Source organism: Hesperophylax consimilis, chromosome 4, assembly GCF_061612785.1.
Source record: "Hesperophylax consimilis isolate HC1 chromosome 4, BYU_Hcon_1.0, whole genome shotgun sequence".
NCBI lineage: Eukaryota > Metazoa > Arthropoda > Insecta > Trichoptera > Limnephilidae > Hesperophylax > Hesperophylax consimilis.
The window spans coordinates 8,994,500-10,000,000 of record NC_142839.1 but is presented as its reverse complement, the minus strand read 5'-3'; the positions used below and the strand labels follow the sequence as shown (position 1 = coordinate 10,000,000).

Here is a 1,005,501-nt window from a genome sequence, read left to right as displayed (position 1 = left end):
CAATACTAGAACAAGACATGCACACTAAGGTGGAGCGGTCTAGTATGGAGAATTATTTTTTTCGTAATATAGAATTCGGCATACGCGGAATTGGTGCTCCGTTATGTACTTTTCTTAAATAAAAAATATAAAAAATATTTATTTATAATTACGACATCGCCACCACTTTGAATTTTTGATAAAAACACTAAAAACACCAATAATGTTCTCCCGATTCTTAGAAATGCTTATAATTATGTAAAAAAAAATGAGTGTTTATTTATAACCTATGATATAATTACATTATTATTTTATAGTATAATTATAAAGAAGGATTGTAGGAACAGTTAAACTATTCCCACACAGCAACGAATCCTTCTACCCCAAACGCGTATCAAACAGAGTGAAGTCTATCGCGTATCATCTTGGCGAAGTTTCCGATCCGCTAGAAATCATCTAGTAGATCGGGGTACTGACGCTATTCCTTCTTGTAGTTTAAACTTTAGACTCTCAAAAAATGTGCTTCGTCTTCAATTCCTTAAGAAATAATGCAATGTGAAACACAACCAAATAATTCTCACCATGAGGCGAAAGACTTCCCTGTTGTGGCCAGAACATTAGACAGATATTGTATTTCAGATCGAGCAGGAGCTGCAATTGTTTCCGCTGTATTACAAGATGTTGGCATAATTTCACAGAACGATACATCTCGCGTTGTGGATAGGAGTAAAATTCGTCGAGCTCGAATAAAGAAAAGAACTGCCCTTACTAGTAAGCCGTTAATAATCGATACCAATCAATTTGGTTTATACTTCGACGGACGGAAGGACAAAACTTTAAGCATGGAGGACAACCGGCCAAAAATAATAACTAAAGAACATGTTAGTTTATAAAATAACCAGGTAGCGAGTACATGGGACACATTTCATTAAAAACCGGAAAATCTGAAGCAATAAGTAATGGAATTATTTCATTACTGTCTTCGAAAGATATTGCTTTGGAAAAAAATGTTGCAATTGGATGCGACGGAACTGCAGTTAATACGGGGTACAAATGAGGTGTTATTCGGCGCCTTGAATCACATCTCAAATGGCCTTTTCAGTGGATTGTCTGTCAATTACATGCAAACGAACTCATTTTGCGACATCTCTTTGAGAACATCGACGGAACCATGACTGGACCGCAAAGTTTCACTGGAATTATTGGTAAATCTTTAAATAAGTGTGAACAACTTCATGTCGTGAAATTTAAAATCTTTCAATGTTCATTACCAAGTATGACAAATACACAGGATTTAAGTACAGATCAGCTGTATCTACTGAAAATGTGTAAAACTATTGACTCCGGATTCTGCAATGAAAATTTATCAAAAACAAATCCCGTTAAAATTGTACAATCCAGGTGGCTCACTACAGCGAATCGGATTCGTCGGCTTTACATTTCTACCCTAAAACCATTAAAAAAATATGGTAACTTTAACGACATTTGTATTAACAGTTTACGCACCTATATGGTTCAATATTAAGACCAAACCATTATGTATTTCCGGTGCAAGGCATTTACACGAAACAATAGTGCTTTCACGGTATTTTCCCAGTGATTTAAAAAATATTATTGATCCAGTAATCCAGCGTAATGGCTTTTTTGGGCATCACAAAAATATATTGTTAGCCATGTTAAACGACAACCGAAAATACGTAAGAGAGCTGGCGTTGAGAAGAATATTGAAAGCTCTGCAAATGAAAATTCAATCAGACTTTATTCGTACCTTCAAAGTGCCTGTTTTTGATTTTTCAGCAGATGATTGATTATATTGATGTTATAAAGTGGGAAAATATAACCAAGCCACCACTAACCAAATTTGTAAGTGACGAGACAATTTTACAAGCCATTACCGATCACACGATAATTGAGGATGTCATACTACCAATGATAAAGAATTTTCCTTGCCACACTCAAGCTACAGAGAGATGTGTGGAAATTGTAACAGAAGCCTCAGCCGTTGTTTGTGGACCCTTGAGGCGAGATGGATTAATAAAAACAAGGTTAGAGTCACGACACCTTATGCCTATGTTTAACACCAAAATGCAGTACCGTTCATAGTAACTTTTGTAATTTTCAAGTTTTTCAATGCGGTAAATAATATATGCACATTTTTTATTTCCACTATTTGTTCCATTCTAACAATCTAAGAATGTATTATCTGTAAAATAAATGGTAAAATACAAATTTTATGTGTGTTTTATTTCGCGTATATGAGCTATAAATACTTGGGTAAAATCGTGAAAATGATAAAATATAAAGCTTTGGCGATGTCCAGGTATTGTGAATATATTTTTCTTATTATTTTTTTTGTAATTGTTATTATATGGAGCATCTTTCCCAACTATGCCGATTTCGAAATTCTCAAAAAAAAAAATTCACTCCACCTTAATGCACACCAACTACTAATACCAAAAACCAACACATCCTTTGGACAAAAACACTACAGATTCCAGGCTATAAAACTATACAATTCACTTCCAACATAATATAAAACATCTAATCTTACAGAATACAAAAAACACATATGGAACTGGCTACAATCCTTTTGTTATAACTATGGGAAAATCGATTTTAATTTTGTATTGTTTCTCTGTGTAACTAACTCCACTGTATTGTTTTAGTATTATATAACTTTACAATTGAAAAAGTCCTCCACAACACAGGTGAACTCCTAGCGTGGAGGACAATATACTATACCTTTGTAATACAAATATATATAAGAATAAAAAATTAAAAAATTAAAAAAACTAAAATACGCACCGTACAACTGTCAATCGAAAAAATCTTGCAAAAAATATTATTCATGGTGCAAAGAATGAATTTGATTGAAAAATGCTCATTTAAATAAAATAATATTTTTAACTCTTGGTGTGCCATCTCAGAATTATCGATATCCGTCAGCTGATTCTATTTTCTTAATTACTTATTTGTTGTTTGCAAAATTATATTTTTATAAATTGCACCACCTCGCCAGATAATGTGTTTATAAATTGATAATATACAATCTACTATAAGTTTCCCCAAAATACCTCGGAGAATGTTTGATAGTGCCGAATGAAATTTGGATTTTTTATGTGTAACGCAAAAGCTGAAGCGGCTCTCGGAGTCCAGATGTGGAAATTCATAAGAAAATGTATGTGTGACTAATCTTTGTCTGATTTGGTATAATATTTTATGGTACCCATGAAAAGTTAGGGCATATTATAACTCCAATTTTGAGATAGATGTTCAAAATAATTTTCTGCCATTATAGATAATTAGTTAGGTAGGTACCTAAATATCAATGATATTTAGGTACCTACCTACTTATCTGTTGTCTGAATTTTTCTTTATACAAGCAATTTCAATTTTCAAGATGACACTAAAATTTACAGCAAGTTTGAATTTACTGAACGTTCATAATTTCACGAAGGAATAACGTATATCACAAACAACAAAACCAGTGTGTTTTATGAACTACAGAGTTTTCCAATAAGAGGTGTTATTTTGAATAGCCCGCTATTTCGGTAGATATTACATTTGAAGCAGTCATTTTTTGACATTTGACTAGTAGAAACTACGCCATTGATAAAAACTCCGTTTAATACACGCTTCAACAACGCATTAAAATTCACTTGGTGAATCAAATGCAAATCATCTTGAGTGATGAGGCCCATTTCCACCTCGGTGGCTTCGTCAACAAGCAAAATTGTCGCATCTGGGGCTCGGAAAACCCAAGACTTATTGTTTAAAAGCCTCTTTATTCTCAACGTGTGACTGTTTGGTGCGGTTTATGGTCCGGTGGAGTCATTGGACCTTACTTTTTATAAAATGAGGCTTGAGCAACAGTTACGGTGAATGGATTGCGCTATCGAGAGATGGTTAATGATTTTTTTATGGCCGGAATTGGATGTTATTGATTTAAACAACGTTTACTTTCAACAAGATGGTGCTACGTGCCACACAAGCAACGAAACCATTGATCTTTTACGATTTAATATCAAAATAACACCTCTTATTGGAAAACCCTGTATTTTGTCGTATTATAATTTTGGAGGTTACTGACCCATTGACCTAATGATACAGCCGCCCACTGTCAGAAGAAAACGATTTTAAAAGTATTGTTGAATTTTTTCCTCAAGGAGTAAACGTAAAAAAAATTTCATATTCTTTCCTGTTTGGACATCAACCAGATATTTTATTTAAGCGTTTCTCCTTGCAATTACATATTTTTACCGACAGGAAACAACTTTATTAAATATAATACATTTTCGTAAAAAAATAGGAAGTATCCTCATAATAAAGTCATGAAAATAATTATGTGTAATTTTATATAAAATCTAAAAAAAATTGTTTTGTGAACACCCGGCACTGCATAACCTAATGTAGCAGGACCTTGAGACAATAGGCAGCGGTCACAAACACACCCATAGTAGACATGATACATGCACCCATACACACAAATGGCTCTATACTGTAGTGTTGCAGTATATATATCACAGCCAGATTGTATCGAATTCAGGTGCGAGGGATGAGTTTAGATGCGTTGGATAGGTCGTGTTGTATACTGCGTGGTACAGTTAACTGCTGCAACCGGACGTGCCGATCCTCCGACTGCAATGGACCATTTCGTAAACAAGCAATTAGAGGAAATCTTCCATCTGTCGGATTGCCCGTAAAGATCCATAAAACGGATTGTCCTAATTATTTTAATCACAGAATATCGTAACGAAAATGTAATTGTTAAAAATTGAATACTATATTACCCAATTATGTGATCAAGTTCTGGTAAAGGTACCGAAAAGATTTGCCCCGTGTGGAGCAATGGAATGATACTATTAGCACGGAAATAAGTTGTTTTTTTAAATTGCACTTTTTGAACTCCACATAGGAGAAGAAAATGTCATCTCTCAGGGCTATGTTACCTTTGGGGATGCTGTGTGAAGGGTCTTTTTTAGTAAAAGAAGAAGAGGAAGTTCACTGAAGGAAAAAAGGTTTCATGGTTGGGTATGCATCTGGGGGTCAATCGGTCCAGGATTTTTGTCCTGGACACAGCGGTGCAAAACGAATGGGTCGAGAGAGTTCTGTTAAAGGGGTGGAATGATCTCCCTCACCAGTCTCTCCCGATCCGGCCCGCCACGCAGTAAGTTGGCAAACACATCCGCAACCAAGACCTAAAAAAACACCTCACCCAATGGATTCGGACACCTCTGCTAAGTCACCAAATGTAGCGAACCACTTGGGACGACCTACGACAGATGTTGTTTATCAAATAAATGGTTCCCATACTACGTATCCACGTCCCAAATATATGACAATAAGGTACCTATACAGACATTTCAGACCTATTCAAAACCTTTCCGTTCTGCATCAAAAAATAAACAACATTACTTATTTATCAATATATGTGATATTTTTCAACAATGTTCATATATTTAAAAGTCCCACTGGCTTTCAATGAATAAAAAATAAAAATATTTCCAAATACCCAACAACGCACTACAATAATTATACTACATAACGCTATATATTTGGGCTCCCTCGTTATTGCACGGCATCGCCACCCTTAAATATTGCGCCAGGTTTAGTTGGTTGCTAAAAAATCGTTTAAGACATAACAATTAAGTTAATTTATATAGCGCAGTTTTAAGAAGATGCACCTTTCATATGTTTATAGCTGGGAAAAAAATAGTCACCGGAGACTAAAAATATAATATTCATTTTTAACTACAAATAATCTCAGGAATCACTGGTTAAAGTAATTCAGGTACACGGAAAAAAATAGTATCGTTAAAATATCAAGAATCCCTTAATGTTAAAAACGGGATTGCAGGCCGTTTCCAGATAAACGTTTGGTAAAATCCTAATATATCGGAACACGTGTTCTTGCAACTGCAATTGCTGTGATAATATATAATAATGAAATGCGAAAATAATAGGATTTTTATAAAAACTATATTAACAAATATTTTTTATAATATATTCGTATTTTATAAGAAGTTTATTAGGAAACCTATCAATTTATTCGTTCCTGCCTGAAATCTTGTTTTTAACCGGATTTCTAATTATTTTAAGAGATTCTTAATAAATTAGCAATATTCATCTATCTCCGTGTACTATGGAGATAAATTAAGTTCAAAGGATTCTTGTTTCTTCTCTTTTACTTTCGTTGAGAAAATATTTTCGTAAATGTTGAAATTTTGAATTTCTGCTAGAGCTATAAGGCATCGTCAAACTTCTGACCTGTGGCAGAATAGGTATTCAATAAAAACTGCTTATTCCTTGGTTCACATACATTATTGTCAGTACTTACAATTTCCACAGTTAGGTACCTAATGATTTATGATACAAATATTCGCACCTTTATGCATTGCTTTACTTTAAAACGCCGACCTTGCAAATCCCACGTTCATGTAGTGTTTCCATCATTGTTCTTGTCACGTTTTGGCAGAGAGAAAGAAAATTGTGCTAAATTCACAATAAATAAAAATACTTGTGTTCAGTATTATCCTATTTTGTCCGTAAATAGAAATCTTTTCAAATTGTAATTTAATTTAACATCAGCGGGCGTTATTCACGTTTGTCATTTTATTTATTACACCTACAACATTATTTCAGGTACCAAAATTGTTTGTGTCCTTTGTCTGAAGTATCGTGACTATAAATTTACAGTATAGTTTACAAAGTCGTTGTCAAAATAATAAACAGGTTTTCTGCCATAGAAATTGACAAAAACAATTACATATAGTATTTTATGTAGGTATTCTTATATAACAAAATAAGAAATAATTAAAAACTTCAAAGTCAAGGAGGTCTGGACACTGAAAAAAACAGCTCACACTGCTTGAAAAACAATTTGAAGTCATATAATATTTTTAAACAATTTTTATATGATTTCATAGTGATGCATTTTGGAGTTATGCCGTGTTGCATTATACCCCAAAATACACATATGCCCTGATGATGGACACTGTAATGCTGTCCAAAACATTGGCTAAACAAGGAGGTAGCGTAATACTACATAATACCTCAAAAATAAATTATGAACGTGAAAATTGCAAATCATTTTCAAATTATTTGGTTCTTAAATAATTGCTATATTAAATAATCATTTGTTGGTATATTTATTTTTAAATAGTGGCGTAAAGAAAGTTAGTGTTCATTTAATTTAATACAAATTAATTAATTAAATACAAAATAAAGTTTTTATTCAAGCTGTCCAAAAAATGACAATATGTACCTGCGCTAGGACGGGTTGTTTCAAAGAATTTGAACAATTCATCAAATTTCACAGTTGATTTTCAAGTTGTGTGAAGGTTCTATTCAAGTTCTGTTATTATATCATTAATAGCCAGTTGTTTAAGAAAACTGAAATAATAACAGAACTTAGAACCTTCGCAAAACTTGAAATACAACATAAAAATTTGATGAATTGTTCAAATTCTTTGAAACAACCCATCGTGTTTGTTCCAAAATATTCAATTTGATTACTAAGCAAAATAATTATTACTCGTGTGAAGCCGAATAGTAATTACTAATAATTAGTAGTGTCTATCAAGTAATGAATTGTATATTTTTTAATTACAATAATTATGTAATTAATTTCAATGATGAAAAAAATAATTTTAATAGTAAAATTAAGTATGAAAAATAAGTCTAATGTTTGTAAAATTCAAAATGTACATAAAATGCTTTGAAATTGATTTAGACGAGAATGGATCAATAGGTATTTTGTATGTGGATAGCTTCAATTTATTACAATAATGCCGTGCATTAGGAATAACGGTTCTTGTCGCCATAGAGAACAATAATAAATCGGGAGAAACTCGTTTGTTATTCCCATTGGTGGCTATTCACAATTATAATATATAGTTCTGTAATTTTAATGGTCATCTGAAATCTACCGAGTGAGTGATTTAAAAATAATGTGAAACCGATGGCCAGTCCGATTGCAGAATACTGTAGCGCGAGCAACCTAGTAAAAGTGTTATATGCATTCTTATTGGGAGGGTGTTCGAATAGAAACCTTTTTGATAGGTGCCAGGTCAATATACTAAATAATCAACTATGCTTTTGCACAGACACTAGATGACTGGAAGGCTGGTTTTTTAACTTAAGCCCAATATGAATCAAATATTTCAATTCACGATACCAATCCATTAATCTAAGAATAAATATTTAAAACAAAAACTTTCAACGTTTCAATGTTTTTTTTTAATTATATTTTTACTTTAAAAAAACATATCTGAATACTCCACTGCCAAACATAAATATTTAACAGGACAATAAGCCAAAATATACTGGTTATTTTCACTTTGAATACATCTTTTGGACAGAGAATAATAACATGGCATTTATATAGCACAGTTTAGTGTCATTTCACTAAACTGTTCAAGTGCAGAAATTATTAAACATCATAGGGTATCAGGGGGTTATTACTTCAGTTTTGTGAAGCAACTAGACTTTACTGATATATTAACAGAACTTGAATACTACTTTCACAAAACTGGAAAAATAACGATGATTTTTGATGGATTATTATAATTTCAAAGTTACTTTTCAAGTTCGGCGAAGCTTCTATTCAAGTTCTGTTATTATTTTCATTTTGTGAAACGACTGGCTAATAATGATATAAAAACAGAACTTTAATAGAACCTTCATAAATTGTTTCACAGAATTGTTCAAATTCTGTAAAACAACCCACCCTTAGTCGTTTTTTGGACCGCTTGAATATGAAACCAAGTTAATTTTTTTACACATGCATTCAATAATATTAATATTCAATTTATGAAATCATTTTTATTTATGAAGAAGTCCTGCTATGAATGCACAATATTTTAAATAAATAAGGAAAAACTCTCAAAGAAAAATGTTTTTTTTGGTTTAGGCGAGAGCTAGGTTTTATTAAACTAATGTTGGGTAACTATTTAAAACTGCAATTAATATTTTAATAGTATTTATAATATTTTTAATACCAAAATTTATATGTTTGTTAATGTTCTCAGCCATGAATTCTACCATGAGCCTCATCCAATGAACGGTGATAAAAAAAATAGGTTTTGTCTTAAAAATGTAAATAATATTTCCAAATGATGGAAAAACCAGCCCGCGTCGTGTCTATGACCTATGCAAACCAGATCTACACAGTGTGGGCGCTTTCAGTTTATCGAACCGTTCTTTATGAGTGAATCTATTAAAAAAATGCACACGACAAAAGTCTTGTCAGAGACTGCACCGAAACCAGCAAATCACAAATAAACTTGCCAAAAAACGTTTTATACGTATACCATAATCCCAATAGTTTCTCATTCTGTTCGTATCTATATACATATACATACTACGCATTTACATATAAAATAATGATTTGGCGGTATATTTAAAAAAAAAAAAGTTTTTTTTTTCATTAATGACCTTCCTTTCCATTGGAAAAATTAGGTAGGTTAATTGATTTACAGTGTGAGACGCGTCAAAATTAGTACCTATTTTTAATTATTTAACTTTCAACAAGAAATTTAACAGAAATATTTCCTTTTTCCTATTTATTTTCAAACAATTATTTGGTTGTTCAGTTTTTTTTTCAGGGCCTTTGTCATCTTTGGGAATGCTGTGGGGAGGGTCTTTTTGAGGAGAGAAAGGAGTGAGGAAACATAGACGCCTTTAAATCGTTCCACAACTGAGCCGTTGAACAAATATTAACCAATAATTACCGAATAATTGGGCGTGCGTTTGGCGTGTGTCCTCTACTATGCCGAATGGATTAATGACGCTAGTTCCTCAGAGCATCTTTCATTAAAATACTGGTAGAATACAGACAGCTCTTGCCGCTTTTGCTTTAAATATTGCAATCCTTTTGTTAAGATGAAAAACGCATTACGCTCCCCAAAAATGAACAAATTGAGGGTACCTTGTAACATGGTACCATTGACGATAGGCAATGGAACTTTAGTTTGTTTTTCACTTAAAAAATGGTATCAAAGTTTGTGTCAGCGATCACTAATAATTTATAATGTACATGAAATCAAAAACCTACAGTTAATAATTGCATTTCTTAATCTGCAACATTATCTGATAAACTAAAATAATAAAGCGAGACATTTAAAACAAGTGTATAAAACATTATCCAATAACATGGTACTGTAACACGAAGACGGTTATAGTACCTGCTTTGATTAATACATCTGATCTAACGTGAGAACAGGTACGAATTTACCGAGAAAAACATTAATTGCTGCATGCGACGCATTTCCTTGCTTATCAACTTACCCAATTCAGATAATTTCTTGGAATAAAGTGTAACACCTACAACATTTCTAATTTCTCAAGGATGTGGGATTATTTGTCGTTTATTGAGGTCATAGCTGCAATTTTATCTAGATTTATCAATATTATCATAATTAATAACAAGTAAAGATTTAAGTATGTAATTAAAACTCATTTTTAAATACTTCACTTTTGAAGGTGCATGCATAGAAAGTGTGTACGGTACAGAGTACCAGTCACACTCTGAATAATGTAAACATGTTTATTTTGTATTAGTCACGCAAAAATCTATCATTGAATTTAATTATATGACATATAGTCACTACAGTATTTTCTTTGAAGCTAGTCGAACGACGAAATCATCAACTAAGATCTCCTCAAGTAGTTTTTGAGAAAACTTAAACTTGTGCCTTCAGTTTATTACTGGTGGCTTGAAAATAATATTGTAAGCTAGTTACTTAGAAAAAATACTTATAACTAGTGACTTAAAACTATACATGTTTATATTGGCACACAGGGCACGGATAAAACTTACAAATATAAAATATTTCCAATTTATTAAATCTCTTCAAATTATTCGCATTCCGGTTGTAAACGGGACTGCAGGCCTTCAACGAATGAATTGTCAGTTTTCCTAATAAACCATCAGAAAACACTCGTAAAAATTCCGATATTTTCGAATTTTGTCATTGTTATCATTATTATTATCAGGACAAACGCAGTTGTATGAACACGTGTTCCGATATATTATAAATGTACAAAAAGTTTATTAGGTATCGGCATGCTATTCTGTTTTTAACACGATTTAATAAATCACAAATACTCGTTTTTCTCCGTGTGGGAAACCACAATATTATACTAATCAGAATCGAATAATGCTTTACGAATTTAATTTTATTTTATTATTTTTATTTCTTGCTAGAGCAGTCCCGATGAGTTACAAAACTCATTGTAGGACGCGAAGAACTTACAATATATAGGTGAGAGTTAATAGGTTCAATTTTACATTGGTATTTTGATATCAAAAGTATATGCTTCACATACGAAACAGTACAAAGATAGAAAAATATGATAATTATAAGTGTCACATACAAAACAGTACACAAATATAAAAAGGGAGGTTTAGTAGCAAAAACAAAAAAGGAAACAGACAGGGATATACACATAAGCATAGAGCCAAGGTAGGAATTTAGAAGAAGGTACTTACCCACTAATACATTGGTAAAAATAGATTATGCTCGATTACAAATACAGGGGATAGAAAAGGAGAAAAAAAGAAACAGAACAAATTACAACACGACCAGAATTACATATTTTCGTTTATATATGTTTTTAATAAATATTCTTTATAAGATTTACTTTGAATTTTTGGATTATGCTGTCTGTTATTTTTTTTATATATTTCTGGAAGAGAGTTATAGAGTGTGTAGGCAATTGACTATAGCACTAAAGCTATGCAACAACTAAATAGTTAGGAATTTCACAACCTTCGTCTTCCTCGGCTCCACCCCCTCCAGACTTCATTTATTCTATAATATAGGATATAAATAGGGGATCCCATAGTCAATCTGGGTCCTCGCAATCAGGAGCATTTATAATCATTAAAAAAATACAATAATTACACTACAAAAAAGTGAACTGATTAGCCTCAAAGGGTAAATTAATGGTCTATAAGGAAAAGGGGATGTACGTACATACTACGCAAGACATTTTTGTGTTCGACTAAACATTTTCAGCTTATTATGTTATGTGTGCCAAGGTTATATCATAATGAGCGTTTTATAATCACCTTGGAGTCCGTTCAAAGGGTATGTGTTGGATTCAAGAGAGGCGCTTCTCGGCCGTCGAGCGCGTTGGGGGCGCGGAGCATCCTCCCCGGCGTCTCCCGCCCCCCGGGCCCACTAGCCGGCCGCATGAGCCCTCATTCTCCGGAGTATCCGGGGACCACGGGAGCGCCGAACATCAACACAACAAGTGGCAGGAACCGCTTACACCGGCCGATCGAAAAAACTATTCGAATCAAAAACTTTTTTTGAAAATGTAATCAATACACTATATTTCTTTTTCACTCACATATTTTTTTAAACATTTTAATTTATTACATTGATTTATTGACACTCGTTGAAGAACTTTTTTTACCTTTCAACATTTAAAAAAAACATACATAGGTAAATACTGAAAGTAATTGAAATTTTTGGTGTAATTTAATTCTAAGAAAACGTGACTCAATGAATCGAAAGAAAGTTTTATTATTTTTAACGAATTAAAAATAAATAAGATTGTTAAATTCCTAAAATAAAACACTTTTGTCTCAGGTTTCTAAAGTACTCAAATTACGAAAATGAAAAATTGTAAATTTATGAATAAATTATAGAAATTCAAATGAATTGTATGTTAAAGCCTCTGTGTTTAATTTCTTTATAACAAAATAGCTTGACGGACTCGTTTAGAAAGCGATTCTCCGATAAAGCGAGGTGTTTCGAAGCTCCCGCCATTAGTCAGCGATATGCGATAGATACTAGTGTATGCAATATTAGTACATCAGGATATACGATATTGTGATAAAGTAATTCGCCTCCCCGCCCACTTATTTCCTACACACCTGGGGCAGCTTATCGAGAAACCGTTTGATAGGAAACTACTGACAAGCAACTCTGAACCAAGCGCCTTATCTAAGTTCATCTGAATATCTAAATACTGAAATCGTTTTATCACAGATTCCAGCGGATTGTTATGATCTAGCCCGGGTTAATTCCTGAGACAAAATATGGCCGCATTGCGTATAATTGCGTGATTATAATATTAATTAAAAATCTTTGAAAAAAACACTCGTTCTTTGGTTTTTTATCACTGCAAAATCTTTATCTTTAACATGAAACACATATATTTTTGAGATATTTGAACAACTTTACGAAAAATTCTGAATTGTAAATATGTATGTCAAATGGTTTTCAGCAAGCGACATAAAAGTTCTTTGTGTTATTTTAGGGAAAATAACAATATTTTCTGAAATATAGGTAAAATATTAATTCACAGACCTTGTTCGATTAGTATTATTAATAGAAAATGCCATATAAATACACCAAACCACCATGAACGCAGTATTATATGCGGCTCACTTAGCCGCAAAGGAATCTATCGATTTGCCGAAACATTCTAGTAATTGATGACAATAATTAAGATAATATGTTGAAAAGCTCCGAGCAGAGCCGTAGACCGCACACATTAATATCATAAGTGAGTATTTCAGTATACGTTAAGTCCACATACGAGGTCTACAATTTTGACATTTGCGATAACCTCACAAAAAACTCCTTCCGCGAAAGCTCTAGAAGAGAGCTTTTCCCACGATCCTTCACGCAATGCACACTGTTTTGTTTGTTTTACGGTAGTATACTTAAGTACCGATATTATTGTAGCAATGGCGAATATATCCGGAAAAACTATATTTTCACCGCTATTTCTCGAATGTCAGTTTTGACATCTGACAAATTCGGGCCCGTTCGGGTTTTTCCGACCCACTTCGCTGCACGCAAACGTCACGAGAAGGCTATCGATCGGCGGATATGGCGTCGAACCGACGGCGTCGGTAAAGAAGGCAGCCTGCGTATTGTCATGTCCGTTAACTTCATATTTATATATAAGAGCTTACCTATTACGAAAATCATAACTTTATGGAAAAACATAATCTTTATTAATTAAATAGTTTTTAGTCTGTCTATTCGCGTTCTTCTAAACTACGGAACGGATTTTAAGATTTCGGATCATTAAGAGAATTTCTTTCGAATATATATATATATATATATATATATATATATATGTTGATATTATATGTTTATAGATAGTAGAGAAGTCGATGTTTTGTAATCAAGTCGTAAAATAATATTTAAAATAATGTTATAACGCTGGCTAAACCTAATGAGATACACCAATATAATGTACTACGGAATTATAATAGGCATAGAAAAAAATCCGTAATGGTATATTTCACAAGGATAACCCCCATCAACGCCGGATACGCGTCAGCTAGTTGGCTATAATTTAGGGAGCCTCTTGCAGTATACAACCTTACCCGTTTTCTTTACGATCTATTTTATCAACAGTCTTCAATTAACAAATTCAGTAGACAGAGCAAGAATTTGAAAAATACTACAATTTCCTATGTACCCTAATCTAAATTTTTCATGATTTTGGTATAAAACGAATATAATTTCGATAAAAAATTATTACAATGGAAAAGAATAATTAAAATTTTTAAGAAAGAATATGTGAGAAGATTTAATAAGTGTCAATAATTACACAAAAATGTTTATAATTGTTAATAATTATTAATAATTGTTATTAATTGTTAGTTATTGTAAATAATTGGGAGCTTTATAGTTATAACTGGAAATAGTGATGTTGTTTTGTAAAATTTTTGTGTTACCGAAAATACGGTAAAGTAGTGCATGAAACGACACGCTTAAATAAAAAAAACCTCACCTGTATGGAAAAAAACCCATTTTCTTTCTTTTTAGAATATCTTGAAATGCTTTTTATTCTTCTTTCGACGTGAAATAAACAGCGAACTCTAATATACATAAATGGCGAGATTGAATCTCAATCGAATATCGATAACTTATTAAAATGAAAACTAATTGGTTTTTTATTGAAAAATAATATTGTTTTCATAAGAAAGTCTTTATTTTGTCTATATATTTTTGGTGAAAATGCGTCCCTAAATTTAGCGTCAGTTCAAATACCAAGAATATATACAAATGCTTATGTATATTATGTACAGTTAAAAATTCTAATGAGAAAATATTCTTGGACTTCATTTCGACAGGTTAAAAGAAAAACTTTAATGATTAATTTTTATTATATTTTTTTTTAGTTTTTCTTTTGTTTACCAATGATATTACTATTCAATTTATCAAAAAAATATTTGTATGAAACACGTTTTGCCGTGTAATTATTATTACACGTTTAAGAATAAACTTTTTAATATAAAAATTGAACAGTAATGTTATTGAACGCATTAAAGAAAAAATATATTTCTTCTGTAAATTAAACTTGATAACGTAAATAAATAAATATTTTGGTAAAAAGAAGTCACTGTTTTTTTTAATAATTTTTTCCCAACCATCTGGAGCCAGTGAGACTATGGCACCCCCAATCGGGGTATGTTGTGAGGCTGAAGGTAATTGAGGGGAGAACGAGGTGGGGAAGAGGTAGGTGGGGAAGTACCTGAATATTCAAATCTGGTCACCTAAAACGGCCAAAGCCATTTAAAGCAACTTTTCAATTCTGAATGGTTGTCTTACACCAGGGCGATACTGAGAATATCTTCCACTCTGGAACGTGACGCAAGTATATACACTATGTTAAATGAGTTATTTGTGAAATAACACCAATTAATCAAATAAAAATTACTTGCGGACGCCGGGAATTGAACCCGCGACCTCCACCTTGCTAGTCGAGAGCCTTACCTCTCGACCACCGAGGGTTTCAAACTGAGTATAATTTTTTACCCTGAAGATGCTTGTGCTAAGCGAAACCGGTCGATCATGACAAATTAAATAAATAAAATTTGGGGGTTATAAACAAGTAATTGTTTTATTTTCATAAATAAAAATACTCCTTCCTTTAAAAAGACCCACCACATACCATCCCCAAACATGACAAAAGCCCTGTGTGGAGATAATTAAAAAAAAGTCATCATTGCCAACAACCAAAATTGAGCAAATGATTTTTCAATTTTTCTATCTGCGCAAGACCTGATTATTATTCAATTCTATTAATTTCATCATTAATTTTACACATCCAACTCTATTAATTTAATCACCACATTTATATATAATTACTCAATTCTATAAATTGCATCATCACATTCCGAAAAACCAACAACTTTAGCCTAAACGAAACTTGTAATTACTTAACATTTTTATACGATTTATTAAAGAACGTGAATATTCACAAAATTCGTCAACTTTTTTGTTATAGGTATAAACATAGGCTAGGTACTACTTACTCTCAAAATTGTGAGTTTGATTTATATATTCGCACAGTTTGATTGGGGAACCCAATGGTGAATAAAGTAGTGTACAAAATAATACTGCCAGATGAATAATATTGTGAATTGATTCATTCATGCTATTATAGTACTATCTGCCAAAAACCGCATCACGCCATTATTCGTCTACATTTATCTATTCATACCTAGGTAATCTGCGTAGTCCGGAAATTTATAAATTCGCGTACTGAGCCATCGGTGGACCGTCACAATTATTACCAGAATGCAATTTCGCTTTCGTTATGCTTAATGAATTTAAATTTATAACTTGGCATTTTAAATGCAATTTTGTTAATCAAATCGACACTTTTTGATGATTTTATAAATTAAATTATGTGAAGAGACTATAAATAATGTATTGATATTTATTTTGTTGGAATGTTTACTTTACGAGTTAATATTTTCCCACAGTTTTTTTATAACAAGGAATTTCGTCACGAATACCTAGACGATCAAAAATCTCAAATTATCAGAGCTATCAACACGAGTAAGTTTTGATCAAAAAACTCATATTACCAGAGCTATCAACATGAGTAAGTTCTCAACAAAAATCTAATAATGCCAGAGCTATCAACGTGAGTAAGTTCTGAACAAAAATCTAATAATACCAGAGCTATCAACATGAGTAAGTTCTGAACAAAAATCTAATAATACCAGAGCTATCAACACGAGTAAGTTCTGAACAAAAAAACTCATATTACCAGAGCTATCATCGCGAGTAAGTTCTCCACAAAAATCTAATAATACCAGAGCTATCAACATAAGTAAGTTCTGAACAAAAATCTAATAATACCAGAGCTATCAACACGAGTAAGTTCTGAACAAAAAAACTCATATTACCAGAGCTATCATCGCGAGTAAGTTCTCCACAAAAATCTAATAATACCAGAGCTATCAACATGAGTAAGTTGTGAACAAAAATCTGCTGAGAAAATAGAGAGGTAGTATCGTCCTGATGTCATCGTTTTAGTATCTTCTGTATTTTTCGTTTTCATTCAACACGTATAAGAAGGAAGAGAATGATCGTTGATGACTTACGTACGACATCTCTCTTTGATTACTATTTACAAGCTTTTAAATCATTATTGTCGTACACTTGTGTAGAATTCTACTTATCTTAACAAATTTGGGAGGCAGGTTTAGGTACCGCCGCCCCGGGAATCATTTATTGGATAACCAATACCTCTGCAATAGGTCACCCCAAGTGGTGCGCTACGTTTGGTGATTTAGCAGGGGTGCCAGGGTTCATCGGGCGAGGTGTATTCATGATGCGCATGCCCACTAGTTGCGAGGCACGCCAGATCGAGAGAGGCTGGTTTGAGGCGACCCTTTGACCTCTCCAACTGGTTTCTCGACCCATCGCCTTGCCCCGCCGGGGAATGAATGGAGCAGACATTCGTTGACCACATGTTCGGTGGTCTGCACCGCACCACATTCACACATCGCCAACTCTTTAAGGCCCCATCTGTACATCATGTGGGCACAGCGGCTATGGAAGCACCTTAACCTATTGATGGCGGACCAAGTTTCCACCTATCTTCTGGGGTGAGAGGTAATCGGAGGAGCCTCTCTCCTTCCGTCCGGAAGGCTTTCGGGGCTTTTTTTCAGCGCAATAACTTAAAATCGGCGTAAGCGTCCTTTGATTGTACAAAATACTGAAATATATTCATTAACAGTTAAACATAAAACAATCAAATTTAAAAATACTCTCGTGGTCGTTTAACTGTGTGAGCATTGCGTGTTATGTAAACAAAGTACTGTAAGGATTGTTGGTATATATTTCTTATTTATTCTATTAGAACAATAGGTTTGAATCTTAAATTTATTATTTAATTTTAAATGACATCATTTGTATGGAATATTAAAAAAAAATCTCCGTTGAGTAATTTATATCTACAAGAATGAACTTAAACTTTCTTGCTCTCAGAATGTCTGTAGCAGTGTCCGATTATATTTTGAATATCTTCGTACCACATAAACAAAATACTAACCAAAGCCCTGTCGATTGTTGCAAAGACTGTGAATTACAAAGTGTTTCTCTTTCTTTTGTTATTTTGTACTGTTAATATAGGATTTAAAATAAATCAAATTTAATAATGTTATAATAATTATTAAGTTCTGCAAGTATTTCTGTTATTTTTACAGTTTTTTAAATGTGACAGCTGTTTCGGCTTTTGAGGCCATTATCAAACTGTGGATATGTCCACACGGCGACGACTTATTTATATGATTTTATTTATCCCCACCCATTGATGCAAATTTATCTAAATTATTATTACGTACCGGATATATTAGATTGATTTTATTTTTATATTTTTTCTTTCTTATAATTTTGTCGATGTTATTTGCCTCGTAGCCGTTATTAACCGCGATTGTTTTGATTGTTTCTTTTTCTTTTTGATATGCTTTATTTTCTAGCATTTCTAGCATTATTAACATTCCCTTAAAAAAAAAGCATTGCAAACACTGATGGTACAAATATTTTGGTTATTCCAATTCTTAGTGAATCATTTTTGAACATTATAGAAATTTAAATGGGTGGGGATAAATAAAATCATATAAATAAGTCGTCGCCGTGTGGACATATCCACAGTTTGATAATGGCCTCAAAAGCCGAAACAGCTGTCACATTTAAAAAACTGTAAAAATAACAGAAATACTTGCAGAACTTAATAATTATTATAACATTATTAAATTTGATTTATTTTAAATTTATTTAAAAAAAATTAAATGGAGTTCTACGAATTAAACACCAAAACAATAAATAGTTAATATAAGACTTCATCTGTTAAATCTGATAAACCAATTGAAATTCTGAGACAGGATTAATCGATAGATTAAATTAAGTTTGGTGACGTGTTTCAATAATTACGTTTATGGTTTATTTCTACATTCGAGTATACAAAATTAACATTATCAATTATTATTGTTGACCGCGTATCTCAGATTATACAACACGCGAATAATTTATCTCGAGCATGATGTGCAGAAAACGTATATCCGAAGAAAGATCATAGGATCAAACCAGTCCTTTCAAAACTTGCATCGCTTGCTTTTTCACATTCAGTTTAATCTATGTACACGAAGAAGTATTACTATTGCAAATTTATTAAAAATTTCTTTAAATTATCGGTTATCCGGTTAAAAATAGGATTGCAAGCAGTTTCCTAATGTATTTTTTAGTAAATTCCCTATATATCGGAACACGTATTAATTCACCAGCATTTGCCTTGATACGATGTCAAAATGCGAAAATATTTTTTTGTATAATAAGTGTTCCAATATTGTGGTAATACGAGTACATTAGTTTTAACTAAAAGTTTATTAGGAAATCTTACAATTCATTCGTTAAGGGCTTGCAACCCCGTTTTAACTGGATTATGAATAATTTGAAAAGATTCTTGATAAATGAGCAATATTCAATATTAGTCATTTTTCTCCGTGTATGTTTCTAGATGGCATGGGAAACTGAACAGAATCCAAGAATTGACCCAAATGAAAAGCTTTTGAAATGTAGATCTATGGGCGAATCTTTAAAATACCCTGGTCAAATATGGTAACAATGTAAAGGGTTCATCTCTTCAAAACCTGCGTGACTGAAGTACAGTTATTTTGAGTTGTTCTGGCTGCTGTATAAAGGGTAAAGAGTGCCCTAATGATAGACAACTTCTTGTAGGAGAACGGTCAGAAGAAAATAATAATTGTATGCCTAATGTAGGTGACAGATTATGCTATGTAACTCCATATTGCTCTCCATACAATCCCATACACATCTTTATGGGATGTATGTGGCGACGATACAGGCTATATTTGAAAATTATGCGACTCGTACTATGCCAGGAGAAGAGGGTCAGAACAATTTAGGGAGCGCTGTAATTACGTAGCTTTAATCTATCAAAGTGACATCCCATACAAACAAATGATTTTCGGCGGCAGTTCCCCAATTGATCTGACCCCCTCCTCTGAGGAAGATTATAGAATAGTGTGTCATCCCAACATATAAATTATGCGCTCATTATATAGCGTAATAGAAAGACTTGAAAAAGAACCCACAAAAACATTGAGCAGTTGAGCAGCCATAGAAGATGGTAAACGTCTGATTTTTTATTTCGAAAACATGAAGTTTGCGGTAGATTCTAACACATTATTTGTAAGGACTCAAACAAATTCATAAAATAACCATTTCATATTTCTAGCGATAAAACATTTTAGTACTGTGTTTACGTTAATACGCATACAACCATTTAGCGGTCTTAACATTTATTACATTGAGATGCTATTAAAACGTTTGATTGTTTTATTATTACTAAAAATTAATATACACATAATTAAAAATATTTTAAAAACTTGTAATATATTAATTAGTAGTTGGTCGCTTGTTAAAGAAAATATTTAAACACACCTAAATACAGTATAATAATATATTATTACATAGAAGGAATAATTCCTTCCTTTTAATCACGGATCAGTGGAGTCGTATTGGGATGTTTGAAAAAGCCTGATCTGATCTATTCCGGTACATTGGCGTAGCTCGTAGAGCCTTATGCGTATAGTTGTATGTGTATAGTACTGTAGCCCACAGCACAGAGCCTTATAGCGTAGGGCGTAGAGAGTGAGGGGGGATGGCCCCTCTCATAGAAATGAAAATAACACATTTTATTTCCGGTTCTTCATAGAATCGTGCGTAGACGCGGTAAATGTGAATCCGAACAAATAGAAGAAAAAGAACGAGTAAGAATAATGGAATGAATGCCCCGGGTTCTAAAGCTTTTGTTTTCTTTGTTTTCACTTTTCTTTCTACTGTGGATTTTCGTGAATTTGTACTGTTAACGATAATGAAATCTTTTGGGGGCGCAAATGCGAGTTTAACGAAGCGTGAGGTGTTTTTTTCTCATTTTTATACTTTGAAATTGCTTTGTTTTAGTTTTTCAGGCAGTAAGTGAAACCAGTGAAAAGAAAAGCAATGCCGCGTGATAAACTCCAGATGAAATATTTCCGTTTCGTACGTTTCCCAAATAGTATCTAAAGAATATAAACAGTTTTAAAGATTATAAAAGATTACTCAACTGAAAAATAAAGACATCGTTTGAATCCATTTTAAAAGAACTCATGTAAATATATGTTTTTAAAACCTTTAATTTCGAAAAATTACCAATAAAATCGATTATTTAAAAATAATATTATGTTTTCTTCTTCGAAATGAGTTGCTTTAGTATTATTTTTAATATCTTTATTATTTAAACGTGTCCTGGTCTATTGTGTCCTAAATCTACAGTTTTTTTCCTAGATTGATTGATTTTAGACACTTGATCTTCAACATTTCTGAGAACCACCCACCCCCTTTTCCCACGCCTTAAATCAAAATTTGTTTATGTCTCGATCAGATCGTTCCTCGATTTTGCACACTTGATGTTCAAAATAGGAAAATTACTGTCTACTAATTCTAAAATTTCTGCGTAAAACCCGAGCAACACCGGGAACTTCAGCTAGAAAAAAGAAATATATATATATATATGCAAAGAAGAGTGTCCAGGGCTTTGTTTTATGGAAATCTACCTTCGGGGTAGGCAGAGAGGATGAACCGCTAAACAACTCTGTCTTGGCACACACTTCTTGCCTCATTCACATTTCAACATCATCTCATACTCTTCTACTGCCCGACTCAAGTATCTGCTTCACTTGATCGTGCAACGTCTTCCGGGTCCCGACTTCTTTCAAATATGATCAAGTTAATTACTAGACACACAAACACAAGACTGACCGTCAACTGCAAACCCGCTGTACTAAATTAATTCATATAGCCCCATTCCGTAGGTTCTGTCGCGTACTATTACAAATAATCACAAAACCAAACCAAACTTTGTCATTCAGCCAATCGTAAATGATCGGTTCTACATGTGAAGTGTTCGTTTTTTGAGGCGCTCCTCAATCTAAACGATGCGCGACCATGTCGTCTACCTATCACTTCGATTCCATGTTACTTCCCCACCACCTCTGCCTACTGGAAATCAGCGGCTCTCGGAGGCAGGCCCTATTTCTGCCTCACTAGCGTATTATTGTACTGTGTTGTATAGCCGCTCGGCGCGGTGAGCGGAAATCCTCGTGTGGTCGCGTTTAACCGATTGCATAGGACAGTTGTTTAAATATATCTGATATAAGAAAAATTAAACAAGGCACAAATCGAGTTTTGAATAACTTATATAATTTCAACGTACTTAAAACCAAAATTACAGTGCGCAAAACTTTTTTAAATAAATTAAGCATAACCTCCCAGTTTTTTAAGAACTGTCACGACAAAAATTCAAGATGGATTTTTAGAAACTGAAAAACGAGATACCCTTTGAATTCACAAAAAAATCTCAAACTCAAATAAATCAGATATCCGTCCTCTTTCTATAACTAAAATATCACTTAATTTCATTTTGCGTGGCACAACTCATTTTATGTCTTCTTTTGGTTTCCACTTTTCCTGATACAGCTATAGCTGGTGGTGTTGATTATGATGGATTTTTTTTTGTAACCACTTTGCAGGTATCCTACTTTGTAAAATTTATTTTTATGTGACACCTCACAAGAGGGCCCCTGACTGTACATTGTAAAGGGCAGCGTTGTGAAGCAGGTAAGATAGGGGCTGTAGAGAAGGATTTATTAATACTGGTCGTGAAGAGGCCCGGATTATATGAAGGAGGAAAAACAGATTGCGGTATCACGTTCCACATAAGAGCCGTCTTACACAAAATCGAGTCTAAGAAGCGGCCCGTTCTCACGAAGCCAACATCAACTGTGAACGGGTGTATCAATGCTGCTAGCTTCGTAGAGCAGTCTCCATTAAAATACCTGTAGAACAGACTCAGCATGCCCACATTGCTTCTACATATATATATATACCTATATATATATATACATTGTTTTGTGTTTTATTTGTTGTTGTTGCCAAAAACCCAGATATGTAACGAAATTTCATAAAAACAGTTACCCAAATATCGTAAAAAATGTTGTTTATTTGTTAATAAACTGATTTATTACACTAAAAGGAAACTTGTTGTTTATTTTAAAAATTGTTTATTTCATACTGAAATTTTGAGTTGCGCCACTGTTATTCCCCGGGTCCGAATTTAAGTAGGTACCAAAGTAATTTACAAAAGTAATTTTTATATACAATTGGACCTTTAAAAAATCATATAATGTGATCATTGTCATACTCTGTGTGTTCTATTTCCAAGATAAATTCTGATCAAATCTGAAGCTTTATTATAAGAAATCATATAATGTGATCATTGTAATACTCTGTGTGTTCTATTTCCAAGATAAATTCTGAACAAATTTGAAGCTTTATTACGATAAATCCTAACATTACTTAACATTATCAATTTTTGAGACGATCAGAAATTTACCTTACGAATGAATAACGTTAGTAAACATGAAAAAATACGAAAATCTGACAAAAAAATTAACAAAAGAAATGCAATTTCAAATTTATGATGTATTAATGAATTAATTTGATTTATTAAAAACCAATAATTTTTGTACCTTCTTTAGCGCTTGTCTGCATCAGTTCCAATTTTGAAAATGACGAAAATAAATTCAAAGCAATTTCAAGATCAAGAGTTCATAGAACCGGAGTTTCAGGCAGAATCACCTAAATTAATATTTCAAATAATTATTATTTAACAAATTATTGTAAGCAATAATTATTAACCTAAAATACAAATACAAATTGAAAAAATCTTCCGAAAAAAATTGAAACCGCACCTTCTGATTAAATTATTATTATTCACTTATTACTAGCAGTCGTGTACCTATAATGTATTTCTATAAAAACATCACATTGACAGTGCCGAGGTCATCGCGGTTGAAGTGGATTGTGGAAAAACTTAGGCAAGGTAGATAGCATCGGCCAAAAGTATTATTAATAGGTGCCTACCAATTCGCTCAACCTTTAGGGAATGAACAGTTCTCGTGCAACTGCGGGTACGTAGTTCCATTTGAATTAATCGTTACATTAAAGTTACTGATGATCACGGTCAAGTACTCCTGTAGTACATAATACAGTAGTTGATCCCTCGGATGGAAGACGTTTACAAATGTAACGGTATTAATGCCATTTCTCTCACATCTCGTTCCCCGATAAACAGGCTATACAAACCACCCCATACGAGTACCTAACTGGGGTGTTTATAGAGTTGGCAGTATATCCAGTGGAGTGTTTCTTAGACAGGCGCGCCCAAGAGCAATATGCCTAATATATAATGCTACTACTACTAATACGGGTTTTACGTGGGTGTGGGCTAAACCACCTCACCCCAGGCCAGGACACTGAATCAAATCGGCCTCTTATTTTTATTATAGGTACCTTTTAATTAAGCAGTTACATAAGATATAATGGCTTTTATCTTACTTATAGAGGAGCATTTCAAATAAGAGGCCGATTTGATTCAGTGTCCTAGCCTGAATTGAGGTGGTTTTCGTACGGAGTGACTATATTGAATTAAACACATCGCTTATATTTAGTTGAATGTTTTAATGGAGTAGCTAAGTAACATAGAATGACTTATATCCTAATATATAAAAGGTAGATCTCATATATATAACAGGCCGATTTGATTCAGTGTCCTGGCCTGATTGAGATGGTTTTCGTACAGAGTGACTGTATAGAATTAAACAGATCGCTTATTTTTATTATATTTTAAATTTTTTAAAGGATTAGCTATGTAACAGAGAATGGCTCATATTCTTATATATAAAAAGTGGATCTCATATATATATAACGGGCCGATTTGATTCAGTGTCCTGGCCTGGATTGGGGTGAATTTTGTGCAGAGTGACCTATTGAATAAAATTGGCCCTTTATTTTTATTACATTTTAAAATGTATTTATGAAGTAATAAGAATGACTTGTAACATAATGCACGAGTGGATCTTATATAAATAAGAGGCCGATTTGTTAGGGTCTGGGTTGAGATGGTTATGGTGTGGAGTGGCATATTGTACCACGCACTTAGTTTATAGAGCCATAAATAAGTGTTCAAATGAACACTGTATTGTCCAATAAATATTAACGGCAGATAATTCAATTCGTAAAAATCTTATTCTTGTAAGAATTGTTTCAATCCATTCATTCAAGTGCGATTGTACCCAAACTTTCACAAAATTAAAAATAATATTCAGTAAATAAATCTTCTAGGCAACAAACTATGAATAGAATGTTTGTATTATTTTTTATAATTATTTTCATTTTAGGGGTATGTTGTGAGGCTAAGGGTAGTGGTGAGGTGATAGAGATAGGGAAGATGGAGAAAGGTGGAGAAGTACCTGGCTATTCAGATATGGTCACCAAACACAGCTAAAGTGATTTCAAGCAACGTTTCAAAACTGAATGGTGGTCTTACACCAGGGCAATACTGAGAGTTTATTCTATTCTGAAACGTGCCACAAGTATAAGTCATCGTATTTTAAATGGCTTAATCGAGAAATAACTCAAATTAAATTTATTTGACAAATGTGTGTTAGGGATTTGAATCCGCGATAACCCTCGTCCACGGAGGCCATTTTAGTGATTATTTTGGGAAAATATTGATATTGTTAAGGAAAGTATATAATATTCAAATACGTAGTTTCTGGTTAACTCCAAAGAAAATCCAGTATTTCTGTATGATAAATAAAAGAAAAAGACTGTTTTATTTTATTTTACAAAACAAATAGTTTAACAGTTTTATATAAATAATTATACTTTACATGTTACATTAACCAGTGAAGTTTCCACATAAAAAATAATGTTACATAGAGAAAAAAAATATAAATAAACAGAAAAAAATAAAAATACCTTAGTAAAAATAACTGAGATATCATAGATATGTTACACAGAGCAGGGGAGAGGGTACGTAATTAACAATTTGTTATAATTTTCTCCAATATGCGTTTAGTAAACTGAGTCAAGGACAAGTGGAAAATATATTGAATATCTGAAAATATACTATTATATTTTGTGCATGTCTTTCTGAAAAATCAATGTTGTGTGTAGTTAGTTTTTGAGTTTGGGATGTGGAATAGTTTGTTTGACTGTATTTTTCGAACTGGACAGTGGAAATGAACTTTTTCCAATATCTAATAATATCTATTATTATCTATAACCACAGATGATTCCACGATTTTACATTCGAAATGATATATTCAAACAATGAGGAATTACAAAAATAAATATAAAATTTATAGTAGTCTTGCACTGGCTTTCCAGTTATTTTAGGTTCGTGGTTTTATTTCACAGCTTCTGTGCATGTCAGATCACAGAATAACTATTTTTTGCTTATATTCGTTCACCGAAATATTTAATATAATCTTAAATAATAGTTCGTCATCGCGTGTTTGTTATCATTTTCCACAGTATAACATTACTAGACAAAGGTAGATTTATTAGATTGTTAGGAAGGATCTATCTAATCAGTTTAATTTAAAATTCCTAGAATACCTAATACTTACGTTAAATTGCTGCAAAAGTTTATTTTCTCCTCTTATTTAATGAAAATATTAAAAATGGCGCCCCTGTACTTGTTTGCCTTAGTTTGGTTTGCGGTGGAAAGTCAAAGGGGAGCTCGATGAGTGATTTCTGAATAAATAACCTGTATAAAGGATCATAAACGTAGATAAAAAAGTGCACAAATAGCGTACGTGGGAAAAGAATGAATGACCGTAATTATGGCTTAAAAAATAGGTCCATAAATACCTTGAATCTATTTAAGTTCCTCCCAATTCAGTTTTTTTTTTCAATAGCAATAAATAACTATTTATGTAGATATTTTTTTCATATTCTTTACAATAACATTTCGTACAATTTAACAAGTTAACATAGCTAAGACATAATATATGTGTAAGACCACCATTCAGAATTGAAAGTTGCTTGAAATGGCTTTAGCCGTCTTTAGTGACCAGATCTGAATAGCCAGGTACTTCCCCACCTTCCTCTTCCCTTCCCCACTACCTTCAGCAATCTTGGGCAGTATTTACATAAAAAGCAAAAGAGGTCCAGCGTTGCATTATTCAACATTTATTTTTTAAATATTTACTCTTTAGATTTTTACATACATGTTAATACGCACCATTATCAAAAACAATACTTCATTTCATCTAAATTACTGAGTGAAAAAATATTTAAATAATGTATTTAAATTGAAATTTCGTTAAAAGTTATACAGAAACTTTTCCGTCAAGCTTGTGTTCATAGAACTATTATCTACTAACAATGGTGCATTTGACGGTAGGTACTGTCAATTAGAACAAACATGCAATTAAATGTTCCAGTTAATTGATAATCATGAATTTTCAGCTTTTTCAATGCATTATTTTTCATTTCCGGTAAATTTAACCTTCTGCCGCTGATGTTACGTCTATCAGACACCGCAAAATCTATGTGCAGTTTCTACGTTACCATTTTGTCTAATTTTTCTGTTTTTTTATTTTTTCTGTTTTTTTTGTTTTCATTTTCTTCTCTGCCATTTCTGTCTCGCTCAGTACCAGGTAGTAGGTACCCGCAGTACCTAGTTGCAGGCGCTAGGTGTCTACGGGTCCTAAATTAATTAGTATTGAATTGTAGACGTATTATCTACCTCTATGTTAAAAAAATTAAGTATGTTAATTTAAGTCAGGAGAAGACAAAGTTATATATATTTTATTGGAATTTTAAATTTTACTTTTTTATAAATTTTTACCGTGAAAATTAATAAATATTTATTAATTTATACATATTGTACGCCCATATTGGCTTTTACAAACATGTACATAATAATTCAGTGGAACAGTGATCCAAATTAAAATGAGAAGAAAAATGCAGAAGAAAAATATTATGCTCACCTTAATTGTAATTTTTACTGACATATGTTATTATAGCCTTCTTGTAACTATCTTTCCTTACAGTTGAACACATCTATTTATATGATTTCTGTGAAAGTGTTGCCAACTTCATACAATCTAAGTACAAGCGAGTATCTAAATTACTCAGTCCTGATATTATTGTTTCATTTAAAAAAATATAAAAATCGAGCAGATCTAAGTTCAACATGCCAATGTTGAAGGTGATTAGAATTCTATTAATAATTTTAAAAATACAAGTTTGTTCGAAAACAAGTCTTCTATCTGAGAGTTTTAATAATTTTATTTCTTTCGTCAAGTGATTGTAATTTATTTAGTTTATATTGGTAGACCGAATTTATCGTTAAAATATCTTATAAATTTATTCTGATTTTTTTAATGGAATCTGAGCGGATTTTAAAGTGAGGGGACCAGATGATGATGAGGGGAAGAATTATGTGTTGATGTGAGAAAAAAATAAAATTTATTATAAATGAGTTTTATTTGACCATTTCCTGCAAAAAACTATTTTAAAACATGTACAATATTTATTTTTAAAAAAAAATATTCAACCGTAAAACTCATAACTTATAAAATAATAGTACTTAAAATGCACATCTGTCAGATTATTCCTCAGCAGGATTTAAAAAAAAGTCACCTCAGTGGCAACGGGTTAATATATATTTTCTACAATAATTAAGTATTGTTTTTGTTTATCATGCGTATTAAGAGTTTGTCATTAATTTTTAATAATACAAATAATGTACTACTTAATAATTTTTTTTCATCGTGCATTACGAAATACCATACATTTTGTAATATTTTTTTCAATCAGTAGGTAATTCTTTATATTATGTTTAATGATTGACTAATTTTAAAGAAACAAGGTTTTTTATGCATAGCACAAAGGTAACGTATTATTTTTAAGCAGTAATTATTAGCCTGAAACACCTTTATAAATAAAATAAAATACTTTGCCGCCGACGGGAATTGAACCCGCAGCCTTCTGATTACCGGTCAGATGCTTTACAAATTGCGCTACGCTACTCAAAACCCGACAAATTTGTCAATATGTACTTTTTTTATTCAAAAATTATTATTGCTAAATAAATTTTTTACAAGAAAACAACCAACATTACTTTTGCAGGAAAGGCATTGAAAATGCTAAATTTCCTACTAGACGGGGCGTCGAGACAATATATCTTCATTTATTGGTGAAATATTTTTACTTATCAAAAATTTTATTGTATTTTTTCTCGAAAGATTTTTTAATTTAAAACGGTGTTCGTTTGTTTAAAATGGCTTAAAAATAACTATTTATATATAAGAAACGTAAAATATATATTATTAGAGTTAGTCATTTATCTTATTGTAAGCTGAGTCAGTGGAATTTTTTTCTACACGATTTTTGATAGCTTGAGCGGAATCGCGCCAATCCAAAATCCACTGGGCAAAATAATTGTGTAACCAGTGCATTTTATCGATTATCTATTACTACTGATTATTCATGAAAAAATTATTTCGTCAAATTTTCCGGTTGGCATACCTTAGGTAAACATCTAGGTTCAATATTAAAAATATTATCTAGACATCCTAAAATACTCATTACTGCTTACAATGCAGCAGCACGGCTCATAAACGGGGTTTCAAAATATTCGCACATTTCAGAACACCTCCGTAACCTTCACTGGCTCAAGTGCCCTGAAATAATCCAGTAAAAACTGTGCTGGATGGTGTTTAAAACCATCAATGAAATGAATGGCCTTACCCTACATCTCTGAACTATGCGTCCCGGAAAACACTGGTCTGAGGCAGTCAACTCTTAGATCAGCAACATCATCAGCTGTAGGCAGACTGATAGAACCTAAGCGCAAGCCAAATACTAAGTTTGGTGATCGCGCTTTCGGAGTATCTGGGCCGAAGGCTTGGAATAAACTCCCTCCGGAACTAAGATCCATAACAAGTCAAACAGAATTCAGGTCTAAACTAAAAACTTACCTTTTTAAGCTGTTGTACCCTTAAATTAAATATACCATTCCTAAGAGAAGGTCCAGTTATATTCAATTTTTCAATTAAGTCCTAAATCCTGTTTCTAAATTTCGCCAATAAACAATTAGATAATGTTAATTAAGTGTTAATCTCAAGTGACCTACCAGGTAAGCATTGTACTGTATATTTTCTCCATAAATAGTTAAGTAATAACATAGATCACTGTAGAAATGTATTATAAGTTTGTACAGCGCCCTTGAGGTGTTTTTGCACAAAAACGGCGCTATACAAGTCATCCAAGTATTATTATTATTATTACATCATTATCGTAACGCCATCTTGTGCATGATCTAATCCATCTTGATATCGTCAGAAATATTATAACTCATCAACAGAAGAACGAATTTGTTCATTTGTAATGGAGGGCCAAAATAGTTCACCCGCCTCAGCCGGAGAGGTCGAATGGGGTGGGGGGGGGTGAAAAGTAGTTGCATGTACTGGCGCAAGTAGCGGCGGGAGCGGGGTGGGGTGGGGGGGGGGGGTGGGGTTACCACTTTGCCCCCTACCCCCTCCCCTCGGCTTGCTTGCACTGCCACAGAGGGAGTGAGGAGCCCGGACGAAGTATTGATTCGGTAAAATGTGATTTTTGCCCACTAGCCAAGCGCACACGGAGTACCTATACATAAAAAGGCTGTACATCAAAATGGTTTTTTGGCCGCTGGGTTCGCGATAGTGCAAGCAGAGGGTGGTAAGTAAAAGGGGCCGACATTCTGCACGAGCAAGAAAACGGCAGGAGAATTTAAAAAAAAAAGATATTAGAAAATTGACGATTTATTAAAATCTTATCAAAAACGTCATAGAAGCAGCTGCGCTTATCCTGATAAATATGTCACAAATAGCCATATTTTTATACCAATTCTAAAATAATTAAAGAAAACAACAGCACTATGTCCACACCCGCAATACTTACCACCTTCGAGTTATAAAATAAATATCTACCTTGAAACTTTACGAACGAGTGGAGGATGCTCTCAGTATCTCTCTGGTGAAAGACCACTATTCAGAATCGAAACGTTGCTTTACACGGCTTTAGCTGTTCTTGGTGACCAGCTCTGAATAGCCAGGTATTTTTCAAGCTTCCTTTAATTCATCTTCCTTCGTTCTCTACTTAATTCAGACTTTTTTTACAGTAGCTCCACGCAGGAGGTTCTGAGAAAAATAATTTCCCTCGAGGCCTATGTCATCTTTGGGGATGCTGTGTGGAGGGTCTTTTGAAGGAAGGAATCAGGAGGTCAGTGTGTCCAGGAGTGACAGACGTATGAATCCATCCTTTCCACTGCGGTTCAAGACGATGGGTCGAGAGAGTCCGGCCGGAGAGGTCATCAGCCTCTCCATCTAGAATTCTACTCAGGCCTAGAAAAACTTTGCGAAATACCCCTATTGGGGATGCCATAAGCTGGCTTCAGAAAGTTCGTAGCAGTTGGGACCCTTGTGCGGTATTCAAATAAGGATCAAAATTAAAATAAACGTAGTTACCTCTGTGCTTCAAACTGCTTGCGATTTTTTAAATATAAGTTTAAAAGCTGATCGTCTGTCATCATCGTTTGGCTATATTATCACACAATGTTTCGGATCCGTTTTGTAAAATCTCTTTGAAGTCTCATTACCGAAAGTAAATTGTGTTCATCGTTCATCTGACCGACCAAAAGAAATTAATCAGTTGAGAATGGATGTCCCCTGTAACCCAATGGTTATTGTTTATGAAATTGTTCAAATGAAAGTATAATGCGTAATGTAAAAAAAATATCAGAAGCATCAAATATAATCTCATTGAAGAAAAAAGCAAATTTAGAGCTGACAAAATCCTTTCATTCGAAAAACCAAAAGAATTTTACAGTCCGTGTGAAATTGAATTAGAAAGAGACTCCAATAAGTTTATCTCTTTTCGCATAACTTAAGCAAGAATATATTTTTTAAAGGCTACTTCACTTTTTACTCCAAAGTTGGGATTTGGGATAAACTTGTTTTATCTCCCCCTCCGTCTCTACGTAGGCAAGGTTTAACGATGTTAGCAAACACACGCCTAGAGATATCCACTACAACTGCGCGCTACTTTTAAAAACTTTTGCGCTCCTTTATTACGTTTGATTCTTCTTCTTCTTCTTGCCTTTGTTTCACTTCCCCCCTTTCGCGAGAGATCCGCCATATACCTGCGTTCTGCGCGGTGGGTAGGTACCTACCCCACTGATACCTACGTAAGAGGTACGAGTACCTACCGTCTTGCCACGATTTTTCCTTTCAACATCTCTAGCAACTTATGGCCGGCGAGTAGGTACTTGTCAGCTGGAAGAGCATGTAGGTACCGAGCCCGGGTAGGTACTACTGCGATATTTGGAGCATGAAAGGGACTATAGAAGGGACGCGACTAACGTAATACTATTTAAGAACCTATATTTATTAATCAATTAAAATAATTGGTTTGAACACCAAATAAATAATATGGGAAATTTATCAGGTTTAATGGAATTAACACGAATAGGTTATAGAATTCATTATTGTTTTTTTATTCTCAAAATATATTTTATTATGATTGATTTAATGAGCTCTTGTGATAAATTTCAATTTAAAGAGTATGCTTTCACCTTTCGAAAGATTTTTTTGGAAAGGAGCATTGTAATGATGTAGGCTTTTCGGGCTAAGTAATGCTTACTATACCTACTTATTATAACATTTCTTATTTAGTTAAGAAGGAAGATATTAAATATGTACTAAACTTTTGTACTTTGGACTTTTAAGAGCTTTCGGAAGCACTCAGTTTACAACAATCACTATTCAAACTTCCTAAAGATATGCATTATGCTGCCGTAGGTCGGGTAATGTGATCAGATCGTGTCAAAGCGGTGTCAAAAAATCTGCAGCTGCCCGATTTAGTTGGCCATTAATTATGCAAGCAGCGTCCTTACCGAGAAGTAAGCCCGTCCGGCCGGCCTGAAACATGCGCATTTGGTAGATCTTCAGTAGGAACATTTGGCACAAAAAATGGCCACTAACACATGTTCCGAAATAGGGACTTCACTAATGACACATTACATTTGCGAGCTAGCCCTACTTTGGCCAGGTCAAATAACGCCCACCATTACGCGGGGCTGGCTCGCCTTGCAGTAAAACTATTGCTTTCATCGTCGCCTACATAAAAAGGAAACCACCCTAATAAAACGCTACCCCGAATACCCGCGAACAGCACAACAATGATAAATGTATTGGATCTTTCTTGTTCATCTGTCTCTAAAGCTAGAAAAGGTTGGCTCCATGTCTCGTAGTTTTTTTAAATGGTATTTTGTATTTGGTTTGTGTAGCGCGGTGCAGGTTTAATATATCACTCTTTACCCTATATACGTATCGCGTCAATCTATCCGCATAAGACAAATAGTATCTGGAGGAGGCAAGCCAAACAAACGAATGATTTCTCGGTTGGAAACGGGAAGGAAAGACTTCGTCTTTTTCTAACTAAAGATAATGGGGTCTTTTGTTGGGGGTACGTAGGTCTGGAAGCGGTTTCCTGGGGGATAGAACTACACAGATGTATGTAGCTGTACGCTCACAAAACTAGGGAATACCTACGTCGGTTGTAAGTATCGCTCTCTTTGTAAACATTTCCGGGTAGTTTTGATAAAGCGTTACGTAATGTTTTTCTTTTTCGCTCGCGCAAAGGGAAGGGTAGGAGTTTTAAAACAGTTTTTTTATAAATTTCTTAAGAATATTAAAAAAGTTTAATAAAATCGATAGGCAAACGTAGGTATTAATATAAAAATCATTTCCATTTCTTGCTCAAAAGCAATAACTTAATTCAATATGTTGATGTTTTTACACTATTTCTGGAAGTTGAAGCTTAAAAACTATCTGATCAAATTCAATTTGTTTTATTATTTAGTGCATTTAACTTAATAATAATAATTATCATCATTATTATTCGATAATCTGTTCTGCGTCGTTTTTGTGAAAAATCACCTCAAGTTCGCTGTATAAATATGACTTCCTAGGCTATATTTAATTATTTTCAAACAAAATAAAACATGCTTTCACGCCAGGTAAATAAATGTTATTAATAGCTATTTACAATTGTTACACATTACTTACTAAAGTGTTGCGGACTATGGAGGTAAAAGATTTCTGACTTTCTGGATACGATTGTCTGGAAAGATTAGTTTTAAGTTTAGTTATAAATTCTGTAGTCTGTGATCATTCTTAAATTACGTGGCAATTTATTTCAGGTTTTAGGTCCGAAAGGACGTTAACCGAACTTAGCATCTAGTGTGCGCTTTGGTTCCTTCTACCTTCTAGATGTAAAATTTATAAGATTTGCATAACTTGTAACCTGTTTTTTTTAACATCTTTCGTAAGAAGCTTTGAAGAGGTAAGTTATAAGTAATTGGTTAATAGTAGGTAGTAATTATATTTAGATGAATTATTTTTGTGAAAAATTACCTTAAGGGCGCTCTACAAACACATAATATTTTCTAAAATGATCTATCTTATTACTAACTCATTGAAAAAAAAAATTAATTTATGCTGTTGGGGGACAATAAACACACCGATATAATACTTGTACCTGCAAAAAGTAAGTTTTTGTATATTAAGATATTTTTCCTTTTTTTCCCAGCTGTAGTGCAAAAAAGCAAACCCATTGCTCATTTACAAATGAGTCGTCGAGATGCAAAATCCGCCCTGAAAATTTATGTTTTTTGATACATTCACAAGTACTTGAACTTTTAAAATAAATATATTTCACTAACTATCAAAAGAATAATGTATAATCGATATATCTTGATATTTAGCATAAAAATTTAAGCATTTTCCGCAAAAAAATTCAGAACAGGATTTGCTGTTTGCAAATCCACGACTCAAATACGCAGTTGTTTTAAAAAAATATATGTAATGCTTTTTCGCTAAAAATCACCTTCAGAATCTTTCCAGTGATCCTAAAATCGATCTTAAACATCTGAAATGAAACAATTAACGAAATGATGACTATAATTTTTTTGCATCCAAACTAAAAGTCTTTTAAAGAAGGCTTATATAAAAATGCATGAGACGTCGGACATGCATACAAATTTAGAATAACAATTATATTAAGAAACCAATCACATGAACCAAAAATAATACAGGTACCTTCAGCCAAAATTCTCAAATCAAGACGAGAAGAAACTGTTTTAGTTTGTCCGCATTTTGAGAAGCGCAGGAGCATAACGAGTGCCCCCTGCAAGTTTCTCTGGAAAGGGTGGCTGTGGGGAAGGGAGGTGCAAGTGAAGGCACAACTACCACATTAGGGCCGCACTACGGTACTCTCAAAATCGATATGGTTTGTTTTTAGGACTCTGGGTGGGGCTAAAGGGGGAGAGGAAAAGTTAAAGAGGAAAGAGTAGTCTACAAAACCGCCACGAAAACATTCTGCAATATCACTCTATATAAAAAGGTCCAAACCAATCGTCAGCTATAAAAAAACATTTCGTGAAATTGCTATTCCCCTTTGCCGTAGTGTGTAAAATTTCATAGTTCATTTTGTGAGAGGATGTTTTCAGCGTACCGGGCTAGAGCATCGCTTGCAAGTAAAGTGTACGCAGTGCTACGTTGTAGGCCTGCGCGTGCGTTGCCGCTACGCATCTGTATTACTTGTACTCGCAGGTACCTTGTGCGAGTACTATGCTCTACGCCGAACTGGTGACGTAGCGCTGATCTTAGCCAGTGATGGATTGATAGCTATCGTAGTTTGGCTGTTTGGATTCTACGCCGCCATTTTATGTTTTTTTCGCAGCTCTCAAATACTAATAACATTTCTATTACTACTTTCAAAATATATTGTCGATTTAAATTTTATTCATAATGATAAATGTATACTACATAACAGTTATATTAAAAAGATATTTTTGACGTCAATCTTTTACTACACATATAATTATGAAAAATAGTAATGATAACTTTACGCCATTGAATTCTAGCGTTTGAGGTAATAAACTACTTGTTAATGAGAGTATATTATGTTATAAGTAGTAGCTTCTGTATATAATAATACGTACCTATACGTAATATTAAGTACCTATAAGTAAGCATAAAGAGGTGTATTATAAAAATAATCAACCATCCGAATGATTTAGGAATTAAACCATCCCTCAATAAAATAATTCAAAGTAGTCGATGCGCGGAGCGCTCCGATCAATCCTGAAAATGGCCTGAAAGTAATTAATCACCCGCGAGTATATTTACATCAAGGCTTCGGTGCTTTTAAAGCCAGTTCTCGGTTCACAATTCACAAACGATCGAAGCATAATACTGTCAACCTTGCAACATTTCGGTCATGCATTTCCTGTTTACGCCGCGACACAATGAAAAATGGAGCGTATTTTATTAGCATTTTGTATGGAAAGCAAGAGTGGTGGTTCAGGGGGAGTGGTGAGGTTTGGGGGGAAGTGGAGTGCGGTGACAGTCTGTACCAGCTCGGGGGTAAACATCCCCCCACCGCTTCCAGCACCCTCTACCCCTTTAGGGGGGGTATGAGGTCAAAAATCAAACGCCCGTTAGTCAGGGCTGTCAAATACATATTCACCCATATTATTATTCAAAAATTATGAGATATTTAGTCACTGAAGATAATATTGACAGCTCTCATACGAAAAATTTGAAACAGAAAAAGATTTGGTCGAATCTCAGAATTGAACCCAGGACCTCAGCCTTGCCGGGGCGCCGCTCTGGATTCAATTTTTAGATCGAATATTTTTCTTTCATGAGATACAATACTGGATGCTTTACCCGTGCTGAGGCCACTTGATTAATCATTACAATTCGAGGTTTTACGTTAATACGTTATTCCACTATAAAAATATTGAATATTCGCCCTAGACTTTCGAGAAAGTCAAAAGACTTCTCATATTTAAAAAAGTGAATAGGTATATCTATTTAAGACACTATTTGGATTGCATTTATTAGCTCAGTGCTAGAGCAAAGCTCCGGCAAGGCTGAGGACATGGGTTTCGAAGCGATCGTATCTTTTTCTGATTTTCTGTTTCACGTTTTTCGTTTGATAGTTGTTTATGTTAGATATATTGAGACATGTAATGAATTTTTCCCACACAAATTTAATGGTTTATTCATATTACACCAAAATATTCGTAGTATGTTTCAAAATGTTGATGAATTTATTATTAAAATCAATAATCTAATATTACAACCAGACTGTATAATATTAACAGAGACATTTACAAATGATGAGTGACCAGCCTTTCAACTTCCTAACTATACATACATCCCAACTAAAATAAATATCAATAAAAATAGTGGAATCGCAATATTCGTTCACACCAAATTCAGTATTGTCACGACTTTAGAACACCCAATATTACTGACTAACTGTATTCAAATCGAAATTAAACTCGATAAATATATTTATCACATAATTGCCATTTACAGAACACACGAATCAAATATTTCACATTTTATAACTCAACTGAAAAATATATTACTACCGCTGAAAAATAAAACCTGTTTTATCGCGGGTGATTTTAATATTAACATTAACGAAAAATCAGAAAATATTTTCAAAAATGAGTTCCTAAATTGTATGACTGAATTAGATTTTAAATCATGCATAAACAAAAATACTAGAGAAATGCACGGACAAAAATCGTCTTGCTTAGATCATATTTGGATAAACATAAAATTACAAAACCTATATAAAATCAAAACAATGATTTGGCAAACGAATATTACTGACCACCACACTTGCTTTTTATTGTATGATAATGAAATAAAATCACAAATTAAGGCTCCAATTACTATTAAAAAAACCACAAATATTGCCACTTTAGAGAAAAAATTGAAAGCAGAAACTTGGTGTACGATACTACAATCTAACGATGTCGAACAATGCTCAAATATGTTTGAAAAACAAATTATGGATCATATTGAAACCTCCACAACAGAGGTCTCATTATACACGAATTCAAAATTCAGACGTATAAAACCTCGGATCACTTGTGGCCTAATAAAATCTATCAGAGAAAAAGAAAGGCTATATAAAAATACAATTAAAAATCCACACGATGAAAATGCTAAGATAGTTCTCAAAAAATATAGAAATAAATTAACAGCTTTAATTAAAAAAAGTAAAGACGACTACTTTAAAAAAATAATCTCTACTTCAGAAAACAATCTAAAAGTTATTTGGAAAACGGTAAATTATGCAATTGAAAATAAGAAAAAAAATAATTCTATAAAATATTTAAAACATGAAAATAATATCATAGATGTATCCAAAGACCCAAAACTAACAGCAAACATTTTTAATTCTTACTTCTCTAAAGTAGGAAACAATCTCGCTGATAAAATCACTAAATTTGTACACACACCAAAAACTATAACAACTAATACCCAAAAACAAAATACACTATCCACTTTTAAAAAAACTACCGAAACTGAAATACAACTTGTAATAGAAAGCATGAAAGACGGATCCTCTCCAGGTTTTGACCACATTTCTGTGAAAATTCTTAAAGAAATGAAAATGTATCTACTGAAACCACTAAACCACCTTATCAATCTCAGTCTGACTAAAGGCATATTCCCAACAAATTATAAAAAATCTATAATATCCCCTATCTTTAAAACCGGCGACCCGCAAAATGTTTCAAATTATCGACCGATATCACTAATATCGAATATAGCAAAAATATTTGAAAAGATTGTGAAAAAAAGGGTTGTTGATTTTCTAGAAAACAATAAAATATTACATTCCAATCAATTCGGATTCTTAAAAACAAAAAGCACACAAGATGCAATAGCAAATGTAACATCATTTATATACTCTGCACTTGATGAAGGAAATAAATGCGCAGGAATATTCATAGACCTAAGAAAAGCATTCGATAGTATCTCACACGCAAAGCTTATCAAAAAACTGAAATTAAATAACATCAATGATAAAGCCGTTCAATGGATAGAAAGTTATTTGAACAATCGTGCACAATTTGTTAAAATAAATGACCAAACTAGCGACCAAGAAACATCAAATTTTGGTATCCCACAGGGCACCGTGCTTGGACCAATATTGTTCATTTTGTATGTAAACGACATATTTATTCAACCATTGCATGGCCAAATTATCTCTTACGCTGATGATACAGTCCTTATAATAAAAGAAAAAACTTGGGAAAAAATTAATCTAAAAGCTACAGAAGACATAAATAATCTAAAAATATGGTTTGACAATAACCTCTTGTCGTTAAATAGTGATAAAACATATGTCATTCCTTTCGAAATTAACACTAACATTGTACCTCCAAATCTTCAAATATTCTTACATAATCATTCTCTCGCACAACACGATACTAATCACTGCCAACAAAAATGTTCACTTCTGAAAATAGCGGATAAAATTACATATCTTGGAATAATCATAGATAAAAACCTAAAATGGAAAGATCACATCGACCATACAATAAAAAGAGTTAGGAAGTTAATTCATATATTCTTACGGATACGAAACTTTTTATCAACGAAAAATCTATACTCAATATACTACGCATTAGTACAGTCTATTCTTCAGTATGCCATTATCAGTTGGGGAGCAGCTTACAAAACTAATCTGACCCCCATAGAAATTGTTCAAAAACTAATAATAAAAATTATACTAAAAAAACCTCCAGACTTCCCAACTGACAGCATATTCGAAGAATTCAAAGTTCCAACATTTAAAAACTTATTTATAAAAAATTCAATTATACAAATTATAAAAGAAAAAGATAAATACGCATTCATAACTGAAAATCGTACTAGACTTAAACATGTATTTGTGTGCCCCAAATTAAACACTTCTTTTGCACAACACCATTATACTCACCAAGGAAAATTCTTTTTCAATAACCTACCAATAGAAATCAGAAGCATTAGGAACAAAATTCAATTGTTGAACTCCATCAAAAAGTATTTTAGAGAATGTCACACTAAAAATCTTACTTGTTTTTCTTCTTACTGAATACATATATGTTTACATATTTTAGTTAACGGGTCTGATTGCCATGTGTCTATATTACCTACACATACATATATATTGAAATACATGATTATAGTAAATAGTAATTATAATTATATGAAATGTATTAACTGTATTAACTGCATTGTATTAACTGTACACGTCTTTTTATTTGTACATAATATGTGAAATGTTAACTCTTCTTCCATCCACAAGCTAAGGCTTTTAATGGAAGACCAGTAAAATTATAATATAATGTCATATTCAATCATAAAATAGTACTTGTAAGCTATTGGATGCATGGATCTTATGGATTTTCTACCATCCCTAATTAGGATAAATTTTGAAAGGTGTTGGTCGGGAAAGGTTTTTAAAGACAGGAAAAGTTATCATAGTCTTGAAGAGATACATATTGTAGTGGAGAGGAAATAAATAAATCCGCTAATCTTTTCATGGCCGAACTATTGAGCACAAAAAACATAAAACAAATATCAATCAATGAACTGCGACTGCTCAATCGCGATAATATCAACTCTGTATAAATATTAAAAAGAGTACATCCTCTTGAAAGCCTGTGCATTATTTTTTGAATGATCAAATATTTGCAATTTGGGAGGCGGGTTTGTGTATTGCCGCCCCGGAAACCAACAACTCTTGGATAACCAACACCTCTGCCATATGTCACACCAAGTGGTTCTCTAAGTTTGGTGATTTAGCAGGGGTGTCCGGGTTCATGGGTTGAGGTGTGTTTAAGATGCGCCTACTCACCAGCTGCGTGGCGTGCTAGATCGAGAGAGGCTTGTTTGGGGAGACCATTTGACCTCTCCAACTCGTCTGTCGACCCCATCGCCTCGCGCCGCAGCGGGCGAATAGCTTCATACGTTTGACACTCCTAGATACACTGATCCCTAGATTCCTTATCACCCCCTTGTACCTTTTTTCCTTCCCAGAACATTTAGCCTTTCCTTTCCTTAAAAGGACCCTTCACACAGCATTCCCAAAGAAGACATAGGCCCTGGGGGAAATTATTTTCCTCAGAGCCTCGTGTGTGAGGTTAATGTACAAAAAAATAATAAATAAAAATAAATAAACGGATGATTACATCTTCACCGTCCGTAATCTGCCTGCAACAGGACTAGGTAGGTAAATTAACTTACCAAAGGCTTACAAAATACCTAAACATAGTTAAATCAACCGTACAGCAAGTTCTAATTGCCTTTTGACAAAATTTAAAAGCCGTGAAACAAAGCGAATGAATTAAAAAAATGATGTACTACGAATATAATTTACTACTGTTCAAGTAATCCGTACAAGTCATTCATACACACTACGCAGGAGTACGAGATGTAAAACCATGTACCTACGACTGGAATGCATAAAGAACAAGAAAAAGGAAGGGACGGTTTACACATGCAAAACCATAGACCAAGTATTATTAGATATGGTGTGTGAATTTTAAAATTAACACCGAAAGAAAAAAATTGGTTTAGGAAAACATTAATCAAAAAGAAAGTGCATTATTTCAAAGTCAAAAAATCGGAAGAAGCGTTCCTTTTTACCTTTTGTTGGGCTGCACGGATTAAATTTGTCTCCCAGCAAGTTCGTTCAATGAGCTTTTTGAATATCATTTTTCAAACACGAAATTGAAACAGCTACAAATATTTTAGTTAGGGGCTCTAGCGAACTTTATCATAAACAATTTAATCATCTATGTGAAAAATAAAATATATTTATACCTTATAGATAGTTTGAAGGCGGCGTATCGACAAAATAACAATTGACAAAAAAAATACATTTCTTTCTACCTAACATTGGTGTACATTATGAATACCAAAAAATATGCTTTAGATAAATTAAAGGTTAAATGTAAATCTTTTCGCTTGAGTAGAATACAAATAAAAATATAAATTACTCAATAAAAAATATTAATGTAAACTACTAAAAAAAAATTTTTCAATTGAAATGTATGAACGCGTTAAGGAAACAACTTTTAAAAAATACCGTATAATAGCTAAGATTATCTGTGACAGTTTCATTTGTTAATTTTTTTAGCTTTCATATAAAATTATTTACAAAATAAATAAAAACGTTTCTATACTCCATTTGTCAAGCGAATTTAATGCCTATTACCTACAATATAAGGTATACCAACAACATACACATTTTTGGCTTGTAGCTTCTTCAACAGCAGCCTTGAGATTATTTTTTCACAGAAATAACCCATTCAAAATAAAAATAAAGAAAATTACAAATCATCCAAATATTATTGATCACAGTAATCAACTACCTACTAACTACTACCTACTACCTAGGGCCTAGGCGTCTACTGGTTTTGACAAGGGAGTCAAAAATGTAATCGCGCCAGATGTTGTTTGGCTCAGAACCGGCTCTGGAGAGGGATAATATATTGTTTTTGTATTTATTGATGTACAGAGCGGATCGAAATGAAAGAAGTTGAAATGAGAATATAATATTACGTGCAAGTGAATGGAAGAAGAATTCGGGGATGCTCCAGGAGGACATGACACTATCAACTGAATCAAGTACTTTGGTCATGGAGTCGGCATAACAGATGGATACGACATAATATGATATAATGCGAATGATGCAAAGATTGCTCGCCATTTTCCATTTTCCACATTGCCATCTTATATGCCTACCCCTAACATGAAACGGAGTGATATTTATTTTATCTATCTACTTTTGCATAGTATAGCCTTACCTTCATCGAGGCTGGTTTACGTTTAACAAGAAAAACAAACAACTCAACCGATTGGTGACATATGTATATATATTTACAATATTATTTAATTAAAACCATTCTTCAAAATATTAATATGGAAACATAATATGAAACCGCTTACTGCGGTTTAAAGCTAATAAATCCACCTAGATTTAACCGTTTATGCCATATTTTAGGTTCTATAAATTTGGCACATTATGGCAAGCGATCCCTCAAAACGTTTTTGTAAACTAAACTACCAAAAATCACTCGAGGATGTTATTACCTAAATCATGTTTTCCGCCAAAACCATGTTCAGAAATCATATTACTTATTTGTTTATATATTTTAGGAAAAGTTGACAGCAAATCTTTAATTATACAACGATACAATAATAATATAATTAATTATGCCAATTATGAACTTTCCACTGATGAATAGTTAATGGTAAGGTGTACAATGTCATAGAGAAATTCTCCTTAATTAATTTCTTGTTTAGTTAGAAAATATAAAAATAAAGGAGGGTGGGGGAGGAGGAGGAGGAAATATAGGATAAGGATTAAGAGGCAAAGGACAGGAATATATAGGAATTGAACTTCTAGTTTGAGTTTTGTTGATTATTGAGTTTTTGTTTTATGTCGCGTAAAGTCGAGTTAAAAATGTCAATATGGTAATAATTTATGTTAAATGAATGTGTGGATCTGTAGTTAAATGAGTTTTGTTTGGAATTGGTCTTACAATGAGGGAGTATGCTTATGTATTTTTTGTGCGATTTGTTATTGCTACAATATTCAGGGGTACCCTGTTAATTTGTAGGTACCTACTACAGTTCTCTTCTTTCATTTCTACTGTTTCTCAGTTTATTACATGCAGTATTATTGGATAATAGTCTGTATACAAATGTGATATAATTAAATTAGTCATTTAGTTCTCTTCAAATATCTTTTTTTATATCTAGATATTTTTTTGGCAGCCCTGCCCAAGTCGCCCTCTCTTTATACATCATGTTCAGTAATAGTAATACTACTAGTGGGTAGGAAGAGAGAGGGGAGATAGTATGGACTTGTATCGCCTACCTATACCTACTCTACCTTCTAATTCTCCTTCTCCTCCCTACTATGTAATTGTGGAAACATTTCAGCAGCCGGTAATGATCCAAACCGTTTAACATGGCGAACGGAAAGATTTTCCTGAAATAGAACTGAAAATACGTTTATCGAAGTTATTGTATTCATTATACATGGATATTTTATAGTCGCTCGTTGATTCATTGTTGATACTGAAAACTAAACACGATTTCATTACGTTACGCGTATCTAACTACTGGATGAACCTATAAATAAAGTTGGGACTAGTACAAATAATCTTTAAAGTTTGTGCCTTGTCATAGTAACTAACACCCACTATTGATCGAAAGCTCTTTCCGTTTAGTTTGAAATTGTACCGGAAATCGCAACTGCGCTCTTTTTTTAGATCAGTGGGTCGTGTCATCAGGGGATTACCCAATTGCCCAACAAACGTATCTACTCCGGACAAATATTTTCATGAAATCTGAATGAACTGCATGTCGTATTAATTATTCATGTGGCTCTCTTTATCCATTGATAACAACATGATTATGAGGCGTATTTCAGTAGCGGGGGCGGGGAACGGGGGGCGCCCAAAGCGTAGGTGGTACACAGACACAGTACACACTGGCGGCAGCCGTGCGGGGGATGTTGGCGGGTGCGTAAATTATGAATGAACACGGGTGCAGCCTTTAATCATATGCAAATGATCCCACGTGTCTCGCGCCCCCCGCGCCCCGCGCCTGTCCCCACCGGAGCGCGAGAGCCCAGCACCCAGCGGCCAGCATCCACGCGCGGACATCTGCAACAATGGCTGCGAACGCATGGAGCGGAGCCCCCGCCCGCAGGTATCCTAGCATAGTTTGGGCGTGTACTATCATTTCTCGCGTTTATTTCGGAAACAAAACGCGTAGCAAAAATAATAGGCGAGCGAGAGAGCGCATCCCCCCTCCCCCGGCGGTGCCCCCCGCTCCCCCTGCCCCCACCCGGCAGGAGTATTTTGGTCCGTGTGAGCGAGCGGGAGGCATGAAGTACACGAAGCTTTTTTCTCCTCTCGCTGCAGCCGTGACGTGAACCGACTAGCGACTAGCGAGCGCCGGGCATAACGTAGTGGGAGGTTTGCGCGGTCGGACCGTCGGACGAACCAACTTGCGACTGGTATCATGCACGCGCAATGGTAATAATAATATTCCCGATCGCACGCGAGTACTTAGGAAAATAGTGACACCGGGTAGAAACTGCGTTTCGCGAGCGTCTGCGCTATTGTTAAGTGAATAATTAGAGAATCGGACCTTTTTGTTTAGTGGCGGGTAATTTTACAAACAAATTCGCGAGAGGGGGGTGCGGGTCGTGGTGCAACACCGCCTGTCGCGCGTTTCCGGAAGCGCGATTCGCGAGAGCGCGGATTTTCCGCTGCACTTTTCCGATGCAGCTTTCTGTCCACCGATAGCCAGAAAGACTCACAGGTCACGCATTGCTCTAACGGAGTAAATGGGCATCCAGTTATAGTTAGTAGTTAGTGCGGGTGGCAGTGATAAGGCTGCGGTTGGTGTAAATAGAGTGAGTGTTGCAGCGAGCAGACTTGCTGCACCGCCCCCCGCCCCCTCCCCCGCCGATGGCCACCGTATTGATTTGTATCTGGTCCTCATTGTTTCGCTTCGATTCGCTGCACTCGATTGCGTCTCGCGTTTCAATCGGTCGCTCTCTTCATTTTACGCGAAAATCATTAATGTTTACAAATGAGTTTATTATTTTACTGTGAATATAGTCAATGATTTAAGTACTCATAACTTAACATCATAAAGTGCATCAGTCGTGTTCAATAACAAACAGCGCAAATATTTGTTTAAAAAATGTATTTAATCTATTTCGGAATCAGTTCCATAAGAACGGTAATATTTTTGTGATTGTGAGTGCTATAGAATTGATTTTTTTAAATAATAGTGTGATATTATATTTCGCATCGATAGTCGCAAATCAGCGATTACTCATTTCAAAAAGCACTTAAATTTTAATGTATCTTGTAATTAATTTTTAGTTAAGTTCCGAGTAAACAACGATGTTTTTGTTGTAGGATATAGGACATTGGTATGCAATGTAAATAATACTAGTCCTAAGTTCGACGCCGATAAACAAGTGATTCATGTATTTGCCAAAAAACCAAAATAAACTTGCGTACAATCGAAACCTGTACGAAAGACAGTTTTATAACTGCTTTCAAATAAATTGTTATGTCTCGTGATGTGAAAATAATTTTAATAGACTACTTATTTCAATGAAAACATGTGCAAAAAATCATTGCGTCTGTAACTTCCACAGTATTTCTAGAAACATTTTTTATGCGTGTCTATTTTTGAGAACGCGCACCCGTTATGTGTTATGTGTCATTTTCCAATAAATCCTTGATTTATTAATTCTGTATTAAAGTTTTATGTTTTTATAATATAGATGATACCTTTCTTGAACCTATTTATAAAAACAAAATTATTTACGTAATTTTTTTTCTCTGCAAGTTTCTCATAATAATATTATGTTGCCAAAAAAGTGTAGATTATTACATAAAATTTTACTGTGACACTGTAATTTCATGTATTAATATTCTTCGATCAGTTGAATTACAAATAAATTTGTGCGCCGTAACAGCAAACAGTAAATATTGTAAAATCTATTTTAATTTGTATATAGTTGTTTTTCTGTGTACAATTTATGTACCACATTATTTACGAGATGTAAACACTCCAATTATTATTATTAGACGAGAGCTTCCATGCGTGTGTAGAATTTGATCCGTGAACTTATTTTTAAAACCCTTTAGGATTTTGCAAAACATTTTAGTTACTTCCTTCAGACCGTTTCCATTTCAAGACCAGTATCAATGTATATTTCAGTTTCAACTTTCATTTAAAAATGTCTACCAAAAAACTTGTATTATGTTTTTTCTTTATATTTATTAAACAATGTTTTATTATATTTACAGGTGACGACATCTGAGAACGCAATCAACCATGAAAAGTTTGATAAATTTACTACGAAATATACAATTTAAACACACGACAAGAATACTCGAAACGTTTTGTTATTGTTATTAAAGTTTAAGAGAGCCATAGTGTTAAAAATAATTGTGGCTATACCTAATTGAGTTACTATGCAGTCTGCATCTGCATAATCAAGAGTTGATCAACAATCCAGTAATAAATTGTGAAAGATGTAAGACATTTTATTATATTTGTGAAAAGAATACATATATGATTGCGCGATAAGTAGTTAGCTACTGATGAATTGTTCAGTAGCTGTCGGTGAAAAGTTGACCTGAGATATTTGAAGCAAGCGGTGACCTGAGCATCAACCCTGGAAGGTCTACTCATCCCCGTAAAGCTGTCGCCCTGGGCGGGGCCAAAAGACGCGGTGTCTCCCTCCGTGCAATCGGCCATGGCTGCCGAACCTGGTAAGTGCATCTTCATCACTTTTATTATTCCATATAGGCAAATAAGTACAGCCTACCCTACCTAACTCACATGTAATTATAAATTTATAAAAAATATGACTAGAAATCAATGAACACATTCGAAAATACGCGCGAAGTTCCAGCTACGAATCGCAGCGACGCGCGCGCCCCATTGATTGCACTACTATATCGTGTCAAAAGCAGAAACTAGGTATGCAAAATGACGCACGTGTCATATTCAAATGTGGACTATTCTACACAAAAATATGCATAATGCGCATTCAAGGGAAGACTCGTTTGTTTTAGTGTCGAAAAAGGCGGTGACTTTCGGTACCTCTTTTGATTAGTACAACTTAACTAACGAATTGATTATCATAATTGCGTTGGCTTTCGTGGAAATATAGATTTAAATTTTACATTAATTGGCGTGTAATGTGCAAAATAAAGCGGTTATTAGGATATTTGACGTGGTTGTAATCCCAATCAAACATCGACTAAAGCCGAGTCAATTTTTGCTAAAACTTACCAAGTATGTGGTTAGTTTTTTTTTTAATATCTATGAATTCGCTGTTTTTTCTCACTGCCAACCCTGATTAAAAACTCTGTGCACGCCACTGCTTTTACTCCTACCATCAACACCATCGTCAACATTATCATCATCGTCGTCATCGGCGCAAGAATAGATGCATCCAGCATAGGTGCATCCTGGTGCACTTCAATGCCTATTGTTTATGAAATAAGTTCGTATTACCTACGTACCTAGTCCTATGTAGAAAAGAGAATACCGCACATTCCCGACAATGTTAGATATTTTCTTTTTTGCATCACATATTTGTATAATGTATCACTATATCTACAACTTGATACACTATACGGATTTTTTGTATCTACAAAATCTACGACTGCAAAATTACTCATATTTAGGTAGGCAAGTACCTACCGAAATGTTTTACTTAAAAATATAATATGTTCTCATCGCAACTATTTTCACACTAAAAACATTACAATATTTTGAAAATATAGCTTCCCAATCACCGATACATTTTTACGCATCACTACTAAAAACTTTATGGAAAAATAGGTAAGTATAACTAAAAAAAATACTAGGGATAGGTACCTATTAAAAAAAATGTTTTTGGTCGTACTTAAAAACCTCTAAGTACCTAATTACCTGTACTTGTTTTACCAAAATTATCGAATGATACTATTTTACTCTCAATCTGTTGCGTTTGTAACGGCCATAAACAAAAAATGTGTTTGGTAAAATGCTTCTAAATTACAGATGCGTACAAAATATGTTTCAAATACGACTAGGGCTCAAATTACTACCTTAAGTAGGTACTTGATTTGGTTATTTGGGCACATCTCTGTTTATGGGACTACGAAGTACGGGTTAATTCGGAATTTGAAAAACGAACGTGATGGAAAGATGAACAATGCAACTTGATTTTTGTTTCTGAAAAGGATCATCTATTTTAGGAGTTTACATGCTTTATAATAATATATCCGGGTAACTAAGTAGGCACATACATGAAAAGTGTCAATTAGTACCTAACCAAAAATAGGTAGGTAGATACTAGGGAGTTACCTATAAAATAAACATTTTTATATTATTTTTTGCACGTGAGAATCAGGTGGACATTATCTATTATTATTATATATTATTTTTAATCTGATTTAAAAACGTAAATTATAGGCGTCTTATATTTATATTGGTAAATAATTAAACGGTCCAACGTAATATAGTTAACCACATGCCTAAGTACGTAGGTAGTTATTTTTTATTTTTTTTTTACTTCTCTCATGTTTTTCTTTCACATTTTTGACTTTTTATTTCTTTCATTTCTATTTATCTGTTAAATTTCTTAATACCTACATTTTTTCTTCTCATTTCCTTGAGAAGAAAAAATTGGAACATATTACTGTCACCTCGGAGCAGGCAAAGCGTGGTGAGGTGAATTATATAATAAAAATAATTGATTCTTCTTTAAATAATATTACTGAAACTAACTTTATTCTAAAATAACTTGAGATGATTAACGATTTGAATTTTTTTATGACAAAGTAAATAATATTATTTATTTGATTACTGATTAAAAAGTGTTGTTATCCGAATTTGCCGTGAATTCGTGATTGATTAATCACACTCGGCGCTTAAATTTTTTACGTAGTTATTATATACAGTAATCAGAAGCTTACTACCGCAAGCAATTAATTTAATTTTTTGCCGGACTAAAAGTGTATTTAGGTAGATTTTGCATGTGCAAAAAAATCTCGCTGTGGGTCTTTCTTCTCAACGGATTCCTTTACCCTCTTCATCTTTTCAGTGTTTATGTTTTTTTATCATTCCAGATTATTATTAACTAGCTGTATGTTTAAAACAATAAAACTTTGTAAGACGCTCATTAATATGCCCATGTTTATCTACTTCAATATTATTTATTAACTATGAGAGATATTACCCGCCTATTCTGCCCCCCAGTCCGTATAAAGCTTGTAAAAAAGATATTCAATTGATATCGAAGCATGTACTAATTCTAAGTATATATTTATATTATATGCGAGTACCTAATTAGATATCGTATGCAAGTAGGTACCTAATTAACTTCATAACCTCAAAAAGAATTACAAAATATTTCATAGATAATAGGTAGGTTCTCGAATATTGCGAAGATGAACAAGCGAGATAACATAAAATCCTATATTTCTCAATAGTAAAAATTATTTTCCAAAACGTCTTCATAATATATGTAAAAAAAACTACGTCGTGTGTAGGCTGGTAGGTACTTACTACCTAATTAATATTTACGAAAAAATGAGAGACAACATCAATGATATTATTTAATTTTTTACCCACTTGCATGCTATTATTTTAAATAGTCTGCTGTTTTAATACATATCTGACTAGTAGACCTGCCTAAAGTAAAAATAAGTGCAAGCAATGGGTCTTATAATATATTTTATTTGATTCAAAATAAATTTTACAAAAAGTTTAACTCAAAAAAATATCTATTATTGTAATAAAATTATTACCTAGCCATAGAATGTACAAATATAATATGCAACATTGGATTATATTTGAAAATGTTTGCACTCTTGTATACTTACATGTAGATAGGTATTAAGGAGCGTCGCAAATGTATAATATACATATTTGAAAACCATGCAAAAAAAAATCGTTCATAAGTTGTTCTTTTGGCATTCACCACAGATCCGAAAATTCGTAAAAAATAATTCAATATTTCTTGTTTTATAACTCAGCGGGAATTTCAAAGTACCTAATCATTATTCATTTTCGTAATAGCAACATTATTAATCACTCCTGACATCTATTGAATATTGTCAGAAACACAAAGAAACTGAATATTCCCGCTATTATCGAAATCAATAAACAAACAACAAACCAATATTGCATTATTTTACGTAGGGTTTTGTGGAGATCGTTTTTTTTAAGCCAAAGTGTTCATTTGATCGTGTTAAAATATGAGAAATTAAGAAACATCCATACAACATTAGGTATTTTATGCCGCCTTCATGTTTCAAGAAAGTGAGTTTCAAGAGTTGAGTGACGAGCTGACGAGTGACCATTCTACAATCTGGATCTATATTTTTGACGGTTGACGAAAACATTAATATCATTCCATAATTTCTTTGATTAAAGTTGAACGCACTTTCTGATTAGTTTCTCGTCAGTTTCCTGCATTATTCTCATGTATTTCAGGGCCCGCAGAGCAGCAGTATTCCCTGAGGTGGAATGACTTCCATTCTGCCATCCTATCATCGTTCCGGCATCTTCGTGATGAAGAGGACTTTGTCGACGTGACGCTGGCCTGTGATGGATGCTCCTTCAACGCGCACAAAGTGGTTCTCTCAGCCTGCAGCCCTTACTTCAGGAAACTACTGAAGGCAAACCCGTGCCAGCACCCCATTGTGATATTACGCGACATTCAGCAGAAGGATATGGAGAGCTTGCTGAGGTAGTTTCGAACGATCTTTAACATTAAAAAATACATTTTAAAATTTGAACGTGAAATACTCTTAATAATTAGGAGGTACTGATAACGGTAATTATTACCCTAACTGCCGCACTTTTAGGCACAGATTATGGAATTTACACTGTTTCAACAATTAATATAAGAAATAACTATTTACATGCATAAAATAAATTCTGGGTTAATAGTAATTTTTGCGTATTTACATTGAAACGAAACTTTCACAAATGTCACTCCATGTAAAAAAAGGCCAAAATGGGAGCAAAGGGATCGTTTTATAAGGCAAATTTTGAAATTTTGTTAAAAATGCATCTTTTACCATTTATCCCGACATAAATAGTTGTTTCCCGTAGTAATTAAGTTGAAATGAAGAGTATTTTCAATAATCTGTAACTATTAGAAGTGCGACGGTTAGGGAAATATTTACCCTGATAATATACCTACATTATGTTTCCGAATTTCAAGAGTCAAAATGAGGTATAATTTGTACAAAATATTTGGTTTAGATAAATAAAAAGATCTGTTCATTTTTTTACAAAAGTGCCATATTTATTTTCCACTACTAAAAATTAAATGGTGTTACTTTGGTACTTTGTTTCTAGTTTTCTAATGGTACCTTAAATCCAATTAAAGTCATATTAAAAAGCCACATATACCCATGTACCCTTTTTCAGCTTATGAAGAAATTCACTGATTATGTATATAGTTGATTCACAATTTAAAGTTTAAATACACAATTCTATACATTTATTATCTGTTCATGCTAAATTGTGGCTTCACATTTGAGTCAGCACACATCTCAATCTGAATATATCAAAATAGTGGAACATGCTCATAATACAAGACTAACCGCAAACGATGGACTTGTTATTCTCAGATATCTAAATAAATACGGTTCAAGAACCTTAGAATACAATGTCCTTAAAATTTAAAACATGTTACCAAACTCAATAAAAAATTGTGAACTAATTTTGAGCGTGCTGAAAAAATGGTTATGTGGAAAAGACTTTTTGCACTGATCTATTTTTCTCTCTGATATTCTTTGTACTTTTTCTGATTCTATATTCATTTTTTGTTGTTTTGTTTTTTTTTTATTTTATTCACTATGTATTATTTTCTTTAATTTTTTAATCATATGTCTATGATTCAAAATAATAATGTTATATAATACTAATGGGATTCATCCTAAATTTTAAAATATAATGTAGATTGATGGTTAATAAGAACCCATTGATAAACTACTGTCTAGCAGTTTAAAGGTATTTCATTGCAATTGTATAACATTATTTTTTTTAAATTAAAACTTAAACCATTATATTATATTTTGACAATATTGTTTTACTCTAGGTTCATGTATAATGGTGAGGTTCACATTGGACAAGAGCAGTTGGGAGACTTCCTGAAGGCTGCCCAGATGCTTCAAGTACGGGGCCTGGCCGATGTTCCTACTCCCGGAATGCCCATCAACAATGTAGAACACAAACTATCCCCTGTAAGTACCTACCTTCCCATAAAGATTATAATATAACTGGTACAAACATAGAAGAGGGTGGTCTTGAAAATTCTTTATATAGCCATCAAGATTATTATCCATTTAATGAGTACTAAAAATCCTAAATAGTTCCTACCCATAAATGATCTTATCTTTTACCCTCTCTTGATGCACAGCATCCTTGATGTGATTTTTCACAAAAACAACGTTACACAAATTATCCAATTATTGTTATTATTATCATTATAACAAATTTTTATTAGAAATTGCATGTTAAGAAGTTTGGTGCCTGAAATTTAAAAAATATATATATATAATCGTTTTTGATCATTTTTTTTCCAGTCTTCCACAAGTCTTCCTTGGCCCGAGACCACCCACAATAGATCACGAGAACGAAGTCGTTCTCGCAAAGATGCTTCCGGACATTCCCCCCCTCCTCCAAAACGCACCCGATCTTCCGACCTTTACCAAGCACAGCTGAGAAATAGGTAATTAATATCTTAAATATCTTATTCTCCTTCATAAAAATTATCCCTGATAAAATTAATTGTTCTTATCCTGAAAAAAAGTATTACCTGCTGTGAAAATTTTCAGTTACGAAAAAATTAAAGCCAAGTAGGAATTTTTTCCCCTCAAATGATTTTTATGTTTGCTGATGGCAACATTACTTCAGTTTCAATAAAACATGAACAACTTTATCTATTATCCATTTTAAAATTGGAATTACTTCTTAGGAGATTCAACTAAAGGACTACCCATTTAATTGAATGCTTAAACTAACACTTTATAAGAAAGTTAACCTTTTGATTGATTTTCAGGGTTGAATCACTCACCACTCAAAACCATCGGAGTCCTGATAGATCGCTCAACAATGGATTGGACTTGAGAGACTCTCTCCTAGGACAGGCTTTAGAAGGCGGCCCTCCCTCTCACCCGAACAATATGGTATGTTATTTCATTTTATATACAATATTGTCCAAAGCCACCGTCAATGATTTTCAAAATGTCCACTTTTTAATAATAATAATATTTGGATGATTTTTATGGCATTATTTTTGTGAAAAAAACACCTCAAAGGCGCTGTGCAAATATATAATACATTTCTACGATGATCATCGATTACTAACCATAGACTAGAACTATTATCAACTTATGGCTGAGAGATTGCATCCACCTGTTCGATCACTAATACTAAACTATATGTAATATTTGGCTAATTTATATAGCGCCGTTTTCGTGAAAAATCACATCAAGGGTGCAAAATGTACAATGCATTTGACCAATGAATGTGATGCTGCGTTAGAATGTACTTATATTATTATAAGTTTATATTCTGTAAAGGCAGAACATATACTGGACCATACTTACCTGGGAGGTCACTTGAGATTAGGGTTGCCAGATGGTATCCAAAAGGAGGACATGTCCTCCTTTTCCATGTTTTGTCCTCCCTTACCTACTGTAAGTCCTCCTTTTTGCTAAACATCCGAAATATTAATAAAACAGCCAAATACCCGTGTTTTACCAGCGGGCGAGACGACTTTGATGCCAAAAATGTTCTGTTTACGACTGCCATGTGAATGTGGGCAACAATTGCTTTAGAAAGACACGTAGCTATGAACTACGTAACTTGATTTCATTTCTTAAATCAAAATCAGATGAAGATGAAGCATATTATGATTTGAAGTTGCACGAGCAGTGGTAAATCTACTTCAAAAGTGTTAAAAACATTGAATTTTTCTTAGAACTGCTCAAGATCTGCGAGTTATATTTTTGTATAAGCGCACATAACGCAAATGTGGAAAGATTTTTTTCACTGATTAATACTCAGTGGAGCAAAGAGAGGAATATACTAAGTGTGCAGTCAGTTAAATCTTTTGTTTTTACTCCATACAACTTCAAAAACATGAAATGTGAAGATTTTTATAATTATTTGTTAAAAAACCAAGAACTTCTTTCCAAAATTAAAGCAGCTCAGCTAAATATGATTAAAATAATGTAAAAAAATTCGTTTAATTTCTGAATGTCCTCCTTTTTTTACAGAAAATCCTCCTTTTTGGACCCATCTGCCCTCCTTTATCAAATTATCATCTGGCAACCCTACTTGAGATTAACACTGTTTATGGTTTATTAGAGAAATTTAGATACAGTTTGCAAATTTGCAGATGACATAATTGGAACTATTATTGGTATTTATTTTAATAATATATATGTGAGTGTGTTTAGGAGAGTACAGTAATTTTTATATGGAGAGATTCAACAGTAAAAGGATTTGATGAGAATTTATCTTCCCAAATGTGATTTGTCCCTTGGTATGAGACAGATTGAAGAATAAGATTTTGAATAATGTAAATCCAATAAGAAACATGTGATTTGGATATATTGTAAAGTTGTATAATGTTTTAATTACTCCTCTTTGCCTAACATAATGAATATGTGAGAATCTAAGCTTGCACTTTTTGAATTGCGATAATCATGTGTATTTACATCTAATTATGTATTATTATAAACTAGGTCATCACAATTCAATGTTATGAAAATAAACTCAGTTTACAATGGTTAGTCGAAATTCGAAACCACTGAAACAGTATTAGTAATTTTTACTTATTATATAAAATGGTTATTATAATATATAAATTATTTAGTATTTCTATTTCAAATTAGACACATGTATTAATTTGTTTTACGATAGCAAGTGCAGGTAGTTTAACGAATTTTTATACCTGGGGTGGGTAACGACTAACTTACCCAGTTTTTGAAACTATGTTAATGAAAAGATCTGTTTTAACCTGTAAACTAAATGAACAGAATGTCAAAATTTCACCTCAGGCCTATTTCTTGAACGTTTATAGTTTTTAACATCATAAAATATGCCGATGGATTTAACAGTATGAAATAACCTTCAATGTTGAAATTAATTGTGTATTTTAATAATGCAAATTTTGTCTTACCTAATAAGCATTCCCCATTCTTCCAGAAAATAAACTCAGACAACTCCCTGCAGGCACAGTCGACAGGCGAGGACTCTTCTTCCGACGCGGCCATGAGTGATACAGAGATGGACCTGCCCCCGCGTCACGCCCCCCAGCCCAAGCTGGAGCCCCAGGACTACTGCGGGGATGATGGCATGATGGGACACAACGGGGGAATGATGGACCAGCAGAGGAACCCCAACTTCCCCGGAGCCTTACTGGGTTTACAAGGTATAGTGATGATTATTGGCGATGTTTCAAAATTTTCCTTATTTATATCATCGAATCTTTTACATTGTGCTTTAACCTCTTGAACGCCAGCGTATCCTTAACCGGTTCTGTGCCATAAACGTTCACGAGCTTTTCGTTGCCGTGTACGGCAGGCGGGCCATACAAGATTAGCACGTTTACTCGCCCTTCTTTATTCCTTTGTTATATCATGTATTTAGAATAATTTAAAATATGGAACACATAGAGATATCTATTTGGATGATCGAGAAACACTTTAATATTACAGTTTATTGATATTACCGACTTTACAGTGATCTAATTTGTTGCCAAAATATTCACAGCCATACTAATATTAATACCTTCTGGAATTAAAAAAGTTAAGGATACGTTTAAAAAATCATTTCTCTGAATATAACTAGCTATTCTGGGGAAACTACATACGGTAGATTATATACTATTTTTATAAATATATAAACACATTATCTGGTAGGACTGTACAATTTACAAAAACATAATTTTGCCAAAATCAGATGGCGCACGGCGAAAATTTTGTATCGGCACTCCAAGAGTTAATCAATACTGTAGCATTGATGGTTTCTATTGTAGTTATTATACAAGTTAATATTACAAATTATAATACTTGCATAATAACTGCCATTGTTACTATAATTTATATCCATATCGGTACATATTTAAAAATAGTCAATTATATTGAGATTATACTATCTCTACTTCCCTATACATATATGATCTGGTTCATTATTATCTGATAAACTCTATAATTAATAGTAAGGTTGTGTTCAAGGTCTGCTCCCTGGTCCCTCCGGCATGCACGGAACTCCTGATAACTTTGGTAAGCTAACACTATTACTTTATTTATGCTGGCATGGAAGTTTGACAAAATTTGTCTCTTATTTTTTAGCATATTCGCTTACACGAAATAGTACACTCATCTTTTCACTTATCATCAACTGCGACGGAAACTTGAATCTTCAATCTAGTTTTAATTTCCTCCTAACAACATTAAATTATATTCTCGGAGACAAATTTTGGAAACAACATGTTTAATACAAATATGCTTTTACATTTGAATTATTTAACAATGATAACCTTTTGAAATTACAAAATTAGTATTTTTATAACACTATATAATATTTTATTGAAATAATCGAGCAAAACGAATCATACAATATGTGGAGGAATGTACCCAGAGGGAAATGCAAAATTTATACTTGGCTTATTAATTTACTTACATGGCAAAAATAGTTTCAAACGTTCTATTATACAATGATATTTTCATTTGATGAATATATGTTGTCAGTTATGCACAAATGTAAAATTGATATAGAATACTTGATGCCCAAACGGGTGAAAAGGGAAAAGAATATAATATGTGCGTGCAGGTTGGTTGAAACGGTGTGGAGTTGTGATAATCATGCGGTGTCCGTCTGCCGCAGGACACGACTGGACAGGGACAGGGGGAGCCACTAACTCTAGCGGGCAGGGGGACCCCCGGCTCGTGCCGCAGACCTCCGGTCTTATGAACTCCTGGGCACAGGCGCCGCCGCACGCAGCCCCCGATATCGGCAAGATGCTGGGAGACCAAAGCTACGGGAAATACCCCATGTACGGGGCTAGCACGGGCCTGGCCCCCGGAGAGCACAGCCCGCAGAACAAGCCCAAGTGCCCCGAGTGCGGGAAGGTCTACAGCAATAACAGCAACCTCAAGCAGCACATTGTCAACCTGCACTCCACGCCCAGCGAGATCTTCCACTGCCACATGTGCTCCAAGGGATTCAAGACACGCCAGTATATGCAAATACACATGCTCTCTATGCACGGCATTCGACAACGCAAGAACTACGATTCCAACTCCTCCTCTCCTTCTATGTCTTAATAAGTTATATTATAACAAACTAATGTAATATCAGTGATATCGCTAGGTATAAAGTATGTGTATTAGATGTGTATCAAAATCAATTCACCCAACGCATTAGAGACAACAGATCAGATTAGAGACAAACACAACTCTGCCTCATTCATAGATACTATATGCATGAGTATTGCGTACGGCGTACCTCCCCGGTGCGGTGTATTTGCATGAAGATTACTAGAGTGGTAGAGTGGCGAGTAATGTGACTGACTAACCGCCGCCTCTGTGTTGCAGGGGCGGCACTAATGGGTGGCGCGCCGTCCTACCGGCCGCAGTGCCTCATGTGTGGGCGCGTGTACTCTTCCACCTCCAACCTGCGCCAGCACATGCTCAACGTGCACTCGCAGACGGACCGCGAGCAGTGGCACGGCTGCGCACACTGCGGCAAGAAGTGCAAGACCAAGCATTACCTCATCAACCACCAGCTGCAGGCGCACGGTATTAGGCAAAGACAGGGCACATAATATTGGAGGTAGCTGCCGCCGCCCCCCCTTCCGTGGAAACAAAAGGCTGATTAGATTAACTGGATCTACGACAGATTGGAAATGAAACATTGTACTAAATTGTGAAAGTGCCAGTATTAAGATGTGATAACTATTTGTTCTCGGTGAAAAACTATCATACTTTCTAATGGTTTTCTGAATCTAAATAGTTTTTACGGTATTTTAGAATCATAAACTTGAAAACATACATATTATCTAGTAATATATCTGCAATAGTATATCAGTACAGATAAATAATAGAAAACTATAGTTTATTTTGCTTCCTTCCTCCGAGCTGTGCATAAAAGAGTATTAGTTTTCCCAAATGTACGATGGGTATGAATGCAGCTTGTATAAAGTAAAAAATAAATAGCTTTTAAATTTCTGATAAAATGAAGGGCCATACGTATTTTTATAAAACTTGCATCAATGGTGTTGTCTTTAATTGAATTGCAGTAGATATTCATTTAGCCAAAGCCAAAGGCTGCTTTACTATAAAATAGTCAGTAATAAGTTTAATATGGGCATTGCAGATGCCGCAGTTTTGAGGGAGGACTCTACTCCTACTGCCCCCCAGATAGTAAAAGCAGAACCTCCCCAGTACCCCGCTGCGCCCCTCTTTACTCAGAAACAATTATCCCCCTTTCTCGACCAAAGCTATAATTACTTGGAAAGTGAAATTGTGAAAATATTATCAAGCGGTTCTGTGAGAAACAACAGGGAGCTAGACTGCCCCTTGTGCGGTGTGCCTCTAGCCTCGCTGGCTGAAGCTCGCCATCACATCGATCTCCATTATCCAAGAGACAGTCCCTTATGTCCTGTAGCCACGTGTGCCAGACTTTTTGCCCATCCCAACTCCGTACGAAACCACATGCGTATCAAACATCCGGAACAATGGGATAAAATGAAAACCCTGAAATGGAGTTGTGGCTGGAATGTTTAAAACACAATTCGACATTTATATTGAGTATGCATTATTAAGAACACAGTTACATTATAGCAGTAGAAATTTAAAGATAACCTAAGGAAGATGGAGCTGAAATCTAATTATTTTTTTATATAAATTCATCCTAATGTAAAATATTGTACCTATGCGCTTTTATTTTGATAATATCTATTTAGATTTGATTCTGAAATTTTAAAGTTTTCTTAAAATCAAGTTGCAAATCAAACCCACCACGGAAAGATCTCAACATTAATTTAGTCGCTGTATTTTTAAGATGAATTCTGTATTTTACTAATAGAGCAAACATGTAGTAGTACAAACATGTACACGCAATGCACTATATTTATCTTTGTAAAAAAACTAGCATTTCAAGTAAAGTTTTTATTTAGCCTTAGAACAGACTAAAATTGTATTGTTTTTTACCAAATAATATTTTTTGACTGAGTTTTTCATTAAATTGTAGATTGTACATTAATATATAAATTTTATAAAACTAGATCTGCCATAAAGGCTTCAATATATATTATTATATCAACTGAATAATAATCAGGCACTTACTAAACTATTTTAGATAAACCTTATAGGGGGTTGTTATGATGAAATTTAAATAAAAACAAATGTTCCTCATCTGTAAAACAGAGTACTTTTAAGATTGTATGTTACATATATAAAAACGCTTTTACTGCATGTAACTTAATATGTGAATATTGATTATAATAATCAAAAGAAAATAATGTCAGTGTTTATATTGTAACGATAACTGAATAAATCTGCCAAAATAATACTACTGAGTTTGTATGATTCGTTTTGCTTCCCCATTTACTTATAAACAAAAGATCATTTGCTTCTATGGACAAAACTAGTCAAAAACAATCAAAATAAAATATGATTGTATTTCAAGAAATACAAAGATTGGAAATATTGAGTATAACCTGGTATTTTGTGACAGTATCGCGCCGGTCATTGGACATGTTACGAGTTCGGGCGACAGACCCTCGACCGTGCCCCAAATGTGGCAAAATCTACCGCTCTGCACACACCCTCCGCACACATTTAGAAGACAAACACACCATATGCCCTGGCTATCGGTAAGTCCCAATTGAACCCGCTTTTTAATTCAACTTGACAACAAACAAAACGTCTACTTTTTATCTACAATCATTCCATACCTTTGGTTGCATTTTCTAAGCACACAGTGCACTTTCTATGGTTCATACATTCATAAAAAGACAAATTAAAGATCAGCAATAAACTAACTCAGTTGAAAGAAATACATAATATATTATTAAACACTGATTACATATCAACAAATTGTAGAGGAAATATGAAGTAACTGTTGTCAAATGAACGCAACATATTTATATGACTTATTTCCATAGGTGTGTATTGTGTGGCACTGTTGCTAAGTCCCGCAATTCCCTCCACTCGCACATGTCCCGCCAACACAGAGGAATTTCTACCAAGGATTTGCCGGTTCTGCCCATGCCAAGCCCTTTTGACCCCGAACTAGCAAGCAGGTACTTCAGGCAATACTTCAAATTAAATTACTTACTAACACTCTGGAATGTGCCAAACCCTAATGAATCAGGTATAGAAGCACGTATAAGGTCTATCGTATACAGATACTTATAAGCTATTCGACTTTGATGCAACCACTAGTCGCCTAATGCTGGTTTCCGTACACAAAACGCTACCTGAATTATACTGAACTTGATCATTTTTCCAAGTCCAGCTGTGAAGTTAATAGGTAGACTAAATCTAGCGATGAAGACAATGTTCTTCTCTTCTTTATTATAAAAAATATTTAGCGTGGCGAATTCGTCTCCGCCAAGGAACTACATTAGAATGATGTCAAATGGACTTTTCCAACTTCAATTCCGCCTTAACTCCTAAATCCCTTCTTATGTATTCCGGTAAATTATAGTTATATAAACATGGATGTTTTCCCACCTCCAGAAAAAAATTTACATTGATGTAATGTAATATAATATAGTAAAAAGTTTGCATTTAACACCGGTGCTTATAATCAAGAATTAAAAAAATAAGTCATGTTCAGACACCATTCTGTCAAATGAGCACAGTAGACGCATATGCGACATGTGTAGCTTGCGACTAACACTGTCAGTAGCATGCAACTGACTTGGGTTACGTGTACAAAACTCGTGTTGCTTGTAAGTATCTCTGCGTATAATAGGCCTAAGAGGACGATGAAAATTAAAGAAGGAAGAGGGGTTTTTTTGTTATTTGTTTTTGGGGTGTTATGCCGTGTTGCGCTAACTCCTTCTTTAGCCAACGTTTCGGACAGCATTGCAGTGTCCATCATCAGGGCAGATGTGTTATTTTATAATAAAATAAAATTAAACATAAAATATGATGATGGATACTGCAATGCTGTCCGAAACGTTGCCTAAAGAAGGAGTTAGCGCAACACGGCATAACACCCCAAAAACAAATAACAAAAATACTTTTGGCCGTGAAAATCTTAAATCATATTTAAGGAAGAGGGGGTCTAACCAATGATTTGAGGCACCGCAACTTCCAAGTCCAGCATTGAAATGTACACAAATGAAAGTAGTAGACTTGAAAATACCGCTTCCCGCACTCAAAACTGGCATTTGAGAACGAATGCATGCGCGCTATGCTTGCACTAACATCCGCCATTGTCCGCTATGTGATTTACCTTAAAAATCAGGTTTTTACATTCTAGATTGCTTGCAAAGGCCGGAGTGAAGATATCGCCGGCTGAACTGAGGGCACGAGCTTCTCCCACCGGACCGCGGCGGTCTGACGTCAAGCTGGATGCAAAGAGTGCTCACTCTGCTGCCTCCGAAACCAGCTCCTTGTGCGGAGACAATGATCCGGAAGACCTGACTATCACGCAGCACCGATTCGACATGCTGCCCATGTCTCCTCCTCCAAGTAAGCAGCTAAACAGATCATAACCATAATAATAAAATTATAAGCTATTATATTATAATAAATTAGTAAGTGTGTTTTTCTTTTCAGTTAACTTATGTTTAATAGTTTTCGTTTCAGCCATGAACCATCACAATTCAAACACAACAATTACTAAGGTTCCAGCAATCAAGGCAATAGCGGCCAAAAGTATAGACTCCATAGCGCAGAATTTAAGTGGGAAACAAGAAGACTATCCCGCAGCCCTCGGAGGGTCAGCCATCCTAGACACCTACCTGCAGTTCATGGCAGAAAACACGTTTGGTAAGTTATTAAATATATGTAAAAACAAGAGAGTTTTCAATCATTGTATCAAGTCTTACAAAAACCTCTTTTAAAAAGGTTTTTATGTTTAAAAAGATTTGATAAATTCTAAATGTACATTATTCTACAGGAATGGGTATGTCACAAGAGCAAATAGCCGCCATGCACGCGGCTAAACTAGCACAGCTGAATGCCCTGGGAACGCAACTAGAGCGCAAGCATCTCAGCTTTAACAAGTTGTCCCCACCTCCACAGGGCCCCCTCCACCACCACTTCTTAGAACAGATGCACCAACATTATGCCAAGAAAGACCTCCGAGATGATGAAGCTCTAGACCTTGGAAAGGAAAAAGACAGAGAAAAGGAAAAGGCAAGACACCGTGAGATCGTCGAGATCGACATAGACAAAGAAATCGAAGATCAGAACAGAAACACTCGCAAATTAGATGTCAGCGAATATGATAAAAGAGAGATTTCCAGGGATATGTCAAGGGATATGTCCAGAGATATATCTAGAGATTTGTCCAGAGATTTGTCCAGAGATGACATCAGAAACGATAAGAGAGATAAACACTTTGGAGATAGCAGCGAGCCAGAAGATGAAGAGTACTCAGATGAAGATATCCAGAAAGATTGTGAATGAGACAGAGAAGAAACTAATGAAATCAGTATCTCAAATCCTTAGATATTTTCCATATTATTTATCCCGATAAGGGTTTTATATTTTTTACTTTGTACTTATATTTTATTTTGAAGATTGTGTTTACAAGAAATGTCAATATTGTCATATTTCTTATGAACGCATTTGAAAATTGCTAAGGGTTTGACTTATGTGATTTAAATGGGAATATAAAGCTTTGTACAATATTATTCTGTCCGGTAATATTGGACGGAGTTTTTGAACTGTTAGTATTAATATAAATGCATTTTAGATTGCAAGGGTAAACCGTTAATAAACATTATTGTATGTACAGTAAAAATCCAAATAATATTAAGTTTAATTTTTACCATAATGATTGGCAAGTGGTCTATGTTAGAAGATTTTTGGAAATATACAGATTTTACATTTATTGTTAATTTGAAGACTGCCATAAGAAGGGCGTCTCTCTCAACTAGGGTTTTAGATAAATCTTTCATTTGTTTGTGCCATTTCATTTTGAAAATTAACATTTATATTTTAGGATAGATAAGAGTTTTGCATATAAATTGAACAATTTAGAAAAGACGATTGTTGTATGCACATCCAAGTGCATGATGCTTGTATGCTTTATTTGACATACACAGATTCCATCCATCTACCTCAAGTTATTGTAGTGTTAAACAAATATTCCTCCAAAATACAAACATATAATTCCATCCATCTACCTCATATTGTATGTGAATTTAATTATTTTTAAATACTAAATCAATAATATTTAATTAGTCCAAAGTATGTAATAAGACCAAACTCACAATTCAAAAAGGTTTAAAAAGATATCCCCTTAGGTTAATATAATATATATTACAATTCCAAGCTCCAACCTCAAATACTGCCTCATAAATGTGTGTTTATTTTAATGACAACTTTTACAATTTATTATTATTGTTACATACATATAAATTACTAAGTATACGATCCGTAAGTACTGAGCTTCAAACTTGAAATGTATTTAAATTCAAAGTAATAGATATCACTACAATTTAACGCACAGTGAATTATTATATGGAAACAAACAGGCTTTAAATATTCATATGAGATGTAATCGTTTGCATTCAAGTATTTAAGATAAACCATTTTGACACATTTACAAAAGAAAGCCATTACTAATCACCCCCTCAAGACTAAAGTAACTAGTAAACATGTTGTGCGTGAAAGCAATACGTCAGTCAATGTAGCTGTAACATTTGTAAGAAGTGATACTTCTCCCTTTTAAATGTACCTATATCTTAAAAGATGTTTTAGTCAAATTGTTAAAATATATTTCGTACATATGTATTTTGAATACAAACTGGAAAGCAGTCTGATCAAATGATTGTGTACATTATGTATTGAAGCGTTTATAAAAACACTTCAATACATAATGTACACAAATGATTGTGTACATTATGTATTGAAGTTTATAAAAAATTAAGATGAAAAGTTTGAAAAAAAATTCATTCAGGCTAAAGAATCATGATAGTATACTATAAATCTTAAATAAATATTTTAATAATCAATGTTTTTAAATGGTCGACAGTGTTTAAATGTACTTGAAATATTTTTGATATTATCACAAAAACTTCAAAATCCTTATAGTACAATATAATAAACATTCGTATACTCAAGTAAGTTTGTGTCTTATAATACAATTATTAGATATTTCAGAATAAAGTAAATCATACATTTGTATCATTATTCCCATGATAAGTTTGGTTTTCTGTAAACATGTTAGCTTGTTTTGTATTATTCCAACTATTGTTGAATAATTATTATTTGTCGTATTATAAGTAAATTTGCCCAAAGTGTGGGTGATACTATTTACGCTTATGAGAAAACATTCAAATCAGTTATTTAATAATTAGTATTTTGTATTCTGTTGTGTTGTGAATAAGTAAGGTTTCCTCGAATTGAACACAAGCAAGTGAACAAATAATTATTTTACTCTTCGTATGCAGTTATCTGTTATTGAAATACTGGTTTAAGATATTTCATTAGAAATAGAAGAAATATTTATTAAAAATATGTAAGTTACCAATATTTCAACTCGGTCAGCCATTCTCAAATAGTCATTCTGGTTTCACCAGAACTTAACCCATATAATATATATTTACTTATAAAATACAAACAATTTTATATATTAAAAACTTACCTCTTACCCGCTGCTAGTGAAAATGTAGACATACTTAGAATGAGAAATTTGTTAAGGACTTGAGTGACTAATATTGTCTGGCATTTACTTGAAATACCTCGTGAGCGTTTAGAGTAGGACCTATGACCTGAGTCAATAAGAAAGTGGGAATGATATATATTATGTAATGGAGTTGTTGTGTTTGTTTGTGGGCAGAAGGTAATGCAGTGCAGTGCCGCAGTGATAGCGGCTAGCGGCCGATGTTGCATTTATAGTAATGTATGTATTGAAAGCTTGCTACGTAAGGTTTGCTTGCCCATGAAAATGTATGTTTTCACTATAGTACGAGTATATCACAATAACTCAAATTTACTCACATGTTTCTATGTTCATTATTGTTCTTGGATGGATTGTAATTACATTATTATATACATTGTAATTTGCCGTGTTACATTTTGTTTATGTTTAAGTTGTTTTGATCAATGTTAAACATATTTGTTGTAATGAATACTATTAATATGTACATAAAACAAATTTTTATGAGAAAACGGGGGATTCGGTATAGATTGGAATAGACAAATTGTAATGAAGATTGTTTTTTTAAGGTGCTCTGATCCACATGGTGAACAGATTTATAACACATTTTCATGTTTTCCAATTCGTAGATATTGACAATTTTATAATCATTTTTGAAGAAGCACAATTAAATTTATGATGATTATTGTACATACTTTAAATTTTGGTAGTTGAATCCAAAACTATTTTATTGAGTTGATAGAAAAGGGGTGATTTGTTTTAATAGCAAAATACATATATACTTCCTGGGTATGTTAATATTGGGACTTAAATTAATATTGGTTACACGTTCAAGGCTCTGTGATCAGCCATTACTTTGTATGATATTTTACTAAATTTCATAAGGTTTAATTATTTTACACCTTTCTGTAAAGCCTGTTTTAAGTTGATCCAGCCTCTTTGATTGTTTCATTTTATTATAGTCTGGACTTGATGATGTGTTTTCATGTATTTTATACATTTTTGGGGCAAAACCCCTTTTATTATTTGGTTATTGCAACACAATTCTTAAAATATGCTAGTTGAAGTTTTATTCTGAATTTATATCCTTGGTATATTTGTTAAATCTGAATTTGACATTGGTAACAAGTAAATTAGTGTCGTAAACAAAACTTTATGAAGCCATATCAAAACATGTACTATCAAACATTTAATTTGAAATGAACAACATTTTTTCCATGCGCCGTATACTGAATGCCGCGTTAGTAAATCTTATACAATTTAGAATATGTAGGAAAGGTAATTTTCCACGTTTTAGAAGTTAACTGTTGAGGGGCGAGGTGCCTTCTAAGTTAATAATGAAAGAGCCTGAAAACACCGCAACCGCGTCATCAACCGCAACCGCACAGTACATAACAATAACAGTGTGGTGTGAAGTGCAGGAGACTGTGGAGTACATTGGCGTGCCTTAACACCAGTTCAAGCAACATCTCCCCACGTTAGTCAGGCGATCTAAGTTCCTATATACTTGCTCCCTATAATGGTAACTGTTAAGTCTGTACATACATATTACCCTTAATTCTTTTATTTATAAGCATAATAAATACTAGTTTTTATAGTATAAACGATCATTTTATAAACTGTACCACTAAATGATCAATTAATATTAACTTGTCGTCATTCATGTGTGAAAGTTTCCTTATTTTAATCAAAATGACGGAATCACGATTGTATGAAGCCAACGTCTTATTTATATTACGTTACTTGTGGTAATGTTCAAAATTTCTTTATGGGCGCTTGACGTCACTACTGTTTGAATCTCATATATTTAATTTGTGTAAACCTCGGAGCATGATGTGTACGTTGTGCGTGATGATTACTGAAAACTGTCTGAATGAATGTGAGAAAAAAATAAATTGTAAAAATTACAAAAAAATATTTACAGGTAATGAATGTATACATTTGGATTAAGTCATTGGGCTTAGGAAGGAATCGGTTGTTGGGAAACACCAGGTTAGGCATTGTTCGGCCAGTACATACAGCTTTTCTTTTTAAACTTATACGATAAACAGAGCTTAGAGTAAATACACTCATTCACCGATGCACTATTATAGAGTAAAAGATATCGTACTGGTAAATCAATTTAGCAAAATTTAGACAAAATAGTAAAAAATATATTATGTACCCTGTTCTTTTATGAGCTTAAATAAACATTAGAAAAATTATACTTTCGTACTATGTGGTTATTATTGCCATTAGCAGTTTCATTTCGTCTCCTTATTTTGGTGTATTTATTATTTTCGTTCCTATATTTTAGACATTTTAACAACTAACCTAATTATGTTTTGTCTTTATTTCATCATGCTTCTTATTCATAATAATTATCCCTTTACTTGCCATAATATTGTTTTGTTTAAGCTAAGAATATTACATTGTGTATTGCTTGAGTTGATTTATATTAAATAAGTGTTTAAAATGTTCATTTTTATTTTATTTTGGGTGAATAATCCCCAAGTTTTCCTCTCATCAAACCAACGATTTATTTATTTAAGATTTGCGTTAAATTACGAAAGCCCCCTCAATTGAAAACTAACTACTGGGAGTAGTCAAGCAGTCGAATGCTCTCCATAGCCGAGGGGTAAGGATCTCGACTAGAAATCCGGAGGTCGAGGTTTTAAGTAAATTTTATTTGATTGATTTGTTTTATTTCACAATTAATTCATTATTTAAGGCACATTCCAAAGTGGAAGATACTCTCATTATCGCCCTGGTGTAAGATTACCATTCAGAATTGAAACAATGCTAGATTTAGCCATGTTCAGTGACCAGATCCATCTCCTTCCTGTTCCCACTGCCTTCAGCCTCACAACATACCCCAATTGGGTATGCGCTAGTTTCACTGGCTCCAGATGGTTCGGACTCTTGTGCGGTATTCACATAAAAAAAGTCATGAAATTATAAAACTTTTACAGTCGCAACAATCTTAGTTTAGTGTTGGTGGGCGGACAAACCTTAAACCAAAAAGCCCATGGGTTAAGTTCAATCACGGTAGGTTAGTTTATCTTGTCAACTAGAAAAAGATGTCTTTCTGCATTTACACACAAGGTAAGTGGTAAGGCTTGTTAGTAGGGACTTTTAGGACCTTCTTCTGTTAGTAATTGAACAAATTAAGAAATTTGGTATAAACATTTATTGACTTTCGATATATCTTGTGTAAGTGCACATTATTATTGTTGCATTTCATTTTGGTCAAAATATAAATCAAATTTGGAACATAAAATATGGTAGTTTTTAATGAGCCGACCTGCATGTTTCAAAAAACAGTTATTTCACAAATACATAGTTAAATTTAAATAATTTCACACAACGATTCAATTGAGCCTCTAAAAAATTAAATGTAAACACAATTTTTTTTAACTATTTAAAAAAAAACACTAAATTGAGCAAAAACTAATAATTTTTTTACAGTTTTAATTAATTTAATTTAAAATGCTTGTTTTTTCCCTTCTCGTCGAATTTCCGATTGACTTAGAATAAAATGGGTTCAGCACGCTTTTTGTCAGAAAAACATTTTCTTTTAAAACTAATGCACACAGTGTTGGAAGCATTGTTTATTTACCCATCATAGTGTGCGCTTAGAGGTGTATGGATTAACCAAGATAGGAATAGCAAGTATTGATATTATATTAAAGAACTTTCAAAATATTAAAACTACCATTGCCCAATGCATACACAATACACACTATACTCTGATACAGTACAATAACATCAATGTGTTTTGGTAGGTGTCTCAGCTTATTTATTAAATGATTGATAAAAACATAAAATCAATAAACCAATTATTGTGTAAAATTTCAGTACTCCGCTAATTTATAAATTATTGAAATAAAAATCGTTTTAACCTTGTTAGTACAAGAAATAACTACTTACGTCGGAGGAGATGGGAAGGAAAAACATTCACAAAATAGGTCCTTAGTTTGGGTTATTAAAGAAAATTGTCTATGTTTAGATTGAGCAGCAAACATTGTACTAAAAAGATCAAACATGGGAAATTTTGGACTTTCATTTTTTTTAAATTGGAACTGCATCTTATATTTCCGCTCGCGTAAATGATGGTTTTTGTAGTAATTTAGTTGAAATGGGTTTTTTTTGTAGTAATTAAGTTGAAATGGAAGGTTTTCTGTAGTAATTAAGTTGAAATAAAGGGTTTTTATAAATAATTTTAGCGTATTAACCTCTAAGAGAGTGAGTTTTTGAGAGAAGAAAGTGTTCAATAGAATGAGATTTTTTTGTCTCACAAATTCCCATTTTATAAATTTTGTTCATAATATGTATTATCAAAAAATACATATATGACATCAAAATAAGCAAATTAATCAGATATTAACACACTTCGGCCGGGAAAGGTAGTTCTACCCGTTCGGTCGATTGATGCTTAAAGCCGGGAAAGGTAGTTCTCATTTCAATGGCAGAAAAGACGGAATTATTCAATGTTTTTACATAAATATTAGATACCAATCTCTTTGTAAAGATCCCAACTATATGTAAATAATTATCAAATCGTAATGCAAGTCTTTTTTAAGTTATTTTCGTGCCTTTTGTTTACATCGGTATTTCAACAAAAGGATAATATATAATTTGTTAGTGAAATAATACAATTCCTGGAATGAGGGTTTTTATGACCGTGAAACCTGATTCGAATCTATTTCTCCGTTCTGCACCCACTCAACTCCTATGTGCAAGCGAGCGAGAGATGTCGGGCGTATTTAAAGAAAGCAGGTATGAGCAAATACCGATAGGCGGACCGTAATAAACATGTTACGAGGTTAATTGAGTTGCATTTCAAATAATATTCGATTTTCGTATGTAGAAATTTTTATTAAAATATTTTAATTATTTTTGAAGATATAGCGATTTAAAACAAATTAAAGAAATTCGCATGGGACCTTTATTTTCGCTGGACCAGCGCAAAAAATACCCAGCCGAAATGTCTTAATAAAAAAATAATATTATTTACAGACGGATTTCTACAAACACCGACGTACACTGTATGTCCATACTCCTTTCATATTTATTTACGGACGTACACTGTACGGCCATACTCGCCTAAAGATTGTGAAGTAAACGGAGTGTGGAAATTTTACCAATTTTAATTATTAAAGCAAAATAGAAAGTGTTTCTAATCTACAAAAGCCACATAATATAAAATAGATCAAATAGTTGAATAGTTGATTGCCGAAAATAATCCACTGTGCACTAATTCTCAGGAATGCTTACAAGATACAAGTAAACCAAACCATATTACTGACAAATTAATATTTTATGGTTTTGGTTCATTTTTTAAATTCTCAGCAAAATTGTATTAGAATTTATTTTCAATAGTGAAATTGCTTACAATCCTAATTCAGTTCGTTATGATTGAATAAAATGTTGATATGGTTAACTTCGTTCAAATCTGTGATAATGCAAAAAGAAATTTTTGAAAGGTAAATTTAACCAATTGGTATCCCTATGTACTTGCTAAAAAGGTTTTATTTTCAGAACTAAGGAGCAAAACATACAATTGAGTAGTACAAATTCAAGTACATATTGTTTATCAGACACTCGCTTTAAGATAACATTACTTATTGTATCAACACAATATCATACAGAAAAGGTTTATTCAATGCAATCTTAGCGATGACTCTTAAATGAATATGTCTGGGATGTTTGATAATAGTGCGGTTACAGTCTTATTCAAACTCGTAGGTCCAAGTACTGTTTTTTTTTCACATTAAAAATAATACACAAGTACTAATCAAAATGATAAATAGAAAACAAAAGAGTCAATTGTATAAGAATTTTTAAAAATATTTAAATGTGTACATATTTATTTTAATTACTCTTATAGATAATAAAATAATAGTAACCATACAAAATGAAGAGCAAAGCCATTACATAATTGTATACACATACATTATGAAAAAAACACATCAAGACATTATAAATTATGAAGTGATAATAATCAAAGATTCCGATAGTGTGAAATTCAAATCAATAACTTTTCCCTACGGACTATGAACATAACTTACTGCAGAAATCTTAGTCTTGATGCCAACATCTTTGGAAGAACAGAAAGTCTATTTCTTAGCTAAAGCTATTCCGAGACCGACAATGCCACCAATAACTAGGAGCGCTCCACCGGCTTTGGCCGCCCCCACTACTGCTTCGTGCTCCATCTTCCCTCTGATTTGTTTCTACAAAAAAGTAATTCAATACATTAGGCTGTATCACACATTCGCTTCAGAGCCCGCATCTTGAGCGGTGTTACAAACTCCAAGCAGAAATCTAAAATCTGACAAAGTAACGTAACAGTTTGTAGTGCCGTCTAATGTGGTTCAGACTCCCACACTGCTGGCCATTGTTAATTCAGCCAAAAAAATCATACTTTATTGACTTGCATTTTAATAAAAAGAAATGTTTATAAACTTTACCTGCAGTTGAAGAACTTGATGATTGGTCGGTTCTGTTCTCAGGATAACATTTAGGATATCATTAGCTTTGGAATATTTCTTTAAGCGAGCATTTCCAATAGCTAAGTAATACATGTAGTCTCGTCTATCATCAGTGTTATTTCTGCAAAGCTCGTTTAGTAAATGTATTCCCTGCAAAGAAATGGTAATTCATAAAGATTTAGTTTTATTTGTTAATTAAGTTGTAATTAAGCAACAGATGGCACAGATCCAGTGTCGTTTTAAACTGTGGTGGGCTCCTGGGCACGCTGAGTTTGAAGACTCCCTCATTTTCGTATCAAGGGGGTTAACTAGAGAATTTCAAATAGAAAATTGTTTGGTTCCTTGGTGCTGCGGCAAGTCGGCCTTTTTGAAAGCCAAAAACATACAGGAAAACAACAAAAACACAAAATAGTGTTTCTTTGCTATGAGTTCTGGGCCCTCTGAGGCCAGGGACCACTGGGCTCGTGCTCTCGTAAGCAGTTCGACCCATTGCACCATTTTCCATATTATTCCCTCATCGTTAGCTCGGTTCCGTGTTGTCATTGGGTATGTAGCGATGCCTCCTGATAATGATAACCAAATGGCCACACAGTTATATTAGTCTTCTTCCTATTAAGGCGGGAAATTGTCACCATAAATCAATAAGTATTTATTCTTTTTTTTTATGTGACACCTCACAAGAGCGCCCCTAACAGTACAATGTAAAAGCAGGGGAGCTATGTCGCCACCCGGTTGGCCAGCGGTTTGAGGCGGCTTAAGATAGGGGCTGTAGGGAGGGATTTATTAATGCGGGTCTTGAAGAGGCCCGGATTATATGAAGGAGAAAAAAAAGATGCCTGTAACTCGTTCCACATATAAGCAGTCTTACATAGAGCAAGTCGAAGAAGCGGCACATTATCATGAAGCCAACATCAACTGTGAACAGGTGCTCCGCTCGTCTACGTCGAGTTTCACGCATGTGCACCGGTGCACCGGGGATCAATACTGCTAGCTCCTCAGAACAGGCTCCATTAAAATACCTGTAGACTCTGTAGAACAGACTCAGCATGCCCACATTGGGTCTGTGCATTAGAGATGGCAATTGGTCTGTTAACATTGGATTTTCAATTGGGTGGGATGTTACAAAAGGAAAAATGTCGTACCTTTCCTATGTCCACTGGGTATTTACTTTTAACCAAACACCAAGCGTACTCAAATTTGGTTTTGTCTGTTACGGCATTATTCTGCATCTCATCAGAATAGGCCTTTTCAAATTTCTGAAAAATAATTCAACAAAGAATGTCATATATTGCAAGTTATTATGACAAGGCCAGAAGAAAGTTAATTTGGTAAACAATAAATCATCCAAATTGCATGACATGTGTAAAATTAATCGATAATGTACACAAATTTGTCAAAAAAACAACGCACAAAGGATTTAAAGAACACGTAAAGATCATGAATCATTGTTTAATTTTCACTTGTGATGCAATTTTACCAAATAAATGGCAATAACAAGTCTTCATACCTCCAAGTCCTCCCGTGAAACAATTTCATCCAGTACGTCGCACATTTTGATTAAAGTATTGATAAGGCAACAGAGTAGACTGGGATCACTGGTACAAATATTTTGTGGTTAATTAAATACGATTCACAGACTTGAAACAAAACGTTGACAAAATGACAAAAACAACATACGCAAAACGTCAATTCGGTCAAGTTTTTGACGTTTCACTTTAACCGAATCTGCAGTATTGCCAACTGGATTTAAAAAAAAAAACTAAATGTCACCGTGAGTGGTTATTTATGATGTCACCATAAATAGAGCTTAAAAAGAGCGAAAGCTGAAACAAAATAATTTACATCCCGAGGGGTGTAGCACTACAAATTAATAACTTAACAATATCGGATCGATGGGTTCAACTTCCCACGATTTTAAATAGGTATCTCTAGAACGGTTGCGCTTTTGATAGCCGAATAGCGGTTCAGACGTTTGAATTTTAGTTGATCACCTCAACTCAACACTTGAAAGTATATTATGAGCATGAACTTCTTTCAACAAAGTTGATCAAGTTTTTAATTATAAATCTTGTCGTTCAATAAAAGTTCATCATTGGAGGGGATCCCTCCACTTTCCGAAGCGTCAAGCGTTATAACGAAACATGGTTTCCTCCTTCACCACACACGTCAAGACTATTTTTTTTATTAAACGAAGCTACATTTTAAACGAATCTAGACCCTCCAATGTTCCCTATGACCCTACATTGTTACGATACAATACGATACGATTGTACAACCCCAGCCAGGAGCACTCCTACCCCGGTGAGGCCGGTACACCAGTGGTCACTCTTTTGTTAGGACTTGGAACATGTGCTTTGAGGATTGGAAGGAGGTTGTAGTTTAATCGACCGGTATACATAGCAACCTAATAAGCCAATATTGGAAATTAGGATGAGACTAAGACTGAGCGTTATTTTATCCTCTTCATGGCTTCTTTCTTCTTGCCTATTCTTACATTTCCTTGCCTTTTTGGCTCTTCCTGGTTCATCTTGTCTCTTCTTGTTTCTATTAGTTTCTCTTGGCCTCTATTTCTTGACTCGTCTTGCATATTCTTACATCTTACCGCTCTTCTTATCTATTTTAATCTCTTTTTACTCTTCTTGCCTCATATGAAAGGGCTTTAAAATGTTAGGTTTTGTACTGAGAGTGGCAAAAAATTATACCAAAACTTCTGTACATATCACTAGTGAGGAGTCAGCTTAAACATAACTCAACTGTATGGTCTCCCCACTACAACTTAAATTCTCAAACAATAGAAATAGTACAAAAAAAAACCGAAACTTTTTATTTTTTAAAGAAAGACAAACATTCCCGGGTTACGAATAATCTGTCAATATTTGAAAATCTCCTACTTCCACCAAGGTAAGCGGAAAATGTTGTGTTGTGATGGAGGCCTTAGCCAACCGAGGAATTGAACACACTAATTGGAACCCAACCCCAAAAAAACAACTAAATTTCATTTTTAATTTCTACGTTTTATAAATTTTAAATTAAATATCTCACTAGAAGACTTACAATATATTTTTTTATTAAATACTCTAAAAATACACACATTGGAACACAGGCGTAAAATAAACGACAAAATTTTTATTCAAAATTCTTATCTCTAAATTTGACTGTTGCGAACTTCTGCAACTCATAAACTTACAAATACCTACAATAACAACACGACAAAATACACTATTCCACTGCAACACACATAAGCGCAATTACATTGCGAACTCCTCAATAAAACGGTTTCACACTATGGGAAATCAATACTTAGGTGATGTCGATATATTTAATATTAACTTTGCGAATTTTGTGGATCACGTAAAAGATTTATTTCAACACATTCCTAAATTGAAGTTGTATTTTTGTAAACCAGTCAAATCGCTGTATTTTTTAAATTTATGTTCTTGTTCTTTTTATATTTGTTTCTTGCATATATTATTTTTTAATGTAATTTTACTTTTTTTATTTCTTTCTCATGTTTCAAAATTGTCTGTTAACGAATTTGATAAATTATTGCACACACACGACAGAGCCGGCGAGCCATTGCTGTATACGGCTGAGCCGAGTCACGGCTTTTTTGCTCAGTTCGGTGGATTTTGGATTCGCCGAATATCAAGCCACCTGAGTTTCCCCACACACGGTGAGTTTTGGCTCGGTGCGGGGCTGTTTGGCTCGTTGGCTCTGCCGTGTGTGTTCAGCTTTACGATGGCAAAACTGGCGGATTTGTTTATGGATTGACATTCTTGAACGTAAAATAATAATACACCTGCACGCAGCTACTGCTCCCGCTGAACTCCGAACGATTAAATCGATTAATCATTCGATTCTTTTGATAAACCATTCTAGATCCATATCTTCAGGCTTTTTGTATGAAAAAAAAATTGTTCTCAACTTAACCATAGATGTAGCCGCCCAGGAGCGGTGATGATTAGAAGTGAGTCGTTCGCGAACGAGTCGGCTCAGTGAACCGGATCTATTTGCCAAATTAGCCGCTCACTCGTTCGCGGATCAGTAGTGACTCACTCGTTCGTGTGAGTCGGTTCACTCGTTCGCCAACGATGAGTCGGTTCACTCGGTCGCGAATGGTGAGCCGGTTCACTTGTTCGCGAACGATGAGCCGGTTCACTCGTTCGAGGACGGTGAGCCGGTTCACTCGATTTTTGTGAGGAAATTTTCGAAATGGAATTCCGTAGCCACTTCCCCCTCCCACGGATTTTAAATATTTTGCGGGGAGTATGTATTGTAAATTTTTTTGTGGGGAATTATGTTTCACAGAAATTCTGTAACAACCCCCCCACCCACGGATTTCAAATATCTTGTGGGGAGTACGTAGTTTGAAAATTTTTGTGGGGAATTATGTCTCTCAGAAAATCTCTAACAACCCCCACCCCCCATGGATTTCAAATATCTCGTGAGGAGTATGTATTTTGAAATTTTTTGTGGGGAATTGTGTTTTATAGAAATTCTGTAACAACCCCCCCCCCCATGGATTTCGAATAATGAAAGGGGGAATCACGCTCACGCAGAATATTTGTGTGGAATATGTGGGCAGAATTACTGCAACTGAAAAACGGCGACATTAGGCCAAGATCCGCTGGCAACACTGCCGGTGACCCGCTCAATTGAGCCGGTTCACTGAAGCGGATCTTTCAAGTGAACGGAACTAGTGAACCGGCTCCCTCAACTGAGCCGCTTCGCCCATCTCTAGTGATGATAGACAAGGCAGATAAATTCAAGGCTATTTAAAAAAGGTGCGACCATAAACAATATATTTGCGCTCAGCCAATATTCATTCAGTAGCCCAAAAAACTATTTTAAAAATAAAAATGTCCTAAATGTGCAGAAAATTTCGAAACGTTACCTCAGTACAAGTTTCTATCTGACAAAGCATTTTCCTGAGAAAATGATCTTTATAATGTCGTCCTTTACAGCTAATTTTCTCAAGAGGAAACTTTGTCAATGGAAACTTGTTAATAGACATATATGCCAAGAAGGCATTGGGAAGAAGCAATTTTTAACTTGCCATTGAATGTCTTTTGCTTTTAATTGCAAACTGACGCGTAATTTACGTCGGAATAAACAATAATATGGTCAAATCTGTTAACTCATTCCAAACTTGAACTTACATATGTCTAAACAGCAGAATACAAACAGAATAAATGTATGTACAGCCGCTAACACTACATAGCTTTAACCCTTTAAATATTATGAGACAAAATTTGGTCTCAAACATCATATGAATTAACGGGTTAAAATTCCATCACAAAAAAACTTTAGCAAGCAACAATTTAAATACGAGTTGATAATATTTACGTATTGGTTCACGACATTTGACAGCTGTCACTCTGCGCGTGGCCTCGTAAGTTATTAATTAATACCAACATAAGTATTTTTTTTTATTCTTTATATTGGCTTTCACCCATTGAAGACCCCAAGGCAAGAAGTTGTTAACTTACATTTTCGTAAAAAATGAGTTAGAATGCTCTCTAAACTAATTCGCATACGCTCTTTCCAATGAACACCATGCCAGAGCTTAAAAACGGCAAGAACATGCTTAAATCAATGTGATGAACATGTTAACTACGTGTTTCTGTGACATTAAGTTGATAAAATAAGGGCAAGAACTTGTTAACTACTAAGTTAGCAAGTTCTTGCCGTAATTCTGTAATTAACAACATCTTCCCATCTACATTGGCTTAGATTTTTATGGTTAACATGTTATTCACTCACTTTGAAGTTTACCTTGGTGGTTTTAAAAAGTTTTGCAGTGCACGTTTTTTATTTAAAAATCATCGAAAATGAGTTCCAGAGGTGAAAAAATGGTGAAGATGTGTCAAAAATTGATCAGGGAATCAGGTAAGCTGTATAAAACATTATCGTTCATCTTAATTTATCCTTAAAGTAGTTTGAAAATGGGTGGATCATATTTGTTTTGGTGTTTTTCTGTCTAAAAGTCAACAATTTTTTATTGTAATGCTTATTAATTTGTTTCAGGAAGTGTTCAAGAGTCCACTAATTTAGTACAACCTGAGAAGCATTTAGAAATACCTCAAAATAATGTAATTTTAATGGATGGTAAATGCAAAAAAAAAGTTTTACTCTGTGACTCTGAATATTCTTTTATGTTTTCTTATGTTTTGAATTCCTTCATTAATGCTTTACAATATTTCGTTTCAAAAAGTGTTCAAGACTCTTTGACTGGTGTTGAGTTTGGGATATTATTAGGAATACCTCAACATGATGTCATGTTAATGGAAGGTAAACTTAAAAATACTTTATTGTGACACTAAATTCTTTTGAACATTGAACTAAAAATGATTATTTTATTGCACTTTGTATTTTCAGAAGATAATCAGAGGAGTCTAGAGTATATCGCTACTACCACTGGTACAGGAGATATAATTTTGGAATACGTACAACAAGATGAGATACTCAATACTTTAAATCAAACTAGTGAGGATAAGGCTTTATAACTTGAATTGAATTTTATTTTACTGATTTGCATGTAATGAAGATTAAATTATTATTTTCAGATGCAGCTCTTGCTGTGGAAAGCAGTGTAGGACAATATACTGAGGACGCTGAAAGCGAAATTGAAAACAATTTAAACGTTTCTGATATAGAAAACAGTCATTTAGAAGGTAATTTGTATTGCTGTACCTAGGTATATAATTTCAGATTAACTTAAAAAAAAATCATTTTTGACTGTTTGCTAACTGATATGAATGTGTGTATTATTTTCAGGCACTAAAAAGAGTAGGAAGAGGCCCAAGCTAGGGCGAGCAAGAGAAATAGCGCCTGACGCTAGGATGAGAGGTGATTCTTATGTTAATTATAAAAAAAGCCTTAAACCTGCTAAAACACCAAAATAGGAAGAAAATCTTTGTGTTAGCAACTGCAGATTGAAATGTAATTCAAGATTTAATGCCGAAGTTAGGCAAAAACTCTTTCTAGAGTTTTATTCACTACATTCAGAAGCCCAATCAACTTTGTTATTGAGATCGATGAATATTAAAAATATAACCAGGATCACTTCGGCCAAACGATCCTGCAATATTACGTACTCTGTTTCAATACAAGGAATTAATGAACATGTTTGCAAACCAGCCTTACAATCCATTTACCAAATAGGTAGAGGCAGATTAGATATTTCGAGGAGAAAAGTAGCTGCAGGAGTTTTATCACCAGCAGTAAGTCACAGAGGTCGCCACTGCACGAGGCCTAACAAAACACCAGATAACCAGCTTAAAGAAGTAAGAGAACACATCAATATGTTCCCTGCAGAAGCTTCACATTATTCCAGGAACAAAAATCCCCATAAATTGTACCTCGCATCCGATTTGTCAATCCCAAAACGGTATGAGCTCTATAATATGTTTTGTGGAGAAAAAGAGTATGCCCCTGTTTCGTTGAATCGTTACACTAGGATCTTTACAGAGGATTTCAACTTGTCGTTTGGTGTGCCTAAGACAGACACTTGTGGGACTTGCGATAGCAAAAAATCTGACCAAGTTCATGTAAATATGTATAAAGCTGCATTTCAAATGCAAAAACATGATAAGAAAAAGGCATCTGAACTTTATACACAATACAAAAAACACTATCGGAAAAAAGGTTAACTTTCAAATAGGAATTCGCTGGATCAGAGTGGAGGAATTCGGGATTTATAAATATCGAAAATCACTCTCCGAAGAAGAGCCTTGGAAAAAAGTGGATCTTAAAAAAAAAAGTTTGAAAAATTATCTTCCCCGCCAATGCTGTCATCAAAAGTGAGAGATAACAAAGAAATCGATGCGGCCAAATGGAATGTTATCCAAAAATTGTAACCATACCTGGATGAGTTTTATCGTGGATTTTTTAAAAGTCTCACATGCAAAAATTTTAACAAATTGACACATGCTCTGCTACCTTTTCTTTTCAATAATAATTATTATTTAGTTACTTTATATAAAAAAAAGTTTAATTTGTTTGATTAAATAAAACAACAAGAATTTAACATGTTCTTGCCTTTCAATTCTGTATCTTCCTCACCTATCCCTGAAGATGGCATGAACATGTTAACTACATATTTTTGTAGAAAACATGTTTATTTTAACTTTTAGACTGCAAAACTACTTAATATTACTAAATGTAATGTAAATTTGGTTTGTTTACTACACCATGAAGGATCAGCACATTGTATATGACATTCAAATAAAAAATTATAAGTCAAAACGCAAAAGTCTAAATATCTCAGAATGCCTTCAATGTAAGTTAACAACTTCTTGCCTTGGGGTCTTCCATTAATAGTGATCTTGGCCATACATTACAACATTTTTCTTATTAATAAATACAACAAATTACAGGATTAAATTGATTACACAACATTACATAACGTAACATAAATAAACCAAACATAACATAAACATAACATAAACATAACATAAACATAACATAAACATAACATAAACGTAACATAAACGTAACATAACATAAACATAACATAAACATAACATAAACATAACATAAACATAACATAAACATAACATAAACATAACATAAACATAACATAAACATAACATAAACATAACATAAACATAACATAAACATAACATAAACATAACATAAACATAACATAAACATAACATAAACATAACATAAACCTAACATAAACATAACTTAAACATAACATAAACATAACATAAACATAACATAAACATAACATAAACATAACATAAACATAACATAAACATAACATAAACATAACATAAACATAACATAACATAAACATAACATAAACATAACATAAACATAAACATAAACATAACATACCATAAACATAACATAAACATAACATAAACATAACATAAACATAACATAAACATAACATAAACATAACATAAACATAACATAAACATAACATAACATAAACATAACATAAACATAACATAAACATAACATAAACATAACATAAACATAACATAAACATAACATAAACATAACATAAACATAACATAAACATAACATAAACATAACATAATCATAACATAAACATAACATAACATAACATAAACATAACATAACATAAACATAACATAAAATAACATAAACATAACATAAAATAACATAACATTAACATAACATAAACATAACATAAACATAACATAAACATAACATAAACATAACATAAACATAACATAAACATAACATAAACATAACATAAACATAACATAAACATAACATAAACATAACATAAATATAACATAAACATAACACACTTAACATAAACGGTACAGAGCTGGTAACAGTAGATTATCACAAAATTATAAAAATAGCAACCTGTGTACAATATAAGTGGGCGCTTTTCGTTATTTAACCAAAGATTTTTCTAAAATTAGTAGCATTTTTTTAAAACAGAATTATGAAATTGGCAATCTTATAAACAAACACAGCATATGGGAGTAAACAAATGTGATTATAAAACATAAAGATAAACATAACACAAACATACCATGAACATAACATAAACATATCATAACATAACATGCACATAACATATCATAAACATTAACATAAACATAACATAAACATATCATAACATAACATACACTTAACATGAAAATAACATATCATAAACATAACATAAAATAACATAGGGTATAACATGAACATAACTTAACAAAAACAATACAGAGCTGGTAATTATAGGTAATTACAAAATTATAAAAATAGGAACCTGTGCACAATAGTAGTTTTTTTGTTATTTAAAAGAACTGATTTTTCCAAAATTAGAAGCATTATTTTTTTTAAAACTACTATGAAATAAATATAAACAAATACAATAAAAGAATCAAGAAAAACATACAAATTCATAAAGAATAGTGTTTTAACTCAGTCATAATATGCAGAGTTGGGATTAGTGAAAATAAAGATGAAAATAGGAAACTGAACAAATGTATACAAATGAAAGTGAAAGAAAATTTTGTTTATATTTATTATTATGGTCAGATATTAAGGCCATTTTTATAAATAAATTTTGCCAACAAATGGTAAATTTCAGGAGTGTTTAGACTAAGAAGGCAGGGTATACTGGTAGGCAATTTAATATCAAGTTTTACCAATTCATGCATGAAGTTTGGAAATTGGTCATTGATAGGACACTCAAAAAAATTATGGTCCAGAGTATCCTCTGACCCACAATCACAGTACGGCGAACTGACTATGTGGAACCTGGCAAGATGGCTAAGACAACAAGTGTGACCCAGCCGCATTCGGGTTATGGAAAAAATATATTTTTTAGGCATGGTAGTGTATTTGTGAAACCAGGGCTTAACAGGAATAGAAGGTTGAATTAATGAGTACTGGTGACCTTTTATCAGAGAGGATTTTTTCCATTCAGAAGACCATTGGAGTTGGTACTTAGTTTTTAGAATAGGGAAATGGTCTCTGACCGGAATAGGGATATTACTTAACGGACCATGGGCAGTGGCTTCCTTAGCAATATAATCAGCCATGTCATTTCCAGTAATACCGAGGTGTCCCGGTATCCAGGCTAGGACCACTGATGCATGAACCAGTGACATGGAATGGAGTAGGTCCCTGATTGAGCAGATTAGAGAGTCACTACTGGAATTGAGTGGGGATGCGCTTATTTTTTGTAGTGAGCTAAGCGAGTCTGAAAGGATGAGTGCGTTTTTAATATTTAATGATTTGACGAGTTGAAGAGCTTCTATGATAGCTATGCATTCAGCAGAGAAAATGGAGCATTCTTTGGGAAGTTTGTGTGGGAAACACAATTTTCTGGAGTCCTGACTGAGTTTGGAAACATCTTCTGTGAAAATTTTTATGTAATTTGGCCAGTTGTTTTCAATAATTTTGTTAAATTCTGCATTATTTAATTGAGTTGAGTTTTTAATGTTTTTTTTTACTTATTCCTACAAATTGATGGACCTTCGGATAGAAAGTAAGGCTTTCATAGGGGCATGAGTATAAGGGAAGAGATTCATTGAGATAGGTGTTTGTAGATAAATCCAGGAAAGAGTTGTAGCAATCATAGAAAAGTGGAGGGGAATGATTTTTCCAAAAGGGATTTGAATTAACCTCATACTTTAAGGATTGAAGAATAGGAATCAAGGGATGGGATGTTATTGAACATATTTTGAAAACATATTTTTCTGCTAGGCATCGCCTTCTTATATGTAAGGGAGGTTCGCAACATTCCACTTTGCATTGCGTTGATTGGAGAAGATTTCATGGCTCCTAAGACAAGGCGAAGAGATTTTGACTGGATTTTATCTAATTTATGAGAATTTGAAGTGGACATTGGCTCAAACAGAAAAGATCCGTAATCGAGATGGCTTCGGATGAGGGCATTGTATAGAAGTTTTAAAGAAGCTGGGGGGATCCCCACCACACTCCTGCTAGAAATCTAAGGGGATTGATGTTGCTTTCACATTTTGTAACAACGTGATTTATGTGAGAGTTCCAAGTAAGCTTGGAGTCCAAAAACATTCCGAGGAACTTAACTTCCTTAGAGATAGTGATGACTTCATCGCCAAATCTCACCTGAATATCCGGAAGCTTTCGTCGACGAGTGAAGATGACAACTTTGCTTTTGGCAGGGGAAAGTTCAAGACCATTACTATTTAACCAAGCCAAGAGTTTTCTAAGAGCGTTGTTAATTGCTGATGCTGTGATGAAAAGATTGGTGGATATTTTGTAAAACGTTAAGTCGTCAGCATATTGGAGTATGTTGCACATGAAATGAATAGATTTTTCCAGATCGTATATGTAAATATTATACAGTATCGGGCTTAAGACAGACCCTTGCGGGAGTCCTTTGAATATTTGTCTTATGTGGGGAGAGGATTCGGATCCATCTACAAAAACAGTTCTCTCGGAGAGCAAATTGATAATGAATTGAACCAATTTAGGAGGAATACCAATCGCCAGTAACTTTTCTTTAAGAATGGGTATATTTACATTGTCGTATGCTCCACAAATGTCTAAAAATACTGCAATTCAATATTCGTTTTTAGATAACGCTAATTTGACTTCTGTCACAAGAGAGGAAAGGTTGTCAAGGGTACTTTTACCCTTTCTAAATCCAAAATGGGAAGGGGGAAGAATATGATTTTTCTCTACAAACCAGTCTAATCTATTCTTAATCATTCTTTCAGCTACTTTGCAAAGTGTTGAAGAGAGAGCAATCGGTCTGTAACTTGAGCCTAGACTTGGATCTTTGGTACTTTTGCAAATGGGTATGATTTTTTGAATTTTCCAGTCCGGGGGAATAATACCAGAGTCCAGGAAGATATTTATGAGAGAGAGAACGTAGGAAAGGGAATCGTCATCAGTGTGGCGGATGAATATGTTCAAGATTTCGTCATTGCCTGGAGCTGAGTCTTTTAGGTCTTCCGTGGCTCTTTTAACTCGTCTATGGAAAATGGAGCATCTAACCAAGAAGAAAAATTTGGGGAGTAACATAAAACAGGCACTTCGTCAAGATTAGGTACATAAGGGGGAGCAATTTTGTTAAGAAAGTCAGAAATCCAAATACCAGAATTGTGAGATGACTTCGGCAGGGAAAAGGAAGACCTAAAACTGCGAATCATGGACCAAACCTCCCCCGCCGGAGTAGCAGGGGATATATTAGTGCAGAAATTACGCCAGCTGTTTCCAATATAAGTAATTCACCGTGTTATTATTGTAGATAACATGATAATGAGTTTATTGTGTTTTTTTTTAATATTGAATTCATCATTGGGCTATTTATTAATGCAAATAATTACACCAGCACGAGCGTGCGGACTAATCTTATAATAATTTTGTGTGATAATTATTTGCGATGCGTCACAGGTTTTCTCATCTTTTTAAATTTTCAATGAGATAATGTCACTGTAATAACACCAAATATCAATTTTAGATATGTTTGAGAACGAAATGTCACTTTGTTTGAGTTTATTTTTATATAAAATTTTAAGGATGAAATATCAATGACGAACGCGACAATAATTAATAACAATAATGATGACGAACGCGGAGACGGAAACATTTTGGAAATAGGATATTCGTGTTGAAGATGAGAACCATGTTGTTGTTAGGTGTAGATATTTTCGACAAACCTAAATTAAATCCAAAAAATGGACTTTAAAAACCATAGTACACTTTTGGACTTGGGTTTGGTAAATTATTTGGTGAAATAGCCAAAAAACTGCAAATAACCATTTAAAAATAAAAATAATAAACAGCCTTTGGACTTCAAATTTTGTTCGAAGGTTGGTGAAGCGCTTACCAGAACTCCAAAATGAAAAAAAATCACCTTAAAATCTGGACGAATGTGAGAATACTCAAAGTTAACAATACAAGCACAAGGCTGTGAATCTGCTAGATACTAGATATGACCATTTAGCAATATTTTATGATAATATTGGTATATAATTAATTTGACCAGTGGAAAATTGAAAATCAGAATGAAAATTTTGTGTGAAAATTGTAAAACCTACGTGTTGCTTCCGCGAAATAAAAACTGTTTTAAATGATTGCACACTCAATCCAAGTACTTTTTTTCGTATTCTTCGATAATAAATTTAAATTTTGCACACATAAATATTTTTGTAAGTAATTTTAACGAACAAATTAATTTTGGTTTGTATAGTGTCAGCTACACTACTCGCTTCGACGCTTCGACGAAGTCCTCGACGAAGTTAGCCGAAGTTCGAAGTGCGTGCCCACACACTCGTGCACGCTCGTGCAACTTCGCGAGTAACTCAGTCCAACCAGTCAGTGCAGGGGCATTTAACTAAGCTTTGGCCTTGAAACTCATTTGAAACCGCCACGCCCACCTCAAAATTCTTATAGAAAACGAATAATATGGCTAAAAGCTCAGATCTCATTGGTGAGAACAGAAGGATTGGTTTGATCTCTCGCTCTCTACCATAATGACTCGTGTAACAGAAAGAGATGACGGAATTTTGCCGTTTGACAGTTTCAAATCATTCAAACAAAATGAGAGTGGTTTATTTATACACGCGGGTTGTCATTTGCTGCCGAAATACTATCATTTCCGTCGAAAATATTGCGTGTTAAAGTTGTTCGTGATAAAAATACAATATAAGCCAGTATAGTGTCAGCGAGTTACAAACATATTATATTCAACCTACCTACGTAAGTTCAAGTTTAAAGTGAATTAACAGTTTTAGGTTATTCGTTCGGTTTTTTGAACAATGCTTCATACTTGACGGCCGGCATAGTCCAGTGGTAACGTATTGGACTGCCATTCCGAAGGTCGCGGGTTCGAACCCGGCGTGCGCAAATAAATTTTATTTGATTAATTTGTGTTATTTCACAATTAATTAATTAAAATAATATATAGTATATTTGCGGCACGTTCCAGAGTGGAAGATACTACCAGTATCGCCCTGGTGTAAGACCACCATTCAGAATTGAAACGTTGCTCCAAATGGCTTTAGCCGTGTTTAGTGACTACTTGGTTACTACGGTTATAAGATTGACATCACAGCGCCTCTGGGATCATCTGACCACTGCCTAGTGACGACATCAATCCCCGTTAGCCTCAGACCAACCAATGAGAGGCTGAGGAGAAAGTGTGGCACTATAGGTCAGCAGATTGGTTCGGTATGCGGGCCCATTTCAACGCTTTTCCGTGGTCAGCTGTTTGTTTTCGGACTTCGGACCCTTCAAGATGTGCCCAGGAGATTGGTGAAATCATCAATTCGGCGATGGATGGCTTCATACAATCGACTACTAAAGAAACTGGTGTGGGCTCAAAGCCGTGGTTCAGTCGACAATGCTCCGAAGCAGTTCGACGAAAAAACGCGGCTTACCGAGCCTACAACACATCTCGAACGCCCGAAAGCAGATCAGCATACAACAAATCGGCAAAGGAATGCAAGAGAATCATCAATAGGTCAAAATTCGAACACGACCTGCAGATCAGCAAAAAGCTGGCTGCCTGCCCGCATGGCAGCAGAGCATTCTGGTCGCTTGCGGGCTCAATAGGTCGAAATTTTTGCAAACCCAGTTTGCCACCTCTTACCAGACCTGACGGCTCACTAGCAAACACCGCCACCGAAAAGGCAAACCTTTTAGGGAAAATGTTTGCGGAAAACTCGACCCTCGACGACGGGGGTGCTGTTCCGCCGTCGGTTCCTCACTGCGGCTTCTATATGAAAAAGCTGAGGATCCGGCATCGGGATGTACTCCACGTCATACGGGGGCTCGATGTTAACAAAGCTAGTGGACCTGATGGAATACCTGCCCTGGTATTGCAGAGGTGTGCTGCGGAAATAGTTCCAGTTTTGACAAAGCTCTTCAAAATGTCCCTGAAGTGTGGCACTGTGCCCTCTGGTTGGAAAAAAGCGGTAATTCACCCTATTCCCAAGAAAGGTGACCGCTCCAACCCGGCCAACTACCGCCCCATAGCGATCACATCAGTTCTGTCCAAAGTGATGGAACGTGTGATCAACGACAAACTGCTCACATACCTCGAGAAGAACAAAATTATCAACGACCGTCAATACGGATTCCGGCGGAACCGCTCGTGCGGTGATCTTCTCGCGTATGTGACGCATGTTTGGGGGCGGTGCCTGGAACGTCACGGTGAGACCCAAACGGTCGCACTAGACATATCCAAGGCCTTTGACCGGGTCTGGCACCGAGGACTTGTCAACAAATTGCATTCTTACGGACTTCCCGCATCCCTGTGTACGTGGATTGCTGACTTTTTAAGGGATAGGTCGATTCAGGCGGTTGCTGACGGTTTCACCTCTTCCTCGCACTCCATAAATGCTGGCGTCCCACAGGGATCGGTTCTGTCTCCAACTTTGTTTTTGTTGCACATCAATGACCTTTTGACATGTGCACCGATTCATTGTTACGCGGATGACAGTACAGTTCATGATAGCTTTTTGTTTGACAAGCCCCCAAAGGGCACACAAACTCCAACGGCTCGGAGGGCTTTGAAGCAGAGAATGGACGGTTATCTCGAGAGTATTTCCTCCTGGGGTAAAAATAATCTCGTCGAATTTAATGTTTCAAAGACCCAATCCTGTCTGATTACGTCTAAAAGGGATCCAAATGATAATCTAGTCTCCTTCAACGGAAGCAATCTTCCGAACAGGCCTTCCATTGATATGCTTGGTGTAACTATAAGTGACCAGCTCAGGTACGGGGGCTCCATCGAAGCTAGAGTAAAGTTGGCCTCTCAGAAGCTGGGCGTACTGTACAGGGCTCGCAGATACTTTAATAGTACACAACTGCTCACCCTGTACAAATCGCAAGTGCGCCCTACTGTCGAATTTGGCAGCCATCTCTGGTCTGGAGCCCCAAAATACCTGAAAAAAACCCTTGACTCTGTGCAGAAACGGGCGGTCCGTTTGATAGATTCCCCAATCTTAACAAACGGACTGCAATCTTTAGAGCACAGGCGTCAGGTAGGTATGCTGTCCTTGTTCTATCGGTATTACAATGGAAGATGCTCTGAGGAACTAGCGTCATTGATCCCTTCGGCACCGGTGCGTAGTCGGGATACACGCCAAACGCGCGCCCAACATTTGTACACAGTTGACACTTGTCACATGAGAACGGGTCGCTTCTACGATTCGTTCTTAAGTTCAACAGCTCGGCTGTGGAACGAACTGCCGGCCTCTGTGTTTCCTCCCTCCTACAACATGGGACTCTTCAAGACCCATGTTCACTCCTTCCTCTCCACAAAAAGACCCTCCACACAGCATCCCCAAAGATGACATAGGCCCTGAGGGAAATTATTTTCTTCAGGGCCTCCTGTGTGGAGTAAATATAAAAAAAAAAAAAAAGATCTGAATAGCCAGGTACTTCCCCACCTTCCTCTTTCCCTTCCCCACTTACCTTCAGCCTCACAACATCCCCCAATTGGGGGTGCCATAGTCTCACTGGCTCCAGACGGGAGCAGTTGGGACTCTTGTGAGGTATTAACTATAAAAAAAAAAAAAAAAAAAAAATGTCTTCCTCCACAACGTATAAATGTTATTTATTATATCGATAAACTTATTCATGTTATTGATTATGTCATGTGTTATCCTGTATTATCTTATTGTTTTGGTGAAATTAAAGATTTTTAAACATATGTAACCATGAGTTCATGAGGCTGAAAAATGTCGGAATTTTTCGTCGTACTGTCGGACAATCATGTTTTGGAAATTTTCTTCAGTGTTTTTGCAAATTTCTTGTCATTTTGGGTTTCTTCTTCTCAGATTAACAAGTTTCATCTTAAGGAAATGCACTGTAAAAGTTTATTTTCTTAGTCAGATGAACCTTGCCCTTGGAAAACATTTCGACATTTTTCTGCTTCAAGGACATTTTTATTTTTATAATAGTTTTTTTGGGCTAGTGAATGAATAGAGTAGGCTGAGAGCAATTATGTTGTCTATGTTCGCATCTTTTTTTAAATGGCCTTGAGTTTCCTCTACCTTGTCTACTGCTCTGCTCCGCACGGTAGGTACTGCTTGTATATCTGTGGTTAAGTACTGTATAATTCTGTTGGATACAAAAAGCCGGAAGATATCGATCTAGAGAGTGGTATATTTATGAGTCAGTGATTGGTTTATTTATGCCGTGACGCTTCGAGTCCTTTGACTCGGGCGCATTTACCGACAACAATCGGAAGTCGGGCGAAGCGAAGCGAAGTTGCCCGAAGCGAAGCGAAGTTCGTGCCCACACTATCGTATTCGGTCAACTTCGATCAACTTCGCGAGTAGTGTAGCTGGGCTTTAGGCTAGCATTACACTTGTAAGTTTTTTCGTAAATTTACGACTTCTAGCCAATGGGCGCATTGGATTTTCAAAATGCAAGATGCCCATTGGCTAGAAGTCGTAAATTTACGAAAAAACTTACAAGTGTAATGCTAGCCAGTCCCGACGATAGTCGTGACTATCAAGAAGATAGTCCCGACAAAAAGCAAAGAGCAAAATGTCAAACTCTTAGCCAATGAGATCTGAGCTTTCAGCCACAATTTTTTTTTCTATGATAAAATGGATCGGGACGTTAACGGTTTCAAGGCTAGAGCGAAGTTATATGCCCCTGAAGCCAGGTTTGATTTGCGTCCAGTATCATCAACAAATAAATATAGGGGCTAATTGTTATATTCTAGTGAATATGGAACTTCAGAGAGAAAACATTTCGAAAATATTAGGAATGGCATCACTATCCACGCCACCATCGAGTGAATAACTTAAACTTGTCAACTAAACTCGGGTATATGTTCTTATTTTTTTTTAAATAAGAAGGTGCTGGCTAGAGAATTCAAGAAAAATATCGCGTCCTCTATAAAATTTCGCCAGAATTTGACTTCGTTTCGTTAACATTTCAGAATTTCTCTAAATTTGTGTGGTTTTCCATTTCCCTAATTTTTCGCTTACATCTAGGGAAATTTCCCTAGACATCACATCACTGAGACCTCGCCTCCAAAAACGTACACTTCTGATTTTGTCTTAATTTCAATCATTATTTTGTTTTTGAAATAATAAGATTTGCTTGTAGGTAGTTAAGTACCTACCAACTTTATTGATAAACACGACACCATAGTTTGCGTGCGATTAAAGTGTGCATGCATGATATGAATCCCCATATTATCAATTAGTAGTGACCCGCGAGCCGTAAGAACAATCTCCGGGTCACCAGCTCATCGGCTCACCAGCTTACTCGCTCACTCGTTCGCAGACCAACTGTCTTTGCGAAACGGATCTTGCGAATGATCAGATATCAGATTCACTTCTACTGTCTGTGTTTCTGATCGAGCTGTGTATCGAAGTGTCGAAACAATGTATTCGGGAATATTATCGGTATGTTTCGATTGATTTTTTTTTTCGATTATTTCGAAATGGATGTCTCGATTTAACATCTCTAAATTCAATATTTTGAATGGCTGACAACACTTTCACAATCTGTCAATTAATTATTAATTCGCAAGAATTATTATTCACATCACAAATACATAACACCGTACATACCTACATTAAAAATATTTACCTACATATTTAAAATAACACCCACGTCCATTATTTAAAATACATTTCAATACGGCACTGGTCCTCATTATAATAATAATTAAGGTACTTTATTTTACGTCGAAATGTGCAGTAATAATAATTTAAAACTATTGTTTCTTAGGGTTTTTATGTTATAACTCAATAAATAAAAAATTCTTCCTGCGTATGTTTTTGTTCGAAAAGTAGCCGACCGATATCCCTGAAAATTTTAAAGTTTTTTCTTATTAGTGCCAGTAGTGTTAAGAGAGTGGTTTGAATGGTAGAAGTAGTTGGGGACACCCCAGGAATACTTAGCGCAATATCTCTTCACCGAAATGAGATACGGAGTCGAGTTAAAGTCGATGTACTGTAATTTTTAGTAATTAATAGTAACATTGTGGTACAGTAGTGAATGGTGGAAGACGCCCGAGAAAGACATTTGCAATAGCGAAGCATTGCGGTTTCCATCAGTTATTAATATTTTATTTCTATGTGTAGTAAAGATTTTATGAAGATCATTGACATAAATACAGTGAAGATAACATTTCGTTTCAATATGTTTTATTGAATATTGGTTTAAATATGCCTTGTATGCAAGTGTTATCACAAATTAGGCAATTTTGTCAATTGATTATTATTTCCTGCGCCTATATTATTAATTTTAGTAGATAGATATTAAAGTGTCTGCCAATAGTAAAGTGGTATTTTACCAGTCACTAAGCGTAAATTGTATTTCTAGAATAATGTAATTTTCTAAAAGTAATAACCTTTAACCAGCTATTTTTTAAAGTTTGTTTTCTTTTAGGGTAGTATGGATTAGTTTTGATCACCATGTCCAATACCCAAAAGCGCGCAAGGTCTAGGCGCAGATTAGCAGCCATTTCTTTCTTATCAAACATTTCTCTGGACGGAACATTCCGCGACACAAAGTTTGGACAGGTTCACAAAGATCCTGCAAGACTCGAGAAAACAGAAGAAAAAATCTCAAATCCCGCACAATGTGAAACTGTAGACGCCAACTCGGATGTATTTTCCTTTTATGACAATATTCAGAACCGAGACTCGCTGAAAAAAACATCAAACTCGGTCGCACAAGCTAGCGGCTTCGGAGTCAAGATTAACAGCTTGGGTAGAAGTCCCGACCATCATTCCGTCAGCTCGGATTCTGAGAGCACTGTCACTCCGGCCAAGGGGCCTCTGATAGCCGCCCACTCGTTCCGTGACAGGTGAGTACTCACTCATAGAGTGGAGTCTAATGCAGCAGGGCGGTGGTATTGTTCTGGTTGATTTGATCCGAGTGTTGGTTGTGCAGGAGCAGGAGTCAGAGCGAGGCGGGTCGCGGAGGGGCAGGCAGCAGCAGTGGCAGGAGGGCTCCTTTCACGCACGCCCCCAGTGTGGAAGACAAATACAACAGTAGCAATGAAAGCCTCAATATCGGTGATTATAACATATACACCGTCTTACATATTATTGTGTACCTAAACTTGTAATACTATGACTTGATGTTTTCAGGTCGCTTGAGACCAAATGCTATTCCTGAGTCTCAGAGCGTGGGGACCAGAGAAGTTCGCCTCGTAAAGCCAGCCAGAGGAGTCAAGTTTAAGGATGAGCGCCTTATTTTTGCCACTGAGAAAGGCGTTCCGTTTTTGATATTTTCTTCCATATCGTATACTAAAGGCCAACGTCTTGGAAGGTAAACAATCGATTTTATTTTATTTATAGAAAAATTTCTACAGAACATTACAGAATTTTTGGATCTAAAGCGCTATACTGACTGCTTTGGACGAATTAGAGTCGACTCCGTCCACTTCCCCACAAGCATCCAATTATTGCAAATCAGTAGTTAAAGCGTAGTTGTTGCGGAAAGTTGTGAGAGTCTTCTTTAACGGTGAATTTAACCGACAGCGAATGGATTCCCCGTCCACACAGGTATCAGTGTCACTGGACTGGAGTAAGCGGCATGGAAGGAGTAGCTACTGGATCAAAAATTCGAATTCTAAAAAATGCTGTTTAGATGTATCCAGTAGCGACTCAGCACTGGACTCTACATCAGTAGATGGGATGACAAATTTACCTACATTTCTTAAACAGTTTTTCTTTGCTTGACTGTTAGTCGGTGGGTGGTGGAATATAGTTTCAGGGCAGGTTTCGGTTTGGCCCATCCCCTTGTATCTACATCATGTGCATATGTATGTACTCTATTTTAGACCAGAACTGCGAAAAGACGGAGTTCGTCGGAGGAATACTTCTGGTCCTCGACCCCTGTCCTCCATTAACGATGTGGCCATTGACACATTTGACTTGCTGGGCGTGGAGAGAGGGGAGAACGGGCAGGAGATGTCGTACGGCAACCTTCTGGTCCCGACTAAAGTGTTTGCCCGGGATCACTCCAAGAAGGACAACGAAGGCATTGCAGAACTAATCCACTCGGCCGTCAACAAACATCCGCACGTGGTAGCCAGGTACTTTCCTATCTACTTCACTTTATCATTTGAAGGATCTTGTTATTAATCGCTTTCCTCAAGGATTGTAATTTTACTCCCATTAATTACACTATTACATTATTACAGGACGAAACTTTTGACTCGGCAGAAGGATAAAAAATGGTAATTTTTCGAAACGTAATTATCGTAGGCTTTCAATAATATTTTGTTTTTTTTTTTTTATAAAATAAGATTTAAAGTTTAATCTTATAAATGCTTACTAAAATAATGTTAGAACCATTAAACCTATTAACACGCAAAATAATATTAGTTATGTACATATTATAAATAATATTTTTTATTTATATATGGGTGTGGTTATAAAATACCTTGTTAATTCTCCATAGCGCTTGTGCGATCTTCACATAAAAAAATAAATTAGGGATAATGTTTTCCCTTCTCCAATCCCTAAACCACTATACAAATGTTGGCTATTGAAGGAATTCTGTGGTCCTTTCCTAACAGCGGGTCCGTGAGTTCCGCTTTTTTGGCTTTTACCACGTCTACAAACTTCGCATTGCTTTGTTCACTCCCCAAATAAGTGGTTTATAAATCTTCCAAATCTGGATAGCTCTAGCTTACTCCTTTCGGACTGATTAATGTAAATATTCCCTGGGATATGGAAAACGAACATATATGTGCTTGTCTGTCCTTTTTTCTGCATCATACTCGAAAATCCAGGTTTCATCACAAGTTATCTGTAGGTAATGAATTTATCAGGAATTTCACACTGAAATTATTAAAATGATGGTAATTGAGAGAGCGTTCAACTCATGCAGGTGAAGTTTTGATGGTTAATTTAGTGCACTGCCATGCATATTGTTGTGGTTAAAGAGAATTTGATGAGGAATTAATTGGGTTACGTTATTGCCACACCTCGTATCAACCTTTTGCTTTTCCAAATGATGTTGTGCCCCTAGCCTAAGCACTCTGGTCCGAATGCCTCTGTAATGAGTGATGATATGTAGTGTCAACTGAACCTGAATTGGAACATTTCTCTTGTAGTACTTGTAACTGCAGCTGATCTTATCAACACAAACTAGTGTAATCAATTAATAACATTTACTTTAATGTGCATAGGTACCTATAACTTTTGGAGTACCGAAACAAAGTTTTCGCCGCCTGCCAGCTGATTCCATTTACGTAATAACGTATTTGTTTTTGCAAAATAATGTTTTTTGCAAAATATTGTTTTTGTAAATTGTGTTGTCTTACCAGATAACGTGTTTATAAAAATAGCATATACCATGAGTAGTTTCCCCAGAATAGGTGAGAAATGATTCTTTTGATTGTGCCATATGGATACGGCGGTACTCAAGCAATTAATGCATATTGTTCAAAGATTACTTAGCTGAGTCGAATCTTACAATCCAAGTGTAGGATTTATTAATGATTTCCTAATGGTACTGTCATATTTATTTATTGGACAATTTGTATAGCGCCACTTTTATGAGATATCACCTCCTATGCTATACGCGTCAAGCATTTTTTGGGCATGGCCTATATCACCGTATCGCTCGCGTACAATCCCATACAGACCTGTCACCAGACAGATGATGTGTTATAAGTGTGGGCATGGCGATGATGATATGCCGTGATGGGCTAGCCAGGGGATATTTGAAAATGATCCCATCCAAATAAATGATATTCCGCGGCAGCTCCCCATTAATCCGAACCCTCTCCTGCTGGAGGGATAGCTTTGTGTGACAATACAACATATAATCTGTATAGGCCATGCCCAAAAAACGCTTAATGCAAATGATGTTATCTGACACAGGCATAATACGTAATCATTTATGTAATTGATGAAGAAAATCGTGGAAGTTAAGCAATATTTTTTTAATTTTTATTAAAGAAATAATTAGGTTTCTACATATTATGAGATTTTAATACTACACTTCCATTATCAGTTAAATCTATCCAATAAAAGTAGTGTTGCTCAGTTCTCTTCCGTAACCATGCTCCTAATACAGGCTATAATAATTAACCTATTTTTAAATTGCAAATGAATAGGATGCAAGTGAAAGACAAAAACAATATATTTGTAATTTATAATTTGATTTTTACCTACCTGTATAGTGGTGCATTGGCCTATGGAAAATTGTTTGTGCACCAGTGATAATAATTTTTTCCCGCCGACAAAAGGTTCATGTACTGCTAGCATTGGAATTTCGCCCTAGCTGAAATATTTTAAAATGCGATTTAAACCTGTAATCCATGAGAAAGTGCATAAATTTTTTTAACAGAATCGCTTGCACTTGAAACACTTTAGAGTTCATTTTTGATTTCTCTCAAAAAGGGTTTGGAGTTCCAAAGGTTAATTAAAATCCAACAGTTGACATCATCAAATACATCCTCTAATTGAATAGGCTAGAATTCCCCACTTTTCTTATTATGTTTGTATGTATCGAGGAGTGCTATTTTAATAAAAGGTTTGCAGGTAATGGCATGTCATTTAATCGAGCATTGTTTGTATGTAACATATTTGACAATAGTAGGTAGTCTAAGGTTGAGGATAATCTGATTAGTGTTACAGTAGATTCAGATTTATATTTTCCCACATTAATATGTATTACATTCAGATAACAATAACAATAAATACAACTTCTGAACACTTATGGTGGTATTGCATGATGTATTAGAATTAGACGGTTGGCACTACTTGTACTTCTTGGTTTATTGTGGGTTAAAAGAATTTCCCCCTTAATAATGAAACGTTTTTTAAAGTTTTAAACATCCATTAAACAATCATTTACCCTACGTTAATAGTTGTTTATCAGTTGTGTAAATTTAAAAAATATTTATTAGTTAAGCCTCTTAGTATCCTTTGATTCTAATTCACCTGATTTCTCACCACCAGTTCAATGTGAACCAATTCACAATGTGGCTGAATGCCTTTTGTTGTGGGTTGAGAGGTGTCTGAGTAGGTACATTATAATATTAAAATTTGCTGGTTGGATGAATTCAAGAATCGTAGAATATTTACTCAAAAAAAAGAAGAACGAGCTATTCGCACACATAATTTGAATTCCATCAAGAAAATTTATATAAAAGGAAAGCAGGTGTACCTAACCTACCTTTAACACTAGATATTGTGATTTCCTCCGCCCCCCTCGTTTGCTAGTATGTATAATATATCCCTTTCGTGTTACTTTATTTCGTATGTAATCATGTAGGACTGCCATAATACGAGCCTATTAAAGAAAATCACAAAAAAATGTTATTTATAAAAAAAATTAAATCAAATCTTTATGAATAAAAATACAAATGTTTGTTTGTTCAAAGTCTTAAATCTCCGAAAGTTATTCATCGATAACTTTAATATTTTGACACAACTATGCATTCGAATATGCATGTGTTTTTATATACCTATATTAAATAGATATAACCTGTGACAGGTAAAAACATGTTTTTAAAAACATCGACATCTGTTGGACTGACATGCTTTTTTTTAACATACTTCGGCTGAGAAAGTACCCATTCGGTCGATTGATGCTTAAGGCCGGGAAGGGTAGTTCTACCTTTTGCGCCGGCCTCATTTCAATGGCAGAAAAGACGAAATTATTCAGTGTTTTTACACAAATATTATATACCAATCTCTTTGTAAAGGTCCCAACTATATGTACATAATTATCGAATCGTAATGAAAGTCTTTTTTTAAATTTATTTTCGTGCCTTTCATTTATATCGGTATTTCAACAAAAGGATTGTATATTATTTGTTAGTGAAATAATTCAATTCCTGGAATGAGGGTTTTTATGACCGTGAAACCCGATTCGAATCTCTTTCCCCGTTCCGCACCCACTCAACTCCTAGGTGCAAGCGAGCGAGAAATGTCGGGCCTATTTAAAGAAAGCAGGTATGAGTAAATACCGATAGGCGGACCGTAATAAACATATTACAAGGTTAATTGAGTTGCATTTCAAATAATATTCGATTTTAGTTTAGTACTTTTATAGCTTCCGTATGCTGAGTTACTATGTAGAAATTTTTATTAAAATATTTTAATTATTTTCGATGATAAAGCGATTTAAAACAAATTGAATAAATTCGCATGGGACCTTTATTTTCGCCCGGACTCAGCATAGCGCCAGCGCAAAAAATACCCGCCCGAAATGTGTTAATATAACAGCGCCATCTGTTGGATGTAAAAACAACATGCGCTATTGTTTTTCTCTCTGCATAGACAGACTACAGCAACACACGGGGTACAGCTAGTATATTAATAATAATAAATATAAACTCGGAGTAAACACAACCCCTTGCCCAGAATGTGTTATTTTTTAAAAAATAAAATCAATCTGAGGAAAACAATGCCTATTACGCTTTGACTTTTCTGTTGAACATCTCTCCTTAGATTACATTCGTTAGATGAATGTAGATCTTCTGCTCTGCTAGTACTAGTGCAGAAATGGTTCTTCATCACTCAGGGAAATGACTTGATTCCAGGTGCTTCTCGTATGAGTCTTCCCAGAGACCGAACATCCCTTCATCTCCGCCACACACGCACCCCGTCGATGGCAAAACCTTTGACTGGGAAGATACCAGTTTGGTAACACAAAAGTCTGCAAGTATCCAATTCTTGTTTATGATTTGATTGCTAAAATAATCATCGCATTCTAATGGCAGTTTCTATTTGCAGCTGCAGTATACCCCCAATCTGCTGGATGATCCCGAGCTGATTGCCGGCAAGCATAGAACATTGCTCACATTCACGTCCTACATGACTTCTGTCATAGATTATGTGAGGCCACAGGACCTAAAAAAGGAGTTGAATGACAAATTTAGAGAAAAATTTCCTCACATAAAACTCACTCTTAGCAAACTCCGGAGGTAAACATTTCATATTACCTTGTTTACTATTGCAACATTATAGGATTTTTGGCAAAGGACGATCAGGTGTGTGGATGGATATTTGCTTGGTGACGTGTCTTACTTCTCTGCTACAAACGGATGATAGTCTCTCGTTGAAGTATGAAAATTAGTTTTCGTTCAACATAAGACCTGTTTGTAGTCGACTTGAAAGAAGCATCGGGTTCCCGCCCGGGCGTCTTTCCACAGTATCACAGAGTTTTTAATATATTGTAAGGTTATTCGTAATCCCCAAATGTTTCGTTATATAATTTATTTTTATTAAGCACGCATTTTTTCAATAGCTGTTTAGGGTCGTGTATTTGTGATAATAATTTTTCACAATTGCATTTACAGTATTAAACGTGAAATGCGGAAGATCGCTAAGCAAGACGGCAGTGGATTAGACCTGCTGACCGTAGCGCAAGGCTATGTATACTTTGAAAAGTTAATTTTAGCAAATCTAATAAACAAAGACAACAGGAAACTTTGTGCAGGAGCTTGTTTACTGCTCTCGGCCAAACTGAATGATGTAAAGGGAGACCCTCTGAAGTCACTTATCGAGGTAATTCTGTTCATCTATTTGTTCAGTTAGTTACGATTTGTTCAGTAGACTAACATGTGGTGTGATTTCAGCGCACCGAGAGTGTGTTCCGGCTGAACCGCAAGGACCTGCTGAACTGCGAGTTCGCAGTCCTAGTGGCCCTGGAGTTCGGACTGCACGTGCCCCCGCACCAGGTCTTCCCCCATTACCAGCGCCTCATGCACGAGTCCTGACCCCTGGCCCCCACCCCCCGCCTCCTCGCAGCTAGTCACTAGTCATGTCATACCAAATAATATATATTATGTCTGTTACTCTTTGTTTTGTTACTCCCCCCTCCCTCACGCAGCAAAGCCAAGATGCTTCTATGTGAATTCCAGCTGAAGGACTGGTATGGGTATAAACTTATGACAGGAGAGATGAAAAACAAGTTTTAAATTAAAAGTTTATTATCAAAAAATGCTGATATTTTTCTCAGGCAAAAGATTAGACAACATTCACTGTTAAATTCCTATCGTTCAAAGTAACGTGCATGTTAGTTTTATTCCCTATATTAGGAAAGGAATACTTCCCCAAAATGTTAGTTTCATCCTGCTCGTAAAGAGACACATTGAGGGTATTTTTACTCTCCGGCGACAGTTGAATAGGCACGGTAACTTCTGAGTACAGAGGACTGCCGGCCGGGAACAGGCAAACACTAGTATCTCTGTACTTGGCATAGATGGGAGAAGAGATGCAATCTATCTCCACATGAATAGACTTCAGGTTGAGCTCCGGGAGGCCCAGCAGCAGGGCAGCTTGCTTGGAACAACCCTGGGCCACCACTTCGTCCGGGCTGTATCCTGTCAACACCTCGGCTTGCGGCAGCAGGGCGGCTACGGCAGACTGCAACTTCGGGATCTTCATACTGCCACCACACAATATTATTTTATTGATTTTGCTTTTCAAAGTTTCATCTTTTAACAGGCTCTGAATGGGACTCATGTATGCGGATAATTTAGGAGTAATTAAATTGTCAAATCGTGCCCGAGTTACATTCTGACTCCAATCCACACCCTCATATAGAGACTCGATGAACACGTGAGACGAACTCAGAGTAGACAAAACATGTTTACAATTGTCAGCGTGATGAAAGAGTTTACTCATGGCTCTGCGGTTTTCTTGAGGATTCAATTTCCATTTTTGATAAAACTCGCTGGCTATATAGTCACTCAGCTCGCGAGTTAAGCACTTTCCTCCGATGTCGGCATTGTGCACGCTACCCTCTATGCTGTACATGCCTCCTGCCACACGCACGACGGCAGCGTCGCACGAGGTGCCTCCCAGGCGGTAAACCAGCACATAGTCTTCCCCAGGCTTCGGCTCTTCCCCACTGGCGCCCTGTCCCACGCCGTACGCAAGCAGGGCGGCCGCCGGCTCACTCACCACCTGCAGCACCGTGAAGCCCGCTAGCTCCGCCGCTGTCATCATGCGCTGCCGACTGCTCTGCGGCCAGTGGAGGGGCGCTGCCAACACTGCCTGGAGTTCTCCGTCTGTGAGGACAGAATGGCTGGCTATGCTGAACATTTTACCGAACAGCTTTGACGCTATGTCATCGGGAGTGAATGTGACGATTTTGTTAGGCAGTTGAAATTCGTATTTTATTACGCTGTCGTAACTTATTATTTTACAATCGCTTGCGGCGACGAACGTTTCGGTTTCGGCATCCGTTAAATCGTTGTTGAGGAGCCGTTTATTGTTGGTGATGGTAGGTTTGTTTCTGGATTGCCCACTTTTGGCCGAAGCTCCGATTTCCCATTCGTTTTCATTCAGCGCTAGAACTGCCGGGGTCACCCTGTCGCCTAAGTCGTTGGCGACCACTTCAGATTTACCATCATTATTCAAAACGAGGCAGACAGAGCTGTTGCCTAAATGAATACCGAAACACGCTGACATTTTTTTATCGAATTATCTTGGAAAGCCTTATTAACTGCACTAATTACACTATGATTACCATATAATCCCAATTTGGTTTAAATCAACTAAAACACAAGGTTCTCTTATAACCTAAAAACAAACATGTCAAACGCAACGCGACAGAGACTTTTGGAGACTTTCCTGAGATTGAAATTGTAGAGGCAACAGGCAAACTTTACTATAGACAATATGTGAGTATTATAATGTAGAGGCCTTGTTCACCCGTGTTCAAACTAATGTCAGTCAGTATGTTATAACTCTACTTAAGGGATGTTAATAATTAATATTATTCATGTAAAAGAAAAGGAGGAACGAGTAAAAAAAGAAATTACTTAGTTACAAAACACTCTTAAAATTTATTTAATAAAATGTATAAAGAAGGGTTAGTCTTAATCTAGGCTTAATGATAGTTCTTAAAATTAATTCTTAAAACTAATTGTCCTTTTTCTTAATCCTAAATTATCTTCATTCACTGTCTTAAAAGTTGGGTCACGTTACGAGATAATTATGCAAAATTGTGCAGACACTTCCCTTTACGATGATTCTGGAATCACGGATCTCCACGTTCGCACTTATCACCGACAACACAAGCGGCAACTTGGGTTGGATCCGAAGGGCGGAAGTTGTTCAACCTGGGCCAAGGCTCCGAAGGGCGGAGTCGGCAGGCAGCGAATTCTGAGTGGGCAGCTTCTGGGTAGGAAAATCCTCGGCACCGCTCCAAGGGGGAGAGCAGGAAGTTTCTCGGCGGAGGCGAGACGGTAACTTCTGCTAGGGCAGCTCCCTGGTCGGAAGAGCCTCGGTGCCGCTCCAAAGGGGGAGAGCAGGAAGTTTCTCGGCGGAGGCGAGACGGTAACTTCTGCTAGGGCAGTTCCCTGGTCGGCAGCTGCCTCGGCGCCGCTCCAAGAGGGAGAGCAGGTTGATGGCTCCCAAGATGATGACTGTCGAGTGCGGAAATGTGAAGTGTCGAGAACTAGGCGAGATCGTGACTGCCAAGAGGGCAGCCTCCTGGGCGGAGGCGCCTCGGCGACCGCCCCAAGGGGGGGCGAGATGATGACTCTCGAAAGGCGAGATTGTGACTGTCGAGAGGGCAGCCTCCTGGGCGGAGGCCCCTCGGCGACCGCCCCAAGGGGAGGCGAGATGATCACTCTCTGACTGGGTACTGGATACTCGGGACTGTTGGTTGCGGAATCTGTCTTCAGCTGTTGAGGCGAGATCGTGACCGCCGAGAGGGCAGCCTCCTGGGCGGAGGCGCCTCGGCGGCCGCCCCAAGGGGAGGCGAGATGATCACTCTCTGACTGGGTACTGGATACCGTTTTTGGTCGGGACTGTCTTCAGCTGCGCAATCCAGCGACCGTAGCGCGCCTGTCGTGGGGTGCTGTAACTAAAGTGGTTCCGCTTTACACCACTTCGGTACGTTGTTTGAGTCCGTGGCGCTGGCATCGACATTCTCACCGTAGTCGTTATTATTATTTTAAAAGATGCTAAAATGACATTTGTACAAAAGACCTTCAAACAATTACAATTTAGCCTAGCCTTGGGCGAAGGTTTGTTTTTATTGCCGGGTCGCTGGCTTAACGTTCCCATTTCAGAATTACTACTTAATGACGGTCTAGAGATAAATCTGCCGACTAATGGGTGTATTGCTTGAGTTGGCTTTCTAAATTTTTATTGCGGGACCGGTGAAACTATTCACTAAATACTTAATGTCTAATAATTCGAACTGCCGCCTCCATCTGCGTGTAAAATCAGAGAGATAAATGCTGGAGCACGTGTTCGCTTTGGTCTTTCTGTGAATTCAAGTCATGTATATACCTAGGGACATATCAATCGCCCCCGGTTTGTTTGACTTGAATTCACAGGGAGATTATAATTAACTTATAAGCTATTATTAAATTTACTATTGCTACGACATTTAACCTAACAACCTAGATTTAACATTATTACGATATTGATATTGGCATAGTGTGGGTGTGGGAATGGAACTAGGTGTAGCCTGAATGACTTCTGCTGTGGCCGCTCGCGTAGTCCGGGTGCTAGCTGACGCCATTGTTCAAAATATTCTAAATTGTCTAAAAGTAAAATCTATTCCTAAATTTAAAAAAATGTATATACCTAATTTAATTTGAAAAAATCTATACCTAAATTAATTTAAAAAATCAATACCTAAATTAATTAAAACTACCTACAGCTAAGTTAATAAAAAAAAGCAATACCTAAATTAAAAACAAATCTGTACATAAACTATTACTAAGATTTTTGGGCGCCAAATACTCTTTTGATATGGGAAGTATTAAACCCGGATGTACATACATATTATAGAGACGAAAAATACTGTAAAACATAAATCAAAATTGCCACTTAAAATTAAACAAAATTATAAATAACCTGAAAATCTTATCCTAGATTCTAACGAGGCTGTGAGCGAATAAATAATTTTACAAATTATGAAAATCGTTCCTCCTTTTGAATTAATTGCTCTAATCTCAGGGTCGGGAATCGGAAGTATGCACTTATACTTCTACCAGCCTAAAAGCCGGTAAGCCCCACGTTCAGGGCCGCCAATTGTTATAACTCTACTTAAGGGATGTTAATAATTAATATTATTCATGTAAAAGAAAAGGAGGAACGAGTAAAAAAAGAAATTACTTAGTTACAAAACACTCTTAAAATTTATTTAATAAAATGTATAAAGAAGGGTTAGTCTTAATCTAGGCTTAATGATAGTTCTTAAAATTAATTCTTAAAACTAATTGTCCTTTTTCTTAATCCTAAATTATCTTCATTCACTGTCTTAAAAGTTGGGTCACGTTACGAGATAATTATGCAAAATTGTGCAGACACTTCCCTTTACGATGATTCTGGAATCACGGATCTCCACGTTCGCACTTATCACCGACAACACAAGCGGCAACTTGGGTTGGATCCGAAGGGCGGAAGTTGTTCAACCTGGGCCAAGGCTCCGAAGGGCGGAGTCGGCAGGCAGCGAATTCTGAGTGGGCAGCTTCTGGGTAGGAAAATCCTCGGCACCGCTCCAAGGGGGAGAGCAGGAAGTTTCTCGGCGGAGGCGAGACGGTAACTTCTGCTAGGGCAGCTCCCTGGTCGGAAGAGCCTCGGTGCCGCTCCAAAGGGGGAGAGCAGGAAGTTTCTCGGCGGAGGCGAGACGGTAACTTCTGCTAGGGCAGTTCCCTGGTCGGCAGCTGCCTCGGCGCCGCTCCAAGAGGGAGAGCAGGTTGATGGCTCCCAAGATGATGACTGTCGAGTGCGGAAATGTGAAGTGTCGAGAACTAGGCGAGATCGTGACTGCCAAGAGGGCAGCCTCCTGGGCGGAGGCGCCTCGGCGACCGCCCCAAGGGGGGGCGAGATGATGACTCTCGAAAGGCGAGATTGTGACTGTCGAGAGGGCAGCCTCCTGGGCGGAGGCCCCTCGGCGACCGCCCCAAGGGGAGGCGAGATGATCACTCTCTGACTGGGTACTGGATACTCGGGACTGTTGGTTGCGGAATCTGTCTTCAGCTGTTGAGGCGAGATCGTGACCGCCGAGAGGGCAGCCTCCTGGGCGGAGGCGCCTCGGCGGCCGCCCCAAGGGGAGGCGAGATGATCACTCTCTGACTGGGTACTGGATACCGTTTTTGGTCGGGACTGTCTTCAGCTGCGCAATCCAGCGACCGTAGCGCGCCTGTCGTGGGGTGCTGTAACTAAAGTGGTTCCGCTTTACACCACTTCGGTACGTTGTTTGAGTCCGTGGCGCTGGCATCGACATTCTCACCGTAGTCGTTATTATTATTTTAAAAGATGCTAAAATGACATTTGTACAAAAGACCTTCAAACAATTACAATTTAGCCTAGCCTTGGGCGAAGGTTTGTTTTTATTGCCGGGTCGCTGGCTTAACGTTCCCATTTCAGAATTACTACTTAATGACGGTCTAGAGATAAATCTGCCGACTAATGGGTGTATTGCTTGAGTTGGCTTTCTAAATTTTTATTGCGGGACCGGTGAAACTATTCACTAAATACTTAATGTCTAATAATTCGAACTGCCGCCTCCATCTGCGTGTAAAATCAGAGAGATAAATGCTGGAGCACGTGTTCGCTTTGGTCTTTCTGTGAATTCAAGTCATGTATATACCTAGGGACATATCAAGTATTCAATTGGAGTATGACGCCAATAAAAACAGAAAATATGTTTTTTACTCAGCTAACTGCATAGTAAAGTTTGCCAAATTCAAATAATTATATTTTTATTATCATAATAAACCTGCCAATTTTTCTAGTCTGTTATCTAATTTTATATCAATATTATTTTTAGTTTCAATTTAAAAAAAAACGCAAATGCTAGATTTTATAAGTAACAGATTAATTATAATAAATATTGTACTTCAAATTAAAGGTTAAAGTTCTATCAACATGACAGTTGACCGCCATACTAAATATGTAAAATATTAATTTTGAATTGAAGGATATAGCCATTAAAAAGCACTATTTTCCATAATCTTTAATGAAAAAGTTGTTGTTTATTGTCATTCACGGTATTATTTGTAATGTTTATTAAAAACGGTAGTCGTAAGTAAAAATTGACCCTTAATTTTATTAATAAAACATTTCAATAAACGAAACATCTGAAACTATCGGAGAAAAAAATGCTAAAAGACTCTATGGAAAGTTGCAAGTTACAAGCAAGAACTATGGTTTCTCGCAATTTATTTTATCTTATGGTAACATAGGTATACATTAAAGTGTTTTGCTGTCAGATGTGTCAGATTGGCTGTCAAATTAGGGTCGTTTGAAATAGTCACAGCTTAATATTAACGTTTGAGCCTGATGGAGGCAACTAACACTTCTACGCCACCCTCGGCCAGCAGGGCCACCCGCTTCATGATGGAGGGCGTCGGGGCTCGAGTGATCCGTGGCCCCGACTGGAAGTGGGGAAAACAGGTTAGGTTAAAAAAAGTTTAAAATAAACAAAAACTTTTCAATAACATCATGTAAATTTGTTTATCGTCGTGAAATTTCTCAATGTGTAGTTTTAAAGGTAACTATGCAAGAAAGTAAGCATGGTAGGTTCCTGTAAGCGCTAAAATACTCTTAAGTATGTTAATTTTAATCACCTTGTTTGGAATTACTGAATGTGTGTACTTTTTGAGTATGGATTCTTGAAAGGAAAATTGAACATGTAATAATTACCAAAAGCAATGTTTCTTTAAGAAACCCAAACTAAGAACCTAGAAATTAAAAATTTTTTTCGTAGAAATAGACAAAAAACCTTTTTTAATCATTTATTGCGGGTTATGGTTCTACCAACATGATAGATGGCCACCATACTAATGGCGCGAAATATTCATTTTGATTTGAACTAAATAGCTATCAAATTGTACTATTTTCCATCTGCGACAAGGGAAATAGTCGTTTCAAATTTCAAAATTCAAATAAAATAAAAACACTTGATTTCAACTTCATTATTAAGTGAAACAACAGTCAGGGGTGATGTAAACATCCACAAAATAAATGTTTAAGTTATTTTGGGTTATTTCAATAATTTATGCATATTTCCTAACCTTTAAACACAACTTTGATTGAGAAAAAATGATACTTTAATGCATCTTTTACCATCTCCCCTGACATAATTAGTTGTTTCTTTTAGTAATTAAATTGAAACCAAGTGCCACTTTTTAATTTTTTGCATACTAAGCATGAGGGGGAATTCAACAACTTTATCATAGTTCCTTATTGTAATTAAGTTGAATCAAAGGATTATTTCAACAAAAATGCATATCCACGGTACTCGTAGGTACCAGTTTTTATTGAACTAAACCTCGCTTATCCAGTTGAAGTTTATGGTATATCTCTAGTGAAATTCTACCGGCTGCACCAAAAAACGCTTCGCTTTAGTACATAATCGTACATAAAAATTTTGCAATGACAGTTTAATCCCATGCAATTGAATTGGACTACTACCAACCACAGCATATCCGACTGATTCCCTTTGCTAGAGTGTGGTGTATTCTATCTCACACTCGTCAGTTGATACATTCGTCTACAGTAAAGCACACTCTGTGGTTGCTGGGTCTTGTCAGTGTATTTCTGTAATTTTGTGTATGTGTATAAAGTGTATGTCTAACTAACTAATGTACCTAATGCTTTTACCTTATTATTGTTTGGGCTTCATTATGTTTTTAAAAGCCATATGGGTTGATTGATTGATTGCAGGATGGAGGGGAGGGCCACGTGGGCACGGTGCGCAATTTCGAATCCCCCGAGGAGGTAGTGGTGGTGTGGGACAATGGCACGGCAGCCAATTACCGCTGCTGCGGCGCATACGACCTGCGCGTGCTGGACAGTGCACCCACTGGTGTCAAGCACGACGGCACCATGTGCGACACTTGCAGACAACAGCCCATCTTCGGTGAGTACTCTGCTATAATACATTAAATTATTACCCGTGCGAATGCCTATAATAATTATTATCCAGACTGAAGGTAATATTTTGATATGTGTGGGCACTATTCCACATCCCACACTCAAAAAATTAACTAAACACAACATTCATTTTTCAGAAGGACATGCACAAAACTTAATAATATATTTTCAGATGCTGATATTTTCCATTTGTCCTTAGTTCAGTTTACTAAATGAATATTGGTGAAAATTAAATCAAATTGTTAATTATGTACCCTCTCCCCCTGCTGTGTGTAAGATATCTCAGTTATTTTCATTAACATGTGTAAGATATCTAAGATATCTTAGTTATTTTCAATAAGGTGTTATATTTTTTTCTGTTTATTTATGTCTTTTTCTGTGCGTAACATAAATTTAATATGGAAACTTCACTGGTTAATGCAACATGTAAAATTTATCACCAATACACTAAAATAAAATAAAATAAATGTTTGTTTGTTGCAGGTATTCGCTGGAAGTGTGGGGAGTGCACCAACTATGACTTGTGTTCCGTGTGTTACCACGGGGACAAGCACCAGCTGCGCCATCGCTTCTACCGCATCAGTGCTCCCGGCGGCCAACGCTGTCTCGTGGAGCCCCGCCGCAAGAGCAAGAAGCAGGCCGTGCGCGGCATCTTCCCGGGGGCCCGCGTCGTCCGGGGGGTCAGTACATACTACTCACTATACACTTATAGAGTAGTCACAGACAACACACTTCAGAAGGCTTAGGCTTTTCCCCATTTATGCATCATATACACACAGCGGCTATGATTGCACCGGATGCGGTTTAGTGACGCCCACTTCTTCTGACGGAGAGATCCTTTGATTCCGATGATTTTGTTTCTGATGATGGTTCAGTTCTTACTGCTGTACATGTGCAGTATATTTTTAGATCATTGTTACCACATTAAACGTTACAATTTTAACTTTGCAGTTGATTAGAGATAGTTAACCAATTTTTGTTTTGCCATCCCAACATCAAGAGTATAATAAATCCACAGACAGATCATGTTAAGGCGTCTTAACCAGCGGCCGAGAATTCAAATTTCGATTCGCAATCGGACATTTTTTTAGAACGAGATAGAAATACCGAATTCATTCCACTGCCTGCTGTATACCCGCGCGGCTGACGAAAACTACAGCATGGTTCCGATGAAATAACGATTATTGTTGTTGAATTCTCAGTTGTAGCTTTCTTCCTAATAAGTAGTTACATACATATTTGTAAATTATACGTCGGAGTGCGTAAACATAATTAAATACAAATGCAGCGTTGACCTAGTAGATACAAAATAGGTAGACATATGAATATACTATTACCAGTAAGTTTTATTTCTAATACTTATCTTCAAAGTATTACTTGATTTGATACGTATGATATTGAAAATAGGGTTAATTCCTTACAACTGAAGTAGTATATGTATTATAATTAGGTTTTATTTTTAACTATTTTCTACGGTACCTACCTACATATGTAGTTATGCGATTGCATAATATTGTATCGCTTTCATGTATTTGTTTTCATGGTTAGGGGCCGTTCAAGTATTATGTAAGCACTATAGGGGGGTAGGGGGGTCTTTTCTTTGCTTATTTTTGATGACATGGGAGGGTGGGGGGGTCGAAATAGTGATTACGTCAGCACTGCTCAGCAGTAGTTATTTTTTTTTACACATTGGCAACTCACACATTGTCTATGTTTGAAAACCGAATACATATTCGAGGATTCCCACAAATAATTAATATGTTTAGGTACTCGCTTAAAAAAAAGATTACATTAACAGAAAAATGCATATAGGTACCAATTTTTACGTAAGCATGGTAGGGGGGGGGTAAGAGCTTCGCTTACTTTTGGTTACAAGGGGGAAGAGGGGGTAAATAATTGTAATAAATCTGCTTACGTAATACTTGAACGGCCCATAATGGAGGTAGAAAGACCTGACTATTGTTTGATTTTCGAAATGTTATTAAATTCACGAGGTAAATTTCAATTGAAAAATCATAGGTAAGGATATCAAAAATAAAGGATATCAATAATAAATAAAATAATAATTTTTTCCTAGTACAAGAGGCTCAATTCACAACATGAAATTATGAAATCGACAAACAGTAACACAAAAAATATTAAATATGTTAAATAATACCCATGTAATAGTGAATTGGACAATAGAATAGAAATTATGAACAAAAACATGATTTGAATCGCACATCACAAATCAAAATTTATTTGGTTCATGGCACTTTTTGACCACCAATCACAAACAGTTTCATGTACTTTGGCATAAGTTTTAACATTTATACATGAAACATCGATGATAAACATAAACTCCTGATAGTCCATAGTTGATTATTTTCCCTGGAAATTAAACAACAGAAAATTATCGCCAAATGTTATAAAAAATAAATGCGTATTCTGACTGATTCGTTCGAACGACCCTGTAGCATATAAGTACGTACAATGTACATGGATAATTAAATATCACTAACCCTTGTTTTTTCTGAAAATATGTGTCCCACATACGTTTTTGATGTTGTAATTTGTGTTTTCTAATAAAACTTTTTTCCAAGGGTATTTTCCTCCCCATTTTCAAGCGAGGAATTTCTTTAAAATGTTATTAACTAGACCGGCGTGGACTAGACGTCCGCTCGCCGCCCTGTCGCAGCGGAGAATGACAAAATTTCGGCTTGCGCTGTGGTAATCACAAACAACGAACAAACAACAAATGCGAATCGAAATGAATTACTATTATATACTTTAAGAATATATTTTTTGGTCATAAATTATTTCTAATGTTTCTATAATGTCTTGGTAAATCATTTTTGTAAAAAAATCGGAACTATACCAATTTGTAAGACCATAAATAAATAATCAAATTGAGGGATTTTCATCACAAAACCCGTGCTCGGATTTATTTATTAGTAATTTTATTTGAAATAAAAACAAAATTCTTATACATACTTTTGGTAGATAATTTATCGATTTTTTTCACTGTATAATTAATTATATGATTTGAAATATTTGTTTAATGTATAATACAAATTCACCTTTGAAAATGCAACAAATCTGCACATTGACCAACGGTAACACTTTATTATTATATGAAAATAACATTATTTTTCAAAATTTAACGTCTTTCTTTGGTAGATAAAATAACGATCTTTCGAAATCAATTTGTGTTTTTTTGAAGAAAAGTGTCCATACGTCTAAAATTGGCCTAAAAAATGACAAATTTCAGGTCAAATCTACCTATTTCGCCTTAAGTTGTACCTTCTCAATGCGGCCAGTGATAAATTTGAAAATTCCCCCTTTATAGCATGTTGAAACTGACAAATTATCATACTGTCTCACAAGAAAAAAAAATCGAGTTATTTATGTTTTGTCATACCGAGAAGATTTAATTCTTCGCTCCCGCTGATTGTGGTGATGTACACTATGGATATATTATATACTAATACATACAGAGTGTGGTTTCAGGTTGACTGGCAGTGGGAAGACCAAGACGGGGGCAACGGGCGTCGCGGGAAGGTGAATGAGGTGCAAGACTGGTCAGCCGCTAGTCCGCGCTCCGCCGCCTACGTCGTGTGGGACAACGGCGCCAAGAACCTCTACCGGGTGGGCTTCGAGGGTATGGCCGATCTGAAGGTAAGTTATTACTGGCACCATCATACTCAACTGTAGAATAATTTAAACATAGGATAATCACGCTCGGGTCGGTTAAGTCTGATTGGTTGAACCCTTTCGTATTAATGTTCCGAAGTGTGAGGACAGTTCTGAAACAACCTGCCATTTGGTCTTAGGTCAGAAACTGGCTTTGAAAAATTGAATTAACCGCCCTATGCATACGAACGTACATAATACGTCCGTCAAAGTATCACCCAAACGCAACAAGCCGTATCAGGTACGCTCAGGTACAAAAAAAACTTTACCGAAACCCACAAAACGTTCGTGATACGTTCGTGCGCGTCAAGTTTGTTCCTGTGTCATCGCGTTTAGGATTTTGAAGTCAGGCGAAGCAAACGGGTGAGTTTTCGTCACTCCCATACAAGTTACGTCGCTAGCAGAGATGTTCAAAATGGGTACCCAAAACCATTTGAAATGCAAAATGGAAATGGGTCAAAATTTTTCCATTTGAAAATGCAAAATGCAAAATGGTTTTTAGAAAAGCATTTCAAATGCAAAATGCAAAATACCAATTTTCAAAATGCATTGAAAATGCAAAATGGTTTCTCAGGTTAAACAATTAAAATAATTATAGAATTTTTAAACAATTTTGTCATTTAATAATGGACATCAATGTAAAACAAACATATTACATGATGGTAAATCCAAAAACACCACGACTACAGATAATGAAATCACAAAAAATTTGCGCGGGACTAATGTTGCCAACGTAAAAACATAGAAACTGCTATAACTGCTAAATCTAACATTATTACAGCCTCATGGCCCCATTTTCAGTATTTGAATCAGTATTTTTTGTAATGGTATCACTCAATTGCCAGGGCTCCTACCAGGGAGCAACTTGACAAATATAAATTATCTCTCATAGCGAGGTTAAGGACCGACTGATATTTGGGGCTTATGAAAAAAAGATGAGTTGAGATAGTAGGAAGAATGTTGCAAAAAAGCATTTAAAATGGAAAATGCATTGAGAAAAGCATTTAAAATGCAAAATGCAAAATGGTTTTTAGAAAAGCATTTAAAATGCAAAATGGAAAATACCCATTTTGCATTTTGCATTTCCATTTGAAATGGATTTATTTGAAATAAAGCACATCTCTGGTCGCTAGTCAGTGGTTCTCAACGCAAGTGGCGCAGTTTTTATAACAATATTATTACGTTACGTGTTTTTTAGTGAACTTCATGGGAATGTATTGTTATGTTTGCACAAAGCTTGCAAGAGCTTACTGTATAGTTATGTATGTCAAGCACGCGAAGCCGGGAATCAAACATGCACCCAGAGCGTGTAAACACACTAATATATACGCATCTCGGCGTGTCTACAATCGGGTGAACACCAATACATACACGTACATCCGCGATGTCTCCGCCTGATATTGGTCACGTAGGCCTATAAGTACCTACAACCAATCATATGGCTAAGATGCAAAACGTCTCCTTATAAGGGCATCGGAACAGGCACCAAAAATAGAGGTGGAAGGGACAAGCTTCCCCCCGCAAGCCGGCCCACGCTTCAGTTCCCCGAGAGACGCGTAGCAGCCAACATGTTCGAGACTAGTTCGTGATTAGCATTTTACCGCCAAAAGGCGCCCATAATAATGGATCGGCCTGCATTCGTTTTATAATGTGCCGCGTCTCTAGACTCAGTTATCACGTCCAGGCAATCTTCAGCCGACTACACTATCATGGATATGATTGCGTCATATCCCTGGGCCGCGGCCGTGCACCCGCCGCAGCCCACGAGGTTCCATCTGTGCCGCCCTTCGTCGTATTCCCGCCCTTCGCGCTGCCACCGCTCTGCCACCCACGAGGTTAGCCGCCCTGGCCGCCTCAGGCCGCTTCTGTGCCGCCCTTCGTCGTATTCCCGCCCTACCGCATCAGCCTAGGCCGTGCTATGGCAGCCGCCCATCATAGCCGCCCTTCGTCCTGCACCCTGCCTAGGCACCTGCCTATGGCCCCTGCCCATCATTCACCGCTTCAGCCTAGTTTACACGTGAGCGAATAATATACCTTTGTCCATCAGAGCCCTTAGAGTCAATAGATAGCTAGAAACAAGTCAGGCCTTAAAGAGCTATGTACCTTTTGTAGATCTGTTTGATAACCTGTATTACCTGTATTACCTGTACAATAAAAACTCATATCAAGAGACTTGTTTCATTTGGGAAATTGACTATATATAATCCACACCCTGAAGATTGGAGTACAAGCTCAGCTTGTGTACTCACCTATAGAATATTACTTGGCTTGAAGGCTAATGTAACAACTTATAACTATAAGTTACGTTAATAAGCTCTAATGTAACACTGGCGCCACAACTGGATAGTCAATTACCCGATGGAATGTGTCTTTTCTTGTAATGTGTTACTGTAATATTCTTGTCTATTAATGTTTTTATCCACAGCTGTGTGTTATAATTCATTTCTGATTCGGGAGTGTTTGTTCCGTCGACCGGTACACATACGTAGTAATACGCGCTTTGTCCGCCGGGTTACGCATGTACGTAATGCGCAGTTCCAATTTCTAAATACGCAATAAACAAATACGAGAAATTACGGCGTAATAAACATTAAATGTGGTTGTTTCCAAGAGATAGAGGTGTTATTTCAATTTTGAAATGCAATTTAATTGTTTCATATAGAAATGATTCCTTTTGTCAGGTTAAGCTTTGCTTATCTGTTTCATTATAATAAGTTGAAATAATTCAAATACTATAAAGAACTTCCAAGTGTCAATTTGCGATAGGATTAAATACAGTTATTGTTTATTTCACATTCTTTAATAAATATCGTATTGGTTGTTTTTAAATTAAGATCCATAGACTTTACCGGTCGTTCCCATTATTAAATCATGGATCCTCCCAATATTGGTAGAATTTTAAATTTTGAAAAGGCAACGGCGGTCATTACAATTACAATCACTTTGCTCATCCGGTCTGAGAATAAATATCGTTAACAATTTCACTGTTAATAATATACCGACAAGGAATTATTATTATTAACTTGCCGCAAAAGTAATATAACAAAAAATAAATCATGGATCAGAATAAAAACTCGCAACAGAAAAATATTACACAGAAAATAAATGTTTGGTCAAAAATAAAACACGCTACGAGCAGTAACTTGATATATCTTAATAATTCACGACTATTAAAATACTGACAAAAGAATTATTATTCCCGCGTCGCAACAGACAATATTTACGCATAATAATAATAACAAACATTTGTCAAAGCTCGCCGCGAAGCAGTTGTATGATATGTTTTTTTGTATTTAAAATACGTAATAATTATTGAATACTATTTCGTTCGCGTTTTTTTTAGTAGAATCAGCTGAATAATAGAGGTTGGTGTCATTCGTTTTGTATAAACTCAAGGGCGTCATGAACCTTTGAGTGAATCTTGTGCCGATTGACACTTTAACCACGCTGTTTTTCTTTGATGTTTGTTATCTATTAAGTTGGCTGTCAAGGACGCTTGCAGACCTTCTAGTAGGAATACATAGTAATTTTTTTTTTAACTGGATTTGCAATAGCGTATAGCAAAAAATCAAATTCATTCATAACAATAGTAATTATATTGAAATAAAAGTTAATACATTGTAGTTATGAAATAACTACATAAGTAATATAAAATTATATTTAAAAATATACATTTTTGTATATATTTCGTTACGAAACACGACACGTTACATTGATTGAGGGTTAAATTCAAGAACCTTAAGTTTTAGTGGAATTTTTTTATTATAGTAAGGAAAAAACCGCCTTAAGCATTCAATATCCTGCCCGGGACCGAAAAATAAACTTAATTTATATTTCGTGGAATTATTGTACTAAGAATATATACCAATTTTTAGTACAAATTAAGGTTATATTTGTATATATAATCTTCTTTTCGTTGACAGGAAACGGCGTAAGAAATGTCCTGTACTTTTGAAGTGATGATTTCGTTCTTCATCACTTAAAGTTATCAGTGGTAGATTAGGAACCCATTTTGTAAATATAACTCAAATATCTTGTGTTATAAATTGTATAGTTCAAATGAGAAACCCCGTATGTGGTTTTTGTTCAGACATTCTCTTATATAGAAAATTATGTCAAATGTTTTTGTATTTAATTGGTTACATACCAATTATTTGTTTTTTTTTTCTGGAATTTTTTTTCTTTTCTCCTTCTTGCGCAGTGAATACGTGTCGTTATTTTTAAGGAAGTCAATCTCTAGAAATCGGATTATGTAGTTCTCGATTTTTAAATTAAAAAGACTCGAATAAGTCTTATATAACAGAGATTGAATTATCACACACAGTAGTTGTTGAGTGGTATGTAATATGTTTGTAAATTATAATTGTGTAATTGTATTATATGTTATGCCATGTCAATTATGGTGTAAATTTTTTTAGTTGTAAACACGTATTTGATTGCCTCGGTATCAATAAAAAAAAACCAGCGTGTAAAGTCCTTCATAAAGTTGAGACGAAATAAAATTGTGTAATTGTAATATGTGTTACGCCATGTCAAGTGTGGTGTGTATGTTCTCATAGGAAGATGAATTATAATATATACCCGGTAAGAAGAAATAGTTTTTGTAAAGATAACGTAATTATGTCTTAGATTTGGAAATCTAAAATTGTTGGTCATTAAGGACAAATGGTGGTTGCATATTTATGTCATTTTGGGACATTATTGAATCTTAACCAATGAATTGGGTTAATAATTGCACTTAAGGTCATTTTGGGTTTTGTCTGGTCATTTGGTGAGAACACTTTATGAGTGTTCTGAAAATTTTGTCGAACGTTTTCGTTACGACGTGCTGGTGTTTCTTGTTGACACCTGGTACAGCGCTGTACGGTTTATAGGAAATAAATCGTTAAATGTCATAGGATAATATTAGCCTTATAATTAATTACATGGTAGGTCTTGGTAGCGTTGACCTGTATAATCAATATGCGATACGAGAGGATTGGTCTATATGCCTAAGAATTATTAGCAACCAGACAAACCATGACTAAATGAGAATATATTGTTAAAATCTTGAGTGGAATTTTTGTTATTTTCCGTTTTTCAAAATTATCAATGGATAATAAGAAATAACATAACATGTGTATTGATACTTGTGTTGTATAGTGTCAAGAATTTCATTGTTAAAGACGCAAATATGGGTTGATTTCGATCAATCGCATGATATACCTAATCAGCGTACACATTCCATAACAGGAATTTTGTGTATAAAAAAAACATGTCTAGTTTAAGAATTTCATTGTAATAAACGCGAAATATGGGTTGATTTTGGTCAATCGCATAAGCGTATAATATTCTCTAACCAAAATATCATTTTGTATAACATTGTACAATTGTGAACATTGTTAATTGTTCTTCTTTTGTGGTTTGATGGAAAGTGTAGGCCTGGTGGTAAATTGTGTACATCCATTCGGTAATACCACATTGTATGCTACATTGGTTGTTTTGGTATTGTCTTTTTTTTAAGAAAAAAAAAGGAAGCCAGGTGTATTCTTTTTGTTTGGAAAGAAGGTGATGTGTAGTCTTTTCTGTTTGGAAAAATCGTATGTATTCTTTTCTGTTTGGGAAGAAGGCCATGTGTATTCTTTTGTTTGGAAAAAAGTTGTGTATGTAAATCATAGCGTGTTTTGTATCGCGCCTTGGAGATCATTTCTGCAATTATTTTTGAAAGAGGTTTGGCAACCCTTGTTCAGTGTATTTGTTAGGGATTGTTCAACTTGGCTCTCAGGTAGTTAAATTTTTGTTTTGGCTCGTTAGGGAGTGTTTAAATCTTTGTGAAATGAGGTAGTTTTGTACCTCTCGTACGGCAAACAAGAGGACGTTGCCCTGCTTCAGCCACGTTGCCTGGGATCTTGTTTCATCGACAAGGAGGGTAGTGTTATGTTTGCACAAAGCTTGCAAGAGCTTACTGTATAGTTATGTATGTCAAGCACGCGAGGCCGGGAATCAAACATGCACCCAGAGCGTGTAAACACACTAATATATACGCATCTCGGCGTGTCTACAATCGGGTGAACACCAATACATACACGTACATCCGCGATGTCTCCGCCTGATATTGGTCACGTAGGCCTATAAGTACCTACAACCAATCATATGGCTAAGATGCAAAACGTGTCCTTATAAGGGCATCGGAACAGGCACCAAAAATAGAGGTGGAAGGGACAAGCTTCCCCCCGCAAGCCGGCCCACGCTTCAGTTCCCCGAGAGACGCGTAGCAGCCAACATGTTCGAGACTAGTTCGTGATTAGCATTTTACCGCCAAAAGGCGCCCGTAATAATGGATCGGCCTGCATTCGTTTTATAATGTGCCGCGTCTCTAGACTCAGTTATCACGTCCAGGCAATCTTCAGCCGACTACACTATCATGGATATGATTGCGTCATATCCCTGGGCCGCGGCCGTGCACCCGCCGCAGCCCACGAGGTTCCATCTGTGCCGCCCTTCGTCGTATTCCCGCCCTTCGCGCTGCCACCGCTCTGCCACCCACGAGGTTAGCCGCCCTGGCCGCCTCAGGCCGCTTCTGTGCCGCCCTTCGTCGTATTCCCGCCCTACCGCATCAGCCTAGGCCGTGCTATGGCAGCCGCCCATCATAGCCGCCCTTCGTCCTGCACCCTGCCTAGGCACCTGCCTATGGCCCCTGCCCATCATTCACCGCTTCAGCCTAGTTTACACGTGAGCGAATAATATACCTTTGTCCATCAGAGCCCTTAGAGTCAATAGATAGCTAGAAACAAGTCAGGCCTTAAAGAGCTATGTACCTTTTGTAGATCTGTTTGATAACCTGTATTACCTGTATTACCTGTACAATAAAAACTCATATCAAGAGACTTGTTTCATTTGGGAAATTGACTATATATAATCCACACCCTGAAGATTGGAGTACAAGCTCAGCTTGTGTACTCACCTATAGAATATTACTTGGCTTGAAGGCTAATGTAACAACTTATAACTATAAGTTACGTTAATAAGCTCTAATGTAACAGTATGTCTATTTATTAGTGACTTTTATACCGTTTATGTACTTTGTGTTATCATAAACTGATTTTTTTGTGTTCCAATATGTCAAGTGAGAGTGAATATAAAAATATTAGCTCCTTCGGAAGTTAGACCACTATAAGTGAGGATTTTTCTACATCACAAGATGAACATGAAAGCGAAGTAGAAGACGTTCCTACAAGACTCTGAAAGAGATGTTTTGCAACCACCATTTGAATTTAGATCGACATCTGGCTTTCCTGAAGCACTCAATAATTGTAAAGATGAATATGAATTCTTCACCTACTTTTTTGATGAAGAACTGATGCAACTGATAGTGGATCAAACAAATTTGCTGAGCAATTTAGCAATTCTACTTCACCTTTCACGGACGGATGGATGCCACGAACTTACAAGGCTTGTCGAAGCCTTGTAAGTTCGTGGCATCCAACAACAATCAACGAAATGAGAATATTTTTTGCAATCATTTTAGTGCAAAGTTTGGTAAAGAAACCAGAAGAAAAGATGTACAGGTCCAAAAGTCCGATATTTGAAGCTCCATTTTTTGCACGTACCCTTTCATACAGGCGGTTTTTATTGCTAAAGAACTTTTTGCATTTTAGCAATAATGCTGAATACAACGAATCGACCCACTCCAATCCCAAACTGAACCAAATATGGCCTGTGTACAGCGGCGTAGCTACCTAGGGGCTACGCGGGGCAGTGCCCCGGGGCCCTCAAGCTCAGGGGGCCCTCGAATCCTTACCAGAAATCTCGATCGAACTGAACTTTTGGAAATTTCTCCCATTTTCAAAATAAATATGAGAGGTTGCAATTTCCAACCCCACTTTAATCATGACAACTCAGTTGAGAGAAATTCAAAAGTTATGCCTAGGGATTTCCCCTAAATTCTTTCTGTAGGTTGGCAGTGTTGTCAAATTGACGGATAGTGATATGTGCGTCATTCCCCAACGACACTTGTAGCGTATTAAAATATGGATAAAAAGAAGAAACCCAGTGGTGCATTTAAACGCAAACAACGCCAAGAAAGAGAAGATAGTAAACAAAAATTGCCCAAAATTGACAAGTTTTTTACTCAGCCTTCTGCAAATACATCTGGCCAAAATATTTCTATTGATAGTGACTCAAATAATGTGGTAACTGCAGTGTTGGTTGAGAAGCCTACTGAAGAAGATTCAACAATTATTGCAGTTGGAGATACCTCCGCCGCCGATCATGTGAACGTGGATGATGTTTGCATGACACACATAAGAGCGGAGGGTTTGGAGGAACCACAGACCTCTACATTTTTCGAAAATGTGTACGACAAATCTTCTTATGACTTGGGAAACTTCACGAACAAAATATTAAGTGGTAACGAAAAACGTCAAATTCTTGATATGGGGCCTTTACAGCCTTCAGGACCTTTTCCAACAGACATCAACCAGAACAATAGGTGTTTTTCAAAATCGTACTACTTTTCGTGTTCTAAATATGGGCCAGTTAATCGTTTTTGGTGGTGTTATTCCAAAATACTAGACGCTGCCTATTGTCAACCCTGCTGGTTATTTGCTTCACAAAGGAATAATGTTTGATGTACGGGAATTCGAGATTGGAAGCATTTATAAGAAAGAATTAAACAACACAGTTGTTCGAGTGGCCATTCGGAAGCATGTGCTGTGTATGAATTTTGGAAAAAAAAACGATACTAATACTATCGATAAGGAACTTGAAAACGAAATTCGCAAAGAAGCATCATTTTGGAAAATGGTTATATCATACTTACCCTAGCAAAGAGTTCTTTGGCTTTGAGAGGACATCAAGAAGACTTAAGTCAGGAAGGATACCACGGAAATTTTCTGTCCTTTGTAGAGCTTGTCGCCCGATATGATCACATTTTGCGGCAAGTTTGGATATGCCCAAAGGTAATAATAATTATTATTTTTCGGAATATTTTTTATTGAGTAAAACCTCGTAATAATAATTATTTCCAAGTTTTTTTATCGTTTTATTTTGTTTATAATTATTAACTGTTTAACTTGACTTGACTTTTTTGAAATTGTGTTTTTTATGTTTTTAGGATCTACAAGATATCTGAGTGCAACAATTCAAAATGAAATGATTGAGAGCTTGGGGACCAAACTCGAAATCCATCTACTAGAACAAATTAGAGCGTCACCGTTTTTTGCCATCATAATGGATACGACACAGGACATATCGAAGGCAGATCAGCTATGCATTGTTGTGAGGTATGCAGTAATAAACAGATCGGAAAATGGACAGCCAATTGATATAGAAGTAAAATAAGTGTTTCTAGGCTTTTACGCAGCCATCAAACATGGCGCAGTAGATTTAGTCAACCAAGTGACAACATTATTTATCGACAAAAATATTGATTTAAAAAAATGTGTGGGGCAAGGCTATGATGGAGCCAGTGTGATGAGTGGTGTGTATAATGTGTGGGACAAGGCTATGATGGAGCCAGTGTGATGAGTGGTGTGTATAATGTGTGGGGCAAGGCTATGATGGAGCCAGTGTGATGAGTGGTGTGTATAATGGTGTACAAAAACATATTAAGGATATCCACTCCAGCCTAACGCAGAGTACGTACATTGTGCCACTCATAATTTAAATTTGGTGATAAATGATGCCGTTAGCAGTTGTGTGGAAATACAGATTTTTTTCGCAACGTTGCAAGATTTGTATAACTTTTTCGGAAACAGCATCAAACGTTGGGATCTACTGTCAAAATTCACTGGCGAATCGGACACCACTAAAAAAACTAAATCCGACTAGATGGTCCAGTAGGGTCAATACGATATCTGCAATAAAACTTCGTTATTTTGATATTATCAAAGCATTTTCAGAAATAGTCCTAATAAAGATGAGCGTAGTGAAGCAGAGAGTATTAAAACAAAAATGCTAAATTTCGAGTTCGTGTTGCTTTGCGAATTCATGCACAGTGTATTGAACGACATCAATTATGCATCCAAAACTTTACAAAAATGCAACATCAATTTGGGCGAGGCGAGTAAAGTTTTAGCAGAGACCCAAGCAAAGTTGCAACTTTATAGAAATGATTTCGAATTATTCAAGTGCAAAGCCAGTGAAACTGCAAGAAAATATGGTATTGATACCCATTTTCAAGAAAAAAGGTAAAGAAAAGTTAAAAAACATTTTGATGAATTAGCTGCTGATCACCGATTTCCAAACCAAGAAAAATATTTAAAATTGAGATTTTCAATAATGTACTAGACACAGTAATATCTCAATTAGATACACGTTTTATTGGTATGAGTGCAATCTGTCATATATTCGATTTTCTAACACCAACATTTTTATTACATGTTGATGAAGCAACTTTATTACAAAAGTGTGACGAATTCCAAAGACAATATTCAGATATAATAGGTCCTAGTTTTTCACTTCAATTTATTAATATTTACCATCTAGTTTTACCACAACTAACTCATGCATGGACTGTTCACCAATTATGTAAGGAAATAATGAGCAAATATTGAGATCTAGAATGCGACCTAACGGAAGTATTTACAGCAATGTTATTATTCTTTACAATTCCTGTCACTTCTGCAGCAGCTGAAAGGTCATTTAGCAAATAAAAAATAATAAAAAATTATTTAAGAAATAAGATGGGCCAAACTCGACTCCGACATTTATCGCTAATAGCAATTGAAAACAAAACCGCATCAAGCCTGGATTTAAACGAAGTCATTGATACTTTTGCGAAAACTAAAGCTAGGAAAAAATTGTAAATATAATTGTTATTTAGTCAGTTGGTAGGCCCGACCTTTATATAATAAACGCTTGAATCTTCTCTATTTCGTTTTATTAGCCAAACCTACACCAAGTATCAATTGTAATTTATGTTGTTACTGTTTAATATTTTTATTACCTGACCTGCAGTCTGCAGTGCACAAAAAAGAGCTTAAGTAGCTTAGCAGTGGGGCCCCATTTTTTAATTTTCCCCAGGGCCCTTGGTTACCTAGCTACGCCACTGCCTGTGTATCAATATTTGCAAAAACATTTCAACAAAGATATATCCCCGAGAAAAATGTGACCATAGACGAAAGTTAGATGTTATACAAAGGACGTTTAGGATGGATACAGTACATGCCACTCAAAAGATGGAGATTCGGCGTGAAGACATATATGTTGTGTGAGTCTACCTCAGGATAAATATAGTCCACAATTATTTATACAGGAAAAATACCCTTTTTGACCAGAGCTACAAACATCTTCCAGTCTCCTCCCAAGTCGTTATGTCACTAATGAGACCATTGCTCAATAAGGGGTACTGCCTGACGACAGACAATTTTTACTCTTCACCAAAATTAGCGGAGTTATTAGTTGCAAAAAAAAAAACAGACACATATAGAACACTAAGATTCAGACGAAAAGGAATACCCAAAATATTTTTTTTCCTAAGAAGGTTGCTCGTGGATACACCAAAGCCTACAGAAAGGGGAAAATCATGATGATGACGTGGAGAGATAAAAAAGATGTGTTTTTTCTCTCCACTGATGCAAACTGAATCGGGTAAACAACGCCCAACTATGGCAAACAAATACAATTTTACGATGGGTGGAGTAGATTGGGTTGACCAGCATTTGGTGATTCGCCCTGTCACCAGAAAACAGGGGAAAAAATATTACAAAAAATATTTTTCCATTTTCTGGAGCAAGCACTCTGGAATGCATTTGTGTTGTACAAAGAAAAAGGGGGGTGTTTCAAATAACACTACATTTAGAGAAAAGGTAATCTTTCAATATTTAGAAAATTACCATGCAGCAGATTTTTCATCCAAAGGGGGAAGACCATCAAGCAACCCAAACAACTTACGTCTAACTGAAAGACATTTTATTGATGTAATTCCCCCTACCGCAGGCAAACTGAATGCTGCAAGACGTTGCGCTGTTTGCTGCTCCAAACTAAATGAAAGTGGAAAAAAAGTGAGGAAGGAGACAAGGTACTACTGTCCTGACTGTGATGTGGGGCTTTGATCCCTTGTTTCAAAATTAATCACACAAAAAAATCTTTTAGAGTAATAAAATAAATAAAGAGTACTAAAATATATGGTTTTATTATGAATAAATATCCTCGTAGCAGTGAGGTCCATGGCTATCAGTAAACTCCTACTCTTTTTTGTGATTGGCTCGTATGAAGAAAGAATTGGTAAAACGTCATAAGTCATAAACCTCTCCATAATCAGCAGTTCACTTTGAAAGTGTAGTGAAAAAATGGCCTAAGAAAAGGTGTTATGTTCACTTTGACCGCCCACCAACAATCGCTGGCTACCTCATTTGCAGAATGTATCGAGATTATGTTGATTGACATATTATATTCAATACAAAATATTCAATAGAATATTATTACAAAAAATATTCGGTGACATCTTATGTTGAGAACCTCAGACTTACAAAAGGATATAAAAAGGGTCATAAATGAGTCTGTTGTCTAAATTTAATGTCTGGTATGTTGAAAACAAGTATTGTTATTGCGAAATCTAATGAAAAAAAACCCGATGTTTTTTTACCTACATTTTGAATAATAACCCAAAGGTAGGGCGGTTAAACATACGATTTTAGAAAAGGTTACTTGCAATAACCAATGTGAAGAGCTCTTTAGTTGATTGAATCACTAAACTATCGCCAGAGTGTAAGGTACTCTCAGTATCACCGTGGTGTAAGACCACCATTCAGAATGGAAACGTTGATTGAAATGGCTTTAGCCGTGTTTGGTGACCATATCTGAATAGTCAGGTACTCCCCCACCTTCCTCTCCCCCATCTCCTTCCCCTCCCCACAACTTTCTGCCTCACAACATACCCCAATGCCATAGTCTCACTGGCTCCAGATGGTTGGGAGCGCTTGGGAATCTTGTGCGGTATTCATATAAAAAAATGCTCTTTGTGTAATCATAACTTTGTTCTTTTGAATTGAATACAAGTTGACAAATTATGAATATGTGCATATTATTAATAGAGTTATATTTGGTTTCAGGTGGTGAATGATGTGAAGGGGCAGACGGTGTACAAGGAGCACCTGCCACTGCTGGGGGAGCAGGGCCCCGGCCGCTCGGGGCCACATGGCCTGCAGATTGGTGACCAGGTACTAAATTCATACTGGGGGTTTAGGATCACAGGGGCCTATCTACAAAAACACAGTTTTGAGATAAACGCAAATGAAGATTGGCATACTCATATGCCCAACTGTATCTCTTAACCTTTTGAATGCCAGTAGGTAGAAGTGTAGATGTGCACAGCAGGCCGTGAATTTTTAATCGAAATAAATCATTTTTAAATCTTATTTTTATAAATTAACAACATTACACCTTGAAAGGATATTTAAATGACTTACCAAATTTATTCAATATTCAAGAAAAAAAAAAAAAAAAAAAAAAAAAAAAAAAACGGGACATTATGTATGATACAGAGGCTCAAAGAAGAGCGAGTAAACTCGCTATTTTTCTATGGCTGGCCTGCTGGGCACGGCCAAGAATGCGAGTAAACTCGCTCTTGGCACAGAAGCGGTTAAACGTCTGTATGTATGAGCTAGAGCTTTGTGTCACTGATAAATATGATTATGGCATTACCCAAACCAAGCTTAACTCAAAACATCAGTTTGTAGTTAGGCCCCTGTGATCCCAAGCCCGAAGATAGAATAAAGAAGAAAACTAGAAGTGCCTTCTATACGAACTTGATGGAAACAAATGTTCCATTTAACCCAATAGCGCAACTCTCTGTCTTACTTACACTCGCCTGACATTGTAGACAGTGGCAGCTTGTACTAACAAAAAAGGGTGGTGCGCTAAAAATATAGGTCATGTCAGGTAAAGGGTAAAGGCATGGTAAACTTTACAATGCCTTTACCGGTAAAGGATACTTGCAACCAGCAATTTTGAAGCTTATACCTACCCGCTGGAATTATCGGTTTGCGAACTGTGAACTAAAGTGGCGCCATCTCGCTGAAGATTTTAAGAGGCATTGGTTAGCGCCATTCATGTTTGGAGACATTTCAAGTCAACATCCATGCTCTACGTGTTTTTTTTATTATTTATTTTACGCCTGTAGGGCTTTTACATAAGTATGTGTAGTTAATTTTGACATGATGAATAATTTAGAACATGAAAATAAATAATAAAAATAAATTTACAACTGACATCAAAAATAAGACATCCCTTTCTTGGCATCCCGTTTGGGACCCACCCAGGCGTTGTGTGTTCAATTTATCGGATAGCTAAGTCCTCCATCACAACACAAGCAACATTTTCCGCTTACTGTGGTGGTAGTAGGAGATTTTCAAATATTGTCAGGTTATTCGTAATCTGGTAATGTTTGTCTTTCTTTTAAAAAAAATAAATTTCCCAGGTGACGTTTCTCGATAAGAGATATGGAATTCCCTCGTACCATGTGACTTACGACACGTGATACAAAGAACAAAAATTCGAGCCGTTTAAATTTAGCTTAATACTTTTAGAGTATTAAATTTATTACTGTTGATAATAATTATTTTTAGACTGACCGAAATTTTGGGAATGCGTTGCTCCAATGCTCTTTAGCGCTAGACGCCACTGATCGTAGATCTCCATTCTTTTTGAATTTCCTAAACACAGTTTTGTATTGGAAATTTAAGCCTCGATTAGACAAATATTTGAATGAGCACAAAAGTAGTATGTGTGTGGTGGTGTTGACTGTCTGGTGTTTTCAGGTGAATGTGGACTTAGAACTGGAGATAGTGCAGTCACTGCAGCACGGGCATGGCGGCTGGACAGATGGCATGTTTGAGTGCCTTGGCACCACGGGCACGGTGGTGGGCATTGACGAGGACCACGACATAGTTGTCTCCTATCCCAGCGCCAATCGCTGGACCTTTAATCCCGCCGTCCTCACTAAGGTAAAAGACCTAATCATACATAAATATATAATACATATGTACTTCCATACCTACTACTAGAATTATGTAACATCAGAAATCAATGGCAGTTAACTCTTGATGAAAATGAAAAGTTTCGTTCTGCGCCATCTGATTCTATTTTCATCATAACTTACATGTTGTTTGCAAATATGTTTTAGTAAATTGTACCGTCTTACTGGATAATTGTGTTAATATATTTATAAAAATAATGTATAATCTACTATATATGTATGTAGTTTCCGAGGAATGCTAGATAAAGTCAGAGAAATGATTTTTTAAATGTATCCTTAAGGATACGCTGGCATTCAAGAGGTTATTTTCCCTTTCCGCCAGTAGTCAGGGCTTGTCTGTTATTTTGTTCTCGACATATCAAATCAGATTAGTGTCTTTTTCTATAAAACGTTTTATTTTGGGCCGCTTTATAGTATATATATTTTGAAATAAAATGTATTGAGTGAGTTACCAAAATACTAAGTCATTATTGGACTATTGTATGGAGCTAATGGCATTTATTCTTGACATAGAAGCTGTAAATATCATAGATTTACAGGTCTAACGAAGTAAAATTTTTTTATTATTGTAGCAAGCAATCACTTTGTGGTTTGACATATTTAATAAAATAAAATAATTTTTATTTTAAAACCACAAGTTTTTAATAATGTTTCGCTTTACTCAAGAATCTTCAGGGTATAAAGGGTTTTCAGGGGTTTTGTACCCTGAAAATGCTTGAGTAAAGCGAAACCGGTCGGTTTTAAAAATTATTAAAAACTGGTGGTTTTAATAAAAAGTATTTTATCAAAAAAATTTTTTTACATGTCTTGATCCAATACAAGTAAATTTTAAGAAATCAATATACTTAAACTTATGGTTTAAAAGCTGAATTAGATTTAGTACACCAATGCAGATTTTAAATTTTTGGTACAAAATTATCTCTGGGGGACCTATTTAAATAATAATATAATATAACCAATTTAATAAGTCTGGGGCCAGTGGGTTAATACATTGTTGTGTCAAGAATTTATGTTATTGGCGAATGCATAGATTACTTTTGAGGTATGTGCCAGTGATTTTCCAATAGCACAAAGTTTTTGCATTTGTGTTTTATTATTGGTGATTAAAAGTTATTAAAAGTTAAGTTATTAATTCCTGTAGAATGAATTGACTTATTGTCATTTATCTTAGACAAGTGTATGATATCGTCGCTGTAAGGTCCAATACCGTGGAAGAACCATTTGTAAAAATGTTCAAGATGTACAAAAGTTATATGTGCGCTCTTGTTTGCTCGTTTACTGGGGATGGTTAATTTGCAGTATTTACTTTAACTTTTGTTTGTTTGTTTGGTTATAGGTGAACATAGCCAGCGGGGGCTTGGCGGGGGGAGGTGTGGGGGGCGCGGGGGGCACTGCCTTCGTGGTGGGTGACCTGGTGCAGGTCTGCGGAGACCCCGAGACTGTCAAGGCCCTGCAGCGGGGGCACGGGGAGTGGGCCGAGGCCATGTTGCCGGTAGGTTAACTTCTGTCAATACATACATTTAACTACTCATTCAAGTGTCAATTCTGTAGTATGTATTGGGATTATTTTTATGAATTCACAGCTCAATTTGTTGTCTTTTCTCATGTTTACTTAAAATAGTTCAGAAATAATCAAGTTCATTTTTTCCACATATGTAGGCTAAAATAATCCATGTCAAATCATGACTTTAAATATGAATGAAAATAATTCGTAATCATCGAAGACAATATTAAAGAATCTCAAACGAAAGATGTGAAAAAAAAACAAACAAAAAAAATAAAGGAAGTGAATATATTTAAAACATATCTGAATGAACAAAGTTATGGTCAACTTGCAAACATTATGAAGATGATGTAAAGACAATTAGAAACTAAATACAAAAAAAAAAAAATTATAGGCAGCCTCAGAACAGGAAACCCTCTTGGGGAGGACTGTGAAACTTTGAATTTATACTTATATATATTATCCTTTGTACTTGCATCATATACAAACTTTGCCATAGAAACTAATAATTTTTTTTAACAAAAACCTAAGAATTAAAGTTAATTGGATAGTTAGTAACTACTCAAACGCGATGTCTATTCATTCACTGACCGGTTATATTACATTTTGAGGTTTTACTCATTAAGTTATTCCGCTGTAAAAATAAAATAATTCTGTTCACATTATTGCTTTGACAGAACCCCAGTCTCTGTTATAGTTGACCAATACCATTCATATGGATGTTTTGCAATATCTACTGGTTACAATTATAGTGTTGTGTTGCAGACCTTGGGCAAGATTGGGCGGGTGCAGCAGATCTACCATGACAACGACCTCAAGGTGGAGGTGTGTAACACTTCCTGGACCTACAATCCCAACGCCGTGACCAAGGTGGCCTCCTCAGACGGGAGTGTGCCGGGCAACTCCTCGGGAGAACGGCTCTCCGCCCTGCTGAAGAAGCTGTTTGAGACGCACGTATCGGGTGATGTCAACGAGGAGCTGGTCAAGTCAGCGGCCAATGGGGACGCTGCCAAGGTGGAGGAGATCCTTGCAGTGGGAGGCGGGAGCGGCGGCGTGGGGGCTTCTGGTGGGGCTGCCGGAGGAGGAGGAACCCCACCCGCTGCCAGCCAAGCCAATGTGAATGGAGTGTTCGGGGGACACACTGCCCTGCAGGTAGGAAAATGTTTTACAAATATCTTTATTTTCAGATTTATACGCGTTTACTGTGTTGACTTTTCCATGGTTTTTAAATTGCATTACTACCAGTCTCTTTTAACACGCATTATCCTGACCATAAACCTTACGGGTGTTAAAGGTGGGATACTATATAAAATAAGTACACTTATAAAGTTACTTACAAGTATGCATATTTACAATCAGTATATTAACACTCTTAATTAAATTTTTCTATTTTAATGAGAAAGTGGAGAGCGAACACGGGAGCACTTCGTGAGTTGTGGTAATCTTGGCAATTGAGAACGGAATGAATCGGTTCTGCTTGGCCCGTCGCGGTGCAGGATACGTAATGCCAATCACGTCCGCTATTGGTGGACGAGCTGCCAATTGAAGGTACTCTATGGTGAGGTCCCCGATTGCCGAGAATAGAGCTCTGGCTCAGTCTGGCTCTGTAATTTTCTATATCCCTATCCTTTTACGACTTGGTCTAAAATGTCGCATAAATATTATTATCATGATTTATTTTTGGGGTTTTATGACATGTTGCACTTTCTCTTTCTTTAGCCAACGTTTGAAACAGCGTTACATTGTCCACCATCAGGGCATGCCCTGATGAGGACCCTGTAACCCCGTCGGAAACGTTGGCTAAGGAAGGAGAAAGCCCAACAAGGCATAGTACCCCAAAAAAAATCACGATAATTCTTTTGACCTTGAAAATCATTCTAAAATTATTATGTTTATTGTTGTTTATTGTTGTTGTTATACGCCCATAGGGGCTTTTACATAGATTATAAATAAGTTTTACATAAGTTATCGAGTTAGAATTTATACTAAGAGTTATAAAAGTGAAGAATTTTAAAAAAATATACAAGTAGTTTTTGAAGAATATGGCGTAAAGAAACATTTTAAACAACATAATATTTAACAATAACAAAGAACAAAATATAATATAAAACATTACAATAACATATCTAATCGTTAAATCTATTACAATAATTTGTATGATTCCACAAAGTGTTGGTTTAATTTGAATTTAAGATTATAAAGGGAATCATGGAATATATCTATAATACCACCAAACTTGTTGCCCAAATCATGCATCCTATTGGTAAGTGAGTTTGACTGATAGTTGGTTTTATATGTGTCGCAAAAGAATGTTGTATTTTGTCTAGTATTTCTTGTCGGTACATAGAGTTTAATAGCAGCAACGATGGCAGGGCTGTCAATAAGGTTGTTCATGACTCTGTATAATAAAATTAGGTCTGAAATGGTTCTTCTGTCAGACAGCGTAATTAAATTAAGTCCATTCATCAAATTTACATAATTAATGTTTTCTATTGGAATTTTAAGCTTGAAATTTAAGTACCTAAGAAATTTGTGTTGAACCCGTTCTAATTTGTTAGAGTGTACTTTATAGAAAGGAGACCAAATAGGTGAATTATATTCCACTTGGCTTCTAACTAGTGAAATGTAGAGTGTTTTCATGCAATCCAATGACTTAAAATCAGTTAGGGTTCTACAAAGGAAGCCAAGAATCTTTAAAGCCTTATTAGTTATATCATCTATATGCGCTGTGAATGTTAAGTTTGATTCGAATATAACTCCCAAGTCACGAATTTGTGATACTGGTGTTAATTTAACATTATTTAAATTATATTCATGTAGGATATGAGAATGAGTTCTGGAAAATCGTATTACTTGACATTTCTCAATGTTCAAAAATAACATATTTTGTTCGCACCATTTAAAAAATTTATCTAAATTAGCTTGTAAAATTAGGCAATCATATATATTTCGTATTCTTTTAAACAATTTTAGATCATCTGCAAAAAGTAGGACTTGTACATCTTTAAATATGTTTACAATGTCATTAATGAATATTAAGAATAATATTGGGCCAAGGTGGGACCCTTGCGGGACACCACTTGTGGCCTCGAATACATAGGATTCTATAAAATTAATCCTGACACAAAGAACTCTATTACTGAGGTAACTAATAATCCATGTCAATAAACTACCTTTGATGCCTAACAGTCGGAGTTTGGATATAAGAATATGATGTCGAACCTTATCAAATGCTTTACTGAAATCGGTGTATATAGAATCCACTTGTTGTTTCAGACTGAGCGATTCAGATATGTAATTATTGTAGATAGTTAAATTACTTAAGGTAGATCGACCTCTGATAAAGCCATGTTGGTTAGGAACAATAATATTGTTGATAGGTTTTACAATGGTATCTAATACTAATGACTCGAAAAGTTTGGGTAAAGCAGACATAATACAAATAGGTCTGTAGTTAGATATATCGCTTTTGTCGCCTTTTTTATGAATGGGCGTTAAATAACTCTTTTTCCACAGAGCCGGAAAACAGCCAGACGCTAAGGATTTGTTAAAAAGTTTATGTAAGGGATATATCAAACTATCAATGCAAGTTATTAAAAATATGGGAGGAATACCATCCGGTCCAGCAGATTTATTACTATCTAGTGCTTTTATGCTTCTTTCTATGGAATCTAATTTTATGAAACATTGACTTAGGTTTAATGACTCTTCCACTGACGTACTGGAGACTGCTTTGATGGGAATATCTTTGTCGTAGACACTTTTAAATGAGTCAGCAAAAAGATTAACTATACCCTCAATACTGTCGGCACATTTTTCTTTAAAGAACATGCTATTAGGATATCCACAGTTGTCTTTTCGTTGAGATTTAGTAAAATTCCAGAATTTTTTCACATTGTGATGATGTACCTCATTTTCAATTACGTTAACATAGTCACTATAGCACTTTATTGATAATTCTTTACATTGTTTTCGTAGTTTAGTAAATGCTATATAATCGTTAGAATTTCTGGTATGTTTATATTTTCTGTGGATACATTTTTTTTTATTAATTAAATTAGTTAGTTCCCTTGTAAACCATTTCGGATAATTAGATGATGTAAAGCTAACCTTGGGAACAAATTGTTCTATAGAGGTATTTAAAATCGAGTAAAAGTATTCTAATTGATCATTTATATTATTTTCCTCATCTAAAAAGGACCAATCTGTTTGGGCAAGGTACTCCGTAATATGATGGTATTCAGCTTTGGAAAAGTTATACGATGGGACACTTGTTTTTTTTGAAGATGTTAAAGGCCTATTTGTTATGATAATGTCCAACGGTGGGTGGTGTTGATCTAATGGTAATAATAATTCGTCGGATAGCTCAACCACTATTTTCGAATCACTTGAAAACACTAAATCCAACATTCGATTGTTAAAGTTGAAAATCTTGTTTGATTGAGTTAGTCCCAAAAATAAAGACATATCACGAATTTCACTACATTTAGCACACTGTAAATCGGCTTGGTTTGTAGCAGGTCCGTTGTCATCTTGGCTGGTCCAGTTAGGAAGGTTATAATCACCAGCAATAATGAATTTTGCTTTAGGATATTTGAATTTGAGTACTTCTATGTCCTCATTGTGATTTTTATACGTTTGCAAATCCGATGCAGGTGGGATATAGACACAGCCAATAATAATTTTTCCATTAGGTATATTGAGCAATACAAAAATTTGTTCAACACTTTTGTGTTTTACCGGTAATTTAGTAGATGATATATTCTTGGATACGCACAGCATCACACCTCCTCCGTTAGACTTTTTGCTCGTAATAGAATTTCGATCAGAACGATATGTGGTATATTGATGTAGGCCTAATTCTGACGAGCTGATATCAGCATTTAACCATGTTTCAGTTAAAAACAGAATATCGTGTGAGAAGATTGGGGAGTTAGTTTTAAGTTGGTGCAATTTTGTACGCATTCCCCGTACATTTTGATAATATCCTGTAAGTCTAGAAAATCTGTTCTGTTTGTTTTTTAGTTTTTTGCTTGGGTTTTGATGATTTTGGGAATTCCGTTGAAATGTTTGATTCGTAAATCGACTTCGCCCTTTTCTTTCCTCTCTTCTAATTCCTTCCAGAGGTCAGTTAAGTGATTTCTTTGTTGTAGTGTCCTGTCAGGTTTGATTATAATTCCATTGGACAGAGTAGTTTTGTTAAAGAGTATTAGTTTCGCCTGTTTGACTTCATCAAATTCTAACAATGATTATTAAATTATATTGTTGCACTATTGATTAAGGTCGTATCAATACAAAAAAATCTGCATTTTTGAATACATCTACTTGAATTTCACTTTTGTTTGCGGGATTGAATGAATGAACATTCATATTTCTTCAATTAAGACTTTCAATTGAGTTTATACTTGGCAGATAGACTCGTTGTCGAAGACAATACATTCTATCAACTTTTGGTGGCAATAACGTACACACATGCAGATTATATAGGCATTTCTCTAAAATTGGATGACTTTACAGCAGTTAATATAATTAAAATAAATGTCAGTTCTACCAGATCGGCATTTGGCGAGGTTGGTGAAGTTGTCGACTCCAGTTCCTGGGTAGGATCGTTCAATACTCAGTCGAACCAAGTTATAAAATAGATGTATTGTAGTATTTTTCAGATCATATAGTGGGAGTGGTATCATCTTGTTATAAACTTCTTGGATTTGTGATAAGAATAAGCAAACAATTCTCCAAGCCCGAAGCAATGACATTGATGTTCAACTGCGTAATACTATCTAAATTAGAATACGCTTCTGCTGTCTGGGCCCCATACCAACAAAAATACATAGAATTATGCATATCACATAGATTTGCTCTCCTAAACGCACTACGAAAGTCTCGAATCTAGGAGAAATGGGACCCTTAAAGTAAAAGCTTTTAAAATCATGAACTATTACATTGACAGCCCATACCTCTTGGAATGCTATAAATTGTTTATACCGAACAACTACCGTCAGGGTCGACGCCACGACTTGCTCTGTATTCCACCCAGCAGAACGGACGTTCTGGCCCAGCATAGCATGACAAGAGGTATGGTGCTGCTAAATGATACCTCTAGGTCTCTTGACATTTTCAACATTGGCCTTGAAGATTTCAAAAGTCATTTTAGGCAAGCACTCTAAAATATCAGTTGTTGTAAAATGTTTCATTTAAAGCTTTGTATATATATATATATATGTTGATTGGACTGACCACCGACCCCTCGAACTAACTTTAAATACGAATGGAATAGTAACATCGGAAGTATTTTCATCTATTTTAAGGGATCCAGCATTATGGAATCCGAAAAATATATGTGATATTGGAATTTATAACTCATGTTCGCAAACTTATCTAGCTAAAATCAAGCCAAAAAATACATTTCGTGAGGACGGTGGCAACCCTGAACGTGCCAAAATAAAACACCTCTACGGATGTATAGTACAAGCATTACGATACAGTGCCACTCGTATATTTAGAAATACTACTACACCAAAATATAAGCAAATTTGCGGATGGAATGAATTTGTTGCAGACAAATACGAAAAATCAAGACAAGCGATGCTCACCTGGATTGATAATGGGAGACCGCACAATGGTCCCATCGCGGAGGATAGAAGGACAAAGCGTGCCGCCTTCAAAACAGCTCTAAAACAATGCCAAAAGAATTCGACACAACTCCAGATGGATAAAATAGCAGCGGACTTAGATAATCGGGACTTCAAATCATTTTGGAATAAGTCTAATAAAATGTTGAACATGCGTTCCAAAGTCTCGTGTAACATAAACGGAGAAACAAATCCTGAAGTAATTGCCAATATTTTCAAAAAACATTTCGCTACTACCACGCCGACCATCTCCTCAAACGTAACGCATTTGAACGCCTATGATGACATTGACCCTATAGTTACTGCAAACATGGTGAAAACCGCCATCAAAAACATGAAATCCGGAACATCAGCAGGACATGACGGCTTAAGTACCGAACACGTCAAACATGCAGGGGTAGCGATTCTAAAACTACTGGCAACATTGTTCACCGATATTATAAAGAGTGGTTATCTACCCAAAGACATGACAAAGACAATCATAATACCGATAGTAAAATCTAAACTGACAGACATAACTTTACAGGAAAATTACAGACCGATATCCATCGCCACCGTCACCGCCAGAATATTTGAACGAGTTCTCTTAGATCAAGTCGGACCCCAATTGAAAACGAAAGATAATCAGATGGGTTTCAAAACTGAATGCTCCACAGACTCAGCCATATTCTGCGTAAAACGGACGCTGGAATACTACAGGAAGAGAAAAACAACAACTTACGCATGCTTTCTGGACCTTAGTAAGGCCTTCGACAGAGTCTACCATCCATTATTATGGACCAAACTAAAAGAAAGAGGCCTACCATGGAAAGTAGTACGAATTCTCGACACATGGCACTGTCAACAAGAAAACATAGTTAAATGGAAAGATGGTTTCTCAGAACCCTTTTTCTTAAAGAGTGGGGTCAGACAAGGAGGTTGTTTGTCCCCAGTACTGTTCAACATATATATGGATGAATTAACTCACAGGTTAAATAACGCTGGGGTAGGCTGCCATATTGGAGGAGAATGCATCAACAACGTGAGCTACGCAGACGATATGGTGCTGATGGCACCGTCAATAAGGGGAATGAGAATTCTCTTGAAGATCTGCGAAGAATATGCACTCGAAACTAACATGTTATATAACACGAAAAAAACAGCACTGCTGGTCGTCAAATACAGAGAAGGACCAAAAAATATTCCCCCAGCATTTTTAAATGGAGAACCTCTCATAATAGTCGAAACAACGAAATATTTAGGGCATATCATCACCAACAACTTAACGGATGACGACGACATCGACAGGCAGAGGCGAGCACTGAGCATAAAAAGTAACATGCTTAGTAGAAGATTTAGACTCTGCAGCCCGAAGGTGAAAAGGACGCTATTCTTAGCTTTCTGCACTACCTTGTATACTTGCGAGCTGTGGGCCAATTTCAAAAAGCGTACCATGGAAAGGCTTCGGATTCAATATAATAATGCTTACCGCATAATGCTCGGACTTCCAAGGTACTGCAGTGCCTCCTCGATGTTCATGGAGGGGAGAGTTCCCGGCTTTGCAGCCCTAATGAGAACCAGGGTAGCAGGAACGAGAGGAAGGATCAACAACTCCAGAAACGTCCTCATCATCGAAACCCGCCAGACCTCAGGATCGAGCATCGAAAAACGTTGGAGAAAAATATTGGCCCCCATAATTATCGCTCCGATATACCAATAAGCTTCCTATGATATCACTCTTCACTCTATATATTTCCTTTCACTTTTTCTAATGTTTTATTTTTTTTTATCATACTTACATTCATATTTTATTTTATTTGTACCTACATACTTATCTCTGTATATAACATTGTAGTTATATTTTATGGAATGTGTGGGATTGCACTCACCTCCCCACATTCTGGAATAAACAATTATTATTATTATTATTATTATTATATTTCGTGTGTATTGTAATAGAATTACATCAATCTGTAATGCACAAAAAAAAACAAAAACTTTGGGTTGATTTTTTAAATCATTCTTTTATCTGTCTGTATATTTTACAAAATTCATTCCCTTTAGAATGCAAATAATAATGTGTTTGTTGTTTGTAGGCTGCCTCACAGAATGGCCACCTGGAGGTAATCCGAGCACTGGTGCGGCATGGCGCGGACGCAGATGCAGAGGACCGCGACGGGGACCGTGCCGTGCACCACGCCGCCTTCGGGGATGAGGCGGCGGCGCTCCGGCTGCTACGGCAAGCGGGTGCCGATCTTAACGCGCGCAACCGCCGCCGTCAAACCGCGCTTCACATCGCAGTTAACAAGGGCCATCTGGCCGTGGTTCGTACGCTGCTGGAGCTGGGCTGCCACCCCTCTCTGCAGGTCAGTCACTCCTTCCTTCAACCATTTTATATGACAAACTTAACAGCGGGACAGATGGAATCTGGCTTTTATTTATTTGTTTAGACTTATGCAGTAAATTTTATTACAAGTTATATGATGGTATACTATATTTTACATACTTAAAGTACTTATTATGTTAATCTTATATTAATATTATGTTAATCTCAAGTGACCTACCAGGTAAGTATGCTACTGTATATTATCTGCCTGTACAAAATATAAATGATTAGGAATAATAACATACATATATTCTAGCATCACGTTCATCAATCAAATGCATTTATTTATCTATTCACTTATACATACAGTTTATAGGTATACATATTGACATTGTGTGCAAGTAATACAGATAGATGTTCCATATATATAAAACATGGTAGTAGAACGAAATGTGATATGCAACTGTATTTGTATACATGATTGAAGCTTAGGTAGTAATGTTCTGTGAACACCTCACTAGGGAACCTGTGCCGAGGTGTTCGCATGGGTGTTATTCTGCCGTCATAGGTAGAAACACAATATCCTCCTTGGGAGTCTCCACCGTAGTTCCACCCATGGTGGCAGTATTTTTCATTATTAAGTTAGAAGTTAGAAGCTGTGTTGACATGTTCATCGTAATATTATATAGACACAATATAGTAATTTGAGGTAAGTTACGTATCAAAATGTTCTGTAGACACCATAAGACATCAACTAAAATAACAGATCACAGACTGGATTGAATCTAAAGGAACACTATTTTTACAAATCCTATTTACTCCAAACCAAACATAATAATTAATTTAGTATTTAAAGTATACAATTAATGGTAATATAACTTCTGTTTTGCTTTTTTCCTTTTCAGCTTAACTGCTCATTAAGTTCACTTCATGTATATTTCTTACTTTTCTTTTCATTACTCATATATAATATTATGAAGTTTAAATCATGTTCTACATTTGTACAATGTATCTGAACTCTTGTTGGGAGTGAGCCGAGGCCGTGTGCTCGAGATCATTATGGTTTTAGGAAAGATGTATTTTAGGGAATGATGTATTCCTATTACGTAGTTGTGTATTACTTAATATTCTTATATATGATCAAAGGTGTGGGCAGCCACCTGCATTCATCAAAAATTGAATAACCTTTTTTATTTTATTTTTGGAATAACGAGTAAGATTTCAAATTGTAACATTTAATTATTGAAGACAATATTAGCGATTCATAAACGATAATTTGAAACAGAAGAAGATACAGAAATAATATTGTCTTCAATAATTAAATATTACAATTTGAAGTTTTACTCATTAAGTTATTCCAAAAATAAAATATTCATCATAGACTTGCAGAAAAAGTCAATAGATGTCACACATTGAAATAAAAATAAGAAATATTTGTCTAAGACACTGTCTAAATTGCATTTAGTTCGAGTTGAATCTTGCGATCATACATAAAGATAGCAGCCAATAAAAATGTGCGGTGAGCAGAGATGTGCAAAATGGGTACCCAAAACCATTTGAAATGCAAAATGGAAATGGGTCAAAACTTTTCCATTTGAAAATGCAAAATGGGTTTTAGAAAAGCATTTCAAATGCAAAATGCAAAATACCTATTTTCAAAATGCATGAAAATGAAAAATGGTTTCTAAGGTCAAACAATTAAAATAATTATAAAATTTTTAAACAATTTTGTCATTTAATAATGGACATCAATGTAGAATAAACATATTACATGATGGTAAATCCAAAAACACCACGACTACAGATTATGAAACCACAAAAAATTTGCACGGGACTAATGTTGCCAACGTAAAAACATAGAAACTGCTATCTAACATTTAAAATTACAGCGTCATGGCCCCATATTCAGTACCTATTGGAATCAGTATTTTTTGTAATGGTATCACTCAATTGCCAGGGCTCCTACCAGGGAGCAACTTGACAAATGTAAATTATCTCTCATAGCGAGGTTGAGGACCGACTGATATTTGGGGCTTATGAAAAAAAGATGAATGGAGATAGTAGGAAGAATGTTGCAAAAAAGCATTTAAAATGGAAAATGCATTGAGAAAAGCATTTAAAATACAAAATGGTTTTTAGAAAAGCATTTAAAATGCAAAATGGAAAATACCCATTTTGCATTTTGCATTTCCATTTGAAATGGATTTATTTGAAATAAAGCACATCTCTGGCGGTGAGGTATAGAAAAAATGGTAGTAGTTCTTATTCGAAGTATGATTGAGTCAAATATGACCGAAAGGGTCCCATTAGCTCAGTTGGTAGAGCGGTGTCCCGGCAAGGCAAAGGTCCTGGGTTCAAGTCCTAGATGTGACCGTATCCTTTCCTGATTTTTCTGTTTGAAATTTTAGTTTAGGAATAGCCAATATTGTCTTCAATAATTAAATTTAATAACCACCCGATTTACCTTTTTCACACTAAAATATCTAATAGTATTAAACTTAGTTATTATTTTAAGTTAAAATGGTAAATTAGGCGGTGCTTAATGCCTATATGAAATGCATGTGTGTGTGGGAATGATTGATGTAGAGTATTTAGTGAATTAATTCTCCAAAGATTAACGACAGTGGTATGATAAATAATATTAGTACAGTAAATTATTAACATAATGATACACTGATTGTAATATAACTAATTAAATTAGTTTAATACTTAAATGCTGAAGGGAGGAGAAAGGAGTTTAGAAGTTATTGATCAGGACACGAGAAAATTAATGAATTTCATATGAGTGATTGGCCTATATATGGAGATACATATTGCCTTTCTTATCGTTTCCAATTTTCTTTGTTTTGCTGACATGCAGAGAATCTTGATTGAATTATTATTATATTCCTACAAGGCCTTAAAAATCTCAGCAACAAGAGTATAAAGTTCACTCAAAAGTTCAGGTATTAAAATACACTCCGCGCAATAGGTGCTGCAATTGAAAGTGTTCCTTTGAAATGTCCGTTCGATAGCGGAAGGACATTTCAAAGTATTTTTTGCTTTTAGCTATGTTTAATCACAATCCAAACAATATTTTTCATCGATTATTAACACATATCCGGCAGGAAAGGTAGTTTAACCCGTTCGGATGACAGGTGGTTAAAGCGGGGAAGATTAGTTCTACTTTTTACGTCGGTCTTATTTTAACGGAAGTAAAGGTAGTTTTTATATGAATATTGTATAACAATATCTTTGTAAAGGTCCCATCTATATAAAGGGCAGTATATTAAACACGTAGAAAGGTAAATTACTTAATAATACGCTTAAATAACACCTTAAGGGTAAATAAAACAATGCACGCGCAGGAAGATGGTTATCTTTGGAGACTGAAACCTAGTCTTTTAATAGCGATTTTCAGAAGAAAGTTTGATCTTTGTTCTCCCAATCTATCACAGCGAATTATAAAAAAATATATGTTTTCATACTTAAAATTAGTATGAAAACGTGCTTGACTCCTCAAAAGAGGTATATTCGGAGCTTATTATCCACCAGAGCTATGAACATTTCCGGGTGATCATACCACCAAGTATTAATACGGAAATGCTTATGGCAGTTTAACCCCTCCAGGGTTTTAGGGTCGTATATGACCGGGCGTCCATATTTTATAAAAGTATTTTTATCTTCTTTTCTATCATTCTGAAATACGTCATTTTTGTGACGTTAGAAAGAGAAATAATAATTCTTTCCTATTTCGCCTCAAATATTTATACTGGATGCCATTAATAAAATCCTAAAAATAACCAAAATGAATAATTCACATTTTGTGCCGCTATTGTAACAATCGGTTTAACTTTTAAAATTATTTTTTATTATATGAACGAGATAAAAGTGAAGTTACAGTTTTCTTACAAATTCCCCAAACAAAACGAATGTGTTTTCGATATATCGAGTTCTCTCAATTTTTCTACGATTGGAGCAAAAAGTTAATTAAAAATGTGTTTAGCGTTTTGGATGACATTTTTCACGTTTGATATAAAAATTTTGAAATAGAAATTTTTATTTTAAATGCGTAGTTTTACGTAGTCTCTAAAGCAGTAAAGATTATTTAATTTTTACATTTTTACGGAAAATTAAAAAATAAAATGTATATAGCGCATTTGAAATACACAGAATCTATTGCAAACTGAACAAAAGTGTTGAAAGTACTTGGGTTAAAGCCAATGATATCCCATATTTAAGCTTTTATAAAAAAAAATTACAATATTTATTAATTAATTAATTCATTTTAATTTTTCTAAATCACCTACCTAAATTTGGGTAGCTATCGCTCCTAGTTACTATCTTATTTCTAAACTTGTAACGAATGCAGTTTTACAATTTTAGAAATAAGTCAAAAGTTCTCCGGCAAAAACTAATATATAGTAACGTTTATAACGATAATACCGTATTATATTTACGGTAAAATTATTAACAAATAAGTATGTGTGTGTTTAACGTAAAATTTCTGCCTTTTTCCTGTGCTAATTTTATTACCATTGTATGCATTTTATGAATTAAAGCATTCCATTTATTTTGTTTGTTTTTGGAACAGGTAATAACACTATTCAAAAGAAACATACAATCACCAATGTCCATAAGAAAGTGACTAAAGACGTTCAACATTCTAGTATCTTCGGTCTTTTTCGTTTTCATACAAGTCGTCTGCGAAGGAAGATTTTTATGAATGGCTTTTAGGACGATCGTTGATGACTTGCATACGATCAGTATCTGGGACTAATTTAGGTAATATAGTCTATGTTTACAATGGCTCTATGTCTCAATTTTGTCCATTTTCTCCCAAACAAATTACTACGCAGATTTCACTTTTCGGTCAGGGCTCCAAGAAAACGCCATTCACGTCGCAGCTAAGGTGAATGTTTGAAATGGAATCTGTGCTTGTTTGTACCACTCTGAGTTTCGAGACGAATTAGATTTTTTCATATCTAAGTACAGACAATGCAAGTTGTGCTGATACGTAAATATATATATTTATAATAACATAAACACAGATCACAACACAGATATCAATGAACGAAGAAAGTGGTCTGATATAAACTTTCTAACACTGAATTAAAAAAATATATATATATTGTATACCATTTTCCATAAAAGATAAACGTAAAGAAATACATATTATTATCCATTCTAGGACAAATAGGTGTAGAAAGCAAAGCCAAAATAAATTACTTAGGCATTACAGTAGACTAACGCCTAAAATGGTTTTCACACATTAACATACTCAAAGACAGAGTATGAAACTAACATATATCTTTAGATGTCTAAAAAGTATTCTAATTAAAGATTTACTTAAAATGACGTACTTTGCCTTCCTGATAATCAACAATACAATATGCCATTATACGATGGGGTGGAACTTAAAAACACACTCAAACCACTTTACATAGCCCAAAAATTAATAATGAACACAATGGCGCAATTCTTTGAGTAAAATTTTTTAATTCGAGAATTTTTTCAGAAATATAAATAACGATTTAAAAGATTTCAAATTTCATCGTAAAAACACACACTGAATACTAAAACACATAATAAAACAAATATCGATAATATTATAATCATTGAAAACAATATTAACGACTCTCAAACGAAAGATGTGAAACAGAAAAGAGAGAAAAAGATTCAATCTCATCTAGGAATTGAAACCAGGACCTATTCCTTGCCGTGGAAGTGCTCTGACAATTGAGCTAATTCGACCATTTCAACTTATGTCATGTATAACTGTATCATGCTTTGACCGAGAGCTACCAACATTATCTTAATTTTCTTAACTCTTGTTTTGTGGCTGCTATCTTTAAGTATGATTGTTAGATTCTACCTGAACTAAATGCAATCTAGAAAGTTTCTTGGATAAATATATCCATTTTTATTTTAATGTGTGTTGTTAATGTTTAGTTTGGGTTAAATATTACAATTTGAGGTTTTACTCAAGTTATTACACCACAAAAAAAGATAATATTATGATAACCCACACCATACACACGAACTCAGCCTAATTACGGGGGTACATCTTATGGTTCCATGATAACTCAACACAGTGACAATTCAACACACTTTTAAAAAGTGATATAAAGTCATTAGAAACGATGAAAAAAAAAAATTTAATCTAACCTAACCTAACCTAACCTAACCTACTTAACCCAGTTTATTTATTTATTTATTTTATTTATTTATTTATTTGTTAAGACATACACAGTACAAAAAGATACAGTTAGAATTTTTTTAGTTATTACATAGTTCTAGTACCTATTACGTATGTCCATAAAATGTCATTACGTAATTTCGCCTGAGATTGTTATAAAAGGAAGGAAGTGTGTGGATAGATAATAATAAATGAATTGAAAATAAGAATTATAATAAGCTCACGAATTGTAATTGACTGTTAATACATAGGAGTTTTGAAAAATGATGTGAAAATATTTTTGAAATTTGTCATGCTAAGAAATTTAATAAGTTAGTTTTGTATGTTAGAAAGGAATCATGAAAGATGTCTAAATGTAGTAATTTTTCGTAATGGGTGTATGTTGTGATTGCGCGAGTAATTACTGAGTTGTTTGCTGCATTGGTATTGTTGGCTTCAATATGAAATAGTGTAGTGTGCCTGGTACGCCTCGTTGGAACATTTAAACCAATGACGGATAGCAATTCGGGACTATCTATTTTATTATTTAGCAGATTATGTAGAAACAACAGGTCTGACAATGTGGGTCTTTTTTGTAAAGTTAACATATTATTTGTAGTATTGTTGTATTTCTTGAGTAAATGTTTCGAAAATTTATTCTGTATACTTTCTACTAAATCTATGTATACCTTATATTGAGGATTCCATATTGTGGAAGCATACTCCAGTGGACTTCTGACCAATGAACAAAACAAAATTTTCAGAGTCTTAGCACTTTTGAAAACTTTGCATATTCTTAATAAGAAACCTAGCATTCTGTAGGATTTAGAAATAATGTGTTCAATGTGCTTGTCAAAAATTAATTTGCTATCTAAGTAAACACCTAGATCTTTACACGTAGACATAGGTTGTAAAGGTTTGTTATTCAAGTTGTATGGATAGATGATTTTGTTTTTATTTCTAGTAAATGTAATCGAGTGACACTTAGATATGTTTAAGGACAATAAATTTGATTCACAATATACGCACAAATTATCAAGATCGCTTTGCAATTCCATACAATCGGATAAACACTGTATAGCTTTATAAATTTTCATGTCATCCGCGTATAAAACAAAGTAACTATTTTTAAAGCATACGGAAATGTCATTTATATAAATATTAAATAAGAGTGGTCCAAGATGCGATCCCTGGGGCACACCTGAGATGATTTCCGTTAAGCAAGATGCAAAACCATTGACAACCGTGATTTGGTGCCGATTATTGACGTATGATGCGATCCATCTATAGAGGTCACCGTGAATTCCTAGACCTAATAACTTTTGTAAAAGAATATAATTATTAACACGGTCAAATGCTTTAGAATAATCCGTATAAATGGCATCTACCTGGCATCACATATCCATTTGAGCATGAAGAAAATTTGTAAAAAATGCAAGATTTGAAGTTGTTGAGCGATTTTTCATGAAGCCGTGTTGATTATTTAAGAGTGAGGGTGAGATAGTAGAATATAATTGATCGTAAACATTTTTTTCCAATACTTTACTTAGTATCGGTAGTTTGGATATAGGTCGATAGTTCGAGACATCATTTTTACTGCCATTTTTATATATTGGGGTAATCAGGGCTGTTTTCCATTTGTCGGGAAATGTTCCTTAGGATAGCGATAGTTTGAAAATAACAAAAATGGGGGGTGTCAATTGTTTACTACAATAATTTATGAAGATCCCTGGAAGTTGATCATCCCCTGGTCCCTTTTTGATATCAATGGAATTAAGGTATTTGAATGTGATGTCTTCATTGATCTCGATTGAGTTGATTATGCTATTTGAATTAGAGCAAAGACTGGCATTGCTTGTATGTGCAGGTTGAGCATTCGAAAATACAGATCCAAAATACTCAGAAAATAAGTTGGCTACTCCTCTACTGTCATTAGCAGTTTTTTCACCGTAAATCATATGATCAGGGATGGCAGGAGATTTTCTTTGAGAATTGACGTAGGACCAAATTTTTTTAACATTGTGCTGTATACCGGATTCTATTGTAGAAATGTAGGTTTTGTAAGCTGCTGAAGCGACTGTTTTTTGCCTTTTGCGAAGCAATGAAAATGAGAGATAATCAAGGGGGTTCCGATGGCGCTTCCATTTTCTAAAGAATTTAAATTTTTCGTTTGTTATTTTTATTAAGGCTGCCGTGTACCATAGTGGGTATTTTCCAGATTTCACAACTTTCTTAGGAATAAACGCTTCGATAATCTGTTCAATTATAACATAAAACGAATTTAACGCTGTATTTACATCTGGTGCATTTATAACGGTTGACCAGTCGGTTTCTTTCAGTCTCTCATTGTTAGTAAATTTTTTGTTTCATCACTTTCTATGACTTTATATAACTTTTTAAAGATGTGATTATTTATCCGGTCACCACATCTTATATATAGGGTGTCCGGGGGTAAAGTGCGCTAACTTCGGGAGGTGATCCTACATGATAGTACAAGTATAAAAGATAAATTACTTATGTCTTTAATTTCAACTTTTAGGGGTACTTTTCAGGTACTTTTCAGGTACAAAATTGTGAAATGAAGAGTTTCGAATATAAAAAAGTTTTGAGTTTCTAAACTAAAATGTTTCGAAATTAGTAAGTTCCGAGACCTCAAATTTCAATACTGAAAAGTTCCGAAACTAAGAAGATTCGAGTTTAAAGGATTTGAAACCAGAATGTTTAGAAACTAAAAAGATTCAAAACTAGAATGTTTTCCAACAAAAGAGTTTCGGAACTAATATTTTCGAAATCACAAAGTTTCTAAACCAAGAAATTTCGAAACTAAAAAGTAACGAATTTTAAAAAGTTTCCAATTTGTATACGAAAAAATTCTAGTCTAAAAAGTTTGGACACCAAAAAGTTTCGAAAACAAAAAAAATTCTAAACTGAAAAGTTTTTTTAAATTGAAGAAATTTAAAATGAAAAAGAATTATTTAAAATGAAAAAGAATTATTTAAAATAAACCGTTTTGAGGCCTCTTCCTTCGCCTCACCCCTGAGACTTCTTGCTGCATACTAATGTGCCGCCGCACACAGTTTGGAGGACACTGGTCTAGTGGTTCGTTTAGGTAAGAGTAGATTGATTGAGGAGTTCACAGCAACCGAATTTAGAGTTAATTTTTTTGTTTTGTTTTTTAGCTTACGTATTTCCTATTCTTAGGACGAGAATTATCGCAAAATATGCGTATTTTAGCTCTTACCTAATTTTTATATTCCTTTGACGGGAATTAATGCAATTCGCACTTTTTAGCCCAGTCAATCTATACAAAAAATCGACCCTAACTGGAACAAATTAGAGGAAAGCTTCATTTTTGCAGGTTAATAATGCTTACTGCAAGCAGTATTTTCACAAAAGTCCCCACTTCTCCCCTGATTGCTTCCTCCCCTGTGCCCCAAACATTTAAATTGAAGGTTCTACTACAGCCATTATATCTCCTAAACTGAAACCTATATCAGAAAATTATTTCCAGAAATGAACTTCTTATAAAATTACCTAAAAGTAATGTGATATAAAACTTTCTGTTATCTGTAATTGTTTAGCAAATAATAATGAGTTTATTGTTAAAAAATATATTTTATTTGAAAATATTTTTTTAAATTTGAAGGTAAACGAAAAAATGCCTCAAGTAAAATAATTGACAAATTTAATTAGCTTTCAAATGATGTATAACATTGATTATTTTTGATCTCCCTACTCATCCAAAATAGTAGGTAGGCGCGGCACGGCGCCACGGCTCTGATCGCCACGCGACCCGGCACACGGTGGGCTGAAAATCGCCTCTCATAGACATAGAAACTTGAATTTTCAAGGGTATTTTTTTTGGCTAGAAATGGATTCTGCTGATCATTACTATGCTATAAAATGTCGTACGAAGCAATTGCGTGTACAAATGAAGGAGTTATAATTTTTTTAAGAAAAATTTGTATGGCGCTGACATTAAAAATGAGGCTATCTCTGGAATCATAAGGTTGGCCGTTCTATCCTTACATACAGATAATACTAATATTTATTTGTATTTTTTTGACATACTTCATATTGTGGCGCAAGGTGCGATTTTTTTTTTAAAAATCCTAAAGTTGAAAAAAAATCTTTTTTTTGTTGATGATTCATTTTAATGCTTAAATGCTTTACATATGAGTATGCTTTGTCTAGTTTACAATATTTTATTTACACTCCAAGCCAAAACACTGTGCACAGTGAGCTGAAAATCGCCTTTCATAGACATAGTGACTTGAATTTTCAAGTGTATTTTTTTTGGCTAGAAATGGATTCTGCTGATCATTACTATGCTATAAAAATTTGTATGAAGCAATTGCGTGTACAAATGAAGGAGTCATCATTTTTTTAAGAAAAATTTGTATGGAACTGACATTAAAAATGAGGCTATCTCTGGAATCATAAGGTTGACCATTATATCCTTACACACAAATATACTATTATTTATTTGTATTTTTTTGACATACTTCGTATTGTGGCGAAACTTGTGATTTTTTTTTAAAAAATCCTCAAAGTTGAAAAAAAAACTTTTTTATGTTGAAGATTCATTTTAATGCTTAAATGCTTTACATATGAGTATACTTTGTCTAGTTTACAATATTTTATTTACACTGCAAGCCTAAAAGCATTTTAGCATTAAAATGAATCATCAACATTAAAAAGGGTTTTTTTCAACTTTGAGGATTTTAAAAAAAAAAATCGCACCTTGCGCCACAATATGAAGTATGTCAAAAAAATACAAATAAATAGTAGTATTATCTGTATGTAAGGATAGAACGGCCAACCTTATGATTCCTGAGATAGCCTCATTTTTAATGTCAGCGCCATACAATTTTTTCTTAAAAAAATTATAACTCCTTCATTTGTACACGCAATTGCTTCGTACGACATTTTATAGCATAGTAATGATCAGCAGAATCCATTTCTAGCCAAAAAAAATACCCTTGAAAATTCAAGTCTCTATGTCTATGAAAGCCGATTTTCAGCCCACTGTGCGGCAGGGCTGAGCGACACGTTGCAATTTGTTGCTTTACCAAGTTATAACAGATCGAAATAAATAAAATAAATAGTCAGTATGTTCTCCTGTGACTAACGATTTTGTGCCTATATATGAGTGTTTTGCACACTTAACCACCTTCAACAGATAACAATATTGGGAAACTATAAGAAGTATATGTATAAGACGAAGACCCTTTTGATGTATTTTATATAAAAAAAACTCAAATGAAATGTTGTTACAGATGATAATTAATGCTAGTATTGAAATACACGAAAATATTAAATTTAAATAGCCAGTTTGGATAGCGTACTTGGCCAATATTATTATAGTTTATATATATTATTTCTACACCGTCAACCAGACATTTAGTTCAGCAGTTAGAAAATAAATTAAACTTTTTGGAAGACTGTTATTTGCGACAACATCAAAAGAGGTTGCTTAAAATCAAAAGTTTTTGATGTTAAGCTACCTCATGAATACCGTGCAAAAACAAATATGGTGGTGACACCAGAAATTAAAGAAACGTTGATTAATGTTTGCAATAAAAGAGATTATGAATGGAGCGCAAAAGTTAAATCCAAATTGTTTTTTTTTTTAATGTTTGCTTGGGTCACTGCAATAGTTCGCTAGTTCTATAAAAGTAAACCAACTCAGCAATATTTATGGCACTGATCATCCGTATTCAGATAAATTTCCGAAAAAAACAACTAATGCACTAGGTATTTTCAAGATCGGATTTAGTGCGTATTTCTGGCAGAAAAACTATCATGGGCATGTCGCACTCAAGTTATAAGGTACTAGATGTCTGGTGGAGAAGAGGATAAAATCTGTAGTGTAGTGTAGTTGAGTTATTGTACGTGCTGCTGCAGAAATAATAAGCAAATATATTTCAAAATGGGCATATGATTGTGAAAACTATCCTGATGGGTGATGATTTAGTTCCTTAAACCTTGAATCTATTTACACGAACTGTTAATGATAATGGACCTGATATTACAAGAAGACATTCAGAAATTAATCCCCCCGTAATAGCATCTGTAGGGCCTAGGTCCTTTTGCTATTAATAGGTACAGACAATTTTGTTTTTATATCTACAAATAATGTACGGATCTAAACATTTAATTGAAGGGTTGTCGTCATTAGGCAACAGGTCACAACTCGAGTTTGCCTCAGTCATTTGGAATCCTCAATATCAAACATACATTAATCGTATTGAAAATATCCAATCCAAATTTATTAAACACCTATCGTATCGCTTTAGCGATCATCGGTTTGACCCTACCGCTTTATATAAACGCAGAAAAATTTCTGATGCCCTATTCTTATACAAAATCGTGAACAGTCTTGTTGATTCATCATATCTGCTAGAAAAGATTGCATTTCGTTGCCCTGAAAACAACACCAGATCAAACGACTTATTTAGAACACCACACTGTAAAGCCAAATATGCGCAAAACTCTTTAATAGGACGTATCTGTAAAACTTATAATGCCTTACGAGATGTAGACATTTTCAAGTGAAAACATATAAAATGCAACTTACTAAACTGATAACTTAATTTTTTATTTTGTGAAATAATCCTATCATCTTAGTTTATTTTATTGTTTTTATTATAATCATGCGAAAACTGTATTACTTCTAACTGTCTTTAATTGTTTTTATAAAATTTTGTAATTCCTTATAAATGTTTCTTTATATTTCTTTGTCATTTATAAATATATTGTATAGGTGCAAATATTGGATCAACGACTAGAATTAATGGAACATTATTTGTCGAATATTGTAAATAATTGCTGTTTATGCTAAATATATAAATGACTGTTTGTTTCGATACGATTTGATGAGTTGGAGAGCAGGACCAGTTACACCTATTTTTTTGGTAGTATCTCATGATTCACGGCATCAAACGCTTTCTGTAGGTCTACCAGGATTGCTATAGCATAATTTCCATTGTCTATACCGGTTCTTGTTTTATTTTTTATTTTTATTTTTAAAAGAAAGACAAACATTCCCGGGTTACGAATAACCTGACAATATTTGAAAATCTCCTACTACCACCACAGTAAGCTGAAAATGTTGTTTGTGTTGTGATGGAGGACATAGCCAGCCGAGGAATTGAACACACTACGCCTGAGTAGGACCCAAGCGCGATGTCAACTCGGCCACCGACCGGTCCTTAGTTTATCAGGTCATTAGTTGCCGAAAGAGTATTCGATTTTTTTCTGAAACCGTATTGTTTTTCAGATATCAGTTTTTTTAAAAGAAACTTGTTTAGCCTTTCATATATAGGACATGTTCAAATTTTTTTGGTAAAATTGGTAAAATGGAAATGGGCCGGTAATTTGAGGTATCCGTTTTAGGTCCAGATTTGTAAATTGGCATTACCTTCGCAATTTTAAAGCAATCTGGAAAAGTTCCCTCTCTAATACAATGGTTAATTAGTTTTGATATTGGAGAAGCTAGTAGTTCGGACAAACTAAGGATTGTTTTACAATTTATTGTGTCGTAGCCAGCCCTTGCATTTGGTTTAAGAGATTTAATAATTCTCTTTATTTCGTGCTCCGTGGTGGGCAGAAGATAAAGTGATTCATTGCTATTGTGCTCTAACGTTGTTTCGTTAGCTGGATAGTGTGTGGACTTATTTTTTTTTAAATTTTTTTTTATTTTTTTATATTTTTTATTTATTTTATCAGCTAAGGAGGACCCAATGTTGTAAAAGTAGTCGTTGAAATGTCTGCATATATCATCTTTATTTGAGATTATTTCATTATTGATCATTAACTTATTACATGTTCCACGTTTTCTTGCAATCATTTTCGAAATTTTTGAAAAGAGTGTGGTATAGTGTTTTTTTTTAGTAATATTATTTCGTACATTTAAGAATTCAGTTTTCAATGATAAGTTTGTTGTTTGTTTTTTTAATTTAAGGTGTAATTTGTTTATTTTTTTAGTTAGTTTTATGAGGTCTTTGGTTATCCAGTCCGGATGACGTTTATTTTTCGTTTTTTTTAAAGTACTATTAGATTTTATTTTATTTATGATGTAGCTTACAAAGTTTTTAGAATTTGACATCGAATTCTCATTTACGTTGATATCAAAGGGATCCTGGAGGATATCACTATTTAGTTTGTCTAAATTAATATGTTTGTATTCGTAGAAAGACGTTATGGATGAAGTATTAATATATGTGTGAAGGACATCAAGGAGTAGTATATTATGATATTGCATTATCACAGTTTGTTAGTGAGTACATTAGTGTGATATTGGAGAGTACATGATCCATGATTGTGTTAGTATTTTCTGTGATGTGTGTCGCGTGTTTGTTGTTTATTTTGTTCAAAATGCTATAATTATTTAATCTAATTGTGTCGGTGTTCTTACGTGTCTGTGTATTTGTTGTGTCATGTAAATTTATGTTGAAATCTCCAAAGATTATAGACCTTTTGTGTGCTTCTAGTTAAGGGCTAAGTTTATCTAAGAAGTCTTGAAAGTTAGCACTAGGTTTTTTATACACTCCACTAATGTTTAAGTTATGTTTGTTTATATGTTTCCACAGGAAGTTGTTGTCAGAGTCGTGGATGTTGTTGATTACATAATAATCCATGGTGTCTGATAAATATGGAGACTACACCATCAGCTCCTTGTGGGCGGCAGGATGCTTCATGTCGGTAGCCTTTCAGATTTACATATTTTACTTCTCCTTCTTTAAGCCAGGTCAACTTTAACTTATCAGTATAATGTTGAAGTTGGAATCTGTGGATTTGAGTAGACACTCGATGTTTTCATGTTTACCTTTTAGACTTCTTACGTTCAGGTACATAAAAGAGAGTGAAGTTTGTCCTCTTGATATACTCGGATGTTTATTAAAATTAAATATGTTTCTTAAGTTTTTTCCCATCTTCCTGATTAAGGTTCCAATCATTGCTTCGAGATTCCAGTTTTTTGGAGTCTGTGTACATTTGACATTTAAGTTATTTTCAGTGCGATTTCTTTTTACTTGGTAGGCAATTTGGGGTTAGTGAATCTAGCATGTTTGAACATTTGATCTATTTTATTGTAATTTCGTAGTTCAGCTTTGACACGTTTAGTTACCTGTTTTCTGTGGAGATTTGTCGGTGATTTATCTTGTTTACCTGGAAACAGAATAACAATATCCATTTATTTTAGATTTTTGCTTTCTCGTAGTATATTTAACATATAATTTTCAATCGTAGCATCCGGGTAAATGTGACTACAGCATTTTGCACGAATCGGCCTTTTTTTCAATTTTTCTCCTCAGTCCTGTTTGTCACCAAATATGATAATATTTATTTATACGTCTTCCAAAGGCGGACCTTTCATTATTATTTTAATTCCCCTGGGGGACACGCCTTGATCTGTTGTTTGTTGTAGTGAAATTATATTTTCCGGTGAAGTTATGGTTTTCAGAGTAGGCTGCTGTGGTTTGAATATATCAGCCGACAACGGTTGAGTATTGCTGGTCGATTTTCCATGGTTTCGAGTATAATTTTTTGTAGAGTTCTCCAATGATTTAATTTCATTAATGTTTTGTTCTATGTTTGTAATTTTAGTTACGATTTTTTGTTGAAAATTTCAAGTAGAGTGTATATACAGAGCGACATCTCTTGGAAAGTTCGAAGTTTTCGGTTGATTCGTTAGTGATTTCAATATATCATCGCTTCATCGATTTATCGATTATATACTATCATATATTGATGTATGGATTAAAACGGATTTCGACGAGTATGAAGGATATATGTAAGTAATGTTACACCTCGTTTTAAAGGTTATTACATTTGACAAATATTTTGTTTGAAGCATTTTTTCATATTTGGAATTATCCCATCGTTTATTATTGCTAACAGTATGGAAGATCTACAGTCTTTCGTGTCTAGGATGAACGAAGTATTTATGAAGAATGAGTTGATGATGAATGTAAGTAAGTCTGAAGTGATGGTGTTTGAAAGAGAGAGTACGAAAACAGTGTGCAATATAGTTGTGAATGAGGAATACTTGGAGCAGGTGGATGAGTTTGTGTATTTAGGAAGTATGTTTACGTTAGATGGGAAGGCTGACAGAGATAATGAAAGAATAGTAAATGCAGGTAACTCCATTAATGGAGGACTGAACGCAGTTGACGCTAAACTACAAAAAAATGTCCAAAGAAGCGAAACTAGCAGTCCACAATGGAGTGATGGTACCTACCCTGATATATGGAAGTGAGGCATGGAACTGGCAGAGGAAGGATGAAAGTAGACTGAATGCTGTAGAAATGAGATCCCTGAGGCGTATGTGTGGTAAACCATGTATGATCGTGTGAGAAATGTGGAGATCCACAAAGAGTGCAAGGCTGATGTAAGCGTAATGAGTAAGATTAAGAAAGGGACGCTTAGATGGTTTGCTGTCCGTCCTCTTTGCCTACCCCTGCGGGGAAACGGCGTGATGGTTAGTTAGTTAGTTCATTATTTATCTATTGCGTATTTCCTGTTCTTATCGCGTGAATTATCGTAAGATTTACGCAGGTAAGATTTTTATTTTTTCCCGGAATTTGTCGATACTTGTATGTAGTATTTACTATTCTCTTTATTGGCTATATTCTATTTATACCGAAACGACTGCCACGCAACAAGGACATTTATAAGTATATCAGCAGAACTTAAAAAAATAATTTCATGTAATCGTACATAAATCGTAATGCAGAACCGGAAAATTGTTTTAATGAGGTCATTTTCAAAAGGATTAGTGAACATATCGGAGGTTTCAAAAAGTTATTTTCTTTTTTCACAAGGTAAACATTATGATTTTACTTCTAAAATATGTACCTAAAGTACTATGTGTAAAAACCCTAGTACCCCTAGTAATAACTATAAATAAATTAGTGAAAAAATGTAGTTACAAATATCTGTAGCTTTTAAGTTATTTTCGCCCCTGTTCTATTCTGGTTTCCGTGGCTAGTATTTGAGTTACTTGTGTATTCTTGCGTTATTTCGCTCCTCGCAATCACGTGATACGTTCGACCTGTCGTAAAAGTCAATGCTTAGCAGACGTTTTTAAATAGGAGTCTGTCTGAGAGGTGACACCCGCCCGCGCGAGCCTTCCTCCATTAGTCATACCCATCCATCCCCTTTCCCCTGTTGCCCGGCAAGCAAGAAGCTAGCGGGGCTCTGTAACCGGTGCAACTGCCAACCGCCACAGGACAGGATGGTCAGTTAGCCATTTGCCAAGCGGGTGTAGTGACTAGTGACCTCACGTCTCACTTGACACTCAAACACGTAAAAGTAAAACGGAGCGGGTTGAGAGGGAAAACTAGTCAACTCGTTCATTTAACCGCTCCTCCCGGCACCCCCCTCCCCACTTTGCCTTGACACGAAGTGAATAGCTTGCTTTATTTCACAATCATTTTATAATCATTGAAGAAGATGATAATACTTATAAATCTAAACGAAACGTGAAACAGAACAACACACATAAAATTAATGGCAACGACGGAACAACGTCTCAATCCACCCAGCCATTGTGACTTAATTTTGTCATTTTTGTCGGCACCATATTATGTATTCCAAATTCAGAATAAAAAAAAACATTAACACTTTTTCCCATAAATTAGCTGCAGTTTTTTATGATTTCAAAGTTTCTAAGTTTGCGTTGTCCCGGTAAGACCGAGATCCTACGAATATGTTATGTTTAGTTTTTATCTCTACTTCCGATTTTATGTCCGGGTTAAATCTTCCCCATAGGAAAAACTAAACCCTTCCACTCACTTTTCCACAAATGATCATCTAGTCAATCAACATTATGCAAGTGCATTATATAAGCAAAATAAATACAAAACAATACAAGAACAACACGTCAAATCACTAGAGATCAAATGGGAAAATAATTCACCGACTCCAGATATTTTCATATCAGAGGGTTCGGCTCGGTAGAACTCCTAACAGGGCCTATAAATCCTACTGATCCCTCAACATAAATATTTATTATCCGATAATCTTTCGTTATCCTACATGTATTCAAAATGACCGACTTTTGCATCTTTATATATAAATTTTTTGATAGATCTAATACGCCTAAATTTTTAATGAGAGAGCTACGTATAATGCCAGTAGCCGAAATAACGAATGGTAATATTTTTATAGTCTGAGAATGCCAAATTCTTTTTATTTCATTTCCTAAATCTGTGTATTTTCTTATTTTTTCATTAACAGATTTTTGAATATTACAGGAATTTGGAATAGCTACATCAATGATAATATATAAGTTATTTTTTTAATTTTGTCATGTAAAACTATATCGGGTCTATTATGACAAATCGTTCGGTCTGTTAGTATAGTTTTATCATAATATTTTATAAAATTCGTTTTCTAAAAATGAATTTGGTTCGTATTCATAATATGGTACTATATTACGGCAGTCAATCAATTTATGTTTAATTACCAAACTTTGGTGAATTATTTTTAAAACTTGATTGTGCCTAAATGTATACTCGGACGGTGCTAATATAGAACATCCCGATATAATATGTTCTATAGTTTCCGGAAAAGCCAAACATTTTCTACACAAATCATCAATTTGATTTGTATCTTTGATTATATGCTTCCTATATTTTTTAGTATTAATGACTCTATCCTGAATGGCAAGCATAAATCCTTCTATAAAGGATTATTATTAGTATTATTTACTTCTTCAATGATAATATTACATTGATGGGTATAATCTTTAAAAGTAAATAAAAAGTTATTTCAATAAATTTTAATATTATTTTTATAATTTTTTTTTTAATAATGTGTATTACAGATTTATATAATCCTATAGCATGACATAATTTACATAACTTTAAATATTTAACAATAATATATTTTAGAGTGCTTGCTTGAAATCTTCAGAACAAAAATAATAATAAGCGTTTAATTATCTTATTTTTTTGTAACAAATAGATTTATTTTAAATTTTATTTACTATAGCGACTATTTAAAAATTGTACATACAGAATATGATGTTAAATATATGTATAGTAAATTGTATTTCTTAGTTATTAATTGTATTTCTTAGTTATTTCCTCACTAGGGTGACCTGTGCTGAGGCGGACTAAAGTTATTCATTTCTGTTTTATTAGTTTTCTATCAAATTCAAAAAAAAATTTACTGCACAAAAATACAGAGTACAAAGGGTATAGCTTATAGGTTATACCCTATTTCTCCCAGCTAACCCAACAAATGCACATTATATTACATAACCCAACAATTACATGTTAACAAATGTATGTAAATAAAATACAGAGTTTATTATTTACATACATATTTATTTATTTTTTTATCTCGTTTTTAATTTTTTATTTTTTTTATTTTATTTTTATATTAACTCCACACAGGAGGCCCTGATGAAAATATTTTCCCTCAGGGCCTATGTCATCTTTGGGGATGCTGTGTGGAGGGTCTTTTTGTGGAGAGGAAGGAGTGAACATGGGTCTTGAAGAGTCCCATGTTGTAGGAGGGAGGAAACACAGAGGCCGCAGTTCGTTCCACAGCCGAGCTGTTGAACTTAAGAACGAATCGTAGAAGCGACCCGTTCTCATGTGACAAATGTCAACCGTGTACAAATGTTGGGCGCGCGTTTGGCGTGTATCCCGACTACGCACCGGTGCCGAAGGGATCAATGACGCTAGTTCCTCAGAGCATCTTTCATTGTAATACCGATAGAACAAGGACAGCATACCTACCTGACGCCTGTGCTCTAAAGATTGCAGTCCGTTTGTTAAGATTGGGGAATCTATCAAACGGACCGCCCGTTTTTGCACAGAGTCAAGGGTTTTTTTCAGGTATTTAGGGGCTCCGGACCAGAGATGGCTGCCAAATTCGACAGTAGGGCGCACTTGCGATTTGTACAGGGTCAGCAGTTGTGTACTATTAAAGTATCTGCGGGCCCTGTATAGTACGCCCAGCTTCTGAGAGGCCAGCTTTACTCTGGCTTCGATGGAGCCCCCATACCTGAGCTGGTCACTTATAGTTACACCAAGCATATCAATGGAAGGCCTGTTCGGAAGATTGCTTCCGTTGAAGGAGACTAGATTATCATTTAGATCCCTTTTAGATGTAATCAGACAGGATTGGGTCTTTGAAACATTAAATTCGACGAGATTATTTTTACCCCAGGAGGAAATACTCTTGAGATAACCGTCCATTTAATGTTTTTTTCAGTGTTTTTTTATTAATCTATTTCAGCCAGATTTTTATTCTTGATTTGTAATCATTCAAATTGTCTATTCGCTTTATATCACGGGGAAGGATGTTGTAGGATGTGTGGAGTTTCGTCGCAAAATAATTATAATTTCTTTGTCCGTATGTGGTTTTATGAACTGGAATATTTTTTATGTCATGGTGATTTGACCTTGTTTGATGAATACGCGGTACTGTAGAGGATTCAGTATTTTTGAATAGTTTCAATAGTTCATTTTTATAATATAGTTATTGTACATTTGGTACATCAAAACTTTTGAAAAATTCCATCGAATGCGTTCTTATGGGTACTTTCAGTATGGTCTTTATTTATTTATTTAACGCCCAGAGGGCTTTTACATGGTTGGTAGTATAATTTTAATTTGACAAATACTTTGAAACATAAAAAATAAGAATAAAATTACATTTGATAAAAGCTATGCAACAACTCATACAAACACAAGAAACAAAAACAGAAAATTACAGCTATTTGTTGGTTTACATGATGTGTTTAGAAGTATTGTTGAAATAAATGTTTTAAATGATCAAGTATTATGATTCCTTTTTGAATTGTGTTCAGTTTATGTGTATACTATAGATATAATGATATCCTCACTGGGATCTCCCGTGCTGAGGATTTCATTTACATATTATTAAAATTTAGTAGTGCGGATAATATAAAGTAATAATAAATATATTATAGTGTTTTTTTCTGAAATAATTTTAAATATATGCTAAAGATATCAAGAGACCTAGAGATTTAATTTAGGAACACCACATCTATTCTGGGCCATAACGTCCGTTCTGCAATGTGAAATATAGAGCAAGTCGCAATGTCGACCCTGGCAGTAGTTGTTCGGTAATAAATAAATACACGTATGTGATTGTAGTAATTTGATTACAAAATACCGCCACAGGACGGGATGTAAATACCATTAGAAAGTTTGGAGCCTTCTAGAATGTTACGTAACGCGTTCTGTAAAATCTATAAAAAAATAGTTTTTAAATAATACTTAATCTGACTGATAGTTAACACGTTTTTCTAAATTTATTAAAGTATTTGTCTAATTATTGGTGCAATGCCAGTATATTATGTAATTTTTTGTAGTATGGTGGGAAAGGTGTATGTGTCAGTTTTTGCCTTAATATTTGTGGACCGCTTGTAATCTATGTAGTACATGGTGTACACGGAGAAAACTTCCTGATATGAAATACTATTAATTTATTATAAAGCTGGTCAAATTATTCGTTTTCCTGTTACAAATGGGTCTGCAGGCCTATAACGAATGAATTGAAAGTTCCTAACAAAGTATCATTCAAAAGCGAATGTTTTATGAGGACGGCGAAACATGTGTTTATACAAATACTGACATTTACATACTTATATGGTCGCATTCCGTCATGATAAGCTTTAGGAAAATAACACGTGTTCTCGATATATTTTGAATTACTAATATTTTATTAGGACATTTTTTTGTACGTTTTTATTTAGTTGTAAAAAATTACATTTTTATAACTAGTATAAACCTTTTAACAAGTTATTTCTATGACAATAAGAACATTTTGCAATACATCAAAACTTATTCTTTATAGTATTTAGGCATAACCTACGAAAAGCAGTTGGCACGCTGTCACTTTTTAACAGGATTATTTTTCTCCGAGTAGTATTTATTATGATCTGGGCGCCGTTAATATGTACCATAGTAATAAGTGATCGCATATTCAAATTGATCATCAAACGTAAACTATCAGTCTCAAATAGTGATGTTATAGATTGGTGGAATAACCGTAAATCACCTCCATTTATGGCATGTTAGTGGCGCATTGCGCTCACAAACCCTTGATAATCTGTTTAATGAATGCGCCACCTTGAGCGAGATAAGATCCAGCAAGCCGGCAGCTTCTAGAACTGGAGTCTGATCGGAGAGGGAATGAATATAATTATCAGGTCTTCACCTGAGGACCGCTGGAGGGCTGTGAAAACTTTTGATTTAGGGCTGAACTCACTACGGTAGAAGTAATTCCTGTTTGCGTGAGTTTAGCGAATTGAATTAAACTTTCCGGCCAGTGAATGCCAGGGCCGTTGAAACCTTTCTGGACAGAATATTCGTAATATCCATTACAGCTTACAAGGAAAAATGTAGATGTATTCAAACTCTTTCTGCGGCGATGTTTGTTCAGGGGTTCGGGGCTGAGATATTGCCGAATGTCCAGAGTTTTCCGGTCTGAAATGTAAGAGTCTAGAATCTATTAAATAAGTCTGTTTACTGCTCAGGGTGTTCTGGACTAGGTTCACTCATCTGGACAAATCCGCGATGGCAGAGCATATCCCAAATGGTACAGCCCAAAACATATCGAACTACGCTAAATACAGTCAGTTGAAATTTACAAAATCTCAATTAATATTAGATAAAAAGGACATCGCGTGACGAGTTAACACTTGACTTCTTGGTACCCGTCACTGAAGGGTAATCTAATTAGAAATTAGAATAATCAGAATTAGGTACATTATTACTTTTTTAAATACATACATCTATTTGAATTTCGATTTTGTTTTCGTGAATAAATTAATGCAACTCTTGGAAGTGGAAATTAAACCACCGCCATCCGATCGAGCTCTAACTCGGCAGATAGAGTCTTTGTCAGTGACAATGCATTCTATCATTCTATTGGTGGCATTCACGCGTTGAAATATACTCAAATTATATGACTTTACAGGAGTTAATGTATGAAATAAATGTCGGTCCTACCCAATTGGGATTTGGCTCGTTGTCAGCGCGGTGGTCCCCAGTCCCTAGGTTATATCCTCTGTAAAACCAACAACAACAAATAAATACATGGTAAAAAAAAATTCCTCTTGTTATTATATCATTATTGGCCAGTTTTAAAAATATTTATTATTAAATTATTTGATGCGTACAGGTAGGTACATATATAATTATACAAAATATAAGATGGTAACAAAAAAATCCCTCAAAGGCGAAGCCTGTGCGTGGGCATTATAAATTATGTATGCAAAACAGTGGTGGTTAAATAAAGAAAATAAATATAGTACCTATAGATAGATGAATGTGATTTTACTGGAGTTTCTACGAATTAAATAAAAACAGTTAAAGTTAAAGTTAAAGTAATTAAAAAAGTTTTTTTTAATGTAGACGATAATGGCATCATTTAGGCATCATAGGCGTAGTAAAAATTATCGAAAATGCTTCAGTTGTTTCACATAACTGAAATAATAACAGAACCTGAATAGAACCTTTACTGAACTTGAAAATTAACATTAAAATTTGATGAATTGTTCAAATTCTGAGAAGCAACTGGCTCTAAGTTTCAGGTCAAATTTTACCATGGCAGTGTTACTAGTGACCTCTTTTTGAGGTAGCCCGAACTGTAACCGAACTGTAATGTACTTATTCCCGTTGAACAAAACAATGATTGTGATAAATCTCCAATTTATATGCACGAACACGCGTATAAGAAAATAACGTTAATTAGTCGGACACCACCGGAGGTGTGAGGAGTGAATTATTCCCTGTCCCAAACCCGTGAAAGCCTACTGCGAATGAATTAAAAACTTCTTTCGTAATACTTGAAATTACGTTCGCCACATTGCATGATAGGTGACTAGCGGATTTGTATATCAAGCAGCAATCATTTCGAACCTTGAGCTCTGGTGTCATAAAAGCAATCAAACAAGGTGATTAGATATACATTAAAACCATTAAGCCTGTGACAGACCACACAATAAGCGCGCTATATTTTCGTGGCTTGGCGTATCGTTAGCCTTACGCTCTCATCGGAAGTGTATGGCGAGCGATGTGCTAAAATAGACCAAGCCATGATGCGTATAGCGTAATGTGTCACCTTCCTTAACAATGTGAAAATGAATATTTTAACACCAAAAGGTGAAGTGGGTATTTTTTTAAAATTTTTATTTATTTGAGTTATTAACTGTCTTTATCTCTAAATAGTATAAAACAGAGTCGCTATACGTGTTGTCTGTTTGTGCGCTTAGTTCTTCTAAACGACGCAACGGATTTTGATAGGGTTTTCACTATCGTTTAGAGAATTTTTTTCGGAAGGTTTATATTTATAATACATGCATATTATATTTATAGAAAGTAGTGAAAAGTCGATGTTTTATAATCAAGTGGTAAAATTTTTTTTGGGCGCTTACATTGCTAACGCTGGCTAAACGTTATGAGATATATTAAAGTAATGTATTACGGAATTGTATATTTTAAAAATGCCAACAGAAAAGTCAGTGATGGTATATGTCTATCTTCTAAGGACATCCCACAGCAAAGCCGGGCACGCGTCAGCTAGTACATTCACATTTCACAGTGTTAGGAACTGTTTGTGTCATTGACCAGTAAAATAACGACATCAAAATTTAAGACCAAATAAAAAAAATACATAACAATATAATAAAAGCAGTTCAGATAAAGTGAAATTACATAAATGTACAAAAAATTATTAAAAAAAAAATATTTTCTAGGTTTACATGTAAACATGGAGTGGGTATCAATAATAAATAACAATAAGAGAAACTGGTGTTATTCAATTCAAATTGCTGTTATTCACACTTATTTTTTCAATTCAAACAGAAAGCAGAGTAGTGTCGCCGTAGCCATGGGTACGGTACACCCACAGTGGCGCGCACATAGTTTTCTATCAAGGTAGGCAGTAAGAAAAACAGTAGAATTAATTGATATAAAAACTTACTTGCTTTTAAGTTTTTGCTATGAATGGCTTTGTTGCTTGCTTTAGCCGATGTTAGTTGGGATTACCCAATAGGGTGTATCGATTTTTAACTTTTTTTTTGTTTTCAAATTCCAAGTTGAAATAAAGTTGCTACTAGGTACCACAACTTACCACAATTTTTTTTGGATTTTTAAAAAAATGTGTAGGTCTCCCGCACAAGGCCTAAAGTTTTAATTTTTTTCAAAAAATATCAATTTTTTTTTAAATTTAAAAAAATAAATTCATAACTTTTGTGTTTATTCCAAGTTAAAAAACAGTAATATTAGGGCATAAAAATAAGTAAGAAACGGTTTTTTTTTATAAAATATGGTATTTTGGTCTCCCGCACAAGCCCTAAAGTTTGTTAATTTTGATGAAATTTTGTAATTTTGTGTACATATATGAACCATGTTTTTTTAAAGTTTAAGCCACCGGACTTAATTGTACTTTTCTTACAGAAGGCATAAAATGAGACAATATATATATACATAATTCTTATATAGGTACATACACTAAAAATATATAGCACATATATACTATATATATATATATATAATATGTTTTATACCTGAAAAAAGATAGTTGGACGGTGTAAATTGTATGAGAAAGGTGTTGAAAGAAACTGATGTTATTTGCTATTACTGTTGTTTATTACAAAAGTATAAAAGGTTATAACATGTCATAAAATGTAGTATAAAAACTAAGTACAAAATGTTGCTGATTACTTTCCATACGACATAAGTGGCAGTTTTCTTGTTCTACTGCAAATTTACTGACTTGTTTAAGTATTCGTCCTTTCATCTTGGCTTCAAAACCTTAAATCAAAATTATGTATAGTATTTACATAGGCCTAGTGAAAATTTTATAAATGTTATTACAGTTCCCAAATAAAATTTCAATTTAATATGGAAGACAGTATGATAAAGACGTTATTTAGAAACATTATAACTACAAAATAGTCGAAAAAAACTTACTTAAATTCTAATCCTTTGCAGAGGTTTTGTACTGGCTCTTGGTCTCGAACGTAGGTAACTCTTTACGGTCTTCCAGTCTGGCACGGATAAAACTATCTCTTTCGATTAGCCCACATACTCGCTTCAAAGCTTCTGTGACTTCCTTGACAATTCGTTCCACCGCTTGAGTGTGAGAAGGAATTCTAAATTCAACCCTTCCACTTCTGCCAGTTTCCGCAATTGACTCCAACTTTTCAAGGCTCATATCAGTAACAAGAGGGGGTTCGGTTACTGAAGTGGATTTCCAATCAATCATATCTATATAGTCTTCGGCATCAAAATTGATCTGAGGGGGTTTAAATACCCTTACCCCTTTCCTTACGGTTGAGCGAGCTTTCTGGATTCTCTTATAAGCCAAGGCTCTGATATGTTTTCGTTCATCGAACAGCATAGCTATCAAAACATGCTCTGGGTGAGCCATGAAAGCATTTATCTGTAACGTTGCATGGACGACTTTTCTTAGCTCATCTACCAAGTAATTGCTGAAAAGAATCATTTTAAAAAAATGAATGGAAGGTTGCGGGATTTGGGGATTGCACTTAATTGAGAACCATGATGGTATGTAGACCTTCATCATGAACTCTGCAAGCTTTCTTAGCTGAGGGGTCGGATCATCGGTGGCTACATACAAACGAAGGACTCGATTTGCCAGAGTAAGCCACCTGGCGTGCGAGATGTTGCCGGGGTTTCGTTTGGCCAACTCTTCTGCAATAGAATTGTCTTCCATATTAAATTGAAATTTCATTTGGGAACTGTAATAACATTTATAAAATTTTCACTAGGCCTATGTAAATACTATACATAACTTTGATTTAGGGTTTTGAAGCCAAGATGAAAGGACGAATACTTAAACAAGTCAGTAAATTTGCAGTAGAACAAGAAAACTGCCACTTATGTCGTATGGAAAGTAATCAGCAACATTTTGTACTTAGTTTTTATACTACATTTTATGACATGTTATAACCTTTTATACTTTTGTAATAAACAACAGTAATAGCAAATAACATCAGTTTCTTTCAACACCTTTCTCATACAATTTACACCGTCCAACTATCTTTTTTCAGGTATAAAACATATTATATATATATATATAGTATATATGTGCTATATATTTTTAGTGTATGTATATAAGAATTATGTATATATATATTGTCTCATTTTATGCCTTCTGTAAGAAAAGTACAATTAATTCCGGTGGCTTAAACTTTAAAAAAACATGGTTCATATATGTACACAAAATTACAAAATTTCATCAAAATTAACAAACTTTAGGGCTTGTGCGGGAGACCAAAATACCATATTTTATAAAAAAAAACCGTTTCTTACTTATTTTTATGCCCTAATATTACTGTTTTTTAACTTGGAATAAACACAAAAGTTATGAATTTATTTTTTTAAATTTAAAAAAAAATTGATATTTTTTGAAAAAAATTAAAACTTTAGGCCTTGTGCGGGAGACCTACACATTTTTTTTAAAATCCAAAAAAAATTGTGGTAAGTTGTGGTACCTAGTAGCAACTTTATTTCAACTTGGAATTTGAAAACAAAAAAAAAGTTAAAAATCGATACACCCTATTACCCAAGCCAGATCAAATATCCAAATAACCACTTCATTTATGCATACTGCAAGCCAATTACTGGATAAATACAGGGTTTTCCAATAAGAGGTTTTATTTTGAATAGCCCGCTATTTCGGTAGATGTTACTTTTGAAGCTGTCATCTTTTGACATTTGACAAGTAGAAACTACCGCCATTAATAAAAATGGAACGATAAACGCTTCAACAACGCATTGAAATTATTAAAATTCACTTGAGTGAATCAAATGCAAATCATCTGCTGAGATGAGGCCCATTTCCACCTCGGTGGCTTCGTCAACAAGCAAAATTGTCGCATCTGGGGCTCGGAAAACCCAAGAGTTCTTGTTGAAAAGCCTCTCTATCCTCAACATGTGACTGTTTGGTGCGGTTTATGGTCCGGCGGAGTCATTGGACATTACTTTTTTGAAAATGAGGCTGGAGCAACAGTTACGGTGAATGGATTGCGCTATCGAAAGATGATTAATGATTTTTTATGGCCGGAATTGGATGGTATTGATCTGGACAACGTTTACTTTCAACAAGACGGTGCTACGTGCCACACAAGCAACCAAACCATTGATCTTTTACGATTGAATATCAAAATAACACCTCTTATTGGAAAACCCTGTATTTCATTGCAAAGTACTTTAAGACACCAACAGATGGTACTGATTTCTACATTTGTAGATTGTACCGAAAGGGACGACACTAACACAAACTGATCGTCCCTTGAATTTTTATGTTTGAAAATTTTATGTTGAATGAAGACTACATTTTACATTTAATTTTATGTTGAATTAAGACCACACATGAGGTCGTAAGGAAAAAAAACTTCCTCAGAGCCTATGTAATCTTTGAGGATGCTATGTGGAGGGTCTTTTTAAGGCGATGCCATACGTAGTAATGCAAAATTATGTGTTTTTGGTTTAAAAATTTGGTCGCCTAGAAATGTTTCAGATGCTTTAATTAAATACTGCGAGTAGAATACATCTTGGCCTTTGAAATAATCGAGTATTTTTTAGAAAAGTCTTTTTATAAGCCTAGAAAAAAATAATGTAAAGGCCTATGAAAACTGCTTTAAAGTTCAAAATCTCCTATTTACGAACCCATTTTCGGTTATGATTTTATTGTATAATGTGGTAAATTAAGTTATTTATAAAAAGATCGAAAAAAAAATATGCCTGAACATCCAGAAAATAAAATAAAAGGCACTTTTTGGCCATGTTTTTTTCTTGCATAAATCAAAACAGGCGGATGGTGTAAAGCGGGAATTTAAACCTTATCGCCATCTACGTAAGGGTTGTTATTGATAGCGGCTCATATCAAATATAAGGAAAGGAAGTTCTGGGAAGAAAAGGGTATGAGGGGTAGGTAGGAATCTGGGGGTCAGAATGTTCAGGAGTGACGGATTGGATCCCTCCCACTGTGGTACAAGGCCATGACCTACCTTCGATGCCCTATATTATCTAGTGCTACTGTGAGGCGCTCACACCGCTGCAATAGGGAATTCTCGTGCATTTTGTAAATAATTTATTTCAATAATTATTATTTTATTATTTGCCTCTTTTTTTTAAATGCATTTTCAATTTTTTGTAGTTGTTTTAAAAATTGCGTGCTATTTCGGCTCTGAAAACGGTCATGCGCCATTTTGACCGCTACGTCACAAGTGCTACGTCACACCTTTGCCGCTGCCGCCGCCATCGGTTTGCAGGATCTACTCAGGCCGGTCAACAGTGACGTCATCGTTCGCCCTTGAACGCTTGATCAATCACCGGGCGTTTTTAGCTGCATTGAAATATTTCGTTCGCGCCTGTTTTTAAAGTCATTATAACTTTAATAAATGATTAAAAAATTATAAAAACTATGTATTCTTGTGTCTGAAGTGTTTCTACATGTGAATAATTTATAATAAGTGATTTTTTTGGTGTGAAGAGAATTCCCTATTAGTTAAATATTTCACGCATACTTTTGAAGGTGTATATCGATTTCTTGCAATAATATTATAAGTTTTTTGCATTATTTATATTTTTGTGCGAGTTAGGGAGTTAGGAAGGGAAGGCAGTTCTTATGTGGCATGTATGATCGGCACGCCCCTGTACACCCGGTACACCTCGGCGGTGCGTGTCTTTCTGGATGAAGTCTACTTCCTACTTGCTTCCTCCGCCATTCCACACATAGCTTCGTTCCGTTTCCGGCCGCGTTCAGCGACGGAGATGCTGGATTTTTTAAACCTTATTTGCTCTACCGCCCTGGGAGAATCTGGAGCCCGGAACCAAACAACCAACCAACCAACTACAGGCTAATTCTAAATTGGTATCTAGTAGCCAATTCATTATAGAATTTGAAGTGCCATTAAGTGCCATTAATTCTTTCAGGCCAGGGAATAAATAATTATGTATTTACAGTGCATCACGCATTTGATGTGGGTTGTGGATGCTATGGTTCTTACATATTTTTAAAATTATTTTTTTACTGTCATATAACTTGATGGCCGGCATAGTCCAGTGGTAACGCATTGGACTGCCATTCCGAAGGTCGCGGGTTCGAACCCGGCGTGCGCAAATAAATTTTATTTGATTAATTTGTGTTATTTCACAATTAATTAATTAAAATAATATATAGTAATATATAGTATATTTGCGGCACGTTCCAGAGTGGAAGATACTACCAGTATCGCCCTGGTGTAAGACCACCATTCAGAATTGAAACGTTGCTCCAAATGGCTTTAGCCGTGTTTAGTGACTAGATCTGAATAGCCAGGTACTTCCCCACCTTCCTCTTTACCTTCCCCACTTACCTTCAGCCTCACAACATCCCCCAATTGGGGATGCCATAGTCTCACTGGCTCCAGACGGGAGCAGTTGGGACTCTTGTGAGGTATTCACTGTAAAAAAAAAAAAAAAAAATAACTAAAAATACATAATTATTTATTTATTTATTTATTTATTTACGGACAAATAGTCCATTAACAACATATTAATTACACGAATAAGTTTTATAAACAGAGATGACAGTGAAAGGAGAGCATATATAAATGAGGAGCGAAGACAATAACAATGACAATAATAATATAAAAGTAAGAATGGGAGATAATAATAAGTCAAAGCATGAAGATGGTTCAAAGGGCATTAGAAATTAGACATTGCGTATTGACTGTCGAAAGTCATTTAGGCATATACCACAAAATTCAATGCTTTGACTTGACAGTGAGTTGACAAGTCTCGACATTCTGGACAAAGGAGAATGGTATCCATAATTGGTAGAATGTTGATTGACGAACAGCAATTCATTATTTCGGAGTCTACGGGAAGGGATGTTGAATTGGATAAGTTGCAACAAAGCAGGTGAATAATTACATACTATGTTAGTAAATTTTACAGGAAAATGAATACACATAGAAAAGGTTAGTAAATTTAATTTTACACGGCATAATAACCCAAATCAAACCATATGCGTTTATCTAAATGTATATAATAAAAATAATGATTGTTGTATCGCCCCTTTCTATTAAAAACATTTTGTAAATTTAATTGTTAGCGATTCATCAGAAGCATAAAGATGTATCTCTTGGATAAGTAGAAACATTATTCCATTCGATTAACAATATTAATGATCTTTTTGCCTTATCATCCAGTTGGTTATATTATACTGTTCCTAAATATAATATTATTATACACGATTTGATCGTTTTCAAATCCCACATCTCTCTTTTCATACGTAATAAAAACAGACAAATTCCGAATGAAGAATAGCTCATTCCTCATCTTGCTTCGAGCGATTTATGATGTTTTCATATGGAATATGATATTTCTTTCACGTTCGGCGCGCCATGACATTTGATCGGAAACCTAATTTATCGTCTGTCGGAGCGCGATAAGTCACCTATTCGTCAGCGGAGAGCGGGGGCCCAACTACACGGAGCTAAAGGGGGCCCCGGGCTGAGGGGGCCACCTCGCAGCGGACGTCCGCCGGAACTGTTCGCTTGTCACGTCCATTGATGCGCAAGCCTTCCGCTGATCGCACTACCTCCACACGACGCGACACGGGATTCCCTCACATTCCGACATTTAACACAATAAACCCCATTGTTTATTTTCCCCTTCAAATATTCAGCCCGCCAACGAGGTGCTCGCATAAATGGATTTATGTCAGTTTTTTCTACAAAATTCTTTGTAAAAAGAATTCTCCTACTTCCACATCAATACTCGTAGTTCTTTCTAAATGTTGACATTTTGATGAATCGTAGGAAAAGTAAAATTTAAAAAGGGTAAATTTTTGCAGAAAATCCAGTACAAGGGAAATACCCAATTACCCGATGTAAGAAAATATTCTCGGAAAACTCTTTCTTGGGAAAAGGTGGTGCCTTGGGATTTCACGGCAGGTATTCAATAAGAGTTTCTAGGCCTTTTATGTAAGTAAAGTTTAACTGACAAAATGTTAGCTTTTATTTGAGAAGATCCTATACTGAAATGTAGCTCTATATTTTGGTTCGGCAAATCCGATATTGTGTTCCTACTTTATGTAAATGATGGTCGGGCCATAGTCAAATTTTGCGGCTTTCGACGGTTCATAAAGTTTTTATAGCGGACTCCTCCAAAACCCACCCGCTCGAGTTTAGTCCCGGTGACTGAAGATAAATCGCGATAAGCCGCGCTGATGGCGTCAATATACGCCGCCTTCCCTTTAATGTCGCGTTAGAGATGATGCAACACTTTTCTTATTGGACCCTAAAAGATGGTTTACCCTAAATGTATAATCGGATCATCAAATCAAAAAATTCAGCAAAATTTTCAATAAATGTGTCGATAAAAGTTTTGGGTACTTTATTAAGTTTTATTAGTAGCTCGGAAGTTAGTCGTATATCGCGTTCCCCGCCTGCGCCTGTCTAAACGTAAGTCGAGAGTCGTGTAAAGTGCTATCGATTGAATGGAAGTTTCCTATAAATCTCAGAAAGCAAAACAGATTAAGATGAATAATCCCCCCTGAAGGAGCGGGACTTGCCGGGCTCGGGAAGGGGAGGGGGTTGGAGCCGTTTATCTGCGGAAGCACAATCGGGTTATGTATGGCTGTTTAAATCGGTACTTCGTTTCTGAGCTGAATTGAATAAATCACAGGTGATACATCTTACTTAACAATTTCCAAACGTGGCCCATTTATCAAAACACTTCCCCCACATCCCTCAGCTCTCAGCTCTCAGCTCTCAGCTCTCAGCCCTACCTACTCGGCTTAGCACTCCCGCCTCGGGCACATCACCTGCTCCATATATTTCCAACTGCTAACTATACGTCATGTGGGCCAAGTGTGAAAATATTGCCAATATCCGCCTTTGCCGAATTGTATTCCGCGGGATGTTTAAACACATGATAAACAACCCCCACCTACCTTTGTTTGGTGTAATATTTTTCCCTAGGTTGTGTTGTTTGAACCCCCGCCTCATTTGATCGATGAATAGCGCCATTTTCAATTTTTGCAATTCAATGGTGTCCGTTAGCTGATTTTCAACCCGTTCAGCGTTTGTTCAGTCGTCAAGCATAACCGTTTTTGTCGTCGGCCGATCAACATTGGATCAGGATCCGTTCAAATATCGAAATGGTGCTAATCTCGACTTTAAACCACCCAACCTTAATCGAAAAGTATCTACAACTTTATATTATGTATTAAAATCGGCTCAGTTTGAATAAACAGAACGTACACCGTTTAGGTTTAATCTGGCCTTTCCAAATGCACAACATGACTTTTAAACATTTAAATTAAATGCTGTTAACCGATGGACGTTTCAATTGTCGACTCAAAACTTATAAACTAATCTTTTAAGGGTTCAAGTTATTAATTTATTTACCAACTTTTGTAATTGCTGATAATGGTATATGATATTCACAATGAAAGCAATACCTATCTACGAAATCCAAATTAAAATTCAAGTAGAGGTATCGTAAAAACATCTTTTGTTTTTTCTCGACGAAATTACATAGACGGTTTCCTTAGGTCCCCATACCTGAAATCCTCTTTCGAAAATGCTACGCATTAAGTTACATAAAGTGCCTAAAAACTGAAAAGTCGGTCAACTCCTTTTAATTGTGTATGACAAAGTCCAACATTTTTGTGGTTGATTTACAGATCTTTTCAATACGGACATGAAATTACCAAAGAAATTTCTGAAGTTCGCAAAATGGTTCAATGGAGAGTTAATTAACATAATAATAGTACCATGAAAAAAAAATGCCCACAATAACTATAACGAACTCCCTAAACGACTACAAGATATTTCACAACCATAGAACTCAATGTAAAAAAATGTCTGAAAATCGTATTTTAATTACATAGATGGAATCGAAGAATCCTATAAATCTTTCAACATTCAAAACTTTTTCAATCATGTTAACTCTAAGAAAAATAAACAAGGCTTACCCATCTCAATGCATTTTAAAGAAAAGAGCATTACTGATATGAAAATTTTTGCTGACTACTTCAAAAGTGTCTATGACGAAGATATCCGAGACAATTACATGCATTAATGAGAGCATACATATCCCTGCCATACACATCAATATAATATACGATAAATACGTTAATACAGTATCCTTATAATTTGTATTGCTTCACTGGCTGTGCCGATTTAGTTATAGTGTAATCAATCCCTTGATACAGGTTGCTTCCCTAACATTTGGAAACGTTGTTATCTGACACCTATATTAAAACAGGGTCATAAATGTGATGTAAATAACTATATACCAATATGTAAGCTATCCGCGATACCGAAACTTTTTGAAAAGCTATTACTAGATAAAATTTCCCCATGTATTGACCACCTCATTGTTCCGAATCAACGTGAATTTTTATCAGGCTGATCAACTTTGGCACATCTCTCATATGTAAATCTCATATATGAAAACTATATATCGAACGCATTAGCTAATAGAACTCAAGTCGATTCCATATTTACGGACTTTATTTAAGGCATTTGAAAAAGTTTTTCATAACATTCTCCTAGTTAAACTATGCAAGCTCGGTATTGATGGAAAACTATTAGACTGGTTCGTTAGCTATCTAACTAATAGAGTTCTACTAGTAAAAATTAATTCGTTCCTTTCCAACCAATTTACAGCTACTAGTGGTGTACCACAAGGGTCTCATTTATGTCCATTTTGTTTTTACTGTTTACAAAACGATATTGTAAATATATTTGATAATGATATAAATGTATTACTTTTTGCAGACGATTTAAAAAAAAAATAAAACGTTGAAGATTGTACCTGTCTACCAAATAACTAAAACAGGATAATTAATTAGTGTACTCTTAATCAACTTTATCTTAGCTTACATAAGTGTCATTCAATGAGATTTTACAAAATAAGTCAGCCAATTATTTATTCATATGAACTTAATAACTCAACCCTTTCCTCTGTCGAAGAAACTAATGACCTGGGCATATTTTATTTATATTTTCGATTTTAAATTAAACTTTATATCTCACATAAAAGCAAATAATAATAAGGGAATGAAAATGCTTAGCTTCATTCTTCGAAACTTCAGAAATATTTAAACCATGAAAAATTTGTATACATGTTTAGTTCGAAGTCAAATCGAATATAACTCCATGATCTGGTCCCCCCACTTTAAAATACATTCCGATTCATTCGAAAAAAATCAACACAAATTCCTAAGACACATTAATTTTAAACTCGGTATTCCCATTGAAAGCATAAACTGTAATTACTTAATGAAAAGATTTAATTTATTAAAACTCTCAGATCAACGAATTATATCCGACTTAATATTTATGTTCAAAATTGTAAATGGTAGTGTAGATAGCCTTGATTTAATTAACCTCATTGCGTTTCATATAAGAGCTACTTATACTAAAATTCTGTAATTCCAGGACTGACCATTTCAAACACTCGCTTGTACGTACATTACATGAAGTTATTAATAGGTACGCAGATGTAGCAGATCTGTTTTAACTGCACAGAAGCTAGGTACAAAAAGACTTTACTATCATACCTTTTAAATCGTTATTATTTAAACTTAATTCTACTCATACTTGTTTATAATATTTTGAATGTACTTGTATCTCCTTCTAGAGCTTGTAATAATTTTGTACTTTCTGTCGTCATTTTATGATCAAATGCCACAGTCATTTGTTATTTTATTTTACATTATTACTATTGTTTTATTGTGCTTTTATTCTGTGACATTTAATTATTGTGTATGGTATATTTGTACCGTGGATATTAAATAAATTGTTATCATTTTAAAAATAATAATAAATAAAATTTCCGGTTGAAGCCGCTATCCACAGTTAGTCTCTTTTGATTTCTTATGAATCGCAATATATTTTATAGTGTTGTATTATTAAAATGTATTCAAATAGGGCGACGCCGTGGAATTGTGGATTTCCCCACATTGACGAAATGGGAAGTATCGGTTTATGATGTCAAATGACGATCTTTCCATCCCGAGTATCCATTATCGGAAAACACTTAGTCGCGGTCATCGGCGGGAAGAAGTTGGAATTTATTCAAGAAAACATCGAAAGGCTCCGGACCAGGATAGTAAGCCCATAGTCGTTCTCTTTGTTTTCTCCGATTGCTTTTTGCGTTTTTCAATAATAACTCAAGGCTCTGCGCTCGGTGGATATAAAAATAAATGTTTTGATATATCCATTCAATGGGCTTTAAATGCTAACCTAATATATCGGTAAGTAGTTGTCTCTACGCGTTTTACTTTAGTAGCTAGATGGCGAATTACTCGTTTTTCTGTGCCAATGTGGGCGCTTTCAGTCTGTGTTTTGTGATGTTTTTATTATGTTTGATGGACGTTACAAAATCGGATATAAAAGCTGTGAATAAATAGTAACCATATGTGTAGGTTTACTTACTTAAAGTGTTTTCTTTATGAAAAGTGTACCTGCACAATCTTTAACGATGAAACAATTAAAATTCGCCTCCTATATGGAATACTCGGTATAACGAGCGTATAGAAGGCGTCCTTAGAAAATTAGTTCATCGTTAAAATTTTAGAGAAATGTCCCTTTTACGACACAAGTACCTTGGCAGCTCAATTACATGCTCTGGATTACAAATACTAAAACAGAAGAGGACGTTAAAGGTTGGTTGCTTGAAATTGCTTCCAGGGAATAAGCCTTCCCAAATCTAGAATCAGACCATTTAGCCCTTTTTATCAGAAATCAACATTAGAATCCCTGGTGTGACTAGGGAACCAGGGACAGGTCATTGAATCTCATCTGAACACCTTTTTTTAAATAAACACCACACGGGAGGTCTTAGGGGAAATAATTTACCCCAGGGCCTACGTCATCTTTGGGAATGCTGTGTGGAGGGTCTTTATCAGGAAAGAAAGAAGTGAACCGTCTTGAAGAGACTCATGTTGTATGAGGGAGGAAACACGGATGCTTGTAAATCATTCCACAGCCGAGCTTTTGAATGCAAGAATGAGTGGTGGAAGCGACCCGACTGCTCCTGATTGCGCACCGGTTTCGAAGGGATCAACGACGCTAGTTCCTCAGAGCATCAATCATTGAAATATCTGTAGAAAAATTACAGAATTCCCGACTGAGGTCTGTTTCCAAAGACTGCAATCCGTTTGTTAAGATAAGGAAATCTATCAAACGGAACACCCGTTTCTATGCACAGTCGAGGATTTTTTTTTCAGGTGTGTCACGATTTTTTCGTGGTCATCAGTTGTGCACTATTGTAGTACAAGTATCTGTGGGCCCTGTACAGTATGTCAAGCTGAGAGTTAATTGTGACTTTGATTTAGGGTCCCTTTGTCTCAGCTGGTTACTTAAGTTTACACCAAACATATCAATGGAAGGCTTGTTGGGAAAATTGCTTCAGTTAAAGGAGACTAGATTGTCATTTAGATCCCTTTTAGACGTAATCAGACAAGATTGGTTCTTTGAAACATTAAAATTCACAAGGATGAGCAATGCACGTTGACTCACACTCATTAGTCAGCCACCCACAATTAAAGAGCGTTGTGAAGTAGGCCACCCTTAGCAGAATTTGTCGGCCACCCACAATCAAAGAGCGTTGCGAAATAGGCCACCTTAGCAGGATTAGTCGGCCACCCACAATAAAAGAGTGTTTAGAAGTAGGCCACCCTTAGCAAGAATTGTCGGCCACACACAATAAAAGAGTGTTGAGAAGTAGGCCATCCTTAGCAAGATACAGTTCAGTACAGTAGCAGGGTAGCGGTGACGGCCACTCCGAGGAGCGCCGTGCCTGTGCCCCCTTCGGCAGTAAATCATACAGGCCACTAAGTCCCGCTGAGCTCCGCTGAAGGCGCATGAATCTATCGCCTACAATTTATTATTTCACCCCGAAGCCCAGAAGCCGTGAGAGGGTGAAGGAAGCCAGCAAGCTCATTTACTTAAAATAGACTTAAATGGACATTTCTAGGCCTTCGTTATCCTGCTCTATAAACCTGTGTAGTTTTAGAATTTTTGTTATGAGAGCGAGAACTAGCTCTGTTAGATAGAATGGTCGCGCACAATTTTAGAAATTTAATAAAATTGTTAAGTTTTCCATTACTTTGTAAACATCGAGTAACCGATTTTAGAACAAATTAGTACATTAAATTGACTGCTGATTTTGACGGATTGAAAAAATGGCATAAATCATGACAATTTGTTTTTTTATATTGCTAATATAATACTTCGATATAATATCAACTTAGTTGGTGGTGGTGATATGATATACAAAAATACAATAAAATACTTTTCCGTACAATTATCTGACTAAGTGTTAAAAAATAAAAAGTTCGAGTAATAAATTTCCTTAGAATATGATGCAGAATCTCCACCTGCATACTGCAGGAACATAGTATTTTTTTTTCAATAAAACTTTTTCCTTTATACAATCTTAGCCAGACAAAATGCCATCTACATTTTTTACCCCAAATAAACTTAGAAATCGCTGATTAGAGACTACCGGCACGTCCTGATACAATATGCAAACAATTGTCCGTGTGTGTAAGTAAATACCAATAATTGTCGATCATTTCATTTTTAAACCTTTGTAGAGTGTTTAGCTTTTTTAAAGAAATATTTGATCTGTTTTTTAGTCATTTTCTTTCCTTATTAAGTGCCCTTGAAGTGGTTACTATTATTGCAGATTGATACAGATACAGAACAAGTTGTGTTATTATTATTGCAGATTGTTTGATACTACGGTAGTGTTTACTAAATTCTAATGTCAAAACCAATTGCCACCTAAATATATAACCGAAGCGCGTTCAATATTGACATTGTATCTACTTTTATTTTTAAGCAGGATTTGACGTAATGCGTAAAGGTATATTATTTCCTAGATCTGCTGATGAATGTATAAAAAGGGACAGTAAGTGTTGGTCAAGCGCCCGCGCTCGCGCCAGTGCATTGGAGCGGCTGCTGCCCGGTACCGGTAAAGCGGATGTCGTCCGGGGGCGGGGGCTATCCCCCCACTTTATATCTCGTTAGTTTTCCCGAAAGGTTTCAGGCATAACTTCCCTCGGCTTTGTTTTCTCCATATAATCCTTTTAGGGTGGATTATTTCTTTTTTAATGCTTATTTTATCCGGTTGCCCTTTAAACCGACAATAAAATGTAAATTTACGCCAACTCTGTGTTCTTTTTTAAATTGACCTTATCGAGTTAGGCGAAAAGTAACCCTCGCCCGCTTTTTTCTTTTATTATTTTCTATTCCTAAACATAGGTCTGCCTTTCAAATACAATTATGTACGGAATGTGAATTGAACTCCTTATTCGGTTTTACCGATTTCAGAAATATTCATATTTATTTATCTGTTTACTGTCCATTTATTTATTTTATTTTAAGGAAATCAACAGTTTACCATATGGTTGATTTTTTTACATCAAATATATATCTAAATTTATACTGTGAATCTATTTTTCTTATATTTTTTTTAGAAAGTCAAATATTCCCGGGTGCCGTTACGAATAACCTGACAATATTTGAAAATCTCCTACTACCACCACAGCAAGCGGAAAATGTTGCTTGTATTGTGATGGATGACTTAGCCAGCGGAGGAATTGAATACACCACCCCTGGGTGGTACCCAAACGCGATTCCAACTCATAATATTTTTTAACATTTTAGACAATGCTAGATATTAGGTTCCCCTATTAATGTGTTGGCGGAATATAATACCGTTCTGTTTTGCTGTAGTAAGAGAAGTGTTAAAATGTGTTACCTATAATATTCCCTGCTAATGTTTGTGTGTTTGTGTTGGCAGGACTCTGAGGGAGACACGCCGCTGCACGATGCGATCTCCAAGAAGCGGGACGACATGCTGACACTGCTCCTGGACCACCAGGCTGACGTCACGCTGTCTAACAACAACGGCTTCAATGCTCTGCATCATGCCGCTCTGAGAGGAAACCCAAGGTTAGTTGCATATCCATCCCATATCTACCCCACTACCATAGCATTCAGCGTGAGGCTGACGGTAGACTTTATGCGGTTCAAGGGTTGATTAAAATCCGTTTACTTATTAGTGGAATATTAGCTACGTATGGATAGATCATGAGGCTTGTTTATGATGCATTGGTACTTTCATCCATTTCCTACGGAATAATTGCCTCGGGAGGAACATACAATAATCATGTGAAACCTCTAGAAATTGTTCAGAAGTCTATCATTAAGATAATGCACCAGAAAACCAAGACATATCCCACCGATAAATTGTTAAAGGAAACTGACATTATGGAACTAAGGCGGATTTACTGTGTCCAATGTTTTAAATTTATATACACTCGTCCTTATAATTTCTGTAAAAATCCAAATCGTTCTAGCCAGAGACACAACATATGCGTGTACACAGTGCCTCACTGCAAAACTAGGCTAGCCCAAAGACACATGAACTATATTGGCCCAAAATTGTGTAATTCCTTGCTGAGTACCATCAAGATGTGCCAAAACCTAAACTCGTATAAAATAAATGTCAAAAGCTGGGTAAAAAAGTATCTGGAAGTAAGAGAATTTTTTCTATAAATTATACTACGAATATGATACCTATATATGATAATATGTTACCATCTAAATTAAAACAAAAAAGTCTAACTTCTTTTTTAACTGTTTTTGTATTAAATACGCAAAAATAACTATATGTACTATATATATATTTTTTTTTTCATTTAAACCATAGATAATGTAACCACCACTGTTTTGAATACATACCTTATAATGCCCATGCACAGGCTTCGCCTTTGCGGGATTTTTTTGTTACTGCCTTATATTTTGTATAATTTATATATGTACCAGTATGTATCAAAAAAATTGCCAATAAAAAAATCAAGTTAGAGAAATTCTCACCATTGAATTAAAGTAGTTTGGCTGAATATCTACAGATTCTGTTCTTCCAGTACGTTGCGGTGGTGTGGTGTATTATTGCTGGTTAAGACGAAGCAAAATATCCTGTAAAAAATAAATAAATCACTCCTGTAAAAACTGCTTTAAAGTTCATGAACACCTTTTTGGTTATGGTTTCATTGTGTAATGTGAAAAATTATGTTCTTTAGAAAATCATTGTAAAACATTTAAATATTTGTGTTTGAACTTCGCAAACTAAAATAAATAAAAAAAACACTTTCTTTCTTGTATAAATCACCAAAGGCGACTGGTGTTTAAAGTGGGAATTTAAACCTTATCACTATCTACATGAGGAGTGTTATTGTTAGCGGCCCGATTCCAAATATTACACGACGTGGTGCATCGCCTTAAGGGGCATAAATCATGCGAACTCTGCGGTAATGCGAACGCGAATGCAAGAAGCACAATGATAGTTTATTCCGTATTAGTGGGCACGTATTCCGATTAGCCATTGTTGGAAGTTGCCTCAGATGCCATGGTGGTGGTGGTGGTGGTGGTGGCGGCAATCCCCGAAGACTAAACTAACTCCCTCTAACTACGCTGCCTCGCCAACTTTACCAAAGAGGTCTCCTAATAAACAAACTACGCGAATTAACTGCGCGCTGTTAGTTATGAGCTTGTTTCTTGTGCACAACGCGACTGTCGATTATATCACAATCTATATACGAGTGTCTTCCCTGAAGATAGATACTGTAACGCTGTTCAAAACATTGGCCAAATAATATACATGTACAAGCTGTTGAAAGAATACAAAACAAATTTTTACGTTTTATAAATTTTAAAATGGGTATTCCAGATACTATGTTGAACTACAACACTCTGTTAAATTATATGAATTTACTCAAATTGTCAGACAGAAGAATTTTTACTAACTTGATTTCTATATAAAATTCTAAATGATTTAGTTGATAGTCCGGTATTGATAAGCTTCCGGATTCCACAACGTAATACTAGAAGTCAGGATTTATTTCAGTGCAGACATTCTGGGACTAACTACCATATGTATTCCTCTTTGTCCAGAATACTAATGGAGGGAAAAAATTATACCAAGTCAGTGGACATCTTCAATTTATCTTTAAACAAATATAAAACGTTTGTTAATGAAGCAATTCAGTTATATACAATAAATAATGTATATTCTTAATATTCATATGTAAAAGCCCCGAAAAGGGCGTTAATAAATAAATAAGGAGGAATACCTAATAACCCAAAAAATCATCAAGATAAGCCTTTTGTCTCGTTTACGCCTGCTTATTGTTATTTCGTGAGAAAGGGATAACAGAAGTATCTCGTCGAAAAAATATTATTTGAAAAGTTTTCAAGTGTATTCGTTAAGATGAACTTTTTTAATTTCACTGGAATTTTCTTTTCTGAAATCGCATGACAAGTTTAAAAAATGCAGTATGCAAACAATGCATCTGTGTGAGTGCTTAGTTTGGATAAACTCTAGTTGCGATAATTCCAGTGTCCGTTTTCCTTTTCCATTCTTTGTTTCCATTGAGTTGAATGATTTGAACGTCCTCGTATATTAATTCCGTCAAACAATTATCATCATTAATTTCTAGTTTTACAGTTCGCTAATTTGATTTGAAACTGTGCAACACGTTTTGCCTACAGTTTATATGTAATTATAAAAAGGTTTATAATTACAAATTAAGGATTTAAGACCCCGCATTCCGAATTCCTACCGATTTATAACATACTTCCCTTGAACTTTATGTTTTAATCTTTTAAAAAATATATTTTATTTTTGAAGATAATCTCTGTAGATTTTCCCAGCCCATAAATAATTACATGAAATTCCGTCGATGGAAAAAAGTCGCAACGTATGCTATGAAAATTGTTAAAATGATGTCTAGTTCTGTTATTTAACATGCTATAGGTATGAAAAAATTCACAGATTTATCAAGAGATTTTAAGGTTTATTTCAAATTTAATTTTATTTAATATTTTTAATCAAGCTTATTAATTATAATATATTTTTTTAAATTTAGCGCCCTCCCTCTAACCCCCCTCGAATCTCCCCTTCAAACCATCTTTGAACAATTACTACTGGTAATGCCTTAACCAGTTTTCTAAAATAGGAGTTTGCGACCTGGAAGCAAATACACGTATGAGCTGCTAGTTCCATTATTAAGTCTGTTTGTAGAGATAATAATTCACAATCAACCAAAATACAGCGTCTCTAAACCACAACTAATCTCCGGGGATCTCGACACAGACACACACACAGACTCACGAGTTTCCGGGCTTTGTGCACGCCGTGTCCTCGCTACTAGTCCGTAACACTCGGTGTGGTGCGGTGGTGGTGTTTATTTATCTTACACGTTATCTGTTCTTTTGTTTTACATATATTATGTAAAACATATCTGTACATTCGCTTCTAGAGCTGGTAGCCAGCTTATCATTCCGTGAAAAACGAAGAAATGCTAAAATAATTCAGTGGACCAGAGTTTTCAGGGTGGAGAGACGGAATCAGAAGATCGAGTGTATTTTAGAAGGTGGTTCGAGAGGAAAAGCAAGAAGGGTGTGAAATTAAAATTTTCTCTTGTCGCTTTTATTTTCCGGGAACAAGACTCGCCTTCGAAGGAGACATAGAATGCTCCTCGCTACGTCTAATACTATAAGCTCCAACAAAGATTTTTCAAACGCGAAAATTTCGTTTTGTGTAGAAAAAAGAGGGTAAGGAAGCTTCCCAATAAATTGGGCCGCCGATAAGTAGAGATTTCCCACCCCTCCCCCTTCGTCCCGCACGGCAGATTTGTGTCTCCGCACCCGTGGAGTTAGTATTTGTTAACCGCGGGATTGGATACCACATTCCGCTCACGGCAGCTCATATCGGCCTGTATAAATAATATAGGAAATGTCGGGACGTGACTATGTACCTCCGCGCTGATCGGCCACTCGTGGACCCCCTTTGAGGGGGGGATACATCGTGCGCTGATGGGCATCTCGGGAGGTTTCTTGTAGTTGTCAAATTATTGAATGAAATGTGAATCAATGCGAATCAGCAGTAAGCATTGCCTCCCGATTTGTCGTATGATTATTTTCTCTGAAGTCTACTCCCTCGGTGTAATTCGTGTTGCGGAATGTTGCTCTTGGCTTAGTTGACGATCTTTAGGCGTTATTATTTAATTTTTCCCCGCGATGTACGGGTGTGATGTTTTCTCCCTTAATATTAAAAAAGTAACATCATCCAGAGCTTGATAGTACTGATGTTCACAGCGAACTACTTCCTTAACAAGTACTGCGCATCACTTAACCCGCCCGTCTCTCGGCGCTTGCAGTTTCGTCTTAGCTGACGAAGCACAAAGATCCCCAAATACTGAATAGCCGAGTTGTTCGCCTTTCGCTCCCTCTGAGACAGGATTCCCCCCTTTCCTCTGTTTCCTACACATACTCTAGCGACGGAGCAACGTAGTATTAAATTTAATTAGACCCATTGGTGTACGCTTCTCTGAATTTCTTATGCAAACTTGTAGATTTAACGAATTTGAAAAGTTTCGCAAGTGTTCGCCCCCAGTACCTAGTTGTTCTTTATGTGATCTTTAACGGAGTATTTTACTTAAGCTGGGGTATAACTCTGTCTGGAGATATGTAGATGTCAATTTAAACATGAAACAACAAACAAGTTGGGAATCAGCGGGGACTAAAGGCAGAAATAGAATACGTAAGTGTGTTTTGTGATTGCATTACATTGCGACTTATGTCGGAGTTATTCAGAATACCCGGTACATGCAGTACAGACTATAGGTTGATCAGTTGGCAGTTTTGAGTCAACTTCTTCCTGTATGATTTCCTGAACACGCACAGCCAAGATGGCCGTCAATCTTATTCAAAATGATTACTTACGTCCATAATAAAAATATGATAATTTGGGAAGAAAATAAATGGGTGAAAAATACCAAACGAAATAAATGATTTATGATTGTTATGATTTAAAACAGGATGCCTATGCATTTTCTGGGCATTCGTATGGGAAGGTGTTAGTGTTCCCGCAGGCCCCTAGTAGTAAATCCCCGCCCGCAGCCCGCAGTCCGCAACCACCCCCAGTAGGTGTAGGGTGGGTGGTGTATTCCGACAAATTGTATTAGATTTGTATCTGGTGGAATTGATGTCCTCTAATAAATTGCGCCATTCGACTCGGTGCGGTAAGTCAGCTGCGAATCCGGATTAATCCCGAGGAATTGATGCCGTTCCTTAGATTAAACTTACTCTCCTCGAGAAGGAGAAGCGGCCGAGGCGCGAGTTAGTAAACTCGTTGATATTCGCTCAAATAAAATCTAAAGAACAACTCTTTTCTCTTTACCCAAATAACTTTTCACTAGAATTCTTTTCAATCACGCTCCCTCTTGGCGAACCTGAAGAGCAAAATCAGTTTTGTGTAATATAGGTAGGTATAACAAATTAATTAATTGATTAAATAAAACTTCTCCATCAGCGTAAGCAGAAAGTAAAGAACACGCAATTTATCGCTGAAAATAACGCGAATCCGTTTAAATTCATCGCGCATGAGTTCAAATGTGTGAATGTAGTAGTGCTAACAGTGTAAATTAGTATTCCTAAACGAATCCATTCCAGACTTATTGGATTACACATGATCAAAGTCGTGCAAAATTCACTTGTCTTTAAGACGTTTCGCGCATGCGTCGAATGTGCACGGGATGAGTTATATAGCTGCACTAATCCATTACATGATTTTTTGTTATGAGCGTAATCTGTCTCCTCGTGTCACCATTTCAGCGGGCCGAGTTATCTCGATGCTGCCCGATGCTGTAAAGATTTGGCACCGCAAAAAATTCACTCTTTTCGCTTGTGGTAGTTAGGTAGTTTAATGCACAAATGCACTTACCAAGTAACCGCCTCCGCTATGAACTACTATTTTTATTTGAATTGATTTGCTAGTTACCACAATAAATGCTTGTTAATATAATCCCCCGATTACCCTTTCAAATTTAATATAATTTTCCTTGCACGAATCTGAATGAATAGTATTCCAGCTAGCATCGTTCTGCACCATGTCTATTGTTCGCTCCGTAAAATCACCACAAACTAGTTTAAATTGATATTCTAATTGGCGCCGGTGACGAAGTGTCTGACATAATAATTTGAATGCAGCTTTTGTAAATGAAACGTGAAAGCGTCACTGAACAGGGGCAGTAGACTGTGGACAGTGGACGGTGAACATTCAAGGCAGCGGCTGTAAATCATCGGCCCGCTCGCCCACACCGCGCTTAGAGCTACAGCAGCATCATTGCCAACTGCATAAAAAGCCAGCCTACTAGTGGCGCCTATGCCTTGTAGGATACTATTATCTTGTTCTAATTTCGTTTCATTCATTGAAATTTGCAAACAATACCATACAGATACATTCATTAATTTTACATTAGCTCCACACAGGAGGCCTTGAGGAAAATAATTTCCCTCTGGACCTATGTCATCTTTGGGAATGCCGTGTGGATGGGAAGGAAAAAGGTATGAGGGGTGGGTAGGAATCTAAGGGTCAGTGTGTGCAAGAGTGACGGAGGCTTGAATTCATTCTTCCCACTGCGGCACAATGCAGTGGGTCGAGAGAGTCCTGCTGTAGAGGTAAAAAGATCTCCCTCAACCAGTCTCTACAAGTCCGGCCCGCCACACAGTAGATGAGCAAACGCAACCCTCACCCCCATGAACGCTTCATGAAACTTCTGCTAAGTCACCTCCTCTCATTTATTTCCTTAAAAAGCCCCGCCACACATGATGTGCATGATTGCCAAAGATGACATGGGCCTTGAAGGGAGATGTCTTCAGGGCCTTCTGTGTGGAACTTAGGTGGAAAAAAACATGATCAACGAACAATACTGCATGTGACAATACTCGTTTTATTATTAATACAAATTATGCGAACTTCTTAAACTCACTAGGAAATGTATTTATGTACATTTTTATTAGATTGAGAAATACTCTTGAGTTAGATAATTTTATTAGATTGAGAAATACTCTTGAGGTATATAATTTTAAAGAAATGTTTTTCGCGTTAGTTCACTTATTAATTAAGTATGGAATTATTGGATGAGGAAATGCATACAAAAATAGAGGGGGGGGGGGTAATTCTTCAATCAGGTAGAGTCATCGCCATAGGCTTCCAAGCGGAGAATTGTTCTGAAATATTGAATATCATTCAGGTTCATTTCTGAGTGCAGTGTCCCGGCAGGCTCAAGGTGAAAAAATTTAAAAAAAAATCAAAATTCAAAAAAATATTTATTGCACAAAAAGAGTACAAAGGTTATAGCTTATAGGTTACATCCTATTTCTTCCAGCTAACCCAACAAATACACATTATATTACATAAACCAACAATTACATGTTAACAAATGCATGTAAAATAAAAAATAAAAAACAGAGGTATTTAATTTATTTATTTATTTAATTTATTTATTTATTTATACGCCCATTGGGCTTTTACATACATAGTTAATAAAAAAATAATATTCTGAAGATTGCAAGTTCACAAAAGTAATAGTAAAAATACGTATAACCATATCCATTTGAGATATTATAACAGCAAGTAAATAGTACAAAAATAAGAATATTCCTACTCCTAAGTTATACAGACTTAAATTAGTTAATAAGAAATGTAAAGTTTATATGTAAATGCTAGGTAGTGGCAGCAGTAACATGATACAATACGACACATAGTGTATGAGGCCTTTGAGTAAGAAAGCTAACGAAATAATTATTATTGGCAGTATTGTTAACAAATATACTGCGTTTGACTGGTTGTAGTGGCCTGCTAAATCGAGGGCGATCGGTCAGCCATTTTACATAGTTTATATAAAAAATATTGTGCAGATTATAAATATAGAATAGTAAAGGTATTATTAATATCTTAATTTATGTAAGGTATTCATTTAAGGTGTAGTGACATTTGTTTAAAAGAAATGTTTTTAGTGTTGATTTAAATTTAAGTATGTCGGTTATTTGTTTGATGCTACGTGGAAGGTTGTTATATACTTTAATGACCATGTAGTGTGATCATTTTTGAAAAATAGTTTTGTTTGCCTTTGGGATTAATAAGTTTTCTGTGAACCTTGTAGCGTGTTTATGTGTTGAGTTTTTTTGTGGGAACTTTTCTGGAGATGATCGTACTAACAGGCATAACTCCATTATATATATGTCCGTCACTGTCAGAAGTTTAAGATTTTTAAAAAATTGGTCTACATGAATCAGTTGTAGATAATAATTAATTGTTATTAATCTACATCAATCATAAAGGTTCAGTTGTTTCAGTTCCGATGTATACAGATATATGTAAAACGCGTTGATCAGTATTCACAATCTATTTGAAGTTTCGCAAAATCCCTAAAAGCTGAAATATTTGTTTATCGTTTTCATTGGCAGAGCATTGCCATAAATCAAGGATCGCATTGTGTGTGCTGCCGCTCGCTGCACAGCGGAATGGATTGTTAGCCCCGCGAGGGTAGGAGAGGACTGCAATCACTACCATACATCGGGAGATATTTCACGCCAGCAAGAACCAGGTGGCATTTCCACTGCACTCCGGGCATTGTCTTTTACTCAATATACTCAATATCTCTCTTTATTGCTGGTTCACAGTCAAACGTGATATTGTTTTTTTTTTACGAATTGTTAAATAAATTCACACTCTTCTCACTTACATTTGATGGTTAGCATACATGACCATTCTCACCAGATCGCCAGATATCAACTCACCCGTAATACAAATATCTGGCCCTCAACATGCTTCACGTAATATACCTTCATACCCTTTAAACATTATTTTCTTTTCGTATATATTTACTCCTCCCATAAACACGAGCCCCTGTAGCTCACCTTATGGAGTAGTAGAATAATTAGGAAAAAATGTATTTATTTTCCATACTGTATATATAATTCCATAATTTGGAAACTTTTGTATTATTTTGTAATAAATATATAAATGTTAATAAATTAAAATTAAAATATATCGATGATTTCCAAATGATGTTTCCTCGCTTTTGTGACATAAAAATACTAATTTCCATAACATTATCTAATGAGATATTACGGCCAACTTCCAAATCACTCAAATTCAACAAAAACTCTACTTGAATTTACGTTGGGTTAGATAAATTTTCAAAAAATTCTTTGCCTTGTATTTTCTCTAATACTAACATAATCATATATACCCGTTTGAGTTTTTAAATAATTTTCGCGATCGCTGCGACCAGGTTTCGTGATCACCTAAAAAAGTATTACAGTATATTAAAGACTATAGACATATCTTATATAGAGGAAAGGCGGTGTATTTAGCATCAACCAGTCAACAGTCCAGTGTCAGCTACTGCTAGCTGTTACGATGGCGCTCAATTCTCTGCTCCGGCTCTCGGTCCTGCCAGTCTACCAGTCTGCCAGCGGGGCCCTCTCCATTCATTTCATTGTCGGCTGTTAGATTTATGCTCCCCTTCTCTTTCCCCTTTCCCCCACACCCTGTCCCGCCACCAAACCCACCCTGACGGTGTGTGCATGATTTACGCCTATCGTCTCCGCTTTGTTTGCAGTGGAAATGAAGCTGGATCCAGGCGGTAAAATCATAACTGAAAAGAAGCGGATATATTGTTTTTTTATTCTGTTTGAGCTGCGAACTGTCCTAATAATTCCTACAGATGACATTTTAGTTATACTGGTTAATCCTTTGATATATAATAACAATAGATTAGCCCTCTTATAACCAATTACAATCTAAAAATAATACCACCTAAGAGTAATTACATAACACAACTACCCATAGAATTCCGATGCCTAGCTGGATATAAATAAGTTCTCTACAGTATAAAACAGAGCAAAAAAAGTTTTTGCTCAAATCCTATGATTTCATTTCTTTGTTTATCGGCCAATAGCCTGTCCGAAAAGCAACGCGACACAAGTTACAGAGACGAACTTGACAACTCCACTTGATGTTAACTAGTTGTACAATCTTCTAAAAAGTACGCGAAACCAGCGACGATCATTCATTTTGTGGCAAAAGGGTCGTCGTAATTTTTTTGCGTGTCGTAGCTGTTTTGCTTGAAATAAATGAAAGTTTTTTATATCAATTATTACTTTTGTCTCCTTGAAGCTAACTACAATTCATATTGTTTTTGATATTGACGTAGATGATTAAATTGTTAATGTTAAGTCCGCGAGAGCCCCTACCTAAAATATTTCTATCTGCCTCAATTTCGTGTTTGAAAAAAATCATCTTCACAATGCTCACTAGCGTTGAGATGAACTTGCTGGAAAACAAATTTGTTCCGTGCAGAGCAACAAAAGGTTAAAAGCAATGGGCATGCATCAGCAAATTTCTAGCAATCCCTTCTTAGTCTAATTCTCATTCCTTATTTACAAACATGTGTTATTTACATTTATAGTGATTTACTCTTTCTTATTAAAAATGCTCATGTTTTACGCATGCCTAGTTTATCAATACCTAATACTGTTGTTTAAACTATTTTTTTGATATGAGAAATATTATGAGATTTAGACGCTACCATTTTGTAAATTTAAAGTTCCTACGAAATTCCTGTTTTTATATAACTTTATATGTATGTAACTATATATGGAATGCTCCATGTATATATTGATATACATATTTGTATAAATGTATGTGTATGTGTAAGGTAAGCAAATATATGTACCCGCCTCAGAAAAGAAATCTTCTAGTGAGGCGGGTTACTTTCATATTTGTAATATTGATCATGTTATTGCAATAAACGCCCGGGTTTCCGGCAATTAATAAAATAAAAAAGCTTCTTCCGATCTTTCCACTGTGAGACAATGCACTTTACTTCTGATAAATGTTTTCTTAACGAATATTTTTGGTTTGTGTGTTCATTTTCCAAACATCCACCCGCCCTGTCTAGATAATACCAGTCTGTAATATAATACATGTCATTATAATCTCGTATTTTCCCTAACAGTTTTGAAAGTTTTTTTAATGTCATGTCTCTGGATAGCGGTACATTTATGTCAATAACTAGCGACCTGCCCGGCTTCGCACATGTGCAATGTACTAATGTGGCGTCATAAGTTTCCGATTGTATCATATCTGTATTATGGAGTTCAATTGGTGTTGATTTTTTCCTTGATTTCTGTCCAGTTCGGGTTACATGTTGCACTTGTAAAGAAATCGGGTTTACCGTGATGTCTGAAGTCATTGCGCTCTGCAATTTTTCATGCAAATATCGAGTTTTACTCTTATATATATATATATTGCATTTGTGCGTGCGGCCGACTGTTTGTTGCGCGTGATTTTTCAAATTGCGATATCTAAGATATTAAAACATTTTTCATCTACATTTTCAGCCAGATGTATCTAAAATGACTAATTGGATAAGGGTTAAAACTATATCGGTCAAAGACGCTTCTTTTTTTGTTGCGCCTAATTTTAAATTTATGGTATCTTCTAAAATATTCATTTAAATGGGTAACCGGATAACTCATCACATTGATAATTCATCACATGTTTAAAAAATTGTATAAAGTCATGGAAAGTGATGAAAGAAAAACTTTATTAACTGGGTTATGTAGGTTAGGTTGGGTAAAAAAAAATTTTTTTTCATCGTTTCTAATGACTTAATATCACTTTTTTAAAATGTGTTGAATTGTTATCATGGAACCATTTAAATGATATGCTGTAAAAGGAACTTTTTTAATTTATTTATTTATTCGCCCATTGGGCTTTTACATACATAGTTCATAAAAAAATAATATTCTGAAGATTGTAAGTTCCCAATAGTAACAGTAATAATACATATAACCATATCCATTTGACATATTATAACAGCAAGTAAATAGTAAATGCATACAATAATTATTTGTAGGTATAAACCTGTTGTATAAAAATAAGAATAAGAATATGCCTACTCCTAAGTTATACAAACTGAAGTTAAAAAGAAATGTGATCTACATTAAATGCCCAAAGAAACCAACATATTTAATTGGATAAGGATGAATATTATATTGGTCAATATAGTATCGAAAACATATATAAAAGATAAAAATGATGACTGTTGGTTATCCTTAGGAGAGAGATATATACCGTTGCGGACTTTTCTGTAGGCCTTTTTAACATATACAATTTCGTAGTACATTATTTTGATGTATCTCCCAATGTTTAGTCAGCGTAAGCTATGTACGCGCCCGAAAATATATATTTTACGACTTTTTTACAAAACATCGACTTTTATCTACTTTCTAAAAATATAATATGCATGTATTATATACATAAACCTTCCGTAAGAAATTCTTCAAATGATAGTGAAAACCCTACCAAAATCCGTGGCCTGGTTTTTTTTTAATTTTCTTTTTTTTAATTTTTTTTTATTTTTTTTATTAACTTTCAAAAATACATTTTTTACAATTAAGTCCCGTTAAACTGATTGATATCAGTTTGTCAACGGGTTCTTTTAACAATTACTTTTTAAATACATATACAATTTTTACAAGTACATAAAATATACATATAATTACATTAGTACAAAAAAATTCTTTCACATAACCATTTTTTTAACATAAATTTCCTTCTCTGAGTCAATTCACAGCTTTTTATTGGGTTTGGTAACATGTTGTAAATTATTGGAACGAGGTATTCTAGTGTTCTTTGACCATATTTATTCAGGTATCTGGGAAATACAAGTCCATCGTTTGCAATTAGTCTTGTATTATGAACATGTGTCACTATTTTATTATGTTCAGATTGAGATGTATGCTGACTCGCAATTTTAAGCCACACTAAAGCACGAACAGATAATACATTTACAGAGTTGTATAGTAATGAATTTGGTACGTCGTTTCTTTGTTCGTATTTAGTTTTGTTTAATAATAATTTTACCAAAGAATATTATACATTTATTATTCAGTGAAATGGTTTTTAAAATTATTAGGAATGTTTAGACCACAAAGCTAGGCACATGCCTGTGTTGTTAGTTGATTATATATACAGTCCATTAAATAATATATCAAGTATGAAATATAGAAGATATTAGAAGAAATTAAAATCAATATAAAATATTTAAAAAAAACAAGTTTAGAAGAACTAAACGCACAAACAGACTGACGCGAATAGCGTCTTTATTTTATACTATTTAGAGATAAGCTGAAATATTTTTACCCTTATTTGACGATTGCCCATTATTTTCTATTAGAAAATAATTCCAACCAAATTTAATACCCTTGTTCAGAGCACATTGCGTCATTACAATGTTGTTGAAGTCGTTATTCGCGGATTAACTGACGCTGCCTGCAGTGACGATGGCAAGTGGTGCAGGCTGTACTAGTTGATTAGTGGTGTGGTGTAGGCACACGAAGTGACGCGCGGGCGCTACCGATCAACTTTTAATGAGATCGCTAATGAAGCCGCTAATTCTCACAGAATATCGATATGTGAAAAACGCAACCAACGCGCTATTTTAGCTGAAAACTACTGCATCTCCCGTCCAACTTAAGCTTAATTAATTGTTTGACTTCCAAAAGCTTGTTTGGTTTCAATTTAGGAAACTTAATAATATGTAAATAATTACCTAGTGTGTCCAATTTAAGCTTTTTCTAATATTATTTGCACTTAATTAATTGTTTGGCTACCATAATTTAACCATCAAGATTTGTTTCGGATTTAGGACACATAATAATACTTAAATAATTACCTGCTGTGTCAAATTAAAGCTTTTAAAAAATATTATTTGCGCTTAGTTTATTATTTGACCACCACAATTTAATTTAACCATCTAAACACCCAGTTTGGTTCGAATTTAGGATACATAATAATTTGCAAACAATTACCTACTGTGTCCAATTTAAGCTTTTTCTAATATTATTTGCACTTAATTAATTATTTGACTACCACAATTTAATTTAACCATCTAGACACCTAGTTTGGTTCGAATTTAGGATACATAATAATTTGAAAACAATTATCTACTGTGTCCAATTTAAGCGTTTTCTAATATTATTTGCACTTAATTAATTGTTTGACTACCACAATTTAACCATCAAGATACCATTTTTTTTGGAAATTAGGATACATAAGAATATTTAAATAATTATCAACTATCTGCAAAGGTACAATAACGAGAGCCTCAGTGTGCGAAAAACAAGTATTGCTAATTTATTAAAAACCTCTTAAAATTATATAAAAACTAGATTGCAGGCCGTTTCCTGATAAACTATTAGTAAATTCCTAACATATCAAAACACGTGTTCATGCAAGTTTTTAGTTTTTATTAGGAAACCTATCAATTAATTCGTTAAGGGCCTGCAATCGCGTTTTTAATCGGATCACGAATAATTTGAAGAGATTCTTAATAAAGTGGCAATATTTTGTATCATTAAGTTTTCGCCGTGTATTGGTATACTCACTTGCATTGATATATTTAAGGAACTGATTTTTTAAACTTCAGTCGTCCTTTAGTCAGTTTAGAAATATTCTCACTTGATTCGACAGGTTGCTGGTTCGATTTCCGCCGCAGTGCATAATAATTGACAAAAACACATTTCTCTGAGTTTATTGTTGTTTCGAAAAGAACGCCTGCGTTGTACGAGTACTTGTCGTTATGATAATCCAGAGATGGAATGCAGCATCCATTGTTAAGGCGATGCACTACGTCGTGTAATACTTTGAATCGAGCCGCTATCAATAACACACTTTACGTAAATGGCTCAAATTCCCGCTTCACACCATCCACCTGTTTTGATTTATGCAAGAAAAAAACATGGCCAAAAAGTGCATTGCACATCATTTTATAAATAACTTAATTTGCCACATTATACAATAAAATCATAACCGAAAATGGGTTCGTAAGTAGGAGATTTCGAACTTTAAAGCAGTTTTCATAGGCCTTATGCATATTGTTTTCTGGGCTTATAAAAAGACTTATCTAAAAAATACTCGATTATTTCAAAGGCCAGGATGTATTCTACTCGCAGTATTTAATTAAAATATCTGAAACATTTCTAGGCGATTAAATTTTCAAACCAAAAATACATGATTTTGAATTACTACGTAGTGCATCGCCTTAATTAGGGCGTGCGCACCTCCAATGTTGACAACGGAACCCGCGCCGTGCTGTCCTCATGTTGTGTGTATGAAGATCGTAAAGCGTTATGACTGTTGTGAAGTCATTATACTTTACTTGTGGATTGTACCCTGTCAGCGTGCTGTACGAGTATTGTTGATGTGTACTGTAGGCGATTTCCCGTATTCTTAAAACACCCATTTGTTTACCTGCAGTTAATTGGATTATTTATTAAACGGCGTTTTGCGAGTTGTATTTTGATTTTCTATCTGTGGACAAATTGACGCTGGAGACTACTGGGTAATGTTTTTAGGGATTGCCATTCGTTTGCTTCGTTTATTAAATTATTGTTCTTAATATATTATTATATATAACGTGCTTAAATGCAGCGTACCATTCCTTCCACACGCATGTGGTGCCTCGCTTATTTCTGATTATTATAACATATATTAATCTACCTACTTAACTAGTTAGTCCCGTAGGTTAGAGGCTGTAGGTAAATAAAAACTGAAGGCTGTAGGTAGTAAAAAAAATAAAGGCTGTAAGTAGTAAACAAGTTCCATGTACCTACTGTGCTACCTTTATGTTAATGTATAGAAAATCGACCACCATAACACGGGCATGTGCCTAGCATGGTGGTCGAAAAATCCTAAATTCATGTAATAAATAATTTCAATGAATAAAGAAACATTAAAAAAAAAAAAAAATTCTTTGCACACGGAGAAAAATGGGAATTGCTGATTTATTAAAAAAATCTCTTCATATTATTGGTATTCCGGTTAAAAACGGGAATGCATGCCGTTTCCTGATAAATTTTTAGTAAATTCATAAAATATCGGAACATGTGTTCATGCACCTACATTTGCCTTCACAATAATTAATATGTAATGACGAAATGCGAAAATATTATGATTTTTATGAACACGTGTTCCGAATCGCGATAATATATTCCTCTTTCCCCGTTTTACAATCCCGTTTTTAACCGGATCATAAATAATTTGAAGAGATTCTTAATAAATTAACAATGATCATTTTTCTCCGCGCAGTGTGAGTAAGAATATAATTGTTTGGTTTGTGACAGCAAATATCACTTTAAAAAAAAAAAAACATACACTTTGTATTTAACTTAGTTATTATTATATGCTGACGAAGCTTGGTTTAAGCGAAACCGGTCGATGTGTAAAATAATAAATATTCGTGTTTAAATACAAAGTGTTTGTTTTATTTAAAACAAAAATATAATGTCTAACCACAAAGGAATTGCTTCATATGAAAAAAAAAAAAAAATATATATATATATATATATATCCCGCTACATTTGTTGCGTCCGACCCCTAAAAACTCCATAGCATTGCAGCGTCCACCGACTTACAGCGTCCGATATACGGACGCTACAATGTTTTGACCTCAAAATTGGCCAGAACGATGCTTACCCCATGTAGAATCGTATGGCAAAAATTTTTGTGGAAGCAAAAAATGTCTCGGAATGTCTGGAAACGAATATTGAACGTTTGACATTTTGCCGACAGGTTCGCTACACGATGTATATATCGAGCAGTGTATGTTTTTATTCATTTCTACGATCTTGCCGCGTCCACGAAGTAATATAATTTTCGATACATAACGACGATCATGCTGCGTCTACGCATTACATCGTTAGTATTGCGTCCTCAAGACCGATTACGAGTTGATATTATTTTATATACATAACGACGGTCGTGCTGCGTCCACGCATTACGTCGATAGTACTGCGTCCCCGTAGCCGCTCATGAGAATATACTATTTTTAACTCATAATGACAATCATGATGCTTCCATGCATCACGTCGATAGTATTGCGTCCCAGTGAACGATCACGAGTAGATATTATTTTGAATATACAACGACGGTTATGCTGCATCCACGCATTACTTTGATAGTATTGCGTCCCCCTGGCCGATCACGTTGAAATATTATTATGAATACATAACGACGGTCTTGCTGCGTCTACGCATTACGTCGATAGTACTGCGTCCTCGGGCCATTCGGAGTACATTGTTAAATATTATTTGAGCGTTTGGTTGAGTAAATCATCAGATTTGGCAACATTTGGTTAATTTACAACGATGCCGCTTGATAATCAGAACTAAGAATCGTCTTGCGTGGTTTTTAATGCATAACGACGATTTTGCTGCGTCCACGCATTACTTCGATAGTACTGCGTCCCCATGGCCATTCACGAGTACATTTTTAGAAATTATTTGAGCGTTTGGTTGAGTAAATCATCAGATTTGGCAACGTTGGGTTAATTTACAACGATGCCGCTTGACACTAAGAACTAAGAAGCATCCTGCGTAGTTTTTAATGCATAACGACGATCGTGATGCGTTTACGCATTACGTTGGTAGTATTGCGTCCGTTGTTTTTTTTTAAAGAAAACGCGTTTTTTTTTGGAGCGAAACCCGATCGGCACAAAGTATAAAAAATAAAAGTGGTGTTTACAAAGTTATTGTTTTATTTTAAATTAAATATTGTTGTCAATTAAACAAACAATTTATAAGTTCCCGAATATTATCTGAATATAAAATAAAAACCTCAAGATATGAATTGAAATCTAGCAAGAATATCGTAACACAAATTGTGAGGATTATTATTAATATATTTATAGAATTATAACTATATATTTTATCACACCTTCATAAATGCAATGAAAACTTTAACTTAAATGAAATCAACAAAATACAAAATATAGAAGAATACGTATGTGAAACATACAGCGAATGCACTAAAATCTAGAACAATATAATAAATCTACTAACAATCTTGCACTTAAACATAAGGAGTATAATTTGAAACATGGACGAACTTCTGGTATACCTATGTATTTAACATTATGTCCACAACCAGATTTTTTAATACTATCCGAGGCACACTCGCATGCAATACATAAAAATATACCAAGTATTCCAAACTACAAACAATATGTCACAAATTATCACAAAAATAAAAGTAGTGGAATTGTAGTCTATGCTAAAGAAAAATTTACTGATATCAATGTTAACGAAATACCAATATGTAACGCAAACTGTTTGTCAATTAATGAATCTAAATAATTAGCCAATTAATATAATCGCATGTATCGAATACATTGCTCTATTATACCCTTATAGTCCAGTAGGTACCCAAGCAATTCTTTCAGAAACTTGATCAGGGTGCTTAGGCTGTGAACATCTTGGAATAATTATCGATAATAACATCAAATGGAAAAGTCAAATAAACTCCACAGTAGACAGAATGAGAAAACTCATCTTGGTGTTTTTTAGACTTAGAAATACTGTATCATTAAAAATACTTAAAGGTATTTATTTTGCACTTGCACATTCTACACTACTACAATATGAGATCGTGGTTTGCGGGGGGGGGGGGGGGTGCGTATAAATCATACCTACGTCCACTTGTGACAATTCAAAAAATATTAATAAAAATCATATTTAAAAAAGCCATATAACTATCCAACAATAAATGTTTTCCAAGGTTTCCCGGTTCCCCTTCTCACAAAAATTTATGAAAAAAATACTCGTACATTAAGAACTTCAATTACATAAAGATTTATTTGACAAAAATAATATTCCATAATTAATTTTAAGCTAAATAATTATTTATATTGGAGGACTAACCGTACCACTTGTTCGAACTACAACAGCAAAACATCATTATTTATTTAACGGTATAAAATTATTCAATAAATTACTCCTGGATATATCTGAGGAAAATTATGACAGTTACAAAAAAAAAATTTAAAATTCTCTAATACCACCTAATAAATTTTCTTATTGTTTTAAATTATTTATTTATTTATTTTATTTCAGGGAAATCAACAGTTTACAATGTGGTTCATTTATACACGTGTAATTTACCTAACTGAGAAACCAATTGCAGATTTCCGCAATATTCTATTCTATTATGTATGTAAAAATTTAAAAACTATACTTACAAGAACTAAAAAATATTAAATTTATCGAAGAAAGCAAACACTTAGTGGCTTGACATTATACAAAATGAAACAAATACTTTGTTTTAAACCACTTTATTTTAATTTATATTTCGTCGACCGGTTTGAATTGAACCCAAATATTGTATAAAATAAATATAAAGTGGTTTAAAACATAGTATTGTTTCATTTTGTAAAAAATATAACGTTATTCAAGATGGAGATTATTATAACATGAGATTATTTTAACTGGAGATTATTATAACAGGAGATTATTAAAACAGAAGATTATTATAACGTAATACTACATAATATATGTCATTACATAATATTATAACATTTTATGCAGTTTGGTACACGTTTAATACATTTTTAATATAGTTTTTTATATTTATTTTGGTTACATTGAAGATAGAATCAGAGAGAATGTTACTATACATAATATGTTGAACATATTCTTCTAAGACAAGCATTTTTATTTTACTAGATTACATGAGCGTGTGTGCCGTGTAGGTACTTTCAAATCAATTCTGCTTAATAAACTCCACATATTATGTTTCTGCTTATCATTCCTTGGTATTATTTATAACTAACCTGTTTTTATTACTTTTATTGTATTTTCTTGTAAGGCTTTTAATAGTTTTTGTAATAATATTTGCAATATAAATATGTAAAAATATATTGTTGTCCTCTCCTAAGCACAAGCATCTTACTTATCAGAAAAGTGATTTAAATATTATTTAATATTATGTTGTAAATATTGTAACACTAAAGATGTTAAGAAATAAAAAAAAATATATATATTTTTATTTTGAACTTAATGGTATTAATATGTTTAACTCATTAATTAAAATATTGCAATTTGAGGTTGAACTAATTAAGTTAAATATAAAAACAGATATTATTATATTGAATACGTAACGACAGAAGTTCTGCGTCGATGGTATTGTATCCTCGTGACCAATCACGAGTAGATATTATTTTGTATACATAACGACGGCCGTGCTGCGTCCACGCATTTCGTCGATAGTATTGCGTCCCCATGGCCGTTGGCGAATTTGTACATTTTTATGTATTGTTTGAGTCCTTGGTGAAGCAAAACGCCAGATTTGGCAACATTCAGTTCATTTACAACGTTGCCACTTAGCACTCAGAACTAAAAAGCGCCTTGCGCGGCTGGACATTTTTGTAAGATGGTTTACTGTGGACGGTTAATTGATATCCCGACCTAAAAATGTCCAACCGCCCTCTGCAATGGAGCGAACTGGCGTGTTATGAAATGATACATTTTTACTAAGGATATCGTTGTAAAAAAATTGTCGCACGCCTGCGCCCAGTAGGTACGTTTGTATACAAGGTGCAACAAGATATTCATTCAAACTTCTCACTATCAATAGACAGTTTGTTGTCAGGTCTGGTGTGTTTCTGGATGTCAAAAAAATAAAACATAAATATATATACATATATTTTTTATATACCGCACAAGAGTCTCAACCGCTCCCGTCTGGAACAGCGAGACTGTGGCATCCCCAATCTGAATACTAGGGTGAAGGTATTGGGGAGGGGAAGAAGATGAGGAAGAGAAATGTAGAAAAGTACCTGGCTATTTATATCTGGTCACCAAACACGGCAAAAGCTTGGAAATAACGTTTCCATTAGGAATGATGGTCACACACCAGGGCGATACTGAGAGTATATTTCACTCTGGAACGTGCTGCAAACACACTTTATATTATGTTTAATGTATTAATTGTGAAATAACACAAACAAATAAAAATTTATTTGCGCACGCCGGGTTTGACCGTTAGATTACGGGCTTCGGATTGCGAGTCGAGAGTCTTATCTCTCAACCACAGATGCTGTAATTAATTAATTAATTCACTATGAACGTGAAAACTTCACTAGAAAAGTAAGAAATATTTTGTGTTGTTTATTTATTTGTTAATTTATTTATTACACCTAATAGACGTTTACATTCTAGTTTAATAGTTGAGTATCGCAGTTATTATAAATTCTTCAAAATTAAAACAATAGAGAAAACAAAATAGAATGAAAAAAAATAAAATGTTACAACAAAAGCGTATAATAAAATAAGATACATTGGTAAAAATGATAAGAAGTCTCACATAAGTAGATATTCAAAATAAAGAAAAGATTGCAAAAATTATAGATGTCTAATTGTATCGATATATAAAAGAATTAAAATAAACAATATTTATATTGATTATTTTTAAGGTGAAATATATCTCCCATATCAGAATAAGTCATGTAATCCTAAGGGGTTTAATAATATAAGGGGCATAACAACGGCCTAAATTTACCTTTTGAAACTCTCAAAACAAATCCAAGAGTCTTAAGGGCCTTATATACGGAAGACGTAAAAATTAAATCGACCTTCAAAACGCCATGTAACAAAAAAATAATATACACTCGGACGCAAGAATATATTATTCAGTATGGACGTGAAACCTTTATTAGAATAGTCAGCAATATACGGCAGACGTAACAAATAAATTAGAGTGAACGGACGTGAAACCTATATTAAAAGGAACCTTCAATATACAAAAAATATACACCCGGACGTGAGTATGTACGTGACGCTAGAAATGTATGAAAGTGTAATAAACATCAAAACCTGCATTATTATGAATATTAAAAAAATATGATATTAGCGATTATCGTGAGTAAAACATAGTGCAATATTCACAAAAACAATCTAAAAAAAAGAACTAGAAGTGCTGGACGCCCAAAGACGGATTTACGCACGGACGCAATAAATGTTGTGGGACCTATATATATATATATATATATATATATATATATATATATATATATATATATATATATATATATATATATATCACATTGTTAATTTCCATCCTTGTTCTCATAATCTTATGTACATGCACCATTTCATTTTAAAAAGTGAGTAAAATTTACAAATTAATAAGCCACTATCCTTTATACATACTTTCATAAAAATTCAACAAGTCGCAAAACACTTTTACCAACTAAAATGAACATGATCACAAAACGATAATCACAATCATTGGCTACATGAAAAATGACGTTTCGACTCTGACCCTAACCCCAGCGGTCCACTTCTAGTCACTTCACACTACTCTATATCATTATTGCTCACTTAAATTGACTTTAAACCGCTGTAAAATTATGCTTTGTATTTTTGTGAATCCACTTAATCATGTCCTTAAATTGCACACATTTCCGCGATTGTGTGATGAAATTACATGTGCTAAAATTACACCGTGAAATTTACACAAAAAACTTGCTTTTTGTAGATTTAAGTTTTTAATTTTTTTTTTGTATTTTACTCTTTTTTTTTAAATCAAAGGATTAAAATCTTTTGGAACCTGGACTACGCTATGACGCACTTTAAAAGGCATTAAACAAGTGATACCCTTAGCGACCGATTTTTTAAAAATATTAGCCATAAAAAATGCAATTTCGGACTTGAAAACGAAAGCTAAAATCAAAAAAGTAGTACCACAAAATTGACTCCAAATGTAATTAATGAGATTGTGATTCACCAGTTTCCCGATTGTACTACGGGTTTCCGGACACCATGTATGCCCACCTAAATGAAAAAAAATCATAACGAACTATGCTTACATATCTGTTCGTGGTGTGAATATTTTAAAAGTTCTTGGTTTGTCGCGCAGTTCTCCCCGTTTCCTCATACTAACTACCCTCTGTTGTTTCCCTCGGACTTTCTCGCTGGAATGCTAGGACCAGATCGTCTAGAACCAAAGATATTAGAAGAACGAGATGTGCTATGAGCAGTTCGTACTGTGTGGAATTGTTTTGCCGAGTGTCGCCGGTTTTGTTCACCAATACTACTGCACACCTTCGCTTACGCTAAGGTAGCCGCACTAATACATAGAACAGATTTCTGTGCGTACACGTCCCGATACCGTTCAAAGTACCCTAATTAGGTAGTACTTCGCCTACGGTCCGACGGACAACATAGCATATCTCGTTCTTCTAATATCTTTGTCTAGAACTCTAGAATCCAGACGTTAGGAGAAAAATGGCAACTGTGTTATTAGCACATAAGTTGCTCAATAGGCACATTTGCAATCCTGATGTTCTAGAATGTGTTATGGTGTATTCCCATGACTTTACCAGAGATGACGACATCCGTGATCGAGGGGTAAAGCTTTCGACTATTTCGAAGGCCGCGGGTTCAAATCCCGGCGTGCGCAAGTAAATTTTATTTTACGAATTTGTGTCATTTAAAAATAATATATAGTAGTATACTTGCGGCACGTTTCAGATATTCTTAGGACGAGTTGTTTCACCGAATTTGAACAATTCATCACATTTCAAAGTTTATTATCAAGTTCTGTGAAGGTCCTGTTTAAATTCTGTTATTATATCATTACTGGCCAGTTGTTTCTCAAATCTGAAATGGTAACAGAACTTCTTCAACAACGACTTTAAAATTATTGAATTGTTCAAATTATGTGAAGCAACTGGCTCTTAGTGTCGACCACCATTAAGAATTGAAACGTTGCGTGAAATGGCTTTAGCCGTGTTTGGTAACCAGATCTTAATAGCCAAGTACTCCACACATTTTCTTCTCCATATCCTTCCACTCCCCACTACTTTCTGCCTCACAACATATCCTGTTCAATGGCATGACTAGTTCTAGACGATTTGGAGCAGTTGGGACTATTGTGCGGTATTCACATTTTAAAAAAGGGCTAGGCAACACAGGTTATTTTTATTTTTCGAAGAGGCAGGAGTAAACAACCAATGATCATATCTTTGGGGAGAATAACTACTCTTAAACCACCTTTAATAATATTTGGATGATTTGTATAGCGCCGGTTTTCTGCAAAATCACTTCAATGGCGCTGAGGTAGATACAATAATTTTTTAACGCAAAGCTGTGCAGTGTGCATCTCAACTGATGTTTTTTTTTAAATTTTTTTATTTTTAATTTTTTATTATTTAATAAATGTTTACATGTTACATTTTTTGACATTTTTTTAAATACCATACTAGGCTAATGCCCGTGTTGTGGTAGTTATACATGAAATAATAATAAAGATAACATAAAATAACTAAAAAATACTATTTTATAGAAACATAAGTATGCAAGTATGAATCATACATGAAATAATAATAAAAATAACTTAAAGGAACTAAAAAATACTATTTTATAGAAACATAAGAAAGAAGTAAAGAAAAAAACAAATTTAATGATAAATAAAACTAAAAACAAATATATTAAAATTAATAGTAAACTGAAAAATAAAGAAAAAGTATATGTATATTTAGAAAGATACAAATAAATATTAAAAATATTAAACATTAAGATTAAAATATAAACATTTTATGTAATTATGATGTAATTGTAAAATGTAATTGGATTCACTGTTTTTCACAATAAATAAATTCTAATTCTATATTCGGTAAGGGTCCCGTGCACTTTACACTGCGCACCGCTTGCTGCCCGAGTGGCGTATGGTATGGCGTATGCAATGTATGCACGTTTTCTGAAAATACGAGAGTTCAGTTTTAATACTCATCTCGTAAACTGCATCTGGTTTTAGGCTCATTACTTTCCTCTTGAACTCCGTTAACGAGCATTCCGCGTTTGGTACACTTCTTCAATTCGAGACTTTTACATTTCTCGCTGAAGGAATCGGATTTAACAACCCGTGCCGAAAACTTTGTTCAAATTCCTCATATAACTTGACGTTATTTTGAGAGTGAAAAGTTATCTCGTAGATTTATCGTTCAATATTCTTACCCTCCCCTCATACCCTTTCCTTTCCAGGACTTCCCCCCCTTCCTTTAAACGAAAAGACCCTCCACATAACATCCCCAAAGATGACATGGATTCTGAGGGAAATTATTTTCCTCGGGGCCTCCTGTATGGAGTTAATGTAAAATCATGTATAATAAAAAATATATATTTATTCCGAAATGTGGGGATTATAGAGCAATCCAAGATATCCCATAATCATTTTTTAAAATTTTTATTATTGATACGTTAGAAGTATTTTTTTTATAAAATATTATTTGTTCGGATCCTCAGTGGGTTGAACCCTAGCTGAGGCTCCCAAATAATACTGCCCTTAGACAAATAAAAAGGGTCAAAAGCGTTGATGTATGACGCAATGTATTGGCGAATTGCCGTAGAAAATTAAATTACAAGAAAATATAAACCAATTATAATTGAAATTACGATGATATGTGATTAATTACCGATAATTTAATATTGGCGAATTGCCATAGAAAATTAAATTACAAGAAAATATAAACAAATTATAATTGAAATTACGATAATATTTGATTAATTACTGATAATTTAAAAAAAAATGTGTATGTAAGGAATATATTAGGAAATAGATAACTAAATAAATAATATTATATACCTATCTGATAGTCCTATTCCTTGAAAGTCTCAAGGAAGACTCCGTGATTTTAGCTACCACGGCAGTATAGTATGAATGGATATTCATTTAGCTCAATAATTGTTAATACGTTATTCAGGGTAACCTGTCTAGGCGCTTTCGTTCGGGATATAGTTTTTTTCCAGTACATGCAAATGGGCTCAATACTACATTGACTAGGAAAGATAACCTCGATATTATTATAAGGGTGCAAATATATTCCTGGGAGGCACCTATTTCTCGTACCCAGGTACATACCCTTCGCGTCTGCCGCAGGCATCTCAATTTCGCCCTTTCCAGATCTTCTCTGTATTCTTTTCTTCGTGTAAAGCCTTTTTCACGCAACAACGGAATATCGTATGTCAATAATTGAATGGGTTGTACTTTGTACACCGAACAGATACTCCTGTAGAAGTGAGTTGTGGGCGTGTTTAGTTTGCCCGGAATAAGGTCAGATTTCCCTTCTTTTAAATTGATCAAACTTTTTCAAATATCGATATTCTTTCTTGATATGATTTGAGATTTTCATGACCAACAGTATTAAAGTGGTTTATTTTTTAAGAAAAATAATATTATGTTTAAATTATATCTAAGGTTATGTTATTATAGCCTTCTTGTAACTATTTTCCATGCACTTCAATACGTCATTTACTATTTTTGCGAAAGTGTTGCCAACTGCATGCAATCTAGTTAAAAAGAGTTTCCAAATGACTCGGCCCTGATGTTAGAATATTTGAAATTAATACCATCCATTGAAACGCTGCAACTTGTAGACCACAACTAACTTCAACGACAACCATGCGGGAGAGGTATTTTCTAGAGACGGTTCTCAGCGGGCGCCGATCATGTATCATATTAATGTCCATATTATGTACCAAAGTTACTTAAAATGACTTTCATTGTGTTAGGTGACTATAGATCTGAAAGCCAGATATTTCACAACCTTCCCATTTCCTTACCCTACATTTAACTAAGTAAACTAGTCCCAGCGAGAGCACATACAGACTCATTCGTCGCTTAAAAACGAAAAATCGTCTTTATTGAAAACGAACAAGCAAGATACTAGAATGATGGCGTTACTAACGATCTCGCGCTGGGACTAGTATACCCTGAGATCGATTGAAAGGTTTGGCTACATCGAGTAATCCGCCTCGCGAAATTCCCCAAATGGGGATGGTAGAGTTCCTCTAGCTTCAGGCAGTTGATATTTTAGTACTTAAGGCCCCGTAGTAAGCGTTCAAAGATGGTTTGAAAGGAAGATATGTAATTACGAATGTTAGAGGGAGCGCTCTAATATAAAAATTGATAATAATTTAGCGAAAATGGTGTAAATATTTAATAAAACACAAAATTTTAAATTTTTTAAATAGTTCAAAAATCTCTCATCAAATGCTTTAGTTGCATTTAAAGATACACTGTGAAGTTTTTCATGCCTATAACACATTAAATAACAGAACAAAACGTGTTTTTAATAATTTTCGGAGCTTACTTTGCGATTTTTTTATATCGAGGGAATTTCATATTGACGTTTTGGCATAACAAATGTATATATATCATCTTTAAAAATAACTTTTTTTTTCGAAATCAAAAAATTAAAGAGTTGACGTGAAACTTGTTATAAATCGGTATACGGGGGCTTAAAAGTTAATAAAATTACTTTGTGACATTGAGTCCTACTTGCTTTAAGCCATTTACACCATATACCAAATTATACCAATAACACCATTTATACCAATAACTAAGTACTAGTCCCAGCGAAAGCGCGTACGGACTTCATCGGCGTTTAAAAACGAAAAAGATAAGATACTAGAACGATGATGTCACGTACGGTCTCTCGCCTAGGCTAGAATACGCTGAAATCTATTGAAAGGATTTGCTTACATCTAATATTGTGGTAGTATCTGCTATCGACGAGCTGCTGTCACCACGCCGAATAGACATTACACTTTTTGATGACTGTTCCACTGTGCGTTCCCAGGCTCCGCTGATTGCCAGCCGAGTAAGAGTTTGTGTGTTTTGCTGATTATGCCCGCTGCGTGGTTGCATTTCATTTTACACGTGATTATTATGTATGAGCCTCTAGGGCTCCGAGTCAGAGCCCCGTGACGGGAGAGATAATGTCTGGGCGGGGGCGCTAATCACAGCGTATTTGTTCGGCTGTGAGCCCGTCATATTGCAGCACGGCTCGTGAACATAATGCCCGATTTATTACTGCATCCCTCCTCAACCCGCCACCAACTACCAACCGCCCGCCACCCACCACCCTGGCGCACCGTGCATACTGATCACTACCATCAACCGATCCATCGTCGGTATGCAATTCGGAAGACTGGCCATTCAAATAACTCGACAAGTGTGAAATTACTACTGCTCTTTCCAGGGAGACAAGTCCATAAGCCATCAGACATATCGACAACTATGCAGAATCGGTACGGCAAACTAATATCGACTTATATAAATATCGTTAGCACGCCCCAAGCTGCTTAGTCGTCAATTTTATCAATATGGCAACTAACACATTTTGTCAATGGCGTAGTCAGCTTTTTTATTGTTTGCGGAATGTCAAATTCAGACAAGTCCGTTTTGCAAAATGTATTATTAATTTATCGAGGCGAGTGAACGGACTCGATAAACTAACAATGTTTTATCAAAGTCAACTGTCAAATGTCATGGGCGATTTGCGGTCATGCTAACAAGAGTTGATGAATTGCCGATAGTTTTAACTTTCTTAATTTTATTTCTTTCAAATCAATAACTAGCAGATTGACAACGGTAGACAAGAACACTCGTGTTCTTACATACAGGTATCAGATGGTCCTTACTACTATCATCATACAGTTGTGTAATTGGCATGTTTACATCAGAAAGCTTCTCCGCGAACACCGTAAAGCAAATGATGCTTTCTTTCTGTGCAACCAGTAGACGCCAAAGTGCACGGAGAGGTTCAACCCCCTGGGTCCTGAGGTAAGCCTAGCCAAACCCCTTTCATGTAAAAGGCACTTACATGTTTACATTACCGTAAATAAATATGTATCTCTCGTTTCAACCCTTAACTTCAAGTTAACATTTAGAAAACTTAAACACTTTTTACTTTATTATTATAAGCAATAATTATTAGCTTGAAACACATATAAAAATTGTAAAATCTTCCAAGAAAAATAAACCCTTCTGATTGCCGGTCGGGTGCACTAAGCCACTGTGCTACGTTGGCTGATTTTTAACCTCCAAATAATTCAATAAATACTAGTATTTTATCCAACAATTATTGTTTATTGATTGTTTTTTTTACTAGGCTGTTACAGTTCCCTGCTAAATTCATGAATTGGGGTTTCATTGGTAATTTTACCTCTCAGCGACACGTAAATTTTTATACCTAACCTAGTGATTCACTCGTTTTTTCTGTTTATTGATATTTTTTTATTTATTTATTTTTTTATTTATTGCACAACAGATAGATTATCCAATTACTGTACAATTCTCAATTTGACAATCTTAACACCTATGAAGATAATTATTATACAAAAAAAACTTTAGGCTATTTAAAGAAGAATTATATATATCTAGTGCTTCTGAGATTTCATTCAATAGCACCATTCCTCTTGTCATGCTATGTTGTGCTAGAATATCTGTTCTGCCGTATGGTATTTTGAGTAAGTCGTGTCGACGACTACGGCTGAAGTTTTCGGGCACGTATAAACCATAGCATTCCAAGAGGAACGGGCTATCAATATAGTTATGGATTATGTTAAAACTAAGTATTGCAAGATTTGCATGACGTCTAGTTTCCAAGCTAAATCTATTTGTTGCCTCAAGTAAGTCCACATGGTGCATGAACCTTGGATAAGTTCCACGCATCCGCATATAGACATACCTGAGGAATTTTTTCTGGATTTGTTCCAGCATATTAATATACTTAGTTTGGTGCGGAGTCCACACACCACTAGCATACTCCAGCTTACTTCGTATGACGCCATCAAACATGGCTATCATTGCATCTGGGTCGTGAAATTATGTTAATTATGTGCTCACCCGGAGGGTTGCTACACGAGGGTCGTTTTTAAGACTCGTTGTGATTAGCAGATCGACTGCTTCCTACCTCCTGAAACACAGGTCTCTTCAAGACTGAGATGAATAAATAAAAAAGTGTAGTAACTGTGCTAAAAGTGCTTGACACATCGACCAACTAAGCCGGTTTCATTTTTTTAGTTCATCTAAAACATTTTCCAAAAGATTTTTCTCACGACTATAGGCAAACAGTGGGCACCTACTTAATATGTATGTAAATGAAAAAAAAACTTTGTTTTAAACCACTTTATTTAAATAGAGTGGTTTGGTTTGGTATAAAACAAAGTATTTTTTTAAATTTATTTTAAATCAAGCCCCAAAATGTTTATTTTTCCGATAATATATATACACACAACTAGTTCACTTCACAATTCTAGTTAAATAATAAAAAAGTACCCAACGGAGAATTAACATTAATAATTTTTATTTTATTTAAATGAAATTTTGCTGAATAGTGTTGGTACTGTCAATATCTTGTTTTTATGAGCAATTTAGGATGACGATTTATAAAACTTAGTGAGTGCAAAATAACTTAGTGGCGTAATCTCTAAAGAGTATTTATTTATTTATTTATTACACGCCCTGCTGGGTCTTCATCAAAACGGCGCTACACAAAAATACAAATCATCCGAATATTATTGTCTTTAGTACCATCTACCCAGGCGTCTAAGGTATTGTCAAGGGGCGCCAAAATTTTACTCTCGCCGAGCGCCTTTTGGCTCAGGGCTGTGTATAACTTAAAAAGGTCTCACAACTTTATCCCAAACCTTTTCCAAAAGTCCCCGAGCAACGCCGGGTACACGTCAGGTAGTTATTTATATTTAGTTCAAAAATCGTTTTCTTCAGGTACATACAGTAGGTATTTATATCCAAAAGTCTATGCAAGTGGTTTCTTACTCTAGCTAGCGCATTCGAAACTTCTTAAGCGCTCACATGATTCATGGTGTTTGTTTAGAAACCCTCCTCGATCTCTTGGTGGTATGAATGTGTAGTATGTATGGGTGTGGGGTGTGGGGTGTGAGGTGTGGGGTGAGGGGCGTACGGTGCTGCTCGCGACTACTAAATACGGAAATGCAAAACTACCGCATAAATTACACCCGCTCACTAATTACTCAAACGTTTTCATACACTGGCAAAGTACGGGCGTAAAAACAGCCCGTAAATCTTGGGTAGTGCTCGCTAAGTAGGAAGCCGCTGCGACGGTAACAAAAACGGCTGAGCTGTGTGAACACTGAACGTCCCGCAGGCCGAGTTGCACCAGGCCCCAGGCAATAGGCACCAGGCATCAGGCACCAGACATCAGGCATCAGGCACCACGCAATAGGCACCAGGCATCCGGATCGACCAGGCACCTTCTTAGCTTTAATAATTTATTTATAATATTGTAATAGAACGACGCGATGTTTGAATTATAATTTCTCGTCACTTTTTTTTAATTGGGCCGATATTTATATGCAACTACCTTGAAGAGGTCCGAACTTAAAGCCCCAGTATGTATAACTCTTATTTTACAGTTAGTTACGTGTTTGCGGTGTGTTGCAGTCCATAAAGGCTGAAAAGCTGTGGCTAATTAAAAAAAAAAAAAATTAGTAAGGAACCTGTTCACTCATTTATTCAGCTGGCCACAACAATCAGCGGTATATAAAAGTAAGATTTTTTAATGTGAAAACCACACAAGAGTCTTAACTGCTCCCAACCGTCTGGAGCCAGTGAGATATGGCATCCCCAATTGGGGTACGTAGTGAGGCTGAAGGTAGAGGGAGGGAAAGGTGACGGGGGAGAGGAAAGTGGGGTAGTACCTGGCTATTCAAAACTGGTCACCAAACACAGCTGAAGCCATTTCAAGCAATGTTTTAATTCTGAATGGTGGTCTTATACCAGGGCCATACTGAGAGTATCTTGCACTCTGGAACATGCCGCAAATATACTATATTTTATTTTAAATCATTTTATTTTAAATTAATAAATTGTGAAACAACACAAATTAATCAAACAAAATTTGCTTGTGCACTCCGGGATTTGAACCCGCGACCTTCGGCTTGCTAGTCGAAAGCCTTACTCCCCGATCGTGGAAGCCGTCAAGATGGCTATACTAAAACATTTAATACACATACATTCATGCCCGAACTTAAAAACTGAATAAGCATATGCCATAGAACAATTTGTAATTTTTTTTTACCTTTAACTCTTAAATCGAAGCACTACAAAGTAATGCAAAATCATGTGTTTATGATTTGAAACTTTAATCGCTTTAATTAAATACTGCGAGTAGAACACTTCTTGGCCTTTTAAATAATCGAGCATTTTTCTTCAGCATCAAGTCTTTTTATAAGGCCGGAAAAAATAATGTAACAGGCCCGTAAAAGCTGCTTTAAAATTAAAAATCTCCTGCTTAGAAACCACTTTTGGTTATGGTTTTATTGTATAATGTGGCAAGTTAAGTTGTTGACAAAATGGTCGTAAAACATTTAAATATTTCTGCGTAAATTTCGCGAAATACATAAGTCACTTTTTGGCAATGTTTTTTTTTCTTGTCTAAATCATAATTGGCGGCTGTTGTTAAGCTGATTTGAAACTTAGTTATATGTGCAATTGCGAAACACATATTATTTTTATTAAGTTTCTCACTTTAAAAATATAAAAAATCTTTGGAGTCTTTGGATTTTCAAATAACAAAAATCTACACCAAAATGGTTTTGACCTAGAAAAAAAATGAGAACGCCAACTTATAAAATTTATATTTTTAATGTATTTACATATATAAATATCTATAGTAGACGAATATTTGCAAGCTACCTTTAAGTTACCAAAATCCCTCGAAAACCCGCAGCATTCGACCGAGTATGTTTGAAATTAAAAATAGTTAAATATAATGTATTAATTTAGGTGTTTAACTAAATCACTGGTATCTTAAAATAATAAAATGTAGAAAGGATGAAATTTAGGGGTGAATTTTTTCTCGTACGCCGCCGTATTAGTTTTAAAAGCGGTACACATTTTATTCAAAACCTTAAATTTACACACTCTTTTATCACAATATATCAATGCTTCCTTAGCTTGACATCCACACTGCTTTCATCAGATTTGTATAGTTCAATTATAGAGAGGAACGGAAATAAATTTTTTTATTCTAGTGCTTTTTGAAATAGGGTAGCACCAAACACTATTTGTTACGAGTAAAATATTAAATTAATATATGAAATATCTTTTTTCCTAAACAAGACATTATTATTTGTGAAGTAATTGTCAATATAACAATTATATCATAAATGTTAAATAATATATATGTAAAAATAGTTATAAATACAATTCTGCTCTTCCCAAAAAACCAACAAAAAAAACTGTTGGTAGTAAGTACCTAGTCGTAAAATCTTAAGCCTACCATTGAAGAAGAAGATAATACTAATGAATCTAAACAAAACATGAAACAGAACAAGACACAGAAAAACATTATATTATTTATAATCATATTTTCATGGTTAAATCCACGTTTTACGCTTTTTACCTAGATTACAAGAAATACGCACACGTGGATTATATCTATATATAAGTGCTCGGAATGAAGGCACAATAAGGTTGTAATATTTTCAATCAGAATTAATATAACCTAAGTCTACTTATAAGTTTTGCATGCATCTCTTATTTTTACGTCCTTCTGACTGTATGTTCATTTTAAACTTTCTGATGTCATTGTATATGATTTATTGTTTGTGATATATTTATGCTGTTGATATGAAGTTAAATATATACCTACAATTAGAGGCGCTATTGCGTATTAAAATCTCGTAGAAACTTGTTCCACTATTAGAACGCGATAACCGTTGCTCTTAGATCGGATTCTGTAGTTTTAGTTAGAGCATGGTTAGCGGGTTAGGAGAGTTGGAGGTAAAAAAGCGGAACCTGATTTTTTCACTTCATGTCTCATCTATATATATATATACATCAATGTATGAAATAAACGTTTGTTAGATAAAACATAGTACAGGAAGAAAAATGAGTATGGCTGATTTTAATGTAATCCTGTTAAAAACGTGATGGCAATCCTTTTCCTCATAAAATATGTGTCCATTCAGAATATACCTATCGGAACATGTGTTCATGCAAGTGTTCATTTCCTGAAAAATATAACAAAGAAATGCGACAATATTAGTATTTATGAGCACGTGTTCCGCCGTCCTCATGACACATTCGTGTTTTACTGATACTTTTTTAGGAAATATGTCAATTCTTGACAGGCCCGCACTCCCGTTTTTAACATTAATGCGAATAATTTGACCAGATTTTTAATAAATTTGCAAAATTTTATGTATGTAAGTTTTCTTCGTGTACCTACAACGTTTTGAAGCAATCGCTTGCATGTTAAGCTTAATATAATGCAATCAGTTTGAGCTTGTAGCCTGCTTACAAGTTATACAATAAACGGTTGAAAGTAGCACAGGGAGCGGAGAGAGCTCGTGCAGGTTGTAAGTTTATTCGTAGACGACACTGCTTTCATTCCGATTGAAATCTTTTAGTTTCCTGCCGCAGTGAAAGCCGCCTATAACGAGGCCTAATGAGGCCGTTTCAAACGTTTTCCTTTCTGCTGGGATTACGGGAGCAATGGAAATGTAGGAGAAGTGGAAAAGAGACTAAATTGGAACGAACCGATCCAGTACAAGAACCGAGTGTGGTTCACTCGTACGTCGCGGGATACGGGCCAACTGGCGAGGCAACCAGCCAGCCAGCTAAATCGGGGAATCGGTTGAATCGATTTCATTTGCCGGGAACCGAGGATACATGTGCTGGTAATGGAATGCATGAAAGCAATTTCCTGTAATTCTTATTGACAATGGAAGCGTTATGCAAGCTGAATATTGATATACTTATTGATTCGATACATAGTAGGATAATAATAATATATTTCCATATGGTATTGGCACTCGGATATGACGGATTCAATTTATTAATTCTTTGCAATCTAATCGCTCGGTTGGTTGTTGCCAATTTTCTAACACCCCTCTTATGTATATTACTGAAGTAATTGTCAAAAAAACAATTATATCATAAATTTTATATAATATTTGTGTAAAAATATTTATAAATACAATTCTGCTCTTGCCAAAAAACAAAAAACAACTGCTGGTTACTACCAGTAGTCATGGAATCTTAAACCTACCGTTGAAGAAGAAGATAATACTAATGAATCTAAACAAAACATGAAACAGAACGAGACACAGAAATTATTTTTTTATTTGTAATAATATTTTCATGGTTAAAACGTAGAATGGAGAAATACCTAGATTACATCAAATACGCACATGTGGATTATCTATTTAAGTGCACGGAATTAAGGCACAATAAGTTGTAATATTTTCAATCAGAATTAATGTAACCTAATTATTATTAGAGCTAGCGCAGTACTAATATCTCGTCGAAACTTGTTCCACTACTAGTAGTTTTAGTTAGAGCATTGGGAGAGTTTGAGGTAAAAAAGCGGAACCTATTTTTTCGTTTCGTATATCATCTAAATATAATACATCAATGGTACTTGTAAACATTTTATGAATTTTTTATTCAAATTCGAACGATAAATTATTTTAAAAATTTTAACCGGTTACCCAATAAATTTTGTTTGCGGATTTTTAAAAATGTTTGGGGTCTTCCCTCCGTGTGGTGAAACTATATTATATTTTTATTTTTGATATACTATAAACTCTTTTTAATTAATCCAGATTTTATGGTTTTAAACGTCGTGTTGTTATTGTGATGTATTTTTAATTTAGTAAACATGCCATCCTCGACATTGGAACCGCATTTAAAATGATAAAGCTCACATTTCTGCCAATAACACTGCACTGTATGAAGTACGTACTTCAATTGAATTTTTTCTACGAAATAATACAATAGTGTGTATATATAACAGAAATGTGGTGATTTAGAACCAACTTTCAAAATTATAACAGCAAACGTAATGTTGTGTGAAAAAATATTTTCAATTTGCTCATAACTATTATCAATATTCCCTTTAATTAAAAATCACTTATATTTAAATGTTTCAAGAGGTTTTTAATAAAAAATTGAAATGAATTACATATAACACGGTTTCCCAACGACGTGTTGAGAAACCCTTTAAGGCCCCTTGGTAACCGTTCAAAGATGGTTTGAAAGGCAGATATGTAAATACGAACGTTAGAGAGAGCGCGCTAATATTAAACAAACGATAATAATTAAGCGTAAATAGTGAAAATATTTAATAAGACACGACTCGTTTGAAATAGATCAAAAATCTCTCGACAAATGCTTTAGTTGTATTTAAAGAAACACTGTTAAGTTTTTCATGCCTATAACATATTTAATAACAGAACAAAACGTGTTTTTAATATTTTTTGAAGCTTTTTTGCGATTTTTTGCGATTTTTTCTGTTGAGGGAATTTCATATAATTAACGTTTCGGCATAACAAATATATAAATATTATCTTAAAAAATAACACATATTTTTTTGAACTTAAAAACTTAAAGGAGTTAAGGGTAAAATTATAAATCGGTAGAAATTGGGTATGCGGGGGCTTAATACATATTTTTATGTATTTTATCTAACAAAATTGCAACTTATATCATAACATCTAACGTAATGCAGTACTTTTTCTATCTGTATAAGAAATAATTTACAATATTAGTATTGGTGTGAACAAAGCTGTCATATGTTTAAATTTTTGTTCAGAATTACAACCCAGGTATGACATTATTGTGAATTAATAACAAGAAAATATTTAATTCAGCATAAATTCTCGAGGCACGTAAATTATAATTTACATATTCCAATTCATAATGTAAATTACTACAATAATTACTACTATTAGTGCTTTAATGCAACTACTTAAAGTACCTGCATTGTCGCAGCGAAGAAAAAAATATGATTTTGTATTATTATTCAAAATCATTAGCGGACATTCGGACAGCTCTGACGTGATTTATTTCTTAATATATACATAATTTGTATAGCGCCGCTTTTGTGAGACATCACCTCAGGGGATGATAAATTATTGTATACCGAATAAATACAACACCAGACTCCATGCCCCAATTGATGTAGTTGCTTCTGGCACTAATTTTATGTATAATTCTTTTTATCTGAGATTGCATCGTGTGGGGAATGAAACTTGAAAATATTTAACTTTAAGGTGAAGCTTAATGCAAAATCACTATTTTGATTAATCTTTGTAGCGAATTGATGTACATTATGTGCTTTAGATAAATTGAAGGTTTTACTATCGTTTCGCTTGAGTAGAATACGAATTAAAATATAAATTACTCAATAAAAATATAAATGTAAACTACAAAAAAAAACATTTTTTCAGTAGAAATGTATGAAGGCATAAAGGAAACAACTTTAAAAAAATACAGTATTATAGCTAAGATTATCTGCGACAGTTTAACTTGATTAACTTTTTTGCCTTCTTATAAAATTATTTACAAAATAAATAAAAAAAACAGTTTTTTGCTTGAAATAGAACGTTTCTAGACTCCGTTTGTCAAGCGATTTTAATGCCTATTACCTACAATATAAGGTATACCAAGAATATACACATTTTTGGCTTGTAGCTTCCTCTTCAGAACATTTCTTGCTTCAAAAAGCTAATATAAAAGCCTTAACTGTATCAGTTTGTTATTATGATTATAAGATTAATATAACTATTATGTACCTACTCATATTCTTTATACAAATAAATTGGAAATATGTTATGTATGTAAAAGTCCAATGGACGTTTATAAATAAATAAAATAAAATAAATGTGATAAATTATATACAGAAAGTTTTGTCTATATAAATCGAATCAAACCATTTTGTCGAATTCAGATCTGTTAAAGTCTTGCAATCATCTTCTTCCCTTTCTCCTACTCGTTCCCGCGACATGCCGCGGGTGCCACTGGCGCCAGCATGCAGTAATGGTTCCGAGCAATTTATTGAACTCGCGTGATCAAAAGTTCACTAAAGCGACAAAAGTGACCATAACATGGTAAATTTAAAGATGCCAAAGCGCAAAACTAATCGATATTAAAGTAAAACAGAAAATGTTTTTTGACGTCAATCGTCTTTTGGCGCGCCTAGAAGGGTAAAACCGACTCAGAGCGTGGCAAGGCTGGACTTCATTCGAACAGCTCTTCGGCTCTTTGCGCCCGGCCACCGAAACTCTGTGCGGTATATTTATTTCTATATTCACAAACAAATGGCAATGGATTATTCTAAATGATGTAGAATTTTTAATTTGTAATATTTGCGAATATTTTAATAATAATAATAAAAGAATTATTATGTTATTACAAATATAAAGACTTGTTTACTTACATTTTCACTTCCTTCAATAAAAATCATTTTGATGATTCACTTCTGCCAGGCGTCCCGTGACGTAAAATTTATTTTATTTTATAAATATTAAAAAAAAAATTGTGCAATTTTCTCGACTACCATGCCCGCTATGGCGATCGCACATGATTCATGTAAGAATAACAACAATAAAACTTAACGTTAAAGGAAATTGCTATGGTAAAACAAAAACTAAATATTTTTTGTTTAAACAGAAACCACTGGCCTCAGAACATCCACGAATATAAGGATTCCAGTATCTCAATTCTCTAGATTTTCTAATGAGTAACAATCTCAGCCAGTAATCCGAATTGCATCCCTTTGAATAAAAATGATTTACAGGAACGTAATAATAATTGCACTTGGAATGCGCTGTATGTTCAGGCATTAGCGCGGGTGTCATGGCGGGGTGGTGTGTGTGTGGGAGGTGGGAGAAGGAGTAACACGGGGGCTGTGGCTCGGCATGCTCCTCACGGATGGGGAATGTAGCCCGGTTATTATATTCAATTCTGCTTATCCTCGAGTGCCTTCCGATATTCTGCTGTATATTTTGTGTTTCGTTTGAAGACGTTTGGGAAATGCGCTGCATTTGATTCCATTCATCCGCTGAATTTAATATCTCTATTAACGCAACTTGAGGATGTGTTCTAATTGCTGACTAATATTTTAAATTTTGTTGTTAGGTAGATACTTTTAAATAATCAAAGAATTATGTTATTTTATGAAAAATATTGAATTTTTGCCATTGAATAAAAGGCTTGATTGAGCGAGTGATTCAGCTTCCCGATCATCCATGGACCAGAAGTTCCAATACAAATTCCACCCCTCCCCTTGCCCACCGCCCCCGCACCACGCCACCCCGTCAAGCTGATTACAGATCGCTCGCTTTGCGGGGCGGTCTCGTTAGTGGAACGCGTTTCGAATCCTATTCGTTACTGCTTTCTGTTCTGAATCTGTGGGTTGCCGCTGCTAGAACCTGCTATACTAACTAGATTCTAGAATAATTGCTACACCCCGCTCCGCTACTGCGTTGTAGTGATCATCCTGTAGTTTGTTCATCACTTATTCATTGTTCACACTTGGAAACCTCAGTGGGTATAAGTCTGAACCAGTTGTCACTTACAACTTACGACTACAATAGACTTACAACCTGTACCTCATCTCAACGTATAACGCGGAAAAATCGATTCGGTTGTCCGACTTAAACCTCTCGATCTGCAATGATTATGCAATGTGTGCAACCTTTTCTTCTAAGAATCTCAATGCACTTTTTTTCGACTCTACCATAGTGATTTACGGAGCTTAAAAGTTCTCCTAACCCCCCCATAAATAAGATAAGACGTTAGTAGGTAAGCAGGTTTCATTTTTTTAAACCAATAAAGAGTTTTCAAGTACTGCAACTTTGATGACTTAATTTACTTCTGCTTTTTTGTGATTTTTTCACAAAAAGTGTTTTGCCATAAAATACCGTCATGGGAATATATTATTGTAATTATTGGTTGTTTTTAGTTAGAAGTTAGGTTGTAACAAATTGTTAGGTTGTCACAATGTGTAAGATAGTCAGGATGGCCGGGGCCACAGTTGAACTGTCCCTGGCATCCCTATTACTATCACTATTACAGGGAGTAATAGTGATACATTTTAATCCTAATACTGATACATTTTTCGGCCGGTATTATGATATTTTAACCGTTCCCGGATATTAGGATATATGCCGCGGACGGAAGTGGCGACATCTTCTGTCGACGCGACAATTTGAACTAAACACGTTAATCAAAATGATTAGATAATTAACTACTTGCTGTGGTGAATAAATATATTTTTTCGGACATGATCATTTTGAAGTGAAACTTCTTTACGCGCGTCATGCAATTTCGAGGACCGGAGTAAAACCGACTCATGACCGAAACGAAAATGCGGGTACCCCCACCACCGATTAAAGTTCATTTGATCTAGTCAAAGTTTTGAAGTAACATATAAATGCTTCTTAGCTCATCCCGACAACTGGCGTTGGTGGTGTAATGGTCAGCATAGTTGCCTTCCAAGCAGTTGATCCGAGTTCGATTCTCGGCCATCGCACATTATTTTTTTGTTTTTAACGCCTTTTTCATTCAATATCTTATTTTTTAGTAGGTCAGAACATTTTTTAAAAGAAAATAATATTGCAAAATAATAAAAACACTTATCTCACTGTGATAAAACATTACTCCGCTAGAGCGCGCTTTGCGTTATTGTGTTGGATTAAAATTATTATCTAATCCGTATATTATGATAATTGTATTACATTTATTTAATTAATTTATTTATTTTGATAATATGTAATAATTTACAGAAAAAAAAATTAAAACTATCTCCCTCTGATAAAATATCCGTTCGCTAGAGCGCACTACGCGATCTTGTGTGGGATTCTATTTCTGTACATTGTACATTATTTTTAAAAATATATTATATTTTGGGTGTGATGTAGGTAACATTATAAAACATAACAAGCTCTCATATTTTCAGAACCTACATAATATAATCAATTTATGCGGCTTTGCTTACAGTTGGTGCTCAGCGTGGTTGGCTTTCAATCAGTTAAGCGAGGTTCGATTCTCGGCTGTGGCATTTTTGAAGTGAAACCTTGTTGAGGTGGGGGAGCCGCTCACGAACGTTCTCTCTCTTCTCTTCTTTCCTCTCTCTCAGACACCAGCGAACTGCGCCACGCCAAGCATCAGCTGAAACTAGAAGTTTCACTTCTGTCTTGCGTAGGCTTGACACACCCACTTTTTTTTTTTATTTATCGATTTCTTGACGCTAATAAAAAATAATTGAATAATTTGTAGCGGTGATTTTTTACATAAACGTCGCTGAATAAATACTCAATTTATTGTAAAAAATGTTTACCAAAATTACAAAAGTTTCCCACAATTACTTTTAGATTCTCTAAATTTGAAGTCTGTCAAAATGTAAGAATGCACTATGTCAGATCTCCGAGAGTGGCTTGCAACAAGTGTTGGAACTTGGAACGATACAGCGATATCGACAGATATTATTGGAATTGCACGTACGGTTCAGAACGAGTGTTCCGGGCTCCCCGAGTATCGAATATATCGGAACACTAATATCTGCGGATCCGGTATCGATACATCTGATATCTGGCGGTATTATAATATTTTAACTGTTACGCCCAGGCCTGGCCGCACGGTTCACCGTGGCGCCTTGCAGTGGGGAGGCTCTCTCCGCCTGAATCTCGCACAGGATTACAGTTCTATCAATTGTGCACTTCCCCATTTCCCATTTCCGTCACGCCGATTATTTTATTCCATAAGAGCACTCTAGAATTTAAAAACGTTTGATACACAGAAAAAAAATGCTGTTCGGATTAATTTCATAGCCTATTTTTTCCATTTTGTTAATCCGCAAAATATAATCGTTTTTTTTCATTGCGATCTAAAATATGTTCTTCTCACGAGTGATTTTTTCGGCTCTCAAAATATCACTAGCTATTTTTGTTATTTGTTTTTGGGGTGTTATGCCGTGTCACTAGGTATTTTTGTTATTTGTTTTTGGGGTTTTATGCCGTGTCACTAGGTATTTTTGTTATTTGTTTTTGGGTTGCATAACACCCCAAAAACACATAACAAAAATACTTCTGGCCGTGAAAATCTTAAATCATATGTCACTAGGTACTCTAATAATGTACGGAGCCTAGAAAATCCCAATTCCCCTTCCATAAATAAGACAAGACGTCAATAGGTACACGGAGAAAAATGAGTATTTCAAATTTATTAAGAATCTCTTCAAATTTTGGTAATTCGGTTAAAAACGGGATTGCAGACCCTTAACCAAAGAATTAATAGGTTTTCTGGTAAACTTTTAGTAAAATCTGAATATATTATCATGATTTCGGAACACGTGTTCTTAAAAATCCTAATATTTTAGCATTTCGTCATTATAAATTACTAAGGCAAATGCAGGAGCATGAATACGTGTTCCGATGTATTAGGAGTTTACTAAAAGTTTATCAGGAAACGTCCTGCAAATCCATTTTTAACCGGATTACCTATATTTTGAAGAGATTTTTAATAAATTAGCTATACTCATTTTTCTCCGTGTACGTACGTTCCATTTTTTCTAACACCGATTCGATAGTTATTCTCGATTTCAAAATCAAAGATAAGAATCCACATAACTAATCCATAATACTCGCTGGTATGGATACCATTCTGCGTCTCGTGATTATCCCTACGACTGAATTCAATCTCATCTGTTTAAAGCCACGTACTCTCGTGGTAATTAAGTCTTATAACTTTGTGAATTTACAAATCCGTATCAAATGTTTCCTTATTTAAATGTAAGTATCGTTGAATGTTGTATAAACGAGATTAATTTTGAACATAGAATAAAGAAGAAAACTAGTAGAGCCTTACGTACAAATTTCATTTGAAACAATTATCCCATTTAGCCAAATAGCCCAATAGCACCCTATCTCACTCATACTAGCCGGAAATCGTAATTTTCCATCCAATTGAATTTTGTAAACACATTTTTACGTTACAAATTTAAACTACAAAATATTTGGATCGCGAAACACGTCCACAAGACATTTCTTGTGTTCTTCTTTATTCTATGGATTCAGTATGTCGACTAGATGATATATACATAATATATAACATAACCTAATATAATGACAGTCAGCCCGCGCCGCTATCAGCCTCCGCGACGACCGAACAAGGCTTTATTGCACTTTGAGGAAATCTCCACAGGCGATGAGGGAAGTAGCGTAATAAAGGAAATTTCCATTTATATGAATAAAGTAATAGGCGATAACACCCTTAGAACTTCCCACTGCTGCTAAGGAGACGTCCTTTCTCTATTATATCAGATGAAGCCTCCGAAGAAGCTGGCGTTAGTTCCATCGTCTCTAAAATGAAGTGACATTTCTGTGAAACAAGCTTAACATTCCTTAATAAATAGTGGCGGTTTTCTCTAACGAGGGTTTGTGCAGGGAACCCCCATTAAAAATATGAGAAAATAAGACATACTTGCATTATAATCATATGAGCACACTATAAACAGGGCGCCGTTAATTATGCCACCGAAAAATACGATCGACGAGCAACTCGATATTCAAATGTTGTGCATTTCGGAATCAGCACAAATGTGCTCCGCTATAGTAGAATGTTTGATTTCACTTGACTCCGGAGTTTCACCGGATTGGCCGAGCCCTACTCCCTCGGCGGCAGCTGGACCTTGCACTAAATGTAGTTAAATGTTATTTCACCTTATACTCAAGTATAGGGTTTTCCAATAAGAGGTGTTATTTTGATATTCAAAGAAAAATGCCATTTTTAAATATAAATTATCGAATGTTTATTTCATTATAAAGAGGAAGGTATGCCGTTAATAGTGAAAAATAACATCATTCAAATGACCACCACGACCACGCCTACAGGACCATATCCTTTTCATGAAATTTTCCATAACCAAATCGCAAAGTGGCTGCCTTATGTCCTCGATAGCCTCACCAATTCCATCTTTGAGGTCGTGAATCGACGCTAGGCTGTTGGCGTAGACCTTCTCTTTCACGTGGCCCTAAAGGAAGAAGTCGCAAGGTGTTAAATCACAAGATCTCGGTGGCCAATTGTGATCACCTCTTCGAGAGATAACACGGTCCGGAAACTTTTCCCGTAAAAGATCAATGGTTTCGTTGCTTGTGTGGCACGTAGCCCCGTCTTGTTGAAAGTAAACGCTGTCAAGATCAATACCATCCAATTCCGGCCATAAAAAACATTAATTCCTTAATTAATATGCAAAATAACACCTCTTATTAGAAAACCCTATAGTTAAATAGTAAATTTTTGCGCATTTTTATTTTCTTGTTCCTGCCTTTCTCGCTTTCTTTCAATGGCATTTGTAAAACTGATAGTAAATCCGATTTAAATGTAGTTTGGGTTTCTTTTCGTATTAAAAAATCAAACCTGTTTTTATATAATAACATTATATTCTTTACTTTAGAAAGTTTCGGCAAACACCTCTTCAAATCCCTAGTAATATAATGAAGTGTGGCAAATGGTAATAAAGTGTGTTGCGCTTATTCTTGTTTGGTTTCGGCTTTCAACTATTAGCAGTTGCACTATTGATTTTTTTGCACTTATTCTAGTTAAACTTACCTAATACTACACATAGGCGACATGTAGTGTTGTTTTTATTAAAAAAAATGCGAGCTTGTGTTAAAAAGGGCTTGAAATTAAAAATAAGGGAACTTTGTAAAATTTCAATGTAAATATAATATCATCCCTTGAATTACTGAACCCCCAGTGAAAATCTACTAACTGCCACTTCAGTCACCCACAATTAGTAAATATTCATTAATTTGTACTATTCTTTTTTCTCATTAGAAAAGTATTTTTTTATAGATTCATTTTTATCCTGAAACAAGATATTAACCTAAATGAAATTTTAAATTAGTTATTTTTCTTCCTTAATGCTCCGTATTCCGCTGAACTCGAAGAACCAAAAACGTTTAATTTAATGACGTCTAATGTAATTTCGCCAGAATTCCATCGCAAATGGGTCGTTTTAGCCAAGATTTCCGGATTTCGTTTTGTCTGAAGTGGTTTGAAGTTGTTATTCACATTTTTCAGGTACTACCTAAATAGTACGTCAGCGGTAATTAATTAATTATCTATTAATATTTTTTGGAAAAAGAAACGGTAACCGGATAAATCATCCCAATGATAATTCATCACATCTTTAAAAAGTAATATAAAGTCATGGAAATTGATGAAACAAAAACTTTATTAACTGGGTTATGTAGGTTAGGTTAGGTTAGGTTAGATAATTTTTTTTTTGCTTTGAAATTTTGACACGACGTTGCATTCGAATATGCGTGTGTTTTTTATTATGTAGATTTCACATGTGAGAGGTAAAAACATGCTTTTTTTAAAAACAAAGTGACAACATTTATCAAAAACTGTTTTAAAGAAAACAGCGCCATTTGTTGGACGTAAAAGCAAACACGTGGTATTGTTTTTCTATCTGCACTGACAGACTGAGCCACAGCAAGTCATATACATATATTATTTAATTTAAAAAAAAAACTTTTTTTTATGACAAAAAAGTTCTGTTAGGTAATTATTACTACACGTAACAGGTGTTTCGCCCTCAGAAAGCACTGTCGAAACTGTCTGAAAAACAAAATCACTATGTCCTATTCCATTTTAGTGTAATATGCCTACCAGTTCCTGAACTTTTAAAATTTTATCAGAGTGTATTTGGTCTGTGTTTGATGATTGAGAAATGTTGCTATTTAAAATGTTTAGTTGTTCTTTGATTCACAATAGCATTCAGGATATGTAAAATAGGAAAATTTATTATCGTTTTTAGGTTTGTAGATAGATTCCCGAGATTGTGTAAATATTACCTATGATTTTTCTGTTATTACTCGTATTATCGTTGATAAATAAAACGATGTTTTCCGAGCGATTATTATAAAATGTTGATACTAGCTTCGTAAGCGCTGTTCACATTGTACCTCAATGTTATATTACCACAGCGAATGCGAAACAAAACTAACGTACATTAAATACACACAAGACCAGACTGGAGTACAGGGTGGTCCACTGAACACTGCGCAAATTTTAAGTTTTTTCGCAAAGTTTTACCTTACTCTCGGTTTAAGAGTGGGTTATAGGGCATAATGGTGATTTGCTGGAAAACAGCTCCCTCAAACGGCTTAATACTACCTTTCGTATGTCATTCTCAGACTTCATATTTTTTTATACCAATTAATGGACTATTATTTTTCAGTCTGCCTATTTTTTTTTGTAGTTGTTGTAGGCATTCGACTATAAAAAATAAAAACATTGATACACCATACAACCCACTTTTAAAACTTCGATCCATGATTATCGCATTAAAAACGCTTTTACACAATATTTTTAATTTAAAATATGTATATAATACACACATCTGTAGAAGTACGGCCTCTTATTATCGTTATGATATCTGTGGATATTAACAATTAAATAAATACTTCATCTTGCACCAAATTTTCAAGACATTTCACAATATTTTACTTATTACGGGTGAGAAGCCCCCGTGAACGGTACTGAAGCTATCGCTCCCTGTTTCACGGCGTATATATTTCGAAAATGCCATCAAAATGTTTCATTAATGGGTCTAAAAGTAGAATACCGACTCACTTGAAGCATTGCAATAATCTAATGATGCTACAAAAACAGTAATTACTCACAAATTCTCTTTTTTCATGTAAATTTGACGTATTGTATTTTTTCAAGTGTCATATTTTAAAACTCAACATTTAATATGCGTTCCTTTTCCTAACGGTTAGCACTAACGTCATGTTGTTTACTGGCGGCATCTTTATGCAAGTGTGTGTGAGAGAATTCATTGTCTTTACGCGCTCTGACCAAGTGGGAGAGTGAACGTTTTATCATAGGGCACGTTTGGTAATTGAACCAAAAATTACCAATATTATTTTTCTCTTTGTAGATCAATATTATGATTTATCCATGGCAGCCGGAAAAAATACTCCAAACAAGGTATGCTTCAAGTAACGAATAAATGAAAAAAGATTATTGTTTAGTTGTACTAAATAACACAGAATAATTTAACAAATATATAAATAAAAAAATAAAATTTCTTTTATTTCTCGAGGTCAATTTATTAATGATGTTATTAATATGTATAGATATTCTATCAAATATAAAATTAAGAAATTCACCAAATAAATCCACCTTCGATTTTCTCGAAAACGAAAGCTCAAATAAAAAAAGTCATAACCCAAAATTGTCAATAAATGAAAGGTTATTCACAAGTTATCCCTTTATAGGACAACTTTTTTTAAACGATACGCCCTTAATGGTTTTATTTATGTATTCTATATTCATTTTGATGAACAGAAAAAAACTTTTTTTTTCTTAGCTTTTTTGAAATTTTCGATTTTCCAGCGGGTTTTTTTCTGACCGGTGTCCATTTAAAAAAAATGATATAAAATTATTGTTTTCATTACAAAACGACAGGTTGGTAAGGAAAATGTACTTTTATTTATTTGCGTTACAGGGGAATAACTGCTTTGATAATGTTATAGAGAAACTGACCAGGACGCGATTTTCGTAAATTTACTCAACATGTGCGAACTTCGGGCGGTTGGTTCGATTACACCTCTGTGCGTTACCTCAGAATGATTACAACCCAAGGGCTTATAACTTGGAAACATAAAGAAATATAAACCTTAATGTTGCAGGTCTCAAAACTATCCGTTTTTAGCTTATGACCTATAAAGGGTTTTACCGTTTATACCACGAGTTTCCGAACACCGTGTAAAACAAACTATATGTATCGGAAATGTTCCTCAACACTAATGACAACAGCAAGTGAATGATGAAACATTTATAAAAAATGTCAAATTAAATGCTTTACCAAAATAGTAGGTTATGCAAATAAGTCATACCTTTTTACTAAGTTGTTTGTTTTACTTAATATTTCACATTCATATTATACGATCATTGCTTTGCGACAAACGCACATGTGATGTTATATTTTAACATGTTAATTAATGTACAACTACCGCCCTCTAGTGACAAAAAAATGAAGACATTTTGACAGTTTGCGAAATTTCGCTATCATATAACAAGCGCTTAAGGATCGAGGATAAGTGGCAGATTGTACATGAAGTTGAGATGTGTGTACGATGTATACATCTATTCGTTCCTCCGCCATTTGTGTTTCTCGAAAATATCGTTACGTCGGATGTTGCGTTAAACTTGCTTTGCACTCTCAGCGACTTGTGCGAGGGAGCACGAGTGCTACCTCTTCACTCTCGCATCGCGCACTTGTGTTTTGATTAGATGGTGTCTTGGGGAAGTCATAGAAGAGACAATGATGGAACATTAGACGGGAATAGTTTCCTTTGCGTGGAGCCGCCCGTGCGAGTGGGAGGGTCTGGGAGGGAGGGAGGCGGCAGCAGCCTCGGCCGAGGGTTCCATTAGGATATTGCTCCGGAGCATAAAACATCAGCGGCCGCGTTCACGGCGCCATGATCTCCCGCCACTCTGTTCAATGCAGAAGGCAAATGAATGTTTTTTTTCCATTTTCGAGATAGCCCGCAAACCCGGCTGTCGGTATTGGCGCCGCTACTGAAACCTTTCCATCTTTAATCACATTATGTTTGTAAGTTGACGTGACCAGCCACCCTTATCTGCAGTTACCCCTCACCCTCTGTCATCGTGTCGTGTGTGCATTTAACAGTGCTCATTATGGATGGGGCATAATGGTTTTGCAACTAGCTTGTGTAAAAAGGTTTCAAAATTCAACCACTAATTCATTGTTTATCTAATGAAGACAATATTAGGGATTTTTAAACGAAAATTTTAAACAGAAAATCAGATTCGGTGGCATCTAGGACTTCGGAACAGACAAGAGCTTCGCGTAGCCTTGGCGCTGCACTACCAACTGAGCTAATGGGAACCTATTTCCTTTAGTCATATTTAACTGTAAAAATATTACAATTTGAGGTTTTACTCATTAAGTAATTCAAAAAATAAACATTAATTAATTAATTAGATTTTTTGTTCTTGTTTTTGGTATTTTTGTTTTATGCCTTCAGCGGTAACCAATAATAATACTCTTGACTAACAGCCTACCTTCCCATTAATATATGGGTAGTTTATGTTTATGAATACTGAAAAGCGGTGCTTACGTAGGTACCTACTTAAGTTAGTATTAGTGCAAAGCGGTCTGTAGATACTATCAGAATCGATCCGGTGAATTGAATCGTTGTTTGAAATGGATTAAGCCGTATTTTGAGACCAGATCCTTTCAGCCTAATGACCCTCCCTTAAACCCAATTGGGGGCGCCATAGACTTGCTCCGGTCACTTGGGGTTACTGTACGGTATTCACGTAAAAAGTCGTTCTTCCATCGAAAATTGAATAGGCTCATTTCTGCAAAAGTTCCGCCTTTGCCCACCTTCATTCTGCTGAATTAAATTGATTTGTAAATTTCACCTATTATACATGGAATCGAAGTGGACATTTTAAACCTTTTTGAATTAAACACTGAAGCCTGGACTATTTCGCTTACAGAACCATTGTGGCTTGGTTAAAATTGTATTTGCGGCTTTTCGTGCAATTTTTATTAGTTCGGTCGACGAATTTACAATTTGTTTATTTCAGGTTTATGAGAAACCCCTTTCATAAAAAAAACTTTGTAGATTGTATTCAATTAATACATTATATGGGGAAAGAATAAACATCGAAGTTAAAGTGTAGCGTCAAAACATTTATTTATTTAGTGCTAAATACTACAAAATAATAACAATACTTTTAATAACAGTTTATTTCTATTGAATTAAAAAAAAAACCTCATTTTGGGTAAACTAATTATAAAAATATATATATAAAAAATTGGCTAAAATACACCGATATATACATCTGTATTTTAATTACAATTGCACAATATTAAAATATTTTTATAAAATTTCTTTTAAAAAAAAAAAATAAATTAGTAGGTACCTTATTTTTATGTCTGGTTTAAAACTTCAACTAGTCAAGTTGTTTAAAAAAAATATTTTTATTTATTTATTTCTAACTTAATTTTATATTATTTTTTTTCTGATAAAATGTACGTTTTAATTTTTTTATTGTATTTTTTCCATAGAATTGTGATTTTGATTATTATTATTGCAGGGTTTTTTGCAACGGTACACTGTAATTTTATTTTCATTACATGTATCAAAACTTTCAATACATATTTTTTAAATCTACATCGGTTTCTATTGATTCTCTTCTACTCTAATTTTGGAAAATCATCAAAAAGTCGATTTTATAATATAATAAAAAATACCTGTAGTAAAAGTTTGCAAGTGAAAATAATGATTGATATCTGCTAATTTACTGAAGACCGGTAGATACAGTTTCATTTAATTGAATGAGCAAATGAATAACACGATCAATGGTATTCTGCACGAAGGCAAGAAATTAATTAAGTTGCGAGGATATCTCACAACTCATTTATCTCTAAGGCTTCTGTCATACTGGATCTTCCTGTAGCCTACTGATTAATGGTGTTGATATCGGGAGGGGGATATTCCGCATAAAAAGTGGGATTATATTTTGTTTCTGTGAGGTCTCACGTAATTCCCGATAAATCCTTAATATCGTGTAAACGCCGGCTAATGAAAGACAGAGATCTTTAATCAAGCTGTCAGGTGGGAGCGCTTTTATCTCGGAAACCTTTTCTCGCGTATTTCTGGGCCGATGTTGTATTGAAATGGATTTCATTCATCTACGCTTTTTGGGTCATCATTTTTAAAGTTGAACCAAAAGTGATTATATTTTCCTTTGATGAGGTTGTAAATTTATCTTTGTAATTAAATAGATACCGTTGTAAAAAAAATATCAACAATCTGTAAAGAAGTAACGTCTTTTTCACATAGATGTTGTTATATGATTTGAAAACAGTCAATCGACCAGCATCATACCCAGGATATAATAAGAACTGAAGTTATGATTTTTTTATGGATGAAGAACCTCAATTGGAAGGATTTGTATACCTTTAACAGTTTGTATGACATAAATATATAATAAGGATAGTAACCGTGAAATAGTAAACGTAGCCTATACAATTATGAAGAAGAACTTGTAGGGTATATGATAAATAAATAATCGCCGTGCGTGTGCTGTGGTATATGGACCAGGCGTCGCGTTTCTGTTAATTGAAAAATAATTGTGTGTGGCGCTTGGCCGCAAAAACACAATACTCGTAACTCCACTAGGATTGTGGCATTGTTTTCCGCTGAGCGGGAAATGATTCGCTACCACACCCTACACCCGCACCCGTGCAACACTCAAACTCCCACCAAATTCCTATGTACGTGCACCCAATCAATTAGCTTTTTATGGAAACAATCCATTATTATAGTTAACGGTATTTATCCAAAATGAATGAGATAATCCGTGGCTGCTGGGGGCTGTGCGCAGCTTCCAGGCTGGAGCCGTCCTCCGACAGTCGACACGTCCGACGTTAACCGTAATGGAGCGGCGCGCTGCAATTTTTAATAAAGCTAATGGCCGGTGGTTACTTTTACTATGGTTAGTTGGTAGTTGGTAGTTGGTAGCGATGGCGCTGTGCTATCCTTATGAGAGATATTAATGTTACACGCTCCGCCAAGGGTTATGTTTGGTCTGCAAGTGGCCAGCTCGGCTGTATCGCCATCCGGATTGCAATTTTTTTTTAATTTTTTTTTTATTTGGTACATTATTTTGTTACAATTTATGTTTTCCAGTAATGTAGGCCTCACTGGGTGGCTTGCCCGTGCTGAGGCCTTCATATTTATTATTTCCATAGTTTGTTTTAATGTCTCACGTGATTCGGGTATGTGAAATCTCCAATATTGGATGAACTCCACGATGACCCTCTCTCGTTTTTATAGATAATTAAATAATATCAGAAACGAAAGCTGTCGTTATCATTTGATTATTATTAAATGAATTTTCAGCATTCTGGTGCTGCGCTCATATCTGATTTCACAGTAATTGAGTTGTTTTAAATTCAATATAAGTTAATCCTTTCTTCTCTCCAAATAAGAATCCAATTGAGCTTTAAATTCATTTATATTAGTTGAATCGTTGACATGTTGTGGAAATTTGTTCCATGCATCCACTACTCTATTTGCAAGAAAGTGTTTCTTAGGATTGGATGCAAAAGATGTTTTTTTTTTTTTTTTTTTTGAGTGTCCATGGAGATTAATAATTTTGTTGGTGGAGAAGATTTCTTGGATGCCAGGGCAACTATAATGTCCAGATGAAGTCTCAATCAAGTCACCCGTTTCTCTTCTTTCTTTTAACGGTGGTAATTTTAGTTCCCTGAGTCCATCTTCACATTCCCGATCCTTCAAAGCTGTATTGTATATTTTTGTAAATCGTCTCTGTATTCTTTCTAATAGATATTTGGAAAGCACATTCAATCGTCATTGCATTTATGAAGTAGGAAAAATGCAATGATTTTGCATAGTTTCATTAATGTTAAAGATATTGTAGATTTTTCTAGAAGATTTTCGTTTTAAAAAAAATCACATGTACTCATATATTATGATTGCATTCAATATGTAGGTATTTGAAATATTTTTTTAAGATTATTACAGAAGTTTTAGATTTTATTAATATTGTATGGGGAAGGCTCATTCCCATTCACACTAGTTTAATATTACTTCTCACTGTGAAACTGGAAATGAAATCGGCCGATGTATTAATATTATACGGGGACGGCTCATTTTCATTCACACTAGTTTGATATTACTTCTTACTGTGAAACTGGTAAAAAGCGAATGAATTGCGGTATTTTTTTCATAAAAAGACCAATTTGATATATTGTATTCGTAAGCTCAAAACGAATGATTGATTTGTTAAGTTTTTCAATATTCGTTCAGCATCGGGCAATGAGTTTAAACCATTTTCTATTCTGCCACTTATTCCGAAAGGACTCGACTCTGCAAAATCAAATAAATGCAAATGAAGCGTTTCCTTTTGTGGGAGTGGAGTTTAAATTAGCCGGGGATGAGTTGGCAAGTTTTTCTCCAGTGACGGCACGAACAGTTTCCCATTTCACTGTCTGCGTACTAATTATAGCCCGAATGGCGAATTGCGAATTCGGACGACCCGCGACCTCCCCCCTCCACGCACCACCCGCCCTGCCTCCCTCCACCCATTCCTCACCCCCAGGCCATCTTCGTGAAATACATGAGTAAAGAAAGTCAAACTAAATCTATATTAGCAGCTCGCGGTATCAGCGTGCTCTTTAAAAGAAACTTCCAATAAAATGCTAACTCTAACTCAAAGAACAGACTGGAAAGTGTTCCTTTCGAATTAGAGCTAGGGTGGAGCGAAATAGTATAAATGATAGTACGTATTTTCAAATTGCGGTGTCTGAATCGAAATGTATTGAAAAATTGGTTATTCGACGGGCTGACAACACGGGAAAGTTTTTCTTTCTGAAAGTTTCGTGGAGCACCTCTCCCGAGCGGTAGACGCAGTTGCTCCCTCCCCCTACCCTCCCCAACCCCTTGGATAAGGCGAGAGATTTTTCCATAAGATTTGTTGTCACGCCAGACCTCCTTAATGTGCACTCTTCTCGGGTAGCGCGGAGAAAGTTTGGCCATTACTTACAACTCCGCGCCACCGATTGTTCTGACGCCACCCTGTATCTGATTTACTTCCTGCGCCAATGGAAACGTTTCCGTTTGATAGTTATCTGCGATCTTAACTAGAAAACGCCACTTAAATAATTTATTCACACTCTAATTACGTCTCTTTTCTGTCGCAACTTACCACCCACAGTGCCGCGTATCGTCCGTAAATAATCACAATTATTCCAAACTTCATTGTTGTGTCGTAACTCTTTAGAACTCTTGTAGAGATTCAACGACTGGAAGAAATCAACGTAATTTAAGTAATTTTATTGATAAGTGGGAGGTTATTTAGGGCCTCCTGTATGAAGAAAAATACCAATTTTGTGCTGAATGGGTTTTTGAATTTTGTTATTGTTAGTTAATATTATAAATTCAAAAATATTACGAGACCGAGAAGTGAAAATACATTTTTTTCACATTTGGTGAGAGAATTTCGCCACAATAGTAGCGACATATTGTTACTACCAAGTTTATGTCGTCGCTACTCCAAAATTATGATTTATGAATAGGGGTGACCGGATAACTCATCAAAATAATAATTCATCACATCTTTAAAAATTCTTTATCATTTATTTCATCTTTAATAATTTATTTGATTCATACAGGTACATATATAATTATACAAAACATAAGACAGTAACAAAAAAATCCCACAAAGGCGAAGCCTGTGCATGGGCATTATAAGTTATGTATTCAAAACAGTGGTGGTTAAATAAAGAAAACAAATATAGTTAGATTAATATGATTTTACTGGAGTTTTTGCGTATTTAATAAAAAAAACAGTTAAAGTTGAAGTTAAATAGAAGTTATTTTTTTAAATGTAGACGACATAACCATTGACTCTGTGCAGAAACGGGCGGTCCGTTTGATAGATTCCCCAATCTTAACAAACGGACTGCAATCTTTAGAGCACAGGCGTCAGGTAGGTATGCTGTCCTTGTTTTATCGGTATTACAATGGAAGATGCTCTGAGGAACTAGCGTCAATGATCCCTTCGGCACCGGTGCGTAGTCGGGATACACGCCAAACGCGCGCCCAACATTTGTACACGGTTGACATTTGTCACATGAAAACGGGTCGCTTCTACGAAGTTCAACAGCTCGGCTGTGGAACGAACTGCCGGCCTCTGTGTTTCCTCCCTCCTACAACATGGGACTCTTCAAGACCCATGTTCACTCCTTCCTCTCCACAAAAAGACCCTCCACACAGCATCCCCAAAGATGACATAGGCCCTGAGGGAAATTATTTTCTTCAGGGCCTCCTGTGTGGAGTTGATATAAAAAAAGTGCAAATTATAGAAAAAATTCTCTCAATTCTAGAATTTTTCTTACCCAGCTTTTAACATTTATTTTATACGAGAATTATAAGATGTAAGAAGGCAACAAAATTTAAGAGAATATTCGCTTTTCTTTTCATTCTAGTTGAAATAAGTTACGTAAATTTACCTTGAAAAAATATTTACAAAGCAATTTATCTTGATAAATGCTTTACAAAACACGTAATTGTTTTTTCTTAAAACTGTACTTAACATATGTGTGCGCTAGGCCATCGATATGTCCATATCCGAAGAGATTTATTCCGGAGGAATATATCTACTCCTCCCACTGGGAGAACCTAATGTAGATATAATAAAAAACTATTGGTATTTATTTTCCCCTTCAAAGAAGATGGCAAATAAAGTATTCCGTACTTATTGTTATTTATTGGTGAGTTTGTGATAAATATTCGTTGAAGGTGTTAGTATCTACGTATAATTTAGCCGTGAAATGCATTCTGTTTTGATATCTTCCCTTGAAATCTTGTTTTTTTCTTTGTTGTCATTATAATAAAATGTCATTTAGTCTAAGAAGATATTATTAACAACTTTCAAGCAAAAAATGATAAACAGAAAATCAGAAAAAGATTCGGTCGCATCTAGAAATTGAAACAAGGACTTCAGATTTGCCGTGGCTTGATTGCTCTTATCACTGAGCTAATTCGACCCATCTCCTTCGGTCAAATTTAACTGTAGCATATTTCGACTAAGAACTAACAACATTGTCTTTATTTTTTTAGCTATCATTTTTATCCACAATTGCAGGAATCTATACGAATTTAGTTGCTATCTAGATAGTGTGTTGCATAACCCTTCAATTTCTTTTGAAATTTTTTATCATGAGACATTGAGACATCTTTTGACATGCTAACAAGTCTAGGATGAATATTCAATATTTTTGTAGTGAAATAACTTATTTTTACTTTGCTTATAGCAAGTTTCCTGGCAGTGGCGGCTCATCTAAGGAAGTCATTTCGTCAATGATCTCCCAAAAATATGCTGCTATAATAGTATTAATATAAAAAAGGATTTAACAAACTATCCGATTGTTAATTTAGTTTTTATTCGTGCAGATTAGTACGTTTTTTCGATTCGTTCCAGTGCCATCTACCGTCTAAATGAGAAGCTATTGTAGGTACCTACCGTGGATCACTTTAAATTTTGTCCCCAACTAATCTCCTTTATCTCTGTTCGCCATAGAACTAGGAGGTAAACACTATCATGTCACGATATTTTAAAATGAAAAGTTATAATTTTTGTCAGTGGTTTTGCGGGTGCTATAAAATGAACGTATATGTACTTTTTCTATCATTGTTTACTTTTTAAATTTACTTATAAACAATGAAATGAGGATGGAGTGATTTAAAAACTTTTAGGAGGAAAAGATCTTTCAAAAGAAAAAAAATAGTTATATGTGTAAATAATCAGATAAATAATCTTAAATTAAACAATATTGTACTACTGGCTTCAGAATATGTGAGTACCGGCAAATTAATTACATTCATTTTATAATATTCACTACGCATTAGCAATATGTATTAACATTAAAAAAAATCAACTCCTAGAGCCGGTTCAATTCCTAGAAGCAACCGAATTGTTTTTCTGATTTTTGTGTTTCAAATTTTACTTTTGAGGGTTGTTAATTTTATCTTTGATGATTAAATATTACAATTTTGAAGTTTTACTCAATAACTTATTCAGCTATAAAGCTATTAAAAGATAATTTCCTAAAAATATTATTTTCCTTTCAGCGTGATGCTTACCGCTTATTATTAGTTAACAAGCAACTCTCCGCGTGTTTGTTGTATTTAGAGGCTCCATTTAATGTTATTGGAATAACTTGGGAAGTGCAGTGAGAAGTCGCGGTTCGTCGGGCAATAAATAACACGGATGAAATTATAATGTGTTCCCGCGCGCGCCTTTGCGGGTAAGTTGCGCTCACGCGTGAATGTCCCGAATCCAATTTATAATAAATCGACACCGCTGATAATATTGGATTCAGCACTCCACCTCTGCACCTAAATCAATTTTTCAATTTCGTGGAAAATATTCCCCATTGTTACCTGAACTCGCTCCGAGCCATTTAATTAACTGAGACATTTCCATAAAGAAGAATTCCTCGCTGGTTTACTTGCCGTTCCCCGATTCCAAACATTTTAATATTCTATCGATTCGTTTCACCACAAAGATGTATGTTAATAATACTGATGATGGTCTCCGTGGTTGAGGGGTAAGACTCTCTACTAGCAAGCGGTAGTACGCGTGTTCAAACCCGACATGCGCAAATAAATTTTATTTGAGTAATTTGTGCTTTTTCATTAAAAATAATATATGATATATTTGCTGCATGTTCCAGAGTGGAAGATACTCTTTGTATAGCCAGGTGATTTACAACCTTCCTTTCACACATCTCCTTCCCCTACCCGCTACATTCATCCTCACAATATACCCTAATTGGGAATGCCATAGTCTCACTGGCTGTGCAGAAGGTTGGGAGCAGTTGGGAGTCTTGTTCGGTCTCACATGAAGAAAAATATTATCATGTAATGAGCTCGGCACATTGTTGCAGTCTTGATGTATCGTCTATTAAGTATTATCATGTAATGAGCTCGGCACATTGTTACAGTCTTGATGTATCGTCTATTAAGTATTATCATGTAATGAGCTCGGCACATTGTTACAGTCTTGATGTATCGTCTATTAAGTATTATCATGTAATGAGCTCGGCACATTGTTGCAGTCTTGATGTATCGTCTATTAAGTATTATCATGTAATGAGCTCGGCACATAGTTGCAGTCTTGATGTATCGTCTATTAAGTACTATCATGTAATGAGCTCGGCACATAGTTGCAGTCTTGCTGTATCGTCTATTAAGCGTTCAACCTAATTCACAAAACTCAAACATAAGTCAAAGTCGTCAAAATGTTAATTTTTCAATGACACATTGGAACTGTTTTTTTTTCTGTTTTGTCTCGATTAGTTTGTTTGCTTGTTTTTTCTTTCTTTTTTATTCTGTTAATCCACGATAATGAACCAAATAATGATAATTTATATGTCTTGTAATTAAAAATGAAGAGTTTAAACAGTTATAATAAGAAATGATTTTTATCTAATAATAATTCTATGATCTATTTGTACTTTGGAAATTTCTTTATTATTTTAATTCGTTTATTCTAGACCACCTGTATTATTATAGTACCGCCAGTTTTGCGTACGTATTTTCCAATATTCGCCTACCAATTTGAATATAAGGAAAGGGCGTAAAGTTTAGTAAGGGTGACGGCACACCTCAACTTTTTGCTGAGTGGAAATCGTAAAATAACCGGTGTTATCGCCCGCTGACGTCACAAATTTCCAGAGATGATCCGAGGAAATTGCCTTCTAGCTCCGCTCCAAGCCTGCCTAGGGACATACACTATCTAAAAATACTCTACTGGGTAAACATATACTACTGAGCTGCTTCTTTTACCCAAAATCATTTCCGTCATTCGCTATGAAGCTTACAAATAAAAATTTAACTTTCACAAAATTACAACCAAATCGTTGGTTTCATTTTCTTCAATTTTTTTTTATTTTTTTTTTTTATTAATATCAATAGCAAAATTTGTACATTATGTAGGTTTAAAGTATAATATAAGTATATTTTTTGTATTTTTTTCACAGTCCTCCTCACTAGGGTTTCCTGTTCTGAGGCGGCCTGTAGTTTTTCTTAAATTTTTGTATTTAGTTTTGAATTGTCTTTACATTGTCTTCATAATGTTTGTAAGTTGATTATTACTTTGATCTCTAAGCCATGTTTTGACTTTTGTTTTAAATATACTCATTTCGTTTATTTTTTTGGTTTCATTTGGTAGAGCATTGAACAATTTTATAGCATGGAATTTATTATTTCTCTGTCCAAAGGATGTGTTCAAACTGGGAGTAATCAGGATATTTTCGCTTTTTGCCCTGGTTGTGTATTTATGTTGGGCAGTGGAGTATTCGGATATGTTTTTTTTTCAGTTTAAATAAAATATTTTTTGAATATAGTTTCTGTACATTGTAAACATTGAAGTTTTTGAATATTTCTTCTGTCGGAGTTCTAAGCGGAACTTTCAGTATAGTCTTTAATACTCCTTTTTGTGCTATATTGAGCCGCTCTGTGTGAGTGCTCAAGGCAGACCCCCATCCAGTTATTCCGTACTCTATTTGTGATTGACACAAAGCATAGTATACTTTTTTAATATCGTTTATATTGAGGATATTGCGAATGTTTCTAAAGAAGTATATGTACCTGGTTAGTTTTTTTGTAATTACATCTATATGTGAGTTCCAACGGAGATTATCATCAATTTCAATTCCAAGATATTTGATGCTTTTGGAGTGTGCTATAGTGGGACAGAGGCATGATAAGCCTTGATTTTTTTGATAAATTCCTTGGCATGAATGTAATTTGAGATTAAGGTACTCTGACGGCTGCCCTCTGGCTGTTTTAGAAAATGTCAGATATTTTGTTTTATTGACATTAAGCGTCAGGGAGTTTCTTTTAAGCCAGTTTTGCAGGAGACCAAGTCCGTGTTCAGCTTCTTTGTAGGTATTTATCCAATCTTTTTCTTTAAATAAAATTACTGTGTCATCAGCAAAACTAATGATTTTTCCTCTTGTTTCTAGGTTACAGATATCATTAATGTATATTAAAAATAATATCGGACCTAGTACGCTTCCTTGTGGTACTCCATGGTTGATTAGGAGAGGTTTGCTTTTTCTCTTATTAATTTGGACGCTCTGTGTACGCTCCGTCATATAGCTTTTTAGTAAGTTTAGTGTTGTACATGACATACCAATTTTTGAAAGTTTTGAAGTATTTTGTGATCTATTGTGTCAAAAGCCTTTTGTAAGTCTATGAAGATTGCCAAAGTTTTTTCTCCACTGTCTAAACTTTTAGTGATCATATCGGTAATTTTTTCTATGGCGTCACTAGTACTTAAGTTCTCCCTAAATCGATACTGAGTTTTTGATAATTTTTTATTGTCTTCTAAGTAGGATAAGAGTTGTTTTTTTAGTATTCATTCCAATATTTTTGAAAATGTATTTAGTAGGCTTATTGGTCGGTAATTGTTTATGTCATTTTTACATCCTTGTTTAAATATTGGTATAACAATCGCTTTTTTGAGGGCTGTAGGGAATATGCTATTCTATTAACTATTCTACTAATATGCTATTAGTCAACATGAATGTCAAAAATCAAACGAAGCCGAGAAATAACTATAGTCAGTACCGAGATTCCATAACAATATTACTCAGAAAAATAAATGTTTGAATGCTATTCTATGGTTATGTTAACTTGTACCTCGCCGCAAGCGCATCACGTAAAACCTGATGGAATAGATTAAGTTACATTATTTGTCAAATAATTGGAAAAATAAAGCTGCCCAACAATCGTCTGTAAAATCATATCAAGAGTAAAGGCCACCCAATTCATCACTGAAGATCTTGCGAAACCGTTTGAATTCACCGTGCACGAGTGCCAATGTGTGAACGTTGTAGCGCCAATATTGTAAATTAGTATTCCTAAACGAACACATTCCAGACGCATTAGATTACGCATCATCAAGCCGGTGTAGCGCAATAAGTAGACCATTTGACCGCCAGAAGGCTGCGGGTTCAATTCCTGTCCACGGCATGTATTTTTTTCTCGAAAGTTTGTTCAATTTATATAGTTATAATTATTATTTAAACCATTTTTTATGTCAAAAGATATTTGAAAAAATAGATTTCATATGTATTAGTTAGATTATTCATATTAAGTACTTTGGTAACGTAACTACGCAGGTCATAGTTTAAACGCGTAGAAAGTAGAAATAGATAATGTTCAGATGTTCCGATTCGATTACCTAGAAAATTTTATTTTGACTTGTGGCTACTATGTTGTTACATTACGCGGCTGCCATGTTCGCTTTTTATGGTGAGTCATTGGGAGTATGGGAGTCTTGTACTGGAAGATAATATCTCCAATAATGACCTGACGGGAATTGATTGGAGCGTACTTTCGCATATAGATGACTGGGGCACTGATGCCTTAATTTACCTGAAGACTGAAGACAAGCAGTGCAATCCACAAATGCACATACCGAGGAATCGCCCCTGGTATTTATAGGTCGCAACCGGCCGCTAGCTAGGGGTATCTGCGCCCTTTATGTTGTCTGGTCTTTCGTCTGTGGTCCACGGGGAAGTTGGACACTTAGTAGCTAAGAATTATTCATACGGACACGGGATGGATATCAGCCATTTGCCACTATAAACAATAGTTGTTGTTGTTGCTTCATCCGCTAAGTTTCCTTGTGTTGAAATGTATGCTCTGCATGGTTTAATTTCCCAAAAACTTTTCGACTAATTTTTACTGTTTGTTTTAATGAAAATGTCATAATTTTTTGTTTTCATTGGAATACTTGTCACCTGTTTTGTAATTCATAGTTTAGACTATTTTAGTCTTATTAATAAAAAAACACTCCCAACCGTTAAACGGTATTTTTGTTACACATTAAATAAAGACTGTACAAGTTCTGATTGAATTTTTACCAATAAAAATACCTTAAGGGAAACGGCTTCGCGGTCTTTTTCATGCAATACTTAAATTTGGATTTGAGGCCAAAATACTAACCCAAAGTGAATAGTTCTTTTTTAAGTCAAAGGGTGTTGCAAATATCTCGTACGGTATATATGTGCTACTTTATTTAATTGTGTGTTGAATTATAAAAGATAGGTCATTACTGAATACAATTTTCATAATTTCATGGGGAACTTTGACAATTTTTTTAAGAGATAATAGTAATTATTAAAAAAAATCGTGCCCAACCTACAGTGTAAATATAATATAAAAAAGATTTTTGGGTACAAAATTTAAATTTATATGCTACATATTTGTGTTCCAACGTAAATCGATCGTCTGTGATTTAAATTTGTTTTTTGTAAATTTCGTATTCTATTTTTTATTTCAACTTTTCTCATGTTTGAAATGAAAAGATTCAACGAACCACGAAGTTACTGCTTTCTACTAAAATATTTTGATTTATAAATATTAATGTGCATATCAAATAAAAAAAATTAATGGTAAACTTTCGTAGTTTCTAAAATGGTGTTTTTTTTACATCTTAAAACAGAATATATTGCATATTGCGTATTGAGGTGATTTCTCACGAAAACGGCGCTATATAAATTAGCCAAATATTATTTAAAATACCTAGGAAATATTCATTCTTTGCATGACTTTTTATGGTTGTTAATCAGTTAAGTAAATTTTAGGTTATTAATAAGGTTTTTACATACACGGTGGTTTATCGATTGCATTAAATTTACACCACGTTTGTTAGTAAGGCTGCTGCTCTATATCAGGTTTATCAAAAGAAAAACATAATTTATGTTTAAATAAAGAATGATTCATTAGATAACTACTTTCTGTCGGACCAACACCTACACCAATCAGTGATCTATCTTTTACCGATGTACGGTTGGATGCACGAGCATTATTACGTATGTACGTCTCGCCTAGACATTTTACGAGAGTTCCGTGACTAGTCGTACCTTTACATTTGTCTACCTACCCCCGTTATCAGTTACCAGATGGATAATATTGCACTTACACTCGTGCTCCCTCGAGTAGTCACGCCGAGAGTGCAGGATAGACATTCACAAGTACCTACCATGTAACACAAGTATGTTACCTTACCTTACTTCTGTCTTGTGAAGCGTATTTGCAACATACTATTAGAGTATTGAAGTGTATTAAATTAGGATAGAGCCCAGAGACACCGAGTATGTAGCTTATATCGACAATAAAGCGTAGGTATCTTAGATTAATATGTCCCGCACGTCCCGTATTGGGACACGGTATGTAATAATGGTGTCCGCCATCCCTGGGAGGGGTGGGAGGGCCTCCCGCTTCTCCTCCCTCTCCCCGCTCAGTCGCTCCTTCGGATATTGCGATATTTTTATTAGCTACGCACGAGTTACACTGAATTATTCCTTTTTTTCACTTTCCTTTTGTGTTCTGTGGCACGAAAAATCACATTATTTTCTGTTCCGTGATGCGACATTTATACGAAATACATAAAACATACATACCTACACATGTAGTCGCAAGTAAGAAGAGAGATTTGAATATATTCCCCTAAACTTTTATCCTACAGCCCTTCTCTTCGCTAACTATAACGTAAAGGTGTTTACCCTTGCAATTCCCGGCTATCGCTTCTCGCTTCTTTAATAATTCATGCCTTTTTACGGTATTCTTCATCGCGTGAACGTATTGTTTGGCAATTATCCCATTCGGTCGTACAGTTGAAACAATGAATGTGTGGAGGATTTTGTAGAAAACTTTCGATGTTCCTTTTGAAAGGGATTTCATTTAAAGCTTCTCCTGATACGATGTTTGCCTGGTACGTCGTGATGGGGAGTTATGTTTTTTGGGTGTTTTTGCCGCGCTTAATAAAAGTAGCGATTTTCCTTCAATAAATTTCAATAGAATTTTACTGCGCAACCGACGTTGCTTTTATTATCTGAAACAGTTTTAAATTTCTCTTTCAAAAGATAAGAAAAAGTTTTTTCTTTTCTCTTCGCGTCGAGAAACAAGTTTCTCCTATTTCCGCGATGTACGAATGTACGTGCTTTGCCACCGCCCCCCATCCCCTCTTTATTTTCCTCGTTTGAAGAAATTGTTTTCTTCTTTATTATTCAACCGCGCTACCAACATAGCGAAGAGAGAACCATAGTTATTATGGTTACGGAAATGAAGCGAAATTCAACATGCGATTATCGTTAAGCCATTGATTTTGAAAGATAATGTAAAATTTACCTAGTTAATTCCACGACCGACGCTACCGCCGCGCAGATCCTGATTGATCCGAATGATCCTGAATTCCCGGAGTCACGATATTCTAATTTTATGTGACCATTTAATTTTCAGCTCCCTCCCTTATTAAAGTTATTTTTAATAATGCAAATTAGTTGCCAACTCTCCAACGGGGAGCTCTAGGAAAAATGTTTGCCACTAAAGCCAGCTGAAGATGTTTTAATATCGGCGCCCCCACCCACCCCACCCACCTGGCGGGAGAAGGAGACTCTCATAAAGGAGCTTAAGAAGAAAAGTAAACTAATAACCGACCGGTCGCGCGGGGCCTGTTAGCTGTTGGTGGAGGTGGTGGGCGGCCCCGGCTGTAGCTGGGAGGTACGACCACCCCCACCCCCCACCCTCCTCGTATTAATATCGATAAACCACGTTTCTTATTTTGTCATCTGCTACAATGTTGACGTACACTCTGCTGACTTCATCTTCTTTATATATTCTTCCCCTTAAGTCAATTCCGGTTCTTAACAAGATCAAGGGTAACTGTGAAGATATTGCGGGTGACGCATTTACTTTTCTTTCTTTCAGAAACGATCATTAAAGTTTCACTATCGTTAGAAAACCTTTTCTTTCCAGTCGTCAATAGAACAAACATAATTTTTTAAAGAATTAAGGTGGTACGACGGAACCTACATTCAAAATATAGGAGAGCAGAGCTTGTTTTAGGAACCAATTCCCCCTGTGTGTTAATAGTGTCTAAAACAGACAGGTTCGAGACTCGTCGCGTTCAACCTTCTCTGTTTCCTTTTAAGCATATTTAAATACTACAGTGATTGATTTTTGGAATGGTACGTCGTGTTGCACTTGAGATTGTGGTGAAGAATATTGGTGTCGTAAATTGCGATTCCACTGCATAAGTTGGCTTTTGATGGTGCTGCTGGTCCTTTGCTACACACTCAATGAACCAGTCCTAAAACTATGTCAAATGCTACTTTAAAATATAGGACAATTAATTACTACGAACCTGCTGAACTCGACGGACAGTATCCCTCAAAAAATTAAATCTGGGCTTCCAGAACATAAGATAAGGTTGGAATTTATGTATTGATGCATTTCACGCCCGTAGGGCTTTTACATAAATATAGATAGTATAATTTTGAATTCGAAACCAAAATTACGATAGATAAGAAATATATGCATGAAATAAAAATACTACAAATAATTTTTTTTTAATACAGTGATCAGGTAGGTTTACAGAGACAACCCAATTTTCAAGAATAGGGTTGGAATAGGAGTTTTAATACAACCTACACAATTAATTAAGTTAACATTTCGTAGAGATATGATTGAAACAATATTGTTCGTTCGATACATAATCTTTGTGTTATTTTTATTATTTGTAAAATTATTAACCTCAATACAAGCTTGCCCTAGTGGGGTTAAAAATTCTGACGAAAATATTTTCAATTTAAAGAAACAATAAACAATTAAACAAACTGAGAAAAAAGTCAATATCACCGTATGGGAAATGTAGTTGCGCTTATGTATACTGCGGTAGAATAGCTTATTGTATACTGTTATTCTTGTGGGTATGTATTATAAGTCGCCAGAGTTCGGAACAGTCTATTTATTGTTTAGTATTTTAATTAAGAAAGTTAAATCATTTATTTTACGTCTGTCTATGTATGTAAGGTTTTGCCGGAATGGTTCAACTAGCCAAGTTTTTAATTTGTTTAGAAAAATTAATTAAACATTCTTGGGTTACGAATAACCTGACAATATTTGAGATTTCCCTATTACATCTATAGTGAGTGGAAAATGTTGCTTGTGTTGTGATGGAGAACTTAGCCAGACCAGGAATTGAACACACTACGCCCAAACAGTGGCCCCTGCTATCGGATTTTTCCCTGATAGTAGAGTTGTGCCCCTTTGTATGTACAACAGCAATTATTAGAATGTGTACAAAAATTAACTTGGCAAATAGGTACCTATTATTTTTATCTATCCAAATAAACTTCGTTCAATTGACATTCACAGGACGAATAAAAACTAATTTCTACCAACCTTTTTATCCCATGGGTCGGTAAGCAATCGACATAAACCGAGTGCTGCAAAACCCTTCGCAGAAGACTAAATTCATTGTACTAAGGCAACGGTCAGTTCAGTGTGGAACTTTTCTGAGCAGTATCTTACAGCATTAGGTTTAAGTCTATTGCTTACCAAAATTTTGCATTTTGACAGCAATTTTTAGCAAATCGGTTTGAGAGCTCTAAAATTTCAAGATTGCATTTACATAAAAAAACATCATTTTAGACACATTTTTTTGTTCATAAGCAAATTTTAGAATGTTACCGAAAGGTACCGATTAAAAAAATTCCGATACCCTGGACTAATAATATCGGGTGATCCAGTGGCAGCAAACTCACCGGGACAAAAAAATGTGACAAAAATATCGTAGTAAATGAAGTTGGGTTCTTAAGTTTTTTTCATTTCGATATTAATTTTTGACATTTGGCCTTTTCAACATTTGTTTGGTAAGATTTTTATATACTATTTCTAAGTATCTTTTTGTTATTATATTTATGTAAATTTTTCATGTTTTTTTAGATAACTTAAAAAAAATATTTTGCGATAATTTGTCGGAAAATAGGTACGCCGGGAATTTTTTTAAAGATACTTTTTTGATATTATGTGAAGTTTGGAAATTATCACTTGGGATATTTGAATAATTTTTTTCTTCCAGTAAAATTTTAAAAAACTAAAATTAAACTGAGAGAATGGGTCTGCAAACCATTTTTTTTAAATTAAGGAATTTTTCACGGTTAAAATTTTTCAGAACATTTAATTTTTTTATATTATGTGAAGTGTGTTGGAATTGATCAATGTCGTGAAATTTAAATTTCTCTGGAAAAAATGCTTGAAAATTTGCAAATTGGAAAATTTGTCCGAAAAAGGGTCGGGATATTTTTATAAAAACATCAACCTTTTTGATTTTATAAAGTTTATATTTTTTTATGAAAAATAATCTTCTTGAAAATCGGAAAAATATCAGGAAATATCTAAATGGTTGGAAAATTGGTCGGAAAATGGGTCCTGAATTTGTATGTGTTGTTTGGTAATTGTTAATGTTGGGAAATTTTTATTATACTGAAATAAATTTCTCCTGCAAAATTTAAGAACAATAATCGAAAATGGTCGGGAAATTTTTATAAAAACATATCTCTTTAATAGTTATCCATGTTGAAATTTTTTATTTTTCTAAAAAAAACGGTTCAACGGTTCTTTTTTAACATAACAGAGGACGCCACTTCCGTCTACAACAATCAAAAATGTTCATGCTTTGAGATACTGATAGTATCATATAATATAATCTTTATAGATTATTCTACTACTTTCAAAAATTTCACGAATTAAACCAATACGAGTAATGAGTGTATGGCATAAGTATTCGAGTGAATTAAGATATATTTTCTAAGCTTATGTGCTTACATATTCTCTTCATGTACATACTAGTATGTATTTAGTTGACAACCACCTGATGGCATTAAAATAGTATTTTTAAGTGTTTTACTTTTTTGAATCAACATATTAATTTTTTGCACAGGTAGGTTAGTAAAATGATGTTAAATACCGCAGTTGATAGAATTTTTCAGAGAAATTAAGTTCTTATTTTTATTTATTTTTCGGAATAACTTTATTGAGTAAAACCTCAAATTGTAATATTTAAATATTGAAGACAATATTAGTGATTTCTAAACGAAAATCTGAAACAGAAAAATCAGAAAAGGAAACGGTCACATCTGGGACTCGGTTCGAGTCCCTGATTTTTCTGTTTCAGATTTTCGTTTAGAAATCACTAATATTGTCTTCAATATTTAAATATTACAATTTGAGGTTTTACTCAATAAAGTTATTCCGAAAAATAAATATTCATTCTAGACTTGCAGAAAAGTCAACAGATGTCGCACATTAAAAATAAAAAATAAGATAGGTTTATCTAAAAAGACACTGTCTGGATTGCATTTAGTTCGGGTTGAATCTTGCGATCATACATAAAGATAGTTGCCAATAAAAATGTGCGGTGAAAAAATGAAGACAATGTTAGTAGTTCTTATTCGAAGTATGATACAGTTAAAAGTGACCGAGGGGAATAGGGTCCCATTAGCTCAGTCGGTAGAGCACTGTCCCGGAAAGACAAGGGTCCTGGGTTCGAGTCCCAGATGTGACCGTTTCCTTTTCTGATTTTTCTGTTTCAGATTTTCGTTTAGAAATCACTAATATTGTCTTCAATATTTAATTATTTCTTATTTTTAATTTTTAATTAAACTAATTAGTTTAAAAACAGCATATTTATAATATATATTGCTAAATTTTTGCATTTATCACGGCGTAGAAACACATGGCAATTGAATAAGATTAATTTTGACGTAGCAAGAATTTAATTTTGAATCGGGTTGCTGTAAAATGTCATTAAAACCATTTTAAGTATAGAAATTAATGTATTTGACCTTTAACTCTTAAAGCGAAGCAACACGAAGTAATGCATAATAATGTGTTTATATTACTTAGAAATATTTCAAATGCTTTAGTTAAATATTGAGAATATCACATCTTGGCCTTTTCTAAGTCTTTTTACAAGCCAAGAAAAAAATATAGTATCAGGCCTATGAAAATTGCTTTAAAGTTCTAAATCTTCTACTTACGAACCCCGTATGGTTTTATTGTATAATATGGTACATCAAGTTTTTTAGAAAATTATCGTAATATGTTTAAATATTTGTGCTTGAACTAAAATAAAACTCACTTTTTGGCAATGTTTTTATCTGGCATAAATCAAAAAAGGCGGTTAGTGTTAAGCGGGAGTTTAAACCTTATCGCCATCTATATAAAGAGTGTCATTGTTAGCGACCCAATTCCAAATGTTACATGACGTGGTGCATCGATTTAAAGGATCATACGCTTTATTATAAACTTTTCATTTGCTTTTTTGTTTATTCACTGTGTTTTATAGGGTTTGGTTTCTTCGTAATGTAGGCTGTATTTGATTAGCGTGTGACAGCGGACATTAGGATAATCCAATAAGTTAACCCCTAATGCGTATACGTACTGCTCAATATATGTATACACTTTATTCGCGGATTGTGGTGAGGAGAGAAGGTCACGGGGTGAGGACACAGTGAGTCCCGGAGGAGTGAAAATGACAGCCGCGACCGTGGGCGGCTGCCCTGTAAAGGAAAGTTCTTATCTTGCCTACTTGGTAGTATATTGAATGAGTGAACCCCTAATGCGTATATGTACTGCTCAATATATGTATACACTTTATTCGCGGATTGTGGTGAGTAGAAAAGTGTACGGATGAGGAAACAGTGAGTCCCAGAGGAGTGCGGATGACAGCCGCAACCGTGGGCGGCTGCCCTGTAAAGTAAATTACTTATATTGCATAGTTGGTAGTATATTGAATGAGTGAACCCCCAGTGCGTATACGTACTGTATAATATATGTATACACTTTATTTGCGGATTCTGGTTAGGATAAAAGGGCATGGGGTGAGGACACAGTGAGTACCAGAGTGCGGATGACAGCCGCGACCGTGGGCGGCTGCCCTGTAACTTATATTGCGTAGTTGGTTGTATATTGAATGAGTTCGAACAAGCAAAGCACTGCGTTAGCGCCCGAGGAATTCCCTCCCAACCTTTTGGTTCGACGGCATTCCGTCAATCTTCATCCTACAAAACCTACCTCCATATAATAAACCGCCGCCGCAGCAGAAATTCCTTCGAAAAGCAGATTTCTCTGAATCTTATTTGCCGTCCAAATTGACGAGGGTTTCCTCTCAACCTCCCTCAGTCTCGCCCTGACTGATTGGCAGTCGGTTCTACTAAATCTCCTCTAATCTGGCAATGTGTTAGGATCATAATTATCTAAAGATCAAGTCACTGTCGTTGGAGAAGTTCGTCTTTTTCTTGCTTGTCATTTATAGCAAATTGAGATGATTTACAAGTCACAAGATCTTGAATTGATGAATAAATTAGAACCCCATGCTAACTTCCTTGTAATGGCAGAGTAGGTACTAAAAGTTTCCAGGCACACATGTGTGAAACTCTAGAGTGGTTTTACGCAGACGACATGCTGATTTGAGCGGCAATTACAAGCCTTTGTTGAAGTGATCGCGAAGTGGGAGCGGTCCCTCGAGCCCGGAGCAAGAAGTGTAGTGCAGTTTTTAGGTCGGAAGGATCCACTCCCGGCTCGGGCGACTTCGGGTCGGACCATAAACTAAATAGTTTCCCGACACTTCGCGAGAGGGACTCCGGACTCCCTTTCTCTGTTCATGCGACGGAGACTTTAGTCATTATTTAAAAGTTTAGTCGTTTCCGGCAGTAGCAATATCTGCTCTCTAATGGATTTTGTTTATAACACTCCTTCAAAGTGATAATACGGAATAAGACAGAAATTAATTTTCCCGTTTTGCGCAATTAAGGGTGAACTTTTATTGCGTTTTATGCAATTGTAGAAGTGATAAAATGGCCGCCGTTGTAGTTCACTAATTGTTTGCTCCTCGTACTACCTAAACTAACTACCCACTTACTATCAATTCCACCCTCGAAAGTTTGCGTATGTTTTGGGGTGTTATGTTGTATACGGCGTATATTCTGCTATTTCTTCTCTACGAGGGCTTTCCTCTCGCCACACAATCGTATTTTGGTATGATATCATAGCCTTCTTTTAACTAAATTCCGTGCAGTTGAACATATCTCACCAAAATACGACGGTTTCCTCTCGCCACACTACTCGCATCATCATCGCACGTTTGGTGAGATGGAAGAAGGAAGACTTGTTTCCGACTAAACTTTTATTTCAAAAATTGTTAATGCTATTATTGACAGCCCTGATTTACTTAGCCAAATTACCTTCCTATATGCCAAATAGACATACTCGATCAAAAGTATTTTTTTATTGCAACAACAATATTGGGACTCATTAGATATTCGATTGTACCTAGAGTGCATGCAGTTGGCAATACTTTCTCATAAATGGCAGATGTGTTCAACTGCATGGAATTTAGTTTCAAGAAGGCTATAATATCATACCCACAGACATAGGAATTAATAGACGAGAAGATAATGGCGAGGGGTAAAATAAACTGTTGAAGAACGAAGGGAGTAAGGCTGACTGTGATTCGTCAATAAATCAATCTGACAGTAAATAGGCATCTCGCATTATAATATCACCATTTACTTCTTAAAATAAAATCTGCTTTTGAATGAATAGACATTTTTACATGGGAGCGCAAATTACTCGCCACGTTATGAACAAATTTGCGAAGTCCAAATTCGGCAAAAAATTCGGTTCTATTTTCAGAATCGAATATTTCGTTTAAGTATTTAGTTAAGACACTTTTATAAATGTTCATAATTTACTTCCCAGCAACCAACCAGCTTTGTGTTTCGCGTCCAGACGTTTCTCGATGTGATAGTATATGTTTCTAAAACTGATCTATATTATACGATGTGAATATGCTTAAAATAAAGTAAAATAATGCTTATATATGGAATGTAATACGACAATTGGGTTTATTCTCTTTTTCAAATCTATTTTTACAAGTTTTCATAGTACAAGTCAACATTTTGCCATGTTATTTCGTAAAATGAACCGATGATGCCTCCACCATAGTTCGCACAAGAATGATGACGTCACGTTTTCAAATTTCACTTGAGGCCATACGCGAGCACAGCCGGCTCCAATGGAACCGGTATGGGGAGTGGGGATAATACGCTTTTAATCACTTAGGGCAGGTCTACTAATATTCATATGTCTATGATCATACCTCATAAATAAATATTATTATTCTTTTGTATGCGTTCTATTTTATAATTTCTGTAACAAATTGTACTTCTTTAATAATATTTCACTATATTATTATATATCATTTATAATATCATCTTCATCTGGTGGTGAAGATTATATTCCTTTGAGTAACATTCAGGATGTTGGACTTGACTATGACTATGTGTTTATAAATCTGTGCATCGGATATCCAACAATAGGGACAATGACGGTCAAATGTATGAAGAGATCTGGTAAAAGTTGATTTTCCCAGAGGCAGATGACATCGCTGGCATCAAAATATGTGAGCTAGTAGGGGTGCTATAGACCCCTTCCATCGATAATAGACAAAACTACACATTCTAAAATGTTAACTTTTACAATATATGGTAACGTTCACCCTCTGAACACCTTGTTCACTTATGTTAGCGTTCACTTTTGTGGATTGATTTTTTCTTTCGTATTACCCTCGTAGTTAGAATGCTCGTTTGGTGTTTTAGTTATAACGTGTAATATTGATTTTCAGTTAATTTTTACCACTTTTTGGTTTATAAAAACGATTTGTTTATTATTATGCATCCATTCCTTGTACTTTTTTGAACATTATAAGACCAAAATTTTGCAAATGGATATGTTTTTTAATTCTTTTATTGACACATAAGATTTTTTTTTATAAAATTTTATTTGGTAATGTGAGCCTCACTGGGTGTTTTACCTGTGCCAAATTTTATGTAAATAAAATGGATTTTGTTTAAAATTAAGTTCAATTAAAAGAATTAAATGAAATATTAAGAAATAAAATAAAGTAAAGTAACAAAAATAAAATATTTAAGCCAGTTATAAATAATATTAATAATAATAATGATTTATTGTCTTCTTTTCTTATTAACACATAGATATAATGATATCCTCACTGGGATCTCCCGTGCTGAGGATGTCATTTACATATTATAATTTAATTATAAGAAATTAATATTACAACAAAGTATAATGTAGTATATATATATTTTTTAAGTAATTTTAAAATAAGTAAGGTACTGTTTTTTGGTATAGTTCAGTTGATTCTGTTTTAGTCTGTGTTTGATTTCAGTAAATTTTCTATTTCCGATCTTCCTATGTTAAGTATCCAGCTTTTTATTTCAGATTTAAATGTTAAAGTGTTGAGGTTTTTGAGTGTGAGTGGTATTTTGTTGTAGAGTTTAATACTGTGATATAAGAAGCTTTTTTGCCCAAAAGTTGTATTTGTAATTATTTGTTGGATAAGTTTTTGATCATGAGATCTAGTGTTTCTATTGTACGTGTTTGTTGTTATTTCTTGTGTTTTGTGTTTATGAATGTAAATGAGTATAGTTTTAGAATATAGTTGTTTAATAGACATGATGTTAAGATTGGTGAAGATTTCGTTAGTGCTAGTTCTTACAGGAACTTTCAGTATAATTTTCATTATGGCTTTTTGAGATTTGATAAGTGGATTTAGTATGTTTTTATTTGCACTGCCCCATCCGATAATACCGTATTCTAACAGTGATTGGCAGAGAGCCATGTAGATTTTGATTAAGTCTTTTTTAATGAGCACATTCCTGATAGTTTTGAAAAAATAACTAAGTTTTTTAATTTTATTATCTAAATAGCTAATGTGATTGGTCCATTTTAAATTCCCATTAAAAACCCATTAATAAAACTATGTGTTTGTAACTATTGGTCCGGATGTGTATAATATGTACTATGTAGGTATACTTTTTTACATTCTTTTACGATAATATCATTTTTGTTCTGTAATCCGTATCTTAATTTTGATTGTGAAATGTTTTTTGCCGTCTCATTTCTTGTCAAGTGTAAGATTGTTGAATGCTTTTATTGCCTGATATCTGTAGTGTCTTTGTCCAAAGCTTGTGCTTATCGAGGGAGTTTTTTATGCATTGTATGTACGCTCGTCTAACTGGTCTATTGATGTTAGTTTGTGTTTGTTAAAATTTTGTATTTGTTTAAGCTGTGGACCTTTTATAACATAATCAATTATTCTTTGGCAATGAGTTTTATAAAGGTAAAAGGGTACTTACGGAGGTGGAGGAACATTCATTTGTTGGGATGCACTTGGATTGCACTGTAGTTGTGGTATTAGCAAAACATTATTTTTGTTTTATTGCTATGCGATGCGTTTTGGGTAATAATGTTCACCTCGCGTCACGGCTGTTGGTTTTTGACTGACTCCCGGACAAAGAGGAGAGGTATGAAGGAGAGGAAAACGGGGTTCAGGAACAAAATTCATTGCCATAAACAATTCTCTATGAAACGACAATTAGCCATTATTTGGCGTAAACAGTATTTTTGCTCAGAAATGTACTTTAGTAGTGTTTTTATGTATATTTGTCGTATATCTAGTACGCCAAACAATAACAATGACTATTTGGTCAATGTCAAACCAGTTTAAAAATTTAGATATTTTCTCAGTGGTAAACCTTGCCTACCGTTAAAAGAATTTTGTATTCCTCGTTGAAATGTCCCAAATATCAAATGTTTGTATATGTCCGTATGGGCGTATACTATTAATAAATATATAATTCAAGAGAAATAGACGATAGTTATTTTCCCCGATTGTTTTCCATTGATTTTATTTTATTATAGATGAGCGCGCAAACAACTATAGGTATATTAGAACTATATATTATCATTTTACTTGTGGGTAATTAATACCAACTGAGAGGCACAACTTCTGATGCTAACTGAGCACGGAGAAACGCTACAAATTAGATAGCACGAACTAATTTAGATGGGCGATGCATTATACTGCCCCATACGTCAGAACTTATCGCTATAGGTACTGGAGAGTCTCAGTTATCTTCTCCAGATTGCTTGTATTTCCCCAGACAGGTGAGATGCCCAACTGATGGCAATGTGTTTTCTTTACGTTTGTTGTTCTTTGAATCATTTAATTATATTTTAACTGTCAAAAATTTGATTGAAATATTTGTAATATAATATATAAATAAGTTATTGTTTAAAAGAATTTAATTTATAATTGCTCGAAGATGTTAACATGATTTTACGAAGCTAGTAGACTATGTGATTTCGGTTGTGTGTACGTAATATTCTAAAAGGTGTACGTAATTAAAAAAAAAAAAAACAAAAAACGGAATTACTTATTGAAGACAATATTAGCGATTTTTAAACGAAAATTTGGTACCATAGACATATGATAATATTCATATGTCTATGTTTGATACAGAAAAAATCAGGAAAAGATACGGTCGCATTTAGGACAAGATGAAATAGAATCACTAATATTGTCTTCATTAATTTAATATTGCAATTCGAGTTTTACCCATGGAATTATTCCAAGAAAAACATAATCCTTATATTTTCGATAAATTGTTAACTTGTTTTACTCCTTTATGCAAATTCTACGATATTGTAACTACAATTTAACATGAAAGGTATTTATTTTTTATTTTTTTTGTTTAACTAATGTTTATACGACAAGTTTTTATGCATACCATAAAGGAAATCAAATAATTATAAGCAATAATTAGTCGCCTGAAATAGCCGACATAGCTCAGTGGTTCAAAGCTCCTGACCGGACATCAGAAGGTACGGGTTCAATTCCCGTTGGCGGCATTTATTTTTACTCGGGAGATATTTTCGATCTATATTGATATTTCAAGCGACTAATTATTTCTTATAATTATTTGAAAGGTGTTTATTGTATCTAATGATATTTTCATATGTACTTAGGTATTACGTTTCTGCATTGTCTTATCTGTATTCTGTATTATGTTTGTAGAAGCCCGTTCAGTAAATAAATAAATAACTATTAATTTATTACGCCATCCTTGCAATAATTGGCGTTATACTGGTCAGCGTTGTTGCCATACAAGAAGTTAATCGGGGTTCGATTCTCTTGGAGAGATTCGAAGAGACTGGGGACCGCTATTCTGAATACAAAGGTCGCGCGCTGCTTCAAATGACTTCGGCTATGTTTGGTTACTAGATATGCTTCGGACAGCTAGAACTCTACTGTGACATCACATGCAATAAAAATAAGCAGCAAGAAAGAAACTCCAATTTTGTCAGATTAGAACGTACTTTATCACAATTCATAGACTAGTTGGATATACTCGTACGTGTGTAAAGTAATGTATTATGCAGTTCAGAATGAGCAAACTGTTTCTTCCTGAAGTTTGTTAAGTTGGTGGGTATTGTAGCTGATGATTAATAGAATATGCATCGGGGATAGATGGGTTACTAGAAGACTCGCCGAGGAACTGTTCGCTACTTCCAGTCTAGTCGCGTGCCTAGAGTAGGGTGGATAAGAGGGTGGGGTCCCCTGCCTCCCCGCGACCCGCCCTGGTTGCGGCCTTGGCTCGCGTGTTTGATAGTTGTGATAACCCCCTTTAAATCTCGCTTTATATTTAACTTGGCCGTTAATTGCGATATCAAAGGCCTCGCGCAACGGACGAGAAATCGCATGCATATCAGCCATGAGATTTTAAATGCACTTTGTAAATCATTTCTCCTTTGCAATCTAATTTAGGTTTCCGCATTTTAGTTCTCAGCACAACTATAGGAGGATGTGACGACGCGTGTAGATCGAACACATGCCACCCACAAGAGATAGTGCTACTGTACTTCAGTAGCACTATCTAACGTACTTCAGTAGCACTATCTAAGATGATGTAAAACTTTTGTTTAAAACGATAATACATAATAACCAAGTAAATAGAAAACATAGAGTACCTGATCACAGTGACCTGCTGACCTGATGTAAGTCGACGGTGAAAACCGCGAACTTGACACAGTCCATGCGAGTTTTCAGAGTAAGGCAACAAATAATTTGAGAAGGAATTCATTAAAATATATGCATTCTCACTTGCTTCTAACCCACGCTTTAATAGTAATCAGGACATAATATTTATTGCTGTGTATTTCTTTCAGGACTGTCATAAAGTATTTATATGGTTCAAATTTCCGTGTTCAAAATTTAACCACTTTAAAATTGGATCCGATTCAATTATACATATTGTTTAATACTTTGTATCAGTGGCGAGTGGTTTCACTAAGAATAAACAGGTGGCGCTGATTGCTACTGTTGTAAACTGTAGGGTCCTTTTAAATTGAACACTGTTATTTGAGGACAATCTGAATCACTTTATTCACATGTACACAATGAATAGGCACTTTTTACAGGTAAAATACTCTAGATACAGGCCGGTTCCTGTGGTTCTTTAAGAAAGGTGAAACCTTTGATTGCTTTGGAGCACGAGAGCGTTTTTAGAGGAACCTAGTCTTTTATATGAATAAATGTTACATACATTGACACTGTCAACTTCAACCGGCAGCAATACAGGACACTGTTCTTACCGACGCGATTTTAACAGCAATTAACTAGCAGAGGCGAAAACCTTTCATAATTAATATGACCTAAACTTCACAGGTGGCACTGATGGTATATAATCTCTATTCAATACGCTGCGATCACAATAATACAGCTACGTTCGTGATTTTTATCAAAAGGCACTGCCTTTTCAATACTAGAGTTTTAGTAAAACATGTAAATATTAGTAAAACATTTAAAGGTATCATTAAATAATATAGAAACTAGTACAATACCACAAATAAGACAAATCACTAAAACTACATTACTAACGCTATTATATTTTGCTACAACAGATTATGCTTAGTTCTATAAATGGAGTCAGTAAATACATAATACCACCCCCAAACTTGTTGCCCAGATCATCCTGGCATCCTATTGGTAGTGAGTGTGTCTGATAGTTGGTTGTGCATGTATTGCAGAAGAATGTTACATCTTCTCTTTTGTTCCTAGTTGGCAAATGGAATATAATGGTGGCGACGATGGCAGGACTGTCAATTAAGTTGTCAATGACTGTGTAACATAACCATGTCTGACATAATTATCCTGTCAGACAGCATTATTAAATGAAATTGATTCATCAAATTAATGTATTCAATTGGAATTTTGAATTTAAAATTTATTTACCACTACCTAAGAAATTTGTGCAGAACTCGTTTTATATTGTTAGACTGAACTTTATACAAAGGGGACCAAATAGGAGAATTTTATTCCACTTGACTTCTAACTATTGAAATATAAAGGGTTCTAATATAATCGAAGGACTTAAAATCAATTAAAGTTCTGCAAAGGACGCCAAGCATCTTTAATACCTTATTAATTATATCGTTAATGTGCTCAATGAATGTCAAGTTTTCATCGAATATTACACCCAAGTCACGAATTTGTGACACTCGTATTATTATTATTCTCTTGTTATTATTTACAATTATTGATCTCCTTTACCTGCTTATATATCGTTCATACTCAGTTTATTATATTGTGTACCATATACACTTATTATTGTATTCCTGAACTTACCTATAACAATGTATACATGTAAAATTCTTCACGGCGTGAATAAATAAATAAATATTATTTATATTTTTCTGTGGGTAATGTAGGGTAGGCGGTGCTTATATGCCTATACGTAATACAAGCCTCTGCTTTAATAAGCACGACAAGTCTCTTATTCAGAATTTTAATATGGAAGTTTTTGTTGGTTTTCGTTGTACATATTTTAGATTTATAGAACATTGCCTTACGGCTCTTTGAACAAATTAAAATTTGGTAAATGGCGTAATGAGAGCATCAATTCTAGGTACCATAGTATGTTACGTTTTAGTGTGCTACGAATAGGGGTTACATAATGCTCCCAGGATGTTAATGTTACTAAACAGTTCGTGAAATGAGTTTTATTAAACTCTTTAGAAATAAAGTTTTATAAATATTAACCTTTTTTCTGAAATATATAGTCACCTAAAAAAAAAATCTAGTTATGAAACTGTTCTGTTCCCACAAACAGTTCTTCAACTCGTCCTGGAAGGAGGTTATGAAGAATAAGATCTTAGTGTTAATTCAGGAATTTATTATATACTTCGCGTATTAAAATGGTGACTCGATAGTCGACCTAACTAGGAGCTGGCTAAATGAGATCTGCAAACACCAAGTTTGTCTGGGAGCATTCTAACTGGCCCTAGCGACTACTGGCTACTAGCTGCCATCTTGCGGACTTCCAAGCAAGCTCTTTGCACTGCCCTCTATGAGTGCATCTGTGAAGCTCTTAGCTAACTCACGAGGAACGTTATTGATCTATGTTTTGCACAACACTACTACACTTAAACTGGAGTGGTGTGGTTTAATCAACCAACGACAGAGATGAGGTTAGAACCGGAATATAATAAATTTAAAAATAAAATAAACTTTACTACCTTAAATAATTTAGCTAATTAGAATCACGATGACATCTCATTATATTATTTTAAATATTAGTATATAAGAAACAAAAATCTCTTCACTTATATATGTTTTTATGAATTTTTTCTTCTATATACATATGTATGTTATGTTTTAATTTTAATATTTTTCCCTTTACACGCGAGTGTTAGGCTCTCGTAAAAGTAAAAATGATGAATTATTATTTGAAATATGTTCTTATTATGTAAATTTAAATAATTATATTGTATTTTATAATTTTTTTTTTAAATGTATCCATATTCTGCACTAGAGCTCCCCAACATGTTGTCGTTTAAAAGAGTTTGGCAATCGCCAAAAAAACGTGTAACATCGAATTTCGAATGTTTTCCAAACTGATTTTGATCCAAAAAGGGAATTTTTTCGAAAAATTATATTTTTTAAACTTTTATTATTTGCTCCCACATTTCATGACCCATAAAATTTAAATGCATTTTTTAAATTATTTTATAGTCAACAACTTTAAATAAATGGTTTCATTTGTAACTCGTGAGTTATTACAAAATTTCATTAAAATAGATTATACGTACCTGTATTACATTAAATATACATGTCGATCTTTAAAACGATTAAACATACCCACGAACTGGAAAATTCTGCTCTACTTGATCAGCTCGTGAAAGCGATCAATTTATTGTGCTTGTTTACTATTTAATAGTTTGCTGTGTTCAAGCTTGTTTCCGAATAGCATACGGATGCTTGGTAGGAACTAGGAAATAACAACTAAGGCGTACTTAAAATTCTGTTTTTTCAGCCCTTTTGCAAACCTCTTCGCTCGTCGCCCCCAATGCCAACGGAACAACAGCAGAAAGTCCCTCTCGGTCGAGGCGTTGGAGGAGTGCACGAATAAACACGCTGTCCGTGTGTTCAGTAGGAAACCATATCGATACCGTCGGAGTTGTCTGTTTTACTCCCCTTGTTTGTTTTCATTCCATCTTGTTTACCGATGTGAGATTCAGTCGCTCGCAGTTGATAGTGTAAATGGAAGCGTTTCTGCCGGTCTGCAGCGAGGCCGTCGCTGTCTGCGGCGCTAATACGGGTGAGCCTTCGAGTAGAAATCGGCGGTTTAATTCTTCCCTCCAATCTGACTTCCACTAGGCAGATCACACATGACTACTAGGTTTTCACAATCTGATCGGGGCATTCGGAACACGAGTACAGCGTCCACAAACACGTACTTAGTTGTTAGTTCTTGCACAAGCAAGCGAACCCTCGAGGGTAAGTGTGATGGACTGGCCTGCATACACTAACAGCCACCAATGGAGAACGGTGATCTAACTTTGCTGACTAACCATATATCCACGTCCCTGTTTCGGGTATATCGTGATTGAAAATACTGTTTAGATAAGAGTTATCAGACTTCTGTCTATCCTTGCTGTATTAACTCACGCTAAGTTGTTCTGCAGTATCGGCGAGGTCGCGCGTACATTCTGACAAAATTCGTAAAAAAAGGTATAAATCACTTACAAATCAACCCGCATACTCACTTGACGAATGCGGTATTAATATTTAAGTACCTACTTATAAATATTCCGATTTCAGATGAAATTTTGGTTTTGATTGAACAACATTAAAGTTTTGATTTGGACAAAATAAAATAAGAGAAAAGTAGGATAATTATTTTTTAGATCTATGAGATGTTTCGCATGATTTTAAGCAACCAGCAGATTCGTGATTAACTCTCAAAATAGCCAGCGATGGCGTATTAATTATCGCCACAGATTTCAGAACCTACATTTTTTTAAAAATATTCTACGTATGATAAAATGAAGAAATTAAATAAAAAATTAAGTTAAGTTCAAAGTTACGCAGGGATTTGGTTTATAAATCCTTCTAAAGCTCACCTGCTAAAAGACTGGCGTTAACGGTGAGTGGAATGTATTTTATCCCGTGCAATTGTATTATTCCAGAATAAATACAAGCTTTGTGTTCGAAGAGGAAAGAAAGCCGCCGACGTTTCATTCCGTGGCATTGTTGGCAGGTCGGATTCACGCACGGGAGATCGCATCTCCGCTCTGCCAGGACTGTTGGCTTGTACCATCATACCGTCTACTAACGATGGGTCATGACTCATTTTATTAAGAGCGGGAGCCACGGTACCAGCTCAATATTTTCGTACGGCTCAAAGAGTCTACTCAATTGAACGACGGCTCAATTAAACCAAGGCTATTGAACGACGGCTCTATTGAACGACGGCTCAATTGAACGACGAATCAATTGAACGATGGCGCAACTGAACAGGAGCCGCGAGCTCAGAGCGTAGAGTATACTGAGCTCGTCCGATACGACTCGCTCGATACAGGTCCCCGGTAGGCCCCCCCTCCGATATGGCTCCCAGCTCCCAGCGTACAAAGGATCGTACGACTTTTGGTACAGGTACGCCGCCTCGTACCACGAGAAAAATAAGATGTTAAGTAGTTAGTAGGTGTAGATACGCATGTTTAAGTTCAGATGTCAGATGTTTCAAACTATCAGATGCCATTCACGATTGTGAGCATGTAATAATTAATACTTGAATCATTTTAATAGCGCTAATTTTTTAAATATCTCCTGATAAAAAAGTTTAACCGTTCAACTTAGCCGTGGTATTGTTTACCGGGAGTCGTAAGATACGGCTCCTCAAAAAGAGCTAGCTCAATAGTACGGCTCGCTCATTGAACGATTCATCGTCTTCTGTGTCAGTGCCTAATGCTGGCGGGCTTCCTCTGCGGCCTTCCTCACGCCCGCCCCATCCTTCTCCCATCTCGTTCTTCCCTCTGGTCCCCTGTTCCGGTTCCGTTTGCTGTGAAGAGTAATAAAAGTCCCCGGCTGACAGCTGACATCCGGATGTGGCATTTTCCAATTTGGGATTCTTTATTTAGGTCTCTTACATTCTGTTTAGCCTTTATTCTAATTAGAGCTTCTCGGATAAAAGCGTTTGTACCTAGAGATGCGCTGCAGTAATATATATTTCCTTACTGAATAAATTTATAATAAATTACCCGCAGCGGGAAGGGATTGGCACATATACACGGTATCCGGAAACTCGTAGTATAAGCGGGAAACTGACGAATCTACATTATATTTGTACTCGATTTTGTGGTACCTGTACCTTTTTTATTTTAGCTTTCGTTTTAGAGTTAATGGAGTCTGAAATTGGAATTTTTGTTTAAATTTAAAAATAAATGGTCACAAGGGAGTCACATTCTGTTTAATGTCTTTTAAAATGCGTCAAAGCGTGGACCTGGCTCTAAAACTTTTTTTAACCCTTCAGATGTAACCCCTATTATATTAACAATAATAATTACGAGAATTGTGTTATTGGAAAGAAAAAAACTTTTCGCAGTCTGAAATATGGGTTTTGAAGGATAAACGATGTATGGTTTTGATATTGGCGGATCAATAATGTTGAGATAATTGATCTTTTGAGACAATGTATGACAGAATTAATCTATAAATAAATCTGTTTGTTTGTGTTTGTGTTTGTGTTTTTTTTTTTTTAATTTTCAGCTTTTTTATACATTTTTTTTTTTAACTGAGTATTTTTCAATTAAGTTCTAAGAAATCTCCAATTTTAACATTTTTTTAATACATTAAATTTTATCAGTAAGTTTTGTTCCTAATACTTAAGTTTCTATCTACTATTTTCTACGGTACATAGTTATGCGTATTTCATTATATCATTCATAAATACATAGATATTTGTTTTCACTTTCTACAGAGGAAGAAAGACCTGACTTATGTTTTTACTTTCGAAATAAACGTCTTCACACATCTCAGAACCTTTATATGCCTCTTTGTTCTACCTTCGTTAATAATCCAAAATATTTAAAAAAATATATATATATATGTGCAGTTTGCGATACATTTAGTAATTTGAATATACGAGCATGTACCAAAATAAATGATAATAAATCGTTTAATTTCCTTTATGAGTCGCGTAAATTCCAATTGACAGGCCGCCACGCGCACTCGTGTGTTTTGATTTGCAGCGGCCGACACTGCAGACAGTTGTAAATTATAGATTTGCGGGGTTGTCAGGTTTCAGGGCATAAAAGCTATTTAGATAATCAGCAAACGAGCGACGAAATTTCCTCAGAGGAACCTGCGTCGCCTTTTTCAAACAAAACTCTATTTTGGATTTGAGGCTAAATTACCCAATCAATTTTTTAAACTTAAAAAGTTATCTATTTTGGATACCAATTTTTTATTATATTTTACAATACAATATACAGGGTGTATCGGCACTAACCCGACAAACTTTAACCAGCTATTCCTTAGCACATTTGGAGTAAAAAATGTTATGTGCACTTTGCTGTCCGGTAACGTTTTTTTTTAATAAAAAATTAATTAAACATATTTTCACCACATGTCACCACTGTTTTATCCTTTGTCAAAATTTGAAAGCAACATCGCAACTCTCGCGTGTTGCTGCGAACGAAGCCCGTATTACATAATCCAGTACCAGAAAAGAAATATTTTATTTAACAATAATGATTATTCACATTTTTCGTATGCGAATCACTGATTGTCTTCTTGTATTGTACACATCAGTTTTATTTTTGTATCTAAATTGTTTCACCTCTGGAATGCTTTGGTTTCACCTCTTACGCGTTTCACGTATTAAATAGTCTAATTTTGAAACTAAGAAACTAATTAGTAGATTTCCTGAATTTATAATCGAAGTCCAATAATTCTGAGCACTTTTAAAAACAATTTTCCTCACTTAGGTACTTATCAATAATAATAATTGGATTATTTGAACAGCGCCGTTGTTTTTTAAATCACCGTAAGTGCTCTGTCAAAATGTTACTTGCTAGGCTATCCTACAACGTATATTTTTTAATAAATTTAGTTATTTACAACTTCGCGGAATGTGATTTATGAATATTATTGCTTATGTTAAAAGCCTTCCAGAATTACCGGAATATAACGAGCAGCTTGACACACTTAAGTTTATTTCCACTAATTTGAAGGTACAAAAAATGTATAGTTTTAAAAACAATCCCGATGAATCAAAAAACGGTTCATATAAAACTGCTGCGCAACACACTGAGACAAAGGAAAGCACTCACACAAACGTCATGACTGCATTGGATTGACCACCTGCAAATGAATGCTGCCAGATTGCTAATTTATTTAAACAATAATTATTAAATTTTATTTAAAATATCGCAATTTTTTTAAAAAATCGACAATAAATTACAACTATAATTTAAAAAAAATATTCTTAACCCCACGCTTTTTCGTAATTGATTAATTAATTCAGAATTTAAACGTTGCTTGAAATGACTAGCCGTATTTGGTGACCAGATCTGAATATCCAGGTTCAGAATTTAAACGTTGCTTGAAATGACTAGCCGTATTTGGTGACCAGATCTGAATATCCAGGTTTAGAATTTAAACGTTGCTTGAAATGACTAGCCGTATTTGGTGACCAGATCTGAATATCCAGGTTCAGAATTTAAACGTTGCTTGAAATGACTAGCCGTATTTGGTGACCAGATCTGAATATCCAGGTTTAGAATTTAAACGTTGCTTGAAATGACTAGCCGTATTTGGTGACCAGATCTGAATATCCAGGTTCAGAATTTAAACGTTGCTTGAAATGACTAGCCGTATTTGGTGACCAGATCTGAATATCCAGGTTTAGAATTTAAACGTTACTTGAAATGACTAGCCGTATTTGGTGACCAGATCTGAATATCCAGGTTCAGAATTTAAACGTTGCTTGAAATGACTAGCCGTATTTGGTGACCAGATCTGAATATCCAGGTTTAGAATTTAAACGTTGCTTGAAATGACTAGCCGTATTTGGTGACCAGATCTGAATATCCAGGTACTTCCTCACCTTCCACTCCTTCCCTTAGCCATAAAACTTACCCCAATTCAACATAAAAATTGTTTAAATTATCGGATGTAATGAAATGCATAATAATTAGACCCCAAAATACTTAATTATTCAGGGAAATAAACCCCTGAGTCATCAGTTGGAAATACCAACGACATTAAGTGAAATTAACAATGCAATAATCCTATTATTGCATTGTTTAAAATTTCACTTAATTATTAGCATTAGCAAATAATATTGGGATTAGCAAATAATAATTTACGACAATTTACTCGGAAATCAATAAAGCCAGAATAATAAAAAAAGAAAGTTATCACTTACGTCGTCTGTAAGTGGCTTTACCAAAGTTTGATAATGCCGTCAGAAGGTGAAACAGCTGTCACGCGTAATAATAATTACAACTAGCAGAACTTGTTTATAAACACACTGTTTTTATAAATTTTTTAATAAGACTGTTAAAATAAAAAAAATCTCTAAATTGAAATGGAGTTCTACAAACTAAACTTAAAATCAAATAAATTTATTGCGAAGGTTCAAAGTACTGTACTGTAATATTATATTAAATAATTTTTACGTGTTTAATTATTGTTTAAAGTCAGATTAAAGCGATTAAAAAACCCACCTGGCAATTCTTATTCGAGTTTCGTTGTTTTTACGTATTGGCGCGCTTACAAGCATCAGTCGTCTCATTTTTAACCATTAATATTTAGTGTGTAGGAAAGAGAGAAGACGCTTTTCGACACACTTGTCGAAAAACTTGTTGAATGCCGACGGGCATACTCTTCTACAGATTTTATTAAATATTGATATGTAGGTAATATTGATGTGTAAATGAATGACATTGTGAGAATTTTACCAATAAATAATAAATGAAAATGCGGACATGTAGTTTATGTTAATTTTTTTATTGGAGCATTTGTTCGAAGTGACTACCATTATTTTCGATGCAAGCGTGTAGTCTTGTTATATTTTGATTATTTAAGTTTGCAGGATTTGCTTTAATTTCTGCAGCGGCTTCCATCACTCGTTCGAGCAGTTGCTCTCTTGAGGCTATTGGCTTAGCATACACTTTTTCCTTGAGAGCCCCCCACAGGTAGTAATCCAGGGGGGTCAGGTCGGGTGATCTTGGTGGCCAAGCAATGGCCGGACTTCCACGGCCTATCCAACGACCAGGAAACTCGACATCCAAGTAGTTCCGCACGGCAATCGAATAGTGTGGTGGGGCTCCATCGTGCTGGAACCACATTCTCCGTAGTAATTCGAGGTTCACATCTTCCAGAATCTCGCCCAGTTGCACTTGTAAGAACTCCAAATACATCGGTCCATTTAGTCTGGGAGGCAACTCGATTGGACCGAGTATTTGATTTCCCAGGATTCCTGCCCACATGTTGATGGAAAATCTGTCCTGGCTCGACGACTCCCGAACAAGCTTGGGGTTTTGTTCAGCCCAATGGTGCAAGTTGTGCACATTTAGCACTCCTGTTTTAGTGAACTGTGCTTCGTCGGTAAACAATATGTTTTTCATGAAGTCTGCATCTCTTATGACATTATGCAGCATTCTTCTGCAGTACACGACTCTGGAAAAGTGGTCATTCTCCATGAGGCCTTGGCAGCGCCTATAGTGAAAAGGTTTGAGCCCGTGCTTCTTCAGAACTCTCCATACCGCCATGTGTTCCCTGTGTCCTATCATCAGAGCGACCCGACGCACGGACAGCGTGGGGTCTTCGGTAATTAAGTTCAGGATTCTCTCCTCAACTGCCACAGGAACGATGTTGTGTCCTCCGCCGGCGCCTTCAATCCGTCCGATGCCACAGTCACGCAATTGTTGATACATCTGAAACAAAACAACAAATAACAACTGCTTTTATTATTCAGCTCAGTAATAATGTCAAATAAACAATCGCGGGCTTTTTCACTCATTTTATTTTTAAAGAACACTTATTTTAGGCACATATCAGAAAACTTACGTTTTCTCTTCATTTATTTCATTTTTTTATAGTAAAATGTATAACAAAGTGTTTTAAATTATAATTTTCTTAACTAGGTACGGTTGATATCTTGGATTCACAGGGGTGAAATTGAATTCAAGTAATTTAAATAATCCCATGGTGAGAAAGGGAGTGAATTCAATTGCAGTGAATGATGCATTTATTAGAGATTAAAATTAATTAACTTTTTAAAACGCCGTTTAGTGACCACTGAACACAAATCACCTAAAGTACAATTTACATTTTTAAAGTTGGTGGCCCCTTGTTATGTTTTTAATGTTCCCAGTTTAAATTTCAAAAGCGCTTTTTGGCATTATCAATGAATGTAAATAGTTTCAATAAACAATTGATAGGGTACAAACCTGGACAAAGGTAGCATGGTGTGGGACGCGTCTTCCAGGAAACCTCATGCGATACTCCCTTACGGCTGCTCGTGAATTTCCATTGCAAAATCCATAAACAAAAACAATATCTGCTTGCTCGGCAGGTGGATAATTGAGGGGCATATTTCAACAGTAAAAACTTAGATAACAAAACAAAAACGAAACTAGAAACTTGATGACATGCGAACTCCCAAAACAGCACTGACCACTGATACGAGACGGGGTGGCGGGAACCACACGGGACTTGAGACAGAATATGTGTGAAAGAGATGACAGTAGCGCGGCGTTGCCAATTATTTTACCCCTATACTGTGGGCAGTAGCGGAGTGTGGAAATTTTATTTATTTTTTGTTTTTAAAAGAAAAAAAATGTTACCGGACAGCAAAGTGTACATAACATTTTTTACTCCAAATGTGCTAAGGAATAGCTGGTTAAAGTTTGTCGGGTTAGTGCCGATACACCCTGTATGTATGAGCAACTAAGGAATTCGATTTTTCATGATTTCGGAGGCATCTTTAGTAATTCCAAATAATTTTTTTACCATGTTTTTTTTAATATTTCATTATTTTAACTTATAAGGCTGGACAGGATTTTTTTAATAAATTTAAACTATTTACTACTATTTACTTTACTTTACAAAAACTTTCCAAAACTTCCTAAAGATGGTTCCACCGAAACAGTCGTATGAAGGATACTGGCTAATAATGACGAACGTCACATCTTTTTCTATATTTTGAGAAAATATCAAATGGTGACTTTGAGTACCGATAACTATTCAACCCCTCCAGCGTTTTAAGGTCATATGTGACCGGGCGTCCATATTTTATTAAAGTATTTTTATCTTTTTTTCTATCATGCTGAAATGCTTATTTTTTTGATGTTAGAAAGAAAAAAAAGAATGTTAACAAGATATAAGTGAAGGTACAGTTTTCTTATAAATTCCCCAAACAAAAGGAATGTGTTTTCGAAATATCGAGTTCTCTCAATTTTTCTATGATTGTAGTAAAAATTAATAATTTTTTTTTAGCGTTTTTGAAAAAAAAAATTACGTTTGATATTAAAATTTTATTATTTAGAAACATTTATGTTTATTTTAAATGCATACACCGCAAAGAGAATTTTATCTAATTTCTAAAAAAGTATTTGTTTTTACGGAAAATTAAACATGATACAAGATGTAAATAGCGCATTTCAAATACACAGAAAACATTACAAACTGTACAAAATTGATGAAAGTACTCAAGGGTTAACTATTAAAAAAACCCATGGACAATCTATGGACAATCATCATTGTATTCCGTGTATGTCAATATTTATTCTTGATGTAACTTAGAACTGTGATCGTTTTGTAAGTTGATAATGTGCTAGGGAAGCTTTTTAAAATAATGGCGGCAAAAAAACGTTTTTTGTTTTTGTTTTGGACATTCACCACTTTCACCATTATCATGTGACCTTCATTAGACTTTATCATATTATACTTCATAGTCAATGAAGCGGAGCATAGCCGAACGATCAAGTTGAACTCCAGACATTTCTCGATAAGTTGTCGGATATTGAGTACTTACTCATGAGTTCCTCTAACCTTTACAAACCCTACCTGTTCGCGTGGTATTTGTCATTGTAAGTAATTACCGAGACGCTAATTAATAATGTATAACGTATGACCCCTTTTGTGTTCGAGGAATTTCCGATATTGCTTTTATTTGAAAAGCGAGTGTTTTCGTTGTAACACAGTAAATATATATTTAAAAAAAATTATAATGAAGCATTATTTTAGCTCCTAAACGACCGCCCTTCAGAGCCATCTTCCTAAAGTACACCTTTGTTATATGCCGGAGCGGAATTTGGATGAGGATGGAAAGTCCTCACCACCCTCGAGCAGAAAGGGCGGCCGTAGTGCCTTGCCGCCCAGCCGCCGGCCTTGCTGGCAAGTCACCCTTGTAGCGTAAGTGGAAAGACGCTATCCTGACAGCTTTACGACTTCGGCTAAGACGAGTCTTTATCTGAGACAACGCTTCCTCGGGGGACGGATTTACGCGCTTAATTCGCTATGTGTTCGGGGCTCTGCTAAAAAAAGATAAAATAAGAAAACGTTTTTTTCGGTCCTGCGAAACTTTTACGTGACTAGTTTAGGGTGTTGGACTTTTAAAGAAACTTTGCACAAATTTACAAGCCCCTTAAATAATCTGTCAAATTTTATTGCCTGTGTACGAGTATGTAACATCTTTACATGTTGTTTTACAAGGAATGAGAATGTGGGGGAAACACTTAGTTATTAGTTGCGAGATTATTGGATAATGTGACAGCTGTGCGCCCATCTCCTCTTTATTTTCTTATTACACTGGGAAAGCTTTTGTCTCTAATTAAGTCTGGTGTCTACTTTTAACATGTGGCTTTTATCAGCTCTGTAATTTATAATTTCACCCTCTAATAATTCTAAAATATTTACCTTCAAAACGAAGTTTTTGCTGTAATATTAATTATTTATCGCATCTATTAATTTCATTATAAGATTAGTTTTGTGTTTTAATGTCTTCAAAAATGAATTAACCTACAAAATTTAGGTGTAAAAATAATGAATTATTCAAGTTGGTTTATTCCGTCTGTGCGTTAGTTCGTATAGTCAACTAGGTTTGAATGACGCAGAGTTACTGGGAGGTATTAGCAGGACCCTGGACTGGCCGCTGCCGCCAGGGTATGGAGCTAGTTGCTGCGACGCCCCTTCCCTAACCCCTCCCACGGCGCAGCGCGCACTCTGCCGGGCGTTATTAACATTTATAACTTTTTGTTTCAAGCAGTTTTTACGACTTTACTTTTTTATGTTTTCTCTTGTCTCCATTCCTCGCTGGCGCGACTCGTTTCCTGCTGTTGGAATTGAGATAGTAATCTTTGAAAGTGTCTTACATATTCTTTGCTTTTAAAACGTCAAAATGTATGTGTGTATTATTGTCTGACGGTGTGGATATCAGTATTATTTCTCTGCACATATGATTACCTCGCACGCATCACGGGCGAATTTTATTGCCTTCAACATTGGTTTGTGGGATCTACTGAATTTGTGAGGATACTAGGTTAGCCACATTATGTTTTATTTTTTTAAGTATTGCTTTGTTGCAACGGTGACCGGATAAAACATCAAAATAATAATTCATCACATCTTTAAAAAGTTATATTAAGTCATGGAAAGTGATGAAATAAAAACTTTATTAACTGGGTTAAGTAGGTTAGGTTAGGTTAAGTTAGTTTAGGTTTAAATATTTTTTTTGCATCGTTTCTAATGACTTTAAATCACTTTTGAAAAGTGTGTTGAATTGTCACTGTGTTGAGTTATCATGGAACCGTTAGAACGTCCCGACATTTGTTCATAAAACTACAAGATAATGCTTATTTTTAAAGATATTTTCATTCTTTATTGTTTTCGCAACAACCTCGTTGTATAAGTAATTAACTAATCCTGCGAGAGGTCTTACGTGACGTCATCGTTCCAGTATCTTCTGTCTTCTTCGTTTTCACACAAGACCTGTGAGAAGAAAGAGGACGTATGAGATATCGCTGGGGCTAGTATACATTAATTTATTATTATTATTTAAATCGGTACCCCCTTGCCTGAAGCGAAATAGCTACTAAAGCTCAAATCGGTCCTTCATATCTCACAGCTGCTTGAACATAATTCCACCTTGCCTTTGAATACTAATTAACAAGAGCTCACGGCGGAAAAACTTTTTTCGCTTCTAAAATGAGCTTACAATACTTTTAATGCTCTCTTTTATGAAGGTATCCAATTTTTCCCGGAAAATTTAAGGAATTTCATCTTGTTTCTCAGCCCGCTTTTCGATGAAAATCAACGAAGTTTATATTTATTTTTTTAGTTAATTAACATTAAGCCTTCAGTTATTTTTCTAAACTTTTAATTTGAATTTTTCATTCCCTGGAGTTTGTTGAATACCGCGCTGGCCCATTGTGCCATTTCCTTATAAAATTTCCTGAAGTTAATACACGCTAAAAGAGAAACGTTTCGTATAAATACCTACATATTATTGTATTGTAGGTACCTACCCCAGCAATGTTTCAAAAGTGTGCAAGCATACGTTACATCCGATTTTAATATTGAGTAATTAATAATATATGTTTCCCTGCATTAAAGCGTCAGATTCTAAGTGTTGGTTAGAATTGCAGACATCTGAAGTACTAAAAATGCATACGATCGAAAACATGATTAAACGTTCATTATTTTTTCCATTTTATAATAATAACATGAATTCCGATATTTGTATAAAGTTTTTCAATATCACATTCTTCAACTCATCTCTCCACATAAAATTAAGGGATGAAGATACATACATTCATGATTTTTTCCTTGTATATTATGTTCGAAAATATTAGTATCCCCGCTTAATACATAGAGAATTTTGGCTTGATATATTAAAAGGATCGGCTGCGCGGCCTTTTTCATACAAAACTTAAATATGGATTAGAGGCCAAAACACTTCACCGAACTGACAAATTATTATTTTAATCAAAGGGTATAGCAAATATCTAGTATGAGTATGTGCCACTTTATTTATTTGTGCTTTAAATTATAAAATACTAGCTGACGTGTAGCCGGCGTTGCTTAGCGTTATAATAATAATTGGAAAACTTGTACAGCTCCGTTTTAGTGAAAAATAACCCAACGGGGCTCTCTTTAGGAGATATATACCATCGCGTACTTTTTTGTAAGCTTTTTTAAAATATAAAATTCCGTAGTACATTATTTTGATGTATCTCATAAGGTTTAGCCAGCGTTAGCAATGTAAGCGCCCGAAAAAATATTTTTTACGACTTGATTACAAAATTACTTTTCTCTACTTTCTATAAATATAATTTACATTTATCTTACACATAAACTTTCCGAAAGAAATTCTCTAAATTATTGTGAAAACCCCATCAAAATCCGTTTTGTCGTTAAGAAGAACCAAGCGCACAAACAGACTGACGCGTTAAATAATTAAATTTTCATGATTTTAGAGGCTACTTTGGAAATTATTTGTGAGTTAATGATCATTTTAAAAATGCTCTATTTACTATACAAATATAATGAAATGCAAAATAAAATAAAAATCATTAAAAAAAGCATTTTTATGGGCGTAAATTTTAATTACAAGCGATCAATTCACAATGAAACACAAATTTGTCATATGTAAATTAAAATTTCTAACCAAAAATGTCCTTTTATTTTTCATTATATTATCACAGTAGGTAAGACAAGATTATTTTTTCATTAATTACAATTTACTCACAAAAATGTATTAATTGCCAAAAAATCATACAAAATTGAATTCTTTAATGACCTATACATCATTATTTATAACACAAATATATAGAGTAGCAAATATCCGCACTAGATATTTGCTATATATTTTGAATAAAAAAATTATTATTTGGATATTTCGCCCTCAAATCCAAATAAAAGTTTTTTATAAAAAAGGCCGCGCAGCCGTTCCTCTTAAGTTGACATTTTGTTCTTGACTGGAAAAGGTAAACTCGTTGGGGATGGACACCTTTGCTAAAAATATGTGTATTTTTTATGGTTTACAAGTTTAATTTGTAGAACTCCATTTTAATATACGTGTATTATTATTTAATTTACGAAAAAAACTAATTCAGTAGTAACCAAAAGTTTTCCGGATCTCCACAGTCAACATCTTTTTCATCCTTCACCACTCTCGTAAAAGTGTTTCCAAAATACACAAACTCATCGACGTGTTCCAAGTATTCGAGTAGTTTTCGTTTTAGAATTGTGTTTTTTCTGAAATAATTATAAATGTATTCCATGGTGTTTTTTGTTCACTTGAGTTGTTTCGGTTTCAGTTTGTATTTGGTGTCAGTATTTAATCTATTTCTGATCTCCCTATGTTTTGTATCTAGCCTTTTATTGGAGATTCTAATGTTAAAATATATATATATTGTAAATAGCCTACCAGATCAGATCACTGAGCAGAACTCCCAAGAATCACTCGAAAAAGATTGGAATGATATAAAAGAAGCAATTGTAAGAGCAGTGGAATCAAGTGTCGGAAACATGCCCAGACAGCCCAGGAACCCGTGGTTTGATGAAGAGTGTGAAAGAAAGATAGCTGAAAAGAATATACTCAGAAAGAAGTACTTGGAAACGTCAACAAGAAACAAAAGACAGGCGTACGAACAAGCGAGAAAAGAAACGAATAAGCTGATACGGGGAAAGAAAAGAAAATTCTTGAATGATATACTGCTAAAAATGGAACAGGACTTTGTCAATAATAATCCTAGAGAAGCATATAGGGGAGTAAACTTCTTCAAGAAGGGTTTCAACCCGAATACAACACTATGCAAAGACGCTGATGGATCAATTATATCAGATAAGGAACGAATAAAAACAGTGTGGAAAAACTACTTCTATAAACTTCTCAACCCTAATAGCGACCTGAGAAGTCACCCTATCAACATCCCCACTGAATTAAGTAATGAAGAATCAGCGAATCCACCAACAATGCAAGAAATAAATGCTGCACTAAAGAAACTTAAAAACAACAAATCACCTGGGAAAGACAACCTCCCGGCAGAGTTGTTCAAATATGGAAATGAGCATCTGAGAAATCTGCTACTCAATTTAATAACTAAAATATGGACACTGGAAAAAATCCCAGAGGAATGGCAAATAAGCATAATATGCCCAATTCACAAGAAAGGTGACAAATTAAAATGCGAAAATCATAGAGGAATATCACTTCTATGCACAGCATATAAAATCTACACCATGATACTGAAACAAAGAATTGATAAATATGCAGAAAACCTACTGGGAGAGTATCAGGCAGGCTTCCGCACCGGTAGATCCACAACAGACCAACTGTTCACCGTCAGACAGATCTTGGCAAAGTGCTGGGAATTTGACATAGACATACACCAACTATTCATTGATTTCAAGCAAGCATATGATAGCATAGATCGGGAGTGTCTATATGACATACTACTACAATTCCAGATTCCACCTAAATTGGTTAGGCTCATAAAAGCCACAATGTCAGACTCAAGATGTCAGGTCAAAATAGACGGAGAATTGTCGGAAGAATTTACAGTATCACAGGGACTTAAACAGGGGGACAGTCTGGCTCCCACTCTCTTCAACATTGTGCTCGAACATGTAATACGAAAAACACTAATAGACACTGGCTCCAATATTTGTTTCAAGAGCAGTCAAGTTGTCGGATATGCGGATGACATCAACATTGTCGGAAGATCAATTTCAGCCATTAAGGAGGTCTTCGACCCTTTAGAAACAGCGGCGCGGGAAGTAGGACTGCGAGTTAATGGTGACAAAACAAAAATGATGGTACAGAGCAGGAACCCCTCACACAGAAGAAGAAGTAGTGCACTATTTAAAGACAACTACTCATATGAAGTGGTCGATCAATTCACCTACCTGGGCTCCAGCCTGACAGAGAACAATGAGGATCCAGCAGAAATCAGAAGGAGAATCACAGCAGCCAACAAAACATACTTCTCTTTGCTGCCAGTGTTTAAGTCACGTAGTGTCCACAGAAAAACCAAAATAACCATATATAAGACCATTGTAAGAACTGTATTGGCATATGGATGTGAGGCGCTGACACTGACGGTAAAGATGGCTGAAATGCTGGATACTTTTGAAAGAAAGGTGCTGAGAAGAATATGTGGACCCGTGAAAGAGGGCGAACAGTGGCGTATCCGGCACAATATAGAATTGTACGATATATATAAGGCCCCTAGCATCTCTGCACACATGAGACTCCTCAGGCTGAGATGGGCCGGGCATGTACAGAGAATGCCGGATACACGCGTCCCAAAAAGAATTCTGACTGGTCACCCAGGTGGAAAGAGAAAAGTGGGAAGACCCAGACTGAGGTGGGAAGATGAGGTAAGAGGGGATGCAGCACAGTTTCTCCAGGTGACAAACTGGAAGTCAGCCGCTGAGGACAGGAGGAGTTGGAGGCGACTGTTGCAGGAGGCCAAAGCTCGATATGGGCTGTAGCGCCATCGAAGAAGAATGTTAAAATATTGTTGTGAGTTTTAAATGACAGTGAGATTTTGTTGTAGAGTTTAGTACCATAGTATAGTAGGTTTTTTTTCCCAAATGTTATATTTGTAGTTGCTTCTTGGATATGTTTTCGGCTCTGAGGTCTTGTGTTTCTAATATATGTGTTAGTTGTTAATTCTTATGTTTTGCATTTATGAATGCAAAGGAGTATTGTGTTATAATAGAGTAGTTAAAGTGAAGTGATGTTAACACTGTTAGAAATTTCGTCAGTGCTAGTTCTTACAGGGACTATGTAACAATATATAATCTTTGTGTTATTTTTATTTTTTTGTTACATTATTAACCTCAACACAGGCTTGTCCTAGTGTGGTTAAAAATTCTAACGTAAACAATGATACAATGCTAAGAAACAATAATCAATGTTTGAACTTATCGCAACTGTAGAACAAAGGTCGAAATTTTAACATGTTGCAACTGGGCCGAATAAAATGATATTTTTTTCCCTGTGTCATGTTTCCCTTTTTAAACATAAATTTAACCTCTTGCGGCCTCCGATGGCCTCGGAGGTCAAATTAAAGTATACCATATTATTACTGTTAAAAAACTACATAATATTGACTCCATACCCCATTCCATCGCTGATACAATGCGTAATAATGAAACATTTTCACCAAAGTTTGTACACGGCGTTTACGACGGTTTTGTAGTCGCCCGTTTTCTCAGATACGTATTGCAGTATATGAGAAAATTATATATTTTCAATATTATTACATAATTTAATTTATTAAAATACTTTATTTAGAAACAAATCAAGTTTGGCATTAACGTGATCACGTTTATTTAATTTTAACACTATTTTTCGTGCATTTTTATTTAGGAATAGTTTATAAAATTATCTTCAATTACATTAGTGTCAAACCATTTTTTAAATACGTGACCGAAGTTCCCCAGCAACAATAATTTGTATTTATTGTTATAAATTGAAGACACTGAAGAATCCACATTATTACCCTCTATTAGTTTTCTATGCAATGAGGAGTACATATTATCGTAGTTGTACCCGACTAAATGTCGTGTGCATACAGACTGAAAAAATAGGGGTTAGTTACACGACTCAAACGACTTTGTAAATGCCAATCAATTGACTTTCGTCCTGAAAAGGACGTTTCTGGAATATACACGACTTTGTGCAAAATGCAAATCAATTGAACCTCGTCCTGAAAAGGACGTTTCTGGTATATAGACGACTTTGTGCAAATGCAAATAAATGAAAGATTGCCTTTAAAAAGGCAGTTAAGTATGTCAGCTTCTTAAGCCTCGTGGTTCCCGCCGGAATCTAGTGGATGCAGGATTCTTCAGTTGAAGGAGAAAGGCCAATAAAATTCTCAGAACTCGGCAGAAAGGGGCAGCGGCAGGTAGCTCGTAGATGCGAAGGTCCGAGGCGAGGGTGATCCAATGGAGAAAGAGGATTTAGAATTTAAAAATGCTGCTTTTTGTCAAAGTTGCGACTCGGCAACGGCACATAAAAAAAGGTCAGCCAAGGTCCAGCGGACCGTTTATGGCTTCTCATTGGTCGGATTTCTATAGCCGTTGGAGCGTACCAGCCAGCCTTGGACCCCACACTTTCTAATTTGCTACCCGCCGGCCAATTGTTTATTGTTTATTTTTTTACAAGTTACATTTTTTACATTTCAAGGAATTTGACAATCTTAAAGCTAGGTACACAATGCAGAGTTCCGTGAATGTGGACAATTTCAAAATAGTTTATTAATGTCACATCCACGGATTAACATTATACGCAAACAATATTTATTTATTTCTTATAGTAGTAAATAGTAGCGAAAGATGTAAACAAAAACAATATAAAGTCATTCTTAAATTATAATGAACAAGCGTCCGATATACTCCCCCCGGTGCAGCCCTCTGCGCCAAGCTATTTGGGAGGACGTGAAGTGTTTCGACGATCTGGACAACCGGTACCCCTGGTTCGCAGTTGGACGGGCCGTGTTGTAGATGGTTCTGGAGTGGTGGATTTTGGGGCTGGCAGCAGTACGGCAATCTTAACGGCTGGCCGCACATATATCCCGGAAGCTGTTTGAATGCGGGCGGTCCTCACTTGACCATCAGCGGCGGGTTTTGCATCGATGACTCGGCCGCGCGGCCAACTGTTCCGGGGTAGCGCAGGATCCATGATCACCACAAGGTCATCCTTTTTGATGGGCTCGGCCGGGTGGTGCCACTTCTGTCGGGCGCCCATAGTGGGGATGTACTCTCGGAGCCAGCGCCTCCAGAACATATCTGCAAGTTGTTGCCCGATACGCCATTGGCGGCGGAGACATACCTCTTCTTCTTTTTTGTCATACAGGGACAAATGGGGGCGCTTTCCGGCTGACCCCAGAAGGAAGTGGTTTGGTGTCAAGGGGTCTTCATCTCGTGGGTCAACAGAGACGTGAGTCAGTGGTCGGTTGTTGACAACAAACTCAGCTTCTGCCAGTGCTGTGCGCAGGGTCTCTTCCCTCGGCGCCCTTTCCTTTAAGGTAGCTTTCAAGGCCCGTTTCACCGACCTTACTAGTCTTTCCCAGGCTCCCCCCACGTGGGGACTGAGTGGCGGTATGAAACGCCACTCAATGCCTTTGGTAGCCATGGCGTCCATAATTCTAGAATCTTGTTTTAGTGAATCCAAGGCTTCCCTGATCTCAGCGTCTGCTCTATGGAAATTCGTTCCGTTGTCCGAGTACAGAACTTCGGGCTGACCTCTTCGGGCGGTCATTCTTTGCAAGGCCATAATGGCAGAGTCGGCAGTCAACGTAACAGCAAGTTCCAGGTGAATAGCGCGGGTGGAAAGGCAGGTAAAAATTGCCCCATAGCGCTTCTCCCGGTGTCTGCCAACTGTGACCTCCATTGGCCCGAAGTAGTCCAGCCCACAGTGAGTAAAGGGACGCACATGATGTAACAGGCGGTAAGATGGTAGCGCCCCCATTAATGGTGGAGAGGGCTTGCTTCTTCGTATGCGGCAAGTGGGGCAGTCGTGTGTTATTTTCCGGCTGATAGTGCGGAGCCGTAGAATGAAAAAACTGCAGCGCATCTCCGCCACTGTCTTCTCGGTGCTAGGGTGGTCTCCCTTCTCATGGTAGTGGCGTACCAGCAGCCGAGCGTACGGGTCGTTGCCATCCAATATGATGGGGGTCTTGGCCACGCTCGTGGTCTTTGTCAGGGCTCGTAATCGGGAACTCATCCGCAAGACATCATCTGGGCCGAAGAAGGGGGTCAAGGAATTAAGACGACTGCCAGCAGGTAGCGCCTTTCCATGTCGTATGGTATGCAGATCAGCTGCGAAGGCGTCTTCCTGGGATTTCCTGACCCATCTGATCTCTGCTTCTTTCAGTTCCTCTGCTCGTAATGTGCCCTCGGCGGGTTTATGAGACCCCAATCGGCACCGCCTGACAAAACGGAGTATCCATGCTGTAGATCGAATTAGCCGGTTCCAAGATGAGAACCGTTCGATTAAGGGGAACGCCTCTCCTTTAGTGGTTATTAGGCCTACATAATGGGGCCTGACCTCCAATACGTCGTTGTCGGGTTTCTTGGTGGGAGATCGCTCCTTTGGCCACTCGCTTTCAGGTGCAGTAAGAAATGCAGGGCCGCAAAACCATCTTCCTTTTGGTGATAGATCAGGCACTTCAGAGTCACGTGTTCCGATGTCGGCGGGGTTCAACTTCGTCGGCACCCACCTCCAGTTAGGTATGCTGGTCATCTCATCTATTTCACCCAATCTGTTTGCCACGAATGCAGAGTAGGCGCGTGGATCAGTACGTAACCAGCACAGAACGGTTGAAGAGTCTGTCCAGAAGATAGTCCGGTTTATTAAAGCCTGGCTTTCTTTTAAGATGGTCTTGGCTAATCTAGCCGCCATGAGTGCGGCTTGCAACTCAAGACGGGGAATGGAGAGGGGCTTGAGTGGAGCCACTTTACACTTGCTGGCTAGGAATGTCGCGTGTAAAACTCCCTGCACGACTTCTGTGTAGTATGCGACGGTGCAGCAAGCTTGTTCGGACGCATCGCAGAATAGGTGTAACGTGACGCTGCTCTGCTTGTGCCGGAGGGAGCGCCTCGGTACTGAAACGCTGCTCTCGTGAAGCAAGCTTATCCAATCTCTCCATCTCTCGGCGTGCTCAAGGGTGATCAAGTCGTCCCATCCAACACTCGACCGCCACACAGCTTGTAGCAAGATCTTTGACCGTATTGTGAGGCACGCGACGAATCCTACCGGGTCGAAGATCTTCATTACGATGGAGAGAAGCTGCCTCTTGGTGGGCCGTACAGCTTCTTCGGGGCTGACTGCATTTTGAAAAGAGTAAAGGAAGCAGTCAGTGGATGGGTCCCACACTAGCCCTAGTACTCGCTCCATCTCTTTGTCCCCGCTGCTGATGTGAACTGTGGAGCTCGCCTGGTCTCCGGAAGGAATGTCAACTATGGCTTCCGGACTGTTAGAGGCCCAGTTCGTCAAGTGGAACCCTCCCTTTGCAAGAAGGGCACTCACGCTTTGTACTAGTGCGGCAGCCTCGCTAGCAGTATCTACCGCATCCAAATAGTCGTCCATATAAAATTTGGAACGAACGGCTGCCGCGGCGGCCGGGTACTCGTGTTCGTATTCCCCGGCAACCCTGTCTCGTACGTACTGGGCGCTACTCGGCGAGCATGTGGCCCCGAACATCATTGATGTCAACTGGTATGTGTCAGGTTCGCGACATGTTGGTGACTTCCACAGGTACAGTTGTGACTGCAGATCATCCCTCCTTATCTTGATGCGCAGGAACATCTCCTGAATATCGGCTGCTATGGCAATAGTCCCTTCTCTAAAGCGAAGGATGTTCCCAAGAAGAGAAGACAGCAGGTCAGGACCGGTGAGCAGCTGGTCATTTAGCGAAGTCCCTCGGCATCGACTGGCAGCATCAAAGACTATTCTAATCTTTCCGGGTTTGTTTGGATTGAGCACCGCAAAATGTGGGAGATACCACTTCCGAGGGGCAGGTGTTGATATCTCGCGATCAGACAGTTTCCTGGCGTAACCTTTAGCTACCAGCTGACCCATTTTGTCAGTATAGGCCGCTGCTAGGCTTGCATCTGCTGCCAGCTTTCTCTCGAGGGACTGTAAACGTTTCAGGGCACAGTGGTAATTGTCGGGCAACGTGACTTCCGGGTTTCGCCATAATAGCCCGGTTTCCCACCTGCCGTTTAGTAGAGGACGGGTGGTCTTTTCCATCAGGGCTGTGGCTTTGAGTTCACTCGCATTGACTCTGGCCGCAGATGTTACGCCGAGAGAGTCGACGGCAAAGTTGGATTTCACCAACTCTCTCAGGCGGATGTCTGCGGCTGTCTCCATCTGCAGGGCCAGGGTGGTAGCTGGGCCGTCGCTGCCAGGATCGGTACCACCGTGGGCAATCCACCCTAGTGCGGTCCGCGATACTATTCGCGTGGTGCCGAAATCTTCCCGCACGTCTCTTGATACTATCAAATGAGCATTGTCTTGCCCGATCAGTATCCGAGGGGTGACGCGTCTTCCTGGGACACGCTGCTCCGGTAGACTGAGGTCAGTCACTGTGTGAGCCGTAATATGATACTCATCACTGCTACCTGCACCTCTTATGGTTATTTTCACCCGGCGGGAGTGCAAGTCAGATGTGCACATTCCCTTTGCTCCATGAATTTTTAGCCCCTGGACTGGGCCGCTCGCGCCAATTTGTGCCGCAGTGTCAGCATCAATGAGGGTTACCGTGGAGCCTTCGTCAAGAAGCGCGAACACTGAAGCTTCATTTTCATACGAAGTGCTCAGTACTACTGGCACGATCTTCAGTAGTATACGGCAATCCGTACTCTGGCGTCATAGATTGACGGCACCACTCACGACGGTATTCACTGGCGCGGAAGCGGGCGCGGGGTTATGTAGCAGCCTGTGGTGGGGGGCGCGGCAGCCTCCTACTCCACACCACACTTTAGAGGTGCACTCGCGGGTATAGTGTTTTTCTAGGCACTTGCGACACAAAGAACTCGCGCGCACTGTTTCCCAGCGGAGATCAACTGATTTCGCAAAGAATGCCGGGCACTCACGAGTTTTATGGTTCCCGCCACACTGCGCACAATTAATGTTTTCACTATTGTTTTTGTTTTTATTGTTCACTCTTGAGTTAGCGGGCACATTTGCATGAACTTGTTCGCGGCGCGGGGCACGTGCAGACCGTGCGGGGTCAACCATTCCGCTTAAGGGGATCGCGTTTGCAAAACTTTTCAAAAATGCCGCGAACTGAGTTATGGTGGCGGGAACTGTTTGTCCGCGCACTTCCGCCAACCAGGCTAGTCGCAACGTGCACGGCATTTTAGATGTGACGTCAGACAGCAAGGCAGGATTAGTGAGGTACCCGTCGGTCCGCAAGATTCGCAACGACGCCACGAGGTTCTGGATTGTTCCAGAAAAATCTGCCAGGTCCTCAAGTGATGCTTCGGCGGTGAGATGCGGCAGTTTTTTCACCTTCTCCAGCATCAAGGCAGCAATTGAACCCGAACCGCCGTATCGCTGCTCAAGGACGGCAATTATCTCGGGGACTTGCGTTGGATCCATCAGCAGGGGGCCGACGGCCTCTCGGGCTTTGCCCTTCAGTGCACGCTGCAACCGAATGAGATTCTCGCTCGAAGTCATCTTGCAGGTGGCCGTGGATTGTGAATATTGGGCCATCCACGTAGGCCACTCGAGCGGGTCCCCCGAGAAGGAAGGTAGGTCCTTGGCGGTAGATTGCCTGGCTATTAGGGCAGCCATTCTTATGTCATCCTCTACGGAGGGACGGGGGCTATCCTTGGATCGCGAGGCGCGAATTGCATTTGTAATTGCAGAAGCAAGTTGCGCCACGGAGTCCGCGCCTTGGTGTGCCCACTCACTTGTGTGTCTAGAAGTCTCATCGGCAGTAGGTGGTGGTGGAAATATTGGTGAGAACTCCTGGCTGGAGGAGGTTTGATGCTGGTAACCAGGATGGAGCTGCCGATTGAGGTGCACATTATACCCTGGCTGAGTAGGTATATCCGCATGGGACAGACTGGCGGGCTGCCCATTCTGCAGGTTGACAGACCGCGGCTCATTGTACGATGCGGCAAGGTGTGTTTGTAGATCAGGGCCCGGCGCATATAGTGGAGGCGCTTGCTGTGGGTGACCGATGTTAGATACAGGTCGTTCAACTATGGCAGGCTGCAATACCGTGTGGCCAACTTCAGGTGCCGGCTGCATGCCGTCGGTATAGCCGTAAACGGGCGTAATGATTGGGGCCGAGTTGTAGGCTGGCATTGTACCCCCGTGAGACACGAGTCGCTCGACTACGGTAGGCTTCGATACCGTGTGGCCGACACAAGCTACCGGCTGCATTCCGACGAATGCCGGGGTAGGGGCCGGGATGTTCACCGGCGTAGTTATTTCATGAGACGCCGCAGCCGGGACGATCACCGGCGTGGTTACTCCGTAGGACACCGTGGCCGGGACGATCACCGGCGCGGTGGTTGGTTGCACAGGCCTCAGGGCCGCCAGCAGGTCTGCGATCTGCTGGGCGTGCTGTTGTTGCATGGCACGCATTTCTCGACGTAACTTCTGGACGGTGTCATCGGTTGACGTAAGCCCAGGCGAAGCGACATCATCGGAGCAGATATATGCGTGGCTCGGGGCCAGGGGGGCCGGGATAGCGGGGCCCGTGGCAAGGGGGGCCGGGACAAAAGGGCCCGTGGCAAGAAGGGCCGGGACCGCGGGCACGGCAACATCGAGACCTCGGTTGGCGACAGCGTGCTCAGAAGAGCCCGAGGTAAGTGGGCCCAAGTCTAAAGGTGGCGAAGGCCCATCTGGAGCAGCGGTGACAGCGGGGACGGGCTGGGATGTCTCTGAGGAGCTCGAAACGCCGCGGCCGCTGCGTAGAGTAGGTGACATCCTTCAAGAAGGCGTGAAGGCGTGATGACCTGAAGGCGTGTAGGCGTGTGGACCTGATGATCTGAAGGCGTGTAGGCGTGTGGACCTGACGACCTGAAGGCGTGTAGGCGTGTTGACCTGATGACCTGAAGGCGTGTAGGCGTGTGGACCTGATGACCTGAAGGCGTGTGGACCTGAAGGCGTGTAGGCGTGTGGACCTGATGACCTGAAGGCGTGTAGGCGTGTTGACCTGATGACCTGAAGGCGTGTAGGCGTGTAGGCGTGTGGACCTGATGACCTGAAGGCGTGTAGGCGTGTTGACCTGATGACCTGAAGGCGTGTAGGCGTGTGGACCTGAAGGCCTGAAGGCGTGAAAGCGTGTTGAATCCGGTAACCAGAAGGCGTGAAGGCGTGTTGAATCCGGTTACCAGAAGGCGTGAAGGCGTGTGAACCCGGTTACGAAGGACCAATTATGTACCCGACTAAATGTCGTGTGCATACAGACTGAAAAAATAGGGGTTAGTTACACGACTCAAACGACTTTGTAAATGCCAATCAATTGACTTTCGTCCTGAAAAGGACGTTTCTGGAATATACACGACTTTGTGCAAAATGCAAATCAATTGAACCTCGTCCTGAAAAGGACGTTTCTGGTATATAGACGACTTTGTGCAAATGCAAATAAATGAAAGATTGCCTTTAAAAAGGCAGTTAAGTATGTCAGCTTCTTAAGCCTCGTGGTTCCCGCCGGAATCTAGTGGATGCAGGATTCTTCAGTTGAAGGAGAAAGGCCAATAAAATTCTCAGAACTCGGCAGAAAGGGGCAGCGGCAGGTAGCTCGTAGATGCGAAGGTCCGAGGCGAGGGTGATCCAATGGAGAAAGAGGATTTAGAATTTAAAAATGCTGCTTTTTGTCAAAGTTGCGACTCGGCAACGGCACATAAAAAAAGGTCAGCCAAGGTCCAGCGGACCGTTTATGGCTTCTCATTGGTCGGATTTCTATAGCCGTTGGAGCGTACCAGCCAGCCTTGGACCCCACACTTTCTAATTTGCTACCCGCCGGCCAATTGTTTATTGTTTATTTTTTTACAAGTTACATTTTTTACATTTCAAGGAATTTGACAATCTTAAAGCTAGGTACACAATGCAGAGTTCCGTGAATGTGGACAATTTCAAAATAGTTTATTAATGTCACATCCACGGATTAACATTATACGCAAACAATATTTATTTATTTCTTATAGTAGTAAATAGTAGCGAAAGATGTAAACAAAAACAATATAAAGTCATTCTTAAATTATAATGAACAAGCGTCCGATATAGTAGTTATTTCCAAAATTTCTGCACTGAATAAAATCCCGGCTTCTAGTAATCTGGTTTTGGTGGAAACTTATAATTAAAACGTGAAAGTAATTTAATGAAAGGTTTAAAAATGATGAAAACATGCACAAGTTTTGGAGAAAATGCTTATGATACAAGCATCCATATTTATATATGTATTAGATTATCTTCCAACCCCGACTGTGCCCGCGCCCTGTGCTATGCACCGGCAAGGGCACCGGCACCGTACACTGCACAAGTGTTCAGCGTACATACATCTGCATGCGCTCGTATCGCCCTGTTATTTGTTCATGCCTTAACCCGGGGCGAGAGCGGTTGTCTTTGAAATTAACGGATTATATCCGTACGACCGCGACCGTTGGAGGCGGGATTTCTGCATACAAATGTGGGAAGCGGCAACGGATTTAGCGCGGAATGTGCGGTTGATTCGCTAGCAAAATGTCTACTTAATCCGATTGTCTCACTTGTATTGCGATTCGCTCCGAGGCACGTGTGAATGTATGCATTAGGTTGGAACATGCCGTGGATTATAGTTATGATGAAATATTATAAGTAACGAGCACGGGGCGTGGGGTTCGATATCCTTATGATTTACCTATGAAGATCCTCCCCCTACGTGAACATTATAATGGCATTATCGAACGCACTACATCACGACTTCCACTCCGGTCACGTGCTAAACTTATATCTAATTCCAAGTTTTCATATATTTCATAAGAAGTTTCTTGAAGCAACGAATCCTGCATTCACATTACCAACATGATCACGTTTATTGTTTTGTTCTTACCAACCAGTTCTGATGGGATTATGTGATGAGGATTCCTGTAGATGCTTACTACAATAATAAATTTCTAAGGCTACCTTTTTATCGAAAGACACTCATGTCATAGCTTCATACATTACCCATTTACCGTTATAAATCTAAATAAATAAAAATGTTCTCCGAAAGTTTTTCACTGATTGATTTGAATTATTGATACAACTTTGCATTAGAATACGCATGTGTTTTTATAAATAATATGGATGTCACATGTGATAAAACAGCACCATCTGTTATACATAAAAGCAACACGCGCCACTGTTTCTCTATCTGCACAGACTAAATGAGCCACAGCAACGCGTGTCGGTGTACAGCTAGTTGTATATATAAAATGTAGAATATATTTAATTTACCAGTATTGTATAACTAGAGTAGCATTAGTAGTAACTAGAGAAAAATCACTTTTTCATCTCCATAAATGTTCTACTAATATAAGACAAAATGCGTTTATATTCAGAGCCTGTAGTATATTTAATAAGAATTTTAATGATATGGACATATTCTCAAGTAATTTAGGAACCTTTAAAAGATATGTAATAACTAACATTAAATAATTTTAAATATTCTACTTGAAGTTATCATGTTATTGCTTTGAATCCTTTCCAGTTACTTACCTTCCAATTTATACTCATGTGTTCAATTTAGTTGTAGGTATACATTTATTATATTGTTATTATTGCTATTGTGTAGTGCTTTTATTGATTGCTGCTGTGTTGAAATTTTACAATACATTTTGTTTTGAATTTTAGTTGGTTATTAGTATATCAGTTAAATTTAAATTTTTGAAATTTAGCTGGTTATTAGTATATTAGTATATCAGTTAACTTTAAATTTTAATTTATTTGTGTTCCTAGATCTGTTATTATTTTTTATTTATTATTTACAATTTTGTATTTTTTGTAAATTTCTCAGGCCACGGGTACAGAACCCTTAGTTTCTTGTTTTAGTATTTTTTATTATTATTATAATTTTAAGTGAACATCTGTTATTGGATTTTATCTTTATTATTTAGTTTATTCTTATATATGTAAATAATCTGTTGATTTTCCCAAATAAATAAAATAAATAAAATAAAATAAAAATGTTCTGGGTTTCTCACTAACTTTCTTATTAAATAAAACTCCGGCTTCAATAAACTCTTAACATGATATATTAATAAAAGGCTCTAATATCTTAGTTAGCAGATGGTTGGAATAATATGGACCCAGACCTGGAGGTTCCCTTTTATTTACTATACACTCGGTCTCTACAATACTCGACAGCTAACGCCATCTATGGGTCACCATAGACTAATATCAAGGATATTACAGCCAGCATTATATGATAAATATATTAGTCTATTTCATTATGTATACTTTTGTTATCGTGCTATATAAATTTTGTTTATTTCTTACTTTATAAATAAAAACTTTCTTTCTTTTCTTTACCTTATGTATACTGTAATGGTACTACTCCCCAATTCAAACATGAGAAACGTTTTTCTCTATTGAATTGGGTAGTTACGTTAAAAAGAAAACATTTTGTTGTAACTAGTTTTTAGAACCATATGTTTTCTTCTTCTTTAAATCTGTCATATATATATCTATTTCAAATAAAATAAAATATACATATAAATATATATTATAGGTTCAAAGATATAAGTTATGACGGGTAAGGTGGTATACAACTCAATGTGTTCATTGTAAGAATGAGTTGGTAGTTAAAAATTATGTCATTTCTTCTCTACTATATATGCAAAATTAACTCTTCAACAAATTGTTACCTACTTGTTGGGCTGCTTCTTACATAGGGTATAGGGTACCTTCCATTTTATTCTGTTTCTAGGAGAGTATTATGGAAAAGTTAAATTAAATTTCAATTTAAATTGTATAACTTTTTTCGTAACATGAAACGTCGACCGAAAAAGAAATAAAACCTTTCAACTTTGACCCACCCCCGGCTGACCACTTGTTGGTACCCCCTGCTATTTACACCAAAATATTATTTTGATATTTACTTTCCGTGCAAACATCGTCAGTGACTCAAAATATTTAGATATTTATTATTTTCAAGTTTAATTTATACAACTCCATTTTAAGTTCTACTATGTAATTATGATCACGCGTGACAACTGTTTCGCCTTCCGAAGTTACTATCATTATTTATTTATCATATTATAGTTTCATAATGATTTAATAAGAAAAGTTTGATAATGCCTTCAGAAGACGAAACAGTTTTTCCACATAATGACTTTATTTTTTTTTATTTTTTTTTATTTTTTATTTTTTTTATTTTATTTTTTTTTTTTAAACATACTGCAAACGATGTAGCACTCCCATGAGTTATCAAGCTCATTAAGGGATCGCCAATTGGTAGTTTTGAAATAGAAGAGTAAAAAAAAAAAAAGAGTTTTGTACAGAAAAATTAGACCCAACCCAACCCAATGTGCAGACACGATGTATGAAGAAAACATTTACAAAACATTTCACAGAAGGAACATACAGACACAACATATGAAGAAACACTTTACAGATATGTCACAAAAAATTGTCTTATAAGACTTTATGAATTATTATAATCACTCATTTGATTTATGTACTGTTGGTGTCAAAAAGTTAAAAAAGCATCCTCAATGATGGACTATGGAAATGCATAAAAACAAAATCAGGAAAATACATTAAAAATTTAATTGAATATATAAAAGAAATACTTAATTTTTTTAATATTATTTTTATTTATATGTATTAACTTTCAAAAATACAGTTTTTTACTATTAAGTCCCGTTAAACAGATTGATTGTGTTTGAGTTTGTCAACGGGTTCTTTTAACAATTACTTTTTAAATACATATATTTTTTATTTTTTTTTATTGTTTAACTTATAACATTGTTACATTGTACATAAAATTAGGTAACATATGTTATTGAATTTCTACTCCAATGGAGAGTGCTAGCTCTTGAGCTTGGCGTAGGAGTTATTTCACAATTATTTCATGTTTATATCAGTAATTAACATAAATACAGTACAATAAATACAAACTTAAGAGAGGATTGTGACGTTAATTTTGGTTGTAACATGAATTGAAGTTATAACATTTAAAAGGTGATATAATTATTTTTTTTAAAGATAAATTTGACATTTTTTTTTTAATAAAATAAAATAATATACAATTTTAAAAAACATAAAATATACTCATAATTACATCAGTACAAAAAAAACTTTCACATAACCATTTTTTTAACACGCATTCCCTTCTGTGAGTCAATTCACAGCTTTTTATTGAGTTTGGTAACATGTTGTAAATTATTGGAACGAGGTATTCTAGAGTTCTTTGACCGTATTTATTCAGGTATCTGAGAACTACATGTCCATCCTTTGCAATTAGTCTTGTGTTATGAACATTTGTCACTATTTTATTATGTTCAGATTAAGATGTACGCTGACTTATAATTTTAAGCCACAATATAGCACGAAGAGATAATAAATTTACAGAATTGTATAGTAATTACTTTGGTACGTCATGTCTTTGTTCGTATTTAGTTTTATTTAATAATAATTATACCAAAGAATATTGTACATTTTGGACTGAAAGAAGATTCGTTTTTGTTGAATGTCCCCATGAAGTTATTCCATATCTTATTAGGGATTCCACCAATGACAGGTATACTATTCTAAGGGTATTTGGTGGAACAAAAAACTTCAATCTATAAAGTTTGCTCACTATAGCTCTAAGCCGTTTGCAGACTTGTTGTATATGTATATCCCATTTAAAATTACAATCAATTGTTAAGCCTAGATATACGTAGGTATATTGAAACGAGTTTAATATTTTTACATGAGCATGGTTGTATTACAAAGTTATGGGTGCAATTAAAATCATGAGAAATAATTTTAGAAGTTATGGTGATGTTATTATGAGGAGATCTGATGTGCATAAGCTTCGTTTTTTAGCATTGATTATTAAACCTGCATCATGTGACCATTTTTGAAGAGTGCGAAAGTCAATTTGCAGTAAAGTACTCACCATTAATAAATCCTCATGTGAATTCACTGATGCATTGTCGTCAGCATAAAAGTATTGTTTTACATGAGAAAAATAAATTTCATTGCAGTAACATATATTATATACAAGTCAGGGCCTAGTATGGACTCTTTGGTACGCCAGCGAAAATTTTTTTTGCTAAAATGATTGAAAATTTTTACACAAATCTTTCTATTTTGAAAGTAGTTAACAAATAATTTCTGTAGGTTTCCTGCAATTCCAATTGTTTCAAGAGTTTCAAGTAATTTACTATGATCAATCGTATGAAAAACTTTTGAATTATCAATAAATAATACTAGTAGGTACATGTTTTCTTTTGTTAAGATCTTTATTAATTTTATTTGAAAATTCTTGAAATAGTAGATCTGTGTTTTTTTTGTTTGGAAACCATATTGATGGGTATCAATAATAGAAACATTTTCAAGGTAATTTATTAGTTTTATATATATTTTTTTTTCTAGGATCTTTTCAATTCCAGGTAAAATACTGATCGGTCTATAGTTTTCAATTTCACTGTGTTTACCACCTTTGTAGATGTGTCGGATTATGCTACATTTGAGATCTTCAGGTATAATTGCCTCCGTTAAAATCATATTAATTAATAGAGTTCAAATAGGTCCTAAGATATTAAAATGTTTTTTAATGTCAGACATTCTAATTTTATCTATCCCCGGCGATTGACTATTTTTTAAATTTCTGACTACTTTTTCGATATCAAAAAGTTTTGCTTGTGTTTTAAGATCATGCTGTGTGGAAGTCTCTATGTGTTTGAATATGAAAAGATTTTTTGTCACATCTATGTAATAGTTGCTTAACATTGTCAGGAAAAAAGTTTGCAAAATCGTTAGATGTTTGTTCAGTCGTTTGTTCTTTTAAAAAATAGTTTGATATTACTTGGTCGCAATTACTTTTGCTCTTCCTTCCTAACAATCTGTTTATTTCGTCCGAAGTTTCTAGTCGGCAAAGTAATTTTTAAATTTTGAGTTGTAGAATTTTAATTTGCATACACTGATTAATTTTGTAACTTTGTTTCTCGGCATGAAGAATATCCCAATATTTGTTTAGTAATCTTATATTTATTTTTCGGAATGACTTTATTGAGTAAAACCTCAAATTGTAATATTTAAATATTGATGACAATATTAGTGATTTCTAAACGAAAATCTGAAACAGAAAAATCAGAAAAAGAAACGGTCACATCTGGGACAGATGTGACCGTGTGTCTGTGACTGTGTCCCAGATGTGACCGTTTCCTTTTCTGATTTTTCTGTTTCAGATTTTCGTTTAGAAATCACTAATATTGTCTTCAATATTTAATCTTATATTTATTTGGACACAGGTAAGGTTAGTATTGCATTTATTAATATTTTGTGCGTGAATCCAACATTCTAAATTGCTTGCACGGGTAAATTCTACATCAGTATCATTGTCAATATAGTTGAAAACCATATAAAAATATAATATAATAAAATATTATACTCGTAACATTCAGTATAATGGTTAATGGTTATTAACTAAATATATTACGAATATAAAATTGAACCCACCGTAGTGGTTTTGCCAATTGCAATCACTATACCAGAACTCGTATGATGGTCTTCTCGTAAATTAGTTAGAAGGTTTATATTTATTGTGTTGTAAAAATGTCTTCGGGAAGATAACATCTTCATCAACTGATTTCGGTAAACTATTTAATTGACAGTCTTACATATAAATTCTTCGTACCGAAAAACTACCTCCGATGTCGACACCTTCGACGTGCTATGTATTCAGCATCGTAGAACGGACGTACTGCAACATCAGTGTAGTATGCCGAGGGGTATGGGGCTGCTAAATGATATCTATCGGTCTCTCTTGACACATTCAACATTGGCCTTGATGATTTCAAGAGTAATATTTAACAAGAACTGTAAAATATATTATTGATACGAAACATCTTTAAAACTGATTCTTCAGTAGCAAGCGTGACAAGACGGGACGACCCTCATGACTCGTCTGCTTATTCTGCCAGAAACTCTGTGCGAATAAGCAGACTTCTTCAAAACTCTGTGCGGTATATTTGCTTATATTCTCACCAAAATTGGCAATGGATCCCTTGCAAATTCTAAAAATTTGTTTCTAATTGTTTTATTATTAAAAATATAAAAACTTGTTACTTTCTTACTTTCATTTTCACTTCCTTCGCTAAAAATCAATGTAGATGTTTCACATCTACCAGGCGTCCTGTGACGGCTATTATTTATTTTATTTTATTTATTATAATATATTTTAATTTTAAGTTATGTAATTTTTTACATGTTTATTGTAATAAGTTTAATACATCTGTAATAAAGATTTAAAAAAAAATTAACCCTGTAAAATAATTTGATTTGTTCTTTTCTGTTTGAATTTATTTGGATAAAGTGTCTGCTCGTAGTTTCCCCGTGAAGTGAAAGAAATAATTTTCTGTAATCTCAACATAATAATTTAATGGCAGACATTATTCTCATAAAAGGAATAAAGCAACAAAATGCCGGAAACCGACTCCGTTACCCATTTGTTTTCCAACTTGTTCGGAATGAATGCTGCGTTCAGGTAGGCGGCGGTGAGGCGAGGGGATGGGGTGGCGAGGGTGGGGATGGGGGCACCACCGCCGTAATGCATTTATTCATGTCGTTACCACTAACGATAATTTTATCGGCCGCTCATTTGTCCAGCCTTGCGCTAGTTTTATTGCGTCTCCCCCCCCCCGACCACCCTCAATTCCGAGTTCCCACGGAGTGGTAGCGGATTTCCATAATAAACTGCTTCCCCCAATAATGACTGTGATTTTTCATTTTTTTAAACTTTAAAGATTTCCTCGTATTTCACGCTCAGTTTTGTCTAATCCAGTGGTTCCCAATTATTCTTTCCTGACTAATACCCTCGAGAAAGAACCTAAACGCAAGTACCAAAATTATTTATTGTTGTAAGTTTAATTTGTAGAACTCCATGTTAATTTTTATTATTGCTGTTTCGCCCTCTGAAGGCATTATCAAACTGTCACAGTTTGAAACTGTTTGTTTTATCAAACTGTCACAGTTTATCAACTGGACAGTTTTCCTTCAGAGGGCGAAACAGCTGTCACGCGTAACAATAATTACACAGCAGAACTTGTTTAAAAATAAACTGTTTTTATAAACCCAATAACAATATTATTGAATATAAAAAAAATAATAAAAAAACCAAAATTACAGTTAAAAAAGGTATTTATTAACTTAATCAATATTTATCCTTATTTTTTGCGTTTTGTTACGTTTAATGTGACATATGTGCACGTCCTCTTTACACATCTCTAAAAAATCTCGCTTGCGATATATGTAGGTGAATGAATGAAGAGCTGTACCTAGTACCACACGAATCACGACGCGCTGCATACGATGACCATTTTCAGTTCAGCTCGTCAGCGCTACATCGTCGGTCGACCGACGGTACGCAAGTGGTATTATTTCCGGCCTTAAGTCATCCACGAGCTGAAGGATGTTTAGTTTTATGTTTGTCATGGCTGAAAAGCCGCTTTTGCTTAGGTAATTGCGTCGTTGTACGCATATTGGTTGACGCAAAATATATTTCGATGACTTTAATGTTTGCATGCGCGTACCCTTTCAAGCAACCCCACTACCCCTGGGGGTACGCGTGTCACTAATTGGGAACCACTGATCTAATCGAAAGAAATTGAGTATTAATTAACCTAGCAGAAAATTAGAGATTTATTTTATTTATTTATTATTTTAAACGCCTTGATAGGCTTTTATATGATTTACTGCATAATACAGTGCTAACAAAAGGTTTTTATTTTTAAAACAACAAAAACAAAATAAATTACCAAAAATATTAAAAAATTAACATAATACATGGTTCACATATTTTTCCATTTATTTGTACAGAATATAAGAAAAGAGATAAAATAAATACACCAGTTTTAAAAGTGCAGATGGCATAAAAATAATATAAATTGATATAACAGGTTTATAACACGTAATTTACAAGTGAATACAAGTAATTTACAATTAGAAGTCAATGGAAAAATAAATTAATTGCTCCTACGCGATACTCATATTAATAATAATATTTTTGAAGTTTTGTTACTAAAAATATTATGATCGTTTCGGGAGATTATTTGTTACTTTATATAGGCATTGGTGCTATTGTTGAATTGAAGAGTTTTACTGGTTTGCGATGTTTTTGTTAATTTAATTACTTTATATAGGCATTGGTGCTACTGTTGAATTGAAGAGTTTTACTGGTCTGCGATGTTTTTGTTAATTTATAGCAAGAGCTAGCTGCTTATTATTAAACAAAGATAATAAGCATGGAAATTACATTTGAGTGTTTGAGTTCTTACCATTACAGAGGTAGTAGGTATTTGGATACCTCTAAGCTACGTTTTTTCCCAAATTCTTTCCCTTGAGAATCGTAAATTTGGTAAAACTGACTGGAATAGTTTCTCGCGCTGGTATCTGCTTCTGCTATCTGGAATGCTCCAAAAGCTGGAACGATTAGAAATCTCTGCCATGAGACATAATGTACTCCGTACCCTAGCTCTGTTCACCGGAGCTAGGTATTGGGATTACTGCATTTGACTATTGAGTATTAGATTAACGACATTACATTTTACACTATTACGTTCCTTGAGAATTTATCTTTTCAAATTACAAGAAAATTTATAATGATTTTATTTTGGGGTTGCGTAATCTTCCGTGATGGTGGGCATTGTAATATTTTCAGAAACGTTGGCTAAAGAAAGAGGTACCGCATCACGGCATAATACCCCAAGAATAAATCACTATAATTATTTTTGCAGTGAAAATCTGAAATCATATAGTACAACACTATTGGCCATTTTAACTTTAATTCCATTCACACAAAATCCCCAAAATGATATGGGCCTTGAGGGAAATTATTTATATTAGTTTCGTTAAATCTTCCTAAACCTTTTAGACAGTGTGACAAATGTATACACATTTAAAAATATGAGGATTTCTTAATTTTTCCCTCATTATCTAAAGCGAGTAAAAATTGGCTATTTTTGGTATAAACTGGCTTTGCACGATATTTTTTAAAATTTGATGTTAGGTCGTTTATACTGTAGTCATTTTGATGTTTTGAAACGTGATTTTTGCGAAAAATCTCGACTGAATTTTTTCTTCCCTTTTCTTTTTAAATGACCGTTTTTACTGTTTTTTAAATATAGGAAAATCTAACATGTTTGGTATACGGTGTAAGATTTGTCAATTTATGCGAAAGCAGTTTTAATTCGGGTCTTAAAGGCAATTACGAAATAAAAAATAAAATCAAATGCTTAAATATAACTTCTTAATAAATATATTATTGACAATTTTTTGTTTAAAAAACCAACCAAAATTTTATTTAAGGCTAAATCGCCGTAAGATATTCGTTAGCCGTTGCACCGGGCGACAGCATTCTCAATTCATCTCTTAATTAATTTACGCCTAAATCACCGTAAGATATTCGCTAGCCGTTGTACCGGGCGACAGTAATCTCAATTCATCTCTTAATTAATTTACGCCTAAATCACCGTAAGATATACGCTACCGTTGCACCGGGCGACAGCAATCTCAATTCATCTCTTAATTAATTTACGCCTAAATCTCTTAACTACAAACACTAATTATTCTTTATCTTGATGCTCACCACTCTTCTAGACACAAGCGCCAGCTCTTATAGAAGAGAAACATTAAAAAATCAAGAGCAATGAAAACTAATTAATTATTTACTAAAACGAATGAATTATTTTTGTTAACATGAATGATTATACTCTGTAAATTAATTAATTATTTAATGAAGAGAAAAAAAAATTAACCCCTAAATCACCGTAAGATGTTCGCTAGTCGTTGCACCGGGCGACAGCAATCTCAATTCATCTCTTAATTAATTTACGCCTAAATCACCACAAGATATTCGCTAGCCGTTGCACCGGGCGACAGTAATCTCAATTCATCTCTTAATTAATTTACTCCTAAATCACCGGAAGATATTCGCTAGCCGTTGCACCGGGCGACAGTAATCTCAATTCATCTCTTAATTAATTTACTCCTAAATCACCGGAAGATATTCGCTAGCCGTTGCACCGGGCGACAGCAATCTCAATTCATCTCTTAATTAATTTACGCCTAAATCACCGTAAGATATTCGCTAGCCGTTGTACCGGGCGACAGTAATCTCAATTCATCTCTTAATTAATTTACGCCTAAATCACCGTAAGATATACGCTACCGTTGCACCGGGCGACAGCAATCTCAATTCATCTCTTAATTAATTTACGCCTAAATCACCGTAAGATATTCGCTAGCCGTTGCACCGGGCGACAGCAATCTCAATTCATCTCTTAATTAATTTACGCCTAAATCACCGTAAGATATTCGCTAGCCGTTGCACCGGGCGACAGCAATCTCAATTCATCTCTTAATTAATTTACGCCTAAATCACCGTAAGATATACGCTACCGTTGCACCGGGCGACAGCAATCTCAATTCATCTCTTAATTAATTTACGCCTAAATCACCGTTAGATATTCGCTAGCCGTTGCACCGGGCGATGGCATTCTCGATTCATCTCTTAATTAATTTACGCCTAAACCACCGTTAGACATTCAATAGCCGTTGCACCGGGCGATGGCATTCTCAATTCATCTTTTAATTAATTTCACCAATTTTTTCTTTTCCATAAGTTGTGCATAACTTTTTTTAAGTCTCTGTGGCAGGTTAGGTTAGTCATTAAAAAAAATCGCTGGTTCATCCCCTGAAACGCAAACTTCCCGTAGTATTTGAAGTTTTTTTTAATTTGGCTGTTTCGTTCCACCCTACTGGACACGCACCTGATTTAGTGCGGGACTTGTCCTGATTTATGAATTGCTCGTGAACGTTTTTTCCCGTCTGACTTGACGGAACTTTAATAATACCGCCCATTGCGCGGTGCGCTAGACGCCTGGCATCTCATGTTTATTTATTTATTTAACAGGTTCTCCTTATCGTCAAATCAAAATAAATCCTTATCTTAATAGCAGAAATAAATTAAGCAAACAAAAATCACCACGATAACATCAATTCAAATAAGTTCAATAGGAAACAGCTCTTAACTTTTCCTCTTAATTTTTTTTGTTTGTTTATTACTATTAAAGTTCCACTTGTATACAATACTACGTTGGACATCTTGGACAGAATTGAACCCCCAACGTCCGAACAAGGGATGCGTACCGACACGGAAAACCGAAAAAAACAGTTTAAAAAAAAAACACCACACCAAAGGTGCCGCTATACATTCGCGTCGTATATTGAATTACTATGAAATAAATCAACGGGTAATATTATTTGGACCGCTTGGAGCAGGAACGGATGCAAAAGATTTAAAGGTGATATTATTATAGCCAGTGGAAAGGCAAGAGGAGCGAGGAAGGGAGAGAGCGCCGGTAAATCCCGGTGATTATTCAGTCACACCGTTGGTTGTATCTCCCTCCCCCCATCCCCCACCCACCCAGAGTCGATTCTCTTTTTGAGCGACCCTCGTGAACAAAGGGGGATTGTTGCCTTTTGTGTAGAGGCGAGTAAAATAACGTGAAACCGTTGGAGTTCTTAAACGGTTGTACAGTTTCGCGGATTTTGGGATAACCGTCAAAAAAGAGTAACTACACGTAATAAACTCGCCCGAAATAACTTAAATATAGCCCAATTCGTTTGAAAAGTTTGAAACAGCTCCCGCAACCCTTAACTAGACTATTATACCCGTCGTAAACCAATGCTGCACAATGCTTTCGCGCGAAACGTTTTCTCCAGAAACTCTGTTGCTGACCGTCGCTACAAAACGTTTTCGCGCGAAACGCTTTCTCCTGAAACTCCGTCGCTGACCGTTACCACAAAACATTTTCGTCGCGATAGTTTTTTTTTCTATATTATTACGTTATTTTTAAACTGCTTCCAGTAAGCGGATTTTTTAAGAAACCGAAACGATTTTAGTAATTTTGAAAAATAAACTGGAACGCCCATCTCTATTGGGTACTACAACATTTATTTTGGCTGTAATTTTTGCTCGAATTTCAAACAGCGATTTTTGTTAAGCTGCTCCCTTTGGTTGAAAAATGTTTTCGAACTCAATTTGTGGAGGTTAGCAAAAAGTTCCCTGAAAAATGTCGCTACTAAATTCATATCGTTATTAAAGTTTGAATTTTGCTCGGCTTCTCATTTGCAGACTATCGGACAGGAATCGCCCGTCGAAATTAAATACAAAATAAGTAGGTTTAATCAAATACCCTATAATATTAATAATCCCTCCAACTTCTGACGTTTCCCAAACATTCTGATAGCAACCTACTAAATTAGAGCCTCGAAGCTGCATGAGTTGTACGCCTTGGTTTTCTGTCATACATTTTAATGGATTTTATGTGAAATTATATTCTTTATTTTACGTTAATAAATTATAGATATCGAAATTAAAAAATATATATTCCACGTACCGCTTTACCTTAAGCTTACCGCTTTTTTATCATACTTTAAAAATATTAATGCGTCTATTAACTCTGTCTTTGATGGTTTAGAAAGATAATAAATTACTTATGTAATTGTGAAAAATTCTACAAAAAGATATATTTATTAATATGAATGTATAAAAAATTGTAATATATTAATATTATATATAGGTATATTTAATTTATTCAATAATTCAAAACACATACGAAATTCTGTTTTTCTTCAAGACCCGCATTAATAAATCCTTTCCTACAGCCCGTACCTTAACCCGCCTCACTAGGCTGCTACACCGGGAATGACGTAGCTCCCCTATCTTTAAACTGTACAGATAGGGGCGATCTTTTGAGGTGTCACATAAAAATCTGTTCAATATTGACGATGATTTATAACATAAAAACAGAATGCTACATGGAACGAACACAGCTTTGCTGAATTAATCTTATTTTTTTAAATAATTATACTTTTATGGTTGATCTACGTTTAACGTAATCAAGAACATTTTGTTTGCTATAATTCAACGAAATCATTTAACCAACTATTATTATAGCCTGTCCGTTTTTTCCGGCATCTTAAAAACGGCTTGGGAATGTTTTTGCCGTTTGTTCGTAAACTGAACCACGAAGACAACTTTTTAAAACAGTTTAAATTTTTGTTTCAAAATAGAATTTAGAAAGCACAAAATACCGCCATAAAATTTCCAAATACTAAATAAATTCAAGCCGCCATTGAAAGAAAGTCAACATACTACACTATCTTCTTCTAGTGGATAGATTTGTTGATATTGCCACTATTTCACTGGAGTTGGACGTACTTTGGTAGAATACATCGACTTAAGAAGCTTGTACAACAAGATTACATCAAGTTGGTTAGTTCATCTCCATATCTTGTGATGCGATGTTGTTCAGGATTCCCATTGACCAATAAATGAACTACATCATGGGATTTTAGCGCTAACTTTGCACTTTGTTTTATATTGAAGGTATTATCTAAGCGTTCGACAGAAAGGCAGCGGCATTCGATAGGAACTTGTACATATTGTGAAATTACTCTTGGTGCTTTTATTTTTAGATTGAATTTCGGTATCAGAGGGCTATTCTATTATTTTGGTGCATCGATTGGTATAGATATCAATAAATTAGTGGTTATTTATTTCAGTAGTAGCTCAATAGATATTCATATTTAATTCGTGGGTAGAGGGATCAGTAAGTCGGTATTTAGGACTGTTGTTGTGTTGGTACAGTGGGAGAGGGTGGTCTGACCGCGACCTCAGAACAATGGCCAGGTCCTCCCATCTCCCATTGTGTCCTCGCGTTGTGTATCTTTTTATTAAATCTCCGGCTCGTTACTGCCCTCCTCCTATACGCCACCACTCTTGTCCCTGGGGAGAGTGGGGACGGACCGCCCGAATAATCTAGGGCAAGGGGAACTGAAAACAAAATAGAGTATCATTAAAAATTGACGGGCTATTTTCCTAGATTCTGTTTAATGTATCTATCTGTCAATTACTTTAAGTTGACAAAATTAATCTTGCATTTGGGCTCTGACTTTTGTGGAAGATAGTGCGCGAAAGTCCGACTAGTTAACTGATGGATGTTGAGCTCATTTTTTTTGAAGCCCGATCCGCGAATACGCCCACAGTGTTTATTACGAATTCATTTAATGATATTCGAGCGATGGAGATTTCCGTGTGTTCGGTTTTTGATTCAGCCATTCGATTTAATTAAATATTAACCGTTCAGGCTAATTTGTTCGCTTTTGAGAGTAATTTATATGGTTTCACAGATATCGTTGCATCTCCCTTACTGTCATTGCGAGAAATATGATGTAAATGGTGTTAGAAAGAGAAAATACCACGCTTTATATTCAAATCTAAAATTTAACCTCAGAAAAAATAATGTTCACCTATATGAAACCAATGTTCAATGTTAAACTTTTATGAAATTTTTTATTCACTATTATTATTTTAAACGACAAAAAGGTGAGGTGACAATAAGTTATGTAATACATTTGTCTAATAAAATGTTTGTGTTTCTTTTTTCGCTATCAGTAATTTTAGTTAAAAAAATCTTAAAGGTTATTTAAATTATTTCATTTATTTATAATAATAAAATTTCAAAGCTTATAAATTACATTTGAAAAACAGTTTTTTTTTGTTTTCAGATACGTTCAGAAATGTTTAATTAATTTAGATTTATTGTAAAGCGGAAATAAATTCACTAAGTTAATATCTTGAATATTTATATATTTTTACTGACATATATTTTTATTGACAACTAAGTACGGTTTGTTTTTCGCACAGACTTCTGTACCCTCGCGGCACTGGCCGTCCTGTCACCGCGCTTTAGCAGGCGCAGTTTATGGCGTATGCTGTACGCGCGGTTTCCGGGTACTCTACAGTATTCAGGTACAGTGCCTGTGTACCCGTAGGACGACAGTGTGCAATGTAGACTGTAGGGTCCTCGTTATAGTCTGTCCTAGTTTCCAAATTGCATTTTGGATGCTGCTACGCAAATTCGTGTGCACGTTCGCAATTAAACCCGCGCCACACGCCATTATTCCAGCGCCGGCTCGTCCCCGTGGACTTGTGTTAGCCTGTCATAAATAAAGTACAAGCTTTTCACCATCGGACTTGCATACTAAATAAACTCGTACACCACCATCAAACATTTATCCCCAATTATTTTTTTGTCTATCTTGAACGGCTATCCACGGTTCGAGGAAACTCGTAGTACAAACTTCAATTTTGTGGTATTACTTTTTTATTTGTGATTTCGTTTTCATTAATCATTAATTATTAATATTTTTTAATTTTTTTCGCAATTATTTGTCATAAAAAATCATCAATAACATTCAAAGAAAAAAATATGGCAAAACCAGCGCAAATGTCAATGCGAGACGAATTGATTAAAGATTATAATAGTTTTCGTCTGCGAGAAAAATGTAAAACTTTTTAAAATATATATGTCTTAGGCATGAAAGTTTTTAAAGTGGGGCATGGCACAAATAAGGTTGAGAAAGTATACAATTGTTAGTTTGAATATATTTGATGGTTGATTCTGAGAGTGTCATGTTTATTGTACATTTTGCTAACTTTCCGGGCCGAAGTCTATTCAAAGTAAACTCCCTAATCCCTAACCGCATCACGAAGTAAATGAAAGCTTCCTCATTCAAATTCAGCTTTGTTTCGTAATTTTGATTCAAAAGTCACGATTTGACATTTTTCATCGAAATAACGGAAATTGAAAGTACTCGGGTGAAACGTACGGCAACGGATTAACAAACAGCTCGACTTTACTGAAACCCTCGTCTTTTTGCTACTGACTACCGTAGGTACTTTTGGCTGTTGACTGTTGATTGTTGATTTCTGACTGTTTAGTGTTGACTGTTGACGGCTGTTTTTCTTGTACCGTTTACTGTTGACTGTTGAATGTTGCTGATGACCCTTGACTGCTGACCGTTAGCTGTTTACCTTTTGCTGTGTAATGTGTAGTTGAGTCCGCCCCTGGAAGGACCCGCGGTGTGCCCGGAAGGAAACGTATAATCTAATTTACGCGCAATAAATGCCTAACGCGTTCAACCTGGAGACGCCGAATTAGGTTTTTTTGGGGAGACCCATCAACCCGAAAATAATTAGTTCTTTATGTTAATGTTCTTGTTTTTATGACATATACCGCTTTACATTTAGCTGTAAGTATTTCCCGAAGGGAAAATGAAAATCCCCTGGAAAATATCTTTTGTTCTATTTTAATTTATGAAGACATCGAATTTTCTACCCTCGGTGGTTATTTTTGCAAATAAAAGACATGTCCCTTTGGAAATCCTTAATGTATTTCCCGGTTCCGGCATTGTGAACCTGTAGGCAGGAAGGCAGGAAGACTGGAGTCTGGCAGAGGGACTGAGCGCGACGCGGCCGAGGTGCGGAATTGCCGGAATTCCTTGTACCTACAGCCAATGTACGTAATGTCTTCCCCACGTGTTCCAATTAACGCAGTATGCGTGTTTTATTCCTCATTATAACTTTCCTTATACTTCAAAATTTCAAAGCTCAATCCATTGACAGAATATAAAAGGGTTAATATTGCTGTTATTGTTAACCAAACAATTAAAATAAAATCCGCACTACCCTAACACACTAAATATTAGATAAATACCCTATCAATACAAAATATTAGATAAAGTCTCTGAAAAATATTTCCTAAAATATAATAAAATATTACTCTAAACATCTCTTCCAGATATGTATAAAAACAGACAACGTGATAAAATTTTCAAAGTAATGCTTTAAAAGAATATTTTTTTAAGTAAGTACATATAAAAATGAATATACATAATTTTTTTTCTTCTTTTCTCTGTTTTTATTTTCTCTGTTTTTGTAATCATCCATCATTTACTTTTACCTATGTCTTACTGGATAAGTAACTTTCTGTAAATTCCTACCTTGGCTTCGTGCTTATATATATACAAATATATCCTTTTTTGTTTCTTTGTGTTGTTGTTTTCTCTTGTCTGTTTATTCTACTAAACCTCTCTCTTTTATTTTTGTATTGTATTGTGTGTGAAACTGAAATAATTTTGATGTCAAAATACCTAAATAAAATTGTTTATTAACTCGTACTTATGTATTGTAAGTTGCTCCCGTTCTAACATGAGTTTTGAAACTCTTAAAAATTGCAAATACAATTTAGTTCCTGTCTTCTAGGTCGCTTTGTGTTTTGCGAGTTAAAACTGTAATATACTGAATATTCTCCAACATAACATAATATTTCACTCGGCTCGTATTTCAGTTTATATATCTCTGATGAAAGTTTGCTGTTATTTTCGATAAGAAAAATTATTTCCCTATTTTGGAATGGTTTTTTTTTTCGTGTAAAGTGTTTTATATCGTATTTTCCTCGTAGTATCAGGCGACCATAGTTGAATCCTTCCGAGCTTATTTTCTCGTCAAACAAATTTGCCGGCATCGGTGCGTGACTCCCCAATGCGCCTGCGAGGGCGGCGTGGCAGGGCGGGAGGGTAACGGCCGTTGCATGTCGTTAAGCAAATAGCTTCGTCTCAAAAACTGCAAGATACTTTGATCTAAGATTGCTTCCTTTGTGAGCGAGCGGGCTCACCCGGCTCACACGGTACACCCAGCTCACACTAGTGCCCTTTGATACAAAGTGTTAGGCGGCATTATAGGAAGCTGCGAGAATTGCCTATGCAAATGTTGAGAAAAATGAAACCACTGATCGCAGCGTCGGGATTGTAATTTCTGAATTTCGATGGTCGAAAACATTAAATATATTGAACTCATATTTCGTTGATATTTATAATTTATTAGCAGACGTGTACCCGGTGTTGCTCGTAATTATTAATGGTTTGAAATTATGTTTTGACCAAAAATACCGTACATAAGAATTTATTATTATTGATTATTAGTATTAAGGCATGCTTTCCTGGGAGTCCCTGACTACCATTCTCTTCCACATCAAACATTCCCCTAAACCTCTTTCTTCGTTCATCCCATAGGTAGGTATGCCTCATTTTACCTCAAATAATTATTTGCTTCATGTGTTCCTAGGGCGTCCCCCAATTTTTCTCCCATTCACTACTGTATACCACAATGTTACTTTACTATCTACAGTACATCGATTAATTCGACTCATTCCCGTGCAGAGATAATGCGTAATCCCTTCCTCGGGCATTCCCCACTTCTCCTAATTTTAAACTTATTTCTAAACACTCCTGGCACTAATAAGAACAAACTTTTAATTTTTTAGTGAAATCGGTCCTTTAATTTTGAAGTCTATAAGGCACAAACAAATCTATATATATAAAAATCTCGTATCACCATGTTCATACACGCTAATCTCCGAAACCGCCCAACCGATTTCAATGATTTTTTTGTGAATGTGTATGTTTGGTTCCAGCTTGATATATAATATAGTTTTCGACCCGATAGATGAAATTACAACTATTTTTTTTTCAGATTACTCATCCCAAAAAATACATACAACCACAAATTTTAACATAGCGGTCTGTGGCAGGATATCATATACCCGGTCTCTACAATATATAACTTTAAGATGTTCATTGTTTGTATAAAACAATTTCTGTATTGTAATCATCACGTTATTAAGGCATGCTTTTTCTTATTTTGTTGCAGGTGAGTTAATATTCTCTTAAAACTCCAATCTGATGTCTTCGATCGGCCAGGATTCATTGGCGCTGCACGATGATGGTTAGTTCCAACTTATTATCACAGTTCTCTTCCATTGCCTCCCCACTAATCTAATTTGATCCCACGCATTGAGTACAGAATAATATTATCCGTATTTCGGCAACGTGTTTAGAATTTTCCTTTAGCTTCTAAAACTGTATAAAAGTTTTTACAGAATCAAGAGTTTTCCGCCCTCCGTAGACGAGGAAGTTTCTCTTCCAACTTAAGACAGGCTTTTATAAAACTCGCGTTTCTCAAATACAGACCCCACCTCTCTTTGCGGTTAAGTCTGATTGTTCAAACAATAGGAGGTGTTGTACTTACAACGTGAACTTCAATTAAATATTACTTTACTTAATAATTCTCGAAACAGTCTCGCCTCATTGACCCAATTCCCGTCACTGACTTTTAAATGGGGCAAAATTTGTAATATTTAATCGTTGCATCTTACATACTTATTCTTATATATATTTTACTTATTTGTTTGTAATATACAAGTAATTTAAAATAGAAATTATAATTTTTTTTAATTGCGGAAAAAAAAAGAAAAATTAAAGTCACTAATTGAAATGAAATCTGTAATTTATTTACAACGTTTAGCGTGAGCTCCTAAACAGATGACGGAACGATAGAAATGTTTCTCGGTGGTGTTTTCGCTCCTTGTAGACTATATTATATATAGTATCTTATGTATGTATCTGAACATATTTAAGTTTCATATGTATGTTGAGAAACTGCCTGTACTCAAAGTCCCTCTCCTATTTCACCGTTTTGGTATAGGTATCCACTTAACGAAAACCGAGAGAGCATCCTTTTAATCCAAGGCGGAATCCGCCCCATCGTATCTTCCAAAGCTCGCTCTCGAGCTGGTATATATGTAGCGGTGTATGTGTTCGAATGCGGGCTAGGATTAAAAAGGGTCGTTCTATTAGTCCGTGAGTTGAAATCGGCCGAAGGATCGACCCGCCCCGCCGCGTCACGTGATCGCTTGCCGGTGTACTGGTAGCCGTGTGTACCCGGCTTAACCCCCGACCCACATGAGGGTATTCTCCGCTCGCAATTTAAAACAAAGTACACATAAAGCTTAGTCTGCTTACTTCTGAACTGAAATATACGTTTACTTTGCCGCTTCGCCTACAAATCTACAATGCATCGCGATCCTTAGAAGATGTTTGTTATATTAAACGTTCTTATCGTTCACAGACATTGGCGGACTATAATTCTGTGCAAATATCATTAATACCAGTCTAAATTTACAATTAAAAAATGTTTATTTATTTATACGCCTAAAAAGGCTTTTACATAAAAGCGATTCAACAAAGTGTTGGTATAGATTATGCTTAATTCTATAAATGGAGTCAATAAATATATCAGTAGTACCCATACTTGTTGCCAGATCATGCATCCTATTGGTCAGTGAGTTTGTCTGATAGTTGGTTTAGTTGTAGAATAATGTTATATTTTGTCTTGTATTCCTAGTCAGCACATGGAATTTAATAGTTGCAACGATGGCAGGACTGTCAATTAAGTTTTTAAAGACTCTATGTAACACAACAAGGTCTGAAATAATTCTCCTAAAATATTTCAGTTAAGTTGTGAAATATGATTAAATTACTCATTTGCAGGTTGGAGTGAAGAAATGCAAGTACTTTTTTTATGAGATAACATAACGGTTATTCAGTGGCGTGCACATACATTTTAATTAAGGTAGACAGTAGGAAAAAAGCGAATTAATTGAAAAACAAAAAAAGTACCTCAGACTTTCGCCAAGAATAGCTAAGCTGCTGGCTTTAATGTTTGATTGGGATTACAGCCACATCAAACATCCAAATAACTGCTTCATTATGCGTACCACACGCGTTCTTACGTCAATCACTGGATATATTAAATTTCTATTTTTTAATGAAAACATATACAATATTATTTATTTATTTATTTCACGCCTATTAAGGCTTTTACATACATATATATAAAAAAATATTTACGAAATTATTCACGAAAATAGTGCAGGAAACGACTATTTAAAACAATTGCCGAAAAATAAATATAAAGTCAAAATATCACTGAACTTGATCTACACAGCATGCAGGCACAAAACATAAAAAATCCAATATATTTTTTTCTGTTAATTTTTTTTTTATGAAATCATTTCGTTATTAAAGTTGTACTAATGTACAGCGGTACCAACAGATGTCACTGAATGCTAAATTTTTGATTTGTACTGACATCTTCTGATTTTGACACGTTATAGTAGGATGGTGCATGGAACGCGCGCGGCGCTGCTCAGCTTTTGTAATTTTTTTCAATAATTTTATACATTTTTTCAAATCTTTATTTGTAGGTTGGGCAGTTTTTTTTACATTGACCCCACATAGGATGTGTATCTTAAGATATATCATCTTTGGGGATGCTATGTGGAGTGCTTTTTTAAAGAAAGGAGGAGAGGAAGTTCTAGGAAGGAAAAGCGTATGAGGGGTGGGTAGGAATATAGGGATTAGTTTGTCCAGGAGTGACGGACGTATGAATCCATCCCTCCCTTGCTGCGATGTAACACAATGGGTTGAGGGAGACCAGCTGGAGGGGTCAAAGAGTCTTCCAAACTGGCATCTTCCGATAGGGCCCGCCATGCATCTGGTGGGCAGACGAATCTGCCGCTAAGACCTGAACAAACCTCACCCGGGCACTCCTGCTAAATTACCAAACGTATCGTACCACTTGGGATGACCTATGTTGGTTGAAGGTGTTAGTTATCCAATTAACAGTTCCAAGGGCGGCGGTAATTATACCCGCCTCCCAAATTGACTCTTTGACAGCTGGAGGGGTCAAAGAGTCTCCCAAACTGGCATCTTCCGATAGGGCCCGCCATGCATCTGGTGGGCAGACGAATCTGCCGCTAAGACCTGAACAAACCTCACCCGGGCACTCCTGCTAAATTACCAAACGTATCGTACCACTTGGGATGACCTATGTTGGTTGAAGGTGTTAGTTATCCAATTAACAGTTCCAAGGGCGGCGGTAATTATACCCGCCTCCCAAATTGATGTGCTTTGCAGTGCGTCTGAGCGTATATGGAATGCACGCCTCTGCGGCCAATGAACTCGACTTCCGTTTAATTCACTGCCTCGTTCCGTACAATAATAGATATTGTTGTCAATGCGTAGTGATCTGTTACTATGGTGGTATCAGGTGTCGAGAATCAGGAAGTGGGCGGGCTTAAACCTCAATCCCTAGGTGGTTTCACCGTAATACACATGTTATTCCGGCTTTGGGAAGCGAATCACTTACACAACAATACGCCGAGCCAATGTGATTATCCAGGACAGAACGTGGACTACTGTATAAATACAAATCTATCTTATTCCGGTTCTTGTTTCATATCATGTTCTTCGTATCTCCTTAATATAATTATAATACTGCTACATTAATGTGAACGTCAGGTACTTACAAAATGAGTCCTTTTCGGAGACTAACTTGACATTAGAAATCTAGCTTTCTTAATTTTTTTATTTATTAATAATTATAAACTCCCCGATGGTCATTTACATGAAATATACGAGTATTTTAGTTGACAAAAACATGAAAATGAACATAATACATGGTCCATATATAGTTGCATTTAAATGTACTTAATATAAGAAACGAGAAAAAAAGTAAAAAAAAATCGAAACCAGTTTCAAAAGTGTAGATGGCATAAAAATAATAGTACCGGTTCATGATACATATTTCACAAGTAAATTCAAGTAATTTACAATAAGAAGAAAATATAAAATAAATGTAATCGCTTCTGAGCAATGCTCCTAAATAATAATATTATCTACATAAAACATCAATCAGGTATGTCTTAAATACTTGTAAACTTATATTTTATTATGTATTTGGTTTGAATTTATTTCCATGTGTATGATGGCGAGAAATATGTGCGTTTGTGTGCGATAGTTCGACCCGGAATTATTGTTGTAGAATAATACATTTTGCCTGGTTGCTCGATTTGGTAGTAAATAGTTTTCAGGAGTTCACAACAGTCTAGTTTGGAATGAAATTTTTAAACAACAGAAGTAATTTATTTTTCTTCTATTTTCTAGGAAATGTATTTTCAGCGTATTTAGTAAGAATGTATGATTTATATGTTAAACAGGTATGTGTAGTTTAGAAGTCAGTAAATCGTAAAAATTTCTGCTGTACACGTTCAATATTTCTTACATGAATTTTATAGTTTAGAGACCACACTATTGAATTATTTTCTAACAAGCTAGAGACAAATATACAATGTTTTATAACTTCCAATGAATCGAAGTCTTTGATAGTTCTGATTATAAATCGCAGTGTTTTCATTCCTTTACGAATTATTTATTGTATGTGATTTACAAAATTTCATTGGGTGTTTCCAAGATCCCTAATTTCGTTGACTTTTTCCAAGATTTTGTTGTCTATAGTGTAGGTAAATGATAACAGGGTAATCATTCGACAAAATGTTAGTGTCTTACATTTTCCGTTAATTAGCGATAGAAAAATTTTGTAATTTGTCAATTTACGACTGTTAGATAAGAAAGTCGCTAATATTGAACATTTCTTTGTATAATTTGATGTCATCGGCAAAAAGTAGAAATTCTACTTTCGAAACAACTTATGATGTCTTTTATGCATATAAGGAATAGAATGGGGAGAAGATGGCTTCCTTGCGGTAGATCACTAGATGCATAAAACAACACCTTTTTGGATAACGGTTTTATTATAAAATAAAACAATTATTATTTATTACCATTATTATAAAACGTTTATGAATTTCATTATTAAACAAGACGTAGACTCATAAATTGGTTTGCCGCTGATTCCTTCGTTCTTACCTCTTCCCCTTTTCATAAACATTAAAAATATTTATTTTTTCGTAGGAAGCTATTAGGTTTGGCATTATATTTTTGAAAAAAAAAAAAAAAAATTGTATCTAAACTTCTTTATTATTTTACATATCGAAAGGTTTCGCTTAAACCACAGGATATAATAATAACTAAATACTAAGACAGAGTTGTCGAGTATTTATATGTAATAGACAGAGGGAATTAAATACAAAGTGTCGATTTTATTTAAAAAATATATATTTCTATAATAATAAATAAAGGTGACAAAGGCGCTCTTAGCGGTAGGACAACACTTCAAATTAATAAGGTTTCATAACTAAACAGAACAGTGATAAATCGGAACACTTTTGAAAAGTAGAAGAGTGATGGAAAGAAAACTAGCATTTAAAGTTTACTTAATCTAACCTAGTTAACACAGTTTTTTTCCTTCACTTTTCATAACTTTTAAAAGTGTTCTGATTTGTGTCTGTTCTGCTTTGTCGGGTTACTTTCAAATGTATACCTGCCATAATTCGAAAAAATGGTTGGATTTAATTAATGAAATGCGAGGACTTTATAATGTATATTTATTATTGGTTATGATATCTGTTAATGTAAATTTAAAATAAAATAATTTAAAGAGTCGTGATAGAACTACAAGTAGTTTTTCCCGGCGTGTATAGTGGCGTTATTAGTATTAATTAAGCGATTAACATATATTATAAAAAAATAAGATATTGTTGGCTTGCCCGTCTACCAACCACCACCCACCGCCCGCCGCCCACCGTAGGGGTACGCATTCGATAAATCGCGGAATACCTAACGCGCACAACTTTCAATTCATTTTAGTCGGATGACATCCCTGGTATTTATACTGCGGCAATTAATTTAATCGTGACAATAACCGGGATTTACGACGTCATGAAATTAACTGGAGCTCGTTGCACAAAACAGCCATTTGGTTAGTTTCCTCCCTTCCCGCCTGCTGCCTGTGCTACTCACGGCTGCGGGCTTATTGGGCTAGGCGAGAATTGAAACGACTGGCGGGATGATCAACATGGTCATCATCTGATATCAAATTCTGATCCTTCATTGACTACGATCATCATTGAATCCAAGAACTGGAAGTTCTGAACTCCACAACACCTGCCAAAGTTCTATCAGTTTCCCTGTTTGTGTCAGGCCGAGAACAGGGCAGGCGGGTAACTAAAGGCCCCGCATTCCTGATTCCTAATCCCTTGAATACTAAAGTTATTAAACTCCTAAAAACTAGCTGAAAACATAATTATATGAAATTCCCTTGACAGCAAAATACCGCTGAGTTTATTCTGAAAAATATAAAAACACATCAGGTTCTATTATTTTACATCTTTTTTATTTTTATTTAAATTTGACCTGTTTTTGTTTTTAGTTTTAAGACCAAGAACATAAAAACAAAATACTTCACAATTCAATATAATAAAATAGATAGCTTCTGAAATACCATACCATTACTGGAAATACCATCAAAGAAATAAGTCGATTTAAAATCCTTTGGGTTCTAAAATATATCAGTGTGTGTAAATGTACATGTCATACAGGTGTCAGTCGTAAAATAAATAAGTCAAAGCAGTGCTTGGCAGTTTGCTAAACTAGATTTTTGTTCGGCTTGCCGAAATAAATTCCATTAAGACCTGTTTATATTTACTGATGGATGCGAAAATGTCAATAGAATCCTTATAATCATTATTACTCTAACACTGTATACGACGATTGGGAGTATACAATTGTGATTCCGTGGTGGTGTTGTCGCAATAATACGCTATTGTCTTGGTGTTGGTTTGCCAGGTATGTGGAAATAAATCAAGTATAAAAGTGCAAAGCTCTCAATTATTGAATGTATGATTTTATATAAATAAGTTAAGTAATTAATTATTCTACTTTCTGATAATTTTAGTAAATTGATTTGACCTAGTAGATAATCATAACTGACACATTCCCCTATAATATCTTAAGTTAATAAATCTATTTTGAAATTTCTCTATCATGAGTGAATGAATGTTATAGATATGAAAATGATCACAGTGTTTCTTTTAATGATACCTAATACATCTTTCAAGAAGTTTTGATTCATAACATAATTTCGCTTACGCCTATTATTTAAAATATAAGCGCGCTTCCCCTAAAATTTGTAGTTACATACATCTCTTTCAAACCATCTTCTTCTTCTTTTTGGACGCTTACTACGGAGCCTTAAGTGCTCTGAAAGGTCCCTCCGCAGAGATCTCCGTTGTAACCTCTGTTTCTATTTAGTGGTATACCTTTTAACTTCACATCCTGTGCGTTGTGTGTATGACTATCGCCTATGCTCCACTACTGTATCAACACATTGCTGACCGTTGAACAGTGAACAGCCATAAAGTAAAGCTTTCCGTTAAGCTCAGCAAACAATCACCGAATTCAATTGAACTGTGTTGTTTATGGGTTTATGTGTCCTGCAATTGTGTCGTAATTAGTTTACTTTAATTTAATGCGCCCATTTTCATCTGGGTTTCGTGCACCAAGCTTTATTTTTCATATATATAATTTATTGTAGTTGAAACGGGTATATGTTAATATGCTTATAAGCTTTTTTACGAAAAAAATGCTTTAATAGTAGGCGTAAAACAATAATGTACCCACGCCTTGTTATAGCTGCCATAAATTCAATGCGCTTTAGGAAAATTGGCCGAATTTTTCACCCGCTCTTACCGAAAAAAGGTTTCGCAATTTGAAAATATTTAAAACCATCTCATTCTATACACAGTGTGTAATGAAAATTCCGTCGGCCGACCTGTCCCCTGCCCCGCCCCGGGTGCTCCCCGGCCGGTCCGGCGGGGAGGGTGGCCCATGGATTAATTCACTCCTAAGTACGCATCTGTATCTTTCCTCTTTAGAAATTGCGTTTTTTGCCCCCTGACTTCTTAATTTATTTTATTTTATGGATGTCTGAACTGCTGAACAATTTGTTTTTGGGCTGTTAATAAATTTCCGGTCTGACATTTCTAACAAACATTATTGTTGTTGTTGATGTTGAAGGTAGGCGGATTAAAGCGGATTATTTTCCGGTAAATAAGTTTTGATAATAATTAAATTTTCTTTCTATTGGATAAAGTCGACGCGAGGAAGGCACGACGGGGGCAAGGGTGGTTTGCGGCTAGTGCGGGCGGTTAGCTGGGAGGATGGGAGGATCGGTATAACTTATGTATATTATGAATTCCTTCTTGGAGAGCTCATTGTTGTATGTATATCGTATGGTATCATTTCTACGCAGAATTGTTTCTTTTACTACGTTACACAACTTGTTTATACACGCTAGACCGGCTGGACGCTAGTCCATATCGAGCTGCTTTCATTTGTTTTTGAAAAACATTAAAAACATTTATATTAAATAAATTAGTGAAACTAAGGCCCAGCTGTTTTGCAGAAATTCTCAAGTGGCAAATTCATCAAATGGCCATTGAGCGCTATATTTTTTTTACAATTAAAATGTCCCCGTTAAAGTTGATTCTAGGTGCGTTTCAACATTCTATCAAATTGTAATATGCTGACAAGCTTAAGAACTAGATAGTTATCCTCTTCTGCTGATCACAATTTGTTCCAAATCTGAAATTACCACCATTCCAAATGTAATTAATTTTCCAATACAATTATATTTGATGAAACAATAACATAGTACCAACTCCCTCTTTTTCCCAAAATAGTAATTATTATTGTGAAAGTTTTGCACTCAAATAATCACTAAATGTAATAAAATTCCGTTAATGTAATGAATGAAAATGTCGACTCTGTCGAGTGGAAGTGCATTGTGAACCGACTAATTCTGTTTCATAATTAAATTTATTGCATTTTTTATGTTCTGTGACTTTAATTTGCATATGGGATCGTGTTTTATTTCGCACAAAGCGTGCAGCAATTACAAATCGGAAATGCACACAAAGTTTCATGTTTATATTCAAGCCAACGCCAACGAGTGCATTTGTTGGTGAGTTATGTTATCGCCGCTCTCCGCTCGCTTGGCTGGACGACCTACGTTCTCGTGTGCCACGGAACTTTATTGTATTATTGTTTCTCTAATAACAAAGGTGATATTGCTTCAATTGTAATTATAAGGAATCACTGTTGGAGCGCTGAACAGGTGCACTATGTTGTTTGAACACTGCTGTTCCTGTGGCATCTTTTAATGTTGGTGACAATCCATTATATTATAGTGATATTTTTACACTGGTAATTACAATAAATCACTGTTGGAGCGTTGAACAGGTGCTTTTTGTTGTTTGAACACTGCTGTTCCTGTCTTTTAGTTTTAGTGACAATACATTACAGTATAGTGATATTGTTTCACTGGTAATTACAAGGAATCACTGTTGAAGAACAGATCTGTGTTGTTTGAATACTGCTGTTCCTGTCTTTTAGTGTTAGTGACAATCCATTACATTATAGTGATATTGCTTCACTGTTAATTATAAGGAATCACTGTTGGAGCGCTAAACAGGTGTTCTGTTTTGTTTGAATACTGCTGTTCTTGTGGCGTCTTTTAGTTTTAGTGACAATCCATTACATTATATCCTGTCCCCTGTAATATTAATACCTATACACATTCCAATTGCAATTTCACTAATGTAATATTTTTTAACACTCTGTAAATGACGTCCTCCGTGGTCGAGAGGTAAGGCTCTCAACTAGCAAGCTTTGTCGATTTCCGACAAAGGTTTGTACAATGACAATTATTTTCAGCGATATACTATTCCTTCTGTGTTCCAACTTTACATCGCATACCGGTTTATCATTATTGTTAGCATTCCAACAGGAATTTTTGCGAATAACGATAATCGAATTAATAGTTATTAAGTATTTAAAATGAATTTGCGCTGGGAATAGTACTTTTTCATTTGTCTTTGTCTCGTCCGTAAAATTAACAAAAAGTAGTGTAATTATATTTTCATGTTTGTACTTCCATATTTACACGAGGAATATTTATTTATTTATTTTATATTCACGGTATAAATATACCATATACAATAATTACATGTCACAGTGTACAAGCATAATTAAACACTAGTAATAATTTAAACAATATTAAAAATTAACTGTATTATTTGATCGTAAAATGACAACAGAAAATATAAAATTTATACATCCTAATTAATATGCAAAACTTTAAAGACTAACTTCTATATTTAAAATATTTTGACTTACTTCTTGCCATTAATGATGTGTTTTATCAGTTTTGGTCCGAACTTAGGCCACATAAAACCGATGTAAGTGCGCCACACACCCTGTCTTCCCTTATCTCCCTCACTAGACAATTTACTTGGGTTTAATACGATAGGCCAAAAAACAACCGTCTCTCTCGGTTCTGCGAATGGTCAATGTTAAAGGTTTCCTTGAGAATGTGACTTGAAATGAATTTCATTATTAAAATGCGCAACGGTATTCGCGGTTACCTTTGACCACCACAGTCACATTAAGAGATAAGTCGTATCTCGTAAATATGTATATTACACGATAACGTGTGTGAATGGGTGTAATTTAGCGGCTTTTGAATCGATATCTATTCAGAAATATATTTGAAATTCGCAATAGGTTTTTAATTGAGGTATTTTGTTTGAGATCGCAAACCTAAAGCGACTTCCATTCCCTGTGCCACCTGCCCCGTGCCCTGTGACCCGTGCCCCAGCGGACTCCAGGTTGGGCGATGATTTAGTGCAGGGGGGGGAGGGGAAGGGTGGGGCGGGTCCATTACCGGGCGGACGCTGCTCCCCTGATTTATATCCCACACACGGGGAACTGCTTCCGCTCTCAGAATGGAAAAATACCGAACCTAAGAGATGCAGCTAGATCAGGAATAAGAATTTCCTCTCCTGTTATTTGAATCGGCCAAAGGATTTTGTTATTTAAACTGAAAATTCTTAAGCGAGAAGATTTGTTGGTGCATGAATAATGTGATATATTCTTGCGTAATGCGTAACGTTATAGTTCGTTGAAGTTTTAATTTTCAAAATTGGGACTGCTTATCAGTACTACTTATCATATCAGACAAGCGATAAAGTAGGTACCAAAATAATTTTTATTAATTAATAATTCTTTGTTCAAAATGTTTATTTGTTTTGTTTAAACGTTTCATTGAATAAATATCGTAATTTTTTCAAGTTTGCTAACATTCGAAGGGTAAATTTCTTCTTTTCAAAGACATTCTGAAGCAAATATTTTTTATATGTATTCGACTCACATATCCTATAATTATAAGTAAGTTTTCACTGGTTTGCACTAGTTTACGAGTGAACGTATATATCTAATTGGGTAAAATAAATTTTTGTTGCTATTTATCAGCGAGCGTTAGTGTTCACAATCTTCTTCAGATCTTAAACTCCGCCTTTACCAAGATAGTGGGCGCTGTAATGGCCCCGTGTACCTGAACTGTTCGCCCGGGCGGCCCATTGCTTGGAGCTGGGTACAGATGGAAGGCGAGATAGCGTGTATTTATTCCTTTCGTACATCCTCTGTGGCCCTATACCCCTCCCCGTCTCCGAGTTCCTATTAATTCGGAACGTGCCTAATTCTGGGTCATCCTGCCTGACGTGGAATTGTTGAGATGCTCCACGGCGCATCAGTCTAGTGGGGCGAGGGAGCGTGTAGCCATGTATCTACATAGATTACCGGATAGTTGTGATAAACGACAGAAAAATTGCCAAACTTTAATACCGAACAAATTTCAGGTATCGTTTACGTCACTAGTTGGCTGGCTGTATACGAAATAAAACCCAATTTATTTATGTTCCTCGAGTATCTCTTTCGTAATTAAAATGTGAACCTTTCATTTGAATTATCTTTTGTAATTAAATTAGCTATCTTTCTTTCCAACTCCGCTTTTCTCATAAAATAAATTCTTATTCTGGCGGAGCATTAGCCATAGACCGGGCGCGACCCTAATGAAGATTCTACGTTTGAAAGCGGTTAGGGATGAGAGCGATGGTAGAGAACGCGGCACGACGACAGAAGGGATAAGGAAACGATGCTTGATTCTGCCTGAACTCGGGGTGAGAGGTTCGTACTTTCCCGATAGTGCCTCTTTGCTTGGCCGACAGTCGTTTGGAGGATATTTCGCCAGTGAAGAAGGAGAAGTATTTTCTTTGTAATTAGGCCTTTTCTAACGATCACTCGTTACGACCCCACACGGTCTGTTCCAATGATTATTTGAATAGTTTGTAAAGCAATTAGGTAAACGCCTCGCACATTTTATTCTTTTATATTGAATTCGCTAAAAAAAACGTACTGTTTCATCCGTTAAAAATGGTGTAACTATTATTATATTTTTGTAAAATTGCGTCCTGTTTTTCAACAAATAAAGAATATCGGTTTATCTACCTAATGTTTGCATATTTAAGCTTAATATAACGTTTGATTTTGATATGTTACATTATATAAATAATACGAGCTGACGTGTACCCGGCACTGCTAGGGACTTCTCCTTATTCTTCTTTCTTCGTTCATCACTTACGTCTCATTTTACCTTATTAATTATTTGATTCTTGTCTTCCTCCGATATCCCCGACTTTTTTTACCATTCATTTGTGTATCATGAAATCAAAATTGTTTCTATTACAACACTACATTATTTCGCCTTTAATCCGACTCCGTATCTCATTCCAATTCATGTCAATGCGTTAAGTTTTTTTCGAGCGTCCCCGACTTCTTTCATTCTACCATTCAAAACATTATCTAAACACACCTGGCACTAATAAAAACAAACTTCGGAATTTTCAGTGAAATCGGATGAATGGTATAGAGACAATCAAAGAAGAGATTGAATTGCGAATATTTGAGTAAGTTTAAGTGTATGTAATTTCAAAATACAGATACATTTTATACCTGTTTGAATGATGTGGAACGAATGTCATTTAATTTTTTCTTTCATTAATATTAATTTGTCGGCAAGTGTCCTATTTATCTTTTCATCCAACAATTGAACAATATTTAGGGTTTATATCATGATTAGTTCAATTTCGTCAATTTTAGCCTTTAATACACAGTTATAGTTTGGCATAGTTATGTTGTTTATGTTGATTATTTGTTAAATGAATCTCTCTACCGAGGTTTTGCATTCCTGTTGTTAGAGGATTTGTGTCTCTTTCGCCAGTAACAGTGCAGGACTAACAGCATACACTGCAGGCTTATCACGAAGAGCTTCTCCATGGGAGTCCGCCACCAGCTACGTCTCAGTTCTACAAGTGCACTGGTTCACGGCCATACCCCATGGGGTACGTCACATTCCTGGAACTATTTTCTCCAACCCAAATGTTAAACCAGATAAGTCCCCCATCCCCATTACAAGTTAACAGTTCCTCTTAAAAGTGCATCCGTAAAAGTCGCACGTAACTATGTACACCCCAGTGGGCCACTAGACTTAGGACTATATTACGCTTTCGTGCTGAATTGCCAGGTCTGCTAGTGTCTGCTAGGCTTCGATAAAGGGCGACAACTTAATACATGGCCACGTCGTAGGTCTATATCATAGGGGTACGCCATTGGATTCCGCCATTTAACTACCTCATTGGGCTACGGAATAGGGCTACGTTACAGGGCACGTCGTTTGGCTACGTCATAGGCTACGCTATAGGGCTACGCCATAGGGCTACGCCATAGGGCTACGCCATAGAGCTACGCCATAGGGCTACGTCATAGGGTTACGTCATAGGGCTACGCCTTAGGACTACGTCACCGGGCTGCTCCCGGGGTCTCGCCTTACGCTGTATGATCACTTCATATGGCTACTGGCTACAGTGTATAGCTATACCAAATTAAGCTACATAACTACGCTATATGACTACGCCACAGAGCTGCGCCATGGAGCTACTCTATGGGACTCCACTAGATAGCAATATAATGTGAAGCTTTTTCAAAATTAAAGGTCATTAGTAGGTTCTGTCTATGTCTATGTTTTACGGCTACGTCATGGGAAAACGCCGTCGGGCTACACCATAGTTCTAGGTTGTATGGCTACGTCATACAATTACGTGTTCTTTTCAAAAATGTTGATTTACAAAATAAAATAATATTTATTTATTAACGCCCTTTTTAGGATTTATTACACATGAATAGTATAAATTGTATAATATTTATTATACACAACTGAACTTCCTCAGTAACAATCTTTTGTTTTTGTTTAGTGATAAATTGTAGAAGAGTCCTCTGACTCAGTATAATTAGTTCCCTCCATTAGTATTATGGGCAATGAGTGATACGTGTGGTAGTTAGTCCCAGAATATATGTACTAAAATAAATCCTGACTTCTAATATTTCACTTGCATACATCCTATTATAAGAAATATTACATTTTATCACTTTTAATATTTTCTGACTGGGCTTAAGATGACCATAGCAAAAGGGACACCAGCCCCATCTCAAAAATGTATACAAATATCTATCAAAGCCGAAAAGTTTTTTTGATCATATTGTTTTAATGGAATTCCCCTTCGAATTGATAATTAATAAAAAAAATTCTTATATCAATTTGTTCCGTTTAGTTATTCGAAGTAATTATCAATCTGTGTATTGATTCTAACAATCGTCGTAGAAAGTACATACATTGGTCGACGTTCTTATTTGAGTCTCGTCGAAGGTACATACAAACATACGCCAAACGTCAAAAGTCATTCCACTCGAACAACGAGTGGGTCGAACCACTCGTTGTTCGAGTGGAATGACTTCGTTGAGAATCGAGGCCCAGGACATGGTAGTCGAAACGGCAACCATATAACATATAACTTCTTGTTTAAACCAAGCATAACTTAATAATTGTGTTCCGCATTCAAAATGCATTGAAAATCTAAATGTCTTAATAAATATCCTGTTACCTTATACCTACTGTGAACTTTAACAGGTAATTTACAAATATTTTTCTGCATTAGATTTTCAATTTTAAGGTAATAACTTTGTGATTTAACTTAATATTGTGTGAAATGAAATAATAACTGTCATCTATCCTTTCATTTTATGTATTAATTTAATTTTTAATCTTATCTCTTAACTGTTTCGTTTTAGTCAAACTTCATCAGGGTTGAATTATAATTTTTATTAACATGCTGTTTAGTATTGAAACACTTTTATGATTATCCCAACAATCCGGTTTCTACCTAAATTACCCTCTCCCTTGTTTTGTTCCATTTTCTAAAGGTCTTACCTTAGTCCCAATCATCATACATTGAATAAATATTAAACTATTGCCGTGTATACCAAAACCGGTCGTTTTGTGAAACAATACTGATGTTCATCTATAAACTATAGTGCCCACATTACATTCAAGACCAACATCAGAACATCCAAATAAAGCAAGATCACTCACAAGGTAAAGGCCTCCTTTCCCACTCCTATTTTCCTTGTAGTAAACGACGATGTTTGACCTTATTTTCCCACTAAAAATACAGTCCGTTCGGCGAGTACCAATCGCTTCACAACACATGTTATATATTTTAAAGAGCTATGGAGCTTTCAGCTCAAATTACGACCATATTGAAAATTAGACAGGATCTTTTGTTTCGCATTTTTTAAAAGAAAATTTCTTTTAAATCTCTGGCGAAGTCGGATAATAATAATTGGTATAATTAGTGTTATAAAAAACAACGTGTATTACTCGTTCGTTCGAGCTGCAGATTTATAAATGTATTATGTTATATAACACACGTTAGCTAATATTTATTTATATTTTCAGCCTCCCATATTTTATCCTCTCCAGCTGGTGCCTGACCACATAACTGGCAAACTGGCCAATTTTTTAGTCAGCTTTTATAATTTTTTTCGGAATCCATTTTGGTAATTTTTTGTTTAGTTTAAGATTTAGCTAGGTATGTCATGAATGCGGTATGTAAGTTTTTTCTCCTCTAAGCGTTTTCAATGGAAGTGATGAAATAAGTATCTATCTTTGTTTCTTATTTGGTAGAACCGAATGATTTTAAATTCTTTATATTATCCTATCAAAAATATTATCTTTAGCTAATAAAAAATTCTGCTCCGGTAGGACCGAACTACTGTAATTTCATCCGATTTCAGATAAACGCGAACAAGTCCGCGTGTGTGCCCGTGATTGGCACCAATGCATTGTCATCGACAACCAGTCTGTTTGACGACTTTCAGCTTGATCGGATGTCGGGAAGTGGGTTAGTATCCGTTTCCAAAATATTCATTCATTCATTCCCGAAAACAAAAGTGAAATTCAAATAGATCTTAAGGCGATGCACTACGTCGTGTAATATTTTAAATTGAGCCACTATCAATAACAACCCTTACGTAGATGGCGATAAGGTTTAAATTCCCGCTTAACACCATCCGCCTGTTTTGATTTATGCAGGAAAAAAACATGGCCAAAAAGTGCCTTTTATTTTATTTTGTGAATGTTCAGGCATAAATTTTTTTTTCGATCATTTTATAAATATATTAATTTGCCACCTATACAATAAAATCATAACCGAAAATGGGTTCGTTAGTGGGAGATTTTGAACTTTAAAGCAGTTTTCATAGGCCTTATACATTATTTTTTTTCCGGGCTTATAAAAACACTTATCTAAAAAATACTCAATTATTTCAAAGTCCAAGATGTATTATACTCGCAGTATTTAATTAAAGCATCTGAAACATTTCTAGGCGGCTAAATTTTCAAATCAAAAACACATGATTTTGCATTGCTACGTATGACATCGTCTTAATTTAAAATATCTTTCTCTCCGATCGTAACAATAAATAAAACGTAATTTATTATAACGGCCAAGTGATGTTTCTATTCTCCTTCTTGCAATCCCAGCCAGTTTGAAGTCAGGTGAATACAGACGAAGTTAAGCTGTAGTTAGCTAGTATCATAAAGGCGTCTCGGACGCAGGGGCGCCGTGAACACTGCTGGGTGTAGAGCCCCGCGGAGGTGTATAGTGTACACCTCTCCGCTCATTCTGTACGCTCTGAACCTACTCGTATATACATTATACTCTCCCTGCTGCCAGTGTACCGACTTCCCTAACTGAGCAGTATACAGATGATTATGTTAATTTATGCATTTCAATAAACGTACCACGTTACCGCTCCGTTACAATTATTGTGGAAACATTGGAATATCATATTCACCGCGAGTGAAGTTATCATTGCCTTCCCTGCGACCCACTCCCTTCATCTCCATCGAGCTTTGAGAATAATCTCAACCTTATTCTTTATTTAGTTAACGCTACCTTTCAACGTTTCAGCCAAAGCATACATAAATTTTTTTCTCGCTTGGGTAAAATTCTTTTTGTGTATTTGATATTTGGAAAGATTTTCGCTGCCCCGTAAGGCACCTGGACTGTAATATCACGAAATTGCGTTCTAAAAATAATTTGCTATTTTACGTCTAGGGTAAAATGGTCCATAACGTATTAAATTTACAAAGATATATCGTAAACAAGCGTCCAGGTCGTAAAGGAGAGTGAGTTTATTATGTAAATAAATTTCCCCAGGGGACCCCGAATACATTTGGGGTGAAATGAAAGATCTAAATGTGTAGTTCATCTTCTCTTATTATTTATAACCTAAGCGACTGTTCGAACACGGAAGATAAAGATTTATTAAAATATGATGGTGTTCGTTTTGGTTTGAATTTTAATCGTATCTTTTCTTCAACGTTTTCATTGAACTGGAAGGCTGCGAATTGGACCAATATTTCTCCTTGGTTTATACAAGTCGCGGCGGAGATTTATTTTATTAAAATCATTTTTCATATCTCTCTCCCTGCCAGCTGTCAGCGCCCGCCACCCACCCCCATCTTCCCGAGAGACCGGCCTTCTGGGGGGAAGCCCCCGTGATGAAGCGACGGATCTTGATATATTATATTCTTTCTTGACAGTGTGTATCATTAACATTAATTCTACGTTCTCGTACATGTGGTTTACACAGTGCATATTACATTCCGTGTTAAAAGCTAAAACTGTGGTAGATGCTGGCGAAACGCGTCAAACCGGTCAAATTAAGCGAAATTCGATATATGTAATATCTAGTTACTCGTGCCCTTTGGTTTTTCGATTAATGAAAGGAAGAAAGAAAAATTAAATTGTTATTAAACTCCCTTTGTTGACATAAACACTGTTTTTATTTATTGAATTATTTACGCCTATTAAGGCTTTTACATACATATATAACAATATTTAAGAAATATATTCGTAAATAGTGCAGGAAATGACTGTTTAAAACACATATATAAATAAAAATATTCTTGAATTTGATCCACACAGTATGTAGGTACAAAATATAAATATAATTTTTTTTTTCTTTCAGCCGACAAAATACTGTTAACGTGCAAAATACTGTAATACTGTCAATTTGAATAGCTTTATCAAAATATTCCCCTACTTGATGAAAAAAACTTTCATTAGGTATGCTTATATAATGAAATTGATGTACCAAATATATCAACAACATCGGAGTATTTGTTTCCTAGCTGTTGAATCCGTCGCATAGGAGTGTGATATTGGGACGTTGATATAGAATTGCTACAATAATATGGTAGGTACTGTCTTGTAACCGACCTGCTTTGAGTATGAAAAGAGATTACATACAATAAATCATGGGTATCAAACGTTGAATTAATGATTTTATACAAACAGTTTGAATCGGAAATGATTCTACGATCAGATAATTTTATTAAATTTAATGAACAAAGTACGTTACCGTAATTTAGGCATTCTCCAAGAATGCCCATTTTAAAATTTACATATCTTAAAAATTATTTTGCTGGGTATTACATTACAAATATTACTAAAATCATGTTGTAACATGATGTATATATATCGTTTAGATATTATTTCGACGAAATAAATAAGTTCCGCTCTGACTGTTGGAACCAGGTTGGAACTCTAGGAAAAATTCCTGAAACATGGATATGTTTCTATCTGAAAGATTCTGTTAATAATGAACATTAAGACTGCAAAAATACACACTTCTACACATTTTTCCCGTGAGAGTATCATACATTCAAGCATAATTAATATGGATTGTCGGAATGTCTCATTGACAGTATGAATTATACTGGCTTCCCACTTCCGAGTAAAATCTCTTATTGTTATTTAAGGAACTGGTGAGTAGTTGATTATTGTAAAATTGTATATGTGTAATATAATTATTAGTCTGTCTTTTCATGATATTTGATAATTATTAATACCTAATGATAGTACACCTTGCCTAGAACATCTATTTTTGGGGACCACAGATCCCCGAGAGATCTATGAATCACGCTAACGCCAGTTATAAACCCATGATATGCTTTGATAATGTTTGGTTTTGACTTCTGTTGGACTAATACGTACGAGAGTACAGTTATATACAAATCTTGTAGGTACAGTGTTGTGTATGCAAGTAAAGTTTAGTGTTAGCAGTCTCCAGTCGCAATCCTTGTCTGAATGCCGCCCTGGAAACTTCCCCCACCGTCTTTCTTCTCCTACTCAACCCTAATTCCTCCAAGAGGCGGTATAACATAACACCTAGTCTTTACCAGGCGTCATAAATTAAACTGCATGGAGTCTCTGTTGGCGAACCTCTCGGCAAAGTGGAACCCGTCTTCAGCGCTCTCGTTCGGCGGAGGATGAGTAAATCGGGTCCTTTCTGCCCGGGGTGAGAGTTGGGAGACTAGCTGGTGCGGTGTGGTGTGAGGAGGAACTAGCCTGCTGAGATACGATGGCGCGCTCCTTGGCGGGAACATTTCTACATCGCCCAGTCGATCATGTCTGCTGACAGCAGCCCTTGTTTTCTTTGACACATCGCACTGATCGCCTTTTCTCCCACCCCGTCTCTTATTACAATTATCATTGTTACTAAGGGAATCAATGTTCAGTTCGCTGGGCTTATTTTAAAGATGGCCTCGATTAATGTACGTATGACATCGGTTCAATTTTCATTAAGTGATTAATTTTGTGAAATTTTGTGGTAATGTACCCCAATTGCATTTTGCTCAAATTCTAAACCTGTAAACTATCTACATACCTTTATTTAACTGTTACTATAAAAGAACTTATAATCAAGGTTTTTCATTATTAATAAACCTCAAAAATATAATGAAATCCCAAAAATAAATTTAAAATTAATAATAATTTCATAAATTGGAACAGTTATATGAAGTCTGGACAGCTAGTCCTGGCAGCTGCCCTGGCTTTACTCATAGTTTTTCGAAATCAGATGTAGGCAGGGACCTTCCCATTGTTTTGAAGGTCAAGTGTGCGAAATTTCATCAATCTTGGAATAAAACTGTAGATTTGTATAAAAATCAACTCCACGCCGTCCTCCCGCCCGCCACAGATGTTTTTCTATAAATACAAGACCGATTGACATTGTTGAATCAAATATTAGCATGATGTTGACTTTTATGTGTTTTCTTTTAATTTTCATTTTTTATATTTAACTAGTCTACGTGTACCCCGCATTGCTCGGGACTTGTATATGGTTTGGGGTAAAGTTTTTAGGTTTAGAATTCTAGTGTGCCTGACGACTGTATGTATTTTTAAGGTGAAAATAATATTATTGTAATAAGTATTTGTTTTACTTGATCGTGCCATATATTTCACGTGCTTCTTCAACCATTCTCTTCTAAGTCATACATTGTCCTTATACCTCATTCTTCGTTCAATACTGATGTCTCATTTTAGCTCAAATATTTGTCTTCCTCGGACGTCCGAAACTTTTTATACCTTTCACTTCATGAAGATTCATGAAATCCATATTGTTACTTTTTATACCTTTCACTCCACGTAGTAACATGAAATCCACATTGTTACTTTTTACACCTTTCACTTCATGTAGTATCATGAAATCCACATTGTTACTTTTTATACCTTTCACTTCATGAAGATTCATGAAATCCATATTGTTACTTTTTATACCTTTCACTCCACGTAGTAACATGAAATCCACATTGTTACTTTTTACACCTTTCACTTCATGTAGTATCATGAAATCCACATTGTTACTTTTTATACCTTTCACTTCATGAAGATTCATGAAATCCACATTGTTACTTTTTATACTTTCACTTCATGTAGTATCATGAATTCCACATTGTTACTTTTTACACCTTTCACTTCATGTAGTATCATGAAATCCACATTGTTACTGATAAAAAACTACATTACGTCGACTTTAACTCGACTCCATATATCATTCCAGTGCAGAGATCATGCGCTAAGTCTTGCTCGGGCGTCTCCAATTTTTAAAAATTTAACTATTGTGTACCGCATTGTTACTGTTATAAAATTACATTATATCGACTTTAATTCGGTTACGTACTCATTCCAGTGCAGTGATGACGCGATAAGTCTTTCTCGAACGTCCCCAACTTTTTCTATCATTCAAACCACCCTCTAAATACTCCTGACACTAATAAGTTTTAAATTTTCATCGCGATCGGATCATTTGTATAGGAAAGCGTACGGGATAAACAAATTAACTTTTTTTTATATATGCAGATAATATTCTATATATGGTCTGGCCTAGTAGTTATAACTACGAATTGAGCAACGATTAGGAACATTCATTTGTTTAAATTCATATTTTTTTATGAAATAGTACAATGTCCGCTGTTTCCACGATGCTTGAAAAGTTTGCCCCCCCTCGTGATGTGTTTTGTTGACTCTCGGTGTCATTTTATGGCAGGCGGAAAAAGTGTCACCGCCACAACTCCCTCCACTCAGAGCTGGCTGCCGGCTGTTGGCTGCTGGCTGTCTGCTAGGCTGGTGCCCTGTTACTGTAGTACCTTATACTGGGTACTGCTGTAGCCGTAGATGCCTGCTATTCGGCTTGTTAATACGGCCCCAGCCCAGCGACCGCTACGCCATATCCAGCGCCGCTGTCGTAGCCACAGAACGCTTCTCTGAATCCGATATTTACGGTTATCGCTTTCGCTCCGACCGATGCTTATTTATTTTTACTGCCAATATTACATTTATATCGGCCAAAGAAAACAGCGCTATATTTTCCTGTTGTGATTCCCTTCACTAAAAAAATATTAATATAAGATTGAAAAAATAATTCCTTTGGGTTTTATTCCAGCATTGAATCGGGTAAATGACAGCCCCACACACTTTGCAGTATAGAACACAGACCCACGGACGGGATTCAACTTAGGACTTGTCTTCTGTGGGACTTATTACATAAAATTTATATAAAAAGTTTTGAAACTTTATTTTTATATGTACCTACTTAATCTAATTAAAGGTTTATTTTTTTATTGGAATAACTTTTGAAGGTTACCCCTCAATGTATTATTTAATAAAATAATAAAGTTATACTAATAAATCTAAACAAAACATAAAAAAAATTGCGAGAGGTTACGAATAAATTCATATTAAACTTTGTAATCATACTAAATTATTGCAGCAAAAAATATTCAAAAATTAGTTGAAGATAATATTTGTTAATTCTGAAACTCAGAATTAGCAATATTATTAATACGAGATCGACAAAAATTACGTAAAAATCGTGTTACGATGGCTTAGTCGTTAGAGGCGTCATCCCGTTAAGACATAGACCCTGAGTTCGATTCGCAGTGGTGACCGTTAAATTTTTATTTTCTGAGTCTTGTTGTATATCGTGTTCGTCTACAATTATTGGTATTTTCTTCTTCAATGATTCAGTTTAAAATAAAAGTTTATTTCATTAAAATGGTGTTTGGTAATTTTATTCATGTATATAAAAACATATTAGAAACAAATTACTTTTCCCACAGAAACCCTTAACACTGATTTATGCGAACAGATAAATATCATATTGGGTTGAAGGTCGATTTAAATTATAAAAAGATGAATATTTTAGCTGATTTTTACGATTTCTATTTTTCTCCGTACGAAAATGTTTATTTCATCCCGTTTTCTAATTTTATTTATTTAAATATTGTTGTTTTTCTAATATTGTGTATTTGAGGATTCTGAGATTGAGTGTGATTAAAATCTTGTATCTATACGATTTAAAATACGACACTACTGAAATCAAGGCAAAGTTTACCGTCGTCGTTCGAGAATTAATTTCTTTTATTTTAATCTCATTTCTTTGCGAACGATCCGGAACTTGCTTAGATGGAAGAGTGGCTGAACGCCTGCGATTTGAATATTATGTATTTGATTATTCAAATATATTTTAAAACTTGCACATATAAGAGGCTTATAGGGCCAAGTATTTTATTTATTTATTTTATTATTTTTAAGCCCGTAGTATATGTGGCATAATTTTGCTTGATGAATAATTTAGAACTCAAGAAAGAAATAGTTAAAATAAAATCACAATAAACAAAAAATACATACATACATGAAAAAAAGTACTAGAATTTTTTTTAAATATACAGTGATCAAATAGGTTTACCAAGAGACAACCAAAGGTTCAACAATAGGATTGGAATAGGTTTTTAATATGACCCTCAAAATTCACCAAGTTATCATTAAACATATAAATATCACCTAAGTATTAATTTCCCTTAAAACCGCTGTATCGGAGAATTCGCAATGTAGTTGTGCCTCTGCTCTCTGCGGTGAAATAGAGTGTTCCGTTGTGTTTTTTTTGTGGGTATGTGTAGGTTTACAAGTTGCAGGAGTTCGGAACGGTCTAATTTAGAGTTTAGTATTTTAAATAAGAAAATTAAATCATTTATTTTGCATCTGTCTTCTAGGGCGACTTGCACCAACTATCGCAAATTTTATCTTAAATTGTATTTAACTAAACGTATTTAAGACCCTAAATACATTTAACTTAAATGCGTTTAGTTGCGTCTTGCACCACGCAGTTCGGTGGCAATTTTAGTTAAACGCGTTTAACGCGTCGGTAAAACAGTTACCGCGTGTTTACCGCCATTTACGCGTAAATAAAACAGCTACGATGTTTCATTTTACTTGAAGTGTCAAAATATTTTGTGATTGTGTGTGTGGTTTAATAGTGTGTTCATTTATTTTATGAAGAAAAAGTTAAAGCAAATAGACATAATGATGAAATAATACAAAAAGAGCTTCTGTTGTTGGAATTAAAAATACAATTATCCGAGTAATTTTGTTTTATTTTTTATTTCTTTTACATATGATATTGTTTTAAAGTATTATAAGAATGCTGTAGGTATGATTAGAAGTTTACAACCTTGCAAAGTACTCCTCGATAAGGAGTGTTAGCTCTGGTTAGCTCCAAGTGACGAGCACCTCATTTTGATGTCATTTCTTTACTGAGACGAAATATTCTTTGAAACTTCTTGGCACTGAGTGTTTCAAATAAATTTGTTCTCTTGTTTACTTTTCTGACTATATTATAATTTATTTAAGTTATTTATAATTTCAATAACATAATTTCTTCATGATCGTCAGAATACATATCCCAAATGTTCATTGTGAATACAAATTAAAATGAGATAGATTTTAAACACAATCAGAAATCGAAGAGATAACCTAAATATTTTTGACAGTACTGCTTTACGAGTAGGGCTAAACACGTTTAACTCAGTTAAACAGCCGCTTTTGGGTATTTAACTTTGACAGTTCTTTAAACGCATTTAACGAATTAAATTTTGTGGTGCAAGACGCCAAGTCGACTTAAATCAAATAATGTGTTTAAAATTATATTTAAATCAAATTTAACTTATGGTGCAAGCCGCCCCTAATGTACGAAATTTTAGACTATTTAATAGGTAATTATAATTGATGTATTCTGGCGAAATATTTAATTTAAAATTTATGAAACATAGAAATTTTTTTTTGGTCTCGCTCAATTTTAAATATGCATTTTGTAAGCGGGAGACCAAACTACTGAGTTGTATTTGATTAAGCTTCTGACTAGAGACACGTATACAGAGGCGGCTCTAGGGATCTAGGCGTAGTATGTCATTTGAAAAAAAATGTTTGACTAATCGTTATTTGATATTATGAAAAATGCCCACATATTATTATCTATATCAATCTGTAGGTAGGTACATCATGAGTCCGCGACTCAAAATACTCATTATGTTAATATAGTTAATTGGAAATAACTGCACAGTCTATGTATTAAGGCAAATTATTTTAAAGAGATTTAATAACATTAAAGTAAATAAAATAAAAGTTTGAAACGCCCGTCCGCAGTACCCAAAGATACTGGGCGCGAAGCTAAGAGTATGGTGGTTCCGTGGTGCGAAGCGACGCGACGTTTATCAATTCCATTTAAATTGAAACTTGCGACTCTATTTAATAATTATCTTTTTAGTTCTTTGTTTTGTTTCATTCATCAGCTTCATTCTACATCGATAACAACATAAAGAATTATTCCAAACTTTCCCCCAACTGTCCAATTGAAAAAAAATCGAATGAAAATGACATGAAAAACCCACGTATGTTTATGACACCATCTCTTTAATACATTTAATATTCATCATAATCATCATGCTGTCTCCCTCACGGTCATGATCTAAGCTTTCATTGGTACCTAATTTTTACTTAGACGAAAGACATAGTGCCATCTCGTTTACTCTATAACGCGCAGAGGGACAGAAGATGCCAAATCCGGGGACATTCTTTAAATTGACCCACCGAATCGTTTGGACTTTTGAATGAAAGCTTCTATTAGAGACAATAAATGTCACTCACCGCCGCCGCTCGCAGCCCTACATACATTTATATATACCCGCAATACATTCTAAATAAATTAAAAATACTACCAGTTGTTTTGATGTACATAATTTATTATTATTGTTGTCTTATAATTTTGGGGGGTCAAACACCAATTTACCTAAGGGAAGAAACCGCCCCTGCATTATAACAGTTTTATGGATTCATGTACATATCGATTCAGATGGTTATTTATGCACCAACAAGTGCACCTTTAAATTAAAAAAAAATAAAATAGATTGAACCTTAGTAACTATTTTAACTACATTGGACATAAAAAAATGGTGTTTAAAAACATCACACAATAAGAGAAATAGAAGAGAAATGACACGTAAAATAGTCAGTCACTTAGTAAGTTAGTGATAGAGTATACTGTACATTGTTAGCTAATGTTTTTTTATATATCTATTTAAAAAAATATATTTTATTGTAGGTAAGGAAATATACATGTATTGCTTACTAACTGTGTAATACTATTCTTAACTTTCAGATTGTGGTTTCCTGCATTAGATATTTATTTTGATTAAGGAAATACGTATACATATATTGCTCACTAACTGTATGATACTATTCTAAACTTACAGATTGTTGTTTCCTGCATTACATATTTATTATTCTTATCTAAAGTACCTGCATTGTGATTTTGCTATTATCATGATAAATCATTTCTATCTTTAAATAACTTTTTTTACTTAGCATATATTATATTGTAATTCTTTATTTTTTTTCTGCTTCCGATTTTATGTCCGAGTAAAATCTTCCCCATTTGAAAAACTAAACCCTTCCACACACTTTTCCACAAATGACCATTTAGTCAATCGACATTATGCAAGTGATGCATAATGTTGATTAATAATCAGTTTTCAGGCTATCGGGAAGGAAATTGTCAATGTGTACACCCTCATTTCCTATGCTTATTTGACCACTTTCAGTAATTACTGTAGTCTCGTGTGTTTGTGGTATTGGGAATTTTGGTGGAATGTGTCTGAAGATGACCGTACCGTAGGAATAGATAACTCTATTATCAAACGGGAACCAGCGACAAGTAATAGAGAACGAGCTGCCCTCCTAAAGTAGTCAAGTTATTGCGGTCTGGATTCCGGTACCTCCACACCCCGCATCGCGTATGAATGACCAGCGACCAAGCGAGGGATTTATGCTGTATGCTGTGTGCTATACGCTACATTCTACGTGCTGCATGCTTACTTTATGGGTTACTTTACAGTAAGCGGAGTTTACAGCTTTCCATTCATGTTAATGTGAATACCAAAAGCTTTCTGTCTTATACCTTCCTGGACATTGAAACCTGCTGAAGCTAAGCTGCTGAATATATGATGCTAACTAAAACCTCACCCGCTGATGGCTGCAGCCAGCAACCTTATTTTCATCTTTACTTCTCTTACACTACCGAACAAGTATTTATTTAAATAACGATGACGTGTAAAATAATGAATATAAGTAATAGTTATAATGTCACTGAGAAACATTGTAATCATAATAATAATATATTTATTTATTTATTCACGTCTCGGAGGCTTTTATATGTATACATTCTTTTAGATAAGTTTTTCAGGAGTTCAATAATAAGCGTGTAGTACGTAACATAATAAGCTGAGTATGAACAATATAAACAGCTACAATACAATAAGGTACTACAAAAGTAGTTACGAGGCAATATGCAGTACCTTTTTTGATATTAATAAAAATAAACATGAACAGTATGTTGTAAAGCATGTTTGTATTTAGCAAACCTTTATTACGCCAGATCGGGTGTTTTACATAACATAGCTAAATTAATAAATGTTTAGGTTCTTGGTTTCTTCACAAGAACATTATTTATTATTTTAGAATTTTTATTTATCTTTTCTGGTAATTTTTGTTCTTTGAATATATTTAGGACAATGTTAGAATTTGAATAAAGCTGAACAAAATATTATTTTCTGTGAGATCGAATTACTAACTTAGTTTTTGGTAAGTTGAATACTAATATAGTTAATGTGCTGAGAAGAGGGTGCTGTCTGAAATTAAAATGCGCATCTCTGAAATGAGAGGACTAAACAAGAATTCATCGTTCGTTACTTTTAACAGATCCTTTGAATAAATTATTCATTTCCGCGAAGACCGTTAGGAGTCCCGGGAGAAATTTAGACTTTAATAAAATGTACATTTTGTGATCTCGTCTGTCACTCCGCCATCGTCAGCCGCCGCCGCCGCCGCCTATACTCCGGAACCTTTTTATTAAAATATCCAAACTTTTGTTTGTGACGGTTAATTTCTATCTGGATTTAAAATGTGGATTGCTGTTTACATTGCAAAAACAAAGTTTTTCTGAAAGTTTTTGTAAAATTGTACTTTTCTAAGAATAAATAGCTAGACGATGTTATTAAAAAACAAATTTTATGTTAGCAAAAAGTTTTGTTCAAAGTGTTGATTAGCAATTTTTTAATGTATTTATTTAACTCACCAACTAACCTTTACGCCGTTTTTCCGAAGGGGTAAGCTAAGAAGAAGAATTTCACATTCACATTCAAACATCGTTTCATACATAATCTTCTGTTATTTTGACTCTGGGCCAGTGGAATTATTGATTTCGTTGTAGCTGAAAACGATATTTTTTCCAAAAATTCGATTTTTTGTATGAAGATTTTCAGGAAAATTGTGCCACCAAACTGAAATTTCCTGAAAATCTTAATACAAAAAATAAAAAAATATTTTCAGCTACAAAAACATCAATCATGCAATTTTTTGTAATATTAGCACTCTAGTACACCCAAAAATCACGAGCCGCTACTGCTCTGGAAATGGCCCGACTGAAGTATTTGGTTCTCTTGATCATGCGTTCGTCGGGCGTCCCCGACTCTTCTAGCATTCACATTGCGTCATATATTTTCCTTACATTCCATTTTTCCTTCATTAGCTCTACCTGCCCCATTATTTAGTATTAATATAAATTTTACGCATTAGTGTTCGCACGTGATTTACAATGTTTATTGATGTGGAGAGAAACATAACTACTGCCCCGGAATAAAATGTGGTAATAATTTGTAGTTCGAGCTTTCTCAGCAGGTTGTACACTGTACAGGACAGAGTGGAAAGAAAAGTTCACTAAATCAATAATCAATCTGCTGGAAACTGCCGGGTTTTACGAGAGTTTCGCTTCTTTCTTGTTCACGGCATCCTGGCGCTAGTTGCAAAACAACGGAAAGTACAAATAATTGTGTATTTAGTTTTTCACACACAGAATCTAAAATTGCTTACCTGCACTTCTTTTTCTACCCAAAATAGATATGCTGGCGCTACTTGAAATTGATTTAGCTAGATTTAATTACTCGATCTGATCATCTGCTGACTTCAAAATTTTCCTCTTCTTCTTCCTCTGTTTATTTCATACACAATCACAAGTTATTAATACACAATCAACCACGATGAGCCATATGTTTATGATACGAATAAACATTAAAAAAATATTTTAAACGACGTTTGACCCATTGCGTCTCTCTTTATTTCCTGCCTACGCAGTACTATCGTGGGGGACCTAGGTCCCCTGGTGTGTATAGGTGTAACCTGTATTTAAGTACCTAACTGAAAATAAAAATGACTAAAAATAGTAAAAAATGATATTTCTAGCGTTAAATAAAAAAATACTATTGAACTTGTTACATTTTTAGTGCCTCGTTCAAAGGCCAAATATTAAATGATAAAATATGAACCAAAAACAAACCAAGTCCTTTTTTCACGTTAGTATGTCCTGAAATATAAAACAGGCTTAAAATTCTACTTAACTTCAACGACATTCAAAAACACAGGGGTGACGTTCATCTTTGTTCACTTATTAAATAATTGTCCCTTTTTAGGACCATTATTTCAATTTTTATCATTATACTTCTAACTAAATTTTATTTTCATTCTATATTCTAACTTATTTCTGATATTTTTTTTTCACATATTTTTTTTCTAAAAAGCAAAAAACTGAAAAAGCAGTAAAAACCATAGTAACTACACTCATGGGGGGCATAGGTACAATATTTACGAAAATATGCGTGGTGGGGGATCCTACTCACCCGCGAGTTTCGCTAAGGGTTAATATAATATAATCTTCGATTTTCTAAGAGCACTCGTAAATTGTACTTAAGTACAGATAAATGTAATTAAGTAACTATTGGTTCTTAATCTAGCCACATTAAAGTTCTGCACGGGCTTTGCAAGGCTTGCTTTGCTTCTAGGTGAGACACGTGTCTGTGAGTAGGTACCAATGTAAATCTATATCACGGTATGAAATCAAATTAATCATACAATCAAAACAAACAGCCAGCCGGCCTGATTTTAAATGAATATTGACAATAATAATAAATGTCGTGGATTTCATCGCTGGACTAATCAAGTAGGCACATACAGTGTAATAAATTAAACAGGATGACTAGTGACTAGCCAGTGGCGAGTAGTCAGTGCGTAAAGTGGAGTGTGTAGCAGTGGCGTCTAGCAGCGATGACAAATATGTGCTACACTTGTCGGGAGCCTCAATAACTTCCTTTCATTTCCATAATTATTTTATTAATTCAATTCCGTAACGAATTTTTATACGGCATATTTCAATCAACCTTCGCAGTGATTAGGGTTGAAATTAGGATTGATCCGAGAAAAAAATCTAACAAAAGTGTTTTTTTTGTCAATCTTTTTACTTGCTAAACTTACAATATTAGTACTCATATTACTCTTTGTCTTCCCAAAAAATCTGGATTATGAGGGAATGCTTATTTATTTTATTTCGCATGTAAACTTACAGAATTGAATTAATTTTAAATTACATTATTTGTCGATACTCATTACTTAATTATAAGCATTTTGATTTAACAATATTCGCGTGGAAAAAGCTGACATCAGCTGTCATAAGTTCACGATCATGTTTCCGAGGGACTTTACTAATAGTGGAATAGTTCTGTTATCGGAACAAGGAAAGATCTATGCACCCGCGCTCTTGTAAAATTGTCAGGGACATAAAAGCCTTTTTATATAAAATCTCTAGATTTATTTTAAAAAGTTCATTATCAGCAAAGCAACTTTCCATCTGTTGGCAAGGCTATCAATACCCAGCAGGATATAAAAACTCTTTGTCAACTAAACAGAAATAATAGATTTTCCTGTTCTTTTTTATTACGACTTTGATTTTCACGAATGACACGTTGAGCAAATCATGATTTCCATCCCTGCTGGTGGTACGGTGGGTAGGTGGGTGGCGTGCGGTGTAGTATAGCGAGGACATCGGACAGCGAGAAACCGCGAACTAATTATCAGCGCCAAATTATCCCTGATAGCCGGACAATATTTTTCGCGCAGTCGTTTCATGGCGGAAATAACGAACCTAGGGGTAGCTACTGGCAGAGCTACTCTCTGTTGTGGACTATTTACGGCTCGCTGCGGTTACACCCATATACTGTTCTCGCTACCCTACTACCCACCCACTACAAATACACATCTACAGTGCTATAGGTAAATTTATTCGCTCCTGCACTGTGCGAGGTAACATGCCTGTTTTACACAATCATAATTGATAAAATACGTGCTCGGTAATCTTGTTTACTGAGTTTGCTTTTGCTGTTATTATCAATGTGATAACCATTATACCTGCAGGTATGGACTGTTCTAGGCGGTACCCACGTGTGTTGTCGAATTATTATTGGGTGCACAATGTCAAAGAACAACGAATCTAGTTTTATTTCTTTCTTTCAATCTATTTCATTTTATTGCGTGTTAAAGAGAAATACACGAGCTGAACATGTTTAAATTCTTAGAGTGCCTTATGTCACCACGAACGTAGGTAATCTTCATACAAATCGCTTGGCAAATGGAGTATAGAAGCAATCGGTTTTTATACTTTTTGAATATTTTATTAGAAAGAAAATTGTTTCAATTAAGCTAAGCTATTAAATTCAGTTAAAAAATATTGTTTAGTATTTCTAGTGAATTTCTTTTTTTATTTATTAAACTAATATTTTTTATAAAGTAAGTAACAATTTTATTTAAATTCTAATCTAGCATAATGATAGGAAAAACTTCAATATATTAAAAGCATGTCTTTGTGTAAGCATCAAATGATAGATTACAGGTAGGTTAGTCTTAGTATATAACCAGATGCATTTAAGTTGAGTCGTTCACGGTGCAACAAAATTCAAAATTTACAACTTCATTATAAATACATTTTGGGTAGACATTACCCTTCTAGCTCATTATGTGTAATGTTTACCTGAAATTTAATTTTAAAATTTGTTCTACATTGAATCGTTATTATTCTTTATCGCCTCGTTACTAATTACCAAATTACACAAACAGTGTAGGGTAGGTACCGAATTTATGCAATTACCTTAATTATTATAAGTGTATTCATTTTATAGGATATGTGATGCACGTATGTGTAAAACTAACAGGAAAATCAGGACACGTGTAAGGCCGTTGTAACGTAATAAACAAAATATAGAAACTGATGTTTATATTTATGGTTAAATATATAGAGCGCATGGTTGGGGTAAAGACTGTCAGAAGAATATATGAATACGAAACACAAGTACGTGTAAAATTTGACGAATAAGTCGGAACGTTCAGGAAAAGATTGTAAAGATCTCGATGCAATTATCCAATAGGTACCTTAATCAGATCATTTCAACATTTCAAAGCAAGAAATGTGTATTTCAAAACAGTTGTGACGCGATTAATCCTCTTTGCCTACCCTTGCTGTGGCGGTATGTTTAGTTACTAAAAGTATACATTACAATAGTTTCAGCTGTAACTCATCAAATAACAACTCAATTAATAGTCATATAATTATTTCAAAATCATCTCAATCTTGTGTTTAGTTATTTTCATGATTTGTTGAGTATTTTTATGATAAAATGATAATAATTTGAATCTTATTTAGATAGAGCGAAACAGCAGAAAAAACTAGCTGACAACGAAGAAAAATATGTTATTTATTTTTCGGAATAACTTTATTGAGTTAAACCTCAAATTGTAATATTTAAATATTGAAGACAATATTAGTGATTTCTAAACAACAATCTGAAACAGAAAAATCAGAAAAGGAACGGTCACATCTGGGACTCGATCCTGGGTTCGAGTCCCAGATGTGACCGTTTCCTTTTCTGATTTTTCTGTTTCAGATTTTCGTTTAGAAATCACTAATATTGTCTTCAATATTTAAAAATATGTTAATTTACTATTCAATAGATAATTATCCAAAAATAACACAGCACTCAAGAAGCAAACAACCAAGAGACCAACAACCGTTGCTTTTGAAGAATTTAAAGCTTTAAGATTTATTGATAATGTCCATAAAAACATAATAATTAAAAAAAAAACCTTTAAATTTTATACGCATCTATTGAAAAAAAATACCTTTTCAGTTTATACGCACCCGTTTAAAAAAATACATTAACAGTTTATACGCTTCTGTTTAAAAAAATACCTTTACAGTTTATACGTATCTGTTTAAAAAATACATTTACAGTTTAGACGCTTCTGTTTAAACAAATACAGTTTATACACATTTGTTTCAATTTTGCTACTGATTTTGTAAATTATTCGGTTTTTCTTTTATTATTTCTAGCACATCCAACTTCGAGCCTAGCTAAATGATCAATCTTGTGGCCCATATGCGACTCCAGAGTAATCTTATGATAATGTGTAGTGTTGTTCTGTAGGGTGTCCTTCTAAGGATGTCCCTACTTCATTTTAAGGTCTACATCTTTAGTTCGAAGTTTTGGAGGAACTCTGTGTTTAGAACGACTCGTAGTAACGTTGAAAAATACACACATGTAGTCTACGCAACTCCTTATACAAACAATATCTTTTATTTACTCCGGTATCGATTTCGATGCTGTCCTTTAGCATTACATCATTGTGAACATTAATTCCTGGTAATGTGATTCCTATAAAGCTGACATACCTAGTGTTCATACTATCTAGCGTAGTCATTCCCAAAGTGGTCTTTATCGACCCCCAGGGATCAATTTAGACCTGCGGAGAATCCATGAGAGTGAAAAAAAAATTTCGGCTGTACATGAAATACAAATGGGGGTCCACGTGAGTGGATCAGGCCAATTTTAAGCGACATTTTTTGGGAATGACACATTTTTGTGGTTTCGTATGGAATACTTTTCAAAGTACAGCAGTCTAGGGAAATTCTGAAATGTTGACGAAGGGGTCAAATTCTGGGGAAATCTCAAATATTCTAGTAATTATCTGAAAACATTTAAATTGTCACGTGAAAATATTGTGGGGAATTAATTATTTCTAAAATCCCTAGCCAACTATTCTTAAATCTAGGAAAATTTGGTTCAGAAAAATTAATAATAGGAAAGAAGGGGGTCTACCCAAAACAGAAAAAATCTGAACGTAGTCTACGAAACAAAATAGTTTGGGGACCTCTGATCTAGCGTCAATATTGTCTTAGCACAGCAAACCCCAGTCAAGCGGTCTAAAGTTGTACTAAAATATGCCATACTTTAGAATTTATTTCTCTGAAGAATTTGTTTGTGGAACATTGAAAAAGATACATTTTTGTGGTTTATTTTGAATAACATAGTCTTTATGAACCTTCAAAAGTTGAAGTAGTCTTAATGCTTTTATAGTGGGTACCTGATTACCCAGTCCGCCTGGCTGCTCCCGCCGCCTTGGGGGAAAAAGCCATATTTTTGTGATTGATACTAAAAGTGACATTTGTGCCGACGTTAAAAATAATAGGCAGTTTTATAGACGCACCAATCGACTGCTACGGTTATATATTTCTTGGGACCGAGCTATAAAAAATCGATTAGAATCTCAATAAAAAAGTAGGTATTATTGTAGTTCACATTTTGTGTTTTTTTATTACGACGTTGAACAAAGTTAGAGGTGTTTTTGTTCTACTGCTCAAATGAAATGTTTGTTACGTGTCGTAGGCCGTGATTGAGCAAATTCCGATTTTGCCAGTGGGTTGCGCGGGCGCTCGGGCCGCTATGACAAACGATGAGGTGAGTTAGAAATCACCAGTCGAGCGTCCCGAATCGGCGTTGACCATTCACTGTATGGACACATCTTCACGTGGCTAATTGTCGGTTCAATTATAACTGGCCCTGATACGCCATTACATCATTACGGATAGTGGATTGTGTCGCTAGTCGCTAGTCAGCGCGGTCAATTAATCAGCGCATGTTCACTCTTGACAGCCGATATTTCCCGACAGCGAGGTAAGCATGTAGGTACTGTTTATTTGCATCACCACCCAGAGACATTCCTTTCTACAAGGTATCCCGGTCATTCCATTGTTCCTCCGCTACCAGCCGAGGCACGAGAAATCTTTCAACCGCGTTTCTTTCTTGTGAGCAGGAAGGATTGTTGTCTTGAAGCGATATACCTCGACGGACTAGCTTTACGCCTTGCAAAGACTCCGGCGAAAGAAACAATGGCTCCGTCCTTTCGACCTCGTGTACTGACGTTAGAGTATACACAGAGTACACAGGTACCAAAGCGTAGTAAAGTCCTCAGCGCGGGTAGGTCCCTAGTCCCAAGTACGGCTGGCTCTCCATGGCCCGTTGTACTCCAGTCTTGTTTTATTCCCGCCGTGTTTATGCTCTGGCGCAAAGTATTCCAAATGGATTTGAAACGTAATTATCCGAGCATTTATATGCAGTTTCCACTCCCTCTCGCTCCCTCGGGAACTGCAATTATTCCCACTCTGCAACTCCCATTCCTCGCTCGCTCGCACTAGTTAGTCTATAGTAAAACTATTCGATTCTACAGTCAACATACATACATTCATACATCAGTGTATTATGTGTAATGTGCTGATTGAATGCAAACTGAAACAATTGAACGTTTGTAGGTACTCGTACACGTACGCATGTAACTATGACGTGATTGTATATTACTAACTGACGTGTACCCGGCCCGACTCGGGGTTTTGAATGGTTTGGAGTAAAGTTTTGAGGTTGTGAATTCTATTAAAATGTGTGTAATTTTAAGGTGAAAATAATACTACTGTTTATTTTTTACTTTAAAAACTTATTGCCTGCATAAGTGGATAGTGGGAAAGGGCATTTTGGGGATCTTTGGGGGAAAACGCGGTTAATTTTTGTCATTATGTAGTGTCACCTAAGTGTAATTCCATCTTCTCCCTATCTCTGAAATGTTACGTTTGGTAGGTACCATTTTTAATTTTTTCACATTTAAGGTATTACTTTTGAATTTTCACATGTAGCAATAACTTTGAATTATATGTAGGTATATAGAATTATAATAATTAGAATAAGGTACCTTACTTTTAATACCACTTTATTGTATATACCTTTAATGTGTAAAACAAACCGGTTTCGGTTCAACATGATAAAGATTTTACATCTTCATAAGGATTATATTACTCTGTAATTAATTATGTAACTATGCAATTAATTTTATTTTTTTGAATAACTTAATCAGTAAAACCTCAAATTGTAATATTTAATTACCAAGACAATATTATCAATTCATAAACAAATATTTGAAACAGAAAAATCAGAAAAAGATACGGTCACATCTAGGACTCGAACTCTGGACCCTTGCCTTGCCGGGGCACCGCTCTACCAACTGAGTTAATGGGACTCTATCTCCTATATGTATATGTTTTATACAACCCTAATGAATTTTCGAGCTTAACCGAAACCGGTTGGTTTTATATATTGAAGATATACGCAATAAAGTGGTTATTAATACTAAGTTATTTTCTCACAGAAATTGTTGTATCTACCATTATGTTGTAGTGAGAAATATGATCTAAACCATTTTAGAAAGGGAAAATACCACGCCTTGTGTTAAAATCTAGAAGTTACCCACAGGAGAATTAAAATGTGCACCTTTCTGAAACCAAAGGTTCCGACCGCAATTTAAAAAAATCTGTTATTTTTATATGATTTTAATTATTTCTGTATGATTCTAATTATTTTTATATGATACGACAAAAAATGAAGTGAATATAACGTTTGTAATACATTTGTCTAGTGAAATAAGTGTGTGTTTTATATATTCTTTCGTTATCAGTTATTTTAGTTACATTTTTTTTTGTTTGCATTTTGAATTTCAATATTTAAAAAAAGTTTGTTTCTAATTAAAAAAAATTTGGAAGCGTATTTCATTACCTTTCGAAAACAGTTTACAGTTTTCGGATACATTAAAAAATATTCCATTTATTTGGATTTTATTGCTAAGTGGAAATACTCTGACAGAATATGTCTGAGGCCAAAGTAGGAAAATCTAACTAACTAACAATCAAAGCATCCACAAACAGCGTTACTTATTTAAAAACAATTGTAATTATGCATGCATATTCTGCAAAGGATATATATATAGGCAGCTGACTGGTGACGGGCTACGACACCTTGGCTACGGCAGTGAGGGCGGGCTGGTGGCAGAGGCGATAAGGGCGCAGGGCATGGGCTGCGCAGGTCCACGCTAAAGTGATTAATGAATGTTGCTCCGCCGCAATTGAAAGAAAATAAAGCTCTACTAATAGCGGCGTCCCGGTACCGGGGTGGGGGACCCCACTCCTTCCCCGGGCTCTTAGACCACGTACTGTAGTACCTATTAAATTAGTTTAGTGCAACCGGCGACTTGCCATGGCTGTGCTACGAATTACTGTGTAGAGACCTCGTTCTTGCTCGTATTATGCGGCATAAAATTTGCACTCGCATTTATTTCATATAAACTTATTACAGTAAGGGTTATTACGAAAACCTATACGATGCATGATCTGGCCAACAAGTTTGGGGTTACTATTGATATTTTTACTCACTCCATTTATAGAATTAAGCGTAATCTATACCGACACTTAGTTGAATCCTACAAAATATAGTAGCGTTCGTAATGTAGTTCTAGTGATTTGTCTTGTTCTAGTTTCTGTATATTATTATGTTATGTTACATATTTTACTAATATTGTTACATATTCAGTTTAACGTTATTTCGTGCTTTGAAAACTTTGTGTATAATTTACGATAGCTCATTATGTTTATTCTATTGTAAAAATCCATGAAAAGCCCGGCTTGGCGTAAAATCAAATTTTCAAAGTATGAATAATTTTTCTGGTGTAATTTTGTGAAGTGGGTATCACCCTAGTAGTAGTTCTATGGTATCACCTCTCGGTCTCTTTACAATTGTAAAAAATAGCTCAACTCTCCAACTTCTGAAAACTGAGGAACTTGATAATAAGTAGCCTTTTTATTTTTTTTAAATCGTGAAATTAACCGAAAGTTGTGTAACATATAAAATTCGGCCACCTACCTTACAGTTGGTATTTTATAGATTTGCATTTGAAAAGCGTTTGCTTTATTATTGAACATACTAATTTCGGATATCGGTACATGGGTGAGTTATGTGTAATTGTATTCCTGCAAGTATAAATCATATCAGACAGGCGATTAAGTAGGTACCAATATTATTTTATTAATCAATAGTTCCTTATTTGAAATGTGCATTTCTTTTTTATATTTCAAAGGTAGGAAAATTTCTTCTTTTGAAAGGCAATGATTCTGAAGTAATATATATTTTTTTAATAAATACTTTCAGCGTCACAAATCCTACAATTTTCCATGATTTTTCACGGGTCTTCGCTGGTATTATTATCTATTTATGATTTTGACTTTCTAAATATATATATATATACATATAATTTATTTAACGGCAATATAAATTAAAGTAAAAAAGATATAATATTAAGTAAAACAAAAATTTAAAGTGATGTAGTTTGTTCTCAGTCATCCTCACTAGGTATTCCTGTCCCGAGGCGGACTGTAGGTTGTTGTATGTGTGTTGATCATGATTTCCTTATCTTCTAATTTATTGGTTCCCACAAAATATAAAATAAATTAAGCAAAAAGTATTTATGTTTTTTGTCTGTAGGTTGCGCTGGGGTTACTTCATAATTTTAATGATTTCCTCATCTTCATGTTTAATTAGCCATAATTTGATGTCTTTTTAAAACTTTTCTATATCCATGGTGTTTTTAATTTCAATAGGAAGGGCATTATATAATTTTATGGGTTTATGGGATATAGGTTTTGAGTTTGCCTCTGAATTATTTTTAGTACTGCTAGTCTTAGTCCAAGCAAGAATTTTCCTTTACGGTACTTGCCAAAGTGTGTATGTTTTTAATTATAAGTAGTTATGGCTCAAGATTAGCAGTAAAGACTAATGGTAGTAAATACAACGCTTATCCCCGCTGTAATAACTTAGAGATTAAGTCATATTACATAAGTTCCCCCGTATCGTGGGATAGTTGTAGGATCAGCAGTATTTCATAATTACACGAGTAATTTAGCTTTGGCCAGTTCTATTATAGTGGATTTAGTGTGTGTCTTGTCGGACCTTTGCAATTAGTTCTAGGAGCGCTTTGAGCAGTCCATATTAGTATGTACCGTGGAACCCCTTCAGCTATGTTCAATTATTGTTGTACCTCTTTGGAAACTTTCATTATAATTGTTTTTTCGTTAGTGAACCGTGAAAAGACTTTTTTTATTATTTATAGTCTCATCAATTTTATATGATTAATTAATTAGAATTGTACATGCCAACCCTGATAATAAATTTTAATAAAAGATTTCAGCTACTTTTAATATAAACATTTCGGAAAATTTTAATTTGTCCTAAAATGGGTAGAAATTTCAAAATATTTTTACTTACAAATTTTTAAATTTCTATGCTAAAAAAATAATAATTTCTTATGTCTTTATAATTAATTGTATAAAACTGTTATATTTTGCTTTTGTTAGAAGTCAACTTGAGTGATACTCTTCTGGAACCTATATGACTACATTCATGTACATGTACAAGCTTGCAAGAATTCAACATATTTTTCAAACTTTCTATGTTTTAAGATCGGAAGTTCACCAAATTTCATAAATATTACACTCTTCTAAATGATCTGAATATATGCTTAAATTGTAATACCGAAGGATTTTCACTGACTTGGTATTTCTATATAAAATTCTAAATGATTGTCCACAATTGCTTCCACTGAAAAGCTTTCGGATTTCATCACGTCGAAATTTATTATCGTGATTTATTTCCGTAAAAAAATTATTATTATAAGCGTATTAATCATTCCCTAGAAAACTAATGGAGGGTGAGGAAAAGTTAATAAAGATGTAAATGTTCGTTTGTTCAAAATCTTAAATCTCCGAAAGTTTTTCACCAATTGTTTTGAAATATTGACACAACTTTGCATTCGAATACGCGTGTGTTTTTAAATACATATCGTCGCTGTTAAATCAAACCGGCATATATGCAAAAATGGAGCTTTTGAGTTATTGGTGTCAAAAAATGTCTTTTTTTCCCTTCTATTTTTATGTCTAACCGGCATGTCGTATAGTTGAATAAAAATCTGTCAGATGGCGTTGGGCCGGTATGCATTTACGCGTGAATCGCCATTTTTTTTAGCAGAAGACAGACCTATTCCGCAATACGCCAGTTGCTTCAAAACTTTCAAGGGGGAAATACGTCCATCATGTAAGTAAAACTGGATTATCTCACAATAGTACATTTTTATTACTACCCAGATATGACTTATTGTATGACTTATTGGCAGATAATCCGGTTTGCACTTAATAAAAGCGTTTATAGCAGCCTCAACTAAAACAAACCGGCATATATGCCAAAATGTCTGACCCGGGTAAGATTTCTCCCGGTTAAAAAAATAAATTAAAATACGCAAATTTAACAAAAAAAACTTTAACAAACTGTAAGATGCGAAACTGCGGTGAGGAATACGAGTCTAAAACCCGTGGAAGAGTGAACCAACGAAGCATGAAGCCTCCTTGCCACAACTGTAAACTCAAGTGTTCCTAGTCATTACTACAGATCTCAAAGTTCTCGGGAGTATATCGATGGTGGAAAATCTATCGCCAATTACAGAGATTATCTAAAAGAAAGAAAGGAGTCAAACCTTGCAGGAATCAGCTTCTACCAGTACAGAGGTTTTTTCAAGTCATACAAACTTTCACACCGAAGAAAGATCAGTGTGATGTTTGTCTCATTTACGACGGCAACTTTTACTTCAAAACCTCCTACGGATCACATGCCTGGGAGGAGGCAAAGAAAAGGAATAAACGGGGCAATGGGAGCGTGAATCCTGTTCTGATGCAAGCTTATTCCAAGAGACCATTGATGAGAAGAAGAAAAATGGTATCCTAAAGTTAGTTACCGCCGGGATAATACCGTCAATTTATTCAGATTTCCATAAACGATTGGGAAACTGTGAAGTTACCAGCAAAGGAAAAAGCAGTATTATGTTTATTGTTTATAAAAAAAATTGTGAAGCAATAAATTATTTTTTCATTGACAACATTGAGTTTTTTTATACTTTAAACAAGTTCCAAAAGAAGAAGCCACTGTGACACAAATGCAAATTTTACACTGATTTTAAAGCCATACTGACATATCTGCATTTTAATCTTAATTTAAGAAATTTTCGATTTATTTGCAACTACTACTTCAATAAGCAGTATTCGTCTAAATTTTATTCATTCATAAGGTGGCTTTGAGGTGAACCAAACGGACGTTAAAAGGAAAATATCATATGCGAAATCTTTAAAGCGCTCTGGTGAAAAACAAGCATTTTGCAGATATGCCGGTTTGATTTCACAGCGACGATATATTGTATAGATGTCACCTGTGAAGGTAATTTTTTTTTTAAACAGTGCTGTTCTGTTGTTTCTCAATCTGCACAGTCAAACTGAGCCTCAGCAACGCGTGGCGGGGTAAAGCTAGTAAAGAAATAAATTAAACCATTTAACGTTTGAGCCACCATATATTTATTTTTTAATGAACGCTGACCAGTTTCGTAACAACCGTTACTTCATTTTGGTAAAATATATCATATGTACCTTAGGGCAAAACCGGTCAGCGTGTATTAAAATTTGAATACATAGTGGCTCAAACAAAGTTAAATTGTTTAATTTATTTGCAATGGATAACCACAAAGTTATAGCTGGTTTCAAAAGTTTTTTTTTCAATTCGTTGAACTGCGAAGATGAAATTCACCAGTTATTCAACAATCAATATTTTTGTTGGAATCCCTTATTTCATCAAATAATATCGACCGGTCAGTGGCTGAGTTGGCATCGCGTCTGGGCTGGCTGACCAAGTCGCCCATTACGATACAAACAACATTTTATTTGCTTAATGTGGTGGTAGTAGGAGATTTTAAAATTATTGTCAGGTTATTCGTATCCCGGAAATGTTTGTCTTTCTTTTTAAAAATATATTACGTCAATTATTGAAAATTGTGCAATTTGTCAAAACTCATTTTCCCATGAAGTAATATGATAATCTTTAACTGTTTGTAAATAGGGGTGACGAGAAGTCACTCCGCTTTTACCTTAATAACGCAACTGACCGATATCGTATCCTATTTGACATATTACTACTGGCGCTAAAGATATTGTCCCGGCTACTGTAGCGACTCCGTCTGTCCACAGAGGCGGATAATTACACGCCCCAGCGAACGCATCAGTTGTCATTAAATCATAATTATGATTGCTCTAAACGCCTCTGGTCAACTGATGTTCGGCTACAATGGGCAAGATGAGTACTTACATCCCACGTGAATGCATTTCGACACACCAAAGTCTCTACGTATATACACCGCTACGCCTCTACACCTCTACACCACTACACCGCTACGCCACATAGTCTGGCATTGGAAGATGATTGTATAATTCCATCCTCCGCGGGAACTGGAAGCCAACCTCGTCGGACGGTGAAATGTGGCGGGCTTTTAATTAAAACTGGAATGATGAATCTGTTGTTTTAACGTTTGATTCTTTAATTAATTGTTCTCGGCTTCATTGCCGCTGCCCTGATGTGCGATACCCGCCTGTTTAGAGGTTCTCATTTCAGTCGAATCCATTTTAAATATTTACATTATATATCACACTAAACAGATGAGCTATCTACCGTCTTGCGAGGATTCTGACCCGCAGGTACAATTTGTCAAAGAACAAGTTAGAACGTTTTGTTTATTTGTTGAATACTTGACGTTTTGTGACTGATAATGGAGTAGTCTGGTTTTCTTACTTGCACATGTTTCAATATATTATATTAAACTAGGTAAACGCGTTATAAGGGTGGAAACACTATTCTTATATTTGTTTTATAAAATATTTGACGGAAAACTGTGGCTCGTATCGCATGGCGCATGGCCGTTGAATTCCACATTTTCATTCTAGTAGTTGGGCGGCTTCCTCCAAATGTCGAACAGACCCAGACGTAGACGGAGCTGTCGCGGAAGATAAAGAGAAGAATAGACACAATGGAGTAGCTGGAAGCTGTGGCACGGGCGGGCGGGGGAGGGTGGGTCGCGGGGGCGACTCGGTGATGGCCTTTATTGATATTGACAGAACAACATCCTGCGGAATGTACACAGCATACGACACTAGTATTGGCTTTGAGCAACAAGAGACTACCGCCCTTTATATAAGGCTGTATATTTCTTGTGTATGGCACGAGCAGTGCGCACGGTGTAGCCGGTGTAATCACGCCCATGCTTGAGATATCGCGTCAAAAGAAAACTATTTTTAAAATACCTAGGTATATCATAAAGTGTGTAAGAGTCCGAGAGTTCCCACTCGTACTTATGTTTATGTTGGCTGTGCTCGAGAGACTTGTGTACACTTGTGTTAGCGCTGGAGTTTCAATATTAGATCAATCACTGACCTGTTAGCTTTTCATTCTCACCGCGAGTTTGGATTTCTCCTTTTAAGTCTGCTTCGCCGCTGATAAATCTTCCACAGCCGTTGGTGCTGAAGGGCCTCGAGTGGCTCGAATCAATATTAGCTCTACGACTGCCACACTTATCATTTATTTTCTTTATGTCGTTCTAACTTCCCGAGTTGGAAAATAGTGGGTTATCGCAAATCATCCACATTTATTGTTTGTTAGGTATTCATTTTTTTTAATATCCATTGTTTCGATAGTTTATGATGTGACATATTACAAGAAATAAATGCATTGGACGCTTCACCTATCCCAACACGTTTGTGTATGTGGACCCGAGTTTACCGTCAAACTAATTAATTCTGAAAAATGATCAATCTTTCAGAACTGCTACAGCATCCATTAGAATGTAGACAGGTGAAGGTGGCATAAAGGTGCGCACACTCTACCACCATCACCAATGCGATCAAGCGACCTATCAAGGAACAGAACAGATATTGTCTAGTGAGTCGGGTAGCGCACCTAATTTGTAAACAAATATTGATGTCAATAAACGCCCGGGTTACCGGCATTAAATAAAAAAAGGAGGGGCCAGCAAAGCCCTTAACGAACTTATCCACCTCATGATCGGCGTAATTGATGGTTTTTGTTAGTGCGTTAGCAATAATTCGGCATGTATCCCTGACCTGATTACGTCATTAATAATAGTGAAGGAAGGCGGGCAACGGTTATCTGTCTGAGCTGGTGAGTTGGTCTCTGTGCGCTGGCTGTGGCGGCCATGTCAGCGCGATGTATTTCTGCGAATAGGCCCGCAGACGGGAATAGATGACCCCCGCCCCGCCCCCGCCTTGCCGGGACTGTAGATCGGCACTTATCCTTATGAAGTGCCGCCCTTGCGAATATTTCCTCCGAAGGGTACGTTTTATTCGACTTTTGGTCGTAAATAATGGATGTGAATGAAGAATACTGCCGTAGTTTTCATAAAATCTCTTCCGCTCCCTGAAAACATGTTTACTGATGTTGTATAAAGCAAACTTTCTCAAACAGAGTAGGCATTAGTTTGTATATACTGACGGATACTTTGTTTTTCTGTTTGGCATTTTCATGTTTGGCTTGCATGACCCATTTTAAAATATTGTTTTTGTGACATCTATAATTATTAGATATGTAGGTGGTACATAATCTAGTTCTAATGGCTAGACCACAGTTCAACATTTCGCCAAAACTGCGAAGCAGTTAATACATAATTAACAAATATATTATACGGTCGCACCTGGGAATCCAGATTCTCTTATATCTTATATCTTACCATTCATAAATCTTAACTTCCTTTCAATATTTTATAATAAGCCATATTTTAAAACTTCGGTAATTGTTTGGTTTCGGTTGCCTCCTTTTTGTACCTTTTAAAATGTCTGCTCAGAAGATTCTCATTTATGAGCACAAACTGCCTCCTGTTTTATATTGTGTTTTATTTTTAATATTCTTGTTTTGTCCTGTCCTGCTGTTATTGTTATTCTAATTTTTTTCATCACTTTGTGTAAACAGTATATTTTGTGTTGTAATATTAGATCTTCATTGGGTAAGGCACACTGTAGGAATAATTTTAAGAACATTAGGTACCACTAATACTAAATTACCGTTTTTAAGTTTGTTATAGTTAAGCGCACTTGAAGTGAAATTACACTAAACTTCGCTATGTATATTCCATGTTATTATTATTATTATTATCGGGCCAACACTCTACCAGTTGAGCTACCGAAACCTATTTGTCTTATTTTATTTTCATTGAGAGTTGTTAATATAATTTTAAATGTTTTAATTTTTATTATTTTGTTCGTGAACATATCCATACCTCAGTAGGTACCTACTATAATCCCGGCGACAGCTAATGAACAGTAAATATGTGTATTTAAATAAACGCCTCTACCACGTCGAGGATATTACTTACAAAACGAAGTAAACATTATTGAATAGGAAACATTCGTAAATTTGGCGGCTCCGTATATTTAGTAGATGTCTTCGCCTCTCCACACGTAAGATTTATGTATAAACTCTGTGTGTATTGTATTGGATGTAATAGGAACCGGGGACTGGGAATGGACCGTGGGAGATGCTATCTCCGGAGAAGTGGCACGGCAGGGAAATTGAACTCGGCTGGAGATAAGCGGCTCGCGACGTTAGTAAAACTCTTCTAGTTACTTGGCCGTCTTTGTATTGTACATGTTCCACGGTCCTTGAGTGGGTTTATTGTTTTGACCGAGTGATTTTCGACCGACGCAATCGAATAATGACACATTAGCGAGGTTTTTCTCATTTACTATTTGCCATCGCTCACAGTAATCGAGCGATGAATCTCTGAAGCGTACACTGTACACTGGTACTTAATCTCTTCGAAGGCTAAACCTCCGCCCGCACTGGCCGGCATAGATAAACTAGTCTAATCCCATCAAACAAACCCAACTGATTTTATCTCATTTCATCCCAAATTCTGCTTTAGTTTTGATCAATTCCTTACGGTTCTTTGATTGATTTTTGATTAATGTTATTTTTTTTTGTTTTGCCCGCTATTGGGTAAAATGCAGCTAATGAAGAAATGTAAGAAATGCTGAAGTGTTATTATGTATAAATAATGTGCGTTATTCCTCACGCCATGGTGTTCTGGAGTGGAATCAGAATGTTTGTCGAGTTTGACGGAATAATATTTGCATATCCCGTAACATGATGGTTGTGCAAACATGATTAAAGGATACAACGGTACAGTGTGATACACCTCTCAGCCGCTGTACGGACGATACAACCGATCTCCGACTGCGTCTGATTTATTGTAAATTGGTCCACCAACTTCCCCGCCCCACACCGCCCCACGCCCCCCGGGAAGCCTCGAGCTATCAGCGTCTCCCATCACAGGATTAGGAGCTAGCCTCGCATTATATTCATGTTACGGTCGGACCACCCTAACAGGAGACCTTTCCTGATACCCTGTACTTCATTTTTCTCATAAACCGACCATATATTCTAAAGCATTTCCTTCAAAGCCTCTTATGCTTGCTTTAGTACTTTGTATGTGCTTAGTACTATGTATGCGAGGAAACAAAAAGTTTAGACAAAATTACTTAGTACCTACTGTAAAGTAAACACAACGTAATGTTAATTGATTAAGCGTCTCGAAGTCCTGTTTCGACTCTACCACTTTGCATTTTGTCAGTAAATTTGTTTGTGTTTTCCGTGTGCAGTCAATCCTGTTAAGATGGTAGCCGTGTTTGTTATACCATTTTCATTCGACTGTTTCGAGCTGTCATGTCGGAGTAATAAACATTACGCGAAGTCTACACGGAGAAAAATGACTATTGCTAATTTATTAAGAATGTCTTAAAACTATTGGTAATTCCGGTTAAAAACGGAATTGCAGGCCTTACCTATGAATTTATAGGTTTCCAGATTGAAACTTTTAGTAAATTACAAATAATTTATCATGATGTCTAAACACGTGTTCAAGAAAATTTTTGCGTTAAAACGAAAAGGCATGTCAAATCGATAAAACAAAATTTTATTTATGTTTTATTAATAAGGCTTGTTTATTTATCGTGAGGGCAAAAATTGATTTCTCTCCATGTACTGTTATCTGAACTACTAGTTATAATGTAGATTGTAGACCCATGTTAAAATCTACAGGAACTACCACCGTTAAAACTTGTTGAAAGTAGATTTCATATTGAAGTATTGACAGTTTTCATTTGGCAATCGGGGGACCTTGCCTTTTGTCTCTCGCAGATCGGACTGGCCGAGACCGGTCGAGCCCAGCCAGGCGTTTAGCGCGTCCGCGTCCTGCGAGTCCTACCCAACTAAGCTCACTTCCTAACTCTTAGATTAGCCATAACTTTATTCGGGAACATTCACACTTGAAGAGGGCTCCGTCCTGAGCAAATGTTATGTTACCCCCTCTCACCTGGTAAAGGCTAATAAAGGCCGGTAATGGCCGCCCTCCTGGGGCATTAGGGCGACCCCGGACCCCCGATCCCTTCCCTTCGACAGCCGTACAGCCTTACAGCTGGGAAACCTTCCTTCCCATTAACTAGCTGTTTACGTAACCACTATTATTTTATCGTGCTGGTGTTTTATTTGTTTTCTCCCATTGCCTGGATGCTGGATGCCTTTGTAAAACACATTGTTTTTTCCCTCCCCAGCCGAGGCTGAGCGGCGATGGTTAAAGCGACGGCTTTTCAATCTTTCTGGCGCGATTCCAGCTCCGAGAGGAATATGACATTCTACGGAAAACTTGTATAATTTGGCGACGTTTGTGTTATCTCACATTTGGCAGAACACAAGCAGTATCCATTACGGATATAATTCATAAGTCGCACATTATTTTCGAGGTTTCTATTGTGTAAGCATTTTCCTGCGCTATATTAAAAAATTTGAACCAAAAAACCGTTTTACTTTAATATAATATTAAACATATATTTTTAAATTACTCAATGCGTTAATAACTTAATGGTGACAGATTCTAATCACTAAATCTGAGCGTTGTTCTCTTTATTTTATCAAGCTTCCTTAATAATAAGTATGAAATTTCTTGCGTGCGTATATTACGTTCTTAATGTGATTACATGGGGTACTTTTGCAACATGTAAACCCCGAGATGTTTCATATTATACTGTAATATAAACCACGTAAAATTTTAAGGGGTCCACCGAAATTGTTTCAGAACCTCAGTAACGAATGTGTAGGTAGAACTTTGGCTTGTAATCGTCCCCTCTATTGGCCCATAAATACAGCCCAGAATAATCTGACGACAGAAGGTGTACCTTAATCACCACATGACCTGAACCTTACCACCTCGCCGCCTCCTGCTACCTGCACCTGCTTCTCGTACCTGCTTCCCAACATAACATTATATACACTGGAACTGGAACACTTTAATTATTACTCTGCTGAGAAGTTATATTGTGTTATGGTGCTTTTTGTTTGATTTTCACATTATTTATTAGATTAATATAAATATATTTCATTGAAATTTTCTATCATCAGAAGAAAAGTATTATACTAACATTTATTGTAGTTATTACTGAAATATATTATTATAGACTTATAAACATCTACAATTTCTGCAAAAGTGTTGCCAACTGCTTGCAATCAAGGTACAAGCGAGTATATAAATGACTCAGTCCTGATATTATTGTTGCAATTAAAAATAATGTTCGATCGAGTGAATTTACAAATGACGTCGACGTTTTTAGCATGATAAACTTTTTGTTTTAATAAACGTTTTCGGTAGGTAATCCTACCTGAAAACTTTATCATATCAAAATATTATTTCTGAAAATTTTTGATTATTAGGCATAATTATAGGAATTGTTAACCATATGCAACTATAGTTTATTTCTAACCATTGGGTAAATGTAAGAAAGGTTTTAGGTGGTACGCCTGCTTTTTGAATGTGTAAGAGCGAGATGACAGATCGAGGTATAAAAGATGACGGATGCATCCGCTCGCTCTCTTTTCCCAACCGACAGCTCAGAAGATAGAAGTAGTCAATCCGTACTAAATTGTTAATAAACATTAAATCCAAACACGCGTTCTATTATTGAGATCCTACAGTACCACCAAGTCTGTATATAACAGTAAATAAATAACTGTATCCATTTTATGTACCCATTTTTTCATTTGTTCTTTTATTTATTTCAGTAACAAATTTCTTATGTATATATATTAGGTATATTCAAACGTTTTGTATGTTATGAATTAGCGACATACGTCCTGGTAACCTAGACAAGGATTTAGCTATAACAATGAGCGAGTACATGAAACCGAAATGTATCGCTTAATTTAAACAAAAATGAAACCTTTACAAGATGGTGCAATAATTTGCACCGAAACAATGCGACTCAATGTTAGTGGTACTGTATTCTGTGAATGTAATCTATGAGGAAAATGCGATTCTCTACTAGGCGGTCATAACGACTAGCGACTAGCAACTCACCCTCGCTAGGAAAGGAACGTGTCCCTTAATGAAATTTGTGCCCCCGAGGACCAGTCCTGGACCGCTGCTGGTGTCGCAATCATTTCCATTAGACAGGAATTCTTGCCTGACGGGATTTGTGTTTCTCTTCGTTATTACAACCAATGGTGTCGCTGGACCTTTCACCCTTACATTATCACCAGTCTTATTCCATTTCTCATCTGCATAATATTGTACACAAAATTAAGTTACCTTTTTAGTATATACACTATCTGCACCTTTATTAGTGGCACTATTGTGTATTACTAATAATGGTTGTTAACAATTATCTATCGTTGGTTATATATTTTTTAAATACATTTATTTAACTTTTACCCACTTCTCGATATCCGATCAAGCTGAAACTCGGCAGATATACTCGTTGTCGATGATGATCCACTTTTGGTTGCAACCACGTACACAAACGCGAACATATACGCAATTTATCTGAAACTGGATGACATGACAGCTGTAATGGACTAAATAAATGCCACTTGGCGAGGTTGACCGATTTGTTGACTCCAGTGCCTGGGTAGGTTAAACTTTTGTTTTTTTCGGGTTGATTTTTAATATTTTACAAAACGACGTTTTGTATATTTATTTGGTTGCAAGTCAACCGGTGAAGTTTCTGCTCAGTCTCTCGGACTCGAGTCCTTTGACTCGGGCGCATTTACCGACAACAATCGGAAGTCGGGCGAAGCGAAGCGAAGTTGCCCGAAGCGAAGTGAAGTTCGTGCCCACACTATCGTATTCGGTCAACTTCGATCAACTTCGCGAGTAGTGTAGCTGGGCTTTTAAATTTTAACATGGACACTGTCAATGATAAAATGAAAAAAACAACAAATTGATAGTGAAATTTAAAAAAAAAGAAGATAATGAAATAAATACTGATCTGTTTTTTCTATTTTCCACAACACTCTTATTATTAAAACAAATTTTAAATATATATACACGTAGATAACGTTAAATCAAACTACATACGGGTTGTCCCCTAAGTTATCGATCAAGCGAAGTGGAGGTCATTTGTAATCAATATAATCCAAAATGTGGTCATATAGTAATGTAAATAAATTGATACATATAATTACAAAATAAAAGGCAGAAAAAATTACTTATTAAAATGAGCAAATAAATAAAATATCTTAAAAAATCTAAAATACTCAGGCAGATCATGATAATTATTAACTTAGTGATTTAATGTGGGCATTAATCGTCTGAGAAAGGTGAAGGTCCGCAAAGAATGCAAGGCGGATATAAACGTATTGAGTAAGATTAAGAAAGGGACACTTTGGGCATGTGAAGCGAATGAGCGAAGAAAGGAGTGTAAGGAGAACATATGACGCAAATGTGAATGGTAGCAGAAGTTGGGTACCCCGAGGAGTCAGAATAATAGATGAGTATATATGTGACGATGTATGAATGTGAATGAGGCAAGGAGTGTGTGCCTACTTTGCTTGGAAACGGCGTGGAGGTTAGATAATTAGTGATTTTGTTTTTTCTTGTATTTTATTTTTATTTAATTTATTTATTTATTTATTTAGAATTTACGGCACATTTATTTGTTTTTTGTTTTGTAGTTTAATTATTTTAATTATAATAGAAACATTTTCCTGTATGTGAACGATATAATTGAAGATTATGTATAATGTTTTATGTTAAGCAAGAATGATGTGTATTTTAAATGTTTTTTGTTACCGTGAACAGCGAGAAACGTTCCTTTCCCATAATTCGTGGTTCGGCTCGCGCAAATTTTGTCTTTTTTATACGCACCCTTACATTATTTCGTGAACACCTCACTAAAAGAACCTGTGCTAATTAATTCACTTATTTTTAATTGCATTTAATATATTGGACCTGAGGTTATATGGAAGATATCTGCGTCAGAGGAGATAATAATGTATTTTTTTGCTAATTGAAAGGATTGTTGGGATGTTATTATATTTTGTGCATATCGAATATGTGCAAGGAAGCTTAATTGCAATGCCATCGGAATGTCACGAATGACAAACACTAGCGTTGCCTGTGGAAGGCTGGCTGCGGACAGTGGGTGGGTGGAGGGACTCACAGAAATGCCGGTGGTCATTTCTCCCTGCCTCCCCTCATTATTTAGCATTGGGAAATATCCGTTCTGGCCGCTATTACTTTGGGCACCATTTGTCACGGAGACCGCAGCTGCCATCTCTGATCCCGGGCGGCCGAGCGGCCAGGGGCGGAGCCTGCCACCAACCAACCTCCCCCATGCTCATTACACATTACTTCACATTTACACCATTCAATTCTGACAGTCATGTCGTTTGGACGTTTTATTACATTTATAATCGTAGTTATTGTTAATACTAATTAAGGCTTTGATTTTGTCCGCAAATCCGGTTCAGTGAAGAGCTTTTGCTTTAAATTTACTCATCATTGTTAAAATTTTAAACCTTGTATTCCCATTGAAAATATAAACTATAATTACTTGATGAAAAATCTAAATTTATTAAAACTCTCAGATCGAAGAATTATATCCGACTTAATATTTATGTTCAAAATTGTAAATGGTAGTATAGACAGTCCTGATTTAATTAACCTTATTGAATTTCATATACCCACGAGAGCTACTCGTTCTAAAATTTTGTTTAAATGCAAAAATATCAGGACTGAGTATTCCAAACACTCGCTTGTACATAGGTTGCATGAAGTTAGTAATAAATACGCAGATGTGGCAGATCTATTTAACTGCACGCAAGGTAGGTACAAGAGGGCTATGCTATCAAATCTTTTCAATCAATATTAATTTAATCTAATTCTACCTTATTTGCACTATAGAAACTTATGTACTTGTATCTCTTGTTTACTTACTTACTTACTCTCTAATGTCATTTCACAATCAAATGCCACATATATTTGTAATTCTTTTTTAAAAATATTTCTACGATTTTAACTGTGACATGTTATCATTGTTTATGGTATATTTATTCCGTTGATATTAAATAAATAAAAATTGCAAGTGTGTTTATGGAGAATTTAGCCATAAAGTCCCTACCTATAATATAATATTATTTAAATTTCCCTTTACAAAATTTGTCGAGAATTCATGCTATTCACTTTGATGTATTATATTTAGACGAGACACGAAGCGAAAAAAATCGTCCCACTTTTTTACCTCCAATTAGTCAAGTTTGACCTCCAACGCTCTAACGCTGAACATCCGAAAAATACTGAATCCGGTCCCCGCGCACTGCTACTCACGAGATATAAGTAGGCAATAGCGCTTTAATCAGAAGTAAAATACAATCAAAAAGCTATAGTTTAATGTTGTGACATATAATTTAATGTTTAATATATTTACAAATTTAGCTTGTGTAGTAGATAATATTATTTATATTTATGTGTACAGGCAATACATAGCCTGTGCAAACTAATCAACAAACCAACAATCCGAGTTTAACAATCCGATTTAAGCAAACGTCGACCAAGTACCGAAGAATTTTTTTTTGCTACACTTTTTTATGGCATTGGACATCTTATTTCGCAATCTGGAATATTTTCCTAAATTGCGCTTATTTAAAATTCGCCTACTTTTCATCATCGCTTTGTTCCGATTAATACACAGAAATTGAAACATTCATGAAATTTCAAAGATAATTTTCAAGTTCTGTTATTATTTTAGTTTTGCTAAAAAACTGGCGAATAGTGATATAACAGAACTTGAAAAGAACCTTTAAAGTAGTTAAAACTACGTGATTATTATGTGTGATTAAAGTGGTATCGTTTTTGGTTGGCGCAGTGTACCGGGCGGCCAAGGAAAGTTTCCTTGCTTCCCTTCCCCACAGCCCCTCAGTGGTGCCGACTTCATGTAAGCTTGTTGACACGAGAATCCCCCCTCCAGTCTGGCGGCCCTACAATGCTAAGGAAGAAATACGACTATAGATTTTCAGCACTTTATAAAATTGAATACAATAACTTTATGGGATCTTCACGAGTGGAGGAAATGCGAGTTCCTGTCAAAACGTTGTTTGTTCCTGCCTTCTTGGGGTTATTATTTTTCTTTGAGTTTTGTTCTTCAATGCTCGCGGTACATATCTGGTAGGTACTATCTAGTGGGTAATAATTGTTTCGAGTTTCCAGACGTTGAAGCTTCAGTGGCGCCTTGGGAGAATTGTGTACGGTTAAGGAGTAATAAAGGTCCCGATATTAAGTCTGCCGAGCCCCGAAGCCAACACTGCCTTTGTACTGTACAATACTCGTACCTGTGCCGACCAACCAACCTACAAACCAACAACCAATATGTCTTATTCCCGCCCTGCAGATGGAATAGGACTTTTCACCGTAGAATGTCTGATTGCTTTGTGCGGCCAGTATACGTCGGAACAGTATTGTATACTTTACAACAGCACCGTGCTCTTATATTATTACAATTCATCTCTTAGAATATACGGAAGTACCTACTTACAGACTGCCGAAGATGCCAACAGAACATTTGAATTCATATTTTCATTCGACAGCCGCTCCGAGTAAATTGGTAGATATTTCACAAAAATGCACATGTATTGTGCCCAACGAAGTTATTAATTTGTGTTGGGTATATTGTCTATTATCCAGTGTCCGGAAACGCGTCGTACCATCCGGAAACTGATGAACCTACATCACATTTGGAGTCGATTTGTAGTAACACTTGTTTTGATTTAAGCTTTCGGTTTCGATTAAATTGAGTATGAAGTTGGAAATTTTAATCTAATTTAAAAAATAAATCGATTAAGGCGATTAATATAACTTTTTTTATGTAATTAAAATGGGACTCCTGGAATCGGCCCTGAAAGTTTTTTTTAACCCTTTAGTTGCCAAAAATAAAGAAAAAAGTTTAAAAACACTCAGACATGCTCAGATCGAAAAAAAGATTTTTTCGGATTCTCTGTGATGTAGATTCACCAGTTTCCCGCTTGTAGTACTAGTTTCCGGACACAGCTTACAGAATATACAATGTATACATTTTTAGTATTTTTAATTAACTCCTCAGGTTCTGAGGGACATAATTTCCTTTAGGGATGTTATTTGGCGGTCCTTTTGAGGAAAGGAAGAAGTGATCCTGGGTCTTGCAGAAACCCATTTTGTAGGAGGAAGGAAACATTCCACAGACGAGATGTAAAAAGCTAGCTAGTTGTAGCTGTTGTAGCCGAGTCGTGAAAACGACCATTCCCATGTGGTAAAAAATGTCAACTGTGTACAAATGTTGGACGCGCGTTTGGCGTATTTCCCGATTGTGCATCGGTGCCGAATGATAAATTACGGTAATCCCTCTTACTTTTTTTTCCATTAAAATAACGGTAGCACAAGGATTTATTTATTTATATTTATATTTGAAATGCATCTTTACAGAATAAAAAATTCCAATAACAAAGATACATTATACAAATACACAATCATAATTGCCTAATTAGCGATTTAAATTTATTAATGCTCAGGTGGAGAATATCGATGTCAGAGGCTAGTGAGTTTAGAAGGACCATCATTCTTCCGAGAGGCATTGTTAATGGTAAGTTAGTCCTACATCTCGGAAGAATGAATGGTTTGTGCCTACGCGCTCTTGCGAAGTTATCAGGTACGTAAAATAAAATTTTATTCAAAATTTCTAGATTGTTGATGTGATCATTCAGGGTATCATCTCACCTAGCATCTATGCTCCAAAGACTGCAATCCTTTCGTTAAGATAGGGGAACACTTCAAAGAATTTGAATCCGAAATGTCTGATTTTTTGACCCGACTTTTATTTACATATTCTGTGATGGCAGTCCAATGCACCGGGTTTTTAAACCTAAGATTTTACTAACAAGCAATACTCTCATGCTACTTTTACTTAGTCAAACATTAAAGAGAAATGTTTTTTTTTTAATAAAATATATATTTTATAGCTAAATCTGCCTTTGTCAGTCTTATGACACTAGGTACTCCAAAAAACGAACAAAACAGGTTATTCTTCTAATAAAAAATAAACAAAAATAATACTCCTCTAAAATTACTCCTTTTCCCCATGTGCCAAGCAACTAATGCATGTTGGTACTACATGTTCTGGACACAAATATTTCTTGCAATAGTAGCAAGTATCTTATCCTTCATTTTATAATAGTATCTTATCCTTCGGCTTAGTAATAATCATACTGTCAAAATAAAAACATAAACTTATAAAAAGTCGAAAATTCAAAAATTAAACTATGACTATTTAACTTACGTATTCTGTGACCCCGGTCTCACGCATTGGGTTGAAACTCCAAGACGTGGGTCCGCGTCGCCGGCGTGGGGTGGACTTACGGTGGGAGACGCGCAATGAGGAAAGTACACGAAATCACAACTCATTTCGATGGAGGATAAAAAAGTTATTCGACTTTTTCAAATCACCAGGTCGTACAGACATTTACGTCACCAATAGCGGGTTAGCCGGAAAAGTTTAAAATTGTATTCATTTCATACTTTGCACACGTAGGCGCTGTGTATTTGCCTACGAATGGGGAACTTTTTGAAAACTTTTCCTTTTATACGTGAACTCAACCTAACATAATTTTGACATAAAAATCAAATTGGGTGTTAGTGACAATGACAGCCAATTGGCAATGTACCTGTAGAATACCTTAGTATCCATAGCCCGTATGCATGCTTGCGAGTTTTTTTGAGCTTTTGAATATACATATTATATAAATTTATAACTCAAAAGCTATTAATTCGCAGCACGCGTTACGTTTACTATCTCACCATCTATCAATTGTATCAGATTCAGCCTTGTCTATTTTGTATACTGAAATGCAAATAACAAAAAGCTAATATTTAACGTACCTCGTATGTATATATCTGTGAATGTTGCGTCACAATCTTAAAGGAAGTAGATTAATTCCAAAGTACCTAAGTCAATATTTAAGAGCCATTTGTTAGAAAAGGGGATAATCCCCCAACCATATCGTTAGGAGGAGTCACGCGAAATCCTCATCACGGTGGGCGTAATCTACCTTTTTTACTGTATTAAATTTGTGAATATCACTTATTATGTAAATTCTCGTAAAATTCCAGACGCAGAAAATCCGTTCGTTAGATGTCTACCAGGTTGTTCACATTTCGATGCAAGATTATTCCATCAGTCAGCGACAACTTTAATAATAACTCACTTGATATTAGGACACATTCTCGGGCAAGTAAACGAACATATTGTATCAAACTGTAAAATTCACCCGCCATAACACAGGGTCATCTCTAGCATGGAGGGGAAATATCACAAAAACCACATGTACACTCCAAATCATGTATTAATAAAAAAATATATATAACTCGATATGTATTTTCTTTTGTCCGGCCATGCCTTACTTGCACGGTATAAAATACCCACATTCTCGAGGAATGCAAATTAAAATATTTTTATTCATCAGCAATTTTTCTAATTATAACTAACACGACAATAGATTCATTCGCAGGGAGGACAAGTCACGATATTTTCTTCAGTCGGTCGTTCCTGAATATCACTCAGAATGTAAGACGCGCTCCCTGAGAGAACAACTCTAGATGTTTCCTTCGCTCGGTTGTGCCTTATTAACTTTCATAATGTTGGACGCACTCCGCGGGAGGTTACCTTGAGATATGTCCTTCAGCCGGCCGTGCCCTAGTAACTTTCTTGATCTTAGACCCACTCCCAGAGAGGACAACTTGAAATATCACAAAGTAGTTAATGGGCTTCAATAAGTTAACCCTAATCAATTGAAATTAAGATATTTCCTTCAGTCGGTCATGCCGTAATCACTTTCATGATGTTAGACGCACTTCCAGGGACGACAACGCCGGTCATGCTCTAATAAACCTCACATTGTACATATTCTTGGGAGGACAACTAAAGATATTTCCATCAGTCGGTCATTTATTTAATAATAACTTTCGCCTCTCACATTCTCGGGAACGTGACGAAGATATTTTTAACTCTCGTGTGGTCTTCTCTTTGATCGTCGTCGGTCTCTCGGTGCAAATAGAACTAGGTTACTTGCCAATTATTGAAAACTGTTGCTATTAAATAATAAATAATATATTATCAAAACCGTAATACGTGGGAGAGTTTTTACTTTCATCGTTTTACCACGATGCCGATGCCTGCATATTCACTATTATATTGGTACTTCTACAAACTAATCTCTTCACCTTGGCATTCCATAGCGCTTCAACAACATAGATGTACCTAACAATAAAAAGACAATAAATCCCTAAAAATAAATACAATCAATTAATTAAGTAAACTTCTTCAATAATTGCAAATTCACTTTATGGTGTTATTTTAATTTAAATAAAATAAATTATTTTGTATAAACCACCTTTTAATCAAAATAATCAACGTGTTTCCATACCAATAGTTTCTTCGTCAGGTTTACATGTAATGTAACATTTTTATAATAAAATATTATATAAAATAATACAAATTGTTATGAAATAAGTAATTATTGTATTTAAATATCATGTTTTTGTAAATTATCACAACCAAATTAAAGATGTATGATGTACTGAGGTGTCTAAATAACAAAAAATACACAAAATATAATATTATGAATAAAAGTATTGGTGGTAAACTAAATTTAAGTGATGAATGTAAAATTACATTTTTAAATATAAATTAAAAATTTATTTATTTTGGTTAAAATATAAATTAAATTGTTATTTATTTTGGTTTAAATATAAATTAAATTGTCATTTATTTTGGTTTAAATATAAATTAAATTGTCATTTGTTCATTGTCATGGAATTCCACAAGGAAGCGTATTGGGGCCAACTCTGTTCTTACTGTATATAAACAACTTTTGCAACTTTGAAATTGAGGGAAGCATTGTTAGCTTTGCCGACGATACTGTCTTACTGTTTGAAGGCAACAATTGGTCAGCTGTATTTAAAAAAGCTGAAAAAAATATTAACTTAGTTAAAATGATAGATATAAACACGCTTAGCCTTAACACGAAAAAAACAAAATATATCACTTCAAGCATCAATACTGCAGGCCAACCTAATGATGATTACTCCATAAAAATACATAACTGTACGAATTCCAATGTATGCAATGAGTGCCCCTGTATAGAGCAAACTCCACAGATGAAGTACCTCGGCCTCACCATTGACCCATACCTCAAATGGAATATACATACTCAGATCATTGCGAATAAAATTAGGAAAACAATACATTTCTTCAGATCCGTAATGAACTTCCTTAACTTACAAATTCTAAAAACGATTTATTTTGCATTAACCCAATCTATCATTGAGTATGGTATCATTGCATGGGGAGGGGGTACTTCATCAGCTCTAGATCCTGTTGAAAAGGCGCAGAAAACAATTATGAAAATTATTCTCAAACTTCCTCAAACTGCAAACAGTAACTTAATTTTCAACATAATGAGAGTATTTGATGTTCGACAGATCTATGTAAAAAACTATCCTCATGCATCTCTTTAAAAACAAACACGTGCTTTACGAAAAAAAAACTAACTTTAGATTTACGCGTAATTCAAACAAAGACATGTTGCAAGTTCCAGCACTTTCTTCCACCTTTGGTCAACGTAGCTTTGGCTACTTTGCCACAAAGATCTTCAACATGCTCCCGGAAAATATTAAAGAGAGTCAAACACGGAAAGAGTTTTAAAAAAATGTTAAAATTTGGATTTATTCAAATGATCGAGCCTACACTGGTGCCCTCACCCACACGCCTTGTCATTGACAGTTATTGCAGTATGTACGGTGCTAAAACTTACTATATACGTATTGTGTAAATGCAAACAATAATGGAAAGTAACCAAATGCCTTGTCACAGTGAGTTATTATAGTATGTATTGTGTTTAAACTTATTCTATCTGTATCTTCAATATGTAAACAATAATGTAACCTAAAATAATTGATTGCTGTATGGGAACCCATATTAAACATTTACATATTAGCAAACCATAGACAAAATGGAGAAATAATTAACTAAAAATTCTGCCTCAATACAGGTTCGCCTAGTGAGGCAGGTTATGCACAACCTAAAATATAGTATATTATGCCATTTCTATATAACACTCTTTCATTCATATATATTTTTTCTTATATTAGAAACTGCCGTATTATTGTAACATTATTCTTTCAACAATTTCATTGTTTCTAACTGACATATAATTATACAACTTACTAATGATATATTATATATATTCTGTAATTTTTTGATGAAATAAATAAATTTAAAAAAAATATATATATATTTTGGTTTAAATATAATAATTAAATATTTTAAAATAATTTTATAATGATTTTATATATATACATATATATAATCGCCGTTCATTGTATTTTTTTTGTCCATAGGTAGGTACCTACTTATTTGTCCATTCTGATAAATTATCATTATGTATTTATCCTGACGAAGAAACCATGGGTTTCGAAACTTATAGATTATTTTGATTAAATTGGTTGTGTATACCAAATGATTTGTTTTAGTTATATTAAATAAACAGTTTGATTTATCGTATCGTTCAATTTTAAACATGTTCCACTTCTCTGTACCAACTCTCATCCCTCTCTCTTACCTACCTTCCCCACGCACCCCCACCATAATTGAGGTTCCCTTTCCTCTACGTTTCCTATGCACTTCAATTCTGACATTATTTTAGGTTTTTATGAAACCCTGAGCAAGTTTCAGGGGAAACTTGTTGGTTTATATATCAAGTTATGTATCTTCTCAATAAAGTGGTGTTCGAACAATGTTATTTTATTCAGATTATAATTACGTACACCCACAAAGTGATTGACAATTGTGAAAGTTTAATAAAACAATGCCTTACAAACTATTAATATTATGTTAATATTCTTTTAGTCTTTACTATAAAGCGTGCGTGTTGAAGCATATCCAAATAACTGTGATCTTTAAACAACTGCTGTCAAGTTCATTTACACTATAGAAATCTAAATTGATAAGTGGCCTCACCATTTGGAGGCAAACCACGTGACCATATTTTGGCACCAAGAGGGTTCAAGAATGCTTTGAATAATCTATGACATCAGTCGTACTTTCAACGCCAAAGAGCTCACATTGAAATAACAAGACCCTGCGCAGAAAAGTTAAGTTCACATAAGTCAGGCAACTGTTGGCAGTGCAGTCCATTGTGGGACTTTTCTGCGCAGGATCGGAAAACGGTTAAATAAAACCGAACCGCCTTCAAATCAGGTTGCGTAGCGACGTTAAAAATGAGTGAGGTGGGTAAATTAAAATACATTAAAAAAGTGTCTAACTAAATACTGTAACACAATATCCAGTTTCGGAAATGAGCCTGAACTTTCACCCGGACTAGTAATTCATAAGCAGATTTTATTTTAACGAACTAAATGGTGATATTAAAATTCGAGCTGCCTGTATACTGCCAGATTCATTTTTGACAAATTACAGAAAGGGGGACTCGCGTTATGGTTTTTTCCCTTTTCCCTGGTGGGCTAGTCCATCAATTTGGATGTCTATGTTTACACAGATTTTTCTAGGCTAACGCAACTATTCTAGCGTCAACATCTTCTCCGTTGTGAGCTATTTATCTTTGATACTATAAGTGTAGGTAAAAATCCTTTAATAACTGAATAGGTATGTAAATTTAAATAATTATATTATGGTGAGAATATTTCTGTATCGGTTCGTACGTGATGAAATAAAGCCTAGCAAGTAAGATTTGTACAGCGCGCTATAGGTGTTTTTTTCACAAAAACAGCACTATATAAATTATTATTAATAAACATTTACCTTGAGATGTATTTTAATAAGAAAAAGATTTAGAACTTAGAAATTTATGGAGAGAACTTCGATGTCTGTTAAATAGTCATAATTATTTATTTATTTTTAAATTTCTCACAAGTAACACGATATACAAGTATTTAATCTGTTTTTTAATTTCCGTTTGTTATAGTTAATAATTATTGATTTTCATATATTTTACGATTTACAGAGTTTAGCAAAGGGTTGCGACAAAATCAAACCAGAGGATATCGTCATGGAAAAAGATTACTTCTGGAATCTGTAATGTTTGAAGCGAACGGGCTACATTAATTTATAGTGAGTTGAATAAGGGTAGATAAATGTGGCCATAAATGATTGTTTCTCTCTCAATTTATGTAATGGCTTTCCAACAGTGGCGTGCACAGAGCTTTGGATCAGGGTATGCAGAAGGAAAACAGCAAATTCATTGAAAAAAAAACTTACAACAGACAACTAGTTTTCGCTAAGAATGGTTTTTATTTGATTTTATTTTTTTTTAAACATTATAATTGATATGTACAAATTACAAGCCCATTACCGGATGCATACAATTTCCACATTTTTCCTCTAAATAAACACAGACAATATTTTTAAAGAAAGTCAACATATTATAATATTATCATTATTTCCTTAGTAAATTTGTACTTATTAATAGAGCTACCGACAGATGGCACTGATTGCTATATCTATTGACCGTTGCAATTCGTTCTAAAAGGCTCTTTGTATTTAGACACTTGAATAATAATATCTTATAATAAAAACACATAAATTTGTTTTATCTATTTTTACTATCGTGGTCAAAAACAAATTTATGTGTTTTTATTATAAATTATGATGAGCCACAAAGTGAATGCTTTTTACAATTACGTAATAATATCTTAAATAAATTTTAATAATATCTTGAATGCGCATACAGAACACGTGTACATATTTTGTATATATTAAGTAAACGTTGATTTCTCCGGCGTGAGCTACATTTGGAATTCTTAGTTTCTGCTTTTAACACGTTATTATACTGTACGGCCGATACGGTGCGCGAGGCGCTGCGAGTTATACATAAAACTTCGCGCGCGTTTTTGAAAGTATAGATTGATTTCTTGCAATAAGTTTATGTATACATTGAATAATATTTATATTTTTAGGGAGTGCTTGTGCCTATTTGGAGTACACGCCTCTGTTTTCCAGCTTCAGCCTGCCCGTGCAGAGGAGGTTGCCTACTCTGCGAGCGCCCGGTGCCTACAATTACCAGTGCCGCCAGCGCCCGGGCAGAGCCACTCGACTTGATAAAAACCAGCGCCGGTTGATTTTTTCGCTCGACTTGTCTTGTTATTACAAGTTACAAGGGATATCGCTTTAATCCCTTTAGCCAGTCAGTGAGCCCGACACGGCGGGCGGGGGCTAGCTGGGGAGGCTAGGGCGGTAGGGCGGGCCAGTAGGGCTGCTGGGCGGGCGGAGAACCGCCGGATTAGTGTATCGGCGGCCGGCCGATCCTGTTATCCGTCACGCCAGACGGCGCTTGGGTGACTAATCCGAACACACTTCTCATTGCTACTCCATCCACTCTGCTTATAATATACATACACACCACACGGTATCATAAATATATTATTGTAATATCATAATACCATCAATCAACAAACTCCGTTGTTCACTTTGGCTATCAAATCTATATTAAAGTACTTCCTGTTTTATTATTGGGAAAGGGATTTTCCATAAAAGTGTAAAATAGTCACTAAAAACGTTTGCAAACTTCAATAAAGCAATGATATTTTTTGATTCCAGTTTTACTCAATTAATATGCACTCTGAGCTTATTTATTTCACTTAAAATAGTACCTTCTATGTACCATAGTTACAAAACAATATAAATTGTACATACTATGCACCATGGTTACAGAACAATGTTCTAGTTCTGATATAAAATAGTACATACTGTGTACCATGGTTACAGAACAATGTTCTAGTTCTGATATAAAATAGTGCATACTATGTACCATGGTTACATAAAAATGTTCTAGTTCTGAAATAAAAAAGTACATACTATGTACCATGGTTACATAACAAAGTACTAGTTCTGAAATAAAATAGTACTTAATAAATTCCATGGTTAGCGTAGGGAGCATGGAGAATCCATCGCTCAGGGAGTGGAAACACCACCTGCAATAGCCATCCCAAGCTAAGGTGTGAGCTACCGTGGTCAGGCTGAATGACCTGAGGAACAGTGTCACGAACGGTGCCTCTGAGAAACAGGGTTGCATTTCGGAGTATTTAGACCTTAACCCAGAACTCGGGGCTCTGCTGGCCTCTGAGTGGACCTTCTATTTACCTAGATACTGGTGGAACGAAAGTTGGACCATTCGGAAACTCCCTCTTCTCTTGTGGGGCCTTCAGGGAACCAAGGAAGAGTAGAGACGAGATCCTCTTCCCTCGCGAGCCCTTCAGGGAACCAGGGGGGAGTGGACTCGTCTATCGCGGGGCCTACAGGGAACCAAGGAGGAGTATAGAGGAAAGACGAAGTCATTTTCCATCGTGAAGACTTTAGGGAACCAAAGAGTGGAGGCCCTCTTCCCTCGTGGGGCCTTTTAAGAAACCAAGGGGGAATGAACTCTTTTGGAGGAGTAGAGAGGAGAGATGAGGCCACCTCTTTGAACTTGCGGGGCCTTCAAGGAATCAAAGGGGAGTGGAGAGGAGAGATGAGGCTCTCTTCCCCCGTAGGGCCATCAGGGAACCCACATTGTAGAACCAGAAGACATAGCCACATATCCAATGACAACCCTGGTGAACTTTATAAAAGGGACCAGGTGACTGATAAAGGAATGAGGTGAAATGGGAGATAGCACAATTGGTCTATGGCCTAGGTGTCCACGGGAACTATATGTAGTTCTGTAATAAAAACAGTACATACTATGTATTATGGTTACATAACAATGTTCTAGTTCTGTAATAAAAACAGTACATACTATGTATTATGGTTACATAACAATGTTCTAGTTCTGATATAAAATAGTACATACTATGTATCATCGTTACATAATAATGTTTTAATTCCGATATAAAATAGTACATTTATATATGTATTATGGTTACATAATAATGTTCTCTTTCTGATATAAAATATTACATACCATGTACCAGGGTTGCGTGATAATTTTCTAGTTCTGTTTTATTCTGTTCTTTTTTATATAAAATAGACATATAAAAAAAAATAATTTGAAACATCAATTGAAATGTATTAATTTTTAGGCGCATTTTTTCACACCCTTTCGAAATTTTGTACTGACTGAAGCTCTCATTGTAGACATTTTGTCTTAATTATGGAAATATAGCCAACCTATTGCGATAAACCTATTAATATTTCAATATTTCGTACTTATATGGCTTTCGTCCGCAAATTAAGTTTAAAGAATTGTGCACGGTTCGTCAATAATTTGATATCCTTCAGTTTTAGCAGTCTTAACTTATTTGAAAATTTTCCTCATTAATTACCCGATTTCTATTCAAAACAAAGCTAACCGGAAATTTCTCTTTGAAAGAAACAAGATTAATTATTCAGTAAAGATGAACGAACTTGATAATTCATTTCGCTATGGATTTGCTAAATGTTTGTTTCTGTTGTGAGTCTTCTCCTAACTAATTAAAGGACAGCAACTTAGTTGCCTTGAAAGTGAAGTAGTAGGAATTAATGATGTTGCTTTTGATTACTTCTCTGGACGAATGAAGGCAAGGCATATAAACATAAAATAACAGTTGCATTTTATGGCAGGTGTGACTTCTAAAATTCAAACCCTAATTATGTTTTTCATTTTCGTTTAGAAGAAATACATAAACAAGTTTCTCCCTAAGGCGCTATAATGCAGTAACTTCCGATTGTTAACGGGGGCAAAAGCTCCTCGTCAGTGTTACCTACCACTTCCGAGATTCAGGGTTGAAGGGACTACTCCAGGGGGTTCCTTTCATCAGAAATAAGGGTTCAATGTTCAACGTTTTACTTTTGCATTAGTTTAGTTTTTTTCATTTTACTTTTAGTCCCATAATTCATAGACTTCAATAAAAATATCCAAGGTTTTTTTCGTAAAGTGTTCCAATGTGTTGAATGTTCCAACACACTACAAAAATCACTCTGAGATTTCGGGTATTATTTAAGCCCTCTAATAAAGTCATTTCCATTATATAATATATATATGATATTATCGTTATGATCAATGCGAATTGAATAGTAGGTACATAACCAACCTCACAATCTATACCTCTACCCTGTACCGTCTGCCTGGTTCTGTTGATACTGCCGCAGCTGGGGGAATAATCAAACACCGAGTCCCTAATGAAACACGTGTATTATTGTGTATTTTAATTTTTTAAGAACACCTGTATTTATCCGCAGTGATTTAATTCTGTGACTTAATTATTCTCGATAGTGCGTCTTCATTCTCATAACTGCAAAGAATTTTCATTTTTCTCTGTCGATGGCAGCTACACTTTTGTAGGGATATAATATAAAATTTATTCCTTAAAATATTAACTAGTGCGTTACATTAAAAATAAAATATGTATTCCCACGTTGGTAGTAAGATAATGTTTCTTAAAACCTGCTGACTGCTTTGCGAGACTACCTAATGTTGTAATGCAAACACTTCTGTAGTTATTGGTTCAAATTAACTGAAAAATAAATATTAATAAAGAAAAAAAAAGCGTGACAAACAAATATTTTTGTCCGCTGAAACGCAAACGTAAAAATACTCACTAATACTGTAATGCTGCTTATGCATTTATGAGCCGAGCCCCTAATTACGGGAAAGGAACGAAGCAACCATTACGTTAGCGCCATTTGATGTTGTTTAGTTTCTTTCCCATAATTCGAGGCTCGATTCGCAAATGTATTTGGTAAGAATATTAACTTATTCTGATTTGAACACTGACAAGCTATTGAACTACGTTTCAGAACATTTTCTTTTCGTCGTTTCTTAATACTTCCATAAAACTTCATCCGAGTTACATTATGAGGGACTGTCAACCCCCTTAGCACTTGGTGGTCTGCTGCGTAGAACTGGATATTTCAAGGAACCATATATTAAGCACAAAATAATTCTAGTTTACTTTTCCTTTTTTCTCTCGGGAAGTGTCGACGAAAGGTTTCGTTTCTGGGTCAGGGTGTAACAGACACGTTTTCCATCGACAGCTTCACCACAATGGGCTCCCAATGCTTCTCGCCTTGCTATGCAAAGTTTCTAATTCGATGTTATCATAATTTTGTCCTTTCTCGTTATGCAGTCCTAGAAAGTAACGCTAAACTTGGCAGCAGGAGAAATTTTGAAAAGAAGTAAACATTACTAAGTGGAATGACTGAACGTTTTGCAGACGGCGAAATATTCGAGTCATAAATAATAATTGAACGTTTTCTAGCGAAACTTTCGATAACGAAACCCCTGGAAAGTTCGGCATCCCTTCTGCCGACGTTTACAGCTTGTATACCTGATACTTGAGCTATGTTGTGGAAGTAGTGGCAAGCGGTAGGTAATATTGCCTCTCCAAGCTTGGCATTTATAAAAGGCTAGCTGAACAAACTTCACATTTAAAATTCACGTGGTATGTACTAACAGCTTGCCTCTTAGCTGATGCGATACTACTAACTAATATGTTATTTTCAATGCTTTTTTACTCTAGAAAAAATATGATAATGAAGGTATTTTTATGTTGACAAATACATTTTACAAAACGACTTAAATTTTCAATTTGCAGCTAAAACGACATGTACGTTTTTATTCTCGAATTCGGCGGTGTTGACAGCTCAGAGTACCTGTATTCAATCATAGTTCCATGGTGACAGCCGTCTTACCAGACCTTGAGTTTCTAGGTCATAATTACATTGTAGCCAGTTGGAACCTTTTCCGAATGTGCGGTTTTACATCGTTTTTTAAATCAATTTAAAATTTTAGTACATTAATCATAATCAGAAAAATAAACTTAAAATCTTCCACACATTTTTAATGTATAAAATACCCCATCGTATAAAATGCTTTCCTACACCTTTAATGCATAAGTATTATTAAAAATTATAATTTCGGTTGTGCCTCTGTCTATGCCTCCGGTTCAATGAATTTTAGAAGTGAAAAGAGAATTCAATAAATTACCTACATTTTTTTATCAAAAATATATTTTAATTCCCTATTAAAGTTTGGAACTGATTCATCTAGAATTCTGATTATCCCATTTAGAAAAAATTGATTCTACTTTTACCTCCAATTAATCCAATTTGCCTTCCAACGCTCTAACCGGTCCACGCGCACTGCTTCTCATGTGATAATAGTGAAATACCTTTCGACAAAATATTATTACGCAATAGCATATATGTGAGTGTCCCGTGATTTTTCACCGGTCTGCGCTAGTATTATAATATTTTAAATCAATATTCTCTGTAAACAGTTTACGTTATTTTTCTGTCTAGCATAATTGTACTTCTTGTTCACATCTCTCACGTCGCACACCAGGAGACTGGAGACGACTCTCTTTCACCAGCACTGTGGAGTACGAATGTGGCATGTAGTTTGCTCCATGATCAGCGCCTACTGCTGCACCGTGAAGCATGGAGCACGATGAACTACGTGTATATATATTATAAAACTAGTTGGTTAGTGGGTTGTTCGGGTTACCGGCAGTATAAACGATTTACGACTATAGCCTCGGCTGTTTTCCGTAATCCTATCGCAGTTTGGCATTCTCCGTGTATCATATTGTATCATTTACGAGCACTCCGACTAAATTCATATTAATTCTATCGTTTTCTGGAACCGCGTGTAGATTTTACAACTAGTACGTTCCGTTAATATTCTTAGTACTTCCCGACGAAGTGGAAAGCGCCAAGTTCAGCCTTTGCGTATTAAATGGTATGCGATTGTTTTATGTAGAAATTACCATAGTAGGTATTTGGCATTGTAAAATAATTTCAGCCTATTTAATTCGGTTTGAACTGAGTAAGAATAAATTATGGTATTACCCGACACTCGCGCTTACTCGGAGCGTGTTTCTCTCCCGAGGGTTAAACCGTGTTAAGTCATAGCTCTATCGGCTTTACCATTTCAGCTCGTTCCCCGGAGGATCTTTCAACTTACTTAGGTTTCTTGTTGCGGGATATTGAACCAATTTTCTGCGCTACAATTTTCACCCAAATATCGATTTAAACTTATTTAAGTTTGCGTTAAATTCGGCCCAGAATAGTTACACCAGCGGCAGAGTTGGATTGGATTCTTTTCAGCAAATAAAGGCCCAATATAATAGTGAATGGTTCTCTTGATAGTTTTATTCATTCGACTCGTATATTAGAACATCTTTTGACTGCTGTAATATAATAATATGTGAGTTCACCATATTCCTGTCTTTGTAGGTGTGAGACATTATACCTCTTCAGGCGGGTTCTGTTGAGGAATGTGGGGTCGGGAGGGGGGCTTGGTTTATTATTTTAACATTATTCCGGCGCACAGTTATACAGATATTGGGCCCATATTTCATGCCGCTCCCCGACGTGGAAAATAATTACTATTTCGTTGAATTTTTAAATACCATAGAATAATCTTCATATTTGATAATTAACTGAGATTTTATGAAAATCATACCCTATAAAAACCAAGTAATTCGTAAAAATATCATTTTTTTATAATTTTTGCATAGTTATTTTCAGTTTATCCATGTAGCCAAAACGTCGATTAATCCTCGTAAAAGTAGTGTCGTACAGCTATTATCCTTGAATTGTCACGTTAGTTCATATCAATTTCCATTGTCTATGCTGGTTCTTAGTTTGTTTATTAGATCATTAGTTGCCGAAAGAGTATTTGATTTTTTTCTGAAACCGTTTTGTTTATTATATAGCAGTGATTTGTTTAGTAGAAATTTGTTTAATCTTTCATAAATTACATGTTCGAAAATTTTTGATAGAATTGGTAAAATTGAGATTGGCCGATAATTTGACGTATCCGTTTTTGATCCAGATTTGTATATTGGTATTACTTTCGCAATTTTAAAGCAATCTGGAAAAGTCCCCTCTGTAATGCATTGATCAATTAGTTTTGAAATAGGGGGAGCCAATAGTTCGGACAGATTGAGTATTGTTTTACATTTTATTGTGTCGTAGATCCCCAAAAAAAAATTGAAAAAATAGGTGTAACCGGCCCTGCTCTCCAACTCATTAAATCGTATTTAAATAACAGAATGCAATATGTCAGCTTAGATAACAAAAACAGTCAACACAATAATATAAATTATGGTGTTCCTCAAGGATCCATATTAGGGCCTCTCTTGTTTCAAATATATATTAACGAAATCTGTCAGTTAAACTTAAATGGGTAAATTTTTTTATACGCGGATGATACTGCTATATTTTACTTTGGTAAAAACTTAGAAAACTTACTTGAAAAAGCCCAACTGGATCTTAATAAATTAAATAACTGGCTAGTTAAAAATATATTAACTATTAACATAAAAAAAAACAAATTACATGATCTTAAGTTCACAAAAAAGAAAAACGCCGTCTCATAAACCTTTGCAAATAGAAGGAAAAAACCTACAAATTTCAGATAGTGAAAAATACCTGGGACTTCATATCGATAAACATTTATCTTTTAAACACCACATACAAAAAGTAAAAGAAAAAATTATCCCACTAATTGTAACCACTGCAGTGCCTCCTCGATGTTCATGGAGGGAAGAGTTCCCGGCTTTGCTGCCCTAATGAGATCCAGGGTAGCCGGAACGAGGGGAAGGATCAATAACTCCAGAAACATCCTCATCATCGAATCCCGCCAGACCTCAGGATCGAGCATCGAAAAACATTGGAGAAAAATATTGGCCCCCATAATTATCGCTCCGATGATAAGCTTACAAGATATTTAAATGTTTTATGTTAACACTCTCCATTCTATATAGTTCCTTTTACTTTTTCTTATATTTTATTTGCTCTATCAAACTTACATTTTAAATTATTTGTACTTAATTGTATCTCTGTATATAACATTGTAGTTATATTTTATGGATTGTGTGGGATTGCACTAACCTCCCCACATTCTGGAATAAACAATTATTTATTTATTTATTATTTATTTATTAATTGGTGTATTTGGTAGAATAGCCCATCTTCTACCAATACAAGTAAAGCGGGGATTATACTTTAGTTTGATTCAATCCCATCTAAATTATCTCATAGAAATATGGGGAAACACAAACATCACATATCTAAACGAAATTCAAATAATACAAAATAAAGTTATAAAAAAACTTTTTAACTATAGACCAGATACCCCCACCAAAAGAGTATACCAAGAAACTAACTTACTTAAAATTAGAAAACTGTACGAATACAACATATGCCTATTAATTCACAAAATCCAAAATAAAATCCTCATACACACAAATATTTCATTTATGAAAACATTACAAGTACATGACCACCACACAAGACAACATAATAAATTATACACAAATTCAGCAAAGACAGAGTGTGGCAAAAGAAACATAGGCCATGAGGGTGTACACATATATAATCTCCTTCCTGATAGCCTGACAACCGTAAATAGAACTGTGTAGAAATGAATTCGGGGAAATACCTAGGAATTACTATAGACAGCCAACTAAAATGGACAAATCACGTAGAAAAGCTTGTAAATAAACTTAGGTATTTAACTTACATTTTTAAAAGATTAAATAACATAGTTGATATCATAAAAATGAAACTGGTTTATCATGCATTGGTACAATCATCAATATCTTATGGAATAATTGGATGGGGGGGTATCTATAATAACCACACTAAGCCGCTAGAAATAGCTCAAAAATTAATACTAAAAATAATGTTGCAAAAAGATGTTACCTACCCCTCCTTGCAATTATTTCAAGAAGCTAAACTCTTAGATATAAGAAAAATTTACTTTATGCAATGTCTGAAATATATATTTTCACGAAATGTACATTTTACAAAAAATGAAAATCGTTCTAGCAGTAGAGTAAATAATGCATATGAGGTTCCACTATGCAAAACTAGGCTTGCGCAGAGACATGCTTTTTTCATTGCCCCAAAAATCTACAATACATTCTATCAGACTATAGAAGTTAGATCTAAAAATATATCGTCTTACAACATATACAAAAATGTAATAAAGACTTGGATTACTACCATTGACACAAATACTTACCTGCTATAACATCCTACCTTTTGTAAATTTACAAATCCTTAATTTTTCTATTTTTTAACCTTTTTTTCTTAATTATAATTTTGTATAAACGGAATTATTTGTTTTATAAACTGCACTAAACAAAATAAGTATACCCACGAACTGGCGATGCCTATGTGGTATTTTTTTTTTGGTATATATGCATACTTTTCTATTATATTTTTTATTTAATTGTATCATTTTATTTTTCTTATCTTAAAGCTACCTTTTTTATTTTTTATAGTACCTTCTTTACCTGTGAATGAAATGCTTTTTGTAATACTATAATAATTTTAATAATGTTATACTTGTTTTTATAATACTTGATTTTTGTAATTATATTTTTATGCATGTAACAAAAGAAAATTATTAATAAAAAAAAAAATAATAAAAAAAAATATATATTTAAGAAAAAACTGTTTGCCCTCAAGATCAATGAGCAAAACAAAATGCTCTTACTTAAGAAAAATATGTTACTTAGGTAGTAAACCATAATTATTAATATATATATATATATTATTAATTATTAATATATATATATATATTTGTTTTAATCAATGTACACTTAAGTTAACAAAGCGAAATATGTATTTCTTTTAACTTAATAAATAACTTTTTTTTTAAAAATGTTCTCTGTGTGACACCTCGGTGATATTTTTGTTTTGTTGTCTCCCCCCCTCCGAATTCCGCCTTCCTTCCCCACCCATCTACCCCCCTGGCTTAGCCTCTCTTCCTTCATTTAAAATAGCCGAGTCCAAATTAATACATACTCATCACGTCGCATGAAAAGCTCGCCTTATTATTATTAGTTCCCACACTGCTCGACTACCTTCCAGCGACCTGTTATCACTTACTGCAGTTCACACGATTTTAGATTAGTAGTCTCATTTTTTGGAATGAGACTACTCAGGTTTTGTGTTCCGAGCACAGGTGTGGCAACCGAAGTGTTTAAATAAATTCCAGGGTTGGTAATCTTACCAATGCACAATGGTTAATTGAGGTTACTGGAGGTGCCACACACCGAAATCGTAAATATTAATTAAGTAGAAGGTGTGTGTGTGGTGCTACAAATCCTTTGTGTAACACTACTTACCTATATACTATCATCAGCTGCTAACTTTAACACTACGAAGCTTTGTCGATTTACTAAAGGAAATATTTGATTGACTATTATAGTTACTTCATAACACTACTATAGTCTTAAGTAGTTTTTACGTATTTCAATTTTACTCGTGTATATATATATATATATATATATAGACGAAGAGTTTTTAATGTCACTCTCCAAATCTTCTACAGATAATATCAAGAAAGAAAATCTTTATTAGGACATTTTTTAGAAGTTCTAGCCAACAAATTCGTAACCCTTTAAAAAAGTTACAGGTCGTTATTTAAAACTAAGGAATTTTAGTATCGGTTTATTTTGAAAACTTATAATGTTTTAAAATTTAACTTAATTGGTTTGTTTTCGCCTTGTTTAATGCTAGTTACACACGAAGAATATAATATGGTGTGCCCCTACAATCCCATACAACCGTCACAATTATATAATGTTACCCGGCTGTGACGATTGTCTGTGGCCACGCATATTCATATAAAACCCATCCGTTGTAAGTAGCTTTAAGCTAATCTCACACTCACTCGAGCGATTTGTGTCATATTTTGGCAAGGTTGAAAAAATCTTTTGAACGATCGTTTGTCATAATGTTCCAAATTTATAGAACCTAAAAATTATCAAGTAGAATGACCTCCCGAAGTTTGTGCACTTTACCCCCGGATACCTTGTACATATACTATACACCAAACGCTAGAGTGGATACATTATGAGAGTATAGATCTCTTGTGAGACTATATATATTATATATAATATATTATGCTTATTAGAAATGTGCTGTCAAAACCACAAAAAACTATTAATCTCTCAGACAAATTATTGGTTTCTGTAGTACACGTTTTTTTCTGATTTACGTATTCCTTAAATATTTTTACGGTGCAATTATGAAAAAGAAACTGTAAAAAAATTGCTTCGGCTGAAAATGTCCATGAAAAAGAAAATGACCAGATTCCGGTACTCGGTACTCTACAAGATTCTGTCCCGTATTAATTAAATACATAATATTATAACATCTACTAATGCCAGGAAAAATATCGTACGAATTTTCCGGCGGAAAGGAGAAAATTTTCTTTGTTTATGTGGAGTATAACCTGAACCTGAAATAAAGATTTTATTTGAAGGTTTTCGTGTATTTTAAAAACGTGAGAATCTCTCAGGTAAATCTACAATATTACGTGCATGTGAACTAAAAAACAAGAGCATTAATTTATAACAAGAACAATATGCCAGTGAGAAAGTCATATATGTACTTGGGAAAATAAGACTTGTTGCATTTCTCGTAATCACGAGAAAGTGCGTTGTTTTAACATAGAACGTTTGGTGACTAGACCGGTTGAGGGAAACCTTTTGACTTCTCCAGCCGGACTCTCGTCCCATCGCCTTGCAGCGCAGTGGGAGTGAGGGATTCATACGTCCGTCATTCCTGGACACATAACAACTAATATCCTACCCCCAATAAATTTTCCTTCTTAGAACTTCCTCTCCTTCTTTTCTCTAAAAAGACCCTCCGCATAGCATCCCCAAAGACGACATTAGCCTTGATAGATTTTTTTCCTCTGTCGTTTTCTGTGTGGAGATAATTTGAAACATAGAAATTAATCACTTTAATATGATAGAATGCAAAATAAAAATATGACTGATGTCAAATAAATTTACTGTCGCCATGATGAACTTTTGTTTGGATTGAAACTATTATTTGACGTTGTATATTACAGTCAATTGTTTTTAAATGAGTTTATTTTAGTTTCGTTCAAATTAAATCCTTCCGCAATATACCTAAATCCACCATTATTTAGATAATTTGATATTTATCTCAATTCCCAGACAAGTAACAGCGCCCGTCTAGAAACTATAGTGGGCGGTGTTCTGTTCGTGACCCCGGGCGATCTCAGAATATTGCAAGCACTATGAAGTCTTGCTGTCTGATCTGGGACGGATTAGCCACACTGGTAAAGCAGTTAGTCACCCGGATACTAAAAATATAGGATTCCATGATGCTTGATCCCCGACAGTTGACCCCCGACGCTTGCCCTCCCTCCCCCGACAGTTGTTCCCAAAGATATTAGAAGAACAAGATATGCTATATTGGCCGCCGGACCGTAGCCGGAGTACTACCTAATTAGGGTACTTTGAACGGTATCGGGACGTGTACGCACAGAAATCTGTTCTATGTATTAGTGCGGATACCTTAGCGCAAGCGAAGGTGTGCAGTAGTATTGGTGAACAAAACCGGCGACACTCGGCAAAACAATTCCACTCAGTACGAACTGCTCATAGCACATCTCGTTCTTCTTTGGTTGTTCCGCTAGAATGTTGATCCCCCGGACTTTTGATCCCTCTGTGGATATCTCTCAGATACTTGATCCCCCAAAGTTTTATTTCTGCTGTACGTCTTTCTTTATTTATTTATACTGGGTTTTTACAGACGACGTGATTTATACTGGGTTTTTACGTGAGAACAATCCAGTTATAAAAATTCAGTAAATATTCAAATAGGTTCAACAATTACCAAAATCTACTCAGCCATAGGACACATTAATTTTCATATTCCTAAATAGAGTTTAAAATATATAACAAATAAAAATAATTTTTTTAATTATATTTGAAACACAAATATTACAGAAAATTAAGAGACGCAAGTAATACATAATATAATCAGTGCAGCATATTTTTTAACAATAGCAGAATTTTTTTCTGAATCATAAATAATCGACAAAAATATCTACTTCAGCACTTGATAAAGTAAGTATGCAGAGATGGTATACGTCTGTATAACAAAAGTCGATATACTTATATCTGCCGGCGTCTTACAAATATTTTTGCTAACAGAACTGCCGTATCCCCGAAGGAGTTTGCAGTGAGAATATACCGCCGAATAACAAAATACGACATACTTATATATGCAGTCGACATAGTAAAATACTCTGACACCTACTTACACCTAAGTATTCAGAGGCGATATACGATATACTGTCCGGGGGATCAACTGTCCGAGGGAACAACTGTCGGGAAATCAAGAGTCGGGTCACCAAATAAAAATACTGACAGATTTCTGTTTGAGTCCTGGCTCTACCACGTTTATTTTTTCAGGAAATCGACGAAGTAATAATTTAATATTATATCATTCAACGTTTTAAGATAGTTTTGTACTTTCTAGAAATACGAAATTAAGGGCTCATGGTGGTCGAGAGAACTTACACAAATTATGAAATGTAAAAAATGTTCAATAAACAATCTAAAAAAGGAAGGTGGGAGGCATCGAACAAAAAGTTATTCATTTATATTCCATTAAGTTTTGAAAGCAGTGTTAATATTCGTTGCAGGCAATTTGTCGATATTTCTTTTATCACCTACAAACTGTTTTTACAAACAGCTGATTGAAAACTGTATTACTGACACAAAACAGCGCCAAACCCTGAAACGACCTTGTGAACCTCGCTAATATTCTTTAATGGAAAATCTTACCCCGTAACACAAACATATTTACTAATATAAACGGTTACCTTCTTTTTCGCTTACCCAAAACTTGAGATTCCTCAAGACAACTCTCGCCTAAAACCTGTACTGCTCTGAGCTCGGGTTAAAGCGAAACCGTCACGCGATTAATAATTGAGTGATTTTTACGAAGTGTTTTTTTTCATATTGGAATTTAATGTCAAACCAAAGTGATTGCTTTCTACTCCGGTAATTTATTTTTGTTTTCTTGTGTTTAAGTGATAAAATGTTGTTACGCACCCCATCTCCCCTACACCCCCGCTACCCTCGCGCGTCACAAGATGGCGCCCGTTTTTTTGGTCGTTGGATGATTTATGTCTGGTCTTTATGACACAGAATGCCGGGGTAGGTATCTCAAAACTCTTATATAGCTTTTTCTCCACTAATAATTTTTGTAGCGATCAAAAATTCTACGTGAGTTTTTATTATTAACCATTCAATTTATTTTTCAGTATATTCTATAAAAATACTCTTTGTCTACCTATATTTTAAGATCCGTACAGATGACTGCACGTATATCAGTATTAAATAAAATGTTAGGTTAATACGTGTACGTTTTTAAAATACAATTTTTGTACGTTCTCCACGTCGTATTTATTTCCATTCGTTAGTTTTATTCATGGATTTCCAAAATATGTATCAATTAGTCCTGTGAAATAAATCAATCGAACCAATTCGTTAGGTTGGAAGGATACAATATGATCGTTTGGAATGTCCTTTTCATAAACACTTTCAAGGAAGTAAATTATGAATTTAGTCTATCACTAATTATTATTCCTTCGAAATACATAGATATAGGTAGGCATGGTTTATTTTTTCTTAGTGAGTTAATATATTCAAAAATGTTTTTGATATATTTATTGCATATTTAAATAAATAACAATTTTAAATTTTGCGCAGAATACTGTAACAACAATTATTTCGTAATGTCAGCTGGTGCTTGTGTTTAGGAAAAGATGGCTAATTATTAATTTTTAAATATGTAATATATATATATATATATAAAATAATATGTAATATATATATATATATATATATATATATATATATATATATATATATATATATATATATATATATATATATAATTTAATAAATGTTATTCATGTTTCTCGTTTCTGTGTAGGTAGGTACTTATTCTTACATAGTCAAAACTTTATATAAGTTTTATATATGTAGTTTTATATTGCATTATATATATAAATATATATAATGCAATATAAAAAAAAAAATATATATATATATAATGCAATATAAAACTACATATATAAAACTTATATAAAGTTTTGACTATGTAAGAATAAGTACCTACCTACACAGAAACGAGAAACATGAATAACATTTATTAAATTTAAACAATTATGTGAATAATTTAAGTGTTTTGTAAATTTTACCTATTTAAACGCATGATCATTGCAAAATATCTCTAAAAAAATGTTCATGTAAACATAGTTTTTGTAAAAACCAGCTAAAAAAGAACTTACAATTCAATTCGATTGTTCAATTTATATTTCAATATGGTATTATTGGTTGGGGAGGAACATATAATAAAATTTTGAACCCACTTAAAGTAGTTCAAAGATTGGTATTCAAAGTAATTTTGAAAAAACCGTCAAAATTTTCTACCGAAATTCTTTTTTCAATTTTCAAAGTACCTACAGTAGACAAAATGTATCAAAAATATTCAATACTTCAAATTTACAAAGAAATACAGTCAAATACTCATAACTTGCCATTCAATACATCAGCAAGATACCAGAAAACTATTAAAATCCCCAAATTTAACACTAAGCTCATTTAAAATACCTATCTTTATCTAGGCATAATTTATTTTAATAATCTTCCATTAAATTTAAAAAATATCGAAAATATTCAGGAATTTCACCTTAAATTAAAAAATTACCTTAAACTATTATAAGTCTAAAATACGTTCACTACTTACATCTAGAAGTAATATTGTTTAAATCTTGTGTTGTTTCTTAATAATTTATTTACCTTAATACTAACACGTATATAATTGAACTAGAATTCCCTCACCAAACACAAGAGCATTGTCTCTTTATGGTGAGGAAAGGCTACTTTAATTTCTATTGTTTTATATCTTGTTTATATCCTGTATACTTATCTTCTTCTTCTTCTTCCTAGCACTATCCCAACTCATTGCCTAGGTAGGCTGTTGGGGTCGGCTCTTCTCGTTCTCAGGTTATAGCTTCTTCGGTTCTGAGTGTCGCTTTCATCTAGGCCGTTTCTTTGTAGGATTTTGGAGCATTGGGTCATCCAGGAGTTCTTTGGTCTACCTCTGGATGACTGTCTTTGAAGCTCTATAGACATTGCCTGCTTCACAGTGTGGTCTGGTGGTCTCCGTCTTATGTGCCCATACCATCTTAACTGTCGTTCGTCTAGCTTACTGTTTATGTCAGTGACACCCAGGCTACCACGAATGCGTGAACTTTTAATTTTATCTTTTAATGATACTCCTGCCGTCCATCTAAGCATTCGCATTTCTGCTGATTCGAGTTGCCTAGAGTAGGAGTTGTACATAGTCCAGCATTCGGAGCCATACATTATCGCGGGTCTAACAATAGTCTGGTATGTCTTTCCTTTAAGTTTTATTGGCATTTTCGTGTCGCACAAAATTTCTGTTACGGATCTAAATTTCATCCATCCCACTCCTATCCTATGGTTGACATCCGCTGCACATCCTCCGTCTCTGTGGATGAGTGAGCCCAGATACTTAAATGAGTCACAGTTGGCTAATGTTACTCCATCCAATTGCATCGAAGGAGTTACAGCATTTGGGTCTTCAAATGGTAAATACAAATATTCCGTCTTTTTCCTGCTAATTTTTAGTCCATTATCCTCCAGGATCTTTCTCCACCTTTCCAGGCTATTTTGTAGATCACAATAATTTTCTTCTATCAGTACTACATCATCTGTAGATCACAATAATTTGTAGATCACAATAATTTTCTTCTATCAGTACTACATCATCTGCAAAAAGCATAGTCTTGAGAATACTGTTCATTTCTTGACTCGTTAGGTAATTCATGACCATTATGAATAGCAATGGGCTGAGGACAGATCCTTGGTGTACCCCCACTTTAATTGGAAATGTTGGTGACATCCCTGATGTGCATCTTACTTGTGTTTCTACGTCTGTATACATATCTTGTATGGAGAGCACATATACTTCTGGTACGTTATGAGATCTCAATGCCGCCCATATCAGGCTTCGGGGTACCCTGTCAAATGCTTTTTCCAAGTCTATAAATACCAAGTGTAAATCTTTTTTTGCATCTCGATATTTTTCAACTATGATTCTGACTGTTTGAATAGCATCTATTGTTGATTTCCCCGATACAAAGCCGCATTGATCGTCGTGTATTTTTACAATATTCCTAATTCGTGTGTTTATAATCCTCTCATATATTTTCATGGTGTGAGACATAAGCTTTATCCCTCTATAATTGTCGCACTTCCTAGATTATATAGTACATCCTGTATACTTATCTATTTAAAAAAATATTTTTTCAAATATTAAATTAAAAAAAATAAAAAACTATGGAACTATCCATTTGTACATATTTTGCATTTAAATATATGTAGGTTTATAAGAAAATATAAAAATGTTTTTTTTTCAGATTTTAGATATTGAACCCTTTTATTCGAAAATGAATAGCGAAAACACGTTTAAAAGGAGTACAGTATAGTTCCCATAATCTCCGTACAATTAAAATTGAGCTTGTTCGGCTTAACAATTTTATTGGGATTACTATAACATTACGAAACAGATGGATTTTTTGAAAATTTAAGAATTTGATGTTTTCCGGGACCTTTTAACGTAGATGCTAAATAATAAGTAAAAAATTTAAGTGTTTTTAATTTTTTTTTTTAATTTAATGTAAATCAACTTTAATAACTTCATTTTTCAAACTTCAAACTGTCCGTTTGAAAACTAAACAGTTTGAAAATGGCCTTGAAAGCCGAAACAGCTGTAACAATAACAAAACCAAAAAATACTTTCAGAACTTAATAATAATATTATTAAATTTGATTTACATTAATTTTAAATGAAAATTCAATTGAGTTCTACGAATTAAACGCAAAACAACATACTGTCGGATACTGTGGATTCATAAAAGTCATATTCTCTCGCTGTGGGGTTAATATAAAAAATATGTAATTTATAGTACGAGATATTTAGAATACGACATTCAACGCCAAATTTTCTTTAAAAATTAAAGAATTTTTTTAGACGTTTCCAGGTACCCAAGCGTAATTCATGCATCGTCTTTCTTTGGTATGTGGTAATGACAAAATATAAAAGATTCGGAGTGCAGCCGATGCAATGGCGGTGGTGCATGGGGAGGTGGCAGACCTCGAGCGTGTAATATGAATGTGCGGAGTGAATAGCGCACACAGTTTACTGGCTACCGGAGCTTTATTCGGGGAATAATGGCGCTGCGAGCATTACAATATTCTCTATTATGGCAATAAATCCAATCATCCCTCCCTCCCACTACCCGACCACCCACCATCCAACCACCAACACACCCAACGTGGGAACCTACATGTTTGTGGTTTGCACCGATTAAGAGAACATTAAAAAAGGTACATATCTCAAGCTAAAAGGTCATCTATAAAAGTTTTTTGTCATTTATCTGAAGAATTTTATGATAGGTTGGTACTAAAATTTAATTGCACCTAATCTTGTCCAGACTAATCGATTTACCTAAATGACTTAAAATATTATTATACTTTAATATGAAGCAGCTTCTTTGTGATGTGACATTACAATTTAAAATAAAACAATTACTTTTATTTTTGTACTGTTATGAAGCTACGGTAATAGTGAAACCAGGGTATCGATTCTCCAATCCAGGACGCTCGCAATCGCCGCCGAAAGAACACACATTAGTCGACTTTCTTATTTGTTAGTCTAGAAGAAGATACATACTTACATACATCAAAAGTCATTCCACTCGAACAACGAATGGGTCGAACCACGAACCGAGTGGAATGACTATATTACGAGTATATAATATATGAAAGCAATGTTTTCAAAGTTATTATTTACTGTATGAAAATCTCGTCTGTTCAGTCTGTTCTTTAACCTTGCTAAAGTCAAATGAATTATGAAAATGATGTACAGGATGAAAATACAAAAAATCTTCCATACAGGGTGTCCGGGGGTAAAGTGAGCTTACTTCAGGAGGAGTTCCATATAATGGTAGATGTAAAAACGATAAATAACTTTTTTATAAATTCCAATATTTATTTTCCCATAAACAAATATTTTTCCATAAAAGAATATTTATTTTCCCATACAAACAATTCAACTTTTTAATCTAAAAACTACCTTAAAACGTTGGAATATCGAAAAAAGTTTATTATCGTTTTTACTTGTACTATCATGTAGAATCACCCCTTAGCGCACTTCACCCCAGGACACCCTAAATAGAAGATTTCACTGTGGCGTCTTCCAATTCCCTATAAAAATTAGTGCTTTTGCTCGACAATGCTGCTAATATTCATTTTTGTCTGCAATCTAGTTCTAGCTTTCGCAAATCAAAACACTCGTAAGCGCATGGCAGGCTGTCATTCGTTTTTTTTCTTTCATAGATAAATCAATTGTAAACTGTTGTTCGAATTCGTAAAAGTTGCCTTAATTTTTTACGTTCTTCTTTTTCGTGAATCTCATTACAGTTTCAAATTTTTTTCGTGATTGATTTATCTATTGGCGAATTTGCCAAAAATATGTGCGCTCAGTTTAAAGACAATTTGAAAATTATCTCCAAATTACTGTAATTCTGTAAATACATTTGATTAAGTACACCCTTATCAGGGAATAACGACTGCTTTGAATACCGATTGATTTAACTGTGTTTTAATGATCATTGAGAGCTAATGAGCGGCAAAGAATGCCATATAAATTTAATAGTTATTTAATATGGGGAATAATTATCAGGTAATGTTAATCGCAGAACCACTGGGAGTGAACTCTATTTAAATATGTATATTTTTAAATATAATATCAGTGTCTTTTATATAATTCAAAATGCTTTGATGATCTTTTTAATGATTGATGTCTGCCCGAAGATCCTTCTTTGAATATTTTCCGACACTTCAAAGAGCCACTTTAATTACCAAATTTTTGATAGATGGAATGTAAATGAATATTAATTTCACCTCTTTACTTTTCTCCATTGAATCGAACTCTATTGTGGAAAATCTCCCCTGAAGTCTGGAATAGCTACCTGCATACCGAATTTATCCGCAATCGGAACGAACGGGCTTTATCATTAATTACCTTCGAGAAAACGTAAAGTACGTTTTTTAAATTAAATTATTTAGAACTAATTTATTTCAATTCCACCTTTCGATTACTTTGCTTTGCTTTCTTACATTTTCAGAACCGATATTTTTTTATACAATGGAAACAAACAGTACATTGGTTAAAGTAATTGAATTTACAGATATTTAATATTTCAAGGTGGGTACAAATATTTCAGGGTTTGTGTGTGTGTGTGTTTGAATGCGCATTTAACAGTTTATATTATTGAAACGATGCTCCTTCTAAATTTGGGCAATGAATCCGAAAAAATGTCGATAGAGTTTAGACAAATATTATTGAATGTTCGAAGAGCACGGATAATTGGCGAATTGGTTGCAGCATTTGTTTTGTAATAACGCGTGTATGGCTGTATGTCGTGTACATCTCAAAGGTATGTTAAAATTGATTAGGGACAAAAGTTGTAAGGTGGTATTATTGTTTAAAATTCTATGTATAATGTAATGTAAGATAGTGTTAATTTAAGTTACATAAAATAAAAAATCTTAATCAATTGAATCCTAGTTTATCAATAAACAAGATGGACTGTGGTTATTTTTTGATGCACATTCAGACGAGTGAAAAAATATTGTCACTGGCCTGTATTTTGTGTTGCGTCAACAGCAGTCAATGCAGTGTTTGTTCTCTGAGAAATTGAATCGAATTATCTATGTGGCACTAGATTTATTTATTTTATTACATGTATCATCAAATCTAATTCGTACCTATAAGTAAAATATGAATATCTGGTGTTAGGTAAATATATTTATTATTTTTCGAATAGAAAATAATTATATATTATTAGCTCGTTAGTGTGGCCGTTTTGCAGAAGGAGTAAGAGAAAGGACTCTACCATGTATTATTCCAGGGAGAGAGCGGAGTTCCTCTGGGGCGGAGGTTGACTAGGACCAGTAACGGGCTGGTTGGATATTCTCAAACTTTCTCTGTCGGAATTGGATTTGGCGCCCGTGGAGCGGACAGCTGGTGGGGTGGGTGGGGTAGGGTGGGCCAAGACCGGCGGAGCTGCAGCGGCCCATGAATATTCAACGGGGGCGCACTAATGAAGCCCAAACTTCACATTTTTGCATAGCCACTACGGGAGGTGTCGAGACTGTTTTCAACTATGTAAATGCATCCTGTCAGAATGCATATCAGATAGTTGATTCATCGAGACTCGGTAATACAATAACACTCAACACCCTTGCACGTACCGGCGCAGAAGATGCACTAATTCCCACGATCAGTTTTCCGCCACCGCCACCGCCTATGATGTTCTCAATAAAACCGTCGTCGCAAATGGCTTCCACTGTTTTACGTCCGTTCCGCAGAATGTTGTGGCTAATAAATGCAAATTTTATTATGGCCAATTTCTCTGCACGTAATGGAGGGCCGCAGGTAATTTCCCCACCAAAAGACAGTCCCGGGACTCCGGGCCAGACGTTTTTTTAGACTTAGGGTACTTTAAAATTCTTCTCGGATGGAAATGGTTTTATATTTCTACCAGAAAATATGACCCATAACTGCCAGCCCTCCTTACAATAACAATACTTCACTTTTTTATAAAAGAGAATATTTTTACATGCAGAAAGAGAAGTTGGTAATTTACAGCGAGGGCACTATCGCGCCCCGGATTTATACCGCCGCAATTCCTCCGCTACCTACTATCTCTACCTTCTATTTCTACCTTTGTGTTTGTGAGTGGAATGTCCCGGGATACTTTAGCCGAATTGCCTCGCCATCAAAATCTGCTTCAAGAAAATGGTGGGTTTGGTTTACAAATTACTTCTCAATTATTTCGCCAGCGGCTTAGTGAAATCCAGCGCTGTCCCAATTTTTTCCCACCCCTTAAATGTCAAATCGGAATGAATTTCGGCTTCCGCTAACTTTTCACCGACTGTTTGGGTGGAAGTTTTTTTTTCTTATCGCCGGCAATTGCCCATTAGAAATATCGTTAGAAAAATTCGTTCTCTCTTCCTCCCCCTGCCCGCCCCACCACCTCGCCTCCGGAGTGACTGACGTTCTTAGAAACCGTTTCCCCCCAAAATTTAATAGAAAATGAAACGCCCGAGAACATCCTGAGTGAAACCAATTTAAAGTTTTTCCGAACCTATTCGCTGGCACTCATAAGTCTCCCGGGGTATTGCCAAGTATTCCACGGAGATGCTCCTCGGAGATGTTCTCTACCACTAGACTACTAGAGACTACTGGCTACACTGGCTACATAATATAGAATAACCGGAGAAACGATTTCAATTGCAATTTCTGTATTGATATAACACAGACGTGTGAATCTACTGCATTACAAATTTCATCATTGAATTGCACCGCAATGATATTGTTGTTTATTGTTTCTTTACATTGTATCTTTTTTTACGTTATAATTTGTAACTTCACTAACCTGTGTTGATTTCTCTAATCATTTACAATAGAGTGCGAGTAAGCTAGTTTAGATATTGTACTCGTATACGAGAACCTACTGAAAAATATCTAAATTCCATTGCCTCAAATAAATTGTTTCGCTTTATTCATTCCTTGATAAACATAATTTCCGAATAAGAAACCTGTTTTTTGACGCTTTAATTGTTTTAAAAATATGTCACTAATTGAATATCGTTGATACTTTGCGATGATTCCAAGTTTCAACACCTTATAATTTTTATTTATTTACTAACCAAGTATACATACGAGTATGTACTATGTAGATACAAATACTTTCTTAGTATTGGTATGAACCACCTCATTAGGTTGTACGTGTTCCGAGGTGGCAGAAATTTAGTCTTATTTTAATGGGAAGAAAAAGTAATTAAAAAATATAGGTAACAATTATTTTATAAGCAATAATTGTTACCCTTCGTGCTATGCATAAAAAAACTTGTCTTAAACATTAGTTTACCAAAAAAATAATAAAAAATATAGGCATGTTGTTTTATTCTAGAACTCTCTGCATTAAATAATGCCTTTGTTGACTTTATTATTATTTAGGTGAATGTCTTTACAATATTTTTAATTATGTAGTATTAACGTGTACCCGGGGTTGCGTGAGTTTTCTCTACTTACTATAAATATAATGCATGCATGTATTATATATAAACTTTCCCGAATAAATTCTCTATAGTGAAAACCCTATCAAAATCCGTTGCGTATTTAAGAAGAACTAAGCACACAAACAGATAGACGCGGATAGCGACTTTGTTTAATACTATTTAGAGTTAGTCACTTTTAATGTACGGATATTGTGAATTTGGGGTTAGGTCAGGAGTGACAGGTCGGTGGTGTGTCTAATATTAAGCCTTACATTGCGACATTGTTAATGTATTCTAAAGTGAAGCTGGATTTATTATTAATCCACCCTGGATAAATCAAAGACAACAATTTTTTTTTTATTTCGGAAATTTTATTTTTTTAGCTTTTTTAAAAATTTTATTTTATCTTTCACATGATTTTGAATACTAATCGCAGAGTTATGTGGCTGATATAAAATCAAAAAATCTGGTCGAAGAAGGATAAATTATGTTTGGGAAGTGCAGGAGTGGTAAAGAACCGGTTAGGGGAGATGTGTAAAATGCCAATCCTGGAGCTCTGACGATGGATTGCTCTGGTAAGTACCTCCCCACCGCTAGCCCCACTAGTCCCACCAGTGCTGGGCGATACCTAACATCCAACTTCATTCTAATTCTAATACATCTTTCTCTCCAAGTGCTCAGCTGTGTTTAAAGCAGCTCGCCAAGATAGATTAGGTAAACGATCAGAATCTCTAACTTATCTCTACTCGAGACAAGGAAAATGTTTAAATATTTCCCACGTAGCATTTTCAATGTCGTTCCAAAATGCTGAAGAATCCCGTTTGATGATCATACGTTAAAACGGTTCCCAATCCTTATTCGCAAAATTCAAAGTAAATTTCCTTGAAATAATCTTACAATCACTTCCGCGGCATTGGCACCGGTCCCCGCCTGAGTCGGATGTGAGTATTGAGTAGCGAGTACCCTACGCCCTACAGTATCTCAGAGTGGTAAGCAACAGACTCTGCATAAAAATGTGCTATTCATTCTTTGCCGAGCGACGCGGAGATGTAGGATGCGGAGAAACTGAATAACGCAGGTTTGTTAAGTGCCATCCCTCCTAAAAAAATGTGATAAGTTCAGAACGGGGCTACATTAGGTCGCCGTAGTCAGCAGAATTGATTGTGCCCCCCTTGTAAAACAATTTCCCTCACACGGTCGGTAGTTGCGTAACATTGCAAACTTTTTCGTTGGAGATCCATTATGGCGTTACGTGCTTGGTGGGAACTCGGATGCCGGGCTGAGGAAACAGTCAGAGGGAATGCCGCTTCTCTTGCTTGCATACATACCTACTGCCTTACTACATTAGGAAACTACTCTTCAATCTGTACGAGGAAAATCACAGTCAATGTGTATCCGAATTTATGATTGTTTCTATGTGGGTTGAATTGAATATCTTGCGTGAGTTCCTGACAAAGTAAATTATCCCTTCACTGAGATCCGTCACCGAGTTAATACCTCGTTGCGGGGAGTAGGTACTGCGCAAGTAGCGCTGTGTGCCGTGTACTGTTGCTGGGCGGGAGGGCGGTGGGAGGCGGTTCGGGAAACAGCCCTGCCGAGAATATGGCGCTAGGGTTTTATGGCAGTCATCTTCCTTATCGCGTCTGCTTCCCGCCCCTATCTTGATATGTTTTGTATTCAAATAACTTCGATCGCAAATTTCTCCTTTTCTTTCCATTATGCTAAGGAGGAAGTTAAATATTGAGTCAACCCCTCCACCTTCGGAAGCAATTTCGCCATATCTTTTCATCCGTTCCTGTTTGAAGGAACAACATTATTTTTAATGAACGTCTTGAATACGCCCTGCCCCCTAATGATTCTACTGGAAGATTGTATGACGGTGTAGTGCGATATCTTTGATATTTCATGTTCAACATTAATTTGTTTCTTTTGAATTTTATTTAAATTGTCTAAATCGAATTTTTTCATCTTGCCTTATACTCGTATGGAATCTAGAGATTTATCGATCATGTTAGATAATACAATCCCGGAAGACCTTTCGAATATATATTTACGGAATGCGCGTTGAAAGGACGTGTTTCCATTAAAAGAGAGAAATGGCAGAACAAGTTGCCGCACAGATTTACATCAAATTTACCAAACTGTCACTCGTTCTTGACATGTGATACTAATTCACTTGTTTATAGTGTACTATTTAAATGAGTACACCAACTCACCAACATTTTTTTCGGTCATCAAGTTACCTATTTAAACGTATCTGTAAAAAGTATTAGCTTTGTATACTGTACCTATTTTAAGTTATATTAGTAGTCATTCACCCAAATTATATGTTGATGACCAGAACGAAACTACTAAGATACGTTTAAAGGTCTTATAATGATCATCGTTATTTAAATTTATGTACCACTAGCACAGACAAGTGAAAAATTACGGGATATTATAATTGTGGGTTTGATACATGTTAGATAAAACCGTAGACCCTTAGCAAAATTCACGAAATCTGAAGGTATTATCAAGATTAAACCTAAGAAATGTAAATTTAAAAAATACACATTTTAAATATAGAATAAAAATAATTATTTTAAAATAAATTCGCAGCAAAGATTATTCGAAAAGTAGAGTAAGCGAATACCCTTCGTATTCCATACTAGTGATCATTACCTACTAGTGACTCCATTCCAGTTTGAACTTTGCTCTGTTATTTATTGATTAGGACGGTTATAAAACATACCCTACTAAATTGTTAACTTTTATCCAGTGTAACGATAGACGACCCTTATTTCATTTACATAACTTATTCGTTGTATGTGTTCGTAGAACTTTCACGTTATATGGAAGAGATATGTTTCACGTGAAAATTCAAATACCTACATTATATTGTGCGGTTCCATGCTTCCCACTGCCCTCTTGCCATCGATGTTATTGTTTTTGCGGCAGTATATAAAACAGACTTCACTCCCATCCCGTCAAGTGCGGGTTATCTTGTGCTCTGGGCCATACGAGTATATTTGTACGCGTCCCACCCAGCCTCAATCCCTGGGAGCCTTAGGCATTAACACGTGCCATTATGCCGACTTAAGATATTTTAATTCAAATCAATATCGCTTAATGTATTATCTTTTCATATCAGTGAAACCGATTTCATTCGAATGCTTATTACTTACCTAGGGCTCACTAGATTGGTGTATGTGTGGCGTGTTCGAAGTATGTGTGCAGACCCTTCACAAAGGGTTGGTCGCTCCATGTGAGCGTAATCAATCCCAACTATCCGAATTACCAAACCCTCCGAGATAAATATCGCCTATTCATGGACAAGATATACATCGCTACTTCGCTGTGCAAAATGTAATGGCGCGATTACATTTACAAGCCGAAGTGGCGTTTAATGTTGCTTCGTTCTTTTCCCATAATTCAAGGCTCGGCTCGCAAATGTATACGCAGCATTATTTCATGCGCCAATCACTTTAATGTAACATGTATTACTGTTACCTAACAGTGCGTAGAGCATTAATTTAAACGATTTTTTTTTGTTTTCATCCAGTTTGATGATATGTATTTGTTGTGTTTAAATGCACCAAGGCACAATCCTGACATTTGAGTGGCATTAGAGCATCTAACACCTGAACAAACATAATACTACGCTGATCAGCATGTTACGCTCGTACACGTTAACAGCATGTTATGGTCTGCGGCGCATACTTCGCATTTGACTTTGAGTGTGGAAATGAAATATTTGATACCACAAGGAGAAAACTTACTGATATAAAATATTGTTAATACAAATTACTGAAATATCTTTTTTTAAGCCAACATTTTAAAGAAGGTTTTGAAATGCAAAACGATTTCATTACAACGGAATGTTGCCAACGTCGATGGAGATTAGCCTGGGTGTGCACTTATTGGTAATTAGGTGATTAGGAAATGCTCTCATAATATATTTGGGCGTGGCCTATTATAAAATTCAGCAGGTTTTCTATAATTTTCAGTGTTTACGACGGTTAATTCTATTTCTTAATGGTTTTTCAATGATTTTTAGTGTTATACGACGATTAGACACATTTTAATGGTTTTTCTATATTTTCCATTGTTTAAAGACGATTTAACACATTTATAAGGTTTTTCACGTCTTCTTACATTTTCTTGAGCTACGTATTTTCATTCGTAGACAAAATATCATGTCATTAAACACAACCATTTCTTATCGATTCTTTTTGACCTGCGCATTTATAAAATTACCTAATTTTGCAAGGAATGTAAACTCAACTTTTTACATAACTCTACATATATTGCTCTCCATACAATCCCATTCCAGTAAAAATTATATGGTGACCGTTAATTTTATTGGATAGTGTTTTGTGTTTATTTGAAACTACTTACTACTTTTTTCGTTGTTTATTGTCATTAATTTGAATCAAATGTTTGTTTTTTTTTAAATGCATATAAAAGAAACGGTAGTTGTTGGTAAAGTTTTAATTAGAAATCTTGTAAAATTCTTCGTTTTCCTGTTAAAAATAGGACTGGAGACTTATAGGGAATAATTTGATAATTTCCATAGTAAACTATCAGTAAAGCACGGACACGTTATCAGGAAGTCGGAACACGTGTTCTTAAAAATAAAAAAAAATTATCGCGTCTATTCCATTATATTTATTCGGACAAGGACACCTGCATGAACACGTGTTCAGATATTTTCTGAAATACTAATATTTTACTAAGAAATGGTCATGAATTCACATTTTTAACAGTAAAAAATCCGTATTAATTTTTTCTCCGTGCAGCCAGGGTTTCGTGATGTTGACTGCAAAACATAATGCACCTTTCAAAATTGACTTTATAGCTGTCAGGATTATTGATAAACAAATATCACCAACATCTGATTGACGTGATAACGTGAATATATGCTCGAGTATTATGTTATCAGTGCTTTCGAATAATATCTTGTTATGTTTTCGTTCAGTTGCGTTTTATGTATAAAAAGGCAATTAATTAGACTAGTATCTACAGAAGTGTGATTGATGTTCCATTTTCAGATAAAATTAATATTAATGCAGTGTGATCGGATCTAGCGTCCAATTTGCATGCCAATATGAGGCCGCTATTGAAGGGAGCATTTAATTTACCATTTACTATTAATGTCTGCATTACCACAGCTACATTACGTATTCCCTCCGAATCACCGTTAATGTGAATTGTTTATAATATTGGTTGATGTACAATACTATTACTCCGATTATCTCTAGAGAAATTAATCTAATGCAATAGTTTTATTAAAAAGACAAACAACTTTGTTTACATCACTTTTATTAATATACATCACTTTAAGTGATAAGCTTAATAAAGAATTTTTTTTCGAAATATTAATACAATAAATTTTATATCTTTATTTATACATCTTTATATATCTTTATCTATAAAAGCTTTCAACAGTGTAAAACTTGAAATTAAAATTGAGGAAAATAAAAATAAATTCACACACAAAATTACAAAATGGATTAAAGAACAAAAAAGACAATATTACCAAAATGTCATAGCATAAAATAAAAATAAAACCTACTCGTAACACACAAAACCAATATAAACACACATCACTCACAAACACACAAGATTATATTTTAAATTTATTATTTTCTCTTTAAATGTATTATGTAGATTATATTTTCATATTATAAAATGAAGGCCTCAGCACGGGCAAGCCTCCCAGTGAGGCCAACATTACTGGAAAACTTGAAATGTAAAAAATATTGTACCAAATAAATAAAGATAAATACGCCTAAAATAGCTTTTTACATAAAATTTGTACATGAAATCATAAGTAGGTATACAGTGTATATACATGAAGAAAACTTACTGATTTCCTGTTAAAATAGGACTGCAGGTCTATAACGAATGAATATTAAGAGTTCCTAACAAATTATCAGTCAAAAGCGAACGTTTTATGAGGACAGAGGAACACGTTTTCATACAAATACTGATATTGATATAAAAACTGATATTATCGCATTTCGTCATGATATTTACTAGGAAAAAACACGTGTTCTCGATATATTCTCAATGACTAATATTTTATCAGGAAGTTGGCGTGCTGTCACTTCAACCAGGATCATTATTCTCCGTGTAGGAGAATTTCTATCTTACATAAGAAATAAATTTTTTTTTTTTTTTTTTAAATTTCCGATTTAGTTGTCCGGGTTAAGTCTTCCCCAAAGGAAAAACTTAACCCTTCCACTCACTTTTCCACAAATGATCAGCTAGTCAATCAACACTATGTAAGTGCATTATATAAGTAAAATAAATACAAAAACAATACAAGAACAACAACACGTCAAATCACCAGATATCAAATGGGAAAAAAAATTCACCGTCTCCAGATATTTTCATATCAGAGGGTTCGGCTCGGTAGAACTTCTAACAGGGCCTATAAATCCTACTGATCCCTCAACATAAATATTTAAAAAATCTTTTGTTATCCTACATGTATTCAAAATGACCGACTTTTGCATCTTTATATATAAATTTTTTGATAGATCTAATATTATATTATTATTATTATTTATTTTTATTTCTTCTTTATTCTTTTTATTTTCCTTTTTTTTTGTCTTCTGCTTTCTACTTTAACATTTTTATATTTTCTATTTCCATTATAATTCATTCTAATATAATCTTTCATACTTTAAACATGTATAAATATTTAATTCATATGTTAACACTAGACCTCACATACTAACTATATACCATTGGTCGCCACGAGACAGGCAGTCGCCTAGTGTGGTGATTTAATGTATCACATGTAAGAAAATGTATTATTGTATTATCATGTATTCTATAAATAAATAAATAAATAAATAATAATATATATTAATATAATTATAAGGTAGAAACAAATAAGTTTAGGTGTTTGAATATCTGTATTTAGTGTGTTGTAATAGTTTAAATGTATAATTTTTTATTTCTGTAATTTTAAAGCTTCACATCTTGACACAAAAATGCCTTAGTGAGATGTGCGACTTATGATTTATTGTATTACACAAATTTTTAAATAAATTTATATGCAAATATAGCTGAAGTGATACATCTGAGATTACAGGTAAAATGGAAAATAAAAATACAGTGTAAATAAATATACAGTACTTATAAATAAATATTCATGTTATAGTAAAATAATATTATAATGAACTCGATTTATAGTAAGAGTTCAATAATCATTTGAACTTTTAATCGTTCAGTAATTTAGCGAAAGAGTCAAATTAACCAGTAATCAAACTCATACTCGTAATTAATAATCATACTTGAGATCCTGATGAAGAAACCGTTGGTTTTTAATGATTTTGTTAATTTTTATTAAATCGCGGTTTAAACAAAGTTTATTATTTTCATTTCATCGATAATCGATTCAAATCAGTCAGTAATTTAAAATCATTCAGATGATAAAGCAAAGATATATTTCATACTGTTTTTCACTATCGAATCTTTATATCATAACATTTGACATTCTTTGTGATTTTTACACTTCTAGATAGGTAACGTATAAAAGGTCCATGCGGACAATGATGCCTTATCGATCTCAAAGTTTGAGACCCGTGCTTTACATTTAATGTGGAATAAAGCTCTTCAACCTTCCCTACGAGTTTTTGTATCGTTTACCAAGCACCCTGTATTACGGGAGAATCTTTTTATTCTGTCCGTATAAATTGATTTTTATTTTACTCATAATAATTGAAAATCAAAATTGTAGAAAATATATTATTGTGACTGAATGTCCGGCAAATGGCCGATTGCTAGCCCGATATGAATAGGGCATATTTGATAAATGGTTAATTTTTGACGCAAATCATAGAATTTATTGCGGAATTTATCAGTGGCTCTGGTCCACGGTAGGCGGGGTGGCGGCGGGGTTTGGGTTTGAGGGAAGGGGTGGCGGGCTGTGTGCTCCATTCTCCCCGTTCGGCCCATCACACAAAGAGTTCTGGTTATTTATTGTTCACTATTCTGTTCTGTTCCCTGCGAGGCTTTATTCGCCCGGCCCGGCCATCCCGCCATGCCCGCCGTACCCCGGGTACCTACTAACTACGTGGCCCGGTTGGGGAAGGGGTGAAGAGCGGAGCCATTACCAAACGTCGAGGTTGAAAATCACTTTTATGTTTATTCAATGGGGATATATTATAATGAGAGCCAGGAACAAAGGTGGTTTGTTCGCAATGCAAGTAGTTGAAAGCGTGTTTAGCACAATCGTCCTTGCACCTTTTTTTACAAAGGCAACTTGAACGGTAAAACGATGTTTTCACACAGACCCACAATTACTTAGAGCTCTCGAAGTATCCCAGTACATTCGACATTGTAGTCGAAAGAAATGCCCAGACGATCTCGCAACTACATACGCTAAAATAGCTGTTACTGGGACGACCAACTTCAAGATATCACAGAAAACCGCGCAATTACAAGAAAACTTTTATCTTACTATGTAGCGTTAGACTGAGTAGGTTTTTGTAGTTTTATCTACCTATTTGTATAGTAACTAAGTTTTTATGACTAGATTATTCTCACGAACATCTGTAAGAAGCAGTCGAAGTTTTCTCTAATGTACGCATGTGCAGTGAACCCCAAAGGATAACTACGCGCACAAGACTCACTTGCATTATGATATTACCACATTTTGAACAGCGCGCCACTACTCCATAGTTTAAAAAAATCCACCGAAAATACCAATGAACATCCCACCACAACTCCATAGTAAATAAAATCCACCAATGGGAATCCGACCCAGAACGCATAATGCTAAAAAACCTATGGTAAATTTTATACAACATAACGTCTATTTCGAACTGTGCTAGTAGGTAAAGGCAGGCCAAAATTCGTTATTTGTGTGCGCCGCGATGGTGTTGTTGGTCTTGAAACGAAACTTAAGAACATTACCAAATGTATTCGGGTGACATACCATTTGCTCTTCGTTCGTGGGATCCGATACTAGGTACATCACATCACTATTATTTATAATCTTCATTAACAAATAATTGTGCTGATTCTTTTCGAAACCCTCTTCTAGATCTGCTGTATTTTAAAATAACGTGACTACTTATATTCGATGAAGAAGAAAAGCTGCTCACAAAAAGCCGATTTTCTTTTCTTTTTTTAAATCGCAGACATAATAAATTAATTAAAGGTAAGACATAATAAATTAATAAATAAAACTGATGACAGGGCTGGATCAAAGAGAGAAATCAACGAACGATTTCATCTCACCTCTCAACAAAGGGCTCTTTGCGCTTCGCTATCGCCTTTTTGACATATTATAAAATTCGTTCGTTTGTTCTTCTATAAAATAATATCCATAACAAACAACCTTTGAAACAAATGTAAAAAATATATGATATTTATGACAGTCGTCTTAAAGCATTTAAAACGAGTAACTCTGTTATTTGTTCCCAGCTGAAATAGCTTCCGGTTGAAAAAATTATTTCTCTAGTCACTAAAGAGATAATACACACCTTCACGTAGAAACGCCTTCTATGTGGATTTTAATGAAAACCAGTGTCAACCAAATCGAGACAGTCAATCATCCTTCTCTTTCTCTTATACTGTCTGACATCGTATTCGCCATTCAATTTGATTTAGAATCTGTACATAGAAACTGAATATCTGAATTTGAAATGTAAGCAAAGAATGTTCAGACTTTTGGATAACAAAACACGCCCACGTCGCATTTCTTGTATTCTTCTTTATTCTACGACCCGAGTTGTTATTATTTGGTTACAAAATAAGTATCGTTATTTTTAAAAATGTAAAACAATTTTATTTAATTTAATGCTGCATCACTTAGATTTGCAGTGAAATTTAATACGATGCGTTTCAATCACAAATTTTGGCTTACTAAGAAAATTACAACACCATGCATGGTAAAGGTTTACATTCGTGGCTTTGGATGATTTTTTTTATGGTATAAACTAATTAAACGTGAATTTATTTATTTATTAAACTTAAAATAGATCCATTTCATGTGTTCTAACATTTTTACATTTTAATTTACACTTTGCTTATTTATAACACCTACTTACTATTACGTACGTAATTTTTACATTTAAAAAAATATTATATTTGTATAAATCTAGGTACATTTTTACTGGAAACTAGGCTATACATTTGGATGCCTTTTTACATTTAAGAATTCTGCGCTTTTTTATTTATTTAATATTTTTAGTCTAATTTTTTTTCTGTCTTGTATAATGTGTGTGGAAGTCTTTATTGTTGTGTAATTTGTCTCTAAAGTAAGTCGGTAGTAAATTGTCAAAAACTTTATAGATGAAAATTAAAAGGTTGTATAAAATTTGATATTTGATCAACAGTCATTATAATCTAATTTTGTATTGATTTATATTTATTACATTTCAAAATGTATATGATTGCTTTATTCTTGATTATTATCATTCTGATTTGATTAAACTGGCTTCTCATTTGTCTGTATCTTTTGTATTTGTGGAAGTATGCAATACAACAGCAGTGGCTTTGGCTATTAGTCACCTGCGAAGCGCGGGATAACTCCCAGAACTGAGAATAATTAACACCTTAATGTGAAGCTTTAAGTACACCCCTTAAATCCCGGATTGATCTCCCCTTAAAGGAACATAAAACCTCCGGAGCGGGGATGATTTCGGTTCGATCGCTGGCTAATTTAATGTGAATTCGTATTTCGCTCACGGCTTTCATTTTAAATTATCTAACATTATACGTTCATGAACTTCTGAAGGGGTAGACGTTATTATGAACTTCACTTACGAAGCGTTTCTTGTATCATGTTTTACTTAATTAATAAAATAATACACAATTTTGAATGTCAGTAGCTGATCACTTCTAATGCTCGACTGTGATTAGCATAATAAAATCTGTACGACAACCTCATATTTTACAACTATGTAACATTATAAGTATTTTTTCTATTTCGCGAAACAGTGGTCCACTGGAGCGTTTTGCTATATAATCAATTCCAGTCTTGATCGCTCGGAAATTTTTGATTGTTTGGTTTGGAAATTTCCCGCCCTCTTTCAAAAAATTATATCTATGAATTTTAATATGTAGACATATAAACTTCTTATAGTGCTAGAGAGCCATTGAATGCACCTACATTTAATTGTATTTTGTATGTTTTTAGGATTCATGAAAACATGATAAAAAAATTGTCAAATTTATAAAGCGTGAATTCTGCTTATTATTTACTTTAAAATTACCGTTTGTAGGAGCAATATTAAATATTCTGACTTATGCATGTTGTCTATAACCTAGTTAATAAGCACTACTATAAATTTAAATTCTAACATGATTTTTTGATATTTAAACACATGATCAATGATTTGTTAGAGCAAATATTTAGGTTCATGGAGTCAATAACAAATAAGTCGGAAGACACGCGAGATATATTTTTTTAAAATGTGAAACTACTAAGTTAGATTTATGATTAAAAGAAGATTCCAACACGCTGGGGCTTATTAAATAATTCCAATAAATGTTTTAAAATATCTCTTCAAATTGCCCACATTTTGGCCAGCGGAAAATAAAATCCAGTGGAAAATAAAATCTGTAAGACTACTTCATAACTATTAACATTATAATATTTTTTCTATTCTGCAAAACAGTGCTAATTTATTATAATATAAAGATAGCCGAAATATAAGTTTTTTCACCTATCGGATAATAATATGTGCAAGTTTGACATTTAGACAAAATCGGCTGCGATCGTTTAAAAGGATTTAAATGGCAACACCAATATGAGTATAATTTTTAAAAATAAAAGAAAACCCATGTAAAATGATTTTAAAAACCCAAAATGTTACATAAAAATAAAACAAAATCTAAGTGACACATCAAATTGGAATTTGAAAAATATAAAAGAGATTTTTTTTTCCTTAAAACGAACTGTCAATCTCGAATGTGAAGAACAGTGTTTGAGAAATTTTCGTGTGATTCATTCTTAATCCTAGTTCCAAGTATTCATTAGACTTTTATTACTTACCTATAATAAGTTTTGTTCATGTACTTATGAACGCATTCATAATGTTAGTACTTCTTCAATAATCGCAAATTCACTTTGTGGCGTAATTTTAAATTACTGAAAATAATGATTTTTTTTTTAAAATTATAATAACTAATTAATACTCACTGTAGTATTTTTGTAGACAAATCGGCGTTTGTGCGCCGATTGACCGGGCCATTATAATTTACATTATTCTGTTTCGAGAACCTAATATTATAATATTACAGTTACTGTATCGATAAAGACGTGTAAATGCAACACAGCTTAGTTAAAATGAGTACAAAACTTTTTCTGTAACTTCTTAGACATATATATATACCCTTGAGGTGTTTTTGCACAAAAACGGCGCTATACAAGTCATCCAAGTATTATATTACGTTCTGTATATTACAAATTATAATACTATGTATCATATCTGCATATTACAAGTCAAGTTGGGCTTAAATAATATGTGAATTACACAAATATATATGATGTTCTAATATCAAATCACTTATTTGAATAGGTCTGTCATTCAGTTTAGCTGATGAAGGCTGTTCCGTGCGGTTTCATGATAACTCAACACGGTGACAATTCAACACACTTTTAAAAAGTGATATAAAGTCATTAGAAACGATGAATTTCTTTTTTTAACCTAACCTACTTAACCCAGTTAATAAAGTTTTTTTTCATCAATTTCCATGACTTTAAATAACTTTTTAAAGATCTGATGAATATCATTGTGATGATTTATCCGGTCACCGTTCCGTGCATAGTAGGGCACGAGAGTCTGGGGAATCCGCGGCCTATGGGCTGTAGTGCAGATCTTGAGGGGCGCAAAAGACTCGATGTACATATAACGCGCGTTTTCCCGATCGCTTTCCCAATCCACCCCTTTTGGGATCGTAAAATTCCCTTCCTCAGTTCCGCCTGATTATGATCGGAAACTTTGTTTCGTACGGAACGGAGTAGTTTCTTTGGCAAGCGAGTATTTTGGCTTCACTCTGATTTTATTTACTTTCCGATGTCTATTTTTACGTAAGAGGCTTTACGGACGGCCCGGAAACATGCTACTTTATTTTGTAAACAAAGTCCGTATCATTTATCTCTTTCGCAAGATACTCCTCGAGGTCTGCCTCCCCCTCCCCCCCGCCCTACCCCCATAACCACCCCCACCCTCTTCGCTTTCTCACATTCTTCATTCGCTCCACGTCCCCGATACGGTTATGCCTCTTTTTATAATAAACGAACCCATGTTTGGGTAAACAAGCTTTTGTGGGTTGAGATAAAGATGTGCCTACTTGTTATATTCTTAGTACAGAATTCGGGCTTTGATTAGATAGTAAAAGAAACATTATACCCAGAACTGCGAAGGATCTTGTGTGCTGGTTGAGGAAAGGTGTTATATATCCGCGAATGTCACCTTTCTTTAATTATACGGCTTTCGTTGTTCTGTTGCCCGATTCTAGTGTAATAAATTTAATTGTAAATTATTTATATTGTTCACCTTTTCTGTAGGTACAGTAGAAAAAACCAGACAAATTACATGGAAATGGCTTTGAATGGCTCGACCGCAAGCTTTTTGTTCCCCTAAAAGGACCTGTAAACGTCCGTTGTGCGCTCTTTTTAAATAATGTTGGAGTTGGCTAATTTGAAGGCAAATTGCCCTCCGGCACCGCGTGCAACCTGCCCCGCACCGCCTTCCAATGGACGTACTGCCCTCCGCCGCCCTGCCCCAGGTCCGGCGCTAATTTCATATTTCCATTGGAACCTCACACTGGCCGGAACTTCTGTGCACCATTGTCCAGTGGTCTCCAATATTGCTAATAAGTGCTCTCTCTGCTGTCTGTATTATCGCCTTGTTTACCCTCGCCATCATGGACAACGTCCCTAGTGTAAGGTTCTTCGCAATGGTCTAAGAGTAAAGAGCTTGAGGACTCGATCCATAGATTTAATAATAGACAAGTTATTAATATACATCACACTATTCCTTTTGTTCTGTGTTAACTCCTTACAGTAAACAACATTCCACATCCAGTTTGCCGTAGCTTGTCTGATTTTCAATTTCAAAAGCGGGAACCATTTATTGGCAACACCTTTGGCTTAGGTTACCTCGAGTGGTTCACAACGTTTGGTGACTTAGCAGGGGTGCCCGGGTTTCGTGTGTTGAGGTTTTTCTAGGTCTTGGCGGTGGATATGTTTTCGCATCTGCTGAGTGTTGTGTCGGATCGGGAGGAACTGGTTGGGGGAGACCTTTGACCTCTCCAGCCGGACACTCACTCGACCCATCGCCTTGCACCGCAGTGAGAGGAATGGATTAATGCGTCCATCACTCCTGGAAACATTGACCCACAGATTGTTACCACCCCTCATACTTTTTTGTTTCCCAGAACTTTTTCTAAAACCTTTTGTTCCTTAAAAAGACCCTCTACACAGCATCCCTAAAGATGAAATAGGCCCTGAGGGAATTATTTTCCTCAGGGCCTCTTGTGTTGAGCCAATGTAATAAAACAAAAATAATCTTCCACGGCAGCGGATGTGTGATTTGGGCCTGTGCTAAAATTACCACCATTTTACTTAAAAAGTGCTAATAATCACTAATTTACCCGTTCTTCCTTTATTTCATGTTATACCTATGGTTTCGTTTTTATGCCTAAAGTGGTCCAAAAGTCTATGTTTTTATTATTGGTCAAATCATAAGCCAAGTTTTTAAAACCAATTTTTTTTCATCAACCCCAAACAGGAGGTCTTGAGGAAAATAATTCCCTTCGTGACCTATGTCATCTTTGGGGAAGCTGTGTGGAGGGTACTTTAAAGAAAAGATTAGATAACGTTCTGGAAACGTAAATGTATGAGGGGTGGGTAGGAATCTAGGGATCAGTTTGACCAGAAGTGACGGACGAATGATCTATCCCTTCCCCTGTGCCTCAAGGCGATCGGTCAAGAGAGACCATTTGGAGAGGTTGAAGGGTCTCCTTAAACCAACTTCTCCTGATCCGGCACACCACGCAGCTTGTGGGCAGGCGTATCTGAACACACCTCACCCCATGAACCCGGGCACTCCTGCTATATCACCAAACGTAGCGAACCACTTAGTGTGACCTATGACAGAGGTGTTGGTTATCCAATAAATGGTTCCCGGGGCGGCGGTACCCAAACCCACCTCACAAATTGAATTACCATCTTCGTACCAATTTTCACCATTTTAGCACATCTATTTGCACCATTACTCACATCTGTATGAAAAGAAAAATTCTTTAGGTCTTATTATCGCAAAATCTACTTCGGGTAAGTTCACTGAAGAACTGTGTCCCTTGCAGTGTTTTTTTTACTACTTCCACTAAACATGTGACACTAATATTATTTCATGAAGAAAACTTGTTTACTACGATATACGAGTACATATGATATACATATAATAAAAATCTCAAAGTTTGTTTCTCGTATGTTTTCTATCTATGCTGCTTATTGCCTTTATTAGGTAAGTTTATTGTCATTCGAAAAGTTTATTACGAAAGTACAAAAACAATATGCATTCCCAAAAGCTTGTAAGGTTGTCTTTTACACAAACATTTTTTTTAAATATTTTGTGTAAACCTTTTACTACTAAACATTGTTATTCTCTTCTTAAAATTGCCGAAATTATGAATATTTAATATAAAATAATAGTCAACCATGTTTGTCTACTCCATCAAATTATCGCGCAATGTAACAAAATAATTAATGTTTATAAGAAATATTTTGCGTAGCACACGAGAAGGGAATTTAACCCGCAGTCTTCTGACTGCCGGCCGGATTGTCAGCGGCATTTAAACATTCTCCGGAGGTTTTTTCCGTGTTTCAGGCGAATAATTATTGCTTATAATATTTTTTATCCTAAGTATTGAAATATATATGTATATGGTTTCCCACTTAACACGCGTTTACTGTCGTGTTATTAGTCAGTGCCACAGTAAAATGAACATAATGTAAGCATTATCTTAACAATAATTGCTTCCCAGTGCAGTCGCGGCCCGCGTGTTTGTTTGTGTAGAGGGGGGTTTGTGTGTGCGGACGTGCGGGCGCGTGGAGGTGTGAGTGGTCGTGCAGGGCTACAATAGCCACCGGAGCAAGAGTGGCCAGAATTAATTTATCGCCTCCGTGTGATGGCGGATTAAAAACTCTTCCCGCTCCCTGATGATTTATGCGCAGTTTTAGCGGAGTTCCGCTGCACCGCGGCCGGAGCATTCCCGATGCTTATTATTTAAGTATTCCGCTCCGCGCCGCCCTCGCCGCCCGCCCTTCCGCCCTTCCGCCCTTTCCGCCCTTCCCGCCCTTTGGCAAGGCCCGTATTCTCATTTATGTAATTGAATTATCTGCGTAAAGCTTTCCGCCCGACGTGACAATGTTTTTTATTCGACATTTCTTACTGGCGCTAGTTACTGAGCAGCTACATTCTTTAGTCGCCTTCTAGTTTTGCTTTGAAAACCTTCGAGTAAAAGTAAACTTATACGGTTTCGCTATTACAGCTCTAGGTTCTTTAAATCAATTGGATTATGTTTTATGGACACACTCTCTTCTCAATGGAGTTCATTTGTTTGGGACGTATCTGCGTTTTATTGCAGCTTCTAAGCGACATTGCGGCACATTTAAATAGAACAGAGATTTATCGAGCCCGAACCGTGCAGAGCTCGCGCAACGCCCCTCTCTGCCCGGTGTCCCGTGTCCCGTATCCCGTGTCCCGTGTCCCGTTGTACCGTGTTAGCGGCTTTCAGACAACTCAACCCTTTTCTAGTGATCCTAATCCTCGTCCGTCCACTCTCCGTTGTTTATGGCTCCCCGGACATTCGAGATTAGCTAAAAACTATCAACCGTTCTACCCTTCTTTACTGCAATTGGTCTCTCTCCTTCCTGTACCTACCGAACCAATTCCAACATAAACAGCCTTATCTTAATTGAATTTTCTCTTCCAATGAAAATTTATCGCCAAACCTTTTTTTAACTTTCGTAAATTAATTACACGATTAAAATTTGATAGCCACTATTATCGTACATTTTAACGTTATTTTAATACATTTTTATTGGTTAATTACCTGGAAACAATGCTTTGTTTTTTTGTATTATCTACGTATTATTTGTATAACTCGTCAACAGTGGGAAGCTTTAATCTTCCAATTTATTTAATTTATCGTATATACAGTTCAAAGAGTTAATCTATTTAAAAGAGTGTACCCTTCTACAGATGGAGAATTCAAATGGTTCAACAAAAAAAATACCTTTGCTCACAATAAAAATTCTTCCAGTACATTAGCTTTAAAGATATAAATTACTCGGCTCTGGCTGAACGTGGAAGGATTTTCCTCCGCTTGTTTCTCCTCCCTGAGGAAGAAAATAATCTTCTCTAGTCCTTTCTCGTTTCCGCGAACTTCTCACTTCTCGCCACGTGAACCTGCTAAATTTAAATTCAATCTCTAACAAATCTTGCCAATTTATATTTATTTATTGATGCATGAGCAATATTTTTTATAAAACATTATTTGGTAACATTTTACAATTTTATGATACAAAATATGTTCGTAAATAAAATGGACTCTATTGAAATTAAAATAACTCAAATTAAGCCAACTTAAATGTACTATCAAGAAATAAAACAGCAATTAAATAAACTGATAAATGCAGAAATATGTATTTTACAAAACAGCATGGTAATTAACAGGTATTACATTATATAATTTAAGATTTAACGTTCTTATTCAAAATACTTAACTCTAAATTCGACTGTTGTGAACTCCTGCAACTTATAAACATACATACACCCACAGTAACAACACGACAAAATACAATATTCTATAGCAGCACACATAAGCGTAACTACATTGCCCACTCTCCGATACAACGACTTCACACCATGGGAAATCATTACTTGGGTGATGTTGACATATTCAATACCAACTTGCCAATTTTTGTGGATCATTTAAAACATTTATTTCAACAATACTCCTAAACACATCATGTAAACCAACAAATAGCTGTAATTTTCTGTTTTTGTTTCTTGTGTTTGTATGACTTGTTACATAGCTTATATCAAATGTAATTTTATTCTTATTTTTTATGTTTGAAAGTATTTGTCAAATTAAAATTATACTATCAACCATGTAAAAGCCCTCTGGGCGTGAAATAAATAAATAAATATATATACACGAACTTCGACTACCATAATACGGACATGTGCCTAATGTGGTATTTGAAAAACATGTAAAAAAAAACTATGTACAATAACCTATATTATGAATAAAATAAAAAAGGCAATATGTATTTAATTATTAGGTGCGGTCGCAATATATCGAAAGCATTGTTGAACATTACGTTTCAATCATATTTGATCCAGATTCATACGTTTAGTTTGTAAAAAAGTAAATCGGGAGTTAGCCGGTGTTCAATGTGCGATTTTTGGCGTCGCCTAGGCTGCCCCAACTAGCTTCCCTGAGCACTGACATCCGCTTTCTCGGTGCATCCACATGTCCCGCACAATGACCAGTGACTGTGTCACAGTCTACACTTCGCCCGTTTTTTCTATAATATGTATTATTTCAGCCTTATGCAAAAAGAAAGTGCTTTGGTCTTTTTTGTAGGCCTCCGTTGTACACGTATAGTTATTATTATCAGATACACCTACCGACTTACTCATAATAGATAATACGGAGGGATAAGAACGGATTGGTAGAAAACGTTACTCATAATCACGCCCACGCGTACTGCGTATACCGACCGTAACACGGCAGTATCGCAAAACCGCAAACCGCTTGACCCCCAGGAATAGGAATGTATAACGATCGTAGTAAAGACGAAGATGGCGGACTTTGTTAAGAATCTGATGGATTTGGCAAATATCTATTGGTCGCGAACGAAAATGTGAAAAAATCAATAATACCCAAAGAAAAGACGGAACGCATAATCAAATTTCGAATGATATCTAAAGAAACGCAAAACTAGAAAAAATAAATCGAATTTAGAAAATTACCGTTATTTTGAGGTTCGGAAATTGTGCCAGTCTAAATTTTTTTTGCATGGAAATTATCATGCGTAAACATTTTAACCCGAGCAGCATACGGTCATCTTACCCGTACAAAAATCCTCCTACGCTGCTGTGGAAAATTGGGGAATCTTTGTCAGTAAGACTGATAATGTTTCAAAGCATGTTTGATAACAGTGCTTTTGAAATTTCAACAGTATTAAAAATATTTAAACATCCCCTAGATAAGTTGTCAAAATCACTATCCACAGAATAACGTACATTTTCGATTTGCGATAACAGTGCTTTTGAAATTTCAACAGTATTAACAATATTTAAATATCCCCTAGATAAGTTGTCAAAATCACTATCCACAGAATAACGTACATTTTCGATTTGCGATAACAGTGCTTTTGAAATTTCAACAGTATTAACAATATTTAAATATCCCCTAGATAAGTTGTCAAAATCACTATCCACAGAATAACGTACATTTTCGATTTGCGATTTAATGATTGTTTATTGAATCTGGTACCTAACCCTATGAAAAGTGGCTATGTATGTATAATTTAGCCGAGTTTTCTACCTATTGCGAGTATTTATTTATTGTAATAGATAGTTATCGAGAGTATGGTGAAATACCCCCTATGTGTATTAAACTATTTTGTTTTGCTTTTGTTGAGTCAACTTGAGTACAATTCTCTCTTCTGGAACCCACGTTACAATATTCGTTTAATCTATTGAAAGAATACATAATAAATTTAAATGCTTTAAAAGTTTTAAAAGGATATTCCAGCAAATTTATTGAACTATAACACATGCTTAAATTGTGAGACATGAGGATTTTCAGTACTGTTATTTCTTTATAAAGTTTTAAATGATCCTTATTATTAATGATGCAATCTGTTTTAAAAGTCATAAGTTTTAGAATTCCATTAGTATGTAACACTGAAAGTCATGATTTATTTCAGTGCAGAAATTCTGTGACTAACCCCACTGCCCAGAATACGAAAGGAAGGAAATAATTATGCCAAGTCAGTGAAAATCTTCGTTTCACCACTTAATTAATACACTACAATAGATTGTTGCTGTGACACTTTTCCTATGTTTAAAATATGTATGAAATGAATGTTACTAATTTATAACCATATGAAATCCCAAAAAGGGAGTTAATAAAATAAATAAATCTGTCATACTTAAGTAACATTCGTATGCTCCTCCCTTATTATTAACCGTATCATTTCACAAGTTACATTGCGTCATTAGGCACGCCTTTTTACTTGGCCAATGACTCCATGAATTATTGTAGAAATTTTTTGACTCATTAGTCTTATTGCCGACAAATGCCTTTTAATGTTATGCTTAAGATTAAGCTCACGCTTTATCCCTAGATTATTCCACTCCCTTTGCGTATCTCCCATGATTCCTTATACTGTCTCATCTCTGTTTACGTTTCTGTCTGGTTTTTATACCCATAACAAATATTATTATAAGATCATTTGTGTTTTGCATAATATACTTAAGTACCTACCCACAGAGTTTATCTACGAAAATCTTAATAAGTTAATGTATAATATTTATCACATTTAAAATGAGCCGCCTCTCGCCCGGTGAGCTTTGTACGTTAAATTCGATGGATTCTGATGTTTACGTGAAAGGCTTCACATTACCATTTTAAATATTGCACCACTAAAATGTAGTGGTTACGTTTGCGGTTTATTGAAAATGCTTTAATTAATGACATGAATTTTGAAATAACGTGAATGGCCATTATATTATTTTAGCAATGGTGTACGCGACGTGTTTTTTTTTTAATCCGGGAAAAACAAACCTTGTTACGCTGTGGCCGCCGTTATGACCATTGTGAAATAGATTTGAAGTATTTCATCCATTGGAGGTTGCCAAATACATTTACGAAAGTATTTTCATAGTAAGAAATGTATATTTTTGTAGTTTTATTTATTTATTATTTTTAGCCATTAAGGCAAAGCATAATGTAGAATAACTATTTTGGATTAATATTTATTTTTAGCTCACCAAAAATAAAAACTCTATCTCATAAACCATTGCAAATAAAATGAAAAAACCCTAAAATTTCAGATAGTGAAAAATATCTGGGATTACATATCGATAAACACTGATCATTGCAGCACATACAAAAAAATATTGGTGTATTAGTTAGAATAGCCCATCTTGTCCCAATCCAACTAAAGAGGGGATTATACTTTAGTTTAATCCAGTCCCATCTAAATTATATAATTGAAATATGGGGAAACACATACATTACATATTTAAAAGACCTACAAATTATACAGAATAAATTTTTAAGCATACTCTTTAATTATAACCCAGAAAACTGTACGAATATAACATATACTTATTAATCTACAAAATCCAAAATGAATTTATACACACAAACACAACATCTATAAAAACATAATAAGTACATTAACACTACACAAGAAAACATAATTAACTATACACACAATCAGCAAAGACTGAAAGTGGTAAAAGAAACATAGGCCACGAGGGTGTACACATATACAATCTCCTTCCCAATAGCTTGACATCAGTAAATAGAATGAATATATTTAAGAAAAAACTGTTTGCTCTTAAGATCAGCGAACTAAATTAAAATATACTTATGTGAGTTAAGTAGTAAAAAATTATATTTAGATTATTATTTCTTATGAGTACTCTTAAGTTAAGAAATGAAATGTTTACATTTATTTAAACTTAAAAAAATAAATTAAATAAAAACTACGAATCGCTTTTCATTATGAAAACCTAAAAATATGTAATATACAAACTTCGCTTGAGAAGATTTAAAATAAAATTATTAATTACTTTGTAAAAAATATAAGCGTAAACTATACAAAATGTATTTTTTTCATTAGGCTGCCTTTACACTTGGAAGTTTTTTCCTGTAAGTTGCTCACGTAAGCGACTTACCACAAATTTACCAATGTAAACGACACCATAAGTCGCTTACCGTAATTTTTACCAAGTTACAGAAGTTTTTCTTACGTAAGTTTTTGACAGATCTAATCGCTCACGCGGGAATTTACGACTCTCTCACAGCTTATCAAAACAGATTGATAAGTTGAGTCGCTTACCGTAAGTTTTGACGTCACTGTCGGGATGGTAAAACAGAAATCTGCAACACTGACAGGTCTTTCTGCCATTGCTCCTTGGGACTTGTTTATTTGTCGCCATGAACAGCTTTATGAAATAATACACTACAATAATCTATGGAGACTAACATAACATTATTTATCATTAACACAATGTCATGTTTAAAAAATGCCTGCGTAAATATGTGATAATGATTCTAGTATTCGACTTCACGAACTGATGGATCAGCTATCAAACTTCACAACAAATTAATATCTCCAATTAATGCATACAAAAATGCAATACAAGAATACATTACCTGACGCCAAAAATCGAAGTCACCGTTATTTTTTTCTAACTAACTAACTAACCATCACGCCGTTTCCCCGCAGGGGTAGGCTGAGAGGACGGACCGCCAAACAACTCGGTCTTGGCACATGCTTCTTGCCTCATTCACATTCATACATCGTCTAATACATACTCTTCTATTATTCTGACTCTTGACATGGCCCGACTCAAGTATCTGATTCACTTGGTCGTGCCATGTCTTCCTCGGGCGTCCCCGACTTCTGCTACCATTCACATTTGCATCGTATATTCTCCTTACACTCCTTTCTTTGCTCATTCGCTCTACATGCCTACACCATCTAAGCGTCCCTTTCTTGATCTTACTCATTACGCTTACATCAGCCTTGTACTCTTTGCGGATCTCCGCATTTCTCACACGATCGTACATGGTGTTCACACATACGCCTCAGGAATCTCATTAATTTTTCAGTTGGTGAAATAGCATTCCGAAAACGAGTATCATTCTGTTTAATTAGCGGTCCAACCATTTCCCATATGTATTTCTAAGTCAGTTGCTCTAATTTGGATAAAATTAAAGAATTTTCGTTGATCCTCAATTCTTAATTCTGCCGCTAAACGAACGAAAGCCCCATCAGTACTTTTTCTTTGAAGCCAACTCCTAATCCAATACACTCTGCGGGCCCTTACGTTTTTGTTTGACAAAATTGTGCATATTATCGCAGCGGCAATCCGTTGTGTGCGGAAATGGGTATTATATGGGGATCCATGATCTAACCGTAAATAAACAAATCCCTTATCAAATATTACTAACTGACAGCTGTCAAAGTCGGCGGCAACGCGTTGTTGTCAGGAAGCCATCTTACCAAAAATAGAATTACTGGTGTAGCGGTCTCTGTGAGAAGTTCGTAAGTTAAACTTCCAAACAACTTCCGTGAGCATTATTTACGATAAGTTGGATGCATATGTAATCGCTCCTGTGAGTAACTTATCAAAAATTTACGAAAGTCGTAAATTTTACTTACAAGTGTAAACCCAGCCTTAGAAATGTATGAACGCATATAAGAAACACAAAAATATCGTTTTACGTCTAAGATTATCTGTGACAGTTTTCCTTGATTAACGTTTTACTTTCTCATGAAATTTAATCAATCCTTTCTAACCAACTAATTTGCCAAACGATTTTTATGCCTATTACCTATATTCGTGGTGGTAAAAGGCAAACTAAGAATATACAAATTTTTGGCTTGTGCTCCTCTTAAGTTGACATGGTTTTCTCTCTCTCTTATATTATACAAAAAAAGGCATTATGCATGTTGTATGAAAACGGACTGGATCACAATACTGAGCACATTCTTGAAGAGTGTTCGCTGCCCAGTTCCCCGGGGCACATAGATGCACGACTCGACGCCGGTTGCTGAAGAATCTCAGCATCCATATGTAGCCATCATCAATTCTCTAACATCGTAAATGTCCAGACTGTCCAGAGAATACCCAACATTTACGGTTTAGGTTCTGGATGTTAAGGTAATCAATTCGTTTTAACAAAGGTAACTTCATTCTTTCCTTGCGGGCATTGATTAAATAATAAATTATGTACAGAAACAAAAAAAAAACAATTGAATCACGATTTCAATTTGGGAGGCGAGTATGGGTACCGCCACCCGGGAACCATTTATTGGCGGGCCAGATCAGGAGACATTGGTTGAGGGAGACCCTTTGACCTCTCCAGCGTGACTCTCGGAATATTGCCTTGCGCCGCAGTCATCGCGGGCGTTCGTTACTCCTGGACATCCTGATCCCCAGCTTCCTACCGATCCCTCATACCATTTTTTCCTTCCCAGAACTTTCTTCTATCCAACATCCCCAAAGAAGACATGGGCCCTGAGGATTTTTTCCCCAGGGCCTCCTGTGTGGAGCTATTGTAAAAAAATACTTAATTTTCTATAGATAATCTGGTGCCGGGTTAATAGTTAGTTCCCATGGATTAGGAACCAGTTTTCCTAATCACTTGGCATTGTGCCCGTATTCATAAACCAATGTTTGCAAGTTGCGAAATTTATTTTATTTTATTTATTTATTTTATTTACTCCTTTTCACGCACATGGGACCTTTACATACATGAGTACATTGAAATGTTTCCAATTCTGTACATAATGCTTATAAACCAGGTTGAGTTAAATAATTCCTAACATTACAGTGGTTTAAAATTGGATACAATAAAAATAAATGATTATTGAAATTATCAGAAATAACAACGTGGCACAAAAAAACTTTAAATATCTGATTTATTACATTACAAATGTCGATATCATTGGTAAATTCATTTGCTAAATTATGTAGGTGAGGAATTAGCAAGTTTGCTACATAATTTGTTTGTGAATTGTGACATTGAAATGGGTCCTTATGCCTAGTGTGTCAAGTACTCTTAAATCGATCAGACTCAGAAGGTCGCAACAATTGAGCTCTGAATTTAAAATTTTGAAAAAGAAACATAGGTTGCTTAGCCTACGCCGATCTTGAGTGTTTGTATTTAATAAAATAGTGTAGTTAATTTGTTCTGAGGAGATATTTAACAAACTTATTAAAACATAAGAACTTTCGCTGAATTCGAAATGCATAACGTATCTCGACTTTATTTAAGCTCTTCCTAGTTTTTAGCGTTCAATGCATTCACTTATCCGTGGAAAAGTATGCAAGGAAGTCCATGGAAGCTTTGCATATTTATAAGGTTAGAGCGAGAATGATAATTGAAGCATGTTGTGAATGAAGTGCCCGTTCACAATTACCCCGGGCCCCGCACCGCCGCTTTGAATAATTGAGCAACATCCATCTTCTCATTGTGATGTAAAGTTCTGACGCGGAGTCTTTTTCCGATTAACATTTTTAAACGACTCCATTTTTCTGCGACGAAAAAAACAAAAGCGTCACACTTGCAACGAGAAAATGCAAATTTTCGCAAAGCCAGACAGCTTCCTACTTCGTACTTCCTCTTTCCTCATCTTCTGACCTGTTCCATCAAAGCCTTCCGTTGCTATAGCAACCAACTCACTATCCAACTAATAGGGTGCCAGCTACTTATGCAATATGTATTTATTTAGATTTTTCACGCCCAGCTGCGCTTTTACATTTTGGCAGTTTGGCAGTTTGTTCAATTAGATTTGTGGTTCTGCTTTCCGATACAAATTAAACTAGACCTATTCATATTTAGTGATTGATGCGTTAAATATGTGAACAACGTCATTATAATCACTACCCAAATTCTGTATACGACGAACGGGAGTATACAATTGTGATTCCGTGTTGGAGTTGTCGCAATAATACGGTAGATATTGTCTCGATTTTGTTTTGTGAGGAATATGGAAAGAAATCTAGCATAATAGTTCAGATAATGTTATGATTATTTTAGTAATCATAATTGACACATTCCCTTCTGAAATTAATGGATCTTGAGAATCTATTTTGAGTGATCTTAAGTGAATGAATAGCATTGCTTGAAGCCCACTCTGTTGAGTTGTACTCGATTTAACTCCTAAAATGTACATTTTTTTTGGTTTGAATATTTTTAGTAAGCTGCATGTTCTTAATATTTTGACAGTTTAGCTATTGCAGCTGAATACAAAATACAGCGCCGGCTGAAAAACAGCGTATGCATTTCGAGACAATCACAGGATTATAAAATAAATGTTTTTTGTATGCATAAATTCTGTCCTCGCTGTGTGATTTTTAACTGTTCACAGTTGATGTTGGCTTCACAAGAACGGGTGGCTTCTCGTTCCTTCGACTCGTTTATGTGTAAGACGGCTCGTATCTGGAACGATTTACTGGAATCTATTTTTCCTCCTTCATATAAATCCCTTACAGACCCCACCTTAACCCGCCTCACAACGCTGCCGAATTGGGCGGCGACATAGCTCCCCTACCTTTATACTGTACAGACAGGGGCACTCTTTTGAGATGTCACATAATTAGTTTTTCTAAAACCGTCACTAAGCAATAAATGTTTATATTAATAACCTAATGAATGTACTTAAACATGTTTCTGGTACACCAGGTATTTAAAAAAAATTATGATAAATTGTGAAATTGCTTTCACTACGGAAATTAACACAAATTGCCCTACGACATTCCTGTGCTCCTGGTATTTTGTTCCTGTCGACAGGTTTACGTTATAACATTTATTTTATTTATGAAATACCGTAAAAAATTACCGGAAATAGTAATTCCATTTTTAATTTTTTGTTAAATTATTTTAAGTAGGTAGGTACCTACTTAATCAATTTTATAATTTTTTCCCGCAAGTCTCGAGTTATTAAGTTGCATTTAAAAATGTTCACTTTTCATATCGTGTTATTGTCATTATTACATAGTCTGTTCAAGCAACAATGTTGTTTACGTTTTTTTTGCATTAATCCATTAAATGGGACAGAAAAATGTGATGAGTGGGCAGGTACATTAAATTGACCCTTATTTACAAGTTCGGGCACTGTTTACTAATTTCAATTTTGAAAATTTCGTGTCCCAGTTCTAGAGTTCGTTGAACCGGAGTTTCAGACTCAAAACCGAAATTAGTGTTTTTAATTGTATGAAATAATATCGTAATAAATATTACATCTTGTTGGATTTAGCGATTTTTAGTAACAGTTGTATATGTGTAATTATTTCAGTAAAAACAAAGCTCATCTTCGAACAACGCGCATCATGCCGTGCTATGTTACCTACTCTTATGCTATTCTCACGCGTTAGCTATACTCTCATAATATATGTGGCCTTGTATGTTTCACCACATATCTCATTCGCATGCGTATTCCAATCGGGAATGTATGGCGAGCGATGTGGTGAAACAGACCAAACCCACATATATTATAAGAATATCGCGCTCTTGTGAAACTAGCTTTATGCCCCAAAAAGCCTATAGCGTATAGCGGCCAGTGAAGGTTGAAATTGCAAAACGAAGGAGGTGGCGATCGACTTACTGGCTCTGTGGACCTGTAAGAGGTGGCAAACTGTGACCCGCGATAACATTCTTCTCAATCGTCTTTTAAACTGTAATAATAATAATTTGATAATTTATTTAGCGCCGTGTTTGTGAAAAATCACTTCAAGGGCGCTCTACAATTCTTTATGAGTTCCTGCTCTATCTAATTTTATTATTTACAAACAGTTACAGAAAAACATACGAGGGGTACCCAAAAGAAACCGAACTGATGTTGCGGGGGCTTAGTTTTTTTAGTATTATATTATTTCTACAGTCAGTATGTCAAGCACCACGCTGGAAACGTCATCCTTTCGGCTGGTGTGAATTATAATAATAATAAGTGTTTTATTTTCTTTTTTTTTGTGTAACAAATAGATATAATAATAATAATAATACCTGGATGACTTTTATAGCGCCGTTTTTGTGCAAAAACACCTCAAGGGCGCTGTGCAAACTTATAATACATTTCTACAGTGTTATTACTTAACTATTTATGGAGAAAATATACAGTTCAATACTTACCTGGTATGTCACTTGAGATTAACACTTAATTAACATTATCTAATTGTTTACTGGCGAAATTTGGATACAGGGTTTAGGACTTAATTGAAAAATTGAATATAACTGGACTTTCTCTTAGGATTGGTATATTTAATTTAAGGGTACGACAACTTAAAAAGGTAAGTTTTTAGTTTAGACCTGAATTCTGTTGGACTTGTTATGGATCTTAGTTCCGGAGGGAGTTTATTCCAAGCCTTCGGCCCAGATACTCCGAAAGCGCGATCACCAAACTTAGTATTTGGCTTGCGCATAGGTTCTATCAGTCTGCCTACAGCTGCTGATGTTGCTGATCTAAGCGTTGACTGCCTCAGACCAGTGTTTTCCGGGAAGCATAGTTCAGAGATGTAGGGTGGGGACATTTCATTGATGGATTTAAACACCATCCAGCACAGTTTGTACTGGATTCTTTCAGGGCACTTGAGCCAGTGAAGGTTACGAAGGTGTTCTGAAATGTGCGAATATTTTGAAACCCCGGTTATGAGCCGTGCTGCTGCATTAAACACTGATTGAAGTTTGTCAATTTGATATTTTGGAAAGCTGGCATAAATGCCGTTGCAGTAATCGAGACGTGAGACTACGTAAGAGTTGATAAGTAGTTTTGTTGCTTCTGAAGGAAGGTTTCTTCGGACAGACTTGAGTTGTCTTAGGTGAAAAAAACCGGTGCTTACAGTCCTATTTATTTGACTTTTAAACGAAAAGTCTGAATCTAAATTGACACCGAGAAGTTTGACTGTTGTTTTTGGGATGATATCGCTGCCGGAAATAGTAATAGGTGAATTGTCTATGAAATGTTGACGTTTGTTTGTGGCTACCCAGAGGAACTCAGTCTTAGATGGATTGAGCTTCAGCTTGTTTGAAGACATCCAACGAGTTATTGCTTCTAGACATTCAGTTATACGGATCTTGAGACTATTGATTTCATTTGGAGCGCAGTAAAAATAAACTTGCTGATCGTCAGCGTAGCAGTGAGACAAGAGATCAAATGACTCGATTATTTTGGCGATATCATTTGTAAAAAGGATGAAGAGAAGTGGACCCAAAACGGATCCCTGGGGTACCCCTGAAGAAAGTGTTGCGAAGTTGGACAATTTATTTCCAACCCTCACGGCTTGTAAGCGATTGGATAAATAGGATACCAGCCAATTTTTTATTTCGGAATTCAAACCAAATGTTTCCTCTAATCTCCTAATGAGGAATTCATGATCAATCGTGTCAAACGCTGCACTCATGTCTAGGAGTGAGATAAGTGATAACTTACCTGACTCTACGGCCAGCGTTATGTCTTTTTAGTAATTTTAAAATAAGTAAGATGTTTTTTGATATATATATATATATATAAAGTGTTTTTTGGTATAGTTATATATATGAAATGTTTTTTGGTATAGTTCAGTTGATTCTGTTTTAGTCTGTGTTTGATTTCAGGAAATTTTCTATATCAGATCTCCCAATGTTAAGTATCCAGCTTTTTATTTCAGATTTAAATGTTAAAGTGTTGAGGTTTTTGAGTGTGAGTGGTATTTTGTTGTAGAGCTTAATACTATGATATAAGAAGCTTTTTGCCCAAAAGTTGTATTAGTAATTATTTGTTGGATAAGTTTTTGACCATGAGATCTAGTGTTTCTATTGTACGTGTTTGTTGTTATTTCTTGTGTTTTGTACTTATGAATGTAAATGAGTATAGTTTTAGAATATAGTTGTTTAATTGACATGATGTTAAGATTGTTGAAGATTTCGTTAGTGCTAGTTCTTACAGGAACTTTCAGTATAATTTTCATTATGGCTTTTTGAGATTTAATTAATGGATTTAGTATGTTTTTATTTGCACTGCCCCATCCGATAATAGCATATTCTAACAGTGATTGGCAGAGAGCCATGTAGATTTTGATTAAGTCTTTTTTAATGAGCACATTCCTGATAGTTTTGAAAAAATAACTTAGTTTTTTAATTTTATTATCTAAATAGCTAATGTGATTGGTCCATTTTTAATTTCCATCTATTTTTAGACCTAGATACGTTATATGGTCAACGTTTTCTAATGAGGGACAATTACAATGCTCATTTAAGTGATGCGGGCTATGAATTTTCAAGTTAAGGTTTGCTTCAGAGTTTTTTGTATTTTTTATTTTGAAAGTGATGAATTTGGTTTTATTAGCATTTAGTGTAAGTGGAGTGTGTCCTGTTAAGTGTGTCTTCTGCTTTCTTAAATATTTCTGTCCAATTATTCCCATTTATAAGGAGAACAGTATCATCCGCAAAACTGATGATTTCTCCGTCACATTCTATGTGGCATAGATCATTAATGTAAATTAGGAACAGAATCGGACCCAGAATACTTCCTTGAGGCACCCCGCATTTGACATCAATACACTCACTGGTTATGTTGTTAAGTTTCACAGTTTGCTTTCTATTTAATGGTTTCATTTTTTCAAATTTTGTGTGCCCGTCCTTTTTGCAATGGCTGATTTTCGTGAATAGAATACGGTCGTGAAGTGTTTAAAACTGCCACAGAAACTCTTGAAATGTTAAAAGCGGCCTATAAGGATGATGCTACGGTGAAAATTCAAACATTTGTGGTTCTTAAGAAGAAAAAAAACTCTCGATGGACGACTCCTCTCACATCGAAAAAAGATATCAGCATTGTCTTGAAGTTTGATCTCACTTGACGAGCTTTTTTGGGGGAGAGGCCAATTTGGAGTCATCCATTGGATTGATTGATTTGGAGTCTTCCATTGATTGTCACTTTGTTTTAGGATCTTATCCATAGCACCACTGTATTGGATAAAAAGTTTGGGTCATCTGGAACTCTGTTCACGGAAAGGATGACTTCTCCAGCGCAGTGCTTGGCATACTGACTGGAGAAATAATATAATACTACAAAAACTAAGCCACCCACAGCATCCGTTCGGTTTCTTTTGGGTACCTCCTCGTACTTACCCGGCAGTTAAAATCAGATTTACACCCTTTTATTAAAATTTTACGATTTTGCGCGCAGAGGACACTTTAGTAAAATCATTGATTGGATATGGATATTGATTTTACTTTTGATATTTTACCCTCTATTACTATTGATATATCACATTTATTAGATGATTAGTGGCAATAGTAGACTTTTTTTTTTTTGAAGGACTGGATATTTTAGGAGTCTTTAGGTTCGGAGATTTTTTTATGAAATGACCTTAAATGACCAATTTCTTAGTTGATTACATTTTTACATATTTAGTTATTTACAATGTCACGGACTGTGACGGTGAAAGGTTTCTGACTTTATGGATATGACTGTCTAAAAAGGTGAGTTTTAAGTTTAACTCTGAATTCCGTCGAGTCTGTAAGCATTTTTCAAACATGTGGCAGTCCATTCCAGGTTTTTTGTCCTCACACTCCGAAAGCATGCTCACCGACTTAGTATCTGGGGTGCACTTTGGTTTCTTCAGCCTTACAAAAGCTGATGACACGGCTGAAAGAGTTGACTATCGTGAATTGGTATTTTCCGGAATACACATTTCCGATAAGTAAGCCAAAGCCATTCCGTTGAGTGATTTAAATACCATCCAGCAGAGCTTGAACTGGATTATTTCAGGTCATTTGACCAAGTGAAGATTTTTGAGACGCTCTGAAATGTGCTTTTGTCTCAAATTTTCAAATTTTATATTATGGTATAAAATATTATATTATTATAGGTTACTGTAATTATTACGTTACGTTTTGCATTGATCCACTTTAAATAGGACATAAGAACGTGTGGAGCTTTTATTTAGAAACTCCGGGCACTGAATATTATCGTTCCAAATATATTTTTCTTACGCTCTCCCTACCGACTCTGGCCTAGTTGGCCATCGCGGCCCCTGCCTAGCCACAACAACAGCAGCAGGCCCGCTCTCTCGGAGAGCAGGAGCAGAGCGGGAGACCAGGGGGCGCCGCCCCCGCCCTCGCCAGACCGGCCGGCGCCCGATCTCCCCGCCCTCCGTCTCCGTCCTCTCCAAATGAACGGGAAACTTTTGTCACGGAACGGACCAGGAAAATATACTACTTGTGTTTTCTTTTGTACGATATTTTACCATTACTTACTCTGTCATGGCTGTCGCGCGACAAATATTCAAATCCTAGCAGTTTTTAATCTGATTACAAAAGTTTTAATTACTTAAATATTTAAGCACTGTCATTAATAAACTTTGTAAGACTTTTGAATTTCAGGTAGGTGTGCTAACCAATTCAAAGTTTTCTTTGATTTTTATTGTGTTTATGTGTTTATTGATACTAACTGAAAAAAAATAGTAGATAATAAAATGGAACTCACCTTAATGTTTGCGGCGCCCTTGAAATTCGCTGACCTGGTTCATTTGTGTTTTTTCTTTCTTTATTTTTTTTAAAAATAATGTCGTTTGTGGTCAAGACCCCTTTGTAGTGAAATATGCGCCAGGAGTGGTTGAATATTTACACTACAATCAAAATGTCATCCAGCCAGGTCCTGTTGGTGAGGTGCGCTCCCGCCCCCGGGGGAGGGGGGGCTGCAGCTGACAACAGAATGGCGCCCCATTTCCTAGGGCGCCGGTCCACGATTTCCCTTCAAAGCATTTCCAAACCACTCCCCACTACTCGCACTTCTTCTCCTCCTGTACTTCTATACTTCTGGGGGAGCATCTCCCGAAGTAACCGAAAATGTGTTGGTTTAATCAATTTGTTGACGCGAAATATTTCTCATTCGAGCACTGATAAGTTTTCAGTTGAGCCTACTGTTAGCTTTTTATCAAAATCATGACATCGTAACGAGAAAACTTTATTTTGCTAGTGTTGATCATAATATCATTGATAAGGAAACTCGATAATCATAGTTTATGTATTTATAACTAGCGCAGTGAAAAATCACATGATATTATAATTTTATTGATTTGTAAATTTAAAAAATATTCTTTACCTATCGAATCTTGGTAAACTTGAAAAATTACGACATCCATCCAAAATACAAGACTCGTTATATTATCGTATCGAACAACAAATGTAGCTTATTAAAATGATAGCCATTCAATAAATATTTATTTCAAAGGAATGCTAAAGTATGTCCACCAGATCCAAGTTCGGTGAAACCACACGCGTTGTTTCAGTAACGAATCTTCACTCTATTAGTTTACGTACCTGTTACAAACAAAACAAATAGTGTTTCGAATAAAGAATTATCAATTCATAGAATAATTTTAATACCTACTTTATCGATTGTCTGATATATAATATAATAATAATGTTACGCATTTCGCAGGAATATTTCACATTACTGACTTATCCATGCGCCAACAACCGACATTAGTATATTTAATTATAATTTTTAGGTGCCTTTGATGTGGATTCTTCTTTAAAAGATCATCGTGAGTTTGAGAATGAATTTGTTACGTATATTTATAAAGTTTCTAATAATAAATTACTATTTTATAAATATATATTTTTTCAAATTTGTTTGGACATGTTTTGCAGCACTTCATGCGGAACGGATGTAATTCAAATTGAAAAAAATAAAGTAGTTGTGTTCTCAACAAAATAACTTGTGATAAGAAGAACACAAGTAAACAGCCCAATGTCAGTGGTAACTTATCTTTACTCTTTTGAACAGAATCATAACTCGAGAACGATGAAGTATTTCAAGCATTAGAAGGGAATACTGCCCCCTTACAGACTGTATGGCAGTACGGGAGCTAGGGAGGCCGTGCGGGAGAGTCTTGTTGATCATGTTTATTGTAGGCAGGGAAAAATAATACCCGCTTAAAAGGAAATTTACGACAAGCCACGTTTGCTATCTTAGGGCGGTTGTTTGCTAAAATAACACTTTAGAATTTAATTATTCGTAATGTGGAAATGAGCCGGTGTTTTGAACGAGTTAATGAAGGTTCTCGGCCCTTGAAGAATCTCTCCCCGGGGAAAATTTGAATTTCTGCCATTTCCCAGAAAACAACAAAGCAGCCCGTTCAACCGCTCAACCTCGCTTAGCCTCAAAACAGAATTTTCCTTTCTTATCGCTTTTACTTATTTATTTACCGTGACAAGTTTAAAAATCAATTACCATTTTAATTTTCAAACATTAAGTTCGGCCCGAACGGAAAATGCATGTAACAGAACTTTCACGATAAATTCCCGTCGCACGTAACAGTGCGTGTCAATACGTCCCATCCTACGGTATGTATGAAATGTACAACTATAATTCTCTTGCACATTTTTCTTATTCAAAATATTTTAATCTCGCATTTTAATAATTTTAAAATTCTATTTTTTTACATTTATTTCACGCAGGAGGCCTTGAGAAAAGTAATAGCCTCAGGACTTGTGTCATATCTGGGTAGTAAGGGTTAGAAAACACATGGGCCGGCAGATAATTCTGCAGCCAAGCTGTTGAAATTGAGAACGAGTCATATATTATTAAATATTTCAAGTTAATTAATAAACCAAAAACAACAACAAAAACTCCAACAAAAAATAAACCATGTAAAAGATACCTTTATGTTCTAATCTTTATCATTATGTGTATATATGTACCTACCTAGTACTTTTAAATTAGAATGCTACCCAAGCAGCAGTTAATCTTATGTTTAATTGGATATTTTATTTTATTATATTTCTTCTCTTAAAAATATGTTAGTAGGCTAAGGCACCAGTTAAAAGTACATATACCTATTATTTCATTATTATTTTAATACTATACTTATCAAACAACATATCAAAATGTTAATACTCATCCTAATTTGACTGTCCTCAAACGGGAATCCTCCTAGTTGGGCAGTCAAAACATTTCTAATATAATGTATTTAAATGTATGATCTTTTACTAAATAAAAAAAATGAAAATTCCTCGGAGCATATTCCATCGAAACACCAGTAGAACAGGGCATTCCCACTTGAGGCCTCTGCTCTAAATATTGAAATCCGTTTATTAAGATAGGGAAACATGTCCGATTAGGGTATTAGGTACTAATAAAAGTATTTTAATTTTTTTACATATATAAATCCTATGCACATACATATCACATAATAAAACATTAGTGTGTTAAATCATCAAACCACTTGTATACTACAATTATTTACACTTTTAAATTAAAAGGGTTATTGCCTCGACCGGGAACAGAAGTCGGTCCAAATCGCTCCCCGGGCATAATGTCATTGTTTATATCTAAATTGCTTCAAAATATCTAAGGCAAAATTCTTTCTTATAAGAATTTGCAATCGGTATACTAAAAAAAAATTATAGATGCTGAAATTTTGTCTAGTAGTTTAGGATATTTTAATAATTTTGTTGATAGAGACTTATTATTATTAAACTCGTTACTAAATAAATTATTTAAAAAAATATTTTAATTTTTTTTTTTGATTTCTCCTAGCCACAAAACTGGCGCACTGTATGTTACTTATTGTAGTTTTTTTTTTTATTTTGCGTTTCTTGAATCTTTGTAATTATTTAATTACAAAGATTTAATAAGTTTTTTTTATTTATCATTTTGCATGATGTAAATATTTATTTGCATTATTGGGATATAACCTAATTATTATATGTATTTTTTAATTTTTGTAAGATTTTTAAGCAATATGTCTAACCTAAATGCGGCAACCCGTCCTAACTTACTTACTAATAAATTTATCTGCTGCCTATTTTTAATCTTAAAATAGTTATGATGCAGGCGCTAGAGCACTAGAGCAATGGGGCATTTAATCGAATGGCTAAATCAAATTATTAATATGTAAACATATGAACAGCTTACTGGGATTTAAAGCCAATGAATCCAGCTAGATTTCGCCGTTTATCCCATATTTTTAAGTTCTATAAATTTGGCTCATTATGGCAAGCGATTGCTCAAGACGTTTTGCACACTTGCCATAATATGACAAAAATCGTTCGAGTGGATTGTCTGTGTTAATTACTGTCTTCTTTTTAAATTTATTTATTCTTAAATATATTTGTATTACAATGGTATAGTATATTGTCTTCCACGCTAGGAGTTCACCTGTGTTGTTAACTTTGCATATCTATATTTCTCCTAAAAAAAATTTATTTTTGAAATCCTTAGACTATGTACCATTTTTTTTAATTAACTTGATTTTAATTTTATAATAATTTTGGACCCCAGTTTGTTTCTGTGAAAATTTTGTTTTTGCCGAGAGAATGGATAAACCCTTTCTAGGTCGAAGCGCGACGTTCGGTTCATTACTGTCTTTGTTTTCATGATAAACAATGCCACTTTTAATATTAAATTCACCGCCAGCATTAAAGATAACTTCGCTAGCTACTGGTCTTTATTGTGTTTTTTGATATAGTGAAACAATTTCTTAATGTTTCTTGGTAGAATTTAATCAACCAAAAATGTAAAATGAAATCATCTCTTTGGAATGTTATTAAATCTGCAAAGGCAGCCCATTTGGAACTTGTATCACATAGCGGCTCCCGAGCCTGCGTGGCGGGGGTGTGTTGGGAGGGTGGGGGACGGGTGATTGATTCGCCCACTGAATATAATGTCGAATAACTTATCTATTAATGGTTCTATCCCGGGCATATTATATAAACAATATTACCTCAAAATGAATGACTTTATAATCAGAGCAATTGAGGACTCTTATAAAAAATGAAATTATTCTCGACAAAGGTAAATGAAATGAATGATTATATAGATACAAAACCAACAACCAGCCCAATAATAATTCACATGAACATTCGTAGTTTGTAGAAGAATTTCGAAGAATTTTTTCAACAATTAAATCTTTAAATAGACTCGATTCTATAGTTTTATCAGAAACACATTCATCGACTGAAATTAATTATCAAATTCCGGGTTTTTCGTACTATAACGTATAACGTACAACAACGAATAAAATAAACAAGAATAGCGGAGTTGCTATCTTCATATCAAATGTTTACACTGTCACAAGCATAAAAAAGTGTAAAAAATAAAAAAACACGTTTTAGGAATAATCTTTTTAATATCTTTGCTATTTATCGCACGCACTCTTCGGTTCTTACTACCAATATAGATGAATTAAAAAATATATTACGACATCATAAAACTACAATTATCGGAGATATTAATTTAAACTTTGCTAATATTACCCCCCTAACGATAAAGATAATTGTCTAAATATGCTACCGGAATTTAATTGCATTTTATGTTTTAATTCTGTGTCGATCACTTATTTACAAATGTCAGAGATACATAAAATATAACGTCTACTATATTGAAAACAATGCTGTCACGGATCATTTCGCATTTAAAACTACTATAAAAATCAGAACATTCCTTTACCAACCGCAACGGCCTTATAATAAGACTGATGTGTACAAGCACAGTATCAATATAAATTTTCTGACAGAAATATTAAGTAACGCCGAAGAATGGCAACATATATTTATATCAATGTAACGATGTAGAAGAATGCTGCAAAATATTCGATGAAAACTTGAGTTTACCCATAAATGCCTCTACAAATATTACTTCTCAAAGAATATCTTTAAAGCTTAAACCAGTTAAAGCATGGATAACCTACGGATCAATAAGTTTCAAATGGACACAGTTTATAGAACACTATATAAACAATATACATAACAACCGGAATATATAACATTACAAAAACATTTCAAGGCGTATAATTTTTTTTTAATAAAAACACAAAAGGTAATTACCATGAACAAAAATTAACAAAACATGATAGTAAAATGACCTGGGTAATGTGTATCTAGCACGGTCGATCGATAAAGGATTTATCGACACTGTCGGTATCTTGTCGTCATTCCCAAGCACATCTTACAAACAACAGTTCTCGTCCATTAAATTAAGAACACTTTAGTCGTTGTGAACTATTGTTTGTTCATTGGCGATTTTTTTTAATTTTTTTTTTTATATGTGTTTATTCAGTTTTTTTTATTTGTACATTATTTTCTCTTACTTAGATCTTACAAAACTGATCAATCAGTTTAATTGTAAGAAATCTCATATCTGCAGTGGTGCACCAAGTTACCGACATTATCGATAAAACTTTTTTAGATTAACTGTGCTAGGTAGCTTTGTTTATCGTAAAAACAATTATCGACAAAAATTCTTTCAAAAATAAAACTGTCAACATCATAAACTACCACAATTCATTTTATTTTGTAAAGTAAACCCTTCTAAAGCCGCAAATGAATTTAACATTTTTTTCGCAAAGGTAGGGAAAAACCTCGCCAGCAAAAATCAACATAACTCAAGTCGCAATGAACGCAACTCTATAGTAAATAATGAGCTTAAAATTGAACTATTTCAACCAACAAAACCAGAAAAAATCATCTAAGGTATGAAAGGAGGTTTTGCCCTTGGTTTTGATGGGGTCCCAATACTAACATTGAAATGTATAAAATCGAAACCTTTAACTCATTTAATCAATGCATGTGTTCAAAGCGGAATATTTTAATCCATGTACAAACATACCGCAATTATGCCAATATTTAAAACCGGCAATCCGAAAGAAACAACCAATTACTGTCCACTTTCTTTATTATGGAATATTGCGAAAATCTTTGAAAATTTTTTTAACAATATAATGACCCCGTTCATGAAGATTAATCACGTAATTCATGAAAACCAGTTTGGATTTACTGAGAACGAAGCACAAAAGACAACATTGCTAAATTATCTAATACAATACATGACGCTTTAGATAAATATTTGAAATGTATTTGGTATATTTGTTGATCTCCAAAAAGATTTCGACAGCATACATCATATTAAACTAATATAAAAAATGTGTTCTGGGTTATAATGACATTGCATTAAATCCCGATTCCGATTTACATTATCTGGATGTATCTCATAAACGTTAGCAATTCAAGAGTCTCCCATTACTTTTTACGGCTTGATTACAAAACATCGACTTTCCTCTACTTTCTATAAATTAAGTATGCATTTATTATATGTATAAACCTTCCGGAAGAAATTTTCTAAATGATAGTGAAAATCCGTTGCGTAGTTTAGGAGAGCCAAGCGCACAAACATACAGACGCGTATTTAGACTTTGTTTTATACTATTTAGAGATGATTGCGACAGTATAATAAATTAAATAAATTAAAATCAAAATATTATTTCAGATATCTAACATTCTAAAATTCAAATATATATATATATATATATATTTTTTGTAATTATTTTTTTTTTAATAATATGTTTACATGGTACATAATTCATTTTACATCTTGGGTCTTTTTACTACTCTTCCATTGAAAACATTTGCTTGTGTATGGAAGGGGAGTGTACATAAATGTTGTTGTTAGTTAGTACTTAAATAGTTCATTGTACATAAATGTATGTTTGCTGTAGTATTTTTTTTGATAATAGTGAAGGATAATATATTAATATAATAAATTTTAAAAAAGAAAGGAAGTTATGGAAAACTAAGGATATTTGTGAGATTAATTAAGTGACAGTAGTTTTTTTTTCAGAATATTTTTAAAGTGTCTCTTTACAGAGAGCAGTATTTGGGTTTTATCATTAATGCTTCTGATTTCTTCTGGTAGACGATTGAAAAAGGTTCTTCGTTCATATATCGTTCTTATATTTTCAGTAAATTCTATAATGAATTTTCGTTTCCGTTATTACAATAGTTGGTGGTGTAATTTAAGTCAGCATAGTTGCCTTTTACGCAGTGCCCTTGGGTTCGATTATAAGCTTTGTGATTTTTTTTTCATGTATGTTTACTTTTTTTATTTATATCCGTGTTTTTCACGGGTCTGCTCTAGTAGGTAAAATATAATGTGCAATGATTCTGCTTACCGACATAGTAAGAATATTAATTGTAGAGCACTTTGTAATTTTTTAAATGAAGCAAAAATAATAGGGTGAGCTTATTTAATTATTAGGAGCCTATTTTTCCCCACCCCCCATCCGCAATGGTGAAATAGTCTCTCATTTGATTGTACGAGTCATTAAAGCGGCAGACTGCAGCGGACGAAACAAATTGCTTCATAATGTCTTCGGCTTTTATTGCCTTTTTCATAAAAATAAAAGTCTCGGCGCTCCGAGTAGTTGCTCTTTGGGAACAAATAAATGGAGTTTGCGAACTTTGCAAATTCCGATAGGGGTGCTCGTAGCCGGTGCCGTGCCGTGCGGGGTGGAGTGCGGGATGGCGTGCGGGTGGCGCGCTCGCCGTGCCCGTGGTGCCCACCAGGATGCACTGGCCGGGGGCGTGCAATCTATTGACTACCCGCCGGTGCTTTGTGCCCTCCACCTGGCGCGGGCGGCTGGCGACCCCGTTACTCAATTCTTCGGGCGCTCTTTATTCTCCGCCCCCTTTATTGGGCACATCGCCATTGATTCTTCTATGAAATAAAAAAGGCCAACCCATCAGTATTTAAATGCTCAAAGCGTTTAGTGCAAAGCTTTAGTAATCCATACCCGATGAATTGCATTCTAAATTTAAGTTCAAATTCACGAGATAAAACTGAATATTTATCACACTCGAACCTTTTCTTTGAATATATATATTTTATAAATGTATCAGATTCATTTATTTATTTTTCGGAATGACTTTATTGAGTAAAACCTCAAATTGTAATATTTAAATATTAGTATCAGATTCAGTTTAGGTATTTTCACGAATAATATCAAACAAATTAATACATTTCCATCTCATTTATCCGCCCCCAGATGTTCAAAAGTTCTTATATGAATACCGCATAAGAGTCCTAACTGCTTCCAACAGTCTGGAGCCAGTGAGACTATGGTATCCCCGATTGGAGTATGTTGTGAGGCTAAAGGTAGTGTGAAAGCGAAGGAAATGAGGAAATGGAAGGGGGAGTACTAGGATATTCAGAACTGGTCAGCAAACACGGCTTAAGCAAGGTTTTAGTTTGTGAGTGGTGGTTTTACACCAGGACGATACTCAGGAGAGTATTTTTCACTCTGGGACCTACTGCAAGAATACTGTATATTATTTTTAATTAATAAATTGTGAAAGAACACAAATTGGTCCGACAAAATTTACTTTGGCACACCGGAGTTGAACCCGCGACTTTCGGATTGCTAGTCGAGAGCTTTACCCCTCGACCACGGCAGGCCGTCAGATTCTATTATTTCAAGAAAGGCATACAAATACGATATTGGATTTAATCACCGATACAATATTGTATGTTGTGCTTTAAAATATTAGATTCAATTATATGTTTGCGCCCGTACATACGCAATATAATTATGAAAAAATAGTTTTGTCCGTATACAAACTCAATTCTTTTAAGAAGTGCATACACATACGATATTGTATCGGTGATTCAATCCAATATTGCATTTGAATGCCTTACTTGAAAGAATTTGTATACGAAGAAAACTATTTATTTATATTCATATTGCGTATGTTGGCGCAAACAAATAATTAATCTTAATGTTTTAAAGCATAACATGCAAAAAGTGTTTTTCCTACATAAATAAATTAGCGTCATCTACGAAAGAGCAGATTATGGATTCTTTTAAGTATATCCTTAACTTCATATGTTCCAAAGATACTAACTGATTAATTTCTGTACATTACGGATTTTATTTTCTACAGTCTTTAAGACTAATAACGGAGGATTGCTTGAGGCTCGTATTTTAATTAATTCCGATGAATTCGTAACAATAATATATATATTTTAGATCGATCTCCACGGATGTAAGTTATTTATATTCAAGAATAATATAAACATTACCTTACCATTAAAATATTTTATGCACAACGGTTTGAATATTTTATAAAACCCTTTTCAACCATAAAATTAGCGGTAAGCACCAGATTTTATTTTTTTATTCGATGAATTAGTAACTTCCCGATGGATTCTTTTAGAAACATGTGAGATTTTAGTAATACGTTTATCATAAATAATTAAAATAAAACCCAACGAAAAGATATTTTTTCTAGGCCTGCTAGGAAAAATTCGACCGTAGGTCCGTCCATAATGCCGGGCCGTGCGCCGAATATTTTTTGACACGAATTCAGACGTGTCAAGTCTTTCAGATTACCACTTAATTTTAGAGATCTGGTAGGGCAAATTCAACCGTAGGTCTGTTCAACGCCCAGGCCGCCCGTCGCATCTTTTTGTGCATGGCTTCTTCACTAAAGTTGTTAAGATTCTGACTTTATTTTAGGGTATTGTCCTCTTTCTATACCTGTATTATAACTGGCCGTTACGATTGTCTAGACCAGGCAGGTGTGAATTGTATTGAATGGGTTAATATATTTTTTCTACTTCCATGTATTATGTATTACACATAAAATATCAATGTGTCCGGGCTCACAAGCTCGTATACCAATAGGGTCGAAAGATATTCGTAAGATTTTATGAGATGTGATTTTTACTACGCTGTTTAGTTTTATGTGTGTTATTTTTTCATATATTTTCCACCCGCTGCGCTGTTTTTATCGGAACATATATTATATTTTTGAGCCGATTTTTCGTATACTTCTGCCACGATCGGATGATGTCACTGAAGGCACAATACATATATATTGGAATCCGATAGAAATATTAAAAATGTATGAGGTGATTCCTTTATATGGAACGTTTTCTATTTCACGGAACTTGATTATTTTGACTTTTGCGATATTCCCCGGAAGAGACGCGTAGTTACCGCTGAAGTTAACTGTTTCGTTTTTCGCATTCTGTCCTGTATTTTGCCAATTTAATTATGATGGAATTGAAGTGGTTTTAACCATAGTTCCTTTATTTTCTCAATTCCTTTTATGTTGTCATTTTAATTATTTTTTTAAAGATAATTATTTTACTTCGCAACGTAGGTACAGTAGACCCATGAACATGTTGTTGTAACATCTTATCGAATGAGGTTGAGGAATACCTCACGGGATGTTTGTGGGTTGTTCTCGTATTTATCAAACATACTTTTGACCGCCTCCGTTGTTGAGGGGAAAGGCTTTCGGCTCGCAAACCGAAGGTCACTGGTTCAAAACCCGGCGTGCGCAAGAAATTTAGTTTATTTCAAAATTTATTAATTTAATATATTATACTGTGTACTTGTGTTATGTTCCGGAGAGGAAAATACTCTCAATATCGCCCTTGTGTAAGACCACGATTCAGTATTGAAACGTTGCTTAAAATGGCTTTAGCCGTGTTTGGTGATCAGAACTGAATAGCCATGTACTCCCCCACTTTCTCTTCCCAATATCCTTCCCTTCACAATTTTATAAAACATTTTTCGGTTGTATGTGATGTGCGTTATTTATTCCTGCGTGAAATCTCAGAATTCAAACACAAATTTGCTTTGAATTTAAGAGTCATTTTCAAAATTAGAACTTATTTCGATAAAGTAGAAACCTACCTATAATATAATATTCTAATAAATAATTATTTGAATTTCCTATTTCAAAATTGGGATTAAAATATCCCATGATTTTTCACAGGTTTGTGCCTGTATTGAATAATTTATTATCCTGGCGAAGAAACCAATTGTTTTGAAACATGTCGATTACTTTTGAATAAATAGTGGTTTATACGTAAATTTATCGTGTTATTTTCATAAAATTAGCGCGCTTTACCCCCAACACCATGTATAAATTATAATATTATAGATTTGCTTTCCATAGTAAATCACTAGATTTGCGGGTGTAACAGTTGTTGTGTAACATTGTACTATGTTTACTCTTATTGCTTCATAAAAACACGGAAAACTTATTTTTTTGTGCCATTTTAATTAAAAATAACCTACATTTGGTTTATTTTTATTAGTTTTCAATTGTACTATATTATTGACACTGCGTAAATAATTCTAAAAATCATTATTCTTCTTCTTTCGTATTGTGGGGGGTCGCTCATAGGGGAACATCTAGGTCAGTCATGTGGCCATGTGGACTTTATCAATCCCGCCGGGGAATGAATGCAGCGGGCATTCGTTGACCACATGTTCGGTGGTCTGCACCGCACCGCATTCACGTCGACGACTCTTTAAAGACCCACCTCTGCGTAATGTGGACACACGGGAGGGCCTTATCCTGTTGATGACGGACCCGAGTTTACGAGGCAGTGAGAAACCAGGCTGTCTTTCAGTGAGGTCGTGCACAAAATGGACATTTTCAAGTTTTGATACATATTTACAAAATTAACAGTTATACAAATAAAATTACAATGTAGAGTGTATCAAAAAATCCCACAAAGGCAAATCCTGTTTGTGGGTATTATTAGTACGTATTATCACAATTCTATGCCAACAATAAAACATAAAATTAAATTGTTCGTTTTCTTTGATGACAAATAATATTAAATTAAATTATCAAAGTAGAAACAATGAATGAAATGAAAACGAAAAATAACATAAAATTAAAAATTATCAGTGGATGTTTTAAACCTGACATAAAAAGAAGGTACCTACTTACTAATGTTTTCAAAAATAAGAATTTGTTTTTCCAATAAAAGTATATAAATATTGTGCTATTTGTACAATCAAAAACAATACTAAGGACGGGTTGTTTCATAGAATTTGAACAATTCATCAAATTTTAAAAATTGAGTTTCAAGTTCTGTGAAGGTTCTATTCATGTTCTATTATTATATCATTACTGACCAGTTGCTTCGAAAAAACTGAAATAGTAACAGAACTTGGATATAACCATCACAGAACTTGAAAATCAACATTGAAATTTGATGAATTGTTCAAATTTCAACGTTCATTTTCGGGTTCTGTGAAAGTTCTATTCAAGTTATGTTATTATATCACAATAAGCCAGTGACTTGTGACAACGGAAATCATAAAAGGACTTGAAAATAACTTTCATAGAACTTGTTCAGAGAACTTGTTAACCCGTCCTTAGTACCTAAAAATCTTAGTACCGCCTATGTCCGAAGTAAAGGGTAATCGGTGGAACCTCTTTCCTTCCACCCAAAAGGTAATCGGTGGAACCTCTCTCGTTCCACACAAAAGGTAATCGGTGGAACCTCTCTCCTTCCACACAAAAGGTAATCGGTGGAACCTCTCTCCTTCCACATAAAAGGTAATCGGTGGAACCTCTCTCCCTCCACCCAAAAGCATTGTCTTGGGTGAAAGACGGAGTTGAAATGTCTTTCGGTTTCCTTGTGTCTTTCGATTGTAGGTATTTTTCGTATTAATTTATTTCAACGTTTTAAGGCTGCTATTGGTAGAACCTCTTCCCAATCTTTTGATAGTCAAGAAGTAACACTTTTATTCAATTTTACAATGTTACCGACCAACTCCATATCATCTTCTAGCTGAAAATAAAATGTTGTGAATAATATTAACAGTACAGAAAAGGGCAATGTCGTAAAAACTTGCCGATGGAAAGGCAAGCCTTACTACCTATAACTTTACTGTACCCTCTATAAAATGGGTATCGAAAGCTATAACTATATATAACGTATCATCTATCTATAACTATAGATATACTATAGCAAATTCACTTCTACAGAAGAATACCCATATGTAAATGCACCATAAATAACAATCATTTTATTGCTTTCAACATTCAAATAACTAATTTATGTAGGTATTGCGTACCTTTACAATAACAACACAACATAGCCATTGTCTCACTGATTTCAGATGGATAGGTGCAGTTCAAATTCTTTTCAGTATATCTATTATATTATTAATTACTCTTATGTAATAATCGAAAATACGAGTAGATATTTAAAACATCTTAGAGTGCAGTACTTAATATGTTATTTAAGAATGTATATTTAAAATAAGAAAAAAATATATAAATATATACTGTCGCTGTTACCCCCCCCCCTCATCATTTTGGTCTCTAAATTAGGTTTTGTATGAAAACATCGCACAGCCGTTCTTCTTAAGCGGACAGCCTGCGTTGATGTTCAAAGATCAATCTTTATATTTTGAAACCTTTCATATAACCTCCCACCTAGAATCCATTAAGTGTGATCTACTCTTGAAAAACAATATTTCTTATTATTCGGAAACTGTAAAACAACATGTAAAGTTGATGGATACCTTCAATAAATTTGATACCCGCTATGTGTACACATCAAAGGCCCATAATTTCACGTCTGTCAGACAGCTCTCCCTGCTTCCCCCCCCCCCCCCCAACTACTCCCACCACTCCCCTCCGCCCACGCACGCCCCATCGCATCATCCCTTTACGCTCTTTTTTTTTTGTTTTTACGACCCTGTTTATGCTTGATTTTCTGAATATAAATATTCCTACCACCCTAAAGCCACCTTATACACATACGTATTGTTACGTGAAAAACCGAAATTATCATGAAAAATGAATTAAGGAGAAAAATTCACCCCTCATATAAGGTTTTCTTTTAAGACTTATTATCTGTTTTAAAAATATATATAATACACGTCGGCTTCGCGCTATTTAATAAGGCTCTTCCTACGGCAAAGCAATTTTATTGCTTATATATTTTCTACGGAAAATATAGATCTTAAAATATCGTATCTCGCTAGTATAATATTTGAACGTCAGCCCGTAGCAAGCAGCCTCCAGCCCGTAGCCCGTAGCCGGTAGAGGCGCCTGTAGCGATGGTGGGAGCATTCATCCAATTTACCGTTACAGCGATCCGCGACACCTCTAAAACGGTTTGATTAAAGTCATAAAATCGCAGGCATCGAGAGAAAAAAGTGAACGTGCATGGGCCCCCGCTCGAGCCCCGTGTGGAGAGAGGGCTGGCTGCCTCCGCCGCCCTCCGCCGCCCCCCGGCCCGGACGAATCGTATCTCTCATTACGGTCCAATAACACAGTCGAGTGGGTCCGCGCCGGAGAGCGATTAACCTCGCGGTGTTGTGATAGTGTGAGACCTGATGCAATGCCAAGCGGACTGCGGACTACATCGCTGAGGATTTACATTTTTATCCACAGGATACGGAATTGCTGCTCAGGCTCGACGATTTTATCGAGGGCTGCACAGTGCACAGTTTCTACCGGAGTGCAAGACTGGCTGAAAATTTGTCGCAAATCTTGCAAATTTACACAACAAACATAATAATTAAATAATTTCCTCTTATTTTGGTTTAATAATAGGAATATTCACTTCTTTTCATATTACACATATTTTTAAATGTAAGAAACATATATGTATAAACTAAAACGACTGAAAACCAATATGGTTTATATATATATATAATCATTTTCGATTATATCTACAACTCGAAACGTTTCGATGGTATATATAGCATTCCTACATTTTTCCTCTGAGAGTTGGTTATATTATCTTCAACGATTAAGTATTGAACGAAGAATTGGCAGCAGCTAATCCTCAGAATATTTATAAATTTGCGAACATGCTCAATAATAATGACTCTAGTATTCCGTCAAACATGTATTTAGATAATAAAATGGCCGATACCCCCCAAGAAGTCGTCAATCTGTTTGCTGAATTTTTCAGCAAAGTCTATGATACTGCAAACAACTCTCCATTATTCGATACAACTACAGCTAACAATGACAACAAGATCGATTTTAGCCAATGTATATTCAAAGAAAGCGATATTAGAACTAAATTAAAATCCCTTGATATTAATAAATCGGCCGGTCCCGATAACATTCCTCCAATTTTCTTATCAAAATGCTTATCAGTTTTAACATTACCTCTAACTAAACTTTTTAACTTGTCTCTAAAAATTGGTACCTTTCCACAAAAATGGAAAACCAGTTTTCTATTTCCAATCTTTAAGAAAGGAAATAGATCAGATATCTCTAACTATAGACCTATATGTATCCAATCGTCAATCCCTAAACTATTTGAATCTGCTCTGCTTTCTAAACTCTCGCCTGAGATTAACAAAGTTATTTCACATCGTCAACATGGTTTCATGGCAAAAAGATCTACTTTTACAAACTTGATGATCTATCAGGAATACCTATTTAATACAATGCAAAAGCGTCTTCAAACAGACGTAGTGTATACTGACTTTAGTAAGGCATTCGACAAAGTCTCACATAAAATTCTCATACATAAACTTAGTGCCCTTGGAATAACAGGGAATATTTTGAGATGGTTTGAGAGTTATCTGCATAAAAGAAAAATATGTGTTAAACTCAACTCACACTATTCACACCAGTTCGAAGTCTTTACCGGCGTCCCACAGGGGTCTCATTTAGGACCAGTACTATGTTTATTGTTTATCAATGATATAACTACGGTTTTTGATGGAGTCATGATTCTCTTATTTGCAGATGATCTCAAAATTTATAAAACCATTACAAATATTCATGACTGTTACGTACTACAATTTAATCTTGTGAGGCTACAAGAGTGGTGCACCCACAATGAACTATTTCTCAATATTGATAAATGTCAAACGATAACTTTTTCCCGAATCAAAAATCCCATTACGCATCAATATAGCATCAACAACATTTTCCTAAAAAGAGTTGAGAATATTAAGGATCTTGGTATTATTTTTGACAGGCAACTAACATTTGTTCCTCATATAAACGAAATAACCAACAAGGCCATGAAATGTTTGGGTTTTATATTAAGGACAACGAAAGATTTAAAATTAATAAATTCCTTCAAACTGCTATTCACTGGTTTAGTTAGAAGTAATCTAGAGTATAACTCAACAATCTGGTCTCCATTTTATAAGATTCACCAATTAAAAATTGAAAGAGTGCAACATAAATTTTTTGCGATTTATTAATTATAAATTAGGAATTCCAAACGAATATCTTAATTACACTTTCCTCATGAACTTACTAAATTTAACCGATTTATCATTGAGACGCACAGTGTGCGACTTAGTATCTCTTTTCAAAATTTCGAATGGCAGACTGGACGCCATTGATTTGACGAGTCTTATATCGCTCCGTGTACCTACGCGCGACACTCGACAGACCGCTCTATATAATGTTCCCATATCTGCTAACAATTATTTTCAAAACTCACCTATTCAAAGACTTCACATACTCGGTAATAAGTATAGCTCAATTGATGTTTATCATCACCAATCAGTATACAAACTAAAATACAGTATACTAGAATGTTTGTAACAGATTCATAATTTTTTTTCAAACGCATATTTTATTGTTTCATTAACTAAGCTTTGTTTTGTAAAATTCCCAATCGGGCAAAATAAAGATTGATGATTACAAAGATGGTTTACAACAAACTGTAGGGTTTATCTTTATAATAATAATAACAAACTTACTTGTCTTGTGTGTATTACCTACTTACATTATTGTACTCTTGTAACTACACTATATTTATATAAACTTATCGAACTCATTGTCCAAATTCCAATAACACCGTAACTATATACTTGAATTGTATCTACTTAACTACCTACCTATATCTGTTATATTTTTCTCAAGTTTATGTATTAGTTTAACCTATGTTCTGTAAAATATTCAACCGACGTACTTTGTACAATAAACTTTGCTTGCTTATGTTTATAAAATAATAACACCATCACAATAACCCTACACATTGTTATGTAAGTTCATACTCAATTTATTATGCTATGTAATTAAAATATTTTATAATGCTACTGAACAACAAAACCCATAACATGTATATGTAAAAGCCTTCTAGGCGTTAATAAAATGAAATAAAAAAATTTAAAAAAATTACAATTTGGCCTTTTTTCTCAATTAGTTATTACGCTACAAACATATTGAAAATAATATATTTTGTAATTTTTCAATCCAATATAATACATAATCATTGTTTAGGGAGAACAAACTAAGCTATCGGTCATATACGAGTATCGTATAATATAACTTCTATTATTATTCCTACTTATATATACTTTCTACTATCTACCTACATTTTTTCTTTCTTATACAATATTTTAAATATATTTATACAAGGCATACTTATCTACTGTACTGTTTATTAGTATATTGTATAAAAAACGTTATCGCATGTTTAAAAAAAATTAACACTTAAAAAACATAGAATGACTGACAGTCCAAATAATATTCAACATGTTTGACGTACTATACATAAACACACTACCAAAATACATTTTGACCAAGAAACCAAATTTCATTAAACACAATCTAAACATATATTTTATGTGCCAGCCAGTTAAAGCGTACGCACAAAACATAAAACCTCCGTCGACAAACACGAGCTTTGGACAAATATACCATAAATTATGTTTCAATCTTACACTTGCTACAAAAGATAAACAGAAAAAAATAGTTTGGCATAAATAAAAGAATAGTTAGGCAATAATAAACGAATTACGTATCTTTAAAAAAAATAAACCGCATTTCAAAACTAACATTCAACCCTACAAATACATAATACACAACCCTATCTTGTAATAATATATTGCCCTTTAGTACCTTAAGTATTTATTGTTTTCTTTATGTATATATAATTTAAACTTTTGAGGAACATAAAAAAATGTTATATTAAAATATAAAACCTTAAAATGGGAGCCTATGCGGGAGTAAGCACCCAATGAGGCCTCATTATCAAATTAATGTGAAAAAAGTAAATAAATACGTATATAAACTGTAAAATTGGGACCTCAACGCAGGTAAAGCGCCCAGTGAGGCCCACATTATCAAATTAATAATGTGAAAAAAGTTTGTATATATATATGCATTTTTTTTCCTAATTCTAATATATATTTTTTTTTCTCAAACATGGCAAAAGAATTCATGTATTATATTGAAAATAATAAAATATTTATTCCTCCCATACACACTCCTACAGCTCCTGGAGCTCATCTTATGGAGTAGTTAGTAAATTAAGTAGTTAATAATTGAGAAAAAAAATTGGAGTACTGTCATAATTTAAAATGTAGTACTATTTTATAATAAATAAAAAAATAAAAATGCGTACATATAAATACACTTTTTATCAAATTATTAATTTGATAATGTGGGCCTCAGGTGCTTTACCTGCGTTAAGTCCCCAATTTTACAGTTTATATACGTATTTATTTACTTTTTTTCACATTAATTTGATAATGAGGCCTCATTGGGTTCATCTAAATTTATATATAGGTCGATAATTTGATATTTCTTCAGGGCTGCCTGATATAAAAACAGGTGTTTTAATAGATTTTTATGAACTGATAAAGCACCCAGTGATGCCCAAATAAATAATGTGAAAAAAGTTATTGCATCGATAAATAACTGTATTGGTATTTTATTTTTTTTAGAACCAGTTAGAATACATCCCTATCTCCGAGGTATATCTTTTTTACTTAACAAGATTAACAATCTTTACAACTTTGTTTGTTATTATTACTTATTTACCTTAGATATTGGATAGATAAACCGAGATATATTTTCCTTTACACGAGAATGTTCGCTTTATGTAAAATAATTATTTGTCTTATCGGACCTCTTTTCAGAAGATATCCGTTGAACAGGGTTTTATCGTTTTCCAATAGTAAAACTCTCTTATCGCTTTCCAGTAAATTTCCTTCTAATCTACCATCATTTCACTAACTTTATAATTGTCAAACTCCAGCACTGGAACTTGTATCCATTGAAAATTTGACACCCAGTTTTAATAATTTTTATTTTTCTGTCGTTCTGATATAGGATTCTCCTTATTATGTTTACTCAACCCTTTAAACAATAATTGAAAAAAATCGCATAAAGGGGTTATTTTTGATTTTATATCAAATTATTCTTATCCATATTAATGATAATAATTATTTTGCTTGGATGAGAGTAGACCGCTGAAAATATTTTTTTGTTTATGGGATAAGGATAATTTTATATAAAAACAAAAAAACTCTGCCGGTCTTTTGAACATTATTTCTAAGCGAATGATGTTGTAGATATATGTGAATTGTGGAGGGCCTGGACTGCGTCAAGAAGGACAAATATACTCCCTAGAAATGTTTTTTTTGTTAATCCGCCCAATTCTACTAAAACAATGGTAACCCAATTAAATGTTATTCGTTATTTTATCTGAGGATAACAATGGAACTGATGTATTTCATGAGATGTCAAAAATTTGATATATCTGATTTTTTGTACTCTCTTGTTGTTATGTTTTTAAGAGGTGGCATGTTGATTTTTTTCACTAGAGTACGCGCTATTCACTTCTAAAAGGTATATGGATTATAAATGTAAAACTGTTGAATAACGCTGATATTATTTATGAGTTCATGGCAATATCTGTCGGACATTTTTTTATATATCGGTTTATCATTTTGGAATGAAACGTTAATTTTTTTTCATTGTTTCAGGTAAGCTACGTCGTAAATAATGGACCAGGAGTTATGCGGAATGCCGTCAAATAATCAAATTCGGTGAGTCTAAATACATTGGTCGGTATCAAAAGTGATCCTCAGGATGTGTTTATATTTTTTTCTTCTAGTTCATTATAATATGCTTCAGAATTTTCTTAAACGATGCCACGGATAAATTACTGTGTCACTAAACATAATGAAATGAAAAGTATTTAAAAGATGTACAAAAATACAGGCGTCATCCATATCGAACCTCAAAAAAATCACCGTCGGTTTTCGAAGGGTAGCTCTTTCAGCGAATTGGTGGTCAAGGGCTAAAGCTCTATACTAGCAATACGAAGGTCGGTGGTTCAAATCCCTGCGTGCGCAAGTAAATTTTATTTGATGAATTTTTGTTATTTTACAATTTACTTATTTTAAGTAATATATAGTATATTTGAGGCACGTTCCAGTGTGGAAGATACTCACAGTATCGCACTGGTGTAAGAGCACAATTCAGAATTTAAACATCTTTTGAAATGGCTTTATACGTATTTGGTGACCAGACCTGAATAGCCAGGTACTACCCCACCCCCCTCTTCCCCATCTCCTTCCCCTCCCCACTACCTTCAGCCTCACAAAATGCTCCAATCGGGTATGTCGTAGTCTCATTGGCGCCAGACGGTAGGGAGCGGTTGGGACTCTTGTGGGGTATTTACATAAAAATGGTGAAAGGAGGATACCAGCCACAAGCCCGAATAAAGGATCCCGTGCCCCCGCATCTTAAGCGCGCGACCGAGCCGGCCCCGTTACTCTAATATTGCGGGGCCTTTACGACGTCACGTCCTAAGAAAACCGTCCATGTTTCTCCGAATGGATGGCGATTTGTCTGAGATTATTTCGTCAATGTTTATTTGCCTACAACTCCTTTTTATTCCTCGAAATAAACCTCCTTTATTCGGTAGTTGCGATATTTCTAAATACTGGTTTGCAATCTCCTAAACTACATTAACTGGAAGCAACCATTTACGGTTATTTTCTGTCAAGATATTATGTTATCCACACTCGTCTCAAATCTCAATGATACTGTTGAAATATTATGCGTGTTTCTTCCCTAGCGTCTTTAGATATATGGCTCGCTATTTCTCAGGAGATTACCCCCCCCCCCCCGAACTTCCCAGCCCACTAGTCAGAGAGATTCCGTTAAATAAATAGACTCCACATTTATTCCACCTTGCTTGCTAAATTTTATCTTTCTATGAATAAATTTTATTTATATGAAGACAAATAGTAAAGCTAAGGCTTTATAAATTATTACCGAGGATATTACCGAAATAAGAAACTAGTCGATTTAGCCACAGAACTGACGGTAAATTTGTATATTTCCTAAGAATGGGTGTTTTACAGAATTTTGACAAATCGTCAATTTTCTCTTCTGTAAAGGTTTTTTTTGTTCTGTTCTAACAGTAAATTTGATGTGTTGTTTCTGGTTCTCATCTCACTTGACACTAGGCCCTAGAACAGGACTCTTACTAGATAGTATATGGATCCATAGAAATGACCATTCGAAGATGGGGATGTGAAACAAAATTCACATGGATATTTAAATTAAAGCGTTCGGACAATAACTATCCATACAGTACTTACCTGCAATTACTATCTATTTGTGATTTATTACACTGGCAAGCCAACTTGTTTTTGTTACTTTCCTGTCGCTCCAAGCAAGCTCACTCATTCTCTCTCGCGTACACATCGGTAATCTGTGATTTATGAAAAACAAAACCAGTCAAAAGGCCGCCGGTTCCCCACCCCTGCCCGAGACTCTGGGCCGTGGTCCATTCCATAGTGGACCAGTCCATTATACCTACCTTTTTTACATAATAAAGCCGTATCTCCTGAAAAAATTATTCACAAAACAGACGACAATAAAAATAAGGACTAGGCCACAATGTGCTTGTTTTCCGTGACCGATTGAAAAAAAATTGTAGCCCCGCCTCAATTTTTTTTCTTTTGGTTGGATGTTTTTAAATGGATCGATCCGATTTCGACAGAGAAAACTTACCGAAATAAATGTTCTTGATTTATTAAAAAATAAATCAAATTAATAATTCTCCTGTTAAAAACGAGACTGCGGGCATTTAACAAATGAAATGACAAGTTTGATAACAAAATATCAGTAAAACTCGAATGTGTTATTGGGAAGTTAGAACTCGTGTTCTTAAAAATTATAATGTTTTCGAATTTCGTCTATAATGTTTATTAGGACAATACCACTTGCGTGTACACCTGCTAAGATATATTCTGAATGACTTTACTATTTTATTAGGAAATGGGCATGCAGTCAAATAATCATCCGCACTCATTTTTTTGTAATGGTTTTAAAACGTGAAAAACAGTTACAAAAAAAAAATTACGGAGGACTTAAGTTAACGGAAAGTTTGTAGATTAAAGACTTTCTGTACATTTAAATAGATTCAAGCGCACATAATTCCTAAATTTAAATCCTATTATTATTATTTTGTCATCACGACTACATGCAATGGTCCGAGGACAATCAATGTCAATATTCAATGTTCTTACGTCCATCAAAATGTGTATTAAAGTGCGATTGATGGAACTTTAATCGACCCGTCTATACTTTCTCCCCAGGAACATAACCTGAAGTTTGCGAATACGGTCTTTGGATTTTTCTTTATATAACTCTAGACAATCGCGATATAACTCTGAAAAATGGTTCCATGTTAACTCAACACAGTGACTATTCAACACACTTTTAAAAAGTGATATAAAGTCATTAAAAACGATGAAAAAATAATTGAACCTAACCTAACCTAACCTAACCTACTTAACCCAGTTAATAAAGTTTTTGTTTCATCACTTTCCATGACTTTATATAACTTTTTGAAGATGTGATGAATTCTCATTTTGATGATTTGTCCGGTCACCCTGAAAAATAGCTATTATAAGTTTTAAAAAACTTGTTCGGTGATTAAATTGAATTCCGAAGGGCTTTATATATAGTGCAATTGAAAGAAAAATGTTCAATCGCACAGCGAAGCGATAATTCCTTTGCGGCAATGTCTTGTCTACGCGGAGAAAAATTACTAACATTGAATATTAAAAATTTATCAAGTTTCTCTAATTGTTCGTAATCCGGTTATAATCGGGTTTGCAGGCCCTTAGCGAATAAATTGATAGGCATCCTAATAAACTTTGAGTAAAATATGAACATTTTATCACGATGTTGGAACCCGTATTCATAAAAAAATCGAATATTTTCGCTGTTCGTTATTATATATTATCAAGGCAAATGCAGCTGCATAAACACGTGTTCCTAATTTACTAAAAGTTTTTCATGAAACGGCCTGCAATCCTATTTTTAACCGGATTACCGATAATTTGAAGACATTTTTAATAACCAAGCAATACTTATTTTCCTCCGTGTATGGCGTCTATGCGCTCAATCAAAATACACATAGTTTACCCCGTCAATGGGAAGTCTCAATTGTCAATCGCTTAAATCAGTCTTTCCCAAAAATAGTGATAACGCCCCCTTGTGGGCGCTGAATCCTTTAGGGGGGCAGTAGATAATCTAGTCTCCTTCAACGGAAGCAATCTTCCGAACAGGCCTTTCATTGATATGCTTGGTGTAACTATAAGTGACCAGCTCAGGTACGGGGGCTCCATCGAAGCCAGAGTAAAGTTGGCCTCTCAGAAGCTGGGCGTACTGTACAGGGCCCGCAGATACTTTAATAGTACACAACTGCTCACCCTGTACAAATCGCAAGTGCGCCCTACTGTCGAATTTGGCAGCCATCTCTGGTCTGGAGCCCCAAAATACCTGAAAAAAACCCTTGACTCTGTGCAGAAACGGGCGGTCCGTTTGATAGATTCCCCAATCTTAACAAACGGACTGCAATCTTTAGAGCACAGGCGTCAGGTAGGTATGCTGTCCTTGTTCTATCGGTATTACAATGGAAGATGCTCTGAGGAACTAGCGTCATTGATCCCTTCGGCACCGGTGCGTAGTCGGGATACACGCCAAACGCGCGCCCAACATTTGTACACAGTTGACACTTGTCACATGAGAACGGGTCGCTTCTACGATTCGTTCTTAAGTTCAACAGCTCGGCTGTGGAACGAACTGCCGGCCTCTGTGTTTCCTCCCTCCTACAACATGGGACTCTTCAAGACCCATGTTCACTCCTTCCTCTCCAAAAAAAGACCCTCCACACAGCATCCCCAAAGATGAAATAGGCCCCGAGGGAAATTATTTTCTTCAGGGCCTCCTGTGTGGAGTAAATATAAAAAATAAAAAAAAAGTAGAAGGCTCAAAGAAAATTAGGAGTCGTTGAGAAAATCTAGAGGAGCGACGGCAGACAAATTATATCTATAAAAATCCGAGGGAATCTATACGAATGAAATAATAATAATAACAAATTATTATAAGCAATAATAATTACTCACCTTAAAGGTCCATACAAATTGCAAACATCGCCCGAGTAAAAATATATCCCGCGAGAATATACAAATGAAAAAATATAATACGCACTAATTATTGGTTAAAATATTGGTACGTATTGAAATTTTTATTTTTTTAATTTTTCTTTATTCAGTGTTTTTATTTATTTATCGTTTTACAATTTTTGGGTGTGTTAAGACCACCAAACTAGGCACATTTATTTGGCGAGTTGGGAATAAGCCAACGTAGCTTATTGGTTCAGAGCACCTGGCCGGCAATCAGAAGATGCGGGTTCAATTCCCGTCAGCGGCATTTATTTTTACTCGCGAGATATTTTCAATTTGTATGGATATTTTAGGCCAGTAATTATTGCTTATAATAATTTGTTATCCTTTATGCCATGCGTGTTCTCGTCTTATAAATATTAGTTTAATATTAAAAAATAATAATTGTTTGTTTTACTTGCTTATAAGAAAATTAATTCGAGTTTTTAAGGTTTTTTAAGTGATTTCGAGCCTGACATTAATAAACTCGTCGAAATGCATCAGATTCATCCTTTAATTTTGATAAGCATTAAATTCAAAGCCTTATTTTACTGTTAACATAAATACTTCTAAATGATGAACTATGAGTTTTATTTCATCTCATTGAAACATTATTTGATCTCAGAAATAGGATACAGGTCACACCCTATATATCTTACCGTATGTTAAAATGCATGTTTAAAAATTGTATTTGCAATAACTGTTTTTAAGAAACGCATCAGATGATAATATAGATTTAAAAATATCGGGGGCACTTGATTTTTTTTATATCTTAAAAAATCTGGTGCCCCCGATAAAGTGGGTGGTGGTCGAAATAAGTTTGAGAACCAGTGGTTTAAAGTGATATAGACAATTGATATTGATCCTCTCCGGGAAATTTAGCCGTAAAATAATCATATCTGTTAACCGGGTTCATATTATCACGAAGTTTTAATTCTCTTCTATTAGCAGAGAAGCTGGTCAGACATCTAACAAATCGTAAAACGTGCCCTTTCGATAATTTATATTTTATATTGAATGAAAAACATACACTTTGTTAAACACCACTTTTATTATGATTTATATTAACAGCCAACCAGATTTCGCTTAGCTCAAGCTTCGTCAGGGCTTATTATATCAACTAAAGTTATTTTCATACAGACACATATAAATAGAAGAAAATAAAACAATAAGTGAAGGAGATAGAAATAAAAATAACAGACACGAGTGAAAGAGATAGAAATAAAAGAGCATACACCTTATTAGTGCTAGAACGAGAAAGGATGTAGACTGATTACAGGAAGGGCAGGTAGGGAGGGGGAAGGGAGGAAACAGTTTTATCAGCGGTTAACGGAATAAATTAAAATTGGACTATCAGTTAAATTGATTTGATTGTTGATTATATTTGATTTATTATTGACGGCTTTTTTAATTTCGAGGGCTTCTAAATTGTTTAACCTAATTCCAATTCCATTGCTTGAGCTAAGCTAATTCCAAGCTTGAGCTAAGCGAAACCTGGTTGGCTGTTAATATTAATTCATAATAAAAGTGCTGTTTTACAAAGTGTATTTTTTTCATTTAATATATAATGTCACATCACAAAGTTTTTGCTTCCTTCGATAAAATTTATATTTTAATCCAAAGAATAATCGACTAAATAAAAGCAATTCAAATACAGTTTGTATCTATTTTTTTCCTTTTGTGGTTTCGCTTACATATTATTAATAGCATAAGTTTTTCTGTTGATTATTTCATCCCGATGTTCTTCTGTGTGAGATTATGGGGTAATCCGCAGGAAAATGTCTCTGCTTTGGCTGTTAAATCTAGTGATAAATATACTTTTATTCGATTCACGAGTAGTATACGACCGTACAATTTGGAAGGTATTTTGTTCTAAATGCCCGAATCCCTTGTCCATACAATAAAAACTAATGCCCGCCCGCCATAGCTCCTTCTCAAACATTCTCGTTGCGTCCCTCAAGTACCTCAAACCATGGCCCGTAGCCGTTCTTTTTTACAACAAAATATATATTTACGTTTTTTGAAACAAACTTTCCTAATAAAACATCATATTACTATGTAAAAGTTCATTTGTCGCTTAACTACTATTAAATGTATCTACTTTGGCTGAGCTTTTTTCCCACCGGTTTTGTAGACTTTAGTAGCTGGCTACAGCGATGTATTAATTTAGCTTGATACACATATTTATTGATTTGGAAATAATACATTTTCACCACGGATATTACCTAAATAAGAAACCAGGCGATTTAACCACTGAACAGAAAGCAAATTCATATATTTACACTTTTTTTATGCAGTCAGTGTCCTTCTTGACAGACTGATACATTTAATGAAGAGTATGAGTATGTGTAGTTTCTGGTTCTCAACTCACTAAACACTAAACACTAAACTCCGCATAGTAGTTTTTACCTATAACAGCTGTTATGCCTGCTGAAATCATTGTCATACTTTAAAAATCGTACTTGTTTTAAAAGAGTGTCAAAGTATTAGGATAAAAATCCTAATCTTCAAGTTAGTACTCCAAACTATCTCAATTGTGTTACTTTTGCTGCCTATACTCTTATGCACCCTCCGCAAGACACATATTTGGTTGCCTTTACTCTTGTGCACCCCCCGCAAGACACAGATTTGGTTGCCTTTACTCTTGTGCACCCCCCGCAAGACACAGATTTGGTTGCCTTTACTCTTGTGCACCCCCCGCAAGACACAGTTTTGGTTGCCTTTACTCTTGTGCACCCCCCGCAAGACACAGTTTTGGTTGCCTTTACTCTTGTGCACCCCCCGCAAGAAACAGTTTTCCGGCGAATTTAAACTAACCTATAAAAAATGGTCTATGTCATCGGACCCATGTAAGTTTCTGAGTTTGAATTTAGATTCTACTCGCACGATAGTTGTGAAACCTTTCGCACCACGGACGGGGCAGAATTGGATTTGGCCAAGGGCCCGGCATCATGGCCAATGAGGTCTGATTTAATATTTTTTATTGGCCCCCTTTGTATTCTGACAAAGCCGCTTCCCTTCCCAGTACTATCAAACCCTAACAGAAAGGGAAACCTTCCGAGATGGGCCGCCTGCCGCACCTTCTAATACCCCTTAATACCAACCTTCTTACGTGCTATTCATTTTACAATCGATTTTCTGTTGTTTTCCAGCGCTCATCATTCGATACGGTGACCGGGTAACTCATCAAAATGTCAATTCAGCACACCTTTAAAAGGTGATCTAATGTCATGAAAAGTGATTAAATAAAAATTTGGTTAAATATGTTTAATATCCCTTTTAAAAGTTGTGTTGAATTGTCATTGTGTTGAGTTATCATGAAACCATCCGATACAGGGTTGTAGCTTTTTAAAATATATTATTATTGTTTTTTATTTAACTTTGTATCTTCTGGGATTCCACTGTAACTTTATATAAATCACTGTTTACACAAGATAAATAGATATTAATATAATCCCCATTCATACACGATACGGACTAATTGATTTCGAAACATTTGTATAAACATAATAAATGACATTTTATTACTAGTAGTTCAGTGAGCGGTTTAAGTCGAGTAATGTTGATTTAGATTTGACGGCTCGTAACGGTCATGCGAACTCTGGCGGAGTAAAATGATACTAACCAGCACGGCTACCATCTTTACAGGATTGACCAAATACGGAACACACAAACAAATTTACAGAAAGACGAAATCAACGAGCTAGGGTTAAAACGGGACTTCGCTACTGCTGGAAATTACAAAGGTGCTAATTGGTTTAAAAAAAAAAAGAAAGTAATAAATTATTCTTATGACAATGGTGTTCGTTTATTACACAGTCAAGCAGAAAAAAAACTTAAAGCTTAGAAATTCAAGCTTGGAGCTTTAAGCTTGTAGCATTAAGCTTTGAGCTTGGAGCTTTGAGTTTGGAGCAGTAAGCTTTTGGCTTTAAGCTAGGAGCTTTGAGCTCGGAGATTAGAACTTTCAGCCTGGAGCTTAAAACTTGAAGCTTTGAGCTTGGCACTTACAGCGTTAAGCTTGGAAACTCGTGCTTGTACCACGTATAATTTTGAATTGAATTTAAAAAAAAATAATATATAAATTCATCTTTCCTCCCTTCATAATTTGAAATAATTTCCCAGAACACCCTTGATGGGTGAAAACCAGAAGGCGATATTACTTATAATATATATTATAAGTAAATGTCTATATAAATAGATCCTTCCGCCTATTATTCCCATGAACATTTCATTAGTCTGTAAAATATTATGTAGATATAATGTATATTATACAGCAGAAAATTAATAGAATAAAAAACATCGACAAAAAGTCGAAAACATACCTCAGAAAGGGGTGGTAATTTTGGTGCAATTTGTTAATTTTTATATACCAAATAACTTTCACCTTTTACTTTTTCATTATTTTTTCGCTTTTAAAAGTCTCTGTGCCATTTTTAGGCTTATTAATAAGATCCACGCTTTAATTTTAACCCAAAACAAGGCAAGGGCATAAGACAACTCTTTAACTAAAGTGCCAGTTAACACCATTGTAAAGAAATAAAGCTTTGAATTAGCACGGGCGATATCTTTCTGACAAAACTGTATCACATTTTTAATTGCGTTTGGCACCTTGGTTCCACATACCTACTGTACAAAAAATATGTATATATATGAAACGTGTGGGATTGCAATAACCTCCCCACATCCTTGAATAAAAATTATTATTTTAATTATTGCTTATAATGAGATTAAATACGTTAGAAAAGTTAATTATTAGCTTAAAGGTTTTCTTTTATATAAGGTTCAGTTTAGAATCAGCCAAAAGGCCCGCCTTCGAATGTGTGTGAGTTCGCGAGTTCTAGTGTGACTAGAGTGGCTGAACGAAGTCCGGCAAACAGCGTGAACTGTGAAGTTTAGGACGTGTGGTTCGGAAAATCATTTCAAATGTCACCAGCAGACGTAATCACGCTATAATTTGTGTGGTCGGTCCCATGACAGGTCACCGCCAGATTAATGTCCCCCTCCCGACCCCAATTTCCCCCCTCCCCATTTCCTTCCGGCCAACACGTGATATAACCTGTCCGCAAATACGCTGAAGCAAATCTTTCATACTTTGTGGATTTATTTATTGATTTATCTTCAGCTTGACTTGTTAGACTTTATTACGTAATGGTCATTTTAAGAAGTTTCTATAGAAATCTGTATCCGTTCTTATCTATCTTCTATCGATCCATCTATGTATATATCTATATAAAAATGCAAATGTTCGTTTGTTCAAAATGTTGAATCTCCTAAATTTGTATTTTTCCTTTTTTATTTATTTATTTATCAACACATCTGCCCTGGTGATGGACTCTGCAATGCTGTCCGAAACGTTGGCTAAAGAAGGAGTTAGCGCAACACGGCATAACACCCCAAAAAACAAATAACTTCAAAAACACAGTTTTATATGGAAATATAGGCCCAAATTAGGGGCAAATATTTGGATCATGAAACACGACCTCAAGCCACTTCTTGTGTTATTCGTTTATCTATGTAATAATCGCACGAAGTGTAAGTTGGTTCCGCGTCTCCTGCGGCAATTTTACCACAAATATTTTTTTTTTTATTTATTTATTTATAATGTATTACAAAAAACATGGTAAGTAACACATTATTCCCAATGAGTTGAGATAAAACTCATTACGGGAAGTACAGACACATAAAATACATTTTACAAGGATATTACACTTTTAAAAAAATACAACATATTGAAAAGGAAAAGAAAAATAAATAAAAAAGGAAAAATACATTGTTAAGAATAGAGATTTTAGAAATACTGAGAGACATCTATACACATGAAACATAGTAAACCAACATATGAAAGCGAGCGAAAATTCACTGGTTTAAAAACATTTTCAGGAAATAATCTTTAAGCGTTTTAACTAATATTTATAACTAATATTTATATGATAGAATATAAGAAATAAATATCGGTCCCACCCGATTGGCACTTGGCTGGGTTGGTGGAGTTTTCGACTCCAGTTCCTGGGTAGGAAGATTCAATCTTCAGTCAAACTAAATTTATTTATTATAGTTTTGAAATACATTTTAAAAGATAAAAGTTTTTTTTTAATGATTTTTTTAACTATTGTCAATTTCTAGACGTTTGACCAAACAATCTATATTTGAGACAAAGTTGATTTGTTCGAAACGTCTCGGTATTTAGTAGTCATGAAACAGGCAGCTCGGGAGACCTAATCGCCTTACGTTTGGGCGTTTAATCGCGTCTGATTCCTTCTCGGGCAGTTGGTTGGGGGTAATCCCGACATACTGCCGCGGTTCTCCGGGCTCGGCGGCCGCTCGGCTCGGCGAAGGGATTACACTTCGCCTTGTATTATCGGGATATTGCTATTCGGGGAGGCTCCACCTAAGCTTATCGACACTTATTTTCCAAATAACTCTTCGCTATCATTGTTTTAGAAAATCCAATTCGAAGCCATTTCCAACTCAATGCTTTAACCCCTAGCGCAATTCTCTAACCAACCCACTTACCTACGAGCTACGAGCTACGAGTTACTGAGTGCACAGACTTATAGAAAATATCGTTTGTATATTTCCCGCTTTTTTCAACTTTGGTAAATGTGGAGATTTAATATTATGCGAATCGACCAATAATACTAATTTATATTACTTTAAAAGTATTTATATGCATTTCATTATTATATGTGCTTTCCTCCATAAATTGAATTTATTTATTGTTTTCTATTCTCTTACGTGCAATTTACATAATAAGTACCAGTTACAAAAATGTTAACAAATTGCTATTAACAATAATTTTTTGCCTGAAATTCAACACTAACAAAATCCTTTCCTACAAAAAAAAAATTGGTCTTTTACAGGTGACAAAGTGTAATAGGCAATAATTTTTGAATGAAATAGTAGTAAATATTGAATTATTTAGCAGATTTGGAATAAGCCAAAGTAGCTTAGTGGTTTTTAGCAGCTAACCGGCAATCAGAAGAACTCAATTCCCGTCTGCGGCATTTATTTTTACTCTGGAGATATTCTCAATTGGTATGAGTATTTCAGGCAAATATTTATTGCTTATAATAATATGTTATTATTTGTGCGATGCATAAAAAAGCTTGCCTTTAGTTTTTCATTAAAAAATAACAAAAAATATTAATAATCAGCAACTTATCGGTTAGTAGTAGTGTTTTGTGAACACCTCACTAGTAGAACCTGTGCTGTTCGAATGTTGAGAATGTCTTCGCGTGTTTTTTATAAAGCGTTATTATGCCGTCATAAGTAAAAACACAGCATCGTCCTTGAGATTCTCAAGGAGGATTGGTTGCTGTGGTCCCACCCATGGCGGAAGTACATATTAGGTTAGTAGGAGTTAAAATACATCAATGAAACAATGTAGTAAGAGTTTAGTGAAAAGAAAAATATACTACACGAAGTGTACTTAATGATGCAGTTAAGACGAAAAGAGAATAAAACAAAACAAAACAAAAGTAGATTATAATTAATGCAAATATTTTAAGACATTTCAAAAAAAAATTATACCACAATAATCGATTTAGTAGATCTAACAATATAATTTACATGCTTAATAAATTGTGTTGTGTTTTGTTTGAGGTGAGTAGGTTTTGGAAAAATCATTAATGAATTATTTTGCCAATTATTTTACAAGCAATAATTATTCGCCTGAAACACTCATCCACATTGAAAAATCTCCTAATAAAAGATACATGACGCCAACGGGACTCGAACCCGTGTCCCTTCGATTTCCGGTCGACAGCTCTGACCACTGAGCTATGGCGGCTTATCTCTTATCCGCGAAATAATTCAATATATACTAGTGTTTTATTCAACAATTACTGCTTGTTACATTTTTTCACCTGAAAACAACCAACTTTATTTTATATGAGAAAGGCATTGTAAGTGCTAACTCTCTCACTAGATGGCGTCGAGACAAATTGTCTACATTTTTAGGTGAAATACTAGAACTTGTCAAATGTATTAATTATTATTTCCAATGTGGATGAGTGTTTCAGGCGAATAATTATTGCTTGTAAAATAATGGTTACCATTTGTGCTATGCATAAAAAATCTTGTCTTAAACATTAGTTTACCAAAAAAATAATTATTATTTTGCCATTTAATTTCCGCCTTCAAATTATTCATAAACCAGATTTAAAACTCTTTGTATTTTTCTTTTTAGTCTTTTAAACCTGCATACATACTTTTGTAGTTTGTTAGAAGGAATATATGTATACGAATGATGATGATAAATAAACAGTTCGATCGATAGGTTAAATTAGCAGTATATTATATATATAAATAGTAGATAAGCATTATATAACAAGTTAAAATTTGGGAGTGGGTATTTGTACAGTCGCCCCGGGAACCACTAATTGTATAACCAAAACCCCTGCCATAGGTCGCTACGTTTGGTGAATTAGCAGGGGTGTAGAGGCGGGGTGAGGTTTTCCATGTCTTTATGACGGATACGTCTGCCCATTAGCTGCGGGGCGGGTTGGATCGTTAGAGGCCGGACGAGGGAGCCCCTTTGACCTCTCCAACCGGACTCTCTCGACCTCTTCCGTTTCGCACTGCAGTCGGAGGGATCCATTCATACGTCCCTCCTAGACTCCTGTAAATTAAAACTAAAAAAAAGAAATTAACTGTTCGTATGGAAAATTGTTAAAGGGTTGTATAAATGTTAAAAAAATCTTATTGTAATTGTCTGTTAATCTATATTACTTCTTCTATGTAATCTTTATTACTTCTTCTATATAATCTATATTACTTCTTCTATATAATCTATATTACATATTCTATAAAAACTATATTACTTCTTATATATAATCTAAAATACTTCTTCTATATAATCTATATTACTTCTTTATATAATATAGCACACTTCATACCCTGATGTGTGAAGAACCATTTGGTTTTGAAACATGCTGATAAATTCTTTTAATCTACGTTAATTATTATTATTACGTAATTTACGTCAATTTCGAAAAAAATGTTCTCTTATTCTGGTCGGATGGTGTTGATTTAAAATAATGTCTCTTTTGTATTTTTCGGTTCGGGTCCAGGTTTTAATTAGTTGGCAGGTCAGGCGACCACTGCGCGTGGCGGGGCAGGTGGCAGGGTGGGGCGGGTGGGGGAGAGGGAGGGGCGGCGTGCGCAGCCAGAGGTAATCCTCTTAGAACGCTGCGAAGGGAATTACTTTTGGAATTTGTGTGTTTAACCAGGGCTGGCCCTCGCAGCCTCCCCGCGCAGACCTGAAACTAGACATAGCCTTCCAGGGGAGCTCTCGAGCCTGAACCCTTAAAACGTTGTCATCCTCATTAAATCTACATTTATTTACCAGTAATCTTAATAAATTTTTTGAAGGCAATATATACCCATCAATCCAATATATCATTGAAGAAGAAAATAATATGTATGATATCTAGGTCCAATGGTCGAGTGGTTAAGAGGTTATCTTTTTTCTGTGTCTTGTTCTGTTTCATGTTTTGTTTAGATTTGATAATATTACGTATCTTCTTCTTTAATGAAATATTTTTTCCGTCTACGATGAAGTCATTATTGTACACAAAGTAACGGTAAAATGTGATTTGAATCGATCGCATGAATCCCAGAAAACACGAGTCAACTGTTAAACAGAGAGCGTGTATATTCGGCCTGCTTGTTTGTTTTATCCTTTTTCACTTTTCCCTCCTAAGTACTTTCATCCGCAATAAAAATATTTTAGCACCGAAACGCGTTGAGCGACTTAAAATAAAATTGTTAACTTTTCTCAGAGGCTGTTTTCTCTGTCGATAGGGGCCGTTTATATTCCGCCCGAATTCTCTCCATCTCTCCTCGGCCGATATAATAACCCCCCCTAAGTGTGTAGGTATATTGACGCCGCTGTAGCGCTTCCGACAATCCACTTTATCCTGGCACTGTCTTGTTTTGCCAATATCCTCTTTTGATTGTATTCTCCGCTTTTCGCGCCTCCTCGCGAGGTGCCTGGTTGCTGGTGAGCCCGAGTGCCGAGTGCCGAGTGCCGAGCTGCCGAGCCTGAATCATGGGACGCTAATATCATATAATAACACGACGTAGTTTTCTTGCTTGCTATACTCGCTCCCAATGTACTGCCAATATATATAGATATAGCGTTTCCTGTGTTTCGGATCGTATTCAATTACCGCGAGAGCTACTAGTGCCTACACAGCGCAGCCCTGCCACGTGCCATGATCAAAGTATTACACAATTGCTGCTGTGCTCGTGATGTTCGCTATTTGCAGTCGTGGGTGTTTAAACCCTATTTCTTATGAATTCCATTTAGTAAAAAGTTAAGTAGAAACAGCTCATATACGAGTTAGTTTCGCACTTGTCTTCAATTTGATCAAGTTGACAAATGCTCGCTTTCCTCAGGCTCTAAGCGCACATCTCCGGGTAGTGTCTTCAATCCACAGTGTAGTGTACAGTCTACACACTACAGTTTCATGTGTGCCTAGGCAGGTACTTGTGTACATCTGCGAGTTCCCGGGCTATAATTTTATGATGCTACGTCTTCGTCTGTTGTTCTACTTCGAGGCACTTGAGATTACATGCTCAGCTCAGTAATCACCCTCGAACATAGAGTCTCTATTATCTGCTCCCTTTACTCGCTATTCTCGTGTTAATGTCACACGCGGAATTTTCGTGTTATTCATGTACCCGCCTACCACGTGTGCATTGGACAGTTAACTGATTATTATTCAATCGTTTTCTTGTTAGTTTGGTTATTTCTCTTGGCTCACTTTGCAAACTAAAAATACCGATAGCGAAAAAATGTATAAATACGCACTTATTTTACTACACAAACGTTAATGTCACCTCAGTTTTTCTGTCGTTTCATATAAAAATAATAATAAAAAAATTCACAAAATTTTCAAAGTTTTTTCAAATTTTGGTCGGAAACTTCAAAATTTGAATAAAAAGCGTGATGTTTTCTCTTTTTAACACCGTTTAGATTACATTTCTCACCACAACAGCAAGGGAGACACAACTATACTGTACTATTATTACGAGTATACTATTTATTCCCAAAAGCGAACAAATTAGCCCGAAGTGTTAAAGCAAGTGTAATTTTATATATCCTTTGACGGAGTAGATTTTTTAGAACATCTGATTAACTATAACTCAATTATGCTCGGATATTTGAGTTCATCTGTAAAAGTTAATTTGATAATGTTCATGGCTCGTAATCAATATATTGTGTACCGATACACGACACTGTGTAGTTTGTTTTAGAGATTGTTTCATATTCGAAAAAGATATTAAATTATATGACCGCTTCTCGCTAGAATGAAACAACGTTTGGTGGCCAAGCAGCTATAATTGGAATATCTTGTAAATGTATTATTCTATGTAACTTACTTTCAATGGTCCTGTTTTAATCGTTCATAAATTGATATAAACAGCTCATTGATCTAAATTAATGAAAATTAATACATAAAAAAATAAATAGATAAATTAATAAAAACTGCTCCACGATCTATAACATTTCGAACAGTATTATATTTTTTATGAAACAAGGAATAACCCAACTTTGTGTCCTAACGCCGGCGTAAAGGTATTTTCTTTGTAAGAAAATTATTAAAACAACCGATGCGTTACACTTCCTTTTCATTGTGAGAACGTCTTAGAACAGACTCTCTAGTATATTATAATAGTTTTAATATGCGACCTTTTTGAGGCTTTCTCCTGATTTATGAATGGCGCGCCGCGGACACCCTAGATCCTGGGCGCCCCACTCGGCTCTCGTCTCGCCCTCTCTCGCCCTCGTCTCGCCCTCTCTCGCCCTCGCCTCGCCCTCCCTTGCCCTCGCCTCGTACTCCATCCTCCAGCCGGGCCCCACTTGACCGTTTATCTTTGTGGTCCTTTGACCTTTTCCAGTCCACTGTCCTGTCATATAAATTTTCGGCCTGAAATACAGCACTTTTTGTTCCCCCAAAAGGGTTGCATACATTACCATGGATTCGACCTATTACGAGCCTACATCGAGGGCTTTTGTTCGGCACACTCGACCATTTTATAATGTATCGTTCCTAACCGTGATTCATTCTTTCAAATTGGACAGCCACGTAGGCATTTTATTATAAATATTATTAGCTCTTTTGATTTCTCAACCAATCTCAAATATCTAATAAAAAACGTTTCAGATTCGAATGTTGTTTCAAAAATAAATTGGATTAACATCGAGCATCATTGAGGAGGAATACACTAGATCAGGGCTTGGCAAACTACGACCCGCGGCCTGCTCTAAATATCAATTCTATGTGTAAAAGGAAAATGAGGACGAGGTTTAAATTGAGTTCTGATTTAAGATATACAGTTGCTGTTAGTCAAATATCTTACGAGGAAAATGGATAAGTTAAGAAAATAAACTCATATGAAATTTAAATAGAACAAATGTGTGTGAAAAAAACACGTTTGATTGAGCTGATTTTGATTAGTCTCTTTCCGTTCGACAGAATTGTTACAAAATTTTTTACCGCAATTTCTAAACCAACTTTTTGTTCTGTTCCGATTGCGCTCCGTCGAAATATCAATCTTTTCATAGTCTTTCGTTTCGTTTCGATATCGTATTTCTTCGGTTAAGTTTTTTTTTTTTTTTTTTTTTTTTTTTAATCATCCCAAAAACAAACAACAAAAATCGTATTTCTTCGTTTGTTTTGGAATAGACTTCGACACGAACATGAAGGTGCATGCTGATTCTCGATTTTTAGACACTCATTTGTTGGATGTTCTTTTTTTCTATTACGACTCGTCATACCAGGAAAATAAATCTAGCGTTGGCGTTCAAATACTTGCATAGGTAAGATCGTCCATTTTTACTTTATTTTGACTGATCGTACATTTGTGAATAATCTGACACCTCAAGGGCCTTTGCGAGTTTAGTATAAAGTAGATCAGCCTTGTAAGTATAAAGGTAAGTTTACCACGCTATTGTTATTTCCCACTGACCGCGATAGGTACACCACTGATTTACAGCTGATGTACAAGTTTTAAAAAAATCAGATATACCTACACCGTGTTTCACGCTTAACCCGCTAAACTACTAGGGGTTATTATTGCTAATCATGATAAGTTCATATTCGTTGGATTCGTTCATATTCGCAAAACATGTGATTTATTTGCTCTTTTTCCTTTTTTTATTAATAATTCACTCATTGTAGTTTCAGGGAATGAGCTTCAAATGTGGTTAGTATTTTTATACGTATATTCAAAAGACAGGATTCATTAAACGTCAATAACAGCATGCTGTTTTCTGTTGCCTAATTTGAATTTTAAATAATTAGATCCAATATGGTTGGACTACCCATGAAATGCTGAAATCATATCGCTTAGTTTGAGTGCAATTTGTAATTACTACCTACAAAGTTTTAACCTTCACTTACAAACATTTGACACTGACATAGATCACTTTTTTGAGGTGAAAAGCCATTTAAAGAAATATGTATTATTGGGGCAACATTTAGCATTTAACCTTGTTTGTTTGCTATCAAGAGCCGTGATATCTCTCCAGCGCGCTTCCTTTGCCCGACTTCCCGGGCCTTGCATGTTGCCGTGTCCCCTGCCCCCTGCCCCATACCCCATGCCCCAGGCCCCATGCTCTGTGCATGAAAGTTCGTTCGTGATTTTTAGCTTTCTTAATGGCTACTTTTATCGGAAAAGCGAACAACTACATGCTTCCCCGCCCCGACTCTCGCCCCTCTCGCCCCTTTCGCCCCTCCCGCCACCATCCTCCGCTGCATATCTCCGATCGCCACTCCACGAGGATTTCTGCTATCCGGGAACTGTTATTCCGATACGTAAGCACACGATTCATTCTAGTTAGTGCCTTACTAAAACGGTTTATGGCAGAGGGAATTAATACAGGAATTACTATTTTAGTTAATCTTTTTCCGGTGTATTACCGACACTTTATAACATCCGTGGTTATAAAATAATTAGCGCTTGTGTTAAGGCTGTATGTTTATGATTATATTAATTGGACACCACATACAGCACCAGCTTAGGGGGATAATCACCCCAAGTGTGCTTCACAATAAATACATTAACTTTTATTTACTCGAATTTAACGCGTCATTAAAAACAGTATTATTTTTAATATTGTATTTACGCCCAGCTTGGATTACTTTAATATATATTATTAGTACAGAAGATAATATCTGAACAGAATATCTTTTGCATAGATTTAAAAGAACAGAAACTGTGAACAAAATATTTTACGCACAATCTTATCAAAAGTCTGTTTCCACATAAATTGATCTGAAAAATAACCTATAACTCTTTCATTTTCCATAAGTGACTATTTATTCTCCAAATATATACATAATATTATGTTTAGATCTATGTTTATTATGTAAGTGATGACACAGAACGCGGTATGTGTCGGCTATTCGCCATCTTACATCGCTTACCATTATTTATATGAAACAGCATTTCGGATACCACAGATTACATATCTCAAATCGTCCGTTAAAACAGTGCTATAAAAAAGCAGCTCAATTATTGATTTCACAAACGCACATTCCAAAACTGTACCAACTGACTACAACTGCAATAGCAATCAATAACCAATTAGCTACGGCGTGCCTCAAGGAAGTGTTTTAGGTCCTACCTTGTTCTTAATATACATAAATGAATTATGTAATCTTCAAATAGATGCCAAAATTGTAAGTTTCGCTGATGATACGATTCTCCTCTTCAAATCAAGCAATTGGAATGATGTATACATAAAAGCTATCAGGGGCATAACTGTGGTTAAAAGATGGTTAAACAATAATACACTAACAATGAATGTGACCAAAACTAAATACATTGAATTTAGTATTAATCCTTCCTTAAGAAACCCAGAAAATCAAATTAAAATATGTGCTTGCAACCTGACAAATACGATAATATGTGATTGCCCTTATTTAGAACAGGTAACTAAAATTCAATACTTAGGTATTATTTTTGACAGCAATTTGAAATGGAAACAACATATAACCACTACAGCAAACAAACTTAGTAAATTCATTTACTTTTTTAGACAAACTAGCAACTTTCTCAACCTAAGCCAGCTCAAAACAATCTACTATGCACTTTGTCAATCTTTAATAAAGTATGGTATCATAGTATGGGGAGGAGCAAACGCTACCGCCATTGATCCAATATCTAAAGCTCAGAAACTTATAATAAAGATTATCCTCAAACTACCAATCACAAGCAGTTCAGATGAAATCTTTAGGAAAATCTGTGTTATGGACATAAGGCAACTTTATGCCAAAACATACTAACATACCTCTTCAAATACAAAACTACTTTTGACAATATCCAAACTGCTCGTGATACTAGAACCAAAGGACATAATTTCTTACAAATCCCTTTCGCTAAAACAACTTTTGGCCATAGAAATTTTAGAAATTTTGCAACAAGTCTATATAATGCTCTCCCACTAGCCATTAGACTGAACGATTTTTTTTTGAAATATAAAACAGACATCAAGTATTGGATCATCAGCCAAGACAGATCCAAGATCAAAAATTTTATAAAAATCCCTTCATAAGTATGTACTCCAACTAGATGCTGATTAACAAATTTATGATTTATTATTATTATTTATTATTTTTTATCTTTTTCACAATGTCATTTAATGTAATGAAATATTTTATGTATCAAAAAATATGTAAACATTAATTTATGTATCAAATACGTCTGTCTCGACACAGGTTTATCGTAGTGAGACAGACATCGAAAAAAAAACCTGTAAAAAAAACTTTATATTGATAATAAAAAATTAAAAACGTCATTATGACATCGAAATCGCCAATGTCTGGTAAGGCAGCTGTCACCAACGTCGCCGGACGTGACGTCAACGTTGTTGAATTCGCAAATAAAAACGAACTTGTCGTTTTGGCGGCAAATCGAAAAAGTCTCATTTTAAGTCGTTATAGAATATTTATTTGTCAAGATAAGAATGAAATCAAAACACCTTCATTATCGTAATTTTTTTCTAGAATACAAAAAAACAGTGAAAATTCTTTATTGTGTGTTCTTATGAGCACAACCCCCAACCTCCACCTCTAACGTGTACGTGTAACGCTGCTTGAACAGCGTCTCTGACGTGTCGGATGTACGGCGTGTGTACCTATGTATTTCGTATGCAGCTAGGTACGGGCACGGTTCGGGTACGCTTCTCGCTGCAAGGTGCACGCGGGCGGCAGCCGGAAGAATGCGCGGTAATTTATACAGACGTGTGCTGCAAGGCGATACTACCGGAGACCATAAACATTTCCCACTTCCCTAGAAATATTATTCCGAATGCATAAACACCAACCCAAATCGTGCTATGGTATACCCTGCTACTCCCTACGTACCCATCGACCCAACCAACCAACTTGTGTTCTTTCCTTTTTACAGTCATTTTATGAATATTCATAGCTCGTTCGCGGGAATTGTGGTTAGTATGACTTCTGTTGAAACTTATGGCCAATTATCGCACGTGTCTATTATGCATATTCTGTCATATCATGCAGAGTTATTCCAAGACTTAGTTAATGGAACTCTCTGGAATGAATGCGTCCTAATGAGAATTTTGTAACAAAATGTGGTATGAAAGGAAAGCTCCCTGACAACTTTCACGCCGCGCCATTTTGGAATCTATTTTATATCAGTGCACATGTCACACGGATAAAATTATTATAAAATTACTGCAGACCCATGAAAAATCACGGAATATTATAATTTTTAGGATTGATAATTGCATGTTAGCTAAAAAGCGCTGATAAGTGAATTATGACTATGTAAAAAACGCATTTCAAATATTGTTATTTTATTATGAATAAAAAACCACCATCGCAAGTGGAAAATGTTGCTTGTATCGTGATGGAGGACTTAGCCAGCCGAGGAATAGAATTCACGTCGCCTGGGGCCTACATGCGATATCAACTCGGCCGATCAAATTACGCATCGTATGTAGGTACTTTATCGATACTCTGAATTCTTAACACAAAGATGTTAGTTACCAAGAAGTTCCAGTTTTGAAAATGACATTTACATTAATTTTCTGTTAAAATATTGTATTATAGGTAGGTCCCTAATTTATCGCTTGTCTAAATTCTTGACATAAGCAGTTTCTATTTATAAAATGACTCTCAACCCCTAAGGCTAATTTGTTCGCTGTTGTGAACAGCTCACGTAGGTCTCATGAAAATCGTTGTATCTCTCTTACTGTCGTGGTGAAAAATATGATCTAAACGGTGTTAGAAAGAAAAATACCACGATTTATATTCAAATCTAGAAGTTAACCACAGAAGAATTTGCACCTCTATGAAACCAAAGTTTCCGACTGCAATTTCAGAAAAATGTATGAAACTTATTTATAAAACATCGTGAATTATTTTATATGAAAAGACGAAAAAGTGAGGTGGCAGTAGCGTTTACATTTGTTGAATAAAATGTGTTAGTGTGTTTCTCTTTTTTCGTTATCTTAAATTTTAATTAAAAAACGTAAGGTGAGCCATTTTAAACCTTTTTTGTTTTTCACAATTTTTAATAAATTTAAAATTATATATTTATTACTATTTTAAGAATAGAAAGCTTCTGAAGGAATATGCCAGAAGCCTGAGTGTTAAGTTTAAAGCAAATCAGAGTTACACAGACGGACACATTATGACACTATTATTTTTATGCTTTTGGATCTTGTTAATATTAATTATTTAGTTGGTCTTTAATCCCTTTCCTCGATGGCCATAAATACAAGTAATTCTGAAGAACGTAGAAATTATTTCCAAATTGAAGTAACGCGATTAATTAACGCCTGAAATGGTATTTCCCTGGAGACGTTTCCTTTCAGAGCGAGGCTCCGGAGTCTGGTGTGTGAGATTTGTGTAGAGTAAGGAGAGTAATAGAGTATGCATGCAGCACCCGTAAGGTTTCTCAGATCCCGACTCAACTAGTTAATTCCCAATACCCTCCCCTGTGCCGACCACCCCGACTCGCAGCTCCCACAGAATCCTGTCACGGTTTATTACCCGCAACCAGGGCAAGCTTTTACTGCTGCCAATCAAAGCAAGTCGCTTCGCTCAACTTAAATCATTGTCTCACCTCAAAGAGTTATTCATTTTACATTATCATCTTCTGTGCTTATAATTGTGACAAATAAAACATTATGCCGAGTTCTATACCCACGCTTTCCTTTACCTACTCGTAGTTAACCTACGCCAAGGACTTTAAACTAATCCCAAAATTTCTTGCATATGATTAAGGCACGTAATTTCGGTTGTGTTAATGTAATATTCTAAAATTCAAAACATATAATTATTAAAAAATTAAATAAAAATTATTGAAGATAATGAAGATAGTTAAACGAAAATTAGAAACGGAAAAATTAGAAAAAGATACGGAGGCAACTAGGATTTGAACCCAGGACCTTCGCCTTGCCGGGCGCTACTCTTTCAACTGATCTAGTGCATTTTTAGTATCTAGATATACTAATATCTATATTGTATTTAGTACGAGATGAATCTTGCGATTATACATAAAGATAGCAGCCAATAAAAAATGTGCGGTGAGAAAATTAAGATAATGTTGGTAGTTCTTATGAAATAGGTTCCCATTAGCTCAGTTGGTAGAGCAGCGCCCCGGCAAGGCGAATGGTCTGGGTTCAAGTTCAAGATACGCCGTATCTTTTTCTGTATCAAATTTTTGGTTTAAAATCGCTAATATCGTCTTCAATAATTAAATATTACAATTTAAGGTTTTACTCATTGCTTTATTTCAAAAAATAAATATCCAATTCTTTTTTTCAGTAAATATAATAAATTTATGCCGCCATTCTTAAAATAGTTGGTGATGTAATGGTCAGCAGAATTATCGTCCAAGCTGTTGATTGTGGTATGATTCTTAACCTTAGCAATTTCTTTTTTCATCATGTATGCATGTATATTTAATAAAATTTTATTTTTATGTGTCTGCTCTAGTTAAATAAATATATAATAACTTATGCTATGTAATAATATACCCTTGTGTATGTAAGGTTCGTTTATGCAACTACGTAAGTACGAATATATAATAGGGAAGTGTGCCGTGCGCCCTGTACACATGTACAATTTCCAAAGTCCTGTCCATATCGGCCAGTTATCGGCGCAGTTTCCCGCTTGCGCGACAGAAGATGTTCCTGTCTAGTTTTTCTATTAGAAACTTTCCGTCCGCTCACTAACTCGGGTAACTTGTTCGATGGCCGCTGTTCCTAACTTTTGATATTCGCCGTGTTTCCTATCTGTTACTTATATCGCATCAGCGGCAGATGGAAAATTGTCTTCTCTGCGAAAAAACTTTTTAAACCATTTATTTTGGCTCAGATAAGACTTCTAATCTTTGCTAAGATTTCCCACTTTTATTGTTATTCGCAAACTTTCGTTTGCTTTGGATGTTTATTATTTCCTTATTCAACTTATGTAACTTTAAGAATCCTGTTTTGGCATTTACGACAGTAAATGATTGGTTAGTTTTATATCTGATTTTTGTTAGTTAAAATTATTTAAATAGGTAGGTATATGACCTCGCTTCCCTCTATGGCATGGCGGGCGGTGTGAATATTGTACCGCTTGTTGGGTATTTATTCTGGACGCATGAGGAGCAAAACTTTGTAAGTAGAGAAGATTCCCTAAGATTTTGGCACTAAGTTGGCGCACTGGCGGGATTAGGCCAACCTTTTCCCGGGCACATCCCGGCTCCATTCCGGCACATCCCGGGCACATCCCGGGCAACCCAGGCTGGCCTGGACCTGCTCGTTCTAAAGGCATACAACAAAAAAGGATTTGCGGGATTCATTATCGCCACTGTTTCGAAACATAAAACTTTCATCCGGTTCACCTCACTTTTATTATAACCCCTCGGTTGTTCCGTGTTTATCTGCACTTGGACGTGTACGAGCTTTTTATTTCACTAATGGATAACATCGCTGGACACAAAACACATCACGCCACTCTCTGGGATATTGTCTGTTTTGTTCTTCATGGACAGTCGTTGGTATTCTTTTTAATTTCAGGACTTAACCAGAAAACGACTATCCTTTTTGCTAGAATGCTACGAATACTGGCCATATCCATTACCTGCTTCGTTACTATCGGTAGTTAACAGTTACATTTTTAAAAGGACAGAAAAAATGTTTTTCTGTATCAATATTAACTGATTTTACCTTCGATTTGAAAGAAGCATAACTACCAATAAAAATAAAAATGTGTATTTAACCTAGTGTTTTCAAATTGCCTATTTCCGCCAATGATTCTCTACATTACTTTTGATTGCAGCTCTTCCGCACAATTGTTCGTTTTTAGATAAAATCTGGATAGCATTTCGTTCACTCGGTTTTGTAGATATATTATTACTTATCCTTTTGTATTTTAAAGTGTACCCACACAAGAAAATATTTTTTATTCTGTTATTTTTTATCTATCGCTCAAGAAAATACAAAATGGGACTTCGAAAAGCTTTTTCTGCTCTGATCGGAATTTTTTAAATATATATGGTTCAAAATTCTTCCGCTTTATGAAATTCTGTGATACTTTATCTCAATCGTACAATGTTTGTTATACCTCCTTGGCTGAAGGGTTAAGCAAAGGACCGTGTTTTTTCAACCTACTATTATTATATGAGGTTTCATAGCATGACGGTACTTAATTCGTTTGTATTTATTTTTAATATTTTTTTGCATAAACCTATTCCCAAGATCAACTAAATCGACTTACGTTTAAATTACTGTAGTATTGCTAAAAAATTAATAAAACCTACATTTTAACATGGTATTTTCAATCACACAAAAGTAAAAAGTAAATAAATAGTTAAAAATTAATGTAGATACCCACTCAATGTTTAGTATTTCGGTTCGGTTGTACGACCAGGCTGTCAGTACTATCCTCTTATTGAGAGATATATTTTTTGTTTATGAATATCATAGAGATTTCAGGAACTTTATCTTTATTTTTTTTTATTAATGCCTATTTTTATTATTTTTTTATTTTATTCGTTTTACGCCCTGCCATGCTTTTACACGGATTTGACTAGTGAGCTATCAAAAAAATATACATAAAAAATAACGCATGATATAACTGATAAACTGAAGATGAAACAATATTAATAAAACATGTAACAGTAACATAACAAAAATAAACTAGAATAAAACTACATTACCCACGATACTATAATTTGTAGGATTCAACAAAGTGCTTGTACCTATATATTATGCTTAGTTCTATAAAAGGAATCAATAAATATATCAATAGTACCCCCAAACTTGTTTCCCAGACTATGCTTCCTATCGGTTAGTAAGTGTGTCTGATAGTTAGTTGTGTATATATTGCAGAAGAATGTTACATTATGTTTTGTGTTCCTAGTCGGCACATGGAATTTAATAGTCGCAACGATGGCAGGACTGTCAATTTTTGTTAACGACTCTGTGTAAAACAACAAGATCTGACATAATTCTTCGGTCAGACAGTGTTATTAGATGGAATTGATTCATCAAACTGACATAATGATTCAATTGGAATTTTGAGACTATAATTTAGGTACCTAAGAAATTTGTGCTGAACTCTTTTTATATTGTTGGAGTGAATTTCATACAAAGGGGACCATATATTTTTTTATAAAATTGAGTAAAATTGTTCTAATTGATTTTTTTTTTCCTTGTCTAAAAATGACCAATCTACCGAGGTAAAGTACTCCCTAACATTACGGTATTCAGCTTCGGAGAAGTTATACGATGTGGTAGTTAGGTTTGGAGATCTTCCCGAAATATTTTTTCATATTATATCTAATGGTGGATGGTGTTTATCGAGAGGAAATAATAATTCGTCAGATTTCTGAACTATTAATTTTGAATCACTTGAAAACACTTTATCTAAAATTCTATTATTACAATTAAACACGGTGTTCAATTGAGTTAGTCCCAGAATTATGGACATATCACGAATTTCACTAGATATAGCGCGCTGTAATTCGACTTCTTTTGTGGCAGATCCGATGTCATCTTGGCTGGTCCAGTTCGTCAGATTATAATCAACAGCAAATAAGAATTTTGCTTTTGCATATTAAAATTTCAGTATTTCCATTCTCTCATTGTGGTTTTATATATTTGCAAATTCGATGCAGGTTGGATGTAGACACCGATAATAATTTTGCCATTGAGTATGTTGAGCATTCAAAAAATGTGTTCAACACTTGTGTCTTGACCGGTAATCTACAAGATAAAATATCCTTAGACACGCAAAACATCACACCTCCTCCGTTTTTTGCTCCAATTTGGACTGCGATCAAGGCGATATTTAGTATATTAATTTGCGCCTAATTTTAACGAGCCAATATCAGCATTTTACCATGTTTCGGTGAATAATAAAATGTCATATGAGAAGGTGGGTGAATTAAAGTTACTGCAATTTCGTACACATTCCTCGAACAATTTAAAAATGTCCATTGAGTCTTAATATATCGTATGTTATGTTTTTTTATCAGTTTTTACATGGCTTTTTATAATGTTAGGAATTCCATTAAAATGTTTGATTCGCTAATCAATTTCACCTTTTTATTTTCTCTCCTCCATTTCTTTCCAGAGGTCAGTTTAATTTTCTCTTTGTTGGAGGGTCCTATCCGGTTTCATTTTTATTCCATTAGCAAATTATTTTTATTAAAATGAATAACTTTTTCCATGGTCTCCAAATTCTACTTTATTGCACCTGATTTTATTTGAAATTTTACTACTAAGCTTGTAAATTTTATTATTTATCTCGTTATTTATTTAATTAACGTCAGCAGACTTTTTTATCTTCTAAGATATTCTCCATGCTTGAGTTGGAACTAGACTCGGGGACGTTAAGTAAAATCACATTCTTGGTGCAGTCTCTTGCATTCCTCTATCTCAGCGAGCTAGTCACAAATTGGCGTTGTTTCTTGGGGTAATTCTATCTTTTCTATGATCTTTTCAAGTACCTATCATAACTTTTCCCTCAAGGACTCCTACATTTACTCTTAGATCCTGCATATTTCCAGAAAGGTTAAATAGTTTGGTGAATATTTTTGCCATTTGATCTTTAGTGAATCTTGATAATATAATATTTTTTCTTATTTATTTCTTACTTATTTCTTAAAAACTTTTTTATGCGAGATTTTTTTTCTTCTTTCAGTTAGAAAACTTACGAGAACTTCTACCCATATTACTCTAGGTACTTGGTGACTTTTTCAATAGGGTTCAATAACTTTCATACCTTTTGTATGAACTATCTATTACATAATAAGCAGGAATACTAAAAAACACAACTTTTCTAGAAAAGCAAGAAAGAAAGGTTGTATTTTTTAATATTCCCTGCTTCTCTCCCCCTAGATGGCGTCGACATGTTACATATTTCTTCATTTATATGTGAAATATTTTGACTTGTCAAATATTATTATTTTTAATGATAAACTAATATTTAGGAGTATTAATAGTACTAATAGTTAGGATTTTGCTCAAACATAATAAATTGTAATTGACTTACCGACATGTCTCTTGTGATAAACACGCAAGTAAATTTGAAGTTATCTTAACTGATGAGAACTCTTCAAATCTCATCCACACATATTTAAATTAGACTTAATGTTCAACCTAACATTTAAAATGATTAAATCTTTGAAACTGTTAGCTTCTTTTTTACAATAACTTCTGTCTTTATTTGCAAGATTCTCTTTCATTTATATCCCCAAAATATGAATGAATGAGTGGTACATTTTGGCTAAAGACTCGCTCGATCTTCATTATTGACTAACGCTAGTAAAATGGCAAATTATTATTATATGTGTATAGCGGAGCTTGCAGTTTGTGTTATTTTAATAAATCTGGCAATCTACTATTGTTTGTAACGCTTGTCGAGAAACATGCTATCATGGCGAAATATTCATATTTCTTTCAAAAATAGATATATTGTGGTCTATTACCGTAAAAACTATTTTGAAATTGAAGAACAACTACAGTTAAATAATAAAAAAATTGTCCTTAATTTCATAAAATATACAATATGTATTATATTCCGATGTCTGAACATGCCTTTTCAGTTTTTTTGGTTACTCAAGGGGTTACTCAACAATAATTTGTTGATTAACCCCTGTCGGCCCGCGCCCGCGGCACCGCGTCTCTGTGCTGCGGCCCGCCCCTGCCCTGACCTTTCCGTTTCATGCCATTGCGCGCCTGGAAACCCCGGTAATCCACGTAGTTTTTTTACAATTATAAAATCAATATTTCCAGCAACTTGGTTCTTTAAAGGTATGTGATGAAATCATACATATATGCACTTTGCCTTGCTTTTGACGAAGCAAAAGGATTGGATTTCCAGATGAAATAATTGTTTATTTTATCGTTTTATTTTTCTGATAAAGTTCTTCAATTCCAGTTATGAATTTTCCTTTCGTTGGAGTTATTAATTCCCGAAGTTAGTGCACTTTACCTCTGGACATCCTGTATATATTTAGGGACCTTTGTTCTGAAATATTATTTTCAATTACATTCATATTATATTACTATCGCAAACCCGTGAAAAATCACAGGAGAGTCTGTATTCTTGGCGATTCAGTTCGAATTTTGAAAATAACGCACAAACTCGTATGTTTATATTTTAAGGTTATATGGTTTCTGGATCTGCACGATCTTATTCTCTTGGCGGGCTCTCACCAACGCGAGGCGGCGGTTTCCTCTGTAGGGCTGAATGCTATACATGGTATACTGCACTAGTAGGTAGTAGCTGGAGAGCAGAGACTAGTAGGAGACTGAGCAGAGAGTGTAGGCTCTACAACTCTCCACGCACATTTTCCAGTTTTGCATAACTGCTCCCACGGGCGGCATTACCCCTCCCGCCTGCCGCAGCTCCTCCCAGGCGATGCCATTCCCGACTCTTTATTTCTTTATTATTGTAATTCTCCGGATTTACGTCATGTGTGGCAGAGGGTGGCTGATGGCGTGGGGAGAGGGGCGCAACCAACCACCCCGCAGTTCAAATCTGGCCCGACTGTGTTATCTCAGTTCGCGAATCTTCATTGCTTGTATTAAACTTGTGCCGAGTTCTAGCGATGAATTTTTGTATGTTACTCCACTTGTCACCGTAAACTTTATTCCTCGTAAAATTATTCTGGGTTTTTATTAAGAAATTATCTGATCTCTACTTTTTCCTCATTTCATTATAAAATAATATTTGGTTTAAAATTTTAGGATCTTACGACTGCCAAACTAGTCAGTCACGTTACCGTGATACGATGGATGAAGGTTTTTTAACAAATCCAAATAAAATTATCTCTCTTTAGATCATATCAAAATACGCAGCTCCTTAATTGATACGAAATAGAACTTATGTAGAAATTCTATTTATCAAACAATTTGGTCATATAATGCTAAGGTTGGTAATTTTATGTTGATTCTATTTATTGTTTTGGTACATTCACAGAGCATCAACAGTATCATATCTATAAAACTACCATTGGGAAGTAAGTAAGTGTTAGAAATCGACAGTTAAAAATGTCAACCGTTTATGGTTTATCTATCACTTAGTAGAGAAATAGCAAAAATATGAAGAGAAGTAACAAAAATATGAAGAGAAGTAACAAAAATAAAACAAAAAGATATAGAAATAGAATAAAAAATTAAGCTAACCCTTCACTTGTTAGTAAATGGTTAATTTGTTTTTTTGAATATGCTAAACTGTTTGAGTTGTCTTCCTTTTCTTGAAGTTATTTAGAGTAAAAAATGCACCTGAAATTTTGGTCTCCGGTGACTTTTTGATGTTTTTTTACAGATTTTTTATTTCGAAACAAAAATATTTTTTCCACATATAGTTCCTGGTTACTCGGCCGAGTAGCCTCACCTCAACCATAACTGTCCGGTACTCACTGACTTTTGTAATGTCTTAAATTATTTTATTACCTACAGGACACAGCAACATTTCATTGAACTTCGAATGCTTTCTTTTGTATTTTAAATGTGGTATTTATTTATTATTTTTGAAGTGGTCGAAGAAATACTATTTGAATCGAAACGTTCATAATTATCAAAGAATTAGATATTTTGTGTAAGGAATCAGTTAGAAAACTGTCACTGCACTTTTTATGCCATTTATACAATGTCAATCAAAATGTAAATTATTTTTTAACTTTCGAAATCTCGCTATTTATAATGTGTTATATCACAATACACTTTGACAATTTTTGGATGTTATCCATGAAATCAAGTATAAATATTTTAGAAAAACTAAGAAGAATAGTTATTTATCTTTCCAGCGACGATCAAATCACATATCTTATCATGAGCATTATAGAAAAAAATATAAAAATAGTTTTGGAATGTATTGCTGCCCCTGTCAGATCTCTCATTCAGAGACTAATGGAATATGATGTTTTTGGCTAGTGTGTCATTCCAAGGCTTAAACCCTGAATACTTATTCAATAGTAGGTAATGTACAAACGAGACAGTGCATGGAGTAGTAAGCAATATTTTTATTAAATAATTCAATTAATTAATTGCTTTTGTTTTTACTTCTTCAATAGTTGCAGTGTCCACTTTGTGGCGTCATTTTAATTATACGAAAATGAAAATTTCATTTACATATAATTGTTTTTGTGTTCAATTCGTAGAACTCCATTTATTTTTTAAATTTAATGTAAATCAAATTTATTAATGTTATTCTTAAGTTCTGCAAGTAGTTTAGTTTTGTATTATGACTTAGAGACTTATTTATATGATTTTTATGATGTTTAAAATGATTTATTACCGGTTAAACCGATTTACTGATAATGTAATTATGATAATAGATTCTCTATTCTGTGGGATACTTTGAAGTCTGTTTTCCCCACATTAAATGATGATGTTTTCTTAATTGTTTAATAACGACGTGACTACTTTTAGCTTGTTGAAATGTGTTATATTGTTTAGGTCTGGTGAACCTGAGAAGTGAGGAATTGTTGTGTTCCCACAAACAGTTCTCCAACTCGTCGTGGAAGGAGATTTTAAATAATATTTTCTTTGTGTTAAATTAGGGATTTATTAATACTTCGCGTATTACAATCGTGACTCGATAGTCGACCTAACAAGGACCAATCAGAGGGCCTAGATCGTCCAGATGCTAGCGTAATAATACTCAGATATGTTCTTTGAATCTATTTTTAAGATTAATTCAAAATTAATCTTAAATAAATAATTAAAGATTGATGGAACGTATGACTCCTTAAGTTACGTCTTTTGAGAATTTTAAATTGAATATTGCTCAGACAATGAGTGGTTTGATTGATTTAGTAATTAGTGAACTTCTAAAGCACTGTTCGCTATTATTAGTCTCGGGTAACGGAATTCTTCTGAATTGATTGTAATTATACTGTCTTACCCGACGATGTAATACACCCAACACACCCGTGTTCTTGTACAGCGTTAGATGGAATAAGAAGGCCGAGACTGGGGCGGGAGATGTGATGAAGCCTTAACTTGTACTTGACATAAAAAAATAACTTCTCTCCGCTCATTTATCAAGCTCTTCTTTATTAGCTGCTCCCCCAATCCCCAAATCGCGCTTTTGTCGTAACGCTAAGCTCGGCCCTATCATTCCTCCAATAATATTTTAAGGATTCTCGCTTTTTGTTGAACAAACTTTCCTTTATTTTTATTTCGGTTTCATTTTTGCTTACAGGTTATTATATCATTTTACTATCGTTAAATTACAGGAGAAAATGTTTTGAATCGTACTTACATAAAAAAAGTCCATCAAACTTTCGACATAGTTACAATTTGTCAATCTAGCTCGTATTCCCGGAGAAACTCAATTAACTTTGTCAGATAAGTTTTAAACACAAAAGTAATTGAAGTATTTTGTACATGGTTAAATATAGTAAGGAAATCAACAATGCTAATTTCGGTTGTGAGTCTGTCCTGCGTAACTCTGGTTCAATGAACTCCAGAACTCGTATTTGCTTAGAATTTCAGTCTCACATTCCAAATTGGAACTGATTGCGTGAAGAATAATAATACAGCAAATGCCTGCCTTTAATATATTATTTTAACATTTTTTTTATTTTTTATATAATGTATTTTTTTACATATTTTTTAGAATTATGAAATGTTGAAATAGGTGAATTAAGGGAGCCCATAAAAGGCAGTGCCTGTGCGTTGGCAATATAAAAAATACTAATAAAATAATACCAAAAAAACCTTTTAAACGAAATAAAATACAACTAGCAAGTTGTAAATCGATAGCCATTTTCAAAATTGCTTAGTCGAGAATTCAGAATGTTGTGTGATTTTTTTAAAGTGTGCGCTAGTTATACTATTAAATGACGACGTGAGATCAATAAAAAACAATTCTGAATTTATCGTAATTAATAATAATTAATCATTGAAGAAGAAAATATTTACCAATATCAATAAAATATGAATAGAAAAGACACACATTAAAAAGCTTCGGGTCGCGACTGAGAATTAATAAAGCTACTCATGCTTCTCTCCTGTTCGCGACCTCTTTCTTCTCATGCAATATTTAAAAATCTATAAACATGCTTTTGTATGATTATTAGACGTGAATTCCACAAACGAATATTACGCTGCTAGAATTGTACATGGACTGTATTGTAAATGGTCCAAATTAGACATGGAAACAATTACACCTACGTACGCACTTGGTACTCCAGTAAGATAACAGTCTTTTCGAAATTATACATTACTTTTCACGTATCACAAATTTCAAAATCATTTCAAATTGGTACGTGAAATTCACGCCTCTATAAATTTTACTGGAAATAATAATAATAACCACACTGTAACGTGTGGGTTATTATTCAATCGACACACAACGGCAAACCCCTACTGAAGCAATCCCAACACTAGCCCGAGTTTGCCGAAGGCGTCCGAACGTCCGAACGCAAGGTTATTTATTACCAGAGATGTGCTTTATTTCAAATAAATCCATTTCAAATGGAAATGCAAAATGCAAAATGGGTATTTTCCATTTTGCATTTTAAATGTTTTTCTAAAAACCATTTTGCATTTTGCATATTAAATGCTTTTCTCAATGCATTTTCCATTTTAAATGCTTTTTTGCAACATTCTTCCTACTATCTCCTCTCATCTTTTTTTCATAAGCCCCAAATATCAGTCGGTCCTCAACCTCGCTATGAGAGATAATTTACATTTGTCAAGTTGCTCCCTGGTAGGAGCCCTGGCAATTGAGTGATACCATTACAAAAAATACTGATTCTAATAGGTACTGAATATGGGGCCATGACGCTGTAATTTTAAATGTTAGATAGCAGTTTCTATGTTTTTACGTTGGCAACATTAGTCCCACGCAAATTTTTTGTGGTTTAATAATCTGTAGTGGTGTTTTTGGATTTACCATCATGTAATATGTTTGTTCTACATTGATGTCCATTATTAAATGACAAAATTGTTTAAAAATTCTATAATTATTTTGATTGTTTGACCTGAGAAACCATTTTGCATTTTCAATGCATTTTGAAAATAGGTATTTTGCATTTTGCATTTGAAATGCTTTTCTAAAAACCATTTTGCATTTTGCATTTTCAAATGGAAAAGTTTTGACCCATTTCCATTTTGCATTTCAAATGGTTTTGGGTACCCATTTTGCACATCTCTGCTTATTACCTCCTCACGAGCGAACCGATTCATTCAGGGAAGTTCTTTAAAAGGCGGGCGAAGCAAGTAGCGCAGCTCCCTGCTGTGGGAGCCCCGCCAGGAACTCCTAAGGGAGCGAGCTCAAAGGATTCATTCATCCTGAATCCATAGAAGTAAAAGTCCAGGAGCTGGAGAGTGGACGTGACTCTGGGAAGACATAAATCAAGATAATATTTTTATATGAATTGTAATTCTAATCTTTTCTGTGTTCACGTTTTTGTGTTTGAGAAACGAGAACTTCGCTATTCCGCACTATCGTCCTTCGGCATGACGCAGCAAGTTTTTTTTTAATGACGCGGCGAGTTGTGTATAAAAATCTGAACGGTCCCTTGAGACACACATAGTAAGAAGCCGAGGAGTGAGAGAACGAGGATCAAGACTATGATCGCAGCACTTCCGTCATAATTTGCGTATGTGAACATAAAATTCTTTCGAAATTACTTTCACCCTCTTTCCTACTTGTTGTAGTTTCAAATTTGTCAGTTTTACTCTTGTATTTTAAATTAATTAAATACCCAAGTTAAATTTTTTGAGAGCAAGCGAGTAATTTTCTTATTCACGAATTCACTACCCCACAATCTTTTGAACGAGATTACCATGATGTACATCTACCACACTAGTGGCATTAATTGCGGACACTTTTAATAAATTTGATAAAAGTTGCATTAGTTCATAAAATTTAAACTATATGATTTTATATTTTCTTTTTTTAAAGAATGAACAAGTACAATGCTTAATATTTCTTTTGACACAAACATTTAGAATAATTTTAATGGAAAAATTAAATGAAATGAAAAAATTACAAGGAAGCGTTTATTTTATGAGTTTTAGCACACTTATTACGGTGTATAAAATTAATATTTTGTTGGATAACAAATGTTTTTAAGCACTGCCTCGATTTTCCGAGGCATTAAGTTTACAAAACGAGCAAGATCAACTGGTGTGATCACCCTGTACCAAGCCTGAATGATAATCAGTTCCGTCTTGCTGCTATAGTTAGAGGGGGAAACCAGAACTTAGGACCAGAGATTTTCAATTGCATTTAGATCAGTAGGTACTGTTTTTTGGCCAAGGCAGAACAGTGATGTGATGGTCACTGAGCCACTTCATGGAACTTCTGGCCGTAAGAAATGCATTTTACTGTAAGATGCATTGCTGAGTGTCGCCTTCATACAAATCCCCGACGGTCGGCAGCAGTGTCGGTTCCAGAATGGCTTCCTGGTATTTTTTGCATTAATAGTTGCTTTTACGACGGTGAGACGTCCTGCGGCATGACTACTCATGCAATCCCACACCATGACACTTACGGGATTTTTCATAGTTGCCATGATGCACCCAGGCAAAAGATCTTCACCGGGCCGGCGACTTGCAAACTTTACTACGTCTCTGCCGAATATGCTGATTTTGGTCTCATCGCTCCAAATAACTTTGCCCCAGTCTTCCTCCGTCCACTCATTGTGTGATAGACTCCAATCGATACGTCTCTGCCTCTGTTTCAGGTTAATACATGTTTTTTTTTCTCTGGTTTGTGTTCTCGCTCTCAAACCATTGTGATACAATTTCTGTCTTACGGTTCTATCTGAAATTTCCACTCCAGATGTTCTGAGGCTGTGGTTAATGTCTTTTGCCGACCTGCGACGGTCCTGCAAAGACAGGCGACAGATTGTGCGCACATCTTGCTCAGTTACTTTTAGTTTTCTCCAGTTCTTCTGGCTGTTTGTGTCTTCGAAGAGTTTGCAGAGTTTCCTCACACCTGACTTTCTGGCCCCACCACCCAACCTGTTTGCTATTTATTCATAGGTATAGTCTTCTTCGCGAAGCACAATTACTTTTTCACTTTTCCCCGGTGACCAATCTGCAAGTTTTGGTGTGTTTGGAGCCATATTTGACGATTTTCACACTTCAGAAGCACTTACAATTACATTACTCAGGTCTTCACTACTAATAAGAAAATGGCTTACTAATTGCATGATGTAACTATTTGTAACTGTTGCTAAGACTCCTAATTGGCTAACGCAACAAACTCACGCGCCCTTGTGATTGGTGGACATAAAACATGTAACATTTTGTGTTGGCAATGCACAAAAATAAAAATGTCGAAATTGTATTTTATGAGTCACACACATACAATGTTTTTTAAGTAACTAAGATTTTAACAACATTCACATTTTAAAACATGTTTATCATCGAGTAGAAATATCATAGAATTAAATAAAAACATAAAACAATTGCTGTACCCTACCGTAAGACTAATAATCCGCCAAGATTCCAAATAAATCAAAATTTTACTGAAAGTGTCCACAATTAATACCACTAGTGTATACTAAAGTACGTTACATTTTAGCATCCAGCGTGTTATAATATGTTACATTTTGGCGCCCAAAGTCAGTTTGCGTGTGTTAGCAAACCGTGCCGTAATTATTGTGGATTCACGAATCTTAAAAACTCATTTATTCTCGCAGAGCAACGTTTCAAAATTTTCATTGTAACCTCATAGCGTTGTTGTTCTTGCCTGACATGTAACATTATGTATATAATTGTTTCGTAATCGGTTCTTTGGGTAGATTCAGTAATCTAATTTGTTACAATAATTATCTTTTTTTTACAATCTTATTATTAAAATTCATCTTAGAGCTATTTGAAGCAAAAAGTCGAATACAACGCGTCATAGAAAATATTGTTGTACATTATGCAAAATAAACGGCCATACCTCGTACGTACGTAATATTTTTGTACACTTTGCAAAATTAATTATTGTTGTACACGTGCCACAAGCACTTTAATCCAATAAAGATTCTTGCAACAACAATTACAATTATAATAACTATTAAAATACGGTCAGAAATAGACATTTCTCAACAACCAAAATAACTTTAACAACATGTTATTTCTTTAGCAAGTTCCTCAATGGAACATTTTTATACAATTAAAGGCATTACGCTTATGAAGTTTATGGACTTTTCAACAAAATTTCAACATTTGGTACATACTAGCACCCCACAATTTCTAGATTATGAAGTTATTTGACATAAATTTAAATGTTCTTACTTTTAAGCAAAATACAAACCTGTTTTTCTACTTTTTTCCTGTAGTTACTACCAACGTCTTCCAAGTTTTGCTTATTGCACATTATTAATTAAATTGAGATAAATATTTAAAATTACAATAGCAAGCAATATAAATGACATTGCTAGATGATTATAGTATGTTTAAGAGCACTAATAAGAGCGTTGTGAAGAAGTGAAGTAGGTAACGTAATCCACGAGACGCCGGTCCATTGAGGATGTGAAGTGGTGAGGACTAAAGGGCTGCTTCACCATCCATTAAACTCATTTATTCGCAGATTAAGGCAGCATTTTTCTCTTCTCCTCCCCTCCTTGCTCCGTGTCAAAACTTCATCTCCCGGCATTAACCGCCAGCATCCGCGATACTCCGCTCGGGCGCGTTTTACTGACACAGATACCATTTTATAACATCTGCTTTTGTTAAAGAGAGAGATTTAACAGACATTAAGTCGTATCCGAGGAAAATGACAAAGTGAAGCCAGGGAGCGGCATTTTTTCCTCAACAATGGTAATCTCATTATTTACGGCGGTGTACAGCAGCGCCCCCCGTAGCCCGTAGAGGCTGTAGAATGTAGAGGCTAGACGCAGTCGCTCCGCGCAGCCCTCTCGTAGCCCGGTTCGTAGCGCGCCACGTAGCTCTACGCCGCGTACTGCCGCTATTGCCGCCCGCCTAGTGTACACGAGGAGAAGGAAGGATGTTGTTAGTGTATGAATTCCCTTCTTTGTATATACCTCATTCCCTGCGTTAAGCACTTCTTTGCAACGCTTGTGCTACATTATTTCACATATAATCCCCTTTGTCATTTAGCGGGCTTTTTGTTCTTGAATGTGTCGACTTGTTTAAGACGATAAAAAAACATTGTTTTCTACTACTTCTTTTGAACCTATTCCACGCAATTTCTCCGTAAACAACCTACATAGTCAATACTTTTTTTATTTCATATGTTCGTGTTTTTGTGGATTTTTTTTCGTTTATATTATTCCACTTTGTCTTATAAAATGGAATCTATTTTTGTGGACATCATTATTAACAATAATTAAATTAAATATTCAGTTAAAGCGATCTCTAATCATTATATCCTCATTCTGAAGTATTCCGCCTCACAAAGCTGCCCAACCGGGTGGGGCCATACCCTGCCTTTACACTGTACAGACAGGTGCGCTCGTGTGAAGTGTCACATAAAAAATAAAAATAAATTGTCATTAGCTATAATCCACGGTTTCTTTTTTTTATGTAATTTTTTTCTGATGTTAATGTTGCTTCTTTCCAGTAAGTTAACGATTTACATTTTGTACATATTCGCCGTGACCAGTTAGAAAGTGACTTTCTACTTTCTGTAGAGAGTTTCTTCATAAATTGTATGATTTCTCGTACAGTATACACATAAAGGCTACTAAATTAGAAAAAAATCTGCATGAAGACCTCTGAATCTTCTTCGACAGTAAATTGACTTTCAACCAACACAGATAAAACGGTGAACAAAGCGAACAAGATGTTAGATTTCAAAGCACAAACACAAAACTTTTTTAAAATGCAAGTTCCTTTATCATTCTATGATTTGTAGGGTGTTTTTTTTACTGTATTTATTTTCATTTCTTTACATATATTATACATATTAATTACATATTACATATCTTGGAATACGGTTTAATTTATTTTGTTGATCTCCACATTACACGACAAACAAATAGAATCAAATCCATTCTGAAGAGAACCTCATAGATTTATATATAGATATAAGAGATCATATAGATCTGGAGTTCACCGTCTACTACTTAAATGACCATCAGCAGATATTTAAATATTTTTCATATGAAGGCCTGAACAAAAGGAAAATTTTAATTAATTTATTTATTTATTTAAAATCCAGAGGGCTATTACATGTAGGCGGTACACTTTTAATGACAGTTTTGAAACATAAGAAAGAAATAATAAAAATAAAATTACATTAAAAAATAATAAATGCAAGAAACAAAATTAAAAATAACAAAAATATAAATTTAAAAAAAACAGCGATTTGACTGGTTTACAAAAATATAACTTCCATTTAGGAATAGTGTTGAAATAAGTCTTTTACGTAATCCACAAAATTCGCAAAGTTAATATTAAATATATCGACATCACCTAAGTATTGGTTTCCCATAGTGTGAAACCGTTGTATTGGGGAGTTCGCAATGTAATTGCGCTTATGTGTGTTGCAGTGGAATAGTGTATTTTGTCTTGTTGTTATTGTAGACATTCGTAAGTTTATGAGTTGCAGAAGTTCGCAACATTAATTGATATGACTTTGTTTTTTAAAAAGTTTAATAATCCGGTTGACGGTAACTTAGTAAGTAAGATAATGCTGTCATAAAAAAAATCATTACAAAAACTAAATCGGGAGTATTTTATTTATTTACCACCTACTACCACCACATTAAGTGGAAAATGTTGCTTGTGTTGTGATGGAGGACGGAGGAGGCAGCCGAGGAATTAAACACACTATGCCTGGGTGGCACTCAAACGCGATGTCAACTCAGCCACCGAACGGTCTTAGTTACTTAGTTAGTTGCATCATTTTTTGTTTTATGCCCTGCTTCCACAGGGTTACGCTTGTATCTGATATTCGATGATTCAAGAATCTTGGCGAATACCGCCATGTACCAGCGCCCGTACATCGTACACAGGCATACATTGTCGACATTTGTAAACTCGTCAGTGACGCAAGTCGAGTTGTTCCCACTCGAGACTTTAAACATGGCGTCACCTGTGTAACCTGTTTTATATTTTTCAACTTTTCTCTTCCTTTGATCAATGCTAGGAGCAAATCAGTCACCAACGAATGACAGACATTTGGTTGTGAGTGAGATTTTGAAAGCATTCTAATGGTGATGTTTTGAGAATTCAACAATAATTTGTGGTGCCGCGGGTGTCATGATTACAGTAGCGACGTGAACGGACTGTGCGCGACAAGTTGTTTGCGGCGTGAGTATCGGATACTTGCGTATCCCTGTGGAAGAAGGGCTTATTAGCGCAGGAAGAACTGATGGACAGGAAATCAAGTTTCCCCTCCTGCTTATTACTTTGAACCATATTATATTCTATAATGTCTTACTTGCCGCCCTCGAACCTCCCCCATCCCCACCCACCCATTCACAAACGCTTGCTGCGCGGCATATCGGCGTTACACCTGGGGGTATTTTCAATTCTACCGTAATTATTATCTTATTACTGTCGTTCGCTTTAGGCGGCATATTTTTGATATCATTTATTACAAACTTTCGTCCATACCTTGCGAATAATGAATAAATACGATTCCACTTACTTATATTGTGTATGGTATGATACGATACAATCAGTGTGTGATTTATGAAACTACTTCGGTTGCTGTTAGATCCGCAGTAAAGTCTGCCGGTTCATTATCACCGGCGGCGGCAAGGTCTTCCTTCCGATTGTATCAGTTCTTGACTCGCGATACTTGCAAATATTTATGAAGTATTTTCCGAAGTTCTCACCGTGAAGATTTCTCCGAATGGGTTTTCGGTTTTGGTTGCGTAACCAAAGTACCTCCAATCTTAGCGAAGGTATTTTAATATGCGAAGTCAAATATAATTCGTTCCTCACATTATTCCCAATGGCCCCCTCCGTTGTGTTTGCTATTCCCGGTTTGGAATTAGTCAGGGGAGCACGGCAAACATTAGACAGATATAATTACGGAATAGGTTAACGATTATGGTTTTCCCAAGTAGTTTGCCTAAATAGGATCTCACTCGATACTTGCAGGTTTATCTACTTCACGTATTTAACTATCCGATCCTCCTTTAATTTGACAATCTTCCTAGGCGAATCGAACCATGTTCCGCTTGGATAATTCATTTTACCTCAACTTATATTATCTGCGTAATCGTATCTGATTTCCAGAAAAGCGTTCTTCTGCCGTGTGACTCTGTTCGTCAGCGGCTATACAACGCGACTAGTTGAAATACAGCTAACCCAGAAGTAGGTGTCCTTGACACTGACTTGATGGCTTTGAGAGAATATTTACCTACAATCTTTTATTGCCGTTACCTTCTCAACTTCGCCCAAGTAGTACCAAGTACCAGTGTCAAGAGTTTGTCTCTCAATTTCAACACCTTTCGATTTTTTCTTATTGAACAATTGGGAAATGTGATATAAGATCACAATAAAATTAATACGTACGCCAACGCTATAATAAATAAAGCAAATGCTTTAACTACTTAGGTAAATGTGGCATGAGGTTGAAATTCGTTGGATTTCGCCTGTTGATTAAAATACTATGCAAAAAAAAAGTCGAAATGTTTTATTTTATTTTGTGAAGTTTAGGTACAAATATTACTTTTTTTGTGATCATTATCGAAAAATATTTATTTGCCCCGTTTTATTATAAAATCATATCCGAAAAGAGGTTCGTCAGTAGAAAATTTAATACTTCGAAGGATTTTTTATACTTTTTTATCTTCACAATATTTAATTAAACTTTCTTTAATATAATAAGTATCAAATTCAAAACAAAACACAAAATTTTGCATTACTTAACATTGCATCCCCTTAATTATAAATTAATAAGTCAAATAAATATGTATATAAAATGAACTGCCTGGGGCAACTGAGGAAACTTGGGTCAATAAGGTGAACCAACAGCTTGATTGGCACTTACCTACTATCAACCAAAACTTGAAAATAAATGCATACATTTTAGCTATTTTAATATATTATATCATGTATCTATACTATCATATATTTCAATCAATACTAATCTAACCTAGTCTATACTTATCAGTTGTTACAATTTGGATGCATGAAGGACTACTTTTTTTATATGTAATGAAAATATAAGTTGCAATTTTTTTTTTTTTTGTACATAATGAAATTTTTTTTTAAACATAATGAAAATTATAAGATGGCATTTGTTTTGTACATAATGGAAATATAGGTTGGCACATCGTAACACACACTTAAAAATTATTTAATAGTAAAATGTTTTTTGAGTTTTTGTTTAAAAATTTCATAACCCTTGATATTAAAATAAATAAATTATATCTTACTAGAACTTATGGGACCTTCCTATAAATATGTTATCTCCAAAACGAGCACTTTGCAGTATTATAAAAATATGCGGAATGTGCGCAGGATAGAATATAGGACAATATTTAGTAGGCAATAGGTGCTGCACATGTGTTAACAATGGTTTTCCGGTAGAACGGCACTTTCCAGGCACAACAGCTGACTGCAGCTTTCAGGTGCATCCCGCATCTGCATCTAGCACCAGTCCACCGCTAAAAGGGTTAGGTTGAATATTACATGAATTTCTTGCTAAACGAAATGTTTGCAAAGCTTTTATGTTTAGCCATCTATCTGTACTTTATTTTTCTATTTCTTTTTATTCTGTAGAATTCCATGTTCCTATTTGATAGCGCGCAAGATGTACAGTGTTACAATAGTATCCCCGATTCGGGATCATTCGAAAAGTAGGTATTCACTCTGAGAAGAAGTGAGAATATGTGTTTTTTTCTTTATTTAAATGATATAATATCGGAACATAATATAAGAACGGTCCGTTTCTTCGACTCGTTTTGTATAAGACAGCTTGTACGTGGAACGAGCATTCTGTTTTTCCTCCTTCATATAATCCGGGCCTCTTCAAACCCCGCATTAATAAATCCTTTCCTATAGTCCCTACCTTAATCCGCCTCACAACGCTGCCCAACCGGGTAGCGACATATCTCCCCTGCCAAAGTGTTGGAAGACATTGGACATTGTAAGTTGTCACATAATTTTTTTAAAAACAGTGTTCTATTTTCTAATTTTGTTTACACAACTACTTTAATAAAAAATGATAAACATGTTTCAAAACCAATAATTCTTCATCAGGATACAATATATACTACAAACTAAAGTAGTCATCAATAGACAAATAATTGTACAGAGATAAGTAAATAAACAAATGACGCTACAATATAATTCTGTAATTATCGAAGAATGATTTTATTAAATTTATTTTATCCAAACCTTATCCCAGGGGCACACGGAGAAAACTTACTGATTTAAAATATTGCTTATTTATTTTAAAAAAATACAGTGTGTGGCAAGCCTACGCACTACGGAAGTGAAACTTTTAGTATTCTTCTCTCTCTCTTTTCATTTCATATTATTATTATTCAGAATGCTGTACATTATAGTTTTAAAAAGCATACATTTATTCATAGGCGTGTTGTTAACAAATGAACGTTTAACTAGATTCCTAATATTGACTTATTTATAAGAAGCATGTGATAAAAAAAATTAAAAGTTATAAAAATATGGGATTCGAACCCGGGTCCTGCATAACGAGTGTCGAACGCTCTGCCTCTAGACCGCGGGGAGAGGTATCTCGCGCGACGAGAACCGCGTATACAACGTGTACTCCTATCACATAACGTCTCGTTAACGCTTTATATAGGGTCGAATCGAAGATATATCGGCAGTGTGAAGTCATATCTGTCGTTTTTCAAAATATTTCCGTATATTTGTCCGTTTTGGAAAAGATCTATCGTGTTTTAACAGTCTCATACCCGTATGGAGTCTGAATTTGAAAAACATTTCTAAATTTTGAAAAACTCACTTACGGCTGTGTTTTTTACTAAAAAAACTTGTCACGCACGTCTGCGAGGGTAATTAGTCGCGTTATCGGCCTTGATTAGTAATTTTAATGATTCAAAATAAAAATAACTAATCAAAATACCGAGCCACTCTACCGGCTCGATTTGTAAGCTATATTTTGACCAAAATATCATATAGTCAAAATATCGTAAAGTCGTAGCACGAAAGCATTTTATCACTTTTCCTCGTATTAAAAAAATCACAAAAAGAAAAAAAAATTAAGTAAAGCGGGGATCGAACCTCGGTTCTTCATGACGAGAGTCGGGCGCTCTGCCTCTAGACCGCGAAGCTGAGTTTGGAGAGTGACCTAAACTAGGTGTATAATATTAGCTAGGCTCCTATAGCGAAATGATCACGGTTTTTTGTGACGGTCATGAGTCGGTTTTACTCCGGTCCTCGAAAATGCATAACGCGCGTAAAGAAGTTTCACTTCAAAAATCTCTCTTTGTTTTCCTGTTAGTAACTGGACTATCAGTGTATATTTTCAATGTAGTAAGTACACAATATTCGGATCTGTACGGACGTGTTTTTTTCCGTGCGAATTTAAAAATATTTTTGCCAGCTATTTTAGACGTAAGAGTATTCTAGAATGGCAGATCTAACGCTCCGTGATTTGATGAATATCATCACCGAGCAGACAGTCCTCATTAAAGACGTATTACGGCGTATAATTAGTCTTGAAAAAAGTGTTTCAAACTCAGTTTGCAATGACAGTGCACAAAGTGTCAGTGATTCGTCTTCGGAAGTTCCGAAATTGAACGATTGCGCAAAGGGTCCGCCCACCGCACCCGAAGGTGCGTCCACCGCCGAAACCCCGCGCCCCCCTCGGCCCAACAACGAACTCCCGCCTAGCAATGCACGCGTTACGCTGCCGCTGCCCGCGCCTCTCCTGCCCCTCGCACCTCTCGTGTCCCCCACGCCAGACCCGTCCGGCATGCGAGACCTACTATTAACCACTATTGTTGATCAACGAGTTGTAAATGTACCCGCCGCACCTGCCATAAATAAACCGTCTGGCAGAGTTACCCGCTCGCAAGTTAAGGGATCGAATTCGGCCGAACTCCATATTGGCACAAAGGGTAAGGAGAAAAGGACAAGGATTCCTGCCAGCCAAAAGGACAGCCAGCAAACTGAAACATCTTTGGCAGGAACATCTGTTGGAACATCTGTTGGAACTTCTGATGGCCACGAACCAACTAAGGAGACGCAGCCCTCGAGCATGCAGACCTCGGCAGGGCCATCATTCTCGACGGAATCTCTGGCTAATTGTGACCAACCCTGGACTGTTGTTGGTCGCAAGAAACGGCCCGCTACTATAAGAGGAAATCTAAAGGATGAAAGTACCCATTCGTACTTCCACCTGTACCCGTTACATCCTGATACTTCGAGTAGTGATTTATCTGCATATTTAAAATCTATTGTGAGTACCGCCTCATTTAAAGTGAATAAAATAAAATCTAAAGGAGAATACTCCTCATTTAAGATAGGCATTCCTATTTCCATTAAAAGTGAGGTACTCAAACCGGAAAATTGGCCCAAATATTCGTATTTGAAAGAATGGGAAAATAAAGTGAATACCCCGCGGCTTCCTGGTTTCAAACCCAGTTGACATACAAATAATTTACATTTTTTTTACCAAAACGTTCGAGGAATGAAAAGTAAATGCGCTTCATTTTTTTCTAATGTTTTGGCAAACAATTATGACGTAATTGGACTCACTGAGACGTGGCTAAACTCAAGTGTGTTCAACCCAGAGCTCTTCGATGACAGTTTCGTAGTATTTAGAAAAGACAGAGATTGTGGTAGTGGTCGTAGGCAGGGAGGAGGCTGTCTATTAGCCGCGAAGAGCGAGAATGGCCTTATTAAGGCAGAGCACTTACCTGCTCTAGAAACTGTCAACGAGGACTTATGGGTTAAAATTACGTTTAATTCGTGTGTAACTTATGTATGTATTGTGTACTTTCCACCTGCGTCAAACTTTGACACATATCAGTTGTTTTTCAACAAAATACATCAAAATGTAGATGTTATTGGTGGAAAAAATGTAATTATGCTAGGAGATTTCAACCTACACTCATCAAGAGGTAGCAAGGATATTGAAAACGACCTGAATTTTTTATGCGCCGTTTTCGGTCTCTCCCAATTCAATAACATTCTAAATATAAATTCAAGAGTGTTAGATTTAATTTATTGCAATACAGCCATACATGTTATTCATAGCACTTCTCCTCTTTTAACCGAAGATCAACATCATCCCGCATTAGAATTTATTTTTTCATGTAAAAACAACATCAAGGCTACAACAATTCCTAAAAATGACAAGTTTGCTTTTTGTGGATGGAATTTTGAACAGGGTGATGTTGATAAGTTATATAATATGATAAGCCAATTAGATTGGCAAGAACTTTATAATTATTGCACTGTAAATGAGGCTGTACACCATTTTTATGCTAGTATTCATAATATTTTTGATGCCTGTTTTCCCAGAAAACCACCCAGTAGAGGTGGTCGTCGATATCCGAAATGGTTCTGTCGAGATACCATCGCGAGCATTAAAGTGAAACATGCTCTCCATAAGAAGTGGAAGGCTTCTGGCTGTCGATGTGACTATGATCAGTTCAGTGCGCATAGAGCCGTGGTCAGGCGCAACATTCACACTGCTTTCCAATCATATATAAATTCCATTGAACACGATATCAAACATGATCCAAAGATGTTCTGGGACTACGTCAAATCACTACGTAAAGATGGTGGTATTCAAGACACCATGATGCATCGTGATCGGGAAGTTCGAGGAGTGGATGTAGCTAACGCATTTGCAACACACTTCCAATCCGTGTATAGTAATGAGTCTCCATTTCTAAATATTAATACCGCTGCAAAGTCGAATGTAAAGGGAGCCCAAAATATCGATATTGGTCAAATTGATGAATCGGATATAGAATCTTCCATTCGGAAACTGAAAAATACACATTCACTTGGTCCAGATTTTCTTCCGGTATTTTTCCTAAAAGGTTGTGCCGAGTTTTTAAAACTGCCACTAAGCTTCTTATTTAACCTTTCCCTAGAAACTGGTGTATTTCCTGATTTGTGGAAAATATCAAAAATTTGTCCGATTTATAAAAGCGGCATAAAGATTTCTGTGGAAAATTACAGACCGGTAGCAATACTATCTGCACCGGCTAAATTGTTCGAATCGATTCTTCATAAATTCACACTACCACAAGTTGAACCGTTTCTAATTTCTGAACAGCATGGATTTAGAAAAGGTCGATCGACAGAAACCAACCTATTGGTGTTTACGGATTACGTATCTAAATCATTAGACAAAGGCCATCAAGTAGATTGTTCATACAATGATTTTTCAAAGGCCTTCGATACTGTAAATCACGACGTTTTACTCAATAAACTGGCTACAATAGGATTCTCCATAAGACTACTTACTTTTTTTGCTAGCTATCTTGCAGACAGGAAACAGTTTGTGTCTCATGGACTATTCCAATCTAACCATTTCTTTGTACGATCGGGGGTACCCCAAGGCAGTAATTTAGGCCCACTCCTCTTTTCCATATTTATAAACGATATTTCAGAAGTAATTCTGCTTTCTAGGTTTCTTCTCTTTGCTGATGACTTAAAACTTTTCTTAGAAATACTAAATTTAGAAGACTGCAATCAACTCCAGTCAGACATTAATAGAATTGTTGAATGGAGTAAAATAAATCGGATTGAGTTTAATGTTTCTAAATGTTTAATTTTGTCATTCACTAGGGCGAGTCATACCTGGTATTACCGGTATTCAATGTACGCCCGAAGTTTAAAACGTGTCTCGACAATGAAGGATCTTGGAATCATGTTTGATAGTAGACTGACATTTCATGCTCATATTGAGGCGTCATGTAGCACTTCACTTAGAATTCTGGGCTTTGTTCTACGCACTGCAAGGAAATTCAGAGATAACCGGGTGCTTATAGTTTTATTTAATTCCTTAGTAAGGAGTAGACTTGAAAGTGGGTCGGTGATTTGGAGTCCACACCAGGTTAAGTATTCTCTCATGTTGGAGAGAGTTCAGAAGAAATTCTTGAGATTTCTCTACATGAGGGAGTATGGCTACTACCCGTGGCTCTATCCCACTGACTTTCTTTTGGGTATGCTCGGAATGAACTATCTACGGGTCAGGAGAGATGTGCGCATTGCTACACATTTCTTTAGACTGATTCGTGGATGGTTTGAAAACTCGGTCATCATGGAGAGCATTCATTTCTATGTTCCCGATGGTTATCTACGTCACCGACAACATAGACTATTTTATCTCCCGGCCTGCAGAACTAACTTGCCAATGGTCATGCCTGTGGGGAGAGCAATCTTGCTGTTGAACAGAATAAATTCGGATATCGACATGTTTGCCATCAATGAAGCTTCCTTTAAAAGGCAAGCTCTATTATCACTGATATAGTTAATATACACACTGTAAATATTAATCTTTTAATTCTTATTATAAAAATTATTTTAAAAACGCTTTGAAATGAAAAACTTTGTAATGTTTTTGAAATTAATAAACAAATTGAATTGAATTGAATTGAATACAATGCTTTAAACACCGATATAAGGTCAATTCTATATCCCTTTTTACTATCCGTGTTTAACATTGGCTAGTTGAAAGGGGACAAGCCTACTTTAAGGAATGCATGAGTTCCTAACACTAGTCTAATGTTTTAACTCTATCATTTATTTAGTTTTATCTCTATTGCTATTTCTTATATGGTTTCTATAATGATGTGCATTTTTTTAGTTCTTGTTTTACCGTAACAATTTCCTTTTCCGTTATGTTTTATTTTTGTTTTACTTACATGAATCATGTGCGACTGCCATAATACGGGCATGAGCCTAGTGTGGTGATTGAGAAAGTCACCAAAATTGTAATTTAAAAAAAATCATAAATTTTTTTTTTAAATTCAACACAATTGGGATATCGGAACACGTGTTCATAAAATTTCTAATATTTTTTTAATTTCGTTATGATCTATTAACAGGATAAACGCAGCTGAATGAAAACGTTTTCCGATATATTATGAAAGTACTAATAGTTTATTAGGAAATGGCCTGCTGTCACCTTTTTATCAGGATTTTAATAAATCAGCAATACTTATTATTCTCAGTGCATGAGCTCTTAAACACAACACAAATGAAACCATCATATTTCTCCAAAAATATCTATGGCAGATTGTGCAAGTTGCCTGTAAATTTTGCAAGACATAAAAAAACGAAAGAATTTTGATGCAAAAAAGTCCATTTTAACCAAAATGTCAGATGGAACCTTGTTGATCCAAGGACCTGATATGTCTGTTGGAAGAATATTGATCAGAAGCTCGCCGACGTGCCTAATAATAATTTGGGCTTCGACTTGTGTTACTATGTCTCTTAAATATGTACGAGAAAACATGATAGAGCACTTTCGTGTTAATACCATTTGAGGTGTTGAGGAATTTCGCTAACCTTAATGATGGAAATGTGAGTAAATCTTGGCGACCCGACCCACGCCGGTATTAACATACCCCCCAAACGTTTTCATATAAATGCTAGCGCTGATAGCCCTAATTCATGGTTTTAATTTACTCTGCAGCCCCTGCTTCTCCCCACCCCACCCTCTGCCCTACGGTAATCCCGCCGTGACGTCATCAGCCCTGCTATCTGCAGTCATTACGATTTAAAGGGTTGAAGATATTATAAATTTTCCTTACCGACCATTTGGAATTTAATGGACCCGTACCATAATAATAATATTGCTATATTGGTGGTGAGACCCTATTTTTTATGTGGGTTTTTTACATCTGATTTTTTTAAAGATGAAAATCTTGGCGTAATTCCGAAACATCGCATTCAATCTCTTTAAAGAGTCCTACTTAAAACTCTCGAACGCTGAACTCTTGTGTCTCAGTTACAATGACGGATAGAATTTCGTTATTATTACGATACATCTTTTTGATATCACCATCAAATTCTGGTATGTCTGAATGGCAGAAAATTCTCTGATTGTTTTTTTACTGTTGGTAGCTGGTGTTTAGTTTCGAAATGAGAATATGCTTAGTTCCTATCGGGATGTCATTTATCTAGTTCCTATTATCTCTAACCATCACCTTGCGGGAAAGTTTTTGAAACGATGACAATAACATGGTGCAAATTCAACTGCATTTGTTTTGAAATCAGAAGAAGGTTTGGGACTACTTCGGAAGCGAGCTATTTGTGTTTTTCGTATACATAATCTTTGAAAAGAAGAACATTGACTATCTTGGTAGGGCATAAAATCGTTCATTCGTTTTGTTGTGGCGATAAGGTGTCACGGTGGAACTCGCTATATAGTGATTTTGTTGTGCGCTACTACTTGAGAGTAGTTGTCTTCTTTTTTCCCTCTTTCTATACCTTCTTCACTCATACATACACTATCACCCAATTCCAACAAACATCATTTCATTTCTTCTCCTCAAAATTAATTACAGTCCACATTTTATGTTCATCTGAAGTCGTAATTCGTAACCGTTTCGGATGCACCACCAATGTTTCACAAAAACGGTGAGCTGTCATGAAATTTGTACCTAGAGCTTTTCGTCCGCTATGTCATTTTCTTCACGAGCTATACAATAAATCCTTTTTTTCAAATACGTCGTTGTGCCATACTGTTTAATCCATTTTAAAACGATACGGATTTATTAAATCAGTTTTGATATGATGTCGGGTAGTACTGCTAGATAAATAATATACGTTTCTCCATTGGTATCGGTTATGTAGATAGAGTAGAGAGTACGTAGATCCAGACCTAGCCAACAGCAATAGTAATAGTAATGAAGCATTCTCGGCATTTAAGCGCTCCAGTTATTCAGAGCAGCGCCCGCCGGATTCCGTATGCGCTGGAGCTTTGCATTCACTTCAAATCCACTTGTGAAGATTAAAACTTGTCGTACAATTTGATCACAGGTACCCCTTATTCTGCTCCCTGCCACCCATCCCCTTTCCACCTCCACTCCATCGCCCCCCACCCGGCGTCTGATGAGTCTTCAGGGTACTTGAGGTCCTACAGAACTTTCAGAACTCCTTAATTACTGACGTAATTGTCTTCTCCTTCAGAGGTGGAAACGCTCTCATTTCTCCATTTGGTAAATCTTTGATTTTATTATGTTTGCTGAATGGTTTATTGTATCTACATTTTGAAATTAATGTTTTCGATCGCTCAGTTTGATTCATGAAATCGGTCACTCACCAACCCTCACCAATTTTTATATTTATTTAGAAATATTTTAACTCTAATTTCGGTACAATAATTACCATATAAAAAATTTACAAAATAGTATAATATACCTTTTTAATTAAATCGAGTAGGGGGTTGGAGTTCAACATAATATTATAGAGTGTACAAAAATAATGCTATATATAAATAATATGGTTTTGAATTCACGAAGTTAGGTTATGCTTTTTATTGATACTGTTACGAGTGTTCAGTTTTTTAAAAAGGTTTAATTTTTTTTTTTTTAAGTAATTAGTTATTCATTTTTTTTTTTTACTTCATTGTGAAGATCATTAAAATGTGTAACCCTTTGTTAATATAATTAGTGTGCATGTGTATAAAATAAAGGAAATTTGCCGTTATATTAAGTGAATTTAGATTTGATTGTTTTAATGTGTTATCTTCGAAAAATTGTAATATTTAGTCTTTTAGATTGATAGTAAGTTTTTTTGGATTGTGCAACCACTAAACTAGACATGACAGTGTTAGATTTTTATATTGTGACATTAAAAATAGCATCAAAATAAAACATAATATTAATATTTAGGGTGCAGCAAAACAGAACTGTGCAGTTTTTAAGGGCCGGTACATCCTCTGTGGTGGGGGTAGGAATCTGCGAGGGGTTTGATTGTGTCGGGAGGGTCGTGTTGTTTTCTGTCGTTACTATGGTTTGGTCCCGACAACATAGAGGCTTCGCCGTCCGCACGTTTCTTGAAAATGGATGTTCTTTCGTCGCCACCCTACGGGCCTTCCGGCTGTAATTTGCGGCTTCTTCCCGTGAGGCTACCTGAAGGAAAATATTTTTAAACATAGACCTCACACCTTGAAAGAATTCAAGATCGCCGTTAAACACGTCGAGATGTGCTAAAATATGGCTGGAAACTTCAAAAATCGCCTTCATCAATGTAACGCTGCTGGAGGCCATAATCTTTCTGTTGTCATCTTCAGGGTTTGATGCAGAAAACCGATGTACCGGATAAAATAAAATAAACCCTTTTTATGTAAGTTGCGTCCTTTTTTAATAGCCCTTAAGAACAGCACTGTCTGTTTTTGCCGCACCGCATTTTATTATTTGTTTAATAATATTCATGGGCGTACTTTAGTTGCCAGAAATCATAGATAAATCAGTGGTTAGTAATAGTAATGAAACTCGTAATGTCCTTTCAACTTCGGACTCGATTTACTTGCAACCGAAAGAACAAATCAAACAGTTACACCAAATATGACACTTAATGTGTTCATAAAATACACGCAAAATAAAAACTGAAAACACACAATATACAATATGTGAAATAATTACTCTGTACATTGTAACATATTTTTTGTAAATGATGCAACATTATTTTTTTTAAACATATTTATAATTACATATACATATATATATATTTTTAAGAAGACAAATATTCCCATGTTACGAATATCCTGGAAATATTTTTTTTTAAATTCCTACTAACATCATCATAAGCGGGAAATGTTGCCTATGCAATGTTCAAGTACTTGCCAGCCGACGAATAAATTGAATTCTTATTTAATAAATTTAAAATAAATCAAATTTAATAATGTTATAATAATTATTAAGTTCTGCAAGTATTTCTGTTATTTTTACAGTTTTTTAATGTGACAGCTGTTTCGGCTTTTGAGGCCATTATCAAACTGTGCCATTATCAAAACTGCCTCAAAAGCCGAAACAGCTGTCACATTAAAAAACTGTAAAAATAGCAGAAATACTTGCAGAACTTAATAATTATTATAACATTATTAAATTTGATTTATTTTAAATTTATTTAAAAAAATTAAATGGAGTTCTACGAATTAAACACCAAAACAATAAATGAATAAATTGAGCCCAAAACGCCTGGGTGGAAACCCGACACATTTGTATTTATTTATTTATTTATATACAATTAACGCCTTTCGGGTTTTTACGTATGATACTTATAATATAAGAAACATAAATAAATAAAAAATCAAATTGAGATCATGTTTAAGTAATACAATATTGTAAACAAAATATGTATAAACTCATATATATCTTAAGTAACTGACTTAAGATATATGAGATATACAAGTTATATGCAGTGAATGCTTATTGTTTTATAGTAAAATACATTTCTAGTTGATGATTATATATCACAAGACAAAAAACCAAATTTCCTGTGAAATAACGTAAATAAATCTATAAAGTGTATAAAATTTTGAACTCACGAAAACAGGAAAAAAATAAATGTTAAATTGTTATATTACCTGGCTATTTATGAAAATGAGAGCCGCGACTTATAAATCGCCGCAAATTATGATGCGAGTACATTACAGAACTATATACTCGTACTTCTGTGGCTGATATTTATTTTGCTAATAATACACGTTTCATTTTTATTTTCTCTTCGCATCATCTGGGTGGAGGTAATAAAATGACTACAAATAGCCGCCCGGTCGTTAACTGCCCAGAAGCGAACTTAAACTCGAATCTCGATCTTTTCACGAAAGTAGGTTACAGACCTACTTAAATTTTTTATATATCAACGTAAATTATACATTCATTTTATTAGTACTTACACCATGACTTGGGTATATGGTTTGATATGAAACTCAATTTTATAAAGCATGTAGAAATCATATCCCACAAAGCTTTGAAAATGCTTTATTTTAAGATTATTTTATTTTGTTTACAATATCTACACTATCAAAACATTGTATATATCACTAGTAAGGAGTCATATCGAGTATAATTCCACAGTTTGGTCTCCAAATTATGAAGTTCGTTCACACACCATTGAAATCCTAAAATAGGTAAATATTCATATATTAAATTTATTAAAATTATCCGAACGAAGAATTATTTGCGATTTAATATGTTCGTTAATGAATTCGTATTAATTCGTTATTGAATACTCCTGAGTATTTAATTTCGTTCCATGTTCCTGGCAGGAAAGTTAGAAGACAGTACCTACCATACTATTGTAGCAATTCTTCTACAACTTCTTCAATTCTTCTACATAATTCAAGTATAGTGACACGGAGAGCACACTCAATTTTACGCTTAACACAATTTAATATTTTACAGTATTTTTAAACAGTGAAACTAACAGGTAAGTTTTTAGATTCTCACGGCCAAAAGCATTTTTGTTGTTTGTTTTTGGGGTGTTATGCCGTGTTGCGCTAACTCCTTCTTTAGCCGACGTTTCGGACAGCGTTGCAGTGTCCATCATCAGGGCAGATCCGGTAGATCCGAAGATGTTCACATCTTCGGATCTACCGGATCTGCCCTGATGATGGACACTGCAACGCTGTCCGAAACGTCGGCTAAAGAAGGAGTTAGCGCAACACGGCATAACACCCCAAAAACAAACAACAAAAAAGTGAAACTAACAATTTAACGAGTCATTGAGAGACTGCAAGTTTAAGGAAGTCGGGGAACAATCCTGCTGGTTCCTAAATTCATAACTGAGTGAGCATTGTCAATATAATTAAAAGTCAAAACATTAAGTATTATTGTCACCCATACTACTACCGCGCGGCTGGGTCCCTAGTATCTACTTCAAATCACTCCACCTTAAATACAGGCTGACCCATCCTCCATTTTTACAAAAAAAATAAAATAATAATTTAATAAAATGGATTCGCAAGGATTCATCAATCTGGCGAGAAACGCGGTTGAGGCCCTCACTGAATTAATAATTGACCCAACAAGCAAATTAAACAAAGATCAAATCGCAAAAATGGTACCGAAAACAAATGCTATTCTCGGAACCATTGCTCAAATGGCTGCCAAAATGGCAGCACTCGAGGGTGAGTTGTCTGCTTTTAAAACATTATCCAATAAACCTAACTCACTAGTATCTACTTGTGAAGCAGCCGACGAACTCGAAGAAAGAAAAAAAAGAGCAAATAATCTAATAATCATAAATATTCCTGAAAGCTCTAAGCTCAACCAAATAGAAAAAATACAAGATGACAAAATACAAATTACAAATATCTTGAATAAGATTGATAGTAACATTGAAATTAACTCTATCAACACTTTACGCCTTGGAGCAGTGAGGCCGGATAAACCTAGGCCCGTTAAGGTTATTCTAAAGAACTCCACTGAAGCAATAAATATCCTCAGGAGAAAGAACTTTTATCTGACCAACTCCACTGTTAAAATCTTTTCCGACCAAACACCGAACCAACGAAAATTCTTGTCGGACCTCCGCCAAGAATTGGAAACTCGGATAAAGGGAGGAGAAGTTGGGTTAACAATAAAATATATGAATAACAAGCCCACAATAATAAGGTCAACTTCAAAAAACTCAAACACATCATCGGATACGGCCAAAATATCCGAGGCTGCCGTACCAAACTCATAGAGCTACAAACTACTCTTCCACTACTCCAACACATTGAAGTTTTTCTTCTTACCAAAACTTGGCTTGATCCTGATATTCACACCGAGGAACTTGGATTTTTATCTTACAACACCTACCGCCTTGACAGAAATCCAGCCACTAGTACTAAAACCAGAGGAGGAGGAGTTCTTATATCCGTTACAAAATTACTGCCATCCACTCGATTAATTTGTAAACATCTGGACGTGGAACAGGTATTCGTTTTACTAAAAACTAAATCAGGCAAAATTCTACTGGGATGTGTCTACATTCCTCCTGGATCCAATATCACAGTCCACAGAAACCACATAGATGACCTCGAAACCTTTAAAAATAAATACCCTGATGCCAGAACAATTTTGTTTGGTGACTATAATACCCCTTGCATTGATTGGATGAATAAGGACTCTTATAACAACTTAAGCCTACCAGAAAATGCCCGCGAAATAATAGATATGACGAACTTACTCTCTCTACATCAAGTCAATCAAGTCTACAATACCAATAATCGGCTGCTGGATTTAGTATTCTGCAGTGATACCTCAGTCCATATTGCTAAATCAGCTGACGAGCTTCTTCCCCTAGACTGCCACCACCCCGCCCTAAGCATAACCATCACTACTAATAACTCACCAGATGATACAACTGTTCTTCCTTACCTAACTTATAATTTCTCCAAAGCTGACTATTCTAACATGAATCAATATCTTGCAAATGAAGACTGGTCATTTCTTCACCATAATAATACTATTAACTATAATCTTGAATTATTTTACAAAATTATTAATAAGGCCATTGAAAGCTTTGTACCACTTTCACACTTCAAGGAAGCGAAGTTCCCAAAATGGTTCAGTGGCGAGCTAATTAACCTAGTTATCTGTAAAAAAATTGCACACAAAAACTTTAAACAATCGAACTCTCTTAACGACTACAAGATATTTCACAACTATAGAACTCAATGTAAAAAACTATCAAGAAATTCATATTTCAATTATACAAATGGAATCGAAAACTCTATACCTTCTAATATACAAAACTTTTTCACTCACGTTAACTCTCTTAGAAAAAACAAACAAGGTTTACCCCTTTCAATGCACTTCAAAGAAAAGAGTAGTACTGACATGAATGTAAAAGTTAACTATTTTGCTGATTATTTTAAAAGCGTCTATGACGAAGATATCCCAGACAATTATATACCACCTTCGTCGCTTAACGAGAGTATACATATCCCTGCCATACACATCAATTTAAACGACGTTATAAGTAAAATCAAATCCCTAGACAAAAACAAAAAGGCTGGACCTGATAATGTACATCCCAATATCCTGATAAATTGCATTACTTCACTGGCTGAGCCGATTTTTCTATTTTTTAATCAATCCCTTGACACAGGGTGCTTCCCTGATATTTGGAAACGTTGTTATCTAACTCCTATGTTTAAAAAGGGTAATAAAAGTGATGTTACTAACTATAGACCAATATGTAAGCTATCCGTAATTCCTAAACTTTTTAAAAACTATTACTTGATAAAATTTCACCATGTATTAACCATCTCATTGTTCCGAATCAACACGGATTTTTGTCGGGTAGATCAACTCTGACAAATCTTTCGTTATATGAAAACTATATATCAAACGCATTAGCTAACAGAACTCAAGTAGATTCCATATATACGAACTTTATCAAGGCCTTTGACAAAGTATGCCATAAAATACTCCTGATCAAACTACGTAAGCTCGGTATTGACGGAAAACTTTTAGAATGGTTTGCTAGCTATCTAACTGATAGAGTTTTACTTGTAAAAATCAATTTGTTCATTTCCAATCAATTTATAGCTACCAGTGGTGTACCACAGGGGTCTCATTTAGGCCCAATATTATTTTTACTGTTTATTAATGATATTGTAAATATATTTGATGAAGATATTAATGCATTACTTTTCGCAGATGATTTAAAAATATTTAAAATAATCAAAAGCGCTGAAGATTGTATCTGTCTACAAAATAATTTGAACAGGTTAATTAATTGGTGTTCTCTTAACAAACTTCATCTGAACATAAATAAGTGTTATTCAATAATATTTTACAGAATAAATCAACCAATTATTCATTCATATAAACTCAATAACTCAATCCTTACCTCTGTCGAAGAAATTAATGACCTGGGGATAACTTTCGACTCTAAATTAAACTTTATGTCGCATATAAATAATATTAATAATAAAGGAATGGAAATTCTAGGCTTCATTCTTCGAAATTCCAGAGGTTTCAAGAATATTTCAACATTAAAAATTTTGTATACATCCCTGGTTCGTAGTCAAGTCGAATATAACTCCTCGATCTGGTCCCCCCACTACAAATTACATTCAGATTCAATCGAAAAAATTCAACATAAATTCCTAAGACACATTAATTTTAAACTCGGTATTCCCATTGAAAATATAAACTATAATTACTTTATGAAAAATCTAAATTTATTAAAACTCTCAGATCGAAGAATTATATCCGACTTAATATTTATGTTCAAAATTGTAAATGGTAGTATAGACAGTCCTGATTTAATTAACCTCATTGAATTTCATATACCCACGAGAGCTACTCGTTCTAAAATTTTGTTTAAATGCAACAATATCAGGACTGAGTATTCCAAACACTCGCTTGTACCTAGGTTGCAAGAAGTTAGTAATAGATACGCAGATGTGGCAGATCTATTTAACTGCACGCAAGGTAGGTACAAGAGGGCTATGCTATCAAATCTTTTCAATCAATATTAATTTTAATTAATTCTACCTTATTTGCACTATAGAAACTTATGTACTTGTATCTCTTGTTTACTTACTCTCTAATGTCATTTCACAATCAAATGCCACAAATATTTGTAATTCATTTTTTTTAAATATTTCTACGTTTTTAACTGTGACATGTTATCATTGTTTATGGTATATTTATACCGTTGATATTAAATAAATAAAAAACTTCGCAGTACTACGCGCCTATGAGACGAATCCAAAATTTGAGAAACATATACTCCGATGTTGTAGATATATTTAGCTCGACAATTTTCCAATATAAGTTCGCTTTAATACATTTTATGACTTCAAATAGAACTTATTTTTTATATTAACTCCACACAGGAGGCCCTGAAGAAAATAATTTCCCTCAGGGCTTATGTCATCTTTGGGGATGCTGTGTGGAGGGTCTTTTTGTGGAGAGGAAGGAGTGAACATGGGTCTTGAAGAGTCCCATGTTGTAGGAGGGAGGAAACACAGAGGCCGGCAGTTCGTTCCACAGCCGAGCTGTTGAACTTAAGAACGAATCGTAGAAGCGACCCGTTCTCATGGGACAAATGTCAACCGTGTACAAATGTTGGGCGCGCGTTTGGCGTGTATCCCGACTACGCACCGGTGCCGAAGGGATCAATGACGCTAGTTCCTCAGAGCATCTTCCATTGTAATACCGATAGAACAAGGACAGCATACCTACATGACGCCTGTGCTCTAAATATTGCAGTCCGTTTGTTAAGATTGGGGAATCTATCAAACGGACCGCCCGTTTTTGCACAGAGTCAAGGGTTTTTTTCAGGTATTTAGGGGCTCCGGACCAGAGATGGCTGCCAAATTCGACAGTAGGGCGCACTTGCGATTTGTACAGGGTCAGCAGTTGTGTACTATTAAAGTATCTGCGGGCCCTGTACAGTACGCCCAGCTTCTGAGAGGCCAGCTTTACTCTGGCTTCGATGGAGCCCCCATACCTGAGCTGGTCACTTATAGTTACACCAAGCATATCAATGGAAGGCCTGTTCGGAAGATTGCTTCCGTTGAAGGATACTAGATTATCACTTAGATCCCTTTTAGACGTAATCAGACAGGATTGGGTCTTTGAAACATTAAATTCGACGAGATTATTTTTACCCCAGGAGGAAATACTCTCTAGATAACCGTCCATTCTCTGCTTCAAAGCCCTCCGAGCCGTTGGAGTTTGTGTGCCCTTTGGGGGCTTGTCAAACAAAAAGCTATCATGAACTGTACTGTCATCCGCGTAACAATGAATCGGTGCACATGTCAAAAGGTCATTGATGTGCAACAAAAACAAAGTCGGAGACAGAACCGATCCCTGTGGGACGCCAGCATTTATAGAGTGTTTCATTTGGTGAAATTTAAACCATTATAAACAAAGCATAGTTAAGACTCTGGACGTTCAATATGTAGTTGATCGATTTATTGTATCTAATGATCAAATGATATTTATTTTATATTCTTAGGTATTAAATTCTTGCGTTATTTTAACTGTATTATATCTGTAAAAGCCGTTCAATAAATAAATAAATATATCACAAAAAGATAAGAAGTTGCAGAGTTAATTAAAGTGTTTAATTATTTTACGTATTTCCTTTTCCTTTTGGCTTACTTATTATAATTTTTTATTTTTTTTTATTAATTATTTATTCATTTCATTTAAAATTGTATATTTCACTTTACTATTTGTATGTACTTGATGTTTATGGCAGGTTTGCAAGCGCATACACAACAAAATTGTAATTGAAAAAAAAAATTATAGACTTGAGATTTTCAAAGTATTATCGTGATTAATTTTTGGGTTATTATGTCGTGTTGCGCTTCTCTCTTCATTAACCAACGTTTCGGACAGCATTACAGTGTCCATTTTCATGGTTATATATTTGTTATCAAATAGGTACAAGAATTGGTAAATAAGTTGTTCGGTATGATTGGAATGAGTTTTGTTCAATGATTCGAAATCGCTGTCTTCATATCATCTTCGTCCTTAATTGTCGTCATATAAAGATTTATCAGATTTTGAAATAGAAATCGCTGTCTTCATACCATCTTCGTCCTTAATTGTCGTCATATAAAGATTTACCAGATTTAGAAATAGAAAAATATAGACTGAATTGTTTGCAACTTTTTGAAAACGCCGCGCCGTGACTTCCCGCCTCATTTTCATTGGCTCGTTTTCCAACATATCCCGGCGTTTTTGATGTGAAACATCTTTTATTTTGCCTAGGCGGGACGGGACAACGCTCTTCATTCGGCCAGCCTCGTCGTCTCTGACTCGTCGGCTTTTTCAGCCCGGCCGCCAAAACTCTGTGCGGTATATTTTATTATACTCTTACTAAAATTGGCAATGAATCTATTCCAAATGATGGTGATTCTTTTTAATTTGTGATGTACTTATTTGTGCATGTTTTAATAATGTTTTTATTGTTAAAAAGATGAACACCTTACTTTCATTTTCACTTCCTTCAATAAAAAATAATTTCGATGTTTCACATCTGCCAAGCTTGTAATGATCTGCCCTTTCTACTTCAAACTTTTCCTTCTCTTCTTTCTACGATAATTTTCCTTAAGTCCCGTAGGTAACTTTTCCATAAGGCTTTGGTTATATATATATCCGGGGAGGGAAGGTCCTCCCTGCCGTCTTTTCTTTATTACACACCCCTTCAAGAGTGTACATCCTAGTTTGTCTACGTGACGTACGACCTTGAACGTACTCATTTCACGTGACGGTTCAGTATAAAAAGGCTTCACCGAACGTTGTGTTGGGTTTTTTGTTTCTCGGTTTACAAACCTAGTTATTTATGTATGTGTGGTATCCCTTGGTTCTTTTGAGATAGAGTGAGTTGAATCCATTACCGCTGTGTTTCAAAACCATTTTATAAACCTTATCTTCTAAGTCGCCTGCTCCCCCCCCCCCACTAGCTACTCGATTCTACCTATCGTAGGGTAATGTGAATATAATAAAGTGTTAGATTTTATATATGTGATATACATACGATAAGTTTATGGTGTTAGTTGTCGGCGCCATCCATGTATATATTTTGGGAGGGGAAGGAGAGGAAAGGAAATGAATTTTTTTCAAGCTAAGATTGACTCCTCCTCTTACCAAACAAAACTGATGGATGATAATTTGAGCAAGGCGATCGATATCTGCGTGTCTGGATATCACAACCGGCCGGGTCTCCCCTTGTTCCAAATCGGCAACCTTCACGCCAGAATAAAGAAAACCAGGTCTCATCACCAATTTCAGAATTGCCCCAATCTCAAACACCTCCAGGAAAATCTACTTTACTGAGTGTAGAAGGGGAAAACCATGACATCCCTTGTCACGAATCTAGTCGCGAAAATGTGACACGCAAGGTCCTAAGTTACGTGCCACCTCTAGAAAACGTTGTAACTCCCACGCCGTCGGGGATTTACATCCCTTTCTAGGTCAATACATAGATAACACACGACGATCGTGTCGACATTTAGCCCGCTTTTTAACGATAGGTTGTGTGCCTACCCATTCAGCCAATTATCATGTGAGATATATGTAAGGTCTACTCGAAATGCCAAATTTAGGATGAGGACTGTCTGTATTTTAATATTCGGTTCTAGTAATTATTTTATGAGGTTACTAGCATCCTCGTGTATTAGGTATGGGTAACTCCTACTGAATACCTATCCTCTCAGGTAGGTATAAACGGATAATTGGTTTGATTTTTGCATTTAATTTAAAGAGGCTGCCTACCTCTCGAAAGGTACCTGTTGAGAAAAGTTGTTCGGTTGGTAGTTTTATTTCGGAGATTACCATCTCCCTCTTTCGACTTTAGATTTGTTTTTGTGCATCCCAATTCGTAACTTAGAAAGTCAAACAATAGATGAAAAGTATTAAATTAGAAAGTCAAATAACAGAAGAAAAGTTTTCATTTTGTTCCGTCTGGTTGCATCCGCTCGCTTTCAATTTGGGACGGCATACGCTAGCAAAACTTCCCCTTTGACTGACTGTACACCGCGCCTTGTCCTATATATGAAAAGGTCGTTGACTCGTCTCTCGCTCACAGCTGATTGACGGTTCGCCTAGCACATCCCCGTTAATGATAACATTATTTGGGCGGCAGGTGTCGTAAACTTAGTTCCTGTACCTCGGTTGTATCCGTCTTTTAAAAAGGTCCTCTGAAATTTAATAAATAATATAAAAAACTCACCCAGTTAGTCACCTCTCATTCTCAGCGTGAAGCTTACCTGGTTACACTATATAGCTAAATCACTTTAATTTTCGACCTCCTCCCTACGCTTATAAAAGGGTAATTAAATATTCCTGTAAATAAAATTGTACCTCCCTAATCTGTTAGGATTCGAACCCACAGTTAATAATCTATTTGATTCTCTGGTTTTCGGTCTCCGTGGATAGAATGCCATCTCGCCAAATCAATAACTTAGCCCGATTAAACACTTCCTGCCTTTAAGTACATTCACTCTGTTTTAAAAACGCAATCATTATTTTATTATTTTCATGTTTTTAAGACAAGCAATCTAGTTCGAACTGTATACGAAATCACGTTTAAATCAACACAACTTTATAACACAATCGCGATTGCACAACACCTGGCGCCCCTGAGGTGGGTTTTTACAAAACGGCGCTCTACAAATTATCCAATTATTATTATTGTCATTATTATTAATTGTTCTCTCACTGAGTCGAACCACTTTCACTTCACACAAACACCGGATCAATAATCTTTCACTTTAATTCAATATTCCACAATATTCTCTAATACCATTTGAATTCAATAATTAACTGTAATTTCAAACAACACTTCTGATTTGTATCCATTTCTCGGGGCTGTCAATGCACCCAAGTTCAAAACTCGACTGTCCCTCCGGTCTCTCCTTTCCCGTGGGAATCTGTTTACTCCAGGCCTGTCTGTCAATAAATCTTCCGTCGTTGTCTAAACAAAAAATTTTTTTGAGCACGTTCGTTTATTATTTATCGTTTATTTTTGTGGATATTCAAAACATCACAAGCTTTTTGTGACGGCTATTTTTCGTTTTTTTTACCTTTCTGTTTTAATTAACATTTAGCATAGTACCTATTCCACCACTTTCTATTTCTTCCTTTCCTTCACCATTTTCTTTATAATTGATAACGGGCATCTTATTAATATCCCAGTCGATCATAATTTTAAATAAACATTTAACGGGGTACACCCTTCCTGTATCATCGAACTAATTCTTGTTGAGGGTTTGTTCGCCTTGATAAATCCATATTTCATCACCAAAAAGTTGTCCAAGTTATCTCAACTCAACTCCACAACTAACGTACGGTTGGCGTCTGTGATTCGGCGATGTCTTTGCTTCTGAAGCTGTGTCTTTTCTGTACCACCTTCAGTTATTTTTTTTTTAAATATTCATAGAGGTTTTTATCAGTTTTTTTGTCAATTTTCCCATTGTTCGATGTCCCGTTTTTCTTGCGTCCTGTCTTTTCTGTACCACCTGTCCCTATCAAAAATACTAATTTCGACTGTATATCGGCCTGTAATTTTGGTCCAATGTAGTAACTGTGTGGATTTGCTTAGAATGTCGTAGCAATGAATATCATCATAATATGCCATTTTCAACCTTCAAATCATTTGTGGTAAGAACTATTCAGATAAGCGATAAAGTGAATACCTAACTATAATATAATTTTTGAACAGATTTTTTTTAATATGGCGTTTTTTCAAATTGGAATTTTAATATGATGTGATTATTCACAATTATTATATTTTCAGTACATTATTATAATGAAAATTTGTGTAGTCGATATTTAAATACTTTGCGGTGTAAAATGGTCAGCATATTTGATCTTCTAAGCCGTTGATCTAGGTTCGATTCTCGGCCATGGAAATAAAAATATTTATCTATTATTTTTTCTTATATTCAATTATTATTTAAGTCTGGTCATTGGCTGAGTTGGCATCGCGTTTAGGTCCTACCCTGGCGTAGTGTTTTCAATTCTTCGGCTGACTAAGTCCTCCATCAAAACACAAGCAACATTTTCCACTTACTGTGGTGGTAGTAGGAGATTTTCAAATATTGTCAGGTTATTCGTAATTCGGGAATGTTTGTCTTTCTTTTTAAATTTTTTTATTTTTATAATAATTTTAATTGATATTATTAAAATTATTATAAATTATTATTATATAGTGCGTGTATAATATTATTATTATCATTTCACACTAACCTAGTAACCTTAAACATTCAGTAACAAATAAAAAACAAATTATTAAATATTTTTCAGTTAACTTCTTAAGTCTGTTTTAAAATCTATGTACAATCTTCGTCGAACTCCTTTTTAAATTTGTATTCTTCTTGAAAATAATTTGCTTTTAATTGTAAAATGTTGTTTTCCCCGAAATGAGTTTTATTAAACTTATTCGTATTATTTTTTGATATGTTATCTATTATATATTATGAATAAATAAATAAATAAATAGTAGATATTGAAGTAAAACGTTCCCCGTTGATAGTTCTCCAATGGTACGAGATATAACCGCTCGCGTTCAGTTTCATTTGCGATATGCTCTGGTTTCACGATTGATATTTTACTCGCTGATAACTCTGTAACATCTAAAGCTGGGTTTATATAACCCACCTTTAATAAGGTACTTTCTTTTAAAAAATGGTTCGAACATGAGTATTTCCCTCGTATCAAATCCGCGACTATCTCCCTCTCCTCGTACGTAACATTAAATTATATGACGATCTTGTAAAATAGTGAGTAGCCAAGTCAGGTGAGTTTCCAAACCCTACCAAGGTACTTAAGTTTATTTCCGTTTTTAATACCTGAAATATGTGGTAATACTAAATTATTACAAATGTATTTTGTAATGCTTCCGAGAGTGCAATAATGTTGGCTCATCTGTTCCAAAACTTTTTATTACTAATGATAAACTAATATTCAATAGATTAAGCTTTTTATGCACAACATAAAGAATATCGTATTATTTTTAAGCAATAATTATTAGCCTAAAACATCTACGTAAATTGAAAAAATGTCCCAATTGCGCTATATCGGCTTAATCAAACCCGCCAAATGAATCAATATTTACTGGTTTTAAATTATTGCTTATTAGATTTTTTTATTTCCGTATTATATTTATTATACACTTTTCAACTACCTGCTTTCTTCGGTGTTAAAGGTACACAAGGTACACGTCGGAGGTCCCATGACCCTTCTCGCCTGATTGTATATTAATTCCAAATGACATGATAGATGTTCCGCCATCACTGCAAACTCCTCCGGGAAAATAGTCATACATTCCACTTTCCGCTAACGTTCACACGTTGAACTCAATATTCTTCGTTGCAAATAACAAAATTTAGTTTGAACAGGCCGTAAATTTCAGTACCCGAGTGAACCGGAAATGAACCCCCTCCACCCCGCCCTCCCTCACCCAATAATAACGCGACCTAATTCTCGGGCGATTTGAATTTAGGGGCAGATTTTTCAGTCATGATGGATCTCTCTTGGCACCCCTTCCATACTTCTATCCCCCGCCCTTTCTCTTCCCCGCTTCTTCCACACATTGTGTCGTTATCTGGCCATTTATAACGGGGATTAAAATAATATGCACATCATTTATTGTTACTCGCGTGTAGCGAATTTATTCTATTATAATTTATATGGCAGTGTTTGTCAAGTAGGTACTCCTTTTTGTCATTATTTGGCCATGCCTTATTACATTAATCTCAGTCTGTGAACATCATTTAAAACGTCAAGATGAATTATGTACCTAGTAAATCATGTTTTAACTCGACCATTTTGAATTTCATCTGTCTGTAGTAGCTGTTTTGGATACTACATTTTTTATCAGATCGCATGATTGCTTCCTACTACGAGCTGTTAAATTGGACTAATCAATATTATGTTACTTACCGGTCCGAGGAAAGTTTAAAAAATAATTGTCATTGGGTGGTGATACTTCATTGGACAAATTGTATAAATCCTTATTTGAAAATTTAAAAAATTTTACGTAAAATATTAATATTTTATAATTAAGTAGGTAGGTATTTAAGTACTTGCTTATAAATCTTATGAGTTCAGAGGAAATTTTAATTTTAATTTATTGAATCTTTAGAGAAGCTTTGAAACTGGACGTCAAGTCTACTGTTCGCAGAAGTACTAGCATCTACCTATATTAGTATAATAGGTAACTTGCACAATGAAAACCGCCGCTCGAGTCAGTCAGGTTCATTCCTGAATGCCAAGCAGAATGGGCAGAATGTCGAATGTCAACCCCGTTAAAAATCCCGCTCAAACAAATGATAGCTCCGTGAAATGAATTCTCCTTTGTTCAGTGTAGTGTGACTGACTGCGCCGTGTACCGCGTGTACCCGCAGCGCGCCGTGAACTCCGCTGGCGAGCCGATGCGATGGTGGAATCAAATGGTGTTTATTAATGGGGGTAATGGCGTGAATAGGGGGAGGTTAGGCTGTCCCTCGGAAGCGGAACATGTGTCAATCTGTGAGGGATCATCTCCCCCCGACACCCCTCCCCCTCTTCTACCCCGCACTACCTGCTCGGAATTGAGTAATGACGCGTAAATGAATGAATGATAGTAGTCAGGTAGTGATATTTGATCGAGTACTTCCATATGCCAGCTTTCTTCTTAGTTTGAATCTATTCCGCTTTTAATGTTTAGTTTTACTCACTACCTAAATCTAAGGAATAATGTGTTTAATATAGCGCAATTGGGAATCGCACGGATGATTACTGTGTTAGCCACAAGCATACTTACACAAAAAATATCGAAAACAAAAATTCACAACGTACGGTATAAATAGAACGGGACAGCCAAAAAACAAAACACCATAAAATACATGAATGTATAAACACCAACATATTATGCGATTGCCCTACTCTAGAAAAAACAGACCAAATAAAATATCTAGTTATCATAATTGACCGTTGCCTCAGATGGACACATCATATCAAACAAATCACAAATAAACTCCTCAGTATAATACACATTTTCCTAAACATAATAAGCATATGTAAACTATAACAAATAAAAACAATATATTTAGCTTTGTCAATCCATAATATAATATGGAATCATTGTTCGGTAAGGAGCAACAAACTCAGTTGTCGGTCATATGGAAATCGCACAGAAAATCATTTCAAAGGTAATACATAAAATGACTTACACAGACCAAGTATTTAACATGTTTGACGTACTAGATATGCGCCAACTATGCGTACAAAAAAATACAAAAACTCTGACGGTTAACAAAAGCTTTAGACAAAGACCCTACCAGACAGTAAAAGCATTCAACAATCTTTCATTAGATACAAAATACAAGATACGATACGATAAGATACAAAAAATGAGGGAAACAAAAAAACATTTCAGATTCAAAATTAATAGACGGAATAAAGAACAAAAAAGGTAATATTACAAAATGATGTAAACGAATAAAACATGTTCACTTCATTATACACAAACGTACCGCATAATATTTACCTTTTTTCATTACCGCCGCGCCGTTATTAGTGTATTTTATTTTAATTCACTATATTTTTATTGAATTTTATTAAATTTCAAAATGGGGGCCTCAGTACATGCATGACCACAGTAATAATAATATTGGGATGACTTGTATAGCGCCGTTTTTGTGTAAAATCACCTCATTGCGCTGTACAAATTTATAATACATTTCTACAGTGATGTATGTTATTACTAACTATTTATAGAGATAATATACAGTAAAATACTTACCTGGTAGGTCACTTGAGATTAACACTTAATTAACACTAACTTATTGTTTATTAGCGAAATTTAGATACAGGATTTAGGACATAATTGGAAAATTGGTTATTACTGGACTTTCTCTCAGGAATGGTTTATTTTTTATTTATTATTATCAAGTTTTATTTTTTGAACTCCATTTTAATTTATATTTTTTTATATATTCAATAATATTGTTATTGGATTTATAAAAACAGTATATTTTTAAACAAGTTCTTCTGTGTAATTATTATTACGCGTGACAGTTCTTTTGCCCTCTGAAGGCATTATCAAACTGTCAAATCATTATCAAACTGTCAGTTTGATAATGATTTGACAGTTTGATAATGCCTTCAGAGGGCGAAACAGCTGTCACGCATAATAATAATTACACAGCAGAACTTGTTTAAAAATAAATTGTTTTTTAAACCCAATAACAATATTATTGAATATATAAAAAAATGTATATTTTATTTAAGGGTATGACAGCTTAAAAAGGTAAGTTTTTAGTTTAGACCTGAATTCTGTTGGACTTGTTATGGATCTTCTTAGTTCCGGAGGGAGTTTATTCCAAGACTTCGGTCCAGATACTCCGAAAGCGCGAACACCAAACTTAGTATTTGGCTTGCGCTTAGGTTCCATCGATCTGCCTACAGCTGCTGATGTTGCTGATCTAAGAGTTGACTGCCTCAGACCAGTGTTTTCCTGGACGTATAGTTAAGAGATGTAGCCCAGTGAGGATCACATAATCATATAATGTTTTAAAATACATAATATTATTTTATCATTAAAAAATCAAATTATATAATAATTTGCATAGGGTATGATTCGTGAAGGTTGCCGCGGTGGCTGGGCGGTTTAAAGCAGTTGTGTTTTATATTATAGTACAGTATGTAACTATTGTGAAGATAAAGGATCCTGTATTTTTAAGAATCGTGAAAAAATCAAGACATATTAAAATTGTAGAATTTGTGAATCTGAAAGTATTAATAAAATATATTATTATTGAAGACAATATTAGCGATTTGTCACCTGCGAAACTAATGACTGAGCCGTGACAGTTTAGATTACATAGATCATAAATATATATCGACCGTGTCCCAGCAAGACAAGGGTCCTGGGTTCGTGTCCTAGATGTGACCGTATAATTTTCTGATTTTTCTGTTTCAGATTTTCGTTTAGAAATCGCTAATTTATTGTCTTCAATAATTAAATATTACAATTTGAGGTTTTACTCAATAAAGTTATTCCGAAAAATAAATAAAATATATGCTTCGGAATCATTTCCTATCAAAAAAATAATTTGAGAGACGATAAGAAATTTGTTTTTCGTATTAACACAGTTAGTAAACATTAAAAATAATTTGTGATTCAGATTTAGATCTGTCAAAAATTTAAACAAAAGAACTAAACATTTCAAATGTATAATTTTTTCAAATACAATTTTGACATCTACTTGGTTCCCACGATCAGTTCCAATTCTGAAAATTATAAGTTCATTGAACGTTAATAATTTTTGCATTGCATTACGCAGAATGATTTCGCATAAAGCATACCGTCACAGACAACCGAAATTAGTATGTTACAAATCAAAATTAGCAATATATGAGATTCATAATTATAGGATTGAATATATACAAAGGAAACTAACCCGTGTAATTGCTTATCGTGAAGGTTTATCTGGTCAATTTGGAACATATAATGACCGAATTTTGCACTATAAACTACACTCACTGACGGTCAGACGTAAACTTTCTGACGTACTACTCCTACACAAAATTATACATGCATCAGTTGATACACCAAACATTTTATCCCAAATTAACATCAATATACCATCAAGAAAATCAACAAGGAGGATGAAAGACATTTTCTATATTAAAGCCTACCACACAAATACAGGAAATTTTTCCCCTGTACCGCGAACATTAAGAAATTATAACATTATACATGGCTTTAATAATGAAATAGACATTTTTAATGACCAATTTAAACACTTCAAAAAAATGTATTACCTTTAATCATATTAAGCTGATATTGTGATGAAGCCCTTTATTTAAAGAGAAGTAACATTGTACCTACCTAATCAGTGTCTCACCAGTACAGGTGTGACAATAACAAATCGTTTATGAACATATTTGTATTTACCTTTTACCCATTCTTATTTGTTATTTACTTGCATATTTAGCTTACATATTATTATAATAGATTAATATTAATATTACTTACATTTTCCTTTTGTTACTATTTTTGTTATTATCATTTTGTTATTATTATGTATTTAAACATCCATGTATGTAAATTTTTGGGCACCATGCCTGTTTTATGTACTTAAATAAAAATAAATAAATAAATACAAACCCAATTCGGTGTTCCACAATTCGTGTTGCCCGATTTTATTACTGATATATATTTATGATCTATGTAATCTAAACTGTCACGGCTCAGTCATTAGTTTCGCAGGTGACACAGTCCTTATATTCCACGGAAAGTCGTAAGAGACCGTATTTGGAAAAGCTGAAGTAGGGATGAATAGGGTAAAACAATGGCTTGATTCAAATTCATTAACATTAAGTGACACAAAAACTAAATATATTAAATTAAAAATCCACCATAAACACAAATAACCCAAATAATAATAATATCTTTATTTAATAAATTTGCAACTATGAATATGTAAATATCTATAATACATAAAAATTACAAAAAGTTGAGGGTTCTCATTATAATGTAAATAATAGAAATGTTAATGTAGTTATGTGTTAAGGTTTATCGTAGCCCGCCTCACTAGGCTTAGGACGGGTTGTTTCGGAGAATTTGAACAATTCATCATATTTCAACGTTCATTTTCGGGTTCTGTGAAAGACTTATTCAAGTTCTGTTATTATATCGTTGTAGGATAGTTGCTTGACAAAACTGAAATAAAAACAGAACTTGAAAAAATCTTTAACAGAACTTGAAATTTGATGAATTGTTCAAATTCTCCGAAACAACCCGTCCTTAGCCTGTGTTGAGGCAGCTATCTACCAAGTTTATTTATAGTACTATAACGTACCTACAATTAAATAAAAATACGAACACTCAATAGTTAGGTAGCATCAATATCAATACATCATTTACCAAGTTCGTTTATAGTCCTAATAATATACCTACAATTATATGAAAATACATACAATAATTAGGTTGCATCAATAACTGCGAATTTGGATGAGTGCGCCGGTAAAGGCCCTATCATTACTTTTCATGCAAATTTTTACGCTATCCTTGAAATTTTTTTGTGAATGACATGTTTTTATTTTATCAAGAAGAATGTTGTAAAGTCTTGTTGCAAGATATCTAAAGTTTCGTTGGCCAAAAGTAGTGTGCGTTACAGGAATTTGAAGTAAGTCTTTGTTATTGCTTCGAGTACAGCGAGTATGAGATCTTTTTTTATAGTATGTATGTATATTTGTGTATACGTGAGTGAGTATTGTTTTTGCGTATGTCTGCCGAACATCAAACACATTCATAATATTAAAGATTAAGTTCGAGTCAGTAATTAGAGGAAGCCTAAGAATTATTTTTATAATAGTTTTCTGTGCCTTTATGATTGGGTCTAGTGCAGATGAACTTCCACCTCCCCACGCTATGATACCATACTCAATAATCGATTGACAGAGTGCAAAATAAACCATTTTCAAGTGTTGTGAGTTGAGGAAGTTTCGTATCGTTCTGATATACATAATACAAACCTTAACATAAAAAATTGTTTGAACGAGAACCGAGTAGTTCCTTGCAACTGCCCAAAACTGATTGAAAAACAAATGATAAAATACCTATGAATAATTATAGATCAAAACCTAAATTGGAACCCCAAAGTTGAACATATAAGCAACAATTTTTTTTTAAATAACCCCTTTTTCAAAATAATAAGTATGGGTCGTTTCAAAGAATTTGAACAATTCATCAAATTTCAATGTTAATTTGCGAATTCTGTGAATGTCCTATTCAAGTTCTGTTATTATTTCAGTATAGGCCAGTTACTTGACTGAAATAAAAATAGAACTTTCACAGAACTTGAAAATTAACTTTGAATTTTTTAGAATTGTTCAAATTCTCTGAAAAAATCCGTCTTATGAAACATTTTAGATAACGAACAACTAATTAAAGTTTATTACGCCTTATGCCAATCTCATCTACAATATGGTCTTATTGGATGGGGAAGTGAAGCGAATCCATTCTAAAAACAGTCCTCATAGCACAAAAGGCAAATTTTGAAAATTATACTTAGAGTTCCCATCAGAACCCTTACAGACTATGTTTTTAATTCCCTGAATTTAATGTCTAAAAAATTATATTCAAAAGATATTTCAATTTACACATTTAAAAACCAGTATAACTTTGCACACACAAAATCGAGTCGATTCACAAGATCCTCATTACAACATACATTTCACCAACCTACAACTTAAAAGACTTTTGGGCAAAGACATTTGCAATATTTATCCATAAAACTATTCAATCCCCCCCCCCCTCTTGCAATAAAAACCATTAAAAAATAACCGACTTCAAAGGAAGTATTAAGATATGGACTACGGACACGGGAAGGAAGAATATAGATAAAATGTTGCAATCTCACAAAGATTAACATTACGTTTTTCCAATATATATTTTTCTTGTATAATGTTATGTTTCTTTTCTATTATTTTTCTTTCTAATTTACCTTATGTTACATTTTGACGCGCTTACAATAAAATAACTTACTAAAAAAACTTGACCAAATTGATAATTAGAACGAAATACCCCAGTAAGGTCACATTCTTTTCAACAGTTGTAGAAAAATTATAAAACAAATAAATAAACCTACATCTACCGAATATATGGCATTCAGATATATTTCATTTTCATATGGAGCACTTTATAAAAGTTTCAAATCATACAAATAGAAATATAATTTGGTGAAAAGCTCTGTACGGCAATTTGGATAGGAGCTCGCAGATGCGGAACCTTTTTCTAGCATATAAATGCACCATCGGCAGTTTGCGACAACAGCTATATCCCCAGGTACAGGTACGACTGTTCGCACTAACTTGCCGGGAATAGTTTTTGCTGCTCCGGTAGCGGTAGCCAGATGCTTTCATCCAGATTATTGGAAATGGAATCCTGAAAATATTTTTGCGAAATTCCGCTGAGGGGTTCGCTTTGTCTAAAATACTGCGACTGAATTTCAAAATAGATTTTATTTGGAGTGAGCTTTACATTTCGTATTTGTGTTGAATACTGCCTAATGTTTTTATTTTATTTATTTAAGTATGATTACAACATATATTCCACCAACATACAACTAAAATGACTTTTGGATAAATATTTTGGCAATATTTCTCTATAGATTTATTTGATATCCTCCCTCTTGCAATAAAAACCATTAAAGAATAACCGACTTAAAAATAAATATTAAGATAAGGATTAAGTACACGGGAATTAAGAATATTGATGAAATGATGCATCCTAACAAAGATTTACGATATTTTATGTTTTTCTTCTTGATAATGCTTTTTAATTGTCCTCTTATAATATTTTAGCACACTTACAAAACTTTCTTTAAAAATAATGAACATACTTATGTTATTAACCACAAAACCATGTTTTTGTATTTTCAACAAATGTACATATTTTTCTTTCTTAACTAACAGATTGCGGTGTCTTATCTTAAATATTATTTTTATCTTCCGTTTTATTTCTCATACTTTATTATTTTTGGCCACATTGCAATTTTGCAATGTTTTTTTGTATTAATTTTAGTTAATTCTTCATTGTCATAATGTTTATTGATTCTCAGTTTTCAAGATGTCGCTAAGGAGACTGTACACGTGTACACTGTATACCTTCTAGGCCTATGCTTCTTCTTTCAGTCTTTACCGTAATGATATATGATAAAATAGTATTGAAACTAACAAGTATCATAATTTTAGTACAATTTTATTTCCTGTATTTTTATTTGGAAAAAAAGTATGGAGTCTACGAGAATTTAAATACCTACTAAAAATCTTAACACTCTATATAAATAATTATTTTTTAAATTTATGTAGTAGTATGGTACAAAATACAAATATATATGCATACATACTAAAATAAACTGAAAATTCGTTTGGCTAAGAACATCTTTAGTCTAAACCACAATTAATCAAATAAAAAGACATATCTTTGTTTACATCACTTTATTTTTATGTACAAAATCTACAGGTTCAGTTCTTAATCTTCAGGAGTAAATGTATATTAAAAATTAAAATATAGATCAACTCTGAAGAGGGTCGATATAGGGAAAGGGGGGGGTAAGAGTAGGGGAAGTTTATTAGAATTAGTAATTACAATGTCAGTAGAAGGGAAAGACCGGTTAGGTAAAAACATAATAAATTCTTTGACTACCCAACAGAACGCCTGTTTGAAGAATTTCAAGTACCTACATTCAAAGACCTATATATTAAAAACTCACTAATCCAAATTATAAAAGAAAAAGATAAATATCAATTTTTAAATGAAAGCAGAACACGACTTAGACATGTTTTTCTATGCCCAAAACTAAATACGTCTTTTGCACAACATCATTATACTTACCAGGGAAGAACTTTTTTCAATCGTCTACCAGAAGAAATCAGAAGCATTAATGATAAAACCCGAATACTGCTCTCTGTCAAGAGACACTTTAAAAATATTCTGAAAAAAAAAACTACTGTCACTTAATTAATCTCACAAATATCCTTAGTTTTCCATAACTTCCTTTATTTTTTTAAAATTTATTATATTAATATATTATCCTTCACTACTATCAAAAAAATACTACAGCAAACATACATTTATGTACAGTGAATTATTTAAATACTAACTAACAACAACATTTATGTACACTCCCCTTCCATACACAAGCAAATGCTTTAAATGGAAGAGCAGTAAAAAGACCCAAGATGTAAAATGAATGTAAGCATATTATTAAAAATAAAAAATAATTACAAAAAAAAAAAAATGTGTTTTTTTGCTTAACAATTATAACTGATTTGAATTAAATTTCTCTTGTTTCTAAAATTTACATTTTTTTTATTTTACAAATGAATAACTAATTTTATAAATTCTCGAACTGGGAGCTCTGGCCACATCAAACACGCACAGCTTTAAAAGGTTTGTTATTTAGGTTAGGTCAAACAACTTTTTCAGCTTACAATTGTCATAAGCTTTGGAGCTTTGAAATGTCAATTAAGCTCTAAAAATAAGAGCACACACCTTTTTGTCATTTGAAAAATATTCAAACACACCGTGTTTCTCAAACTTTTTTAATCTCGGTCGTAGTCGGTTACGTACAGTACGTAAAAAAATGTGTTTATCATGACATGTCGTATTATTATATTTTTTAGATAAACAATCAACACCTAGATGGTCGTATTAATTATTCAATTTACTCTTTTAGTTTCTGCCAGTCGCACACTAATGGGAATCACCTTAACGATCAGGCCTGTCTCCGTGTAAAGCCTCGCTCCCTTTTCGCTTTAGACCCCGCCCGCAGTGCCCTCCTTGTCCGCCATGGCCAAACATTTTCTGTTTGCAAGCCTCACTAATACCACGCTCAGCATAATTATGGGCTACATCTTAAATATAATAACTCTTCTGTAAATTTAGGCAATAAATAAACAATTAAAATAAAGAAATAATTAACGGTAAGTGACTCAATTGATTTTAAGTAAAGTAAATCTTTTTTACCGAAAACATATTAAAAATCACTTAAAACGTGATGCAAACAAAAAATGTGGTAGGGTTAAATAAAAACACACAAGTAGTCTCAATGTGGCATAGCCACAGTTTGATATGTTCAACGCAGAAACAGCTGTCACAATAATACAATTTAAAATTATAACTTTATATTAAACTTGATTTAATTTAAAAAAAAGTAAGTTGCGGCGAGGTTTGTATGTAGTTGTGTAGTTTGTAAGGTTGGCTGGCCGTTCTCCAACGATCTGCGCCCACGAATATGTCCACCGCTTTGGATTCGAAGCCAGACCGCCGCGGCCGCGTGCCTTCCGCCTCGTTACTTCCTCCTCCTCGCCACTCCAAACTAACCTAACTTAACCATACCCAGACGTAACCATTGCACGTCTAACCAAAAGTACTGCCGGCCGAATAAAGGATGGCTTCACATCTTTTCCAGGCTTGGAGGAAGGAAAATACAAACGATGAAAGCGGAGTAATGATCATTATACCGAGTAACCACTAGACGTTATGAGTTATGTATTACCTCATTACTCATTTATACCCAATTGCCGTCAATATTTTTCTTTCCAGAGCAATCCTCATAAGTTACAAAACTTGTTTTAAGACTGGAGGAACTTACAATAATAAGTACAATTTTGCAGTATTTTCATATAAAAATATATTTTTCACTTACAATACAAATAAAAATTAGAGGTTAAGTACAACAAACAACACAAGAAAACAAACAAAAAAATAAACAAGGAAATACGTATGAACACAGATGCACTATGCAAGGTATTAATTTACGAAAAGGAGCTTATCCAGTTGCACATAGGTAAAAATAAATTATAGATGATTTCAGATATAGGGAAAGGAAAAGGGGATAAAAAAGAAACAAGACAAAACAAAACTTAACAAGAAAATTACGTGTTTTCATTTTTAAATGTACTTAGAAAACATTATTTTAAAGCATTACTTTGAATTTTTTACTATGCGAGCTGTTTTTATACATATCTGGAAGAGAGTTATAGAGTGTGTAGGCAATGTAGTTCAGAGATTTTAAGCCATATTTTTAGGATGTGTTCAAGGAATGCGGATTTTATTGTTATTTCGAGTATTGTGGCTATGGATTGTAAAGTGATGTTAATGTGGGTTGATTGTTAAGTAAATTGTCGGATGGTGCTTGTGATTTCATGTTTTGGAAGGGTTGTGTTTGGAAAGATACCGGAAACTGCGTAGATGTCCTTGACATAAGTGTCCCATGGAAGACCAAGAACTTTTCCAAGAGCTCAGTTTTGGAACACCTGCAGGTCAGCTATTAGTTTCTTTGAAGCAAAGCCCCAGATCCAGCAGAGATAGGAAAGGTGTGACTATAATGTCATAGTACACTGAAGTTAGGAAAGTAATGGGTAGTAATTCTCGATGCCTATTTTAAAGTACACCAGTTATGTGGATATCTACAATCAGACGCAGATATGTTCATCAATTACAATATTGGTGCTGAAATTCTGCTTATTGCCGAAAAGTATGCGTTTTTTTACGTGGGTTAGTTTGTTTATTCGCAATTAGCTTGTGCGAGTGTATGAAGTTGTTCCATAAACGCCACCACTTTTATGGTGGACAGACTCGACTGTGCTCTCTGGGGATAGCAGAGGGTTATGGCACCAGGGCGGGTTTTGCGTGGAGGGGGGGGGGGTGTGCTCCGCGATCCGCAATCGCCTTTACGTTTGATCCTGACTTACAGTCGATGAAACTTTCACAAGAAAAGTGTATTGGAGTTCCTGTACCCTATGTCATGTGAACTGCACTATGTACCATAAAGCTCTACTTTGTGAACATCGCCCTACTACAGATAAGCTGAACCATGAATATTTATTTATTTCAGGGTGTATCGGCACGTAACCGAAGGACTTCAACCAGACAAAAATGAAAATGTGATTTCGCTGCATGATGTCACTTTAAAAAAAAGTTTTTCCATCACATGTCGTCAATAGGTACAATATATTGCATCACGTGATACGCATCCGTCTCATTCAGTCTCAGTATCACCGTACAGACAATTCAGAGTATACGTTGTGACGTGTGATCAATTTTCGTTGTTGTTTATAATTGAAAAACCTCATCATCGAACAGCAAAATTACATCTACTTTTTTACCTCAAATATGGTCAGGAATCACTGATTACAATCATTCGGGTACGCCCTGATACACCCTGTATACTATACATTACGTTCGGTTAAGCCGTCAATAAAAAACGAAGTTTTTTTTTCATTGTGATCTCAAAAGTTTTGCGTATTAATTTATTTTATAATCCTCCTATTAATCTCTTTGGATGGGCAATGTGACCTGGCCAGGTCATCACCACATCATGTGGACACAACACAAATAGTCAACATATTGTAAGTTGTGTATGTGTATATAACGGGACAAACACTTTGTGTGCGTGTACAGTACCAACGATGGCAAGTCCTGTTTACATCAGAATTCTGGCCAAGTCGATTGATATAAAAAAAAAAATTCGGCCGGTATAGCGATACTTGTTAACTAAATTCAATACCACTCGTGCACCTAGATTCACTTCACGATCAGCATCTGAAAGTTTCCCGGTGTAAATTTGACCTCTGAGCTGGTAGTTAGTATCCGAATCGCAGACCCACCTTGATTCTTGACCTTGATGCCATATGCGGTGGCCTGTCCAGACCATTTGGTACAGTCCTTGAAGTTTTGTTTTCTATTTTTTATTCTACCAACTTAATAACGAAAATCGACAATTTCACCATTTGACTCAGCTCGCTGAATTGTATAGTATATTGATACCGCTTTCCAAAAAGTCGAAAAAAAACGACATTTTTTTTTTCAAAATCAAAATGGCCTGGCCAGGCCACATTGCCCATCAGAGGGTTAAGGTTTCCGAGGCTAGAATATAAGATAATAATTAGAGCGATATTATGAGAACTTATGAGTCTGTACCCGTAATGTGGGGAGAATTTTGAATTAGGCAGCGACTTTGATCATCGCGGATGTCTGCATAATTCTAGATACCACTCAGAAATTACTCGCTTTTTTAAAGATTTTTTTCGAGTGACATGGATAAAATGATCCATTGAAAATAATCAATATAATTGTCCAGTCAGAGGTTAAGTTATCCTGTCAAGCGTATCCTATGATAGTGGGAGATTTTCAAACTATTGTCATGTTTTGCGTAACCCGGAAATGATTTCCTTCCTTTGAAAAAAGATATGTATATTTACTTTTATAAAAAGTCACTAATTATATATATATATATACATATATATATATATATATATATATATATATATATATATAAATTTATAATTAATAATTGTATATGTTTGTTTGTGTTTGTAATTAATAATTGTGTATGTTTTTTAAGTTAACCTAACCTACTTAACCCAGTTAATAAAGTTTTTGTTTCATAACTTTATATAACTTTTTAAAGATGTGATGAATTATCATTGTGGTGATTTTTCCGGTCACCGTTTATCTTAGATATTATCTTAGTTACAAAATAATTGTTTGGTAATTTATGAGCATTCAAAAAGATAGCTGCCAATAATATGTTAGTTGCAAGATAATATTGTTAATTCTGAATTTGAAATATGAAAATGACAAAAATGACGTAAATTTAACTATTAGGACCCAATGGCCGATTGATAGTATTGAATGAGTTTTTAGTATTGAAATACGCAACTTTTGAGATGCCCTGACGAACCGATTTCTAACAAAAACCCCACCCAGTTCAAAGTATGTGATCAGTTCCCTGCACCGTGTGAGAAACACGCACCATGAACCAAATGATTATATGACTTGCTTCACGGCTCTTTCGCTCACCTTCTGTACCTTACCTTAATACTTATGTGTACCGAAAGCAATATCGTTCCTTGACCAAAAGACGCCAAAAGAAAGTGATTTCTCATCTACACAGTGGGCGTGAACTACGTGTTAAGAAATAGATTAAACCAGCGGTTCTGAACCTGTCGTCCGTAGTCTGCTAAAGATTAAATAATAATTTAAGAGAATTTGCTCTTAAAATAGCGTGCAAGAAAGACAGAAAACTGTTGCAATCACGATGTGTGGTCCGTTAAATCTAGCAATGCTTTACGTTCTGTACAAATATCTAACTGATTTCAGATTTTTACGGTAAAGTATTATCGTGGTTTATTGTTGGATTATTATGCCGTGTTGCGTTTTCTCGTTCTATAATAAAGCAGTGCGAATAATACTCAAACGCAATATATGCACATAATGTTAATGAAAGTAAATTTTCATGACGGTGAAGCAAACTATATATTTGAATGTATTTATTTTTAAACATAAATTAAACAAGGCATGATGTCTAAGGAACTGAATAGAAAAATATTTACAATCACGAGATACACGGAAACGGGACGAGAAATGCAAAGTAACTCAAATTGCCAAAAAGGAACAAAGCAGCTTGATTTTTGTTTATGTTCCCCTTCACATAATCTGATTTTTTTGCCTGATACCAATTTTAGGAAACGGAGTTAAATTTGTTCTATTTTATTTAAGCAAGATTTATACATTAGTTCATAACTGTTTCCTCCGCATTCTCTAAATGTAAAGAAAAAAAATAATTAAAAAATCTGATAAAATTTCCCTCTTATTTTAATGCCTCTTATATAATATGTTATCTAGTTTTCGTTCAATGACTAATTGATAATATAATTATCATCATTTAAAATAATTTTATCCATTGGAATAGCTTATTTGACCTTTGCTCTCCCCCAATCTTTGACTCTTTCAGATAAGAATACAAAATTGGCAGTGGTATAAAATATATGAATCTTGATAAAAATTTGTAGAGTTCTTCGAAAAAAAAATTACAATCCTTTAAAAGTTATTGCTACTTTCATTTGAAAGCAAAGCCTTTACCAGCAATTTTAAAATGAAAATTGCCAATTTTCATTCGCCGTAGATTAAAGAATAGGAAAAAATTCTGAAATCTACATTTTTTCAAATATACACACGGTCTGAAAGGGTTAACTAGAGTTATTTTATAAAGCTTATTTTCGGTAACGCTGCATAAAACTTTTAGGATGATGGCTGACATATTATGTTATTACAACTGACGTAAAGCTCTCCCGAGGAGATGTAATGGTCTCATGTTACATTGGAATATGCTGCCTAAGTAGTAGTGTAGTACCTATTCTGCAAAATAAAACATTAACACATCGCGTCATGACCCACGAGCCATGCGCCACAAGAGATCATCATGCCGTGGAAACTGCATTATATGCAGAATTCCCTCCGCGACTTTCTCCGTTTTCTCAATCATAACTCAAAGTGTCTGCTGCACTACACATAAAAATATGATCTTGGTAATGATGAAGTTGTAAGTTATACTTACTAAGTATGACAATTGTTGCAAAACAATTAATACGGTCGTATTGGATTTCCTATGTGTGGCAAGATGAAGAAGATGAATTCAAATAATAAATTTATTTTTTCATGCGAAGCGGATGGTTTGTGATGTGATAATATAATCTAAAATAAAACAATAAGTTTTTAAACATCACAATATTTTTTATACCGAATGCCGACCGTTTTATTATTAGTATATGTATTACTCATTGCCATATTCTCCAAATACCGAATGGTTTCATATGTTTATGTGCTTTGCTGCAATGAAAATTTTTGTGTTTTTTACGGAACTTCCGAAAACTAATTGAGGACTTAGCATACTTCAATCAAAGCTCAATTTTTCGTCTCATTCCTCAACTTCCTTATCACACGAAGATTTGTTTCCTTATATTTTAATGTAATTTATATCTGCTGTAACGATAATAACTTAACAAGGCACTAGTTTATCTTGCTATTTTATTTTCTGCATTTTTTTTCTATCTGGAAAATGCCACCTTTTAATCTTGTAGTCGTTGAAGCTCGCTCCCTGGAGTGGCCCTCCGCGCTGAAGGTGAGGCTGCGGATAAACGACGACGGAATAACGAGTGCCTCCCCTTTCCCTCTCCCTCACACCCACACCCCCGACACACAAACTGGGATCCGCAAAAATATCTTAAACACGTGCCCGGGTCAGGGGTGCAACTCCCCTTTCTTAGTGTGTGGTACGTGGCGATATTGATGGGATTACTTTAATTCCAGTAAAGTATCAACCCGTCGAAGCCACCATTAGAACAAAGGATTTAAACAAGTCGCGAGCACCTCCCCCCCGCCTCGTGGAACGAGTGGGTAAACAAGCGATCTGGGTGCTGGAAGCAAAGGGCGACTGGAATCCCTCCCAGAAGTAAACTCACCGGCGGAGATCTTATCAAACCTCCCTGAATTAATTGTTATCCCGCTTTAACCCGCGCGCCTCGATTGGGTAACTGAGTAACCTCCTATTATTGCTCCTATTTTCTTTATCAATCTGAATCACTTGACTTGTTAATTTCTTAGATAAATATTCCGAAAACCTATTATAATTATTATGTACCCGGCTCTGATTTTCACAGAAACAGAAGGCAATAGTGTATAGCCTCTGTTACATTACTATGCGAGGTACGGTGTCGTGGAAATAGGTAACGACTTTGACGGTTTTAATATTTGAAAAGATGTCCAATTTGGCGGATGTTGCGTGGTTTATGAGGGCAGAATGCCTTAATCCGTTTTGGCGCGCCCAATATGTCGTCCTGTCCTTGTCACCATGCTAGTCACGTGCCGGCGCCGTGTAACAATTTGGGCAAACATTCGTTAGGGGAGGCCGGGGGGGGTAACTTGTTATTATTTTCATCTGCAGCCTTCTTCCCCTCCCCGCACCTTCTTTCCACCCACCCGACCTCTTGTCGCGCCATCACTCGTTCATCCCGAAATGTCCGGATGATCGTCATCGAGTGTCCCTTTCCAAATGCGACCCCGCGCACAAGGAGCTCGGGGGCTCCCTCGCGTCCTTATTTGAAGCGTTCCATCCCTGGTTCCGTTCCGTTCCGGTTGCCTTCCCGACCGCTAGCGCCCCGGCCGACACCGTCTCGACGCGACGCGAGCATCCTTAAAGCTTAACATTCATCAGAGAGCTGTCGTGTCAGGTATTCTTAACTTTGACAAACGTTTTGCGCGAGAACCTTTCACCGCATATATACCTATACGTGGCACGTTCCTTCCGCTGTGGCATCTTATTGAAAACTTCAACATTAACTTTTCAACAATCTTTTTTTTTCTTGGATAAATTTAAAAAAATATTTAAATTTACATTTTTACCATGAATATAATCACTTGATATTTTTTTTAAATTTAATTTATCTATTTATATTTATTTTACACTAAGATAAATATTTCCTTATGCATAATATGAACATTGATTTTTTATAATTATTTTATATCAAAGTTAGAATGGTGTGTACTGCCCCCTCCCTATTTTAACAGTTCATTTTATTGAAAAGTAATATTCCACATCCGCATGGATGATTATTTAAAATTATGAACAATTTTTTCTTCCATATCTCTTTCAAGAAGTACCCACGCCACCGAGCAGCCTGCAGTTAGTTAGCAGTAGGTAGTAGATGGCAAGTAGCAGGTAGCAGGTAGAAGGTAGCAGGTAGCAGGTAGCAGTATCATGTACTACACCACAGCTAGTCTCCGACTAGAGCCTGGAGTCCTGATTGGGTGCCGCTATAACATCCCGCCAGTATTATCTCTACTCTCATTCCGACACGCTATTGTATTATTTATCTTTACCTTTTGTTTCCTGCTTCCGCTTCCGCTCTGCACTGGCTCTTATTTGTCTCTTCTCTTCCGCCGAATATTGTCAATTATTCGCGGGGAAGCTCCAGAACGCCGTACACCTGCTGATTTGAGTTTATCTTTAAAACAGAGAATTCATTTCATATATTTCTTTTATTTTTGTGCAAAACAATTTTTAACTTATTACCGTGTTTTTCGTATTTTTCCTCTAATAATTTAGCACCATCGTTTCTGTATCCGAAATATTTTAAAATTTTAGTAGAAGACTGTTATATTTTCAATCGGTTGAAAATTGGCTTAGTCAGTTAATTTTTAAATTAAATATGGTTGAAGGTTTTGCTGCTAAGGCGATGGGTTTTCTCCCTCGTCTATTTGTTTAAAAATAAAGGCTACTCCGAATCCAGTGCGACACTCAAATTGTAGTATGGACTTGGTTTTACCCGAGACAGAATAAATAACCTTTTCAAATACTAGATTGTCTTCTTGCTTTTGTTGTGCATCGTGCGCTTTTCATCTCGGAAATTCTTTCAATTGACGTTAAGCTTTCTGGGTTGGTTTCAATTCCGCGCTATCTAGACTCTACTTGTACCAATCAATTTGTGGAAAACATCTTCGTTTCTATATTAGAGCATACATAGGTAGGTAAAGGTTTCTAACTTTCAAAATTGTCGAAGACGTTATTGAAAAAAATGTTATCACTATCAAAAATACTAATTTCGGTTGTGGATCTGTCTTTCTGAGTAACTCTGGTCCAATGACCTCGGATGTCCCTTGAATTTAAGAGTAATTTAAAAAATTATAATAAACTGATTGCGTGAAGAATTCTGACAATTGATGAAGTACCTACCTATAAATAATATTTTTACAGAAAAATATTTTCTTTTTCGCAATTGGAACTATTGTGTCAAGAATTCAAAAAGTTGACAAAGTACCTACCTACAATTCGTTTTTTTCCAGAAAATTATTTGAATTCTATATTTAAAATACGTATCTCTTTTATTTACATTTTGTAGGGTTAAACTAGTCACATTTCGCGTTTTTTCAATGGCCTACGTTTTTTTATCTAGCGTTCGCAAATATGATATCCTGTGATTTATAGCATTATTTTTATGGTAACTGATCACGCCTTTGAATATATTTTCCCACCACAAAAAAAGCCACTAAAATAAAATACTGCACAATAACTTCACTTCACTATTTATTGCTTTTTAACGTCGTCCTCGTGAATTACTCGATATATGAAATTGGTACATGATTTCACATAAACACATCGACATCCCATTCCACGGGACAAAAGCTTTTTAACGTTATATTTTGTAGTTCCAAAGGCTATTTCTGTTCTTTTCTGCATCACCTTATTCTCTCCCAAGATTCTTCTACCAATTTATATTCCTTTGATGGCCATCCACAAATACGTCCGGCCGGCTGTTCTGATATTCTTTGAGATTTTCTCCGCGCGGCTTGCCCAGCCCTGGGCCTGCGACCAACCAACCAACCAAATTATCCACGATTTAGAAAATGAATTAAAACGGTTATGGCTTAAGTTAACACAGCCAAAAGTATTATCGTAATTCATTTTAGTGGTATTATGCGGTGTTGCTCTTCTTCCTTCTTGAGCCAACGTTTCGTTTTTTAATAGAGACGATGGGACTAAACATAAACGAAGCAAAAAAGTTCTTGGTATCCGGTACTTGACGGCTATACCAAAACAAAACGCCTAAAACCACATTAATTTAATAAATTATTCTGAATACCGGCTGTCGCTTTTCCGTATATAAACCATACTTCACTAAAATCTACACATCTGCCCTTATGGTGGACATTGTAACGTTGGCTAAAGAACGTAATAAATCACGATGGTAGGAATCACGCCCTGATCGGTAAAATGAACCAATTTATATGGATTTTTAATAATAAAGCTTTTACTATTAATATTGTTTGTTTTTTTAGGTGCTCTAAATTTTTTTACTTAGCTTACTTGACGGAAATAGAATGATAAACTTCATTTAAAAATAATGGAAAATGAGAGGTTTGACTTGTTTTGTTTGGTTAAATGTTATTTCAAGCCAAAATTTTCTTTCATCAGTAATATTACTATAGCAGCATTATTTTTTTAGCCAACTATTGTTACATGAAGCAAATGACAATACTACCAAATAGATCTACGAGAATTATAGTGATGAAAAATGGATATACGAATTTCAAAAAGTATGTTGAAGAATTATTTAGTTCAGTTCTTTATTTTAATCTGCAAAATAATTAATGCCCACACATCAACTGAATTTCTGAGAAAATTTGAAAACCTGTAGCATAAGCCAAACGCGAGCCCAATATTTATGACATTTGTCACATGAGAACTGGTCGTTTCTACGACTCGTTCTTGAATTCAACAGCTCGTCTGTGAAATTATTTGTCGGCCTCTGCGTTTTCTCCCTCCTACAATATGGGTCTCTTCAAGACACTCCTTCTTTTACACAAAACGACCCTCCACACATCATCCCCAAAGATGATATAGGCTTTGATAGAAATTATTTTCCACAGGTCCTTCTGTGTTTAGTTAATGTAAAAAATACAAGCACGCATATGAGACGAAAAAACGGAACGAAATAAGGAAAAAAGAACGGTCAAAATCTTTGGTGTACGATGCAATGAATATATTTGGCGAATTTTCAAAGGAAATTAAATTAAAATAAAATATAAACGAATCAAAATTGAATTTTCGAAAATATATGTTAAATTTGTACTACAAAAAGGTTTTTAAAAACATAAACGTACAGCGATTGTATTAGGACATAAGTAACTATATTTCTATTTAAATACCATGAAAAGTAAAAACAAATTTCACATCGATTACAAGTGTTGAAATAAATAACTTTGCTTTATATTTTTTCGCACCCTTTTGTTACCCGAAAATAAGGCTTATTTGTATTTATTTTTGTCACCAATTCTTTTCACAAGTCATCGGGAAATGTTCGATCCCCTCTTCTGTTCTTTCAATTCTAAAAAAAATGACAAATAACCTCCCGAACAACACAACAGCCCTGTGCGTCTTTTGTCTCGGCCAGCCCTTGGGCACTTCTACTTAAAACAGTCTAAAATTGACATTTTTGAATATATTTTTATTTTGATGAAAAGTAGAAGAAAGACTGAAAGAAATCAGTTGTATTCTTATTTTAATTTTTTTCCACGCAATATTAACAAATTCCCAATTTTGTTAATATTTGCTAAATAAGTGGTGTTCACAAAACAATTTATATTTAAATGTAGAAAAATGCAAAATTTTGACCTTTTCCAGAAAAAAAACATCACAATTTTTTGGCTATTCAATAAATAAAACAAATTTAGAAAGAGTAAAGGAAATGCGAGATCTTGGCATAATAATGGATGAGAAACTAGACTTTACGGCCCACATTCAACAAACTGTGAATAAGGGTATGAAAACATTAGGTTTTATATTAAGAACAATTAAAAACTTTAAATCTTTACAAATCATAAAACTATTGTACATATCCCTTGTTAGAAGCCTGATAGAACATAACTCCATAGTTTGGTCACCCTTCTATAATGTACATATTCATAATGTTGAAAGAATTCAAAGAAAATTTCTACGCTTCGTCAATTTTAAACTTAACATCCCTTTAGAACACATAAATTACCAGTCATTATTGAATCATTTAAATATTCCGACATTAGAAAACAGAAGAAAAATAAACGACCTAACCTTTTTATTAAAATTATTGAACTCTAAATTCGATTGTTGTGAACTCCTGCATTTAATAAATCTACACATACCTACACGAACAACTAGGCAAATATCAACATTTTACATACATACATCTCATTCCAACTATAGTTTTCACTCTCCAATACAACGTTTACACAGTCTTGGTAACAAATACTTAAATAATATAAATGTATTTGACAATAATTTGAACTTGGCCAACTTTAAACGGAGTATGTGCGAACTATTTTTACATACTTTGTAAACTATTGTTATCAACTAATTTTATACCTTCTTATTAACATTATCGTTGATTTGGAGGATTTTGGCAAATTTTATATTTTTTGTCGCACTTATTTGCACTCTATCATACCTAATTTTTTAAACTCTTATATTTTATGTAACCTATATTTTGCTAAATCTGACATTTTTATATGTAATCTATATGTATTTTTTTTTATATAAAATGTATAACTAAAAAAATAAAGATGTAAATTATTATATGTAAAAGCCCTATGGGCGTTTAAATGAAATAAAATAAATAAAATAAAAATAAAATAAAATTTTAACAACTGAGCTAGTGATTTGTTTTACAGTTGCCTCAGCACGATTACGGTTACCACGTCTGCGGCTATGTTAACCTCTTAGGATAATTTGTTCGTTTTTTGCGGACACACAGCTATTATCCATCGAGTCAATTTGTTCGCTTTTGGGAACAACTCATGAGGTCTCATATAAATCGTTGTCTCCCTTGCTGTCATGATGAGAAATATGATCTAAACGGTGTTAGAAAGAGAAAACTCAAGGCTTTATATTAAAATCTAGAATTTAACAATTAATATGCACACCTCTATGAAACCAAAGGTTCAGACCGCAATTTGAGAAAAGTTTATGGGAATAATTACTTGTATGTAAAGTGAGGTGACAGTTGTGTTTTTTTTTGTTATCCGTGATTTTAGTTCCATATTCACGCGAAAAATGTAAGGTAAACCTTTTTTAAATCGGCTTACGTTTGCATTCAAAATTTTAATATTTAATAAATGAAATGTTTGTTTGTCATAATAAAATTTGAAAATTTATTTTATCACTTTTCATAAACAATTTATAGTTTTTATTTGGGTTTTATTGTAATTATTATTGCGGATACACACACGAATTCTCTGACCTTCTGACAGCGTATTTAAGAAATGTAACGGTCAATATGCCAGAGGCCTGAGGGGTTAAAATGGTAGGAGGTAATAATCTGTCACCCAAAATTTTATTCATATCGTCGTTGTTCCAAACAAATTGACGAATTGAACACATTTTGCTTAATTCACCGCTTCGGTAAATAAAATTTTATTCATATCGTTGCTCTGCCAAAAGGAAGTTGACGAATGGAACATATTTTGATTTATTCACCGCTTCGGTAAATAAATAGCTCCTAATAGTAAAACACCAAATATGTATGCTAGTATTTAGTTTTGCGTGGAAGGAACTGATGTTTCCCAAGAAACGGTACACATAAGGAATTTTCAATGAATTATTTTGTGGACGTTAGAGTTTTAACAACAGCAGTAGTTTACTCGGTACCGCAAAGATCGCTGTAACGGTTGGCCATTAAAAAAAAACACATTAAAATCACAAGCCAATGTACAAGTAACTAACTCCATCGTCCGCGGTCGAGACGTGAGGCTTTCGACTGGTAAGCTGGAGGTCGCGGGTTCAAATCCCGTCATGCACAAGTAAATTTTATTAGATTAATTAGTGTTAATTCACAATTTACTCATTTAAAATAATATATAGTATATTTGTGGCACGCTCCATGGTGGAAGATACTCTCAGTATCGCCCTGGTGTAAGAACACGATTCAGAATAAACAAATGCAAAATAACTATAAATATTTAGAAATAAAGTATTTCAACAACCTTCCGATTGAAATAAAGAAATTAAAGGATATTAACATACTTAAACTAAAACTGAAGTTACTCTTTCAGAAATAATTAACTAATTAATTACCTGTTTTTCCCTTCATTGATATTCATTGATATTTATTATCAGTCTATACTCATCTCCACTGTATTTAGATTTTGTCTCTTCATATATTGTTACTATCATATATATACTTACTTATAGCATAATGATTCTATTTTTCTTATAATTAGTGTAACTCTCTCACCAAGCACAAGAACCAGTTTCTTCATTCGTGAGATTGCGAAAATAAATATATTTTGTAATGTAAATATGTTTTTTATGTACTCATATTATATCCTGTACCCACTTTAAATATATTAAATAATAAAATTTTAAAAATTTAAAAAAAAAAGAATTAAAACCTTGTTTGAAATGACTTTGGCCGAGTTTGGTGACCAGATATATATATAGCCACCTAATTCTCTACCTTCCTCACCCCCAGCTTATTCTCCTTCCCGCTGCGTTCAGTCTCACAACATACCCCGACCGGGGATGCCATAGTCTCAAGGGCTCCAGACGGTTGGGATTCTTAATGGAAGTTGGTATAGAGTACGGACCGCCGAACAACTCGGTCTTGGCACACATTCCTTGCTTTATTTAAATTCATTCATCGCCTCTTACACACTCTTCTGTTATTCTGAAAAGTATTTGATTCTCTTGATTGCGTCATGTGTTTCTCGGGCGGCCTTCTTCTACATTCGTGTTATATATTCTCTTCATTCACATACCTTTTTACCTTAATTGGCTCCACATGCTCATATCATATAAGCGTCCCTTTCTTAATATTTATCATTACCCTTACATAAGCCTCGCGTTGTTTGGGAATCTCCCCATTTCTGACACGATCATACATGGTTTTATACACTATGTGCGTGCTTTTATACACTGTGATTATTAATTACTTAGCTCCATTATTAAGACTTTTTTTGCAATGGTGAGACTTAATTCGTGTGAGCAACATATTAACTTAAATTGATCGGAACAAATTAATAAACGGTACACAGTGCACACTGCGTGCCTCACACAGCCGCCCCTGCCGGCAGAAGGCAGCAGGCAGCCCGCTGTACCCAGCAGAGCATAGCAGTGGAATAGAGTCCCGTGTTATTGCGGATATGTGCGGTGCAGAGAGGAAAGGAGGTACTCTATGACAGACGACTTTATGCTTTGCTGCCTTTTTGTTCAAGTAGAAGCCGCATTACTGGGGAACCGTGCGCCATCTCATACTCGTATGGTGATACGGTGTAGTTTCGTATCTTGAGGCAGGCAATTCCCTTTGTATCAAGTATCGCGCCACCCAACCATCGCCGGCGTGTACTCACTTAGTGTACTTCTGTCAAGGAAGATATGTGCGGCGATCTAACACCCCGACATCCCCTTTAAATCAAATTCCCTCAAACGTAATCTCTGGCTTTCACCATTGAAGTAATAATCATGTATTGTTTCATAGTACTTTCACACAAACGAAGTATTGAATTCCGTAAGTCTAAACTTATACTTTAGGGTGCACAGTTTACACCCGCGCTGTGCAAGCGGATTCCCTACAGAGCATCGGACCATCCCCATAATGTAGCAATACTGTCGCAAATCAAATAAATTGCCGGTAAAATGCTTCATGTTCTTTGTTTTTCTATTAGTTTCATTATATCCCGTGTTGCGAACATAATCTCTTCAGCGCTGAAGGATTCCTTTACGTCTGAAATCTTCCATTGGCACAATAAATATAAAGATATCAACTAACACTCCAGCCCAACCCTCCCCGCCTGCCCGCGTCCCACCCCTTTCCACACCCGCGGCCTCCTGTGACTGGAATACGAATCCGATTTTTATGAATTATTTATTTTACCACCCCCGCGGCCGCCATATTCCGCGAATTTCGTCAATATTATTTGTGATGTTATATTTTTACGCTTTCATAAAAATGTATTATCGCGTTATGACCTGCACACCATGAACATGTCTACCGAATGCTGCGCGGCTGTCAGACGGCAGATTGTATTCATAAATATGTAACACATCCAAGCAAGTCACTCGTGTTTACTTTAAAATGTGTTATCACGTTGCGCCCCACTCCACGCCACGAACATTTACACTGAACAACACTGCATTCAAAACAGATTCACGTGATAAAACGTGTTATCACCTAACTTAGTATAATAACTTGCTGCACGTCATGAACATTGAACATCCCTGCTGAAAGCTCTGCGGCTGTTCGGTCGTCTGTTTCCTCCTATTTCCTTCCTAGCCATACTCCGTATAATTTATGAGTTAGTTCAAGTTATTTCATGAGTTGATTCCGCTTGAGGAAGTCTCAAGACGCTATGGCAATGCGGGGGGGCGGGGGCGACATGGGCCGTGTTAGTTTCGCGGGGCCCCAGCTGCCCGGAGCGCCCCTCAGTGCCCCGCAGTACCCCAATATCCGCCACTAATGGATCACGCCGACTCTCATACACTTGCGGTTGCTGAAGGAGACATTAACGGTTCCCATATAAATTGGCAATAATCCTTGTGTGCTTTGTTCTCCTGTAGACTGTTTGCACACCCCCTCCCCACAGATAAACTGGGATTGTGTTTGAGCTCGATCGCCTTTGATCCGAGACTATTCCTCGAACGTTTTCAACCGTTGCCCATTTTTATGACTTCTTATATTTACCTTTTTTCATATCACTGGAGGCCATTCCTTAGATAGTTTATTATTCTGAATATTCTACAGTAGAATATTTAAAATTGAAGAATTGTTTGACAAAGCGATGAAAAACAATTTTTTTTTCATAGTTTCTTCAAACTCTTTTCTCGCAGTGTGTTCAGATATTAGAAGAAGAAATTGATTTTGATTTCAATAGTAAGTAGTTTCAATAACAATCTTGGATATATGTTCTGAATTGGAATATTGTCTTTGATTACTTTATATTTTAGCAGTACGACTTCTCTTCGATTGTTGTTTTTGGTGCCTGACCTACAGCTTGAGGAGCTGCACCTGTCGTCCCACCCCTCCCTCCCTCCCCCGATATGACCCTCGTATCACCCGCCGTGTTATATTAATTTCACACATGCCTACACCCTCACACGCCTTCTTGCAGCCCACACACCCTACACGCCTCTCGCAGCCCACACACCCTACACGCCTCTCGCTCGCTCAGAAATGAAATCACCGCCATGTGTCACCTGATAGATTTGAGATATATTTCACTTTGTACTTTCCCACGAACATCCATCCCCTGTAGCATTCATTTCGTACAATAGTTCAATCGAATACGCCGGCGACGTTTTCGCTTTTTTCTTATTTATTTTTTACTCCGTTGCCTCATTCGGATAGACATCTTTGAACCTGTATTTTAATCGTCCGGAAATGCAGCGAACCCTTTTTTCGAAGACATTCTATTACATTTGGAGTGCGCGCAATTACCGTCACACGGATCCTCTCTGACAAAGGACCCCCCAGCCCTCACCTTCAGCCCCTCTAGTTCCCAGGATTATCATGGAGGACGAGAGGCAGAGGCGAGGGGGATATTTTATAATTACCATCAAACCCCTTTATCCCGGGTTTATTCGTTGGTAGGAATTTCCTCCAATCGAATTCTTCCCATTTCTATAGTGTCCCAGTTCCATAATGAGCTATAATTCCTTTGAAGGCGCTGTTCTCGTCGGAAGCGCTATTCGTTTAATACTTGTAATCGAATCATCCAAATATTTCGTTGATGTGACCTATTCTTTAATGTATATAATTATCCAAGTGAATATATTCACCTGGAAATGTGGTTTAACTAGCATAACTGTGGCAACCTGTTTGGCGCATTAATTGTGTAGCATTAAAATGTAATTTAATACGCATAAAGATAATGAAAACTTGCACCGCGTTATCGTAATACCGAATCGCTCGTATTAAGGCATCACCCTTGAATGAACGACTTCCTTCCCCCGCCAACACCCTTGCTCCAGACTCCGGGCTGCCATGCCAGCGCGCAGCGGTTCTTCCAATTTCCTTTCCAGCTTGTAAAGCTCGCAGTGCGAATGGCTGAATGGGAAGTATTTCCCTACAATTCAAAACATTCCACGCTCTACGTTGGAACCTAAATTAATATATTATAATATTATGTAGCGTTCTATCTTCGTGTTTATAGTGCCGCGCTGCAGTAGAATTACACTGTACAGTGACTCGAATTATTTCAATTTTCCGTGCCCTAGCCAAGACGCTGATTTCCGCTTCCCGCCCATCTTTGCGACAAAGTTTTTTTTTCTTATTTTACTTTATGATTTTGACGTACGTATTCTTATACCCCCGCCCGAGCCAGTGCATTTTTTCTTTGCTTACTTTCCGTATCATTGGCGTAGCATTCGTTGATATTAAAGTTATTTTATTGTTTACGTTTTATATCGCATTTTTTTTATTTTCGGAAAGTTGACAACAAATCTTAAAATTAATTAGATTCCCACTATGTTCAGCCATTTTATTTTAATTGGCATTTGTCTTTCCGTTACTTGTGTATAATATTAACAGATGATATCTGTTAGTAAATTAACATCAGTTAATGATATTAACAGACGTGCGCTAATATTAACAGAGGTGATTCTACGTGATGGTATAAATAAAAAAGATAATTTACCGCTTCGAAATTCCAATGTTCATTTTCCTGTACAATTTTTTTTCCATGCAAACAATTCATCTTTTTTTACCTAAAAACTACCTTAAAACATTAGAATTTCAAAAAAAGTTTTCAATATTTTGTACTTCTAAAATCATATAGAATCATCCCCCGAAGTTTACGCACTTTACCCCGGACGCTCTATATTTCTTGTTTTCTGGTTATCGGCTGCTTGTCTCTGTTTTTTTATTCACATTTCCGTCACGTAAAAGTCTTCTGTTCTTAAGACTGTTTTTGAGAAAATTGATAAATATTCCTTCATTCATTTTTCAAAACAATCGAATTGAGCTGCTGACCACGATAATAAACATTGTTAATATTCGTTCAATAATATATATTACATTGATTCGTAAATCTTTAGTAATTTAAAAGGGTAATCAATATTTACAAACTAACTTCGACACATCAAATAAGTTCGCTTAAACCCTCTGAACATCTTCTCCCGTCAATTGTTTGTAACCCCCTGGTGTTTCATTATTCTCGTGCTCCATCTTTCTTGCTGACATTACGTTATTTATTTTCCTAAATATTTTTATATAATTTGATTTCACTGCCAACTCTCCAAGCATTTGTTCTTTCAAAATTTCATTCACGTACGAGAAGGATACCGGCCTCACTATGCTATTCTGTGCTATTTTTTCCCGATATGGCTTGTTTATAAGCGATAAAATCTGAAAACTTTTAATCTTGTTCCTGGCGACAACTGTATTAATAATGTGTGTAAAACTATCCCTTAGTATATTACTCTTATTATTACCACGACCTAACTGTGTACCTTACTTATTTATTTTTTTAACCATTAATTTATGTTTTAGTCTTAATTTCTTCACAGCTCATTGCTAATTTGTTCATTGACTACATCCTGTTTTACATTTGGCATTTCACCTATCTGTAATTTTGTTTGTATGATCCGTTTCCGTTTTCGAAAATCCAATTTATTATTCCAGCAAGCCTGTCTTTGACTAGATGGCTAATTTCAATAACTTTTACTAAATGGCTAACTTTCACTATGGATCTGTGCAGATTCTTGTTTTGTTTATTTGTCTTTCTTATTCGCCTTTTCTTCAATAAGGTTCATTCTCAACAAAGTTTGGAAAAAAAATTGTCATTGCGATAGTTCATATATCATTCTTCGGACAAATTGTATACTTCCTTAATGAAAATTACATAAAATATAGTAACTTCTTTCAAATATTTTGATTTCAGAGGATATATTTGGTTTAGATTTATTATAAGAGAAATTTAGAAAAATACTATTTTGGTCGCGAGGTCTAATGTTCACATTATTTATTATCTCATTTATTATTGTTTCCGTTAGAATAATGTTCCGTTTTTCTATAAAATTCATAAATAGCTCGCTGCCAAAAGACTTTTTCATAGTTTTTTTACCGATACGTATGTTCTGTACTACTTAATATACCGCATATATATTTACAGTCTACCCGTTTTAAGCACGAATTTCAATTTTCTGCAGTAAAAATGTACGAGTGTAAAAGATGGTTTTATTTTTATTAAGTCGTAGAAAATAGGAGTATATGAAGACCTCTTCGCATTCTCGCTGCCAACTACGAAATGCCATTCTTTATATTCTAGTAGAAAGACTGTCATAACAAATAATTTGTTTCGTCTGTTATTTTGAAGAAGAAGATGCCGAGTCATAATTATTATAAATGACATGAGATCCACAATGGTTATCTTCTGGGCTAGAGAGCAACGGGCCCAGTGACGTCATCCACCCCCCGCCCCTAACCACAAGTCATCGCCCGGGGCCCGCAGCCCGCAGCCTCTCTGAATCTGGTCGGGCTGGGAACTAGATACGGGATCTACCTCTCTCACTGGAGATAACAGAAAGCCAAATCGCTGACTCATCTGACATTTCCCCGAAATGCAATCTATTGGCAAACTGTGGAGCAGCGCAATGGTACCAACTTAATCTCCGCTGTTTTAGCTTTTGAAGAACTTCCATAACGGATATTTTTACAAACTCGATTTAAAATTTATATTTCTCACTATGATTAAAGTACTAAATTACGTAATGTTATTATTTTCTTTGATAGTTATTCATTTCCAAAATGCCCTAAAGCCGCGCATTCCGAATCGGTTTTAACGGGCTACAAAGTCTTTATGACATAGAAAACGCCTATGTCTGGTCAGACGGCTGTCACCATCGTCTCCTGGCGTGACGTCAACGCCGCCAAAATCAGGAATAAAAACGAACTTGTTGTTTTAGCGGCAAATCGAAAATGGCACATTTTAAATGATTGTAGTAAATTTATTCGTCAACATAAAAATACCTTACTTAACTCAGTTTTTCCTTAATTTTTTTCGAGAATAAAAAAATCTGTGAAAAACCTATTCAGGCATATATGTCTTGTCTTCAGAACCAAGTATAAAATCTCGTGTTTTTGAGAATACGCGAAAAGGGGAAACTTCCCATCTGCTTCTTATCGCGAGAAAGACTATGCGACACAATTCATTTAAGCCTGCGTATTTTTGTAAGATTATGTGTCATTTTCAAGATATAGCTTTTACCCTGACCCTATATTAACTTTTTAATGTATTGAATACACGTTTTTTGTTTGTAATCATCTGCTTTCATCGTACATACCTGATTGACTGTATCTGAAATCAATTAACAGGATGTCATCATATTATGGAAATTGTTTTTATCCTCGATCCTTTTGTGAGATATCTTTCATTGTGAAGTTTGTAGAAAAAGTGTGGTTCACCTCCCACGTTCCAAGCGCCAGCGAGTCATAAGCATAATCAAGAAGTATGAGTGCTCCTAAAAGTATTTATTATCCTGGGCACATTTAAATTTATCGCGTTAAAGTTTTATCCAGCGCTCGGCGGTAACTGCCGGCGCGCGGCGGCGGCGAGAAGTTTTTTTTTAGATTTTTCTGAACAAAAGTTTAATATTCTCATATCTCGCCCTCCGTGGTTGGACGGTTACGATCTTTGGCTACGAAACCGATGGTCGCGGGTTTGAATCCTGTCTTGCGAAAGTATTTTAATTTCTGAATTTCTGAATTTCTTTTATTTATATATTTTTTTTATTTATAGAATAAACTTTATAATAACGTGAATATTATTTAGTGTTTACAATTATGGGTAGTCCAACAAAGCTGACACGGGACATCTTTTCTGTAGATTCTACCAAATCAATATTTCTTAATATTTAATACATAATAAAACATTTTAGTTGTGCATTTATCTCAATTATTGAAATAATTAGATTTACTTTAATTATAAGTACACACACACACTCGCACAATAGTATGTATATATATATATATTAGGCATTAACATTTAGATATTCAAAGATGCATGGATTGTTTATGTACTAACCACAACTTTGTAATTTTGGGACAGGGTTTAAATATTTAGTCTGTGATTATATACTATTATATATATTGGCGGCAAGGTCTATAGTTCTAGAGAGATGCATGCTTTCAGTATCGCCCTGGTAAAAGACCACCATTCATAATCGATACGTTGCCTGAAATGGCTTCAGTCGTGTTTGATGACCAGATCTGAATAGCCAGGTACTTCCTTACTTTCCACTTCCCCATTTCCTTCATCGGCCTTCCTTACTTCCTTCAGTTCCCCAACATATCCCGAGTGCGTATCCCATAGTCCAACTGGCTCCAGTCATTAGGGAGCAGTCGGTTTTTTGAAACATTTGGACTATTTGATGCATTATTATTAAGAATTATAATATTCTTTGGTAAAATCAACAGTAAAAAGTTAGCAAGTGCCTGTAGTTCCCGTGGAAAGCTTCGTACGAAACTTGTTGAGTGCTTTTGCTAATATTTTATGAAGATGCAGAGCACATATGTATACCTTTCAAGAAGTTGTTACTTAATTTAGAATATTGTGGGCATTGCATTAAATAACATATTTGAGACTATGATGATACTGGCATACGTGTATCTATGGTGGTCGAGGTAACTCAAATAAAATGATACACGTCAAAAAGTTCAGTCAATAAGAAATTCCATTTCCCCGGTGCCGCGAAGTGAATGAGAGAGCGAGCATGAATACATTATAGCTGCACTCTCTTTTACAATTCTTTTTTGGTTTTATTTTATTTGTTACATTGGCCTCAAGCAATTTCTCACACTTCCAATATGATCTGAAGCTATCTCCTGTATCGTTAAAAAATAGATTTAAAAAAACGTGCTTTTCAGAAAGTGTGTTTTATTAATGAAATTTTTTTCAGTTTTAATTTTTTTAGAGAGTTTTTAAAATATTTAATGGCTGAGTATAAAGATTGGTAATTTATTGAGTTTAGGGATTAGTATTTGTCCTGTAGTTCTCTGTCTGGAGATCTATAATATTAATTATTGTATGATTTGTGTGGCGCCATTTTTGTGAAAAATCGCCTCAAGTGCGCATTCAATTTCAGAAAAATTCGTGAGTACGCGCGTATGTGTACCTACATGAGTTATAGAATACATTGTGATCGACAACGAGTCAATCTGCCGAGTTTCAGCTCAATCGGATGTCGGAAAGTGGGTTGATTTCCACTTCCAAGATTCCATCTCATCAATCAATTTATTCATTAATTTATTCAATTAAAAAAAAATTAATTCAAATAGACTTATTTAAAAATACGTTTTATTAATACGCTGAAGTGTCACCTAATATTTACAGTGAAATTTAAATAAACATGGCCTTAACATTTTAACATTTCTTAGCTTTAGCGTCAGATTTTACCCAATTCTATTGAACAGATTTTAATATTAAAGCTCGCGCCTTTTTAAAAAATTCGAACAATTCATTTGGGATGCGAATTTCTCCGCCAAAAGTAGAAAAAGCTTTTCGCAAAAAAATCGGCTGTAGGAAATTTTACTGACCCATTGAAACCGTGTTTCACTCTGTTCGATTGAAAGCAGAACTGCCGATCCTTTGGTATAATAATGTTTCAACGGAAGCTTCATAGCTTGCAGAATGTTAGGGATTGAGCCGACCTTTTAATATTTCATTAGAATTTCATTGTAATATTATAATTAAAAAAAGTTATTTATATTGAACTTGTTTGGTTTCTTCCAGCTACCTACATGTCCCTTTAACTTATGCTAGGCACTTTCTTATCTCTAAATAGTATGAAATAAAGTCGCTTAAACCAACCAACGGATTTTGATTGAGTTTTTTCCGGAAGGTTTATAAATGTAATACATGCATATTATATTTTTTAAAAGTAGAAAAATATCGATGTTTTGTAATCAAGTCGTAAAAGAAATGTTTTCGGGCGCTTGCATTGCTAACGCTGGATAAACCTCATGAGATACGTCAAAATAATGTACTATGGAATTGTATATCTTTAAAAGGCCTACAGAAAGGTCTGCCAAAGATAACCCCCAGCAACGCCGGGTTAACGTCAGCTAATTGATGCTAAGTTAGTAAAAAAACTTGACATATTATTAAATATTTTAATATAAATTATGGTATGTTGTAGAGTTGCCTTTAATATGGGGTTTAGTATGTGCAGTTGGATAAGGTGTTTTCACTGGGTTTTTTTATCCTTAATGTATTTTATATTGACTAATTAATTTAATGTAGCAACTTACAATGTGCCATTTTCGATTTGCCGCAAAAACGTCATATACGTTTTTACATATCTCACGCCGTCTTACCGGCCAGTGGGGTTTCAATATCATGTTATGTTTATTAGCCTGTTGGAACTGTTTCGGAATGTGCTGTTTTTAAAATCAATTCTGAACTTAAATTTTAAAATTACGCATTTTTATTACAATTATTAGAATCAGAAAAATCAACTTAAAATCTTGAACACATTTTAACGGTATTCATAGTTTGTGAAAATACCCCATCAATTTTTTAGTGTAGCATTTTGTTTGAAATGTTCTATCTACAATAAATCCATGGTCATGCTTTCTCGTTTAAATTTTTCTCGAGTTCAGGAACCTTGAAACATCGTTTATAGTTAAAATATAATATTTTTTGTGTCCTCCATCACCTCTCTGTGCCACCCGCCACCCGCCACCCCGGCAAGCAGAATGTATATGAGATATGTCGGGATTTTCCATGAATATATTAGCTATAAAATTGCATACGGCATTGGACGTGCCGATCCGAGGGAGTTTTACCTCACAATTCACGTGTTACAGCGGTGATACGAGTTGTTCGAGAAAACACAGAAATTCAGCGATACCGATAAATCCTTGTAAAGCGAATAGTATCACGGAGTGCGATCGCCAAGCACTCGTTTCTGCCACGTGCCCCATATACATAATTATAGGTACTGCACAACACACTACACCACACCATGCAAATCACATCGCTTGTTCCGAAGCAAATCCAAGTAACGGCCATTTATATTAGTTGAACATAGTTAGTAGCTCAACCGTTTGAAAATTGCGAAAAATGCGAAATTCCTGAAACGATAAACTTAATTATTAACTTTAGATGTTCAATGTATAACGGTGACTAAAATAAGTTTTTATTCAAAGAAAGCAAAGCTTTGCGATTTAATATTACAATTAAAAAATCACATGTACACATAGCGTCTTGACCAAAGATATTAGAAGAACGAGATGTGCTATGAGCAGTTCATACTGTGTGGAATTGTTGTGCCCAGTGTCGCCAGTTTTGTTCACCAATACTACTGCACACCTTCGCTTACGCCAAGGTATCCGCACTAATACAGAGAACAGATTTCTGTGCGTACACGTCCCGATAATATTCAAAGTACCCTAATTAGGTAGTACTCCGCCTACAGTCCGGCGGACAACATAGCATATCTCGTTCTTCTAATATCTTTGGTCTTGACACTATGTATTATTTATGGACAGAAATTCCACTTTCAAAGGGGGTTATTAAGATTCTCTTTTATGCATAAAATCAATAACTTTTACTGACCTTTTTTGATAAGGACAAAGCCATATTTACCATTTTGTGTGAGTTATCCACCAGGCTTTTTTCAATCTCCACAGATAAAACGATGTTTCGCCCCAGTGAGTTGCATTTGTTTCTTCGTCTCCCGGTGACGTAACACATTATTGCTATTCTTGGTATCCCAAATTGTTTTGCCACCTGATATCAACTAATGTGGCCTCATGTGTCTTTTTACCTTTGCTACTACTTCTAAAAGCTTTTCCTTCACATGAAAGGCTGCCTTTTTCATATATAGTTTCTCGGCATTTTAAATCATGAAAAAGAATTATACTTTAAATATTAAAACGGCTAAAAAACCTACAAACTAAATTAGAAAAAATTCTCTTTAAAAATTCAATAAATAGGTATTTTACAATGTGTTTGTTGTTGTTCATAGATGTAAAGTAACAAAGCTATTATCTCTTAAATTTAACAACAATGGTTGAATATAAAATGAGAAAAAAATTCACTGCACATCACTAGTAAGAAGATTTTTTATACTCACATTTGTGGGGTAACTGCGTCTACCCTGTGATTGCACTTCCCCCATGGCCAAATATTTATGGGGTAAGTGTATTGTTTCTTATTAATCATAATCCTCGAAAGTAATTATAAAATCAATACTTGCATCACAAACCTCAATTCAAAATAAAGATTCTTACTTAATTACAGCATCCTATTAACAGAGGTTATCGAAATATAAGGTGGATTGAAAAAACACACACTACTCGCCTGTTGACATCAAACACTGTCATAATTTAAAAAGGCATCACAGATCAGCCGATGGTTGGAATAGAGCCATCTTTGTGTGGAAACTAAATATTGTATTTTGTAATATATCTTAACCCTCGGAAATAATTTATAACAAAACTCAAGCAGTTCTCCGTGTATGCACTTTCCCTGACTTACCTTATATTAAACATTATTCACATTTGGTTTTCTAGTTACTAAAATTGAACAAATTCATTTCCAAACGCTTGTATTCCGAGAAATACCGACCAAGATCCACTGGGTTAACCTGACAGTGGAAAAAATGCCAAAGGCTAATTTTGTTTTCCTTTTTCACGAAATTTTGTAATATCATTTCAGTTAGGTATTGGATCGCATGCCTTGATAAATTAGCTTTGTGAAATTCTTTCGGGAATGACGTAACCGATTGTAATGTCTATAAGGGTGTTTCCGGTTCTCCCCTCTCTCCCGGCGTTCAGAGGCGCTCGATGGCGCTCGGTCATCGCTTCGCTAGTTAAAGACGGTCGGTGTTTCGAGTTCCGTGAAGGAAAAGAAGGAATTGTTCCCTTCGAAGAGTCTGCGCTCCTCCCATAGGCGTTATTAGATTCTGGATTTGGAAAGTGCGGGAGAGCCGCGACTGCTGAATTATGAATGCCATTCCCATTCAGGGAGGGCGCTGTCGTACTTTTATTTAGTATAAACAACTTTTAGCGCGGTGAACATAAAAAAAGTTTTCGTACTTAAAATTTTATAGGCCAAACAAACGCCTCGCGTATATTTTTGTAAAATAAAAACTTCCCGACAAGTTTTCTTTCTGCCATCTCCCCTCCCCTTTGCTCCTCTCTAACCCCCCTGGTGCCACTCCCTCCCGGCGAGGCAGATCTCGATGTTTTTAGTGGAACTCAAAATAGCTAATAAATAAAAAGATTTCTGTATTTTGTAGTTTTGCGAAAGTTTTTCATAGTAGCTTGTCGGAAATGTTATTATTCATTGCTAACCCAAATACGTCAATATTGTTTTGCGGGCGATTTGCGAAGTTTAGTCCCAAATCGAGTACGTTATTTTAATGCATTTAACGCTCGTTAAATTTTGTATGCTTGAATAATAAATACGTTTGTGCTGTTACACATGAATCTGTGTATTAACAATTTTCGCATGGAATTAAAATATATCCATTTATATTAAGGAGGTCTACGAAGTTTTAATAAATCGATTTAATTAAATTTTAATTTGATTAATTTTTGGTATACATCAAAAATCAATTATTGTAATCAAAACCGCCTGTCCTTAGTTTGGCTTCATAAAATACTTCAAGAAATTCCGCGAACGTTCTCACTAACCAGTTTTATTTTCCATAAGGTTTTTCAAGTTTAAAACTAATTAACTTTATATTATACAGTGTATTTGCGGCACGTTCACGTGGAAAATACTCTGTAGGTATCGCCTTGGTGCAAGACGGCCATTCTGAATTGAACTGTTACTTGAAATGGGATGCCGTAATCTCACTGGCTTCTGGGGTTCGGACTCTTGTGCGGTTTTCCCATAAACAAAAATATATTTCTCTTAATTCTTATAAAATAATGAAATTGAAAACACAAAGGTACCTAAACATCTTTTTTTTTAAATAATTTAAACTGAAATCGACATAATTAGAATAGTTACATAATTAGACATAGAATCTGCTTACCTTTTTAATTATTGAGTTTTACTTTTAGGTGTTCTGACATTTGTACTCTTAATTTTTTTTTAATTAAATTAACCTTACAAAGTACTTAAACCAAAAAATAATTTTTGGTTGCTCGTCTATTCTTTTCATATTTTTTTAACTTATAGCTTTAAATATCTACTTTCTTCCTAACCTGTAACCTTCAAAAATATTGTAAATGGTACTTAACTGGTTTATTTTATACTCACATCTTAAATGAAAAATTAATTCACATGTAAAGTCATATGTTTCATATTTACTAAATATACTCATATAAAATTAATCATTGCCATTTAAAATAATAAATTTTCTATTATAATAAAACATATATGAAACTTTTTTCCACTTTAATTTTATTGACCGTAACCAGTTTCAGCTCGTTAAAGCCATCTTCAGACTGGTACAAATTATTCTTAGTCTACGGTTTATATACATAACTAAGGGGGGAGGGAGAGGGGTGGTCTATAATATATTATAATGGAATTCCACCATGAATTGTCAGTTTCAAAAATAGAAATATTAAGAAATTTTCCTTTCAAATGTTACCAAACATAAAAAATTCCCACATCTCTCCAATGACATTAAAATAATTCAAGACACCTGATATTCACAATTATTGAACCAAAATTTTGCACTGCTTGTGAAAAGGATAATCATTTAAATAATGCTTATGTACGAATAAATAGCTACACAAACGACCCGCTAATGTATATCCATTGGACCTAGTTTAGTGAGTTGTCTCAGTAACGTATCTTCACTTTATTAATATATATTAGCAGCTGTCAAACAATTGAACATGATAAATATAGAATTATAACTTATAAAATAAATTTAATCCCTTATAGTGGATTTATTCTTGGGGTATAACGCCGTTTTGCGCTATATCCTTCTTTAGCCATTGTTTCGGACAGCATTACATTGTATATATAGCATATCATGATTACACTTTTGCCCTGATGATGGACACTGTAATGCTGTCCGAAACTTAGGCTAAAGAAGGAGGTAGCGCATCAAGGCATAATACCCCAAAAATAAATCACTACAATTCTTTTGGCCGTGAAAATCTCAAATCATACCACATTTGGTACCAATTTTATTGTTTGTCTATGATTCACGCTTATCCGTTCTAATTTTTAAAATTAAAAGTTCATTGCAACTTTAATGAATGTTAAATGTAGACTTTCATTTTAATTCATTTTAATTATAAATCATAACTTTTAGGTACTATAAATTAATAAATACGTTAAATTAAACATGGTTATTTAAAAATGAGTGAAACACAATCATGTCAAAATGCCCTGTTTGGTTGGCATCACTGAATCTACGGCTTCTGACTCCAGGATAAACAAAATGACAAGATTCATTTTGGTATTGTATGTAAAAAATATTTTTAAAAATCTATTTATACTGACGGAAATATGATATAATCAAAGGCAAAACCAAACATCGACATTATTATTTTTTATTTGAGTAGGTCGTCGTCTGGAGTGAGACAATTGCACGCCGAGATTTGAACCCCTGACATCCGGATTTGTAGCCAGGATTTGTGAACTGAGACAACACGAGGCCTTCGTGATATGTATTATAAGTATTGTTTTTATTCTTAGAGTTATGATTTCTAAATAGGTATATATTTTTATTACTTATGTTTGCCTGCATTTTTTTTTATCCGACGCGACATTTGAAATCATAACCCCAAAAACGCGAATCGGGAAAAAAATAATCGGCTCCGGAAATAGCTTTTTTTCACTTTGGTACAATGAAATAACAATAGTGACGAGATGCCGACATTTTAAAATTAGTTCTTTGATTAAAAGTTTCAAATAATGTGATAATTTAAAGTTGTATTTTGTAACAGCGGCTACTATCCAACCATCGATTGAAAATAATAATGAATGATAAAATGAATCTGTGCTTGTCAATAGTCCGCCCTTACTCGGTCCAACAACGAACACACATAACCGTACATCATCGAGCAAACAAAAGGAAACATTATTTAATTCCCCCGAGCTCCGCTGCTGCTGGTGGGCGGTTATTCGGCAGTTCGGCTATTCCCGACGCTGGCCGTGATTGGGCCGCTATGCGAAAACTTCCATCCGTAACCGCAAAAAACAACTTGTTTTCCATCAGCCCCTCGTCACGAGTTTATAATCCAATTTATTAAGTTGGCAAAACTGACAGGTTCTGGACAAATCACGGCGCTAAACCAGCGCATTCCTCGCCCGAGGCCCGCTGGCCCGCGGTCGCACGGCCGGAGTCTCCGGCCTGACCGGGGTGTGCACCCCCGCATAGCTTCGTCCCCCGCGCGCCGAGCCCCTGGGTATTGACTGTAGCGGCCCACTCCCTTTCCGTTTTGGGACTTCCCAAAACTTTGTGTCGCCAGACCGACTCGAACATCAAAACAAACAGAAAATGTTCGTACGTGAAGTGTCATATAAATTTTCGTTAATGGAGATTTGATATTGCGGGTCCGAGGAAGCGGTCAACTGGGAAAAGATGCCCCCGAAGGATAATTCTATTGAATTTAGATTATCCTGCAAACTTATCTCTTACGTTCTTTCGAACTATGTGTCCCTTAAGTGAAAGATTTCATAATAACGTACATATTTGGTTAATGACAAAAGGTTAAAGGTATTTCACTAATCTTACATTATTAGGTTATGTATGTTAATTCGAAACGTCTGGTAAATTTTTTTTGGGAACCCTAATTGAAAATTTTTCGTAATTTTTCCTACTGATTCGAACCCCTTAAAAATTCAAAATTCTGTAAAATTAGGTTAATTTATAGCTTACGGGTAACTTATAAGAAAAAAACATTGAAAACACTTTGCGACACAATAAAATAGGTTTTTTTTTTAATTTGGACAGTAAAAACATACATATAGGGATATAATATTCGTTTTTGTTAGTTATAGAATTGACAAAGTATATATGTGTGTACCTATTTATATTAAGAAAAATGTCCCGGTTGGGGTGTGTGGGTTTGCTTTCAAACATAATATTACGACATCGATATTATATCATACAAACGACACATGTGTGAGGTAAAAAATGTTTTTTTTTTGTTTAAACAGCGCCATCTGTTGAACGTATAAACAACACGCGCTATTGTTTCTTTATCTGCACAGACAAATGAGGCACAGCAACGTGTGGCGGGGTACAGCTAGTATTAAATAAATTATAAGTTCGTTTTGTTCAGTTCAATCTCTGACAGTAGGGATGAATAAATGTAGTAAGACAGTACCAATGAAGTCGGTTTGCAGCGTTTCATCGAATCACCGCAACGAGGTGTAGATATCTCCCGTTCACCTGGTGCGTACTCTCGCACCGACCGCGACCGCGACCGTTACATCGATCCCCGCTCTGATGTATCGCTGACCTAGCAGTATCAGTATTATAGCCCGCGCCGCCCGAGGGTTGCTTGTTCGTTGGTCCCACCCGCCCTTCAGACACCTGCCAGACACGTGAAATCCATTACGCCGCCCTCACCTCGAGATTGAGGTTTTTCACCTATTTCTCTCACAAACAACGCTCCTTTATGATTTAGTCGCAGCATTACGCACGCAAAATAATCCTCAAACACGAAATGTATGAAACATATTATGATTAAGGGTCGTTAAACTAGACCCAACGGAAGAACTCTCATCTTGAAGTACATAATGTTCATATCTTTTGATCTACGGTATTACTATTAAAGAAATCCTTTTCACCCAGCTTGTGACCATACAACACCCGGTTAAGCGAACAAAATCAATATGGTTTTGTTTTTATCTCCACGGGAAGAATTTCATTGTTCAGCAATATGAACCCAAAGCGTTCCGCTCTCTCTTCATTATTTTCATTTCTGTCAAGGATTTCTGGATATCCCCTCCCTCGGGGGAAAAGTACCAACGTGGGCTTATCGACCTTTTTGTATTAACCTTTGTTTTTCCATTACAATTCGATCTATATTTAATGAACCAACGTTTTTAGATGGCTGCTTATACGACAAAACCTTTATGGAAATTAAAAAATATATATTTTTGTAATTTGATGATTCCGCGGTGAATAATATCAACCATATATCAGTAATTGATTATAGTACGTTTATGTACGCTGCTATCACCCATAAGTTGTGTATTGCTATAGACTTGATTGAGAGTGAGAGTGAGAGCATCAGTGGTTAGTAGTATCAACACATAACTCGTCATACGCTGGTTCTTAGTTCCTAGATCCCCACCGAGATGATGGCAGTGCCTAATGGGGGTCCATTGTGCGCTCACGCCTTAGTCCTGCACTTCCGACAGTTATGCGCTTTAATGACGTAATAGTCCCTCCCCACCACCCCTAGCACCGTGTGGAACTCCCACCACCTATCTGCCCACCTGCCCGTCCAATTCTGGCAAATTGCTTCCTTCAAAGTCGTTACCTCGCTTAAGTACCTGTTTACTTACGACCACCTTCAGACATTTACCCGTGTGTTTAAATTTACCGGTTCTTCCTTTTAACCGCTTAATTAATTATTGGAACCATTATAATTGGTTGGCCATTGTCGGTTTCGATATAAATACACATGTCACGTTTAAAACCCAATTTATTATGATATAACAGACACTGAAGATCGTTCAAAAAAAGTGAGTTGAAAAGCTGATTCCGGAAATATTACGCAAAGGTCCGTAATTTAACACCGTGCGTTTCTGTAAAAACAATACTGTGGCGTATTTTTCTGCTCTCGTCGAAAAATTAAAACATGCGTCATGCGTGTTAATAAACATTATATTTTGAAATTCATTTATTTAAACTTGTGGAACGAAATTAAATTGAAATTGTCTTCGTATGCCGATTTTTATTTGTGTTTTTTATACTAGCGATATCAACGTTTATTTGACAATCACAGAAAATAATAATTATAAAATAATGAAATGCAAATAATCTAATGCAATCGAAATAAACAGAAACAACAATTATTTTATTTTTATTTTTTCATATATACGGCATAACGTTGCCATCAACAAAAGTAAAAATAGTGAAAGTACAAAAACTCAAACAAAAGTATAAAGTAACAAGTATAAAATGTAAAAGTTCAACAACTCAAAGAAAGGTATAAAGTGACAAGTTTAAAATGGAAAAGTACAACAACTCAAAGAAAAGTATAAAGTAACAAGTATAAAATGTAAAAGTACAAAAACTAAAAGAAAAGTATAAAATGTAAAAGTACAACAACTCCAAGAAAAGTATAAAATGGAAAAGTACAACAACTCAAAGGAAAGTATAAAATGTTAAAATATCTAAAAGTATAAAATGTACAAAAAATATTATTTATTTAAAAAGGTTTTAAAAAGTGAGTACTGCTAAGTATGAGCAATGAATAAAAAAATAATTAACAGGAGAAGAAAATCTTCGATAAATTTAACTATTCATTGAAAAAGTTCAATATCAAGTTTCCAGTTGTGAAATTTTCATTTTCTATCACTCTTTTTGTGCCATTAAAGGCGTGTTGATTGTCCCATATATTAGGCCATTTATTTTTGTTGTTTGTTTTTGGGGTGTTATGCCGTGTTGCGCTAACTCCTTCTTTAGCCGACGTTTCAGACAAGAATTGCGCGCCAATGAGGAAATCTTGGTTCTGCCAGCCGACAAAGGAAATGCCACTGTCGTGATTAATACGGTAGACTACATAAAGAAGATGGAAGACCTCTTGTGCGATTCCGGCACCTACAAGAAGATCAAAAACAATCCTACTAACAAGATTGACTTAAAGACAAGGGAACTAATCAAAGCATCTAGCATCAGAAAAGAGGATTGGTCTAAGCTTTTTGTAAAGGCCTCTAGAACTCCTGCTCTATACGGTCTCCCAAAAATACACAAATAGGGAATCCCAATGAGACCGATTGTCAGCGCTATTGGTGCACCTACATACAAACTGTCCCAACACCTCTCGAGATTACTGCAGATGCAAACTGGAAAAACCGAATCGTGGATTAAGGATTCAACAGATCTGATCAGTAAGCTTAAGCAGGTTAAGACTGAGGAAGGAGATATTTTGGTCAGCTTTGACGTCGTGTCTCTTTTCACAAATGTGCCTCTAGAAGACTCAATGACAATGCTCAGTGAGATATATGAGGAAGACATCTGCAAACTTTTTGAACACTGCCTCAAAACGGGATATTTTGCGTTTCAGGGTGAACTTTTTGAGCAAGTGGAGGGAGTTGCAATGGGCAGTCCGTTATCGCCAGTAATAGCCAACTTCTTTATGGAGAAGTTTGAGGAAGTGGCACTCGATACAGCTTCAGCTGTCCCTAAAGTATGGTGGCGCTACGTCGACGATGTCTTCGCCATTTGGCCTCATGGAACGGAGAAACTTAACGAATTCCTGGACCATCTTAATTCTCTCCACAGCAAAATTAAGTTCACAATGGAGCTGGAAAACCAAGATAAAATCCTGCTTTTTCTAGATGTGGAGGTGATGCGAAAACACGGTGGTAGCCTAGGACATACCGTATATAGGAAACCAACTCATACAAATCGATACTTACACGCTGATTCGCACCACCACCCAGCGCAGAAGAGAGGACTTATCCATACGTTGGTGACCCGAGCGACCAGAATATGTGAAGAAACAAAACTTGGAGCAGAACTTATAAAACTGACCGATGCACTGGAGCGCAACGGTTACCCGGCAAGTCAGACAAGGCAAATTTTACGAGCCAAATCTACAACAAACGAAGACAGAGTTGAACAAGACTCAAAAGGCTGTGCTTTCCTGCCTTTCGTTCACAATGTGACAGACAGAATTGCCAGGCTGTTGAGAAAAGAAAACATCAAAACTGTCTTCGGAACCACCACCAAAATCCAAGACCTACTGAGGTCTGCAAAGACTAAGTTTCCTCTGGAAGCAGATGGAGTGTACAAACTCAGCTGCTCTGGTTGTGACAAGGTTTATATAGGCCAGACAGAGCGGACGATTTCCAAAAGGATAGCAGAACATTTTCGTGCTTGTAAACTTGGCCACCCTGATAAATCGGCAATCGCCGAACACTTAATTGAAACCGGCCATTACTTTGGATTTGCTCCTGAGGTCCTGGGAAGACCCAAAACTTATAGATCACGCCTGATTATGGAGGCAATTGAAATCTACAAAAATCCATTTAATATCAACAGAGACGACGGAGCTAAGCTCAACAGCTCTTGGTATCCGGTAATTGACGGCTACACCAAAGCTAAACGCAAATAACATGTCTAAGCATACTCCAATACCATATAATAATACAATATAAAACCATAGTATTTATACCTTGATACTGAGTACATCTACTTTAACCGCTGTCAAGGGGTTTTCTAATTCTAGAATTCGCCACAAGATGTCGCCACTTCCGTTAGCATTTCGCACTTGGACGGGCCCCAGGCTAACATAAATACTGTGCTTTCAGAATTCGCCACAAGATGTCGCCACTTCCGTTGGCATTTCGCACATGGACGGGCCCAGGCCACAAACAAATAAGCACAAACTCGACAACCAAAATTTACACATCTTCGGATCTACCGGATCTGCCCTGATGATGGACACTGCAACGCTCTCCGAAACGTCGGCTAAAGAAGGAGTTAGCGCAACACGGCATAACACCCCAAAAACAAACAACAAAAATGCTTTTGGCCGTGAGAATCTAAAAACTTACTAGGCCATTTATGTTCTAGATTAGACAAGAAACGGGTAAGTACTTAACTTGTTAATGCGGTGCGCAGGTTCAGCGGTGAGGCTGTGTGATTATTATAGTAAAGCCGTGGCTTACTGGCAATACTGATTTTATCAGAATACGTTTGACACGGAGCTGTCAAATGAAGAAAAATATGACAATGGAAAATAGCTTTCAGTGACAAACATAGACATATTTTAATACTGAGCGAAGCATTATTAACAATAAAATAGTTGACAACCAGTCAGTAAAGATCGAAAATGAGAATTTTATAAATGTATATGCACTTTTTTCTCAATTTATTAGTAAAAAGGCCTTCCTTAAAGACTAATATAATATCCATACCTACCCTTTGAAATGTAATTCCAGTCAAAATAATAGTGTAAAATTCAACATTTAATCTTAAAAATGTATTTGCAGTACCTTTCTACATAATTTTATTTTATTTTTTATTTGACTTTTTACAACAAGTATGAGTAGACTTACATTTTATTGGTAATAATTTAAAAGATATGATTTTAAAGCCTTTTTGTACCTAACTTCTGTGCAGTTAAACAGATCCGCTACATCTGCGTACTTATTACTAATTTCATGTAATCTAGGTACAAGCGAGTGTTTGAAATACTCAGTACTATATACTCAGTCTATAGTTATTCATTATTTATGAATAACTATATAAGTTCTGGATTTCAACTGTGGGTGACGTATTTATGACGTAGCTATGGAAGGTGTTGTCCAAGTATGGAGTGAATACATATCTGACTCAGGCAATCGCGTCTCTGTATGAGGGAAGCGTTGCATGTGTTAGGGTAAACGGTGGTTTTACGGGGTGGTTTGATATTACAAAAGGTGTTAAACAAGGCTGCGTAATGTCACCGTGGTTATTCAATCTATACATGGATAATTGTATGCAAGAATTGAAAGAAGTGGGATTGGGCGCGAATTTGAATAATTTGAAAGTATGTTGCCTGTTGTATGCTGATGATGCGGTGCTGATTGCTAATAGTATAGAAGATCTACAGTCTCTCGTGTCTAGGATGAACGAAGTATGCATGAAGAATGAGTTAATGATGAATGTAAGTAAGTCTAAAGTAATGGTGTTTGAAAGAGAGAGTACGAAAACAGTGTGCAATATAATTGTGAATGAGGAATACTTGGAGCAGGTGGATGAGTTTGTGTATTTAGGAAGTATGTTTACGAGAGATGGGAAGGCTGACAGAGATATTGAAAGAAGGGTAAATGCAGGTAATTCCGTTAATGAAGGACTGAACGCCGTTGGCGCTAACAAAAAACTGTCCAAAGAAGCGAAGTTAGCAGTCCACAACGGAGTGCTGGTACCTACCTTGATGTATGGAAGTGAGGCATGGAACTGGCAAAGAAAGGATGAAAGTAGATTGAATGCTGTTGAAATGAGATCCCTGAGGCGTATGTGTGGTAAAACCATGTTTGATCGTGTGAGGAATGTGGAGATCCGCAAAGAGTGCAAGGCTGATGTAAGCGTAATGAGTAAGATTAAGAAAGGGACGCTTAGATGGTTTGGGCATGTAGAGCGAATGAGCGAAGATAGGAGTGTAAGGAGGATATATTATGCAAATGCGAATGGTAGCAGAAGTCGGGGACGCCCGAGGAAGACATGGCACGATCAAGTGAATCAGATACTAGAGTCGGGCCATGTCGAGAGTCAGAATAATAGAAGAGTATGTATGAGACGATGTATGAATGTGAATGAGGCAAGAAGTGTGTGCCAAGACCGAGTTGTTTGGCGGTCCGTCCTCTCTGCCTACCCCTGCGGGGAAACGGCGTGATGGTTAGTTAGTTAGTTAGTTAGTGACGTATTTGATTTTATTGATTGCATTAAAACTATATAAATAATAATATAATAATAACTTTAAATTCATTTATTGCTTTCGTAGAACTCCAATCAATCGAAGTTAATCAAATATAACAATATTTTTAATTTCTCTGATTACTACAGTTTTTACTAGTGCATACTCGTAAATATTCGAAGGATTTGTGAAGTTTTATAAGAAAAATATTTGCCTTGCTTTCAAAAACAAACATTTTAAATTTTAGAGACGATCAGAAATTTACCTTTCAAGCCAACAGTAGTTTTAGTAATAACAACATATTTCAAAATTGTTTATAAAATTAATTACAAATTTCACATCTAGAATAATGAATTAATTCATTAATTTTTTTTTGCCGCTAACCCCGTCGTTTATTAACATCAATTGGTTATTTACAAATCATGTGCGCTACCCGACTCTCTAGACAATATCTGTTCTGAGCCGGGTAGCAGTATCATTACATATATTTTGTAAACAAATCAGGGCTTAATAAAAAATACAAAAGAATAGATAAAATAATGTTGATATAAAGTATTACATACATATATAAAAAATAATAGAACAATCTTTAGTGTGAGAGTTCTTATTGAGATGGAGTACCCCATAAAAACCTATATTATGTATAAAGTTAAGTTGTGTATAAAATTAAAATAAGTAAGAAAAATACTTTAGCAATTGCATTTAAAACATTACAAACAGTATAATAGTCTGTGTATGTGTAAAAAATAAAATAAAATGAAATAATAACACGCTCAATTGCTTAACATAAATGATGTACCCATAATAAATACATTGAAAGAAGGAAAGAAAAATGCAATAAAGAAAAAAGAGAGAGAGAAAATCAGTATTTAATATATAGGAGTTACATTTACTTAAAATAATGTTTATTAACACGGACGGTTTGCGAGTAACTTGTTAATGCAATTTCTATTTTTGTTCATTAACCATATATTAAAAATTTTATATGTATATTTTCTGTTGGTTTGAGTTATATGTTGTGTTTCTTTTAAGAAAATGTTGAATATGGCAGAAGATTCATGTTTTTTAGCAAGAGTAGATTTAATTTTTGGCACTTGTAAATGATTGTTAGATTTAACTCTAGTTTTCTGAGAGTGAGATATGTGAGAAGGTGACGATTTTATGCAATTTATATGGATATTTTTTTTAATGAATATTACCATATATTCCTGATATCGAGTATTTTAATTTTAATCAAAAGATTTTCAGTGGGATGAAGATATGGTTTTTTTGAAAATATTTCTAATAAGTGATTTATGAGCTGTGTTAAGTAATTTAATGTATGCGTCTGCTATTTTAGTACCTATCTCCTTTATTCCTTTTCTGTATATGGTTTCCACAATCATTTCCAATTTTGAAATGGCAGTTCAAAGCAAATAAATGTTTTAGAGTTTATTGAATCGTATTTACAAATAGAATCACAACCGTCGTCAGGAGAGGCGGTTGGGTCCGAAACTAATTTATTTTTAAATCAAATAAAATGGTGCATCTAAAGACATATTTGTTGTTGTAGGATTTATTGTGTTAGGCTTACAATATTAATAATATCTCGGGGAGTATAAACCTCTATCTCATACTAGCCGGGATATACGAGCAAATTTTTTGTTGGAGACCATAAATATGGTAAAATACGGTAGTTAAAAGCAGCGGGTAACATTATGATAATGTGTAAGTACGTCCTCGTATGTTTCCGCCTCCGCCAACCTCTGGGAATACTGTTCAGTATACAGCGCTCTCCTGAATGGACTCTGCAATGGGCGGCTAATGCTGGGGGTGGTCGAGTACTGTTGCTACACTACTGCCTCGGTTAACGATGTCTCTTTATGGCGCAGTCAACTAAAACAGCTCGTTACTACTTTTCGTGCAGCGAGTTAAATCAAGAATGCAGAGTTATCGTGAAGATTTCACATAAGGGATTTGTAACAAGGTATTTGGATCCTTCCACTTACGTTATATCTATGGTTTTGGTGTGTGGTACTTCCAGAATTAACGGATTTATGATTATGTATTGGCAACATTGCCAACCCTGGATTTTAGGGTCGCTGCGGTTGCAAAACCTGCGAACCCACCAACAAAGCTGTCAGGTCTAAACGGAGCAACACGCTATTTTTTGCTCAACAGCCCAGAGCAGTGTGCATCTCTCTTGGCTGAGGACCGACGAATCCGTTCGCTAATTATGTCATCATTATTTTTTTTAAACTGGAACGATGAATAATCGAAAAAGATCTTCCGATCCTGCACTTTTATGGGCTTTTGTCTCGGGGACAACATTAACAAGGCCCTTCTAGAACTCACGAGTAAACTATTTGTTGGTAATCAAGCAGGGATAATTTCTGCCGGACAAGTTGTTCATCAACTACCTACGCTTCCAGAATCACGCGGTATCACACCATTATATTAACTAAACAAGCCGTTTTTCCAAATAATTTTCAATTTTTTAAATTTTTTTTTTCAATAAAAGTTTTTAATTTGTAACACTTCTTTCATTCTGTTAACAAAACCCCATCCTTACAGAACATTGTATATTCATTTAATTAAAAATTATTTCCACTAATCGCACACCACAGAATATTGATTCATTTGGAAGAGGTAGGTGAAGACGGAGAACGTTTAATTCAAATTCGAACATTCGACAGATTGTTTAATTGAAATTCAAACCGTACATATGTAATTATAAAAGTGGAAAGATTTATAGGAAGTATAAATGCTTGGTGCAACTATTCAAGCGATGCGCCCACCCGCGCTGCGTCTGTGATCAATCACAAACCGCCCATGTCGGAAATATTTAATTACACGAGTAATTAGTAATATTCCATTACACATTTTTGAATGTAACCGTGGCTAACGACAATAATCGGACACCAATCAACCACACCTAAAATTTCGCTTTAAGAAGAATGCACAATCCAAAAATGGGTATATTCTTGGTGGTCTTATATCACCACGAATATAATAATAATAATATTTTTCCGTTTTCGTGTGAAATCACCTCAAGATTGTTATTCTTCATCTGTGCTGATTAAACTTTTCTATTCGTTTTATAACGGGAGGGAGGATATTTTGAAGGATTTCTGTTTAAGCTTCGCCTAAGAGTTTATCTTATAATAATTATTACTCTTCGCGTTCATCTCGCACATTGGTAATGTCACACGATTGGTAGTCGCGCTGACTCCCTAACTGGGGCACTACTGTACCCATGTATAACATCCTGCAGAAGTGTAGTACACGATGTATATCGCATCTGAAGTTAGACTGCCCAACTAAATTACTCCAACTTGTTCAGCCTAAGGCATGCCAGTTCGGGACCAATTTGCCGAACCTCTTCAATGTTGCTGCTTTCTGCTGAGCCAACCACATCGCTCTGTGTCTAGTATACTCGCGCTGCACAATTCAAACTGAGTAATAATATATGAAAAGCATTTATAAAAATAAGTTTTTAATTTATCAAAAAGTAATCATACATATTTTATAAAAAAATATGTTACAATATATGTAAGTAATAATGTTGTGATCTGTATTTAAAAAATTGTTTGTTTGTTTATTAGACTCTAGGACTACTGGACCGATTTCGCTAAAAATTTCAAAATTTGTTCTTATTATTGCCAGGAGTGTTCAAAGAGGGGTTTGACTAGTAAAAGAAGTCGGGGATTCTTGGGGTAGGCTTCGCGTTATCTCTGCACTGGAATGAGACATGTTGTTGAATAAAAGTCGATATAATATAGTAAAAATGTCATAAGCAGTATTGAATGGTATTAAAAGTCAGGGACGCCCGAGGAAGACTTAACCCGTCATATCTGCACTGGAATGAGATACGGAGTCGAATAGAATGATAGATATAATGTAGTTTTTTTTTAATAGTAACAATGCGGTATACAGTAGTGAATGGTGGAAGTTGGACACGTTCGGTGAAGACTTCTTGAAGAATTCTTTAGAACAATATTATTTCCGCCTTTAAAATAGCACTTTGATTTTATTTCAGCAGTTTTATTTTATTTATTTATTACTTAAATAAGGCATTTTTTGACATTTTCGTAGTAAAAATTCTATTTAAATGCAGTGCATACTTATTATACATGGGTAAACTGCCTCAGTATCAATATTTTGTATTTAAGTGATAAACTAAAGATGTCCACTGACTCACAATTATTTCCCTCCCTAAGTATTCTGGGCAATGAGGAATACATATGGTAGTTAGTACCAGAATTTCTGCAACTAAATAAATCCCGAGTTCTAATATTACGTAGTTGAATCCTAAAGCCCATCAATGCAAGCAATTGTGGACAATCAAATGCAACATTTATAATTTTATATAAGTCAGTGAAAATCCATCTTTCAAACAATTTAAGCATATTAATTTAATTTGAAAGAGTATTGTACTGAAAACTAACGTAAAATATTAGAATTTCGAAAAAATTTCTTAGTCTTTTTACTTCTAAAGACATATAGAATCATCCCCCGAAGTTAGCGCACTTTACCCCGGTTACCCTAAGTATAAATTATGTACCCCTATTTAAACTGAGTTAATGTATTATTGTTTTTTTTCATTTATTTGTTATCATCAACGCCCTGATCGGTTTTAAATATTTTTACGATTTACATGATTTTCTGCCCACAGAGAAAAGTTTTAAAGATTTAGATGAAAATAAAAAAACTTAATAAAAGGAAGTAATATGTGGTAGTTATCCATTTATTTATATATTGTTAAATATAAGCAAGAGATCGTATACGAGAAATAGTATTGCGGGTTCTAATGTTTTTGTCGGATAATAAAAAAACTACAGGTGTTTGTGTCGTTCTTTCCTCTCCGACTCACAATAATATTTCACTAGCAGTTAAAAACCCGCTCCGCGGGTTTTTGCTGCTAGGCCCTGCGGGCGGCACTTCTTGCACGGCACTGATATTAACTGTTATAGTACCTAATATAATTTGCTCATAGGAGACTTGCAGTGCTTAAATATGTGTTACAACCGTCAATGTCTATAAGTTGAATCAATATCGTATAGTTTGTCACAACAATAAAAGATAGTTATAACAAAGTTGACTGAAATAATAGATTATTACATATTGATTAATTGTACCCGTGTTTATGGATAAAAGGAGGGTAATTGTGCGATGAGATTAACAGTCGGTTTAATTAAAAGGTGTAAATTTTACTCCAACTGGTGGTAATTCTTTACCTAAAACTGTTACTGTATCTAATAAAGTTTAAAGTTAAAATATATATACACCTTCATCAGGAGAGTAAAAATCTATATATAAAGGTAGATTATTACAATATAGCGCCCCTGAGGTGATATCTCACAAAAGCGGCGCTATGCAAATTGTCCAATTAATAAATAAATATAATGTTTACATTTTATTATGTACGTATGCATTGATATACAATGGAAATAGATAAAATAATGTTATCCTATTAAACTTTATTTTATTAAAAAACAAATAACTTTTTTAACATCACTTTATTATATACAACCAATACATGTTTCATGAACGAAGTATACACCGAAGTCAAAAATTAAATATAGATTACAATTGGAAAAAAGAAGTGGAAGGGGGGGGAGGGGTAAGAGTAGGCTGGGTTTATAAGAATTAGGAATTACAATATGAAAGACCAGTTAAGTGGGAAAATATTTAAAAGAGAGTTTATAAAAAAAATTCTTGTTAATTATATCTACTTTTATAAACATGTTCTCTTATTTATAAAATTTCGAAATTATTTGTTTGTGATGCTTTATATCCTGTGTGAAGCATTTTAAGACCTGAAAAAAAAATTGCATAAAACAATATATTCATAAGACAAATAACATTTAATAACGGTTATTCTAATAAATTGAAAGTTGAAATACTAAATAAAAAATTAAACATATTCTCTTCAAACGGTATTTTTACCCCATTTCTTAAAATATAAATAAACAATCAGGATTAAAGCATCGCAAATAAATAATTTTTAAATTTTAGAAATTATAAAACACGTCAATATAAAATCAGATATAATTAATAAGCAAAAAAAATTATAAATAATAATGAAAAATGCCATTGCAAAGTTTAAATAAACTTCCAGAAGAAATCTTCTTATGAAACGCTGGTCAAGTAATTTTGAATATTTAAATATTCGCGCCAGTTATTTGGTTAGTTTTTACACCGCCAGAGGTGCGCTCTGTGTCGGCCAGCTATTGCCGGCCATATTGAATGAACGCGTGCTTTTTTCGTCAAACGTCAAACGTAATCACGTAATTGTGGATAATTTTCACTGTAATTTAATTAATCCAATGGATTATAAACTTTCTAAAACATATTTTCTTCGATATTATCCAAAAATTATATGAAGAGAAACGATATTTTTGAAGAAATATCGTATTACATGTGGCGATTCTTTTTCAGTATGAAATCGTGTCTTAATTTTTAAGGTCTTATTTTTTTGTATCCAGTCGCCTGCAAACCGAAATGAACCTTACGGTTGCTTAAAATTGAGGGGCAGATTGGTATTTTTTGCCTGCAGACCCCCAATGCAGAATTTATCCGAATCACATAATATGAATTTGACCAATCAGAGGGCCTACATCGTCCAGACGCTGGGACAATAATACTATCAGATTATTCGACAGGTCAGTGGCCGAGTTTGCATCGCGTCTGAATCTCACCCAAGGCGTCGCGAGTTCAATTCCTCTATCACGACACGAGTAAAATTCTCCGCTTACCTTAGGAGATTTTCAAATATTGTCAGATTATCCGTAACCCGAGAATGTTTGTTAAATTAAAAAAATGAAAATGCAATCAAATAAAAAGCCTTTTTCTCTATGATCGATCAACCCTGACTCCGATAGTTAAGAACGCGAAGGTTATAAGTATACGAAGAGGACTGGAATTCGAAAAGCAGACTTCTTGGATTCTGCTGTTGTCCAAAATGATGCTGTGTAGACGGTTTTTTGTAAATAAAGGACGGAGAAGAAGTTCTGGGAAGGTAAACGGTATGAGGGTTCGATAGGAATCTAGGGATCACAGTGTCTAGGAGTGTCGGACATATGAACATATCCCTCCCACTGCGACGTAAGGCGAGGGGTCAAATAAAAATTAAAACACGGTACCAAAGGTATTTCCAAATCAGTGTTTTAAACCTAGAAAACAAAGCTGTGGAAGCGATATGAGCGGTCCCCGGTCCCTGTGTACTCCAAAATATGATGAGTTATGAGTGTGTTGGATGGAGGGAGAGCTGGCGTCCCGGGTGGACAATCGTCCTCACCACTCTACGGGATTAAAACGGCCGCGCGTCGTCCTCCCGTTGAAGCTGAGTGCCGGCAGGTCTGAGTGATAAAGAGGCGAGCACATCCTGCGGCTTCAAGAGCCGGCCCTGCTCCTGTTATGCTCTCTGCTCACTTGTTGATCGTCCTGGTATTACACAGGCCTATAGCCACTTTGCTTGTACTAGCCATCTCAAGGGACCAATTATCTCCATCACACGTACCTACTACCTATAGATATAGTTCATCCGTACTCGTTCTTAGCTCTCTATCATTTTTTTATTTAAATTTTTTTTGTTTATATAAAGATTTCCGTGATAATCGAATAGCAGACCAGAGCCATGCCTTTATTACACTAGTCGAATCGTGATATGTGTTATGTCTAATGAATGAATGTACTTAAATACAGAGATGATATAAATATATACAAATATATTATAATAAAAAATATTTGAAAAAGCACCGTAATGTACGTAATCAAAAATATATTAAGGTAAAAGTAAGAAATCATTTAAATAAGTAGATCTTTTATCATTATAAGATTACATATTATGACAAAAATAAAAGAAAATATTGAAAATGGGAGTATGAAAACAATTTATTTTACTTATTTATTTTTTCTTTTTTAATAGAGATTAAAAAAGAAAGAATAAATAAAAAGATCAATTCAATTTACTTTAATTATGTGAAGCGTTCTTTAAAATAGTTCCATCTCTTTACTAATAACCAATTCTGAACACTGTTTGTATAAAGTTCATTGGTTTTTGATTTAACAGTAGGTACCCACACTTTATTCCAATCACTATGTACATCAGACCTTGCGCAAGATCTGGTAGTTCTGATTTTTTGATGAGTTGTTTATGATGTTGGCCCAATGAATAATCCAAGTTTCCGACCTTTTCGTGACAATATTGATCAAGCCCATCGGATGTTCGGAATTTAACATCTTAAACTAAGTTCTATTCCAATAATAAGAATTAAGAGATCATGTAATTTGAAAAATTATTAACCGCTAATTTGTTCGCTTTTGGGAACAACTCATATAGAGCTTATAGAAATCGCGTATCGAAATCAAAAACTGTGTTAGAAAGAGAAAACACCTCGCTTTATATTCAAATCTAAAAGTTAACAGAAAATTTTGAATGTACACCTCTATGAAAAAAAAAGTTTCCGACCGCGAAAAATTATTTTTGTAATTTTTTTATGAATTATTTTTTACATGAGAAGTTGCAAAAACCTTTATTAAATAAATCGTCTAAAATATGTCTGTGTTTTTATTTTGTGTCGTTCTCAGTAATTCCAGTAAAACAAGTGTGCCATTCACTTTTTTTATGCTGACATTTAAAACGTTATATTTCAAAAATGTTGTGTTTATTTCTTCACTTTTCAAAAACAGTATTTAGTTTTCGGAAACATTCCATTTATTTGGATTTTATTGCAATGCGGAAATAAATGACCGTCTGACGTATATTATATCTGATGATATGGCCGTGTCGTGAAAGGTCAGAAGTGATTTTTTACATAAAGGACTAGGAACATTTTAAAGAACATTAGACATTACAATGACATGCATTTACATTATTTTTGTAATTTAAAAAGAACGTCATTACCATGACATGAATATATATTATTATTGTAATTTTTTAAGAACATTAGACATTACAATGACTTGAATATGTATTAATATTGTAATTTTTAAAGAACATTAGATATTACAATGACATGCATTTACATTATTTTTGTAATTTAAAAAGAACTTAGTCATTACAATGACATGAATATAATATATTATTATTGTAATTTTTTAAGAACATTAGACATTACAATGACTTGAATATATATTAATATTGTAATTTTTAAAGAATACTAGACATTACAATGACATGCATTTATATTAATATTGTAATTGTTTGAGACCATTAGACATTTCAATGACATGCATATATATTAATTTTTAAAAAGGGGGCAAAAACTACAACATTATGTGAGTCATAAGCCTTGATAATCTAAATGACAAAAATATGTTATCCCTAATAAAGTATTTCGTTTTGAAAACTTCTATAAATCAGCACATTGTGTAGTAGTAAGTAGCCCTTGTTGGGGCGGCGCACGGCGCGTGTTGGCTGGTGTTTGGTTAGTTCTCTGGTTGCTGGCGGTGACTGGAGTGTGTGGAAGGGCCCCCTTTCGCCAGGCCCCCGTTATGACGACATAATTCAGTCTAAACACGCTCGTTCCGCCCCGGTCTGTTCCGCCCGGCCCGGCCATCAGCGTAGCAGTAATGGGCTTGTAATTGTACAACATGGTGCTGCAACATCCTCTTGGATATGCTCTGCACTCTGCACTCTATAGCCAGTCCGTGTTGATGTCCCAAGACATGTACCAATTGTACATATACTACAAGTGGGAATCTAGCGCTAGCTTGTACGTTCGATGTTACTTCTGAAGACCCCTTGGCTAGGAACTGGGCATGTTTAACCATGTCACTTCATAAAGCACTACCTACAATCTACTCGATTCCATGATAATAATACATCATTGGGAGCTTGTTCTGTGATTACAGATTTACTAGTTAGTAGTTAGTTACTCCCCACATCCGCCAAAGCTGGAAAAACATATCTAATGCCCAGTTATTGCGTAGAAATTCAAATATAACATTGTCATCAAATGGTCACTCAGCACCATTTTTTTTACGTTTGAAAGGTCCTCGTTTTACGCCCATTCTGTCTATTCTTCAGCTTTATATCAAATTATAATAAGCTGACAAGTTCATTAACATGATAGTTGCTGATCTATTCTAGTCTGCTCATCAATTATTTGTTCAAAAGCTGAAATGGATTTAGAATCGGCATTTAATGGGGACCTTTCAACTGTATAAAAACATAATGGCACTGAAAAGTCATTTGATGATAATGTTACATTTGAATTTCCGCATTTTCCTAAAAAAATATTTTAAAATATGGAACCAGCAATGTCTTATCGTTATTAATTTTTAGGATATTATCACGTGTTGCGATTCCTCCCTATGATGTGATCTTGTCTTATTTTGGGGTCAGAAATGGCAGAAGTACAAGTTTTATGGCGCCAGAACGCGCTGATCGATCAAAGATTTCAACCCTTCGCACTACTCTGTCTGGTGAAATTATATGACTAGTTTTGCCTAGTAGGGTCTGTGAGACCCGGCGATACTTAATCGATTTTTTTTTAAATATTTTCATGCATTAATGTTTCTTTATCGTTTGTAAATTTATGTTCCAATAAATATGTAAAAAACATTGCAGTAGTTATTTTACTCTTTTATTCACCGTGAGCCAAAAAAAAACCTCTAAAAATTTCTTTTTTTTTTTAAACGCGTAAAAATTTGAAATTTTGAAATAGTGAACATAATGACGCATAGTGTGTTTTATAGAATAGTTAAATATTTTACTTGTAAAGTAATATTTGCGATTAAGCTAAAGTTTTTGCTTTGAAAATGTTACATTTTTGGCAGAAGAAAATACCTAGATTGTTCTTAAAAGAATGAAATACATACTTCTTCTTGTGAAATGTTGGGTTAGTACATATTTTACACCTGCGCTTTATATCAGGAAGGTGGTTGACAAACATCATGACATGATAGGAATTTAGGTGAATCAAACTTAACAATTTATTCGGAATTATGGTTTTCTTCAATTTATAGTGCTTCAATATTCTCTGCGGTTAGTTCCGAAGACATTGTGATAAGTGCAAATCTTTAAAAAAAACTTGAGAAAACAATAAACATTGCTTAATGAAACCCAAAAATAATGAGAGCTATTTACAAAATAATTACTTCGTATGACTGGTGAGGTATATGAGAATCCCGCGGAATTCGAGGGCGGGGTGTGTAAGAACTATTTTCTCTTCACGTATCATGCCAGCATGACTCATTAACGGCTGCTAATGAAACGCATGACATTGCCGCACAATTTTTAAATGGTAATTAAAATGCCCTGGGTCTGTCAGACCCTACCAGGCATGCGGAAGGTTGAAAAGGACACATAGAATAGATTTTCTGTTTTGTATGTAAGATAATCGGCCGGTTTCCATCTAACAAACCTTAATGGAACACTGTTGTTTTTATGGGTTTTAGTTATTTGACACTTCGTTTTGCTGTAAAAAAAATATTATAATTTACAGTATTTAAAAAAGTTATTTTGTTTATATGCATTTTTCCTTTTTGTGCGACGCTAAACAAGCATTTAACTCCTTTCCTTTCTTTTTTCAGGTAAGGACCTTTTCCCTTTTGTGAAACACCAATTATGCGTTGTAAAGGTATGTTTCTTTATTTATCTCTAATTTTCTGTTAAAACAGTACGAACTTGTTTTAAGCTATACTAAATTAAAACAACTTTGCTTGGAGAATTTTATTTCCTTAAAAAGGATTATAAACAGACTTTTTTGAACGCTTTTGTAGTTGAAGTTTTTTTAGCACATTTTCCAGAATTAGTCCCGGAAAGTAATGTTTCCGCCTTAGTGCGGAAAATTACCCTCCTTGTGTTTAAGTTACGATGGCTTCGGAAATCGTTTGAATTGTTTTTTTTTAGTCAAGCTCCGATCCTTAATATAATAAATACCAAAGTTACTGATATCAAACATTACTTGTCTGAGCAAACGGACGGAGATAGAGTTGTACAAAGAGAATAGAACGCTACTCGCATCTTTTCAGGTATACATGCAACCTTTCCTCAAACTTCCACACTACCATTCTAGTTTTCGAGCCTCAAGAATTATTATTTTTTTTTTTACATTAACTCCACACTGGAGGCCCTGATTAAAATAATTTCCATCAGAGCCTATGTTATTTTCTAGCATGATGTGTTCATGTGTGAAGTGGATTTCTGAGGTGAGGAAAGACTGAACATGGGTCTTGCAGAGACCCATTTTGTAGGAGGAAGGAAATACAGAAGCTGGAAAATCGTTTAGTTTAGTATTTTGGGGCTCCAAACCAGAGGTGGCTGCCAAATTCAACAGTGGAGCTCAATTACGATTTGATTCAATCGACTGTGCAATATCTTCTTGGGATTCGTCGACTTTTTTTTCATTTCACAAGTACATCGTTGATACTATTTATATTAAGAATCTTATACCGAGACCCGAATTGACGATCTTTGGTATGTAAAAATTTGTGAAGCTATCCAAAGTAATATATAATGAGAAGTGGGAAAATTGGCAGACAGAACTGATGAGTGGCGTTTTGGACTACGGGGGGCTTGCCATTCCGTGTCACTCGGTGTTCGTTCCGAATAGATAGAGTCATGCGTCACCGAAAGAGACTCAATTAAAAACTAGACTTATTTTAAACTTATTTTCCTACTTAACCGGTATGAAAGGCAAAAATTGAATGGGCTACACTAGACGAACCCTCGTTTATACAAATAACTAAAGGCAAGCTTCTATTTTACCTTTTGAACATCAAGCTATTCCGTCTCCTATTCTTAGATGAATTTAAAAAAAATAAGTTACTGAAGCAACGAGCTTGATTTCTCGAACTAGGTTCAGTGGACATATTTGAAGTTTACTGCATTTAGTATCGCACACAAGTTCGTTCGTTAGACAAGCTGTCACCAGTGCTGCCACAAACACATCGCTGTATGCTCTTTTTCCGTGAAAATGTGACTTCCTCTGCTTTTGAAAGGTGTAAAAATTATTCGCGAGCAAAAAACAGATATCCTGGAGTTTCTTTCTATTCGCAAATCTCTTATTTCAATAAATGCAATTAATCGCAAGGCTTTCAGCGACCCGAAAACGGTAAATTTTAAAATAAAATAAAATGAGATAGCAAACATAGCATTACATTGACCGTACTCGACTTAAATACATTTTTATATGTCCAAAATTAAATACTTCCTTTGCACAAAATTACTATACATACCAAGGAAGAACCTTTTTCAATTAACTCCCTGAGGAAATTCGAATCATAAACGACAAAAGCCAATCTTTGAGCATTTTGAAAAAATATTTTTAAGATAAATTATTAAAAAATGAATAATATATTACATAGGAAGCAACTTCTTCTCCAAATACAGTATACATACTATATACATATTAATACAAATAATAATGGTTTTCATTCCAGAAAATAATTACATCATGTTTAATTGTATATTCTAGTAGTACCTATTTGGTGATCTGGTGAGGAGGCACGGAATGAAAGACGTGTCGTTGTGAAGGTCAGAGTGTTTATTTTGTTAGTCAGGGCCGTGATGAGAATGGGCGTAGGACTGATGTAGTATTCTCCGGATGCTGGCTGTGATGGCAGGTCAAGCGTGGGTCTGTGAGTCGACGCCGGACGCTGGTGACCGGACTCGTTGACTGTCAGGCACTGGCGATCTTGGCAATCAGTACTCCAGTGCTGGCGGGAAGGCCGAAGGTGCGGTGGACCTTGTAGACGGTTGAACGGGAGCTGAAGAGACCAGTGAGGATGCTGCGTGTCCTCGTGATGGTCATGGTGAGTGGATGAAGCGCTGGTCAGAGACGCTGGAACCAGGGCGCTGTAATCCACGTAGCGTTGGCCAGGAACGGCGATCTGGTCAAAACGCTATGATGATATCCCTATGGAGTCCATGATGAGAGCCGGGAAGAATTTCCTTCGCGCAAGTGAGGTGCGCGGATTATCACTCGTTGAGCACCTTGTTAACTGATGGGAGATTGATGACTGACTGACTGCTTTCTTCACGCTGTCGCTTTTAAAAGGTGAAGAAGCTTCTGGAACAATTTGGTTGCTATGTAGAATTTTCCAAACAAATAAATAAAAGAACATCCAAGAAGCTTGTTTGGAAAAATCGAGACTTCTAGAATTGCGTTCGAATGAAGTAGTGGCGTACCACTACACCTACATTTGACTTACAATATTTTTTTCCTACTTCTCTTGATTCTGCGTAAAATACATAATGTAATATCTACAATAATATAATGTACACTCCTCTTGAACCAAAAGATAATGCTTCACTGAAGAGTAGTATTAAATATTGTCACTGTAATTATAAACCTAATTGCTTATATGTACTTTTTCCTTTAATAAATAAAAAAAAATAAAAATTAGAATATGAAGGTCAACTTACTGGCAGAAATTTACATACATAGTAGTTTACATACACATTACATACAGCGTTCCGTATTCGTTCTACTGTACATGAGTAAGCGTTATCTTATCATCTCAGTCACACCCATCATGTAGAATGTAGTATTCGCTGCAACACTGCCCGATCCTATATTTACTTCGTTCATACACTCATATACTTTGAATGTTGAAGTTTTTCTTAAATGAACAACATATGAATTAAGAATTTACTGGAGTGTTTCTTACTTTCCACATTTTGGATTAATTTTGTGGGACAGTAACGTGACTATCTGTATTGTAATGCCATTGCTCCTATTGAATGTCTCGAAGTACATAACTTATAACATCAACGAAAAATCAAATATTATTGCAGTTTGAAGTTGCCACTATAAGGCTGCCCGGAGGCGAATATTGACGAAGTAGTTGCTCTCATACTTGCCAGGCCCTTTGATATGGTACAAAGTTCCGTGCAAAAGCCAATCTTGTATTTATTCTAGAACAACGGCGGAGAATATGGAATAGTGTCTATGGAATTGAACTCTGAACATAACAATAAAGTTGTCCTTAAATTATGTTAAAGTGTTGCTATATTGGTGTTTCAAAATAATCAAGCAATATATCGTTTTAAAAAGAAGTGGTAAATGAATGTATTCAAATAATTGGTTTTTCGTTGTCTTGAGTAAACAAGGTGCAATATATCTTTAAAGTTTACATTAAAAGTTTTGACAGAAGAAAACCACAGAAAAACATTAAAATAGACAGGTGATCTGAGATAAACGGACATAAAACTTGATTTTTGCCGTGAATAGTGAAATAAATAAAGTAACTCAAGATGGATCCTAAAAGTTTTATTGATAAAGCCACAGATGCAGTTCTAATTCTACAAAATTGCATTAATGACATTTTTGTTGTTTGTTTTTGGGGTGTTATGCCGTGTTGCGCTAACTCCTTCTTTAGCCGACGTTTCGGACAGCGTTGCAGTGTCCATCATCAGGGCAGATCCGGTAGATCCGAAGATGTGTGATCACACATCTTCGGATCTACCGGATCTGCCCTGATGATGGACACTGCAACGCTGTCCGAAACGTCGGCTAAAGAAGGAGTTAGCGCAACACGGCATAACACCCCAAAAACAAACAACAAAAATGCTTTTGGCCGTGAGAATCTAAAAACTTACCTGCATTAATGACAGTTCGACAAAACTAAACAAAGAACAAATTAATAAATTAACCCCGAAAACAATTACAATTTTGGGGTTAATAAGCGAAATGGCAGCAAAAATGGCCGATATTTCTGGAGAAAATAGAATACTTAAGGAAATTACCGGTAACAATAAGCAATACCAAAATTTGGGGAAAAAAATTATTATCACTCCGAAAGAAGAGCAGACCACGGAGAAAACCGAAGAGGATATTAAAAAACAAATTGATCCAATTGAAACAGGAGTGATGGGAATAAAAAATGCAAAGGATGGTAAAATAATTGTTACATGTAGAAATAGTCAGCATATTGAAAAACTACAGGAAGACATAAAAATAAAGTTCTGTGAAAAATATACAACGAAGATCCCGGATAAAAGATTCCCATCAATAAAAGTCGTTGGAGTAACACATAAAATGGATGAAAAAGAAATCGTTCAGAACATAAAAATTCAGAACGAGTTTCCAGAAGAACCACAAAAAATGGAAGTAACTGTAATAAAAAACAAGAAATTAAAAACAGGAGAAGAATATATAATATATTTGGAAGTAGATACACAAACACATGGAATAATGTTGCAAATGCAAAAAATAAATATTGGATGGGAAAGGGTCAGAGTATTTGATGCATTTGACATTAAGCGCTGCTATAAATGCTACGGGTTCAACCATAAAGGGAGCGAATGTAAAAAAGACTCCTTTGTATGCCCTAAATGTACAGGTGGTCATAAAAGTGAAGAATGCAAGGCTATTAGAGGAACAGAAAAGTGTAATAATTGTATTAATACTAAAAACAAGTTGAAGATAAACCTAGACTCAAATCATCCAGCGTGGAGCTTCGAATGTCCAGTATACAAAAGGAAATTGGAATTGGAGAAGAAGAAGGTAAATTTTTTATAAAATGCAACCAACTGCAAGGAATTATATACTTAAATATTCAGAGTCTGATATCGAATAATGAAGAAATCCAGATACTAATAGAACGAAATGATCCTGCACTTGTAATGTTAAGCGAGACTCACATAACATGCGATATTGAAGATAGCGAAGTTACTTTTGAAGGATATACAACAATACGCTGTGATTCCTACAGTAGACATACAGGGGGAGCAATAATAATTATCAAAAAAGACATATTATATGAAGTTATTTCTAACACACAATATGAAAAGAACTGCTGGATACTTGCGATCAGGATAACTTCTGGATATAAGAAAGGAGTATACGGAGTAATTTACCATTCTCCAAATGCAAGTACCAAAGACTTTCTATCATTTATAGAGAACTGGTGCACCCAAAACCTAGAAGAGGAAGAAAATAATATCCTAACTGGTGACTTTAATATAAATTTCAAAAATTTGAATGATACATATACTAAAAGACTTAAAAAAATTATCCAAGCATCGGGAATGAAACAACTTGTTAAAAGTGAGACACGAATAACGGATAAATCCAGGACGTTAATTGACCTTGTCATATCCAACAGATTAGATTTGAATGTAAAAGTTCTAGATGAGCCAAAAATAACCGACCATAACCTTATACACATTACAGATAACACAAAAAGAACTAATACGAAAACCAGCAAAGAAATAAAATACAGAAATTATAAAAAATATAACAGTGAAAGGTTAATTGAACTTCTGGGTGATATGAATGAACTTCATCAAATGGAATTTAATGAAAAGTCTAAATCATTAATAAATAACCTTCAAGAAGTAATCGACCAGTTAATACCAATCCAAACTACTAAAATAAGAGGAACAAATAAATGGTATAACATAAAACTACAATCAATACAATATGAAAGAGATAGAATGTACAAAATTGCAAAAATCTCAAGAAACTCACAAGACTGGAAAGCATTCAAAAATGCAAGAAATAAATACTCAAAACAACTGAAAGTTTGTAAGAACGATTACTTCAAAAATAAAATTATCTGTGAAAAAGGAGACACTAAAAAAATGTGGAAAACCATAAAAGGATTAATGCAAACTGAAGATAAAGGGATGAAACATGACATTGAATTTCCACATCAGATACAGGGTAGCATACAGAACTGCTTCAACAAATATTTTGTAAACAGCATAACGGAATTACATCAGAGTATACCATTACTGAAGGAAGACAACCGCGTGAGAAATGTTCCCCTAAACCGAGAAAAACTTGTGTTTAAAGAGATTGATGAAACATATCTTTTACAGATTCTAAACAGCACCAAATCAAAAGAGAGTCCAGATGGAATAAGTTTTACAGTTTTAAGGGATGCAATGCCAGTGATAGGACCTCATCTACTGAACATAATAAATGAATCGTTAAGAAGTGGAAAATTTCCAAACACATGGAAAACATCTATTGTGATCCCGATTCCGAAAGTTGTTAATACCAGAAAATGTGAAGAATTTAGACCTATAAATATGTTACCAAAATACGAACAGGTACTAGAAATTGTAATAAAGAAACAACTCGTTGAGTATTTGGAAAAACATCATATATTATGTGACGAACAATCAGGATTCCGTAATAATAACTCTTGTGAAGCTGCAATAAACATTGTGATTGATACATGGAAGAAAGAAACAGATAATAAAAAAATCACCATTGCAGCATTCTTAGATTTTAAAAGAGCATTTGAAACGATAGAAAGGAAAAAACTTTTGGAAAAATTAGAAGATATAGGTCTTTCTGAAGTAGCTCTAAATCTTTTCAAAGAATATCTCCATGAAAGAAAACAGGTAACAAAAGTGGAAAGCTCAGAATCAGAACCGATAGAAAACAACCTCGGTGTTCCACAAGGGTCGGTATTAGGTCCAATTCTATTCATTATTTACATTAATGATATAATTAAAACCATAAAACATTGCAAAATTAGATTATTTGCAGACGATACATTAATCTATATTTCATGTGAAGAGTACACAGATGCAATCAATAAATTAAATGAAGACCTTCAAAATATAGCGAAATGGCTGAAATTAAACAAATTAAAACTGAATGTCAACAAAACAAAATATATGGAAATAGGCAACAAAACGCATAACACAGAGTTAAAATTGACAATTAATGACGAAAAAATTGAAAAAGTAAATGAAATTAAGTACCTAGGTGTGATACTAGATTCAAAACTAACTTTCGCAGCAAATTTTGAATATGTGCTAAAGAAGGTATCTAAAAAAGTCAATTTTCTTAGAAGATTAAGAAATAAACTAAATGGAAACACTACAGAGCTGATTTATAAAACTATAGTTGCTCCACATTTAGATTATTGCTCTACTATGTTATATTTGGCCAATGAAGGAAACTTGAACAAGCTAGATGTTATACAGAATAGAGCTATGAGATGTATACTAGGAAAAGGAAAATACGCAAGCATAGATCAAATGAGAGAACAGCTAAATTGGATTTCTATAAAAAAGAGACTATTATATAATGTGTTAATTTTTGTACATAAAATCATGAACAACCAAATGCCAAAATATTTTAAGGATGAAATTGTTTTTAATAGAGATGTTCATAATTACGAAACCAGAAATGTAAATAGGATTAGATTGCCACATATGAAAAAAACAAAATCACAGAACTGCCTAATGTACAAAGGACTAAAAATGTATGATGAAATGCCTGAAAGTCTGAAGAATGAAGGAAGAATGAATGTATTTAAAAAGAAATGTTATATTTATTGTAAAAATATGTAAAATTACAAAATGAAATATGATCTTGTTTATATTAGTTTATATTCAAATGTATAAACTAACTCAATAAATAATTAAATTTTGTTCCACCTCTCCTCCAGAGAGCGCCCCCTCCCCACTCCTCACTCCCCTAATATATGTTCACTTTTAGGAACTAATTTATATAATCTCGCAAAGTTCCTTCTCCTTCCAACTTTTATAGCCCAGAGTGTACTTAGACACGTTTGTATAATAAAGGTGGCCAAGTTTTTAAATGAACTCGGTTATCTCATGTGATTTCCTTCGAATTAGTTCTGCGTTGAGAATAACTCTTCATTTTCATTCCCAGGTGCATTTCTACGAAAATATTTTCCTCAGACCTCTGATCTACTTTATACAGTCCATTTTCAATTGTGTTAAGTCTTACTCCGTCAATCGCAACTTTTCTGATAGTCAACTCTTTTATACAGTTCTGTTCAAATTAAGGATTTTTTAAATATGTATAGTTATGGCTACATCGTAATCACGATTATGAAATAAAAATACTAATTATATAGGATAAATGAAATAATAAAAAATTATTGGTATGATTTGGATATAGAGAGCACAGTTTTTGTAATACTGATATCTGTAAAATATTTCTTGATAGAGTTAAATATTTGTATTTTATCGTTAATACTTCTGATTTAGTCTGGTAATTTATTAAAGAAACGTTTTCCTTGGTGATTATAATGGTGTTTGGAAAATTAAGTGTTTAGAGTTCAAGACATGCAAAGCATATGTATTTAAGTCTTGTAAGATTTATATTCTACTTTCACAATTTGAGTTTTTAATTAATAAGTTTTTTTAATGTAGGAACTTAAATTCTTCAATAAGCGTTCAATGGGGAAGTCTGAAGATTATTGTTTTCAAAAATCTTACCATATTACAGCGGTATCTTAAAAGCCCACTTTTTGGACTAAATAAAAAAAACTTATATTTTCAACCCCTTGAGTTCTAGACTTTCAGCCTACTAAGGTATTCTTCTAAAAGTCTATAAGTCACGGGGTTTTATCATTATCGCGTTCCTGACCGTCGTCAAGGTTTTCCTAGAAAAATAATTATTAAATTGAAAAACTCCAGCATTCAAACTCGACTTAACTTCCTTGCAGCAACAAAACTAAGAAGCTAAGCTCAGCCTTGTACATCGGTGAAGTATTGTCTGCATACAACAAGGACTTGCTATGGAAGACCAAAAAGCGAGCCCAGGAATCGAACCACCGATATACCTGGTTCGAAAATGGGAAAGTTTTCACAAGGAAGACAACCGAATCTAAAATAATAAACATAAAACACGAAAGAGATTTACTAACAATTTAAAACCTAACTTTATCGATGACATACATAATTCATTCAAAATGGATACCGATATGGATGAATTCACAAACCATCTACTCGAAAATGAAACTGTTACTACAAACATAAGCAACATAAAACTATGTTTAAAAGATAATTTGAAAATAATACACCAAAATATAAGAAGCATCAATAAAAACTTCGAAGGATTTCTTATTTATTTAACGTCCAGAGGGCTTTTACATGTAGGTGGTACAATTTTAATGACAGACAAATTTGAAACATGAGAAAGAAATAATAAAAATAAAATTACATTAAAAAATAATATATGCAAGAAAGAAAATTAAAAATAACAAGAACATAAATTAAAAATACAGCAATTTGACTGGTTTACAAAAATATAACTTCCATTTAGGAATAGTGTTGAAATAAGTCTTTTACGTAATCCACAAAATTCTCAAAGTTTATATTAAATATATCCACATTACCTAAGTATTGGTTTCCCATAATGTGAAACAAATGAAATAAATAACAAATAACTTATAAACATAAAAAAATTAAACCTTGATGATGTAATTGTAGTTTACGTTAAAAAAAATCTGAAAACTACTACCAAAGAAATTAAAATCAATGACTCCAACTGTCTACACTTACAAGCTACTTCAGGGATTAATATATTAGCTATTTATAGATCCCCATCCGCACCCAATATTACAAACTTCCTTACTGCACTTGAAACTTAATACTTAATACACTAATTTAACTTAACTTAAAAATGTAACTTAACCGTAAAATGTATAATATACCTCATATGCATATATGTCAGCGACATGTCATTGGTACCAATTATTGTACTAACTTTTATAATTTTGTAACTATTGTCATCTATGTAATTATGTACTGTTTGTTTCTGCAATAAACAAAAATAAAAAATAAAATAATAAATAAATAAATTAAAACTAAAACACTGTAGTACGCTGTTGGCAATTGAAGACACAAACATAAATATTCTAGAAAATGGTCATCCTCAAAGAGACGATTACCTCAATACAATAAGTTACTACGGTCTTTTCAGTTACATCAAAAAACCTACTAGAGTCACTGAATAAACTCTTTCTTGCATCGACCATATAATAGGTAGAACGAAACTACCCATAAATACTATATTATATGAATCCACATTAACAGACCACTACTCCACAATATTGGAAGTTGGAAATGAAAATAAAAGAAAACGGTGAAACCGTTAATGTACCTATCATGAAAAATAGAATCGACTGGAATAAAAAATATATAACATAAAAAACGTAAAATGGGAACATCTTTACTCAATTACCACTAATTATACGGCATGGAATTATTTCACCAATTTTATTAAAAACCAAATAAATCTACACGCCAATCTCATAGAGCTACCGAAAAAAAAATACAATCACGAAACCATGGATTACATTTGGATTATTAAAATGTATTGGGAAAAGAGACAACATACACAAATAAATTAGGAATGCTCCAAATAAAATTACTTACTTACTACATTCTACAAGAAATATAGAAATATATGTACTAAGCTAATTAAACATGCAAACAATAAATACTGCTCAAGAAAAATTATGGAATGTAATAATGACTCCAGAAAGATTAAGGAACTCACAATTGATACTCAGAGTGTTACTTTGACTCGCACCCGAAGACTATTGCCGATCATGCAAATACCTTTTTTACAAACGTCGGATCGAAACTAGCCGGTAAAATAAAAGAAAACATCAACTGCAGCTTTAAAATGCCATCATCAAATGATCTCCTAAAAGAAACTATAAAAAAATTCTCTCTAAAATAGGTATTAATCGAGGATATTATCAAAGAAATAGACTCACTGGAAGAGAGGACAACACTTGGACATGACAAAATTCCAAGCCAACTATTAAAATCGCTGAAATCTCATATAGCTTTTCCCCTTAAATTTCTAATCTATAAGAGCTTCTCTCAAGGTTGTTTCCCTGATGTATTAAAGCAAGGTATTATCACTCTAATTTTTAAAGGTGGAAAATAACTGAAATTACCAATTACAGACCAATTTGTGTTCTAAGTGCACTCTCAAAAATTGTTGAAGGACTACTAAGAGATCAACTGACTACTAACCTTGACTCTAGCAAAATATTATCAGCAAACCAGTTTGGTTTTCGCAAAAACTTATCAACCTCAGATGCCATCGCCAACGTTACAGACTTCATAATAAGTAATGTAGTCAGAGAAAATAATTATTTAGCAATTTTCCTAGATCTTGCAAAGGCGTTTGAAACTGTGAATAACTTTCAGATAAACTTAAGAGGATAGGATTATCAGACTCAGTTCTGCAATTATTCTGTAGTTATCTAACAGATCGAACGCAATGCGTTAAAATAAATAGTACCTATAGTCGTCCTCAAAAAATGGTCTGTGGCGTCCCACAAGGTAGCATCTTAGGACCCTTATTATTCTTAATATATATTAATGATCTATGCAACCTACAAATTTGTGGACAAATCATAACTTTTGCCGATGTTCCCTTTTTCTATTCTATGCTAAATCTTGGGATGAAGTCAAACGGCAGAAAATGGCCTTCGTACTACTAAAAATTGGCTTGATGCTCACATATTAACCCTTTATACAGACAAAACTAAAATTTGAACATTTCGAATATCAAATAAGCTCTTACCGTCTCAAAAAAGCCCCAAACTGCACATCTGCAACCCCGTAATAACCCCCATGTATTTGTTCTTCTATAAGTAGAGTTGATACTATTAAATATATTAGTATTCAAATAGACGTTCTTCTTAAATGGAATGTACATGTTGCAAACCTAACGACAAAACTGAGGAAACTCATCTATTTCTTTAAAAAATGTTAGGGATATTTTAAATAGAAAACAACTGAAACAAGTTTACTGTGCTCTTGTTCAATCGTCTCTTGAATATGGTATTATCAGTTGGGATAGTGCCACACATACTTGCCTGGAGGCTTTAGCAAAGATTCAAAAAATAATTCTGAAGGTTATTCTAAAAGTCCCATTAACGACGAATACTGATTTTATTTTTAAGACACTAAGGACGGGTTGTTTCGGAGAATTTGAACAATTCATCAAATTTCAACGTTCATTTTCAAGTTCCGTGAAAGATTTTTTCAAGTTCTTATTAATTACTTTTATTATTATCTCTTCGACTTCATCTTCTACATTCATTCTTGAATTGTATAATTTAAAAAAAAATACTGATTTTATTTTATCTGGCATTTTCACAATATTGTGTAAACTAAAACCTAGTTAACAACCACTCTGTAAATTGCCATCTCAACACAGGCATTACACACCTAGTGAGATGGGCAATACGACACTATTGTAATATTGTATATGTATGTATATATGTATTGTAATATTAAAATGAAATTTAAAAAAAATAAAAACCTACCTATCAGAATTATTATTATCTACTTATTAAAATTTTATAATTCTCTACGCACTACGTATACTGAACCTTTTTTTAACCTACCAGCTTTATCACATTTAAAAAAAAACACTTATCAAAAATTCTTTCAAAAAACACCGCACTGAAACAATGCGCATTGTGTGCCTCGGGATTGCCAACTTCTTCTGTGGAATTTTTCGTCTCTTTTCTTTCCGTGGACCGGATTCAGCTCCAAAACTTCGCTGTAAACAAAGGTTTAACAAATTGCTCGCTTGTTTTATAAGTCCACTGGCTATTCTAAATGGATTCCTGCATAACTTAATGTATGAGAATTGTATGTACATACGTGCTGATGATACCTCATAATAATAATTAGAATACCTCGTTGGGAAGTGCGAAGAGCAAACATTAATATTAATACGAAGGTACATATCATTATTTTCATGTACATTGCCATAGACATACATTCGAGGTATGAAACATTGTTGTCATGAAGCATGTAATTAAGTTACATTCGACGGTTCCCTTTTTTCCTTGTAGATTATTTACCCCTATCCTATTTTCATTTCTATGATGTTTAAATTGATTTTATAACGGCCTCCGTAGTCGAGAGGTAAGGCTCTCGACTAGCAAGCTGAAGGGTGCGGGTTCAAATCCCGGCGTGCGCAAGTAAATTTTATTTAATTGATTTGTGTTATTTCACAATTTATTAATTTAAAATAATATATTAGATAATCGCAGTACGTTCCAGAGTTGAAGATACTCTCAATATCGCCATGCTGTAAGACCACCATTCAGAATTGAAAGGTTGCTTGAAATGGCTTTAGCCGTCTTTGTGACCCGATCTGAATATCCAGGTACTACCCCACCTTCCTACTAGAAATACGCCAAATATACATAAAATCACTACTGAAGTATATTTTTTACCAAAAAACTCAATTTCAACAAACACAAACTAACATTCATAGACCAATTAGAAGGGCACACATACAACACATAAAAACACCGTTTGATAAACACAAGCTTCGGACAAAGACACCACAAATACCAGGCAATAAAAGCATTCAACACTCTTACACTCGAAACAAAAAAAATCACATAGAGATTAAGTTATGGAACAATAAATGCTAAATTACAAAAAAATATTCTTAAAAGAATGAAAAATATACCTACAGCCCTACACAGTAAACTTATTATACACAACCAGACCAATGTAAAATCACATACATATTACCTTGTTTCTATAACTGCCTTAATAATTTTATTTTATTTCTGAATATTGCGTTTAAATTCGTTTTTTTCTTTATTGTTCTTTAAATCCCATCCCATATGCTATCCCATTAAACTACAATTAAGCAGTGTACAGTATAAGCAGTGTACATTTTGGTACACGGAGAAAAACGAGTATGGCTTTTTTTATCAAGATACTATTAAAAATGTAACTGTATGATCATTTTCCAATAAAATATTAGTTATTTAGAATATATCTGAACAGGTGTTCACGCGGGTGCCTTTGTCCGAATAAATATAATGGACTAAATGCGATACTATTATTATTCTGAAGAACGCGTGTTCCGACTTCCTCATTATAACATATTTGTGCTTGACTGATAGTTCGTTATGAAATTTGTCAAATCATTCGTTATAGGCTTCCAGTCCCAGGTTTAACAGAAAAACGAATAATTTGATTAGATTTTTAATAAATTAACTACATTTCTGATCAGTAAGTTTTCTCCGTGTACATGTTCAATTATAATGTAAATATGTATACATTATATACTATATGACTAGTATAGAGTAGCTCTACTCAGGAGTCATGTATTCAGCATATCCATTTGAATCTATTTGGGTACTTGCAATTTTTTATATTACTTGGTAACATTTTGGGCACGTTATATTCTAGGATTCGCTGTCCGTATCTATTGCTATATTTTGGAAGCATGTCTTCATTCTTTGTGAACCTAGTGTGTTCGTGTTCCACTTTCCGCTTATATTCAAAGTCAGATATATATGCTGCATCAATATGTTGTCCCATAGTATTGCATACACAACCAAACCTCAACCACAACAACCCAATTTCAATGAGTCTATCTTATTTACGTACATAATTTGTAACATAAATTCGTAAAATGGGGGCAAAATAAAGCATCCTGTGATTCTCACATTACCAATTGATATTTTATAAATTTATATATGGTCCTGTATATTATCTGCCTTTACAAAATATGAATAAATAATAATAATAATAAAATATGTATATTCTAACGCAGCACCACGTTTATTAATCAAATGCATGGTACACACAGTTTGTATAATTAATTAACGAACCAATAGATGCAATATAATAATGCATCATAAGTTGATCATAGTTTGACTGTCTATAGTTAGTAATAAGAAAGATCATTGTAGACATATACTATATATTAGTACAGCGCCCTTGAAGTGATTTCGCACAAAACGGCGCTATACAAATTATCAAAGTATTTTTTTAAGTACTTTTAATGTATCAAAAAAATCCTTTTTTATGTCGTTAATCTCAATTCTCTTCAGTAGATTTAATAATAACCCTTTCTTTTTAAATGTATACATATCAATGAAAACCGAGGCTACTCTTGTCCTGAATCCGAGTAAATCGCCCTTACCCACAATTCGGCTCTGGTACCAACCCTATACCCTGCTATTGGATCGAGGATACTCTCGTGCAAAACTGGCCTTAAGCGTCATCCGGCAGTCCGTGCACTTTCCATCATTACGAACACTTTCCCTGTTCCTTGCTATTCGATGTCGCTGACGACCGAGGTTATTTTTGTCCTAAATACGAGGAAACTGGCTTTACCCACCATCTGGCTCTGCTCGCTAGTTCTCTCCTACTCCCTGCTATTGGATGTTACCGAGGACCGAGGCTACTCTCGTTCTTAACCCAAGGAAACTGCACTTACTCACCCTCCGTCACCGCTCACCACTTCGTTCAATTGACGGACTTTTTTAGTTCGATGTCAAAGAAAAAGCCTTTGTAAGCACAAGCCAGGTCAAGAGGCGACACGTTTCTTTCCATTTTTCTCGAACGAAAGTTTGCGATGAGCGAGAAGTTTTCAACACATTTCGGTTTAATGGAATGTGTGTTATATTTTCACCTTGAGGTGTTTTATTAAAAGCGAAAAGTGAAAATTACGTAAATGTGTAAAAAAAAATCCTTTAAATTATGTTTCAATAAATAATATAGTAAGTTTTCTGCATTTCTTACGAATTAACTATATGACAATTTTACAGTTGTATTTTACTTTAATCTGCTTTTAGGAGTGGGAATTTTTTTTTCTAAATTTCACATGTACAGTGACTTTCCTCATGTTTTGAAGTTCAAATGTGCAAAATTTGATCTACTTTTGAATAAAACTGTAGATTTGTATGCAAATCAAATCCCGCCTGCCCGCCCACCCGCCACAAGTAGACACTCTTCTTTATAATAATAATAATAATATTTGGATTATTTTTAAAGCGCCTTTTTTTGTGCAAAATCACCTCAAGTGCGCTATATTGGATGTACATTTATAAATGGGGCGTAAATACAAAATAAGTTTAAAAAAAGTACGTAATAAAAATATATTTTTTAAATTTCTTCAAAAACAAAAGAAAACTTACATTTACGAAATTGCATAGTTTACCTATGATAACGACAAATAAAAACTTTATTTTTTAATTAATTTAATTCGATTTCATTAGATTTGCGTGAGTTTTGAAGAGCTCCATTTAATAAAACAGTTTGGCAATGTCTTCTAAGGTCGACACGACTATGCAGCCGAATTTTAACAAAAATGTAGTTATTCTAAAGTTATTAAAATATCTTTGTTGACTCATAAATGATTTAACGGAGGGTACCTACTGTTAGTGTTTTTTTTATTAGATACTTCAAATATTTTTAAACATTATTTGATAATGTGGCCTTACCCATGCTTATGCCACAATTTTACAATATAATAATATTTATGAAAAGATAATAAATATGTGATAATAAATTGAAATGAAATTAAATACTGCAAAAAAATCATCAAATATTATGAGGAACTGTTATAATAATGTGTGTATTGAAATTATGTTAAGTATTACGTATTTGCATGTTTTCTTAATTTACTTTTAAACATTTTTGTAATATTGTCTTTTGTTCTTTAATTCATCTTTTAATTATGTATCTGTAAAGTTTTTTTTTGTTTTCCTCACTTTTTATATCGTGTGAAAGATTGTTGAATTTTTGTATTGCATGGTACGTTGTCTTATTATTATTGATTTATGGAAATTTGTTTGTTGGTTAAAAAAATCTAGTATAGTAGGGTTTTTATGCATCACTGTCGTAAATGTTCAAAATTTTGTCTGTTTCATTAATTCAATGTTTCTAAGTAATAATGTCGGAATCTAAACGATGGAAGTGTGGAAGCCATGCACGAAAATATGGTATAATATGGTATGGGACAGACCCGCGGTTGAATTTTCTCTAGCAAATCTCTAAGATAAACTGGGAACTTTAACAACATAAATGATGAAGTCGTGTACAAACAATATTGGGCACGTGGCCCTGCGTAATGAACGGACCTACGGTCGAATTTGCACTAGCAAACCCAGAAAATTGATCTTTCCGTGGGGTTTATTCTAATGATTTCTGACGAAATTATCACTAAAATCTCAGATGTTTCTAGAGAAATCCCTCGGGAAGTTATCAATTCAACGTCTAGAAACATAAAATCTGATGCTTACCACTAATTTTATAATTGTGCAGATTGGTATTTGGTATATACTACAATAATAATATTGATTAACTAATTACAGTACAAAATTCAATTGTTATCTTGTAGGTAATCTTACAATATATCCTGATATTGTGCCGGACATTTGATTGTAAGCAATGTAGGACAGTCAGAAATAATATTATTTATCTAATCTAATCATGCCATGATACTCATATTTTTTAAATATGAAAATCGTATATTATGCTATCTGCCAATCGATCATCGAATATGGAATAACTGCATGGGATGATACAAATCTTTCGGCTATAGATTCACTATTGAATATGCAAAAACCAAAGGTAAATGTTTTCCTTAAAGTCCACAAGCACTGAAGATATTTTTTATATATTACAAGTACTACTGTTCGACAAATTTACACCAAAACAACCTAAACTCACATATTTAAAAAAATTATCAAATATTACGACAATGCTCCAAACACACGTAAAACGCGACAAAAATATAAAAAAATGCCTTCTAAAGCCCAAAATACACGTGACAACAATCTAAAGAATGCCTTCTAAAGCGCAAAATACACTTGACAACAATCTAAAGAATGCCTTCTAAAGCCCAAAATACACGCGACAACAATCTAAAGAATGCCTTCTAAAGCGCAAAATACACTTGACAACAATCTAAAGAATGCCTTCTATACCCCAAAATACACTCGACAACAATCTAAAGAATGCCTTCTAAAGCCCAAAATACGCGCGACAACAATCTAAGAAGGCCTTCTAAAGCTCAAAACACACCCAACACGCGACATAAATCTGAAGAATGCCCTCTGAAGCATAAAACACACACAACACGCGACATAAATCTAAAGAATGCCTTCTAAAGCCCAAAACCAAAACTACATTTGGACAAAGAAACTTCAAATATTTTACATCTAAACTATATAAAAACTTATCTGACGAAACAAGACGATTTTTTTTTATAATTAATTTTAAATCGCCAACAATGGATATCCAATAAAGGTCGTGCAATAACCAATATAGTAAAAACTAGTGAATTTCGTATTAAATTGTTATACCTTGTACGAAGAGTAATGTTGTATTTGTAAATAAATAGTTTTATAAGAAAACTTTTTTTTGAATACTTTGGTAAACTATAGTCAGTGTATTAATTAATTTTGCTCTAAATTCTGCCTTAATATACACCCCTAGAGAGGCAGGTTATGTCCAATTTAAATATACCTACTATTTTTTGCCGTTATTATCGTGCTATTTTACCTAAACGCGATGCTAACTCAGCCGTTGACAGGTTTATTACTGTTTTTATATATTATCTAATGTTACCTTGATTTGCATGTATATGTGTGTTCCTGTAATATTTTTTTATTATTAAAAAGCTGGTTCCTTGTGCACCACGCTACACTCCAGTTACTCAATTCTCCTGAAAACCTTTATCTTTGTGCAATAAAATGTATTGTGATTTTTCTTGAACACTTCATTCTTGCAGTAGCTATTTAAATAACACAACTCATTTTTACCACTCCGCGGAGGCTCTATCTGTCAACGTATATTATTATACTTAAGGTAGTAATCTGTTTGACATATCTACAATTTTATTGAAATGCATTTCATTGGATCTGTTCGCATTATTAATTCGGTTTATTATTATTATAAAATATCCCACTAGAAGACTTACAATATCATTTCTTATTAAATACACACATTGGAAGACAGGCCTAAAATAAATGACTTAATTCTTTATTCAAGATTCTAAACTCTAAATTCGACCGTTTCGATCTTCTGCACCTCATAAACTTACGAATACCTACAATAACAACACGATAAAATACACTATTCCACTGCAACACACATAAGCGCAATTACATTGCAAACTCCCCAATGCAACGGTTTCACACTATGGGAAACCAATACTTAGGTGATGTCGATATATTTAATATTAACTTTGCGAATTTTGTGGATTACGTAAAAGACTTATTTCAACACTATTTCTAAATGGAAGTTATATTTATGTAAACCAGTCAAATCGCTGTATTTTTTAATTTATGTTCTTGTTATTTTTAATTTTGTTTCTTGCATATATTATTTTTTAAAGTAATTTTATTTTTATTATTTCTTTCTTTTGTTTCAAAACTGTCATTAAAATTGTGCCACCTACATGTAAAAGCCCTCTGGGCGTTAAATAAATAAAATTATTTTGAACATTCTTTCATGTCAAATATCGATTCTAACTGAGTGCGTAATAATCACGTACCAATTACTATAAATTAACATCCCCTTTGAGTACATGTACCGCGGTGCTCCAATATAACCATTACCTCTACCCGTTGCCTTTTGATGTCCCTCCATTGACTTGGCAATTTGTCTCCTGCTGTATAACCTAACAAGGGTGAGTGTGGAAGGATCTGCCTGCAGCTTGCGAGGGTAGCTGAAGGGGATGGTGGGTGCTCTCTGATTTTTAACACGGAAAAATAATAATTAGCAATTAACCATGTAGTAACGCCTTTACCGAGGAGCTGCATACACCACCGCGAGTGCTTTTCACCATACAGGGGGCGATTTGTCTTTTTAAGCGTCATGCTAACGGGTAACGTGTCTGTTGTGAGTCTTAATGCCATGATTAAATAAATTTCTCAGAATCACTTTATCGGAACTTGATCGCTTTTCCATGCAGGTATCTTCTTTTATTTAACGAATGTTTCCTTCTACTTCTAACGAACTGTGAACTCACCTAAGTGAGTGAAACTGTTCGTGTTCTCGCGATACTCGGCAAACTTTGTATGTCTACAAGTAGCTACCTATCTATTTTGTTAATCTGCCAATTTGAAGGCTTGTTAAAGAAAGGTTTTTTTTTAAGAAAGACAAAAACATTCTTGGGTTACGAATAACATGACAATATTTGAAAATCTACTACCACCACAGTAAGCTGAAAATGTTGCTTGGGTCGTGATGGAGGACTCAGCCAGCCGAGAAATTGAACTTGCGACGCCTGGGTGAGACCACCAACAATCATCGGTGACATCACCATTTTTTTTAAGGACGGCGGCATAAATTCCTTATACTTACGTACTGAAAATAATAATGATGTATTTCGTTTTAACATTAAAATGTTGCGTACATCACATCTGAAATAATATTGTTTGGTATTTAGTTTTATGTTATGTGTCTTATACTCTTGAATGTGATGGGTACTTAGTTCATTGGATCTCTTTTTGATCGTCGTTTGTATTTTTGCTTAGAGAATGCGTGAAAACCGTAAAGAATTAGTTCTGTTCAAGAGAAACAATGTTGGAAACCAGAAGGCTAATGAAGAAGAATGCTAAAAGTGTTTACATACGTAATTGTTAATTATCTGTCTGAAACGAACGAAGCAAAACCCTTCAAAAGAGTGATGGTATGTATATGCATCCCCAGAGTCTAATTTGTAATTTGTGAATATGCTACATAATACATGCGGCTCACTCGCGATATTAGTTCTCAGTGTCATTAGTTAATTACAAATTGCGAGTAAATCACAACTCCGTAAGAAAGTGGCAAAGGAGCCTGTGCCGTCCCGCGGTGGTTGAGTGGAGTAGTGTGGGTAAGTTCTGAGGTAGGTACCGAGGTGGGTATTGAGGTGCGGGTGGCGGGTAACGAGTAAGAGTAGCGAGTAACGAGCTTCGGTCGGTTGAATAATTTAATGCAAATAATTTGGCGCGTTAATCATAAATTTAGATCTGGCTCCGCGGGGCCCTAAAGGATCTGCGTGTATTTTCGTTAGTAGTTTAATCATAAAATTTCCATTTTCCAAATCGTTTCCTGAATTCTGCCGCCATTCTCCGCCATTCTCCGCACACCGCCCGTTTTATTGTTGCTCCGTTCTGCTTTATTGCTCCTCGTCCTCCCCCGGCCTCTCCCCGCGTCACGTGGTCTCGCGTTACAAATGCCTACTGACACATCCACGGCTTTCTCACAATTCCCTTTTTTACGCCCCACTTTTTATCCTTTATGTTGAGTATTATTATTTGCGCGATTTCCCTTCCCTTCCTCCGAGATTCCCCAATGTTTTCACCTTGTTTTTATGGAGGCAGTCGAGCAGATGTGTGCGCTCTTATTCCTTATAAACCACATCGCTTTCTCGGGCGCGAATAAACCCACTTTCTTAAACAGTAAACCGGCGGGCACGCATTTGTTTTTATACTTTGTTTCACTCACAAATTATCACAATTGAGGGATTGTAGCCACTTCCATCCGTGCCGCTTCTTGAAGACCTTTCTCTGCGCGTATTCCTATTCTTTAGTTAGAATTAGGGTGTAGTCTAAGGATCTCTTGTCATCCTACCCCGCGCCGTTTATGCAAATGATTGTTATGAAAAGACTTCCTCCTTTCTGAAAAACTCCAATCAGCTATGAAGACTTTCCTACAAACTTGACTGCAACATTTTGACTTAATTTTTTTATATATTAAGTTTGTACACCATTTTTTTGAAATAATAACATTTATGGGGTAAATCAGTACCTAATTCATAAAGCTTTTTTTAGTCTTCCTCACTAGAGTTTCCTCGGCTGAAGATGATTCCTCTTTGATTTCTTTAAATCATTGGTATTACCCATTTTCAAATATGATTTAAGATTTTCACGGCCAAAAATATTTTTGTTATTTGTTATTGGGGTGTTATGCCGTATTGCCCTAACTCCTTCTTTAGCCAACGTTTCGGACAGCATTGCAGTGTCCATCCAATACTCCTTACCCATTTTCTTTATTTTTGTTGGAAGTGAAATATAAAGCTTAGTGAATAGATATGTGTAGTTCTTTGTCCAAAAGCAGTTTTAAATTTGGGTACACTCATAATGTCATTCTTGTATTGGGAAAGTCTGTTTTCATCAGTTTTTTTTTAATTTATTTTTTGAATGTGTAATCAAAACAGTGTAGACCCAGTTGTTTCGCAGAAATTCAAATGTAACATTGTCATAAAATAACCATCCATCACCATTTTTATTGTGCATAGATAATTTGAATGTTTGGAACCGCAAAAAACTTTTGTATCTATATATCTACTTACCCTGTGATTCCAGTAGAAACAGAGCATAAACCCAATTCCGCTTTTTACAATGTAATTTTTGTTTTTTCTTGTTCAAAAGAGGGTGCAAGTTAGTTGTTGTTTTATCTTGAACGGGAACAGAATTCTGCATCCTCGCGGCTTCTTCTGACTACTCGTGACTACTCCGCTGGTTCCACTGGTTCCGCCGGTTCCGCTCTGGGAGATACGGGTGGTGCGGTGGAATGGGGTGTTTGAGGATCTGCCCGTCGGAGTACAAAGGAGAGTGGATGAGTGACTCCTTTTTCCTTCCTCCTGCGAAGAACCGGAAAGCTCCGAGAGTTCGGCTACTAATTCATTCATGTTCAGAACTACGAATGCTGTAGACATTGTTCTCTCTACCCTACAACTATTATTAAGGTTTCATTAAAGTTTCGTGTTTCCTAATTTTCAGTTAAGTTCTTAGAGATGATTTGTCTGAATTACTTGCATCTATTTATTTAAAAAAAACATACTATTTTATATTCCATATCAGTATTTATATCGATGAAATAAAAGTTTGCCATCTTAAAGATAATACGTTCTGTAAATAGTTAGCATCTTTATTATCTCTTTAGTTGTTAAAAACAGATTAGAATAAGTACCTTTGTTAAGGATGAATGAAATACTAACAGTATTTCTGACTTTAATATTAGTTAGGCTGGGATCCCACATGAACTATTTTATAGAGTTTACGGGTAAACGACTGTTTATATTTAAGCCTACTTTATGTAGTTATAAGGTTTATTTAGTTGTATAATTTAGTTGTGATTTTTGTTAAACCAGCAGTTTTATGCTCTGTGTTTTAATAGAATTTTCCAGAATTTCATTATTTGACTATAAAAATATAGACATCATCTAATCTTGAAAATTCATTGCATGAAAATATGATGGTATATCTTTATGTATTAGTATCGGTTCAACCGTAGTGCCCTGTGGAAAACCAAAACCATATGTTTTTAATCGCGAGTTGTGGGCTGCTAATTAAATAAGTTTTAATTAGCTTTTTCATTGATTTTTATAAAATTAAGAATTTATTTAGCTTTTTATACTGAATTATTGATTATTTATTTTCTAACGTTTTTTAGCTTTCACATAGAAATAATAAAAATTAGTTCTCAATTCTATAAATTTCCCTTTCTGTTTGTTGTCTTCATCCTTGCCAGTGCCAAACATTACATCAGGGATTTTCGTGAATAATTTTAGTGTTATTATACTGTATTGTGCTCCCTTCTTCTTCAGTCAACATCAGGGCAAATAATGGACACTGTAAGGCTGTCCGAAAAGTTGGCTAAAGGAGGTGGAACCCCAACATGGCATATACTATATGGCCCAACAATTAATCACGATAATGCTTTTAGTGGAGAAAATATCAAATCATGTATATGCAAACACAGAAGTTAAATTTGCTATTGCGTATGTGTTATTAATCTCCCGAAATGGTTGCTTTATTATATTATTATCTACACATTACTAAATCTTTTTTCAATTTTTATTTTATCGATTTTTGACTTTATTTTAATGTTTTGAGAGCATTCGTGAGTATATTGAGTATTTTATCTGTAGTTCTTTTTTTTATAACACAACTGTTTTTTTTCTTTCAAAATAGGTTAATTTATGCCATTCTTTGCAGTGAATGTGTTTGATTGTGTTATGATTTTATATTTTCACGGCCAAAAGTATTATAGTGATTTATTTTTTATATCTGACCTGATTATGGACACCGTAATACTGTCCGGTAGGTTGACTTAAGATATGAGATTGCGCAACACTGCAAAATAATTCACTGTAAGTGTTTTATTTGCTGACTTTAAGCCAGTCATGTACTTTTCCGGTGGCGTTATTTGCTTATTTCCTCAGATGGATGTTTTCGTGATTTTATGATTTATTTATTTAAAAGCATTTTTAAGCTCCTACTTTGATAACGACCGTCTCGCAAGTAGCATGTAAAATGGTTAAATTCGGTTGCGGTCATGATTTTCTTTTCATGTTCGATATTAGCATTGTGCTGTTTTTTGTCTATTCCATAATTTACTGTTTCGCGGATTTGTTTCTATTTGTGTTCTGAACATTTTTTTAAGAAGTCGACATCCCCTTTTTAACTGCCTACTGTTTTTGAGTATTTGTAATAGAGGTATTGTGTATTTAAAGATATATTTTACTTACCTTACTTACTTACTTAAGTACTTACCCTGATATATTATGTCAGTGAGCTATGGAACTAGCAGATGAAGGATGATAGTATATTTAATGCCGTAGGTATGTGGTAAAACCATGTATGATTGTGTGAGAAATGTGCATGATTTGCAAATAATGCAAGACTGATGTACGCGTTACAGTTTACGCGTTAGAGCATGTGAACGATCAAATAAGGTATATATGACGCACATGTGACTAGTAGAAGTCGGGGACACCCGAGGAAGACATACCACTTATCAAGTGAACCAAATACTTGAGTTCGGCCATTTTAAAATTCAGAATAACAGAAGGTTGTGACATGTATGAGATAATGTACGGATGTGAATGAAGTAAGGAGTGTATGTCTGGCGATCAACCCTCTCTGTCTACCCCTGCGTGGAAACGGCGCGTGTGTTTAGTTAGTTATATCTTCTTCAATAAGTTTAGTGGATTCTTTGGAGTACTTGGCGATTGCATTATATGGTGATCTTGACGAGGAGCACTTGCCTACAAAATTAGTATGAATCTGTAATCCGTATCTGTAATGTGACATACATAAGTTCGAGCGACTGGCTGCCCCCTCCCACCGCCTACCGCCACTCCGCTTTGATAGTCCGAAGGGTTCATAAAGCTTCAGAAGGGCACTTTCTCTCAGTATTGCTTGGATACCACTCACACACACACAAACACACGTCCCTAAACCCTACACCCACACCCTGGCAAGCCTGCGCCCCGCTCTATACTTGCCGGATCATCGAGAAAGCCTGCAAGTAACTTCCTTCGCCTTTATTAACCTAATGTATTGACTCAACTTTATGTCGAAATATTTTGCTTACACTCCCTATATTGTATCACTCTAACGCCAGAAAATAAGTGTGTAATAATGCTTTTCACTATATCTGGAAACTTATTAAATAACATAATACGGTAGGTGCCTTGATGCACAACCTTGATGCTCGCATGAAGTTTTCTGGTTACAGTTTTACAGACGAGTGCTAATAAAATGTATATCTATCTATTTATAATATATGTATGATGAAGAGTGTCTGTGGCGCGCATCGTGGCTTTGTTTTTTATACAAATCTACAAATTTATTCAGAGATTGATGAAACTTTGCACACTTGATATTCAAAACAGGAGGATGTTGACTGTCTGCACGATTCGAACAAACTACCCCATCCCATTTTCCCGCCCCTTAATGCAGAATTTATGTTCTTCTTGATGAAATTTTTCCCACTTTACTTTCAAAGTAAGTAATTGTTTACGTCTGATTTTAAAAAACTGCGTAAAGCTTGCGCAACGCCGGGGACTTCTGCTAGTAACTTATAATAATCTTTGTCTAGCCAAAACTCACTTGCTACATGGCTATTTTCTTTGTTTTTTGGAATGGAAATACTTCACAAAAATATTTATCATATAATCTCAATCAAGATTAATAAATACCTTCCTTCACCATGAAATTCAAATACCTCGTTCGGGAACTCTTTGAACGTATAGCCGTTTGATTTTGATATTTTAAGGTTGAAGCACAAACAAAGGAATGCTAATTCGAAATGATAATGTTTGATTTGATGAAAGTTTCGCAGAACTTGTTAATAATAATTTAGTCAATTAATAATGTGGAATTGAGCTTGTTCGGCAGAAACCGCGCTCTGTAATACTACGTAACATTGTCTGCTGCCTCTCTGAGTGTTTTATTTCACTCTCCACGAACCTAACAGTTATTATATCTTTTCCAGCCAATTTAATTCCTCGCCCCATTAAATCCACCCTTCCCCCCGCCCCGCAGTATCCTCCACTACACTAGACACGGATCCAGATACCGCCGATAGTAGACACCAGACACCTCCCACCCACCACCTGCCACCCAACACCCACCTTACTACCACCCTACCCCTGCGATACCAACACCTACTGGAGGTGTATTATCACGATCATATAAAAATATCTATGTAAATTTAACTCCCCATCACTACTTTAATGTGTTCGTGTTAACAGGGAGCTTTTATACTGTAATGAAATTGGTTCATGGGAAGAATCAGTCGGCCTTTACAGTCCATTAGTTCAATTTATACTTTTGATATCTGAACAAACAAGGTGATGATGTGATGAATTCAAAAATATTTTTATGTATTATTTTTGTTATTTTTTACGTTAACTCCAATCAATAGGCATCCGCCACCGAGACATGAAGAGACCTTACCCCATAAACCGGGGCACCCCTTCTATGTCACCAAACGAAGCGAACCACTTGGGCTAATCTATGGCAGAAAAGTTGGTTATCTAATTATCGATTCTCGGGACGGTTCCCAAACCCGCCTTACAAATTATAAACCTATTCTGTTGAGAAAGCAGTGTTCGAATGAGGTTTTAATTTTGATTATTCTGTACTTCATTTATACATGATTTAGTCCAGAAAGTTCATCTTGACGATATACCACGGCACGCAGATCGATGTGCCTTTTCTGTTTAATTGCGAATATATAATAGTTATATTCGAATTACAACTTCAACTTCAATTGAGGTTCAGTTGTAACTAACAAACTAACCATCACACCGTTTCCCCGCAGGGGTAGGCATAGAGGACAGACCGCCAAACAATTGGTTTCGGCACACACTCCTTGCCTCATTCACATTATTACATCGTCTCATACATACTCTTCTATTATGCTGATTCTTGACATGGCCCGACTCGAGTATCTGATTCACTTAATCGTGCGACGTCTTCCTCGGGCTTCCCCGACTTCTGCTACCATTCACATTTGCGTCTTCTGATTGTTATCCTTCTTACACTCCTTCCTTCGCTCATTCGCTCTACATTCCCAAAACATTTAAGCGTCCCTTTCTTAACCTTACTCATTACGCTTACATCAGCCTTGCACTCTTTGCGAATCTCTACATTTCTTACGCGACCATACATGGTTTTACCATAAATACGCCTCAAGGATCTCATTTCAACAGCAATCAGCTTACTTTCATCGATGAATTGTAAAATAATAAAATATTTGGTTCAGTTTCCCAGTGAATTATTAACAACACGCATAGATTATGACAATACTGATGTATTAGTGCAATGCTATCATTATATACCAACGTTAAGATTTTTTATAAATCAATTGAACTTTTCTAATCATTGTTTTTCTTGCTACGCTAATTTCGAATATATATTATTAATTATTGTATAATTTCGCCAATCGTTTTGTTTTACATTAGATGTCAGAATATTACTTTTCACTTTACAATCACAAGGAAAGACACGGTTCTTTTTAATGATTAGGTAAACTGTAATATTTTACATTAATTTGTTGGTGTAGTGATAATTCAATTATTTGTGTCTTGTGACGAATTCCCCGTTGTTATATGAATTTTTAAAGTTAATACTTTTATCACATCAAATAATATTTAGGTTTCATATTTTTAAGCACTACCCACTTCTGAAATTTTCAAACCCTCTTCTAATCCGATAAAATCTCTTGAATATTCTGTTCAGTAATTTGTCCAGTTTGAATGTAATATATTTCCCAGCGGTATTGTGCCTCCTCCCTTTTTGTATGAAATGTTTGACATCTATAGGCACTAGGTAGGTAAGTACATGCATAAAATGTTGACGGTGTATACAGCGGAATATTTATATCTCCAGACCCTCCGCGGTATTATGAGAAGCTTATTAAAGTCACAAAATATCAAGTCATCCTCCATCATAATATCATAGCAACTTCCTTCAATGCGTGTATCTCATCGCTGGTGGTGAGTACACTAGAGTGGCCTTTACGAGGGCTCAATTGACCCAATTTCCTTTTAAACAGACACTTAAATATATCAAATGTTAACAATTTATAAACTGTCGTAGATTATTTCATCTATTTTGTTTTTTATCGTTGAAAATAATTCAATGAAATTGTAAAAAAAGAATAAGGCATTGAAAACAAAAAGATAACCGTAGCATCTGGGACTGAACTCAAAATCCTCTTGTCTTATCGGTACCTTAACACTTTACCAATTGAGCTACTGAGAAGTATCAAAATGCTGTCTTTTTTATCTACCTCATGTATCAGTGTATTTTTATTTTTTTTTCGCGTATTACAAGAGAGACTAACTAGGATCTGGCTAAATGAGATCGGCAAATAGCATGTTTGTCTGGAAGCAGCCTAACTGGCCTTACCGACTACTGACTACTAGCTGCTATCTTGCGGACTTCCAAGCAAGCTATTTGCACTGCCATCTATGAGTTCATCTGTGAAGCTCTTAGCTAACTCACTTCCCAACAATTTGCAACCTAGATGGTGTCTTATTTTATTATTTTGTTCTGTCAGTAATTATCTGAAACTCCCCGGAGTCAGTGGGGTAATGGCATATCCTATTTGGGGTATGTTGTTGTAAGATCCGAAAGAGGAATGGAGGTGTTCGATCACCAAAAACGGCTAAAGACATTTGAAGCAAGGTTACTGTGGTGGTCTTTGTTGTGTTAGACCATTTACACAAGAAAGCCACCGCGTACAAGGAGTTTTGGAGATTACATTACATTTCACTAACTAGCCCTCTGACTGAGTATACTCCTATGTCTTTCTATTTCAATGAGGCAGTAGGTAATACTCGAACCTCTAAACTTATAACTCATATCGACGTTAAAATTTCACCTAAATTCATTAAATACTTCCTCGCCTTCTTCGGTAAGGAAGAAATATATTGAAAGTTAGTATTTAATTAATTCCTGTAAAAGTAAACGACCGTTCCTTTCAGTTTTCGGGTTTTACCGAAACGCCATTATGGTTTTGTGGGTGCGCCAATTTCAAACCTTTCCGAACCGAATACTCCCCTTTGGAAAATTTGAATATGGAAGGCCCGCGGCTGCCCTCAGTTCGGGCGCATTGTCTGCAGAAGGTACTTTTCCAGAATCTCTTCATACATATTTATTTGCGTGTATCACATTCTGTGCGCGAAAAGCCGATATGGGTTATGTTATGTTATGACATTGCACCATTCCGGCCAAAACCGCGGTACCGTGTTGTGAATATTGCGCTGGCCGTGGGGTTTTATCTGATAAGGTATATAGGTACGTTTCATCGCATAAATATTTTTAAGTTTAATGTGTTACCCAATAAAAAAATAATGATTTTTGACTTCCAAGTTGGGCACATGTACGTAATGTGGTGATAATTATATGTCTGCGTTCATTTTATTTGTAATACAGTATCGTCCATTGTAAGTTTATTTATATAAGCAATTATCATAAACGCTACTTATGCGTGGAAATTAAAAGAGAAACTATCTGTTTCAGCCAGCGTTTCCTCCTTAGATGATAATTTTTGAAGTTTTTAAACATTCATTAATTATTTTTTAATGCAAATTCTATTTGGTTGGAAGAAATTGCCGCACGACAAAAACCCAGATTATAGCATTTAAATAACGTTAATATAAATTAATACATACTGTTTTTCGGTCTATCTTCTTAGGCAGAATGGTATATAGATGGTGCTGACAAATTTGGTATATCTTTTCATTAATATTACTGCCAGTTTTTGTGTATTGCCTAAACATAAGTACCACTTAAAACATGGCTTTAATTTATGAATACTCTTACAATAGAATAGATGGCAATGCGTCCTACCCCTAAACTAATAAATTGAACTTTATTCCGTGAATTATTATTTAGGTTTCCTTCAGAGTAATTCAAGGTCTAGAAGCAAGCACAGTCTTACCCCCCTTCCTCCACCCGTTCTGAGGCAAGACCTCCTAGATCACAAGGCCGGGACACTGAATCAAATCAGCCTTCAACTTGTATGAGAAACTCCAAAAAATGTATTTTTTTTAAATTAACTTAAACGTTTTAAGATGTTCTAATAAATAAATCAAATATTGAAAAAAAAAAAATTTTTTTTTTGAAAAATCTCATACAAGTTAGGAGGCTGCTTTGAATGAGTGTCCCGGCCTTGTGATCTAGGGGGTTTTGTATGAGCCCGCTGAGCCCCCGAGGGCTGCGAACATTACAAGCGTCTTCCTTTTGTTCTATTATTCCCTTCCACGCATTACTCCTCTATCTGTTCACCTAACTACATACCTGTTGTATTTACTAATGATCGAGTTTTACAAGAAGAACAACATTTTGTCATTAACCTGTCCTAGCACGCACATTTATTTTTATTTTCCACACCAATACCTTCACAAGATTACATTTTATGCCTTCGTAATTCGAAATCCTTATCAGAAGGATTTATTAATTAGGGACTTCAAAAAAAAATAAAAATACATTAAACGTCATATAATAATTTATTATACGATTTTTCGATCATCGATTTACAGTATAAGTTTTTTTTAACATTCTTATTTATAGAGTAATAAAATGTGTCTACTTTCATGAAATTTCATATAAAATATCAGTATTCTTTATGTCATGCTATGTTATGCAGGAAAATCTGTTCTGCCTTGTGGTATCTTTAATAAATCATGGTGACGACTACGTTACATCCAAAGATCATCATGTAAATATTTTGCGATTGGTTACTTGCCCATCCCTCCTGGCGCCTATCATCATAGTGTCTGTCCTACTACCTTACTTTTATTTGTGTTATTGATGGCTTTACAAAAGTGTTGTTTGTTGTGATTGTTCAGCAAAGCAGGCACTACCTTATGGCCTATGTCTGGACTAAGCTACACCTCGGAGCGAGTGAATAGTTGATGTTCCCTAAAGGGGCTCTTGCGCCGGGCCGCAGGTGCGCCCGCCTAATGACCGCCCTCCCTTCAAGAACTAACACATATCAATATTAAAGCGGGCCCCTCTCGCGAGTAGCTCAACAGAGTGGTTCACACTTAGCGACAGCCAGTGGAGCTGGGCCGAGCCTTAACTAAACTGCATGACAAATAATTATAAGCAATAATTAGTCGCCTGAAATTTCAATACAAATTGAAAATATCTCCCGAGTAAAAATAAATGCCGCTTACGGAAATTGAACGTGTATCTTCTGATGTCCGGTCAGGTGCTCTAAACCACTGAGCTATGTCGGCTTATTTCCAACCCGCCAAATAATTCAATATATACTAGTACCTCAATCAACAATTACTGCTTATTATATTTTTCTCATCTGTAAACAACCAACTTTATTTTTGTAGGAAAGGCTTTTTTAGCGCGTTTCAGGCGATAATTATTTGTTATCCTTTATGCTTTGTATAAAACCTTGTCTTATAAACATAAGTTTATCATTTAAAAAAATATAAACTGCATGAAGCCACTACATTTCTATTATAAAGGATACACCAAGTTATCACTCAAACACCCACATGATGCAACTAGTCAAAACAGAAAAAAAGTAAACATTATTGTTTTCATTATTATAAAACTATTCTCAAAAAATGCTCTACTCAAATTTAAATGCAAAATAAGTACCCTGCTGAACAACACACCAACACTACAAGGATGAAAACGTCTATCTTCTGAACATCTCAAAATTAAGTACATCTTTTGGCCATAAATACCATAATTTGCATGCTACAATGGAGATTTAAAAACAAAAAGTTTAAAAACGACATCAAAATATGGCTAACTAAATGTTAATATAATGAACCCATTAAAATTATGAAGTAACATCACTACGTCAACAAACACATTTTTTTATTATTTTTTTATTTATTTTTTGGAAATCATCATACTTGAAGATAAGGAAAAGCCGTACAACAACCTACAGTCCGCTTTGGAACAGAAATACTGAGTGACAAAGACTGTGATTAAACTACTCTACTTTGTATTTTTAAAATAGTCACTAATAAAAAATAAACACTACCCACCATCAATTCAAATCATCATTCAAATCAACACTAAATAATTTTGAATATCTCTTAATATTTTATGCGTAGGTACCTAACTCTTTAGTATGTTTTAACCACATCTCACAACATTCACCTCGTTGGGTTGCCACAAATCTCATTATTGTGCGGTATCACAAACATGTTATGTTATCCTTTGAAATCAACGGAAAAATAAAACTTTTAGCAATAAGAAAATTATATTAATTTAATGATGTTAAAATATATATAATATTCCATGATAAATAGTTAACTAATATTAACTAATTATCTAATATTCTATGATAAATAATTAACTCATACACCGATTTCTTAGAGCTGAAATAATGTATCTCCATTTTTTGTGGAAATTGAGTACATTATTTAAATGTACCAAAGATATCATATAGTTTTTGGTTTTAAATATTGCATCTTCTAAACCTACCATTTCAAGGATATTCCACATGTTCAAATATATTTTAATTTCTCAAGGCAATGTTTTTGAGCATTGCTATTTTATCTCCTTAACAGTAATATTTATTTCTTCTAACACAGCAAACTTATTTTGTGGCACCATTTTAATTGAAATTAATAAAATACTTCGTTTTTACCACTCTTATTGTTTTTTACCAACATGTTTCATGAGCAACGCTCACTTCTTCAGGGTTTTTAATAAAACTAATCTGATAGTATTATTGTCCCAGCGTCTGGACGATGTAGGCCCTCTGATTGGTCAAATTCATATTATGTGATTCGGATAAATTCTGCATTGGGGGTCTGCAGGCAAAAAATACCAATCTGCCCCTCAATTTTAAGCAACCGTAAGGTTCATTTCGGTTTGCAGGCGACTGGATACAAAAAAAATAAAACATTAAAAATTAAGACACGATTTCATACTGAAAAAGAATCGCCACATGTAATACGATATTTCTTCAAAAATATCGTTTCTCCTTATATAATTTTTGGATAATATCGAAGAAAATATGTTTTAGAAAGTTTATAATCCATTTGATTAATTAAATTACAGTGAAAATTATCCACAATTACGTGATTACGTTTGACGTTTGACGAAAAAAGCACGCGTTCATTCAATATGGCCGGCAATAGCTGGCCGACACAGAGCGCACCTCTGGCGGTGTAAAAACTAACCAAATAACTGGCGCGAATATTTAAATATGCAAAATTACTTGACCATTAAGCGTTTCATAAGAAGATTTCTTCTGGAAGTTTATTTAAACTTTGCAATGGCATTTTTCATTATTATTTTTTTTTTTTTTTGCTTATTAATTATATCTGATTTTATATTGATATGTTTTATAATTTCTAAAATTTAAAAATTATTTATTTGCGATGCTTTAATCCTGATTGTTTATTTATATCTCAAGAAATAGGGTAAAAATACCGTTTGAAGAGAATATGTTTCATTTTTTTATTTATTATTTCAACTTTCAATTTATTAGAATAACCGTTATTAAATGTTATTTGTCTTATGAATATATTGTTTTATGGTTTTATGCAATTTTTTTTCAGGTCTTAAAATACTTCACACAGGATATAAAGCATCACAAATAAATAATTTCGAAATTTTAGAAATAAGAGAACATGTTTATAAAAGTAGATATAATTAACAAGAATTTTTTTTTTATAAACTCTCTTTATATTTTCCCACTTAACTGGTCTTTCATATTGTAATTCCTAATTCTTATAAACCCAGCCTACTCTTACCCCTCCCCCCTCCTTCCACTTCTTTTTTTCCAATTGTAATCTATATTTAATTTTTGACTTCGGTGTATACTTCGTTCATGAAACATGTATTGGTTGTATATAATAAAGTGATGTTAAAAAAGTTATTTGTTTTTTAATAAAATAAAGTTTAATAGGATAACATTATTTTATCTATTTCCATTGTATATCAATCCATACGTACATAATAAAATGTTAACATTATATTTATTTATTAATTGGACAATTTGCATAGCACCGCTTTTGTGAGATATCACCTCAGGGGCGCTATATTGTAATAATCTACCTTTATATATAGATTTTTACTCTCATGATGAAGGTGTATATATATTCTAACTTTAAACTTTATTAGATACAGTAACAGTTTTAGGTAAAGAATTACCACCAGTTGGAGTAAAATTTACACCTTTTAATTAAACCGACTGTTAATCTCATCGCACAATTACCCTCCTTTTATCCATAAACACGGGTACAATTAATCAATATGTAATAATCTATTATTTCAGTCAACATTGTTATAACTATCTTTAATTGTTGTGACAAACTATACGATATTGATTCAACTTATAGACATTGATGGTTGTAACACATATTTAAGCACTGCAAGTCTCCTATGAGCAAATTATATTAGGTACCATAACAGTTAATATCAGTGCCGTGCAAGAAGTGCCGCCCGCAGGGCCTAGTAGCAAAAACCCGCGGAGCGGGTTTTTAACTGCTAGTTTTAAATAATATGACACCATTGTTTATGTCTATTATTTATAATTAGTTTTATTAGAAGAAGTCAGCGTTGCTCATGAAACATGTTGGTAATAAACAATAAAAGTGGTAAAAACGAAGTATTTTATTAATTTCAAGTAATATTTATCTTTATCTAAGCGAAGGTCCATGCCAAAGCATTGTATTTACATTGATATAGATATTAATTAAGGGAACTAAAAACTTATTTCCATATCATAAATGCTAATTTTACAAGATTTGCATACTTTGAATTTCAGTTTTCCTTATTTTATGATTTAAGGAGATTCAATATTTCAACTCTAAACCATCGATATAACAACGCAGAATTGATTAAAAATTCACAAGTATGCACACAATTTACACGTTATCATGATACATTAAAACACCATACAGGGTATCCGGGGGTAAAGTGCGCCAACTTCGGAAGTTGATTCTAGATGATGGTAGAAGCAAAAAAGATAAATAACGTTTTTCGAAATTCCAACTTTCTTTGCCCATCCAAAAAATATTATTCCATAGAAGCATATCTATTTTCCCATACAAACAATTGAACTTTTAACCTAAAAACTACCTTAAAACGTTGAAATTTGGAAAAAAAGTTATTTCTCTTTTTTACTTGTACTATCATATAGAATCTCCCCCGAATTTAGCATATCTTACCCCCGGACACCCTGTGTATACACGATTTGGCAAGCAATCCATTGATTACGAGGGGGGTAATTTATAAAATTGCCTTACAGACGATATTAAAAAAAGAGAACGTCGTGGTACATTATATAAAAAAATATATGTAAATACATTTTTTTTATATACGGACACTCCCTGGTCACGAATAACCTGACAATATTTGAAAATCTCCTACTACCACCACAGTAAGCGGAAAATGTTGCTTGTGTTGTAATGGAGGAATTGAATACACTACGCCTGGGTGGGACCTAAACGCGATGTCAACTCAGCCACCGACAGGTCATTATATATTACTTCTGATAATAAATGAATCAAATAATTGTTATTTAAAAAGAAGGTAATACTAATAAATCTAAACCAAACATGAAATGAACAAGACACAGACAAATAAAAGGTAATGGTCTTAACTTGGAATCGAACCCAGGATCTCTGTTTTACCGGAACAACGCCTCTAACCACTCAGCCATTGGGACCTCATTATTTTACGTCATTTTTATCGATCTCGTATTTATATCGATATATCAAATTGATGGATATACCTTTACAGTTATAAACAAAACAGTTATTCCAATCTACAAACGTAAAAAAAAAACTGGATAAAAATTCAAGATATTCACTTTATTCAAAAGATTATAATTCCAAACAAAACATAACCAAAATATAATAAGTAAAATTAAATATTATACACGTTCTTCGAGAATTATCCAAAAATACATACACTCACATAGAAATGTGTGTTTTCATGTTTCAATATATGTCTGTGAAAAAAAAAAAAATTTCTACTACAACACATAAATACCTGTCACACTTAATCACAAACACGTTAACACCTCAGCACAGGTTCTCCTAGTGAGGTGTTCACGTAACATACAATATCACCCACACACAGTTTTACCTATATCAACCTATGTTCTTTATTTTTTATACTTTTTTTCTGTACCTTTTTCTCTGTACTACAATATAAACCACTGTAATCATTTGTAAAATGTATATTCAAGAATAGACATAAATAAATAAATATAATTCAAATAATGGTTGCTTAATATAAGAGTAATTTATTTGGATAAACATTCTAGTGAAGTAAACGAATTTTTTTTTTTCTAGAATAAATTTTTCTCTTCATATTTCAGTAACAGAATCCGATTAATTTATCCTTTATTTTCAATGTTTTTTAATTTAATTGCCATTTTATAAATAAATCGAACAATGTTCTTAAAGAACCTTTGAACTGAAAAAAGACGCCTTTACAAGTCGTGCTGTGAAAATGAGACGTCTTGCTGATGGTGTTCGCAAAATGCAAAGTTATTATTTTTTACTCCAAATTCTGGTATTATGTTAAATGTTAAGATCCTGCCCGAAATCGGATAATTGAGTTGCATGTTAAATTAAAATGTTCCCCGACTTTAATACATTTCGTAATGTGAAACGGCCATGACCCGAAATCATGAGAAATAAGCAAATTATTAAACTTATTTTTTTAATTCTTTGAGATGAGAACAATACCCTTAAATAATGCCAGAATCTTAACGACGTAAGTGAAGCAGCCGTGCACAAAAATATAGGGTGATCGGCACCTGATGTATTGGACAGACCTGCGGTTGAATCAGCAAGTCGTATAAAAACAATATTCGGTCCTAGCAGGCCTAGAAAATCGATATTTCTGTGGGTTTATTTTAATTATTTCTGATTAACATATTAATAAAATCTCAAATGTTTTACAGCGATCTCTCGAGAAGTTACTAATTCATCGACTAGAAAAATTAAATCTGGTGCTTCCCGCTAATTTTATTGTTGAAAACCGTTTTATACATTTTCATTCATTTTTACTTAAAAGATCTGTTTTAGGTCGTGTTTTATTTATCTTAAATATAAATAAATTAAATCCGTAGAGATCCCTCTAGAAACATTCGAGATTTTAGTAATCCGTTCATCAGAAATAATTTAAATATGAGCGTCGAACAAACCCCCGTTATTAAAGTCCTGAAATCAAAGTAAATAAACCGACGCAGTATATTTAGTTCCCAGCTGCGCCACATGTGAGTGTGTGCTGACATGTCGCGTAGTTCGGTTGGTTCTGCACTCTGCATACTGTCTTCCTTAATGGAATTCTTCAGGGGCGAAGGGGATTGATATTTGACTTTTATCTCGTCTTGTGTCACTTTGCCAATTTAAAGGAAACAAGTTTTTTATGTTTTTCCGTTGAGTATACCTCGCGGAAACGTTTCTTCCGAGATTGTGGGGGTTTTTCAGTAATACTTTAACATCGGGTGTCTAGTGTTTGCTTTAGAATAAACTAACAGGAGATGAATCTGGAAAATGTATTACTTATACTATTTTTTATTATTTTTTTTTATTACAAGATAATACATTACAAAATGATAACAAAGTAATAATGTATTATTCCCAATGAGTTTATAAAACTCATTTCGGGAAAGACAACATTAGAAAGGACAAGGCAAATAAATAAAATACCTACATTAAAATAAATAAACGCAGATGTTATTATGGAGTACCAGAGAAAGATTGTGTTAGTCATTAATGAAACTGCTAAGGAAATAGCTTTTAAGAGCTTTTGTCAATGTTTTTTTGTTCGTTGCCGGAAGTGTTAAATTACTAGGTAATGTGTTATATTGTTTATGTGCAATGTATTGTAAGGAGTTAATTCCAAATGCTATGGCGTTTGAGTATTTTTATTGTTTATTTAAGCTCAGTATTTTATGATATCTCCTTTTTTACATTACCACACAGGAGGAAAATAATTTCCCTCAGGGCCTATGCCATCTTGGGATGCTGTGTTGAGGGTCTGTTTTAAGAAAAGAAGGAAAGGATGGTCTGGGAAGGTAAAAGGTATGAGGGTACGGTAGGAATCTAGGGATCAGTATGTCCAGGAGTGACGAACATATGAATATATCCCTCCCACTACGGACTCTGATCTGGCACGCCATGCAGCTGGTGGGCAGGTGTATCCTGAACACACCACACCTGATGAACCCGGGCACCCCTGTTAAATCACCAAACGTAGCGAACCACTAGGGGTGAACTATGTCATATCGCTTGGTACTTGGTTATCCAATAAATGGTTCCTGGGACGGTAGTACCCAAACCCGTCTACCAAATTGATTTGGCGTTTTCAAGTCAAACAAAAATGGTGTACCTACCCATAATATTAAATTGCCTATTTTTTCATTACCTCCTTTTATTTTTTTTTATCATTACATTTTTTACTATTGTACATTTGATACAGAATAATAATAATAATTAATAATAATAATTTTAAAGTAACATATTAGGCCAAATAATTGAATAGGCTATTGGATATATGCACAAGACATGCAATAAAGAGAAAAGTACAATGTATGTCAATTATGAGCTACAATACAATTCGTGAATACATTATGGCCCGGCCAACATTAGTTTCCAACTAGGCAGTGCCTGTTCTAAGAAACTAATCATTGCATTTATTTATGTTGTTTTATACGAAATATACAATTATGAATTATAAAAAATATGTATATTATTATTTGATATACTAAAGTAATATACCAAGGGATTAATATTTATAGGAAAAATATGTAAAAAAAATTATGAGAACAGACTTCATTTTTGATATAAAAATTTTAAAAGCGAAGATACAACTAGGTACCCTTAATAAATGATCAAATTATATATTTTTTTATAAACAGAAAGTTCATACTTCTAGTCTGATGTTTGTGTTCGATGGTTTTAATGTTGTTTTTATTTTTGTTAACATGCATCATTAACTTTTTTATAAAACACTGTCGAACATCAAGTACACTGGATTTCCAGAAGTTAACGTCGCTGAGATATCTGAAAGGTTTCTTCATAATAACACGTAAAATAGATTTCTTCATAATAATACGTAAAATAGATTTCTGTGCCTTCAATAACGGGCTTAATATAGTTTTTCATGTATAGTAATATATGAACCAGTGTACTCTTTTAGCTGCATTTTAAATTTGGTGTTTCCATTTGAGATTATTGACAACTGTAACGCCTAAATATTTAATAAATTTAACAGACTCAAAGGCTTTACATTTACAGGGAGAGTTATATATACAAAGCTGCAGTTTATTGTATGTATTGTGAGGGGGTGAGGTATTTGGGGTTGTCCTGCAATAGTAGCACTGAACGTTAGGTATTTGGTTTTTGGTACGTTTAATGTAAGCAAATTGTTATCCAGCTACCTTTTCACTATATTTATACCGGTGTTTGCAAGGTAGAGTGTATTTTTCCAACCATCTCCTTCAAACAATATAACTGTATCATCTGCGAAAGTAATAATTTTCCCACCTAAATGTTGGTTACAGAGTTCGTTGATATATATAATAAAGAGAAGTTGCTCTAGTATACTTCGTTGTGTTACATTCTAAATTAAGTTAAGTTATTTTCTAGTGAAGTGTTAATAGCCTCGACATTGTATTGTTGTATTTTATAAAATTGTAAAATGGGGACATCATCACTGGTAAAGCACCCAGCGGGGCCCACTTTATCAAATTATGTTTGCTAATTATTATGTTAAATTAAATAATACAAATTTGTAAATATTCTAATTATATTAAAAAATAAATTCTTGAAATTGTTTTAGTAAATCAATATTAATTCACATTCTCAGCTCTTCGTGCCCGTAGTGCCCGCGACTCGCCCTCCGGCCCGATGTGCCGGCGTGCCCACTGCCCATCCCTTCAGATTTAGAGAATATGAATAATGAATATTCAGAAGGACAAAGAGAAGCTTGTTTAGAAGCCGTATTAATTCCGGGACTATATGCCTTTATTTTCGCAATATTCTGAATTAACCGGTCCTCGCTATGAAAATAATGCTTCTCTATTATAAATACGCTTGTGTAGTGTAATTTTTTTTAATGTTTTTTTTTTGTTTCGCTGTATTTAATTTTTAAGGTTTTATTTTTTAATACATCTATTTGAATTTCCCTTTTGTTTTCAGTAATGAATGAATGAGTGCAAATCTTTCACCCGAAATTAACCCACTTCCCGACATTCGATCGAGCTGAAACTCGACATTTAGACTCGTTATAGATAACAATATATTCTGTATGTTTTGGTGGCAATCACTCAAACACACGCGGACGTATACGACATATACGTATTTCTCTAAAATCGGATGACATTACAGCAGTTAATGTACGAAATAATTGTCGATCTTACCCAATCGCCATTTGGCGAAGTTGGTAGAGTTATCGACTCCAGTTCCTAGATAATAAAGTTAAATACTCAGTCAAAAAGAATGTTATAAGAGAGATTTAAAAATAGATTCGTTATAGTAAAAAAACTTTGTTCTTACATGCTGATTTTAATTTTTACACGTAGCCGTATTATGTTGTTTTTTTTTTCTCTTTCATTTTTAATTAATTCGCAACTCGTGGAAAATTGCCCTAAACCTTTATTTCCTCAAAGGAGAAACTTTTGAAAGATTCCAGGTACCTTTCTCTTGAACATTGTTATTTCCTTTGTGTCGACTCAATATTCTGAATTAAATAAATTCCTTTAATACATTTCAATTATAATTTATTCATTATTTATTTTCAAAATCATTCGTCGCAATTGCTCCAGCAAGCCTAGAAGGTTTTCTATTAGCCGTTGTAAGATTGGAACCCCGCAGAGGATTGAGTGGATGAGTAAATCAGTAGCGGAACGCGTCTCGTTACCTGCCTTGCAACATCACTTCCCGTCACTAGGCGCTCGCTACCTGCTCCCTATTGCCTGCCACCCTCTATACTCTACCCTCTACCTGCACTACCCTCGGCAGCTGGCAGGTCACAGCTCGCAGCTCGCAGCTCACAACTCGCAACTCGCAACTCGCAGCCCGGCAGACTGTGCTTTGCTAATTAACGGGTTACACAGTATCCTCCCATACCGACCGCTGAATCCACCCAGTTTACCTGTTACCCGTTACCCGCTTTTGGTTTCAAAACGTTTCTGTTCAACTTAATAGGTTTCGCATCGCTTTATTTTGCCATTTTCAGTACAAGTTTTGTATTTTTAAATACTTGTGTATCTTTTATTACGACATTTATCTCTTGATTTTCGGGAATGTTTCACAAAATTATCTAGCTAAATTAACCTTTTGGAAGAAAAATGAAATCGTGTCGGAAAGTGTTGTGATTTCTCTTGGTTCAGCGCCGTATCTGATTCAGGGTGACCCAATTATTCCACCGGCCGCGACGAGCCCCTTCTGCCGCTACACGTTACACATTACCCGCTACTTTCCACTTCCCACTTCCCGCTTCCCGCTGGCAGCGAGCCACCGCCACCGCCACCAGCACGCCATGCGCCACCCTAATCCTTCACGGATCTCTCACCGACCCGCTCAGGAAGTTACATTCATTAGGTGCCTTACCCACACCACACTGCCCACCTATAGCTACTAGACTAGGATACCTTCACACAAGATATTACTACGCATATTACGTAGCCTGATGTGGATATTACCGAAAAACCAGTACAACTATAGTCCCCGACCTATTTCAGAATATGCAAATATATGTTCTTAATGCGTTACATTTTCGAACGTGATTTAATTAATAACTAATAAATTCCCCTTTGAACATTCAATTTCAAATAGTTTTTTAGCGTATCTTATAATGAAATGTTTTTGAATGCAGATTAAATACTCTTTATTTTTGATTTTAAAAACGAACATAATATCCAATTTAAAGTATTAAACATTAGTTTTTAAAATCACTTGTCATGGTTTCTTTTGTGAACGCTTAATTCAAAACTAAAAAAGTAACAGATTTAATGTTTTATAGAGGGTATTGTCATTTTTTTTCGTTTTCTGTAAAAATAATTAATTTTAAAATTGTCAAACCGGGTTAACTGTTTGGCAACCGGTTTTCTGTTTTAAATATTTTTTTCTAATTGTACGTGACCGTCTATGATAAATTTTTAAATGCATTTAGAAAACTTGATGATCTCTCTTTCTAAATCTGATAATTTTATTTGTATTATTGTAATTGATAAGGAGATATTACTAGTTTTATGGGGGCATTGTTATTTGTCGTTCGGTATTGTTTACGGAAAACTTAATAAAAACAACGATTACTAGTATAACTAATTGCTTTTCAATTGTATAATCACACTTTTCCTTGATTTAAACGACCTCTAACATCTACGTATCCTACAATAACTATAAAACTTCCCAAATACCTTGTATTATTTGTAGCTCGCTTGTCCAAGGTAGTGAAGGAAATATTTTTAAGTCTCTTCCGAGAATTCCCGTTTGTTGGAGGGTTGTTTGTTTGGCAATAACGCTCGCATTCAAGGAGCTGACGGACGCAGACGTAGCAAATGTTAGTTCACTCTTATTAATCCTGCCTCCCATCTCCAGTTCCTTCGTCTCCGTAATGGTTGGAGTGGAATGCGGCAGGCCGAGACTACTGCCCCAAATGTTATCTTAGAGGGATTTGAAGGGGTATTCTTGAACGCATTGCCGAGTTTCGCCTGAAAGGGCCCTTGACACTTAACGTTTTATCTCCATCCGAGCTAAATAGTGAATACCCTTATTATTTATAGCGGAGGATTACTACTTTAGTGTCGACCCTCGGGCACGGGAGGCAACTATTTTATTACCCCGCGAACTAAAATTCTACTTAAATACATCCGTTGATTTTGCATAATTTTAAGGCTTCGCGTTTATACCAAAAGTTTTCCTAAAATACTGAGTGTTTCTTGTGTCATTTGAACGAACATACCTCACAGACGTTATTTTAATACGATAAACAAAAGGTTGTTTTTGGCTGGTTTCCCAACCGTTAAAGAAATATTTAGGGTGAAAACTACACATGTAACTTGTTTAGCTTCAGACACTACCTAATGTAAAGTTAGTCGCGTGTCACGACAATCACGACACCATCCGAAACAATTAAAATAATTTGTTTTCTGTAGATAATTAAATATTTAAGCAATGAAAATATTTGAATTATGTTTTTCCCTTAAGCCAATATCTGACTGCCGCTATTGAACATAATTACATAATTATCCAAGAAAGTAGTATTTTGAAATGTATTTGTGATGACCGAGAAATTTTTTAAGTTTTTATTTTACCCAAATTGTTAAAACAGTGGACTTTTTTTAAACATAAAACTATTTTATTAATATAAGTTAATTTCACTATCGTCAATACATTTTACTAGTAATAACTTAGGAATAATTGTTTGAGTTCCTGTCATTTTAGTGAGAATTTTATGACAGCCTAACATTGTTTAGCAATGTTATAAAAAGCGTGGTGACTGTGACTTGAACATGAAGGACATAAACCAACACAGATATGACCGCGTGAGGCCAATGATTTTTTATGTTATTTATTTTTAACGAAATCTTTTCTCTCTGAGGTATTCTAAAATAGATTATTTACGTAACAAAAAATAAGTCCTTTATGTCTTATTAATGATTCCATTTTTTTAATAAATAAAACCCGGCTTACGAAAAAAAGAATTGCGCAATAATTCGTGTCATTTTAATTTTCTCTCTCTTTTTAAAACAAGAGGTCCCCCTAAAAGAAATCTTTAATATTCTAAATGAAAAATTCTCCGCTTTCACGAATTTTCCAATCCGCTGGTTGCGACGAGCGCGCGCTGTCTCCGAGAATTGAAATTACAAACACTAACTTACTTTTATTTTTAGATTCTATTCAATGTGAGTTAAGCTTTCTAATTATTTCAATCTTGTGTTTTATTAGCAACTGACATTATTTGTTTTGATAATTTCTCGCGTACCACAAAGAATGTTTGTCATTTGTTGATTTCTGTACAACTAATTTGTCGTTTAATTATGATGATTTTTCTATGTAAGGACGGAATATGTTTTTAATTTCTGATGATTTTAATACGGAAAAAAATTGTGTCCGGTTCATAAACAAGTAATTTTCAAATTGAACAGATGACGATATAACCCGCTATCAACTTCTGCACGGAAACAAGATTTTACTGTTTTAGTTAACTATTCAATTTTTTATTATTTCGCTAGAGGAAGTAGTATTTTCTTTTAAAATAAAAACCTTCCAAAATAATAAAAAATTCCAAATGTTAATTTTATTTCTATTTTTAAAATGCTTATAAATACTTTATGATGTTGAATTCCCACAAATAAATACACGAGAGAAATAATATCAGTTGAAATCCCACTTTTTGTATATTTTTTTTAGTCTTTGTCCACAGCGTATATTATATTAAGAATATGATGTTGTTTATTTCCCATGTAAAATTTATATAAAATCATAATTTTTCGGCTTTCCATCTAGTCATAGAATAAAGGTGGATAGGTAGTTTATATTAGTCAGAACTCCGTACCGTGCGCACTGTATCAATGGCTATAGCCCGATCTTCGGCTTCGGGATTCGGGCAGATGACTGTGTTGGATGTAGGTTGATTAGTGTGACCGTTGTGGTTGTTTGGTTGGTTGGCTGATAGAGCTGGGAATGTGGTTGGCAGATGTCAACTACAGCTGGTTGAAGGGGACCAAATGACTCAAATCAGATACAATTTGACCCGGAGTCAACCAGCTAAAGTAAACATCGCGCGATGTCTCTCTTCTTTCGTCGGGTGCTCCATTTCCCGCCAACTTTTCTTCACCGTGATTCAACTTGTCATATATTTTCGTATCATTTTATTTTTAAATGTAAAAACATAATTTTATATCTATCCGACTTTTGTAATATTGACCCGGGAAAGTGTATTGCATAGAAGAGTAATGAACACGAACACAACGCTGGGCTAGGTTAGTTTAGAGTATCCATGACGCAGAAAGTAAGCTGAAACAGAAAACATGAATAGCAATGGCACGTCATACACGTCATACATACCCATGATGGCAGCGGACTGGCTGCGTCAGGCGGAGTTTAATGATCTTGCGAGTCAAGAGCAGTCCCGAAATAGGTGGGCCAGGAATAGCTTGGGTGACGCGTCTGGGCGGCGGCCCTCGGGGGGCGGTGGGGCCCCGTCGCGGCGTGCAGCAGGCAGCAGCAGGCACCAGCAGGCAGCAGCAGGGCCGGCGGGACTCCGAACAGCAGTGGGGTAACAGTAGCCGCGCTATTTCCGTGGCGCGCTATTTCCGACGCGCCTATCCCGGGAGCTTTTCGCGCTTCACACCCGATACTGTTCACATGACTTCACGATCTGTTTCATGCGGATCACTACGTGTTTGTCTCCTCTTTCCCGCTTCGTTTGCAGTCGTTCACTTATAACTCGTATTAGTTTCCGTACGTTTTTAAATATCCAAACTCCGTTTAGGATAAGCTCTCCGTGACGAGAAGTGATTTATTTCGAGTCGGAGCAGTTATTCACGGAATGTTATCGGAACTGGGAAATGTGGCGATGGCTCGCAATATTTGATAAGTGTTTGAATCCTTTGAAAAATCCGAAGTGTGAAAAATGTTTCATCTAAAAGCCGGGTTAAAATTAAAACCTTATAAATTTAAAATCTCGTAAAAGTTTTCATTAACTGCTCTCGTATTAAGTCGAACACCCCATAAAATTAAAAGGCTTTGTAGTAGTCTCAGAAGATTTGAAATGTAAATACATTCGGCTTAGAAGTTCGAAGCTCTGTGTTCTGTTAGAGAGAAGTGGTGCCGTTGGTGCGGGCTGATGCAGTCTGCGGTGCAGCAGGAGACCGGCCCATATCCCCGTTGCACCCTCCGCTGCACCCCCTCCCACGCCCGCTCACCCCCGCCTCCCTCCCCGTCAAGCCCAGGGTGGACTCACCCCGGCCAGTATCTCGTCTGATCGCGGCATATGGAAGATCCGTGACCTTTTTTGACCCAATTCTCGAAATATTTACATTTATTTCTCTGAAAGTTCAACGGTATTTATCACTTCAAATATATTTACTGCGCCGGGAGTGTCAAAAAACTATCGTCAATTTTCGCGAAATGAATCTTGAATCGAGTTTGACGTTTAGTTTTGATTAAAATTTGGGTCTCGTACCGGAGAACCCCCCTTCGCCCGGCTGACAGGTGCCGCTCCGCCCCCGCCCGAACGTAGTTTTCCCGTATATGAAGCACTTTCGCACATTTCCGACCGCGTCCCGGTCTGGCGTCGCTGCTCCCTGCAATGATGTTAGGTCGGTGTTGGCAAGGGCTGGCTGCTTTCCGCCGTAGGTAGCTCGGTGGGTAGCTCGCTGTGTCACAGTACAATAGCAGGTGGTCACAGCCAGGAGCTAGCTACTAGAGCTGTAGCAAGTAGCTAGTAGCCAGTAGCCAGTAGCCCGGGCGGCGGTGCTTTAGGGCGCGGGTCCAGACCTCGACTGAGAGGCGCGCAGCATCGCGGCGGCCGTCGCGGCGCCGCTCCCCTCCCGCGCGCCGCCCCCGCCTCCGCCCGCCGCCTCCGCCCCCGCCCTCCGTCCTCACCCCTCGATCCCGGCCCCCCGCCCCCCGCTCTACCAACCGACCGACCAACCCCGTGCGCCGTCGCCGCCAGAAGTTGTTTTCGCTAATGCTCGCTAATAAAGGATGGGATTTTCAGGTACCCCTGCGCCCTGCATGTACTTGAAGATTTTTCTAATTAAAGTATCGATCAGTCCTTATACACTCAATAGGGGTCATCTCGCCATCATTTAACGGAATGAGCCTGGAGTTTGATACTTTAAAGTTATCTTCTGAATTCCCGGGTAAATCATCTTAGGCGGAGAAAACGACCCTTGTCTATAACCTTTAAATTAAGGTTTAGAATCAGGAATACAAATGCAATAATTATGAATTATTATTCGATCTTACATTGTTTATGCTCTCGTTTCTATGTTGATTACCCGCTATAAATTCAAAAGTAATCTTTATTGCCAGCCAAAAGTTTAGCGTCAATTCCACTATTTGAGCCAGCGCATTCTAATAACCATTTGCCATGAGAAAAATTTGTCCCTTTTCATTCCTCACTCATTTAAAAAGTGTGTCTGAAACTTTTTGCATAAAACAAAAAGAATGACTATTTCAAAGGGGATTAAGCAAGTTTTTGAATTACACCCCGAACTTTCCATCCCTAAGTCGCCTAACTAAATTTGATTAATTCGCTGGGACGTTACTTGTGATAGCTGGAGCTAAAGTTGGAATTTTATCGCTGGTAAAATCGCTCGGAAAAGAATGCCTTTTGAGTTATGCCCTTTCCCTTTCTCTCCCCCGTGTCTGATGGCAATCCCCTCTCCCACCCACATGGCGGCCGACGGGGCTGCTTACTTTTGTATGAACCAGACTTTCCAATAGCCACACTGTGAAAACACAACACAACGCAGTACTGTCTTACAGTACCAACTCTCTTCGGCCCGAGAATCCAATCGCATGGAAATTTCATCGGAACGAGTGATGCATCATCTATTGGTTAGGCAGATAGAATAAAACGCCACACATCTCTATCTTGGTCCGCACTTTATACACATAATAAAAACATTGGACTGCCATCCATCGATTTTAAAACACAAAATTTTGTAGTAACTTCTATAGCGGTTTGTACCTTTTTAAAACATACAAAATGTAGTAAATATTCCTATCCACATTTAAATAAGGAAACAACATTTCTACACTTGTTCGTCAGTCGACTACATACACGACGGACTCCGTTGTCGAGGGGTAGGCTCTCGACTAGCAATCCGGAGGTCGCGGGTTCATATCCTGGCGTACGCAAGTAAATAGTCTGTAATTAATATGTGTTATTTCACGATTAACTCATTTAAAATAGTATAAGGTATATTCGAGACTAGTTCCAGAGTAAAAAATATTTTTCTTATAAATTAATTCATTTAGACGTCCATTGGTCTTTTACCATACATACTTTACAAAAATTTAAAGAAGATTATGTATACGTAATAAAAAATATAACACTAACATTATAACCATACATGAGATATACAAGCTGGTAAATGCATATATGCATACAATAGTTATTTATGTGTAGTACAAACCTGTTACACAAAAAAATATATATCTACTCGCAAGATTATTTCAATCAATTATTTTTCAGGAAAAAAAATAATTGATTGAAATTAATTAACATAAGTAGCAACTAAATGCAAGTGTGAAATATAAAATTTATCCAACGAATATAAAAATTTAATTAAATTACAAAACTAAACTTTGAATGAAATGTAAAAATTAAAGTATTAATTAAAAAAAAAAAAAAAAAAAAATTATATAATTTTTTTTTCAAAAGCAAAAATAATGGACTTAATTATTATCAACGAACACTAAATATAAGACAAATCACTAAAACTACATCACCAACTCCACTTAAATTTGTAGGATTGAAAAAAAAGTGCTGATATAGATTACGCTTAATTCTATAAATGGAGTCAGTAAATATATCCTATAATTGTTGCGCAGATCATGCATTCTATTGGTTAGTGAGTGTGCATGTGACATGACTTTAGCTATGTTTGGTAATCAGATCTGAATAGCCAGGTACTTTCCCACCTTCATCCTTCACTACTTTTCTACCTTCAATCTCACAACATACCCCAATTGGGGATGTATTAGCGTCACTGGCTCAAGATGGTTCTGATGAGTTTGGAATCTTTTGCGGTATTCACATAAAAATATATGTTTTTTTATAGATATTATTAATTTCTATTTAATTGTTGTTTTTTAGCTTGTCTTTTTTTACTTTAATATTAAGTGTAAAGCTAACTATTATATTATTTGTTTATTAAGGCCCGTTAAAAATGCTTTTACATAATTTATACAATACACTCATAAACAGTGCAATAGATAAGATAAAATATTGTTCAAATACAGTACCGTTGTTTTATTTCCACGTACAGATCATATTTTTTTGCTTTATAACACCTAAAATAATTATTTGTTCAAATTTTGGTGTACACATCAATTACGTTTTTTTTTAAATTTTTGTTTAATGGTTTTAATGCGAGAAATGGCTTTTTTATAAGTAAAGATATAGAATCTATCACACAAAGTGTATGTTATTTTTTCAAAATTACAGCGTAACCATACATAAATATAAAGATAACAATAAAATAATCATGGATTCCAGTCCAATCAAAACGGCAGAAATTGTATATTTCCTTATATTTACGGTGTTTGTTGCTGTAATAAAGGTTAGAATATAGCAGAAAAACATAAGCCATGAGGAATGTCCTACACAAGCGATACGCAAAATACGGAGCTATTTGTTTCACAAAATCAAGAGATTTTATTTTTTCCTTCATTTTCTTCTGGAAGAACTTTAGTATTGAAAGGGTTCAATATTTATGCCGTAAGTATTTATACCTTAAGTATTCAAATCTTAAGTATTTAGATCTTAAGTATTTAGATCTTAAGTATTTAGATATCAAGTATTTTTATCTTAAGCATTTGCATCTTAATTACATATTTACATATTGAGTATTTACTTATCAAGTACTTATTTACAGCATAAGTATTTACGTATTAAGTACATATTTAAATGTAAAGAATTTTTGTATTAAGCACATATTTTCGTACGTCTCAAATATTAATATTTGATTCACTTGGTCAGCAATGTCATCCTCATGCTTCCGCGTCAATAATTTCCTGGCATCCTTTTTATTGTTTCATTTTATTTACTTATTTATTAATTTACGCCCTTTTTGGGGCTTTTACATATACATATTAAGAAATATACATTATTTATTGTATATAACTGAATTGCTTCATTAACAACTTATATTTTTTTAAAGATAAATTGAAGATGTCCACTGACTTGGTAAAATTAGTTTTCCTCGATTAGTATTCTGGGCAAAAAGGAATATATACAGTAGTTAGTCCCAGAATTTCTGCACTGAAATAAATCCTGACTTCTAGTATTAATTAGTTTCCTGAAATTACGTACAGTATTGCTACCATTACCATAAAAGTCTCTATTGCCCATAGAGGTTATATTATTACAGCATTTACAGAACTAAATAAATATACTTCTCTCTTTGGAAATAAATCTCAAAGTGTGTGTCATTTGTATCGAAACTACTTGAGCCAGGTTTTAAATAGTTGGAATATAGGAGAAGTTGAAAACAGATAAAAATAAATAACTCGTAGTTGATTACGTAAAATAATATATTTTAATATCTTTTACATTGGTTGTAGCTATTTATGTATTATTCGTATATTCAGCAACGTTAAGTACGTCTATTGTACGTGATAGAACATGACAAAAGTAATCTATCACAACTACAACAAGACAAGAGAGTGATAATATTATAATATTCCTAGGGGACTCTCAAGTTCACGTTCATTCACTTGGCATGCATATTGCAGATTGAATCGTCTGACGGATATCTCCTATCGGCAGGTTTATTCACTCAGACATCTCGTAATCTTCAGGCATTGTTAGTTTTAATGAAGTGGAATTGTTAATATTGATCCCGCGAGCCCTCCCCGCCCTGCACTCCGCCGCCACTCCCGGGCACCCACAGCGCGCCTGCCACCGTCTAGCCCGGAAAGCCCTCCTCACGACGCGGGAGTGGTAGAATGGTAACCCTCGTAGAGCCCAACCAAACCTTACTGCCTACGATCTACGAACTACATACTAGCGACTGGTGACTGTGACTAGAAGCTGGTCCCGCCGTGTCATGTGTGTGGTGCGGCACGACTTGGGTACGGAACACGGAAAACGGCCACGGTCGCATAATAAAGAGGTTAATCTTTATCTACGTGCCCATTGTACCAGCTCCCGGCGCTACGTGTTGGCGAGGTAATGTCCCCAGTTTGAGACTAAACGGTCCAAGTGTTCCTTTGCTGGATAATAATAATATACGGAATTACCACGCTTCCTCGTGATCCGTACTGGTTGCGTTAGTACGCACGTTGCAACCTTATATATCTTAAATTCGCCGGAGCTTTTAAGTTTGCTCCTAAACACTTTACCAAGGTTGAAAACACTGTCATAATAATATATATTTTATTGATGCTTTTTTTTATTTTTATATGAATACCGCACAAGAGTCCTAACTGCTCTCAACCGTCTGGAGCTAGTGAGACTATGACATCCCCGATTGGGGTATGTTGTGAGGCTGAAGGTTGTAGGAAGGGGAAGAAGATTGGGAATAGGAAGGTGGGGGAGTTGGCTATTCAGACCTGGTCACCAAATACGGCTTAAGCAATTTCAAACAACGTTTCAATTATGAATGGTGGTCTTACACCAGGACGATTCTGAGAGTATCTACCACCATGGAACTGGCCGTAAATAAAATATTTATATTTTTAAATGAGTAATTTGTGAAATAACACAAAATATTCAAATATAATTTACTTGCGCTCGTCGGGATTTGAACCCGCGACCTCCCGCTTGCTAATCGAGAGCCTTACCCCTCGAATACGAAGGGCCGTGCTTATACTCATTCTCCAATATTCAGTCTCCATTAATTGAGATATAATTGACTACGACTACTCTAAATTAAATACTTCAAAAATACTCATTTCATCTATGTAGTTAGATTTATTTTCAACAGTCCGCGAGTCAATAAAGTTTGCTTTATAGATTCAAATCTTCATTCCGGTTATTTTTTTTTCATTTATTTATTTTATTCAACTTTAATTTGTAAAACTACATTATAATTTTATAAATAAACTTTTTTTATTTAAATTGAATAATAGCATTATTAAATATATAAAATAAAATCTTAAAGTTACTTTATCTGATTGTATATTTTCCTATACCTACCAATATTTAAATAGCGCTTTTTTGCCGTAATGAAATAAATTATCTGTTTTTTTTTTGGTACAATATTTTACATTTCTTAGTACAATTTAGCAATGTTGGCCTCACTGGATAGTTTACCCGTGCTGAGGCCTGTATAACTTATTTATTCGGAACTAAAGGTCGTTATTATTAAGACCTCTACTTTTAAAAATATATTTAATACTCTAAACAACCAACTTTGGAAAAATATTGTCGTACATATTGAAAACCAAACAGTACACGAGTTCGGATATTTTATTTATTAGGGATAACAAACCCGATATTTTCTTTATTTTAAAATTTGTCGTCGTTAATCAAAATCATTATTACTTTATTTGAAAGTATTTTAAAATATCTCTGTGTCACAAGAAAAACGTCAAATATAATATTTCAGCTTACCTTCTGACTAAAAATAGATATTTTCATCATTAAATACATATTTTTAAAGTTTGCCGTAAAAACAATATTACAGTGATTAAGTATATTATGCAGAAAATGACTGTTGATACAGTCTGGATTCAGTACTCGTCTCGTAATTAGACTAATCAGCGAAGGGTTATTTTCTCATAGCAGGGGAGAGTCTCATGCGCTTCTTTGGTTCTTTGTAAATAAGTTTTGGTCTCGTGCAACGTTGATTTTGAATGAAAGGATGTTTCTGTATATTTGTTTTAGTTTGTCCTGACTGCGAATGTGCGATCCCACGACTCGTGTTGACTTTAATGGAATATCCGTTTCATTCCCCTATTGACTAAATCTATATTTTCTGTTATATGCTTTCCTATTTACAAAAATCTGTACCTATAGTAAGTACAAACACTTTTATTTTAGAATAACTTTCCCGAAGTTCTATTTTTTCTCGATCGTTTGGCACTTCGTCTGTCTGAAAAGTGTTTGAATGTTCCGTTGACGTTACATAAATCTGAAGCATCCACATTATTTTTCAAGCAAACCCTTTTTTGACTAGGTGGAACTTTGACTATGGTTCAGAAAAGATCATTTTTCAAATTTGAAATCGTTGTGTTTATTTTGATTTTCTTATTCGCTTCTTTTCATTATTATGGTACATAACTACCTGAACCAATTTTGAAAAAAAAAGAATTGTCATTGAGATGGCGATGTTTCATTTGAAAAATTGTATATATTTTTTAATATTTAAAAAAATATTTGTACATTATATTGTTAATATATTTTTATATTAAGTTTAAAAAAAATAATTTTTATTGTGTTGTTAACATATTTCTAAATATATACATTATATTGTTAACATATTTATATATTATTTTTGAAAAAAAAATTGTCTTTGTATTTTTGACATATTTATAAATATGTACATTATATTTTTAACATATTTTTATATTAAGTTTGAAAAAAAGAATTTTCATTTTATTGTTAACATATTTATCAATATGTACATTATATTGTTGACATATTTTTTATACAAAAAATACAATATATTTTTATTTAAATAAATGTTAGTGTGAAAATTTATATAATATATATGGTGTATAAATAATAAGTTAGGTTCATAAGTACCTAATTAGAAATATTACGATTTCAGAGAAAATTTTGGGTTTTGGTTGAATAAAATTTTAGAAAGTTTTGATTTAATAAATTACGAGAAAATAAGAAACATACTTTATTGGACGCGAGGTCTGCTGTTCACAGAACTTCAGGTATAAATGAGTTCTATTTCGCTTAGAACTTATCATCTCATGAATTCTCGGACATTGTTCGTCTATGATATTTATAATATGACGAACAACATTGGTTAACCTACTGCCTAATCAAGCATTGTGCGGCTGTTATGTCTCTAGCTTTGTGCACAGGCTGTACAATATTTTTCAATACTTCCATGAAGCTATTTCGGCAACATTACTTTTCTTATTTTATAATAATATGTGGCCTGCGATTTAGCAGGTTTCCCATGCCATTAATAATTATGACTATATCATTTTATTTATAAATTCCTTAAACTTAATTTTACACTTAATATATTAGTACGTAGGCATTGCACGGAATTAAATTATTTTTTATTTATAAGTAGCGCATATCCGTGAAAATAACGACTTAGTCTGAATTCTGGTCAAATCAGTTCCAAATTTGAAAATTACATTAAAAAAAAAATCAATCAGTTCCAATTTTTAAAATGACACTTAAATTCAAAAGGATTTTGAATTCATTGAATCAGAGATACGCATGACACGTAGACTAACAAAATTAGTATTTGATTATTTTCTAGCCATCAAAAATGCGTGTCGTAGCTCTCATACTTTATTAGTGATATTTTAGTTTTAAAATAAATGTTAATAACGCACATTATTTTCAATAATCAGGCAACCCAGGACAGTGGCAATTTAACACACTTTTGAAAAGTGATATAAAGTCATGAAAACTTATTATTAAAATGGAGTTAAACAAGTTACGTTAGGTTAGGTTTAAAGCCCAGTCTTTTTTCATCACTTTTCAAAAGTGTGTTGAATCGCCACTTTTCTGAGTTGTTATGAAATCATTATTTTCACGCACGCGGATATTTGATCACGCCTCTCTGTAAATACTCTGTATCTGGCGAAATATTCATATCACAAAACTATGAGCAGTTCTTTGCACACCATTAGAACATTTAATTAATTTGCGAGATTTCATCTTGCCAATTCCCATTAGGCCTGACCCTACACTCTGTGCTACCGTATAATGTATAATGCACAGCTCTATGGGCCTATAGAATAAAGTTAGTTGTAAAACATGTAAGGGAAAAGTTAATCCATTTTAGTTTCTGGGTCACGGAACAATACTTGTCTTACTGCGGGCGAGGGCACGCGGCGGACGGCACGCCCACTTCCTGCTACATTATTTGATATTTCCACTTCGCATGTTCCCGGCTCGTATAATCGCCTCTCTCATCTTATTGCATTCTTTTCACCACATTATTTTGCTTTATACTAATTAACGTATCTTTTAATGAATGCGCTACTTCCTATTGGTATTGTGTTTTGCTGTGCGTTTTCAGACTGATTGGGCAATTTGATGTTTGTTAAATTGAACGTACGAATACCAATAACAGTAACTTTAGCTATCTAAATTGATATATGTTAATCTGGTGAAAGTAGATACATTAACCCCTGGTGTTCCAAGAAATCCTCCGTGGATTTGCTAGTAGCTCACCGCACGTACCTCGATTTTTATGGGATTTTAAACCTTGAAAATGCTAGGTAGCATACTAAAATATATTTTATTCGCTTGGCAATGAAATAATGTCAGCCGGCTTGCAATTGAAATTTTACCCCTGGCATTTGAAGGGATAATGGCCTTTTCAATAGAGGTAATCATACAAGGTGTGCACCTTCATAAGTTTACATTAGGATGTATGGAAATATATAAACATCTCTTGGTAAGAGTACAATAATTAGATGTCGAGCTCTCGTTAGCATCGAGCAAGTGCACAAATTGATTGAAGCGGAAACCCAAAAATAACCAAGAAATACGTTCCTCGATCCATGAAGGACTGTGCCAACAAGTCATCTGCTACAAGTATAAGCCGACCAAAACACCGATTTTTGGAAAACCTACTTACCTGGAAGGGACAGAAAAAAGGATTTCAGTAAACAATGAATAGACTGACATCTATGAGATTAAGCTACAGAACTTGTAACCTGTCAACCTTGAACCTGTCCAACTGAGCAGTTTTTCCGCACTCGGGCTGTACTAGTTTCTGCGACCTTGCTTGTAGATTATATTGCACGATACGAGGTTATGTAGGTGATATAGAACGGAACATTCCTCTGAGCACCCTTTTCCGCCAATGTTTAGAGTGCTTCACTAAATTCTTTCGTATTGTATTTCTTTTTTTCAGCCCTTGCGTGATAAGGCATTATATTACGTGGCAGTATTCATAGGTATGTTTGTAAATTTATATTTCTATTCGATAGCGTAGATTTTATACTACGAATCGTTTACGTTTAGCCTAGTTATTTGTATTTAAATTTTAGTAGTTGCCTTTAAAAGCATGAATGAAGTTTTGGTGACGTGGACGGCTGTGGGTGAGGATAAGGAAGGACGGGGACTTGCTGGGCGGCAGGGTGGCCGGGCAGCAGGCGGCAGGGCGGCGAGGGTCGCTGCCAAGTCGGGCTGCCGCCCTCTGGATGTGGCTAGCACCTACAATGGGGGATATTACCATTTCCACAATGAAAGGGCATTATCACAGTTTCTATTCGATAAAACCATATTAATGATTGTAGTGTGCTGTTGAGAGATATTTTCGGTATTCTAAAGAATTCAGCCAGTTTTTTCTCCCTCGTGATATTATTTCATAAACCAAATAGCATTGTGTTCTGCCTATTGTCGCGTTCAATACCCTCAATGGCTGGTGTGCATTTTTTAATACTAATAATAGATATAAAAAATAGAGTATAAAATTCTTCACTTAATGTAGACTTATGCTATTATTTTCTTTTAACATAACGTTGCGTACGTATCATGAACGATAACTATGTTATGGATGTATTCTCATACATAGTGCATATATAATTGCGTCTTGTCTTGTTGCATTGTGTGTTGTGCAGCGAGAATCTAGAGCGTGAATGTGGTCTCAGTTGCACGTCGCACGTCGCAGTGGAGTGTTATTGTTCCTTAACTGTTATTGCTCTTGTTTCGGATCCCCTGTGATTACAGATTCCTGGCAAGGATGGAACTTCTCCCATAAAGGAACTGCATGACTCTTTTATTTGGGATTCCATGCTGTTTTCTTCAATATCTCATGGTATCTTCTTGGATTATAGGAGACCAAAACGTACGTCCTGCCGCCGAGAATTTTTTCAAGGAACACGTTATATATTGTACTCAAATCGGCTACTTAGTGTTAAACACATATATACGAGTATATATTAATTTTATACATTTTTAGTTTTTCATAAATTGCTTTTCGCAAAATAGTGTTTTAAATTCATCGCCCAAATTTTCAAGATTTCGTTTATTTTTTGCTATCAAGTTTAATTTGTAGAACTCCATTTTAATTTTAAGTTGTTTTTTATATTTTCAATAATATAAGTAATGAAATAAATATACTTATAAATAAATAAAAATGTTTATGGTGAAATCATTATATATCGTCTGTAAATGGCTTCACGACAATTTTGTAATACCTTCAGAAAGCGAAAATAATTACACAGAACTTGTTTATAAATTTTTATTTTTTATACAAATTGAATAATAATATTATTGAATATATAAAATAAACACTTAAAATTGCAAGATTAATTAATATCTCAAAATTATGAAAATGGACCGTATTTTCGACAATGTTTATAAACATACTTAATTTTTGATTGACATATTGGGTATAGTATATAACTTATTTTTAAATCTGCAAAAATCTCCCCTGGCCCGAGTTACGTGTTCTACATATCGCATCGTGCCCCAGGCTCTAAACACAATGGGTTACGATACTGCAATAGTTTACAATAAATTATAGGTGAACTAGAGAAAGATATATTTTTTACCCTTGTAAGGGTATTGGTTACCCAATATAAGCTTTGGCGAATAGGGCAGGGGAAAGATGTTATGGGTTGACGTAAATCCCGCCGTTAAGGCACAAAATGCCCTTTTACGTGTCATTAACAAAAAGCAGGCCGCTTCCCCTCCTACAAAGAATGCTCTGTTTTTGACGTCACTTGACAATATAAAACGATAGTTGGCTATTTTCATAGACACAGGCAAAGACAATAACAAGCAATAGTGAACCACACACACACATACGAACCACAAGAGCATATTTTTACCTCTTATCCCATCTAAAGTACACATTATATTGTATAAAATGGAAGTTTACTTTAACCACGTGCAAGCCATCGAAGCAAAACTTTAAAAGAATATTGCGTTATATTCAAACAACGGACGACGAAACCGGAAAGATATTTTATATTAAAATGGTCTTACGGAGAATACTTTTTACCAAAGACTATTTGTTTTATCACCTGTACCTGTTCTACTATATCTTTCTCTTTAATTTAGTTGTGAACGCTTTAACAGCAGCCGGAAACCTTTCCCTTTTGCCGGGAGACCTCTCGGTCTTCGGCCCCTTATGAAGCGCCATTGTTAGTTGTCGGAGACCAACTTACACCGCGGGCGGCGACTTACCATTCTTCCGATTATATTAAATTTAAATAAAATTCATCACGAACACAAACACAACATAATGTTCACTATGTTTTAAATGTTACTATTCAGGCGAAGCACTACGAAGTAATGCAAAAACATGTGTTTTTGGTTTGATAATTAGATCGTTTATAAATATTTTAGATGTTTGTGCGAGTAGAACACATCTTGGCTTTTGAAATAGTAGAGCTTTTTTGATAAATTTTTTTATAAGCCCAGAAAAAATAAAGTATCAGGCTTATTAATTCTCCTACTTACGAACCTCCTTTTGGTTATAGTTTTGTTGCATAATATCACAAATTAAGTTCTTCAAAAAATGATCGTGAAATAATTAAATATTTATGCATGAACTTTTCAAAATAAAATAATACACATTTTGGCGATATTTTTCTCTTGCATAAATCGAAACAGGCGGCTGGTGTTAAACGATAATTTAAACCTTATCGCCATCTATATAAGGCGTTTTATTGTTTGCTGCCCGATTCAAAATGTCACACAATGTGGTGCATCGCTTTAAGCATTAAGTATGCTAACCCTTTTTTCAGTTTAATTATGTAAGTTCCAAGAAATACCATTCTAAACCGACTGTATATAATTCTTTATTGTCCGGGGTGTCCGGGGGTAGCTAACTTCGGGGGGTGATTCTACATAATTTTAGAAGTAATAAAGAACAATGTTTTAAGGTAGCTTTTAAGTTAAAAAGTTGTATTGTTTATATGGAAAAATAAATATTTTTCCATGAAAAAATATTTTTGGTTGGGAAGATAAACATTAAGATTCCGAATAAAATCACCTCCCGAAGTTAGTGCATTTTACCGCAGGACATCCTGTATACAAGTCTTTTTTTCAATCTAATTGAATTGATCGAAATTTGCACCATGGTACGATTGAAAAAATAACATATGATTGGAAATGGATTCTCCGGTCTAGATGTGAAATATGTTCTACAGCTATCTTCTATCTTCATTTATCTTCTTATGTATGTGATTTAATGAAGAGATAAGTTTAGAGTTATATAATGCGGTAGTCTATTCCAAGCCTTAATTTAGGGCAAGATTCTCCGAAAACGCAATCTTCGATCGCGGTATCTGGAATGAGCTTTGATTCCTTAAATCTATTGATAGTTGTTTTTAGGGCTGATTTAACCCTGAAATGCCTTGAATATTCTGTCAGAAGGTCGGAGTAATTCCGCTCTGCAATAAAATCTAAATAAATGGAATATTTCTGAACGTATTGAAATACTAAAAACTGTTTTAAAATGAAATACGCTTTAAAATTTTTTCATTTGGAATAAACATATAATATTTTAAATATTAAAATTTTGAATTCAAACATGTTTTTTATCACTTTACGTTGTTTGCAACTATAATTACTGGTAACGAAAAAAATAAAAGACAGCCTTTTTACTAGACAAATGTATTATAAACGTTATTGTCACCTCACTTTTTCTCGTTTCATATGAAAATAATTCATAAAAAATTTCAGGAATTTTTCTGAAATTGTGGTCGGACACTTTTGTTTCATAGAGGTGCACGTTTTAATTCTTCTATTGTTAACCTCTAGATTTGAATATAAGCAGTGTTTTCTCTCTCTAATACCGTTTAGATCATGCTTCTCATCATGACATTAAGGGTAATGAGATATCTTTAGTTTCTATTACACCTATATGAGATGTTCCCAAAAGCGAATAAATTGGCCTGAGAGGTTAACAGTTAATAGTCGTGAATTAATGTTTACAGGAATACATAGGTCGAATAATTAAGGTGGAGGTCCTTCATAGATTGCTTAAGCACCATCCAGTATATATTTCTCTTCAGTGTGACGCAATCTTTAAACGAACTTGCGAATTAAAATCTCACTGCATAACAGGCTTGGCTATTGTGAGCTAGGTATTAGTCTGTTTATCCGTAGTATTAAATTTTGTTCAAATAGGTTAATGAAATAAAATTTAGCTACCGCAGGTACCTACCCCAAAATACAACCTCCATATTTCAGATGGCTATGGCATGGGTAGTACCAAGCCCGGTGGTGTCGGTGGGTCCGTTGGGTCCGGCCTAAAGTGTAACGCGCGTTATCCAGTTGGATTTATTCCTCGTTGTTTTCATGTGTATTTAATTTCGCGTGATAATATAGGCCATTACATCGCGCTATTTCTTCCGTTTGGTCGCATTTCTACTTCCTACCCGCACCAAGCTCAGCCTGGGAACTCCCAGTCTGGGAATGGCGGTGCGCAATCTGAATATGAAAAGGGACCGTTCCCCGATAAACAGTAACGTGCTTGTCTTGTCTTGGCTGTGAATGCTGGGCCCAGAAGCCGAGGGTGGAAGGAGGGGTGGTAGGGCGAGCTGTGGAGAGGGGGTGATAATAATTCAGGTGTCGGCCGGTGTGAAATATGGCCGCTTCGGCTCCCCGTAATACTATCCAGAGCGGTTTCGGTTTTAGCGCCATCCAAATCGTAAATGAGAATTTAATGTCAAAGGAAAAGTTTCCCACCCTTCGGCGCTGTGGCCAGCTTTTTGTCAACCCCCTGTAATTAGATTTATATCAACTCTTTCAGTTCATCCCCTAAGCTAGAAGAAATTTTTCGATACTACACTTTTTTGTATTTAATCCTTGATAAATCCCGCTCAAGTTAAATGAAAAATAAATTTTTATCGTGTAACCATATCATTACCTTTTTTAAATATTCGGAAATAACACTTTTTCTGAGTAAAGCAAGAAATATAAAAACAAAACTGTAACATATGTTTATGTAAATGTGTAGACACTTTTGCAAATCACATACATCATTTTAACATAATTACTTGAGCTTGGAGACCTTGGTACTGGTTCTCCTAGTAGGGTGTTCCGTAAACATAACAACAGTAATTCCTTCCTTGCGCTAACTTGACTCTACGCTAGCAGCTTAGGGGTGACAAGTGCCAGGGAAGGGACAGGAACAGGGGATGTGACTTCGCACGGATCCGGGCCTCGCACACCGCGCAGTGTGCACAGCCGCCGTGTTTGTGTTTGCAGACAGCTCGAGCCCAACCAACAGCCGCGCCGCGTCAACACTCTCCTACTAATGATAACACTTCATATCGTCCTCCGCTGACATGAGATTCTGACAATTCAATCAATATTAAATTATACCTTGCGATCAACTTTCAATACATTTTTTGGCTTGTTGAATATGAAGGCAAAATTCATTTCTGGATCAGCAGTGAGTCGTTAGTAACCTACATATTTAAAAAAAAAAACTTTCAATCAAACATTCAATCTCCTACATATAGGCAATTTTACTAACATCAAATCTTTACTGGCCCTTTTGTTTTAGAATCAGTTTTCGGGCTTGTTTTAAAGAACTTACCCTCGTTTTAAAGTTGCCGAAATATAAAATATGTAGGTACTAGAATAAAACGCAGATTTATCGAATAGGGAAAAGGAGTTGGTGAAACGCAGATAGTGACCGGAAGTCGGGTCGTTCTCTGGGTAAACACCCCGCCCCTTGGCCTCCATCCGTTGGACCCGGCCGCTTTCAGCCGGAGGAGATTTATTGTGGTCTCCGGTTATCTCCTGTCTTGTCCCGAGATATCTCGTCCTATCTTCCTCCCTACTACCTCCTGGTCCCGTTAAACGCCGTCCTTAAAGTTTTCCGAGGCTTTACGGATTCACCTCGGCTAGTTTCTATTGGAAAACGTTTTTTCCGTCTTTCTCAACTCGGGTCAAACTTTTTACCGCTAAAGACGCAAACTCCGCGCCTCGAGCGGACCTCCTCGGTCCAGGGACCAGGGAATCGGCTTCATCTCGCGTCCGTTGTCTGCAAATTTTCAGCGCGAAGGAGGGAAAACTTTGTAACAAAGTGGTCAGTTCTTTTTATTTCCTTTGGAAAGAATATGTATGTTTATGTGGGAAGCTCGCTCGTTGGTAAGATGTGCTTCTACCCCGTTCCTTTCTCCCAGTGTTGTAGAATGGCTAATGTAGGATCTGCGCCCCGAGGCGCTCTGGTGCAGGGGCGGCCAACTTCTCGGCGGCGCTGTTCCGCAAGCACTATGGGTAACCACCGGCCTGAGGCTCTCCAGTCAGTACGTGGTATAAGGCACCTCACTCTTAGAGCTTATTTTTTATTGCGTCCATGCTGCATGATATCGACAAGTAAATGCATTCAGAATTCAGATGAATGTTGCTACCGAACTAAACTTGGATCTTGTTGTGAATAAAGGCTCGTGAAGTTTTTTTTAATATTTCAAATCATCAATAGAATGTATACATTATGTAAAATGATTAGCAACATTTATTAGCAAATCTGAATATGAAATACGCTTTTAGTAGAAGTGAAATTTGAATGAATAACAATAATTATATTTTCTGTTAAGTAAAGATTCTTATGTAGGTATCAATAGTTATACCTGGCCTTGCGCATTGGCAGAGCGCACTTTTGAAAAATATTACACAATTAGTTAGACGTCTATTGTTGTATGTTTTTTTGTATGCTTTTATTTGTTATAAAAAAATGGATTTTTATATCTAGTTAAAACCTTTTAACAACTTATTTCTATGACATTAAGGACACTTTACAATACATCTCAAACTTATTCTTTATAGTATTTAGGCATAACCCACGAAAAGCAGCAAGGGTTCTTAGCTTCTTAACATCTGACTGATATATTTTTACTGATAGTATTTGCAGCTCTCTTAGCTAATTCTGAAATGCCACTAACAACTGACGTAAAATATAAAACGATAAATAAAAATAGAATTTTTATTGTTGTATTTTTTCCTTAGAGAATACGTTTAAAAAAGTCAACGTTGGTGGATTATTTCGTTGTTGGATTAGTTGGTCCTGGGAGATAGCCTCCCCCTTCAGATCTCCACCAGGTCCGTGCTCCTCATGGCAAGTGGCCTAACGAACCCCCCTCCCCCAGCCCACGTCGTATAATGCACGACCGGTTCCTCCAAATCGTTTTTTGTACTCTTAACGAATGCTAGCGTTTCTCTGCACCGAGCTTTTGGACTACGAGCGGACTGTTTGGGAGTAATTAATTTAAAGTATCTCACCAGCCGCCGGTAAGGCCGGCGCATCCACCGTAATCTGCACGATGCACTATGCACGATGCGGGCTGTTAGTTAGCTTGCTTTATTCACTATACACTACACACTATGCATGTGCAGTAAACTGTCGCTTCGGTTAGGGTATTTTCTCTTTTATTTCAGGAATATCTGACTTTGCTTTAAAATAAATAATCATTTTAAAGTTGGGGGTGTTTTGTTTGTTGTTGGTATCGGGGTAGTTCGTTAGTTCTGGTGTTAATAAACAAGGCGTCCGGTCGTTACTGCTTCTGCAATCGGTGAAACTTCTGCAACTTATTCCTTTCTGAAATGTTTATGTTTAATTTGCCATCGGGCTGGGCGTGAATTTATAAGTGCGAGAAAAGTTTTTTCATAAAAGTCGGACGGATAGCCTCGTGCAAATCAGCCGCCAGCCATTTGGTGTAGTGAAGTGGTGTTCACGTTTTCCATTACCAGAAGGAATGGCCGGAACCTCCTCCCCTTTCCCCTCCCCACTCCACCGCCCAGTACCCGACCCTGCCCGCCCGTGATTTGACTTAATATATTATTACGTTTGTGGGACTTTCGGGGAGAGATTTCTCAAATATTCTTACATCTTTATGGCCACCCCTTTTGCCAATCCGTTCTCTATTTCCATAAAAATGCTTCAGGATTATTTATGGCTATTTTAATGTTGTACGTAAATATTTTGTAGTGCGTAAATTTTTTTTATATTAAGTTACTTTCAGCATAATATTTTTATTCAACGCTGTGTTTCGTACTCATTCTCACTTCAACGGATTATTTTTCACTGAATCTCATATTTTTAGGTTTATAAAGAGGTTACATGATAACTCAACAAAATAAATATTCAACATCTTTGAAATGTGGTTTTAAGTCAATAAAATCGATTAAAAAAAATTAACATATAAGCCTTAATAGGTCAGAAGCTAAAAACGGATAGTTTTGAGACCTGCAACATTAAGGTCTATATTTCTTTATGATTACAAGTTATAATCGCCTTTGTGGGTTATAATCATTTTGAGTTAACGCACAGAGGTTTTGAATCGAACCAACCGCCCCGAAGTTCGCACATGTTGAGTAAATCTAGGAAAATTGCGTTCTGGTTAGTTTCTTTATAAAATTATCAAAGCAGTTATTTTCCTGTAACGCAAATAAATAAAAGTACATTTTTCCTTACCAACCTGTCATTTTGTAATGAAAACATAAATTTTTAAATCATTTTTTTTTATCTAAATGGACACCGGTCAGAAAAAAGACCGCTGGAAAATCGAAAATTTCAAAAAGGGTAAGAAAAAAAAAATTCTGACCATCAAAATGAATATAGAATACACGAATAAAACCATTTAGTGCATATCGTTAAAAAAAGTTGTCCTATAAAGGGATAAACCTAACCTGCGTAACTCATTTAACCTAGTTTATGTTTCATCAATTTTCATCACTTTAAATAACTTTTCGAAGGTGAGTTGAATTTTTATTATATTGAGTTGTCCGGATACCATATAAAATATATGATATCTTTTTATCTACATCCGGACTGTTCGACAAAGAGTTCGTATAAATCTACGTTCAAATTATTATTATTAACATGTGCCAGCACGATTGACTCTAAATCAAGAATATTAAAAAAGAAAATTAAATGTGCTCGTTTATTTTTATCGTTTTATTATTTTATGCTTTGTAAATACATTTTTCTTATGTTTTCATTGATTTTCAGCCCTTAAAATTTCGCGGTATGAGCTTTACAAACGGTGTACATCACTTATACGAGCAAATAGAACACGATCCCTTTGGTTTGCTTTCCGCTGCAGACTGATTCGTTCAAGGTAAAAACTGTTTTAAGAATTTCCATCTTCCTGATTAAAATCTTGCGTATCTTCAGGCGAAAGCAGTTTCGCTAAACGATTATTCTGACATTAACATATTGTTACGACAAAGTAAAGTCACATTAACAACCTTATCCAAATTACACTTCAAGCACTGAATAAATCAGTGTCCATAATGTTATTAAAAACCTTTTTTAATTCTTGTAAGTATTATTATTAGATCAAATAATTATGCCACGTTCACACAAGTTTAGCATTAGCAATGGAGTTTTTTCGGTAGTTGCAAAAAAACGGCTGGGTTTCTAAATTTTTTTAAATAAATAAACCCAGCTCTATAATTATTTACAACTAGCTAACGTGTACCCGGCGTTACTGGGGATTATCTTTAGAAGATAGACATATACCACGACGGACTTTTCTGTGGGCCTTTTTAAGGGTTCCATGATAACTCAACACAGTGACATTTCAACACACTTTTAAAAAGTGATATAAAAATCATTAGAAAAGATGAAAAAAAAAATTAAATAACCTAACCTTACCTACTTAACCCAGTTAATAAAGTTTTTGTTTCATCACTTTCCATGACTTTATATAACTTTTTAAAGATGTGATGAATTATCATTGTGATGATTTATACGGTCACCCTTTTTAAGATATACAATTCAGTAGTACATCATTGTGATGTATCTCATCCGACTTTATTATAAAACATCGACTTTCTATAAATATAATCTGCACCTTCCGGAAGAAATTCTCTAAATGATAGTGAAAACCCCATCAAAATTCGGTGCGTTGTTTAGAAGTACTAAGCGCACAAACAGACAGACGTGGATAGTGACTTTATTCTATATTATTTAGAGATAATGGTAATATGACAATGGTAGCCGCCTAATAAGTTTCAATATTTATTTTCGACGATGGTAATGAACTGTCTGGTTTATTATCATTATGTAAGAGACTGGGTCCTGGTGGAATACATAATATGGGAGAGGGGCAATCTCTTTTGGCTAACGCTGTATAATATGAATGTGCAAAAGCATGAACACCAGGCCCCAATAAACATAGTTTTAATTTATTATGAAAGCATTAATTTCTATGTTTTGTAGGTAGATAACTTATTATTTTACAATAAAGCAGACGGTATTTGAGCTTAAGCAGCAAACATCTGTGAGCTCCGAAATAAATATTGTATAAAATACCAAATCGTTGTACGCGAGGCTTCCAGAGTTGTTCCTTATTACATATTATTTCACTAATATGATAAATAATTAATCTGGAACTCACTTTTTCCTTAATATGTTCCCTTTACTCTACTTTTTTCTTTTAATTTTGATTTTTGTTGTCGTTACCTAAACTTATTTTCTCTTTTGTTTTAATTTGGTGTAATATGTATTTATTTGGTTCCTTGGTTTTTTGTGTATTACACATAATTAATAATAATTTAATACACTAATCAATATAATAAACACTTATTTGACGTATAAAGCCGTAAGGTCGTAAATAAATTCAAATAAAATAAATAACATAATCCAAATCGCGGATAACGTCGGTTAATAAAGGTAGCAAAAAAATAAAATAGAAAACATTCACCGGACACCAGTAGGGGAAATTCCATACAACCCTCCCTGTATACAGCGTATAAGATACGTTGATATACCACAGTCCTATGTCCTGAGCCTTGAGGCTTGTGCTCAGCGAGCATTAGTCACGAAATGTGCATTCAGTCCTCGATCCTCCATTTCGTTGTACGTTTTTCCTCCGCTCTCCTGAAGAGGCGGGCACTCTGTATATTTACTCACAAGACATTTGCATTGCCAGCGCTTTCTTTTCACGCCTGCTCCTGTCTTAGTTCACGTGACGTGAGAGAAATATTAAGATCCCCTCACACCACCCTCACCACCCACCTTGGGTTCGGGAGGGTGGGGGGGGGCTCACACAGACTCCTGCCTCCAGCACACCTCACGTCCCCGCCTCGAGGATTGGACTCGTTAAGCCACCAACTTATCTTCGTATGAAACGTGTGATCTCCGTCAAACTGCAATTTCTGATGTACCTACATTATATTTTATGCATTTATCGTGCACGTTTCTCAGATACCAAATCATATTGTTGAACAATATTCTCTAGGAATAATTTTAAACGCAATATGTAGTTTGAACTTTTAAGTGACATGGAACAGGAGATTTCAAGATTGCACGAACTCATTACATATTAATTTTGTTAATCGGTTTACGTCGTAAATTTTAGGTACCTGCTTAGTTGTATTATTTTATTTGTACATTTATTCATCTAAATAAAAGAGTTTCTACTGCTCGGTAAACTACAGCATTTCAAAATTGTGATGCTGAATAATATGAGTATAATGTTTAATGCGAGGGAAAGGGTGTCTGTCTTTTGTAACTAGTTACCAAACATGGCTAAAGCCATTTTAAGCCTTTCAACATTTCATTTCTAGGTGATGATATCTCACAAAGGTATTGATAATATGTACCACTGAAATTAGGTCATATTTATTTTTTTTTATTTTATTCAATTCTAAACCAACATAAAATGTGTGCATTTTGATTTGCCTTTACTGAAATTTAAACCATAAATCAACCAAGAATCTAAAGGCCAGTTATTCAACATTTGAATTTGAACAATTCAATATAGGTATTTCATATATTGTAAATATATATATTCATTATATTTGGTCCCATATACGGTACATTCCAACAATATATAAAGGTTAGGGACAAATTTCTTATATTTATTAACTTTCAGCTAATATTCCAATTCAAAATTGTATAAACTAATTTTCTGATGAAATATCAGAATTTGATTACACTGTCAGATAAGCGGATCACTATGACTTTTTTTTCCATTCAATAAAATTATTTGTACCATAAAATTATGGTACCGAATAGAAATACGAAACAAAATGCTACCGTTTTGTTTGACAATTTTTAAACAAGTTATCAGCCTCACACACCTGTAAATTGACTGCATAATTTTGGTAATAGATTTGCGAATGTTGTAGACATGTTTAAAAATTCCGTATTAGGGATGAAACGCAATCTTCAAAATAGTTTTTCTTAAATGTACGAATTTGTCACTCCGTAGTAAATGTAAGTTTTTTCATACATGTTTCGCTACTTTTTTTCTTAAATATTTCGCTAAAAAAATATGTTATATTTCACTATCTTGATTTTAATTTCTCACTTTAAAGAAGAGATTTTTCTATATATTTTCATATGTGCTTAACTCATGCGTTATGTTTTGTAACTTTACTTATTTTATAAATCAATACTATGTACTTGCTAGTTATTGTGCAAAACAAATATTTTACACATTTGTATCACTTAAATTTATTTCATGTAGAAACCCATTAGGATGGAATTATAATCAATCGCATGTGTTAATTGGGTATATAACTTTCGACTGCCATAACACAGTAACATCCCTAGCACGGCGGGTGAAACATTAAAAAAAAATTTGTATTGTACCAACTTTATTTGCATGAAATATATATTTTTTTAATTGAGTCTTGCCAAAGTTCTATTAATTTTTTGTTAATATTTCAATCATGTAAAACTACTAGCCCATAAATTGATGGAAAATTGCAACCAAACACAGACTAATTGGTCGCAGACCGGTCGGTGGCCGAGTTGACATCGCGTTTGGGTCCCACCCAGGCGTAGTGTGTTCAATTCCTCGGCTGGCTAAGTCCTCCATCACAACACAAGCAACATTTTCAGCTTACTGTGGTGGTAGTAAGAGATTTTCTAAATATTGTCAGGTTATTCGTAACCCGGGAATGTTTGTCTTTCTTTTAAAAATAAAAAATAAAAAATTGAAGTGAGACAACTTGTATAATATCCAAGTAATATTAGTACAAACAAAACAAATTATGTTAGTTTTTATGTTTACTTCTATATTTACTTAAAATTTTAGAAATAAATATTAAGTATTATTAAAATACAAAAAATTGTAGCGCACATCCTAACTAGTGTTTTATAATATATCATAATGTAAATTGAATTGAATTAAATACGGAAAATGTAAAATGTGGTCCCCACGACGGCAAATCTTACGGGGAAAACATTATTAAATATAATATATCAATGCGAATCATTGAATTGAACATGAATGGAACTTTCACAAACTGTGAAAATTAACATGAAAATTTAATTAATTGTTGAAAGTCTATTAAACAACTGGTGATATGATATCTATTAATGTAGATATCATATTTTATTTATTTATGTAAGCCCGTAGGGGTTTTACATAAAACAAGAAAAAAATATAATATTACATTGTCCATTTAAATTAACATAATAAAATAAAATAAATATTTTTATTCCCAGCTACATGAATGGGATTTGCAATTCAATCTATCCACAACAAGAAAAAATTACAAATAAGAAGGGAACAAAATGAATCAACGTAGTACGCGCACAAGTACAAAAAATGTAAAAGAAAAAGTAATATTTTTATTCCCAGCTGGATCAATTGGATTTGCAATTCAATTTTAAATTTTCTGAGTTTTTTAGAAATCCACGTAAGCGGTAATTATGATAATTTTCACCGTTTCGGGATTCTTGCATTTTTTAAAATGGTTATTGTCTTATTTGATATAATTAAAGTAAGGAGGTTTTCTTGCACGCTAAAACCGCCCTTTCCTCGCGACTCGCGACCCTTGAAGCGAGCTGACGTCCCGCACTAGTCCGTGCTCGCACACCCGCGACGCTGCTGCAGTGTCAAACCATTAATCTCCTTCCCGGGAGTAGGAGGAAGGGGGCGGTTCCTTCCGCATTTATCTTCTCCAGATGAACTCGATAGTGTACCTGACCCGATTGAGATGAAAAGAGTGGGTGCTGCCGCCTTACCCCACCCGCCCGCCATTCACCCCCGCCCAGCCGCCCCACACCTATTGTCCCGTTTTGTTTTGAAGCCTCCTTTGTGGAGGACAAATGAGACCGACCTCACCGCTATGATTCTCTGCCTGGTTTCTTAGCGCGACATACACCGGCTCAGCCAGCTCCGTTGCTATTCTTCTAGCTACGTTCTGCAGCCGGTAATGATGATTATTATTGGTAATATCTCAAAAGGCTCTCAAAGGGTTAACTGAACCGACATTTTTCTGCGGAAATTTCTGAAAAATGTCGGTTCAGTTAACTTGTTTGTGTTTTTTTTAACTTTGGCAGCAGTGATAACATTAAAACGGTTACGAGGTTCATTCGTTTTGCTATCGATTCTTCTATAGGTTCTTCTAGCAGAATTGTAGAAGTTTTTACTAAAAGCATAGAAAAACAAGGCGGGTCGACTCCGATGAAGGTTGAAGCGGTGGATCAGTTTTTACTTTAATAGCCGGCCCCAATAGCGGAAAATGGGTTCAAATTCCGGCTACGGCAATACAGGTATTTCGATAGAAGATGCTCCGATGAACTAACGCCATTAATCCCTTCGGTACCGGTAATACGCCAAACTCGGCCCAATATTATTTTGTTCACAGTTGGCATCAGTCACATAAAAACAGGTCGTTTCTACGACTTTTTGCTGCGGAATGATTTGCCGGCCTCTGATTTGCTTCCTCCCTCTTACAACATGGGTCTCTATAAGACCTAGGTTCACTACTTATTTTCTTCAAATACCTTCCATACAGAATCCCCAAAGATTACTTAGAACCTAAGAGAAATTATTTTTCTTAGTGCCTCCTGTGTGGAGTTAATTAAAAAAATAATTATAACAATACAGTTAATTTAAAAAAATACTTTTTTAAACTCCATAACTTTATAATTACAATTTATAACCAGTTGATGATGTCATAAAATTTCTTTCAATTTTATTTTTTGTAGTGAAATCGTGTTATCTTAATGTATGCTTTAATGTAATATCTCTGATGGCAATGTTGGTCAATCTTCCCTCGTTACCTCCTCCAGGCTGTAGATCACCCCACGGCGGGCACGGGGCACGTAGTCTTCCGTCCGAGGCTGCCACTTATCCACGTGCGACCCCTCCCCCCGTCACCCAGTTCATTAGATGACAGGTAATTAGCCGTTAGGGTGACGGGCTCGGGATCATTGTCCGCCTCTAATCACGGCGCACGGCCATTACCTTTTAAAACCCGTGAATTAGCGACACGTACTTTATTCCACTTGTTAATATCTGTAATAACTGAAACAGTGTCGCGTGAGAACAGTTCGCCATTATGAAACAACATGACATGTCGTGTTGGTAAAAAAGTGATAATCCGTTATAGTTATTGCGTAATGAACATCAACTTTTAAAATCTTCATGTATTTTGTTCCTAGTTGGTTGAATTGTACGCCCAAATTTGTGTATCGCAAATTATAATTATAATTGCAAGTTAACTTCTTTTTCTGATCTAACCTTATTCGAATGCGGCAAAGAACAATAAGTTTGTGTCTTGCTGCATGCGAGTCAGTAAGTTTTCTTATAATTTTCCATTCTAGTGCCGTACAAAATCCGCCTTCTACATGTCTAGCAAGTATTCAATTCTGGTTCGCGGTGGCCCCTAATGAACGTGAGGATCTGTTTATTTTTCTCCGCCACCCCCTCCCTTCATCCTCCTGTCCTCCCTCCCTCGCCAACCTCCCCCGCCATGCACCGCTGGCACAGACTCGTCTGCCGTTTTTTGCCATCTGTTAGCTCTTTTGTCGGTCGCTGTGCTAATTGGAGAAACTGATTTTTCCTTTTGAAGGATGAGCGCGACGGGAATGCCGTTCTGCATTTTATATTCCTCGCCTCGTCTCCGTCCCCTTTGCGCCGCGTTCTTCTATTGACACCGCACAGATGCGCTTATTAAAATGACATTTTTAACTAAAATTGGTTTTTAGACTACTCCTTTAGCTATCTCACGTACCAACATAACATGAACTAACATTTTTATCTTTCGACATAAAATCATTTGTAAATTTTTATTTATTGAAATTCTCTTGGCTGTACTCTCTAAGGCTAAACGGAACATTATTTATAATTTGCGCATATACATATGGAATACAAATATGGATAAATAGTTTTGTCCATATGAAAACTCAATTCCTTCACGAAAGGAAATACAAATGTACATTATTTAATTTGTATTCCTTCCTTAAAAAATTGTGTTTTTATATGGACAAAACTTTGTATTCATATTCATGTTCCGTTATTTAATTTAACTTATTTTTTTTAAACACGGCATGTGAAATGTGTTCATAAAATTGTTTAATTTAGCGCCATCAATAAACGCGTAGATTATAATGTTTGTTCCGTTTAACCTTGTACCAGGGGAGCTATACCTCCAACCGACTTGGCGTCGTTTTGAGCTAGGTTGTAAAAGGGATTTGTTGATTGACTCTTGAAGAAGATATTTCACATTTCACACACATTTTTACATTTTACAATATGATGAATTTGACTAATGTTGATGTATTTTGGTAAGTATTGTGGAGTCCCACTTCAGATGTGTCTACCAAATGTCACTATCGGGCGTACTTGAGATCTGTACAGGGTTGGCAACTAATTTTGCTCTATGGGCATGTAGGTAAATTGCATGTAGATCACAATAAAAAATATGTGATCTTTGGTTGCATTTGAAATGCAAATGATATATTCAACATAATTCTGTTATGAAATCAATTTAATATAAAATATACAGTATGTATTACTTTTTCCATGAATGTGTACCTAAATATTATGTAATTTACTTTTATGTGTGCAAAAATGTAATGCAAACATCTTTTGACTGGGTAAAATTTCTGGAAGTAATTCTGCCCTATTTTGTGCGGGGTATCCTTTACGCTTTCGCTTTGGATGGGTGTCATTCTGTAGCCCGAATCTATTGCCTTCACGTGAAACGCGGCACGGCGTGAGCGCTATCAAGTATCGCGCTGGGCGGAGAGCGGAGTCTCCCGGGTCTCGTCTCCTACACTTTTACCTGGAAACCTGAAAACTACGCGTTTCCACAAACGCTCGCCTTACCTAGGACTTATAAAGTGTTGATGGAAGCTCAATACAACTCTGTCTTAACTTCACACACACTCATTGCTTTATCTAGATACACTTTTCTGTTATTTATGATATGGACATTCACATATACCTGATAGATTAATATATTTTTTAAAGATTTGATAATGCTATTCGATTGAATCTAATATACAAATCAAGCCATCTTAGCGTCCCTTTCTTAATGTTGTTATTTTTTTGTAGATATGTGGTCATTCGTAATGTTTTTATCAATTTAATCATTATTGTTACATCACCAATTCAACGCCATCAAGCAACGACAGTTTTCAAATCTCGGCTATTGTTATTGATAATCGTTGTTACTACTGATTTCTATGTTGTTTTACCATACGTAGGTACATTCAATAAACAGAGCGATTAGACTATTTTAAACAGTGAATTTAACTTAGCAACAGCACTGCCTTCGTAATTTGGTGGTCGCGCTCCTATTTTACCCACTCTATCCGACTTTGCATATAGCTGTTGCACATATACGCCTCAGTCATCTCATTTCTAATGGATTCGATTTACTTTTAGAAAAATCACACCGCATCATCATCATTTATGAAACATATTTATATAATGACATTGAAAAACGCAATAAGCTTTCAAGTTTTAGAATACAAAAAATTATGAAACGCGGGACAAACGATATATATATAGTGACAAAGTTAGTATCCTTTAATTTATGTAAACATGTTATGTCAAGGCTTTTTACCATTATTTTTTTATCAGTTGGTAAGTCAATCTGTGAGAAATCGTTAGGAGGCAGGCGAATTCCCCAAATAATGTTTTTTTTAATATTTATGTTTGTTACTGTCCGTATTTGTGTTTTCTCAAATAAAATATAAATAAAATAAACGTTAAAACTGCATGCATTACATATATATATATATATATAGATGTATATTATATATATATGAGAAAGTTATCTTACATGAAAAAAGGGAGAAAGTGCACAATATCTAAGAAAAAATATGTCTTAATCCTCCAGGTTCTTATTTTGATTAAACAATTCGCACATTCTTCTGATTGGATCCTTGACACTAGCATCCCTGCGCGACCGGCTAAAGTGGAAAAAGTCGTTAAACCTAGTTTTTCTGGCTGGTATTTTAAACTGTATTAGTTTGAGTAAGTCGATAAGGTTATTGCAGACTTTATACAGGGTCACGAGGTCGAGGTTCGTCGGTTAAAGAGAGTGGATACGTTATATTTCGATAGCATATTAATGAATCCCCTTTTAGTTGCGCTCATTCTGAAATTGAGGCACTGAAGAAATTTATTTTGTATACTATCAATATTTTCTTTATGGATGCAGTAAAGTGGAGTCCATATGAGTAAGCCTAACATGCAGTAAGCTTTATTCACAATATTCTCAATGTGCTTATCGAAATGAAGTTTGTAAGCAAAAATTACCCCTAGGTCTCTTACACAGTATATGCGCTCAAGTGAATAGTTTCCAATATAATAAATGTGTATGATAGCGTTTTTAGTAAACCTTATTCGTTTACATTTGTTTTAACTTACATAAATTTTGTTTTCATTGCAAAATGCTACAAACCTTACTAAATCTCTTTGGATGAGCGGACAATCATTTAAATTTCTAAAAATGGCAAATATTTTTATATCATCAGCGTACAACAGAAAGAAACAGTGCATGAAACATTTTGTGACGGTATTTATAAAAATAATAAATAACAGAGGACTTAGGATTGATCCTTGAGGTAGGCTAGAGGTAATTGGTTCTCACATAGAATTATGTCCTCGTAATGATAGAACTTGCTGTCGTTTTGTTAAGTACTATACAAACCAACGTAATAAGTTTCCCCTAATTCCGTTTTGCTTAACTTTCTTTAATAAGAATTAGGTTATATTATTTTTTTAGTACTATGCCGTGCTGCGCTTCCTCCCTCTTTAGCGAACATCAGGCCTGATAATGGACACTATAATGCTATCCAAAACGTTGGCTAAAGAAGTAGGAAGAGCAACACGGCATAATACCCCAAAAATAAATCACAATACTTTTAGCCGTAAAAATCTCAAATAAGATGCCCATTATAAGTTTTCCTTCGTTCACATGAATGAAAGAAGGGATAAAAAGTAACTCCAATGGCTGGACAGCAACGTATCTACGAGTATTAACTCCTAGTTATCTGCTTTTACTCGTGCGTTTGTATTGCCTCTCTTATTATTTCTCGATTTCAAATATTTTGCTATTTTTTTCAAATAATGTGCAAAACAGACAGTGAATTAACATAAAAAATACAAATATTCAATACCAACCGTCCAATAACGGTCTACAACAATGTGTAAAAATCATTCAATTAGCTTTACTAATAAAAATCACTTCACAACGGTTTTTTTGTTGCACATTGTACAAAGACTGTACAATTTATATTTTGAATTAGTACTTCTAAATTTCTCTAACTGCGCTGCGAAAGAACGGACAACATTGCATTTAGACATACCATTCAATATATTTACTATTATACAGGGTGGGGCAGAAGAAATCACCCGATTTGAGTGTGTATAAACAACTAATATACTTAGAAACTTAAAACGTTTTTATAATGATATGTAAACATTTGTTATTTTTCATCAGTTTTAATACATTAATAATATCTATTGTGAATATAGTTTCATGTTATCGGAAAAGCGAGGTTATTTCGCACTTTTTTTCAATTGACTTTAATCGCGAGAATTATGTAAAATTTCTTTGAAAGTAATTTTTTTATTAACATTATTGCCTTATGCATTTGTAGGTAATTACAAATTCAAATAAAATTACGTTTATATTGTGCCAAAAAGTCTGCTTTTTTATTATTCTCTAGGAATTATTTTTTTTAATTTGTAATTATGTTAACGAGATAAAAAATTGAATGGCACTTTTCTTGCTAATTCCTTAAACAAAAGGACGGTGTTTTTTAAATTTTGAATTCTCTGAAATGTTTTATAATGTTTTTTTCAACGTTTGTGGTAAGCTTTTATTACAACTCTTTTCATTTTTGAAATTAAAATATTGTAATTTTTAAATAATAAAGTATATTCCTGGTACATAAATCTAAAGAAAATAATTTTGTTTCTATAACATCTTCAAAAATTCAATGAGATATTATTATTATTTATAAAATAGATAAACAATCCTTTTTGACTCGATAAGCATTGTATACCTATATCTTATATATATATTTCCATGAACTGTTTTATGTCAGTTTCTATTTTACGTTTCAGTAAGTAAGGTTTCACATACACAGTCGTTTATCACATTTTTTAGTAAAACTTAAAAAACAACAAAAGGCAATAAAGTTTGCGTTAGGTAAATTCTAGCTATCGACACTACAGTGGAGATAGACAATGCACAGATACAATATGTTGCAAAAGGTTATGAAAGCAACGTAAAATAAACGGAATTCAAATTCTAAATTTTTGTAAAAAACTAGATTATTTTTAAAAAAAAAATTTTTAATTAATGTCACACATAAATTTCAAACATCCATACGGGGTTATTACTAAAGTTATTGTGTTAGTTAATAACACTGGCCACTGTGGTTTTCACTTGTCACAAGAGGTTGAGAGAACATTTAGTTGGTTTTTTGGAAAGAAATATGGAAATTTTCTGGTTTCTGATTAGACTTTAATTGATATTGATTTTAATTGTGGCCAAGAGGGTTATCTATAAATTTTAAAGGAAATATGATATTATTTTGGTAACTACGTTAATTTAATTTGTCTAATTTGAAATATTCAAAGTATTTCTTAGATATCTAGAAGTAACATATGATGGAATTAAGTTGTGGAGAAATAATTTAAATTTGTGTAATGTCGAATCCGCATCTGCGAAAGGCGCGATGGGCGAGGGTTAGTAGTATTTGTATTCAGCGCGCGCTCTTCGCGCCTATCTTCACAAGCCTCGTGCTATGTGCTGGGTGTGCTAGTTGCTACCCCCTTCTCTCTGCCACTTCTCGCATTGGATCGCGTCTCTTACACTTGTCTGTCTTTCATTATTTCTATTCATTCATTCTTTTCGCTGCGTCTGTTCTTTTCGTCAACCGAAAATTCATTAAAGTTCCTTACACCTGTCTTCAGTACCTACAGTATTCTATTATCCTATTTTAGAATGCGCATTAGTTTACTATTCATGTTCCGCACTCCTATTTTGTTTGTACGGAATGAATTCTTAAAGTATCCTAGTCCCTCATCACGAATTCTTTTTTTTTTTTCATATTTTGTATGGGAAGTAAATTGCTTTAAGCACCTGTCGACATCAAAGAGGTGCAATGATTGTTACGTACTTTTTTACCACTTTGCGTAGTTATTCAATATTTTGTGTTTTAATCGAAACTTTGCGGGTTCAATTAATTACCTTTGCACCCAAAATAAGCCAGTAAGTAAATTTGTAGTATGGCGGTAGAGGGATAAGGTCCTCGAATTCGGAGGTCGCGGGTTCTAATCCCGTCATGCGCAAGTAATTTTTATGTACCTCTTCAATATTGAAAACTCGCTTGGTGGAAAATCATTTTGAATTAAATGAAAATGACGAACTTTGTTTAAACATTAATCATTGAAGACAATATTAGCTACTCTCGAACGAAATTGTGAAAATAAAAATCAGAAAAAGATTCGGTCGCATCTAGGAATTGAACCCTTGACCTCCGCCTTGCCGGGGCTTTATTCTGCCACTGAGCTAATTCAACCCTTGCATTTCGGTTATATTCAACTGTATCATACTTTCGACTAAGAACTACCAACATTATCTTAATTTTCTTTAGCAAAACCCCAGTAAGGCTGAGGTCCTGGGTCCTGGGTTCAATTCCTGGGTGTTTCTTATTTTTCTATTTCACGATTTCTTTTGATAGTCGTTAATATTGTCTTCATTGAATAAATATTACAATTTTATGTTTTACCCATTTAGAAATATATCAAGAAATATCGAGAATAAAAGTATAAAATATATTTTTTAATAAAAATTATTAAAATGTTGATTATTGTGTTATTTCGCACTGAATCCGTGTATGTCCAAGTATGGAGTGAATACGAATCTGATTCAGGCAATTGCGTCTCTGTATGAGGGAAGCGTTGCATGTGTTAGGGTAAACGGTGGTTTTACGGGGTGGTTTGATATCACAAAAGGTGTTAAACAAGGCTGCGTAATGTCACCGTGGTTATTCAATCTATACATGGATAATTGTATGCAAGAATTGAAAGAGGTGGGATTGGGCGCGAATTTGAATAATTTGAAAGTATGTTGCCTGTTGTATGCTGATGATGCGGTGCTGATTGCTAATAGTATAGATGATCTACAGTCTCTCGTGTCTAGGATGAACGAAGTATGCATGAAGAATGAGTTAATGATGAATGTAAGTAAGTCTAAAGTAATGGTGTTTGAAAGAGAGAGTACGAAAACAGTGTGCAATATAATTGTGAATGGGGAATACTTGGAGCAGGTGGATGAGTTTGTGTATTTAGGAAGTATGTTTACGAGAGATGGGAAGGCTGACAGAGATATCGAAAGAAGGGTAAATGCAGGTAATTCCGTTAATGGAGGACTAAACGCCGTAGGCGCTAACAAAAAATTGTCCAAAGAAGCGAAGTTAGCAGTCCACAACGGAGTGCTGGTACCTACCTTGATGTATGGAAGTGAGGCATGGAACTGGCAAAGAAAGGATGAAAGTAGATTAAATGCTGTTGAAATGAGATCCCTGAGGCGTATGTGTGGTAAAACCATGTTTGATCGTGTGAGGAATGTGGAGATCCGCAAAGAGTGCAAGGCTGATGTAAGCGTAATGAGTAAGATTAAGAAAGGGACGCTTAGATGGTTTGGGCATGTAGAGCGAATGAGCGAAGATAGGAGTGTAAGGAGGATATATGATGCAAATGTGAATGGTAGCAGAAGTCGGGGACGCCCGAGGAAGACATGGCACGATCAAGTGAATCAGATACTCGAGTCGGGCCATGTCAAGAGTCAGAATAATAGAAGAGTATGTATGAGACGATGTATGAATGTGAATGAGGCAAGGAGTGTGTGCCAAGACCGAGTTGTTTGGCGGTCCGTCCTCTCTGCCTACCCCTGCGGGGAAACGGCGTGATGGTTAGTTAGTTAGTTAGTTAGAATCCGTGTAAAATATAGGCTGTTTTAGGACGTACCCGACAAACTTTAACTGTGATTCCTGAAAGTATTTGGATTAAAAACTTCATTTTGGTATAATTTTTCAGGGATATTTTTGGGCTGGAGTTTAGTGGTTACTTGGTTTAGTAACCAGTGACGTCAACTGAGAGATTTTTTTAAAATTTGAATAAACGAATCACAAAAACATAAAAAAATAATTCACCGATGGCCATAATGCCATCTATATTTTTATTCCAAATATGCTCAGGAATCAAGTTTGTCGGGTACGTGTACGAACACAAAGAACGCGTGTTTCGGCTTTCAGATTAGCCGGCGAGTAAGCGGCCGACTGGCGCAGGCGCGCCGACAAGAATGTTTGTATCTAAACGTGTGAGAACGCACATAGTGAAGGCAGGTTCAGATTTATGTCCGCGCGATGGCGCGCCGAGAAGCTTTACCGGAATGAATTCTTAATTCCTACTCGCCGGTGCGGCCGGTTAGTGAAGCTTGTTTTGGAAGCTAGTGTCAAAACATAAATAAACAAGTCCTGTCAAAATGAGCGACTTACTAATTGCTGCTGTTTTTAACAAACATAGAATAGTCAATCGATATCTACGACAACGGTCACGTCTTTACTTCGCTCCCGTAAAAAATAACCAAACTGCCTAAAACATCAACATTAATCATAAATTAGTGATATTTAATATTAAGCAGTAGAAACTTGTTGTTTTTAGTGACGTTGCACAAGTGAATTCTGTCGTTCATAGTGAATATTAAACAAAAACAGTTACAACAAAGCGTATCAATATTTTTTGTTATTCTACCCACGTAAATAATATTTTTCTAAAGACATTTAAAAATACAGTGAAATTATAAATAAATATTGATAAAATAAATACTCACGTCTAGTGCTTAAACCAAATCTGTTAAATAAATAAAAGCACTGCATTATTAATTAATTTATTTTTTACGATTATTTAACGCCATCTCTGTCTGCATGCAAATAACATTATTACCAAAACAAAATACTGCAGATCTGTTAGTGAATTCACCACATAGAGGTCGCATTTTGAAATAATATTGAAATAAATAAATACTTAATATAATAATAAATAAATACATCATTTTTTAAAATGAACTGTGGCGTGTGCAAATCCTCTATAACTCAAGGCGTGCAATGCTCGTCCTGTAAGGAAAATCTGCACTACAAGTGTGGAGGTACATCAGAGGAAAATTATAAAAAGCTGAAACTGGACCTGAGAAGTACTTGGCGATGCAGCAGGTGCAAATCTTCAAATATTGCCGTCGGCGTCCACGATCTGACCACCATTATGGAAGATATCAAAAGGATCCAGATGGACTTGTCATCATTCAAGGCACTGCACGACGATATTAAAATCCTCCGTGAAGAAGTACAAGGCGTACAAAAGTCGGTTGAGAGCTGTCACCATGATGTAGCAACATTCGGAAACAAGATTGCCGATATGGAAAATCGACTTCAAAAAGTCGAACATCTGGAGGCAGAAGTCTCCCACCTGAGAACAGAAGTACGTAACATGGTCGAGGAATCGAACAGAAAGGACCAATGGGCGAGACTGCAAAACCTAGAAATAAGGGGTATCCCGGATAAGAAGGGTGAAAACTTAGTAACCATTATTTCAAAAATCGCTAGTCTGAGCAACGTGGATATCGGCGAAAGGGACATGGAGTTCGTAACACGTGTTGCTCCCAGAGGCCGCGAGACTGGGAAGATAAAAACTAAATCAATAGTTGTGAAATTTACCAGCCGAAACTTAAAAAACCAGCTTCTGCAGGCGGTAAAAGACCGCAAAGGGATCTCCTCGACGGACTTAGGATTTACGGGATTACCGCAAAATGTCTATGTGGGTGACCATCTCACTAGCATAAACAAACAGCTATTTTACCGCGCAAGGCTTCTCGCGAAACAAAAGGGTTTTCAGTTTGTATGGACAAAAAACTGCATAATTCACGCTCGACGAAATACGTCATCAGCGCCCATCATAATCTCAAAGGAGGCAGACTTGAAGAAGATGGACCGCGAGCCTCCGGCCACAGGACCCAACCGAGGAGATGCAGCAGGCCCTCAGCCGAGCCAAGCCTCAAGATAAGACCATTTAAATTGATCGTATTTCATACTAACTTCATTTTAACTATTCTTAATGATTTATATTACTTTAAATGTACCCTTCCCTCCCCCATCCCCATCACCTACCCTAAGGATCTATTCACACTAACACACTTTTCGTTCTTTAAACATTTTGCAAAAATATTTGGGAATTATATAAAATTAAACACAAACTTAATTATCGATTTTTCTCAGTCCAATGACTCTAAATAAATTAAATATATATCACCAAAACGTAAGAGGGCTACGCACTAAGACTGACACATTGCTGATGGCAGTTCGATCCAACGAGTATGACGTTATCGCTCTGACCGAATCGTGGCTTGTTGATGGCATCCGTAATGAAGAGTTATTTGATGATCGCTACGATGTACACCGCCGAGATCGGGACTACGCTTGCACAGGGCAGCGCTTGGGCGGGGGTATCTTAGTCGCTGTTCGTCGTGAACTGGAAGCTCACGAGCGCCCAGGGTGGCATTCGCGAGCTGAGGACATCTGGATATCATTAGAATCTAAGGGATCCAAACACACAAATCTTCACATATGCTGTGCTTACCTCCCTAAAGGACCAACATATCATGAAAATATGGAAAGCTTCCTCACCCAAATTTCAGCACTTACGTTGCAATTTCCCTCAGACAAATTCATTATCCTAGGTGACTTCAACCTCTCTGACATTTCATGGAATAAGTCTCCCAATAACACGTCCCTTATGCTTATCGCCTGTTAGCACATCATTTATAGACTGCATGCATTTTTCTGGATTGCACCAATATAATGGAATTCCAAATACCAACGGTCACTTTCTTGATCTCGTCCTATGTAATGACTTCGTCACGGTCTCTGCATGTGATGAACCATTAATTTCAGAAGACCCTCATCACACCTCACTAATCATAGAAGTTTCATTTTCTGAACCCGATCCACTAGTGGAGGAACTAAGAAGCGGTTACGTCTTTGGGCGCGGTGATTACGAACAAATTAATACATGTCTCGACCAGGTAAACTGGCATGAGCTCCTTTCGATTGGTGATGTAAACACGGCATTAAAAAAATTCTACTCACAATTAAATAATCTTATAGACGCCTACATTCCCAAAAAACTATGTAGGAATTCTAAATACCCGCCATGGTATAATTCGGCCCTCATTAAATTGACATCAGAAAAATACAAATACTTTAAAAAGTTTAAGATATACAAAAACCCATCTGACTACGCCACTTTCTCTTTACTAAGATCACGCCACAAAAAACTTAATTGGGAATGCCACAATATTTACTTATTAAAAATCGAACATGATATATCCTCCGACCCAAAAAAAGTTTGGAATTACATAAAATCCAACTCCAAATCCCACAGTGTTCCGAACACTATGACATTTAAAGACGAAAAAGCTGAAAATGGGTCTGCCATCTGTAACTTGTTCTCTAAATATTTCATGTCTGTCTACAACAATAATGCTCGAAACATCCAGATCCTACCGGACAACCCCAAAGAGCTCTGTGTTGCTAGCATTAATAATATTGAAGTCGACCAGCATCATATACAGAAACACCTTGAAGATTTAGATCTCAAAAAAGGCGCAGGCCCAGATAAAATTCCCCCTTTCTTCATAAACAAATGTGCCCGCAGCCTATCTAAACCGCTATCCATAATTTTTAGTCGCTCCCTTAAAGAGGGAATAGTCCCAAACACCTGGAAAACGGCATTTGTAACTCCCATCTTCAAAAATGGCCAAAAATCTAACGTCGAAAATTATAGGCCAATTTCAAAGCTCTGCATCTTTAGTAAGGTTTTCGAAAAAATTGTGTATGACCAGATGTTTTCGGCCTTGAGATCGTCACTCAATAATAATCAACATGGATTTATGAGGGGGAAATCTACAACCACTAACTTAACGGCATTCACCGAATTCTTACAAGATAATATGGATCAGCGTATACAGGTAGATGCAATATATACAGATTATAGTAAAGCTTTTGATTTAGTTATTCATGATATCTTGCTGAGAAAACTTTTACAAATCGGTGTACACGGAGACCTCCTCAGATGGCTCTCGTCCTATATTGCAAACCGTAGCCAAGCAGTAGTCGTCGGTGGCTATAAATCAAACTGGGAAACCGTGCCGTCGGGAGTACCCCAGGGGTCATTATTGGGACCATTACTCTTTAATATATATATTAATGACATTGGGAAATGTTTTCACCACTCCAGAACTTTATTATACGCAGATGACATGAAAATATTCTCCCCTGTCACGTGTATCAATGAGTGTACCCGCGTGCAAGAAGATCTAAATCGCCTAAATATTTATTGTGCAGAACACAACCTGCAAATAAATGTAAAAAAATGTGGCACCATCAGCTTCACCCGAAATAAAAATCCCATTTCTTTTAATTACTCCCTTAACGGCACAATACTGAGTAAAATGACAGAGGCTAAGGATCTGGGAGTAGTGTTAGATCCGAAATTACTTTTTGAGCGCCATATCGAATCCATGGTTGCAAAAGCTTCCAAGGTACTTGGCTTTGTACTCAGAACCTGCAAAAATTTTAAAAAAGTAAATACCATGAAAATGCTGTACTTTGCTTATGTACGCAGTTTTCTGGAGTACGCCTCTCAAGTATGGAATCCCATGTATAAGTCACACATAGAAAGGATTGAGAAAGTGCAATATCGTTTTCTACGATACCTTGATTTTCGGGCCTATCGTCCTTATCTGAGTCACGAGGAGTCAGCAGCGTTTTTCAGGATTTCGTCACTGGAAAGTCGTAGAAACTCCGCAGACGTACTATTTTTACAAAAAATTGCCACCTCTGTGATAGATTGCCCGGAATTACTTGAAAGAATTCAATTAAGAGTACCCATCAGACAAACCAGACAAAATCACACATTAAACATCCCTCAATGTAACACGAACTCAAAACAAAATGCTTTTATTCACCGTGCTTCATACAATTTTAATACTTCATACAGTGAATTAGACTTATTTAACTCAGCACCCCACAATTTCAAACCTAAAATCAATAAATAATTATATTATCATTTTTATTTTTTATTACGTACATGCTACACATTACACAGACTAGATCCATCCCATACCCCTCCCTTCCCCATCCCATCCCTATAGGCTAATGTAACTTTTTTTATTACATAAATATTATATATTCACTAAATAATTAAAATACTTAAGTGAAAACCTATTATTGGTTAAACAATTAACACTTAATACACCATACTTTGTAATTATTATAACTGTTGGTTTTCCAAATAAAATAAAATAAAATAAATCGCCGATTTGGGATAAAAGAAGTTTACATAGCAACAGAAATGTTGTCGACAAGGATGTTGTCAGTAAGGATATGAATGAAAACGGTACGAACAAAAGTACGAACTAAGAAAATTTCATAATAACCTCAAATGTCACGAGTGAAATAAGGTTTATTTAAAAAATCTTTTATTAATAAATAAAATTCACCATGACTTTTTCTACTACTATTAATTGGATGAATACCAATTGTTTTATTTCTTAATTTCAAGAAAGAATTCTACAAAAGTAAAAAATCTTCTTCCGACGAGCTTAACATTTTGTTAAAACTGACAGCCGCTATCAGGCAACCGCGCAAATGGCGCGGATTTAACCGGCGTTCTATGTGTCCACAACTCGGCGCCTATCTTCTGCGGCGGACTCAGGCACTGAGTGCTGGTAATCTGAAAGCCGAAACACGCGTTCTTTGTGTTCGTACACTACGTCCTGATACACCCTGTATACTATATGTTTCAGTACGGCCCTGGTAAAAAAAAAAAAATCTTTTATAAACGAAAGCGAAACGTTGTTTGAATTGGTTTAGCCGTATTTGGTGAAAAGATCTGAATAAAAATAAATAATTGATGATTTGTATAGCGCCGTTTAAAATCACCTCAAGGGCGCTGTACAAATATATAATACATTTCCACAATGATCTATGTTATAACTAACTATATATGAAGATAATATACAGTACCATACTTAACTGGTAGGTCACTTGAGATTAACACTTAATTAACATTAACTAATTGTTTGTTAGCGAAATTTAGATCCAGGACTTAGAATATAATTATACTTTCCGGTATTTATTTTAATTATATATATATTTATTCCGAATGAATTTATGAATCTGTCCTTCCCCTCCCCATACCCTTTACCCCACCAATAATTGGGGATGCCCTAGTCTCACTAGCTCTGGTTAGCGGTGAGCAGCTTGGGACTCTTGTACGGTATTAACATTTAAAAAGAAATTATCATGATTTTCGTTTAAAAATAGTTTTACAACTTCGTAAGTAAATGTAATATTTCCAAATATCGTATTACGTATTGTGAACGAATTAATAAAATGCCTTTTGTATGGTGAATTTTTATTGGTAGCATCAGTTTTATTGCATTTGTATCAGTGTCAGTTACAAATAATAATATATTCTAAACATACAACAGATTTACTGAGACGACATTATTTTACTTTGAGTTATGTAATGTCAATTATAAGTTTCTTATCACAAATTGATTGCGCAAACTGATTGGATGTCGGAAGTTGGAAAGTCGTCTATATTCCTTCTTGGTTTAACTCCCAGGATGAATCCTTGTATGGAAATGTATCATGTAAGGCGATTATTGACATTTCGTCACAGAAGGATTCGCTTGGGTCTGTCTGTAGTTGATTATACTTGCTAAGCTCTCGGTCGGAGTTGCTTGGAGGATTTTCCATTATTTCAGTAGTTAACAAGATACATTAGATTTAGTCCTGAGCGAACTGAGCTCCGTGCGGCCATTCAAAACGCAGTCCGCGCCGCCTTCGGTTAATGACAAGAGAGCTTATTGCCTTCCATCGGACTTACAGACAGATTACATTCCCATTAGGTCCAGGCGGCTGGCGGCTGGGGCGGGATTATTCCAGGAGACTATCTACTGCTGCAGCGCTCCGGCAGTACTCCCGTTCTGCCGACTCTGACGCCGGCCACTTGGGACGTGCGACTCTTAATTGCCATTAACATCCCCAATTCAGACAGACATTTCTATTTATCCGAGGTTCTAAAGTTCTGCTATTTTTTTAACGCTCTGCATTCGCTCGTTCCGAAAGCTATTTTTATAACTAACAAGTACTTACTTGTGATGCATCAGTTTGCTACGGAAAACAATGTTTCTGTTTCGTTTTACATCGACAGTGCCTTGTTGCCTTATTGTTTTCTGTTTTGAATCAACACGACGTGGCTTTACAACGCTCATAGCTTAAAGTTTCGAAAGTTAGTATTTCTTGCTTTGAAATGCTCAGCGTTTTCTCTTTAAACTTTTGTATCCTTTGAAGTACATGTTGGATAAGGTTATCTCCTCGAGGGACCCCGCCCCCAACAACCGCCCTTCCCTCCTCGCCCGCCCATCGCCCGTCGCCAGTCGCCTGGGTATGAAGTCAAACTTCAAGCTAACCTTTATTTCATAAAATGTTTTCCAATTTTAAGTACTTGCCGAAAAAACAGGAAGGTCCAGAAATTCAGGTTAGATGTTTATGTTTAATAGCTTCATCTTTCGAATATTTTCTGTTCTACTTTAGACGTACAACAAAACGGACAAAACGTATCGTCTTTAGTTTTTTTTAAATCTAAGGACGAGTTGTTTCGAATAATTTGAACAATTCATCAAATTTCAACGTTCATTTTCTAGTTCTGTGAGAGATTTTTTCAAGTTCTGTTTTAATTTCAGTTTTTTCAAGCAACTAGCCTATAGTGATATAATAACAGAACTTGAATAGGACTTTCACAGAACCCGGAAATGAACGTTGAAATTTCATGAATTGTTCAAATTCTCCGAAACAACCCGTCCTTAGATTGTTATATTCACTTTATTGATTCTTGATTCTTTATATAATATCTCTCGTAGACAGTGTCTTTATTAGCATACAGTAATATCACAAAACTGAGTTTTTTAATTTTTGTTTTTATTGTTCGTCAGATTAATTATCCATTTACTGTTTTCTAATTCCAGCATTAACATTTGTAAAGATAGGTATGCAAAAAGTTTTGAGTTTATTTAAGTACATAAATATATCTAGGTACTGTTTTAGAAATTTCATTCAATAGTAGTATCACCCCACTTGCCATACTATGCTGTGGTTGAACATCTGTTCTGCCGTGTGGTATCTTGAACAAGGCGTGGCATTATATCGTAGCTCCCATATCATATGAAACGATAAAATCAACATATTACTGTGTTATCGAATGGGCAGGGCCCATATATAACCCATATATAGGCCCATAATAACAATATCCTGCAAGAACTAATTAAAACCCAAAAAGTCATAATTAAAATTATTCTGAAAGTCCCTGTAAGCACTAACATTAACGAAATCTTTAAAAAACTTGATATCATGTCAATTAAACATTTATTTTCTTAAACAATACTCCTTTTATTCGTACATACAAAATACAAGAAATAACAACTACCACGTATATTAGAAACACCAGATCTCAGGGTCAAAAACATAACCAACAAGCAACTAAAAATGCAATATTTGACAAAAAAAACTTCCTATACTATGGTACTTAACTCTACAACAAAATCCCACTGTCATTCAAAACAACAATATTAAGACATTTAAATTTCAAATTAATGCTTGTTACAAATTAAAACATAGGGAGATTAGAAATAGAAAATATACCGACACCAAATACAAACTGAAACCAAAAACACTCAACTGCACTAAATATATTTAATATGTTTGTCTAACCTATTCATATATATTCTTTTCTAACACTACAAAATATATTTATAATTACTTCACTTTCTCCGTACTACTAAATTTTAATAATAACTAAATGAAATCCTCAGGGCGGGATATTGCAGTGAGGATATCATCATCTAAATTTTTTTATATTTAATCTTATAGTATTCTCGTAAATATTATATTATATTAGCATTTTAGGAGAAATCGAACCTACACCTACAAAAAAGTTTGATAAATTAAGTTTATATGTATGGGTACCTACATATTTCTTTTATAAAGTAAGACAACATGTTTTTAATCTGCGAGTGAAAAAACGGTGGGAAGCATAGGGTTTCAGAGCTATTTTCTTAATTTGTAAATGACTGATGTAAAAGCTTTTCCGGGCTTACTGAATACCCTATACTTGCAGGGCTGGACAAACTACGGCTCGCGATCTACAAGATGTATTTATTTTTTGACTTAATACTATCTTGCTAACTAATCACGCCATGGCCCTTAAGAGGAGGCCGGTAGAAACTATACTCAAAACTATATTTATCTTGGAATGTGCCTCTCATTCACATTATATATATCGTCCAATATCTTCCTCGGGCGTCCTCGACTTTTTCTTCTATTCACTTTGAGATCAAATTATACTCTTCGGACACTTTGTTCACCGCCCATCTGCTCTACATGTCCAAAACATCTAAAAGTCCTTATCTATTACTATGCTAGTAACAGCCTCCGTGGTTTACGTTCCGCTATGAATCTGGAGATCACAGGTTTAAATCCCGGCGAGCTCAAGTAAATTTTATTTGATTATTTTGTATTATTTCACAACTTATTCAATTACACAACTTGCCAAGTGGTAGATGCTTTTAGTACCTGAACGACAAGACACTCGCAGCCCATCACTCTTTGTTTTGAGTTTTTTTTATATTAATACTAACACCATTGCTTATCCTATTTCCAGAACGACTTGCACAGTATTTCAGCGGGCATTTCGGCATGGAGACCCATACCCGGCTAGCCTGTGATATGTCAAAGAGGTCGATCGACCCAGGTTTATGGCCCATGTTTCGAACGCTAATGTTAGCTCTATCTTAATACATCAATGCTTCTTGAAACGTAGTAAATCACTCCGCAATTTATGGCCTGGTGAAATACCACCATTCAGAATCGAAACGTTGCTAGAAATGGCTTTAACTGAGTTTGATGAAAAGATCTAAATATCCAAGTTATTCCCAACTCCCTATTCCCCCGTCTCCTCCCCCCCCCATTAACCTCACAACATACCCCAATTGGAGTTTTCCATAGTCTCACTGGCTCCAAGGAGCAGTTAAGACTTCTGTACGATACTCACTAAGAAATAAAACAGTAAAACTGTGGGCCATCCCTGCATTGTACAATGTACCCGTGCCCAATGCAGAGCAAGAATGCTTGAGCAGGTTGGTTGGTTGCAACTAGCTACTGGGTACTGGCTACTGGCTACTGGGTACTGGCTACTGGCTACTGGCTACTGGCTACTGACTACTGACTCCTGGAAACAGTCGCCACGCAGAGCAGGCTGCAATCTCGAGTGCTCCGGATAAATGTACTCGTCGCGCGACGCGGACTTCTCTGTAATATTTCGTTTTATTAAACTTTTGTTCGCTGACGGGGCGAATTCCTTGGGGTAGGTTTGGAAAGTTCATATTTCCTGCAGGAAGCTCAACAGCTCCGCGGTACGCCCACTAAATGAAATAATATGTTATATTTCACGTTGAGTTTTTTTTTTATTTTATGTTTCGAAGCATTATTATGCAGCGTTAAAGTTTCATCTGAAATTATTGTACTATTCTTACTTTCCAATTATATTAGTAAAAAATAGACTTTAAAATAACATAGTTTCATAATAAGCATTTATGTATATACTTATATAGGCAAGCCTAACTTAATTTAAATTAATAGTGTGGAACCAACAAACAAAGAACACAAAATCATTTTAAAATATATTGAATTGAATAATAGTAATATATTCCAAAAAGTAATCGACCCTAAAAATTTGTCAAAGTTTGTGATTTTTTTACTAATTATTTTTATATCAAACCAAAAAAGGGAAGTGACAAAGTTTTTATAGTTCATTTGTGCCATAAAGTATGTTTTTTTTTTTGTTTCGTATCAATTATTATATTTACAGTTTACAAAAAAATAACAATAGGTAAGCGACAAATTAATTTTTAAAAAAATTGAGTGAAAATGAATTTTAATACTTTTGCGTATTATACTCATATACGTTTTTAATATTAAAATCTAAAAGATTTTCATCTGTTTTCAAAAACAGTATTTCATTTTGACAGATATTCTAAAACAGCTAATCTATTTAAAAATGAATGTCTTCCGAAAATGTTTCTAAATGATTCCAAAATCTCCTGAACTGCGTGTTTTTGAGGTTAGGTTTAAAAAACTTACTTTACATTATTTGATAGTAAAATAATGTTCTTATTTCCAAACTTTAACTCGATGAATGATAACAATACAATTCATAATACATTATCATAATTTTGGTTGTTCATTATTAAAAATTAAAATAGTTTTTCTAAATATTTAACAATAATATATAGCTTAAATTCATCTAAATGAAATTCAATTTTGTCAAAATAGATATGAACATATTATGAAAACAAAACTCACAAACACTATTTTTCATACAAAATCATAATGAAATAGGATGTAATGACTTCAGAATCAACATATTCAATCGTGCCAACCAAACAGGGCGTTTTAATGTGATGGTTTTTTACAGTAACCCCTCACTCAGGGCCTATGTCGATGCTGTGTGGAGATCCTTTTTTAAGGAGAGGAAGTTCCAGGAAGGTAAAGGGTATTAGGGTTGGGTATGAATCTAGGGATCAGTATGTCCAAGAGTGACGGACATACAAATATATCCCTCCTGCGGCACAAGGCAATGGGTCGAAAGACAAGTTGGAGAGGTCAAAGAGTCTCCCTAAACTAGCCTCTCCCGATCGGACAGACACAGCTTGAACACACCTCACCCGATGAACTCGGGCACCCCTGCTGAATCATCAAACGTATCGAACCACTTGGGGTGACCTATGGTAGATGTGTTAAATTCTGCGTGTAATTAAATATGATAAAACATAAATATTCGGAATCGGCGATTGTTGATCTATATGAATGCATTTTTTTAAGCCATAATATTTTTCACTAGAGTTCATGTGATTTTGCACGTTTGCATGTTAAACCTTACGCTACAGCTGGTTGACATTCAACACGGGAGCTGCCTAAGAATTTGCTTAAATGATGGTAGGGATGTCGATACTCAGTCGGAATATATCCTTAAATGTATTAGAGCGGAAAATTGAAATCACGTGTGGCTCGGGCTGGGGATGCACGGGGGGGACATATTACAGAGCCGCAGCCAGAAGATTCCATAAAGAAGAAAAAATATTAAGCTGTCAACGGTAACCCGCGAGATATGGAGTCAACCTGCGGCCGCTGATGGGGGGGCCTTCTTGGTTAAGGGAGGAAGCGGGAGGTGTGGGGGAGGGGGGGAGAAAAATGATCGAGACCACAGAACGCAAAAGGGATGAAAAGTTGGAAAGGAAAGCTGCGCTAGACGGCCACGTGCTTATTGGCTCTACCCGGGGAATATACATAGTTTCCAGTGGCTGATGGGGGGAGGGGGTCGGCCGGGGAAATCAGGCCGAGTGTTGAGTTCAGTAGTGAGTAGAGGCTACTATATTAATGTCGACCGGGCTTTCTTGTTCCACTGAACTTTGGCAAAAATAAAGGCTAAATCGAACAATACTAGTAGCTACAAGCTGAAAACTATTAGGTTACTAATATACGACTTAGATATTTTCACACTAATAACGTGAAAATTGCGTTTTTTCTGTGAATAACGCAATTTTTTATATTTTTGACACGTCTACGGTTTAACATACTTAAATACGTACCAATAATATGGAACTCAGCTAACGTCATGTGGAAAACGCCGCGAATAATCATTATTTTTCAATTTATAAAAAATTAACCTTTTTATAAACCAGAAAAGGATCATAACATAACTTTTCCCCAAGAATAATTCGAAATTAAGAAAAAAATGCGAAATTCGCCAAATTAACGCAAAATTTTCAGGGACCTATTAATTCCTAATGGGACGATACAGCATTTAGAATGCGTATTTAGCATTTATGAGACATAAAATACATAATATTTTTTCCGCTATAATATCATCAAATAAAAGTGAACTTTCATAATATTACTTTGCATTTGTATAACGCTGAATCTGTGAATTTTGCCAAAGTGGTGCATTTTTCAAGAGTTTATCTTTAAGGTTAACTGTTTAAACTTATTTTTGTTCACTTTAAACGTTTATAAAAATACATTTAAAATACAACAGATTTTACGAAGTTTTGTGAACTAAACGATATTTTTATTTACATATTTATACATCTTACGATCTGGTGTAATATTCTAACAGACAAAAATAATAGCAGGCAAATTTGAAGTAACACAATATTCCTAAAAAAATATTTATGATCTGTCGAATTGAGATTCAATGGGCTAGCTCTGAATAATGGTTTTCTAATAAGAATGCTATTATTTTTTAGTTTTTTAAAAAGAAAGATATCATTCCCGGGTTACGAATAACCTGAAAATATTTGAAAATCTCCTACTGCCACCACAGTAAGCGGAAAATGCTGCTTGTGTCGTAATAGAGGACTTAGCCAGCCGAGGAATAAAACGCACGACGTCTTTGTGGCTCTCAAACGCGATGAAAATTCAGCCACTGACTGGTCAAATATGTTTGAATATACGGGTTTTACTTGCCTTTGTACGTACTTTTAAACTACGAATAAATTGTAATTCTTGTCATAACCACTCGCAATATAATCTTTAATTTTCTGTAAATCCAGATAACTCAAAATGTACATTATTTGCACTTGTTTACCAAAGTTAACAATGGAAACACGTATAATAGTTATTAATTTAATGCTTCTAAGGACGGATTGTGTCTCAGAATATGAACTATTCATCAAAGTTAATTTTCAAGTTCTTTTCATATTCTGTTATTATATCATTATTGGCCAGGCCCTTCACAAAACTGGTCTTTTCCTGGCACTAAAACAATAATCGTCTTATAAGTATTGTTTCCGTCTAGCATTTACTTCTAGAAGATAATAATATAATCACCAAACTTGTGCGAAGAAAAAATATTTTATGTAGTTTTATTTAACCTGTTTACAGAATTGTTTCACGCTCAAACTAAACTCACCCCACTGCGCACTGTTGTCTTACGTTATCTCAGGTTCTAATTTCTTAATATGCATAGCTTCATTGTCCATGAAGCGATATGTTTGGTTTAAATAAATCATTACTGCGTAAATAATGTGACTGTGTCGGAGTCACTCAGTATAAGTTTTATTTGAAAGTAGAAGATTGAGATAAAATGAAAGGTGATTTTTCACCAACGCGGCGCTGTTAAAATCATCAAATTATTATTTTTACTTTATATCTATTACATTTTAACTGGCTGCTCTATATAAAGTTCCAAAGTCTGCTTATCATTGTTTAGACAATTCGTCAATTCAAACGCCACACAGACATAGTAAAAAGAATAGTTCCATCAATGTTTACCGCCACCACTCGTGTCTAAACTAAAATGCAGTCTATTGGAATATTTGTAACAGATGTATAAATATTTTTAATGTGCATCTGTCTTCTTTAAATCAATCGATCGGGCGTAATAAATGTATGTTTATTATAAACGTGCTTTACAACAAACTGTTCATGTTTATTTTTAAAATTATGATAACAAACTTACTTTAAATACGTTATTACATATGTTACTGTAATACATAATTCATAATGTAATTATCCTCTGTACAACTTTCAATTATCTTTATATTTTTATACGTTTTCATGTTCACCTTTTATCGCTGTATTAATTTGGCCATGTTCTGTAAAACACCCAATCTGGCGTAATAAATGTTTGCTAAACACAAACATGCTTTGGAACAAACTGTTCATGTTTCTTTTTATAAATATCATCAAGTTATTGCACATTGTTCTGCAACTGTTTTCTTGTTAACTTGTATTGTACCTGCATGTATCGTTCATACTCAGTTTGTTATGTTATGTATTATACGCGTATCATTGTACTCCTGAACAACTTACCTATAACAACGTATAAATGTAAAAGCCTTCAAGAATGAATACATATTATATAATAACATACTATTTGAACCGTTTGTTTTAAGATCTACTACATTCTTTATGTATATAAATATTTACGTAGATATATAACTATTCACTGTAATTAATAAACCCATGTACAACGGGACCTTAGGATAGGGGTCAATTTTTTTCAAAACTTGCTGAAGTCCCTGGCGTTTGCCCGGGCTTTACACAGTTTTTCGAAATCTGATGTAGACAGTAAATTTTCTTCTTATTTTGGAATCTGCTAAATTACAGTCGAAATGCTGATTTAATGGTTGGAAAAAGGGAATAAGGTTAGTTTTTCGAAATCTTGTACAGACAGTCTTCCTTCCTTCCTCTTGTTTGGAAGGCCAAGGTGCAAAAATTTATCAATCTCGAAATAAAACTGTAGATTTGCATAAATAAAGCAAAGCCACGTCGCCGCAGACATTTTTCTTTATTTATATTCTATTTATATAAAGAAGAGTTTCTATTACGAGTTACTATTTATATAAAGAAGAGATTTGATTTGTTTACAAATTTACAGTTTAATTCCGAGACAGATGAAATTTTGCTTACTTTACTTTAAAAACAAGAAGGTCAGTCAGCATCTACATTAGATTTTGAAGAATTCTCTGTAAAGTCCGGTCAACGCAGAGCAGACCTGTAATCACCGTTCTGTCTGAATTCTTGACAAATCAGTTCTAATTTTTAAAATGACTCATAAATATTCTCTTACAATTATTATATCAAAGGCAAATAGGTTTTCTATTGCTTTTCTGAATTCTTCTCACAATCAGTTCAAATTATTAAAATTACACTTAAATTCGAAATTTAAGTTCATTGAGTTACACAAACAACCAAAATTATATTTGTATTTTTTATTACTGATCGATAAAAGATATAAATTCCTTGAAGTAAATAAAATTTAAAAAATATTTAAAAGTAAAAATGTGTGCCGTTATCTCTGCAGCGGAAGAAGCGTTATTTGATGAAAGCGTCTCCCAGCAGTTGGCGTTTGGCAGTTAGCAGTTCGAAGCCAGCACCAATGCCAATGTTGGCAAGTGCTCCGATTGCAGTGGATGTGCGTCCATCGATTTGTCTGGCTCTGGGCCTTAAAAGTGTAGGTCGGCCTCCCGCCCCGCCCTCGCCCGCCCTACTCGCCCGCCCCCGCCTCCGCCCGGGGTCGATATTCGGAGCAGCCGGTGCCACCTCCTGGGCGGGGGTGGGGGGCGGCCTTATCCACATCCACCCCACATAACCTTTTTGATTTAGTGTCCTATAATGTTGCGTCGATATTACTCGTGTATAAGTGCCGAATATTACCTCACCCTCCCCTGCCCGCCTTTATTCCCGGGAAAAGGAATATAATAAATGTCTGCACAATTTTCAATTCTTTCCTCGCGGTTTCTTGTACCTATATTCCGTATGACGGCCCCTAGTCTTGATCCCTTGTCAATGTATCCCCCCGAAAGTTGATCCCCAGATACTTAATCCCACAGGCAGTTAATTATTTATTTATTTGTTTTCGGTAAAACCGACATTTTTCATTTTATAAGTTTGTATGTGTGTATTATATAGCCAAAATAAAACCAATCATGGATTTTCTCCGTGTGAATTTACCTCTAATAAGACAACAAAAATAAAAACAATTAAATTTGTAAGCAAATTAAACAAAACAAAAAAATTATATATTTATGGAGCTTATTCTAGTGATAATTGAAGATGTCATAATAAGACAAAATATAATATTATAAAAATGAGATAGAATATAAAATGAATTAAGTTCAGTACATAATCATATAAAACAACAACCACAAAAACTCTCTCATGACAATAATAATTCAGAAATACTTTTTTTTCTGTGTTCATGTGCATACATGTAGTCGCGGTTGTCATTAACCCCCGGACACTTTATCCCTCGGATACTTGATCCCCCTGAGTACTTTTTCTGTTGCTCTTCCGTCCTACTTATATAAGAATTTACCGCATTTATGAACCTTTTATTATTATTTTGTATTATTTTTAAGTCATTTGCAATCTTAAAACATTTTTCTGTTTTTTTTTTCTCTTTTCTCTCTTTTTTTGTAAACATTGTATGCATTGAAATTGAAGTTTTTATTTTATTGTTATCTCAACATTAAAAAGCTCTTGCTTTTATCATACAATAAATCGTGTACAAACCCATTAGGGAGTTTATAAATAGTAAATAAATAAATTTGTTGTAAGTTGATAAATATATAATTAATTAATTCTTTATCAAAAGAACGTGAATACCTCGGCATAGTTTTTCCTAGTGAGGTATTCACGAAACACTATACATAACATATAAATCATTTACAAAATGCGTCATTATTTATTTACTAAATATCTTTGTAAATAATTATGTTTACTTTATATTAAAATTGTAAAAAAATAACGGTTAACTAAAGTTAAACTGCAAACGTATTAAGTGGAAATCCGCTATGCAAATATTTTGCTAATAATAATAAATTGCGCAATTTTTACATAGGTATACATAAGTATGATGATTTAGTTATTCAGAGGTCTATTCTCCCAGCATATCCATTTTTCTGGGAAATTGCATTATTGTTAGCAAAATATTTATGTAGCGGATTTCCACTCGAGACGTCTGCAAATTTAATTACATTAATCGACTTTTGTTATTCGGCCGTATATCCTTTCTGCGTACTTTACCAAGAAGGAAGTACAACAAAAAATAATTTGGGGATCGAGGGTACGAGGGAACAATTGGCAGAGGGATCAACTGTAAAGGGGATCAAGCGTTATGGATCCGTATAGCTTCCTCAGATTGTTAATAATTTACGTCGACGGATCTGACTAACGGGTATGCCTGTTATATTTCCCGGTCCATAAATGAAATAATGAGGAAAATATGTTCGATTTTCTTTTTAAAGTATTACTTTGCTGGTTCTGGATCATTATTCTTAGTTGCCATCTTAAATACCTTAAAGAACCTTGCTTTCTTTGTGTCATTATTATCATGATTCACGTGGGACAAAATCACAGGATATTATAATTGAAGGATTCGTGAAGCTGACATTTTTCATAAAAAATGTTTTCCCTTTTTATAAATATTTTCCTTTTAAAAGAAGAGATTTACATGAAAAATTACAAATGCAAGACATTGTTTATACAGGGTGTCCGGGGGTAAAGTGAACAAACTTCGGGAGGTTTTACCTGAAAACTACTTTAAATAAAAATTATTACTTTAAATTAAATTTCGAAAAATTATTATATTATCTATTTCTTTTTTACTCGACAATCATGTAGAATCACCTCTCGAAGTTTGTGCACTTTACCCGGACACCCTGTGTTTATATTAATCAAACGAAAAATGTTGCACCGCGTATGAAAAGGATAGCCATTCAAAGAATATGTGTGTACAATTGAAATAGCTATATGAACGGCCCGTTTGAGAACCTATGTCCACTATAGCAGTGAAACCACGCACATTATTTCAGTAACAAATCTTTACTCTTTTAATTCACCTTGTCAAGCACCTAAACAAAAGAAATACGCATTTGAAATAAATAATTGTGAATTAATTCAATCATTTTGGTATTATATTTAAAAATGAATGATCAACTATTGCAATGAACTTTGTAAATAAAATAAATCTATATCTACTTTAACGAGTTTTATTTGTCAGCTATGCCGAGGAATTTTCAACACACTCTTCGAAATCTTTCTCGCTGAGCAATTGAAAAATATGAATCAACAAATACGTGATTTTATTGGAATAACGTTTGAAGATTATACACAGCAATATAATATTTAATCACTGAAGAAGTACATATGACGGAACATATGAAGTCACAATGACCCAGTGGTTAGAGGCGTTGTCCCGTTATGAGATTCTGGATTCGATTCCCAATTGCGACCGTTACCTTTTTTTCTTCTTTGTCTCGTTCGATTTCATGTTTCGTTTAAATTGATAAGTATTAACTTATTCTTCCATCATTAAATAATACATCTTATGTTTGACCAGTTTTTATTTCAGAGCTCCGCCAAAACAGCTGTCACAATTATCAAACTAAAATAGCTGCAGAACTTTATGATAACATTATTAAATTTGATTACTTTGAATTTAAAATAATATTAAATGTCGTAGTACATATTATGTTTAATGGTATCGGTTGATATATTTAATATTCACGTGTTCCTGATCAGTGCTCTGTAGCTTCCCCGTGTATCCTGAGAACACCGCTAATTAATAAGTTTAGTGATACTACCCTCATTACAGGTATAGTGTTGGTGTGTACATAGTCTGTGGAAAGGCGTATTAAAGTACTCTCACGCAGAGCTCGTATGCACCTCATCGTGGAATATTATAAAGGGATGTAAGGCCCTTCGAACACAGAGGTATTTACAAGATACGTGACTGTGACGCAACCACAAGTAGCCTACCGATTTGCTACTTTTTAATGTTGGTGTAATCTGAAATAAGATTTAGGTTCACCCATACAGCGAAATAAATGTTAAATGCTAGCAATTCGTCGGCACAAAATTTTATTATTTACATTTTACAAATATTAAACCAAAAATTTTTAAATAACATTTATACAAAAAAATAGATTTATTTTTTTAATATTAGAAAATTATAGTTTCCGAAATTGGGATTGTGAATTAGAGGTGTTACAAATCTAGAAATAAGTCATCCCGGATAGGAACTTATTTAAACTTTTACACCCCCTTAGTTATAAACGCGGTATAAATATTACACGGCGCGTAACTTCACAACAGTAAAGAACTTGACTTATTGTCATGGCGTTTATTTGGTTAAAATGGTCTTAAACCAGACTCAAGACTGGCTTTACCAAACCGACGTTGAACGGGCGTGTGAAAATCTAATTAGTGAGACCGTATCACTTTTAACTATAATATCATATTATTTAGACAGTAGAGTCACGTGGAGTAACCGTACGCGGAGTGAAAGTGTTCGCAGTGATGTTTCCGACAAGATTGTGACTGTTAGGCGCCCGCGCGTTCCTTAATTCAGTAGCGTTCTGGATCGCGCCGAAGCGGAACATGTGTACAGTGGATGCTGATTTGTCAATAAAAACTGGTAGGTAAATTACTTTTTTTCGTGCTTTTCTTAATTTTTTCATCTTCGTTACCGATGTGTGCTATTGTGTAACCAGCTGTGTGAGAGCGACGTGGTCTATGATAATTTTTGGTGAAATATTGTTAGTTAGACGGGTGCAAAGTGATAATTCTAATAAAGATAACCACTAATCTGATTTTTAAATTTTATTGAATTTTTGTGTTATGGGGTAAGTGTGCTGGGGTAAGCGTTCGCAGTCGGACGATTGCGAACACTTACCCCAATAGATAAACTTGACTTTATATTTCAACTCTCGTTATTTTTTTACAGTGAAATATGCCGCGTGTGTACGTGAGAAAGCACCCGGAGAGATCAGTTTGCACTCAAGAGCAGATTGAAACTGCAAAAAGGCTTATGAAAGAGGGGAAGAGTCAGCGGGCTGCTGCAGATATTATTGGGATCAGTGAAGCCACTCTGCGTAAACGCCGCAGTAAATAATAATTATTCATTTATTTTCAGGCCGAAATCGTTGATTAAAAAAACTGACAAAATGTTCTATGGCCTGACTATGCAGACAATGAAAAAAATTGTTTACGAGTATGCTGAAATCAACAAGATCAACCAATACCAAGTTGTCTCGATTTTCGATAAAGCCTTCAAGAAAGTTGCAACTGTGGGGAATGCGGTATCAGGTTTTAAAGTAAGCGGAATATATCTTTTAGACAGTGAACTCTCTACCAAAGCTGATTTTGCAGCTGTTTCTGTTACTGATATGTTCGAGCCCCAACCTGACGTATCCGTTATCTTTCCGTTAGCTAATCAAGAGCAAAGTGACATATGATCAATAATTAGCACAGATATTCTGAACAATCAGATCTCTTGCTATGCCGAAATACATGCGTCACTGAGCAGCCCACAAACGCCTCTCAGACCTAATAAAAATATTATTCGTCAGCTTCTTACGATCCGATTGAAGATGCAATTGAAGTTCAGGCCAGCTCTCCACCACAAGATGCAACATCAGTCCTTAACGTCCCAATATTTGTTGTAAGACCTCTGCCAAAAGCAACACATAAACAAAAACGACGAAAAAATGCTTGCAAGTCTGAAATAATTACCTCAAGTCTCTATAAAAAGAAACTTCATCAGAAGCTGAGAGATGCGGATGCAAAAATGATCCGAAAACCAATAATTAAAACCATGGAAATCGGACGTTCACCTCTTTTCAAGAAAGTCGCACCACAAAGCGTAAGGCGGGAGATTCCAGCGTGCATAACTGTTTAAAGAGCGCACAAAAACAGGCTTCTAAGGACTATTTTTGCCCACAATGCAAGGAGAAATATCGAGATCCATCAACAGAAGATTGGATAGAATGTATTGTGTGTAAAGCATGGTGGCATGAGAACTGCACAGACTACGATAAGGGCCAATTTAAGTGTGATAATTGCAATAGAGGGTAACTCTTCGCGGTGCGAACACTTACCCTATGGTATGCGTATACTTACCACGCACACGGGGTAAGTGTACGCAATCGACATGCATGTAAACTTTTTTATTTATGGACCATATGAGGTTTTTATGGTTGTTTGAGGTGCCTTAATAATCGATCATTTTAATAAACAAAAAAAATTGTGTCAAATACCTAAAGCTTTTTAATACAAAAATCCTAATGTAAAAATTGCGCACGGTTACCCCACGTGACTCTATAATTATTAACGAATTTTATTACCATTATGTGCCTTTTATAAAATAAAGCTTTTTTTTAACTGGAAATACCATAATAATTATAATTCATCACCTTCCTCTTCCACATCTCCTTTTCCTCCTCACTACCTTTAGCCTTATAACATACCTCAATTAGAGATGCCATAGTCTCACTGGCTTTAGACGCTTGCGAGAAGTTGGAACCCTTGTGCGGTTTCACATTAAAAAAATTAAAAATGAATCGAACGAAACATACGTTCGCGAAATGTCTATAGGTATATATTTAAAGACATTCTAGTATCTCCTGTCTTTTTAGTTTTCATGCAAGACGTGCGAGAAGGAAGATTTACATGAACGGCATTTGTAACGATCGTCGATGACGTGCATGCGATCTCTCCCTGGGACTAGTATAATAACAATATATTACGTTCTCCAAGTACTGAAACCGAAATTCCCCGCAATATTATAAACTGCCGTAATGCTCCTAGAACACATGTTTGATTAGCGCACCCCATCTACCTATAATATCTAAGGTCTTTATTTAATATGCTCGTGTAGTGTACGAGTATCTTCAAATTAATCACATTTTCATACAAAGCAAACACTTTGCGTTTTGTTAATGAAATAAAAACATTATCTCTGTTTTAACTGAACTATTTATTAATATTTAGGCGCTGACCAGATTTCGCTCGTACCCAAACTTTATTAGGGCTGAATAATATTATGCAACCTTAATTAAGGATACTGGTGTCTGTAGGATTCAAAATATAAACAAGCAGAGCATTTGGGAGGCTGGTATGTGTACTGCCGCCCCGGGAACTACTTATTGGATAACCATCACCCCTGTCATACCCCAAGTGGTTTGTTATATTTGGTGAATTAGCTGGGGTTCCCGGGTTCGTGGGGTGAAGTTTGGCTTGGTCTTGGCGGCCTACTGCGCGGCGGGCCGGACCGCAGTGGAGGGATGGATTCATACGTCCGTCACTCCTGGACACATTGACCCCAGATTCCTACCCACCCCTTATATGTTTTCGTTCCCAGAACTTCTTCTCATTCCTTTCCCAAAAAAAGACCCCCTATAGAGCATCCCCAAAGATGACATAGGCCTTGAGGGAAAACTTTTTCCTCGGGGCCTCCTGTGTGGAGCTAATGTTAAAAAAAAATAAGGCATGTACATAAAACCGGTCAGTGGTTAAGTTAGCATTGCTGGAACCCACCTAGGCGTCGTGAGTCCAATTTTTCGGCTGACTAAGTCCTCCTCCAAACCACATTTCGCACAGATTTTAAAATTATTGTCAGATAATTCGTACCCGGAAATTTTTTTATTCAATACATATATTACAAAAAGGTCTTTATCAGAATTTGAATATGATTAATTAAGTAGTAATAAATCATACTTTTAATGATAGTTCATGAACTAGCACGCTACATAAAAATTAAATGGATTAGCTTATTTTAAAGCACTTGACGTTTCAAAGGGCTGTAAATAAGAAAAGCAAAGTAATAAATGAACGAGTAATTATCGTGGGTTTGTTATATGGCCTGATCAACCTTGGGTTGAATAAAAGCTTGTCTTTTGAAATATTAATTAATGGCGGTGTTGAAATGTTGTTATTTTTATTCATATATAAATACATTTTTATGAGATTGGGTAACGCACAAGAATCTCAACTGCTGCAAACCGCACGGAGCCAGTAAGACTATAGCATCCGCAATTGGGATTTGTTGTGAGGTTGAAAGTAGTGCGGAGGGGAACGATATAGGGAAGACGAATGTGGACAAGTTATGTGATATTCAGATCTGGTCACCAAATACGACTAAACCGTTTAAAGCAACGTTTCGATTTGAAATGGTGGTCTTTCATCAGGGTGAAAATATCTACCACTCTGGACCATGCCACAAAAACACATTTTTTTAATTAATACATTGTGAAATAACACAAATTAATCAATAAAATTTACTTGCGCACGCCGGTATTTGAACACCCGAACCCAGAATTCGTAGTTGAGGATCGTAACCACTCAACCATGGAGGCTGACATAAGGGCTGGTATGCAAAAAGTCTTTGACAGAAGAACCTTCGAGAATGGTACAGTTACAGTACCACTGCAGTGTATTATATAAATTGTACATGCCATCATGTTATTCAATATCCGAATGAAGACGCAACTAAAACAAGACCCAAGAATAAGACGAAATTCGAAGAAATTCTCCCCGCTTGTTGCCGGGTCGTCCTTTAATGCCGCGATTAATCATCAACGATGTCTGTTGACCCATTTCCTGTCCCCGGAGAGTGATGGCTCTCATATATTGTAGCATCAACGTTTCCTGCCTCCGCCTTGCCCCCCATCCGCTCCAGCCCCACCCGCAGTGACAAAGGAGCCGATTATCCCCACGGATCCCGAGCAACACACCGCCGAACGAAACAAACAACCATCTTACTAAACTAATATAGTCCTTCATATAACAAATAATATATTTCCCTTGAATCGATTCAAACACCCCTAGATGGTCCCTTCTACAATAAAAACTCTTCTATTTTACTTCACGCTCGCCTGCTTGCAATGACGAGCTTAGCACATATTCCGTTTATAAGTCGTAAGCGTAGATCATAAAACTATGGGATAAACGGTGAAATATAAATGGATTTATTGTCTTTAAACGTAAACAGTTTCATATGTTTCCATATTAATATTTTGAGGAATGATATTAATTAAATAATATTTGAAATGTACGAGTATATGACTCAAATCGCTCGAGTGGTTTATTGAATCAATTTTAAACTATTCTCCACTTATTTTGTTTTTGACCGTTACCGGTTCTAGCCTATTATAGCCATCTTCAGACTGGTATAATTATTCCTTAGACTACGCTGTTTATATATGTACAACAGTTGGGTGAGGGGGGGTTAACAGGGGTAGTACACAAAGATTTTATTACAGTTATGTTATTTTCCTGTATTACGTCTAAATCCATTTCAAATAACCTTTCTATTCTGAATGGTGTTACACCAGGCCGATAAATAGAGTATCTCCAACAAGGAACGTACCGAAAGTATACTATGTATTATTTTTTAAATAATAAATTGTGAAATGTCACAAATTCATCAAATAAAATTTACTTTCACACGCCGGGATTTGAACCCGCGACCTTCAAGCCTTACGCGACGAACATGGAGGCCGTCAAACGTTCAAATGTCGATGCGGTTGATTGGCTGAATAACCTCAGCATTCCACTTTGACCTCCAATGGTCAACCAACCGTCCACCACCACCATGCAAAAACGAATTTAATCGTGATGATGAAAGAATTTTTGTATTTCAAATTTAAGTTGAGAATGGTCAGACCTTCTTTATTCTATGACGTTATTATATTAAATGGTCATATTCTGAAGTTGCAGCGGCCTATCTAGTTATCTTTCCCTTGTCTCTGAAGTAACAATTTTGAAGTCGGTAGTGAAATAATGCTTCCGCCCACTTCGACACTAGTTCCATCAGTTCTTCGCTAGCCCTTGAATTGGGACTTTAGATTCTAGTTTATAACATAAAATTACTCCATTAATTCTGTTTTAGGAGTAACTACGTTGTTGAACTGTCCGTTTTCGCTTATATAGTCCAATAATAATAATCCATTAGATCCTTCATAGCATAGAAGTGCTCCTAAACATGATCAACTGGACCGGGTATTAGAATACTATATTTTCAACTTGTCCATTTAATTTTTTCTTTCTCAAAATTTTTCCTAGACAACCAATAGAGCACTAGCGATATGTTTCTAATAAATATTGAATTCTACGAATTAAACCCAATAAAAGAGAATGTAAAAGGGTACCCTGTTTTGGTGTTTGCTTGTCTGGTGTGGCCGCAGTAAGATTAATTATTTTTTTTTTTTTTTTTATTATGTGAAATTGGGGTTTGTTGTGAGGTTGAAGGTAGTGAGGAGCAGAAGGATATAGTAAAAAGAAGGTGGGGAAGTACCTGGCTATTCAGATCTGGTCACCAAACATCTGGTCACCAAACACGGCTAAAGCCATTTCAAGCATTGTTTCAATTCTGAATGGTGATCTTACACCAGTGCGATACTGAAAGTACCTTTCACTCTAAAACCTGCCGCAAATATACGATATATTATTTTAAATGGATAATTTAATTGCGCCCGCCGGAATTTGAACCCGCAACCCGTGACCGTTAGTCAAGAGACTTACTCCATCTCGGAGGCCGTCACGATAATCAATGTTTTGATGTCTACGAGTTGAAAAATCTAAGGTAAATTTGCTAAATCAGTTTTCTTTTAAATCGATACAGATCACACTTCTTGGAATTTTCTGTTCAGTGGTAATTTCCATCGTGTTTATAGCTAAAAATACACCTGATTACATTATGACCTACATTTTAAATTGCATCTTGCCTGATATATTATCTATTTGGCAACTTAACCCGTCTCGTCTCCATTCTAAGGAGCTAATATTTTAATTAGCATTCGGCAATATTGTACCACAGTGCTATCACATCGATTAGTAAAACTATACCTCGATTTTTTTTATTTAAGTACATTATAGGGTTAATTTGATTTTAAACGTTTTTAAAGTGGAAAATATCAATATCTTTTAGGGCTTTGTAAGATTTGCAGATTCGTCTGAGCAATATGTTTTGTGCGTATTTCGATTTCAAATGTTGTATACATAAAATAAGATCTGGTATTGCGTTTATGGCAATAAAATGCAATCCTTTCTAATAGAGTTAGTGAGTCAATAAAGCAGTTCATAATCTTATGCTGATATTCCTCCGTTTGTATAGAGTTTTAGGATTACACTGATGATTTTCAAAACGACGTGACAGGGTTCGGATTCGGTGAGTTTAAGTTAGGTATTGTGGATTCCAAGTGACAGATGTAAGTTCGAGATGAGATCTTACTTATGCCATGTATAGTAGTTCAAGTGTAAAAGGTTTATTGAATGGTTTTGTGATGCATATAATGATGCCCGTTTGACGTTTGTATTATAAATGATTGCATTGCAATGCTATGATACCATGTGAGAGTATGCGTATGAGAATAGCTGCAAGACTGGTCTGCCCGCCTGCCTATGGTCTGTGGTACTATGGATCATCTCCCGCACTAATGATTTCAGCTTCCATAATATTATGCAAATTTGATGAAGCCGTTCGCCGGGGAGTGACCGTATATCTACGCTGATAAAGCAAACGACAGCAGGCGACAGCGCCACCCTCCCGCCCCCGGATAGGGTAGTTACCCCCGCGGTCCACTACATCGGAATATGAAATTCACCACCAATCTCTATTACTAAATGTATATTCGTTGATATTACGACTCGTGTGATTCTAACCCTTCAAAAGACATCACTTAACATGGCTAAAAAAAGTAGCCTTTTAATGTATAACCTTTTTAGATTTTTATAAAATGTTTATTTTTTTTTAGGTGTGTGCTCAGATAACTGTACGGGACGTGTTTGCCTGCACAAGAAAAGACTGTAAATAATAAGCACCGGCACACATCAGTCCTCAACATGGGTAATGATTTAAGTAAAACACCGTGAGGTGTTCTATCCAAACCATCATAAAAGAAAGACGATTCGAATCAAAATTCACATTTTAATTACAAGTTTTGTTTTGGTATACAGAACGTATAAAGAGGTGTAGCTTATAGGTACTTCCTATTTTTTACAGCCAGCCCAATTCACAAGAAATAGTTATATGTATTTCAATACAACTGGGATTTAAAACACAGATAGAAAACTGATACAACCGGAATCCTTTCAGCGATAATTTCAGATTGGAGCACATTGTGCATCATCGCGCCATACGATACAGTAAATGGCATGGGCGACTGCTGCAGCAGTGGCCAGTTCAATTGGTAGCCAGCAGGAATCGGCCAGCTTCTAGGTTGTCAGCATCATTGGCTAATTTAGTCGGTAACCAGGAAGAATTGGCCAGCCTTTAGGTGTTCAGCATCAATGGCTAATTCAATTGGTAGCCAGGAAGAATTGGCCGGCTTCTAGGTTTTCAGCATCAATGAACGATTTATTTGGTAGCCAGGAAGAATTGGTCAGCCCCTAGGTTATCAGCATGAATGGCTAATTCAGTTGGTAGCCGGGAAGAATTGGCCGGCTTCTAGGTTATCAGCATCAATGGCTAATTCAGTTGGTAGCCAGGAAGAATTGGCCGGCTTCTAGGTTTTCAGCATCAATGGCCAATTTAGTTGGTAGCCAGGAAGAATTGGCCGGCTTCTAGGGTTTCAGTATCAATGGCTAATTCAGTTGGTAGCCAGGAAGAATTAGCCGGCTTCTAGGTTTTCAGCATCAATGGCTAATTTAGTCAGTAGCCAGGAAGAATTGGCCGGCTTCTAGGTTTTCAGCATCAATGGCTAATTTAGTCGGTAGCCAGGAAGAATTGGCCGGCTACTAGGTTTTCAGCATCAATGGCTAATTTAGTTGGTAGCCAGGAAGAATTGGCTGGCTTCTAGGTTGTCAGCATCAATACAGCAGGGATTGGCCAGCCTCTAGGTAATCACCGGCAGTGGGCAGTTCAGTCGGTAGCCAGCAGGTATTCGTCAGCCTTTAGGTTGTCCGCATCTGTGGCTGGTTCAGTCGGTAGCAAGGAGGAATTCATCAGAATCTAGGTTGTCGGCATCAATGTAGCAGGGATTGGCCAGCCTCTAGGTGATCACCGGCAGTGGGCAGTTCAGTCGGTAGCCAGCAGGTATTTGTCAAAATCTAGGTTGTCGGCATCAATGCAGCAGGGATTGGCCAGCCTCTAGGTGATCACCGGCAGTGGGCAGTTCAGTCGGTAGCCAGCAGGTATTTGTCAGCCTTTAGGTTGTCAGCATCAATGCAGCAGGGATTGGCCAGCTTCTAGGTGATCACCGGCAGTGGGCAGTTCAGTCGGTAGCCAGCAGGTATTTGTCAGCCTTTAGGTTGTCAGCATCAATGCAGCAGGGATTGGCCAGCCTCTAGGTGATCACCGGCAGTGGGCAGTTCAGTCGGTAGCCAGCAGGTATTTGTCAGCCTTTAGGTTGTCAGCATCAATGCAGCAGGGATTGGCCAGCCTCTAGGTGATCACCGGCAGTGGGCAGTTCAGTCGTTTGATTATTAGAGCCGGCACACGGAGACGCCCCATTCTTGTAATGATGAGTGATGCGTCTGACTCAGCTGATAAAGTGCCGGCCGTAAACAGCTCGTTAGAAATAGTTGTAATCTTTAAAATGATTGTGCCGTGATGGAGGAACAGAAGCGACTTCAGATTTCAGTTAACACTCAGGAATTTATAATTATAATTAACAGATCGCGTTTTAACTGTTTAAGGTGTTCCGTCCACTCGTGTTAATTTTTGAAATTTGACTGCCGAATATTGTAGTGTTTTTAGCTATTTATAACTTCTCTAGCAAGCCCTCTTGACACGTCAATATCGTTACCACAACTTGTTTTCGTTTCAGACGCAGGTGTTTTTAGGTGAGAATAAAAATTTCGCACAGCGACTGGTTTGTCAATATTTTGATTTTTCTCCGGCCCGATTCGCTTAGTAACCGATAATTGTGGTGCATTTTTCAACTCGTAAACATTATTTCTTGGAAAAAGGGGTCATCAAACTTGCCAGGTGTTCATCCTTAGTTGCAATAGAGTCAAATGCAATAAATCTTGTTTTCACGTTCGATACACTCCTTCCCGTGCAGTTGTGGCTGCACCCAGCTATTTCGTCGAACATGTAAACCTCTGCAGTAGTTTTTTCGTATAAACCAGCAGTGCGTAAGGTCGGACTGGCCTGTGTTACTGTTGTGGTAATGGGGGTGGGTCGAATGACGGCGATGTATTTTATTTTTTGTAGTTGGATGATTCCATTTTGTTGGGCTGCCATGCTGGGAGGGTACCCGCGCAGCCAGAGCATGTCTGTGAGCTGTTGACTGATTTGCTATTGGCGACGAAGTAACACCTCTGTCTTGTTTTTGTGATAAAAATCTTCTAGAGCTAAGTTATTGGACGTCTTGCACCTCTTGTCACTTGTCACTTGTCTTGGGCCGTTATCACGTGGGTCCATTGATATATGCGTGAGTGGTCTGTTGTTTGAGTTTCATAGGTTCAGCCAATCTTTGGGCGTGTTTGTGAACATGTGGGTCCCTCAGTCTGAGCGATGGTTGCGAATTCCAATGATTTTATCGATAGGTGTGGGGTTCATCAGCAGCGGATGGACGTTCTACGACGCCTTTCTGGTAGGACCCGCTGTAGCTGATACGTATGAGGCTTTTCACTCCTTGCATCAGGGGATGTAAGAATATTGTGTACGCTGGGTATGCATTCGATGTGTACCCACACTGCTATGAAGTTGAGAGTACGGCTAACATCCGAGGCAGGCCGCGCTCCTGATGTTATGTGGGCTTGAGTTGCTGCGTATCCGGGACCGGCTTTCGAGGCCGAGACGGTCGCTGCAAACTCTCGGATTGACTGGCTAGTTATTGTCAAAGAGGGCCGATCTACAGTTAGTGTCCGCTCACGGGTTGTCGCATATCTGGGGGGGGGTCGGCTTTCGAGGTCGGGCCGGTCACTTCAAGCTCTTGGGCAGACTGGGTGACCGTCGTCAATCATGGTTTGTCATATCCGGGACCGGTATTCGAGGCCGGGACGGTCGCTGCAAACTTGTCGGTGAGTGCCTGGCCGCTGTTAATGGTGAGCTGAGCTCCAGATGGTTTCCGCTCACGAGTTGTCGCATATCCGGGAGCCGGCTTTCGAGGTCGGGCCGGTCGCTTCAGGCTCGTGGGCAGACTAGCTGGCCGTCGTCAATCATTTTGCCACATATCCGGGACCAGCATTCGAGGCCGGGACGGTCGTTGCAAACTCATCGGTGACTGGCTGGCCGCTTTCAAAGGGGGGCTGAGCTACAAAAGTTTCCACTCACGAGTTGTCGCATATCCGGGGGCCGGCTTTCGAGGTCGGGCCGGTCGCTTAAGGCTCGTGGGCAAACTGGCCGTCCGTTGTCAATCATAGTTTGCCGCATATCCGGGACCAGCATTCGAGGCCAGAACGGTCGTTGCAAACTCATCGGTGACTGGCTGGCTGCTGTTAAAGGGCGTCTGAGATCTAGATGGTTTCCGTTCACGATATGTCGCATATCCGGGGGGCGGCTTTCGAGGTCGGGCCGGTCGCTTCAAGCTCGTGGGCAAACTGGGTGGCCGTTCATTATTTTGGTTGACAGGCAGCAGCTCATCGCACGGGGTGGCAAGGTCCCCTGTCGCTTGTAGTCGCATATCAGGGTCTGGGTCCAGCTGTGTGGGCGCTTTCTTTGTTGGTCACTGGCGTGGTGACTGCGTTTAACACCACAGACGGCGAAGTTACAAGTTGCGCAGGCCTCAGGGTCACTAGCGTGCTCAGGGTATATGTTATATAGCCCAGCTGAGTATGCATCCGGGTCTGGATGGAGAGGTGTCTACTGTATTTTTTGACAGGCAGCGGCTCATTACATGAAGTGGCGAGATACCCCGTCGCTTGTAATCGCGTATCAGGGTCCGGGGCAAGTAGTGTGGGCGTTGCTTAGTTGCTCTCCTGAGCCATGATTGCGTAGGACACCGCAGCCGGAATGTCACTTGTTGTGACCGGTGATGTCACCGGTGTTGTCACTGGTTGCGCAGGCATTGGGCGCATTATACTTCGGCTGAGTTGCAGCAAGCTCAGAGAAACCAAAGGCAAGTGAGGCCCGGGGCAGGAGTTCAGGGACATCGGGGTCTCAGTGAACTATTGAAAAAAACTAAAAATTGATTAATCCTAATCACTGTCATCCTTTCATAAAAGCATTTTTTTCAGGAAAATGTAATCATGAAATAAAAATATAATGAAACAAAAAATTCAAGAATTGAAAAGTTATAAAATGTCCCCATTATTTTGAATTGTTGTACGGCCGGTGGCTGATTTGGCCTTGTGCCGGTGCCATTCGGCCGGTGGGTATGGCATGGTGGCCTGAGTGGTACCCAGGCATGCGTCGTGAGTTCACTTCCTCGGCTGGTTAAATCCGCCACCATGACGCAGGCAACATTTTCCAAATTAAATCCAAATCCAAAAAATCCAAATTAAATCCAGGCAACATTTTCCGCTTACTGTGATGATAGTTGGAGGTTTTCAAATATTTTAAGGTTATTCGCAACCCAGGAAAGTTTGTTTTCAAAAATGAAAAAAGATCTGAAACCTCGCAAAAAACTACTTTTAAAAAGTTTAGAAAATTGTGAAATGTATGACATGCGGAAACATCCAGAAAAAAAATTGTAAGCAAATATTTTTTTAAATATATTTTTAAAAATACATTATGAAATATATACAAATTTTGTTTTCATAATCATGGGTTTTCTTTCTGCAGCAATATGCAGTCTGATAATATTTTTAATCCAAATTTGATTTGCATAATGGTATGTGTATGTATATCTATCATAATGCTTGTGCAATTATTATTCATATTCAGACATTGATATTGCTTGCTGTTTTCTTGTAGATATGTTATGAACTTAAAAAAAAATGTTATTTTTGTGTTGATGTTTTAAAATTAAAAACCTTCTGTTGTCACTGTATTGTGCAGTAAATTTTGTAAAATTTTGCAAAATGTAAAAGCCTAATGGGCGTTCAAATTAATAAAATTAATTTTAATTTTGTATTCTTGAAATGTTTACCACTAGTAATGGGGCATTTTTACAAATTATGAGTAGCGTAAAAAATGTGCGTAAGATTTTTCTGATTGTCTTACTAAAAATGTGTTTTTTAATATTTTCATTCATAATAATTATTTATTTAAAAAACTATCTAAATCCGCACATTCGGAAACGGTTGCTTCTAGATAAAACGTCATAACGCCAATGTCTGGTAAAACGGCTGTCACCGACGTTGGCTGGCGTGACGTCAACGCCGCCATACTCACGAACATGTCTTTATGGCAGCAAATAAAAAATGCCACATTCAAAGAGATATAGAAATATCAACTTAAAAATAGAATAAAAACCAAATTAGTAATTTTTTTCGAGAGTAAAAAAAACTGGGAAAAAACCTTATTAAAGTGGGAAATCTGTTGTGGCTATAATCTTTACATTCATTTTGCACGTATTTTCTGAAGTTTCTAAGTCAAATTGCTTCAATTTAATTGTCTTAAAATAATTGCTTTCATTAAAAAAATTACAATATTTGATTTTGAAAAGCAATGATCCTGTGGTAAATTTTGTAAATACTTTTGGCTTCACTAACCCTATGATTATTATAACATCCGCGCTAGTATTCCACTTATTTTCTAATTACCACAACCCTTCATTTGTTATGTTGTGAAACAAGGAGCAGTGAAATAATATTAAGGAACACAAATATTTTTTTTTTCTTTTCCACAGGAAAAACTACACCCTTCCACATACTTTTCCAAAAATGATCATCAAGTCAATCAGATTATACAAGTGCATTATATAAGCATAATAAATACAAAAACAATATAAGAACAACACGTCAAATCACTAGAGATCAAATGGGAAAATAATTCACCGACTCCAGATATTTTCATATCAGAGGGTTCGGCTCGGTAGAACTTCTAATTGGACCTATAAATCCTACTGATCCCTCAATATAATTTTTTTTAAATCTTTCATAATCCTGCATGTATTTAAAATGAATGATTTTTGCACTTTTTCATTAGTTCTTTTATTTATAGTCAAGTTACAATTTTGCAAATTTGAGTTCTTTGAACGTAAAAAATAATCACGCAGAAATATATCTCATTTCACGCACCACAACCGAAATCAGTATTTTTGATTTGATGATATTATTTGGATGTTGTTGAAGTTAGACGCGTTTAGTAATAATTGGTCATCTTAATGTAAGCACAACTGTTGTATGGTTTATACATACACCAGACCCGAGCCGCCGCAACCACCAATTAGTTCCCCGGAGACACCTGGGTCCCGGTGACCTGGGATCCCCGCCCGGACCTCCTCCACCTTCTACCTGCTGTCTCTCCTCCACCGCAATCCTCGTTGGCTCTGCCCATCCTGCAGACCTCTGCCTCTGGTCTTGCTGCCACAAAACAAAGCACCAAAACCGGATCTATTCTCGTCGGTTAAACATTTGCTCTCAATCCGTCTTTCAGGTAATACTGAAATATCGTGTTATCTCAAAATAAATGGATGAACGTGATTCTCGCCTGTAATACGCTATTACACTTTCCAGTTACCTCAATTTCAAAATAACATATTGAAATCTGATTTTTTTATTAGAAGTCGAAATATGTCGACCAATATATATGTATTTTTTAATGTCATACCGCACTGCTCCCAAAAGTCTGGAACCAGTGAGACTACGGTATCCGCAATTTGGTATGTTGTGAGGATAAACATAGCGAGGAGTGGAAGGAGATGAAAATAGGAACGTGGAGAATTACCTGGCTCTTCAGATTTGGTCACCAAACATGGCCAAAGCCATTTCAACGTGGTCTTACTCCAGGGCGATACTGAGAGTATCTTACACTCTGGAACGTGCCGCAAACATACTATATACATATGTTATTTTAATGTCTTATTTGTGAAATAACATATATTAATCGGATGAAATTTACTCGCGCACTCCGGGATTTAAACCCGCGACCTCCAGTTTGCTAGTCGAGAGGCCTACCCGTCGACCGGAGACCTTCAATTTTGTATTGAAACTCAACTATCTTGCCGGTGCAGGCCTTATTATGGTGCATACATCCGACTCAGAATATAAGAGGAAAGTGGAACATGAACACAATACTGGTTTCACAAAGAATGAAGGAATGCTTGTTCCAAAATAAAACAATAAATATGGACAGCGAACCCTGGAGTATAACGTGCCTAACATATTAAACATTTTATCAAGTATATCAAAAATTGCGAATTACCAACATGTTTCAGATACATGCTGAAAACACGGCTCCTAAGTAGAGATACTTTATACTTGGCGATTATATCAATCCGTATATTGTATGCAGCATGTAATTTTAGTGTAATAATTTTAGTATTTGTTTCATTACTTGTGTCACAAATGATAATTTGTGTATTTATAATTAGTGTAACAATATAACGTATATTTATATGAACATTGTAATTGAATATCCTATTGACAAATTGTTTGATTCCAATTGAACTGGATAGTACTTTCGAAGACAATTAGTATTTGTATTATTTTTGGGAATTAATTGAAATATCATAGATGCGTTGTTTTTTTCGTTAGATGAATTATGTGTTATGTATAGGTGTGGTAATATTAATTTGTTGGTGTATTTTTCGAGATGGAAATTAGGTTTCAAGCTGAAAATTTCTGAGTTGCCTTATTCTAGAAATTCCCGACGTGTGTTCATTTCTCCATAGCTCACCGTTCGGTAGTTTTTAATTGGATACTCAATCAGTCTGCTTTATAGATATACTAACTTTCGACGGCCGGCGTGGTCTAGTGGTATACGCTTTTGACTACAGATCCGAAGGTCGCGGGTTCGAACCCGGCGTGCGCAAATAAATTTTATTTAATTAATTTGTGTTATTTCACAATTAATTAATTTAAAATAATATATAGTATATTTGCGGCACGTTCCAGAGTGGAAGATACTCTCAGTATCGCCCTGGTGTAAGACCACCATTCAGAATTGAAACGTTGCTTGAAATGGCTTTAGCCGTGTTTGGTGACCAGATCTGAATAGCCAGGTACTTCCCCATCTTCCTCTTTCCCATCTCCTTCCCCTCTCCAATACCTTTAGCCTCACAACATACCCCAATTGGGGATGCCATAGTCTCACTGGCTCCAGACGGGAGCAGTTGGGACTCTTGTGCGGTATTACTGTAAAAAAAAAAAAAAAAAAAAACTTCCTGCTGGTGATTGTAAGGTTTATTAGGATAGTAAATAAGTTCGCTGTATTTGGCCGATCCGCAATGATATTCCTTCTAAACACGAAGTTATATATTTTTACGAATTAAACACTAAAACAAACCAAAAAAAATGCTTTCTGGAAGATTTTTTTTATATCGTTCTGATATAATTGTGTTCGTTAACCTGAAATGGCCACCATGTAAATATAAAATCTCTGCTCCAGTATGTCGGGGATGCAGCCTCTCGTGGAAAAAAGCGCAGTCAACATGGCGACCGCTGTTTATGGGCCCGGCGGATAAAGTTGCATAGTTGAGCAAATAAAATTAATAATAATTCCGTGCTATTAATGGCTTCATAAAATTTTATAGCTGCCATTATCATACGGCCCTCCCCTCCCGACTTCCCACCCGCCCGTTCGCCCACACCCGCAGCGGTCCATTGCACTGATTGTAGCTGAATGCGCTTTGCTCACTTATTGCTCCTATGCAATGCTGGGTTATTACATGCAACCATTGATACGGAATACACGAGATCGGTGTTTGCGCTAATACCGTTGTGGCTAATGCCATATTGGATTGTCTCGAAGTACAAATGTGCCCATTTATACCCCTAACTGTAGCAGCAGTAGCATTTTTTTACTGATGATTTTTCAATTAACCACTGACATTTAAAATTCCACTGAAAATTACATCCGGGACCTCATTACTCTGTAATTTGTCGCAGAACACAGATACACAGGGTACGCATTTAGGTGTGTTTGAAGGTGTGCAGATTTAGTTATTTGTGTACTCAACATATAATTATATATTTTTTAAATCGTGAAAATATTAATAAAGGTATGTTCTCTATTATAATAGTGTTAAATTATTTATTTTTTTAATTACATAGACATCTCAACCCGTGACTTTTGGGTTACTAGAGTGCTAATATTACAAAAAATGGCTCTATTGATGTAGTTGTAGCTGAAAACGATTTTTAATATTTTTTTTTAAATTGATTTTTTGTATGAAGATTTTCAGGAATTCCGTGCGGCACACGGCTATACTGAAATTTCCTGAAAATCTTCATACAAAAAATCGTTTTTTGAAAAAAAAATAATAAATCTTTTTCAGCTATAACAACATCAGAAATGCCGTTTTTTATGATATTAGCACTCTAGTACACCCAAAAGTCACGAGCCGCCACTGATCTCAACCACTATAGAATTATACCCCCCCATTTCTCGAAAAATTTCAATCCTTGCTTAAAATGGATATTTAAATTACACTCTGTTTCCTGTCCTGCGTTCTTCCGATAAACGTTAATATTGCCATTCAACGTTACATGATCTCGTTAATATAAAATAGCGCCATGGAAAATTTAAATATTAAATATTTCTTGTCAGAACTGTCTATAAACTAAATATTTCCTGTCAGAACCGTCTATAAACTAAATATTTCCTGTCAGAACTATCATTAAACTAAATATTTCCTGTCAGAACTGTCTATAAACTGAATATTTCTTGTCAGAACTGTCTGTAAACTAAATATTTCCTGTCAGAACTGTCTATAAACTAAGATGAGCGTTTCAACCTTTTTGGATTCATTGCTTACTTTTCAATTGTATTTTTATTCAGACTTTTTAGTTATATTTATGTTCTCAATAATACTCTCTCGCCAAAGCGAGATATATACTATAGTTGATAGTATTGTCCACTCTGATGAATGAAAATTTAAAAACAGGATGAAAAATGAATTCAGCTTATATTCCCAATCAGCAATAATAATTACGATATATTTACAACCTTATTTTTCATTATATTCAAAAAAACTAGCTGAAGTGTACCCAGCGTTGCTCAATTTTTCTCTACTTTTTAAAAAATATAATATCCATGTATTGTATACATAAACCTTCCGGAAGAAATGTTCTAATTGATATGGAAAACCCTATCAAACTCCGTTGCATAGTTTGAGAAGAACTAAGCGCACAAACATACAGACGAGGAGAGTGACTTTGTTTTATACTATTTAGAGATACGGCTTAGTTTGATTATTAAAGTTAAAACTTTTTGCCCCAACAATAACAATCATGGGAGCCCACCTTAAAAACTCTTTCATTTATAAATTAAAAAGCAATAGTAAATCAAATTATTCGGACAAACGGGAGGCGTTTACACCTAGATTCATGGAACGCATGCGTTGCAATTATAACGACAAAGCGGTTCATTTACTGAAAGAGAATAATATACGGCTTATCAATATCTAACGAGTTTTGTGAATATGTAATAATTTGCTAAAAACCACGAAAAATGTATCACAAATAATAGTTATTATTTATTTATGTATATTATCCACAAATACGTGAGATATTATATAATAATTTAGTGGAATATTATCAAAGAATAAAATTTGTTGATGAAATTATAAAATAGAACACACGCAAAAGCTAACATTAATATTTATTTCTGAGGTACGTTATTATAGCCTTCTTGTAACTGAATTCGGTGCAGTTGAATACATCTACTATTTCTGAGAAAGTCTTGCCAACTGCATATAATTTAGGTACAAACGAGTATCTAAATGATGTTGTTGCAATCAAAAATATTTTGATCAAGTTTTTCTAGTCTGTATATGGAAGGTACTTATGCTAAGTAAATCAGAACTGTCTATAATACCATTAAACAAGTAATAGTTAAGTCGGAAACAAGTCTTCCTTCTGAGAGTTTTAATAATTATAATTATTTCACCAAGCGGTTGTAATTTATGGTTTCTATTAGTAGACCGAGTTTATAATTAATAAATCTTAGAAATTTATGCTGAATATTTTCAATGGATTTTAAGTGAGGGGACCAGATAGAAGAAATATATTCGATTTGACTGCGAACTAAAGAAGAATATAAGATTTTTGATGTTGAAATATTTTTAAGTCACTGTCATTCCGGAGAATGAAGCCAAGCATTTATAATTTTTTTGTTTATTACTATACAACAGCAAATGAAGAAATATTGTAAATTAAATTTAAATTGAAATGAAGTAAAATTTTACATTAAAATTAAGTCCGGATAAATAAAACTGTAAATATAGATAGATAATAATAAAGATAAAGCTGCCATTATAAAACATCTTGAATTTTAGTTGTTTTATTCACAAAATAGGAAACCTGCTGATGGTTTGAATAATACGTTATTGATAATGACAGCAAATATTTAAAAGAACTTTATAATTAAACAATAGATTTTGTGAAAACTAACAAAACTTCCGTATTACTAAGCAAAAAATGTGGTACACATAAACATACAGTAATTAAAGAACTCGAATGTATGTTATTATCTTAGGCCGGGATTTTTCATCCTAAAATACCAATGTTTTATTTATCCAAAACTTCAATTTAGGTGGCGGGTACGGGTTCCGCCGCCCCGGGAACCATCACTGGATATCCAACACTTCCGCCAGAGGTCACCACAAGTGGTTCGAAACATTTGGTAACTTAGCTGGGTTCAGGGGGCGAAGGTTGCTCAGGTCAAGGTGGTGGATGCGTCTGCCCACCAACTGCCTGGCGGGCCGGATCGGGAGAGGCCGGTTATGAGGGATCCTTTGACCTCTCCAGCCGGACTCTCTCGACCGATCGCCTTGCACCAGTTACACCGCAGTGGGAGGTTTGATTCATACATCTAGTTACGGCCTCCGTAGTCGAGGGGTGAGGCTCCCGACTAGCAATTTGAAGGTCGTGGGTTGAAATCCCAGCGTGCACAAGTAAATTATATTTGATGAACTTGTGTTATTTCATAATTAATTCATTTTAAATAATATATAGTATAATTGCTGCACGTTCCATGGTGGAAGATACATTCAGTATCGCCCTGGTGTAAGACCACCATTAGGAATTGAAACGTTTCTTGAAATGGCTTTAGCAGTGTTTGGGGGCCAGATTTGAATAGCCGTGTACTCCCCCACCTTTCTCTTCTCCATAGTCTCTCTGGCTCCAGACGGTTGGAAGCAGTTGGGATTCTTGTGCTCTATTCACGCAAAAACTTTATGGACCTCACATCCTGGACACACTCACCCCCAGATTCCTACCTACCCATCATACATTTTTCGTTCATTTTCATTCCCAGGACTTAATTTCCTCAAAAAGCATCCCCAAAGATTACATGGGCCCCTAGGGAAATTATTTTCCTTGGTACCACCTCCTGTGTGTTATTTTCATTAATGAAAAAAAATCGCATAAAGGTACTGTTGCTAAAGGTCTGTGAATAATAATTATAGAATATTGTTCTTTTAATTAGCTTTTGAATTAAATGTAAATAAATATGAATTTATAATTCTAGAAAAATCATATAGAAAGTCGGTATTCGGTTATCAAGTAAGTTTACGATTGTAAAAAAGATTAATAGAACATATTTCCCCCCATACACACAAGCCCTGCTTATTTATGGGAGTGCATCAAATATTTATATTATATTATGTAAATTAAATAAAGTATTAAAAAAAATGTATTAAAAATAATATATATATATATGTAACTATTTATTTATATTTTATTCCCAGGTATGTAATGTTCAGTTAGCAACATACGAAGATAATAAATATAGTGCGTCTGTGATTTAATATTTACTTTCTACAGTTGTTTGGTATTATTTTATTTTAATTTATCATATTGAATGTTATGGCTGCAAGATTGCATGTAACTCATACAAATTTTAATTTAATGTCTCTTTCAATTACCTACAAGCTATCAAATAATTAATAAAAATCAACGAATCTCGTGCACAAGACATGTCGCGAATTCTGCTGCACTAAGGGTATTTGTCTTTTTCACTATTTGGGGTGCGTCTGAATTGAGCCGAGAGCAGTGAAGGCTGTAGAAGCTGTAGAGGTGGTGGAGGCTGTGAGACTTGAGGGGGCTACTAGGGTAGGGGAGAGGGAGGAGGAGGACCCGTCTTCACCTGTTTCCTTGTAATCAGTTAATGCGTGTGGTGTGCGGCTCCCGCCCCGCCTGGCACCGCCACCAGCGACAGGTTCCTACCTACTCGTACTCCCATAATATCGGGAGCGATAATTTACAGGTCGGCGTCATATAACAAAGTGGAAACCGCGCCACCATTCGAGAATTAATTTAGTATCTCCATGGAGGAAATTAATTACACGGGGAAGCAGTCTGCTGCTGTGAGTCGGGACCGGGCCGGGTGACGTGACGTACTCCGGGACCCGCCACCCGCAGCTCTAATATTATATCATATTGTTATGCAGGCGCTCCTCACTAGAGGAATTCATCGAGGCTTCATTTGGATTTAGTGTGCGACCTCCGAACAGCTTGTTTAATTTGCACCACTATATTAAGCGTTCGCGGGATTAATAACTCCCCGCCTCAGAGTGGCGCCCGCCCGTCACCGCCACCCACCAACCCACCGAGTGTGACGCGGCGCGACGGACCCCGCTTTTCTCAGTAAACAAATTAATGTGATCTCGAACCTTGTTTAAACTTACGAATAATTGCCAACTTTACTCTGGAACTCCTTGATACGGAAAAACCCTCACTCTGCTTAAACCTAATATTCCCATTTCTTAACGAATTTATTGCATTATTTTGAACTCATGTGATATGTGGGAATGCTACGTTTGTTTTTATCGATATTTCAATAGAAAGTGCTATGAAGAGCAAGCGTCACTGATCGATGCGTAGTCGAGACACACACAAAATGCCTGACGAACAGTTCACATTTTCCGCATGAGAACGGAACTATTTTACGTCTCTTTCTTATGCTCGGCTTGGATGACGTTTATGAGTCTGCCCTCGTACAACGTTAGTTCACTCCTTCATGTCGTGAGTTACAATATATCATTTTTTTATGATGAAACCGCACAAGAGCCTCAACTGCTCCCAACCGTCTAGAGCTAGTGAGACTATGGCATCCTGCATTGCGGTATGTTGTGAACCTGAAGTTATTGGGGAGGGGAAGAAAATGGGATGAGGAAGGTGGGAAGTACCTGGCTATTTAGTTCTAGTCACCAAACATGGCCAAAGCCTTTTCAAGCAAGGTTTTCAATTCTAAATGGTGGTCTTACGACAGGGCGAAACTGAGAGTATATTCCACTCTGGAACATGCCACAAATTTACTATATATTATCCTGAATGATTAATTTGTGATACATCACAAATTAATTAAATTAGTTGGACCTACTTGCGCCCGTCGCATTTGAACCCGTGACTTTTAGCTTGCTAGTCGAGAGCTTTACCCTTCGACCACGGAGACCATCACTTTATTTATTCGTTTTATGCGAGTGTATAAACTATATCTCAGTTGTATTATTACAAACTCAGAATAACTTTCAGTTTTCAACTTAACCTTTTCATTTTGAATACTTATGAAAATCTTAAAAAATCCAACGTTAAAGTAAAGTAAAATAAATCCAATGTGAAGCTAGAGAAATGCGGCCCTAGAATCTTGTTTCAGCGCGCATTACTTGCAAGGTCCAGCGACCAGCGAGGCTAGTCCCGCGGGACTCGGGGCAAGTGGAACTCTAACTTCAACTCCAGGAGCCACTGGAAGACCTAGGTATACCTAGATACTCCTACAGGCCAGAGGTCGACAGGACAGCTACCAAATAATCATACTTCGCCCCTTTTAGACCTCGCGTTTTATTTACTGAGGGAAAGTTATTTTATTTTATCATGGGAATATTCTTTGAGTGGCTAGAGATATTTGCAAATAACTCTCATAATAACAATAACATTCCATTTACAAATGAGGTACTCTTGTGATATTTCACCCCAGAGATGTTTTACTTTAATATTACAAAAATTATGCATTTACTTAGATGTGCTTATGACACATGATAATAAATATATAATATAAGGATGATTCAAGGATGCTCTTTTTACTTCAATTTGCTTACAATTTGGGGTGTTCGTGGTATAATCAATCCAATCTGGGGCTATATTTTTGATACTTAATAATAATCCAACTATAAAACAGTTTTATACAAATGGTATAGGTATTTAAAATATATAAGTTGCCATCATAGAGATGAAAAATGATTTTTATGCTATAGATTTATAAATATTACATGTTTTTCATCTACTCTTCTGGGAAGAATTGAGAAGAAGCAACTCATCTTAATATCTCACTTAGAACTTTATCACTTGCTGAATTATTAGGCGAGACAAATCATCCCTCCGAGAGTATTGTTGGGGAAAAGTTCGACTTACCCGCGTAATTTGTTTTCTACGTAAATACGTCTCAAGCGTCGAAATACGAATCAAATCTGTTTTGTTGCGGTTTTCTTAGAGGCGTCTTTAAATTTACTGCCGAACTTCCCACTCAGTAAAGTAACTTCTTCTCAGTTATTCGGTCTAACGCCCGTTAAAAGAAAAGCGTCTCTGGCCGAGCGGCACCTACAGAAGGACTGTGGGACCACTGGGTGGGGGATCACTGGGGTAGGGGGGAGGAGAGGCCATAAAGCGCCGCGATGCATACAATTGACATCGCTCTCATCCCGGGCAAGTTGTTCGCTTTGTCTAGTAATCGACTTGATCCGCTCCCAGAAGGTTCGGCTCGTAAAATCTTGGAGATCAGCAAATAGACGCAATCTCGAGTCAGTGGGCTGTCGGCGGTTTCTCTCTCTCCCCGACCCCCTGCTCGGCGTATATGCTTAATTAGGTATTCCAGGAATGTTTCATTATTTTATTATCAAAGGACGCGATCTAAAAATAGATTTGGTTCAGATTTTACGAATTCTTACTATTCGAACCCTTGTATTATATTATAACCCTGGAAAGACAGGGTCACAAATTTAATGTTAAATGCCCGAATGGCATTTAAAATGGACTGTATGTAAATGAAAATAAATCAATTGATCGTGTTATTATCTTAAGGAATACAAGGAAAGAAAAAAGAAAGTATTGAACTGGTGATAATGTTGGTTTCCTTTGGAGTCTTGACGGTGTCTTGAACATTTCATTTAACTATCGTTTATAGGTGTACACCTTATACAATCACCATTGATGTTAAATTTTCACAACACGATTTTGTTTAAAATTCACCACACGACAATATTTAATTTTTGAGCATGGAAATAAGATGTCATATAAAGTCAAAGTGTGTTAATTACCAATAAAGAACACTGGCGTTGGTCTTCTTACATCATTTCTTGTTTCATAACAAGGAAAATGTCAATTTGAATAGGACATTGGGATTTGGAATAATCACAAAACTGTTTCAATATTACACAGCTAGGTTACTGAAAAATCTTCAACAAGTAGCCAAAAATATCGTTAATTGTTTTATTTATTTATTTTATTTATTTAATACATGTTACATTGTTTTGAAATTTACATAAAGTAGATATAATGAATCACCATACTAGGCGGCTGCCTGTTTCATGGTGACCAATTGAGTGTAATTACTTTGTATGAAAATGAAATCTAGTGTAAACATATGAAATTAGTAACTATAGATGAAGCTAAAATTTTGGAAAAATTCTAATAAAAAGTAGAAGATAGAAATTAGAAAGGAGAAAGAAGTAAATTAGCATTAGATTGTAAAAATGTACATAATTATATATATAATTTTTAATATGTGTGCATGCAAGCACACATGTGTATATAGCAGCAGACATACCTATATACATATAACAACACATGTATACATACACCCATATGACGCATCCTCACGCATATAAACAATATATACACCTCTATCTGAGTACTTGGAATAGGCTACTAACACTATAACAATCACACATCAAAAAATCCTCGAGCGCTTTCCTGAAACTGTCGTATTTGGCTATTGATTTTATTTCTAACGTTAAATTATTGAATAGTTTTGGAGCAAGAAAGTTAAATTGTCTTTATGCCATTGAGGTTTTTATTGGGGGAATATTATAATTGGATTTGTTGGAATATCTTGTATTATGGGTCGATTCAAAAATATTTTTTTTCGTATGTTTGAATTTATAGTAGGAGGATATGTTTTTGACGTATAAGGATTTTATGTTGAGTACTTTGAAGTCGTTAAATAAGTCCTTCGTGGGGTGAATATAGTGTACTTTGTAAATAGTCCGCATTATCAATTTTTGAGCTTTAATTAATGGATCTAATATCGTGTTAGAGCATCCTCCCCAGACTACTATACCGTAAGATATAATTGATTGTCATAAAGAAAACTATACCGTTTTCAGTGTATTTTTATTTAGAATATTTCGTAATGACCTGAAGATATATGCCAGTTTCCGTATACGGTTTGTAACATTTATTACGTGATCTTCCCATCGTAGTTTATTGTCAATTATTACACCCAAATATTTAATGGATTTAATTGTATTAAAGTATAGACGGAAATTAGCACATCTTGGTCACTTTAGCCACACATAGGTGAACCAAAAATTCAAGAATATCCATCAGATTAATAACATCAATTCATACAAATTCTTATTTTAATTTTCTATAGTACGGTAGTGTTGATGTAAGATCCTGTTAACAAAATTTATTAATGTGGAAAAAGTGTTCGCTTTTTCATTTTTTTGTGAAAGCACGTATAGTTTTTTTTTTATTGCGGAAAAACTGTAGGGAGTTTCCGTGCAGTTTTTTCCGTAATTTTACATGAAAGTGCTTTTAAAGTGTTAAAATAATGTTAATTTTTTTCACTATGGATCCTTGACTCGGACAATTAAAAAAAGGACGCGCCCAATTGTTTTATTTGAAGTTGAGTTTACAACATTTACCAAACTCATACTCTGAAGAATTCAAAATTTGTCAAAATGGACTCGCCCAAGTGTGTTTGAATTTGAGATATTTACAAAATTTACTGATTAATAATAATAATAATATTCGAATGATTTGTGCAAAATCACCTCAAGGCTAGTAAATGATAATCCAGAGGAGGAATAGTGGAAACATGATAAAGGAAGCAGCTACAATCAGAAGTAGAGACCGGTATATTACGGAAAGACATTGTCGTGAAATTAAATTGAAAATAATTATTCGAACAAAATCATTGTGTTATATTTATTAAATTAAAGAAACATGGTAGGACCTGCAGACAAACTGCCTTGAGGCAGCACAGCGTGACAACGTGTTATTGTTATTATTAAAATTCTTATAAATCAATGTTTTAACATAAAAATAAATTTCAGAGATGTCTGTGAATTTGAACATGCAAATTGGATCAAAGTTTTTTGTACGATTTTTCTAAAAAGGAAAGGTTTAAAGATTGCTCACTTTAAACATCAAATGAGCCTATTTCAAGTCTTAACCTCCAAGCAATTCCTCGCAAGATTCGATGTTGTATGGATTCAAAATTTGTAGCACATCACAAAATATTAATTTAGAATATTTGTGGTTAGTTTGTAAATTCATGGAAGATATTCATCCTAAATGCGTACATACTGCTACATGATATTTCTCTCAAATTCTCCTCCCGCGGCGACCCTCCTCCCCCGCCCTCCCCTGCCGCAGTGACCACTCCCCGCCTTTGCTTCATATTATTCGTTAATTACATTCTGTAAATACATACATATCTGGTTCTGCTCGTTACCCGCCTTGGGATAACCGCGTTACCATAGGCGTCGGCCCGCCCGGTTTCTCGGTACAAACTAAACTCGCCCATATATAGTCAGGAAATCTTTCATTTATTTTTAACTAGCTTACGTTTACCCGTCGTTAATCAAAAATGGTTTGTGGTAAATTTTGGAGGTTGTGATTGACAACTGGATGCATTTTTAATGTGGAAATAATATTATTGTATTGTAGTAGGTATTTTTTCATTTGATCGTGTCATGACTTCTTTGGACATCCTCTACTTCTTCAACCATTCACTTCCAAGTCATACATTCTTCTTACACCTCTTTCTTCGTTGATCAGGTATTTTACCCCAAATAATTATTTGATTCTTGTCTTTCTCGGGAGTCCCCGATTTTTCTACCATTCACTTCACGAGTATCATGAAAACCTTATCATTAATTTTAAGAAACTACATTATGTCGACTTTAATTCGACTCTGTATCTCATTCCAATGCAGAGACAATGTGATGAGTATTCATCGGGCGTCCCCGACTTTTTCTACCATTCAACACTGTATACCATATAGTTACTTTATCTTTATCTCTAAACACTCGTGACACTAATAAGAACAAACTGTGAAGTTTTCAGCAAAATCGGTCTGATAGTTTTTATAGTCTATAGTGGATAAACAAACACTTGATAGTGTTAAAATATTTTCTCGTAATTACCGTGCAGTTAACTAATGATGTTTATACATTCATTGCGGTTTTTTTCTTCTGGGAGAAAGATGACAATTTGCTGAATTCAAATATTTTTATAATAAATTGTTCATTATAAGCTTGAAACCAGTCTGAGCTAGACTTAGCTCAAGGAGTCGTAATATATTTAATTTTGAATTATGTGTCTAATAACAATAATGCGTACCTACTTTAATCCACTCTCTCGAATGTGTATTTTGTACAATGTTACTCAATGTGACTACATATACATACTATATGCAAATAGTCTCGCATATTTTGAAGATCAAGTTATCCATCTACTAACTTTCCAGTGAGAATAGTCGTGTTATTAGATTGTTTTATGTTATATTTTTTCAAACTTTTATTATTATTTTTTTCTTTCGTTTTTTTGTTTTATGCTTTCTGTTTTATTTTTCTTATTTCTCTTTGTTATATCTTTATAGTGTCGTTTCACATCTATCCTTAGTGACAGCTAAACCATGTACGATCTATGTATCATCCTAACTATTCATCCTGTGAACACTTCGTCATAGCTATACCATGTACGATTTATGTATCATCCTAACTATTCATCCTGTGAACACTTAGTGACAGCTAAACCATACACGATCTATGTATCATCCAAACTATTCATCCTGTGAACACTTCGTCATAGCTATACCATGTACGATTTATGTATCATCCTAACTATTCATCCTGTGAACACTTAGTGACAGCTAAACTGCGCACGATCTATGTATCATCCTAACTATTCATCGTGTGAACACTTTTAACTGGATTTTATTGCGACAGTTTGTACTGCCTTAGTGTTTTACCTGTGGCACTTCTTCTTTAGAGATATAGTGGATGATCTTTGAATATTCTTAACGATGGGTAGAATAAATCAATAACAGAGTGTCGGTATACTATTTTCACTGTTTACTGTCGCACTATTGTACAAGTCACTTGAAGGAAGGTTACTGGTTAAAAGACGCAATAAGAAAGCAGACATACCCATTTATACCTCGGCATAATCATGCTCACTCTATGATACATTTATACATACGTTCAATACACTTCCCAATACTAATTGTATAAATATAGTCATCGTAATACTCTCTAAATGTTCCTAGACAATGAATAAATAAAGAAGAGTGACTGAAATCTAAAAACTGCTGAGTCATAATCTTTCTTCTCCATTTATTTGACAACCATCACGTAACAAGTTAAGATTGACTAATTTAACTTCCCAGCTTCGCCTGAAATTTAATTTGAACGATATTATGCTGTCTTATTTTATTTTTTAACAGTAAAATTAATTTTTATAAGCAATAATTATTAGCCTGAAACACTCATCCACATTTAAAAATCTCCTGATAAAAGATACATGACGCCAACGGGACGTATCTTTTATCAGGAGATTTTTCAATGTGGATGAGTGTTTCAGGCTAATAATTATTGCTTATAAAACTAATTGTTACCCTTTGTGCTATGAGTAAAATCAATACTTCTTTGGTGTATAAATGGCTCTGCGTTTAATCTATAACTTCTAGAGAGATATAAAAATTTCCTTAATGCAGTGCACAGCTCTCCGGAGTTTTAAAATAACAATTTATCATGCTTGGCGCTTTACTCCGTGAAAATATATAGTTTTTTGTAAATAAATAAATGGAAGTCACATTTCGACGGCAAATTAATAGTAATTATTGTGAGTTGGTCAAATTATTAATTATAATTCAAAATTAATAAAACTCGGATTCAATGAGCTCTAGAACTGGGATTTGCTTTAATTTTCAAAATTCGAATTGAATATGGGAACAATTCGTAAAAGCGATGAAGTGAATTCCAAAATTTATTATGTTAATTGATGATTCTGTATTTGAAAGACAATGATTATGAGGCAAATATATTTTTTTATGAAAACTTTGAAATTTACAAATCCTACAATTATAATTTTCACGGGTCTGCGCTAGTATTATATAAATACGTACCACTAATTGATGCGTCACAACCTCTCCCTCTCACAACAGAAAGAGAGGTTACAGTGGCAGAACCATACAATTCGACGCAGAGGAGTTATTCTATCCATGCTAGGAAAGTGACAACGGTCAATCTCAATTCTCAGACATTGTAAAGCGACGTATATAATTATACAGCTGTATCGCAGCTAAGGCGAGTAGGGTCCTCAAACCCTTATTACTAAAGTTTCCATCTGTGGAGTGGAGCCGCCACCTACAGTCGGTAGCCAGCAGCGTTCCGCCTCAATCTGACAATTAGAATTATTCATCTTTAATTAATGGAATTCCCCTTGCCCCCCGGAAGACGTATTGTCCTTGTCTCGACGCGTTGGGTCCATTGTGCCATTGTGCAGATAAATAGTTCCAACGTGTCACTATGGACACTAGACACTAGACCAGTGTTTCTCAACGTGGGGCATACGACCCACCGAAGGGGACAATTTGGATCTTCCTATAGGGCAATGTGCAAATCATAAGTTATTTGTATTTTTATTGTTACAATTGAAAAAACAAATCGTATTTCTCGAAAATATTTTTTTTTGTGAGATACTGATAAAAACCTGAAAAAAACTAGCGCAAATATCGACATGAGACGTGTTAGGGTTATTTATTTAGTGTATGGGTTTTCGGGTTACGATTACATACTGTTATTTTTCGTGTGACTTTTTGGTACTATTTGTGTACTTTAAAAATCGTTAGAACCAGCCGTTCCGGAAGCGGGTTTTCACACTTTTATTTTTCTGTGGTATTTCATGATAATATAAACGACAGCATTTTATTAGTTATCCTCTCGAAAATATCGCATGTACGATAGAGACTCGTAGATCTACCAACAATCAAGCAGCTTTTTAGGGCTCCGTGGCCGATAAGGTTCGGGTTCCGCTAGCTTGTACTATTATTAACTATAAAATTATGAATGGGGGGGGTGGAATTAAAATTTTCAGAAGCTTCGAAGTGGGGAATAGTTTAGCGAAATTCTGCAATAGACCCTAGATACCCTGAATTTCCTCCATTCAATCAATTTATCCTCTAGTTTTTCTTTCGCCGTCTTCTTCAAATTTAAAACTAATCAACATAATTCCGGATGTTTGTATTAAAACATTATCATATTAAAAAATAAATAATTCTTATATTTTCAGTACATAATTTATGTCGCCGTTCTTACAAAAGTTGGTGGTGTAATGGTCAGCATAGTTGACCTCCAAGCAATTTATCAGGGTTCCTTTATCAGCCATGGTATTTTTTTTAACTTTTGTTAAAGTTTAATTCCGTTATTTTTTACTGGTTTGTGCTAGCTGGTTGTTTATCAGTTGTTCTAAATTTAAAACATGTATGTTAGTAAGGGTGTATCTTTAATATGCGTAATGTTTTATTCAGAAACTATTTTATGGCTACAATTCTTGTATTGTGTTATTTATTTATTACTTTACTAACGCCTTTTTATGGGCTTTTACATATGAATAGTAAAAACAATATTAATACAGTACATATTTACTATACATAACCAAACTGTCTCAGTAACAAACTTTTGTATTTGATAAGTTATAAATTAAAGATATCCACTGACTCGGTATAGTTATTTCCCTTCATAAGTAATCTTTGCAATGAGGAATACATATGGTAGTTAGTTCTAGAATTTCTGCACTGAAATAAATCCCGACTTCTAGTACATCGTGCAATACGAAAGCTTATCAATGCAAGCAATTCTGGACTATCAAATGCAATATCATTTAGAAACTTATATAGAAATACTTATTCAGCAAAAATCCTTCTATCAGATGATTTAAGCATGTTCATTTAATTTAAAAGAGTGTTGTTGTTCAACAAAATTGCTGGAATACTTATTTTAAAACTTAGAAAACGTAAAAAAATATTTTTTATTCTTTCAATATCTTGAATATGAATATTATAATGTGGGTTCCAGACGGGAGAATTGTACTCAAGTTGACTTCTAAAAAAGGCAAAATATAACAGTTTAATACACATAATATGGCTGAAATTTTTATGTATAAATAATAAATCACAACATTTGTAAGCCCGTGTTCGAGATTTCCGTTATGTGCTTAACAAATTACAGATTTGATCGAAAAGGTCTAAGTCTTTAATTTGTGTTAACCCTTAAATGCATGATTTATTTATTTTTCTGGAAAAAAAATTTTTTGTAGATATTTACATGCATATGCAAGGAAATATAAAGAAATTTTTTTTTTGTAATTTTTTAATGATATTTGATTAAAAAAAAATTGTTGCAGATTTAAAAAACCGTGTATTTAATAAAAATTAATATAAACAATTTACGTATGAAAAAAAAATAAAAAACCTAAAAAAATTTCTCAAAACTAATAAGTGTACCGGAAAAATACGAGTTATTACATATAAGTATTGTATTATTGTATCTACTTACCTAAGAAAATCAAAATAATAACAGCAAAACAAAACTGTAATTCTAACCTCCAACCAATTTTCGAGAATCTTCACTTTGTTAAAGAAAAAGTGACATTTGACATTCGCGAAAGAAAAAAAAGGTGATGCCACTCGTTAAAATATATTACCGTGAACTTGATAATTGTAAAACGGCATGCATAAAGTATACACCAAAGAGTTAAAGGTGGTTTGAACGGTATGTTGCAGTTTTGCAACAGTATGCATTTAAGGGTTAATATCTCAAGATTATTGTTATCAATTGGGGATCACTGGATTTTGTTATTCGAAAAAATATGACTATTTCACATTTTGAGATATTTAAGTAATCATTCCACCAAATTAACAGTGTGTTCATACTATCTTGAAGAATATTACAATGATAAATATTTTGAACAGTTCTAAAAATTTTAAAGTAATCAGCAAAAAGTAAGATAAATACATCATGAAATATTTTTGTAATATCATTTACAAACAATATAGAACCAAGGTGTGAACCCTGTGGGACACCACTTGTTGCTTTAATTTGTTCTGCCTGGAAGCATTTTATTTTAACAATTTGTTGTCTACCAGTAAGATAGATCTTAAACCAAGATAATGTGTTTGTACATCAAGCTTTTCTTGTTTCCAAATAATAATATTATGGGAAACTGTATGAAAGGCTTTTCTAAAATCAGAATTAACAGATTGCATAGTTATTTTTTTTTCTTTAAAAGCACTAGAAATAAAAATTTCGTAGATAATAAAATTGGAATGAGTTCTTCTACATGACAAATCTAAACTGATGAGGTGATAAATACAGTTTTTTGTGTAATTAGTCTGTTAATTTTAAACAGAAGCAACTGTATTTTTCATGCCGCCCAATCCACGTTAAGACTTATAATAATTTAGATTATATCATATATACAAGTAAATTAATTAATTTTGCGAACCTCGCTTTATGGTATGTTAAAGTACATAAACCAAATTGTGCAACCACATCAAACTAATTCCACCTGGAAAACTGTACCACTTGACTGGATGATACGGAAAATAAAATATGATTAAACACGATGCTAAACCCTTGTTCAAAGTTCATACGGTTTGATGAACAGTATTTGTTAATTATACTGAAATGCACAGCGGATTAAGTTTGGTGGTTGGGAGATAGAATTCAAGACGAAATTTTGATGTAAATTGCAAGATATTGTAGGGTATGGAAACAATTTGCGAATTCCTTGAGATGATATTGAAAATGTTTGATGAAAATTACGCTAAAATTTTTTGAGGTTTATCATCACTTTAAATAAAATTGTTATTTTCCCTCCGTCATAATAAGCAACCTTCCAACTAATAAAGCATTCTGATTTCGGTTGAGTCTTTCTGTGTAACTTTGGTTCAGCGAACTGTAATTTGTTTTGAATCTAATTGCCATTTTCTAAATTCGAACTGATGGTGTCAAGGATTCAGACAAGTGATAAAGTAATATAGTTTTTTAACAGAAAATTATTTTAATTGTCGTTTTCAAAATTGGAACAGAGGTGTCAAGAATAATTTGATAATCTACACAACTGATCAGGAAAAATATTCATGAAAAATGTTGTTATCAAAGATTTTTCGCCGTAAATATTTTTTCCCTATTATTCTGCAGCAATATTGTCCTTTTTCTGATTCTTTAGATAAATTTCAGCTTCACAAATCCTACAATCATAATATCACGGTTCTCGCCAGTGTAATATAATTATATAATATGGTTTCTTCTATCTCGTAGTTATGTGCGTTTGGTCATTACAGAACAATACATAATTAGGAACCTATCTTTACTCTGGAAATGTTATTTAAATGGATAAGTTTTAGGTACCTACGTTTCAGAACTGTTAACTCAAATTATGTTTATCTTTGTTTCAGGTATGCAAACTCTTCCCGCTTCTTTTTGATTCTTCACAATGAACGCTTCGTTGGTTTCAACATATTTTAATAAAACGCGAAGAAAAACCTAGGTAGGTAACTTTGATCATTCTTAAATTAATCTTTATTGAAACATTTCTAAGGAAAATATCAAATTGGTACCAACTTTTGGATATGGTTACACGGCCAAAAGTATTATCAAAGTTACAATAAATTATCTTTTTAGGCTATTCTGCCATGTTGCGCTTTCCCCTTATTTTGCCAACATTTGAAGAGACGACAGGACTGCTTAATGGTTCTTGGTATCCGGTACCTGACGGCTACACTAAAACTAAACTCCGAAAACCACAATTTAACTGCACTGTTAATTTATTGTACTGAAACACAGGCCTTATCAACGCGCACAACACGACATCACTTTTCAATATTTTTTTCACATTAACACCTAACACATGAGGAAAATAATTTCACTCAGGACCTGTGTCATTTTTGGGGTACTGTGTAGAGGGTCTTTTAAGGAAAGGAAGGAAAGGAAGTTTTGGGAAGAAAAAAGACGGTGAAAGACGATGGGTCCCGATCTAGCCCAATCAGCCAAGATCTCAACACACCTCACCCGATTAGCTCAGTCACACCTGCTAGTCAGTCAAGAAGTCACCAAACGAGCCACTTGGGGTGGCCCATGGTAATCCAATAAATGTTTCCTGGGGCGGCGGTACCCATACCCGCCTTCCAAATGAACACTTTCGTATAAACCTACGCATCTGCCCTTATGATGAACACTTTAACGCTGTCCGAAAAGTTGGCGAAAAGAAGGAACATGGAGTTCCTAAAAATTAACCAAATAAATTGCTACTTTATAATCATAATAATAATAATATTTGGATGACTTGTATAGCGCCGTTTTTGTGCAAAATCACCTCAAGGGCGCTGTACAAATTTACAATACATTTCTACAGTGATCTATGCTATTACTAACCATTTATAGAGATAATAAACATTACAATACTTACCTGGTAGGTCATTTGAAATTAACACTTAATTAATATTGACTAATTTTTTATTAGCGAAATTTAGATACAGGATTTAGGACATAATTGGATAATTGGATATAATTGGACTTTCTCTCAGGAATGTTATATTTAATTTAAGGGTATGACAGCTTAAAAAGGTAAGTTGTTAGTTTAGACCTGAATTTTGTTGGAGTTGTTATGGATCTTAGTTCCGGAGGGAGTTTATTCCAAGCCTTTGGCCCAGATACTCCGAAAGCGCGATCACCAAACTTAGTATGTATTTGGCTTGCGCTTAGGTTTTATCAGTCTGCCTACAGCTGCTGATGTTGCTGATCTAAGAGTTGACTGCCTCAGACCAGTGTTTTACGTATATTTTATATTTAGCACATTATTTAATATCTTCTTAAGTAACTTACTTAAATATTTAGCTTTATTCGGTGAAGAACTATAGCACACTTAACTCAGGTTATTACATATTTCCGTACAATAACATTTTTGTGACATTTAAAGCGGAAAAACATATTATCACTTTTATAACGCCGGCATTGAAGATTTATTTTTATTTCACGCTCACATAATATCAAGTCACGAGGATAGACATGAACTTGAGCTATATCTATATCCGACCACGCGTAATGTGATAAAGAATTAGTACGTGTCAAAACACAGTGACCGCCGAATACTATTTTAGCCGAGTACAGTACTATTTTTACTCGCAATTGAAATTTATCGAACGATAATTTAGGGTGCCTATGAAAGAGGTCATAAATGTATCATTTGAATCAAAATTTAATAGTGAGACAAATAAACACATGTATTGTATCACATATCACAGAACTGTGCCAATGAACTCAATTTTAATCGTTGTACTTTCGAATTGATTATAACTAATTAAATTAATTATAACTAACTAAATTAAATTATAACTAATCAAGTGAAATTATAACAAATTAAATGAAATTTTTACCAATCATATGACATTTTAACTAATTAAATTAAATTATAACTAATAATTATTGTATAAGGGTAGTACTAAATTTCATAATACTGTGTAAAATATTTTTGTAAATAATCTGCTCTTTGTTACTTGGTTCAAATTTATTTACGTTTCGATAAAATATGGAAAAGAATATTTAATAAATAATATTAATTAACTAGCCAAAGTTTTTCGAAATCAGACGTAGATTGTTATTTTCCTCTTTGATTTTTAAACTCCAAGTGTGCCAAATTTCATCAAGTATCAAAATTCTCCTTAAGGGATGGGAAAAGAGAATGGGGGTGATTTTTGAATCTCGTATGGACAGTGACTGACAGTCTCTGCTCAACTATTAGATGCGTATTTCGACCAATAATCGCCCTTTGTCAGTTGCATCCCTCGTTATTTTGTCCTTACTCTAATAAATTAACACTGTATTTTCTTCATGCTGTCCGTTGAAATACCTAATATTTTAAAACCACTTTTTAATGTCTTCCAGTTAACTTTCTCGCGGATGAGAAACATACGTAACAACAAAAAATCAATATTGAAAACGAAAATTCGGTGAAAATCTCGCCAAAATTAAATTATATGTACCTACCGCCCAGAAATACTAGACAATAACTTTTTCTGCGACAATTCAATACATTGCTGAAATATACGAATTTATCACTCCATTGTGAATATAATATTTTTATGTGTAGTTCTTTATTTAATTTAATTATATATTTCATTTGATTATATATCTTATCTTAAATATTTCCCTGGTTGCATTTTTCATTTGCTAATCTTTTTTTTAAAGATGTTTGCTTTCTGTGTAATTTCAACCGTGTTAAACTAATTTTATAAATCCATACCATTTACTTACCACAACAATTTAACAATCAACACAACTGCATTTCATTTATATAATAATAATAATAGTAATATTATTACGGCGCACAGCAACAATGCTAACTGATAATAAATTGGCCTCGCAGTTGGCTGGGAAAAAGCCCTCTCTAATGGACATCATCCCTATGTACTTGTACAGGTACTAGTAAGTCTCAACTGTTCTTTCATTTCATTCGTTTGTAAATTATTAACGATGCTTTTCCTTCTTTTGATTTTTACTTTTGTTATTTTTGTTTCTTTCTTTTATAAATCTGTATTTAAATTAAGATTGTTATTTATAATAGGACATTAAGCATAATGTCGTAAGAAAGCGGGTGGGGTGAAGAAAAGTCCAGCTGTGGAGCAGTTAGTACGGCAGTCCTGCTACAGCAGAATCCTTAATGAGGGCAATCAGGCCTCCGCTTAGCGAAGCAACTTCTCCCTGGACTAACACTCTGGCCTTTAGTGTATTTTTTCACTTAGTGCTAGTGATTAGTCTTCATTCACTTCTGTTATCTGCAAATTAAAACGCTGCTATGCGATGAGTTCCATTCTGGGGGGGCAATATTGTCACAGTCACGGGGCACGGCGTTCATGAAGGCAAAGTGTCGCTCGAGATATTATAGCTGAAGCAGGTGCCTGCTGGAAAGCTTTCTAGGCACTTTTTTGTTTCTTTTAATAGATGAAACTAAGCTGAACTGCCGAGGATAACAATATATTTTACGGGACAACTATTCTTGACCAGTGGCGTCTGGTGACTTTTATCGTAGTTGGTCGATGATTAGAGGGCGATATTATTAATAATAATGATTAATCATCTCATGGGCGCTTGACTACTGTATTTATTTTTAATATTACATTTAAAATTCTTTCATTTTCATTATCTTGACGAAGAAGCCATTGGTTTTGAAACCTGTAGATTATTATTGATTAAAAGTGGTGTGTACAAAGTATTTCATATTATTTATTTAACTTATAACTTATTGCTTATACTTATAACTAATAACTTACAGCTAAGACGTACCTATTATTAATCAGACTTAGAGGTGACCACTTACAACTAGGACTTATAACTAACACTTGTTTTGGAATAACTTTATGAGAAAAACCTCAAAATGTTAAGTTTAATCATTAAAGACAATATTAACGACTCTCAAACGAAAAATATGAAACAGAAAAATCAGAAAAAGATTCGGTCGCATCTAAGAAATGAACCCAGGACAGGCCTTGCCGGGGCTTTGCTCTCATTAAAATGTATTTTCGTTGTGATTTGATATTTTCACTGCCAAAAGTATTATCGTGATTTATCTTTAGGGTATTATGTGGGTGTTGCTAAATTGAATTTGTACATGAAGTCCTTGGAAGACCCAGCACGTCTGATTATAATTGAAATCCACCAAAACCATATTAATAGAAACGGTGGGGCGAAGCTTAATTTCTTGGAATCCGGTACTTGACGGCTACACAAAAGTAAACGCCGAAAAGCACATTAATTTACCCAATCATTATTCTCCATTATCCATAATCACAACATACATACACATATTTTCACCACATTCTACACCTCTGTCCTTATGATGTACACTGTAACACTCTCCGAAATGTTGGCTAAAGGCGGAAGAAGCTATAAAATGTGTTTTATAATTTTGTAATTTTTAAACGAAAATGATCGATAAATTATTGTATGTATGAAGGTTTTTCAATATTCTGATAGCCTCACCGATTCTCGAAAATCTTCAAAACAAAAACATTTTCACCCACAAGTCACGATCCGCCACTGTACTTGACAACGACGTGATAGTTACTTTAGAAGTCGAAATATCTGTCCAACTCGTAAACGGTGAATGAATTATATTGGAACCAAATGAAAACTCAACCACTGAATATCGAACGTGCCCGTTTCCGTTCACCCACTTTATGCAAATGGCGACTCGTCGCCCTCCGATGTCGTATTCGAATAACGTTATATTTATTAAAAACCTCGGAAAGATAGATCATAGACCTGTTTTTCTTATTGTTGACTGTTGACTACACCCTAACATTTTCCTGACGCTTAAATTTTATGTCCCCTTAACAAATCGTCTTCTTCTCCCAATAATAAATGACAGTAGTTCCGAGTTCCCAGCTGCCGGGTGAAGCCGGGAGACTGGATGTTAGAGAGCAGTGTTGCCAGATGCACGGCTTTTATCATCTTTCATGGTTTTTTGGGTCATTTAAACTTCAATGGTTTTTTCAAAAATACCACGTCTAGCAAAAATCACTAAAAATAAACTCATGCATATGTACTTTTGAATGACATGCGACTTTTTTTACATGGGCTGCGTGGGGGAAATTTCGAATTCATATGTTGTTTATCCTTACCGAATACTGTAGAAATGAGATCCCAGTATGATCGTGTGAGAAATGTGGAGATTCACAAAAGAATACAAGGTTGACGAAAACGTAATAAGTAGGTAAGATTAAGAACGGGACGCTTAGATGGTTTGGGCATGTAGAGCGAATAAACGAAGAAAGGAGTGAAAGGAGAATATATAATACGAATTCGAATGGTAGAAAAGGAACCCCCGAAGAAGACATGCAACGAACCCCCAGCACGATCAAGTGAACAAAATACTTAGGTCGGGCGATGTCAAGAGTCAGAATAACAGAAGGATATGCACGAGACGACATATGGATGTGAACTTAATATATTATCATTAAAAAAATATTGAGTACTTACCTACATTAACTACTGTAAAATGTAGAGAAACAATAAATTATACATTAATATTAAGTTATGGGATGGCTTATTTTATTAAGAAAATATTTTTTAATGTATTATCTGAATTTAAATAAAATAAATAACTTTTTAAACTCCACTATTTATTTTATGTGAATCTTGAGTGTAAATTTTTTTGATAAAGTGTTATTATAGATAATTTACTTGGGTTTCTTTTCTTAAATTCTCAATAAAAAAAATACTTAAAACTTATGTTTTAAACCTATCAAAACGGGTGTATTTATTAAAAAATATTGTTTTTTTACCCCAAACAGGGTTTTACATTTTTGGGATATGGCATCACTGGTAGAAAGAGAGAAAGCGAGCCACCAGGAGCACAGCAGAGCGTGTGCGAGGGAGCCAGAGAGCTCCCCGCTGACTCGACAGTTCACAATCCATTGCTTTTTATCTTATTCTCTTTTCCCTTCTTGGCTCCGTGGACTGCGGATTTCTAGGATGGCTTATGCTTTACGGGAATTTCTATTACGCTGTTTTGTCTGGGGCTCAAGCACTCCGTTATTTTAAAAGGATAACTTTTTACGTGCCAAAACGTTTACAGCTAATCCGCTTCCTCATACTTTGCACAATATCCCCGTCAAAGTAGTTTTGCTTCTCTGCTTCGGTGGCAATACAGATTAGGTACAACCCCCGCATTCATATTGCATCAAGCCTCATTTAGCGGTGGCTTCACCACTGGTGGAGTAGACTTTATTATGATTTATCTGTGCTTAAAAAATTAAGATGCCAATTCTCCAAGTTTCCTCACAAATAAACTTCAATGAGAGCAAAAAATTTTATGAAATTATTTTATAATAGGGGCATACTATTAAACCCGTTTTAAATTTTACACTACTGATAACAGCCATCAATATACGGTAAATGGTACCCGAGGGGGTTTTTAAAACACTGTTTTTTTTTCTTTAATATAAATTTAATATTACAATTTATTTGTATTCTCTCGACTACTATACTAGTCTCTTTTCCGTATCATGGTAGTCACACATATGTTATGTTATATTGTAATGTAATATAACTGAATGATAAAAATAAAATAAATTACAAATATGGAAAAAATTTAAAACTCAAATTTAAAATTTTCATATTGTTAAAATACACATATTACAAGTATGGTAAGTTTTTAGATTCTCACGGCCAAAACCATTTTTGTTTTTGGGGTGTTATGCCGTGTTGCGCTAACTCTTTCTTTAGCCGACGTTTCGGACAGCGTTGCAGTGTCCATCATCAGGGCAGATCCGGTAGATCACATCTTCGGATCTACCGGATCTGCCCTGATGATGGACACTGCAACGCTGTCCGAAACGTCGGCTAAAGAAGGAGTTAGCACAACACGGCATAACACCCCAAAAACAAACAGCAAAAATATTACAAGTATATACATATTTCTCTTTCGAAGTCAAAATTATGGAACTCGGTAGTATATAAAGCAGTGAAGATTTTCCAAGAAATGCCATCCAATATAATAGAAGAAGAAAATGTATTCAAATTTAAAAATTTCGTGTGGACAAAAAATTTTAATCAGGTAATAGTTAAAAAAAAGCTCCCCTCTTCCAAATATCCAATGTTGAACCATTGTTAAACACGGTTAGTAAAAAGGGATATAGTATTATTTGACTTTATGTTGTGATTAGTTTTTGGGTTACTATAACGTGTTGGGCTTCCACCTTATTTAGCCAACGTTTCGGACAGCGTTGCAGTGTCGATCGTCAGGGCAGATTTGTAGATTTTATTGATGTGTCTGTCCATGCCGTTTCCTATTAAACTATTAGTACATTCCAAATATAATGCAACTCGTATTCACGTACGTGCATTCGACCTGAAAATATACATTGACGAAATGCGAAAACATCTTTTTTTTATGAATGTTTCGACATCGCGATAACACATTCGTGGTTTACTAAAAGTTTATTAGAAAATCTATCCATTCATTCGTTCAAGGCCTGCAATCCAGTTTTTTTTAACCGGGTAGTTTTCTCCGTGCACAATCTACACATCTGCCTTCATGATGAACACTGTAACGCTGTCCGAAATGTTGTCTTATTAAATGATGCAGAAAAATGTGGAACCGATAATATGGCATTCCGCCTTTAAATTGAGGGATTAAAATGTGGATCTGATAATGTGGAATTTCGCCTTTAAATTGAGGGGTTAAAATGTGGAACCGATAATATAACATGCCGCCTTTAAATTGAGTGGTTGAAATATGTGAAACCGATAATATGGCATTCCGCCTTTAAATTGAGGGGTTGAAATGTGGAACCGATAATATAATATTCCGCCTTTAAATTGGGGTGTTAAAATGTGGAACCGATATTATAAAATTCCGCCTTTAAATTGGTGGGTTAAAATGTGGAACCGATAATATAACATGCCGCCTTTAAATTGAGGGGTTAAAATGTGGAACCGATAATATAACATGCCGCCTTTAAATTGAGGGGTTGAAATATGGAACCTATAATATGGTATTCCGCCTTTAAATTTAGGGGTTGAAATGTGGAACCGATAATATAACATTCCGCCTTTAAATTGAGGGGTTAAAATGTGGAACCGATAATATGGCATTCCGCCTGTAAATTAAGGGGTTAAAAGTTGTAACCTATAGTATCGCATTCCGCATTCAAATTGAGGGGTTAAAATGTGGAACCGATAATATGGCATTCCGCCTTTAAATTGAGGGGTTAAAATGTGGAACCGATAATATAACATGCCGCCTTTAAATTGAGGGGTTGAAATATGGAACCTATAATATGGTATTCCGCCTTTAAATTTAGGGGTTGAAATGTGGAACCGATAATATAACATTCCGCCTTTAAATTGAGGGGTTAAAATGTGGAACCGATATTATAAAATTACGCCTTTAAATTGATGGGTTAAAATGTGGAACCGATAATATAACATGCCGCCTTTAAATTGAGGGGTTAAAATGTGGAACCGATAATATGGCATTCCGCCTGTAAATTAAGGGGTTAAAAGTTGTAACCTATAGTATCGCATTCCGCATTCAAATTGAGGGGTTAAAATGTGGAACCGATAATATGGCATTCCGCCTGTAAATTAAGGGGTTAAAAGTTGTAACCTATAGTATCGCATTCCGCATTCAAATTGAGGGGTTAAAATGTGGAACCGATAATATGGCATTCCGCCTTTAAATTGAGGGGTTAAAATGAGGAACCGATATTCTAAAATTACGCCTTTAAATTGATAGGTTAAAATGTGGAACCGATAATATAACATGCCGCCTTTAAATTGAGGGGTTAAAATGTGGAACCGATAATATGGCATTCCGCCTTTAAATTGTGGGATTAAAATGTGGATCTGATAATATGGCATTCCGTATTCAAATTGAGGGGTTAAAATGTGGAACCGATAATATGGCATTCCGCCTTTAAATTGAGGGATTAAAATGTGGATCTGATAATATGGCATTCCGTATTCAAATTGAGGGGTTAAAATGTGTAACCGATAATATGGCATTCCGCCTTTAAATTGAGGACTAAAAATAATAAACTAAAGCTTCAATTTTACTGCAAACGATGTTGCTAGTGAATAATAGTTACATTGCCCTAGAAATTCCAGTCAGAAGAAGCCGAGCATATTCGATTGTTTTTGGTAGCACACAAATTCTCCAGCCCATGATGGAAGTGCCAACTGATAGTAGTTAACTTAATTTGGATTAGGTCGTATGCGCGTGGAAAGAAATAAATCCAGAAAAACTGAATGCATGAGCCAAAATGGAAATTATGTATTTATATTACTTAACTTGTAGAGGTTTTTTTAACGGTATGACGAAATTGAGGTGGGTTATTTCTTTAGAAGGCAAAAGTTACATTGACAGATGGATTATTCGAATCAAAGAAAGTTGGAGGGGATGTAATATTGCTTTGTGGCTTGGGATACGTTAAGGATAATGCACAGAGAGAAGAGAAAGCGTGAAATTGGTTTTTTTTTCAATACAGTCGTGTAGGTGTGAAAACACGCAACAATGTTTTTATTAAAGGCTTCAACTTTCTATTATTCTATTAATTTTATCATTTTATTCTATTTTATTTTCAATTTATTCTGTTTTTTTTTCTGTTCTATCTTTTTGTTTTTGATCATATATTTTTTGTATCTCTATAAGGAATGTGTGGAACTGCACTAACCTCCCCACATACCGGAATAAACAGGTTATTATTTATTTTTATGCTTCCGATTTTGTTGTCCGGGTTAAATCTTCCCCATAGGAAAAACTAAACCCTTCCACTCACTTTTCCACAAATGAAAAGCTAGTCAATCAACACTATGCAAGTGCATTATATAAGTAAAATAAATACAAAAACAAATAATAATAATAATTATTATTATTATTATTGAAAACTAATTTTATTATATCTCAGTAAGTCTGCGTTGTTTCTTAAATATTAAATCCTTACTATCCCGTACGTATACTTATATATAACACGTGACGCAGGTTGTTGAGTGGGGGGGGGGTTTATTTAGGCGTAAATTCAACATTTTTGTAAAAAGCTTTGTAGATAAACGTAGCTTACGTCACGGGCGGGCTTGTGGCGCGACTTCAACCCTAAACCAACTCGACGGGGATACGCCACGGAGGGAATGGAAACAGACAGTAGAAAGCTGGGACTAGTAAGATGCGAGAACGTAGTCCATGTAGAAATATATAACCTAGGAGCTAGATAAGTATTGATTGGATGTAATTAGCTCTGTTTGCATTCTGCGAGTTAGCTCTCGGTCACAGGTGTCGCTCTGCATCTTCAGCTTACATTAATAACCTCCATATCTCTCGCACCTTGTTCAGTGCTGTACAGTATTGTACAGAGTACAACTCTCGCATAGTCACGGTCTGGGGAGTGAACCCACTCCGAATTACAAAATCTCAAGCGTTTGAAATTGTCATAGAATGTATCATCCGTGTGATGAGTATATGGTAGAGGTTCCCAACTTTTTTCGGGTCGCGAGTCGCGACCCCATTTTACCAAAGCAAAGTGATCGCGACCCCGACGGAGAGGGTGGTCTCATGTCCTTGAGACTGCAGGGTTTCATCTATATGTAATACACAATAGTCTTTCTATTAACTTTCTCACAAATATCAATTTTCATTATTTTATTCGGATTTCAAACATTGAAACTCAATATCTCAGTTTCGTGCAAGTGTGCAAAATTTGTGATAATTACACTCCACACCCACACGTACGCGCTTGCCTAAGCTAGCTCAAATTTTTCCATATCAAAACCTCCTAGATCACAATGGACCCTCATTCAATTCAACTTGTGTGAGATTTTAAAAAAATTGTCGGTATATTTTATTTTTATCAAATTATTCTATTTTTTTATGTTTTAGTAAATTTAATAAACACACACTTTTAAGGTTCTCTTACATGTTAGATGGCTGATTTGATGCATTTTCCCGGCCTTGTGATCTAGGAGGTATTGGACATATGCGATCGGAGATTTGCCGATGAATATTCTTGGCGACATAACTTTTCGTAAATTGCAATTATTTGGATATAACATTATAATGTTATTCAAACTTGTTTGAAAATTAACACTAATAATAATTTATTTTTGCCGTTTCGGGCGGCGGCGTAATAGAAAACCTTCCGCGACCCTATTTGGGGTCGCGACCCTTTAGTTGGGAACCTATGAGTGGGTCTGAGAGCTGCCTGGTGCTGCTGTAACTCCAGCCCGGTATGCCGGGCACGTTTCGGCCCGCCCGCCTCCCGCCCTCCCGTCCTCCCGCCCTCGCTGGCCCCGCCGCGTGCGCTGAATTCACTCAGTCCCATCACACACGGGACGTGGAGGGACCTGCCAGCCAGCCTCCAGCCACCGTCCAGAGGCCTTCATAGTGCAGGTGGCGCCATCACTCATCGAGTCCACGGAAACTGTACATAAAACCAGTCGGGAAATGCCAAAAGTAGATAGATCTCCCGGTGCATGTACGAGTACAGTACATACTAGATTCGAGCCGTATGTGTTTGGATATGGGCGGTGCGCGGTGGGAGGAGGCACTCCCCTCGAAGGAAGGAAACTTTGGAACGCTTTCCGTTCCAAACTCTTATTCCGTCGGAAAACGCGGGCGATAATAAGAGACGAACGTGTTGTGTACGTAACATTCAATTTATTTTCTTCTTAAGAAATCTAACCATATATCATTTTTTTCCATTTTCACTCCGCGAGGCACACAAAGGGCCCCCGCTCCTCCCGCCCCCCGAGCGGCGTCTCTCGTGTCGGCTTTTTATACCCTGAAAACATTCTTATTAGTCCGGAGCCGAAGCTAGGCACTTTCCCTAGCTCCTACACCTATGTACAATGTACATTCCTATTCGTATTTGCCTATTAAATAAATAATCATATTTTGGCGAGACGCTGACTTACTTTCAATTTACCAATTTGTGATACGTCTAGAGGTATATTATTTATGATATGAGTTTCAAAGTATTAATGTTAGGCAACACGAGACTCGAACAGACAGAAAATAATGTATCAACTTCGTGGTAGGCAGGAGATACGTTAGATTCAAATTAGATGGGTGCTTGAACAGACACTCTCTTAGAATAGTGAAGAGTAATGTATACGATTTGCTAATGGGAATAAGAGTAAAGCTGTGCACTTCGGCTTATAGATTAGCCCACAGACATCGGGGAAATTTTCTAACCCGGATTTTTTATTCTGTTCCACATAACATTATTACAGTAAAAAAGATAGTAAAATCCCCAATTATCGCCATTTTCTTTAACATTAGAAAAGATCCGTTAAACGCCGCATATAGGTCCATTTCGTTTTGATGAGCAGAAACCTTTGTCAAAAAACAAAATGTCGCTAATTGGCTATTGGAGGCCAATGTTACATATGAATTTCGGTGAAAAACCTCATCAAATTTTTAAACACTTCACATTTTCTGTGTTGGGATATGTAATTATGTTCAAACACATTTTGTAAGAAGCTGAGATATTATCTTCGACACGTAATCTACATCCAAAGATCAATTTTGAATTCTGGGAAAGGGGTAAAAACTGCTCTTAAAAAACTGTTTTCAGGGAATTTTGAAAACTGTTGACAAATAGCTTTTTCCGGGCAAAAAGTTCCGCGAAAATCGAAAAAAAAGCTCGTCACGCGCCGCCACCGCGCTCGTAATCGTATTTTCTCACAATACCTTTTCTGTCTACCATTTTTCTTTGGAATATTGTAAATATTGAGATTAAATGAAAATATTTTAACTTCTCATCTTTCTAGGAAAAATAATAAATTTTAACTTTCGTTTCACAATATATATATATCATGTGGGTTGTATCAAAGGTACTAAGTTAATTATAAAATAACTTGCTAGACTATTTATATCTATTCATATTAAAATTCCTGTTTATTTTTGTAATAATCAATTATAATTGGTGTTTATTTAAATTATTTTACCTATCACGAGGAAGAAAACGCTCGGATTCCAATATTTGCTACTGTACCGCCATCTGTACAACTTATACTCAAGTTGTGGCTTCGAAATATGGTTGGAAGCTCGGCTCATATTAGTGACTGGGGCGGCCGCACTTTTCAACGGCGCCCGTGTAACTTTCAGTCAAAATGTCTGCATTTATTTTCGGATATTTGTGAAGTTATTTCATTACAATACGGCATTGGATTTGGCGTATCTAGTTCCCTTTTCATTTTGAGAAATTGATATTATAATCTTGATTTCCCTGATGCAAAAGTAATCACATTTGAATGCGCAATACACACTACGTACCAGTAATTAGTTAATCAGTCCCTTTAGAAACAAATTGTTTAATAAAAAACTTGTCCCTTAAAATCGCAGCCTTTTTAAATTATTTATTAATTTTTTCTTACCATACGAATTTCAAACATCTTCATAATTTGTTATACTACATAATATATTTTCTCTTGTGATTCTGTGTGTAACTGTGGTTCAAAAAACTGAAAAAATTAATTTGCCTTGAATTTAAGTGTCATTTTCAAAATTGGAACTGATTGTGGGAACAATTCAGATAAGCGGTAAAGTAGGTACCCAAATTATTATATTTTAATTAAATAATTGATACTTCTATATCTATATGGAATGTGTATTTCTTTTGTTGACATTTTTGACAAATCACGTAATTTTTAAATATTTTTCAATTTTTCAGCAAATATTTTTTATAGGTACTTTCTGCAACAAATCCTACAATTATTACATCTCGTGAGTTTTAACGTGTCTGCTCCAGTAAGTACAAATTGCGGAATTCAGTTAATAGTGGAATACAATCGTTTGTGTACTCTAACTGCCTGGCAAGCAATGAAAATGTATTCATCGAGTTATTCAGAGTAGCGATGGGTCATGACTCATTTTATTAAAAGTCGGAGTCACGGTGCCATTTCAATATTTTCGTAAGGCTCAAAGAGTCGACTCAATTGAACGAGAGCTGTCAGCTTACAGCGTATGAGAAATTAGAATACTGTGCTCCCCGATATGGCTCATAGCGTAAGCGTATGAATGATCGTACTACTCTCGATACCGGTACCCCACCATGTTACACTATTTGATATAATATTATTTGATAACGATAGCAATTAATATTTAGATACTTTTAAGGAGCTATTTTTCTAATATGTCTCCCGAAAAAAATATTATCCGTTCTATTAAGCCGTGGTACGACTCATCAAAAGAGCTACTTCAATAATTGTGCGGCTCGTTCATGAACGACATATCGCTAATCCTGAGTATATTATTATTAGGGTTAGAGAACTAACCTATAATTATACAGGGTGTCCGGAAACTCGTAGTACAAGCGGGAAACTGGTGAATCTACATCACATTTGGAGTCGATTTTGTAGTATTTTTTTTTTTATTTGAGGTTTCGTTATCGAGTAAATCGAGTTTGAGTTGATTTTTTTTTTTTTTTTTTTTAATCAAATTCTTATAAATTATTACTGAAGATCAAAGTACCCAACTAATTAAAACTATTTGAAAGTAAAACAAATGAAGAAACTCGGATTTGAAGAATTATTTTGAAATCACCCTTCATTTAACCCGGTGTAATCATAAAATATTTCTGCTCTGCAGGGTTAAAACATCTGTTATTCAACCCTAAACACCAGAAAAAACTTTAACCCTAAAATAGCCGAAAAATATTTTTTTTTGGTTTTTTTTTTTTTTTGAAAATGCTCAAATCAAAAAACTTTATGTTTTTTTGGGTTCCCCATGTGGTGTAGATTCTCCAGTTTCCCGCTTGTACTACGAGTTTCCGGACACCGTGTATATACATACACCAAAAACTTGTGGGTTACAATCAAAGAAGCAGCTGATATTGACAGTGTTGTTGAAACTGGAAGTTACCGCGTTGCAGTGTAACGCCGTACTCAGCGAGTCCGCAACTCGCACGACACGGCGAGCTTTCGCATAGATTAAATGATCGAAAAATAGGACATTATTGACACTTTTGTAGCTGAATTTTTTTTTTTTCAATTTTTTTTTTGTTTGATCATTTTCCGGATTCTTTCAGTTTGCGGAAGCGCAGCATCCCCAAACTTAAAAATCTTCATGCAATAGGTACCTACCTACCTACTCATATACCATGTTGTGAAATCAAACAATTGCTTTTCACTGCGATTGCGATTGCGGTCATTGCGGATAATAATACTTATATTCAACAATATGGTAAGTTCACTTAAAGCTTCAATTAAACTCCCATTATAATATATATTACAGGTTTATTTAATCCTTATATATCATACATTACATAATTTTAAATATAAAATGAAATGAGTCCTTGCCTAAAATGATTCTTGAAACCTTCGAGCCCAATGTTGAAAAAGTCAAGAGACCTAGAGATATCATTTAGCAGCATCATACCTCTTTTAATGCTATGCTGAGCCAGAACATCCGTTCTGCCATGTGGAATACAGAGCAAGTCGTGATGTCGTCCATGGCGGTAGTTGTTCGGTACGAACAATTTATAGCATTCCGAGAGATATGGGCTGTTAATGAAGTGGGCTGTGATTATTTTAAACTGTAAGGGTCCCATTCCTCCTAGATTGGAGACTTTCATAGCGCATCTCAGAGAGCAAATCCATGTGATGCATGAATCTCGGGTACTCACCATGCATTCTCATATAAATATAACTAAGGCGGGTTGTTCCAGAGAATTTTAACAATTCTTCAAATGTCAAACTTAATTTTCAAGTTCTGTGAAAGTTCTGTCGAGTAACTGGCCTATAATAACTGGAATTGAATAGGATTATGACTAAGAACATTGAAATTTGTTGAATTGTTCAAATTTTACGAAACAACCCATCCTTAAACACATATTTTTGAATTTGTTCTAATTATTTAATGTATTTTGCTGGTATGGGGCCCAAAGAGCAGAAGCGTATTCTAGTTTTGATCGTATAATGCAGTTGAACATCGATGTCATTGCTTCGGGATTGGAAAATTGTTTACTTGTTCTTATCACAAATCTTTTTTTTTAACTCTTCTGCAAATCATCTAAGTAAAGATTCAGCCGTCCAATTTTTGGTCGAAATTATATGAGCTGTTATTTCTTCAATAATGCAGTGACCAGAAATAAAATTCTGGTTGGAAAAAACTGTGTTGTACACCATTCAAGTATCTTTGCTACTCCAGTACACAAATTTTCTGCTTTGTATTTAATAGAAATATCATCCTTTCGAATACGGTTCTGCGTTCTGCATCCACCTTCATAGTTTTGTTTAGCTTTTAGTATTTAAGATGAAAGAAGCGACGATGAAATATGGTTTAATTTAGTCACATGTTGGCATATTATTACATTAATGACGCTATTTTTGACTTGTTATTAGTAGCTCGTTATTAAAATGTATTATTACAATGTAATGTTTATTATAAATAGTGATTTTTTACTACGAGTAGTTTTACTATCTGTAAGTGGGCAGAACGTAACCTAATAATAAATTTGTGGTGTATACATATAGCGCCGCCATTTTCTTGGAAATATCACCTCATGGCCGCTTTACAACTTAAGGTTTTTAACCTATAACTTATCACTTGGTACTTATAACTTGTCACTTAAATAATAGCTTACAGCTTAGATTTATACTGGTGACTTACAACTAAGATTCATTCAAAGAAACTTAGAGAACTTAGACTTATAAATAGCGATTTACATGTAATACTTATATAGCTCATCATTTACAACTAAGATTTATAACTAGTAACTTAAACCTAAGGTATGTAGTTATGTTGGTACACGGAGAGAAATGAGTATTGCTGATTTATTAAAATCCGGTTAAAAACGCGATTGCAGGCTGTTTCCTAATAATATTTTAGTACAGTCCTAATATATCGGAACACGTGCCCCTGCGTTGGCCTTAATATTATCCATTCATGAAATGCGGAATATTCGGATTTTTATGAACACGTTTTCCGACATCGTGATTATACATTCGTATCTTACTAAAAGTTCATTAGGAAACCTATCAATTCATTCGTTAATGGCCTGCAGTCCCATTTTAGATTTTTAATAAATTAGCATTATTTTATATCAATAATGCTGTAGACGGGTACATTGTTTTATTGTATATCTTACATCGTCCTTTATCTGGATGACATTCCTAGTTCATTGTCTACTGCATTTGACTGGCAGTAGACTTCGACCGACTGGCTCTCCAAGAATTCAGGAACCTAAGAGAATGCGTCATTAAAATTATATAAAGGCCACTTAATAAAGTAATTGGTGTGCGTGAATACTACTCCACTACGGGTTGTCCTTTGTATGTGTGGCACTTGAATGGGTCGTGTATATGTGTATGTGTCTCTGAGCGTGCAGCAGGCAACAACCGTCGGCCTCCGAAACGCAGCTTGTAAATTTATGATATGTAAAACGACAAAATAGTTTCTGATAACTGCCCAAATACAAAATAAACTAATTGCATCCCCGTTTGGGGATGTTGTGTATCTGAATTAAGTGGGGGTGTGGAGGTTGAGAAGTACTTAGCTATTATAATAATAATAATATCTTTATTTAGGAAAGTTTACACATTACAACTATAAATACATATTATGGTGTACATTGATTTGTAACTTTTATTTTTAAGTTTAAAAAATTAACAGAAAAATACAAATATAATATTGTGAAGGTAAAAAGAAAATAAAAGTACAGTTGAGGTTTCTCAAATACCGCCTCACTAGGCTAGCCTGTGTTGAGGCAGAATTTTTCGTATTAGTTTCTAAGATCTTTAAACATACCTATACTTGTATTAAGAAGTATTCGCTCAATAATGTGGTGACTTCTATAACTGCGAATTTGGGTGAATGCACCGGTGAAGGCCCTATTCTTATTTTCGATCCAAGTTTTTACATTATCTTTGATTTTTTTTTGTGAATCACATTGTTTTATGCTGTCTGGAAGAATGTTGTAGAGTCTTGTCGCAAAGTATTTAAAGTTTCGTTGACCAAACGTAGTATGTGTTATCGGTATTTGTAGTAAGTTTTTGTTGTTGCTTCGAGTACATTGTGTGTTTGAACTTTTTTCGTAGTAATTATGTATGTATGTATTGAGATCTGATCTTTAAAAATAGATAATGCAATTTCATGCAGCGTTTTGATTCTGAACGGTGGTCTCACCATGATATTTAGTTATTTAGTTACGCCCAAATTAAGCTTTATACATTTACCATTTTTGGCACATTATGCGTAATATGTAATACGGTATGTTATGCAGCAATATAAAGTTAAAAACGTTTAAAATAAAATTTAAAATATAGAAACAAATTCACAAAATAGTAAATACAACCGAAAGAAAATAAAAAGTATTTAGTGGTAGTGTTTGAATTTGATTTATAAATTTAATGATCATACGGAGAAAAATGAGTATTGATAATTTATTAATGATTACATAATAAGAATAATAATCCCAACTATACAGGGGTTGGGAAGGAGATGAGAGAGAGAATGATGTGAAAATATCTGGCTATTAATATATGAAATCCTCAACACGACTTAAGCCATTTAAGCTTTTAGTGCTTTAATGCTAAATTTCACAGATTTCATATCAACACCGCTGCTGATGTTTTTACTGATCATTTTTTATAAATTTCATCTGCATCGCTTATCTCTTCTTGGTTTTAGATTATATACAGCCGCTTTTGGAATCCTTTAGACCAGAGGTCCCCAAACTTTTGTCCCGTAGACCACGTGCCGATTTTTTTTCTGTTTTGAGTAGACCCCCTGCTTTCCTTATATAACTTTTTTACGAATTCATCAACTTCAATGTGTTTTTGAAGCTGACGCATTGATAGGTTTTACTTTAGAGTGGAAAAATTAAATATATGTATATATAGGTGTTGTTTTATAGTTACACATATATTAAGTAAAACACAAAATACAAATCTAGTAATAATTATAATTTAAGTCAAAAGATTCGTTATATCATAAGTTTTAACCTTTTTATATTTTGTATTTCAAAACTAACTATCGTAACATACTTTTGGCTACGAAACACTAGTTAACTAAATATATATATTTGAAAATATTTGTTTAACGCTTTTCTTCTCAGAATTCGGGAAACAAATTAAAAGTGTTGATCTCTGACATTTCTATTTATAAAGAAAGAACTAAATCGTGCCATCCTTGCAAAGCTCTGGTGCAAGTTTTTTCAAACGTTGCTATTGAGCGCATGGGCGCAACACGTTGCTACTAGTATCAAATTTGCAAGTTCCACTCTCTTACACCCCCATTTACATCTAATGCACCTCTATTTTTTTTTCATTGACATGAACCCCCTGCAGGTCCCCGGGGTCGATATAGACCACTTTGAGAATGATTGCTTTAGAAGAATATATTTCTGAGGAAGTCCGTCAAATAAAAATATTTTTCAATCCGATTATTTGCTTCCCCTCCCCCTTATATTATTACATAAATGTTTAATGTTCGCAAGGTCGGGCCGCGGAATTTCAATGCTTTGTATCCCTGCCTCAAGAATATGGCTTAAAATATGCAGCGTCCAAAGGTTGAACGCGTCTGGTGAAGACATAATGAGATCTATACTAAATAATGAATGTGCGGCCCGTCCTATCGTTACCAACTACCGCATCCAGTAGCTAAATGTAGGTACTAGGTACAAGTACCTAACCATACCCAATATACACTGTACCATTATTATAGTATTATATTGAAAATACATTACCTACAACATTATTATCTCCATGCCTACAGCAGTCGCACTAAATTCCCTATTGTCAGGAGTGATTATCAAAAATATGGTTTTTTTAATCACTTAGACATTTTATCCCAAAAAAACGAATCTTCTGAAAACCATTGACATCTGTCGATGTGTAAATTTCCTAGAACTTTTTCGTCGTTTTTATCATAAAACCTTGTGATGTGTTTTGTGGTTATTTTTAATTTATAATAATGTAACTAACCAACCGTCACCCTGTTTCTCCGCAGGGTAGGCAAGGGAAGACACCGCCAAACAACTAGGTCTTGAAACACACTCCCTTACCTCCTCTTATTCTGACTCTTGACATGGCCCGACTCAAGTATAAGATTCACGTGATGGTGCCATTCTTTCACGGGCTTCCCTGACTTTTCTAACATTCAAATTAGCGTCATATATTATTGTCCTTAGACTTCTTTCTTGGTTTTGTTATGCTCGTCCGGAGATTTAGGAAAAGACAGCGGTTGCACTCTGTGAGCGGTGCAGGTGATATTTGAGGATATGGTTGATAACTGGTGATTTTCCACAAAAACGGCGCTATATAAACCATCCAAATATTATTAGTATTATTTTGTCAGACAAGTAAATTAACCTGATGTTGTTCAGCAGCAGCACAAATAGAACAATCACATATGATTGGGTTTTTTATTGTATATAGAAAAACAGAAAATGTTAACCTAACCAGTTCTAAAATAATAATGACATTGATATAAAGAAATCTTCATCCTTTATACTATTTGATGAAGTAAATTATAGTTGTCGGTTTCTTTTTTGGGATTTATTAATGGGAACTTTAATTAATTTAAAATATCGAGGCGATTTTATCTATGGTCCTACACACATAAAGTATTCACAATTCATGTTGCGTCATACGTATTATCCAAATGATGATATATGTGGTCTTAATCAATAATATATATATATATAATTGCGTAGCTCGCATTTGGCATCTGATATTACAAGACTTTCAATATAATAGGTATTACAGTTTCTAACAGTTCATTCGCTCTACATGCTCCATTCCATCTAAGTGTCTCTTTCTTAATCTTACTCATTACGCTTACATCAGCCTTGCATTCTTTGCGATCTAAAGAATCTCCACATTTCTTACATCATATACTAGTCCTAGACAGAGGCGCATGTAATCGCACTTAAGAGGAAGCTACGAGCCAAAAAAGTGTATATTCTTGGTGTACCTTATATTGTAGGTAATAAAATCCCTTGACAAACGGAGTGTAGAAACTTTGGATTTCAAGCATAAAACTTGTTTTTATTTATTTTGTAAATAATTTTATAAGAAAGTAAAAAAGTTAATCGGGTGAAACTGTCACAGATAATCTTAGCTATAAGACTGTATTTTTATTAAAGTTTTTTCCTTTACGCGTTCATACATTGCTATTGAAAATATATTTTTTTTAGTAGTTTACATTTGTATTTTTATTGAGTAATTTATTATTTTTATTTGTATTCTACTCAAGCGAAACGATAGGAAAACCTTCAATTTATCTAAAGCATATTTTTGGTATTCATAATGTACCTACACCAATTCGTTATAAAGATTAATCAAAATAGTGATATAGCATTAAGCTTCGCCTTAAATGAAGTCATTGTTCTTGTATCTTTTGTCTTTTTCGTTTTCATACAAGACGTCATAAGGAAGAGGACGATCGTTTATGATTTACGTATGAGATCTGGTAGTAGGTACTTATGATTTTACCCATTGGCCCACACATATACGCCTCAGTGATCTAATTTCTACAGAATTCAGTCTACTTTCATCCTCTTTATACCAGTTCCATGCCTCACTGCCGTACATCGTGGTACACCCAATATAATAATGAGGAAATATATATTACTAGTGCGTCCTTGAGTTGATATTTGATGAATAATATAATACTTAGTCGTGTACTATTACCAATTATTCTTCTTCCCTAATAATACAGAATTATCCGAGTAGATAAGATAAATCATAATATTGATGTAAGCCTTACCGGAATTCGGAACCAGCTTTCAATGCACAATCATATCGCGAGATAACACTTCTTCCGATAAATAGTTCTCACGACAAGAGCAGCTGTTCCCTGCTCCCCCTCGGGGGACTGTGGCTGCTGGGAGTGAGGCCGAGGGGGCCAAGGGGCCGTCCAGGCCGGGGCAGGTACCCCCCAACCCTGTCACACATTCGCGGGTAATCTTATTTTATCCCTTATTCAAATATTATCCCCCGAAGTTCACCCGTGACCTTTATCACTAAGCCAAATATTGATGACTCGACGTAAGAAAAATGCTAATAATAGGCTTATCTCAGCGTTATGATCAAGATTAAGGAAGGGACTTTTAGGTACATATTTTGGAAGAGAACGGATGGAATGAGGAAGGAGTGTTAGGAGAATCATCCAACATATTATCACATGGATATCCCTTTCCCTATAACATGGCGTACGTAAAGTTGGTATACCATAAAAAATGTATACCACACTGAACCTTAATTTAATACGGAAATAATGTTTTCAATTTTTTTTATACGATGCATTTTGCGGTTGAGTCGTTATGATCCTTGGCTACGAATCCGGAGGGCGCGACTTTTTTCACGATTTATAATTTTTTTTAAATAAATGCTATATTTGCGGCACGTTTCAGAGTGGTAGATACCATTCGTTAGTCAAAACGTTGCTTGAAAGGTCTTTAGCCGTTTTTGGTAACCAGATCTGAATAACTAGGTACTTCCCCACCTTTCTCTCTCTCCACTACCTTCTGCCTCACAACAGTCACAACACAGGTATCCCAATTGGAGATGCCATACAGTCACGTTATGTAAAAATGCGTGAATGGGAGAAGAAGTCAGGGACACCCGTGGAAGATATGATACAATCATCTTGATTGTATCAAGGTAATCAAATACTTTAGTAGTATCATGCCAATAATCAGTAGGTATAAGAAAAGGGACGCCGTATGAATGCGGACGAAGTTGAACTATGTTTCAATATACTTTTGTGGCGTTTCAATCGCTCTGCCTGCCCCTGCGGATAAATAAATCTCATTCGTGTTATCTGAGCACGTGGAAACAGTTTCGCGTACAACAAGCGAACCATTAATACATCAAAGATAAGCGTTGAATCATGTCTCGGGACCTTGACTTAGCAACAAACGTATCGGTATCAAGCTAGGACTTTCTGTCAGCAAACAAACGCTTCTTCTAATGTATGAAAAGCACAAAAAAATGCACTCTTTAAAATTTTGCACAAATCTAAATCTCTTTAACGCCCGCGATGTTTTAAAAAATACCGTTTTTGAAAATATGTATCTATTAATTTATTTATTATTCATTGACTCCCTATCGGGCTTTTACAGAGCAAATTGACAATTTGTGTTTGTAAGTGTAACATAATACATGGATAATAGCATAACTTAATACTATATTGTTGTAGGTACGTACATTATATTTTAGCATTAGAAAGCCCATATAAGGATTTTTTTTTCAAATTGCAAAGACTCTCAATTATTAAAAGCCGCAATTTTAGTGAAACAATATTTTAATTCGAAACTCATTTTACTTACCAAAAATAGTGTTAAAATTATTACTTTATATATGTTGTTTTATTATTCAAGCGATTCGAATAGTAAGATGAAAACCTACAGTCTACACCTTCATCATTGCATAACCCCTCGATTGTTCCCTTTTCCTTCAGCTACCTAACAACTAGTAGTTGGTTCAGTATAAAGATGGGAATAACCGCCCTTCACGCTACAGTTTTATCCGTCAATGGTATTTATAGTAAAGCTCGGGGGATAGAATATCGCGCGGGTCATTGCCCTTCGTTCTTTGGTGTTCGTTTCTTCGGCAGAAAGTAAAATCGGGAGCCGCGCGAGCCGCTGTACAAGTCTGTCTAATTTTAGTCCCATCTCTTCGCGGTTCTAACGGCTCACCTCTCTTGCTCTCACCAATCTCCATTTCTACTAATGTAATTTTGTCTCCTTTTATAGATCTACAGCCGCCCCAATGTCTCTATATCATTTCTATCTACCGCATGCATTCTCATAGATTTTACTGAATGAATTTTATTAAAATGGTACAAAAAGTGAACAACTTTAGCGGGGAAGGTCATTTGATTTGAAACAGTTCAATATTGTTAGCTACTAACGTGTCGTTTAATACATTGAATGTTCATCAATTATTCATAAAGTTGATTCTTTGACTTGAAATTACATATTATGTAACGTTTCAATTTCAATTCAATGCCGTTTTTACGACTCACGCGCAGCTGAACCAAATAATTATTGTTTTCTGATTCACATAGCGAGGGAATTCCCTGCGAAAAACGATTATGTACCTTTTACAGTACAGATGAAGGTTCAAAATTCTATATTCGTAAAATATAAATTTTTGAAATTTGGCGGTCTGCTACAGACATTATTTTGATCTCTAGTTCGTCCGGATCGTAGACAGCTACATAATAATATGCTATAACGAGTAGGGAATAGGTATGTGGTATGTATGAAGTTAGTGCAGTGAGTGTGAGTATTCCCAGTGAGATGCGGGCAGTACCGGCTGCGCACCACATGTAACACTCCCGACTATTTTTTGTACCGTGTCTTCAAAAATAGACCCCACGCCTCCGACGCCCGCAGCGCGCACCATGTATGGAGCAAGATATGCTTCCTTCTGCATGTGAATCCTACTTTCATGAAATATTAATGCGAGCCGGCAAAAGTCAGTTTTCTATTACTAACCGCGTGTATTATCCCCGACTATCAAATGCTGGAACACGTAATCGGCGTCTTATAGAAACACTATGCATAAACATGACACCGTGAATTCCTCAAATCAGCCTCTTTATACGATCGTTCTCACAAAGCACTCAAATAATTGATATGTATTAGATTCCGTTTATCTTGCACAGATTTAAATATATCGGATTACATTAGGCGACTTCCGCCTCGCATAGATTACACCGTGTCCAGGTAGCGGTCATGGCGGTGCGAGGTGATTGCTGGACACACAACACTGGTATTGTAATGCACTTTGGTTACATATTCATCAGCACTGGTGTACCGCGCTGTGTGCTGTATGCTGTATGCTGGCTGTGACGGGCTGGCTCGAGGGTTCGCTCGCGCAGCTCCATACTTCTTTACATTCCATACGTATATAATCACTATGGGAAGTAAGGAAGCACGGAACTAACGGCAAGCTAGTTGGTGAGCCGGCCCCGAAGAGTGCTGTGCTGGAACTGGAGTGGCCGAGTGGGAGCGACGGGCGATAAGGCGGCCAAGCGGAAGCGACCAGAAGCCGGGCGGCCGGGGCGGGCTTGCGCTGGTGACTGAGCCGCCGGGCCGCTGACGGGATCCCCCGGCACGGCGCTCCGCAAATAGTCTCTCGCGGGCTCCCGCGGCGCCGCGCGGAGGGGAGGATATATTTAGAGTAACCCAACACCGCAATCTCCAGATGCCTCCCTCCGCGACCACGGTCCACGGCGGAGACGAGAAGGAATCCATCCGAACCTCCCGTGCTCCCGTGCTCCCGTACTACTAGCGAAGGCACGCTGACACGTTATCAGCTACTGACGACCGGCCCGAGAGTGTTGCCTTATTTCGAATTTCGATGCCAAAATTGCCGACTCCGAATGGTGAAGAATTAAGATGGCGAGCGTCTCCGTGACAATTGCCACTGTTGAACTGTTCTCCGTTCCTACTTGTGGCTGGCGGTCTGGGCTATGGGCTACAGCTACAGCCGGCTCACGGTTGCCTCTGTGCACTATGGGACCATTCGGGGTGGGGTGCAGAGGATACCAACTTTTTCCTTTTCATATATTTTTTGTTTGTTTTCATGACATCTCTCAAGACCTCTCCTGACTGTAGGTATTCTGTAATCCAGTGGAGCTATATGTCCACTCTACCGGAATCGAATTAAGAAAATGGCTCTAGGGAGAAATTTGTTAATGCGGGTTTTAAAGTACGTGCAAGGAGAAAAAAGAATGCTGGCCGCTCTTCACATACGAGATGGGAGTAGGTGTATATATGTGCCATTTCAAAAAGTCTATCGCTAGTAAACCTATGCTCGGGGATCACTTATTATTGATAGTTCCTCCAAAGAGGGCTCCATTATAATTTATTTGAAACATACCTACTTTGCGTGTGTGCATACAAAGATACACATCATTAAACCAAATTTGAATTAATTAAACTAAAATTAAAATTAAATTAAATTAAAATTTTATTAAACCAGTGTTGAATTTACAAATTAAAAGTCATTATCTTAGAGGTCTTCTATACGGGGGGTTTTAGAATCGTATAGTGTCCAAAATTGTTTATTTTGGTTCTAAAAAAATTTACATAGGAACACTTAACGTAAAATTTGGAGTACATATCTAAGTACTCAAATAACAAAATTAGTAAAATAAAGTGCTCTCAGTTTATAAGGAATTCCATTTTTATTTCTTTGAACCTTTTCATGCATCCCGTTCTGTACATTCGCAGACAAGCCACCTCCACTATGTTCAGCTATGAAAAATTATTTTTATTTGAGCTTTTCTAAAAACTATAAAAGTTGTAATTTAAAATATATATTCAAATTTGCACATTCCTGGAAAATGTTATTGTATTTTTTTACTCAGTCACTGATTTAGTTTAGCTATGAAATAAGGTTTTCTGCTTTAGTCAATAGGCAGGTAGTTTTATTTTACCTGCCATTAATAAACTTGTTAGTCTGGAGAAGCTAAAAACTGAAGTTAAGAATATGTTGGTTAGCGCGCTAAGCAACTAAAGTCTGAATTATACAAAGCAACGAGGTTGTCTCTTACAACGAAATTCCGTGTTATTTTCAAATATCGTATTAATTTGAGCATGCTGAGAACGTGTATTACTCTTGAATTTTTGTAAATAAGTACCTACCTAATAGTACTGAAGACGTAAGTCCTCAAAATGTTGATATTTGACAAGTCGAAAAGCGTGGGACATCACGATACATGCGTGGCAGTACAGCAGCACTGCCATTAGACTTATTATTGCGTGTGACGTCACGAGACACAATTGCATACATTTTACCAATCTTCACTTTAATAGCCAATACCTAACTGTGTAATTTTTGGAGATATCGAACTAACGACAGTAAAACTAATTTTACTTTTGTTATTAATACTTTAAATTTAATTCATGTTCATCGAAGTAAAACAAAATAGGAGACAAGCACATTGTAGGTTGCCCCTGGATGTGCGTGTGTTGAGCCCCCCTGACGGGCGGGCCATGTGGCGGCAGGGTGTGCCGGTCCCCCTCCCGACTCCCGATACACTTCTCAAGAATACGGTAGAAGAAGACTGTGGCTGGATAGGCCCGGCTACCCGCTACCCGCTACCGGCATCAGCCGCGTGTTATCGCTATCATTCACATACATTCTCCGCCAACACCGAACACTCAGCAAACATGTCATATGTACCACCATTATAATATGGTGACCATCGCTGAGAATATAACAGCGCCGGAAATACCTACCTATGACCATCTTGATTATGCTAAAAAATATTTTTCCGTCGGAACCTAAAATCTTCGTCATATCTGAAATTAGCTTCAGAATCTAAGCTCCTTACTTTGCTATTCATATTTTTTACGTAAGAAGGTATTGAAGTGGTTTTAGCTCTGTAGGCTGCGGATTTAGATTCCGATGAAATTCTATAAATAGTTATATCATGTTTATCTTACTGCAATGTTTTTATAATTTGTTAATTTTTTGAAGTTATCTTCATTCAGCCCTTATGCGGAAAAACAGCATTATCGAAATAACGTTGTTTTTGTTCATATCCACTCATATTCCGTGCCATGCACCCGAATACAATCACCGAAAAAGTTATTTAATTTTTTTTAATAATTTTTTAAAATTCTGTAAAATGCCTTGAATTTTTTATTTTAAATTCTATAGAAATTTTTGTTAGTAGAACGATAAAATTCATATATTTAAAAACGGCGTTATTTTTGTTTATTTTACGTGTATTGCAATCAAAACTTGTGAATGCATCTTTTTAATAAGAAAATACCTTATTTTATTGCATATAAATTTATTTGACTTTGAATGTGTTTATGCACGGAGGTAAATGAATTTTTTTAATTGCCGGCAACCCGGGCGTTTATTGCAGTAACGTAATCATAATTATTATTGTTAATTATTAAAGCGATGCCAAAATCATGTGTTTTTGGATTGAAAATTTGGTTGCCTAAAAATGTTTCAGATGCTTTAATTAAATACTGCGAGTAGAATACATCTTGACCTTTGAAATAATCGAGTATTTTTTAGATAATTCTTTTTATAAGCCCAGAAAAAATGTATAAGGCCTATGAAAACTGCTTCAAAGTTCAAAATCTCCTACTTACTAACCTATTTTCGGTTATGATTTTATTGTTTTATGTGGCAAATTAAGTTATTTATAACATATATAGTCTGAACATCCAAAAAATAAAATAAAAGGCACTTTTTGGCCATATTTTTTTCTTGCATAAATCAAAACAGGCGGATGGTGTTAAGCGGGAATTTAAACCTTATCGCCATCTACGTAAGGGTTGTTATTGATAGCGGCTCAATTTAAAATATTACACGACGTAGTGCATCGCCTTAAGATTATTGCTAATTTATTAAGAATCTTAAATTAATGAAGACAATTTGACAATTTACTTCTAAAATAAAATAATGTTGGTAGTTCTTGTTCGAATCATGATACAGTTAAAATATGACCAAAGTCCCATTAGCTCAGTTGGTTAAGCCACGTCCCGGCAAGGTGTGGGTCCTGGGTTCAAATCCTAGATGCCACCGTATCTTTTTTCGTTTAAGGTTAAACGCAACGCTCGTTGTATTCTACGTGTTCACAGATGGCGTTAATTAATTAATTTTGTTTAAATACGCTTTTGCAAGGTATTGCTTCACAGTATTAAGACAAATTATTTGTTTGCGCCCTCATATACGCAATATGAATATGAATAAATAGTTTTGTCCATATAAAAACTCAATTCTATCGAGAAAGGCATACAAATACAATATTGGATTGAATCATCGGTAAAATATTGTATTTGTGTGCCTTTCTCGAAAGAATTAAGTCTTTAAACGAACAAAACTATTGATTCATATTCATATTGCGTATATAAGGGCGCAAACAAATGATTTGTCTTAATATTGTAAAGCAATACCTTGCAAAAGCGTATATAAACAAAATTAATTAATTAACGCCATCTGTGAACACGTAGAATACAACGAGCGTTGCGTTTAACCTTAAGAATCGCCAATATTGTCTTCAATAATTAAATATTACAATCAGAGGTTTTACTTATTAAGTCATTCCAAAAAATAAATATTAAGAATCTCTTCAAATTATTCGTAATCCGGTTTAATTTGTTTTAATATATTTTTAATTTGTTTTAGTATAATCATCTATATATAATTTTTTCTATGTTCCATTCAACACCTTAAGCGGGCATAATATTTAATATAAGTTTTAATATTCCGGACTTTTATTCATCTGCACAAAAATGGTTTATTTATTTATTCTCTTTTCTTACATTATGTACATCTAAATGGAAAATTATATGTATCATGTATTATGTTAATTTTTTTATGTTTTTGATTATTTATTTAAAAATAAAAAACCTTCTGTTGGCACTGTATTTATGCAGTAAATCATGTAAAATATGTATCATGTAAAAGTCCATCAGGGCGTTTAAATTAATAAATTAAATTAATAACGGGATTGGAGGCCTTTAAAGAATGAATTGCTTAGTTTCCTTTTAAACTTTTAGTAAAAGAAAAATGTATTCGCACAATTTCATAAATTCATAATATTTTCGCATTTCTTCATTATATAATATCAAGACAAATGCAGTTGCATGAACACGTGTTCCTTTATATTAAGAATGTACAAAAAGTTTATCAGGAAACGGCCTGCAATCCCGTTTTTAACCGGATTACGAATAATTTTAAGAGATATTTAATAAATCAGCAATAGGTAGTTTTGTCCTCCGTGTTCTCACTATAAACGAAATGTTTCACAGCCCATTTCACAGGAGTCACTTTTTCAATTAATGCTACTTTTTAATTGATTATTATTTATTTACGACAGTGGAGTGTGAAAGTGGACTAAATGCTGTAGAAATGAGATCCCTGAGGTGTATGGGTGGTAAAACCATTTATGACTGTGTGAAAAATGTAGAGATTCGCAAAGAATGCGAGACTGGATGTAAGGGTAAAGTGTAAGATTAAGAAAGGGACGCTTAGATGGTTTGGGCATGTCGAGAGAATGAACTGTTAGAAACTATAATACCTATTATATTGAAAGTCTTGTAATATCAGATGCCAAAAGGAGTATAAGAAGAATATATGATGCGAAAGTGAATGGCGGAAGAAGTCGGGGACAGTGCAAGAAGACATGGCACGATCAAGTGAACCATACACTTCGGGCCATGTCAACTAAACATACGATTCAGAATAACAGAAGGGTGTGTATGAGACGGTGTATGAATGTGAATGAAGCAAGGAGTGTGTTACAAGACAGAGTTGTTTGGTGGTCCCTTCTCTTTAGTTAGTTCATTTATGCTCTAGTGGTCTTCGTTAAATTAATATAATACAGTTGATTTAACTATTTATAGTAAAAATATTTTAACAACGGCAGAGCAAGTACATGGTAATAAGAATTAGTTAGAAGAATTTCAAATCACTAGTTTTAAGTCTTAGGGTGGGTAGTTTCATAGAATTTGAACAATTCATCAAAATTCAACGTTCATTTTCGAAAGTCCTATTCAAGTTCTGGTATTATATTATTATAGGCCAGTTATTATTTGAATAATTTATTTGTAGGTATTTTAAGAATTGTTCAAACTCTCTGAAACAACCCGTCCTTAGTAGTAAGTCACTAGCTATAAATCTTAGATTTAAGTCACCGGTTATAATTAGAAAACTTTGGTGTGAGCCAATTATATTTATTTTATATTTATTTTTTCAGCGCCCTTGAGATGATTTTTTCACAAAACGGGGCTTCACAATTTAGCATAATAATATTATTATTATAACGTGTGAGTTAATGACATCAAAAATAAGAATAGCAAACTAAATATGCAACCGTTGTAAAATATTAAATTGCATGCATTATAAAAAGTATAGCCGTCGCAGGAGGCCCAGCAGATTTGAAACATCGAATTTGATTTTTGTTGAAGGATGTGAAAATGAAATTATTTTATTTTTATTACGCCGAGAAACATATTACAAATTAAAAATTCTTTATCATTTGGTATATAAGTAAATATACCGCACAGAGTTTTGGTGGCCAGGTGTAAAGAGCCGAAGAATCACGAGGCTGGCCGAATCAAGCGACGTTCCGTGCAAGACCGTCGTCCCTGCTTGCCACGCTGGTTACGCAAGAGTGGGCCCCTAAGCGCGTCAAAGGATGTTTCACATCAAAAATTATATTCACTATGAAATGGTTAACTCTTGTATATTTCAACAAGTATTTATGAAGAGTTCGTTTCATTACTAATACGCGATCTCTAAATATGCAGACTACATACCCAGATCTAATTATGAAGTCCATTTATATGTGTTTGAGCTCGAAAAGTTTGTTTTGAAATTGTCGCAATAAAAGTAGCATTTTAAAGGTAGCGAGAACAATCAACATACTAATTTATTATACAACCGGTATAATATTGAAGATACAATATTAAAGATAACTTTAGCGCCTATTTTGTGAAATAGACGCTGTACCTACAATACCTACAATATTAAATTGAAACTTTTGTGTTTTATGAAATAAACGAATTAACATAAATGATTGAATACTTAACAGATGCCACGAGCTGTGAAAAGGTCCAGACATGTGGGATATGCTGTCAAGATTGAAAATATTTAAAATACTTACCTACTTATACAAAATTTGCGCTATGGTGAACATACACAAATGAGTTTCAGGATGCATTTGTTCTGAGTTTCGCTCTGTAGTCTTGGTTCATGTGGTAGAAGTTTTGAAGATAATAAAAAATCGTGATCTCCGATGTTACCATTTAATTTGCGCTTTGGTTCCTTCAACTGTTCGGCAGCAGATAAGCAGATGACGTTTGATCTTAAGAGTTGATTGTAGTGAAGTTGTGTCTTCAGGAATGCTGAATACACCGTAGTAAAATATCAATAATTGTTGCAATTACCATTCAGCAAAATTTTGATATTCTGAAACTTGGAATTATTTGGATACCCACGCCGAACTACAACACGAATGTTTTGGCACCTATCCATGATTATTATGTATGTCGTCGAGCAAGGTAAACTATCTTCTTTTATATTTATCTTCTTATGTTCAATTATTGTAATCAATGTAAATGTATATTTTCATGTAAAAGCCCATTAGGGCGTAAATAAAATAATAAATAAAATAAATAAATAAATTAAATTTTATTTATAATTTCCCCGAATACACTAGCTTTCCTTATTTGAAAAATTAAAATGTGTAGTTTCTTGTTCCTTGCAATGTATGCAGCTGCCATTGTTGGCTGTTGTAAGTACCTAGTGAATGAACACGCAATAAACATTCAAACGACAATAGCACGTGGTCGACACGCACGTGCGCTTTATTTTATGACCAAAACTTCATTTTTGTATTACGATTAAAACGTATGTGTGTACAGTCGTCAAGTACTTGGTTGGTACTTAATGCAAACTGTCTCCGTGACGCAGTGTGGTATTAAACCCCCGACAGACCACTCAATTTGGTTAATTCAACCGTAGTGTATCAACCGTTGAATGTTGCCTACAGACGACGCCTTGGTTGGTTCAATTTGGTCAGTTGCTCCTCCGGGGAACACACGCAACACGCCTCCTACTTTATACAGTAGCATATTTAACTATTAACATGAAAAGAAAAGGGCAAACGTGGGCAAAAAATGGTTCATGGAACGAAAAAAAATCAATCATGTGATGCTACTAAAAGGATTTAAAAAAATGCTTTTTACGGTTTCATTCGCTTCATCCTTTTCAATACATTTGAATTGCTTCAAAAGGATAACAAGAGCTTCGTTCCTGGTATATACGAGTATATCAGAGTATATCTCTCTTGTAGTATCCCACAACCAAGTTAAATCCTCATGTAATGTAAAAAATCCCTCAAAACTTCACGTCATGCCTGTCATTTTATTTATTTTTATTCGTTAAATTTACGTTCACAAACAGCTAAGCATGACAACTCCATGCAGACGATTCAACTTGGTTGGCGGTTGGGTGGTTGGATTGTGCTCTGCTGATGCGCTTATATCTGATTTCACAATAAGTTTACAAGTAATTGAGTTGATATAAGTTTTAAATGAGTTATCCAATCCTTTCTTCCTCTCCAAATAAGAATCCAATCGAGCTTTAAATTGATTTATATTAGTAGCATTGATGACATATTGTGAAAGTTTGTTCCATACATCCACTACTCTATTTGCAAGGAAGTGTTTCCTAGGATCGGATGCAAAGTGTGATTTGTTCATTTTAATTGGGTGTCCACGGAGATTTATATGCCCTAGCAACTTTATATCCAGATAAAATTTTGGATGTCTCAATCAAGTCACCCCTTTCTCTTCTTTCTTTTAACATTGGTTTGGATTTAACGTATCTTTGTTCCTTGAGTCTATCTTCATATAGCCGATCTTTCAAAGCTCTTGGTACTTTTGTAAAATTAAATTTTATTTTATTTTGGTTCACTTGATCGTGCCAAGGCTTCCTCGGGCACAGAGGCGGATTTGCCCTTAGGCCTATGTAGGCCCGGGCCTAGGGCGGCCAGATATTAGGGGCGGCCAATCGTAAAAAAAAAGTCACAGATGATAACAAGAAATTACTTCCTAAGTACGTAAATATTCTACGTACGAAATAGCGATATGTAAGAGCGTGTTCACACACAGCACACAGCGCGCCCCCACGCCCCGCAGCCGCCCTCGCCATACCTATCATGCTCCGTCGCTCGCCCGCTCGCGTATTTCCAATCCCTACCGTGATTCAGTTGCGCTAGTAACTGAACCGCGTTAGGTATTGTTATGCATAATAGCGTGAAACACTTATATATTATTGTATGAGAATATACCTGAAACTAGTTAAATAAATTAAACCTAAAACTGTTTTAAATGTTTTATTCAAATCCTTGAAACCTTAGAAAGTATTACAAACTAGCAGCTATTATAATTAACTAAATTTCTGAATCGATTTCGATAAAAGTTGTCAATAAAGTAAATTCATTATGTAGTCTATAGTCTATATCAGGGGTCTCCAAACAACGGCCCGCCAATGTCATCAATCCGGCCTGCGACAATCGACAATTATACAGTAATTGAACTAGCGAATTTAGCAAGCGTATTTTTTTACATTAATTCCACACAGGAGGCTTTGAGGAAAATATTTTCCTTCACGACATATGTCATCTTAGGTGATGCTGTGTGGAGGGTCTTTTTAAGGAAGGGAAGGATAGGAAGCTCTGAAAAGGAAAATGTATGAGGGTTGGGTAGGAATCTGGGGATTAGTGTGTCCAGGAGTGACATACGTATGAATACATCCCTCCAACTGCGGTGCAAGGCGATGGGTCAAGATAGTACGGCTGGAAAGGTCAAAAGGCCTCCCTCACCCAGTCTCTCTCGATCCGGCCCGCCACGCAGCAGGTGGGCAGACGTATCCGCCGCCAATACCTGGACAAATCTCACCCCATGAACCATGAATGATAATGGCAGGAAAATTAAAACGGTTTTGACCCTAGGAACTTACTGAAAAGTTTGGATACTCCTGGTCAATATGATGGGTACTGAGAAAGGGGCGGCTACATGGTCTGGGGCCTAGGGCGGCCAAGACTGCAAATCCGCCTCTGCTCGGGCATCCCCGACTACCATTCACATTCGCGTCATATATTCTCCTTACACTTCTTTCGGCGTTCATTCGCTCTACATGCCCAAGTCGCAGCTAAAAGTCCCTTTCATTATCTTCTCATTACGCGTACATCAATCTTGCATTTTTGCGAATCTCTACATTTCTCACACAATCATAAATGGTTTTACCACACATGCCTCAGGGATCTCATTTCTACAGCATTCAGTCTACTTTAATCCATCTTCTGCCAGTTCCAAGCCTCACTGTCATTCATCAGAGTAGATGTGATGAGTATCTCCACTGTGAACGGCTAACTTCGCTTCTTTGGACAGTTTCTAGTTTCAGAAGTGGGTATTGTAAACATACTAATTTCGGTTGATTGCTGTAACTCCGGTTCAACAAACTCTAGATATAACTAGGATTTGCTTTGAATTTGGGTGTCATTTTCAAAATCGAACTAATTCAGACAAGCGATAAACTAGGTGCCTGCCTACCTATAATATAATATTTTGAAAGAAAAGTATTTTAATTGTCTTTTTCAAAATTGGAATTATATTATCCAGTGATTTTTACGCGTCTGCTCTACTATCTCTAAATAGTATAAAACAAAGGCTATCCGCATCTCTCTGTTTTTGCGGTTAGTTTTTATAAATTACGCAACGGATTTTGATAGGGTTTTCACGTTCATTTGGAGAATTTCTTCCGTAATGTAGAGAAAAGTCCGTCGTAGTATATGTCTATCTCCTACGGATAACCCCCAGTAACGCCGGGTACACGTCAGCTAGTTATTAATAATTTCGGCTTGTTGTTATTGTTCTGTAATTGTTGCCATGCGCCATGCTGGCAAGATACCAAAAACTCATATTACAGTACCTACCTAGTTATGCAAGTTTCACCTGTTATTTACGCTAGCCATATTTTTCGGCAATCGAGCATAGGTTGGGCGACATTACAAATGAATTACGATTATTAACAATTGTTTTTAATATAATTACCTAGGTAAAATACCTATTTATATCATTCGCAAAAATCTCGGGCATTTGGCATCCTGATGAGGCTTCTTCGCCATCTCGGCATTCCACTATACATGGTGTATCGGCACGTACCCGACAAACTCCTTAGCATATTTGGAGTAAAAAATCTTATGTGCACTTTGCTGTCCGGTAACGTTTTTTTTTAATAAAAAAAATATTATTCATATTTTCACCACATGTCACCACTGTTTTATCCTTTGTCAAAGTTTGAAAACCCATCTGGCAATATTTTATTCGAATTCCGTTGAATAATGTACGTGTGTACCTATATTGGAGCGCTTTTACAATCACAACGAAATGGCACGGCACCATTCGTCTCATTTTTAACTATTATTATTTAGTGTGTGCGAAAGAGCGAAGACGCTTTTAGACATACTTGCTTATAACAGCTGTTGAACACGAAAAGCAATGCCAATGACAGTGATGTAGTGTGGAAATTTTTATTTTTTTTGTTTTTAATTGAAAAAAAAATGCTACCGGACAGCAAAGTACCCATAACATTTTTTACTCTAAATGTGCTAAGGAATAGCTGGTTAAAGTTTGTCGGGTACGTGCCAATATACAGTATATATAGACTCTCTGCTATAAGTTACTTATGTTACCTGTTTGTACCTTTACCAACACAGTTTTTTTACGTGTTATCACTGTCAACGCGGCCAAACCCAAAACATGTGTTTTTAAAGCCACAGTTGTAAATATGTATGTCATTAAATCACTAGTTTTAAGTCATTACTTATAAGCCTTAGTCGTAAGTCACTAGACACATAAATGCTATTTATTTTTTTTATTACGGTAAAATGTGTGATTTAAACAGTGTCAAAAAGAGAGAACACTACGCTTTGTATTTTCATTTAAGAGTTTTCAATGGACTCTCCCGAAAAAAAAAATGGAATATGTAATGCTACAGCATTTGAAAAATATTTGTTGAAAAAGGTATAGTAAATATTTTAATGTACATCGAATAAAGTGAAGTGACATTAACTTTTGTAATACCCTTGTCTAATTAATTGTTTTCTTTTTCTTTTCATGTAAAGTTGTAATTACAGTTTACACGATAAAAACATTTTAGTAAGCGACATTACAAACTTAATCTATGTTTGCGTTCAAAATTTAAAAAAAAATTATTAGTATTTCTGCTGTCTTTCATCTGATTTCAAAAACAATTAATATATTTGAAATTGAACGTCAAGCGGGAATATTAGATGACATGATATTATTTTGTCGATGGCCGTGGGGTAATGAATGATCAGATCCAGTGGCGGTTTTCTCTAAAGTGCGTTTGTGCGGCGAACCCCCATTAAAAAGATGAGAAAATAAAACAAACTTGTTTTATAATAATATAAGCACATTATAGATAGCACGCTATTAAAATTTCGCCTTCAAAACCCGCGCCACCGAAAAATACGATACATATTCCAAATTTTGTGCGAGTTGAAATCCGCGCCAAACTCTTCATACAAAAGAATTTTAGCCGGTACAGATCCCTATGACGGTGACATATACAAAATTTGGTCTTTCTTTGCAAAAGTAAGACAAATTGTGTGCGCCGAACACGCGTTATGTTATCACGTGACCTCCGAACATTGACGAATGTAACCGAAGAAACCCGAGAACTTCGCGGTCGACGTTTGACCTTTAGGGAAGCAAGTGTTATTTTTTATGTTATATTATGGTATTTAACTTTGTAGTCATTTTTGTACATATTTTTGTTTTCTTGTTTCTGCATTTCTCCAACCGTTTGCTTATGGCATTTGCAAATCTACTACCTATTGAAGTAGACTTAGTAAATTTATTTCGTGCCACCTTTATTTGTTTTTTTTTTTTATGTTTTAAATATCTATTATATGTATATTCTACGAAATTATTCTTCTCGAAAAAACAATAATAATTAGCAACATACATTGAGTGCTATAAAAACATTAAACAATTTAATTCCTATAAAACTTTTCTCATTATCTAATATTTGTGTCTAGTGAAGTGATTTAAAAACAATAATATGTAGGTACCCCTCCCACTAACTTTATTTAAGTTGTGTGACTGCTGCCGTATTCGACTATTTGATGAAGGACAACAGTAAGTAAATTTTAATTAGATATGTTTATCTTCTCTTGAATTTCTGAACCCCCTGTTAAAAAGACCACGAACCGCCACTGATCAGATCACCAATTTGTGCGAAATTCTACCACTTTAGTACAGTATCAATATGTTGTTTTTTTATATAGTTCACCTCTCCTACATTTGTTTTTGTCAATGTGTCCAGACTTTAATTGTTCTTGCTTTTTGCTTAATTGTGTGATATACGTCTCCGCAACATAGTTCACCAGTATTCACTTCATTCATCTACCATAAAACGACGATACGCCTCGCTTTACGGGAAAATTTACACTGCTCTATAAACATAAATAATAATAATAATATTTGACTGATTTGTATAGCGCCGTTTTCGGTTTAAAAAATCACCTCAAAGTCGCTGTACAAATAAACATATAATAATATTAATAACCTTGAGGTGATTTTGCACAAAAACGACGCTATACAAATCTACCAAATATTATTATTATTAATATAATTGGCTTACAACAAAGATTTAATAGAAGACTTATTGCTAGTGACTTAAAATGACAAACATACATGTTTACAACTGTGGCTTAAAGTTAGAGGCTTACAATTAGCATAATTACATATACGTTATGTAAAAAAAAATTTAACAAAAAAATTATAGCGGAAACATGTGTACCTTCGCGAAAACAAGTGAATCTTTTTAATATTGAATATTATCTTTCTCCGACCTTGTATACTTAGGAACTGTTTAATTTTTAAAGATATTGTATTATTATGGATCTCGGATATCTAAACTCTAATAATATCCGGAATGGGCTGATGCTTTACGAAAAAAATTCCAAGTGGGAATTTGCCAAGTCTGCGATGTGAGTAATATTTGTCCCGATCAATTTTAATTCTTTGAAATCCTTTAAAGGGAATTATTTTTATATTCTTAGAAACTATTCGATCACCATCAATACATTCATAAGAGGAACCTACAAGCCAAAAATGTGTATATTCTTGGTATACCTTATTTTGTAGGTAATAGGCATTAAAATCGCTCGACAAACGGAGTCTAGAATCGTTCGATTTCAAGCACAAAACTGTTTTTTATTTATTTTGTAAATAATTTTATAAGAAAGTAAAAAGTTAATCAAGTGAAACTGTCACAGATAATCATAGCTTAAATACTGTATTTTTTAAAGTTGTTTATTTTACGCGTTCGTACATTTCTATTGAAAAAATGTTTTTTTAGTAGTTAACATTTATATTTTTTTATTGGGTAGTTTAACATTATATTTGTATTCTACTCAAGCAAAACGATAGGAAAACCTTCAATTTATCTAAAGCATATTTTTGGAATTCATAATGTACACCAATTCGTTGTAAAAATTAATCAAAATAGTGATTTAGCTTCGCCTTAACCACATATAGCTTTTTTATTTGTGATAATTATTTATTATTAGATTATTTGATTTGATAATTTCCGACTTCCGATGATTTTATCACTGCATTAGTTGACTGCGCCCATTATGTTGGCGTGATATATACGTACTTTTCCTAGGGTCGGTGCTTCTGTAATCGATATACATTGTCAATTTCCAAAACAGTAAATTTCATCACGAGAAAGGTAATATTGGATAATAAACTGGTAGGTATCTACATATATTTCAGAAGGTTCCGTGATAACTCAATACATCTTTAAAAAGTGATATAAAGTCATGAAAAATAATGAAACAAAAACAAGGTTACGTAGGTTAGGTTTATGGGTTAGTTTTTTCATCGCTTTTAATGACTATATCACTTTTTAACGTTGTGTTGAATTTTCATGGAAACTTCTGAAATGTAGGAGGTAGGTTCCTTCCAGTTTATTATCCACTATTACCTGTCTCGCGATGAAATTTACTGATTTGGAAGTTGACAGTGAATATCAATTACAGCACCGACCCTAGGAAAAGTACATATCACGCAAAATAATGGGTGCAGCCAACTAATGCAGTCAGAGAATGATCGGAAGTCACAAATTATCAAATTTAATCCGGTCACCATTTCAGAATCCACATCACTTTATCTTGGGCTGGGTTTTATCCCCGCACGGAGAAAAATTACTGATAAAAAATATTTCCAATTAATTAGGAATCTCTTAAAATTATTCCTAATCCTGTTAAATTCTGGATTCAGGCAGTTAACGAATGAATTGAAAGGTTTCCTGATAAACTTTTAGTAAACCGCCAATGTATTGTCACGATGTCAGAACACGTGTCCATAAAAATCCTAACATTTTTGCATTTCGTCATTAAATACTATCAAGACAAACGCAAGTGCATGAACACATGTTCCGATATTATTACGAATTTACTAAAAGGTTATCGTTATCAGGAAACGGCCTGCAATCCCGTTTTTAACCGGACTACCAATATTTTTTAATAAATTAGCAATACTTATTTTCTCTGTGCATTATGATAATTAATATAAATTTGTTAAATAAAAACTGATAGATGATATCTATATATGTTGCTTATGATTTAAAGTCTGTGTGTCTATGTGTTTGAGTGGAATCCCTAAGTAACCGACACCTCAGATGTGGAAGGCGGAAGGCGCCCCCATAAGGCGAGTAGCGACTCGCTTCCAAAAATGACTCCGCCTCGCATTTCACATCGAACGTTGCATAACTTGTCAGCCTCAGTCCTCAGTACTCGACTCTCGGCTCTCGGCTGAGAGGGAAATCCTCGCTTTCCCGCACAACGATCCACCACTCCGCCATGCGCCACTCCTGCTTACTCTTGCATTCGGGTGCGTGTGCTATGTTCAATTGCTCTGCGAGGGTATGCGGTTCAGGGTTGCCAGTGCATTCTTTCTAAAATACCCACAATAGATTCCAATTCCCCGAAACGAAATTCTATTGAAATTATCATTTCAGTTCCGTTATTTTAATGTGCGAATCAGTAATCAGGGTATGCCCAAAATTTGTATTTCCTTAGATTTCAGAATAAGTTTGTATGAATTGCGTAGTACCGATTCGCCCAGAATTTTAGAAAAGAATTCCACCCCTAGAACATTTCAATTTTACCCTATATTTTTGTGCTTTTCACCTTTTCCCTAAAAAAGTTTTTTCTCTTCTCTAGATCTAGGGAAATTTCCATAGACATCACAACACTAGACTATGAATGATGTCGTCGTTTATTCAAGACATGCTGGAACTCTCCTGGTGCCAAAGGAATGGTCACGTGGTTTGCCTCCAGTTCGTCAAAATGATACTGAGGTCGAAGGTCTTATGTCGCAGGACCATAGCTGCATGACTATGGTTCAATCAACTTGTGGATCATGGATTTGCTTTGAATTTAAGTGTCATTTTTTTTTCGAACATGGAATTGATTGTATGAAGAATTCAGACACGCGATGAAGTATCAACAGAAAATTATTTTATTTGCCATCTTCAAAATTACAACTGATATGTCGAGAATTCAGATTATCTGTGATTTGCGCTAGTGAAACACTAAAAGTTATACGTTATTTTATAAAATTAATTTTCACCAAAGAGAATGATGAGAGGGCAACGACCTTTTTTGCTTTCTTTTAGGCCTGTTCATCTTTAGACGGTCTTTTGAAAAAAAATAGTCATCTACATCTGCGGGTTGTCCGGGTGAATGGTAGCAGTTACATAGTTAGTTGCTTTAGATACTCGTACACGTGTTTATAATATCCTTGTGACTAAAATACAGAGTAGCCGAGCCATGACGTTTCTAGTAATGGTAATGGTGGGGTATTTTTGGCCACGGCTCTTCGCCACTAGTCACCAGATCCCATCCTCCATATCACATCTCCCATCTCTACATTCTCTACAGCTACAGTCTAGCTCGAGTAGGTACACCAGACTCCTCGATGTGATGCTTCTTTATAGCCCAGCCTCCCTCATTTAGAATCTGAATTATCTCTTTTGTCTTCCGCTCTTACCTTATCCCATCTCATCAATTAGGTACCTACTTACTTACTTATAACTGGAACCGAAGCAAAGGAGTTTACAGTGGAGTTCTTATACCAACCCTGATGCTTATTAGTAGTAGGTATTGAAGCATGCATAACTGACAGAGAAAGGATAAAAGTAGACTGAAGTAGATGTATAGTAGATGAAGGGAAAGAGTAAACACGGGTGTTGAAGAGACCTATGTTGTAGGAAGGTGGAAGCGCAGAGGCCGACAAATCGTTCCACAGCCGAGCCATTCATCTCATGAACGAGTCGTAGAAACGACCCGTTCTAATATGACAAATTAATGCCGACCGTGTACAAATGTTGGGCGCGCGTTTGGTGTGTTTACCGACTACAGTACACCGATGCCGAAGGAATCAATGACGTTCCTCCATTATAATACCGGTAGAATAAAAACAGCATTCTTACCTGACGACTGTGCTCTAAGTATTCAACCCGCACGGAGAAAAATTAGTATTGCTGATTCATTAAAAATCTCTCTAAATTAATTGTAATCCGGTTAAGAACGGGATTTCAGACCGTTAACGAATGAATTGATAGGTTTCCTATTTTTATAAACACATTTTCGGACATCGTGGCAATACATTGGTATTTTCCTAAAAGTTTATCAGGAAACCTAGCAATTCATTTGTTGACGGCCTGCAATCCCGTTTTTAACCGGATTACGAATAATTTTTTGATATTCTTAATAAATTAGCAACATTTTTATCAGTTATTTTTTCTCCGTGCGTTTGTCATAGTTGAGATTCGTGAATTCGCACTAAAACCATAATGTAACGTTAATGTAAGTATATTCAACAAGAAGGATGTTATACACCCCAATTTTTTAAATAAAGATACGCTTAGATGATTTTAACATGATGAGCAGATGGACGAAGAAAGGAGTGTAGGAAGACAGCACGGTCAAGGTGTAACGCAGAAGACCACATACTATTAGTGAAAGAAGCTACGAGCGTTTGACAAGACAGATTTGTGTGCCGTCCCATCATCGAAATAGCGAAGATTAGTTTGGTCATTGATGTATTATATTTATATGAGACAGGAAGAGAAAAATTGGATTCCACTTTTTTTACCTCCAATTGACCTCCATCGCTTCCGACACTCTAACTAAAACTTCCGAATCCTGTCTACGCAGACCGCTTTTCGCGTTCTAGTAGTGAACACATTTCAGGATATTTGTACGCAATAGCGCCCCTAATAATTTTATAGCTCTATGAGTTTGGTTAGACCTAGAGGTTGGTGGCATCTATTTCTTAAATTCTTGAAATGTTTCAATGACGTCGAAACCTCAAATTACAGAAACGAAATGAGATGTAGGTACCTAACTCGAATGTGTAAATAAGTGAGTTATTTGGTTACCGAGCGCAAATGAAATCATTATGAGATCATAATATTTAATTAGTTGCTGTAAAGTTGAAGGATAAACACCACATGTGCATGTGTTGGGTGCCCGACTAACTGCCACTTCCAACTGCGGGCCTTTTTCTCCTCTTGATCTATACTCAACACTTCTACTCTGGCCTCCTGCCCAGCCAGACCCGACCCGTCTGCCATTTTGGGTATTCAAAAATTTCAAAAAATATTTATTCTACAAGTATATAGAAATTTCAAAGGGTATGGCATATAGTTACATCTTATTTCTTACAGCTAACCCAATTCACAAGAAGTTTAGAGTACATAATACAATATTACAGTGCTTAAATGTACAAATAGAAACAGAAGTAGGTATTTAATTTATGTAAATTATTCGTTTTAGTCCATCAATGTTTGAATATTTTGTCATGTTTAATGTTTAAAAATATATATATGAAGGTAGAGTAGGTACCTACCTACATTATTAACAGAAACTCGACCGTTTGGCATTTCGTTTGTCTGTAAATTTGTTTGTACGTTCCGTTTTCGTTTCAAGATGGTGGCCGTTTTAATGGTTCATAAGATTTTTTTTTCAAATGTGAATTCGTCTTGTTTATTTGGTCTTTCTTATTCGCATTTTTAGTGTGTGTTCAGTATGATAGTGCCTACCTGCCAGAAGAAAGTTTGAAAAAATCATTGTTATTGAGATAGTGACATTACTTCGGACAGATTGTATAATTCCATATTTGATTTTTTTTAATTTACATACAATATAATATGGTTTAATAATTAAGTAGGTGGGTATTTAAGTACCTACTTACAAATCTTATTATTTCACAGAAATAAAGGGGATAATTAGAAACATTATTTTTTGGATTTTGATTATTGTTTTCACGAACGAAAACACCATCTCAGTATATTTTCTCTTCTCTCTGATTTAAAAAAAATATATAAAACAAACAACGTCGTTTCTTTTATTTTTTGTTAGAAATCCTAAGCCATCCTAGGTTATGTACCAACCATTTTTTTAATATGCGGTGCATGTTAGCGTGCAACCTGTATTTGGCGTTCCGACTAGTGACATAAAAATTTTTGATCAACGTAGGTACTTACTATGTATCTTTTTATGCATAACTTTGAAAATCGAAAAAAATTGGGTATAACGTATACCTATCGTATTAATCACGTTATAAAAATTTATAATTTGGGACTGCCTTTTTATTTTGAACACACACTTTGAATGTCAAGGATAGCTTCTGGCAGAGGCGGCTCTAGGGATTCAGTCGTGGTAGGTCATTTGAAAAAAATGTGTGACTAATCTTTATTTGATATTGTGAAAAATGCCCATATATTATTAACTATATCAATTTGTTATAGAGTTTTAGAGTCGCGGACTCTAAATAAATATTATGTTAATATAATAAATTGGAAATAAATACACAATCCATGTACTTACGGCAAATTATTTTTAAGATATTAAGTTTTAATGTAGTTGTCCACAACATTAAAATAAATAAAATCAGTGTTTGATTCTATTTGACAATGATTTTTGACGTTTTTTGTTTTGTTTCATTCTAAATCGATAACAACATAAATAATTATTCTAATCCTTTCCCGAACTATGCAATTGAAAAACAACCATTGTTCCACACACTACAAGCGTGTAAAATGAAAAAACGACATTTGTTTATGTCACCATCTCTGTAAAACATATAATATTCACCGTGTTGTCTCCCCCACGGTCATGACCTAAGCGTCCCTAAACTTTCTTCGGAAGCTAATTTTTACTTCGACGAAAAATATAGTGCCATCTCGTTTATTCTATGGCGCGCGTAGGGACAGAAGATGCCAAATTGGACATTCTTTAAATTGACCCAGCGAATCGTGTGGACTTGTGAATGAAAGCTTCTATTAGAGACAACAGATGTCACTGCTAGTCACTCGCCGCCGCCGCTGTTTCGCGTTACAATTTAAATGTTTTGATGCACATAATTGATTATTATATTTATTATTGTTGTCTTATAATTTTGGGGGGTCAAACACCAATTGACCTAAGGGAAGAACCGCCACTGGCTTCTGGTACAGATTTGATTAAATTTTCGATAAAAATTAGGTACCCAATGTACGATGTGCATATAATACTTTGCATTCTTTACTCGCACAACAATATAATACTCAGTACCGGCTCTACGAGGGCGCAATTGGAGCAGTCAGCTCCCGGTGCCGAATTGCCAAGGCGCTGACCAACACCGACAGTACGAACACATAGCCCTTGAAATTGTTGTTTTTCATAAAAACGGTGCTAGACAAAAATACAAATCGTCCGAATATTATTGATTTCAGGCGCCGTTTGGCTCAGAGCCGACCCTGATAATGCAGGTCAGGATGAGGAGCTCGCTACCGCTGTCCGGGCTGGAACGAGGACAAAGCAATGCCAATGAGTCATGTTTCATCAACTTAATCTTACGGGCTTACCGCCGATACCTCCGTTATAACGGAAAAGGGGTTAAAAACTACAATTTTAAAGAGTAAACAGAACATATGTTATAATCTATGCGTTCATAGATGGCGCTAATTTAATTATTTTACGAAAAAACACTTTTTGCAAGTTTATGCTTTAAATTGTTAATACACACGGAATATGAACAAATAGTTTTGTACGTATAAAACTCAATTCTTTCATGAAAAGCATACAAATGCAATATTGGATTGAAACACCGGTGCAGAATAGTATTTGCATGTCGTTCTTGAAATAATTATTTTTTTATACGAATAAAACTATTCATTCATACTGCTTATGTACAGGAGCAAACAAACAATTCACCTTAATATTTCAAAGCATAATTTTCAAAAATGTTTTTCCTAAAATAATTAATTAAGCGCCATCTATGAAAGAGCAGATTATGAATTATTTTATTCGTATACCCTTAAATGGAGCTCTGCAAAGATTTGTGATGAATTTGAAAAATGAGTGGTTCCTTCTTTTTAATGTTTTAGCAAACATTCTCTCTGGCCCCAGCTGCACATTGTACGGTACAACGCCCCCACTGGCCCCAGTCCCCACTGTGAACTGTGAGTTGTGTTTGTGGCTGGCCTGTTATAGAGAACGCCCTACGAACTATGAACCCGCGCCTCGTGTCGTCAGTCGTCAACGGGTGAATTTCAATTGCCCATTGTTCTTGATTTTAGCCTCGGCGCCAACATAGAGCCCCGCCACATATCACAACACAACAGTCAAGAATCAATGGCAGAAGCAGAAAGCCAACATTGATGATGCGTTGTTTGTTTCGTGTCAAACTATTTACTCTTGCTGCTTCGCGCAGGATCTTTAGATCAAGCTTTTACAGTGTTAGTTCCTACTGCCTACCTACAGTCACCCCTCTTCAGACGCGGACTTCCCAACTGCGGATTTGACCGTTAACATGTAACGCCACGTACAGAAAGACAGCATCGTGCATGTTTGAAAATAGCCACTAAACTCTCCATGACCTTCTTATTCTTGATACAAGTAATATTGTTTTAATTCATTAATTAATTTAGCTCGAAGTAGGGGACGCCCGAAGAAGACATCTTACGATCAGTGAATCAGATACTTGAGTCGGGCCATGTCAAAAGTCAAAATAATAGAAGAGTATGTATGAGATGAGACAATGTATGAATGTGAATGAGAATGAGATCGAGTTGTATGGCTAGTTAGTTGTTCGTTTGATCTCCGGCGTGATGGTTAGTTAGTTGTTTAATTAATTTAAATTAATCTCTTTTATTGTATACTAGCTGTACCCCGCCATGAGTTGCTGTGGTCAGTCTCTCTGTACAGATACAATAGAGCGTGTTGTTTTATCATCTAAGAGATGGCCCAGTTTAAAAATAAAAGCATTTTTGTTCAACAGATTACGCTATTTTTCTAAAAAGCATGTTTTACCTCTCACAAGTGACATCTATATAATATAGGTATATAAAAATACACGTATTCGAATGCAACGTTTTATCAAAATTTCAAAGCAATCAGTGAAGAACTTTTTGAGATTTAAGATTTTGAACAAACCAACGTATACATTTTTATTTATGTAGAAGACTAGAGCAGACCCGTCAAAAATAATAGGCTATTATAATAAATTGTAGGATTAAGAATTGCATTAATGCTTTCGGCTGTGGTAGTGATTATTGCACGGGTCTGCGCCTTATATTCTATTACCTTTGGTCTGCTTCTCTTTAGGAGCAAAAAAATTGAAAAATCGTTATCTGCTTTACTTTTAACGCTAAGAAATTTAAACAACATTTCGAATATAGAATCAAAATAATTTCTAATTATAAAAAAATATATATTATATTATGAGTAGGTACTTTATCGCTTTTCTGAATTCTTAACACATCAGTTATAAATTTTAAAATAATAATCAATGTTGAAACTAATCAGAGCTGAATGAACGAGAGTGACAATCACAGACACAACCGAAATTAGTATTTTATTAATAATCGAAGTAGCAAATAATCTGCAGTCGTGAAATGAATATAATTTAGTTTCAATGTAAACGAAGCAAGGAGTTTGCCAAGACAAGACAGAGTTTTTTGGCGGTCCATCCTCTCTGCACCAGTGAGGAAACGATAGTTAGTTATCCAGTTATTAAACTACGCTGTTTTGATGGCGAAATAACAAACACTACGTATCTTATTTCTTGGTAAAAGCTGACAGTGTCTTTAACAATTTTTTTGCAAATCAACCTTAACCCCTAACCAGAGATTGCTTGGAGATCTGAAAATGGTTTTTTCAAATAATTGAAATAATAATATTAATGAAAAGTCTTTTGGAATACTTTTTTAAAGATTATACCCATCAATGTAATATATCATTGAAAATGAAGATAATAATAAATCTAAAATTAATTGAAGATAATACTGTAATGAATTTGAAATATGAGACCAATAAAAATGACGTAAAAGAATTAAATCCCGACGGCCTTATTGGTTGAGGCATTGTCCCGATAAAACAGAGATCCTAGGCTCGATTCTCAGTTGCGACCGTTACCTTTTTATTTTTCTGTGTCTCGTTATATTTCATGTTTCGTTTAAATTTATTACTATTATCTTCGTCTTCAATGAAATGATTTATTTTATTAATTTTTTAACATCTCCCATTTCGTTTGCGATTGCCTTGTAGATACGTAATATCGTCAAGCGAGGATTTACCGAACGCGCCGTTTTTCAGCCAAGTTGCTAGAGGAGAACATAACAGTAGGACTGTTTAACAGGCATCGAATGTAGAATGTATAAAGACGTATAATGTTTAATGGTGTTTCCAGTGATTCCACACAACAATATAGCACATACACATAATACATAAACACATTCGGAAGGAGACGCAGACGGTGGAGCAGGCAGACTGCTCGCGCTTGGATGGAGCGGGATTGCTTGTAGATTTATGGGTGTGTTGTTTCCTAACGAATACCGAATCGATGACCCCAATAAAGTACTGCCACAAACAGCGTTCAGCGTACAATTCGGGCTTTTCAGGCAAACTTTATATTAATAGACGTATTAACTCTAATTTATAGATAACGATCGAAACGCCTAGTCACATTATCATTTCTCCACACCGAAAATTGTTTTATAAAATATAAAAGCAAAAAAAACAATGAAAATTACCAACGCGACGTTTTAAATAGCGTTACTGGCGCCGCTGTTTCTGACACATTAAAATATTTTTTTACAATTGTGGTGCTTATCAATTACGTTTCGTTCGTATTATAATTAAACATCTAAAAGTAAAACTTGAGACAAAGGCTGATAGTGTGCCTCTAATTGCTAAAAGATTTGTGCACCCACATTTTATTCCGAAAAAATGCCAATAGTTTAGGTTGTTATTTTAAGTCAACAATTGTGGTCAATGGCATAATGCATACTTTTGCACAAAAAATGGTATTCTGAAGAACTGGGGTAGTCACCAACTTATCCGAAGCTTCCATCCTCACTCTGCACACTCAGTACAGCAAAATATCACTGTGTTTACCTTCGTTCTTACTTCCGTGCTTAGGCTAATGTAACAAGACCTACAAATACCTACGCCTATTCACTCTGTGTCATTTGCTGTTCAATCATTAGTCGGCTTATAAAATATATGTATTTAAAAAAATTGCAATACAACCTTGTTCAGAAGCCACGTTTCTCGAGAAGTTGATTTTGTCCACGTTCACACTGTAATCATTAACAAGTAACCGTATGATTGTCTAACATCTCGTCTCTGCTCTGTCTATTTCACTGTACCACATTCAAGTTCGTGCTCACCACGAGGTCTCACGAGGGATTCCCCGACTTCCCCATGATTCTACTGCTTGGTATATGACCGCATTCCGTAAGCACCGCGCAAGCCTCGTAACCCTGGTGGTCCACGGAAAGCGATAAAACTAGCCGATATTGAAATGATCTCTCGCGTCAAGTCGAATGTAGTCGATGATTGAACTGGCAACTGGCAACTGGCAAGTAGCGTCTACAACTGATCCACTTGAGATGTGCGTATAGTACAGTACAAGTGCGGCAATACAGCAATACAGGCTACAAGAGGCATCACGCCGACTCATGCTGCCGGCTGTTGGTTCAAAATAATTAGCGATGTTACACTCATTTCAATTGATGGACAAGGCTCGTGCGCGGAAGCAGCCGAGGGCGACCGAGTGCCCCCGAGCACCCACAGTGGCACCACTCCGCCCACGCTATTTTACTGTCACGCAGCCCGCACCAGTCCCCACTGTCCCCAGTCCCAGTGTCACAGTCACAGTCCCACTGCAGACATGCGCCGGCGCATCTTACAAATGATTAAAACGAGAACATGCTACAATGAATATGTATCGGATGGTGTCGTCTAAAGATCGGCACCGATATAATCAAATCGGGCAGTGGTGTGCCCCCCTATATTATTTACCAAAAACTCGATAGTAATAATATGAAATAAAAAAATTACGCTATGATCTATTTAGGTAAGTCTTCGATATACTGATCCATGAGGTAATTATACTGATGGTGGGTTATGGTTAAGAAAAACTGTTGAAAATCTGAAACGGCAAAATCTTTGCAACTGTGTGCTCTAGAATTATGAATTTCGAACACCATTTACAGACTATAATTTCTAGGTCAACGCAACAATTTTCGCCATAAATTTAAAACTACAGAGAAGCTGGGCAGCAACTTGATACTAGTAAAAGCAGTTAAACAACAGAACTGGCATCCCCTGGTCGTTCTGTTAGGGTGGCCTTTCTAAATAATGGATTTGTTATTGAGCATATATTCAAAACCACGAACTATTTGTCTAATTTCCTTTTGCTTTTCTCTACGCAATAACAAACCGCCACAATCTAGGATGTAGGTATGGGGTATGAATAACCTTCCTATGACCAAACGTCCCGTTTTTCAGTGCTCTGTCCCGTTGTCCCCGAGGAGAGCTTCGGGACTCCAAAATGTCCTGTTTTAAGAAATGAGACATCAATTTATGATTAAAAAATATTTAAAAAGGTTTACTAAGCCGATTGTATCTCTCTACGGAAACTTATTGCAAAACTCACTGCGAAAAAATTACGAAAATATCCACGTGGGAAGAAATACAAAAGTAGATGGATTTATTATATATCGTATTATAAAAAAATATTATACAGTGCCAGAGAACATTTCAACTTTTAAAAAAAATTTATAGCGAACTATACTGTTTTTTGTGTTTATGGCAATCTTTTACATAAACCCGCTCACTGCAGTAAGAAGGGGTATAAGATAGTTATATATGGAATTTGGGCGGAGACGAAGGGGGTCGGTGGATGGATGGTAGATGGATGGAGGGATGGTTTGATTTTAATTTGGAGTAAATGGTTTTGGCTAAATCTATTATATGTTATAAGTGGAGGAATTTTCGAGCCAGTGTTGATTATGCTATTCCGGAATAACCAGGGACTTGGTGAATCGCCGAAGCATCGCATTCTGGAATGATTCTAGAGTTTTTGTGTTTGATGTAGCCCATATATGTTAGTCGATGTGTAAACGAGAAGTTTGTTTTTTAGGTTTACTGTTGTAGCTTTACTTTACTTTACTTTACTTTGCTTTACTTCTTGTAAGGGGGTATAGTGCTTAAAGTATAGAAGTGTTCGATGAATACTCCCTTATTTCAAACTTCATTAGATACATGGGAAGAACGTGCATAGTTTATTTAGATAGATTATTTCGAAAGTTTCCACGGGAAATCAACGGGTGAAATTATTCCAGCACTTCAGAAACAATAATCTCGTTCATGCGAAGTGTATTATTTTATGTAAAAATGGGTGTTCTCCCCTACAGTTGTGGACGACTGAAAAACACAATTAACGTAGCACTAAATGCTACGTTAATTACTAAGGTGAATATTAAAAAAAACGCCATGAATTTCACTCGAACTTATTTAAAATACCTACATATATCGTCACCTGATAGTTTTCGTGTATTGAAGAAAATTGGTTCATTAAACAAAAATATAAAAACATTATGCACAAATAAACGTCACACAACTAGACAAATATCCCACCCCCTTCCCCCTCCCTGGATAAAATAAATGGTCGGTTTGGACCATGGTGGTAAGAATCTTTCCTCCGTGGTATGGATCAAGTCATCAGTGTCATAACTGTTTGTTTGTTTGTCACTTGCAGCGCCATGAAGATAATGCTGAGCAAGCTGTCGCGGCCATGGATCGTGGATGAAAAGAAGGACGACGGCTACACGGCGCTGCACCTGGCTGCGCTCAACAACCACTGCGAGGTGGCCGAGCTGCTGGTGCGGGCGGGCGCGCGCATGGACCTGCAGAACGTCAACCTGCAGACAGCCCTGCACCTGGCCGTGGAGCGCCAGCACACCAGCATCGTACGCCTGCTCGTTAGCTCGGGCGCGGACCTCAACGTGTGCGACAAGGACGGGGACACGCCGCTGCACGAGGCGCTGCGACACCACACGCTGTCTCAGCTGCGCCAGTTGCAGGACGTGCAGGACGTGGGGCGCCTGCTGATGGGGCTGGGTGCGCAGGCGGCTGACAAGCGCTCCTCTGCCGGCATCGCCATCTTCTTGGCTGCACGCGGAGCTGACCTCACCGTCAAGAACAAGAAGGGTATGTAGTCTGTAGACAGGTGGATCCAACATCCCCATGCACTTCACATTAGTTACACAGCTCGTATGAACATTTTATTACAAATGCCCTCCTAAAACATATTGACTCTGTTTATACAGATTTTAGAAGAGCCTTCGATACAGTTTCCCATAAAATTCTTATTCGGAAATAAGAAAAACTTGAAATACGTGATAACTGATACGCTGCTACGCTGATGACAGCACCGTTCACGAGGGTTATCTTTTTGACAGGCCCCCTTCCACCTATGATGTCCGAACAGCTCGGGAAGTTTTGAAGCAAAAAATTGACCGCCACCTCGAGATGGTTCGTGCCTGGGGTAAGGCCAACTTGGTCAGTTTCAACGTCTCAAAAACTCAAGCGTGTCTGATTTCGGCAAAGAAGGAGATCAATGACTGTCTGGTGCAATTTGATGGGAGCACTCTCCCCAATAAAGACTCCATTGAAATGCTTGGAGTTACTATATCAGACCAGCTCAAGTATCGGGGATCCATAGAAGCCCGAGTAAATCAGGCCTCCAAAAAGTTGGGCATCTTGTACAGGGCTAGGAGATTCTTCAACAGTGACCAGCTGCTGACCCTGTACAAGTCTCAAGTCCGCCCAACTATTGAATTTGGGAGCCACCTTTGGGCTGGTGCCCCAAAATACTTGATAAACCTGCTTGAATCTATGCAAAGGAGAGCGATCCGATTGACAATCCGTTGTTAACAGACCGATTGCCTTCTCTAATGCATAGACGCAATGTAGGCATCCTGTGTCTGTTCTACAGGTATTTCAATGGAGCCTGCTCCAAGGAGCTAGCAGAATTTATTCCTGATGCACCGGTGCACGTGCGCGAAACTCGACGGACACGAACTGAACACCCGTTCACGGTTGACGTTGGCTTCATGAGAACGGGCCGTTTTTACGACTCGTTTTTGTGTAAGTCGGCTCGTATGTGGAACGAGCTACCGGCATCTGTTTTTCCTCCCTCCTATAATCCGAGCCTCTTCGAGGCCCGCATTAACAAATCCCTTCCTACAGCCCCTACCTTATTCCGCCTCACAACGCCGCCCAACCGGGTGGTGACATAGTTCCCCTGTCTGTACACTGCACAGGCAGGGACACTCTTGTGAGGTGTCACATAAAAAAAAAAATATTAAAAAAAAACTCGTTAGCCTGGTTTATGATCTATCGAGAACCGAGCCACGAATTACGGGAAATGAACGAAGCAATCGCAAATTCAGCTTTCAATTCGAGGTTCAGCGCGAAATTTCGGCTCGCATATGTATACGTTAAATTACTATGAACGAAAACAACACCTTATTAAAATAAAATCCTCCCTGTCAGAAAAAATAATTCAACAAGTGAAGTCCCACAGGGTTCACACCTTGGTCCAATCTTGTTTATCTTATTATAAATGAGTTCATGATGTATTTATCTTAGTTTTTGCGGACGACTCCAATTTTTTTAAATTAATTCATTGTAATATTCTTTAAACAATTTCAAGAAGATTGTTAATTTGGTGCAATGAAAACAGAAATATCTCAATATGTCAAATAGTCAGATTTTTCTAATAAAAATCCAGTGATCTTTAATTATTACAACATTGATAACAATGCTCTTAAGCCATTAACACAAATTAAAGGCATCATTTTTCAATCAAATCTTTCCTTTGTAATTTTGTAATCACATAACGGAAATCTCTAACAGGGGCTTACAAATGTTGGGATTCATAACTAGGTTATCTAAAGAAATTCTTCAATATTAAGACTAATAAATAATATTCAACTATTGTATTTTGCCTTTGTTAGAAGTCAACTTGAGAACAATTCTTCTGTCTGGAACCCACATCAAGTATAATAATTGTGTGAAAGCTATCGAAAGAATACAAAGTATTTTTTTCGCTTTTAGGTTGTTTTGAAATGGTTATTCCAGCAATGTTGCAACCATAACACATAATATGCTCAAATTGTCAGCAGAAGCATTTTCACCGACTTGATAATTCGACATATAATTCTAGGGACGGGTTATTTCACCAAATTTGAACAATTCATAAAATTTCACAGTTAATTTGCACGTTGTGTGAAAGTCCTATTCAAGTTCTGTTATTATATCATTACAGGCCTGTTGCTACATAAAACTGAAATAATAACAGGATTTGAATAGAACTTTCACAGAACTTAAAAATTAACTTTGAAATTTGAAGAATTTCATTTCAGAAATTCTGGACAAAACTACCATAATATAGGTACTCCTCATTGCCAAGAATACTAATGGAAGGAAATAGTTATGCCAAGAGTCAGTGAACTGGGGTAGTTCAGCTGTATATAAGAATAATAAAAAACAGTATAATTTGATTACTCTTATTATACAGCGTTAAAATTAGTATAGAACTAATAAATGAACTACAATATATTATTATAATACAATGGTATTGTCAGGTCAAACCCCCTTGGACCTGTGCCCCGACCCCAACCTGTGCAAGGCGCTGTCCACCTGCCTGAAGGAGGGGCTGGAGGGAGCGGAAGGCGGCGAGGCGGAAGGCGCGACGGGGGGGGTGCCGGAGCCCCCACCAGCCCCCGCCCCTGCCCCGGCACTGGACGAGTGCCTGGTATGCTCTGACCTCAAGAAGGACACCCTGTTCCAGCCCTGCGGACACATCACCTGCTGCAGTGCTTGTGCGCCCCGTGTCAAGAAGTGCCTTCTGTGCCGGGAGACTGTTGTTAGCAGGATCAAGGTAAATAAAATTAACTCAAGCAAATACGACCATTCTTTCACTTAGTAAATATTTGTATAATTTTGCTAAAAAAACTATGGAAGATGGCTCCCTCATGGATCGGTGAGGAATCAACATCAACAACAAAAAAAATAGTTTTATCAAAAACCCTGAAGAAGTGAGCGTTGCTCATGAAACATGTTGGTAATAAACAATAAAAGTGGTTAAAACGAAGTATTTTATTAATTTTTAAAAAAAAATTAGTTTTTAAAGACCAACAATCCCAAGTTACGAATAACCTGACAATATTTGAAAATCTCTTACTACCACCACAGTAAGCGGAAAATATTGCTTGTGTTGTGATGGAGGACTTATCCACCCGAGGAATCGGGAACAGGTGGTACCCAAACCCAACTCAGCCACTGATCGAACATACACCGTTATCTTACCGATCCCTCGATTTATTCTCTGTTTATTTCATAGAACAAACCATTTGAAAATAGAAAGGAATTGTCATGCGTTCACACTTTTATATTTATTTTTTTATAGCACAAACATTACTATTAGTGTTTACAATTATAAGTATTCCAACAAAGCCATCACATGACAGCTTGTCTTTAAGTTTTACCATATCAATATTTCATAATATTTAATACATAATATGCATTTCTGAGTGCCTCTAATATTTTAAAGACATTTATAATAGGTAGGTACTTATATTTTACTTAATTATGTAGATAAATAAATAAATAATATCTCATTTTGTGATTTTGGCGCAGGGTCTCCTATTTTCCTCCAATTTTTAATAAGTTTGTTAAAAATCACTGGTTATATTAATTTATTTTCTATTTTAATGGGGTTGGATACTGCCTTTTTTATTTTACATAACCATAGATATTGTACTATATCGTGGGGCGTTGGAGTAGCAACTGTCGTTCAAGTGATTCTGTCATTAGGTCGATTCTATATATAACGAAAGTTAAAGTTGATTCAACATTAGGTTTGTACTTCTATTGGGCGATCTATAGAGTAGAAAGCCTGTTCTCGCTGATATAATTAATAGATTCTTTGAAATAGATCATACAATAGACAATGTGAAAAAGTGCAATTAATGAACTTTACTTTTCTACACAGGGTCGGTTTATGTCGATTCCTTACCGGTGCATGAGAGAGCCGCCTACGTTAAATTATTTTTCTCAATCTGAAGAATGTAGAGGGGTCATTTATTATAATGTTACAAACCCAATGTGCATATTTGTGCTGTATATTATTACTGTTCAAGCATAAAAAGTATTAAAGAATGTTTTATTCTATTTATTAAAACTTATGTGTGACATTGCAGGTGAGTGAGTGCGTGGTGTGCTCCGAGGCCCTGGCCACCGTGGTGTTCCAGCCGTGCGGGGACGTGTGCGCATGCAGTGCGTGTGCGCCGCTCATGCGTAAGTGCGTTGCGTGCCGCACCCCACTGGCACCCCCGCAGGGCTCCCCGCCCGTCCCCGCACCAGCCCCCCAGGCGCCGCTGCCGTCCCTGGCCGCCCTTGCCACCCCCAACCAGCAGATCAACACCGCTGACAACACTTACAACTGTAATATTAACGGTTTGTTCATTATAATATTTAACTTTATTTGTTTTTACAAGGATTCAATCGTTGGTTCTGAAGCAATCAAGTCTGCTTACGCCAGGAGCGCCGCATCCATATGCGCCTTGTGGGCGGAGCACAAAGGCCATCGATCTTAGGGGCGGCCATATGCCATCCTGAGTTTTTGGTCAAAGTATTCAAATAAATTCTAGGATGAAAAAATGAATAAAATTGGCCTATACATTTGGTGCGCATCTCTTATTTTTTAGTATGCCTCATTATATTCATTATTAGTAAATTATCGATATATGTACATAGTTGTTGTTACCATGGGATTAGATGGCAACAATCTTCTATGTTGTATATAAACAAAAATGGTTTGTTCAAAATCTTAATCTCTGAATGTTTTTCACCGATTGCTTTTAAATTTTGACAAAACGTTGCATTCAAATACGTGTGTTTTTTTATATACCTATATTATATATATGTATATCACCTGTGACAGATAAAAACATTTTTTTTTTTTAAACCACGCCATCTGTTGGACGTTAAAGCAACACGTACTATTGTTTCTCTATCTGCACAGACAGACTGAGCCACAGCACCAGAGCACAGAAGTACAGCTAGTTTTAAATAAATAATGTTCTGAGTATTTTGTAAGGATAGCTAAAATAAAGCCATGAGTACTCCAATGCAAAATATTCCACCAAAACCATAGATATAATATATGCAAAAGGATCCACACACCTTCTTACAAATCCTTTATGTAATGTAGGTTTTTTTATTACTTTTTGTGTACTCTACCTACATAATTTTATTTGATAAAAACCAATGACTTAATAAAATACTCCTGATAAAAAGAAATTATAATTTTCAATTATCGAATAGTATTTATTGATTTTTAAAATATTATTTACTTTTATTGCGGTTATTTAAAATAATTAGTTATTTAAACTTTAATAACCGAACATACAACAAAATTTAATTAAGATGATGTTTCTTCGAAATCATTTCACAAATATTTCTTTCATTGGTGTGGGTTGGTTGATTATTTTGATTCTCCTTTTTGGGCATTTCTTATAGTTCTTGGTACCCGGAGTGGAAGTCAGCGTAATAAAACGCTGAGTGAATAATGTGCGAATTTCGATTATATTTCTCACAAAATTACTTAATGTTATTAAATTACTCCATCATCGTCTGCGCTCTGGATACAGAAGTAGTCTTTTGCATTTGTAAATAATTTAATAATATGCAGTGAACCCCGACGCGAGCAACTTGGCGCAAGTGGCGGCCAAGCCCCAGAACGCGATGGTACCGCGCGAGAGCAGTGCCGGCGGAGGGCTGATGAACAACGGGTCGCGGGACACTTCACACGCGCTGGCTGCGGCTGCGGGCCCCTCCACCTCGGGGGCTCCCACCGCCCTGCCCGCCCCACCACCACCGCCACCCAACTCCGATGTGCAGAGGCTGCAGCAGCAACTGCAGGACATCAAGGAACAGGTGAGACCTGAATATACTTACATAATATATAATATACTTGCATCCTACTGGCTTCGGCAATACCACACCCTTCTCCGTCTCATAAACTCTCGCATTATTTGATTCACTTAACACACTTACGGCCACACACCTTTTGCACCGGTCCTACTTGATGGCGGAAAAGACTCCGATAAGTTTAAATGACTATTGTATACCAATCTTTTTACAAGGCTCCCAACTATATGGTGATTTTCTCACGAAAACGGCGCTAATCCAATCATTATTATTATATGTAAATGTATTTTTTTAAATGTGATACAAGTCTTCCCCATCTTTTGTGGAAGAATATTTTATCAAAAGGAAAGTATATTAAACCTGTAGAACAGGAGATGAACCCTTTCACTGATGGGTTGTTTTAGAATTTGAACAATTCTTCAAATTTTAAAGTTAATTTTCAAGTTCTGTGAAAGATTTTTTCAAGTTCTGTTATTATTTCAGTTCTGTCAAGCAACTAGCCTATAATGATACAATAACAGAACTTTCACAGAATCCGAAAATGAACGTTGAAATTTGATGAATTGTTAAAATTCTCCGACACAACCCGTCCTTAGATATGGATATATATTATTTTTTTTATGATTTGTGCCAAAATGAAAATCAATTTTATTGTTATGTAAAAAAAATATGGTGACCGGGTATGTCATCAAAATCATCACACCTCCAAAAAGTGATATAAAGTCATGAAAAGTGATGATACAAAAACTAGGTGACATAGGTAACTATTAAACCTAGTTTTTCTTTCATCACTTTTAATGACTCTATATTTAAAGGTGTGTTGAATTTTCATTTTGGTGATATATCATGGAACCAAAAAATATGTACATTTATACATATAAAACATCACTACATGGCTCAACACTTACTTTAACCTCAATTTATGGTGTCGTATTACAAAGTAGGCTTTTCAGACAATAATTTTATAGTCAACGTATAGCTGCTGACAAACTACATAAGTAGTTTAGCGGGTTTAAATGTGAATAAATAAAAAATAAAAATAAAAATTAAAAAATGGAAAAAAAAAAAAAAAAAAAAAACTGTATGTGAAATACACACAAAACCCTATACTCTTACGGAGATATCTGCAAATCTTACAATACCGTAAGAGATATTGATACTTTCCACAAAACCCTTCACTCGGAGATATCTGCAAATCTTACAATACCGTAAGAGATATTGATATTTTCCACAAAACACTTTACTCGGACATATCTGCAAATCTTACAATAACGTAAGAGATATTGATATTTTCCACAAAATCCTTTACTCGGACATATCTGCAAATCTAAAGTGTCAGCTACACTACTCGCTTCGACGCTTCGACGAAGTCCTCGACGAAGTTAGCCGAAGTTCGAAGTGCGTGCCCACACACTCGTGCAACTTCGCGAGTAACGCTTCGAGTTCTTTGACTCGGGCGCATTTACCGACAACAATCGGAAGTCGGGCGAAGCGAAGCGAAGTTGCCCGAAGCGAAGTGAAGTTCGTGCCCACACTATCGTATTCGGTCAACTTCAATCAACTTCGCGAGTAGTGTAGCTGGGATTTTACATATAGAGATACTGATATTTTCCACTGTACATTTAAAATCAAATTAACCTTACAATGAACTTAAATCTTAACTATCATTTGTTATTTGTTTATTTATTCAGTTTTTACCTATACTTTGCATTATTATAATTTTTAATATCTACTTGCTACCCAATCTGTAACCATAACAAAAATTATTGTAAATGGAACTTAACTGGTTTATTTTATATTCACCATTAAATGTAAAATTAATTTATATATATAAAGTTTTCTGAAAAAACTTAAATAATTTTTAAAAAATTAAAATAAAAGTTGAGTACTGTGAAAAAACTGAGTACTGTGGGACTATGACATCCCCAATCCCAGCCTGTTGTGAGGCTGAAGGGAGTGAGAAGGGTAAGGTTAAGAGGAAGAGATAGGTTGGGAAGCATCTGGTTCTTCAAATCCAGTTACTGAAGCGGCTAAAATCATTTCAAGCAATGTTCCAATTCTTTATGGTGGTCTTTCACTGAGAGTTTCTACAACTTCTTCCACTAACTTAAGTAATATTACAGTTATATTTACTTAACTCTAACTGTAACAACCTGCCTCCATTGACGTGACGTGACCTATCTCTGACATCATTGGGCATACTGATAATCTATTGTAACTTGTAACCACTCCCTCGATATCTCATAAACAATGCTTGTAACAAGAAAGAGAGATAACAGCAAAGCTCTCCATGGCAGGACCATAAGCATTTTGGCCCACAAACACTGATAATAACGTACAATTGTTTTGTTCCAGACGATGTGCCCAGTTTGCCTGGACCGCTTGAAAAATATGATCTTCCTGTGCGGCCACGGCATGTGCCAGATGTGCGGAGATCGCATGACCGTGTGTCCCATTTGCCGCAAACAAATCGAAAAGCGCATCTTACTGTATTGAACCATACTTGCATACTTTACTGCAACAGTAATGATAATTCATCTATAGATCTGTAGTAGGGCTTTATAGGTCACTTAAGTATTTGCATAGTGCTTTGTCCCGTTAAAATTTAATCATTAGTATTTGTTTAAGTTATTAAAATAATGATTATAAAAACAGCTTCAATAGGCCACCAAGTTATCATTAAGAAGCTTACATTTTTTTACGTATGGTTAAAATATTTTAAAGTAGACATGAATTGTTTTTAGTGCAGAGTTGTTACACATAAGCTTAAAGGTAAATACAGAATTCTTTGAAATTTATCTAATGATTTTTTATTAGAAGTTCGCCTGTCATTTTTTTATATACACTTTCTACAAACTTAATATTCTTGCATTGAAAATATATGGTTATGTATTCAATATTAATTTGTTTTGTTAATTTTATATTATTATTGTACTATCTTTAGTAATTTTTTTCAATAAACAAAAAATGTATTCATATTCAAATGAGTGTTTTATTTAATACTAAACTATAAACTAAACTAAACTAAAAACTTACCTTTTTAAGCTGTCGTACGCTTAAATTAAATATACCATTCCTAAGAGAAAGTCCAGTTATATTCAATTTTCCAATTAAGTCCTAAATCTTGTATCTAAATTTCGCTAATAAACAATTAGATAATGTTAATTAAGTGTTAATCTCAAGTGAACTACCAGGTAAGTATTGTACTGTATATTATCTCCATAACTACTAGTCCCATTATTCAGGTGACATTGGAATCTGACGTGACTCAGGTTTTTTGCTGATAATCTTCTTAGATTTAGCATCGTCTCGTGTGACTATAAGCTATTATCAATTTATTTTTCCTATCTACCTTATCTTTTTTCCTACTTTAAAATATCATCCTTTGTACTGGTTTTTCTTTATTTGTATAATATTAACAACTAACTCTTTTAATACTACCAACTTTAATCCAAATTATCCTACAATTACTCTGCTTGCGTTACTACAACACCACTCTAATATTTATAATTTACTAGAACATGCTTACAACTATTTTATCAATCTTATATTTTATATATTTTATCAACTAAATGTACTAAAATGTTGAATGTATATTATCAAAATGTGACTTTATTTTAATGTTACCAATAACAACTATGATATTATTATGATAACTGAAACTTGGCTTGTAGACAGTATTGCTAGTGAAGAGCTATTTGACAACCGTTACCTGGTATTTAGGCGTGATCGCAATGAGCAAAAAAGAGGAGGTGGAGTAATGATTGCGTTGAAGAAGCACCTCATAGCTCATGAACGTAAGGATTTTAACACGAATGCTGAAGACATCTGGGTGACTGTTACGATTAATAATTTCATAAAAATTCATTTATGCTGTGTTTACATACCTCCAGGAGTCAATCACTCACAAAATATAAATGAATTCATGGATAAATTATGTGAACTTCGAGGACTACATCACGATGATCATTTTGTCATATCGGGTGATTTCAACTTACCTCAAATTAACTGGTCTTTAAGTAATGGTAATAGTATGCAAATTACGAATGGCTCTAAATCTGAAATTATTTCCATACTATCTGACACCCTTTCATTTACTGATCTATCACAGTACTGCACCTTTCCAAATAATAATCATACATACCTAGACCTTGTTTTTAGCTCGATCCCTGTAATTGTATCAAATACTGACCAGTATCTCATCCCTGAATGTAAACATCATAAAAGCATTCTTGTTGACATTAACATATCTCTGGAAACTCCTATGGTGGACAACAAACGAACAATCAATCTTTTTAGGAAAGCTAACTATGAAACAATAAATAACGTCCTTAGATGCAGAATTTTTAAACCTATCAACCAATACTGCTATTGACCGCTTTTATACAATTTTATATAAAATCATTCGATTAAACGTCCCGTCAAAGGAAGTTCATATTAATAATTCTTATCCCTATTGGTTTAGTCCAGCCCTAATAAAACTGACTAAGGAAAAATATAAAGTGTTTAAAATGTGGAAAAGGTGGTCCAATCCTTTAGACTACCATGAATTCTGTATCCTTAGATCAAGGCAAAATAAATTGTCTAGAGAATGTCTTAAACAATTTATAACAAACGCTGAACTTAATATATCTCGTGACCCTAAAAACTTTTGGTCTTATGTTAAAGGAAAAAGAAATAATTCTGGTTTGCCTCATGTTATGAAACTGGGCGAAGTGACTGCTGAAAATCCTTTCGCAATATGTAACCTGTTCTCACAGCATTTCGTCTCCACCTTTAATTACAACACTATTTCCGATGTACACTCTACCAACTATCATTTTAACAATCAAGTTAATATCTCCTCGGTATCAGTTTCAAAACAAAAAATAGAAAAAATAATCGATACTATTTCTAGCTCACTGGGTGCGGGTAGTGATAAAATTCCGGCTTTCTTTATCAAAATGTGTAGCAAGGTAATCTCGAAGCCCCTATTATTGCTCTTTCAATCCTCATTGAAAGAAGGTATCTTTCCTGATCGTTGGAAGAGTGCTCTCATCACACCTGTTTTTAAGTCTGGGGCTAAAAATGATGTCCAGAACTATCGACCGATATCTAAATTACCAATCTTTAGTAAAATTTTTGAAAAAATTGTTCATGAACAACTATATAACTGCATCGAGTCTGTAATACTCGTGAACCAACATGGCTTTATGAAAAAAAGATCGGTTGTATCTAATCTTGCCATTTTCATTGAAAATATTACTAAATCAATGGATGATCAAATCCAAGTTGACGTAATCTATACAGACTTCTCAAAAGCGTTTGATAAAATTGACCACAGTCTTCTTTTGTCCAAATTACTAGCTTTGGGAATTCATGGGGATTTATATAGATGGTTAGTCTCCTATCTTAATGGGCGCACTCAGGGAGTAACAATAAATGGCTTCATCTCTGAGATTTTAAATATACCCTCAGGTGTGCCCCAAGGATCTGACCTGGGACCGTTACTGTTTACAATTTTCATCAACGACATTATAAAATGCTTTAATTATGCAAATGTTCTACTTTTCGCTGATGATATGAAAATATTCCTGCCCATTAATTCTATAATTGACTGCTTTAAACTACAAGAAGATCTGTATAGGCTTAATGATTATTGTATCCGCAATCGTCTCAACATGAACACTTCTAAATGTTATGTAATTACCTTCACTAGAAATAAAATTAAGTTTGACCATAATTATCATATAGCTGGCCAACTACTCAAAAAAGTTACACAAATTCGTGATCTAGGTGTTATACTTGACAGTAAACTTACATTTGAGGCTCATATTGATATGATTGTTAAGAAAGCCCTTAGAATGCTAGGATTCTTATTCCGTATTGGAAAAGAATTTAATAATATCATAACACTTCAAATATTGTATTTTTCTTATGTTCGCAGTCATCTTGAATTCGCTTCTCCCATATGGAATCCTCAATATAATATTTACATAAATCGCATTGAAGCCATCCAAAGAAAATTTGTCCATCATTTAAATTTCAAACTAAATTCAAACCTTGACGTAAACAGCTCGATGGACCTTTATGGACTTAAGCCATTAAAAACTAGAAGAGACTCCGCAGATATAATATACCTCCATAAAATTATCAATGGCTTTATTGATTGTTCTCCCCTTCTGTCTGAAATTAATTTTAGAGTCCCGAGCGTTTTTTTTTTTTTTTTTTTTTATTATTTCTGGCTTTCACCCTTCAAGGGTGTTCTTGGCCATCATTTAAAATTATTGAGAAATGAAAGGTGAATTTAAATATTAATTTTATTTAAATGGGCAAATTTCAAAATTATAATGAAAATTGGAGTCGAGTTCAGACTTAGAAGAGATGAGATGTTGAATGGAGGGGAGGCAATTTTAGATAAGGCTTGATAGAAGAGAGGATATTTGTTTAGAGAGGGACAACCAAAAAATATGTGATCTAAAGTTCCCACTTCTAGACCACAGAATGTACAATCTGGGGAGTCAAGGACGTGAATTTTAAAAAGATGGGAAGGAACGGAACAATGTCCGATTCTCATTCGAATGAGTGAAGAAATTTCTTTTTTGGAAAAATGAGGGAATTGCTGAAACCACGGTTTTGATGGAATAGTCCTTTGTATTGAGGCATAGCAGGCTCCCTTGGATTGACTAGCAATGTGCCAATACTCCGACCAAACATTGCGGGATCTATCTTTGATGATGGAAAAAATGTCAGATAGGGGAATGTGGTTTGCGAGGGTAACAACAGGGTTGGACGCTCCTTGTTTTGCCAAGGCATCCGCAATATCATTACCCATGATACCAACATGTCCAGGAATCCAAATCAGAGTTACAGTTTTACCAGAGCTTTGAATGGAGGCTATCATCTCTCGAATAAGGCATACAAAGTGATCATCAGGATGAAGAAGAGGACTGGATTTAAGTTTTTGGAGGGAACTGAGGGAGTCAGAGAGAACGAGGGAATGTTCAAAATTATTTTTTATTATATATTTGAGAGATTCTATTATTGCAATACACTCGGCTGAAAATATTGAAAATTGATTTGAAATTGAATGAAATATTCTGTCATTAGAATTATTGTGGTAAACGTTAATACCTATACCACAGTTAGGAGAATCGGGAGATTTGGATCCATCAGTAAATAGAAGAGAAAAGTTGGGCCATTTAGATGAAATAATGTCATTGAACATATTATTGACAGTTCGGGCCGGGAGATTGGAATGACTTTTAAAGATTCCGATCCCTTCTATTATTGTTGGGGATAGGGTGACGTGACTATATTTTAATTTGTATAAGGGAAGTAGATCATTTTGGATGATGTGAAGCTCTGAGAGAGACTTAAAATTTTTACAGATGTCAGGAAGAGGTTTAGTTGAAGCTCTGATTGTAGATGAATGGGTTGAGTCAATGAACAACGAGACGCTGGGGATAACCTGATGACATTTAGAATTTAAACATTTCAGAACAAATTTGTCAGCAAATAGTTGACGCCTTAAATAAAGAGGAGGATCAGAACATTCTACCTGAAGGGAATTGATGGGTGACGATTGCATCGCTCCAGTTATAATTCGCAAAGATTTAGATTGAATTTTGTCTAATTTATCAAGTACATTTTTTGAGGCAGTACTAAAAAGTGGGCAGGCATAGTCAAGATGGCTTCGAATAAGTGCGTTGTAAAGCAACTTAATGCAAGTAGGGTGAGCACCCCACCAAACGCCAGATAATGATCTGATGATATTTAAATTTTTTTCGCATTTAGTAACTAAATTATTAATATGGGACGACCATTTAAGTTTCCTATCAAATGTTACTCCCAAAAATTTTACTTCAGAAGCGTTGGGGATTGGAGAATTTTTAAATAAAATTTGAACGGGGGGGTTTTTATGGCGGTTTGAGAAGGTGACACACTGAGTCTTTTGGATTGAAAGTTCAAGACCATTTAACGTGAGCCATGTGCAAAGGGCATTCATGGCTTCGTTAAGATATTTGACGGCGAGAGGGATGATTTTGGATGATAAGAAGAAAGCTATGTCATCTGCGAACTCAATAACTTTTACTTGTGGGGGAATAGCGACATGCATATCATATGTGTATATATTATACAGTAAGGGGGACAATACATCGCCTTGTGGTAAACCCTTCCAAATAGACCTACTTTGAGGAAAAATATCTGGAATTTCAATGAAAATTTTTCTATCTAGAAATAGATTAATAATAGATTGGACAAACATGGGGGGAAGGCCAAGGCCTAGAAGTTTTTTTTTCAAGATTGGGATGGAAACATTGTCAAAGGCGCCTTCTATATCTATAAAGACGGCAAGACAAACTTCCTGTTTAGAAATTGATAAATTAATATCAGTACTGATGATGGCAAGGTTATCTTGAGTGGATTTTTTTTTCCTAAATCCAAATTGAGATGGAGAGAGAAGCTGTTTACTCTCGACGAAAAATTCTAATCGGTTTTTAATTAATTTTTCATAAAGTTTACTGAGGGTGGATGAAAGAGCGATTGGCCTGTAGTTGGATCCAGAATTTGGTGATTTGTTTGTTTTTAAAATAGGGATGATTATTTGACAACTCCAGTCATCAGGCATTATACCAGTCTGGAAGATTTTATTTAAGATGCTTAAGAAGTGGTTTAGAACATTATCATTACTATTTTTGATTATGCTGTAAGGTATACCATCTCTGCCTGGAGATGAGTCCTTGACTGTTGATAAACAATTTTTTAGCTCAATTAAGGTGAATGGAGAGTCTAGCCAATGATTAGACATAGGAGTATTATAGATGGGCGTTATTTCATCTAAGTTAGGTACAGAAGGGGGGGCAATTTTGTCCAAAAATTCATCGATCCATTTAGAATGAGACGCTCGAGGAGATGGTGAACTGGAGGAGGATCTAAATCTTCGGATCATAGACCAAACTTCCGAAATTGGAGTGTTCGGAGATACTGAACTGCAGAAGTTGTACCACCCGGATCTTTTTTTTGACCTCAATACCCTTTTGGCATTGGATTCAGCATTTTTGTATATAAGATAGTTCTCCATAGTCATATTGTAACGATAGGAAAGAGATTTAGCTTTCCGAATTCTTACTACTTTGGAACATTCCTCATCCCACCAGGGAGTTGGAGGGAGTTTTTTGAGAGATTTAGTTTTAGGGGGAGGATTTGATTTATTTATTGCAGTTATGAGCATTGATTTGAAGTTATTATAATCATCTTTGACGGAAAATATATCGGTGGCGGGTGAATTTAATAGGAACTTGTCCATATGAGAGTTAAATTCATCCCATTTGGTGTGTTTCGTTTTAATTTTTGTCGAAATATGAGACTTGTCTGATTGGAAAGAAGTTTGATAAGTAATGGTGATCGGGAAATGATCACTGGAGCAAGGGTCGGGGGACACCACCCACGAGGAGAGAGAAGCCAGACTAGTAGAACATATCGATAGATCCACTGCACTGGGGTTTGTGCTGGGGCGTGAGATCCTAGTAGGAGATCCGTCATTCAAAAGGAAAAGGTTGGATTGATCTAGGAAATCCATCACACTTCGACCATCTCGGTCGGAGAAAGCAGAACCCCAGACGGGGGAATGGGCATTAAAATCGCCTAATATAAAGAAAGGAGGGCTTAGTTGACTTACAATTTGCAACCAAGTTTGTTTATTGAAGTGGGCTGTTGGGGGAAGATAGACTGAAATAAAGGATGTGTCCTTTATTTTAGCTGCAACCATTTGGAAGTCAGCATTGGGGGGTTTGATATTATTTATTGGGGAAAATGATATGGATTTTTTAATAAAAAGGGCAGCACCGCCACCCGAACCTTCCGGGCGGTCGTCGCGGAGACAGGAATACCCTCCCACATTAAAGTGGGTGGATGGAGTAAACCAAGTCTCCGAGATAGCAGCCAAAGAAATAAAGTTGGAATTTAATAGGTTAAGGAGATCAGATTTGTTAGAAATAGTACTTCGGCTATTCCACTGAAGTATTCTGACATCCTGAAGAGTCATTTTGAATAAATGATTTTAATGTGGAAATAATAGTAGCAGCGTTGGACGGTAGATTAGTTTGAGAAGAAATAAGCTCAATTAGAAGCATAATAAGAGTTTGGATAAATGAAGAATTGTCTTGGGAGAGTTTTTCAGAAAGTTTAAGAGAGTTCATTGAGGACGGATTATAATTATTTGCACACCCATTTGTGGCATTTGAAAGAGGTGAACCATTGGGATTTAAGAGCAGTGAGTTGTGTTGTTGCTGATCGTATCCAGGAGCCGGTTTAGAGATAGCGTTTTTGTATGTGAATTTAGTTGAACGAGAAGAAGTTGTTGTAGTGGAGGGAAGAGGGTTGGATGAGGAGTTGCTGGATAAAGCCTCAGCAAATGATTTTTTGACAGGCGGGAATAGTTTAGAAGCCTGCAGAAAAGACAAGTTCTGAGAGGCCATAGAAATTTTAATATTTTTTTGGCGAGATTGTTCTGGGCAAGATGTGTTGATAGCTGTATGTGAGCCTGAGCAGTTAAAACATTTAGGTGAGGAGGAAGAAGGACATTGGTCAGCTGCGTGGTTTTCTCCACATTTAAAACATCTGGGTTGAGATCTGCATGCAGCTTTGGTATGACCAAAACGGCAGCAATTGAAACATTGAGTGGTGGGATAAGTATACATTTCAACTGGTAATGAGTTGAAGAATAAATATATATGGGAGGGAAGAGATTGACCTTCAAAGGTGATAACGACAGATTGGTAGGGCTTCCAGGAAATTATACCCTCAGAGGAGTCCTTGTAATTTAGCCTCCTGGCTTTTATGGGATCGCCAATGTGTTGGGGGGTTGAAAGTGAAGACAGAATTTCTTCGATGGACAGATCGGTCGAGATACCTCTGACCAGGCCCATGCGAGTGACATTGAAAGTAGGGATATATGCCTTAAACTTTGAATTAGATGAAATGAAGATATTTTTGATGAAACTGTTGGCAGCTGACCCTGAGAGGAATTCGACGGAGATTCGGAAGCGACCCTCGGCTTTTACACCTCCAGGCTTGATTGAAAGATTCTTGCTATTTGATAGGAATTTTCCAAATTCAAGAGGGTGGATGGTTTTTCCTTGTTCAGTTTTTTGGGCGTATACTATGAATGGGCCACGGGAATGAGGAGAATAAAAGTTTGTTGGAGGAAGTTGAGAAAGTGCTGGTGGGGACTGTGAAGTCGAAGGCGAGTCAAGTTTTATTGGGGAAGAAGGAGTAAATTTCCTTTTTTTGGTAGAAGTCAAAATGACAGAATCACTGTCAGAAATTTCTACATTTTCCCCGTCTGGGGGGTCCGGAGAGGGATCTGGGGGCTTTGTAGGGGGTACAGGAGGGAAATCTTCCTCCATTATTCACAACAGTAAACAACTACAATAATAGTATGAAAAATGACAGAAGTAAAAAAGTTTATAAATATCTGGAAATCAGCAGCGAAAAGTGACTCCTGGAAGATCAGAAGGGAGAAGAAACCTCAAGGCACAACACACTACACTTTTTTTTGGCCAGAAAACAAAATATAATGGTAAAAAATTAATTTTAGATAGAGCAAAACAAAACAACTGATGACAGCCAAATGTTATTGTTGCAATCCGTCCCGAGCGTTAGAACTAGAGAAAAATCACTTTTTCATCTCCATAAATGTTCTACTAATATAAGACAAAACGCGTTTATATTCAGAGCCTGTAGTATATTTAATAAGAATTTTAATGATATGGACATATTCTCAAGTAATTTAGGAACCTTTAAAAGATATGTAATAACTAACATTAAATAATTTTAAATATTCTACTTGAAGTTATCATGTTATTGCTTTGAATCCTTTCCAGTTACTTACCTTCCAATTTATACTCATGTGTTCAATTTAGTTGTAGGTATACATTTATTATATTGTTATTATTGCTATTGTGTAGTGCTTTTATTGATTGCTGTTGTGTTGAAATTTTACAATACATTTTGTTTTGAATTTTAGTTGGTTATTAGTATATCAGTTAAATTTAAATTTTTGAAATTTAGCTGGTTATTAGTATATTATTTGTGTTCCTAGATCTGTTATTATTTTTTATTTATTATTTACAATTTTGTATTTTTTGTAAATTTCTCAGGCCACGGGTACAGAACCCTTAGTTTCTTGTTTTAATATTTTTTATTATTATTATAATTTTAAGTGAAAATCTGTTATTGGATTTTATCTTTATTATTTAGTTTATTCTTATTATATATGTAAATAATCTGTTGATTTTCCCAAATAAATAAAATAAAAAAAAATAAAAAATAAATAAAAAATAAAAATAGTTAAGTAATAACATAGATAGATCACTGTGGAAATGTATTATAAGTTTGTACAGCGCCCTTGAGATGATTTTGCACTAAAACAGCGCTATACAAGTCATCCAATTATTATTATTATTACTACCAATAAAATAAACCAATTTGAAACAGATAATTTTATTTTTGAACTACATAAATATTATACATTGCATACCTACTAATAACTAGACAAGTTTATAGGGATCAAATACTTAATTTGAATAAAAACGTGCCAACTCTTCATCTTTGGGAATGAGAATCAACTTGTCTCTCAAGTTTATAACCCAGCCAGGATCCAGCCCATAAAATATCTGGCGGGGGTCTTTACGTTCCACCAACATGTCATAGGTGGGGTCCTCCTCCACCCTCGGCAGCTCATAGCCGTACTTTTGCGCCAGCACCAGGCGCTCCTGGGAGACGAGCTCGGGGTCGGCAAGGTACCCCCGGAACTTGGGGTCGGAGTAATACTCGATGGCGTCCGGCGGGGGCAGCATGCGCTTGGGGATGGCAGTGCCGCGCTGGAAGAACTTCTCAGGGTTCTTCATGCACATGAGGCTGAAAGGGTCATAGTAGGCCGTGGTGATGACGCCCCCGTTGCGCTCCACGGCGGCAATCACGGCCTCCGTGGCCCACTGCACCTCGATGTTCAGCTTGCTCTTGAAGAGGTCCGCCCCCTCGTCCGTGAGGTTCACCCCAAATTCCTTCTCATCGGGCTTAATGGAGTACAGTCCCGTTCCGATAAGTTGAGTGACATCCACAGGTTTAGAGATGTCCAGTCTGTTTGTGTCGATCAATGTTTGTAGTTTGTGCAATGAAAGAGGCGGGTACTGTCTTCTTAAACTGCAAACAAAATGTATAACATTACTTTTTGATGGGTAAAACAATATTAATATTTGGACCATTTTGATTCCTTAATTAATTATAATATTATAATCCATCTCATAAAAATAAATAAAGATCATTTTCATAGAAGCTAAAAGAACAGATTTCTTTAATTTATTTATTCTGTATCATTTCCGCTCATGATCAGTAGAAAAATCTATTTATATGAAGAATGAAGGAAGTCAATAAAAATGGATTCAGGTGCTTCATTGCGCGTCTGTGTGAGGGAAGCGTTACATGGGTTCCTTTATAATAGTGTTTTAAGTACCAACATATTACATTACAAGTTAAACCTTAGAAGCCGGAGCCCTGCAAATTGTAGTGTCGACCTTATACATTCATTTTGTATTTGGATTACATCTACTAGTTTTGTTAAACACAAAAATCAAATGTCATTTTATCAAGTATGATATTGTCTCCATGTTGGCCATAAAAAAATCTATTTTATTATTGAATATTCTTGCCGGCTCCTACGGGTTAAGTAGTGCTCATAAACGGTCCAAATGCCTAACGAACACGGCACCCGGCAATATGAAAGAAACCCACTGAGGGAGATATCTGGACTACTAACATTAATGGTCTACTACATTGCCACCTCAGGAGACATGTGCAGCTGTTGAGAGTGGAAAACACCAATACATAGTAGGAAATGTAAACAGGGTGAAGAAACTGCAATACACCAATGGTGTCAATGGTCTGGATGGAAAGAAGGATAAGATCTCTAGGAAGGCAATTTGTGCAACCAGGAAACAGATAAATATCCAACGACAACCCTGGTGAACTTTATTAAAGAACTTGGCTACTTTTGAGGGAATAAGGTAACCATTGGAGGCAACACTATAGACCAATGGCCTTAGTGCTTACGGGAGCTATGCAGACAGTCTCCTTATCAAAAACATAAATTTAAGCAGAGAAACTTACTGATGCCCTTTATAGTATGGTTCAAATCCGAATCGCAGGTAGAAGGGATTGTTGCCAGTTTCGTAACCCAGCCTCATGTAATTCTGGTGTTTAGTTTTCTCTCCTTCACCGTGCTTGTCTCCGCGGTGCTGCCCCCGGCCGCGCTTTCTCTGGAACCAGAAACAACTAACATTAATAGAGTAAAGCTACTACCGTTAGAACCAAATAACTGCACCGAGTACCTGCGAAACAAAATTCGATTAACTTTAAGGTCAAATTCCGCTGCACTCTTAATATGTAAATAAATTAAAAAATGCACTTGGTTTCAACTTAATTACTACTTGAGAAATAACTATTATGTTTTGGGAGATGGTAAACGATGCATTGAAATTCCATTTTTTCACAATCAAAGTAAAGTTTGAAGGTTAGGAAATAATAATAAAATATACATTTATTTAAGAAATTTGTAACAATAACTAAGAAATCATGTTATGTGTCCATAGTTTACTTTTCCATATAAAATAGGTAGTAAATAGAATTAATAACAGAAAAAAATATTATAAAACAATAGGTTTCTCATAATCTGCGTCACCAGGCTAGCGGCTAGCCTGTGTTGAGGCAGTCATTTTAAAAGTTAATTTAAATGCATTTGAATATACCTACACTTATATTATAATATAATCGCTCAATATTTTTGTTAGATTAATAATTTCGAATTTGGGTGAGGGCACCGTTAAAGGTCCTATTATTACTTTTGATCCAAATTATAATGTTCTTTTTGAAATTTGTTTGAATTTTTTTTTTGCCTCTACAATCTTGTTGCAATGTACCTATAATTTCTTTCACCGAAAGTAGAATGCATTACAGGAATTTTGAGTAAATCTTTGTTATTGTTTCGAGCACAGGGAGTATTTATGTACGTTTGTATATAGAGGGATGGGGATTGTTTTTCCTTATCATATAATTAAAGATTAAGTTCAAGTCTAAGAGAGGTAGCTTAGAGGTAGCCTAAGGATTTTTTTGATTATGTTTTTTTGTGCTTTTATGATTGGGTCTAGTGCAGATGGCGTTCCATCTCCCCATGCTATGATTCCTTACTAAATAATGGATTGACAGACAGCAAAGTAGATCATTTTCAAGTGTTGTAAGTCGAGAAAGTTTCGTATAGTTCTGAAAAAGTGCATGATTTTTTCTTATTTTGTTTGCAATTATTTGAGTGTGAAGATTCCATTTTAGGTAAGGATCAATGGTGAGGCTGAGGTACTTCATCTGAGTAGTGCGCTCAATGTCGGAGCACGATAGCATTTATCGGAATTCAGATATGAATGTATTTGAATAGAAGCTCTGTCATGGGGTTGACCTGTAATATTTATACTTGATGTGATATATATAGTTTTCTCGGTGTTCAGTGTGGTCGTATTTCTATCCAACCACTATTTTACAATTCGTTTCAGCTTTTTTGTAAGCAGCTAGCCAAATTTATATAAGTGCATGTATAATATGCATAAGTTATTAAAAATAACCCAAACTAACACCCTAATAACCTATTTTGTGCATGTTTACTTAAAACCCCGACATAAATAGTCGTCTCCATTAGACATTTAAGTTAAAAGTGTTGTTTTTATTTTAAAGCGCTTTTGCGTGCAGCGGAATTCGACAAGTTTACCTAAAATTCATATTATTTGACTGCGTGAAGGAGTTTAAAATTTTAAAAAAAAACGAGTAAATCCCAACGAACAACATCAGATATGCAAATTGGTAAATTTATGTTAGAATTACCACAATCCTTATTAATGAACGGTGAATTGTACCAAATAAAGTGACCATCTTTTAACCAAAAAGAACTATGTAACTATAACCTCAAACATACCGTGGCTTTTGAGCCGGGATTATCTCTTATGTTTTGCAAAGAGACTCTCGGCAGAGATCTCAACATTTCCAAGGCTTTTTCGGTGGTATTTTTAAAACTCATTTTGGAAACGTTAATTGAGATTTAACATTAATAATTTTTTTTAAATCTTGACGAGAGCGAAGAACGGAGTAAATACACCATAGAAAAGGTAACCATAGGCTACATCATAAATAAACCAATCACGGCTACATTATAGATTTTCGAATCATACAAAATCGAATCGAACGTCAAAAACATTAATATCTATGGTGTGAACTTTTTAACGATAACGTAAACATAGCTATTATTGCTTTTGATAGATGGGGGAGAGTGGTTTATTTATGGATGGGTTACATTGATGGTAATCGTAATGATTATTATTCTATTTTTAACTATAGGCCAGAGGTTAAGAAAATTTTTGTGATTTGTATTTTGTATCTTGAATATGTTGACGTTTCGATCCTGCCCATCACTAGTCTTGAATCGCTAGCGATCTTTTTGAACATCGAAATATTTCGATTAATTTTCATGGACAAATCGATTCTGTCAAAAATCATCACAGAATGCGAGACAATCCTTTCGAAGGGAGTCGCTATATGCACAGCGACTAGTCGACAGGGGGCGTGGCCAACATATCCGAGCATACCCGAATGTGTTCCGAGTAAATTGTTTCTCTTCTCACTGCCTGTGATCACTGTGATCAGTCAGAAATCAACAGAAATGGCGTCTTTGAGTGCCGGTTTAGACCGTCTTTTAGAAATTTCGTTAAGTAATTTCAAAAAGAATTCAGAGACAGGTGTTATCAGTGGATACATTGACAATGAAGTAAATTATGAAGCATGTATTAATTATTAGCAATTAGCATCAATTTTGACCGGTCAGTGGTTGAGTGGGCATAGCGCTTGGGTCTCACCCGAGCGTCGCGTGTTCGATTCCTCGGCTGGCTAAGTCCTCCATCACAACACAAGCAACATTTTCGGCTTTCTGTGGTGGTAGTAGGAGATTTTCAAACATTGTTGGGTTATTCGTAACCCGGGAATGTTTGTCTTTCTTTAAAAAAAAAAAAAAAAAATGTCTGTGTTCTGTGAACGCGTTGGGGCACTCTTTTTCAACGAGAGACAGTATGAAAAAGAAGTTGGGAGGTAAGTTCTAAACCTTAGGGCCTAGGTCTAGGGTAGGCCTTCCCATTTCTTCAGTTCATAAGCAGCTGCTGATATTTAGGAGTTATTCGAAATTAACATTTCCAATCTTTCAGATGCAGTATACACGTTCTGCCCGTCTACAGTGGAGTTCTTTGGGATGCCATTTACATTCGGTGTGAATGCGTACAGAGAGTGCGCCCAAGGCCCCCGACTACACCGCCCAAATAACAAGAAGAAAAGAAAGTTGAATTGGTATGTTAATACACCCTTGAACCACATCAGCTAGGCCTACTCCCCCTCGTCTTTCAATAGTAGCATTGACAGAGCACCGAGGACTCTCTGGTCCAAGATTAATGTCTATAACCCCAAAATGATCACCGTATCGTCGGTGATGTGTTTAAAATAAAATAAAAAGCGATGGGCCTGGGCCTAGGTAAGCTAGGACTAGATTACACCAGGGGCCTTCCTAATATGGCAGTTGCAGCTCCGTCTCATTTAGATTATCACGACAATCACACCAATCACAATTCATCTTTGTGTGTTAAAAAGTGTGCCGTGGCTCGTAACACATCCTCCTGTCGTGTTAGTCTAAATAAGACCGTGCTCAAAGTGCCAAATTAATTAAAGCCCCTGCAGCTATATCTCATTTCACAATTTTAATTCATATCACACTGGATTATAACCACACTTGTAATTTTATACTAATGTCAACATTGCATAGGCCCTAACAACTTTTGTAAAAGTTAATCATCTGCGTCAAATAAGTTAACCATGGGCAATTTATTTGCCGCACAAATAATAGGCGTCTTATACGTATAAGCCTATTAGACCCTATACCTTGAATTGTTCTTTCAGGCTGATCACCCAAACCATAAGAAGAAGAGGTTCCGAGTTTTGGACTCCAAGAAGTTTGGTTGTCCCGCAACGATGAGTGTGAAACAAATAAAATATTTTCCATAATTTCCTGTTCCACCTCAAATTGCAGAAAGAGCAAAAACCAAGGTATGATAGTTTCTTTTCTCTGCTTATCCCTACATGGGCAATCTCTTTATAACATTATTTTATTTTTTTCACTATAGTTAGATGCAGTGTTGTGTCAGATACTAAGTATCTAGATACAGATACTTGGCAAAATTTGTAGCTAGATACAGATACAAGATACATTGTAAAATTGTATCTGTATCTAGATACATATACTTTTTAAAAGTAACTCACAGATACTCGGATACTTTTCTTCTTTTTTGGGGGAAAACTTAAAAAATATATATATATTATCGAAAACAGCGATTACTTTAATTTCTTAAAGACGGTAGACGTAAACGCTTGTGATTATTTTACATATTTACACTTGCTTGTTTTATTCGTTGCCCAAAAAGATATTGGCAAATTGGCCTGCAAGCGGTGATATTCGCGAGTACCCGGGTAGCATATTACTACCCGGGTACCCGACGCCCCTTGGATAAATTAAAAATACGTGAACTATGTGTAACTTGATTACTTTGGGTTCTGATGGAAAATTAAAAAAAAATAAATTATTCATTATTTTTATTTTATTTTTTAAATTCATTTTTTTTATACACGGGGGTACCCTGGTACTCGGTTACTCAGGTTAGGACCCATGTATATAAACTGCTATAAAATATTATACACTAGATGGACAAAGGTACCCACTAGCTGAATCTGTGTCATGAATCTGTGAGAAAACTTTAAAATTAACTAGAGAAAATCGGTAAAGAAGTTCACTTCTCTTTCACTCTATAAATGCTGGCGTCCCACAGGGATCGGTTCTATCTCCGACTTTGTTTTTGTTGCACATCAATGACCTTTTGACATGTGCACCGATTCATTGTTACGCGGATGACAGTACAGTTCATGATAGCTTTTTGTTTGACAAGCCCCCAAAGGGCACACAAACTCCAACGGCTCGGAGGGATTTGAAGCAGAGAATGGACGGTTATCTCGAGAGTATTTCCTCCTGGGGTAAAAATAATCTCGTCGAATTTAATGTTTCAAAGACCCAATCCTATCTGATTACGTCTAAAAGGGATCCAAATGATAATCTAGTCTCCTTCAACGGAAGCAATCTTCCGAACAGGCCTTCCATTGATATGCTTGGTGTAACTATAAGTGACCAGCTCAGGTACGGGAGCTCCATCGAAGCCAGAGTAAAGCTGGCCTCTCAGAAGCTGGGCGTACTGTACAGGGCCCGCAGATACTTTAATAGTACACAACTGTTGACCCTGTACAAATCGCAAGTGCGCCCTACTGTCGAATTTGGCAGCCATCTCTGGTCCGGAGCCCCTAAATACCTGAAAAAAACCCTTGACTCTGTGCAAAAACGGACGGTCCGTTTGATAGATTCCCCAATCTTAATTAATTCCCCAAACGGACTGCAACTTTAGAGCACAGGCGTCAGGTAGGTATGCTGTCCTTGTTCTATCGGTATTACAATGTAAGATGCTCTGATGAACTAGCGTCATTGATCCCTTCGGCACCGGTGCGTAGTCGGGATACACCGAAACGCGCGCCCAACATTTGTACACGGTTGACATTTGTCACATGAGAACGGGTCGCTTCTACGATTCGTTCTTAAGTTCAACAGCTCGGCTGTGGAACGAACTGCCGGCCTCTGTGTTTCCTCCCTCCTACAACATGGGACTCTTCAAGACTTCTTAGCAAAGCAGCAAACCTGAACTCGGAAATTAAGGCGCAATTGCTTGCGCCTACCAAAACACGTTTCCGCAATCTACACAACTTCTTAGCTAAGCAGCAAACCTAACTCGAATATTAAGGCGCAATTGCTCGCGCCGACCAAAACACGATTCCGCAATCTACACAACTTCTTAGCTAAGCAGCAAACCTGAAGTCGAATATTAAGGCGCAATTGACTCGCGCCTATCAAAACACGATTCCGCAATCTACACAACTTCTTAGCTAAACAGCAAACCTGAACTCGAATATTAAGGCGCAATCGACTCGCGCCTACCAAATCACGATTCCGCAATCTACACAACTTCTAAGCTAAGCAGCAAACCAGAACTCGAATATTAAGGCGCAATAAGGAAGTTGAGTCCATTTTTTTATTTTGTTATCAATTTTCGCATTCAAACTTAAATACTGGTATTTTTTTTAAAGTTTGTTTTCATAATTAAATTAATTCTCAATGTTTAAATTTTATCAAGCCCGCCAAAACGAGCGGAATCCGTGCGGTAAGAGGCGGGGTGTGGGTGTGACGTCATTCGAACTGTGAAAACCACGTCGCTTAAGCATATTGTATGGAAAAAAAAATTAATTCTTCAACAAGGAATTCCAGTAATTTTTTACCAATGTTAACCGTCTATTAGAATTGATGTTATAAAAAAAAGAAAATTGATTAAGATTTCATAGTTAAATTAATATTTTAAGTTAGAATATTTGCTTTTCCCGCCCGGTACCGTACAAGTACAGGCGGCCGGTACTATGGTTTGCCGTCGCTATTTGTTGACGTGCCCCGCGCGAATTCGGGACCACCGCGCAGAAAAGTAAAGACCAAAAGTAAAATAACGGTATACAGCCCAGTTCACTGTGAGACTTTTCTGGGCGGCCAGCGGCCTGAAGTGTATCACATGTTATGTGACATGTATAATAATAAAAACTTCTAAGTTATGCAATAAACAACATATTATTATAAAGCACTATACGAATATGTATCTTTAGAAATCCATTTCATATAATAATAACAACAAATACGTACATATATTTGACAAACCCAAATAAACGTTTGGCCTATACACCTCTCTCATCTAAACCGACCATCTCTCATGTAATAAAAAGAGATGCACCATAGGTGATCCGTTGTACGTACAAGTCACGACACATGTGACGTCAGAATTCTTTCGACCAATCGTGGAGCGTATACAGTCTATTGCTATTGAATGCTTTTTCAAGAACTTTTAACTAATTCTAAGAATAATAATATAGAAATATATTTATATATTTAGAATCGATATTTTTTGATCTACATGAACATATTTTTTATAAGTCAAAATATTTTTCACTCAACTTCCTTATTGTATAAAGATGATAATCTAAAGATGAAAATTACTTATCGGCTGCTCGGCAATATTCGGAAATGCTCGGCCGTGACGTCACAAAAATAATCTGAGCGGAGAACCAATTTCAAATAAAGCGCCGAAACACTTCACTTCGGGTATGCTCGGATATGTTGGCCACGCCCCCTGTCGACTAGTCGCTGTGCATATAGCGACTCCCCCTTTCGAAACGTCATCGAACAAGGAATCGATTAGAAAATCATTCCACAGTCCGAGACAATCGTTTTGAAAATACAATACTTGACAAATGAAATATTATTCCTGTGGTACGTTGTGTGACGTACTACCTAATGTGATTAAATATTCGCTGCGAACTGGAATTACGCTATTATTATGTGCTAATTTATTGTCAAATGTTTAATTACGATATTATTTAACTACCAAAGAAGCTATGAGTATATCAGTGTAGTAGAAGAACAATTCATTTTAGGTTGGGATTTAAAACGTCCGTACATTTAGTGTGCGTAATAAATGACAGTCTGACTTATAATAAGTTGGAAAGGTTGTTAATAAACATAAATCGGTCATTTTTACTGTGCCGTTTTTGTGAAAAATCACCTAGAGGGCGCTCCATAAAGAATTTTATTTATAATAAGTGTAAAGTATTTCTTTTGGAAATTATTGTATTATATAGTATTGGATTGGAATTGGAATAAGGTATGAAACTTATTTTTATTATTTATTCAGTTTCAATGTGGACATTTAAAAATTTTATGTAATATGAAACGCACTCAAATTTTTAGTCATTCACAGAACGTTGCTAACTGCAAGTAAGCAATAAACATCATCAAATATTTCGATCCTGCCCATCACTACTCTTGAATCGCTATATCTATGCTTGTACCCCGTTTCATTGATCTCTATTCTATGGTTGATCTGTCAAAATAAGCAATATTATTCGAATTTATTCGACGCATTTATTTATGATTCGACGTGAGTGGTTTATTTATGTATTCGACTTTTTAGGTTTCCTTTGAGAGTTCCCCATTCATCTAGTACGCGGTTTAAATTATTTTTTACCATGGGAAAACATAAAGATAAGAAGAGGAGACGCAGATCGAGGTCGTCCTCGTCTTCTGGTAGTGCAAATAGTGAAGAAGAACTGAGAAAGAAGGATTTAAAAGAGCGCGACGAATTTTCAAGTAGATTGAAACAGAAGGATGATTCCAAAACACGGAAAGTTATTGAAACGTCGGAAAAGAGGTCATTTGAAGAAGCAGCTAAAAGACTCAAGGTTGAAGCTGAAGATCGAGATAAAATACTCCCGTCCCTTCGAATCCAATCCAGGCGGAAATACCTGGAGAAGAGGAAGGATGACAAAGTTGCAGAATTAGAAGCAGACATTGCGGACGATGAATATCTCTTTGTCGACGATGTGTAAGTATTGCAGTTGGTGCGATATATTCAATATATTATTTTAACATTTATAGAATCCTTTTTAATATAAAGGAAAAGCTTTTATCTAGCTGCAATTTAAACCCTTACAATGATAATCCTTCTGTACCTCTTAACTATTATGACACAAGTGAGTTGATACTGTATTGTTGTTTTTCCCAGACTGACTTCCCGCGAGAAAAAGGAGCGTGAACATAAGAAGGAACTTCTCCGCATTGCTAAAGACCATGAAAAAGCGAGGGAACTGGAAAATGTCCAGAGGTACCACATGCCCCGCGATCTCAAGAAAGGAGAGAAGGGTAAGATTTCCTCCACACCATGACACGGTAGATTTGAGTGTTTCCCCCTGCCCCCCCCACCGTAGTATTGCTCATGTTGTGTCTATTTCCAGGTGACTATGTGGAAGTCGACGAGAGGGAGAGACTACCCCACTCCGAGCAGAGGAAGTGGGAACAGGAGCAGATGGCTTCGGCAGTTTACAAGTTCGGAGCCAAAGGGACTGCAGCGGCTGCCGAGGAATACGAGTTGTTGCTGGATGACCAGATTGAGTTCATCCAGGCCCTTCGCATGGATGGGGACCGGAAAGAAAGCGACAAGAAAGAAGAAAAAGTCTCCATCACAGAACAGAAAAAGATGGATATCGCTGAGTGCAAAAAGTCACTCCCCGTTTTCCCTTTCAGAGATAGTCTCATTGAAGCTGTGAGGGAACATCAAGTCCTCATTGTGGAGGGTGAAACTGGGTCCGGCAAGACTACCCAGATTCCGCAATACCTTCACGAGGCCGGCTTCACAAATGACAATAAGTGCATCGGCTGCACACAACCTCGACGTGTGGCTGCCATGTCTGTGGCTGCCCGGGTGGCGCAAGAGATGGAAGTGAAACTTGGAAACGAAGTGGGATACAGTATCAGGTTCGAGGACTGCACTTCCGAAAGGACTGTAATTAAATACATGACGGATGGTACCTTGCATAGGGAGTTCCTTTCAGAACCTGATTTAGCATCGTACAGTGTTATGATAATTGACGAAGCTCACGAAAGAACATTACATACTGATATATTGTTCGGTTTAGTTAAGGATATTGCCAGGTTTAGGCCAGACCTGAAACTATTGATATCTAGCGCTACATTGGATGCCCAAAAGTTTTCAGAATTCTTTGATGATGCTCCCATCTTCAGAATTCCCGGAAGACGTTTCCCTGTAGATATTTACTATACCAAGGCTCCAGAAGCTGATTACGTCGATGCTTGTGTCGTATCCGTACTTCAGATTCATGCCACTCAGCCGCTGGGAGATATTCTGGTCTTCCTTACGGGGCAGGACGAAATCGAGACTTGCAATGAAATGTTACAAGACCGTACAAAGCGCCTGGGATCAAAAGTAAAAGAACTAATAATTCTCCCAGTGTACGCTAATCTCCCTAGTGATATGCAAGCTAAAATATTTGACCCCACTCCCCCGGGAGCCAGAAAAGTCGTTTTAGCTACCAACATTGCTGAAACATCTCTGACGATAGATAATATAATTTACGTTATCGATCCAGGCTTTGCGAAACAAAACAACTTTAACTCTCGAACGGGAATGGAGAGTTTGATGGTGGTTCCCATTTCCAAAGCCTCTGCAAATCAAAGAGCCGGCCGGGCCGGGAGAGTGGCTCCTGGCAAGTGCTTCAGACTCTACACGGCCTGGGCGTATAAGAATGAACTCGAAGACAACACGATTCCAGAAATTCAGAGGATCAATCTGGGCAATGCCGTTCTCACTCTCAAAGCTCTTGGAATTAACGACTTGATCAACTTTGACTTCCTTGATCCTCCCCCTCATGAGACCCTGGTGCTGGCTCTGGAGCAGCTCTACGCCCTTGGCGCCTTGAACCACCACGGGGAGCTCACCAAGGCGGGGAGACGAATGGCAGAATTTCCCACAAATCCAATGATGGCAAAAATGTTGTTAGCCAGTGAAAAGTACAAATGTTCAGAAGAAATAGTCACCCTTGCTGCCATGCTGTCAGTAAATGGAGCCATATTCTACCGGCCCAAAGATAAGATAATCCACGCAGACACGGCTAGAAAGAACTTCAACCATCCCGGCGGGGACCACCTGAGCCTGATGAATGTGTACAACCAATGGGTAGAGTCGGACTTCTCCATCCAGTGGTGTTACGAGAACTTTATCCAGTACCGGTCCATGAAGAGAGGCAGAGACGTGCGGGAGCAGTTGGTGGGGCTCATGGAGCGGGTGGAGATAGAGATGGTGTCCAGCCTGACGGAGGATGCTAATATCCGCAAGGCCATCACCGCTGGCTATTTCTACCACATAGCCCGCCTCTCCAAAGGAGGGAACTACAAGACTGTCAAGCACAATCAAGTAAATACTGGTTTTTCTTCTCATGGCAAATCAATCAAACTGTTCTGAAACTGATGAAATAATATATCACTCTGTTCCAGACCGTCCTGATCCACCCTAACAGCTCCCTGTTTGAGGAGCTGCCGCGGTGGGTGCTGTACCACGAGTTGGTGTTCACCACGAAGGAGTTCATGCGGCAGGTGACGGAGATCGAAAGCAAGTGGCTGCTGGAGGTGGCCCCCCACTACTACAAGTCCAAGGAGCTGGAAGACTCTACCAATAAGAAAATGCCCAAAGTCATCGGAAGGTCCAAACCAACTGAAGCTTAACACACTTTGATCGGGTTATTTTTTCGCCGGCTGACCGCTGAAAACGGGCGAAAATAAAGGTCCCGCGCGAATTTCTTTAATTTGTTTTAAATCGCTATATCTTCGAAAATAATGGAATATTTCAATAAAATTTTCTACATACTAATTCAGCATACCCAAGCTATAAAATTTCTAGCCGAAAACCAAGTATTATTTCTAATGAAACATAATAAATCGAAAACAAAGTCATTGTTGAGTAATTAGGGCTCAATTTTTTAAGTATAAACTAGGTTTCAATTTTATAAAATTACAAATTATTATATTTTCACAAAGCCCAAATCATTATAAAAACAAAAACAATTGCCACTTCTCTAGTATCGTCATAGTAACACATTATTACCCATTGAAATACCACGTGTGCAATTACTCCTCGCACGGTACAGCGGACCAAAACCATCGGAACGTGCTAATAATATTGGTTATTTTTTCAAATGAAATTTAAAATAATCACTTACGGTAGAATGCTTCTCGTATTGCTCACGTAATATTGTTTATTGTTTTTCACCATACACTATTAGGTTTTAGTTTCTAACCACTTTTATGTAATCAGTTTCAGTTCACGTCTAAAAATTGTTCATCTAATATTTGGATACAGTGTGATACTTAGTGAAACATTCCCCCCTATGAAGAGGGACGTCGCAAAATTGACACATATAACTCGTCAGACCTTTCGTTTTGTGCGCAGAACACACGCGACATTGTCTCTGGGGATATTTCTTTTTACCGCCGGTGACAATTTTTATCGCTTTATGTTTTTTTGTGTCCATTGATAATCTCCCTGGAGGATCTTTTTTCAAGACTTTCCTTTGTAATTGTGATGTGGATGGTCTCGGTTCCTCAAAATTTGCATCAGTTTCAGAAATCTCGGTCATTATCCAATATTTGGCAACATTGAGTAAAAACTGTTTATAAGTCAGTCTTTTGGTTGCATTCAAGGCCTTGTAAACTTTGTAGGAATTAAACAGAGCACAATTCAATAAATACATCACAGCTCTCTTAGTCCATTTTTTGGTTCTTCTTATTATTGAGTAATACGAAAGATACTGATCTGCACGATCAACTCCTTTCATATATTTGTTATACTCAATAATACTCTGTGGTTTCCAGATTCGTAGTTTCGTCTTCCAATCGATATTGCCGCTTTCAAGTATGATCGAAGAATGTATAGTTGAAATCATTCTGACGTCCCTCTTAGATTTCCAAATTTGCAATAACACATCATTTTTTCGACGGAAAATACTTTGGCCTGGATTGAGCTTTACGTTTTTAAGGCATTCGGGAAAACCTCGATTAATTCGCATTGTTCCGCACGTTCTTATTTTATGTTTCAGCAACACTTCACTAGTTTTAACGCTATTATAGTAATTGTCCATATATACATGATGCCACAAATTTAGGTATGGATTAAGCAATGTTTCAACTGTATCTATTAGTCGCTTTCCTTGCCCACAGTATATTTCCAAATTGCAAATGTATCCCGTAGGGGCTTCACTAACCATTCGCACGAGAATACCATATCTAATTATTTTTGACGCATTGTATACTTTAAATGCTAGCCTTCCCCGCCACGGTATGATGCTTTCATCTAGAGAAAGCTCCCTTTGAGGCTTGTAAACAGAATTAAATTTTGGGATGAGATATGTCAAAACGGGTCGAATTTTTTCAAGGCGGTCGCTGGAATCGGTAATGTTTTGGTTATTTGAAAAGTGCCAAGATCTCCAAATTTGATTGAAACGATCACGGCTCATTGTTTTTGAAAATATGGGCGTCTCGATACATTGGTCTGAAGACCAATAATCTTGTCTCCTAGTTTTTTGCACTTGACCCATAAGCAGAATCAATCCTAACATTTTTTTCATATCTGGAATATTTATAGGCTTCCACTTGATGGATTTGTTCGTTTGTTTGAATCTTGATTCATTTTGAGCATGGTAACGATTGCTTTCTTCTACCATCATCTTGTGGAATAATATTGATAATAGTGTTAGGCGAGGATGGAACTTCGAACATGGCGATTTTAAAGCTCTTTATTGCCATTTACAATCTCATGACTGGCAACCTTTGAAGGACATAAATGATGTTAATTTAGCGACACACTTTTTCTATTCCATAATTTATAAATATTTTGATATGTGTTTCAAAATTAAGCGCACTCCGAGGAATGGTAGAAAATATCCTAAATGGTTTTCTAGTGAGATTGTTAGCGACATAAAACTCAAATTCAAACATTACAAAAAATGGAAGAAAACTGGAATGGTGAGTGACCGGGAAATGTTTTGTCTACTTAGAACAAAAATAAAACGCAGTATTCGATTAGCACATGTGCAATATATTAATTCTATTGAAAAAAATATCAAATGCGATCCCAAATCTTTCTGGAAGTATATCTCGTCCAGAAGAAGTGATGGCGGGTTTGTTGACCATGTTACTTGGAATAATCAGTCTTTCTCAGGAGCAGATATTCCAGAAGCATTTGCAGACTATTTTAAATCAACTTATAGTAAGGAAGCTGCGGACTTGAAATCTTTTATACCTGGAAAAAATACGCCAACAAAAGCACAGAATGTTGATATTCAAAATATTACAAACACTGACATCACCGCTGCTGTTAAAAAATTAAAATCCAAAACTTCTTTTGGACCGGATCTTATTCCGTCATTCGTGTTAAAGGGATGCTTTGAGCCCTTATTAACACCTCTCGCGTATATTTATAATCTCTCACTTAACTCCGGAATATTCCCAGACCTGTGGAAAATCTCTAAAGTTACACCGTTACATAAAACTGGTGATAAGGCTTCAGTCTCTAATTATAGACCAGTGGCGATCCTATCCTCTCCAGCCAAGTTGTTTGAACTAATAATTCATAAATGCATTTATACCCAAGTTGAACCCTTTATAATTGACCAGCAACACGGTTTTAGGTCTGGCAGATCTACTGTGTCTAATCTAATGGTTTTTACGGAGTACATATCTCAAGCTCTTGATAGTAACAATCAAGTAGATGTATCATACAATGACTTCGCAAAAGCCTTTGACTCAGTAGATCCGCTTATTCTCCTAAATAAACTCGACCAATTTGGATTTTCAGCGAAACTTCTATGTCTATTTGTAAGTTATTTCTCAAATAGACAACAATACGTAACTTATGGTATTTTCCACTCTTCCAACTTCATCACAAACTCTGGAGTTCCACAGGGGTCGAATCTTGGACCCTTACTTTTCTCGCTATTTATCAATGACATTTACCATTGCATAAAATTTTCCAAGTTTCTCTTATTCGCGGATGACATGAAACTATTCCTTTTAATAAAATCTTTGGAAAATTGCTTGCAGCTACAAAGTGATATAAATTCTATCGTCGAATGGAGTCATACCAATAAATTAGGGTTTAATATTAAGAAATGCTCCATTATGTGCTACACCAAGGCAAACAAAACGATTTACTATAACTACAAAATGTCTTATTCATCTCTTCAGCACATTGTTATTTCAAGAGATTTGGGAATCGCATTTGATACGCACTTAACATTTCACGTCCACATAGAAACGATATGCAACAAAGCTTTAAGAATGCTAGGATTTGTGCTAAGCAACTCCAGACATTTTTGCAGCTCGGCCGCGATTCGTGTGCTATACTATAGTTTAGTACGTAGCATTTTGGAAAGTGGTTCTGTAATATGGGGACCAATGGATTTAACTTACTCTCAAATGATAGAGAAAGTACAAAAGAAGTTTCTGAGATATTTATATCTTAGAGACTTCGGATATTATCCCTGGTTATATCCATCAGCCTTTTTGTCCGGCATGCTGGGTATTAATAGCCTCACCGATAGAAGGAAAACTGCTTTGCTGATAACAGCATATAAACTTCTAAATGGTAACGTCTGTATTCCCGATATTATAGAAAAATTTGAGCTTTATGTCCCCGACAATTATACAAGAGCGCGCAGGCACAGAACCTTTGTCGTTCCAAAATGCAGAACCAACTTACCATTAGTAATGCCGCTCGGAAAAATGATTATGTTACTAAATTACCTGTCCCCTGATATAGATATTTTCCAACTTAATATTCACCAGTTCAAAAACGCTATTATTACTTAATAAATTAAAATAAAATGTATGTTTATTATTGGTTATGTATAACTGTAAATGTGCATTTAAAATTAAAAAAAAAAAAAAAAAAAAAAAAAAAAAAAAACAAATCATTTCTAATAAATAGTTCTACTACTTGCATAATACTTTTGGAATCAGCTGGTGTTACGAAAACACCAGGATGACCTAAAAATGATTCGATATTTGGCGGATTATCTATTCGAGACCACTCTTCTCCTTCTTCCTCCATATCACTTTCTTCAGAATCACTGAACTGTAATGGCATCACTGACATTCTTCTCCTACAAGAAATTTCTTCACTTTCACTAGATCCTTCACTTTCACTATCGAATTCAGGCAAATAATTACTAGAACAGGCAGATAAATTATCTGCAACGATTTCGTCATCACTTTCGTAATTTTCAGAATCCATTTTGAAAGGTTTGAAAAAGCTAATATAAATATTATCTCCTCAGAACACAACCGTACGACAATTTGCGTTTTAAAAACTGCCATGCACTTGTAAATATTTATTATGGTCCGCCTAACTGTGTTTGCCGATACCTGCTTTTGTTAGACGCGTCAGACACTCTGCGCTCGCTCGCACCTAGGAGTTGAGTGGGTGCGGAACAGAGATAGAGAGATTTGTTTCGGGTTTCATGGTCATAAAAACCCTCATTCCAAGAATTGAATTATTAGAATAACAGAATATGTTATCTAAATTACTTATTTCGTTGATCTTCAAAGCAATACCTATCAAGTGTCAGGTTTTCATAAAATATAGGTCATTTTAGTTGAAATATCGATGTACACAAAAGACTTCAAGATAAATACTAAATAAAGACTTGCATTACAATTTGATAATTATGTACGTATAGTTGGGACCTTTACAAAGAGATTGGTATATAATATTCATATAAAAACATCGGATAATTTCTTCTTTTCTGCCATTGAAATGAGGCGGGCGCAGAAGGTAGAACTACCCTTCCCGACGTTAAGCATCAATCGACCGAACGGGTAGAACTACTCTTCCCGATTAAAGTGTGTTAATAATAAAATACTTTTTTTTAAACCTCTCTTTTATTATATTGGACACGCCGTACATTCGTAATAAATTTTATCACATTGCCAAAAAACTTATTTGGATTTAACTCTCAGGCAGACACACTTTGAAATCGTATTTGGTCACATTTTTCAAACATTTGTTTTGTTATTGTCAAATGCCCAAATTTCGGGAGGTATAGGAACATGTATCACAATCATTTTGCAGGTAGAATCAGTCAAAATATCAATATTTTTTTGTTTGTTTACTGATTTGGAAAACTTACCCATTCGTTTTTTAATGCTATTGAATAGAAAAATAGTAAACAGTAACTGTTAACAGCACTTAGGAATGACAAAAAAAAATAGGATGGTACATAGTTTCCAATTTTCTAGGTACCTATACCTACATGGCCGCAAGATCCACCTTCCTCGTGGTCGTCGATTTTGGTCCTGAACTGCTTGGTCCCATGTGGTTCCCGTTACTACCTCGCTCATTCCCGAGGGTTAAGACTTGAGACATATTCATCCGACAACGATTTCCTGATCCATGCTGAATTCTCCTATGCCGAGTTCACATGAGGACAATTCAATATTGTCCCATTCCAGCTTAGTGAACTGCTGTGACCACGCAGGCCAGAACAATGAGACATTACAACCATTCGACCGTAAATGCGGAATGCTGCAAAAATGGATAAATGACAATGCGCATTATGAGCGAGTTTATGAAAAATAATATTTATTTTATACCAAGATGTATTGGAATTGTTAGAGGATGAACTAAATAATAGAATTGTGGATTAGGAATTGGATGGGGCACAGAACTTCACTGGGTTTGTCTGCAATGATCCTTAAAGTATTAGAAGAAGAAGATCCTCAGGAGTATAAATTGTGCATGAGAATGTCACCGGTGCACTTTGAATTGCTACTAAGCCTCATTTTGCCAAAATTTTTTAAGTGAATGAACTGCCTGGCTATCAGTTCTCCTGTGCACAAGCTAAGATGGCCCCTGTTCATTCCAGAATAAATGCGACAATACCAATTTTAAATAACTTAGACTTAAGATTAATTTTCCCACCGTTTTTAGTTTTAACATTAGCTCACCAGAATATTTCTTTCCCACATCTGAAATGTTAAATCCCAAATAAACATCTAACAGCCTGGTATTTTATAATCACAATGTCCTTCTAGGATTAAAAACTATTTCTCTGTAATATGTTTTTAGTGTCAGTTCGTTTTACTTTTAAGTACCTTCCAGAAGTCCCTGAATATTTTTTTGTTGTTTAAAATCTCCCAAATTTTATTGCCCTCAGCTTCAAAGACCGACTTTATTGCCTTCTGAATGTAATAATTACAAGGATGCCGCTAACCTATAGTAAAACAAGAAATTGCAAAATGCAATCATAAGATAATGTAAATACATTCCAATTGTCAATGTCATGTTCCTTTAAAATTATTGTTTTAGGCTAAAAAAAATGTACCCCGCACGGCAAACGTGGGAGAAAAGGGATACCCCAAGTATCAAGTCTACTCAGTCAGTCTCGAAGAATAGTCTTCCTTAATCTGAGAGTAGGCTGTGACTTAATCGTCTATCAGAAGTGGTAGGTATTGGAATTCCACTACTGATTGGAAGACTCCACTAATGAAGGGAAATTAGACCCTTAATCTGGTACCAGTAAACTTCAGCTGCGGCTGATAGTTAGTAATGTTTGTATTGTATAAAAATAAAACTGATGTGCTGAAAAGAAGAAGAAAGTGTTTACCTGCCTACCATAGGGTGATCTCGTACCAAGATAGAAACAGCCCCCATCTCAGCTTGAAAGTGCAATGAGTTCTTAGAGGTATACTAAATTCCCTCTTCCAATTGTTGGTGAAGCCTCCTCCTACTCTCCGGAACGGGCTTTTAGCTGCCCCTGGGTCTATAGCAAAAATTTTCTGAATTCTTGCTGCCTGCGGGATGGTTTCCACCTCCCCACAGTACTACTCCCATCAGCCTGTTTTGGCTTTCCGGATTGCTTCCTTGTATCCTTTCTGGTATTGCGCATGTTACTTGAAAATGGCCGTTCTTTCGTCACCACCCAGCGAGCCTTCTGGCTGCACTTCAATCTTGCGTGAGACATCTTCAGACAGGCAACTTCACAAGAGACCTCTACACCCCCCAAAAGTGACCGTGGGGTGTGCAATTTCAAAGTCGGGGTAATTGGGTCTTATTTTTTTGGGGAGAATGGACGAACCGTGACTGTTAACGCTCAACTAGGAGGGATTATTTTTCCATGTTGGAAATTTTTTTTAACCTTAATTAACTAACGGAGGAAACAAATCTGACAGACATTTGGTTTCAACAGGATGGTATTACGGCACATACTGCTCGGTTTCAATGACGAAACTGCAACAGATGTTCCCTGCGCGCCTCGTCTCTCTGAAGGGTGACATGGGGTGGCTCGTGCCCTCTCCTGATTTGAGCATTTGCGATATCTTCCTGTGGGGCTATCTGAAGGGAAATGTTTTTGAACATCGGCCTTGGAAGAACTCAAGGATCGAATTCGGGAGGAAATCGCCGCTATACCCGTTGAAATGTGTCAAAATACCACCAAAAACTTCAGAAATCACCTTCATCAATGTTTCGCTGCTGGGGGCCATCATATTTCTGGTGTCATCTTCAGGACTTGATGCATAAAACGGCATGATTTACCGAAATATATCCTGTATAAAATAAAATAAACCCCATTTTTTTAATAATAATAATAAATACTTAATAATAAGAATTAATTTAATATTAATTCAATATCTTTCAAAATTTGTCAGTCAACCACAAAATTTTCTAACTAAGGGCATTACTTATATGTTGCCCAAAAGCGAAAATATTAATAATCCCTCTCAGTACAGACCCATTACATGTTTACCGACAATATACAAAATATTAACCTCTTGCTTGACAGATTTAATATATATACACATTTAGATGAAAAAAATATTTTATCTGAACAACAAAAAGGTTGTCGCAGAAAACATATGGGATGTAAAGAACAATTAGTTATTGATTCTGTAATTCTAAAACAGATTCAAACTCGAAAACGTAATTTACATACTTGCTATATAGACTACCAAAAGGCTTTTGATAGTGTCCCGCACCCGTGGCTGATCAAAGTATTAAATATATATAAAATTAACCCCATTATTATTAGCTTTTTGGAAAATATTATGTCCTGTTGGAATACCAATTTACTTATCAATTTAAAAGGTAAGAAAATAGTAATACCGGGCATTTCAATTAAAAGAGGAATTTTTCAAGGAGACTCATTGAGTCTTCTTTGGTTTTGTTTAGCATTGAATCCTCTATCTAAAATGTTAATTAAAAGAAAGTTTGGAATAAAAGTTAAGGGTAATACAAGGGAGAGTAGTACAATTTCGCATTTATTATATATGGATGACATAAAATTATTTTCGAATTCTGAACAAAATTTAGAGAAAATGATCGAGGTAGTTAAAAACTTTTCAGATAATATCAAAATGACTTTTGGTTTAGATAAATGTAGAACGATCCATATAGAGAAAGGCAAAATTGTAGATGGGGACGAGAGTATATTTAGAAATTTCCAAATTACTAGTATGAAAAGGGATGAGGTTTATAAGTATTTAGGATACCCACAATCAAATAGATTAGACCATAGTAGTATTAAAAATGATATTAGGATTAAATTTCAAACTAGGATCAGGAAAATTTTAAAATGCAATCTGTCTGCTAAAAATTTAGTAAAAGCAATAAATACTTGGGCAATACCTCTATTAACGTACTCATTTGGCATAATTAAATGGTCTAATACAGATTTAGATAACTTAGAAAGATTAATTAGAACTACGCTAACAAAGTTTAATTGCCATCATCCAAATTCAGCTATAGAACGAGTTAATTTACCTAGAAATTTAGGAGGTAGAGGTATAGTCAAAATAACTTCTTTGAAACATAATCAGGTAGAAATGCTAAGAACTTTTTTCCATAGGAAAGCTCATAGCTCAGAAATGCACAAAATAATTTGCAAGGCAGATAGAAATATTAGACCTTTAAATTTATACGATGAGAATGCCAACATTTTTATAAATCCCAACCAGGAATTATTAGATTCCTGGTCAAATAAAATTTTACACGCAAAACACTTCAATTATCTCAACCAAACGTATGTTGACAAAATTTCGTCAAACAGATGGTTGAGTATTGGAGAGTTGAGCGCAGAAATAGAAGGATTTATGCTTGCCATTCAGGATAGAGTCATTAATACTAAAAATTATAGAAAGCATATAATCAAAGATACAAATCAAATTGATGATTTGTGTAGAAAATGTTTGGCTTTTCCGGAAACTATAGAACATATTATATCGGGATGTTCTATATTAGCACCGTCCGAGTATACATTTAGGCACAATCAAGTTTTAAAAATAATTCACCAAAATTTGGTAATTAAACATAACTTGATTGACTGCCGTAATGTAGTACCATATTATGGATACGAACCAAATTCATTTTTAGAAAACGAATTTTATAAAATATATTATGATAAAACTATACTAACAGACCGAGCGATTAGTCATAATAGACCCGATATAGTTTTACATGACAAAATTAAAAAAATAACTTATATCATTGATGTCGCTATTCCAAATTCCTGTAATATTCAAAAATCTGTTAGTGAAAAAATAAGAAAATACACAGATTTAAGAAATGAAATAAAAAGAATTTGGCATTCTCAGACTATAAAAATATTACCATTCGTTATTTCGGCTACTGGCATTATACCTAGCTCTCTAATTAAAAATTTAGGCGTATTAGATCTATCAAAAAAATTATATATAAAGATGCAAAAGTCGGTCATTTTGAATACATGTAGGATAACAAAAGATTTTTTAAATATTTATGCTGAGGGATCAGTAGGATTTATAGGCCCTGTTAGAAGTTCTACCGAGCCGAACCCTCTGATATGAAAATATCTGGAGTCGGTGAATTATTTTCCCATTTGATCTCTGGTGAGTTGACGTGTTGTTCTTGTATTGTTTTGTATTTATTTTGCTTATATAATGCATTTACATAATGTTGATTGACTAGATGATCATTTGTGGAAAAGTGAGTGGAAGGGTTAAGTTTTTCCTTTGGGGAAGATTTAACCCGGACAACTAAATCGGAAGTTTAAAAAAAAAAAATAATAATTAAAAGCCCTTCAAAACTGCACTGTCTATTTTGCTGCACCCTGTACCACCCTTGGCCCCTACCTTTCTGGAAACAAGACAGTGGCCTTTAAACATGACCTATTTGACAGAGTTTCTAAGGCAACAACATTGTTATTTTTTTTTGCTAAATCAATGAACACATTTTCTGACCTAAATTTTTTCAACCATTTGGCCAATCAATATTACGCTACTTTTGATTACGAAATTCGCAACACTAATTACATAATCCGTATTATTGTTTTAGGGAGAAATACTGTAATTTGACACAATGCCCGAGGAAGGAAATAAGCCAGAGGGTTACAGCCCAGGAGAGATCACTCCGGTAGCCGCCAAGCCCTGGCAGCCCCCGGACACACCTCCCTGCTACCTCCCCCAGAGGGATGCCAAAGTTCCTGCCAAGGACATGATCATGGGACCCATTGGTAATACATTTTATCTTCCTCTGTGGTCAAACGGTATTATGTAAAGGCTTAATTCAAGACAATAGTAACGGAATAATTTGTGGGTCTGAACGTTAATCAAATTCTGTTGCGCGGCCTTCTTCATACGAAATTTAAATTTGGATTTGAGCCCAAAATACTTGACCAAACTGAATTATGTTTTTTTTTAAATCAAAATTTACAGCAAATAAGTACAGATATGTGCTGCTTTATTTATATATGTTTTAAATTATAAAATATAGGCATTTCAAAAATTTTATTTTTCACGATTTTCAATGCAAATTTAACAATTATTTGTGAGTTAATGATAATTATTAGAAAAAATAATCTATAACTTACGATTAAAAAAATATTATTCAGTTTGGTTGGGTATTTTGGCCTCAAATCTAATTTTAAGTTTTGTATGAAAAAGGTTGCGCAACCATTCCCCTTAATATGCAAAAAATATTATACACGGCACTTGGTTACAACTTAATTACAACAAGAAATAACTCTTTATTTGGTGGGAGATGGTAAAAGTTGCATTAAAGTTCCAATTTTCTCAATCAAAGGTAGGTTTGAAGGTTAGGAAAGATGCACAAATTATTAAAATAACCCAAACTAAACCCTAAAAACCTATTTTGTGCATGTTTACTTAAACCCTGACCTAAATAGTTAGATATTTAAGTTAAAAATAAGTGTTGTTTTTTTTAAAGAGCATTTGCATGCAGCAGAATTTGTTAAGTTTATCATATTTTTTTCTTCATAATTTCCAAAATAAATTGTAAGCCTACAAATTAAATTGTCACAGCAATACTGCTGTAACCGCCACTACCTGCAAAAGCACTTAATTTGATATATTTAGAAATTTTATTTCTGTGTAAATCTATGTTTTCTCACGTTTTAAAAGTTTTTTTGTCAAAAAAGCAATCAATAAAGGTTTGACATTGTAGGTAATATTATTATATATACTATTACAGCACCAACAATAAATATGTATTTTTATATAAATTGACTAGGTCCGTGGGCAACTGGCCTAGTAGATTGGACACCATTGGCAGGAATGACTGGAACTAGACCGGTTGTGGATAAATACTCCATAACCAAATATTCTATTGGGGAATGGCGTCAGCACAATGCCCATGTTTTAAATGGTGAATCTTTAAGGAAAGCTGATATGTAAGTAAAAATAAATCGCAAATACATCCATATTGGAATATACGAGTACATATCGGAAATTGCACAAAAAATAATTATTAAGACATTACAGTACAATTAAATCAAAACCTACCCCTCCAAACAATTGTTCCAAGAATCTTTCTAGCCAAAGACATGACACTTTTGTATTTGCATTACCCTATTGTAAAACCAGATCACCCCTAAGGCATATTAATTTTATTTAAAATGTACATTTATTCACTACTTAACAACCTTTGAAGAGACCATTTGCATCAAAACTTTTATTAAAAAATATATCAAGAAATATATCTTAGCTGAAATAGATCTATTTTTTTGCAAGTCAAAAAACTTCATATTTAATTTTTATTTTATAATTTTTAAAACATTTACACTCTAAAAAGAAAATGAATAACTTAATTTTATTTTTCACAATTATATTTCTGTAGTACTCACGCACAGGCTTTGCCTTTGTGGGATTTCATTGTTACATGCTACCTTGTATTTTTATTTTTATAATAACTGTTCCATGTATCAAAAACTTTCAATAAAAAAATAAAAAAAGTGCAAAAAATAATTCAATATAAAATCAAGTTTCGCTCATAAGTATCTAAATATAAATAGGTACATTTTGAATTTTTGTCGTATTGTTTATTTATCAACGATGTGCTGCTAACATTTTCTGCAATAATTATGAATAAATGATAGTACATATTTATAATTTATACAACCCTGAGGAAGGTTAAGGACGAACCAAAATTAGTGGTTATAATATGGTGTTAAAACAAAATATATTGTTAATAAAACTATATTAACTGCCCGTACATACTCGTATGTAAATAAATAATAATACATGTACATTCTAAGAGAGCATCGTATTCATTGGTCAAACGCATTGTACATATTATTTTGTATTAGTGATTGACAAACCGGTGGATGCAATCTGTTAGCCATAAGTTGTTATAAAACCATGTCGAGTCTATAGTTAATAGTGAGATAGAGCATTTTAGAAATACCCATATTATTTGTTTGAACAGCACCCTTGAGTTGATTTTTCACAAAAACTACGCCATAAAAATTATCCAAATATTATTATTATAATGCATAAATTAATCATTTAGGCTGGAGATGGACTCAAAGAATGCTCTAGCCCAAGCGTACGCAATGACCGATAAAGACTACAATGACAATACAAGTCGCTTGAAGGAAAGGGCCCAGGAAGTTTACCGGTGGAAAGCTGATGTTGAGTTTGCTTGCAAAGCCATGTCTGATGAGGTGGTCATCCTCGAGGAAATGCGTCAGAGACTGAAATCTGCTTCTTCTGTTCTGCTGATCCCGGAAGCAATCGGTAATATTATTATTTATTCTACCTTATTTAATAATAAAAATAATATTATTTTTACAATAAAGTGTCTCTCTTCTATATGATTCAAGCGAGGGAATGTTTGGATCTGCGGTCCAACAGATTGGAGCCTGATCTAGTCCGCGATGCTCCAGAAGAAGAGATAATAAAGGAGATGTCGCTTATTGGAGCCATCCGTCGCCTATACACCTCAACACTGGTGGATTGCGACCAACAAATGTCCAACAACAAAGCGGCCAAGTCCCGAATAGAATTTGACTGGAGTGACAAAACAGTTGCATATGATACAGATTCTTTGAATATCGGACTGAATACTAAAACAAGCACTATCTTACTAAAACCTGGCGCCGTAAGACTATCAGATGGGTAATTATAATATTTCTTTGATGCTCCGTTACAAAATAAATCAAATTATGTAAGAAAATTCTCAAGATAGAAGTACGGTTCTATATTAACCATGAAGTTTCTTGATTGACATAAATGTTTAATGGATGGTTTTTAGGCAGTCTTCTCTGGGTTACTGGGAGCATTTTTGCAAAGAGAATATGGATCAAGTAGAAGCAATGAGGCAGCAGTCTATTGACAAGCGCTCCTCCATAGACGCCATGCTCACCAACACAGCCAGAGACCTGCGAACACAGGCGGACAGGGTTGATCAAACTTTGGCTGAGAAGTCATCTTGTACGGATGAACTGCGTATTAGACTTGAAGATGAATTGAAAAGGGTACGTAATTCAAGCTTTAATTATAAATCAAATCTGACAAATTGAGTTCTGCTAGTTTCACTTTATTACCAGTGACAGATGACCATCCAAAAGTACATGAGAGATTTTGAACTCAGCATACTGTCAGTTATTCTACAGATGATTAATTTCCTTTGGTAAAAATGATTTTCAGACTCTGCAAAAGTTGGCCGACATAGAATTGCTGTGTAATAATCTGAAGACTGCCCTGAGGCAACTGGAGCTAGCCATGAAAGTAGCTCAAACTCGCCTCGACAACCGGGGCTTCACGGGGCGTCCCAATGTAGAACAGTGTCGGGACACTCCACACATGGGGTAAGTTCAACTGTGTATGGATTATAGAGTCCTAGGTCTTGGGGTTAGTTGAAAAGGATTTCAGACACCTACATACGGAGCCAGTTGATCATATAAATAATTGTTAAAAACTCCATTACAGATTGTTGGAAGAAGTAAATACGCTAGGTAAGAGTATCGCAACACTAAAGGATAAACTGGACCGGTCTAATCTCGTCAGGAGCAATCTGCTCCAAGGAAGGGGCAGCTTGGAGAGAGAGTTGATTATCAAGAAGAAGTCACTTTACATAGACCGGGAGAGGTGTGGGGCGGTGCGGTCGTTCTACCCCTCGGCTGCCAAACTGTCCGGGCATGAATAAACAGTAAATTTACCAAATTAGACGCCCCAAGTGCATTCAAATAAATAAATATGTTAAATTCTTATTATCACTAAGTGACGTATTGTAGACTTTAATAATAAATTTACTACTGCTCTTTAACTCTCTTGTCTCTTAAGAAATTCCTCGTTCGTAGCAATTTTATTTGTAAAACATCTAAAATGTTACATGTCAGTTAGAAAAAACATTTTTTGAATGCACATTGTTTCAGTTCACCTTTATTAAATGCATTAATAATTACACACTAAATGTTATTTTGTCTGAAAGAATATAATTCACTTTTATAAATAATATAATATTATGTTTTTATTTCCCACCATTTGTGTAGTTTACTTTCTAAGATCTTAATTTAATTTAAGTCCAGCACTTCCAAAATCAATTTATGTTAAACTCGACGCATTTTGCCTTTCAACAAGGTGTGACGTGTGGAGATATTTTGTATCAATCACAAAGCTAACAGTTCAGCCACCTCCGCAGGTGTTCGGCGAACGATCGCCTCGGGATTCTCGTACTTGTTGGCGGGATCGTGCACGGCCGAATAAAGATTTTTATAAATGGCGAGAATTACTTCGAAAGCTCTCCTTTGTACGGTAGATTTATTAGTACTACTCATTAAGAGACTTATTTGTGGCAACAAAAATACTTCGGGCATGGCGATAAAACTGTCAAATTTATTCATAAATGACTTCAACATCGTGGATTCCATTCCCGGAATGGAGGAGAGAGGAGCGTGCTCTTGCTCCTGCAAGATGGTGTAGATGGGTCCTAGATTCAGGTTGGCCACTAAGGAGCTGGCCTGCTCTGATGTCAGGGTGTCCATCTGGGCATCGGATTGTGCTTGCAGTCGTTCATTATAATCGTTGGTGAATGGACACAGCGAAATTGTGCACTGTATTTGATAGATGCAATTTAGCAAATAGACGGCCATATCTGTTGTGGAAAGATGGCAGGCAGTTTCGTTAATTGCTCTGAGAAGAGGATCAATCACATGTGCCACAGCCTTCAGGAGATCCGATCTTTCATTTTGCTCAGACACTGAAGTGATGGACAATATTTCTCTCAAGAAGCTCAATAGATCAGTCACCACGTTAGAAGGGGTCAAATCTGTAGGTGGAGCCTTCACTCCGTGAGACAAATCTATTTTTACCTTTCTCTCGACGGCACCCAAAAACACAGCCTCGCTTTGCATTTGCAGTTCACTTAAAGTCATCAACAAAAGTCCACCGTGAATTTCCTCCGACAAAATCTTACTGTAATACCTGATGAGGTTTGTGACTACGCAGAGCAGCACGGCTTGCTTGTCTGAGGTGAGAATTAATTCCATTCGGACCTTCAGCGGATGGCAAAGGCCTTCGGTAATCTCCACCAGCGCATTAAAAACCTCTTCTTTCAAATTAATTTTATCGCAGTGTTTGAAGAGAATAGTGAGGGATTCTTTTTCTATGGGTAAGGACTGGTGGACCCAGGCTAGAATATCACCAATGTAGCGTTTAGGATCGTGAGCGTAATATTCTATCGGCTTCCCCGCGCCACTGCCACCTTTAGTTAGTGCATCAATAAAGGAGCGCACCAAACAGGACTTCCTGGCACCGCAATATTCATCCACCACGTACTTGAACAGGACAGGGCGTGTCTGTAATTTGCACATGGCTCTCGGTATCAAAGATTTGTTATCCGTCGAGTCGAAGTTCCGACATCCATGCTGGGTCCAACGGTAGAGACGTTCGATAGCAGCCTCTTGATGGAGGCTGATCTTCTCCATGATATCCAGTGCGGCGGTTTCAAATCCAGAATGGATTAGTGATTTGCACTGATTGTGTAGGTTATCCACTTTCTCCAACACGGAGAAGAAATCTTCAGTAATAGGAGTGTCTCTAGTAACACCATGCAGGGTCGCATTTTCCACAGGGGTTAGTTGGAAATGGGAAATAAATGCATTAGCAATGTACAGCTGTTTCTCCACTTTTTTCTTTTCATCTTGAAGTGAAGTGGTTTGTACTATCAAGTGGTGGGTTTTCTCTTTTGATTCCTGTAGCCTGGAGGCCATATTGTCAATAGCGGAATTCATCTTTAAGACATCTTCATATAGAGAATCCAAATGTTCCTTCACATCACCGAAAGCCTTGACAAAATTCTCGTAAGTTTCCAGATTTCTTTTCTCGATCTGGTTTTGCAAATTGCGTCTTGCCAGAGAAGAATTGACCGTGCAAAACGTTGATAAGGCTCGCAAAGCGTCGATGGTTTCTTTTTCGGTATCATGACGTGTTTCTAGTATTTGACTTATTCGCTTTTTGATGTTTGCAGATTTTTCTTCACTGTCTACTCCCATGTTTATTTTAAGTACAACTCTTTTCGCGTATTACTATTAATTTATCAACCAAGTTTTTGTCGTATAGATATGGATATTGTTTTGTCGGCAACAACTGACAGCTGACAGATCAGTTGGCTCTTGGCAGTTCCAGAACGTCAAAAACTACGACGGCTAGAGAAGTATAACTTCAAACAATAATAATACTTAACGTCATGTGCACAAAGCCTATTTTATAGTACTATAATCTAAATTTGTGTAAGTACATTTAGTCATTCAATTATTTACTTTGTTCAAGTTGTCATATTATAAAATGATAATAAAGGTCGAATTAATTATCACAAGTTTATAAACATTCGTTAGTTGTTATATTGAAATTGAAAGAAACACTTTAAAATGAGCTACTCCTTGTCTAATATCATTCGATTTTCTAAACGCCAAAATGTTTTCGGTAAGAAAATCGTGTTTATATTTGTTTAGGTTAGGTCATCATAGAAACTTTCTTACATGTCATTACTCTTGGTAGGAAACATTAAGTAAAAGAACTAATAAAATAGTTTACGTATGTTCTTATAATGTTTCAGTCATGATGAGGTATTTTTCTTCGGAGGCTGACAAACCGATGAGCCCCAAGATGCAAGAGTTCAAGAAGAAGCTGCGGGAGAAGGCCCCTCTGGGCAAGCTGGACGAGCAGCCCTTCGACCACCCCGCGCAGGAGAAAGAGCCACTGCAGCCCTGGCCCAACAACATCAACCCCCACACCGGGGAGGTCAACGGCCCCAAGGGCCCTGAGCCCACACGCTACGGGGACTGGGAGAGAAAGGGGAGAGTTTCAGACTTCTAATTTTCAAGTAAATATTTCACTAATGAAATGCTAGGCGAAATATTTAACATAAAAGCTAATATTGTGATGTGCAATATGTAACAAGCCAAATTAAGAGATCAATAATATTGTGATTTATAATGCTCCTGAATTTTAAAGAACTACGCTTGGCTGCTATTGAATAATGCAGATTCTCTTATTATAATTTATGTATTATAAAATATGTATGCAGTTGTGTAAGCAAGCTTCTTTATATTCATATTTTTATAGATTTAGTAGCTACATGTTTATATATTGTAATATACTTAGAAATTGTGTAGTAATAAAATAAAATATATCTTTGGTATATATTTTTTTTAATATTCGACAGTGGCGTTTTAATATGTACAAACATTGAGAATAAATTGGTATAAGTACTATAAACTGGGGTTACTTTGCATCACTTTTTAGTAATTTTTCACTAAAATAATATTTTTTTAAGGCAATAGGCTCTGCCACATATACACTTCGGAGCGGCAGAACCACGCGCCGCTCCAGGCCGCCACGCAGAAGCCCGAATGTAAGGTAACAGATTACAGCTCATTGTGAGACTTTTCTGCGTGGCGGCTTGGCACCGCCGCTCCGAAGTGTACGTGTGGCAGAGCCTAGTGTTTGGTTGTGAAATGACCAGAGATGTGCAAAATGGGTACCCAAAACCATTTGAAATGCAAAATGGAAATGGGTCAAAACTTTTCCATTTGAAAATGCAAAATGGTTTTTAGAAAAGCATTTCAAATGCAAAATACCTATTTTCAAAATGCATTGAAAATGCAAAATGGTTTCTTAGGTCAAACAATTAAAATAATTATAGAATTTTTAAACAATTTAGTCATTTAATAATGGACATCAATGTAGAACAAACATATTACATGATGGTAAATCCAAAAACACCACGACTACAGATTATGAAACCACAAAAAATTTGCGCGGGACTAGTGTTGACAACGTAAAAACATAGAAACTGCTATCTAACATTTAATATTACAGCGTCATGGCCATGTTCAGTATTTGAATCAGTATTTTTTGTAATGGTATCACTCAATTGCCAGGGCTCCTACCAGGGAGCAACTTAACAAATGTAAATTATCTCTCATAGCGAGGTTGAGGACTGACTGATATTTGGGGCTTATGAAAAAAAGATGAGTGGAGAAAGTAGGAAGAATGTTGCAAAAAAGCATTTCAAATGGAAAATGTATTTCCATTTGAAATGGATTTATTTGAAATAAAGCACATCTCTGGAAATGACAATATGAGTTCCTACCGGAATGTCATTTATCCAGTTCCTACCTATCTCCAACCATCACCTTGCGGGAAATTATTTGAAATTTAGAACAATAGCAAGAACACTGTAAAATTTTTTTTTAATTTCTTTTGTTCACTCATAAAATTCAAAGTAGCCTAGTTTATGGTAGTTTATTTTAATTAGATTATTGGATGACGAAGGCGAAATATTGGTCCTTAGGCCAATATTTTTTAGAAAATTGTTCTAGTGCTCCAATCAGTTAATAATTTAGGTTTGTTTGGAGTCTGCATATGTGGTGAGTTCCCCAGGTCCGAGGCGGCGGGTGATCATGTGTATACAGAGGTCGAAGACGCGCACAGCCGCCTCGTCGTCGCGGGCCATGGCGCTCATCTCGCATGGGTAGCAGTTGTTGAAGTACAGCCCCGTGGTCTCCTCTAGCTCCAGGGCCGTGGCGCAGTACACCGAGGTGCTGGCTGCCTGTTGCTAGAATCCAACAGGAAAAACTAAGCTTAAAAAACAAACAGGTAAATCAAAATAAAAAATACTAATTTCGGTTGTGCGTGTGTTCTGCATAATCCTGGTTCAATTAACTCTGGAACTCGGATTTGCTTTGAATTTAACACATTCACAGACACTTCTTTCTCATAGGAGCCGCTCATAAAGTTACATATTGTAACATTCCTATTTTTTTTTAATATTTCAGTTTCAATTGAAATCTAGTTTAGGACCTCTAAATCTAGCAGGACATAATGCCACAAGGATACTGCCAGATGTGTTAATCATAAATGTATGAAAGATAGACGGTTGTTGCCGTCTTTTCCACACGATTTACATTACTCACTTACAGGGACATTTTCGATTAACACATTTTTTTTATAGGGTCACAACACACAAATACCCATCATACAAATAAAGTAGTCCCAGAGAGAGGTCGTATTTCACATCATCTATATTCTTCATTATTCACATTACAGTAACTTCTGTCTTTTTCTTTTTCATACAAGCCAAGCGAGAAGAAAGACGATGATCGTCGATGACATACATACAACCTCTTTCAGGGACTACTATACTAGAGTTTTACCTCAGCTGTCTTTGCGCTAGAAAATGTCCATTGACTAAATGAGAGACACGATTTGTATGTGTCGCGGAGCAGACGCCCGACGCCTAAAAATGATCCAGAATAATATTTTAATTATATTTCTGCCAAAGTTAATTGCTGTTTACAGAATTCATTCATTTTGGTGTAGACAAAGAATCAACTGTTTATTTATTTTAGCAGCTTTCGGGAATATCTAGAGGGATCTGTCCCCACTGTTCCCCTGTTAAAAACCGCCACTGCAGACTATCCTGTGATTTTTCATGGGTCTGCGCTGGTAAATAAGCAATTAATGTGGTGAAGGAACTTGAGGAGTAATTTGAAAGCTGGAATGTTGGAAGATAGTAGAAGAACCTGCATGCTAGTGGGCATGGGAACAAGTTTAAATACCTAAATCATGAAGAAAAGAAGGGGCACACAATTCAACAGTTGAGGGGATCCATCACTTTCCGGACCTGTTATAAGTAACAAATATTTATTTCTTCAAGGGGCACTAATTGAACAGCTGAAAAAGATATAATTGTCCACTTTCAAATGACACTCGCACATCCCAATGAGTCAACAATTGGGATTTTGTGGATTGGGATCAGTGCCCTAATCACACGGTTGTCTCACATATTGAATTAAACTTTTTGAACCACAAACATTTTGGGACATTTAGTATAATTTAGATTTCGTATTTAGAATAATTTGATAATCCTTTTGATATTTTGGGATAGTTTGTGTCAACACATCCACTTAAAAAATTAAAACATTATGTATATCTATCCTACTTGACAATGATTAAAAAAAAACTATGTTTTAAGAATGCATGAACTTGGAAAATGACCTACTTTACAAATTAATCAGCTTTTGCATGACAGATGCTATACAAAATAATGACTTATTCATATTCTTAATTTAACTTGGTTTTGTTTATCATATTATTATTTATTTATTTATTACACGCCCTAGTGGGCTTTTCTTTAAAAAAAATACAAGCATTTTGTATCAGAGTAAACACTTAAAAATTAATACAATAAAGAAGAATGTAAACATAATGACAAAAATGAATCCTCACGCATATAATTGAATTTAAAAGATTCAACAAAACAAAATAGTAGAAGCGGAGAAGTTATATGGGTACATAGGTCTATTTGTGTCTAGAAGAATAAAAGTGATAGAATATACAACATTTATACTGATTAGTTTTCAAATGAAATATATCACCCAGATCAGAATATTTGTTTCCGAGATTGTGAAGTCTCGGAATCGGAGAATTTTGGTAAGCTAGTGTCCCGGTGTTATTGAAGTAAAAAGGTAAGAAATGTCGGCATGATTTTTTGGGAACATGGATATTGATACATTGAAGTAATTCGGGACAGTCAATTTTAAAATATAGTAAAATTGAAAGTCCAAATCAAAATTAAAGGCTTTCAACTCAATAATACTTACAAAGTTTTGGTTGTCAGTTTCATATATGTATATGCATGTTTTGATTTATTTAGAAGAAACAAATTTTTATGGTTTATCATTCAATGACACAGATTTTTTTTTAGCCATTTAAATGTATACTTTTGTACACCAGTCAACATTTCTTACCAATGATTTCGTGAACGGTCTCACGATGCTGAAGATCAATTTGTAAAGCCACCAGTTGCGGCTGAGACTAGAGGACACCATGTTCCCGGGGTGCAGGGCATTGACATAGATGCGCTTGGGGGCCCACTTGCCCGCCAACACGCGCGCGCACATCACATTGCACAGCTTGGAGTTGTTGTACGCCGTCATGTCCCCATAATCCTCTGGCCCTGGAGAGAGGGCCTCCGCCGATAGCTTATCAATTGGCACGGGGAATTTCGCAAACCTGAAATTAACAACCCTGTCTAATTCAGTAATGAACAACTCGCAGCAGACAAGCCTATCTCGTGCAGCCTATTACGTACCAAACTTGTACTCCATGCAGCCCACAAAGGTTTTAAAAATAGGCAATGCAGCTCGTCTGCTAAATAGTTTGTAAATCACTGTTCTAATTGTTCAAAAGTTATGTTCAGTTACCTGCTCGTATGATAACAGAATTTTATTTTATTTTATGTTGTTTACATTACATAACAAATCATGTCACAATAAATAATGGGCACTAGAATTTCAACACAACAAAATATAAGTGATGACAAATGTGATTTTTATAGAAATCAATCATTTGATAGATTGAGATTGTCATTAAATAAAACGCTAACAGTATGTATGAACTATTAATAATAATCGGTTTCCTACCTATGTGTACGAACACAAAGGATGAGGGTTTCTGCTTTCTGATTAGTCGGCGCGTAGGTGGCCGACTAGCGCAGAAGCGCCGACGAGAATGTTTGTATGTAAACGTATGAGACCGCACATATTGAAGGCAGGTTCAGATTTGTGTACGCGCATGGCGGCGCCGATAAGCTTTACCGGAATGAATTCTTAATTCCTACTCGCCGGTGACGCCGTTTAGTGGCGCTTATTTTATTGAGCAGGATGATAGTGTCAACATGAGCGACCTGTTAATTGCCGCTGTTTTCAACAATTCGCTAGTCTGGGATAAAAGAAACACTCTACACAAGTTTTATTTCTTAATTTCAAGAAAGTATTCTCCAAAAGTAAATAAATCTTCGTCTGACGAGCTCGAAATGTTGTTAAAACTGACAGCTGCTGTCAGGCTACCGCACAGGTGGTGCAGATATTACCCGCTTGTACGTGTCCACAAGTCGGCGCCAACTGCCGCCGACGAATTTAGGCACTGAGCACCGATAATCTGAAAGCCGAAACACGCGTCCTTTGTGTTCGTACACTAATTTATATCAATAAGAGCCAGTATTATTAAAATTCATAAGTATTGTCTTATTTATTTATTATTTTTATTATAAAACATGATACTACAAGAATTTTAATAATACTTAACAAACATAACATTTATCTGCAGATTCTACTGTTTTTCTTAATTTAGTTAACATAACACATATTCGTTTTGGGGCCGTTCAAGTATTATGTAAGCACTATAGGGGGGCAGGGGGGTCTTTGCTTTGCTTATTTTTGATGACATGGGGGGGTGGGGGGTCGAGATAGTGATTACGTCAGCACTGCCCAGCAGTAGTTATTTTTTTTACACATTGGCAACCCACACATTGTCTATGTTTGAAAACCGAATACGTATTCGGGGATTCCCACAAATAATTAATACGTTTAGGTACTCGCTTAAAAAACAGAATACATTAACAGAAAAATGCATATAGGTACCAATTTTTACATAAGCATGGGAGGGGGGGGGGTAAGAGCTTTGCTTACTTTTGGTGACAAGGGGGGAGAGGGGGTAAATAATTGTAATAAATCTGCTTACGTAATACTTGAACGGCCCCTTTGTTGGTAAATTTAATTTCTTAATAATATAGATTGCCTTATTTGGAGTTTAATTTTAAGTTTTCCTTTTATATATTCAATGATATTATTATTCAATTTATAAAAAAAATATTTATTTATAAACAAGTCCTACTTTGTAATTATCATTACGCATGACTTGCTTCTGAAGGCATTATCATACTGTTTAATAATGCCTTCAGAAGACAGTTTGATAATGCCAGAAGGCGAAACAGCTGTCATACATAATAATAATTACACAGCAGAACTTGTTCATAAATAACTGTTTTTTTTTTTATAAATTGAATAATAAATTATATTAATGAATATATAAAAGGTGGTGTCGTGAAACATATGTTAACCGCCATGTAATATGGGACAATTAACTTTTAATGCATCCACTAAACTTGATGGACAGTATTCCTCAATGTTTAAATCCGGGCTTCTGGAACATAAGAAAAGCCCAGATTGGATTATAGGATAAAAAGGAACTCAACCGTCGCAGTTGGGCCAGTCTGCCAGATTCTGGATGCACTCGAAATATGAATATTAAATTATATTCACAATAATTTATTCCACGGTTGTGGTTATGTTATACGTCAATCCTCCCTGTCTGAGATATTATTTTATACTGAGCCATTACCAAGCTCTACAGAGCTCCAAATGAGCATAATGTCAAATATGATTTAAGATTTTCACGGCCAAAAGTATTTTTGTTATTTGTTTTTGGGGTGTTTTGCCGTGTTGCGCTAAATCCTTCTTTAGCCAACGTTGCAGTGTCCATCATCAGGGCAGATGTATCACACGCTAAAAAAGGAATTAGCGCAACACGGCATAACACCCCAAAAACAAATAACCAAAAAGAGCATAATGTCACTTTATTGACACATTGCAACAACGATGGGTACATTGGGTAGATAGGACAATTTCAGGAATTGCGATTTACTATCCACCAAGTCTTTGCGAATGCATACCTACCAATCCCATATATATTGCGTGAACAAAAGGAAACTTTAAAATATATATTGCCATATACATGAATAACTTTGTAATTCATACAAACAAACAATTTGATGATTATTAACTAAAAAAAGCATTGTGCTCATAAACAGATGCAAGATGTTTGATTTTTAATTTCATTTTGAAGACTATTTATCTATACATCGTCTTGCAGATTTATCAGAAACAGCTCAAAACAAAATCCAGAGATAAAAAATTGAACCTGTGAGATTCTGAGGAGACGAAGACGACTCGCGAGCCGGCGTCCAGCAGGGGTTCCAGCAGCAGCGCCAGGTAGAGGTGGGACAGGTGATTCACTTGGAATGTGCTTTCATAATTATCTTCCGTTACAGAGTACGGCAAACCAAATACACCAGCATTCAGTATAATTATGTCTAGTTTTCTGCAAATAAATATTTAAGTACATTACTATATATCCAAGAGATTCTCTCTCCATTTTCACAGCGCCGTTGTAACCGTTGTTTACAATTTGGGAGGCAGGTATGGGTACTGCTGCTCCGGGAACCATTTATTGGAATACCAACACCTCTGCCATAGGTCATCCCAAGTGGTTCGCTATGTTTGGTGACTCGGCAAGTGTGCTCGGATTCATGGGATAAAGTGTGTTCATGTCTTAGTGGCGGATCTATCTGCCCACCAACTGCGTGGCAAGCCGGATCAGGAGACCTCTGCAGCAGGACTCCAGCAGTGGGAGGGAGATGGATTTGTATGTCCGTCACTCCTTGACACACCGACCGCAGATTCCTTCCCGCCCTCATAACTTTTTCCTTCCCAGAACTTCCTCTCCTTCTTTGCCCAAAGATGATATGAGCCCCGAGAGGAATTATTTTCCTCAGAGTCTCCTGTGTCGAGCTAATGTAAAAATACAAACAAAAAAACACACCCTCTTTCTCATTAGAAATGCACATAACCCAATATTTGTGCCCAGTGCTTCATTAGTACTACTCGGAGGAAATGTTAATATTTACCCAAACATAAATAGTATTTTTTTTTAAAGAAAGACAAACATTTCCTGGTTACGAATAACCTGACAATATTTGAAAATCTCCTACTACCACCACAATAAGTGGAAAATGTTGCTTGTGGTGCGAGGGAGGAGCCAGCCGAGAAATTGAACACACTACGCCTAGGTGGGACCCAAACCCGATGTCAACTCAGCCACCGACCGGTCCAATGCATAAATAATAAAGTATAAAAAACATTCTGTCAAATGTTAAAAAAAACCGTAAAATAAGACGGTGCTACTCATTATTACTCATTCGGAATCAGGTGAAATCTCGCACTCCTTTACAGATGGCGAAAAGGTTGAAATTCTCGCTCAACACCAGCTGCCTGTTTTGATTTATGCAAAAAAAAGATCTAAAATGAAATAAAATAATTTTTGTTTTAAAACCACGAGTTTTTAATAATTTTTTGAATCGACCGGTTTCGCTTTACTCAAACATCTTCACCCTGAAGATGCTTGAGTAAAGCGAAACCGGTCGGATCAAAAAATTAATAAAAACTCGTGGTTTTAAAACAAAAATTATTTTATTTCATTTTAAATATGTCAAACCACAAAGTGATTGCTTTCTACAATAATAATAATAAAAAAAGATCGCCAAAATGCGTGTTTTATTTTATTTTGTGAAGTTCATTTTAATTAATTTTAATTTCAGGCACAAATATTAAAATGTTTTCCGAACATAATAATAATAAAATAATAATACTTGGATGACTTGTATAGCGCCGTTTTTATGCAAAAACACCTCAAGGGCGCTGGAACATAATGTAAAGAACTTAATTTGCCACATTATACAATAAAACCATATTCAAAAAGATATTCGTAATTAGGATTTTTTTTTATTTTTTATAGTGAATACCTCACAAGAGTCCCAACTGCTCCCGTCTGGAGCCAGTGAGACTATGGCATCCCCAATTGGGGGATGTTGTGAGGCTGAAGGTAAGTGGGGAAGGGAAAGAGGAAGGTGGGGAAGTACCTGGCTATTCAGATCTAGTCACTAAACACGGCTAAAGCCATTTGGAGCAACGTTTCAATTCTGAATGGTGGTCTTACACCAGGGCGATACTGGTAGTATCTTCCACTCTGGAACGTGCCGCAAATATACTATATATTATTTTAATTAATTAATTGTGAAATAACACAAATTAATCAAATAAAATTTATTTGCGCACGCCGGGTTCGAACCCGCGACCTTCGGAATGGCAGTCCAATGCGTTACCACTGGACTATGCCGGCCGTCAAATATTTTGCACTTCAAAGCATTTTTTATAGGCCTTTTACTTTTTTATTTCTAGGTTTATAAAAAGACATATCGTTGCTTCCACCGCAAAATTACCTAACTAGCATATTATGCTCGATTATAGCAAAAGCCAAGATATTATGTTCTACTCACAGTATTTAATTAAAGCACCCATAATATTTCAAAGCGATCAAATTTTCAAACCAAAAACACATGATTTTGCATTCCTTCGCAGTGCATCGCCTTAAATAATAAAAGCAAAAGACAGAAAGGTTGCAGTAACAGCAGTTAAAGCATTTAGAGATATTTATTAACTTACTTTATTTGAGTTTTACAAGCTGCAGCAAAGAGTCTAACATCATTCAATGAAGACAGGTCTAGTTTCATGGGAACACACAAGTCTCCGGCTTTCTTCTTCTCGGCGCTTATGGTGTTGATGGCTTTCTTGGCTTCGTTCAGGTTCCGGCACGCCATTATAATCTTGCAGCCGTGACGGGCGAGTGAACGCGCCGTCTCATATCCTATTCCAGTGTTACAACCGGTTATGAGGGCTGTTTTACTTGTCAAGTCTCGTCCATGTAAAATCTAAAAATATGTTTATTTTTTTAATTTCATAGCCGGCAACACAGGCATTTACTGACTTACGTCTATTGTTGAATCATGTACATTAGGGTGTCCCAAAAAAATTAAAGTTGTTATTTTTGAACGCATACCCTCTAATTTTGTTTAAATAATGACAAAACACTTATAAAAAAAATTTCGTTTACTTTGGACAACTGCAACCCGTGCCGACTTGCATCGAAAAATATCAGTACTTGTACATTAAGACGCCAGCGAGCAAACGTGTTGATGAGCTTGTAGTAACTTGCTATTTTGTTAGTAAACGAAAATCACTCGTTCAGACAAGATGTTGTTAGATTTACGCACTTCTAAAAAGAGTATATTTTTAATAGGAGTCGTAAAACACCAAATATCGGGTTCTAAACTGCCATCTAATGGACAAGTTCTTGAAGTTTTGTTCTACAATATCCGGAAAGTGAATTTAACTGTCAATATATACCAAATATAGCCATAGTTGGTATTAAAAGCTGTGTTTGAAGTAAAAATCAGTCAAGTGACTACAAGCCCTCTTCAAAAAGTTTCGAGATAACTGTAAAAATTTTGATCCCGATAAAATTCAGTGCTACAGAGAAAATCTCACATTGCACCTAACCGCTTCCGAAATCGATGATTTGCTTGACTTTTACCGTACTGCACTGACAACAAAAATACTTGGAGATGACTATTGAGAGTTTTTAGAGCTCTGTGTGATAGTTTTAGGAGGAGATACAGCGATAAAATTTAAGATTCGGCCTCCAGGTGCTCGATGGATGGCAAAGGCGCTTTATTCCTTGAAAATATCATTAATTTGTGCGCAATTTAAAATTACCGGTAAGGATAAGGCGGCACTTTTAGGCGTTTGCCTGTTCATAGTAACATTCTATGTCAAGCCATGGTTACAATGTATTATAGCGGTTAAAGCACCTTACAAGGACTTGTGCTTTTTGAAATCGATGAAGGCTTAAGAAAAAATTGATGAAAACATCTCAATGGCAGCTTTATTTCTGTTTAGTAAGCAGTTATAGTATTTGACCGATGAAGGATCTATTTTATCGCTGTTTGACGATGCTGTGGATCAAACAACTAAAATAAAAATGCTCGAAATATCAAAAAAAATAATTTATCAACCCATGACAAACGTTACATCCCATCGAAGGAAGATCTTGATGGTAAATTGTATGGTAAGTTTATTAAGTAGTTTAAATTATGTTTTGTATTGAGGTTTTTGTTCATATCATAATTTAGTGACTTTTGTTTCAGAGAAAAATATTTACGACTTCATTTCAGTCAAGAGCAAGTTTTTGTTTGATCGTCTGAAAACAGATGCCAGTTTTCTTAACGAATTCCCTACGATGTAGTCAAATAATGCTTCGTATCAAGAAGTCAGAAAGAAGGTTCGCCGCTGAGGGTAGTGAATGATACAGCTGAAAAAACTGTTAAGTTAATGCAAGATTTTCATGGCTTAATCTCACGGTCGAAGAGGAACAAACATAATTTTTGTTACGATGCGTTCAGGAACACCGGAAGATTTATCCTGACTGTAAAAAACCAACTATGAAGAAAAAAATTAATCAATAAACCATTTTTAAATATAAAATACTACATAATTGAACATTTGTGCATTTTAAAATTTTATTTATCCGACAAAAATGAAAGTTGAAAATCCTTCCATATTAACTCTGTACCATATGTTTGGCATCAAGTCGGCACGGGTTGCCGGTGTTTAATCCAAATAATATTTATTATATGAGTTATTGGGATCAAATGGAATAAAATAAGAGGGTATGCATATTTAAATTCATGAAAAAAAAATTCTTCTTTATGTCCTGGGACACCCTAATGTACATACTAATTTATTTTATATAATAAGACTAATTTACATTACATAATAATCTTGACTATAAAGCAGAATATGTATATATATATTTTTTTATATATGTATTCAATAATGTTAACATTCAATTTATAAAAACAAGTTCTGAAGGCATTATCAATCTGGGGCATAAACATTATCAAACAGATACCAGACCCAATATATGATATTTTAAAATGAAAGTAGGTAATTTTTAATGTTTTCAATTCAAGGTCCTAAAGTCCTCATTAATTTTTTATAGTAAATTTTATATTTCTTACAACACACCTAACCAGAAATACGAAACAAAGTTTAATAAAAAAAATAACAAATTAAATCAAACACACTTTTTTTAGTTTAGGTTTAGAGCACCTTTGTGGTATCTAATTTTACCGGAATAGAACTGCGCTATAGAAATAATCCAATCAATATTATTATTTTACTAACGGTCACATACGGCTACAATACTACTACCGCAAATCCCGGCTCGTGCATAACTAACCTACTTCAATTTGGTCTAAAACAAACGTCCAATTATTCACAAGGGGATCCTGGAATATGTCTGCGCGGTTATGATATTATGACTCAAATGCGCATGCGCCGATTGACGAAATCCTTAAAAAATGTTTTCAATACAAGCAAAAAATTGAATTTACCTACAGGGAAAATAGTTTGGTGATGTCCCCAAACTGCGCATGACCTGTAACTGCTCTCGAACTTGCCTGCGTTTAGCCAAGTTGCAGTGCCGCAACAAGTAAAGCGGAGCGGTCGCATGTGTGTTTAAACATAGAAACTTTTCAAATTTTGAGCTTAAAAATGATCCTATTTTAATTTTTTAGATAATATTTGTACAAATGCTAATAATTACTTTTATGTTAAGAAATCATTCATTCATTTTAGTGAACACAAAGCATAGAAAAAAATCTCTTACTGGGTTTCAGAAATATGTGGTGGGGTCTGTCCCTATCGTCCCCTTGAGAAGAACCGCTACTTCTTTTCTGTATATTTACCTTCTGACTGAATATCATTGTGTGCTACTCTTCATTTACATACCAACAAAGGTTATTAATTTAATATATTATTAGCAAGTAATGATGGCTACCTGAAAGGCAGTACTAGAAGAATCAAAACGCTGTCTGAAATCATCCTTGTGATTTTTCTCTTCCGTGGCAAAGGCCAGTCTGGGATCAGTAAAGGTAGTTCGGTCGTTCTCACTGTCCCAGAAGACGGTGGTGCCGGTGGCCTCGTCCATCTTCTTCTCCCAGCCGTACGGCAGCTCCCCGCTCACGAATTTCTTCTTGCCGGTTCTGGGGTGTGTCCACTGGGTGCCTTTTGTTGAATGGCTTGAAATAAGTTTCAGTAAAATTTTACTTACATAATTATATAATACACATAATACGGATAATTAACAAAAGCAATGTTTCTTTTTAAGAAACCTAAACTAAGAACCTGTAATTCAACATTACATTATTACTGTAATTTAACACTATTTCACAAATTTAAAATTTTACAAAATAGGTTATTAGTTTGGGTCTAATTAAAAAAGATAATAGAAATAGCCTAAAAACCTATGTTATTATTATCTAGCGGACGTGTTGCCCGATGTTGCTAGGGTTATGAATGGTTTGGAATAAAGTTTTGAGGTTGTGAATTCTAGTGCACCTGGAAACTGGGTGCATTTTAAAGGTACAAATAATATTATTGTATTGTAATAAGTATTTGTTTAAATCCCCATCCTTGCATTCTCGACTTCTTCTGCCATCCACTTCCACGTCATACATTCTCCTTACAACTCTTTCTCCATTCATCACATATGCCACATTTTACCACACATAAGTATTTGATCATGCCATGTCTTCCTCAGGCATCCTCGTCTTCTTCTGCCATTCTCTTCGAAGTCATACATTCTCCTTACACCTGTTTCCTCGTTCACCTCATTTACCACAAATAATTATTTGATTCTTCTTCCTCAGGCATCCCAGACTTTTTCTACCACTCACTTCATGTACTATAATGAAATCCACATTGTTATGTTAAAAAATTACAATATATCGACTTTCATTTGACTGCGTATCTCATTCCAGAGAAGATATAATGTGATAGTCTTTCTCGGGCGTCCCCGAATTTTTCAACCATTCACTACTGTATACCACATTGTTACTATTACAAAATTACATTATATCTATCATTCTATTCGACTCCGTATCTCATTCCAGTGCGGAGATAATGCGTCAAGTCTTTCTTGAGCGTCCTGTACTTATTCTATTATTCAAATCACTCTCGAAATACTCGTGGCACTAATAAAAACAAACTTTGAAATTTTTAGCAAAACTGGTCGAGTAGTTTTGGAGTCTATTGGTCACACACATTCCTTTTTTGAAATTGCCTTTTATTTATATCAATTATAGCGCTATCAACATGACAGTTGGCTGCCATATTAAAGAAGTAAGATATTAATTTTGATTTGAATGAAATACCTATTAAATTGCACTATTTTCCATGTCTGACAAACTTATTCTAATTGTTGAATCAAAGTAATGTTACAAAAAAATATGCTTAGTTTTTTTTTAATGCGGCACAAGCCTAAGGGACTATTGCATCCCCAATTAAGGGTGAGGTAAGGTTGGGGAAGTTGGGAGGAAAATAAGAAGGTTGGAAAGTATCAACATAAGGATGAGGGAAGCAATAATTTTTTTACAACTAAAAATTATTTTAAAGGCCCAAAAGCGTCGCAGTGTTGAAAAGGTGTTTTTCTTATTCATCAATATAATATGCTGAATTCACAACAATATTGACAATTTACTTCTTCAAAGAAAAAACTTATGCATCACCAATACAAGGACGCAAGACTTTAATTTACGGGCATTATCTTAATGGTGGAGAGCAAATAATAATAAAAGAAAGATCATAATGCACTTTTAGTAGGTACATGGCTTGATATAAAGAAAAACAATTAAATTACTTGACGAAATAAACGCAACCATCCTGAGTCGCCTTCTCTTGCCAACCTGGGGGCAATTCATCTTCACTATCAGAATCAGGAATATTTAGCGGCATTTATCTTATATTTTTCGAAAGTATTTGACTTCAAACCAAAACTAACTCGACACTTTTGACAGCCAACGTTCCCAAACCCAAACAAAGTAAGATCATAGATTTTTCCCAAATTTTGACAGGCATAGAAATTGGAAGATGGCAGGAGGAAGGGATGGGCATGATAATCGAAACAAAAAATAATCATATTATATTTTTATTTGACACAGACGACATCAGTTTTTCCTAGAAAAATATCGAGACGGCCGAACAATTAATTTTTAGAAATTTTATTGAATTGACATAAACCGCGTGTGTAAGGTAACCAGAGATGTGCAAAATGGATACCCAAAACCATTTGAAATGCAAAATGGAAATGGGTCAAAACTTTTCCATTTGAAAATGCAAAATGCAAAATGGTTTTTAGAAAAGCATTTCAAATGCAAAATGCAAAATACCTATTTTCAAAATGCATTGAAAATGCAAAATGGTTTCTCAGGTCAAACAATTAAAATAATTATAGAATTTTTAAACAATTTTGTGATTTAATAATGGACATCAATGTAGAACAAACATATTACATGATGGTAAATCCAAAAACACCACGACTACAGATTATGACACCACAAAAATTTGCGCGGGACTAATAATCCAAGCGATGACCGTAAAAATCCCATCCCATAGGCCACATGAACCAAATTAGTACTGGGCTTTAACCCCAAATAAGATTAGTTAAAAAAACGCATTCGCCGAACGAAATATTCGTAAACAGGGAATTTTTATCTAAATTCTGACATCGATTTCATTCGTGTGGCCGATGAGATATTTTGCCGCATCTGGAGGATACCTACAATGTCATTTGTTAGGTACTTCTCTCCACACAAAAGTTGGCAGAACGATTTTTTTTTCATAACAAATTTGCAATCAACTTTTGCCGTTAGTTTTGGTAATGTGGCACGTTGGATATTTTCATCCCAAAAATGACACCGGAAGTCGTCGCTTTCCAGGACTCCTCCCGGGCCGAAATCTGGATGAATGCGTTTTTTTAACTAATCTTATTTGGGGTAAAGCCCAGTACTAATTTGGTTCATGTGGCCTATGGGATGGGATTTTTACGGTCATCGCTTGGACTATAATGTTGCCAACGTAAAAACATAGAAACTGCTATCTAACATTTAATATTACAGCGTCATGGCCCCATGTTCAGTATTTGAATCAGTATTTTTTGTAATGGTATCATTCAATTGCCAGGGCTCCTACCAGGGAGCAACTTGACAAATGTAAATTATCTCTCATAGCGAGGTTGAGGACCGACTGATATTTGGGGCTTATGAAAAAAAGATGAGTGGAGATAGTAGGAAAAATGTTGCAAAAAAGCATTTAAAATGGAAAATGCATTGAGAAAAGCATTTAAAATGCAAAATGCAAAATCGTTTTTAGAAAAGCATTTAAAATGCAAAATGGAAAATACCCATTTTGCATTTTGCATTTCCATTTGAAATGGATTTATTTGAAATAAAGCACATCTCTGAAGGTAACGAACGGACTGCAGCACAATCCAATGCAGAGACTTCTGCGCAGGGTAATACAGAACTAGGTTTATGTAAATTCCTTACCAATCCATTGGACAAAAGCCTAAGAAATCGACAAAAAAATAATTTTATACTCACTGTGGGAAAAAAAAATTATATTATTATAAAGCAATATATTTTTTTAAATTTGTTAGATATGATAGCTACGGTAAGAATTTCAGCATAGCTGGACAATATATCCTTCATGGAAATCTAACTTCTTCCATAAGGAATTTATTTTACAAAGAATAAAAATTTACAACATAAATACAGTAGCTGGTGAAAAATGATTATTTTAAATGACATGGACACAGTTCATAATGAATTTTAACTTATCAAGCAGTTTACGCATTTGACTTTGAGGTGGGAGGTTGCAGCTTCCATTCCCATAACAGAACAAGAATAAATAAACACTTTTCAGTTCCTATTTGAGCATTGCCAATCTAGGAGTTGAATTGTTGACTGTTAAGTTGATTGACATTTAAAAAAATGTATTCCCACCTGTTGCAAAAATGATTCATATAATAAATACACACAATAACGCTATTCTCACACGAGAGCTATACTCTCGTAATATATATAGAGTTGGCCTGTAGGCCAGTGGTAGGAAGACCGCGGCTGGCGAGCCGCATGGGGCTCTTTGGATGGACGTTTGTGACTCTTCAGACATAACTCCAATTTCACCTCCACTCAAACAGCCTTATGATATCAGCATCATCTTTCCAACTCAGCTCAAACTGGAGTTTATACTGCACTTGGAATGTGAGATCTATTGAACTAGTTACTCAGAAAATGAAAATGGTTTCCTTCAGTCAGAATTTAATTTTTGCATTGTGAACACAAAACAGGTTTTAACTTAATAATGAATCGATATGCGAGCCCCAGCATTCATTAATATGGTTTTGCTCCGATTTTTGCAGCATTACGATTTGCACTCGGAACACGTTAATTGTTCTCTTCGAAACCTGCAAACTGGAAATTTATCGTGGAATTCTGAACTGATTTTAACTGAAAGTGAATCTGTATGCAAGTCCTCAACTTTAATTAAACCTCAGAAAACGAACATGGTTTTGCCTCGATTTTTGCAGCACATAGTCTGCAACTAGAATTTTATTACTGCACTTGGAATACGAGAATGGTTTCCTTCGAAATGCATCAGAAGATGAATCCGCAAAGAGAATTTTATATTGTATTCTGAACACGATCATGTCTTTTATGTTGTAACACGGTCATGTCATGTATGCATCAGTCTACCAGCAAAAATCTTTTCTCGGAAATTCTCTAGTCACGTATTTGTTATCCTGCTTCCTTGATAATTTGGCTCTTCACACTTGAAAGTCTGTCGACCCCTGGGGTAGGCCAGTAAATTGTCCAAACCCACATATATTATGAGAGTATTTTTTTTTTTTTTTTATATTAACTCCACACAGGAGGCCCTGAAGAAAATAATTTCCCTCAGGGCCTATGTCATCTTTGGGGATGCTGTGTGGGGGTCTTTTTGTGGAGAGGAAGGAGTGAACATGGGTCTTGAAGAGTCCCATGTTGTAGGAGGGAGGAAACACAGAGGCCGGCAGTTCGTTCCACAGCCGAGCTGTTGAACTTAAGAACGAATCGTAGAAGCGACCCGTTCTCATGTGACAAATGTCAACCGTGTACAAATGTTGGGCGCGCGTTTGGCGTGTATCCCGACTACGCACCGGTGCCGAAGGGATCAATGACGCTAGTTCCTCAGAGCATCTTCCATTGTAATGCCGATAGAACAAGGACAGCATACCTACCTGACGCCTGTGCTCTAAAGATTGCAGTCCGTTTGTTAAGATTGGGGAATCTATCAAATGGACCGCCCGTTTTTGCACACAGTCAAGGGTTTTTTTCAGGTATTTAGGGGCTCCGGACCAGAGATGGCTGCCAAATTCGACAGTAAGGCGCACTTGCGAATTAATTGAAATAATGCTTGTGTAAGATTTTAGGCAGCGCCCCAGAATTTTGACCAATTAAGTCAATTAATCACAGATATATTTTTATTGTTTGGGCAGATTAAGCACACTTTTCTCATTGATGAATGGCTTCATTTTTCTCTGCGAGGAAGACTCTTCTGGGTGTTGTCTTTGGATGTGCGTGCGCAGATGGCTGGGACGCGTGTACTCCTTGCCACACTTGTGACAGCAATACGGACGCAGGCCGAGGTGGGAGTTCATGTGCAGCATAAGCGTCTGCTTGGCATTGTAGGTCTTATGGCACTCGGAGCACTGTGAATAATATAAAGGGATGAATATGATGAAGATGAGGATGAATTCAAATAGCTAAAATCAATTATTTGGAAATAAAAAAGATGTTCGCTGGCCAGAAAATGTAATATGAAAACAGATTGGGCGGGTCTGTCAACCTCGTGTTTATTCATTCCTGGCTACTTTGATGAATTCTATAGTAGAGGGTTAATCTCCTTAACTGTAGATTCAAAGGTTGTGGATTCAAAACCAGACGTGGGCACATACAATAAAATATAATGTGTAATTTTTAAGTTAAATAAAATTATATCTAATGTTTTTATCTTAAAGGGACAAGGTCGGTTTTCAAATTCCATGAGGCTTATGTAGAATTGCTTTTTTTAGCAAGTTTTAACTTTAAGTTAAGCGATTTTCAAGTGTAAATCGAAAATCGAAAAAAACATTTCTTAAAATCTAGAGGTTTTTAAGAATTCAGATAATTTAGAGGCATAATCACAATAAACTCTTATGTAGAAAAATCAACATTGGTCCTTTTAGGATATCTTAATTTTTAAAAAATCACATGCCACTGTGTTCATACACGCTAATCTCCGAAACTGAACGGCCAATTTCAATGAAATTTTGTGAATGTGTGTGACTGGTTCCAGCTTGAAATATAGGATAGTTTTGGACCCAATAAGAGGCGCTGTTGTCGTAAACTAAAAAAATAATAATTTTAGAAGCATTGCGGGGGATCCACTAGTATTTTTATATATTTACACTTCATCCCAGGTGGTATATGTATATTCCCAGTACCACTTCTGTGAAAGATCACCATTCAGAAATGAAACATTAAAAACATGAAATGCCATCTGCTGAATAGTACTTTTCTACTAAAGTATATCCTCTTAGCCGAGGGGTGATGTTAGGTTTGATTAGTTTAGATTAAGTTGGTTGTTGTTGTTGTTGTTTTTTTTTTAACATTTCTTCAATGTTCTGTTTTGTCATGGTACCAGTAGAAATACATTAGCCTTCTTGTATCTACATCCCGTACAGTTAAATATTTCAACTACCTCTGTGAACTTATTACTCACTTTTTTATGTGAATATCGTACAAGAGTCCCAACTGCTTTCAACCGTCTTGAACCAGTGAGACTATGGTATGTTGTGAGACTGAAGGTAGTAGGGAAGGAAAGGAGATGGGGAAAAGGAAAGTGGTACCTCGCTATTAAGATCTGGTCACCAAACAAGGCTAATCCATTTCAAGCAACGTTTCAATTTTGAATGGTGGTCTTACACCACGGCGGTACTGAGAGTATCTTCCATTCTACAGTACACTATGGAACGTGCTGCAAATATACCTTTGATTATTTTAAATGATTAAATTGTGAAATAACACAAATCAATCAAGTTTACTTGCGCATGCCAGATTTTGAACCCGCGACCTCCAGATTACTGGTCGAGAACCTTGCCCCTCGACCACGGAGGTCGTCAATATATGCACGGTGCAACCGATTATCTAAAATAATCAGTCCTGATCGAGTAGTTCTCGTTGGTATATGTAAGGCAATAAGATATAACCTCAAATTTCCTCTCTCCGGTGTGGATGAGCCGGTGTTTCTGCAGGTTGCTCATGCTGATGGAGCGGTGCGCACACCACTCGCAGGCGAACGGCTTCTCGCCTGTGTGGTGGCGCGTGTGCAGCACCAGCGACTGCACCAGGTTGGTGCGGTACGGACACAGCGAGCATGCCAGCAGACGCTCGCTGTGCGTCTTCATGTGGTTGTGCATGCCGCCCTTGGTGCGTGCCAACTTGCCGCATATCTGCCCAATAACATATCTGTTAATGATAAATCCGAGCTGCAGCCAGCAGGGTGGTGATTGCCCTCGAGGGAAAGAAACCAAAGTTGAAAAAATCTGACTACTCAGTGGCTAGACACAGCTGCCATTTCAAATCTGAAAACTGAAAGGGCACCAATTGAAATAAATTAACAATGAAATATTAATATCCTAAATAAATATTAGAAACGTTTAGACCCTATTGGTCCATCATACACGCACAACGACTACGATTGCACCTGATGCTTGTTCAGTCTTCCGAGGGAGAGAAAACCCTGGCAGTTGGGTCCGCAACAAGGTGCTGGTTTTATATGTCCGAAATCTGCCACTGAGTTCGCCACGACTCTTCAGGGGAGTGTCATGATGGAAGTAGACTTTCGCCGCGTATGTGTGGTAAAACCATGTATGATCGTGTGAGAAATGTGGAGATCCGCAAAGAGTGCAAGGCTGATGTAAGCGTAATTAGTAAAGAAAGGGACGCTTAGATGGTTTGGGCATGTAGAGCGAATGAGCAAAGAAAGGAGTGTAAGAATATATGATGCGAATTTGAATAGTAGCAAAAGTCGGGGAAGCCGAGGAAGACACAGCACGATCAAGTGAATCAGATACTCGAGTCGGGCCATGTCAAGAATAATAGAAAAGTATGTACAAGACGATGTATGTGAATGAGGCAAGAAGTGTATGCCAAGACCGAGTTGTTTGGTGGTCCATCCTCTCTGCCTAACCCTACGGAGAAACGGCGCGATGGTTAGTTAGTTAGTTAGAATTTTACTCATGAAGAACCATATATCCATATTATATAAAGCCTGATGGTGATGAATTACTGGAATGTATGGAAAACATGTAAGTATGAGGGCTTTTGCCCTAAGCCATTTGTATCTGAAAAGCATATAGATGCAAGTTCATCTCTTAACTTCCACAAATATTTTGATAGACAATTGAAAGAAATATCTTTTTTTTTCAATTAATATTTGTTGAAGTTGCGAGAAATTTTCTAAAAAAATATAGTTTTCGGCTCTCGTGAAATTTTGTGTTTTGTATGCTTCTCATATTAAAATAGAATGTATTTCCTAGATTTGATTTATTTTGAATCCGTAAAGTTTTATGGATAGTAACACAGCATTTTCCTACTGTTTACAAATCTACTTAATCTCTTAATGACAAATATTGTTTAAAATCTCTGGTAACGACTCCGATAGTCCTGAATTAGTTTACTAAAGTTTGCATCAACAAAGTATGAAGTCATACCTCGCAAGTCAGGGGAGTGGTTGCTTCGTGCACCTTGAGATGCTTCTTGAAGTGCGTCTTGGTGGAGAAAGTCTTGTGGCAGACGGGGCAGGCGTGTAGCTCCCCCAACTCCAGCGTGGCCCCTGCTCCCCCCTCATGGCCCCGCACATGCTGGTTCAGCTGCGTACGTGTCACAAGCACAGCCGGGCACTTCCTAAGCAAACCATGGCTCTATCTTAATAACAGGGAGTCATTTACATCACATTATTCACATCATTTACGAAATGGGGATTAAAACTAAAGAACAATGCGCTAAAGACCCTTCTAAGTTTGTGTAATTATTATGTTAGTCTAGTATTTAACCAAAGGTTCCTTCAAATTATTTCAATATTATTACTGTACCGAAGTTAATGACTTTTTATTGTGCAATAAGAAAATAAGCCACAATCAGCACCAGTCTATTAATCCTTCAGATGACAGAACATAGTTTGTATGAATAAATTAGTTGATAATTTACCTGCACTGGTAATTGGTGCCTGGGGGCATCTTGGGGCAATGTCTCCTCTCATGAAGTAACCTCAGACCCTTAGATTTAAAGGTCAGGTCACATCCGTGGCAACCGTACTCCGCGTGCTTACCGTGCTGGTCGGCCATGTGGCTCGTCAGCCCCGCAGAGTCAGGGCACCTCTGCGCACACACCACGCACTCATAGTGGGACTTCCCACTCGGCTGCTTCTCCACAGCGCGTGGGCTGTCCTTGCATCCGTGTGTCCGAAGCGAGCGTACGGTCTCCTTCGAAGGGGGTGTTGCTTCCGCAGCGGATTCCTCCGCCTCTACATTTTCTCCCCCACTTTCTTCATCTGTTGTAATTTCAGACTTAACTTCAATAAGTGGAGTATCAATTTCATCTTTCAAAAAGTGTTTTCCTAGTTTTTTCTTTACTTTTTTGTCTTGTTTGAGAGCGACCGCCTCTCTCAATCTGGAATCTGAACTCTTGCTCAGCGCTCTGAAATGAAGTGCAGTTTTTAGCAGACTTAGGCATTCCTCGCATATTTTGTCGGGTAAACCGTCTCCCCTTTTGATAATAATTCTGGAACATTGGCGTATTTTTTCAGATATATCTTTTTTAAATTTGAATATAGGATGTAGAGCGGATTGTGAGAGACAAACCCTGCACACTTTGGGAAAATCAGACACTTGAGGGCATTTTTGAATAAATACGTTTATGGAATCTTCTAGATCTAGAAGACCGTTCATATTTTTGGTGGATTTTATACAAAAGTATACATTATGTAAATAATCAACATTGTAAAAAAACTACCGAAAAATTGATTTGGATTTTGTAGACCATTGTAGACAATACAAAAATCATGTAAACTTCGTAACGTCAAACGAGTTCACCATAGATTTTTACGTATCATGCCTAAACATCACTAAACATTAAAAACGCCAAACTGACAGCTGCTGTCAAATAGGTTAATATTTTTGTCACTGAATAATCTCATCTCACAAGGCATGAGAAGCCTCTTATGTTTTAACAAATTGAAGCAAACAGTGCGCCTTAAATCAAAGCGGGTGTTTTCATCCAGAAATATGGCTAATAGCAAATTCGAATATGTCAAAGATCACGAGACTCACGAAACGCTTCTACAAAATTGTTGGATTGTTATCAGAGTGGACGGTAAAGGTTTCCATAAATTTGCCGATAAACACAATTTCGAAAAGCCTAATGACTTAAGAGGTCTCAATTTGATGAACCGATGTGCCTATAGGGTCATGAATGAGTTCTACGATATAGTGATGGCTTACGGACAGAGCGACGAATACTCATTTATTTTTAAGAAAGAGACTGATGTTTATAATCGTCGTGCCCACAAATTAATATCAACCATTGCTAGCATGTTTGCATCAGCATATGTATTTAACTGGCCCAAATACTTTGGAGACACCAAGTTACTGTACCCTCCCGCGTTTGACGGAAGATCAGTTCTCTACCCGTCCAATCAGAATCTCATAGATTATTTGAGTTGGCGTCAGGCAGATGTCCACATCAACAATCTCTATAACACAACCTTTTGGAATTTGGTACTCAAAGCAAATATGACACCGGCTGAGGTTAGTTTTTCATTCTTATAGTTTTATTTCTTTATTTTATACATGGTTAAAAATTTGATAATCATTTACAAACTTCCACCTTTTCCAGGCTGAAAAATTCTTATGTGGAACATTTTCTTCAGACAAAAACGAGATTCTTTTCAGCAGGTTTAACATAAACTACAATAATGAGCCCATCATGTTCAGAAAAGGAACCACTCTGCTTCGGAAGGATGTCTACGACCCACTCGCCGACAAGAACAGAAACGTAGTGGTGGACATTCACCAAGACATGATCCAAGACAAATTCTGGCAAACCCACAGAGAGATATTGGACAAGAAGAGCAAGTCAAGTGAGCCGTACGAGATCGAGGGAAGTGCGTCCATGTCCCAGCTCGTGCAGGAGCAGTTGGATAGGAGGAACAGAATCACCTTCAAGGATAAGGATTCAAATAATAAAAATGAAAAATGAATACTAGTGTTTTATTATTGATAATTTATTCTTATGTACATATTTAAAAGCCTATAGATAAAATAATGAACGATTGAATGTTGTAAATACAGATTGGTAGATCTCTAAAGAAACGGGAGAAAACTTTGCACAGCAATAATAACAATACCATCATTATTCAAATATATTTTTATCAGAAACAAGAAGAAAGTAAAACAGTATGTACGTATTTTTGTGGAAATTAAAAATTAACCATTTAAAATTATGGAATGTGACAATTTTACTGAGAGATTTCTATATTTTATTAAATAAATAATATTTTAATTTGATCACCGCATCGTCCATTTATGACAAAATTATCTATCTTACAAATTCGCCCAACAATGCTGATATGACTTAAAATAATAAATATGATGTACATCATACATAATGTAATATATATATTTGTATGGTGACATTTTATAGAAGATACTGCAAATCAGCCGTTAAATAAAAGGCTACAGCAAATTAAACAACAATGTTATGTTTAGTAACAATATTATAATATATATTTACACAAACTTGTGTTTCTCAAACATGAAATACTGATTTAACATACATATCGAATCCTTGATAGTTGCACCACATATAAACCTTCCCGCTGTCAAAATAGACATTGAACAATTTGAAGGACCTGCCATTAAATGGAGTCTTCCAACACCTCGGTGACGTCTAAAAGTTGTGATGTGTTTTCATAAGTAACGGGAGAGCAGGTGCAACAGGAGATGTGTCTTGCGGTGGTTAGGTTGTTTGTTTGTTTAGAAGATGGGGATGTAGTTGTCGATCTTGGCTCTGTGCTTCTGGGCCACACACTCGCTGATCCACACAATGTTCCTGCACTCCTGTTCCTTCAGCTTCAAGTAGGAGTAGAACACCCCAAAGTGGAACTGTTGCAGGAAAGCGTTGATGTTGAGGCGCACCTGAAATAGAACACACAGTTTATTAGACATCATTCGACAATATTATTTCAAAATTTAACGATATTTTATTATAACTCAATACATAGATGTACAAAAAATTAAAAACACCTTTAATTCTGCATAATTGTTTCACTTCTTGCTTACTAAGGCCCAGTTGTTACACAGAAATTCACATGTGACAAAGTCATCAAATAGCCATTCAGCGCATTTTGTTTTTTTACAGTTGAAAGGTTCCCCGTTAAATGCTAATTCTAAATCCGCTTCAGCTTTTGAACATTTTGTAATCAGCAGAAGAAGAATAATATCGTGTTGTTAAGCTCGTCAGCTTATTACAATTTGATATAAAGCTGAAAGCAAACAAAATCCGCGTTTAACGGAGACCTTTCAAATGTAAAAAAAAACAAAATGACCTGTAAAAAAAACAAAATGGGGCTGACTTTGATGACAATGTTACATTTGTATTTCTGCTAAAAAAAAATTAGGCCTTAACATTGTCAGTTGAGGTCATAAGTGAGAATTAAATGATCTATTTCTCTATCGGGACTAGCACGAGTCTCTTCTTTGGAATAATAAAATTTTGTCCTATTTGCCAGTTCAACGAAACTTTATAAAACCACATAATCCATCAAACGAGTATTACATTAGAGCACCGCAAGAGAACAGAAAATAGAATGAATGTAAACTTTATTAAATATACTAATTTCAGGTGTCATTGAATGCATTAAGTGATGAGTATTCCTGCGTAATGTGTAAAATTATTCAAGATCAATGAGTTTTAATATTCAAAATTGGAACTGATACAAATTGGAATCAATTATATCAGACCAGCGTAAAAGTGATAAAGTGGGTACCAAAATTAGGATTATTAATTAAATAATTCTATGTTTGAAATGTTTATTTCATTTGTTTAAATGTTGGACAGCAGCTGTCTTCATTTAGTTTACTAACATTCAAAAGGTAAATTTCTTCTTTTAAAAGGCAATGATCCTAAGGTGAACAGTTTTAGCTTCACATATCCTATAATTATAATATCCTATAATTAAATTATACAATTTTCCTGTGAAAAATCACGCTAGGTTGTAATAATAATGGTCAACTTTTTATAGGGCCGTTTAGTGGTTAAATCATCAAAACTTTGAATTCTGACAGGTTATTATTTCTAGGCTTGATAGCCATTCTGCACTTCAACCTGGTTTTACAAAAAAAATCTGCTGGCTTATTCTATTTTCATAATAACTTGTTTTTTGCAAAATGATGGTTTTGTATACTGTGTCGTTTTAACAGAAAATGTGTTCACATATTTGTAAAAATAGCATATAATCTACCATAAGTAGTTTTCCCAGAATAGCTGAGATTTTTTTTTTTTGATTAGCCATATGGATACGGCGGCATTGGAGAGGATAATATGATTATTGCAATGACACTCACCTCATGCTCAAAGAACTTGTCCTCCAGAGTCTTGTCCCCGGCGTTGTTTCCGGCGCCCTCAAACAGGGCCGAGTACTCAGCATAGTACTCCGCCACTGCCTTTACCTGCTCGTAGTCGTCAGCACGGGCCAGCGCGGCCAACCCATCGGGGTGTAGCTTGCCGCAGCGCGGGTATAGCTTGGAGCGGTCGTCCTTGGATAGCTCCGTTCCAAACGAGTTGATGGTGATGATGATGGCGCGGCGATCGGCTTCAAACTGCAACAAATAAAAAACTGGCTCGTTAATTTGTTTTATGAAAATTATAATAGGACCCTATGTTATATTGGCTGGACAAATACTATCATGAAACAAAGAAGTTACATATTATAACACATGCTAATTATTGTTATCAATGTTATATTGATTGTTTTCTGATAGTCACAGATAATATTTCTTTGTACCATAATTTTAATGCAAACTTGGTAACTTTAAATTATGATAGGTACATTAGGTTTAAACTGGCAAAGTGGAAAGCAGGAGAAGTGTAGGAAGATCACCACTGCGTTAAAACGTTGGTGTCTACAGTACTCCATGCAGTACAGGGGAGTTAACAAACCTGGTTCATCAGGAAGTAAGATCACTATCTTCATGGCAATGAAGTAACGACTTAAAAAGAAGGTAAGTAATCAACAACAAAAAAACACCACTATGAAATTTATTATCCAAGACAATTCTAATTTGGAATACTGGAAAGAGACTTTTTGAAAGATGCCAGACAGCCATTGGCCAAATGTACAAAAGAAAAAGAATACTCACAGCTAAGATCTCGCACATGGAGTCAGCAGTTGTGCCTCCAATCTCCTTGCAGAAAGTGTAAAAGGCTTCCAGGTACGCCTTGTACAGAGTGTTACGGATGATCTCGATGTTCATCTCGTCCAAGTCCTGCTCGCTGATGCAGTCGACAAAGAACGGAGCCAGCGGAGTGTCCACCAGCACGGCGTTGTAGAGCTCAGCCGGAGTGGCGGCAACGTGGATGGCCTCCATCTGCTCGAAAGATCCCAATGGGTGACATTTAGGGATCAGCTCCGAGATGGGTCGTTGATGAAGAGTTCCAGTGATGAGCAGGATGATGTTGTCGATCATGTAACTGTAAGTGATGAAGTCCAAGAAGGTGGACAGAGGCTCCACGGCTTGGTTACGCATGTGCTGGAACTCAATCACGAGCTTCTCACGCAGCTTGTCGTCGATGGTAGAGACGGACAGCGGGCTGGGCTCGTTGGCCAGGAAGCTGCCGTAGTCTGTACCTTGAAGGTGCAACTTCAAATCTGCAAATAAGGCACTCGTTGAGGTGTTGCATTGAGATAAAAAAAAAGTAGGCCTGCCAAAACTAGAAGATATTTATCCTTGAAACCTAGGCTATTTCAAGGACTTGTACGTACTCAAAAATCGAGGAAGAAACCTTTTGTTTTAGTTAATAACGATTAAGAACTCGCCAGTAATTGGTAATCAGTAAAATATGTTTATATCACATGATTAAAATGTAGACAAATAATAGGACAAAAAATACCTTCTAGTGTTTCACATTGCACAAGATTGAGGTAGTCGGCTTGCTTGAGGATACCGCACTTGAAGCCGCGGCACAAACCCTCCAGATATCCACCGTCGATATTAAATAGGCAGCCCTTCATCTTATTTCGCTTACAATATTACGACAAAATCCTGTCAGCCTATACCTCACCCACAAAACGATCATATGATAATTCCATAGACGTCAAAGACTAGTTCGTGGAAATATAATAATAATCAATATCAAAGTATCTACCTAGATATATATTTTTTTAAATTTTATAATATCCATCTCTTAAGGGTCCTATTTACCCGGGCCAATGGATCTAAGTATTTTTTTAAATTATCTATCTTTAATATTTGGATGGTTAAATGAGCCAGGGGCAGGGCCGGCCCTGAGCCAAACGGCGGCCTTCGCGAGTATAATTTTGGCGCCCCGTGTCAAAATCAGTAGACGTCTAAATAGGTGGTCATTGTAATAATAATATTCTTACTTTTGATTAACGCCATTTTTATGAAAAAAATTATAAAGAGAGATTTGTTAGAACCGTAAGGTCATGTTAAGTGTTGGTCATTATCAGCGCCCAGAGCCGACTGCTCCAATTGCGCCCGCATAGGGCCAGCCCTGGCCAGGGACAAATAAAAAAATATGGATGAAGGCAACACCAGGAGAAAAAATCTACGCGTATTTGATGAAAAAGGATATCTGAAATCTTACACTTTTCTTCTTTTTTTTACATGAAAAAGTATATTCATATCCAATAACTTCGTGATTTTTTTTTTAAATTTGTGTAGGTACCTACCATGTTTTCTTTAAGAGATAAACTTTCGTCTGCCAATAAATTTATGTTGCATTCAATGTTTAACCTATTATTCAAGCAGAACATGTTTCGACTTTATTTTAGTTTTTCATTTTAGGCACAATTTATCAAAATGGTTTTCTGAAACGAAAGATTAAAAACAAAATTTCAGCGGTTTGTTTGACGGCTGCTGTAACGTAACGATCATTTGACTTACTTTCAAAATAAGACATAAAATAAACAGTTTTTAATTTCTCTATTTATAGCACAATTAATAAATAATAATATATGTTGATACGCTGCGCGTACCTACCAATCCCAACAATTGCTAGGTTTTCGAAAAATATAGTTATGCGTAGTTGTTTTAAAGGTCAGTTTTCAAATATTTCACTTACGTACATTAGACTTTATATACAACCAAAGAGTATTTTTTGTCTATTCTCTCTTTTCCATCAAAACCATATCTATGATCAAAACTCAAACCTCAAACCAAAAATAAAACATTTTTTGTCTTCTTCCTGCACGTGTCTGCTGGTTCGCGCTCGTTCTCCTATTTAAAAGCGAAACTTTTTGACTCGCCGGTTCAGTTTAATTTAATTTATTTAACTAGCTCTTGCCGCAGCTCAGCTCGCGGTATATTTCTTTTGTGCAGTTAAAGTTAACTCTCTTACCATGGTGAAGCCACCGTTCAAAGTTGGTAAGTTTACTCAAACTCTTTTTATTATATTTTCATGATTAAAAGAAGACGTATTACATATAATTTTATCATTATATATTACCTCCTTTATCCATACCATACGTTTCAAATATTTCGCGTATTATCTTGTCGAGTTAAACATTACTCACCGTACTATGTTCCCTTTGTCAGTAATAAGGTTACTTTTGTAATAGATTATTTAAACAATTTAGCTAAGGTATCTCCCTTCGTAGGTTATTCCGCAAATAATGTAAAGATTTTTTCCGATTATCGTGTGGGAAGGTTATTTTTCTTTATGTGATTTTATTTTTAGAGAAATTGAGATGATTGTTTTATTAATTTATTTATTTGTTCAGCCGATATGTCCCTGGCGGAGTGGGGTCGCAAGGAGATCGTAATTGCGGAGAACGAGATGCCCGGCCTCATGGCCTGCAGGAGGAAGTACGGACCCTCCAAGGTGCTGAAGGGCGCCCGCATCGCCGGCTGCCTGCATATGACCATCCAGACCGCCGTGCTCATCGAGACCCTCACCGAGCTGGGCGCAGAGGTACATACGATCATCACTTCATCAAGCATTTCATGTTTTTAACAATTCATTCTTAGGACGGGTTGTTTTGGAGGATTTGAACAATTCATCAAATTTCAATGTTGATTTCCGGATTCTGTGAAAGTCCTATTCAAGTTCTGTTATTATATCAGCATAGGGTAGTTGCTTGACAGAACTGAAATAAAAACAGAACTTCAAAAAATATTTCACAGAACCTGTAAATTAACTTTGACATTTGAAGAATTGTTCAAATTCTCCGAAACAACCCGTCCTTAGTTTTGATCATTTCTACCTCATTATACATTTTACTTTTCATCTCAACCAAGTCTTCTCAATATTTAGTCTTAAATTTCACAAAAATTCAAGACTAAAGATTGCATCATCCACACTTAGCCCCTTAAACCTCCTTTATTTTTCTCTCTCACTTTACTAAAAATACTGCTTTCTGAGCACTGCATCGTTTCCAGAATTCATTTTTTTAATTATAATTATTATAACAAATATTCTTAGATGCATCTCAGGCATGGGTTTAAAAAAACGTAAAATCTGTCTCTAGATGCATAGTAAGTTAATATTAAAATAAGTTGTTAGAAATATTATATTATCACTGATATAAATCAGTCTGTGTCACCGACTTGCAAGTTGCAACCCATTGTGCTTGATGTTAAATGGTTCTGATAAATGGTAAAACCCAAGATTTATTACTAATTATATATTATAACAATTAATCAATAAGGAAATCCAATACCCTGTCATCACAGCTTACAAATTATTACCTGCAAAGAACCCAGCAATTTAGTTTACGTTTATTGAAGCTTAGACTAAAACTCGTCTCTCTTAAAATTTTAATGATAAAAATGACATTATTTGAAATTATTTTCAACAGCCACGAAAATAAATACGAGGTACCCTTAGTTAATGAAATCGATTTCTGCAATGATAAAAGTATATGTACAATTAGTTAATGTAGACTGATGCTTAAATTATTATATTACTTTTGTAAAACCCCTATAATATAATTTCATTTATTTTTCGGAATAACTTTATTGAGTAAAACCTCAAATTGTAATATTTAAATATTGAAGACAATATTAGTGATTTCTAAACGAAAATCTGAAACAGAAAAATCAGAAAAGGAAACGGTCACATCGGTCACATCGTGTCCCAGATGTGACCGTTTCCTTTTCTGATTTTTCTGTTTCAGATTTTCGTTTAGAAATCACTAATATTGTCTTCAATATTTAAATATAATTTCAGATAAGATAAGACAACCAGTGGTGGCTCGTGACTTTTGCGCGAGTGCTAACTTAACACAGTTCAAGCGGGCGAAAACAAGTGTCCCATTTGAGAAAATGGATTTTGTTTTAAACAGCTATATCTTTGAAACCATATCCCAACTATAAAATTATTAAAGCCTACTTTTGTAATACAACTCCACAAACTGAAGTTCAAGTCAGTGTTGGGCCATTTAGTGATGTTTTATGTGGAAAAAATGAATGTTTTTTATTATATTAAAAAAAAAAAAAATTGTTTTCATTTTTGCACAAATCATAAAAAAAAAAACAAAGACTTCCGGAGTGCGATAAGTCTTAAGAATGTATGGCCCGTTCTAAGGGTTTAATATAATTTCCTTTTGATAAAATATTCTTCCACACAAAAGACAAGAAGTTGAAGATGGGAAAGACTTGGTTCTCATTTTAAAAATACATAAACATATAGTTGGAACCCTTACAAAGATTTTTTTTTCTGGCTCACTCTTCTAGGCAATTGTTTCAAATTGTAGAGAGAGGGAAGGTGAATTTACATTTTATATAGTCCTTTATGTTGAGGCATAGCAGGCGGCTCCCTTGGATTCCACTAGCAATGTCCCAATACTATGATCTATCATGGGTAGGGCAGAGGAAGGATGAAAGTAGACTGAATGCTGCACAAATGAGATCCCTGATGCGTATGTGTGGTAAAATTATGTATGATTGTGTGAGAAATGTGGAGATCAGCAAAGATGCAAGGCTGATGTAAGCGTAATGAGTAAGATTAAGAAAGGGACGTTTAGATGGTTCGGGCATGTATAGCAAATGAACAAAGAAAGGAGTGTAAGGAGAATATATGACGCAAATGTGAATGGTAGCAGAAGTCGGGGACGCCTGACGAAGACATGGCACGATCAAGTGAATCGAATACTTGAGTCGGGCCATGTCAAGAATCAGCATAATAGAAGAGTAATAATGTGAATGAGGCAAGGAGTGTGTGTCAAGACTGAATTGTTTGATGGTCCGTCCTCTCAGCCTACCCCTGCGTGGAAACGGCGTGATGGTTAGTTAGTTAGAGTTAAACCAAACAAATTAAAACGGGCAGTTGTCAAGCACGCAGAGATTGTATTTATCACATACAATTCTGGCCATGAATAATTTAGTGTTACGTAACTTATTATGTTGCTTAAAATATTTGATTTTCGTGAATAAAATCTTGTATCGAACCAGACAATTAAAAAATAATAATGTTTTTATTCCCATCTTTTGTTGGAACAAACTAAGCCGTGAGTTCAGTCAAACTTCAACCTCGTAATAAAGTTGTTTTGAACAATATTTTGCTTAAGCTCATATTTTATTCTTTCTTCGGACTGAGATTAAACCATTCTCTTTCTTAACTTAGAAGGTGCATTGTACTAAAATGTTAAATTTAATGAATTAGCAATGTTTCTAACAAGGCTTTTTTTACTAGACTGTTCTGGATTTTGTTTTTCTAGCAGCTTTTTGATTAATTCTCCTTCATTTCAGTACTTAAATTCTCTAATAAACTAAACAACCACTCCTTGGGAAATGTCTTAACTTTTCATTTGCCAAAACTTGAATTCAGTTTATCGTTATTAAAAAATAAATTATTTGTAGTATTTGATTATGCTTGTGTCTGTGACATGCAATTATTGTTTATGGTATATTTTTACCATTGATAAGATTTGTATCTGTTGAGCATATCCATATGGAAATCTGACATTAATACATTCTGTTGATGGGATTTTTACCCTCGGCGCACTACGGGGGTATTCAGTCGCGGATGCCCGGCATTCCAAAGTCACTTACACTTTTTTGTACCTTTAATAATAATAATTGGATAATTTGTGCTGTTTCTTTGAAAAATCATCCGATGGGCGTTGTACAAATATATATGTACCTTACTCCATAAAGACTGACAAAAATCATTAAGGGCGGGTTGTTTCCCATAATTTTTTACAATTCACCATAATTCAAGTCCTGTGAAAGTTCTATTCAAGTACTATGAAACAACTGGCCTGTGATGAAAAAAACTCACAGAACTTGAATTTTTAAAATTTGATGAATTGTTCAAATTATGGGAAACAACCCGTCCTTAGAATAGCACCAAAAATTTCAAGACTCTCATTTCAGTTAATAAGTCTCAACATTCTGTACACCCATGCTCCATGAGTGTTGATTGAGGAAAAGCAATTCATTATTTCCCAGACTATGGGAAGGAATGTTGAACTTGATGAGTTTCAACAAATAAGGTGAATCAACAATATGTATGATTAATAATTTAACCCCTAACCTACCTACCTACCTCTCATATGAGAACCATCAGAATGCAGATTTCGCAGAAAATTTGATCACATTCCATTCAATTTCAGATAAAATCTGTGGTTTTTTTAATAAAATACTGTTTGTGAATGCGGATGAAAGACTCTTTTAGATTTTAAAATAACAAATCAACTTATGCAATTAAAAATACTATAATTTTTAACGCAAACAAAGATAAAGTTGCTTACTGACAGTTTTTATTACCACTTTACACAAAATTAAAAAACATTTTTAATTAGACAAAGGTTAAGTTATTGTCACTTCACTTTTTTCGTTTAATATAAACATATTTACTATAAAATTTGGAAACCTTGACTAACATATTTCAAATACTAAATGTTTTATAAAATATTTTTATTTTTTCTGGAGCGTTGCGGTAATTTTTTTTTAATTCAAACAGAAAGCGCGGTATTCTGTCTTTCTGACACAGTTTAAATCATATTTCTCAACATAATACGAAATGAGATAGTATAACTTTTATGAGACCGTGTCAGACCGGGATATATATCTCCCAAAAAGACTACGGTTGTTCATTGTCTGTGAGGAATGGATTATCTTTCAAAATTTTGCCCAAGGGGTTAAATAAGCAAATGAGACCAAAGTTTTTTCAAGTAATTACATATGTTTATTCTGCAGTAAAATATTTGATACTAGTCATTTATAATAATTACCATAGCATTATGCAATATCTATTTCCTTAACGGTTATAATGAAGTTATTCTTTGAATTATTTATGTTTGCCTTGTTCTTGAGAGCTCCTAATAGAATAATAGGTAATAATATTTATACAAAATGCTTACATAAAGGGTCAGAATTTTTATCTTGGGAGTTCATCAAGTTTGTTACAGATATTCTCGCAATCCGTTGTTATTCATATTTGCCGTTCACGTCACGAGTGGCTCATATTTGGGGTCATCTCTCTTGAACTTAGTGACAAAATAAGTCGTATGTTTCAGAATTTCTCACCACCAACTCCATTTTCATCACATTTTGATGACATAATAATAGGATATGATACCAACATATGTGTTATACAATATCACTTTCTGCTGTTTGGCAACGACTTCAAAAGGAAAAACGACCATCATGCGCAAAAAATAAACGGTGTCAGTTTCACGTCACGAGTTGCTCACATTTGGGGTCATCACTCTTGAACTTAGTGACAAAATAAATCGTATGTTTTAGAATTTTACTCCACCAACACCGGTTTCATCACATTTTGGTGACATAATAATAGGATGTGATACCATACATGTGTTCGATTGCCTATAAAAATTTACTTTATTGTGTGTAAAAAATATTCTTTAATTATTTTTCCCTTTAAATAAATTAAATTCCCGTAGAAAACTTGTTTGATTTTATTGCGTGTTATAAATAATTACATTGGGCCAAAAATTATCATTGCATTTGCAATGAGCGAAGTACTTTACAATATCGCCTTCTGCTGTTTGGACAACGACTTCAAAAGGAAAAACGGTCATCATGCGTAAAAATTAAACTGTGAGGACGAAATTACACAAGCGTAAATTTCACTTACCAATATCACTGCCAGAATTTAACAAAAAATTTGACAAAATTATATTACTGGATGTCAAAAAAAAATCGGTTTTTGGGTCCGGTGTTTTTTTTGATGTGTTTAATTTCAGTAATTGTAATTCTCTCTATACATACTCCGTGGTACGTGAATTTTACATCTGTGTAAATACCAAAAATAAATAAAATGACCAAAATAAATGTCCTAGAGAACATGAAAAAATAGTATTTATTTCGTATCGCATTCTCTTAAGATGCCGTTCAATTCTCCAGGTCCAATGGTCGAGCTGTAATATCTTCAGCACCCAGGACCAGGCCGCCGCAGCTATCGCTGCCACCGGAGTGCCCGTCTACGCCTGGAAGGGAGAGACCGAGGAGGAGTACAATTGGTGCATCGAACAGACACTGGTCTTCGCTGATGGAAAGGTAATGCTGCTTTGTTATTTACACATTATGTTCTTAATTTCTATTATATATATTAAATATATACTATTTACAATTTGGGAGACCGGCTTGGGTACTGCCGAACCTACTGGGAACCATTTATTGGATAACACCTCTGCCATAGGTCACACCAAGTGGTTCTCTATGTTTGGTGATTTAGCAGGGGTGCCCGGGTTCATCTGGTGAGTGTATTCAGGATGCGACTGCCCACCAGCTGCGTGGCGTGCCAGATCGGGAGAGGCTGGAGAGACCTCTCCAACTGGTTTCTCAACCCATTGTGTTGTGCCGCAGTGACATATGCATATGTCCGTCACTCCTGGATACACTGATCCCTAGATTCCTACCCAACCCTCATACCTTTTACCTTCCCTGAACTTCCTTTCCTTAAAAAAGAAATTATTTTCCTCAGGGATTAATGTAAAAAAAAACTTTTGTTGCAAAACCACCCTTTGCTGTTTTACACGCTCATAAGCGCTTTTTATTACTTAGGAATTACTAATTTCATGTTATAGTTTGTCTTGTACTATGCGTTATATTATGTAAAAGCGTGAAAAAATAAAAAAGCAATGTTCAATCCCTTTGTTTTCATCAAATAGATATTATGTGTAATAAGCTTTGACAAATTAATTTTATTACTTGTCAGAAACGTCGATTTATTTCTTAATTTTTATTTGTATTATTTTCAGCCTCTGAACATGATCCTTGATGATGGAGGTGACTTGACAAACCTGATCCACGCCAAGTTTCCGCAGTATGTTGAGGGAATTAAGGGTATCACGGAAGAAACTACCACGGGAGTCCACAATCTGGTCCAGATGCTGAAGAATGGCCTTCTCAAGGTACCAGCTATCAACGTCAATGACTCGGTAACCAAGAGCAAGTTTGACAACTTGTACGGCTGCAGAGAGTCATTGGTTGATGGAATCAAGCGCGCTACCGATGTGATGATCGCTGGTAAGGTGTGTGTAGTGGCCGGATACGGAGACGTGGGCAAGGGCTGTGCACACTCCCTCAGGAACTTCGGGGGCCGCGTGCTGGTCACCGAGATTGACCCCATCAATGCCCTGCAGGCCGCCATGGAAGGCTTCGAAGTCACCACCATGGAGGAGGCTGCCAGAGAGGCGCAGCTCTTCATCACAGCCACGGGTTGCGAAGATATTATCACCAAGGACCACTTCCTGTGCATGAGAGACGACAGCATAGTGTGTAATATCGGTCACTTTGATTGTGAGATTGACGTTGACTGGCTACAGAAGAACGCCATTAAGAAGAGCAATGTCAAACCTCAAGTAGACCGTTACACATTAGAGAATGGCAACCACATCATCATCTTGGCCGAGGGTCGCCTGGTAAACCTGGGCTGTGCCACGGGGCATTCTTCCTTTGTGATGTCCAACTCCTTCACCAATCAGGTCCTGGCCCAGATTGAGCTGTGGACCAAGCCTGGTGAATACGCTATTGGAGTCCACACGCTGCCCAAGAAGCTGGATGAGGAGGTAGCTATGCTGCACTTGGAGCACCTTGGAGTCAAGCTGACCAAGCTGACTCCCAAGCAATCCGCCTACCTCCATGTGCCCATCGAGGGCCCCTACAAACCAGAGATCTACCGCTACTGATGAGTTTCTTGAAAACCTGTTCATTTTTTACACTATAAAATGTAATAGTAATAAAAAACTGTTATTAGAATTCAGTCTATGATATTTGTACGTGGGCAAAATCCTTTTGTATGCTTTTTATTTACTATGTATTTTTTATTATGTATTTCCACATAAGCTGTATGAATCCAGCAGGCACCCTTGATTTTCTTAAAACCATCAGTAAATTTCTCTGAAAAGTTTGTCTTTGTTTTGTTGTATCCCACATAACCTGCCTTACCTACCTTTTGTTGTATCCCACATATCCATAGTTAAAATAAAACAGAACAGGACGATTTGCAAAACCACTCACTCATCTGCGAGCTGTTACCGTTGCAGAAACATTAACCGGGTTCTTAATCGTTATATCCAAAATAGGTTTTTTAAAAGTCATACATACCTACCTACCCACTCTACTATTAATAAATTGGCAAAATGCGAATAGGTATTACTTATTTAAAAAAAATACACTTTTATTATCAATGATTGTTTTAAAGATTTCGCTTTCATGCTTCTCAATTTCCTCTTCAAAACAATCAACGCATTATAACTATCATCACCTGGTTCAAGGCTTCCAAGAAAAATATCACTAAATTGTTATCTTATTATCACTACCTCGTGCGTACTGTACCTAGCGCTTGTAAAATCGCACTTGTCATAAATAACTAGCTTGCGGGATTGCTTTGGTTTTTGGCTGTAAAATTAAACTTGTCACAAACCAGTGATGCACAACCCGCATGTCAATTCCATACGGCCCACTTGGCTATAGAGAAAAATCTAAATGTGGGGTAATTCTTGTAAACCTTGGCTGAGAACATTATTTTTTATAGAGTCAAGGTTAATTTACGCTGCATTTCTTAAATGGAACCAAATTTGAGGAACCGGTTTGCATAACACGAAATTAAAAAAAAAAACAAAAAAATTAATGACAATGAGTTGCAATAGAAAAGAAGACATAAAAAGGGAAGAAATTTGCGAAGCTCAAATTTCGCATAACTTTTGCAGATTTTATAACAATTTTACACTGCCCGATGGATAGCAATGGTTTACATAGTCGACACTCTTACACAGGTAGTGCCGTAAAAATAAGAATCCATCCCTGACGGGATAGGTAATTCTTGAATAACTCAACTATTTTTTCAGACCCAATGACCCATTCACGTATTCAGAAATTGTGTTGACAAAATTATTCTCAGTATATCAGTGAATTGACCTCGTTATAAGACTAACAATTATATGAAGATAAGGCTAAACTAAAATATCATTTTGTAATTGCTCGTTATAACCAAGTTCCACTGTAGTTTAAAAAACTACTTATTTTGCATTCATAATATATTGTAAACCCTTGGTATCTATTATATTCTATTATAGAAGTTCGGTATATGTTTTCTTCCTCCATCGATCGGCGGAAGTGGTGTTGCCATTGCAACTGGAAACCCTTCCTCGTTTATACTTCTGTTACGTACAAATAATTGTGGATTACACTATTATCCTTCTGTGATTCTGATTCATGAGAATATGACATACATTGGTTTCGGCAGGCTTGCTGATTTGCAGCAAAAACCAATTGCCCTCGGCTTTGCACACACTATAATTTTGGTAATAGTTACAGCTCTCAGCAACTTGATACAGCACAAGAGAGCAGCATTTAAAAGGCCAGAAATCTATTTTACACGCAGCGTAGTTGTGAGGCAATATAATGATTAAATATCTTTCCTTCTTCGATATTTTCAATCCTGGCCTTCAATCGGAGCTGGCTTTGAGTACAGCCACATCATGGTAATAAATAAAACAACGAAAAAATAAAGAAATACCTTTTAATTAATATAAGTATTCAATATGACACGTATGTTGCCCAAACGGAAGAGATTATAAACCTAAACAAATTAATCGTCTGATAGTTCTTTTGAAACATTTTCATGAAACAATAACCCTAACATAAGTACATTGTACGTAGATTAGTAGAAAACAAATTGATTTTCTTGAGCTATGGATGACTGGTAGTAGGTATACATCCATTATAATACAAAGCTTCACTTTATCCATAGACATTCGAAATGATAGACCAGCCAATCAGGGAAAGAGGAACAAACCAAAGTTGCGCGGGAGATGGCATGACCATCTTCCTATGTGTGATTTGTCAATAAATTTACTTGACAGTATACAGGCAACTCGCAATTTAATATCACTATTTAGTCCGTGAAAATAAAATATTCTTACGAATTACTAGTCCTTTCTACAATGGCCCGCAAATTGCTGGCTGCATAACTTAACTACAAATCGATTGAATATTTTGTAACACTATTTAGTTACTACACTTTTTAAGTGTATTAATTTACCCACCTCACTCATTTTTACTGTTGCTACGCCAGGCGGTATATTTAAAAACGAACATTCAGATCCTGCATAGAAAAATTCCACAATGTTACTGTGCTGCAAACTGCCTTACATTATTTTTCTCAACAGGGTCTAATTATTTCAATGTGAGCTCTTTGGCAGTCAATGTATGACCGATGTTGTGGTTTATTCAAAGCATTCTCGAACCCTCCTTGCGCCTAAAATACGGTCACGTGAAATGATACCCAGATTTCATGTTAGGGCAAATCTATCAATTTGAATGTCTATGACTACCCATACTTTTGAGGTTTAAGTGTTATTAAGTTGGGTATAAAGACATCTGCAGGCCGCCAATTCTAATTATGTATTGGGATGGGGTTTGGAGCACCAAATGAACTGCTTGTGTACCGCTCGTGGCGATCCACCTATAAGTTTTTTTGACGAACACAAAGGCGTTCTCAGTTCACACTGGGATGGCGTCATGTGTAGTTCGTTGTTTTTATTTCTACTCGCGAACCACCAGGCTCTGTCGTCTAGATTATTTTGTGTCTGTTAATTTTGTTCCACCATTTTTTATTTAATTATGGCAAGGTCATAGCAAAATTTACTGAAGCTGATATTTTATATAACCTAATATTTACTCTGGAAGCCTATGCATAAAGGGACTACTTGCAATACAATGGTTAACTAATTTTTTCAATAATATTGTAATTCAACTTTGTTTTTACATACGCTATATATAATTATTTTCGAGGTTGGTTTCTTCCTTTCCCATGGATCGTAGAGAAACAAATGGTTCACAAGCTTCTTAGTAAACTTATTGTCGCAAGAACTTTAATATAAAGTGAGCAACTAATGTTACAGGTCAATACTAACCACTAATAATTTAGGCACACCGCTGTTAGTACTGTTGTAGCTATAATCTCTTCTTCACAAATAGAAACAGATCACAACATAGGTCTCAGCGGCAGGTGAGGTAGCAGACAATCTTTAATATCAATAATTATTATTGTCACAAATACAAAGATCAGAATCATTTTGGGTAGCCTACTGTCTATAAATAAGCCCCCAAAATGTATACCAGCATTTTGATGGCCTATTTCTATACGGAGACATCTCAAAAATCACAGATCCCTAAAAATGGCATTCTAACTATTTTAGATAGCTACCCAATTTTAGGTAGGTGATTTTTTATAAATTAAAATGAATTATAAATTTAACAATTCAACAAACTTTTTTTCGATTTTTTTTGTAAAATCTAAAAATGTGGGATAAACGGTGGAGTGTAGTTGGACTCATTGGCTTTAAACCGCAGAAAGCAATTCATATGTGTCCGTATGACATTAATTAAATGGAATGGCCGAATCGAAAACCATAGACCTGGAAATCTCCATCGCTCAATTTTTTAATTTTTATTTCCCTGCCAAACTAGACAATATTTGAGTTGTTTCTCTTTTGAAATAGAAGCAGAGCACAATATATGCATAATGAAATTGCACCACTAACTCAAAATTGGCATATATGTATCCGTATTAATATTTAGAGGTATGACATTAATTAAATCTAATGTCCGAATCGAAAACCATAGATAGACCCGAAATCTCCATCTCTCAGGTGAGAGATGTTAATATTTCCAAAAATATTTGTTTTTACACTTTATGAACTTTCTCTGCCAAACTAGACAATATTTGAATTGTTTTTCTTTTGAAATAGGAGCAGAGCCCAATATATTCATAATGAAATTGCATCACTAACTTAAAAAAGGCATTTTTTTATTTGTCTCCGTGGAAGTAGGCCATCGATTTGTGACTCAGTATGATAATACATTATAATCAACCTATTCTATTCTATTCTCTAAAATCATTTTCAGTCTTGTAATTTCGCAGTCCTGAGCATTAAGTCTCACGTCTTTGGCACTCAGTTCAACACGCAGATCTATCAGTTCCTGGCGCAACCCTCTGATGGTTTCGTCCTTATTTTCTTTCAGTCCGTCCAGCAACACGAGCAATTGGGCAGTGTCAATGCGCTTTTTGGGCCGCGGCTGCACCAGCTTGCCGATGATGTGCGCCAACTTGGGGACGCTGGCGGTGATGCGAGCAGGAACGTGGCCGTTTCGCAGCTCCTTTAGGGTTTCTACTTTTTCCATGTCCGTTCCGAATGACTCAATCATTTCTAGTAGAATAATTCCAACACTGTAGAGGTCACTCTGGAAATAAAAAATTAACATTGTTCATTCATTAGACACAAAGAAGATAAGTTTTGGGTGTGTTTTGAGTTTTAATATTTAAAAAATGGCATTATTGGTATCGTTGTAGCCGAAAACTTTTTTTTTCGAAAATTCGTTTTTTTGATTTTCAGGAAATCGGTGCAGTGCACTAAATCTTTGTACAAGAAAAAAAATTTCAAAAAAAAAAAAAATCTGTAATGATCATCAATAATGTGTAATTCTTCGAGCTTAGCAGTCTAGCATACTAAAAAGTCACGAGCCGCCACTGCTCCTCACCCGATGAACCCGGGCACCCCTGCTAAATCACCAAAAATAGCGAACTACATGGTGTGACCTATGGCAGAGGTGTTATTTAATAAATGGTTCCCAGGGGTGGCAGTACCCAAACCGGCCTCCCAAATTGTACCTCCCAAATGATAATATAATCCTTTAGGCACGGTGTCAGAAAACTTGAAGAACAATCGGGAAATTGGTGAATCTGCATCATGATCACATGGAGAACCCAAATTTTTTATTTCGATCTAAACATTTTAATTTTTACACTACGAATTTTTTGGGCAACTAATGAGATTAAAAAAACTTATGCAGCCAGGTCTATGTTTCGACACATTTAAAAAAACATTAAAATGGCAATAACATAAATTATAAACATTAACACCCCAAAGAGCAAAGATTTTTTTTTCATATTTGACCAAACAAATTATAATTTCAGACTCGATTTACTCGAAAACGAAAGCTCAAAACAAAAAAGTTATACCACAAAATCGACTCCAAATGTGATGTAGATTCACCAGTTACGCGCCTGTAGGTAGTACGAGTTTCCGGACACCGTGTATTTATGTATTTCTAATATTACATGAGAAGGTGATGTGTATGTGGTTAAAAATATTTTGTTATTGTCTGGCCAGTATTTACACGGTTATAGGTAAAATGATTGTAAACAAAATGATCATATACAAAATTATCATAACCAAATGATGGTTACTCTCAAATAATTTTAAACAAAACGATTGTAGGCAAAAAGCAAATGATTTAAGCAAATAATACAATCAAATGCGCTTAAGATCAAATGATAATTAGAATATTTTTACATAAGGTCTTTTGCGTACGATGAAAACATTGGTTACCCTTTTACACTAAGTTTAGGTACTGGTTTTAGCGTTAAAAAAATTATTACAAACTAGCTGTACCCTACCACGCGTTGCTCAGGCTCAGTCTGTCTGTGCAAATAGAGAAAATATAGCGCGTATTGCTTTTATGTCCAACAGATGGAGCTGCCATTAAAAAAAACAAGTCACAGGTGACATCTGTATAGTTATATAAAAACACGTGTATTTGAATGCGACGTTGTGTCAAAATTTCAAAGCAATAGGTGAAGCACTTTCGGAGATTTAAGATTTTGAACATTTACATTTTTATTTATACAGATAGATAGATTACTTTCTCCTGCACTGATGTTGGTTAAACATTGTTTAATTAAAATTGAAAAATGGTGAAATATACTGTTCTGATGAAGCCTGGTTGGCATTTCTTATAAGTAAATGTTTTAATTTAATTTAAAGTTCAAGTGTTGGGAAATATTCCTTACTTTTGAGTTGCATTCGCCTTCTAACTGTTCCGGAGCAGCGTAGAGTCTGGTTCCGAGAGCCACTCCCTCGTGGGACTTCTGCAGTGGGCACGCCAACCCAAAGTCTCCCAGTCGCACGTTCAGCCCATCTCCCACCCAACCGATGAATATATTACTGGGCTTTATGTCATGGTGGATTATGCCGCAGCGGTGAATATAGTGCAGACCCTGAGTTAGCTGTGTTAATATATCTATGACTGTGTCTATGTACGAACTACACACGCAAAATTGGGGCTCTGCAGAATCGCTTGTAATGTTTGGAGAATACATTAAAGGACTCTCTGGAGCGCTTATGGGACTTTCTAGATTTGTAAATGTCACTAAATTCCGTTCTTCCAGCCAAGTTTTTAATGTTTTCTGGCACAGTGACATTTGAATAAATAGAGTGGCCCATTTAAGATTGATTTGTGACACCTCTACTCGGTACCTCAACTTATTATTACTTTGATCTAGTTTACAAAGAACTTTGCATTTATCAGATGTTTCTGTGGCGGAATAATTTTCTTGCCAGGAATCATATTTTTCTATTGTTTCTATGGTTTTGCTTGCCTCAAAACAAATTTGAATATCAGAATCCTCGGCAAAACTTCTACTGACACTCTCCTGATGGTTGGATAAGTAACTGGATGATGAATTATGTTCCTCGTCTCCTTCCTCACTGCTTTCGCTATCTCCCTCGTTGGCTGACTGAGATTCGACGAGCGGCTCCAACCAGGCTGACTTGTAGGAGACAATATTGGGGTGATCTAGGCTGGCAAATGTTTTAACTTCTGCTAGATGAGTCAACACGGAGTTTAACTCGGACGAACGAATGGAAACCTTTTTGACTGCGTACTCTACTCCGTCGAGTCTATGTCTCGCTTTGTATACTTTTCCAAATCCTCCATCAGCGATAAACAAGAGTTCTTCGAATTCTCTGCGATAGCGCGACCATTCCATCTGGGAGGAGGGAGGTATGGGCCACACTGAATTGTTGACAACAGGCAGATCTGGTCCGCTGGCGACCTTGACTAGCTGCTGCAGGGCCATCTGATATTGATGCCGCATTATTTCAAACTCCCCCATGGCATAGGTTTCATCTAGTAATTTCATATGATGTAATTTTTTGCAGATCGTGTCATATAATTTTGTAGCTCTTTTGTGGTCTTTTTCGAGCATTGTGCATAACTGTTGTATTAGGGATTGCACCAAAAGGCTGATTGGGGTCGAAATACTGGGTATAGACCGTTTTATTAACTCCCCGCCAATTAATTGAGTAGAATCGCACACCTCATTATTATCCATTGAACCTAAAATAAACAGTTTAGTATAAAAATCCAGCTGATTGATAAAAATAATTTTTCGATAAGAGCATTTAAAACATAAATATTTACCTGTATCGAAAGATTCCACTGTAGATAACATATTCCAATCAATTTTATTGTCTTGGATGGAATCCATTGCAAATACCTGTTGTAGAGCAAAATCAAACCTTAGACTTATTACAACAATGTCAGTATAGCTACATTTTTCAGTCACAGTAATTTTATAAAATAATTTCACTGGAAAATAAGAATAAATAACCTCAATTGTGACACTGACAGATCCGTTCCCGAATTTCCGACTAGATTGTTCGATTTGTTTCAAACTAAACTAACGTGAAGGCAGTCGCGCATAAATAAAGCAGTTGGGTATAAATATTAGATGCCATAAATAAACCACATAATATATGCTATGGAAATCGAAAATAGTCGGGCGATCCTGGAAAGCGGGGAAAAATAACTTTATTCTGAAAGCTTATCACTTTGTGATGGCATTATTTATTTTATTAATTATAGTATCACTTAATTATATGCAACCTCCACATGTTTAATGAACGAAGTTCACCTCATCAGGAGTAAGTAAACACTATAGTATAGTATACTTACTGTTTGTGAATGTGTATTACTGTTAGGTTTCGTAAATTTCGTGTTTATGTTTAATGATTTTAAATTTTGTTTTCAGGAAATACAAACACCGGAACTTTACATACGTACATTTAACTCAAAGAATAAATAATTTCTATGTGTGTTAACTCGGTATTGTAACATATTTTTTAATTAATTAATAGAAACAGAGTGAGTGGTTGGACTCGAGTATCTGATATACTTGATCGTGCCATGTCTTCCTCGAGCGTCCCCGACTTCTGCTGCCATTCGCATTTCCATCATATGCCCTCCTTACACTCCTTTCTTCGCTCATTCGCTCTACATGCACAAACCATCTAAGCGTCCCACTCTTAATCTTACTCATTACGCTTACATCAGCCTTGCACTCTTTGCGAATCTTCACATTCCTCAAACGATCATACATGTTTTTACCACACATTCATCCTTAAATACAGAAAAATAATATTAGTTACTGGGATAATATTAAATTTTGTAAAAAGATTACATCCAAAATTAATTTATAACATATATTAAGTTGTTATAAAATTTTAAAAAAATAAAGTAAAGTAAAAATAGCTATGTTTTGTCGGAATCGCATTTTGTGACCATAAATAAACAATTCAAGCTGGTACCTGCTAGTACCTTGGTAGAAGAATTTATTTTTACTTAAAAGCTGCTGCCACACGCAAAGCTCACATCATCAGATAATATAAAGCACAATAGCGCTCGCCATACAATCCCATACAGACCCGACACATGTAAAAAGATAACGCGCTATAAGTGTGGTTCTGAACTTCGCTAACCGAATTTATTTTACGTAACCGCTCCCGACGCGATATTTGAAAAGTTATGCGTCCCCCTCTCCGCCGTAAAAAGGAGAGGGGGTCATTTTAATTACGGAGCTACCAACTAAGTTCCGTGTTCCCTTTGACAGCCATGACATAAGCAGCCTAATAATGCATTTCTTATTTATTATGTTAGCTCATATCGTCATGTGTGCTAGTAAATTTAGAAACATAAAAAAAACTTTATTTGGCAAACATACTTAACATATGTTTAAAATATAAATATAATCAATATTTGAATTTGAAGTAAACAAATTTTCGCCCTTTCAAAATTAATCATATTTTTAACTCAGTATGTTTATATGGTAATATCATTCGGTTTTTTGATAAAGTTGGACGGCCTGATACCTACATAGAGAAGCTTCTAGTTTGTTCGTTTGTTGGTTGTTTTCAATTGTTTTCCTGGGTAATCTGGTTTGCTCTCGTCAGCTCTCGTGCTCTCTTCTCGTTCCCTGCCCTGGTGTTGGTCCTTGCCGCCTTTGCCTTCGACATTTTTGGAAATCGACGTGAGCTTATTTTACAATAATTTATTATATGTCGCTTTCGTCGATCGGCGTGCGAACTGCGAATTTCCTGATTCGACGGAGAGGTTATGTGAAAATTGTGATGTTTTGAATATCCACATAAATAAACGATAAATAATAAACGAACGTGCTCTAAAAAAATTTTGTCTAGACTAGCAACATGGGATAGATTATAGGCCTTGAGTAAACACATTCCCATAGAAAGGGATAAAATACGGGCAGTCGAGTCTTGAACTTGGGTACGTTGACAGCCCCGAGAAATGGATACAAATCAGAAGTGTTGTGTGAAATTACAGTTAATTAGTGAATTCAAATGGTGTTAGAAAGCTTTGTTGTATATTGAATTAAAGTGAAAGATTATTGAACCGGTGTTTGTGTGAAGTGAAAGTGGTTCGACTCAGTGAGAATACAATTAATAATAATGACAATAATAATAATTGGATAATTTGTAGAGCGCCGTTTTGTGAAAAATCACCCCAGGGGCGCTAAGGGTTGGGCGATCGCGATTATAATATAAAGTGTGTTAAATTAAACGTGATTTCGTAAATGTGTAGTTCAAACTAAATTTCTTGTCTTAAAGACATGAAAATAAAAATAGTAGTGATTTCGTTTTGAAACAGAGTGACCGTATATAAAGGCAGCAAGTTTTAATCGGTCTAGGGGGGAATTGATTTGGCGAGATCTATCCACGGAGACCGAGAGCCAGAGGATCGAACAAATTATAAACTCGGGTTCGAATCCCAACAGAGATTAGGGAGGTACAATTGTATTTACAGAATTATTTAATTACCCTTTTATATGCGTAGGGAGGGGACCAAAATTGAACAGATTGCAAGGATTTCGCTAAAATGAGGAAAGAAGCCGATAGGGGGGAGATCAAAAATTAAAGTGATTTAGCTATATAGTGTAACCAGGTAAGCTTCACGCTGAGAATGAGAGATGACTAACTGGGTGAGTTTTTTTATATTATTTATTAAATTTCAGAGGACCCTTTTAAAAGACGGATACAACCGAGATACAGGAACCGAGTTTGCAACGCCTGCAACCCAAATAATCTTCCCATAAAAAGGAATACGCTAGACGCATTGTCAATCAGCTGTGAGTGGGAGACAGGCCAATGACCTTTTCATATATAGGCCGAGAGGCGCGGTGTACAGTCAATCAAAGGGGAAGTTTTGCTAGCGTATGACCTCCCGAATTGAAAGCGATCGGATGCAACCAGACGGAACAAAATGAAAACTTTTCTTCTGTTATTTGACTTTCTAATTTAATACTTTTCATCTATTGTTTGACTTTCTAAGTTACGAATTGGGATGCACAAAAACAAATCTAGAGGCAAAAGAGGGAGATGGTAATCTCCGAAATAAAACTACCAACCGAACAACTTTTCTCAACAGGTACCTTTCGAGAGGTAGGCAGCCTCTTTAAATTAAATGCAAAAATCAAACCAATTATCCGTTTATACCTACCTGAGAGGATAGGTATTCAGTAGAAGTTACCCATACCTAATACACGAGGGTGCTAGTAACCTCATAAAATAAATACTGGAACCAAATATTAAAATACAGACAGTCCTCATCCTAAATTTGGCATTTCGAGTAGACCTTACATATATCTCACATGATAATTGGCTGAATGGGTAGGCACACAACCTATCGCTAAAAAGCAGGCTAAATGTCGACAAGATTGTCGTGTGTTATCTATGTTATTGACCTAGAAAGGGATGTAAATCCCCGACGACGAGGGAGTTACAACGTTTTCTAGAAGTGGCACGTAACTTAGGACCTTACGTGTCACATTTTCGCGACTAGATTCGTGACAAGGAATTTCATGGTTTTCCCCTTCTACACTCAGTAAAGTAGATTATCCTGGAGGTGTTTGAGGTTGGGGCAATTCTGAAATTGGTGATGAGACCTGGTTTTCTTTATTCTGGCGTGACGGTTGCCGATTTGGAACAAGGGGAGACCCGGCCGGCTGTGATATCCAGACACGCAGATATCGATCGCCTTGCTCAAATTATCATCCATCGGTTTTGTTTGGTAAAGAGGAGGAGCCAATCTTAACTTGAAAAAAAAATTCATTTCCTTCCTCTCCTTCCCCTCCCAAAATATATACATGGATGGCGCCGACAACTAACACCATAAATTTATCGTATGTTCATCACACATACAAAATCTAACACTTTATTATACTCACATAACCCTATGACAAGTAGACTCACGTAGCTAGTTTGAAGAGCAGGCGACTCAGAAAAATCAGGTTTATGAGATGGCTTTAAAACACAGCGGTAATGGATTCAACTCACTCTATCTCCAAAGAACCAAGGGATACCACACATACATAGATAACTAGGTTTCTAAACCGAGAAACAAAAAACCAACACAACGTTCGGTGAAGCCTTTTTATACTGAACCGTCACGTGAAATGAGTACGTTCAAGGTCGTACGTCACGTAGACAAACTAGGATGTACACACTTGAAGGGGTGTGTAATAAAGAAAGACGGCAGGGAGGACCTTCCTACCCCGGATATATAAAACCAAAGCCTTATGGAAAAGTTACCTACGGGACTTAAGGAAAATTTATCGTAGAAAGAAGAGAAGAAAAAGTTTGAAGTAGAAAGGGTAGATCATTACAAAATGCACTATTTATGCGCAGATTGTTTAAAATCTAAAAAGTTTATAAATAGCATTTATAATTATATAGTTGGCGGCATCATCATTTGAGGATGAGCTGTCCAACAGATCCAGCAATAGGCGACAAGTATCATCCATTTCGAAAACGTGCTCAAGCTGTCAGTAAGTAAAGTTATCACTTTGACAGATGAAATTATGTTCCTCGGCCGCTCTCGAATTCAACTGACCCCCTCTCCTACCATAGGAAGAAATATTTGATAGCGTCGTGTGTCGGTAGAAAAGATGATGCGCTGTACATTAACTTTTGATGTGAGCTTTGCGTGTGGCAGCAGCTTAAAGCTCTATACACACGTCGGGGCCATTCAGCCCGGTCGCACCGTTGACGCGGTCCAAATTTGGGCCATACGTACGACCAAGCCAGTTTGATCAATGCCACCACAAATAAACCATTTACCACCAATGACACAATCAAGTAGTGTACATCTCCAACTTGTGAATTGAAATATGATTACATAAATCATTTTTCTTCACAAATATTGTAAGACGGTTTATTTAAATAAAAATATTAAAGATTTTTTGAAATATTCATTTAACTAAGGTTTATTTAAAATAATTTGTAGTGAAAAAAGGTAAAAGTTTTTTTTTCTGTAATACCTCCATTTTAAAATGTCGTTTAAAACATAATTTATTTTTTTTGGTTTGACTGAGGATATAACCTTCCTACTCAGGAACTAAAGTCGACAACTCTACCAACCTCGCCAAATGCCGATCAGGTAAGACCGGCATTCATTTCGCATATCAATTTCTATAATGTCATCTGATTTCAGAGAAATGCGTATATGTCCGGATGTGTGTAAGTGGTTGCTTCCAAAAGTTGATAGAATGCATTGTCTTTGACAAAGAGTATCTGCCGAGTTTCAGCTCGATCGATGTCGGGAAGTGGGTTATTTCCACTTGTAAGATTAGCATTCATTCATTACCGAAAACCAAAGTGAAATTCAAAAAGACATACATATGTCTTTAAATAAGAAGTATTTTTTTTCCAAATATACAAAATAAATAAGTTCGTAAATAAAATCGCTTCATATTTTTCTATTTCAACCTAAACAAAACACTTTCGCAGTTTCGCTGAAGAGGCTATACTGTCCGACTCGAGGTCTGAATCCATATTCACACCAAGCGGATTTTGGATTGGGGAAGCCGACCCGGGTTCCGCACACACGATGTCTTTTGGCTCGGCGCGGGGCCATTTGGCTCGTTGGCTAAGTCGTGTGTGTCCTAGTGCGCGGTCGTCAATGTTGTCGAGTGTCGAACTTATTGAGTGCAAAAATAAAAATTAAAAACATTTTTTCAAAAATAGTCCTTAACGTACGTGTAAATAAGGCTTATATTGTCGTCTTCTTTAAAATTGAATTCGTCTTTCATATAGACACGACCCGAGAATGGAATTTTATGTTTTCGTCTTTTCTTTTGTGATTTTTATCTACAATTTTCTATGGATTTCTGACGTATAGTTTGTGGATGGGATTAGAGTTTGCCTTGCTGTCGTAATTCATTGACATTTTCTTAATAATGGAGTTAACCAGTCAGGTTAACGGCCTAAATTCTAAAAAGAAAAAAGAACCAGAGAATCAAGAAAACTTGTGGTACGCTTATTTTTCCGTAATTCGCTATAAAATAGCTATTTGCCATATACGGCTTTTATGTGTCACACCTTTGGCACGGTATAACATCATCGCTCGCGTCAGGCAAAAAGTGGCATGGGAATCTGTCAAATAGATTAGTGTTTTGTTCGGTACTCAGACTCTCCACTTCTCTATTTGTTTTTCTTCTAGACTTCAAGTCGGAACAGTGGTTATGCATAATATCAACTTGAGTGACTCATTCAAACTTATGTGCCACATTTAGACATGTCTGAAAACTATCTAATACTATTACTTCTTCGTTTTCAGGTCTTCTATATTAGAAGAAGTACAGAATCAAGGGAACACCAAGCTTTCGACTTGCAAGAACGTATTGGTGCTAGGTGATAATGAATCGGGGAAAACGACTCTCATAGCGAAGTTACAAGGAGTAGAGGATCCTAAGAAGGGATCCGGATTAGAATATGCCTACATTGATGTAAGAGACGAATATCGAGACGGTGAGATCATTACTTAAATATTAATTTAATTCATCATACCATAAATTATGGAATATCTACAGTATGTGGTACATTTTGTGCAAGTATCATTGGTACATCAACACAATCAGTATGATATTTCTATCGCATATTACAGATCACAACTATATCTACAAATTAAATGGATGCGCTTCTCAAAAGCTTTGAACATCTATCTGCCATGAATATTTAAGTTGTGGATAGTTATCTTTTTAAAATTATCTAGTATTTTATTTGTATTTTTTACTGTACGACAGACAGGTAAGTCCAATTATGGTACAATTTTATTAAAACTAACAATACATGTACATATATTTTTTAAAACATGGTATAGTGATATTAAACACATCTATATCCGCTGGTAGGGCATTTAGCAAGGTCATACCTCTTGTCATGCTATGTTGGGCAATGACATCTGTCCGACCCTGCGGTATACAGAATAGGTCGTGGCTACGATTTCGACAGTATTTATCAGGAACGAATAATCCACAGCATGACAGGAGATATGGGGAAATATTTATTTATTAAATATGTATTTAACTATTACCCAAGGATTGTTCCCATCTATTTACTTTGTAAGAAGAGAAATGCCTTAATTATCCGTTAATGAATATTTGTTGCAGATCACACACGGTTAAGCGTGTGGGTGCTGGACGGGGACCCCGGCCATACCAACCTACTGAAGTTTGCCCTCAACGAACGCACCTTCCCGCACACCTTAGTTATATTAACCGTAGCGATGACGACACCCTGGGGCCTTCTAGACCAATTACAAAGCTGGGCCTCCATCCTAGGCGACCATATAGATAAATTACCACTTAGTAATGGTAAGTTAACAAAGAAAAAGAAACTAAAGTCAAATTAGTAGTTGAGCGCTCTTTCTTTGGGGTCTCATGTTTTTCACAGAAAGATGGCAGCCATTGTGTCAAATGACTTCCTGTTCTCAGCTAACCGGAAGCTCCTCCATGCCTGTGTATGATCTCCCATCCTACAACCCTTTGGGCTTCCACTCGTTTCATGACACAATTTGGGTATATTATATTCATTTCCATGTAGTACTTCTTGCTCCATAGTATGTAACCGAGGAATATAACTCTGATACATGTACAGAATATATGAACACGCTTAATATGCAATTGAAAATCTCTTTGTAGTAGTTGATATTAATAAGAAGTAAGTATTTCAGTTTCCGGAAATGGAAAGTAATGCTTTTTAATAGTTATTTCGTTAAAATTAAAATCGATTGTTCACTTGTCGTCCATCGTTATTGGTGTGAAAGTTTTAAGATTAGTTTTTTTTCTTCTCTTATCTGTATATTTACCATAACTTTCTCTCTTTGTTGAGTTCCCTTAGCACTTACTTGTTTGTGACCCGTATCCGCTCCTGTGTCCCCGGTATCTTCAGCAAACTCACGTATAGCTGCACATCAAAAGCTTCGAATGTGTTTATGAGTTTGCTTTTGAGTGTAGGAAAATTTGCGCAACTTCAGTGCTCCCTTGGACAACAAGGAGCACATCTCAGTGAAAGTAAAAATCTCTTTGACATTTTCCGCTCTTACCCTTTTTTTCAATATGACAAACTACTTTAGTACTTTAGCGGTTTCTTTTTATAATGAAGAATAAATTTCTTTTTAACTAAGGCCCTTTTTCCACAGGGATATGCAAGTATCCGATTTTCACGTTGTGTACTCACATTGCAAACAATTTGTCCCGCACAGTCCGTACATGTCGCTACTAAAATCTCGATACCCGCGTCGCCACCGATCATTGTTCAATTCTCAAAACATCAAAAATAGAAAGCTTTCTTAACCTTTCATTCACAACCAACCAGTTACTATAGCTGTCATTTTTATATCCCGTTCTTCTTCTTTGTTGACTGTTTTGTTCCTAGCATTGTTACAAAATGTTTCACACCGTGTCTCTACTCCAAGTCTCGACGACGTGAGTGGGAACAACCTCGCCTGGCTTATCGCTGGAGACTGGCGTCGCCGACGAGTTATGTTGAATGTCGGCAACATGTGCCTGTGTCCAAACCTTCGTGCAGATGTATGGCGGTAGTCACCAAGATACTTGAATCGCCGAGTATCGGATACTTGTGTATGCCTGTGAAGGAAGGACCTAAGGATGGGTTGTTTCATAGAAGTTGAACAATTCATCAAATTTCAACGTTAGTTTTCGGGTTCCGTGAAAGTCCTATTCAAGTTCTGTTGTGATATCACTATTGGCCAGTCGTTTTACAAAACTGAAGTTATAACAAAACTTGAATATAACCTTCAAAGAACTTAAAAACCAACTTTGAAATTTGATGAATTGTTCGAATTCTCTGAAACAACCCGTCCTAAGTATTCCAGTACTTAGTGATCCTTCCTACTGTTGTCTTTTGCTGATGAACATACATATTGTTAATATTTGTATTAAGGCCATTTATTTCACTGGCGCTGCTCCTGATCAATGAACTATTGAAGGTTCATGATTTTATCAGCTACGAGATTAGGTTTGTCTGCAAATCTGAGGTTGTTTATTACTCCTCCAATGAGATTCCTCCTCAATCCCTTTCTGACAACATCTATGGCTTCTTTAAAAATCTAATTATAGCAGGAATTAAAGATTCATTTGATTGTGATAAGTTTTCCTGCGTGCATCGAGTTGGGACTTTCTCATTTGCATTTCAGTCATTTTTGGGTTTGCAACACGTTTCCTTTTTTTTTTTCTTCTTTTCCTTTTAGCCTGCTATGCCTCAATACAAAGGACTATTCCATCAAAACCGTGGTTTCAGCAATTCCCTCATTTTTCCAAAAAAGAAATTTCTTCACTCATTCGAATGAGGATCGGACATTGTTCCGTTCCTTCCCATCTTTTTAAAATTCACGTCGTTGACTCTCCAGAAAAATGTAAAATAAAAAAATAATAAAAAAAAAAACACATTTCCCCCGGGGATCTCAATTAGACCACCTTCATTTTGCTTTGATGATTCTTTTTAAATATCACAACAGGGATGGTATCACAACCAAAAACTCTATTTACACCTAAACAAGAGAATATTAAAATAATACTGAAGATAATAAGTAATACTAGAAGTCGAGATTTATTTCAGTGCAGAGATTGTAGTACTAACTACCATAATGTATTGCTCATTGCCCAGAATACTTATGGAGGAAAATAATTATACCAAGTCAGTCGACATCTTTAATTTATCACTTAACAAATACAAAAGATTGTTACTGAGGCAGTTTAGTTATGTAGAATAAATATGTACTGTATTAATATATTATTTTTACTATTCCTATTTAAAATCCCCTAAAAAGGGTGTTAATAAAGTGATAAATAAATAAAATATCATTTGCTAACTTTGGCGCATGTCTTATTACAATAATTATTGAAGATTTTACTTTCACTGTTGTCTTTTTCTTCAGTGAAATTGTAATCATGCACGGATTCTCTTCAATGCATTCTCAAGAAATCTGTGTAAATTGTATTTTTTTCCGAATCATTCATTACCGACAAAATCTTAATCTTATCATCTTTATTTTGTATGTGTAGCATACATACATTTTGAAATGCTTTTATCTATGTATACAATTTTGTTTTTTTACAGATTAATTAATCTATTGATCTTTAAAAATGTATTGTTTTGATTTGTTATTAGCCACGTTGTGTTGAACAATATTTCTCTGCCCATATATAGAGCAGATGTCCTGATCATCTAGGGTGGGTGATGGTAATAGTTAGTGTCAGTGGTTTTCTCCTGCCCAAGACCAATTTATCCTTAGGCTTTTACCGCCTTCTTCTATGAATCACTGAAAAAGCTTCACATTGACGTATTAAAATACTGAAGAGACAAATTGTTAGAGTGATGCACCTGGTTCTTAAAACAGTTTCGGGAACGTGGTAGGAGGCTCTTGAATATATGGATATATATGAATTTTTCCAGAACAAAGACAGGAGGCCCGCCACAAGTGCGTGCGCTCCTGGCAGCAGTACACAGAGCCGGGGGATGAGATGGAGCAGGCGGGTTCACCCATGAAGAGGTCTAGCCGCAACCTCGGCGAGGAGTCGGAGCCCGGCCTGGACGGTGAGGAAGGCATGCCTTTGCCCGAGTCCGTGCTGGCCACCAACCTGGGGCTGGACATCGTGGTGGTGGTCACCAAGGTATATTACATTATTACGCAGAATAAAGATGTGGAGTATCTGGAACTTGACTGTGCAGAGGAGGACGATCCATCAGATTGTCAATCCGTTGTTAACAGACTGATTGCCATCTCTAATGCACATGCAATCTGGGCATGCTAAGTCTGCCCTAAAGGTATTTTAATGGAGCCTGCTCAAAAGAGCTAGCAGCTTTGATGCCCTGTGCACCGATGCACACGTGTGAAACTCGACAGACACGATTGGAACATCTGTTGATGTTGGATTCATGAGAGAGCTTGTTTCTTTCTGTTTTCTTCCTTAATATAATCCAGGACTCTTCAAGACCTGCATTAATAAATTCCTTCTTACAGCCTTTGAAAGGATTAAAAGGAGGAGTAGACCCAAATATTTAAATAAGGAATGAGCCTGAAAATCAACTTTTTATGTGCCCTAATATGTTCCTAAATTCAATGATGATAACGTTAAGGTATTCAATATTCGCAGACGGACTACATGACCCCCCTGGAGAAGGAGCACGACTACAGGGACGAGCACTTTGACTTCATGCAGCAGTGGATCCGGCGCTTCTGCCTGCAGCATGGCGCCGCCCTGTTCTACACAAGCGCTAAGGAGGACAAGAACTGCGATCTTCTCTACAAATATCTCACGCACAAGATCTACGGTCTTCCCTTCAGAACTCCGGCGCTTGTGGTGGAGAAGGATGCAGTTCTCATGTGAGTTTAAATCCCTAGTCCTTTTGAAAAGTTACTTAACCCGTTCCTTCCGAGTGGCAACTATTTATTTTTTTACTGGAGAAAACCCAGAGACAGTCACTAATTAACAAGACAATAAAAAACATTATCTGCAGAATTCGCAACCTAATTATTTCTCATAGATAGTTCCATAGCATAGCATATGCCAGAACATAGCAGCCAATAAATAAATAATAAACATTTGATGGATTTCCGTGGTCGAGGGGAAAGGCTCTTGACTAGCAAGCCGAACGTCACAGGTTTAAATCCTGGCATGCGCAAGTAAATTTTATTTGATTAATTTGTCTAATTTCCCAATTTATTAATTTGAAATAATACATAGTATACTTGCGGCAGGTTTCAGAGTGGAAGATACTCTCAGTATTGCCCTGGTGTAAGACCACCATTCAGAATTGAAACATTGCTTGAATTGGTTTGGTGACCAGATCTGAATAGTCAGGTACTCCCCCACCTTCTTATCCCACATCTCCTTCCCCTCCCCACTACCTTCAGCCTCACAACATACCTGTCATAGTCTCTCATAGCTCCTGACGGTTGGGAGCAGTTGGGACTCTTGTGCAGTATTCACATTGAAAAAGTTAAATGACGTTTTTCGAAAATCCAACATTTTAAGGCAGGTTTTAGGAAAACAAATATTCTTCTATGGAATAATATTTTTGCATCGGAAAAAAAACATCAGAATTTCAAAAGTTATTTATCTTTTTTACTTCTACCATCATGTAGAATCACCTTCTGAAGTTGGCGAACTTTTCCCCCGGACACCCTGTATATATGCATATAAGAAAATCATCTTACGGAGATAAATGAGAGATAGTGCACGACATCTATCTATATAAATAAAAATTTTCGTTTTTTCAAAATCTCAAATCTCAGAAATTTCTTCACCGATTGCTTTAATATTTTGACACAATGTTGCATTCAAATAAGCGTGTGTTTTTATATATATGTACCTATATTATATAGATGACACCTGTGACAGGTAAAAACATGCTTTTTTGTTCTGCTCATAAACAGACTGAGCCACTGCAACAGTTGGTGGGGTGCAGCTAGTATATTGATAAATGTTTACAAATAATATTTAGGAGAGTATAAATTAAATCAAAAATTGTAACGATCAATTATAAACCTTGCTAAAAAACAGTTGAGAACAAGGATGCAATCTTAAATGAAAGATTCATTTTAATATAAAAAATAATTTATTAATATAAAATACAGCATGAGATCCCTTAATGATCTTTTAATTAAAATAATAATGACTCAAGGCGTGTCTAACCTCGAAGATATGTTAGAAGGTCGGTCATATTTTACTTAAAAAATAAACATGGTGGTTTGATGCTCAGTTAAGAAAAGATTGTATGTAGAAACACAATTAAATCTTGAAATTACGAATCATTACTTAATGAAAAAATAGGGCGCCAGTTCCATCTTAAGTAGACGAAACAAAATTATCCTAGAGATTGAAATAAAAGAAAGCTAAGAGAATAAATACGGGAATGCATGTTGTAAAATCTCACGAAATTCCGTGCCGACCGCCATTCCCACGGAGCTCTTCCTGCATACGTCCGCTGCCAAGCGCTGTCACCCGAAAACTGCCAGTCATATTTCATCTTCAAGTCAGCAAAGCACGGAACCGCTGTCTGTCAGTATTGCCAGATATGATGCGTCTGCTCAAGACTAAAAAATTAACAGTGTACTTGATTAAGCCGTTACAAAATGTTGGTGAAAATCGTGCCCACGCACGGTACAAAGCACTGCAATTGCAGTTTTGATCTCATGCATTCATTTTGCCTTTGAATATTACTCTACTATGTTACTTAAAGACAAAATAAACATGTCACCTTATCAAGAATGGTATTGTATGGCTTTAACAAAAATAATTTACGATTTTTTTTAATTGAAGTCTTGCCGGCCCGTACACAGAACATAATATATAAACAAAGCATATCGCAGTTGTTTTTTATTATATTTTTTATTGGAAAACAGCTTTCAATTTTCTACTAAAAGTACTGCCATGTGTTAAAAAATATGTTGAAATCTTTCAGGTTTTGATTAAACAATTTGCACATTCTTCTGATTGGAACCCTGACATTTGTTTGCATCCGGCTAATACGGAATGGCTAGTTGTTCTGGGTGATATTTTAAAGTTTATCAGTTTGAGTAAGTCAGTATCATATAGGTTTCAAGTTTTAGAAGTACACGGCTGTTTCTGATAACAAAGCCTTTCCGATTCCGCTATCTTACAAAGCCTTCCCTCTGGGCGGGCTTAATTTGTACCCCTCAACAGCATTTGTATTTTTGAATAAATAATATTTTGCATTGCCATCTTACATTTGTTTACAATACTATATTAAATATATACTAAAACAAACAAAAAGTTACGGAATTTTTACTACATTAATGAATAAATTCAGGACGAGTTTGCACAAAAAATAATTCAGTTGCTGTGGTCAGTTTCAGTGAAAATAACTTTGTATGGGATGGGTTAACAATCAATCTAACCCCCTGACCTGAAATATGTGAATCATTGTGTTATGGAGGTCGCGGTCAATCTGTAACCTTTAACCTTTTCAAGAATAGCAATTCGATTAGGGCAATCATTAATACTATACATGTCATTTTTATTGCTTTTCGAGTCTGTTAGCAAGTCGACTTGGTTTGATATGATGAATTGTAGACAAAGCATGATAATGTTATACTAAACACTAACCAATAGAAATACACTTACAATTTTTTAGGGCCATAAATTTCATGCTGTCCATATCCATTGAACAAATTGATTATATTACTTTAATGAAATTACTTTCTTCAACTAACTTTTCTTGCAGAAAAACCTGAGCAGTTTGGTACTTTTATATGGATTAGTTTTTGGCTCACTGGATGCACCTGACCTAACTTGAGTGCCGCCATAGAGGCGGCATGCATGGTTTGCCTCATTACTTAAATCCCGCCGCTATTGCGGCCAAAAAATAAAGTCTTTTTCGTCCAATATTGTTTTAACTTTTCAATATAATTTAACTGTTATTATATTAGTACAATTAAATAGTAAAAAGTTACGTTTGTTTTTAATGCTAATATTATAATATTTATAAAATTTGTAACATGATTTTTACCATACACTCTACTTTTCTTTTAATGTTAATTTTGCTATTTACTCTAGGCACGTATTAATACTTCTTTTTTTCTTCTCTTTTCTCTTTGCTATATTTATGAGTATTACCTTGATTAAATTTGTTCCTATCTTATTTTTGATATGTCAATTTAGATAAATTGAATTGCATATCCCATTCTTGTATTATTATTATTATGTTAATTTTAATACACTAATGTAATTTATTAAGTCTTGTTTTATGCAAAAGTAAATAAATAAACAAAACCACCTCCCATAGCTATACATTTTTGCTAACACATTTGGGTGCTACGTATCAGTAGAAAAGTTAAATAAACAGTGTTACTTTTTTTTTTAAAGTTGCTAGCGCGATGAAATGAAAAAGATTTTATAACCAATTAGTTTGTTAGGTCAGGTTTGTCCCACCTATACACCACTCGAGTGCCAGCTTGCCAAATTTAGGTATCAAGGTGAAAGCGCTCGAGTGTTTGGTACCCAAATTTGGTTAACATATGTAATTTTTATGGAATGTTCTAGATATTGTTTACCAATGTGGAGATGGAATTTTAATTTCTGGATTAAACGTTATTTATGCACAGATATAATTGGTGTTGTGATAAATGCCGTGTTTATTGAATTTTATTGTCTGATTTTTAATTAGACAATATACAGAAATAGCAATATTCAACATTGCCCTAAATAAGTACAACGTAGCGCAATTTCTGGCTATACAGATACGTATATAAATTTAACCAGTTATTTTTTTATAAAACCTAAATATGGGATGGACAGTGAAATGCAGGTGGATTTATTGGCTTTAAACCACAGAAAGGAGTTAGTATTTTTCCATATTATTATTCGTAGGAATGACTTGGAATGAGAGTGGGCAACTCCCAAACCGAACTCTAAAATGTTTTTTTTTAAATGACGCTCGAACGGATATGTAAAAGTTTTATTATTGGCCATATAGACAAACAGGTTGAAGCATCGATATATAATAAGAATAGTTTAGCCCTCTCATACTTAATTTCAATCTAAAAATAACACAACCTAATGAAGTAATTTCATAATACATCTCCCCGTCGAATTCCGTTGCCTTACTTTGAAAGCCTAGACATAAGTGCAAGTTCTCTACAATGTAAAACAGAGCACAAAGTTATCGCTCAAATCTCATGTTGTAATTTGTTAACTTATCGACCAATAGCAAGCCTGAAAGCGTTGCGTTTTCGTAATTTGTTGCGTGATATATGTAGTTGTTTTGCTAGAAAGAAATGTAAGATTTTTATCGATACGCCCCCTCGAAGCTATCTACAAGGTATATATATTTATAATATTCATATAGCTGGTTAAAGTGTTAATGATAAAGTCAGCGAGAGCCCCTACCTAAAATATTTCTAAATGCCTCTATTTCGTGTTTGAAAAATGATCTTCACAAAGCTAGTCTAGTGAGCGGTGCAGACCAACAAAAGGTAAAAAGCAATGCTTCTTCCGATCTTTCGAATGCGTGATAATGTACTTTCTTTTTGATAAATGTTTTCTTAAACCAACATTTTTGGTTCTGGTTTTAATTTAAAAATTCACAAGTACTGTCTAGAGAATACTTGGTCGATGGGTTGAAAGTAATCTGTGAAGTTGCTTTAGAGATTTTAGAATAAACAACCGGTAACATACTGTGCTTTATGTAGAGAGGTTACAACATCACCCTGTCATTATTTTAATCCTTACAATTATTGTGAATAAATGTTTTTATTAAATTGTTTATTGTTTTTTTTCCAGTCCCGCTGGTTGGGACACCCTGAAAAAGGTCAGCATCCTTTACGAGAACATGCACACTTGCAAACCTGATGATTACTACAGAGATGTGATCCTCCAACCTGCCACAAGAAAGGTATTTGCTAATTTAATTGGTTTGCCTTAAGAGCTTTCTATTTTCATTCCATATTCAATTTTAAAACAACGCATAATTACCGTTTATTAAAAATATTACACATTATGTTAAGTTTAGAAACAATTGATTTTTAATGTAAAGCCCAGTCCACACTGACCCAATTGGTTTTTTTTGTAAATTTCTGTTTATTATTGGGCCAACGTTGGCGCCATCGTGTGAACGCCGTCGCCAACGTTAGCCGGTCATTGATAGTTATTATAGTATGTTTTGTGCTAAAACTTGCTGTATTTGTATTATGTATACAGGGTGTATCGGCACTAACCCGACAAACTTTAACAAGCTATTCCTTAGCACATTTGGAGTAAAAAATGTTATGGGCACTTTGCTGTCCGGTAGCATTTTTTTTTCAATTAAAAACAAAAAAAATTTAAATTTCCACACTACATCACTGTCATTGGCATTGCGTTTCGTGTTCAACAGCTGTTATAAGCAAGTATGTCGAAGATCGTCTTCGCTCTTTCGCACACACTAAATAATAATAGTTAAAAATGAGACGAATGGTGCCGTGCCATTTCGTTGTGATTGTAGAAGTGCGCCAATATAGGTACACACGTGCATTATTCAACGGAATTCGAATAAAATATTTGCCAGATGGGTTTTCAAACTTTGACAAAGGATAAAATAGTGGTGACATGTGGTGAAAATATGAATAATAAATTTTTTATTAAAAAAAAACGTTACCGGACAGCAAAGTGCACATAAGATTTTTTACTCCAAATATGCTAAGGAATAGCTGGTTAAAGTTTGTCGGGTACGTGCCGATACACCCTGTATGCTAATAAAAATGTAACCTAAAATAACGTATTGCTGTATAGGAACTTATATTAAACATTTATAAATAGACAAAATGTGAGAAATAATTAACTAAAAAATCTGCCTCAACACAGGTTCGCCTAGTGAGGCAGGTTATGCACAGCTTAAAATATAGTATATTATGCTATATCTTTATAACACTCATACATATGTATTTACTTTTTATTCTATTAGAAACTGTTCTATTATTGTAACATCAGTTTTTCAACAATGTCATTGTTACTAACTTACATATTTATAGGTATTTTACTTACTAATGATATATTATATATTCTGTAATTTTTTTGATGAAATAAATAAATTTAATTTAATTTAAAATGGTCATGTCGTTTAGGCGGCAAATTGAAAATGGCACATTATAAATCGTTTAAATTTATTTGTCCACATAAAAATAAACTAAATATACCTTCACTATCGTATTTTTTGCCTCACTTTTTCAGGAATAAAAAAAAACAATGAAAATACCCTATTCTGCGTTAGCCATTTGACCTCTTTTTTATGTGAATACTGCACAAGAGTCCCAACTGCTTCTAACCGTCTGGAGTCAGTAAGACTATGGTATCCCTAATTGGGGTATGTTGTGAGGCTGAAGGTAGTGGAGAGGGGAAGGAGATGGGTAGGAGGAAGTTGGGGGAGTAGTTGGCTAGATCTAGTCACCAAACACGGCTAAAGCCATTTCAAGAAACATTTCAATTTTGAATGGTGGTCTTACACCAGGGTGATACTGAGAGTATCTTCCACTCTAGAATGTGCCGCAAGTACCTATACTATGTATTATTTTTAAATTAATGAATTGTGAAATAATAGTACTTCATAAAATAAAATTTATTTACGCCGGGATTTGAACCCGCGACTTTTAGATTGTTCTTCGAGAGCCTTACCCCTCGACCACGAAGGCCGTCAAATCTAGATGGATGTGGAAATTATCGCAGCTAGTTAAATAATTAATCAGCGTAATTCGTAGATGAAAATAATAATTCATGCAATAATCAACGCGACCACTTCCGCTGAACTTGTATTGCGAACTGAGGACCTAGCCAACATTTTAACGCTCTTAGCGGAATGGCTCCAATATCCTTTGATGTGTGCACGAAAACTGACAGTAATCGGGTTGACCGGCCAACGCATGCAACAGCCAAGTCGTCCTGTACACGTTGGGCCAGCACGTTGGCCCAATGCATTGGACGAATGTGTACACGCATCATTAAGTACGCACTTGAATTGATAAAATTTTCGCCAGAAGTATGCCAGTGCTGAATAATTCATAATCAATTCCGGCGATTGATAAACAACAATAACAAATTAATATATTTGTGTAATTTGTGAGTTTAATAATCGAAGTATTATATCCTGGAATAAAAAACTTGTTATTAAGTATCAAAAAATAATCCAAAAAAAAAAATTAAACAATATGAGATATTGAAAATACATATGTATCAGTATTTTATATAACATTCAATTCTGTTGCAGAGTGGGTCCAGTCGCGAAGCAGAAGTGCATGCGGAGGACGAGCAGAGTTTCCTGCAGCGCCAGCTGGGGGCCCTCCAGGGCACGGGGCCCGGCGCTGGGTTGCAGCCCCCCGGTGGCCCCCACCCGCCTCGCGGGGAGTCGCCCCTGCGCTCCGCTGCACGTACGCCCGGCCAGATCAACGCGCAGAGTTCTCCCAAGAAGGTAATAAAGGAACAACAACATGATGTTTTAAAAAACATTGTTTTCTGTATATGATATATTATGTAAGTACTTCCATTGGAGAATACATGAACCCTTTGGGGACGATAAATATTCTACATGTTTTGTTAGTTTGGTCATAATATTATTCCACAACCTAAAATTAATACACGTTTACTTACCCATTTGCTGTAATATCTTTTTGTTCACTGTAGGTCACTAAGCCTTTGGGGTGACTACATTATTATTTTTTGAAAATAAATGGACGGCGCATGTTTGACGAGCGCAGTATCTACATACAAGGTATCCGGGGGGTAAAGTGCACTAACTTTGGAATGTGATTGTAAATGATAGTACATCCTGAAATGCTGGATCACCTTACCCCCGGAGACCTCTATATTAAAATAGAATGGGTTTTTCTACGATCAGTATACATGCGGTATCCTTCTGGTTTCCACCAAGTTGTCATATTGTTGCAATATATGGATGGATGTAAACGGCATGGATGTAAACGTAAACGGCCTGGATGTAAACGGCAAATATGGTCATGACAAAGCATCCAATGTTAATTTTCCAGAATAAATTTATATGTACATCCACAATCAGAATCAGCCAAAACTTTTCAATATGTATTTCTGCAATATTTGTCTCAAGATTTATGCAGGATGGTCACCGTATACTTATGTACTAATTCCTTGAGCTGGTAGTTCCCAGGCCGCCCCTTCAAATTCGGATAGTATCTTTGGAGTAAATTCTCAATAATACGTGTTATGCCCATGTAAATCGAATTGTTGCAGCCGATTACCGCCGCGGTCGGCCCTTCAAGTGTAGTTATTTACAGTAAATTCCTATATAAATACCACATATTTCCGCATAAATCAAAGTTTCGCCGCCGAATACTGTAGCGGTCGGCCCTTTAAATTCGGATATTGGACGTAAATTCGTAAAAATATGAAATTTCTCCTCGTAAATCGAATATTCTCGGCCTTTCAAACTTGGATATTCAAAATAATTTCGAAAAAATTCTACATTCCAGTGTAAATCGATTCAGATATACAAAATAAAAATACTAATTAGAATGGTGTATATCCAGGTAAAAATTATTTTTCAGTGTTTTACCTCCATGGATGTCTTTTAGATTCAGATTTACGAAATTTTATGATTTATTTTTAAAACAAATTTTCGTGCGTGGACTAAAATATATTTCGAATTATCGTTTTTGTGGTTTGTCATGAATTAAAATTATCACTCATTTTAATTGCTTCTAACATCTAAAATAAATAACAAACAGTTGTCACGTCTATCACAAACTTTATTTGTGATAGACGTGACAACTCCATCGCATTTTAAAACACTTGAATCTACAGAAATGATGTTTACTTTGGAATTGCACATTTTAATTCAGTCTTGTGACACAGACCTCTTTCCAGTTGCTAAACTTGGGAGAATGACCTCACCCAACTTCATGATACATATTATGGACATTTTGTTTACCTAATCTCGAGTCGGTGCCACCTCACCACAGGTGTTGGAAGTGATAACCTGTTAGATTTATTTATACTTGTGATGTCATCTTAATGTTAATCATTTTATTTTAAATTCATAAATTTGTTATTGCTATAACACCTAAGATGTTATGTAGTATTATTTAGAATGATTTGTATTTTTAAATGCATCTATCCATAGGAAAGATGATTTTTCTAAAATTACAACTTTATTCAGATTTTATGACTGATTTCGTTTTGAATAGTGATTCTTATCACGTTTCCAAAATTTCAGCCAGTTTGGTACCATAGAGCCTGAAAAATAGAATTTAGATTTTGTTTTCTTGAATGAAACTGAAACTCGGCAGATAGATTCATTCACATTCTATCAACTTTTTTGGTACCACTCATGCACAGACGCAAGCACACACAAGCATTTATCTGAAATTATTATTATTATTATGTAATGAGCAGGCATCATTCTGCTGATGCGCTCATATCTGATTTCACAAGTTTGACAGTAATTGAGTTGTTTTAAGTTTGAACTTGTTGAAAGTCCTTTCTTCTCTCCAAATGTGAATCCAATAGAGCTTTGAATTGATTTATATTTGTTGCATCGATGACATGTTGTGGGAGTTTGTTCCAAGCATCCACTACTCTATTTGGAAGGAAGTGTTTTCTAGGATTAGATGCAAAAGGCGTTTTGGTAATTTTTTTTGAGTGTCCACGGAGATTTATATTTTTATTAGTAGTGAAGATTTCTTGGATGCTAGGGCAACTGTAATGTCCAGATAAAATTTTGAAAGTCTCGATTAAGTCACCCCTTTCTCTTCTTTCTTGTAAGGTTGGTAATCTTAGTTCCTTGAGTCTATCTTCGTATCGTAGATCTTTCAGAGCTCTTGGTATTTTTGTGAAACGTCTCTGTACTCTCTCTAATAGATTTATATCCTTTGCGAAGTAAGGACTCCATATTTGGAAAGCATATTCCAGGAGAGGTCGCACATATGTTTTATATATTTTTAACATCATGTCCGGTGTTAGGTCAAGGAAGGTTTTCCTGATTAGATATGTTAGTGAATTTGCTCTTTTCACAATTCCAGCGATGTGTGGTTCCCATTTCAAGTCCTGTGATATGGTAACTCCTAAGTCTTGTTGTAATGTCACTGCTTTTAGAGGTGTTCCATTAAGTTTGTAGGCAAGTGTAGGGTTAGTTTTTCCAACATGTAGGACAGTGCATTTTTCGACATTGAGTTTTAGAAGCCAATCATTTGTCCATTGATATATTTCGTTTAAATCGTTTTGCAGTTGGTTGTGATGAGTGTGTGGGTTGGCAAAGAATTTTGTATCATCTGCAAAGCAGCTGGAGTCTGATTTTATTATAGTATGCAGGTCCGTGATGTACAAAATAAACAGAACTGGACCGAGAACTGATCCTTGAGGGACACCACTGGTCACATTTCGCTCAGATGACAGTTGGTTGCCAATTCGAACTTGTAATTTTCTCTCAGTGAGGAAGGATTTGATCCATTCGAGAAGTCGTCCTCTTATGCCTAGGAATTTAAGTTTAGCCAACAGTCTATTGGTTGGAACAGTATCGAAGGCTTTCTCGAAGTCGAGATAAATTACGTCAGTGGGAATCCGTTTGTCCCACTCGTTTGTCCAGTAATCTATGTTAAGAATGAGATTGGTAATCGTGGATCTTTTTGGCACAAATCCATGTTGTTTGTCTGAGATTATGTCAAGTTTGATCAGGAATGAGCGTATCTCGTCCACTATTATTCTTTCCATGGTTTTGCAGATAATACTAGTCAAGCTTATAGGTCTGTAATTTGCTGGTTTGAGTTTATCACCTTTTTTGTAGATGGGTGTAATTATAGCTCTCTTCCAATCTTTAGGGAGTTTCCCATCTAAAAAGGATTGTTGCATAACCAGAGCTATGGGATGACTGAGAGTTGCTGCACACTTTTTGAGAACAATAGCAGGAATATTATCAGGGCCAGTAGCGCTATCTTCTCGCAACCCCTTAAAAATATTTTCAACTGCTGATGGAGTGAATTCTATTTCGCATAGTGAACTATCTACATACACATCTTGACTAATAGTTGGTATACTCTTGTCTGGTTCATTTACATAGGTTTTTTCAAATTGTGTTGCAAGGATGTTCGCTATGTCTATCTCGCTGGTAACTGTTTCGTTAGAGAAGTTATATAGTATGGTTGGAGTAGACACTTTCGAGGCAATCTGTTTCGTTATATAAATGTAAAATGGTTTCTGTCCGCTGTCAATCAATTTTTGCTCAAAGTTTTTTCTGGTATTTCTTAGTTGCGACAAAGGTAGTTATTTTTCAGTTTATATTCTCTGTAATACTCATTTACATTCCCCATGTGTTTTCTGGATAATCTATAACCATCCCAGGCTTTCTTTTTCTCTTTAATCTATGCTAGTATGTGTTTGTCGATCCACTTTGAATAGTGGTATCAAGTCTAAGCAAGTAGCAAGCAGTCTTGCAAGTCTATCACCTTTTTTGTAGATGGGTGTAATTATAGCTCTCTTCCAATCTTTAGTTGATAATAATATAATCTATATAATCTTTAATTGAATGACATTATAAAAATTTACATTTATAATTTATACAAAATAAATCTCGGTACCATCCAATCAGGATTTTTTTTTTTAATTTTTTTTTTTTTTTTTCCTGGGGAGGAAGTTTCAATCACCAATAATTTTTTTTTTTAAATTCTTTGAATTTGGCTACTAGCCGGCCCAAGAGATGGAACTATGTCGAAAATTGAAAACAGATGTATTTATACTAAAATACTTTGTTTTATTAATAATTGATTAATTGTTAAATGAAATTTTTCTGAAAATGTAGTTTTTAATGTTAAATTATTTTTGTAGTTGGACGGTGGAAAGATGGTGGTGGGTGGTTCCAGCACCCTGGGCGGAGAAGGTGTCCTGGCCAACTTTTTCAACTCCCTGCTGTACAAGAAGACGGGGTCCCCCGGAGGCCCGGGTGGCTCCCCACGCTCGCCGGCGGATTCCCCGTCGCTGCCCCCCAGCGAGCCGTCACCCTCCCCTCCGTCATCCAACCTCGTGGTGCTGCCCGACAAAGCGGCCGTGCGCTCGGATGCGGCGGCCGAGCTGGACCGACTCACCCGCGCCAAGAAACTCCCTTCTATCGACCTCAACGCTTCGGACTGTTGATCACCTTCGGCGTTGCAAATCAATTGCGGATTTGAAATTTAAAACTGAAGCTTTTATATTTTTTTGCATCATTCATTGGAAGGGAAGCCGTTTCGTCATTCAACTCGCCACTCATAGTATCCCGGTAGCGAGACACAATAGAGACGAAACCATTCAACCATTGATGCAGGAGGGGAGTTGTGTGGTGTTTTGTATTTCAAGCCTTATTCATGTGCGGAGAGAAGGAGGAGTGGTGCGGGAAGAGAGTGCGTTGTGCGGTGAAGAAGTGTTGTTGGTGTAAAGTTTGTGATCTTCCGTGAAGACATGCGAATATAACGTGCGACGTAATCCCAGACTCGGTATAAGATGATGCACAATAAAGTCACTATTTGTACAAACAAAAGTATGATTTACAGAGAAAATGAAAACAGCTTTTTTAGTATAAGGTTATTTGTAAAATATATTTTTTATTTATGTCATTCTGTACTAATCTTTTTAAACCGATAGTCGATTATATCTAATGTTAGTTTTTCAATGATTATTAAATTATATCTATTAAAAGCTTTCTGTATTATTTCCTTTAGATTATCCGAAGGAAGTTGGGCGAGTATATTCCAGGATACTTGACGACAACTGGTCTAGCATTTCATTGGAACTGGATTTTGAGTTAAGACTGGAGCCAGTGGATTTCCTTGCCGATGCTGTTACTTTTTAGTTTTGTTTCCATTGACGACGAGAAACAGCAATCGGATAGAAATCCATTTGAAGACTTCCTCCTTAAAGCAGCTATAGCCTCTTTACATTCAATGTTACTTGGTATAATGCTTCAATTAAACTATGCAATTTATTTATGTTTGAATTAAAATAATTTACTGCTAAAGCAAATTCATTTCGTTGTATTTCAGTGCATCAGTTCCACAAGTGTTGTTTTTGAAATCCCTGTAAATAAGATTTATCTTTTTTCGGAAAATCATTTCCATTTTAAAAATGCAATACATAAAGTGTGTTTGAATTCTTGTGGAATTTTATTCCTAAGAATTTAATTCTGTAAAGTTTAGTTTATGAATGTTATATTTTATACGAATTTTTCTCCATTTTACTATATGTAAATTAAGTGACTTACAGGTAAACGAAATTGTATTAAAAAGAGAATTATATGCTTAAAACATTAACATTTGGGGGCAGTTTAATCAATAATTGATTTTTATCTTTAGGTTTGTTTTCCAATTAAACTGTTTGATCACGCAGATAATAATGCAGTTCTGCAATGCTCAATAAATCACTTATCCTCTAAATAAATCTAGACACTTCAGCCAAGTACTTACTACTTATTATTGCCAGTTGCCATCAAGAACTCTGTAAACAATGGCGTTGACTTAGAAGATCTTTGCTAGGAAGCAAACAAATTGAAATTGTGAAAGATGAAAGTAAATCATAATTAAACAAGAACCACTGGCTTATTTTTGATACATAATCAATTCCACACAAGTAATTTACAATCAATAGTTGTCATTTATCTTTTCCAAAAAGATTGATTGAGGTCATTTTATGTGCTCCAAAAGACAAGCTTGTTTGCCTATCAATAAAATAGGATGTATTCAAATACTTAGAAATTTGCTTTTATGATGAATTGGTAGATGGCGGACACGATAAGGATGAAATCACTTGTATTTATACAATAATTAATTACTGTGTCTTTATACAATAATGTATATAAATATTCACAAAGCGGATATGGAATAAATTATAAGCCTTACACTGGTAATCATAAAATTAATAATTTGAAAGTTTTTTATTATTATTTCAAAATGAAAATTCAAGTTAGTGATAACATTATTAGCAATGAATGCCATCTGCAGTATTAACTTTGTTGAATAGTTTTGCACCGATACTATATTCAGGAATTTGTATCATCTTACACATTTTGTAAATTGCTTCAACTTGTATAACAGAAATTGCATTTCTTTTTGTTGTATGCCTGTCGCTTCTGTTGCAAGAGAATTAAATAATACAAATTTAGCAATTTATTCTGTCAGAATGCTTTAGAAATTGAATCACTTAACAGATCATATCAGCTTAGCAGATAATATTATTGTAACTTTATAGTTTTGTTCATCGTCAGTTTGTTCCAGTACCGCTAATGTATGCACATTATTACCCTATGAAAATACCTTTCAAGAGGGAATCGTCAAAAAAAAAATGCGTTCATAGACACTCATGGGCGCACTTTGCTAGACAAGTTAATAATTCAGTTCAAATTTCTTCGTATAAAATCACTATTTTCTGACAACAAAATGATTTATTTACATATTGTTTTAAAGTTTTTCTTTATTTCGTATATTGTTTATTACAGATGTTTTAGAATTTTTCAACCTGCAGCCCGTTTAGTGGCAGTCGTTTGTTCTCAATAGAATGGAAACAATCAAGGTAATGTATTGGATCTCAAAAAAGCGTATGTTCTTAAATTTGTGACGATTTTTATAAAAGTAATAGTAATATGTATAAAGTTAGCATTTTTGAAACCATTTACCAGCTTAAACTCTATTGGTGTATTTTCTATACTCCGGCTCTAGAAAGGAAACCCTCATCTGCTCTGCTACATTAAAAATTGTTGGTACGACAGAGGAACTGAGTTGCATAGTCACAAACAATGATTCTTATAGTAACCGGCCTTAACCTCTTCTCGCATGACGCCATCACCCGTTGCCAGAAAATTTAAAAACAAAATTGTGGAACAGAGATTGTAAAAGTCTGAAGCTATCCTTCATAAATCAAATCTTCATAAATTTTTAGTTTAATGTTGAACACTGCCCCATTTACACAATTCAACATGGATGAGCATAGTACATCCTGTTTCAAAACATTTTGACACATGCTCTTTTGCTCAACATACAAAATAAATTTTTAATGAAAAACACTGTTTTCCTATGTTAAGAATTTTTTCAAACACTAGAGACTTAAAATTTTTTTTAGATGTTTTTTCATTAGAAAAAAAACATTTATAACACTTATATATTATAATCATTACATGATGCCATCATGCGTCTAGGAAAGTCTATGTAAACTCTCATGGGACTGATTGATCTAAAATGATTGCTAATTAGTGGTTCAATTGAATTTTAACACCTTATATAAATTACTAATATGTATCTGTAAGTACAATTTAATAACCTGGCCATCTTAAAATTTATTTATTTATTTCACCTAAATGATATTTGTCAGTAGCAAATATGTATTTTATTTTATTATCTCGGTATCAATACACATGCAAATGAAGGGAACCTGTTTGACCTGATTTCACAGAGTATTTCCTTACAAATTATATTTACATCTAATTTCTAAACTCCAAATGTTTTAATTTTTTAAAAATTAATAAATGCATGTTTCTACATGATGTATTTGATTTATCATTTATATATTTGTTTAGGTTCTGACTGATAATGTATAGTAGGCAAATAATGGTCCATTAATGCATGACATACACATATGATGCCACATCCCTAAACTCTTAAGTTAGTAATAAAAAATTAAAAAGAAGAAAAAAAAATCAAAAATAAAATATAACATTAAGTTTTGTTTATTTTTTTTTCTAGATTTGATATATCATACGAGAAGAGGTTAAGTTTATTTCAGTTAAGACTTTCCATTAAAATTTATAAAAAAAATTGAGCCACTGAAATTTATGTATGTTTATTTATTGTCTGTTTTCTTAATTATTTTTTATGCAAAAAAACTTTGTAAAAATTCACATTTATACTAAAATAGTATAGTTTTTTTTAAATATAATGGGTTTATTATTTGTGTCTGTCATGACATAATTTGCTAGTATCTACCTAAATATACATCTCAGTAGAATAAAGCAAGTTGTCTTAAACGCTGACCAAGGCTTTGTGATTAGATATAAAACCATCAAGTTGAAAAATGATTAGCTCGAAGGGAGTCTTTTTTCCCTGACAGATTATTAGAACACAATTCAGATCAGTAATTTGATTATTTGAAGATCTCTAAAGTCTAAAGTGAATAGTTAAGAGTCGATTTAAATAATATTTAACAGATACCCAAAGCTATTAAACTAGAGGCCACGATAAGGAGGGTTATAAAATTAACGCTTAATTCCCAAATCAAAATGAATGAAGTAAAAATCCGTGTTATTTTTTTTACGGACTTCTCGAACGCCATATCGGTAATGTTTAGATTACACTTCTGGATTCTCCTATCACATATTTTTATAGCCATATTAATCATGGAACCTATTTTATCAGGAGCAATATTGCTTTGGTAATGTTTATTTAATCTTGGTAGCATCAAAGCTTGGGAAGTGAGAAGATGAATGAAGTTTGTTTACGGTGGCTTGGTTCTTGTCGCTATTCCTTTAGTTTCATCATTTACAAATTTTTATTTGCAAATTGGAGGGACACAATGTTTTAACATTTATCAGCTAATAAGTAATTAATACTGCTAAATTTTATTAAAATGTGATAAAATATTTTGTGTATCATTTATTCCTTATTCCACAGTACCTAGTTATTTAGATTATTAGAAAAACAAGGTCAAAATCTGCTCCATGGATAAAATGAAGACAATAACTGTTTCTTAGTCAGAAAACTTATTTTCGAGTTTTCTGACCTAACTCTTGAATATTTTCTGAAGAATATGAACAGTGCAGAATGATAAAGTTTCCGACTTTAGGTAAGGTATTACAAAGTGTCCTTTCATCAATTGGAACAATATTGACACATTAACCTTTCCTTATCTGTGGTGTGTATTTACTACACATTGCTTCCAATAACTTTAAGAACTCTATAAATATAATAAATTCTGGGTTCAGATTTTAGGTATTCTTCCGTTATACATTTATACACTAAATTAAAAAAGAATATATTACATAGTTTTCAAATTCAATTAAAAATCAGAGTTTTTTGTTAAAAATCGGGAACAAATACACCAATACAATCAACCGTGTGATACGTGTGAAATGACACGCTATTGATGTCCCGCTTTAATTCGCTATGCGGGAACATGAGACATCCACACTTCTGCAGTTGTAGTTTTTAATCTAGATCATCGATACCTACGACCGCACAGCTGTGTCTGTGCCAGCCGCCAGCCGCGCCGCTAGCCAGTTGGCCGCGAACCGTCGTTAGAAGTGGACCCCTCGTACGTTTCTTTAGCATCTGCCGATGGTTTTTTCATGTTTTCAGCAATTAAATTACAATTATTATCACTTTTTCTGTAAAATATAATAAAAATAATCGATTAGCTATGAATATTCATACTTTTCCGATATTAAATCGCTTATTTTGAGATGTGTATTGACTACACAGCATCGGAACGCGTGTATTTTTTTAGCTCAGTAGGGGAAAGGTTAAGGAAAATCTCGAAAATAAATACAAAATTTAAATAATAAAACAATGAAGAAGTTACACATAATAAGACAAACGATTTTGAGGAAATTTAGGTAGAAAAAGATTTATTATGAAAATCAAGCAACACTCAGTATGGGGTTAATGTATATAAAAAAGATTATTTAGGAAAGTTAAGCAACACTCAATAAGGGGACAATATAAATAAAAAGATTCACCGAGAAAGTCGAGTAACACTCAGTATGGGGACAATGTAAATAAAAAGATTAAGGTAAGTAGAAATGGTGTGCAATATTTTGATGCCCAAATCAAGCGTCGAAACATTCCATTATCAAAATATTCTGACAACCCATTTTTTTAGAAGAAAAAAAACAAAAAATTTCTGATGCCTACGTTACGTTCTGTGTGTGGGTGACAGTATTTTAGTTGCGATTTCCGTATATGGGTAAGTTTATAAATATTCAGTATTGCCACATTAATAAATAACATAATGTGGCCATAATATTATTATGGTTGTTGCTGTCAAATGTCAGATTTGTGTTAAAATTAATTGTGCGATATAGAATATTTACCAAATTATTAATATTTTCAGAAAAACATCAATATGTTCGGAAGAAAAAAAGAAGTAAAACCTCCATCTCGAAGATCGGGACAAAGTCTGGCTCAGGTTATTATTTAAACATGATTTATTATTGTTTTATTGTGTTTGGTATTAGTCACCAAATAAAACAAAATCGTAGTTCGCAATCTCACATATTAGCACATGATGATCAAATGAATTACGTTTAGTTACCATCTTATAGTTTGGAATCTCATAAACATTGTGGATAATACATTACTACATTTAAAATCCTTACCTCACTTCCCAAATCGTTTATGGAAAATTAACACTCAAACTCGTAGTATACTATTGTACTAATTTTATATTTGCTAAGCAGAATCGCATGGGTTTCATAATATTTTGTCTTATTAATATTGACATATCTAAGGGGTTTTCTTTTATAAAAATTGAAGTAAATTCAACTGTCTGTATTTCAAAGCAATGTATAGCTTCTTTAAACTTATGTATATACTTACAGGCATTCATTTTCTTTCACTGCTTTTACCGTTTAGTTCTTAACAATAGGGCCAAATATAGAGCAAAACCTTACACTGTTTTGTAGCTATGGTTGTTGATATCACAACATAGGCTGTACTTTTGGTAAACTTGTCGAATTCCGCTGCATGCAGAGTTAAAAACCTAATAGAGACAACTATTTAAGTAGGGGTTTAAGTAAATATGCACAAAATAGGTTTTTGGGGTGTTAGTTTGGCTTATTTTAATAATTTATTCGTATTTTATAACCTTTAAACTTAACTTATCTTTTACCACCTCCCATGACATAAATAGTTATTTCTTGTAGTATTTAAGTTGAAACCAAGTGCCATTTATAATTTTTTTGCGTAATAAGAGCGCAGCGGAATTCAACAAGTTTATCGTACTTTTATATAAGTGAAAGCGGGCCATGTTACCCACAATTAGGCCTGGGTTAAACTGTTCTTTTGCAGTATTGCAATACTGATATATTGGTCTGCTGGTATTAAGGTATTTTTACTGTTTCATTGGTATAATATACAAACATTCCTGTCGCCATCTTTTGCCGACGCTTTCACAGTACTTAAATTAAAATTATTGGGTAGGTGTCGTAGGTCCGTGTTGTAGTGAATAAATATAATTGTTATTATTGATTATTATTTTTGAAAGTGATTTCTTGATTCCAATAAAAATAATTGAACAATACCTTGGAACAGTGATTTTTTACAAAAACGGCACTGTATAGATCATCCAATTATTATTATTATTTATTATCTTTGATTATTGACCAAAAAAGGGTTCATTTATATTTCCGAAACTTCTAAAAGTTTTCCGTAATTACTTTGATACTCTAAATTCGATCAGTAATAGTACTTATCAGCCAATAATAATTTTTAATATAACAGCCTAACAGTCTCAGATCTCAGAGCGTATTGTGCACAACAGCTGTTGGAATTTGGAATGATAATATGAATACATCGCCGACAAACAATGTCAAATATTATACCAATATTGTCGATACTAAAAATATCGGAATATGTCAGATATTGCATGAATACCCTAAGAATACTAAACCCTGAATGCCATCAATATTCCAGTGATATCAATATCAGAACATAATTTGAGGAACAAAACACACTTGTCCCTTACGCTCCCGTGGCAAGGAAGGATAGGTTCTCCAACTCTAACATTCAGAAATCTTTCGCATACCACAAAATAAGTTTGTCTCTTTCGCTCCCGTAGGGCCCGTGGCCCGTGGCATTTGGCAGCCGAGCATTGGCTCTACCGCTTTCACGATTGTATCGTATTCAGTAACACTGATATCTGTCAATCGCCCATTGACATATCTGAAATCTGGCTGTAATGCTAATACTTTCACTGTTATTAATATATTAGGCCCAGGCCTACCCATGATACTTAGGTTTTATTTTTTATTTTAATTTAGTAGAATATTTCAACAGATGTCACCGGAATAAAGAATAAGTCACATTTTAAATCCTGAGTTTTGAGTGTTTTGACCTATACATTCTGCAAAAATTTGATTTGAATCTTGGGTGCTGCTCGATCGCAAGCATGTGCGTCAGCTGCACCGTGGGCTTGACTTTCCAAATCACATACGCGTGTCAGCCACGGGTAAAAATTTATTTGATATAGCTGTTATTTTTGCACACATGTTCCATGCTTTCTAGAAATATGTTGTTTGGATATGTTCCAGTACGGCCTATTCGATGTCCCCGACAACCTGGATGATGTGGGTGCCTCGGACGGCGACAGTGATCTGGAGGCAGAACTGGCGGCCATTGCGGGGGGCGGCGGGGCAAAACTCCGGCCCAAACCCAAGGCCAAGCCGATTCCACAGGCCGACCTTGACAGCCTAGTGGCCGACAGCCTCAGGGACATCCCTTCCGACGAGGAGATGTCTGGTATGATTATTTCTGTTCTTTACACATTTGTGCCATATTTATAAAAAATGTATATTGTATAATGTACACCAAGGTAAAATGAAAGAATGTTACTAGTACGCTGTTGTTCAACCGAGACAAGCTAAAATAGCATAGCGACCTAGTTGGGGGAAGACAGTACTAAAACATACAAAAAAATATGTATTGCTATAAATAATTAATAATGTTTGTGGAAACTGAAATTAAGTGGATAACATTTAACATTATAATTATTGTTTGTGTGAACACAGAAAGTTTTTGAACATTCTATACAGGGTGTAACAGAATGTTGTCTAAGGATTTTAACCAGCGATTCCTGAGCATATTTGGATGTAGTTGCGATTTTGCTGTCCAATGGAGTTTTTTGAAATTAAAACAAAATAAATATTTTTTCATCATATGTAACATTTGAGTAATTGGGTGTAGCCAGCACGGGTCATGTGATACGCACTCTGCAGCATGCTAACAGAGGAGAGAGTAGTGTGATCAGTGGTGTGTGAAAGAAACACATTATTTGTTGATTTTTATTGAAAAAAAATCAACCCGTAATAACAAAGATTTTTTTACTATAATACATCTATTTTCAATTTTCGTCCTAGTTGCGCCATCTCTTGGGCCGGCTGGTAGCCAATGTCAAAGTTTATTTTTATTTTTTTGGTTTGACTGAGAATTGAACCTCCCTCCCCTGGGCCTACTTGAGTCAAAACAGCTAACTCTAAGCCAAATTATAACTGGATAGTACTGACACATATTTCGTATATTAACTACTGTAAATTTTTAAATATAATGTCATCCAATTTCAGAAAAATGTGCGCGCGTGTGTATGAGTAATTGCCACCAAAAGTTGATAGAATGCATTATCATCTGCCTGAGTTTCAGCTTGTTCGAATGTCGGGAAGTATGTTAATTTCCATAAGAACCCATTTCATTAATTCATTTATTCATTCAGTCAAAAAAACAAAATTGAAATTAATATAGATGTATTTAAAAATGAACACAGCAAAATGACATCTACATTTTTTACTCCAAATATGCTCAGGAATCGCTGGCTAAAATCCTTCAGATACGTGCTGTTACACCCTGTATACATAACAATATCAACATTCTCTACTGAAGCACTATGGATTCATAAATTTACAGGAACAAAGATTTAAGTAAACTACAAAAAAATTTCAGTAATTACTTATTTCCTTAACCTTTCCCTTACTGTGCTAAAAAAATCCACACGTTCCGGTGCTGTGTAGTCAATATACATCTCAAAATAAGCGATTTAATATTGGAAAAATATGAATATTCATAGCTAATCGCTTATGTTTATTATATTTTATATCAAAAGTGATAATAATTGTAATTTAATTGCTGAAAACATGAAAAAAACATCGCCAGATGCTAAAAAAACGTGCGAGGGGTCCACATCTAACGACAGTCCGTGTCCGACTGGCAGGCGGCTAGCGGCTGGCACACACAGCTGTGCGGTCGTAGGTATCGATGGTCTAAATCAAAATACAACTGCGGACGTGTGGATTTCTCATGTTCCCGCGTAGCGAACTAAAGCGGGACATCAATAGCGTGTCATTTCCTCGCACATTCTTCGCGTAGCAGTATCACACGGTTGATTGTATTGGTGTATTTGTTTCCAATTTTTAACAAAAATCTCTGATTTTTAATTGAATTTGAAAACTCTGTAAAATATTATTTTTAATTCAGTGCATAAATGTATAGTAGAGGAATACCTAAAATCTGAACCCAGAATTTATTGTATTTATAAAGTTATTAAAGTTATTCGAAGCAATGTGTAGTAAATACACACCACAGATAAGGAAAGGTTAACCGCTGCACTTTTGGGCACAGATTATGAAAATTACACTTTGTTTCAACAATTACTATGAGAAACAACTATTTTCATGCACAACATGGGTTATTATGCGTATTAAAGATATTATTTTATAAGGTAAATTTTGAACTCTGAAAGTATAAAAATGGATTTATACTTCATCTTTTACCATCTATCCTGGCGTAAATCGTTTTTTCTTGCAGTAATTAAATTGAAACGAAATCTAATATCCATGATTTGTGCCTATTAAAAGTGCGGCGGTTAGGAAAATATTTAACAAAACTTCTTAGTTTGCTCTTTTAAAGGCACAGATTTGCAGTAATTTGAACTTTGCGTGGGGCACATTGATTGATTCAATTCACAAATTACTATTAAAGTTACTTTTGAAAATGCTAGTGAATGACACAGACGTGTTGAAACCGGTAGCAAATTATATAGATTAAGTAACAAGTATATGTCTATTATATAAAGTTGATTGTCACGAGCGGGCGGACGGCGTGGATTTGATTTGTATACAAATGTACAGTTTTATTCCGAGATTGATGAAAATATGCACACTTAACATTCAAAACAAGAGGAAGGTCACTGTCTAAGTATGATTATGAAAAATTCTGTGTGAAGCCCGAGCAATGCCAGAGAGTTCTGCTAGTTGTAAAATAAAACTCTTCTTAAACAAAATGTCTGGAAACTGTAACATCGTTATTTCCGAGGAATACAAAAAAACAATTTATCAACTCTTAACAAGTAAATTGATTGCATTAGGCAAGATAACACAACTGTGCATCCTGATTGCATACTTGATATGAATGCATCACTGTAGGGTCTTGTGTACTGCCGATAAACTAAAGTGTCTAGCAAAATTTATGAAAACATCTAATGATCATAATGATCTTTGTGTTTTTAGTTATCCCAGCCTTGGACCTAAATTATTCGGTCGTGCTGCGGAAAAGATGAAATGTAAGTAATGTTCGATATTTTTTTTTAGATGGTGAAGATGACCCTGACCTTCTAAATGAGCTCTCGGAGCTGGCGGATGATGAGCCCCTGCCAGAGGCGCCCCCGCGGGTGTCCCGTCCCGCCCCCCCTCCCCCCGGAGGCGCCGGGGGTGCACTGGTGGCCCTGCTGCAGGAGAGGATACAGATGTACACGCAGGCTGAGCAAAATGCCAAGACAACTGGGGAAACTAGTCGTCTTAGGAGGTACCTTTTTGACTAACATTTTTATTTTATAAGTGGTAATAGGAGTGTTTATGATATTCTCAATCCATGACGCTTGATCCCCCCACAATTGATCCCCTGAGCAGTTGGTCCCCAGGACAGCTGATCCCTCGGACACTTGATTCAACGATTATTTGACCAAAGGATTATTTCTGTTTTACTTCCTCCGTGGTAATATATGTAGAGAGAATAATACCCGTGAATAATAAAACATCTAATGTCGTTTATTGTGCAGCGGTTATATCCTATTTGCTATACATCTTTATAGTTGGCAAAAATATTTGTATTGCAGATTTCCACTCAAGACGCCTGCAGATATAAGTATATTGACTTTTGTTTTAATGCATCCGTGTATTCTCCCTGCATTCACGTTATCAGGGAGGACAACAAAAATAATTGGGAGATGAAGTTTCCGAGGGATCAACTGTTTGGGGATCATCTGTCGGGGGATCAAGAGTTGGGTCACCGTATAATAAAATTGCAATGTTTTATATTGTGGTGTTTATTTATTGTAAGGTTCAATTAATAACATTAAATTTCATAATTATTCGTATCACTCGAATTGTTTCAGATTGACTCGTGGCTTGAAAACTCTGAAGGACCAACTGAAGCAAGCCATGGCCGGGAAGGCTGTGAACGAGGAAGACATCCCCCCAGCTGTCAGCATCACGGTGCACCCTGCCCCACCCCCAGGTGCTGTTGCGGCTACTACGGAAGAGCCCCAGGCAGATTTACCAGCTCCAATACAACCCACTGTTGTGACACCGGAGAGTCCTAGACTAGTAGAAGAACAATCTGACGCTGATAGCCAGTTATCTGATGAAGCTAAGGCAACTCTGAATTTATTGAATGGTAATACAATGTAAATCATTAAAATTGTTTAAAAAATCAATTTTCAATAAAGTATTGGTAGAGCATGAAACAATTTTTTTATTTTATATGATTTTATTTTTTAAATTTTAGTTTTTTAATGTATTATTTACTTAATTTCATCTTAAACTGATTTTCCTAGATGCAGAAATTAACAATATAACATAGAAAAATGTTGTACAAAATAGCCAGACTTTGTTCAATAGTAGATGTTGCAGGAGATAAAATAACAAACACCTTTTTCCAGACCGTAAGACTCAGTACAAAAGCGCCGCTCTATTGGCCAAGAGGAACGGGGACAACGCCGCGGCACTTGCGTACATCAAGACCTTGAAGCAGTTTGACCGCGTGATAGAGGCAGTGCGCGCCGGGCAGACCGTAGACCTCAGCAACATGCCCGGGCCCCCCGGGGAAGAACCCCCCGCTGCCGCCCCCCCACCCGCTCTACCACCCCGCCAGACGGAACATCTACAAACTTCTACAGGTAATGGCGGATTAGCATTTTTGAAATTAATTCCATTTATTCATTTAATTAACCAAGGCTTCTTAGTAATCGTTAAGTACTTATTCAAATGTTCATAAGTGTCATAAAATGCTGCTTCCAATATGTTTAGGCTTAAGAATGTAAATCTACAATGTTTGCAAAGTCAATTCACTAAAATACCAAGAGCTTTGAATGATCACCAGTATGAGGATAGACTCAAAGAACTAAAATTACCAACTTTTGAAGAAAGAAGAGAAAGTAGTGACTTGATTGAGATTTTAAAATGTATATCTGTTCATTATAGTTGCCCAAGATATCTTTATCTAATATTTTCGAGAAATCTTCACCATAAACACAAATGTAAATCTCCGGGGACACAAAAAATGAACACAAAACCTTTTGCATCAAATCCTATGAAACAATTCATTGCAAATAGAGTAGTGAAAGCATGGAACAAACTTCCACAACATGTCATATATTATTATTGCTAAATTAGATATGAGTGCATCGGCAGAATGTTTCCTTCTCATTAACTAATAAAAATATTTAGTTTTTTTGCTTTACTTGTATTTTACAAATTTCATTTAATGGTCTTCTTAAATTTTCAGAAGGATCCCCGGCTACTCCTGATGACTCGGCTCCGGAAGGACTCATCACAGCCTCCACAGTAGAAGAGGCTTTACAACAAAGACTGGATCTTTATAAGGTTCATTATTTTAAATCCAGCAACAAATCTTATTACCTACATAGTTTCCGGACAGACCTGAGAGAATGAATATCAGACATTTGAGTTCAATTTGCCAAATTATTTAGTAAAATAAAGTAATCTGCCTTTTAGCAACAAGAGGCGGCCGCTAAGGAGGCCAGCAACTCGTCCAAAGCCCGGCGGATGGGACGCATTGTGAAGCAGTTTGAGCAGGCCATGAAGCAGCACCGCGCTGGCAAGACCATCCCCTACGACGAGCTGCCCACTCCCCCGGGATATGCCCCCATCCCCGGAGCCCCCGCGCCACCCGCCCCCGAGCCAGAAGCGGCCCCTCCACCACCAGACACGTCTGAGGTGATTGAAAAACTAATGTTTTATGTATCTTATAACGTCTTTCATTATTATCAGCAGCTTTTAGTTGGAGAAGACCACTGACTTGATTACACATTTCTAACGTTAGCAAAACATGGCTCTACTCTGAAGGTGTGGATCTTTATAAAACCCTAACTGCACCACTTGAAACTTGTTCAAGATATAACTCATTTTGCAATTGTAGGAATATGTAACTACAAAATAAGTCAAATTAACAGTATATATGTTCATATCGTCAAAAAGGATAAAAGAGAGACATTTAATTGGGTTTTAATGATAATTAACAAGAATAAAGAAATTTGAAAAGGAGCTACAACGGCAGATATTTTCACTAAGCGTAGCGACCCGTTCGACTGCTAGTCAAATAACCTACCCACCAGCAAGTCTAACTTGACAATAATGAACATTCCTCTCCAGGCCCCGACGGAAGACGCTCCCATTGCAGGAGAGGCAGGGGGGGCAGAGCGCCCCGGCAGCCTGGCCACCGCGGGCCGGTCCAACTCAGTGCGGAAGATGGGTAACCACTTCGGCACGGGACTGGCGGGGCAACAGCTCAACACCCTGCTGCAGCGCCAGAGGGAGTTCAAGGAGGCAGCGCTGGAAGCTAAGAAGAAGGGTATGTATTATCACACCATCTATACATATTTATTTTATAAATATTATAAAAGAGTACTTTAATTGATTCTATCAAAAGTTACCAATTTTTATTAGAGACAGACGATTCAAAAATATACCACGAGCTTTGAAAGGCCAGCATTATGAAGCTAGACTCAAGGAACTAAAATTACCAACATTAAAAGAAATATGAGAAACGGGTGACTTGATTGAGACTTTCTAAATTTTATCTCGACATTATAGTTGTCCTGGTATTTAAGAAATCTTCACTAACATCAAAGATGTAAATCTCTGTGAACACAAAAGAAAATGAACAAAACAACTTTTGCATCCAATCCTAGGAACCACTTCCTTACAAGTAAGGACAGCAACGCGTGGCGGGGTATAGCTAATTATTGATAAATATTGAAGTCATTTTTACTGGTGTTGTTTGTTTGAAATGCCTCTCAATGGTCATTGGTTGGTAAGACTGTAGCTAATACTTATACAATTCTATTTATTGCAGGCGAACTAGCAGAAGCTAAGGAGTACCTCAGGTGTTCCAAGGGCTTTGACCCTCTGATTGACGCTGCGAGGGGCGGGCTGCCCGTGGACCTCTCCTCTGTTCCCATCCCTCCGCAAGCCAAACGCCAGTTGGAAGATAGGTAATATCCTACACCAACACCAATAATAATTCACCGGCACCTGTACTCTATTAATTTAATCATTGTCATGAGATTCTAAACATTTTCTGCTCTTTAACTTTTAGACCTCATCAGCCTTTGGACTGCTTTAAGTAAGAAGAAATAGGGATTCTCTGACTTAAATCTCACATTAGGCAACACACTTTTTGGACATTTCTTGTCAGTTAATTTTTATAAAATATCTTATTATAAACCCTTCAATTTGTTGTTTTAGTTAAAACTGTTGTACATAAAGTAACTCAGTTGCAGTGATAGAATTATTGACCCAGTGAATTCAATGTCAATTTGTTAGAGTTTGGTTTGTAATTTGATCTCTGTATTGGTGTTGACTAGCTATGACATAGTTAACTCGGAGGACTGCAGCACGGAGGAAGATGGTGGGGGCATGCTGGGGCGCCTGGAGCAGCAGCTGGGGGAGCAGCTGAAGATGTGCCTGGAAACCGGGGAGCATCACAAGGCCATGGGGGATGTGTCAGGGGCCAACCGCTTCCAGCATCTGGCCCTGGCTGTCAAACAGGATATCGACGTTGTGAAGATGGCCAAGAGGTTCTTACTTTATAATTGTCTTTAATACATATGTACATACATTTGACTACAAAGAAGAGTTCACCATGCTGTCACAACTGCTGATTCTTTTTCAACTTGGCTTTGAAGCATATTGATGGTGAGATGAGAGATCAGTTTGTTTAGTTGCCTGCCGTCGACTTTTTTGTTTTTTACTGCTGGACTCACAAAATAACTTTCTGTGATTAATATTGTGTTACTTATTTCCAGACTAGGTTCAAATTCTGTGAAGTTCCACTATGAAAACAAGCAGTTCTCCATCGTCCAGTGCTGCACGGATCTTGGAGATAACGATTTGGAGCTGACCGTAGTTCGAGGCATCAGCTACACTGTCCCCAATCCTAAGGATATTGACACCTACGTCAGATATGAATTCCCATACCCACAGGTAACAAACAACTCAAGCCAACAATCATTTAAAACTTCTTGATTTACAGAACGATTGACAGAAAGGGTCTTTTTAAATTTGTAATTATGATGAATGATTGATTGATTTTTTGTGCCTTAGGAGGAGCCAGTATCTGACAAAACAGCCCTTGTGAAGGATACCAATAGTCCAGAATACAATGCTGTGTTCACAATCCCCATCAATAGAACAGCCAGACCATGCCTTAGGGTGTTCAAGAGACAAGCTGTTAAATTAGAAGTTTACTCCAGAGGGTAAGAAAGTTAAAACAATTAACATAAATAATAATCTCACGCTAAGCTGTTGTAATGCAGAGCGTACATTCACTAAAAATAAATTGTCCGCAATATTTTTAATCGTTAATGTAATAAAATTCAAAAGACAGGCCTAACGTAACTATAAATTGTTTTCGCTTATCAAAACTGAACAAACATTAAGTTAACTAAAAATTTGCTATTCGGTGGGAGATTGAGCAAAGGCTTTCTCAATTCCACTTCATCATTTGACTGAGCTTTTGCTCAGTTCTAAGAGACGACGAAAATTGTGCATTTGAGTCTACTTTGAAGTTACCGGTGACTTGGTTTTGTTTCCGAAAGCAAATGTAAAGTAAGTAACAATAAATGTAAGTAACCTGTTGAGGAAATTCTAATTTTCTATTGTTTTTGATTATTACATTGTGTATGTTCACAGTAGTATTCTGCCGTGGTGAGTAAAAGCGCAGTATGTATCTTGCTCGTCGTTCCACGGGCCTTATCTTGCTTACCGACACAAGCAATCGACATAAACCAAAAGCTGGAAGACCGAAACGGAGACTGTGCAGAAAAGTTCCACACTGAACTGCGCTGCAGACCCTTTTACCTTACTATGTATAGCAAACTTAATTGTCTTGCAGCATTCGGTTTATCTTGATTGCTTACCGACCCTTGGGACAAGATGCTTCCTTGAAAGTCTCAAGGAAGATACTGCGTTTTTACTTACCATGGCAGTATTGGTGAATCAAAAGTTTTGGTTTACATAATACATATTCATATGACACGCAAGTAAAATATGAAACATTGTTTGTCCGGGAAGAATACCCTTCTTAAATGCTGAAATAATTATGATTAGTTAAAAGCCCTTTTAACTTGCCTGTAAGTTTATTGGAGAAATGATGTATGCATTTGCTTACCAATTTACGCTTACCTTGCAGTATACTTATTATGCATATTATTTCTACAAATTTCTTTCTGGAAGCTAATCATCGTTATTTCTTTTATGTTAATGTGGTGGTCGGTTGCACGAGTCCTTTGGGAATGGATGTCTGAAAGGTGGTGGTCACTGCATACATTTTAATGACTGTATTGGGAAAATTCATCCGTCGCTTTCATATATCACAACTTTTCATCATTTATTTTATTAAAGTAAAAGCACTCTGTTTTTCTCACACTGATTTTTTTTATAATCTCTCAAAATTGGCACTTATTGCTTACTATTTTTTGCACATACAAAACCTTTATGCATGTTGTTTACATGTTTTGTTAATAGTTTTTAGTTCGTTCATAGCTAGATTCATTTTAATGTTGTTTACACACAAAACCCTTGACGAATGTCAAATGTTTAAACTCTTGAAATTCAATAATATTATCTATTTCATTGATCAACTTCTTATAATAATCTTAGTTCTGTTTTAATATTTTTCCAAAATTTCTTCTATTTAGCTTCCAGGAAAGCTTTATACTGGCCTTTAATATTTATATATATTATGTAGCTTCAAAAATATGTTTAATGTTATTGCTTAAAAATGGCTTACAGCATAAAAGTTGACAAATGATCTTTCTTGCTATTAATTTTTTGTCCTTCAATATTTATATTGGGTAAAGCACCCAGTGAGACCAAATAATGCCCATTAGCAAATAATGTTTTAAAATACATTATTACCAAAAAAAAAACATATATATTTTGATTTTGCATTAAGTACTAAATAATTATACATACTAATAATTCACCTTTAGAGAGCCATAAATCTCTGATTACCTTTAAAGTACCTTCAATATAATTTGTAGCTTTTTGATAGAAAATGAATACATATACCTTCGGACAAAGCTTTAATTTATTTTATTTATATGAATTAGCTTCAATATACCTATCTTCTAATATATCTTTTATTATAACCACTCGAGCAATAAAAGAAAAATGCTTTGAGCGGTAAAGGTTTCAGGGTGTTCAGTATTAGATTCGGCCGCGCTTATTCCAAAAATCATACCATGAATTCGGAAACATAAATGTAAACTGCTTACTGTGGTTTACAGCACATCCCATATTTTAAAGTTTTATAATTTATTTATTTAAATGAATTTGCTTAGTTCTTTATCTTAGTAACTGAAATTGCCCTATCTTGTACTTATTTGGGGAAACATTGAATACATATTACTATTTCTTTTTGTTCTCATGGTTTTTTGGAAATGGCTGTAATCACAGACATTAAAATATATAGTTTTTAACTTGTAAACAGATGTTAATTTCTTCTTCAAATTTTGCAAATTCACTTTGTGGCACCATTTTATTAATGTTAATTTTTTTAAATAATTTAAAATGACTAGTGTCTAAATGCCTAGAATATTCCATGAGAGGAAAGTCAGTGATGACTTTTAGATAGAAGCTTTCAAGCTAGCAACTAATCATATTAGCTGATTGCTGGTAGTTCAAAATAAATTCATTTTAATTCATCAAATTTGGGCAGATATCGCTCGAGTGGTTAAATAAATTGTATGTAGCTCATTAATCATTAATCAGTCACGGGGCCTGGGTTGGTTTGCCGGTGTATGTCAGTTGGCAGTTGGCAGTGTAAGCTGCGTGAGGGATGAATGTGTGTATCTGTTGTTAGGTGTTGCGGCCGCCCCTGCAGTTGCCCCTTCCCTTTTTTCAGTGGCTTCTTCTCCCGAGACTCGCTGCTCGGGACCATCAACGTGAAGCTTCAGCCGCTGGAGACGCAGACCGAGCTGCATGACTCCTTCGATGTAAGTTACCAATCCATTCATTCATTAAAAACTGCATGGCTTTTTGTACTTTTTTTATTTCACATAATAAAGGTATACTGTTGTTGCAAAGGTTGAAGACGTGTTCAGTGTTGAAATTAAACTATGTAATATTTTAAGTTATCTTGATTAGTGCGTTAAAAATATGTAAGTGGTAGACTGACTGTGAAGCGCACGTCGCTGCCTTTTATATGTTGCCGCCCGTTACGCCGATGTTTCTAGCGGTCGCCCAGTACCTGCATGAACAGAGCGGTAGTTAGGTAACGGCCGAAGTGTCCATTAGGTAGGACGGCCTAGGTACTGTAGCACCTTAGCGCTTGGTACTATGTACTACAGTAGTACCCGACACCGTCCGACTCGAGTAGTGGCGTACCACTACATGGTTATTTACCGTCTCCCTTTCGACTACCCGACAGAGGTCTTTCTTTACCAACCCCATCTCTCTGAGGGGTCCCGCTAGCATTGCAGTAGTTAACAAGTATGGACATATTGTGACAACATTCTTCTATAATGAAAGATATTTTCAGTATCACTTGTAATGGCTTTGGCTACGTTTTGTGAAAAGGTCTGAATATCGAATTACTCCCTAAATTGGGATGCTATATTTTGGCAGCAGGGTGAAAGTCTCATTAAAAATAAAAAAAGTAAAAAAGCCATGCAGTTTTTAAATTAATCATGATACAGACCTACCTATTAATCACTTTTGGCTTGACATTATGTGTGCTCATAGTAATGCATGTACCTATTATAAATAATTGGATGATTTCAGTTGATGAACGGACGCAAGGTGGTGGGAGGCAAACTAGAGATAAAGATCCGAGTGAGGAACCCCATGCTGACCAAGCAGATCGAACAGAGCACCAGGAAGTGGCTGGTGATCGACCACTGATGTCCCCCCCCTCTTCTCCGAGTTACCTCATTATAGTCCTCGGGCAACAGGACATATGATGGATTGTAGCAATGAACAAATCTCCGGAACTCGAATTACAGAGATCCCCACATAAACACCAAATTAATCGGATAAACACCTGGGGGTAGTAACTAAGGGCGCACCGGTTCTCAAATTAATCACACATTGATACAGTGGTGTAGAAAACACCTGTTTTCCTGGTCAGCTGCCCGAGGCCCATACCAAAACATTTGAATCCAAAATTTTTTCAGTTGTTCATTTGTTGTGAAGGAGTGGGTTCTGGTTAGCACTATTAGCACGGAGTTTATCGCTACGCCATTGGATAGATATTATTTATTAGTTTTCAACCTTGTATGATATTAGTAAATGAGGAAGGACTTTGCTAGGCTTGTGGTGCTTTTTAACGCCATTTCCTGATGGGAAATTAAGTAGTGCTTGGCACTTTTATTATAAAGATTGCTTTTGTGAATTCTTCTCGGGGATAGAATACACTATGCCATTTTTGTATTTTTACAAAAAAATATTTAAGTACATATTGATAATTTTTTCAGTTAAAACACGATTTTTCGAAGTGATGTGTCAGCATAATATTATATTTAAAAAATTATTAATAAATTTTTGAAAAAAGACAAAGGCAGTGATTTATAATTTTTATTGAAAGCGAATTGCAGATATGATTTTAATAGGGTTATCCCTATTAAATAATAATGATAGCTGGAAGTCTGCCTTAATTATGTACATTATACTTTCTTGAATACCTACATATTGTTTAATATTACATATTATTTATATAATGTTCATGCCTAAGCAAAATCACACCTAAAACAGTTTTGTAAGTTATCGATAGAGGTCCCTGCTTGCTCCAATATCTACTCGCCTCTCCAAGCTCAGTGAGAAAGTGCTGTTCCAAAAGGTATTTTTTTCAATTCAAAATTTCAAATATGTTTTCATGTACATATTTTTCAAAGGATACATTTTTTGGGATAAAACATAATTGTTAACTTCAGAACGGGAGAATGATGTCAGTCATTAACTCATTCCATGGGTTATATTGAACCATATAGTAATATTCATGTAACTTGGTTTTATGCCAATTTTACCAATCCACCTAAGGGGCGATTTCGGTTCTACTTAAGAATAAGGAATTGTCCTTAACCTTAATATTAACCTATTTTCTGCTTCTAAAAAGAATTTATTGTCCTTAACCTAAAAATTAACATCTTTTTCGCTGTTGCCGAAAAAGGCGTTAATTCTTAGGTTAAGGACATTTCCTTACAAAAGAATTCATATTCTGCTTTTTCATAGATGGCGCTGATTTAATTATTTTAGGAAAAAAACACTTTTGCAAACTATGCTTTAAAATATTGATTAATTATTTTTCACACCCATTCATATCCAATATTAACACAATAACAAATATTTTAATAAAAATTCCTATGTAGTAACTCAGCATATCCAAGCTATAAAAGTACTTAACGAAAATCTAATATTATTTGAAATACAACTCAATTTACCTTGTAATATGCTTATTACGGTTTGCCTATGGGTATTTGCCCATACCTGCTTTCTTTAAATAAGCCCGACATCTCTCGCTCGCTTGCAGATAGGAGTTGAGTGGGGCGGAACAGAGATAAAGATTCGAATCGGGTTTCACGGTCATAAAAACCCTCATTCCAGGAATTGAATTATTACACTAACAAATAATATACATATTATCCTTTTGTTGAAATTCCAGTGTAAATGAAAGGTACGAAGATAAATATAAAAGAAGACTTGCAATACGATTCGATAATTATATACATATTTGGGACCTTTATAAAGAGATTGGTCTTTTCTGTCATTGAAATGACGCCGGCGCAAAAGGTAGAACTACCCTTCCCGTCGTTAAGCATCAATCGAGTGAACGGTAGAACTACCTTTCCTGGCCGTTAATATGAATAAATAGTTTTGTCCGTATATGAACTCAATTCTTTCAAGAAAGGCACATAAATCCAGTATTGGATTGAATCACTGACACAAATACAAACAAATAATTCAAGCATAACTTGCAAAAAGTGTTTTTTAGTAACATAATTAAATTAGCGCCATCTATGAAAGAGCAGATTATGAATTCTTTATAAGTATACCAGTAAAAACGGAATCGCCCCTCTGGGTCCTCAAATAGGATAGATTTTTTTATATGTGATTTGTGTTTACTAATATTTTATACAATTATGATTAATTTGCACACCTATTATTGTTACTGGATAACAATAAGCACTTGATAACAACCTATCTGTACATAAATATTTATTTACATATTATTTGGTATTTATTACATGTTAATAAAATAAATATGCATTAGAAAATTGCAGCCTTTACATTAATGTGATCTGAATTTTTATTTTACTACTCTCCATGTATACACAAATATGTATTTCTATAAATAAAATGAAGTGCCTGATATATATTTTTACATAATATATAATTTCTCATAATATTATTACTTACGCATGATGTATCGTTATACATTATTGTATAGAAATGTTTTTTGTATTATCGATTATTTTAGTATAAAAACTCGTAATTAATACAATAAAAAATGTTGCTTTATAATTATTTATCGCTGTAAACCTGTGAATAAAATATTCCTATTCAAAATACCCGTTTATTAGCAAGCCCATAAACAAGCAAGGGCTTGCCGTCCATATAAGTACTGCCTACCCTATCTTACTCAAATTAAAAAAAAAATGTAAGAAATCTCAGCACTTTCAAAAATACGCACTAAGTATTTATTAACTAAGAATCGCTGCACTGATCGAACTATTATAAGATATGAAAAGTCGGAAACTAAGAATGCCAAACGAAACATTCATATTCAAATGTTGTCTGCATTTGACACAAAAAATAATGCACGGGATACTCATTCAAGAGATTTATTTATTTATTAAACGCCATAAAAAAGCTTTTACAATAATGTGATACATGTGATTATAAGTACACAGTGGTACATAGGTGAATATTAGTATTACATTTAAGAACACAACAATATGTATACAAAACGACATTGAATGTGATACAGCTGAAATTTTCTTAAGGCATAGAATGCTACAATAATAGAAAACACTTCATTTAAATAGGATAAAATATACAGAAAAGGTGACTTGCCAACAGATATAATCTAGCAAAATATTATAATAGCGCAAATAGTAGTGAGTTTATTGATACAATCAAATTAATCTCCACTTGGCCACTATGGCCGCAGGGTATGGCAAAGTAGCTTCAACAATTCAGGGCTGTCAGAGACTTGACAATTAAAAATAACATTTTTCATTAAAATAATACATCCGTTAGCCAACACTATGACATCAGAAGCAAGCAGCTTATATAGATGCTATACATATACATTTCACATATATGTATATATGTGGAATGTATATGTATAAGAACACCATACATATGTTACACATAATGAAGAACATGTCAGTATGATGCAGTACAAACAGACATTTAACATTTCACAAACATATCAGTTACATTCACAACCAAGTATTTTTGCCTTGATGCAAGATGGTGAGGTTTTGAAAATATCAAAAAGGTCTGTATACGTGTTGGCAGTGCGGTGAAAACGCGCCAACGGTGAATGATACAAATAGTTAGTGCTATGATTGTCACTGTGGAAAAGGTGGTGGATTTAACAGGGACACGAAAATTTATAACACTTAACATTTGAGGGCAGTCTATGAGATTGTTCAGTAATTTAAAAAGTATAAGAGTGTCATTAATAGTTCGCCGGGTAGAAAGAAGTGGTAGATTTAGACCAGACATTAATGTATTGTAGCAGATATCAATTACAGGCTGTCTCAATTTGAATTGAACGTATCGAAGAAATTTTCTTTGTACTTTCTCCAAGCGGTGTAAGTTACAGGTATAAATCGGAGACCATACAGGAGATGCATATTCTAGGTGCGATCTCACAAGAGAGCAGTAGAGTAATTTAATTGACTCAATGTTTTGAAAAGTCCTTGTGCTACGCATTACAAAACCTAGAATTTGCATGGCCTTATTGGAAATTGTTTCACAGTGACGATCAAAGGTAAGTTTTCTGTAAAAAATAACACCAAGGTCTTTGATAAATGGTACTAATGCAATTTCATTATTGTTAATTGATTACGATATGGTTATTGGAGTCCGTGAACGGTAAAAACACATGTGGAAACACTTTTTTACGTTTAGGAATAATTTGTTTATTTCACACCAGCTAGCAAGTCTATCTATATTATGCTGAAGGATAAGTGCATCATTTAAACATTTTATAATCTTAAAAAGCTTTAGGTCATCTGCAAATAGAATGAATTTGACATTTTCGAAACATAAAGATAGATCATTTATAAACAATACGAAGAGAAGTGGGCCCAGATGAGAACCTTGAGGAACTCCCGATGTTACTTTAAATTTATATGAGACTTTATTATTTAATTTTACCATCAGTTTGCGGTTACAGAGGTAACTATTCAACCATTTTAGGAATGATCCATGTATACCAAGGGCTTGCAGTTTCGCGAGAAGGATATTAATATTTACTTTATCTTCTTCTTCTTCAATGGCGCTACAGCCCATTTCAAGCCTTGGCCTCCTTTAACACGAGCCTCCACCGCCCTCTGTCCTCGGCCGTCGTCTTCTAATCTGCAACATGGAGTAGTCCTCTGGCATCTTTCCTGACATCATCCTCCCATCTCAGCCTAGGTCTGCCCGCCTTTCGTTTGCCTCCCGGGTGTCCTGTTAGAACCTTCTTTGGTACACGTGTGCTTGGCATTCGGTGCACATGTCCGGCCCATCTTAGTCTTTGGAGCCGTAAATGAGTAGAGAGTCTGGGAGCTTGGTAGATGTCATATAGCTCCTTATTGTGGCGGATTCTCCATGCCTCTCCCTCTCGCACCGCTCCTAAGATTCTTCGAAGTACCTTTCTTTCGAAGGTGTCCAGCCGTTCCGCAGACTTTGCTGTCAGTGTTCCCGCCTCACATCCATAGGCCAAGACCGTTCTAATAATTGTTTTATACAGGGTTATTTTGGTTTTCCTATGGACGTTTCGGGATTTGAACACTGGCAGCAACGCGAAGTAAGTGTTGTTAGCGGCTGTGATGCGCTTTCTTACTTCTACTGGGTCTTCGTTGTCCTGCGTTATGATGGAGCCCAGGTAGGCAAACTCTTCGACCACTTCAAAGTTGTAGGAGTTTTTAAAATTCACTTTATCTTTTATTCTGCGGTGTGGGGTTCTGGTTTGCATCATGATTTACTTTATCAAAGGCTTTTATAAAAGGCAAAGTCAGTATATATTGAATCTACTTGTGCACGAGACGTGAAAGCTTCACAGATATAATGTTCATACAATAGAAGATTGGTTGTGGTAGATCGACCGGTCTACGAGATGATTCATTTGTGTTAAATCTCGGAAAAGGCCATGCCTTTTGGTACAAACTGCGAATGTAGGAATCAGTGCCATCTGTTGGTACTTCTATTAATTAGTACAACTTTACTAACAAGATAATTATCGTATTATGCTGGCTTTCTAATGCAATTTTGTGGTCGATAAATATGGAAATTTTATATATCCAGTAATTGGCTTGTAATACGCATAAATATTAGCAGTTATTTGTAAATTTGATATGGTAATCCCAATCAACATCGGCTATAGCCAGGAGCTTAGCCATTGTAAGCAAAATATTACCACATCTCTGGTAAGTTTTTTTTATATCACAATTCGACTACCATAATACGGGCGTGTGTCTAGTGTGGTAGTCGAAAAGCATGTAAAAACTGTACACATTAATATTTCATGAATAAAGAAAAAAAAAAAAATTCATTATTTTTCCTACTGCCTACCCTAATTAAAAAAACTATATTCACGCTACCACTGTAAGCAGGTATAAAATGTTGAGGGAGTTAATTTTCATTAGGAGGTGTACTTCGTGAATTCATAATCTGCTCTTTCATAGATGGCGCTAATTTAATTATTTTAGGGAAAACGTTTTTTTACAAGTGTTATTGTATGTGGTGACAGGGTATGTCATCAAAATGACAATTCAACACACCTCCAAAAAGTGATATAAAGTCATGAAAAATGATGAAACAAAAAAGCTTACACAGGTAACTATTAAACCTAGTTTTTTTTTCATCAATTTTAAAGACTATATCACCTTTTAAAGGTGTGTTGAATTTTCATTTTGATGAAATATCATGGAACCGTTTTAATTATTTTATTAATACATTTGTATTTGAAATGTACCTATACCAATTTCTTTTGTTTAAATTTTTGATGGATGATGGTCTGCGCAAGTTGGAATAATGTACAACTCTTACGCGAAATTGTAATCAAGTTACTTAGCTAAATTCGATAAAATGGTTAAAATACAGTTTAATTGTACTATTTTACCTGTATCCCGAATTCCAATCAATAGGTAGGAATCTATCTACATACCAAGGCAATACGGGCTGCCCCGCATTACATGCAAACAAAATCCATCGTAATACATTAGCACTATTAAAATTCCTATGTGATTCGACCCCGAATCCAGTCAGTAACTAGTATAAGCACAGAAATGAGACGTTCCTCTCGAGTACACCAACCACCAAATTCGGCGCTTGTGACGTCACCCTATGACCAGTTGACCAGTACCTACCGAAGACAAGTCGCTAGAGCCAGCAGAGACAGAAGAGGCCGCTGCAGACTGCTGCCCACTGCTGCCTGGCCTGCTGCCTACCCGCAGTGCTGCGCGCAGTGCTGCGCGCAGTGCCCACTCGGCCCCACTGCCTAGTCGCTGAGTGGTTTATTTATGCTAGTCGCTGTTTGCCTTCTTGTTTATCATCAACCAATTTACAACACGAGACTCGCGGGATTCTATTATTATAGTTCCGTTGGTAGGTACTATTATTCTATATTCTATAACCAGTTACAACCGGTTACTCGTCGCGGGCCACCGGCTTATGCTAATACCCCGCCGTATGATTAGTACGTACTCCGCGCCAAAGAGTTTAATATACCTACTAGTTTTAATTAAAATGGATGCGTTAACGGCCAACCTTTGCGCACGATGGCCATGTTCAAAGTCCGCTCATCACAATAATTAATTTATTTGCAGCCTTGTTGTATTTTCAATTTCCGCGGTACGATCGCGTTAGCCGGCGCCGTTTTGTAGGCGCGACATTTTTGTTTTCCGTAACGGCGGAAAAACCGGATATATCTCGATCTGCCAAAATATAAACAACTCTATATTTACATTTTCTGCATAATTTGGTTTCTGTAATTTACACTCGAGCGACGAGACTAATTTTGCTTAGGTACTGACCAAAGTCACAACGAATCTAGTTTTATCTGAGAAGTTTCAATAGGACGTCGCAACTTGTAATAAAAGTTACTAACAATAATAAACAATATTTCTACAATTCCCTTGGATCTTGGCTGCTCTTGGATCAGCGTTAGTAAAAACAAAATATATTTAGATATTAATCGCTTTCTGATCTGCAGAAAGAGGGGATCCATATCGGTACTATTTGTCTGGTAGGTAACAATTCTTAGTTTCTCTCAACAAATTGTTAGATTTGAAAAATATTTTGTTCTCGCGAATTCTCGTGAATATGTAGAAAGAATGACTCTGAACTTTTTACTTTTAAATAAAAAAGGCATCACTTTGGTTCTAATGCTTTCCGTATAGGCAAATTTTTAGCAGGAAATTGATTCATTACATAGGAATGAAGTGTTAATTTCCTCAGAAATACTAATTAATTGACATGTTGTAACATTTTACTTTCGTCACCGACTTGGTTTCAGTGACAAATTTCCGGTAGGTACCTACGTAATTTAGCACCTGCTTTTAACAATTTGACTATTTCTTTATCAACACGTTAAAATTTATTGTTTCAAATTTTTGTGTAGAACTCACCTTTCTTTCATTTGCAAGTTGGCTTAGTTAGCTAATGTAATTTTTTACAGTAAAACGCTCAATAAATGTTTCATAATATTGACGGTTACAAACTATAATTTGCCAATAGGTAAACTGAGAAAACTTAATGCTATCAAATATTGTTAATTTATAAAAAATCTGGTCAAATTATTCGTTTTACTGTTAAAACGGGACTGCAGGCCTTTAACGAATGAATTGACAGGTTTCGTAACAAGCTATCACTAAAGCAAGAATATGTTATAGGGAAGTCGGTACACGATTCTTAAAAATTATAATGTTTTCGCTTTTCGTCCATTATATTTACTAGGACAAGGCCACCTGCTTGAACACGTTTCAGGTATATTCTGAATGACTAATATTTTTTAGGAAATGGGCATGCAGTCACATTTTTAACAGTATTTTGATAAATCATTCGTACTCATTTTTCTCCGCGTAGATACTGTCTTTACGAACGTGCGTATTAAGGTTCAAACGGATTACCTATAATAAGTTCAATAATAATATGGTCCAAAGTCGTATGTTATTGGTCATTAGACAGTTACAATTATAATAAACATTGGGAACAAAGAATGTATATATATATTTGGGCGCTTATTTTGAATAAATGATACGCGATTGTAGCGTCTTTTACGATTACGTTACGTTCCAGTAGCAGATCCGAGATGTACGCTATTAGCTATTAGGTAGGTAGGTACTCTATTACGCACAACAGAAGGTTGGTGGATGATTTGAATGTTAAATGGCAAGCACCAAGCGCCTGCCTATATAATCCGATGTCCCATAACATTGAAGGTGACAAATACATTTGGGATTATCATACTAAACAAACATCCGCCAATTATTCATTGTTGACTGTTGTTGACTGGCCCCAGTAACTTCCGACCTTACCTTGAAGAGTTCCCGCTTCTCGCTAGGCAATGACCCAAAAGGCGACACCTCTCCACTTTACACTTTGCGCGCTACGATCACCTCTACAGTCATACTGTTTTCTTGCTGGAAATAATATGAATATTCGGTCATTCAATGCCTTCCGCTCCAACTTCCAATGGGGGAGCGCAGTCATGTCTTAGTCATGTCACGAAAACTCAGCAAGGTTTTCAGCCACTTGAAAAGAAGCAAAGTAGGTACCTACGTAATAATGCATTGTGTCAACCATTGCTCCACGTTATACACGACCTGATTTATATAGGACTATTTATACACGGAGAAAACTTATTGATAAAAAAATATTGATAATTTATTACTAATCTCTACAAAGTATTCGTTATCCGGTTAAAAACGAGACCGCTGGACCTTAACGAATGAATTGGTAGGTTAGGTCCATATTTTATTAAAATTTAAAATACAAATAAATAAAATAGCTCACAATCGTTGAGTACGGTTACGTTACAGTACGGTAAAGTATTTGGCCTAATATCCAAAATTAAGTTTTATATGAAAAGGCCGCGTTTTTCTTAATTAGCCTTGTATTATCTGGGTGCTCCCAACATCAGATCAGGCCAGACTAGCAGACTGACGTCGCGGTAATTACCTACCTACCTACCAGTATCTATGACTTGTGTGAAATTGAGCTGATTTATCGAAAAAAAATGGAAAATCCACATTTTTATCAAAATTCACATAAATCATATTTTACAGACTGATCATTCATTCTTAATAATTAAACTTACCTTACTTTATGTTCCATTTTTGAAGAGATGATTTAATTCACATAAATCATATTTTATCGACTGATCATTCTTAATAATTAAATTTGCCTTACCTTGTGTTCTATTTTTGAAGTGATGATTTAAGTCACGCAAATCATATTTTATAGACTGATAATTCTTAATAATTAAATTTGCCTTACCTTGTGTTCTATTTTTGAAGTGATGATTTAATTCACGCAAATCATATTTTATAGACTGATAATTTTTAATAATTAAATTTGCCTTACCTTGTGTTCTATTTTTGAAGTGATGATTTAATTCATCACTGTATGAAGTGTTAAAAGTGTATGAATCGCGGTGAATTAATTTGTTTCGGGTTAGTGTTGCATTGAGGAATGTTTAATATGTACATAGAAATACCTATAAAATCATGAACAACCTACTTCTTTAAGGCGATGCCATACGTAGTAATGCAAAATCATGTGTTTTTGGTTTGAAAATTTGGTCGCCTAGAAATGTTTCAGATGCTTTAATTAAATACTGCGAGTAGAATACATCTTGACCCTTGAAATAATCGAGTATTTTTTATATAAGTCTTTTTATAAGCCCAGAAAAAAATAATGTATAGGCCTATGAAAACTGCTTTAAAGTTCAAAATCTCCTACTTACGAACCCATTTTCGGTTATGATTTTATTGTATAATGTGGAAAATTAAGTTATCTATAAAATGATCGAAAAAAAATTAAATATTTATGCCTGAACATCCACAAAATAAAAAAAAGGCACTTTTTGGCCATGTTTTTTTCCTGCATAAATCAAAACAGGCGGATGGTGTTAAGCGGGAATTTAAATCTTATCGCCATCTACGTAAGGGTTGTTATTGATAGTGGCTCAATTAAAAATATTACACGACGTAGTGCATCGCCTTAATGGCCTATGGTTTATAATTTAAAACACAAAAAATTGTATAGCTCACATCCGTACTAAATATTTGCTATACGTTTAGAAAAAAAAAGTTATCGAGTATTTTGCAAATTCAAAATTAAGTTTTGTATGAAAAGGTCGCGCATCCATTCCTCTTAAATGGAGATGATGTTTACGTCCCTTATTAATAGGAGGATGTTGCTAGTTTCTACCGATGGGTACTGAGTACCTGCGCAAAACCACATGTGATCTGTGAGGTGTTGAGGTAAACCAGGTAAGCTAAACAGCGGCACGCGCCACCTGCGTGATTACTGACGAAACGAACCAGACAGTTTCGTCATCCATTTTTAGCTCGTCATTAATCGTATAATAATAGTCGCGCTGATCGACGATGAGACTTATTGATTAATTATAGGAGAGATATAAGAGCTGATTAATTGCGATCGGGCAAAGCGGATCTTTATCTACCTGTGGGCAGCGAAACTTTCCATTCAGGATTACTGTATATGTACCCACGTTCCCGCATAGCTACATCGCATGTTGAGATAAAAGATAAAAGAGAATACGGGAAATTAAAAAAAAATGAATGCAGTAACATTAAAGAGTTGGCTGAATAATAAATAACATCTTAAAATTGAATGCAATAGAAACTAAATATGACACATTTAGTATATCATCAAAAAGTCAGCCTTCTTACACTCATAATCTAACCGTTTGAGTGCCAAAAAAAATCATCCAGTTGCTTGTAAAATGCCACCAAAAAAACATTATTTTTTATGAAACTATATATTTTTTTAAAACCCCATAAATTCTTTGAATTTTCAAGGATTTCGATGATTTTTTCGGTGTTTTATTAAAGAATATTGGTTTAGAATCACGCGGAGGAGGATCCCGAAGTCCAGGCGTTTCGAAAAATGAGAATTTTACAGACGTACGCGCGAATCAGAACACGACTGACGCAATCGACGGAAATCGACGATCGGCAATCTTCGTTAAAACACGAATCGACGAAAATCGACGATTGGCACCCAAACGGCTAATTATACATAATTGTCTGCAGAATTGTAATTGCCACCCCTTGGAAAGTGTACACTGTATCATGTATCTAGGTGTAAAGATTGATATATGACCATATCGATATGTTAACAATGAATCAGGAGACTTGCATTTATTTTTAAAGAACTTCGACATATATTGGACAAAGAAAAATTAAAAACTGTCTATTTTGCCTTAGTCCAATCTCGACTTTCTTATAACATAGTATTCTGGGGATTACATATGTCTAAAGTCCAATGTTGAGCCACTAAATATTACTCAAAAATTGATCCTTAAAGTTATGCAAAAAATATCTGTTATCCATCCAACCTACTTTATAAGGAATGTAATGTTATGTGTATAAAACAGCTGTATATCACTAAAATAATTTGTCGATTTTTTTATCAATATTAATTTTGCTGAAAGAACACAACAAACGCGTGCAACTAGAATTGGCTCTACATTGAACTTTGTGGCGGTACATACAAAAACTTCTTTTGGTCAAAGAAACTATTTATTTTTCAGGCACCACTTATGTTTAATATTCTTCCAAATCATATTAAGTCTACCAATTCCTTAAAGTTAATTAAATTGTTTGTATTGACAGAAGATTGTCTTAATATTTTTTCATCCTTGTCCTAAATAATAAGATTTTATATAAGTCCCATTTTCTAAAAACTTAACCTATTATCTACTTGTTTTTTCTTGGGAATAATGATTAATAAGTAGTTATAGTTCAAATATTATTACAATATACTGCCAAATTACCCATCAACTCGTCAAATAGATATTTTTTCTTTCTTTTTGAAATATTTTGTATTTGTATGTTGTATTGCCTACTTTATGTTTATGATTACTCTATGTTTGCTTCACTCAAATGTAAATAGTTAATCTCGATACAGGCTTAGTCCTAGTGATGTTGATTTTTAGGAGCAAAAACGTTATTTATGTAGAGTGAGATGCAATAAAGAAATAAATTAATTAATTGCCTTCAATTTATTATTACAATAGTAGAACATGGTCCTTGTTTCGTAGACAGGTTATTTTCTGTACTTTTCCTAAAACGTTATCATGTTTACCTATCTTACACTATTTTAATAATAATATTTTCGTCTGAGTTTTCGTTTGCAGGTGTTCTGACTGAAATCTCGATTCTGAAAAAATCTGGTTTTGTTGATGTGGGCTTTCCTAATCGTTTGATCAACATGGATACAACAACTACTAATTACTTATCTACATAATATGTGTCTAGTGTCTACCTAATATACAGCATATTTACACATGTAATCGTACCTACCTGTAGGAGGTTTTATTCAATTAAGCTTTCAAGTAATAACAAAATGGGACCCCGATGGAAATGCTACGAGTTTGTTCTGGACTGTTCGATTATAGAGAGTAGAGTAAGTACCTAGCTAGTAGCAAGTAATGCAAAGTAGGTAAACTATTTTATTATTATTTTTAAAAGCATCTGTCGCCAAAATAAGAGTTTTGAGTCCAAACAGTTTCGTCGAAAGATGAAACACATCCGCATTTTCTTTAAAACCAGCATGAAAAATTTTTGTACAATTTTTTTTTTATTTAAACTTTATACAATGGAGTATTTTAAAAAACTATGATTCCGTTAAAAATGTGTTGAAGATTTAAAGTTTGTATACTATGATTATCGTACTATAAATATGTAATTTTAATATTTTAATTAATAATTTTAATTAAGACAGGCAGTCGCCTAGTGTGGTGATTTAATGTATCACATGTAAGAAAATGTATTATTGTATTATCATGTATTCAATAAATAAAAAAATAAATAAAAATATTGATTTTAATAGCGTTTTAAAACCGCTCATTCCAACTGGCTACATAGTAAACGCCAATGCCTGCTCAGACGGCTGTCACTAGCGTCCCCCGACGTGACGGCAACGCCGATAAAACGAACCTGTTTTGGCGGTAAACCGAAAATGGCACATTTTAAATTGTCATAGAAAATTTCTTCGAGGCATATAATAGGCAAGGCAGATTTCCGAAACTACCAAAATATGTTTATTATTACATCGCTAGGTGGCAGTAAGGATGCCTTCACCGATGTACAATATTCAACATTATACGTGAGTTATGAAGAGACATATAGATATTCAAGTAAAAAAACAAACCAATAACAAAATGTGGCTTGTTTATGGAACTTACTATAAAAATAAAATATTGCTTACCGTAATTTTTTTTCGATAATAACAAAAAAACAGTGAAATTGTCTCATTGTTTTACAATATTATTATATACGTAAGAGCTTTTGGCTTATGTATTTCGAATGGAACATCAAAAGATAGGCGCTTTTTAATGTGACTGTTATGATTTTAGGCAATTCATATAATAACTTTGCAATTTATTGTGGATTTATCACAAAAGTAATACAGTTGACGCTCATTGCCATGGGCTCGGCGCGGTCCCTGCACATCATTGGAAAATGCACATATATTTATAAACTAGCCCCGTTGGTTGGTGTGTGGTGTGTTTAATGATATCCTCGCATGTATACATTGTGTTGTATATACGCCGAACAAAGAAACGAGGCTGGCCACACCTCTGCCGACTCAGAAGCCTAAAGAGGTGTGTGCGACACGAGGTATATGTTCGGCACCGACACCTACATATCAAGAGCATTCTCATTTCATTATTGTGTTATTTTTCCATTGACATTCAGCTTTGCACGCGTCGAGAGTGTGCACTGCTACTAAGCCTGGCGTTATGGTGTGATTGCGGGAGAAAGAACTTGTTATTATTCAGGACACCTTGACCCAATTTACTTGAATATTTATGCATTCAAAATAATATTTTGCTGCCACCTTTTTCCATGTATTCGCACGACTGTCATTTCGAGATAACGTTTTTTTTAGATATTGATTTATGTGTACTATTTCCTAGTAGCCTACTAAGGCCCACTGCTAAGAGTTGGACCATGAAAATATTTATAAACCTTGACTAGATGTTATAAATTAAAGTTTGTTCTAAAATAAGAAATTCTGATAAATTATTTTGATCTTGAAACGGGTCTATTATGTTCGAGGTTATCTGAGAAAAAATAAGGAATCAAATTCTCGCAAATAATAAATTTTCTGAAATTAATGGTCGAGGATCCTTTAAAAAACACGTATTTATGCTGAAATAAATATGTGAGTCTTATGAGTTTCACATTGGTTTTGGCTTTGACTGGTATCTTTTTTGTTATTTGTTTTTGGGGTGTTATGCCGTGTTTCGCTAACTCCTTCTTTCGCCAACGTTTCGGACAGCATTGCAGTGTCCATCATCAGGCAGATCGTGACAGACAAATTTTATTATTACTTTCATTAAATTAAACATATTTTCAATCGCAGTAATTTTTTTTGGTTTTTTATTAAAATATATTATGTACGCAAGAGATTTCTGAGTGCTCGATTTTTTCCTTGTTGGTATTATAACTTTCGCATTTCTCGTCCCGTCTCTATGCATCTCTGTTTGTAATTTATTTATCTTTTGAGCTCATCTCTATGTTGATTTTTGGTATAAATATTATACAGTTCACTTCACCGTCATGAAATTTAGTTCCTTCAATGTCTCTTATTTGTGTGTATAGGTTGCACTTGAGTATAATTTATGCTAAAATTATCTCTAGAAAATAGAATAGAAACCACTAAAAACATATCCCAAAAATGCATAAATAAGTAGGTAATATTGTAGGCTTTACATAACATAGCAACCTCTTCTGACGTCACGATCTCGCCCATCCAACCGTAATAACGTCTCGGTGACATCACGAGGTCGGGCCATCGACTAAGGATTTTTTTTGGATAATAATATTATTCAATTCAGCAGGATGTTGATGCTGACTATTGGAAACTTTCCTAATGGCTCCAGGAGACTTCTTCACTATTCGTCATCGATCATCACATTGCCATATTGTGGCCGAAAAAAGCCAAAACCCAGTGGAATGAGCCTGCGGAACTATCGGGTGATTTTATTTTGGGAATGTTGTAAGGAGAAAGGCCTACTGGAAGTGTCAGAGAATTCAGATCTTGTCACTAAATCATACTAAATTTCAAGCTGATTTTTGATTCTGAATTGTCACGTCACCTTAGAACGGAGTTTAAAACTAACTATTTTGTTTATGTGTTTACCACAAAAGATTCCCAACTGCTCCCAACCGTCTGAAGACAGTGAGACTATGGCATCCCAATTGGGGTATGTTGTGAAGCTAAAGGTAGTCGGAGGGGAGAAGATGGGGAACTGAAGGTTGGGAAGTACCTCGCTATTCAGATCTGGTCTGCAGACCTGGGTAAAGCCATTTAAAGCAACGTTTCGATTGTGAATGTATCAATCATTCTGGAACAGGCCGCAAATTATTTTGAATTAATAAATTGTGAAATAACTCACATTCAACAAATAGAATGATTTGAACCCGCTACCTCCGGATTCGTAGCCAAGTATCGTAACCACTCAACCACGGAGGCCATCATAAAATTATTATTAGCATATTAGCGTCACATTCTAAGATTATTTTCTTTGTTTTTAGTTTCACAATGAGAATAGTAATTGTAAGTATACACATAATAGATGCTGATATTGAACGCGATGATATTTATACATAAAATAATAAAGAACCTACTAGCAAAATACTTATCAAAGAAAATTATATTCAACAAAGATCAAGAAAGGGACGCTTAGATGGTTTGGGCATGTAGAGCGAATGAGCGAAGAAAGGAGTGTAAGGAGAATATACGATGCAAATGTGAATGGTAGTAGAAGTCGGGGACGCCCGAGGAAGACATGGCACGACCAAGTGAATCAGATACTTGAGTCGGGCCATGTCAAGAGTCAGAACAATAGAAGAGTATGTATGAGACGATGTATGAATGTGAATGAGGCACGAAGTGTGTGCGAAGACCGAGTTATTTGGCGGTCCGTCCTCTCTGCCTACCCCTGCGGGGAAACGGCGTGATGGTTAGTTAGTTAGTTAGTTAGGATATTCATAGACATGACCCAAGAAAGTCGAATGCAATTAGGCTACCAAAAAGGAGAAAGGCAATACACATAATTGTTTACTTTTAAAAACGAATTCTATACATATTATAATGCGCTGCCGAAAACAATTTAAGTCTCTACCAATTGATAAATTCAAGCTGGATTGTAGGAGCCATGTTAATCAAAACGAAATGTAGTAAATAATAAAAGAAATAATAATTGGGTGTGTAATTAATAATTAATTTGGCATTTGTAAAACTTGGATGGCCAAAAATATAATTATTAAGGCGATGCACTACGTCGTGTAATATTTTAAATTGAGCCACTATCAATAAACAACCCTTACGTAGATGGCGATAAGATTTAAATTCCCGCTTAACACCATCCGCCTGTTTTGATTTATGCAGGAAAAAAACATGGCCAAAAAGTGCCTTTTATTTCATTTTGTGGATGTTCAGGCATATATATTTAATTTTTTTTCGATCATTTTATAGATAACTTAATTTGCCACATTATACAATAAAATCATAACCGAAAATGGGTTCGTAAGTAGGAGATTTTGAACTTTAAAGCAGTTTTCATAGGCCTATACATTATTTTTTTCTGGGCTTATAAAAAGACTTATATAAAAAATACTCGATTATTTCAAGGGTCAAGATGTATTCTACTCGCAGTATTTATTTAAAACATCTGAAACATTTCTAGGCGACCAAATTTTCAAACCAAAAACACATGATTTTGCATTACTATATGGCATCGCAAATACATATATTTAAGTTTTTCTTTGCTTGCGGGCTTCGGCGTAGGAAGTAATTACTAATTTCTAGGAGGAGGATACGGGGAAAAGGAATGTGGGGGGTATCTGGCTATTCATATCTGATACAGCGATTCTGAAAGCATCCGAATAATGTATAATTTTTAATTAATCATGTAAATATTATATTAGATTGTTTTTAGTAAATGTCAAATTATTCATTAAATCATTTTTCAGTAAATGTCAAATTATTTATTCTTTTCACGTTTAATTTTATGCATTTAAAAAATATTATAATTTTTTTTGGGTTACGATTGGTTAAGATTTTTTTCAGATGATTTTTCAGAACAAATGTTAATTTTTTTTTCTTAAAAAATGTTTATAAGACAACGTTTTTTATGCGTAGCACAAAGGATAACAATCGTATTTAATCATTCTTAATGATAACTGAGCATTTTTTAGTGAACGTCAAATTATTTATTCTAAAATATTATAATTTATAATAAAAAAATGTTTATTTATCAAAATGATATTATGTCTTGTAAGTGGGTTCACCACAGTTTGATAATGCTTTCGGAGGGCGAAACAGTTGTCACGCTCATTTCACATTATAACTTGTTTACAACGAAACTGTTTTTTTAATTCAATAATAATAATTGATCAAACTATGTTACGGGTTACTCACTTATTAAAAAAATAACTTTAACTCTTGTGAAAAATTTGAAATCGTAAAATAAGCTCATGTAACATTCGCCGAATGGGTCGCTATTTTCGTTGCCTGTAATCTTCCGCTATTACCGCCTGTTACGAAGTTGGCTACCACACGATACAATGTTTACCTACTAACGGATGAATGTGCGAACGAAGTCCACTCGTATCACGCGCAAACAGAGTGACCGAAGAATTTTATCGTATAATATTGCATCACGCAACAAAATAATAATTTAAAACCAGATTTAAAAAAAAAAATGTGGCCCATGAGGGGATCGAACCCGCGACCTTCGCGTTATTAGCACGACGCTCTAACCAACTGAGCTAATGGGCCAGATGCTTTGGGCGCCAATATTGTTGTTCTTGTCTTTTTAAGCTACAATAATATTAAGGATGTCCCTACGCGATTTTTTATAGTAATGTTCTTGGGTCACTTTTAAAAAACCTGAAAATGTGAAGATTTTTCAGAATGTTTTCATAAAATAATGATATATTTTTTTTCTTAAATAATATTTATAAGACAAAGTTTTTGATGCGTAGCACAAAGGATAAAAAATATTAAAGCAATACTTATTCGCCTGAAATACCGATAAAATGCGAGATATTTTCAATTTTATGAATGTGTTTTAAAATAATAATAGGTAAGTATTATGATTTTTCTGGACGATATAACGTCATATTTATAAATATTCTGAAAATTTCAGTTCAGTTCAGTAAGTTTAACAACCCGTCCTTAGGACGAGTTGTTTCGGAGAATCTGAACAATTCATCAAATTTCAACGTTCATTTTCAAGTTCTGTGAAAGTTTTTTTCAAGTTCTGTTTTTATTTCAGTTTTGTCAAGCAACTAGCCTACAATGATAAAAAATCTTTCACAGAACTTGAAAATAAACGTTGAAATTTGATGAATTGTTCAAATTCTCCGAAACAACCCGTCCTGATGAAATTATGAATAATCAAAACAATTTCTACCACACAATGAAATAGGTATCCTTTTCTTATATATACCGGAAATCAAATGATGAAAACTAAAGAGTTGTTACCTACGTAAGGCTGCATATAAACAGGAGGCACAAAAGCGGTTGCTTTGTTTCTTTCCCATGATTCGTGGTTCGGCTTGTGCATTTTTTCTCCTGTTTGTACGCAGCATAATATATCACGTGAACATGGATCGTACAATATATTCTTATAGCCATTGCATGTCAAGTCTATAGAACTCCTTGTAAGTCGTGCTCGTCCTCGTACTCAGTACTGGAGTAGGTATCTGGAATATCTGTAATCTATGTATGAATAACGAATTATGGCGGCGTTTCTTGCCTTTTGCGGTTGCTTCGTTCCTATCCCTTAACTCGTGACTCAATTTTCTCATGTTTATACGCAGCATTAGGTACCGGACTAAAATATATATACATATATTTTTTTTAACTTTATTTATTCACATTTCTTTACACATAGATATAATACGAGTACATAATAACAAATAGTATATAATAACATAATAACATAAAAATACGCTGCTTCAAATCCACAAAGATCTGTATAAGGAGTTACACCATGCCATAGTTCGTGTAAAGAGCAAATAGGCAATTACAATGGGTCGCTTATGCACTCCATTAATGCACACCAGTTTTACACAACACTATTACACGTACACTGGAGTGGTGTGGTTTAATCAACTAACGACAGAGATGAGATTAGAACCGGACTATAATAAATTTAAAAATAAAATAACCTTCACTACCTTAAATAATTTGGCTAATTAGAATGACGATGACATCTCACTATATTATGTTATATATTATTATATATAAAAAAGAAAAACAAAAATATCTTCACTTTATCTGTTTTTATGATTTTTTTTCTTCTATTTACATATGTATGTTAAGTTTTTTTTCCCTTTACACACGAGTGTTAGACTCTTGTAAAGGTAAACATGTTAATTTTTATTTGAAATACGTTCTTACTATGTAAATTTAAATAATTATACTGTATTTTATAAAATAAATAAAACATATAAAAAAAATAATATACATATAATAACAAATAGTATAAACAAGAAATGAAAACCCAATAAGGCACTGCCTGAGTGTTGGTAATATAAAAAAGATTACTATATTTCCAAGTCTGTCTCGAAAAATCCTAGTAGCATTCTCATTAAAAGTGATGTGTTATTTTAAAGCTTAAATAACCTCTCTAAATCTGGATTGTTTTAAAAAAAAGTTTTCTCTAAGTTGAGGGGAGTTGGCGATGGCAGAAGAGCAGTTGACAGGTATTTAATTAGGGGACATCACTCTTAATTATATGTTACTTTCTCAGAACTTTTGCCAATTATTATTATCATGTTGGTATGCATGAATGTTTATTTTTGGACTTCTGATGAAACATTACGAGTAAAAATAGACCTACCTACTAATAACCTATATTAATAGGTAACCTACGTGATCACTCTCTCGCCGAGTGTTCATTTTTCAGTTAGAATAATTAAAAAGCACACATGTTTATTCGATGATAATTAATGCTTTTATTGTCAATAGTTTTATTGTGACACACGAGGTATAGTTGTTTATTTAAAAACACCAACATAAACAAGCCCTTATCTTGCAATATATTAAAACACTCACCTAAGATTGTGTCTCACCTCGTCTGGCAAATGAGCATTAGATTCGAGAACTGTCGCTCAATTCAGGAAAAAAATTATATACGCAAAAAAAACTAAAAACATGTGTGAGTCCTCCCGTTCAGTTTTTCAATTATAATATGTACCCATAATGGATAGCCTCGACCTTTTAAAGTTTTCGTTTTATAAAATAAAGAAACCAGTAGAAAGTCACTACCTGATTCCGAATACCTACGCGTATTTCTTTAACCTTTATGTATTTTATACAGAGTGTTGAAGAACGCACTAAACTTACTTTAACCACGATTCCTGAAATTATTAAAATTAAATTTTGGTCTCCGGTGACTTTTGGGATGTTTTTTTTGTTTGTTTTCTACAAAAACATAGAAAATCAGTAAGAATTGGACAGCTAGGGTTGATGTGAGGGGTTGGGGGGTTATCGTATGATCAGTATCGACATGTGTAAGAATTTTAAAAAAATGTTTTTCGAAAAAAAACATCAAAAAGTCACCGGAGATGAAAATTTCGTTTGTATGTTTTACTCGAAATAGTGTCAAGAATCACTGGGTAAAATATGTCAAGAGTTCGTCCCTTGACATCCTGTATAAAAGAGGGTTTATTTATTTTAATCATAATTATTTTATGGGGTGTGTGGGAGCAGTCAACCGTGACCTTTAAGCTTCGCGAATATTCACCACCCACCTGTACTAGTAGGTGTTTTACGGGTTTCTCCCCAACGTCGGCATCGATCCGTTCCACCCCTTTCCCGTGTGACCTTCATTCGTATTCCAGTTCATTCATTCGTTTTGCCCTTCCCACTCTCCTAGGGGCGGGGGTCGCTATTTTGCCCGGCGCTTCCAGACGTCTCTAAAGACTGATTTACAAAATAATGCTTTTAGCGTGATCTAATTCTCGCCGCTCTGATTTTGTATAAACTTTGAACAGGATTATGCCAGCGGCAGTTTTCAATAGTATAATACTTTTAGTACTTACTTACTCATAACATGAGTAGGTATGTAAAAGTGACTTCTAAAAATTCTAAATGTTGAAGTTAGCTGATATTATAGATGGAGCCGAGTCACTATTCAAATTTCATCTCTAATTTTTATTTAAAGTAATTTAGGTATATTTTATCTAACCGCCGCACTTTTAATAAGCTCAAATTGTAGAAATTGCACTTCGTTACAACTTAATTACTATAAGAAACAACTTTTTACATCGGGAGAGATGATAAAAGATGCATTATAAATCAATTTTTATTCAGTTCAAAATTGACTTTTAAAACTAGCCCTTTGCCGCCATTTTTTTCTTTTTTAGTATGTAGTCAATCTAAATATGCATAAATACTTAATTAACCCAAACTAAGAACCTGGCAACTTATTTTCTGCTTGTAAATAGTTGTTTCTTGTGGTAATTGTTGAAGTAAGGTGTGATTTCCATAATATGTGCCAAAAAATGCGGCGGTTAGGTAAATAATTAATATAATTTAAATTAGAGAGGAAACGAACGTGTGTGTTGTATGAAAAATTAAACTCAATAAAATTCTATGTGTTGGGGATTTTATACTTATTCCCTAAAGGCGCGTTTCTTGCGCAACTTTGGTGGCTTCAGTTCCTCGCATCCTGGTTTTATCAAGGGCGACCAACTGCTTTTGTTGTTATAATTATATTCTGTTGATAATGGGTACCTTCAAAAATACTAATATCGGTTTTGGGTTTTTCTGTCTGTGTAACTCTGGTTCAATGAACTAAGACTTCTTTTGAATTTAAGTGTCATTTTCAAGAACTGACTGTGCGAAGAATTCAAACAACCAATAACCTACCTACCTACATAATGTAATGTTTTAACAGAAATTTATTTGCGTTATATCGGAATTGATGCGCCAATAATTCAAACTATTCCGTGATTTTTCGGGTCTGCACTAGTATAATATATTATAATGTTTCAGAGTTTACTAATTTGGAGTCCGTCCATAACCGATTTGGAGTTGTGAAGAAATTTAAGACCGCAGTCAGGTACTAACTGTGCTCCATGGTGATTCACCATGTAAAAAAATGTTTATGTTTCTTATAAAATCGTTCCAATATTCAAAAAAGGGAAATAACTTGTTCTTGAACAAATATTTTCACAAAACATTTCGGAAAATGATAAAGAAAATTCCCAGTAATCAGCGATTCACGTAATTTGACGCAAAGGCCCCCAAAAGTGATAACAGTCGGTCATAAAAATATTTCCGAATAAAAAACAGCGGATTGCGTCACGAGTTGGCGAGGGAACACTCAGCGGCCGCGTGATACTCGTGGGGCAGAGTACAGTATATAAGTATGTACGTACACAATAATATACTCACACGCCGCGCAGAGATAAAGGTCTCAAAAGGAACTTATCATAAGCTTCGTGCACTGCACTTGGGGGGCGTCTCTTATCGCATCACTACCGTCTAGCGTGGTCACTAAACATTAAATAACCTCCCTAGAGACAGACAATACATACACTAATCAAAAAAGATCCCCACTTAATAGTTATAATAAATTTATCGATATTATCTCTGCAACCTTTTGGTAAGGTGCTGTGTTCTTATTGGCAATTTTCCTAGTTTACTGCGTTTGGTGACGTTCTGTGACGTTTCGCCCGCTATCGATTTTCCTACAGCGACGTCTGCGTGACGCACTCCGCTGTGACGACACGCACCCAACAGCGGCGTCGAGCACTCAAACTCAAACAATGGCAGGGAAACTGAAACCACTCCGTAACGAGACACGAATGTTACTAAGAAAATTAAACTTTTTATGAGATTATGAAACGACTTTATTACATAGTGGTACGCTTTTCCTCGTTCTCGGTTATTGAGCTACGAACTGTACAAATTTAGTGGGAATTTTATAAGTGGCTCACTCTTATTACTCGTTCGAGATTTTTTGTCCATTTTAGGTTATGGGTTAGCTGGAAAAATATTCATATCCGTTTATTTTTAAGGCTCCAGTTTTGGTGAAAATTTACAAAGCTGGAAATATAATACTGATTTTTATAAATCTCTATTATACTAAAATAAAGTTGCTTTCCGCGTCTGTCTGTTTTGTGCGCTTAGTTCTTCTAAACAGTCAACTTCTTCTTGTTTTGAATCTCAAGTGTACAAAATTTCATCTAGAACTATTAAAATTCTGCTATAAGTGGTGGGATGTTTTTTCGAAATAGCATGTTGACAGTCAACTTTCTTTTGTTTTGAAGATCAAGTGTACAAAATTTCATTAATCTCGGAAACAATTTGTAAATTTTTATGAAAAATCAAATCCACTCCCCCCGCCTCATATGCTTTACATATTATATTGATATATTTATAACCAAACACGGCTAAAGCCATTTCAAGCAATGCTTCGATTATGAATCACGTCTATCACCAGAGCGATACTGATAATATCTTCCGCTTTTAATATACACTTAGTATATACCCAAATTCTATTTAATATACACTTAGTATATATTTTGTGTAAAAGCTAACTTCACTATCATTCAGAGAATTTCTTCCGGAAAGATTAATATATGATAATACTTGCATATTATATTTAAAGAAAGAGAAGAGTACGCCGGGTACACAAGAGACAGTATATTAATTTTATCTCAATTTGCAAAAGAAATATTTTTAATTATAGAAAGTTGAAGGTATTTTAATAAATTAAAATAAACATATACAATCCAACTTTATTTCTCAGTATCTTTAAAATGGCGATTTAACCTTCAGAAGTGATATTTTTAATGCGGTTTGCATTTCTTTATTTATATCACACAGTACACACCCAAGGAGATAACCAAGTGTTCGTAATTATTAAATAAATATTTTCCTGAAGATTGCAGAACACCTCCCTTATCAATGGCCTTCTAATAGGTCATTGATTGTGGTAAAGGTGTGAACATTAAATATAAAGTAATTTCTGAAATCATGAATTGTAAGAATAAACAAATAATGCCTTCTGTTTAAAATTATTTACACTATTCATTTTTGAAACAGTTAGTTCGTAGAAGAATTGTAACCTAGTATTGATAACTAGCTGCACTCCATTGCTGTGGCTCGGTCTGTGTATGCAGATAGAGAAACAATAGCGCGTGTTGCTTTTACGTCCAACAGATGGCGCAGTTTAAAAAAAAAACATGTTTTTAACTGTCACATGTGATATCTACATAATATAATTATCAATTATCCAATTTTTTTACGATAATATAATCAAAAACTTTGAAACCCACCTATCAAAAAGATATCGATGCAATATCAAAATTCCAAAATGTGATACCAAAAATATGCAAAATAACTCTACTTATTTAGGAATAAAGTATTTCAACAACCTTCCGATTAAAATAAAGAAACTAAAGGATATTAACATACTTAAACTAAAACTGAAGTTATACTTTCAGAAATAATTAACTAAATAATTGCCTGATTTTCCCGTTATTTATATTTATTATCAGTACTTATACTCATCTCAACTGATTTAGATGTTCCTAATTACTCAATAATTAGTATGTAACAGAATCTATATATCGTCGCTGTGAAATCAAACCGGCATATCTGCAAAATGCTTGTTTTTCACCAGAGCGCTTTAAAGATTTCGCATATGATATTTTCCTTTTTACGTCCGTTTGGTTCACCTCAATGCCACCTTATGAATGAATAAAATTTAGACGAATACTGCTTATTGAAGTAGTAGTTGCAAATAAATCGAAAATTGCTTAAATTAAGAGTAAAATGCAGATATGCCAGTATGGCTTTAAAATCAGTGTAATATTTGCATTTGTGTCACAGTGGCTTCTTCTTTTGGAACCTGTTTAAGGTATAAAAAAAGACAATGTTGTCAATGAAAAAATAATTTATTGCTTCACAATTTTTTTTATAAACAATTAACATAATACTGCTCTTTCCTTTGCTGGTAACTTCAAAGTTTCCCAATCGTTTATGGAAATCTGAATTGACGGTATTATCCCGGCGGTAACTAACTTTAGGATACCATTTTTCTTCTTCTCATCAATAGTCTCTTGGAATAAGCGTGGATCAGAACAGGATTCACGCTCCCGCATTGCCCCGTTTATTCCTTTTCTTCGCCTCCTCCCAGGCATGTGATCCGTAGGAGGTTTTGAAGTAAAAATTGCCGTCGTAAATGAGACAAACATCACACTGATCTTTCTTCAGTGTGAAAGTTTGTATGACTTGAAAAAACCTCTGTACTGGTAGTAGCTGATTCCTGCAAGGTTTGACTCCTTTCTTTCTGTTATATTAGATAATCTCTGTGATCGGCGATAGATTTTCCACCATCGATATACTCCCGAGAACTTTGAGATCTGTAGTAATGACTAGGAACACTTGCGTTTACAGTTGTGGCAAGGAGGCTTCATGCTTCGTTGGTTCACTCTTCCACGGGTTTTAGACTCGTATTCCTCACCGCAGTTTCGCATCTTTCAGTTTGCTAAAGTTTTTTTTTTAAATTTGCCTATTATAATTTATTTTTTTAACCGGGAGAAATTTTACCCGGGTCAGACATTTTGGCATATATGCCGGTTTGTTTTAGTTGAGGCTGCTATAAACGCTTTTGTTAAGTGCAAACCGGATTATCTGCCAATAAGTCATACAATAAGTCATATTTGGTAGTAATAAAAATGTACTATTGTGAGATAATCCAGTTTTACTTACATGATGGACGCATTTCCCCCTTGAAAGTTTTGAAGCAACTGGCGTATTGCGGAATAGGTCTGTCTTCTGCTAAAAAAAATGGCGATTCACGCGTAAATGCATACCGGCCCAACGCCATCTGACAGATTGTTATTCAACTATACGACATGCCGGTTCGACATAAAAATAGAAGGGAAAAAAAGAAATTTTTTGACACCAATAACTCAAAATCTCCATTTTTGCATATATGCCGGTTTGATTTCACAGCGACGATATGTACAACTACACATATAGATAATCCAGAAGTTTAAATTGTTCCTATTATATATAAACTTACCTATTGCATAATTTTATTCTATTTTCCTAAAAATTAGTGTAACTCGCTCACCAGCACAAGAACCAGTTTATTCTTTGGTGAGATTGCGAATATAAATATATTTTGTAACCATATGTACTTATATAACATCACTGTTCACTCTTATATATATTAAATTTGAAAAAATGTAGGTATGTAAAAACACACGCGTATTCGAATGCAACGTTTCGTCAAAATTTCAAAGCAATGGTGAAGAACTTTCAGAGATTTAACATTTTGAACAGACGAACATTTATATTTTTATTTATATAGATCTGAAAAATCTTCATCTTTTGGTTATTTTTGACCGAAGCAATTTTAGCCTGTCTTCGGGGCGTCTTTGGGGTGGAACATGTCCAGTAAAAAACAGTTAAAAATATATCTTTAATATGACGTTTTATTTACAGCGGGGTTACTAAGTAAACCACTCTCATAAATATGAATGTAGAATAAAAATACACGTTTTTCTAGAGTGTATATAATTAGAAATGAAACCTTGTGCGGGAGAAAATAATGAAAAAAAAAACTGACTAGTCGTATTTTCTGTAGGCATTTTTATCGCATCCTTGAAAAGTCACCTCGAAGGTTGGTATTTAGCAGATAAAAAAAGGATATTTAACATGTACTAGTATATTTTGAGTTCATTGAAATGTTAAATCGATACGCTTCGCTGAGAAACCATATCAATACGAAAAAAATGTGACCTCGTTTCACTGATATACTAAATAGAGTGAGAATAGTAACACTTAGAATAATGTTCGTATGCAAATATTATCGCCCGATAAGAACTGAACCAGACGTGCTGCAAATATAATATTATATTGGCCCATAGATAGTAGGCAGTAGGCACTGGAAAAATAATAATATTATTTGGTATTACAGACAGAGTAGTGAGCAGTGTGAGCACGCGTCCCGCGCGTGATGAGACACAGGCACAAACAACACTTATCTGCCCCCGATGTCGCTACGTATGTTGTGTGTCCTGAAATATAGAAGCATATTAGTTAAAAGTCCACAATAAATACATACATAGAGTCTAATAATCCCTCCCCAACTCCCGAGAAAATGATACAACCCGGCTATGTTCCTATAAGTCAGACTTTTATTTCTGTTAGACGGAGAAAAATTACTGATATAAATTATTGCTAATCTGGTCAAATTATTCGTTTTCCTGCACCAATGCATTGACTGATTTCCTAACATACTATCAATAAAACACGAATGTGTTGTGAGGATGTCGGAACACGTGTTTATAAAAAATCTAAATATTGTATTTATCAGGAAAAACGCAGCTGCATGAACACGTGTTCCGATATGTTCTGAATAATTATTTAGACTAATTATTAGGACTAATATTTTATTAAGAAATGACTTGCCATCACGTTTATAACAGTACTTAAATAAATCAGGCTTACTCAGTCTTCTCCGAGCACAAGCCTCGTTTATGAGAAATTGTATTTGTTTGTAAATTGTAATTGTAATTGTAAAATATTAGCGGTATCCCTTTATAATTCCTTTCCTTGATCTTGTTACTTATAGTTCGCTGCAAATTCGTCATATGTAAAACTACCATATGTATATGTAAAACCTCATTCCTTATTACGTTGTGCTTGAATACTGGGAATTGAGCATTCACTGCAATAGCTAATCTCAATACCAGAAGAAAAAAGACACCAGGAAGATCATAAAATATCAATGGTCCAGAAAGAAGCAGAGGGCTAAAGTGGTAGGCCATGGGTATCGATTCTTCAATAAAGGCCACTCGCAATCGCCATCGAAAGTACATACATTGGTCGACGTTCTTATTCTCGAGTCTTTGCAAAACGTCAAAATTCATTCCACTCGAACAGCGAGTAACTGCTGAAAGGGGAAAAAGGAGCCCTACGACTCCCTGATAGAGATATCGCGCACTTTTTGCCGAGTCAGCATCTAGTAGCTTTTTTTGACACCACTTCCCCATACATTTTCCTTCTATTTTTAATGCTAACAAAAATACGTAACGAGGAAAATAATATTTCGCAGAAAACATTTACAAGTTAAGTTGTTTCCAGAATACAGCACAAGAAGAAGCTATGAGATCTAACACCAACAGCAATAATTTTTAGCAACTTGCTTACGTGCTGTTGAGCATTCGCCAAACTTAAAGGCAGAGGAGAAACCGATTTTCCGGGGAGACCAGGAAATTACCGTGGAATTCCGTCTCCATGGTTAATACCCGACTATCCGTGCCTTCAGGTTGATAATTGAAAAAAAAGCGTTGATAATTGGTAAATAATCTATCAGCAAACAAAAAGATACTAACAAGGAGAAGATACCGAGTTTTCCTCGTGTCCAAACTGGAAGAGTTTTGGAAAACGCGTATCGTCTAACACAAAAACGCAATGAGACCAATGAGAATTGGTATTGGTGAAAACAAACAAATGACTTGTGATCTTAGAGAGAATGCATCGTATCAAAAAAACGATAACTCCGAAACTGCTATTTTGAGAAGCATTTAAGTTTCGTACCCATTTAAAACTGTTTTAGCAAATTCAATGCAGTTTTGTGTTGATTTAAAATGTGATATTTTTCGTTTGTCTGTTTTATTTCTAATTACCAAGAGTCGGTTTTTAAGTTTATTTCCAAAATGGTAATAATTAGTATAATTGACAGAGATATTTTTTCTACCAAAAAACACTAAGAACGGGTAGTTTTACAGAATTAGAACATTTCATCAAATGTCAACATTAATTGTCAAGCTCTGTGAAAGTCCTATGCAAGTTCTGTTATTATTTCAGTTATGTGAAGCAACTGGTTCATAATGATGTAATGACAGAACTTGAAAATTAACGTTGAAATTTTGACGGGTTATTTTGCAGAATTTGAACAATTCATCTAATTTCAAAGTTATATTTCAAGTTCTGTTAAATTTCTTTTCCAGCTTTATTTTATTTCAGTTCTGAAACACAACTGGCTCATAATGAAATAATAACAGAACTTGACTTTCTTTTCAATGCACTACACATTTATAATACATTTACTTTAAAAAAATTATATTCACACGAACTGTCAAACAAAAACAAAAAAATCATACATTAAGCTTTATGTGACGTTTACAGAAGTGTAGACACGCTAAACACCTACAGTGTAAACAATTAAGTTGAGTTAAAGATTTCCGCCAGAAATGATAAGGGCAGTTACAAGTACAAGAATACAGACATAATATAAGGCAAACCGATTTTACTTTTTTTGCCAGTAAAAGGTAATCGTTTTGGTATTAAATCTATTTTTTAAAATTGTAGAAAAATTTTTAACACGACCAAGTCTAAATAGATTAAGGAGGATTGTTTCAGAGAATTTGAACATTTCATCAAATTTCACCGTTAATTTTCAAGGACTGTGAAAGTTCCATTCAAGTTCTATTATTATTTCAGTTCTGTGAAGCAACTGGACCAAGTTGATATAATGACAGAACTTCAATAGGACTTTCACAGGCATTGGAAATGAACTTTGAAATATGATTATTTGTTTTAAATTTTCTGAAACAACTCGTCCTTAATGCATAAATTAATTTGTTAAGCCCCTTGAGGTGATTTTCTCACGAAAACGGCGCTATACAAATAATCCAATCAGTGTGTTCTGTTAGTTTATAGAGCAGAAATAACTTCATAATACTGCATTATTAAGTAAAATTTCCGATTTAACGTTTTTTTTTTGCCAAAACGCCCATGATATTATACTGTACAGTAGGTACCTACCGAATATATGTTTTTTTCAACACCGCAAATGATTATTTATAAGAATTATTAAAAAATCTTCAGTTGTTTGCTGTGTTCTATTATTTTGACAAAAATAAACATCCGCGATTTTTTAACTCTCATTTCCTATTCTCCTCACCTTCTGTTCTATCGTTCAACCAATCTCCAACCATGCTTTTTCCTTTAAATTATCCATCCGTCAGAACCAACAGCTTTCTTTTTCTAGGTTAAATTTAAAAACAGCACATTCGTATATGAATAGTAAGTAATGTAATTATGTACATTTTCAGATTGGAATATACTCTCAGTATCGCCTGATATAAGACCACGATTCATAATTAAAATGTTGCTTAAGATTTATTTAGCCATGTTTGGTGATAGCCAGATATTTTCCCACCTTCATCTTCCTCATCTTGTTTCCATCCCCACTACCTTCAGCCTCACGACATACCCCAAATGGGGATGCCATAGTCTCACTGGCTCCAGACGGTTGGGAGCAGTTGGGACCCTTGTATGCAATTTACATTAAACAAATCGGAATAAAGAGATTCTTGCCTGTGTAATGGTGTAGTGTAACATTGGACTTCTACCGGGTAAGAGGGGATTGCCGGCAGGTGTTCCAAACTATGTAGTTTGAACCAGTTTTAATACTATCGGTGTGAACAAATACATTCAAACGTGTGCTCTTTAATGATTTACCTGTAGATATATACCCCTCCCCAGTGCGTATTGTATACAATAATATTTTGGCTCCACGGCAACTCAGGACAGGCAATTTAACACACTTTTGAAATCTGAAGCCTTTTTACCCCTCCAGCGTTTTAGGGTCATATATGACCAGGCGTCCATATTTTATAAACATTTTTTATCTTTTTTTCATGCGAAAGTACGTAATTTTGACGTAAGATAGAAAAATAATAATTATTGCCAGTTCGCTTCAAATTACTAGATGCTATCAATAAAATCTTAAAAATATCCAAAATGAATAAATAAATATTTCATATTTCGCATCGCTATCGCAACAATCGTTTAACTTGAAAAATATATTTTATTTTTTTATTATATGAACGAGAAAAAAGTGAAGTTACAGTTTTCTTACAAATTCCCCAAATAAAACGAATGTGTTACGAAATATCGAGTTCTCTCAATTTTTCTATGATTGGAGTAAAACACTAAAGTAAAAATGTGGATAGCGTTTTTGAGAATATTTTTCACGTTTAATATTAAAATTTTATTAATTTTAAATAATTATGTTTATTTTAAATGCATACACCGAAAAGATAATTTTATCTAGTTTCTAAAACAGTATTTGTTTTGACGGAATATTTAAAAATAAGTTGTAAATAGCGCATTTTAAATAATCAGAAAATATGCAAACTGAACAAATGTGTTGAAAGTACTAAAGGGTCCTAACCTATTTAACCTAGTTTTATTTCACAAGTTTTCATGACTTTATCAATAGTATGTTTAAGTGTGTTGAATTGCCACTGTCCTAATTTGACCGGTTACCAACATTTTGAATGTAAAATACTCGTGTAAATAAAAATAAAAATGATGATATTGGCACATAATCTGTTTCCATACTGTGTATTGTCTATTGTAAGGAGTTGGTCGAGTTGGGCGCTGGGCCGACCAAGGTGTGTCTTGTTTATTTGTTGTGGCTACTAAATGAGCGACCGCGACGCCGCAGTGGTCACGTTCACAGTTTCACAGGCCACTGCAAGAGGAGAAGGGATATTATCAGTTGATGCTTCACTTTGATGGTGTACTTGATAGTTTTTGTTTACTAATAAATAATTTAGATAAGTACCTAGTAGATAAGTATTTAAATAAAAATGTAAATGTTCTTTTGTTCAAAATCTTAAATCTCCTAAAGTTCTTTAATGATTGCTTTGAAGTTTTCATATACCCTTGGATTCAAATACGTTTGTGCTTTTGTATATCTATAGTATATAGATGTCACATGTAACAGGTTAAAATATGCTTTTTTTTAAACAGCCCCATCTGTTGAACGTAAAAGCAACACGCGATATTGTTTCTCTATCTACACAGAGAGACCTGAGCTACAGCTAGTTTTAATAATAATCCCGTCGCAAAATTGAGGCAAATTTGCACAAAAACGGCGCTATACAAATCATACAAATATTATTATTATTATTGATCAATGTCTATAACGCAATGGGGTATTTTCATTGGTTATCGTAGTAAAAATATGTCATTTTAATATTTACTCGTGTTTTAAGCTACAGCAAAAATATCGTTTACTATTTTATTCAAAATTATCCTCAGTGCTGTTGACAAAGACTACCTTCTGGAAAATGTTAATTTCCACTGTCCAGTTCGAAACACACAGTCAAAAAAACTATTCCAAATCTAGGGTTGCCAGCTCCCGTTTTATGAATTAGAGGATTTGATACGATTAAATAAAGGACATATGATGAAAATAAAGGACATCAATATTTTTTTAATAAAATGCTGTTATGGTATCAGTGGTTACATTTATTAATAAAAAACAATGTTAATAGACAATGTTTATCGAAGTCAAGTAAGTAGTACGACCTTAATTAGTCATTTTGCATTTAAAGTAATAAATAAAGTTAATACTTGGTATTACTTTTGGCTGCTCTAAGAACTTCCTCGTTTTCTATAATGAAATTATAAAATTGTTTGCATTTCATGTTGAAGATCGACTTTATTTGTAGTTCTGCTTTTACAGTATCAATATTTAACTTATTTCGGTTTTTGGTCCACGTATTCGTACACAAGGAAAAAATCCTTTCGGATTGGGCATTATTATTTTTAGCAGATTCTTGTTTTCATCCGTATATTTGAGAATCTGAATCCAAATTTCAAGAACATTTTCACACTTCTTATCGTCTATAATTTTCGTCAGGAGAGGCTTTAATATACAGAACTCTTCATACAATGCATCAAGGTAAATATTAGGTATCTGTAGTTTTGATACCATGATGCACAAATCCTGGAACTTAATTTCTTTCGTCAGTGTCAGCGGCTGCCCGACCGTGTTCCGCATTTCGACTCAGCCGCCCGCGCGCGCGGCGCCGCCCGCCGCCTCTCAGCACATCGCGCAAAAACACGCTGATTCATTTATTTTTTTCAAATTAAACGACCAAGTATTGTCCTCTATTAAAGATTTTAAATTAGAGGACAAGATCAATTTTTGGGTCTGAAATAGAGGACGTCCTTTAAAATAAAGGACGTCTGGCAACCCTATCCACATCCCACAACACTAATTTTTCAGAAGGACATGCACAAAATACAATAATTTATTTTCAGTCGACGATATTTTCTATTTGTCCTTAGTTCAGTTTAATAAATGCATATTGGAGAAAATTATATCAAATTTTTAATTTATTACGTACCCTCTCACCCTGCTGTGTGTAAGATATCTAATGCTACGTATACATACGCGAGCCGAACTGCCAAACTGAACCTCAACTTATAGGAAAGGAACAAATAACCGCAAAGGGCGCAAACAGTTGCTTCGTTTCTTTCCCGTAATTCAAGGCTCGGTTCGCGTTTCGGTTCGCAAATGTATACGTACCATAAGATATCTAAGTTATTTTCATTAAGGTGTGTAAGATATCTAAGATATCTCAGTTATTTTCATCATGGTGCGTAAGATATCTAAGATATTTCAGTTATTTTCATTAAGGTGTTTTTACGTTTTTCTGTTTATCTATGTTTTTTTCTGTATGTAACATGAATTTTATGTGGAAACTTCACTGGCTAATGCATCATGTAAAATGTAATTATTTTTATAAACTTGTAAAACTGTTTGTTTCTCCAATACACTAAAATAAAAGTCAAATATATATTTGAGCCGCGATAAACTAATGTATCCAATTACTGATAGCGTTCTGCCACTCCTCCAAAAAACCTAGAAACTAGAACAATTAACTATTTGGAAATCAAAAATAGGTCTTCCACTCTGTACTTACATGTCTTTTTGACTGTTTGACATAGTTTTATCACTTATTTCTTCATATATTTTATCACCTTTGCTTAAAGACTAAACAAATTGTTGCTACGCTGAAACTTGTCCAATATAATTATGTCAAGAGGTCTGGATTGTACGTTGTGCGAGTGTATCAAATAAAAATAGCTAAAAACTACCATAAAAATATTCATAATGATACCAGAATATGACGCACAAACGAGAAAATAACCTAATCTTTTGTGAATGTTCAGAGATAATTAATTATAATTATTTAAAATTCATTAAAAAAGCATTGCGTCTTATGATTTTACTTGACCCCGAGCAAAGGAAGCTAGTCAATTAAATACTATTGCACGAATGAGTCACGTGGACATGGGTAACCATTCAGACAGGTTAAAAAAATATCTAGGTTTTTTTTTTCCATTCAATGACAACCTCTAAAAAATATCCATGTTTTACTAGTTATGACAACTGCCAATTAAGTAGAGAAAAAGACGTTGGGAACTTTTTTATTCCTGATCTGAACTGGGCTTTACCAAATATATTAAAGTTGGTGGTATTTTCGAATTAGCAAGACTCCCAGTGTTTGGTAAAACCAGCATTGTAATTAGTTTATTGATAACACGAACAGTCTGCACTAAGTCAAATGATTTATGTATGTTTAGTTCTGTGTGTTTATCGACGTGGCTGTTCGGCAGCGAGGGATGAAATCAGTAATAAATAGTAATTCGTGAAAACATAGATATCGAACCTAACTACTTATTCTATAGGCTATAGAGAAGTAGACAGAAAAGGCTAATTAAAGTATTATCGTGATTTATTTTGAGTCATTATGTCATTTTGCGATTCCTCCTTAGCCAACGTTTCGGACAGCGTTACAGTGTCCATCATCAATCGTATGAAGTGTGTGTTTATGTAGATATCAATTAGTTAAATTAACGTGGTTTTCGGTGTTTAGTTTTGGTATAGTCGTCAAGTATCGGATACCAAGAACTATTAAGTCTCTATAAATATTAATCGGGTTTTTGGGTTGTGTCATGTTGTAAAGCGTTTTCAGCTTCAGGTCACTCGCCAAAAGAATTTTTTTTTACGGGAACTCGGCACAGTGGGAAGGATTATAGGAAAGTAAAGGTCAGGTGGTCACACTGCGCTGGTCAGGTTTTAAAAATCTCTTTTCAAATTTTAGGTAATTCATTTAAAAACGGGTTTGCATGCCGTTTCCTGATAAAATTTTAGTAAATTCCTAATTCATCGGAACACGCGTTCGTGCATTTGCCTTAGTAAAAGACAATTAAGGAATGCAAAAATATAAGATTTTTTGCGGACACGTGTTCACACATCGTGATAATACATTTGTATTTTTCAAAAAGTTTATTAGGAAACCTTTCAATTCATTTGTTAAGGGCCTGCAATCCCGTTTTTAACCGGATTATGAATAATTTGAAGAGACTCTTAATCAATTAGCAATATTCAATATTAGTATTTTTCTCCGCGCAGAGCTCGTCTGCAGGAGAAGTTGCGATTGATGATCGGTGATCATGTCATGAACGTGGAATTTTTTTGTACACTAGAATCACTTAAGCCAAATCCTAATTGGATAGTACCGAGAATTATTTCGTACATTAACAGCTGTACATTTCCATAATGTCATCCAATTTCCTGACCCAAGTGCCACCAAATATTGAATGAATGCATTGTCATCGACAACGAGTCTATCAGTGGCATCACCGAAATATTCCATATGAAAATCATTAACGAACACCTACCACGTTTTATGTTTCTATCTTAAATTGAATTTGTGGTAAACAAACAATGTTAGGTTGTTATTGTAAAAAGAACAAATTTGATCATTAACAAATATTTGAAAAAAAAACATCTTCATGTTATTATTGTGGTATATTGCGTTAAATGAATAACAAAAACACGAGTTTAAAAATAATTGTTTTTATCAGTCAGTATCAAGAAGGTATAGATGTCTGTGTGCATAGATATCCAAATCGATAGAATTGCCCTAATGTGAAATCCGGGTATCATTTCGACAAACTGGAGGCAAACCACTTGACGACGTGGCCTGTTTTTGGTACCAGGAGGGTTCGAAAACGCTTTGAATAATCTACATCAGTCGAAGAAAAGTAAAAAAAGGTTTAGTTCGCTAAAGTAAGGCAACATAGCCTAATATTAGAAACATCAATGAGCGCAGTACATCGTGGGACTTTTCTGCTCAGGATCGGAACAAACTGAACCGCCTTGAAATCGGGTGCCCGAACTCGCGTGGCGACGCTAAAAATGAATGATGTGGGTAAATTATAACACATTTGTAAAAATGTCTAACTAAATAATGAAAAAATATTAATTTTTTGAAACAAGTCCGAATTGTTGTTCACCCGATTTGAGATTTGTTGTTAAGTTTTTTACGCAGCCAGCAATGTGCCCGCCATTGTAAAAAAAGGACTAGTAATTCGTAAGTGGATTTTAATTTTGCGGACTAAATGGTGATATTATAATACGAGTTGCCTGTTTACTGTCAATCATTTATTAACAAATTACAGAAAGGGAGACGATTCCCGCTCCGCACAAGTTGGTTTGTTCCCCTTTCCCTGATGGGCAGGTCTATCAGTTTGGATGTCTGTGTGGTTTATTTTCTGTTTTAAATATTAAAAACAAAACTTGATTAGGCTTTCTCTATCAGCTCAGGTGAAAAAAACACGAATAAACATGCACTGACGCATAAATTCTGTACATGGCTTCATTATGACATCATCTACGAGATGATGTCATAATGAAGCGAACAAACAAAAAACACGAAAACAAACAAAAAAATCAAAACAAAAATACAAACTTTATTTACTGTAATAGATTCACATTTTTTATTAAAATGATGTATAGATATATTATATATCTAAAATATCTTTTAAATATACTTTTTTAATCCATCCACGCATCATATTATAGTATATAAGAGTGTCTTAGTGTAGCAGTGTGTTTAGAGGGTTCCTTGATAACTCAACACAGTGACAATTCAATAGAATTTTAAAAAGTGATATAAAGTCATTAGAAACGACGAAATTTTTTTTTTAATCTAACCTAACCTAACCTAACCTACATAACCCAGTTAATAAAGTTTTTGTTTCATCACTTTCCATGACTTTATATAACTTTTTAAAGATGTGATGAATTATCATTGTGATGATTTATCCGGTTACCGTTTATAGAAATCAACAGTTTTTTTCATAGATTTGTGAAATTGTGTACACTTGACCGTCAAACAAGAGGAAATACATTTAATTTTGACAAACCCCCCATGCCCCTTTCCCACCGTCAATGCAATTTTATACTTTAAGAGGAATTTTTGGTCACTTGTTCAGAATAAATGTAAAAAAACTGTCCATCTGATTTATAAAAAAAACTTTGCGTAAGGCGCGGCAACGCGGGGGACGCCAGCTAGTACGTAATACAAATATTACAGAATGCGTTTGAAGCACAGACATAGGAATTAATCATATGTCTATGGTTTGAAGTAATATCTCTAACTTGAATGTCTATGACTAGCTCTCTGTTTATGCCTCACTATTGAGATTATAATCTTCTGAGAATTTGTAGGCGGAAGCAACAAAAAAAATGAAAAATGCAACTTTTTTTTAGTGTGGATATCACATAAAATTGGACCACTGAGTGTAAAAATCAACAGAAAAAAAAATCCTTTGACGAAACCGGGTAGTTAACCCAGTGCAAGTACCTATACAATGTGTCCGGGGGTAATATGGTAACTAATTTCGGTGGTGATTTTACTTCATTCAAAAATCCATTATGACATAAAAAATGATTTATATTGTATTTCTATTGACAACCACCATAGGATCTTGGATTAGGAGCGCTTCTAAACAAATAAAACCTAGCTATGTTATAATATAAAAGTATGTTTGCCTGGTTAGTAGTGACTAGTGGCTAGTGACTAGTAGCTAGTGACTAGTGAATAGTGGGGAGTGGTGAGTGGTGAGTGACGTGAGTGAGTGGGTGTGACGCGGAGGCCCGGCAGCGGTCACGTGACGCGCACGCGGCCAGCGCCCCATGTCCCCGTGGAAAGGTGTGACCGGACTGACATGACGCCGTGACGCATTCACCAGCAGCGCAGCGCAACGGAGGCTATATCTATCTGCCAAGTGCTTACAGTTCTTAGTTCTTAACTAGTACCGAGTGCCTAGTGCCCATTGTAGCGAGTGCCAATTTCCGATACGTAATTTTATTATGCTCTTTGACAAAAAACGTAGATAATCACAGTAAATTATTTTTTAAAAAGAAATTTACTTATGCCAAAAAATGGTGACCGGATAAATCATCACAATGATAATTCATCACATCTTTAAAAAGTTATATAAAGTCATGGAAAGTGATGAAACAAAAACTTTATTAACTGGGTTAAGTAGGTTAGGTTAAATTTTTTTTCATCGTTTCTAATGACTTTATATCACTTTTTAAAAGTGTGTTGAATTTGTATGTGTTGAGTTATCATGGAACCTGTTCACTGTGTTGAGTTATCATGGAACCCCAAAAAACATACCTGTAACATCTAAATCTTATAACGGAACTACGAATACCGTTAAAAATGTGTAGAAGATTTAAAGTCTCTTTTCTCTGATTATGATTATCGTACTAAACGAACTAAAACCACACATTCCGAAACGGTTCCAACTGGCTACAACATCAGTAAGAGATAGAAACTGCCAATTTAAGACGGCTGTCACCAACCTCATTGGCGTGACGAATTCACAAATAATAATGTAGCGAAAATTACTCATTTTAAATCGTTCGGCAACACAAAAATAAAATTAACATACTTTCACTATCGTAATTTTTAGTAAAAAAAAACTCAAAATACCATAGTATTTTCCTTTGAATCTCTATTTTAATTCAAAGTTGACCCCGTAACTGTATCATTTTAGATATTTTTTAATAATTTATTTGCCAGTGCTTGTTTTTTTTACGTACGTTTTAAATATTACGGTTATGAAAAATATAATAAATCATTTATCAGTTAATCGTTATCAGTACTAAGCTCGAAGTATACTACAGTATATCATGTGACGTCATCAGTCACCAGTAAAGTATTTTCACAAGTACCGGCACGTAACGTGCCAGACACGTAACGTGCCAGACGCATAGCGTGTCAGACACGTAGCGTGCCAGACACGCAGCGTACCAGACGTGGCTTAATTAGTTTCATACATTATCTATGAAGACGTTCGCGGCATAACGTAGCGTTTCCGTACAGACTCTGTACGGAAACGTTAGTTTTCTGTTTCAAAGCCCTCCTTATAGCCGTTGAAGCTTATATTAACTCATATTGGACCTTCATTAATAACTCAATATTTAAAAAATCTTTTTTCATCTCGGAGTTCTTTATTGTAAAGAATTCTCATTTTTTCGTGTTTTGTCTTTCTTCCTGGCTACTTGCTTCCTCTTCAAACAAAATGCCACGAAGTTTGCAACATAAATATCCTGAAACATCTTGCGCGGGCGCTCAGAATAATTGTTGATTTGTGTGCCTGATTTTTCTATCTGGGATTTAAAAAAATTCTCTTCCCTGCAGTTTACCGCAACGTTTACGTTTTCTTAGCTTCGTGTTGACATGGCGACGGTTTATTCTTCTCGCGTCGGGTTGCTATGGTGATAGTTTGTTGTTATCGCGTCAAAAGGCTCTTTAGAACAACTTGAGGCCACGGGGTTATGGGGAAGATGTATTAAAAATATCTTTACCTACTTAATTTTATCAGGACATGTCTCATAAAATATCTAGCCTAAAAAAAATCATCAGCTGTTATATGCATCAAGTAAGCGAAACATTACTAGGTCGCTTGGTCTATTTTAGCACATCGCTCGCTATACACTACCAATGGGCATGTATCGCGAGCGATAGGCTGAAATAGGCCAACCCACGAAAATATAGCGCGGTCGGTCACAGGTTTTTACCATGTAAAAATATATAATATAAATGTAAATTTAAATACTTCGTTTCATACTATTTTGCATGCAAATCATTTCAAAAATTTGTCGTACAAGATGGCTGCCAGGCAATTTCCCCATGCCTAGGATTTAGCTTCAATGTCGTTTATACTAAATCGCATTAAGTTCAGGGTTTTATAGGTTCATGGTGCTGTGTCTGTGCTGTGCCGTTAGATGTGAAAACTCGCGTCTGTGCCGTGTCTGATACGCTACGTGTCTGTACCGTGTCTGTGCCGGTAGATATGAATAGACCACGCAAGAAAACGTTGGAAAAACCAAAATATTTTTGAAAAACCTAGACATTTTCTGAAAATTGAAGTAATGAAAAATTCCCATCAAACAACAATATTACAGTGGCGTGCGGTTCATGGTAATAAAGTAGTGGTTAAATTTATCAGTGACGGAAAAAAATATTAATTTAATTTATATTGCAAAAAAACATAATTTTTTTACTTGTTTCTGCTCTTTTTACAACCTCAATATTGTCAAAGGGTGTTGTTACTGTAGGAACAATAAACGCCAAATACTTTTATATTTTTGTGTATTAAAAGAAAAAGGCGGGTCACCCCGGTTACGGCATAAAAACCTTAGTCAAACTAGCACGAACTAGGGTCATTTTTTTAAAATTAAGGTTTTTTTTTCATTCGTTAAATTTAGGTCACTCTCCCAGAATGTTAGATTAATTAGAGGAACTTACTAACTAAAACTGCTGCGGTACGCCTCTGCTGCTAAAACCGTGCACAAGAATGAGTCATTGGAACTCCACTACATTTTCTCGTAGGGTTACATTACTTTAAATTATGAATATTATAATCAAGTATTATTATTTATAACTAATTAATTAATAAAGTTGTTGCTGTCTGAAATCCATGGTACCCGGAACTAGTCGTACTAGCGGGAAACTGGTGAATTTTTTATTATCACATTTGGAGTCGATTATGTTGTTTAACTTTTTTGATTTGAGCTTTCGTTTTCGAGTAAATCGAGTCAGAAGTTGTTCAGTTCAAATCTGAAAAAATAGTGGCTACGGGGATACTATCAGCTGTATAGTCTTAAATTCCCCAAACAAACCGAATGTGTTTTCAAGTTCTCTCAATTTGTCTATGATTGGAGTAAAAAATTAAGTAAAACTGTGGTTAACATTTTTGACAACATTTTTCACGTGAAAATTTTATTATTTAGAAATATTAATGTTTATTTTAATTGCATACATCGGAAAAATAATTTTATCTAGTTTCTAAAACAGTAATTTTTTTTACGGAAAAGTAAAAAAAAGGTGTATATAGCGCATTTGAAATACACAGATAAGTGTTGAAAGTAATGAAGGGTTAAATAATATTAGTCTCCTTCTGTTCTTCATTGTTATTACTTAATATTATGTTTCAGTTCATTTTGAATAAATGTCTTGAAATTGATTACTTGATAAAAATCGTTCTTTTCAGAAATTTCGACAGGGATGGAGAGGACGGGGGTTTATGGTTATGAAACGTTCAGACAAGGTTACGCTAATGTAACACAAAGAACAGGGCGAGTAAATGAGAAATATAAAAAATGTAGGGGGTGGTTTATCTGTGGGTCCCCCTCAAGCCTCCTCAGCGACCATTGGAATATGGGAGGGACATTCCCAAAGAAAATTGGCAAATTTAAAGGTCAAAATTCCTAAAAAAAAACAAATTATTGCTAACAGTTTCAAACAGTTGATAATTTTTGTAAAGCTGTATTTTGGAAACTATTTGGTTTACAAAGACGGTTCTAAGCTTAAATTGTTAAAAAATTAGTCTTCTTAGTCAAAACGTACAAGATATTTATACAGGGTGTATCGGCAAGTACCCGACAAACTTTAACCAGCTATTCCTCAGCACATTTGGAGTAAAAAATGTTTGGGCGCTTTGCTGTCCGTTAACACTTTTTTCCATTAAAAACAAAAAATAAATTAAAAAATCCACACTCCGTCACTGTCATTTGCATTGTTTCTCGTGTTCAACAGCTGTTATTAGCAAGTGTGTCAAAAAGTGTCCTCGTTCTTTCGTACACACTAAATAATAATAGTTAAAAATGAGACGAATGGTGCCGTGCCATTTCGTTGTGATTGTAAAAGCGCGCCAACGTAGGTACGTACGTACATTATTCAACGAAACTCGAACAAAATATTGCCAGACGGGTTTTCAAACTTTGACAAAGGATAAAACATTGGTGACATGTGGTGAAAATATGAATAATATTTTTTTTATTTAAAAAAAATGTTACCGGACAGCAAAGTGCGCATAACATTTTTTACTCCAAATGTGCTAAGGAATAGCTGGTTAAAGTTTGTCGGGTACGTGCCGATACACCCTGTATAATCATAAAATAGTCCTTCAAGGTTAAATTTCTGATAATGTTGGGTCCTGTGCTCGAGGTCGGAAACTTGGATTATTCATTGGGTCAATATCATAAGGAACTTACCAACAAATCAGAAGCGAATCTTACCAATAAATCCTAGCGGATCTAACGCTGATAGGTCTGAGGTCTGATGTACATGGTTATTAGACTAAAAGGGCAATACAGTCTTTCGGAGATTTTATTACATTTCAATACAACGCAATACAATTTCAATTTAAAACTAACCGAACTTCACTGACAGCAGTCACCTTTTTTTACTCTAAGAGCTTTATTTTCTTTTATAATTTTTCAATAAAGTTTTAATTTTGACCTGCAAAAAACTATGTCGATGTAAATTAACGGAGGCTAACCCATACCAAATGGTCTCCCCAAGAACAAAAGTCTTCCCAGACTCGGTGGTGACACTGGTATTATGTGTTTTTTTCACTCACGAAAAAAAAATCTTCACTACTACAGTGGTGCCTCACACAACGAACTTAATTCGTTCCAGGAGCAAGTTCGTTATGCGAAAAGTTCGTTATGTGAAACGCGTTTTCCCATAACAATACATGTTAAAAAAAATAATTCGTTCTGTAGCATAAAATATGGTAAGATGACATAAAAAAAGATAAATTTTTTGTTATTATTTTTATTTAGATACATCTAAAAACATAATGAAAAAAACACACATTTTTTAATTTTAAGAAATAATCGAATCTTGCACATCTTCATCCATTTTCCGCCGATGGTGCAGTGAAAAACCTGTCCAAAGTCGTTTGTTTCTCTCTTTTCTTCAACATCTGCCGGAAATAACGGACAAGAGTATCGGAGTACAGGTCGTTGATCCTGTTTGCTTCAGCGGAATCCGGATAGTGGGCATTGGTAAACTCCTGAACTGCTTTCCATTTGACCAGGATGTTCTTGATGTCAGCAGTTGGAATTGGTTGATTGTTTGATTGTTGCTCATATCATATATCATATAAAAAAAATGTTGAGTTTATCTTAAAAGGACGACTGCCGTGATACGTGTGCGATTTAATTCGTAATGAAGAACGATTGCTGCGATACGTGCGTAAGTTAAGCGTACTACGCAGTGACTAACGAGTCTAACGACTGCCTGCGCGGAGGATGCAATTTTTTTTTTAATTTTTTTATTTATTTTTTTTTTTTTTATATTTACTCCACACAGGAGGCCCTGAAGAAAATAATTTCCCTCAGGGCCTATGTCATCTTTGGGGATGCTGTGTGGAGGGTCTTTTTGTGGAGAGGAAGGAGTGAACATGGGTCTTGAAGAGTCCCATGTTGTAGGAGGGAAGAAACACAGAGGCCGGCAGTTCGTTCCACAGCCGAGCTGTTGAACTTAAGAACGAATCGTAGAAGCGACCCGTTCTCATGTGACAAGTGTCAACTGTGTACAAATGTTGGGCGCGCGTTTGGCGTGTATCCCGACTACGCACCGGTGCCGAAGGGATCAATGACGCTAGTTCCTCAGAGCATCTTCCATTGTAATACCGATAGAACAAGGACAGCATACCTACCTGACGCCTGTGCTCTAAAGATTGCAGTCCGTTTGTTAAGATTGGGGAATCTATCAAACGGACCGCCCGTTTCTGCACAGAGTCAAGGGTTTTTTTCAAGGGTATTTTGGGGCTCCAGACCAGAGATGGCTGCCAAATTCGACAGTAGGGCGCACTTGCGATTTGTACAGGGTGAGCAGTTGTGTACTATTAAAGTATCTGCGGGCCCTGTACAGTACGCCCAGCTTCTGAGAGGCCAACTTTACTCTGGCTTCGATGGAGCCCCCGTACCTGAGCTGGTCACTTATAGTTACACCAAGCATATCAATGGAAGGCCTGTTCGGAAGATTGCTTCCGTTGAAGGAGACTAGATTATCATTTGGATCCCTTTTAGACGTAATCAGACAGGATTGGGTCTTTGAAACATTAAATTCGACGAGATTATTTTTACCCCAGGAGGAAATACTCTCGAGATAACCGTCCATTCTCTGCTTCAAAGCCCTCCGAGCCGTTGGAGTTTGTGTGCCCTTTGGGGGCTTGTCAAACAAAAAGCTATCATGAACTGTACTGTCATCCGCGTAACAATGAATCGGTGCACATGTCAAAAGGTCATTGATGTGCAACAAAAACAAAGTCGGAGACAGAACCGATCCCTGTGGGACGCCAGCATTTATGGAGTGCGAGGAAGAGGTGAAACCGTCAGCAACCGCCTGAATCGACCTATCCCTTAAAAAGTCAGCAATCCACGTACACAGGGATGCGGGAAGTCCGTAAGAATGCAATTTGTTGACAAGTCCTCGGTGCCAGACCCGGTCAAAGGCCTTGGATATGTCTAGTGCGACCGTTTGGGTCTCACCGTGACGTTCCAGGCACCGCCCCCAAACATGCGTCACATACGCGAGAAGATCACCGCACGAGCGGTTCCGCCGGAATCCGTATTGACGGTCGTTTATAATTTTGTTCTTCTCGAGGTATGTGAGCAGTTTGTCGTTGATCACACGTTCCATCACTTTGGACAGAACTGATGTGATCGCTATGGGGCGGTAGTTGGCCGGGTTGGAGCGGTCACCTTTCTTGGGAATAGGGTGAATGACCGCTTTTTTCCAACCAGAGGGCACAGTGCCACACTTCAGGGACATTTTGAAGAGCTTTGTCAAAACTGGAACTATTTCCGCAGCACACCTCTGCAATACCAGGGCAGGTATTCCATCAGGTCCACTAGCTTTGTTAACATCGAGCCCCCGTATGACGTGGAGTACATCCCGATGCCGGATCCTCAGCTTTTTCATATAGAAGCCGCAGTGAGGAACCGACGGCGGAACAGCACCCCCGTCGTCGAGGGTCGAGTTTTCCGCAAACATTTTCCCTAATAGGTTTGCCTTTTCGGTGGCGGTGTTTGCTAGTGAGCCGTCAGGTCTGGTAAGAGGTGGCAAACTGGGTTTGCAAAAATTTCGACCTATTGAGCCCGCAAGCGACCAGAATGCTCTGCTGCCATGCGGGCAGGCAGCCAGCTTTTTGCTGATCTGCAGGTCGTGTTCGAATTTTGACCTATTGATGATTCTCTTGCATTCCTTTGCCGATTTGTTGTATGCTGATCTGCTTTCGGGCGTCCGAGATGTGTTGTAGGCTCGGTAAGCCGCGTTTTTTCGTCGAACTGCTTCGGAGCATTGTCGACTGAACCACGGCTTTGAGCCCACACCAGTTTCTTTAGTAGTCGATTGTATGAAGCCATCCATCGCCGATTTGATGACTTCACCAATCTCCTGGGCACATCTTGAAGGGTCCGAAGTCCGAAAACAAACAGCTGACCACGGAAAAGCGTTGAAATGGGCCCGCATACCGAACCAATCTGCTGACCTATAGTGCCACACTTTTCTCCTCAGCCTCTCATTGGTTGGTCTGAGGCTAACGGGGATTGATGTCGTCACTAGGCAGTGGTCAGATGATCCCAGAGGCGCTGTGACGTCAATCTTATAACCGTGTGGCACAGTAGTTAAGAATAGGTCTAACAGATTGGAGCGGTGAGTCTGGACATCAGGAACCCTTGTAGGCTCCTGAACCAATTGCTCTAATCCGTAGCAAATGGCAAAGGATTCCGCCTGTCGGCCAGCCGAGTCCGTTGGGCCTGAGAACTTCAACCATGGTTCGTTATGAACGTTGAAGTCCCCCAGAACAACAAACTCGGCCGAAGGGTAGCGGGGCAAGAGATCATCAATAGTATCGCTCAAATGTTTGAAGAGCTCGGAAGTGTCTGATTCGCTATGGTTCGGTGAGCGGTATAGACATGCGTAGAATCTTGCCGTACTGGCAAGATTGACGCGCACCCACATTACGTCGAATCTGGAGTTTTCCAGACTCAATAGTCGCACACAGTTGACGTCAGCTCGACTATAGAGGCAGACTCCTCCTTTCAGTCGGAATTTGCTTGCGAGGGTAAAGCCCGGGCAGTCCAGATAGGAGGAGTCTGGCGGCTCGGCTATCTGAGTTTCGGATAGGAAAAGAAGGTTGGGACGTTGGGACAAAAGATGGTGATGGACGGAATTTAAATTTGTGTGCAGGCCGCGAATGTTGGCAAAATTTACCAACAGTTTTGGCCCGCACCGGGGACGCCTGCTACTCGCCGCTGTAATGATGTTAAAATTGTTGTGTTGTATGTTCATTTGAATTTAATTTTTTTTTTTTTTTTTGTAAGGGTAGGAGGTGAAAGGAAAGGTCTGGAAAGGAAAGGTATGAGGGGTGGGTAGGAATCTGGGGTTCAGGCTGTCCAGGAGTGATGAGCGTTTGGTTCCAGCCCACCCACTGCGGTGCTAGGCGATAGGCTGGGAGAGTCCGGCTGGAGAGGGCATCCAATGCGCCCCAAACGCTGCTGCTGGGTCCCCTCCGGTCACGAACCGGCACAACAGCAGTGGCGGGGTTTTTTCACTCGCTGATGGGGCAGCCCACCCTTAGTCGTGAGCCTGAGGGTCGGGCCCCTGTACTATCGAGCGGCCCGGACAGCGGTAACCGGTTGTAAAGGGTCTCCCTCAACCAGCATCTCCCAACCGGCCCGCCACGCAGAAGGTGGGCCGACGCACCCGCCACCAAGACCTGGGCAAACCTTAACCCATGAACCCGGGCACCCCTGCTAAGTCACCAAACGTAGCGAACCACTTGGGGTGACCTGTGGCAGAGGTGTTGGTCATCCAATAAATGGTTCCCAGGGCGGCGGTACCCATTCCCGCCTACCAAATTGGCAGCAATTAATCGGCAGTGATCGTAGAAAATCGGGCGACTTCGTTGTGTGAAGCGAAGTTCGTTGTATGAATCGTGAAATGAACGAAAAGGAAGTTCGTTGTGTGCAGCATTCGCTGTGCGAGGCGTTCGTTGTGTGAGGCACCACTGTAGCTGTACCTCGCTACACGTTGCTGTAGCTTAGTCTGTCTGTGCAGATAGAGAAATGATAGCGTGTGTTGTTTTTCGTTGTCAATAGGTGAAGATCTTACGGAGATTTAAGATTTTGAACAAACGCAAATTTTGATTTATATTTATGACAAGAACAGATAATCAAGTTTAGTCGAAGAGGAACCCTTAAACTATTTAAAAAACACATTTTCTTTATGTCATTTATTGAATATGTTGACATATTCAATACCAACTTGGCAAGTTTTGTGGATCATTTAAAACATTTATTTCAACAATACTCCTAAACACATCATGTAAACCTACAAATAGCTGTAATTTTCTGTTTTTGTTTCTTGTTTTTGTATAACTTGTTGCATAGCTTTTATTAAATGTAATTTTATTCTTATTTTTTATGTTTCAAAGTATCAGTCTTATTAAAATTATACTACCAACCATGTAAAAGCCCTCTGGGCGTTAAATAAATAAATAACAAAATATAAAGAAATATACATAGCATAAATTTAATCAGCCAACGCAGCGTTTTCAAAGATGCTTTCTCACCGTCTACGTAATATTTCACCGTAACGTATGGCGTCGGAAATAACCTTCAAAGAACTAGTACATATGCAACAATTCGCATCGGACATAACTGGAAAATTACAGATTTTTCTCGCTCATAAATATATTGCCATTATATATGTGGGTTTCTACAAACATTTAACCAAATGTTTGCACAAAAATTGCGTCTACACACAAAAATGTGACAGGCACGCCCTATTTCTCATGTTTGATGCAAACATTTTGTTCTATGTTTGTCATTTTGTTTGTCGAAACGCGTCAAAGGAGACCCGCCTTTATACTACACAACTTCCTGGTACCTACCTGTAAAACTTCAGGGGAATTCTATAATTCACTCAACTTGGCTTAGCTTAACATAACTTAACTTAACTCAAGTTAAATTAATTAATTAAATAATTTGATGGTGATTAATGAGGGATAAAATATTAAAATGGAAGAAGATAATATAAAGCTTTATAGCAAGTAGGTATTGGTTGATTATTGATTAGAATAAATTGCTACCTGGCAATTAGCCGCAACTGTACGTAAAAAATACATACATTTTAGAAATCTCCGAATTAAATTTTTTTTTAAATTTTTTATGTGAATATCGTACTGCATCCGACTGTCTGGAACCAGTGGGACTATACAATCTTTAATCGGGGAATATTACGAGGCTAAATGAAGAAGGCAAGGAGATGGGGATGAGGAAGAGAGTTTGGGAGTACCTGGAAATAACGATAAGAAATTCACTTAACACAGATAATGCCAATTCAAGCAAAATTTTAATTCTGAATGGTGGTATTTAACCAGGGCGATACTCAGAGTATCTACCACTTTTGAATTGGATGCAGATATCCCATTTGATGTAACTTTGACATGCTACTGGTACTAAATTATGCACTGTTGCAAATAAATCGTAATTATACCTATCTATTGTAATAACATGTTATGAGATAAAAAAACTGCATTTCCTCACGTATACCAACAGATGGAATTTTATTTGCATTTTAAACCTGTTACTATGAAATAAAGATTACCGGAGAGTACAGCGTCATCTCTCAATGATGCTAATTAATGATGCTTGTTGATTCTGCATGGGAAATATATCTTTTACGATAACTTTGTCACGTAGGTAACTGTTTCCTCCAGTCAACTAAGTTACATATATAATTTACGTATACTTACTTACCTTTAAGAAGTGACGATGTTTTTCCCTACATTCTTATATACTTCTTTATTAATTTAGAATTTTTTTCATTAGCTCTACACTGGAGGCCCTGAGGAAACTAATTCCTTTCCAAACAGAATTTGGGGATGCTGTGAGGAGGGTATTTTTAGGAAAGGGAGGAGAGGGGTGGTAAAAATCCGTGTGTCCAGGAATGACGGACGTATGAATCCAACCCTCTCACCACGGTGCAAGGCAGGTCAAAGGGTCGCCCTCAACTAATCACTCTTGGTGGGTAGAAGCATTCACCACCAAGACCCGGACAAATCTTACCCCATGAACCCGGGCACCACTGCAAAATCACAAAAACATTACGAATCACTTTGGATGACCGGTGACAGAGGCGTTGGTTATCCGTTAAAAAATTCCCGGGGCGGCGGTACCCACACTTGCTTCCCAAATTGCAGTCCCAATGCAGCGTGAAAAAAGTCTTTAATTCGACTAATTCTATTGCTAAACGGGATGCATGCTGAACCAGCAGTTGGAAATAATTTTAATCTATCCTCGGTCTCATAATCCAGACTTTTCAAGACCTAAATTAACGTATCCCATCCTGCATTCCCTTCATATAATCCGCCCATTGATCTATGATCATTGATCTATGATCATTGATCTATGATCATTGATCTATGAATCCGCCTCATAAAGTCACCTAATCGGGTGCTGATATATGTATATTCGTACAAAGATATTAGAAATTGTTGAAGGACTTTGAAATAATTTATAGAAATCAAAAATCAGTAATTTGGAAGAACATATTTTTGGTGAGTTATGGTTGAGTATTTCCCTCGTAATTATTGACAGCTATGTTTTGATAACTCTTTATAGGTATATTAGTAGGTATGTAATATTTTCGATTTTTTCTTCTGGAAATTTCCCCTTCGCAACACTGTTGACAAGGGCGATAAGTTGTTTCCCCAAGCCAAAAACCTTGTTATTTCAGGTGTCAACATTTGGCACACGATTGGGAACTTAATACATAATATTAATTATTCTTGCGATTTCGTTCGATGTGAAAATAACACCGTCATTTAGATTGGGAATCTTCTAGAAAACTAAAATCTTTAAAGTTTCATCATCAGTGACGTCAAAAGAATTTGGTTCAGGGAGTACGTGGAACGGAAAAGATTACCGGATATAATTGAAGAACTGACTAGTATTTTATAATGATTGACCATTTATTCGCCTGCGTCATGCTTTTTATAAGATTGCATAAATATTAAACATCGTGTGAGAATGCGATAAGCCAGCCATACCTGTTTATTGTGAGTCCTACGTAGTAAGTCATTATCGATGATGATAATATGACTCGCCGGCACTCGGAGAATACCACGAATTCTGAACTTGCAAAACGGATGACTTCTCTCACTACGTTAAAACAACAACACTATTAAATTCTATTGCAATCTCCCCGTCAAACGTGCTTTTTTTCTTGGACATCTATTAACATCGTCATAGTAGTTTTTTATTACCCGGATTCGTTAGATTTTAAACTCATTCAAACTAATACTAATTATTATAATATTATGTATTTATTTTTTTTAAATGCGCATACCGCGCAAGAGTCCCAACTGTTCCCAACCGCCTGGGACCTGTGAGACTATGGCATCCCCAATTAAGGTATTTTGTGAGGCTGAAGGAAGTTTAATGGGGAGGGGAAGGAGATGCGGGAGAGGAAGGTGGATGAGTAACTGACTATTCAGATCTGGTCACCAAACACAACGTTTCAATTCTGAATGGTGGTCTTACACCAGGGAGATACTGAGAGTATCTTCCACTATGGAACGTGCTGCAAGTATTTGAATCGCGACCTTCAGATTGCTGGTCGAGTGCCTTAACCCTCGACCACATCGTTTTAACTAAAATCACGGGATAACCTGAATTCTTGAAAAAACAGTTCTAATTTTGAAAACGACAATTATCAAAATAAATTTAAAATTATATTAAAATATTTCAAAATATTATTTTAAAGTAATGGTGACTTGCCGTTTTGAACAAAATTGCTCGAAAAAGTATTTTTTTGAAAGTCCCAACTACTGGAGCCAGTGAGATTTTGGCATCCCCAATGGACAAACCATGATTACAAATAACAACCACACAATTATTACTTATTTTATTTTAGCTTTCTGTTAAGTTTTGCTATTTCCATTACCAAGTTTAATAATCTTTAAAAAAAATCAAAATTAATTAACAATTGAAACAAATTTTATCGAATCCTTTAATCAACTACCGTGATATATGTGTTATTAAATTTTTTAATTACCTTTCATGGTCAATTGAATGCACGTTATCATTTGTATAACATAACAAAACATTGTGTTATCGCATACGGTATTTTATTACATAAATCATAAGTATTATGCATTATATTTAGATGAGGCATTATGTGAAAAAATAAGTTCCGCTTTTGTCAGTCCAATTAATAGTCCGATTTGGCCTCCAACGCTCCCAACGCTCTACCGACTAAATGCTCGCCGGTCGACAGGAAACTAAAACATCCGGTCTACGCGCAGTGGAACACGTTTCAACAAATTAGTACGCAATAGCGCCTCTAATTGTACACACGGAGAATAATGAATGTGGCTGATTTATTTAAATTTCATTCCATTTTCTAACAAACTATAGTTGTTTCAGAATATATCGGAACACGTGTTCATGCAGCTGCGCTTAACTCGTCATTAAATAATAAATGACGAAATGGGAAAATATTTGTATTTTTATGAACACATGTTCCGACATACGATGATGTGTATAAACACATTCGTGTTTTACTGACAATTTGTTAGGAAATCTGTCAATTCATTCGTTAAAAGCCTGCAGTCCCTTTTTTAACAAGAACACGAATAATATTTTATATCAGTAAGTTTTCTCCGCGTATGTTCTACGTAAGAAAGCTAAACGATAACTATGAAATTTCCAATAATTCCAAAATTCCAATAATAATTGTCATTCCTATAAAAAAATTAAAAACCGACAGCTTCGAAATACTTTGTACATAGGTACAGTATGTATTTTTCTCTGGTTAAAACCTTATGATATATTTTTTTCCCCCCTTAACTTTTCAAAAATATTTAGAAGCGTTTATTTATAGGTATTGTGCACGCTCCCACTTTTTATAGGAGGGAGCACCATTCCAGAGCCGAGCTGTTGAACTCAAAAACGAGTCGTAGAAACAATCCGTTATCAGGTGACAAATGTCAACCGTGTACAAATTGGGCGCACATTCGGCGTGTTTCCCATGCACCGGTGCTGAAGGGATCAATGACGCTAGTTCCTCGGAGCATCTTCCTTTGTTATACCGGTAGAGAAAGGACACGATACCTACTTGACGCCTGTACCCTGAAGATTGCAATCCGTTTGTAATAGGTAATAGGTGTTATTGAAAATTATAGGTTTTCGTATTTCGTCCATTATATTCATTAGAATAAGGCCACCAGCGTGAACAAGTTTACAGATATATACTGAATGACTAGTATTTTTTGAGGAAATGGGCATGCAGTCATATTTTGATAAATCATCCGTACTCATTTTTCTCCGTGTACAAATGCGAACTACGCAACTACTATTAAGATAATAGCATTATTTAAAAGTAATATCATAATACAGCAAGCATGTCAATTATCATTTAAAATTTTCTGATTAAAAATATTAACAAATTTTTGGAAATAATAACAACGATTGTACACTTTAATTAATAATAGCCGTTCATAATAAATACACGATAAGTTATTATTTATTATTCGTATTTAGAATGACAAGTTGCGTAATCTAACTTGAAGATAAGGGTACCTATATAAAACAGTGATTCTGATTACGTTAACATTTAACCCCTATGGGACTGTATGAGACGCGCTCCAACTCGCCTGTAAGGTGCTGCTGGAACGATACGGAGTACATATCACGTGATGCGTTAGGTTTTATCCAGTGGCGACGTGTGATGAATTTTTTTTTAAGTCACTAGACTAGACAGCAAAGTGAGATCTACATATTTACTCAAAATATCCTCAGGAATCAGTGGTAGTGTATGTTTGATACGTGCTACAATATATTACCTAGTCCTTAACCACTGGAACGATGAGGTATTTGCAAAATAAATGCCTTGGGCCACCGAGATTTGCATGCATTCGGTTTTGGATTCGGCAGTGCTCATTAAAAAAAAATCATACTTCCGAATATAAACTGCTAGAAACTAAAAACATGTAAACAGCTTACTGTGGTTTGAAGCCAATTAATCCATCGTATATCTCATATTTGTAGGTTTTAGCGGAAATTTAAAATAAATTAGAAAAATCGTTTAACTAAATTTAATCACCCATCGCTCAAAGCGAGATGAGATCTAATTATGGGTAGCCATGGTTAGATGTAGGTATGATAGACTGGATAAAGAAATATGACTCGATTGATATTCTGAACACTGATGAAGTTGGATCTGAAAATTTTCGTGAAAAAGATTTATGCTTCAAATGTTACCTAGTTTTCCACAAATTATAAAAGTGTGATATGTAGTTGCTTGCACGCGATAAACAATGGCCGAAACGTGATGGGTGATAGCACTGATAATATAATATTTGAGTTTCGGCCTAGACGCGAAATGCGAAATGGTTTGATAAGGAACCAAGAATAAAAGAGCTTAGAGCGTTGAACACTGGTGGCGATACCGTAGCCGGATAGAAACGATAGCAGACTCTCTTCAAACCAGTTTCCCTATCAGTCAGAGTTCACTCTTTATTGTCATGTCAACTCGCACTGATTACAGACGTTAATAGACGTGGGTACTGGTGTTCACCTAGGGTGGCCTTTTATCAACTAATCATAACACAACCAACAAAGATAAGCACTATACATATCTTACATAAGATAATTATTGTATTATTAAAATTGATATCACGTGATTTAATTAAAGTGATTATCATTTATTTTTCATTATGGAAAACATTAGTCAAGGATAATAATATTGGCAGTAACAACGGTAGTTTTGAGATTGAGAGGAGATCGAAAAAAATTGCAAAAAATAATCTGGCTTCAATGGCAGAGTGGGCGTTGTTCTTGTAAGACATAGATCCTGAGTTCGATTCCCAGTTGCGACCGTTTCCTTTTTAATTTTCTGTATCTTGGTCGGTTTCATGTTTCGTTTAGTTTTATTAATATTATCTTATTTTATATTATATTAAAATTAAAACTAAACAGAATTGAGCCAAATAACGCAAATATATATCGTACATGTATACTAATGTGGATATAAGTATACGTGTGTCGAGGATATGCTGCAATACAAATTTGAATACATTATGGCTCGGTCAACGTTGGGTTCTAACTGGGCAATGTCTGTTGTAAGAAACTAATCATATGCAAGATTACAGTTTATTACTCTATATTGTGATTCTTTTATTGGGTAAAATATTTCAAATAATGAAGATTTTTCGAAACATTAATTTATATATTGTTTAGGTTTACTAGGATTGGTTTGGTTAGGTTTCCTGGTAGGTCCTTTAAGTAATACACTAAAGTTGAATAGAAAAAATCAAAACTCTAAAAAAATTAAGAGAGAGAAGAAATACAAGCGAAGACAAGACTAGGTAACAATCTGATGACATTTTTTAACAATTTCTCTGAATCTGTCCCACCAAGTCCATTATTCATTTAACTATTTTTGTACCGAATGGTGAAAATTAACACAGTTTCAGATGTGAAGGGATTTTACTATACATTTTCGGTCCGAGCTACGAGAATACTTCGTGATGGATCGCTGTGTTGCTCTTTGGAACAGAAAAGTCATTATTTTCGCCCTTACTTCTAGTCTGATGTTTTAGTTCGACTATTTTAATACGTAATATATACAGGGTGTCCGGGGGTAAACCGCTAACTTCGAAAGGTGTTTGATTCTACGTGATTCTAGAAGTAAAAAATTATAATATCTTTTTTTCGAAATTTCAACGTTCATTTTCCTATACAATTTGTCTTTTTAACTTGTAAAATCATGCAGAATCACCCCCCGAAGTTTACCCCGGACAAGCTGTATATACATTTTTTTATGGAGACGTGTACAATATTATCTTTTTAATATAATAATAATAATAAAACATTTATTTGCCGATAGATAAATTTTACATATTTTTTAAACATAAATTCTATTGACAAAAAGGTCACTGCTCAGCTATGCATTCCGGATCTCTCCGGGAAAGAAGCTGGTGTTCAGCAATGCTTCCAATATAATAATTTATTTATATTTATAATATATGCATATTTAGGTATACTAATGAAAATAGAACAATGAAATAATATTATCAATAAAAACTCAAATCAACCCAAACAAATAAAAATAGAAATAGTAAGTATACAAATGCAAATTAATAATGTAGGTAACAAAAAATCTAAATAAAGAATATACATAATCGCAACCACATGTAGCTAAGTATCTTCATTGTAACGAAAGCGACTATTCGCAGCAGAGCTTTTTGAAGCAATGCAACGATGTCGATATTCGAATTGACAGTGGTGCTTCGTTCCAAAGCTTTGACGAAGAATAGCTATAACTACCCTCAAACACAGTAGTTTTATGTTTGAGGAGAACGAGTAAGTGGTTGCTTTGACGCGTACCACGTGTATGAGAGTCACGGGACCACTGCAATTTGTCAAACATATAGGCAGGAACCTTTGAATTCATCAAATTGAACATTTGACACAATTGGTGTAATTTCCTTGTGTTCGAAATATTTATTCAATTTCTATCTCATATGTAATGTCTTTTTTGTTCCCTATTCTATCGGAGATTGGCTATCGTTAGTCAATCAATTTGAAGATAGCAGCCCTGAATAATTCGTACCAGTGATGGAAGATTTAAAGCCATGAGGCAAAGAGTCATCCTCTATAATAGTGATGTGCAAACTTTTTAAGAGTAGAGCAAATTATCGAATATAGTGTGTATAACCGCTCTACATGTTTTCCACCAATCTTCCCCCGGGATTATATAGGACCAGTTGCACTGGTAATCTAGTATTTGTCACTCCTCATGATGCAACTGAGATTTTGGGGTTCTTAATTTCTTACACTTTTTGTAAGCACATCATTTAGTCTATCGAAACTCAACAATCAACCTATCTGTCTACAAAGGTATCCAAATTTCAAACTCTTACGTAGTCTGATTAAAAACTTCCCGGTAGTCAACAGTAATTCATGCATCTCAGCTTCATTATTATTAAATACCTGGAAAGTAGGAGTGGGTAGATATATGCCAGTTACAACACTAGTACTTCGTTGCTAGTTGCCGATAACTTCCACGCGAGTATACCTACTAATAGCAATGAAATAATCGCCATAACCATAATTACACAAAGCTCAACACTGATGTGGACTGATTACAAACGATAAAAGCCCGAGTACCCAGAAGCGAAGTTCTGTACCGGGATTAATGAGAATTCATTAAGATAATATGTTTCCAGTCTTTGGGAAAACACGGAACTAGTCAACACCACTTCGCGAGGTCTTGGCTTGTGGCTGGTTGGTGCGTTGGCTCGCAGCCAGGAGATTTCCAGTTGCTCATTGAAATAATATTAAATCCTCAGAAATATTCCGCTCCATCTTTGTATCATCCTTGATGGAAATAGCGATGACAGAAGAACACCTTGCCTCGGACTGGGAGCGGTTTGACAAAAGAAATTATGTCAGTTTTGGTGGTGTAACTAATTTTTGTCCACATTATGCTGAAAGAGTAAATATCATTTTTATTTGAATGTAATCATTATGTACTCCAATTAGGGATGCCATAGTCCAACTGGTTACGGGCAGTTGGATTAATGTGATTTTTATATAAAAAAATTCGTCAATGCTCAAATTCCCCAGATTTTTCAGTTTTGTATAAAATAACAATTTTTTAAAATAAAAACCAAATAACATTGTGGTATAAAAATAACAATTTTACTAATTTATAAAAGAATTGTTACACCACACACAGACTACTATTCTAGTATGCTCTATCTTACCAAAGTAGGTAACTTAAAAAACTCCAAAATAATCCAGAATAGAGCAACGAGACAAAATTTGAAGTTTAATAAATATAAATTAATTCGGAAAAATTTTAGGAATTAGTTATAAGGTGTGTGAAAAAAAGAAACATTCAATTTTTTTTCCACAATTTTTTGAAAAAATTATCTTAATTTAGACACAAACTACATTACAATAAACACTTCCACACACACCATACAAGGAAGAAAGAAAATATTTGACATTAGAAAAAAAAAATATTGTAAAATGAAATACATTTTAAATGTGTATTTGTATTGGATTTGTATTGGACCACGTTAAGTGGATCTATTTTAAGTTTAATAAAAAAAGAGTCATTGAAGAAGAAGATAATACTAATATATCTAAACGAAACATGAAACAGAAGAAGACACAGATAAAGGTAACGGTTTCAACTGGAAATTGAGCCCAGCATTTCTGTCTTACCGGTACAACGCCTTTTTAGGTGGCCAAGTTGGTTTTTACCAACTTGGCCATCGGAACCTAATTATTATCTCCAAATTTTTGTGTGTTTTGTTCGGTTTCACGTTTTGTTTATATTTATTAGTGTTATCTTCTTCTTCGATGACTCTTTTTTCATTGATGAGTATCACTTTCAAAAGTTATACCAATAAATTAAAAAAAAGGTTTTTACGACAGTTTTTTGCTGTACTGACATATTTGTAAAATGCCACTATACGTGTCATTAATAGGGAAAAGGCACAACCCAGTAAGAAATTAGATATCTATGAAATAAAAAAAAATTGCATATTCAAAAATATATTTATGGACTGTAAGAAAATCAAGCCGGAAAATCTCTCACGTCAATACGTAGACCATTTCGACTTTTACTACATTCAAATTTTAATTAATTTCTTTTCAGTGGTTTTCAGAATACTTTCTTTCGCTTGTTAATAATTCTTTGAATATAAAATGTTTTTACCCGAGTTCTTATTTATGTTTCCAGGTAGAGGGGTAAATACTTGAATACAGAGCGAGCAATTGAATGAAAACAGACTTTTCAGAGTGTGTTAATTAATTTTATGTTCCGGGAGATGAATGGGACTATAATTCTTGCAGTAAAACTGAACGCTCAGGTAATTCTGTGAAATTCGTCTTTAATGTCTCAGTTCTACTAATTTTCCTACAAAAGCTTAAATTATTATTTTTTTAAATTATGCTGACGTAGCAACTACTTTCTAGCGGTAAGCTTGTGAGCTGTGTGCCTTTAATTCCATAGTGGTTTATGGACCATTAAAATACCAATTTAACTCTAAAGTATTTTAATTTGGGCAGGTGTGGGTACCGCCGTCCCGGAAACCATTTATAGGATAACCACTGCTACAGGTCACCCCCGAGTTCTTTGCCACGTTTGATGACCAAGCAGGGGTACACAGGTTCATGGGGAGACGTTTGTCCGGGTCTCGGCGATGGATGCGTCTGTTCATCAACTGCTTGGTGGACCGGAACGGGAGAGGTTGGTTGACCCTTTGACCTCTCCCTCTCCAGCCGGATTTTATCGAAAACAACACCTCGCGTTGACTTGCAATGCAGTGGGACGGATGAACTAATACATCCGACACTCCGAAACACACTGAACCTAGATTCCCACCAACCTCTCAAACCTAATACCTATCTCCTTCGCAGAACTTCCTTTCCTTATAAAGACTCCCCACACAGCATCCCCGTGACATAGGCGATGAGAAAAAATATTTCCTCAAGGCCTCCTTTGTGGAGCTAATAAAAAAACCATCTCATTACCAAATCTCAGTAAGAAAAATTGATTCCGAAAGTGTCTTGAAGTCTACAAAATAAACTGTTTGATTTTTTAATCGCCGACCAACTAAATGAGGTTTTAAAGTTAGTTTTAAATGAATATAAAAAAAAAACAGAGAATCCTAGAACTGGGCACTAGAATCAGTAGATAGGCAAGTACAGGCTTGCGTTTCACAATGCTAAGTATCTATACATACGCGAACCGAACTGCCGAACTGAACCTCCACTTATGGGAAAAGAACTAAGCAACCGCAAATGGCGCGAAACGCCGCTTGTAGATATAATAATAATAAAGAAAAATGTTCCCTCTGTTCGATACCGTCATTATTTGGATTCGCGTTTGTTCGCAGGTCAGGGCTGGAGGTTGGGGGCTACTAATGTACTGTCTACTTGTATATTTGCTGCCATCCGATATATTGCATGTTCTGGTATCGTTACTCAAAGAAAGTATCTATTCTAGTTAAATTGATGGGAACAACATGCGAAGGCAATGAACTACATTTCAATATTCGTAGAGCGTGTCACGTATGCAAGTTCAAACTTAATTCATTTACAGCCTTACTAAAAAAGTGGTGAAAATTGTCTGCAAGTGATAAACGACCTTAATAATTGAAAGGTAAAATAAAAACTGACATTTATCTGATGAAACTTAAAATAATAATAATTTCTCATTGAATTATTAGGTATTTTAAATGTTCTTTAAGTATATTTCTTCATTTTGAAGTTGTAAAAACAAATACCATTTTAGAAAGTAAATTAAAATTGACATTCAGATTTTTGTACTTGAAATATTCTTTTATTTAAAAAGCGTCATTTATTAATTAGTCCAGTCAGTGGGGAGTTTTACCTTGCAAAAGGTTAGGTAGTAACGATTTTGATATATGTTGTTAAGATTGGGACTCTAAGGAAAAAAAAAAGTTTTCGACCTTGGGAGGGTCGAGCTCGACCCGCCATCTTGGATTGAAGGTGCCAAAATTTGTTTTTTTCAAAATAATTGTGAAGTGGTCGTTTTTACAACCAAATTGTTGAAAGCAAACTTAAAGACAACTAAATTACCTACATTTTTTGTTGAAAGTTTTTTTTGTAAGTCTAATAGGTAACGAGTTACAGTGGCGGAAATGTGAATATTTTTCTAAAAAATGATGAAATTCCCAACTTTGTAATTTTTTCGGGTTATTCATTACATAATTATAATAATTTTGTTAACTCATTTCCACACCACCATGATGTAGAGAACATGGCGCATTTTTTTTATTGTGGTATCCACAGTAGGTCTACTCCACAGATATACCAGCGATGGTAGATTTCGAAATTATGTTACATTACTATGAATTATGTTACTATAAATTATGTTACTTAATAACAGTCTTCGTCATCAATGTCATCATTTAACTCATTGCCTGTGATACTGAGATTCTGGGCTTCCATTGACAAAATCTCTTCTTCTTCGTCCTCGACATCGATATGAACCTCTGTCGAATTTCGGCATGTTTGACCATTACAGCACCCACATACAATAGAACACTTCAATCCAGCTTTCCTGCAGCTACATGCAACGCCGCATCCTTTTTTACAATTGCATGAAATAAATTTTAATAAAGTCTCGGGTGCTGGTTTCTTTGTCATTCTTACTGGAACAAGCCCGTTGGTGTCACGTTTCCAGCCCCAGTTTTCTGGATTTTTTTGGATTCCATACCATTTTTGGACTTGATGGTACGTTCTAAATGCATGGTACCGTGCAGCGTCGTTCGTTGTTGGCAAAGAGGCAAGATTGAATTTGCTTTTTGTTGTCGACTTTGCGAAACGTTTGTAGTGGACTTCTTCCAAGGTTTCCTTATCCATGTCACCCCCGTACAAAGCAACAAGAAAGCGTGTTCCTGCAACTGCTATGTCTTATGGTGTTGCATCATGTTTGAAGATTCCTATCATGGCATTGAGTCTTGTGTCGTTTTGCACAAGCGAACAAAATTTTGTTTTTCCTTGGTTGAAGAAGGACGATGTTGTATCGCAGCCGCTAAAGGCATGAAGAAACGGAATATTCTAAGCCGCCTCTTTGTATTTCACACTATTCGCGGAATACAGTCTTTCAAAAGTTTTACCTCTTCCGGGTTTGCGAAGATATATACTACTTTTGGATGGTGCTAATGCTGTCAGCAGAACTAGGAGATCAACGTCTTCGCCAATAATGAAAACAGCGTCATATGATGAACACAAGGAAATCGCAGTATTGACAATCAACTCATCAGCATCTTCTTCAGCCTGCTTAACTGTAAAATCATCCTGTATAAATTGCTTTGCAAGCATCGAAATCAGACGGACTTTGTTATTTTCATTGGCTAAAAATCGTTCTCGTGAAACTTGAACTGGCATTGTTTCATCGAAAAGAACATCTGCAGACATGAGCATCCAGGCAACGTCCTGTAACCAGGACTCAATCAGTGTTGCCAAGTTAGCTGTAGACTAGGATCCCACTATAACAAATCAACGTCATCAAGCACACGGATTATGCTATATAAGTATATTGTAACGTAGAAATACGTTAAAATGATATTGTGTAATATGTTCGTACAAAATTTATCAAGAAAACTGGAGTTTTACAATTTTTGTCAAAATTTTCTTCTTTCAATCGCTGTAACTCGTTACCTATTAGACTTACAAAAAAAACTTTCCACAAAAAATGTAGGTAATTTAGTTTTCTTTAAGTTTGCCTTCGTCAATTTGGTTGTAAAATCAACCACTTCATAATTATTTTGAAAAAACAAAATTTTGGGCACCTTCAATCCAAGATGGCGGGTCGAGCTCGACCCCCCCAAGGTCGAAAACTTTTTCTTTTCTTTAGAGTCCCAATCTTAACAACATATGTGAAAATCGCTACTACCTAACCTTTTGCAAGGTGGAGCCCTTTTTTATCCCCCACTGACTGGACTAAATGGAAAAACTTGAAAAAAAAGCTTAACACAAACATTGGTAAGTTTTTAGATTCTCACGGCCAAAAGCATTTTTGTTGTTTGTTTTTGGGGTGTTATGCCGTGTTGCGCTAACTCCTTCTTTAGCCGACGTTTCGGACAGCGTTGCAGTGTCCATCATCAGGGCAGATCTTCGGATCTACCGGATCTGCCCTGATGATGATCACTGCAACGCTGTCCGAAACGTCGGCTAACGAAGGAGTTAGCGCAACACGGCATAACACCCCAAAAACAAACAACAAAAATAACACAAACATTGTTGATCAAAAACAAAATCAAAATTATAAAAGGAAAAGGAAATTTGGATGATTTGTATAACGCCGTTTTTGAGCAAATCACCTCAAAGGCGCTGTAAAAATATATAATACATTTCTACAATGATGTATGTTATTACTAACTATATATTGAGATAATATACAGTACCATACTTACCTGATAGGTCACTTGAGATTAACACTTAATTAACATTAACTAATTGTTTAGTAATGAAATTTAGATACAGGATTTAGGACAAAATTGGAAAATTGGATAAAATTGAAATTTCCGGTATTTATTTTAATAATATATATATTTATATGCTTTAATGAGCGTGTTTAGGAAAGGAAAAGTAAATTTTATGCTGGGCGGTACTATATTACAAGGTTTTGATCAGAATTAACTTTCCTAAATGTGATTCTTCCCTCGGTATAAGACAGATTTCGAATAATAATGTTGGTAATGTGTCAATAGGATATAAATATATTAATTCAATAGGGGGCACAGATAACGGCGTATTAACCATGTCACGTGAGGGGTCGGGAACGTGGTCTCCTTGAAATTCTTCTATATGGTATGAACAAAACCATGTTTATTAAACATATTTTTTACGAAGTATTTTCTAGTTTTACACAAATAGCAAATTAAAGAAAGCAGCGATGAAGTGATGTAGATCCCTGAATGAAAAACTAACAACAAGAAGATAAGCCTGTCACTAACTTATTACTAATCAAAACATCTGTGCGTTTATCTGAAGCAGCAATTTTTTTCGAATTGTGAGGTCTGGTGTTCTTCTATCTGACAATCAGATCATAGATCGATGGTCATACTATCACTACTATTATTGTACAAAATGTGTACTTATATATATCTACCATTACTTTGAAATTTAAATTCCATTAAGTTGTTATTAAAAAAATGATATTATCACAAAATGAACGTTGTTATTATTAAGTGATAAATGCTTTCCATAGAGTCGTGTGCTGAATACGGGTATTAGAGTGATTATGGTGTTGTAACAGGATAAATGTAATAGTATGTAATAAGGGTATCAGCGAAGGAACTATTCAATTGGCGTTTCATGTGTCGACAAGCAAGCCCCAATTATTAAGCTCTACATCACTCTAATAGTATATCATGTCAATAATAGTTAGTAATAATTCGTGTGTAGACATTGTAAGATTTCATTCTTATAATTACATACTTTCATATATAACTTTTGATGTGTATCCCCATAAAAACCTGTGATATTTATATGCTTGTAAGTAGATGGAATTAGAGATTTTTAATTTTAATATCGTTGCTTCCCAAAGTACAAATACATGCGGATATACAGTAATCCTTCTTAACTCATAGAAGTAAGAGGCTTCTTACTTCCATGAGTTAACCATGTCATTTTGTAATTGTTATTCTTTTTAATATTTTATTCAGTCTCGGATAGAGCAGGCGTTACATAATTACCAATTGATGAACGCGAATGTGACATGAACACAATAAAGGTAGATAGTAGGTTAGGCCACGTGTGCACGTGCTCAGTTAGCAGTAGTTAATAACGTGTAGCGTGTGTTATTCTGAACTCAGCCCGTGGCAGAGCAGTGCACGCCTAGCGCTGTTTACTTGTTTACTACCGTGCCTGTGGCGTGGACTACGGACTGTGTGGCCCCGCACGTGAACACGCCGTGGTACTCCTAGCTCCTAGCTTGTAGCCACCGCTGAAGCTAGGTAGCACTCTATAAACAGTCTTCACACCAATACAATACTCAACATAACACAAAACACTGCGAACGGCGCAATGGCACTTCCGACATTATCTCTGCAAGAGCTTTTGTTTAACCTGAACTAAGTGTACCACACGCCACTTTGATGGAGATGAAACATTTTTTGACACCGTTAATTCCCAACGGTATTTCTTATTTAAATATTTTGAGGTTTTACTCAATAAAGTTATTCTGAAAAATAAATAGGTATTTCTTATGTTTATTTATTTAATTATTAACGCCATTTGTAGGGGCTTTTACGTAGGAATAAATACAAAAAAATATACATAAGTCAACTGCCTCGGTAACAATCGTTTGTATTTTTTTAGTGATAAGTTGAAGATGTCCACTGACTCTGACTCTCTCATTAGTATTCTGGGCAATGATGAACACATATTATGATAGTTGGTTCCAGAATTTTTGCACAAAAATAAATCCCAACTTGCAGTAATACGTATTGGAATCCGAAAGTTTATCAATGCAAGCAATTCTGGACTATTAAATGCACCATTAATTATAGAATTTTATATATAGAAATACCAAGTCGGACAATTTAAGCACATTCACGTCATTCAAAAGAGTGTTGTAGTTCAACAAAATTTCTGGAATACCATTTTAAAACTTAGAAAACGTAAGAATTTATTTAGTATTCTTTCAAGAGCTTGTACATGAACAATTGAACACGTGTCCTAACCTACTATCTACCTTTATTGTGTTCATGTCACATTCGCGTCCATCAATTGATAATTATGTAACCCCTGCTCTATCTGAGACTGAATGCGAGTGTTTTATTATTTATTTAGACACCCATTGGGCTTTTACATAAATAAATATTTAAAAGAATAACAATAACAAAATGATACAGTTAAGGCATGGAAGTAAGAAGCCTCTTACTTCCAAGTTAAGGATTACTGTATATCCGCATATATATGTACTTTTTAAAGGAAGCCATGTTGGTATAATTGAAATTTAAAAGAATTTTATTTTAATAAATATATATACCTATACATACTTGGTAATACATTAATAATTCATGTGTAGACATTGTAACATTTCGTTCTTATAATTATGCACTTTTGTATTTATGTTTTAATTTAATGATGTACCCCCTAAAAAGCTGTGCTTGTGTATATGCTTTAAGTACATAAAATCAGTCCGAGAAGCAAATACACGAATTGGAGCATGTAGTCTAGTGTTGTATTTATTGTGCATGCAATGTTTTTTTTGTTTGCTCGTCTCGCCTCGCATCGTAGATGAAAAAACCCATCCCTGGGCCTTCTGCGTCGTCAGAACAGTCAGAACCAACACATAAAAATGAGGAATTTCTGTATTTTTTTGTTATTTTTTTTTTAAAAGCTATTAATTTTGCATCAGACTACTTTAGTGTGAACTGAATATCCGAAGAAAAGAAACTACGAAGGCGTAAATAACTTAAGACGAAATAAGATCCTAAAAAAATATCAGTTATGGGCGTGAACGCGATTTAAGTGGGCGAAGCAAATTAGTTTCACACGCGCTCCGCTCGAATTAAATATTATAATATTTCGGGGTGCAGAGGAATGAAGTACGTTGCAATGGGGAACACCCGACACCACGAACAGTTCGAAGTCAGAGCAGCGATGAAATCCACTAGATGGTACCCATGAGTAAGGTTTGAACATGAAATGCTTAATAATGGGCGTCTTTCAAACTATGTGAATAGTAATATTAAGTTGAATGTGCATGTTTTAGGCAAATTTCGATAGAAACGTTACCTATTGCAGAAGGAGCTCATGATTTTATGATTCTTATCAGATTTCTGTAACCATACTGCTAGACGGTAGGCAGTAACTTATGACTCGTAACCGACGTGTTCTTCATTGACAGATGTCAAAGCAATACGGTATTCAATCACGAATCATTTTCATAATATCTGATCATAATAATATCTGAATATATTGACAAGATAAATAAAATATCAGTCATTTTCAATATTTATTATTATCGTTTACAAAAAGTTACATAAAACAAATAATTATGTAATGTAAAAAGCATAAGATGCAAATTTTTTTGTATAAAGGCCATCATTTATTATAATATAAGTTAGAAATAGTAAAAATAATTTTATATAAAAAACGAAAATAATTATTCAATAAATAGCATTTCGTCGAAATCTAAACGACGATTTCCAAATTGACGTTCTTTACATACAATATCTAAGATATGTGGAGGATCACGAACATTCATAGACCTTGTGACTCCAGGATCGATAAGCTCGACAAGAATGCAATCCATTTAAAAATTAGTTGATTTAATAAGCATTTTTTCTTCCCAGAACTTGTCATCTCGAAGTATACGCTCAACTATCTCTAAGTTAGATAATTACAATCATAAAAAGAGTCGTGCTGCGAAATTCTATTTAATACAGTTAAAGAAAAAATATGTCTTCTATTCTCCTTCCTTCCAGAATAACGGGTTTCTTCTCTTCCTGTGTAAACAAAACTTTTACTTTATTTACGTCAATTTTTTTATTTTTTTTTATTTTTTTTATTAAAAGTATACAATACAGAATATAGTATATTATATAAAGCATTGTACTCCCAGGAGTTAATAAACTCATTGCGGGAATTATACGCATTACATGAAACATATAGCTGTATGTATTAAATGGACATATGATGGGACATACACAACATTATTATTTCAGATAGTCATTAATAAGATGAAGTTTGAGCATGTTAGTTTGGGTCTTTTTACATTGACTTGCACATTTGATCTCGTTGGGTAGTTGATTATATTTTGTGTGAGCTATGTATTCCAGGGATCTTAGTCCATATTTTGTTGATTTGATTTTTGGTATAATATGTAGTTTGTTGTGATTTCTTGTGTTGTGTTGGTGTACGTCGTAATTGTAATAGAGTGTAGTGTTGGAATGTGCCGAGTGTTGAATTACTTTTAATATAGTTTTCGTTATTTCAAAAGTGGGAATGGTATTAAAATGAAGTATTTGGGTGTTTCTGTAGATGTCTTTGACATGTGTGTCCCAAGGTAAACTGAAAATATTTCGCAGGGCTCTATTTTGGACGACTTGGACTTCTGAAATCATTTTTTCTGTAGCAAATCCCCAGATTCCGGCGAGATATATTAGATGTGAGTGAATCATAGCATGGTAAATCGATTTTAATAGAGAGGGAGGAAGTAACCCGCGAAGTCTATATAAAACACCAGTTATATGAGTAATTTTGGATAGAACATGTTTAAATTGGTGATTCCATGTGAGTTGTGAATCAATGAAAAGGCCAAGATATTTTGTAACATCAGCCCTTTCAAGGCGGTTATTATCAAGACTTATATTAAGACATACATTTTTTTATTTGCAAACAGTATGTAATGTGTTTTTTTTATGTTTAGGCTAAGTTTGTTTAATCGCAGCCAGTTTGCCAGGCAAGCTACATCACTTTCCATTTCCTTTTCAAGTTCGTTTAAATCATTATTGTGATAAAAAATCACTGTATCATCTGCATAGAGTTGTATTGACCCTTAAGTCCCCATTTAGCAATATCATTTATATATATTAAAAATAGTAATGGTCCAAGTACGGAGCCCTGAGGCACGCCACATTTTATCGTTCCCATGCTGCTTGTCCCCTTTCCAACAAAGGTCTGACAGTGTCGGTTAGAGAGGTAGCTACACAGTAACTTCAGGGGAGTGCCTACTATGCCTAGGTGTTCTAGCTTCTTTAGTAGTATCCCATGGTCAACCGTATCGAAAGCCTTTTTTAAATCTATAAATAAGCCTACAGCATGCTTACCCTGGTCTATATGCTTTTGGAGGGCGTATACAAAATCGAAGGCAGCACATTTTGTGTTAGATTGGTTTCTGAATCCATACTGTTGGGATGCGAGTAAGTTGTTTGATAGGAGATATTTAGTGAGCCTAAGCTTAATAACCTTTTCAAAAACTTTAGAGACGACAAAGAGGATGGATATAGGACGGTAATTAGAAGGATTTTTTTTGCAATCATCTTTGTAAATCGGAATTATTTTTGCTATCTTTAGTTGATCTGGGAAGATTCCACTATTCAGGGATTGATTAATAAGAAAAACAAGGTGGTCAGCTAATATATCTTTGCAAAAGTTCAGGTACACTGGTGTAATTCCATCTAAACCTGGAGATGCATTAGACTTTAGTTGAGAGATGATACTGAGAACTTCTGTTTTATTTGTTTTGGCCATGTATAAGGACTGGATTGCTTTTTGATCCGTGTTTATAGTGATAGAATCATCTGGATATGATGCAATTGTAGCTGCTAAGTTTTCCCCAACTGATATAAAGAAGTTGTTAAAAGTTGAAGCTATCTGTGTTGGGCATGTTATTTCTTCATTCTTAATGAGAAGACATTCAATTTCATCTTTCTGGGGTGTCGAGCTATTTGTTAGAATTGCATTTATTATTTTCCATGTCTGTCGCGGATTACGCAGGTTTTCTTTAAATATAGTCGTGTAGTATTTGGTTTTAGCATATCTTCTATAGTTGGTAACTTGATTTCTTGTTTTATTTCTCAGTGCTGTGAATATATCACTTTGCTGATTTTTTTTCCAGATTTTAAACGCATTGTTGCGCTGTTTGATAAGTGCATTTAATTTTGCATCAAACCATGGAGTATTACCCCTCCGTTGGTCTCCTATGCGTAACTCAGATTTATGTTGGGATGATTTTATTGCTGTTTTGATGTATTCATTAAAATTATTATAGATTTCATTGGCATTACTGGTGGTTTCGTGTGGAAAGTTGTGGGATTCTACATATGTTTTTAACATGTTTTTATCGGTTCGATATATTTGGGGATTCCGTATTATAGGCCAGTACACATAGCGCCAAAAAGGGGGTTGCGATCGTAATTATTCCGGTAGTCCCAATTTTTTTATATGTTTTATAAACTGATCCCATGATGTATAATCTGAATTTCCGACCATGGCGCACCTGTGCTCGCGCCACCATTTAAAAATAAACCGGCTGTAATCGCGCCAAAATCTAGTTTTTCCAAAATATCTCATTCTCAATGCAAATTTTGGCTAAATTAGCTAGATAATTAAAGTAAAACATAAAATTACCTACAACTTTTGTGAAAACAATTTTCTTCAATCTCTAATAGGTACCGAGGTAGAAAGTCGTAAAGGTGCGTATATTTTTGAAAAAAACAAGTTTTTTGCGCGACTAGCTTTGATTTTTTGTAAATATCTCGTTTCCAGTACAATTTTGTGTAAAAATTATTGATACTAATTTTGTAGAAAATAAAATTTCATAAAATAAATAGGTATATAATTTATGTGTTTTAATTCTAATACGTATCCAAGCTCTTATCCACCAAAACCAGTTAAATTACCCAACAACAAATTTTTGAAATTCGAAAGTTTTTTTTCCATAAAACAAAAACTCTACATCGAAAGTTTTTCTCCATACAGACAATTAGTCAATCAGTCGCGCAAAAAACTTGTTTTTTTCAAAAATATACGCACCTTTACGACTTTCTACCTCGGTACCTATTAGAGATTGAAGAAAATTGTTTACACAAAAGTAGTAAGTAATTTTATGTTCTACTTTAATTGTTTAGCTAATTTAGCCGAAATTTGCATTGGGAATGAGATATTTTGGAAAAACTAGATTTTGGAGCGATTTCGGCCGGTTTTTTTCAAAATGGCGGCGCGAGCACAGGTGTGCCAAGGTCGGAAACTCAGATTTTACATCAGGGGACCAGTTTATAAAACATATAAAAAAATTGGGACTACCGGAATAATTACGATCGCGAATCGGTAATTGCCCTGGAGTATTAGTAATGAAACGAACTCTTCACAAACATTTTATTGAAATATAAGAGAATACCACTCCTTAGTAAAAAAACTCCTTTTATTTTACCATAATTTATTAGATATTCCATTGTTACAACTAACATGACTGTATAATTAGAAATTAATGTAAAAGCCCAGTAGGACGTAAATAAATAAAACTAGGAAAACGATTCTAGTGAAGGGGCACTCTATAACATTCTGTGCCGCTGGTTGTGACAACCGGACAGACAGCCGCGTCGCGTGAAAAAAAAGATTAATAGTAAAAAAGTCTACTTGGGCTAGGAATGATACATAATAACATAACGACAATACTTTAGTGTCATCTTTTTTCTCAAGTGCCTACACATTTACGCATTTAACAATGTATTCTTTTGTATTGGTTATTATTTATATTTATATTTATTATTTATATAAAAAACCTTTACTCACTTGAGGAAGAAGTTAAATTATAAAAAAACAGAAAATTTCGATAATAGATTTCAAAGTAATCGTTTGATTAAATAAAAAAATACGTAAAAGAAATGACCAGAGCGACGGGCCGGGTGACACACAACCTTACAGGCCGGAACTTTCGCGGCGTCTGAATCAATACGTAGTAACTCCTTGTCAACCCGCACACAAATATACTACGCACAATAGAGAGTTTTGAAGTACTGGCGGTCGTTTTTCGTGTATCTGGCCAGAAATTGGATTTTCGCGAGTGTTTTTATTTTAATTAATTCTTATGAATACATTAATAAAATCTCTAATCTTTTGTGAGGGAGTCGTCGGGAAGTTACTAATTCATCGTCTAGAAAAATAAAATCTGGTACTTGCCGCTTATCTTACAACATTTTACATTTAATAAAATGTACTTATCGTTTTACATAATATATTTAATTGTAAGGTCCTGTTTTTATTAATCTTAAATATGAATAACTTGCATCCCTTCGAATTCCTCTAGAAACATTTAAGATTTTAGTAATAAGCTCATCAGAAATAATTAAAATGTGAGCGTCGGGGCAAATCCCCGTTATCAGGGTATTGTGTCGCCTTAAGCCGCAGATATAGCTCAGATTTTTCTCTGATAAAATTAGCTGTATTAATTAAATTATTTTTCTCAACATCATATTTATTGCCTGTCCATCCCGGATACGTTTGCTTGGTCCGAGGTTCGTTTATTGAAAGATTAGATTCTGAATCGATATGAATGATAAAGATAATATTTAGCCCAACGCGTCACGATTGTCCTCTTTGTGAACTTTATCTTGATTTTTCTTTATTATCGAAGCAATATGCAGCGGGTTTACATCATTTTCCAGTCCCCAGGGCTGGCTGCACGAATTTCGCAAAGAATGCAAAGGGTTCCGTATCTAATATTGATTGTGATGAAAATAAAACATTTTCATTCGTTTATTACCTAAAACATTTATTTTAATTGTAATAAATCCTTAGTTAAATATTAACGGTAAAATTTCTATGCTTTGACACTTGAGCTGAAGAATAATTTCGCTCCACTCGCTCGAGCGATTTTTGGCATATTATAACAAGTTTGCAAAAACGTTTTGAGGGATCGCTTGCCATAATGTGCCAAATTTATAGAACTTAAAAATATGGAAAAAAGGTGAAATGTATGTGGATTTATTGGCTTTAAACCGCAGTAAGCAGTTTCATATGTTTCCATCTTAGTATTTTGAATAATGGTATTGATAAAATAATAGGGTAATAAATGACACCAATCGCTCGAGTGGTGATACTCAATTAAAGATAATATTTAAAAAAAAAATAGAATAACAGATTCTGATAAACATACACAAACTCTCATTAATAGACACAACTAGAACAATATAAAAACTCCGACGGTAAACACAAGCTCTAGACAACACAAATACCAGGCAATAAAAGCATTCAACAATCTTTCACTCGATACCAAAAACATATCAGTTAGAAAATTAAAAGAACAAAAAATTATAACGTTAAAAAATACGTAACAAATACGCAATATAAACTAAATTATAACACAAAAGTATGCGTAATACACAAGACATTACAATACACACATTATTATATACAATCTACCTCATTTCCGATTAAAAAAATGTATTATATTTTTATTGAATATTATTAAAATGCAAAATGGGGGCCTCAGCACGGGTAAAGCACCCGGTGAGGCCCACATTACAACGATAAGTTATCTAATAAAAAAAATTTAAAAAACTCTTTTTCGTGTTCTGTGGAAGATATTTTCAATTTCTGTCAAGCAACTGGCCTATTATGATATAATACCATAACTTGAATAAGAATTTCACAGAACCTGGAAATGAACGTTGAAATTTGATGAATTATTCAAATTCTTTGAAACAACCCATCCTTAGTTAGTTTCTGGTGCAAGATTGCTAAAGCGATCCCCGAACTTGTTGGGACCTTCAGCCCTCCGACAGCTGATCATGATTTGGCTGATTTTAGAGTTGATATCTTGCAACTATAGAATTTGATAATATGGATTTATCGATATGAAAACACGTGAAAATTTTTATCCAACGAATGTTCAGAAATAAATTTAGCCTGAAAATAAGGTAAATATGGCAAAGTCCGTCATACAGATAGATTAATTAGGGCGATAACGGGAAAAACCCAAACAATATTACAAAAGTTGTTAAAATACAATTTTTATTACACAATAAAAATGCTAATACGCGTATGAATATAAATAGTAGATATTTTGGTTACGTACTCCATACATGTTCATAAGGGCACTTCTCTTCGTTCATATCATGATCAGAGGTAAGTAAATTCATAAGGGCGCTTCTCTCATTCATATCATGATCAAAGGAGGGAGGTAAGTAAATCCATAAGGGCACTTCTCTCATTCATATCATGATCAAAGGAGGGAGGTAAGTAAATTCATAAGTTTGCTTCTCTAATTCATATCATGATCAAAGGAGGGAGGTAAGTAAATTAATAAGGGCGCTTCTCTAATTCATATCGTGATCAACGGAAGAAGGTAAGTAAATTCATAAGTGTGCTTCTCTAATTCATATCATGATCAAAGGAGGGAGGTAAGTAAATTCATAAGGGCGCTTCTTTCACTCATATCATGGTCAAAAGAGGGAGGTAAGTACATTCATAATTTTGGTTCTCTAATTCATTTAATGATCAAAGGAGAGATGTAAGTAAATTCCTAAGGGCGCCATTTTCTCTTTCATATCACGAGCAAAGGAGGTAGGTGAGTAAATTCATAAGGGCATTTCTCTCATTCATATAACTATTAAAGTAAGTCAATTCATAAATTCTTATTTTTATTTATGTTTTCTTTTTTTAGTTTTAATGTAATATGTTATTATTAATTGTTTGTATGTATTTATATTCTCTATGAGATGTGGTGTGTTGTATATGCAGAAAACTTACTGATCTAAAGTATTGCTAATTTATTAAAAATCTCTTCAAATTATTCCAATTCCTCTTACAAATGGGACTGCCGGCCAGTAAAGAATGAATTGACAATTGTTCTATTAAACTATCAGTAAAACATGAATGTATTATGGTCGGAACATGTGTTCATAAAATTTCAAATATTTTCGCATTTCGTCATTATATAATAAGATGATAAACGCAGCTGCATGAACACGTGTTCCGATGTATTATAAAAGTATAAATAGTTTATCAGGAAATGGTATGGTATCACGTTTTTAACAGGATTTTAATAAATATTTTAAGGGCGCTTCTCTCATTCATACATCATGAACAGAGGAGATAAGTAAATTATTCATGTAAATGCTTCAACCATGCGTTATTATTTTTTCAGGTCTAATATTATCTTCTACGAATGAAAATCGACTGCTGTCATCCTATATGCATACCTATTCACTCAAAGCAGTTCCCTCTATAGAAATTTTGTAGGTGTAAGTAGGTACCTAAGAACTAATGCAAATGATCACGTAATGCAATAATAAATGCTCATTGATATATTGTAATTTTCATTGAAATATTACTGTACGAAGTTTTAAAATGTAGACAGCCCTCACAAACACGTAGGCCATAGAATAGGTGCAAGTGCACTTCAATACTTCGTCCATTATTCCAAACCAACTGAATACTGCGTCGTTGGTGCAAGCGTTGAATTCGTGAAATTGAAACTACAAGCCCGTGGAATTACATATATTATCGCATATAAATACAAGTTGTTTTCGAGACAAATGCTAATGAGACGTAAATAAGATGCGAGTTAATTCTAGTATTTACTCTTTGTGGCAATGATCTATAAATAGACCTTCTATATTTGATTAGTTCAGCGACCGGAAATATCGAGTAAACAAATCATCGTAAAGGTCACCCGACCCCAACCGTTGGCAACCTCTGCAATAATAATAATAACCCAAATGCAGTGATAGCCATGTTTAGTGGCATTATAAGATGCACGCTGCAGTATTCTGATGGTGGAATGAATCCGGAAAAAATCCTTCCACTGAACTTATCCGAGGTTCGTACACCATATGGACTTACTCGAGGCAACGAATAGATTTAGCCTACAAACCAAACGTAATTCAAATCTTCCAACACTTGTTTTTGATACATTGCTTAACTCTATTGAAATCCCATGTCTTGTACAAGATACCACACGGCAGAACAGATGTTCTAGCACAATATAGCATGACAAGAGAAACGGTTATATAGAATGAAATTTCTAACATTGTGAAGGGACTTCTTGAGTTTAACAGCTCGGCACTGGAACGGAGTTTCCTCCCTCCTACAAGATGAGTCTCTTCAAGAGACATATGCACTCCTTCCTCTCCTAAAAAATACCCTCCATACAGCATCCCCAGTAATGTTATAGGTTCTAAGGGATTTTTTTCTCAGGGGCTATGCAATCTTGTACTGTAAATGGACGATTAATTTGTAAATTAAAAAGCAGAACGGAGTGACGTGTAATTAAAATAAAATAACCTTTTGGCTTACGACATCTTTGGATGCGATAACCGTTGGTTTTTCAGATGATTTTCACACGTTAAGGGATTCTTTTCTAAAAACAATAATTTATTACAGCAAATGGATTTTCAATAGATTCTTCTTATTCATTAATCATCTGGGTACTGAGAAAAAAATTCTCGGGATGGTATCACAATGGTGTATACTATTAAGTTACCATTACTTAAATCAATTATCATTATTATTACAGATGCTGACTCGAGAATAATGTACAATATGAGCCACAAAGGTAACAATTTACGATGAGCTGTCATTCATTGAACGCTGGGAAATATTGTGGAAAATTTAGGTAGACATTCATGTTTCATGAATTCCAAGAGATACAGAAATATTTCAAAGATTGCGGAGTGAGAGAAAACGATCTGATAGTTTGCCAAATTCACAAATTGTTGTCAATTAAATTACGATTTAGAAAGATTGGAGTCGTTTACGATATCAAATCCTTCTAAATATCGCTGATGATTTTCACTTTTTTATCATTTAAGAAATAAAATGAATAATAATTGGGTGTGTTGAAATCCCGCAAGCTTTACAGTTTGTTGAAATAAATACAAGTAGTTTCAGATTGGAGTAAACACGTTTGTTTATAACATGTTTCGAGGTACGGGATGTTATTATTACCTTCTTATTTGGGTCAAATAATAAACACTTGTTGGAAAAGGGGTAATTTATTTCCATTGAAAAGAAATAATGCATTTCATGTCTGGATTTACATGAAAACGGGACGAGGTCAAAACCTTCCAAGCCAAGTCGAATGGAATGGACACACAGGAGGGTGTGTCAATGCAGCTATACGAACCTCTCCCATATTCTTTGCCTGCATCTAAGGGCAATGGGAAGCTGGTTAAAATAGTTTGAAATCATTCGCCAATGAATTTCACTTTACTTCTCTAAACACGACTTATTCTCAATTAGGGAGGTATTGATTAAATGCTCGGAACATATGCTATATACTTACCCTTATGTAGATCATTTGAAATAACATACTGTTGTACACAGTTATTGGACGGTTAGGTATATATACTTTGTTATTTTCTTAATATTAACCCTCTGTCTGCTGTACACTTACAGATGTTCTTACTTACTTCTACAAATATGTATTACTAATCACTCTGTTAATTAAAAAAATATATTAAAAAAACGTAGTGCAAAATGATAAATAAATCAACAGTTGAATTTTATAATCTTTCACTTTATGACAAAAATAGAACTAATTCTTTTCCTCCTTGTGATAAAAATTAACAGAATTATTATAAAGTAATAAGAAGAGGATGAAAAATAAATAACAATTATAACAGAATTATATTAATAATAATAGAAAATTAACTGATGACATGGCAGAAAAACACTGCATATTTTACGAGTATATTCATTCAGATCGCAATAATTAAAGACGTATATTGAAATCATGTTATTGTAATTATTACATAGTCTGTTCAAGCAAGAAATTTGTTTTCAGATTTTTACGTTGATAAAATTTAAATATGATTGAACTGAATCTTATTTATCAACTCCGAGCAGTGAATATTATTGTGAACTAATTTATAATAGTTACAGTTTTTAAAGTGTGTAAATTAATAAACCAAACTAATAAAATAAACTTAAGGCGATGCATTACGTAGTAATTTAAAATCATGTGTTTTTGGTTTGAAATTCGGTCGCCTAGAAATGTTTCAGATGCTTTAATTAAATACTGCGAGTAGAATACATCCTGGCCTTTGAAATAATCGAGTATTTTTTAGAGAAGTCTTTTTATAAGCCCAGAAAAAAATAATGTATAGGCCTATGAAAACTGTTTTAGAGTTCAAAATCTCCTACTTCTCCATTTTCGGTTATTGTTTTATTGTATAACGTGGAAAATTAAGTTATTTATAAAATGATCCACAAAATAAAATAAAAGGCACTTTTTGGCCATGTTTTTTTCTTGCATAAATCAAAACAGGTGGATGGTGAGAAGCGGGAATTTAAGCCTTATCGCCATCTAAGTAAGGTGTGTTATTGATAGCGGCTCGATTCAAAATATTACACGTCGTAGTGCATCGCCTTAAATAAGTGATATCATACAACTAGCCGGTAAATCACAAATATGGAGGGTTTACAACCCACGACCTCCGAGTTCAGGGATACGGAGGTTGTCGTGTATAAGAAGCGTAGTAAACAAATGTTGCTCTGTTTTACAGTGAAAGAATTTCTTAATTCATAAGAAATCATACATATTGTAGTTTGTAAATCTATAATAAATATTATGTGTAACAAAAATCTTTTAAAAAATACATACTTTCAAATAGGTATTATGTATGACAATATATCGACATTAAATTATGTTGGCTTTAAGATCGTATATTAATAGGAATGAGGGGAACATTTCGGTATTCCAACGCCAAACTATCTATTTGTGAGGCCAGATAAGTCAAAGTCCATTGGGATCTGGAATATTTTCGTTTAAGAATAAATCGGGGTAATAAAATATGTTTCTTTTGTACACATCGAGATGACAGTTTAATCGCCAGATCTTTAACTCCCACGAGTTTCTAGTAATGTCCAGAAAACGTTTGTTGAACGGACATTCAACAAATTGAAATGTTTTTTCAAACATTCATATATTACGCGTTAGAAGATCGAGAAGTGTACTTTTCGCAAGAAAAATACTTCATACAGCTTGATACAATAGTCTGTCAGCACTTATATTGTATACATTCGGTCAATGATATAATTGCTATAGTTGACTGTTAGTTCCAAATCGATATTTGATAATAAGCTTTTCAGGTTTTCAAGTTGGAACTAGTGAAAACAGGCTGTCGGCACTTATATTGTATACATTCGGTCAATGAGATAATTGCTATAGTTGCCTGTTAGTTCCAAATCGATATATGATAATAAGCTTTCCAGGTGTTCAAGTTGGAACTAGTGAATACAGGCTGTCAGCATTTTCTCGAATGACTTTAACTAGCGGTTTCTGATAATATTTGCAGCAAAAATGTATTTGTCAGTTTTCTATCAGAAGACATTAAAAAAATTAAAAACCAACAAAAATATTTTTCTACCACTGTCTTCACAAATCACGTGATACGTGCTCCGACTCTTCTGTATGGTGCTGCTGGAACGAGACCAAGTGCGTGTATCTCGTGGTGCACTAGGTTGAACCCAGTGGCGATGTGTGATGGATTTTTTTCTGTTTTTAATGAAATAAAATGTTATCACTATATCAGATAATATAATAACAACTATATTTTTTACTGCAAATACACTCAGGAATTATTGTTAGTTTAAGTCTTTCGGATATGTGCTGATACCTTGTATAGTATTTGTAAGGGAAGTTCTTAGAGCAAGCTTAGGATTTGTGAATCTAGTGATTGAGGGGGTGCACGAAAGCTTTTCAGAAATATCGATTTGTGAACAAAGTGTTCTCAGACGGGGAGCGTACAAAAAAGTCAGTTTAATCGGTGAGTTTTCAGCTCAATAGAGTTATTTTAGATAATTATATTTTAAATCTTTTAGCAAGTGTTTCGCTAAGCCCAGGGTAATAATTTATACTTTTTATTGCGGGCACAATGCACCACTAACTAACACAATCACCAGGAACAGGATTATATGAAGATGAATGAAGAACTCGCCGAACGTCACAGCGGTGCTGCCAAGGTCTGTTATCTATGTGAGGATATTCTGTCCATTAGCAGCAGACACATACTTGGACGGATGACGAACCTCGTACTGGCACTGTTGGTGGACGTGGTGGACCCTTTCGCTGCAGCAGCTGGTCCAGTTTCTTCACCACCTGCTGAAGTGCTGCAGAGTCTCCATCGTCTATCTTCGTGTCACCTGTTCTTGTACTTCATTTTACTTCACTTTATTTTTTGTAATACCTGCATCAACTGTAAAGCGCCCCTGAGGTGATATATCACAAAAGCGGCGCTATAAAAATTCCGTGCTTTATCGATAGAACATTTTATACGCATTTATTGAACAACGAATTGTGCGCAGTTAGAAAATATTCGTTTATTTTCATTACGCTAATTTACAATATTATTATTTTTTCCAAATCATTTCACGTTCTGTTTTAATGATTGAAACTGGTGAAATCCGGTACGAAATCGATAATATAAATTTTAGACTTGAATCCGTAACCCATTCAGATAGTCACCTTGGCTACGGTTCCCAATTCGCAGTTCCATGCTGCAGACAGACGGCCACCCACTTGAGATATGAGATAACTGAGATAGCTGCTTGTTATCTGCACTGAACTGTGAACGTGAATACAGAACAGTTTCTCTCTTGCCAGACAGATAATCCCAGGTAATCTGCCAGTGGATGTCGACTGCTACAACCAAGGAGTTAGACAATACAAGATTGGCTTGTAGCAGATCATCCCAATGTCCTAACTTCAAAAATACACAATAACAATTAAAATGTTATCTTTTAAAAAATGACTCTGAATCACGAAATACGCAGTTTATATGAAGCAAATAACATATTGGAGGAACATTGGTCAGCATGCTTTAGTAAATCTGTGAAGGTCAACAGGATGGTTAAGGACTGGAGAAGAATGATGGCTACACGGAGAAAATGAGTATTGCTGGTTTATTAAAATCCTGTTAAAAACTTTACAGCACGCCGTTTTCAAATAAAATTTTACCACTTTCCGAATATATCGGAACACGTGTTCATGCACCTGCATTTGTCCTGTTCATATAAAAGGACTCAATGCGAAAATATAAAGAATTTTATGAACACAATACATTCCTTTTTCATTTAAAGTTTAACATGAAACCTATCAAATCATTCATGAAGGGCCTGCAGTCCCGTTTTTAACAGGATGACGAATAATTTGAAGAGATTTTTTAATAAATTAGCAATCAGTATGTTTCCTCCATGAAGGGACCGGATCCGGTAAAGAAATTAAATTTCTTACCCATAGAGCATATACCTAGTTGATCGATGTAATTCAGTAAAAAATTACCTGTACGAACAATTTTATTATATTGTTTAATCGTATACTATAGTATCAATATATCCACAAATGACTCTTTTACCCTTCGCACCGTGGGTCATAAGTGTCATGAGTCATGACTGTCATGAGTGTCCCATGAGGAAGACGTGTGATAGTGATGCAGATCAATTCGTCACAATTGCCTGGCCAGACAAAAACGTTGAATATTCCGTTATTTTTATGATTATCAATGTACAATGTACGTAGATTGTGTAATACACGATTTATAATACCAAATAGTCTTTATAAGACTCGTGTCACGGACCTTATTATTTTTTTGTCCATGAGTATGAATAAAATGTTTATTTTCGTATTTTTCAATCTTGACCTAACTGTAGTGGTAGATACGAGGAAGTAAACAACATCAAAGCATTTTCCGGGGGCCAACTTTTTATTTATTATACGACAGATTAATCGTCTATTTTCAGTACAATTAAACAGTTTTTTAACTAATAACTATCAACCTCGTTGGCTTTAACAAGATTTTTACATTTTACATTATTTAGAGCATGATACAGAGAACAAAAATGTTCATAATAAAAAAATGTAGGTTCATATAAATGTATATAATATATAAGAAAAGAGAGAAAAGAGAAAGAAACAAAACAGAAAGCAGTTTTTAAATCGTAGATGCAGATCTTCTGGTTTGGAAGTCCATTTGGTGCATGAACCTTGGATAAGTTCCATGCGTCCGCAAATAATTATTTTTTCTGGATTTGTTTCATCATATTTATATTTATGTACTCAGTTTGGTGAAGAGTCCATACACCACTATCCACTCCAGCTATTATGTGTTCTTCGGCGATGATTTTAGGGCCTTTTAAGGCTACGAAGTAGTGAACTTCGGTCTTGAAGAGAGCAATGTTGTAGGAGGTCGAACAAGAAACGACAAATTCTGTTTATAGTTGTATCAATCGTACGAAAATGTAATGCTGTAATGTTGTTCCCGTCCCCACTGTACACTGTGTCCAAGGGATTAACGGTGTGAGATCTTCAGATAATCTTCCACTGAAATATCGTCAAAACAAACTCAGCATTTAAGCAAGTGCTGAATTTATTTTGTCGATACTTCGTTGTAGACGGGTACCTACGTCCAAATATTGAGATATGGAATTGTTTGTTTTCCGTTAGCTCAAATGCCTACAACCTAATACTACAATTTATAATAACTAATTAGGTATCCATATAGGTATGTGTGAACAATGAACCGACTTGTGAACAATCCAAGCGACAAACAATCTGCAAAACTTATTTGTATAATAATTAATAAATAATAATAAACATAAAATATGCGGTTTCGACACCTATACAAATTTAACAGGGCAGAATGATTCTTTTATATATGTAACTACGATCTGTTCGTAAATTTTAAGTTTTTAGTATCTTTGATTTCAGATTTTGCAATACACATATCCATTTTCTAACCACACCTTTATCTTTCACACTATCGAGTTTCTCTCCTAAGCTGTGATTTTCCGTGAGGATCTTAATCTTTTATGTGTTACAACTAGCGCAGAATCTTGAAAATTCACTGGATTGTATGAATTTTCGAAAAAAACAGTTCAAAATTTAATAAAAAATAAATAAAAATAATTCTGTTTTAAAAATATTATTGTACTATCTGTACCCGGCCACGTGTTGCTGTAGCTCAGTCTGTTTGTGCAGATACAGAAAAAATAGCGCGTTTGGCTTTTACGTCCAATAGATGGCGCTGTTTTTTTCCTGTCACAGGTGATATCTATATAATATGGATAAATAAAAATACTCGCGTATTCGAATGCAACGTTATGTCAACTTTCAGAACTTTCGGAGATTTAAGATTTTGAACAAACCAAAATTCATATTTTTCTTTATATATAGAAATAGACAGATAATAGGTAGGTATTTATCTCTTGTCCGAATTCTTCACAAAATCAGTTTCAGTTTTGAAAATGACATATAAATATAAAGCATATTTGAGTTAAGTAATTGAACCAGGTTTACCCACGACTTTGTGTGTTTGATTATTTGAAAATTGAAAAAATTCTTATACCAAGGAAAATTCTATTAGAAGTAACACTATTACGGTATGTATAATAATATAATATAAGAGAAAACTATATACAGGTAAGTAAATAACAAAACAATCCACCCTCTTCTTTAGCACTTGAGAAACCAAACGATGAATTTTCCCAGGGGCAGTTTCTAGTTGAAGCTAATGAGTTTCTTATTAGTTTCTCGGAGAAGCCAAACAAATATTAATAGGTTACGAATCGATAACTTAGCGTTGTCCCCTTTCATTTGCCATCGGCCCTCTATTAGAAGATACAATATTAGTAGTTGGTCAAAATTTTGATGTTTTGTTTGGAGTTTGGGTATCGATTCTCCAATCCAGGCCGCTCGCAATCGCTGTCGAAAGTAAATAAATTGGTCGACATTGCTATTCTTGAGTCTCGTCGACAGTGCATACGCCAAACATCAAAATTCATTCCACTTCGTGGAGAATCGAGGCCCTGGTAAAATAACATTAAAATATTTTATTAAAAAAACTTGTTTACGGACCTATGCAAAGCATTTCTCAGAATAATTGCGTTTCTTGGCCGTGAATACAAGGTATAATTGTTATTATTTTTTTAGCTCTCAAGTGATTTTTGCCATATTATATATATAAAACCTAAAATATAGGATATCTAGGTGGATTCATTGGCTTTAAACCGCCGTAAGCAGTTCATATATATTTTTATTGGTATTTTGAGGAATTGTTTTTATTAAATACTATGGTCAATGTATATATTATATATGTACAACCAATAGTTCGAGTCGTTAGAGCACAATGGCGTGGTCCAATTGAAAAAAAAAACACATTTAAAAAAAGTTAAATAAAACAATTAGATTAAAATTTATTTTTGTCATTCCACTCGATTTAAAATATCGTCGTTTCTTAAATCATGTAATCAACGACTTTACTTGATTCATGTGATTTACCTGCTTCATTAATTTAATTTTCTAGGTCAGTCAGCTAGGTCAGGATTTCATATATATAATTTTCTCTACCTACTTTAAATCCTAACAGCCTTACTAATACACATTTTAAATTTTTCACAACTGATAAACAATCATTTATGTATCATAAACGATTATTTATTAGGGCTGTAAAACTTTATGCTGTGTATAATATTATCTTGTATGTATACTTAACCTTTTATGGATAATAAATAAACCCTAATTTTTGCATTCAATTGATTGCGCAATACGTCTGGATATCATATGTATTATAGATAGCAATATTAGATAAACAAATATTTTTAAATGGCAGACAGCACGGTTAATACATTTTCAGATTTGCGGAAAAAAGAACAGAAGATAAGGAACGAGATATCACTGCAGACTTGGTTACGCGTACATTATACTTATACATACACAGACACAATATTACAATTTACACAACAATCAGACTGTACAGTACACACGACACACGAGGAGGCAGATGTGTTGCTTCTGGTTATCTTATCAAAACACCAACAAGGCCTTTTAAAGGCACGAAGATCTCACGTGAAACGCAGGAAATATTATTCGGCAGTAAGGTTTATTTATCATTCGTTTTTTTCCGCGTAGGTATTTATTAACTACTGTTGACGTGTTGAGTTTCGTAAGCATTACGGAAATAATATTTAATTCTTAAATTATACATTCCTTAATATTAAAGCATTTAAAAAAAAAATTATTTTCACAATTTATTATTTTAAAATACAAAACATATAATTTTTTTAAATATTTTTACAAAAATACAGTTTTTAGTATTTATACACCAATGAAGAGAGCTAGCTCTTGAGTTTGGTAAGGTAGTAAAAAGTAATATCTTAGAGTGTATGATAATACAGGTGTGATAACATTTTAAAATATAAATATGGTTCGAAATGAAGTTAGTTAATTTTTTTAATGATGTCGAATTTTTTTAATGATGTTGAATTTTTTTAATGATGTTGAATTTTTTTAATAGATTCTATTTTTTTCGCTAGGTATTTTTTTTAACAATGTTGTTGAAGGGAATGTAGGTTGTTTTTTTTTCAAAATAGCTTTAATAATTAATTTTTGTACCACTTTTACAGGGTTTACAGATGATTTTGATTTTGATGATTATTTTTGATTTTCTGAAAAAAAAATCCGGAAACTTAACGCTAACAGTTAAAAATATTTGCGCTAACCTAAAAATCCCTACAGGTTAGGTAAGTATGGTACTGTTTATTATCTGGCTGTACAAAATATAAATAAATAAGAATAAAGATAAATACCTGGGGATCACTATACAAAGTAATATGAAATTTAAGAAACACGTAGATAACTGTGTTTAAAGAATTAGAAAACTCACTTATATATTTATACGATTAAGAAATATCCTAAAACTTTGAAACGTTAAAATGGTTTACTTTACTCTTGTACAATCACGGCCGTTGTTCCCAACTTTTCGAACGATCAATATGAGGCTACGATCAGCCTAGTGATTTGTTCAGTAACGTTCGATTCGACCGTTTCTTTACGGATTATCTTAAGTGTCCCTGCCCATTTTCATAGACAATAAAATGACATCAAAGTAAAAACTTTCAATGTTAAACTAACATTGACGAATTAATTATTGTATTTATTATCAATGCATGTATTTTTTTTAAATACTGTAATACATAAACCGATATTTTATATACTTGACTTATATGCCACCTTGTCTTGGCTTCGCGAATATTTTTCTCTAGTCATTTGCTGAAGCAGGTTTAATCCAGTAATTTAACTTCCTTAAATTGATTGATCGCTCAGTCGTCACCTTTCCGTTGGAAAGAATGTAGTTGTTTGAGCAGTGTTGAGCCGAAATTTCAGCTCAACTGTTGATCAGTAGGATTGGGAACAACGGCCATTAGTATTGCAGTATGATATAATTGCATGGGGCAGCATTTACAAACGACTTACTTGTATCCGATAATAATAACCCAAAAATTATTATTAAAGTAATTCTTTAAAAACCGAGAAATTTTCCAACATGTGAACTATTCGATAAATTTAAGGTCCTACCGGTTTTAAAATTATTTGAAAGATGTGCTATTTTAAAAGTTTTTAAATAATCTGAACTGTCCTCAACGAGAAGCTTAAGACCTAGAACATCTGGGAATATTATATGTACCTAGATGTAACACGACAGCTGCACAACACCATTATCATCACGACGGCCGGCGTAGTCCAGTGGTAAAGCATTGGACTGCCATTCCGAAGGTCGCGGGTTCGAACCCGGCGTGCGCAAATATATTTTATTTCATTAATTTGTGTTATTTCACAATTAATTAATTAAAATAATATATAGTATATTTGCGGCACGTTCCAGAGTGGAAGATACTACCAGTATCGCCCTGGTGTAAGACCACCATTCAGAATTGAAACGTTGCTCCAAATGGCTTTAGCCGTGTTTAGTGACTAGATCTGAATAGCCAGGTACTTCCCCACCTTCCTCTTTCCCTTCCCCACTTACCTTCAGCCTCACAACATCCCCCGATTGGGGATGCCATAGTCTCACTGGCTCCAGACGGGAGCAGTTGGGACTCTTGTGAGGTATTCACAATAAAAAAAAAAAAAATAAAAAAAAAAAATTATGAATAAATACTTAGGCCCTAAGCTATTCAACGATTTACCTGATATAATAAAAAGTGAAAAAAACTATTTAAAATTTAAAAAACAACTGACATTACTTTTTTTTACAGAAAACCTACACAATGATCAATGAATTTCAGATATACACTATTGTAATTTATTTATGTATTGCTATTTTTTTTAAACTTTTGTTCTTTTAATACTTAGATACTGTATTTTTTTGTAATAACGATGGCTATTATTTGTGACCACCTCAACTATTTATAAATATTATGTATTTAATTAGTACATAGACTAGACTAGCCCAGTTAGACCCGAGATTTCTCTACTAACTGGGTAATTTAAAATGTTTAATGAATATCATGTTTAACGAAAATAATTTATTCTTTTACCATTCATCCACTCTCTAAACACTCCTGGCACTAATAATAACCAACTTTGAAATTTTATTTTGAGTTTTGCGAGTTCAGACATACGCAGACATTTTTTCGATAAGGATAAGAACCATTTTTACATAAAATTTCTCCAATAAAATAATGTACGAACAAATTTATTTCAAAACTAATCTCTTTGAAAATTTGTTAATTTCACACTGTGGCGAAATTGCTTACTAAGTTTTCCAAGTCCTAAAGAAAACTTTTCATAAAAAAACCCAAGGAAAAGGTGTCATGGTTCACCTTTGAACAGTGGCGTGTTTCTTTACTGACGTAATGGTAGCTGGGTTTTAACTCAGCGTGTTTTTCTTCCGGCCATGGAGGAGTGCAGTGGCGCAACGAGTGAACTGACATTTTGTCACGTGCGCATTACTAATGGAAAACCTCAAATTGGCTCAGAGTGGCCACGACTTCGAGGTCACCCTTGGGTTGGACAATTCTTCCCATTTCAAAATCATCAATTTAAGTAATTTATCATTGTCTTTGTATTTGTATCTATATATATATTGTATCTTTTTAATTGATATTTTCTTTCCCGAGCTTTACAAATTATATATTTTTTTTCTAAATCTGAGCTAGAAAACATTTTCTATTATACGCAAAAACGATATCAAAGATAGGTATATTTTTAAATATATCGATTTTTTATAAGTCTATATTTATTTATATATTTTTAAATTCAGAGAAATTTTTACATTTGTTTTCGGTAATGAATTAATGCAAATATTGGAAGCGGTAAACAAACCACTTCCGGGCACCCGATCGAGCTGAAACTCGGCAGATTGACTCGTTGTCGATGCTAATCCATTATATCACGTGTTTTGTGGCAAACACGTGCACACGCGCGGATAAATATACATTTTTTCGAAATTGGATGACATTACAGTAGTTAATACACGAAAAAATGTCGGCCCAACCCAATCGAGATTTGGCTCAGTTGTTAGTGAGGATGACTCCAGTCCCTGTGGAGGAAGGCGCAATCCTCAGTCAAATCATTTGATTTTGAAAAACTTTGTTTTTACCGGTTGATATTTCAAAGCCCAATTTTTCGTGCTTTGTTTCATAAAATCTTGAATGGAAAATTTACAACATAAAATTGACCCTTAATTAGAATCCACCCAATTTCTAACATTTTTTCTCTCTTATTACATGAATCAGTAGAAAAGGTAGTAGGCAGTAAGCAGCACAGAATTAAGGTCACAGTCGGAGAGCCCGCGTGTCGGGGTGGGGGGGTGATTGTCCCACCCCAACCTAAAACGTGACTCGCCCTGTGATGAAATACGAATGGGAACGTACTCTACGTACGTCATTGGAAAGCGTGACTAATATACATACGTCAGTTTTGTAAAAATACGAAATTAAGCGAATTCTATAAATAGTGCTAAGAATTTAATGTTTTTTTTAACTGCGAGCCGTGTTAGTTCTCCTTCTTTAGTCGAATTTCGGGCAGACTTTCATTCTTCATCATTAGGGTAGATAAGTCTAAGTAAGTATGGAAGGAATTACGATAATTGTAAATGAATGGGACACACCACGCGAATCCTGATGATGGATATTGTACGCTTCGAAACGTTGTCTCAGCCCCATTGAACAAATATTGATTATTTGAAGAAGATGAAAATCTGAAAAGGAGTCTCCTAAATAACTAAAGCTATTATTTAGTAAGCATCCAGATTACCTCATACAAGGAAAGAACGTTACAAATCCCCATCCAAAATAAAAACAATATTTATTAGTTGTTTTCTATTGCGCCACTTTTTTAATGTATGAATCACTTCAAGGGAGTTTTAGAAAGTTATAAAAGTAACTTAATAAGTCATAGAATACAATATTAGTTATATATTAGATAATTTAGCTTCTCACTCAACATATCTTTTACAGAAGATGTCGCGTAACTTTCTGTATTGCTGTGGATAATATAATATTCAGACTCGTGGAGTAGATTTTAGTATTAATATTCACTAGATTCGGGTAGATATTATCTAATTTTATTTTTTATATGAATATACTTTTATGGAAATATGTGTTTTGAATATATTCAAAGTTTTGAATAGATTCATAGTCGTAGTTCTTCATAGTGGTGGTTCGTGACTTTTCGACAAAAATTCGACATTATTGATGTTGTTTAGTCCAAAAAGATTTTCCGTGTGAAGATTTTCAGGAAATTCTAGTTTGGACGTGCGACACACGGATTTCCTGAAAATCCTCATGCAAAAAACCTTAAGTTAAAAAAAGCCGTTTTCAGCTACAAAAATATCAATAATGCTATTTTTGTAATATTAACACTCTAGTACAATCAAAAGTCACGAGCCGCCACTGGTTCGGATGGGAGTTTTTTCTCGCTCCTCAGGCCTCTGCCATATTTTGATAGATTTTCACTTTGCAATAAAAAAATGAATATTTGTTAATGTATCCGAAAACTAAAAACTGCTTTTGAAAGGTGATAAAATATGCTTTCAAATTTTATTATTATTTTAAAATATAGTTTTTTCTTCTTTTTAACACCGTTCAGATCATATCAAGGGAGATACAGCGATTTCTATGAGATCATATGAGATGTTCCTAAGAGCGAACAAATTATTCTAAAGAGCTAGTTTCAGGGTCTGAAATTCTGAGTGCGAACTTAGAGATTAAGTTTATTTGTCAGCTATTTAGTAATAAAGGTTTGCTTATTGAAAAAAACTAATTAGAAGAAAATAAATGGCTTGATAACATAATAACGTTCAGGTAAAATAACACCAGGAATCTGTATGTTGCTATGTAGGTACACGTACTCAGATAAGTGTGCACAGCTTACCTACTAGTTCTATATCGAGACTTCCCAGTAAAATCCGGTTATATCGAATAGTATAGTGTTTGGGTTTGATAGGAGCGGGAGCGCCAACACTCCAACACACTCCAACAGCAAGCAAGAGCCAACTCTATGACAAGTGCCCAGATAGTGTCATCACGCGGAGGCGAAGTCGCCAAAAGCTTTGGCAAAAGCAGCTACGCGTGTGCAGGAATCAGATCATCATGTCGAAGTAACAACTCGATACTGAGATGTTGCTTGAAATGTATTTTAGTATCGTGATCACCGAGAAGAGGCGTGACTGTTGTTGTCTCTTTGGCCCATTTCAGAGTAAGCAAGTAGTTGTGGGTGTTTGAATTGTGGAACACGAGGACTGCGCGTGCACAACAAACACAGTACACTTTATGTTCTCTCCGGTTATCAGCTATCGGCGCCGGCATCATGGGCAACTGGCGAGGTTACTAATTCCCTTTATCTGTAGTGTAATAATAGATGTCATATTGCAAACAACTCTGAAAAATGTTTTTCCGATGTCTATTATTGGTTAGAGGCAAGCTTGCTACCATGCTCCGACCTGTGATTTTCCTCTCACCCCTCACTCCTCGTGAGCGGGTATTATTTCTAATCGATTGAACAAATTCTTATTTCAGATTAATGATTGTGTTGTTTTGTTTAAGGCGATGCACTACGTCGTGTAATATTTTAAATTGAGCCGCTATCAATAACAACCCTTACGTAGATGGCGATAAGGTTTAAATCCCCGCTTAACACCATCCGCCTGTTTTGATTTATGCAAGAAATAAACATGGCCAAAAAGTACCTTTTATTTTATTTTGTGGATGTTCAGGAATAAATATTTAATTTTTTTTCGATCATTTTATAAATAACTTAATTTTCCACATTATACAATAAAATCATAACCGAAAATGGGTTCGTAAGTAGGAGATTTTGTACTTTAAAGCAGTTTTCATAGGCCTTCTGGGCTTATAAAAAGACTTATCGGAACAATACTCGATTATTTCAAAGGCAAAGATGTATTCTACTCGCAGTATTTAATTAAAGCATCTGAAACATTTCTAGGCGACCAAATTTTCAAACCAATGATTTTGCATTACTACGTATGGCATCGCCTTAATAAAGGGTTGTAAATAAAGGGTTTTTTCAGTGTATTGACGTTTTTTTGTGGGACTAATAAATAAAAGAAGTAATTCATAAATACGTTTTTTTAATAATCTTTTTTACATTCTACGTTTTTGACGTTTTCTTAAAACTAGTATCATAGGTAGGTAAAGTACACGTAGTAAGTTTCTATAGTTAACATATAAGTCGTTTTGAAAATACATATTTTCTTACTAATATTCTTACAGGGTAAGAACGTAATCACAGATAGCACTGGCTCAACCAGTTCACCAATAGTCTACTTAAAGCTGTCAGTCCGGAGTCCGGAGGAATGGTCGGGAGATCAGTCAGTACAGGGCCAGCAGGGGCATGGGCAGGGGAAGGCCGGGGGCCCCGGGGCTGGTGGCCGCGGGGGGCGCGGGACGGCTGTGACGTTTCACGTGCTTGGCCAGGTGGTCGGAGCGCATGAAACGGCGCGAGCACACCTGGCAGCCGAACTTCTTCCCCCCCGTGTGCGTGCGCTTGTGGCGGGACAGCTCGTCCGAGCGGCTGAAGCGGCGGCCGCAGTCAGCCCAGGCACATAAGAAGGGCCGCTCGCCCGTGTGAGTGCGCGCGTGCGCCTTCAGGTGCGAAGACTTGAAGTAGTTCTTGCCGCAGGAGGGGTGCGCGCACTCGTACTGGCGGCGGCGCTCCGGGGGCGGGCTGGCCAGCAGCAGCAGCGCGCCCCCCACCAGCAGGGCGTGGGCTGGTCGCGGGGCCAGCGCAGGCAGCGAGGGGGCCGGGGCCAGGGCTGCTGCCGGTACGGGGAGAGCGGCCGACGCCGCCTTCTTCATGGATAGCGGGTTGCTGGAGGCATTCCGGGGGGGTGGGGACACCCTGGAGCTGACGGTGGTGGGGATGGAACTCTGGACTGGAGCGGGGGCCAGCACCCTAGGAGCAGGGGTCACCACTCTGGGTGCTGGAGCCACAGCGGCCACCAATCTGGGGGCCGGAGCTGATACTGTTACTGGAGTTGGCGCTGGCAGGGTCGGCTCAAGCCGGACGACAGAATGGTCGGTGTATTTACTGTTGATGAATATCCTTTCTTTTCTGTTTCCCATTTTAAATTTGAGGGTTTTGAGAACGTTCTCTGTTTCAATCCTCGGCCTCTTGGCGGGCGGGGGTAGATCCTCGCTGTAGGTGCCGTCCCTGTGCCCCCACATGATGACGGAGGGGCGGCAGGGCGAGGGCTGGTGGACCTCCACATCCTCCTCCGAGTCGGAGGGCTGCGGGGTGAGGGGGCCGGCGGGGGAGTGCGGGCTCAGGTGCCCGTGTAGGAAGCTCTCCACACAGTGAAAGTTGACCTGTAACAAGAGAGGTGATGGGTTAGAGATGCTGTGCAGGGGGCGGGTGGGGAAGGGGCCGATCACTCGCGGAGCACGTGTCAGCTGTTCGCGAGTACCAAGTGGCCTAGACTAGGCATACCTATATAAAACGCACTGAGCACCGGTGTAAATGCTATATATTAGAGTGTAGGTGTACCAGCGCAATTCAAATATTAAAAATTATTATGATTATTGGATAAAGAAGGTATTATGCATCTATCTCAAAATATTGTGTGCTTTCGGGGATAAAAGATATATATTTAAAAAAACATTTTTTTTAAATAGAATAGAAAAACATATTAAAAAAAAACAAAGTTGAAAAAAATACATAAAAACAAAACTTACTTTGCTTTCCTTGAGTGGAGGCGTAGAGGGTGGCGACAGGGGGGCGCACATCTGGGTGTCCATTATAATCCTGCTCATCTCCATCTTGCAGACCATCACTACACACTACTAATTTGACCAGCACTTTCCACACGCACTTCAACTAATCTGGTAAACAATCGATTCCGTTTCACTTTCAAAACAAAGCGAGTGCCGAAGTTTTTATATGTAAAATGTATATTTTTTACAAGTCTTTATGCATTAAATAATATTCAACTCGATAACTGGAACAATGGTCAGAAAAAATATAACTCTTTAACATTGACGGGTTACGAATATTCCATTTGAATTCTTCGGAGCACTTTCTACGCGAGAGCCGACCTCGGCACTTCTCGCCCGAACGGAGTACGTTTGACGAATGAATGTTTTGCGCTAGAGGCAACCGCGTGTTATTGTGCCCGGCCGGGGTGTGTGTGCGTGATAGCCGCTCGGCAGCCAATCCCGCGCGGGGGCTCGCCTCGCTGCGCCAATCAGCGACCGCCTTGCATGCGTCCGCCGCGTGATCACAGGCGTGCTGTTCACGTGAACAGCGGCTGGCAGCGGTGACGTCACGCCAGGGTCGCGTCATCACCGAGCACGGAGTGACCGCGTGCACTGCTACGCCTCGTTTCTACGAGACGACTGCTCCGACAAGTTAAGAGGCACCGCGCAACATTTCCAATGCCAACTTTACGCTGAAACTGTTGTTTCAGCTTCGCTATCAAACCTTTTGATATATGTCTTTATTTTGTGGAAAGCTCGTCGTAGGTTATAACCGTACTGTACCAGAATAGCGTCACATTATGGATCCGTGCAGAGTGTGGGGAAGGGGGAGGGAGGGGGCGACCCGACCCACAACAAAGGATTAAACTTCACAGAACTACGTTGCGTAGAGCACAAACTACAGGAACAAGTAAATTTTAAGGCGGCTAAGCAAAAACGAAAATAATTTACAAAGTTTTTTGATAATATCCCTTAGTAAAATACGACTTTTTGACGTCGAACATAATTATTGTATTTGCGACGAAATGAGTGAAATTCAAAGCGGTGTGACAGGTTTTACTATGAAAAAAATAGTACACGTCATAGAAAATATACAGTTTTCCGGAGGCATGTTGAACCTTCTGGAAAAAAATCTTCAAAGATGTTCCTAGAAGAATCGTTACATCATTTTCTGTTTGAAAATAATGAATTACAATTTTGATCAAGATAGGAAAGATAAATATTTATGTATGTAAGTGACGTTTTTTTAATATGACAAGAAAAGCTGGATGTCATCATATTATTACAGTTTTTACTAGCGTTACCAAACAAAACATTGAGGAAAATTTTATACCTAAGTTTATTTTAACTATTCATATTTAGACGTAGGTAATTATTATAATGTTAGCATTTTATGGTGTTTAACTTGAAATACAAACCATACAGTCTTATTGCATAAATCAGTTTTTCTTTATCTTTTAATCAATATTTTTTGGATGACGTTAATAATATATAGGTCAGTGCAATATGTGTGCTAATTAATAATAAATTAGTTTATCGGTTATTATAATACACTTCTCTACCATTTGACCTCGTTTTAAAAGCGGATTATTCAATGAAATCAACGGTGACGATAGTTATTAGGTCCATATCATTATCGTTTCCAAAATAGATAGGTAGTGACAAAGAGGAATTTCATTTTTGATTGACATCGTGACTTTCGATTATCTCCGTCTACTGAGTATTCTCATCCGAGACTTTGACCATTTCACAATCGGAACGAAATACGAATGCTTGCTAGAATCTGTTACGCAGAAGTAAATGATTAGAGAAGCAAGAATTTTTTCAAGAGATTTTCTGGGATAGTGGCCTAATAACTTTTTGTTGTCGTTAGGCAAGGCGGGACATAAATAGGACCCAACGCCAGACCGTGGGGAATACCGAATCCCACGTGAAACTCGAATATCTTATTCCATCTCCAAGGTATTTGGGAATAACTAACGCTTTATGTACAATGGAAATATTGAAACCTACACATTACATACCCAACAAAGGCACATTTAGCAAAAGTTGCTGGATGTCTTGAAGTAGATATTATTATCGACGAATAGAAACTTCTGCACATCTGCCTATCAGATGACAGACTATTTTATATATAAAATATTTTATTTTAAAAATAGGTATATTTTTTCCATAAGGTTAATTTGGATGGGTAAAGTTTTTTGATATGTTGGAAGCTAAACCATTTTACGGAATTAAACCAGGTTGGTAATGTTGGTATATTGGTATTAATAACAATAATAGGACATGGGAATGGGAACTTTTAATTTAGATTTGGGTGAGTTGACAAATTATTGTACGACCTTGTTTGTTGATCATCCAATGTTTAGTCAAGATTTTAAATTTGTTTATTTTTTTAATGGTCTTGTTTTGTCAGGTAGATTATTGTATATTTTATTCGCAATATATTTGAAGCTCCTATATAAAAATGTTGTATTTGTTTTAGATATTTGTAAGAGTTCGTTGGTTTTAAGTCGATTTTGTATATTTTAGTAAAATTTACTTGTTTTGGAGATGAGTTAAAATTGTTGTGTAAATTTGTCGAACATCTAGTACTTGAAATTTTTTGAATATTTCTAAAGTGTTGTGGGGACTGTTACCAGTATTAACTTTACTGGATAATGTTTGAGACTTCGATAATGAATCTATCTATATGTGTTCTACAACTGTAATCTGGGCAATGATAACTAAAAACTAAAAACTAACTTGATAACTGTTTTATTGAATTTAAGAAAAATATGTAATTAATACAACGATAAGTGGGGCGGTAGGGCGGTAATGTTAAGGATGTCATCGTCTTTCAGAATTTAGTTCAGACAAGCAAGATTATCCACATACCCTGAATGACGAAGTCTCTCATTAGGACGATATTGAGAATATTTCACTAGGAAATTATCGATTAACTTTGCTATTTAGTAACAAGATCTGAATATCCTGGTCTTCCCCGCTTTTCTCTTCCCCATCTCCTTCATTTCCCCACTATCTTCAGTCCAACATAAACCATTTGGGAATGTCATAGTCTCACTGGCTCCAGATGGTTGGAAGCAGTTGGAAAGTTTGCGCGGTACACACTCACATGAAAAATACAGGTTTTCAGTCTGTAATTGATTTCAATAAATACAATATCCACTCTGTTCCATAACAATATTTACGACATTGTGTATTGTGGCAAGGTACGGAGAAGACAAACATATTGCAAAATGTTTTCATTAGTGCTACATGTGGCCCGAGACACTGATCCTCTGCAAATATTATTTACCTTGAAGGTAGGTGTAAGGGAAAGTGCGCTGTGTTCTTGTCTAATGAATAATAGTATTGCAAACAATGATATTAGAATACTAATTAATTAATTAATAATAACTAATTTAACTAATTAATTATTATTACAAGCTTGAACAAACAAAAAATCTGCATGATTTATTAGTTTAGGAACTTGTTTACGCTAAATAGATTTTTTTGGATTTATACTTGTTATGCCTTACCTTACCCTTGATCGTGATGTTTTAATTACAAATTGTCAGTAAACAAAAATATTATTCACTCTCGATTATAGACTCAAACACCTTGAATAAAAAGTAAATTATCATTAATTTAATATACACACTCGTAGATCCACGATATTTTTTAAAACAATACGAAAAAACCATTCAAGTACTTGATACTGTTGTATGATATCTATACGTGAGTGTACATGATCGCTTTTCCTAGTAAATAAATGTTCTATGTCCCGTAACTTATAGTCTATGACGACGCTGACGCGTGACGTCCGAATGTGTAATTTCATGATTTAAAAAAAACATACCTATACTTGAGTTTCATTTTTTGTTACGTTATGCGTTATGAGGTTTTAATGATTGTGTAAGAATGGTCAGTCACTAACATTGTTGTTTACTTCTATTTATCGATGTGTAGAGAATGATAATCACGGAATTAGTAATCAGCCAAGATATATATTTATTTTATTTTATTTCACGCCTATTAAGGCTTTTACATAATATATAAAAATATTTACGAAATTATACATGAAAATAGTGCAGGAAACTAAAATAAATATAAAGTCAAAATATCACTGAACTTGATCTACACAGCATGTAGGCACAAAACATAAAAAATCCATTTCTGTTTCAGTTGACAAAATTATTATGTGTTAGTCAAATCAAATTAAATACCTTTATTAAAATATTTCACTACTTCATGAAAAAAACTTCAATAGGGTATGCTTATATATTGAAATTGATGTACTAAATATATCAACAACATCGTAGTATTTGTTTCCTAGCTGTTGAATCCGTCGCATAGGAGTGTGATATTGGGACGTTTTTATATAGAATTGCTACAATAATATGGTAGGTAGGTACTGTCTTGTAACCGACAAAACCGACATAACCCATAGCCATAGACTAAATGTATAATACATCAATGCCCATAGCATTTGTATTTTCTGCAAGTTTTCAATATTCTTATTTTTGTTTCTTAAATTAAAAGTAAACGTAATAATATTATGTGCCTAACATATCCGAAGAAGGTGTCGTCCCGTGTCGGGCTCTTTTCTCATTTTCTTTGTCTCAACATGTGCCTTACTTAGGACGATAATAAATGAGAAGTTGGAAATATCATACAATAATAAAAAAAAATAATAATTTTAATCTACACCACATAAGTGAGAACTTTTTAGCAAAATACTAAATTTATCTAAAATGTTTGTTTTACAAATATTAATAAACTGATAAAACTTAGGAATGGTTGTTTCAAAACATTTGAACAATTCTTCAAATTTCAATGTTAATTTTCAAGTTCTGTGAAAGATTTTTTCAAGTTCTGTTATTATTTCAGTTCTGTCAAGCTACTATAATGATATAATAACAGAACTTTCACAGAACCCGAAAATGAACGTTGAAATTTGATGAACTGTTCAAATTTTCCGAAACAGCCCCTCCTCTTCAACTCTTCAATAATAATTATGCATCAGAATGCTTAAATCATTGCAAAAGTATATTTTCCCACGATTTTTCAAGTTTGCCTAATAACTTGAGAACAAATGACACTATAACTCTTTTAATTTATCTAAGACCATTGCTAAAAGAGTAGGTACATATTATTAGAATTATATATAACTGAGATACCCTTTGTACCACTGTTAAATTATATAGTAAAATGCCATAATGCTACAATGCCTTGTGAAATTCATGGTTTTTCAACACTCGGCGTATTATTATTAACCTAAATACATTATATCATTCTTATAAGCAATAAGTATTAGCCTCCATACAAATTGAAAAAAATCATCGGAGCTGCTCCCGGTCGGCAATCAGAAGGGTGCGGGTTCAATTCCCGTCGGCGGCATTTTTTTTTTCAGAAAATTTTTTCAATGTGTGTGATGTTTCAGGCCAATAATTATTGCTTTTAAGAATTTGTTATCCTTTGTGATATGCATACAAACCTTGTCTATGAACATGAAAAAAACATATATCTTTAGTCAATCTTATTTATTACACTCTCATTCTACTGAGAAATCACACGTTTAATTTTAATTGTGAAAACAGGTTTGATTTGCGTTCATTGAAGTGGATTGAAATTAGTACTTGGTACTCGTTATATAATAATGGTAATAAATGATGCCTATTAAAGTCGGTTCTTATTGATAAATAGTGTGAAAATTACGCAAGGTGTTGCTAATCCAATAATTATCGACGTATGATAATTCTGTGGTCACCGCTACAGATAAATCTTGGAAATGACGCCCAATATTAACTCTGTCAAAGTAATGACGGTAAAAGGGAATAACTGAAAAGAGGCGTCATAAAACATAAAACAATATATGGAGAAATTATAACCCACGAGAAGTGGATGATTTATTTATATTGTCCTTGCATGTAGTTAATTTAGGACCGTCAACGTGGCAGACCAAGTTCCTTGATTCTGCACCCAGAGGGCGCGAGTTCAACACATAAGTGGGCAAATAAACATGCAAAACCTACATGGGTACAAGTAAATCATTTGAAAGAGAGCCTTTCTTGTGTAGTGGTGTACTGTATGGATAACAATAATAATTAAAATTGTTTTCGTTCTGAAGCTGAAGAAAGAAACTCAAAATCATAAAATGAAGATTATCGAAGGCTGACGAATCGCGAGTCAAAATATAAACGTCGCGTCGCAAGTATCTTTGGGCATTTTCGGGGTAAGACGAGATTGCTGCCGGGTGTCACAAACTATGTAGTCCGAAAAACTTATTTGAAACTTTCGATACCTTCGATATGCACAAATACATTAAAACATATCCCCTTTATAATAAGACCACCATAATATGAAAGCGAAACTTGAGCCACATATTATGTCCAAATTCCCGATCTGAAAATATAGGTACATTCTTAACTTAATTAACTTAACCTCATTTTTTCATTTTTAGCTCCTGGGATACCATAATCTCACTGGATCCGAGCAGTTGGAACACCTATTTGTTTTGTTTTTGAATCTTTATTTAGATGTATGCAAATTTTTTCATACATCTAGTAGGAAAATATAAAAAATACAAGAAATAACAATTACATTTGAAAAGAAAAAGATAAATACACAAAATTATATTATATAAGATATCTAGGTGACTAAAATAATATTGGTGAGCTCAACAATCAAAAATTATTTTTCACATATAAAGCACATGTCCTACGAAAAGTGCTAAGGCTTGGGGCTTCCTTTATGACATTTGGTAGGTTATTATAAAGTTTTTGCCCTTTATAAAACGCGCTGTTTTGTGTGCATGAAAGTTTAGTTTTGGGAAGCCTAAAATCTCTGCGTCTTCTCGTAGGATAATTGTGAACATTTTCATGGTACATAACATTTTTTTGCAGATAATTTGGGAGCATATTATTTTGAAGTTTATACATCATTGTTAACGTATTATATATTATATGTTGTTTGGTTGTCATCATATTTAAATTTTGTAACATAATTTTAACTCTAGTAAAAATGTTGCATTTTAAAATCATCCTCATCCCCCTATTTTGTATAACCTGGAGTTTATTATTTTGGGCTTCGTTACATAAGAATAAAACACTAGAACAATAATTTAAATGCGGAGTAACAATAGAATTGTAAACAAGGCGCGTTGTCTTTAGATCCAAGTTATTTCTGATCCTTTTTAGGAATCCAACTTTTTTAGCAATTTTCTTTGTTATGTATTCTAAGTGTTCATCAAATTTTAATTTTTCATCTAATATTACACCCAGATATTTAATACTACTCACCCTTTCTATGTTTACGTTATCAATTTTTAGTATTGCCTGCTCGTTTCCCCCTACACTATCCACAATTAAAAACTTTGTTTTCATAACATTCAATTTTAGTTTGTTTTGGTTTAACCAAAGTGTTACACAATTTAAGTCAATTTGTATTTTTTCAATGGCGTCCTGTAAATTTTCACTGGCTATGTATAACAATGTATCATCAGCAAAGAGTTTAATTGCACAATGCTTTAACACTTTGATAATATCATTCATGTATATAATGAACAACAGTGGACCTAATACAGAACCCTGCGGAACGCCTTTATTAGTGTGATGTGGTTCAGATGTTATACCATCATATTTTGTTACTTGCGTTCTTTCTGATAGGTAATCAACGAACCATTTAGATTCTTTACCATTAATTCCAATATTACTTAATTTCTTGATTAATCTATCTCTGTCGATTGTTTCAAATGCTCGTTTTAAGTCTAGAAATACTGCAATAATTTTGCTTTTTTTATCTCGAAAATTTTTCCACTCGTCTATTACATAATTAATAGCAGTTTCACAAGAACATTTTTTTCTAAAACCAGATTGTTGTCGAACTAATATCTGTTTGGCCTCAATGTATTCATTTAACTGTTCCTTTACAATGTATTCCAGTACTTGTTCATATTTGGGTAAACAATTGATGGGTCTAAAGTCGTCAAATTTTTTTGGGTTGTCAATTTTCGGAATAGGAGTTATTACAGATGTCTTCCAAGTTTTGGGAAATACTCCACTATTTAAAGATTCATTGATAATTTGGACCATCGATTCGCCAATAATATTTATAGAGTCTTTGAGTATCTTTATTGTAATACCATCTGGGGATTCCTTAGACTTCATATTACTCAAAACTCTCTTTAAGTATGGTAAATCTATATTTTTAAACTTAAATTCTTCATCGGTGCATACAAGCTCGTCTATTTGGTTCTCAGGATGTTGTGGAATACTTTCAATTATAAGATCTATGCTCGAAATAAAATGCTCGTTAAATTTAGTCGCTATCTTCTCTACGTCTTCTTCAGTTCCATCTGGGAAATCAATTGACTTTACAACTTCTTTTTGTTTACCCTTAATAATTTCTTTTAGTGTTATCCAAAGTTTTCTTGGTTCATTCTGTTGTGATTCTAATTTTTGTTTATAAAAATCGCATTTATGTTGTTTAATTTGTTTGTCGTATCACATAGAAAATATCACGTTGCAAATAACGATGCTGACATAATTTAATTTGATCATTTATTAAATGAATAAAATTGAATCAATCTGGTATCAGAGGAATCTTGGTTTGTTTTAAGTTGTAACTACAGTTTTTTTCCATTGCTTTGAACAACTTCATAAATGTTTCGAATATTTTCGCGTCGATTCACATTCCAGTTCGGTTGCATCACCAGATCTCCGAGCACGGTACTTTATTTTATTTTACCGCGGGTTACTCAAATTGCGTTGTTTTTATTTATTGTTGACTACAAACAAGTTTTGTACGCCCATAAATACATAGGCATCCTGTTGAGTAATCGTCTTTATACATCTAATTGAATACGGGTGACTAACTCGTTCCTGTCCAAGGTTCAAAAATTAATGTTTAACCTCTCTGTCATCTGGAATAGTGACTTCATAGAGTGTATTTACGCTTTTAAATAAACATAAACAAAAAAATTTTGAAATATAAAATTTTGAAATCAAACCTAAATGTTTTAAGAATGGTTCTCCTTAGGTTATATCGTTTAAAAACTGAAATAAAAACACTGATAACGAAAAAAAAATTTACGAAACAGATGTATTATAAACATTACTGTAATCTTACTTTTTTATCGATTCAAATGAAAAAATTCTGAAATTTCAGATTATTTTTTTTTCAAATTGCGGTCGGAACCCTTGGTTTCATATTTAATTCTTCTTTGGTTAAATTCTGGATTTTAACATAAAGCTTGGTATTTTTACTTTCTAACATAACGTATATTAATAAGAAATTGCCTTCCCCATTGACGGACATTTGACATTAAAAAAATCAATGCTTTTTGTGTTACATTTGAAATAACATTAAAACGTTTTTATTTTCATTTTTCGAATATTATTTCTCCTACAGGTAGGTTTTTACTTTTTGTTGATACAATGAATGAATTAACGTCTACTTAATTACTTTTTTACACAACTTTATTGTTTACATGTTTTATGTTTTAAGAACTATGTTTTCTTCATCAGGACAGGTCGAATACTCGTAAATATACTAAGGTTAAAAATACCTAATTCAGCAGACGAGTTGATGATGGAATGGAAGGGATAGGAGTGGGGGAAGATGAAATATTATTTTCAATTTATTTTTATTCTTGAAAAAAAACACAATAATTAATGTTTTTTTTATGTTGAGGAATAAATTTTCCATAACGATTTAAAATGTGCTATTTTCGATTTGCCGCCAAAACGACAGGTTCGTTTTTATTCGTGAATACGGCAGTGTTGACTGTTGACGCCAAGCCGGGCGACATTGGTGACAGCCGTCATAACGACGTTTCAGAAAGTACGGTTTTAGATCGTTTTTGGAATAAATAATTATGATTGAAAATATGACAAATACGTATTTTTATAATCATAATCAGAAAAAAAACTTTGAATCATTTTTAATAGTATTCATAGTTTGTGAGAATACCCCACTAGGGAATTCCTCCCTCATCAATTCAACAGGAAATTCTTCGGCCGATTTGGAATTGCCGCTCTTTCCCACCACCCGCTAACCACTCTCCCAATGTTAATTTGGAATTGCCGCTCTTTCCCACCACCCGCTAACCACTCTCCCAATGTTAATTTGGATTTGCCGCTCTTTCCCACCATCCAATGTAAATCTATATTTAACTTTGGTATACGACTTATGAAGAGAACATTGTTCTCAAAACATGTACATTTTGTATCCAATTAAATGATGTAAACAAACTATATATACAAATTACATTTGATCTTAATTCATATTTATTTTTATTTTACTTTTTTTTTACATACCCATGTAAATCCCGAATAATATGACTATTTTTTAAAAATTGTTTTATTTGTGAATAACACGTTATTTTTACTCGGCGTAAGCGTACATAGCTCACGTTAGTATTCACCCAACCAACTTTTCAGAGACGTTCTATTTACGAAGTGACTAACACAAAATGCTAATTTATTTAGGATCGCAAAATGCGAGTTACTTTATGCCTACCCTAAGGCGCTCAAGCTCAAAATGTGTGAGGTCCGTTTTATGGCCATTTTTTTCGATAAAAAAGTGATCAAACACCTTACGAACGTTGAATGTATAAGGACAAAGCGTCAATTAGGAAAAAAAGAAAAGATTTTAATATTCCATGGACCCATATCTATGGAAATGAAACGTCCTTCTGCAGCAATGGCTTAAATTAATTGGATTTTTTTGTCAATGCAGAATGGTGTTTTCCTTTGCAGTGGGCGATTGGGCTCGGCTCGGACGTGGGTGGAGGCTGGTGGGCACGTCTCATTCCCCGCTAGCAAAGTAAATAGAAGTCAAATCTCGCCCATAATCAAAAATGAGCAAGGCCTTCAATAAAACTGACGAGGATTTCCTATACTTTTTTATGAAATGCCCTATTGCTAAAAACTTAAAAGTTCGGTAACTTGGTTCAGCAAGAAATTGGAAATGTAATCACGAATGTAGATAAAAAGGAACATATTTATCATATGATTGCGAAAAGAGTTATTTTTGACAATGTGCCAGAAAACTTGGGTCCGATTTAACAATATTATGAATTAGCATTTGTTGTATTTGATTGCAGATGATTCTAGTAACTTTAGCCTCAAGTTACCGAGGAACTGCGGTGTTCCCCCGTACAAAACAAAAACAAATAATTTGAAACAGATTCAAAAACTGTTTTCAGAAATAAATTATGAAAGTAATCATTACATCTTGATTGACTAATACTAGTAGTTACAAGTTCGTGGATTACCGTAACGAAATAATAACGCACTCGATGCGAATGATTCATTCCACAGAACCAATTAAGTAAGTAATAATTAACTGCATTATTTATTAGCACGCATTAGTAATAATTAAAAATGCATAGCGCAATATTTCACTATTACGATACAGATAGGTAAGTACTTGTCGGTAACCGTACAACTCAACACAATGACAATTCCACACACCCTTAAAAAGTGATATTAAATCATGAAAAGTGATGAAACAAAAACTACGTTAAATTAGTTACGTAGGTAACAATGCAAGGTAATAATACAAGCATTAAGATAAACGCGCAGTGATTGCACAACTATTTTGAATAATGACTGATATCCCACCAACCTATACCTACGTGAATACGGACAAAAATTACTGATGTGAAATATTGTTAATATATTAAAAATCTGGTCAAAAAGCTGAAAGAAATATACATTTATATGGTGAAAAAGACTGAAATCAGGAACTTATCTGCTCTGTTTGAAGTGGTTTTATCCTTCGACAGTAATAACCATTAATTACAAGGGTTCAAGTGGATTCACCCCTCACGTAATGCGCGGAGCAAGTATCCAAAGATGAAGTTCTTTTGGTGTTACTTAAAACCTTAGAGTAATAATATTATTACTCTAAGCTTAAAACACTCCGATATTCGATAGAAATAATATGTTCTCAGAGGTAAATTGCACAACAAACAATCGTTTCAAGATTGAAAACCGAATCTATTAATTGAAATGTGTATTCTGATAAACGTTTAGCTCGATTGAACGTAACCTAACGCGGTTATTCACAAAAACCCAGGAGGTAGACGATATTTTACTAAACGGACACAAAAAAAAACTTCTCTATAATAAAATTACATTTTTGTATCCAACACTGGACTAATGATGAGGACATTTTGTAAATGGATTGACGACCTTAATTATTTTGTATCCAACACTGGACTAATGATGAGGACATTTTGTAAATGGATTGACGACCTTACTTATTTTGTATCCAACACTGGACTAATGATGAGGACATTTTGTAAATGGATTGACGACCTTAATTATTTTGTATCCAACACTGGACTAATGATGAGGACATTTGGTAAATGGATTGACCACCTTAATTATTTTGTATCCAACACTGGACTAATGATGAGGACATTTTGTAAATGGATTGATGACCTTAATTATTTTGTATCCAACACTGGACTAATGATGAGGACATTTTGTAAATGGATTGACGATCTTAATTATTTTGTATCCAACACTGGACTAATGATGAGGACATTTTGTAAATGGATTGACGACCTTACTAATTTTGTATCCAACACTGGACTAATGATGAGGACATTTTGTAAATGGATTGACGACCTTACTTATTTTGTATCCAACACTGGAATAATGATGAGGACATTTTTTAAATGGATTGACGACCTTACTTATTTTGTATCCAACACTGGACTAATGATGAGGACATTTTGTAAATGGATTGACGACCTTACTTATTTTGCTTCCATCAACGTGTTTTTCGTTATCACTTTATTAAATGTTCCAAATTTAATGTCGTACTCTCTCTCATGGATTAATTAATTTTTTGGATGAATGTAATATAGGTAGGTACTTGCTGAAGACCCCGGCGTTACCCTGGTTTTACGGATTTTTTTTAGAAATTAGATGTAGACAGTAATTTTCCTCTTACTTTGAACATTGTTTCATAGAATTCATTAAATTTCAACGTTCATTTTCGAGTTTCGTGAAAGTCCTATTCAAGCTCTATTATTATATCATTACAGACCAGTTACTTGACAGAACTTAATAACAGAACACGAAAAGAACTTTCACAGAACTTAAAAATTAACTTTGAAATTTGAAGAATTGGTCTAATTCTCTGAAACATCCCGACCTTTGAGTGCAAAGTTTCATCAAGAAGTATTAACATTCTGCTCTAAGGGGTTGAAAAAGGGGGTGGGGTGGTTTTTCGAAATATCATCTATCATGACAGTGACCTTCCTCTGTTTTGACGGTCAAGTGTGCCAAATTTCATCAATCTCGTCATAAACTGAATGTTTATTTAAAAACCAAACCCACACCGGGTTAATCTATATATATTTTATAATAATATGTATGTAGATAATTACAATAACAGTAATATTATGTATAATATAGTTGTCTCTTAGTTTGGGAACCCTCTGCCGACCTTGCGCGTTCCCGGCACAGCTGTAACCCCTCCCGTCCCCCGGCTTCTCGTTAGTTAGTTCCCATCACAACATGTAAATACATAGGTATGTTCATGTTGTGCCGTTTTGTGCGTTGTACGACAAACACAACAGGTGACTGACCCGGTTCCTACCTTTGTTCCCCCGGCTGAGCCGAGCCTCCTTTCAGATTTATTGGGTAGGTACCCAATTCCTCTCCAAACCATAAAATCTTTCAAATTTAAATTTTATGAAAACCAAATAATAACATCATAAACTAAAAAAAATTTACCGTATTGAAAATATGTCTGAAGCGATGGTGATACGTATGTTGCCTATATACGAAATTTAAGGAGTCTCGCTTCAGAATTTCTTTCAGAACAAAACATATTATATTGATATATTCGCAAAACAAAATGTGAAACCACAAAAATGAAAAAAAGGTTAGGATAACTGACACAATAATATAAATCTGTAAGTTATATTTTTTTATTATTTCAGTGAGGCACGAAGACATCTGGCGGCAAATATATTTACTAACAATAACATTTGTACCAAAATCTTGAGGTGTGAGTCTTGGATATCCCAGAGCGCTTATTTTCCTAGACTGCTTTCCAGCCGGCAGAGACATCTATGAGGAAAATTTATGAACTTTAAGGAACTATGATAAAATATTATTTCATCTCTTTTTGATCAGGAATTTTCTTTACCGCCGGTAGAGTAATCTCGGAGGATTTATAAAAAAAAACGAATAAAGTTCCGAACGCAAGAACATTCCCGTATTCCTTACTGCCATCTGTGGTACTATATGGAAAAATAATCCGGAGTATTTCTGTATTCTATTTCAGAATTTTGAAAGAGTTGAGTGGAAGATTTCATAGATAGGGGAAATAAGCTTTGTCTTTGAACAGTTTGAAGTTCTGTTTCATCAATAATACAAATAAGTTTTCTGATAAACGCGCAGTGATTGCACAATTATTTTGAATAGTGACTGATATCTTACCAACCTATACGTGTACACTTATTTAACGTTCAGTAGTAAATAATATATTTTTCTTATAGCACCTCCTCACAGTGAGGTGATTTTTCACAATAACGCCGCAATACAAATTATATATTTTTTTGTAGTTATTATATATTGCACAATAATACCATTAACATTTGTTATATGTACATACACATTTTAGAAACCAGTACTTTGAGATGAATTATCATTTGATAATAAAAATACAATAATTATCCATTTGAAATAAAGGGTGTACGGGGGTAAAGTGCACTAACTTCGGAAGGTAATTCTACATGATAGTAGAAGTAATACATAAAAACTACCAGTTAAAAACCCGCTCCGCAGGTTTTTTCTGCTAGGCCCTGCGGGCGGCTCTTGCTTGGGCTTCGCCCATTTTTAGTGATATTAACAACAGTTACATTCAATAGATAGATATTAGGACATTCACAGAGAGAGGGTAAGTATATATATTGTTAAAACACGGAACAGGAAGGAGTTAATTAATAATAACATGCTAAATTTACGCTTAATAAGAATGACAGTTGTTTGAATAAATGAAATTTTACGTATTTGTGATGGATTATTTCAAATTAAACACTATTATTGACTACATGTCTACAACTGATATTAACTGTTATCTTAGGTACCTAATATAATTAGCTCATAGGAGACTTGCAGTGCTTAAATATGTGTTACAACCGTCAATGTCTATAAGTTGAATCAATATCGTTTAGTTTGTCACAATTAAAGATAGTTAAAACAAAGTTGACTTAAATAATAGATTATTACATATTGATTAATTGTACCCGTGTTTATGAATAAAAGGAGGGGAATTGTGCGATGAGATTAGCAGTCGGTTTAATTAAAAGGTGTTAATTTTACTCCAACTGGTGGTAATTCTTTACCTAAAACTGTTACTGTATCTAATAAAGTTTAAAGTTAGATTATATATACAACATCATCAGGAGAGTAAAAAATTATATATAAAGGTAGATTATTACAATATAGCGCCCCTGAGGTGATATCTCACAAAAGCGGCGCTATACAAATTGTCCAATAAATGAATAAATATAATGTTTACATTTTATTGTGTATACACCGAAGTCAAAAATTAAATATAGATTGCAATTGGGAAAGAAGAAGTGGAAGGAGGAGTAAGTAGGCTGGGTTTATAATAATTAGGAATTACAATATCGTTAGACGGGAAAGACCAGTTGAGTGGGAAAATATTTAAAAGAGAGTTTATAAAAAAATTCTTGTTAATTATATCTGCTTTTATATTAACATGTTTCCTCATTTCTAAAATTTCAAAATTATTTATAGTGAAGTATTTTAAGACCTGAAAAAAACAAATAGCATATAACCATAAAATAATATATTCATAAGACAAATAGCATTTAATAACGGTTATTCTAATAAATTGATAGTTGAAATACTAAATAAAAAAATTAAACATATTCTCTTCAAACGGTCTTTCTAAAGATAGAAATAAACAATGGCGTAGAATTCTGTTTGTGGATAACGATACTTCTAAAATTATATATAAAAACAATCCTGGTACTATTCAACTGGCGTTTTACACTAATAACAATGAAGAAATATATTCTTTATAATTAAGATAGCAAAATTCAAACAAAAAAATCAGGAGTTTAAAAACTCAATTGGGATGATTGTAATTTCATTTACAAAGGTAGAACCAATAGAAACTTTGAAGTCAGAATTAAAGAATATTGCAGGGCTCTAAATGGAAATAGTGAATCTGAGTTTTCAAATCATCTTTTGAATAATGATCACACTTTCGATAAAAAAATTCAGGTCTTAAAATACTCACTCAGGATATAAAGCACCGCAAATAAATAATTTTGAAATTTTAGAAATTAGAAAACATGTCAATATAAAATCAGTTATAATTAATAAACAAAAAAAATATAAATAATAATGAAAAATGCCATTACAAAGTGATAAGCTTCCAGAAGAAATCTTCTTATTAAACTTATCAGATAACTTTTTTCGAAATTCCAATGTTTATTTTCTGAACAAAAATATTTTATCCATAGAAGAATATTTATTTTCCCATACAAATAATTAAAAAATTTTCATCCTAAATCAACCTTAACACGTTGGAATTTCTAAAAAAGTTATTTTTCTTTTTTACTTGTATTATCATGTAGAATCACCCCCCTCGAAGTTAGCGCACTTTACCCCCGGAAATCCTGTATATAACGTGTTTAATGTAATCCAATATTAATTTTACTTTTAAATCATAGTCACATTATCATACTAGGCCAAAAAGAGATTTTCAAAGATCGGTTTTAGGAGTTAATTTTTTTTACTCCAACACGCAATTTTAATATTTTTGCTCAACTGAGAAGAAGATTAACCAAAATTAATAATTTTATTTTTACATATTTTGCTCGTAGCCATTCCGATGAGTATAAAACTTATTTGATACAAGATAAATAAAATTCTTAGTATCAGTGCCAAATTAATTTATGGGACATGTCTGCAAAACATTCAATGTCTTATGAGGTGTAGACATTTCAACTCTCCTAAACAGAGGCGGATTTGCAGTCTTGGCCGCCCTAGGCCCCAGACCATGTAGCCGCCCCTTTCTCAGTACCCATCATATTGACCAGGAGTATCCAAACTTTTCAGTAAGTTCCTAGGGTCAAAACCGTTTTAATTTTCCTGCCATTATCATTCATGGTTTATGGGGTGAGATTTGTCCAGGTCTTGGCGGCGGATACGTCTGCCCACCTGCTGCGTGGCGGGCCGGATCGAGAGAGACTGGGTGAGGGAGGCCTTTTGACCTTTGCAGCCGGACTATCTTGACCCATCGCCTTGCACCGCAGTTGGAGGGATGTATTCATGTTGTTCATAATTTCTTGTTATCATCTGTGACTTTTTTGCCACGATTGGCCGCCCCTTATATCTGGCCGCCCTAGGCCCGGGCCTACATAGGCCTAAGGGCAAATCCGCCTCTGCTCCTAAAAACGCCTGGTTTGCCGGCACAGAAACTGAAAAAAGTCAAATTGGCTGAATTTATCATGTGATGAGAAAATTGTAGATTCTCGTTTTCACTGTTTTTATAATATGCAATTGCTCATTTATTTTTATTTATAGGTATGCATAATATTATCAGAATAGTATGTATGAGACGATGAATGAATGTGAATGAGGCAAGGAGTGTGTGCCAAGCTCGAGTTGGTTGGCGGTTCGTCCTCTCTGCCTACCCCTGCAAAAAATGGCGAGATTGTTACTTTGTTATAATCTTAAAACAACTTAATTAATAAAACTCAATTGGTTTATCGCACATTCGTTACACAATGTAATTATTATATTAGTTAACTGTTTGATTACTAAATATAATAAATAAAGTATACTTAGTAAAATACAGATAACAATTTTAATGTTCTCCAATTTAATAAAAAGTATTGTTATATTTATCTATATAGATAAAAATGTAAATTTTCGTTTGTTCAAAATATTTCTTCTTTAAGACTGAGCCACAGCAACGCGTGGCGGGGTACAGCTAGTTATAAAGATATTTTATTTTTAAAAATTCTATTATGTTATTGTTTATTAACAATTAATTTAAAAAAAATTATATTCATAGTTTCACCTTCCGAAATCATTGCCAAAATGGGGTGAAGTTACTGACAGACGAATTATTTATATCATTTCTGGATATTTATAGTGAAAAGATTTCAGAATAAATATTTAACATAACAATTAATAGGTTTAAAAAACTCAAAAGTTAGGTTAAAAGAGCAATTAACAAAAAATATTTAAGAAGTTAACAAAAATAATCTTTCTTTTGATGAACACAAAAAATCATGGCTATATTTGCCGGTCTCGAACATTTTAGAATTAAACGAACCAAATCAAATATTAAAATTGGGCATATTATTATGTTCGTTTAGTAAAAAAATATAAAAAAACAGGTTATCCATAGGAAAATTTAAAACCATTGGCGTCGCGTCGCGTCGGGACGTTTTCCCGCAGCACCGGGTCAATCCCCTTTTGCATAATGGGGTTGACAGATTACTCTGTAGACATCATGGCTTGGCCTATTTCAGCATACCATATACATTCCCATTGGAATTGTATGGCGAGCGATATGATGAAATAGGCCAAGCCAAGAGAATATAGCGTGGTCTGTCACAGGCTTACGACTTATTATTTATTGTAGGTACTTACAACCATAATATTATCTGGATTGAAGGTAACATTCTCTTCCAGGCGTGTTCTTACAGGATTTTTTCTCCATCTGGGTCCATCCCTCGTGTCCGGGAATCAAGCGGCAATTTGTTTCCGAACTTAATATTTGTTTAATTACAAATAACATACTCCTTTTAACCTTCGTTGATATTCCTTGCAAAACCCGGCTTCAGTCTCGCCAAAAAAATGTGCCCGCCCGCAAACGACCAAATTCACGTCCATCGCCATCTTTGCTTCACCTCCGCTCCTTTCACCTCAGCCGGTAAACTTGCCATAGAAAAAATGTCGCATCCACATTTTTCGAAGTAACTACGTTACACTTTATTATTTAATACATATAATTAATTAATTTGTTTATCGCCATTTTTGTGAAAAATCACCTCAAGGACGCAGTACAAATATGTGATATATGTATAATAATAATAATAATAATACCTGGATGACTTTTATAGCGCCGTTTTTGTGCAAAAACACCTCAAGGGCGCGTGTACATATATACTTCCTCTTATTAAATACTTAGTAAAAAAAATAATTTAATCGATAAAATAGACGGTCTCAGTGGTCGAGGGGTAAATCTCTCGACTAGCAAGCCGAAGGTCGCGGGTTCAAATTCAAAGACTTGCGTGCGCAAGTAAATTTTTTGATTTTATTTTTTTTATTTGAGACATAAACAGGACATTTAAAGTACATTCTTGTATAGAATGACATAAATTTATAAACAAATATAAATGTCCCTGGACTAATGTGTCTGCAGTAATCACATTTGCACATTCACTATCAAAACAATATAATTATTTTTTTATACAAAGCTTAAATATTACAGAAATTACAAGACATATTAATTTTGAAAATATGTTTAAATTAGGTAGGTATATAATAGAAAATATCATTACATCAAAAATCAACAAACAATATTTGTTTTTTTTTTTTTTTTAGGTACAGAAATCGTGGAGATATCTAATGAAACAAGTTATATTATTTACGAAAATATCTATGCAAGCATGTGTTTTAGCAATATCGTTGTATTATCGAGACATTCTAGACATAGGATTAAAATAACCAGTGTTATTTATTGTTTTTGTGTTTAATTCGTAGAACTCCATTTAATTTTTTTATAAATTTAATTTAGATTAAATTTGATAATATTATTATTAAGTTCTGCAAGTGTTTTAGTTTTTTATTATTGTGACAGCTGTTTCGGCTTACAAGGCCATTTTCAAACTGTGGTTAGTCCACATTGAGACGACGTTTTTATACTATTTCAAATTTAAATTTTGAAGGTGCATAGGTACATTGATTTATTACTGGTTACACCGATGACATGATCTATTGTTGGTTAAACCAATCTATGTTTTCCCCTCAGTAAATGGTAATGGGTTCTTAATTATTTACTAATGACTTTATTGCTATGAATTATTTGGGTGCATTATACTGCTTGGGTTTTGTGAAAATACTAAGAAGTGGTGAGTAAATTATTTTCCGTACTTTATTAATTAGTGTTAAATTTGGGTCATTCGTTCGTTTATTGATTTCTAATTGTTCAAGTAAATTTAATCTAATGCCCTTTTTTTCTATATGCAATGGTTTAGGACCCTTGTTGTTAAGTGGGGTATGATTATTCACCAAGAGATGTTCTGCGAATTTTGAGGATGTGTTTTTATTATTATAACATCGTATATGTTCTTGGAATCTAGTTGAGAATGCCCTCCCCGTTTGTCCGATGTAAGTGGCGTTACAATCGGCGTGGTCACATTTTAATTCATATATGCCACTGTTGTTGAGTATAGGGATTTTACTTTTAGAGTTTTTAAGGCTTGTTCCTAAATTATTGTTTGTTCGAAAAGCTATATTTAAACCACATTTTTTAATTTCTTTTGCAATTTTTTCAGATATTGGGCCGAGGAATTCGAGACATGCAAATTTTTCTATATTTTTGTTATTTACCGGATATATTAAATTGATTTTATTTTTATATTTCTTATTTTTTATTATTTTTTCAATGTTATTTGCCTCATAGCCGTTATTAATCGCGATCGTTTTTATCGTTTCCTTTTCTTTTACATAAGCTTTATTGTCTAAGGGAATGTTAATGAGTCTATGTACCATTGAATGGTACGCTGATAATTTATGAGACCAAGGATGATTTGAATTTGAATTTATTGTTGTATCTGTAAAAGTTGGTTTTCTAAATATTTCAAAGGTGTGTTTATTATTACTTTTACCAATTGTCAGATCTAAAAAGTTTATTTTACCTTCAATCTCATGTTCAACTGTGAAGCAGATTTTATTATTAACGGTGTTGGCCCAATTAGTAAAGATATCTAACTGTCGGTTGGTACCATTCCAACATATAACATTATGTCCGATACGTAGACGACATCCTTATATGTTGGAATGGTACCAACCGACAGTTAGATATCTTTACTAATTGGGCCAACACCGTTAATAATAAAATCTGCTTCACAGTTGAACATGAGATTGAAGGTAAAATAAACTTTTTAGATCTGACAATTGGTAAAAGTAATAATAAACACACCTTTGAAATATTTAGAAAACCAACTTTTACAGATACAACAATAAATTCAAATTCAAATCATCCTTGGTCTCATAAATTATCAGCGTACCATTCAATGGTACATAGACTCATTAACATTCCCTTAGACAATAAAGCTTATGTAAAAGAAAAGGAAACGATAAAAACGATCGCGATTAATAACGGCTATGAGGCAAATAACATTGAAAAAATAATAAAAAATAAGAAATATAAAAATAAAATCAATTTAATATATCCGGTAAATAACAAAAATATAGAAAAATTTGCATGTCTCGAATTCCTCGGCCCAATATCTGAAAAAATTGCAAAAGAAATTAAAAAATGTGGTTTAAATATAGCTTTTCGAACAAACAATAATTTAGGAACAAGCCTTAAAAACTCTAAAAGTAAAATCCCTATACTCAACAACAGTGGCATATATGAATTAAAATGTGACCACGCCGATTGTAACGCCACTTACATCGGACAAACGGGGAGGGCATTCTCAACTAGATTCCAAGAACATATACGATGTTATAATAATAAAAACACATCCTCAAAATTCGCAGAACATCTCTTGGTGAATAATCATACCCCACTTAACAACAAGGGTCCTAAACCATTGCATATAGAAAAAAAGGGCATTAGATTAAATTTACTTGAACAATTAGAAATCAATAAACGAACGAATGACCCAAATTTAACACTAATTAATAAAGTACGGAAAATAATTTACTCACCACTTCTTAGTATTTTCACAAAACCCAAGCAGTATAATGCACCCAAATAATTCATAGCAATAAAGTCATTAGTAAATAATTAAGAACCCATTACCATTTACTGAGGGGAAAACATAGATTGGTTTAACCAACAATAGATCATGTCATCGGTGTAACCAGTAATAAATCAATGTACCTATGCACCTTCAAAATTTAAATTTGAAATAGTATAAAAACGTCGTCTCAATGTGGACTAACCACAGTTTGAAAATGGCCTTGTAAGCCGAAACAGCTGTCACAATAATAAAAAACTAAAACACTTGCAGAACTTAATAATAATATTATCAAATTTAATCTAAATTAAATTTATAAAAAAAAAAAAAAAAAAAAAAAAAAAAAAAAAAAAAAAAAAAATAACCAGTGTTATTGGTAAAAATTTAGGTCCAAAATATGTTAAGGTTTCTAGTGAATTTGGGCCTGGCGTTTAACTTGATTAGATGGACTATGTTACTATCTACTTGTTTATTCACATTTTTGTAATTTTTTAATCAATTCGATTAATTGGTCGGACATAAGGATGTTCACTAACTTAGTAATTTAATATAAAATTCTAAATGATGTATTTGATAGTCAATAATTGCTTGCATTGATAAACTTTCGGGTTCTACTACGTAATGATAGAAGGGATTTATTTCAGTACAAAAATTCTGGGAATTTATACCATATGTGTTCCCCATTGCCCAGAATACTTATGGAAGGAAATAATTATACCAAGTCAGTGGACAATGTGGACATCTTTAATTTACCACTTAACGAATACAGAATATTGTTAATGACCCAGTTTAGATATGTATAATAAATAATATGTAATTTTTAAAATTCATATTTAAAAGACCAAAAAAATAATTTATAAATAATATATAATTAACATTCCTGATGACGATGACAAATACATGGAGCTTAGCTTAAAAAAATATTTTTCATAAATAATCATAGATCACGATTAACACGACGATGGCCTCACAGGTTAAACGGTACGACCCTTTAACAATTCATTCGGAGTCATCATCGAATTCGTCCAGAGTAATCATAATTATCATCAATTCGTTATCAAATCCGGAAGGTCGCCGGTTCATATCTCCGCGTGCGCAAGTAAATTTTATTCGATTAATTTGTGTTATTTCACAATCACAATTTGATTAAAAATAATATTGCCATGGTGAAAGACCACCATTCAGAATCGAAATGTTGCATGAAATGGCTTTAGCCATTTTTGGTGACCTGTTCTGAATAGCCAGGTACTTCTTCACCTTCCTCTTCTGGCCTCCTTCCCCTTCCCAGTATATTCAGACACCGCATTTCAAATTTCTACGATTTCTTCCTCGATCACTTAACTAGTATTATTACTCGAAACTACGAAAATTATGAATATAATATTATTTAACATGTCATTGGTATGAAAAAAAGTGTTTTTTTGCCACTTAAGTTTAAACGGGACGCTCGTTATAATCTAAACGTTCTTTGATGGAGTTTTTAATAATTTTCCACTAAATTATTATATATATATATATATATATATATATATATAGTAATTTTATTTATATATATATATATCTATCACATGTTTGTATATTAATCAATAATATTATTGCAACTTTCTAGATAAATTGTAATTTAGGTAACTACACAAATATTTACTTTGTCTGAACTAGCGAAGAAAAGTGGAAGATAAGCTGTATGTATTAGCTTCTGCGCTTTATTATCCCTCTCAGACCTGAATAAAAACTGGAACTGATAAAAAACATATTTGATGCTTGATAAACCAAATAAATTTAATAACATTGTAGAATAATTTTTAATTTTTTGGTACAGTTTATTTTTCAATACCTACTTTAGAAGTTATCTAGCTCTGTGTATCTATATAAGCCAACACACCATTCTGATGTGGGATTGTGGATTTTTTTAAACATATCTACAGCTTTATTCCGAGACGGATGAAATTTTTCAAAAAATTTTTTTGTACCTATGTTTTCATTTATTTATAAAAAAATATATATTTTTATATATATATATATATATAAACTTTTTAACAACTTATTTCTATTACATTAAGGACAATTTACAATACATTTAAAGCTTACTCTTTATAGTATTTAGGCATAACCAACGAAAAGCAGCAAGGCTTTTAGGTTAAGTGTTAAATGGTTTATTTCACTTAAATGACAATTCTGGACAAATCATATAAAAAATACAACATTTTCTTAATGTAAAAAATTTACAATAAAATGAAGTAATAAAAAAATACCTTTAAAACTTTCATCCAAAAACCAAAATTAACTGTTCGGAAATTGGCCAACTTAAATAGGGAATTCTCTTCACAGCAAAAAATCACTTATTATTAATTATTCACATGTAGAAACACTTCAGACACAAGAATACATAGTTTTTATAATTTTCAAAAATCATTTATTAAAGTTATAATGACTTTAAAAACAGGCGCGAACGAAATATTTCAATGCAGCTAAAAACGCCCGGTGATTGATCAAGCGTTCAAGGGCGAACGATGACGTCACTGTTGACCGGCTCGAGTAGATCCTGCAAACCGATGGCGGCGGCAGCGGCAAAGGTGTGACGTAGCACTTTTGACGTAGCGGTCAAAATGGCGCATGACCGTTTTCAGAGCCGAAATAGCACGCAATTTTTAAAACAACTACAAAAAATTGAAAATGCATTTAAAAAAAAAGAAAAAAAAGAGGCACATAATAAAATAATTATCTTTATTGAAATAAATTATTTACAAAATGCACGAGAATTCCCTATTGGCCAAAAATATAAACATGTCTTCCGCCCGAATGAGAAGCTATAGTATTCAATGAACTAAGATAGCGCTCAAATTCAGTATTTTTAGTAATTGTAAAACGAAAGTCGCCAATTATTATTCACTTTATATAGGAGGGAAAAAATCAGAAAATCGGTATATATTAAAAAGTATCTATCGTTTTTTTATTTGTTTTTCGCATTACTCTGCTGGAAGGTCCGATTCTGGATGAGAAATGGTCTAATTTTTCACCAATCCTGTCATAGAGAACTTTCTAGTTAAGAATAATAATGGAATTTACATTAACCAAAACACAAATTATGCATAAAATATCAGTCAGTGGTCGTTTTAAATTTTCCCGACAATGTCTTTCAATAAAAAGGTTTCCGGTAAATACGTACGGTAATTAAAAAACATTTGCAGATCTATTATGAAATTAGATTACAATGTATTTAGAGAAAATTGCTTTTAAAATCGAAAATCGGTAGAAAACCTCAAAGGTCCACGTTTTTTCAAAAACTTTTCATTTCGTTTTTCGATTGTTCGTTTATTGATCCGCGCTGCGGTTCTTGTTATATATTTGAAACAAATCGTATTTATTTCAAATTAGCTGTCAAAAATATAGTACTTATATAGTACGTAAAAACAACAATAATTTTATTATCCGAAAGGTTTTGTTTGAAAACCGCTAATATCGGCGCTAATGTCCACTAGTCCGCCTTTTTACCACCGTGTGACGTTATAATCACTCTATCAGTCATCGTTGTGACAATTGACAATTTTTGTGAATCATTTTAACTTTTATTCCTCCTTTCATGGTAAATTCTCCATTATTTTGTAGAAAAAAAAGCAATCGTTGAAATCTTCGTGAAAACTGAAAAAAGATATATAAATACTTAGTATAATAATCTACAACAATAACTTCGCTACGAATTCTGTATTAGAAAGAATACATAGGTTGGGCAATGAACTAAGTGATGTCGCTGATATATTAATTTAAACTTCAATACATTTAAAGCCAAATTAGTCCACCATTTTTTAAATGTAAATAATGTATGAGAAATCATTATATTTTATTTCGATTTTCTATTGTTTGTTTTATACTCTTGTTAAAAATGAAATTTGTAGTTTTTATGTACTTAAAAGCCCGATAGGGCGTCAATAAATAAATAAATAAATAATATTTGCTAAACCTATTCCACACATAAAAGGCGATTAATTTTTTTTTTGAAGAAAAAATAAATCTAAAAATACTGTTAAACCTTGGTACTCAGTTTAAACGCTATCCTGGAAAATAATCCATTTTTGACATTTGAGATTTTCTCCCCAAGGTCTTAAAATTGCATTATAATATCATCATTTTGAAATATCCCATGGCAACATTTGAAAAAATGAATGACTAATCTTTATTTGATATTGTGAAAAATGCCCATATATTATTATCTATATCAATTTGTAGATAGATACGTCATGAGTTCGTGACTCAAAATCAGAGATGTGCAAAATGGAAATGGGTCAAAACTTTTCCATTTGAAAATGCAAAATGCAAAATGGTTTTTAGAAAAGCATTTCAAATGCAAAATACCTATTTTCAAAATGCATTGAAAATGCAAAATGGTTTCTCAGGTCAAACAATTAAAATAATTATACAATTTTTTCATTTAATAATGGACATCAATGTAGAACAAACAAATTACATGATGGTAAATCCAAAAACACCACGACTACAAATTATGAAACCACAAAAAATTTGCGTGGTACTAATGTTGCCAACGTAAAAACAAAGAAACTGCTATCTAACATTTAATATTACAGCGTCATGGCCCCATGTTCAGTATTTTTTGTAATGGTATCACTCAATTGCCAGGGCTCCTACCAGGGAGCAACTTGACAAATGTAAATTATCTCTCATAGCGAGGTTGAGGACCGACTATTTGGGGTTTATGAAAAAAAGATGAGTGGAGATAGTAGGAAGAATCTTGAAAAAAGCATTTAAAATGGAAAATGCATTGAGAAAAGCATTTAAAATGCAAAATGGTTTTTAGAAAAGCATTTAAAATGCAAAATGGAAAATACCCATTTTGCATTTCCATTTGAAATGGATTTATTTGAAATAAAGCACATCTCTGCTCAAAATACATATTATATAGTTCATTGGAAATAACTACACAATCGATGTACTTACGGCAATCAATTATAAATATAAACAAGTAATAACTGATTTAAACATATATTTTTTTTATGAACGTATTGAAGTCGTAAAAATATTTTCAAATACATATTTCCCATACATATTATTTTCAATTGACGTAAATAAAGTAAACGTTTTGTTTACACAGGAAAAGAAGAATCCCAATATTCTGGAAGGAAGGAGAATAGAAGACATAATTTTTTTTAAATCAATTAAATAGAATTTCGCAGCACGACACTCTTTATTATTGTAATTATCTAACTTGGAGAGAGTTGAAGAGAAGCAATTAGGAATAATAGGCTTCTGACTAGAGAAGAGCTTTGCTTTGCTTTATGGCTTGTACGGAATTATAGTTATTGGTCGTTCTTAAGAGGAATTGCTGCGCGGCCTTCATCATACAAAAATTAAAATTGGATTTCAGGCCAAAATACTTATCTAAACTGCATAATTATATTTTTAATCAATAGGTACAGCAAATATCTAGTACGGATATGTACTCTTTTATTTATTTGTGTTTTGAATAAGAAAATATGAGCCATTAAAGCCAACTTTGACATTTTTTTGTGAGTTAATGATAATTATTAAAAAAATAATTTTTGGACTAAAATTTAGAGTAAAGATATAAAACATAACGAGTCAAGTCCCTGGATAGAAATGAAGAACTCAATTTTTCAGGCATTGAACAAATGAGTTTTTCTAATATATCAGTTGAATTGTTAACTAAAATTATTAAAAATAACCATATTTGGAAAGCCACGGTTTGCGATTGGATACATAATTTTTGGTACAAACGTCTGACTACTTTACATCCTCTTTTGGCGAACAACCTTCAAAATTTGTCAAACAACCTCAAAATTTTCTAACTAAGGTCATTATATTTTATCGGATACATAATAAATATGTAATGTATACCAACTTAAAAATATATATGTTACCTAAAAGCGAAAATATTAATAATCCCTCTCAGTATAGACCCATTACATGTTTACCGACAATATACATTCATTAAGATGAATTTTTTTTTTATCTGAACAACAAAAAGGTTGTCGCAGAAAACATATGGGATGTAAAAAACATCTGATAGTATTATTACGCTATCGTCTGGACGGTTTCGGCCCTCTGATTGGTCGAATTCAAATCTGGAGTTGTTCCCTATTGGCCGACAGAGCGTATAAGAGCGATATACAAATACTTAAATACTTAAATATTTAAATACGTACAATTTTATCTATTCAAGCAACGGACATTATTTACGTAAAACTACCGTTTTAATACGCATTTACAAATAAAACAAACATTTGATACAACTTAATGACAATAAATAACTACTCTTTGCATTTACGATTTTAAAAAATATTGATATTTAATATTATTTACGTAAATAATAATTTCGCACCATTCTGACAGAACAACGATATGAAGTTCGCGCATAATACGCGTTTGTTTGTAGGAAATGTAGGCACTGCCAACCCAATAAAAAAACATGAAACAAATCGGAAATCGGAAGCTAGAAAGGCTTCGTTGATTGTAAAATTAGCCAAAAAATTTCTAATCTGACGTGTTATTATATGTATAATAAAACAATCATTTTGCCAGGTATATAATAATTAAGGTAATTATTTATTTACCTTTACCCATTTAGGCAATTATTCGGGAGAGGTAAAGTTTTACCCAAACAACTGTCATTCTTGAGATTTTCACGGCCAAAAGTATTTTTGTTATTTGTTTTTGGGGTCTTATGCCTGATGATGGACACTGCAATGCTGTCCGAAACGTTGGCTAAAGAAGGAGTTAGCGCAACACGGCATAACACCCCAAAAACAAATAACAAAAAAAACTGTCATTCTTATCATGCCTAAATTGAACATTTTATTATGCATTAACTCCTTCCTATTCCGTGTTTTAACAATATATACTCACCCTCTCTCTATGAATGACCTAATATTTACCTATTAAATGTAACGGTTGTTAGTATCACTTAAGCTGGTCGAAGCCCAACCAAGTGCAGCCCGCAGGGCCTAGCAGCAAAAAACCCGCGGAGCGGGTTTTTGACTGCTAGTTAGTTATTGATTCTGTAATTCTAAAACAGATTCAAACTCGAAAACGTAATTTACATACTTGCTATATTCTCGTAGACTATCAAAAGGCTTTCGATAGTGTACCGCACTCGTGGCTGATCAAAGTATTAAATATATATTAAATTAACCCCATTATTATTAGCTTTTTGGAAAATATTATGTCCTTTTGGAATACCAATTTACTTATCAATTTAAAAGGTAAGAAAATAGTAATACCGGGCATTTCAATTAAAAGAGGGATTTTTCAAGAACACTCATTGAGTCCTATTTGGTTTTGCTTAGCATTGAATCCTCTATCTAAAATGTTAATTAAAAGCAGGTTTGGAATAAAATTAAAAATTATTTATGTATGATATAAAATTATTATCGAAATCTCAACAAAATTTATAGAAAATGATCGAGGTAGTTAAAAACTTTTCAGATGATATCAAAATCACTTTTGGTTTAGATAAATGTAGAACGATCCATATAGAAGAAATGCAAAATTCTAGATGGGGAAGAAAGTATATTAAGAAATTTCCAAATTACTAGTTTGAATTTAGATCGTTATTACGAAAGATTTTTTAAATATTTATGTTGAGGGATCAGTAGGATTTATAAGCCCTGTTAGGAGTTCTACCGAGCCGAACCCTCTGATATGAAAATATCTGGAGTCGCTGGGTTATTTTCCCATTTGATCTCTGGTGAGTTGACATGTTGTTCTTGTATTGTTTTGTATTTATTTTGCTTATATAATGCACTTGCATAATGTGAATTGACTAGATGATCATTTGTAGAAAGTGTGTGGAAGGGTTTAGTTTTTCCTATGGGGAAGATTTAACCAGGACATAAAGTCGGAAAAATTATTAAAAAAATATATTTATAAATAAAAATCGTAAGAAAGCAGTTTTTTGGTAGAAATTTAAAATTTTTACACGATAAATTTTTGTTCCCACGTAAATCGTTTCGTTTTAAAAACATCAAAATAGTTCACAGAAAAAGGGCGCGCAATCCTAGCCTAGTGTTTTCATAGGTATATTTATTCGCAATTTGGGGGATACGGCTAACAAAGTTTAGTTTTTCTTCTAAAATGATACCAAGATCTCTCATTTCTGTAACTCTTTCTATTGCTGTTTTGTTCATGGAATATTAAATTAAAACAGGTAATTTTATTCTGTACAAAGTGAAGGTATTGCACTTTTTACATTTAAGAAAAGATTATTTTGTATTCATAAATCTTCAAACTAATATTTAATTGTAGCATTTGACAATGATTTTCATCAGCAAGTTTTTTTGTATGGCTTGATGTCGTCAGCAAAGAGCAATACTTCGACATATTCGAAGAAAATTGTTTTATCATTTGAAATTGAGACATAAAACCGGACCAAGGCGATAGTGAAGATTTTTTTTTAACGAATAGTTTAGAATTTGATAAATAACTACTTAAACATTTTAGCATATTATCTCTTATTCCTAGGGCATGTAGTTTTTGGATTAGTTGCTTATGGGATATTTTGTCAAATTCCTTCGAAGAGTCCGTATATATGCAGTCGACTTCTTTATTTTTTGCAAAAGATTCCAATATGAATGAAGTTTTAAAATATTTGTTATGTTAGTTGCGGTTGATCTATCTTTGATAGAACCGTGTTGTTTTTAGTCAATTAATTGGTTGATAAAA

At 35.1% G+C, this 1,005,501-nt stretch overlaps 21 protein-coding genes and 1 non-coding gene across 39 annotated transcripts in view; 11 read left to right on the top strand and 11 right to left on the bottom strand.

Moving 5' to 3' along the window:
- Window positions 1-13,777, bottom strand: part of Ca-beta (Calcium channel protein beta subunit) — a 325,904-nt gene extending 312,127 nt beyond the window's left edge. For all 7 annotated transcript variants that reach the window (XR_016305776.1, XM_089651327.1, XM_089651326.1 and 4 more), the window contains exons 1-2: window positions 13,669-13,777; window positions 12,053-12,402 (exon numbers count right to left, since the gene is read on the bottom strand). The gene's annotated coding sequence lies outside the window, so the exon portion shown is untranslated. The remainder of the gene's footprint in view (window positions 1-12,052; window positions 12,403-13,668) is intronic.
- A 31,248-nt stretch (window positions 13,778-45,025) lies between these two features.
- Window positions 45,026-68,051, top strand: LOC149424168 (protein abrupt-like). Of its 7 annotated transcripts, none has more exons than XM_089651324.1 (13): window positions 45,026-45,132; window positions 46,933-47,400; window positions 51,122-51,377; window positions 52,740-52,884; window positions 53,227-53,372; window positions 53,703-53,829; window positions 55,859-56,084; window positions 56,890-56,937; window positions 60,395-60,533; window positions 60,825-60,962; window positions 62,153-62,364; window positions 62,482-62,664; window positions 62,795-68,051. In XM_089651324.1, the coding sequence occupies exons 2-13, from the start codon at window positions 47,385-47,387 to the stop codon at window positions 63,304-63,306; spliced, it is 2,148 nt and encodes a 715-aa protein (XP_089507450.1). In that variant the 5' UTR covers window positions 45,026-45,132; window positions 46,933-47,384; the 3' UTR covers window positions 63,307-68,051. The 7 variants fall into 7 exon arrangements, with proteins under 7 accessions (XP_089507450.1, XP_089507448.1, XP_089507444.1 ...); XM_089651322.1 differs by having other exon boundaries at window positions 62,138-62,364; XM_089651318.1 differs by having other exon boundaries at window positions 62,138-62,364; window positions 62,470-62,664.
- Window positions 68,052-68,660: 609 nt separating this feature from the next.
- On the bottom strand, window positions 68,661-73,703 carry Fis1 (Mitochondrial fission 1 protein). The gene is made up of 4 exons (XM_089631194.1): window positions 73,487-73,703; window positions 73,122-73,235; window positions 71,959-72,129; window positions 68,661-71,721 (listed from the first exon to the last, which is right to left on the bottom strand). The coding sequence occupies exons 1-4, from the start codon at window positions 73,529-73,531 to the stop codon at window positions 71,605-71,607; spliced, it is 447 nt and encodes a 148-aa protein (XP_089487320.1). The 5' UTR covers window positions 73,532-73,703; the 3' UTR covers window positions 68,661-71,604.
- Window positions 73,704-77,446: 3,743 nt separating this feature from the next.
- On the top strand, window positions 77,447-80,283 carry LOC149424166 (uncharacterized). Of its 2 annotated transcripts, XM_089631191.1 has the most exons (4): window positions 77,447-78,270; window positions 78,358-78,465; window positions 78,546-78,653; window positions 78,757-80,283. In XM_089631191.1, exons 1-4 carry the CDS (start codon window positions 78,081-78,083, stop codon window positions 78,882-78,884), a joined length of 534 nt encoding a protein of 177 aa, XP_089487317.1. In that variant the 5' UTR covers window positions 77,447-78,080; the 3' UTR covers window positions 78,885-80,283. The 2 variants fall into 2 exon arrangements, with proteins under 2 accessions (XP_089487317.1, XP_089487318.1); XM_089631192.1 differs by having other exon boundaries at window positions 77,447-78,465.
- A 10,640-nt stretch (window positions 80,284-90,923) lies between these two features.
- LOC149424165 (CDK5 and ABL1 enzyme substrate 2) lies at window positions 90,924-99,194 on the top strand. 2 transcript variants are annotated; one of them, XM_089631189.1, is made up of 10 exons: window positions 90,924-91,100; window positions 91,822-92,242; window positions 92,329-92,453; window positions 92,529-92,709; window positions 93,224-93,478; window positions 93,587-93,622; window positions 97,949-98,066; window positions 98,142-98,332; window positions 98,708-98,915; window positions 98,987-99,194. In XM_089631189.1, the coding sequence occupies exons 2-10, from the start codon at window positions 91,848-91,850 to the stop codon at window positions 99,125-99,127; spliced, it is 1,650 nt and encodes a 549-aa protein (XP_089487315.1). In that variant the 5' UTR covers window positions 90,924-91,100; window positions 91,822-91,847; the 3' UTR covers window positions 99,128-99,194. The 2 variants fall into 2 exon arrangements, with proteins under 2 accessions (XP_089487315.1, XP_089487316.1); XM_089631190.1 differs by lacking the exon at window positions 93,587-93,622.
- A 134-nt stretch (window positions 99,195-99,328) lies between these two features.
- Window positions 99,329-100,981, bottom strand: LOC149424164 (heat shock 70 kDa protein 14). Its single transcript, XM_089631188.1, has one exon. It carries the CDS (start codon window positions 100,824-100,826, stop codon window positions 99,378-99,380), a length of 1,449 nt encoding a protein of 482 aa, XP_089487314.1. The 5' UTR covers window positions 100,827-100,981; the 3' UTR covers window positions 99,329-99,377.
- A 4,603-nt stretch (window positions 100,982-105,584) lies between these two features.
- mib1 (E3 ubiquitin-protein ligase mind bomb 1) lies at window positions 105,585-754,432 on the top strand. Its single transcript, XM_089631187.1, has 15 exons — window positions 105,585-105,779; window positions 107,052-107,247; window positions 107,745-107,941; window positions 110,751-110,918; window positions 123,968-124,075; window positions 125,675-125,860; window positions 127,229-127,384; window positions 128,162-128,548; window positions 136,104-136,373; window positions 176,330-176,481; window positions 745,299-745,750; window positions 748,192-748,487; window positions 749,809-750,064; window positions 751,302-751,546; window positions 753,896-754,432. Exons 1-15 carry the CDS (start codon window positions 105,666-105,668, stop codon window positions 754,034-754,036), a joined length of 3,324 nt encoding a protein of 1,107 aa, XP_089487313.1. The 5' UTR covers window positions 105,585-105,665; the 3' UTR covers window positions 754,037-754,432.
- A 9,615-nt stretch (window positions 754,433-764,047) lies between these two features.
- mRpL15 (mitochondrial ribosomal protein L15) lies at window positions 764,048-767,739 on the bottom strand. The gene is made up of 3 exons (XM_089631186.1): window positions 767,541-767,739; window positions 765,692-765,840; window positions 764,048-764,728 (listed from the first exon to the last, which is right to left on the bottom strand). Exons 1-3 carry the CDS (start codon window positions 767,640-767,642, stop codon window positions 764,101-764,103), a joined length of 879 nt encoding a protein of 292 aa, XP_089487312.1. The 5' UTR covers window positions 767,643-767,739; the 3' UTR covers window positions 764,048-764,100.
- Window positions 767,740-773,665: 5,926 nt separating this feature from the next.
- On the top strand, window positions 773,666-779,680 carry l(2)37Cb (DEAH-box helicase 16 lethal (2) 37Cb). Its single transcript, XM_089651310.1, has 4 exons — window positions 773,666-774,171; window positions 774,352-774,488; window positions 774,581-776,556; window positions 776,637-779,680. Exons 1-4 carry the CDS (start codon window positions 773,816-773,818, stop codon window positions 776,862-776,864), a joined length of 2,697 nt encoding a protein of 898 aa, XP_089507436.1. The 5' UTR covers window positions 773,666-773,815; the 3' UTR covers window positions 776,865-779,680.
- Window positions 776,742-791,625, top strand: Tektin-A (Tektin A). 3 transcript variants are annotated; one of them, XM_089651313.1, is made up of 8 exons: window positions 776,742-776,842; window positions 787,501-787,678; window positions 788,695-788,854; window positions 789,973-790,199; window positions 790,286-790,580; window positions 790,717-790,939; window positions 791,112-791,272; window positions 791,394-791,625. In XM_089651313.1, exons 2-8 carry the CDS (start codon window positions 787,525-787,527, stop codon window positions 791,608-791,610), a joined length of 1,437 nt encoding a protein of 478 aa, XP_089507439.1. In that variant the 5' UTR covers window positions 776,742-776,842; window positions 787,501-787,524; the 3' UTR covers window positions 791,611-791,625. The 3 variants fall into 3 exon arrangements, with proteins under 3 accessions (XP_089507439.1, XP_089507440.1, XP_089507438.1); XM_089651314.1 differs by lacking the exon at window positions 776,742-776,842 and adding an exon at window positions 776,901-776,923; XM_089651312.1 differs by lacking the exon at window positions 776,742-776,842 and having other exon boundaries at window positions 787,004-787,678.
- Window positions 791,626-792,052: 427 nt separating this feature from the next.
- Cog6 (conserved oligomeric Golgi complex subunit 6) lies at window positions 792,053-794,101 on the bottom strand. Its single transcript, XM_089651311.1, has one exon. The coding sequence runs from the start codon at window positions 793,955-793,957 to the stop codon at window positions 792,074-792,076; it is 1,884 nt and encodes a 627-aa protein (XP_089507437.1). The 5' UTR covers window positions 793,958-794,101; the 3' UTR covers window positions 792,053-792,073.
- A 127-nt stretch (window positions 794,102-794,228) lies between these two features.
- Sirup (Starvation-upregulated protein) lies at window positions 794,229-795,126 on the top strand. The gene is made up of 2 exons (XM_089651317.1): window positions 794,229-794,387; window positions 794,521-795,126. The coding sequence occupies exons 1-2, from the start codon at window positions 794,333-794,335 to the stop codon at window positions 794,778-794,780; spliced, it is 315 nt and encodes a 104-aa protein (XP_089507443.1). The 5' UTR covers window positions 794,229-794,332; the 3' UTR covers window positions 794,781-795,126.
- Window positions 795,127-795,240: 114 nt separating this feature from the next.
- Wwox (WW domain-containing oxidoreductase) lies at window positions 795,241-809,354 on the bottom strand. Its single transcript, XM_089651316.1, has 6 exons — window positions 809,187-809,354; window positions 807,327-807,567; window positions 804,092-804,357; window positions 801,732-801,911; window positions 798,719-798,983; window positions 795,241-796,524 (listed from the first exon to the last, which is right to left on the bottom strand). The coding sequence occupies exons 1-6, from the start codon at window positions 809,279-809,281 to the stop codon at window positions 796,309-796,311; spliced, it is 1,263 nt and encodes a 420-aa protein (XP_089507442.1). The 5' UTR covers window positions 809,282-809,354; the 3' UTR covers window positions 795,241-796,308.
- A 3,217-nt stretch (window positions 809,355-812,571) lies between these two features.
- LOC149424156 (uncharacterized) lies at window positions 812,572-817,481 on the bottom strand. Its single transcript, XM_089651307.1, has 4 exons — window positions 816,619-817,481; window positions 816,123-816,315; window positions 814,617-814,859; window positions 812,572-813,077 (listed from the first exon to the last, which is right to left on the bottom strand). The coding sequence occupies exons 1-4, from the start codon at window positions 817,356-817,358 to the stop codon at window positions 812,850-812,852; spliced, it is 1,404 nt and encodes a 467-aa protein (XP_089507433.1). The 5' UTR covers window positions 817,359-817,481; the 3' UTR covers window positions 812,572-812,849.
- Window positions 817,482-817,532: 51 nt separating this feature from the next.
- On the top strand, window positions 817,533-818,668 carry THG (tRNA-histidine guanylyltransferase). Its single transcript, XM_089651309.1, has 2 exons — window positions 817,533-818,216; window positions 818,305-818,668. Exons 1-2 carry the CDS (start codon window positions 817,617-817,619, stop codon window positions 818,665-818,667), a joined length of 963 nt encoding a protein of 320 aa, XP_089507435.1. The 5' UTR covers window positions 817,533-817,616; the 3' UTR covers window position 818,668.
- Window positions 818,669-819,166: 498 nt separating this feature from the next.
- VhaAC39-1 (V-type proton ATPase subunit VhaAC39-1) lies at window positions 819,167-822,764 on the bottom strand. The gene is made up of 4 exons (XM_089651308.1): window positions 822,580-822,764; window positions 821,829-822,337; window positions 821,034-821,288; window positions 819,167-819,605 (listed from the first exon to the last, which is right to left on the bottom strand). The coding sequence occupies exons 1-4, from the start codon at window positions 822,698-822,700 to the stop codon at window positions 819,444-819,446; spliced, it is 1,047 nt and encodes a 348-aa protein (XP_089507434.1). The 5' UTR covers window positions 822,701-822,764; the 3' UTR covers window positions 819,167-819,443.
- Window positions 822,765-823,841: 1,077 nt separating this feature from the next.
- Window positions 823,842-832,029, top strand: Ahcy (adenosylhomocysteinase). Its single transcript, XM_089631184.1, has 4 exons — window positions 823,842-824,075; window positions 824,432-824,622; window positions 830,022-830,174; window positions 830,879-832,029. The coding sequence occupies exons 1-4, from the start codon at window positions 824,051-824,053 to the stop codon at window positions 831,806-831,808; spliced, it is 1,299 nt and encodes a 432-aa protein (XP_089487310.1). The 5' UTR covers window positions 823,842-824,050; the 3' UTR covers window positions 831,809-832,029.
- Window positions 832,030-833,646: 1,617 nt separating this feature from the next.
- Window positions 833,647-839,660, bottom strand: LOC149424152 (eukaryotic translation initiation factor 2-alpha kinase 1-like). The gene is made up of 4 exons (XM_089631183.1): window positions 839,581-839,660; window positions 839,391-839,466; window positions 837,979-839,306; window positions 833,647-836,369 (listed from the first exon to the last, which is right to left on the bottom strand). Exons 2-4 carry the CDS (start codon window positions 839,455-839,457, stop codon window positions 836,001-836,003), a joined length of 1,764 nt encoding a protein of 587 aa, XP_089487309.1. The 5' UTR covers window positions 839,458-839,466; window positions 839,581-839,660; the 3' UTR covers window positions 833,647-836,000.
- A 5,776-nt stretch (window positions 839,661-845,436) lies between these two features.
- Window positions 845,437-867,676, top strand: Dlic (dynein light intermediate chain). The gene is made up of 8 exons (XM_089651306.1): window positions 845,437-845,573; window positions 845,880-846,070; window positions 846,712-846,915; window positions 850,019-850,236; window positions 850,720-850,949; window positions 855,871-855,982; window positions 858,326-858,526; window positions 862,906-867,676. Exons 1-8 carry the CDS (start codon window positions 845,500-845,502, stop codon window positions 863,209-863,211), a joined length of 1,536 nt encoding a protein of 511 aa, XP_089507432.1. The 5' UTR covers window positions 845,437-845,499; the 3' UTR covers window positions 863,212-867,676.
- Window positions 867,677-869,070: 1,394 nt separating this feature from the next.
- On the top strand, window positions 869,071-884,412 carry l(2)gd1 (lethal (2) giant discs 1). 2 transcript variants are annotated; one of them, XM_089651305.1, is made up of 14 exons: window positions 869,071-869,220; window positions 871,343-871,550; window positions 874,388-874,601; window positions 875,191-875,471; window positions 875,737-875,973; window positions 876,582-876,679; window positions 876,812-877,033; window positions 877,469-877,667; window positions 878,172-878,310; window positions 878,683-878,895; window positions 879,124-879,301; window positions 879,422-879,573; window positions 882,225-882,315; window positions 883,103-884,412. In XM_089651305.1, exons 1-14 carry the CDS (start codon window positions 869,158-869,160, stop codon window positions 883,220-883,222), a joined length of 2,415 nt encoding a protein of 804 aa, XP_089507431.1. In that variant the 5' UTR covers window positions 869,071-869,157; the 3' UTR covers window positions 883,223-884,412. The 2 variants fall into 2 exon arrangements, with proteins under 2 accessions (XP_089507431.1, XP_089507430.1); XM_089651304.1 differs by having other exon boundaries at window positions 882,183-882,315.
- Window positions 884,413-901,505: 17,093 nt separating this feature from the next.
- Window positions 901,506-901,579, bottom strand: TRNAI-AAU (transfer RNA isoleucine (anticodon AAU)). Its single transcript has one exon. It is a non-coding gene; the product is annotated as a tRNA-Ile (tRNA).
- A 71,611-nt stretch (window positions 901,580-973,190) lies between these two features.
- Window positions 973,191-975,221, bottom strand: cbt (Kruppel like transcription factor cabut). The gene is made up of 2 exons (XM_089631182.1): window positions 974,811-975,221; window positions 973,191-974,444 (listed from the first exon to the last, which is right to left on the bottom strand). Exons 1-2 carry the CDS (start codon window positions 974,904-974,906, stop codon window positions 973,449-973,451), a joined length of 1,092 nt encoding a protein of 363 aa, XP_089487308.1. The 5' UTR covers window positions 974,907-975,221; the 3' UTR covers window positions 973,191-973,448.
- Between the last annotated feature and the right edge of the window lie 30,280 nt (window positions 975,222-1,005,501).

Excerpts from the sequence above, each read along its gene's own strand:
- LOC149424168 (XM_089651318.1), top strand. Across the intron at positions 53,373-53,702 it reads CAAGCACAGCTGAGAAATAG|GGTTGAATCACTCACCACTC; the intron begins GTAATTAATATC and ends ATTGATTTTCAG. Across the intron at positions 56,085-56,889 it reads AGCCTTACTGGGTTTACAAG|GTCTGCTCCCTGGTCCCTCC; the intron begins GTATAGTGATGA and ends GTTGTGTTCAAG.
- Fis1 (XM_089631194.1), bottom strand. The coding sequence starts at position 73,531 with ATGTGCGACGTACTGGATGAAATTGTTTCACGGGAGGACTTGGAG. Across the intron at positions 73,236-73,486 it reads TTTCACGGGAGGACTTGGAG|AAATTTGAAAAGGCCTATTC; the intron begins GTATGAAGACTT and ends ATTATTTTTCAG. Across the intron at positions 72,130-73,121 it reads ACCCAGTGGACATAGGAAAG|GGAATACATTTACTAAACGA; the intron begins GTACGACATTTT and ends ATTTCTTTGCAG.
- LOC149424166 (XM_089631191.1), top strand. The coding sequence starts at position 78,081 with ATGGATGGTAAATGCAAAAAAAAAGTTTTACTCTGTGACTCTGAATAT. Across the intron at positions 78,271-78,357 it reads TGATGTCATGTTAATGGAAG|AAGATAATCAGAGGAGTCTA; the intron begins GTAAACTTAAAA and ends TTGTATTTTCAG. Across the intron at positions 78,654-78,756 it reads AGAAAACAGTCATTTAGAAG|GCACTAAAAAGAGTAGGAAG; the intron begins GTAATTTGTATT and ends TATTATTTTCAG.
- LOC149424165 (XM_089631189.1), top strand. The coding sequence starts at position 91,848 with ATGTCCAATACCCAAAAGCGCGCAAGGTCTAGGCGCAGATTAGCAGCC. Across the intron at positions 93,479-93,586 it reads CATCCGCACGTGGTAGCCAG|GACGAAACTTTTGACTCGGC; the intron begins GTACTTTCCTAT and ends ACATTATTACAG. Across the intron at positions 98,333-98,707 it reads ACTCTTAGCAAACTCCGGAG|TATTAAACGTGAAATGCGGA; the intron begins GTAAACATTTCA and ends TTGCATTTACAG.
- LOC149424164 (XM_089631188.1), bottom strand. The coding sequence starts at position 100,826 with ATGTCAGCGTGTTTCGGTATTCATTTAGGCAACAGCTCTGTCTGCCTC.
- mib1 (XM_089631187.1), top strand. The coding sequence starts at position 105,666 with ATGGAGGCAACTAACACTTCTACGCCACCCTCGGCCAGCAGGGCCACC. Across the intron at positions 128,549-136,103 it reads GGGGACACACTGCCCTGCAG|GCTGCCTCACAGAATGGCCA; the intron begins GTAGGAAAATGT and ends TGTTGTTTGTAG. Across the intron at positions 176,482-745,298 it reads GCTCTGAGAGGAAACCCAAG|CGCCATGAAGATAATGCTGA; the intron begins GTTAGTTGCATA and ends TGTCACTTGCAG.
- mRpL15 (XM_089631186.1), bottom strand. The coding sequence starts at position 767,642 with ATGAGTTTTAAAAATACCACCGAAAAAGCCTTGGAAATGTTGAGATCT. Across the intron at positions 765,841-767,540 it reads ATCCCGGCTCAAAAGCCACG|AGAAAGCGCGGCCGGGGGCA; the intron begins GTATGTTTGAGG and ends TTCTGGTTCCAG. Across the intron at positions 764,729-765,691 it reads CCATACTATAAAGGGCATCA|TTTAAGAAGACAGTACCCGC; the intron begins GTAAGTTTCTCT and ends TTTTGTTTGCAG.
- Tektin-A (XM_089651313.1), top strand. The coding sequence starts at position 787,525 with ATGCCCGAGGAAGGAAATAAGCCAGAGGGTTACAGCCCAGGAGAGATC. Across the intron at positions 787,679-788,694 it reads CATGATCATGGGACCCATTG|GTCCGTGGGCAACTGGCCTA; the intron begins GTAATACATTTT and ends TAAATTGACTAG. Across the intron at positions 790,581-790,716 it reads GCCGTAAGACTATCAGATGG|GCAGTCTTCTCTGGGTTACT; the intron begins GTAATTATAATA and ends GATGGTTTTTAG.
- Cog6 (XM_089651311.1), bottom strand. The coding sequence starts at position 793,957 with ATGGGAGTAGACAGTGAAGAAAAATCTGCAAACATCAAAAAGCGAATA.
- Sirup (XM_089651317.1), top strand. The coding sequence starts at position 794,333 with ATGAGCTACTCCTTGTCTAATATCATTCGATTTTCTAAACGCCAAAAT. Across the intron at positions 794,388-794,520 it reads TAAACGCCAAAATGTTTTCG|TCATGATGAGGTATTTTTCT; the intron begins GTAAGAAAATCG and ends ATAATGTTTCAG.
- Wwox (XM_089651316.1), bottom strand. The coding sequence starts at position 809,281 with ATGCCGCTAAATATTCCTGATTCTGATAGTGAAGATGAATTGCCCCCA. Across the intron at positions 807,568-809,186 it reads GGTTGCGTTTATTTCGTCAA|CCATTCAACAAAAGGCACCC; the intron begins GTAATTTAATTG and ends ACTTATTTCAAG. Across the intron at positions 798,984-801,731 it reads GTCTCCTCAGAATCTCACAG|GTTTGCGAAATTCCCCGTGC; the intron begins GTTCAATTTTTT and ends TGTTAATTTCAG.
- LOC149424156 (XM_089651307.1), bottom strand. The coding sequence starts at position 817,358 with ATGAACGGTCTTCTAGATCTAGAAGATTCCATAAACGTATTTATTCAA. Across the intron at positions 816,316-816,618 it reads GGCACCAATTACCAGTGCAG|GAAGTGCCCGGCTGTGCTTG; the intron begins GTAAATTATCAA and ends TGGTTTGCTTAG. Across the intron at positions 813,078-814,616 it reads CCGGAGAGAGGAAATTTGAG|TGCTCCGAGTGCCATAAGAC; the intron begins GTTATATCTTAT and ends TATTATTCACAG.
- THG (XM_089651309.1), top strand. The coding sequence starts at position 817,617 with ATGAGAAGCCTCTTATGTTTTAACAAATTGAAGCAAACAGTGCGCCTT. Across the intron at positions 818,217-818,304 it reads CAAATATGACACCGGCTGAG|GCTGAAAAATTCTTATGTGG; the intron begins GTTAGTTTTTCA and ends CACCTTTTCCAG.
- VhaAC39-1 (XM_089651308.1), bottom strand. The coding sequence starts at position 822,700 with ATGAAGGGCTGCCTATTTAATATCGACGGTGGATATCTGGAGGGTTTG. Across the intron at positions 822,338-822,579 it reads GCAATGTGAAACACTAGAAG|ATTTGAAGTTGCACCTTCAA; the intron begins GTATTTTTTGTC and ends CCTTATTTGCAG. Across the intron at positions 819,606-821,033 it reads ACAAGTTCTTTGAGCATGAG|GTGCGCCTCAACATCAACGC; the intron begins GTGAGTGTCATT and ends GTTCTATTTCAG.
- Ahcy (XM_089631184.1), top strand. The coding sequence starts at position 824,051 with ATGGTGAAGCCACCGTTCAAAGTTG. Across the intron at positions 824,623-830,021 it reads TCACCGAGCTGGGCGCAGAG|GTCCAATGGTCGAGCTGTAA; the intron begins GTACATACGATC and ends TCAATTCTCCAG. Across the intron at positions 830,175-830,878 it reads TGGTCTTCGCTGATGGAAAG|CCTCTGAACATGATCCTTGA; the intron begins GTAATGCTGCTT and ends TATTATTTTCAG.
- LOC149424152 (XM_089631183.1), bottom strand. The coding sequence starts at position 839,457 with ATGGATTCCATCCAAGACAATAAAATTGATTGGAATATGTTATCTACA. Across the intron at positions 839,307-839,390 it reads AGTGGAATCTTTCGATACAG|GTTCAATGGATAATAATGAG; the intron begins GTAAATATTTAT and ends TGTTTATTTTAG. Across the intron at positions 836,370-837,978 it reads AAGGCGAATGCAACTCAAAA|AGTGACCTCTACAGTGTTGG; the intron begins GTAAGGAATATT and ends TTTTATTTCCAG.
- Dlic (XM_089651306.1), top strand. The coding sequence starts at position 845,500 with ATGGAGTTAACCAGTCAGGTTAACGGCCTAAATTCTAAAAAGAAAAAA. Across the intron at positions 850,950-855,870 it reads GAGAAGGATGCAGTTCTCAT|TCCCGCTGGTTGGGACACCC; the intron begins GTGAGTTTAAAT and ends TTTTTTTTCCAG. Across the intron at positions 855,983-858,325 it reads TCCAACCTGCCACAAGAAAG|AGTGGGTCCAGTCGCGAAGC; the intron begins GTATTTGCTAAT and ends ATTCTGTTGCAG.
- cbt (XM_089631182.1), bottom strand. The coding sequence starts at position 974,906 with ATGGTCTGCAAGATGGAGATGAGCAGGATTATAATGGACACCCAGATG. Across the intron at positions 974,445-974,810 it reads CTCCACTCAAGGAAAGCAAA|GTCAACTTTCACTGTGTGGA; the intron begins GTAAGTTTTGTT and ends CTCTTGTTACAG.